The sequence below is a fragment of the Aquarana catesbeiana genome, linkage group LG01, assembly GCF_042186555.1.
Source record: "Aquarana catesbeiana isolate 2022-GZ linkage group LG01, ASM4218655v1, whole genome shotgun sequence".
Taxonomy (NCBI): domain Eukaryota; kingdom Metazoa; phylum Chordata; class Amphibia; order Anura; family Ranidae; genus Aquarana; species Aquarana catesbeiana.
The window spans coordinates 853,080,053-854,233,485 of record NC_133324.1 but is presented as its reverse complement, the minus strand read 5'-3'; the positions used below and the strand labels follow the sequence as shown (position 1 = coordinate 854,233,485).

General features: G+C 42.4%; 1 long non-coding RNA gene across 1 annotated transcript; it reads right to left on the bottom strand.

Moving 5' to 3' along the window:
• Positions 1-417,581: 417,581 nt before the first annotated feature.
• Positions 417,582-1,037,584, bottom strand: LOC141124950 (uncharacterized). The gene is made up of 5 exons (XR_012241270.1): positions 1,037,339-1,037,584; positions 931,645-931,876; positions 930,977-931,083; positions 609,449-609,642; positions 417,582-419,195 (listed from the first exon to the last, which is right to left on the bottom strand). It is a non-coding gene; the product is annotated as an uncharacterized lncRNA (long non-coding RNA).
• Between the last annotated feature and the right edge of the window lie 115,849 nt (positions 1,037,585-1,153,433).

Genomic DNA, 1,153,433 nt, shown 5'->3' with positions numbered 1-1,153,433 from the left:
CGCCGCCACCAGTGCCTAAGGCCCAATTTTTCAGCCCCTGTTTAACAGGGGCGTGTAATTACAATTTTTGATGCAATACTTTGCAGCAGGGCTCGTTCCTGCGTTCCAACTAGAGTATCTGTGAGTGGTTGCAGTGTTGTGGCACCAGCACCAGTGCCTAAGGCCCAATTTTTCAGCCCCTGTTTAACAGGGGTGTGTTATTACAATTTTTGATGCAATACTTTGCAGCAGGGCTCATTCCTGCATTCCAACTAGAGTATCTGTGAGGGGTTGCAGTGTTGTGGCACCAGCACCAGTGCCTAAGGCCTCATTTTTCAGCCCCTGTTTAACAGGGGTGTGTAATTACAATTTTTGATGCAATACTTTGCAGCAGGGCTCGTTTCTGCATTCCAACTAGAATATCTGTGAGGGGTTGCAGTGTTGTGGCACCAGCACCAGTGCCTAAGGCCCAATTTTTTTGCCCCTGTTCAACAGGGGCATGTAATTACAATTCTTGATCTAATATTTCACAGCAGGGCCCGTTTCTGCGCCCACCAAGAGCGAGTGAGGACTTACAGTGTTGTGGGACCAGCACCACCACCACCACCAAAGGCCCAATTTTTCTGCCCATGTTCAACAGGGGCATGTAATTACAATTCTTGATCTAATATTTCACAGCAGGGCCCTGTGAGGGCTTACAGTGTTGTGGCCACAACAACACCTAAGGCCCAAATTTCTGCTGAGTATATAGGGCAGGCCTCTACTACAAACATTCAACTTACAAACGACTCCTACTTGCAAACGGAAGGAGACAACAGGAAGTGAGATGAAATCTACCCCTAGGAAGGGAAATTCTCTCCTGTAAGAGTTAATATGGGAAAAACATTTCTCCTTTCCACTGATGCTTTATCACCAATCCTTGTTTCACAAAAAAAAACACATTTTCAAAAAACATTTGTCATTGGGATAAAAAGTGAGGTGAAATCTTCTGAAGAGGAGCACAGACAGCAAAACAAATGTCACAGGGGTGATAACCCTTCCCTATGTTTTCCAAAAAGCTTAAAATAGATTTTTTGGCTGGAGCTAAACATGTTAAAAATGTACCAGTTCAAAATTACAAACAGATTCTACTTAACAACAAACCTACAGTCCCTGTCTTGTTTGCACCACCTGTATACTGCTGTTCAGACTATAGAGCCTGTATGCTGCTGTTTCCTTTTTTAATTTGGGTGCGGGGATCCCCTTAATAACCATACAAGACCCAAAGGGCCTGGTAATGGACTGGGGGGTACCCATGCCGTTTGTCTCACTGATTTTCATCCATATTGCCAGGACCCAACATTACATTAAAGCCGCAAGCAGTTTTAAATGACTTTTTTTCCTTTAAAAATGACATTTTGTGCAGGGACTGTCCTAAGCATGGGAAACACGCGCCACTTTACAGGCATACTATAGACACCCCCCCAGGTACGATATTTAAAGGAATATTTCACTTTTTTTTTAAGCATCATTAAAATCACTTCTCCCGAAAAAAAGTCTGTTTTTAAAAGTTTTTTTTTGCATTGATACATGTCCCCTGGGGCAGGACCCAGGTCCCCAAACCCTTTTTAGGACAATACCATGCAAATTAGCTTTTAAAATGAGCACTTTTGATTTCTAACGTTCGAGTCCCATAGACGTCAATGGGGTTCTAACGTTCGTGTGAATTTTCGGTCCGTTCGCAGGTTCTGGTGCGAACCGAACTAGGGGGTGTTTGGCTCATTCCTACACAATACTATATAACCCAAAATGATGCAATTCACAGTAATGTAGTACAATATATAACCATGTACTGTATTGTATGCCTGTGAGCAGCAACTTTCTCTCCCTAAAAATACATCCTGGTAAAAGGAACCCTAACTTTTATAGAAAGGTGGTTAGCACATATGAACACCCTCATTAATGGACCTTCTAAGCCACCGGACCACAGTTTAAAGTGCATTATTGGTAATTGGTTGCTATGGCAGCCAAAATCACATTAGTTTGCCATAACTGCAAAAAACTTGAATTGAGGTCAAACTCATTGTCAGCCCGAATCCTGTAGCTCATCCCTAATCAGGATTATAGTTTTCCAACATCCAAGCCCTTTAAGTTTTACCATTTGTTCCTTAAGCATCAGAAAATCAGCTGTAAATCAAAAGTGCTACCTTGGCTGGCATTTAATTTAAGTGTGGAAGGAAAGCAACAACAGTCTAGTCCATTGAGCCAGGCACATACAGTATTTTCACACATGTTTTAACATGGTTTTAGCAGATTTTTTCACAGGACAGTCTCAGCAAAATTGCACCGCATTTGGAGTGCTATTAAGAATGAATGGTACCCAAATGCACGTCACGCATTTTGCTGTAATTTTAGCTCAATTTCGAAATGCGGGCGGTATCATACCTCTTCTGCCCACAATTCCAAATCACTCAGATCTGAACAGGGCCTAACAAACAAAGCTAACGTAAGTAAAAATAAGTTTGCATAAGAAGTAAAAATTGAATTAGTATTTTAATTAACAAAAAATAAGGCGAAAAGGGGGGATGAGTTAATTAAGGCTAATTTTAAATACAACAGTGCTACTCAAAAAGAAAATTTATATGAAAACAAATAATCCATACCATAATAACTACAACCACAAGTAGGGCATTAAATCTATACATCAATGCATGAAAAGATGATGTGCAAAAGAATTAGGGTGCTTTCACATTGCCCCACTGCTTAGGTGAGGGGAGTATACCCACAGTTTTCATGCGGATTACCTGCACTTTCCCATAAAATTCTATTAGATCAGATGTTTTTGGTGCATTTTCTGAAAGCGCACCAAAGACGCAGTATGCAGGACTTTTGGTGCTTTTCAGAAAATGCAACAAAATGCCCAATCTATTTCTATGGGAGAGCGCAGGTAATCTGCATGAAAACCATGGGTACACTGTGTTAAACTCGCACTCGCTACACTTTGCAAAATGAGGCGTGAACAAAATTATAAAAATTTAGTTTAAGTACAGTGTTGCATGACTGCGCAAATGTCATTCAAAATGCGACAGTGCTGAAAGCTGAACATTGTCTTGGGCAGGAAGGGGGGTAAAAGTGGTTAAAGAAACTTAGGACCCCCCCCCCCCCACACACACACACACACACATAAACACAACCCCCATCCCTCCTCTTCCCAAGTCTAAAAATGCTTTTTAGGAGATGACAAGGTGTTCCCCCAAATCCTTTCCTATAAGATGTTTCAGGCCACAGTTGCACAATGATGTCATTGCCTGGATTGTCTATGAGGATTGGAAGGGATTGCTGAAAATCCAGAGTGGAGGAGAGCCCCAGGGCCTTCCAGAGTGAGGTAAGTATTACATCGTATTCCTTATTCCCTGTAGTTAATAATTTAACCCCTGCAATGAGGGGTGGTCCAGCTGCAAGAGTATTTCTTTGTAATCCTATGAGTTGGGTTTTAAGGTCTTTTCTGGTTCATGGTTCATAGCATTTTATATTTAATCCATGAACTGCCCAGTTATTGTCATAAAAAACATCTGGTACCAGGCTCAGGCTGGAAATCTGGTATCTTTAGCATTTGAAAAAAAAGGCTAGATTTGCCTCTGTAGGCCTTTGCACTGTTGTCCTTCGCAGTGGGTCGCTTGGTGCGATAATCAGACAGGTGATTAGTAATCAAACAACCGCACTGTAATGCAGCCTTCTAAAAAGTACTATTGATATAGAAGAAAATGATGTGCTTTAGTTCAATTTAAATGATTGCTTCATTTTGTCTGTGAGCTGAATTTTTGAAATACAGAAGAAGAAATTGCAGTAATATAAAGAAAATAATGATCATTATTTCAAGAATACCTAATGACAGTGGTTTAAATGTACTTATTTATTAGTGTAGTGCAATCAGTGGAGCTATTCTGTGAAGCTGGATGGGACCCAAGCTACAAAACACCCAGTACACTGAAGGACAAAATAGGCAGTCTATGCAAATTACTTCTTTGGAAGAATTCTGATAACTCCAGATTTGGTTAAAATAACAGAATAAAATCTAGACTAACATTTGTTAGAAAAGCTGGTCATTAGCCTATAGCCTATGCACATTCTACTTGAGCATTGTGATACTGCAGGCAGGTAACATAATTGCTCTATAAGATTTAACCAAGTTTGATCAGGTATTGTGACCACTTACATATTGAAATGATTGTTCACATTATCATTGAACAAACAAAAGACTCGCTGTGCCAAATTTTGCCATAACAAAATGTTGATTGTGTAACCATCTCTGGACCACCTTCTGCACATTTACTGCGGCAAGGCGGCCCTTCCGTGTGAAACAAAGTACCTGCCACCCGCGATCGTTCTCCAGAGTGGCAGAAAGGCGTTCTGCCTTTGCAAACCTGGAGGTCTCTGTATTCCCCCAGTCAGAGCAATCCCCAGAAAGTAAGCACCCCCTAGGGACACACTTAACCCTTTGATCGCCCCTGGTGTTAACACCTTCCCTATCAGTGTCATTAGTACAGTAACAGTGCATATTTTTAGCACTGATCACTGTATTAGTGTCACTGGTCTCCAAAAAAGTGTCAAAAGTGTCAAGTGTCCGATTTGTCCGCCACAATGTCGCAGTCCCACTAAAAATCTCTAATCTCCTCCATTACTTGTAAAGAAGAAAAAAAAAATCCATAAGAATATCCTATCATTTGTACATGCAATAACTTTTGCGTAAACCAATCAATATACACTTATTGGGATTTTTTTTACCAAAAATATGTAGCAGAATACATATTGAAATTAGATTAATGAAATTTGTTTTTTTCAGTTTTTTTATTGGATATGTGTTATAGCAGAAAGTAAAAAATATTTTTTTTTTCAAAATTGTCGTTAATTTTTTGTTTATAGCGCAAAAAATAAAAATGGCAGAGGTGATAAAATTCCATCAAAAGAAAGCTCTATTTGGGGGAAAAAAAGGGTATCAATTTTATTTGGGTACAATGTTGCTTGACCGCGCCATTGTCAGTTAAAGTAATGCAGTGCTGTATCGCCTGGTCATGAAGGGGGTAAAACCTTTCGGGGCTGAAGTAGTTAAAGAAAAACTGCATGTGTGTAATACAGTTCCATTAGGCAATTATCTTAATAGATTTATTTTATGACTGACAGATTGTATTGTTAATTAATATTTTAATTTAATTGCAAAGTAAAATACAGAACATTACCTTGTGTGTTGGATCATTCAGTAATTAATGATAAATTGCTTGTTTGCCATTGTTCATATCCAGATCAATCAAAAATTGCTATATGTATAGCCACCATTAGATTTCGAAGGGGCCATGATTCCCACATCAGTTTAGCCTACAGTATATTTTGTTTATAGACAATAATGAGTTAAAATGTATCTCTAGGCACAACTTTTTTTTTTAGTTTTGGATAGAGTGGATAAGGGTTAGACCCTCTGTCAAGATTGTATTCATGTCTTTGTTCCATTGTCAATGAAAAAGAAAATAGAGGAAAAATTCAAGCAAAAAGTGTTATAGTCTAAATTCAAAATTTTAGAGTTTTCCCCAGAATTAGATATAAGATCAATTTTGTAAAAAATTAAACTAATAGTTTTGCTCTGAAGGGACGTCACTGGCTGCATGCAGTGTGAATATCTCCTAAACAGTGCAAGTTTAGGAGCTATTACGTTAAAAAAAAAACAAAAAAAAAAAAACTTTACTACCACTTTAACATCAACAGCAACATCCACACACATAGAACACCATGTTAATCGTGATATAGTCTTCCAAAGCAAATACAGTGATGCCTCAGTTCACAAACTTAATTTGTGAAACGACTCTGGTCGCGAACCAAATTGGTTGCGAACCAAAGCAAATTTTCCCATAGGGTTCAATGTAAATCAGGTTAATCCATTGGGAACTTTTTTTTTGTTTATATATAAAATTATGAAATGTATGTACAGAAAAAAAAGTATTTTAAACTTATATCAAATGTGGTCTTTTACATTAAGTTGACCTCTTTCATGTGTACATCTAAAAATAAAAAACTATAGCTCCTCTTTAATACTTGTTTGAAACAATCTTAAACGACTAATTTAAATGACTAATCTAGGGGCCAGAAAACAGCACTGTGCATCCAGGAAAAGATCACCTGAGGGCATGATAAAGTTGTAGAATTAATATGAACTGTTTTTTCATGATTCCCAATTAAGTGAGCCCAGCCTCATGGTAGTCAGGGGGCAGAAACCCCTATCTGAGTGAACAGGTTCTCCTAAGACTCTCATCTTGCACTGCTCTTCTCAATATGAACGTGTCAGAGCAGGGAAGATGGCCGCGGTTCGTGTTCGTGAACCAAAGCGGATTTTTGTGAACTCGAGTTGTTCGTGAACAGAAACGTCCGTAAACCGAGGTATCACTGTACACCTGGTACTGACTATTATTTCAATGTTTCTCTTCTCCCTTCTCCCTCAGTTCCTCTGCCTCACTCAGCTAATGTGACCCCAGTGCTAATGGAGAGGGGCAGGGAAGGTGCAAACAAGGATGTACAGGAGCCTGACATCCACCTTATGAACTGATTGCTAGTTCAAAGATTCTAATGGTGCAAAATAAAAACCTGTGGCTTTTTGTAACTAAAAAGCAGGCTTGATCTGCTGAAGGCACCCCTGAGGAAACCTGAAGGCACAATAGGATGAAAAAGGCTGAACTAGGGAATGCCCAAGAAAATGTGACAAGTTTTGGCTTAGTTGGTTGGAGTCATAGGATACAATGCAAGTGATGTAGGAGGAGGTAAAATTTTTATAGTTTGAACCTTGAGACTTTGTGTGTAACATTATTGAAGAAGTAAAACTGCAGCACAGACAATATAAACAGGCAGAATACAAGCAAAAAAATTGAACATACCTGTACAAGTATAATTTATGATCATGTTTATTACTATGTAGCATACCTCCCAACTTTTTGAAATGGGAACGAGGGACACCTATTAGCAAAAGTATGTAGCCATAGGCCCCACCCCCGGCCACGCCATCATAAAGGAGAATTATGGGAAAAAAATGATTAGTTAAACCCACAAATGCTTTTTTTTACCACTACTATACGTTTATATTGCGTTTTGAAATTTACAAAAGCAGCAATTTAGAAATTGGATGAAAGGTTTAGCCCTGGGAAACACTTATTGAAAGATAAATAGTGTATTTTATATACAACTATATAGATCAGGCCAAAATGAGGGACAAATGAGGAGGAAAGAGGGACAGAGGGACTTTGTTGAAAATCAGGGACAGTCCCTCGAAATCAGGGACAGTTGGGAGCTATGCTGTAGTCTGTGGTGTTAACTTCATTATTTCTTAAACTTTTTTATTCATAAATTTCTTTAACAACAAGAGCATCCGTTCATGACAGTCATCAATACATCACATCCTTATTATCATATGTTATAAGAATACGTATATCCTCAAGTAGTTAACAAAGGTATAAAGGTAACCAATTATAAAAATGATATCAAATTCAAGTTAGCAGGTCTGACCTACCCCAGTTGGGTTCAAGCTGTAGGCTTAGACCGTTATATTCATCATGGAAGATGCAGTTTCTTCTTAAACTATAATTTGAGGTAAGTAACTATAAAATTACAAGTTACAGTTTTTTAGGTAGTTAGAAGCTCTAGGGTGGTCGTTAACTTCATTATTTCTTTCTGAGCTCATAGTTACATTTAAGTAAAAACTACTGCTGTGTATCCTTATCTATCAGAAATACGATTTAAAGTAAATGAATGAGGATTAAGCAGATAAAGCTATGTCCTTTGTACAATACATGCACTAATTGTTACTATGTTACTATAAGATGACCAACCCTATAACATTATTCTGTTCTGACTTATATGTGTGAATATATCTCACAAAAATACAACTAATAAAAAATTAAAAAGGGGGTTTTCCTAAGTTAGAAAAACGTTTGGCAGCTCTGTGATCTCTGTGATAGGTTATAAAAATCTGTATGTATTACACTTACACGTTACTAAGCATGCATGCACTTAACATGGAAAAATATATGAAGTGCACAGACCAGATTGGTCTGGCAATTTAATCCCAGGTTCTGATCCCTTAAAGGATAAGTTTACCTTTAAAAAAAAAATAATAAATGCTCATCTTTTTTTGCCAATAAAGAAATGTGTATTTATTATTTTTTTTATTAGGAGTCTGGAAAGCATTGCACCCAGGATAAGCAGATCGTCAGTGCAATGCAGGGCTCTTGCGTGTGTAAGCTGTCTGGCCAAACATCATACGGCCAGGCAGGTACACACTAACAGGAAGCATTGATAAACTACCATAGCGCTCAACAGTGCCGTGGTAGTTCAATGAGAACTACAAACCCACAGCCGCAAAGGCTGTCGAACCTTGAAGTTTTCTACTCACAGGCCAAGCCCAACCCCTGAAAAACAATCCCACACCATAATCCCCCCTTCACAAAATGATTTGGACCAGTACACAAAGCAAGGTCCATAAAGACTAAGATGAGCGAGTTTGGGGTGGGTGAGTCCTGACCTCAACCTGATAGAACACTTTTGGGATGAATTCGAGAGTAAAATGCGAGCCAGGCCTTCTTGTCCAACATCAGTATCTGACCTCACAAATGCGCTTCTGGAAGAATCATCAAACATTCCCATTGACATACTCCCAAACCTTGTGCCTTGTGGACAACCTTCCCAGACAGGGTAGGGCTAGCAGCCTTAGGCCTAGGGGGACAAGTCCAATCAAGTGGCTCACTGTAACCCCGAATCAGCTCACTATCCATGCTCACCTGGAATTACCAGTTCACCCATGGCTAGTGGCCAGCAGGCCCCACAGGCCATGGCCAGCAGGCCCAACAGGCCAGCAGAGCCCACAGGTCATGGTCAGCTCCCAGCAGGACCTACAGGTCAGTGGCCAGCAGGACCAACAGGTCCATGGCTAGCTCTCAGCCTGTGGGTCCGCGGACCTGTGGGTACTACTGGCCACTGATCTTTGGGTCCTGCTGGCCACTGGCCACGGCCAGCTCCCAGCAGGATTCACAGGCCATGGCTAGCAGGACCAACAGGCCATGATTAGCTCCCAACAGGACCCACAGGCCATGGCCAGCAGGACCCACAGGTCATGGTCAGCTCCCAGCAGGACCCACAGGCCATGGCCAGCTCCCAGCAGGACACACAGTCCATGGCCAGCAGGACCCACAGGCCATGATGTACTGTACTATTCCTGAGACTTTTCTGCAGGTGATCCCTCTGTGTAATGCGGGGACAAGGTCATCCAGTGCACAGGCAAAGATAGCAAACTGCGCCCCCCCCCCCAGGTGGAGGAGGGAATAGGGCTAATAGTGGCATAATGTTTGTGACATGTGCTGTGGGGTCACTGGAAGGAAAAAATGCTGCTGCGTTGCTGTCGGTTTGAGAAGGACTGATTGATAACTATGTCAGTGCTATCCAGTGCACTGTGATAAAATGTAGCATTACTGTATTTTATTGAAGCTTACTGCACCTCTGGACTGTGCTGCAGTGTAAACGGGGCACATAGAAAACAGTTGTATTCTTTGTGCTCTAGCAGTGACAGGTGTTCTTCCAGTGTGGAAAAATGCCAGTCACTGCACTAGTGTGAAAAAGCCCTAATTCAGTAGTATAAGTTAATGGAGAGTGAAGGGCTACATGTGCTAGATGCATGATTCTGACGGAACTATTGTATTAGGTAAGAGTAAGCTGGGATGGAAAGGGTGTCAGCCCAAATACATCTGTGGAACGGCCAAGAGCTGAGACCAGAGGTGATTTATATGAGGAGAGCAGAGGGCAGAATTACAAAATAGGAGAGAGGATAAAATGAATGGGAAAAAGATAAGTGAATTGGTGCAAGGAGAGTCTGACTTACCTACTGCAAGATTGTACCGGCCAGGAGAGATGAGTACAGAGAGGAAGGGGGGTGAAACAGGAGTGAAATGAGCCCAGAATAAATGAAAGAAACTGAACAGAAACAAAGGTGATGTGTCCCGGAAGGAAATCGAGGTTATAGGAGTGAAGAGGACTTTAAACATTGCAGCAAGTAGGAGAGTTAACACAAAGCAGGTGGGCTACCTGGAACAGAGCAGCAGGAGAATGACAGCTTGAAGTTGCTGGTTGGCTGGCCGGGTCTCCCTGCCGGGAGTTGTAGTTTCCTGCTGTGCTGCTCAGTTCCTTCCAGTCTCCACCCACCGCCACCAGGAACTTGAGAGTGGTCCGGACTACAACTCCCAGAATGCAGCACAGCAACAACACAGCCAATCAGTGGCCGACTTCCTCAAAAAAAGAAAAATGTCAGCAGACAGCGGCTGTTTATAATTTAGGTGGCCTGGGGGGAAATTTCCACCCTGCCCCCCGGCCCGGCCCACCCCTGTTCCCAGAAGAGTTGAAGCTCTTGTAGCTGCAAAGGGTGAGCCAACTCAATATTGAACCCTACGGGCTAAGACTGAGATGCTATTAAAGTTAATGTGCGTGTAAAGGCAGGTATCCCAATACCTTTGCAAATATAGTGTATGTCTGATACTAGGTTCACTTTAATCAGTGTAAAGTTTGATCACATAAAATAAAATCAGCAATAGATTCAGTACCAAAACAAGCATGATTGGAGAAAGCCTGTTGGCAAGCTCCTCGTTGATAATTGGAAAATCATTCTCCAGGACTGTATATCTCTTTGATAATAATCTTTTATGTGTTAAGTCATAAGAAAAGGCATCAAACTCCTCCAACTTGTCCATCACAGACCCAGAAACAAGTATGTTTTGGCTTCAACCACTGTCATCCCTCCTGCAGCTTATGCACAGATGTACTTTGTCAGTATTGTGCTAGTTTTCAGTCTTTAAGGTGAGCAGTTACACAGTCTAAGCTTTTCAAAAGATTGAATTCCATGTTGCCTTGCTCTCTCACTGTGATATATTTTATCTAAGCTACAGATTTGTAATGTTCGCTAAACCAATAGAGCATGTAGTTTGTCCTGCTGTGATCATCTGAACATGTCTATTGGAATGAATCATTGTGATGCGGTTAATGGAACGCAATGCAAAGAAGTAGAAAAAATATATATCAGTGTTTGAATATTTCCAGCTCTCGTAAAAGCTGGAACATGAACAAATCCTGCCAACAAATCTATTTTCTGTGGACCATGCCTTCATTCCACATTAACACTTGTTACAAGCCCCACTATTTCTGTCTCTTAACATTATGATATATTCAAAGGTATAGAACTGACTAGGGTAAGCAGGCATGAAGCATATGACAAAATGCTTTCTGTTGTATTGGCAAAGGCTTTGCTATATTATAATTGTTTATTTTGCCCTTTGTATGGCAGTGTACATCTAGTGTCCTCAGCAATACTGCTGTGATAAGTACACAGTTGTCATTCCATAACCAAAATACCAATGCTTAAAGTGTTACTAAACCCAGGACCCTGCATTCACGATATCTGGTCTGCCACAGTACACAGAACATGGAACTGCAATTATTTCTGTAAAAATAAACAGCTAAATACCTTTTCTCATCAGCAGTATATAGCGGTCTTGTTGTGTTGTCATTTCTCTGTGTGCATAACTTGGTTATCATTGCTTTGTGTCTTTAACTACTTCAGCCCTGGAAGATTTGGCTGCTCAATGACCAGGCCATTTTTTGCGATACGGCACTGCGTCACTTTAAATGACAATTGCGCGGTCGTGTGATGCTGTACCCAAACAAAATTGATGTACTTTTTTTCCCACAAATAGAGCTTTCTTTTGGTGGTATTTGATCACCTCAGCAGTTTTTAATTTTTGCGCTATAAACAAAAGAAGAGCGAAAATTTTGGAAAAAAACACAATGAGGGTTATTTACTAAAAGAAAATCCACTTCGCACTGCACGTGCACTTGACAGTGCACTGAAAATGCACTTGGTAGTAAAGTCGCTGTAGATCCGAGGGGGACATGCAAGGAAACTAAAAAACAGCATTTTAGCTTGCACATGATTGGATGATAAAATCAGCAGAGCTTCCCCTCATTTCAGATCTACCCCTTAGATTTAGAGCGACTGCACTTTCAGTGCAAAGTGGATTTGCCTTTCGTAAATAACCCCCAATATCTTTTACTTTTTGCTATAATAAATATCCCACATTTAAAAAAAAAAAAAACTAAAAAATGTTTTGCTCAGTTTAGGCTGATATGTATTGGGAGGTTGTCATATGCCCTATGTCCCCTATAAACTAGGTTACCCAACTCTCAGAGCGATCCAGGAATAGCTGCCTCTAAACACACTGCTGCATTATTCTTGGAGAGAACATACCAGCATCTGACTGTGACCAGCACAGCTGCCCAATAGTAGGTTCGGTAGTTTGGCAGAGCCAACCCCCCATATTGGACAGGAAGAGTTAAATTTAATCTAGCCAGTCTGGGGGTCGCTCCCCCTCAAATAATGAGCCCACACATTTGTCAAGCTCTACAAAAAAGGAGTTGTGTATCCAAGCAGGGCTGTTACGAAAGACATATACAAATTTGGGGAGGAACAGCATCTTCAGAATATTTATACATCCCATAAGATTTAGGGGGAGAGAGGCCCAGGAGGCACATCTGGTCCACAGTTGGGACATGACCGGTTGCAGATTCAGATCTACGAAGCTTGGCAGTTCCCTTCTAACCTGCTTGCCATCACGTGTTCCGAAGTTCTTATCTGCACGGGCATTCTGCCTTTGTTTATGCCGGCTTTTTTAAACACTTTTTATTGGAATCTTATAAATATACACTTGTGGTTTATTTAAGCAATAAAACCTCAAACATTATTACACTATTGGAGTTTTTTCTCCTTATGCTTTCTCTTGAATATGGACTCTTCCACTCCTGAGTCCCCCCTCTGATGTTGGAGCAGTTGGACTGTCCGGACCTCGCTGGAGTCGGTGGTACATGCTGACAGGACCCGGATAACAACATTCTGTCCCCGCAGAGGGCTATATCTGCAAGCCCGTACGACCTTGCCATAGAGGAGGTCCAACGATTGGGGTAAGCGCACATCTATTACCCCTTTGTCTGCAATCAATATACATTGGATAAGAATACATTCAGCTTATTATTTCTCATGATTTTGGGATGAGATATAGCAAGTGGATTTTTTCTTTTCTTTTTCTTTTTTTCTTTTTTTATTCATTTTTTCTTTGAATCTAGTCACGGACTGATTTGTGATCACTTGTTTTTAGCTTATGTCAATATTTGGTTGGACTTTCAAGTAATGATTTTATGCACTTGGTGTTGTTATTTTGTTGCTGGGATTCACACACACATTGTGTCTCCTGGGCACTCTTCATTAGTTTATTTAATGATTTATTGCTAGCGCACAAAAGTTTTATTTACATGGATACCCAAGTACCTGAATTGATCTACGCAACAAAGTGGTATCTCCATGTCAGGGTCACGGGCCTGATGATCTAGGGGAAAGATATTCGATTTAGACCAATTCATACGTATTCCTGAGAACCTACCGAATGTGTCAAATATCTCTAGCGCCGCTTCCAGTGACTCGCCCGCATCTTGCAGATACAGTAAAGTGTCATCCGCATAGTGAGAAATTTGCTCCTCCAGGGATCCCACCCTAAGTTCCTTCACACTGTCTGAATTCCGAATTAGAGTTTCAAGGGGTTCAAGTGCTAGCGCGAATAGGGCTGGGGATAACGGGCAGGCCTGCCATGTGCCCCTCTGTAACGCAAAGGGCGCCGACAACCTGTCATTGGTTCAGATATGAACCACGGGCGCCCGGTATAGCATATGTAGCAACCTGAGGAATCTAGGACCGAATCCAAACCGGTTCAATGCCTCCCACAAAAAGACCCATTCCACTGAGTCAGACGCCTTCTCAGCGTCTAAGGAGGTGATGACTCTCTTACCACTGTTTTCATGCGTTACAGACGTGTTAAGAAATATGCGGTGAGTATTTCCTTATATAGTTGAATACCAGGGATCTCTTATGGGCAGAACTAAGACCCCGCACGTTCCAGGAAATCACAGATATCTGAGCCATTGTATTATAAAAGTGCTGATTGGACACTTATGATGGACTGTTTGCGAAAGTACTCCAATCCCTCCAGGGATCAACCAGTCAGCACTGGTCATCCCAGTCCTCCCCGCACCGTATGCACCAACAACCAAAAGATGATCATGCCATAAAGGAACAAACAATAAACAGAACATTTCCAACTTAAAACTGTAAATCAATCCCAACATTGTAATCGAAACTTTGTCAGCAACGGCCAACCTTCCCTTCCCCCCACCCCGCAGGTCCCACCCAAGGTAAGACTGCATATTACCCAAATAACCTGCCCGAAGGCAACCAACTTCTGGGAGGCATGCGTGTATTCCCCAATTGTCAGCAGTTTAGCATCACCTGTGCCCCAACAGCAAATTAAAAGGGAGAAAAAAGGAGGGTTAAACACAAAAATTAAGGTTGCTGAGAGAGCAGACAGAGTACCAAAGAGATGCTGCTATGGAGTCTTAACCGAGTCAGGTAAATCACCTGGGCTTGCCAGTGGCTTCCAACTTATTTGTTACCGTTCCAAAAAAAAATAAAAATAATATAAAAATTGTGATAAACTGACAAAAATAGAATGGACTAGCTGCCAAAGTGTAACATTGAGACGGGCTTTGCCATCAGTGAAAGGGATAGCAGCCGATGAGGGGACAGGCTTCCTTTACCAAAGTATGTGCAAAGTCAGGCAGCAGCCTGTCAGTGAAGCACCTCCATGTGGAAATCCAGCAGAAAACATGAGGTTGCATATTCTGTATTTGCAGGCTGCCAGCAGACAACTAGCATGAAGGCACATCTGTTGAAGGAATTGGCAGCCGAGATTCAGTATAGTACCTCAGTTTAATCATGCAGGTATTAACGTTGAAGGCCGTTTAATCCAAGGAACATGGCCGTCTAGAGGAACAAACAGAATAACTGTAACTCTGCGAGATTTCACCCCAGCGGGGCACAGTTTCTAGCCAGCTTGCACCCTTTCTTGGAGAGGTGAAGAAACTTAATATTTCACCGTCGATCACCTGTAGTTTGGCAGGGAAAAGCACACTATATTTGATCCCCTTAGTGCAGAGGCCTGCTTTAATGGAATCAAATGAGTGCCAGAGCTTTTTAGTCTTATTGGAGGAATCTGAGAACAGCATCAGGCGATTGTTTCTGTATGTCTGCTCCCCCACCGCTCTAGCAGCTCTAAGCAGCTCATTCCATTTCCTAAAGTTTAGGAGATGCATGATAAAAGTAAAGGGAGGAGAGCCTTGCAGGCCAGGTTGTGGTGGAAGTCTGTGGGCTCTCTACTGTAAAGTAGGGGGACAGGTGAGCCGCTGGGAGCAGGGAGCGGAGCAGCTCCTCTGCAAATACCATGGGGTTCTTACCCTCAACGCCTTCCGCAAGTCTCATGATACGGATGTTGTTCCATCAGCACCTGTTCTCGGAGTCCTCAGCACCGTGTTCCAGCAATTTCACCCTTGATTGCAGTGTGCAGATCGCTCCTGTGTTGTCTCCTACCGCGTCTTCCACCAGTCCCACTCGATTGTCAGCCGTGGTCAGTCTGGAGCGGACTTTATCCAGATCCTGCCTGATGAGGCCCACATCCATCTGCACCTCTTTAATGCTCATCCTGTGTGTCTGTCTGTGACACCATGTTGGCACGAGGTGTCTGCTCACTAGGCCTCCGGCTGGTAGGGCCAGTCTCCGGCGGTATTTCCGGGGGGAATTTAAGTTTTTTCCCCCTTTACCTCGACCAGCCAGTCAAGAAGGCATTCACCACTGTTTGAGCTGGCACAGGGCATCGGGTGACCCGGTTAAATAGGTATCAAGATTGCTGGAGCAGCAGAGCTCTGAGATGCACGTCTGCTCACGCTGACATCTTGTGTTCATACTTAGTATGACCACACTATTTGTCTCCTCTCCCCTGAGAGAACCAGGATCTGTGTGTTTACACACACACATCCCTGTTCTCGTTCTGTAACGAGCAATCACGAGTGCCCGGCAGTCAATGCACCCGCTGGGCACTCGCATCAGCTCCAGGGACATGCCGGAGGCATCTTAAAGAGCCAACGTACAGCTACAATGGCTCGTGCAGGGGAGCCAACCTGCCACAGTATAACTGCAGCGGCTGGTCCTGAAGCGGTTAAGGTGCTTTCTGCTGCCTAAGCTGAGCTCTTTCTCTCACCGTACCTCTGTTTACGCCTCGGTGTCCAGCCAAACACTGGTTAAAGCTTGTAAGAGGAGTTTTCTGACTGACCCATGAGACTGTAAGACCCCTGACCCTCTGTCTAAACCTCTCTAACAATACACACCAAACTGAGCATGTGCAGCCTGACTCCATAGACTCTGTGTGTATTATCAGGAAATTATTAGGAGTCAGTGAATAGAGGGGAGGATCCAAGAAGCCAGGATTAAACAGCCTTTTTACACAATGCGGAGGATTAATACCTTAGGTTCCACAGTGAGTATAACAAGCATGCTTTACTTCATATACAGACTGATTTTACTATTGTGGGTTTAGTAACACTTTAAGGGCATTGTACATTTTCAAATGTGTTTGTTGTTTTAAAGAAATATTAGTGTAGTTATATTCCCTGTGCTGTTTGTTTGGTTTACCTTGTAATGATGGGCGTACGTGTTGTGGCTGCAGTTTTTAGTGTAATGGCCGACCAATTCCCCTATGTTCATGTATTCATTCACCTAACTTACCCCTATTCACCAAAGAGACAAGACAGCTTCCTGTTACAGGTCACATTGGGGTTGATTTACTATGACTGGAGAGTGCAAAAACTCGTGCAGCTCTGCATAGAAACCTATCAGCTTCCACGTTTTATTGTCAAAGCTTAATTGAACAAGCTGAAGTTAGAAGCTGATTGGCTACAATGCACAGCTGCACCGGATTCTGAGTGCACCAATTTTAGTAAATTCCCCCCCTGGCGTCCAATGTATGCCTTGTCGCCCAATCTGTGTTGCATCAAAAATGTAGAATTGCTATTGTAACAAAAAAAAAAACATCCTCTAGTGGAGATATTTACTTTAGATGTAGCCGGTGACATCACTGGCGCATGTACTCTGAAGGAACTGCATACCCGTGCCGTTTCTTCAGAGCCATGCCGTAAACAGCGACTCTTATGCACATCATTTCACCATAAACCCGCCACGACCAGGTGCTCCTCACAAGATTTCTGACAGAGGAGTGTAAAGAATTATCAGAAGAGTTGTCCAAGAGCCAAGGACCACTTGGGGAGAGCTTCAGAAAGATCTGGAGTTATCGGGTACAATTATCTCAAAGAAAACAACAAGTAATGCACTTAACCGCCATAGCTTGTATGCATGCTCACCACACAAGACTCCATTGCTGAAGAAAAAGCATGTTGAAGCTAGTTTAAAGTTTGCTGCACAACATTTAGACAAGCCTGTGAAATACTGGGAGAATATAGTCTGGTCAAATGAGACCAAAATTGAACTTTTTGGATGCCATAATACACACCATGTTTGGAGGTCAAATGGCACTGCACATCACCCCAAAACACCATACCAACAGTGAAGTGGGAACATCATGGTGTGGGGCAGTTTTTCAACATATGGTACTGGCAAACTTCATATCATTGAAAGAAGGATGAATAGAAATATTTACTAAGACATTTTTGATAAAAATCTGCTGCCATCTACCAGAATAATGAAGATGAAACGAGGTGAACATTTAAGCAAGACAATGATCCCAAACACAAAACCAAGGAAACTCTCAATTGATTTCAAAGAAAGAAAATAAAGCTGCTACAATGGCCCAGCCAAACACCTGACTTGAATCCTATAGAAAATCTATGGAAAGAACTAAAGATCAAAGTTAATAGAAGAGGTCCACAGAACCTTCAAGATTTGAAGACTGTTTCTGTGGAAGAATGGGCCAAAATCACGCCTGAGCAATGCATGCGACTAGTTTCTCCATATAGGAGGCATCTTGAAGCTGTCATTACCAACAAAGGATTTTGTACGAAATATTAAATAAATTTAGGTTAGCGTGTTCAATACTTTTTCCCTGTGTCATTTGATTTTTAATTTCTAAATGTATTTGTTTCAGTTTCTTTGTATGTATGAATTGCATTGGTTGTTACCGACATGTGGTGAAAATTTCATGTCAATAGCACCTTTAGAAATATATTTACCTGGAAAATGGTGATGTGTTCAATACTTATTTTACCTGCTGTATAATGACCTCTATGCTGCAGCATCGGTGATACTGCACCTGTCCCAAGTCACCTCTAAGACTGAGAACTGAGTGATCACATGACTGCTGATTGCTCAGCTCTCAGTCTGCTCTTCCTCTCCAGCGCTCACTGGGGTACCGGGCAGGAAAGGAAGTGGGCACAGCTGGCTCTGGCTCTCAGCCACATCATAAAAGGCTGAGCTAGCTGTCAGGCTGTTGGGTGGATCCTGAAAACATTTCCAGAGCCTGGAGCAGCTTTGCCAGGTCATTGACAATGGACTATAGCTCACTGTCTGCTGATTCTGGGTCACAGGAGATCAAAGGTAAGTATACTTCTGTGATCCACAAGAGAAGTATTGACAGAAAAGCTTTGGCCATACTTATCTTTTAACTCCTTCCCGATTGGAGTACTCATACACATAGGCCTATGTTTGACAAGTGGTTCAGAGAGAAGCTTTTGAAATTTAGCAAACTACTGCTTTTGGGACATGGGGGTCCAGGCCACCTGATACGTGCTGCATGAGGGGGTTCCTGTCAGGCGGAGGACTCTTTTTCCTCCATCACCACTCAATCCAGCATCGACTACGCTTGCACAAGTAAAGCACATAAATCTCTTCACTCCCCAGGTATTACCTATACTTAACACTTTACTTCTTTAGGTTATCACACAGAGGCTTATTGCTGCAATAAAACTTATTTACTTGCATGAACCAGCAGAAAATAATGATGCAGTCCAAATTCTGGCATTTCCGTATCCAAATTGAGGTTTCTCATGATTACTTCAAATAGTTACTTTTATAGTTAATCTGATTCCATGCTGAAGCAATGTGGCACTCGGAATTTAGCACATCTTCCGTCCTAAATCTTTCCCAGGTATTGCAGTGAAGATTAGCAGCCATCCCTCCCCAGAAGGAAGAGGGGCAAAAAGAGAAAACCCCAAATCTTCTTTCTGTTGTCAGGAAATGTCTCCAGTACCTTCTCAAAGCCAGAGCCTCTCCACCCACCTGAATATAGGGCACACCAGGTCATTATTCCACCAGTAGGAAGAGCAATCCTTAAAGGTGCCTGCACCTGCCTACATTCTTCTCCCAAGACCTCTTGCTCTTTAACTCTTTTATCAACTCCCCCTATAATTGCCTCCAGGATTCTCCAGAACCTCTACCATCATCTGAAACTTCTAACTCCAATATGTCCAATTATCTCCTGCCCTGTCCACCTTTAGGTGGTCCCTGAAAACTCATTTATTTAGGGAAGTGTATCACGGCTCCACCTAAAAACGACCACCTCTATCACCTCATCCCCCACAGCTATTTCCTTTTGTGCCACTTCCTTCTCTCTTTTAGATTGCCCATGAGCGGGGCCCTCCTAGTCCTTCTACGTGAACTGCATTGTAACTGTATTGTCTCCCTTTATATTGTAAAACTCTGCGCAACCCGTTGGAGCTAAATAAATCCTATATAATAATAATGTATAATAATTTCCCTGTTACACAGGTTTTTGATGAAAATTAAAAGTGTCTGTTTCAACCCATAATTTGCAGACATGGTCCATTATTGTCACCATCAGGAAACCCACAATGAAAAAAATGCCATTGCTGTACTACATGCATGTAGACATAAAATGGTTGCATGGAGGCTGCAGGAGATCATCAGGCAACAAATGATGGAAAAATGATAAGAGTAAGCATTTTATTAAAAAAATGTAATTTATTTTTTTTTTGTTACACATTGACTTATCAAACTAGATGTCATTTAGGTAGGGTTTAAATCTTCTTTAAGCTTCTAAATATTTAAAATGTTTGTTTAGATAAAGTAGAAATCTCTTTTAAACTGTTCTGCAAATGCATTCCATCTGTAATTTTTAAGAGCATCTCAGCACTACTAGATTTCCAGTATTCGAAGAAGGGCTGAAGGCTGACTAATTAAAACAAAGGAAACAGTGATTTGTTTCCAAATTATGTAGGATGAGCATATACACGTACAAACACTTCCATACACACTTGATTTACTTCCTAAACAGCCATGGATAAGAGAAGACATCACTATGTTCTTATTATAGCTTGACCTGTCCTTTGCTCTTAGATACATGGTTTAGCATTTTACAAGCTTCATTTCCTTCTCTGTGATAAATAGGAGGTCAGCCTAGCGGTGAAGAAGTCCATTTCAACAGATGTCTCCCGAGTTACCGAGAACCATAAGATGTCCTTTATAACAGGGCACTCACTCAGTGTATTATCGATAAATGAGCCTGGCCTGTGAATACTTCACAATTATGTTTCATACCTCAGAGAACACTTGTAATTGGAACATAAATTAGATTTCATTTGTATCCAAGTGTCATATTTAACAAGAATCAGGTCTCTGTGGAGGAAGCTGACACACACCTGCCTCGCTCCTCTGAGACCTTTTCCATCTTCTGGCTTGTGCCTTTACTGGATAATCCATCATATTGATATTTATTCTTTTTTTTTTTTCTAATCCCACAAGGCTATAAGTTCTCCTGTGGTATGGCTTTGTAGTCCCTGCCTCCTTCACCTGTATTTACAGCCATCAGAATTGCTTCCTATATATTTTCTTTTTTATAGCTGTTTTTGACAATGTCACTGAAGTATACACGGGTGTAACAACAATAATAAACAATGCAGAGCAGCTGCAGAAAGCATGCTGGGAATGGTGATTAAAGATCTATAAGCTTATTCAATAAACAACGACACAAGGAATGCAGTAACCCAAAGCAACCAATAAGTACTTAATTTACTGAAGTTAGCTCTAGAGAAACTTGTTCGCTATGGTTACTGCGTCTTTCCTATCTTCATTGGATTTTGCAGTACCTTGATGGACAAGCATGTCCTACTTTATTAACCTCCTTGGCGGTATTCCTGAGTGTGGCTCAGGGTGAAATTTTAGTACCATTAGCGGTAACCCTGAGCCACACTCGGGACTGTATCGCAGGATCCTGGAAGAGGTGATTTACCTTGTCCCCACGATAAAGCAATGTACTCCCGCTGCGTCCGGTGGCCAGGTCTCCCCCCCGATGTTCTGTGTGTTCCGGCTTCCCTTCCCTGCGAGCATCACATTGCAGGGGGGTGGAACCAGCGGCAGATTCAAAATGTATAAATCACAACACATACACAACACATTGTAATCCTATTGGATTACATTACTGTATCAAATCATTTGACTTCAGTTTGTCCCCAGTGCTTTGTCCAGTGCCCTTGCTTGCAGTTTTATTGTTCTTTCTGCCTGGAAACTGGAGAATGATCATGGCATCCAAAAAGCGTACCTCTACATCAAAAGCGGTTTATGACCTGCTGGAAAACAGCAATAGTGATACAGAATCACTTGCAGAATTGAGTAATAGCGATTCATGGGGAAATTCGTCATCAGACACAGAAAGTGATTTTAGCGATGATCCTGCGACTGAGCTCAGTGATGTGCGGACTTGGTGCTTTATTGCGGTACAGATCATGCAGTGCCCCCAAGATTCCCATTTACTGGAGCACCTGGTATGAAAGTGGATATTGAAGAGGACAACCCCTTGGCATACCTACAACAATTTTTGACCGCTGAGGTTATTGAAAAAATAGTTATGGAGACAAACCGGTACCAAGAGCAACAAGCTGCTACACATCGCAAATTTGCAAGTAGTAGAACGTGGGAACCAGTGACCAAACAGGACATTTGGAAATTTTTGGGCCTAAAAATTCTTCAGGGAGTGGCGGGGAAACCTATGCAGAAGTGATATTGGACAACCAATAAATTACTTGCTACTTCATTCTTTGGCACGGTCATGTCAGAGTAAACATTTTTCTTGTTAATTAAACATTTGCACTTTGAAAACAATGAAGAATTTGATTAAATTATTCATCCAGCACCAAGACTCAAGAAAATTTGGGAAGTATATCAAATGATTCTGAAGAATTTCCAAAGGAGCTATGTGCCAGATAGAGACATCAGCATGGAGAAAAGTCTAATGGCCTACAAGGGAAGGCTCAGCTGGATACAATACATGGCATCAAAGAGAGCACGATTTGGCATAAAATCCTTCATGCTATGCGAATCGACAACTGGTTACATCTGGAATTCTGTCCTATGCACTGGGAAAGGAACCAAATTTAACCCAAAATACAGCAATTATGGAATGGCAACATCTTCCATTCTTTCACTGATTGAGCCATTGCTAAATTAGGGCTATTGTGTAACTACAGACAAATTTTACACAGCTCCTGAACTTTATGAGTTCCTTCTGCAGAACAAAATGGATGCCTATAAAACCGTTAGGGCTAACCGGCGTGACATGACGTCAATCTTTGGCAATAAGAAGCTCAAGACTGGAGATATGGTTGCCTGGCAGAAAGGCAAAATATTGGCACTGCGATAGCATGACAAAAAAGATCCATAATACCTCCACTGTCATGGTACGCACAAAAGGTGGGAAAGACATTATGAAGCCACCAGTAGTGATAGACTACAACAACACCATGGGAGGTGTTGACAGAGCCGACCAAGCAATGACATTCTATCCAACAATAAGAAAATAACAAAAAAAGTACTACAAGAAGATCTTCAGGCATCTTCTTGAGCAATGCTTGTGGAATGCCTACATTCTGCTCAACAAAAAAGAGTGAAAAGCCTGTGGTTCATGCGGACTTTATTTGGAAAGTTGCCGAACTGATCTTTCTGAGCCACCAAACACCAAAGGCTGTAAACAGAGCTGGATGTTGTGCTGCTGTCGTTGTCAACCTGGAACGCCTGACTGGTCGTCACTTTATGGACTACATCTCTCCAACCGAGAAAAAGTCAGCACTCACAAGGATGTGCTTGGTTTGTTGCTCAAACCGCGATGACAGTGGAAAGAAAATCCGAAAGGAAATTAGGTTCCTTTGCCCTGATTGCGACGTTGGATTTTGTGCAGTCCCATGTTTCACAATTTATCATACCCAGGATGTTTACTGAAGCAATATGACTAGTAATATTGCACCCTTGTATGGACAAATTTTTGTGTTTTTGATTATATTATTGACTAAAATTTATTGAATAAAATTTATTTTTATTATATTATTATTTGTTATTATTTATAGTTATTTATGTGCTTGCCAAGGGTGTGGTGTGCTCACCAAAGGTGTCTTGTATGGAATGGTGCAAAACTCAAAGTGAGAACCTAGCTTGCATTTTTCAGGGAGGCTGATGATGTACAGATTGTTACTCCTGGAGCTACTAGTCTGCTTTTACAGGGCAATACAAGACTATCCAATGTTTCTAATGCTGAAATGGAGTGTGCAGCTTTGGTTAGGCATTGGACCTATTCTATTACATCATCTGTTTGTCTTTATTTACATTTTTAGGATTAGGAGGGAGTAGTACAGGATCTAAAAGAAGACATTAGAGGATTTATTCATGCATTTTTTTTTTTTTTTTGTTAAGGCCCTGTTCACATCACTTCATTTCCATTGTCATGCATTTTTGCTTGAAATTTTTAAGTGCTCATTTTTGTATAGTTTAGTGCATTTTACATGAACTTTACATGCATCTTCACGTGTTATGCATTTTTTTGTTAACCAGTGAGAATGAGTTTCATGTAGGTGACCTCATGAGAGAATATGCTTTTTTGTTTTCAGTGTAGGGACTAAGAAAATGTTACCGATTTTACACTGTGGCAACAACTGTTGCTGCTTGTGACCATGGGATGGCAAGTTACCATGTGCTCACCCATAAGTTGAAAATATGCATTTTCATATGTATCCAGGTGCTTGGCTGGGAATGGAGAGTGAAAGAAACAATGGGCTGCAGCTACTCACTGTAGCTGCTGCCCTGCGGTGCTGAACTGGTTAACAACTATAGCAGCAAGAGAAGGGGGCTGCTGAGCAGGGAGAATCCATTAGACAGAGTCAGGCAAAACTTCAGACCCTACTGTAATCAAGAGCTTTTGAACTGCATTTTCAAGAGGGTGCATGGTAGGTGCATGGCGGGACCCCATTCCATTACTGGAAGTGAGGTAGTGGAGATACGCTAGATAGGTGGAGAGGGCATTGGCTTCCCATGTCCCTCCTAAATGCAGCAGTGACAGTAGCAATGTATATCAACATCAAGACAGTTAACTAACGTTCCGTTGTCTGTTCAAGTAAAGGTACCCCATGTGCAAAGCAGTGACCATTTCCAATGTGCCTAGGGTAATCCAGAAGAACCCACCCAGGGGTAGGCCTCCTATGTTACCCACGCTGCCCAACAAGAAGGGGAACATGGAGGAAATGTCACCCAACTACCTTTACAGGCGTATTTTCCTATTTAAAGAAAATTTACCATTAACAAATAAATGGGATGCTATTGCTGACCTTAATGTAAAGATTCCAGTTCCTGGCTGTGATGCTTATCATCCGAGTTCAATGCGTCTTAAGACACAAGTGTAGAGCACATAGCTCATAGAAGTTCTTGCTGATTAGGGATGAGCTTCGAGTTCGAGTCGAACTCATGTTCGACTCGAACATTGGCTGTTCGCAAGTTCACCGAACAGCGAACAATTTGGGGTGTTCGCGGCAAATTCGAATGCCGCGGAACACCCTTTAAAAGTCTATGGGAGAAATCAAAAGTGCTAATTTTAAAGGCTAATATGCAAGTTATTGTCATAAAAAGTGTTTGGGGACCTGGGTCCTGCCCCAGGGGACATGGATCAATGCAAAAAAAAGTTTTAAAAACGGCCGTTTTTTCAGGAGCAGTGATTTTAATAATACTTAAAGTCAATCAATAAAAGTGTAATATCCCTTTAAATTTCGTACCTGGGGGGTGTCTATAGTGTGCCTGTAAAGGGGCGCATGTTTCCTGTGTTTAGAACAGTCTGACAGCAAAATGACATTTTGAAGGAAAAAACTCATTTAAAACTACCCGCGGCTATTGCATTGCCGACAATACACATAGAAGTTCATTGATAAAAACGGCATGGGAATTCCCCAAAGGGGAACCCCGAACCAAAATTAAAAAAAAAAAATGACGTGGGGGTCCCCCTAAATTCCATACCAGGCCCTTCAGGTCTGGTATGGATATTAAGGGGAACCCCGGCCAAAATTTAAAAAAAAAAACGACGTGGGGTTCCCCCTAAATTCCATACCAGACCCTTCAGGTCTGGTATGGATTTTAAGGGGAACCCCGCGCCAAAAAAAAAAAAAAAAAAACGGCGTGGGGTCCCCCCAAAAATCCATACCAGACCCTTATCCGAGCACGCAACCTGGCAGGCCGCAGGAAAAGAGGGGGGGACAAGAGTGCGGCCCCCCCTCCCTCCTGAACCGTACCAGGCCACATGCCCTCAACATTGGGAGGGTGCTTTGGGGTAGCCCCCCAAAACACCTTGTCCCCATGTTGATGAGGACAAGGGCCTCATCCCCACAACCCTGGCCGGTGGTTGTGGGGGTCTGCGGGCGGGGGGCTTATCGGAATCTGGAAGCCCCCTTTAACAAGGTGACCCCCAGATCCCGGCCCCCCCCCTGTGTGAAATGGTAAGGGGGTACATAAGTACCCCTACCATTTCACGAAAAAAGTGTCAAAAATGTTAAAAATGACAAGAGACAGTTTTTGACAATTCCTTTATTTAAATGCTTCTTCTTTCTTCTATCTTGCTTCATCTTCTGGTTCTTCTGGCTCTTCTGGTTCTTCTGGTTCTTCCTCCGGCGTTCTCGTCCAGCATCTCCTCCGCGGCGTCTTCTGTCTTCTTCTCCTCGGGCCGCTCCGCACCCATGGCATGGGGGGGAGGCTCCCGCTCTTCTTCTCTTCTTCTCTTCTTCTTTTCTTCTTTTCTTCTCTTCTTCTCTTCTTCCTATTCATTTTCTTCTCCGGGCCGCTCCGCAATCCATGCTGGCATGGAGGGAGGCTCCCGCTGTGTGACGGCGCTCCTCGTCTGACAGTTCTTAAATAACAGAGGGGGGCGGGGCCACCCGGTGACCCCGCCCCCCTCTGACGCACGGTGACTTGACGGGACTTCCCTGTGGCATTCCCCGTGACGTCACAGGGAAGTCCCGTCAAGTCACCGTGCGTCAGAGGGGGGCGGGGTCACCGGGTGGCCCCGCCCCCCTCTGTTATTTAAGAACTGTCAGACGAGGAGCGCCGTCACACAGCGGGAGCCTCCCTCCATGCCAGCATGGATTGCGGAGCGGCCCGGAGAAGAAAATGAAGAAGAAGAGAAGAAAAGAAGAAAAGAAGAAAAGAAGAAGAGAAGAAGAGAAGAAGAGAAGAGCGGGAGCCTCCCCCCCATGCCATGGGTGCGGAGCGGCCCGAGGAGAAGAAGACAGAAGACGCCGCGGAGGAGATGCTGGACGAGAACGCCGGAGGAAGAACCAGAAGAACCAGAAGAGCCAGAAGAACCAGAAGATGAAGCAAGATAGAAGAAAGAAGAAGCATTTAAATAAAGGAATTGTCAAAAACTGTCTCTTGTCATTTTTAACATTTTTGACACTTTTTTCGTGAAATGGTAGGGGTACTTATGTACCCCCTTACCATTTCACACAGGGGGGGGGCCGGGATCTGGGGGTCACCTTGTTAAAGGGGGCTTCCAGATTCCGATAAGCCCCCCGCCCGCAGACCCCCACAACCACCGGCCAGGGTTGTGGGGATGAGGCCCTTGTCCTCATCAACATGGGGACAAGGTGTTTTGGGGGGCTACCCCAAAGCACCCTCCCAATGTTGAGGGCATGTGGCCTGGTACGGTTCAGGAGGGAGGGGGGGCCGCACTCTCGTCCCCCCCTCTTTTCCTGCGGCCTGCCAGGTTGCGTGCTCGGATAAGGGTCTGGTATGGATTTTTGGGGGGACCCCACGCCGTTTTTTTTTTTTTTTTTTGGCGCGGGGTTCCCCTTAAAATCCATACCAGACCTGAAGGGTCTGGTATGGAATTTAGGGGGAACCCCACGTCATTTTTTTTTTTAATTTTGGCTGGGGTTCCCCTTAATATCCATACCAGACCTGAAGGGCCTGGTATGGAATTTAGGGGGACCCCCACGTCATTTTTTTTTTTTAATTTTGGTTCGGGGTTCCCCTTTGGGGAATTCCCATGCCGTTTTTTATCAATGAACTTCTATGTGTATTGTCGGCAATGCAATAGCCGCGGGTAGTTTTAAATGAGTTTTTTCCTTCAAAATGTCATTTTGCTGTCAGACTGTTCTAAACACAGGAAACATGCGCCCCTTTACAGGCACACTATAGACACCCCCCAGGTACGAAATTTAAAGGGATATTACACTTTTATTGTTTGACTTTAAGCATTATTAAAATCACTGCTCCTGAAAAAACGGCCGTTTTTAAAACTTTTTTTTGCATTGATCCATGTCCCCTGGGGCAGGACCCAGGTCCCCAAACACTTTTTATGACAATAACTTGAATATAAGCCTTGAAAATTAGCACTTTTGATTATTCATGTTCGTGTCCCATAGACTTTAACGGTGTTCGCATGTTCGAACGAACTTTTTTCCTGTTCGCATGTTCTGGTGCGAACCGAACAGGGGGGTGTTCGGCTCATCCCTATTGCTGATGATCAGTGTTTCAAAAGGTGTTGAAGCCAGAGACATACAACATATTTCTCATAAAATACCATAAAATATTTACATTGAAAATATGTTTATTGACTGTACAGTGGCTTAGTGGTTAGCCCTTCTACCTTGCTACACAAAAGTCATCAGTTAAAATCCTAGCTATTAAGCTGCCTGCATAGAGTTTCAATTTTCTTGAAGTATAATGAAAAACAATTTTTTTATTTTTATTTTTGGATAATGATGAGAGGATGTTAATGCTGTCTGTGTCTATTCAATATTTCCAATTGTCCTATTTACCATCATTGAAAATTAAAGTAAGAGAAAATTCCAATTTTTGCCACAGAACAGGAATAGTTGGGATATCTTCCAATGAGGATACTAATTCTGGGGACCTTGGTGACAACCAGACATTCTCTCACTTTAGAAGAATTTTCATTTACTTCTTTGTTGGCTATAGGAAAAGAAGTGTAGGGAGATATGAACACAGATGGTAAACAAAACCCAAACCTGACAGAGATTATAACTCTTCCTTAGGCCCCTTTCACAGGGGCCGACTGATTGGTACAGTATGTCAATTTTTTTGGTGGACCTTCCTTTATCCTCTATGGGACAGCGGATGTAAATGGATGTGTCCGTTTACACCCAACTGCATCCGATCTGATCCTATCTGCTAAAAACAGACAGACGGTGATAGATTTACAATATATGTCTAGCGGATCAGTTCGGATGGCAGTTGGGTGTAAATGGATCACCAGGCCATAGAGGAGAGAGCAGTGTGACTGTGTCTGTCTGCTCCGCATAAGCAGAGACGGGGCCAGCCCTCCGCTTGGTCAGAGGGGATCAGCAAACAGATTCCCCGCTGAGCAAGTGGACTCCTAACGGAGTCCGCACAGTGTGAAATGGGCCTTACACTATCCCCAATAAAAATTAAATTTTGCCTTAAGTTCTACTTTAAGTGGAAGAGATTAATGCTGCTCCAGGTGAACCATTATTCACTCCTCACTCAGGGGCAGAGGGGGCAACAGGGTAATTGCTCCCCCAACAAAATAGTGAGCAAGGCCAGCAGGCCGGTAAGTAGGCCGGCAGGTGAGCGTGTGGGCAGGCCAGTGAGTGGGCTGCTGAGTGAGCAAGTGGGCAGGCCAGTGAGTGGGCGAGCAAGCAGAGAGATGACATCATCTCTCACTCACTGCCTGTCCTCACTCTGGGACACATCCACTGGCAAGTGACATTCTGCATCTTGTGGCAGGTGACGTGGCAAGTGACAATCCGCATCTTGTGACAGGAGATGTGGCAAGTGACGTGACAAGAGACAATCCATATCTGGTGGGAGGTGACGTGGCAAGTGACAATCTACATCTTGTGGTAGCTGGCATAGCAAGTGACGTAGCAAGTGGCAATCTGTATCTGGTGGCAGGTGACATGACAAGTGACAAGCTGCATCTGGTGGCAGGTGACGTGGCAAGTGACAATCCCCATCTGGGGGCAGGTGATGTGGCAAGTTACAATCGGTATCTTATGACAGGTGACGTGGCAAGTGACAAGCTGCATCTGAAGGCAGATGACAGGGCAAGTGACGTGGCAAGAGACAATCCGCATCTGGTGGCAGGTGACGTGGCAAGTGATGTGGCAAGTGTCAATATGTATCTGATGGCAGGTGACATGACAAGTGAGAAGCTGCATCTGGTGGCAGGTGACGTGGCAAGTGACAACCCCCATCTGGGGGCAGGTGACGTGGCAAGTTACAATGGGTATTTTATGACAGGTGATGTGGCAAGTGACAAGCTGCATCTGGTGGTAGGCGATGGTGACACACTCAGGGCTCCCACTGATTCTGCATTATGGTGAGTTGAACTATTTAATTTTATATTACAGGTAATATGTAATAATAGCAATAATGCGCTTCAATCATCCTGACACCATATCAACCATGGTGCTATGATGATCCCTTTCCCCGACAAATTGCCCGTGAAAAACCTTGTTTCCTGGCAGTGCTCCTCCAAAAGACTAGACTCTGGATCCGCCCCTGTCCTCACTGCCAGTATATCACAAGGATGCCACACTGCCTATCTGTGACAGCATGCTAAAAGAAAGAAATTCTCTGCTCTCCTCAATGTCTTTATGTTAGCATCACGACAATATCACAGGCATGACAGGAACAATAAATGGTAATCTGTTTCACGCTAAACAACAGCGCTTTTGCCTTTAGTTCTACTTTAAGTGGATTTGCTCCCACACTCCAAATGGCATTCTGGTAGCTTAATTGACTCCTAAATTATCCATAGTAGGTGTATGTATGCCTGTGAGATAGGGACCTTAGATTGTAAGATCCTTGAAGGCCGGACTGATGTGACTGTACAATATATGTAAAGCGCTGTGTAAATTGTCAGCGCTATATAAATACTTGAAATAAGATTAATAAGAAATGGCAGAACTGGTGTGTCACAGATGCATTCTAAATGTTTATATCTCTATCCTCAAAGCTGGCCATGCATGGAGATGCATTGTCTCATTGACACAATATTATAAACCTGGCATTTGTCTTCGGAATCACCACATTACTGAAATGGTTCTAACTTTCCTCCCTGACCTGGCTGTCACTTGACTTTGGTGCACTGTTCAGAGGAAAAAAAAAGATTGTTCATCATTTGAAGAGGTTAATCTCTGCACGTTAAAACAAGCACTTCTGAATCTCTGAAGGGTTCATTATTGCTTGCAAGGGCAACCACACACTATCAGGATTCTATTAAGCACATAGCAGAGAGAACAGAGGAGCTGTAATAGGCTTGGTGCAGTAACCGATTACAGCCAACCAGAAATCTTTCCAGTAAACTGGAGTCTGTCGATCGTTTGTTACTGCACTTTCCATATGACAACTGCTCTTTGTACTGCATTACTAAATGTGTCTAACTGTCATTATATCAAGGCGTAGCTTGATCTGTGCCTACATTACCAGTGAGAACTTCCTTATTTGTTCAGTTATTGCACAATACTGAGAATACAAATATCTGTGGCTGATGGAGGTGGAAACCTTATAAGCAATCAATAAAACAGTATTAAACCAGTAATATATTGCAGCTTAGCAATCATTAGAGGCTGCATTCATTTTCTTTTTTACGCTTTTCCTCTCTGTTTTCGCCTGGTGATTTGGCTAGTAACACACCTCCTGTATCAGAATGCCTCCGCTCTGGATGAAGGAGCACAGGGGGCACATTTGGACAAGCTCTAGCTCACACTTTATAAGAAGTTACTGCAACATTTTTTTTTCCTTTTGGGATAAAGTTTTTTCATAAATAATTACAAGCTGATCATTGTAAGCACCTCTGTCAGAGTTAAATAGTTTGTCTCATCCCTATAACTACTACATCTTTAGGACAGCTTGTTCTTTTGAAAAACAATAGACTTAGACCCCTTTCACACTGACGCGCTTTTCAGGCATTTTGGCGCTAAAAATAGCGCCTGTAAAACGCCTGAAAAGCTCCTCTCAAGCCACCCCAGTGTGAAAGCCTAAATGCTTTCACACTGGGGTGGTGTGCATGTGGATAAAAAGTCCTGCAAGCAGCATCTTTGGGGTAGTGTGGGAGCGGTGTATACACTGCTCCCAAAACGCCCTGCCCATTGAAATGAATGGACAGCGCTGCCAAAGCGCCTGCTATAACAGCGCTAACGCTGGCACCGCTCCATTTTGAAAGTACACTTACTGACTGTATATCACTAGATGAAAATAAAAGAAAGAAAGCCTAAAAAAAGAAAACAAATGCTGCCACCACATCTGAGAATTTGTAAGCTGCAATAAAATAAATGTTTGCCTTTGGGGGTATTACCATTTTAACTTGTTCAGATCAACGCTATAGCTGAATGACGGCTACAGCGCGGACCTACTTTGCCAGGAGTACGTCTATTGATGTCCTCCCGTGCCCGAGCGGCCTGCGTGCCCCCTGCAGGGGGCACGCAGCGCGCTCGGTGGTCAGCGAGTCTATGAGAGTCTGTGAGAGGGACATTGGTCCTGATCAAGGAGAGCTGCCGCCAGCTCATCTGTGTCCACCTGTGCCACCTGCAAGTGCCACCTAGCAGTACACAACAGTGCTGCCTACCAGTGCCCACAGTGCCACTTATCAGTGCCCACAGTCAGTGCCTCATCAACACTGCTGCCCATCAGTGTCACCTACCAGTGCCCATCAGTGCCACCTATTAGTGCCACCTATCAGTGCCCATCAGTGCCATCTATCAGTGGTACCTATCAGTAACACCTATCAGTGCCACCCATCAGTGCCACCCATCAGGGTCCATCAGTGCCATCTTATCAGTGACCATCAGTGCCGCCTTATCTGTGCCCATCAGTGCCGCCTTATCTGTCCCCATCAGTGCCGCCTTAACTGTGCCTATCAGTGCCCATCAGTGCAGCCTATCAGTGCCCACCAGTGCAGCCTATCAGTGCCCATCAGTGCCACCCATCAGTGCCACCCATCAGGGTCCATCAGTGCCATCTTATCATTGGCCATCAGTGCCACCTTATCTGTGCCCTTCAGTGCCGCCTTATCTGTCCCCATCAGTGCCGCCTTAACTGTGCCTATCAGTGCCCATCTGTGCAGCCTATCAGTGCCCACCAGTGCCACTTCATCAGTGCATATCAATGAAGGAGAAAAATTACCTGTTTGCAAAATTTTATAACAAACTATGAAACATGATTTTTTTTTTCAAAATGTTCCATCTTTTTTTGTTTGTTTAGCAAAAAATAAAAATTCCAGCTGTGAATAAATACCACCAAAATAAAGCTCTATTTGTGTGAAAGAAATGATAAAAATGTCATTTGGGTACAGTGTAGCATGACCGTGCAATTGTCATTCAAAGTGTGACAGCGCTGAAAGCTGAAAATTGTTCTGGGCAGGAGGGGGGTTTAAGTGCCCAGTAAGCACGTAGTTAAGTCACATAGAGGAGTACAGATAGGAAATCTCATTTACATTACAAATTGCTTTGTGTAAAAATATAATTTTATTGTAATAATGGCTTAATATGTAAAATATTTAGATGTGTTCACACTGAGAAAGAAGTTGTAAAGCATGCTGAGATCATTTTCTACATACTTCAGACTATCTGCTCAGCAATCCCCTAGAAAATGTATGCAACTGGTCATTTTTAGGTGTCTGTATTATAAAATATAAGCACTGGTGTTTTTGTAGTGATTAAAACTGATTAGAGAATGAGGGATTCTGTTTCTGGCCTCTCCTTTACATAACCTACTAAGGGATAGAATACAAGGCTCCATTTTAGCTACTATTATTGGAAAATTCCAATAAACAACAAAGGTAGGGGGTAGGGCAATTTACAGAAATTGCAGCAGAACTTTTCAGTAGATAGCAAAGTTGCTTTAGGAGGTACAGTAGTTAGTTCTTATGCTGCTAGCATTAGTAAATTGATATGAAAGTATATCATATTTGCTTGTTTTAAAATTTCATTTTTTTACATTTCTTCAGTTACTTCCTGGTTTCCATGCCTATGGAAATGATATCATACATCCCATGTGGAGGGGAGGATGGCCTTTCTTAGCTAAGCACACAATCTCCTGCTTGTATGCCTTGTCTAAGGGCAGGTGGATTCCAGGAAGTAAATACATGAATCATCTGCCCTTACTCAAGATGGCCATAGCCAGAAATAATAGGGTGTTTTTCAAAGTGATTTATCTTCAATATAAAGCATGGAGACATTGATGGATGGGTAAGTTTGCTTTAAATATTAAAAATGAATTAAATAGCTTTTTTGGTTTGTGGTGCTCAGAGGAAGTGTAGTTCCACTTTATGTCTTAGTTTAAAGGGTAGAGCACATGGGTATGGTGAAGCATATCATATTCTGTGGAAACGGGAGGTACCGTATATTCATGCCAAAAAATATACATTTTCTATCACTTATTATTTAATATCAAGTAAAATGATACAGTTGTAAATTTTGTAATGTTGTAAGGTATGGTTCCTTTTTTTTTAATAATCTTTATTTTAGTCAGCATTGTGAGAGAACAAATCAAAAGTAAAAGACCAGAAAATAATAAAAACAAGGAAAACAAACAAGACAAAATACAGTAGAAATACAGTGTACCAAAGTACCAGGAGTCGTCATGCACAACATAGGTAACAGACACCATAGAGAGGCCGAGCACTACCTCAACACTATTAAGCACAAGGGAACTCTCCTGTGTCACGGACTTTCGGTCCCAGTCGACATATCTCCTCTCTTAACTGACAGAGGAGCGGAGAGAACCACTCTCAAGAAAATAAATTAAAATGTGTCTAAAGCTCACATAAAATGATTCTCCATTATCCTGAGCTATCATGTAACTGAACTCCTGTACACACTCCAAGAATATGGTTGTGGCCTTCACACCAGGTTCAAAGCTACTGAGATGCGGTTCTTGGTAGATCGATAGAGGATGGGGAATGATCAGCTAAGGCCAATTTTTTAAATGTGGGGTCTCCCAACGTCAATAAGGCTATATCTAAGCTGGATGAGATTGAAACTGGTTGGGCAATATGTTCCTTCCAGTTTGCCCAAATGGACTCGAACCTCTTGCGTCTGTCTTTACATTTGGCAAGCCACTCCTCCGCCTCCATGATCTCCCTCACCTTCCGCATTCACTCCATTTCACTTGAGATTCGAGAGCTCTTCCAGTGAACTGGTATGAGGAGCTTAGCAGCACTGAGGAGATGGGGGAAAGCACTACATTTATAGCGAGAGAGAGGCACATGGGGAACTGGAAGGAGAAAGCATTTCAGAGAATTAGGGAGGTATATCCCGAGGCCCTCCAGCACGTGTTTAAGTATCATTTCCCAGAAAGGTAGGACAAGAGGGCACTCCAACCATATATGGAGGAAAGTACCTCTCTGTCTGCAGCCTCTCCAGCACAAATCAGAATGTGAAGGGTACATTTTTGCTAGAGTTGTGGGAACACAATACCACCTGGTCAACAGCTTGTAATTATTTTCCTGTGCTTTGGACTCTTGTAATTATTTTCCTGTGCTTTGGACTCTACTGAGCTAGATTGGGTCAAGTAATACAACTGCTGCATTTGTTCTTTAAGTATGGTTCCTTTTGAGCAGTGCTAAGGGCTAAGTGAAGTTAAAGGAAATATTTGTGCTATCAGTGCTATCAAGAGTTTATTTCCAGATATCAGTGGGCAATAAGTGCTTTAAGAGTAGAATCCATGTAGACAATGAGGTTGCTTATTTAATGTATTGTTGCTGTAGGCACCCCCCTAGCTGCATCACATGACCAAACCTTTCAGCTAGTGACCTTTAGTAAAAAGAGTCACCCATAAAAAGAGTCACCCGTAAAAAGAGTCACTGATAACTTGGCCAGACGTGCATGGATGTTCACTCATGCATGGTTGGCAGATTTTACACTCTTTCCCCTCCATCCTCCTGATCTGAAACCATGATAACCCCTCTTCATGTCTGGAACACACTCCCAGGCAGGGCTCTACATTCTACACCTGGTTAAAGGTTAAGGCTCCATAGGTCCAATTAAACACCTAAGACTGATGGAGACTGAGGAAGGAGGCGGGTCCTAGACACTGAAATGCATTTCCTGACAGCCATTGTGACTACACATCATCCAGCAGTGTCTTCTGTGTCCCACAGTGGCGGCTTCTCCCCATCTATAGTGCCTGGCTGCAGCGGTTCTGGTCTTCCATCTCCACAGATGTCTGGACTGTACACTGATTTAAGAGACACACTTTTATCTACTTTTGTTTGTGAGTGCAACTTTTACCTTTTTTGATCTCTACAATAAACGCCCCCTCTTATTTTCTGTACACCTGGTTAAAGTTTAAGGCTCCATAGGTCCACCTGAACACCTGGGTTGATGAGGAAGCTCGGGTCAACTGGCACTTGTTCCATTGAAGGGGTTCTTCTTTCACCTCCAGGAGGGTGGTACCTTTTCTACACCACCACCAGTTTCTAGGCCAATTAGGCGCATACTCAACTCATAAAGACATAAAGATTGGCTGTAAATGGTAAATTACGCCCTCAGCTACATAAGAGCTGTCAAGCTAGAGCCACATCATTGGCTGGGTGCCTCCGGTGGAGGCAAGATCCTGTGCATGTTCCTCGCTGGAGTCGCTGGAGATCATCCATCGCTGGAGATCGAGAATTGGATTACATCGCTGGAGTAGGAGCATGGATTTATTGGATTACATCGCTGGAATCTCTTTTTTATTTTTTATTTTTTTATTTTTAATAAAGGACTTGTCCCAAGCTGTCTCTTGTGGTTTTTTAACATTTTGACACTTTCTTTTTGTGAAATGGTAGGGGTACAATGTACCCCTTACCAATTCACATGGGGGGGCGGGATCTGGGTGTCCCCTTTGTTAAAGGGGGCTTCCAGATTCCGATAAGCCCCTCACCCGCAGACCCCCACAACCACCGGGCATAGGTTGTGGGGATGAGGCCCTTGTCCCCATCAACATGGGGACATCCTCCCCATGTTGAGGGCATGTGGCCTGGTACGGTTCAGGAGGGTGGGCACTCTCCTGTCCCCCCCCTTTCTCTGTGGCCTGCCAGGTTGCGTGCTCGGATAAGGGTCTGGTGTGGATTTTTTGGGAAACCCCACACCATTTTTTTTTTAATTTTGGCGCGGAGTTCCCCATAAAATCCATACCAGACTTCAGGTCTGGTATTGATTTTTGGGGGTAACCCCACACCATTTTCTTTTTAATTTTGGCACGGAGTTCCCCTTAATATCCATACCAGACCTGAAGAGCCTGGTAATGGAATTTTGGGGGACCCCCACACATTTTTTTTAATTTTTCAATGACTTTCAATGACTTTTATGTGTATTGTCGGGACCGACAATTCATTAATAGTCGGCACTAGCTAGCACTTTTAAATTATTTTTTTTCATTTAGAAATGTCATTTTGCTCTCGGACCGTTATAAACACGGGAAACATGCACTACTTTACAGGCATACTATAGACACCCCCCAGGTACGAAATTTAAAAGAATATTTCACTTTTATTGTTTTACTTTAAGCATTGTTAAAATCACTGCTCCTGAAAAAACGTCCGCTTTTAAAACTTTTTTTGCATTGATACATGTCCCCTGGGGCAGGACCCAGGTCCCCAAACACTTTTTATGACAATACCTTGCATATTAACCTTTAAAATTAGCACTTTTGATTTTTCATGTTCATGTCCCATAGACTCTAACGATGTTCGCATGTTCGAACAAATTTTTTGCCTGTTCGCATGTTCTGGATGCGAACCGAACAGGGGAGTGTTCGGCCCATCCCTACTAGTGAGCTGCTGCTGTGGGGATTTACTATCTACTGCTAGAAAGAAAGAGACTGAGTCCTTTAGGAGCTGACCATACAGTCATATAGTAGCCTTATTAAAGCCTTCAGGCTTAATTGGGACTTTTCTCATGTGCACCAGTGGTACAATTAAGCCCCAACACTAGCCAGGTGAATAGTTAGGACTAAAGACTGCCCCTTTACAACTGCAACACAGAGACCTTTACTTATTGCCTATGCTAAGAGGTACCTCTCAGAGGAAATTGCACTATATTCAAGCCATCCTCCTAGAGTGCACTCTAGACTAGTTATAGTATTAGTTTTCACATTGCACTTAGGCTCGATTCACACCTATGCATGTTGCTTTTGAGCGTTTTTGGAGGTTTTTTTTTCATGCTTGGCACGTTTTTGAGCAGCGTTTTTGTAGCGTTTTTGCGGCGTTTTTGCCGCGTTTTCATTTTTTTTTACAGTCTTAAAAAAAAATTACAAAAAAAAAAAAAAAAAAAAAACACCAAAAACGCACCAAAAACGCTGCAAAAACGCTGCAAAAACGGTGCACTTGCGTTTTTGATGCTTGTCCATTGAAATCCATTACATGCAAAACGCTGCTTTTTGCATGAAAAAAAGTCCCCGACCCTTTCCAAAAACGCAGAGATACAAAAAAGCATTGATGTGAACATGTTCCATAGGAACCCATGTTAAAAAATTCCCATGCATTTCTGCAAAATGCAAAATGCATCAAAAAACGCGCTAGTGTGAATGGAGCCTAAATGCTTATATGCACTGTTTATTGCAGACTTATTTCCAGTATAGTTGTACAGAACTCTATTCTCAGTTACTTTGGCATACCGATTATACTCTCTAGCAGCCTGTTTCTGAATCTACCTTCTGTATGCTTATTTATACTCAAACCACCACTTACTCTAACCCAATGTTTCTCAACTCTTGTCCTCAAGTACCCCCAACAGGTCATGTATTCAGGATTTCCCTCAGATGAAACGTCTGTGGTAATTATTAAGGCAGCAAAACTGATTAAATTACCTGTGCAAAATAATGGAGAGCCTGAAAACATGGGGGTACTTGGAGACTGGAGTTGAGAAACATTGCTCTAACCGATGCAAATACATGGAATTAATTTACCACTAAATAGCCTCAATTTCTTGATACTGCGGTTCCTATAAGTGAACTACTTGACACGTGGGTTGTTCTTGACACCTGGGTTCCTATAAGTATGTGCTGTAACTTTCACTGAACTAGGTGCGCCAAAGGGGCTCAGGTTGTTCTTGGAGTCAAGGCACAGAACAGAGAACCCAAATTACCATATGGCTCCTTCAGGGGTAGTGCTACACAATTAATCTGGTAATGGTTATAATCTCTTCCCAAATAAACAATCTTTAATATTTAAATGCCTTTTTAACATTTGCTATGTGGTTGTTATAAGGCTTTTCAGTATGGGAACTTTCTTAAATATTATTTCATTTGATTGGCTGTGGAAAACAATATTTACTGTGACATTTATTAAGTAATTTCTGGGCTATATACACTTTTAGCAGAGTCATTACATTTTTTAAACATGTGTTTAGCGACTTTGATCTTTTCTGTAATAAAAAATAATCCTTTTGAATGTTTGATTTCAGAGTCCCATATGGTTTGAAATGGATGAAAAAATATAGTAGTTTTAAGTACTTTTTTTGTAATATATAATATTGTAGCATTAGATTTCCTTTGGGCCATTTGTGAAGCTTGCAGCCTCCATTCCATTCACTCACTAAATAATTTAGATTCTTTTCCCTTAGTATCCATGTTGTATTTAAGATACGTATATCCTTCTAAAACACACACATAAAACACATGACACTGTATTTCCCCTAAACTCGAAAATTAAAGAAAAAAAAAACTATTCCTCTGCAAGGCAATGTTAGAATGTGCATTGCACACAAGCACATTATATGAAACTTACCTTAAAACAAAGCCCACCAGTGGTGTGCTGTTACCGCTGATAAGGCTTCCATCTTCATCCAGTCTTCCTTACGGGTTTGCGGGCTCCGGTCCTTTGAATGGCCGAGCCACAGTGACGTAACTCCCATGCATGCACACAGGAGTCACAGTTTACAGCACAGGGCTCTGAAAGAACGGCACGGGTATGCTGTTCCTTCAGAGCGGATGTGCCGGCGATGTCCCCGGCGGCTACACAGGTAACTATCTACTAGAGGATGCACATTTAGGAGATATTTACAGTACCTACAGGTAAGCCTTATTATAGGTTCATAACCACCCTTTATTTTCCTTTACATTCCTATGTAGTCTATACTTCACATATGAATATGATTGCTAATTCAGGTAACATGTAGACCCAGTATTTTTCTCAATGTGTTTCATGAACAGTGTTCACTTCTTCAAGAGAACTTTGACAATGGATATAAATCTGGAATAGTAGACAGCCAAATATAATCAAAGAAGCAAAAAATTGTGTGCAAGTCTGAACAATTCTGGTGTTGGATAAAGGAGACAAGGGAAACCCACAGAAGATATCCTTTCGGAAACAGACTAGTACCGCAAAGGTGGATCCTGATGTTTGGCCAAATTTGCCATTTCTTACTCTGATGCCGCGTACACACGAGCGGACTTTACGGCAGACTTGGTCCGGCGTACTGGATTTCGTCGGACAATTCGATCATGTGTGGGCTCCAGCGGACTTTGTTTGCTTAAAAGTTGGACGGACTTAGATTTGAAACATGTTTTAAATCAATCCATTGAAATCGAGTCCGGTCGAAAAGTCCGCTCATCTGTATGCTAGTTCGACGGACAAAAAGCCACGCTAGGGCAGCTATTGGCTACTGGCTATGAACTTCCTTATTTTAGTCCGGTCGTACGTCATCACGTACGAATTCGTCGGACTTTGGTGGATTGTGTGTAGGCAAGTCCGTTCATTCAGAAAGTCCGTCGTAAAGTCCGTCGAAAAGTCCGCCGGGCAAAGTCTGCCGTAAAGTCCGCTCGTGTGTACGCGGCATCAGAGTCATTAGGTCCACCAAAAACTCCTCCTATTTTCCATGCTAATATGGTTGAATCAAACAGAACCTTCCAAGTAGCTTCTGACACCAATATCCTGACTGTCCAAATATCATCCAGAATTGGCAAATGAGGGAGGAAAAACAGAAAAATTCCATCTATTGCACACTGTGTCTCCGATACACCTCCTGCCATGCTAACCATGTATACACACTGTCCAAACCACTGGAAATTGAACTTACACAGCCTTTGGACTTATAGCTCCAGTAGATGAATAGAGTGGTGGAGAAACACAGGAACAGTGATTAGCAGTGGATGGGAGGCAGTGTAGCCAGTGCTCTGCAGTGAAATTTACTGACAGGACACCCACAATTTACAAAGAGCACCAATTTTTACTGACACAAATCATGACATTTACTGACAGAGCCACAATTTTTTTTTAATGACACTTCAAAAAAGTACATAAAATGGTTGTTTTAGGTGCAAAACAGTGAAAATATCAATATTTAAGCTATAAACATATACAGTCAGGTCCATAAATATTGGGATATTGACACAATTCTAATCTTTTTGGCTCTATACACCACCACAATGGATTTGAAACAAAACGAACAAGTTGTTCTTTAACTGCAGACTGTCAGCTTTAATTTGAGGGTATTTACATCCAAATCAGTTGAACGGTGTAGGAATTACAACAGTTTGTATATGTGCTTCCCACTGTTTAAGGGACCAAAAGTAATGGGACAGATTAACAATCATCCATCAAACTTTCACTTTTTAATACTTGGTTGCAAATCCTTTGCAGTCAATTACAGCCTGAAGTCTGGAACAAATAGTCATCACCAGACGCTGGGTTTCATCCCTGGTGATGCTCTGTCAGGCCTCTACTGCAACTGTCTTAAGTTCCTGCTTGTTCTTGGGGCATTTTCCCTTCAGTTTTGCCTTCAGCAAGTGAAATGCATGCTCAATCGGATTCAGGTCAGGTGATTGACTTGGCCATTGCATAACATTCCACTTCTTTCCCTTAAAAACTCTTTGGTTGCCTTCGCAGTATGCTTCGGGTCATTGTCCATCTGCATTGTGAAGCGCCGCCCAATGAGTTCTGAAGCATTTTTCTGAATATGAGCAGATAATATTGCCCGAAACACTTCAGAATTCATCCTGATACTTTTGCCAGCAGTCACATCATCAATAAATACAAGAGAACCAGTTCCATTGGCAGCCATACATGCCCACGCCATGACACTACCATCACCATGCTTCACTGATGAGGTGGTATGCTTTGGATCTTGAGCAGTTCCTTTCCTTCTCCATACTCTTCTCTTCCCATCACTCTGGTACAAGTTGATCATGGTCTCATCTGTCCATAGGATGTTGTTCCAGAACTGTGAAGGCTTTTTTAGATGTTGTTTGGCAAACTCTAATCTGGCCTTCCTGTTTTTGAGGCTCACCAATGGTTTACATCTTGTGGTGAACCCTCTGTATTCACTCTAGTGAAGTCTTCTCTTGATTGTTGACTTTGACACACATATACCTACCTCCTGGAGAGTGTTCTTGATCTGGCCAACTGTTGTGAAGGGTGTTTTATTCACCAGGGAAAGAATTCTTCGGTCATCCACCAGAGTTGTTTTCCGTGGTCTTCCGGGTTTTTTGGTATTGCTGAGCTCACCGGTGCATTCTTTCTTTTTAAGGGTGTTCCAAACAGTTGATTTGGCCACACCTAATGTTTTTGCTATCTCTCTGATGGGTTTGTTTTGTTTTTTTCAGCCTAATGATGGCTTGCTTCACTGATAGTGACAGCTCTTTGGCTCTCATATTGAGAGTTGACAGCAACAAATTCCAAATGCAAATAGCACACTTGAAATGAACTCTGGACCTTTTATCTGCTCCTTGCAAATGGGATAATGAGGCAATAACACACTTGGCCATGGAACAGCTGAGCAGCCAATTGTCCTATTACTTTTAGTCCCTTAAAAAGTGGGAGGCACATATACAAACTGAAGTAATTCCTACACTGTTCACCTGACTTGGATGTAAATACCCTTAAATTAAAGCTGAAAGTCTGCAGTTAAAGCACATCTTGTTAGTTTAATTTCAAATCCATTGTGGTGGTGTATAGAGCTAAAAAGATTAGAATTGTGTCGATGTCCCAATATTTATGGACCTGACTGTAGCTAGTGCTATTAGCAACGTGTTTAAGTTATAAGAAAGGTGAAAAAGCATATTGTTTACATAAATGTATGACTCAGAGGGTTGGCCGTGTCATTGCCAGCATCCCTTGTAATTTTTAGAACTAGATGTGTACCTCAAAATGGGATTTTAAGGGCAATGCAGAAATTGGCAGTGTTGAATTATAGTTAAAAAGAAGTTTATTGATACAAAAACGAATAGGATATACATGAACATACACATTGATCTAGTTAAGAATAATTATAAAAACATCAGATATATGGAAACATATGATGCATCCTACTGCTAGTTACAAGTACCACCCCCGATAGGTGTGATGGCGTCCTGATAGCAGATTTCCAACGCGTTTCAACTTATTATAAGGATAAATCTTCCTCAGGGAGGGACTGCATCACATTATTTGCATTTAACTGTGAAAAATCGCTTTCCCAGTGCTGGCAGGGGTCCTAACACGTGATTGTTAATGCTGCTCAAATATCCTCTACGGGATGGCCTGGTATATTGTGAAGAAACCAGTATTTGGCAGTCGTGATAATTAAACAACTTAAATTGATTGTGTCAGGTGTATTGTTCAAAGTGGCAGTGCTGCCAGCATTCCACAACTGGCTTTGTTACAGAGAGGTACTCCAGGACCAGAGCTCCCTGCCACTTGGAACAATACACCTGACACAATCAATTTAAGTTGTTTAATTATCACGACTGCCAAATATTGGTTTCTTCACAATATACCAGGCCATCCCGTAGAGGATATTTGAGCAGCATTGACAATCACGTGTTAGGACCCCTGCCAGCACTGGGAAAGCGATTTTTCACAGTTAAATGCAAATAATGTGATGCAGTCCCTCCCTGAGGAAGACTTTATCCTTATAATAAGTTGAAACGCGTTGGAAATCTGCTATCAGGACGCCATCACACCTATCGGGGGTGGTACTTGTAACTAGCAGTAGGATGCATCATATGTTTCCATATATCTGATGTTTTTATAATTATTCTTAACTAGATCAATGTGTATGTTCATGTATATCCTATTCGTTTTTGTATCAATAAACTTCTTTTTAACTATAATTCAACACTGCCAATTTCTGCATTGCCCTTAAAATCCCATTTTGAGGTACACATCTAGGTGAAAAAGCATATTTCTCCATTTACATGAAGGTCATGTTAATATAACCCAGCAAAGAGTTCCCCCTTACATCAGAGTTCCCACTTATATCAGGGTCCGCAGAGTTCCCCCTTGCAGACTCTGATGTAAAGGGGAACTCTGTGGACACTGATTTAAGGGGGTTTGCTGGGAACGCTGATGTGGAGGGGACTCTGGTGACCACAGACCACCTTCCCCATAGTGCATAGAAAAATGTAAGGGGGGTTACTGATATAAGGGAAACCTTTATATTAGTGCACTCCCTTTCCTTACTGTATTTCCTCCCCCCTTACATCAGTGTTCCCCCCTCAACTAGCCTGGCAGGGCTTTCACTGACCCCCCCTTCAGGAGCACAGTGCAGGGCAGCTTGGCGGCTCTGCTTTCATCCCATGTTCTCCTCTCCACAGTCCACACACCTCTTGCTCATCCCGTGACTTCCGTCCCTGCAGAGCTACCGCTCTTGACTCCTCTTTAGGCTCCTCCTCAGAGACTACGACATGATACAAGACAAGAGATGGTTAGATATTTTGGACATGATACAGAAGATGGTGTGAGACTGCGGACATGATAGATGGTTAGAGGCTGCAGACATGATACAGGAGATGGTTAGAGGCTATGGACATGGTAAAGGAGATGATCAGAGACTGTGGACATGATACAGGAGATGGTTAGAGGCTGCAGACATGATACAGGAGATGATCAGAGACCGTGGACATGATACAGAAGATGGTTAGAGGCTGTGGACATACTACAGGAGATAGCAAGAGGCAGCAGATATAGATATACAGGAGATGGTTAGAGGCTATGGACATGGTACAGGAGATGATCAGAGACTGTGGACATGATACAGGAGATGGTTAAAGGCTGCAGACATGATACAGGAGACGGTCAGAGACTGCAGACATACTACAGGAGATGGTTAGAGGCTGCAGACATGATACAGAAGATGTTCAGAGAATGTGGACATGATACAGAGGATGGTTAGAGGCTGCGGACATAATAGATGGTGGGAGGCTGAGGACATGATAAATGGTTAGAGGCTGCAGACATGATAGATGGTTAGAGGCTGCGGACATGAGTGGGGGGGAGCCAGGTGGACGGAAGTGAGGGGGGACAGAGTCTTCAGCGTTACTCAACAGATGGATCCCAGGCATGATCGCCCATCCCTCTGCATTGGCCTAATGTTGGCATAGTGAATTTTCACCACAGTCACTGAAATTCATCAAATTACCTCGCAAAGTGAGCAGCCTATTTGTCTTTAGTAAATCAACCCGAATGAGTCCTTGAAATCCTGGGTGTCTCTTTATGTTTTCCATATTGCCCAAGGTTTAATGAATGCTTTAGTTTTTTCCATTCTCATTACTTCATCCCTGACTTCACCCACATTAACTGTAATTTTCATAATTTGGTTGGCTTGAAACAATTACACAAATACAACCATGAATGTAGATTGCTATGGACAGTTCAGTTCGATCTGATTGTTTTTCAGGTTAAAGCTGATGGAAATCTCCAAAACTCAACAAAACCGCATGTCCAGCATTAGTCTAATGCCGTGTACACACCAGCGGACTGTCCGGCAGACTTGGTCCGGTGGACCGGACTCCGTCGGACAATTCGATCATGTGTGGGCTCCAGCAGACTTTTTTTCCCCAAAAGTCAGACGGACCTAGCAATAAAACACGTTTCAAATCTTTCCGATGGACTCGAGTCCGGTTGAAAAATCCACTCATCTGTATGCTAGTCCAATGGACGAAAACCAACGCTAAGGCAGCTATTGGCTACTGGCTATCAACTTCCTTATTTTAGTCTGGTCGTATGTCATCACGTATGAATCCATCGGACTTTGGTGTGATCGTGTGTAGGCAAGTCCATTCATTCGGAAAGTCTGTTGGAAGTCCGTCGAAAGTCCGTCGGATAGTCCGTCGGACCAGTCCGGTGGAAAAGTCCGCTCGGGTGTACACGGCATCAGGCAACATAAACTGATAGCATACTGCACATTGCACAATAATGTTTCTTGTTTGCAGTACTACACAGGTCAAATATCTATCAAGCCAGCAATGAGAAGTACATTCTGGCCACTCAAGATCATTTTCAAAAAACACAAAATATAACATATATACAAGATATTTTATTGTGTAGAAACTATTCATATGAAAAAATAATATCCATTTGTCCCACATGGATTCCTAAAAAACTCACACATAGATATATTTTGTATTCTAGTTGGTGATGTCTCGATCGTTTTTCCTTATTCCTTCTTAATTCCACTACTAACTACTGTGCCCTTCTCCAATTTTGATCATTTTTGCCTGTGCCCATTTCTGTCTGAAAAAAAATATATTTTCTTTGTCTGTACCCACCTCAGAGCTATTGCTATGCTACTTAATGTGTACATGTTTTGCATAACTGTTTCACTTTGCAAAACAGGGATTTTGTTATGTTTCAGCAATTGTTTATCATTTTACACAGTTTTCTGCCACTAGAGGATGATCTTTCCCAGGCAGATTGCTAGCGATTAATTTAAAAACATCCCAAAATGGCCACTACAACCTACAGAAATAAGAGACACAATAGTTAGCCTACATCATAGTGGCATCATAGGGTGGAAGAAGGTCAGTGAAAGAATGTATTGTAATAAGTTAGCTGATAGGCTAGAAAAATATCTTGAATTCTCCAGGCCAGATTCCTGTTGTTCTGTGCCTAGTGGACAGTGCAGAGAAGGTCCATCTGTTTTTTTATCTGTCTGCCTAAGAAGACTGTGGAGAGCTGACTGCAGCATTGTAAGTAAGGCTGGCCATTCATTTTTCTTTCGTTGAACCAGCAGGTTGAATAAAAAAAACGAGCCAATGCTCCTATACACACATTAGATGGGGATGTGGGAATCCTTCCTGTTGTGCTATTATATTCTGCCAGCAGGGAGCTTTCCTCACTGTCAGAATACAATAATCAGTGTTTTGCCGGCTATAGCAATACAGCAAGAAAAAATCAACTAACGTCACCACATCTAAGGCCCGGTCAGTTGTCATATGTTAAAGTTTATTTTTAATTTTGAATAGAATAGGGAATGATTAAGGATGTTTTTTCTTATGTCTGTGTTCTCTTATAGGAAGATATCACTTCAATTCCTGTTCCAGAGACACAGTGTTAGAAGATACGTCTTCAAAGAAAGGAGATATACCCTCACCAGAACAAGTTTCCCCACTGAAAAACTTCTTCTTACTGAAAAAAAAATTGGATTTCCCTTCACATTTTGCACTGGACACAATGATCATCAGGACAACTAATGAGGGTGACATGGCAATAAAGACCTGGAAATTTCTAACCTACATAAATTAGGTTTAGACAAACATTAAGGCTGCTCATAAACAGCTTGATAAAAACAAGCAAGCAAATGTTCCCTATTTCTAGTACTGCTTGAATTGTTGGACTCTTTCTAATGTACTAAAAGGTAATATTGGGTGCCTCAGGCAGTCAGAGACTCTTATGCCCAGACAAGAAGATTCCCATCCCCTGGCAGCTAGCTACACCTATGGCCACTAATGTACAAACAAATCAGATGACTCATTAATCTAAAGTGTTGAATAAACAGAATAATTAATATAATTTTATTTATTTGGTGATAGCACTCATTGCAATGCATAGTATTAACAAGGATTTCAATTACTTCTAATACCCCCCCCCTTTTTAAAGAGTATTGTAAAAAGAACAATCTGTCTTGATTAAGGTCTGTATGCCAATGACATAGATCTTTACAGATACATTTGTTTTAATTGTGTAAATAAACACAAAAATACCTTTAAATTTCCATTGTGTTGGTAAGTAGCTTTTTTCTAATAAAATGAAAAAAAAGAAAAAAGAAAAAAAGTCCGCTTGTGGCGAAGGCTCCCCCCACATGACAGCTCCGCCATCTGACAGTTCTTAAATAATGAAGGGGCGGGGCCACCCAGTGACATCAGCAGGTGGCCCCACCCTCTTGTCACATCATTGGCCAGGGGCATGCTGGGTTGATAACATCACAAAGGAGCGGGGTCACCTGGTGATGTCATTGGGTGGCCCTGCCCCTTAATTATTTAATAACTGTCAAACGGCGGAGCTGTCAGACGGCGGGAGCCTTTGGCGCAAGCGGACCTTTTTTTTTCTTTTTGTGGTATTTTATCACATTTTTTAAGGGGAAACATACTGCTTTGTGAATGGAGTCCTGTGTGCTTGGTTTTAGGCCCCAGGGCTGGAGCTGGGGTCAGGGGGGTGTTGCCTCTCTTCATGCAGGTAGTGTACCTGGAGGCCATACTGGCCAAACTTTGTCCTATGCTAGATGTAGAAAAAAAAAGGAGAAATAGGGTTGGGACTTTGAGGCATGTGGGTGTATGAAAAACATATATATGGAATGTAAGTAAATTTAATGTCACAGTCCCCTAGGGGCAGTACATGGTCGAAAAATTAGTAAGCATAATCCAATAATATAATAACATAATAAGGCGTTTATGATGTAAATTTACAATCATAAAAAATCAACATAAGTTGATATAATAATAATTAATTTATTCATACAAGATAGGTTACTTAGCATAATTTGTGACAGACATTACATTACATAGCAGAAAAATCAAATAAATACAGATAAAGGTTAATTTAAACAATATACAAAGTATAAACATGATTTACATGATAAATACAAATAGAGATCATGATTAGTTACAGTTATTAAAGCAAGCGTGGCGTGGTACCCCTAGATGAACACTCAACACATTTCATGGCCTTATGCCAATCGTCAGGAGTTGGATGCATTAATTGAACTAAAAGATAATAAGATAATTAATGAATTAAATAGCTAGCTATGCATTATGTCCTGAAGATGGAAGATTGGAAAAGGTCTATTACTACTTACAAAGTAGCCCATAGATTAAAAGCAGCTCCAAAGGTGGGGTTGTACAGCGGTCTGGTGTGAGTAATCTTCCCCGGGACTGAGGCAGGGAGCAGCCAAATGGAGACCCAGATCGAAAAACGGTCATGGGGTTGGGTTGACGGTCACCGTGCAAAGATATCTGATACATGTTGTGCACTTGATTAGTGTCTGCTAGGTACTATGTAATACGGGAGAAAAGAAGGATAAATATGAGTAAATGAAAGAAGATGACGTAGGTATGTGTGCCGTGTAGGTAAAAATGTTAAGAGGTAAACATGTTTTTTCCCTTTCCCTTTCTCTGGTACACTGGCATTCTTACACACACATATACACACATACAAACACACACACATACACCCACATATACACACATTTACACACACACACACCCACATACATCCATATACATACACACACTTTCTCTACACATTCACAGAGGATACATTTTTTGATACATTTTTGTATCCGTATTAATTGAACCTATTTCTAGGTTGCATATAACTCTTGTTCACTCGTTTATTATCATTTTTTGTTCATCTTATATACACATTCACACAGTTATGCTGTTCACTTCCCCATCTCTTAACATGTTTACCTACACGGCACACATACCTAGGTCATCTTCTTTCGTTTACTCATATTTATCCTTCTTTTCTCCTGTATTACATAGTACCCAGCAGACACCAATCAAGTGCACAACATGTATCACATGTCTTTGCATGGTGACCATCGGCCCAACCCCACGGCCGTTTTTCGATCTGGGTCTCCATTTGGCTGCTCCTTGCCTCAGTCCCGGGGAAGATTACTCACACCAGACCGCTGTACAACCCCACCTTTGGAGCTGCTTTTAAACTATGGGCTACTTTGTACGACCTTTTCCAATCTTCCATCTCTAGGACATAATGCATAGCTAGCTATTTAATTCATTAATTGTCTTATTATCTTTTAGTTCAATTAATGCATCCAACTCCTGACGATTGGCCTAAGACCATGAAACGCGTTGAGTATTCATCTAGGGGTGCCAAGCCACACTTGCTTTAATAACTGTAACTAATCATGATCTCTATTTGTATTTATCATGCAAATCATGTTTATACTTTGTATATTGTTTATATTCACCTTTATCTGTATTTATTTGATTTTTCTGCTATGTAATGTAATGTCTGTCACAAATTATGCTGAGTAACCTATCTTGTATGAATAAATGAAATATTATTATATCAACTTATGTTGATTTTTATTGATTGTATATTTACATCATCAACGCCTTCTTATGTTATTATATTTTTGGATTATGCTTACTAATTTTTCGACCATGTACTGCCCCTAGGGGACTGTGACAATCAATTTACTTACATTCCATATATATATTTTTCATACACCCTCATGCCTCAATCAAAGTCCCAACCCCATTTCTCCTTTTTTTCTACATATATATGCAGGGATGGGGACCCATCCAGTAACATCTAGTCTGAGAAGCTGTCAGAGCCTGACCATTGAGTTTCAGGATATTTCATCTTCTTTTGCCCTCCCTCCTATGTCTATGATTAAACAATTAAACTACATTCAGATATTAACCTGCACTTTTTCATCTACAGAAAGTGTATATGTGTTTCTAGGAATGAGTCCCCCTTATCTTGATAAAGCCCTTCTATGTAGAGGCACTAAAGGTTTAGACACTGCCCTACAATCTCACCCAGTGGCATTTCAGTATACATATTTGCTCAGCTGTTTCAGTGGCATCTCAGTACCCATATTTCCTCAGCTTTGGGTGTAGCTGTTGCAAGTAGAGAGAAATCTCACATGTGGATTTTTTTATATTATAAAAAATCCACAAAGCATTAAAGTGCAAAGCCTTGAGATATAAGTGCACAGTGTATTTCCGCATGAATATCTGTACTAGCAATGTTAAAGCCCAACTGCAATGAACTACTGAGAGCTCCTTCTAATAGCTAATCTACAAATTCCTATATTATAATAACTAAAATATGGAAGAGCAAGTTTATAAAAAGTTGAAAGCAGTTTCAAAAACTGTTTCTCCCAAGTACTCACATATCCAAGTCTCACAACGTAGATTACAGGGTTTTAATAACAAGTTAAATACTGAAACAGTCTAAAGCTTGCCACAGAGATTACAATCTAATTTTACAATTGCTGATGAATCACATTTAGATTTATTAAGACCTAAATCTATAAATGTAAGGGACTGCATAAACAATCTTTTCACTGTGTCTCCAGTCATGCAGGTCCTCATACTACATTACTTTTGCGTTTTGCTAGATTCAAAGAAGATTGTACAAATGTGATTATAATATGTATTTTTATGAATAAATCCTAAGTAGTGCAGCCCTACCATGTAAATCAGTAATACTAAATAAATATATCCCAATCATCTATATAAGGGCATACTAATAATCCATACTCATACATAAATTGTGGTACAATAAATAATTATAAAAAAGTCCATATAGAATAAAATTCATGTAGCAGAAAGTTCATTTAAAAATCCCATACATCATCCAGTGAATGTGCATGGGAGTTGTATGGGATTTTTATATGAACTTTCTGCTACATTAATTTTTTTCTATATGGACTTTTTTATGATTATTTATCGCACCACAATTTTTGTACGAGTATGGATTATTAGTATGCACTTACAGTATATAGATGATTGGGCTATATTGATTTAGTATTACTGATTTACATGGTAGCGCTGCACTACTTAGGAGTTATTTATAGTCATTAATGCATTTTAGCACAGGTCGGTGTATGCAATTTCTGGTGACAGTTGCTTCCTTTATTATTTGATTGTGTATTGATCATTATTTATCTTTGTACACTATTTTATTGTGAATAGTATTTTGGTTTTAGTACCTATTATAGAAAACCTTTTTATAAGCTTAGGGTTTTTTTTTTTTTAATTTTCAATATGTATTTTAGTTTGAGTGTCAAGTTCACGTAAGGTTAGTGATGTGGATTTGAAGCGTGTTAAACTGCATCCAATTTATTTCCTTTATGTTGTCAGTACAGAGGGAATTTGAACTGATCTTTAACAATTATTCTGCCCTTCACAAGACCCTGTCTATGTCTGATACACACATCCAAACTTTATTGTCCATCACTAGAAAATATGATGCTTTGCTTCACAAAGTCCTATAGGTCTTCTTTTTTCTGTAAGACCTTGAAGAGCTGTATGGGTGCTCAAAGACATAAAACGCAGTTGGATTGTGCCTGCATGGCTAAACTCTCTTTAGCCCCTGTATGGCATGAATGCTCCATGGGTAGTGAATTTCTACCTGGCTAAACATTCACGATCATCATGTCAATAGAGAAGGGGGCGTATAGGAGATTAGAGGTGCAGACATGCAGCATTTGGCTCTCAGAATTAGGGGCCTCTCATAATCAATAAATTGTCTCCTCATGGCTTGATCAGGAGCCTGCCATCTAGTCTGTATTGCTCTCATTAAAATTTTTATACACATGATGATTTGAGTCGTATCTGGGTGCGTGCAGCTCTCTTACTTCCCCATCCCAACCCCCCACCTTCCCTGCTGTGAGCAATGCCAGTGCCAGAACTTCTGTGTGTTATGCAGCAGCTGGCTCTCACCCCTCACTTCCCTGTTGTGTGAGCTCATGACCCCCCCCCCACCCCGGCAGGATCTGAGCCAATCAGCAGCAAGAGAACTTGCAATGCAGCAGCTGCCATGGATTCTGGGAAATGTAGTCCTTAAAAGGACACAGTGCAATGCAAGTGAAGGAAGAGGAGGAGAGATAGATCTTTTCCCTGGCAATTCTGGAGAGATCTGAGTTTTTGGCAGGAAGATGCCAAGCCCTTAGACATGTGCAATACATTTCGTAACAAATCGAAATTCGGACGAATTTTGCATCTTTCGGATATTTTGATGCTTGGAATGTCCGAAGAAAAAAATAGCAAATTTCAACTAATACGAAAGAAATTATAGTGAAAATAATGAATGAATTTGACATGATTCGTTCATTCATTAAAGGTCTAATGAAACAAAAGGTCAATTCAGACTTAGCCGCCTAACGAGTCACGCTCCATGCATTGCAATGGAACCGTTCTAATAGGAGCGACTCAAGTCACTCTGACTTAGAAAAAGGTTCCTGTACTACTTTGGGGCGACTTTGGAGTGGCTTCTATTGACTTCTATACAGAAGTCGTTTTGCAAGCTGCGCTGAAGTCGCGCTGTACGGAGCTGCTTCAGAGTCGGACGACTTTGAAGCCACCCCCATGTAAACCGTCACTTACAGTCCAATCAGCTGATTCGTTTTGTGCTGGAGGTTGGATTACTGGCAAAGTGCATTCCTGAGAACTGAGTGAGAAGGGTGTTTTATTGTATTTGAGCATAGCAGAAGAGATATTGCCATTTGTGTGTGTTAATGGATTCAATAAACAAACAACTTTCCAAACTATGAATCATTATCATGGATATATATACATACATAAATATCGAATCAAATCAATATGCATACAAAACAAATCGATTCGGTATAACGAATCGATTCGATATAACGAATATCGACACTCTACAGAAAAAACAAATTATCCGAAAACGAATTAACATAACACAACGAATATAACAGAACTAAATTATGTATTTTATGAATGGAAACTAAACGAAACAAAATTTTCCACTGTGCACAAGTCTACAAGCCATACAGACCCGTGGCCTTTGCTGGGACTGTGCAGGGACCAGGGTGCCATCTCAGAGTGGTGCAAGGGCTGCAGAATGCAGACCTGTTGCCTTTGCTGAGCCTGTGCAGAGATTGGGTACCCTTGCTGTGTCCAAAAGAGCCTGAGAACTGAGCAGCAGAGGGACCACATGCTGTGTCCTGGTGCCAGAGCTGAGACATTGAGCATATACATCCACTCACTATTGGGGCTGTATGCGCAGTTGTGCAAGACCCAAGAAGTTTTGGGTTAGTCGATGCCAATACTTTTAACCCCGTTTGCAAGGGTTATAACTTAGTTTATAAAAATGAGGGGGCGCTATAATACAAGCACTATTAATATACTGTGAGACAAATTGAAATAAAGTGCAAAGTGCTGTAAAGCAAAAAAACAATACAAATAGTGATAATAATAAAGTCCTTTTGAGTAAATTTCATAATAATCTTCTAAACCAATGAATTTCCTAATTCTTCAATGTGAAGTATTGTTGTAAACCATCGCCAATATTTGCTTTTATACCCGTGCAAACTGGAATAACACTCACCAGATAGCGTGACCCCTTTAACAGGACCCTGCATTCACTATAACTGGTCGCCCACAGTACACAGAACAAGGAAATGCAATTATTTTAGTTAACATAAACTGCTCAATACCTTTTCTTTCAGCGGTATATAGCAGTCTTGTGACTTCTATCAGTGTCCAGCCGAGCACTGGTTAGAGCTTATAGGAGGAGATTTCATTGTCCCTTGATTATCCTATGAGGCTGCAAGAGCCCTGACCCTCTATCTGGACAGCGCTGATTGGCCCTGTGCTGATCTCATGCATCCTCCCAAGTAGTAGAGAAAACTCTCTAGCAATACACACCAAACTGAGCGGAGTGCCTCCGAGGCTCTGTTCTATCAGCAGATGGATTGGGGAAAGTAAAAGAAGGGAAGGGTCAAAGAAGACAGGATCAAACACAGTGAACACCTTTGGAGGAGTTGACGTGTTGACGTCACCGCGTACCAGTGTTTCCAGTGGACAGCCGGCCGGCCATTTACTGCTATTTTGTTTTTAACCACATTGTAAGTGTTATTTTTATTCTTTATTAAACTTTCATAACGGTATGACGCTATGGTGAGCCTTTCTTTTCTGGGTCCTGTATGACCGCCTGTTGGAGGTCCTCGCCTTAGGAGAGCCTGCTGAGTTACCCATAATATCCAGTGGAGCGTTGATCCCCCTGAGATACCTGACTTGTCTCTAGGACGCGAGCCCGGGATTAGAGTTATCTGTTTACCTTGGGATAAAGGCCCTGACCGGGTGTGAGGTCACAAGCTACATTTGCTTGCTATTTGGTAAGCTTGCATTTCTTATGGTGGTCACTTTTTTGATGTGGTGGTGGATTTGTCACAAAATGACCATTTTATTCATTAATTTTTTGTGAACTTTTTATCCTTTTTTGAACATTTGATTTTTAACTTTGAATTGGTATCACGAAGGGGCAATCAATTTATATCCTCCCATTCAATGACTCTTTATTTAGAGGTGAGCTAGTTGCTCCATCTTCCTACCTTTATTCGGCTGCTGGAGAGTCGCATTCCTCCATCTAAGCTCATTCTGTGCAGAAACAGGTTTGTCAAGGTGAGTCAGCACTTGCTGCATCCGCCATAAGAGCTCTGCTTTCATAGCTGGAGGTGTTCAAAGCACACTGTTACTATGCCCCATTGCCGGCACTTCAGCCAGGATTTCAGAGCTGTTGGCTGGTACTTCCAGATAGTCCCAGGCAAAGGGAGCCCAGCCGTGCTGCTGAGCAGAGTCTTTAGGAGATCTCCAGCTCCTATTCCTGAACCGCTAGAAACTCAAAATCTTCCTGGCCCAGAGAACTTCTGAGATGTTTAGCATCCAGTCTCTGTACTCCAAATGCAACTCCAGATTGCTCCCAGAGTCAAAGTCCTTAGACAGCCTCCCGTACAACAGCCCCAGGCCGCCATAGCCAAAGCCTTTTGTCGGGCTGTCGTCCGCTGTCTACGGGCACACTTTGGCTACATACCAGCAGAGGGCTCTGTAGCTCTCATCTAACTGCATCTCTGCCCAGACCAGCCTGCTTAACTTAGCTGTCCACTTCTTGCGCGGTTGTTCCCCTGCACTTCATACTACGTCCAGTACCTTTTCTGGAATTTTTCCCTGGTGGCACTGCTCACAGGCTAGCGCTTCCTTCTAGAGTTGCCGGCAGACTGAGTCATACCATCCCAGCAGGACCTGCACTGACAGTGATCCCCTGTGTTGCATCCGCATCTCTTGCAGCTTCCTTCCAAATTCCTCTTCCATGGCCACTGATATTTGTACTCCTCCTCTTCTGCTATCTGGACCTCAGATCCAAGTGGTGGTTTGGATGTCTCAGATTGCAGGAAGCATCCCACCACTGCCACCAAATGTGATGGAACCACTTGGCCCCCCCCCGCTTTGGTGCTTGCACCAAACAGTGCCTCCTGCCCTCCAAACCGTTCCAGCTGACCAAGAGCTTATACCAGCCCTTTTACCCCAAGCATCATACACAGACAAGATGTTGAGGTAAAACGAAATGAATGAATGTTTATTGAACAGAAATAAAGGTTTTTATACACTTCAAAAGTAGGTCAGTCACTACATGAACAATAAAACCAGATATTTACTCAAAACATCACATGGTGGTTAGATAACGAGCTAAAGTTGACACAAGGCTAATCCCATAGTAAGAACCTCCAAGGGTTAGCTAAATTAGCCAACAAACAGAAACAATAAGTCACTCAATTAACTCAATTAACAATGGTAAATCACACCTAGGATGAACACAATGGGAGAGACACAAACTTGTGTATTCTGTCTATAGGCGAGTCACCAGGAGACAATGTTCCAGCAGTCTGATAAAGTGAGATTAATCTATATTCATAGATCTCCCGAGGGCTACTCTTGGGAAACATCTCTGTCCCATTCGATGAAGCCTCTCCCACGCAGTCCGCAGGAGGGCCACAATATTCCCTCTGAGCATTAACCTGTACAAGATTAATATTACATCTTTCCTTCCACTCCAGAAGAGAAGCTTTATTATCCTTACTCAGAGAATTAATCCAAGCCTCGCACTCAGAGTTCATCATCTTGTTGTCCATCATTAGAGAATGATCTTCTCTCCATGGGCCATAATCAGTGGATACAGTAGGTGGCAAGCCCCTAGTCCCCTCCAAAAGTATCCTGTCCCAGTTTGGTCCGTCACATACACTTGCTGCTCCTAAACTAACGTTTAGGAGCTTTTGGAATTGTTTTGCCAAAACCTCCAAATGTAACTCAATAAAAGCCTATGTGTCAATGTATACATAGGCTTTTCGCAGAGTTTAGGAGCAGCCACATTTAGGGGAGGTTAGGAGAGGAACGTTTTGGGCACAGACCACTGAACGCTGCAAAAACTTGTGTAAACTGTGGTAAACCGTGTAGTTTATATATTTCTCACACCTTTTCCATTTTCCTGATTCTTTGTGTTTGAAGGCAGAGTCATCCTGTAATCATTTATATTCTCAACATACCTATCATGAGCCACCTCGCTGTAATCTCAGCAATTAATTTTTTTAAACATTACCGGTAACACAATAACCTCATAGGTTTTATAGTGGATGACAGGTCCAATTTAACCATCCATTGTTCCATCAGTTTAGTTGTTTCAAGTCTCAGAATATTCTTTTGTCTCTTCTCTAGTTGCAATGCTTTATGAATGGTTCTTCGTCTTTGTTCTCAATCCACCAACTGATCTTCCAACAATAGGAAGCATTGCAGAACTGCTAATTAAACATTCAATCTTGTAACAAGGAGTTTTTAGGATTCCTCATCATCTTTTTGTTAGCTCAGGGCTCTAGTTTTCAATTAAAGCAAACCTGTCGCAACAACAAATGAAATGCCGACCTAATCTAATAGCAACTGGCTAATGTAATCCGGTTAGATATGTACAGTAGATACAGTCTGGCCTTTAGTCTCTTCTAGCAGAAAGTCTGTAGTTGTTAGATTTTATTGTATGCGTGGAAGGACCAAATATGAACTTGCAAAGAGAAACATAGGTGGAAAATGATACACCAGTACATGCAAGTCAGAAAGACCTGTATTTGCAAGTCAGAAGTTTATATGCTTAGAAAATCTGACACTTTAAATTTCATCTGTCAACATATGTACATCCTAAGTCACAATCTTATGCTGCAAAAAACACAGAAAATCATGTATACATTTAGAACATGAAAACCGTAGGCTAAATACCTGATGTAAAGAGTATTAATTTGTAATAAAAAACATATTTGCCATTCTGAAGCTTCCCTCCAACTACTTTGCATATTATTTTATATATACTGTGATTCTGTACTTGCCAAATATGCTGCAGAAATCTCCCTCCACTAAGTCTGGCTGCATCCATTTTAACTGTGGGCAGCTGAAGCTGCTGCCTGTTTACTTCCTGGATTTACATAGAAACACAAAGGCACACCTCCAGCTCTGCAGCTCTGCAGCTCTCATTGGCCCTCTTACGACTCAATATCCCCCCCCCCCTCTGGCAATCTCTCACAAGAGTTAGAGAGAGAGCTGTGCATGATGTCTTAAGCCTAGGCTAATTACCAGACAAGAAACAGGAAGTGGGCTGTATAAGGTATTTACTGGCAGAAAAAAAACATATTTTACTATGCAAAGTTAAAACAACAAGAGCAGAAGATTTAATAGATGAAAAGATGAAAAATTGACTGAAGGTCCGCTTTAAGTAGCAGCAAGAAAGACTTTTCCACCGCTGGGAGTGATTGTGTGGTTCACATCTATTGCCGGTGGCCAGCCCAAGAGAGTTCCACCAACACTACATGTGCATGAGAGAAGGCAGACCCATTGCTTGCTTTATTATTCATGGTGGCTGTGATAAACATATTGAAAAAATGTCCTAGGGCCAATTGTAGCATATTTTCTTCAACAATATAGGTTGCACAACATCATATTTACCAACTGTCCTGTTTTCTATAGAGCTGCTCCTGGAAGGTGTCCAAGAGTTTGACCGTCATAACTCTTCCCTTTTTTCAGTGTGCCCATAAATTATTCATATGCAAATTGGCACATAATTCTATACTTTATGTTATACATTATACTTCTGACCCCCTGCACTGCATTCACAATGTTGTACATTATACTACTGACCTCTAAATAATATATAATGTGTTGTATATTATACTTCCTACCCTATATACTATGTTGTAGATTATACTTCTGACCCCTGCACTGTGTACACTTTAACATTATACTGCACTGCATTCGCTACGTGGTACGCTATATATGGTATGTTATGCAATATATTTCTGACCCCTGCAAAGTTTATGCTATGTTGTACATTATTTTCCTAGCCCCTGCACTGCATTCACCTGTTGGTACATTATAACCCTGACCCCTGCACTCTGTGCTTTTTTGTAAGGTATACTCCTGACCCTTGCATTGCATTAACTATGTTGTACACTTTATACTTTGCTGTACATTATACTCCTGTCCCATACACTGTATGTGCCAAGTTATACATTATAATCCATCCTGACCCCTCACAGTATACGTTATGCTGGAAATTATACTCCTAACCCCTGTACTTCTTTCAGTAGTAGTAGTACATTGTAGACTAGAGATGGTCCCAATGTTCGAGTCAAGCGTATATTCAACTCAAAGATCAGGTGTTTGTGTGTTCGCTGAACACGCAAACAATAGGGGCATTTGTCGGGCTTCCCCATAATGCACTACATTGGTTGCTGATTGTCCAAAGCATGCACCTGACCTGTATGCTTTGGCCAATCACAGCACAATTGTCAGAAACCATGAATCACATCGAGACAGAAGTACAGTTAAATCACACTTGTTTAAAAATAAAAGTAAATAGAACAAACATAGTCAAAACATAGCCAAAGTTTGGTAACCGCAATGTATAGTCAGACAAGCCAGAAAGTCTGGGAGCCAGAGATCAGCGTAGTGGAACAGCAAGTAGAATCTGGAGCCAGAAGAAATGTCAGCCAAGCAAGTCTTTAACAGGAACGCAGGAGATAGTCTCTGTGATGTTGACCAAGGTGAAGGCAGAGATCATCTGGGCTGGACGGCTTAAGTAGGCAGGACTGACTAGCAGGATATCATCAACAGATGAGTCACTGTGGAGAGATAGGAGCTGGCAATTAGCCAACAGCTGAGTGGCCAGCTCAGAGAAAGAAGGGCTGAGCCCAGCCCTGAGAGTACCCCCTCCTCAACAACCCATCCCCCTCGGAGGACCACCAAACTTGAGGGGAAAAGTCTATGAAAATCACGGAGGAGGAAAGGGGCATGTACGCCCGAGGATGAGACCCAAGAGCGTTCCTCCGGACCGTACCCTTTCCAATGCACCAGGTACTGTATGCGCCCACGGAACCTACGGGAGTCAACAATGGACTGTACCTCATACTCCTCATGGTTCTCAACCTGTACAGGGTGAGGACGTGGAACCAAGGTGGTAAAGCAGTTGCAGACCAAAGGTTTTAGAAGGAAGATCTAATGCATAAGCCACTGGGTTAATCCTGCAAAGGATACGGAAAGGCCAAATAAACCGAGGTGCGAACTTCAGAGCGGGAACACGAAGTCGGAAGTTGAGAGATGATAGCCAGACCCTGTCCTCAACCTGGTAGGAAGGTCTGCGGTCAGCATGGAGTCTGTACCTATCATTTGAATGTTGCAAAGCCTCCTGGACTTGTGCCCAAGTGGAATGAAGACCACGGAGATGCTCCTCTAATGCAGGAATATTCTGCGGAACAAAAGAGTCAGGCAACATGGAAGGTTGGAAACCATAGTTCGCCATAAACGGGGACAATCGGAAAGCAGAATTCAAGGCACTATTTTGAGCAAACTCCGTCCACGGTAAGTTTGTTATGATGGTCAGAAATATAGCATGGTTGCAATTGCTCCAAGGACTGATTGGCTCGTTCTGCGGCCCCATTTGACTGCGGGTGATATACAGAGGAGAAAGCAAGCTGAATTCCCAACTGTGCACAAAAGGCTTGCCAGAAACGGGACACAAACTGACTACCCCTGTCTGAGACAATCACCTTGGGTGAGCGAAAGATCTCCTGGGCAAAAATGGAAGCCAGTTCTCTAGAAGTGGACAACTTCTTAAGTGGAATACAATGAGACATTTTCGAGAACCGATCACCCACCATAAGGATAACTGTGTTGCACTGGGAGTTGGGTAACTCCACAATGACAGGTGAATCCAGGGCCTCTCTCCATTGGGTATGGGTTGTAGGAGGCCCACTGGAAGGTGTCGTGGAGTCTTACTCTGAGCACACACAGAACAGGCAGCTATGAAGGTGGTTACATCAGCACGTAGACTAGGCCACCGGAATTGTTCTGAAATGGCCACAAAGAGTTGATTCTTCCCAGGGTGGCCAGCAGCATTGGGAGAATGGTAAGTCTGGAGCATGGCAGTACGGAGACTCTCTGGGACAAAGCAGCGGTCACAAGGTTTCTCAGGAGGGGCATAGACCTGAGCAGCAAGAATTTTGTCACTCCAAGGAGAAGTGAGACTGGTGCGAACCGTAGCCAGAATACGATCAGGAGGATGCACAGGACGTTGGCTACCTTCTGGAAGCATGCCTTACTGCATTGTGGCGCCCAGGAGAGGATCTCAGCACGTTGCCAATCAAAAGAGGGGTTGTACCTCTGTAACCAAGGATAACCAATAACCAGCTGAAAATTAAGTGAGGAAATAAATTGGAATTGGATTATCTCATGGTGAAGAGCCCCTACGGCCATCGTTAACAGAACAGTCTCATGAGTCACATGGGCAGGCTGTAGAGGTCAAGAGCCTCAATGGCAAGTGGAGTGTCACGCAGCTGCAGTGGAATCGAGTGCTTCGATATAAAGGCAGCATCAGTGAACAGGCCTGCAGCCTCAGAGTTGATTAGAGCCTGTATCTCGACGAACGACTCAGCCCAAGAAAGGGTAACCGACAAAAAGGGTAACTGGCGACAAAACAACGCCACCTAAGGTCTGTCATTGACAGGACCAAGAGGTTCGGGCATTCCCTCCTCCTAAGAGTTCTCTTATCCGCAGAGAGACACGTGAAGCCCAAGTGCATGGGTTCACATTCACTGACCGACTCGGCACCAGGAGGCATGGGAGGTGAGGGAGGCAAGAGTTGGACTGCAAAGCTCAGAGACAAATGTACAGGAGGCTTGCACAAGTGCTCCTTTAAAAGAGATTCTTTCTCTGAGTCTGGAGTCAATGAGGATGGCAAACGTGATCAACTTCTCCAGTTCAGTGGGTATATCTCAGCTGCTATCTCGTCCTTGATGGTATCCGAGAGACCATGAGAAAAAACAGCCACAAGGGCCTCATTGTTCCAAGCATCCTCTGCTGCCAGAATATGGAACGGCAACAGTTCTTGTACTCTGTTTGATGGACATGAGGCACTTGGCAGCAGAAGCGGAGCATGCGGGAACATCAAATACCCTTTTAAAAGAAGCCACAAACTCAGGGTAACTCAAGACAATAGATTTTTGCGTCACCCATAGAGGGTTTGCCCAGGCCAAGGCTCTCTCAAAGATTCCGTGGGAATTGCCTGGGGCAGCATCTCAAAGTATATCTCAACCTAGTTGAGAAACCCTCTGCATTGGACTGGATCACCCCCAAATCGCTGGGGAAGCAGGGCGGAACCAGACATACCTCTTATAGAGGTAATACTCGAGGCAGGTGCCTGCACAGAGACTGGAGCAGCAGCAGGGATGGCCTGCAACTCAGTGGAAGATTCCAGGTGAGTCGTGCGACTCAGGAGCACGCCTACAGTCAGAAACCATTATTCAGACCGGGACAGAAGTACAGTTAAATCACACTTGTTTAATAATAAAAGTAAATAGAACAAACATAGTCAAAACATAGCCAAAGTTCGGTAACCGGAATGGATAGTCAGACAAGCCAGAAAGTCGGGGAGCTAGGGATCAGCGTAGTGGAACAGCAAGCAGGATCTAGAGCCAGATGGAATGTCAGCCATGCAAGTCTTTAACAGGAATGCAGGAGATAGTCTTTGTGATGTTGACCAAGGCGAAGGCAGAGATCATCTGGGCTGGATGGCTTAGGTAGGCAGGACTGACGAGCAGGATATCATCAACAGGTGAGTCACTTTGGAGAGATAGGAGCTGGCAATTAGCCGACAGCTGAGCGGCCAGCTCAAAGAAGGAAGGGCTGAGCCCAGCCCTGACAACAATGTACTGTGAGAGCCATGATTGGCCAAAGGCAGGGTGCCCTTGACCAATCATGGCTCAGGGGCTAAGCCCATGCCCCACACTATTAAAGGCTGCTTACATGACAGCCTTGTGTAGCATGTTAGTGGAGATTAGGCAGGGTAGTTAGTGGATGGTGTGTTCAGTCCATTTAGTGCAGTCAGTGTAGTGTAGTGAATAACAAAGTGTAGTGTTGTCGTGAATAACACAGTGTAGTGTTGTTGTGAATAACACAGTGTAGCGGTGCCACTGAAGTGTTGGCGTGTCACCACTGATCCCATTTTTTGTTTCATTGATCATTTTTTTTGTTTTTTGCAGCATCAGGTTCTGTTGCTGCATTATTAGTACTCCCCCTTCTGTGTCGCAGGCATTATTCTTTCTGCGTCAGTACAGCCGTAGTTTCCTTTATTTATTTTTATTTTTTTGGCGCAGCAGCACTAAGAATATTTAGGGCATAATTGCTGTCCCCCTTTTTGCATCGCAGGTGTTCCTCTTTCTGCATCAGCAGGGATTTCCCCCTTTTTTGTTGGCTTTTTGCCAAAAAAAAAGCAAGAAAAAAAAAGTAAGAAAAATTCTCCATAATTGCTGTTCCTTCTTCTGAGTCACGGGTGGTCTTCCTTCTGTGTCACCACTTTTTTTATTTGTTTGGCATTCTTAATTTTTTTTACATTTATTTTTTATTTTGCAGCAGCAGCAGCAGTAAAAAACAATTCTCCACAATTGCTGCACCCTTATTTTCTTTATTAAAAAAAAACACTATAATGAAATGGTTTATAGTGTACCAAGCACAAAAGTATTGCACCCAAGCATCATATTTCTATCCCACACTCTATAATAAAAAGTTATAAAAATCCCCCCCACCCAAAAAAACAATAAAAAACAATCATAAAACGGTTTATAGTGTGCCGAGCACAAAAGTATTGCACCCAAGCACCATAATTCCATCCCACACTCTATAATAAAAAGTTATAAAAATCCCCCCCAAAAAATCCCCATAATGTCCAAAAGGCCAACAAGGAGAGGCAGATGCTTACAAGCCACTAAAAGAGGGCAAGCAGCCTCTGTATCTACAGTGAAAAGTGGAGGTCATGGACATGGTGCATCCTCTGCAGGCAGGGCACGCTTGTCCTTTTTTTTCCAGTGCTGGCCGTGTTATTGAGCCACAACATGCAGAAGAGTTGGTGGAGTGGATAACTAAGCCGTCCTCATCCGACTCATCCTCTGTCACCAAGGCTCATACTAGTTTGCCTTCCACTGCAGCTGCCAAAGTGGCCTATTCCACAGGCTCCCTGTCCACAGCTACTCCTTCTGTAGCCCCACCATTATGCACGGAGGAGTCACTTGAATTATTCGATCATAGTGTCAGTTACATGCTGCTGGAGGATGCCCAGCAATTTGAATGCTCTGATGTTGGTTCTCAGGTTGAGGAAGGGGGTAACATGAGCCTAACGAGAGGGGGTGCCAATGACGGACAAGAAACTAGCAGTCATGTTCCCCCAGCTGCATACTGTCAAGTTTGCTTCAGTGATGAGGAGGGAGGGGATGATGAGGACACTGACTGTACTTGGGTTCCTGAGAAAACAGAGAAGGAAACAGAGGAGGAGACACAACTCCAATGAGGCAGTATGTCCTCCAGACACCACATGCTTGACAAGACATATGATGACCTGCCATGCACTCCGTTGGCAACAGCACCTGAAAGACCCCCATCATAAAAAAAGGCAGATTTCACCTTGCTCCTTATCTGGGATCTCTACCCCTACTATACCTCAAGTCTTCGCAAAAACCTCCACTGGGAGGAATGATGGTATAGCAATGGGTGTCACAGATACTTGCATCCAATCTGCTAGCAGTACACCACCTGTTGAGTTCAGCAGGCAAATTTCACTACCCCAGTTGCTGAACCATAAAAAAAAAATACTGTCCCAGCCATCCACATGCTCAGTGTCTAAATGCTAGCTTGGCCAAATTGCTAGCACTACAACTGCTGCTTTTTCATCTGGTAGACTCTGCCCCCTTTTGTGAATATGCGGAATGTGCTGTACCACACTGGCAGGTTCCAAAAAGAAATGCATTTTCACCTAAGGCCCTTCCATCTCTGTACCATCATCTGGAAGGCAATGTTTTAGCCTTGTGGTCCAGCAGGCATGGTCAGGGACGTTACATTTCCTACACGGCGCACTGGGTAACTCTGCTGGCAGCTGGGAAGGATGCAGGACAGGGTTCAGTGCTGGAGCTTGTTCTGCAACCACGCCTCCAAAAAGCTGGTGGTGATTCTGCCACATCTGTCTGCTCACCCCCTCCTTTTCTTCTTCCTCTATGGTCTCTTCTGCTGAATTGTCCTCTGAACCAGCAGTGCTCCTTAAGCATTCAAGGTGCCACGCAAGCAGTCAGGCTAAAAGATGCCATGCTTCAGTTCGTCTGCCTAGGGGGCAAGAGCCACACCGGGGCAGAGATTCTGTCAGCTATGCAGGGACAGGCTCAGAGGTGGTTGATGACACGGCAGCTTGAGCCAGGAATGGTCGTATGCGACAATGGCACCAACCTTCTCTCTGCCATCCAACAGGGACACTTGATACATGTTCCATACTTGCCACTTGTCCTGAATTTGGTGGTACAACATTTCTTGAACAGGTACCCAGGCTTCCAAGATCTTCTGAGGCAGGCCAGAAAAGTCTGTGGCCATTTCTGGCAGTCATAAAATGCCAGTGTTCAGCTGACTGACATTCAACAGGATTTCAACAGGCCCACCAACTGCCTCATTTGTAACATGCCCACCAGGTTGAATTCAACATTGGCAATGCTGCAGTGACCTCTGTATCCTCAAGGAAAGACATTGGTAGGGTTTTGCCCTCACTTCCTGTTTGCTTTGTGACAGGAAGTGAAGCCAATTTTCAGAAAAGTAACACAAAGCCCAACCTAAAAAAGAAAAGCAGGGGTTCTAACACTCACTTGGTTTCCCTCAAATGCCCAAAATTAGAATAGGATTGTCTTGAGCTAGATTTTAGCTCAGTGCTCCAAATCAGTGGTTCTCAACCGTGTCCTCAAGTACCCCCAACAGGCCATGCTTGCAGGTTTTCCTTCATCTTGCACAGGTGCTTTAAATCACAGTCAATGACTTGGTATTTTGGACAGCTATTTTAGCTAAGATAAATTCTCAAAACATGTCCTGTCGGGGGTACTTGAGGACTGAGGCTGAGAACCACTGCGCCAAAATGGAAAATTTAATACTTACCTCTCTGTAATTTTCCTTTCCTGGTGCCTATCCATGGCAGCATACGCACAATCCATGCATATGCTACCATGAAGGCACCAGGAAAACGGAAATTTCTATCATACTTACCGTAATTTTCCTTTCCTGATGCCTATCCATGGCAGCATACTTGTGATAGAGCTTCACCTCGACTGCTCCCTCAGGACCAGTGAATAGCATAAATTAAAGGCATAGTCCCTCCCCCGACATTCTCTGTAATATAGAATACCTAGGGTGGGAGCAAATGCAAATGATACAATTTTCCGTTTTCCTGGTGCCTCCATGGCAGCATACCTGTGATAAATAACTAGCTCACACGGGTGGGTTTAATGCCTTAACGAAAAAATCTTTTAATTAGACAACGACATAGCAGCATGAACTGCTCTTCTTCCGAACGCTACAGTTGTAAGAGCCCCTGGGTCAATACGAGGGTGTTTAAGAAATGTGTGCCGCGAAGACCAAGTGGCGGCCCTGCATACTAAAGAAACATTCGCCCTCGCTACTCAAGATGTTGATACCGCTCTCTTTGAATGAGCAGTCACTTGAGATGGAGGTTCCAAGTTCTTCACCCTGTAACCTTTTTGTACTAACTTGACAAACCATGATGCCAAGGTTCTGGTGGAAGCTTCCTTTCCTCTATTTCTGCCCCATGGGATGATGATTAGTCTTTCAGAGTCCCTAAATCTTGCTGGACTCTGGATATATCTAACTCATGACAGGAGTTTGATTCTGAGTCAGAAAAAACTGGTAACGCCCATGGTTCCAATAGATGTGCTGTTGTTGTAACTTTAGGTGTGAACCCTCAGAGAGGGCGAAGTTCTAGCAGCCTGAGGAAAAATTTCAAGATGAGTGGGTGGGGAGGAAAGGCGTATGCCATCGTGCAGTTCCAAGGACATGACAACGAATCCACTCCCTCCACCTGTGGATGTGGAAGGTGAGAGAAGAACCTCCTGAGTTTGGTATTCTCCTGGGTAGCAAAGAGGTCCACCTGCAGGGTTTGCCATAGTTTGGAAATTTGGTTGAACACGTGGGGGTGAAGTGTCCACTCGTTGTTCCCAAATTTCCTTGATAAGATGTCTGCTTCTGTGTTCATCTTGCCTAGGAGATATATCGCTCTGAGATCTACCGGGTTCGTTTCGGCCCAGATCATTATAGGTTCCACTTCCCTTAGAAGTGTTTTCTGTGGGTGCCTCCTTGTCTCTGTAGATATGAGACCGCTGCTCTGTTGTCCAGACGCAGAAGCACCCTTCGCCCCTTGATCTGAGATGCTAACGAGGTCAAGGCTAGAAATGCTGCACTCATTTCTAGGATGTTGGATACTATCCCTCCGATGGGAAAGGACCATCTTTCCTGAATCCTGAACTCTATGCAATGGTAACCCCACCCCTGTCCGCTTGCATCAGAAGTAATTATGTTCCAGGAGTGGGAAGCCAAATGATGGGACCGGGAGAGATTCTCTGGATTCGTCTACCAGTGCAAGCTCCTGCTTATTAGTTTTGTCAACAGAATTGTCTGAGATAAATGTTGCCTCTTCCATTGCGTTAGGAATCCTGTCTGAAAATGTCTCAGGTGCCAGTGAGACCACGGGACTAGATGTATTCACAAGGACATTGTGCCTATAAGGCTCAGACACTGTGAGGCTGATAAATGGGACCTCTGTATGGTCTTGAACATTCTTTGAATGAAGCCCCTCATCTTCGGCTGAGGTAAAGATACTGGCCTGTATTGAACATTGCCCCAAAGTAAATCATTTGTTGTGTTGGTACTAGCTGGCTCTTCCCTTAATTTACCAACCACCCTAGCTCCGAAAGTGACTGCAGAAGTATTTCTCTGTGGACTATAAGCTGATTCGGGTTGTCTGATAGTAAGAGGATATCGTCCAGATAGTAGTAAATCCTTAATCCCCTCTCTCTCACAGGGGCCAGGACAGATATCAACACCTTCGTGAATACCCGATAGGAGGTGCATAGGCCGAAGGGCAAAGCCTGGAATTGCAGGTGGACATGACCCACTGCGAATCTTAGGTACTTCTGGAAAGACGGTAAAATAGGCATGTGGAGGTAAGCATCCTGCAGATCTATTGATATTAACCAATCTCCTGGTTGTATTGCTTGGATGATTGTTTGTAGTGATTCCATCTTGAAACTCTCGACCCATGGGTCCTGGCATCTGGCGGCTCAGACTAGGAAAAAATTCTTTAGCCGGGCCCCTACTGGGGGCATCTCCGCCACTTTGGCATCAAAAGGACTTTCTCCCCTCCTGGGGGGCGGTGAGGACCTTGTTTCTTCTGGCTCCCAAAAAAGACAAGTGCCTCTCCACGACCTTTTATTATCTTCAAAGGGGCGAGACTGAAGTCTCTGGAGTTTGATTGTCGAAATCGAGACAAATAGGCTCTTGTTCTTCCAGAGGACCTTCCTGTCCTGTGGAAGTAAGCCAGATTTGCCCCCTGTTACTCGGGAGATTGCTTTATCGAGTTTCTCGGCGAAAAAGGATTTGCCATCAAAGGGAATCTTGCACCAATTTTGTTTTGATGCAAGATCGGCTGTCCAGGATTTCAGCCATAAGGCTTGTTTTGCCATAACCGAATGTAGCATTGAGTTCCTTGAACAACGGATCGTGTCAATCGCTGCATCCCTTACGAAATCCGCTGCCAACTTAAGCTCCCCTAGAGCTTTGATTATGTCATCCTTCAGGACGTCTTGGTCAGGGCTGTCTCTACATTTTCTGTCCATGACCTGATGGCATTGGAAACAGATGTCAGTGTAATGGCTGGCCTACAAGCCGCTCCTACAGCTAGATAGCTCCTTTTGAGGTCTTGATCAATTCGTCTATTCAGGGGATCCTCGAATGACGATGAATCCTCCATTGATAAGGTTGCGTTTTTTGCCAGACATACTACTGCCGGATTAACTACAGGCATTGAACTTAAAGACTGTGTATCCGTATCCGCTAAAGGATACAATTTAGTCAAACAGGCTAGGGAAAACTTCTTGTCTGTTTTGCGTCATTCGTCCTCTATAATTTGCCTGATTTCCCCCATTAATGGGCAGACAATTTGCTTTCTTTTAAGAAAAGGAAAATAAGTTTTCGATTTCTGAAGAGGCTCTTCTGGATCCTCCAAAGCAATAACATTCTTCACAGCCTGGATAAACGGTTGTACCAGGGAAAAACTGAAATCAGATGGTTCAGAGTCTTCTGAAAACTCCTCAGAAGGATCTTCAGGTGGAGAATGTCTAGCTGTCCTTCCTGTTGCAGGCAAAGGAGTACTGACAGCTGAGGGCCCTGGGGTGCTGGGGTCTAGGTTTTGCATGTGAACAGCTTGTGGAACCGGATGGGTGGGAATTTATGGCCGCCAATTCTGAAAAGGAGTCTTTCATGGTCTGCTTAAGTAGATTGACCACCTGCTGGTTTTCCAGTTCCCGGTTGGCTGCATAGTCCCTGAGACAGTCCTTACAGACCAATTTATCAGGGAGTTGTACAGCGCCACATGCCCAGCACTTTTTCCTTGACGCCTGAGGTGGGGACGAAGGAGAGCGACGATGTCTCTGAGATCCTGATCTCCTAGAAGATCTATGGTGTGAAGAGCGTGATCTCCACTCTGGACTGTCGTCGTCATGGTGTCTTTCTGGATCACTTTGAGGGAATAGGGCTGAAACAAACAAAGTTTGTTTGTTAGTGGCGCACTCTTTTTTTTTTTTTATATTCACGTACAGATGGTCCCATACCTATTGGACACAGGAGGATCTTGGCTTTGTGACGAATGGCTCATGGCGGAATGAGCAGAAGGATCAGCTGCAAAAGAATATAGTGAGAATAAGGTTGTAACCATTTAGAAGGAAGAAAGGGTACCATAAGTTCCAGCGAGGCAACGAGATTGCATACTGGTTCGCTGAGAAGACTGGCCTTGAGGGGCACACCTGGCTATTAGTTGCAGCCCTGAGTCCAACTAGAGCCAAAACTTTTAAATTTTGAGGGGAGGGGTGGGCGGGCTAATTAGTATGTCCGCCCCTCCGGGCAACCTTAATTGATTAGAAAGCTGATATCCCCGTTTTCCCTAAAGCAAAATAGCCACCAGAGGCTCGCTGCTGACTGCGCATGCACCCGTGCATGCGCACCAATTGCCGCTCAAGCCTTGTCTGAAACGGACGTGCACTACGTCCTCCGGACTGCTTGGACATGTCCTGTCATGAGAGAGCACCTGTACACGCCCCCGATCCTTGGCAGAGTGCAGAGGACACCCCTTTCACTCCCCGCTGCTCACCGGAGTGAGCGGGGAACAGGACTCCCCAAAAAAGGCAAATGGACAAGGCCTGTTTGCCCATGGCCAAGCGCTGGAAAATGGCATGTGGGGGTACTATACTCCTCAATCTTCCGATCCAAGGTAAAAGAAGAAGAGCTGCGCCAGCCTAATTGTGCATGTGCGGACTGAGAAAAAAGGTTCTTAAAGGGATTTTTTTTTTAAACTAGATGAGAATGAAAACTAACCTACCCAAAGATGTAAAGAAGCTGATCCTCCCACTGTATCTACCAGAATTTGTTGTTTTGATACATCAGCAGACTGCCTTTCTATGAGGAAACTCTGCAAGACCCCAAAAGATCCACAGAAGTGGTTCCCAGTCTTATTAGCGCTAATAGCGGCCCAAGAGCAGGGACTGCACACGGGAGAGGCTGAACCCGGCGGACACTGCCAAAGGCAGAGGTGTGGACGTACTGCAACTTTTCACCAGCTCAAGAGGTATGAAGAAAAAAAAAAGGAGAATGTTGGGGGAGGGACTATGCCTTTAATTTATGTTATTCACTGGTCCTGAGGGATGAGTCGAGGCGGGGCTCTATCACAGGTATGCTGCCATGGAGGCACCAGGAAAGTAGCTTTTAGACAAATCACACCTTTTTTTGTTTTGCCATGCCAATCAGCCATGCCAATCAGCTTAGTTAAGCTGAAGCTGGGAAATCTGTTGCATGAAAATTGCTTGGGGGGGGGGGGTGTAAAATGCATTACTTGGATTGAGCATGCATCTGCAAAACAAATTATTAACAAAACACATAAAACATAACAATTTGCTACAAATTTTATTGGTGAACAAAACAGGACTTGGAAAAGAGCAAGGAAAGCAGAAAACACATGTATGTTAATTTGAGACACTAACAGAATATGGTTTTGAGGTCTGACATTTTTGCAGAGAAAATTAACAGAAGTTAAAAGGACTGTGCCCACAAACGGACAGTCTCTTAAGGATTTAAACATTTATTAGTCACAACATCTTGAGGAAGATTTTGCAAAATAATGCAGCACACACAATTAAATCAAAGTGAAACTAATAACCTACAAACAACACATTGACAACATCAAAAATATTTCAGGGGAAAAATACCCCCCCAAAAAATAAAATGAACAAAGGTAAAAAATATTTGCTCTAAAACATATCTGTTTTGCAAAGACATAACAAACAAAATACAAAGATAACGTATATGTGTTACAAACGCTATAAGGGCAACCAAATGTACTCTCTTGCCCCTCACACACCATCAAGCAATCTTGCCTCTTTTCAGGGCAAGGTAAAGAATGCTATCTGCAATCTTTATATAACATAGGTTTGTGTGCTAATGAGGCAATTGAAAACACATGCACAGTCCATGAAACACACAAAATGCAAGTTCACCCAGTGAGACAGTGAGACAGAACTTCAAAGTGGGTACACTTGTTAACCACTTCCCTATCGCGCATAGTCATATGACGGTGGCAGGATCCCTTTGTCCCTCCAGGTCGCCGTCATATGACGTGTTTTACTTCTGAGCCTCTGGGGGTGTGCGCACCTGACGCATCACTAGGCACCCGGTGCGCGTGCCCAGTGGCCGCAATGCCCGTGAACACAGCAGGACCGTGGATCTGTGTGTGTAAAAACAGATCCACGTCCTGTTAGAGGAGAGGAGACCGATGGTGTGTTCCCAGTACAGAGGAACACCGATTGGTCTCCTCCCCTTGTGAGTCCCGCCCTTACAGTTAGAATCACTCCCTAGGAAACAGAATTAACCCCTCGATCACCCCCTAGTGTTAACCCCTTCCCTGCCAGCCACATTTACACAGTAATGCATTTTTTATAGCATTGATCGCTGTATAAATGTGAATGGTTCCAAAATAGTGTCCAAAGTGTCTGAAGTGTCCGCTGCAATATTGCAGTCACGATAAAAATCACAGATTGCCGCCATTACTAGTAAAAAAAAAAAAAAAAAAAACAATAAAAATGCCGTAAATGTATCCCCTATTTTGTAGATGCTATAACTTTTGCGCAAACCAATCTATATACGCTTATTGTGATTTTTTTTACCAAAAATATGTAGAAGAATACATATCAGCCTAAAATGAGGAAAAAATTGTTTTTGATTTTTTTAATGGGTTATTTATTATAGCAAAAAGTAAAAAACATTGTGTTTTTTTCAAAATTGTCACCCTTTTTTTGTTTATAGTGCAAAAAATAAAAACTGAAGAGGTGATCAAATACCAAAAATTTCATATGGGTACAGTGTTGCATGACCGCGCAATTGTCATTCAAAGTGTAACAGCGTTGAAAGCTGAAAATTGGTCTGGGCAGGAAGGGGGTGAAAATACCCTGGTTAAGGATGTCCTTATATTACTAACTCAAAAAACACACTCTCTGAGCATGCCCAGAAAAATCAAAGTGCTGTTCACACACAAAAATCACAACAAAAAAAAAGTCCCTGAGCATGCCCAGACCAACCCAAATACAGCTAGCACAAAATAAGCCACCCCCCTGTCCAAAATTAAGCACATCATCCAGCATGCTACAAAATTACAGATGGGACAAACACCCCCCGGTCCAGGGGAGTAAACAAAGAGCCTAACATGGGCAAAAGCTATACAACAAATACCATTGTAGTCTATGGGAACTGACTTTTTACTTTTGCTAGTCTCCAATTGGCTGGCTTATATTCTAGTTATTGGCCTTAAAATGGGTATGGGGGCCCAGGTCCGACCCTGAGGGACATACATCAATGTCACCAATTTGGACGACCCCAAAAACGAAACAAGGAGAAGTGCCTTTAAAAATGCAAAATTGCTTAAAAGCTAGTAACTTGGGGGGTACTCTGCCTGTAAAGTGGTGAATCTGTAGCATGTATGCAAAATGCTGCTTCAAAGATGTACGGCTTTAGAGAAAATGTACAAATCTACATTGTACATTACAGCTGCAAGATTTTAACCCAAAACAAAAAATACCCTGCCCCCCCCCCCCCCCAATACATACAAGGCCATTTGGGTCTGTTAAGGCTTAAAATGAGAACCCCACGTGAAAAATACCACCCCAAACTAAAAAAATATTGTGCCCCTCCCACACACTAACAAACCCCTAGCCGAACACACAGCAAGCTAGCCCATGAAAGGGGGGGTGGATGCTTGGGAGCAGGAGGGTCTTGGGCACCCCAAAAGTCAACCACCTTGTTCCCATATTGAGGGGGACAAGGGTCTCTTCCACACAACCCTAGGCTGGGGTTGTGGGGGGGCTGCAGACAGGGGGCTTTACGGAATGTGGAAAGCCTCTTTAAACTAGTGGGTACAAGGTGCTTTGTGGTTGTATGTATGAAGGGGTGGGTGGCGCTGCCTGTCACCTGAAGAGTGATCCTCTCCAGTGAATCATTCCTCCCAAGTGAGTATGCAATAGGTGGATATTAATTGCTGTGCGTGGTGTTTCCCCTCACCTGAAGAGCAATTCCCTACAGTGAATCATTCCTTCAAGGTGAATATGCAATAGATGGCTGGTAATTATTCCTGTCACCTGATTTCTGGCCTGGACCTGGCGATCGGTTCTGGCAAAAAAAATCCTTCCCCTGCCTGTGTAAGTGTAAACACAGGCAGGGGAAGTGATGTAATTTCCCCTCGTGGAACTCTTTTCGTTCCAGAGAGAGGAGAGAAGACATCTCACAGTAAGTTGCACCAACACTACACTAACACCAGTACACTTGTCACCCCCTGATCGCCCCCCCCCCCCAGTTAATCCCTTCACTCCCTATCACAGTGTCACCCAGTGCAGTGTTCATATTTTTCTTTGATCACTGTACTGGTGTCATTTGCAACAATAATCAGTGTTGGGGTACTTAGTAGTAGGCCCAGATAGGTCTAGTGACCCCCCTAAACCTCCCTAATAAAGTATTAACCCCTTGATCACCCCCTGTCATCAGTGACCACTGTATTTGTGTCACGGAGATGCTGGTTAGTTAGTTTTTCTTTTATAGCGTCAGGGCACCTGCCATATATTACCTAATAAAAGGTTTAACCCCCTGATCACTTGGTGGGTGATATCAGTCAGGTTTTAGCATCAGTTAGGGTCTGCGTCGCCCCAGGCAGCGTCAGATTAGTGCCAGTAGCGCTAACACCCATGCATGCACCATACACCTCCCTTACTAGTATAGTTTCTGAACGGATCAATATCTTTGATCTAATCAGAACTATATTAGCGTCCTCAATAGTTTAGGGTTCCCAAAAACACAGTGTTAGCGGGATCAGCCCAGATACCTGCTAGCACCTGCATTTAGCCCAGCCCACCCAAGTGCAGTGTCAATCGATCACTGTCACTTACAAAACATATAACTGCAGCATTCGCAGAGTCAGGCCTGATTCCTGTGAATGCTAACAGTTTTTTTGGTAGCGATTGAAGCAGTCGCTGACAGTCAGGTGCTTTTTTTCTCTGTGCGTCAAACTAGTGTACCAGTAAATTTAGACTCCAAAATGTCCAGTCGAAGGTACATTAGAAGAGTAGGGATGGGCTGACTGTTCGAGTTGAACATGAGTTTGACTCGAACATCGGCTGTTCGATCGTTCGCCGAAGATCGAACATCATGGGCTGTTCGCGCCAAATTTGAGCGTACTGCACTGCGTCATCGCAGTGGTTTGCTGGCTGATGATTGGCCAAGCATGCACTTTGACCCACATGCTTTGGCAATCACAGCGCCGCAAGCAAACAGAGCTATAATTGGCCAAAGGCAGGGTGCCTTTGGCCAATTATGGCTCAGGGGGTTAAGTACCGCCCCACACTATGTAAGGCCGCCTATACGTCGGCCCTGTGTAGTGTGTTGCTGGCATTATAGAGAGATAGAGAGAGAGAGAGTATGTCATTTCGTTTACTTTGAGCAGGCAGTTTATTCAGTTAGCTAGATCTCACTGCAGACCGTTCTTGCTGTACTATTTCTAATCTACTTCAGGCAGGCAGTTGATTCAGTTAGCTGCAGTGTATTTCATATATATATATATATATATATATATATATATATATATATATACACACACACACACACAGTCAGACTGATATATATATATATATATATATATATATATATATATATATATATATATATATGTGTGTAGGAAGGTCAGTATGGTGGCCTGAATTTATGGGAGGAGTCCGGGGGGTATTTAAGCAGCCTGCTCACCTGTGGTGTTTGTCGGTTTCCTGTGCGCGATATACGTCACTAGGCCGACTATTCGAATATCAGCGTCCCCGAGTTCTTGTCTCGCAAGTTCCCGCATTTGCAAATTTCCGTGCTCGAGAGTTTCGAAGTCCGTGTTACCAATTCGTGTTTTTGTACCACGCGTCTGGCTCGGCTGATGCAGGTAGGGTTCCGACTTACTTTTGTTTTCACGCATTGTTAGATATCATGTCACTAAACCGTGATATCAAACTTACGTATCACTCGCAAATTTCACAACATAACCGCAATGCATACCACTCGCACCATCGTTATGTTACCATTTCTCGTTATTTGTAAACCACCGCGACGTAGACGTCTCTTCATTCAGGCATGTCTAACAAATTGTTACCATGCGTCAGTAGACAAACTGTTGTGATTCGCAATTTCTTATCGACTCATGTCAGTTCGATACTAAATCATTTCTCATTTCAGAAACATTTCTAAGCATTTCAAACATTTCAAACCATTTCGAATCATTTCATTCATTTCAGCCACGTACCGCGCTCCGATTCGAATCCAGTCACATCTAAAGATGCACCGATTCGCTCCGGTGTGCCCTAGTCGCTTGTCAGTCGCTCGTTACGACTCACCGGTTCGTACCTCTGTCATGGCCATCATTTCACTGCCACGTATCACGCTCCGATACGATTAAACGCATTAAATGCACCGATTCGTCTCGGCGTGCCCCAGGTATTTGCCACATTTCGATACATGCTCCAGAGTCCGATTCACAGCCGCAATAGCGGCATGATCGATTCGCGACTCTGTCATGGCAAACAAACCATTACACGATCACTCACAGCGCTCCGGTTCGAATCCAGTCGCATCTACGATGCACAGATTCGTTACGGTGTGCCCCAGGGCTCGGCCTCATTTCAGTACATGCTCCAGAGTCCGGATCGTAGTTAATCGCAGATATCGGGCGACCGATCCGCATCTCTGTCATGGGAATTAATTACCATTCATTTCACTCCCACATATCGCACCACCGTTTCGAATCCAGTCGCATCCGAGATGCACCGATTTGTTACGGAATGCTCCAGTTGTTTCGGCTTTATCCTATACCTGTACCAGAGCTCGATTCGTTGTCAGTCGCAGTGGCGGCACAACCAATTCGAACCTCGGTCAAGGTAAAATATTTCAGTCATTTCGTTGTTTTGTACTGCGCTCCAATTCGAATCCAGATGCATCTAAAGATGCACCGATTCGTTCCGGTGTGCACCAATGTTTTCTGTTGCCTCATTTTAGTACATGCTCCAGAGTCCAGTTCGTGGTCAGTCGCAGTCGCGGCATGACCGAGCCGGACCTCTGTCATGGCAAGAGATTTCACTCATTTCATGATCAAGGCAAACATTTCAAATCATTTCGTTGTCACTACACCGCACTTAAGATTTGAACCTTAAAGCAGTCCGAGGTATCGATTCAGCCTCGTTTCATGCCAGGCCCCACAGTTCGACTCGTAGCTTGTCTCAGTCGCAGCATACCGATTCGTGCCACCATCAAGGCATTTACATTTCACTTATGTTATTCCATTCCATGCACATGTTGTTAAAATCACCATACAAGTTACTACTTCAAGTTAGCAAACCCTTCACGAGTTATCACCTTTCATTTTCCTCCAGGTCAGTCAAAGTTCAGTAGGTCCACCCTGCACCAGGTTGGACGATATCCCCCCAGGTAAAAAAAAAAAAGAGAAAAAAAAAAAAGAGAGAACACAAGCTGGGTAAGTATGGCTTTAGGGAAACGAAGCAAACTTGAAATTCATGTCACCCCCAATAGGTTACAGTCAACCAAAACACAATCTCAAGGACAGGATATCTTATCCAGATCAACCATGTCCCAGGCCGGCAGCGAAGACCTCACGGCCCCTCTGTCACCTTCTCCGGTCTCAGAGAGCGTCAGCATGCAGTCCCTCAGGGGATGGACTATTCCCAAGTTGACGGCAGAGCTGAGACGCAGAGGCATGCCCTTCTCCGCTACAGCTAGGAAAGGCGAGCTCTTCAAGCTCCTCTTCCCCCCACCAGCTGCAGCAGGACCCAGTACCCAGCAGGCATCTCTCCAATCGATATCCTCTGCCATCTCACAACTCCACACTATGGTGTCGTCCCTGTCTTCCTCGGTCACAGACGTACAAACCAGGGTGGCACTCCTGGAGGCTCGGCTGGTGGCGGCTATTCCCGACCCAACCACAACCCAAGTTTTGACACCCCTTCCTGCAGGTACCACAGGGTGGAGCCCCATTGTCTACCCTTCCCATTTGGTACCAAGCAGCATCAGGAAGGACATTCTGGACGGCAGGGACGTCAACCTGGCCTCTCTCCTGATTTCTGTCCATGATCTGGCAGAAAATAAGGCCTATAACTGGGGTGACGTGTCCTTAAAGTCAAAGACCCCAGACTGAATCGGAAATTATCTGTCCCAGAATTCACATTGGCCTTTGGCATGCTGAGGGATGTCCTATGTTCAGCCTCTCCCAGCAGAAAGGAAGAGCTGGACCTATACCTCCATACCGTAGTAGACTTGGGCTACAAGTATGGAGGATTTTCTTTTTATGACTACCACCGTTCCTTTCTCCGCAAAGGCAGCAGCCAGACTCACACAGTTTCAAACGACAACAAATTGGAGCCTCATGGACACAGAGCTTTTCTGTCGCAACTTTGCCGGCTTGTGCTCACCACTGTGTGCGATTTTCCAGTCCTCCACTCACACTGTCACCTGGTGCGCCAATGCGACAATCAGACGTCCCTTTGAATTCCCCTCTGCCTCCAGTGCACTTCAGGGCCAGTCGGGCCCCTGAACAAACGCCTCAGGTGGACAAATTCGGAAGCCCAGTCCGAACCGTGGGAGGGGCAGCCATCTGCAACAATTACAACTACGGGTCCTGCAACTTCAGTCAGTGCCGCCTGCTCCACATCTGCACCTTATGCCAAAGAGCGCATCCAAGAAACTTGTGCAAAGTCAGACAACAGAAGAGGGCATGACTAAGCCGAATCAACGTCTTGTGGCTAGGACTCTACCTCACCTCACACCCCACCCCCTCCCTGGCCACCTACCTTATCCAGGGATTCACAGTAGGGTTTCACACCAGCCTCATTTCACTGCCCCACACTACCTACGAATGTAGGAATCTTCGTTCAGTGGCCACTGACGAACAGGCCATAGATCAGCTCTTACAGACAGAAGTAGACCGAGAGTTCGTTATAGGCCCCTTTACCCAGCCCCCTTTCAGTACTTGGAGAGTCAGCCCTATTGGGCTTGTCAAGGGCAAGTTCTCAAATAAACTACGTTTGGTGTACGACCTGTCTGCGTCTCATTCTTCCCACATTTCCAGTCTCAATTCCCTGATCCCCTCCGAAGAATTCTCCCTAAAATATTCCTCCGTGGACATGGCAATCCAAGCAATCATCAAAGCAGGCACAGGCGCCTGGCTCTCCAAAGCCAATATCTCGGATGCCATCAAGCTCCTGCCTATCCACCCGTCCCTTTGGTGCTGGCATGGCATCAAGTGGAAGGAGGCATACTATTTTGCCACGAAACTGACGTTCGGTTCGAAGAGTAGCCCTTTGCTCTTCGACACATTTGCTTAGTCCCTTGCTTGGATACTCTTACACAAAGCTCAGTTCCAAGAAGTCATCCACTACCTGGACGACTTCTTACTAATAGAACCACCCAGCATGCCCCCAGGAGACCTTGACAAACTCAGAGTCATATTCGGAAATCTCAATGTTCCCATCGCTGAGCATGAAGTCGACGGCCCAGCTCAAAACATCATCTTTCTCGGGGTCAACTTAGACACCTGCACCATGCAGGCCAGTCTCCCCCTCGATAAACTAACCCGCATTAGGGCGGTCCTTCATGAATTCACCCACATTAGGGGGTGTACCAAAAAGCAGTTGCAATCTCTCCTGGGAATGCTTAATTTCGCCATGCGAATCATTCCACAAGGTCACACCTTCGTGTCACGTCTGCTGAGATATCTGTCACAAACACAAGACCCCGATCAGATCCTAAATCTAGATTCCGCAGCAATAGCTATGTGGGAGGAATTCCTTTCTGCCTGGAATGGCATATCCCTATTTATACCTATGGTTTCGGCCCTTTCACCCCAGGTGGTGACAGATGCTGCAGCTTCTACAGGCTTCGCGGCAATTTTTGGCCACCAATGGTTTTCAGGACCCTGGCCTCAACAGATCCTGTCGATACCCGGCTTTATCCGAACATCCTTCCTCTTCGAGCTCTATCCCATAGTGGCAGCTGCACAGCTCTGGGTCATCATTGGACAGGGCAAACCGTGGTCTTCACCACCGACAATCAAGCCACGGCAGACATTATCAACAAAGGCTGGTCCAAGTCCCTATCAGTCATGTCGTTCCTGCGCAGATTGGTACAACTGTCTTTACAACATCAGTTTAACATCCACTGTTCATTTATTCCAGGTAAATACAATCTAGCTGCTGACGCACTGTCACGTTTTAATTACACCTCCTTTTTCAAACAGGTTCCCGGAGCCAATCCAGTGTCAGCCCCTATCCCTGTTTGGTCACAGCTGACCCTGGACTAGTTGAACATTTACAAGGAGCAACCCAGCTCATCAACCACTCACTGTCCCATAACACACTCAAAGCCTACCAGACAGTTCGGAAGGCGTTCAATAAATTCCTCGCACCCTGCTGCAAGGGAACAACAGATGTCAAGCAAGTACTGGCCTTCTTTTCATATTGCCACACTCAGTTGGCCTTATCTTATAATACCATTCGGCTATACCTAGCCGCCATACAACATTTCTTGACTCTTCAAGACCCCGCAAAGTCTTCACTGTTCTCGTCCCACGCTATCCGAGCCATCCTACGTGGCATTCAGAAACACCAACCAGTAATCAGCACCAAACGTTTACCCATTACAGGGCCCATCTTCAGGAATATGTCGACCATCCTGACTACTTCTCCATTTGGTCTTCTCCCCAGTACGGTCCTACAAGCAGCCATATATTTGGCCTACTACGGGTTCTTGCGACCTGGCGAGTTCACCTGTAACAACCCCGCAGGCCAAGTACTACGCAGACGGCACTTGGTTCGCTACCAAGACCACTTCGTCCTCCACCTCGAGGTTTCTAAAACCCAGCAAGCAGGCTCCGGAGTGGACATTCACCTTTACAAAACCCAATAATAGCTGGTGTCCAGTCACCGTACTCAACCATCTTCTGTCACTCCTGCCTGAACAGCCGGACTCCAGTCCTCTTCTACCATTCCCAGTTAAACCCTTAAGTGCCTGTCAGTTTGTGAAACACATAAGGATACTTCTCCGTAACCTTCACCTTAACCCTAGTCAGTACTCCGGACACTCCTTTCGTATCGGAGCAGCCTCAGCAGCATCCCAGACCACGTCATTAAAAGACTACGCAGGTGGAAGTCAGCCTGCTTCGCCCGGTATATCCCTAATCCTCAAGTGGAGATGGCACAGGCATTTTCAAAATTGGCTCAATGAATAACTGAAAACCAATAAAATATTATACCCCTACCTGAATGTTTTTGCCCCCTTATTTTGGCATCAGGCCAAGGCACACTTTCAGGTCCATTTCATATGGTAAATCCACACTTCCAGGTCTATTTCCGATGGTAAGTCTTATGTTAATTACAAATGATGTCCATATCGGACATAGGGCTCCAACCATAAATAAATATATATATATATATATATATATATATATATATATATATATATATATATATATATATATATATATATATATATATATATATATATATATATATATATATATATACATATATATATATATATATCCACTGTATCCAGTATAGCTAGATCTCACTGCAGGCCACTCCTGCTGTACTTTTTCTAATATACTTCAGACAGTCAGTTGATTCAGTTAACTGCAGTGTATTTCATATATATACAGCCAGACTGCTATATATATATATATATATATATATATATATATATATATATATATATATATATATATATATATCCACTGTATCCAGTTTAGTTAGATCTCACTGCAGACTGTTCCTGCTGTACTGTTTCTATTTCTAATATACTTCAGGCAGCCAGTTGATTCAGTTAACTGCAGTGTAATATATATATATAGATATATCTATATATCTATATAGATATATATATATAGAGATATATATATATATATCTCTATATATATATATATATAGAGATATATATATATATCTCTATATATATATATAGGCTTGATATATATTGATATATATAGTCTAGCCAAGCCTATACCTGACTGTAGGCCATTCCTGGAGTATGTGTTCAAAGACACTTTCAGGCAGGTGACTCAGTGAGGTGTAGTTCATAAAATATATATCCACTGCATTGTAGTCCAGCCAAGACTATACCTGACAGTAGGCCATTCCTGGAGTACGTGTTCAAAGACACTTTCAGGCAGGTGACTCATTGAGCTGCAGTTCCTTTTATATATCCATAAATATTGGGACATCGACACAATTCTAATCTTTTTGGCTCTATACACCACCACAATGGATTTGAAATGAAACGAACAAGATGTGCTTTAACTGCAAACATTCAGCTTTAATTTGAGGGTATTTACATCCAAATCAGGTGAATGGTGTAGGAATTACAACAGTTTGTATATGTGCCTCCCACTTTTTAAGGGACCAAAAGTAATGGGACAATTGGCTGCTCAGCAGTTCCATGGCCAGGTGTGTGTTATTCCCTCATTATCCCATTTACAAGGAGCAGATAAAAGGCCCAGAGTTCATTTCAAGTGAGCTATTTGCATTTGGAATCTGTTGCTGTCAACTCTCAATATGAGATCCAAAGAGCTGTCACTATCAGTGAAGCAAGCCATCATTAGGCTGAAAAGACAAAACAAACCCATCAGAGAGATAGCAAAAACATTAGGTGTGGCCAAATCAACTGTTTGGAACATCCTTAAAAAAAAGGAACACACCGGTGAGCTCAGCAACACCAAAAGACCCGGAAGACCATGGAAACAACTGTTGTGAATGACCAAAGAATTCTTTCCCTGGTGAAGAAAACACCCTTAACAACAGTGGGCCAGATCAAGAACACTCTCCAGGAGGTAGGTGTATGTGTGTCAAAGTCAACAATCAAGAGAAGACTTCACCAGAGTGAATACAGAGGGTTCACCACAAGATGTAAACCATTGGTGAGCCTCAAAAACAGGAAGGTCAGATTAGAGTTTGCCAAACAACATCTAAACAAGCCTTCACAGTTCTGGAACAACATCTTATGGACAGATGAGACCAAGATCAACTTGTACCAGAGTGATGGGAAGAGAAGAGTATGGAGAAGGAAAGGAACTGCTCATGATCCACCTCATCAGTGAAGCATGGTGGTGGTAGTGTCATGGCGTGGGCATGTATGGCTGCCAATGGAACTGGTTCTCTTTTATTTATTGATGATGTGGCTGCTGACAAAAGCAGCAGGATGAATTCTGAAGTGTTTTGGGCAATATTATTTGCTCATATTCAGCAAAATGCTTCAGAACTCATTGGGCGGCGCTTCACAGTGGAGATGGACAATAACCTGAAGCAAACTGCGAAAGCAAGCAAAGAGTTTTTTAAGGGAAAGAAGTGGAATGCTATACAAAGGCCAAGTCAATCACCTGACGTGAATCCGAAAGAGCATTCATTTCACTTGCTGAAGACAAAACTGAAGGGAAAATGCCCCAAGAACAAGCAGGAACTGAGGACAATTGCAGTAGAGGCCTGGCAGAGCATCACCAGGGATGAAACCCAGCGTCTGGTGATGTCTATGCATTCCAGACTTCAGGCTGTAATTGACTGCAAAGGATTTTCAACCAAGTATTAAAAAAGTGAAAGTTTGATGGATGATTGTTAATCTGTCCCATTATTTTGTTCCCTTAAAAAGTGGGAGGCACATATACAAACTGTTGTAATTCCTACACCATTCACCTGATTTGGATGTAAATTCCCTCAAATTAGAGCTGAAAGTCTGCAGTTAAAGCACATCTTGAAATCCATTGTGGTGGTGTATAGAGCCAAAAAGATTAGAATTGTGTTGATATTTATGGACCTGACTATATATATATATATATATATATATATATATATATATATATATATATATATATACAGGCTTGTATATACAGTCTAGCCAAGCCTATACCTGACAGTAGGCCATTCCTGGAGTACCTGTTCAAAGACACTTTCAGGCAGGTGACTCAGTGAGCTGCAGTTCACTTTATATATGCACTGTATTGTAGTCCAGCCAAGCCTATACCTGACAGTAACATAAAAGTATGGTTAAACCATCAAACAATATAAATGTGCAGTCAAATAGACTCAAAGGTGTAGCTCACCTCTCACCACATCCCAAAAACAAATAACGAGAAAATATGGACCCCAAAAGAGGGGTGATGACCCCAGGGATTTTATGGGTGAGGGGGAGCCAAACAGTAAAGAAAAGTATAAAGGTGAAGGATGACAGAGTATATATAAAAATTGTGAACTTTATTCAAAATATCACAAGATGTAGAAAATTAAAAACAATCCAATGTACAGAAACTGCAGAAGATCCTTTACATACAGGTTCTACAAATGAAGAACTCATACGTGAATGATACATATGGAAGAATCCAACATGTTTCGGAATATATGAAACGTGAATTCCTTCTTCAGGGAATTTCCTGTGCAGTTATACAATGTAATCTGCAAGTGTATAAGAAGTAAAAATATACTAAGAAACAGAGTACAAAAATACTGGACATTTATAGTTTAGTGGGCATACAGGAGTTGGTTGGGGAGCTTGGGAAAAACTATAGCTGGTAATAGTGACACACCAACAAAAAACAAACTTACTTGTTACACCATTTTTAGTTGTTTATAAGAATCAAGGAGGATGCAATGTTCCAAGTGTAAAGCTTGCAGTATTGATCTCCCAAATTTTTGAGGTAGTGGAGGAGAAAGGATTGGAGTGGATTGAAAACTCAAACCATCATTTGGTAGTGTTGTCCCATATCAATATTCATGGGTAACAGCATTTGAGACAGGCAGAGTCATAGAATGCATCCGGCCTATGCGGTCCACAAGGAACGGCTAAGTGGATACCTATGCCAAATCCTATGGTACAAGAATAATGCATAGTCAGATATGCTATACTGCAAATTAACTTTGGTACATAAATCTATATATACGGGAACGTGGCCTATATAGAAAATTGTAGGAGCTGGATAAACTCAACAATATATGCTACTTTCAAAAGGGAGGGAGGGGGAAAGGGGGAGAGAGAGGGTTTTATAGAGTAAAATGCTAAATCCATATATATGGACCTATGCTCTGTTGTATCCATAAGTATGGAACTGACAGGCATGTTAACACAATATGGCAAAAAGGTGGGTTTAGGGCCTATGTATAGTATAAAAAAACTACATAGTTTTTGATGGCTATATAGGTGAAAAATTGCCCATGATTTATAAATAAGGAAGCAATTTACTAAATAAATAAAATTAGTTACTTAGTATCTAGCAATAATTCTAGTATATATCATTGCTAAGACATAAAAAGAAGGACCAAAAGAAAGAGCATGATAGCCAGTGCTTACTTTGTAGTTGAGAGTCTGCATACACCTGCTCCACAAGACACACCAAAGGTGTATGAGAGGAGACTGGTGTGTTGCCAGATTATAAACCAGCTGATTGAGGTTAGGGTTATTAGCTAGTGCCAGCGCTGTAGGAGATGATTTCCCCACCACAGTTAAAAGACAGATCATATAATCATATATGCTGAAGCATGGGGGCAGGGGTGGAGGAGCGATTTGCTCCTAACATTAGGGGTGGATTGCCCCCATGGTTCGGCATATATTTTTTAGGCACAGATTACATTAAAAAATCAAGTTGTTTTATTGGGTTAATGTTTTATTGTTAGCATTGTTTGCTTTTCAGGTACGTCATTCAGCTGCAGCACCGATTTATTTATCTTGACAGCAACAGCGTTTGCTCTCACAATACGTAAATCAGCGACTCCAGCGCTGTAGGAGGTGATTTCACCACCACAGTAGAAAAAAAAAACGGTGCATGTATGCCCATCATTAGAAGTAGGTGGGTGGAGAAGGGCGGTATTCTAATGGTGGGCATACCCACCGATCAATCTCTTTTTTTTGTTCAGCCCACAGGCTGCATGAAAAAAAGAACATTACAATATATGCCCAACAAGGACCAGCAACATACTGGTATGTTGCTGGACTTTGAATGGTTATACCAGAATGATGCCTGCAGGTTTAGGTATCATCTTGGTATCATTCTTTTTAGCCAGCGGTCAGCTTTCATGTAAAAGCAATCCTAGCGGCTAATTAGCTTCTAGACTGCTTTTACAAGCAATGGAAGGGAATGCCCCCCCACCGTCTTCCATGGTTTTCTTAGACTCCCCTGTCCCAACAGGGAACCTGAGAATGCAGTCGGTGGTTCCGCCAGCTGACTATAGAGCTGATAGGAGACCAGAATGGCTCCAATCATCTCTATGGCCTAAGAAACTGGAAGCTACAAACATTTAATGATTTAGATTTTGCTGGATATATACAGCGCCATTGAGAAATTGGGAAAGCATTTTACCACACCGATCTTGGTGTGGTCAAGCACCCCTGTCCGCCCCGTGCTCATGCGCAAAGGCGAACGCAAGCGTCGGTCTGGTGTTATATGTAAACAGCAATTGCACCATGCATGTGAGGTATCACCACGAAGGTCAGATCAAGGGCAGTAATTTTAGCAGTAGACCTCCTCTGTAAATCTAAAGTGGTAACCTGTAAAGGATTTTAAAGGCTTTTAAAATTGTACTTAGTTTGTCACCGCTGCACGTATGTGCACAATTTTAAAGCATTTTGTGTTTGGTATCAATGTACTCAGCATAAGATCATCTTTTTTATTTCATCAAACATTTAGGCAACATAGTGTGTTTTAGTGCATTAAAAAACGCTGCGCAAATACTGTGTGAAAAAAAAAAACCCATTTTATTCTTAGGGGCCTTTGCTTTAAAAAAAATATATAATGTTTGGGGGTTCAAAGTAATTTTCTAGCAAAAAAAATATATTTTTTCATGTAAACAAAGCTTCTAATGTTGTGCATAAAATGCCAAGACAGTTCAACCCCCCCCCCCCCCCAAATGACTCCTTTTTGGAAAGTAGACACCCCAAGCTATTTTCTGATAAGCATGTTAAGTCCATTGAATATTTTATATTTTGTCACAAGTTTCTGGAAAATGACAAGCTTTTTTTTTTCTTTTGCACAAAGTTGTCACTAAATGATATATTGCTCAAACATGCCATGGGCATATGTGAAATTTCACCCCAAAATACATTCTGCTGCTTCTTCTGAGAACGGGGATACCAAATGTGTGTGACTTTTTGGGAGCCTAGCCGTGTACAGGACCCTGAAAACCAAGCACCGCCTTCAGGCTTTCTAAGGGTGTAAAATGGTGATTTCACTTCCTCAGTACCTATAACAGTTTCGGAGGCCATGAAAAGATAGCACAAAACCCCCATAAATGACCCCATTTTGGAAAGTAGACACCACAAAGTATTTGCTAAGAGGCATGGTGAGTATTTTGCAGCTCATTTGTTTTTGAAAATGAAGAAAGAAAATAAAAATTTATTTGTTTCTTCTTTTTTTAATTTTCAAAACTTTGCGACAAAAAGTAAGATCTGCAAAATACTCAACATGCCTCTCAGCAAATAGCTTAGGGTGTCTACTTTCCAAAATGGGGTCATTTGGGTGGGTGGGTTGTGCTATCTGGGCATTTCATGGCCTCCGAAACTGTGATGGGCAGTGAGGAAGTGAAATCACCATTTTACGCCCTTAGAAAGCCTGAAGGCGGTGATTGGTTTTCAGGGTCCTGTACACAGCTAGGCTCCCAAAAAGTCTTATACATGTGGTATCCTCATGCTCAAAAGAAGCAGCAGAATGTATTTTCGGGTGTAATTCCACATATAACCATGGCATGTTTGAGCAATATAGCATTTAGTGACAACTTTGTGTAAATCTTTTTTTTTTTGTCATTTTTCAATCACAAAAAAATAAAATATTCAATGGGCTCAACATGCCTCTCAGCAATTTCCTTGGGGTGTCTACTTTCCAAAATGGGGTCATTTGGGGGGTTGTACTGCCCTGCCACTTTAGCACCTCAAGAAATGAGATAGGCAGTCATAAACTAAATGATATACGGGCAGACAGCGTGCATTGACAGTCTGCAGGAGCCCTGCATGCCACCAGCGATCTTTCCATGCTCCTAAAAAAATAGTAAATGCACATTTTTTACCTGCAAAAAAAGTGCATTTATTATTATTTTTTTAAAGGTGAACTTATCCTTTAACCCCTCAGCAGCCACAACAGGTGTCACAGTACTAAAAAAAAAAAAAAAAAAATATCTGTGTCAAATTTTGTTTTCAAAAAATTTTATGTTAAATATGTTGCAATGAGATTGGTGTTTATCATTTTACTCTATGCAAAAGCGTTGCGGCATTTTAATTGGAATGTACGGACTAAAAGTTGTAGCTAGATAAACAACTAATTAATTTTAGTAGTGAACAATAACTTCTGGGCTGTGTTTGTCCTTAATATGATAAATATTCCGGTATGTACAATATTTTAAAATTAAATTGTCCAATAGGCTAAAGATATGCTTATTGTAGAACCACACCAATTTTAAATGAATGTCCCACCCCTAATTGAAATATATTCTTCACCTATAATGGCTTGCTGGATACTAAGCAAAAAACAGTGTCCTTGGACATTTTTTGAAAAGGTTGGCAACTACTGTGGGGTATTGGCTAAAAGGGTGTTGAAAATGTATTTATTGCAGGTACTTATATAGCACTATCAATTTATGCAGAACTTTACATACAGTATCTCCAAAAAGTGAGTACACCCCTCACATTTTTTAAAAGATTTTATTATATCTTTTCATGTGACAACACTGAAGAAATAACACTTTGCTACAATGTAAAGTAGTGAGTGTACAGCTTATATAACAGTGTAAATTTGCTGTCCCCTCAACACACAGCCATTAATGTCTAAACCGCTGGCAACAAAAGTGAGTACACCCCTAAGTGAAAATGTCCAAATTAGGCCCAAAGTGTCAATATTTTGTGTGGCCACAATTATTTTCCAGCACTGTCTTAACCCTCTCGGGCATGGAGTTCACCAGAGATTCACAGGTTGCCACGGGCACGGGAGTCCTCTTCCACTCCTCCATGACGACATCACAGAGCTGGTGGATGTTAGAGAACTTGCGCTCATCCACCTTCCGTTTGAAGATGCCCCATAGGGTAGGGTCTGGAGACATGCTTGGCCAATCCATCACCTTTACCCCCAGCTTCTTTAGCAAGGCAGTGGTCATCTTGGAGGTGTGTTTGGGGTTGTTGTCACGTTGGAATACTGTCCTGCCCTGTCATGCTCTGCTTCAGTATGTCACAGTACATGTTGGCATTCATGGTTCCCTCAATGAACTGTAGCTCCCCAGTGCCGGCAGCACCCATGCAGCCCCAGACCATGACACTCCCACCACCATGCTTGACTGTAGGCAAGACACACTTGTCTTTGTACTCCTCACCTGGTTGCTGCCACACACGCTTGACACCATCTGAACCAAATAACTTTATCTTGGTCTCATCAGATCACAGGACATGGTTCCAGTAATTCATGTCCTTAGTCTGCTTGTCTTTAGCAACCTGTTTGTGGGCTTTCTTGTGCATTATCTTTAGTAGACTGGGACGACAGCCATGCAGACCAATTTGATACAGTGTGTGGCGTATGGTCTGAGCACTGAGTACTGACAGGCTGACCCCCCACCCGTTCAACCTCTTCAGCAATGCTGGCAGCACTCATACATCTATTTCCCAAAGACAACCTCTGGATATGACGCTGAGCACTCAACTTCTTTGGTCAACCATGGTTCTGAGTGGAATTTTTGCCCAGGGTCCAATCAATAAAGATGGCCCCGTCCCCATTTACACCTGAGACCTTGTAACACTAATGAATCACATTACACGGGGGGGGGGGGGATGTCTAATTGGGTCCAATTTGGACATTTTCACTTAGGAGTGTACTCACTTTTGTTGCCAGCGGTTTAGACATTAATGTCTGTGTGTTGAGTTTTTTTAAGGGGACAGCAAATTTACACTGTTACACCCTGTACATACGGTCGGATTTTCCGATGGAAAATGTCCGATCGGAGCGTGTTGTCGGAAATTCCGACCGTGTGTGGGCTCCATTGGACATTTTCCATCGGATTTTCCGACACACAAAATCTGATCGCGTCAATTCCGACCATGTGTGGCCTGTTCCGACGCACAAAGTGCCACGCATGCTCAGAAGAAATTCCGAGACGGAACAGCTCGGTCTGGTAAACTTAGCGTTCGCAATGGATACAACACTTTCGTCACGGTGCATTGTTAAAAATGGTTTAATACAGCGCACTCTCTTCTTCTTTATAATGTGAGAAGAATGAAGTAGTTTTGCTGCTCATATTCACACAGACTTCTCACAAACTTCTTTCTCTACTATTTATCGGGATTCCCTCAATATATTTTGATTTGTCACATCTGACAACATTATTTTTGTGTTGTATTTTTTTTTTTTTTTTTTTTGTTTTAAGGCAGATTTTTTTTTTTGGTTTGTATTTTTTCAAGGCTGATCTTTGTTTTATTGTATTTTTAGTTTTACTCCAGAATATTTTTGTGTGTCAAGTTACCACAACACCATTGATATATTGTTATATTTAATCTGTAGGAGATTGTTTGGTGTTGTTGTCTCTTGTTAATTTCACATTGTACTTTTAGAAATGTACCTGAATTGTCACCAACAAACTGACCTTTTTGAATGAAAACACACATAGGAGAGTGTAATAAAATTTTTTTTCATTTATTAAGGGCTCACAACTAAACAAAAAGGGAGGCAACGCTGGAGAAACAGCAGAAATGGGTGAAGCCTTGGACCCCCAGGGCACACATCAACTATTTTCAAGCAAAATTGGTGGCCTGAGGAGTCCTTATCTAAGGGAGTGTAGTCTGGTCCAGAAGTCCCAGAGATCCGGAAAGCAGCAGATACAAGAGACTGCATCTTTTGCCAGACCAGACTGAACCCAGGGTCATCACTCTCTGGTCTTCCTTCCACGCCTCCTTCCACGCTGTGGCTCTGGTGGTGGAGTTGTGGCAACAGGAGGAGGAGGAGGAGGGGCCAACTCACTCAGGTGGGTATTGGGTGTTAGTTCCCCACTCACCCCCTTACTTAGGACTTTATACAGAAGGTCCTCACATAGCGTTGACCCTCCTGCATGCCCTGCAGTTTTGTGGCAGCCATGCAGGCAAAGGCCTCTTCAGGAGTGGGTAAGGCTCTGAGGGACGCAGAAGCATTCTGAATGAGCCTGAGCGCAGAATCCTGCATGTGAGTCGCCTTCTTTGCACTTTTGTATGGAAGGTAGAGGGGAGGAACCTGCGATTCGGTCAGGCTCCGACTTGTCCCAGGCTTCTCCTGGCTGACACTTAGCCCTGCCTCCTCCTGGCTGCCACTAACCCCCGCCTCCTCCTGGCTGCCACATTCCACAGCCTCCTCCTGGCTGAGGTCTTCCTGTGTATAAAAAAGGGACATTGTTTTAGTTTTTTATTCATCAATCACACACAATTTTCACCTCCTGACTGTTGCAAATTGAATGTTAACAAATATAACAGACTATCATTTTGAGCCCAGCATTTTTCATTCTTGTCCCAATTTTGGGTGCCCACTACTGTCTATTGATATGTAAAACACTTTTTGCAATCAGCAATTAGTGATCAATAATGACATCTAGTAAACATAATTTATTTATTGACCAGAAATCTCTAGAACAATGCTATACCTGACTCCAGCTGGGCTCCTCCACTTCTTCCTGGCTTGAAGGCCCAGGTTGGACATCGGAAGCCTCGGCTGGGGTAGAAGGAAGAGTGAAAGGAAGAGTGGAGAGGGATTCCCTGACTTCAGTGTGGTCTGACAGAAATCGCAGTCTCTCATAGTACCACAGCCTGGGGACATAAACGTCATCTGCTCCAGCTCCTGACCTCTGGGAATCCGTGACCTTCTTGCGCTCCCTAAGATAAGTGCTCCTCAGGCCACCAATTTTGGTTTTTAAATAGGGGATGGTTGCCATGGGGACCACCGGCTTCACCAACTCCAGAAGTTTCTCCAGCGCTGCCTGCCTCTTTTGTTTATTGTTGTAATGGGGGTGTCTCACCTGCCACAGACAGGGCAGCTCCCTGTACTTGTCTATGAACAGGGGGAGGAAATTGTGGTCATTGAAGCCATCCATTTTCTCTGCAAGACACAACACAAGACAAACCCTAAGGTCAGGCCAAACTCTCCTAATCTTGTTACAATATAGGCTTCAATTTCGAAGCAGTATAGGCCCAAGTTTAGATCTTACCTTCGTTATCATGATCGGCGCCTCCGATGCTCACTCCTCACTCACTCACAGATCGTACGTAATATGCACACGTGTTCTGCTTTATACACACTGCGCATGCGTGCAACTCCGCCCGCCCCTGACGTTCTTTCTAGTCTATTCCCCGACGAGGAGGAGGAGGAGGAAAGCCCGGATCCGGAGATGTCCAGATCCAGAAGGAGAAGATTTAAGGCATCAAATATGTCCTTTGGTGAGATGTTGGAGATGGTGGACATCCTGAAGAAGGCCGATTATGATGGGAAGTATGGACCTTACGCCAACCCCAATGTCTGAAAGGCCAAGATCATGGCGAAAGTGGTCAAAAGTCTGCACCGGAATTTCGGGGTACGTCGATTGAAAGATCAGCTCAGGAAACGGTGGTCGGACCTCAAATTACGAGAACATGAGCAGTACAGAAAGATTCGGAGAGTGCTGCAAAAAAGTAAGTAGTTGTGTGGTGTTCCTATTATTTTTGTCTTTATTACGTTCGTGCTGATCCATGTGCTTTTCCTAAAAGTGTTGTACATTTTAAAATGGCAACTTTCATGTTCATGGGCACATTATTCGTTCGTATCAAACATTTTTCTTTCGGCCATATGCATTAGGCCACATTTTTTACGCCCTACTTGTATGAAACTAATTTGGTTGTGTAGATGGCTTTGTTACTAGAATGAAATGAAAACTAGATTCTGTGCAAGGAGAGGACACTGAGCAGCTGTTTTCACATCTGGACACTGGAGCACTAGTGTGGGACACCCGAACACCATTTTTATTAGGGGGGCCACACAGGTGCTCCAGTGTATACTATAGGGGGGTCTCCATCTGTGAAGCTTGTACCAACCAGGTAAAGTATTACAGCTTGACAAAGGACACTGAAAATGCTACATTTTGGAACTCTGCCAAAATAGACAATTGTACCCCACTTCCAAGCAATGTTTCCTATTTATAGTTCTGCCATCAAATATCTGTGTGCTAAGTATACCATTTTTGTTTTACATAGGGGAGAAAGACTTGGAGGACACCCCTCATCCGAGGAGACCAGAGCCCCCCCCCCCCCCCCCGGAAGAAGGGGAAATCCACCCAACACAAGAAGAGAAGGAGGAGGAAGAAGTGGTGGAACTAGTCACCACAATAGGTGAGTGTCTGCGACCACAGGCTCAGGTAAGAGATGGATGCCGGCATATTTTTATACCTGTTTTTGTTGGTTTCTCTCTTTTTAGGTGATCATGATATTGTGGATCCTTTCACCTCGGAAAGTGCACATATCCTGATCGGGGAGATCATGGGGTGTAATTTAGCATTGGAAAACCTCCAGAAAAACATTAATGATGTTATTCAAAAAAATAAGAACATCATTGATGTTTTGGGTAGAGTTTAAAACAACTCCAAATCACTTTCTTTTTTTGTGTGCTACAATGTTCAAAATGTTTTAGGGATTTTGGGGGATGCACACAGTGTGCCAACATGTGCTATCTGCCATCACGGGAGATCAATGGACGCGTTTTGGGGGTGCAACCCCTTCCTTAATAATAAAGTAGCTGATAGGAAGGGGTTTCTCCCGCAAAACATGTCCCTTGATCCCCCGTGATGGCAGCTAGCACATGTTGACATTCGGAAATTTGTGTGCATCTTCCAAATTTGGCTTTTGCTGGGGTGACTTCACCCCATCTGAACGCAATATCAAACACAGTTCCTAAATACTCATGTCTGATATTGCCTTCAAGTTCTACCAAATGTGAACTTTGTAAGTTCAAGATTTGTGTCTTTCTTGTTGGTTTTACACATGCCTGTTTTATCTTAAATGGACAATTCTATTTTTGATAATGCCACCCCAAAAATTGTTATACAACAAACATGTTGGTTTGTTTTAAAAACCTTTTCTAAATGCACATGTGATTGTGCTGGTATTAAAAAGATTGTTAATCAAGAATTTGTGGATTATTGTCTCAACGCTACAACACTTTTGTGGTGATGTAATTGCTGTTTTCTGTGACAATTGGGGTTATTTCCTAAGGGCAAATCCTCTTTGCACTACAAGTGCAGTTTCAGTGCAGTTTCAGGTGCACTTGTAGTGCAAAGTGTCTTTGCCTTTAGTAAATAACACCCAACAGTGCTTTGTAAGGTTACACAATCACGCCATTTTCTGGACTCACCACATTTCTGTCAGGGTCAGCTAAAACAAACACAAGCAGTAAATGTCACCAAAGATTTGAAATTTTTTTTTTTTATTGGATCAAGGTTTCACAAATTGTCTGGCATATTGATGGCCCCCCTACCTGCAAAGAACTCAAGGTATCTTAACATCACGGGCACTCAGGGAGGGCAAGCCAGGACGGCCACTTTCAAGTGCCGTCAGGGTTGTTTCATTTATAATTCCGGCCTCAGGCCCAACTGAGCTAGCATAGTTGGCAGAATGTTGACGTAAAAAGTTATGTAGAACACAGCACGCCAGGATTATATGATTCAGTTTATACTTCGCCATATGGATGGGTGTAAGAAATAGGCGGAACCGGCTGGCCATGATTCCAAATGTGTTCTACACCACTCTTCTGGCTCTGGCCAGCCGGTAATTAAAAACCCTCTGTTCCGGGGTGAGGGTCCTCATCAGGAATGGCCGCATAAGATGGTCCCCCAGCTCAAATGCTTCATCCGCAACGAAGACGAATGGGAGTCCTTCCACATTCTCTTCTGGAGGTGGCAAGTCCAAGCTGCCATTCTGGAGACTCCTGTAAAACTCCGTCTGGGCGATGACTCCACCATCGGACATCCGGCCATTCTTCCCCACGTCCACATACAGGAACTCGGAATTAGTCGACACCACTGCCAACATCACAATACTATTGAACCCCTTGTAATTATAATAGTACGACCCTGAGTTGGGTGGTGGGACGATGTGGACGTGTTTCCCATCAATTGCCCCTCCGCAGGGAGTCCGCAGGAAAGTCCCACCGCTGGGCAAAATGGGAGGCCACAGTCTGCCATTCCTGTGGCGTGGAAGGAAATTGTTGAGGAAAACAAAAATAAATTAGTATTTTTGCACATAAACATGGAAAGCAGATTAGACACAAACATTCTTGGTCAACATCCAGATAACATTTATTTAGGGGAATTTTACAACGCCAAAGTATAAGGTACACCTATCATATCCCCCCCTCTCATGGGCCATTTCTAACATTATAGGGGGGGGATCTTGGACAGGTAACCCTCTCCACTTCATTGAGAGATGAATGCCTAAATAGTGGGTATAGTGTGTATGGGTTTGGCAAAGTCAGCAGATAGATGATTGAGGATAGATAGAGAATTGGGATCAGCTGACTTAGCAGTTGGGGGGAGGGAGGGTTAAAAATGATTTGGGGACACCACAAAAAAAAGCCTCTGGCACTCTGCCTGAATTTAAAGCACAAATCACATTTCTAAACATTTTAGGGGTTGTTTGGGGTAAAGCACTACTATGGAGCTGATAAAATACATTGTTAAGGGACTACATGATGTGAATATAGGGCAGGAGACCATGCTGGGGAGGTAAGTGAAGGCAAATATGTATGAGGGACAAAAAAACAAAACATAAAATTCCAGCATGCATGAGGACAAAGGGTACATTCACAGCATATTACAATCATGGTAATTAGGGAATGAGGAAAGAAATACAATACATTAGCAAACATTATATACAATAAAATGTGATATTAAAGGATAAAAATCTTACCTTCATATACTCCTTCTGCAGGACCTGGATGATCAGAGTATTGGTAACTGTAAGCGCAAACACACAAGTCCATATATAACAGGAGATATAAAGGGCTGAGCAACTTAGTCCATAGGGGACAGGCTGGAAGTTCAAGGGTTAAGTGGTAACCGGTAATGTAATGGTTAAAGTAGGCTGGTAGGCTAGGTGGCTGATGTTCTCAGAGAGCTGGCTCTGTGATGGATGAGAGAGGGATAGAGAAGGAAGCTCCACCTGAGTGTAGTATTAACAAATGATGTTTAATGACACCAGGTAAAAACACACTTACAGGATAAAAACATATAAAAGGCTCATCTGTATAGGTATGTGGTCCTCGGGGTTCTTCTTACAGTCATACATCAGGGCATACCTCCTGGGCCACGCTCACTCATGTCCATCCGGCTACATGAGAACACCCCTGGACCTAGTTTGAAACCCCAACCCAGGCCCCCACCCCACAACATACCCAGACCCTGGTCAATGTCATGGCACACTCCCCAGCCTCCTACCATCCCCAAATTCTTTTCCCCCAAGCCGAAACGGTCCAGGAACAGAACAAAAAAAGCCCCCATCACTCAGACAACAGCATCTTGCCCCAATGACAGTTCTACATCACCATCCTATCCCACCCAAGGAGTAGTTTCCACGGATGTTCCCTTGTCCACCCAGTTGCCCAATCCAGAACAGGACTCCGATCATGATTCACTTAGCAATCACCCTAACCACATCCAAGAGCAGCAACCCCCAGCTTGGTTGGATAACCTACCCCTTACCCAGTTGCACAAACCCAAATCCCCTAAGACTGCAACCACTAGTAATACATTAGCCTCCACCTTGGATAATGATTTTTTAGTATGTACCCCCCTCCATTCCTCACCAAAAGAAAACACGAAAGAGAGGACGGAGGGGGGGACGAGGAAGGAAGGTCAGGAAAAATGCGGAAACTGTAAAAATCTACAACCTGTCACGCACTGTACTCACCTCATATGACATATCCCTCCTTGGTAAGGGGCTCACCTTTGCCCCCACCATGCAACCCAATACCTTTAAGCTATTCAAGGATCTCAACAAATTTATCAGAGACCTGACTGTTCAGAGATATTTCAGCATCCAATCCTCCAAACAGGTGTCTGACAATACTTACCAGACACCTCACCCAACGGACCATGACATACTTGATGAGACTGATCAACCTGCACTTGCTCAACTCGAGGAACTATATGCCGAAAACTTTAACGCCGACCTGGAATGGCTCACCCAACACTGCCCCACCTCTCCTCCAGTCAGGCATACCACACTACGCCCCAAATCCATTTTTAACCCCACCAACAACAAAGGCCCTTACCTACAAACCTTTTACCAGGTAGTATACTCGGACTTCATCAAAATGTGTAACACCAACCGTGAACACATCTACATCAAATCCAATCTCTCTCCTTTAGAACGCCAGGCTCTAGAACAGCTCACTCTCAACAAGTCCATTGTCATCAAACCCGCGGACAACGGGGGTAGTATAGTGATCCAAGAAAAGGATGATTATGTCCGTGAATCATGTAGACTGCTCTCCGACATCAACACTTACTCCATCCTCTCCAGTGACCCCACATCCCAGTTCGCCCTTGAAGTTGCAACACTGGTCAACCGAGCCCTGACAGAAAAAATCATTTCCAAATCTGAAGCCTCTTTTATTACAAAAAAAATTCTATAAAGTCCCCTACTTCTACCATCTACCCAAGATCCATAAAGATCTAACCAATCCCCCTGGCCGTCCAATAGTAGCCGCTATGGACAGCGTCACTAGTGGCTTCTCCATCTACATTGACCAATTCCTTCAACCTCTGGCACAGAACCTCCCCTCCTACATACATGATGGACCCCACCTACTTGATATGCTGAAGCCTTACACTTGGGAACAGAACTACTGGTGGCTCTCTCTTGATGTCTCATCATTATACACCTCCATCCCCCACGATGTGGGAGTCCGTGCTGTTGAACACTTCCTGGCCAATGATCCCCTGACCAACCCCCGGCAAGCCAATTTAATTCTTGAGGCCTTAACATTTTGCCTCAAACACAACTACTTCGAATCAGAAGGGACACACTACCTCCAGATCAATGGAACAGCCATGGGGGCTAACTTTGCTCCCAGTTATGCCAATCTCACCATGGGATATTGGGAACATATGTACCTTGCAGCTGACAATCCCCACGTCACCCATGTGATATATTACGGTCGATACATCGACGATATAGTGATCATCTGGGATGGCACGTTTGATGACATCATGACCTTTGTACAATACTGCAACCATAACAGCTTGGGCCTATCCTTCACTCACGTTGCTGACCCTGACACTTTGGCCTTTCTAGACCTCGAGCTTTGCCACGACAACAAAACTATATATGCAAGAAACTTTACCAAACCTACTGCTGGTAATTCATTTATACATTATGATAGCTGCCACCATCCGAGATGGGTCAACAACGTCCCCTGCAGCCAATTCTGCCGCCTTCGAAGGAATTGTACCAGAGACTCAGACTATGACACCCATGGACAACTTCTGTCAAAAAAATTCCTAGACAAAAGATACCCCACCCCACTTATAGACGCGGCCTTCCATCATTACCGTATTCTATCCCCAGGCCCCAACCGTCCTCCTACCACTGGTAAACAACCTACCCGCTTCATCACGCAATTTCATGACAAATACAAAAAAAACGGAGAAGATCCTGGCTTCACACTGGCCTATTCTGTTGGAAGACCCTCATCTCAGAACCACAGTTGATACCAAACCTAAAGTGGCATATATAAAATCCAGAAACATTAAGAGTAAAATTGCACCCAGTAGAATTAAGCCTACCCAACCCACCTCATCACCACTTACCTTGATACCCCTCAGAGGGATGTATCAATGCAAAAAACCCCTCTGCTTAACCTGCCAGTTCATACAACACGGTCAGAAAACCTTCACTGTCAAAGGAAAAAACTATACCCTAAAAGAATTCTACAACTGTTCAACTGACTTCGTTATATACTGCCTCACCTGCCCCTGTGGCCTAATATATGTCGGCAGAACCATCAGAGCCCTAAGGGCACGTTTTGGGGAGCACCGGCGCTTTATTGAAAAAGGCCGTGACCACCACAGCGTCCCTAAACACTTCCTGACTCACCACGGCCGATCTACAGCTGGCCTCAGTGTGTGGGTCATTGAAGCAATCCCGGCCAAATACCCTGCCGCTGAGCGGTATAAACATCTTTGCCAGCAAGAAACTTACTGGATCTACTCTTTGGGCACTTTAGCCCAAGGGAGGTTGAACGAGGATATTGAGGTGCACACACTACTTTAAGCCACCCCGTTTCCTCATGAGACCACCCCTACAGACAGTAGTGTATTTAGGTTTTGTGCTGCCCTAGGCCTGACTAAACTCGTGCACCCCCTAATTTAAATATGACCCACCCCTTCCCGTCAAGGCCACACCCCTTGCTGTTTAAGACCCGCCCTGAAATTTTCGAGTGGGGACACTAGTTCTGAGGGCCTGGGGGGAGGGGCAATGGATTCCCTTAATTTGCATAGATTTCCTCTCACTTCCTGTTTGGCTATGGGGAAGGAAGTGAAGGGAAATCTCTGCAATGGGACAGGGATAGTAAAAAATAAACTGACAGGGGCTATAACCCTCCCTTACTCTTTCCAAAATGAAAAAAAAAAGTGTTGCCTATAGTTCTACTTTAAGCACAAATTTCTGATAATTTTATGGAGAGGACTAAGAAGATATAACCATGCCAATAGTGCAGCAGAAAACATATAGCACAGTGAGGAAGATTTGTGGTCCAGGATGATAGGAGAGTCAAAATTAGAAGTGGCGCAACACCCCCCCCACAGTTGCAGAATGCCGACCGCCCGCATACCGGAAGCAGTGCGGCCACTTTACGGGGGCACTAGACTTTTTTGCCTCTCAGCCCAGTCCGCCCCATAAGACTGGCACTACACTAACAGCGCAAGCCAGCGAGGACTCTTTCCGTGCTGCCCCCCTGCAAAGTGCTGCCCTAGGCCTGGGCCTTGTCGGCCTAGGCCAGGATACAGCGTTGCCTACAGATGTAGCCTTGCTACAATATATATATTTTTAAGAACCCTGCACAGATACGTGCTTCCCTGTTTCTTGTGTTTTCCCAATACGCATGCTTTATCCATGTCCACTTCTTATACCATAATTTTTTCACCATTTTTTTTGCCTTCCTCTTTTTTTTTTATTATTATTATTTAATTTTCTGTCACATGCAATTGTTCCGCACCACCCCCACAGACGCCCATAATTATGTAAAAAACTCATCTGGTATAAAGGAGATAAATTAAGTATTTAAACAAAATAGGGGTGCATATTGCGAACAGTGCCATCTAGTGGCAAAATTAGAGATTGCTCAGTGGTACAGATTAGCCCGAAAGCCCAGGGAATTTCATATCTTAAGGCTGGGAGATCTTACACATTTAATATGCCCAAAAGATATTATGTGCAATAACTATAGCACAAAAATTATTTATTATTTTGGGAATAAACCCAACAGCCATAGTGCATCTCAAATCTAAAACATTAAAGAGAAATGTGCCATAGTAAACAATAAATGTATTAAAAAATTTAATAAAAAAAGGAGAAAAAGAAAAAAAAGGGGGGGGGACTCATTACTAGGGGGTACATCAACTATTATTGATGAAACAGTTGATGTCCCATGTGCTATAGTTATTGCACATAATACCTTTTGGGCATATTAAATGTGTAAGATCTCCCAGCCCTAAGATATGAAATTCCCTGGGCTTTCGGGCTAATCTGTACCACTGAGCAATCTCTACTTTTGCCACTAGATGGCACTGTTCACAATATGCACCCCTATTTTGTTTAAATACTTAATTTATCTCCTTTATACCAGATGAGTTTTTTACATAATTATGGGCATCTGTGGGGTGGTGCGGAACAATTGCATGTGACAGATTGGTATGAGTCCTAATCCATCAGCCAATGAGATCGCTTATCGCCGAATCGCTTGTGTTTTTAAAGCGCATGCGCGTGCGTGGTTGCGTACCCCTGATGACGTCAGTTGTGACAAAACGGCCGTAGGGTCACAACGCCGACATGCATCGCGCATGCGCGAACTTGTTTTAAACAGCTAAGGAGCTTTTTTTACTGTCACTTCTGCTGTAAGTGAGTTTTACTTATTTGTTTATTATAGTTTAATAAACCAAAGCCTTTTTTAGTCAATCTACACTATTGGAGTCCCTTTTGTTTTTTCTGGGGATTTGGGGCTTATTTGTGCCTGGCCCAATCGGGAAGAAACATTGGAAAGGAACCCCTGGGACTATTCCCTCCATATTGGTGTCCCCGTTGCTGCGGACCATCTGTTTGGCGAGGAGAGCGGGAGAACAGCCTAAGGAACCTATCGTGGATCATCTCCACTACTAAGCCTGTATTGACCCCCCTGAATAAGGGCGGTCGCAGGCTTTCTGGTAAGCCTCCAATTTTACCATCAGGTGGTGGGCTGCACTAGCGGTGGATCATGCAAACCCAGACCCTGCAATAATATATAAAAAAGTTTTTTGGGGATTTAAATTTTTTTTGGATTTATTTCTTCACTCATAACACTTATGAACTTTATTTTACTACCTTGCACTTATGAATTTTACAGTTTCCAATTTGCATTGGTGTCTCTTTTTTATACACCCTTCTAGGGTATGGACTCACGTTAACAATTATTACTACATATGTGATTTTCACTATTTTGTATTTATTATATGATGGAATAAGTTTAGGTTATGATTCAATAATTCACATGTGCTTATAACATATATGTTTACCATATCACTAGTCCAGCGATACACTGTTTGTTTTGATATATGAGAGAACTGGTCACGCTGAAGCAACCAATTCTTGGTCCATGAACTCCTCCCCACCCTGTTCATGGACTGGACTTGTGTCAAGGTCAGGACCCCAACACCAAGCCCCCGCACAGCACGAACTCTACGAGGAGTACGTATACGAAACATGGCTAGAAAACGGTCGGCTGCTCAGAATGAAGTAACAGAATGCACTGAAGAACAGCAAGGCCTGTGAAGAGCGACCTGAAAAACAGTAACGAATGAACAAGAACACAATGACTAATCAAAGTCACGCGTAGCTTGCTGCATGCACTGAAGGGCAGATACAAACCCACAAGCACAAACTGAACCGCAGAAAACGATCTGAAAGCCACGAGTCTGAAAAAGCATGAATCGTCTCTCTCCAAACTTTTACTAACACGAGATTAGCAAAAGGAGCCCAAAGGGTGCTGCACTTGGTTCTGAAATGGCCTTTTCTAGTCTCGTCGTACGTGGTTGACGTCACCGCGTTCTTGGCGATCGGAAATTCCGACAACTTTGTGCGACCGTGTGTACGCAAAACAAATTTGAGCCAACATCCGTTGGAAAAAATCCTAGGATTTTGTTGGCGGAATGTCCGATCAATGTCCGACCGTGTGTACGGGGCATTATACAAGTTGTACACTCACTGCTTTACATTGTAGTAAAGTGTAATTTCTTCAGTGTTGTCACATCAAAAGATATAATAAAATATTTACAAAAATGTGAGGGGTGTACTCACTTTTGTGAGATGCTGTATATATACACTATATATATCTATATACAGGCGGTCCCCTAGTTACAAACATCTGACTTACATACGACTCCTACTTACAAACAGGTGGAGACAACAGGAAGTGAGAGGAAATCTACCCTTAGGAAGGGAAATTCACTCCTGTAAGAGTTATTATGGGAAAAAGGTGTCTCCACTGATGCTTTATCACCAAGGCTTGTTTCCACAACAACCCAAAATTTTCAAAATCCAATTGCCATTGAGACAGAAAGTGAGGTGAAATCTTCTGAACAGCAGCACAGACAGCAAAACAAACATTACAGGGTGTTAACCCTTCCCTATGCTATCTAAAAAGCTTAAAAATTGTTTTTTTGGCTGGAGCTACATTTAAAAAATGTACCTGTCCAACTTACAAACAGATTCAACTTAAGAACAAACCTACAGCAGACCCTGTCTTGTTTGTAACCCGGGGACCGCCTGTATATATATATATATATATATATATATATATATATATATATATATATATATAGATCTATAGATAGCTATAGATAGATAGATAGATAGATAGATAGATAGATAGATAGATAGATAGATAGATAGATAGATAGATAGATAGATAGATAGATAGATAGATAGATAGATAGATAGATAGATAGATAGATATACAGTCTATCTATCTATCTATCTATCTATCTATCTATCTATCTATCTATATATATATATATATATATATATATATATATATATATATATATATATATATATATTACACTTGCATCAGTCCTTGCCCTCAAGGAGTTTACAATCTAAGATCCCTAACTCACATTCAGCCCAGGTTCACACTCACTGTGGGATTGAAATCTTGCCATTTCAGCTGAACTGGCACGATTTCATGGGAATCGGTACGGACTTTAGATTTGGAACATGTTTCAAATCTTTCCGCTGGAACTCTTCCTATCGAGAAATCCGTTCGTCTGTATGCTAGTCCGACGGACAAAAACCAACGCTAGGGCAGCTATTGTCTACTGGCTATGAACTTCCTTATTTTAGTCCGGTCGTACGTCATCACGTACGAATCTGTCGGACTTTGGTGTGATCATGTGTAGCCAAGTGAGGTTCAATCGAAAGTCTGTCGGAAGTCCGTCGGAGAGACCATCGGACCTTTGATGCCGAAAAGTCCGCCCGTGTGTACACGGCATTACAAGATTTATCTTGTGTATCTTGTAAGTTTTTTTAACCTTGTTTGGGTTATTAAAGTTTAGTGTCTACTGCACTTAGAAATGCCTTCTCCTTTGCTTAGGATTCACACTAAGTGCTATGTGCAGTGCAGAAATGGCCTTCCGTGCGTGTGCTGTAACTGGTGACGACTTCCGCAGCTCTGAAAGAGGGGCAAAGATGGATGCTTCTGCCATCGGGGGCATCGCGGGCTTCATTTTTGCAGGTAAGTGCCACATAATGGGCGATGCATACTAGCCCATTATGCTTTTACTTTGCAGGGGAATAAAGAGGAAGTAAAACCCATCAGAGTTTAATTACTCTTTAGGAATACATGCTTGAATTGAATATATACATTTTTTGTAAACCAAAGTTTAGTGTCAATTTAAGACTTTATCGCTAAAAAGGATTACTGAAATACAACAACAACTCTAGCTTATTCTTGAAGTTTATATTGAATGGACAGCAGTGCTCCTATGGTGATCCTATCACCTGTTAGCATGCATTTCTTACTGCTGTATAAATGTCTTTTGGTTCCTGTCTTATCTTTGCACTTGATAGTGGTATATTTCATGTGTTAAAAACTCTAATTGTATGGCACAGTCCACACAAAGTTCTCGCAGGATATCTCACTGAGAGATGGTGCAGGAATGTAAGCCAAACAACATCAAACACAATGTCAGTGAATTATGCTTGATTATCTATGAGAAGGTAAAAACTCAAGAAGGTAATGAACCCAAGAGGAAATACATAAAAGAAAAATTGGGCTCTTTGAACTTGTAAATGAAGACGTCAGATTTAGCGTAGATCTAAACCCTATTTGCATGGCCTTTAGTTTGCTAAAGCAATATGTCACAAACATTTACTTTTTCTTTTTATATATATATATATATATATATATATATATATATATATATATATATATATAACATGCTGGTTTCACCTGTCATTCTTTTTTTGGCACTGCAGTACTGCTAATCTTGTTCAGCAGCTTGGACTTGCTCGAGTGTTAGTTGCACTTCATTGCTCAGGTTAAGCTTACTGACAGTGATTATGGTGGACCACCCCTGTGTAGAATGTGTCCGCGTGGCAACCACTAACCTCTATCTGGGGCACACGTGACTCCATAACAGCAGAAGAAAACAGTTAGAAGATTGCTGTTACCCCATAACTGGAATTACCCAAACAAAGGCCTATATGGCAGGTATTATTTAAAAAAAGGCTATATATTTCTTAACATTGAAAACAACTTTTGAAATTAAAGTAAAATTTATGGCAATTTTTTTTTTTAGTTTAGGATAGAGTGCAACCCAAATTTTGGGTTGTCACCAAAACAGAAATAGAGGGGAAAACCTCCAATGGGGACACTAGTTCTGATAACCCTGGTGACATCCAGGGAGTCCTTCACCTTGGAAGGTTTACCTCTAACTTCCTTTTGTGGCTATGGGACAGGAAGCAAAGCAAACCCCCCCCAATGGGACACGGATGGCAAAACAAATTACAGTAGCCTTAACTCTGTCCAAAATAAATAAATAACTTTTAGTTCTACTTTCATATGTTAAAACTTTATAAGATTTTCAAGATTTGGCTTATCGCTACTTTGATGATGAAAGAGCATGCATGCCTAGATGCGGTACATGCTCTAAAACACGCCTTTCCCTCCAGTGACGTCATACCGCTGACACTGCAGGTCACATGTAGTCCATGCCATTTGGAGCTCCAGCCGGCTCCCTTCTTTGACCAACAGCGTGCTAGCAGACCCTTTCCTGTTCTTCTTCCCAGACTCCTTACTAACAGAAGAGCCTATCTTGTTTATACATCTTGTAAGTGGTCAATTGTCTATTTTATCTTCATAATAAACATAGAAATCTGCACTTAGAGGCGCTTTTATTCTGTTCTTCCTCACACAGAATCTGATACAGCTGCGCATAATAACCAATCAGCTTCTAAGCCCTGGTTCACACAGGGGCGACTTGTCAGGCTACCTAGTCGCCTGACAAGTAGCGTCCCGTTCTGTGCAATGGAACCGTTCTAATCGGAGCGATGCAGGTCGCTCCGACTTAGAAAAAGGTTCCTGTACGACTTTGGGGGCGACTTGCATTGACTTCTATACAGAAGTCGTTTTGCAAGTCAGCGCTGAGTCGTGTCCAGGTCGCCTGAGGCAGTCACGCTGTAAGTCGTGCTGCCTCAGTGTGAACCGAGTGTTACTTCAGCTTGCTCAATTAAGCTTTGATAATAAAACCTGGAAGCTGTTTCATTATATTCATATGGCAGCTGCACCAGATTCTGTGTGCACCAGTTTTAGTAAATCTCCCCTAGTGCTTCTTTAAGAAGAACCTTTTTTCATCTTTTCCTTACATTTTTTTTCATCTTTTATTTCATCAACCCTCACTCTGTAAACCAGATTAGGAAATCTAGTGTGTTTGCTACAGGTGATAGGAATTCTCTATATGAAAATTGCAGATAATTACACCGTTACAAAAATAATAATATTTGTAGTATTTCTCACTAAAAGTGCCTTAAAAAATATTTGACATATTTAGTACAAGTTATACAAGTTGAGGTGAGCTCTGCAAGGAACACCAATGAGCGTCCCAGGAGATCTGTTAGCATTTCAAATACAAGAATTCCCCACTGCCCATGTGTTTAACTCTGAAGAGTGCATTAAGGAAAACCAGCTAAGCTGGACAGACCATGAATATTTTAGATCTTATATCTAATATATAATTAAGCTATTCGGCTTCCAATAAAGTGTGCTATGTCTATACAACTGATCACTTTCAACATTTCCTTTACTGTACGTGACGAACATGCACAGTCTGGTGAGATTCACTGATTCAGTTTTTTTCTTTTTAACCTTCCTGACGGTATGATTATTTCAGATTTTAGGTGCTGAAAGCGGTACCATTATTTTGCACAGAAATTTGGCGTTTTATATTGTAGGCCTGTAATTCTTATGAATAATTCACTTAAATCTGTCCAAACCATAGTCTAGTAGACATCCCGGGTATGATAAATTTTGAAAAACGAAATAAAAAATTATAATATAATAAATAACTATAAATAATTATAACAAATAATAATATAATAATAATAAAAATTATTCAATAATGTAATCAAATCAAAAACACTGAAATTTGCTCAGTTGCAGAATTGTCACTTTCGTTACTTTTAGTGTTTGGTGATGGATTTTCCCACAAATCACTATCACTCAATTCTGCGAGTGATTCTAATTTATTATCGCTGTTTTCTAGCTGGTCTAAAGCCACTTTTGATGTAAAGGGACAGTTTTGGTTGCTATGGACAATCTCCAGTTTCCAGGCAGAAAGAACAGTATTTATAATATAAAACTGCATGCAGGACACTGGACAGACCACTAGGGACAAAGGGGATGTGTAATTATTTGATACAGTAATGTAATCTGTAAAAATACAGTATACTGTATCTATACTGTGTGTTTCACTTTTTGAATTTGCCGCCGAACTCCGTCCCCGTGCGTCGCAACGCTCACAGGGAACGGAGCTCGGCACTGTGAATCGAGCGAGACACGGTGGCTCACCGATCACAGCGGAGAGACATCGCAGGAACCAGGGGACAAGGTAAGTAAACTCTTCCTGGATCCTGCGATGCGATCCCGAGTCTGGCTCGGGGATACCGCTTTTGGTATTGAAAATCCACCCCGAGCCAGACTCGGGAATACCGCTAGAGGGGTTAATTCTAATACCGAACCAGTAATCAAGTAATACTACTATACTTTATTAAAAATGTGTTTTTTTTTATAGTTTAACACCCTATACCTATGTATATTCCCTTTAATAAGGATAGCAGGATGGTCATGGTTAAATTTACAACCAGACTGTCCCCTACCCTATATTTATTCAATGTTATAAACTGTTATGTATTGTATTCTGCACTGCTCCTAGACTGACTGAGGCACGTGGCAGTTTGAGGTTTAGCTCCCCCAGCGGTGGACATGCGCCTCTCCGAGGAATAAAAGAGCCCTGTATAAGAGCTATGATTCATTCCCACCAGGATGATGGCCGCCAGCCATGTCCACTATATGGTCATGCGTGGTGAGGAGAGCCGGACCCAGCAATGTCTTCCGCTGGCATCAGCTGGGTTGAAGGCACAAAAGGACGCCGAATGCAGCCCCCAGCAAGGAGGTCAATCCTTGGGAACATATGGAAACAGGAGACACACAGTGAGTGACCGGACATTATAAAGCACTGCATTTGCATACATACCAACCCCAAGCCAACCACGTACTGAGTGCTGAGTTTGGCAGCGGGGATGGATACATTGTCATGGACATGTACTGCTCTGTAGATGCGGCATAGCAAATTCCACCTACTTTTCCTTTTCTCCTATTGACTCTTAACTACTTTGACTACAATTATTTATCAGGTGGAGCTGTCTTTCACTGCATCTACTGCACCAATAGACTCCTTCCCGAAAGAAACAACTCACTGCCAATAGACTGCTTAAGAACACACTAGCAGCATTACTCCTTTATTCCCCTATCCCGGGGTGACACACTGGATCTTCTGACCTATAAGGTTGGTAATCTAATACATCTACCCTCTAATTACTTCACCTTGATGAATGTCTCATTCTAAGCTAGTTCCACTGTCTATTCAAAAATACTAAACTTTCACTCTTCTGTCTATTCTTTTCCCTTTTCTTCTTCCCTCCCCCCTTTTTTTTCTCTCCTTCTCCCCCCCCCCCTTCCCTTTTATCCCTGATCCCCCCACTCCCCCACCCTTCTTCTCTCCTACACTCTTTTCTTTCTACTCAATCTATATGATTGTATCACACACATTATATAGATGAACATCAGAAGCTGAACCATATCATTTAAACTATATAATATTTAATATTCAGTGGTCCTAGAGGCCTCTTTTGTCCGCCATGGGGGACATCTGCCTTCGGGCGCATCTGCATATGCTGCCAAATTGCCCCGGCTTCCCTATTGTTTAGGTAAGCAGATTTTTTATACCCTTCTCAGAATTGAAATGGAATGTATACAATATTAAAGAAAATAATTCCATGTTTTGAAATATGTATCAACAACATTAAGGATGGTTTGAACTTGTAATTACAATTGCAATTTATCTTACTAGATGCTTATAACTGGCTCCATCTGAAGAAGCAGCTTTTGCTGCAAAACTAGTAAAGGACATTTGCCAAAACGCATCATACTTTACACCCCATCTCAACCTTGGGGGTCATTGTCATCCTGTACAATTGTTTGAAGCAGCGCGTAAGGCTGTAACTATCAACTGTACTAATTCTGTCAATGTGGTTTTGTTCCACCATGTTTTTACATGTTATATACTATTAAACTGTTTTTATACAAATTATACATAATTTTGTCTATGTCCTTGAGATACCGAGATAGTTCAAACCCTTTTCTCGCTTTCCAGGGGCACTTCTGAGGTGACCCCAGGCGCCCATTTCCACATTCAACATTTGTATATCAGGAGCATTTTAATAGCTCCCAATGCACATCGGAGAACAGATCAAGGCCACTCATGAAAGGTGTCCTCTGAAAGGGGATAATAGAAGGTCACTGTGACAAAATCTGCACTATATTACCAGGACCAAGACAAGGGGGGCAGAAGGGGCAGCATTTTTAAGGTGGTTCCCTTTGGTCCTCTTTTTCTTTTGCACTTTGGACTTGGGAGTCCCTGGCATATTTCTCCTGATGACTAGAGCACACACACAAATAAGATAGGGAAAGTTCTGTCAACGTTTTAACATGAAGTTGAAGGTGATGTTTGTATAGGGGGGGGGGGGGTGTTCTCAAGAGATACTTTTCTAAGAAAGGAAAGCACATAGTTCCGTTTACTATTGGCATATCAGTTCAGCTCAATAGCCACATTTTATTGATAGGTTTACTTTATAGAAGGTTTAAAGACAATGGAAGTATAAGGGTTAAAGCATTTGATAGTCTGTCTCCCTGGTGATTTGATTCTAGCTGACTTATTTTAGGATATGCAGATACATAGTTACCTTTTCATACAATTCAAAAGGCTGGTTGGCACAGACCAATACAGCAAGTGAAAACCAAATTTAATTGGCATCAGCAGAAGAAACATCAACCATCTGTCCATCCTGGCACTGTTCTGTGCATCATATGGCTCAATAATGGTGGCTAAATCAGCAGTCAATGGAAATAGACAGCACTCTTATGAATATATTCCATGTGTAAACATTTACAGTATCATAGGAAGCAAGCAAGTTAAATGAGCCTGATACTAAGTTCCATCAGGTCCACTGAAAAATAAAATAGCAAGCTCTGGTAAAAACCGCCTTTGGACAAAAGCAAAAACAACAATGCAGCCATGTTATATCATTTTCAAAGAGTTAAAAATGTACTTTAAGCCAGCGGTTTGTAAACGTTTCCCATTGAAATCTTAAATCCTAAGCTCCGATGACTCCCAAGCCTCACCTCTAGCAGACTTCGACCAATAGATAAAAATAATCATAAATGCGGCAATAAATTAAAGTTCCCTGCACAATCTCTTTAATTTATATCATATAGTTGATTTAAAATCAGAACACATACATTTTTAACACAATACATTGCAGATTTAAGATGCTTATCAAAAATAGGGCTTTAAAAAAGAAAGTTTGACCTCTGTGAATGCTCTTTATGTGACGGCTATACTCAGTCTAAATAATATTTGCTCTATGTGTACATTGACCACCATTTATCCAATCACCATTTTAACTCCACCGTTCTCCATATGTTTGAAAGCTCCTTATTATCAGTATAATTTCCTTCTGTGCATTTTGCCTGCTCAGTTATCTGCTAATGTTGTCTTCTGCTTCTTCCATCCATTCGGTCTGCTCCAACATTTACCCAAGCTGCCTGCTCCATCATTTGCCCATGCTACCTGCTCCATCTTCCATCCATTCTGTCTGCTCCAACATTTACCCAATCTGCCTGCTCTATCATTTGCCCATGCTACCTGCTCCATGTTCCACCCATTCTGTCTGCTCCAACATTTACCCAAGCTGCCGGCTCCATAATTTGCCCATGCTATCTGCTCAACCATTCTGTCTGCTCCACCAGTTACCAATGCTGTCTGCTCTGCTGTCTGCTCCATCACTTGCCCGTGCTATCTTCTCCATCTTCCAACCATGCTGTCTGCTCCATCATTTGCCCATACTGTCTACTACATTTTCTACCTAAAAAAATTTGCTCCAAATTCCACCCAGTCTGATTTCCCCATCTTCCACACATTTTGTCTGCTTACCACTACTTCCACTAATGGTATCTTCTGCAAGCTTCACTGTCAACAGCACCTTTAACTTACACTCTCTGTTCCATCTTCTACTCATACTGTTAGCTTCTGTTTTTCAATTTCTGCTCCATGTTTCACTCATATTGTCTACTCTATTTTCTACCCATACTGTATGCTCCATCTTTAACTTATACGATCAAATCCATCTTCCACTCCTGATGTCTACTCCATTGTCTACCTATGCTATCTGTTCTTTCTACTGTGCATTTTGTCTATGCAAACTTTTGTCAACTCTGTCCACTCCATCTTCCTTTCTCCTTTGTCCAAACAGACTTATTCCCACTTTTCCTATTCCACCTTCTGCCCACTCTTCCTCTGTGTTTTTCCTGTTTTTTCCAGCAGTAAGCATTCAAACACAAATTTCCCCCTTAGAGTATCTAATTTTCTCCATCCCCAATTGTGATTCCCCAAATTCTGCAATCCAGTCTGCCTTAAAAGCCAATATGTGTTTATAAGACATTTGTGACACCGTGTTGGAATGCACAAGTAAGCTACATTTTAGGTTCCGTTCCTACAGATCCTCATGTGACAAACAGCAAATGTCAAATATTGCTCATTAGAGTAGATTGCAAACCTGTTCAGGGAAGAAGTAAGCAATATATAATTTTTCCACCCCTCAGGTCACAAGAACACCTCTGCCCCCATGGCCAGGGACCTTTGACAGAGCAGAGGTCCACGCTGCTTGTCTCAAATAAATACATTAGTTTGACGGCTAGTACAGTAATGGTTATATAAACAGGCATAGCTAATAACACCTAGCTGTCTGAGTCAATCAGTTACAGCTACAATCACTGACAGTTATTTTATTATGCTGTTGTATGTCAATGTCAAAGGCTAAGTCCGTGTTTTATGTTACACCCTTATTTAGAATGTAACATGAAACACTGTATAAATCCCCAAAACCCAAACCACCCTCTTACCTGAATCATGGGGTACATCTTCAATTTCAAAGAAGTAGTAACTAAATGCACAATAATTATTAGATCAATGTTGCTGCATTTACTGCTTTTTTTTTGCAAAACTAGATTGTGTCCTTAAAATAGCAGTAGTACAGGGGCTCAGGATGTATTGGACTTCAATTAAATTTACCCTATTTTCTACACATTAGATATGATGATCTGACTTGTAAGGAGGTATTAAAGGGTTTTAAATAGACTTAAGGCCCCTTTCACATTGCTCCGCTGATCCCCGCTGAGCAAGTGGATGACAGGTCCTGTCCTCTCGCTGTGCAGAGTGGACACGGACACAGTCCTGCTCTCCTCTATGGGGTAATTGGATAAAAAAGGACCACCTGTCCGTTTTCATCCGATTCTATCCGATCCACTAGACGGATGGAAAATAGGACCACCATCCATCTGGATTTTGCGGGCAGGATCAGATTGGATATCAGCGGATGTCAGATGGAAGGATGGCGGATGAAAAACTAACAGGCAGACCTCATTGGACAGCCTGAGTGAAAGGGCCCTAAAGGAGTTGATTTACTAAAACTGGAGAGTGCAAAATCTGGTGCAGCTCTGCATAAAAATCAGATTCTAGGTTTTTTTTTTGTCAAAGGTTAATTGAACAAGCTAGAAGTTGATTGGCTACCAATGCACAGCATCACCAGATTTTGAGCTCTTCAGTAAATGATCCCAAAGTGTCATTAAACCTAAAAACCAAAAATCTAATATATTGCAGCTTACCAATTCTTAGATGTAGTTGCTGCATTCGTTTTTTTTTTTGTTTTTTTTTGTGCTATTTTTCTTTGTTTTCCACTAGTTCGTCAGCATTAAATCTGTTATTTTGCAACTTTGTTTACCAAACCAATCTGTCACACTGCTGCTCCTAAACTGAAGTTTTTGGGGCTTTTGCTTTTTTTTTTTTGCCTAAGCCCCAGAATGCACCTCCATAAAAGCCTTTGGGGTTGATTTACTAAATGCAAATGGGCCGTGCACTTTGCAAAGTGCAGTTGCACTCTGCAAGTGCAGTTGCTTCAGAGCTTATTAAATGAGGTAAAGCTTCACTTTGCAAAGAAGGAAAATATAAAAAAAAACAGCATTTTTGCTTGCACATGATTGGATAATGGAAATCAGTAGAGATTCTGCACATTTCAAAGTGCACAGTCTCTTTGCCTGTATCAGCCTGTCCATAGAAGGAGCATGGGTGCCGCCCCCCTATCAATGCTTCCTCCCCCCTGATCTACATATCAGGGCGCTGGACTATGGATTCCAATGGGGGGGGGGGGGGGGGGTTGAAGCACATTATTAGTGCCAGAGGCTCTAAAAGGTTTCTAAAAAGGGTTTCAGAAAAGGGTGGGCTAGGGGCACAGAGCACTGCACTCTGAGCCCACCCAGTTGTGTGACGATAGCGAATTAATTTTCGCTATTTTCAAACTAAAGTTCCTCACCACCAATCAGGAGGCAGGTCGTGAGTCCTGTTTCCAGATTGGCCAAAGCGTCAGGCGATCCTATTGGATCCTAGGCGGAAGAGAGGAGACACATGGGGGGAGGAAGCTGCTGGAGGAGTGGACACCGGAGCCGCTGCCTGCACCCCACCGTGCCGGAGGACACCACAGCCTGCCAAAATAGAAAATTAGCCGGCAACTCCAAGCCATAAGAATAATTTATTGGCACATGTAGGAAAACAAAAATGCAGCAAAAACATTTCAGCTGGAGAGCCTTGGTCACAGCATAAAAATAACAGAGAAACACATTCTATATATAATGTATAGGGATCTCCACCCACCCAATCCACCCACCCAATCAGCATCAGGCTAATCAAGCAAATTGGGGAGTTGTTGGGTTGGTGGGGGAGTATACCACTATGATGTAACCTCAGGAGCTGGATATGCTATTGGTTAATGACCTATGAACATAAGAAAACCAAAAAGTAATTAAAACACTAGATGTGAAAATACTCATGACACAAGTGAGCTAGGAAAAAGGAAAAAAAGGAAGAATAATGGAAGAATAGGGGACACAGAAAGAAAGAAAAAAAAAGGAAAAAAAGGAAAAAGGGAGAATAGGGGACACAAAAAATATTCAATTCAATTTATAAAATATAAAAGGAAACACTGGGAGAAAAAAAGGAAAAAGGGGGAGGGGGGAAAGTAAGAGAAAAGAAAAGAACAATATACAGTTCTAATGGCTCGAGATATTTGTCTATCCTTACATAACCATATAGTATATATACTGATACATGTGGATAGTTATTGCATGGTTACATAATTGTTGTTCAGCAGATTAATATCTTAGATGATTATGCATGAGATATCATAAGTCGCTTGAATGCCAGTATAGTCCGACAGGCAGAAACCATAAGTTATTTATAATATGTAGGCCATAAATTGAATGCATATTATAAAGCAAGCATTATATTACTTATTTCAAAAAAAGTCTACATCATACTTATAGTTCATGCCAGTAGGAATTCTAGTTTGCAAGTTGAAAAGTTACCAAACCTCTCGTTCAAACAATTTGCGGTGGACATAACCTCCCCTCTGGGAACCTTTAACCGCCTCCAAGCCACTAAATTGAAAAGAATTAACATTGCCATTGTGAATATGTTTGAAATGTTTTAAAACGTTAGACAAACCTTTAGCACTACTGTAGGAGGCTCCATGGTAGGGATGGGTGAATGGTTTGGCCCGAGCATAAGTTCGAACCGAACTTTGGTTGTTCGGATGTTCTGCGAACACCGAACAATATGCAGTGTTTGAGGCAAATTCTAAGGCCGCCGGAAGACCGTTAAAGTCTATGGGACACTAACATGTGTCCCATAGGCATCAAAAGTGCTCATTTTAAAGGCTTATATGCAAGTTATTGTCATAAAAAGTGTTTGGGGACCTAGGTCCTGCCCCAGGGGACATGTATGAATGCAAAACTTTTTTTTAAAAACAGACGTTTTTTCGGGAGCAGTGATTTTTTTTAATGCTTAAAGTGAAACAATAAAAATGAAATATTCCTCTAAATATCGTGCCTGGGGGGTGTCTATAGTATGCCTGTAAAGTGGCGCATTTTTCCCGTGTTTAGAACAGTACCACAGCAAAATGACATTTCTAAAGGAAAAATTGTCACTTAAAACTGATTGCGGCTGTAATGAATTGTCGGGTCTTGGCAATATAGATACAGATAATTGAAAAAAAGGACATGGGATCCCCCCACCCTATTACCAGGCCCTTTGGATCTGGTATGAATATTAAGGGGAACCCTGAATCAAAATTAAAAAAAAAAAATTGTGTGGGGTCCCCTTAAAATCCATACCAGGTCCTCCAGGTCCTACCAGACCCTTATCCGAGCACGCAACCTGGCAGGAAAAGAGGTGGGGGATGAGAGAGCACCTCCCCTCATGAACCGTACCAGGCCACATGCCCTGAACATGAGGAAGGGTGCTTTGGGGTAGCCCCCCAAAGCATCTTGTCCCCATGCTGATGGGGACAAGGGCCTCATCCCCACAACCCTTGCCCGGTGGTTGTGGGGGTCTATGGGAGGGGGGCTTATCAGGATCTGGAAGCCCCCTTTAACAAGGGGACCCCCAGATCCTGCCCCCCCATGTGAATTGAATTGGTAACGGGGTACAAATGTGGTACAAAAGACAAGAGACAGCTTGGGGACAAGTCCTTTATTAAAAAATAAAAAAATGTGTTATTTTTATATTTGTTGTTTCTTATTTGTTGCAGGATCACCAGGGCCAGTGCTAGAATATTTTGCACCCTAGACAAGACCAACTACTTGCCTCCCCTAAAAAAAAAAAAAAAAAAAATTGAATGGATTTGTGCAGTGTCATTAAATAATAGCACAATACACGCTTTGATTACAGATCCCAGTGTGTATTGTGTGACAATCTGTCAGTGTTTTTTTTATTTTTTATTTATTTCACTGTGTGCCATTATAAATAAATTATATTAGTGGCGGAAGTGGCCACAGTGGCGGAACATTAGGGCCCAATTGCAAGACCTTTGTGAATCTGGTCATTCAGCCTGGATTAAGAGCATCATGGGCCTGGAGCTGAGGATTTTGGTGGGCCCTGGATTATGAAGCCCCTTGCTCTGTATGCTACATTAAAATTTTCTCTAGCCTTGCCTTAACCACCACTTGTGCCTAGGCACTGCACCTGGGGCCCCTTTCCTCATTATCTACTGTGCCTGCAGCCTCCCTTGCCTTACCACCCACTGCACCTACAGCCCTCTTCCCTCACCACCCAACATGCCTGGGCCCCCCATCCCTCACTATCCACCATGCCTTGGTACACCTTCGCTCACCACCTACCGTGCCTGTAGCCCCCCTTAAATGCAGACATACAACAGGAGAAGGTCAGAGACTGCAGACATACTACAGGAGAACACACTGAAGATTAGACTTCTGCAGCAGGTGTTTGGCATTACCAGTGAGCGTGTGACATGATCATACCTTCTTCATGCTCAGGTATGTGGGATCCTCTCCATCCTGCCCTGCTCTGGCCACTAGCATCTTCTGATAAAATGTGGCGGGCTGGGCAATCTGATTGGCTAAGGAGGTGGTGGGAGGCAGAGCAACTTAGCAGTCATGCCCTCCCACTCAGAAGAGCAGCACTGCCTGTCACACTGGTCTGTCCCTCTCCCTCCAGCATGTGAAAGCCGGTGGGAGGGAGAGGGGGAAAGCTACACACCACTCTGCAATAACTACCACCCACCTGTCGTACTGAACACTTTGTTGTCTGGGCTCTTCTACCAGCGGCCCTGGCGGGAGCCTGGGAGGCAACGAGGAGGAGGAAGACGTGAGGCAAGGGTCAAGTGCGCCCCTAGATGGCAGTGCACCCTAGGTGACTGCCTAGTTCACCTAGTGGGAGCGCCGGCCCTGAAGATCACGAATAAAGTTTGTAATAATTTTACATTAAAGTTTATAAAATACACACTGGTGTCTGCTGAAGGTTGTTGATTGGGTCACAGCTACAGACACAATGAAGGAAATGTGCTGGAAATGCAGAGAAGTACCATACTGCAAAAAATCATCAACATTTTTGGTCTTTTTTTTTCTCTCATTCTGTATTAGCAAAACCTGTCTGTTTCTGTCTGTTTGAACATGCTGATTTTATTCCTCACTTGTATTCATAGTAGTCCCAATCTTACATCCACATTCCATAAGCTGCCCATGGGTAATCCTTTTTAATATTTTGCAGCGTTAAGCACAAACTATAAAAGCAAGTTGTCTTATATTCTTCCATGGTTCTCTCCCCTGTCACAGGCAACACTCGGCGAAGCTTCATTATAAGCTAAAGCTGGATGTTTCTTCTTCTCAGCCTAAATATAAAATAGGCAGATATTTATATCTTTATTTATTAATATTTCTTTATCTATTTATCAATATAGCTATAGTTTTAAAAGCATTTTCTATTTACACGGTACTCCAGTCTAAAAAAAAAAGGAGGACATTGTTAAAAATGAGGAGTGAAGATAAGTATAGTATTAAAATTCTGCTCCACCAGTGATTTGTCCGAGCTGCACCCTTGATTTATAGTATACCGCCAACAAAAACGTTTGTAATCTTGAAAGACTGAAGTGGGGTTAGAACTGCTGTCCTACATTAAGAGTCCTTTCACACATTGCCACCCATTCAGCAGGGGATCAGTGAGCCGATCCCCTGGTGAATTAGAGCTGAACAATTCATCCGTGCATCCAACATCCATGCCCATTCAGGTTGTGTCTGCATTTTGACTGTGGCAGATGGCTTTATGGATAAACAGATCTAAACTTGTGTCTGTTTACATCAGGCTACCTCTGATCTGTCATGTTTAGGTCTGTCATGCAGTACAGAATTTTTTCCAGACTTAAGCCTCATACACACGATCGGATCGTTGGCCAACAAAACCGTGGAATTTTGTCCGAAGGGTGTTGACCCAAACTTGTCTTGCATACACACGGCCACACAATTGTTGGCCAACAATTATGAACATAGTGACGTACTGCATTGTTTTTCATCTTTTTAGCGCCACCCTTTGGGCTCCTTCTACTAATTTCGTGTTAGTAGAAGTTTGGTGAGTGTTGATTTGCACTTTTCATTTTGCACTTTTCATTTCGTTTCTGAACGGCCGTTCGTCAACCAGCCATGTTGCGGAATTGGAGGAGATAACGTGTTATTTACTATTGGCCTTGGATTTATTGCTTTAACATTATTTTTTTGATTGAATAAAGATTTGATTTTGTATATTTTCTATATTTTTGGATGCATAGAATGCACTTTTTGGTTAAGTTCTATTGGCAGATAGCATGTCTAATTTTGTTTGTTTTCTTTTTTTAATGCACAATGAAGAAATTGTGGAGAATAATACTTGGCTATGTGTTTTACTTCAAATGACAGTTTGGGAGTAGGCAGTTACATTTTAAAAAATACAATGTAAAATTAACAAGGGACACCAACATAGTTGTGTCTTTGATCTTAAAAACTACGGGATATTAGTGTTGTGGTAACTTGCCCAAATAAAAAAAAAGCATAATATTATTCTTGATATCACTAGAAAAAAAAGCCTTTGAAAATTTGTTTGCAATAACTCCATCAGTATCTCCAGCAAAGCAGCTTCATTATTATCTAATTAAAGAAGAAGAGTTTCAAGATTCCATAATTTGCCACATCACGAATGTTAATTCTCCATTACGAATGCTAGTTTACAAGACTGACCGATTCTGGCTCGTCCTTGCTTTCGAGCATGCGTGTTTCTAATTTGGACTTTTGTCCAACGGACTTGTGTACACACGCTTGGAAAATCCGACAACAGACATTTGTCCGCGGAAAAATTTATAAACCTGCCATCCAACATTTGTCCACGGAAAGTTGGCCAAGAATCGTCCGATGGAGCATACACATGGTCGGATTTTCTGCCAACAGCCTGTCATCACAGATTTACCCTCGGAAAATCCGATCGTGTGTATGAGGCTTATGATGGACTTGGAGGTAGGTAGATGTAAATGGACACAGGTCTGTTTAAATCCGCTTGCCCATAGAGCTGCATGGAGCTTCCAATCAGTTCTACCTGAAAATCTGAGAGGGGGATCTGATTTGAAAGCCTGTCATGCAGTGCAGTACTTTTTCCAGACTAAGGCTGGGTTCACATATATGCGGCTGCGTTTTGCAGTATGGAGTCCAGTGTGTTTCTGTTCACCGGTTCAGGTGCGATTCAGGTGCAAATTTTTCCTTGAATTCGAGCCTGAACTGGACCCAAAAACACACAGGACCCTTTTCAAAACCTGCACCACTGCCGCCCCGCACATGTGTGAACCAGCTCCTTTGAAAGCCGGTTACATTCACATGGTATGTGAATTGGATGTGGTTAAAACGCAACCAATTTACATATATGGGAACCCAGTCTTAGATGGACTTGGAGACAGGTAGATGTAAACGGACACAGGTCTGTTTACATCCGCCTGCCCATAGAGCTGCATGGAGCTTCCAATCAGTTCTAGCTGAAAAACTGATAGGGGGATCTGATTTGGAAGACCATGGAAAGGGGCCCTACTGCTGTTCAAGGTGGAGACATTCTGCTTCATTCCTCACCCCTGAGATCACAGAGGAAGAGTAAATAAATCATACCCATAGAGACAAACAAAAACCTCAGGGACATTATAACGTTTACCCTCTCCATCCAAAACTAAGGTTTGGGATCGAATCCCACTTTTTGCTAATTAAAATGAGCAATCCATTCCCATTGTATATATGCATTCTCATTACATACAGCTCTATTGGGCTTCACTTACATGGGCATACATAAGCGTACACCTCTGCGAGGGTTATGTTTTGCCTGCATGGGATTCACAGGTGTTCTGTGCATCCATGTGCAGGCAGTCCAATTCACGTCTATAGGAACACAGCTGCTTCACGGACATAGCTGCGGCTCCCAATTTGATACCTATGTGGATGCATGTCTCCAAATGCAGAAAATGTGAGTTCTGGGACATGCACCCACACAGGTGTCAAATTAGGAGCAGCAGCTATGTCCATGCAGCTGCTATGTCCCAATTGACATGAATGAGATTGTCTGCGCACAGATGCATGGAACACCTGTGCACCCCATGCAGGCAAAACATGGCTCTTAAATGACCCTCAAATGGCTCTAAAGGAGGTGGTACAGAAATTGGAGGCAGCAAGCAGATTTTTTCTAAGATCGCCATATTACCAACAAAAGGCAGGAAGGCAAAGAAGAAATGATAGATGCAGTACAGCAATACCTGGATAAAAAAAAAAAATCTGGTATTGAACAAGTAGGCTGTAGTCTGTATGAATCTCAAAATTTAATTTTCGATTTTTACTGAAGTGTACAGGTAATTAATGAATCAAGTAAATGGGAACTGTTGCCGTTATGATGTATTATTTCAATGCTTAAACTAATTAAGGAAAGGGAACTAATCCATGCTAATCTCCCAGAATCTCACCTAGTAAAGGTAGATGAAATGTTTGTTTATTCCTTAGAGACGGTAGTGTGATTTACACATTTACTAAAAAAATCAAACTGATCATGGTTGGTCTTAGGAGCAGTTATGCCTTCTAAACTTCCTACGTACAGTGCTCAGTATAAATGAGTACACCCCTTTTGAAAAGTAAGATTTTAATCAATATCTCAATGAACACCAGAACAATTTACAAAATGTTGACAAAACTGAGTTTTATAGAACATTTGTTTAGCTCATTATATGAAAGTAAGGTTAATAATATAATTTAGATTACAAAGTCTTTGGTTTTACATGGACGACACCCATGCATGCCATTCCTCTGCAGTTTATGCCACATTGTGTCACAGGAAACGGTCACCCCAGTTTGGGTTTCTACGTCTTTAGCTAACTGCAGTGAAATTGCATGGCGATTTTCTTCAACCCTTCTCCTCAGAAGATGCTCATGTCGAGGTGCTTCCTTCCGTGGACGGCCTGGATGTCTCTGTGTGATGGTTGCAGTTAAATCTTTGTAAAATTTTTGTATCACTTTTGCTACAGTATTTTGATTGATAAGAGAAGCTTTGCTAATTAACCTTCACCTTTCTTGTGTAAAGAAATTATTTTCTTTATTTTCTTTCTCAGGCCTTGTGGCATTTCTATTCCATGTGGTGGGTAGGGATTTTCTTTCTTAAGTAACGCCCTTTTATAATCAACTGTCTGCTGGACACCTGTTTAATGAATAATTAGACTCACCTGTAGGTGAATTCTTGTTAATTAGGATTTTATTGTCTAAAATGTAGCTTTGTTCCTAAGATTTTCATTGGGGTGTATTCATTTTTGCAACATGGTCTTGAATGAATTTGTTAAGAAAAATACTATTTTGTGTGTGTGCAAATATTGGTTGCAATCAATGGCCCGCATTTGTGGGAGTATTTTGTAGTATAGTGTCCCATAGAAAATGTTGATTCTGAAAAGAAAGTAAAGGTTTTCTGACAAACCTGTTGGGGTGTACTCATTTATGCTGAACCCTGTATATACCTAAACATGCAAGATTCTTATTTAAAACTTGCATTCTCTATGCTTTTAATTAATAGTTGGGTATAGCATATGCATCAAAGAACCCACTGAAGACCTATTTAGAAGTCCGTGAGACCCCTTTCACACTGAAAGGTGCTTTTCAGCTGTTTTTGCACTAAAAATAGCACCTGAAATGCACTTCTCAAGCCTCCCCAGTGTAAAAACCTGAGTGCTTTCACAGTGGGCGGTGCGCTTGCATGCAATCAATGGGCAGCACTGCTGAAGCGCCTGCAAAGCGCTTCAGCAGCGGTGCTTTGCAGGCGGTTTTAACCCTTTCCTTGGGCGCTAGCGGGGTTAAAAGTGGCCCGCTAGTGGCCGAAAAGCGCTGCTAAAACTGGCAACGCTTTATCGCTAACATGGCCACGCTAGCAGTGTGAAAGGAGTCTTACTGCTGAATGGATCATTTGGAATTTTTAGCTGATTCGATTTTGTTTTCTCTTTTGATTGTAGGATTCAAAGCTGCAATTCCATGTTAAAATAAACAAATGCGCAAAACCTTTTATTACTAACTCACACAATGTTTATTTTTTTTAATAACAGATATTCACGCTGTCCTGTTGTTATCCATTGTGCAGTATGACTAATGCTCTAATGAATAATTAGATAACAGTGTTAGGGGCAAGCTTTCACACTGAATACAGCTTGGTAGATTAAATTGTACAGAATGCTCATGCTTTGTTGTCTTCCACTTTTCTGTCACTTAAAATTCTCAAGATGCAAAATGCCTTAACCTCCAAACAAATAACACTGATTGTATAGTGTTAGTCTATACACAGAGTATAGAGGACACTGCCCACACAAATAATGCCTTTTATTCATTTCCGCTTTTCCTTGGAAAGATTTAGTACAAATATAGACTGTATATCTATACCACGTATATGTAAATAAGTTTTCCAAGAAAGTATCTTTTTTTTTCCTTTCTACAGGTCATTCATTTATATTGCCTATAAAACCATTAAACACCAAAACTAAAATGTATATAAAATATAAAAGTAAAACATTTTTTTTTTTACTATCCTCTGATACCACTCTAGTGTGTGTGCAATCATTCATCTGAATTACACAGCTGAATTCCTTCCAACCTCTTTAGGACATCTTCCAAATGAAAACAGGAAAATGCTGTGCCTGCAATCTTTTCAGTGGCTGTAACTGATGCTGGTTCTTGTCTCTACACACTGCAATCATTTAAGTTGTTGTGACTTCACCTGTCCTTCCTCTGCATATAAACTAAGTTGGAGTTGATTTACAAAAGGCAAATAGATTGCTCATTTTGCAAGGGAATCTGCACTTTGTAAGGGAATTTTCCCCAGAGCTTAGTGGATGTGGTTACATTTTTCTTTTCACAGAATACCCAATCACATGCAAAGAAAATAGAAAAAAAAATGAATTTTGTTGCTTGTGCATGATTGGATGAATATAATCAGCAGAGCTTTGTCTCAGTCACTAAGCTCTGGGGATACTCCCCTTATCAAATACAACTTCCCTTGCAAAGTGAAAAGCTTTTTGCGTTTCATAAATCAACCCTATTCAGTGTGTAAAATAAGTCTGCAGCCAACCATTGACTCCACTAACATGGTAACCTAAAGCAGTGGTGAAAGCCTTCAAGTGGTTGTAAAGGCAGAAAGTTTTTTAGCCTGATGCATTCTATGCATTAGGATAAAACGCTTTTTGTATGCAGCAGTCCCCCTCAGCCCCCCTAATACTCACCTGAGGTCCACCTAGATCCAGCAATGTTGCAGGAGTGTCTCAACTGCCTGGGACTCCCCTCCCCATTGACTGAGACAGCAGCGTGGTGCCATTGGCTACCGCTGCTGTCAATCAAAGTCAGTCAGCCAATGAGGAGAGAAAAGGGGTGAGGACGGGCTGCGGCTCCGTGTCTGAATGGACACACAAAGCTGAATCTCAGTTTGGGTACCCCTATAGCAAGCTGCCTGTTGTGGAGGCACTCACCAGGAGGGAGGGGCCAGGAGCACTGAAAAGGGACCTTACAAGAGGAGGATCTGGGCTGTTCTGTGCAAAACCACTACATAGAGCAGGTAAGTATGACATGTTTGTTATTTTTAACCAAAAAAACCTCAGACTTTAGTATCACTTTAAGCCCCGTACACACGGGAAGAGTGCTGGACAGCATCGACCGGTTCAATAGAAACCGGCCGAAGTGTACTGTAGCTGGTCCGGCAGAAACCGGTCACTTTTATTCTTAAACAAAGAGAAGTTTATTTCTCACAACAGGAAACATGTGGGAGAGAGGGGATAGGGCACAGGACACCCTTAGTCAAAAATAGTAACGATCAGCAAATAGGCAGATTGTCAGACTCCTTAGACGAAAAATGGTGAGATAAGGTAGACAGCAGTACAGGAAAATAGCCTTTAAGCTGAACCAGCACATCATCTGTACTTTGTAGGATAGGCTGTCTCCTATGGTAACTGAACTTAACTCACGAAAAGTGCAGAAACTCTGTGGATGATTCCATCTTGACACTTTCCCAGGCTCTCCATGGATCCCTGGTTCATGCAAGAGTCACCTCTTAGGTCTCCATCCTTTCTTTTCAGCATTGTTTCCGGATATTGAGCAGGCTTTTCTCAGCAGAATCTTGAACACCTGCATAGGCCTCGGTTAGGCCTAGCAGCCAGGTGAGCTCCTGGATAGGCTTCAGGCCTAGCTGCCAGGAGGTGTTTCACACACATCCACCCAGGCCGCAGCCCTGGGCGGGAAGACTAACCCTGATCACCTGACTTCTCCCAAATAAATACCTTTTCTCAGCATTCATAGCAGTGAGTCGGATTGGCTGAAAAAGGTATGTTTATTCATAACCTGAACTCACTGTAGCTCATCACTCAAATGTCAAAGGCAACAGCACCACCTACTGACAAAAGGGAGAAACCACAGCTGAACAGGATTAGGAGGGAAGTCATTTGACCTCTAAACACTACAAATTAGCAAGGCTAATAAATACATTTACCTGGAGCCCTATTCCAGGATGAGGGTGCTACATTCCCCCCTGCCAAGGAGACTACGTCCTCGGAGTCTACAAAAAAATATGCTCTCAAGCCTGAGAGTGGATGCCCTGGCAAAAGTGGATGGGAAAAGGGTAATAGGAAAGGATAAACTTTGAGTTACAAATACATGTGGCATTCCACATGAAAACAGATGAAAAATGCAATAAAGCAATGGCATTACATAATGACATTACATCCTGTCTATCTATCTAATATATTCCACAAAGTTTGCACTGCTCGGAAAGGTGCTACAAGGATAGGGGAGGGGCAGCTCACACACAGACTAGCTGACAGGCAGGGAGGGGGGAGGACACAAGAGACACAGGAGAGCAGGGCTGCGGATGACAAAGACATGTAAACTGACCATGGTGTCAAGGCTCAGCAGCCATGATTAACCATGGTCAGTTTACAGGGGGAGGGCAAAAACTAGCAGGATCAATCAGGTATTTCAGGTGATACAGGGGGGGAAATTACACAGCACAAGCACTGTGCTGCATAACATGCTTTTAAGGACAGGATTCTTTTTTTTTTTTTTTTGGGTAACAAACGCTTTAGGGTAAAAAACATTTTCCATTTACAATCACTTTAATATACAACAGTATTTTTTTAGCTTTGTTGGCGTGCCGTGGCATTGCATGTTATTGCCCAGTCTGTGATCTACAAACACCCCCAGATCGTTTTGCATCTTTGATTCTCCCAATGGAGCCCTTCCTAATGTGTAATTTTGGTGCTTAAGTGCATAACCTTTACATTTTTTCATATTGAACCTCATCTGCCATGTAACGGCCCAAATCAATATTTTACGAAGGTCTTCACATAATGACATTACATCCTGTGCCGAAATTTATTTTCCTGCATAATATGGTATTATCAGCAAACACTGAAACTAAACTTTTGATTTCAACCTCTATATCATTATTAAACAAATTCAGCAGCATTGGCCCCAAGACAAAACCCAGAGGAATACCACTGACAACTTTAGATCATTCAGAGAATGAGTCATTTATCACTACTTTCTAGCTGCAATCATGTAACCGGTTTTCTATTCATGATCATACAATTTCATCAACTCCAAAAGACCTTATTTTATAGATTGAGGTATAATATCAAATGCCTTAGCATAATCTAGATAAACTATGTACACTGGACTTCCACCGACCAATTTCTTGATTGCTTCCTCATAGAACGATACCAGGCTGGTCTGACAAGTTCAGTCATTCATAAATCCATGCTGGTTGTCACATATGATTCAGTGTCAGAGCTTTACCTGTCAGAATGACCTGGCATTTGCCTGTAACAACAAGATTTTAGAGGTAGAGTGACTTGAAAAAGTATTCATACCCCTTGAAATTTTCCACATTTTGTCATGTTACAACCAAAAATGGAAATGTATTTTAATGGGATTTTATGTGATAGACCAACACAAAGTGGCACATAATTGTGAAGTGGAAGGAAAATGATAAATGGTTTTCAACATTTTTTACAAATAAATATCTGAAAAGTGTGGCGTGCATTTGTATTCAGCCCCCTTTACTCTGATACCCTAACTAAAATCTAGTGGGACCAGTTGCCTTCAGAAGTCACCTAATTAGTAAATAGAGTCCACCTGTGTGTAATTTAATCTCAGTATAAATACAGCTGTTCCGTGAAGCCCTCAGAGGTTTGTTAGAGAACCTTAGTGAACAAAAAGGCATCATGAAGACCAAGGAAAACACCAGACAATTCAGGGATAAAGTTGTGGAGAAATTTAAAGCAGAGTTAGGTTATAAAAAAATATCCCAAGCTTTAAACATCTCACAGAGCACTGTTCAATCCATCATCCGAAAATGGAAAGAATATAGCACAACTGCAAACCTGCCAAGACATGGCCGTCCACCTAAACTGACAGGCCGGGCAAGGAGAGCATTAATCAGAGAAGCAGCCAAGAGGCCCATGGTAACTCTGGAGGAGCTGCAGACATCCACAGCTCAGGTGGGAGAATCTGTCCACAAGACAACTATTAGTCATGCACTCCACAAATCTGGTCTTTATGGAAGAGTGGCAAGAAGAAAGCCATTGTTGAAAGAAAGCCATAAGAGGTCCCGTTTGCAGTTTGCGAGATGCCATGTGGAGGACACCGCAAAAATGTGGAAGAAGGTGCTCTGGGTCAGATAACACCAAAATTGAACTTTTTGGCCTAAAAGAAAAACACTATGTTTAGCGGAAAACAAACACTACATCACCCTGAACACACCACCCCCACCATGAAACATGGTGGTAGCAGCATCATGTTGTGGGGATGCTTTTCTTCAGCAAGGACAGGGAAGCTGGTCAGAGTTGATGGGAAGATGGATGGAGCCAAATACAGGGCAATCTTAGAAGAAAACCTGTTAGGGTCTGCAAAAGACTTAGGACTGGGGCGGAGGTTCACCTTCCAGCAGGACAACGACCCTAAACATACAGCTAGAGCTACAATGGAATGGTTTAGATAAAAGCATATCCATGTGTTAGAATGGCCCTGTCAAAGTTCAGACCTAAATCCAATTGAGAATCTGTGGCAAGACTTGAAAATTGCTGTTCCCAGACACTCTTCATTTAATCTGAAGGAGCTTGAGCTATTTTGCAAAAAAGAATAGGCAAAAAATGCACTCTCTAGATGTGCAAAGCTGGTAGAAACATACCCAAAAAGACTTGCAGCTGTAATTGCAGCGAAAGGTGGTTCTATAAAGTATTGACTCAGGGGGGCTGAATACAAATGCACGCCACACTTTTCAGATATTTATTTATAAAAAAAATTGAAAATCATTTATCATTTTCCTTGCACTTCACAATTATGTGCCACTTTGTGTTTGTCTATCACATAAAAATCCCAATAAATTACATTTAAGTTTTTGGTTGTAACATGACAAAACGTGGAAAATTTCAAGGGGTATGAATACTTTTTCAAGGCCCTGTATATCCCCTAGGTGCTTGCCCTTTATAACAGGTTATCTTTTAAAATGAATCAGCTATGGTGGCTCCCATATCTGTGCTTTCACAGATCCACTTGTCATAAATCGCCGGAGTTTTAACCATTGCACTTATTTTAAGTGGACAGTAGATGTCAGCAGTGACACAAAATACAAAAAAGCCACACAATTTAGTGATTATAAGTGCTCTAACAGTCTTAAAACAAATTGCCCTTTCAGTTTAACCCTGAATGGTTTTCCGTATTAAGATATGCAAGCACTGGGAATATGCCGCTACATACAAAAGGAGAAAGAGCGTACAAAAAATAACCCTTCTACCAATAATTATTATCAGAGAGATGCATTTTTTTTTCTCCAAATATACAGAGATTGTACTCCACAATGTTTACTTGTAATGGAAGCTGAGCTGAAGCGATGTACAAATATATCATCCATTCAAATATAAATGCATCCTGTATTACAATAGGATTCATTGATCTTATTCAGATCTTAAGTGCATCACTTTTTAGAGCATCCGCTTTTGTAGATGTTTTTTTTTTAAATGGATATGAAGAAAGGGTTTAAATTTTTTAGGCACCTGTTAAATCTAATGGCTGAAATTAGACTTTTTTCTTTCTCGGCATATTACCAGGTAGCTAATCACACATCAAATAAATGCACAGTAATGAAGTCTCACAGGAAAGGATTTTTGAGCCATCATTTGCACTTTATTTTGGATTTGACTGTTAGCAGAGTATTTGGGATATTGAAGAGATCCCCCAAATGTATTTTAAATATAAACCCCAAAAGACAAATGTATTGTATTGCAGCTTAGCAGTCCTAAAATATGGTATCTATTTTTGTTTTCTTTTTTTTTTAGGCTTTTTCTTTTATTTTCACATGGTGAACCAGGCAGTAACACACTTTCTGTCTTGGGGTGTTTCTATGCTGTGGAGGAGCAATGGAGCCGCCCTTGGACAGCAGCATTGTCAGTCTGTGGGAGGATGGTGTTAAGCCTCATACACACGATCGGACTTTATAAAAAACTTTTCTGTGGAATTCTGTCCAAATGACGTTGGCCGTGAACTTGTATTGCATACACACAGCAAGACTTTTTAGGCAACAAACACGATTGTAGTGACGTTTCAACGTACTGACGACACTTCAAAAGAGGAAGTTCAATTCTCCGGCGCCACTCTTTGGTCAACTTCTGTATTGTTGTCTGATCTTTTGCATTGGTTCTGAGCATGCGTGTTTGTACTTTGGACTAAAATCCGATGGTTTTGTGTACACATGATCGGATTAGCCGACGTAGGGCTTTTGTTGCCGCCAAGTTTGCATGTTTGTTGTCAAAAAGTCTGATCGTGTGTATGGGCCTTTAGATGCCCTAGCAGATTTAGATGGACTTGGCTAATAAATTAAAGCCAAATTCCATCTAGCACTTTTTAAGCAGTTACAGCACAGTCCCGGTGCATGCTGGGACTGTGAGGTCATAAGGGGGCGTGGTCATGTCATCCTATGACCATGCCCCCTTATGACCTCACAGTCCCAGCATGCACCGGGACTGTGATGTCATAGGGGGGCGGGGTCACCACCTATATAAGTCATAGCAGAGAGCACAGACAGCATTACAGCCGGATAGAGCATCCTGTCAACATCTCTGGAAGAGAAGAGGGAAGAAGACGATCCAGATGTCCAGCTCCTCCACTAGCAAAAGAGCGGCAAAAGAGCAGAAGATAGAGGAGGAGCCCGGCAGAAGGAAGAAGGCACCGGAGAAGAACCAGAGAGCGCGGAGACGACACTGGAGAGAGGGAGAAGAAGCCTGAGACACCCCCGAAGTTGGCAGAAAACCCCCGAAGTCAGAAGAAGACCCCTGGAGCTGCCTAATAAATTACTTTTAAAACCTGTGTAATGTGTTTTTTTTTTTATTGACACTTTTTTTCCCTAGGTGAATGGGTAGGGGTACCATGTACCCCATACTTATATACTCATTCACATTGGGTGGGTGGCCAGGATCTGGGGGCCCCCTTATTAAAGGGGGCTCCTGGATTACGATAAGCCCCCCGCCCGCAGACCCCGACAACCAACGGCCAGGGTTGTTGGGAAGAGGCCCTTGTCCTCATCAACGTGGGGACAAGGTGCTTTGGGGTGGGGGGGCCGCAGGGCGCCCCCTCCCCCAAAGCACCCACCCCCCATGTTGAGGGCATGCGGCTTGGTACGGCTCAGGAGGGGGGGCGCTCGCTCATCCCCACCCCCTTTCCTGACCGTCCAGGCTGCGTGCTCGGATAAGGGTCTGGTATGGATTTTGGGGGGGACCCCCACGTCGTTTTTTTGGCATAGGGGGTTCCCCTTAAAATCCATACTATCCAGAACTAAGGGCCTGGTATGCCCCCAGAGGGGAATTCCCTCTCGCGCTCTCCGAAATAGGAAAATGTGTTTTTCCTATTGCAGCCAGCACGAGATGTACAGTACCCTGTCGCCGAGAACCATTCTCACGGCCGCGTACTGTAGTTTGTACAAAAGTCCGATGCTTTTGTGTACACACGATCAGACTTTGCTCCATTGCCGGAAAGTTTGTCCGTTCGCACAGCCAACAAAAGTCCGATGGAAACAGAAAAAGTTTTTCCGATGGAGCATGCACACGGTCGGATGTTGCTCCAAAACAACTAATTTGCATGTTTGTTGTCAAAAAGTCAGATCGTGTGTACGGGCCTTTAGAATGACAATTGCACAATCATGCTACACTGTCAGGGGGCTGGATTAACATAGGGCTATTGGAGCTGCAGCTCCAGGCCCCTTACCTTAAGATAGGCCCATTTTAAAAAAGCTGAAGTAGTGGCTGAAGGTCTACCCCACTACTGATCAAAATTTGGGGCTCCTATCACCTATGGTCCTGGAGATACAGGGCTCCTTGCGCAGCCTGTCAGAAGCTACATACAGAGCGGCCAGTTTAAATACAAGCAGGCACACTTTATTTGCAGCAGACTGAGAGGATGAGCTCACAGTGCCTTTCACTTCTTGTCAGCGCAGCACCGCCTGTAAAACTCGCTCGCAGTAGCAGCATAGTCCAACAATGTAAAACTGCCATTCAGCAAAGTAAAAAAAGGAGGCGGCAGTCGCACCTCATGAACGCCTGTCAGCTGCTGCTATAACATTCGTTGAAAAGAAATACACCACACATCACTTTTCAGAAGGCAGTAAGCATTACTGCAAATGTGAAAGAAACTTGAAACACATCATCAATTTCACACTCCCCACCAACCAGGTCACTCCCCAGCCACTTCCCATGTTAGTCACCCCCCCTTCAACTTATATCACAGGTGACCATTTCCCAACCTGCAGATGACAGACCCTACTCCAAAAGATATCACCCCCAGTTACTCCCCCCACCCGCTGATTGATATCCCTCCATGACCACCTCACACCCCCCCTGCTGACAGACCTCTCTCCCCAGCCTGTCCCCACACACCCTCTCACCTGCTGACCTGTAGATGGGTGAATCACTCCTGCAGTGTTATTGTGTTCTGCCAGTGGGGAGCCTTCTCTACCCATGCAATACAATGATCAGTGTTGCTAACTATAGCTGGCAGCACTGACTGTTTTGGGAAAAACCTGACAGGCTGGTTGTACTCGAGTCGATTAATAGATTGACTTGTGTACAACCAGCTAGCCCATACATAGATCGACTATAGCTGGTCTCTGCTTAATTGACTTAATTTCAATTAATGTATGGTCCGCTTAACCACTACGCAGTCCCTAAACATCCTTCCACAAACCTTTACAATTTTCCTTCCCAGATTCCTACATCCTCCTCACCAGTACATAGTGCCCACTGTCATTCCCTCCACACTTCTCTCCTATACTTAGTGCCCACTGTCATACCCTCCACATACCTCTCCTGTACATACTGCTTACTGTCATACCTTCCACACTCCTCTCCTGTACATACTGCCCACAGTCATACCCTCCACACTCCTCTCCTGTACATACTGTCCACTGTCATACCCTCCACACTCCTCTCCTCTACATACTGCTCACTGTCATACCCTTCACATTCCTCTTCTGTACATACTGCCCACTGTGATACCCTCCACACTCCTCTCCTGTACATAGTGCCCACTGTTATACCCTCCACATTCCTCTCCCTCATCTGCACATACTTCCCACTTTTATACCTTCCATACTCCTCCCCTATGCCTCTTACACACAAAGCAGTTCTTTAAAATGATATTGAATATCCTCAACATTACCAGCTCTAGAATGGGCACACTTTTGTTTCATCTTCGCCCTGTCTTCCTTCCAGGTTCTGTGCCTTCGGTCACTTGCCTTGGCTGTGTTGCTGTCACTTCCACGCATGCTCATTCACATCCTCGCTCTCTCTCTCATCCTTGCTCTCTCTCATCCTCCCACCCTTACCCCTCACCCCTCTCTCATCCCCTTTCTTTCTCTATCATCCTCCCTCTCTCTATTTTTTTTAATTTGTTATAACAAAAAATTGTTTGCATTTCTAATTATTTTTATTTATTTATTTATTTTTTAATAAAAAGCCCCACCATAATCCTCAGCACCAGTCCCATGATTTTCTTATTATGGCCCTGTACACTGTACCCATATGAAATTATAATTTTTTTCCCCACACAAATAGAGCTTTATTTGGTGATATTTACTCACCACTGGTGCTTTTGTTTTTTTGCTAAATAAACAAAAAATGACCAGAAATTTTGAAAAAAAAATTTTTCTTCATCGTTTGTTATACAATTTTGCAAACAGGTAATTTTTCTCCTTCACTGATGTGCACTGATCAGGGTGCACTGATGGGCACTGATAGGTTGCACTGGTGGGCACTGATCAGGAGGCACTGATGAGGATACACTGATAGGCGGCACTGATGGGCTCTGATAGGCGGCACTGAAGGTGACACTGATGAGGAGGAACCGATTGGCAGCACTGATGGGCACTGAGTGGTAGCCCTGATGGGCACTGATTGAAACCACTAATGGCCACTTATTGGCAGCACTGATGGGCACTGTTGGGACTGCACTGATAATCAGTGTAGATGTCCCTTTCACACAAACTGGTTACCGTCTCTCCTTTCCTCACTCTGTCAGCGTGAGGAAAGGAATGCCAATAGCTGGCTTTTGTTTACATCGTGATCAGCTGTGATTGGACACAGCTGATCACGTGGTAAAGGGCAGCTGTGATTGCTGTGATTTGCCCTTTATCCAGAACTTTGGTCAGATGCATTAAAAAGACACAGCGGTCACAGAGCGCACGGCTGCACATCTTATGACCCCCCCCCCCCCCCCAGAACTTGCCAACCTCACTGTAGCCTTCATTCAGCTATAGCGTGGGCAGAAAATGGTTAAAGTGGAAGGAAGGCCTAACTATATTCTTTTATCTGCTCCAGAGACGTCACATAATTGGGAAGCTCTGGCTCCACCACGTCAGAGAGTGCTCGACAAGGGCTCTCAATTTCCAGAGCCATGACATAATCCGCTGGCTCCCATTGCCCCCCACCCCTATGGTTGGTGCTATCTCCTCAGGTCTCTGACAGCAGCTGCTGTCACATGATACAGTAGCTCCAGGGCTTTTTTTCAGCGGGAATGCCAGGGAACGCAGTTCTGACACCTCCAGTAATAAATGTATGTAATAGCATGGGGTGTGGGGTGTGCTGGAGGGTCTATTGTTATTGGCTGCTGGGGGATTTATTGTCACTAGTGGGGATCTGATTTTGTGTGAGGGTCTATTGTTACTGATGGGGAATCTATTGTTGCTGGGGGTCTGATGTTGCTGGAAGGGATCTACTGTTGAGGGAGAGGTCTATTTTTACTGGCTGCTAGAGGATCCATTGATGCTGGCTGCTTGGAGATCTGTTGTTGCTGCTGGGGGACATCTAATGTTGCTTGGGTGAATATTTTGTTACTGGGTGTGATATTTTGTTGTGGGTAGTTCACCATTGCTGCAGGGAATCTATTGTTGTTGGGGTGGAGTTCATTGTTGCTGGGGGAGTCTATTGTTGTGTGGGGATCTATTGCTGGGATTCTATTGTTGCTGGTTGCAGGGGATCTATTTTACTGATTTTCTTTTTATCATTAACATGTTCCATACAAATGATTTAGCACCACATAATGATACTTGGTTCTGTATTCTCTAAAAGGGGCAGTACTGGTAGGTGGGTAGGGGCTGAAATCAACGGACGGTGGTCAGAGGTGGGTAGGGGGCAAAGACAAGGGGTGACTCAGACGGGGGGAGTTCCTGCACCTATTCTCTGAGAAAAAAAGCCCTGCGTAGCTCCTACGCCCCTGTTTCAGAGAGCAGTGGCTGCAGGGGAGAGGAGGGAGCGCCAGCACTGCAAGGGGATTAATGGGAGCCAACGGGTGAGGTCAAGGCTCTGGGAATTGTTTTTTCGAGCACTTCCTGACACAAGGGGGTCTGAGATTCTCAATCATGCGATGTCCCTGGAACAGATAAAAGAAAAGATATTTCCACTGCTATCTTTTATAAAGGCTATGCAGCATAAGTAGAAGAAGGCAGTAGGGAAAATTTTAACATGGCTCATAGTTAGCATTTATTTACACTGTAAATGGTTTAAATTGTTTGTCTCAATACCCTAACTGCCATTTTTCTGGACAGCTTGGTCTGTTAAAGGAACTTAAAGAATAAAACTTACTGAGAAAAAAAAAAACGCCACTTTTGAGAAGTATAAATGTTTGCTTTTGGGTTTAGATACATTTTAAAGAGGGCATATTTGTCACAGAGAATTCTACATGGCATATAACCCTTAGCTGGCACTGGTATAAGCAGGGCCGGACTTATCATTGGGCTTGACTGGGCTCAAGCTCATGGGCCCTGTCCAATAGGGGGCCCTGCGGGCCCCAGCCGAGTGTGCTCGGCTATACTCGGCTAGTTCTGCTCACAGTCTTGCCTAGTCCCACCCTATGATGGACATAACACAGGGACTGGGCGTGACTGAGCGGAGCTAGCCGAGTACACTCGGCTATGTATGTCGGCGCTCAGCTCCGCTCACAGTCACGCCCAGTCCCGCCATTGGACCTGCCCTGGGTATAAGGCTTACATTGGTGGCAGCTGAGGCTTTTACACACACACATTGAGGGCCTGCAAGAGCCAGGACTGCCAGCTTTCAGGGGTTATAAAGGTTTCCGACTGCTCGCACAGGTATTGGAACACATCACCCACATGCATGACTCCTCCGTTATGTATCCCAGGCTCCACCTGCCCAGGTTGTGCTCCAATAGTTTCAGACTAATCTAGGAGAGACATCTGGGGTTTAATAGACCCCTGATGTCTCATTAAAGAGAACCTGTCACAAGTTATAAGCTATCATATAGAGAGGTATTAGTCCCCTTTGGGATAGCAAAAAATGTGAAAAAAAAATGTTTAAAAATAAAAGTGACTTAAAGAAAAAAATGTAAAGCCCCACACCCCCATGTACATGCACATACATATGTAAACACATGTAAGGTTTGGCTATGTATGGAAATAACGATTGCACAACACATAAAATATAAGGTGCTACCCATGCTAAAGTGTGATGATTAATTCAAAGATCCTTATTCAGGGATAATTCTAAACTGCTAACCTAAAGGGGCTCTTAATGCATCTCCTATGGATAATTTTGGTAAATCCCCCCCCCCTTGTGACTGCGCTCACCTCCAATTGTGTGACCGCACAATTAAGTTTGGTCCACAACAGCAGCTGAACAACCTCTGGGCTCTAGGTAACAGGATTTACAGGCTCCCTCAGGTGTAATCCAAAGATGGTATCCTCAATAAAAAAAAAAAAAAAAGAGGCCAGTGCATTATCGTTTAAATATAGAAATTTATTGTAGGTAAACATCAGGATATTCACACTTTATGGGTGCTTGCAGTGCACCAGGCTATAGAAAACATACAATGTTAAAATTCTCTCTAAATGGTTTGCAGAGATCTCCCTGAGGAAGACACATGATCGTCCTGGGTCATCATGCGTAGGGGAGGGGCCAGGACGGTGAAGGAGACAATCACTTGCTCTCTGAGCTAGCTGCTGATCCACACAAGCCTGAAAACCATTTGGAGAGGATTGTAACATTGTATGTTTTCTATAGCCTGGTGTGCTGCATATAATTCTTTATATGGAAATGTAGTGCTGCTGTATGACTCTTTTAGGCCTGGTTTACATATGTGCATATGCGGTCCACAGCATGGGGTCCGGTTCGTCCCTGTGCACCAGCTCAGGTGCTAATCACCTGAATTTGAATCGAATCCAAAGACGTACAGTCGCCTGTCATGCGAATTGGATGCGGGGAAATCCGTATCCAATTGGCACATACGCTACATTGTCAAAAGTATTGGGACGCTTGCCTTTAACATGCACATGAACTTTATTGGCATCCCAGCCTTAGTCCGTAGGGTTCAATATTGAGTTGGCCCACTCTTTGCAGCTATAACAGCTTCAACTCTTCTTGAAATTTTGACCATTCTATCAGAAGCGCTTTTGTGAGGTCAGGCACTGATGTTGGACAAGAAGGCCTGGCTCACAGTCTCCGCTCTAATTCATCCCAAAGGTGTTTTATCGGGTTTAGGTGCAGGCCAGTCAAGTTCCTCTACCCCAAACTCGCTTATCCATGTACTTATGGACCTTGCTTTGTGCACTGGTCCAAATTATTTAATGGAGGGGGTGGATCACAGTGTGGGGTTGTTTTAAGGGGTTGGGCTTGGCCTCTTAGTTCCAGTGAAGGGAAATCTTAAGGCGTCAGCATACCAAGATATTTTGTACAGTTTCATGCTCTCTACTTTGTGGGAACAGTTTTAGGGTGGCCCCTTCCTGTTCCAACATGACTGCATACCAGTGCACAAAGCAAGGTCTATAAAGACATGGATGAGTGAGTTTGGGGTGAAGGAACTTGACTGGCCTGTACTGAGTCCTGACCTTAACCCGAGAGAACACCTTTGGGGTGAATTAGAGCCAGGCCTTCTCATCCAACATCGGTACCTGACTTCACATATGTGCTTTTGGGAGAATGGTCAAACATTCTTATAGACACTCTCCTAAACCTTGTGGACAACCTTCCCAGAAAAGTTGAAGCTGTTATAGCTGCAAAGGGTGGGTCAACTCAATATAGAACCCTACAGACTAAGACTGGGATGCCATTAAAGTTCATGTGTGTGTCTAAATGCAGGCATCACAATATATTTGACAATATAGTGTATGTGAACCCAGCCTTATGGTTTTCCTTTCTTTTTGTTTTTTTCTTTTTTATATTGTCACTTTACAAGTGTCATTTTTGTACTATGTTTAACCACTAGCTGACCTGCTGCCGTTACTAAACTGCGGCAGGTTGGCTCTCCTGGGCAAATCTCCATAGTTGTACGTCGGCCCTTTAAACAGCCTTAGCAGGTGCACACACGCCCGCCTCGATGTCCGCCGGACACCCGCGATCGCTCCTGAGAGAGAGAGAACAAGAGATCTGTCAATGTAAACAGACAGATCCCCCCCATTCTGCCAGGGAGAGGAGAGAGATCTGCTGTTTCTAGTGATTAGGAACAGTGATCTCTCTCTACTCCCAGTCACTACACTGCTACAGTTAGAAACACTTCCCTAGGACACACTTAACCCCTTGATCGCCCTCTAGTGATAACCCCTTCCCTACCAGTGACATTTATACAGTAATCAGTGGCTATTTTTAGCACTGATTGCTGTATAAATGTCAATGGTCCCAAAAAAGTGTCAAAAGTGTCCAATCTGTCTGCCACAATGTCGCATTCCCGCTAAAAATCACAGATCCCCGCCAATACTAGTAAAAAAATAATAAAAATGCCATAAATCTATCCCCGAATTTGGAGGTGCTATAACGTTTGTGCAAACCAATCAGTATAAGCTTATTGCGATTTTGTTACCAAAAATATGTAGAAGAATATATATTGGCCTAAACTGATGAATAGTTTTTTCCCAAGGCGTCTTTCAGGACAGCACCTGAGAGATAGCGACTCCACCCACCGGAAACAGGAAACACCTTCTTCCTCCAAACTTTAAAGGGAGGCGCCTCCCTACCATACCTCAGTTTTTGTGTTTCCTCCGGCCCGGAGGGAACATCTTTTTGAAGGGGAGTCAAGGTCTCTCAGATGCTCCTGGGAGACAGGGCTTCCTTTTCTTTTTTTCCTCCTTTAGGAGACCCGCTGTCCTCCCGGCCTACCCAAGCCTTTGCAGCGGTAGCAATCGGGCTCCTCTTCCCCTCCTGGTGCTCGGTGAGAGCCGTAGACCCGGTGATCCGCGCGGTCGTAGGAGCGGCGGTGCGCCTGCGCTGCCGCCATGTTTTTTGGCCGGCAGGCGTGGCGGAAGTGACAAGGCGGGTCACTGGGTCAGCAGAAGCGTCATTTCCGGCGTGGATGCAAGGGGGGAGGAGGGAGGACAGGAACTGGCGTCTACTTCCGCTTCCGGTCCGGTGCAGATGCACTATGGGAGTCCGGAAGCGGCATATGAAGCCACAAGTGAGGAGCTGCATACCAGAGATGGAGGACTCAGCGTCTGCAGCGGTGGGGACAGGCACAGGCGCCAGTAAAGCTCAGGTAGGAGCAGCAGTTTAAGTCTGCCTTTCTTCCTTTTCCTGGGTTTGGTCTATTTTCTTTTTTCTTACCCCCTAGTGGCAAGGGGCCTGTCTGGGCACCAGAGGCTGACTGGTTTCTTCTTAGTGCACCTGTGGGTGATTCTTGTGTAGCTGAGACCGGGTCTCACTAAAAGGTCCCCTGATTTTTTCCCTTTTTTGTTTTTTCTCTCACAGGCTAAAAGCTCTGACCCAAAAAAGAGATGTCCTTCTTGCAGGGCCAAAATGGGAGAAAATTGGAAAAAAGTCTTATGCAGTACATGCATCACTTCTTTAGTTAAGGAGGAATCAGCTTCGGTTTGTGATGATCTGGTTGCCTCTGTAAAGAAGGAACTATACGCCACAATTCAGACTTTTCGTGACTCTTTAGTTAATCCAGCTGCTAGTCAGCCATCCACTTCTGAGGCTTCCCAGGGTTCTATTTCTTTCCCCATGGTAGAAGCTTTACCTGAAGGCCCCTCTATCAGGGAAGAGCAGTCCCCTACTCCTTCCATTAAAGATTCGGAGGAGGAGGGTGAGGAAGCGGAGGGTGAGGAAGCGGAGGTGGCTCCTTCCAAATTTAAGCTTTCCCTAGAGGAGGTAGACGGACTCCTTAAGGCTATCCATGTTACACTTGGCTTAAGTGAGGAAAAGAGTTATCTCTTCATGACCGCATGTATGCAGGGTTAAATGAGCCTAAGGGGCGAACATTTCCGGTTCATTCGGTCATTTCTGACGCCATTACTAAAGAATGGCAAGATCCAGAGAAAAAGCCCTTTTTTTCCAGAGCCCACAAAAGGCGCTTCCCTTTTGAGGAGGACCCTTCTGCGGTGTGGAATAAGGTGCCCAGGTTGGATGCGGCCTTTTCACAGGTCTCAAGATCCACAGACCTGTCTTTTGAAGACATGGGTGTTCTAAGGGATCCAATGGACAAACGCATGGATCTTTTGCTCAAGAGATCATGGCAATCAATCATGAGCACTTTAAAACCAGCAATGGCCACAACCTGTGTAGCCAGGAATCTGGAATACTGGGTGAACCAACTTAGATCTCATATAGTGGCAGATTCCCCCAAGCAGGAGATCTTAGATTCCTTTCCTACCCTGATTTCTGCGGTTGCTTATATTGCTGATGCTTCGGCTGAAGCTATCAAAATGTCAGCTAGGTCTGCAGCTTTAGCAAATGCTGCGAGAAGATCTTTATGGCTAAAGACCTGGCCAGGTGATACAGCTTCAAAGAGTAAACTTTGTGGTATTCCCTTTTCAGGTGACCTTCTTTTTGGCCCTGATCTAGATAATATCCTAGACAGAACTGCCGATAAGAAGAAGTCCTTTCCGGTCAAAAAGAAAAAGCAGACCCCAAAACGTCTTTTTTGACCTCAAAAAACTCAACAGCAACAGCAGGAAAATAAGTTTCAGGGCAGGAGAAAAAATTGGTCCGCGCAAAAGGCGAAGGGCAAAGGCGGAATTCTCTTCCGTCCTCCTTCACAGGCCGAAAACTCACAATGACTCATCTCTGCGGGTCGGCGGAAGATTACGAGAGTTTCTTCCGCAGTGGTCAGTGATAACTACAAATCAGTTTATTCTGACCACTCTCTCGCAGGGTTATACTCTCGAGTTTTCCAGAAGCCCCCCAAGAAGGTTTCTGGTAACAAATGCTCCTCGAGATTCAATAAGGGCCCTGGCCATGAAATCCTCTCTGGAGGAACTGATGCAACAGGGTGTAGTAATCCCAGTGCCACCAGAGGAATGGCACGAGGGCTTCTATTCACATGTCTTCCTGGTAAAAAAACCAACAGGAAGATTTCGTTTAATTCTAAATTTAAAGCCACTAAACAGAGCCATCAAATACAGAAGGTTCAAGATGGACTCAATTTTCACCGCCAGAAATCTTCTGACTCCAGGTTGTTTCATGGCGTCAGTGGATCTAAAGGATGCATACCTGCATATTCCAATCTCATCCCAGTCCCAGAGGTTTCTCAGGTTGGCGGTAAGGTTGGAAGGCAGAATTCAGCATCTGCAATTCAGAGCCCTACCCTTCGGGCTATCATCCGCACCCCGAATTTTTACCAAAGTAATGGCAGAGGCCCTAGCTCCGCTGCGTCTTCAGGGAAACGCAGTAATTCCTTACTTAGACGATCTGCTATTTTTCGCCCCCTCAAGAGAGGAATTGAGGAGCAATTTAAGCAGAGCATGCAGCCATCTGGAGTCTCTAGGTTGGATCCTAAATCTCCAAAAATCTTCCCTGGAACCATCTCAGGAGATTCGGTTTCTAGGGTATATAATAAATTCGGTAAGCCAAAAAATTTTTCTTCCTTCAGAGAAGAAAGGAAAGATCCAGGATACAGTGTCTTTCTTGCAGACCAACCAGCAGCTGACGGTAAGATTGGTCATGTCAGCCCTGACTTCGTCAATGCCAGCTGTTCAGTGGGCAAGACTACACTTCAGACATCTGCAGGCTTTTCTTCTGAGATCTTGGATCACAATTTGGAATCCCTAGACTCAGAGGTAAGAGTTCCAACCCAAGTGAAGAGGTCACTATGGTGGTGGTTATCCTATCGGAGGGGTTAGTCTGGGCCTTTCCAATCGAAAAAAGGCTGACAACCGATGCCAGTTCCTGGGGTTGGGGAGCCCACCTAGAAAAGGGTTTCATTCAAGGAAACTGGTCCAGGAAAGAGGCGACCAAGTCCTCAAACTGGAGAGAGCTCAAGGCGATCGACTTGGCTCTGAAGTCATTTGCTCAGGGGCTTCGGGCCCAGCATGTTCAAATACTAACAGACAATGCCACGGCCGTGGCTTACATAAACAGGCAGGGAGGTACAAGGAGCAAATCGCTGCAAGTACTAGCCATGAGCATTCTCCGTTGGGCAGAAGGACACTTGCTGTCTTTATCAGCAGTCCATCTAAAGGGATCCCTGAACGGGGTAGCGGATTTCCTGAGCAGAAACCCCATTCGGGAAGCAGAATGGTCGCTGAACCCAGAGGTTTTCGCCATGATTGTCGAGAAGTGGGGGCTGCCAGAGGTGGACCTGTTCGCCTCAAAGGAGAATGCCTTGGTTCTGCAATTTTTTTCCCTAAGCAATCACGACGGGTCACTAGGAACAGATGCCTTGGCGTATCCATGGAGATTCCATCTCTGCTACGCTTTCCCCCCATTCCAGTTAATTCCCTTAGTATTAAGAAAAATTCAAAGGGAAACGGTACCGGTTGTCCTAATCATGCCTTTTTGGCCAAGAAGAGCTTGGTTTTCAACCGTTCTGAAAATGGCGGTCAGGCCTTATTGGCATCTGCCCCTCAGGCATGATTTACTATTTCAGGGACCAGTAAATCACCCAGAGGTAGCCACTTTGGCGCTCACAGCCTGGTATCTGAAGAGCAGCTCTTAAGGAGCAAAGGTTTTTCCAACCGGTTAATCTCAACGCTATTATCCAGTAGGAAAAGGGTGACTAGAAATATCTATTCCAAGGTCTGGAAGGTTTACAATACATGGTGTAATTCATCTGACCAGGACCCAATGAGTCTTGTTACCATTCTGGAATTTTTACAGGTTGGTGCTGACAAGGGACTAGCAGTTAGTACTCTGAAGGTACAGGTGGCTGCGCTAGCAGTGTTCCTAGAAAGATCTGTGGCCTCAGATCCGTTGGTAACCAGATTTTTCAGATCCCTTACGAGATCCAGACCAACACCACTTAAGTTGTTTCCCAAATGGGATCTGTCGATAGTCCTCCAGGCTCTAACAAGGAGTCCCTTTGAACCTTTGGAAGAAGCGCCACTCAGATATCTCACTTTTAAGTCTGTGTTTCTGATTGCCATGGTCTCTGCACGCAGGATCAGTGAGCTTAATGCTTTATCAGTTAAGGAACCCTATTTATCTATCTTCCCAGATAGGGTTATACTTAGAACAGATCAGAAATTCTTACCAAAGGTAGCTTCAGTACAAAATCGTGTTCAGGACATTGTACTTCCGACCTTCTGCCCCAACCCAGTAGGGGAGAAGGAGACTTGTTTTCACATGTTGGATGTTAGAAGAGTTTTGTTATGTTACTTGGAAAGGACAAAGCTCTTTAGACGTTCAGATTCTCTGTTTGTGCTATTTTCAGGCAACAGGAAAGGTTGCCAGGCTTCTAAAATCTCTTTAGCAAGGTGGCTGAAGCTAGCCATTTCAGAGGCTTATTCGCATGCAGGTGTGTCTCCTCCAGCAGGAATTTCTGCACACTCAACAAGAGCATTAGCGGCCACTTGGGCAGAGAGAGCTGGTGCCACCCCTGAACAAATCTGCAAAGCGGCAACTTGGTCGAGTTTTCACACATTCGTGAAACATTACAGGCTGGACCTCACATCTGCTAATGATCAGGCGTTTGGCAGAAAGGTCCTGCAATCTGCTGTCCCGCCCTAAGGGGGTAAGTCTCTGTTATCCTCTCAGGTGCTGTCCTGAAAGACGCCTTGGGAAAAACCAAGTTAGACTTACCGGTAACTTGTTTTCCAGAAGTCTTCCAGGACAGCAACATCCTGCCCTATTGTATTGTATATACTATGCTGTGACTAACGTATGTGTTTATGTGTTCCAGCCAGGGCCGGAGGTCTTCTCTACTACAACTGAGGTATGGTAGGGAGGCGCCTCCCTTTAAAGTTTGGAGGAAGAAGGTGTTTCCTGTTTCCGGTGGGTGGAGTCGCTATCTCTCAGGTGCTGTCCTGAAAGACTTCTGGAAAACAAGTTACCGGTAAGTCTAACTTGTTTTTTTTTTTAAATTTGGGGATATTTATTATAGCAAAATGAAAAAATATTGTTTTTTTTTTTCAAAATGCTCGCTCTTTTTTTGTTTATAGCCCAAAAAATAAGAATCGCAGAGGTGATCAAATACCACCAAAAGAAAGCTCTATTTGTGGGGAAAAAAGGACGTCAATTTTGTTTGGGTACACCATCGCACGGCTGCGCAATTGTCAGTTAAAGCAACACAAAAAATGGCCTAGTCATTAAGGGGGCAAATCCTTCCATAGTAGGTGAGGTTGAAAAAAGACACAAGTCCAACAAGTCCAACCAATGTGTGTGATTATGTGTCAATATTACATTGTATATCCCTGTATGTTGCAGTCGTTCGGGTGCTTATGTAATAGTTTCTATCGATGCTCCCCGCAGAGACCACGCCTGTGGAAGGGAATTCCACATCCTTCGCCTGTGGAAGGGAATTCCACATCCAGGGCTGAAGTGGTTAAAACTTCAATAAAAATAATTTAAAAAAATGGATAATGTTGCATTTGTGTGTGCTAAAATTAAACCTACTGTGGTTTCTATTGAAAATATGTGTGTGATAAAGCTAATACCAAAAAATGGAACTACTGCCATTGCTCTCGTTAATGTGTTGCGCCATATTCAAAAATCATCTGTGGCAGTTTTTCCTCTGGCAGCAACTCACCTGCCAAATTCAGGTACAATGGATTTAAAAAGTCTACACACCCATGTTAAAATGTCAGGTTTCTGTGATGAAAAAAAAATTATACAAAGATAAATCATTTCAGAACTTTTTCCATTTTTAATGTGACCTATAAACTGAACTCAATTGAAAAACAAACTGAAATCTTTTAGGGGGGAAGTAAAAATAAAAAAAACTCTTATAACTGGGGATGTAGCTGTGTTCAGAATTAAGCAATCACATTACAACTCATGTTAAATAGGAGTCAGTACACACCTGCCATCATTTAACCACTTCAGCCCCGGAGGGATTTGCACCCTTAATGACCAGGCCATTTTTTGCGACAAGGCACTGCGTCGCTTTAACTGACAATTACGCGGTTGTGTGTGATGCTGTACCCAAACAAAATTGATGTCCTTTTTTTCCCCACAAATAGAGCTTTTTTTTGGTGGTATTTGAGCACCTCTGTGGTTTTTATTTTTTGCACTATTAGCAAAAAAAGAGTGACAAGAGTGACAATTTTTAAAAAAAAAAAAACGCAATATTTTTTACTTTTTGCTATAATAAATATCCCCCAAATGTTTTTTTATAAAGCAAATGTATTCATCAGTTTAGGCCGATATATATTCTTCTACATATTTTTGGTAAAAAAAAAAAATCCGCAATAAGCATATATTGATTGGTTTGCGCAAAAGTTATAGCATCTACAACATAGGGGATAGATTTATGGCATTTTTATTGAATTTTTTCATTAGTAATGGCGGCGATCAGCGATTTTTATCGGGACTGCGACATTGCGGGGGATAGATGGGACACTTTTCACACTTTTTTGGGACCAGTGACATTTATACAGTTTTCAGTGCTATAAAAATGCACTGGTTACTATGTAAATGTCACTGGCAGGGAAGGGGTTAACACTAGGGAGCGATAAAGAGGTTAAATGTGTTCCCTGCTAGGTGTTTCTAGGATGGAACTCACTGAAATAGGAGACCGATCGCTGTTCCTAATCTTTAGGAGCAGACGATCTGTCTCTCTTCCCCTGACAGAATTGGTATTTGTGTGTTCACACACACAGATCCACATTCTGGCTCACGTGCCCCCGATTGCGGGTGGACGGCGGGCATTGTGACCGCTGGCCACGAGCATCTGGTCCCCTGATGTGCAGCGCATGTGCCTGCTAAGGCTCTTAAGGGAGCCGACGTACCTATACGGAGGTTCACGCAGGGCTGCAAACCTGCCGCAGTATATGTACGTGAGACGGTCGGTAAGTGGTTAAAGTGCCTCTAATTAACCCCAAATAAAGTTCAGCTGTTCTAGTAGGTCTTTGCTGACATCCTACAGCAAAAGCCATGGTCCCCAAGGCATCAGAGGGATCCGACTGTTAAAAGGTATCAGTCAGGAGAAAGGTACAAAAGAATTTCCAAGGCATTGGATATACCATGGAACACAGTGAAGACAGTCATCATCAAGGGGAAAAAATATGGCACAACAGTGACATTACCAAGAACTGGACATCCCTCCAAAATTGATGAAAAGACGAGAAGAAAACTGGTCAGAGAGGCAGCTAAGAGGCCTACAGCAACATTAAAGGAGCTGCAAGAAAAACTGTCAAGTACTGGCTGTGTGGTACATCTGACAACAATCTCCTGTATTCTTCATATGTCTGGGCTATGGGATAGAGAGGCAAGCTGGAAGCCTTTTCTTACAAAGAAAAACATCCAAGCACCGCAAAATTTTGCAAAAACACATCTGAAGTCTTCCAAAAGCATGTGAGAAAATGTGGTATGGTCTGATGAATAATGATGGCCATAATTCCAAAAGACATGATTGGTGCAAAAACAACACTGCACATCACCAAAAGAACACCATACCCATAGGCAAACATTGTGGTGGCAGCATCATGTTTTGGGGCTGTTTTTCTTCAGCTGGAACAGGGGCCTTATTCAAGGTAGAGGGAATTATGAACAGTTCCAAATACCAGTCAATATTGGCACAAAACCCTCAGGCTACTGGTAGAAAGCTGAACATGAAGAGGAACTTCATCTTTCAGCATGACAACTACCCAAAGCATACATCCAAACCAACAAAGGAATGGATTCACCAGAAGAAGAAGAAAGTTTTGGAATGGCCCAACCAGAGCCCAGACCTGAATCTGATTGAAAATCTGTGAGGTGATCTGAAGAGGACTGTGCACAGGAGATGTCCTTTCAATCTGACAGATTTGCAGTGTTTTTGCAAAGAAGAGTGGGCAAATATTGCAGAGCTAAGATGTGCCATGCTGATAGACTCATACCCAAAAAGACTGAGTGCTGTAATAATATCAAAAGGTGCTTCAACAAAGTATTAGTTTAAGGCTACTTTCACACTGAGGCGTTTTACAGGTGCTACAGCACTAAAAAATAGCGCCTGCATAGCGCCTGTAAAGAGCCTCCCCTGTCTCTCCAGTGTGAAAGCCCAAGGGCTTTCACACTGCTCCTAAAGCGCCCCTGCCCATTGTAATCAATGGGGCAGCACCGCCAAACCACTGGTGGTTTTAACCCTTTTTCGGCTGCTAGCGTGGGTTAATACTGCCCCGATAGCGGCTGAATAGTGCCGCTAAAACGATGGTAAAGCGGCGCTAAAAATAGCCCCAGTGTGAAAGCAGCCTTATGCCGCGTACACACGATCGCACATTCCGACAACAAAATCTATTTTTTTTTTCCGACGGATGTTGGCTCAAACTTGTCTTGCATACACACGATCACACAAATGTTGTCGGAAATTCCGAACGTCAAGAGCGCGGTGACGTACGAGGAGCCGAGAAAATAGAAGTTCAATAGCCAGTGCGGCTCTTCTGCTTGATTCCGATCATGCGTGGAATTTTGTGCGTCAGAATTGTGTACACACAATCGGAATTTCCGACAACGGACTTTGTTGTCGGAAAATTTGAGATCCAGATCTCAAATTTTGTTTGTCGGAAATTCTGACGGAAAATGTTCAATGGAGCCTACACACAGTCGGAATTTCCGACAACAAGCTCACATCGAACATTTGTTGTAGGAAATTCCGACTGTGTGTACGCAGCATAAGGGTGTGCACAGTTATGCAACCATATTATTTTATTTTATTTTTTTTACTTCCCTCCACCTAAAAGATTTCAGTTTGTTGTTCAATTGAGTTGTACATTTTTTAGGTCACATTAAAAGGTCGAAAAAGTTCTCACATTATTTATCTTTGTCTCGTTATTTTACATCACAGAAACCTGACATTTTAACAGGGGTGTGTAGACTTTTTATATCCACTGTAGTTCTGATTTTCTCCACTTAAATAAAAACAAAATAAAATGCTGACAGTTTGTACCTTAAGAAAGTGGAGCTAAGTAACCACTTGACCTCCGGAAGATTTCACCCTCTTCATTATCAGAGCATTTTTTGCTTTTTGGCATCGATTTACCTGGCAATTGCACAGTCATGCAACACTATACACAAATTACATTTTCATAATTTTTTCACACAAATAGAGCTTTCTTTTGGTGGTATTTTATCACAACTGGGTTTTTCATTGTTTGCGATATAAATGAAAGAAAATTGAAAAATTTTTAAAATATTATATTTTTTACTTTTTGCTAAAAAACATATCCAATAAAAAGTTTTAAAAGCCAAATTTCTTTATGAATTTAGGCCAAAATGTATTCTGCTAAAACAATCCCAATAAGTATATATTATTTGGTTTGTGTGAAAGTTATAGAGTCTGCTATAGATACTGGAATTTTCTGTATGCTAGTAATGGTGGTGATCAGCAACTTATAGTGGGACGAGCAATCTGACCCTAGCTAATGCTGCCTGGGGGATTGGCTGACTGACACTGACATCGATAGTGACACTAATACAGTGATCAGTTCTAATACTATACAGTACACTGTCACTGTACTAATGACACTGGCAGGGAAGGAGTTAACATCTAGGGACGATCAAGAGGTTAAATGTGTGCCTAACAATGTTTACTATGTGTGTTATGTGCTGCTTTTACTAAGCCATCTTGTTGTTTTTTCCCTGTGCAGGGAATAAAAAACCAAGCAAGATCGCCTGTCAGTATTCGGAGCTCCGTGTTGTTTACAACACGGAGCTCCCTTCCCTAAATGACAAAGCCAATCAGTGGATGCCAGCGACCAAACATTGGCCGGGATCCAATGATTGCTTGTACTGTAACAAATCATAGCACAGCTAGGGCAGTGGGCGTGCGCGCCCCCTACCCTGAAGCGCTGATCATGTATCAGATACATGATCCAGTGCAAAGCGGCCACCCTGCAGCAGTTTATCTTTCTTTTGGTGTAAAGAGACAGATTTAGCAAAAGTGTCTTGCATGAATTCTAAAAGTAGCATAGCATGCCCCAAATTCAAGTACAAGTTCTGAACAGGTACATGAATTCGGCCCACGTTGCACCACTTTTAGAACACATACGAGACACAGTTGAAAAATCTGTCTGCACCAGTCTTTATGAATTCTAGAGATAATGTTTGGGGATTTTAACTAATCTTTGGGCCTAAAATGTGCATTTTAACGTGTGTGCAAAAAAAACGAACCACTGGCACTGGCAGCCAAAGGGATAAATTCAATCTGTAATTTTATCTTTTTTATACATGCATTTATTTCAGAATTACTAAGAAAAAAAAATGGGTATTAATGTGTACTCCCAAAAGTGTCTTCTTAGTGGCTGCATGTACATGTATCTTAGGTGATGTGCAGTGCTGCATCCAGAGCTTTTTTTCTCAGAGAATAGGTGCAGGAACTCCCCAATTCTAAGTCACTTTGTGTCTTCGCCCCCTACCCACCTCTGAGCACTGACCCCTGGGTCCGCCCTTACCCACCTCTGAGCACTGACCCTTGGGTCCGCCCTTACCCACCTCTGAGCACTGACCCCTGGGTCCGCCCTTACCCACCTCTGATCACTGACTCTTGGGTCCGCCCTTACCCACCTCTGAGCACCGACCCTTGGGTCCGCCCTTACCCACCTCTGAGCACCGACCCTTGGTTCCACCCCCTACCCAGCTCCTAGTACGGCCCTTTTTAGAGAATATAGAGCCGAGTATCATTTTGCAGTGCTAAGTAATTTGTATGGAATTTGATAATAACAAGAAAAGCAGTAAAATAGATACCCCTCGGCGAGCAGCAATAGACCCCCATAATAATAGACCCCCAGCAGCAACAAAAGATCACCCAGCAGCCAGCATCAATAGACTGTTCAGCAGCCAGCAACAGTAGACCCCCCCAAACAATAGATCACTTCCAGGAACAATTGACCCCTCAGTAACAAAAGATCCTCCTCCAGCAGCAATAGATTGCCACGCAAAAATAGACCCCCTCCAGCAACAATAGATACCTCAGCAGCCAGCATCAGTAGACCCCCCCATCACACCCCAGCACCCCTTGCCATTGCATACATTCAGTGCTGTAATTGCTGGAACTGCATTCTCCCGTGTTCCCACTGAAAAAAGGCCCTGGCTGCATCACAATCCTGGAAACTCTATGTCCTCTGCCTCCATCTGCTTTTACTGCCTAACATAGAGGTCATGGACTTTCCTCCACCTCTCTGTGTGCATCATAGAACTCAACCCTCCACAAAATAGTCAGTGTTTGGTGCTGCTGAATAGATCAGTGTAGCTCCTCCCAGTCTGTCCTGCATATTCCGTTTAGTGATGTCAACGTCGCCCCTTTTGTTTCCAATTCTTCCCATTAGCAACAGCCAAAAAGAAGATTAGTTAGACTAAAATAACAGAATATGTCCACTGAGTTTAAACAAAAGACCAAAAAAAAGCACTGAAAAAGTAAAGTGCATATGCAAAATCTTTGTGCTTCTTCAATAAATATTCTCCATGTGCCACTCTGTGCCTAACATATGTAATAAAGGTGCTCCTGAGGATGTCTGACATTGGACAAAACATATAGCGGCATGGTTACTTCTGATTTTCAGCTTTCTAGGCAGTGGAATGCATGCCGGGTCTGGGGACAATCTAAGTGGTAGCGCTGTTAGACATACAAGCGATCTATATAGTGCCTAGAGAGAGTGGCATCTGAATAAGTGAGTGAGTTTGTTTAATGCTGCTTTTAATAAAGTTTAATAAGGTTTTACGCTATAGGATCCCCCTGTGTGATACATATTTTTCCAAGTGAGCATGAGTATGCAGAAGAAGAGCTGTGGAGAGCAGTGGTATTGTGGAGGAATCCCCCTACTGGAATGTGATACCTAAACCAAGCGCTGTCAGACCTTAGTTGGGTTAAAAAGGTCCATTATCTTTGGTAAGTGTGTTGCAGCATTGGGGAGAGCATTGCGAGCATCTTTATTACATATGTTAAGCACAGAGTGGCACTTGGATAATATTTATTGAAGAAGCACAGAGACTTTGCATACGCAATTATTTTTTCAACACTTTATTTTTGCAGACTTTTACACAATAATTGATGGACAATTTCATGTTATATAAATATATTGCAATTTGAGACATTGATCAATTGTACATTCGTTTTTTAGATTAGTTTATTTATTGCTTACTATATACCCTATATTACCAAAAGTATTGAGACGCCTGCCTTTACACGCACATGACCTTTATGGCATCCCAGTCTTAGTCTGTAGGGTTCAATATTGGGTTGGCCCACCCTTTGAAGCTATACCAGCTTCAACTCTTTTGGGAAGGCTGTCCACAAGGTTTAGGAGTGTGCCTATGGGAATGTTTGACCATTCTTCCAGAAGCGCAGTCGGGTTGAGGTCAGGACTTTGTTGACCTTGCTTTGTGCACTGGTCTAAATCATTTGGTGGAGGGGGGATTATGGTGTGAGGTTGTTTTTCAGGGGTTGGGCTTGGCCCCTTAGTTCCAGTGAAGGGAACTCTTAAGGCGCAGCATACCAAGACATTTTGGACAATTTCATGCTCCCAACTTTGTAGAAACAGTTTGGGGATGGCTCCTTCCTGTTCCAACATGACTACACACCAGTGGACAAAGCAAAGTCCATAAAGACATGGATAAGCAGGTCTGGGGTGGAGGAACTTGACTGGCCTCCACATAGTCCTGACCTTAACCAGATAGAACACCTTTGGGATGAATTAGAGCGGAGACTGTGAGCCAGGCCTTCTCCTCCAACATCAGTGCCTGACCACACAAATGCACTTCTGGGAGAATGGTCAAACGTTCCCATAGACACACTCCTAAACCTTGTGGACAGCTTTCCCAGAAGAGTTGAAGCTGTTATAGCTGCAAAGGGTGGGCCATCTCATTATTGAACCCTACGGACTAATGCCCCGTACACACGATCGGACTTTGTTCGGACATTCCGACAACAAAATCCTAGGATTTTTTCCGACGGATGTTGGCTCAAACTTGTCTTGCATACACACGGTCACACAAAGTTGTCGGAAAATCCGATCGTTCTAAACGCGGTGACGTAAAATACGTATGTCGGGACTATAAACGGGGCAGTGGCCAATAGCTTTCATCTCTTTATTTATTCTGAGCATGCATGGCACTTTGTCCGTCGGATTTGTGTACACACGATCGGAATTTCCGACAACGGATTTTGTTGTCGGAAAATTTTATCTCCTGCTCTCCAACTTTGTGTGTCGGAAAATCCGATGGAAAATGTCCGATGGAGCCCACACATGGTCGGAATTTCCGACAACACGTTCCGATCGGACATTTTCCATCGGAAAATCCGACCGTGTGTACGGGGCATAAGACTGGGATGTAATTTAAAGTTTACGTACGTGTAAAAGAAGTGTGTATAGTAGACATGAAATCTATCTTTGGAGAGGGGAAAAAAGAAAAAAAAAACATTTTTTAACTATTCCCTACTCAAACCAAAAGTTAAAATAAAAAAAGTTTTTTTTTTACCCTATTTTTGTTAAAAATCATGCTTGATAACATCTTAAAAACATAATTCAATATAAACCTAAAATATTAACTTTGATTAGTAACAGCCCACTTCCCCAAAACTGGGAGATTCCAAAATGACTATTGATTATAGACCCCTTAGTGTCTCAGTAAACACACAATGTAACAATGTATAATCATAGCCATATAAATGGTTAACAATTACGCCTTGTAAATTAGTAGTGTGTCACTGCTGGAACATGTTACTGTTTTCCCCCATCACATTATGCTAGGATTGTGAAAAGGCCCAATGGTATGTCAGCAGCTTTGTAAATCTCTGCTCTCCTATTAAGAGGCTAGTCTAGTGTATACAATTTTAAGCTGGCAAGAATTTCTGATGATTCCTGCTGAATTCGCCAGAATTCGAGCCATAGGTGCAGGGCTGGCCCAAGACATTGTGCTGCCTGGGTCCATGAATGAAATGCTGCTCACCGCCACCCCCCCCCCCCAAAAAAAAAAAATGACTCCCGCCAAAAGGTTCCCACATCCATTATTTTATTATATATATATATATATATATATATATATATATATATATATATATATATATATATATATATATATATATATATATATAATATATATATTCAAGACAATTAAAACTAAAATTACATTTATCAGGAAGTCAGATTTAAATGCAACAGTGGTGGGGATGAGGGGGTTCCATCTGAGGCAGTGGTGGTGGTGGTGGTGGGGGGTATAGTCCAAGGCAGAAGTGGTGTGGGGGGGGGGGGTTCAGTCCGAGGCAGTGGTGATGGTGGTGGTGGGGGGGTTCAGTCAGAGGCAGATGGGGGGGTTCAGTCAGAGGCAGATGTGGTGGTGGGGGGTTCATTTAGAGGCAGATGGGGGGGTTTCAGTCAGAGGCAGATGTGGTGGTGGGGAGTTCAGTCAGAGGCAGATGGGGGGGTTCAGTCAAAGGCAGATGTGGTGGTGGTGGGGGGGGTCAGTCAGAGGCAGATGGGGGGGTTCAGTCAAAGGCAGATGTGGTGGTGGTGGGGGGTTCATTTAGAGGCAGATGGGGGGGTTTCAGTCAGAGGCAGATGTGGTGATGGGGAGTTCAGTCAGAGGCAGATGTGGGGGGGTTCAGTCAGAGGCAAATGGAGAGTTCAGTCAGAGGCAGATGTGGTGATGGGGGGTTCAGTCAGAGGCAGATGGGGGGGTTCAGTCAGAGGCAGATGTGGTGGTGGTGGGGGGGGTCAGTCAGAGGCAGAGGGGGTGGGGGGTTTAGACAGAGGCAGATGTGGTGGTGGTGCCATAAATCTATCCCCTATTTTGTAGACGCTATAACTTTTGCGCAAACCAAGTGCAAGTGCGCTTGGAAGTGCAGTCGCTGTAAATCTGAGGGGAAGATCTGAAATAAGGGGAAGCTCTGCTGATTTTATCATCCAATCATGTACAAGCAAAAATGCTGTTTTTTTATTTTTCTTGCATGTTCCACTCGGATCTACAGCGACTGCACTTCCAGGTGCACTCCCAAGTGCACTTGCAGTGCACTTGTAGTGCAAAGTGGATTTACCTTTAGTAAATCAACCCCATTGTGTTTTTTTCAAAACTGTCTTTTATTTATAGCGCAAAAAATAAAAACCGCAGAGGTGATCAAATACCTTCAAAAGAAAGCTCTATTTGTAGGAAAAAAAGGACATCAATATTGTTTGGTTACAGCGTCGCACGACCGCGCAATTGTCAATTAAAGCGACGCAGTGCTGTATCACAAAAAATAGCCTGTTCATTGAGCAGCCAAATCTTCCGGGGCTGAAGTTGTTAAAGTATTGTTTTTTGTGATCTAAATAACAAACATGTTATACTTACCTGCTCTGTGTAGTGGTTTTGAACAGAGCAGCCCAGATCCTCCTCTTTTTGGGTCCCTCACCGACACTCCTGGCCCCTCCCTCTTTCTGGGTGCCCCCACAGCAAGCAGCTTGCTATGGGTAAGGGGGGGGGGGGGGCACGGTAATGTACCTGCACTACACAGGAATGGTTTTTTTTCAGCACAAGAGACTGCACTTGTGTAATCACACTAAGGGATTGCGGCTGGACTAAGTGTGAATTACTATTTGTCACATATCTATCGATATAGCATTTAAATAACACTAAAGACAAAAGGCACTGTTTGAAACATTATGGACTAAATATGTTGTTACAGCTATATGATTTCTAGGTGTATTTAAAGGGGCGTTTAGGTATATTATTGAGATCATTCATAAATATGAATATAAGCATATGAATATTGTTATCTACACATAGTGGACACAGACATTTAAAGGGGCAGTGCTGTGAGTATTTTTTTTTCAAATATTTGAGGTATATAATTTAGTAACAGCAGCAAACCCACAAACAAAATTAGAGGTTCACAGCTACACACATACACAATTCAATTAAAGTTTTTATTAATTTATTGACAAAAGGAGTATATATAGGAGAATATTTATCTACAGATAATTACACCTTAAGATATCGTATGGAGAGGGGTAGTGCTGTAACCTTCTAGTATATACCTAGTCTCTATGTTGAGAAGAGAAAAGGGAAAAATGGTCTGGTGTCACCCGAAAAACACCTCCATCCCAATATATACAACAAAACACAAAAAGTCACCCCCGGGACATTAGATGAGGTGAATGTCATTAGCCAGTCATTTGACACATAAATACAGTATCAAAGTTTATTAAAAATTATCATACATACATTAACAACAAAAATTGCCAAGCCGGTCAGCCGATGCATACAGTGTAAAATGGTATCATTACACATATAGCAATATAGATGTACATAGCAATATACAAAGGCATAGAAAGTGATCCTGTGCGTTTCGCAAGACCATGCTCGCTTCATCAGGGGTAGATGCATGTGCATTACATCTGTAAAAAAGTATTTTTTAAATAAAAGACAATAGCCCTGTCAATCAGTTACTTGTACATTTACATCGCAGTAACACAACCTGCAGTTCTTTACAAAGTGCACTGAAGTATTAGTCTCTGTCACTGAAAAATGTACAGTGTAATGTTTATGTAGCAAGATTTCTAACACATATTTCTAAGAAAGGTTTAGTAGAATCCAGTTGACCTTTTTAAAGTAAAACTGTGGGCAGACTATGGACATTTCAATATTTAAATAATCCCCACAAGTTGCATATAATTAAATAAGATGTCATGGATCTCTGTAGCTGCAGGTACTGTGAAATGATTTACATAGTTGCCAAAATTGTAAAAAAATTATAGGGACACTTTTTTGGCTGTAGACAGAGTCTTATTATAATTAGGGGGTGGAGGCATGCATTTGCAGGCGTGATATAGCAAAAAAAGAAAAATGCAGCACTCGCAGTGCGCCACGCCGAAAAATGGGCATTGTTTACGTGAAATAGTGGGAGTGGCTTATATGGGCGAGGTTCAAATGGGGGTGTGGTTAGAGTCTGAGATGAATGAGAGAAGGAGAAAGAAAGGGGAAAAGAGGGAGGGAGGGAGAGAGAAAGAAGGAAAGAAGGAGGGAAGGAGAGAGAAGGAAGGAAAGAGGGATGGAGGGACAGCAGGCCCAGATCCTACACCACAATAGAAATGTGTATTCCAGAGTTTTACAAATCAGCAGATAAAGATACTCCAAACACCTGGTGTTAGCACTTCAATCATCCCAGCACCATGGTTGTTGTCGTGTCAGGATGATTGAAGCGCATTATTACTATTATTACATTGTAATATAGAATGAAATCATTCAAATCACCATAATCCAGAATCAGTGGGACCCCTGAGTGTGTCACCTGCCGCGTTGTCTGCCACCAGATGCCATCAGGTGCCCCCAGCAGAGTCCGTCCTTGCATCAGGTGCCCCAGCAGAGTCTGTCCTTGCATCAGGTGTCTCCAGTGGAGTGCCTCTTACATCAGGTGTCCCCAGCGGTCAGTGTCCCCAGCGGAGTGCCTCTTATATCATGTCTCCCCAGCTCAGTGCCTCCTAAATCAGTGCCCCCAGCGGAGTGCCTCTTAAATCAGTGCCCCCAGCAGAGTGCCTCTTAAATCAGTGCCCCCAGCGGAGTGCTGGCTGCAGACCGAGTGTTGGCTGCAGTCTAGCTACATCTCCTCTCGTTCCTCATGTTCAGTGGAGAGGGGAGGGGCCGAACCATGCAGCTAACGCCGGCTGGAGAATTGTGAAGAGAGAAGCCGATTCATTGGCTGAATGAATCGGCCCCTCCCCTCTCCACGAACACGAGGAATGAGAGGAGATGTAGCTGAACACAAGGGGAAAGCTCTTGCAGCGGTGTCGGTGGCCATTTTGTTGGAGACAGGAGCCAGAACTGCTGCAGAGTCAAACATTCCCATTTTTCCATGGACAAAAGGGAAAATCCTGAATCGAGACGGCCTCCGATCGGGACAAGGGTCCCAAAATCAGGACTGTTGGCAACTATGGATTTATCCTCAAGGACTACATAAAAAAACTTTTAATTCATTTTTTTTTTCTTTGTAATTCATTGGCTCTCCATGATGTGCTCTCCGCTATCAGCAACATGTTGGCAGTCTGACAACCTTCTAATATCTACTGTAAACACTAAACAAGTGCACAGGAAGAGGAGAGAGGGCATTGCTTTAAATACTTCACTGCTTCTCTTGTGAGCTTTGAGGATGAATTGCTTTATAGTGCCTGCAAATATATGGGTCACTAAGAGCTTGTACTAAGGTTTATTTAACTGCCTGTTATAAATAAGTTATTATCTGAATGTCCATAGCCTGGTCACAGTTTTACTTTAAATGTGGTAAAACTATCGTATTACACATGCATTGTCTGTTTGATTGCCTTTAATAATTTTGTCCTCACCTCGCATCATAGCTAGGGGATTCTCCATGAAGTTAGTCCTTCCCTTCTTCTTCATGCTTTAGCTTCCATTCACCACATTTGTTGTATTCTGCTGGAGCTAGCCACACTATGATTTTTTTGATCTGTCTGATGTTGATCTGTTATTATCAGCACACATTTTTATACTAAAGCTTTCTACAATTTGCAAGATGTCATTTGGCTCTAGTCAATGTCTGACAAGCTAATGTGACTGTAAGTTAAAGTTGTTGTAAAGACAGAAGGTTTTTTTTATCTTAATGCATTCTATGCATTAAGATAAAAAGCCTTCTGTGTACAGCAGCTCCCCTCTGTCCCACTAATACTTACCTGAGACCCCTCTCGATCCAGCAAAGTTGCATGAGAGACTCGACTGTCAGGAACTCACTCTCCTCATTGGCTCCCACTGCTGTCAATCATAGTCAGTGAGCCAATGAGGAGAGAAAGGGAGCGGGGCTGGGCAGTGGCTCCATGTCTGAGTGGACACATGGAGCTGCAGCTCGGCTCAGGTGCCCCATAACAAGCTGCTTGCTGTGGGGGCACTCAACAGGAATAAGGGGCCAGGAGCACCGAAGAGGAACCCGAGAAGAGGAGGATCTGGGCTTTTCTGTGCAAAACCAACTGCAACAGAGCAGGTAAGTATAACATGTTTTTTATTTTGAATTGAAAAAAAATTATTTTAATATCACTTTAAGCTATCTCACCACTACTGGATAAGTTTTAGAGATCATACTTTCAGTGCCAAGACTGCTGAAGCAGAACAATCAAAAAATTATTTAGCTTCAGTCAAATCATTCAGATCCAGTCAAAAAAATGAATACTATCTTTGAAATATGCTGTGAGATGTGATGTGGACTTTGGACATACAGCAGGTTAGGACAGTTCAGCCATTGTCATACAAGCCTGTACATGTCTGCAAACTAATTACAGCAGCCTACACCCTACAAGATAACAATAATCCAGTGTTTTGGGACTGTTATACAAGTTATTTGTGCATTATACATGTATACATTAGAGGTAGCTTACATTACTACAACTGATACATTTCTCAGAGACTGCCCGTTAGCTCTTTCATTGTCAGCATAATGCCACAGCGAAACATTACATTTTCTGTGGGAGCTGAAACCATCTTGGATGGTTCAACAGAATTATGTCTCTGACAAAGAAGAACTGCTGGGTAATGTTGATCACTTATGGTACAAAACAGCTGATTGCATGGCATACCTTTCTCAGCCTTCTCATGATGTACTGGACCACTTTCAAACAATTCATTGCTACCTATGAGAGTTATCAGAGTTATCAAATACTGTTTCTTAAATATACTAGCCTTTTAAAGTGGTACAATACTGAAGAATCACATGTAGTATTATCTAAATTTCAGTACTCTGTATCGCGAGACACGAGCCAAGTCTCTACAATCAAGATATTCCACTCTCAGCCAACAACTTATTATGCTGATGCTGACGCTTCAAAAATTCAGGCAGCATTTGCCCAAAAGAAAGCAGAGATGGAGGCAGAAGTTACAGAACTTGTGAATTTCACATATAGACCGCAAAGGCCAAGTGTATGTAAAAAGAACTGATATTCTACCAGCAAAAGGGAGGTCCTAGTACTGAAGTACCTAATATACAGGGTGACTCTGTAGGTACTTAAAGGTCACTTGTGCCAACGTCCCAGAAATTGTATTAGAAGCATCAAGGGACTAAAAATTGGGACTTTTAAGGCACAACTATAATGGACTACAAAAGATATGTAAAAAAGTTGAATTTTATTAATAACATACAAAGAACATAGGGAGTGGACATGGACATTTAAAAAACACATCAGATATAGGCATACAACACATGTAATAACACCATTGAGGATCCTATCCTGCAGTCTCATATGTGATTCTATATACTCTTAACAATACATTCAAATTGCAGGTAAAAGAAAAGGGTAGATTTCCCCTAGAGAGTTTAGGATTGAGGGAGCACTGCAGGTCTGGTATTTCAAAGTGGTGTATTCTCCAATTGCTCTACATGTTTCACGTTAACAAAGAACGCTTCTTCAGGAGCTAGAGGTTCTATTAAAAAATACATAGAGACAAAGAAAAACATATATCAAAATCACAAAAAATTGGAAATTGTTCTCAATAGGTATGCTGTAGGAAAAGTGCGAGTAACCACTTTATTAGAGAAGATAGAGAAATCCAACCCCTAGTGGCGAGGCATGGCAAGGGCCCTATAAAAGATTAAGGTCTCAGATGGAAGGACAGCACAGACCAGCGGTCCAGGACAGCCCATACAAAGGGAATCTATAGAAACATTTGATATCATGATTAAAATTGGGCAGATAAGTAGTAAACAAAGAGTGACGGTAATGCATGGTCAAGGGATTAGATACTTGAACGCAGAACTAAAGAAAAGAGGAAGAGATCGTACATACAAAAAACTCTGCTCTGATTATCCCTATATATGGGGCTGTTTTTTGCATCTTGGTGGGACATACAACAGGCAGCAACCCAGCAGAGCGGTGCATTCCCAGATTCTTCTGATACCTATCGTGGGGTAAGTCTGGCTGATGGCTGCCTTCCCTGGCAAGGCTACTGTACACAAACATACATTGATTTCAGTATTGATGTTTGACCGCCATTTGTATCTATGTTTCTTTTATATACCAGAACTGCAGCTCATACAAGCTCTCCCCATACCTACAACTACCGGATGTGATATCTATCTGGGGTGCCTTGGTCTCTGTCTGCTGCCAGTCTGATCTTTTTCAGAGACACCTTTACTTCTGATCGTTCTCAGCGATCCATTGACTAATTCCACCTTTGTGAATACATTTTTTCCTTTTTATATTCAATCGGTAAGCCCATTTTTTGTTTAATTTCGCTAACCTAGTCCCCCTCTTTCCATCCCTTTTCCCTTCCTCCTTTCCTCTCCCCTTTTTCCAATCCCCTTCCCTTCTTCCCTTCCCTCCCTCTTCCTTTTTTTTTTTTTTTTGTATGTACGATCTCTTCCTCTTTTCTTTAGTTCTGCGTTCAAGTATCTAATCCATTGACCATGCATTACCGTCACTCTTTGTTTACTACTTATCTGCCCAATTTTAATCATGATATCAAATGTTTCTATAGATTCCCTTTGTATGGGATGTCCTGGACCGCTGGTCTGTGCTGTCCTTCCATCTGAGACCTTAAAGGGGTTGTAAAGGTAAATTTTTTTTCTTTAAAAATAACAAACATGTTATACTTACCTTCACTGTGCAGCTCGTTCTGCACAGAGTGGCCCCGAACCTGCTCTTCTGGGGTCCCTCGGCAGCTGTCTCAGCTCCTCCCCGCAATAACTAACCACCTTAATGCGAGCTCCCTCGCATGGTGGTTAGTTATTGCGGGCGCGCTCCCCTGATACAGCCGGCGGCTATAGCCGCTCGCTGTATCACTCGGCCCCACCCCCCGGCACGCCGCGTCATTGGATGTGATTGACAGCAGCGCGAGCCAATGGCTGCGCTGCTTTCAATCCATCCACTATAGCCAATCAGCAACCAGGCTGATCGGCTGAATGGAGGTCGGGAACGAGCGGCCGAGTTTCGAGGTGTCAGGTAAGTAAAACGGGGGGGCTGGGGGCGGCGGTATTATCAAAAGTTTTTTCACCTTAATGCATAGAATGCATTAAGGTGAAAAAATGTATACCTTTACAACCCCTTTAATCTTTTATAGGGCCCTTGCCATGCCTCGCCACTAGGGGTTGGATTTCTCTATCTTCTCTAATAAAGTGGTTACTCGCACTTTTCCTACAGCATACCTATTGAGAACAATTTCCAATTTTTTGTGATTTTGATATATGTTTTTCTTTGTCTGTATGTATTTTTTAATAGAACCTCTAGCTCCTGAAGAAGCGTTCTTTGTTAACGTGAAACATGTAGAGCAATTGGAGAATACACCACTTTGGAATACCAGACCTGCAGTGCTCCCTCAATCCTAAACTCTCCAGGGGAAGTCTACCCTTTTCTTTTACCTGCAATTTGAATGTATTGTTAAGAGTATATAGAATCACATAGGAGACTGCAGGATAGGATCCTCAATGGTGTTATTACATGTGTTGTATGCCTATATCTGATGTGTTTTTTAAATGTCCATGTCCACTCCCTATGTCCTTTGTATGTTATTAATAAAATTAAACTTTTTTACATATCTTTTGTAGTCCATTATAGTTGTGCCTTAAAAGTCCCCATTTTTAGTCCCTTGATGCTTCTGATATTCTACCAGAACCTACTCCAGTCCCTAGAAAAGGTGATCACAACGAGAAGATTAAGAACACAAGTCACCAATGCCACTTAGTAAATGTTTTGGCTTCAGAAAGAAACCTTTGCAAGAATGCAAAGACCTTTTAAAGACATTTGGGTTTTGCTTCAAATGTTATGCTTTCATAGAATACCATGCTAAAGACTGTAAAGTTTCTATTAAGTGCATATAATGTGACAGTGATGATCACATGCAAGCGCTTCATTCATTTCAAGACAATACAATTCCAGATGATCAGTGTAACAGAGCTCTTGCAAGATCAAAGCTTTTATGAGCTGTTAAACATAATATGAAATTCCTTACCATACACCCTGGGTACCTGTGCTGGCATTTCTGAAGTTTCAGAAAGGAGAGAGACACTATTCTTGTAGAAGCTCCCCTGAAGGACAATGTAGAAATATCATTGCCAGCCCTCACTGAGTGCAACCAAATTCCAACCAACAGAGAGGAGATGCTGATTCCTGTGTCTGCCTCTCGCCACTCTCATTTGAGATGACCATATACCAGCTATGTTATAGGTTGAAATTCTTCTGCTTCTCAGCAGAGACATCCTAAGGGTACAAGTCTCCTCAACAGATTAATGGGCCACATGGCGCACCATATGCCCAACACCTGGACTTAGGCTGGGTCATCATAGGCAACATCTGTCTGGGTAATGTCAGGAGGTCTTCCACAGTTTCTTATTTCAAGACACATGTACTGCCATGGTCGCATTACCTGTTTCAAACAATGGCCACATCACTACCATATCAATAAAAGACAGTAGAGGCATGCAACAGTTCTTCACACTAGGCAAAAACAAGGCTCTTTATTTCTGGAATGATAATATTGTCACCACAGTGTTCAATGTAGCAACTAAAGACAATAAGCTATCAGCCACCATGGTAAACAAGAAGTTCAAAAAAACTATGAGTAAGGACATCAGGACAATCAGGACAATTACAACAGCTGGGTAACACCATTACCATTGTGTGCCTCAAGAAAGAAACCACCAAATAATAGTCAGCATGCAGAAGCATGATTTATTGCTTTAAACTCACCCTAAACTGAAAACCTGAGAAAAAAAAACATTTTGTTGCAGAAGGTGTCTGTAAGAGATCATGCTAAGCCTGCCATACCTCTCAAGGAAAGAGAGGAGAGTTGGTACCTCCCATGCTTTGGCATGTAGTATCCTCACAAGCCAGATCAGATCAGAGTGGTCTTTGACTCAAGGGCTCAATATGAAGGTGTTTAGCTCAATGATGTCCTTCTCACCCTGCCTAATCTGAACAATAACCTTATAGAAGGGTTGCTCTGCTTCATCCAAAAAAGTAGTTGCTGTTATGACTGACATTCAGCAAATGTTCCACTGTTTTATCATTCAAGAAGACAACCAAAACTTCTTCAGGTTTTCAATGGTATTACAACAACGATGTCAGCAGATGTATTGTGAGACCTCAGGTTTCACAATATTATCTGTAAGAATGAAAGGGAATGAAGGCTTCTCCCTCTGTTGACTATACTGTCAGTGTAATGGAATTCAAGCTAGGAATGGATCTTCCTGTTATACAACCTAGCTTCAAATTGCTTTGGGATATCAAACAAGACATGTTCACATTTCACGTATCAACCTGGTACAAGCCCTTCCCGAAACAAGGAGTTTTGTCTTCTGTGAACAGCATCTATGATCCTTTGGGTTTCATAGCACCCTTTACTGTTTCAGGTAAGATACTTCTAAGACATCTTACTTCTAAAACTCAGATTATTACCCAGAGAGAAACACTAGAACAACTTCAGATACTGTACTCTTACATGACTACATTCTTAACAAATATGTCACTCACCAGAAGAGACCCATGCGTTCATTGAAACAATAGCTGCAGTATTCTACCTCAAAGTTAAAGATCCAAGAGACTAAGTAAGTGTGGGTTTTGTCCTTGGTAAGGCCAAGCTGACCCCTAAACCAGCATATACCGTTCCAAGGCTTTAACTTTGTGCAGCCGTGTTAGTCATTGAAACTGCTGAGCTTATAAAATGGGAAATAGACTTTGAAACAGACTATTTTCGCTTTTACACAGACAGCAAGATAATGTTGGGATATATACACAACCAAACAAAACAGTTCTATTTTTATGTCAGTAACAGAGTAAAAAACATCCAAAGGTTCTCCAATCCTAATCAATGGCACTATATGCCTACAGACATCACACTGATTCTACATTTAAATTGGATGAACCTGAGTCTGACAAGGAAATCAGAGCTAATATAGTTGCACTCAACACCTCTGTGAAGTCAAAGACGAGTCCTCACTGTTTTGAATGCTTTTTGAGCTGGTCTTCTGTTTTATGAACTATCACATGGTTTATCCAATTTGGTGCCTTCTCCTCTGAAGAACTTGATTCAAAGTGATGTAAGAAGGACTGGTGCATGTTGCTACCTTCCCCTCTGAAGATCTTGATTCAAAGGGAGGTATGGGAGGTAATGTTTTGCATTATTCTTATTGTTCTTTACTTCCCTTTCAGGTGTTCCTGGAATAGAATATTCACTTGCAATGTTTGGACTTGACTCTCAATTGTTTAATATTTGAAATCACAGATTTCGACAGGGAGTACCATGTTATACATGCATTGTCTGTTGGTTTGCATTTAACAATTTTGTTCCTACCTCATCTGTAGCTAGGGGATGCTCTATTTAATTAGTCTCACCCTTCTTCTTCATGCTTTAGCCTCCATTCACCACATGTACTGTATTCTATTGGAGCTAGCCATAGTATGATTTTTTTACCTATCTGATATTCAACTGTAAAGATCTGCACAAATATTTTGGATTAAATATTTATATGATCTGCAAGATGTCATTTGGATCTAGTAATTGTCTGCCAAGCTACAGAGACTGTAAGTTAAGCTATCTCACAACAACTAGATCAGTTAAATAGATCACATTTTCAGTGCTTAGATTACAGAAGCAGAACAAGAATATTCTAACTTCATTCAGATAGGGTCCTGGTAACAGTCATACCATGGACCTTCATGCTATACTAACCACAGAGGCAGATGATTAAGCTCACATATTGCTCTTTTTTGGGACCATCCCACTTACATATGTGAAAGCAAATGACATAATTTATTATCACAACCTGAATTCAATCACTTCACAAATCTACTTTTCTTGATTCAAAACGAGTAAAAATGGAGCATGTGTTCAGAGTCTTTTTTCTACATGTTTTAACCAATATGACGTGAAATACTTATTAAAACAAAGAGAAGCAATCTGTTCCAAGTGTATGACTGGGAGATAGTAATTACTATTTAGGGAGTCTCAGATCAAATAAAAACAATATGTCCTAACGGACCAGCGCCTAAGGTTCTCAATTAAAAGCTAAATGTATTTTTTTAAGAAACCGTTTTTTCCCTGAAATCATCTCTGAGGACTTACCAGATGCATGATTTTTGTTCAAATGATGAGCGGATCAGAATCAAGCAGGCACCACGTTAAATGTTGTAGTCAATCACAATGAAGCAGGTTGTAGAATATTTAATGAGACATTTACATAATTCCCATGGCATAATATTGTTTTGGTTGAAATAAACCATATGGCACTGTGATACATGGATTATTTTAGAACAGGGGTAGGAAGCGTCAATGCTCCTAACTGCTGCTGAATACAAGTCAACCACTGGACAGCCCTGAACAAGCTATATAGCAGGAGTTAAAGTTTAGTACAAGCTACTGGGCTGCTAGTGGCTTAGATCATGTTAATGAACTAGTGCACAAACGTTACAATGCAATTGAGAAGTAGAGATATTTGAGCTATTATTATTGGGAAATTGGCTTTTAGAAGCACCTGCTACAAACTGAACACAATGCATAGTCACTTACTGATAAATGTATGTCTGCTAAATTATCTCCCTTTGAGAAAAGGGCCCCCAGATACACACTTTTTGGGAACACACTTAATCTCTTCAGGCCTAGTACACAAGGGCTGAATGTAGGGCGGCATCGGTTGGTTCAATAGAAACCGGCCGACATTTGGCCGTGTGTACTGCAGGCAGGCTAAGGTCTGCAATGCCTGAGAGTGCTGATCGGAGTGTTCTGGCGGGGGGCCGTCCTCCTGTCAGAACACATTAGAACAGCAGGGGAGATTGCTGTACTAACGTTGGATTGTTAGTACAGCGGCTCCTCCTGAGCTGTCAGTTTTTTTTTCCATTCAGCCATACTGGGTTGAATGAAAAAAACCTACTAGTGTGTACTAGGCTTTAGAATCATTATTCAGTCCTCCAATCCCTTTGGATCCAGTTTACTACCTTCCAGGGTTGCCCATGCCAAATACAGCTAAACTCACTACTAAGCTGATAAACCATGTTTTGACTGTGGCTAGATGCATGATAGAAACAACCTCTACCACCCTCATCAGCACACCTTTACCAACATATTAATGATGTCTATAACATTGAATATTTGAAAGCTAGGCTCAACCACACTGTTCTTAAATTAAACAAAATATGGCACCGCTGGCACCTTATCGTGAATATATTTTACATTTTTCTACATTGAACCTCATTCGCCATGTAGTCGCCCACCCCATTAATTTGTTTAGATCTTTTTGCAAGGTTTCCACATCCTGCGGAGAAGGTATTGCCCTGCTTAGCTTAGTATTGTCCGCAAATACAGAGATTGAACTGTTTACCCCATCCTCCAGGTCGTTTATGAACAAATTAAATAGGATTGGTCCCAGCACAGAACCCTGGGGGACCCACTACCCACCCCTGACCATTCCGAGTACTCCCCATTTATCCCCACCCTCTGAACTCGCCCTATTCAGTTTTCAATCCATGTACTCACCCTATGGTTCATGCCAACGGACCTTATTTTGTACAGTAAACTTTTATGGGAAACTGTCAAATACTGTGTCAAATGCTTTTGCAAAATCCAGATACCCCACGTCTACAGGCCTTCCTTTATCTAGATGGCAACTCACCTCCTCATAGAAGGTAATAGATTGGTTTGGCAAGAACGGTTCTTCATTAATCCATGCTGAATACTGCTAATGATACCGTTCTCATTACTAAAATCTTGTATATAGTCCCTTATCATCCCCTCCAAGAGTTTTCATACTATTGATTTTAGGCTAACTGGTCTGTAATTCCCAGGGATGTATTTTGTGCCCTTTTTAAATATTGGTGCTACATTGGCTTTTCTCCAGTACCCTTGGGTGCAAGCCATCTGGTCCCGGTGATTTATTAATGTTAAGTTTCCCAAGTCTAATTTTAATTTTGTCCTCTGTTAACCATGGAGGGGCTTCCTGTGATGTGTCTAGAGGATAAACACTGCAGTTTTGGTTACTGAAGCCCCCCAATTCCCTTGTGAAGACTGAGGAGAAGAATAAATTAAATACATTCGCCATCTCCCCATCCTTTGTAACCAGATGTCCTTCCTCATTCTTTATGGGGCCAATATGGTCTGTCCTCCCTTTTTTACTGTTTACATACTTAAAGAATTTCTTGGGATTTTTTTTGCTCTCCTCTGTTATGTGTCATTCATGTTCTATCTTATGCCGCGTACACACGAACGTAATTTACGGCAGACTTTGCCCGGCGGACTTTTCGATGGACTTTACGACGGACTTTCTGAATGAACGGACTTGCCTACACACAATCAACCAAAGTCCGTCGAATTCGTACGTGATGATGTACGACCGGACTAAAATAAGGAAGTTCATAGCCAGTAGCCAATAGCTGCCCTAGCGTGGCTTTTTGTCCGTCGAACTAGCATACAGACGAGCGGACTTTTCGACCGGACTCGAGTCCGTCGGATAGATTTGAAACATGTTTCAAATCTAAGTCCATCCAACTCTTGAGAAAACAAAGTCCGCTGGAGCCCACACATGATCGGATTGTCCGCCGAAATCCCGTCCGCTGGGCAAAGTCTGCCGTAAAGTCCGCTCGTGTATACGCGGCATTAGCTGTCCTTATTGCACCCTTACATTTCTTGTTGCATTCTTTATAAAGTCTGAATGCTGATGATGATCCCTCAACCGTGTATTTTTTTAAGGCCTTCTCTTTTGCTTTTATATGCATTTTTACATTGGAGTTAAGCCATCCAGGACTTTTGATCGCTCTTTTAAATTTATTACCCAATGGGAGGCATTGGCTAATGCCCTTATTTAATATGCTCTTAAAGCAAACCCATCTCTCCTCCGTGTTCTTTTTTCCTAAGATTTTATCCCAATTTATGCCTTCTAGCAAGGCTTGTAGTTTAGGGAAGTTGGCTCTTTTGAAATTCTGTGTCTTTGTATTCACCTTATGTTTCCTATTTGTGTGATTTATACTGAAGCCAATTGACCTGTGATCGCTGTTACCTAAAATGCCCTGTATTTCCACATCCGTGATCAGGTCTATATTGTTGGTAATCAGTAGATCCAGTAATGTTTTATTTCTAGTTGGTGCGTCTACCATCTGACCCATAAAATTGTCCTGCAAGACATTTAGGAGCTGGCGAGCCTTAGATGAATGCGCGGTTCCCTCCGCTCAGTCTATGTCTGGATAGTTAAAATCCCCCATTCTGGTAACACTTCCCATTCTTGCTGCTAATCCAAATTGTGATAGGGGATCTGTCTCCCCTTCCTCCCTCAGGTTAGGGGGCCTATAGCATACTCCCAGTATTATTTTCCCCCTGGCACATGAACACATGTGTCAATTGTGGTCCTTAATTACATAAAAACTCTTGACTCAATCTTCAGTGTGGAGAGAGTTGCAATATTAGGTAGCCATGAAATAAGCAAATAAATATCTGTAATTTGTTAGTGTCAGTATCCTTCAAAACAGGATATAAAATTACAAACAAATCCCCTCTATGTCTCACAATATCTACTAAGAAAAGGGTCCTGTCCAACGTGTACTGTGGCGACAGCTCAGCTGAGCCCCATGGTAAAAAAGTCCCCCATATATACAAACACAATGGTTGTTAGGTGGTCAGCAATCAGTTACCTTAGGGAGCCAGTGTCTGAAATCAATGTTTCACAATGCAGGGCATTTGCCCTATAGGTTGCAGTGTGTTCCTCGCCCCCCCCCCCCCCCCCCCATCATGTGCGCCCCCCTTAAATGTTCCCCCAGCAGTGGTGTCCACATTGGCCTCCCATTGCCGGCATGTGGTATAATTCCGATCTGGAGCTCTAGGATAGATTCATTCAGTGTTGTGTAGAGTAGTGCAGTGTAGTGTAGGACCTGGCCAGAAAGGGATTACTTTGGGTACGCTCACTGTGACGCCATAAACATGCACATAATGGCGTCCATCTGCTCCCATAGATACCAATCCCATGCGAGTAAAAGCAGCCTTAACCCTCATCCAGAGAGTCTCCACATACCCACCCTATAGCACAAAATAGGGGACCCGTATAGAACAAGAGTAGGGCTGCCCAGTGCCCCCCCACCACCACCTCAGCAAGCACCAGACGGATAACAATAGTTCCAAATGTACATGATCTTTACAAGGTATACTAGTTTGATACAGAAAACAACCAAACAATAAACAATCAAATATTTTGCAACAATAAATAGTGCAGCTGTAGCGGTGTTGTCCCCATTTTTCTAATTCATATGGGAACCAAAATTGTAGGAATGATAAAAAACTGTTTATAGCTCAAAGTCTTGTTCAGACCTGGGGGAGTGGTGGCTTCAAATGTTTGAATATGTTTTGTTTCTTTCTGAAGCACTACCTTTTCAAAATCACCACCACAAGGGTCTTTGAAGCTACAAATCCTATATAATGTACCATATGAGGTGTCAAAATTGCCAATGTGCCTACTGGTAATCATTTTACTATTACTGGCAAATTATACATGATCATCAATCCTTTGCCTGAAATGTCTGATGAAAACTGCTCTAAAGGTCCATGACATTAGATATATGACCCCCATGTTATCACACACTATATACTTCTTGAGTACAAATATCTCCTTCTTAGGGAGTAAAGCACCTTCATACGAATGTGTGCAGCAGCACGATGGGGGACAGCACAGTAATGTGCCATGCACAATTTTTTCACAATACACCCCAATGCATCTTAGTGTGTTGTTCTGCTACAACACACCGCTGTCAGAAGGTGTGTTGTGGTGCCATTCTGAATGAATGGCATCAACACACTTAATATGCATGGCACTAACATTACTGAAAAAAACATTGTGTGAATACACCCACAAGTCAAAAATAATTGTGCAAACAAAACACAGAAGTGTAGCTCGGTGCTTCCACTCTCATGGTCATATATAGTGCACTGAAAAAGTATTCATATTTTCAAATTTTTTTACAAATAAATATCTGAAGAGTGAGGCATGCATTTGTATTCAGCCCCCTTTACTCTTATACCCCTAACTAAAATCTAGTGCAACCAATTGCCTTCAGAAGTCACCTAATTAGTAAATAGAGTCCACCTGTGTGCAATTTAATCACAGTATAAATACAGCTGGTCCGTGAAGCCTTCAGAGGTTTGTTAGAGAACCTCAGCGAACAAGCAGCATCACGAAGGCCAAGGAACACACCAGATAGGTCAGGGATAAAGGTGTGGAGAAGTTTAAAGCAGGGTTAGGTTATAAAAAAATATTCCAAGCTTTGAACATCTCACGGAGCACTGTTCAATCCATCACCCGAAAATGGAAAGAGTATGGCACAACTGCAAACATACCAAGACATGGACGTCCACCTAAACTGACAGGCCGGGCAAGGAGAGCATTAATCAGAAAAGCAGCCAAGAGGCCCATGGTAACTCTGGAGGAGCTGCAGAGATCCACAACTCAGGTGAGAGAATCTGTCCCCAGGACAACTATTAGTCATGCACTCCACAAATCTGGCCTTTATGGAAGTGTCAGGAAGAAAGCCATTGTTGAAAGAAAGCCATAAGAAGTCCCATTTGCAGTTTGCGAGAAGCCATGTGGGGGACACAGCAAACATGTGGAAGAAGGTGCTCTTGTCAGATAAGACCAAAATGTTACTTTTTAGCCTAATAGCAAAACGCTATGTGTGGGGGAAAACTAACACTGCACATCACCCTGAACACACCATCCTCACCGTGAAACATGGTGGGGGAAGCATTATGTTGCAGGGATGCTTTTCTTCAGCAGGGACATAGAAGCTGGTCAGAGTTGATGGGAAGATGGATGGAACCAAATACAAGGTAATCTTAGCAGAAAGCCTGTTAGAGTCTGCAGAAGACTTGAGATTGGGGTGGAGGTTCACCTTCCAGCAGGACAACGACCCTAAACATACAGCCAGATCTACAATGGAATGGTTTGGATCAAAGCATATTCATGTGTTAGAATGGCCCAGTCAAAGTACAGACACAAATACAATTGAGAATCTGTGGCAAGACTTGAAAATTGCTATTCAGACACTCTCCATCCAATCTGACAGAGCTTAAGCTATTTTGCAAAGAAGAATGGGCAAAAATATCACTCACTAGATGTGTAAAGCTGGTAGAGACATCCCCAAAAAGACTTGCAGCTGTAGTTGCAGCAAAAGGTGGTTCTACAAAGTGTTGATGGAGGGGGCTGAATACAAATGCACGCCACACTTTTCAGATTTTTTTGCATTTGTATTTGTAAAAAAAATTCAAAACCATTTATAATTTTCCTTCCACTTCACAATTATGTGCCACTTTGTGTTGGTCTATCACATAAAATCCCAATAAAATACATTTACGTTTTTGGTTGTAACATGACAAAATGTGGAAAATTTCAAGGGGTATGAATACTTTTTCAAGGCACTGTAGCTATGGGTGTGAGGGGGACCTCTGCGATGGAGTTCCCTGGTCTGCACACCCATGACACCAATTACAGAGGAGCAATTATGGGAAGCAAAATGTATTTTATAATATAGAGAACATAACTGTTGGACATTTTGTGCTGCCGAGGGCTATGTCCCAAGACCTTTTAAAAATTATGTGAAAGCCTATGCTTAAAAAACATGTCATATGATGTGTTTTTAGCATTACCAGTTCAGACAATATTACTATTTTCACTCTCTCTCTCTTTTTTATGATTCTAATAATTTATTATTTTTATTGCAGTAATAGATTGGCCGACAACATCTAGAGCTTGCCTGATCTTCTAAATCCCTGGTGTTTCTGACACCTTTTCAAAAATTAATTAAAAAAAACAAAAAAAAAACATATATACAATTATGTATTTCTCTGTTTCTATTAACCTCCCTGGGGGTATGATTATTTCAGATTTTTGATGCTGAAAGCGGTACAATTATTGTGCACGGAAATTTGGCGTTTTATATTTTAGGCCTGTAATTCTTAGGAATAACTCACTTAAATATGTCCAAACAAGAGTCTAGTAGACATCCCGGGTATGATAAAGTTTGAAAAACGAAATAAAAAATTATAATATAATAAATAACTATAAATAATTATAACAAATAATAATATAATTGAAGCGCCCTACTCCCGTAGGAGCAGCTAAAAGTTTGTTCTTCCCTGAAGTGCCTTCCATTACCCCCTTTCCCCCAAAAGACATGACACGCAGACAGTCATTAAACAGTTGAACTATATACATCTTTATTGCGGTCCCATGTTAAATGCTGCAATGCACCAGAAAGTCACTCTGAATAATTCCAGTGATTTTAAGTGATGAGAAATACAACTTTGAATCCAGAATAAACGAAACCTTCGTTAGTAAAGCTTCTATCTAGCATGAATTCCCATAATGTAATGCATTTTCCTTCCTCCTGTTAGCCACCACTTCCTGACTGCACAGTACTTCTGGTTTAACTCCATGAACGATACTCTGAATAAAATCCAGGAGATGACTTTTGGATTCCTCCAGGGTATTAGTTCTCTAAGGCCCAGCCCTGTTCTCATGAACCCGCACACTAATCCCTATAAAGTCTTTAGAAGCTCCCAGTCTCCTTTTTGTGTCAGTATAGCGACTGTCCCATAAAGAATCTCCTGCAGTCTCTTCTCCACCTGCTTCTCTCCTCCATAGCATGCTTCCCCCTCCCCCGAAGGGGAGAGCACCAAAGCTGTATCCAAACTACATCCCTCTCCTCTGTCTCCAAACTCCCACAGACAGAACAACCTCAGGAAGCATGTGACCAAGCCTTAAATGGAAGTCCCGCCCCTGCCCAAACAAATTAATGATTGGTCCAGAGGGGTCTTCCAGAAACTACCTGTCACTCTAACTTGTATTCCTCCCATCCTCTAGATCAAAACATGGAAAAATAGAGGAAACTGCTCAAGCAAAGTGCAAGGGGTCACACCCTCCTCTACTCTAGTAAACCTCCCATGCCAATCAAACCCACCAGCTTACACCGCAGGGTAAAACACTGGCTATTTTGGCCTATTTCTACACCTAACTCATTATTATAGCCAGGTGGGCGCTACATAATAATAAGAAAAATTATTCAACAATGTAATCAAATCAAAAACACTGAAATTTGCTCAGTTGCAGAATTGTCGCTATCGTTACTTTTCAGTGTTTAATGATGGACTTCCCCACAAATCACTATCGCTCAATTCTGAAAGTGATTTTAATTTATTATCGCTGTTTTCTAGCTGGTCTAAAAGCACTTTTGACGTAAACTGACATTTTTTGGTTGCTATGGACAATCTCCAGTTTCCAGGCAGAAAGAACAATATATATAATATAAAACTGCATGCAGGACACTGGGCAAAACACTAGGGACAAAAGGGATGTGTAATTATTTGATACAGTACTGTAATCTGTAAGATTACAGTATACTGTATCTATACTGTGTTTTTTACTTTTTGAATTTGGCGCCAAACTCCGTCCCCGTGCATCGCAACGCTCGCAGGGAACAGAGCTCGGCACTGTGAATCGAGCGAGACATGGCGGCTCACAGATCACAGCGGGGAGACATCGCAGGATCCAGGGGACAAGGTAAGTTAGGGCGGCACAGTGGTGTCACTACACCACTGTGCCGCCCTAACTTACCTTGTAGCACTCTCGCCTAGCAGTAAGAAGGGTCACTGGTTCGAATCCCACGACACTACCTGCCTGGAGTTTGCATGTTCTCCCTGTGTCTGCGTGGGTTTCCTCCGGGTACTCCGGTTTCCTCCCACACTCCAAAGACATGCTGGTAGGTTAATTGGATCCTGTCTAAATTGGCCCTAGTATGTATGAATGTGAGTTAGGGACCTTAGATTGTAAGCTCCTTGAGGGTGTAGGGACTGATGTGAATGTATAATGTATATGTAAAGCGCTGCGTAAATTGACGGCGCTATATAAGTACCTGAAATAAATAAAATAAATAAAATAAGTAACCTCTACATGGATCCTGCGATGTAATACCGAGTCTGGCTCGGGGTTACCTCTTTTGGTATTGAAAATCCCCCCCGAACCAGACTCGGGAATACCGCCAGGGGGGTTAATTTATTCCTTGTTATTGCCAGAATAGATTGGGCAACAAAACCTAGAGATTCCCTGATCTTCCCTGCATTGCTGGACGTCGATTTGCTTCACTGGATGATTTGACTGATGATGGAGTTGCAACGAGGAACATTTTTTCAGATTTTTATTTTTTAACCACTTGCTGTCTGGGTCAATATTTTTTACATTTGTCACACACGTATAGAAATTTGCATTTTTAGCTAGACAATTAGTTAGAACCCCCCAAACATTACATATTTTATGAAAGCAGAAGCCCTGGAGAATACCATTGTGGCTGTTGGAATTTTTTATGCCACATGATATTTGCACATCTATTTATCAAGCGCATGGGGGTTGATTTACTAAAAGCAAAGACTGTGCACTTTGCAAATGCAGCTTAGTAAATGAGGCAAAGCTCTACTGACTTTCATCATCCAGCCATGTTTAAGCATAAATGCATTTCTTTTACATTTTCCATACACGTGATTGAGTTTTCATTGTAGAGTATAGTCTAGTGCAAGTAAAAACAGCGTAGTGTAGAGTGTAGTGTAGAATCAAGTGCACATGTGTAGTGTAGTGTAGAGTAGGATAGATTCGTTTAGTGTTCTGTAGTGTATTGTAGTGTAGAGTGTAGTGCAGGTAAGTACAGCATAGTGTAGACTGTAGAGTGTAGTGTAGAGTGTAGGGTGGCATCAAATGTTATTGTGTAGTGTAGTGTAGAGTAGGATAAATTAGTTTAGTGTTGTGTTGAGTAGTGTAGTGCAGTGTAGTGTAGGGCCTGGCCAGAAAGGGATTACTTTGGCAGCAGGCCCGGATTTACTCCCTTTGCCGCCCCAAGGCCGGGTCCTTCAATGCCCCCCCCCACACACACACACACACACACACACATACACACACATACACACACATACACACACACCATGTCCTTTATCGATAACTTCTACAATAGATCAATTAAAAACATATCTCCATACACGAGAACACTGAAAATAACTGGCTTTGGGGGGCAGGAGGCGGAGCCTAGCAGAGCAGACATGCATTGTTAGAGCTCCACACCGCTGAGGAGAGAAGAGAAGGACAAAGCGGAGCCTGCAGGCTCAAAAGGTATCCATTTGAACCTTTTTGCCCCAGGGAACAAACTGTGAAAGTTTGGGCAGGAAATATGGTACTGGGAGGAAACCGTGGCAGAAATAAAAATCACCTCACAAAGAGCTCACAGGCACTCACTGCAGCTGAAGCAGCTCCAGTCACCTCACAAGATACAGCATCAGGGTGCTCTCACAGGCAGAAAATGTCACAGCAAGACTCTCCATTTGAGTCAGATACAGAACAAATCCTCTCACAAACTTCTCCACAAGCCTCCTCAGTATCCCCAGTAATATTATTACAATTTGAAAAGATGCTTCATAAGGCTTTAAAACAAACCTCAGACCAAATAACAAAAAGCCTAACCAAAGAAATAAGAGAGCTGGGAAACCGCACCGCAGCCTTAGAAATAAAAATGGATGAAATTGAAATTACAACCCAAGAAAATATAACAGAATTGGAACAATTAAAAAAAGAGAATTTAATACTTCAAACTAAGCTCGAAGATTACGAAAATAGAGCCAGACGTTCAAACTTGCGCATAAGGGGAATACCTGAAACTGTGACAGACCTGCAATCTACTATTACTGCTCTATTACAAGAACTAAAGCCAGATATCCCTATTGAACGTTTAGAACTGGACAGAGTACACAGAGCCCTCACAGCCAAAAAGAAAGATGGACCCCCACGTGATATAATCACAAAATTTCATTATTACAGAACGAAAGAACAAATACTAATTGCTGCAAGAGAAAAAAAGGAACTTAATTTTCAAGGACACAATTATCAAATTTTTGCTGACCTATCCCAACTTACTATTACTAAAAGACGATCCATGAAACCCCAACTATTGGAACTGCAACGCCACAACATTATGTATCAATGGGGCTTCCCCTTTTCAGTCAGATTTAACTACCAAGGTACAATTTACAGAAGCAGATCAGCAGATGAACTACAACAAACCCTTTTAAAATTAAATCTGACAGAACCCACAAGCAGCAACTCTCCCACACGCAGAAGAATAGCGTCATCTTCACCTTCAGGCAGCACCCAGAAAATGTCAGAACAAAATGGGAATCATCATTCTCACAAAAGAGGCCGTTATGCCACATCATCCATGGACCAAGAAGATTCAATGGACTGACATCCTAATTCCTGATATCTCTTCATATATTATACTAAGAGATGGTTCTCTATAAAAAAACTATATTTATAACTGAATGTAACTGCATTCTGATAGTCACACACTGTGTGGGATCATGTTACATTCCAGTTATATTTCTTATTACTTCTGATTCATATACCCTTAGAATATATAAGTGAAATAAGGAAATTCTTGTTCAGTTATATATTATCAGGTAATAACAATAGGTTTATTACTTTTTTAGGACAAATATGTTCAATAATCCAGAAGTAATGGAAGCTTTTTCTTTCTTTTCTTAAAACAAATATATTATTACCTAACTAGTTCCTAGAATTATGTTTTTGTTTATTCTAATCTGAAGCAATACAACCTCAATTTTATGAGTTAACATATCTAAACAGTTACATATGAATAAAATATGTAATTGTTTACTCTAAAAGGGTTAAAATCCCAAAATAATTCAAACTATCTTCATCAATACCAAAGTTATTAACAGTACCTTTCTAACTGAATTATTTAGCCTAGGGCAAGACTAACCATATACAACCACCCTGGAATAAATAATTTCAACAAAAACTATATTCTGCACTCCAATTAATGAAACATCATTTTGATGTCTTTTGACATAGCACTTCTCTCCTGTAAGCGGAAGATCCGTGTACCCCCATTAGCCCTCCTCATTCTCCCGACCATATTATGTGGGAGTGTGACGAAGGCACTTATTCCCCTGAGAGAGATATTTATTCTCTTTCACGGGTAAATTGTGATTACTTGCAAAAAATAATTTATACAATGTATCATCTAATCTCATATGTTTTTTGTTTACTCTTTACTCCAGAATTCACTGGTTTCTTTTCTATCTATTCATCTCTTCAGTCCACACAGGTTGATCTGCGCAGTCAGCTCTGCATAACAAAAAGTAAGTCAAAACTATTTGATCTATTGCCATGGCACCACTGAATATACTTTCCCTGAATGTTCAGGGAATAAATGTCCCTCAAAAAAGGACCAAAGCCTTCCGTACTTTCCATAACAAGAAGGCTCACATAGTATGCCTCCAAGAAACACACTTCACCAAAGATTCTACTCCAAAATATATTTCTCCTTTTTATCAACAAATTTACACGGCTTCTGCCTGTACCAAGCAAAGGGGAACTCTAATTGCATTTCACCGATCCACACCATTCACCTTATCATCAGAAATTAAAGACCCAGAAGGTAGATACCTGATACTCATGGGTTATATAATGGATACAGCAATCACGGTGATTTCCTACTACGCTCCTAAGAAACAACCTACACCATTCCTCTCACATATATTACAAGTGATTAATACACACAAAATAGGAACAGTGATAATGTGTGGGGATTCGAACCAGGTCCTCCTCCCATTTCTAGATAAATCACCTTTTACACCATCCAAAATAACCTCTAGATTACCTTTTTCTCAACTTCTTTCCAAATACAATCTGGTAGATTCATGGAGAGAAAGTAACCCAATGAAAAAGAAATTCACTTATTTCTCGCACCCTCATCAAACCTTCACCAGAATAGATCATATTTTTCTAACAATAGGAATGATACCAGAAATTATTGCATCAGATATAATTCCTATTCCGTGGTCTGACCATAATGCAGTATACACTACTATAGCCTCAGCCATACCAAAAGCGCATGACCCAACGTGGTACTTACCGGACATAATGCTCAAACACCCACTACATCAGATGGCCATTGAACAAGCTTTAAAGGAATACATATCAATTAATAATACAACAGACATCTCCCCAATAACACTGTTGGAAGCTCATAAGCCTGTCTTGCGTGGTACAATACAAAGACAAATGGCACTATTTAAACGGGAACGCAAAAATCTAGCAAAAAAACTAGAGCTCAATTTTAATGCAGCCTACATATCATTTCAAGATAATCCATCTCAGAGTACAAAATCTCATCTGGAAAAATCTAGATTGGAATACGATCTATTTCTCACTGAGTCAGTTGATAAATCCCTCAAACGCTCCAAACACAATTTCTACATGAATACAAACAAACCAGGTACATATTTGGCTCGGGCATTACATTCAACTAACAAATCTTTCAAACCAATACGTTTGAAATTATCAAAAAATGTTTACACTTGTAATCCAGTTAAAATAGTCCATAAATTTCACTCACATCTCGCAACTTTATACAAGACAATCAATGAATTTAATCCTACAGAAGCTGAATCCTTCTTCTCAAAAATAACCTTACCTGAGTTATCTCAGAATCAAAAAAGCAGTTTGGATGAGCCTATAACTATAGATGAAGTTGCTAACGCCATAAAAGACCTAAAACTTAACAAAAGACCAGGCCCAGACGGCTACTCAGCTTTATACTATAAAACATTCTCAGAAATACTCTCTCCCATTCTCACTGAAACTTTTAACAAACTTCTAGATGGACATTCTTTTCGGCAAGAAACACTAATGGCAATTGTTTGTATGATCCCAAAACCCCTTTCTGATGATACTTCCTGTGTGAATTATCGGCCTATCTCTCTGTTAAACCTCGATATTAAATTATTAGCAAAAATAATAGCAAAACGCCTCAATAGCATTATAGGAAAATTAATACATAGAGATCAAGTAGGCTTCATGCCAAATAGACAGGCAGGCGATAATATACGCAGGGCAGTGTTATTGGCACATATTGCTAAAAAACGGAAAATCCCTTTATGTTTTCTATCTCTCGATATTAAGAGGGCATTTGACACAGTATCCTGGCAATATATGCAATATTCATTACAAAAATGGGGTTTTGGACCCCACTTTTTAACATGGATCAAAGCATTATATAATAAACCCAAAGCCTATATAAAATACGCTGGATACAAATCTGAAGCCTTTAATATCGAAAGAGGTACCCGACAGGGTTGCCCATTATCTCCCTTATTATTTGCCCTTATACTCGAACCCATGGCCCAATACATCAGAACAAACCAAACTATAACTGGCATTGAAGTAGGAGGTATTACACACAAATTATGTATATTTGCAGACGATATATTACTTTTTCTATCATCACCACAGGTCTCTGGTCCTAACTTAATACCAGCTCTTGATGGATTTGCAGCCCTATCCGGCCTTAAGATTAATCCTAAGAAATGCCTAGTGCTTAATATTTCACTCACAAACATGGAATTGATCCCGGCTAGGGCTGCACTCCCATTCACATGGGCAGAAAAATCAATCCCATATCTTGGAATTCATTTAACAGCATCTCATTCTGACTTATTCTCAACCAATTATCCTCCTGTATTAAGACAGATCACAAATCTAATAAAACAATGGTCGCAACTTCCTTTATCCTGGATAGGGAAGATTAATGCAATCAAAATGACTATTCTACCCAAATTGCTTTATCTATTCAGAGTCCTCCCTATTCCAATTCCTTCCTATTTTTTGAGAATAGTACAAAAAAGAGCAACTTCGTTTATATGGGGATCTTCTAAACCACGTATACCTATACACACACTACATCTTCCCAAAAATAAAGGAGGCCTGGGATACCCTAATTTTACTAACTACTACAGAGCAGCACATTTGGCCAGTCTGTCCAAATACCATGCAAAACAGGAAATCCCATTATGGGTATTTATAGAGGCTTCAGAAAATGACCCTCTATTAATATCAAATTTATTATGGCTTGATCCTAAAGACCGCTTTAAAATTCATAATCCCATAACTAAACACTTCTTATCTCTCTGGGATAAACTAAAAACCAAATATCAGTTACAATCTCCACACAATCCTCTCCTTTCTTTTATCAGAAATCCGGCCTTTTATCCGGCATGGATCTACCCAAATTCTTTTAAAGCTTGGACAACATCAGGCATTCAGACACTAAATGACTTCATAGCATCTAAATCATTCCTTTCATTCCCATCGCTTAGAGAAAAATATGATCTACCAAACTCTGAGATATTTAGATATCTCCAAATCAAAAATTTCTATACACCATTCCTAAAGGGGGATACACCATTATCCCAATTATCCATTTTTGAATCAATCTGTACAAAAGATCCATTTGCTAAAGGTACAATTTCATCACTTTATAATCAATTATATGGAGTAGCAAATCTTAATAGACCCTCTTACGTTCAGAGGTGGGAGGAGGACCTGGGACGAACTTTAGAAGACACGGACTGGTCTAATATATGGCTCACATCTAAGTCATCTTCACCCAACATCTTGGCACTGGAGACAAATTATAAAGTCCTAACTCGCTGGTACCTTGTACCCGCTAGAGTGGCAAAATATTCACCTAATACCTCAGCTCTTTGTTTTCGAGGATGCCCAGAAATAGGCACATATTTACACATATGGTGGACGTGCCCAGTAATCCAAACCTTCTGGAAGGAAGTCTTCGTGATTGCATCTAAAATATTTAAAAAAATAATACAACCAGATCCATATTTAACTTTACTTAATCTAAAACCGGAATGGTTAACACTCTCTCAATTCAAACTTATGATCCAACTAATAACGGCTGCAAAACAAACAGTGGCCAAGGCATGGAAATCTCCTACATTGGTACTAGCAGAAACAATTCACAGAATGAATAATACAATGTCCCATGCTAAGATGGTAGCCATCGATCAAAATCAAATTCCAAAATTTGAAAAACTTTGGCATCCTTGGATAAAACAACAGTTCCTGTCAAATTTCAATGACTCTGTCCTGTTGCCATGGTAACAGATTAAATGACTTACAGAGACACCCATTCTAAGGCTTCAAAGAGAACTAAAAAGAATAATAAACTGACGAGCGGGACAACCTTGTGGACCATACCTCTACCTTTCAACCCTTTTTCTTCTTTCTCTTTCCTTTTCTCCACCTTACGATTAAAGCTCATTATCAGAATTTATTTGACCTATATACACTCTACTTGTAAACAATATGTATAGTAGGTATAAATCATTTAAATACCTACAAAAGTAACTAAGGAAATGATATATATCTTTAATTTAGGTTTACGTGAACCCAATGTTTAATATTTGAAATTTCATGATATTTACCTATATAAACCCTACTGTAAAACAATGAGCTTACTTTATAGATCCTTGTAAACTTACTTTATGTATCTTTATGTATCTTTATAACATTGTATACTCAATAAACTTCTTTTGACAAGGAAAATAACTGGCTTTAATTGTACAGACTAAAAATACTTCAGGGTAAGCGCGCGAAGGGTAAGGATTTTTCGCAGGCAAATTTTCAAGGCAATGGCTGGTGTTAGTGCTTCAATCATCCCCGGCACCATGGTTGTTATGGTGTCAGGATGATTGAAACACATTATTTCTATCATTACATTGTAATATAAACTGAAATAGTTCAACTCACCATAATGCAGAATCATTGGGAGCCCTGAGCGTGTCACTTGCCACCATCTCTTGTCACTTGCCACTATGCCTGTCACCAGATGGAGATGTCACTTGCCACGCTGCCTGCCACCAGATGGGGATGTCACTTGCCACGCTGCCTGCCACCAGATGGGGATGTCACTTGCCACGCTGCCTGCCACGATGGGGATGTCACTTGCCACGCTGCCTGCCACCAGATGGGGATGTCACTTGCCATGCTGCCTGCCATGATGGGGATGTCACTTGCCACGCTGCCTGCCACCAGATGGAGATGTCACTTGCCACGCTGCCTGCCACCAGATGGGGATGTCACTTGCCACGCTGCCTGCCACCAGATGGGGATGTCACTTGCCACGCTGCCTGCTACCAGATGGAGATGTCCCTTGCCACACTGCCTGCCACCAGATGGGGATGTCACTTGCCACCATGCCTGCCACCAGATGGGGATGTCACTTGCCACCATGCCTGCCACCAGATGGGGATGTCACTTGCCACTATGCCTGCCACCAGATGGGGATGTCACTTGCCATGCTCCCTGCCACCAGATGGGGATGTCACTTGCCATGCTCCCTGCCACCAGATGGGGATGTCACTTGCCACCAGATTGGGATGTCCCTTGCCATGCTGCCTGCCATCAGAAGGAGGAGGGCGGAACAGCGGTGCGGGCAATGAGAGATGTCATCTCTCTCCCCCGCCGCCGCACCGCTGACATTACTAGCTACTCTCGATTTTTTTAAAAATGGCACCGGGCGGTGCAATCACGCTACTGCGAATGCGCCGCCCGGCCGAGCGCTTACGAGCTTTCCCGAGCCCGGCCGGCTTCGGAACGGCGCATGCGCAGTTGCGTGGTCGGCTCGCGGCCATCTTTTCTATGGGCACTGGTGCCCATAATAGACTTTAATGGGCAGCACGAAAGGGGGGGGCGGCCGCGAAGTCGCTGCAGGAGCGGCGCCGCCCCTACACCACTGCCACCCCGAGGCCTGGCCTCGGTGGCCTTGTGGCAAATCCGGCCCTGTTTGGCAGATGGCCAGCTTAAACATGCATTACAATGCATGTGAACCAAAAATCCCTGTCTTTGTGCAAAGTTTGCTAGAAATATTTAAACGGTATGTAGCAGTGTGGAGAGGGTTGATTTTTTTGGTATTCATGTGGCCACACCCCTTTGGCACCAGATGGGTTCTACATACAGTATATGTATATATATATATATATATATATATATATATATATATATATATATATATATATATATATATATATATATATGTAAATCTAGTTCGATTTCAGAACAGACAAATTTTATATTACTACATTGTTGTGTCTGTGCAGGCCGACGAGGGTGACTTTTTTCTTCATTATTTTTATTTTATTTCAATTATATTTTTACACTTTTTCTCCTTAAAGTGATTGTAAATCAATTTTTTAACTTGTTTTACTTACCTGCTCTGTGCAATAGTATTGCACAGAGCAGCCCTGATTCTCTTTATCTGGGGTCCCCTGCCGTTACTCCTGGCTCCTCCCACCTGTCGAGTGCCCCATAGCAATTCATTTGCTATGGGTCACTAGTGCAGGCTTGATCCCGAGCTGCACTGTGTATGTCCCTAGATACACACAGTGTGGCTCATCCTGCCTCCTGATCTCTCCTCACAGGCTGTGATTGACAACAGCAGGGGCTATTGGCTCCCCCTGCTGACTCTATGTCCAGTGTAGAGAGAGGGTGGAGGGAGCTGCTGCTCTAAGGCACAGTGCTAGATTGAGATTGGGCTCAGTTAAGTATTTATGGGGGGTTATGGGGATCATATCAACAGAAGTTGTTTTTTTTACCTTAATGCAGAGAATGCATTAAAGGGGTTGTAAAGGTAAAAATTTTTTCACCTTAATGCATTCTATGCATTAAGGTGAAAAAACTTTTGACAGTACCGCCGCCCCCAGGCCCCCCGTTTTACTTACCTGACGCCTCGAATCTTCGCTCCTCGTCCTCGTCAGCTTCATTGCAGCTCAGCCTGGTCGCTGATTGGCTGCAGTGGATGGATTGAAAGCAGCGCAGCCATTGGCTCGCGCTGCTGTCAATCACATCCGATGACGCGGCGCGCCGGGGGGCGGGGCCGAGTGATACAGCGAGCGGCTATAGCCGCCGGCTGTATCACGGGAGCGCGCCCGCAAGCACTCACCACCGTGCGAGGGAGCTCGCATGAAGGTGGTAAATGCTTGCGGGGAGGAGCTGAAACAGCCGCCGAGGGACCCCAGAAGACCAGGTTCGGGGCCACTCTGTGCAGAACGAGCTGCACAGTGAAGGTAAGTATAACATGTTTGTTATTTAAAAAAAAAAAAATAAATAACTTTACAACCCCTTTAAGGTAAAAAAAAAAAAACCTTCAACCACTAACATTTTTGCTATCACAATTTTGCTATCAGCTCTGAAACTGACAGTGACAAAATCATCATCACTTCCAGCTTCATTCATCACAGAGGAGTTCTGGGAATGGATGTTCCTTCATCTCCTCTGTGGGAAGCCTCCTTGACCGCTTATTGCAGTCTGGGGCTCCTTGGAGGAATGGGAGAGTTCAACCTCTGTGGGTGGCGGCAGGGACAGCCTAAACACTGGTAACACCTGTAATAAAATGTCAGCCAGTCCAAAGCTACAGAGCTACTGTATATTACTGGTAAGACATCTTATGCCCTGTACACACGACCGGTTTTGCCGTCAGAATAAACTCTGAAGGTTTCTCCGACGGAACTCCGGTGGAATTCCAGTCTTGCCTACATACGGTCAACCCAAAGTCCGACCGTCAAGAACGTGGTGACGTACAACACTTATGACGGGACTAGAAAAAGGAAGTTCAATAGCCAGTAGCCAATAGCTTCCGTCTCGTACTTGCTTCAGATCATGCGTAATTTTTGGTCCATCGGAACAGCATACAGACGAGCGGTTTTCCCGATAGGAATTGGTTCCGTCGGGAAATATTTAGAACATGTTCTATTTCTAGGTCCGTTAGAATTTTCAGAAAAGTAAGTCCGATGAGGCCTACGCTCGATCGGAATAGACGATGAAAAGCTTCCGTCAGACTTTTTCTGTTGGACATTCCGTTCGCGTATACGCGACTTGAGACACTACTTCCTTAAGGGTTCCTATACAGCCTTCAGTGTGGAGTGTTATTGCTACCACTAAAATATATTAAATACAAATTTAAATTTCACTGCCAGCAGCATGGCACTGCCTTGAGGACATTGGTGCAGATTAAATTCCAGGAATACTTTAGAAAAGAACATTTGGCATTTCATATTCAGGATTCCTATCATGTCAATATTTATTTACTCCAAAATAGAGGAAACCTATTTAATAACTCATTGTTTATGATCACTGAAACATTTTAGGCTCTCTATCCTCTATAGAGAAAGTTAAATGTGCTATTAGGAAATGGAAATCAATAAATATGATACATAAATCAATGATCCAATCTCTGTACACCCTGGCCATTCTAGTACTAGAAGTTTTAAAATATTATTATTGAATATGCCAAAGGTAGATTGCTAATAACAATAAATTTATGTTTGTGCTGAAAAGGGTTATTGCCTTATCTTTACATTAGATATTATGTATTAACATTTGTGTCTTGACAAAGTTGGACTGAACTTCACTGAAACAATAAAAATGCTGTTGTTTTGATCTGCAAGGCCTGTGAGTATTTAGATAATATACATGTGCTGTATATCTAGTTTAGGTCTAGTAAAGGTTGCTTCACTGCCCAGTGATGGGACTACCGGAGAAGAATATATCCTATATAACTGTCTTTGTTTATATGAGACAAACTTTATTTTGTAGAAATAGGAAGAGATAGCATGGCTGCCGCACACCTCACCCGGCCCAAGTGGTTAGTAGGTAAAAGCAGCCTCAGCTCGATTCATCTAGACCACAACTCCAACATGTTTCTCCCTGCCCCCAGGACCTAATCATGAAGATGAGGGTCTGCTGGTGGCAGGGAATAAATATCATCATCAGTCACATACAACCCCTGGCAAAAATTATGGAATCACCAGTCCCTGAGGATGTTCCTTCAGTTGTTTATTGTTGTAGAAAAAAAGCAGATCACAGACATGGCCAAAAACTAAAAACATTTCAAATGGCAACTTTCTGGCTTTAAAGTGGGGTTCCACCCAAAAAACCAAAAATACCTGAAAAATTCTAAAAAAAAAACACAAAAAAAATTTGGATATTTTTTTTTTTTTACTTACCTCTAAATGCCTGTTGCTAGGTGGTCCCTCGTAGTCTGCCTCTTCCTTTGCCTGGGCTGGTGACATCACTTCCCCCTCGGCACAGGAAGGGCTCGGCTCTGCTCCCTCCCTCCTGTCAATCATCTGGGAACCATTACAGGTCCCAGGTGATTGAGCGGCCAATCACGGCCCGCGGCACCGCTTGCGCATGCGCAGTGGGAGCCAGGCTGTGAAGCCACAGCCCGGCTCCCACAGTTGAAATGCCTGCGCCGACGAGCGGAGGGGGGGGACGAGTGGGGCTTCGATCCCCCGCATCGCTGGACCCAGGGACAGGTAAGTGTCCAATTAAAAGTCAGCAGCTGCAGTATTTGTAGCTGCTGACTTTTAATGTTTTTTTTTTTTTTTAATGGAGCCCCTGGGTGGAACTCCTCTTTAAGAAACACTAAAAGAAATCAAGAAAAATAATTGTGGTGGCCAGTAACAGATTTATAGAACAAGCACAGGAAAAAATGATGGAATCATGAAAAACAAACAAACAAAATAACACTCCAACACATCACTAGTACTTTGTTGCACCACCTCTGGCTTTTATAACAGCTTGCAGTCTCCGAGGCATTGACTTAATGAGTGATAAACAGTACTCTTCATCAATCTGGCTCCAGCCTTCTCTGATTGCTGTTGCCAAATCATCTTTGCAGGTTGGAGCCTTGCCATGGACCATTTTCTTTAACTTCCACCACAGATTTTCAATTGGATTGAGATCCGAACTGTTTGCAGGCCATGACATTGACCTTATGTGTCTTTCTTCAAGGAATTTTTTCATAGTTTTTTTGCTCTATGGCAAGATGCATTATCATCTTGATAAATGATTTCATCATCCCCAAACATCCTTTCAATAGATGGGATAAGAAAATTGTCCAAAATTTCAATGTAAACCTGTGCATTTATTGAAGATTTAATGACAGCCATCTCCCCAGTGCCTTTACCTGACATGCAGCCCCATATCATAATTGACTGTGGAAATTTGCATGTTTTCTTCAGACAGTCGTCTGCATAAATCTCATTGGAACGGCACTAAACAAAAGTTCCAGCATCATCACCTTGCCCAATGCAGATTCGAGATTCATCACTGAATATGACTTTCATCCAATCATCCACAGTCCACGATTGCCTTTCCTTAGCCCATTGTAACCTTGTTTTTTTGTGTTTAGGTGTTAGAGATGGCTTTCTTTTAGCTTTTCTGTATGTAAATGCCATTTCCTTTAGGAGGTTTCTTACAGTTCGGTCACAGATGTTGACTCCAGTTTCCTCCCATTTGTTCCTCATTTGTTTTGTTGTACATTTTCTGTTTTCAAGGCATATTGCTTTAAGTTTTCTGTCTTGACGCTTTGATGTCTTCCTTGGTCTACCAGTATGCTTGCCTTTAACCACCTTCCCATGTTGTTTGTATTTGGTCCATGTTTTAGACACAGCCGACTGTGAACAACCAACATCTTGTGCAACACTGTGTGATGATTTACCCTCTTTACCTACATACTAACAAGCAGATTTAATCTGATGCAGGTGTTAGTGTTTGTAATGAAAATTTACAGGGTGATTTCATAATTTTTTCCTCAGAATTGAGTGATTCCATAATTTATTCCCTGTGCTTGTTCTATAAATCTAACTTTTACTGGCCACCACAATTATTTTTCTTGATTTCTTTTAGTGTTTCTTAAAGCCATAAAGTTGCCATTTGAAATGCCTTTAGTTTTTGGCCATGTCTGTGATCTGCTTTTTTTCTACAACAATAAACAACTGAAGGAACATCCTCAGGGACTGGTGATTCCATAATTTTTGCCAGGGGTTGTAAAAATTGATGTAGGTAAACCACTCAAAAAATTTAAAGAGACAGGTGAGTAAAAAAGTGCACCGTGTAGCATAGGAGTCCAAGCCCCTAACAAGCAACCACAGTCAGTAACTTCACGTGTTATTTAGCAATCATGAGAACTGATATACAATTTAGAGGCATACACAGGTGCAAAAAAAAAGGACTAAAGACAATACGTGAAAAAATGAGAATTAAAATAAAAGTATTGCATATGAAAAAGGAAAAAACTTGACAAACTGCCACAAGCAATCCTACAAAAGCCTAATCCCCTAGTTAAAATTATTATTATTATTAGTTCATTTTATTTAGTTATTGGTGTTCACTTAAAAAAACATGTCTTCAAAGACAGGCGAAAAACTTGTGGTTGCGAGGATGAAGATTGTATCATGAAAATAAACCTGTGTGATAAATCTCAATCATAAAACTCAATCTAAAATTACAAAAAAAGGTCCAAGATTCACAAAAGGAAAAAAGGACAATGACCCCATACAATATCTCTCATACCAACAATAATATTCATTACACAAACATTTAAGAGAAATACTGTGTGAGATAGGGGGTCAAAACTAGCACAATCTAAGTGAGCTGATAGAGTAACCTATAAGGACACAATAAACTGGGATGAATGTATTTACAGGATTCACTCAGGGCCTGCCCTACCATGGGTCCCGGTGGGACCATGGGACCCGGGTGGCACTTTCAGAGGGGTGGCAAACTGGCGCCCAAGACAGTGTGAGAACTCCCGCCCGGTGCAGCAGTTGTCCAACTGACTTGTCACTTATCTGTCAGTCTCGGAGCCGCTACCTCAAGGAAGTCGAGGCTAAAGACACTCTGTGAGATAGGTTAGCTACAACTCCCAGTCGCCGCAGGTGGATCTCTTGGAGTTGGACAGTGGACACACACGTGGCTGGCCTGAGTGCGCCGCTGGTGGCTGCAGTACACGGTGCACGCACCAGAAGTTGACCCCAGGAGACAGGAGCATCACCCACACCCCCAGAATTGGAGGAGGCCATACAATGGTGCAAGGAGAAGGACCTGTTCTGCTGAGCTCTGAGCCTGAGCTGGCAGCTGCGGACTCAGCCCATAGCTGAGGTGGGAGATCCTGACACCCCCAGCTGACCCCCACATGATCATCCCATCTATCTCCCCCCCATACACCTCATTTACCCTGCCCCAATGCCCATGGCCTGTGAATGCTGCTGGCAGCTGGCCATGGACCTGTGGGTCCTGCGGGCCATTCATTTATGGGTCCTGCTGGCCATGGCCTGCAGGCCAGTGGCCAGCGGGACACACAGGCCAGCAGGACCCATAGGCCATGGTCAGCTCCCAGCAAGACCCACAATCGAGCAACCAGCAGGACCCACAGGTCGGCAGCCAGCTCCCAACAGGACCCACAGGCTGTGCGTCCTGCTTGGAGTTGGCTTTGGACCTGTGGGTCCTTCTGGCCACTGACCTGTGGGTCCTGCTGGCCACTAGCCTGGGGTGACCAGAAATACCCAGTTTTCAGGGACAGTTACCGGACAGGGGACGCTGACCCCGGACCAAGTCTGTCCCCACAAGCTGGGGCAGAGGGAGGCCAACCCCAACATGGGTCCCACTGGGTTCATTGGGCTGCCTCGGAGAGAAGGGGGGAGCGTGCGCCTCCGGATTACACAGATCTCCCGCTTACACGGCACAGCCACTGTGTGCAGTCTATCATAGGAACCCATCCAGGAGACGGGACTTCGTATGACAGCGGCTGCTGGGTAAGTGGGAGATCCCTGCTCTGTGTAATCCGGTGGCGCTCGCCCCCCCTCCCTCTCCTCTCTCTAATCACCATGCACTGGAGAGGCTGTATTGATGGGTACTGGTGAGGCTGCATTGATGGGCATTGATGAGGCTGCACTGATGGGCACTGGTGAGGCTGCATTGATGGGCACCGGTGAGGCTGCATTGATGGGCACTGGTGAGGCTGCAAAGATGGGCACTGCTCAGGCTGCATTGATGGGCACTGGCGAGGCTGCTTTGATAGGCACTGGTGAGGCTGCATTGATGACCTCTGGAATGCATTCTATTCTTGAAAAATATATATATACAATTGCGTTTTATGTCCCTGCCCCCCATGTGCCCCCCTAATATGAAATCTGGAGACGCCACTGCACTTATCCAACTGTGAGGGAGCCTGTTGCCACTGCTGTTAGAGTTTACAGGAACAGACGGGCAGAGCACTCGCTTCCATACCCACACAGCGGACCCGCCCGCACATCCTTTCCAAGGCTCCACTCCATTGCTGCAGACAAATGCCAATATAGGGACAAGAGGAAGAAACTACAGGAGAAAGTCAGCTGGCACCCAACAGCATGAAGGAAGAGGAGCTTTCTGCTGTGAGAAGAGACCCTATGTTGGAAAAGGCATCGCTGGAGGCACGGCTGACACTGTAAGCAAGTAAGTGTCAGCGCCATTGATCCCATCCTCACCACATCTGCCTCTGACTGAACCCCACCTCCCCACCACCACATCTGCCTCTGACTGAACCCCCCCTTCCCACCACCACATCTGCCTCTGATTGAACCCTCCCTCCTCATCACCACATCTGCCTCTGACTAAACACCCCCTTCCCACCACCACATCAGCCTCTGACTGAACTCCCCTTCCCCACCACCAAATCTGCCTCTGACTGAACCCCCCTCCCCTCCACCACATCTGCCTCTGACTGAACCCCCCTTCCCACCACCACATCTGCCTCTGACTGATCCCCCCTCCCCACCACCACATCTGCCTCTGACTGAACCCCCTACCCACCACCACATCTGCCTCTGACTGATCCCCCCTCCCCACCACCACATCTGCCTCTGACTGAACCCCCCTCCCCACCACCACATCTGCCTCTGACTGAACCCCCTCCCCACCACCACATCTGCCTCTGACTGAACCCCCCTCCCCACCACCACATCTGCCTCTTACTGAACCCCCTCCCCATTGCCACCACCACATCTGCCTCTGACTGAACACCCTCCCCACCACCACATCTGCCTCTGACTGAACCCTTCTCCCCACCACCACATCTGCCTCTGACTAAACCTCCCTCCCCACCACCACATCTGCCTCTGACTGAACCCCTCCTCCCAACCACCACATCTGCCTCTGACTGAACCCTTCTCCCCACCACCACATCTGCTTCTAACTGAACCCCCTCCCCACCACCACATCTGCCTCTGACTGAACCCCCCCTCCCCACCACCACATCTGCCTCTGACTGAACCCCTTCTCCCCACCACCACATCTGCTTCTAACTGAACCCCCTCCCCACCACCACATCTGCCTCTGACTGAATCCCCCTCCCCACCACCACATCTGCCTCTGACTGAACCCTCCCTCCCCACCACCACATCTGCCTCTGACTGAATCCCCCCTCCCAACCACCACATCTGCCTCTGACTGAACCCCCTCCCCACCACCACATCTGCCTCTGACTGAATCCCCCTCCCCACCACCACATCTGCCTCTGACTGACCCCCCTCCCCACCACTACATCTGCCTCTGACTGAAACCCCCCTCCCCATCACCACATCTGCTTCTAACTGAACCCACCCCCCCATCACCACTGCCCCTGACTGAACCCCCTCATCACCACTGCTACTGTCGTAACCCCCCTACCACCACCATCACTGTGCTGCCTCTGACTGAACCCCCCACCACCACCATCACTGGTGCTTCTGTCTGAACCCCCCACCACCACCATCACCACTGCCCCTGACTGAACCCCCCCCACCACAGGTACCTCTGATTGAACTCCCCCCACCACTACCTCTGACTGAACCCCCCCACCACCACCACTGCCTCCTCTGACTGAACCCCTCACCTCTACCACAGCTGCATTGGATGGAAACCCCCCACCACCACCACTGTTGCATGTAAATCTAACTTCCTGATACATTTAATTTTAGTTTTAATTGTCATGATATAAAATAATGGATGGGCATGATTTTTTTTTGGGGGGGGGGGCAGCATTTCATTCTTGGACCCAGGCAGCACAATGTCTTGGACCAGCCCTGGATTCACTTGAGTGAATAAATGGTCTCCAACTGAGAAAAAAAAAATAAGGCATAATATAGATAGTCTGTGTAGGTTCACGAGATATCATGGAATTCATCAAAGATGATTTACCCTGTATATGTAAATGTGAAAATAAGTTCACAGGAATCGAATGCTGAACTAGGGGGTAAATCGTTGTGGTTAAATATCACAAGATAGTACGACCCAGAGAAGAGAATGGATGAAGGGTTGGTATGACTAAAGTGAGGAACAGGTCCAGGAAGGGTTAAATCTTGGTTATTTAGTGGTGAAGGGGCGTAGTTCTTACCTTATTGGAGGCTGAAGGTCAGATAGGTAGGGAGGAGCCGCAAGGGTGGTTCGTGCAAGGGATGCTGGGTGTTCATTCCGGAAAGTTCAAGCAAAGAGGAAACTTCCCTTCCTCCCACCCTGTATCTCGGGTTACTGGGGTATTAGGGGTCGTGGGTTACTATTTTGGGCTACGAATTTATAGGCAAGCACTTGATAGAAGTACCTCAGATGTACCCCATATGTAATCCTATACTGTACTTTTGCATTACTAAACGTTACCCCACACCTGCCCTCTTACCCCAACTGATTCTACCAAAAACCGTGACACAAATGTTGGAGTAAAATTGTCCGTTTCGGCCCCTTTATTAAACAATAACAAATATAACAAACATTCCTTAATAAAGGAAAACAAAATAACACAATAACCATTAAATTAAGGTTGTTGATCCCTGGAGGCACCAAATATCAATTATCACTTTGTTTCTGCGTACTACTACCACGGTCCACAGCCGCATCACGCCGGCTTGGGGACAAACTACATTCTGTAGATACCACCATTGTAATTAAACCAATTAATCCACCATAACTGGCATTCTACCAGGGACTCCATATCTTAGATGGGTCCCTAATAACATCATCACAGCAGGTGATTTTAAAAAGGCCTCCAAAGACCCCAACTGCCACAGAGCAAAGTGTGAAGCCTCACACTTTTGTGCCCCGCCAAAAAAGCAATGCCCTCTGAATCCCGTCTTGTGAATCCTGTCTTGTAATCCTAGAGACCGCAGATCTGTGCCCACCGCATTAAGATGCACCCCATCGCTGCGTAGATAACGCCACGTATCCACCTCCAGCTACCTATACCTTACCGCCAAACTTACGAACCTGCCAACTTCCTTATTGATCTTAACCCTGGCCTTGTTCAATTTTTTTCAAAGACCTGGCAAAATGCCAAGACGTATGGCCTACAATGTCTGACTAAACTATCACTGTGTTAGGAAAATCCAACTGCAGCCGCAGGACATCAAACTTGATATCCCGAATGAGGTGTCGGCTGGAACAGACACCCAGGTCATTGCCACCAGCATGCAAGACCAGAATGTCCAGGGACCTGTCCCATTGTGAAACCCTGTGGACCTCTGGGACCACCCAGCTCCACAACATTCCCGGAACACATATCCACTTGCTGGCCTCATACCCATGGAAACCCAACTGACGGCCATTAGCTCTGACGTCAGCCCTCTTGGCCCCCCAATGAACAAAGGAGTGACCCAAAATCCAAATGAGACAAGCATGATCTGAAAGGAAATACGCAGAACATGAAAACTGTAACCAAAAACACCAATTAACACACATAATATGAATAACAATAAGACGCCCCAAAAAACCCAGTTAGCTTAAACCAGGGCTTTTTTTCTCAGAAAATAGGTGCATGAACTCTACCATGACCCTCCAAAACCCCCTTTCCACACACACACATACACGCACAACCGCATGAAATGGTGTGGTCACATTTCCCCTTCAGTGGAAGGGTCTTAAAGGTGCATTAAATACCAGGAGTGCATTACATACAGAGTGCTGAGTTTGAGGAGGGGGTATTACACACAGAGTGCAGAGTTCAGTGGTGTGCTACGTGCAGAGTTTGGGGGTATGCTACATACATTGTGCAGAGTTAGGGTGTGCTCTGCATACAGAGTGCAGAGTTAGGGGGTGTGCTACATACATTGTACAGAGTTAGGGGGTGCACTTTGCCTTCTTCCACAGCTGCTTACCTCTGCACCCCCAATCCACATTTCACTTTCACCCCTATTCCGCTCTGGCCTCTGCATTAGAGTTGCCACTTTTTTTCAAGTCAAACCCGAAAACTTTAGCAGCGCATAGCAAAAAAAATGTTTTTTAGCATACTCTATAGGATTGCAAAAGACCTGGGACACCTTTGGGCGCTCCAAAGAGAATAGTAATGTGGCATGAATAGTGGCCCCTCACCCTCCTATCAGGCAGTGTTCTAAGCTACATTCCTGTCTGAATATTGTGCCTGGGTTTCAGGTGGGCTGAAACCCAGACACATGATTCAAAACCAGAACTGTCCGGGTGAATCCCAGCCAGCTCTACTACCTCCCCACACACTGTAGGTGGCTCTGCCTCTGTCACTTGCAGGGAGATCATCCAGTAGGCATTTTGGAAGCTGCACTGCACCCTGGGCACCTTCATATCTCTTGTCCCCATCCTGCACTCTGTGGGAGCCGCTCAGGAGATCAAATCTGTGGGAGCAGTTGGGAGATAAGCTGTCACTGATAAACACAGAAGCCGGACTTCTGTGTTTACAAGTGATAGTGGTAACAAGGGAGCAGAAAGCCTGAGCCTGAGGGGGTGGAAGTAAGTTCCACCCAGTTCCAGTTGAAAAAAAGCCCTGGCTTAAATCAAATGAGGATGGACATAAACACTAAATCGGTCCGACTCCCACCTGCCAATGCGTTTTACCACCGCGTTGGCTAAACCCCGCCGGGGGGCCTCAGAGTGGATTAGAAAAGAACCAGTCCCAACAGGGCGAAACTGTAAATATTCCCCTACCGCGGAAACTGGGCAGATGGGAGAGCCATGAACCTTCATCAATCGCAAATGTGTCCCCCTGCCTGCCTGATCCGTCTTCACCGGCCCCCTGCCTGCCTGATCCGTCTTAGATGGTGGATAAAAAGGACCACTGACGACAAATCACAGTCCGCCGCTGACAAGCCCCCTGGGCAGCCTTGGCCTTACTGACCAACTCACCCACCCTAAGAGCTTCATAAAAGGCTAAAGGCGAAAGCCGTACGAAATAACAGAGCTTCAAAAACAGAAGAACACACTGCATTTGTCAGCAGGAACAAAGATTGCAGTATGTTAAAAGGGACTGGCCGGCGGCTGTCTGGCCTATGAGTTCCTTTTTCGGTAACCTCGCAGGGCCTGTTTTACCAAAAAGTCCTTGGTAAAATCAGGGATACCCTGCAATTTATATAGGAAGGCCAGCCCGGCCAGTTTGTGGTTCATGGTGGAGATAGTCACGCTATCAACAAAACTTAAACAAAGCAAAAATAGATCACTGGATGTCTCACCTCGGAGCTGCCCATATCCACCCTTACCTGCTGAAGAAGCTCCCCCCATTCTCACCAGACCTTATTGTATGGAGGCCACGTCGACTCACTCAAGGAGCCTCTAACCAAAATGGAGGCGACTCCAGCGCAATCCACCACAACCCGAGGAGGACAAGGAGTCCATGTTGCTCCGCGTTTGGCAGCAACTCCCAGAACCTGTCCAACTGGAAACGAGAGAGAGCATCAGCCAACGTATTCTTCACCCCCGGAGGATGAACCGCGTAAAGAAACATATTTAGCTTATGACAACACAAAACAAGATGCCATAGAAGCCGGATTACGGGAGGAGATAACCCAGACAATGAGTTTATAACCATCACCAGGTTGTTACTGTGGAGACGAACCTTTTTATTATGAAACAATTTCCCCCAGATTTCTACGGCGATACAATGGAAAAAGTTCCAGAGGCACCAAATTTTGTAGTAAGCCTGCCTCCCTCCATTCGGCAGGCCAGTGCTCCGCACTCCACCGCCCACCCCCAAGAAAGCTCCATAGCCAGTAGACCCGGCAGCATCAGTAAAAAGCTTCAGATCATTACTGCTGACAGGCCCCTCCATCTATGAAGACCGACCATTGAAAGTTTCCACAAAAAAAACTTGCCACACTCGCAGGTCAGCCTGTCTTCAGAGCCGAAAAGCTCGCCCTCGAATCACGAGATATACAGGGGATCGTCCGGCAGCAGAGGGTCTGGCACGGATGTGCTGACCACAGAGGGCCCAGGCTGCCCACTGTTCCTCCTGCTCCTCCGCCCCGCAGGACTTGCGCGCCTGGCTGATGCAGCATGGCTCCTCTTCACCCCTCCGCTGGTATGAGGGGCCCTGCTGAGTAGACCGGCTCCCGCACTCTGCCGATCCTGCTAGGATCAGTCTGTGAGGGGGTCACCGGCCGCTCTGCCTGACTGGCCATCACCCACATGACGACTCTTCCCATGCCCGGCTGCCACTCCCACCGTGGCATCCACCTGGGAGGCGGCCGTGTCCCTCCAACATCTCCTATATGCAAGGATCGGGGACAATGTGGGTCTCTGCCTCTATCCACCCCGGTCAGCGGGGCTCCGCCCACAATGGGGATTCCTCTGAGCGCTCGCACCGGAGCTAACCAGAGGAGGCTGAGCCAGCTGGGCTGGGGGGTCCATGGCTGGGCCCCCTGACTGGCTCTGCACAGGAGAGGGGGTGAAGGGCTGAAGTGCGTCTTAATGGGGAAGCAGCCAGAGATGAGGAGGAGGCTCCTTGCATGGCAGCTACCTGAGACTGTAGCCAGTCTGTCTCCACCCACTCTGCCATGGAGCAGAGCTGCTCCTACAGAGTCCTCAGATCGGACATTTTAGTGAAATCCTCCTCGTGTCTGACCCCCTCCTCTGATATCCAGGTCCCCGTATATCCACAGACTTTAACTTACCTGAAACCCCTGTTGCTAGGCAATCTTCCTAATCTGCCTCTTCCTATTCCACGGCGCTTCTTCCTCCTAAGGTGAGCGGCCCCTTTGCCTTCTGGGACATGTGTGTGTCCCAGAAAACAACGGGGCCATTCACAGAGTGCCGTGCCGCTCGTGCATGCGCAGTAGGAAACTGGCAGTTTCCACTGCCTGTTTCCCTTAGTTAGGATGGAGGCGCCGCCGGCCGATCCGATGGACGGATCGGCCTCGGTGGGGCTGACATCGCGGGCTCCCTGGACAGGTAAGTGTCCTTATTAAAAGTCAGCAGCTACAGTGTTTGTAGCTGCTGACTTAAAAAAAAAAAAAACGTCCGGAACCCCCTTTACCATAAAAAGTTAAAATTAAAAAAAAGAGGAATCATTGTCACAGCAGTTTAGCGGGTCAGGGGGTCTTTAGGAGGTCAGTGTGTAACTATATTGTTACAAAATTGGGGGCCCATTTAGGGTATGGCGTTCCCACCTGGTTGGTTATTGGTGGTTATCCCAGGAGCTAGGTCCCCTGGGGGAAAATGTAAAAAGTTTGATGTCGTAACGTCTTCGAGTCGATTGGGGTGTGGCTGAGGACATGGTTAGTTATAAGTGTCTTAAAGACACCCAAAGACCCTTTCCTGGTTGCATTGTTGAAATTGATGTAATTTATTCATTTGTTAATAAAAGGTTTGCTGTGGCCATTTAAACCCATGTCACGCAGTTTTGTGTCTTTATTTAGATAGGTTAACGAACCAAGGTTGACAAATCTTTTAGTCATGTGACATAGTCCACAGAAACAAGTAACCTTGAGGCAAGATAAAAGACTAATGGAAGAAATGTTTTCAATCCTGATCTGAAATGTGAATGACAGGATGGTGATACTCTCCCCAGCAGTGATATAGACTATAATCCAAAAAACTGGAGACATCCAAGGAGCGCCATTATATTTGCACCAAGTTAAACCATCAAAAACTCTGAAAAAAGGTTATTTCCAACTGTACATAACAGTCCATATAATCCAGTCAGAGACAACAATTTAGCTTCAATTTGAAGATTGTTTAAACCTGTGTACATGCTGGGATGTGCCCCAGCTGACAACACAATCTCCTGTAGAGTAGTGTCTTCAGGTGAGGCAAAAATCATAAGCAGTGAAGATAAATATAAACGGATTAAGCAGCGGGATCCTGTATGGTAATAAGGCTCTTAAATGCATGGCTTCAATTACTACATAGTGGACCAGAGCTAAGACCAGGGAACCCCGATATAGTCACTGTGACCCACCATAAATGCTTAACTGCTTGCCGACCGTATAACTTACATATACAGTAGCGAGGCAGCTCTACTGTGCAGGATCACCTACCCAGTAGGTGATCCTGAACCTCTGGGTCTAGGGCCTGCATGCTGCGCTGGCGACCCACTCCTGCTTTAATTATACACAGCGGGAGCTGTTCTGTGGGTACCATGGACTCAATGTCCTTATTAGGCAGAGAGTCAGAACAGCAAACTGCCTACGTAAAAAAGGCAGGTCACTGTTCTCTAATAATAATAAGTAATGAAGGCATTGATCCTGTGTTCCTGCAAAGCAGGAACATGGATCAATGCCTTCCTCTTGTAAAAACGCACCTCTCACACAGTACACAAGCACTGGCTAGGCACACAGTTAACCCTTTGATTGGCCCGATGTTAACCCCTTCCCAGCCAGTCTCATTAGTACAGTGACAGTGCATATTTTTTATCACTGATCACTGAATTAGTGTCACTGGTCCCCAAAAAGTGTCAAAAGTATTAGTGTCCAATTTTGTCCACCACAATATTGCAGTCCCGCTATAAGTCGCTAATTGCCGCCATTACTAGTAAACAAAATTCCATACAGTGCTTTGAAAAAAGTATTCATACCCCTTGAAATATTCCATCTTACAACTAAAACGTAAATGTATTTTATGTGCTATACCAACCCAAAGTGGCACATAATTGTGAAATGAAAGGAAAATGATAAATGGTTTTTAAATTTTTTTACAAATAAATATCTGAAAAGTGTGGTGTGCATTTGTATTCAGCCCCCCTGAGTCAATACTTTGTAGAACCACCTTTCGCTGCAATTACAGCTGCAAGTCTTTTTAGGAATGTCTCTACCAGCTTTGCACATCTCGAGAGTGAAATTGGTGTCCATTCTTTGCAAAATAGCTCAAGCTCAGTCATATTGGATGGAGAGCATCTGTAAGCAACAATATTTAAGTCTTGCCATAGATTCTCAATTGGATTTAGGTCTGGAGTTTGGGTCATTTTAACACACGATTATGCTTTGAGTTAAACCATTCCATTGTAGCTATGGCTGTATTTTTAGGGTCATTGTCCTGCTGAAAGGTGAACCTCCGCTCCAAATCTCAAGTCTTTTGCAGACTTTAACCACTTGCTTACTGGGCACTTAAACCCCCCTCCTGCCCAGACCAATTTTCAGCTTTCAGCGCTGTCGCACTTTGAATGATAATTGCTCGGTCATGCTGCACTGTACTCAAACTAAATCTTTATCTTTTTTTTTACACAAATGGAGCTTTCTTTTGGTGCTATTTAATCACCACTGGGGTTTTTGTTTTTTGCTAAACAAACAAAAAAAGACAAATATTTTTGAAAGAAACAAAACATGTTTAATAGTTTGTTATAAAATTTTGCAAACGGTAATTTTTCTCCTTCATTGATATTCGCTGATGAGGCTGCACTGATGGGCACTGATGGGCTGCACTGATGGGCACTGATGGGTTGCACTGATGGGCACAGATAAGGCGACACTGATAGGCACAGATAAGACGACACTGATGGGCACTGATAGGCACAGATAAGATGACACTAATGGGCACTGATAAGAAGGCACTGGGTGGCACTGGTGGGTGGCACTGGTGGGTGGCACTGATGAGTGGCACTGATGTGTGGCACTGATGAGTGGCACTGATGTGTGGCACTTATGGGCACTGATAGGTGGCACTGATGGGCACTTGTAGGTGGCACTGATGGGCACTGGTAGTTGGCACTGATGGGCACTGGTAGGTGGAACTGGTAGGTGATATTGATAGGCAGCACTGGTGATGAAACACTGTGGGCACTGATAGGTGGCACTGTGGGCACTGATGGGTGGCACTGTGGGCACTGATAGGTGGCACTGTGGGCACGGATGGGTGGCACTGTGAGCACTGATGGGTGGCACTGTGGGCACTGGTAGGTGGCGCTGGTGGGCACTGGTAGGTGGTGCTGGTGGGCACTGGTAGGTGAGGCTAGTGGGCACTGAAGCCTCTCCACGATCGTGGCCGATGTCCCTCTCGCAGCCGCTGGCAGGAGAAAAATAGTCGATTACCGGCTCTGTTTAGGTCACATGATCAGCTGCCATTGGCTGACAGCTGATCACAGAGCATGCCGCGCGCGCCCTGCAGGGGGCGCGCAGGCCGCTCAAGCATGGGAGGACCTCCATGGACGCCCTCCCGGCAAATTAAGTCCGCGCTGTAGCCATCTTTCGGCTATAGCGCGGATGGCAAGTGGTTAACAGGTTTTCTTCTAAAGCCTCGTACACACGGTACGATTGTTGGCCAACCGAGCGTCTGATTTTTGGCGTGTGCCAGGATCTTGTCTTGCATACTAACAGTACATAATTGTCGCGCCACAAACACGAATGAGGAATTTCAGCTCTTGAGCACCACCCTTTGAGCCCCTTCTGCTAATTTCATGTTTGGTGAGCATTACTTCCGAGCATGTGTGTTTGTACTTTTGACTTTTGTGTGACGGATTTGTGTACTGACCATACAAAAATCAGACATCAAGCCGTTGTCCGCCGAAAAATGTACTAGCGCGTCATTCAACATTTGTTGGCCGAAAGTTGGACAACAATTGTCAAAAGGAGTGTACTAATGGTAAGATTTTAGGACAACAGTCTGTCAACAGACAATCCCCTGCCAACAATAGTACCGTGCGTATGAGGCTTAAGATTGCCCTGTATTTGGCTCCATCCATCTTCCCATAAACTCTGACCAGCTTCCCTGTCCCTGCTGAAGAAAAGCAATACCCACAATATGATGCTGCTGCCACCACCTTGTTTCACACTGGGGATGGTGTGTTCAGGGTGATGTGCCGTGTTAATTTTCTGCCACACATAGCATTTTGCTTTTAGGCCAAAAAGTTCAATTTTGGTCTCATCTGACCAGAGCACCTACTTCCACATGTTTGCTGTGTCCCCCACATGGTTTTTCAAAAACTGCGAACAGGATTTCTTATGACTTTCTTTCAACAATGGCTTTCTTCTGGTCACTCTTCCATAAAGGACATATTTGTGCAGTACACAACTAATAGTTGTCTTGTGGACAGATTCTCCCACCTGAGCTGTGCATCTCTGCAGCTCCTCCAGAGTTACCATGGGCCTCTTGGCTGCTTCTCTGATTAATGCTCTCCCTGCCCGGCCTGTCAATTTAGACGGATGGCCATGCTTTAGTAGGTTTGCAGTTTTGCCATACTCTTTCCATTTTCGGATGATGGATTGAACAATGCTCCGTGAGATGTTCAAAGCTTGGGATATTTTTTTTTTATAACCTAACCCTGCTTTAAACTTCTCCACCACTTTATCCCTGACCTGTCTGGTGTGTTCCTTGGTCTTCATGGTGCTGTTTGTTCACTAGGGTTCTCTAACAAACCTCTGAGGGCTTCACAGAAGAGCTGTATTTATACTGAGGTTAAATTACACACAGATGGACTCTATTTACTAATTAGGGGACTTCTGAAAGCAATTGGTTCCACTAGATTTTAGTTAGGGGTATCAGAGTAAAGGGGGCTGAATACAAATGCACGTCGCACATTTTAGATATTTATTTATAAACAAATTTGAAAACCATTTATCATTTTCCTTCCACTTCACAATTATGTGCCACGCTTGTGTTGGTTTATCACATAAAATTCCAATACAATACATTTACATTTTTGGTTGTAACATGACAAAATGCAAAAAATATCAAGGGGTGTGAATACTTTTTCAAGGCACTGTAAATGTATCCCACATTTTGTAGACGCTATAACTTTTGCGCAAACCAATCAATATACGCTTATTGTGATTTTTTTTACCAAAAATATGTAGCAGAATATATATTTGGCCTAAATTGATGAAGAAATTAGATTTGTTTTTTTTGGATATGTTCTGTAGCAGAAAGTAAATTTATTTTTTTAAATGTTCAAGTTTTTCGCAGAGGTGATCAAATAACACCAAAAGAAAGCTCTATTTGTAATAAACCTCCTTAACTACAGCTTGTGATTGCACAGTAAAGGAAAAGCAGCAGCATGTGATAAGTCATTTTTCTGTTCATTCTGCTCTCTCTTCCTATCAGTATATTTCAGACTGTGGCAAAACTGACTGACCACTTGTGTTGCTCCTCCCTCTCCAACCCTGAAGGCTACTGTACAGGTAATTACAGATGTAGAATCAAAGCCCATGCAGTAGAAATGTAGGTAAATGTGTTCAGATCCAAAATAGCCTCTATACATACAACACATGAGATACTATAGAGGTGTAACCACTTATTAATACATATAGCAAACTCTTATAAAAAGGGGATTTTTAGTTTGCATATATTGTAATATATGTTCAAGCTCACCAAATGAATCAAAGCGATCCTCCTCTGGCCAGTTATACTCTATTTTGCAGATTTGCCAACCTTTGCTAAAATACTGTACTCTTGAGATTGTGGACATATAGTGCCAATATGGAGCAAATAGACACAGCTGGAGATGAAATGAGCTCTAGTCCAAAGTCAAGCGATGCACATCTACAATGGGAAAAAATCCAAAATTTAGGAAGGTGGACAGCATTAACAGGTAAAAATAGTTGTGGCCTTCTTTTGGGGGGGTTATGAGAAATGGCCTTTCCCAAACAGGATATTGCTCTAAACCTGCAGGTAAATAAGAGAACCCGAGCCTAAGTGGAAGAGTAGATTTGATAATAAAGTTGGCAATGTCTCCATGCAGGACATGACCTCTGTGAATTTCCTGGGAAAATAACCAGTAATCTAATCAAAATAATTGGGAGCAGAAGAACTGCTGCAACCAGCATATAACATTAACCATAAGTACTGTATATAAATGCACACCAGTGAGAAAATATTACAAGCTTTATATAAGAAAAGATTAATAATAGTACATACATCCAATATGCAAACATTATCAACAAAGGACCAAACAAGAGTTCTGTGGAATTAGGCTCATATACTCAGGAATAGATTATTATTATTAAGGATACCTCTAGATGTATGGTGTAGCAAAATTTAGTTGCAGGGGCACTTGAGGATGATCACGATGAACGTCTTTGTGTCAGAGACCTGAAGACAAGATCAACGTTGAATGGGAGTTCTTCCAACCGTTGTCCAACCGGTCTGGAATGCAGATTCTCACCAGCCTAAACGGTGGTGTGGCACTGAAACTCTGAGTCAGCCTATTTACTCTGCATCTTAGTGCCTTGTAGTTTCTAATCTGTCATGCATCCGGACCTCTAACTACCAAAAGTTGCCACTGGATGCCTAACCTGGCTCTAGCCTAGGAGCTGCATAAATTCTATTGCGATATACAGGTTTGACCAACTAATATGCAGCAAGATGACCACTACACACACAGTATCACAGACTGAATAATAAAGTAGTGAGTGCACAGCTTGTATAACATTGTAAATTTGCTATCCCCTCAAAATAACTCAACACACAGCCATTAATGTCTAAACCGCTGGCAACAAAAGTGAGTACACCCCTAAATGAAAATGTCCAAATTGTGCCCAAAGTGTGTGTGGCCACCATTATTTTCCAGCACTGCCCTAACCCTCTTGGGCATGGAATTCACCAGAGCTTCACAGGTTGCCACTGGTGTCCTCTTCCGCTCCTCCATGACAACATCATGGAGATGGTGGATGTTAGAGACCTTGCGCTCCTCCACCTTCCATTTGAGGATGCCCCACAGATGCTCAATAGGGTTTAGGTCTGGAGACATGCTTGGCTAATCCATCACCTTTATCCTCAGCTTCTTTAGCAAGGCAATGGTTGTCTTGGAGGGGTGTTTGGGGTCGTTATCATGTTGGAATACTGCCCCAGTGGCCCGGTCTGTGAAGGGAGGGGATCCTGCTCTACTTCAGTATGTCACAGTACATGTTGGCATTCATGGTTCCCTCAATGAACTGTAGCTCCCCAGCGCCGGCAGCACTCATGCAGCCCCAGACCATGACACTCCCACCACCATGCTTGACTGTAGGCAAGACACACTTGTCTATGTACTCTTCACCTGGTTGCTGCCACACATGCTTGACACCATCTGCACCAAATAAGTTTATCTTAGTCTCATCAGACCACAGGACATGGTTCCAGCAATCCATGTCCTTAGTCTGCTTGTCTTCAACAAACTGTTTGCGGGCTTACTTGTGCATCATCTTTAGAAGAGGCTTCCTTCTTGGACGACAACCATGCAGAACAATTTGATGCAGTGTTCGGTGTATGGTCTGAGCACTGACAGGCTGACCCCTCACCCCTTCAACCTCTGCAGCAATGCTGGCAGCACTCATACGTCTATTATAAATATATATATATATATATATATATATATATATATATATATATATATATATATATATATATATATATATATATATATATATATATATATATACACTTTTCTCATGGTAACTTTAGCTTGCTCTTCTTCTGTCGCCTGTCAAATACCACCATGAAAAGAATACAATCAAAACTCACACCAGTCTGATATATGTAAACAAAATATTAATGACATAAAAAAAACACTGCTATTATTAAAGGAAACTTAAAATATCTCCTAAATTATGTGCATGTTAACTGTGAGATATTTCCATCGTATTCCTTGACCTACTTCTGTGACATGAAACATCATTATGCATCATATATTGGTCTTTATCCTTTCTGTGCTCTATGCCGGTAACATATGCCGTTATGTTAAGCACATCATTTCTGCCCTAGAGGGGAAGATGTCATACCACTTGTACATCATTATACATATAGCCTTCAAATTACATTAACAATGCCCACTATTACCTGATTTCTGATGTGACCTTTTCTTTAAGTCTATTTCTAAGGAAGAAAAAAGGATGCCCAATCTAACAATGTAAGTATATATATATATATATATATATATATATATATATATTTTTTTTTTTTGATGGAATAGGCATTTCAAGGAATCGGCTAGCTTGTTTCTCAATGTTAAGTACCTTTTTTGGCCAAAACTGGCTCTTCCAATGTCACCTACCACATCTACTGTGGCTTTTCCAGTGCCCCATCACAATCCTAATATTGTGACAGATGGATGGTTTGTCACTATGTAAAGATGCATTGCAACTTCACTGTGCCTCATTACACCAACAATAAGTGCTAGACACAGACCCACATGAACCACCAGTCATTTGTATGTAAAAACCTCTCCATCGCATCTTGTTGATGCCTCGACTGTTAGCAGAGTAACTGCTTGCTCTCTATGCTGAGATCAGGGGCATATGTACAGGGGTAACAGGGGTTGCCATTGCGACACGGCCCCATGCTCCAGGAAGCCAATGCGGCCCTCCTGTATGCCTGGATAGTGGGGCGGCAGCATGTAGAGGAACTGATCCTTCCATGTAGCCGTTGAATGCCTGCATCTCCTCCTCTCCCACAGACATTCAGCGGCTGAAGGAGGGAAATGAAGAGCATTGGTTCCTCCACATGCCACTCCCACCACCTCCCTAAACCTGTCCTGCTGCCCTGGGCCCCTGTGTGCTTCCCTGGCACTCTCCCCTCTGGCCCCCCACCCCACATCCAGCCCCACCGGGTTTCCTCCTCCCACCTTCCGCCTGCTGCTACAGGGAATATGTCAGGATGGAGAGCAGGGAAGGGGCCGGCAAATGTTACAAATGTTACTGGCCCCTTCCTTGTCTTAAGGAATAGAGTACCGATCACTGACTTTTTTTTTTTTTTTTTACTCCATTCATTGCTGGGGAGTAGTAAACTGTGTTTACTATTCCTCAATATATGAATGAAAGGGAAGCTTTCTACAGAGCTATTCCTGTTCATTAATTCTGTGCAGCTGAGGCTCCAGAGAAAGGATCTGATGAATTTGTCCTCAGTCCCTTTCTCTGTCTGAAAAATGAGACATCAGGGGTCTGTTTAGACACGTGATAGTTCACAAAAAAAAATCAACGGGGGTCCTAAAAATATGTAAAAAAATATTAAAAAATAAAATTGTTAAAAAACAATAAGATAAAATAAAATGGTAAAAAATAATAAAAAAGAAAACCACAAAAAAAAAAAAAAAAAAAGAAATACTGACACCAGATGCGGAACTACTAAGGTCTCAAAGATCACACTTGCTCTGGTGTTCTGCCATGGTGGGGGGACAAAAGACAGCAGGACCATAATAAAGGGTCCCACCATTAGAATAAAGGGCCCCAAGATCAGTGGGAAGGGCCCCGGTCAGGGGCCAGGGAGGCCCTTCGTGGGTTCTTGCAATGGGACCCTGAGGGTTCTAGTTACGCCTCTGGCCGATATCATTGGAAACACATTTTACTGTTCCTAAACACTGTTCCTGGCCTAATTCAAGATTCAATGTGGATATCAACTGGGTTAGTGAGAGATGTTAAATATGGATGGCTTGAGCAGAAACAAAAAAAGGTTTCTATTCATTATGAAAAGAGCATGCTTGTTTGCAAAAGTCGACTTAGACTTTAAAACTGTATTAAACCCAAAGCCAAACATGTAATATATAGCATATTACCAGTCAGTAAATGTGGTGGCTGCATTGGCCATTAACACACCTCCTGTATTAGAGTGTTCACACTCTGGATGAAAGAGCAACAGAGACACCTTTGGACAGCAGCTTTCTCAGTCTGGGGGGAGGGGTGTTAGTTTTACTAGCAGATTTAAATGCACTAAACAAACTGTAGCCAAACTCCAGCTAACACTTTATAAGCAGTTACAGCAACAGTTTTTTTTTTCCTTTTGGGACAAAGGTTTTGCATAAATAAAGACATGCTGATCATTGTAAGGACCCCTTCACTGTTAAAGTTATTTTAATTTATCACATGTAAAACAACCCATTCAGTTTTAAATAGAAATGAAAGGCAAAACATTTTTGTATAGATATAAAAAAAAAACATTATAAATACCCTTTTCCCCTTTTTTTATAAATTATCACATTCTCTCTGTTGTCAGCTGTATAATAGCTGGGGGGAATAGAAGCGGCAGTACACTGAGCTTCTAGTGAATGGCTGTGCAGTGGGGGAGAGTCAGGACAAGGCTGATTATTGGATGAGAGTACACTGAGTGCCCAGCATAGCTAGTAGTAGAGAACTGACCACGGTGTGCTCTCCTGCTTAGTGTTGTCAGTTTTTAATAGGAAAGCAAGGGAACTAGCAGGAACACCAGGGATTTCACATAAAGGAAGCACTGCAAAGAGACCAGGATACTTTCTAATATAAGTAAATGGTACAGCAGGCACATATCAGGAATATGAAATGTTGCGGGTAACAAATGCTTTGAATGGTTTGTCTCAACCCTCTAACTGCTCCATCTTGCAGGACAGCTTGTTCTGTTGAAAAATAACAGACTTACTGGCATGATCACCAGGTGAAAATAAAAGAAAGAAAGCCTAAAAAGAAAACAAATCGCATCTATGAATTGGTAAGCTGCAATATAATAGATGATCGTCTTTGGGTTTATTACCACTTGAAGTGTTAGAGAGAAGATAGAGAGGTGTGACAAAATATCTATGAAGCCAAAATACATTTCTGTTTGTTGTTATACTAAACAATCCTTGTGTGTGTACAACACTCATGTTACTTTTACATTTAGATGAAAAAGTGGGAAAAACCCCTAAATTACTTATGCATTACAAATATGACTAATGCTATTGCCTATTTACTTTGACCAATTTTGTCTTTCTCGCCTAGGTGACAATGGCATAGCATGTATTGCCTGCAGACTCCTGGGATATCAATGTCATATACCTCAGGGGTATTCAGCCATCTCTTTTTTAATTGCAACATTTCTGCTGACCAGCTGATGAGTTGGAAGGTTGCTGTGCTTAGCACAGTCCACAGGCACAAGATATTCTGGGGGGGCACAGAGTCCCATTAAGAAAAAGGAGATGGAAACATCTACCCTTACTGGAAATTGTCTCTAGGAGAAAAGCACTGAGTGAAAAGATGCTAATGCCCTGTACACATGATAGGATTTTCCGATGGAAAATGTGTGATAGGACCTTGTTGTCCGAAATTTCAACCGTGTGTAGGCTCCGTCACACATTTTCCATAGGAATTTCCGACACACAAAGTTTGAGAGCTTGCTATAAAATTTTCCGACAACAAAATCCGTTGTCGGAAATTCCGATCGTGTGTACACAAATCCGACGCACAAAGTGGCATGCATGCTCAGAATAAATTAAGAGATGAAAGCTATTGGCTACTGCCCCATTTATAGTCCCGACGTACGTGTTTTACGTCACAGCGTTCAGAACGATCGGATTTTCCGACAACTTTGTGTGACCGTGTGTATGCAAGACAAGTTTGAGCCAACATCCGTCAGAAAAAATCCATGTATTTTGTTGTCGGAATGTCTGATCAATGTCCGACCATGTGTACAGGGCATTAGGATTGCAAAAACGTAAAAGCCTGCAATTACCGATCAATATCAGTTGTCATTAAACAACATTTTAGAAGCTAACCTTTTTGTAATTTTGAAGATTAAGGTGATGTCTCTTTTTTGGATCTGTACAAACGTATCCACAGTATAAAAAACACGATCTGTTGCGCTTAATATGATGTAAAATAAAAGCTGCTGACACCAAAATTGCTGGGTACAATTAAGGAGATATTAGGAGGAGTGGTGCAGCGCTAGAAAATAAGTCTAAATGTCCCCATAAAGGTAAAAATAAATAACAATAGCTGAACAAAGTCCTCTTCATCAGAAGGAAGTGGTGACACTCTGTTTAGCGGGATCCATAATGAAAGGAAACTCAGAAGGGAGATGTAAACACCATCACCAACACCCAAACAAACTGACCCTTACCATCAGTGTATGGGTTATACATGTGTGTAGAAAACAGATAGCGAGAGGCAATCTTCCTGGGATAGACCAACGATCCTCCAGTGGAGTAGCATAAACATATTCCTTTCTCTCTAAACTAAATGGAAGGCTTTAGGTCTCCTCCTTGTGACAGGATTAAGAACCAGGTATAGTCCAGTGAGTATATGCACCTCAAGAATCGTGGTATATAGGGAGTAAGGAGAAAACACTCATTGCGCAAATTCCATCAAAAAGGATTCTTATATGAACTACAGTCAGGTCCTTAAATATTGGTACATCGACACAATTCTAATCTTTGTGGCTCTATACACCACCACAATGGATTTGAAATGAAACAAACAAGACGTACTTTAACTGCAGACTTTCAGCTTTAATTTGAGGGTATTTAAATCCAAATCAGGTGGACGGTGTGGGAATTACAACAGTTTGTATACGTGCCTCACACTTTTTAAGGGACCAAAAGTAATGGGACAATTGGCTGCTCAGCTGTTCCATGGCCAGGTGTGTGTTATTCCCTCATAATCGCATTTACAAAGAGCAGATAAAAGGTCCAGAGTTCATTTCAAGTGTGCTATTTGCATTTGGAATCTGTTGCTGTCAACTCACAATATGAGATCCAAACAGCTGTCACTATCAGTGAAGCAAGCCATCATTAGGTTGAAAAAACAAAACAAACCCATCAGAGAGATACAAAAACATTGGGTGTGGCCAAATCAACTGTTTGGAACGTCCTTAAAAAGAAAGAACGCACCGGCTCAGCAACACCAAAAGACCCGGAAGACCACGGAAAACAACTGTGGTGGATGACCGAAGAATTCTTTCCCTGGTGAATAAAACACCCTTCACAACAGTTGGCCAGATCAAGAACACTCTCCAGGAGGTAGGTATATGTGTGTCAAAGTCAACAATCAAGAGAAGACTTCACTAGAGTGAATACAGAGAGTTCACCACAAGATGTAAGCCATTGGTGAGCCTCAAATATAGGAAGGCCAGATTAGAGTTTGCCAAACAACATCTAAAAATGCCTTCACAGTTCTGGAACAACATCCTATGGACAGATGAGACCAAGATCAACATGTACCAGAGTGATGGGAAGAGAAGCGTATGGAGAATGAAAGGAACTGCTCATGATCCAAAGCATACCAACTCATCAGTGAAGCATGGTGGTGGTAGTGTCATGGCGTAGGCATGTATGGCTGCCAATGGAACTGGTTCTCTTATATTTATTGATGATGTGACTGCTGACAAAAGCAGCAGGATGACTTCTGAAGTGTTTCGGGCAATATTATCTGCTCATATTCAGCAAAATGCTTTAGAACTCATTGGACGGCGCTTCACAGTGCAGATGGACAATGACCCGAAGCATACTACGAAAGCAACCAAAGAGGTTTTTAAGGGAAAAATGTGGAATGTTATGCAATGGCCAAGTCAATTACCTGACCTGAATCCGATTGAGCATGCATTTCACTTGCTGAAGACAAAACTGAAGAGAAAATGCCCCAAGAACAAGCAGGAACTGAAGACAGTTGCAGTAGAGGCCTAGCAGAGCATCACCAGGGATGAAACCCAGCGTCTGGTGATGTCTATGCATTCCAGACTTCAGGCTGTAATTGACTGCAAAGGATTTGCAACCAAGTATTAAAAAGTGAAACTTTGATGGATGATTGTTAATCTGTCCCATTACTTTTGGTCCCTTAAAACGTGGGAGGCACATATACAAACTGTTGTAATTCCTACACCGTTCACCTGATTTGGATGTAAATACCCTCAAATTAAAGCTGAAAGTCTGCACTTAAAGCACATCTTGTTAGTTTCATTTCAAATCCATTGTTGTGGTATATAGAGCCAAAAATTTCTATCAATGATTTCAACCTCAATTTCACAATGAATTACAGTCAAACAAAAATTACCTTTTTGGATTTAGAAATACAATTTTACATGCCAGGAGTTCTCATCCTGAGACATTGCTTAGGAGTATACCCTACAGTCAATATTTATGAATTAAACTTAACTGTAGTAAGGATGAAGATTTCAAAAAAGCTGCCAGAGATTTATATCTAATGCCGCGTACACACGAGCGGACTTTCTATCCTACTTGGTCCGGCACACTTTCCGACGGACTTTGTCCGCCAGGTGCGCCGGACTTTAAAACGGACGGACTTGCCCACACACGCCGGGACTTTCCGGCGGGCTAAGTCCGCCCGTCTTTCCGACGGACTTTCGCCGGAGTTCCGGCGGACTTTCAGAATGAACGGACTTGCCCACACACGGACAAGTCCGTTCATTTTGAACGTGACTCAGGTGCGACGGGACTAGAAAAGGATGTCAATCTTGCCGCTTTTATCGGCGAGATTGACACCTTACTAGCCCCGTCGCGGGGCATACCAGGCCCTTAGGTCTGGTATGGATTATAAAGGGGAACCCCGCTACGCCGAAAAAACGGCGTGGGGTCCCCCTAAAATCCATACCAGACCCCGATCCGAGCACGCAGCCTGGCCGGTCAGGAAAGGGGGTGGGGACGAGCGAGCGCCCCCCCCCTCCTGAACCGTACCAGGCCGCATGCCCTCAACATGGGGGTGGGTGCTTTGGGGGAGGGGGGCGCCCTGCGCCCCCCCCCCCCAAAGCACCTTGTCCCCATGTTGATGAGGACAAGGGCCTCTTCCCGACAACCCTGGCCGTTGGTTGTCGGGGTCTGCGGGCGGGGGCTTATCGGAATCTGGGAGCCCCCTTTAATAAGGGGGCCCCCAGATCCCGGCCCCCCACCCTATGTAAATGAGTATGGGGTACATGGTACCCCTACCCATTTACCTAGGAAAAAAGTGTAAGTAATAAAACACACTACACAGGTTTTTAAAATATTTTATTAAACAGCTCCGGGGGGGGGATCTTCCTCCGGCTTCGGGGGTCTTCTTCCGGCTTCGGGGGTCCCTCCGCTTCATCTTCTCCCGGCGTCCGGTTGGTTCTTCTCCGCTCTCTTCTCCCGGTGTTCCTGTTCTTCAGCCGGCTCCTCTGCTGTCTTCAAGTAGCTCTCTTGCCAGCAGAGGTCCGGACTTCTGGGCTTCTGGGCTTCTGGGCTTCTGGGCTTCTCTTCCCCAGATGTTGACACGACGCTCTCTCCTGCTGGACTGCTCTCCGAGGGCTGCGTTGTGACTTATATAGGTGGAGACCCCGCCCCCTTTTGATGTCACAGTCCCTGGGCATGCTGGGACTGTGACGTTTTAGGGGGCGTGGTCAACATCACCCAGTGACCACGCCCCCTAAAACGTCACAGTCCCAGCATGCCCAGGGACTGTGACATCAAAAGGGGGCGGGGTCTCCACCTATATAAGTCACAACGCAGCCCTCGGAGAGCAGTCCAGCAGGAGAGAGCGTCGTGTCAACATCTGGGGAAGAGAAGCCCAGAAGCCCAGAAGCCCAGAAGTCCGGACCTCTGCTGGCAAGAGAGCTACTTGAAGACAGCAGAGGAGCCGGCCGAAGAACAGGAACACCGGGAGAAGAGAGCGGAGAAGAACCAACCGGACGCCGGGAGAAGATGAAGCGGAGGGACCCCCGAAGCCGGAAGAAGACCCCCGAAGCCGGAGGAAGATCCCCCCCCCCGGAGCTGTTTAATAAAATATTTTAAAAACCTGTGTAGTGTGTTTTATTACTTACACTTTTTTCCTAGGTAAATGGGTAGGGGTACCATGTACCCCATACTCATTTACATAGGGTGGGGGGCCGGGATCTGGGGGCCCCCTTATTAAAGGGGGCTCCCAGATTCCGATAAGCCCCCGCCCGCAGACCCCGACAACCAACGGCCAGGGTTGTCGGGAAGAGGCCCTTGTCCTCATCAACATGGGGACAAGGTGCTTTGGGGGGGGGGCGCAGGGCGCCCCCCTCCCCCAAAGCACCCACCCCCATGTTGAGGGCATGCGGCCTGGTACGGTTCAGGAGGGGGGGGGGGCGCTCGCTCGTCCCCACCCCCTTTCCTGACCGGCCAGGCTGCGTGCTCGGATCGGGGTCTGGTATGGATTTTAGGGGGACCCCACGCCGTTTTTTCGGCGTAGCGGGGTTCCCCTTTATAATCCATACCAGACCTAAGGGCCTGGTATGCCCCGCGCTCGCCGCAATAGGAAAATGTGTTTTTCCTATTGCAGCGAGCGTGAGATGCAATACCCTGCCCTCGTGTTGTATCTGGTCCGTCGGACCAGCCTACACACGAGCGGGCTTTCCGTCGGACCAGCACACACACGAGCGGACTTTCCGCCCGAAACTGAGTCCGGCGGAAAGATTTAGAACTTTCTTCAAATCTAGGTCCGGCGGGCTTTTGGGAAAAAGTCCGCCGGAAAAGTCCGCCGGTGCCTACACACGGGCGGATTGTCCGGCACACTCTGGTCCGCCGGACCAAGTATGCCGGAAAGTCCGACCGTGTGTACGCGGCATTAGAATTATTACCCGTTATTCTAATCAACATCCACAGATCAGACAGATCTTTGGAAAATTTGGGCCTCTCCTATCTACAAATCTTATTATCAAGAAATACGTAAAAGACGTGCCCCATCTTTGAAAGACTGCTTTGTGCACAGTCACTTTGATAATTTCTGTATAGTTGAAACTTTGTATCAGGGAACCTTTTCATGCGGACATTGTGATATGTGTCCATTTATTATTAATGACTCAGATGTTGTTCTTCCCCACTTCTGGGATGCCATAGCCTAGTATTACTTTTCCTCCCCATTGCCCATCCCCTTCCCCCTCTTCCTTTTTTCCTTCCTCAGTAATATATTATGTAATCTGTTTTCCAATATTTCTACCATATCACATATGTAATGCTTTTGCTCTTTTTCTGACATCATTGTGTATTGTAATATGTTGATTGTATACAAATATGTACTTAAATGTATCTTTATATTTTTTGACAACATTATGCACCTATTTGTCATTTCTGCTCTTTCTAATTAGTGGGGTACTGACTAATGGTCATCGGTCCCACTTTGAAGGTTTGGGTTCCTGCCGCTTCATCTCCTGATGTGATCGCGCCCCCGTTTTTGGGCCTCCCCTCTCAGGGGACTGGGCCCATTTGCGGTCATATGGATGCCCAGGGCACCGAAGGGCCTTGTCCCTATTCATTGCCCAGTCTGCACCATTGCCGTGCGTTATTGTCCTGCCCTCTGGGGATTTTCCATCCCTTTGGTGTCCATCTCCCCATCTCCACACTGTGTTCCACCTCTTTATGTATTTGTCCCTCCCTTCCCTTGTCCGCTCCTTTGCTTGTGAGGTTGCGGAGAGAGGGGGCGGTCCTTGGATGCAGTGTTCGGCTGGTCTCCTCCTCCCATATCTGCACCTGCGGCCGCGCCCCCCTCTGCCTGCCTCGGGGCATTGTGGTTGATGTAGTCTGAGGGACCAGGCGGGACTCTCGCGCATGTGCGGTGGCACCATCACGTCCGCATTTGGTCGGTGACGTCAGATGCCGACCAAATGGAGGACACAATAAAGCCGGCTTCTCGGGCAGCACCATTGCCAAAGACGGAGGGCGACTGTTGCAATATCTTGTGCTGTTTAAGGTGGGATTATTATTGACCTTATATTTATTTCTCTACTACAGTTTCATTAACTATTTAGGTCTGTGTTTACTACCTTATTATTCAACTAATTTCAACTAATTTCTTTGATGGTTTTTAGCTTACTATGAACCATATGTAGTGCTATTACATTAGGCTTCCTTATTATATTATATAATTATTATTATCATTATACAGGATTTATATAGCGCCGACAGTTTACGCAGTGCTTTACAACATTAGGGCAGACAGCACAATTACTATACAATTCAATATAGGGGGGAATCAGAGAGCCCTGCTCGTTAGAGCTTACAGTCTAGGAATTTCCATCTGGTCCTGTTCCTTGTACTTGGTCATATAATACTGTAAACACTTAGTCCTTTCATATTAATCTATATTTCATTTTATCAATAATATTGAGACGATTGTCCGGTGCACTCCATATTTTGGAAGCACTCCTAACTCTGTTTTTGCTACTTTATAATATGGTTTTCTATTTTATATATCAAATATAAATCAGTTTAAATATCCCCATATATTCTTTATTGTTACTTTATAATTCCATTGACCCTTTTTATATATGACCATAGGCCCTTACTTTACAAATTTGACCGATACCTGTTCTTTATTTTTAAGTTTTTCTTTCTCTTTTCTTTTTTAGTTTTACTTTTTATTACTGTTTTTCTCTTATTACAGAGTTGTCTATTTTGTTTCTACTGGATATAACTCATCTTATATCCCAGTCGCCCTTCACCCCATGCTCTGCATTTGTTTGCTTTTAAGTAAATATTTTGTTTTGCACCGTCTTATGAATTTGGTGTCAAACATATTTATTTATCTCTTCACAAACTTTTATAGGCTTTATATATATATATATATATATATATATATATATATATATTTCTTTCGTTGCATTTCCTAGCCTGGTCCCTTTGTGTCCTCTGTGGCCACGCAGGGCCCCTTTTCCCCTTCTGGTTGGTTGGTCCATTTCTGGCGGTGGCCTGTTCTGGGAGACTCGAGGCGGTAGGTTCCCCCTCCTTTGGGAAGAGCATTGGCACTTGATGTGAATTCTACTTTGTACATAATGTTACATAACTTTTTTGATTTATTAGATTTTTTGTGTATTTTTGTACAGTTAAAGGCACTCTGTGATTCGTATATCCCCGATGAAACTATAAGGCAAAACATGTCAGGTTAATATACATATATGAATTTCCTGTTTCAATTTGAACACCCGCCTTATCACCGCTTTCATCATGAAATGTTGAATATCATTGAACATATGGCCCTGTTTAGTTTTTAACTGTAATCTTATTAAACTTATACTTTTTTATATATTGGTTTCCATTATTATTTGTAAGCACCGTGATAATCCCTTCCTCTTTCCCCATTTGAAATACTTGACCATTTGGGATGAGGTTCCAACTCTTATGCCGCGTACACATGGTCGGACTTTCCGAAGGGAAATGTTCGAGGTGAGCCTGTTGTTGGAAAGTCCGACCATGTGTATGCTCCATTGAAACATTTGCTGTCGGAATTTCTGCTCACAAATGTTTGAGAGCAGGTTCTCAAATTTTCCGCCAACTTCACTTTGTTGTTGGAAAGTCCGAGCGTGTGTACACAAGTCCTCGCACCAAAGTCCACACATTGCTCGGAATCGAGTATGAGACCGAAGCGCTTGGTCTTGTAACAGCGCATTCTCTTCTTCTTTAGAATGCTAGAATATTGAAGTTGCTTTACTACTGATATTCACACAGAGCTCGGAAAAACTGATTTTTTATTATTTCTCGTGATCTCCTGAATAATCTTTGTTTTTGTTGTTTTTTTTTTTCAAGATCTCCAGAATATAATTTTATTTTATTTCTATTTTTTTCTAGTGATCTAATTTTTTTTTCTCTAGATCACCAGAATGTTTTTTTCTTTTTTTTATATAGTGATCTCCCTTATATTGTTTGTGGTTTTATGTGTCAAGTTACCACAACACCATTATTATCTTGTATTTTTTAACCTCAAAGAGTTACAACTATGTTGGTGTCCCTTGTTAATTTCACATTGTATTTTTGAAATATACTGGCCTACTCACAAACAAACTGTCCTTTTTGAAGTAAAACACATAGCCAAGTATTTGTTGAAACAAAAATTAGAAATTTAATAGAGGTCTTAACAAAATAAAGAGGAAGGCAATGCTGGAGAAACAGTTGGAATTGGTGAAGCCTTTGTACCCCAGGGCAGACATCAATTGTTTGGCAGGCAAAATTGGTAACCTGAGGAGTCCATTTAATAGGGAGCACAATCTGGTCCAGGATTCCAAGAGATCGGGAGCAGCAGCAGATGACATATATGTCGCGAGGCTGTGGTCTTCCAACAGCCTGCATTTTTTGCCAGACCACACCAAACCCAGGCCATCACTATAAACACTTTGTTCCATGCTTCCTTCCAGGCTGCTGTGGTGGGTTGGGTGGCTGTGGTGGTGGTGTTGCTGGAGGTGGTGGTGGTGTTGCTGGAGGTGGTGGAGGAGTATGGTCCAACTCACACACATGGTTTTTAGTTTAGTGAGTTGGCCCCTCATCCCCTTGTTTAGGGCCTGAAGAATTATCTCCTCACAGATGAGGCATTAGCCATCCTCCATTCATTCCAGTTTACTGGCTATCAGACAGCCATACGACTTGGGGCCACCAGGGGTCATTGTTAGTACTGCAGTAGCCTGGCGAATAAAAGTAGTTGCTGACTCCTCCAGGTTTCTCGCCTTCCTGGTCCTTTTGGTTGGGAGGTGGAGGGGAGGAACCTGGGATTCGGTCAGGCTGCTTTCCACAGCCTCCTCCTGGCTGAGACTTTCCTGTGTATGAAAATGGTACATAGTTTTAGGTTTTTGGTCATCAATCACACACAATTTTGAGCTTATGACTGTTGCAAATTAAATATTAACAAATAGAAAATACTATCATTCTGACCCCAGCATTTTTCATTCTTGTCCCAATCATTTTTGGCTACTATTGTCTATTGATATGTAAACCACTTTGTTAAATCAGAAATTAGTGATTAATAATAGCATCTATTTACATCATTCAATTTTTGTCCAAAAATATGTTGAACAATGCTATACCTGGCTCAAGCTCCTCCACATCTTCCTGGGTGGAAGGCCCAGGTTGGACATCTGAAGCCTCATCTGATGTGGAAGAAAGTGTGGAAGGAAGTGTGGAAGGAAGTGTGCTCCTGATCTCATGGAATCCTGGACCTTTTTGCACTCCCTATTATATGTGCTCCTCAGGCCACCAATTTTGGCCTTCAAATAGGTGGTGTCCGGCGTGGGAGTCACTGGCTTCACCAACTCCAACAGTTTCGCCAGCGCTGCCTTCCTCTTTAGCTTGTTGGAGTAGTCACTGTTTTTGACAGAGACATGGCAGCTCCCTGTACATGTCCAGAAATCTGGGCAGGAAGTCTGGGTCTGTAAATTTATCCATTTTCTCTGCAAGACACAACACAAGACAAACCCTAATGTCAGTCTAAACTCTCCTAATCTTGTCCCAATATAGGCCTCAATCTACAAACAGTATAGGCCACTAACCACTGATGCCCCAAGTTAAAATTGTACCTTCGTTTGCACGATCGGCGCTTACGCTACTCCCTCCTCCGCTCACAGACCGTACGTACGACGCACATGTGTTATGCTTTATATGCACTGCGCATGTGTGAAACTCCGCCCCTGACCTTCTTTCTAGTGTATTCCCTGCCCCTTCTCTTTCAGCGCAGTGGGAGAGTACATGGTGGAGACAGAGCATGTGCATGCAGAGAGCAGCAATGAGGAGGAAAGCCTGGAGCAAGGCAGTTCCCGATTCAGGAGGAGATATAAGGCCTCAAATATGTCCTTTGTAGAGATGGTATAGATGGTGGACATCTTGAAGAGGGCCGACTATGATGGGAAGTATGGACCATACCCAAACCCAAATGTGAGAAAGGCCAAGATCATGACTAAAGTTGTGAGAAGTCTGCACAGGAATTTTGGTTTATGACGATCCAAGGAGCAATTGAGGAAACGCTGGTCAGACCTGAAATCGAGGGAGCACGATCAGTACAGAAGGATCAGGAAACTGCTGCAAAAAAGTAAGTATTTGTTGTTTTTTCCTATCATTATTATTACTTTTGTGCTGCTCCATGTGCTTTTCTTTATTGTTGTACAGTTTAAAATGCCAAGTTTGAGGTTCGTGAGCACAGTAATCGTTGGTATTAAACGTTGTTCGACCACTAATACAACGTTTTTGGCAGATGCAGGTTAACTACATTTGTTCATGCCTATTTGTATGAAAAGAAGTTTAGTACAATGTTGTCTAGATGTGTTTGTAACTATAATGAAATGAAAACTTGATTCAGTGTAAGGAGAGGACACTCAGCAGCTGTTTACACATCTGGACGCAGGAGCACTAGTGTGGGACACCAGAACAACCTTTTTATGGTGTCCCACGCAGGTGCTTCAGTGGATACTAGGGGTCTCTCCATGTGTGAAACTTGCACAAAACAGGTAAGTATTTCAGCTTTATAAAGGGAAAAAATCATGTCTTCAACTTGGAACTCAGCCAAAACAGACAATTGTACGACACTTCCAAGCAATGTTTCATATTACTATTTCTCGCCTCAAATATCTGTGTGCTAAGTATTCCATTTTTGTATTCACATAGGGGAGAAAAGAATCGGGACATCTGAGGACACCACAAACCCCACACCTCCTGAAGAAGGGGAACTCCCCACACACCATGACGATGTGGATTCCAAGGTTCATGAAGTGGGCGAAATGGTGACCACAACAGGTCAGTGTCTGAGACCACAGCTTCAGGTAATAGATGTATGCCTGCATATTTATAATACATGGTGTGGTTTTTTTTAGGGGATGTGGATGTTGTGGAAGAAGAAACTCACTTCAACGATGCAAGTGCACAAATCCTGATCAGCGAAATAATGGTGTGCAATCGTGAATTAGAGAAGGTCAAGGAAAACATCAATGATGTTGAAAAAAGACTCACCAACATCATTGATGTTTTAGCCAAAGTCTAACAAAAACTAAAAAATTCAATGTTGACATTATTTTTTTATTTTTGATATAAATTTTAAAGTAATCTGAAAGCCAAAGTTTGAAGATGCACACAGTGTGTCAACATGTGCTATCTGCCATCATGGGATATCAATGTACGTGTTTTGTGGGTGCAACCCCTTACTCGCAATTAAAGTAGAGGACAGGAAGGGGTTGCACCCCCGAAACACGTCCATTGATCCCCCATGATGCGATCTAGCACATGTTGACACACTGGGGGTTATTTACGAAAATCCACTTTGCACTACAAGTGCACTTGGAAGTGCAGTTGCTGTAAATCTGAGGGGTAGATCTGAAATGAGGGAAGCTCTGCTGCTTTTATCATCCAATCAAGTGCAAGCTAAAATGCTGTTTTTTATTTTCCTTGTATGTTACCCTCGGATTTACAGCGACTGCACTTCCAAGTGCACTTGTAGTGCAAAGTGGATTTGCCTTTCGTAAATAACCCCCACTGTGTGTCTTTTCCCTACATCTATTTTGATAGACACACATTTTAGGCATGGGATCATGATGGAAATCCACATTTTTGAATCCCAATCTGTGTGCATCTTCAAAATGTGGCTTTTACAGGGGTGACATCATCCCATCTGATGAAGGCAAAATCAACACAGTTTTGACATACTAATGTCTCATATGGCCTTCACTTTATCAAAGTTGAACTTTGTAAGTTCCTGAGTTGGGGATGTGGATGTTATGGTTTTAAACATGCCTGTTTAGCCGCAAAAAAAGGCTATATACTGTCACACACAAAATGTTTTTTACTCAACAATGTGTGGCTTCTTCTTTCAATGCTCAATATCAGTTTTTGGAGTAAGTTGGTGTAGTTTACAGTGGCAATGGTGGCTATTTACTAAAGGCAAATCCACTTTGCACTACAAGTGCACTTTCAGTGCAGTTCAAGTGCACTTTCAGTGCAAAGTGGATTTGCCTTTAGTAAATAACCCTCACAGTGCTCTAAAATGTGCCCCAATAAGGCCATTTTAGGGACTCCAAGCAATTAATTCATAGAGTTGAATATGATGATTATTTTTATCATTTATGCATTACATACATTAACAAAAACATTGTGTGTGTTTAGCAGACCCACAGCACAACATAATAGTAGGCTGAAGAAGAGATTGTCACCTCATGTATCAAATAAGTTACGTTTGCACTATTGAAGAAAATGGCCAAAAAAAAAAGGCCATTGGAGAACCTAGGAGACAGATAAAAGAAACACAAGCAGTAAATCAAATGAAATATGAGTTCAGTTTCTAACAACAAATTTATTTTCCATAGTGTTTATACAGTATCTGGCATATCATAGCTTTGCCATACTTCGCGGGCGCTTTGGGGGGGCAAGCCAGGATGGCCAGCTTCACATGCCATCATGTTTATGTCCGGTGAGCCGACCTCAGTCGCAACTGAGGCCACATAGTTGGCTGCATTTTTTTGTAAAAAGTTGTGCAAAATGCAGCAGGAAAGAATAATGTGGTTTGGTTTATATACCACCATATTGATTGCATTAAGGAATAGGTGGAACTGGATGGCCATAATGCCAAAGGCATTTTCAACCACTCTTCTAGCTCTGGCTAGCTGGTAATTAAAAAACCCTCTGGTCCGGGGTGAGGGTCCTCATAGGGAATAGCCGCATAAGATGGTCCCCCAGGGCAAATTCTTCATCTGCGACAAATACGAATGGGAAGTGCCCGCCATGTTTTCTTCTGGAGATGGCAAGCCCAAGCTGCCATACTGGAGCCATCTGTAGAACTCCGTCTGGACGATGACTCTACCACCCGACATCCGGCCATTCTTCCCCGCATCCACATAGAGGAATTCATAAGTCGCAGACACCACCACCAACAATACGATACTACTATAACCCTTATAGTTATAATAGTACGACCCGAGTTGGGGGGGTGGGATGATGTGGACGTGTTTCCCATCTATTACCATCTATATTCAAAAATATGAATAAAAACTGTCCGAATTGAAGTACATTTTTACATTCTGCTATTACCTATCAAGATAATAGCACAAAACTTGAAACAGTACCATTTGAAAGTATTCAGGGAGGCACTTGCACTACATGCTTTGGTGAATTCATATATAAATCTGACCACAAAAGAGGTAGGTACAGTGTGTACTGGTTGGGCACAGTAAGCAGATAAAGTACTGGTATCGGTTGACTTAGCGGTTGGGGGGGAGGGAGGGTTCAAAATGAGTTTTGGCCCCCAAAAAAATGCCTCTTGCACTCTGCCTGAATTTAAGGACAACAATAACATTTGTACACATTTAAGGGGGTGTTTAGGGTAAGCCCTACAATGGAGCTGACAAAATACTGTTAAGTGACTAGGCTAGGTATGTATGGGCCCAGGACAGCATGCTGGGGAGGTTAGTGAAGCAAAATGTGCATAAAGGACAAAAAAGGAGCATTAAAAGCTTACAGCATACATGAGGACAAAGAGGACATTCACAGCATATTACAATCATGGTAATTATGGAATGATGAAATAAATACAATACATTAGCAAACATTACATACATAGAATGTGATGTTAAAGGATAAAACTTACCTCAAAGGGGTTGTAAAGGTTAATTTTTTATTTTTTAAAAATAACAAACATGTCATACTTACCTCCACTGTGCTCGTTTTGCACAGAGTGGCCCCGATCCTCCTGTTCTGGGGTCCCACGACGGCTCTCTGGGCTCCTCCCCACAATAGCTAACCCCCTCGGGAAGCTCTCTCTTGAGGGGGTTACCTTGCGGGCGCACTCCCGTCTCATACACTCTGCATCCATAGACACAGAGTATATGTCTCGGTCCTGCCCCCAGCAGCCGCATCATTGGATTTGATTGACAGCAGCGGGAGCCAATGGCTGCGCTGCTATCAATCTATCCAATCAACGCCGAGACTCTGTGGAGAAGAAGACGCCGGGGATGAGCCGAGCAGGTAAACGGGCTTAGGTAAGTAATACGGGGGGGCTGGGGGGCCGTCATTGCCAGGTGTTTTTTCACCTAATGCATAGGATGCATTAAAGTGAAAAAACACTAACCTTTACAACCCCTTTAATATAGTCCTTCTGCAGGACCTGAATGATGCCAGAACAGGTCTCTGGAATAATGATTCCCAGAGCCTGGGGGGAGATCCCAGTCGTGAACTTAATATCCTGGAGACTTCTCCCCGTCGCCAAGTACCGCAAGGTGGCGACGAGCCTCTGCTCAGGAGTGATTGTTTGCAGCATGCAGGTTTCCTGCTTCGTAATATAAGGGGACAGCAAAGCCAACAGACGGTGAAAAACGGGGTCCGTCATCCGGAGATAATTCCTGAAATGATCAGGATTATTCTCCTGGATCTCCCGCAGCAAAGGCATGTGAGAGAATTGGTCATGCTGGAACAACTAATTCTTCATCCATGAACTCCTCCCCCCCCTGTTTTATGGACTGGACTTGGGTCAAAGCAAGAACTCCAACACCAAGGCCAACAACAGCACGAGCTATCCGACGAGAACATAACCGCAACATGGCTAGAAAACGGTCGGCTGGTCAGAACGAACTAAAAGAACACACTGAAAATCAGAAAGGACCTGAGAAGAATGAGCTGAAAATCAGAAATGAGCGGACAAGAACGCACTGAAAAACAGAAGCAAACTATAAATAGAACGCACTGAAAGACAGGAACGAACTGACGACGGTTATGTTGTTGGAAAATGCGATTGTGTGTACGGGGCATTAGGGTGTTTTTCCCTTAGTCGGACACTTACAAAATAAATAATGACTAAGGCAGTGAAACTGATCAAGTCTCCTGTGCAAAATAATGAAAAGCCTGAAAACATGACCTGTTGGAACGCCTTGAGGACTGGAGTTGAGAAACACTGATCTAAACCATAGATAACAAGGCAGCATGGAATGTGTTATAATTGAACATTCACAAACATTAATAGCAATATTAACATTGCTTTACTTGTTCCGGGGGTAATCTGGATCCTAGGGTGGGTACCTGGAAGCCCATGGTCCCCATATGTGTTCAAAGGCACGGGAGGAACTTAGGTATGGAATCAAGAATTTTTCCTATAAATAATGTTGTTATACAACATTCTTAACCTCTGACGGGTTAGGAGCTAGGTCTTGTTTCCAAGGCCTGGTGAGAATTAACTTGGCCGAGAGCAAGATTTGGCTACTAGGCCACGAAATTGAGGCAGAAATTGGTCTATGCCAATGTTGAGTAGGATTAGTGCTGGATTTGTGGGGTAACAATGCCAGTAACTATGAATTCTACTACATGCCCAAAGGATATGCACAAGGGTGCCTGGGGAGCAACCATCAGATGTTTTGAAGCTGTTAAAAATTGACTGATAACGAACTCTAGTTTTGGGGATCTCGGAGGTTTATTGATAATACATTGCTTCATTCTTCGTGCAGCTAGACCTCAGAGAAAGTTTGCCTAAAACTATTTTTGGGGGGTTTTCCTGGAGATAAGTACTGCATTTTTAAGAAATGCTGAACTCCAGTAAACCTAAAACTCCTCCTCCACAGTTGGTCTTCTCCTCTATGGTCCGGCAGTATAAAGTCTTGTTACGCCATCAAAATACCATCATAGCCCTGCAATTGGATGTGAGGTCGATGAGGAACAGTTCACTGTCGGAGCATAGGATAACACCCTCTACAATGGTAGCAGAGGATCAGGTACGTAAAACTGCTTTTTCTGATCCCTAGGCTTAAACAAACAGTAAACCCCTTTGTAAGGGAAGGTATTTAAGGTTCCTGAAGTTGGACGTGAAGATGACATGGCCTGTTGCTGATTTATGACAACACTTTCCTTTTTGTTATAGTAAGGATCAGTTTGGGTATGAAATATATTTTTTTGGTGCCAAGCTCTTACAGAAAGGAAAAATGCCCTCTAATCTTATACTAGCAATCATCTATCCCATATCAAGCAATTTATTTTACATGAGCAATTATTGTGATAGTGCAGAATTATTTCAATTTTCAATGCTTTTGTCAGTCTGATGAATTAAGTGATAACTTGAGAGCTAGAGGTTATATCGCTGAAATCATAACAGCAGCTTACAAAAAGATTTAGATAATTTTCTTTCTCCTCATAAAAAAAATGTCTAAAAAGAATAAACAATATTTTATTCAGCCATATTAAAGAAAATAATATAGGTCATTTGTTATTACCTATAAATTAGAGAAAATTATCCTAGACTTAGGTATCCTAGGGAGAAGACAGTGATTATCGCTGGCGGCTATACCAGCCGCTAGTGAAAAGTGTAAGAGAATTGGTAGGATGGTTGTACCCAAGTTGATCGATCGGTCAACTTTGTACATTTCACCTGCCCATTAATGGTTTGAATCTCAGCCAGTACCTGCTGAAGCAGCCAAGATTTGAATCGTGTATGGCCGGCCTAACAGAGCATTTATTATCCTATTGCTTACTTTTTAAAGAGTCAAACTTGCAACTAATTTGATAAAAGCTGTAATTTTATGTATGGGTTGAGCATCTTAGTAGTATATATGTACAGTAGCAGTATGTATGGCTTACATTTAATCTAACACAGTTATACAGGTTTTTCTCCTGTACTGAAATAGCTTACTCTGATTTCATCATCTCAACAATCCCTACAAATGATGAACGATAAAACTGTGTTCAGTTAATAAACAAAAAATATGGATACATTTGAAATTATGTGTTTTAGCAAAGCTGCACTAAAACTCTTTACAACCATTTACTATTCTACTAAAATTATGCCTCTAAAACTATTCTTAGACCTCTAATGAATGCAGGGAGACCAAAGGAATCTGATTTATATTTGTGTATCATTATACATTAAGCATTTGGGGTGTATTACGTGTGTCTGTTTTTTATTTGTTTGCTTTTGTGTTTATAACATTGTTATTACCATTTTATTTTTTAAAAAATTACAATAACGAGCTGATGACTTTTCTTGCATTTTCTCCCTCTACTTAAAAAGAATTGGTGACATGTCTGTTTGGGAGAGATTTCAAACTAATTTTCACTCCGAGTGACAATTTTGTCATTGAGAAAGAAGACAGTGATATCTCAGTTATAATTCCTGCTTTGTGAGTGGTTCCCAGCAAAAAGCAACCTACAGAGGTCCTATCTAGGGTTGAGCTCTCCATGTGTTCCATAGGTTTGGACTGAACTTTGTTTAGTAGTTCATCCAAACACCGGCCTTTCAGTTTGTTTAGCAGGAGCCAAACTTCATATTTATTTATTTATTTATTTATTTATTTCAGGTACTTATATAGAGCCGTCAATTTACGCAGCGCTTTACATATAGGTTGTACATTCACATCAGTCCCTACCCTCAAGGAGCTTACAATCTAAGGTCCCTAACTCACATTCATACATACTAGGGACAATTTAGACAGGATCTAATTAACCTACCAGCATGTCTTTGGAGTGTGGGAGGAAACCGGAGTACCCGGAGGAAACCCACGCAGGCACAGGGAGAACATGCAAACTCCAGGCAGGTAGTGTCGTGGTTGGGATTCGAACCAGTGACCCTTCTTACTGCTAGGCGAGAGTGCTACCCACTACACCACTGTGCCGCCCGTATATAGTAGTGGGTTTATCTCCCACTACTAAATATGGCTGCTTCCGTCATCCACTATCAAGATTGTTAGGAAAGCAGCAGGTGCCAGCAACCACTGCATCTTTTGCAACCAGTGACATCATCTGGCCCTATTAATTTACTGTCTGTGACTTCCTGGACATGTATAGTGGCGAGGAAGAAAAAAACAGAATGGGTTTCCTCAATAATTCATACCAGCCCCTTCAAGTCGGATATGGATTTTATGGGGGAACCCCAAACAAGTTTTTTTCTTTAGATGACACCTTCCCTCTTCTGCTGCCAAGGTTTTGAAGGGGAACCATACACAAGAAAAAAAAAATGGCGTGGAATCCGTCTCAAAATTCCATACAAGGCCCTTGTTTCAGTGGGTGGTGGGGCATCATTTGTTGTGATTGATGTGCATGGGCATCCTTATTGTTAACTTCTTTAATGTTAAAGGGGGTTTCCATATTCCAATAAGCCCACCACAGCCCTGGCCCATCGTCAACATAAAGCACAGGGGCAAAGCACCCACCCATGTTGAGGACATGTGGCCTGGTATGGTTTTTTGGGGGCAGATGTGTTCAGATAAGGGTCTTGTGTTGATTTTGTGGGAGGGAGGGCCAAGATTTTTTCTTGATTTTAAAATCCATACTAGACTGGAAGGGCCTGGTGTGAATTATTTCACAAAAAATGTTTTATTTTGTGTGAGGTCCCTAGTTAAAGTGACGGTAAAGTCAATATGTTGAAAACTACTGATCGGCGGGGTTTTTATAACAGAAGAGACCAGAGAGGTCCTTTCTGTCATAAATGTCCCCCCTGCCTGTTAGCGATAAGTGTGATCTGAGCCGCCCATGTGCAGCTCAGACCACATTTACATCCTGCTCTGTGTGCTGCATAAATTAAATTCCTGTGCGCATGTGCTGAATATACGCCCTTCTAGCGGCTGAACACATAAAACCCAGAATCATGCTCCTCCCTTTTTCGACAATGTCATGAAGGGTAGGGGCTTAGTCATTATCACATAATGTTTAATAACCCTCCCCCTTCCACTGCCACATTTGGCACTTTTTTTGGGGGGGGGGGGTGTACCTGGTTTTGCCATGGTGATCTGAGCCACATGCAAAACCATGCAAAATATGCTGCAGCCACAGCAAGTGAAGGTAAAAATAAACATACAATTAGGCAATCGATCAATTGCAACAAAAAAAAAAAGTACACCTGCGTGGTGCAGCATTGGCTTAAGCCAGTGGAGATTTTGAATTCTATATGGGCACAATAGCATCTTTATGCTGTTGTGCCCATATAGCTTCAGTTGTGCCAATATAGCTGCTATTGTGCCCGTATAGATGCCATTGTGACCATATAGCTGCTTTTGTGCCCTTATAGATGCTGTCGTGCCCATATAGCTGCTATTGTTCATCTATATGGGCACAACAGCAGCTATATGGGCACAATAGCAGCTTTATGGGCACAATAACCTAAAGATGCTATTGTGTCCATATAACTCCTATTGTGGCCATACAAATGCTACTGTCTCCTATTGTGCCCAGTGACACTGACCTTGCAGTGCTGCTGCGAATCCCACGGGCAGTGGCTTCCCAGACTTGGAGTGACCTGGAGGCGGAGTGATATCAACAGCATGCCAGAAATTCCAGCCGGAATTATAGAAGAGGCATCGGCTTATGTGGCCAACAGATGCCTCACGGAACTGCTGCCTCTGCAGCGCTGCGGCATCGGATGATCAGGGGTGAGGGAGGGAAGGTCTCTCAGACAGTGAGTCAGATGTCAGAGAGCAGCAGCAGTCAGCAGAGCGGACTCAGAAAAAGTCCTCGGAGGCCATGGCGGACCCTGCAAGGACTGCTCATGGACACCAGTGTCCTTGTGTGGACACCTTGCTGATTCCGGGGGGGGCACTTGTCCCCCCTTGCAGACGCCCATGCCCAGGAGGAAGATTGGGTGAAGATGGAAGCACTGGGAGAGCCATGGCATCACAGTGCTGCAGGGCTTAGTTTCCAGGCAAGTCTGTCATAATTTACTAGAATGCATTATGATTTAAACTTGCAAGAGGCACTTCTTTTAAACTTTTCCCGAAAAACATTACCACATTAACATCTATAGCAGCCTCACATTTAGAATAGGGTCTGATAAAGATGAGGGGATCTGCAAGGACAAACAGAAAACAATTGTTCCTTGTGTTCCCTGTCCCATTCACACTGCCACACAGCCTGGAGCCTGGAGCTGTGTTGCAGCATGCTGGTATAAAATGCAGACATGCTACATTTTATTTCACCGCATTGTGCCACATCACATGGAACTGTACAACAGCATAGTGGTATAGGTAGGTGGTGCTGCGCTAATCCTGAGTAAAATAAAAATTAATTTTTGTATTCCGTGGCGTGTGTTGTAATGTGCGCCAAAAAAATATTCAACTGTGTTGATTAATGGCTTCAGCCATGTAGGACTATACACTCACACGGCAATAGGTCATAATAGTGAAAATTAATCATCAGTAGTAAAATAATACATGAATAAATCTCACCAAATACATAAGAATAAATATCAGCAATGTGAAAGTGTCAGCTATTAATAAAGTGCATACCACAATAAATAAGTGAATTACAATGTGTAACAGACATGCAACACATAAGGTGACTATGTGCAGCAGTGCAGCCAAAAAATGAAGCGTCAGAATGTCCAAACAATCAAAGTGCTTCAACATAAACTCGTTCTTTCATAACGTGACATTTGGACGTTTAGTCCTCAAGCATGCAAAGCATCTTTTGCACGGAAAGAATCCGTTACCAGTAAAAAAAGAAAAAGGTTTCTTGGGTGGATCCACAACATTTTTAACTACTAGATCACGAATTGTGGGTGCTCTTTTGTAAATGAACTTCGGGTCCCTAGAGAGGGTCTCTTGTAACTGTCTATCCGCCAACAGAATATGCCAGTGGCGTCTGATGATCCTTTCAATTCTCTTATGTTGCACATTGAAGTATAGGATGAGCGGTATTCCTTCTACTAAGTTTTTTTGTGTTACTTTTTCTTTGATCAGTTCTTTCCGATCCATTTTTCATACTTCAACAATGTTAGTCTTAATAAATTGTCGATCATAGCCTTTCGAAATAAACCTCTCTCCCATCTTTTCAGCTTGTATGAAAAACATCTCTATTTTGGTACAATTTATTTTTATCCCCATCAGTTGGCCTTTTGGGATGTTGAAAACCCAATTTTTATGATGACAGCTTTCTATTGGAAGGTAACTGTTCCTATCGATGCTTTTAAAGTGCGTCTTAGTGCTGAATGTGGAGTTCTCAAGTGTAATTTCCAGGTCCAGAAAATGTATTTTATTTTTACTGATGTCCCAACTTAATTCAATATTTCTGTCGTTATTGTTCAGTTTTTCGAGGAATTTTGTTAGCTCACTTACTTCCCCGTCCCATAATATAAAAATATCGTCGATATATCTTTTGTATATCGCTAACTCTCTCGGACGGTCATTAAAAACATTTTCTTCCTCCCATTGTGCCATGAAGAGGCCAGCTATGCTCGGGGCAAATTTTGCTCCCATAGCAACTCCAGTCTGTTGATGGTAGTATGTCTTGTTGTACCAAAAATAATTGTTTTTGAGACTAAATTCTAGGCATTTTATCAAAAACTTCCTCTGCATGCAAGGGAGCTTGGTATATTTCCTCAAGCCCCATTTAGCAGCCTTGCATGCCCGATGGTGAGGGATCACCGTATACAGGGATGACACATCTGCAGTGGCCAGAACCCATGATCTATCTTCTCTTGGAATATTCTCTATAATTTGCAGCATCTGTTTAGTGTCTCTCAGATATGCTTCTGTATTTTGAACCGCTGGCTGTAGAAAAACATCGATGTACTGGCCCATCCTAGAAGTCAGTGAGTCAATACCGTTTACTATCGGCCTTGGTGGTGGGTCTTTTCTGTTTTTATGGATTGTAGGTAGGGATGAGCCGAACACCCCCCGGTTCGGTTCGCACCAGAACCCGCGAACGGACCGAAAGTTCGCACGAACGTTAGAACCCCATTGACGTCTATGGGACTCGAACGTTCGAAATCAAAAGTGCTCATTTTAAAGGCTAATTTGCATGGTATTGTCCTAAAAAGGGTTTGGGGACCCGGGTCCTACCCCAGGGGACATGTATCAATGCAAAAAAAATTTTTAAAAACGGCCGTTTTTTCGGGAGCAGTGATTTTAATGATGCTTAAAGTAAAAAAAAAAAAAGTGAAATATTCCTTTAAATATCGTACCTGGGGGGTGTCTATAGTATGCCTGTAAAGTGACGCGTGTTTCCCATGTTTAGAACAGTCCCTGCACCAAATGTCATTTTTAAAGGAAAAAATCTCATTTAAAACTGCTTGCGGGTTTAATGTCATGTCGGGTCATGGCAATATGGATGAAAATCAGTGAGACAAACGGCATGGGTACCCCCCAGTCCATTACCAGGCCCTTTGGGTCTTGTATGGATATTAAGGGGAACCCCGCACCCAAATTAAAATAAGGAAAGGTGTGGGGCCACCAGGCCCTATATACTCTGAACAGCAGTATACAGGCGGTGCAAACAAGACAGGGACTGTAGGTTTGTTGTTAAGTAGAATCTGTTTGTAATTTTGAACATTTTTAACGTGTTTAGCTCCAGCCAAAAAATCTTTTCTAAGCTTTTTGGAAAACATAGGGAAGGGTTATCACCCCTGTGACATTTGTTTTGCTGTCTTTCCTCCTCTTCAGAAGATTTCACCTCACTTTTTTGTCCCAATGAAAAATGTTTTTTGAAAATTTGGGTTTTTTTGTGGAACAAGGATTGGAAAGCATCAGTTGAAAGGAGAAATTGTTTTCCCATATTAACTCTTACAGGAAAGAATTTCCCTTCCTAGGGGTAGATTTCATCTCACTTCCTGTTGTCTCCTTCCGTTTGCAAGTAGGAGTCGTTTGTAAGTTAGATGTTTGAAAGTAGGGTCCTGCCCTATATACTCAGCAGAAATTTGGGCCTTAGGTGTTGCTGTGGCCACAACACTGTAAGCCCTCACAGGGCCCTGCTGTGAAATATTAGATCAAGAATTGTAATTACATGCCCCTGTTGAACAGGAGCTGAAAAATTAGGCCTTAGGCACTGGTGCTGGTGCCACAACACTGCAACCCCTCACAGACACTCTAGTTGGAACGCAGGAACGAGCCCTGCTGCAAAGTATTGCTTCAAAAATTGTAATTACACGCCCCTGTTAGACAGGGGCAGAAAAATTGGGCCTTAGGCACTGGTGCTGGTGCCACAACACTGCAACCCCTCACAGACACTCTAGTTGGAACGCAGGAACGAGCCCTGCTGCAAAGTATTGCATCAAAAATTGTAATTACATGCCCCTGTTAGACAGGGGCAGAAAAATTGGGCCTTAGGCACTGGTGCTGGTGCCACAACACTGCAACCCCTCACAGACACTCTAGTTGGAACGCAGGAACGAGCCCTGCTGCAAAGTATTGCATCAAAAATTGTAATTACACGCCCCTGTTAGACAGGGGCAGAAAAATTGGGCCTTAGGCACTGGTGCTGGTGCCACAACACTGCAACCCCTCACAGACACTCTAGTTGGAACGCAGGAACGAGCCCTGCTGCAAAGTATTGCATCAAAAATTGTAATTACACGCCCCTGTTAGACAGGGGCAGAAAAATTGGGCCTTAGGCACTGGTGCTGGTGCCACAACACTGCAACCCCTCACAGACACTCTAGTTGGAATGCAGGAACGAGCCCTGCTGCAAAGTATTACATCAAAAATTGTAATTACACGCCCCTGTTAAACAGGGGCTGAAAAATTGTGCCTTAGGCACTGGTGGTGGCGCCCAGAACCAAAAATGTTCTTACAAGCTATCAGCGTGATGATTGAGGAGGAAGAGGATAATTACTCAGGGATAGTCACTCAGCATCAGCATAGGCAGTCTTTGAAGGGATCTGAGATTTCAAAAAAAATTATTCGGTTACATCAGCATCAGGTGCTTGGTAGCTGGTGGTGATCCAAGACTCATTCATTTTTATGAAGGTCAGCCGATCGACCGAGTCGGTGGACAGACGCACCCTGTGATCGGTTACCACGCCTCCAGCAGCACTGAATGTGCGTTCCGAAAGAACGCTGGATGCAGGACAGTCCAGTAGCTCAATTGCATACTGTGCAAGCTCTGGCCAGTGATCCATCCTCAAGACCCAGTAACCCAGAGGATTTTCGGTGGGAAAGGTGTCCAAGTCTGATCTTGCCCCTAGGTATTCCTGCACCATGTAAAACAGACGCTGGCGATGGTTGCTGGAACCGATCATACCTTGGGGCTGCGGACCAAAAAATTGTCTGAACGCATCGGTCAGATGGCCACCTTCTCCACCGCTCCTTCTTTGACTGACCGAAGCCTCAGCAACACGTTGTCCAGAAACAGGAGTTTGTAACCTCCCAGTCTCTGGGAACGCGTTGCACAGACCTTTCTGCAAGGCCTCCCGAAGATGTTTCATCCTCTGCTCCCTCTGCGATGGCAAGATAAGGTCCGCAACCTTACCCTTGTAACGTGGATCAAGGAGGGTTGCCAGCCAGTATTGGTCCTTCTCCTTGATACCACGAATACGAGGATCCTTACGCAGGCTTTGCAGGATCAGGGAGGCCATGCAGCGTAGGTTTGCTGAGGCATTCGGTCCGGAGTCCTCTGGGTCACTAAGAACGACATGGTCCGCAGCCACCTCCTCCCAGCCACGTACAAGTCCATGTGTTTCTTGGGACTGATCCCTTAAAGACTGCTGCTGATGCTGAGTGCCAGGCTCCACCTCCATACTGACACAATCTTCCTCCTCCTCCTCTTCCTCCTCGTCCTCTTCCTGTGTGATCGGCGGGCACGCAGGAACACTGTCTGGATAAAGGGGGCCTTGAGAGCTAAGGAAGTCCTCCTCTTCCTGCTTCTGTTCTGCCTCAAGTGCCCTGTCCATTATTCCACGCAGCGTGTGCTCCAACAGGTGGACAAGGGGGACAGTGTCACTGATGCATGCACTGTCACTGCTCACCATCCTCGTGGCCTCCTCGAATGGTGACAGGACAGTGCATGCATCCCTGATCATGACCCACTGGCGTGGGGAAAAAAAAACAAGCTCCCCTGACCCTGTCCTGGTGCCATAGTCGCACAGGTACTCATTGATGGCCCTCTGCTGCGTGTGCAGCCGCTGCAGCATGGCCAACGTTGAGTTCCACCTGGTGGGCATGTCACAGATTAGGCGGTTCTTGGGCAGGTTAAACTCCTTTTGGAGGTCCGTCAGCCGAGCACTGGCATTATATGACCGGCGGAAATGCACACAGACTTTCCTGGCCTGCCTCAGGACATCCTGTAAGCCCGGGTACCTGCCCAAGAACCGCTGCACCACCAAGTTAAGGACGTGAGCCAAACAGGGCACATGGGTCATTTGTCCCTGTCGGAGGGCAGAGAGGAGGTTGGTGCCATTGTCGCAAACCACCATTCCTGCCTTAAGTTGGCGTGGCGTCAACCACCTCTGAACCTGCCCCTGCAGAGCTGACAAAACCTCTGCCCCAGTGTGGCTCCTGTCCCCCAAGCACACCAGCTCAAGCACCGCATGGCATCTTTTGGCCTGCGTACTTGCGTAGCCCCTTGAACGCCTACGGAGCACCGCTGGTTCCGAGGAAGAGGCCATGGAGGAAGAAGAAGAGGAGGGGGTGGAGGAGAGAGGTGTGTCACAATCAGCATTTTGGAGGCGTGGTGGCGGAACAACCTCCAACACTACTGCACCTTGTCCTGCATCCTTCCCAGCTGCCAGCAGAGTCACCCAATGCGCCGTGAAACTTAGGTAACGTCCCTGTCCATGCCTGCTGGACCATGAGTCAGCGGTAATATGCACCTTACCGCTGACCGCCCTGTCCAGCGAGGCATGGACATTGCCTTCCACATGCCGGTAGAGAGCCAGAATCGCCTTCCGTGAGAAAAAGTGGCGTTTGGGTACCTGCCACTGAGGAACCGCACATTCCACAAACTCACGGAAGGGGGCAGAGTCTACCAACTGAAAAGGCAGCAGTTGAAGTGCTAGCAATTTTGCCAAGCTAGCATTCAACCGCTGGGCATGTGGATGGCTGGGAGCAAACTTCTTTCGGCGGTGCAGCAGCTGGGGCAGGGAAATTTGCCTGGTACAATCTGACGTCGGTGTACCAAAAGCAGATTGCCCACAAGTACTTGGCTGTGACACACCTAATTCTACACCTTCATTCCTCTCACTGCAGGTCTCAGAGAGGACTGAAGGTCTAGTGGGGTTGGAAATCTCAGCTGATGAGGAGCAAGGAGAGATCCTCTTTGTTCTTTGGTGTGGGTCTTTTAGATACGCTTGCCAACTAACTGCATGGCAGGTCAACATATGTCTGGTCAAGCATGTGGTACCCAAGCGGGAGATGTTTTGGCCACGCGAGATACGCTTGAGACATATGTTGCAAATAGCAGCGGTGCGATCTGATGCACTCGTCTCAAAAAAGGCCCACACCAAAGAACTTTTTGAATAACGCGCAGAGACTGCAGCGCCCTGTACATGTGGAGCTTTGGGGTGTGATGCAGTCAATGTGCTGCCCTTAGGCTGGCCCCTGGAGGGCATCCTGCCTCGTTGGTGATGTGCCGCCGCCTCCTCCTCCTCCTCCTCCTCCTCCTCCTCCTCCTCTCTCCTATCAGGCACCCACGTTGAGTCAGTGACCTCATCATCCCCTCCCTCCTCATCACTGGACCAAACCTGGCAGTATGCTGCAGCAGGGGGAGCATGACTGCCAGATTGCTGTCCTTCTTGGGCACCCCCTCTGTCCGTGCTCATGTTACTGCCTTCATCGAGCTCAGTATCGTCATCAGAGCCTTCCAAACGCTGGGCATCCTCCTGGAGCATGTACCCAACACTGTGGTCAAACAGTTCGAGGGAATCCTCATGAGGACATGGTGGAGCTAGGGAAGGAGTCACTGATGACATTGAGCTGAGGGAAGAGGCCGCTGCTTTGCCAGACAAAGCACCCTGGGCATGGGTGAGAGAGGATGAGGAGGATGAGGACGGCTTGGTCATCCACTCGACCAAGTCTTCCGCATGTTGCGGCTCAACACGGCCAGCTGCCGAAAAAAAGGCCAAGCGTGTCCCATGGCCACGTGCTGATGAGGATGCACCGTCTCCACGACCAGCACTAGACACAGAGCCTGCTTGCCCTCTCTTATTGGCTTGTGACTGTCTGCCTCTCCTTCTTGGCCTTCCAGACATACTAATGGCCTGTAGCTGCACTAAGCTGGGATAGAACACCTGTAATTTTCTTCAAGTAGCTTTATATACTGTAACCAGACAAGCCTGCCTGTCAGTAGGAAGATAACAGGAACGGATCTAGCTGAACACTGTGAGCAGGACGCACTGTACTAAATGTAAATAGTCTAGCTGCCTGACCGTGGTACTAATAGGATCAAATAGAACACCTGTAATTTTCTTCAGGTAGCTTTATATACTGTAACCAGACAAGCCTGCCTGTCAGTAGGAAGATAACAGGAACGGATCTAGCTGTACACTGTGAGCAGGACGCACTGTACTAAATGTAAATAGTCTAGCTGCCTGACCGTGGTACTAATAGGATCAAATAGAACACCTGTAATTTTCTTCAGGTAGCTTTATATACTGTAACCAGACAAGCCTGCCTGTCAGTAGGAAGATAACAGGAACGGATCTAGCTGAACACTGTGAGCAGGACGCACTGTACTAAATGTAAATAGTCTAGCTGCCTGACCGTGGTACTAATAGGATCAAATAGAACACCTGTAATTTTCTTCAGGTAGCTTTATATACTGTAACCAGACAAGCCTGCCTGTCAGTAGGAAGATAACAGGAACGGATCTAGCTGAACACTGTGAGCAGGACGCACTGCACTAAATGTAAATAGCAGGAACGGATCTAGCTGAACACTGTGAGCAGGACGCACTGCACTAAATGTAAATAGCAGGAACGGATCTAGCTGAACACTGTGAGCAGGACGCACTGCACTAAATGTAAATAGCAGGAACGGATCTAGCTGAACACTGTGAGCAGGACGCACTGCACTAAATGTAAATAACAGGAACGGATCTAGCTGAACACTGTGAGCAGGACGCACTGCACTAAATGTAAATAGCAGGAACGGATCTAGCTGAACACTGTGAGCAGGACGCACTGCACTAAATGTAAAAAGCAGGAACGGATCTAGCTGAACACTGTGAGCAGGACGCACTGCACTAAATGTAAATTGCAGGAACGGATCTAGCTGAACACTGTGAGCAGGACGCACTGCACTAAATGTAAATAGTCTAGAAGATAACAGGAACGGATCTAGCTGAACACTGTGAGCAGGACGCACTGCACTAAATGTAAATAGCAGGAACGGATCTAGCTGAACACTGTGAGCAGGACGCACTGCACTAAATGTAAATAGCAGGAACGGATCTAGCTGAACACTGTGAGCAGGACGCACTGCACTAAATGTAAATAGCAGGAACGGATCTAGCTGAACACTGTGAGCAGGACGCACTGCACTAAATGTAAATAACAGGAACGGATCTAGCTGAACACTGTGAGCAGGACGCACTGCACTAAATGTAAATAGCAGGAACGGATCTAGCTGAACACTGTGAGCAGGACGCACTGCACTAAATGTAAATTGCAGGAACGGATCTAGCTGAACACTGTGAGCAGGACGCACTGCACTAAATGTAAATAGTCTAGAAGATAACAGGAACGGATCTAGCTGAACACTGTGAGCAGGACGCACTGCACTAAATGTAAATAGCAGGAACGGATCTAGCTGAACACTGTGAGCAGGACGCACTGCATTAAATGTAAATAGTCTAGATAGAAGATAACAGGAACGGATCTAGCTAAACTGAATACAGTGTATATATATATATGCAACACCTGGGATGCATATATATACACAATACACTGTAAGTGCAGCTAACTGACTGACTGTTCTGCCTAATCTATCTAACTCAAATCAAATGACACTGTCTCTCTCTCTCTCTATCTCTCAGCACACCGGAACACACACTACACAGGGCCGCCGTGCAGGCGGCCTTATATAGTGTGGGGTGTGTACTAAATCCCCTGAGCCATAATTGGCCAAAGCCACCCTGGCTTTGGCCAATTACAGCTCTCTCTACTGACGGCGCTGTGATTGGCCAAGCATGCGGGTCATAGTGCATGCTTGGCCAATCATCAGCCAGCAATGCACTGCGATGCCGCAGTGAATTATGGGCCGTGGCGCGCCACACGAATATCGTTCGCAATTCGGCGAACGGGCGAACAGCCGATGTTCGAGTCGAACATGGGTTCGACTCGAACACGAAGCTCATCCCTAATTGTAGGTAATAAATATATAATTGGCGTACGACAGGAGTCTGGTATAAGAAATCTTGCTTCTTTTTTATTAAGTATAGATTTTTTTACCCCTAAATAGACAACCTGCTCAAGCGCCTTGCGGCACCCAAACATGGGGTTCCTCAATAGCTTGGTGTATGTATTAGCATCATCCAGCATGTTCGTCATCGAATTATGGTATTGTTCTTTTGAGAGGATCACGATCCCACCTCCCTTGTCTGCTGGTCGGATAACGATATCTCGCCTTTTCATCAGCTTCCGGATACCACTTCTAATATAGTTGGGTTCTTCTTTCTTTTTGATCTTCAAGTCTTTGATCTCTTCTAAAATAATTTTCTTAAAAACATCAATATGTTTACTATCTTTAATTGGGGGATTAAAAACTGATTTGTTCCTTAGTGAATTGTAAAATGCCATCATTTACAGGCTCTCCTATTTTGGGTATCGGAGGATTTCCTGCTATATGTTTCTGGATATTTAGCTTACGCACAAATTTTTGGATTCCAATATAGGTCTGAAATTTATTGAGGTTTTTTGTGGGTGCATATTTCAACCCTTTGTCTAGTACCCCGACCTCTTCATGTGTAAGTTCCTGGCCACTGAGGTTGAAGATGCCATCTCCTCTTACTCTCTCTTTCTTTTGTTGTCTCTTGCCGGATCTTCGTCCTCTCTTCTTTCTGGACTTTTTCTGGGAGTGCGCATCTCGTCTGAGTTTCTCACTGGTGATTTTCTCTGCTCCGGTCTAAAAAAGGTCTATTATATTCTTGGTCCCCATATTGTGAGGAGTATGGTCTAACTGATCTTTCTTCTCCTTCTCTACTCGTCAAGGGGGTGTAATAGTTATACGTGAATTACAATGTGTAACAGACATGCAACACATAAGGGGACTATGTGCAGCAGTGCAGCCAAAAAATGCAGCGTCAGAATGTCCAAACAATCAAAGTGCTTCAACATAAACTCCTTCTTTCATAACGTGACAGCAACGTCCTATCATGCATCCGTTGCAGTGTAGTGCTCAGATAAATCACATAGTGCAGAATACAAAAATTAATTTTTATTTTACTCAGGATTAGTGCAGCACCACCTACCTATACCACTATTCACTCACAGGGTCCGGTGTGTACCCGATCCGGTGCAGGCAGCTTTTCCCACTAATCCGGTTTGTTACATACCTGATAGCGCGGGAATAATCATATATCTCTAGTCTGTACAACAGCATAGTGCATCAAGCTGCTGCACAGCGCCATGAATGAAGTGTAGGTTTTGTACACTTCAAATAAAGTTTGTGCAAAACAAAAAAACAAAAAAAGAAAGGGAGCTGTGTGATGCTCTGAATTGTGCACTAAACTGCCCCCTACTGCACCCAGGAACTGACAATTACCAGAGCACTCTAGCAGCTCTCCATTGCTGTGTGAACTTAGCCTATAGGGTATTTTTTTCCTTTGTAAATGTGTGTTTTGTTGTAGTAAGTCATAGGTTGTGCCACTTCCCAGACATGGGAGGAATTTAGCATTTTTAATATTTTACTTAAGCATTAATAAATTTGCTGCTCCCTGCCAAGCAGAATTTTTTTATCTTTTTTTTTTTTTTTTTTTTGCTCTGATACATATACCCTAGGGTAGTGCTCAGCCTCCTACATCATTTTTTGACAATCTCCTGTCTATTAGCCTAGAAAATGTTCAGAACTAACCTTTAACATTTGTATACCATTGACTTCAAGTGGTTTGGACATGTCTATTATGTTCCCCTAACCTGCCTCGAATTGAACCCAGGTACGTTTGGCTCATCCATAGTTCTAATCCTTCCTCATACTATACAGAATTAAGAAAAAAAGAAAAACAAAAAACCTGCTGGAGTTAGAATTTACAGCTTTACCTAGCCATACATGGCTCAAATTTCACCCAATTTCAACTTATCAAGCAAAATTTGAGCTATGGATGGTCCGGTTGGCACTGCTCAGGTCGAGTCATTTAAAGAATTGGCTGAGCCCGATGAAAAATTATCAGCCAAATAGTAATTTCATTGTATCAGATAAAGCCACTGTTCAGGTATTCAGATAGCTACGTGTGTTGTGGCTATCTGAGCCAATAGCTGGAAGACAAGGTTCCTCCATTAACTCTGTGAGAGTGGAGTGTGGAGAAAATCACAATGTGTATGCCTAACCTTAGTGTTGGACTAAGAAGACTTCTTGCCAAAGCTTACAAACTATAATGAAATGTCTCATGTGCAAGGATGTTTGGACTCCAATGCAGTTATTTATCTTAGTGGCAAGAATATGACATCACTGTGAGGTAATACTGCATGTATATCATTGTCTATTGCTGGGGTATTGGATTTTTTTCTGTATTATCTGTCACATGCCTTAAAGAAATAGCAGGTTTCCAAACCTTTTTTATAATAAAATGAGTTTGATGTTACAGCTGTGTGCTGATCAGTGGGGTCTGGTACACCATTTTTTTTTGGGGGGGGCAGCAAACCCCCCCACCAGATCCACACTTACCTCATCCAGGTCGCGGCTTCTCTGGCTTCTCCTCCTGGCCAATCCAGTCTTACGACCCACTTCCTGTCCTGATTGGCCTGGAGGAGAAGCCAGGAGATAATAGCAAATGTTGATTCGCTAACGTCACAAATGGTTGGGTTCCGGGCGCAGTGCTCTGTGCCCTGAGCCCAACCTTTTTGAAGCCAATTAGAGCCTCGGGTGCTAATCATGTGCTTAAAAGAAAAAAAACTCATAGAAATCTATGCTTCCAGCGCCCCGCATGGAGATTAGGAATCCTACTACTGCCAAGGTAATCAGGTAAATGATTAATTAAATTGCCTGTATCATCCTATGGGTATGGAGGTGGGTTGGCACTGAAGTATAATCCAGGGGGAAGGAAAAAAACATAATGGCATCTGAAAATGATGGTAAAGACGGGAATTCTCAGCTACCTAAAATCCAAATTTAGGCAGGTTTTTTTTACTTTTATGTATAGATTAGAGAAGAGTTGGAACCCTTATCTGGCTTAATTTCTGTTTTATGTCAAGATTTTATTGGGGGATTTCCCCTCATTGTATGTTTTACAATGGTCAAAAATTAGAGGAGCGGGGTCACCAGGATGGGAAGGCACAGAGAGCAATAATAAAAGGTTCTCACCTCTACTAAAATGTGTTTCTGTCTCTGTAATAAAGAGATATTTGGTCCAACTGAACATGTCAGCACCTCATCCCAATGAAACATAAGAAGCAACAAAACGAAGGATAAGTGGGATTATAAATGGTGCTGATGCACCCCCAGAGAAAATTCCAAATAGTCATGTTCATAAAATCAAGACTTTTATTATAATTAGTCATTAAAAAGTCTTTGGGGAAATAATACACTAAAATGCATGAAAAAGTGAACAGCTCAGGTTTCCTGAAATATCCTCCTCCCTCATATATCAGTCATATGAATAGAGATATTAATACAACATTTATAATGTAGAAGTCGGGAGGGTGATGATTACCCCAACACTTTTTGCAGTTGTAGCTACCTCAGGGGTTCAGGGGATATTATTGAGCATGGTTACTAAGAAAAAGAAACAGAAAAAAATAATAATACACAGACCATATATACTTTATATATAACAATATAATGAGTCAGCACATGACAGTTCTATATATCAAATTCATCACTTACAAATACTTTCACAGAGGAATATATCATCTGAGCTGGTGGAAACCTTGCTGGTATGGAGTCAAGTGTGACCATGGATGACGTTTGGAGATGATGCCCACACCTCCAGTCCAGAAAGCCACAGGGCTACACATAAGGAGAAGAGACCATAACTCAGTCTTTAGAAAGAACTCCAACTCCCCCTCCCCCCATCTCTCCATTCCCTCTCTTCCCTCTCCCAACGTATCCTATTAGTTCCTATTTTTGTGGTTATTTTATAGGAATTTGAGTTATTTCTAAAAACTGAGTTATGGTCTCTCCTCCTTATGCATAGCCCTGTGGCTTCCCAGGCTGGAGGTGTGAGCATCATCTCCAAATGTCATTGACGGTCACACTTCACTGCATACCAGGTCCTGCAAGATTTCCACCAGCTTAGGTGATATATTCCCTTTTGGAAGTATTTGTAAGTGATGAACCCCTGAGGAAGCTACAACTGTGAAATGTGTTGGGTTAATCATCATCCTCCCTCCTGACTTCTACATTCTAATTCTTGTATTAATATTTCTAATCATATGACTGATATATGAGGGAGGATGATATTTCAGGAAAGCTTTTTCAAGCATTTTACCGAATTATTTTCCCAAAGACTTATTAATGATGAATTATAATAAAATTCTTGATTCTATAAATATGACTTTTTGGAATCATCTCAGGGGGGCTTTGACACCATTTATAATCCCACTTATCCTTCCTTTTGTGTTTTTTTGTGTCTTTGTCTCTGTCCACATTAGAATATTTTCTCATCACTCCTCCAGCGAGTTCCTGCCACTGAGACAGAAAGTGAGAGAGAATTTCCTCAATAAAGGTGCAGACTGCAATAGAAGGGTGACAGTAAGGCTAAAATCAGACCTAAACGATGAATGGGGACACCCCGGACACCTGCTGTGAGCCGGAGCATGCTGCTGTGTGAACCCAGCCTAAAACTTTTACCAAATACTCCCTGTCCCTCCCTATTAACTACATCTTGCACCCCCCATTTGCTTGATCTTGACATTTTCTTTTAGACTGCAAGTCTGTAGGTCATCTACCTACATACTTAATATGTATAAAATAGGCAATGATCATTTAGCAATATGTAGTTAATATCAAAGTACTATATCATGTTTAAAAATATAATTATTTCCCTTTTTTCATCATGCCCAGTAAAGATCCCAGCGGCAACTTCAAACTCTAAAATGAAAAGACCACAGGGTCAGCCAGTGACTTATGGATCATCATTTGTTTCTATGGTGAAGGGGTAGAGAGACATTCAATTAATGATCCGTCTTTGCCTCAGGATTCTACCTGCTAATAGAAAACCCACTGAAAATGTATAATGGGGAATGAATTATAACGAAAGCAATGGATAGATTTTAGCATGTATAGCTTTCTCTAAGAAACTCATCTGTGTTGGAGAATAAAATGAGGATATAATTATCCTCAGGCAATTGCCCAACACCTGGTGAATATTGCTTAATTAACTCCTCTCCTTTTTCCATTAAGGAAAGAAGTTTCAACTTGATGTTCTGCTTATTCCTATGTTTTTTGTGAAGCTTGGAAATAGCTTGTGTATAAATATTAATGTTTCAGCATTGCAGTGCTCAATTACATCCTGAATGCTTTTAGATACTTACCTGTAGTTCAAAGAAGTGTTTCAAAATCAACGTTGACAGACAGAAAGGATTTTTTTGTAGCTCCTGAGTACAAATGTTCGCTTGGTTGAAACATTTTCCAATTGTCTTGACAATATACTGTATTTCTGTCTTGACACAAATGCAGGGATGGCAAAAATACAGCATGGATCACCCCTGCATAAAAATAATTGAACGTAAATCAGGAAAAAAAAAAAAAACACTCAGCTTCTCTGCAGTCATTTAAATAATTTCAGTGTACGGAAGCCTAAATTGATTAATTATTGACCGCATTTTTGAGAGACTGAGGACAAAAGTGGATTTATTTTGATTTAGGATGAAAAAATGTTAGATAAGTTGTTATTTTAAGCCTCGGCGAGCTGCTTTGTTCTGTTCTAAATGGTTATTGTGCACAATTTGGCATTCAGTAATGGGAAATCATAAATTGATTCTGCTTATCTGTAAATGTCAATGCTCATTACTATTTACCTTGTCGCAAATTAATTTTGCTGTGTCACAGACAGTTCAGTGTTTCATCGCCGGTAACTGAGATTGACATTTGTTTAGCTTTTTTTTTCTTTCTGTAAAGCTTTACAGTACTAATAAACTCAGAGCTGACTTAATAATCTATCAAATATGGCTGCTGTCTCACTAAGCAAAACATTTTTCAGTCCTGCTAGGTTTTTAAGTAGTGATGACTAGTGCAGTTGATGGACAGCATTATTCCTGCACGCAGTACAATGGGGAAGCTTTCGACAAGTGCATTAAACTTTAATGAATACAGAATGTGCAGTTTTAAAGTGCATTGCGAGAGTTTGCATGAACATGTATTGTTTATTATTAATACTGTTCTTTTTCCTACATTTTCAGCTGTTAGGGACAGGATAAACTTAAAAAAAATCTGCTTCAAGAACTAATTGTATCAAATTGTTTAAAATGTTTTGTTTATTTTTAGCATAATGCTGAATCTAGAAGACTTATTGGCCATTGTCCATGATTTCAGAACATTTTCCCAGGTTTTTCTTTTAGGAATATTTGCATAGTAGGAACTATACCTTTAGGGTGGTTTTACATGGGCGTTCTCCATAGTCCGTATCTGCCTACTCAGCAGGGGAACTCCCTGCTGAGCAGGCAGATGATAGGTTTGTGTCTGCTCCACTATGCAGAGCAGACACAGACACAGCCCCGTTGTTATCTATGGGGCTGTCAGATGGAAACAGACCACATATCCGTTTCCATCTGACTGTCATTCGATCCTCTGTTTTTGGTAGACAGGATTGGATTGGATGCCAGCGGATGTCTGCTGACATCTGCCGCTTCATAGAGAGCAATGGATGGTCCGACCAGGTCCACCTGAAAAACTGACAGACGGACCTGATCAGAAAGCCTTTGTGAAACCAGCCTTAGCATTTAACAACAAAATGCATCTATTTCATTTTAAAGTGGTTATAAACTCTGTTACACCACTTGTACCTACAGGTAAGCCTAAGGCTTACCTACTTGCACAGTTTAGGAGATATTGAGAGGGGAAAAACTATTTTTGAGTGTAGGGGACTGCCAACATCCTTAAAACATGAAGCGAGGAAACATGCAACAAGTGAAGCAGGGGCCGCCCCCTTGGACTTTTAAGGCAGAAACAGGAGTAGTGGAGTAAGTAAAAGGCAGCAGAGTGTCACTTTTATTAAGTACACAATATGTAATAATTTTTATAAACATGAACAGTAACATTAAAATATACAAGGTATACCAATGAATCAGTTAATACATAGATATATATCAAACACAAAGCTAATAATCCAGGCACTGCCAGAGTCAAGCTGAGGTCAGTCTGTGAAGGTTTGTACCATACATCCTGACATGTTTCGGAAATTTATTGGTATATATTTTTTTTCCTTCATCAGGGGTGTTTACATTTGGGTGACTTTATCTGCAACATAGATACAGTTACATATTATTTATGCTGTAGTGCATAAAAGGCAAGTAGTTTTACATGGTGAACTAAATGTTTTTTTAGGCTTAAAGGTACTTACATACAGGGTTCATTGAAGCACATAGGGAAATGAGATGAGAGAGACCACACGGACAGCATGGGTGGACAAGCATGCAAACCCGGGGCCACTGATTCACATCCACAGGAGACACTCTGATGATTTCACCAGAAGAGAGGTAATACTGTCTAAAAGGTCATAAAAGCGAAAAGAAATCAATCAAGGTTTTAAGATTAGTACACAGACACATCCAATGTGCATGTGGCAGCGAAGCAGAGGCATGTATTGCCCAGAATTGCCTGTATTTGAATAGTATATTACCTTTCAGTATAATGGTAGAAGTGGTGGAAGTGCACACATCAGTGCTCAGACCGAGACATGCCAGCTGTGTGTGAGCACTATTATATAGGGGGAATCACCTGATGAGGGAAACAATCCTCACAGGGGGTGGTGCTGGTCGTCCGGCCTCATTTGCTGTATGAGAAACAGCTGAGGCCGGACTCAGAGTGTCTCCTTGATGTGGAGGAGCGAGGCATAGCCCCGCCCCTCTGGTCGTGATGGCGTCACCGGCAAAAAGGAAGTCTCCATCTGTGTGCCACTCTGGGAGACACTCTGAGTCCGGCCTCCGCTGTTTCTCATACAGCAAATGGTGCCTTTTATAAACATGTTACCGTTCATGTTTATAAAATTTATTACATATTGTGTACTTAAAGCGGGGTTCCACCCAAATTTTGAACAATATCTGTATGTATTCTCTTCCTTGCCTAGATGCTGACATGCCGTTTAAAAAAATTTTAAATCGCCGTAATTACCTTTTATATTTCTATTCTTCTTTGCACTTCCTGGTTCTCCTCCCGTGCGAGTAGGCGTGTTTCTAGCCTCTCCCAGACTCCTGGGAGCTAGTCTCAGGCTTCCCAGGATGGCACTGAGCATGTGCGGGAACGAGCGGTGAATGCTAGGAGCACAGCATTCACCACATCCAGGAAATAAATGCTTGTGGGCTTCAAATGCCCACAATGAAGATGGAAACCGCCTGCAGTGAATAATATAAGTTATTCTTTCCGACGAAATCTGAGACAGGCGGACATATTACACACAATATGTGAGTATGTAATGCTGAGAAGAAAAGTTTGTGAATGAACTAAAAAAAAAAAAAAACGATAGATAGGTGGACCCCCGCTTTAATAAAAGTGGCACTCTGCTGCCTTTTACTTACTCCACTATTCCTATTTCTGCCTTAAATGTCCAAGGGGGCAGCCCCTGCTGCACTTGTTGCATGTTTCCTCTCTTTGAGATATTGAGAGTGCATGCAGCCGATGGTCCAGCTTAAAAGTGACGGACCTTCAGAGCTCCTGCTGGAAATGGCGGCTCCAGCCACTCACAGCACAGGAGCCCGCGAACCCAGAAGAAACACTAGATGAAGATGTCAGCCGTCACAGCGGTGAGTGGGCACTGCTGGAAGGGCTTATCACTCAGAATGGCTGGCAGTAAAGGATCTCCCCAAGCACCTCTAAAGGGTAACTCCACTTTTGTGGGGAAAAAAATAGCAAATAAAGAAAAGATAATATAGCACATATAATTGTGACACTAATCATATTGTAGTTGAATGTTATTGAAAATTACCTTTCCTTTTCAATCTGCAGCCACTGTAATTTTCCGAGGATGCATTGCAATATGGCTACCTGGAGTTGTGTACTGACCACTCCCAGAAACATCATTTCCTGTGATTGGCTCACCGATTTTCCCGGAAGTCTGCCTAAGATACAAGTCAGATTTCATACATCCCCTGCAAAAAAAATGTAATTTTTGGAGAGATACTTTCAATGGGAGCATGTCTAAAGGGAGAGCAGCAGATTTCCTCTTTAGTGCCCTGCAGTGGCACACCTGACAGTTAATTATGAAACCACTCCCATTAGACCCACTCAGAACAGAGGCACAGACAAACACACATGGATTTCTTCAGAATAACAAAAGGTAGGAAGCTGCAACAAAGCTTGTTATAATCCTTGCAATGTACATAGATCACCCTGGGGGGGGGGGGGGGGTTTTTTTTCAACAAATGTGAAGTTACGCTTTAAGGAATTTGTGCAAATGTACCTAATGTTTTTGTTGTTTTAACTATGTATTAATGTAGTTATCAGAAAAGAAAAGAGACAGGGGCACCAAGCCGACCATAGTGTAGTAAGCAAGTTTATTGTAGAGATCAAAAAAAGATAAAAGTTGCACTCACAAACAAAAGTGGATAAAAACGTGTCTCTTAGATCAGTGTGCATTCTGGACATCTGTGGAAATGGAAGACCAGAGCGCAGCTCCCTCCATGGCTGCTATACCAGAGCCACTGCAGCCAGTCTCTATACACAAGGGAGAAGCCGCCGCTATGGGACACAAAAGACACTGCCAGATGATGTGCTCACACTGCCAGGACATGTGTAGCTGTCAGGAAATGCATTTCAGAAGCTAGGACCCCCTCTTTTCTCAGTCTCTTAATGTAGTTATACATAGCTGCCAACATTCTCAAACATTTTTTAGGACCACTTTTTTTTTAAGTAGGTGGAGTATTATTTTAATTAGGGGCAGGCCATTTATTTTTAGGTGTGCCTAGCTGGAGAGAAAAAAATGTGCTGCTGCCAAAAATAGGCATGGTTTCAATTATGCTAAATATTGGGCTTGGCTTAAATAGAGTCTGAGATGCCTTACATCAGGGGTCAGCAAACTTTTTCCACGTAAAGTGATTGTAAAGGTTCGCTTTTTAAATAACAAACATGTTATACATACCTGCTTTGTGCAAGGGTTTTGCACAGAGCGGCCCCTATCCTCCTTTTCTGAGTTCCCCCCTGCGGCCCTCCTGGCCTCTCCTCTTCATTGAGTGTCCCCATGGAGAGCTGCTTTCCCTGGGGGCACTCATTCGGATGCACTCCCTGAGTCCTGCTGCTGGGTCCATTGACATAGACAGCAGGACTTGGCCCCGCCCCTGGCTCCCATGCCACTAGATTGCATTGACAGCAGCAGGAGCCAATTGCTCCGCTGCTATCAATCTATCCAATGAGAACCTTAGACATCAGCCAGAGCTGCTGGGCTCGTCCTCGATCAGAACAATCAGGTTCAGGTAAGAAAAAGGGGGGCTGCTGCAGCACAGAAGGTTTTTTACCTTAATGCATATAATGCATTAAGGTGAAAAACCTAGAGACCCCTTTACATTACACAACCCCCCTGCATATTACACAGGCCCCCTGCACTTCACACAGCCCCCCTCTACCCAGCCCCCCTGCATATTACACAGCCCCCCTGCATATTACACAGCCCCCCAGCTGTGGGACGCTTTAAAAAAAAAAAATTTCTTCTTTATTTTATTTATTTATTTATTTTTTTACACTGTCCCTTTGAGTCTTCTATAAACTGGAAGTGATGACATCGCTTCCGAGTTACTAGATTCTGGCTTTGTTTGGGTCTCCGGGAGAGACCGGGCGAGCCGCGGAAGGCTTTGGATAACAGCCGAGAGGCTGATTAGCCGCATTGGTTGTTATCCCAAGAAAGCCAACCGCCAGCTCTAAAAAATGGTACCGGGTGATGTCTGCAGCTGCAGGCAGAAAAGAGAGAAAGAAAAAGAGAACAAAAGAAAGAAAGAAAGAGAGAGAGAGTTGAGAGAGATGTTTGTGCTACATGAAAAAGGATATACACTGTATACCTGTTGCAGACTTTTACTTCTATAACAGCACAGCAGTTTTTATAAACATCTGCAGATCAAGATATCCCACAGCCACAGAACTTACCCCCAGCTCTCACACTGCACCAGAATAAAGAGGCCAACTACATCCCCTCTCATGCACTCACACTGCAAAGCTTCTCAGGCTCCTCGTCGGGGATGACGGAGTCCAATGAGAGTGCCTGGACAGAGCTGCTGGGGGAGGAGGCAGGGGGAGGAATGTGTCCCCACACATTCTGTGTCTCTTAGGCATTCTGCCCAGCAGCTAAACAATGTGTGTACCTGTGCATGTGAAAAAAAACCATAGAGCTGAGTTGTGGCACCGGCTGCCCCCAGGAAATCCAGTGTGACAGAGCTCACTGGCTGTTGCCTGACTGGCCGGGAAAGGCTCTGATTTTTGGGACAGAGCCCAGGACAAAGATGTATCTGGACATGGCTTTGAAATCCGTGACTATCCCGGGCAATCCGTGACAATTGCCAACTATGAATTATATTTCCTGTGTTGTTTGTTTGCCTTACCTTGTAACAATGGGCTCACGTGTTGTGGCTGCATTTTGTAGTGTCATGGCTGATCGATTCCCCTATGTTTATTCATTAAAGTGATTGTATTGTAAAGTAATTTTTTTCATAAATAACAAACATGTCATATTTACCTGCTCTGTGTGCAGTGTTTTTTCCACAGAGCAGCCTCTATGCTCCTCTTCTTGGGTTCCCTGCTGGCACTCCTGGATCCTCCAACCTGCTGAGTGCCCCCATAGCAAGCTGCCTGAGACCTTGTAACACTAACAAGTCACATGACACCGGGGAGGAAAAATGTCTAATTGGGCCCAATTTGTAAATTTTCAATTAGGGGTGTACTCACTTTTGTTGCCAGTGGTTTAGACATTAATGGCTGCGTGTTGAGTTATTTTGAGGAGACAGCAAATTTACACTGTTATACAAGCTGTACACTCACTACTTTACATTGTAGCAAAGTGTCATTTCTTCAGTGTTGTCACATGAAAAGATATAATAAAATATTTACAAAAATGTGAGGGGTGATACTATACATACTTAAATATCATTGTCTAGCCACCAGTTCTTAGGACCCAAGAGGATGCTTGACATTGTCTCCTGTGTATGACAGTAGGTCAGTATGGGCAATAAGATAAGACCATCAGCATTGGAAACTGTTTGCAGCAAAGTCTCAAAACTGTTCTCCCCTTAACACATAAACTCTTGCATATCTCAACTCCAAATAAATCAACATGAATTCAATGAGATTTCCATTGTGTGGACTCAATGATGCATGGAGTACAAACAGAGAGGATTGTATGGAGAGTGTGGCGTGTATGTAGGTTTAAGGAAAATTTTGACTAGTGGCTCTGTGTTGCTGATGGGCCAGTGATTAAAGGGGTAATAGAAGCCGGGGGGAGGGTTAGTAAACTAAGTGCATTTGCACTGCTGCTTTATATTTTAATTCCTGACACAGTTTATTATTTTCCAATCAGTAACTCAACTCAGAAAAAGACCAGCATACCTAAAGAATTTTCCCTGGACTGCTATGATCGATCACAAAAATGTAATAACACAATCAGAAGCCGTAGGGATTGCAATTACAGGTATATGCAATATATACAAACTATACATAGAAAAATGCTTTCTAAAGCCTAGATTTCTTGTAACTAACTATACAAAGTACAGCTTTAGAACAATGACAGTCGCTGACTCATTAGGTCACAAAAATGTTTTCAGCGCGCTATTAGCATTGATAGTGTTGTTTTTCCTAATACTTTTCATTTAATTTTGTTGTGCTTATGGACATAAATAGCAGATGGTAATTTATGTACACATTACTTTATTGTGTTTTTATAGGAGGACAAGCATTTTTATGGCTAGTAAATGCTGTTATACAGCTTTCCATTACCCTACTCCTAATTATGATAAAGACAGGCTAACTTATCTAGGCTTTGCAGCTCAATACATTGGCTAGTTTAGAAAATAAGAAATACAATAAAAATTCCGTGTACATACAGTGCAACAAAATATCTTTTAATGTTCTAATATGAGATTTGTAATCAGCTGACTGCTGGTTAAAATGATTACTCGAAGCTGTAAAACTGTAATCCTCCGTGGTATTTTTGAACTTGACCTTTACAGAAAGAAAAGTTTAGATAAAGAGTTTAGAAACGTGCAGTGTTATAAAAATAGTCTCAATACTTTTGATTGAAATCTCTAGAGAACCAGGAAAAAAAATTCTAGATGAAGCTAGGAATTTCAAACCTAGGCTCCTGCACATTATTTCTCACAAAGAATCTGCCTGTAAAGTCAATATCTGTACACTTTTTAATTTCCAGTCAAGAGAAATTAAATTATTTTCCAGCAGACAAAACCATATCATGAAGAGCCTAGTCATTAAAACCAAACACTGTTAGATCAGATTATTTGGAAATCACCTTAGAAAGAATTCTAGTCTTGGGCAATGAGACTTTACTTTTATTTATATTACTAGAGTAAACTGAAATCAATGATTACTATGGTCTAAATAGTGATGAGAAAATTGGTTTAACGGGGGAGTTATGGTAAATCAGCCAATCTTCAATGAGTAAATGCTTGTTGCAGATCGCTGATTTGCTCAACCAGTTGAAACAATTTAATTTAAACATTGGGAAATAGATTCCTGGGATTCCCTACCTATCCTTATGCACATCATTAAAGCTAAAATATGTAAATACTCTGAATTGCAAATGAAACAATTGCAAACATGTGTTATCTTCAGTGTTATGCATATTTTAAGTTATCCATATGTCATCTTCAGAGTTTGTTCAATTCATTTTCCTCAGCACTGGTGGCAGGTGATGAAGGTGGTACTACTGTTTGACAGAATGGGTGTAATTATTTTATCCTAGAAAGTTCTCTTTATGAACTACTTTCATTTTTTGCCAGTATTTGGGTATATAATTGGGCAATGCTATCAACACCATTATCCTCACTCTAATCCCGTGCTTCAGCAGTCACTTTCTTCTTGTTTCACTAAAGACAGCAGTTAGTCGAATGAAAAGACAGAACACAGGTAGGGACTGTGAGGTGTCACATTGTTCTGTGCAGTGCTGTACTCTGTCCCTTATGCAAATGTAGAAGCTTAATCACATACTAAGAGAGAGGTGTGTAAATACCATGCCAAAATGGCATTGCTTAACTTGCTTCAAATTGACTTGTACTTTCGTAAAAACACATTGCGGTTGTTCGTAACGATTCAAAATCTTGTATTTTAGTTTAGTTTTTGACAAGCAGCTATAGCCTCCACCCCTTTACACCATTTTGAGAGGGAGCACCTCGTTCCAACATCCAGTTTGAGGCAGTGCTCCACGAGGCCCGCCTTTCTCTGCTCCTGCCGGATAAGGTGGCTATCCTTCACACTACGGTGGAAGTGACCAGCAATTTTATGGCATGATTCTAGAAGTGCTGCTAAACTTCCACTGTTAGGTTTGCTCTCGATGATAACACTAACGACTAGATGCAGGATGTGTGCACAGCAGTGCACACCAACAAATACAAATTTTCCATCATGGATAGCCTTTGTCATGTTAGCTCCACCATCACTGACAACAAATCCCATTTTGGTGTTCGTGCCTGCCTGTTCCCCTAGCCACTTCCCTATCATTTTCTGAAGTGCATTTAGAATATTCTGTGAGGTGTGCTGCTGATCCATCACCTCAGCATGGAGGAGGTAGGAGTGCAATCCTGTCTTGTGCACTGTAGCGGGGGTCACAGCACTTGTGTTTCTTCTTGAACTTGAAATTGTTTGTGGTGGTTGTATATATCATGACACATTGGGCAGTCAAGGACAGGAAGGCATGCTGGCCACTTGGAGCACTCCATAAATCAGTTGTAAAGTGCACTGATTGGCCAGCATCCTTCCCCAGCAACTCCTTCAGAACCCCAAGACATGAATTGTACAGCGAGGGCACTACAGTTCGACTAAATGTGGTACATGAAGGCATATGATATTGTGGTGCCACAGCCTCCATAAGCTGCTTGAAGGGCTCCCCTTGCACCAAATTGAAAGAAGCACCCTCAACAGCTATGAGCTGTCCAATGAGGCGCATAAGTTTCCTGGACATTCCCCAGTAATGTAACCCACCAAAATGTTCGATAGTGGGCTGTATGGATTTATTTCGGATTTCACTACAACCTGCAGCTCCAGAAGTGGTGGTGAGTGTGTCAATGCTGGTACTAGTTGTGGTAGACGGAGGAGCCACACCTCTTTCTTTCCTCTGCACCACTGGCCTGTGGTGGGTCCGCATGTGTTGGTTCACCCCAGAGTTCGAGAGATGACCCAATATTCTCCCACTGCTGACTTTTCTGCCCCACAGTTTACATTTAGCTATGTGGCCATCACCAACTGACACAAAATGCTCCCAAATTTTAGAACGACACCTGCTGCCACTGTGTGGTAAATATTTTTTAGAGACAGTCTCTTCTTCAGCCGCAGATGTCAGGGCAACTTGCTTACTTTTGGTTATAGCCTGGCCTGTGCTGCTGTGTTTTTGTGACAAAACGACAGGTGGCCTCATGTTAGGGATAGTGAAGGAGGTTACTTAACTCAACGTGGTGGCGGCAGGACTAATGTTTATGGGAGACTCAGCCAGAACAGGAGTGGCAGGTGCCACTGGTGCTGTTCTTTCAGGGGAATACAGCAGTGGGGAATCCAATTTAATATTTCTCCCTGATAGCTAATAGGAAATGGGAGTAAAAAATCTCCCTGATCACTTCTATAACCTGCAGATGTAATTTCAGTGGTGATGGCATTAGTGGTGGTGGTGGAACTATGAGTGCGCAAAATTTCTTGCTCATATTCTAATATTTCGCTCTTATGGGCCATACACACGATAGGATTTTCCGACAACAAATGTTGGATGTGAGCTTGTTGTCAGAAAGTCCGACCGTGTATATGCTCCATAGAACATTTGTTGTCGCCATTTCCGCCAACAAATGTTTGAGAGCAGGTTCTCAAATTTTCTGACAACAAGACTTGTTGTTAGAAATTCCGAGCGTTCGTACACAATTCTGACGCACAAGTCCACGCATGCTCGGAATCAAGCAGAAGAGCCGTACTGGCTATTGAATTAAATTTTTCTCGGCTCGTCGTACGTGTTGTATGTCACTGCGTTCTTGACGTTTGGAATTTACGACAACATTTGTGTGACTGTGTGTATGCAAGACAAGTTTGAGCCAACATCCTTTGAAAAAAAAACACAATTTTGTTGTCGGAAAATCCTATCGTGTGTACATAGCTTTAGGCTGTTTAAATGGATGTTCACAATCAAAAGCCTGTGTTGGTGGTACTGCCAGGCCTTTCCTGTAAAATATACTTGGTGTCGCCACATTTCTAGATGTGCCCATAGCAGAGGTGGTGGTGACACAACTGGCACTAGTAGTAATCGTGCAGAAGGTTCCGCGGGGAAGATCCTGAAAAAGGCAACGACATGCAATGGATGCTGACTGCTTCCTGGTCCCAGAGCAGGATCAGCCCTGCTAGTAGGGGATTTTGCAGCATCAACAGTTTCCCTCTCTCACCTTTTCTGTTTGGAGGGTGGTCTTAGCATAGCACTACTGCTAGTCAAAGTATCAGAGCTTGGCCTCTTGCAGCTGCTAGATCTGCCTGAATGTATTGGCTGAGGCACTAAATAGGACAGGCAAGCTGCTCCTGCTGCTTCATTTGCCTCCTCTTTGAAAAGTTGCTCCTTTGAGGCCTAACGCGACTACTAGAACAACATGTAGTACTGGTGGTGGAAGTATGACTGTCTGGGCCTGGAAATACAGATGCTGACATACATGACACAGACAATGGTGGTACACACTCACAGGTGCTGGTGGTTATTGTTGCTGTGTCACTGCTGCTGCTGGTACCAGGAATAGGAACCTCATGTTGAGAGCTTGAATCCATCTTGACAACAACTTTAGTAGACTGGACTCTCTTCTGCTACTTCTCAAATATTGTCTCCTCTGCTCAAATACAACTCCCTTTCTCACTCAGTTCCCAGGAATGCAATGCACTTTTGCCCTTAATCCAACCTCCAGCACAAAATAAGGAAGCTGATTGGACTGTAATTTACTCCATGCCCGTAATCCAGCCCCCAAGGAATTAACTGATTGGACTAGAAAACTGTAACTGTCGAACATCCGTAATAACGAATAAATTAAAATTGAATAAACTAACCATTCGTTATTTTTAGCGGACATTCAGATGAATTCCTTTCCAATTGTTCAGTTGCTCACTATAGAATAAAATGAATTGATTCGAATGAATTAAGATCATTCATTATGCGATCACAATCACGAGTCGACCTGCTGTTGCATTAGGCCCTTAACAAATCAACAAATCATGTCAAAACCGTGTGCTATTTCTGATATAACTTATTTTGGATTCGGTTTTATTCGTAATTGCCTTGTTCAGAAATTCAACTGCATCCGAATGTCTGAAAGTTGCAAAATTCCGAAGAACTTCGATTTGTTACGAAACGAATTGCACAAAACTACTCTTTGTTAACTGGCACCCAGAGCAATGGAGGACCCGAGAAGCAAGTTTGGGACTTGAAGCAGTGCAATTGCTTTTTATCTTTGAACTCTTATGTCACGTACACACGAGCGGTCTTTTCAGCATCAAAGGTCCGACGGTCTTTCCGATGGACTTTCGACGGAGTTACGACGGACTTTTGAACGACTGGACTTGCCCACACACGAACGGACAAAAGACGTACGAAGGGAATAGAATAGGGAAGTTCATAGCCAGTAGCCAAAAGCTGCCCTTGCGTCCTTTTTTGTCCGTCGGACTAGCATACAGACAAACTGATTTTTCAACCGGACTCCAGTCCGTCGGAAAGATTTGAAACATGTTCCAAATCTAAAGTCGACAGAAAAAGTCTGCTGAAGGTCCGATGAAGCCCAGACACGGTCGGATTTTCCGAAGGATTCGTTCCGTCGGACCAGCCTGGTCGAAAAGTCCGGTCGTGTGTACACGGCTTTACAATGTATGTGACTGAATAATAAAAAAAGTATTGCCTGTCAAAGGATTAAAATTTCTACCCATTCAGTCCTTTGACAGGCAATCGCTTTTTTACTTTAATTTCCTTTTTTAACTTTAGGAGTTTATACCTTAATCCCTTTTTCACAGCACAGCTTGGCATGACAGAAGACCTAGCGGTTGATTTATTAAAGGCAAATAGACTGTTGTCTTCCCAAGTGTAGTTGCACTCTGCAAGGGAATATGCTCCAGAGCTTAGTAAATAAGGTGAAGCTTTACTTTGCACAAAATACCTGATAACATGCAAGGAAAATAGTAAAAAAAAAAAATTAATTTTTGTTCACACATGATTGATTGATGGAAGTCAGCAGAGCTTCCCTTCATTTATCCAGGTATAAAATATTATGGCATCCAAAGTATATAAATTAAGATCCTTAAAGTTGCGCTTCAAGTAGCAATTACAGGTCTTGTCCTTTCCCTAGTCTGTTACTGGACAGTGAACTAAGAAACAGCAGAATAATAATTCTCTCTGTCATTCTATTCTTTACTGTTAATCTGAGCACTGCTGTGCAGATGCTGATATCAAGTCAAATTCAGGGACTTACACTGCTTGCATTAAAATAAAAATAATGAATAAAAAATAAGAATGTGTGAATGAATACAGAGCTTCATTAATTTATGCCCTTTATTTCTGCCTGGAATCAAATTTTATGCGTTTCTTTTCTATCTTGCGGGCTAGAGGGCACCCAAGAGTGCACAGGATCCATTGAGGATTGTATTTCTGTGTCTTAGAATATGCAGAGAATTGTGGCACGGATTGCTCAAAACCTATGATGTAATATACCCAATAAAAAAAGTGTAATACTAACCTTTCAAGGCAACACCTTTATAGTATATACAGTAGTACTTACTAGAACTATCACTTTCATATTAGGTGTATTTCATCATAGTGAGCAGAGAATTCTGCCGCATGACCTACTGCACCCTTTGCTCTCAAATAAAAGTATGATCCTCACTGGTTACCATGCCTAACTGTCTTGTACCTAACGTGGAGAGGAAAGCGATCTCTTACACCTCCGGCTCAGTACCCCTGATAAGGTAACAGAAGGCACAAGTGCCTGGCAGTTCTGGTGATGGCGGTTACAGATGAGAGGTTTGTGTGCACTTGATAGCAGGCTGGATCGTGATGCAGGACAGCAGGCACAGTAGGCTTGAAGTCAGCAGGCACTTGGTGGCTGGCAGGTCACAGGTAGCAAGCACTCGGCTGGCTGGCATGTGGCAGATAGCAGGTACTTGGCAGACTGCAGCAGTAGGGATGGCCTCCACAGGCTGGACACAGAGCAGGGTCAGACAAGCCAGGTCAGTAACCACCAGGCATGTCAGGTACAGAGCAGCAGGCAGAAGAATAGTCAGGTTCAGACTGGAGTTGGCAACGGTAAGTAGATAGGCAGAACGATCAGGCAGGGACACAGTCAAAGAGCAAGCCAGGGGTTGGTTTAGGCAAAGTTCAAGCATGGTCAGATAGATGGCAGAATGGCAACAGGAGATCAAGCACAGGAACAAGTAGAAGGTAGCAGAACGCTGTAGACCATAAGGCAAGGCCCTAGTGCAGCAGAGGTTTAAATAGCCCACTTGGCACCAATCTAGTGGCAGATGTGCACGCTATTTTGTCTTTCCTCACTCTAACAGGCAGAAAATTAGAAGGTTATGGGTGGGGAGCCTGTGATCTTGAATAGAGCTCATATCTGTGTGCTTATGGGAACCTCCATCAAAGGGGATTGTCAAAGATTTGATTATCACTAGTTACAATCATGTGCATTATTGTTATACAATTCCCCACTGCTCCAAGTTTAGGTTTGCAAGGCCGCAACTTGGTTCATCCAATTATATTTACCTGAGCACCATCATATATTTGCCTGGCTTGTTGGACATACACATACACATCCAAAAAAGAGTGTTGACAGCAAATATCAATGGAAACTGCAAATACAATTTTTTTTAGGAATTGACAAATCTGACAATTGTGTGCTTCCAGCCTTGTAACAACATTTTGGGGAAGGCTTTTTTCAGTTCAGCTTGACCGTGCTATTGTTCAAAAAGACAGGCTCATAAAGACATGTGAGTGTACATATAATAGAGAAGACTAGAGACATAAGGAGCTACAGTGACAGATTTTCCTAAAAGATAGCTGAAGAAGATGCATTTGGGATATTTCTATTTGCATAAGTCCGATTCTCTTTGATAACTTTAGGAAAACACTTTACTGGCAAACGCTTTACTGGCAATCCCAGTTTGTATAGTATACCCTTACCTTCAATGATGTCAGGGGGAGGGATGGGAAATAAATTCCCATCCTATAAATTCTGCACTATAAGCAGGACAATCCTTTTGGATCATGTCTTCTGGGGTAATTTTACAGCATATTGAATGTACTCTAAAGTGGTTGTAAAGGCTCAAGGTTTTTTACCTTCATGCATTCTATGCATGAGGATAAAAAAAAACTTCTGTGCGCAACAGCCCCCAGTCCCCCCCAATACTTACCTGAGCCCCATCTCAATCCAGTTATGTGCACAAGAGCAGCGACTCTCCCTGGTCTCTTCCTCCTCATTGGCTGAGACATCCACGCAAGCCATTGGCTCCCACTACTGTCAATCACAGCCAGTGAGCCAATGAGGAGAGAGCAGGGCCGAACCGCGCTCCATGTGTGAATGGACACACAGAGAGAGCAGCGTCTAGGAAGCGAGCCTACTCAGGTGCCCCATAGCAAACTGCTTGCTATAGGGGCACTGGGCAGAAGGAAGGGGTCAGGAGCGCCAGCGGAGCAAAAAGAGGAGGATACAGGCTGCTTTGTGCAAAACCACTGCACATGGCAGGTAAGTATGCCATGTTCCTTATTTTTAAGAAAAAAAATTGCCTTTAATATCACTTAACGAGTATACCAGAGAATTGGGTAAGCACACATGGATGCTTAAACTTTGTTTATAATGTAGAAATGGAATGATCTCTCAATGGCACTACACTTGTTGAAAAGGAGGGGAGGACTTGGATATAGAAATATACCAAGAGAGAGTAACTCCAAAGGGAAACACACAGCAGTGTAATAGTCACAAAAATAGAAAATATTTTTTAATAATATTTCCACAAAAAGGCAACATTCACCATACCACAGTAAAAACAATTAAAGACAACGTCGTCAATAGTGTTAAAAACAAAAACAAAGAAAAAGACCCAGGCTCACATGCATTACCCACTATCATACCAGCAGTCAACCGTATGCAGGGATAAGGCACTTAGTTGAAAGCACTGATGGCCAAGGAATTGCTGAAACAATGATGAATCTAGCTAGACCAATGGTTTAAACACATCAAAAATAGTCCTTGAAAACAATAAGGGAAACCAATCCGTTCATATTGTGTGGACTGCTTGTTGATCAAACAAATGCCTGCAGGCGCTTAATGGAAGATGAAGGCTCAGATCAACTAGCATGTACAAAAGCTGACCGAGGAACAGAGGCAGAAGAGACTAACTGTTGATAATACAGCCTGATATGTGAAGGTGAGGGGATATCCACTCGACGGTGGAAGCGGCAGTGCAGTAAGGATGAAAATAACGGGAACTAAGTCCCTGGAACAAGCTCACCCAAGGCCTCACTGATGCTCCTTCCTCACTGACAGATCTGTTCATGTAGGTAGTGGGCCGCCAGTAAAGTCTCTTTCAGAATTCCACAGACTGCCGGGTCAACGGATCAGCATGAGAGCTGATGCAGACATGGAGGTGTATAAGATGCTGATAGCACTTCTTCAATCTTCAAAGCTCAGACGGCTTGGTGCACCATGAAAGCAGGTGGCTGTACGTGCTGAGAGTTGATTAATTGCCCTGATGAAACTCACATCATGTGAGTGAAATGCATTGGTGTTTCAGTGTCATCTGACCCGGCCTCACCTGCATCTGCACAACTCCTTTCATCTGCCTCCCCACCTGATCAATTGATCAACTCTCAGCACGTGCAGCCATCTGCTTTTATGGCAAGCACCAAGCTGTCTGAGCTTTGATGATTGCTTTTCCGATGACCCGGCGGTCTGTGGAACTCTGAAAGAGACCTTACTGGCAGCCCACTACCTACATGAACAGATCTGTCAGTGAGGAAGGAGCATCAGTGCGGCCTTGGGTGAGCTTGTTCCAGGGACTTAGCTCCCGGTATTTTCATCCTTACTGCACTGCCGCTTCCACCGTTGCGTTGATGTCCCCTCACCTTCACATATCAGGCTGTAATATCAACAGTTAGTCTCTTCTGCCTCTGTTCCTCAGTCAGCTTTTGTACATGCTAGTTTATCTGATCCTTCATCTTCCATTAAGTGCCTGCAGGCATTTGTTTAACCCCTTGCCACCTGCCATATAGCAAAATGATGTCAGCAAAGTGGTTGTGTTATCCTGACCGGATGTCATATGATGTGGTCAGGATAATAAACCACTGCACGCCCCCGAGGGCTCGCATCGCGGCAATAGTTGTTGTGGTGTGTCAGTCTGACATGCCGCAACTCCAATCTAGGTAAAGTGTCTCTGACAGCCTTTTAGTGCACATCTGTGCAGCCTATGAGTGCCCATCAGTGCTGCATATCAGGGCCACCTATCAGTGCCCATCAGTGCCACCTATCATTGCCCATCAGTGTCGCATATTAGTGCCCATCATCAGTGCCCATCAGTGCCACCTCATTGGTGCTACCTTATCAGTGCCCGGCAGTGCAGCCTCATCAGTGCCCATCAGTGAAGGAGAAAATTTACTTATTTACAAAATTTTATAACAGAAACAAAGAAAAACTTTTTTTTTCAAACTTTTTGGGCTTTTTTAATTTGTTTAGCAAAAAATAAAAACTGCAGAGGTGATCAAATACCACTAAAAGAAAGCTCTATTTGTGGGAAAAAAATGATAAAAATTTTGTTTGGGTACAGTGCAGCATGACTGCGCAATTGTCATTTAAACAGCAACAGCGCTGAAAGCTGAAAATTGGCTTGGGCAGGAAGGGGGGAAAGTGCTCAGTATTGAAGTGGTTAATCAACAAGCAGTCCACACAATATGAACGGATTGGTTCCCCTCATTGTTTTCAAGGACTATTTTTGATGTGTTTAAACCATTGGTCTAGCTAGATTCATAATTGTTTCAGCAATTCCTTGGCCATCAGTGCTTTCAACTAAGTGCCTCATCCCTGCATACGGTTGACTGCTGGTATGATAGTGGGTAATGCATGTGAGCCCGGGTATTTTTCTTTGTTTTGTTTTTAACACTATTGAGGATGTTGTCTTTAATGGTTTTTACTGTGGTGTGGTGAATGTTGCCTTTTTGTGGAAATCTTATTAATAAATATTTTTTATTTTGTGACTATTACACTGCTATGTGTTTCCCTTTGGAGTTACTCTCTCGGTATACAGGTGATACTCAAAAAATTAGAATATCGTGCAAAAGTTCATTTATTTCACTAATGCAAATTAAAAGGTGAAACTAATATATGAGATAGACTCATTACATGCGAAGCAAGGTAGTTCAAGACGTCATTTGTCATAATCGTGATGATTATGTCTTACAGCTCATGAAAACCCCAAATCCACAATCTCAGAAAATTAGAATATTACATGCAATCAGTAAAACAAGGATTGTACATAGAACAACATCAGACCTCTGAAAAGTATAAGCATGCATATGTACTTAGTACTTGGTTTGGGCCCCTTTTGCAGCAATTACTGCCTCAATATGGCGTGGCATGGAAGCTATTAGCCTGTGGCACTGCTGAGGTGTTATGGAAGACCAGGATGCTTCAATAGTTGCCTTCAGCTCTTCTGCATTGTTCGGTCTCACTCATATCTCTCATCTTTCTCTTGACAATGCCCCATAGATTCTCCATGGGGTTCAGGTCAGGCGAGTTTGCTGGCCAATCAAGCACAGTAATCCCACAGTCATTGAACAAGGTTTTGGTGCTTTTGGCCATGTGGGCAGGTGCCAAGTCCTGCTGGAAAATGAAGTCAGCATCCCCATAGAGCTCATCTGCAGAAGGAAGCATGAAGTGCTCCAAAATCTCCTGGTAGATGGCTGTGTTGACCCTGGACTTAATGAAGCACAGTGGACCAACACCAGCAGATGACATGGCTCCCCAAATCAACACAGACTGTGGACATTAACACTGGACTTCAAGCATGTTGCAGTGTGTGCCTCTCCATTCTTCCTCCATACTCTGGGTCCTTGGTTTCCAAATGAGATGCAAAATTTGCTCTCATTGGAAAAGAGGACTTTGGACCACTGAGCAACAGACCAGGTCTGTTTTTCTTTAAGCCCAGGTAAGACGCTTCTGACGTTGTTTGTTGTTCAGGAGTGGCTTGACAAGAGGAATATGACATTTGAAGCCCATGTCCAGGATCCTTCTGTGTGTGGTGGCTCTTGATGCACTGACTCCAACCTCAGTCCACTCATTGTGAAAGTCCCCAACACTTTTGAATGGCCTTTTCCTGACAATCCTCTCCAGGCTGCGGTCATCTCTGCTGCTTGTGCACCTTTTTCTTCCACACTTTTCCCTTCCACATAACTTTCTATTAATGTGCTTTGATACAGCACATTGGGAACATCCAACTTCTTTTACAATTACCTTTCCCTCCTTATGGAGGTGTCAATGATGGTTTTCTGCACAATTGTCAGGTCAGCAATCTTTCCCATGATTGTGATTCCTCAGGAAGACTCAGGAACCCTTTGCAGGTATTATGGCTTAATTAGCTGATTAGAGTGGGACACTTTGAGCCTGGAATATTGCACCTTTTCACGATCACGGCTTGAACTATCTTGCTTTGCATGTAATGAGTCTATCCCATATATTACTTTCACCTTTTAAGTTGAATTAGTGAAATAAATTAACTTTTGCACAGGGCCGGACTGGCCTATCGGGATACCGGGTCATTTCCCGGTAGGCCGCTTGCCCTGGAGCCGATTTGAACAATGGCTGCAGGCAGCGCTCCCCCTTTCTCCTTCCCTTACACAGCGGGAGGCCGCTGTGTCTCAGAGCTGACTCTGATGTTCGGCCGCGGTGTGACAAAAGTCCCGCCCTCCTCCTAGACCAGCTTGTGTTATAGACAGAACACTGCGTCTATCACACGATCTGGTCTAGAAGGAGGGCGGGACTTTTGTCACAGCGCGGTTGAACATCAGAGTCAGCTCCGAGATACAGCGGGAGATGCACAATGAGGCTGCAATGATGGTGAAATGGGGCACATTGAGGCTGTGACGGGCACCTTGAGGCTGCAATGACAGGTACATTAAGGCTGTGATGGGCACATTGAGGCTACAATGACAGGTACATTGAGGCTGTGACGGGCACATTGAGGCTGCAATGACAGGTACATTGAGGCTGTGACGGGCACATTGACGCTGTGATGAGCACCTTGAGGCTGCAATGACGGTTACATTGAGGTGGCAATGATGGGCACATTGAGGCTGCAATGACGGTCACATTGCATCATGTCCGCAACCTCTGACCATCTCTTGTCTTATATCATGTCTGCAGTCTCTTAGGGGGAGTCTGGAGAGGACTCAAGAGTGAGAGCACCGCTGGGATTGGGGTCATGGGAGAAGTCAGGTTTGTGTGGACTGTGGAGAGGAGACTATAGGATAAAACCAGAGCCACCAAGCTGGAGCGGACTGATTAATCCCTGCACGGTGCAACTGAGAGGAGGTCAGTGACAGCCCTGCCAGGCCAGTCTGAGGGGGGTCACTGATGTAAGGGGGGAATGAATACAATAATGAAAGGGGGCACTGATATAAAGGTTTCCCCCTTATATTAGTAACCCTCCCCTTACCTTAGTGTATTCTTTCTGCAGAAGGTGGTCACCCCTACATTCCCAGAGTCCCAGGTGTCCCCCTTGATGATTGCTCCACTTTTAACTGGAATTTGCTGTTATATATATATATATATATATATATATATATATATATATATATCCCTAGCCCTATGTGCTTTCATAACTGTCTATTTATATATAATACGCTTTTCAAATGTGCTAAATGCATGGTTTTCCCTTTTATGAACAAGAAAATAATGACGTTATGCTGTTGGGCTGGTATAATAATACTAAGGGGCTGGTATGAAATTATTTCCAGGGCTGGTTTTTATCCCCAGTCCGGCCCTGCTTTTGCATGATATTCAAATTTTTCGATTATCACCTGTATTTCTATATCCAAGTCTTCCCCTCCTTTTCAGCCTGTTACTGAACTCTGGGATCCCTCACCCCTCAATAGGGGTGAGTCAGTGAATTTTCACTTCTAATTTAATTAAGTGTTGATTTCCCCTGTTTTAACCCATTCATGCATTACATATGTTGCAGGTTTATCCACAAAGCACTTTCCAATAGTAATATTGTTGTGCAGAGTATTGATATAATGCGCTGGAAACTTCTTGTTTGCAGAGAATAACTTACTTTCATGGAGAAATAGCTCAACATATCTTACAACATGTCTTGTCTTTATCATGGAACAAGAACAAGGAGGATACAAGAACACAGTGAGGAAAGCAAACACTTCCTCTCATTACATTACCATAGAATACATATTATAAAACTGCAGTGCCACCTGATGCATAGATAGGTATAATGCATACAGTACTGTCAGTTTATAAGCAACCATGCTGTTGCCATTGGCTGCCACTGCTTTCAATCACATCTAGTAAGGTGGGAGCAAGAGCGGGGCCGAAACATGCTCTATGGATACACAGTGATGGCTTGAGAGTGATTTCACACTCGGTGAGGGTAGAAGACAGAAGTGTCAGTGGGGGGCCCGAGAAGAGGAGGATTGGGGCTGCACTGTACAAAACCATTACACAGAGCGGGTAGGTATAACATGTTTGTAATAAAAAAATACATAAATAAATATATAAATACTTTAATGATCTTGTTTCTTTCTATACAATATCTGTTAAACTGTCACTTTCATTCCTGACTCTTTACTAGCAGCCATTGTCTTGTCTATCATGTCTTTTGCTCCTTCATTACATTACCTAAGTATTAATAAATTCTAGATATAATATAATATCTTTCAGTAACTGATGTTAATTAAATGCATCTCCTGCATCATAAACAGTCCATAGCCTAACATTTTAAATGATACTGAATAGAGGCCTGGAGAGCATGGAGGATTAGGCGGGATTTACCAAGTGTCAGATATTCAATGTTGTACGTCATGTAAACCAAAATTAAAGAATTACATCTGAAAGTCCTTACCTCAAGTGTTCACTAGAACTAACACAGTATGAAGCTAATTAAATGCATTTTACAGACATAAAGCTGCATGCTTTGCCCACTAATGCACCTTGAAACTATCAAATTAGGAGTGTTCCATAATGCTTTATTGTAGACTTTTTTAATGAAGTGTGCAGGGTAAAATATGCTGTAATTTGATGACCTTTTATTAGAGATGAACAGATTATAAAATCAGAACATGAAAGGAATATACCAGACCTGTGTTAGGTCTTTATGAGTGAAATGGGTAAATTGGATCTGTGTCATTATGTAACAATGGTTTAATCAGCAAATACTCACACAAAAAAAAAAAAAAAAATGAAAGAGAGAGAACATTTAATTTTTGGCTTGAAATTGAATATCAGTAAAAACAGGAAAATACGCAGTATTATGGGGGATCAAGGATAAGTTGTTGCCATTTTGATCGTACCACCAATGGGGTTTTATTAAAGAATATAGCAAGTGGGAGTACACATCAGGTGTCGCACCCCTAGGTCCCTGAGACCGTAATATGTCTATAAGTGGGTAATTAGATAATTTGGTGGTAGTAGCACCAAACTGGGTGTACAAAGCATGTCTAAACTGCAACTACCTATAAAAGGCAGTGCTGGGAAGCTAATTTTTTCTCTATAATTCTTCGAAAGAGGACAATACATTATCAGTGTATACATCAGAAGTAACTGTCTATAAATTTCTGTAGATGGAAGAACATATGATTATGCCAGAGTGGAAGTTCCAAATTAATATCACTAAACTCATCTAATCTTTTGGCCTCCCTCCAGGGGTGTTGCTAGGTGGGAAAAAGACCCACTTGCAGACTCACTTGCTGGTTGCTGCCTTGCTGAGCTGTAGCCTGTTTCAGTGCTGTCCGGCAGGCCTCAGTGACAGCACACTCTGGGCTTAGGGCTCCCTTGAGCTGGCTAATCAGTGCCCATCAATGCGGCCTCACCAGTGCCCATCAGTGCAGCCTGATCAGTGCCCATCAATGCAACCTCACCAATGCCCATCAATGCAGCCTCACCAGTGCCCACCAATGCAGCCTCATCAGTACCCATCAGTTCATCCTCTCCATTGCCCATCAGTGCAGCCTCACCAGTACCCATCAATGCAGCCTCATCAGTGCCCATTAGCTCAGCTTGATCAGTGCCCATCAATGCAGCCTCACCTGTGCCTTTAAATGCAGCCTGATCAGTGCCCAACCCATCACCAGCTCAGCCTTTACCTGTGCTCATGCAGCCTGATCAGTGCCCATGCCATCACCAGCTCAGCCTTATCTGTGCCCATACAGCCTGATCAGATAGCAGTGCCATCAGGAGAGGAGAACTGCCAGTTTACACATAGTGGGAATCTCCCACTTGCTCAGTCCACCTCCTGACCGGCTCCTATGATGGATGTCACAGGTAAGCGGGAGATCCCCGCTCTGTCCAGCGGCACTCACCCCCCCTTTCCTTTAGACTGGCAGCCTGGCGTGCACCCACCCAGGATCAGCCCCAGGGCTAATAGCCCCAAGTTCCCAGCCAACCCCAGGCCTTGGGACTTGGGGCTAATAATTGTCACTCTTAATACCGAGACCCAGGGCTTTTTAGGGGCCAGCTCGGGGCTATAGCCACGGTCAGCCCCCCCTCCTGACGCCACTGCCTCCCTCCATACCATACAGACCAAAGTCAAAATTGGCAAATGCTCCCTACAAAGAGCAGCCGGAGATGCCTCTAAAGCTATTAATAGGTTATTTATCTTGAGAACATAGGCTAAATGTGACTCCACTACAGTCGGCGTAACAGGTACCAAGCAATCAGTCAAATGGCGTTGTTGCCCTGCAAGGTAATAGAAGTACATATTAGGAAGCGTCATACCAGTTTCAATTTTTGGTCATTGCAAAATAGAGAACTTCAACTTTTGCCTATAGTTTGCCCAGATAAAGGAGATAAATAATGCATCTAAAGTTTTAAAGAAGACTTTGGACACTGAGACCGGCATATGGGACGTTACATAGAGACACTATTAGGTTGATTCTGCCTGCCACTGACTGAGGGAGTTATGCCTATACATTGAGTTTAGTTTTAATCACTTGAAGAAGGGGGTCCAAATAAACTTTTATGACTTCTAAAAGAGAACGTGTAAAATTTACACCTAGATACTTAAATGAGGATACTATCCTAAGAGGGCCTGGAGTATTTTTCCGGGAAAACGCTTGAGGATGAAGAGGCATCAAGACTGAATTCTGACAATTCATTTTAAGACCCGAGCATGTGCCATACTGATCAATGATCTGCATGGCCGCACCCAAAGACACCAAAGCATTTTGTAAATAGAGGATAAGGTCATCTGCATACAATCCTATAGTGTCGGATCTATTGCCTAAAGTAACGCCTGTAAGGAGAGGAAAATGCCGAAATCTCAATGCCAATGTCTCCATAGCCACCGCTAAAATAGCAGAGACATAGGGCATCCCTGCAAACCATAAACTATTGATCAAAAGGTAGGAGGTGGGACTTGCATAAAGGATAGAGACCTATTTTTGGAATTTCTCACCAAAGCCAAAAGATTGAAAAGCAGCTAACAGGAAAGGCCATTCTATAAAGTCAAAGACTTTAGTGATGTCTAGTGAGGCCAACACACTAGACTCTTGAAGCTGTACAATCAATTGCATTCTGCGAATGTTAATGGATGTGGACTTTGCTGCCATGAAGCCAGTTTGATCCAGATGAATAATACTTTGAGTCACAGAATTAGGTAGTTTGGGCAAAATTTTAATAAGCATTTTGAAGTCTATGTTTAGCAGAGATATCGGGTGGTAAGAAGCACATTGGTAGGGTCCTTATCACGTTTCAGTATAAGTATCACAGTGGAAGAGTACATGGATGGTGGCAGCCTCCCCTCCTGGAAGACCTTAGATTAAATCTGCACTAGGGTGAGCGCAAGGACATCTAGGTTTCTGCTGTAAACATCCAAGGGAAGGCAATCCGGACCGGATGCCTTACCTGCTGTCCACAGGCCACAGCTTCATGTATATCATCTTCTGTTATATCTGCATCCATTGATGTCACTTTTTCCTGAGTCAGAGAGGGGAATTGTAAATCAGAGAGATAAGATTCAATATCCTGATTACTATGGTTTAAGGTAGTAGCATACATACATACTTAGTGTAAAATTTGTGACAACAGGAAAGAATCTCCTCTGCTGTGCGAGTCTCAATACCATCATTCTGTACTAATTTAGTCAATACCAAACTATTATCCTGTTATTTAGCCATATGAGCTAATTAGTGATTGGATTGATTACCATATTCAAAGTATTTTTGTTGGGCATAAAACGCTTTCCGCTTGGAATTAGCAGACATTGGAGCTGAGTATACACGGGATATATGCTCCCAACGTACTTGAATAGCAGTATTAGCAGAGACCAAATAAGCTGCCTCTGCTGCCTGGTAAACCTTCACTAGTTTTTCCTCATCCTCATGAGATGATCTTTAAATATATGATATGATAGCTCTTCGCAAATAGGCTTTTAAAGCATCCCAAAACATCAGATCCCTAGTAGTACCATGAGTCTCCAGAAAAAACATTTAGATGGTCGGGTATCCTGTCGTTGGGCCCAATCAAGGACAGCCAAAGGAGTTGAACCCACCAAGATCTACACACCTCAGTCGAACCAGTGTGAATAGTAACAATGGTATGTAGTCTGAAACCCCTATGGGAAGGTTGTAAGTAATAAGGAACAATTTAGTAATAAGTTTATTGTTACACAGGGCCAAATCAATTCTCAAGAGACAACCTCTGCAAGGTATAGACCAAGAATAGCCCTGGGTGCGAGGGTTAAAAATATGCTGAAGGTCACACCAGCCAAATAAATTAACTAATAGACGAAAGGCAGAAGGGCCCTGGGGTATTGAGGATAAAGGGTCCCCATGCCTATCCAAAAAATCTCCCAGACACATTACATACACCTCAGGATACAATGCAGCAAAATCCCATAGCTTCTTTAACCACCTATAAATTACCTGGGTGGGGTTGTATATACCCATAATAACAAATTGTAGAGCATGAAGTTGAGCATGAATAAATACATATCTCCTTTGCAGGTAAATTTTAACTTGAATACATTGCTATGGAACTGATCGGTGTACCAGAATAGATACCCCTCTAGAGTATGAAGAATGACAGGAGATGGTCAGGTACCAAATGTGTATTTTGGAGTCAAATAATGTGCGCATTCGATTTTAAGATGATAAATCCTTGAGAGTGTTTGTGTGGGGTGCCTAGTCCCCGCACATTCCAAGATATTACATTACTAACATTAGCCAATATACATGAAATGTAAATTATACAGCCCAGGAGGTAGGATCAAGCCTAGGTGTAGCCGTTTTTAAATCCAGGAAGTCATGTCATGTGTGTACCGTTTATCTAACTGTCAAACAACCCAATAAAACTGGTCTATTGCCAAACTATTTACAACTGTTAAAGTACAATAAAAAAGGAACAGCATAAATTGAAGGATTTTCAACGTGGCGTTGCCCGCACAATGTATCTGCATATGTGTGGGCATTGGGCAATACATGGATACAGCTGCCTTCAAGGCTCCTCTAAAAATGATAAGTAAATACTATAATAGTGTCAATGGTAACATATCCAGCACAGCTATAGATTGGGTGTAAATAAATCCCTGGATACAATAATAACCTCAAAAACAAAAAAGGGAGAAGACAGAAACACACCCAAAAGAGTTACCTCTACTAAATGTATTATGCATGTATAATGCAGCAATGAAAACATATAAGCATCACACCAATTGAGTCCCTCCAGTCCCACATCCCCACCCTGCATTGAATACCTCCCCTATTAGCCCTCCCAGTAAAACCCTACAATAAAATACCCCTTACCTATGAGGGAGGGGGGTGCAGTAAATATTTAACCTCAACCTCAGGTGGACTTGGTAACCCTGTGACAATTACGAAAGGGATAGTACTTGAGTCCCCATATGGCCATTGATTTATGGCATCCGTATGTCAGCACCTCCATTATTGTTTGGAGGAAGGGGTGCTTATCTTTTTAACTGGAAATATATGCTATCACATGTGATTAATGAGGCTTTGCCAGCAGTACTCACAATAGCACTTTGGGTGGGCTGTGTATTTTTGTATTTTTATATTGCTAAGGTCACTTTAACTGGATAAGAGGCGGGACTGTACTTAATCGATTGCAAGCCCACTGTCTTACATGTCGTAGCGGAGTTCCAGTGGGAGTGGTGAAACATGTAGACGCAAGGACGAACCCTTAACCGCCCAGCTACCGCATGTTCCACGAGGACCAATAGGAATTACACTGGACTGCCCGTGCCATATCCAGAGTGACTGGAGCCGCTGCAACCCAGGTCAGCTCGCTGAAGATGGCATGGAGTTTTCACCTGCTGTGATCGACTTACATCAGATGGGTAGTGGCTCACCCATCAAACACCAGAATACTGAGAAGCCAGAGTGGATGGAGGACTGTAAGTACATGTGACCCCCACTGTGCCTGATACAGGTTTGACAGGCTACATGATTAGCAGGTGGAGTGTTACCTAGCAGCCATAGGAGCTGCCCCGCTATGTAAGCCAGTTTCTATGTGATGTGTGGAAGTCTATACAGCATTGTACTAGGCCTATATACCAGCTTATATACCAGGATCCACTGCATTCAAGTTGATTTACCACTGTTTTTTTTTTCATCATTACTGGCTGGTATTTACCATTGCTTTAGATGGACTGCCCATCTCCTCAGCATTGTCTAACACATTGAGAGTGTCTACAGTTACATGGGAATCTCCTATCGGTGTCTCAGCACTTTTATTAGATCTTGCTATATAGCACTTTGAGCACTGAGTTCATCTTGTACTACCCTCATTCGTTGACTAGATCTGGGATTTGCTGGGGACTTGACCATGACTATTTGACTGACATGTCTTTGTTCACCCTTTAGATCAACTGGTTGTCTTTGTTGGGCTAAGATGGGCCACTTACATGGGTATATCTACCTCTGCTGTGATCTGGTTTAGTGCCCCATTCACCCATTGTGATTTTAAGGTGGGGTACTTTTTATATCAGGGGTTTGGTAGCACAATTCATTTTTTGTCAGGTGGCTATTAGGGCTGTTTAGGGGTCCTTTAGTTAAGGAGGATATGCTCAGCTCCCACTGTTGGGCTGCATGCCGCTCCCTCATAGGTGAGGGCCCAGAGTATTTTATTGTAGGGTTTGATACTGGGAGGGCTAATAGGGGAGGTATTCATTGCAGGGTGGGGATGTGGGACTGGAGGGACTCAATTGTTGTGATGCTTATATGTTTTCATTGCTGCAATATATATGCATAATACATTTTGGGTAATCTTTTGGGTGTGTTTCTGTTTTCTCCTCTTGTTTTTGAGGTTATTCTAATATTTTTTAAATAACACCCCCTAGCATTTTATAAGGTGAGTACTCTACTTACTATTTTCATGGGCAGGACTCCCATGTCTACCTATGTTTGGATTTTTTTCCCCTGGATACAATACCTTGATCCAGAGTTTAGTAGCAGGGATATTTATTGCTCTGTGACACAGTGGCCTCTATAGAGGAGTGGGAAGCACGTTTAGAACAGTTCTAAAAGTCCTTGGCCTCAGTGGCTAACACAGGGTCACATCCAGTACTAGGCAGCAGAAAACAAAGTTCAAAACACATTAGGGTTGATTTACTAAAACTGGAGAGTGCAAAATATAGAGCATCTGTGCATAGAAACAATCAACTTCCATTTTTTTTTGTCAAAGCTTAACTGAACAGGTTAGAAGCTGATTGGCTATTACGCACAGCTGCACCAGAGTTTGCACTCTCCAGTTTTAGTAAATCAACCCCACTGTGTCAATAACACAAGTTATAGATGAGTAGAGAAACATAGAGTTAGAAAAGTATACAAACCAAACTCCGCAGTTTCAACATAGTATAATTATTATTATTATTATACAGATTTTATATAGCACCAACAGTTTGCGCAGCGCTTAACAAAATAAAGGCAGACATTACAGTTACATTACAATTTGGTACAAGAGGAATCAGAGGGCCCTGCTCATTAGAGCTTACAATCTAAAAAGGAAGGGTCAATTAATAAAAAAGGTAATATCTGTGGGGGATGAGCTGATGGAAGAAGTAAAACAGTGTTAGTTAGAAGCAGAATAGGCTTCTTTAAAGAGAAGGGTTTTCAGGGATCGTCTAAAGATGGATAGATTAGGGGACAGTCGGACAGATTGGGTTAGGGAGTTCCAAAGGATGGGAGAAGCTCTGGAGAAATCCTGGAGGCGAGCATGGGAGGAGGTGACAAGGGAGCTAGAGTGCAGGAGGTCTTGGGAGGACCGAAGAGAGCGCCTTGGTTGGTGTTTTGGGACTAGGTTAGTGATGTAGCTGAGGACAGAGTTATGGATGACTTATTGTAAATTATTGTTAGTACTTTGAATTTTATTCATTGGGTGAGTGGAAGCCAGTACAGGGATTGGAAGAGAGGGGTGGAGGACACTGAATGGTTGGTAAGGTGGATGAATCTTGCAGCGCCATTCATTATGGACTGAAGGGGGGATAGTCTATGTAAAGGTAATCCAATGAGGAGGGAGTTGCAGAAGTCGAGGCCAGAGATAACCAGGGAGGCTAAGGTGGCATGATTTGGACAGGGATTGTATGTGGGCCTGAAAGGACAGTTCAGAGTCTAAGGTTACCCCTAGCACCCTGGCACGTGGGGACGGACTGATAGCTGTGCCATTGATCTTGACAGAGAAGTTAGGGGAATGGGCATGTGGGGGAGGAAATATTAAGAGCTTAGTTTTAGAAAGATTCAGTTTGAGGAAGTAGTTTGACATCCAGGCTGATATGTCTGTTAGTAAATCAGTGATGCGTGAGGAGATTGATGGGGTGAGCTGAAGTGCAGAGAGATTTGGGTGTCAACGGCATATAAATGGTAATGGAAGCCATGGGAGGCTATCAGCTGACCCAGTGAGACGTGTAGATCGAGAATAGTAGAGGTCCAAGGACAGAACCTTGGGGAACTCCAACGGTAAGAGGAGTTGGAGAGGAGGAAGTGGAGTTGTAAGTGACACTGAAGGTGCAATGAGATAGGTAAGATTCGAACCAATAGAGAGTGCAGCCATGGAGACCAAGCAAATTGAGTATTTTGTAGTATTTGAGAAGGAACAGGATCCGGGGGGCAGGAGGTTAGGTGGGCATTAGAAAAAAGTTTAGTGACTTCCTCTATAGTAGCTGGGTTAGAAGAGGGAAGTATTAATTGTGCAGGAGGACAAGGAGTGTAAATTGAGGGAGATATCTGTAGAACAGAGATCTCGAGATCAATTGTCTAACTCTAATTTTTGAAGTGATTAGCAATCTCCTGGGCATTGAGTAAGTTAGTGGGTGGAAGTAATGGAGGATGAAGTAGAGTGGTAAAGGTAGAAAAGAGTTGACGGGGACTGCGTGAGAGGATATTAATGAGAGTGTTAAAGTAGGTCTGTTTGGTAGTGTGGAGGCAGGAATGGTATTTGTGGAGGGCAGATTTATATTGGCCGAAATCTTGCTGTGACTTACTCTTACGCCACAGACGCTCAAGATCGCGGCTGCGTTTTTTGAGGCTTCTGGTATTGTCTGTCTGCCAGGGTTGTAGCGGTCGGGGCTTGATTCTATGTGTAGTGCGGGGGACAAAGGTATCTAGGGTGGATGACAGTGAACTATTGTAGATAGAAGTGGCCAAGTTGGGGCAGGACAAGGATGAGATTTTGTCATAGAGACAATCTGTAGCAGAAAAAAGAAGAGAAGGGTTAAGAAGGCAAAGGTTTCTACGGGTAATAGTTTGGTAGTTGGAAGGCAAGGAGGAGACAGACAAGGAGAGTTTCAAACTAATAAGGTGGTGATCAGAGAGAGGAAAAGGACTATTTGAGAGGTTGTGCGGAGTGCATAGGTAGGAGAATATGAGGTCAAGGCAGTTCCCAACAGAGTGAGTAGAAGCGTGTGTCCATTGTTTTAGGTCAAAAGAGGAGGTTAGGCTCAGCAGCTTAGATGTAATGGGAGTGTTAAGATTAACAGGGATGTTGAAGTCACCAAGAATGATTGTTGGAATTTCATAAGAGAGAAAGTAGGGTAGCAAGGCAGAGAAGTCGTCAAGGAAGTTTGATACCGGTACAGGGGGCCGATAGATCACAGCAATTCTCAATGAAACTGGAGAAAATAGACGAATACAGTGAGCTTTAAATGAGGAGAGGGACAGAGAGGGGGGTGGATGAAGAACCTGAAAAGTACTTTGAGGGGATAGGAGGATTCCAACACCATCTCCTTTCCGTCCACTAGGCCTGGGAGAGTGAGTCCACAGGAGGCCACCATATGAGAGAGCAATAGGAGAAGAAAGGTCAGATTCTTGAATCCAGGTCTCAGTAATCGCAAGTAGGGTCAGAGAGTTTGTGATAAATAGGTCATGGACGGTGGTGAGTTTGTTACAAACAGAGCGGGCATTCCAAAGAGCACAGGAGAAAGGGAGGCTGGTTCTAGCCTGCAGAGGAATAGAATGAGATTGTGTGGATTGCGGCTGCTATCAAAGGATGGGGGGTGCTGGGTATGTTGGCCGAAGGTAAATGATGGCAGTCCAGGATTTGGAGAAATATCTCCAGAAGTTAGGAGAAGCAGAAGCGTGAGAAAGGTGATATGGGAGTGGGACTTATGTGGGGGGACATGTGTCCTGCAGGTTTTATTGGTATATGGGTTTAGAATTAGCAGGAGCTGATACGTGCAGTAATAAGGTGAAGACAGGAGTAAGGGTGATATATATATATATAAACTGTGGGGTGGAGAAGATGGGTGAAGGAGAGAGAATTTAAGGAGAGAGGATGCAACTGTGAGAAGGAAAAGTAGGGTGTGCATGATACAGTGGTGAGATTGAGAGGAAGCCTGAATGAGAGATGAATAAGTTTGATGGAGAATCAGGTCACCTGTAGTCTGTTTAGTATTCTGGAGAAGTCTGTTGTGGATTTTCGCTTTGTGCTTTTGTATAATAAGCAGTGATGTCAGAAAAACTTAGTTTGCTGAAAAAAAGAGTCATCCATACTTATTTAAGGAGGGTTTCGTTTAGTGCGAAACCAATTCTGGGCAGTCTCTGGGATTGTGAAGAAAAGGATCTTACTGCCATCGATCACTCTCAGGCGGGCTGGGTAGGCCAGTAAATAAAAAATCCCATTCTCCCACAGATTCCTCTTGACGTCAGTAAAGGTGGCTCTTTGCTTCTGCTGAGCCACTGAGAAATCAAGAAAGATCGATATTGTCACATCCTTATAGTGAATCGGACCTTTTTGCCTGGCCTTGCAAAGAAAAGGTCTCGATCTTTGCATTCAAGCAATCTAGCAAACAGGGGCGTGGTACAGTGATAGGCTAAGGAGGCTTTTCTGGCATTCTCGGGGCCCTTTCAACAGCAAAGGCAGTAGAAAAGCTGGAATGTAGATTTGAGCTAGGCTTCCACAAACTCCCCATTTTGACCCTCAGCCTTTTCGGGCCGACCTACAAGTCTAATGATATTCCGCCGAAGGCAATTTTCAGGATCATCTGCTTTTTGATACCAGAAAGATATTTGTTTTTTAGCAGCAGAGACCTGGCTAGGGAAGGGAGAGAATCCAACTTCCAGGGTAAAAATCCTGCATTCTGTCTCTGTAACCTGTTCCCTAACACATTGCATGTCCTGCCTCAGGAGGCCTATGTCTAGATCTTCTCCATTTTGTCCATGAGGTAGGTATTGCAAGCTGTATTGGCATTGAGAAGATGCACATTTACTTGCTCCAGGGTAAGCTTGCCCAATTTCTTTGTTGCTGTGGCAGCCTTCTGAGCCTCCAAAGCCCTGACACTGCTTCTTCTCGTGTGTGGAGGGCTTCGGCACCTCTTGCCTCTCTGTGCAGGCAAATTCTTTCAGGCGATCTGCGGCAGTAGATGACCTGTCTCAACTCATTGCAGTTTCTGGATGATGATACACCACGAGGGGCCATGTAGGAGAGCGGCAATGGCAGTAAGATGCAGGATTACATTGGATTCTGTAGTCGGCTGGCAGAGCTCTCCTCACACACGTCTGGCTATCTTGGCAGTAGCAATGCCTCCATATAACAGATTTTACCAGACAAAAAGGGAGCAAATACTAGATCTTGCGGTTGAGGGGTGGTTGAAATATATGGTTGAGACAGTACTTCCCACTGAAAATGACCCATTCAACTGAATGGAAGTGTACCGTATATGCCGTGCAACTTTGTGCAATGCATGTGGTTACGGGGCATAGGTTTTTAGGTGTTAAAACATAAGGCGAAAGGTGACATAATGCCTTCTCACTGCTTGTCAAACACCCTCTGAAAAGCTCCATGTTGCAGATTGCTCTTTAGAGAGCGCCTCTGCTGTAAACAAGCTCTGGGGTTTAATAAAATTCAAAAATTCGTGCTAAAAAACTGAGAGTGGCAACAAACAAGTGCCCAAAAACCTCATAAAAATATGAGGATAAGTAGTGGTCACTGAGCAAATATTTCAATGCTAGTCAGTGTATGAATGCACCATAATAAAAATAAATAAGTGAATGTCTCAAAACACTGAGGCAAAATATAATAATGTGACAAATATATATCTGTGCCAAAACATAAAATAAATAATCAGTGTAGAGATAAACAAAATTATAAAACCCAAAAAAAGTCCATGGCTATACAGAAACGATAATGATTATAGTCCGTACATGCTTTGTAACACGCATGCAAAACAAAATGATGAGTGTCCCCAAGTGCTGAGTGAATACTGGAACAAAAACTTGCTGTAGTGACATAAGGTGCGTAGACAGACCTCCACCTCTCAAAAACTGCTGCCTCTTACCAGAAAAAATTGGTCTCTTAGTTATAGGAGACCTGAAAGAGCGGATGGCTACAACCCCAGCCAGGGATCTGTACAACAGGCACTTGTCATCCGAATCCAGGAACTCTCTCCACCAATCACATCACCATGGATAGGATGTGTCCCCATAAAAGAAATAAAGTGCTCCACATAGCATAAAATCCAACGTTTTATTGAATAAAAAAGTAAAGATTGCACTTACAGAATCAGTAGCATAAAAAAACGTATAGGAAAGCCGGCCGGCTCCAAGGAAACCCGTGTCTTCTGGGTGTTCGAATCGCGGTGTCGTCAGGACGTAGCTCCTCCTCCCTTTTTGCTATAATAAATATACCCCCTGTATACCTGAACCTGCACACCTGAATGGTTTGTCCTGGTCGGCTTGTGTCAAGCCAGCGTCGGCTTGTAAGTGCAATCTTTACTTATTTATTCAATAAAACGTTGGATTTTATGCTATGTGGAGCACTTTATTTCTTTCATGGGGACACATCCTATCCATGGTGATGTGATTGGTGGAGAGAGTTCCTGGATTCGGATGACAAGTGCCTGTTGTACAGATCCCTGGCTGGGGTTGTAGCCATCCGCTCTTTCAGGTCTCCTATAACTAAGAGACGAATTTTTTCTGGTAAGAGGCAGCAGTTTTTGAGAGGTGGAGGTCTGTCTACGCACCTTATGTCACTACAGCAAGTTTTTGTTCCAGTATTCACTCAGCACTTGGGGACACTCATCATTTTGTTTTGCATGCGTGTTACAAAGCATGTACGGACTATAATCATTATCGTTTCTGTATAGCCATGGACTTTTTTTGGGTTTTATAATTTTGTTTACACTGATTATTTATTTTATGTTTTGGCACAGATATATATTTGTCACATTAATATATTTTGCCTCAGTGTTTTGAGACATTCACTTATTTATTATTATTATGGTGCATTCATACACTGACTAGCATTGAAATATTTGCTCAGTGACCACTACTTATCCTCATATTTTTATGAGGTTTTTGGGCACTTGTTTGTTGCCACTCTCAGTTTTTTAGCGCGACTTTTTGAATTTTATTAGATTATATGGTTTACTACTTTTTAGTCACAGCTCATGTAAATTAGTGTAAGCGCAGTATTTATTTTATACCTTTCCAAGCTCTGGGGTTTACATATAATAATTGCAAAGTTTTTTCTGCTTGTGTTCTGTTTAAACTGACACCTTGATTGCAGTCACTGGATTTCTTTTTCCCAGCTGGTAAATGAGAGGGTCTGCCTGCTATAGTCTCATCAGTCCCAATGATGTAATAAAAAATAAAAAATAATAACTGTGGGAAAAGCATTTAGCCAATCACATGAGCAGGGAATAACGTTTTACTTCTGGAAAGTCTGTACAGCCTGTTTGAAAGCATTGAACTAGGCAAGACAGTTGGTTTATCTACAGGTAAAGAGACTGTGAGCTAAAAATGAAGTCTTCAATCCTGTAGTGATTGTATAGTCTATTCCAAATCTATCTACTGGATTTCAATCTATTCTTAATGATAAAAATGCAAATAATAAAAATGTATCTTATAAGCAACATCTTGATAACTGCACATCACTTTCATGTTAATATTGAAATAAGATCCTGATGGGCAATATTAGCCAAAGCTGACTAAGGACAACCGTCTGGATTGATATGGGGTTTCTAGATTTTAGCTATCCTACTTGTTTTCCAATTAGAAACCCCTGCTTCCTCAAAATTGTTTTTATTTTGTTTGGTATGCATTAGTAAAATTGATGCGCTCAAGAGTTCTTCAAACTGAATTATGCAAAAGTATAATGTATTGCATCTGTCGGCATTGCGAAATATGAAGTGAAAGTGAGAGTATTTGTAGAAACTTGGAAAGGCAAAAACTAATTAGGTTTGGCAAGCAGTGAAAAGAAAGCAAAGCAAAGCTTGGCAAATGTCTAGTAAATGCTACACTGGATGTAAGAACTCTGATTACTGCCTCCTGGCACCAATTATACAAAACTATTAATTTGTATGTAATTTAGACCAACATAATTATTCAAATTCAAAATCACTGTTATCTTAGCATAATGGAGACAATTCTCTTTTCTTGTGTGGCTGAACTCTCTGAAATATTTCAGGATATATGATATTAGTGGAAGTTTATTCTCAGACAGATGAAACAGCTTTTTGTTGAAAACTATAGAAAAGCTGTATCTGCTAATTTATCACCACAAGTACACAGATTTTTGAACTGGCAAAAGAAACAGTGAATAGTTGCTTTTCTGATACTCATTCCAATAATAGGTTTGTAAAGAAGAGCAAAATGCATTGCATCCTTCGGTGGTCTTTTTACACCATTAGATATTCAGCCTCCACATCATTGATTGACGTAATGCCTGTGTACCATGTTCTTTTACAAAGTGCTCCAGAGCACACTATGCAAAAGGATACAGGAGGGACAACTTGAGGGGTTGGGTCAGCCTTTCTCACCCTTTTCAACACGGAAGAACCCTTGCTAGAAATTACTAAATCTACAACTCATGATACATTAGTGTGATGGTCAATGGGAAGAAAGCCCCTTCACTTGTGGCCATTGAGAAGAATCACCCCCTTACAGATATCTGAAAAGATCAATGGCATCAGTGTGAACTTATCTGAGAGGCAGAAATTACTCAATGCTCAAGGAAGCCCTAGCAACCTCTGGAGGAACCCTTTGGTTCCATGGAACCCTGATTAAAAAACCCTGGGTTAGGTGGTTGAGATAATTGACCCTCACTTTGTCCTTTGATTATTTTAAATTAGTCTGTAGAATTGGAGCACATGTGGTGGTGAATAGTGAGAAACAACATACTGTATATTCCCTGTAAAATTCCTAGTGGAGACAGATTGAAACATTGTAACACCACCATCAATAGGGCATGATCATACATGGAGACGAATGAACATTAGTAAGAGACCAAAGGGCTTTTCTTTACTCAGATCTGCCACATAGTACAGGCCTGTCTGGCAGGATATAATACTTGATTTTTCTCTGCTGCATTTAAGTAAAGCTTGCAAGTCTTTTCTACATCCCCACCCTTTGACTGTACATTAAAAAGAGAAGCAAAAGACTGACAAGCTCATCTCTCTATCACTCCACTTTTTCCATTTATCACCATCCTTCTTGCACTGCAACACAATTGATTGGCACTTTTCTTTGTTTCTCTTGCCCAGTCTTAGCTCTGCCATAGAGGGGTTGTAAGAGGCTGATATCAGCTCAAATCTAAGTACTTACACCACTTGCATTAAAAAATAACAATGTATTAATTAATATTATGGAGACACTAAGCCTGATTATTTCCCCCATATTGTGCCTAGGTCAAGATCTTTGGAGGGAAAAGTTGGCCATTGAAAAAAAACACTAAACCCTACTGGAGAAAGCAAGACTTCCTAACATGCCAAAATAAAGACAAATATTCATAATCCTAGCACAGCTCACAATCTATGCCTAGAAAGCCCCAAATGGCCATTTTTAGCATAAACACAATCTCCTGTGACTTGTGTCCCTTTCATGACCCACAAATGATGGTAGTAGTTGGGAGATTTACTATTTAAACTATAGTGTTCTGAACTGCCCAGAATATGAGTGCTGCTATTTTCATGTGTCCACCTGCTGGATGTGCTTCATGGAATTTGTGATTTAGCAACCAATTTGCAGGCAAGCTGCACACCATTATGGTATATAGAGACACTATAAACCACTGCCAGCATTCCACACTTTCTGCTTATGCTTCTTTTACATTTTCCTTGTTTAAAATATTCCCTCATAAGTATATTCTTCTCTGGGATCATGAATCTATCTCATTACATGTTCTATGTAGAGTGATTGGTATTCCAGCAGTGCAATCTGCTTCAGTTACCCTGTCTAAAAACTACAATAACATTTTCCATCATTAACTTCTTCACCTTGCAGAATTCTAAAACTTGTGTTACTCTTTTCATCCTTTTTCTTTTTTTTCTTTAAATATAGATACAGCAGGCTTGTGTCGGCCATACACATAGCTCTGCAATGTAACCACTAGAGAAATGATCAGCACTATAACACATTTAGAAGAATGTGTTTGACCCAAAAACATAATATTTAAAAAACTGCTTTAGAGTAATATGATCATGGAACTTCACCTGGGAATTCTTTATAACTGCATGCAACAAAAACAGGTCCCACAGCTATCCATGTTCAGTCAGTGAAACTAAATGGTGTTCCTCAGTGACTATTCATTTTCCTCAGGGTTTTTTTAAGCAAGCTTTCTTTGCTCATAGTCTTAGTTCCATTTTTTTTCTTTACAATTACATTTCTGGTTATCAATCAACCTTTATTTAAGGCAGAACTCCATCCTATGGGGCTCATGTATATTCATGTAGATGCATGAATGCATTTAACACATAGCTGATTCCATGCCTTTTTTTTGCGGGGACCTTTAGGTTGGTATCAATTTTAAGTGGGGACCTCCACGCTGTTTTTTTTTTTTTTAAACTATGCTGACTTCCTTGTTTATATGGTCAAGGACTTCTGGCTAATAAATGAATGGAGCTGGTTGAGGTCACTGGTTGCTAAGAATGAGGAAGCTGCCTGCACCCACTGCCACCTTAAAGGAGTAGTAGAGAATATAAAAAAACAAACATCCATACTCGCTTCCATTCTGCAGCTTTTTTAGACAGTTTGTCTGTGACATCTGATTTTTTTTCCAGCAATAATAGGCCTGAACTGAATGGCCACAACAGATCTAAAAGCAATAGAAACATTTACTCCTAAGAAAATAATGTTAAAGCCCATAACTTTCTTAAAATTGGCCAGTGGCACAACAATTTAAATGTAAAGTTTGTGAACGTCTTTTTTTGTAGTACCATTGTTACATAGATGGTAGGGTTGTATAAAGACACATCAATCCAGTTTTACTTTTGTAGGTGTGGGTGTGTGTATGTATTATGTCTCTACCACTTACCATATGCTGGCATATTGTGTTTGTAACCCCTGTCACGCGGACAGAGGGGGCGGTCTGGTTACTGCCTCTTACTATGATACAACTCCTTCCCAAAATACATACTGCAAAAAAGGAAATAGCCCTGGGACGTTAGATGAGTCAATCATAGAGGTCATAGCAAGTGATTAAATTAAATGAATAAAATTTTTTTCATTATTCAATTGTTGATAAACATGATCATCAATAATAATAAGCATAAAAAATCATAGAGTATATCGTTAATAGCCATAGATAAGTTCCATACAATATGGGATGTATATAATATACATGTACATGCCTCTTCAGCTCCCGGTTGGAGCATGTCCACTTTCGCCAAGTTGGGATCAGCCCTTTGGATTCAAGGACCATAATGTAAGTATGGAGTACCTCATTGAGGTCAAATGCTTTCTTTTCAAACCCAATCATCAATGCATGCCATATCTTACAGATATTCATTATCTTATAGATACCTTATACGTACATCAACTCCTGAGGAAGCGAGTAGAGCTTGCGAAACGCATCGAGTACCCAAGATGTACACGTATAATATATGTAACCAATGTTGAATACCCAAGATGTACATGTATGTTATATACATCCCATATTGTATGGAACTTATCTATGGCTATTAACGATATACTCTATGATTTTTATGCTTATTGATAATCATGTTTATCAACAATTGAATAATAAAAATTTTATTCATTTAATTTAATCACTTGGTATGACCTCTATGATTGACTCATCTAAAGTCCCAGGGCTATTTCCTTTTTTGCAGTATGTATTTTGGGATGGAGTTGTATCATAGTAAGAGGCAGTAACCAGACCGCCCCCTCTGTCCGCGTGACAGGGGTTACAAACACAATATGCCGGCATATGGTAAGTGGTAGAGACATAATACATATTGTCATGCAGACAGTACACAAATATGCGGCCTCTAAGCTTGTAGGCCTTGGCACCGAATGGCCACATATTTGTATACCACACTGCAAACACAGCTGTACCAAAAGTGCGTGCCCTGCACACTCCCGGCACAGTTACTGGCTAACAGAAAGCTCCCTATCCCTGCTTGTGATCAGGAGCTTTCCGATCATGTGACTGCCATGACAGCCAATCACGGCAGTTACATGATCATTAAGAATAGATCAGCTGGCACAAAGGGGTTAAGATGTCCATCTAAAAATTTTTTTAAATTATTGACACTTCCCGCTGACATCACCGATTGTGGCAGGAGTTCCACATCCTTACTGCTCAAACCATAAAGAACCCCTTAGCCAGTCTAAGGATAAACCACTTCATGTTCAACCTCCATGAGTGGCCATATATCTTCTTAAGTGACCTGAGAATTAATAATATTATCCCTATGCTAGAATAAATTAAATATTTGCACATTGTGATCATGTTTCCTCTCAAATGTCTCCTCTGCAGGGAAAAAATGTTTATTGTGTGTAGCCTTTCCTGATAACTGAGATCCTTCAGCCTCCAACATTTTAAGTAATGTTTTCATGACAACAGAGAGCCGCATCTATTAAAAGGCTTGGACTTGGTCCAGTTTGTTTACCATTTATTAATTGCTTAGTTACTGTACTTACCATTACTAGCGTTGCAGATTAGCTCAGCACATTTTGGCTCTTACAGGTTAGTCTGTTCCATCTAGATATACATAACAAAGGAATTGTTACTTTATAGTGCCCATTAATTTGTTCACTTTAATGCTGGGTACTCAATCCTGTGTCAAGCTTATTTTGGTTTCAGCCCAGTGCCAGTGGTGGAGGTCTGTGATTAATAAGCACTTGCACATTTTGAGTTTTATCAATTTTGATCTCAAGCCCTCACCTTTTAATTCAACTTCTGCAAGGCATTTTTGTCAACATTACTGTAATCAAATATAGACACACTGCCCTTTAACATTGAGGTTTGGCTATGGCACTGTCTCCTCCCTTGTCACCTAGACCTATCAAACACATGGATAGAGAGGCAGAACATACTACAAGAAATAAGACAGTGTTCTCAGTGGATCGGATGGATGATAAGGAGGTTTGTGATGGCCTGCTCCGTAAACTTTGGAAACTTACTTCCATGGAAACTCATCTCTGGTGGGATGTGGCGTCCTTGGAGGAGTATTCAAAGGAAGGAAGAAGTTCCCTCTTTTGAGTTGGAAGAGGATGATTTAAATTTACAATGGACTGGCATCCCAGATGAGGCATCCAAGGGGCTAATGAGATTATTCATTAAATATAAGGAGACACAATTGGAGTCGTTAAAAAAAGGACATTACTCAGACACAGGATCTTGATAGATATCGACACTTACCCAATTTACAAACAAAAGAGAAATAATCATTAAAGTTCTGGTTACTCAAACAAAAAAGGGCAATGTTTCTAAAGGACAAGCTGGATTATGAAGAAGGTATAGTTTTTAGGTGAAAAAATCTAAGTCCACGAGATAGAAACAATAGATCTGTTAGGTCTATATATTCTATACTGAGAACAGCATCTATGCATACTGGCACCCACAGGAAAGTCAGTTTTTCCAATACAGAGGGTGAGACTTCTGCTCTTTCCTCCTCTACCTCAATGGTTGGTGCCCATGACAGGTTGCAACCTTAAGGACATCTTTTTATATAATAATGATTTCCATCATTTAAAAAAGTCAAGGGCCCCCAGAGGAAGGAGGGAAGCAACAAATAAGAATAGGGGAAAAAAATGCAAAAATCATTGATGGTCTGATACCATTCAGCTACCCATTACATCCAATGCTTTTGAACCTTTTGGATCACGTTTTGTCTTTTGAAGCATTCAAAGTCCTCTCTCTGGGACTCAACCCACACAGAATTTTGATCTCTTTTCCACTGTTATTAATGTTGATCATTTCATTATCTTAGCCTTAAGAAACACTATTTGAATACTGATTCTTTTACATCTTCGCAGGACAGCTCACAATGTGATACCTAAGTTCATTTCACAGATTTTGATTTTCAGGGCATTTGTCTTCACAGTATGAGTATGATATACAGTATCTCACAAAAGTGAGTACACCCCTCACATTTCTGTAAATATTTTATTATATCTTTTCATGTGACAACACTAAAGAAATGACACGTTGCTACAATGTAAAGTAGTGAGTGTACAGCTTGTATAACAGTGTACATTTCCTGTCCCCTCAGAACAACTCAACACACAGCCATTAATGTCTAAATCATTGGCAACAAATGTGAGCACACCCCTTAGTGAAAATGTCCCAACTGGGACCAATTAGCCATTTTCCCTCCTCAGTGTCATGAGACCCATTAGTGTTACAAGGTCTCAGGTGTGAATGGGGAGCATGTGTGTTAAATTTGGTGTTATCGCTCTCACTCTCTCATACTGGTCACTGGAAGTTCAACATGGCACCTCAGGACAAAGAATTCTCTGGGGATCTGAAAAAAAGAAATTGTTCCTCTGCATAAAGATGGCCTAGGCTATAAGAATATTACTAGGACTCTGAAACTGAGTTGCAGAATGGTGGCTAAGACCATACTGTGGTTTAACAGGACAGTTTGCACTCAGAACAGGCCTCGCCATGGTCGACCTAAGAAGTTGAGCGCACATGCTCAGCGTCATATCCAGAGGTTGCCTTTGGGAAATAGATGTATGAGTGCTGCCAGCATTACTGCAGAGTTTGAAGGGGTGGGGGGCCCGCCTGTCAGTGCTTAGACCATATGCTGCACACTTCATCAAATTGGTCTGCATGGCTGTAGTTCCAGAAGGAAGCCTCTTCTAAAGATGATGCACAAGAAAGCCTGCAAACAGTTTGCTGAAGATAAGCAGACCAAGGACATGGATTACTGAAACATGTCCTGTGGTCAGATGAAATCAAGATAAACTTATTTGGTTCAGATGGTGTCAAGCTTATGGTGGCAACCAGGTGAGGAGTACAGAGACAAGAGCATCTTGCCTACAGTCAAGCATGGTGGTGGCAGTATCATGGTCTGGGGCTGCATGAGTGCTGCCAGCACTGGGGAGCTACAGTTCATTGAGGGAACCATGAATGCCAACATGTACTGTGACATGCTGAAGCTGAGCACGATCCCCTCCCTTCAGAGACTGGGCTGCAGGGCAGTATTCCAACATGATAAAACCCCAAACACACCTTCAAGATGACCACTGCCTTGCAAAAGAAGCTGAGGGTAAAGGTGATGGACTGACCAAGCATGTCTCCAGACCTAAACCTTAATGAGCTGAGCATCTGTGGGGCATCCTCAAAGGATATCCCACAGATACTCTAACATCCACCAGCTCTGTGATGTCATGGAGGAGTGGAAGAGGACTCCAGTGGCATCCTGTGAAGCCCTGGTGAACTCCAGGCAGTGCTGGAAAATAATGGTGGCCACACAAAATATTGACATTTTGGGCCCAATTTGAACATTTTCACTTAAGGGTGTACTCACTTTTGTTGCCAGCAATGTAGACATTAATGGCTGTGTGTTGAGTTATTTTGAGGGGACAGCAAATTTACACTGTTATACAAGCTATACACAAGTGTCATTTCTTCAGTGTTGTCACATGAAAAGATTTAATAAAATATTTACAAAAATGTGAGGGGTGTACTCACTTTTGTGAGATACTGTATGTACATGGTTACTCAGGCATTCAGACCAAGGATAAAATAATACCTCCAAGCCGCTTCCATATCTCTTTACCAAGTACAAACCAGAAGAGCTCAGCTTGATCCTTTTCAGAAGTTAGTGAACAAGATCTCATCGCTCTAGCCAGGACAATCAATGCCTCTCCTGTATGTAGATGTGACAACTTAACTAAATAGGAAATAGCTATTCTCAAGTCCCTAATTCTAATATTACTATAAAGGAAGCAGGCAAGGGAGGAGCTGTGGTCATACTAAACATTTATGATTATCGTAAAGGGGCACAGCTTTTAGATGTGGAAATAAATGCATGTCCATATTCAGACCCGACTCAGGAGTACAAAAGCAAGCCAGAACACATCATGAGGGAAGCAGTATTCTTAGGGGTTCTTGATGAAGCAGAGGCTAAGCAGCTGGCACCTCCTTACCTTGTGGCACCTATTTTTCATCACCTTCCCAAGATACATAAACCTGATGTCCCTGTGCAAGGTAGGCCTATAGTTGCCAGCATTGGTTCCCTGGGTGAGCCATTGGGCAACTTGTTAAATACCCTCTGGCAGCCTCTAGTAATGAGGTTACCTTCCTATTTATGGAACATGAAACAGACTTTACATTGGTTGGAGGGGTTTCCCAGAAGTGACAGGTCTAAATGGCTGTGATGTCAGGTCCCTCTATTCAAGCATTCCACATACCATAGGTATGCAGTCACTTAGACACCACATGAAAGTGTACTCAGAATTCCCACTAGCATTAAAGGATATGTAAACCAAACCTTTCATATTCCTGATATGTGCCAGCTGTACCATGTACTTGAATAAAAATGTATCCCATTCTCTTTGTACTACTTTCTTTGTGTGAAATCCCTGGTGTTCATGCCAGTCCCTCTGCTTTCCTATTAAAAACTGACCACACTAAGCAGGAGAGCACAGTGTGGTCAGTTCTCCAGATATGCTGGAAACTCAGCCTGCTCTCCTCCAGTGATCAAATTTGTCCTGACACACCCTGCCTGCACAGCCATTAACTGGAAAGATCAGTGTGATGCTCTTTCTCCTCCTCCAGCTCATATGCAGCTGAGAACAGAGGAAATGTAATCACTTATAAAAAAAGAGGAAAAAATGTATGTATAGTGTTTTTTATAGTGATACACAATTTTAAACTGAATGAGTTGTTTTACAAGGTGAAGGTTTACAATCACTTTAGGATGGTTTGTCTTGAAAGGTGTGTTGTTTCTCCTATGTCATAACTATTTTCTTTTTGATGGAAAGTGGTATATTAAAAAGGGGGGTCTCCATGGGAGCAAGATTTGCCCCTACATACGTAAACCTTTATATGGGGTGGTGGGAGGAGCAGTTCATTTATAGTGCTCACAACTCATATAAGAATGCCATAGCTGATTATTATCACTACATTGGCAATCTTATTTTTGTTGTTGATCTTGACTTGCCTGTGGCTAAACTCCTTGACTACTTGAATGATAATGCTTTAAATCTTAGGTTTACAGGAGGGGAACAGATGATCAAAATCAACTATATGGACCTAAATTTAATTTGATCTGTCTATGATCACATGGTTACTGTGCACTCTCACAGAAAGCCTCCCTCCAAAAATTCACTTTTACATGCATCTATCCAAATGGCATTAAGGCCATTCCTAGGGGTTTTTTTGTCAGAGCGAATCGGAACTGTTCCAGAGGCCACTCTTATGGAACAGAGATTCCATGACCAGTGTAGTCTAAATGACCCCCATCTACTAAACTGTTATGCACCTATACTCCCATCCACTTTATTACCCACCCAAAATAACTGAGACCACACCTTGCTTTGGAGTATAACTGGCCATAACAGCCTTTATTAAATAATTCAACCAAATAACTCCAATATCAAATATAAACATAAACAACATAAACCACACACATCATAAACATTTTAACCCAGTCTGTTGGTCTCTAACGGCGACCCACCTTTTTACCTTATGTAAATACCACCACACACTGTGGGACCATTTTAAAACCTGTTAGGCCTCCAGCTGTAGCCGCTCGGAGACACCCCCTTTCCCGCAGTGCCACCATTACCGTATTCCAACCACCTTGCTGGAATACACCGGAGGGGCTCATACTGCCGATGAGCCCCCCACCCCTTTTTCATTACGTATGTTTTACTGCCACCGTCAGAGACCAACAAGCAACACTGCCACAGCCTGAAAGGGAGACAAACTTACTCTTGAGGGTGCCTCCACACCCTCAGGGCCCTTTGAATCCCCTCCTGCAAGCCCATTGTCCAAATTTCAATCCCCACATCTGAAAGATTAACTCCACCCTTCCTCAAATAGAGCCCAACATTTGTCTCCAATTCCATATGCCTGATTACTAAGCCCCCATTCTTAACCATGAACTGCCCCACCACTTTGTTTACGCGAATGCGGGTCTTCTAAATGCTCGCCACTGACCTAGCCCATCACCAAACTGTCCATGCAACGATGTCCAACCACAGCGTCAGTGTATCAGGAAAGTTCATATTTAACTGTAAAAAATCAGACTTGATGTCTGCGATCAGATCCCTGACCGGGCGGACACCCAAGTCATTGCCCCCTGCATGTAGTACCAAGACGTCTGGAGGTCTGTCTAAACTTGCATACCTCACCACCTCCCATACTACTCTCTCCCACTTCATCCTGGGCATACCCAACCATCGCACATAAGCTTCCCTCCGGGAGATGCCCAATTGTCATCCATCCGGTCTAGCATCTCCTCTCCTGGCTGCCCAACACACATAAGAATGTCCGAGGATCCAGACGAGGCGCGCAGAACCTCCATCTGAAACGAGACGATAAACAAAAAGGTAGCAATACCCATTATACCTTAAAACTTACTGACAAACTCCTTTTCACCATGCACAATCTCTCCTACCTGCTTCTTCCCCCCCCTTTTTTTTTTTATTCAATCACCATTTGCGGCCTAATATAGGTACGGAATCTCTTTGATTCCCACCTCCCGATCCTTCGCACAGCCGCCTCATCCAACCCACATCTGGCAGCTTTGGTAGCCACCCCTATGCGGAAGGAGTGTGAAGCGTCCTGTGACCCGTCAAAACCCGTCATTGTAAGGCATTTTCTGAACAACGAAACAAACTGAAATTTGGAAAAATAGGACCCATCCTCATGCCTCAAGAATGGCCCTCCCCCGGTCGTTCTGACCTTCAAAAATTCCTGCACCGCTACTACAGGGCATATCTCAAAACCCGGCAGTGCGAACAGCCAAACATCCACCCCTTTTCCTTGTTGGTCCGTTTTTGACCTTTGCAGCCTACAACACACCCTATCCTCTTCCAACCGTACATCCCTCTCCATAATCCCTCCTGCCGCTACCTGCGACGGGCTCACCAACTCCCCTATCCGGAACGCCCCGTAAAATGCCAACGAAAACGCTGCCGTAAACAGAAGTACCTCATAGCTGCACCTAACAACCCACAGATGGACATCAAATTGGCAAACATGAAAGAGCGTCTCCAATCCAAAGCGGCTATCACTCTTTTATCTGAGGCAGAGAGACAGCTGCAGACACACTTGGCTGCAGTAACCTCTCAAGAGATCTTCATCCCCCTCCATCCTCTCTAATACAGGACAGCATTTTCCCAGGAGGACGCAGACAGGCTGAATAATCTCCCTTTCATCCAGCCCGTGACAGGTCCACACCATCCTGCAATCCCTTCTCTACAAATTTAAAGGAGAACACACACACCATCTACTACCACACAGAACGCTTATACGTGGACTGGTATGGAACACAGAAAACCATATTCCCCATTTCAGGCCATCTTTTCCAACTAGCCATTATGTTGATGTACAGATTTTAGCCTACTGGCCCATAGAGACTGCGCCCTGGTTCTCAAAGGCTCTGATGAAGAGGTTATCCTCGAAACGCGTCAGCCAACTCTAAACACCCACCTCAATATGGGCTCATGATACTTTTAACCCATTTTTATCTTTAAATTTCCATGTTTTTTACATTTTGTTACCTGTTTGTATTGATACGTAGTATTGGCATTATTTAATTGCTTTTATTTGCCTTTATTGGCTTTTATTTTCATATGAATACATTTTATACTTTTTGATGTGAGCAACTGATCACGCGTCCTTCATCCATCACTCTCCATATAGTCTCCAATCCAATGTCTTGTGACCCTTCCTAAAACCCCTTATTGCCTGCTTCACCCAAAAATCTTTTGTTGCGTCCTCTCCCCCCATCAGCTTGAACAGGAATGACAGGCCTGCCATCTTTCGTTCGATGGCGAATACCGATCCCCCACTCTCCATGTTCTGGGACACGAAGTACAACACCAACAACCTTACCTCTGCCGTGTCTTTTTCGATCCCGGCCTCCTGTACCAGTAACGACCACTCCCTTACTGACTGCCAAATCCATCCCACGGCAACTCCAATGCCAGCTCCCAGATCCAATCTGGGCAAGGAGCTCCTTCCTTCTCTGTGCCTGGGGCCAGCTCTCTGAACCTGTCTCACTGATTTTGAGACTAGGGTATTGTCCTCTCCCGGGATGTAAACAGCATAGATGAAAATGCTCAATTGCAAGCACCTCAACACCAACCTATGCAACAGCCTTATTACTGGTGGTGATGACGCCGACATGTGGTTGATCACTTGGACCACTCCCATGTTGTCGCAATTCAGTCTCAATTTCAAGTTTTGACAAGCCTCCCCCCCACAGTTCCATTGCCAGCACTACTGGAAAAAGTTCCAGTAGCACTAGGTTACGTGAAAACCCTGCGTCTATCCAAGACTGAGGCCAAGGCCCCGCGCTCCACTGCCACTGGAAAAAGGCCCCGTAACCCATGGATCCTGCCGCATCCGTAGCTAAGTCCATGTCAAAGTTACTCACTAGGCCTGACATCCATACCGATCTGCCATTGTATGACTCCAGAAACTCATACCACACCTTCAGATCATCCCGGTGTTCCTTGGTAAGCCTAACAAAATGTGTAGGTGCCTTGATCCCTGCCGCAGCCGCCAACAGCCGTCAGCAGAACACTCTCCCCATTGGGATTATCCTACAAGCGAAATTCAACTTACCCAGTAGTGACTGCAGAACCCTCAACTGAACTTTCTGCAGTCTGTGGATCCCCCGAATTTCTTTTTGCAAACCCTCTAACTTCCCTCCAGGCAGTCGACACTCCATCGCTTCTGCACCCATAACTATACCCAAAAAACTGAGTTCCATCGTGGGGCCTTCAGTTTTTTCAGCCACCAAAGGATGTTGTGCTGCAACATTGATAGTAAAATCGCACACACAGCGAAGGCAGGGGGGCCAATGCACAGAAAGTCATCCAAATAATGTATGACCGAATCCAGGCCCGACACGTCCCTAACCACCCACTCCAAAAAGGAGCTAAATGCCTCAAACATGGCACAAGAAATGGAGCAACCCATAGGTAAGCATTTATCCACATAGAACTGCTCCTGCCAACAACAGCCCAACAGCTGGAAACTATCCGGAATGCAGCAAGCGGAACGCAGATTCTATGTCCGACTTTGCCATCAGTGCCCCCTTACCATATTTCCTAACCCACCACACTGCAGTGTCAAATGACGTCTAATGCCCTGTACACACGGTCGGACTTTGTTCGGACATTCCGACAACAAAATCCTAGGATTTTTTCAGACGGATGTTGGCTCAAACTTGTCTTGCGTACTCACGGTCACACAAAGTTGTCGGAAAATCCGATCATTCTAAACGCGGTGACGTAAAACACGTACATCAGGACTATAAATGGGGCAGTGGCCAATAGCTTTCATCTCTTTATTTATTCTGAGCATGCGTGGCACTTTGTCCGTCGGATTTGTGTACACACGATCGGAATTTCCAACAACGGATTTTGTTGTCGGAAAATTTTATATCCTGCTCTCAAACTTTGTGTGTCGGAAGATCCGATGGAAAATGTGTGATGGAGCCTACACACGGTCAGAATTTCTGACAACAAGGTCCTATCACACATTTTCCGTCGGAAAATCCGACCGTGTGTACGGGGCATAACACATGGTGCATGCATCTGGGTCTATGAAATTGTTCACTAACCCCCCTTTTGGAAATGACAAGTGGTGAATAAGTCGGAACTTGTTCCATTCCTTCTTAGGCACCACCCCCCAATTGTGAAACCACCAGGTCCTGCATAGGTTTGTCCATGAACGCCCCCCCATGCGACCCAAAGACACCTCCTTCACCAACTTCTCCCCCACTACCCATGCATGTTGCAAAGCGGACTTCAAATTCCTTGCCAGTGGTGGAACCACTGCCAAGGAACACGGTATGTGAAAACCCTCCCTGAAACCCACGGCCAGCAGTTTTTGCAGCCTCCTTGTCCGGATATCTATTTAAAAAAGGTAGCATCCTTTCACTGGAGTCATCCCTTTTGTAAGTAGGCTCGCTAGGACGCTTCCCTTTTTTGAAGCATTGGGACAATGGGTGGGTTCCCCCACATCCTGAGCACTCGTGCTTAAATTTGCAGGAGCCCCCAAATTTGCAGGAGCCTTCATTGTACTGCCAGCACACCCCCACTTTTTTCCGCCAGAAAGTCCTGAGGCATGTGTACTCCCAGCCCCCCCGAAGAAACTGTGTCGGGGCCCTCGCTGATGACATAAGTCGCATCCAGAGGCTGATGTCTTTATGGTCCCAGTGAAGGGACGGATGAACTGCCCTGCACTGGCGAAACTGCTCGTCATACCGTAGCCAAGCAGATCCACCGTATACGCTGTGAGCCTCCCCGATTGCGTCCATATAACAAAATAATGCCGAGCAATGCTCAGGGTTTTTCTCCCCAATGACACTTGCCATAATGGCAAACGCCTGAAGCCAGTTCACAAAAGTCCGCAGAATCAATCTATACCTCCTTTTTGTTTTGTCCTCTTTCTTGAAGTCATCTGGTTTTACCCTATCCAGGTTAAACTTCTCCAAGGGCAATAGTGAAAAAATCTCGACATACTCACCCTTGTGAATCTTGTCTCGGACATCCTGCTTTAAGTGTGCTCCCAGCAGACCCTTGAAACACACATACACCTGAAACTTTGCCGCGTCCGCGATCCTCACGACATCCGTCCTGGCTGCGGGCTCCGTACCACCTTTTGCCCTCCCTTTTTCAGGGCCCGTATCCCCCTCTCCCATCCCCAGAGGATTCATCCCAGTGTGTGCCACTATGCTGGATTTCACTGCACCTCCATCCGCAGTCCCAGTTGCCAAACCCATCCATGGGGCCACCTGCGGTGCCTGATCCTGTGCCTGATTCTTCAAACTTACCCACCAACGTCTTCAATCCCTGCAGTAAATCCTGCATTTGTGCCCCTGATCAGGAACTGGCAGGCCCCCCGGCTGCCAATTGCTGGTTACGCGCCCCCCTTGCTGTCCCCACTGTGCCCGTTGAGACAACCCCAAGCAGATCATTCAGTGTGTTAGACAAAGATAAGTTATCATTGGATTTACCGGGCAGCCTGGGAGCTCGCCCCATCGCCTCCTTGCTGGTCAGCCTTGCTGGCGCTTTTAGTCCCTCTGCCTCTGACACCTCCTCTTCCGACCGGTCGCTTTGCTCCATGATGGGTGGCATTGTCAGCCCCCCGGGTGAAGTGGCCCCGGAGGCCTTGGCATTCTGTCCTTGTGAGGGCCGACTCCCTCCTGCAGCTGCGCCCCTTGCCGACCCGCTACTAGGAGTCGCCCTGGTTACACCTTGACTGGCTTGTTGTTGACCACCACCGCCATCCTGGCTCTGTGCTCGTCTCCCCGGTAGGCCCCGCCCACTCACAGCCTTGTACATGGCTCCTGTCCCCACTCCGCAGACCGCTGTTTCATCTCCTCTCCCCCTGCTACCCCCCTTGATCACCCCTGCCCTGTTTGGATACCTCCCTCCCCTGCTGCCTGCTAAACTCCGGCGGGGAAGCGGCGCCATCACGGCCGGTGGCCCTGCCCCCCCGCAGTAGACCCGTGGTGTACGGACCGCCCTGGCCCTGTAGGAGCTTGCTGTAGTGGCCACTTCGCTGGGGGCACTGATCGTTCCTCCCGCAGGCTCCTCGTCTGCCGCGCAGGCCCGGGCAAAAAGCTTTCCGGAGGCAGCTACCTCCGCGCGCGAGGGGTCTCTTCAGCCATCCCAGATCCGCCTGCCTCCTCATCAATTAATGCCCGACTTGCCTGCTCAGCCGGTCCATGCCCCGTGTCGCCGCTGCCACCTGCAATCTGGCTAATATGGTGTCAATGTCCGCCATGCTGTTGGAGGAGCAGTGGATAAAAAAACTGCCTCCTCCTGTAACTTGTTCTTCTGACTGCCCCCACCTGGCTCCCCCTTCCTTTTATATACTGCCACTCCCCTTCATCAAAAGTTCCCATATCCCCCTCCCATTTTTGACTCTCCTAATCTCCCTAAACTGATTAACCCTTTCTTGTGTCTCCTTATCCACACTGTCATGCCCGGCCCTCCTTTATCATTCCTTTCTGTCATTTTCACTCCGGGCCTCACATAAACGGGGCTACAACAAACATATGGTGAAAAAGGCTTGCCTTTATGCTTGGCATACCCTCAGAGACAACCTTATGAAATATCCCTCTCATAATAGATACAGCACAAAAGGCCTTGGATCTAACACTGCTTTCACATAACCAGTGGTTTCCACATGTAATAGCTCACAATTTCACAATTCTCACGATTTCAGGCTATAAAAGTATCTTCTCCAGGTATCTTCTCATTATATATGGCGATCCTGGGTACAGAGCTTTACTAAGAGAGGGGTCAGATATGTAGCTAGAAAGGCCCGTACGATTGGCAATATTATTTCACCCAGACTATTTGTCTCTGAAAGATCTAGCCACATGTGGCTACATACTATGGGCATGTATAGATGTGGTGCTACTAGGTGCTCATGTTGAAGATTTCTATGCAATCCTCTTGTTATAACATTATGTTCCATATGGATACATCCTCTAGACCAGTCTGCTTCTCAAATTCATATTTCTTTTTACTCCATATATTCATTTTATTGTTTATATCATCTTACATTACATTTTTGCCTCTTGTTGGGTCGCAAAGCAGTTTCTCCACACTTATGATTTGTGCTTTTGATTTAGCCTTTTTTTTCATCTTTTTATTTTCTCATTTTTGTTTTTTATTTTTTATTCTTTATATTTAGTCCCTTATTCTAATTATTTACTCCTATTATTATTTATTATTTTTTTAAATATTTTTTTTAATTATATTTATTATTATTTATTATTTATACTCTTACTTTCATACTTTTATACTCTTACTTTCATATTTTTTCATTCTTTAATTTTTACTTTATTTTCTTATTTTTTATTTCACCTTTTGTCTCTTTTGTTTTTTTTTCAATATCTTTTTATTAAGTCGTATACATTTCTTACATAAAACAGAAAGAAAGAACAACAGGTTGTGATGTATACATGCAGGGCTGCTGTTAGAAAGCACAGGGACCCATACAGCCTGCGTGATGGGGCCCCCCCCTTCCCAGCCCAAAGTGACTGAGAACATTTCTCTTTCTTTGCAGCTTGAGCACCACAGATTATTTAATTGGAGATACTCTGAAGCTTCCTGCTAATTTACAAACGTAAGCATAGTAAACATAGTTTACTATGCTTCAATGATGAATGGACTCAGGAGTGATTGGTACTGATCGCTCACTTTGTTAATTCAGGAAAAAAAGGAGCCAGTAAATTACATATTTACTAACTCCTTCCCCCACTCTCTATCATGAAAAATCTTCCTTTGTGCCCACACTAGCTGCAGATGGGAGAGGAGCAAAGCAGGAAATGCTGCTGGGGAAAGGGGAAAACGGTGGGCCCGGATAGCAGATGGAAGGGACGCATGGGGCTGCAATAAGACAGTACTGCCGGCCCTCCTGCTCAGCAGATACATGTGACCATCATAATATCAGTTCAGATACATAAATGACAATGGTTTACAAATACCTAAAGACATATAGAACATATAGGTGCTCTTCAAAGTGAAAAGAAAATCAAATAAGACCTTTGCGTTCATTGAAATGGACTTGAAAAAAGGCTGTATAGATATTATCAAGTATCTAGAAGGTTGTAGGGGAGCAGGGGAATTCCACAGCAGCTCTGGGCTCCAGAGGCAGCAGCCAATCAGAGGAAGGTTTGTATTCATTTACTGAATACAAAGCTGCCTATGAATAGTTGAGTGCTGCTCAGGCTGACTCTGTTTTGTTCCGGATGTGAGACGACAGTCTCTGTCTCACAGCTGAAACTCAACACTGTGTACTATATGTAGCTGAATCTACACACTGTATATACAGTGCTTAGAGCCAGTGTGGCACTTAGTGAAGGAAACTGTTTGCTTGTACCAGCTTGGTCCTAACTATTTAAAGTCACAAAAAACCTGGAGATCAGCTTTAAATTTAGTTATTTTATCTTTGTTTCCCATTGGAATACACTGGTTAGTTACATTACTTAATATGTTCCTAAAGCACTCCCACTTTCCCTCCATGTTTCTTGTTTCTAAAATATGTTCCCATTTAATGCTGTGGAGTATAAAGTACAGTTTAGTAAAGTTGGCTCTCTGAAAATGTAAGGTTCTTGTCCCACCCTAAAGTCTTCTTTTCCTTTGACTTACGATCAAAGGAGTTGTGGGCACAGAGCAAAATTAAACACAAGTGCATGAACTGTTTTTGATTTTCTACATAATTTATTCATTGGATGTCACACTAGAAATATTAATGTATAGGTAATATATAGTGTGGGATATAAGAGTATAGATTTTGAGTTTCACTGGTAGGACAGCATCATTTTGGTAGATTAAGTTCTTAATGCACTCCCATTTTTCCTTTGAGTTTTTTTTCTAGAATATCTTCCCATTTAATGTAGTGAAGCATGGAGTGCAGTTTAGTAAAGTTGTCAATCTTAAAATTGAATGTTCTTGTTCTACCCTCATGTCCTCGTGTGGCTATGTTTTTTCTATGTATTTTTATTATTAAACAAGTGTGATTTAACCGTACTTCTGTCTTGGTCTGATTTCATGGTTTCTGACAGTAGGCGAAGGCCACGAATTCAGAAGATACAGTCAATCTACTTGTTGGTAATATTTTTTCCAGATTGGATGAGCAAGATAACCACATGGATCAGTTTGCCATGGCATTACAAACGCTCCTGAGTCGCACGGCTCACCTGGAATCTCCCACTGTGGCTGCTCCGGTACAACCTGAGTTGCAGGTCATCCCTGCTGCTGCGCCAGTTTCTGTGCAGGCACCCGCCTCGAGTATTACCTCTATAAAAGGTAAGTCTGATTCCTCTCCGCTTCCCCAGCGATTTGGAGGTGACCCAGTTCAATGCAGAGGGTTTCTGAACCAGGTTGAGATATACTTTGAGATGCTGCCCCAGGCATTTCCCACCGACAGAAGCAAAGTAGGTTTCATGATATCTTTGCTTTCTGAGAGAGCCTTGGCCTGGGCTAACCCTCTATAGGAGACGCAAAAACCTGTTGTCTTGTGTTACCCTGAGTTTGTGGCCTCCTTTAAAAGGGTATTTGATGTGCCCGCACGCTCCGCTTCTGCTGCCAAGTGCCTCGTGTTCATCAGAGTATGAGAACTGTTGCCGACTATGCCATTGAATTCTGTACTCTGGCAGCAGAGGTTGCTTGGAACAATGAGGCCCTCGTGGCTTCTTTTTCTCATGGTCTCTCGGATTCCATCAAGGATGAAATAGCAGCCCGAGATATACCCACTGACCTGGAGAGGTTGATCACGTTTGCCATCCTCATTGACTCTAGACTCAGAGAAAGACTCTCTTTTAAGGAACACTTGTGGAAGCCTCCTGTACGTTTGCCTCCGAGCTTTGTAGTCCCACCTGTGCCTCCCTCACCTCCCATACCTTCTGGTACCGAGTCGGTCAGTGAAGATGGACCCATGCACTTAGGCTACACGCCTCTTTGAGGATGAGAGGACCTTTAAGAGGAGGAAGAGATTGTGCCTTTATTGTGCCCAGGCAGGTCACTTTTTGAAGTATTGTCCTACCTGTCCAGGGAACGCCCAAACCTTGAGGTCCTGTCACAGACAAACCTTAGGTGATGTTGTTTCATCCCCAGTTATCCAGAAGGATAAGCCCCTGGTTTCGGTCACCCTTTTTTGGGCTGAGTCGTCCGTCGAGATACAGGGTCTTATCGACTCTGGGGCTGCAAGCCTGTTCATTTATGCTGCCTTTGTATCAAAGCACTCGATTCCGCTGCAGCTGCGTGACACACCACGTACCATTGAGGCTCTTGACGGGAGACCCCTGTAGCCTGCCCATGTGACTCATGAGATGGTTCCATTGTCCATAACTGTAGGGGATCTTCACCATGAAATAATCCAATTCCAAGTTATTTCCTCACCTAAGTTTCTGTTGGTTATTGGTTATCCTTGGTTACAGAGGCACAACCCTTCTTTTGATTGACTCCGTGCTAAGGTTCTCTCCTGGTTGCCACAATGCAGTAAGACATCCTTCCAGAAGGTAGCCAAGGTCCTGTGCACCTCTTCACTCTCCTCCCTGCTGGAGGAGTACCACGATTTTAGCGATGTCTTTGACAAAGGTCAAGCCGGTAGTTTGCCTCCACACCGACCATATGATTGCGCAATTGACCTTCAACCTGGTGTCATACCCCCTCGTGGCCGGGTTTACCCTTTGTCGATCTTGGAGGATAAGGCCATGGAGGAATATGTTGCAGACGCACTTTTGTTGAGGTTTCATCCGCAAATCCTTGTCCCCTACTGGTGCTGGTTTCTTGAAGAAGAAGAGTGGTGAACTGAGACCTTTTATTGATTATAGGGGTCTCAATCATTTCACGATTAAGAATGCCTATCCGATTACGGAGTTATTTGACCGCCTCAAGGGATCAACGGTTTTCAGGAAACTTGATTTGAGAGGGGCATACAATCCTGTGAGGATTGAGGAAGGCGACGAGTGTAAAACTGCGTTTAATACCAGAACAGGCCATTATGAGTACCTCGTAATGCCTTTTGGCCTTTGTAACGCCCCGGCAGTTTTCCAGGAATTCATTAACGACATCCTCTGAGATTTGTTGCAGTTATGTGTGGTGGTTTATCTCAATGATATCCTCATATTTTCCAAGTCCCTGGAGAGCCACCACACAGATGTCTGTCGTGTGCTTCAGAAACTAAGAGAGAACAATCTCTATTGTAAATTGGAGACGTGCGAATTCCCACATGAACAGGTTAAATTCCTGGGTTATGTCATTTTCACTGCTGATTGACCCAGAGAAACTTTCTGCAGTCCTACAGTGGCCCCGACCCATGGGTTTATGTCCGCTGCAGCGTTTCCTGGGCTTTGCCAACTATTATCGGAAGTTTATTCACAACTTCTCATCTCTGGTCAAGCCCCTGACCCATATGACCAGAAAGGATGGCAACCCACAGAGTTGATCTCCGGAGTCTGTTAAAGCCTTACGAGATTGGTGACTAGGGATGAGCTTCGTGTTCGAGTCGAACCCATGTTCGACTCGAACATCGGCTGTTCGATCGTTCGCCGAATTGCGAACGATATGGGCCGTTCGCGCCAAATTCGTGTGGCGCGTCACGGCCCATAATTCACTGCGGCATCGCAGTGCATTGCTTGCTGATGATTGGCCAAGCATGCACTATGACCCGCATGCTTGGCCAATCACAGCGCCGCCTTAACAGAGAGCCATAATTGGCCAAAGCCAAGGAGGCTTTGGCCAATTATGGCTCAGGGGATTTAGTACACGCCCCACACTATATAAGGCCGCCTGCACGGCGGCCCTGTGCAGTGTGTTCCGGTGTGCTTAGAGAGAGAGAGAGACAGTGTCATTTCATTTGAGTTAGCTAGATTAGGCAGGACAGTCAGTCAGTTAGCTGCACTTAAAGTGTATTGTGTATATATATGCATCCCAGGTGTTGCATATATATATATATATATATACACTGTATTCAGTTTCGCTAGATCCGTTCCTGTTATCTTCTAGACTATTTACATTTAGTGCAGTGCGTCCTGCTCTAAGTGTTCAGCTAGATCCGTTCCTGTTATATTCCTACTGACAGGCAGGCTTGTCTTGTTACAGTATTTTGAAGAAAATTACTGGTGTTCTTTTGATCCTATTAGTACCACAGTCAGGCAGCTAGACTATTTACATTTAGTGCAGTGCGTCCTGCTCACAGTGTTCAGCTAGATCCGTTCCTGTTATCTTCTTACTGACAGGCAGGCTTGTCTTGTTACAGTATTTTAAAGAAAATTACTGGTGTTCTTTTGATCCTATTAGTACCACAGTCAGGCAGATAGACTATTTACAGTTAGTGCAGTGCGTCCTGCCCACAGTGTTCTGCTAAACCTACAAGTAAGTGGGGTGCGTCCTGCTCATAGTGTTCAGCTAAACCTACAAGTTAGTGGGGTGCGTCCACCTCACAGTGTTCAGCTAAACCTACAAGCTTGTGGGGTGCGTCCTGCTCACAGTGTTCAGCTAGATCCGTTTCTGTTATCTTCTTACTGACAGGCAGGCTTGTCTTGTTACAGTAAATACAGCTACCTGAAGAAAATTGCTGGTGTTCTTTTGATCCTATTAGTACCACAGTCAGGCAGCTAGACTATTTACAGTTAGTGCAATGCGTCCTGCTCACAGTGTTCTGCTAAACCTATAAGTTAGTGGGGTGCGTCCTGCTCACAGTGTTCAGCTAAACCTACAAGTTAGTGGGGTGCGTCCACCTCACAGTGTTCAGCTAAACCTACAAGCTAGTGGGGTGTGTCCTGCTCACAGTGTTCAGCTAGATCCGTTCCTGTTATCTTCTTACTGACAGGCAGGCTTGTCTTGTTACAGTAAATACAGCTACCTGAAGAAAATTGCTGGTGTTCTTTTGATCCTATTAGTACCACAGTCAGGCAGCTAGACTATTTACAGTTAGTGCAGTGCGTCCTGCTCACAGTGTTCTGCTAAACCTACAAGTTAGTGGGGTGCGTCCTGCTCACAGTGTTCAGCTAAACCTACAAGTTAGTGGGGTGCGTCCACCTCACAGTGTTCAGCTAAACCTACAAGCTAGTGGGGTGCGTCCTGCTCACAGTGTTCAGCTAGATCCATTCCTGTTATCTTCTTACTGACAGGCAGGCTTGTCTTGTTACAGTATTTTAAAGAAAATTACTGATGTTCTTTTGATCCTATTAGTACCACAGTCAGACAGCTAGACTATTTACAGTTAGTGCAGTGCGTCCTGCTCACAGTGTTCTGCTAAACCTACAAGTTAGTGGGGTGCGTCCTGCTCACAGTGTTCAGCTAAACCTACAAGTACCTGAAGAAAATTGCTGGTGTTCTTTTGATCCTATTAGTACCACAGTCAGGCAGCTAGACTATTTACAGTTAGTGCAGTGCGTCCTGCTCACAGTGTTCTGCTAAACCTACAAGTTAGTGGGGTGCGTCCACCTCACAGTGTTCAGCTAAAGCTACCTGTAGAAGGTTGGTGGTGTTCTCATACTACAGGCAGGCAGTTGATTTTGCTAGCTGCAGTATCAGTACATATATATATATATATATATATCCCAGCTTAGTGCAGCTACAGGCCATTAGTATGTCTGGAAGGCCAAGAAGGAGAGGCAGACAGTCACAAGCCAATAAGAGAGGGCAAGCAGGCTCTGTGTCTAGTGCTGGTCGTGGAGACGGTGCATCCTCATCAGCACGTGGCCATGGGACACGCTTGGCCTTTTTTTCGGCAGCTGGCCATGTTGAGCCGCAACATGCGGAAGACTTGGTCGAGTGAATGACCAAGCCGTCCTCATCCTCCTCATCCTCTCTCACCCATGCCCAGGGTACTTTGTCTGGCAAAGCAGCGGCCTCTTCCCTCGGCTCAATGTCATCAGTGACTCCTTCCCTAGCCCCACCATGTCCTCCTGAGGAGTCCCTCGAACTGTTTGACCACAGTGTTGGGTACATGCTCCAGGAGGATGCCCAGCGTTTGGAAGGCTCTGATGATGATACTGAGCTCGATGAAGGCAGTAACACGAGCACGGACAGAGGGGGTGCCCAAGAAGGACAGCAATCTGGCAGTCATGCTCCCCCTGCTGCAGCATACTGCCAGGTTTGCTCCAGTGATGAGGAGGGAGGGGATGATGAGGTCACTGACTCAACGTGGGTGCCTGATAGGAGAGAGGAGGAGGAGGAGGAGGAGGCGGCACATCACCAACGAGGCAGGATGCCCTCCAGGGGCCAGCCTAAGGGCAGCACATTGACTGCATCACACCCCAAAGCTCCACATGTGCAGTGCCCTGCAGTCTCTGCGCGTTATTCAAAAAGTTCTTTGGTGTGGGCCTTTTTTGAGACGAGTGCATCAGTTCGCACCGCTGCTATTTGCAACATTTGTCTCAAGCGTATCTCGCGTGGCCAAAACATCTCCCGCTTGGGTACCACATGCTTGACCAGACATATGTTGACCTGCCATGCAGTTCGTTGGCAAGCGTATCTAAAAGACCCACACCAAAGAACAAAGAGGACCTCTGCTTGCTCCTCATCAGCTGAGATTTCCAACCCCACTAGACCTTCAGTCCTCTCTGAGACCTGCACTGAGAGGAATGAAGGTGTAGAATTAGGTGTGTCACAGCCACGTACTTGTGGGCAATCTGATTTTGGTACACCGACGTCAGATTGTACCAGGCAAATTTCCCTGCCCCAGCTGCTGCACCGCCGAAAGAAGTTTGCTCCCAGCCATCCACATGCCCAACGGTTGAATGCTAGCTTGGCAAAATTGCTAGCACTTCAACTGCTGAATTTTCAGTTGGTAGACTCTGCCCCCTTCCGTGAGTTTGTGGAATGTGCGGTTCCTCAGTGGCAGGTACCCAAACGCCACTTTTTCTCACGGAAGGCGATTCCGGCTCTCTACCAGCATGTGGAAGGCAATGTCCATGCCTCGCTGGACTGGGCGGTCAGCGGTAAGGTGCATATTACCGCTGACTCATGGTCCAGCAGGCATGGACAGGGACGTTACCTAAGTTTCACGGCGCATTGGGTGACTCTGCTGGCAGCTGGGAAGGATGCAGGACAAGGTGCAGTAGTGTTGGAGGTTGTTCCGCCACCACGCCTCCAAAATGCTAATGATTGTGACACACCTCTCTCCTCCACCCCCTCCTCTTCTTCTTCCTCCATGGCCTCTTCCTCGGAACCAGCGGTGCTCCGTAGTCGTTCAAGGGGCTACGCAAGTACGCAGGCCAAAAGATGCCATGCGGTGCTTGAGCTGGTGTGCTTGGGGGACAGGAGCCACACTGGGGCAGAGGTTCTGTCAGCTCTGCAGGGGCAGGTTCAGAGGTGGTTGACGCCACGCCAACTTAAGGCAGGAATGGTGGTTTGCGACAATGGCACCAACCTCCTCTCTGCCCTCCGACAGGGACAAATGACCCATGTGCCCTGTTTGGCTCACGTCCTTAACTTGGTGGTGCAGCGGTTCTTGGGCAGGTACCCGGGCTTACAGGATGTCCTGAGGCAGGCCAGGAAAGTCTGTGTGCATTTCCGCCGGTCATATAATGCCAGTGCTCGGCTGACGGACCTCCAAAAGGAGTTTAACCTGCCCAAGAACCGCCTAATCTGTGACATGCCCACCAGGTGGAACTCAACGTTGGCCATGCTGCAGTGGCTGCACACGCAGCAGAGGGCCATCAATGAGTACCTGTGCGACTATGGCACCAGGACAGGGTCAGGGGAGCTTGGTTTTTTTTCCCCACGCCAGTGGGCCATGATCAGGGATGCATGCACTGTCCTGTCACCATTTGAGGAGGCCACGAGGATGGTGAGCAGTGACAGTGCATGCATCAGTGACACTGTCCCCCTTGTCCACCTGTTGGAGCACACGCTGCGTGGAATAATGGACAGGGCACTTGAGGCAGAACAGAGGCAGGAAGAGGAGGACTTCCTTAGCTCTCAAGGCCCCCTTTATCCAGACAGTGTTCCTGCGTGCCCGCCGATCACACAGGAAGAGGACGAGGAGGAAGAGGAGGAGGAGGAGGAGGAAGATTGTGTCAGTATGGAGGTGGAGCCTGGCACTCAGCATCAGCAGCAGTCTTTAAGGGATCAGTCCCAAGAAACACATGGACTTGTACGTGGCTGGGAGGAGGTGGCTGCGGACCATGTCGTCCTTAGTGACCCAGAGGACTCCGGACCGAATGCCTCAGCAAACCTACGCTGCATGGCCTCCCTGATCCTGCAAAGCCTGCGTAAGGATCCTCGTATTCGTGGTATCAAGGAGAAGGACCAATACTGGCTGGCAACCCTCCTTGATCCACGTTACAAGGGTAAGGTTGCGGACCTTATCTTGCCATCGCAGAGGGAGCAGAGGATGAAACATCTTTGGGAGGCCTTGCAGAAAGGTCTGTGCAACGCGTTCCCAGAGACTGGGAGGTTACAAACTCCTGTTTCTGGACAACGTGTTGCTGAGGCTTCGGTCAGTCAAAGAAGGAGCGGTGGAGAAGGTGGCCGTCTGACCGATGCGTTCAGACAATTTTTTGGTCCGCAGCCCCAAGGTATGATCGGTTCCAGCAACTATCGCCAGCGTCTGTTTTACATGGTGCAGGAATACCTAGGGGCAAGATCAGACTTGGACACCTTTCCCACCGAAAATCTTCTGGGTTACTGGGTCTTGAGGATGGATCACTGGCCAGAGCTTGCACAGTATGCAATTGAGCTACTGGCCTGTCCTGCATCCAGCGTTCTTTCGGAACGCACATTCAGTGCTGCTGGAGGCGTGGTAACCGATCACAGGGTGCGTCTGTCCACTGACTTGGTCGATCGACTGACCTTCATAAAAATGAATGAGTCTTGGATCACCACCAGCTACCAAGCACCTGATGCTGATGTAACCGAATAATTTTTTTTGAAATCTCAGATCCCTTCAAAGACTGCCTATGCTGATGCTGAGTGACTATCCCTGAGTAATTATCCTCTTCCTCCTCAATCATCACGCTGATAGCTTGTAAGAACATTTTTGGTTCTGGGTGCCACCACCAGTGCCTAAGGCACAATTTTTCAGCCCCTGTTTAACAGGGGCGTGTAATTACGATTTTTGATGTAATACTTTGCAGCAGGGCTCGTTCCTGCATTCCAACTAGAGTGTCTGTGAGGGGTTGCAGTGTTGTGGCACCAGCACCAGTGCCTAAGGCCCAATTTTTCAGCCCTTGTTTAACAGGGGCGTGTAATTACAATTTTTGATGCAATACTTTGCAGCAGGGCTCGTTCCTGCATTCCAACTAGAGTGTCTGTGAGGGGTTGCAGTGTTGTGGCACCAGCACCAGTGCCTAAGGCCTAATTTTTCAGCTCCTGTTCAACAGGGGCATGTAATTACAATTCTTGATCTAATATTTCACAGCAGAGCCCTGTGAGGGCTTACAGTGTTGTGGCCACAGCAACACCTAAGGCCCAAATTTCTGCTGAGTATATAGGGCAGGACCCTACTTTCAAACAACTAACTTACAAACGACTCCTACTTGCAAACGGAAGGAGACAACAGGAAGTGAGAATAAATCTACCCCTAGGAAGGGAAATTCTCTCCTGTAAGAGTTAATATGGGAAAAACATTTCTCCTTTCCACTGATGCTTTCCAATCCATTGGGACAAAAAGTGAGGTGAAATCTTCTGAAGAGGAGGAAAGACAGCAAAACAAATGTCACAGGGGTGATAACCCTTCCCTATGTTTTCCAAAAAAGCTTAAAAAAGTTTTTTTGGCTGGAGCTAAACACGTTAAAAATGTACCCGTTCAAAATTACAAAGAGATTCTACTTAACAACAAACCTACAGCCTGTATACTGCTGTTCAGAGTATATAGGGCCTGGTGGCCCCACACCTTTCCTTATTTTAATTTGGGTACGGGGTTCCCCTTAATATCCATACAAGACCCAAAGGGCCTGGTAATGGACTGGGGGGTACCCATGCCGTTTGTCTCACTGATTTTCATCCATATTGCCAGGACCCGGCATTACATTAAACCCGCAAGCAGTTTTAAATGAGATTTTTTCCTTTAAAAATGACATTTGGTGCAGGGACTGTTCTAAACACGGGAAACACGCGTCACTTTACAGGCATACTATAGACACCCCTCAGGTACGATATTTAAAGGAATATTTAACTTTTTTTTTTTACTTTAAGCATCATTAAAATCACTGCTCCCGAAAAAACGGCCGTTTTTAAAAGTTTTTTTTGCATTGATACATGTCCCCTGGGGTAGGACCCGGGTCCCCAAACCCTTTTTAGGACAATACCATGCAAATTAGCCTTTAAAATGAGCACTTTTGATTTTGAACGTTCGAGTCCCATAGACGTCAATGGGTTTCTAACGTTCGTGCGAACTTTCGGTCCGTTCGCAGGTTCTGGTGCGAACCGAACCGGGGGGTGTTTGGCTCATCCCTATTGGTGACAGAGATCTATTGGCGATCATTTTAGCCCTGAAGTAATGGAGACATCTCCTTGAAGGTACCACTGTGCCGGTTCTCATTCTTACTGATCATAAGAATCTCACGTACTTGTATGAGGCTAAATGCCTCTCTCCCAGAAGGGTGCGATGGGCTCTTTTCATGTCAAGTTTCAATTACATTGTATCATTCTTACCCGGTAAAAAGAATGTAAGGGCTGATGCCTTGTCATGACAATTTTCCTCCACTTTCAAGTTGGAGTCGGTTTCGGTTCCTGTGATTCCTCCTCATCGTATTCTGGGTAAGGTTCGCACCAGTCTCACTTCTCCTTTGGATGCCAAAATTCTTGCTGCTCAGGTCCATGCTCCTCGTGAGAAACCTTGTGACCGCTGCTTTGTCCCAGAGAGCCTCCGTACTGCCGTGCTCCAGACTTACCATTCTCCCAAGGCTGCTGGCCACCCTGGGAGGAATCAACTCTTTTGGGCCATTTCCCAACAGTTCTGGTGGCCTAGTCTGATGTAACCGCCTTCGTAGCTGCCTGTTCCGTGTGTGCTCAGATTAAGACTCCACGACATCTTCCAGTGCGCTCCCTACAACCCATATCCAATGGAGAGAGGCCCTGGACCCACCTGTCTATGGATTTCATTGTGGAGTTACTCAACTCCTAGGGCAACACAGTTATCCTTATAGTGGTTGACCGGTCCTCAAAAATGTCTCATTGCATTCCACTTAAGAAGTTGCCCACTTTTAAGGAACTGGCTTCCATTTTTGCTCGGGAGATGTTTCGCTTACATGAGCTACCCAAGGTGATTGTCTCGGACAGGGGTAGTCAGTTTGTGTCCCGGTTCTGGTGAGACTTTTTTACACAGTTGGGAATTCAGTTTGCTTTTTCCTCTGAGTATCACCCGCAGTCTAATGGGACTGCAGAACGAGCCAATAAGTCCTTGGAGCAATTCTTACATTGCTATATTTCTGACCATCATAACAACTGGTCAGAGCTATTACTGTGGACAGAGTTTGCTCACAATAGTGCCTTGAATTCTGCTTCCCGATTGTCCCCGTTTATGGCAAACTATGGTTTCCAACCTTCCATGTTGTCTGACTCATTTGTTCCGCAGAGTATTCCTGCGTTAGAGGAGTATCTCCGTGGTCTTTGTTACACTTGGGCACAAGTCCAGGAGGCTTTGCGACATGCTAATGATAGGTACAGACTCCATGCTGACCACAGACACCTGCCCGCGCCTTCCTACCAGGTTGGGGACAAGGTCTGTCTGTCATCTCGCAACCTCTGACTTCGTGTTCCCTCTCTGAAGTTCTCACCTCGGTTTATTGGGCCTTTCCATATTCTTTGCAGGATTAACCCAGTAGTTTACACATTAGACCTTCCTTCTAACATGCGTATTTTGAAAGTATTTCATGCCTCCTTATTAAAACTCTTGATCTGCAACCGCTTTACCACTTTGGTGCCATGTCCTCACCCTGTACAGGTTGAGAACCATGAGGACTATGAAGTACAGTCTATTGTTGACTCTTGTAGGTTTTGTGGGCACATACAGTACCTGGTGCTTTAAAAGGGGTACGGTCCGGAGGAACGTTCTTGGGTCTCATCCTCAGACATACATGCCCCTGTTCTCCTCCATGATTTCCATAGAAGTTTTCCCCTCAAGTCTGGTGGTCCACCGAGTGGGAGGGGTCATTGAGGAGGGGGTACTGTCAGCCCTTCTTTCTCTGAGCTAGCCACTCAGCTGTTGGCTAATTGCCAGCTCCTATCTCTCCACAGGTACTCAGCTGTTGATAATATCCTGCTCGTCAGTCCTGCCTACTTAAGCCGTCCAACCCAGAGGATCTCTGCCTTTGCCATAGTCAACATCACAGAGACACTATCCTGCATTCCTGTTAAAAGACTTGCTTGACTGACATCCCTTCTGGCTGCAGATACTGCTTGCTGTTTTACTATGCTCATCTCTGGCTCCCTGACTTCTGTCTCAGTCTGATTTCATGGTTTCTGACAAATATAACTCCAAATTCCCTGAAATGATTTTTAGGATGCTCCATCTTCCTTTAACCTTGTAATTGATACCAATATGTATCATTACAGCTGGGTCCTCCTCAGCTCCACCCAACAAACTGTCATCATGGTCTTTGTTACAGATTGCCCTATCTGTCCTTCTAATAACTTAGTCCCATGCCTCCAGTATTTGTCTATCCTTGCCTGTAACCTTACTCCGATCCTCACTGAAGCAGTTATTTCCCTGGCAGCTAAGAGTGGTAGTCTTCTCCAGCAATGCCACTCCTAAGCTGATATTTTCAACATCATGCAACTTGTCATATTTATTGGGATGTACCAATTCAGGACTAGCCTCTCTAATCCTCTTCCCCCTATTTCTCCTACTAAGTGTAACCCAGCTACCTACCTCTGGCTTGTACCGCTATATCACCACCCCCCTCTATACTGGCCCCAGCCAGCATGTGATGGGTACAGTCCAAACTTCTTTCCAGGTTGTTGATGCTTTATATTATTGCCCATTGATTATTTAGATACAGGAACTTGGCTTCCAAACAAACAACTTGCTCACATCTCTCACAGCAGTATTCACTGATGATCAGCTGTTCAATGAACGTATACATGGAGCAAGCTGTGCACTGGGTCACATCACTATTCCTGTTGGACATTTCATACCTTCTGCACTCCTCTCTGTCCCATATTGCCTACTCTCATACTACCCACTGTCATAACCGCCACATCACCCCACCGCCCCCCACATACACACACAGTCCTTCCTTTCAGACGGCCTGCTATCATAACTTTTACATTTCTCTCCAGTGTGTACTGCCCACCATCATTCCCTTTACACTCTACTGCTGCACATACTGGCTGCAATAATAGCCATCAAACTCCTACCCTGACCTGCTAAATCAGTTCCTTAAAGAGGAACTGCAGTCTGCTCACTTAATGTCACGGTACTACTTACAGTGAGCCCACAGGCGAGCAGGTGACACGGGATCCCCCAGGGCGTGGAGTCTAAGGGCCAGCCGATATTGTGCCAGGGACCCCCTCACGAGGGTTTGGGCTTACAGTAGCTGCGTGCTGACCCCAGGTCACGACCGCCGGGTTCACCCCGCTCTCTAGGGAAGAACCAGAAGACACTGTCAAGCAAGGATGGATGGATGAATCAAAGGAGAGCCAGATAGCGAACCAAGGTCAGGGCGGGCTGCAGACAACATAATCAGAACAAGCCGAGTCAGTACACGAGAGATCAGTTCATGAGAGGTCAGGTTAAGGGAGGTTACACGAAGGAAGCTCAGAAACAAATATTGCTCAAGCAACCAGAACAACTGAGAGGGATTCAAATAGAGAAGCACATGAGGGGCTGGACAGGAAGTAGCAGGAAGGAAACATATATTAAGCAACAGGTGAGGCCGGCGACACCCATAGCTACAGAGTGCAGCAGAGCTGAACACAAGCTAGTGGAACAACAGGTGCCAGCCGGCCTACAGCAGTAAAGGTGAGACACAGATCAGCTCCGCAGCTGATCTGTGACACATAATTTGTAATAAAAACATCTCTGCCACTCTGAATCTTCCCTCCAACCAGTTTTCATATTTTTTTATATATACTCTGAATCTGTACTTGCCAAATATGCTGCAAAAATCTCCATCCACTAAGTCTGGCTGCAACCATTTTAACGCTGGTCAGCTGAAGCGGGTGCCTGTTCACTTCCTGAATTTACACAGACACACAGAGGCACACCTCCAGCTCTGCAGCCCTCATTGACCCTCTTATGACTCATCCCCCCTACCTTCCTGACAAACTCTCACAAGAGTGAGAGAGAAAGCTGTGCATGATGTCACAAGCCTAGGATTTTTCCCAGACAAGAAACAGGAAATGTGATGTATACAGTAGAAGAGCAGAAAATTTAATAGATGGAAAGATGAAAAAATGACTGAAGTTCCACTTTAACATTATTTCTAAAATATCCAACCTTGTCTTTTCTGGAATGGGCACACTTTTGATAATCTCAATAGAAAATCCTTTCTCTTTGCATGGTTCTTCATGTGTTCTGCTTTTTGTATTATAGCTGTGAAATACTTTTCAGTTCTGTTGGGAAGAAACATTCAAAACAAAATAAAGTGATTATTAAACTCACAGCTCAGTAAATAACACCTAACAGAGATTAATTCTTTCCAAATATGAAAAGCCCTCAAGGTTCAATAAACATAATTTGGTAATATAAAAAATGTAATACCGTACTTGTAGCTTGGGCTGGGATGTTACACTTGCCTACATCAGCAGTTTAAAAGTTTAGCCAAAACAAATCAAAAGTTAGTAATTGTTTGTATAATAAAGTTTAGGTTTCTCTACATAAAAGCAAGAAAATGTAATAGATGATGTGAATCAAATCACAGCCTGCTAAATAAATGTATCAGAAGTAAATACACCATGCTGCATGCACTGATCTCACCAGAATACCTGGAGTTTATTGTAATATTGCACATGATTTGTCTTCTTCCAACAGTTAATCAGTACTAATATTACTGCAAGCTGTTTTTATACTATAATCCTCATAAGTATGGGATTCTAAGTTTTTCTTTTTTTTAAACTAACTTCTCAGTGATTACTAGGCAGTGGGGGTGTTGATTAGATTAAATTAGAACCTTCTGCTCATACTGACTAGAACATGTAGAAATAGTTTGAAACACTGCAGGGTTGATTTACTAAAACTGGTGCACTCCGAATCTGGTGCAGCTGTGCATGGTAGCCAATCAGCTTCTAACTTTAGCTTGTTCAATTAAAGTGGTTGTACACCCTGTACAACCACTTTTACCTACAGGTAAGCCTATATTAAGGCTTACCTGTAGGTTCTTGAAATATCTCCTAAACCGTGGATATTTACTAAAAAGCTGAGCACCAATAACTACGGCGCATGTAGCGATGTGATCGGCGCATGCGCACTTTAGAAAGGGCACATCGTGCCGTCTCTAATAGGGGTTATGCCGTGACTGGTGGCTCCTGCGCACGTGAGCGGGAGTGACGTAACGCGTCTCTGGCCTGGAGTTTGGGGCCCCGGAAGGAAGAGGGGTGAAGATGGACGCTCCTTGCTAGTGGGGTCAACGGAGACATCGCGGGCTTCGGTTTCAGGTAATTTACACATATTGGGCTACTATGCGATGCATAGTAGCCCATTATGCTTTACCTTTGCAGGGAAATAAAGAGGAAGTAAAACCCACCAGGGTTTACTTCCTCTTTAAGTTTTGGCAATAAAACCTGGAAGCTGATTATTTTATATGTGGAGTTGCACCAGATTATGCATTTTCCAGCTTTAGTAAACATAGTTAGTCAGGTTACAAAAAAAAAATATCCATTAAGTTCACCAAAGAAGAAAAAATATACCTTGTATTCTTGGAACCATAAACCCTTAAATTAATGAGAGGAAGGTCAAGCTCTCTTATAAAATAGGGACCAATTTAATCTAAAAGGTAATAAATAAATGTACTGTTCTCAAAGACAATCACTTAACTTTAGATCAACATTCTACTATATTATAACAAAACATTTTAAACTCATCCAACCCAAATTTAAAGAACTCTACTAAGTAATTTACAAACAATTCCTGTAAAAGACTATCCTGCGCTTTCACAGTTCTTACAGATCAGAATCAGATCAATACATGGAGGTTAAACCTTGTTTCTTATGTTCACTAAGAATGCTCTTTTGCTGTGACATTTCTTATGGAGTATTTGTGCATTTGTGCAGAGAACACATGCCACCTTAATTATCTCTTCTCAAAGGTGAATAAATTAAGTTCAGTAAATCATTTCTCATAGCTGTGGTCTCCATGCCCCATAATTTTGCTGCATGTCTCTGTACTCTTTACGATTACACAACATTCTAAAATGAAACTGCATATTTTAATGCAAGAAGCTATCTTGTTCACTCTGTAAGTTAATTTTTTTTAGACTAAAAAGTTAACATACACATAGACAACCTGTGGGGAACCAAATACACCTCTTTAGCATAGTACAAATATATTACACTAACAGCCACCCCTTTGTCTAAGTTAGGCACTTGCTACAGGTCCTAAAAGTGAGTATATTTCTATGACGATTTCTGTTTTTCATAAAGCCATGCTGTTTTTCACTTATATTTTTTTCGACAGATATTCATGACTTCTATCAATACCTCAAATATCTATTCTGCAACAGAAGTTGTGCCTTTTTAAAATATAAGTACCACATTTGGTTTGCACTAATCCATTGGCACCAAGTTAGTCATGAACTATTTTACACCTGGTGGTTTAAATTAAATGGCTGAATGATGCCCTTATAAGGGAGGGTGGACATACCTGTACGTCCTTTCTAGGTAGGTAACGGATGCACCCAGCATGTACAAAAAGCCACTACTTCCACTATCATTATACAGTGAAAAGCATCAACTAAAGACATAGAGCCAATTGGAGTCAATCACAGCAATTTCAAATGTAAATAGCATAGTACTGTTTACAATGCTGAGCACCCTCCTTCTCCCACTAGAGAAAGGGAATAAGGAAGATTCAATGAATGAATCCTCCTGGTGGTGGAGAAGGAAATCTGCAATCAAAGGTGTGTGTGTTTGTATGTGTGTTATGTGGGAAGGAGTTAAAGGCCCACTGACCACCAATGTCATGGAGTTGTTTGGGGGATTTAAAGTGCCGTGACCACCAATGATGGAGGAGGGGGGGGGGGGATAAATGCCACTGACCATACCAAAGTTGTGGGATTTCTAAGGGGGGATGGAGGGGGATGTTAAAAAGTCACTAATTTCCAATGACAGAGGGTGAGCGTTGTTAAAATGCCACTGGCCACCAATGATTGGCCGTATTGCTTTTTGAGGGGGATTTAAGGCCTACTCACCACTATCAATTGTGGCATTGTTTTGGATGGTGGTAGGTGTTTTTTTTTGTTTACCCACAACATATACCTACTGCGCAGAAGGAAATGTATTCTCCAGAGAATTTTCTTCAATTTATCACAGAAAACTTTCACTTTGCATGGTTCTGTTGCTTGGAGCAACTTTTAAAGGCTAAGCATACCTTAATTAATTTTTTAACCATCTTAATACTAACGTCTTTCTTTGTTTCCAAAAACTGAAGAAAAAAAATAGATCAACTTGGGCTGTTCATTTTTCAAAATATGGTCATTTTGGGGGTGTTTATACTGTCCTCCCATTTTTATTTACTGCCGCCAACACACCCATCTCAGCTGGAATGTGTGTCCCTTTACATTCAGCAGCTGTACAGCACAGATCACGCCATGAAGCCAAACTGTGCCAGAACACTGGAGCAGAAATCGGTGAATGGTTCTTACATCATCACATTTCATCCATCACATACAAGGTGAAAAAGTCTGTGGTTTTAAGGATCAGTGTAGATACCAACTTATGGCCTTCTGCTCCAGCATCCATCTGGGATTCAAGACATCATCTTGATCTGTACTTCCTGGCTGTTGCATGTCTTAGGACTTGGTGGTAGATGAGGTGGATATGTTGGTGACAGCAAGAGGAGACTGCCCTCCACCAGTGACTGGATGGATTCTGGGAGTTTCCACTATGCAGTAGAGTCTATAAACAGCCTTAAAGATATACCTAGTGGATTAGCAGCAGTGGACTATTGATGAAGATGTGTTGGCTTTTGATTGTTGTTTGCATCTGTGACTGCCAGCTTATATGTGTCTCCTTAAAGTGATTGTAAAGTCCCTTTTTTTTTGAAATAACAAACATGTCTATGCTCTGTGCAGTGGATTTGCACAGGGCAGCCTGGATCCTCCTCTTCTTGGGTCCCTCTTCTGTGCTCCTGGCCCCTCTCTCTTGTTGAGTGCCCCCACAGCAAGCAGCTTGCTATGGGGGCACCCGAGGCGACCTGCAGCTCCGTGTGTCCATTCAGACACTGAGGTGTGGTTCAGCCCCAGCCCTCTCTTTCCTGATTAGCTAACTGACTTTGTTTGACAGCAGCTGCAGCCAATGGCGCTACTGCTGTGTCTCAGCCAATCAGGAGGGAGAGCCCCGGATGGCTGAAGGACACGTGGACATCACTGGACAGAGATGGGGCTCAGGTAAGTATTAAGGGGGCTGAGGGGGGCTGCTGCATACAGAAGGCTTTTTATCTTAATGCATAGAATGCATTAAGATAAAAAACCTTCTGACTTTACAACCACTTTAAGGCCTCTTGCACACCATACTGCTGCCAAAATACTGAGTGTTTTCAGATATATGGGCATTTTTTTACTGATCTAAATGCAGTTTATTGTTTTCAATGTGCCTGCATACACAGGTGCATAAACACGCAATGTGTATAGATGATTAAAAGAAAAGCAGACACCAGTTGCTGGCCAGTATTTTATGCACATATGGACATATGCATGCAAATGCACACAAATTGCTTGTTTAATGTTGATTTGAAGAGGTTAGAATTTATCCCACGTATGTGCATAAATGCAAATACACTTAAATATATAAGGAAAATAAACACCTGAAATTTCAGCCAGGAATATTAATGTTCATACACTACATCAGTAACAAAAAAAAGGAAACTGCCCTGGGACTTTAAATGAGGTGAATGCGGTTAGCCAACAATTGACAGAGTAATGCAGTCTCAAAATGTATTAAAATAGTCATGCAAACATAGCCAAGCCACTGAAATGATACATATAGTAGAAAATGTCATTACACGTATCAAGGTATAAAATGTAAATTGCAGAGTACACATGCATAAAAAGTATCCCAACGCATTTTGCAAGACCATGCTCGCTTCATCAGGGGTAGATGCGTGTGTAGTACATATGTAGGGGGTATAATGAACCAAATAAGTATCAACACAGACATGGTATCATGACAATTAGTCAAGAGGGTCCAAAAATGCATGGCCCTATACTCACCAAAGGCTGGATCAGACTACCAATTGCTTGATACCCAGAGTCGGCAGTAAAGATCGTCCGGCTCGGGAGCTGGGGAGGCAGAGGAAAAACCAACCCAACAGAGCACAAACGGGGGGCAGACATGGCCGGGATGGGGGAATGTGTCACCAAAGATCTCCCAGTATCCATTAATAATGTCAACTGAAACATAAATGCATATGTATCAATAGGTGCTGCCATACCAGCATAGAAGTAAAGTAGTATATGATAAGAGTATGTATAGGCATGAACCAAACTGGTTCAATAATGGTATAAACTAGGAATCTAGGGGACAATAGAGAAAAAAAAATAGAGAAATAAAATAGAACAAAAACAGTGTGATAAAGTGTGTGTCCCGTATAGCATGTATCCAAGTCCATTGTATGTATCAGCTGAGATAAAAATATATATATATGTCAGTTAGTACTATACCAACAGAGTAACCATGGTGGAGTATTCAATGTAATGAAAATAAATAAATAAATAAATAAATAAATATATATATATATATATATATATATATATATATATATATATATATATATATATACACATATGAACCAATGCTGTTCAAAGCTAGATGGCAGACCATGCTAAAGTTAAGTGCTCAAATGTAAAGGGAGTGAATGGATGATTAGCATCCATCAAGGAGTGTGGACTCACCTTGAATGAAGTAAACTGCTACAGGTGATTGAAACAGGAAACAGGACATGACAAACAGATCCCAGCCATGACTAGCCCTCAATTTATATCCCCAGAGGGCCCAGGGCCCTTCGGGTCTGTTATTGAAATTAAGGAGAACCCTGTGCCAAATTTTAAAAAAAATGGCGTAGGGGGCTCCCCCCAAAATCCATACCAGACCCTTATCCAAGCACGCAACATGACAGGCCGCAGGAAAAGAGGGGGGGACAAGAGAGCGCCCCCCTGAACCGTACCAGGCCACATGCCCTCAACATGGGGAGGGTGCTTTGGGGTAGCCCCCCAAAGCACCTTGTCCCCATGTTGGTGGGGACAAGGGCCTCATCCCCACAACCCTTGCCCGGTGGTTGTGGGGGTCTGTGGGCGGGGGACCCCCAGATCCCGGTCTCCCCCCTGTGTGAATTGGTAACGGGGTACTCCTACCGTTTCACAAAAAATGTGTCAAAATGGTAAAAAAGACAAGAGACAGCTTGGGACAAGTCCTTTATTAAAAAATAAAAAAACAAAAATGTATCATGGTGTAAGTTCACACCGTCTGATGTACCGAGAAAGAAAAGAAAAAAACGCCGCAATCGACCCGCCTCTATGGGAAGCTCCCGCTGTCTGACGCATCTTCGCTGTGACAGCTCTTATATAACTAAGGGAGGGGCCACCCGGTGATGTAACCGGGTGATCCCACCCCCCTCTGACGCCACGAGGCTTCCCCATGGCTTCCCCATGGTGTCAGAGGGGGTGGGACCACACGGTGACGTAAATGGGTGACCTCGCCCCCTCTGATGCCACGGGGAAGCCTCCTGGTGTCAGAGGGGGGCAGGAGCCTCCCATAGAGGCTGGTCAGTTGTAGCTTTTTTTTTTTCGGTCCGTCGGGCGGCGTGAACTTACACCGTGGGATATTTTTATTTTTTTATTTTTTAATAAAGGACTTGTCCCAAGCAGTCTCTTGTCTTTTTTACCTTTTTGATACTTTTTTGTGAAATGGTAGGGGTACATTTGTACCCCATTACTAATTCACACAGGGGGGCTGGGATCTGGGGGTCCCCTTGTTAAAGGGGGCTTCAATATTCAGATAAGCCCCCCTGCCCGCAGACCCCCACAACCACTGGGCAAGGGTTGTGTGGTTGAGGCCCTTGTCTCCATCAACATGGGGACAAGGTGGTTTAGGGGGCTACCTCAAAGCACCCTCCCCATGTTGAGGGCATGTGGCCTGGTATGGTTCAGGAGGGGGGGCAATCTCTTGTCCTCCCCTCTTTTCCTGCGGCCTGCCAGGTTACCTGCTCAGATAAGGGTCTGGTATGGATTTTGGGGGGGCCCCTACGCCATTTTTTAAAAATTTTGGCGCAGGGTTCCCCTTAAAATCCATTCCTCAGGTCTGGTATGGATTTTGGGGGGACCCCTACGCCATTTTTAAAATTAAAAAAAAAAATTTTTTTTAATTTGGCGCAGGGTTCCCCTTAATATTCATATCAGACCCAAAGGGCCTGGTAATGGACTGGGGGGTGGATCCTATGCTCTTTTTTTCAATGAGTTTTATCTATATTGCCAAGACCCGACAATTCATTACAGCCGCAATCAATTTTACATGACAATTTTTCCTTTAGAAATGTCATTTTGCCGTGGTACTGTTCTAAACACGGGAAAAATGCGCCACTTTACAGGCATACTATAGACACCCCCCAGGTATGATATTAAAAGCAATATTTCATTTTTATTATTTCACTTTAGGCCTCTTTCACATGAACGATCCATTCAGGTCCGCCTGTCAGTTTTTTAGGCGGACCTGAACGGACCCTCCATAGACCTCTATGGAGCGTCGATTGTCAGTGGTGACATGTCCGCTGACATCCGACCCGCTCCGATCCGAAAAAGTGTAACGGAGGAAAAACCTACTTTTCCATCCATTTTCGGATCGGATTGGGTGACGACGGACTCTACGGTCCGTCATCATCCGATCCCCCCGGACTCTGCGGACCTGAACGGACCCTCCATAGACCTCTATGGAGCGTTGATTGTCAGCGGTGACATGTCCGCTGACATCCAACCCGCTCCGATCTGAAAAAGTGTAACGGAGGAAAAACCTACTTTTCCATCCGTTTTTGGATCGGGTGACGACGGACTCTATGGTCCGTCATCATCCGATCCCCCATAGGGGAGAGCAACGCTCTGACAGGTCCATCGCTGCACAGTGTGCAGATACAGACCTTTCAACTGCCTGCTCAGCGGGGATCGGCGGAGCGATCCCCTCTGAGCAAGCGGATGTTCACGGGGCGGATCATCACGGATCCGCCCCGTGTGAAAGGACCCTTAAGCATTAAAAAAATCACTGCTCCCGAAAAAAAGGACGTTTTTAAAAAAAAGTTTGCATTAATACTTGTCCCCTGGGGCAGGACCCAGGTCCCCAAACACTTTTTATGACAATAACTTGCATATAAGCATTTAAAATTAGCACTTTTGATTATTCATGTTCGTGTCCCATAGACTTTGATGGTGTTCTGCCAAATTTTTTGCCTGTCCGCATGTTCTGCTGCGAACCAAACAGGAGGGAGTTCAGCTCATCCCTATTAACTACTTTGATTCTCTCTGTTTTAGGTCCCTGTTCAGTACAATGTGGGTGTTTTCCTAAAATTATAATGCTAAATACCTTCTTTGCAGAGCCCTGCAGAGTCATCTGACTTCCCTCTGCTTTCCTTCCCGAGAGCACAGTGAGAGGGGCTGAGATTCCTCTATGATGAATGCAAGCTAGCAGAGGGAGGTGACGTGTCTGCACAGCAGGGCTCTGCAAAGAACGTATTTTATTTAGCATTATCATTTTAGGAAAACACATACATTGTACTGAACAGGGACCTAAAACAGAGAGGATCAAAGTAATTAATACATGTTTCTTAACTTTACAAGCACTGGCGCAGCTGCAGGGAGTAGAATTACACAGGCATGAGAGGAGCGGGGAGATTGGCTCTCACACAGACTAAGGAACTGACAGGGGGAGAGGGGGATGCTGATATGCTGAGAAGATAGCTGGATGACGGCGGCTCATAAACTGACCATGCTATCAGAGATCAACAGCCATGATAAACGTGGTCAGTTTACACAGGGGAAGACAGGAACAGGCAGGATCATCCAGGTATTGTACAACATAGAAAGGAACAATTGACATGGCTAAACCACTGTGCTATATCTTGTGCCTTAAAAGGACAGGAGCTTTATTAGGGTAACAACCACTTTAACCACTTGCCGACCTACCGCCGCAGCTTTACTGTCGCTCGTGCCTGCGGGTAGGGGGTGCGCGCATGTGCCCCCGCCGTCCCCGGGGCAATCGGATTCGCTACAAAACCGATCGATCTTCAGGGCCAGGCCAATGATTTTTGGCCTGAACCTGCTGATCAGTTCTGGTGAATGACAGAGCCTCCACTGCCTGTGTAATGTAAACACAGGCACATGAAGTGATGCCATCTCCCCTCTTGGGGCCCTCTTTGGTTCCAGCAAGCGAGGAGAAAACATCTACAGTGAGTACACCAACACTACACTGACACCAGTACACATAGGCACACTTTTAACCCTGTGATCATCCCCCCCCCCCAGTTAACCCTTTGATTCCCTGTCAGTGTCACCAAGTGCAGTTTTCAAATTTTTAACTGATCACTGTATTGGTGTCATTTGTGACACTAAACAGCATTGGGGCAGTTAGTGGCAGTTATTGGTAGGCCCAGGTAGGTTTAGGGTACCCCTCATATATTCTCTAATAACAGTTTAACCCCTTAATCACCCCCCCAGTTAACCCTTTCACTCCCTGTCACAGTGTCACTAGTATAGTGTACAGATATGTTTTCTAAACACTGTATGAGTGTCACGGTTGAAATCAGTTAGAGTTAGCGTCAGTTAGTGTCAGCATCAATCCCAGAGAGTGTCAGATTTTAACCCTTTGATTGTCAGTAGCACAAACACACACACACGCACACACCATATACCTCCATTACTGGAATAGTGTCTGAACGGATCAATATCTTTGATCTGATTAGAACTTTACTAGCCTCCCCAATAGTATAATGTTCCCAAAAATGCAGTTTTAGCAGAATCAGCCCAGACACCTACCAGCACCTGCATTTAGCCCCTCCGCTCAATCCAGCCCACCCAAGTGGAGGATCAGTAGACCACTGTCACTTCCAAAACACAGCATACAAAACTGCAGCATTAGCAGAGTCACACCTGATCCCTGCTAGCACTAACAGTTAATTGTTTTTGTAGCAATTCAAGCAGTCTCTGAGAACCGGGTGTTTTTTTACCTGTGAGTCACACTAGCTGTACCTGTAAATTTAGTGGCCAAAATGTCAAAGGAAAGTACACTAGTGAAGAGGCCTACAGGATGCGGAGCATGACAAGTGAGGACGCAGGGGAAGCCTCACTGTCAGAATTACAATTGGATTCAGGCTCACTATACGAACCTGTAGAGAGCAGCGACACCCTGACAGATAACTCTGATGATGGAGTAGAGGTCCCTGCTAAGGTCAGGCGTACCCGACCCCATTCTTCTGTTGCTGAGGTGCAACAACCGTATGGTTCTTGTATGGAGCAGAGAGCCAGTACTAGTGCCGCTCAACCTGGCAAGCACCAGTGGCCTAGTACATCCTGGTCGTAGACAAACCAGCACTGCAGTAACACTTGGTGACGTGGCGAGTCCCATAAGTGACGTTAAAGCTGGTGCGGTGGCTAGCACAATTAGTGTCGCGCAGCCACCAAGAATTCAAACTCAGGCCTGTAGAGCCCATTGTGCCCTTCCCGCTGCACTTGCAAGTCCTGATTGGGAGCCCACCACTACTGCAGCAACCTGTGCTTCCCCCATTCACTGGCCAACCCGGAATTCAGGTGGAAACAGCAAATTTTACTTTCCTTGACTTTTATGAGCTGTTTTTCATGGAAGATCTGTACAGATCCATTGTGGACCAAAGCACTTTATACGCTGGTCAATAAATCTAAATTTGACCCGTGCCAGAGAATTTGTCTGGAAACCTATAACGGTTCCCGAATTTAAGACCTTTCTGGGCCTATCCCTCCTCATGGGCATTACTAAAAAGAGTGTGTTGCAGTCATATTGGTCCACTGACCCAATTCACCATATGCCCTTGTTCTCTGCTGCCATGGCCAGGACTTGATATGAGCAAATCCTGCGGTTCATGCACTTTAACGACAATGAACTCTGTCGTCCTTGGGGTGACCCTGAATATGACCCACAAAATTCGGCCCCTCTTAAACCACTTCAACCAACAAGTTGCAGCCTTGCTTATTCCCATTCAAGATGTCTGCATTGATGACAAGTCCCTAATTAAGTTTTCTGGCTGCCTTGTGTTCAAGCAGTTTCTCCCCAGCAAGCCAGATCTGGGGTCTAGATGTATAAGCTCTGTGACAGGGTAACAGGTTATACATATAGTTTCTTGGTTTAGGAGGGAAAAGATAGAAGCATGGAGCCCCGTGACTGCACAGATTACATAGGGAGCAGCGGCAAGATTGTTTGGGATAAATTGCCGGGGCTTCCCCCAACTGCTTGCAGATACCCTACTTTGATGGGGGGGGCGGAGCCTGCTTAAGGTCCAATGAATTGCTTGCAGTGAGATGGAAGGACAAATGTAACGTTTTTGCTATGTCTTTCATTCACACAGACACGGCAATCCAAATTACTGGATTGGCGACTGGTGTTGTTGAGAAGCTCCTCTGTGTCCATGAATACAATCTTAAAATGGGAGTGGTGGACTCTAATGACCAGATGATGGCGCCGTACTTAATTGTCTGTAAGGCCAGACGCTGGTACAAAAAAGTTTCTCTATACTTATTCCAATTGGCTCTGTTCAATGTACTATAGTAAGCGTCTGGACAAACTGGATCGTTCCTAAAATTCCAGGAAGAGATCATCACATCCCTTCGGTATCCAGAAGGTGGCCCAATTTCCTAATCCAAATGCAGTGAGCCGTCTGCGTGAGAGGCATTTTCCGCATGTCCTCCCTGGTACCCCTACCCAAAGATCACCCCAAATAGGATATTGTGTCTGTAGAAAACACGGACATAGGCATGACACCCACTATTTTTGTCCCTCCTGTCCTGGCCAACCTGGTCTCTGCATCGGGGACTGTTTCCGTCACTACCACACACTAGTGGAGTATTAGCATAGGGTACAGCACAGTCCTAGGGCATATTTTCACACAGGGTCTCCAAAGATGTTAGAGGGCCATCACATTTTGAGAGATCCGAACCTATATATATATATATATATATATATATATAATAAAAAAGCCAAAAATAGTTGTTGTTTTATTGTTCTTACTGTTTTACTGTGTTTTATGCTATACTGTAATGTTTTATTGTTACTGTGTTTTATCATGTTTGCTTTGCAGGTATGTCATTCTACTGTTTTACTGTATTGTTACTATGTTTTATTGTTAACTAGTGTTTGCTTTGCAGGTACAGCATTCAGCTGCAGCACTGATATGTTTAACTTGACAGCAACAGGGTTTGCTCTCATGATATGTAAATCAGTGACTTCAGAGCTGTAGGAGGTGATTTCACCACCACTGTTAAAAAAAGAGCATATATGCCAAATAGGGATGAGCTTTGAGTTCGACTCGAACATCGGCTGTTCGCCAGTTCGCCGAACAGCGAACAATTTGGGGTGTTCGCGGCAAATTTGAAAGCCACGGAACACCCTTTAAAAGTCTATGGAGAAATCAAAAGTGCTAATTTTAAAGGCTTATATGCATGGTATTGTCATAAAAAGTGTTTGGGGACCTGGGTCCTGCCCCAGGGGACATGGACAAAAGTTTTAAAAATGGCCGTTTTTTCGGGAGCAGTGATTTTAATAATGCTTAAAGTCAAACAATAAAAGTGTAATATCCCTTTAAATTTTGTACCTGGGGGGTGTCTATAGTATGCCTGTAAAGGGGCGCATGTTTCCCATGTTTAGAACAGTCTGACAGCAAAATGACATTTCAAAGGAAAAAAAGTAATTTAAAACTACTCGCGGCTATTAATGAATTGCCGGTCCGACAATACACAAGTTCATTGATAAAAAACCACAGGGGAACCCCAAACCAAAATTTAAAAATAAAAATGCGTGGGGTCCCCCTCAAAATCTATACCAGACCCTTCAGGTCTGGTATGGATTTTAAGGGGAACCCCGCGCCAAAAAAAAAAAAAAAAATGGCGTGGGGTACCCCCAAAAATCCATACCAGGCCCTTTAGGTCTGGTATGGATATTAAGGGGAACCCCGGCCAAAAAATTAGCACTTTTGATTATTCGTGTCCCATAGACTTTAACGGTGTTCGGGTGTTCGAACGAATTTATTGCCTGTTCGCATGTTCTGTTGCGAACCGAACAGGGGGGTGTTCGGTCCATCCCTAATGCCAAAGCATAGGGGCAGGGGTGGACATTAGGGGCGGATTGCCCCTATTCTTCGGCATATATTTTTTACTCTTTTTTTGGCATAGAATGCAATAAAAAAAAGTTGTTTTATTGAGTTAATGTTTTATTGATACTATGATTTATTGTTAACCATTGTTTGCTTTGCAGGTTCGCCATTCAGCTGCAGCACTGATTTATTTATTTTGACAGCTGTAGGGTTTGCTCTCATAGGATACACCCCTATGCTTCGGCATATATTTTTATTTATTTCTTTGGCAGAGATTTCTTCATCCACATAGATCGATGTAAATGGAGGAATCTTTTAGATTCTTTTTTATCATTCAGCCCATGGGCTAAGCGAAAAAAAATGGTGCATTTATGCCCATCATTAGAAGTGGGTGGATGCAGGGCGGTACCACTGATTGATCAATGATGGGCATACCACTGATTGATCAATATGAATGGAGGAATCTGTTAGGTTCTCTTTTCTCATTTTCCCACAGGCTGCATGAAAAAAAGAACATTACAATATATGACCAACAAGGACCAGCATTGTATTAGTATATTGCTGGACTTTGAGTGGTTATACTGGAATGATGCCTGCAGGTTTAGTTATAATATTGGTATTGTTTTTTTTTCAGCCAGCAGTCAGCTTTCATGTATAAGCAATCCTAGTGGCTAATTAGCCGGTAGACTGCTTTTACAAGCAGTGGAAGGGAACGTTCCCCACCCCCCCACCGTCTTCCATGGTTTTCTCTGGCTCTCCTTTGCCACCGGGGAACCAGAGAATGCAGCCAGTGGTTCCACCAGCTGACCATAGAGCTGATCAGAGACCAGAATTGCTCCAATCATCTCTATGGCCTAATAAACCAGAAGCTATGAGCATTTAATGACTTCGGTTTCGCAGGATATAAACAGCGCCATTGGGAAATAGGGAAAGCATCTGATCACACCATTCTTGATGTGGTCAGATGCTTTTAAGTGCAGAGGAGAGATCTAGAGTCTAATAGACCCCACATTTTTCAAAAAAAGAGAACCTGTCACTACCTATTGCTATCATAGGGGATGTTTACATTCCCTGTGATAACAATAAACATGAGGTATCACCACGAACATCAGATCAAGGGCAGTAATTCTAGCAGTAGACCTCCTCTGTAAATCTAAAGTGGTAACCTGTTAAAGGCTTTTAAAAATGTATGTAGTTTCGCCTCTGCACGGGTTTGTGTAATTTTAAAGCATGTCGTGTTTTGTATCTATGTACTTGGCATAAAATCATCTTTTTTTTACCAAACATTTGGACAATATAGTGTGTTTTTGTGCATTAAAATTCCAAAAAAGCGTTTGTTTTTTTTCGCAAAAAAAATGCATTTGGAATATCGCTGCACAAATACTGTGTAAAAAAAAAATGCAACACCCCCCATTTGAATCTGGAGGGCCTCTGCTTTAAAAAATATATAATGTTTGGGAGTTCAAAGTAATTTTCTAACAAAAAATATATATTTTTTCATGTAAACAAAAAGTGTCAGAAAGGACTTGGAGGTTCAAGTGGTTAGAAGAGTGGGTAATGTGTGGCATAAACTTCTAATGTTGGGCATAAAATACCAGCACAGTTGAAACCCCCCCCCCCCCCCCCAAATGACCTCATTTTGGAAAGTAGACACCCCAAGCTATTTGCTGAGAGGCATGTTGAGTCCATGGAATATTTCATATTTTGCCACATGTTTCTGGAAAATTACAAATTTTTTTACTTTTTATTTTTTTTACATAAAGTTGTCACTAAATGATATATTGCTCACACATGCCATGGGTATATGGGGAATTACACCCCAAAATACATTCTGCTGCTTCTCCTGAGTACGGGGATACTTTTTGGGAGCTTAGCCACGTACAGGACCCGAAAACCAATCACCGCATTTAGGCTTTCTAAGAGCATAAATTATTGATTTCACTCCTCACTACCTATCACAGTTTTGCAGGCCATGAAATGCCAAGAAAGCACAACCCTCCCCCAAATCACCCCTTTTCGGAAAGTAGACACCCCAAGGTATTTGCTACGAGGCATGGTGAGTATTTTGCAGCTCTCGTTTGTTTTTAAAAACGAAGAAAGGAAAGGTAAGGAAAATGTATATATATATATTTTTTTCAAATTTTCAAAACTTTGTGACAAAAAGTGAGATCTGCAAAATACTCAATATGACTCTCAGCAGTGGCGTCGCTAGGGGGTGGCTATTGAGGCTATAGCCCCGAATCTGGGGCCCATAGCCCTGAGTCTCCTGCCGCAGGGGTCCCTGCCTAACCAGCGGGCCATGGCCTCTCTGCAGCCGGGCCATGGGTGCGGAGGGCGGGCGGGCTGCATGAGAGAGCGGGCAGGCAGATGACAGAAGCAAGCAGGTGGACGAGCAGAGATGACATCGTCTCTCTCTGCCCACCTCGCATCACCGCTTTTCCACCCTCACAGTCGGGTCTCTTCAATGTCGGAGCGAAGTGCGGCGGGGAGCATCGAGATGACATCATCTCTCACTGCCCGCCCCACATCACCGCTCTCCTGCCCTCACACAGAACTAAATGGACCAGTGCTGCCAGCCTGCTACAAATGCAGGAACAATGCACATTTGGTGGCACTGGCTGGCATGGCAATTGACAATCCACAAATAGTGGCAGGCGATCATCCACATCTGGTGGCAGGTGATGTGGTAAGTGACAATCCACATCAGGTGGCAGGTGACGGTGGCAAGTGACGGTCCACATCAGGTGGCAGGTGATGATCCAAATCAGGTGGCAGGTGACGGTGGTAAGTGACAATCCACATCTGGTGCCAGGTGACAGTGGCAAGTGACAATCCACATCTGGTGGTAGGTGACGTGACAATCTGCAAATGGTGGCAGGTGATGTGTCAAATGACAATCCACATCAGGTGGCAGGCGATGGTGGCAATTGACAATCCCCATCTGGTGGCAGGCAATGGTGGCAAGTGACAATCCACATCTGGTGGCAGGTGACGTGGCAAGTGACAATCCACATCTGGTGCCAGGCGATGGTGGCAAGTGACAATCCACATCTGTGCCAGGTGACAGTGCAGGTGACAATACTCATTTGGTGGCAGGCGATGGTGGCAAGTAACAAGCTGCACCTGGTGACAGGTGACGGTGGCAAGTGACAAGCTTCATCTGGTGGCAGGAGATGTGGCAAGTGACACACTCGGGGCTCCCACTGATTCTGAATTATGGTGAGTTGAACCACTTCATTATAAATTACAATGTAATAATAGAAATAATGCACTTCAATCGCCCTGACACCATATCAACCATGGTGACGTGATGATTGAAGTGCCAACACCAGCAATTGCCCACAAAAAAATTGCTTACCACCCGTGTCCCCCCCCGGGCCTGAAAAAAGGTTGGTGACTGCTGCTATGGGCTCTAGCCCCAGATCTTTTGCAGACCTAGCAACACCCCTGCCTCTCAGCAAATAGCTTGGGGTGTCTACTTTCAAAAATGGGGTCATTTGGGCGGATTTTCTGCTATCTTGGCATTTGATAGCCTCCGAAACTGTGATAGGTAGTGATGTGTGAAATCAACAATTTACACCCTTAGAAAGCCAGAAGGCAGGGATTGGTTTTCGGGGTCCCGTACATGGCTAGACTGCCAAAAAATCTCGCACATGTGGTACCTCCATACTCAGGAGAAGGAACAGATTGTATTTTGGGGTGTAATTCCACATATACCCATGGCATGTTTGAGCAATATATCATTTAAGTGACAACTTTCTGTAAAAAAAAAACAAAATATAAAATATTCCATGGACTTAACATTCCTCTCAGCAAATAGCTTGGGGTGTCTACTTTGCAAAATGGGGTAATTTGGGGTGGGTTTGTGCTATCTTGGCATTTCATTACCTCTGAAACTGTGATAGGTAGTGAGGAGTGAAATCAAAAATTGATGCCCTTAGAAAGCCTGGGGATTAGTTTTGGGGTCCTGTATGCAGCTAGGCTCCCAAAAAGTCTCACACATGTGTTATCCCCGTACTCAGGAAAAGCAGCAGAATGCATTTTGGGGTGTAATTCCACATATACCCATGGCATGTGTTAGCAATATATCATTTAATGACAATTTTGTGTAAAATATATATATAAAAAATGTTTTCATTTTCCCAAAACTTGTGGCAAAATATAAAATATTCAATGGACTCAACATGCCTCTCAGCAAATAGCTTGGGGTGTCTACTTTCCAGAATAGGCCCCCGAAACTGTGATAGGTAGTGAGGAGTGAAATCAAAACTTTTTGCCCTTAGAAAGCCTGAAGGCGGTGATGGATTTTCAGGGTCCTGTATGCGGAAGGCTCAAAAAAGTCTCACACATGTGGTATCCCCATACTCAGGAGAAACAGCAGAATGTATTTTGGGATGTAATTCCACATATAACCATGGGGTGTGTGAGCAATATATCATTGAAATTACAACTTTGTGTAAAAAATGTTTTTTTTGGGAATTTTCAATCAATTGTGACAAAAAAATTTAAAAAATCAATGGGCTCAACATGGCTCTCAGCAAATTCTTTGGGTAGTCTACTTTCCGAAAAAGGGGTAATTTGGAGGGGTTTTGTACTGCCCTGCTATTTTAGCACCTCAAGAAATGAGATAGGCAGTCATAAACTAAAAGCTGCGTAAATTCCAGTAAATGACCCATAGTTTGTAGACGCTATAACTTTTGTGCAAACCAATAAATATACGCTTATTGTATTTCTTTTTACCCAAGACATGTGGCTAAATGTATGACTAAAACTGAGTTTTTTGGATTTTTTTAATAACAATTACCATGCGCAATTACCGCGCAATTACCACATAAGTTCGACAAACTAACATCAGATGTTTGTTTGTTTTTTAAAACTTACCGAACATATGGGGCAATCGCGGAAAATTTGAGCGCAGTGGAACACCCCATAATGCACTGCGAGATCGCAGTGCATTGCTGTATGATGATTGGCCAAAGCATGCACCTGACCTGCATGCTTTGGTCAATCACAGCTGAGAGAGCCATAATTGGCCAAAGGCAGGGTGCCTTTGGCCAATCATGGCTCAGGGGAACTGAAATAAGTCCACGCCCCACACTATATAAGAGGCTGCTTACAGAGCGTAGACATAGAGATAGCTTGAGTTAGATTAAGCAGGCAGGTTATTCAGTTAGTGGCAGTGTATTTGATATATATATATATATATATATATATATATATATATACAGTCAGATTAGTTTATATATATATATATATATATATATATATATATATATATATATATATATATATATATATATATACACAGTGGGGACGGAAAGTATTCAGACCCCCTTAAATTTTTCACTCTTTGTTATATTGCAGCCATTTGCTAAAATCATTTAAGTTCATTTTTTTCCTCATTAATGTACACACAGCACCCCATATTGACAGAAAAACACAGAATTGTTGACATTTTTGCAGATTTATTAAAACAGAAAAAATGAAATATCACATGGTCCTAAGTATTCAGACCCTTTGCTCAGTATTTAGTAGAAGCACCCTTTTGATCTAATACAGCCATGAGTCTTTTTGGGAAAGATGCAACAAAATTTTCACACGTGGATTAGGGGATCCTTTGCCATTCCTCCTTGCAGATCCTCTCCAGTTCTGTCAGGTTGGATGGTAAACATTGGTGGACAGCCATTTTTAGGTCTCTCCAGAGATGATCAATTGTGTTTAAGTCAGAGCTCTGGCAGTCACGGAGTTGTTGTGAGTCCACTCCTTCGTTATTTTAGCTGTGTGCTTAGGGTCATTGTCTAGTTGGAAGGTAGACCTTTGGCCCAGTCTGAGGTCCTGAGCACTCAGGAGAAGGTTTTTGTCTAGGATATCCCTGTAGGGGCCTGGATGATGTGACTCTATCACGAAACGCCATGTAGGGCAGAGCGACATGTTCTCGTCACCTCCCATTGCTGCTGTTGTTTCCAGTAGGACGGGCTGTCTGTGAGCTTCCGGCCGGCGCTCCAGACTACACTACATGCCTACTATTGTCTACTAACATGTGAGTTTAACTTTTTACTTATCCAATAAAGTCAAGGATTTTACACTATATGGAGCCTTTTTTTCCTTCTATGACCGTATCTGCAATGCTGTGGGCTGATGTCTGAGTACCTGTCAGTGTGAACATCTTTAACGTGACCCTGCAGTCTTTGATGTCCCATCTCGGTATAAGGTCTCTGATCCATTGGTCGTGGTTCGAAGCAGTATTAACAAACAGCTTTCTCTGATCCTCTATAACGGGGGGATCATGAGTTTCTGGTGGTGGAGCAAGCAGGCTTTTTTCTTCTCACAGCAAGAATTTATGTTTTTTGGAACTTTTTTAAGATACTTTCATATCACTTGGGTGATTTATTTTTTATACATGGACTTTTTATTATCACTTTGAACATTTTATTTTTGGATTGATTATTCATTTGACATGTGTTTTGTATATTATGTATACACTAAAGGGGAACTCTTCACTTAGTTATAAATATTTGGTTTGGTGATGATGTGTATGATCACCAATCTGTTTTAGCACGATTCAACCCCCCTTTTTTTCTTATTTAATTTCACTGTGTTTGTGTCACATAGATGAATCGCGGCTATAATTGTTATTGTTTATTTATTTCACTGTAGCGCAGTTATTCCCCTCATTTTTCTTATTACTTTACAGCAGGGCCTGTTCCTGCACCCAACAAGAATAACTGTGAGGGGTTACAGTGTTCTGGCACCACCAAAACCAAAGGCACAATTTTTCTGCCCCTGTTTAACAGGGGCATGTAATGAAAATTTTTGATATAATATTTCACAGCAGGGCCCGTTCCTGTGGCCAACAGGAGTAACTGTGAGGGGTTACAGTGTTCTGGCACCACCAACATTTAAGGCCCAATATTTCTGCAGCGTATATAGAGCAGGCCATATAGTATATATACTGCTGTTTAGAGTATGTAGTGCCTGGGGGCCCCCCATGCCATTTTTTTTTAATTTTGCTGCAGGGTTCCTCTTAATTTTTTTTGGGGGGGGTCATCCACGCCATTTTTTTTGTATTTTTGGCGCGGGTTTCCCCTTAATATTCATACCAGACCCAAAGAACCTGGTAATGGACTGGGGGGGGGGCCCATGCCATTTTTGTTCAATGATTTTTATCTATATTGCCGGGATCCGACAATATATTACAGCCGTGAGCAGTTTTAGATGAAAATGTTTCCCTTAGAAATGTCATTTTGCTGTGGTACTGTTATAGACATGGGAAAGATGTGCTACTTTACAGGCAGACTAAGGAGACCCCCAGGCACGATAATTAAAGGAATATTTCATATTTATTATTAAAATCACTGCTCCTGAAAACAGAGGCGTTTTTAAAACTTTTTTTTGCATTGATACATGTCCCCTGGTGCAGGACCCGGGTCACCAAACACTTTTTATGGCAAGAACTTGCATAAAAGCCTTTAAAATGAGCAGTTTTTTTTTTCACATTCGCGTCCCATAGACTTTAATGGTGTTTGCATGTTCGCACACATTTTTTGCCTGTTCGCATACCTACTATTCACAAAAGGTATGCAAAGAAACTGACAGGTATGAAAACTGCGAGCCTGTTGTTTGTACAGATGGGAAGGTGAGCTGTGTGTCGTTTCACCTCCCATAAAGGTTTGCAGCCACTTAAATGAAAATTAAGCCTCTGATACAACATGCAAAAAAGAAAAAAAGCCCTTGCTGCGGTGCCCGTACACAGCACCGGCTGGAGACATCACTCCCGGAGGTTACTTCCGGGTATCGCGGCTCCGGCGCTGTGATTGCCGCGGAGCCGCGATAATGTCACTCCCGCTCATGCGCGCGCTAACAGCAACATACATGCTGTTGCTTCAGTTTGTGTCAGTGCCTATGACGTTGGCACATGCAAATACAGGGGATATCTCCTCAACCGTGCAGGTTTAGGAGTTATCCTAGGTAGCTACAGGTTAGCCTTATTATAGGCTTACCTGTAGCGACACTTTAAATAGCCACTTTAAATAGCCACATCTTATTGTGAACAAAGTGTGTCTGTATTTTTAAATGTGGCAAAACATGAGTCTCTGTGCAGAACGTTTTTTATAATTATGGAGTCCAGAGACATTTAATCATCATCCAGTCTGGCGAAAGATGGCTAGATTGAGCTATTATCACAAGCCCACAGAAATGATTAAAACAAGCCTGTCACCACTGTGAGAAAAGTAAAGCAAAAGCACACTTTGGAAAATAACATTTTTTATACTTATCTGTCCAGCAATTTTGCTTTCTTTGAGGGCTCTGAGTGTGTTAGCTATCTGGAACTTCTGGGTGTGTTGAATACTATGTCCCCTGCCAGGCACTGTGGTTTCTCCTGCTGGACCCTACATCACTATAGAACACAGTAGTTAGGCAGGGGTTTGTGGGAGGGACCACAATGCCCATAGGGAGTCAGAAGACACAGGCATAATGAGTTAGAGTTCCCAGAAGTTTTAGCTAGCTTGGAAGTTTAGAGAGAAAGAGATAGTAGAAATAGAAACACATTATACGCAAACATGGTTAAAAAAATGAAACATTGAGAAAAAAAATTTAAACATTAAAGAGCACAGAAAAAAGTAGGAATGTGAAATTAGTGATATGTGTAAGAATTATTATGACAGCAAAATAATTCATCATGAGAGGGAGAGCTGAATGCTATGTGACTGAATGAAAACAAAATAGATTTGGGGGTTTTACAAACATTTGAAACAACATACAGTGTGACCAAATGCTAAAACAGTAAATCATACAGAGAATTTTGCACCTCCCCAGAGACAGAAAAAAATAAATAAACCAAAATAATGTTAAACCGATATCAGGATCAGGATAAAGTGCCTTAAAAAGTATTCATACCCCGTAAAATGTTTTATGTTTTGTCATGTTGCAACCAAGGATGAGCTCAGGCGTGTTCGCAACTCCACGTGCCCGTGCCCGCCAGGAAGCTAACACTCCACAGCGCTAATCACCACAGGCAGTGAGACATTTCCCGATCCGTGGCTGCACAGATCAGGAAATGTCTCACTGCTTGTGATTGGCGCTGCGCAGTGTCAGCTTTCTGGTGGGCGCGGGAGTTGCAAACACGCCTGAGCTCATCCTTAGTTACAACCAGGAACGTAAATGTATTTCATTGGGATTTTATGTGATAGACCAACACCAACAGGTCTGGACTTTGACTGGCCCATTCTAACACATATATATATGCTGTGATGTAAACCATTCCACCATTTCATTGTAGCTCTGGCTGTATGTTTAGGGTTGTTGTCCTGCTGGAAGGTGAACTTCCGCCCTGGTCTCAAGTCTTTTGCATACTCTAACAGGTTTTTTTTCTAAGATTGCCTTGTATTTGGCTCCATCCCTCTTCCCACTCTGACCAGCTTCCCTGTCCCTGCTGAAGAAAAGCATCCCCACAACATGATGCTGCCACCGCCATGTTTCACAGTGGGGATGGTGTGTTCAGAGTGAAGTGCTGTGTTAGTTTTCCACCACACATAGCATTTTGCTTTTAGGCCAAAAAGTTCAATTTTGGTCCCATCTGACCAGAGCACCTTCTTCCACATGTTTGCTGTGACCCCCACATGGCTTCTCACAAACTGCAAACAGGACTTCTTATGGCTTTCTTTCAACAATGACTTTCTTCTTGTCACTCTTCCATAAAGGCCAGATTCATGAAGTGCACGACTAATAGTTTGTCCTGTGAACAGATTCTCCCACCTGAGCTGTGGATCTCTGCAGCTCCTTCAGAGTTACCATGGGCCTCTAGGCTGTTTCTCTGATTATGCCCTCCTTGTCCGGCCTGTCAATTTAGGTTGATAGCCATGTCTTGATAGGTTTGCAGTTGTGCCATACTCTTTCCATTTTCGGATGATGGATTGAACAGTGCTCTGTGAGATGTTCAAAGCTTGGGATGTTTTTTCATAACTTAACTCTGCTTTCAACTTCTCAACAATTTTATCCCTGACCTGTCTGGTGTGTTCTATGGCCTTCATGATGCTGTTTGTTCGCTAAGGTTCACCAACAAACCCCTGAGGGCTTCACAGAACAGCTGTATTTATACTGAGAATAAATTTCACTCTATTTACCAATTAGGACACGACAGATATAACCTCCATGGGAAAATAATGATGAATACGCGCAATGGGAGTAGGTAAAAAAGTGGTTCAGAACTGCTGCCTCCACAAATGCAATCACCGCCGAAGTGGAAAAAGCTGAACTGAGAAGAAATTAGGTGTGGGTGCGGCGCTGTTCTGGTTTTATGGCAAAGTGTTATGACACTGTGATAACATGTTAAGGTCATCTCTGATAGGTGAGTGAAAGTAAAAATGCTGGTTAATAAAAATACTTGAAAAACTGTATCCCAAAAAAAAAAAAAAAATGGTAACAACCAAAAGTGATTTTACATAAAAATAGAAAATGATGTATATGTAATTTGCTTCAGACAGTGGCTGATCCTATGCAACTCACTGTCTACCATGTGATGCTGTTATATCAAAATATGCCCATGTATTCATACTGTGCATTGACTGCATTTTCCCCCTCCCCCCTTTCCCTTCCATTCCCCCCCCCCTTCCTTTTTCCCTTCCACTCACCTTAGCACTTTATATCAATGCACGGTATGAATACATGGGCATATTTTGATATAACAGCATCACATGGTAGACAGTGAGTCGCATAGGATCAGCCACTGTCTGAAGCAAATTACATATACATCATTTTCTATTTTTATGTAAAATCACTTTTGGTTATTACCTTTTTTTTTTTTTGCGATAAAGTTTTTCAAGAATTTTTATCAATCAGCATTTTTACACTTTCACTCACCTATCAGAGGTGACCTTAACATGTTATCACAGTGTCATAACACTTTGCCATAAAACCAGAACAGCGCAGCACCCACACCTAATTTCTTCTCATAACCTCCATGGGAATTGGGATTTTAAAGGCAGGCAGCACACCAATATGTATAAAAGTTATTGACAATTTATTAAAAAAGTTTAAAAACATAGAAGTAAAACATCACTTATATAAAAAAAAAGAAAACATGGATGTTTTATATTAACATCAAGGTGTACAAAAGTATCAAGCAGTAGATTTCTCCCTTCAACCAGATGCGTTTCAGGTGGGTAAACTTTCTTCAGGGGTATATGATGAAGGAGATATTTGCTTATTTCTATAAGAGAGATATGACAAGACAATGTAGAGGCATATAATGCAAGGCATGCATACTTGGGACACAAGCAGGTAATTAGATTACCTACCACCTTAGCATGTATAATTATGAAAAGCCATGTACTACTGTTGCAGTGGATTTAGTGAAGGAAGGCTCAGGTGGACCGGAGAGGGCAAGCATGCCGAGGGCAGGCTCCCCAATGGCACCCCATGGAGGACCCTCCAGACTTGGAGGCTGCCACCTGCAAACACCCTGTCAGGTGATAGACACTGCAGGTAAAAAATGGACACTATTGATACGGAAATGAAAACCAGAATTGATATCAAAACAAGAGGGGGGGAAGGTCCTATGGATCAAGAAATTCCCCTAAATTATATACCAAAAGGTTGGTATGAGAGCACATTACCTGTGTCCCTGCAGGAATACAGAGCTCCTATTTGCACAGGGGAAAGGCAGGCTATTTAACAACACGGTTGTCCAATAAGGGTCACTACCTATAGTGCATACTATATATTATTTTGGTAAGTGGTTAAACTAGATTTTAGTTAGGGGTATCAGAGTAAAGGGGGCTGAATACAAATGCACGCCACACTTTTCAGATATTTATTTGTAAAAAAATGTGAACATTTTGAAAACCATTCACTAGTATGCACAGATGCTACAAACATATATACATAGATAAATGTGTAGCTCTATCCCTTTAAGATTAATAAATATAATATACACACAACAGAAAATGCAATGTAAACAAAGTAAGTGCATTATCCAAACACAATCTCAATATAAGCTTATAAGTCCAACACACTGATTGTGAAATATTATGTAAAAGTCCGCTAAAATTATATGTGTAATAATGACTTCTTGGAACCACCTAAGTTCTCAAACAAGTAATTCACCATCAGAAAACTCCTTCACCACCACTAAAAATAAGCATCTTACCAAATCCAGAGACTCCATCACATTTTGCCATAGAGTGTGCATATGTAGTGACGTCAGATTGCGTCCCTCACTCCCCTCACATTTTGTCAGAAATTATATCTTCAGGGGAAACACGTCATTTCTGACGAACCTATGCATGCATGCTGTATGGTGGAATGTGATGAGCTTTATTTCTTCTGCTGCTTTTTGAGTACACTATATTCACAATAAATAGTAATTAATTTTACAGGGTTATGCTATGCATGCTCTTTTCTTTCATGAGATACATATAACATGAGCATTCTCAAAAGTGAAAAGGAATAACCTGGGGCTGTTGGAGTGATTCCTTTACTGGCTACTATCTGTTTAATATTACGAAAGAGTGCTTGTGACCTCCATAATAAGGGGTCTCTGGATTCAGTAAAAGGTGTTATTTTAGTGGTGGTGGTGATGGAGTGTCCCCGACAGTGATTCATTGAATGTCGGAGAACCTAAATCGTCACAATAAGTCATTAGTACACATTATATACTTTTAGTGGACTTTTTCCCAATATTTTACAATCAGTGTGGTAGACTTAAGCTTATATTGAGATTGTGTTTGGATATTGCACTTACTTTATTTGCATTGTTTTCACTATTGTATGTGTTTTATATTCACTATTGTTAAAGGTATAGTGCCTCACATTTATCTATGTATATTCAGTTGGAACCTGTACTCAGAGAAAATGAAGACTGAAATATTTATTTGAAAATTATGCCATACCAGTCCAGTAAATTCAGGACTTCCCAAGGCATTGACAGAACAAGTGGGTTAGGTGCTTTGACTCTCTAATCTGCACACCTGTTCTAAGTCAGTGAGCCAGAAAGTATTGAAGCAATGACAGACCCATTTTCCCAATAGTAGTTGACACCTCTAGAGTTAGAGCCTTATTAGTGAGGCAGTGCAAAGACCACTTTGCAAATGGGAAAAGTGACAGTTGCTCTTTAACAGCTGATCTGATGTGATTTTATAATGTAGAAACAGTATGGAATTTCTCACCAACAGCTATCTAATTCTAATTATGATTTAGGGTAGGCAAGTACAGAAATCCTTATTGTCTTTTTCAAATGCAGAAGCTGAAATCTTTCTTTGGCTGGCTGTGTCATTGCATGTGATCCAAATAGACATTAAGATGATCTCTTGACACAGGAGAAGCTCCAGGGATGACCTAATATAAGTCCATGGAGATTGACTGTGTAGGTGTAGCCAGTGCAAAGTAAGATTTTTGAATGTGATGATCGCAGGAGGTTAATAAAGCCTTGGAAACAAAGGCTGAATGTCAGATGGCATCGGCTGATTCAATAGATCCAGCATAAGCCGGCCACTCGGCCTGTTTCTGCCGAAGGAGCATGACCGAAAAAGGTCTGCCGATCGGCTCCCGATCAGTGCTCTTAGCCAATGGCTGAGAGAGCTGACTGCAGTGTTCTAGTGGGGGGGGGGGGGGGGCAGCCCCGCTTGTTAGAACACAATAGCACAACAGGGGAGGTCACTGTACTAACATTGCATCAGGGACGTGTGGTGAGGTCAGTGGCTGGTGAGGCACTGGCTAGTATCAGAGCCAGATACACACAGGTAACATACGCCATGATCGGTAGAGCGAGAGCAATAATACTAGCACTAGACCTCCTCTGTAACTCTAAACATATGTGTGCAATTTTAACCACTTAAGGACCAGGCCTATTTTTCAAACTTGTTGTTTACAAGTTAAAATATTTTTTTTTTGCTAGAAAATTACTTAGAACCCCAAAACATTTTATATATATTGTTTTAGAAGACACCCTAGAGAATAAAATGGTGATCGTTCGTATTTGCGCAGCGGTCTTACAAGCGCACTTTTTTTTGGAAAAAATAAACTTTTTTGAATAAAAAAATAAGACAACAGTAAAGTTAGCCCATTTTTTTATACTGTGAAAGATAATGTTAAGCCGAGTATATTGATACCCAACATGTCATGCTTCAAAATTGTACCTGCTCGTGGAATGGCAACAAACTTTTACCCTTAATAATTTCCATAGGTGATGTTTAAAAAAATCTACAGGTAGCATGTTTGGAGTTACAGGAAAGGTCTAGGGCTAGAATTATTGCTCTTGCTCTAACTATCACGGTGATACCTCACATGTGTGGTTTAAATACCGTCTTCATATGCAGGCGCTACTCAGGTATGCATTCGCTTCTGTACATGAGCTCGTTGGGATGATGGTGCGTTAAAAAATCTTTTTTTTTATTATTATTTATTTTACTTTTTTTTTTTTTGTACACTGATGTTTAAAAAAAATAAATAAATTGTGTCACTTTTATTCATATTACAAGGAATGTAAAAAAGCATGACAGGAGCTCTTAAATATGAGATCTTGGGTCAAAAAGATCTCAGATCTCATATTTACACTAAAATGCATTAAAAAAGAAATAAAATAAAAAAGTCATTTGAAAATGTATTTTTTTTTAAATGTCTCTTTAAGAGCTATGGGCGGAAGTGACGTTTTGATGTTGTTTCCGCCCTGCAATGGTATGGAGCCGGGTAGGGGCCATCTTCCTCTCACTCCATGCCAAGCCAGGAAGAGGACCCAATGGCCTCCACCGCTGCCGGGGGCCCTCTCCCGCCACCAATAAAAGTGATCTCACGGTGAATCCGCCGCAGAGGCCACTTTTATCTGAAAGCAGATCGCCGCTGAAGAAGTGGATACCGGGGTTATGGCAGCTAGCTGCTGCCATAACAATGATATTCCACTTTGAAGAGCCGCTGTATAATGACGGCAGACGGTCCGTAAGTGGTAAAAGTGTGACATGTTAGGTATCTATTTATTCGGCATAACATCATCTTCCAAATTATACAAAAAAAATCAGGCAAATGTTAGTGTTTTTTTTTATTCATGAAACTGTTTTTTCCCCCCAAAAAAAATGTTTAAAAAAATTGCTGCACAAATACCGTGTGACATAAAAAGTTGCAACAACCACCATTTTATTCCCTGGGGTGTCTGCTAAAACAATATATATAATGTTTAGGGGTTCTGAGTAATTTTCTAGCAAAAAAAATATGATTTTTACATGTAGGAGAGAAGTGTCAGAATTGGACTGGGTGGCAAGGGGTTTTATTACCATAAGTAATATGCAAATTATTATTATATATTGTTTTTCACGTAATTTACTATATTTTCAAAATCTCTACTCACGCAGGTGGCTTAACAGACAAAATACTGAAGTTTGAAGTTATAGACCAGTAATTTCACAGTAAATAGATAAATAATACATTATTATGTTATAACATATAGCATATAAATATATGATTTAGCTTGAATATAACAGTACCTTTTCAACAGGCAGCAGATTCGCATTCTCCCTCTTAACTGTGTGAGAAAAACATGGGATTGTGGGTAAATCTTGTACACATAAACACTAGGGATGGGCTTAACACCCCCCTGTTCGGTTCACATCCAGAACATGCGAACAGGCAAAAAATTTGTTCGAACACGCGAACACCGTTAAAGTCTATGGGACACGAACATGAAAAATCAAAAGTGCTAATTTTAAAGGTTAATATGCAGGTTATTGTCATAAAAAGTGTTTGGGGGCCTGGGTCCTGCCCCAGGGGACATTTACCAATACAAAAAAAACTGAAGTTTTTTTGGGAGAAGTGATTTTAATAATGCTTAAAGTGAAACAATAAAAGTGAAATATTCCTTTAAAATTCGTACCTGGGGGGTGTCTATAGTATGCTTGTAAAGTAGCGCATGTTTCCCGTGTTTATAACAGTCCGAGAGCAAAATTTCTAAAGGAAAAAAAAGTAATTTAAAAGTGCTAGCGCTAGTACCGGCAATTAATGAATTGTCGGTCCCGACAATACACATAAAAGTCATTGAAAGTCATTGAAAAAAAAAAATGCATGGGGGTCCCCCAAAATTCCATTACCAGGCCCTTCAGGTCTGGTATGGATATTAAGGGGAACTCCGCGCCAAAATTAAAAAAAAAATGGCAGGACCCGGGTCCCCAAACACTTTTTATGACAATAACTTGCATATTAACCTTTAAAATTTGCACTTTAGATATCTCCCATAGGATTTTAAAGGGTGTTCCGCGGCTTTTCGAATTTTCCGCGAACACCCCAAATTGTTCGCTGTTCGGCTCATGTTCGACTCAAACAGATAGCCCATCCCTAATAAACACATGGTTTTTCCTTGTAGTTAAGAGGGCTGGACTGAAAGGGAGCATTTGTCTTTTAGACACATGCCTCCTTCTATGACACTGCAGTGAGAGGTGTGCCTCCACTGCAGCATTTTTATTGGACAGCTGTGGACCAATGGTACTTTACTATTGGTCCAAGGCTCCAAGCTGTCCATTGACCTCCGTGTCTCTGACAAGATGTGAGAGGCACTGTGAGCTCTATATGACCCCAGGTCACTCGATTTTATTTTTTATTTAATGTTCATGGCCCTGTTTTACCCACCTGCCCTGACTGCACGTCCCTGCATTGCATAGTTACTACAGTGGCTCCTCCTGAGCTGTCAGGTTTTTTTTCAACCCTGCTGGGTTAAATGAAAAAACAATAGTAGTGTGTACCAGGCTTAAGTTCGGTAAGTATGGAATCTGGGGGGAGAGGAAGGTAAAATACAGATAGACAGGTTAACTGTACTTTCTAATAAATACAGTTATCTTTTCGAAGAGGTGGGGCAGTTGGCTAATAAAGCTATATTTATGATAGGTTACTGAAGTAAACAATATAATAATTAATATTATATCTGTGTATTAATTTGTCTAGTCCCTATAATTAGTTGGTCTATTAAACTCTGAGCACATGTTATTGTTAATATCACAATAATACCAGGTTAGCTATGAAACCAAACACACGGTGCTGCTAGTAAAACAATATCTTATTTTATTTCCCAAGGAATTAGGAAACTATCATAAACGTACTAAAAGGGTATTACAATGTTACATATAGCTTACAATCCGAATATAATATACTAAACAGCATATCTCTACAACATATAACATCAATGAAATATCAAAGATACTTATCACACATGGTTTCATCTGCTGGTTCTGGATGATAAAGGGGGTCTGGGCCACATGGAATTTAGGCCCAAGCCCTCAGTCAGAGCGAGGTCCCAAGATGGCAGAGGGACACCTTTACGGCAGGCTTCTCAGCAACCAAGAGAACGAGCAAAAGCCTGTGTGTCTCTTTCATTCAAACATACACGCCCACTCGTAGCCACCCCCATTTGCCTTTTATCCAATATACATTGCCGAGAGGTATCCCTTCAAATGTCTGCCCATTCTCCAGGAAGCATGCTATATTGTCCACCAGGGCCAGCATCTCTATTAGCCCTGTGACAAATCTCAATAGACATCTTGGCAGCAGTGGTCTCTTTGAAGCTTGTACTCACACGTCACAGCAGGTGGGCTTGAGCCAAGGCATTGTTCTTCTGATCACAAAGCTTTGATGTGTTTCATTCCTACCTGGCTGTGTCAAACAGGAAGTGAATTACCAGAAGTAAGATATTAAACCATGTCGCTATCCAACAGTTACGCTTTGTTTGGAAACATATTTTTGTTGGTTTTTTACTTCATTATTGGAGAAACACTGGAAGCTCGGTTTATTTACTATGGTATTTGCTATCCTTGACACTGTGACCATGACAATGCAGGTCACAGTAACGGTGCTTCTACATAGGACGATTCCTGATCCCCTTATAATCACTGACCTTACCTACACCTCCTTGCAGCACCTTGCTTCTCTGCAGCTGCTAAAATACCTGGAATTTCTGGGTATGGAGAAGCATATGTGACCTTCTTCCCTGTGATGGTTCCCTGGACTAGTAGCCAATAACAATGCAAGAACACTGTCACATGACTGGGAAAGTTACTTCATAATGCCTTGTGACCAGTCCCTGGAGCCAGCACCCATCAAGGGTCTATGGCTGGACTGGACAGTCCAGTGTAGTTCAGAGCCCTCCTGCCATTGGTCAGATCAAGTTTGCCGTTTTTCGAATTTTGGAAGAAAGTTATATTCTTTCTATTTTATTTTATTCTAATTCTATTCTATTCTATTCTATTCTATTATTTTCTTTTCTATTGTATTCAAAATCAAATGTATTCTATTTGAAATTTGCATTTTAGAAGATGGTTATTTTCTAATTTATTCTATTCTATTTTTATTCTATTCTATTCCTTTATTTTTTATTCTATTTTATTCTGTTCTTTTATTTCCTATTCATTTTTTTTCTGTTTTACGCTATTCTTTTATTTTCTAATCAATCCCTTTATTTTGTATTCTATTTTTTTCTATTCTTTTATTTTGTATTATGTTCTGTTTAACTCTGTTTAACTATTATATTCTATTCTTTTGTTTTCTATTCTTTTCTATTATATTATATTCTTTTCTGTTCTATTCCTTTATTTTCTATTCTATTTTATTCTCTTTGGAAATTCAAATTTTATTTGAAAACAATTCAAACTCGATTTGAAAACTATTTGAATTTGATTTAAAAACTATTCTAATTCATTTCAAAAACAATTTAAATTCAACTTGAAAATGATTAGAATTTGAATGTCGTCCGAAATTTTGTTTCGTTATTTCAGATTCGTTTAAATTTGTTACTATTGTAATTCGGATACATATGAATTTCCGAAAAACAAAAAATTTGTCCGAATTTCAATTCTGAACGAAACGAACCACACGTGTCTACTAGGGAGAGGTGAGCAGCTGCAGGTGTGGAAGTCAGAGGCTGAAGTTAACAGCACTTGGGGCTGTGCTGCACCACCTGTCACAGTGTACTGAGCTGGGTAAAGGTGCGAGCAGGGCCGGCGCCAGCATAAGCACTGGCATTGGTGCCCCCCCCCTCTCCACCTTCAGGCGGCCCCCTTGGCTGCATTATGCTGGCGCCCTGAGCCACAGCGATATTGCTTAGAGTTTAAATAAAGAATTAAAAATGTTCATGTATACAAAATCAAGAAAGCTGAATTAATGCTTCAGCTCAATTAACATTGCATTTCATTTATTTATAACATTGCACACAGAAGGCGTGAATAATAAAAAGCCTATAATGGTCACAAGGTTCTTTTAGAGAATTTCCCAGTTATGTTAACATTTTCCATTGACAGTACATCTTGTCCGATGTCATCGTGAATTGCCATGTACAACAATGAATACTTATAATGGTTTATTAATAAGGTGCAAGAAGGTAGGAAATCCTTGGAGCATATTATTGTTTTATAAAAAGGTGAACCAAAAAGGCTTAATTATCAAGGGTAATCAAGAGTGTCATGAAAAACATTTATCTTTTACTAACAATACTATTCGTTGCTTGGTTTATTAAGCTTTTATACTGTAGATTTAATAAAAAAAAACATTTTATAATTTAAATGTCACTTTCCACCATTATGCATTTTCATGTTGATCTGCTGCAATAGATGATTTTCTTAAGTGCTATTATTTCCAAAGCTCAATAGCATTATATGACAATGTGTTACCACGTTACTGTTACCGGTAATTTATTCTATATAATTCAGAGCAAGATAACATATTTAAGCAGTTTTCATTGTGTGTGAAGTTATATTGGCACTGAGAATCAAAGTACTGACAAAAAGTGGTTACTACTCTCTTAATGGCCCACTGCTAACCCAACTTACAGCTAGCTACCTATGACCTCCTCCCAGTATGCAGTTCTCAGGCGTGAATGGCCAACCATCAGTTGAAAACATTGTCACATATCCTCTTTCAATATATACAGTATAATATATATAATTGCCTCACAAACCATTTTACAATAAATGTTATAAAAGAAGAGAAATATCATTCAAATGTAAAGTTCTATCCAACAGCTACAGGTATAAATTGGAGATGGGACTTTTCAAAATCCTTACAGTGTATATGAATACTTAGCACTTTAAATGCTTCAACAATGTGATATGCAATCAAGTTTAAATGCAATGACCACCAATATCAAATCATAATGTCACCAAAAGGTAGACCTGAAGCATAATTACCAAGTCAGGAAAACCTCAAAGGATTTTTATGTCCTAGGAAATGTTTGACCTTTAAATTTCTCTTTTTAAAAGCTGTCCAGGTTTGCCTCTATGGCATCTGTATTGAGAATGGTGGAACCACTTTAGCCTCCATTCACACCTATGCAATTTTACTTTTGAGTGTTTCTGCAGTGGCGTTTGCTGTGCTTTTTTGCGTTTTTGCCATGATTTAAATTTGTAGTTTTTTATTCTTTATTTATTTTTTGGAGAATTGCACTACACGTACATGCTTTTCTGCAGCTTCTCCATTCAACCAAAAAGCAAAAAAAAAAGCACGGTTTTGCATTTTAAAAAGTCCCCAACCCTTTCCAAAAATGCAGAGGCACAAAAAAATGATGTCCTGCATTTCTGCAAAAAGCATGAAAAAACGCCTTGATGTGCATAGAGCCTTACAAAGAAACAATCATGCACCCTGGCCATGGTGCCCCCATAAATTTCATACTAGGTCTTATCCAAGCATGAACCCTGGCAGGTCAGAAAAGGGGATACTAGGGTGTGTGTGCCCCCCAAACCAGCATGACCAGCGGGCTTGGAAGGGTCAATGAGAGGGCTTTTCGTTAAGCCATCCCCCTCAGTATAAAGTTTTGGCATTTTTCATACTTTTTCATGATTTGTAAGCTGTTGTAGGGATAGGATAGGGAAAGCTAAAAAAACTGCACAGGGAGAGATTAGGGTCATTTAGTAAACTGTACTTTAATTCTGATTGCTAGATTTTGGGCAATCCCCCTCTTTGCTGTACATTTTTTTTTTTTTTTTACTTTCTTTTATGGCTGAGTTAAAGAGTAATTCCACTTTTATTGAGAAAAAAACATTCCGCTCTATGTGATCTATGTACAAGGCTTTTGACAAACTTTGTTGCAGAGTCCTACCATTTGTTATTCTGAAGAAATAGCTGCATTTTGTCTTTGTCCATGTGTTAAGTGAATCTGTGTGGGAAAGACTTTATAATTATCAATCAACTGGTGCACCTGCAGGGCTCTAATGAGGAAAGTGGCAATGTTTGTATCCCTTTAGATGTGATTTGGGAGTATCTCAATGACATTTCCATTGCTGGGGATGCTCAAAATCTGATTGAATCTTCTTGCAGACTTCTGGAAAAATCAATAAGTCAATCACACATTATTTACTGTTTTTCCCGCAAATAATTATTGTTACAATTATTATTAATATTATTGTTTGAAGTTTTGGTTTTAATTCTGATGCTTCCAGCATAATTGGCTATTTGGGTTTAAATATGACCCCAAGGAGGGATTATTGTATTTATAATCAGATTGATATTAAAATGTTATTATGTTCTTTCTAGCCCTAATGAAGGGGAATGCTCTTGGAGCCCCAAATCATGTAGGTTACTTTTTGAACTGTATCCCTGATTTTTTTGGAATAAAGTCGGTGTGGCATTTTCATTTCAATTTTTGCTTCCGTGATAACAGGGAAAGCCACAGCAAACTACTGGTCAATTTTTTATTTTTTTTGCTACTCACAGTGGGCCTATTACCACTTGACAAAAAAGTACTTGTTTGCTGCTGAAGTTACCCAAAAAAACTTTTTTTTTTCACTTTATTGATTCAGAATTTATATGTGACTTTTGTATCTAAATCAAGGTATTTTTTAAAGAAAACGGCTGTGGAATATGTACTGTATTCTGTCGCTGAGAATGTCTGTAAAAAGATTGTACTGTTGCATACTCAAGGCATCCCCCAAAATGTTATTTAAAGGATTTGTGTATTTCAATATTGTCTTTGAAGTCTTTAGAGAAAAAAATCTCCCCTCTGTACAATATTTTAATAAAAACGTTTTACTGTGGCAGAATGGCACGGGTGGGCGAAACGACGTTACCTTACGTCACGCGCAGCCGCGACGACCGGATTAGTTACAGAACCAATCAGTCTCCAGGCCAAGGCCAATGATTTCTGGCCTGGACCTGCTGATCAGTTCTGACGAATGAAATGCTTCCCCTGCCTGTAAGTGTAAACACAGGCAGGAGATGTCATGTCATCTCCCTCTCTGGAATTCTTTTCCGTTCCAGTGAGAGGAGAGAGGACAGCCAAACGTGAGTTGCACCAATACTACACTGACACAGTACACAGGCACACTTTTCCCCCCCCGATCACCCCCCGATCGCCCCCCCCAGTTAACCCCTTCACTCCCTGTCACTGTGTCACTCAGTGCAGTGTTCATATTCTTTTTTGATCACTGTACTGGTGTCATTTGTGACACTAATCAGCATTAGGGTACTTAGTAGTAGGCCCAGATAGGTCTAGGTACCCCCCTAAAACCCCCTAATAAAGGTTTAACCCCTTGATAACCCCCTGTCAACAGTGATCACCATATTAGTGTCACGAGTGACGCTGGTTAGTTATTCTTTTATAGCATCAGGGCACCTGCCGTACATTACCTAATAAAAGGTTTAACCCCCCTGATCACCCGGCGGATGATATTAGTTAGGTTTTAGCGTCAGTTAGGGTCTACGTCGCCCCAGGCAGCGTCAGATTAGTGCCAGTAGCGCTAACACCCACGCACGCACCATACACCACCCTTAGTAGCATAGTGTCTGAACAGATCGATATCTTTGATCTGATCAGAGCTATATTAGCGTCCTCAATAGTTTAGGGTTCCCAAAAATGCAGTGTTAGTGGGATCAGCCCATATACCAGCTAGCACCTGCATTTAGCCCCTCTGCCCAGCCCAGCCCAGACCACCCAAGAACAGTATCAATCAATCACTGTCACTTACAAAACACTAAACACATAACTGCAGCATTCGCAGAGTCAGGCCTGATCCATGTGAACACTATCAATTTTTTTGGTAGTGTTTAAAGCATTTGCTGACAGTCAGGTGCTCTTTTTTCCAGTGAAGAGGCCTACACGTTTGAGAGCATGACAGATGAGAGTGAAGAGGAATTTACCCATCTGTCAGATTCAGGCTCAGAATACAAACCTGTAGACAGCAACAGCACCCTGACAGATAGCTCTGACAATGGAGTAGTGGTCCCTGCCAAGGTCAAGCGTATCCGACCCTGTTCTTCTGCTGTTGTTGAGGTGAAAAACCGCAGGGCTCTCGTATGGAGCAGAGAGCCAGTACTAGTGCCGCTCATCCAGCTGGTGAACTGGCAAGCACCAGTGGCCTAGTACATCCTGGTTGTACATCCAGCACTGCAGTAACACTTGGTGATGTGGCGAGTCTCATAAGTGCAGTTAAAGCTGGTGAAATGGCTAGTGCAACTAGTGTCCCACAGCCACCAAGATGACAAAGACAGGCCCGTCGAGCCCATAGTGCCCTTATTGCTGCATTTGTCAATCCAAATTGGGAGCCCTCCACTTCTGCAGCACCCGTAGTTTCCCCATTCACTGGCCAACCCGGAATTCAGGTGGAAACAGTTGATTTTACATCACTTGATGCTTATTTGCTGTTTTTCACGGAAAATATCTATAGATCTTTTGTGGACCAAAGCAATTTGTATGCTGGTCAATTCATCGCCGCTAATCCCCAGTTGACCTTTTCCAGAGATTGGAGACCTATTACTGTCTCCGAAATTAAGACCTTCCTGGGCCTATCCCTCCTCAAGGGCATAACTAAAAAAAGTGAATTGCGGTCATATTGGTCCACTGACCCAATTATCCATATGCCCTTGTTCTTTGCCTCCATGACCAGGACACAAAACGAGCAGGTGACCCTGAATACGATTGGCTCTACAAAATTCGGCCCTTCGTAAACCACTTCAACCAGCAGTTTGCAGCCTTGTTTACTCCTAAACAAGTTGTCTGTTTTGATGAGTCCTTGATTAAGTTTTCTAGCCGCTTGTCATTCAAACAGTATCTTCCCAGCAAGTGTGCCATGGGGTCAAGATGTATAAGCTCTGTGACAGGGCAACAGGCTATACATATAGTTTTATGGTTTACGAGGGAAAAGATAGTTACATAGAGCCGGAGAACTGCCCAGACTACATAGGGAGCGCTCGGAAGATTGTGTGGGACTTGGTGTCACCCTTATTCAGAAAGGGATACCACTTGTATGTGGACAATTATTACACAAGTGGGCCACTTTTTAGTCACTTGGTTGATCATGGAATTGGTGCATGTGGCACCGTGCAATCTAATCGCTGGGGCTTACCCCAGTGGTTTGTAGATTCCTGTCTTAGGCTGGGGAAGAGAGCCTGCTTGAGATGTAATAATTTGCTCGCTGTGAAGTGGAGGCATAATAAGAATGTTTTCGTTTTGTCCTCCCTTCACACAGACACAACAGTCCAAATTCAACAGCAACCCCTCTGTGTCCACGAATACAATCTTAACATGGGAGGCGTGGACCTCAACGACCAGTTGTTGGCGCCATACCTAATTGCCCGTAAAGTCAGACGCTGGTATAAAAAAGTGTCTGTATATTTATTCCAATTGGCTCTGCTGAATGCTTATGTACTATACAAAGCTTCAGGACGAACTGGATCCTTCCTTAAATTCCAGGAAGAGATCATCACAGCCATTCTGTTTCCAGATGGTGTTGTGACCCAACTTCCCAATCCAAATGCAGTGAGCCAGCTGCATGAGAGGCATTTTCCATATGTCCTCCCTGGTACCCCTACCCAAAGAAATCCCCAAAGAAGATGTCGTGTCTGCAGAAAACGGGGATATAGGCGTGACACACGCTTTTATTGTCCCTCCTGTCCTGACCAACCAGGTATTTGCATTGGTGAATGTTTCAAATGCTACCACACACTAGTGGATTATTAGCGTAGGGTACAGCATTGCACAGTCCTAGGGCACACTTACACAGGGTCTTGAAAGATGAGATGGCCACCACATTTTGAGAGACCCTAATCTGAAACGTTTACAGTTTACAGTTTACAGCTTACAGTTTATATAAAAGTGCAAAAAAAACCACACAGAAACACAAATAAATAAATAAAAAAGCCCACAATAGTTAGGTTTTATTTTTCTTCTCTCTCTATTGTTCTCTCTCTTATGTTTGCTCTGTATTGTCCGCTCTATTGTTTGCTTTCTATTGTTCTATATCTATTGTTCTCTCTCTATTGTTACTGTATTTTAGAACTGTAATGTTATTTTTACTATGTTTTATTGTATTTGCTTTGCAGGTATGGTATGTCTTACTGTTATACTGTAATGTTACTTTGTTTTATTGCTAACCATCATTTGCTTTGCAGGCACGCCATTCATCTGCAGCACGGGTTCATTTATTCTGACAGCAACAGCATTTGCCCCCACGATACGTAAAGCCGTGACTCCAGCACTGTAGGAGGTGATTTCACCACCACAGTTAAAAAAAAGATCATATATGCCGAAGCATGGGGGCAGGGGTGGAGGAGCGATTTGATCCTAACATTAGGGGCGGATTGCCCCCATGCTTCGGCATATAATTTTTAGGCACAATTTGCGTTAAAAAATCAAGTTGTTTTATTGAGTTAATGTTTTATTGTTACCGTTGTTTGCTTTTCAGGTACGCCATTCAGCTGCAGCACTGATTTATTTATCTTGACAGCAAGAGCATTTGCTGTTGCTGTCATACGTACTGGTATGTTGCTGGACTTTGAGTGGTTATATCAGATGGATGCCTGCAGCTTTAGGTATCATCTTGGTATCATTCTTTTCAGCCAGCGGTCGGCTTTCATGTAAAAGCAATCCTAGTGGCTAATTAGCCTCTAGACTGCTTTTACAAGCAGTGGGAGGGAATGTCCCCTCCCCCCACTGTCTTGCATGGTTTTCTCTGGCTCTCCTGTCCCAACAGCGAACCCGAGAATGCAGCCAGTGGTTCCGCCAGCTGACTATAGAGCTAATCAGAGACCAGAATGGTTCCAGTCATCTCTATGGCCTAATGCCACGTACACACGATCGGACTCTACGGCATACTTGGTCCGGCGTACCGGATTTCGTCGGACAATTCGATTGTGTGTGGGCTCCAGCGGACTTTGTTTTATCAAAAGTTTGACGGACTTAGATTTGAAACATGTTTCAAATCTATCCGACGGACTCGAATCCGGTCGAAAAGTCCGCTCGTCTGTATGCTAGTCCAACGGACAAAAACCGACGCTAGGGCAGCTATTGGTTACTGGCTATGAACTTCCTTGTTTTAGTCCGGTCGTACGTCATCACATACGAATCCATTGGACTTTGGTTGATATTGTGTAGGCAAATCCGTTCATTCAGAAAGTCCGTGGTAAAGTCCGTCGAAAAGTCCGCCAGGCAAAGTATGTCGTAACGTCCGGTCGTGTGTACGCGGCTTTAGAAACCGGAATCTACAAGCATGATTTAGGTTTCGCCAGATATAAACAGCACCATTGGGGAAATTGGGAAAGCATTTTATCACACCGATGCTTTGAGGGCAGAGGAGGGCATAGGCACGCTCTATCGCAAATCTCAAGATCCAGGATCATTCTATTCAAATCTCTGCTGATTTATCCCCATCTACCATCCAAAAAAGGAGATCGCTTAAACCACTCCTCTCAGTGCTTGCTCAAAAGGACATAAAATATTGGTGGCTATTTCCATTCAATCTCAAGTTTTCCTATAAGAACAAGTCGTATACCTTCTCCAAGCTGGTGTCCGCTCTTTCTGCTTTTCTTTCTTCCAGATGTTCTTTCGGAAAATCTTGCATCCTTTCCCTACCTGACTTGTATTCCAGACACCAGGACAAATCCTATAATCCTCCTCCACGAGTCTCACAGGTAAGTGGCTGTGTGTCGCTTGAGCTCCCCCTCCATCTACTCCATGGCTGAAGCTGACAAACTAACCTCTCCCCTATGAGTAGTATCCCATAACACACAGGGTTTGAACTCCCAGATTAAAAGACGAAAAATCTTTCAATACTACCATAACCAAAAGATTGATGTGATCCTGTTACAGGAAACACACTTCCCTAGATCGTATTGCCCCAAGTTCATCCATCCTAAATTCCCCAATTTTTACCTTGCTAATGCGGAAAATAAGACATATTCCGCATACACACGGTCGGATTTTCCCAACGGGAAATGTTCGATGGGAGCCTGTTGTCGGAAATTCCAACCGTGTGTAGGCTCCATCGGACATTTTCTGCCAGAATTTCCGGCAAACAAAATTTGAGATCTGGATCTCAAATTTTCCGACAACAAAATCCGTTGTCGTAAATTCCGATTTCTGACGAACAAAGTTCCACGCATGCTCAGAATCAAACAGAAGAGCCGCACTGGCTATTGAACTTCATTTTTCTCGGCTTGTCGTACGTGTTGTACGTCACCGCGCTCTTGGCGATTAGAATTTCCAACAAGATTTGTGTGACCGTGTGTATGCAAGACAAGTTTGAGCCAACATCTGTCGGAAAAAAAACATGGATTTTGTTGTCGGAATATGCGATCGTGTGTACTCGGCATAAGGGTGTAGCAATTCTTTTCTCACACAAATCGAAATTCACACTCCAGCTAGAACATAAAGATCTGGATGGAAGATTCATCCTAATCAAGGGAGTGTTGGATGAACGGCTTTACTCCTTCGTTTCTTATTATGCACCCAATCGAGGCCAAGCAAAATTCTTTGAACAAATGTTCCAGAAACTGGGACCCATGCTGGAAGCCACAATAGTGGTGGGAGGAGATACAAACATAGCCTTTGACTCAGGGCTTGACAAAAAGCGCCCACTACCTGCCCACCCAAACAAAGCCTATGGATAGCTAGACTCATTCACCAACATAAACTAAATGACATTTGGAGGGAACTCAATTCTCAAATCCAGGACTATACCCATTTTCCGCACCCACACCAATCCTTTTCCAGAATTGACCACATCTTCCTGTCTACCACGCATATACCCCTAGCACACAAATCATTCATAAGAGATACTGTGTGGTCAGACCACTCTATGGTTTTTCTTCTCATACAAAGAGCTCAGGGTTCTCATGGAAAGTATCACTGGAGGCTTAACGAATCAATACTTAGTGACCCAGGGAGATCAATAGAAATTGAAAAAGCCATCAATGACTACTTCTCCTTAAATGATAAGGAAGATATAAACACTGAAACTCTGTGGACGGCCCATAAAGCCACCATTAGAGGGAAACTTATCCAGATTTCTTCCCAAATCAAATGAGCAAATAAAGCAGACATAGATAAACTGGAAAAGGAATTCCTAATTATTGGCAAGCAACATAAAAGAGACCCTAAATCTATTGCGGCAGCCAAACTCGGTGAGGCCAGGCTGATTTTAAATCCTGCTCTTACATCAAGAGCAGAGAAAAATTTACGATAGCGTGGGGCCCAATTTTACCAAATGAGAGATAAAATGGATTCAATGCTGGCAGCTGGTCTAACTCCCAAACTTCGCTCTACTACCTTACCAAAAATACGTCTCCCAAATGGACGCACAACCCTCAGAAAATAATGAGCTTTTAAAATTTCTATAAAACTTTATATAGCAGAGGGGCGCAGGAACATTAAACCAGTATTGACTCCTTTTTAGACTCTTTACCTATTCCCAAACTGGAAGACCACCATATAGATAGATTGGAATCTCCAATAATGGCGGAAGAAGTGACCTTGGTAATCAAAAATTTGAAATGGTGGTCAGTTCCCGCTCCAGATGGGTTCTCAAACCCCTATTACAGAAAGTTTGCACCCATTCTGTCCCCATATCTAGCACGATTCTTTAACGCCCTAAGGCAGGGAACAACCCTGGAACGGTCACTTAACTCAGCATTTATCACAGTGCTTCCAAAACCAGGAAAAGACCCAGGGGAGGTTAGCAACTTCAGGCCCATATCATTAATTAATAATGACCTAAAGATCCTAACCAAATTGTTAGCGGACCGGGCATCTTCCTTCATAAGCTTTACATACATAAAGATCAGGTGGGGTTCATCCTGGGTAGGCAGGGCCCAGATCAGATTAGACGGGCAAGTAACATTATCTTACGGTTGAGATCGGGCTGGGATGGGGGGCAATCTCGTAAAGGACTTTTACTATCTATAGAATTACACAAAGCCTTCGATACTGTCTCATGGCCATATCTTTTCAAAATATTACAGTATTGGGGGTTTGGCCAACACTTCACTAACATTCTAAAAGCACTATATTCGAATCCCTAAGCGCGAGTACGTCTTCAGGGTTACTACTCAGAGCCATTTACAGTCTCTAAAGGCACACGACAGGGTTGCCCCCTATCCCCCCGATCTTCGCAATAGCGACCGAAACTTTAGCCATAGCGATCAGGACTCACCCGAATATTTGTGGCGTACAATGTGGCCCACAATGCGCTCTTTTTGCAGACGATCTGCTCCTCTTCATCACCTCACTAATCTCTCTACCAAACATATGCCGCCTACTGGACGATTTCGGAAAAATTTCGGGGCTACATGTCAATAAGTGGCAGGCCCTTAACATAAATCTACCAGATTCCTTAGTTTCCCGGCTAAAAAGCCATTTTGCCTTTACATGGCATGATTCTCACATTCCATACCTAGGGGTACATTTAACCATCTAAGATAGATCAGCTATATGCAACCAATTATCCGCCATTATTTCACAGATTGGAATCGGATTTGCGTGAATGGTCTCGACTACCTCTGTCATGGCTAGGAAGGGTTCACGCTATAAAGATGACACTACTTCCACGAATTTTCTATTTCTTTCGGTCCCTACCCATACCTATTAAAATGGACCATTTGAAACTCTTCCAAGTGAAAATCATAGCCTTTGTTTGGCGATCGAAGGGGCACAGGCTAGCTAAGGAAGTCCCCTTTAGAGCCCGAAAAAAAAGCACCCCTATCCCCCCATGCTCGCTCGCAAAGGCAAACGCAAGCATTGGTCTGGTGCCATATGTAAACAGCAATTGCACCATGCATATCACCTCAAATGTCAGATTGAGGGCAGTAATTGTAGCAGTAGACCTCCTCTCTAAATCTAAAGTGGTAGCCTGTAAAGGATTTTAAAGGCTTTTAAAAATGTATGTAGTCTGTCGCTGCTGCACGTTTGTGCGCAATTTTAAAGTATGTTGTGTTTGGTATCCATGTACTCAGCATAAGATTTTATTTCATCAAACATTTGGGCAATATAGTGTGTTTTAGTGCATTAAAAGAAAAAAAGTGTTTGTTTCCAATAAAATTGTGTTTGAAAAATCGCTGTCCAAATACTGTGTGAAAAAATTTTTGCAACACCCACCATTTTAATCTGTAGGGCCTTTGCTTTAAAAAATATATCATTTTTGGGGTTCAAAGTAATTTTCTAACAAAAAAAAAAAATGTTTTCATGTAAACAAAAAGTGTCAGAAAGGGGTTTGTCTTCAAGTGGTTAGAAAAGTGTGTGATGTGTGACATAAGCTTCTAATGTTGTGCATAAAATGCCAGGACAGTTCAACCCCCCCCCCCCCAAATGACCCATTTTTGGAAAGTAGACACCCCAGGCTATTTGCATGTTAAGTCTATGGAATATTTTATATTTTGCCACAAGTTTTGGGAAAATTACATTTATTTTTTTTTTTTTTTGCACAAAGTTGTCACTAAATGATGTATTGCTCAAACCTGCCATGGGCATATGTGGATTTACACCCCAAAATACATTCTGTTGCTTCTCCTGAGTACGGGGATACCACATGTGTGAGACTTATTGGGAGCCTAGCTGTGTACAGGACCCCAAACACCAATCACCGCCTTCAGGCTTTCTAAGGGCATAAAACGGTGATTTCACTTCCTCACTACCTATCACAGTTTCGGAGGCCATGAAATGTCCAGATAGCACAAAACCCCCACAAATCCCCCAATCTTGTAAAGTAGACACTTCAAGCTATTTGCTAAGAGGCATGTTGAATATTTTGCAGATCTCGCTTTTGTCACAAAGTTTTGAAAATTGTGACAAAACTTTTTTGAAAATTGTGACAAAGCTTTTTTTTTTGTTTTGGATAGAGTGGAGAGGGATTAGCACATCTGTCAGTTTTTTTGCTGTCTGTGCCCCCGTTAAGGAGATTCACTCTTTTATTTGTCCTGTTTACCATTATCATTGAAAGTGAAAGTAAAAGAAAAAGTAATAGAGGGGGGATCTTCCAATGGGGACACCAATGAATTCCCTTAATTTGCAGGATTTCTGCAATGGGATGGAAATCTCTGCAATGGGAAACAGATGGCGAAAAAATCTGACAGGGGTTATAACCCTCCCTAGCTGTATCTAAAATGAAAAAAAAAAAAAAGCTGTTGCGTGATAATGAAGTCTGTAAAACAAACTTTGAATGAGATCAGTGATGGACCAAGTGTAAGGCATCAGGTGCCTACTTGTACCCGCAAAGCTCTGGTATTAAAGTCACTCAGTATAGCCAGCAAAGTATAATATTGAGTGTTTCTTCTCTTCAGTAAGTGCGTTTTTTTAAGCCAGATATACAGCCAGGCTTCCCCGTGGCGTCAGAGGGGGGGTGGGGTCACCCGTTTACTTCACTGGGTGGCCCTGCCCTCAGCTATATAACAGCTGTCATTGAGAAGAAATGTCACTTGTTGGGAGCCTCCCATGGAGGCAGAACTGTTGCGGCTTTTTTTTTTTTTTTCCTTTTTTGGTCCGTCGGGCGGCGTGGATTTACATTGCAGGACTTTTTTTTATTTATTAATAGAGGACTTGTCCCGGGCTGTCTCTTGTCTTTTTTACCATTTTTGACACTTTTTTTTTGAAACGGTAGGGGTACAATGTACCCCGTTACCAATTCAAGAGGGGGCAGGGATCTGGGGATCTTGTTAAAGGGGTCTTCCTGATTCCGATAAGCCCCCCGCCTGAATACCCCCACAACCACCAGGCAAGGGTTGTGGGGATGAGGCCCCTGTCCCCATCAACATGGGGACAAGGGGCTTTGGGGTCAGACCCCAAAACCCCCTTCCCATGTTGAGGGAATGTGGCCTGGTAAGGTTCTGGAGGGGGGGACGCTCTCTCGTCCCACTCTCTTTTCCTGTGGCCTGCCAGGTTGCGTGCTCGGATAAGGGTCTGGTATGGATTTTGGGGGGGCCCCTACGCCATTTTTTTTTTTAATTTGGCACAGGGTTCCCCTTAATTTCCATACCAGACCTGAAGGCCCTGGTATGGATTTTGGGGGGACCCCCACACAATTTTTTTAAAATTTTTGGTTCGGGGTTCTCCTTAATATTCATACTAGACCCAAAGGGCCTGGTAATAGACTGGAGGGGGACCCCATGCCATTTTTTTCAATGAGTTTTATCTATATTGCAGAGTCCCAACAATTCATTACAGCTGCAATCAGTTTTAAATTACTTTTTTCCTTTAGAAATGTCATTTTGCTGCAGTACTGTTCTAAACATGGGAAAACTGTGCCACTTTACAGGCATACTCTAGACACCCCCAGGCACGCTATTTAAAGGAATATTTCATTTTTATTGTTTCACTTTAAGCATTATTAAAATCACTGCTCCCCAAAAAACGGCCGTTTTTAAAACTTTTTTTTTGCTTTGATACATGTGCCCTGGGGCAGGACCCAGGTCCCCAAACACTTTTTATGACAATAACTTGCATTTAAGCCTTTAAAATGAGCACTTTTGATTTTTCATGTTCGTGTCCCATAGACTTTGTTGTTCATCTGTTCTTCCGAATTTTTTGCCTGTACGGATGTTCTGGTGCGAACCGAACTGGGGGGTGTTCGGCTCATCCTTAATTGTTACATATCAGAGCTGTAACTCCAACCAACTACTTGGCATTCAGTAAGACTTAACCTCAAGTATTTGGATGTATTTCTTTCTTATTCATTCACTTATTTATTTTGTTATTTTCTTGGGTGGAGCAAAATCTTTTGGGGGGCCAAAGCTCACACTCTGAGCCCATAGTATACAGTATTTACTGGTAGATGTCTTTTGCTAAAATTAATGGAAATTGATGGCACTCTGACTTCATTTGCTGCATGGGTTTTAAAGTATTAGCCCTGGTTCACATTGGAAAAATTTGACATGCGATTTGACATGTTAAATCGCATTACAAATCAGAAGCAATTGCCGGCAATGGCACCATCCTAATCAGTGCGACACTGCATTTGCGGCACTGCACCGATTTAAAAAAGTCAATTCTGTACTACTTTTTGCGATTTTGGGCTGTGATTTACATTGACATCTGTGCAGAAACCTGCACAGATGTCTCTGAAATCGCGGCCGAAACCTGGACTGACATGCGGGTGTGAAATTGTGCGAGTTCAGCTGAACTCGCACGGCTACATTCCCGCAGCTCAGTGTGAACCTGGGCTTAAAGTCAGAGGGTCAGCAAAATTGCTAGGCATTTTTAGAATGTGACATTTCTCTTAGCATACGTTTCTTCTAAAGCAAATCTATACTTTGCTCATAAAGGGCAATGCAACAGGTTGCCTTAAAGGCAAACTAAAACAGACACATACAATGTACTTGCCTCCCTTTCACTCCCCCATGATTCGGTTATACTACAAGTCATTGGAATTGTAGCCTGTATTTGAAAAACACAGGTTTGGTTTAGGCTATAACATTATTTTAATTGTTTTTCTTTTTTTACATCTCAGTTAAGTTCCTCTGGACATTTTTCTACTATGCAGAAAATATTTTCAAGGATTTTTGGCACAGTTCTATGGAACAAAGTGTACTTATTTTGGTACACAAACACCTGCCAGCTTTCTAAATGAATCCAACTTATCGCTTAAAAACAAAAAATAACTACTGTTTTGTCCACCTGCTTATCAGTTAGTGATCGAAGAAATAATGAGCAAAATGTGTGATCTCAAGGGCAATTGAAAGCAGAATAAATTACCAGAGACCATCAGCATTATACATGTAAAATAAAATATTTATTATGGTATACAGCTCAAAATCTAACTTATTTGTACTTTCCTTTTCATATTATATACTGTATATCAAGTGTAGTCTTTTAAAGAGCCAAGTAGTACTAAACAAAAATGTAAATTAGTGAAACTTCTATCAAATAAGGAAGGACAAGTCACAGTAGTATAGCTACAAAGGAAAGGAACCCAGAGTAAATTTTGGACTTAGTTCTTCCATTTGCTTGGCATTTCTGTTTGTCTGCCGTATGTGTACTCCCCATTGTGCTGTAGTTGTTGTAGGCCTGCTGTCATATTGCTTCCCTTTTTTGTGCTTGGCCCATAATATCACATAAAAAAGTAGAGAGGATGCATATGAATAGGTCACTACTTTGCAATGAGTAGAAAGCATATCCACTCAGTCAGGGCAGGATTTCCCACAAGGCCACCGAGGCCAGGCCTCGGGGCGGCAGTGGTGCAGTGGTGGACTTCTCGGCCGCCCCCCCCCCCCCCACACACTAACATAGCAGTATGGCAGGTGCAGCAGGTCCATGCCTTCTCTAGTATCACTGCACTGCCCCCTCCCCACACTGCCTGTCTTATTCACACAAAACATGAAGCGGCCGCTCTAGACAAAGGGCAGGACTTTTTACGTTAAGAAGTGGGTGATTAGTTGTTAGGCAGCGGGCTGGTCCTAGCAATAAATCACTCACTTTTAACATGAAAAGTCCGGCCCATTGTCCAGAGCGGCCAGGCTCCATGTCTTGTGTGAATAAGGTAGGGTTCTTTGGGGAGGGGGTGTGCTTTAAAGGAGTTTTATATTGAGAGAGGACTGTGATGGGGGCTCAGTCTGTGATTGGGGGGGTCAGTCTGTGATGGGTGTTTGTGATGGGGAGTCTGTGATGGGTCAGGACAAGTTTGTGATGGGGGGTCAGTCTGTGATGGGGGGTCTGTGATTGGGGGGTCAGTCTATGATGGGGGGTCTCCTATGGGTCAGGTCAGTCTGTAATGGGGGTCTGTGATGGGGGGTCAGTCTGTAATGAGGGGTCTGTGATGGGGGTTTGTGATGAGGCAGGGGGTATGTGATATAAAGGGGGGACTGGGGACACTGATATAAAAGGGGGTCTGTGATGTGATGTGAAGGGGGGGGGACAGAAGACACTGATGTAAAGGGGGTCTGTGATTTCTGCACTAGCAAAACACAGGTCTCTGCAAGGGCAATAGAAAACAATTGTTTTCTATGTGTCCTGTTCACACTGCAACAGCTCCACTGCGTGCTGAGCAGTGTGGTGCAAAATGCATACTGTTTCTATGCACTGCAACTGAGCTGGGGTGCATAAAAATGAATGAAATGTATTTGCATAAAGAACTATTTACGATCATCTTTGGATCAAGAAAGACTGAACAGTTTAGCTTTACTTGCCATTGAGTCAGAACTTTTAAATACTTTGTCCTACGAAGATATTATCAATGAGTTTGCCAAAAGAAAAGTTAGAACTAAAAAATTGTAGGGAGTTTCTTACTGCTATAATCTTTAAAAGGCATTTTCTGCATTACAGAGTATTTTCAGTCTGTACAATTAAAGCCAGTTATTTTCAGTGTTCTCGTGTGTGGAGATATGTTTTTAATTGATCTATTGTAGCAGTCATCGACAAAGGACGAGAATGGTGGTGTGTGTTTGTGTGTGTGTGTGTGTGTGTGTGTGTGTGTGGGGGGGGGGGGGGAGGGGGGCGGCATTAAAGGACCCAGCCTTGGGGCAGCAAAGGGAGTAAATCCGGGCCTGGACTCAGTACTCTTAATTGGTGTAAATATTGGACCGATCAGGCCTTTTTTATGCTAGAACGTATTCTTAATATGAAGTTAAGATCAAGAAATCAGGAACATGACCTGAAACTAGGAAGAAAGAGTAGTTGATGCTTGGAACAGACTTGCAGCAGAGATAATGAATCAGTCAACAGTAAGTGGATTCAAAAATGCTTGGGTCAAATATAGAACTACAGTATACTCAAACTCAGACAAAAATTGATTGTAAAAGCCTAAACATTTTTTCCCCTAATGCATTCCTTGAATAAAGGTAAAACACGTTTAGGCATCAGTATGCCCCATCACCCCCATCAGAGCCCTCATTCGATCTGCAGTTCCTCTCTCCCTTCACTTCTTGAAAAGAGGAGGTTTGGGACCACTATGTGCAATTCCATTGCACAGAGTAGGTAAGTATACACCTGTTTGCTATTTTGTTAAACAAAACAAAAAAATACAAACATATGGATAAATTTTAAAAAAATGATAGACTCGACTTTTTCAGCCGTCACTTTTCTATGTTTCTAACATGCTGGTACTGCACACTGACACCACCTGACACACTTCCTGAGATCCTCCAACCGACAAGTTTTGGATGTTTCCCACAAAGGTAATGGCTCTCTAACTCTCTGGGCCTAATCAACAATAGGAAATGGAAGTGTCAAGAAGTTGCAGCTGCAATTTGAAGTGTGTTGCTCTGCAGAGTAGGACTTGCAGAATGAGCCAAGGTTGAGGAGAAGGATAGGTAACAGGCCTGGCACAGGAGTGGGGGGGGGGGATTTTCAAGTTTAGTGGAGGAGTATAATCTGGCAAAGCCACCTTATATCCAATCCAAGTTCATGGTGACCCTCTCCCAGGAACCCCGCAGAGGAGGGTAGGCAGGGCATTAGGCTCCGCCCAGCAGAAGTTATGTGCACCCGATCTGGGCAGTCATTGGCCGTCTTATGGGGGTGGCAGTCGCTCCCCTCCAAGTATGCCCAAAGACTTCCTATAGTATTAGCAAGTGCCGCGCTACAGCAGGCCGGGGCTGTATTTGTGTGTGAGCCGGGCCACTGGAGGATGGGTCTGGGGGGTTCCGTGTGGGGGGCGGCCTTTTTGCTGCCCAATGCAAAATGACGCCCTAGGCCGGGGCCTTGTTGGCCTAGGCCAAGAAACAGCACTGGTGGGCAGGTGTGTAATATATGAAACACACTAACCCATGGTTAATAGGAAAAAAGGAAAACAAGTTCAAACATTTTCAACTAAAATATAGTGTCAGATCCCCAACTTGAAGTAGTGAAAGTCCGATTTTCCAAAGTGGTGGAATAGATTTAGGGAAATCCACCACTCTGACATGGGCAGCAGTTATATAAGCTATTATCAGAATAATCAGCTTACAATGCTATAGAGTAGGGATGAGCCGAACACCCCCCCTGTTCGGTTCGCACCAGAACATGCGAACAGGAAAAAAGTTCGCTCAAACACGCGAACACCGTTAAAGTCTATGGGACACGAACATGAATAATCAAAAGTGCTAATTTTAAAGGCTTATATGCAAGTTATTGTCATAAAAAGTGTTTGGGGACCCGGGTCCTGCCCCAGGGGACATGGATCAATGCAAAAAAAAGTGTTAAATTTAAGTGTTTTTTCAGGAGCAGTGATTTTAATAATGCTTAAAGTCAAACAATAAAAGTGTAATATCCCTTTAAATTTCGTACCTGGGGGGTGTCTATAGTATGCCTGTAAAGGGGCGCATGTTTCCCGTGTTTAGAACAGTCTGACAGCAAAATTACATTTCGAAGGAAAAATTCCATCTAAAACTGCCCGCGGCTATTGCATTGCTGACAATACATATAAAAGTTCATTGATAAAAATGGCATGGGAATTCAACACAGGGAAACTCCGAACCAAAATTAAAAAAAAAAAATGATGTGGGAGTCCCCCTAAATTCCATACCAGGCCCTTCAGGTCTGGTATGGATATTAAGGGGAATCCCGGCCAAAATTTAAAAAAAAATGACGTGGGGTTCCCCCTAAATTCCATACCAGACCCTTCAGGTCTGGTATGGATTTTAAGGGGAACCCGCGCCCCAAAAAAAAAAAAAAAAACGGCGTGGGGTCCCCCCAAAAATCCATACCAGACCCTTATCTGAGCACGCAACCTGGCAGGCCGCAGGAAAAGAGGGGGGGCGAGAGTGCGGCCCCCCCCTCCTGAACCGTACCAGGCCACATGCCCTCAACATTGGGAGGGTGCTTTGGGGTAGCCCCCCAAAACACCTTGTCCCCATGTTGATGAGGACAAGGGCCTCATCCCCACAACCCTGGCCGGTGGTTGTGGGGGTCTGCGGGCGGGGGGCTTATCGGAATCTGGAAGCCCCCTTTAACAAGGGGACCCCCAGATCCCGGCCCCCCCCGTGTGAAATGGTAAAGGGGTACTTACTCCTACCATTTCACTAAAAAACTGTCAAAAATGTTAAAAATGACAAGAGACAGTTTTTGACAATTCCTTTATTTAAATGCTTCTTCTTTCTTCTATCTTCCTTCATCTTCTTCTTCTTCTGGTTCTTCTGGCTCTTCTGGTTCTTCCTCCGGCGTTCTCGTCCAGCATCTCCTCCGCTGCGTCTTCTATCTTCTTCTCCTCGGGCCACTCCGCACCCATGGCATGGGGGGAGGCTCCCGCTCTTCTCTTCATCTTCTTCTTCATCCTCTTCTCTTCTTCCTTCTTCTCTTCTTCATTTTCTTCTCCGGGCCGCTCCGCACCCATGCTGGCATGGAGGGAGGCTCCCGCTGTGTGACGGAGTCTCCTCGTCTGACGGTTCTTAAATAATGGGGGGCGGGGCCACCCGGTGACCCCGCCCCCCTCTGACGCACGGTGACTTGACGGGACTTCCCTGTGACATCACGGGGAATGCCACAGGGAAGTCCCGTCATGTCCCGTGCGTCAGAGGGGGCGGGGTCACCGGGTGGCACCGCCCCCCATTATTTAAGAACCGTCAGACGAGGAGACGCCGTCACACAGTGGGAGCCTCCCTCCATGCCAGCATGGATGCGGAGCGGCCCGGAGAAGAAAATGAAGAAGAGAAGAAGAGAAGAAGGAAGAAGAGAAGAGGATGAAGAAGAAGATGAATAGAAGAGCGGGAGCCTCCCCCCATGCCAGAAGAAGAAGAAGATGCAGCGGAGGAGATGCTGGACGAGAACGCCGGAGGAAGAACCAGAAGAGCCAGAAGAACCAGAAGAAGATGAAGGAAGATAGAAGAAAGAAGAAGCATTTAAATAAAGGTATTGTCAAAAACTGTCTCTTGTCATTTTTAACATTTTTGACAGTTTTTTAGTGAAATGGTAGGGGTAAGTACCCCCTTACCATTTCACACGGGGGGGCGGGATCTGGGGGTTCCCTTGTTAAAGGGGGCTTCCAGATTCCGATAAGCCCCCCGCCCGCAGACCCCCACAACCACTGGCCAGGGTTCTGGGGATGAGGCCCTTGTACTCATCAACATGGGGACAAGGTGTTTTGGGGGGCTACCCCAAAGCACCCTCCCAATGTTGAGGGCATGTGGCCTGGTACGGTTCAGGAGGGGGGGGCCGCACTCTCATCCCCCCCTCTTTTCCTGCGGCCTGCCAGGTTGCGTGCTCAGATAAGGGTCTGGTATGGATTTTTGGGGGGACCCCACGCCATTTTTTTTTTTTTTTGGCGCGGGGTTCCCCTTAATATCCATACCAGACCTGAAGGGCCTGGTATGGAATTTAGGGGGACTCCCACATCATTTTTTTTTTAAATTTTGGTTCGGGGTTTCCCTGTGTTGAATTCCCATGCCGTTTTTATCAATGAACTTCTATGTGTATTGTCGGCAATGCAATAGCCGCGGGTAGTTTTAAATGGAATTTTTCCTTCGAAATGTCATTTTGCTGTCAGACTGTTCTAAACACGGGAAACATGCACCCCTTTACAGGCATACTATAGACACCCCCCAGCTACGAAATTTAAAGGGATATTACACTTTTATTGTTTGACTTTAAGCATTATTAAAATCACTGCTCCTGAAAAAACGTCCATTTTTAAAACTTTTTTTTTGCATTGATCCATGTCCCCTGGGGCAGGACCCGGGTCCCCAAACACTTTTTATGACAATAACTTGCATATAAGCCTTTAAAATTAGCACTTTTGATTTCTCCCATAGACTTTTAAAGGGTGTTCTGCGGCATTGCCGCGAACACCCCAAATTGTTCGCTGTTCGGTGAACTTGCGAACAGCCAATGTTCAAGTCGAACATGAGTTTGACTCGAACTCAAAGCTCATCCCTACTATAGAGGCACGGATGAGAGCGCCGGACCAGGATGCAGTGTGGCCAGGCTATAGGTGTTGTTTCTCCATAGGCAAGACCGTGATTGGTCATGTGCATTCACGATATCCAGAGATATAGGAGCGTGGTCCGACCACGAGATATTATGGATGCAGGCTGCTGACACTTGCTGCAATAATAACTTATCAGTGAGAAAAAAAATCAATTCTAGAATAGCCTTTGTGGACTTGAGAAAAATAGGAGTAGTCCCTCTCGGACGTGTATAGACATCACCAGGGGCCACACAGATATTCAGAAAAGCAAAGGGGCCTAGACCCTGACAGCGCTTTACAGTGCGGGAGGAAGCATCCATGGTCACATTCATTACAGTACTGAAATCCCCACATATGAGAACCTTACCCTTCTGGATAGTTTTCACCTGATTATACAGACGTTTGAAAAGGGGTATTGGGGTGCCTATTGGGAGCATACAAACTAACAATAGTATATAGCACATTATTCAGTTCAGCAATAAGAATAATGAATCTGCCCTGCTCGTCTAAAAGATTGTCAACAAGTTCAAAGGAGATAGTGTCTCTTACTGCTATCAGGACCCCTATCTTTTTTTTGGGAGCTGTGGCACTGAGTATATGAGGGAACTTTGTGTGTGAGCACTTAGGAGCCTTGTTTGTTGCAAAATGTGTCTCTTGAGCACACAAAAGGTCATACTGTTGCCTTAAGGCCTCGTCCCAAAACACTCTGTGCTTATGTAGGCTATTCAGCCCTCTTATATTCAGAGATAAGAGTCTAATTGGCATTGGTGAAAAACAGAGCAGCTGATGTCAAGATATGGAGGTATATGAACTATCATAGTCGTTGCCTCATATAAAGTCCCATTCTCTTTTCTTGTTCTCATCAAATCAGGGATGAAAGCACCCAACTAATTTATTATACCTTTATTATAATCTGTGACCTACTTTTGCCATTATGTTCTTTATTTGTATTTTTGATATAGGGGCCATTTCCGGCAGTTGGGGATAGGCTTGACCGCTTGAACGCCGACCGCAAATTGTTGCTCAGGCATTGGCGCCACCTCCCCTGTCATTACGCTGGGTGACGTTGGTGGTCACCTGTGGTTCACGGCTGGTACTTATACCACACTTACACTGCGCTAACACCTTATTTTGCTTTACTTGTGAGACACCGTTGCACTTGGATTATTCCTCCAATCTACCTCTTAGGTACTTATGGTATGGTTTACCATACCTACTCACCTATCTTTACACTGCTACCTTTGTCTCACTCTATGTCTCTTGATGCTAAACCCTATTTCTTTTTCATCCACTTGGTTTACCTACTATCGCTACACGATTTTGGGTACCTTTCTTAAGTTTATCAGTTGTGTAATTACTCTACTGTTAATTTATAATTTTTTTACAGATATTCCTGGGAATTATTTACAGTAGCAACTTTATAAAGTACTAAGTATATACACCACAGCTGATAACTGGAGATCCTATCTCATTGTTTATTCATTTGTTGCGGGTGCCGCCGCCATGCCTCAGATGTTACCGCCTCAGCTCCCGGGGATGACGTCTTCTATAGTGGCTTCCACTATCGATATATTTACCCATATACTACAGCAAGGTGAGAGTGTTCGGGATCTTTTATGTTCTCCCTCTTTCTTCCATGTTTCATACTCTCCTTTTTACCATCATATCATTTTGGCATTTCTATTCTATTATAGATACTCCCAAATCTGCATCTGCTCCTGATGAGTGGTATTTTAACCATAAAACGCGTAGAGCTTTCCTATGTATTTTATTATAGTTTATTTTAATGAATCAATTTCACCATTGTTATCATGCCTATATGTTACCATTACAACTTTGGTCTACATACCCAAGGTCCATTACTACATATATCGTGTTGGAATAATTGTGTATAATTGTGAATTGTTTAGGATGATATCTATCGAGACTTATTACTTTTTTAAAAATGCTTCTACTGCTTTACATGTGTATGTATGCCCTTTGTAACAATAAACAATGATTACATTGATTGGTCAGTTCAACTTAGTAGTATGCTTCATATAAAGTCCCACAGCCCCTCTCTTTTTTCAAACACACCAGGGATGGAGGTATATGAACTATCATAGTCATTGCCTCATATAAAGTCCCAATCTCTTTTCTTGTTCTGATGTCAATTGTTGGATGAAGGTGATGAGACCTGGGAATGCCCTGAATGATGTCCAAGATGCTTCTGAGCGCCAGAGAGTGGACCAAGTGAACATCATATGATAGTGCTGGATAAAAGACAGAGGATCTGACAAAGAACAAAACAATAAAGGGTGGTGAACTTCGTATCATAAACATGTGTTTGGTTAACTCCTACATAAAGACAAGGGGGATACATCAAGATGTGATGTTCAGACGGTCGTACGGGTCTTTGCTATTGTACAGAGCTCCCCGATGCAATGAAGCATATAGAAACTGGCCTAGGATGTAGTAACAAGGTTAAGAGGGATTATTAGTAAAAGGCTGGTATTTCAACCATTGAAGTGAGCAACTGCATCAAGACATAATTTAAGTAGGGGCCGAGGCTCCCTGGGAGGGATCATCAGCAATATCTTCTTCCTTGTCAGGGATCAGATTCCATCTGCGAAGTAGAGACAGGCCTTTTTCAAGAGAAGCAACTGTGTGCGATAAATTGTCTCTTTCAATAAGAAGCTTAGCAGGGAATCTCCAGCGGTATATAATTTTATGGTTGCATAACATGTTTGCGATTTAGGTTAGGTTCTTCTTTGTCTGCATAGTAGCTTATGATAGGTCAGCGAACAGTGAATTTCAGTGAATTTCTTGAGTAAGGTTGTGGTAGTGATGGACGAGCAGCCAGTGTGATTTGATCCTTAATATGATAAAAATGTACCCTGGTGATAATATCCCCGGCTTCCGCCCACGCCCCCAGCATGATGTGTCTTTTAATCTGCTGCATTAAGTTTCCTTGGCTGACCACTGTGTTAACGTCCTCAACGTTGTCTGTTTCTTTGTGCTCTTCAAAAGAGCTTGAACAGCACATCTGGAAACTTCACTCTGCTTTCAAATCTTTGCCTGGGAGAAACATTGCTGATGCAATACCTTTGGTATGGTCATAGAAACTAGAGTAAGAGAAGTAAAACAGGAGAAAAATTAAAAAAAGGAAGATAGAGCAGGTTAAGTACACTACAACAATTATAGAACATGAGATGCAAGGGATCTCAGAGAACAAAACAAGAAAAGCAGAAATTAGAGAAGTTAAAACTAACTTAAAGCAGAGTTTCACCCAAAAGTGGAACTTCCACTTATTTGTCTCCTACCCCCCTCTGCTGCCACATTTGGCACCATTCAGGGGGGAGGGGGGAACAGGGACCTGTTTTTGACAGGTCCTCTTCCCCACTTATGGAAGACCGGGCCGTGGCGAAGTACGTCAGCAGCTCAGCCCCCCTCCTCCTCCCTCCCCTTCTGCCAGGCCAGTGAGAATGCAGCGCGCTTTGCACATGCGCAGAAGGGACCCGGCCGTGAACCCAAAAGGCTACACTGCTGGGTTCCCTTACCAGCAATGGTGGCGGCAGCACCCGACAAGCCGATGTAAACATCAGCTGTGGTGCCGACATCGCTGGACTCTAGCACAGGTAAGCGTCCTAATGTTAAAAGTCAGCAGCTACAGTATGTGTTGCTGCTGACTTTTAATTTTTTAAAGGGGCGGGCGGAACTCCTCTTTAAGCAGGGAAATATTGATAAGAGTTATAGGAAAGTTAGTGAATGTTTTGTAAGCTTTGTGTAAGAAACTGAAAAAATACAAGCAAATCAGAAGCTGAGAGAAAATGGTGTATAAATGTACATGCTGATGGCAGTAGTGCTGCTCCCCCTTTGCTCATCTGCTCCCTTTCCTTCTTTTTTTAATAATCAAAATTTTATTCATTTATATAATACATAGTACATTAACATTCATACAACATACTATACCCCTACTTTCAACCCAAAACCCAATAACAAGACACCAATTACCCCATGTATCCCATTTAACCAGGGTAAACAAAACAAAACAAAAAACAAAAAAAAAATTATTAATTTTCTTTTTTATTAAAATCTCCATCCACCCCTATCCTTATATTAGTTACTCCAGCTCCCTCTCCCCAACATACAAACGTGATTAACAATATTATAAGTTATAAGTGACTTCCCCAAACTATAACACGGAAAAACAAACAAAAAAAAAAAAAATAAAGGGGGGGGGAATAATTCTCCTTCTTTTTTCCCTTTTTTATCTCCCCCTCTCCTTCCCTTCTATTTCCCTCCCCCTCCCTCTTTCCCCCCTTCCCCTTCCCTTCCCTCCCCCCTCCCTTCCCTCTCCTCTTCTCTCTCTTTTATACTACTATCTGTGTTACCCCACCTTAATATAATTTACTCCAGCGCTTCCTCCCAAAACGTGTATTCATATTTAATTGTAATTAAAGTGATTTCCCCCTTATTCTAATTTGTATCGTGAACCCCTAAAATTCATAATTGCATAATTTGTGCATATGTGAAAAAAAAAAAATTCTTTTCTTTTTTCTTTTCTTTTCTTCTCTCTCCCCTCCTCCCTTCCCCTTCCCTCCCTTTCCTTTTCCTTCCCTTCCCTAATCTTCTGTGATTCTTCCCCCCTCATCTTTAATATCACTTTCATAAAAATTATTGCGGCGCTGAAAAATTCAAAAATGAAATTGAAAAGTGGGAGGAATCCAATCACCAAATATATTGTGCAGATGTAGAAAGAGTCACTCGTCACCACGTGGTAATGTAGTCTGCTTACCAGAAGGTGTTAAGGATTAGGCATAGATGATAAATTCTCAATAGCATCCAGCAAATCCAGCCCACTGGAACCCCTCATCAGACTACAACATCCATGGGATTTCTTCACATATAAACATCTCCCAATGGTCACTTCAGAATTAGGCATTCAGGCATGTAGTCATCATATATCCGAGAAAAGAAAATGAAGGACCCATAGTGAAGCCCATAATGATAGATAAAAAAACTTTTATTGTAGTAACTTACAGTTGAAGCTTAAAACAGCATGCATCAATGATGGGAACAAACGGCTGCAGCAATCAGCGTACGGATGTCAGCCTGCCTGACATGTTTCATCGTAACAGATGTCTTCAGAGGCATGGCTACAGCTACAACCGCACGCTATATATATGGTATGGTTAGTGGGTGGATCAGAGGGGATATAATCAAACTCATCACTAACAGCTGGGTAGGATGTGTGCGTGCGGTTGTAGCTGTAGCCATGCCTCTGAAGACATCTGTTACGATGAAACATGTCAGGCAGGCTGACATCCGTACGCTGATTGCTGCAGCCGTTTGTTCCCATCATTGATGCATGCTGTTTTAAGCTTCAACTGTAAGTTACTACAATAAAAGTTTTTTTATCTATCATTACAGGCTTCACTATGGGTCCTTCATTTTCTTTTCTCGGATATATGATGACTACATGCCTGAATGCCTAATTCTGAAGTGACCATTGGGAGATGTTTATATGTGAAGGAAATCCCACGGATGTTGTGGTCTGATAAGGGGTTCCAGTGGGCTGGATTTGCTGGATGCTATTGAGAATTTATCATCTATGCCTAATCCTTAACACCTTCTGGTAAGCAGACTACATTACCACGTGGTGACGAGTGACTCTTTCTACATCTGCACAATATATTTGGTGATTGGATTCCTCCCACTCTTCAATTTCATTTTTGAACTTTTCAGCGCCGCAATAATTTTTATGCATGTGACTTTTTGTTTGTTATCTACGAACTTTGCTGGCCGCTTGCTTTTTTCAGTTCAGCGCGAATTTTTACTTGTTTTATGCTATTATTGTTTTAATATCACTTTACTCAACTCCTCCCCCCGTATCCAAACGTGCTTAACTAAATTTAAAAAAGTGAGTTTCCCCTTCATTCAATACGTGTCATGGATCACTATAAACCATAATCAATAAATTGTGCCTTCTTCCCTCCCCCCTTTCTTTAGTATTAATTTACCTCTACTCTTCCCCCCTATGTGCAAACCTAATAGACTAAATTATACAGTGAAATCCCCCTTCTTCTGACTCGTGTTATAAATCATTGTAATCATTATAATTCCTATTTATATAATAAGGGAGAGAAAAAAAAAAAAAGGAAGAAAAAAAAAAAGGGAAAAACAAACCCCCTACCCCACATCACCCTCACCACTCAGTGTTAATTAGGGGAATCAGGGTAAATGGAAGACCAAAAAAAAAAAAGGAAAACCCCCCTCGGAAAAATGAGACCATATATCCATGCATTATCTTACCCCCCCACCCCCTTTACTTAATTGGCATTGGAGAAATCATGTTAATATTTAACTCTTTCTTTCTGGGCTTATCTTATTTCTTAATGACTATACCATTTTTACTTCCATTATCCATTATTATTTCCCTCTTCCATTATCTCCCTGGCGCACTGTTCCCATTTTGCCCATATAATTTCGAATTTCTCTTTTTGGTTTTTGACCACATGAACCCACCTCTCCGCTTCCTTTATTATGTTAACCTAATTTCTCCACTCCATGACTGACGGGCTCCGATCCCGCCTCCAGTACTTTGGGATCAGTTTTTTTGCTGCGTTTTATAAATGTGGGGTTATGCTTTCCCTATACTTTTTGACAGATCCAGGGTTCCCATGGAACAAATATTGTATGGGCCCGAATTCCAAGGAATCCACTGTTAGTTTCTCAATCCATGGGGCCACTGATTCCCAAAATGATTTAATTATTGGGCATGTCCACCAAAGATGGAGATGCTCCCTTTCCTTCTCTGCCAAGAAAGGGATGTGTGGGAAAAGACATGAGAAGGTAAAAACAAGATGCGATTGTAGATAATATTCTGATTTATGGATTTCTGAAAGAAAAAAAATGTAGATGTAAACATAAATAATGGTATTACAGTTACAGCATTTTGCATCTGTTTTCTGTCTATTGTAAAATAAATGCATTTAAATGGGTGACCTTTAATTGGATTGCCATGTTAGATTTAAAGTATAGATAAAGGCAACATTATTCTTATTTTTTATTTGTTTTCCTTTTGGGTAGTTTGGAGAGGGATTAGAACACCTATTAGGCTTTTTTTTTGTTAAATGTGCCACCGTTATGGAGATTTATTTGCCCTGTTTATAATTATCATTGAAAGTTAAAGTAAAAGAAAACCCCACATTTTGGGCTGTCCCCAGTAAAGTAATAGAGGGGAAATCTTCCAATCGAATCACTAGTTATAATGACCGGGGGAGGGGTTGTTGGGGGGTCAAGAGATTCTAAAAATTTGCAGGAATTTACTCTACCTTTCTGTTTTGGCTATAGGACAAGAAGTGAAGTGAAATCTCCCCAATCAAACACAGGAGGCAGACAAAAACTGACTGGGGTTATAACCCTCTCTTACGGTATCCAAAATGAAAAACAAAAAAGTTTTGCCTATAGTTCTACTGTAAGTGAAAAGTCTGCATGATACTGAATTTGATATTCATGACAAGAAGTCCCATAGCCAAAACAAAAGGATGTTTAATGAAAGGGTATTTTACTGAAAGGGTAGTTGATGATTGGAATAAACTACGAACAGAGGTAGTGAGACAGTCAACAGTAAATGCTTGGGATAACCATATATCTACAGTCAGACAACAAGGTTAATGAAAAAAAAGAGCAGACTTGATGGACTACTCAGTCTTTTTCTGCCGTCACTTTTCTATGTTTCTATGTTTCTAAGTGAAGGGAAATCTCTTCAATTGGACACAGATAGCAAACAAAAACTGGCAGGGGTTATAACCCTCCCTTACTCCCTTACCCTCCCATGTGACACTGAATTTGATATGTGCTCATAAAACATCCTTTGATATTAAAAACAGAAAATAAATTTTTTGTTTGGAGGTAAAACAGGTAAAAAATTCTCCTTTAAAGAAATTGGTTTAGGCAAACAGTGTTTGGCAGATTTGGGGTTATTTGATGTAGAACAAGTTAACATCAGACTAAGAGACTGTTATATTACAGCTGCCACAATACTCAATATAGCCCAGATGGACAGGATAAATGAGAAAAGGCTATGATTAAGGCTACATACCGAAAAGCATAAGCCCTGTATTATTTTGTACCACACCTGGAGTAATACATTTATTCATTGTGGAAGATCGAGCTGCCAGCTTTCTACAGTACATGTAAATGAGAAAAGGATATTTTCTATAAAAAAGGAAATCTAAAGGTCTGAAAATAACTTACAATATGGTCCACGATATGAGAGTAATAAACACAATTATAGATGCTGACACACTCAGCATAGCAAATCCACACAACCTGTTAGAACAGATATCACCTGCAGCCAGCTGTTTCACAATTATTGATTTGTTTTTGTTTTTTTTTTTTGCTCCTCTTTATCCAGATTTTTTCTACTTTTTGTTTTTACTTTTGAATCCAAGCGGTATGTGTGTCTTCCTCCTATACACTGTAAGTACAGTTGTATGTTCAAGGAAATTTTGGATTTATTGATGTCTCAGCATGACCACATGGTATTGTTATAGTAAACTCTGTTGTGACATCAGGAAAATACAGTGGGGACGGAAAGTATTCAGACCCCCTTAAATTATTCACTCTTTGTTATATTGCAGCCATTTTCTAAAATCATTTAAGTTCATTTTTTTTCCTCATTAATGTACACACAGTACCCCATATTGACAGACAAACACAGAATTGTTGACATTTTTGCAGATTTATTAAAAAAGAAAAACTGAAATATCACACGGTCCTAAGTATTCAGACCCTTTGCTCAGTATTTAGTAGAAGCACCCTTTTGATCTAATAAAGCCATGAGTCTTTTTGGGAAAGATGCAACAAGTTTTTCACACCTGGATTTGGGGATCCTCTGCCATTCCTCCTTGCAAATCCTCTCCAGTTCTGTCAGGTTGCATGGTAAACGTTGGTGGACAGCCATTTTTAGGTCTCTCCAGAGATGCTCAATTGGGTTCAAGTCAGGGCTCTGGCTGGGCCATTCAAGAACAGTCACGGAGTTGTTCTCCGTTATTTTAGCTGTGTGCTTAGGGTCATTGTCTTGTTGGAAGGTAAACCTTCGGCCCAGTCTGAAGTCCTGAGCACTCTGGAGAAGGTTTTCGTCCAGGATATCCCTGCACCTGGCCGCATTCATCTTTCCCTCGATTGCAACCAGTTGTCCTGTCCCTGATGCTGCCACCACCATGCTTCACTGTTGGGACTGTATTGGACAGGTGATGAGCAGTGCCTGGTTTTCTCTACACATACCGCTTAGAATTAGGGCCAAAAAGTTCTATCTTGGTCTCATCAGACCAGAGAATCTTATTTCTCACCATCTTGGAGTCCTTCAGGTGTTTTTTTAAGCAAACTCCATGCGGGCTTTCATGTGTCTTGCACTGAGGAGAGGCTTCCCTCGGGGCACTCTGCGATAAAGCCCTGACTGGTGGAGGGCTGCAGTGATGGTTAACTTTCTACAACTTTCTCCCATCTCCCGACTGCATCTCTGGAGCTCAGCCACAGTGATCTTTCGGTTCTTCTTTACCTCTCTCACCAAGGCTCTTCTCCCCCGATAGCTCAGTTTGGCCGGACGGCCAGCTCTAGGAAGCGTTCTGGTCATCCCAAACATCTTCCATTTAAGGATTATGGAGGCCACTGTGCTCTTAGGAGCCTTAAGTGCAGCAGAAATTTTTTTGTAACAATGGCCACATCTGTGCCTTGCCACAATTCTGTCTCTGAGCTCTTCAGGCAGTTCCTTTGACCTCATGATTCTCGTTTGCTCTGACATGCACTGTGAGCTGTAAGGTCTTATATAGACAGGTGTGTGGCTTTCCTAATCAAGTCCAATCAGTATAATCAAACACAGCTGGACTCAAATGAAGGTGTAGAACCATCTCAAGGATGATCAGAAGAAATGGACAGCACCTGAGTTGATATTTCAGTTTTTCTTTTTTAATAAATCTGCAAAAATGTCAACAATTCTGTGTTTTTCTATCAATGTGGGGTGCTATATGTACATTAATGAGGAAAAAAAATGAACGTAAATGATTCTAGCAAATGGCTGCAATATAACAAAGAGTGAAAAATTTAAGGGGGTCTGAATACTTTCCATCCCCACTGTATGTAAGATGGAAACGAAGGGTTTGCTGTGTCATTAAGCTAAAACTAACAACAAAGCAGACACTCTAAAATAAAATTACTGCCATAAAAATGCTTGTGATTTTAGGACATGAAACTGGAATCCTTAAAGAAGAACATGGTGGAAGAAAAATAAGCCATTGAGATATATTTTATGCTAGGCCCAGTAATCAAGGGTTTGCTCAGCTATATTAGAACAGTAGCTGCCTGCATGGCACTACTGGACAAAGTTACAGACATTATTTGGTTTCACATTCTGTGCAGGAATTATTGCAAATAGTAAATACAATGAAAACAATCAGCTCAAAAATTAATTCCTAAATAACCTCAAAACTAATGCAGCTAGCACAAAAAGATCATCACATAATCCAAGTAAAATGCATAAGGTAAGGTGCAGCTCAAGAACAGGTAAATTAAAAATACAATGATAAATGCAGTATTAAAAAAGCAATCACAAAAAAGTCCAACAAGAGAGGGGAAGAGGACTAAAAGTTCCAGCAAGCACCAAGAGGATTTCACGTGACAATTGCTCAATTCAAGTAAGATAATGGTGACAGACCCTCCACCTGCAGAGCAATCACTTCGCTCACCTTAGGACTGGATCACTGAATTAACATATGGCCAAATAGGCAGGTCCCTTCACAGGGTAGATGATCCAGGCAAAGACAGGAACTCCAGTAGATTTCCCAGAATATACAAAAGGTGAAGCAAAAACAACACTAATGCTGCGTACACACGATCAGACATTCCGACAACAAAATCCTGGATTTATTTCCAATGGATGTTGGCTCAAACTCGTCTTGCATAGACACGGTCGCACAAATGTTGTCAGAAATTCCGATCGCCAAGAACGCGCTGACGTACAACACGTACGGCGGGACTAGAAAAAGGAAGTTCAATAGCCAGTGCTGCTCTTCTGCTTGATCCTGAGCATGCATGGAATTTTGTGCGTCGGAATTGTGTACACACGAACCTAATTTCCGACAACGGATTTTGTTGTCGGAAAATTTGAGATCGAGGTCTCAAATTTTTGTTGTCGGAAATTCCGACAGAAAATGTTCGATGGAGCCTACACACGGTCGGAGTTTCCGACAACAAGCTCATATTGAACATTTGTCTGAAATTCCGATCATCTGTACGCGGCATAAGTGCTCACTGTGGATCAGTTACAAAGCAGCTTTATTTTAAAAATGGCTACTCACAAATGGCTGTTTAAAAAACATCATTTCCATCACAGATGGCTGAGTGGTGTGTAAGATGCAGGTCGGCAGCGCGTGACATCAGCGCATAGCTCCTCCCTCGTACGCATTACGTTCATAGAACTTCATCAGTGGGGCGGTACCTAACGTCACCTGTCCTCCTTAAAACCTTATCAGTCGTCAATGAAAACCCTAGATGCGAGCGGGGGGCATGGCTAAGCCTCCCCCCTCACATGGTACACAAATCCCATCAATCAGCATTCCTGCTGAAGGGGACAGAGAAAAGGATATCACATGACCAAACCACTTCCAGATAAGGAAGTGAACACTAAGTCAGCACAATGACCCCTAGTGGCCAGTTAAGAAAATGCTCGCTGAGCATATAACATGTGAGTGTATAAAGTATATATATAAAAAAATACATAAGATATAAAAAGCACTAGTCACCCGCTGACTCCTCGCATCTCACACCTTCATGAACAATGAACAAACTGTCAGGATATGGAAAAAAATACAAAACTAGTAAAAATAATAAAATAAAAATAAAAATAAATAAATAAAATTATAAACAAAACTACCTATCAGAGATGAAACAATTTAAATCAAAATCTATATTTAACCCTTTCGGAGAGAGGACCTTAGTCTCAAAAATCCAGAAGGACTCCCTCTGGCTAAGGCGGTGGATATAGTTACCCCCCCCCCGCCAATGTCTGTCAACCTTTTCAATGCCCCAAAAATGTAAGTCCCTGGTGTCCCATACTCATAAATTCTTGGAGACACTGAGTCCCTTTTTGATGTTATTCATGTGTTCCCCCATGCGCACACTCTTAACTGGTCACTAGGGGTCATTGTGCTGACCTAGTGTTCACTTCCTTACCTGGAAGTGGTTTGGTCCTGTGATATCCTTTTGCTGACCTAGTGTTCACTTCCTTATCTGGAAGTGGTATGGTCATGTGATATGATATTCTTTTGCTGACCTAGTGTTCACTTGTCCTTACCTGGAAGTGGTATGGTCATGTGATATCCTTTTGCTGACCTAGTGTTCACTTGTCCTTACCTGGAAGTGGTTTGGTCCTGTGATATCCTTTTGCTGACCTAGTGTTCACTTCCTTATCTGGAAGTGGTATGGTCATGTGATATGATAGTCTTTTGCTGACCTAGTGTTCACTTGTCCTTACCTGGAAGTGGTATGGTCATGTGATATCCTTTTGCTGACCTAGTGTTCACTTGTCCTTACCTGGAAGTGGTTTGGTCATGTGATATCCTTTTCTCTGTCCCCTTTAGCAGGAATGCTGTTTGATGGGATTTGTGTACCATGTGAGAGGGGAGGCTTAGCCGCACCCCCCGCTCGCATCATGGTTTCCATGGCGACGGATAAGGTTTTAAGGTGGACAGGTGACGTTCGTTAGGCACCACCCCGTTGATAAAGTTCTATGAATACGCCTACGGAGAAGGAGATATGCGCTGATGTCACCCGCTGCTGACCTGCATCTTACACCCCACTCAACCATCTGTGATGAAAATGCCGTTTTTTTAAACAGCCGTTTGTGAGTAACCATTTTTAAAATAAATCTGCTTTGTAACTGTTCCACAGTGAGCACTTATGCCGCATACACACGGTCGGAATTTCGGCCCGCAAAAGACCGATGAGAGTTTTTTGTTGGAAAATGCGACCGTGTGTATGCTCCATCGGTCTTTTGCAGAATTCCAGCCAGCAAAAGATTGAGGTAAAATATATAAATATATATTTTTTATAAATCTTTTATATCTGTTATATAAGGATTGAAAATTTGTTGCGCATAAAAGGTTCATTCCCTGCATTTTTACACACTATTTGTGAAGCACATTGATAGTTTTGTATGGACTTTATGTTTTTTGTTATCACTTATTATGGGTTTTTGTTTGTGAGCGCTGTATTTATATATTTTACCACTATGTTCAAGTGTCTAGCACTTTGTGTATAACAGCTTCATTCAATCATTTTTTACCACCCTTTTTTTATCACCCATTTTTTTACCACCCATTTTAAAAAAATTTAAAAAAAAACATTTTTTTTTTTTACACAATCAGCGAGAATTTATATATTTAGATGATATATTTTCCCAGCAAAAGATTGAGAGCATGCTCTCAATTTTTCGGTCGGGAAAATTTCCTATCCGAAAATGCGATCGTCTGTGGCAGTTCCGACGCATGCTTGGAAGCATTGAACGTCATTTTCTCGGCTTGTCGTAGTGGTGTATGTCACCGCGTTCATGACGGTCATAATTTCAGCGAACTTTTGCGTGACCGTGTGTATGCAAGGCAAACTTGAGCGGAATCCTGTCGGAAAAGCCGTCATATCTTTTTCTGACGAGAAAACCGATCGGGTGTACGCGGCATTAGAGTTGTTTTTGCTTCACCTTTTGTATATTTCGGGGAATCTACTGGAGTTCCTGTCTTTGCCTGGATCATCTACCCTATGAAGGGACCTGCATATTTGACCATCTGTTAATTCAGTGGTCCAGTCCTTAAGGTGAGCGAAGCGATTGCTCTGAAGGTGGAGGGTCTGTCGCCATTATCATCCTTGAATTGTGCAATTGTCACATGGAAGCCTCTTGGTTCTTGCTGGAACTTTTAGTCCTCTTCCCCTCTCTTGTTGGACTTTTTTGTGATTGCTTTTTTAATACTGCATTTATCATTGTATTTTTAATTTACCTGTTCTTGTGCTGCACCTTACCATATGCAATTATTGCAAATAGCCCAAACAAAACCTTTGTCAAATAAAAAGTTTGCAAAATAAAAATTTGCATTGTTATTTTCTACAAATCTACTAATCAAAGAGTGTATAATTTGTAACCCAGTCACCATATTGCCTGTTCTAAAGGTGACTAGAGATAAAGGAGAGCCACATGTGTTGAACTGATAATGCAAGAATGAGCTACTGTAAGCCCACGGCAGGACACAACCCTGGAAGACCCAGGTCTTTGTCTTTTTGCAGATGGTTTTATACCAAGGATGGTAAGATCCATACTGGTTATGCAGTTGTCACTCAGGAGGACACTCTATATTCAGACTGACTGGATCCTTCTGCCTCACCTCAAGAAGCAGAGTTCCATGCCTTAGCAAAAGCCTGTGAGCTATCAAAAGAGTAAATATTTACATAGATAGAAAGATGTGCTTTTGGGGTGGTGCATGATTTCAGTCCCATTCAGAGGGCTAGGTATTTTTTTACTTCAGCAGGTAAACCGGTTAAGCATACTAAATAAGTTGATTGGCAGTCTTTAGCCTTTCAGGTTCTTAGTGAGGTAGCCATAATAAAATTTAAAGTGCACCCTAGAGTAAACAAACCAGATGAGGGAAATCATAAAGACCAGGCAGCCAAGAATGACACATTACAGCCCCAGACACTTGCAGGGTCTGTGCAACTCACTGATTCCATCCCTAGTTCTGGCCCAGTAGAGCTGAGATTTTTAAGTAAACTCCAAGAACAAGTATCCCAAAACAAGGAGAACAAGTGGTCCACAGTGGGGGCAACTGCTGATAAAACAAAAATTTTGAAATATGGTGAGCTTTTATATCGGTTACTTACTCTTCTTTTGTGGTGGTCAGCTTGACACATGACCGTGCCATTAAGTAAAAGCTTATAGTTGCCTGAATAAATGGTGATTGGATAGCTCCAGAGTTTACCACAGTCTTTTTAAGATATACCGATTCTTGTTTTACCTGTTACCTGTTACCTGCGGGAGCTGCTGTTGAGTTAGTGTTGCACCACATACCCAGTTGCCCCAACTGTGACACTTGTACTAAACCTGCTTTTTTGTACAGTACTGTGCTATGTGCTGTCAACCGTGGCAACCACAATGGGAGATCACGCCCACAGATTAAAAAGTGTTCAGCAGTCTGCTGATAGCTGGAGAAAGTGACTGTATGCTGTAATGTCCTGCTGAGAACAGTAAAGTGTGCACCAAAATGTCTGCTGTTGCCTATGGTGATCGGGGTAAGCCAGCGGGTACCTACAGGAAGGGGTCTATCAGTTGCCCAATCATGGCTGATGTTAAAGACTGTCCTAACCCTGCTAACTACAGTGTGATGTGTGTTACATACTTTGCTGTTTCTCGTGGAAACCACAGTAAATGCTTGTTACCACATGCTCCCAGTTACTCGGGCACAGTTGGTGCCGATCAGCATGCCCTGAAAAGTTCTGCAAGAGCCAGTATCATCATCATCATCATCATTGTATTGCCTGTGCCTGCAAATTTCATTACCGTTAACAAGGGGTTACAGTGGAGCATGCAGGAAAAGACCTGCTCATCAGAGCTGCTGGAGCCAGCCAGTCAGGAAGCTTGGGGATGGAGCCACGCCCTGGAGGAGACCCAGCGTACCCTGCTTGCAGCAAGAGAGAGAGAGAGAGAGAGGAGCAGGATAGCGGAAGGTGCATGTGTGTACCCAGTCCTGACTTGGTTGCCTGACATGCAGGAACTGACAATGGTGGACACTGGTGTCAGGCTGGAGCATCGAGGGGGATATGCCTTTGGGGTGATCGAAGGGACAGAGAGGCTGTGTCTGTTGTTTCCTAGGTGCGGAGGACCGACCGCGGTGGTTGGTACCTGGATCCCATGCAGGCACTGTGGTGGGCCACTCACCAGGCTGACACCAAACGAACAGGAGCCACTCAGCTATGGTGTGGACCTGTGGTCAGGTCCCTGCACGGAAAAGCCACGGAAATCCTGAAAGGCTGGAGCGGGCCTTAAAGCTCTGGGAAAATTTTCCTTGAAAAAGGATGCCTTGCAGAGAAATAAATACATAAATGGAAACCCCAAAATACAAATTCCTAAACATTTTTTTAAAAGGAGACCTTGTGACAAAAAAATTACCTTGGACGGGACAGCATCTAAAAGTGACCACTGAATTTGAGGTCAGTGTTCACTTTTAGATGCTGTCCAGTCCATGGTAATTTTTTTTTTTCACAAGGTCTCCTTTTAAAAAATGTTTAGGGATTTGTATTTTGGGGTTCCATTTATTTATTTATTTATTTTTCTGCAAGGCACCCTTTTTCAAGGGAATTTAGTGAATAAGGTGAAAAATTGCTGGCTTCCATCATCCAATCAAATGCAAACAAAATTTTTTTTTTTTTAATTTCTTTGCACATGATTGGGTTTTCTTTGCAAAGTGAATATTCCCCACATTCATTAAACTCTTAGGAAAATGACCTTGCAAAGTGCAACTACTCTTGTAAAGTGAACAGTCTATTTACCTTTAGTAAATCAATCCCTTTTAACCACTTCAGCCCCAGAAGATTTGCCCCTTAATGACCAGGCCATTTTTTTGCGATCCGGCACTGTGTCGTTTTAACTGACAATTGAGCGGGCTTGCGACTTTGTACAAAAACAAAATTGAGGTCCCTATTTTCCAACAAATAGAGCTTTCTTTTGGTGGTAATTGATCACCTCTGCGTTTTTTATTTTTTGCGCCTTAAACAAAAAAAAGAGCGACAATTTTGAAAAACAAAACAATATTTTTTACTAAGAAAAAAACAAAAAACAAATTTCTTCCTCAGTTTAGGCCAATATGTATACTTCTACATATTTTTGGTAAAAAAATCACAAAAAGGGTATATTGATTGGTTTGCGCAAAAGTTATAGCGTCTACAAAATAGGGGCTATATTTATGGCATTTTTATTATTATTTATTTTTACTAGTAATGGCAGTGATCTGAGATTTTTATCGGGACTGCGACATTGTGGGGGACAGATCCGACACTTTTGACACTTTTTTGGGACCATTGACATTTATACAGCGATCAGTGCTATAAAAATGCACTGATTACTGTATAAATGACACTGGCAGGAAAGGGGTTAACAGTAGGGGGCGATCAAGGGGTTAACTGTGTGTCCTAGGAAGTGATTCTAACTGTGGGGGGGATGGGACTGCCTGGGTGAGGAGACTGGTTCATACTTAGTATGAACAACAGATCAGTCTCCTCTCCCCTGACAGCATGGAGATCTGTTTACACTGACAGATCTCCGTTCTGTCTCTGTGTGGAGCGTTAGCGGGTGCCCAGCAGTCATCGCGACCGCCGAGCACGTGCATTGGCTCCATCTGCGCGCCGTGGGTGTGCGTCCCCTAGTGGTCTGAAAGCAAGCTGACGTATAGCTACGACGGTTCGCCCAGGGGAGCCAACAGTATAACTGTGGCAGCTGGTCGGGAAGTGTTTAAGATCCTCCAGTTGAATCGCTGTCACAGCCTTCAAAAAATTCTTTCCTTCTCCTTTATTCTCAGAAAACTAAATTCACAGTAAATGGACATCATTTCCCTGAAGACTACTCAAGTGCCAAAAAAGGGTCTTTAACTTCAGCATAGAAATCCCTTTGTCAAAAAACCCTGCATGGTGTCCATGGACAAAGTTCCTGCTAACGGTTCATCCCTTTACATGGAAGAATAATTGCTTAGTAATGTTTCATTAAAACATAAACTCATTGCTATCTATTCATGAAGAAAAATGCAGAGGAAAATAAGGTCATTTCTTTGTGAGCACAATTATAAAATTGAGGCTGAAATCCTGATCTCTATCTGCTTGCTCCCATTTGAGCCTATTGCTTGTAATGTGATTGACAGAATAAAGTAAATCAAGTCTACTCTTTCACTTATTAATATAATATGAACTGTGAAAAGATTAAAGTCCCATTTACATAACACGAGATGAAAGGAGGTGAAATATTGTAATTATCTTTTCAAGCTAAATTTGAACTGCAGTTTAAAATTAACCTATGCAAATGAAAGGTTAAACCAAAGTAAAGTGGTGAGACTGTAAAAAGTATTTTTGCTAGTATAGTTTTATGGCCATGCAGTTAATTACTACCTAGAACAAAGACAGACATCAATATTCAGACAAAAAAAAAATCTTAAACATTTTTATTGCTAGACTTGTTCTACACAAATGAAATGTGATTTACAAGCTAATGCTGGGTGAATGGGGCACTTCTCATATTTAATGGTGCTAATTTGAAATGAATTAGAATTCTTTGTATAATGGTCAAAGTGTAGTTGGGCTATAATGGTTATGTTAATGGTGAAACATATTGGAGAAGAGAAAAAATTAAAATAGCTGACTAATGGTTATTTTTAGGGTTGTCCCGATACCACTTTTTTAGGACTGAGTACAAGTACCGATACTTTTTTTCAAGTACTCGCCGATACCGATTACCGATACTTTTTTTTTAATGTCACGTGACAGTGTTTTTTTTTTCATTTTTTTTTTTTTTTTTTTTTAACAGTGCTTGCTTTTTTTTTTTGGGGGGGGGGGGGAGGGGGTGAACGTTGTATGTGTGTGTTATTTTTTTTTTTTACAATTTTTATTTTTTACAATAATATTTCTTTTATTCTTTATTGTTTTGTTTTTTTTTTTTAATCAGCCCTTTTGGGGGGCTTTGGTGAGATATCAGGGATCTTAACAGACCTCTGATATCTCCCCCTTGAGACAGAGAAAGAGACAGAGGATAGAGATTCCCCAGTCCCTTTCTCTGCAGCGTCAGCTGCACTGACATTGAATGGAGAGAAGACCGCAGCTTCTCTCCATTCATAAACTGACACATAGTAATCACAGAAGATTACAATGTTTCAGTTATGTGAATGGACAGAGTCAGCTGACTCTATCCATACACAAAGGAAGGAGGAGGGGGAGGACGGAGGAACTGAGGGGGAGAACGGAGGGGACAGATAAGAGCAGAACGGAGGGGACAGCTGAGAGGGACAGAGGAAAGGAGGGGGCATGGAGGAGGATGCAGTGACAGTCAGCTGTGAGCGATCACCGCTGTCTGTCACTAAAGCTGGTGAAAGCCGCTGGGGGAGAATCTTGTAACTCCCCCACGCGCCGATCACTGCTGACTTCAAGGTATCGGGGGAGGCATCGGGAGCATTTGCCCGAGTACAAGTACTTGGGCAAATGCTCGGTATCGGTGCCGATACCGATACTAGTATCGGTATCGGGACAACCCTAGTTATTTTATTAATAAGTAGCTAGCCCTTGTTTTATCTCCCTGGAGCCCAAACATGCAGTCCTTTGGTATTTATTGTGTGTCATTTAGGGCCCTTATGCCCCGTACACACGATCGGACATTCCGACAACAAAATCCATGGATTTTTTTCGACGCATGTTGGCTGAAACTTGTCTTGCATACACACGATCACACAAATCCTGTCGGAAATTTCGAACGCCAAGAACTTGGAGACATACAACACATACGGCGAGCTGAGAAAAATGAAGTTTATTAGCCAGTGTGGCTCTCCTGCTTGATTCCAAGCATGTGTAGAACTTTGTGCGTCAGAATTGTATACACACGATCTGAATTTACGACAACGGATTTTGTTGTCGGAAAATTTGAGATCCAGATCTCAAATTTTGTGTGAAGGAAATTCCGATGGAAAATGTCCGATGGAGCCTACACACGGTCAGAATTTCCAGCGTACGGGGCATTAGTGTGTGTGTTTGGTGCTTACTGAATAGTCTTTAGAATGACTTTGGTTCATTTCTTTTCCACACTTTCCCTTTTCTGATTTTACATTTCTATTTTTCCAATTTTCCCTCCCATCTTTAATAATGGACCTTGCTGAGAGAAAAATCGAATGTGGAAGCAATAATTTGTAAGCAAACTGCAATAGTGATCTCTAGAAATCTCATTAAATGTGTGTTTAGTCTTTGGCTTTCTCTTGAAGTCTCTAGCCTCCGACAACTCCTGTTCAGCTTTTAACTATCTCTTGTTGTACATCTGAAGTCTCTGACAGCTTTCTGTATTATTACATAAATTGAATATTATGTACTTCCCTTTGCTGATGTCTTGAGGCCCCATATAGCAAATAAGTTGACCACCATCGTTATATCTGGATGTCAGCATTATGAAAATAATCTTTTTTGTGTTACAATTTAAAACCTGTTTTTCTATATATACAGTATATCACAAAAGTGAGTACACCCCTCGCATTTTTGTAACTATTTTATTATATCTTTATAATGTCCTTTTTTCAGATCCTCAGAGAGTTCTTTGCCAGGAGGTGCCATTTTGACCAGTATGAGAGAGTGAGAGCGATAACACCAAATTTAACGCACCTGCTCCCCATTTACACCTGAGACCTTGTAACACTAACAAGTCACATGACACCGGAGGAGGGAAAATGGCTAATTGGGCCCAATTTGGACATTTTCACTTAGGGGTGTACTCACTTTTGTTGCCAGCGGTTTAAACATTAATGGCTGTTATTTTGAGGGGAGAGCAAATTTACACTGTTATACAAGCTGTACACTGTCTACTTTACATTGTAGCAAAGTGTAATTTCTTCAGTGTTTTCACATGAAAAGATATAATAAAATATTTACAAAAACGTGAGGGGTGTACTCACTTTTGTGAGATACTGTATAGTTCAGATTCGTAATGATGCACTGAATTAAATAAGGTTTCTAAAAAGTAAGAAAGTATCTTGGCAGCTAATTAAATCTGCTGATATCAGTGTACAACAAGTTGTAAGGTAATGCTTTTTTATTTATTATATTCATAGAAAAGGTCACAGAGGCTCTCCTGCTATTTGGATTGCTCCCCTAGATCAACTGAAATTCAAGAAGTGAAAATATACAGAATATAATTCATTGAGTATTGTCCCTTCAACACCACCTTAAAAAAATATCCTTAAAAAAGTTTTCACTAGGTGTGGCTTGAGGAAATATGCTTGTTACTTTGGTGATGATGGCTCTTGCATGCTTGGTGCTTGGTCTGTGAAATCCACACTACTTTAAAATGTATCACTCTGAGCCTTGTATTTTATCATAATGTATAATTTCTCATTAGAAAAATGACGGCACTATAAAGTATCTCCTTTCAAAAAATCTAAAACATTGACCACCATTAATATACATGGTCTGATGACTGAACCCCCTTTCTGGAGCTTACTACAACATACTTTGTACTTTCAAAGAATGAAGAATTCTTGCATTCTGTGCATTCTTCCCAGGGGACATAGTGCCCTAAACATTAGTACCACTCGGTGGCACTGCCCAACTCCGTTCAGCCACAGCATCTTCCAGCTTCTTATAGGTTTTTTACAGGCTGCCAGCAATGGGATCTGGAAGGGGTTTCTTGTGCTTTCTGTCTGTAGGAAAACACCAGAATCTCAGGCATGGAGTGTAAACACCCAGTGTTCATGAGTTTAAACAATCCAAAACTGAAGAAAAAAATGACTGGAGCAGGGCTGAAATTATTTGGTATGCAAAGTGGTTCAAATTTGTTTCTGAGTAAGCTTTTAACAACACACAGTCTGGACATGAGCATTTCAATTACCCTTAAGACATGAAATGCCATGTTTTTGCCACCAGCACCATGTAAACATAGAAGCAGCTGATGGATAATGTAACACATCTGGATTCCTATGGTTATTTTCTCTTTACATCTCTTTTTATTTTTTTACAGATACCTGTAGCAAAAGACTTTGCAGTTAAAGCAATATACTATTGTTTCCATGCCAAACATTTATGCCAGTTCTATGGATTTTATATGCCATGGGAATTATGAGTTTTTATAAAACAGTTTTTAATTTTTCAAACACTTAATTTCTAGCTGTGAATATATTAAAACAGAGTGAGAAATGTCATCAGAAAAAGAACAGTGCACAGAATTTGCCAACGAAAAAAAAATGTGTGCCTAATAGAATTTGACATTATAGGTGACATTTCAGATTTGCAAATATTCCTTTTGACTGAAAAAGAAAGCATTATAAATGTGATTTTTAGATTTTTGTTTTTAAAATCTGTTATTGCACAAGCCTTGACATATGGCAATATAGGAGACTCATCATATCACATTTACCCCACATAATGCTTAAAAAAGTTGTTTAATATAATAATGTCATATTGCCTATTTAAGGCTACACGTTACAATGAAAACTGTTCCATAGTTAAAATAATTCATCTTTCTTCAGTCCAGATTTGGCAAACATGTTTAAAATAACAGTATTTAGCAAATGCAGGTCGATTGTGGTTTTCCTTGAGGCTCTGTGCACAAAGGAGTTGTTTAATCATAGCTTATTAATGTTAGTCTAAAATACATTAGCTTTAGCATTTGCAAAAGTTTAACTTCTATAGTTGGGAAGATACTGGAGAGTTTAATAAAAGACAGTATAGATGAGTTCTTGCTGGACTAAAAAATATTCTAAGCAACAGACAGCAAGGATTCATGAAAGACGAAAGTTGTCAGACAAATCTGATTTCTTTTTATGAGGAGGTAAGTATAACCTTGGACAGAGTGGTGGCTGTGGATGTAGTATATTTAGATTCTGCCAAAACGTTTGACATAGTTTCTTACACACGGCTAATGTGTAAGATAAAGTCTACAGGCCTGGAAAAATCTGTTTGTAAATGAATAGAAAACTGGACAAAAGACCGCATTCAGAGAGTAGTGGTTAATGATTCTTACTCTGAATGGTTATCAGTGTTGTACCCCAAAGTTCAGTGTTGGGACCATTACTTTTTAATATACGTATGTATAAATGATATAGGGTCTGGGATTAAGAGTACCATTTCAGTGTTTACTGATGACTTTAAGCTACTGTATGCAGTGGAATGATGTCCTCCTACTTATAAGACAACCTCAATGCACTGTTTTATTGGGCAACTGTGTGGCAAATGAGGTTCAATGTTGATAAATGTAAAGTTATGCACTTGGGGGATAGAAACATGCATTCATCATACATACTAGGAGGGGAACAGCTGGGGGAGTTGATGGCAGAGAAGGATCTGGGTGTTCTGGTAGATCATAAGCTTAATAATGGCATGCAATGTCAAGCTGCAGTTTCCAAAGCAAGCAAAATCCTTTCATGTATTAAGAGAAGTATGGACTCCAGATAGAGAGATATCATTTTGCCCCTGTACAAATCATTAGTGAGACCTCATCTGGAATATGCGGTTCAGTTTTGGGCACCAGTTTACAGAAAGGATATTGGGGAACTGGAGAAAGTGCAGATAAAGGCAACAAAACTATTAAGAGTCATGGAGTAGCTCATGGTGATAGATTAGCTGAGCTGAAATTATTGTCTCCTGAGAAGAGGAGATTAAGAGGGATATGATCAACATGTATAAATACATAAGTGGCCCATAGAGTGAACATGATGTTGATTTATTCACTTTAGGTTCATCCCAGAGGACAAGGAGGCACTCTTTACATCTGGAGGAAAAGAGATGTCATCTCCAAATACGGAAAGGCTTCTTCACAGTAAGAGCTGTGAAAATAGACTCCCTAAAGAGCTGGTTCTGGCCAGCTCAGTAGATTGTTTTAAGAAAGGGCTGGATTTTTTCCTAGATACACATAATATAACTGGGTACCACTAGTTATAGATGAAGTTGATCCAGGGAATATCCTATTGCCTCTTGGGAGATCAGGAAGAATTTCTTTCCCCTGCTGGAGCAAATTGAATCATGCTTTATTGGGGTTTTTTTTGGCTTCCTCTGGATCATCTGTTGGTATAGGAGTGTATATATAGGATTGTGTATATATATATATATATATATATATATATATATATATATATATATATAAGAAAAACGTGGATCGATGCTTGATGCAAAAAGTGTCCTTTACTGAAATTTTTCAAATATATAGTACATGCAAGCCACTGTACAGTTCCGAGCGCAAGTCGCTCTTCGTCAGGCTTTTTCTGGCTGTGTGTGAAAAGCCAAAACACAGATTTTCTCTTATCAACACCCAGATTGCCTCACACATGTGTTAACTTAATTGATTACAAAGAGAAAACCACTAGCACATATCTAGATAATTAACCCCTATTATATCAACCAAACAAGGTGAAAAGTATACCATATTCCCCAATATACAATATTTACATCTTCCATTACTACTATATATATAGCAAATAAACTCTCTCATATATTCCAATATACATCTCATTAAATCAGTATCATAATTATAATGACATTCTTGATCGTGTCTCAGATATCAAAGTTTCCAGCTGATATTCTTACGTTTAATCTTCCCAACGGGAGTTCATTCCAATATACCTAAAGGAGTATAATATATACATACCATGACTATGATCGCTCTATACCAAGTATCCATATTCTATACAAATAAGTATAAATCATAGTCCTTGTTCATACCATCTGGATGCAAGGACTGTAATTTATTGATCCACCAGACTTCACGTTTCTTCAGTTTTAGAATCCTGTCACCCCCTCTCTTATCCCGAGGAATTTCCTCTAGTATCATAAATCGTAAGTCGGTGTCTCTGTGTCTCATCTCAGTAAAGTGGCGCGACACAGGGAGACCTGACTGAGGATGTCGGATCGTACTTCGATGCTGTGCAATGCGATCTTTTATTTTTTGGGTCGTCTCACCCACATAAAGTAAATTGCATGGGCACATAAGAATGTAGATTACATAGGATGACTGACATGTGTAAAAACCATTTACTGTTATCTTAGTTTTTGTTACCGGGTGAAGGAAATGATTGCCTTTAAGCATTAGGTTACATTGGATGCAATTAAGACAGGGATAACATCCCTTCTTTTTCTTGCCGAGAAAGGTAATTCTTTTCTCCTCCTGATATTCAGGTTTGAACTCAGATCGCACCAAAAGATCGCGCAAAGTTTTATTGCGCCGATATGCCTTCCTCGGGATTTGTTGAAATTCTTCTATCTGTGGGTATGATCGTCTCAATATTGCCCAATGCTTCCTTAGTACGTTAAAAATTTTATCACTGTAACTATTAAATTGAAAAACAAATGGGATCCTGGGTCTGTCAGGTTCGTATTTTTTATATTGGCAACTACCAGTTGGTTTCAGAATTCTATTTAATTCTTGTCTGATTAAACCCTCCGGATAACCCCGCTCTTTAAACTTGCAACACATTTCATCCAATCTTTGATCTCTTATTGCAGCATCACTAACAATCCGCATTACTCTAAGTAATTGGCTTCTGATAATAGAACCAAAAAACATGAGGAGGATGGTAACTATCATATCTCAATAACTGATTCCTGTCCGTGGGCTTAGTGTATATATCCGTTTCAATACCTCCCTGCTTGACATATCCCCGTGTATCCAAAAAGGGGACAGAGTCTCCACCAATGTGCATTTGAAACTGGATATTCGGTAAAAAGCTGTTAATCGTTTGATCAAAGACTCTGAGTGATTCAATGTTGCACCGCCATATAGCAAAAATGTCATCTATATACCGCCACCAGGTGGCGCAATGCTTCCGAAAATTCTCATTAGTAAAAATATATCTCTGTTCAAAATCATGCATGAAAGAACATGCGTATGGCGGGGCAACATTGGAACCCATAGCAACCCCCGTCAATTGCACATAGTACTGGTCCCTGAAAAGAAAATAATTGTTATGCAGAATCAAATTGAACAATTTTTCAAAAAAGGAAATCTGGGCATCCGAATACTCCTGACAGTCCTTGATTAGGTTATACGCTGCTTTTATACCAGCTTCATGTGGAATTGACGTGTACAAACTTGTTACATCCCAAGTGACAAGGATAATTTCTTCATGGATTGATGATAAACCCCTAATTTTAGATAGAAAGTCACCAGAGTCCTTAATATAGGATGGGGTGTTTCTCACTAGCGGTGATAGCACTCTGTCCAATAGTTTGGCTGTGGGTACAAAAATCGAATCTCTCCCTGATACAATCGGGCGTCCTGGTGGGGAATGTTTATCCTTATGGATTTTAGGGAGTATGTACAGGACCGGGATACGGGTATGTGCTGGTAACAAAAAATCATGCAGGTCATGTGAAATTAACCCTTCCTTGAATGCTGGTTTTACAATACTTTCTAGAGTCTTTTTTATACTCCATGTGGGGTCTGAGTGTAGAGGTTTATACACTGTATCATCATACAACTGGCGTTTGATCTCATTCTCATATGCCTGAGGATCCATAATAACCACCGAACCCCCTTTGTCCGCGGGTTTACAAATAATATCTCTCCGCTTGGTTAACTCTCGCAAAACTATTTTTTCTTGGGTAGACAGATTATTAGGTACATGATCTTTAAAATCCACCTGTTGGATCAGACGCTTAACATCTCGGGTAACCTCTTGTACAAACATCTCAACAGGTACATAAGTAGTAGGGGGAACAGATTTAGACTTCGTTATCAATCCTAAGGTTTTGTTATCCAAACTCCCTTCAGTTGTTTCATTCAAAACAAATGGTTTATGAAGAAAATGAACCTTCCATCTAATGTTATGAAAAAGGCGATATAAATCTTGATCTAACTGAAATGGATCTAAATGACTTTTTGGGCAATATGACAGACCACGGTTAAATAGTCCTACCTCTTCTGATGATAAGACTCGCCTGGAGATATTGTGTACTAAATCTCCCTTGATCGACCCCGGTTGCCTCGTGTATTGCGATATCTGTCTTGACTCCCCTCTCTGTTGTAACAGGACCTGGTTTGCATCCGAGTGGTGGACAACTCTCTCCGATCTCCTTGCAAAAAATTAGATGAGGAATCGGTGTCTGTGTTAGCTGAGGAATTATCAGACATATCTCTCCTGTGATTGCCATATTCATTACGACCTCGTCGATTGTAAGGACGGGGCCATCGATAAACCTGATTCCTTTCATAATCCTCAATGTCCCGATCAAATTTGTTGCGTTTTCTGGTTTCCAGTTCAGACCGATATTTGTTGATGTTCTCATCAGCCAACTCTTTACATCTGTTGAATTCCTCCACATTCATTGCTGCACGTAACTCTGATTCGATCTTGGTAAGTTGTTCTGATAGCGAGGACAATTCCTTATGTATGAATGAAATGGTTAAAGTCATTATGTCAGATGAACATTTATTCAAAATTTGCATGAATGTTTTCTTGAATTCATCGTTATCGCTGAATAGGGTCGGGACCAATCTTACCCTCAAACCCCTCGGAATCCGTTGTACCCGATGGTACTCAGCTAGCGTTAGTCCATGTAGTTCCAAGGATGTATGTTTCTTTCTTAATTTCTCCCATGTACGAGAATTATAAACCGGAGTATTTCCCGTTAGGAAATTTCTGGATCCTGAAATCTGAGACATAATGTGTGTGGTCTCTTCCTGGGTGTACGAAAATGTAGAACCATTCGTCTCCATCTTGAATGAAGGTAACTTACTCACTGGGAGTATATAAATAAACTTCAGGTTTGTTACCCTCTTCTCTTTAATCCTGTCCGGTCAAGACACCGTCAAGGTGGACTCCCAACTTTCCACCATAAATAGATAAGAAAAACGTGGATCGATGCTTGATGCAAAAAGTGTCCTTTACTGAAATTTTTGAAATATATAGTACATGCAAGCCACTGTACAGTTCCGAGCGCAAGTCGCTCTTCGTCAGGCTTTTTCTGGCTGTGTGTGAAAAGCCTGTGTACTCCGGTTTATAATTCTCGTACATGGGAGAAATTGAGAAAGAAACATACATCATTGGAACTACATGGACTAACGCTAGCTGAGTACCATCGGGTACAACGGATTCCGAGGGGTTTGAGGGTAAGATTGGTCCCGACCCTATTCAGCGATAACGATGAATTCAAGAACATATTCATGCAAATTTTGAATAAATGTTCATCTGACATAATGACTTTAACCATTTCATTCATACATAAGGAATTGTCCTCGCTATCAGAACAACTTACCAAGATCGAATCAGAGTTACGTGCAGCAATGAATGTGGAGGAATTCAACAGATGTAAAGAGTTGGCTGATGAGAACATCAACAAATATCGGTCTGAACTGGAAACCAGAAAACGCAACAAATTTGATCGGGACATTGAGGATTATGAAAGGAATCAGGTTTATCGATGGCCCCGTCCTTACAATCGACGAGGTCGTAATAAATATGGCAATCACAGGAGAGATATGTCTGATAATTCCTCAGCTAACACAGACACCGATTCCTCATCTAATTTTTTGCAAGGAGATCGGAGAGAGTTGTCCACCACTCGGATGCAAACCAGGTTCCGTTACAACAGAGAGGGGAGTCAAGACAGATAACGCAATACACGAGGCAACCGGGGTCGATCAAGGGAGATTTAGTACACAATATCTCCAGGCGGGTCTTATCATCAGAAGAGGTAGGACTATTTAACCGTGGTCTGTCATATTGCCCAAAAAGTCATTTAGATCCATTTCTGTTAGATCAAGATTTATATCGCCTTTTTCGTAACATTAGCTGGAAGGTTCATTTTCTTCATAAACCATTTGTTTTGAATGAAACAACTGAAGGGAGTTTGGATAACAAAACCTTAGGATTGATAACGAAGTCTAAATCTGTTCCCCCTACTACTTATGTACCTGTTGAGATGTTTGTACAAGAGGTTACCCGAGATGTTAAGCGTCTGATCCAACAGGTGGATTTTAAAGATCATGTACCTAATAATCTGTCTCCCCAAGAAAAAATAGTTTTGCGAGAGTTAACAAAGCGGAGAGATATTATTTGTAAACCCGCGGACAAAGGGGGTTCGGTGGTTATTATGGATCCTCAGGCATATGAGAATGAGATCAAACGCCAGTTGTATGATGATACAGTGTATAAACCTCTACACTCAGACCCCACATGGAGTATAAAAAAGACTCTAGAAAGTATTGTAAAACCAGCATTCAAGGAAGGGTTAATTTCACATGACCTGCATGATTTTTTGTTACCAGCACCTACCCGTATCCCGGTCCTGTACATACTCCCTAAAATCCATAAGGATAAACATTCCCCACCAGGACGCCCGATTGTATCAGGGAGAGATTCGATTTTTGTACCCACAGCCAAACTATTGGACAGAGTGTTATCACCGCTAGTGAGAAACACCCCATCCTATATTAAGGACTCTGGTGACTTTCTATCTAAAATTAGGGGTTTATCATCAATCCATGAAGAAATTATCCTTGTCACTTGGGATGTAACAAGTTTGTACACGTCAATTCCACATGAAGCTGGTATAAAAGCAGCGTATAACCTAATCAAGGACTGTCAGGAGTATTCGGATGCCCAGATTTCCTTTTTTGAAAAATTGTTCAATTTGATTCTGCATAACAATTATTTTCTTTTCAGGGACCAGTACTATGTGCAATTGACGGGGGTTGCTATGGGTTCCAATGTTGCCCTGCCATACGCATGTTCTTTCATGCATGATTTTGAACAGAGATATATTTTTACTAATGAGAATTTTCGGAAGCATTGCGCCACCTGGTGGCGGTATATAGATGACATTTTTGCTATATGGCGGTGCAACATTGAATCACTCAGAGTCTTTGATCAAACGATTAACAGCTTTTTACCGAATATCCAGTTTCAAATGCACATTGGTGGAGACTCTGTCCCCTTTTTGGATACATGGGAATATGTCAAGCAGGGAGGTATTGAAACGGATATATACACTAAGCCCACGGACAGGAATCAGTTATTGAGATATGATAGTTACCATCCTCCTCATGTTTTTGGTTCTATTATCAGAAGCCAATTACTTAGAGTAATGCGGATTGTTAGTGATGCTGCAATAAGAGATCAAAGATTGGATGAAATGTGTTGCAAGTTTAAAGAGCGGGGTTATCCGGAGGGTTTAATCAGACAAGAATTCTGAAACCAACTGGTAGTTGCCAATATAAAAAATACAAACCTGACAGACCCAGGATCCCATTTGTTTTTCAATTTAATAGTTACAGTGATAAAATTTTTAACGTACTAAGGAAGCATTGGGCAATATAGAGACGATCATACCCACAGATAGAAGAATTTCAACAAATCCCGAGGAAGGCATATCGGCGCAATAAAACTTTGCGCGATCTTTTGGTGCGATCTGAGTTCAAACCTGAATATCAGGAGGAGAAAAGAATTACCTTTCTCGGCAAGAAAAAGAAGGGATGTTATCCCTGTCTTAATTGCATCCAATGTAACCTAATGCTTAAAGGCAATCATTTCCTTCACCCGGTAACAAAAACTAAGATAACAGTAAATGGTTTTTACACATGTCAGTCATCCTATGTAATCTACATTCTTATGTGCCCATGCAATTTACTTTATGTGGGTGAGACGACCCAAAAAATAAAAGATCGCATTGCACAGCATCATAGTACGATCCGACATCCTCAGTCAGGTCTCCCTGTGTCGCGCCACTTTACTGAGATGGGACACAGAGACACCGACTTACGATTTATGATACTAGAGGAAATTCCTCGGGATAAGAGAGGGGGTGACAGGATTCTAAAACTGAAGAAATGTGAAGTCTGGTGGATCAATAAATTACAGTCCTTGCATCCAGATGGTATGAACAAGGACTATGATTTATACTTATTTGTATAGGATATGGATACTTGGTATAGAGCGATCATAGTCATGGTATGTATATATTATACTCCTTTAGGTATATTGGAATGAACTCCCGTTGGGAAGATTAAACGTAAGAATATCAGCTGGAAACTTTGATATCTGAGACAAGATCAAGAATGTCATTATAATTATGATACTGATTTAATGAGATGTATATTGGAATATATGAGAGCGTTTATTTGCTATATATATAGTAGTAATGGAAGATGTAAATATTGTATATTGGGGAATATGGTATACTTTTCACCTTGTTTGGTTGATATAATAGGGGTTAATTATCTAGATATGTGCTAGTGGTTTTCTCTTTGTAATCAATTAAGTTAACACATGTGTGAGGCAATCTGGGTGTTGATAAGAGAAAATCTGTGTTTTGGCTTTTCACACACAGCCAGAAAAAGCCTGACGAAGAGCGACTTGCGCTCGGAACTGTACAGTGGCTTGCACGTACTATATATTTGAAAAATTTCAGTAAAGGACACTTTTTGCATCATGCATCGATCCACGTTTTTCTTATCTATTTATGGTGGAAAGTTGGGAGTCCACCTTGACGGTGTCTTGACCGGACAGGATTAAAGAGAAGAGGGTAACCCACCTGAAGTTTATTTATATATACGATTTATGATACTAGAGGAAATTCCTTGGGATAAGAGAGGGAGTGACAGGATTCTAAAACTGAAGAAATGTGAAGTCTGGTGGATCAATAAATTACAGTCCTTGCATCCAGATGGTATGAACAAGGACTATGATTTATACTTATTTGTATAGGATATGGATACTTGGTATAGAGCGATCATAGTCATGGTATGTATATATTATACTCCTTTAGGTATATTGGAATGAACTCCCGTTGGGAAGATTAAACGTAAGAATATCAGCTGGAAACTTTGATATCTGAGACACGATCAAGAATGTCATTATAATTATGATACTGATTTAATGAGATGTATATTGGAATATATGAGAGCGTTTATTTGCTATATATATAGTAGTAATGGAAGATGTAAATATTGTATATTGGGGAATATGGTATACTTTTCACCTTGTTTGGTTGATATAATAGGGGTTAATTATCTAGATATGTGCTAGTGGTTTTCTCTTTGTAATCAATTAAGTTAACACATGTGTGAGGCAATCTGGGTGTTGATAAGAGAAAATCTGTGTTTTGGCTTTTCACACACAGCCAGAAAAAGCCTGACGAAGAGCGACTTGCGCTCGGAACTGTACAGTGGCTTGCACGTACTATATATTTGAAAAATTTCAGTAAAGGACACTTTTTGCATCATGCATCGATCCACGTTTTTCTTATCTATTTATGGTGGAAAGTTGGGAGTCCACCTTGACGGTGTCTTGACCGGACAGGATTAAAGAGAAGAGGGTAACCCACCTGAAGTTTATTTATATATATATATATATATATAGATATATATGTATATATATCTATATATATATATATATATATATATATATATATATATATATATATATATATAGATATATATCTATATCTATCTATATATAGATAGATAGATATAGATATATATATCGCACATTCCGACAACAAAATCCATGTTTTTTTCCGACAGATGTTGGCTCAAACTTGTTTTGCATACATACGGTCACATAAATGTTGTCGGAAATTCCGAACGCAAAAAACACAGAACGACAAGCCGAGAAAAATGCAGTTCAATAGCCAGTGCAGCTCTTCTGCTTGATTCTGTGCAAGCGTGGAATTTTGTGTGTCGGAATTGTGTCCACACGATCGGAATTTACGACAACAGATTTTGTTGTCGGAAAATTTGAGATCCAGATCTCAAATTTTGTTTGTCGGAAATTCTGACGGAAAATGTCTGATGGAGCCTACACACGGTTGGAATTTCCGACAACTATGTAACTGTGTAACTAAGTAAAACATTTTGCAGGCTTTATACAGCTTTTCTGAAGCCAAATTTTTTAGTTCCAGTTTGGGGGTGTTGAATGCAGCTGTTAATAGAAGTGCTGTGGGTTTAAACATGGGGTAACAGGCTTAAAAGAAGGGTGTTTAAAAGGGATGTTTGGAATCAAAAATTGAATCGTTAGCCAAACTCCTCCTCCCTGCCTGCATTGTCAGACTTCTCCATATAAAGAATCAATCACAGACAGATCATCTGAAAATTTTGCTTTGCTCACTCTTCAAAATGGTTTTAAAGCCTAAATATTTATTCCCTTAATGTATTCCTTTCACTAAGGTAGAAAATGTTTAGGCAATCCAGTGCTGTGCAAGTTTGCAGCTTTTCTCCTCCATCAATTCCTGGTCTCACTGGCTTTGCTAAAGCTGCATGGGCCATTGGATCCCACTGCTCTCTATCAATGCCAGTAACAAGGGAGTGGGGGACAGGGCTGAGTCCTGCTGTCTCTGTGTTTGTTTTGTTGTTTGTTTTTTTTTATTAGCTTTTTATAGAAAATACATTACATAACATTACAGTGGGGACAGAAAGTATTCAGACCCCCTTACATTTTTCACTCTTTGTTATATTGCAGCCATTTGCTAAAATCATTTAGGTTCATTTTTTTCCTCATTAATGTACACACAGCACCCCATATTGACAGAAAAACACAGAATTGTTGACATTTTTGCAGATTTATTAAAAAAGAAAAACTGAAATATCACATGGTCCTAAGTATTCAGACCCTTTGCTCAGTATTTAGTAGAAGCACCCTTTTTATCTAATACAGCCATGAGTCTTTTTGGGAAAGATGCAACAAGTATTTCACACCTGGATTTGGGGATCCTCTGCCATTACTCCTTGCAGATCCTCTCCAGTTCTGTCAGGTTGGATGGTAAACGTTGGTGGACAGCCATTTTTAGGTCTCTCCAGAGATACTCAATTGGGTTTAAGTCAGGGCTCTGGCTGGGCCATTCAAGAACAGTCACAGAGTTGTTGTGAAGCCACTCCTTTGTTATTTTAGCTGTGTGCTTAGGGTCATTGTCTTGTTGGAAGGTAAACCTTCGGCCCAGTCTGAGGTCCTGAGAACTCTGGGGAAGGTTTTTGTCCAGGATATGCCTGTACTTGGCCGCATTCATCTTTCCCTTAAATGAAACCATTCGTCCTGTCCTTGTAGCTGAACCCCCCCCCCCGCAGCATGATGCTGCCACCACCATGCTTCACTGTTGGGACTGTATTGGACAGGTGATGAGCAGTGCCTGGTTTTCTCCACACATACCGCTTAGAATTAAGGCTAAAAAGTTCTATCTTGGTCTCATCAGACCAAAGAATCTTATTTCTCACCATCTTGGAGTCCTTCAGGTGTTTTTTTAGCAAACTCCATACGGGCTTTCATGTGTCTTGCACTGAGGAGAGGCTTACGTTGGGCCACTCTGCCATAAAGCCCCGACTTGTGGAGGGCTGCAGTGATGGTTGACTTTCTACAACTTTCTCCCATCTCCCGACTGCATCTCTGGAGCTCAGCCACAGTGATCTTTGGATTCTTCTTTACCTCTCTCACCAAGGCTCTTCTCCCCCGATAGCTCAGTTTGGCCGGATGGCCAGCTCTAGGAAGGGTTCTGTCATTCCAAACGTCTTCCATTTAAGGATTATGGAGACCACTGTGCTCTTAGGAGCCTTAAGTGCAGCAGAAATTTTTTTGTAATCTTGGCCAGATCTGTGCCTTGCCACAATTCTGTCTCTGAGCTCTTCAGGCAGTTCCTTTGACCTCATGATTCTCATTTGCTCTGACATGCACTGTGAGCTGTAAGGTCTTATATAGACAGGTGCGTGGCTTTCCTAATCAAGTCCAATCAGCATAATCAAACACAGCTGGACTGAGGGTCTGAATACTTAGGACCATGTGATATTTCAGTTTTTCTTTTTTAATAAATCTGCAAAAATGTCAATAATTCTGTGTTTTTCTGTCAATATGGGGTGCTGTGTGTACATTAAAGTGGATGTAAATCCGATTTTTTTTTCTTTTTATCATACTGTAGAGTATAAGATGTCCTATCATTTGAGCCCAGTCTTGCCACACAGAGTTAATCCATCTCTGAGCAATCCTCTTTTATTGTTCGGTGAGATAAATCTTGACAAACTGAGAAAAACTTTGTCAAATACTCCCCCTTGCTGTGAGTGCCATGTGATTTACATATCTCCTGCACTAGCCTAAGACATGCAGTATTTTTTAATTCCCTCCCCCACTCCTTTCTTCAGCAGCTCTGCAAGGATTGGCTGTTCCACACCTCAGCATAATTTGGCATGCTGAAGTCATGTGGTTACTTTCCTGTCTTTTCAATGGATGTTAGAGATCATAGCAGAAGTTCAGTGTTAGAAATACACAGGAGAAATGCATATTGACAAAGGGAGTGTAGAGGTGGGTGGGGAGTCTACTGACATCATGACTCCACCCACCGAGCTCCAGACAACAGATCCACCCACAGAATATGCAGTTTTTCGGGTCTAATAACAGACAAAGGGGAGACATTTGACAGGTAAAGATACATGCAGGAGGCATGTATATCCTTATAGATAACCCCTATGGCAGTAGTTTAGAAAGGATAACATTGGGTTTACATCCACTTTAATGAGGAAAAAAATGAACTTAAATGATTTTAGCAAATGGCTGCAATATAACAAAGAGTGAAAAATTTAAGGGGGTCTGAATACTTTCCGTCCCCACTGTACATTACTTGTACATTTAACAAATACATGTAATACTCCTTGAGTTTGCATATCACACATCCTTTAATCTACCCCTTAATATACCTATAGCTTCCAATTTCCCCTCAACCAAGCAAAGGAAATGGGAAAAAACCCACCCATAAAACCCAACAGCCACCCCAGCTTATCAAACCCTTAAAACCAATGTTGCCTAAAGCAAAAGCAGCTTTGTATAGGGGCACTCATCGGAGGCCAGGAGCACCTACAGGGGACCCAAGAAGAGGAGGTTTGGGGCCACTCTGTGCAATTCCATTGCACAGAACAGTAGTAACGTCTTTGTTATTTTGAAAAAAAAACAACGCTTTGCAACCACTTTGAAAAAAATCACACTTGGGCATATTTATAAAATAGTGACTCTGACATTGAACAAACTTTCTCAGCAAGGAAAATCTTCCAGGCCCATGTGTTTTTTTTATGACAGTGATAGATTCTCCATCAGAGAATGTGGAAGAATATGCTGTATAAATAGACTCTAGGGTTGATTTACTAAAACTGGACAGTGCAAAATCTGGTGCAGCTGTGCATGGTAGCCAATCAGCTTCTAACTTTAGCTTATTCAATTAAGCTTTGGCAATTAAACCTGGAACTGATTTTTTTTCTATGCACAGCTGCACCCGATTTTGTGTCTTCTAGTTTTAGTAAATCAACCCCCCTGAGTTCTGTGAATACAGAATCATGGGTGTACTTTGTATTACATTTTTATTTGTAAAAACTAGTTTTATATATTGTATAAAAAGGTGTAAACTGTAAGTTTAAAAAAAATGTATAAACTTTAAAAAAGTTGCTCAGTTGAAGAGAAAACTTTCTTTTAAGTCTGCTGAAAAACTGACACTTTAACCACTTGCCATCCAGCACATGCTGATATATGTCGGCAAAGTGGTGCGGGTGCACAAAACAATGTACCCATATGTCGCTGCGTCATCCTTAAATAGTGGGCGCACTCACGCAGGCAGCACTGCGACAAAATGCCCGCGGGTCCTGCGGACTCGATGTCTGCCGGTGGCCTGCGATCATGGCATGGCTTTTTTTCAGCCAGACTAATGCCGCATACACACGATCGCACATTCCGACAACAAAATCCATGTTTTTTTTTCCGACAGATGTTGGCTCAAACTTGTCTTGCATACACACGGTCACACAAATCTTGTCAGAAATTCCGATTGCCAAGAACGCGGTGACGTACAACATGTACGACGAGCTGAGAAAAATGAAGTTCAATAGCCAGTGCGGCTCTTCTGCTTGATTCCGAGCATGCGTGGAACTTTGTGCATCGGAATTGTGTATACATGATCATAATTTACGACACAACAGATTTTGTTGTCGGAAAATTTGAGATCCAGATGTCAAATACCAACGGAAAATCTCAGAATTTCCAAAACAAGCTCCCATCGAACATTTCCCGTCAGAAAATCTGACCACGTGGACGTGGCATTAGACTCTATGCATTTTGTGGATCCCTGTCCACTTCATGAGGAGTTTGATGCAAGAAGGTATCTATAAATGTAGGTAAGTATAAGAGAAATTCCATGTATAAAAATAATGGTAAATGGCTCCCTACAAATGGAGGAAAAAGAAGGAGATTTTGGTTGGCAAAAAGACTTGATACTTACAAGTCAGCTCAAGGAGTGAACCCAGCATCTAAAAGGGATGGTCTTTGTCCATCTGACACCTGAGGGTGGGTTGGCGTGGATCCACTTCCGCCGTATGTGCCGGATGGGGGACCTGTACTTGCCGCCTCCCCTTTTTTTGCTCGGCGTTTGCATGACGTGGGGCGGGAACCAGCTCTTTTCAACATATGTTTTTATCACAGTTGCAAATTGTCATCATATACTTTTATGATCATGGAATGTTCAATTATGATTTTTTTTAATACATTTGAAACTATATGTACTGTATGCATTATTTTTGAAGTGACTTGCCTCATTTAAAGTCCCATGACCATTACAATTTTGTTTGTATGTACAATTAGGGGCGGAGGCATGTCGCGGTGGGTGCTTCAGGTCACAACTCTTTTCCTATTTACTTTCTTGATTATTATTTTAAAATCACTTCAAACGGATAGCTACTACAGATCTGAGATTTGTTTTCTCAGATTTGAGCTGAGTAATGTCTTAAATAATAAATTTAGATGTTCTGTATCCTGCAATGCTGTCTGCAGCCCCCTGGCTCTGGATATAACTTGTTGTGCTCCTAAAAATAGGTTGCCCATTCAGCACAATACAGAACACCTTTCCTGTGTCTAAACAGCTTATTTTAGTCGTAACTAGGAATAGCTTAGCTTCAGCATACAGTATGTGGATGCAAGTTAAGGGCCAGGCTATACTGCTGGAAACAGCATTTATCATGTACACCTGCAACGTGTTTAATGCAAGTATAGTTAAACTTCAAGAGCTTCAGGAAAGTTGCCTGAAGCTTGGTAAATGTTTTTTGTATGCTTGTGGATGTTTTTAGACTAGCCTTACAAGCTAAGTTCCTGTGTTTAGAACATTATGGTGACAAAAATGCTCAGTCAGTGTTCATAAAGAATTGGTGTTTGTATGAATATTTGAATTAGCAAAGCATATATTTCTTTGTGCAGGCCATTATGATTCAGACTTGATTCCATCCTGCTTGAGCATGTACGGTGGATGGCCTTTGGGCTTGTGTCAATGGGCAAATGTAGCTTGCTTTTGATGTCAGCCTGAGACATTTCTGAGATCATTCAAAGTACATTGGTTTGTGCATTTGATTACCAGTGTGTGTTGCGGAACACAGACATACAACACACCCTGAAGGGTCAATTTCCAAAGAGGCATTTTGAGTATGCAATGCTATATCAGAGGAGAAGTAGGGGAAATAGGCCACCAGAGAGGTATATACATTCTCTTCTATTGCAGGGACCTGCTGGAATAAATCATTTAGACACCTGACAGGATATCTTTAAGTAAAGCCATCTAGGGCTAAATTTGTGAAAGCTTGATAGTAAGATACTAAGATTTGCTCACACTCAAGTCCCCATACTGTCATCATTAATAACGCTGTTTACATGATTCCTATTAAGATATTAAAGTAATTGATCAGTAAATGTGGACCTAGCATCAGATATGTTAGCATACATGCTAACATGTAAGTGTAGCAGAATTGCAGTACTCCATCCAACAATGCCTTTATCTGATTTTCTTGTTGGAAAGATGAAGCCATCTTCTTGCATTACCAAGGGTCGGTATTTGCTTCCTGTATTAAAATACTTGCTCACATGATCGCATTAGAGAAGAATAAGATCTCCCATACAGAAACAGCAAAAGTATTCCAGCTACAACTGGAAAGTTTGGAAGACCAGAGTCGCAGGAATAATGTGTGACTCCATGGCATCCCAGAAAGTGTAGACCAAGGGAACCTCAGCGACAAGGTAAAAGGCATTTTCCAGGAGTTATGAGGGGATGATGTTCAAGGTAATGTGGAACTTGATAGGGTCCATAGAGCACAGGGCCCTAAACCTACAGATCCCAACCACCCAAGAGATGTGATCTGCCGCCTCCATTATTTCTCCCAGAAGGAGACTATACTTAGAAAAGCGTGGGAGGCTGGCATAACAGAGCTGGACGGCGCAGGGGTCAAAATATTACCTGACGTGTCAAAGGCTACCCTACAACGTAGAGCCTTACTTCGCCCGGTTTTAGACCAGAAAAGACAGGCTGGCTGTTAATACCGCTGGAGGTTCCCATTTGCATTCACAATACAAAAAAACTCATCCTTTTTCACACTGAGATCACAGGCGGATCTCCCGGGACATTTTATTTTTCTGGAGATAGAACCTTTTCACGTACCGGATTGGCGGCAGATATTCCCACAGACAGATAGCCGAAAGAGAATAGCTTTCAAGCAGAACTGAAATGTCATAGAGAGGTCTTCCTAGATTAGATAGACCAATATACTTTAGGAGAAAAGACAAAAGATTTTTTTTTTTAAGTCTACAAGGACTCTGAAGACTATACTTTGCTCCGAAGCATTAAAGATCAGGAGATATGTCTCCATAAACATAATGGGGGTCATTTAATATAGCACCAAAAAAATTATCCTTCAGTACCAAAAAATAGCTCTCGAAAAAGGCCAGAAAGACTTCAACTCTCAGAAAGTCAGCACTAATGCAAATGGAAAGCAGCGCTATTGCCGGCAATAATGCCTGTCAGAACACATATGCTGGAATAGTGGAAGTCAATGGGGCTTGAACCTGCAAAATCCAAAGTTCTCACTGAAGGCTTATATGCAAGTTTTTTCCCATACAAAAGTGTTTGGAGACCCAGGTCCTGCCCCAGGGCACATGTATCAATGCAAAAAAAAAATTAAAAACTGACGTTTTTTCAGAAGCAGTGATTTTAATAATGCTTAAAGTGAAACAATAAAAGTGTTATATTCCTTTAAATTTCGTACCTAGGGGTGTCTATAGTATGCCTGAAAAGGGGCGCATGTTTCCATGTTTAGAACAGTCTGACAGCAAAATGACATTTCAAAGGAAAAAAAGTAATTTAAAAGTACTTGCGGTTATAACGAATTGTCGGTCCGACAATACACATAAAAGTTCATTGATAAAAACGGCATGGGATTTCCCCACAGGGGAACCCCGAACCAAAATTTAAAAAAGAAAATGGCATGGGGGTCCCCCTAAATTCCATACCAGGCCCTTCAGGTCTGGTATGGATATTAAGGGGAACCCCGCACCAAAAAAAAAAGCCGTGGGGGTCCCCCTCAAAAGAAAATGGCATGGGGGTCCCCCTAAATTCCATACCAGACCCTTCAGGTCTGGTATGGATTTTAAGGGGAACCCCGCTGCAAAATTAAAAAAAAAAATGACGTGGGGTCCCACCAAAAATCCATATCAGACCCTTAGGCAACCTGGCAGGCTGCAGGAAAAGAGGGGGGATGAGAGAGCGGCCCCCATCCTGAACTGTACCAGGCCACATGCCCTCAACATTGGGAGGGTCCCCCCCAAAGCACCTTGTCCCCATGTGTGACGCTTCTTGTCTTCTGACAGTTCTTAAATAATGGAGGGCGGGACCACCCGGTGACCCTGCCCCCTCTGACGCATGGTAACTTCCCTGTCCGCCCCCTTTGACATCAGAGGGAAAGCCTCGGGGAAGTCCCCGTGCTTCAGAGGGGGGCGGGGTCACCGGGTGGCCCCACCCTCCGTTATTTAAGAACCGTCAGAAGACAAGAAGCGTCACACGGCAGGAGCCTCCCATCATGGATGCGGAGCGGCCCGAGCACGAAGAAGGGAAGAAGACACCGCGCAGGAAGATGCCAGACGAGAACACCGGGGCAAGAAGCAGAGGATCAGAGGAAGAAGAAGATGGGGGAAGAAACCAAAGGAAGAAAGAAGGTAGAAGAAAGGAGATAGAAGAAAGAAGAAAGAAGATAGAAGAAGTATTTAAATAAAGGAATTGTCAAAAACTGTCTCTTGTCATTTTTAACATTTTTGACACTTTTTTTAGTGAAATGGTAGAGGTACTTTTGTACCCCCTTCCCATTTCACACAGGGGGGGCCGGGATCTGGGGGTCCCTTTGTTAAAGGGGGCTTCCAGATTCCGATAAGCCCCCCGCCCGCAGACCCCCACAACCACCGGGCAAGGGTTGTGGGGATGAGGCCCTTGTCCTCATCAACATGGGGATAAGGTGCTTTGGGGGGACCCTCCCAATGATGAGGGCATGTGGCCTGGTACAGTTCAGGAGGGGGGCTGCTCTCTCATCCCCCTCTTTTCCTGCGGCCTGCCAGGTTGCGTGCTCAGATAAGGGTCTGGTATGGTTTTTTTGGGGGGATCCCACGTGATTTTTTTTTAATTTTGCCACAGGGTTACCATTTAAATTCATACCAGACCTGAAGGGTCTGGTATGGATTTTGAGGGGGACCCCCACGCCTTTTTTTTTTTTTTTGCGCGGGGTTCCCCTTAATATCCATACCAGACCTGAAGGGCCTGGTATGGAATTTAGGGGGACCCCCACGCCATTTTTTAAAAATTTTTGTTTCGGGGGTTCCCCTGTGGGGAAATCCCATGCCGTTTTTATCAATGAACTTTTATGTGTATTGTCGGACCGACAATTCATATAGCCGCGAGTACTTTTAAATGACTTTATGACAATAACTTGCATATAAGCCTTTAAAATTAGCACTTTTGATTATTCATGTTCAAGTCCCATAGACTTTAACTGTGTTCGCACACATTTTTTGCCTGTTCGCATGTTCTGGTGCAAACCGAACCGGGGGCGTTCGGCTCATCCCTGGTGCACATGGGCCGGAAGCAAATGTGTGGGGATGCCAAACAAATCAATGAACCCCACCCAGACCAAATCTAACTACCACATCCACCCCACATTGATTAAGCACAAGTACATATCATAAAAAAAAAAAATGAGCAGCACCTCCTCTTTGCTAAAGAGGGACCTCACCATGTCCACCTAGATGGGGATCCTGACCAGCACAGGAACTTCTGGGTGATTACAATGACTTATTTCTGGGTCAGAAGGCAAAACCACACTCTTTTGATCGCTGCTGCAAATATTTGATCGCAAACACAATTAGAATTTTATTATTTTTGTTTATTTGCAGATATGCAAATTTGTATTTCTACTTATGATATTTAAAGGCGTTCGATAAGAAATGGTGTCTCTGGGTTAGCAGCAGGTGAATGACAAAAACAAAAGGCCCAGTTTGAGCCCTAGTTCACACTGACAGAGGGAGGAAATCGTTCAGCTGAAATCACACAATTTCATTCCCGCATGTCAGTCCCGACTGCAGGGGGAATTTCAGAGACAAATGTACAGGTTTCTGCTCTGATAGCAATGCAAATTGCACCCCAAAGTCGCACCAATTAAAACAGTGCAATTGCCACCGCTTTGACATGTCAAATCGCACCAATGTGAACTAAAGCTGACACAGACAACACTGCCTATCCACCAGCTGAATTCATTACCTGCAATTCTCCACAGCTGTTATATATAAATCATCTTTATCATTTACTTGCAGGTGTGCAGAAGTCAAGGTTTACATTGGAGCGATTTGTCATGCGATTTGTCTCCAGAATGGCAGCTTGGACTTGCCACCTCCAGAAGATAATGTGGAAGGACTCCCATTCGTCTTCGTTGCGGATGAAGCCTTTGCGCTGGGGACCACCTTATGCGGCCATTCCCAATGAGGACCCTCACCCCGGACCAGAGGGTTTTTAATTACCGGCTGGCCAGAGCCAGAAGAGTGGTGGAGAACACATTTGGAATCATGGCCAGCCGGTTCCGCCTATTTCTTACACCCATCCATATGGCAGAGTATAAACTGAATCATATAATCCTGGCATGCTGTGTTCTACATAACTTTTTACGGCAACATTCTGCCAACTATGCTGGCTCAGTTGGGCCTGAGGCTGGAATTATAAATGAAACAACCCTGACGGGGCTTGAAAGTGGCCGTCCGGGCTTGCCCTCCCAGAGTGCCCATGATGTCCGGCTAAGATACCTTGAGTTCTTTGCGGGTAGGGGGGCCATCAATATGCCAGACAATTTGTGAAACCTTGATCAAATAAAAAAAAATTAAGCAAATCTTTGGTGACATTTACTGCTTGTGTTTGTTTTAGCTGACCCTGACCAAAATGTGGTGGGTCCTGAAAATGGCGTGATTGAGTAACCTTACAAAGCACTGTTGGGTGTTATTTACTAAAGGCAAAGACACTTTGCACTACAAGTGCACTTGAAATTGCATTGAAACTGCACTTGTAGTGCAAAGTGGATTTGCCCTTAGGAAATAACACCCATTGTCACAGAAAGCAGCAATTACATCACCACAAAAGTGTTGTAGCGTTGAGACAATAAATCACACATTCTTGATTAACAATCTTTTTAATACCTGCACAATCACATGTGCATTTAGAAAAGGTTTTTAAAACAAACCAACATGTTTGTTGTATAACAATTTTTGGGGTGGCATTATCAAAAATAGAAATGTCCATTTAAGATAAAACAGGCATGTTTCAAAACAACAAGAAAGACACAAATCTTGAACTTACAAAGTTCACATTAGGTAGAACTTGAAGGCAATATCAGACATGAGTATTTAGGAACTGTGTTTGATATTGCGTTCAGATGGGGTGAGGTCACCTCAGGAAAAGCCAAATTTTGAAGATGCACACCAATTTACGAATGTCAACATGTGCTAGATGCCATCATGGGGGATCAAGGGACGTGTTTTGGGGGAGCAACCCCTTCCTCTCAGCTACTTTATTATTGAGGAAGGGGTTGCACCCCCAAAATGCGTCCATTGATCTTCCGTGATGGCAGATAGCACATATTGACACACTGTGTGCATCCTCAAAATTTGGCTTTTCTAAAAATAGCTAAAACATTTTTAACATTGTAGCACACAAAAAAACAAAGGGATTTGGAGGGGTTTTAAACTCTCCCCAAAACATCAATGATGTTACTATTTTTTTGAATAACATCATTGATGTTTTTCTTGAGGTTTTCCAATGCTAAATTACACCCCATAATCTCCCCGATCAGGATCTGTGCACTTTCCAAGGTGAAATGCCCTGGGTCCACAACATCACGATCACCTAAAAAGAGAGAAAACAAAAAAAAAAAACAGGTATTATAAATATGCCGGCATCCATCTCTTACCTGAGCCTGTGGTCGCAGACACTCACCTGTTGTGGTGACTAGTTCCACCACGTCTTCTTCCTCCTGCTCTTCTTGTGTGGGGGGTATTTCCCCTTCTTCCCGAGATGGGGGGTCTCTGGTCTCCTTGGATGAGGGGTGTCCTCCGAGTCTTTTCTCCCCTATGTAAAACAAAAATGGTATACTTAGCACACAGATATTTGATGGCAGAACTATAAATAGGAAATATTGCTTGGAAGTGGTGTACAATTGTCTATTTTGGCAGAGTTCCAGATGTAGAATTTTGAGTGTCCTTTGTCAAGCTTCAATACTTTACCTGTTTGGTATAAGCTTCACAGATGGAGACACCCCTATAGTATACACTGGAGCACCTGTGTGGACCCCCTAATAAAAAGGGTGTGCTTGTGTCCCACACTAGTGCTCCAGCGTCCAGATGTGAAAACAGCTGCTGAGTGTCCTCTCCTTACACAGAATCTAGCTTGCATTTCATTCTAGTAACAAACCCATCTACACAACCAAGTTATTTTCATACAAGTAGGCCCTAAAAAATGTGGGCAAATGCATATGGCCAAAACAATGGTGTTTTATAGGCCAAAAGAAAAATGTTTGATACGAACGAATAATGTGCCCATGAACATGAAAGTTGCCATTTTAAACTGTACAACACTTAAGAAAAGCACATGGAGCAGCATGAACGTAATAAAGACAAAAAGAATAGGAACACAGCACAACTACTTACAGTACTTTTTTGCAGCACTCTCCGGATCTTTCTGTACTGCTCATGTTCTCATAATTTCAGGTCCGACCACCGCTTCCTGAGCTGATCTTTCGATCGTTGTACCCCAAAATTTTGGTGCAGGCTCTTGACCACTTTCTCCATGATCTTGGCCTTTCGGAACATTGGGGTTGGGGTAAGGTCCATACTTCCCATCATAGTCGGCCTTCTTCAGGATGTCGACCATCTCCAACATCTCACCAAAGGACATATTTGAGGCCTTAAATCGTCTCCTTCTGGATTGGGACGTTTCCGGATCCGGGCTTTCCTCCTCCTCCTCGTTGCTATAATTAGCACGCACCTGCTGTGTCTCCGCCATGTGCTCTTCCCCCACTGCGCTGAACGAAAAGGGGCGGGGAATAGACTAGAAAGAACGCCAGGGGCGGGCGGAGTTACACGCATGCGCAGTGTGTATAAAGCATAACACGCATGCGTAGTACGTACGATCTGTGAGCGGTGGAAGGAGTATCGGAGGCCTATTGAGGCCTATATTGTAACAAGATTAGGAGAGTTTTGCCTGACATTAGGGTTTGTCTTGTATTGTCTTGTATTGTGTCTTGCAGTGAAAATGGATATCTTGAAAGATACCGACTTTATGGCAATCTTCATAGATATGTTCAGGGAGCTGCCTTGTCTTTGGGAGATAAACCAACCACATTATAAGAACCAAACAAAGAGGAAGGCAGCACTGGATCAATTGCTGGAATTTGTGAAGACAGTGATCTCCATGGCAGACATGACCTATTTGAAGATCCTAATTGGTGGCCTGAGGAGTACATATCTAAGGGAGCACAAGAAGGTCCAGGATTCCCAGAGATCCGGAGCAGCAGATGACGTTTATGTCCCCAGGATGTGGTACTATGACAGGCTGCATTTTCTGGCAGGTCAGACTGAACCCAGGTCATCACTCTCCAGTCTTCCTTCCACGCTTCCTTCCCCCCAGCTGAGGCTTCTGACGCCCAACTTGGGCCTTCCAGGCAGCAACATGTGGAGGAGCCCAGCTTGAGCCAGGTATAGCATTTCTATAAATATTTCTGCTTGTCCAATCAATGATGTTAACTAGATGTTAGTTTGGAGTACTAATTTATGATTGTGATTGATGATGCAAAAAGTATAACCATGTCCCTTTTTCACAGGGAAGTCTCAGCCAGGAGGTGGCCGGGCCGAGCAGGCTGTCTGATATGCAGGTCCCTCCCATCCACCTGCAAAGAGAAAGTGGCAGGAAGAGGAATACCCTGGAGGAGGCTGCCATAGGCCTCTTTTGGAAGGCTACAGAGGCCCTGAGAGCCCCCCACACTGTGGAGGAGGACTTTGCTGGCATAATTGCCTGTAAAATGCAGCCGATGGAGGAGGGCCATGTGTGAGTCCTTAATGTTGGAAGCTCTCAATAAGGGGTTGAGGGGCCAAATAACATCTGCTACCCACATTTGTGATCTCACACATGGTCCTCCTCCTCCTCCAGGTCCTAATACTCCTCCTCCTCCTCCTCCAGATCTTACTAGTCCTCCTCCAGGTCCTACTCCTCCTCCTGCCACATCTACAACAGCAGAGCCACAGCCAGGAAGGAAGCGTGGAAAGAAGACCAGAAAGTGATGACCCTGGGTTCAGTCTGGTCTGGCAAAAGATGCAGCCTGTTGTAGTACCACAGCCTGGGGACACAGATGTCATCTGCTGCTTTCTGGATCTCGGGGACTTCTGGACCAGACTGCACTCCCTTACATATGGACTCCTCAGGCCACCAATTTTGATGTTAAAGAATTGATGTCTGCCCTGCGGGTCCAAGGCTTCGCTAATTTCTGCTGTTTCTCCAGCATTGCCTCCCTCTTTGTTTGGTTCTGAGCCCTTAATAAAGGAATTTTTGTTTCAATTATACTCGCCTATGTGTGTTTTCCTTCAAAAAGGACAGTTTGTTTGTGAGGATTCAGGTACATTTCTAAAGTACAATGTGAAATTAACAAGGGACACCAACACCAAGCAATCTCCTTGAGATTAAATAATACAAGATATCAATGGTGTTGTGGTAACTTGACACACAAAACACACACAAAAATATTCTGGAGTAAAACTAAAAATAAAATAAAACAAAGATCAGCCTTTAAAAAAATACAAACCTAAAAAAAAAAAAAAATGCCTTAAAATAAAAAAAAATAAAAAAACAACACAAAAATAATATATTAAAATCAAAATATCAAAATATATTGAGGGAATCCCGATAAATAATAAAGAAAAAAGTTTGTGAGAAGTCTGTGTGAATATGAGCAGCAAAACTACTTCATTCTTCTCACATTATAAAGAAGAAGAGAGTGCGCTGTATTAAACCATTTTTAACATTGCACTGTGACAAAAGTGTTGTATCAATTGCGAACGCTAATTTTACCAGACCGAACGGTTCCGTCTCGGAATTTCTTCTGAGCATGCGTGGCACTTTGTACGTCGGAACTGGCCACGCACGGTCGGAACTGACGCGATCGGATTTTGTTGTCGGAAAATTTTATAGCCTGCTCTCAAACTTTGTGTGTCGGAAAATCCGATGGAAAATGTCCGATGGAGCCCACACACGGTCGGAATTTCCAACAACATGCTCCGATCGGACATTTTCCATCAGAAAATCCGACCGTGTGTATGGGGCATAAGACTGGGCTGCCATTAAAGTTCATGTGTGTGTAAAGGCAGGTATCCCAATACTTTTGGCTAAATAGTGTATCTGGAAAAGACTTACAATGGTGGTGGAACCCTCCTACACATAAATACTACATTTAGACATAGTTATAGGACCTAGGAGATGAGACAACTTCTCCACATGAAGCAACATGGTTGGGATTTGAACCCAGACACTCAGAGATACTAAGGAGAAGTTCTAACCTCTAAGCCACAGAGCTGCCACATGTGAGAACTTCCTACATATAACTACACATAAATACACATAAATACTGCATTTCTTTGGACATACAGGTGATGGAATTACATTACTCAAGAGTTATTCTTCTTGATTTATTCTGTGATATTTGTTTTTTTGTGGGTGAAAGTAAAATATTACCCTCAAATTTTGGGGAATTACATTTTGATTTCTGATGTTGGTACACATATCACATTTTTTGGGCTCAAATTATGAATATTTGGAAATAATAAAAAGCACAAAAAATTGTGATTCATTTTAAATTTGCATCAGCAATGGTATTGTTTATGGATTGTAAAGACACCTGTGTGAATTTGGGTAAAGATTGTTGTGAGATGGAGAGTAACAAGTGAAAGTGACAGAGAAAAATATATTTTACCAAAACATCAAAACATTCCACATTCTAGCATTCTTAAAAGCAAAATATTTTAAGTAGAAGCAACAAAGTTCCAAAGGAAAATTTATTTCAGAGAAAGATACATTTCATCTCAACATTAAAAGCTTTTTTTTGTGAAAGTTAGAATTGTTCCATTAGAATCAATGGCTGAAATTTGATTTGGACTAGAATAGAGCAGATTTTCACTTAAAAAAAATGCTCTCTAAATAGCTCTCATTTTGGTATTTACTATAGCGCCGGGTAAAAAAGACACTTGAGTTAAAATTAGAGCTATTTGCAGGTCTGAGCGTGCTCAGTTGTGTTGGCACCTAGTTGTCCAAAACAGGGAATTTTTCACTTCTCAGACTTTTAAAGATATTTCAGTGTAGAAATCACTTTTTCACACAGTTTAAAAGCAGATTATCTTTGAATAATATACCGCATATTTCAGTACCGTTTAGGCAATTATATCATGCTCTAAACATTATTTCCATGTACACTACTCCAGGTTTTAGCAGAGTAAGGGTTTGGGCGCTATTTGGTTTTAGGGAACTATAGTAAATTCGATTTTGGGAGTATTTTCTCACCAGCACTATAGTGAATACCGTTTTAGTGCTAATTAGCGCTAATTAGCGCTAATTAGCGGCAATTAGCGCTAATTAGCGCAGCAGCTCTATAGTAAATGACCCCCAATGTGTTAATTTTAAAAGCCATTCTTTATTTTTTTCTGTTAGCCCCCCTGTAGGGTTTTTATTTAATTTTCTTTTTGTGTTTACCCCCTGTAGGGTTTTTATTTAATTTCCCGGTTTTTTTTGCCCCCCCTGGTGGGGCAAAACTTTTTTTGTTTTTTTTCTCCTCTCTTTGCCCCCTGTGGGGTTTTTTTAAAATTTTTTCTTGACCCCTGTGTTGTTCTTTTTTGTGTTTGCCCCCCGGGGTTTTTTTTTTTCCTCCCTTTCTCGAGACTGCTATGGAAATCAAGATATGGATATTAGATGAAGTAAGGGTTAGATTATATGGTTTGGACATTACTCTAAGTAGTTTTAAATCTTTGTTGCTCTGGTTAAATGGCTTACCGAGGGGGGAGATCTAAGGGGAAGAGGGAGGATATTGCATAACAGATTGTTACAAAATGAAGGAAAATATTAATAAAGTGTTGGATAAATATGGATTGAAGAGACGAGATCTGAAGATAATCACTTCTAGATATACCAGATATAGGCGGGAGGGGAGAGGGAGGTGAAGAAGGGAGAGAGAGGAGTAACCTCCCCCCCTCCTATATAGGGGTGGTTTTTTGCTGGACACAAAGAAAGATTTTGATACACGGCCATATACACATAATAAGACACGTGGAGGGGAAAATGGGGAGACGAGGTAAAGAATAGGGACACAAGATACAAAGTGAATAAATATAGACACTTGGGGTATTTCTCACAATTATAATTACACCAATAACCACACAAAGGTGTTAAATAACTTTTTCACATTATACAAGATAAATCTTGTATTTAGATGATATTTGATAATATTTGAGTCACTAGGGGATGAAGGATAGAGGGGAGTTACTTGGAAAGATATTTTAAATGGAGAGGGGAGATAGGAGGAAATAGGTCTCCTCCCCCTTGAGGGCAGGGAATTGTTTTTTTTTTTCTCTCTCTTTTCCCTCTCCCTCCCCTCCCCCCTGAATCTTGCCCTATATACAATAAAAAGTATAGTTTGTAACCAGGGATTCCACTCCTGTACCAATAGAGTTACTTATTGAAGTGAAATACCCAAACTCTTTCCCTCCTTTTTTTTTGCTATAAGTTTGAATTTAAGAGATGATCTTCAGAGAAGATGAGGCAGAACATAACAAGGCAACTAGATAACAGTGTTGTTATGGTATGTTCTCTCTCTTTTTCAATTAATTATATAAAGGGGCTAGCGGAGAATGCTGGGATCTCCTCCTTTTTGGCTGTGTTCAACCACTTCCCCCCAGGACAGCACTCACATAGTTCAAGAAGCTGAGTGCACAAAGCAACGGCTTAGTGGCCCCTAGGGAGGTGCCCATCCCCAGTGGTCATAGTAAATAGGCCCCCAAAAAGGTTTTGGGATTTTGGGGGCTTTTTCCTTTTTTTTTTTTCTTCCCTCTTCCTTCTTACTTTCCCTCCTCTTCCTTTGCAAATTCGTCCCCTACCCTGAGATGGATACTGTCAAGATACTCTTGTTAAATGCCAAGGGGCTAAATACCCCCGAAAAGAGACTTATACTATTGAACGACCTGAAACCCTCACATATAGATGCAACGTTTATTCAAGAGACACACTTCAGAGACCATAAACTTCCTATTTTAAAGAATAGGTATTACCCAGTTGCTTACCATTCTACGAACAGCCTAGCTAAAACTAAGGGTGTATCTATATTACTATCTAGCCATCTCCCATGATCTTGTCAGGATATCCTGGCAGATCCGAAAGCACGCTTTATGTTTGTCAAAGGTCTGATAGGAGAGGTGAAAATAACCTTTGCTTCCATATATGCCCCAAATGACCATCAAGATTTTTTTCTTAGCTGTAAAATAGATCGCTTTATAGAATTTTCTGAAAGCCAGTTGATTTTAGGAGGCAATTTTAATGTTCCGTTATTCCCAATATGGACACCTCTTCTGGCTCATCTCCTGTTACTCTTGATACCCGTAAGCAAGTGGCACAAACTATCCACAAAGCTCAACTGATCCACATCTGGCGCTTACACCTCTCAGGTGAGAGATACTATACGTTCTATTCTACTCCTCATAAACTCTATTCGCACATAGACTATTTTCTGATACCACATGCACAACTACAGGTTGTTTATAGTACAGCAATCAGCATAATTACATGGTCAGATCACGCACCGATTGAGTTGATGTATCAACTATCAGAGCTCTCAGCTTCCAGGACTAGATTCTGGAGACTGAATGAAAGCCTCTTGCAGATCCCCGAGATAGGGGAAGATGTACAACATGAGATAGGTCAAACCTTCCAAACCAATAAACAACCTGACACTGACATAGGGATCCTATGGGAAGCCCATAAGGCTGTTATAAGAGGTGTTCTTATCAAACATGGAGCATGGCTTAAGCGGCAACAGATGGAAAAACTCACAGCCCTTCTTCAGGATTCATCTTGACCACATGGGATTTATCCTTACTAGAGAAGCTCGGGATAATACAATTAAAGTGTTAAACCTTTTTCACACTGCACAGGAGACGCGTATTTCATGCGTTATAATAGGCACAGATGCTGAAAAAGCATTTGACCGTGTTAACTGGAATTTTATGATTACGATCTTACGTCAAATAGGTCGGGGAACACATGCTGCAGTGGATATCTAAGATTTACTCACATCTGACAGCCCAAGTCAAAGTTAACGGAACCCTATCAGACCCCTTCCCTATCTCAAATGGGATGAGGTAGGGGTGTCCACTGTCCCCCTTGCTTTATGTTCTCTCCCTGGAACCTTTCCTTTGTATGATACGGCAGAATCCAGATATCACTGGAGTTAGAGTGGAAAAGGGACAACACAAAATTTCAGCGTACGCGGACGACTTGCTCTTTTCTCTCACTCACTTCTCTCACTAACCCTTTAATTTCGCTTCCTAACCTTATTTGTGAATTTGAAATTCATGGCCGATTGTCTAATTTACAGGTCAATTTCAATAAATCGGAGGCTATGGGGGTTGGCATTTCTACTGCACTGCTTCAGACCCTACAGATAAATTTCAAGTTTAGGTGGACAGATACAGCTTTGAAGTATCTAGGAACGTACAGTGGGGACGGAAAGTATTCAGACCCCCTTAAATTTTTCACTCTTTGTTGTATTGCAGCCATTTGCTAAAATCATTTAAGTTCATTTTTTTCCTCATTAATGTACACACAGCACCTCATATTGACAGAAAAACACAGAAATGTTGCCATTTTTGCAGATTTATTAAAAAAGAAAAACTGAAATATAACATGATCCTAAGTATTCAGACCCTTTGCTGTGACACTCATATATTTAACTCAGGTGCTGTCCATTTCTTCTGATCATCCTTGAGATGGTTCTACACCTTCATTTGAGCCCAGCTATGTTTAATTATACTGATTAGACTTGATTAGGAAAGCCACACACCTGTCTATATAAGACCTTACAGCTCACAGTGCATGTCAGAGCAAATGAAATTTTATTGGGTCAAAGGAACTGCCTGAGGAGCTCTGAGACAGAATTGTGGCAAGGCACAGATCTGACCAAGGTTACAAAAAAATTTCTGCTGCACTTAAAGTTCCTAAGAGCACAGTGGCCTCCATAATCCTTAAATGGAAGATGTTTGGGACGACCAGAACCCTTCCTAGAGCTGGCTGTCCGGCCAAACTGAACTATCGGGGGAGAAGAGCCTTAGTGAGAGAGGTAAAGAAGAACCCAAAGATCACTGTGGCTGAGCTCGAGATGCAGTCGGGAGATGGGAGAAAGTTGTAGAAAGTCAACCATCACTGCAGCCCTCCACCAGTCGGGGCTTTATGGCAGAGTGGCCCAACGGAAGCCTCTCCTCAGTGCAAGATACATGAAAAAGCCCACATGGAGTTTGCTAAAAAAACACATGAAGGACTCCAAGATGGTGAGAAATAAGATTCTTTGGTCGGATGAGACCAAGATAGAACTTTTTGGCCTTAATTCTAAGCGGTATGTGGGGAGAAAACCAGGCACTGCTCATCACCTGTCCAATACAGTCCCAACAGTGAAGCATGGTGGTGGCAGCATCAGCTGTGGGGGTGTTTTTCAGCTGCAGGAACAGGACGACTGGTTGCAATTGAGGGAAAGATGAATGCAGCCAAGTACAGGGATATCCTGGACGAAAACCTTCTCCAGAGTGCTCAGGACCTCAGACTGGGCGGAAGGTTTACCTTCCAACAAGACAATGACCCTAAGCACACAGCTAAAATAACGAAGGAGTGGTCACTCCGTGACTGTTCCTGAATGGCCCAGCCAGAGCCCTGACTTAAACCCAATTGAGCATCTCTGGAGAGACCTAAAAATGGCTGTCCACCAACGTTTACATCCAACCTGACAGAACTGGAGAGGATCTGCAAGGAGGAAATCCAGGTGTGAAAAACTTGTTGCATCTTTCCCAAAAAGACTCATGGCTGTATTAGATCAAAAGGGTGCTTCTACTAAATACTGAGCAAAGGGTCTGAATACTTAGGACCATGTGATATTTCAGTTTTTCTTTTTTAATAAATCTGCAAAAATGTCAACAATTCTGTGTTTTTCTGTCAATATGGGGTGCTGTGTGTACATTAATGAGGAAAAAAATGAACTTAAATGATTTTAGCAAATGGCTGCAATATAACAAAGAGTGAAAAATTTAAGGGGGTCTGAATACTTTCCATCCCCACTGTATATTCCCTCCAACCTAACTCGAGTCTTTGAACTCAATTTCCCCCCTCTTTTGACTAGAACACGTATTTCTCTGGAAATGTAGACTCGGGGACTACATTCGTGGTTTGGTAGATGTAATCTTTTAAAGATGAGTATCCTACCCAAGTACTTATATTTACTTCAAACATTACCAATTAAGATACCATCCCAGTATTTTAAACAGGTCCATTCTTTATTTATCAAATTTATATGGGCACATATGGGCATGCATTCCCAGATCCCAACTAAGCATATCTAAACATAGTGGAGGTATCGCACTCCCAGACGTACTTAAATACTATCAGGCTGTACATCTGGGGCGACTCATAGACTGGAGTTGCCACTCAAGGGATAAAATCTGGGTTCAGGTTGAGCAAGCTCAAACTGACGTTTTACTGAACGGGGCACCATGGTGCTATGATAATCTCCCGTCTTATTTAACGTTACACCCTCTGATAGGCCCCACAGTATGTACCTGCTCACAATTGATCGTCAAAACCTCTCTTTCATCAATGGGCTTGCTCTTGATGCCTATTCTTGGAAACCCAAGATTTCCTCCAGGCTTGAGAGATCACCATTTCTCCACCCTTTAACAAACTAACTGCTTTCGAGCATCGCATTTTTTACTACCGGACAGCTGGCCGTCTATAGCTGCATTAAAGGAGCCCTTGGGCTCCTTCCGTCTGCCGTTTTGGAATGCTCTGCAGTTACATCACTTTCTTAGCTCACTAAAGTCACTGGAGATGTTCGGCCGTCAATTATCCACATTTGAAGAGTGCTGCTCGAACGATGGGACTTTGGCGCAAACACTCTCAGGGATGTATGGTCTACTGATTACGGAACAGCCATATCTATCTTGGATAGAGAGATGGGAGAGAGATGAACTGTAAGTTCACAACTAGTCAAAGACAAAACATGATTAGACTCTCTCTGAAATCATCTATCTGTACCAAGATCCAGGGGACTAATTACAAAATATTGACACAGTGGTACCTTCCCTACCCTTTTCCTCCCTCCCCCCTTTGTTTTAAATTTATTTTTGTTTTTGTTTTAGTTTTTGTGATTTAGAAAATGGAAAACAGATAGGTCGACCCCGGGTATGGGGACTCGGGTGTTCCCTGTGGTGGTTAAAATATCGGCATTAATTCTCACTGGATGTATATTGAGGGTGCTATGAATGATCTGATTTCTATTTTTGGACTATTGTTCTATTTCCTTAAATATATCTGTTAAAGTTATTGTGTATATGTGACTGTTGTGAGAACCTAGACTCACCTTTGATGGTTAAGAAATAAAATATTTGAAAATAAAATACTTGCTCAGAGACAACACAATAATATAAATCCCTGTGTTTGTGCAGTTTTTGTCTAAGTACACAAATGACTGGTCAAAAGGAATCAATAGTCTGCCACTAAAGCACTATAAAGTACAGAACCACCTTCCTAAACTTGTTATGACAAAATAAATCCAAAAAAAAATGGATTCAGAGTAATTGATAGAGCAATGCAAATCAACCCATGGCCAAATATGCACCCAAACTGCCCTTTTATAGCACAGATACAGACTAAACTACAGATACATCCATGAGTCCAAATGTATAGGTAAAGGGAGTGATTTTCTTGGCTCTTAACGCTGTCCTAAAAATATTAACTCCTTGCTTTTCAGTGTTGTGCTATAAGTGAAAAATAAATATTTACAGTTTTTAACGTAGAACTATAGGCAAACCTTTTTTTTTTCATTTTGGACAGGGCAAGTGATGGTTATAACCCCTGTCAGTATTTTATTTGCAATCTGTGTTCCAGTGGGGTGATTTACTTTCACGTCCTGTCCCATAGCCAAAGCAGCAAGTGAGAAGAAATCCCTGTAAATTAAGGGAATTCCTTGGGGCCCCCAGGTCACCAAAACTGGTGTCCCCATTAGAAGATTCTTCCTCTATTACTTTTCTGGGGACAGCCCAAAATTTAGATTTTCTTTTACATTCAATTTTGATGATAACAGTAAACAGGACTAATAGGGTGAATCTTCCCATAGGAGGCACAGACAACGACAAATGCTGACAGGTGTTCTAATCCCTCTCCACTTTATCCAAAACAAAAAAAAATCTTGCCTTTTTACTTTAAATATATATTGTTTAAAAAGAAGGCAGTGCAAAAATCTAAAGATTTCTTTATGTGAGTGAACACTACAGCTCCCACTGATTTAAGCAGGCGCTGAATAGACTTACAGTATATGTGACAGTATGGTATATGTGTCAAATATCAGAAATTTGCATTCACCATAACCTGGCAAAAGTATTTTCCACCCTTTGCTCTCTTTTGTTTTGCATTATCAAAGGTTCTTCGTAGCTGTGCCCAGCTTCCAATGCTATTTGTGTGATAACAGCTTACCTAGTAGCCCTCTTAAATGGCCAGAATTGACAATCACCCCCCCCCCCCCTCCACACACACACACACACTGATTTCTATGCACAAAACTTACATTTTTATTTTATTTTAGTTATTGCATGACACCCCCACACAAATGTTACTGTATGGCATCCAAACACAAAATGGAAATGACATGAATATCAGCCTGGATATCGTGTGTGTGTATACACCAAGAAAAACACTTCTGGCATATCATATTTATTGTATTATTTATTAAAAGCATTTATATAATAATGCAATATCGTAATTGCTGACCACCACTGTATAGATCACCATTTTAATATACCTTCTTTAGAAACACTTACATTCTGGGATTCAAATGATTTTACAGTTTCAATGGTCACTTTGTTTCTTGTATTCTGTTCACACTTTCAACATTGTACTAAAATATTATTTACATTTCTGCTTTATATTTTAAGTACATTTTAAAATTACCCTATGCAGTGTAATCAAATATACATTTTTTTTTCATTTCACTGTTAATCTCCAAAAATTAAAGGATAGGAATCATTTGCTATTAGTACACATAATCACATTCAAGCAAACTCATAACTATAAGGTAAAGGTAGTGCTTCCCTCGTAGGAGCTACTGGTGATAGCTGTTTTTTCCCTAATAGTACTGAGGCTGTTCACCACCACAAGCACCAGTCCATACACTCCAACACCAATAACTCACTCTAGGGGATGTCTTTCTGAAATGTACTGCTTGACGAACTTTAAACAGGAGAGGGGGTAGGGCATGGGATACTCCAAAGAACAGCAATGCAATGAGAGGAAAATATTTCCCCTAGTCTTTCTGTGTAGGTAATTGGTGACGACAAACAATCTAAGACTTCACAGCTGTAGACCATAAGGCAATTCTCTTTGGCATCTCTTTACCTTGCACCACCGTACAGCGATTGGTACCCAATGCAGTTTCCAGGAGGCTGCATAGTAACAAAGGGACACTTTCCTCTGGACTCTGCAGGATTCTGCTGAGGACAGGGGAATAGAGAGTATTCTGAGACCCTATGAGAGCCGCCTCAGTTCAAGCTATCTCGGGCACTTATATCCCATAAGTACATGGTCACCAAGAGTCAACTCAGGGTCTTTATTCACAAGTTCCCAGGACAGCTGCCACCTTACAGATTCCTCCAGACATGGTCCAGTGAGGGAGACAATCCTTATCCAAACCAAATCCCTTGTGGTGAAGTCCTACAGCCAGCCCCTCAGGAGATAAATCCAGGCCTCAACCCTGACATGCTGAGGCCTCAAGAACAGCTATACAGTCCACAGGTTGTCTAAGGACAGCAGCCCCTGAGGCTTTGGAACCCTCCTGGGGAGAAGGAACAATCTCTCCAGAACTTCATACTATTTTTTACCTCCACAGCCACCTTCTGAACACTCCAGGGATTGTCCAGGCAATGATAAATAATTAGGCCAGTCCTTTGAATCTCCCTCCACATGCTCAGGAAGCTTCTTTCAGAGGCAGGAGGGAAACAATCAAGCTCTCTTTGTATGCAAAACACGGAATATTGTGGAATGGACATCCTGAAGTTGACATAGGTTCTATCATGATGATTTAATTTATTTTCCTGTTAGGAAATTCTACAACATGCTTCTTACTCATCCTCCAAACCTTGATGCCTCTACTCTAAAATTCTGCCTCAGTCAGGTCAGTTTTCACTTGTTCTCCTCATATGTTCTAATTCCTCTTCTAGGTCTTGTCCATTTGCCACCTGCCCTCCTCACATATCCTTCTCTGGGTCTGGGTCAGTTGTTACCAATTATTTCTCCTCCAGGTATTGATCATTTTCACTTGTTTTTCTCACTCTTTCTCTGAGGTTTGTTCAGTTGTCACTTGTCCCCTTCCCATTTTATCCTAATTTTATTCTATTCATTCTTCCTTCAAGTCTTGGTTAGTTTTTACTTGATCTCTTCACATGTAAGTTAGTAAACACCTAAAGAAAAGAAAATAAGTACTGATTCACTTACAAGATTTGTAATTATAACAATACAAAAACTTTATAATACATGGTTTCAAAAATATTACCCCCTAGCAACCCACCCCCTATAAAAAATTACAGATCTGTTGCATAAAAAACACTTCAGGGTTACCAGCACCTTCATGCCATAATTGCTTTATGGCAAATTGAATGATATTTTTTTGGAACCTATCCAGAAAGAAACATTCTTCCCATTGTTGTGATATGGAATGTTAAATTATTAAACTCTGCATCGGCCTATTAACCTTCCCCACACCATAGGTTAATCCTAATCACATGAGATCTCATCAAAAATATTCATAATGTGTATCAGTAAAAAACTTTATCTTGGAATCCAGCAGAGAGGTGATTAGGGATGAGCTTCGAGTTCGACTCGAACATTGGCTGTTCGCAAGTTCGCCGAACAGTGAACAATTTAGGGTGTTCGCGGCAAATTCGAATGCCGCGGAACACCCTTTAAAAGTCTATGGGAGAAATCAAAAGTGCTAATTTTAAAGGCTTATATGCAAGTTATTGTCATAAAAAGTGTTTGGGGACCTGGGTCCTGCCCCAGGGGACATGAATCAATGCAAAAAAAAAGTTTTAAAAACGGCCGTTTTTTCAGGAGCAGTGATTTTAATAATGCTTAAAGTCAAACAATAAAAGTGTAATATCCCTTTAAATTTCGTAGCTGGGGGGTGTCTATAGCATGCCTGAAAAGGGGCGCATGTTTCCCGTGTTTAGAACAGTCTGACAGCAAAATTACATTTCAAAGGAAAAAAAGTCATTTAAAACTACTCGCGGCTATTGCATTGCCGGTCCGACAATACACATAAAAGTTCATTGATAAAAACGGCATGGGAATTTCCCAAAGGGGAACCCCGAACCAAAATTTAAAAAAAAAATGACGTGGGGGTCCCCCTAAATTCCATACCAGGCCCTTCAGGTCTGGTATGGATATTAAGGGGAACTCCAGCCAAAATTTAAAAAAATGACGTGGGGTTCCCCCCAAATTCCATACCAGACCCTTCAGGTCTGGTATGGATTTTAAGGGGAACCCTGCACAAAAAAAAACAAAAAAAAACGTCGTGGGGTCCCCCCAAAATCCATACCAGACCCTTATCCGAGCACGCAACCTGGCAGGCCGCAGGAAAAGAGGGGGGACGAGAGCGCGCCCCCCCTCCTGAACTGTACCAGGCCACATGCCCTCAACATTGGGAGGGTGCTTTGGGGTAGCCCCCTAAAACACCTTGTCCCCATGTTGATGAGGACAAGGGCCTCATCCCCACAACCCTGGCCGGTGGTTGTGGGGGTCTGCGGGTGGGGGACTTATCGGAATCTGGAAGCCCCCTTTAACAAGGGGACCCCCAGATCCCGGCCCCCCTGTGTGAAATGTACCCCTACCATTTCACTAAAAAACTGTCAAAAATGCTAAAAATTACAAAAGATAGTTTTTGACAATTCCTTTATTTAAATGCTTCTTCTTTCTTCTATCTTCCTTCATCTTCTTCTTCTTCTCCTGGTTCTTCTGGCTCTTCTGGTTCTTCCTCCGGCGTTCTCGTCCAGCTTCTCCTTAGTGGCGTCTTCTATCTTCTTCTCCTCAGGCCGCTCCACACCCATGGCATGGGGGGAGGCTCCAGCTCTTCTCTTCATCTTCTTCTCTTCTTCATCTTCTTCTTCATCTTCTTCTCTTCTTCATTTTCTTCTCCGGGCCGCTCCGCACCCATGCTGGCATGGAGGGAGGCTCCCGCGGTGTGACGCGTCTCCTCTTCTGATGGTTCTTAAATAACGGGGGGCGGGGCCACTTGGTGGCGCATGGGACATGACGGGACTTCCCTGTGGCATTCCCCTGTGACGTCACAGGGAAGTTCCGTCAAGTCACCGTGCATCAGGGGGGGCAGGGTCACCGGGTGGCCCCGCCCCCCATTATTTAAGAACCGTCAGAAGAGGAGACGCGTCACACAGCGGGAGCCTCCCTCCATGCCAGCATGGGTGCGGAGCAGCCCGGAGAAGAAAATCAAGAAGAGAAGAAGATGAAGAAGAAGATGAAGAAGAGAAGAAGATGAAGAGAAGAGTGGGAGCCTCCCCCCATGCCATGCATGCAGAGCGGCCCGAGGAGAAGAAGATAGAAGAGGCCGCAGAGAAGATGCTGGACGTGAACGCTGGAGGAAGAAAACTGTCTCTTGTCATTTTTAAAATTTTTGACAGTTTTTTAGTGAAATGGTATTATTATTATTATTATTATTATTATTATTATACAGTATTTATATAGCGCCAACAGTTTACGTAGCGCTTTACAACTTGAGGGTAGACAGTACAAATACAATACAATTTGATACAGTAGGAATCAGAGGGCCCTGCTCCTTAGAGCTTACAATCTAAGAGGCAAGGTCAAGAGATACAAGAGGTAATAACTATGGGTGATGTGCTGATTGAGAAGATAAATGTACAGTTGTTAGGTGGGGGCCAGATAGGCTTCTCTGAAGAGATGAGTTTTCAGGGATCGTCTGAAAGTGGATAAAGTAGGAGAAAGTCGGACGGATTGGGGTAGAGCATTCCAGAGGATGGGGGAGGCTCTGGAGAAGTCCTGAAGGCGAGCATGGGATGAGGTGACAAGGGAGTTTGAGAGCAGGAGGTCTTGGGAGGAGCGAAGAGAGAACGATTAGGTTGGTATTTTGTGACTAGGTTAGAGATGTAGCTGGGGGCCAGGTTGTGGATGGCTTTGTAAGTTATAGTTAGTATCTTGAATTTAATTCGGTGACTGAGTGGCAGCCAATGGAGAGATTGGCAGAGGGGTGTGGCAGACGCTGAGCGGTTTGTGTGGTGGATGAGCCTGGCAGCAGCGTTCATGACGGACTGAAGTGGGGATAGCCTATTTAGAGGTAAACCAATGAGGAGGGAGTTGCAATAGTCGAGGCGGGAGATGACCAGGGAGTGGATTAGAAGCTTTGTGGTGTCATTGGTTAGGAAGGGGCGTATCTTGAAGATGTTGTGAAGATTGAGGCGGCAAGCTTTGGATAGTGATAGAATGTGGGGTCGAAAGGTTAGTTCAGAGTCCAGGATTACACCTAGGACCTTGGCGTGGGGAGATGGGTTGATAGTTGAGCCGTTAATCTTGACAGGGAAATCAGGGGAAGTGGCACCTGAGGGAGGAAATATCATGAGCTCGGTTGTGGATAGGTTGAGTTTGAGAAAGTGATGTGACATCCAGGCTGATATGTCTGCTAGTAAGTTGGTAATGCGTGAGGAGACAGATGGGGAGAGCTGGGGGGTGGAGAGATAGATTTGGGTGTCATCAGCGTAGAGATAATATTTAGAGCCGTGGGAGGCAATCAACTGACCCAAGGAGGTGGTGTAGATTGAGAAAAGGAGAGGTCCAAGAACAGAATCTTGGGGGACCCCAACAGAAAAAGGAAGAGGAGAGGAGGAAGTAGAGTTCTAAGTGACACTGAAGGAGCGGTGGGATAGGTAGGATGAGAACCAGTGAAGAGTACAGTCACGGAGACCAAAGGAGTGGAGTTTTTTGAGGAGGAGGGGGTGGTCCACTGTGTCAAAGGCAGCAGAGAGATCCAGGAGAAGTAGTACAGAATAGTGTCCATTGGCTTTAGCCATTAGTAGGTCATTTGAGAGTTTTAGGAGAGCAGTTTCCGTGGAGTGTTGAGGGCGAAAACCGGACTGAAGGGGATCAAGAAGTTTATTCATGGTCAGATGGTCGCTTAGTCGGTTGTAGACCAGTCTTTCAAGAAGTTTGGAGGAGAAGGAGAGTAAGGAGATGGGACGTAAGTTGTTGAGATTGGTGGGATCCAGTGAGGGCTTTTTTAGTATGGGGGTGATTAGCGCATGTTTTAGAGAGTTTGGGAAAATGCCACAAGAGAGGGAGAGGTTGAAAATGTGAGTTAGAGAGCATAGAATCGAGTCAGAGGGTGAGCGTAGCATTTGCGAGGGAACAGGATCGAGGGGGCAAGTGGTTAGATGAGTGCTAGATAAAAGTTTAGCAACCTCAGTAATAGTAGCAGGGTTGAATGAGGGAAGTAATGATTGTGTCTGTGGACATGGGGTGTTGCATGGGGGAGGTTTTTGCGCATTGGTGATCTCCTCATGAATTGTATCAATCTTAGTTTTGAAGTGATTGGCAATCTCCTGGGCAGTGAGTGAGTTGGTGGGTGGAGGCAGTGGAGGACAGAGTAGAGTGTTGAAGGTAGAGAAGAGTTGACGTGGACTGGATGAGAATGTGTTAATGAGTGTGAAAAAGTAGGTCTGTTTGGCGGTGTGAAGGCAGGAATAGTATTTTAGGAGGGCAGATTTATATTGTGTGAAGTCTTCCTGGGTCTTAGTCTTATATATACTTTTGTACCCCCTTACCATTTCACACGGGGGGGCGGGATCTGGCCAGGGTTGTGGGGATGAGGCCCTTGTCCTCATCAACATGGGGACAAGGGGTTTTGGGGGGCTACCCCAAAGCACCCTCCCAATGTTGAGGGCATGTGGCCTGGTACGGTTCAGGAGGGGGGGCGCTCTCTCGTCCCCCCTCTTTTCCTGCGGCCTGCCAGGTTGCGTGCTCGGATAGGGTCTGGTATGGATTTTTGGGGGGACCCCACGCCGTTTTTTTTTTTTTTAATTTTGGCGCGGGGTTCCCCTTAAAATCCATACTAGACCTGAAGGGCCTGGTATGGAATTTAGGGGGACCCCCACGTCATTTTTTTTTAAATTTTGGTTCGGGGTTCCCCTGTGGGCAATTCCCATGCCGTTTTTATCAATGAACTTTTATGTGTATTGTCGGACCGACAATGCAATAGTCGCGAGTAGTTTTAAATGACTTTTTTCCTTTGAAATGTCATTTTGCTGTCAGACTGTTCTAAACACGGGAAACATGCGCCCCTTTACAGGCATACTATAGACACCCCCCAGGTACGAACTTTAAAGGGATATTACACTTTTATTGTTTGACTTTAAGCATTATTAAAATCACTGCTCCTGAAAAAATGGCCGTTTTTAAAACTTTTTTTTGCATTGATCCATGTCCCCTGGGGCAGGACCCAGGTCCCCAAACACTTTTTATGACAATAACTTGCATATAAGCCTTTAAAATTAGCATATTTGATTATTCATGTTCGTGTCTCATAGACTTTAACGGTGTTCGCGTGTTCGAACAAACTTTTTTCCTGTTCGCATGTTCTGGTGCGAACCGAACAGGGGGGTGTTCGGCTCATCCCTAGAGGTGATCACTTAAAGCCATAATATTGGCAGGGACAAAAAAAAATCTCCTGCGCTTGGGTGGTAGGTCTAGGGATGTGTAGTGCAAGAAACTCTTTTCAATGCCAATGGCCTTTCTACCCTCCTTAGGACAATGGGTATCCCTAGAACTGTAAAATATTAGCAAAAGAAGGGAGCACGACCTAGCGCATTACCAGCACATTTTATTCAAAATAACGTTGTGTACAAGCATATCACAGCAAAGGCAGATGCGAACAGTCACCGTCATGTCTAATAAGGAACACCGGTGATGCAAGAAGACCAGGCGGTGTTTGAAGTAGCTAATGCATTTTGAGGGAGAACCCTCTTCCTCAGAGCCAAAATGGTGAAATGCTCAAATCATTTCACCATTTTGGCTCTGAGGAAGAGGGTTCTCCCTCGAAACACGTTAGACACTTCAAACACCCCCTGGTCTTTCTGCATCACTGGTTCTCTGCATTAGACTTGAGGGTGACTGTTTGCATCTAACTTTGCTGTGATATGCTTATACACAACGTTTGTATGTAAATACAACCATTGTCGTTTTTGTTTAGAATAAAATTTATTTTTGGTAATGCACTAGGTCAGCATTCCCTTCTTTTGCTAATATTTTACAAAAAAGAAAAATCCCTCCCTGAGGTATTTTAAAATTGCCAAAAACAAACTTATACATTTATACAGTAGTATGTATTCCAAAAGCCTGGCTCTTATTTTGTACTTCATGCACATAGCACAACAGCGTTCCCAAACAAATAAGTGCTTGCTTCACATCCATATCATTCAATAGTCCATCTGATCATAAATTAATCTGACTATCCTATAGTGCTGTTAAATGTGCACAATACACTGATCACATTCCTAGCTTTACATCTCCTGCTTACTCAAATTTGAAAAATGTCCAGCAATACATGGCAAATCATCTAACCAAAAGGTAACTGATATTGATGATCACATTGACTCATTTCAACTAAGCCATACAAGCTGATTTACAATGGCTATTGCAAATGTTTCAGTGACTTGCTAACTTGCAAATGTCAAAATAGACGCTACATGGCATTTATGAAACTGTGGAAGATTGTCATTAAACTGCCAGAACAGTTCAGTATTATAATGCCAGAGTCACAATGGTGTTTCGGAGTGTGCCTGAAACTTACAAAGATCAATCTGCAATGTAGTGGTGAGCCACAGTTTAAAATTGATTTAGCATGCAGACCTGTGTGTTTTCACACACAAGATTGCTATCTATATAGTGTGCAAGATGGCTTAAATCTGAAAAAAAAATCAAATAAATCAACATACATGCTGAAAACATAAATTATATACCTGAATCAAACAGAACAGATGCCAAAAGGAAGAGGGGATGTTAGCTACGTGAAGGAATACTATCTGGTTTTTAGTGCTTGGGTTTGGCTTAAAAGTGCTGTACAGGCTGAATCCTGTGATGAAAATCTTTTCGTGGACCGCAGTGTGACAGATTAACATTCTGGAGCACAAGCTGAGGCTATCGCCGCTGGAGGCGCACACTGTCCTTAGCAATTACTAGGGGCTTTCAGTATTGCATTTTTTAGCCAAAGCTTGGTTAGCTTTTATTTGTATGCTTTGGCACTAATTCATCATATGTACCACATACAGTATAGAAGCAATTTAGGGAAACAAGCAATGGCAACACCCTTTATTGTGGTCTTTTAAAAATTAGATATTTACTTTTTCCCCCAAATCATTTCAGATAAGTCATATCTCAGAAATATTTAAGCCCCTACAATATTGATTTGTTCAACATTGATATGCTATCTTCAGAAATTTTTGAGAATAATGTCCAAATGTCTTACTTCTTATGCAAATAATAATTTATCATAGGCAGGTCATTGAAGCTATGTACATCACCTTACTGGACCTTCATATCTGCCATAATGTTCCTTCACTACATAGAGAAGTACATAGAGTCAGTGATGTGTCCCAGGATCAAAAATGATGTATGTTTAATTAATGTGATGAACCTTCCTAGCAGTAACATGGTGTAAATATGAATACCAACCTTTTTTTTTTGCAAATTAAAGCAAAAAAATATCATTACAAAAATGGGCTTGGTATATGTTGACAAACCTATGTGATGTTTTTTTTTTGGGGCATATTACTGGCAAAAAATGACAACAAATGAAAAGAAAGGTATGTTCTGCAAATACGCACATACAATATGTCCAACACGCTACACTGATTTGGCTGTAAAAAATAGTCATATTGACTGTCACTAGGTGATTTTCTGCCAAATGGTAAACAGAACACCCAAAGCCATGTTGCATAATGGACTGCAATTGTTTATGTTTCCTTTGGGCAAAGTATGCCAGTTTGCTCTCAGTGTGATTTACAGGTTTTTGTTCACTTCACAATGCAAACTGTTAATCAAATACTGCTCTAAAGTACTGAGAAATCTACATCTTTTATTTAGTTCTCTTACCTCCAGACTTGTTCATTTGAACAGTACGTATAAGGCCAGAGATGTCTGAAGTTGCTGGATTTTTCTTTAACCACTTACCCACTGGGCACTTAAACCCCCTTCCTAACCAGACCAATTTTTAGTTTTCTCTCACATTTTGAATGACAATTACTCAGTCATGCAACACTCTACCTATATGAAATTTTTGTCCTTTTTCACATAAATAGAGCTTTCTTTTGGTGGCATTTAATCGCCGCTGTTTTTTTTTTTTTGCGCTATAAAAGTAAAAAGCCTGACAATTCTGTAAAAAAATGCATTTTTCTTGGTTTCTGTTATAAAATTTTGAAAATTAGTAATTTTTCTTCATAAATTTTGGGTAAAATTTATACTGCTACATATCTTTGGTAAACATAACCCAAATCAGTGTATATTATTTGGTCTTTGTGAAAGTTATAGAGTCCACAAGCTATGGTGCCAATCTCTGAAAATTGATCACACCTGATGCACTGATGGCCTATCTCATTTCTTGAGACACTAACAAGCCAGGAAAGTACAAAGTAGACATTCCAAGGTATTTCGTAAGAGGCATGGTGAGTTTTTTGAAGTTGTAATTTTGTTCCCACAATTCTTTGCAAAATCAAATTTTTTTTCTTTTTTTTTTCACAAAATATTAGCAGGTTATTTCTCACACACAGCATATGCATAGCACAAATTACACCCCTAAACACATTCTGCTACTCCTCCTGAGTACGGCGATACCACATATGTGAGACTTTTACACGCCGTGACCACATACAGAGGCCCAACATGCAAGGAGCACTGTCAGGCGTTCTTGGAGCATAAATTACACATATAATTTCTTGACTACCTCTTACACTTTTGAAGGCCCTGGAGCACCAGGACAATGGAAACACCCCAAAAATGACCTAATTTTGGAAAGAAAACAACCCACCCAATCTATGAGGCATAATGAGTCTTTTGAACATGTCATTTTTTTCTACAAGTTTTTGGAAAATGTGTAAAGAAAGTGAAAACACATTTCCTGACGCCAACATGGCAGCATACATACAAAATTGTATCAAATACTTACTGTAATTTTCCTTTCCTGATGCCAAACCATGGCAGCATACGGCCCCACCCTTGTACGTTTCGGTATGTAGCTAATTACAGAGAATGGGGTGGGGTCTAACTAGTCCTTTCATTTATGCTATTCACTGGTCCTCAGGGAGTGGTCAAGAGGCAGAGCTCTCACTAGTATGCTGCCATGGTTTGGCGTCAGGAAAGGAAAATTACAGTAAGTATTTGATACAATTTTCCGTTTTTTTTTACACAAAGTTGTCCATTTATACAATATTTCTAACAAATAGCATGTACATGCCAAAAATTACACCCCAAAATAGATTCTACTATTCCTCCTGAGTACGGCGATACCACATGTGTGAGACTTTTACACAGCCTGGCCACATAGAGAGGCCCAACATGCGGGGAGCAACGTCAGGTGTTCTAGGGGCATAAGTTTCAAATCTAATTTGACTACCTATTACACTTTTGTGAGGAACTGTAGTGACATGGATGGGGCATGGATGAGAACTGATGTGGCATGGATGAGCATGAATGGGGATGGATGAGCCGTGGATGGGGGTGGCTGAGCATGAATGAGTATGCCTGAGTACGGCTGGGTGCGGCTGGGTATGGATGGGTATGGCTGAGTGTGGCTGGGTATGGCTGGGTATGGCTGGGTATGGCTGAGTGCGGTTGGGTACGACTGAGTGCGACTGAGTGCGCCTGGGTGCGGCTGAGTGTGGCTGGGTATGGCTAAGTGTGGCTGGGTACTGCTGAGTGTGGCTGGGTACGGCTGAGTGTGGCTGGGTATGGCTAGGTATGGCTGAGTACGGCTGGGTATGGATGGGATGGCTGAGCATGGATGGATGGATGAGTATTGCTGAGTATGGATGGATGGCTGAGCATGGATGAGTATTGATGAGTATGGATCAGTGGATGAGTATTGCTGAGGATGGATGAAAGAGTATTGCTGAGGATGGATGGATGAGTATTGCTGAGGATGGATGGATGGCTGAGCATGGATGGCTGAGTATTGATGAGGATGGATGGCTGAGTATTGATAAGGATGGATGGCTGTGTATTGATGAGGATGGATAACTGAGCATGGATGGATGGATGGCTGGAGTTGTCACATATCAGCGCTGTGGGCACTGCACATCCAGCCCACAGTGCTGCTGCCTCTGATCTCTCTCGTCTCCTTACCGATCGATACAAAGGGGAGAGAGGAACCGGATGTGATGCCGGTTTGTCTACAAGTGATTGCTCCGTCATTTGACAGAGCGATCACATGCTAAACGGCCGCTGTCAGCGGCCACTTATCGTGATACATGATGCGTCGGGTCCTATGGACCCGGCAGTTACGGATATTCCCAGGTGCGCGCTCCAGGGGGCGCACGGGATCGCGATTCTGGGAGGACATCATAGTACACCCTCCCAGAGTTATCCGACCGCACTGCAGCCGTCATTTGGCTATAGCGTGGTCGGCAAGCGGTTACGGAGCAATAAATGAAACACACTGTGCTGTAACCCCCTTGTATTTAGTTTTGTTTGGTGTTTTTTTTTTTTTTATTCTCTTACCTCCAGACTTGGTCGATTTAAAAGTAGGAATAAGGGCAGGGATGTCTGAAGTTTCTGGATTTTTCTTTAATTGAGCAATAAAGTAACCCCCTTGTATTTAGTTTATTTTGGTGTTTTTTTGGTAAACACCTGGTTACATGCTGTTCACCCTTTCTCTCTCTTTAGCTCTCTCTCTTTATACATACTGATATATACATATGTATATATATATATATATATATATATATATATATATATATATATATGTAGCACTAACTCACGGTGGAGCTGCTGGTTTAAGCTGGTCTGTTACCTTCACTCTGCTTCCCTCTGTTTCACCGCCACCAGGTCTAGGGTTCCGTTGAGTTTATCCTGGACGACACACGCACCAACACTGGAGTACGTTTTCAATGCTTTATTAAACAAACGACTTAGGAAGTAGCAGGAAAGAGGTAGAAAGGAAACTCGCAGAAGAAACTCAAATATTCTCTGAAAGGGTTGTCTTGGCAAAAGGTCTTGGTATAATTCAAATACTATTTGAAATGTGCTCCCCTCATGGGACACACTCCTTGCTCGTCTGGATAGGCCTTTCTCACCAGTCTAACAGCCAGGACGCAGCACAAATCAACGTCTCTGCCACAGACTTGTTTGGGAATAAAAATCCATACGATCCTCTGCCACAGGATGTATAGATTTGCTATAGTGAAAGTCAGTCACAGTGCTTGAACCTTTAAGCCGAGCCGGCAACACTATGCTGTATAGTTACTTTTGGATACGTCCTCCAACCGAGTCACCAGGCCCCTCTATAGACCAGCATGCGGCGTGATCTCTCCAAGATGGGTCCTCCCCTGGGATTTCCTTGGTTGCCCAGCTTTGTCACACAGGACCGACAGCTCAGGACCATTCCTCGGCCGCGGTGGCAGGCTCCAGACAAGCCTCTGGACCCACTCCTGAGCCGTTGTATCGTGGGCCTCCCAATCGGAGGATCACGAGGTTGCTCCTTAACGCATACCTGTCGGCCAGGAGGGCCAGCAGGTGGCTATAAAACGAACCCCAAAATATGGCGTCTGTCCCATAAATACCCTTGCCCAGAATGCAACTCGGAGGACCACCTCCACCGAGCGTGCCTCTGGGACAGAGGAGCATCTATTCGCTTCAACACGTTGCCTTTGCAACCCTGACATAGGGAGACATCTAGTGGACAGACTTGAGTCTGCAAGAATTATGTGAACAGGAGAGGAAACAGAACCTTCTATTGTCCTTCCATTGCCAAGACAGACATGCCTTCTACAAAATACATGTATCTTCAGCAGAACCAATGCCCTACCAGCTTATGGATATATATGATCATACATCCAAAAAAATTTAAAAAAATGAAAAAATTAATTAAAAAGATAATAGAAATACTATCAAATACTAGCTGAATGGATGTAACCATTTACTTACAAAAAAGTACAGTAATGTGCATAAATTCAATAGATCTCTCTACTAATAATCCGTAAGAAAACAATTGAGGTCTATGTCTATGTTGAGGCCAACTGGCGCAAGAGAGCCTATTTCAAAAATCCACCTGGTTTCAGCTTGCGACACCTGAATTTTCAGATCCCCATCTCTCCAGTGTGATAGAATCCTGTCAATCCCATAGAATTTTAAAAGGGCTGGATTTTGATTATGGTGGGTCCTAAAGTGATTGGAAACGCTATGCTTTCTAAATGCGATCTTAATATGGTTTACATGCTCATTAATCCTTTTATAAAGACATCTTATAGTCCTGCCCACATGGGGTAAACCACATGGGCAGGATAGAAGATACACCACATATTTTGTATTGCAAGAAATAAATTTATCCACAGTGTACTCTTTTCCATTATAACCAAAAAATGTTTCCGATTTTCTTTTCTTATCTGCTGTAGTTTGGCAAGAGATGCATCTTCCACACCTATAAAACCCAATGGTGTCCAAAAAAGTTTTCTTTCTCATTTTAGGGGGGTCCACTATGTTTTTAGCAATCATGTTCCTGAGACCAGGCGCTTTTGTCACAAAAGGAAGGGTTTTTTGGAAAAATTTTCTTTAAGGTGACATCTTTTAGGAGGATTTTTTTGAAGGATTTTTCCACCTGTTTGTAATCTAGATTAAATCCAGTAACAAAGGATGACTCATATTTGATTTCCTTTTTATTTTTGTTATCCAGTTCTTCTCTATTCTAGTTCTTCTCTATTCTTGTAGAATACATCCATTCTGACCTTCTCTAGGTCTGACTGTCTGTATCCTTTCTACAGGAAACTATACAATACAGTTTCTGATTGGACCCAATGGTCATCATCTAAGTCACAGTTTCTTCTAATTCTAACAAATTGGCCCTTAGGGATGGCCTTAATCCATTCTGGATGGTGGCAAGTTCTAGTAGAGATGTACCCATTTTTATCCACCTCTTTAAAAAAAGTTTTTGTATATATCCTATTCTCCTTCTTGAATATCTCCAAATCCAAATATTGAATCCTCTCATAGCTCCATTTTCTGTCAGCTTGATGTTATAATGATTGCTGTTCATATGGGACATGAACCCTTCCAACTCCTCCAGGGTGCCCTCCCATATGAAAAACACATTGTCGATGTATCTTTTGTAGCATTTTAATTGTGGCCACTCCCCCGTCAAAATGTCTTCATCCTCCCATTTATTTAGAAAGATGTTAGCCAAACTGGGGGTATATTTTGTCCCCATGGTGACACCTTTCACCCGATTGAAAAAATCTCCACCATACCAAAAGAAATTGTTGGACATGGCCATCTCTAGCCCCTCCACCAAGAACTTGATCTGGGAAGATCTAGGATTGGTATGTTTATGCAGGGACCATTTAACTGCATCCAATGCATCACCTTACCTGATGTGAGTGTAGAGGGACTCCACCTCTGCTGTCACCAGAAAGGATGACCCAGCCACACCAACATCTTTTAATAGTTTCTTTAGTTCCTTGCCATCCTTTAGGAAAGCTTCCCCTCTGGCTGCCAAGGGTTGAAAAAAAGTATCAAGATATTCTCCAATCCGAGAATATAGAGAATTGAAACCACTGATAAAGGGTCTACCCCGTGGTGAGACTGGGTTTTTGTGCATTTTGGGCAATTGGTACATAAACAGGATTTTTGAGGCTCTCAAATTTAAATATCTGACTTCCTTTTTATCTAAATTTTCTTTCTTAATGCCCCTTTTCAGCTAATCCTTCAATTTCTTTTTTAATTTACATTTGGAGTTTCCCGAGTTTTTTATAGGTATCCCTATCATTCACTATTCTATTCATTTCTTCTGTATAATCTGATTTCTTGAGCACTACCAGTCCTCCACCTTTATCAGCAGGTCGAACGACTATACCCTTCTTTTATTTCTAATTGTTTGATGGCTTCCCATACTGCTTTGGTCTTCCTATTTTTATTCTTTTTAATTTCCCTTATGTCCTCCTGTACCATATTCTTAAAAACATAAATGAATTTATGACTATAATGCCTGGGGTTGAAAGTGGACTTGTTTTTTAATCCACTATGTTCAAAAATAGTTTGTTCAACCTTGACTTCCTTTCATTTGGCCTCCAAGAAGAATTTTTTTATATTCAGCTTCCTGGAAAATTTTTCTACATCGATCATGGTATCAAATTTATTCAAAAACTTGGCTGGTGCAAATTTGAGATCATCATGGAGTAATCAACTCATCCTATGATATATTTGTTTGAGCAATCATAAATATATTAATATACTAACTTTTTTTGAAATATTTGTGCACATATATAAAGTGAAGTCATTCACTAATATACATTTATACACGGTTTTGTTTTTATAAATCACTTTTTGTATTTTTAATGATTGTATTTCTTTAAATTTAGTGCCTGGGCGGTCCCCTTAGTTAGCCTGTAAAGTGGCACATATGTAACCTGTATAAAACATGCTGCAGCAATAATGACATTTATAAAGCGATAAAAATTACATTTTCAATTCAAGCTTTCTTTATTTTATAAACAATGGCTTGAGGGGCCTGTCTGTATGATGAGGCCACAATTTAGTGCACATTCTTGTGTCTCTTTCGCAGACTTCGAATAGAAGTAACAAGTGCAGTAAAATTGGGCTTTGGGTGTCTGTGGTGCCTTCACACCATAACCCTATAGAGGTACTCTTGATGAAAGCAAGAATTGGACTTGCTGTCAGAAATTGCAATGATATGCACCTGTCAAACAGGTGCGTAAAAATTGGTCATTGGTGTTAATTGTGCCCATGAAACTTACATGAAAACATTTCTTCCAGATGAAATTGACACCCACAAAGCTAAGCAGCCTAGACAGTCTTTCAAAGATTCCAGTCCCAGAAAGCACTTAATCAGTGACATCGGCAGCGGGGGATTGATAGCTGCTGCTAATCCAGGACTGATTCAAGATAGTAGGACAAACCCCCAAAAATTCTTCAAATATATTAATAGTAAAAAGGACAGATCTGAGCATGTAGGCCCTTTACAAAACAATCTAGAGCGGGTGACTGGGGAAAAAGAGAAGGCAAATGTATTAAAAACTTTCTTCAGCTTTGTGTATACAAAGGAGCATGGGGGAGCTCATGTCCATTATGGGAGTGGTATTGACACAGCCCCAGATGATCCACAATGGCTCAAGAGTGATCTGGTCCAGAAATATTTAGACAGAATAAAGGTGGATAAAGCACCTGAACCAGATGGCATCCACCCATGGATCCTAAAAGAATTGAGCTCTCTCATTTCCAAGCCACTGTTTTTAATATTTAGGGACTTGTTAATGACCGGAATGGTACCACTGGATTGGCATTGGGCCAATGTGGTGCCCATATTTAAAAAGGGATCAAAGTCTTTACTAAGTAACTATAGACATGTTAGCTGAACATCTATAGTAGGAAAGATACTGGAGAGTTTAATAAAATACGACATAGACAAGTTCTTACTGGAAAAAAATATTTTAAGCAACAGACAGGATGGATTCAGGGAAAACAGAAGTTGTCAAACAAACCTGATTTGTTTTTATGAGGAGGTAAGTAAAACCTTGGACAGGGGGGTGGATGTGGACGCGGTATACTTGGATTTTGCAAAGCATTTGACACAGTCCCCACACACGGTTTAGGTGTAAGGTAAAGTCTGCAGGCTTGGAAAAATCAATTTGTAAATGGATAGAAAACTGGCTAAAAAAACAAATTCAGAGAGTAATGGTTAATGATTCTAACTCTGAATGATCTAAGGTTATCAGTGGTGTACCCCAAGGTTCAGCATTGGGACCCTTACTTTTTAATACCTTTATAAATGATATAGGGTCTGGGATTAAAAGTAACATTTCTGTCTTTGCAGATGACTAAGCTATGCAGTTGATTAACGTCCTTACAGGATGTCTCCAATTTACAAGCCAACCTTAATGCACTGTCTAATTGGGCAACTGAGTGGCAAATGAGGTTTAATGTTGATAAATGTAAAGTTATGCACTTGGGGGCTAAGAATGTGCATGCATCATATACTAGGGGGAGTACAACTGGGGGAATTCATAGTGGAGAAATATCTGGGGGTTTTGGTAGATTATAAGCTCAATGATAGCATGCAATGTAAAGCTGCGGTTTCCAAAGCAAGCAAAGTCCTTTCTTGTATTATGAGAGGTATGGACTCCGGAGAGAGAGATATCATTATGCCCCTGTACAAATCATTAGTAAGACCTCATCTGGATTATGCAGTTCAGTTTTGTTCACCAGTTCTCAAAAAGGATATCGGAGAACTGGAGAAAGTGCAGAGGAGGGCAACCAAACTGATAAGAGGCATGGAGAAGTTCAGCTATGAGAAAAGATTAGAGGAACTGAATTTATTTTCTCTTGAGAAGAGGAGATTAAGGGGGGATATGATCAACATGTACAAAAACATACGTGGTCCATATACTGAACTTGGTGTTGAGTTATTCAATTTAAGAGGAAAAAAGATGTGATCTCCAAACATGGAAAGGTTTCTTCACAGTAAGACCTGTGAAAATGGGGAATAGACCTCCTCTATAGGTGGTCCTGGCAAGCTCAATGGATTGCTTTAAAAAAGGCCTGAATTCTTTCCTAAATGTACATAATATAACTGGGTACTAACATTTAGGCTACTTTCATACTGGGGCACTGGCTTCATTGACGGTAAAGCGCTGCTTTTCGGACGTTAGCGGGGAGCTTTTAACCCCCGCTAGTGGCCGAAAAAGAGTTAAAAGTACCCGCAAAGTGCCACTGCCTAATCGCTTTGCAGGCACTTTGGCAGCACTGCCTATTGATTTCAATGGCAGGGGCGGTTTAGGAGGGGTGTGTACCACTCCAAAGATGCTGCTTGCAGGACTTTTTTTTCCATCCTGCAAGCGCACCACCCCAGTGTCATAGCACTCGGGCTTTCACACTGGAGTGGCTTGAGAGGCGCTTTTCGGACGCTTTACAGGCGCTAAAATGCCTGAAAAGAGCCTCAGCATGAAAGGGGCCTTATAGGTAAAGTTGATCCAGGGAAAATCCAATTGCCTCTCGGGGGATCAGGAAGGAATTTTTTCCCCTGCTGTAGTAAATTGGAGCATGCTTGGCTGGGGTTTTTCACCTTCCTCTGGATCAACTGTGGGTGAAGGATTGTGTATATGGGATTGTACTAGATGGACTTGTGTCTTTTTTCAGCCTGACTAACTATTTAACTATGTAACTATGTAACTATGCTTCATTAATGAAAAACTTGAACTTGTCTCTGGTTGTAGCTACTGTACCGGTAGGGCACATAGGGAAACAAAACAAAACATACTGAAAAAGGAACAAACAAAGCAAAATGGTAAAAAGAGAATCCTCAACGGGATATGTGAACATTGTGCATTGTTCATAAGATCTGGAGGGTATTAGATACATATCCATGTTTGACCATAGCCGGAAATAGGGATATGGTAGATCAGTGAGCAGCTATTTAGGAGCCTTATTTTGTTTTTTCTTCTGTGAGGAATACTTATGGGATACAACCTGCCATTCTGCTTGGTTGTTTGGGGCTCTGTCGACCTGAATGGGATCTGGGTGAGCTTCCAGAATGATACCCCGTTGCCGAAGAACCCCATCAGCCCTTCTTCCAGAGAGGACACAGTGGTGGTTCTGCCATTATGGGTAATAGACAATAATGCCGGGTACTTCTATTACTGTAGAATGTGATGATTGCGCAGAGCTTTGGTGATGATGGCCAAATTACATCTGCGCTGATGAGTGTGCCTGGATAGGTCCAGGAGTAATTTCAAGGATGCAAAAGAGGCAGGACATTGATCAGGTTTACAGAGGGTATCCAGAAGAATTTCTTTTGTGTGATAGAAATGCATCCTGAGCAGAACTTCCCTGGGTACATCATCTGCTAAGAATGAAGGTTTTGGCACCCTGTGAACTCTGTCAACCTGTGAGTTCTAGGGTCGATATTGCAAATGTGATAGCTGAAAACATTTCTTGCACATATAAGGGAAGCTGGGTAGCATTAACTGTTTCAGGTATGCCTCTATTTTTTAAGTTGTTTCTCCTAGTCTTTCAGTACTGTGTTTGAAACTGGTTGGCCAAATGTGGGAAAGACTGCAAAGGGGTCAGCTGTAGCAGAGGTGTTGCCCTTTTGGGGGGCCTGCTGTCCACTCACTTCCTTTTCTGGTGCTCAGTCTCCTTCTTGGAGATGTTGTATGTTGCCTGGATTTATCAGGGCTTCCGGTAGTAGGAGTGGAGGCTGCTGAGAATGACCCACTGCCCTGAGGGAGCTGGGGGCCTGCATTGGTGTTCAGTGGGGCAGAATTGTTAGGCTGCGGTCTGCTTGTTCAACCGCAAGGCACCAGTGCTGCCATTTTGTTGTAGTCCCCTCTGTGCAGAGGGGAAGAAGGCGGTCAGCTTGAGGGGGGTCGATCAGCGACCCCTTTCTCCTCCGTGTCATGCCTGTGGGTTTCCCAGGTCTCCCCACCCTGAATGAGGCTAAGTGAGAGGCGATTAGGCTCCGATGCCTGTAATAATCCCGGGCGGTCTGGCAGAGCTCACTGGCTAAGCTGCCATCTTGGAGCTTGGACACCACGTCCCCTAGGAAGTGCATTTTGATTAATATGGTAGTATAATGCCAAATTAGTTTGGCTTGTCCGAGTACTGCAAATGAGAAAGGTTTGCCTCAAACCCATGATAGACCCAAAGGTCATAACTAATGACAACTCCTCTGGATGCTCATTAACAATATACCATCTCTTTTAGAAATGTAATTGCACTGGAAAATAATAAAAAATATAAATGTTTAATTTAATAATTCTTTTCTCGGGTTATTCAATATGATATTGCAAAATAATTATTGTGGTCTTAGCGGTCTACAATTATATTTAAATCATTTGTTAATATATAAAAAGGATGACTCAAGAATGACTAGGTTTTAAAAACAAAAATATGCTACAAAAGAAAAAATCCTAAACATAGCAGATAGCGATATTCAATTTAAAATCTTTCATATCTATTGAAGTGTCTAATTGCATAGTTAAATGAAGTGTAAAATCAGTAAGAGCTTCATTTTACATCATTCAAGAATAGTGAAGATAACAAAATAAAACATTTGGTCTTTGCTAATAATTTTTCTTTTAGAGAGACAATTTCCTTAAAAGAGAGATATTTTTAATTCAGGCAGCAGTTTTGAATTATCTAGTTGCAAGTATTAAGATGCAGTCACCAACAGAAAAGACTATAGCCTCCTTTAAAAGAGCAGTCAATTATGTGACTAGTTTTAGTTCTACTTGTAAAAATGATTTTACACTGTGCCTAAACAGAAAGATTTTTCTAATAAAGAAAGGACAAAGCAAAATAGATGTATCAGTGCATATCAAGGATCTGAAAAAAAAAAGAACTTTGTGTGGAATTAACTTTGTTAGACCTCAAGAGTTAGCACTTACTGTATGTATGCTATACAAACAGAAGGGAAGTTGCAAAGACAGGAACAGAATATATCAGTAGGGATGGGCTAACGGTTTGGCCCGAGTATAAGTTCGGGCCGAACTTTGTTTGGTTGTTCGGCGAACAGCCGAACAAACGGGTTGTTTGACCATTTGTTCGGCCCCCCGAACCGACCACAATGCATTGCGGAACTAAACAGTTCATAGTAACCCCTGATTGGCTGAAGCAGTGAAAGCTTCAAGCAATCAGGGCACAGAGCACTGTCAGAGTCATGATTGGACACTGTCATCATGACTTTATTCAATCATGGCTAATTCCCGCCCCACAGTATAAAAGTATTCTTTCAATAGCAGCCATTTTCAGTGTGATTTTGTCATGGAGAGAGATAGAACAGAGCTCTGTTCAGTGCTATTAGTTAGTGAGCTATACTGTGCTATTTCGCTTCAATTGTCAGTGTGTAGAATATTAGTTTAGTGTCAGTCTAGGGATAGTGGATAGTGTGAGTGTAGTGAGGTGGACCATCATTCAGCTTTGCATAGTGTGCAGCTAGAGTAGGGACAGCTCAGATAGTTTCACTGTAGTGTAGTGAGACCGTGTCATTCATACATACATTAGTGTAGAGTAGGGACAGATCATATAGTTTCAGTGTAGTGTAGTGAGACAATGTCAGTAATCTTGACATTAGTGTATAGCTAGAGTAGGGACAGTTCAGATAGTGTCAGTGTAGTGACAGTTGAACACGTCTATTTGATTGCATTACTGCCAGTTTAACGCATTTACTTCCGTGTGCGTTACTGCCAGTTTAACTCCATATAGTTCTGTGTGCCTTACTGCCAGTCTAACACCATATAGTTCTGTGTGCGTTACTGCCAGTTTAATGTCATAGCATTTTGTGTGCAATACTGCCAGTTTAACGCCATATAGTTCTGTGTGAGTTATGCCTCATACACACGGCCAGACTTGCCAACGGGCTAAACTCCGTCGGCATTTCCGACGGAAAGATTTAGAACATGTTCTATATCTGAGTCCGTCGGAAATGCCAACAGAAAAAGATGGGGCATACACACGATCGGAATGTCCGACCGAAAGCTCCCATTGGACTTTTTCTGTCGGGAAGTCCAGTGGTGTGTACGCGGCATTACTGCCAGTTTAACGCCATATAGTTTTGTGTGTGTTACTGCCAGTTTAACGCCATATAGTTCTGTGCATCACTGTACGTTTGGCGCATTATATTGCAGTATATTATAGTGTATCCGTGGAGTGTGTCTGTGTAGTGTGAGTACTCAAATCAACCACTTCAGCCCCGGAATATTTTACCCCCTTCCTGACCAGAGCACTTTTTGCGATTCGGCACTGCGTCGCTTTAACTGACAACTGCACAGTCATGCGATGTTGCACCCAAACAAAGTTGACGTCCTTTTTTTCCCACAAATAGAGCTTTCTTTTGGTGGTATTTGATCACTTCTGCGGTTTTTATTTTTTGCGCTATAAACAAAAAAGAGCGACAATTTTGAAAAAAAACACATTATTTTTTACTTTTTGCTATAATAAATATCCCCCAAAAATATATAAAAAAAAATTTTTTTTCCTCAGTTTAGGCCAATATGTATTCTTCTACATATTTTTAGTAAAAAAAAATCACAATAAGCGTTTATTGATTGGTTTGCACAAAAGTTATAGCGTCTACAAAATAGGGGATAGTTTTATGGCATTTTTTTTATTCATTTTTTTTTTTATTAGTAATGGTGGGGATCTGTGATTTTTATTGGGCCTGCAACATTATGGCGAATACATCAGACATTTTTTACGCTATTTTGGGACCATTGTGATTTATACAACGATCAGTGCTATAAAAATACATTGATTACTGTGTAGATGACACTGGCAGCGAAGGGGTTAACCACTAGGGGGCGATGAAGGGGTTAAATGTGTCCTAGGGAGTGATTCTAACTGTGGGGTCTATGGGCTACTAGTCACATGACAGTGATCACAGCTCTAGACAGAGAGCAGTGATCTCTATCATGACACAAGCCAGAATGGGAAAGTGCCTTGTTTACATAGGCACTTCCTCGTTCTGAGGCTCCATGCCACGATCACCGGGAGACCTGTGGACATCGAGTCCACCAGTTCCGCGGGCAAGGTCACACTGTACACGGCACGCGTGCGCCTGCTATTCCCGGCTCTTAAAGGGGACGTACAGGTATGCCCATTTGCCCACTGCTGCCATTGTGCCAACGTATATCGGTGTGCGGCGGTCGGCAACCGGTTAAAGTGCACCAAACACCTCTTTACATTGATTAAAGTGCATCTAAGTACAGATTTCAACTTCTTCTTTACATTTGATTATAAGCACCACCCCCTCCCTCTTAATAATGTCTGAGAGGACAACAAGGAGAGGCAGACGTTCCCTTGGCACTGTAAGGGGGCCAGCAACAACATGTGTCCACAGGTGAAGGTGGACCTGGTGGTCAGTCTTCAGGCAGGGCATCATTTCTTCTGTTTAGTGAGTTTACCCATGCTATCCAGCCACAGCATGCAGAGGAGGTGGTGGACTGGCTTACTAAACCTTCCTCATCCTCCTCATCCTCTGTCACTCAAGTAGAGATAAGTGTGCAGTCCCCTACAGTTGCCAGAGAGGATAAACCTGGCCCCTTGTCCACATCTATTCCTGCCATAGCCCCAACACCAGCCATTGAGGAGTCAGCTGTATTATTTGACCACAGCGTCAGCCACTTGCTCCTTAATGATGCCCAGCCATTACTGGATTCAGATATTGGTTCTGAGGTTGAGGATGACAGGAACATAAGCCTAGACAGGGAGAAACACTGGTAGAAAAATTGCCATTCATGTTCCCCAAGCCGCAGCGTATTGCCAAGTTGTCTCCAGTAGTAATGATGAAGATGGAGGAGATGGAGATGGAGATGGAGACGATGATGATAATGATGATGATGATGAGGTCACTGACGCGACTTGGGTGCCAGATAGAGCAGAGGAGGAAACTGAAGGTGAGGCGGCACAACCCCAAGTAGGCCGACATCAAGAAAGAGTAGAGAGCAGCCACCGTATTCCATCACATTCTGCAGCTGTTATCTCCTGGCCAACTCCCCAAAGCTCAGCTGTCTGGGCCTTTTACAGCACATCTACAGCAGATCGCACTGTTGCTATCTGCAAACTGTTTCAGGCACATCAAACGTGGCAAAAACACCAACCATTTGGGTACCACCTGCCTAACAAGGCATTTAATGTCCAACCATTTAGCCCGTTGGCAAGAGTACCTAAAAGCCACACAAATGGGGCACAAATCTGTCCCTCCTCCTCCTTACCCACTTCAATCTGCTCCTGCGATACCGAGTCATTGCCTTTCAGCAGCCTCCACTGACAGGGATGATGGTATAGCACAGGGTGTCCCAGGTCCTAGCAGCACATCTGCCAGCACATCTGCCAGCCACCACACCACCAGCTGTAGACTGTAGCTGCCAAATTTCTCTGCCCAATCTGCTGCAGTGGAAAAAAAATACAGTCCCTGCCACCCACATGCCCAGTGTCTGAATGCAAGCTTGTCAAAGCTGTTGGCTCTCCAACTTCTACCTTTCAGCCTGGTGGATTCTGCCCCCTTCCATGAATTCGCACAATGTGCTGTACCACAATGGCAGGTTCCCAGTCGCTACTACTTTTCACGTAGGGCCGTTCCATCTCCAGCAAGCATTGGCAGGGACAATATATTTTGTTCACAGCACACTGGGTAACGCTGCTTGCAACTCGAAAGGATACAGGACAGGGCTCAGTGCTGCAGCTTGTTGTGCCCCCACATCTCCATACAGCTGGCGATAATGATGCTAGACCTGTAAGCTCTACTCCCTCCTCCTCCTTCTCCTCCGCCACCTACATGCCCTCCTCTGCAGAATTGTCCTATGAACATCAGGTACCCCCTAAGCGTTCAAAGGGCTATTCCCAGAGCCAGGCTAAAAGGTGCCATGCAGTGCTTCAGCTGGTGTGTTTAGGGGACAGGAAACACACCGCAACAGAAATTCTTGCAGCTCTGCAGGGACAGGCCCAGAGGTGGTTCACACCATGCCAGCTGGAGCCAGAAATGGTGGTGTCCGATAATGGCTCAAACCTCCTGTCTGCCCTTAGACAAGGAAAGTTGACAATTGTGCCATGCCTGGCACATGTGTCCTCATGTCCTCAATTTGGTGGTGTCCTCAATTTGGTGGTGCAGCATTTTCTAAGTACGTACCCAGGGTTGCAAGATGTACTAAAACAGGCCAGAAGAGTCTGTAGCCATTTCAGGCGGTCATACAGCCAGTGGCTGAAATTCAGCGGGAATTCCACCTGCCCATAAACCGCCTGATTTGTGACATGCCCACCAGGTGGAACTCAACTTTGGGAATGCTGCAGCGGCTATATATGCAGCATAGGGCCGTCAACAAATATCGGTGCCAGTACAGCATGACGAAGGGCTCAGGCCGCCTCAGCTTTTTTTCCCCATGCCAATGGTTGATCATTAAGGATGCATGCACTGTATTGTCACCATTTGAGGAGGCCACAACAACGGTGAGCAGTGACAGTGCATGCATCAGTGACACAATCCCTGTTGTGTTCCTGCTGGAGCAGACTCTGCGTGGCATTATGGACAGGGCACTGGAGGCAGAGCAGCAGGAGGAAGAAGAAGACTTCCTTTCCTCTCAAGGCCCACTTTATCCAGACACCATCATTTCTATGTCACAGAACACACAGGAGGAGAGAGGGGAGGAGGATGAGGATCCTGCCACTTTAGTAGGCTTCAAAGAAAAGGAAGACATGCGTCAATCTGTAAGCGATGGCTTTCCAACCCCAGGACCCTTGGGAGTAGTACATGGTTGGGAGGAGAAAGTTCCAGATGCTGTCATCCTGAGTGACTCCGAGGAGTCTGCTTCTCAAGCCTCGGCAAATTTGGGTTGCACGGGCAACCTCATGCTTCAAAGCCTGCAAAAGTACCCAAGAATACGTGGCATAAAGGAGAAGGATGATTACTGGTTGGTGACCCTCCTTGACCACCATTATAAGGGGAAGGTCTCAGAACTCATCCCATCCCCACAGAGAAAGCAGAAGATAAAATCTCTTGAGGACACTTTAAAGAGGATTTTATTGAACATTTTTCCTGACTCCAGTAGATTACAGAGTGGTGGAAAACGTCGTTTTGAGTCTTCTGTTGGTCAAGAGAGGAGCGTTGGAGAAGGCGTCCGCCTAAGTGAGGCATTTTGGAATTTTTTAAGTCCTCACCGCCCAGGGCTGTCAGCTTCCACATCCCATCGGCAGTGTCTGCATCACATGGTGGATGATTACCTCGGGGCCAAAACAGAGATGGAGAGCTTTCCAACTGACGATCTACTTACTTACTGGGTCATGAGAATAGACCACTGGCCAGAACTTGCCCAGTATGCTACTGAGTTATTGGGCTGCCCTGCATCCAGCGTGTTTTCAGAACGGGCATTCAGTGCTGCAGGAGGTTTCTACTGATCATAGGAAGCATCTGTCCACAGATTCCGTGGACCGTTTGACTTTTATAAAAATGAATCAGTCCTGGATTACCAGCTATGAAGCCCCTGATGCCGATATCACTGATTAAGTCTTTTTGGGATGTGGAATCTCTGCAGGACTTCGAGGCTGCCTAGCTTTGAGGGTGTTCAATCATTTCATCTGGAAGAATGTTTTTGGTATAGGTTTCATGGGCACACACGTGAATGAAGCCTTATATATAATGGAGGACTTAGTGCCCATAACCACTCAGACATCCTCAGACTCTCTGCTCCATATTTACTTACCTTATTTGTAAGTGCATTTCTGTGTAACTACCTTTACTTCGACCACTTTCTTAACCCCTTCACGCTGACCATACGCAAATATGCGCTCTCAGCTTGAAGGGGTTATACCAGGGTGATGCCTGCAAGTGCAGGCATCACTCCAGTACCGTTTTTTAGAGCCAGAGGTTGGCTTTTTAGTGATAATAGCCAATGCGACTAAAAGCCGCTCGGCTTTTATCCTAAAGGAGCAGGAGGGGGCAGCCCCTCCCGAAGCCTTCTGCCACTCTTCCCGGGCCTCTCCGCCAGGAGACTTGAGCCACCATTCAGCGCATCCACTGCCTAGGCTGAGACCCGCACGAAGCCAGATTTGGCTTGATCAGGTCTCCGATGTAAAAAAGAAAAATAAGGAGAATAACTGCACTACGGTGAAATACATAAACAATAACAATTATAGCCACGATTCATCTATGTAACACAAACACAGTGAAATTAAATGAGAAGAAAGGGGGGTTGAATCACGCTAAAACAGATTGGTGATCATACACATCATCACCAAACCAAATATTTAGAACTAAGTGAAGAGTTCCCCTTTAGTGTATACATAATATACAAAACACATGTCAAATTAATAATTAATCCAAAAAAAATGTTCAAAGTGATAATAAAAAGTCCATGTATAAAAAATAAATCATACAAGTGATTTAAAAGTATCTTAAAAAAGTTCCAAAAAACATAAATTCCTGCTGTGAGAAAAAAAGCGTGCTTGCTTCACCACCGTGAAATCAGATTGGCCGCTTACCAGAAACTCATGATCCCCTGTTACAGAGGATCAGAGAAAACTGTTTATTATTGCTTCGGACCACAACCAATGGATCAGGGACCTTATACCGAGATGGGACATCAAATACTGCAGGGTCAGGCTAAAGATGTTCACACTGACAGGTACTCAGACATCAGCCCACAGCATTGCAGATATGGTCATGGAAGGAAAAAAGGCTCCATATAGTGTAAAATCATTGATTTTATTGGATAAGTAAAAGATTAAACTCACATGTTAGTAGACAATAGTAGGCATGTAGTGTAGTCTGGAGCGCCGGCCGGAAGCTCACAGACAGCCCGTTCTACTGGAAACAACAGCAGCAATGGGAGGTGACGAGAACACGTCGCTCTGCCCTACGCGGCGTTTCGTGATAGAGTCACATCATGCAGGGGCACGGGCGGCGCATCTCATCACCTCCCCTTATAGTACTAAGAGCCTGACCAAGCCTCGCTTTGAATTCCACTCCATCGGTGGACTCGCACAAAAAATTGAAAAGTCCCAAGCACCGATTGGTGCCTCACTGAACCAAGCCTCACTGTGAATCATCAGCGAGCCTACCCAGGTCAAATAATCCCAAACACTGAGTGGTGTCAGGTGCGCAAGTGTGTGCACAATCACTGGAGAAAGAATTAATCATGAATTGCAATAAACCGCTGGCTGGAAGGGGGTATGAGGTCAGGTATCTGGGAACCATAGAACTCATATGGAGATAGGTACCCCAAAAAAACAATAAAATGTCAACAAAATACTAAAATTATCAAGTCAACAAGTGCGATCCGTGTCACAGACCGGTCATAAATTGACTTGAGCATAAGGAGACATTCTAAAAATAAAATAAACAAAGGCCACCCGGTGGCCATATTAAAAATTGCAAAAAGATATATAAATGAAAATAGAAATAAAATGGACTATAGGTAATAGAGCTGCATATCCTTACGAACACACAGAAGTCATACCTATATTGTATAAATAAAATAAAAGGCAAAAAAGCCTCAAAGTATTCTAAACAAATGGGTCCCATCTAGCAGCACGATCCATGTCACAGACAGGAACCGGCTTATAAAAGACATGAGGAGACATGTCAATAAAAAGCACAGTGGCCACCTAGTGGCCATATTCAAATTGGCACAACACTGTAGAGCCATGTCAGAAAACTAATCCCAATGGATATATTAAATCAAATGGAACCAATAAACCCAATCGTGACTGTATTGGGACCATAGTCCCACAAATTCGTCTTGAGGAAAATATTGATAGAAAAATAGATCCCAAAAGACAAATAAACAACATTAATTAATAGTATTGATATTTTTATATCCTTATTTTTAGTTTTTTATTAAGGAAAAATCGGATGGGCCATAGAAAGATAATAAAGGACGATATGTTTACCCCGCCACCTCATTAATGGGGCTATGTAGGAGGTCCAGATGGATGGGAAGTCAAAGCATAAGCCTTCAAAAAATTCACCAAGGGCACAGTTTGAACATCAAAATACAATACCATCACTCAAACGCAGCTCATCCAAGTACCTAGAAATTGGGCTGCATACTTCATGTATATTGGTTAATGGCAAAAAGTTGTATCCCTCCTTAGGAATTATTAATAAAGGCATTTACGTCCACATCGACATTCATGCTGTGGGGTACATAGCTTTTGAGCCTGTGGATCCAGGACATCTCACTCTTAGAGATCTCCCTGACCAACAGGCTACCTCGCCAATGTGGTTTGTACTTATCAATACCCACAAACAGGGTATTGGAGGGGTCCCTGTTATGTACCTGATCGTAGTGTCTGGACACAGGGTGCTTGTCATAACCTCTCTTAATATTCCCTATATGTTCATTTAGACGAACCCGCAATGCCCTTTTGGTCCTCCCCACATACTGAAGCCCACAGGGGCACTGTAAGAGATAGACCACCCCTACCGAGGTGCATGTAATAAAGGGTTTGATATCATATGATCTTAAAGTGCTAGTAGATGTAAACTGGGTAATTCACCTAGCTCTATTGGCATTTAGAGAGCAAACTTGGCATCTTCCACATTTATAATAGCCAGTGAGGTTTTGGAGAAAGTTGCGATTCTCACATGGAGGATCTTGAACAGAGGGAGCTTACTCCCAAGGGAGGCCACCCCCCTAAAGACCACTCTAGGTCTAACTGGTAAGATTGAGCTCAAAACTCTGTCACTACCCAGCAGATGCCAGTGTTTCTGTATCAATTGTTTAATAGCGCGATGCTGTACCAAATAGGTGGTAATAAACGGCACAGCATCTGATGCAGTAGCATTATGTCGGGGTACATCAGACAAAAGTGAGAGTCTGTCTCTGTCTTGTGCCGTTTTCACGACCAGAGACAGAGATGCACGGTCATATCCCTTCTCAATGAACCTATCTATAAGAATGGATGCTTGTTCATCAAAGGTAGTAATGTCTGAGCAATTACATCACAGACGTAAAAATTGGCCCTGGGGGATAGCTCTGAGCCAAGGTTCGTGGTGACAACTATCCACCGGGATGTAAGAGTTCCTGTCGCTCACCTTGAAGTGAGTTGATGTCACAAAATGGTCCTCCACTATCTGGATCTTCAGATCCAGAAAGTGGATAGTGTCACGACTAGCCTCAAAATTGAACCTAATACCCCTGTTTTTATCGTTTAGAGATGTCATGAAGTTCTGTAGCTCCGATTCACAACCATCCCACAGGAGGAGGATGTCGTCAATGTATCCAGCCCACAGGAGCACCTCCGATCTCCTGGGTGCATCAACGACGTCCTCCTCCCACTTGGCCATGAAAAGGTTGGCCAAGCTCAGAGCATATTTTGCCCCCAAGGCCACACCATGATCTTGGCGGTAAAACTGGTTCTCAAACCAAAAATAATTATGGCTAGCGGCATAATACAAAAGTTCCATGATGAAATAAATTTGTGCAGGAGGTAAGCCAGAGTCACGGGTGAGAAACAGCTCCACCGCTTGGAAACCCAGGTGGTGAGGGCCGTCACATCGGCCGTCACCATTCAAAGTCCCTCCTTAGGGGAAATGTTAGAAAGCAAATTAATCACATGTTTGGTGTCCTTGATAAATGAAGGTATCCTAGAGACCAAAGGTTGCAAAAAATGGTCGATATATTTGCCCACCCGGGACGTGATAGAATCTATCCCACTCACAATGGGACATCCCGGGGGGCAAACAGGATCCTTATGGACTTTCGGGAGGTAGTAAATGACCGGAGTGCAAGGTGCACTGGGGACCAGAAATCGTCTTTCCTTGTCATTTAAGATACCTCTCTGGAAACGAACCTCTACGATAGATTCAAGCTCCTTTTTATATTTGACCAGAGGGTCTCTTTGTAAAACCGTGTAAGTCTCGGTGTCATCAACCAACCGATGCATTTCCCTCTGATAGGCACAACGATCTAGGATTACAATCCCCCCACCCTTGTCAGCTGGTCTAATGACAAGGGATTTGTTGTGACAAAGGGATTCCAATCCAACTTGTAGATCCTTATGCAAATTTGCCTTCTTGACCCTGATCTGCTCAAGGTCGTGGAGGACAACATCCCTGAATACCAACATAACATATCGTCCTTTATTATCTTTCTATGGCCCATCTGATTTTTCCTTAATAAAAAACTAAAAATAAGGATATAAAAATATCAATACTATTAATTAATATTGTTTATTTGTCTTTTGGGATCTATTTTTCTATCAATATTTTCCTCAAGACGAATTTGTGGGACTATGGTCCCAATACAGTCACGATTGGGTTTATTTGTTCCATTTGATTTAATATATCCATTGGGATTAGTTTTCTGACATGGCTCTACAGTGCTGTGCCAATTTGAATATGGCCACTAGGTGGCCACCGTGCTTTTTATTGACATGTCTCCTTATGTCTTTTATAAGCCGGTTCCTGTCTGTGACACGGATCATGCTGCTAGATGGGACCCATTTGTTTAGAATACTTTGAGGCTTTTTTGCCTTTTATTTTATTTATACAATATAGGTATGACTTCTGTGTGTTCGTAAGGATATGCAGCTCTATTACCTATAGTCCATTTTATTTCTATTTTCATTTATATATCTTTTTGCAATTTTTAATATGGCCACCGGGTGGCCTTTGTTTATTTTATTTTTAGAATGTCTCCTTATGCTCAAGTCAATTTATGACCGGTCTGTGACACGGATCGCACTTGTTGACTTGATAATTTTAGTATTTTGTTGACATTTTATTGTTTTTTTGGGGTACCTATCTCCATATGAGTTCTATGGTTCCCAGATACCTGACCTCATACCCCCTTCCAGCCAGCGGTTTATTGCAATTCATGATTAACTCTTTTTCCAGTGATTGTGCACACACTTGCACACCTGACACCACTCAGTGTTTGGGATTATCTGACCTGGGTAGGCTCGCTGATGATTCGGCATTCACAGTGAGGCTTGGTTCAGTGAGGCACCAATCAGTGCTTGGGACTTTTCAATTTTTTGTGCGAGTCCACTGATGGAGTGGAATTCAAAGCAAGGCTTGGTCAGGCTCTTAGTACTATAAGGGGAGGTGACGAGACGCGCCGCCCGTGCCCCTGGATGATGTGACTCTATCACGAAACGCCGCGTAGGGCAGAGCGACGTGTTCTCGTCACCTCCCATTGCTGCTGTTGTTTCCAGTAGGACGGGCTGTCTGTGAGCTTCCGGCTGGCGCTCCAGACTACACTACATTCCTACTATTGTCTACTAACATGTGAGTTTAATCTTTTACTTATCCAATAAAGTCAATGATTTTACACTATATGGAGCCTTTTTTCCTTCCATGACCATATCTGCAATGCTGTGGGCTGATGTCTGAGTACCTGTCAGTGTGAACATCTTTAGCCTGACCCTGCAGTCTTTGATGTCCCATCTCAGTATAAGGTCTCTGATCCATTGGTCGTGGTTCGAAGCAGTATTAACAAACAGCTTTCTCTGATCCTCTGTAACGGGGGATCATGAGTTTCTGGTAAGCGGCCAATCTGATTTCACGGTGGTGGAGCAAGCACGCTTTATTTCTCACAGCAAGAATTTATGTTTTTTGGAACTTTTTTAAGATACTTTTATATCACTTGGATGATTTATTTTTTATACATGGACTTTTTATTATCACTTTGAACATTTTTTTTTGGATTGATTATTCATTTGACATGTGTTTTGTATATTATGTATAAACTAAAGGGGAACTCTTCACTTAGTTCTAAATATTTGGTTTGGTGATGATGTGTATGATCACCAATATGTTTTAGCGCGATTCAACCCCCCATTTTTCTCCGATGTAAAAACCTGGAAGCAACATCACAATGCCACTACCGCTTTACTCGGCTGCCAATTGTAAGGAGATTCCATAATACATTGCATTATGATTGATTATTGATTTTACCCTGAGGATATATGTTCAGGTTTTGCTTATTTGCTTTATGATTAGAGAAATATCTTGGTATATTTTAGTGAATATGACAGACTGAATCTTATGACAAGTATTACTTAATGACTGAATTATCTCACCCTGTCTGTCTATCCCTGTCTGATGCTTTCATCTTAGGAAACATCTGTCTGTGGTTTTATCTCTGTACATTGTTGTTGGGCATAACAGCTAGAATTAAATTTTTTAGGGAAGCTGTGGTTGAATACCTCATAGCCCCGCAGACAGTGACAGAGAATAAGGAATGTTTTGACCTATTAACTTGAACTAAAGGGGTCAACATTTTAATATTTAAGATCACAAGATGAAGACATTACCAAAATCACAAGATTAAGAAATTACCGAATAATATGCTAATGAACATTTATGTGTATCATTTTGATTGGCCCCCAAATTGGGGGCAGAGTCTTGTAAAGACAGCATAAAACAGCGAATCCTAAAATAAAGAATTGTAATCATTTCAGCATACCTAGTGTGTGTATGTGTAATTGATTAACCGCCGGCGAGGACCTCCACTGAGCCATCTCCAAGAGCCTAGGCCACAAGGAGAAGACGAAGCACCTAACAGTTTTGGTACCAGAAGTGGGGTGTTTTGAACAGGTAAGACATTCTGCTCCTTTTTACCTATTTTTGGTAACTGGTGTTGATGCTTGCCTTGTTCAAATAACCTTGTATACCCACCTACTTACATAACTGTGCCTTCGCAACGGGCTAGGCTGGCCCCTTGGAGGGTTAAAGAAGGGCTCGCAGGTTTTTTGGTTTTTTATAGTCTGACTAGGTTGGTCTGACTGTGTTGAGTAGATATATGTGTGTTTAAAACTCGGGAAGTATAGAATACGCCCGTAGTATAAGGAGTGGCTAAGTGGACGCCCAATTTTTGGGGAAAATATTGAAAAGTGCACTTATTATACTTATTATAACATGTTCATATAATGTAACTTTATTTTGCCGCTGTATATATAAGATTTTGCTTGTTTTTCTTTTAGGTACCACCGTAAGTATTTAGAGTGTATAGAGTATTAGAGAATTAGAGATAAGTGTATGATAATATATGTGTATGACAACTGAATGTAAAGTACTGTATTAATTTAGAGGATTTTTTTTGTTAAGATATTGTATTACACATATATGTACTAAATGAACCACATAGGGCAAGAACCTGACTGTAGTGAGATAGCGCCCGCCTGCCCACATTGCACCTTTGGTTTACTGTTCCTTAGTGTTGACAGGACGTGGATCCTGCTCACCACTAGACCAACCGGGTTTTCATACCGACTTGGTGCAAGGGGGGTTTATCCTACCACAAGGAGGGGTTTCCTATACCGAGTACTGAGGGTTAACCTTCATAGCTATATCAGCCCCACAGCGATAACAGACGAGGGGACTTATTCCCAAGTCAGGGAACAGATTATAGCACAAACAGGTTGCTTTCATCTCTGTCCCTGTACTAGTCATACACTACCAAGGTTGTTAGATGGGGAATTCTGCGGCAACCCAGACCATGGCCAATCCATCTCCCTATGAGTATGTTAAAAACACACTACCGGGGCCACAGGTAGAACCGTTTTGGACACAGGTCAGAGAGAGGTGCCAACAGCTGGGGATACATGACCCAGGGCCAGTGGGACCCTGTTCTGAGGACGAGTGGAAGGAAGTGAGCAAGGTGTGTCAGGTGCACAAGCACTCTTACCCACCTGGGAAATGGGAAGACACCCAATACATGAAAGATTGTTACAAAACATGGAACAAATGCCTAGCCAAGTATAAAACAAAGTATGTAACTAAAGCCCCCATACCAAAACCTGTAAACTCACCCGAAGCACCCCCCCCTTATGTGATGGTTAAACAGGAGGATGGAACATTGGGTCCATGTCTTCAGCTGTATCCATCTCTGGATCCAGCAGTATTGGCTACCATGGTATATGGGGCAGCTGATCAGGCACAAGTTACACGATGGGAAAACGAAAGTAGAAACAGGGAAGAGGAAGTCCGGGCAGAAGGTATACGTAGGAGGGAAGAAGAGAGGATTAGGAGGTTGGATCCGAAGGAAAGGGAATTAGAAGAGAAGTTAAAAGAGTTTAAGAAGAGAAAGGAGGAATTAGAGGAGAAAATGTCTAGGAGGGAGGAAGAGCTAGAACATTACAAAAGAGAGCTAGATAAGAGGGAAGGTGAGATGAGAGAGTATTCTGCGATAACTAAGGAAGAAAGGGATGGAATGTCCCTGGAAAAGGAAGAAGAGGAAGGAGTCAGGAAGTTAAGCCCCAAGGAAAAGGAATGGGAGGAGAAACAGAAAGAATTTAATAAAAGACAGCAGGAAGAGGAAGAAAGGATACAAAGGAAAAGGGAAGATTTAGAGGCGTACGAGAGGAAACTAGAGAAAGAGGCAAGAAGGATTAAGGAGGCCAAGGAAAAGATAATTTCACAGCCATCCACCACACTCAGAAGCCAAACAAAACCGGCCATAAGCCAGAAACCCCCACAGGAGGAAAGGGAGCAGGGTGAATCCTCTACTGAGGAAAGAGAAATAGACATGGAACAGGAAAGTCTAGGTGCCGCCTTTAAAGCACCACTTATGCATATAGGGGAGACGGTAGTCCATATTCCCCTACCCCTAGGCACACTGTCAAAAATAAAGGAGTTATGCCCCAGCCCAAAGAAAAGCCCTAGGGAGGCTGGTGCTTTCCTTGAAAAATACAGTGCAGGGACGAGCCTGGATAAAGAAGATATAGCAGGGATCCTTAGTATAGTTGACCCTGACAGCCCAGAAGGGCATCCCGTAGAGGCCTTATGGACAGCCCACATAGAAGAAAATAAAGATTGGGTATCTTTTTGGAAAGGAATGGGGAATCATTGGTCTACTATATACAAGGGTTCATCTGCACTTCAGGAACTTATCCTAGCAAAACAGGGACCGAAGGAAAAGTTCTATGAATTTTGTACCCGGGTATATGGTCTGTGGAAAGCAGTAGATAACGCCAACCCCCAATTGTTCACCACCACCATTATGGCTGGTGGCGATACAAAGGTGACACAGTTGCTTAAATTCACTAATCCAAAGTGGGCAGAACAACCCCCAGATGAATTTATGAAGGATGCTAGGTCACGAGAAACATCAGGGGTATTTGAGCAGAAGGGTGGCATTTTTCCCTCCCTGACACCAACCCAGACTCTGCCAACTGGTGAGACTCCGCCCACCCACATAATGACAATGCAACCTTATCCACCAATGCAATCATATTCCCCAGACCAGGGTTACCCACCAGACCAGGGGTGCTTTAACTGTGGGGAACTGGGGCACTGGAAGTCCCAATGTCCCTACAGAATTAGAACAAACGCCCAAAGAGGAAGAGGTAGGAATCTTAACACCGGCCCCCGTCGCCTTCAGGATATCAGGTATCCTCACCCACCACAACCCCAACCACCCCAACCACAACCCCAATACCAGCCTCAGCCTAACAGGCCACCCCCACGCATTCCGATGCAGTGGCCATCCGCTCGGCGGACGCCACAATAGGGATGCCAAGAGTACGTCCCGTCCCTCAGCCTTGTGTGTTACAATCCATCATGGAAAAGTCTTCCGCAGGTACTATTGCGGGTAGACAATCACCTGATATGTCTATTGTTGGATTCAGGGGCTACATTCAGTAGTTTGAATGATGCCATATATGACACACCGCACTGCACTGAGGGAAACTCTATTGGTATAAATGGGACATCAATTACCCACCCCATCACTCCACCATTGCCCGTGGCCACTCCAGAAGGGCAGGAACTGTGTACCCAGAGTTTTGCTGTCCTTGTGGATTGTCCAGTATCTTTAATGGGGAGGGACCTACTCTCAAAACTGAATATCACCATTAAATTTGACAGAGGGGGCTCCCTCACTGCCAGCTCACCGTTCTGTGATTTACATGCTCCAAAGAGACACACTTTCAGGGGACTCTTTGCATCATTGCCACCCACTCTAGAAACACATGCCATATGGGCAGACAACAAAGGGAGTGTGGGTTTTATTAACTGTACACCTTACACACCACAAATGCGTCCAGACGCTGAAGTACAATATCACAAGCAGTACCCCCTGCCACTTGAAAAAATTGAGGGCATCACACCATTAATCAATGATTACATAGCAAAAGGGATTCTAAAACACATTATAAGCCCCTGGAATACACCAATCTACCCTGTGAAAAAGGCAAATGGGGAGTGGAGGCTTGTACAGGACCTAAGGGCCGTGAACAAGCAGGTTATACCTCTGCCACCTTTGGTAGCAGATATTTCTTTCATCTTTTTGAAAATACCTGCTGATTCCCTTTGCTACACAGTAGTAGACCTGGCGAATGCATTTTTTAGCATCCCGATCGATGATGGGGTATTGCCCATGTTTTCATTCTCATGGGGGAGGGGAAAGCAGTTGACCTGGTCAAGATTACCGCAGGGGTATGTGGACAGTCCAGCAGCCTTCTCCATGGTCCTTAATGAGACAATTAAGTCATGGACTGCTGAGCGCGGGTCGGTACTAATACAGTATGTGGACGACTTGCTCCTGTGCAGTCGATCTGCTGAAGATTGTGCGGTCGATTCCACATCTCTGTTACATCACCTGGCCAGGTCTGGCCACCTAGCATCGCGGAAGAAGATACAATGGTGTCAAAGTCAGGTAGAATACCTGGGATGCATTCTGAAGGAGGGAACCAGGCTGGTATCCCCCAAACGTGCTGCAGCCCTGCAGGCTCTCAGTCCTCCAAGAGACAAAGCAACTTTGCTCTCATTCTTGGGCGCAATCGTATATTGCCGCCAATGGATCCCAGATTGTTCATATTATGATGGCATTCTGAGGGAGGCTACCTTGTCCACCGCCCCAAAGACAGTAGATTGGACAACAGAAAGGCTCTGTGCTTTTCAGGCCTTGTTACAAAGTCTGACTCAGGCCCCCGCCCTGGGATTGGTAGAATATGGCAAGCCCTTTCAATTATACTGTGTGGTATCGGGAAATTCTTTTGCTGCGGTTTTGACACAGCAACATGGAACCGGGTACCGACCAGTCTCCTATCTCTCAAAAAAGTTGCCTACCCAAGTACAAGGGATGCCATCTTGTCTACAAAACCTTGCTGCTTGTGCTATGGCAGTTCAAGAGGCTAACAAATCAGTATTAGGCCATGAATTGACTCTCTACACTACTCATTCAGTAACTCACCTTCTGCAAAACATGAACACACAGCATATGACAGCACAAAGGCTTAGTGGGTATGAGATCACACTTCTGAATACTGATAACCTCACTCTCAAACACGCACCACCAAGTAATCCCACTGTCCGTCTTTTACACTCTTTGCTCAGGTTACCGCGAGACCCTGATCAGAAGCACAATTGTGTTGAACAGGTTGCAGCAATAACCAGCCCTCGCCCAGATCTCACTGACATTCCCCTACCAGGAGTACAGGACGTCTTCATAGACGGCAGTTGTACTCGCCCCTCTGATGCAACATTCCTGACAGGGTATGCCATTGTCCAACTACCTGATGTGGTGTTGGAAGCAAAAGCCTTACCACCCTCCTCGGCACAGGTAGCAGAACTGGAGGCGCTCACAAGAGCTTGCATACTTTTCTCTGATGAGGAGGTAAACATCTACACAGATAGTAGGTACGCTTTTGGTGTCACGCACGACTATGGCGTAATATGGGCGAATAGAGGATTTAAAACCGCTGACAACAAGCCAATCGCTAACTCTACACAAATTAAAGCACTCCTGCAAGCGATTCTTCTCCCAAAGAGGATAGCGGTCATCAAAGTAAAGGCACATTCATCAGATAACAGCAGAGTTTCCAAAGGAAACGCTCTGGCAGACAGAGAAGCAAAAAAAGCCGCTGCCCTATACATTGGTCAGCCAGCCCCCACAACAATGTTCTTCAAAGAACATTTTACATCACCCAACTTCAAAACCATTGTGGCACAAATACAGGGATTAGCTACAGAAGAGGATGTTTCTTTTTGGGTCAAGGATGGCTTGACCAAGGACCAAGAAGGTCTTTGGTCAAAAGAGGGGAAGATATTGGGCATACCAGAATCAAGCAGTGTTCTCATACTTTCCTATCTCCATGGTCCAGGACATATAGGTACCACCGCCCTAACAAACATATACACAAAGTCTTTCTGCACAAACAACTTAAGTAAACAGGCAAAACTCCTCACCAGCAGTTGTCTGACCTGTGCACAAAACAATGTCCAAGGGAAAAATCATGGATTACATGGCCACCTGCCCCCACCCCTGGGTCCCCTAACAGATTTGCAAATAGACTTCACACACATGCCCAAACAAAAAGGCAATTTGAAATACCTTTGCGTGATCGTATGCAAATGGTCAGGTTGGGTTGAAGGTATTCCATGTACAGGTGAGACTGCTAAAATTGCTGCCAAATGCATACTGAACCATTGGGTTTGTAGGTTCGGAATACCAACGGCCATATGGTCAGACAGAGGGCCTGCCTTCAGCTCCTCTGTTACACAGACTTTAGCTAAGCTACTAGGCTTACAGTGGAAACTGCACATCCCTTACCACCCACAAAGTGCAGGAGTAGTGGAAAGAATGAATAGGAACATTAAGGACAAGTTAAAAAAGGCTACGGGGGGCACCATGAAAGGATGGTTGGATTACCTTCCTTCTGTCCTATTTCAGATCAGAACAACACCACATGCTAGAACAAAACTCTCGCCCTTTGAGATTTTGATGGGAGTTCCTGCAAACATAGAGCTGCCCCTCTTAGATCAAAACACTGACATTAACATCTATTCTCAACAGGAAATGTACGTGAAAAATCTGGTAAGTATGCTACAGGATATGAACGAACAAGTCTCTGTCACCTTTTCTCCTCTTTCAACAGAACCTACTCATCCCTTCATCCCAGGAGACAAAGTACTGGTGAAACAACTGGCACACAAAAAGAAGGTTGGACCCATTTTCTCTGGACCTTGGAAAATAGAGAAGGTTTCCAGAACTGCTGTACTGACCGATCTAGGAAACACCTGGATCCACGCCAACTGGTTAAAGAAGTGTCCACAGCAACCCCAGACCCCTGACCCTCCTCCAGCACCCCAAGACTCCTCTGACCAGGAACAGCGACCAGATTTGAAGGACATTCAAGAAGGCATAACACAAATCTCTCGGACCGACGAGACGAATCCCCCACCAACAGGAAGAAACAAGAAACAGAACTTTGTACACAGTACCTGACAAAATGATTTCTACCTTTGTGTCAGGAAAAACATTATGCTTCTGGACATGTCTGATTCTGATAGTATTTATACCTACTTGGTAGAATGACCATTTCGATGATATCGAATGGTCAAAGGGAGGATTGTAAGGAGATTCCATAATACATTGCATTATGATTGATTATTGATTTTACCCTGAGGATATATGTTCAGGTTTTGCTTATTTGCTTTATGATTAGAGAAATATCTTGGTATATTTTAGTGAATATGACAGACTGAATCTTATGACAAGTATTACTTAATGACTGAATTATCTCACCCTGTCTGTCTATCCCTGTCTGATGCTTTCATCTTAGGAAACATCTGTCTGTGGTTTTATCTCTGTACATTGTTGTTGGGCATAACAGCTAGAATTAAATTTTTTAGGGAAGCTGTGGTTGAATACCTCATAGCCCCGCAGACAGTGACAGAGAATAAGGAATGTTTTGACCTATTAACTTGAACTAAAGGGGTCAACATTTTAATATTTAAGATCACAAGATGAAGACATTACCAAAATCACAAGATTAAGAAATTACCGAATAATATGCTAATGAACATTTATGTGTATCATTTTGATTGGCCCCCAAATTGGGGGCAGAGTCTTGTAAAGACAGCATAAAACAGCGAATCCTAAAATAAAGAATTGTAATCATTTCAGCATACCTAGTGTGTGTATGTGTAATTGATTAACCGCCGGCGAGGACCTCCACTGAGCCATCTCCAAGAGCCTAGGCCACAAGGAGAAGACGAAGCACCTAACACCAATGGTGCCAAAAAAAAAAAATACAGTATTCAGAAATGCTGATCTTGGCGATCTGAATACTTTTAAGTGCAAAGGAGGGATCTGGGGTCTTTTAGAGAGTACCCCTCAATAAAGAGTACCTGTCACCAACTATTACTGTCACAAGGGATGCTCAGCAGCAAAGAAAACACATACATAAGTTGCCCCCGCAAATGTAAACAATGTTCAAATCACACATGTGAGGTATCGTTGCGATCATCAGAGTGAGAGCAATAATTCTAGCAAAAGACCTACTCTGTAGCAAAAGACCTACTCTGCTGGTCGCTTGGGGTTACAAAATATTTTTAAAGCGTCGCCTATGGAGATTTTTAAGTGCCATAGTTTGTCGCCATTCCACGAGTGTGCACAATTTCAAGGCATGCCATGTTAGTTATCTATTTACTCGGCGTAACATCATCTTTCACATTATACAAACAAAATTGGCTAACTTTACTGTTTTATTTAATTCATGAAAGTGTCTTTTTTTCCCAAAAAATTGCATTTGAAAGACCGCTGCGCAAATACCGTGTGACATAAAAAAATGACAATGATCGACATTTTATTCTCTAGGGTCTCTGCTAAAAAATATATATATAATGTTTGGGGTTCTAAGTAATTTTCTAGCAAAAATACGGATTTTAACTTGTAAGCAACAAATGTCAGAAATAGGCTTAGGCATGAAAGGGTTAAGTTATGCACCTCCTAATGCTACACTCATAGTTTGATTCGGTCTAGAGCAGGGGTGTAAAAGTGACAGCCTTCATGCCTCTGCCTGTGGGAGTCATTCTTGTAACTGTCAGCCCTGTAGTGCCTCATTGGAGTTGTAGTTCCGCAACAGCTGGAGTGCCGCCAGTTTGACACCTGTGCTCTAGAGGATGTTCCCCAATTGTTATTGCTGTGTAATTAGTGCCTTTGTTAATTCTGCTTTTTCTGCCAACTAAAAATGTTCAATAATCCTCTTGAACAAGAAAGAATTTCTGTTACTAATGGGTGTATGTATGCAGACTTAAAAAAGACTGCTTATGGAAAGTGGAAATGTTTGTTTCCTGTATGTATACATCACAGGTACACTTTGAAAGCAAATCTAGTTATTCTATATTTTTGAAGATCCTAATTTTAGAGATTAGCATTTTGTATTTGGAGTTGAACATCATAGGAATGTGCCTGCCACTACCTCATAATATGTATCATATCTTAATGCTTTTTTTCTCTTTCAAATTGTTTATTAATTTTAAGCAAGTAAATACAGGATACAATTAAGATATTGTACGTCGTGCAACGACATTGTGATCACATATGGAACATAAGGAACTCATTAACTATTCATTAATAACCATTCATTAATAACCAACAGTTTGCCAGAAATACAAATAAAGGAGGTAAAGATATAAATAAAGGGTTCTCTCTCCCGTCACAGCACCCCGATTGGGAGCATATCTTAATGCTTTATTGTATTTCTTGGTGACAGATTGCTTAAAGGGATTGTAAAGTATCGTTTTTAATTTTTTTTTTAAATAACAAACATGTCATACTTACCTCCACTGTGCAGCTCGTTTTGCACAGAGTGGCCCCGAACATCCTCTTCTGGGATCCCCCCGCATCAGATAACCCCCTAGGAGAAGCGCTCTCCTGAGGTTATCCTGCGGGTGCACTCCCGAGTCCAGCATTTCCATCCACAGACACGAATGCCGGACTCGGAACCGCCACCCCAGCGCCTGCGTCAATGGATTTGATTAACAGCAGCGGGAGGCCAATGGCTGCGCTGCTATCATTCTATCCAATCAAGAGGCAGGACCCCATGGCAAGAAGGACAACGCGTCCCCGCCGAGGAGATGAAAGGACTCAGGTAAGTAAAACGGGGGGGGGGGGGCTGGGGGCCGGTGATAGGATGCATTAAGGTGAAAAAAAAACGAGGGTTTGCAACCCCTTTAAGAGACATTACACATAATTTAATGGGAGTTATGTTTTAATGAAAACAAGCAGGATTTAATGGCTAAGAAGGTTTTGCATAAAAGAATAACTGTGACAAAAGAAAAGTCATCATTTAAAAAAAAAATGTATGCGGCTATTATTGAAGTAAAAGCCAGGCATGATATAAACATTTTCTTAGGAAACTTGGCTTTCTGAAAGATAAATCTTTAAGTGCCTTCAATAAGAGATAATTACAGTATTAAGAGAAATGTTATTTGATCGCTACAGAAATTTATATTTTACGTCCCAAATTAAGTACAGTAATTGTATGGGAGTTTTGAACATCTAAAATTGTTAAATCGCAAAGTGTTGTCAATACAGTTATAAAAGGAAAGATTCTAAAATTACAGTATAGATACATGTAAGTACCATAATCCATTTAACAATAGACAGCAGGAGTATGGTTACAATTGTTAAAATACAGGGGCTTAAGGTGAGATTTAATGCAACATACAGTGTTAGAAGAGTACCAAAGTTTTATTGTTACTCATTCAAGATCAAAGTTATATGCCCGAGCAGCCTTTAAACTAAGTGCAACTGATTGGCTGCCATTATTTATTTACTGCTCATTTATTATAAATATATACAGTATCTCACAAAAGTGAATACACCTCTGACATTTTTGTAAGTATTTTATTATATCTTTTCATGTGACAACACTGAAGAAATTACACTTTGCTACAATGTAAATAAGTGAGTGTACAGCTTGTATAACAGTGTAAATTTATTGTCCCCTCAAAATAACTCAACACACAGCCATTAATGTCTTAACCTCTGGCAACAAATTGAGTACACCCATGAGTGAAAATGTCCAAATTGGGCCCACAGTGTTGCTATTTTGTGTGGCCACCATTATTTTCCAGCACTGCCTTAACCCTCTTAGGCATGGAGTTCACCAGAGCTTCACAGGTTGCCACTGAGGTCCTCTTCCACTCCTCCATGACGACATCACAGAGCTGGTGGATGGTAGAGACCTTGTGCTCCTCCACCTTCCGTTTGAGGATGCCCCACAGATGCTCAATAGAGTTTAGGTCTGGAGACATGCTTGCCTGGTCCATCACCTTTACCCTCAGCTTCTTTAGCAAGGCAGTGGTCATCTTGGAGGTGTGTTTGGGGTCGTTATCATATTGGAATACTGCCCTGTGGCCCAGTCTCTGAAGGCAAGGAATAATGCTCTGTTTCAGTATGTCACAGTACATGTTGGCATTCATGGTTCCCTCAATGAAACGTACCTCCCCAGTTCCGGAAGCACTCATGCAGCCCCAGATCATGACACTCCCACCACCATGCTTGACTGTAGGCAACACACACTTGTCTTTGTACTCCTCACCTGGTTGCTGCCACACAAGCTTGACACCATCTGAACCAAATAAGTTTATCTTGGTCTCATCAGACCACAGGACATGGTTCCAGTAATCCATGTCCTTAGTCTGCTTGTCTTCAGCAAACTGTTTGCTGGATTTCTTGTGCATCATCTTTTAGAAGAGGCTTCCTTCTGAGACGACAGCCATGCAGACCGATTTGATGCAGTGTGTGGCGTGTGGTCTAAACACTGACAAGCTGACCCCTCCACCCCTTCAACCTTTGCAGAAATGCTGGCAGCACTCATACATCTAATTCCCAAAGACAACCTCTGGATATGATGCTGAGCATGTGCACTCAACTTCTTTGGTCGATCATGGCGAGGCCTGTTCTGAGTGGAACCTGTCCTGTTAAACCGCTGTATGGTCTTGGCCTTAATGCTGCAGCTCAGTTTCAGGGTCTTAGCAATCTTCTTATAGCCTGGGCCATCTTTATGTAGCGCAACAATTCTTTTTTTCAGATCCTCAGAGAGTTCTTTGCCATGAGGTGCCATGTTGAACCTCCAGCGTCCAGTATGAGAGAGAGAGCGATAACACCATATTTAACAAACCTGCTCCCCATTCAAAATAATAATGGCCACACAAAATATTGACATTTTGGGCCCAATTTGTACATTTTCACTTAGGGGTATACTCACTTTTGTTCCCAGCGGTTTAGGACAATAATAGCTGTGTGTTGAGTTATTTTGAGGGGACAGAAAATTTACACTATTATACAAGCTGTACACTCACTACTTTACATTGTAGCAAAGTGTCATTTCTTCAGTGTTGTCACATGAAAAGATATAATAAAATATTTACAAAAATGTGAGGGGTGTACTCTCTTTTGTGAGATACTGTACATGATATGACACAAATATGTAAAAATAAGCCTATAATGCATAAGCAAATTTTTTTGGTTGTCAGCAATAGTTTCCTAACAAGGGCTATGAGGAATATTTAGTGGTAGTGGGGAGGCAGTAATAGATTAACATTATGCAACACTTCTTGCTTTTTAGTGTATACCCATGGTCTTGGCTAGATTATTATAATTGTTATGCCGCGTACACACGGTCGGACTTTTCGTCTACAAAAGTCCAACGGACGCTGACGGACTAAAGCTGGCTGGTAATCCGATCGTGTGTGGGCTTCTCCGGACTTTCAACGGACTTTTTTAGCCTCAAATCCGACGGACTTTAGATTTGAAACATGCTTCAAATCTTTACGTCGTAAGTACGACGGACCCCGAAATCCGCTCGTCTGTGTGCTAGTCCGACGGACAAAAACCCATGCTAGGGCAGCTATTGGCTACTGGCTATGAACTTCCTTATTTTAGTCCGGTGTACGTCATCACGTACGAATCCGTCGGACTTTTGTGTGGTCGTGTGTAGGCAAGTCCGTTCGTAAGAAAGTCTGCCGCAAGTCCGCCGAAGGTACGTCGGAAGTCTGTCGGACAGGCTGTCGGACTTTTGTAGACGAAAAGTCCGACCGTGTGTACGCGGCATTAGACATGTGCATTCGTTTTTGTCCGAATGCATTTTCGTCCGAATTTCAGGTATTTTCGTCATCGTTTTAACAAACGATAACGAAAGCGCAGAGTATGAAAACCAAAAGATCCAACATAAACAAATGCTTTATTTTCATTTTTGTTGCGACAACAGTTCGATATAGATAGGAGATTCGACATGACGCTGACATTAACAATCTGTGTCTATTGAACCTGTGGTTGAATGTGCCTAACCTTAACTCTATTAGTCCAAGATTATTCTACATAGAGAGAAAAGATTCGACATAGAGAGAAAAGATTCGACATAGAGAGAAAAGATTTGACATAGAGAGAAAAGATCGCTGCTGGAATTGGGTGGGGGAAGTAAAATAAAAATAATGATGATGATGAATGTTATTGGCCGATTGTAACCAAAGAGGAGGGGCAGTAAAATAGCTAGAACTACACACGTACAGCCAACTTACTTTCACTTACGATTTGCTAGCAGAGAGAGACACATACACTGAATCATTTCAGAAGACAGTCAATCTCAGCTGGTCCGTTCGTCAGAGAACCTAAATTATTTATCAATTAAGCATAAGCACAGCAGCAGAATAGTGAAGCAAGCTACAGTTCAACTTAACTTTTTCATAATAATCTGCTGCTATTGTGTTAGTGTTGTGAACTTGATAGTGATACTAGTTTTGCTAGTGTTGTGATAGCCTCAGAGGCTGCCCGTGTTGTGGGGGGGATTTATTATTATAGATTCTATATTATAAAGCGATATCAATATCTGACACAATGTCGGATGCCGCGCCCACCATTGCACTTGGAGATTGAGAAACGGATGTGAAAGTTGGCTGACAGTTGGGGTAGAGTAGACCATTCAACATGAACGACGAAGACTCGACAAAGCAACGAAAAATATACAAACGTCGAATCTTTGGCTTATGTTGTCTGTTGAAAGTTCTAAGAAGATGCGAACGGAGCAGCAAAACTGTACAAAGCTGCAATTGTACATTTCCGGTCAAATGCATCCGCCCACAGGCTATAGAAAAATTCTAATGTTGGTTGACTAGTAAAATAATTAATAAATATAATTATTACTAGTCATACAACATTAGAATTCTATTACAGCTAGCTCGTAGGTGGAAAATTCGACCGGAAATGTACAATTGCGGCATCGTACAGTTTAGCTGCTCCGTCGAATCTTCTTTGAACATTCGACAGACACCATAAGCCCTCAATGACAGATTCGACCTTAATTAATTTGGATTTTCGGACGAATGCATTTTTTAACGAAAAACTAAATAGATAAAAACTAATTTCGGGAGTAACTAAATAAATTTATTTTTCGGACGAAAACAAAATTCCAAAACGAAATATTTCAGTGTGCACATGTCTAATAATTGTTATTTTTATTCAATATCAATTCTTTGCAGATGATACTCATCTTTGTTTCAGAAGATTGGAAAAAACGTTGCCTGGTCTGATGAGTCTAGATTTCAGCTGAGACATTCAGATGGTAGGGTCAGAATTTGGAGTAAACAACATGAAAGCATGGATCCATCCTGCCTTGTATTAACGTTTCAGCCTGGTGGCGCAATGGTGTGGGGGATATTTTCTTGGCACACTTTGGGCCCCTTAGAACCAATTGATCATCGTTTAAATGCCATGGCCTACTTGAGTATTGTTGCTGACCATGTCCATCCATCCCTTTATGACTACAGCATACCCATCTTCTGATGGCTACTTCTAGCGGGATAATGTACCATGTCACAAAGCTCAAATCATCTCAAACTGGTTTCTTGAACATGACAATGAGTTCACTGTACTCCAATGGCCTCCACAGTCACCAGATCTCAATACAGTAGAGCACCTTTGGGATGTAGTGGAATGGGAGATTCGCATCATGGATGTGCAGTCGACAAATCTGCAGCAACTGCGTGATGCTATCATGTCAATATTAGGGATGAGCCCGATGTTCGAGTCGAATGTAAGTTCGAATCGAACATCGGGTGTTTGCCTGTTCGCCGAATAGTGAACAATTTGGGGTGTTTGCGGCAAATTCGAAAGTCGCGGAACACCCTTTAAGAGTTTATGGGAAAAATCAAAAGTGCTAATTTTAAAGGCTTATATGCATGGTATTGTCATAAAAAGTGTTTGGGGACCTGGGTCCTGCCCCAGGGGACACGTATCAATGCAAAAAAAAGTTTTTTTGGAAGCAGTGATTTTAATAATGCTTAAAGTGAAACAATAAAAGTGAAATATTCATTTAAATTTCATACCTGGGGGGTGTCTATAGTATGCCTGTAAAGTGGCGCATGTTTCCCGTGTTTAGAACAGTCCCTGCACAAAATTACTTTTCTAAAGGAAAAAAAGTCATTTAAAAGTACTCGCGAATATAATGAATTGTCTATGGGTGAAATAAAATGTGCTCATTTATAAGGCTTATATGTATGGTATTGTCATAAAAAGTGTTTGGGGACCTGGGTCCTGCCCCAGGGGACAAGTATCAATGCAAAAAAAAGTTTTTTTGGAAGCAGTGATTTTAATAATGCTTAAAGTGAAACAATAAAAGTGAAATATTCCTTTAAATTTCGTACCTGGGGGGGTGTCTATAGTAAGCCTGTAAAATGGTGCATTTTTCCCATGTTTAGAACAGTCCCTGCACAAAATGACATTTCTAAAGTAAAAAAAGTAATTTAAAAGTACTCACGGCTATAATGAATTGTCGGGTCCGGCAATACAGATAAAAGTCATTGAAAAAAACGGCATGGGATCCCCCCAGTCTATTACCAGGCCCTTTGGGTCTGGTATGAATATTAAGGGGAACCCCGAACCAAAATAAAAAAAAAAATGCGTGGCTGTCCCCCCAAATTTCATACCAGGTCCTTCAGTTCTGCTATGGATATTAAGGGGAACCCACATTTAAAAAAAAATTGGTGCAGAGTTCCCCTTAATATCCATACCAGACCCAAAGGGCCTGGTAATAGACTGGGGGGATCCCATGCCGTTTTTTTCAATGACTTTTATCTGTATTACCGGACCCGACAATTCATTATAGAGTACTTTTAAATTACTTTTTTACTTTAGAAATGTCATTTTGTGCAGGGACTGTTCTAAACATGGGAAAAATGCACCATTTTACAGGCTTACTATAGACACCCCCCAGGTACGAAATTTAAAGGAATATTTCACTTTTATTGTTTCACTTTAAGCATTATTAAAATCACTGCTTCCAAAAAAACTCTCTCTCTCTATTCTTTCTCTATTGTTCTGCTCTTTTTTACTGTATTCTATTCTGCAATGTATTATTGTTATTATGTTTTATCATGTTTGCTTTTCAGGTATGCAATTTTTTATACTTTACCGTTTACTGTGTTTTATTGTTAACCATTTTTTTGTCTTCAGGTACGCCATTCACGACTTTGAGTGGTTATACCAGAATGATGCCTGCAGGTTTAGGTATCATCTTGGTATCATTCTTTTCAGCCAGTGGTCGGCTTTCATGTAAAAGCAATCCTAGCAGCTAATTACAAGCAGTGGGAGGGAATGCCCCCCCACGACTTCCGTGTTTTTCTCTGGCTCTCCTGTCTCAACAGGGAACCTGAGAATGCAGCCGGTGACTCAGCCAGCTGACCATAGAGCTGATCAGAGACCAGAGTGGCTCCAAACATCTCTATGGCCTAAGAAACCGGAAGCTATGAGCATTTCATGACTTAGATTTTGCCGGATGTAAACAGCGCCATTGGGAAATTGGGAAAGCATTTTATCACACCGATCTTGGTGTGATCAGATGCTTTGAGGGCAGAGGAGAGATCTAGGGTCTAATAGACCCCAATTTTTTCAAAAAAGAGTATCTGTCACTACCTATTGCGATCATAGGGGATATTTACATTCCCTGAGATAACAATAAAAATGATTAAAAAAAAAATGAAAGGAACAGTTTAAAAATAAGGTAAAAAGCAAAAAAATAATAAAGAAAAAAAAAAAAAAGCACCCCTGTCCCCCCCTGCTCTCGCGCAAAGGCGAACGCAAGCGTCAGTCTGGCGTCAAATGTAAACAGCAATTGCACCATGCATGTGAGGTGTCACTGCGAACGTCAGATCGAGGGCAGTAATTTTAGCAGTAGACCTCCTCTGTAAATCTAAAGTGGTAACCTGTAAAGGCTTTTATAGGCTTTTAAAACGGTATTTAGTTTGTCGCCACTGCACGTTTGTGCGCAATTTTAAAGCATGTCATGTTTGGTATCCATGTACTCGGCCTAAGATCATCTTTTTTATTTCATCAAACATTTGGGCAATATAGTGTGTTTTAGTGCATTAAAATTTAAAAAAGTGTGTTTTTTCCTCAAAAAATGCATTTGAAAAATCGCTGCGCAAATACTGCGTGAAAAAAAAAAAATGAAACACCCACCATTTTAATCTGTAGGGCATTTGCTTTAAAAAAATATATAATGTTTGGGGGTTCAAAGTAATTTTCTTGCAAACCTCACTTTTTGTCACAGAGTTTTGAAAATTGAAAAAAGAAAAAAAAAAGGTTTTTCTTGTCTTTCTTCAGTTTCAAAAACAAATGAGAGCTGCAAAATACTCACCATGCCTCTCAGCAAATAGCTTGGGGTGTCTACTTTCCAAAATGGGGTCATTTGGGGGGGTTTTGTGCCACCTGGGCATTCCATGGCCTCCAAAACTGTGATAGGCAGTGAAGAGTGAAATCAAAAATTTACACCCTTAGAAATCCTGAAGGCAGTGATTGGTTTTCGGGGCCCCGTACGTGGCTAGGCTCCCAAAAAGTCCCACACATGTGGTATTCCCATACTCAGGAGAAGCAGCTAAATGTATTTTGGGGTGCAATTCCACATATGCCCATGGCCTGTGTGAGCAATATATCATTTAGTGACAACTTTGTGCAAAAAAATTAAATAAATAAATAAATTTGTCACTTTCCCGCAACTTGTGTCAAAATATAAAATATTCCATGGACTCAACATGTCTCTCAGCAAATAGCTTGGGGTATCTACTTTCCAAAATGGGGTAATTTGGGGGGGGGGGTTGTGCCATCTGGGCATTTTATGGCCTTCAAAACTGTGATAGGTAGTGAGGAGTGAAATCAAAAATTTACGCCCTTAGAAATCCTGAAGGCAGTGATTGGTTTTCGGGGCCCCGTACGCGGCTAGGCTCCCAAAAAGTCCCACACATGTGGTATCCCTGTACTCAGGAGAAGCAGCTGAATGTATTTTGGGGTGCAATTCCACATAGGCCCATGGCCTGTGTGAGCAATATATCATTTAGTGACAACTTTTTGTAAATTTTTTTTTTTTTTGTCATTATTTAATCACTTGGGACAAAAAAAAAAATATTCAATGGGTTCAACATGCCTCTCAGCAATTTCCTTGGGGTGTCTACTTTCCAAAATGGGGTCATTTGGGGGGGTTTTGTACTGCCCTGCCATTTTAGCGCCTCAAGAAATGACATAGGCAGTCATAAACTAAAAGCTGCGTAAATTCCAGAAAATGTACCCTAGTTTGTAGACGCTATAACTTTTGCGCATAAATATACGCTTATTGAGTTTTTTTTTTACCAAAGACATGTGGCCGAATACATTTTGGCCTAAATGTATGACTAAAATTGAGTTTATTGGATTTTTTTTATAACAAACAGTAGAAAATATCATTTTTTTTCAAAATTTTCGGTCTTTTTCCGTTTATAGCGCAAAAAATAAAAACGGCAGAGGTGATCAAATACCATCAAAAGAGAGCTCTATTTGTGGGAAGAAAAGGACGCAAATTTCGTTTGGGTACAGCATTGCATGACCGCGCAATTAGCAGTTAAAGCGACGCAGTGCCAAATTGGAAAAAGTCCTCTGGTCCTTAGGCAACATAATGGTCCGGGGCTGAAGTGATTAATTAGGTCCACATTAAAAACTCACAGGCAGCCCTAATTGGAAAGCTTGGGTAAAAGGTTCTTAACCTCTTCACGCTGGCCACATGCATATATGTGGCCTCTCAGCGGGTGGACCTTAATGCCGAGCGGCCACATATGTGCGTACCAGAATGTAAACAGAGCTGTGCCGAGAGCACGCGCCCTGCAGAAAGATAAATCCGCTGCTAGAAGAAAGTACTTTTAAGAAATACAGATAACAAAAGAGAAAAAAAAAAATGTAAACTATAATAAAAGTAAAGTTCATGCAGCTAAATGCAGCTATGTTATAGTTATCATAAGTAACTAATGCTTTGTGGTCAGAGCAATACCTAGTGGTAATAAGTATATGTTTTGTTTTGACTGGTGCTTAGATAATAAAATGAAGCTTATTGTTTACCAAATATAGAGATGCTGTATCCAGCTAGAATCCTCTGAAATTCTTCATTCCATATTAGTCTAAAGCAGAGTTTACCCTATTTTAACTGATTTACAATGGCAGAATCAATTGGATATGGACAAGCAAAATATTAAAACTTGCATCTGATTTTATGAACTGTAATTTATTTCACAATAATAGGAATTTAATGGCTTAGAATACATTATACTATGACATAAGAGCGTACAGAAACTTTAAATTATATACACCAAAAGCAATATTCACAGTGCCTGAGTTTTTAAATACTTCCTTTGTTATGAGATGATGGATTTTATATCCTCGTACAGCAAATAAGAAAATAAACTTCAAAGAATAACAAAAAGAGAAAAAATAAGCTAAATCTACTTAAAGTACATCCTGTGTTCTGCTCTCTCATTCTTATCTCAACAGTAATGCTTTTACAGAGCTCATTCTGTTACAGGGCAGATGATAGTTCAGTTTAAGGAAATAAATAAAAAAAGATGTGTGTTTACCTAAAGGGTAACTCCACTTACATGAGAAAAAATATAGAAAATTAAATAGATAAATAAATATACTGTATGTATATATATATATAATATATATATATATATATATATATATATATATATATATATATATATATATATATATATATATATATACACAGTGGGGACGGAAAGTATTCAGACCCCCTTACATTTTTCACTCTTTGTTATATTGCAGCCATTTGCTAAAATCATTTAAGTTCATTTTTTTCCTCATTAATGTACACACAGCACCCCATATTGACAGAAAAACACAGAATTGTTGACATTTTTGCAGATTTATTAAAAAAGAGAAACTGAAATGTCACATGGCGTAAGTATTCAGATCCTTTGCTCAGTATTTAGTAGAAGCACCCTTTTGATCTAATACAGCCATGAGTCTTTTTGGGAAAGATGCAGCAAGTATATCACACTTGGATTTGGGGATCCTCTGCCATTCCTCCTTGCAGATCCTCTCCAGTTCTGTCAGGTTGGATGGTAAATGTTGGTGGACAGCCATTTTTAGGTCTCTCCAGAGATGCTCAATTGGGTTTAAGTCAGGGCTCTGGCTGGGCCATTCAAGAACAGCCACAGAGTTGTTGTGAAGCCACTCCTTCATTATTTTAGCTGTGTGCTTAGGGTCATTGTCTTGTTGGAAGGTAAACCTTCGGCCCAGTCTGAGGTCCTGAGCACTCTGGAGAAGGTTTTCGTCCAGGATATCCCTGTACTTGGCTGCATTCATCTTTCCATCCATTGCAACCAGTCGTCCTGTCCCTGCAGCTGAAAAACACCCCCACAGCATGATGCTGCCACCACCATGCTTCACTGTTGGGACTGTATTGGGCAGGTGATGAGCAGTGCCTGGTTTTCTCCACACATACCGCTTAGAATTAAGGCCAAAAAGTTCTATCTTGGTCTCACCAGACCAAAGAATCTTATTTCTCACCATCTTGGAGTCCTTCAGGTGTTTTTTAGCAAACTCCATGTGGGCTTTCATGGGTCTTGCACTAAGGAGAGGCTTCCATCGGGCCACTCTGCCATAAAGCCCTGACTGGTGGAGGGCTGCAGTGATGGTTGACTTTCTACAACTTTCTCCCATCTCCCGACTGCATCTCTGGAGCTCAGCTACAGTGATCTTTGGGTTCTTCTTTACCTCTCTCACCAAGGCTCTTCTCCCCTGATAGCTCAGTTTGGCCTGACGGCCAGCTCTAGGAAGGGTTCTAGTCGTCCCAAACGTTTTCCATTTAAGGATTATGGAGGCCACTGTGCTCTTAGGAACCTTAAGTGCATCAGAAATTTTTTTTGTAACCTTGGCCAGATCTGTGCCTTGCCACAATTTTGTCTCTGAGCTCTTCAGGCAGTTCCTTTGACCTCATGATTCTCATTTGCTCTGACATGCACTGTAAGCTGTAAGGTCTTATATAGACAGGTTTGTGGCTTTCCTAATCAAGTCCAATCAGTATAATCAAACACAGCTGGACTCAAATGAAGGTGTAGAACCATTTCAAGGATGATCAGAAGAAATGGACAGCACCTGAGTTAAATATATGAGTGTCACAGCAAAGGGTCTGAATAGTGTTTCAGTTTTTCTTTTATTATAAATCTGCAAAAATGTCAACTATTCTGTGTTTTTCTGTCAATATGGGGTGCTGTGTGTACATTAATGAGGAAAAAAATGAACTAAAATGATTTTAGCAAATGGCTGCAATATAACAAAGAGTGAAAAATTTAAGGGGGTCTGAATACTTTCTGTCCCCACTGCATATACACTGTATATATATATATATATATATATATATATATATATATATATATATATATATATATATTACATACATAATAGCGACGACACAAGTCATATTGTTATTTGATATTATTAAAGATTACCTTTCCTTGTCCATGTGTGATGCCGTAATTTTCTGCAAAATTCTATGAAATATGGCAACCTGGTGGCATTCTGTACACAGTTAGTGCACAAAATGCCTCCAAAAATGTAATTTCCTGCATATATGATTGTCTGGCTGATTTTCCTAGAAGTCTGCAATAAGATACAAGTCAGATTTTAGGCATCTTCTACAACAAACATTTTTGTTGAGATGCTTTTAAAGGGTTAATCACTTCTAAAGGGATGCAGACCCTGCAGCTTTCTTCATTAGAGCACTGCAAGTGCATCCACTAATAAATAGTGAAGATGCCACTCCTATTCAGAATCAGTATTCATAAGACATAGAGGTACAGGTAGAAATATGCAACAGTGTTTCTTAAAAACCCTGCAATGTACATTAAACTTCAAGAGGGGATTCTTTTTTTTTCCTCACAACAAAAGTAGAAATACTCTTCAAACAAAAATCTGAGATGCTAACAGTAAAAACAAAACCACAGGTAAATGATTTGTAATGAGGTCATATTCAACATCACCTATACTGAATGCTGCCTACTGAGGAGACAAAGGGGCATGCTTGAAAGTCCTGCCTGCCACTGTGGTCATTAAGCCTAACATGAGTCTGTTCTGCAGAGGTAAGCAAATTGGTGGGGGGAGGGTGGTGTGGGGTGTGCAGAGGTAAGCAGAGAATGAATTACAGTTTGGAGTGCACAGGTGAGCAAGGAGGGGATGTATAGAGGTAAGGAAGGTGGGTGCAAAGATGAGCAGAGGTGGCTGGTAGAGTTAAAGGGGGGGGGATTGGAGCGAAGTGGATGGGGGAGGTCTGGGGTGCAGAGGTTAGCAGGGGTTTTAGGGATGCAAAGGTGTACTGACAGGGTGGATAAAGATGTAGGTTGTGTGTAGGGCAGCCCATTAACTTCAATGGGCTGCTCTATGCACTAGAAATGGGGAAAGAAGTCCCTAACCCTTTTACAAAATCACACAAATCATGCCAATTAACAATTGGCAGCACTGCTGTGTATCTGCTAAAGGGCAGCATGTTTCTGTGGGGTCAGGAAAGCTATTTTGCATGCATTCCCGACACACACAAATATGAATGCAGGCTAAATATCTCAGTTACATTGGTGGTCAGTGTAAATTTTCTCATTACATTGGGGTTGGTGTACAATCTTTTCATTCACACTTGTGGCCAGTGTGAAGGTCCCCCTTACATTAGTGGTCAGTGTAAATCCCTCCTCACATTGGTGGTTACTGTAAATGCTTCTATTACATTAGTGGTCAGTGTAAACCCCTATTACATTTGTGGGCAGTGTTGAAACTCCTCTTTATATTGGTAGTCTGTAAAAAAAATCAGCTTTGCCATTGGTCACACCATCCCCTCCCCCCAGCGCTGCCACTGATCCCAGGAGTCCTAGGATCCCTAGGAGTTTTCTGTCTTTTGATGGGTCCCCTCACCTCCCCAGTCCATGGAGTGTAGGCAGTGGGGAGATGATGGGCTGTAACCTCTAGCGACCAGTGAGCAGTAATGATGTGCAGTAACCTCTAGCAATCAGTGAGCAATATTGATGTATAGTAATCTCTAGCAACCAATCAACAAGCAGAAATCATGTGCTGTAACCTCTAGCAACTGATCAGTGAGCCGTAATGGTTGCTGTAACCTCTAGCAACCAGTCAGTAAGCGGTAATGATACGCTGTAACCTCTGGCAGACTATCACAATTGCTGTCTGATCTGATTTAGTAAACTGATTTTGTCTAGCTGCTATTTATTGTATGTCTCAGAGCAGATGGAGAGCGAAATTGCATGGGGGGTTGCCCAACAAAATGTTTGCCCAGGGTCCAATTAATATTAAAGACATCCCTGGTGCCGTTTTATTTTAAATTGCATTTATAAGGGGTTGAAAGGCCCCCTTGATAGATATACAGTATATGAAAAATGGGTATTCAAGACAGCTGCCCAGTTGTATGGGGATTTGTGACAATTTATTGCCTGCCACAAGGGATTCCTTGAGGAGAAACTCGTTGTCATACATAATGCAAGTGTATGGGAATATTGGAATGAGTATCTGGAAGGGACGCTGGGTGGCCATTTGCTGTAACTGGCCTGCTGAGCCAAAGTAATAGAAAAATTCCAGACAATAGTGATTGGTAAGTGGGCTTAACTGGTGGGAGGGGTTGTTTTGAGTATTAGAACCTGTTTGTTGTGGTAATTTACTGTTTGTTGTGGTAATTATATTAGCTCACAACCCCCCCCCCCCCCCCCCCCCCCCTCATGTACACTAAGATACCAGGACCTAGTGCAGAGGATAATGATTGAATTGGTCAATATGAAATACTGTGAGGCTGATTTACTAAAGGCAAATAGGCTGTAAATCTTTGCTAGGGAACTGGCCCCAGAGGTTAGTGAATGTGGTGGAATTTCATTCACTTTGCAAAGAATACCCAATCACATGCAAGGAAAAATAAAAAAAAGAACAATTTTGCTTGGACATGATTAGATAAAGGAAGTCAGCAGGGCTTCATTCCATTCACTAAACTCTGCCGAAATTCCCTTGCAAAATGCAGCTTCCCTTGCAAAGTGAGCAACCCGTTTGTGCTTAATAAAGCAACATTATGTTTACAATTGGATGCAATGGGCTCCATTCACAAAAGCATATCACATGTGGTATTTTGGTGTTTTCGCAAATACCGCATGCAATTCTGGAAATTTCAATTCACTATTGCTTTATGCAGTATATACCACATAAAGCAGACAAACTTGGTAAATACCGCATAAAACAGTGTTAAAGTCAATTCACAAAAGGAAATAAAAAAATAAATGCATGCAGTAATTAAGTAGTGATCCAGGCATGGGATATTTAAGGAAAGTGTTTGATTTTAACTGTTTGTCAAGGAGTGAGTAAGGAAAAAACAGGGAGGGGGAGGCGCAGACCTGAGTGTAGTATTAAAATGATGACTTTAACCACTTGACGACCGCCTCACGCCGATTTACGTCGGCAAGGTGGCACAGACAGGCAAAATCACGTACATACACGTGATTTGCCTTCCGCGGGTGGGGGGTCCAATCGGACCCCCCCCCGGTGCCTGAGGCGGTCGTCTTTTGTCCCACGGCGATCGGAGATGAGGGGGAGGCCATCCGTTCGTGGCCCCCCCCTCGCGATCGCCGCCGGCCAATCACATCATTCCTTTGCTGCTGTATGCTAAACAGCAGCAAAGGAAATGATGTCATCTCTCCTCGGCTCGGTAATTTCCGTTCCGGCCCGAGGAGAGAAGACAGGTATGTGAGTGCACAACACTACACACACACAGTAGAACATGCCAGGCACACAAAACACCCCGATCCCCCCCCCGATCGCCCCCGATCCTCCCCCAATCACCCCCCCCTGTCACAAACTGACACCAGCAGTTTTTTTTTTTTTCTGATTACTGCATTGGTGTCAGTTTGTGACAGTTACAGTGTTGGGACAGTTAGTATTACCCCCCTGTAGGTCTAGGATACCCCCCTAACCCCCCCTAATAAAGTTTTAACCCCTTGATCACCCCCTGTCACCAGTGTCGCTAAGCGATCATTTTTCTGATCGCTGTATTAGTGTCGCTGGTGACGCTAGTTAGGGACCTAAATATTTAGGTTCGCCGTCAGCGTTTTATAGCGACAGGGACCCCCATATACTACCGAATAAATGTTTTAACCCCTTGATGGCCCCCTAGTTAACCCTTTCACCACTGATCACCATATAACTGTTACGGGTGACGCTGGTTAGTTTGTTTATTTTTTATAGTGTCAGGGCACCCGCCGTTTATTACCGAATAAAGGTTTAGCCCCCTGATCGCCCGGCGGTGATATGCGTCGCCCCAAGCAGCATCAGATTAGCGCCAGTACCGCTAACACCCACGCACGCAGCATACGCCTCCCTTAGTGGTATAGTATCTGATCGGATCAATATCTGATCCGATCAGATCTATACTAGCGTCCCCAGCAGTTTAGGGTTCCCAAAAACGCAGTGTTAGCGGGATCAGCCCAGATACCTGCTAGCACCTGCGTTTTGCCCCTCCGCCCGGCCCAGCCCAAGTGCAGTATCGATCGATCACTGTCACTTACAAAACACTAAACGCATAACTGCAGCGTTCGCAGAGTCAGGCCTGATCCCTGCGATCGCTAACAGTTTTTTTGGTAGCATTTTGGTGAACTGGCAAGCACCAGCCCCAGGCAGCGTCAGGTTAGCGCCAGTAGCGCTAACACCCACGCACGCACCGTACAGCTCCCTTAGTGGTATAGTATCTGATCGGATCAATATCTGATCCGATCAGATCTATACTAGCGTCCCCAGCAGTTTAGGGTTCCCAAAAACGCAGCGTTAGCGGGATCAGCCCAGATACCTGCTAGCACCTGCGTTTTGCCCCTCCGCCCGGCCCAGCCCAGCCCACCCAAGTGCAGTATCGATCGATCACTGACACTTACAAAACACTAAATGCATAACTGCAGCGTTCGCAGAGTCAGGCCTGATCCCTGCGATCGCTAACAGTTTTTTTGGTAGTATTTTGGTGAACTGGCAAGCACCAGCCCCAAGCAGCGTCAGATTAGCGCCAGTACCGCTAACACCCACGCACGCACCGTACACCTCCCTTAGTGGTATAGTATCTGAACGGATCAATATCTGATCCGATCAGATCTATACTGGCGTCCCCAGCAGTTTAGGGTTCCCAAAAACGCAGTGTTAGCAGGATCAGCCCAGATACCTGCTAGCACCTGCATTTTGCCCCTCCGCCCGGCCCAGCCCACCCAAGTGCAGTATCGATCGATCACTGTCACTTACAAAACACTTAACGCATAACTGCAGCATTCGCAGAGTCAGGCCTGATCCCTGCGATCGCTAACAATTTTTTTGGTAGCTTTTTATTGAACTGGCAAGCGCCAGCGGCCTAGTACACCCCGGTCGTAGTCAAACCAGCACTGCAGTAACACTTGGTGACGTGGCGAGTCCCATAAGTGCAGTTCAAGCTGGAGAGGTGGCAAGCACAAGTAGTGTCCCGCTGCCACCAAGAAGACAAACACAGGCCCGTCGTGCCCATAGTGCCCTTCCTGCTGCATTCGCCAATCCTAATTGGGAACCCACCACTTCTGCAGCACCCGTACCTCCCCCATTCACATCCCCAACCAAATGCAGTCGGCTGCATGAGAGGCATTTTCTTTATGTCCTCCCGAGTACCCCTACCCAACGAACCCCCAAAAAAGATGTTGTGTCTGCAGTAAGTGCGAATATAGGCGTGACACCCTCTATTATTGTCCCTCCTGTCCTGACAATCCTGGTCTTTGCATTGGTGAATGTTTTGAACGCTACCATTCATTAGTTGAGTATTAGCGTAGGGTACAGCATTGCACAGACTAGGCACACTTTCACAGGGTCTCCCAAGATGCCATCGCATTTTGAGAGACCCGAACCTGGAACCGGTTACCGTTATAAAAGTTAGTTACAAAAAAAGTGTAAAAAAAAAAAAAATATATAAAATAAAAAAAAATAGTTGTCGTTTTATTGTTCTCTCTCTCTCTATTCTCTCTCTCTTGTTCTGCTCTTTTTTACTGTATTCTATTCTGCAATGTTTTATTGTTATTATGTTTTATCATGTTTGCTTTTCAGGTATGCAATTTTTTATACTTTACCGTTTACTGTGCTTTATTGTTAACCATTTTTTTGTCTTCAGGTACGCCATTCACGACTTTGAATGGTTATACCAGAATGATGCCTGCAGGTTTAGGTATCATCTTGGTATCATTCTTTTCAGCCAGCAGTCGGCTTTCAAGTAAAAGCAATCCTAGTGGCTAATTAGCCTCTAGACTGCTTTTACAAGCCGTGGGAGGGAATGCCCCCCCCCCACCGTCTTCCGTGTTTTTCTCTGGCTCTCCTGTCTCAACAGGGAACCTGAGAATGCAGCCGGTGATTCAACCAGCTGACCATAGAGCTGATCAGAGACCAGAGTGGCTCCAAACATCTCTATGGCCTAAGAAACCGGAAGCTACGAGCATTTTATGACTTAGATTTCCCCGGATGTAAATAGCGCCATTGGGAAATTGGGGAAGCATTTTATCACACCGATCTTGGTGTCATCAGATGCTTTGAGGGCAGAGGAGAGATCTAGGGTCTAATAGACCCCAATTTTTTCAAAAAAGAGTACCTGTCACTACCTATTGCTATCATAGGGGATATTTACATTCCCCGAGATAACAATAAAAATGATTAAAAAAAAAAAAAATGAAAGGAACAGTTTAAAAATAAGATAAAAAAGCAAAAAAATAATAAAGAAAAAAAAAAAAAAAAAAGCACCCCTGTCGCCCCCTGCTCTCGCGCTAAGGCGAACGCAAGCGGCGGTCTGTCGTCAAACGTAAACAGCAATTGCACCATGCATGTGAGGTATCGCCGCTAAGGTCAGATCGAGGGCAGTAATTTTTGTAGTAGACCTCCTCTGTAAATCTAAAGTGGTAACCTGTAAAGGCTTTTAAAGGCTTTTAAAAATGTTTTTTTTTTTTTGTTGCCACTGCACGTTTGTGCGCAATTTTAAAGCATGTCATGTTTGGGATCCATGTACTCGGCCTAAGATCATCTTTTTTATTTCATCAAACATTTGGGCAATATAGTGTGTTTTAGTGCATTAAAATTTAAAAAAGTGTGTTTTTTCCCCAAAAAATGCGTTTGAAAAATCGCTGCGCAAATACTGTGTGAAAAAAAAAAAAATGAAACACCCACCATTTTAATCTGTAGGGCATTTGCTTTAAAAAAATATATAATGTTTGGGGGTTCAAAGTAATTTTTTTGCAAAAAAAAATAACTTTTTCATGTAAACAATGAGTGTCAGAAAGGGCTTTGTCTTCAAGTGGTTAGAAGAGTTGGTGATGTGTGACATAAGCTTCTAAATGTTGTGCATAAAATGCCAGGACAGTTCAAAACCCCCCCAAATGACCCCATTTTGGAAAGTAGACACCCCAAGCTATTTGCTGAGAGGCATGTCGAGTCCATGGAATATTTTATATTGCGACACAAGTTGCGGGAAAGAGACAAATTTTTTTTTTTTTTTGCACAAAGTTGTCACTAAATGATATATTGCTCAAACATGCCATGGGAATATGTGAAATTACACCCCAAAATACATTCTGCTGCTTCTCCTGAGTACGGGGATACCACATGTGTGAGACTTTTTGGGAGCCTAGCCGCGTACGGGACCCCGAAAACCAAGCACCGCCTTCAGGCTTTCTAAGGGCGTGAATTTTTGATTTCACTCTTCACTGCCTATCACAGTTTCGGAGGCCATGGAAAGCCCAGGTGGCACAAACCCCCCCAAATGACCCCATTTTGGAAAGTAGACATCCCAAGCTATTTGCTGAGAGGTATAGTGAGTATTTTGCAGACCTCACTTTTTGTCACAAAGTTTTGAAAATTGAAAAAAGAAAAAAAAAAAAGTTTTTTCTTGTCTTTCTTCATTTTCAAAAACAAATGAGAGCTGCAAAATACTCACCATGCCTCTCAGCAAATAGCTTGGGGTGTCTACTTTCCAAAATGGGGTCATTTGGGGGGGTTTTGTGCCACCTGGGCATTCCATGGCCTCCGAAACTGTGATAGGCAGTGAAGAGTGAAATCAAAAATTTTCACCCTTAGAAATCCTGAAGGCGGTGCTTGGTTTTCAGGGCCCCGTACGCGGCTAGGCTCCCAAAAAGTCCCACACATGTGGTATCCCCATACTCAGGAGAAGCAGCTAAATGTATTTTGGGGTGTAATTCCACATATGCCCATGGCCTGTGTGAGCAATATATCATTTAGTGATAACTTTGTGCAAAAAAAAAAAAAAAAAAAAAAAAAGTGTCACTTTCCCGCAACTTGTGTCAAAATATAAAATATTCCATGGACTCAATATGCCTCTCAGCAAATAGCTTGGGGTGTCTACTTTCCAAAATGGGGTCATTTGGGGGGGTTTTGTGCCACCTGGGCATTCCATGGCCTCCAAATCTGTGATAGGCAGTGAAGAGTGAAATCAAAAATTTACACCCTTAGAAATCCTGAAGGCGGTGCTTGGTTTTCGGGGCCCCGTACGCGGCTAAGCTCCCAAAAAGTCCCACACATGTGGTATCCCCGTACTCAGGAGAAGCAGCTGAATGTATTTTGGGGTGCAATTCCACATAGGCCCATGGCCTGTGTGAGCAATATATCATTTAGTGACAACTTTTTGTAAATATTTTTTTTTTTTTTTGTCATTATTCAATCACTTGGGACAAAAAAAATAAATATTCAATGGGTTCAACATGCCTCTCAGCAATTTCTTTGGGGTGTCTACTTTCCAAAATGGGGTCATTTGGGGGGGTTTTGTACTGCCCTGCCATTTTAGCACCTCAAGAAATGACATAGGCAGTCATAAACTAAAAGCTGCGTAAATTCCAGAAAATGTACCCTAGTTTGTAGACGCTATAACTTTTGCGCAAACCAATAAATATATGCTTATTGACATTTTTTTTACCAAAGACATGTGGCCGAATACATTTTGGCCTAAATGTATGACTAAAATTTAGTTTATTGGATTTTTTTTATAACAAAAAGTAGAAAATATCATTTTTTTTCAAAATTTTCGGTCTTTTTCCATTTATAGCGCAAAAAATAAAAACTGCAGAGGTGATCAAATACCATCAAAAGAAAGCTCTATTTGTGGGAAGAAAAGGACGCAAATTTCGTTTGGGTACAGCATTGCATGACCGCGCAATTAGCAGTTAAAGCGACGCAGTGCCAAATTGGAAAAAGACCTCTGGTCCTTAGGCAGCATAATGGTCCGGGGCTCAAGTGGTTAATAGAATAAGATTAAAAACACTTACAAGATGATAGAAGATGCATGCCCGTCAAAGTAAAGCGCAGTCCTGGCATTCCTTTTTTTTTTTTTTTTTCTTTTTTTTTTTTCCACTTCAGCGAAAATTTTTCTGAGAGACATTATTTCAACTTTATATGTCAAACTTTATCTCTTCTCATTTTTCACATCATTGTGGATTGTTTCCGTCACATCTTTATTGTTTTTCCCTTCTAGGATATTATTTAATAATTTTAAAAATCGACGACAAAACGCCTCCTATAAATATGAACCCACTATTATCTTATTCTCTCTCAGTCCCTCTTATTTCCCCCCACCCCCCTCCCCCTCCCCTGTGTTTGGTCCGTTCCTTTATGTTATTTATTTATCCACTTGGCTCTGCACCTATTCTTTCTTTTATCTTATCTAAATAAATGTCTGAGACTTTGTATTTTTTCCAACTTTCCCATCTACTATTATCCCTTTTCTCTCCTCCTTCCATTTTGTAGTGATAATCTATTTCCTTTAGCCAGTTTCTAATGTCTGGTTTTCCACTTTTTAGCCAATTCTTGGAAATTAAGGCCTTGGCCGCATTCAGGAGGTTAGGTACTATTGATTTTCTATATTGTTTCTTAGGTTTATTATAGATATGGAAGAGGCAAGTCCAGATGTTTTGTTCTATTTCTTCTTCAGTTATTTCTTTTATGTTATTTAACACTTCCTTCCAGTACTCCATTATTATTGGGCATTCCCACCATATGTGTATGATCGTTGCTATTTGGCCACATTTTCTCCAACACAAAGAGGTTTTTCTTGATGAAATCTGTGTATTCTTACTGGGGTCATATACCATCTTGATACTAGTTTATAATTCATTTCAATAGTCTTCATGTCCCAGGCCTTATTATATCCCATTTCTATCATTTTTTCCACTTTTTGGTTATCTATTTTTATATTCATTTCTTTTTCCCATTGATTTATATATTCTGGTCTTTCTTGTGCTTCCAAATCTGTCAGTGTACTATAAATTTTTGATGTTCCGTTTTTCAATGGTATTTCATTGCTACATAGCTTTTCCAGTGCGGTTAATTTCGTTTCGTCTCTCAGTGGGTGTGGTATTGTGCTTACTAAGTGCCTTAGTTGATTATAATTCCATTCATTCATCTTCCATGCATTCCTTTCCTCTATTTCTACTCGTGTTCTTATTTTGCCATTTCTAGTGATATCTTTCAATTGTGGGTTACGTATTCCTTGAATTCCAAATATTTCCTTCCCAGGGGTGAAGAAATTCGATCCTGTGAGTGCTAATAGTGGTGAATTATATTTCCATTCATTCTTTAAGTGAATGGTGTCCCAAATTTTAAATACATTTTTTGTTATTTCGTGTGTGTCAGTGTCCAATGTTCTATATTTCCGTGGAATCCAAATATTCTTATGTAATGTGACTCCGCTTATTATGTTTTCCATTTCCACCCATTTTTTTTCATTTTTCTCATTTGTCCACTCTAACATTCGTGTTAAAACTATGGCTTTATAGTACCTACTTATATCTGGAGCGGCCAGACCTCCGTGCTCCTTTTTCCTTGTAATCAGCGTGTATTTGATTCTTGGTTTTTTATTAAACCATATGTATTTTAACAAAATTGTTTTAATTATTTTAAAAAAGCTCTGCGGGATCTTTACTGGTAACATCTGTAATCTGTAATTTATTTTGGGTAGTATCATCATCTTGAACATATTTATTCTTCCAATCCATGAAAGTGGCTGTATTCTTAACTTTTTCATTTCTTCTTTGACCTCATTGATCAATGGGATAAAATTTGCCTGGTAAATTTTTTCCACTCTAGGAGTTATTTTAATTCCAAGGTAATTTAGTTCTTTTACCCACGTAAATGGGAATTCTTTTTGTAAAAACTGAACTTCCTTTTTCTCTAGTCCTATGTTTAATATTTCCGTTTTTATTGGATTAATTTTGAAGTTTGACAGTTCTCCGTATTTTTTTATTTCTTTCAATATGTTTGGGAGTGACACTCTTGGGTTGGATACGTACATCAAGATGTCGTCCGCGTAAGCTGCGATCTTATGCTCTTTTCCTCCTAGTCTCGCTCCTTCTACCTCTTTGTTATTGCGGAGTGTTGCTAATAATGGTTCTAAAGCCAATACGTATAATAGTGGAGACAGTGGACAGCCTTGCCGTGTTCCGTTCTGCATCTTAATTTTTGGAGAGAGTCTACCGTTTACTTTTACGACTGCTGTCGGGCCATTATACAAATTTGTCATCCACTTCATCATTTTTGTCCCGATACCCAAGTGCCACAATGTATCCATCATGAAACCCCAGTCTACCCTGTCGAATGCTTTTTCTGCATCCAATGACAGGAATAGAACTGGGGTCTTCTTGTGCAACATCAGTAATGATTTTAGGCTGTTGTCCCGCCCCTCTCTCCCCGGGACAAAACCAGTCTGGTCCGGGTTGATCCACTGTGGGATTAGTTTTTTTATCCTAGTGGCCAGGATCTTGGAGTACAGCTTCGTATCAGCGTTTAATAGGGCTATTGGCCTGTAGCTTGAGCAGTTAACTTTGTCTTTCCCTTCTTTTGGTAGTATTGTAATATGAGCTAGTAGCGATTCACTTCTTATTTCTTCATCTTCCCTAAGGAATTCATATATTCTAATAGTTTTGGAGTCAGCTGTTCTTCAAATTTTTTATAGTATTTGACCGTGAACCCGTCTGGTCCTGGACTTTTTCCTACGGGAGTTTCCTTTAATGCCAGTTTTACCTCTTCTTGCGTAATATTTTTTTCCAATTCTTCTAGTTGGTCTATTTTTATTTTTGGTAAATTTGCTTTTTTTAGATATTCTTGTATCCTCTTTGTTCTTGTATTCGCTTCTTTCCAACTTTCCTGTCCTTTTATTGCATATAGGGAGCTGAAGTATTTTTGAAATGTTATCGCTATATCTGTAGTTTTATTTACCACTTCTCCTTTTTCATTTTTGATCTTCTCAATGTAATTCAAAGACTTCTTTTTTTTTACCAAATTTGCTAGGTATTTTCCTGGTTTGTTACCCCATTTGTATTTTTCTTGTACTACTCTGTTGTACTCCTTCCTTTCTTCTTGTTCCATCCAGTCTTTTAATTGCTCTCTCTTTTGAGATAATAGGCCGAAGATTTTGTTGTTTACTTGATTTTTGTGTTTTCGTTCCAATTCATAAATTTCTTTAATTATTTGTTGCATGTTTGTTTTCCTTTCCTGTTTTTTTCTTGCCCCTATGGCTATTAATTTGCCCCTAATAACAGATTTATGCGCCTCCCATATAGTTGCTTTCGATACCTCTGGTGTATCGTTTTCCTCAAAATATCTTTTAATTTCTTCTATGATACTTTTTTCGGTCTCGCTGTCTTCTAATAAAGTTTCGTTGATTCTCCATGGACCCCTTTCAAAGACTTCTCCTTTTATTTTCATTCTCAACGTTACTGGGCTGTGATCTGAGGCGGTTATTATACCTATTTTTGTTTCTTCTATTTCTTCCAAGTTTCTATGTTCGACCATGATGTAATCCAATCTGGAGTAACTTTTGTGTACTGTTGAGTAGAATGTGTAGTCCTTTGTGCTGGGGTGCTGAATTCTCCAAGGATCTATTAGTTGCTGTTCATATAGTGTTCTTTTTAATTTCTTTAGTTGTTTTACCTCTTTGTCCCTTACTATTGAGGTGCTGTCCATTTTGTTATCCATGCTGAAGTTGAAGTCTCCGGCTAGTATTAATTTTCCTTGTTTGAATTCCATTAGTATTTTAATGATATCTATCAAATATTTTTTAGGGTTCTTATTAGGACAATAGACATTAGCCAATGTATATTTTACCCCTTGTATAGTTCCTGTAATAAAAAGATATCGACCCTCCGGATCTATTTTCCTTTGATCTATTAGAAAACGTACATTTTTCCCTAAACCGATGGCTACTCCTTTGGCCCTTCTTATTGGCGAGTCTCCTTGATACCATGTTGGTATGTTTCTTGAATAAATTTTGGTATTTGAGTTTTGGGGTATATGCGTCTCCTGTAGGAAAATTATTTCTGCTTTACTTTTTTCTAGTTCTCGAAGAATGATGTTTCTCTTCCCTGGGGAATTTAGTCCTCGGACATTATAGGAGATTATTTTTATGCTGTTTACGTTTTCCATTCTTGTGCCTTTTCTTCCCCGCCCGTCCTCCGGCCCTCCCCCCCACCCGGTCCTCTTAGAAGGCCGGGTGGAGGGGACACCCAGCGGACGCACGGGGTCTCCTCATCTCTTGTCTCAAAATAGGTGCGCCTATGTAACCACTCATGTGGATCAGACCTTTCCCTCCCCTCCCTCCTTCCCTCCCTTTTCCCTCCTCCCACCCTCCCCCTCCCTTTTTTCTGATATGGGTTTTTTACCCCCATATTCTCTAGAGCTGAGAGCATTTTACTTTGTTTTGTGGGGCACACCCTGCCCCCTCTGCTCTATTTATTGTGAGGCGGAGCTCTGTGAGACACCCTATTCCCCCCTCGCCTAAGCACTAATAGGGCGACCCCCTGTCCACTCCGTGAGTCCCTGTCTTCCTCTCCCTGCATTTTTGTTGTGTTTTACCAATCCTTTCACTTTCCTTTTTTCCCATCCCATCAACCCCAGCCCCCCCCCCTTCCACTCTAAGGCCCCTTGCACTAATGTGTGGTATTTTCTCAGTTATTAATTTCCTCGAGATTCCACATCTTGATGTCTGTTCCTTGAATTTAATTGCCATTGCAGGTCATCTCCTGCCGTTATTTGCTCCTGTCTATTTGCATATTTTTCCAGTTCTGGGGAGGGGATTTCTAGTTTGTTGCAAAAGTCCGGAATCTCCTCCACATATCTTAGCCTCGCACTTATTCCGTTTTTCCTTGCTATTAGACATGCTGGAAAACCCCAGTTGTATTGAATTTCTTGCTCCCGGAGGATTCCTAATAGTGGTTTTAATGTCCGTCGTCTTTTCAACGTTTCTTGAGACAAATCTTGAAATATTTGTAATTTACCTTCCGCAAACTCTATTTGTGTTTTCCTCTTTAGGTTTATCCAGATCTGTTTTTTTTCTTCCCATTTTTCGAAGCGTACTATTACATCTCTAGGTGTTTCCCTTGAGAACCTTTGAGGTTTTTTTACTCGAAAGACACTTTCTATTCCTATTATGTTGGTTGCATCCTTTCCCAAGATTTGGTTGAAGAGATTGTTCATTTTTTCTATTAGGTTTTCTGCTTGTTCTGTTTCCGGTAACCCGCGTATTCTCAAGTTTTTCTTTTTATCTCTATTTTCTTGCTCTTCTATTTTATATGATTGTTCCTGTTGTTCCCGTTTTAGTTTCTTTATTTCCTCTTCCAGTTCCTTTATGTTTTTTTGATGTAGGTCTACTTTGATCTCTACTTCTTCCACTCTGTTTAACATATATCCCATGTCTTTATGGAGTGTTGATATCTCTGCTTTTAGGGAATTCTCTAGTGCCGCAAACATTTTTTCCATATCCTGTTTTGTTGGCAACTGTGGCCCTTGTTGTCCTTCCTCCTTTCCTCTGTCTTCCTCTCCCATTTCTGGCTCCATTCTGGGTTCTGAGAGGTGGCTGGTTTCTGTTTGTACTTTATACTGGCCTTTTTTATCCTTGTTGTCCTTCTCTTTTGTATCTATTTGTCTGCCCTTTGAACCCACTTGTTTCTCTCCTTCTCCGATTCCTTGCTGTATATACCTGTTCATAGGGCCTGGACTTGGGCCTAGGCTGGTCCTAGGTGATTTCGGTATTGCTCCCGCACTTCTTGTTGTTTTCCCCTTCATGTTTGTTTCTATGGCTGGATTTATAAGATCTTCGAAGCTGCCTTCCAGAATACCCCTTGGTTGGGGTCTCTTAATGATGAAAAAATCTCCCAGCCTTCTTAAATTGACTTATTTTTACTAATATTTCTTTTGTTCCGTTCTCATACCCACCATCCTCCCCACAATCCAATAATAGAGATAATTAATGAGATATGAGTAGTCTCCGTTTCCCAGAAGTTATGTTACTACCTTAAGTACATTAAGCATTCCTTGGTGCTGTTCAATTGTTTAAACCATAGTATTAAGTCCCCATGCACACGGACATCTCTACAGCTGCTTTTCTAAGCCCTTTCTGCAGCTCAAAAAGGCCTGTCTATGTTAGTCTATGGCTTCATGCCCACCTAGGCGTCTCTGAGCTGCAAGTGGCTTAGGCGTTCCTAAGCTGCAAAAAAAAAAAAACCCAGGCCCAATGGGTTCTGAGAGACGTTTTTCAGCTGCAAAAACGCTCCAACGCTAAAAAACGCTCAAAAACGCCCAAAAACATCATTCTCCAACGTCCTCCAGCGTTTTTGATCCATTGAAGAAAAAAAAAAAAAAAAAAACGCTCAAAAACGCTATTGCAAAAACGCTGCAAAAAGCTGAAAAAAGTTAAAAAAAGTAACTGCAAAGACACCGGCGTCTTCACAGCGCTTTTCTAACAGCCCGTGTGCATGAGGGCCCAGGTGCTCAGCAAAATAATTCAAATGTTTTAGCGATATAATGCAATCTAATTCAAGTATTCAGCAAGATGATTTATATATTCAGCAGTATAGTTCCAGTATGAGCTTATATGTTCCACATTTTTGTTACTATGAAATTTCTTCTTATTCTATAGTTTGTACTATCAAGCCTATAGTTAGTACCATTTGCAAAAAAAAAAAAAAACAAAAAAAAAAATCACAAGAAAGGGAGATACTGCAGCAGCAGCAAGCAGGTGGGGGCTGGGAGACAACTCTTCCGTTGGCTTGTCTCTCTTTCACCTTCTCCTTCTCTTCTCCCCTGTTCCCCCCCCCTGTTTTTATTGTTTTTCTTAGCTCACTTGATTCAACTTTTTCAGCTCTTTCGCCTTCATTTACTTTCATTTACTTTCACTTTTCATTCCATTTTATTTCAATGTGTTCTTTCCCTTTCCCTTTCTTTTGTTCTATTACTTTTCCTTTGCTTGTTCACTTCAAAAAACAATTGCAATAGAAAAAAGCCAAAAGAGGAAAAAAAAAAAAAAAAACGCTATTGCAAAAACGCTGAAAAAAGCTGAAAAAAGTTAAAAAAAGTCACTGCAAAGACACTGGCGTTTTCACAACGTTCTCCCAACAGCCCGTGTACATGAGGGCCCAGGTGCTCAGCAAAATAATTCAAATGTTTTAGCGATATAATGTAATCTAATTCAAGTATTCAGCAAGATGATTTATATATTCAGCAGTATAGTTCCAGTATGAGCTTATATGTTCCACATTTTTGTTACTATGAAATTTCTTCTTATTCTATAGTTTGTACTATCAAGCCTATAGTTAGTACCATTTGCAAAAAACAAAAACAAAAACCAAAAACAAAAAAAAAAAAAAACAAAAAAAAATCACAAGAAAGGGAGATACTGCAGCAGCAGCAGCAGCAAACAGGTGGGGGCTGGGAGACAACTCTTCCGTTGGCTTGTCTCTCTTTCACCTTCTCCTTCTCTTCTCCCCTGTTCCCCCCCCCTGTTTTTATTATTTTTCTTAGCTCACTTGATTCTACTTTTTCAGCTCTTTCGCCTTCGTTTACTTTCATTTACTTTCGCTTTTCATTCCATTTTATTTCAATTTGTTCTTTCCCTTTCCCTTTCTTTTGTTCTATTACTTTTCCTTTGCTTGTTCACTTCAAGACAATTGCAATAGAAAAAAGCCAAAAGAGGAAAAAAAAAAAAAAAAAATACGGTACTTATCTTTTAGTTGTTGTTGAAGTTGGGACACAAAGGGACGCTCACTACTGCTTGCTGCTGCTCTCTGATGCTGCGAACGCTCAGGTGCTGTCTCTGATGTTATCAATCTGCCCAGGTCTGTCTGACCCGCTGAAGTCGCAGCTGTTCTCCGCTCTCAGCTCTTCAGTGTCCGCTGCCGCTGCTCCTTGCTCCGCTCACCCACCTTCCTGGCTCTCTCCTCCGAAATTTCCCGGTGCACTTCAGCTGGTTCCTCCGCTCTCCGCGGCCGGCAACACCGCTGGGGACTTGAAACAGCCCCCAGCAGCGCACCGTTTTCCCTGCTGCCGTCGCTTCCGAAGCGCTCCGATCTCCGCGGTTTTCCAGTTCTCCTAACCCCCCGTCCTCGATGAGCCTTCTAGCCCATCCGACTACGGAGGGGTGGGGGGGGGATGCAGGCAGACGTAGGTACAAACTTCCTCTGGCTTACACCGCAAGACAGCTCAGAGAGTGATGAGCAGGGGGGGCGGGGAGGGAAGCTACCTACACCTTCTCATCAGGCCGATCATTCCTCTCAGCTGCAGGGAGAGGGTTCTCAGGATCCTCACGCCGTGCACAGAGCCATTACCAGGCTCCTCCCTCTCCTCAGTTCAGTCCTGGCATTCCTAGACCTATGCCCCCCATCCAGCATTTTGAAAAGAAAACACGCAGGAGAGGAAGGAGGGGGGCAGAGGAAGACACCCCAAAAGAAAAAATGCAGAGACTATTAAAATCTTTAACCTCTCCTCTCACATCTTGTCATCACAAGACTCCTCCCTCCTCAGCAAGGGTCTCAACTTTGCACCCACCACCCACCCCAACCTATTCACATTATTCAAAGATCTAAACAAATTCATCAGGGATCTCACAGTGAAGAGGTTTTACAACATACAATCTTCCAAAAACCTACATCTCCCAGAAGATAACAAAGAACTCCCACACCAGGATACCCCACTGCTAGATCTCAGTGATCTTTCTATCATCAATGACCTGGCAGAACTTTATGATGAGAGCCATTTCTTAGAATTGGATTGGCTCACTCAACATTTACCTATCCCCCCAGTTCAACATACCTACTTCAAACCAAAATCAATATTCAACCCAGTACTAGGGATGAGCTTCGGGTTCGAGTCGAACTCATGTTCGACTCGAACATTGGCTGTTCGCAAGTTCGCCAAACAGCGAACAATTTGGGGTGTTGGCAGCAAATTCGAATGCCACGGAACACCCTTTAAAAGTCTATGGGAGAAATAAAAAGTGCTAATTTTAAAGGCTTATATGCAAGTTATTGTCATAAAAAGTGTTTGGGGACCTGGGTCCTGCCCCAGGGGACATGGATCAATGCAAAAAAAAGTTTTAAAAACGGCCGTTTTTTCAGGAGCAGTGATTTTAATAATGCTTAAAGTCAAACAATAAAAGTGTAATATCCCTTTAAATTTCGTACCTGGGGGGTGTCTATAGTATGCCTGTAAAGGGGCGCATGTTTCCCATGTTTAGAACAGTGTGACAGCAAAATGACATTTCGAAGGAAAAAACCCATTTAAAACTACTCGCGGCTATTGCATTGCCGGTCCGACAATACACATAGAAGTTCATTGATAAAAATGGCATGGGAATTCCCCACAGGGAAACCCCGAACCAAAATTAAAAAAAAAAAATGACGTGGGGGTCCCCCTAAATTCCATACCAGGCCCTTCAGGTCTGGTATGGATATTAAGGGGAACCCCGGCCAAAATTAAAAAGAAAATGACGTGGGGGTCCCCCTAAATTCCATACCAGACCCTTCAGGTCTGGTATGGATTTTAAGGGGAACCCCACACCAAAAAAAAAAAAACGGCGTGGGGTCCCCCCAAAAATCAATACCAGACCCTTATCCGAGCATGCAACCTGGCAGGCCGCAGGAAAAGAGGGGGGGACGAGAGTGCGGCCCCCCCTCCTGAACCGTACCAGGCCACATGCCCTCAACATTGGGAGGGTGCTTTGGGGTAGACCCCCAAAACACCTTGTCCCCATGTTGATGAGGACAAGGGCCTCATCCCCACAACCCTGGCCATTTCACTAAAAAACTGTCAAAAATGTTAAAAAATGACAAGAGACAGTTTTTGACAATTCCTTTATTTAAATGCTTCTTCTTTCTTCTATCTTCCTTCATCTTCTTCTTCTTCTGGTTCTTCTGGTTCTTCCTCCGGCATTCTCGTCCAGCATCTCCTCCACGGCGTCTTCTATCTTCTTCTCCTCGGGCCGCTCCGCACCCATGGCATGGGGGGAGGCTCCTGCTCTTCTCTTCATCTTCTTCATCTTCTTCTTCATCTTCTTCTCTTCTTCTCTTCTTATTTTCTTCTCTTCTTCTCTTCTTCATTTTCTTCTCCGGGCCGCTCCGCATCCATGCTGGCATGGAGGGAGGCTCCCGCTGTGTGACGGCGTCTCCTCGTCTGATGGTTCTTAAAAAATGGGGGGCGGGGCCACCCGGTGACCCCGCCCCCCTCTGACGCATGGGACATGACGGAACTTCCCTGTGGCATTCCCCGTGACATCACAGGGAAGTCTCGTCAAGTCACCGTGCGTCAGAGGGGGGCAGGGTCACCGGGTGGCCCCGCCCCCCGTTATTTAAGCACCGTCAGACGAGGAGACGCCGTCACACAGCGGGAGCCTCCCTCTATGCCAGTATGGATGCAGAGTGGCCTGGAGAAGAAAATGAAGAAGAGAAGAAGAGGAGAAGAAAAGAAAAGAAGAAGAGAAGAAGATGAAGAAGATGAAGAGAAGAGCGGGAGCCTCCCCCCATGCCATGGGTGCGGAGCGGCCCGAGGAGAAGAAGATAGAAGATGCCGTGGAGGAGATGCTGGACGAGAACGCCGGAGGAAGAACCAGAAGAGCCAGAAGAACCAGAAGAAGAAGATGAAGGAAGATAGAAGAAAGAAGAAGCATTTAAATAAAGGAATTGTCAAAAACTTGTCTCTTGTCATTTTGAACATTTTTGACAGTTTTTTAGTGAAATGGTAGGGGTAAGTACCCCCTTACCATTTCACACAGGGGGGAGGGCCGGGATCTGGGAGTCCCCTTGTTAAAAGGGGGCTTCCAGATTCCGATAAGCCCCCCGCCCTCAGACCCCCACAACCACCGGCCAGGGTTGTGGGGATGAGGCCCTTGTCCTCATCAACATGGGGACAAGGTGTTTTGGGGGCTACCCCAAAGCACCCTCCCAATGTTGAGCACATGTGGCCTGGTACAGTTCAGGAGGGGGGGCGCTCTCTTGTCCCCCCCTCTTTTCCTGCGGCCTGCCAGGTTGCGTGCTCGGATAAGGGTCTGGTATGGATTTTTGGGGGGACCCCGCGTGTTTTTTTTTTTTTTTGGCGGGGGGTTCCCCTTAAAATCCGTACCAGACCTGAAGGGTCTGGTATGGAATTTAGGGGGACCCCCACGTCATTTTTTTAAAAAATTTTGGCCGGGGTTCCACTTAATATCCATACCAGACCTGAAGGGCCTGGTATGGAATTTAGGGGGACCCCCACGTCATTTTTTTTTTAAATTTTGGTTCGGGGTTCCCCTGTGGGGAATTCCCATGCCGTTTTTATCAATGAAATTCTATGTGTATTGTCGGACCGGCAATGCAATAGCCGCGAGTAGTTTTAAATGGGTTTTTTCCTTCGAAATGTCATTTTGCTGTCAGACTGTTCTAAACACGGGAAACATGCGCCCCTTTACAGGCATACTATAGACACCCCCCAGGTACGAAATTTAAAGGGATATTACACTTTTATTGTTTGACTTTAAGCATTATTAAAATCACTGCTCCTAAAAAAACGGCCGTTTTTAAAACTTTTTTTTGCATTGATCCATGTCCCCTGGGGCAGGACCCAGGTCCCCAAACACTTTTTATGACAATAACTTGCATATAAGCCTTTAAAATTAGCACTTTTGATTATTCATGTTCGTGTCCCATAGACTTTAACAGTGTTCGCGTGTTCGAACGAACTTTTTTCCTGTTCGCATGTTCTGGTGCGAACCGAACAGGGGGGTGTTCGGCTCATCCCTACCCAGTACACAAAAAAGGTCCTTACATACACACCTTTTATCAGGTGGTGTATGCAGACCTCATCAAGATGTGCCAAACCAACCGAACTCCAATAAAATATCCAACCTATCCAAGGCTGAACGAACAGCACTAGACACTCTGTCCAACAACAATGACATCATCATCAAAGCTGCAGACAAGGGTGGAGGTATTGTAATTCAAAATAAAATGGATTACCTAAAGGAATCCATGAGACTGTTGTCAGATACCAACACCTACTCCAAGTTAACTGAGGACCCTCTGCCCTGTTTCACTCAGGAAGCTACCACATTAGCCAATAGAGCCCTCCAGGAAGAAATTATTTCCAAACCAGAAATCTCTTTTCTCATTAAAAGTTTTTACCACCTGCCGAAAATACATAAAGATATCAATAACCCACCAGGAGGGCCCATCATTGCTTCAATGGAAAGTGTCTCCAGTGGCTTTTCCATGTATGTGGATCACTTTTTACAAGCTCTGGCACAGAATCTTCCATTATACATCAGGGACGGTACACATCTACTGGACATGTTATCATTCTACTCATGGGAACCCACGTACATATGGGCATCCCTGGATGTTAGCTCCCTTTACACATCCATTTCCTATGATGTAGGTCTGATGGCAGTAGTAACACTTCTGATCCACTGATCCACTTATCAACCCACGACAAGCCCACTTCATACTTGAGGCAACAACTTTTTGCCTCAAACATAATTACTTTGAATGGAAGATCAGTTCTATCTACAAACCCAAGGCACTGCCATGGGGACAAACTTCGCCCTAAGCTACGCAAACCCAATGATGGGTTATTGGGAACTCCACCACATCACACACAACAATCCCTTTGCTGCCAACATCATTTTTTATGGGTGTTTTATCAATGATGTAATAATCGTCTGGGATGGCACCATTTAGTACCTCACGCAGTTTGTTTCCCATTGTAATCACAACAACTCTCTTTCACCCTGGTAGCAGACCCCAACAAACTGCCCTTCTTGGATCTAGAACTCTACTACAGTGGCACACAAATAGATGCCACCAACTATGTGAAACCCACTGCAGGAAACTCATACACACACTACTAGAGTTGCCTCCACCCCAGGTGGAAGAACAAGAGCCAGTTCCACCGGATTCAACGCAATTGTACCAGAGATGAGGATTATCAGACCCAAGGCACACTCTTAACCCAAAAAATTCTGGACAAGGGATACCCTCCAGCTCTCGTAGATGATGCTTTCCATCACTATCAGGCTAAACACCTAAATAAAACACACCAGAAGGGCTCCAGCCAACATGGTTTACCACGCAGTTACATGACCGCTACAGACAAATGGAAAAAATCTTCATCAAGAACTGGCCCATCCTGCTGGAAGATCCTATTCTGGGTTCTACCCTAACATCCAAACCCAAAGTTTCCTACAAGGCCAAAAATATCAAGAGCCGAATTGCGCCAAGTAAGATCCGCAAACCCAAGCCAGATCCCACCACCCACATCCAAGCCAGATCCCACCACCCACACCCCCCTGATTCCACTAGTGGTCATGTTTCAATGCAAGAAAAAATTATGCATGATGTGTAAATTTGTCCAGCATTGACAAAAAAGCTTCTCTACAAAAGGGAAAACTTACCCTATAAAGGAGTTTCACAATTGCTCCAGTGATCATGTAGTATACTGTCTGACCTGTCCTTGTGGCCTCCTATATGTTGCCAGAACCACCCGTCCCCTCCGCCAACGGTTTGGCAAGCACAGGCACAGGTTCATCGAACAGGGATGTGATGGGCACAATGTGCTGAGACATTTTTTGACTGAACATTAAAAGTCCACCAAAGGCCTGAAGGTGCCGGTCATAGAGGCCATCTCCGGAGGTTTGCCTGTTGCGGAGCGTTTCAAACGACTCTGCCAGTGGGAGGCTTTCTGGATATATTCCCTCAATTCCCTCTTGTCAGGGGGACTCAATGAGGAGTTAGACGCACCTTGTTATAACAGATCACACGCACATTTCTGGTTTGTTTGTCCCCCCTCCTTCCTCCCTTCCCCTTACCCCTGTCTCTCCCTCCACAAACAGGTCTGTCTCTGCTCTACCGTGTGTGTATATATGTGTGTATGCATATATGTATATGTGTATATACAGACATATATACATATTGCATGATCCCTCATTAGGTGCACCCCACTTGGTATCCGCACCATGAGGGGACACACACACACACATATACATACCTTGTATACCAATTAGGGGGAACACAGCACCAACGTTATCATTACTGTCCATTATTATTATTAATTCTTTACACTACAGCCTGTTCTCCCTCCATCACCTCTTCATGTTTACATGCATACTAACCCCCCTTTTTTCTATTTTACTTGCCTGGTCTTTCATACATCATTAACCTCTTCAATAGGCTTCTATACATATAAAGGAGAATTATGCTTCAAATATTTCCATGTGTATCAGTTTTTACATTTTTTTTGTCAAACCAAGACTGTTATCCCCTGCTTCACCTTGCCCCTTGCTATAAATTTATTTTTCCCTAAATTGTTTACTGATTGGTCTGCTGGAAGTTCTAGTTCCACGGCCACACCCACATGCTCTCCATTGTGTATATATAGCTGTACTCCTCTAGAGGGCAGCAGACCAATAGAAGGAGCAGCCAGCTCAGAGCGCGTAGCCTTTCACCACTGCAGCCCTGATTGATAAGATTCCAGCCCTGCCTAGGTCCAATCAGACGCTGGTGACATCACTTCTGTTCCACAGTCCATGCTGGTCAGTGTGGAGCTTTTTGGTTCCTTTGCTCCTGGAGAAACACCGTCATCCATTCCAGCCAGCTGCTCAATCCTTTCCAGCTATCCGGACCAGCGGTGGGACCTACCAAGCCATGTGGAATGCCAGAACTGCACTTTTCTAAAGTAAAAATATGACAAGCATGCATCTTCTATCATCTTGTAAATGTTTTTAATCTTATCCTATTAAAGTCATAATTTGAATACTACACTCAGGTCGGGCCTCCCCCTCCCTGTTTTTTCTTTACATGTCTTGCAGAATTCTGAACACACTCTGAAGGATGGCTGCCTTCCTTTTTAACCCTTAATACCCCTTTCTATGGATACATCACCATCCAGCTATTACAGCCATAGACTATACCCCTAAGGATTACTCCATCTGGAGCGCCAGATAAACACTGACTATACTGTCAAGGAATGGGTGGCCACTGGTGTCCTTAAAGTGTTACTAAACCCAAGACAGTAAAATCTGTATATGTAGTAAAGCATGCTTGCTATACTTACTGTGAAACCTAAGGGGTTAATTCTCTGCATTGTGTAAAATGGTTGTTTGATCCTGTCTTCTCTGATCCTCCTCCTATTCCACAGTCTCCAGTATATTCCCTGATAGTACAGAGCCTTGGGGGCACTCTGCATATGCTCAGTTTGGTGTGCATTGCTACAGAGTTTTTTTTTTGAGAGGGTGCATGTAATCGGCACAGGGCCAATCAGCACTATCCAGACAGAGGGTCAGGGCAGGGGTCATGCAGCCTCATAGGACAGTCAGAGGAGAATGGAAACATCTCCTACAAGCTTTAACCAGTACTCAGCCAGACACTGATAGAAGTCACACGATTGCTATAAACTGCTGATGAGAAAAGGTATTGAACAGTTTATATTTACTAAAATAATTGCATTTCCATGCCTTCTTAACAACCATTGAGTCATCAGCCTGGCAGGGCAGGAAAGGAAGGGGACAAGCAAGCACCAGCCAACATGGGGGGTGTTTTGGGGTAGGGGGCACCCTTCCAAAGCACTTTGTCCCCATACCAGGCCACCCCTCCCTCTTATGATGTCACTACCGGGGGCATGATGGGGAGGTGACGTCATAAGCGGGTGGAGTCTCTGGTAGACATCACCGCAGGGCCACGCCCCATGTCTATATAAAAAACAGAGAACAGAGCTGGCACAACTGTGGGAGCTAGCGTCGAGAGAAGAACCATCAAAAGAACTGAAGGAAGAAGAAATCAGCAACGGAGGTAGAAGATCCAGAGAAAGAAGACATCAGTAGCGGAGGGAGAAGACATCACCGGAGAAAGAAGACACGTTGGAGCTACGACAGGGGACATTCTTAATTTTTAATAAAGGACTGTACTGTTTTTATTTATTTTTGACACTTTTTTGGTGAATGGGTAGGGGTACAATGTACTCTTACTCATTCACATTGGGGAGCTGCGATCTGAGGGCCCCCTTGTGTGTGTGTGTGTGTGTGTATATGTATGTATGTGTATATATATATATATATATATATATATATATATATATATATATATATTCCATTAACTAACAGGCTAACATGAGAAATTTCAGTTTCCCTCTCAAGTTTATGACTCTGTCTTCTTTTTTTAAATCATTGTAGGCTCTCAAGTCTGTCTCCTCACTCTAAAGTGTATTCATCCGGGGAAAGTTCTAGATCTCAAACTGCTTATTAACCACTTCAGCCCTGGAAGAATTTGCCCCCTTAATGACTAGAGCATTTTTTGCCATACGGCACTGCGTCGCTTTAACTGACAATTGCACGAACATGTGACACTGTACCCGATAAAATTTACCTTCTTTTTTTCCTATAAATAGAGCTTTCTTTTGGTGGTATTTGATCACCTCCGTGGTTTTTATTTTTTGCGCTATAAACAAAAAAAAGTGTGACAATTTTGAAAAAAAAAAAATTTTTTACTTTCTGCTATGATAAATATCCCAATAAAATTGATTGGTTTACGGGATCGATTTAGGGACTTTTATTTTTTATTGTTTTTACTGGTAATAGCGGCAACGTGCGATTTTTAGCAGGACTGCGACATTGCGGCAGACAAATCTGACCCCAAATTACACTTTTTGGGGACCAGTGACATTATTACATTGATCAGTGCTGTAAAATGCACTGATCAATGTAAAAATGACACTGGCAGGGAAGGGGTTAACTTGGGGGCGATCAAGGGGTTAAGTGTGTTCCCTCAGTGTGTTCTAACTGTAGGGGGATGGGCTTAATGAAACATGACAGAGATCACTGTTCCTGATCCCTGTCATGTCAATAGGCAGAATGGGGAACTGCCTGCGTTTACACAGGCAGTTCCTCGTTCTGCCTCTCCTTGCCGCAATCGCAGGCCGCCAGCAGACATTGAGTCTGTGGGACCCGTGGGCACACTCCCGCAGTGTGCCCGCTATCCTGCTTTTACCGACTGACGTACAGGTACGTAAGTTTGCGCAGGAGAGCCATTCTGCTGACGTATATCGGTGTGAGCCGGTCAGCAAGTGGTTAAAGTAGTAGTAAATACCGCTTGGACACTTGTACCTTCAGGTAAGCTTATAATAAATCTGTAGAAAAGGTGAATATCTCCTAAACCGTGTCCATTTAGAAGATATTCACTGTTTCTGCAGCTGGTGATGTCACCGTCACATGCGCTCTGAAAGGGATGGCATACTCCATGCTGTCCCTTCAGAGCTCTATGCTGAGGCTTTGACTCCCGCACACATGCACGGGAGTGACGTCACTGCAGCTCGACCTTTCAAATGGCTGGATCCTGTGAACCTGGAAGAAAGACTAGGTGAAGATGAAAGCCCTGTAAGCTTTGACAGCGTGCCGCTGGAGGGCTTTGTTTTAAGGTACGTTTTTCATAATGTGCTAGTACGCAACGAATACTGGCACATTAGGATTTATTATTATTATTATTATTGAAACTTTACTATCGTTTTAAAGAATTTATTAAAAAAATAGGTTTTCTGACTGTGGCAGAATGTATTTTTCTTTCTTCATCTTTCACAATGGATAGATTCAGGAACTATGTGAAATACTCATGAATCCCACTGGTAAAATACAACCACACAAAATTCTTGTTAAATTTCATGGCAAGGTCTGTTTTTGTTCAATGGCACAAAATAAAAAACAACATCGATACATTTGGTAAAAAGTGAAATTGTGGAAGTGTATCTGGGCATTTCCTAGACACTAAGACATTACTGCATCCTTCCACCACCCAAAGAAGGATTGAAGTGTATAACACTCCCATTGCTGTCTTAGTAATGCCTCGTACACACGAGCGGACTTTCCAGCAGACTTGGTCCGATGGTCTTTCCGCCGGACTTTCCAGCAGACTACCTGAACGGACGGACTTGCCTACACACGACCGGACTTTCCGGCAGGCTAAGTCCACCCGTCTTTCCGACAGACTTTCGCCGGAGTTACGGCGGACTTTCAGAATGAACGGACTTGCCCACACACAGACAAGACCGTTCATTTTGAACATGACTCGGGTACGACGGGACTAGAAAAGGAAGTGAATCCCGCCGCTTTTATCGGCGAGATTGACACCTTGCGAGCCCCGTCGCGGGGCATACCAGGTCATTAAGTCTGGTATAGATTATAAAGGGAATCCCCTACGCCGAAAAAACGGCATGGGTCCCCCCTAAAATCCATACCAGACCCCGATCCGAGCATGCAGCCTGGCCGGTCAGGAAAGGGGGTGGGGACGAGCGAGCGCCCCCCGAACCGTACCAGACCGCATGCCCTCAACATGGGGGTGGGTGCTTTGGGGGAGGGGGGTGCCCTGCGGGGCCCCCCACCCAAAAGCACCTTGTCCCTATGTTGATGAGGACAAGGGCCTCTTCCCGACAACCCTGGCCTCTGGTTGTCGGGGTCTGTGGGCGGGGGGCTTATTGGAATCTGGGAGCCCCCTATAATAAGAGGGCCCCAGATCCCGGCCCCCCACCCTATGTGAATGAGTATGGGGTACATGGTACCCCTACCCATTTACCTAAGGAAAAAGTGTCAATAATAAAACACACTACACAGGCTTTTAAAATAATTTATTAGACAGCTCGGGGGGGTCTTCCTCTGGCTTCGGGGGTCTTCTTCCGGCTTCGGGGGTCCCTCCGGTTCCTCTTCTCCCGGCGTCCGGTTGGTTCTTCTCCGCTCTCTCTGGCCTCTTCTCCCGGTGTTCCAGTTCTTCTGCCGGCTCCTCCGCTGTCTTCATGCCGCTCTTTTGCCAGTGGAGGCCCAGACTTCTGGCTTCTTGTCTTCTTGGCTTCTTCCCTCTTCTCTTCTCCAGATGTTGACACAACGGTCTCTCTGGCTGGACTGCTCTCTGAGCGCTCCGCTGTGACTTATATAGGTGGAGACCCCGCCCCCTTATGCCATCACAGTCCCTGGGCATGCTGGGACTGTGGTGTTTTAGGGATCGTGGTCACCGGGTGATGTTGATGTTTGTTTTTCCTATTGTAGCGAGCGCGAGATGCAATACCCTGCCCTTGCGAACTTTCCGTCAGGAACTGAGTCCGACGGAAAGATTTAAAACATGTTTCAAATCTAGGTCCGGCGGACTTTTGGGGAAGCCTGCACACGATCGGATTGTCCTGCGGACTCTGGTCCGCCGGACCAAGTATGCCAGAAAGTCCGCTGGTGTGTACGTGGCATTAGTTGTCTAGATGTTTCCATCAAACAAAAAAGTTATGTTCAAGAATTAATCTTAACCACTTCCCACCCGCCCAACATTATATTATGTTGCAGACTTTGAGTGGGGATTTCTGAAGGATGCCTGCAGTGACAGACATCATTCAGATATCTTCTTTTACAGCCAGCGATTCCCTTCACCATAAAAACAATCATAGCGGCTGTTCAGCCACTTGATCGTTCTTACAGGCGACGGGAGGGGACGTTACCCCACTCCCGCCTCCCTCTAGTGCTTCTACTGGCTCGCCCGTGTGATCGGAGAGCCAGAGAAGTAATAGCCCGCCGCCGGATGTTGACCATAGAGATTTCTGGTGGGCCAGATGGTCCCCGAAGTCTCTATGATCGTTCAGAGGCCAGGCGCGATATTATGACGTCACGCCTGTCCTATGCACTTGAAACTGGGAAGCTGAGACTGCTGTTTTTTTATTTCAGGCTTCCCAGCCTAGAGGTGAGATATGGGGCCTTATAGACCCCAGATCTCGCTGTAAAGAGGACCTGTCATGCCCTATTGCTATTACAAGGGATGTTTACATTCCTTGTAATAGGAATAAAAGTGATATGCCCCGTACACACGGTCGTGTGCGATCGGAGCGTGTTGTTGGAAATTCCGACCGTGTGGTCTCCATCGGACATTTTCCATCGGATATTCCGACACACAAAGTTTGAGAGCAGACTATAAAATTTTCCGACAACAAAATCCGATCACGTCAATTCCGACCTTGTGTGGCCAGTTCCGACGCACAAAGTGCCACGCATGCTCAGAAGAAATTCCGAGACGGAACAACTCGGTCTGGTAAAATTAGCGTTCGGAATGGATACAGCACTTTCGTCACGCTGCAATGTTTTAAATTGTTTAATACAGCGCACTCTCTTCTTCTTTATAATGTGAGAAGAATGAAGTAGTTTTGCTGCTCATATTCACACAGACTTCTCACAAACTTATTTCTTTATTATTTATCGGGATTCCCTTAATATATTTTGATTTGTCACATCTGACCAAATTTCTTTTTTGTTGTTTTATTTTTGTTTTTTGTTTTTTTCAAGGCTGTTTTTTTTGGGGGGGGGGTTTGTATTTTTTTTCAAGGCTGTTTTTTATTTTTTTATTTTTGGGTTTTACTCCAAAATATTTTTGTGTGTGTTTTGTGTGTCAAGTTACCACAACACCATTGATATCTTGTATTATTTAATCTCAAGGAGATTGTTTGGTGTTGGTGTCTCTTGTTAATTTCACATTGTATTTTTGAAATGTACCTGCCTCCTCCTTTTTGAAGGGAAACACACATAGGCGAGTATAATTGAAACAAAAATTCCTTTATTAAGGGCTCAGAACCAAACAAAGAGGGAGGCAATGCTGGAGAAACAGCAGAAATTGGCGAAGCCTTTGACCCCCAGGGCACACATCAATTCTTTTCCAGCAAAATTGGTGGCCTGAGGAGTCCATATCTAAGGGAGTACAGTCTGGTCCAGAAGTCCCAGAGATCCGGGAAGCAGCAGATGACATCCGTGTCCCCAGGCTGTGGTACCACAAGAGGCTGCATCTTTTGCCAGACCACGCTGAACCCAGGGTCATCACTCTCTGGTCTTCCTTCCACGCTTCTTTCCCGGCTGTGGCTCTGGTGTTGGACATGTAGCAGGAGGAGGAGTAGGACCTGGAGGAGGAGGAGGAGGAGTAGGACCTGGAGGAGGAGGAGGAGGAGGAGGAGGACTATGTGTGAGGTCACAAATGTGGGTAGCACATGTTATTTGGCCCCTCAACCCCTTATTGAGAGCTTCCAAAATTAAGAACTCACACAGGAGTCGTTGGCCCTCCTCCATCTGCATCATTTTGCAGGCAGTTATGCCAGCAAAGTCCTCCTCCACACTGTGAGGGGTTCTCAGGGCCTCTGTAGCCTTCCAAAAGAGGCCTATGGCAGCCTCCTCCAGGTTACTCCTCTTCCTGCCACTTTGTCTTTGAAGGTGGAGGGGAGGGACCTGGATATCAGGCAGCCTGCTTGGCCCGGCCACCTCCTGGCTGAGACTTCCCTGTGTATGAAAAAGGGACATGGTTTTAGTTTTTGCTTCAATCACAATCAGAAATTATTACTCCAAACTAACATCTAGTTAACATCATTGATTGTACAACCAGAAATATTTAGAAGAATGCTATACCTGGCTCAATCTGGGCTCCTCCACATGTTGCTGCCTGGAAGGCCCAGGTTGGGCTTCAGAAGCCTCAGCTGGGGGGGAAGGAAGCGTGGAAGGAAGAGTGGAGAGTGCTGGCCTGGGTTCAGTCTGGCCTGCCAGAAAATGCAGCCTGTCATAGCACCACAGCCTGGGGACATAAATGTCATCTGGAGCTCCTGATCTCTGGGAATCCTGGACCTTCTTGTGCTCCCTTAGATAAGTGCTCCTCAGGCCACCAATTAGAACCTTCAAATAGGTGATGTCTGCCGTGGGGATCACCTGCTTCACAAATTCCAACAAATTATCCAGCGCTGCCTTCCTCTTTGTTTGGTTCTTATATTCCGGGTGGTTTATCTGCCACAGACAGGGCAGCTCCCTGAACATATCAATGAAGATTGGCATAAAGTCCTCATCTTTCAAGATATCCATTTTCACTGCAAGCCTCTGTTACTCCTTCCTCTGCTCACAGATCGTACGTACTACGTACGCGTGTTACGCTTTATAGACACTGCACATGTGTGAAACTCCGCCCGCCCCAACGTTCTTTCTAGTCTATTCCCCGCCCCTTCTCGTTCACCGCAGTGGGGGAAGAGCACATGGCGGAGACAGAGCAGGTGTCTGATAATTACACCAACGAGGAGGAGGAAAGCCCGGAGGCAGAGACGTCCCAATCCAGAAGGAGACGATATAAGGCATCAAATATGTCCTTTGGGGAGATGTTGGAGATGGTCGACATCCTGAAGAGGGACGACTATGACAGGAAGTATGGACCTTACCTCAACCCCAATGTCAGAAAGGCCAAGATCATGGCGAAAGTGGTCAAAAGTCTGCACCGGAATTTCGGGGTACGACGATCGAAAGATCAGCTCAGGAAGCGGTGGTCGGACCTGAAATTAAGAGAGCATGAGCAGTACAGAAAGATCCGGAGAGTGCTGCAAAAAAGTAAGTAGTTGTGCTGTGTTCCTATTCTTTTTATGCTTATTACGTTCGTGCTGCTCCATGTGCTTTTCTTAACTGTTATCCAGTTTAAAATGTCAACTTTCATGTTCATGGGCACATTATTAGTTCGTATCAAACATTTTTCGTGCGGCCTAAAAAACACCATTGTTTTGGCCATATGCATTTGCCAACATTTTTTAGGGCCTACTTGTCTGAAACTAATTTGGTTGTGTAGATGGGTTTATTACTAGAATGAAATGCAAACTAGATTCTGTGTAAGGAAGACGAAGATGCAATTCTTTTGCGAAACGCAGCGTAGGGCTGAGCGACATCATCGCGCCACCTCCCACTGTCGCTGTGTTCTCAACAGGACGAGCTATCTGTGGTCATCCGGCCGGTGCCACAGTTCGTTTTTCCGATTGATGATGTTGATTGTCTTACCTACATGTGAGTGTTTTTGTTTTTTTCTACAATAAATTACCATTTGATTTTACACTATGGGAGCCCTCCCTTTTTTTCTCTCCTATGATGACACCACTATGCTGAGGGTTGAGCCCCCTTCTTGTGGATCCATCCATTCCCACTCCAGCACCTGACGCCCTTTTCCAGCTTCCACTCCCATCTCTGCTCCATCTCCGTCCCTGGGAAGTCCGGACTACTAGGATCTCAAAAGCCCTTTTAGACCCTCTGTAACGGGGGGTCATGGAGTTCTGGTAAGCGGCCAGGCTCTTACTTTTGGTGGTGGTTCTACACATTTGAGGTTCCATGCGGTTGCAAGACCTGTGATTGCCAACTCACCCTGTCTTGAGTTCCTTTTATGGACTATTTTTGATTCTTGCACATGGGTTTTTTTCAGTGTATTCTGTTTGGACTTTATTTTTTAATTGTTTGCACTGATTGCGATATATTATTGCACTGATGATTTATGTTTTATTGATCATTTTTGTGATCTGTTTGCACTGATTGTGATATATCACTACACAGATGGTTTATATATTCACTGATATTGTATTTAGTGCTCTTTGTGTGACGAATTTGGCCACACACACATCCATATAGCGCGAGTCATTCAATTTTCTCTTTTGTTCATTTATGTGTTTGTGTCACATTTAGACATCGCTGCTTTTTTATTATAATTTTATAATATTTATAATATTATAATTTTAGACACTTTGAAGCGCAATTTTTTAATATATTTTTTCTGAGTGTCTACAACCACAGGCTCAGATAAGAGATGGATGCTGGCTAGGGATGAGCCGAACACCCCCCGGTTCGGTTCGCACCAGAACCTGCGAACGGACCGAAAGTTCGAACGTTAGAACCCCATTGACGTCTATGGGACTCGAACGTTCGAAATCAAAAGTGCTCATTTTAAAGGCTAATTTGCATGGTATTGTCCTAAAAAGGGTTTGGGGACCCGGGTCCTACCCCAGGGGACATGTATCAATGCAAAAAAAACTTTTAAAAACGGCCGTTTTTTCGGGAGCAGTGATTTTAATGATGCTTAAAGTAAAAAAAAAAAAAGTGAGATATTCCTTTAAATATCGTACCTGGGGGGTGTCTATAGTATGCCTGTAAAGTGACGCGTGTTTCCCGTGTTTAGAACAGTCCCTCCACCAAATGTAATTTTTAAAGGAAAAAATCTCATTTAAAACTGCTTGCGGGTTTAATGTAATGTCGGGTCCTGGCAATATGGATGAAAATCAGTGAGACAAACGGTACCCCCCTGTCCATTACCAGGCCCTTTGGGTCTTGTATGGATATTAAGGGGAACCCCGCACCCAAATTAAAATAAGGAAAGGTGTGGGGCCACCAGGCCCTATATACTTTGAACAGCAGTATACAGGCGGTGCAAACAAGACAGGGACTGTAGGTTTGTTGTTAAGTAGAATCTGTTTGTCATTTTGAACGGGTACATTTTTAACGTGTTTAGCTCCAGCCAATATAATTTTTTAAGCTTTTTGGAAAACATAGGGAAGGGTTATCACCCCTGTGACATTTGTTTTGCTGTCTTTCCTCCTCTTTAGAAGATTTCACCTCACTTTTTGTCCCAATGACAAATGTTTTTTGAGAATTTGGGGTTTTTTGTGGAACAAGGATTGGAAAGCATCAGTGGAAAGGAGAAACGTTTTTCCCATATTAACTCTTACAGGAGAGAATTTCCCTTCCTAGGGGTAGATTTCATCTCACTTCCTGTTGTCTCCTTCCGTTTGCAAGTAGGAGTCGTTTGTAAGTTAGATGTTTGAAAGTAGGGGCCTGCCCTATATACTCAGCAGAAATTTGGGCCTTAGGTGTTGTTGTGGCCACAACAACATAAGCCCTCACACGGCCCTGCTGTGAAATATTAGATCAAGAATTGTAATTACATGCCCCTGTTGAACAGGGGCAGAAAAACTGGGTCTTTGGTGGTGGTGGTGGTGGTGCTGGTGCCACAACACTGTAAGTCCTCACTCGCTCTTGGTGGGTGCAGAAATGGGCCCTGCTGTGAAATATTAGATCAAGAATTGTAATTACATGCCCCTGTTGAACAGGGGCAGAAAAATTGGGCCTTAGGCACTGGTACTGGTGCCACAACACTGCAACCCCTCACAGACACTCTAGTTGGAACGCAGGAACGAGCCCTGCTGCAAAGTATTGCATCAAAAATTGTAATTACACGCCCCTGTTAAACAGGGGCAGAAAAATTGGGCCTTAGGCACTGGTGCTGGTGCCACAACACTGCAACCCCTCACAGACACTCTAGTTGGAACGCAGGAACGAGCCCTGCTGCAAAGTATTGCATCAAAAATTGTAATTACATGCCCCTGTTAAACAGGGGCAGAAAAATTGGGCCTTAGGCACTGGTGCTGGTGCCACAACACTGCAACCCCTCACAGACACTCTAGTTGGAACGCAGGAACGAGCCCTGCTGCAAAGTATTGCATCAAAAATTGTAATTACACGCCCCTGTTAAACAGGGGCTGAAAAATTGTGCCTTAGGCACTGGTGGTGGCGCCCAGAACCAAAAATGTTCTTACAAGCTATCAGCATGATGATTGAGGAGGAAGAGGATAATTACTCAGGGATAGTCACTCAGCATCAGCATAGGCAGTCTTTGAAGGGATCTGAGATTTCAAAAAAAATTATTCGGTTACATCAGCATCAGGTGCTTGGTAGCTGGTGGTGATCCAAGACTGATTCATTTTTATGAAGGTCAGTCGATCGACCGAGTCGGTGGACAGACGCACCCTGTGATCGGTTACCACGCCTCCAGCAGCACTGAATGTGCGTTCCGAAAGAACGCTGGATGCAGGACAGACCAGTAGCTCAATTGCATACTGTGCAAGCTCTGCCACTGATCCATCCTCAAGACCTAGTAACCCAGAGGATTTTCGGTGGGAAAGGTGTCCAAGTCTGATCTTGCCCCTAGGTATTCCTGCACCATGTAAAACAGACGCTGGCGATGGTTGCTGGAACCGATCATACCTTGGGGCTGCAGACCAAAAAATTGTCTGAACGCATCGGTCAGACAGACGGCCACCTTCTCCACCGCTCCTTCTTTGACTGACCGAAGCCTCAGCAACACGTTGTCCAGAAACAGGAGTTTGTAACCTCCCAGTCTCTGGGAACGCATTGCACAGACCTTTCTGCAAGGCCTCCCGAAGATGTTTCATCCTCTGCTCCCTCTGCGATGGCAGGATAAGGTCCGCAACCTTACCCTTGTAACGTGGATCAAGGAGGGTTGCCAGCCAGTACTGGTCCTTCTCCTTGACACCACGAATACGAGGATCCTTACGCAGGCTTTGCAGGATCAGGGAGGCCATGCAGCGTAGGTTTGCTGAGGCATTCGGTCCGGAGTCCTCTGGGTCACTAAGGACGACATGGTCCGCAGCCACCTCCTCCCAGCCACGTACAAGTCCATGTGTTTCTTGGGACTGATCCCTTAAAGACTGCTGTTGATGCTGAGTGCCAGGCTCCACCTCCATACTGACACAATCTTCCTCCTCCTCCTCCTCCTTGTCCTCTTCCTGTGTGATCGGCGGGCACACAGGAACACTGTCTGGATAAAGGGGGCCTTGAGAGCTAAGGAAGTCCTCCTGTCAGAGAGGTTACCTGGTTGGGCGCCGGTGTGCATCGGGGCGCGTTGGTGCTCGTGTCTCTGTGCGTGCTGGGGCGCGTGTTCCTGGGGGCACTGGCGTGTCTGGTCCAACCGGCCGTGGCGTCCGGGCGTGCGTGCGTACGCGCGTCCGCGCTGGCGCGCGTTCGCCTATGGGCGTTACCGCGGGCATGCCCGGTGGTGTTGGCGTGCACGCCGGTGTCGGGGGCGCGCTCGGGCGCATTGGTGCTCATGTCTCTGTGCGTGCTGGGGCGCGTGTTTCTGGGGGCACTGGCGTGTCTGGTCTGACCGGCCGTGGCGTGCAGGGTGGCGTCCGGGCGTGCATGCGTCCGCGCGTCCGCGCTAGCGCGCGTTCGCCTATGGGTGTTACCGCGGGCGTGCCCGGTGGTGTTGGCGTGCACGCCGGTGTCGGGGGTGCGCTCGGGCGCGTTCGGGGGCGTGGGGTGCTTTGGCGAATCGGCGTGTGCACGAGTGCGGCGTTTTGGCGCCAATCAGCCTATTTAAGTCTGCCTCTATCCCTGTTCGGTGCTGCCTGATCAACAGCTCTGTGTCTAGTTCCGTGATCCTCTCTGTGTTCCTGTATCTCTGAAGTTTGACCCGTTGTGACCCGGCTTGCCTTTTGGACCTCCCTTGATTGCTGCCTGAACCCGACCCCGGCTTGTTTGACCTTGTTTCTGCCTGCTCCCTTTGTACCGTTGCTGCCAGCCCGCTGCCGACCTCTGCCTGTGTGTAACCAGCCTGATAAGCTCCTGCTCAGCATCAGTTCCAGCATTCCCGAAGCTCTACCGGTTGCTTGTAAGACCACCCTGCTCCAGGACCCTAACATCAGGCCCTCATACCACTCCACATTCACGGGCCTCCTGTTTACTCTATCAGGGGCCCCGAATCAGATACGTAAGGGAGCCTACCCTCTGCCCAAGCGGACTCACCTGTCTGGTAAGTGTGGGACCTGACACCTCCTCTTCCTGCCTCTGTTCTGCCTCAAGTGCCCTGTCCATTATTCCACGCAGCGTGTGCTCCAACAGGTGGACAAGGGGGACAGTGTCACTGATGCATGCACTGTCACTGCTCACCATCCTCGTGGCCTCCTCAAATGGTGACAGGACAGTGCATGCATCCCTGATCATGGCCCACTGGCGTGGGGAAAAAAAATCAAGCTCCCCTGACCCTGTCCTGGTGCCATAGTCGCACAGGTACTCATTGATGGCCCTCTTCTGCGTGTGCAGCCGCTGCAGCATGGCCAACGTTGAGTTCCACCTGGTGGGCATGTCACAGATTAGGCGGTTCTTGGGCAGGTTAAACTCCTTTTGGAGGTCCGTCAGCCGAGCACTGGCATTATATGACCGGCGGAAATGCACACAGACTTTCCTGGCCTGCCTCAGGACATCCTGTAAGCCCGGGTACCTGCCCAAGAACCGCTGCACCACCAAGTTAAGGACGTGAGCCAAACAGGGCACATGGGTCATTTGTCCCTGTCGGAGGGCAGAGAGGAGGTTGGTGCCATTGTCGCAAACCACCATTCCTGCCTTAAGTTGGCGTGGCGTCAACCACCTCTGAACCTGCCCCTGCAGAGCTGACAGAACCTCTGCCCCAGTGTGGCTCCTGTCCCCCAAGCACACCAGCTCAAGCACCGCATGGCATCTTTTGGCCTGCGTACTTGCGTAGCCCCTTGAACGGCTACGGAGCACCGCTGGTTCCGAGGACAAAGCACAGGAAGAGGCCATGGAGGAAGAAGAAGAGGAGGGGGTGGAGGAGAGAGGTGTGTCACAATCATTAGCATTTTGGAGGCGTGGTGGCGGAACAACCTCCAGCACTACTGCACCTTGTCCTGCATCCTTCCCAGCTGCCAGCAGAGTCACCCAATGCACCGTGAAACTTAGGTAACGTCCCTGTCCATGCCTGCTGGACCATGAGTCAGCGGTAATATGCACCTTACCGCTGACCGCCCTGTCCAACGAGGCATGGACATTGCCTTCCACATGCCGGTAGAAAGCCGGAATCGCCTTCCGTGAGAAAAAGTGGCGTTTGGGTACCTGCCACTGAGGAACCGCACATTCCACAAACTCACGGAAGGGGGCAGAGTCTATCAACTGAAAAGGCAGCAGTTGAAGTGCTAGCAATTTTGCCAAGCTAGCATTCAACCGCTGGGCATGTGGATGGCTGGGAGCAAACTTCTTTCGGCGGTGCAGCAGCTGGAGCAGGGAAATTTGCCTGGTACAATCTGACGTCAGTGTACCAAAAGCAGATTGCCCACAAGTACTTGGCTGTGACACACCTAATTCTACACCTTCATTCCTCTCAGTGCAGGTCTCAGAAAGGACTGAAGGTATAGTGGGGTTGGAAATCTCAGCTGATGAGGAGCAAGGAGAGGTCCTCTTTGTTCTTTGGTGTGGGTCTTTTAGATACGCTTGCCAACAAACTGCATGGCAGGTCAACATATGTCTGGTCAAGCATGTGGTACCCAAGCGGGAGATGTTTTGGCCACGCGAGATACGCTTGAGACATATGTTGCAAATAGCAGCGGTGCGATCTGATGCACTCGTCTCAAAAAAGGCCCACACCAAAGAACTTTTTGAATAACGTGCAGAGACTGCAGCGCCCTGCACATGTGGAGCTTTGGGGTGTGATGCAGTCAATGTGCTGCCCTTATGATGTGCCACCTCCTCCTCCTCCTCTCTCCTATCAAGCACCCACGTTGAGTCAGTGACCTCATCATCCCCTCCCTCCTCATCACTGGAGCAAACCTGGCAGTATGCTGCAGCAGAGGGAGCATGACTGCCAGATTGCTGTCCTTCTTGGGCACCCCCTCTGTCCGTGCTCATGTAACTGCCTTCATCGAGCTCAGTATCATCATCAGAGCCTTCCAAACGCTGGGCATCCTCCTGGAGCATGTACCCAACACTGTGGTCAAACAGTTCGAGGGACTCCTCAGGAGGACATGGTGGGGCTAAGGAAGGAGTCACTGATGACATTGAGCCGAGGGAAGAGGCCGCTGCTTTGCCAGACAAAGTACCCTGTACATGGGTGATAGAGGATGAGGAGGATGAGGACGGCTTGGTCATCCACTCGACCAAGTCTTCCGCATGTTGCGGCTCAACACGGCCAGCTGCCGAAAAAAAGGCCAAGCGTGTCCCACGGCCACGTGCTGATGAGGATGCACCATCTCCACAACCAGCACTAGACACAGAGCCTGCTTGCCCTCTCTTATTGGCTTGTGACTGTCTGCCTCTCCTTCTTGGCCTTCCAGACATACTAATGGTCTGTAGCGGCACTAAGCTGGGATATATATATATATATATATATATATATATATATATATATATATATATGTACTGATACTGCAGCTAGCAAAATCAACTGCCTGCCTGTAGAATGAGAACACCACCAACCTTCTACAGGTAGCTTTAGCTGAACACTGTGAGGTGGACGCACCCCACTAACTTGTAGGTTTAGCTGAACACTGTGAACAGGACGCACCCCACTAACTTGTAGGTTTAGCTGAACACTGTGAACAGGACGCACCCCACTAACTTGTAGGTTTAGCTGAACACTGTGAGCAGGACACACCCCACTAACTTGTAGGTTTAGCTGAACACTGTGAGGTGGACGCACCACACTAACTTGTAGGTTTAGCTGAACACTTTGAGCAGGACGCACCCCACTAACTTGTAGGTTTAGCTGAACACTGTGAGCAGGACGCACTGCACTAACTGTAAATAGTCTAGCTGCCTGACTGTGGTACTAATAGGATCAAAAGAACACCAGTAATTTTCTTCAGGTAGCCGTATATACTGTAACAAGACAAGCCTGCCTGTCAGTAAGAGGATAAAAGGAACGGATCTAGCTGAACACTGTGAGCAGGACGCACTGCGCTAACTTGTAGGTTTAGCTGAACACTGTGAGGTGGATGCACCCCACTAACTTGTAGGTTTAGCTGAACACTGTGAGCAGGACGCACTGCACTAACTGTAAATAGTCTAGCTGCCTGACTGTGGTACTAATAGGATCAAAAAAACACCAGTAATTTTCTTCAGGTAGCTGTATATACTGTAACAAGACAAGCCTGCCTGTCAGTAAGAAGATAACAGGAACGGATCTAGCTGAACACTGTGAGCAGGACGCACCCCACTAACTTGTAGGTTTAGCTGAACACTGTGAGCAGGACGCACCCCACTAACTTGTAGGTTTAGCTGAACACTGTGAGGTGGACGCACCCCACTAACTTGTAGGTTTAGCTGAACACTGTGAGCAGGACGCACTGCACTAACTGTAAATAGTCTAGCTGCCTGACTGTGGTACTAATAGGATCAAAAAAACACCAGTAATTTTCTTCAGGTAGCTGTATATACTGTAACAAGACAAGCCTGCCTGTCAGTAAGAAGATAACAGGAACGGATCTAGCTGAACACTGTGAGCAGGACGCACCCCACTAACTTGTAGGTTTAGCTGAACACTGTGAGGTGGACGCACCCCACTAACTTGTAGGTTTAGCTGAACACTGTGAGCAGGACGCACTGCACTAACTTTAAATAGTCTAGCTGCCTGACTGTGGTACTAATAGGATCAAAAAAACACCAGTAATTTTCTTCAGGTAGCTGTATATACTGTAACAAGACAAGCCTGCCTGTCAGTAAGAAGATAACAGGAGCAGATCTAGCTGAACACTGTGAGCAGGACGCACCCCACTAACTTGTAGGTTTAGCTGAACACTGTGAGGTGGACGCACCCCACTAACTTGTAGGTTTAGCTGAACACTGTGAGCAGGACGCACCGCACTAACTTGTAGGTTTAGCTGAACACTGTGAGCAGGACGCACCCCACTAACTTGTAGGTTTAGCTGAACACTGTGAGCAGGACGCACCCCACTAACTTGTAGTTTTAGCTGAACACTGTGAGCAGGATGCACTGCACTAAGTGTAAATAGTCTAGCTGCCTGACTGTGGTACTAATAGGATCAAAAGAACACCAGCAATTTTCTTCAGGTAGCTGTATATACTGTAACAAGACAAGCCTGCCTGTCAGTAAGAAGATAACAAGAACGAATCTAGCTGAACACTGTGAGCAGGACGCACTGCACTAACTGTAAATAGTCTAGCTGCCTGACTGTGGTACTAATAGGATCAAAAGAACACCAGCAATTTTCTTCAGGTAGCTGTTTATACTGTAACAAGACAAGCCTGCCTGTCAGTAAGAAGATAACAGGAACGGATCTAGCTGAACACTGTGAGCAGGACGCACTGCACTAACTGTAAATAGTCTAGCTGCCTGACCGTGGTACTAATAGGATCAAAAGAACACCAGTAATTTTCTTCAGGTAGCTGTAAATACTGTAACAAGACAAGCCTGCCTGTCAGTAGGAAGATAACAAGAACGGATCTAGCTAAACTGAATACAGTCTATATATATATATGCAACACCTGGGATGCATATATATACACAATACACTGTAAGTGCAGCTAACTGACTGACTGTTCTGCCTAATCTATCTAACTCAAATCAAATGTCACTGTCTGTCTCTCTCTCTCTCTCAATGAACGCCGGAACACACACTACACAGGGCCACCATGCAGGTGGCCTTAAATAGTGTGGGGCGTGTACTAAATCCCCTGAGCCATAATTGGCCAAAGCCTCCTTGGCTTTGGCCAATTACGGCTCTCTGTTCAGGCGGCGCTGTGATTGGCCAAGCATGCGGGTCATAGTGCATGCTTGGCCAATCATCAGCCAGCAATGCACTGCGATGCCGCAGTGAATTATGGGCCGTGACGCGCCACACGAATTTGGCGCGAACGGCCCATATCGTTCGCAATGCGGCGAACGGGCGAACAGACGATGTTCGAGTCGAACATGGGTTCGACTCGAACACGAAGCTCATCCCTAATGCTGGCATATTTATAATAATATATATAATATAATGTTGTTTTTTAGTTTCTATCTTTTTAGGTGATCGTGATGTTGTGGATCCAGATCCTTTCACCTCGGAAAGTGCACAGATCCTGATCGGGGAGATCATGGAGTGTAATAGGGACTTGGAAAACATCCAGAAAAACATCAATGATGTTCAGCAAAAAATGAAGAACATCATTGATGTTTTAGGGAGAGTTTAAAACCCCTCCAAATCCCTTTGGTTTTTTGTGTGCTAAAAATAATTGACATTTTTTTGACAAATTTGAGAAAAGCCAAATTTTGAAGAGGCACACAGTGTGTCAACATGTGCTATCTGCCATCACAGGAGATCAATGGACACGTTTTGGGGGTGCAACCCCTTCCTAAATACTAAAGTAGCTGTGAGGAAGGGGTTGCACCCCAAAACACGTCCCTTGATCCCCCGTGATGGCAGGTCGCACATGCTGACATTAGTAAATTTGTGTGCGTCTTCACAATTTGGCTTTTCCTGGTGTGACTTCACCCCATCTGAACACAATATCAAACACAGTTTGTAAATACTCATGTCTGATATTGCCTTCAAGTTCTACCAAATGTGAACTTTGTAAGTTCAAGATTTGTGTCTTTCTTGTTGGTTTTAAACATGCCTGTTTTATTTTAAATGGACATTTCTACTTTTTCTAATGTGACACCAAAAATTGTTATACAACAAACATGTTGGTTTGTTTTAAAAACCTTTTCTAAATGCACATGTGATTGTGCTGGTATTAAAAAGATTGTTAATCAAGAATGTGTGGATTATTGTTTCAACGCTCCAACAGTTTTGTGGGGCTCTAATTGGTGTTTTCTGTGACAATGGGTGTTATTTCCTGAGGGCAAATCCACTTTGCACTACAAGTGCAGTTTCAAGTGCACTTGTAGTGCAAAGTGTTTTTGCCTTTAGTAAATAACACCCAACAGTGCTTTGTAAGGTTACACAATCACACCATTTTCAGAACTCACCACATTTCTTTCAGGGTCAGCTAAAACAAACATAAGCAGTAAATGTCACCAAAGATTTGAGTAGTTATTAGTTTTTTTTATTTGAAAAAGTTTTCAGACATTGTCTGGCATATTGATAGCCCCCCTACCTGCAAAGAATTCAAGGTATCTTAGCCGGACATCACGGGCACTCAGGGGGGGCAAGCCAGGACGGCCACTTTCAAGCGCCGTCAGGGTTGTTTCATTTTGAATTCCAGCCTCAGGCCCAACTGAGCCAGCATAGTTGGCAGAATGTTTGCGTAAAAAGTTGTGTGGAACACAGCCCGCCAGGATAATATGATTCAGTTTGTACTCCGCCATATGTATGGGTGTAAGAGATAGGCGGAAATGGCTGGCCATGATTCCAAACGTGTTCTCCACCACTCTTCTGGCTCTGGCCAGCCGGTAATTAAAAACACTCTGTTCTGGGGTGAGGGTCCTCATAGGGAATGGCCTCATAAGATGGTCCCCCAGCGCAAATGCTTCATCTGCAACGAAGATGAATGGGAGTCCTTCCACATTGTCTTCTGGAGGTGGCAAGTCCAAGCTGCCATTCTGGAGACGCCTGTAGAACTCCGTCTGGGCGATGACTCCACCATCGGACATCAGGCCATTCTTCCCCACGTCCACATACAGGAACTCATAAGTAGGGATGAGCTTCGTGTTCGAGTCGAACCCATGTTCGACTCGAACATCGGCTGTTCGATCGTTCGCCGAATTGCGAACGTTATGGGCCGTTCGCGCTAAATTCGTGTGGCGCGTCACGGCCCATAATTCACTGCGGCATCGCAGTGCATTGCTGGCTGATGATTGGCCAAGCATGCACTATGACCCGCATGCTTGGCCAATCACAGCGCCGTCAGTAGAGAGAGCTGTAATTGGCCAAAGCCAGGGTGGCTTTGGCCAATTATGGCTCAGGGGATTTAGTACACACCCCACACTATATAAGGCCGCCTGCACGGCGGCCCTGTGTAGTGTGTGTTCCGGTGTGCTGAGAGATAGAGAGAGAGAGAGAGAGTGTCATTTGATTTGAGTTAGATAGATTAGGCAGAACAGTCAGTCAGTTAGCTGCACTTACAGTGTATTGTGTATATATATGCATCCCAGGTGTTGCATATATATATATACACTGTATTCAGTTTAGCTAGATCCGTTCCTGTTATCTTCTATCTAGACTATTTACATTTAATGCAGTGCGTCCTGCTCACAGTGTTCAGCTAGATCCGTTCCTGCTATTTACATTTAGTGCAGTGCGTCCTGCTCACAGTGTTCAGCTAGATCCGTTCCTGTTATCTTCTAGACTATTTACATTTAGTGCAGTGCGTCCTGCTCACAGTGTTCAGCTAGATCCGTTCCTGCAATTTACATTTAGTGCAGTGCGTCCTGCTCACAGTGTTCAGCTAGATCCGTTCCTGCTATTTACATTTAGTGCAGTGCGTCCTGCTCACAGTGTTCAGCTAGATCCGTTCCTGCTATTTACATTTAGTGCAGTGCGTCCTGCTCACAGTGTTCAGCTAGATCCGTTCCTGCTATTTACATTTAGTGCAGTGCGTCCTGCTCACAGTGTTCAGCTAGATCCGTTCCTGTTATCTTCTAGACTATTTACATTTAGTGCAGTGCGTCCTGCTCACAGTGTTCAGCTAGATCCGTTCCTGCTATTTACATTTAGTGCAGTGCGTCCTGCTCACAGTGTTCAGCTAGATCCGTTCCTGTTATCTTCTAGACTATTTACATTTAGTGCAGTGCGTCCTGCTCACAGTGTTCAGCTAGATCCGTTCCTGTTATCTTCTAGACTATTTACATTTAGTGCAGTGCGTCCTGCTCACAGTGTTCAGCTAGATCCGTTCCTGCTATTTACATTTAGTGCAGTGCGTCCTGCTCACAGTGTTCAGCTAGATCCGTTCCTGTTAAATTCCTACTGACCGGCAGGCTTGTCTGGTTACAGTATATAAAGCTACCTGAAGAAAATTACAGGTGTTCTATTTGATCCTATTAGTACCACGGTCAGGCAGCTAGACTATTTACATTTAGTACAGTGCGTCCTGCTCACAGTGTTCAGCTAGATCCGTTCCTGTTATCTTCCTACTGACAGGCAGGCTTGTCTGGTTACAGTATATAAAGCTACTTGAAGAAAATTACAGGTGTTCTATCCCAGCTTAGTGCAGCTACAGGCCATTAGTATGTCTGGAAGGCCAAGAAGGAGAGGCAGACAGTCACAAGCCAATAAGAGAGGGCAAGCAGGCTCTGTGTCTAGTGCTGGTCGTGGAGACGGTGCATCCTCATCAGCACGTGGCCATGGGACACGCTTGGCCTTTTTTTCGGCAGCTGGCCATGTTGAGCCGCAACATGCGGAAGACTTGGTCGAGTGGATGACCAAGCCGTCCTCATCCTCCTCATCCTCTCTCACCCATGCCCAGGGTGCTTTGTCTGGCAAAGCAGCGGCCTCTTCCCTCAGCTCAATGTCATCAGTGACTCCTTCCCTAGCTCCACCATGTCCTCATGAGGATTCCCTCGAACTGTTTGACCACAGTGTTGGGTACATGCTCCAGGAGGATGCCCAGCGTTTGGAAGGCTCTGATGACGATACTGAGCTCGATGAAGGCAGTAACATGAGCGCGGACAGAGGGGGTGCCCAAGAAGGACAGCAATCTGGCAGTCATGCTCCCCCTGCTGCAGCATACTGCCAGGTTTGCTCCAGTGATGAGGAGGGAGGGGATGATGAGGTCACTGACTCAACGTGGGTGCCTGATAGGAGAGAGGAGGAGGAGGAGGAGGAGGAGGAGGAGGAGGAGGAGGAGGCGGCAGCACATCACCAACGAGGCAGGATGCCCTCCAGGGGCCAGCCTAAGGGCAGCACATTGACTGCATCACACCCCAAAGCTCCACATGTGCAGGGCGCTGCAGTCTCTGCGCGTTATTCAAAAAGTTCTTTGGTGTGGGCCTTTTTTGAGACGAGTGCATCAGATCGCACCGCTGCTATTTGCAACATATGTCTCAAGCGTATCTCGCGTGGCCAAAATATCTCCCGCTTGGGTACCACATGCTTGACCAGACATATGTTGACCTGCCATGCAGTTCGTTGCTAAGCGTATCTAAAAGACCCACACCAAAGAACAAAGAGGATCTCTCCTTGCTCCTCATCAGCTGAGATTTCCAACCCCACTAGACCTTCAGTCCTCTCTGAGACCTGCAGTGAGAGGAATGAAGGTGTAGAATTAGGTGTGTCACAGCCAAGTACTTGTGGGCAATCTGCTTTTGGTACACCGACGTCAGATTGTACCAGGCAAATTTCCCTGCCCCAGCTGCTGCACCGCCGAAAGAAGTTTGCTCCCAGCCATCCACATGCCCAGCGGTTGAATGCTAGCTTGGCAAAATTGCTAGCACTTCAACTGCTGCCTTTTCAGTTGGTAGACTCTGCCCCCTTCCGTGAGTTTGTGGAATGTGCGGTTCCTCAGTGGCAGGTACCCAAACGCCACTTTTTCTCACGGAAGGCGATTCCGGCTCTCTACCGGCATGTGGAAGGCAATGTCCATGCCTCGCTGGACAGGGCGGTCAGCGGTAAGGTGCATATTACCGCTGACTCATGGTCCAGCAGGCATGGACAGGGACGTTACCTAAGTTTCACGGCGCATTGGGTGACTCTGCTGGCAGCTGGGAAGGATGCAGGACAAGGTGCAGTAGTGTTGGAGGTTGTTCCGCCACCACGCCTCCAAAATGCTGATTGTGACACACCTCTCTCCTCCACCCCCTCCTCTTCTTCTTCCTCCATGGCCTCTTCCTCGGAACCAGCGGTGCTCCGTAGGCGTTCAAGGGGCTACGCAAGTACGCAGGCCAAAAGATGCCATGCGGTGCTTGAGCTGGTGTGCTTGGGGGACAGGAGCCACACTGGGGCAGAGGTTCTGTCAGCTCTGCAGGGGCAGGTTCAGAGGTGGTTGACGCCACGCCAACTTAAGGCAGGAATGGTGGTTTGCGACAATGGCACCAACCTCCTCTCTGCCCTCCGACAGGGACAAATGACCCATGTGCCCTGTTTGGCTCACGTCCTTAACTTGGTGGTGCAGCGGTTCTTGGGCAGGTACCCGGGCTTACAGGATGTCCTGAGGCAGGCCAGGAAAGTCTGTGTGCATTTCCGCCGGTCATATAATGCCAGTGCTCGGCTGACGGACCTCCAAAAGGAGTTTAACCTGCCCAAGAACCGCCTAATCTGTGACATGCCCACCAGGTGGAACTCAACGTTGGCCATGCTGCAGCGGCTGCACACGCAGCAGAGGGCCATCAATGAGTACCTGTGCGACTATGGCACCAGGACAGGGTCAGGGGAGCTTGGTTTTTTTTCCCCACGCCAGTGGGCCATGATCAGGGATGCATGCACTGTCCTGTCACCATTCGAGGAGGCCACGAGGATGGTGAGCAGTGACAGTGCATGCATCAGTGACACTGTCCCCCTTGTCCACCTGTTGGAGCACACGCTGCGTGGAATAATGGACAGGGCACTTGAGGCAGAACAGAGGCAGGAAGAGGAGGACTTCCTTAGCTCTCAAGGCCCCCTTTATCCAGACAGTGTTCCTGCGTGCCCGCCGATCACACAGGAAGAGGACGAGGAGGAAGAGGAGGAGGAGGAAGATTGTGTCAGTATGGAGGTGGAGCCTGGCACTCAGCATCAGCAGCAGTCTTTAAGGGATCAGTCCCAAGAAACACATGGACTTGTACGTGGCTGGGAGGAGGTGGCTGCGGACCATGTCGTTCTTAGTGACCCAGAGGACTCCGGACCGAATGCCTCAGCAAACCTACGCTGCATGGCCTCCCTGATCCTGCAAAGCCTGCGTAAGGATCCTCGTATTCGTGGTATCAAGGAGAAGGACCAATACTGGCTGGCAACCCTCCTTGATCCACGTTACAAGGGTAAGGTTGCGGACCTTATCTTGCCATCGCAGAGGGAGCAGAGGATGAAACATCTTCGGGAGGCCTTGCAGAAAGGTCTGTGCAACGCGTTCCCAGAGACTGGGAGGTTACAAACTCCTGTTTCTGGACAACGTGTTGCTGAGGCTTCGGTCAGTCAAAGAAGGAGCGGTGGAGAAGGTGGCCGTCTGACCGATGCGTTCAGACAATTTTTTGGTCCGCAGCCCCAAGGTATGATCGGTTCCAGCAACCATCGCCAGCGTCTGTTTTACATGGTGCAGGAATACCTAGGGGCAAGATCAGACTTGGACACCTTTCCCACCGAAAATCCTCTGGGTTACTGGGTCTTGAGGATGGATCACTGGCCAGAGCTTGCACAGTATGCAATTGAGCTACTGGCCTGTCCTGCATCCAGCGTTCTTTCGGAACGCACATTCAGTGCTGCTGGAGGCGTGGTAACCGATCACAGGGTGCGTCTGTCCACCGACTCGGTCGATCGGCTGACCTTCATAAAAATGAATGAGTCTTGGATCACCACCAGCTACCAAGCACCTGATGCTGATGTAACCGAATAATTTTTTTTGAAATCTCAGATCCCTTCAAAGACTGCCTATGCTGATGCTGAGTGACTATCCCTGAGTAATTATCCTCTTCCTCCTCAATCATCACGCTGATAGCTTGTAAGAACATTTTTGGTTCTGGGCGCCACCACCAGTGCCTAAGGCACAATTTTTCAGCCCCTGTTTAACAGGGGCGTGTAATTACAATTTTTGATGTAATACTTTGCAGCAGGGCTCGTTCCTGCATTCCAACTAGAGTGTCTGTGAGGGGTTGCAGTGTTGTGGCACCAGCACCAGTGCCTAGGGCCCAATTTTTTTGCCCCTGTCTAACAGGGGCGTGTAATTACAATTTTTGATGCAATACTTTGCAGCAGGGCTCGTTCCTGCGTTCCAACTAGAGTGTCTGTGAGGGGTTGCAGTGTTGTGGCACCAGCACCAGTGCCTAAGGCCCAATTTTTCTGCCCCTGTCTAACAGGGGCGTGTAATTACAATTTTTGAAGCAATAATTTGCAGCAGGGCTCGTTCCTGCGTTCCAACTAGAGTGTCTGTGAGGGGTTGCAGTGTTGTGGCACCAGCACCAGTGCCTAAGGCCTAATTTTTCAGCTCCTGTTCAACAGGGGCATGTAATTACAATTCTTGATCTAATATTTCACAGCAGGGCCCTGTGAGGGCTTACAGTGTTGTGGCCACAGCAACACCTAAGGCCCAAATTTCTGCTGAGTATATAGGGCAGGACCCTACTTTCAAACATCTAACTTACAAACGAATCCTACTTGCAAACGGAAGGAGACAACAGGAAGTGAGATGAAATCTACCCCTAGGAAGGGAAATTCTCTCCTGTAAGAGTTAATATGGGAAAACAATTTCTCCTTTCCACTGATGCTTTCCAATCCTTGTTCCACAAAAAAAAACAAATTTTCAAAAAACATTTTTCATTGGGACAAAAAAGTGAGGTGAAATCTTCTGAAGAGGAGGAAAGACAGCAAAACAAATGTCACAGGGGTGATAACCCTTCCCTATGTTTTCCAAAAAGCTTAGAAAAGATTTTTTGGCTGGAGCTAAACACGTTAAAAATGTTCAAAATTACAAACAGATTCTACTTAACAACAAACCTACAGTCCCTGTCTTGTTTGCACCGCCTGTATACTGCTGTTCAGAGTATATAGGGCCTGGTGGCCCCACACCTTTCCTTATTTTAATTTGGGTGCGGGGTTCCCCTTAATATCCATACAAGACCCAAAGGGCCTGGTAATGGACTGGGGGGTACCCATGCCGTTTGTCTCACTGATTTTCATCCATATTGCCATGACCCGACATGACATTAAACCCGCAAGCAGTTTTAAATGAGATTTTTTCCTTTAAAAATGACATTTGGTGCAGGGACTGTTCTAAACATGGGAAACACGCGTCACTTTACAGGCATACTATAGACACCCCCCAGGTACGATATTTAAAGGAATATTTCACTTTTTTTTTTTTTACTTTAAGCATCATTAAAATCACTGCTCCCGAAAAAACGGCCGTTTTTAAAAGTTTTTTTTGCATTGATACATGTCCCCTGGGGTAGGACCCGGGTCCCCAAACCCTTTTTAGGACAATACCATGCAAATTAGCCTTTAAAATGAGCACTTTTGATTTCGAACGTTCGAGTCCCATAGACGTCAATGGGGTTCTAACGTTCGTGCGAACTTTCGGTCCGTTCGCGGGTTCTGGTGCGAACCGAACCGGGGGGTGTTCGGCTCATCCCTACTCATAAGTAGCCGACACCACCGCCAACATCACAATACTATTGAACCCCTTATAATTATAATAGTACGACCCCTAGTTGGGTGGTGGGACTATGTGGACGTGTTTCCCATCAATTGCTCCTCTGCAGTTAGGAAAGTCCCACCGCTGGGCAAAGTGGGAGGCCACAGTCTGCCATTCCTGTGGCGTGGAAGGAAACTGTGGAGTCAAACAAAAATAAATTAGTCATTTTTCACATAAACAGGGAAAGCAGATTAGACACAAACATTCTTGGCCAACATCAAGATAACATTTATTTGAGGGAGTTTTTAAAGACCAAAGTATAAGGTACACCTATCAGATTTCCCCCCCCCCTCTCATGGGCCATTTCTAACATTATGGGGGGGGGGGTCTTGGACAGGTAACCCTCACCACTTCATTGAGAGATAAATGCCTAAATAATGGGTATTACTTTGAACAGCCCCTCCTTAATTACACTATTGACAGCCCACTGGACAGGTAAGAAGTGTCATAATACAAAGATATAAATACACACTGTACACATTTTAGCACATTTGGACATTCTGCTATTACCTATCAAGATAATAATAGTATACAGAAACTTGAAACAGTACCATTTGAAAGTATTCAGGCAGGCCCTTGCACTACATGCTTTGGGTAATTCATCCATAAATCTGACCACAAAAGAGGTGGTTATAGTGTGTATGGGTTTGGCAAAGTCAGCAGATAGATGATTGAGGATAGAGAATTGGTATCAGCTGACTTAGCAGTTGGGGGGAGGGAGGGTTCAAAATGATTTAGGGACACCAAAAAAAAGCCTCTGGCACTCTGCCTGAATTTAAAGCACAAATCACATTCAAAAACATTTTAGGGGATATTTAGGGTAAAGCACTACTATGGAGATGCCAAAATACATTGTTAAGTGACTACTTGAGGTGAATATAGGGCCTGGAGACCATGCTGGGGAGGTAAGTGAAGGCAAATATGTATGAAGGACAACAAAAATAATTACATAAAAATCCAGCATGCATGAGGACAAAGGGGACATTCACAGCATATTACAATCATGGTAATTAGGGAATGAGGAAAGAAATACAATATATTAGCAAACATTATTTACAATAAAATGTGATATTAAAGGATAAAAATTTTACCTTAATATAGTCCTTCTGCAGGACCTGGATGATGGCAGAACAGGTCTCTGGGATAGTGATCCCCAGAGCCTGGGGGGAGATGCCTGTCGAGAACTTCAAGTCCTGCAGGCTCCTCCCCGTCGCTAAGAACCGCAGGGTGGCGACTAGCCTCTGCTCCGGAGTGATGGCTTGCCTCATGCAGGTATCCTGCCTGCTAATATAGGGGGTCAGCAAAGCCAACAGACTGTGAAATACGGTGTCTGTCATCCGGAGAAAGTTCCTGAAATCATCAGGATTATTCTCACGGATCTCACGGAGCAAAGGCATATGACAGAACTGGTCACACTGGAGCAACCAATTCTTGGTCCATGAACTCCTCCCCACCCTGTTCATGGACTGGACTTGTGTCAAGGTAAGGACCCCAACACCAAGCCCCCACACAGCACAAACTCTACGATGAGTACGTATACGAAACATGGCTAGAAAACGGTCGCTGCTCAGAACAAAGTAACAGAACGCACTGAAGAACAACAAGGCCTGTGAAGAGTGACCTGAAAAACAGTAACGAAAGAACAAGAACACAATGACAGGAGTCACGCGTAGCTTGCTGCATGCACTGAAGAGCAGATACAAACCCACAAGCACAAACTGAGCATCAGAAAACGATCTGAAAACCACGAGTCTGAAAAAGCGCGAATCGTCTCTCACCAAACTTTTACTAACACGAGATTATCAAAAGGAGCCCAAAGGGTGCCACGCTTGGTTCTGAACTGGCCTTTTCTAGTCTCGTCGTACGTTGTGTACGTCACCGCATTCTTGACGATTGGAAATTCTTTGTGCGACCGTGTGTACGCAAAACAAGTTTGAGCCAACATCCGTTGGAAAAAATCCATGGATTTTGCTGTCGGAATGTCCGATCAATGTCCAATCGTGTGTACAGGGCAATAGAAAAGATGTAAAATGAAAGCATTAAAATATAAAAATAAAAGTAAAATAAACACAAAAAAAAGAATTTACAGCACCCCCGTCCCCGCGTGGTCACTCGCAGAAGCGCATGCATACATAGGTTGCGCCCGCATATGTAAACGGCGCTCAAACCACACATGTGAGGTATCGCCACAAACGTTATGCCCCGTACACACGGTCGGATTTTCAGATGGAAAATGTCCGATCGGAGCGTGTTGTTGGACATTCCGACCATGTGTGGGCTCCATCGGACATTTTCCATCGGATTTTCCGACACACAAAGTTTGAGAGCAGGCTATAAAATTTTCCGACAACAAAATCCGATCGCGTCAATTCCGACCGTGTGTGGCCTGTTCCGACGCACGCATGCTCAGAAGAAATTCCGATACGGAACAGCTCGGTCTGGTAAAATTAGCGTTCACAATGGATACAGCACTTTCCTCACGCTGCAATGTTAAAAATGGTTTAATACAGCGCACTCTCTTCTTCTTTATAATGTGACAAGAATTAAGTATTTTTGCTGCTCATATTCACACACACTTCTCACAAACTTATTTCTTTACTATTTATCGGGATTCACTCAATATATTTTGATTTGTCACATCTGACAACATTATTTTGGTGTTGTTTTTTTTTTTTTTTTAAGGCCGATTATTTTTTTTTGGTTTGTATTTTTTTACCACAACACCATTGATATGTTGTTCTATTTAATCTGTAGGAGATTGTTTGGTGTTGTTGTCCCTTGTTAATTTCACATTTTATGTTAGAGCCCTTGCACACTGGGGCGGTTTGCAGGCGCTATTGCGCTAATAATAGCGCCTGCAAACCGCCCCGAAAGTGCCGCTGCTTTCATTCCAGTGTGCAAGCCCCGAGGGCTTGCACACTGGAGTGATGCGTTGGCAGGACGGTAAAAAAAGTCCTGCCAGCAGCATCTTCGGAGCAGTGAAGGAGCGGTGTGTATACCGCTCCCTTACTGCTCCTGCCCATTGAAATCAATGGGACGGCGCGGCTATACCGCCGGCAAAGCGCCTCTGCAGAGGCGCTTTGCGGTGGTATTTAACCCGCCCTGCTAGCGGCCGCATACCGACGGTAAAACGCCGCTAATAATAGCAGCGTTTTACCGCCGATGCCGCCCCCCGCCCCAGTGTGCAAGGGCTCTTAGAAATGTACCTGAATCGTCACCAACAAACTGTCCTTTTTGGATGAAAACACACATAGGAGAGTATAATTTCCCAAAATAAAACTTTTATTAAGGGCTCACAACTAAACAAAGAGGGAGGCAACGCTGGAGAAACTTCAGAAATTGGCGAAGCCTTGGATCCCCAGGGCAGACATCAATTATTTTCAAGCAAAATTGGTGGCCTGAGGAGTCCTTATCTAAGGGAGTGCAGTCTGGTCCAGAAGTCCCAGAGATACAGAAAGCAGCAGATGACATCTGTGTCCCCAGGCTGTGGTCATACGAGAGACTGCAGCTTTTGTCAGACCAGACTGAACCCAGGGCCATCACTCTCTGGTCTTCCCTCCATGCTTCCTTCCACGCGGTGGCTCTGGTGGTGGAGTTGTGGCAGCAGGAGGAGGAGGAGGATGGTCCAACTCAATCACGTCGGTCTTGGGTGTTAGTTCCCCACTCACCCCCTTAGTTAGGACTTTATAAATAAGTTGCTCACATAGGAGGCGTTGACCCTCCTGCATGCCCTGCAGTTTGGTGGCAGCCATGCAGGCAAAGGCCTCTTCAGGAGTGGGTAAGGCTCGGAGGGATGCCGAAGCCTCCTGAATTAGCCTGAGCACTGAATCCTGCATGGGAGTCATCTTCCTCGCTCTTTTATATGGAAAGCGGAGGGGAGGAACCTGCGATTCAGTCAGGCTGCGACTGGTTCCAGGCTTCTCTTGGCTGACACTTAGCCCCGCCTCCTCCTGGCTGCCACTAATCCCAGCCTCCTCCTGACTGCCACATTCCACAACCTCCTCCTGGCTGAGGTCTTCCTGTGTATGAAAAGGGACATTGTTTTAGGTTTTTATTCATCAATCACACACAATTTTCACCTCATGACTGTTGCAAATTGAATGTTAACAAATATAACAGACTATCATTCTGAGCCCAGCATTTTTCATTCTTGTCCCAATTTTGGGTGCCCACTACTGTCTATTGATATGTAAAACACTTTTTTCAATCAGCAATTAGTGATCAATAATAACATCTAGTAAACATCATTTAGTTATTGACCAGAAATCTGTAGAAGAATTCTATACCTGGCTCCAGCTGGGCTCCTCCACTTCTTCCTGGCTGGAAGGCCCAGGTTGGACATCGGAAGCCTCAGCTGGGGTGGAAGGAAGAGTGTAAGGAGGAGTGGAGAGGGATTCCCTGACTTCAGTGTGGTCTGACAGAAATCGCAGTCTCTCATAGTACCACAGCCTGGGGACATAAACGTCATCTGCTGCAGCTCCAGACCTCTGGGAATCCGTGACCTTCTTGCGCTCCCTAAGATAAGTGCTCCTCAGGCCACCAATTTTGGTTTTTAAATAGGGGATGGTTGCTGTGGGGACCACCGGCTTCACCAACTCCAGCAGTTTCTCCAGCGCTACCTGGCTCTTTTGTTTATTATTGTAATGGGGGTGTCTCACCTGCCACAGACAGGGCAGCTCCCTGTATTTGTCTATGAACAGGGGAAGGAAGTTGTGGTCATTGAAGCCATCCATTTTCTCTGCAAGACACAAGACAAGACAAACCCTAAGGTCAGGCCAAACTCCCCTAATCTGGTTACAATATAGGCTTCCATTTCGAAGCAGTATAGGCCCAAGTTTAGATCTTACCTTCGTTATCACGATCGGCGCTTTCGATGCTCCTTCCTCCACTCACAGATCGTACGTAATACGCACGCGTGTTATGCTTTATACACACTGCGCATGCGTGTAACTCCGCCCGCCCCTGACGTTCTTTCTAGTCTATTCCCCGCCCCTTTTCGTTCGACGCAGTGGGGGAAGAGCACATGGCGGATACACAGCAGGTGCGTGCTAATTATAGCAATGAGGAGGAGGGGGAGGAAAGCCCGGAGCCTGAAACGTCACGATCCAGAAGGAGACGATTTAAGGCATCAAATATGTCCTTTGGGGAGATGTTGGAGATGGTGGACATCCTGAAGAAGGCCGACTATGACGGGAAGTATGGACCTTACCCCAACCCCAATGTCCGAAAGGCCAAGATCATGGCGAAAGTGGTCAAGAGTCTGCACCGGAAATACGGGGTACGACGATCGAAAGATCAGCTTAGGAAACGGTGGTCGGACCTGAAATTATGAGAACATGAGCAGTACAGAAAGATCCGGAGAGTGCAGCAAAAAAGTAAGTAATTGTCCTGTGTTCCTATTCTTTATGTTTCTTACGTTCGTGCTGCTCCATGTGCTTTTCTTACAAGTGTACATTTTTAAATGGCAACTTTCATGTTCATGGGTACATTATTCGTTCGTATCAAACATTTTTCTTTCGGACTATAAAACACCATTGTTTAGGCCATATGCATTTGGCCACAATTTTTACGCCCTACTTGTCTGAAACTATTTTGGTTGTGTAGATGGCTTTGTTACTAGAATGAAATGCAAACTAGATTCTGTGTAAGGAGAGGACACTCAGCAGCTGTTTTCACATCTGGACACTGGAGCACTAGTGTGGGACACAAGAACACCATTTTTATTAGGGGGCCACACAGGTGCTCCAGTGTATACTATAGGGGGGGCTACATCTGTGAAGCTTGTACCAAACAGGTAAAGTATTGAATCTTGACAAAGGACACTGAAAATGCTACATTTTGGAACTCTGCCAAAATAGACATTTGTACCCCACTTCCAAGCAATGTTTCCTATTTATAGTTCTGCCATCAAATCTCTGTGTGCTAAGTATAGCATTTTTGTTTGACATAGGGGAGAAAAGACTCGGAGGACACCCCTCATCCGAGGAGACCACAGACCCCCCACCTCTGGAAGAAGGGGAAATCCCACCAACCCAAGAAGAGCAGAAGGAAGAAGATGTGGTGGAAATTGTCACCACAACAGGTGAGTGTCTGCGACCACAGACTCAGGTAAGAGATGGATGCCGGCATATTTTTGATACTTTTTTTGGGGGTTTCTCTCTTTTTAGGTGATCGTGATGTTGTGGATCCAGATCCTTTCACATCAGAAAGTGCCCAGATCCTGATCGGGGAGATCATGGGGTATAATTTACAATTGGAAAACCTCAAGAAAAGCATCAATGATGTTATTCTAAAAAATAAAAACATCATTGATGTTTTGGGGCAAGTTTAAAACACCTCCCAATCCCTTTGTTTTTTTGTGTGCTACAATGTTCAAAATGTTTTTGCGATTTTTAGAAAAGCCTAATTTGGAGGATGCACACAGTGTGCCAACATGTGCTATCTGCCATCACGGGAGATCAATGGACGCGTTTTGGGGGTGCAACTCCTTCCTCAATAATAAAGTAGCTGAGAGGAAGGGGTTTCTCCCCCAAAACACGTCCCTTGATCCCTCGTGATGGCAGCTAGCACATGTTGACATTGGGAAATTTGTGTGCATCTTCCAAATTTGGCTTTTCCTGGGGTGACTTCACCCTATCTGAACGCAATATCAAACACAGTTCCTAAATACTCATGTCTGATATTGCCTTCAAGTTCTACCAAATGTGAACTTTGTAAGTTCAAGATTTGTGTCTTTCTTGTTGGTTTTACACATGCCTGTTTTATCTTAAATGGACATTTCTATTTTTTATAATGCTACCCCAAAAATTGTTATACAACAAACATGTTGGTTTGTTGGAAAAACCTTTTCTAAATGCACATGTGATTGTGCAGGTATTAAAAAGATTGTTAAGCAAGAATGTGTGGATTATTATGTCAACGCTAAAACACTTTGGTGGTGATGTAATTGGTGTTTTCTGTGAAAATGATGGTTATTTCCTAAGGGCAAATCCTCTTTGCACTACAAGTGCAGTTTCAGTGCAGTTTCAAGTGCACTTGTAGTGCAAAGTGTCTTTGCCTTTAGTAAATAACACCCAACAGTGCTTTGTATAAGGTTACACAATCACGCCATTTTCTGGAGTCAACACATTTCTGTCAGGGTCAGCTAAAACAAACACAAGCAGTAAATGTCCACAAAGATTTTCTTTTTTTGGGTTTTTTATTTGATAAAGGCTTCACAAATTTGCTGGCATATTGATGGCCCCCCTACCCGCAAAGAACTCCAGGTATCGTAACCGGACATCACGGGCACTCAGGGAGGGCAAGCCAGGATGGCCACTTTCAAGCGCCGTCAGTGTTGTTTCATGTATCATTCCGGCCTCAGGCCCAACAGAGCCAGCATAGTTGGCCGAATGTTTGCAAAAAAGTTATGGAGAATACAGCACGCCAGGATTATATGATTAAGTTTATACTCCGCCATATGGATGGGTGTCAGAAATAGGCGGAACCGGCTGGCCAGGATTCCAAATGTGTTCTCTTCTGGCCAGCCGGTAATTAAAAACCCTCTGTTCCGGGGTGAGGGTCCTCATAGGGAATGGCCATAAGACGGTCCTCCAGCGCAAACGCTTCATCAGCAACGAAGACGAATGGGAGTCCTTCCACATTGTCCTCTGGAGGTGGCAAGTCCAAGCTGCCATTCTGGAGACGCCTGTAAAACTCCGTCTGGGCGATGACTCCACCATCGGACATCCGGCCATTCTTCCCCACGTCCACATACAAGAAGTCGTAATTAGCCGACACCACCGCCAACATCACAATACTATTGAACCCCTTATAGTTGAAATAGTACGACCCCGAGTTGGGTGGTGGGATGATGTGGACGTGTTTCCCATCAATTGCCCCTCCGCAGTTAGGAAAGTCCCATCGCTGGGCAAAGTGGGAGGCCACAGTCTGCCATTCCTGTGGCGTGGAAGGAAACTGTTGAGGAAAAAAATAATAAATTACTATTTTTGCACATAAACATGGCAAGCAGATTAGACACAAACATTCTTGGCCAACCTCCAGATAGCATTTATTAAGGGGAATTTAACAACACCAAAGTATAAGGTACACCTATCATATTCCCCCTCCCCCCTCTCATGGGCCATTTCTAACATTATGGGGGGGGGATCTTGGACAGGTAACCCTCTCCACTTCATTGAGAGATGAATGCCTAAATACAGGGTATTACTTGGAACAGCCCCTCCTTAGTTACACTATTGGCAGCCCACTGGACAGGTAAGAAGTGTCATAATACAAAGTTATAAATACACACTGTACACATTTGAGGACATTTGGACATTCTGCTATTACCTGTCAAGATAATAATAGGATACAAAAACTTTAAACAGTACCATTTGAAAGTATACAGGCAGGCCCTTGCAATACATGCTTTGGGAAATCCATCCATAAATCTGAGCACAAAAGAGATGGGTATAATGTGTATGGGTTTGGCAAAGTCAGCAGATAGATGATTGAGGATAGATAGAGAATTGGGATCAGCTGACTTAGCAGTTGGGGGGAGGGAGGGTTAATAAAAATGATTTGGGGACACCACAAAAAAAAAAGCCTCTGGCACTCTGCCTGAATTTAAAGCACAAATCACATTTCTAAACATTTTAGGGGGTGTTTGGGGTAAAGCACTACTATGGAGCTGATAAAAACACAAGTGACTACATGAGGTGAATATAGGGGCAGGAGAACATGCTGGGGAGGTTATTGAAGGCCAATCTGTATGAATGACTAAAAAATGAATTACATAAAAATCCAGCATGCATGAGGACAAAGGGGACAGTCACAGCATATTCCAATCATGGTAATTAGGGAATGAGGAAAGAAATACAAGATATTAGCCAACATTCAATACAATAAAATGTGATATTAAAGGATAAATCTTACCTTCATATACTCCTTCTGCAGGACCTGGATGATGGCAGAACAGGTCTCTGGGATAATGATCCCCAGAGCCTGGGGGGAGGTGCCTGTCGAGAACTTCAAGTCCTGCAGACTTCTCCCTGTCGCCAAGTACCGCAGGGTAGCGACGAGCCTCTGCTCCGGAGTGATGGCTTGCCTCATGCAGGTATCCTGCCTGCTAATATAAGGGGTCAGCGAAGCCAACAAACGGTGAAACACGGGGTCCGTCATCCTGAGAAAGTTCCTGAAATCATCAGGATTATTCTCACGGATCTCACGGAGCAAAGGCATATGACAGAACTGGTCACGCTGAAGCAACCAATTCTTGGTCCATGAACTCCTCCCCACCCTGTTCATGGACTGGACTTGTGTCAAGGTCAGGACCCCAACACCAAGCCCCCGCACAGCACGAACTCTATGAGGAGTACGTATACGCAACATGGCTAGAAAACGGTCGGCTGCTCAGAACGAAGAAACAGAACGCACTGTAGAACAGCAAGGCCTGTGAAGAGCGACCTGAAAAACAGTAACGAATGAACAAGAACACAATGACTACTTAAAGTCACGTGGAACTTGCTTGCACGCACTGAAGAGCAGATACAAACCCACAAGCATAAACTGAACCACAGAAAACGATCTGAAATCCACAAGTCTGAAAAAGCGTGAATCGTCTCTCACCAAACTTTTACTAACATGAGATTAGCAAAAGGAGCCCAAAGGGTGCTGCGCTTGGTTCTGAACTGGCCTTTTCTAGTCTCGTCGTACGTGGTTGACGTCACCGCGTTGTTGGCGATCGGAAATTCCGACAACTTTGTGCGACCATGTGTACGCAAGACAAGTTTGAGCCAACATTCGTCGGAAAAAATCCTAGGATTTTGTTGTCGGAATGTCCGAACAAAGTCTGACCGCGTGTACGGGGCAGTAGAGTGAGAGCAATATTTCTAGTGCAAGACCTCCTCTGTACCTCTAAACAGGTAACCTGCAAAAAAATGTAAAGCGTCGCCTATGGTGATTTTTAAGTACCGAAGTTTGTCACCATTCCACGAGTGTGCACAATTTTAAAGCGTGACATGTTAGGTATCTATTTACTTGGCACAACATCATCTTTCACATTATGCAAAATTGGGCTAACTTTACTGTTTTGTTTCTTTTAATGCATGAAACTTTTTTATTTTCCAAAAGAAAGCGTTTGAAAAATTGCTACGCAAATTTTATTTATTTATTTGTATTTATTATTTTATTCCCTAGGGTCTCTGCTAAATAAAACATATATAATGTTTGGGGGTTCTGACTAATTTTCTAGCAAAAATATTATGATATTTACATGTAAGAGAAGTGTCAGAATTGGCCCAGTAGGCAAGTAGGTAATAATTTCAAAGCAGAATGTTTGTGTTTTAAAAACATTTCTTCTTTTGTTTTGAGGAAATATTTACATGCTTTTGTAACCAGGTCATTTTATATGTTGCAATACAGAGTTTCAACATCAAAGCCTTTTACCACTGCAGCCCTGATTGATAAGATTCCAGCCCTGCCTAGGTCCAATCAGACGCCGGTGACATCACTTCCTGTTCCACAGTCCATGCTGGTCAGTGTGGAGCTTTTTGGTTCCTTTGCTCCTGGAGAAACACCGTGATCCATTCCAGCCAGCTGCTCCTATTAAAGTCATCATTTTAATACTACACTCAGGTCGGGCCTCCCCCTTCCTGTTTTTTCTTTACATGTCTTGCAGAGTTCTGAACACACTCTGAAGGATGACTGCCTTCCTTTTTAACCCTTAATACCCCTTTCTATGGATACATCACCATCCAGCTATTACAGCCATAGACTATATCCCTAAGGATTACTCCATCTGGAGCGCCAGATAAACACTGACTATACTGTCAAGGAATGGGTGGCCACTGGTGTCCTTAAAGTGTTACTAAACCCAAGACAGTAAAATCTGTATATGTAGTAAAGCATGCTTGTTATATTTACTGTGAAACCTAAGGGGTTAATTCTCTGCATTGTGTAAAATGGTTGTTTGATCCTGTCTTCTCTGATCCTCCACAGTCTCCAGTATATTCCCTGATAGTACAGAGCCTTGGGGGCACTCTACATATGCTCAGTTTGGTGTGTATTGCTACAGAGTTTTTTTTTGAGAGGTTGCATGTAATCGGCACAGGGCCAATCAGCACTATCCAGACAGAGGGTCAGGGCAGGGGTCATGCAGCCTCATAGGACAGTCAGAGGAGAATGGAAACATCTCCTACAAGCTTTAACCAGTGCTCAGCCAGACACTGATAGAAGTCACACGATTGCTATAAACTGCTGATGAGAAAAGGTATTGAACAGTTTATATTTACTAAAATAATTGCATTTCCATGCCTTCTTAACAACCATTGAGTCATCAGCCTGGCAGGGCAGGAAAGGAAGGGGACAAGAAAGCCCCAGCCCTCCTGAACCATACCAGGCCACATGCCCTCAACATGGGGGGGTGTTTTGGGGTAGGGGGCACCCTTCCAAAGCACTTTGTCCCCATACCAGGCCACCCCTCCCTCTTATGATGTCACTACCGGGGGCATGATGGGGAGGTGACGTCATAAGCGAGAACAGAGCTGGCACAACTGTGGGAGCTAGCATCAAGAGAAGAACCAGCAAAAGAACTGAAGGAAGAAGAAATCAGCAACGGAGGTAGAAGATCCAGAGAAAGAAGACATCAGTAGCGGAGGGAGAAGACATCACCGGAGAAAGAAGACATGTTGGAGCTACAACGGGGGACATTCTTCATTTTTAATAAAGGACTGTACTGTTTTTATTTATTTTTGACAGTTTTTGGTGAATGGGTAGGGGTACAATGTAGTCTTACTCATTCACATTGGGGAGCTGCGATCTGAGGGCCCCCTTGTGTGTGTGTGTATATGTATGTATGTGTATATATATATATATACATATATATATATATATATATATATATACATATATATATGTATATATATATATATACATATATATATGTATATATATATATATATATATATATATATATATATATATATATATATATATGTATTCCATTAACTAACAGGCTAACATGAGAAATTTCAGTTTCCCTCTCAAGTTTATGACTCTGTCTTCTTTTTTTAAATCATTGTAGGCTCTCGAGTCTGTCTCCTCACTCTAAAGTGTATTCATCCGGGGAAAGTTCTAGATCTCAAACTGCTTATTAACCACTTCAGCCCCGGAAGAATTTGCCCCCTTAATGACTAGAGCATTTTTTGCGATACGGCACTGCGTTGCTTTAACTGACAATTGCACGAACATGTGACACTGTACTCAGACAAAATTTACCTTCTTTTTTTCCCACAAATAGAGCTTTCTTTTGGTGGTATTTGATCACCTCTGTGTCTTTTATTTTTTGCGCTATAAACAAAAAAAGTGTGACAATTTTGAAAAAAAAAAAAATTTTTTACTTTCTGCTATGATAAATATCCCCAAAAAATTGATTGGTTTACGGGATTGATTTAGGGACTTTTATTTTTTATTGTTTTTACTGGTAATAGTGGCAATGTGTGATTTTTAGCAGGACTGCGACATTGTGGCAGATAAATCTGACCCCAAATTACACTTTTTGGGGACCAGTGACATTATTATATTGATCAGTGCTGTAAAATGCACTGATCAATGTAAAAATGACACCAGCAGGGAAGGGGTTAAAAGGGGCAATCGAGGGGTTGAGTGTGTTCCCTCAGCGTGTTCTAACTGTAGGGGTGATGGGCTTAATGAAACTTGACAGAGATCTTTGTTCCTGATCCCTGTCATGTCACTAGGCAGAATGGGGAACTGCCTTGTTTACACAGGCAGTTCCTCGTTCTGCCTCTCCTTGCCGCAATCGCAGGCAGCCGGCAGACATTGAGTCTGTGGGCACACTCCCGCGGTGTGCCCGCTATCCTGCTTTCACCGACTGACGTACAGGTACATAAGTTTGCGCAGGAGAGCCATTCTGCTGACGTATATCGGTGTGAGCCAGTCGGCAAGTGGTTAAAGTAGTAGTAAATACCACTTGGACACTTGTACCTTCAGGTAAGCTTATAATAAATCTGTAGAAAAGGTGAATATCTCCTAAACCGTGCCCATTTAGAAGATATTCACTGTTTCTGCAGCTGGTGATGTCACCGTCACATGCGCTCTGAAGGGATGGTATACTCCATGCTGTCCCTTCAGAGCTCTATGCTGAGGCCTTGACTCCCGCACACATGCACAGGAGTGACATCAGTGCAGCTCGACCTTTCAAATGGCTGGATCCTGTGAACCTGGAAGAAAGACTAGGTGAAGATGAAAGCCCTGTAAGCTTTGACAGCGTGCCGATGGAGGGCTTTGTTTTAAGATATGTTTTTCATAATGTGCTAGTATGCAATGAATACTGGCACATTAGGATTTATTATTATTATTATTATTATTGAAACTTTACTATCGTTTTAAAGAATTTATTAAAAAAATAGGTTTTCTGACTGTGGTAGAATGTATTTTTCTTTCTTCATCTTTCACAATGGATAGATTCAGGAACTAAGTGAAATACTCATGAATCCCACTGGTAAAATACAACCACACTAAATTCTTGTTAAATTTCATGGCAAGGTCTGTTTTTGTTCAATGGCACAAAATAAAAAACAACATCAATACATTTGGTAAAAAGTGAAATTGTGGAATTGTATCTGGGCATTTCCTAGACACTACTGCATCCTTCCACCACCCAAAAAAGGATTGAAGTGTATAACACTGCCATTGCTGTCTTAGCAAGTTGTCTAGATGTTTCCATCAAACAAAAAAGTTATGTTCAAGAATTAACCTTAACCACTTCCCGCCCACCCAACATTATATTATGTTGCAGACTTTGAGTGGGGATTTCTGAAGGATGCCTGCAGTGACAGACATCATTCAGATATCTTCTTTTACAGCCAGCGATTCCCTTCACCATAAGAACAATCATAGCGGCTGTTCAGCCACTTGATCGTTCTTACAGGCGATGGGAGGGGAAGTTACCCCACTCTCGCCTTCCTCTAGTGCTTCTACTGGCTCGCCCGTGTGATCGGAGAGCCAGAGAAGTAATCGCCCGCCGCCGGATGTTGACCATAGAGATTTCTGGTGGGCCAGATGGTCCCCGAAGTCTCTATGATCGTTCAGAGGCCAGGCGCGATATTATGACGTCACGCCCGGCCTCTGCATTTGAAACTGGGAAGCTGAGACCGCTCTTTTTTTATTTCAGGCTTGCCAGCCTAGAGGCGAGATCTGGGGCCTTATAGACCCCAGATCTCATTGTAAAGAGGACCTGTCATGCCCTATTGCTATTACAAGGGATGCTTACATTCCTTGTAATAGGAATATAAGTGATAGAAAAAGATGTAAAATGAAAGCATTAAAATATAAAAATGAAAGTAAAATAAACACTTAAAAAAAAGAATTTACAGCACCCCTGTCCCCGCATGCTCACTCGCAAAAGCGCATGCATACATAGGTTGCGCCCGCATATGTAAACGGTGTTCAAACCATACATGTGAGGTATCGCCACTCAGACTGAGAGTGAGAGCAATATTTCTAGTGCAAGACCTCCTCTGTACCTCTAAACAGGTAACCTGCAAAAAAATGTAAAGGGTCGCCTATGGGGATTTTTAAGTACCAAAGTTTGTCACCATTCCACCAGTATGCGCAATTTTAAAGCGTGACATGTTAGGTACATATTTACTTGGTGCAACATCATCTTTCACATTGTGCAAAATTGGGCTAACTTTACTGTTTTTTTTTTTTTTTAATGCATGAAACTTTTTTATTTTCCAAAAGAAAGCGTTTGAAAAATTGCTACGCAAATTTTGTTTATTTATTTTTATTTATTATTTTATTCCCTAGGGTCTCTGCTAAATAAAACATATATAATGTTTGGGGGTTCTGAGTAATTTTCTAGCAAACATATTAAGATATTTACATGTAAGAGAAGTGTCAGAATTGGCCCAGTAGGCAAGTAGGTAATAATTTCAAAGCAGAATGTTTGTGTTTTAAAAACATTTCTCCTTTTGTTTTGAGGAAATATTTACATGCTTTTGTAACCAGATCATTTTATATGTTGAAATACAGAGTTTCAACATCAAAACTTGCAAGTAATAAGTCAACAGATACTAGGAGATATTTCAGTTTCTTTCCTCTTTATTGTATGATGAAATGGTTTGTACAAAAGGTTGTAAGATTGTATCAATATATTTCAGTGCCCTCTCAGTAAGATTTTGATCCCTTGAAACAATCTGGCATACTTGATTAAAGTATGTATCTTGGGCGGGCAGTAAAAAGTTTCCATGGTTGGATTATTGTTTATTAAAATTTATATTCCTCTTTTGACAACAACTTTGATTCCATCTCCCTATTTAAAATTGTATAACATTATTTTTGATAAACTTTGTTGAATCTGTATTAATATTAATAAGTTCAAATTTTTTTGTGTTACTTAAGATATCTAAGCACATCTTCAAATACTGATGTATATCCAGCAGAACTATGTTTTCACCTTTTGCCGCTGGTTTAATCATAAGTTCATTGTTTTTTTCGATACTTTTGCAATTGTATTTCAAATCTTCCAATGCTTTCCTTTGTTTAAATGTTAAACAGTTTTTCTTGATTTTCCCTTCCTTTTCTTTTTTTCCATAGCAATCCTTATTTGATCTCCACCAGTTGCACAAATAGTTGTATTCTTCTTTCTTGAGAAAATGTTATATCAATGTGCACTCTTTTTTTTTTTCCAAATATTTTTTATTAAGTTATTCCAATGTACAAGAGATAGAACAGTATGGAAGTTTTAGAGTAAACATTAATGCACTTACAGAATATATTCATATTGTACTGTGTCTGCATAAAATTCTCATGAGTCTCACTGTTCTCAATTAACATACTATGAACTATTAACTATAATGGATGTACTAAAGTATGTATCGATAGCTTGTACAATTAGACTTTATCGCCTTTTACGTTATTATAAGTACAATGTAAAACAACCTTTAGTAGCAAAAATAAACCAATAATCTATAATATAAGAAACACAAGAAGGGAAAAAAGGGAGATCAGAGCTATCATTCAGTTAGCCGGATACAGGACTACATCTCGGGATAGGATACGGCTTGCCAAGCTGGCCAGTTGGCAATGTATCTTGCTTGTGAGCCATCCTTATATGCCAGGATCCTTTCGTATTCTGACACAACATTAATTTTTGTGATTAGTTCTCATCTACTTGGGATCTAGTCAGTTTTTCCATCTGCTCAGCTCCAGAGATCTGGCAGAAAATATAAAGTGCATTGCTATTGATCTAATTGAGATTGGATATTCTGACATGTTAATGCTCAGGATTGCTTTCTCAATAGAGGGTTGAGTGAAAAACCCTGTAATTTTTGCGATTAACTTAAAAGTTTCAATCCAAAAGCCTTGAAGGTGAGGGCACGCCCACACCATATGAGCCAATGTCCCCACCTGTCCACAGCCCCTCCAGCAGAGGTTTGAGTTGTCTGATGAGAATTTGGCAACTATATATGGGGTAAAGTGCCATCTTGCAAGAAGCTTCGCCACCATGTCTTCATAATTCGAGCACCACGAAAACAGTATTTTTAATCTCTAAGAGCCATTGTTTGTCTGTGAAGGTCTTGCCTAGGTCTTTTTCCCATTTGATAATTGGATTTAGTTTAAGAAAGGTTTACTTGGAGTTAAGTAGGTTGTATATTAACGATATTCCTTTTGCCTTGGGGTTAGAGGAATTTAGATGTTTTCATAGTTGAGTGGGGATTTGGACATATGTTGTATCTAACTGATGAAAGAGGGAAGATATCTGCATGTATGTCAGGAACTCTGATGAAGGTATATTAAATCTGGATTGGACATCCTGGAATGACGTAAGATTGCCCTTCAGAAGGTCTTTCAAAAGAATTATATCTTTTCTCAGCCAGTGAGTCAAGGATATGTTCTGGATTAACCAGTGCAGAGATTCCATAGGGATGAGAACACTTGTAGTTTGGGCGCTTGGATGATATGTTTCTTTTAAGTGTGTCCATGCATTGAGTGAAGCTTGTATAGTAGGGTGATCAATAGAAATATTTAGAAGACGTTTATTGTGTGCCAGCAGTAGGGGCAGTGGCGTTTTAGGGTGTAGCCATGCTTGCTCTAGTTGGCACCATGGTTTAGTTTCAGATGTATCTAACCAACCCCTGAGTTGATCTAGAATTGCTGCCATATAGTAATCTTTTAAGATTGGGATGCCAATCCCTGCTACTGATTTGTATTTCCCTAGCATTTGAGAGGGGAATCTTACTTTTTTCCCCATCCAAACAAAATGGGATAATTGCTTCTGCATAGATGTAAAGAGGGACGATGGGATGGGAATTGGGAGTGCCCTAAAAAGGTATGTTAATTTTGGTAGCAGTAGCATCTTGTACACTGCTAGGCGACCACTCCATGAGATAAAATGTTTTTGGATTCTGGTCATTTCCTGATGAAATGTATTCCATAAGGGAATGAAGTTAGTTTGGAACAGATCTTTGACAGATGGGGTTAGCTGGATTCCTAAATATGATATAGATTTCGGGGACCATGGGTATGGGAGATCCTTTTGAATGGTTGCTTTAGTGGATTTTTCAATTGCTATGCCTAAAATACTAGATTTGGATGCACTGACCTTATGGTAGGCTACTTTGCTAAATAATGAAAGGGTTATGTGAGCTGCGGTGAGAGAATTGTAGGGGTCAGACAGAGTCAGTATTACATCATATGCAAAGAGGGGAATTTTGTGTTGTTTATTTAGAGATGGGATGCCCTGTATCGAGGGGTGTGTTCTGATTTTTTCCGCTAAGGGTTCCATAACCATTGTGAAAATTAAGGGAGATAATGGACACACCTGTCTCGTCCCATTGATTATTTGAAAATTTTTAGAGAACATGCCCTCTGTGAACACATATGCAGATGGGGAAGAATACAGTGTTAGTATAGCCTTTTGAATTGGGCCAATAATACCAAATTTTTCCAAGACTTTAGATAGATATCCCCAATGCACTCTATCAAAGGCCTTCTCTGTGTCCAGGGCGAGAAGCAGAAAAGGCCTTTTAGTTTTTTAGCTAGGTACAGAATGTCTATCATTCTTCTGGTTGCGCCATTTGCTTGGCGACCGGACACAAAGCCCACCTGGTCGTGGTTAATAAGATTAGGAAGTAGGGAGGATAACCTATTAGCGAATATTTTAGCATATAGCTTGATATCAACATTCAGTAAGGAAATGGGTCTAAAGTTTTGTGGGGATGATGGTTCTTTACCCGTTTTGGCAGGGTTACAATGGTTGCTGTCAGCATTTCTGGTGGAAATGTGGCTTTGGACATTGCGACATTAAAGACCAGCTTTAAATATGGAGATAGTTCATGTTGGAACAACTGGTAATACTCAGATGAGTATCCATCAGGGCCAGGTGACTTATTGTGTGGCATATATCTGATTGTCTTTTCAATTTTGGTGACTGTAAAAGGTGCATTGAGTGTGGATAGTTCTGTTTGAGAAATCTTAGGAAGGTGAATCGATGCTAGGAATTCAGATATTAAACTATTAGATGGTTGAAAGGTGTCTGGGTCTTCCTTAAGGTTGTATAATGCCTCATAGTAGTCACTAAAGGCGTCTGCTATCTCTTTGGGGTTTGTCACTACGTTCCTTGATTTGGGATTTGTCAAATGGTGTATTTTTTGTTTTATTATTTTGTCTTTCAACTGATTTGCCAGCAGTTTCCCCGCTTTGTTGCTATAGTGGTAAGTGTTTGCCTTCAGATTGCGGAAGCGGTTCTCCTGCTGGGAAATCAGATGTGTACGTAATTCTTGTCTGGTATAGAACAGTGTGTCTCTAATTTTTTGTGTGGTATGCTGTTTGTTTATGGATTCTAAATTTTGTATTTTGTATGAGCTTAGTGCTCATTTGTATGAGCAGACCTCTTATATATACCTTACGGGTATTCCAGAGCATGAAGGGATCGCTTGCTGAGGGAGCGTTTATATCAAAGAATTCTTTCAGAACAGATCTAAGTGACTTTAGATTCTCAGGTTGAGAGATAGTGAAAATATCATCCCTCCATCTATTTGCTCTCGTTTCGGCATTGCCATCCCCCACTGGAAATGGGAGTGTCATCAGACCAGGATATGACATGTATGTCAGATTTCACAATCTTTTGCAACGGAAATTTGTCTACTAAAAACATATCTATACGTGAGTACGTATGATGCACATTTGAAAAAGAAGTAAAATCCTTCTCGGAAGAATGCTGGCACCTCCACACATCAAAAAGACCTGAGGATGTAATAAATTGGACTAAAGTTGGCCGTCGGAGATGTTGGCACTTTAAATTAGATAAGTCCAAATCGTTGTCCGGAATTGCATTAAAGTCCCTGCACAGAATTATATGACCCTGCTTTATAGACTCCACTTTTTTTCAGATCTTCTTTAAGTATCTCAATTGATTTGTATTTGGTAGGTAAGTTCACCAGTCTGTATTTGATTTTGGATATCTCGTAGACAAGAATGACATATCTTCCCGTAGGGTCTAAGTGAGACTCAATGTGTGTGAAGAGGATGGAATCCCTGATTGCTATTGCGACTCCTCCCTTATTTTTTGGGCCATTTGCCATGAATACGTGAGGGAATTTGCGATGGCTGAAAGATGGTGGATTGGGCAACTTAAAGTTAGTCTCTTGAAAGCATATAATATCACTTTTGAGCTTGATTGCTTCCTTCCAAGCCATTTGCCATTTATGGGGACTGTTTAGGCCTTTTACATTGAGCGAGGAAATGCTTATTGCCATTTTGAAGGTTTGTAAAGTACGTACCTCTTAGCTGTGTGAGTTGGGTTGGAGGTTTCAGATTTCACCTGATGTTGGTGTTGCTGATCTCAATCCTGTGATAGGTGGGAAAGAGATGTTGGAAGCCAAGTGCACAGGTGGCTATTGTCCACTGTAGAAGTCCCGAGATACTAGCCCTGTAAGGATAAACAAGGGGAAACAACCAGGGGGAACAGTGTTCAAAGGTATTAAAAATGAACGATTCTAAGATGAATCTGTGCAGGTAAACGACCGCTATAACTTGGGGGGAAAAGAGAAAATTAACTCTGTGGCATTCTCCTGGACCAACAGGGGATTTCAGGGATTTGGTGGATAATTAATATGCTTCAGCCTGTTTTGGTGTCAGAGCTAGCCCGGGTAGATGGAGGTGAGTGCTGCATGTCCTCTTCATCGGTGTGAGGGTCCAGTATTTGCCAGTCTCCCAATAGTTGCAGGCCATCTTTGATATTTGCAATCACATGCGACTTGTCATCTTTGGTGATCAGCAATTTAGCTAAGTATAATCATCTGTATGGAATGTGATGGTTATTCAATGGTTTAGCAATGGTAGCAAGTTGCCTTCATTGCTGCATAGTAAAAGCAGACAGGTCTGCAAAGAAAGACAATTCCTGCAGTTCTGGGGGCAGATCTTCTTGGCGTCTTGCCACCATCATAAATTGGTCTTTAATGGACCCGAACTATAGTGTCCTTGGGGAGATGAGACGGGATATTTTTGGGCCTTGGTAGGCGATGAATGCGATCAATCACCAGGTCCTCCAATGGCGCCTCCAGGAGTGCGGCCTTCATGAGGTTAATAAAGTAATCTTTCAGGTCTGGTGGTTTGACCGATTCAGGGATCCCACGTATTTTAATATTGTTACGTTGCGATGTGTCTTCCAAATCGGCCATTTTTGTTTTGATATTCATAATCTCGTCGTTTCTATCATTATGGGCATCAACCATAACACTGAATTTAGTTGTAAATTCTCCCATTTTAGATTTGATATGGGAAACTCTATTAGATACTGCTGATACCTCGGATTTGAATTGCTGGGTAAAGGACAACATATCCGCATGCAGAGTGGAGTGGAGTGACACCAGCATATCTTTAAGGGTGGTGTCCATTACTGGCTGGTTTAGCATCGGGAAATCAGTAATGGATTCTTGCAGCTCCCTTGTATCATCCAGAGAAAAATTAAAATCTCTTACCTCCTCCTAGTCTGCCGGCATACTGGATGTCTTTTGTTTGCTTTTCGCTGGGCTTGAGGAGGCTGAGGGAGGCGGCAGATTATATCTATACTCCTGGTTAGGATTGTTGTTGTTGCCATGGCTCCTGTGCAGCTTAGAAGCCGCTCCATGTTGTTTGTGCGGGCCGCGTGTGTCTCCTCTGTGTTCGCCTGTGCCATTCTGGCTATGGGGCCGGCGCAGCAATGTAAAAAAGTCTGTCATTCTCCCCGGTCTGGTGCACTCCTTTCTTTTGCGGGATGGCATTGGAGAGTGTGCCCGCTCTGTGTCTGCTAGGTGGTATTGAAAAACGAGGCTTGTGGTTGCTGTTATACCCCTGTACAGCCCTGGATTGTCAGAGCCTTCTCAGTGTGCTTCCATCCGCTCCGCTGGCTAGCCACACCCCCCATCAATGTGAACTCTTAAAGAGCAAATCAACCTAAAACAGATTTCTCTTTTGAAGGTGGTGTGGGACAGGATATGATTCCATTCTAGACATTTAGTTGTTTTTTTTTTCGCACTTCCATTCTTGCAGTAATAAACTGAGCTTGGCTTTCTAGTTGAGCATTAAATTATTGTTTCACGCATATTCGATCTAGCTATTTATTAAAAGAGTCTATTAAGAGCTTTGTAAAGAAATCTGTTTTAGAAGTGCTGATGTTGATCTTTCCAGAAATCTTGTAAGTAGATAACTATAGGGTTGATTTACTAAAGGCAAATCCACTCTGCACTACAAGTGCACTTGGAAGTGCAGTCGCTGTAGATCTGAGGGGAAGATTCTGAAATGATGGTAAGCTCTGCTGATTTTATTATCCAATCATGTACAAGCAAAAATGCTGTTTTTTATTACATGTTCCCCTCAGATCTACAGTGACTGCACTTCCAAGTGCACTTGTAGTGCAAAGTGAATTTGTCTTTAGTAAATAACCCCCCCATGTGCTATCTGCCTGTGCTGACTTCTATCAGTAAACATTGTTCCCAGTTATCTCTGAGGTCCACAGGACCACTTTTATGTTATCGAAGTGGTTCATATCTTGTCAGTCTCGGCACACACTAGTCGCCTGACAAGTCACGCTCCATTCAGTGCCATAAAACCGTTCTAATCAGAGCGACTCAAGTCACTCCGACTTAGAAAAAGGTTCCTGTACTACTTGGGGGCGACTTCAGAGCGGCTTGCATTGACTTCTATTAACCACTTAAGGACCGAGCCTCTTTCTGAGATTTGTTGTTTACAAGTTAAAAACAGTTTTTTTTGCTAGAAAATTACTTAGAACCCCCAAACATTATACATTTTTTTTCTAACACCCTAGAGAATAAAATGGCATTTGTTGCAATACTTTCTGACGTTTTGACGTTGCTTCCGCCCGCCAATTGTATGGAGACAGGTGGGTGCCATCTTCTCCTCACTCGTCTTCATGCGTAGCAGGAAGAAGAATCCGATCGCTTCCGCTGATGCCGAGGGCTCCAGTCAGCGGCGGAGGGCACCAGAGTGCCGTAGAGACCTCTGTTATCGGAAACTGGACCTCCCGCCGAAGAAGAAGATACCAGGGTTATGGCAGCTAGCTGCTGCCATAACAAAGATATCCCTCTTCAAAGTTAGGATGTATATCGGCATGCAGCGGTCCGGAAGTGGATAAAGAAGTCATTTGCAAGCCATGCTGAAGTCGTGCAGTGTGGGGCGGCTTCAGAGTCGGGCGACTTTGAGGCTGCCCCAGTGTGAACCAAGACTTACTATTATCCTGATAGAGAAGGGTGAAAAAGTGTTGTAATCCTAGAGCTGCAAATGTGTTACTGGCAGAATCACCAGTTGCAAAAAGGGAAAAAAGTTTTAGGGATGCAGTCACCACATCTAAGGACTGGTAAGCTGCAATATATTTCATTTGTGTTTTATTCTGAAGAGCTAAAGAGAGGACTACTTACCAATACCAAGACATTAGATGGCGAAATTGAAGTAGTTTTATCTTCATATTTATAACTCCTCTGAGGATAATATATGTGCCTGGCATATCAATCCTCAAATGCCCTAACAGTAGCATTTTAACAGAGAAAATTAAATAGCACTGTATGCTTGCCAGGCTCTGCAGAAAATAACTTTGAAACAAAGGATAACTCACTGGATACTCAGATAACAAAACACCCATCTAATTAAAGGAAATAAACTCACTCTGGGCTTTGATCTCAGTATACGGGAGCCAAACTGTCATGACTCCACAAGCCCCAGTTTCCTGCCATACATCTGCCACCAAGAAAGCCAAACAATAACAAACAAATCTGAAAAAAGAAGCATAAGAGAAAGCAGGTGGCACAACACCCAAGCTGACCAAATAAATGATTGATTACATTATCTAATACAATGAAAGAGGAAGCTATATCACAGAGTAGAGTGAAAAAAGAAGGAACAACTCATAGCACAGAATCCGATACTATCTGTGGCAATACTTTGCATTTGACTTTGAGCCAGGTGATGACAATGATGAACTGGCTGCAGAGCAGATTAAAATGGAGTTCCAGCTTGTTTTGTTTCTGTTTTGTTTTTTTTCAAAAAACACCCTCATGATAGTCTCAACTAATCCTATGCATAACAGATTTAGCAATAAATGTATGTTTTCTAATTCATTTTCTTTTTAAAAAACTCACTCTGCCATCTTCAGTGTGGGCATCTAAAGCCCACTCATTCCAGGTTAGGGCACTGCTGGCTACCCAGCATGCACCTTCCGATCTTGCGCATGTGCATATCCTACAAATTGCAGCGTGATGCTACCAGCAGAGGATTCCCATTGACTCTTGATAATGATGACACTCATATCCAAGGAGAGAATGGGTGGGCGGAAATGACATACCTTACTGCGGCGAGGTACAGTGGATGCAGAGCATTTCCCTTTAAAGTAAGGTATATAGATTACAGGGAAACAAAAAAAAGCGTCCAAGGAGAAATTGTACAGTGATCATGAACGCGGGGGGGTGCAAAGTTTAAAAAGTGGGTGGAACTCCGCTTTAAGACCAAACAGGTCCCTAGGCAGTTTAACAGCTTTGATCTTTTCCAATTCACGTCCCCTATGTGTGCCCTGTTCACATATTCCAATTATATAATGTAAAAGCCACACAAATGTTTTTACCTCAAAGAAAGACCTTTTTCTATATTACTGTCTAATATCTGCTGAATTTAACTTTCTATATTACTCCCTTAAACCTCAATCAGCTATAAAAATGTTCACCTTCAGTATTATTTCTACAAATTGTAATGGATTGCTTGCTCTTTCATTTTCTGTATCACTTCCTTATGCCTTAGCAAGTTGTAAGCTCTTCCACCTTCTATATTGGTACTGTAAACCCCAACAAAGTGTTAGAGAGAAGGGGAGAGGAGAGATAAAAGGGGGGGGGGGGCAGGAATCTGCTGATTCTCCATTTGCTGTCCAGCAACAGGATGGAGAAGGGGATGAGATCTGTAAAGTTGGGTACACACTATAATTTTTTTTTGTTCAAATGACCAGGCCACTTTTTCGGCAATTCGGCACTGCACCGCTTTAACTGACAACTGCGCGGTCGTGCAATGTGGCTCCCAAACAGAATCGATGTCCTTTTTTTTCCCACAAATAGAGCTTTCTTTTGTTGGTATTTGACCACCTCTGCGGTTTTTATTTTTTGCGCTATAAACAAAAATAGAGCGACAATTTTGAAAAAAAAGCAATATTTTTTTACTTTTTGCTATAATAAATATCCCCAAAAAATATATAAAAAAACATTTTTTTTCCTCAGTTTAGGCCGATGCGTATTCTTCTACATATTTTTGGTAAAAAAAAATTGCAATATGCATTTATTGATTGGTTTGTGCAAAAGTTATAGCGTCTACAAAATAGGGGATGGTTTTATGGCATTTTTATTAATAATTTTATTTTTTTACTAGTAATGGTGGCGATCAGCGTTTTTTTCCATGACTGCGACATTATGGCGGACACATCGGACAATTTTGACACATTTTTGGAACCATTGGCATTAATACAGCGATCAATGCTATAAAATTGCATTGATTACTGTAAAAATGTTACTGGCAGTGAAGGGGTTAACCACTAGGGGGCGGGGAAGGGGTTAAGTCTGTCCTAGGGAGTGATTCTAACTATCTAGTGGATGGGCTAGCAGTGACACGACACTGATCACTGTTCTCGATGAGAGGGAGCAGACGATCGGTGTCCTGTCACTAGGCAGAACGGGGAGATGCTGTGTTTACACTTCTTCAGCTCCGTGACATGATCCCGGGCACCCGGTGGACATCGAGTCCGCGGGTCCCACGGGCACATTCACAGAGCTCGCATCAGGCGAGCGTGCACGGTGGAGAATTCAAAGTGACGTACAGGTATGTTACTATGCCCAGCCATGCCATTCTGCCGACTTATATCGGCGTGAGCCAGTCTTTAAGTGGTTAACAGAATCCTTCCTACTGAAACATTGTGTTCTGACAGAAGTTCAGAATACACTGCTCAGCACTGCAGCCAATTGTCTGCAAGCCACTGACTGAACAAGGTTTTACAGCAATCCTTTTTGACAGAAGTCGATCTAATGATTGGCTTCTGTCTAGCAGGAAGGTCTACACACAAATCAAAATTCAATCCATATATACCCAGCTTAAATGAAAGCAAAACTGTAGCAGAGAATGATAATCTCTGCCCCATTAGGCCTCATTCATATGGGGCATTTCAATCCATGCCCCATGCAAGGCCATGTTTACCAGCATGGGGATGCACAGGTCTTGTCCCACTGCTGTAAATTGGGATGCAGTGGCAGCATGGACACAGCTGCTGCTCCCAACTTGACAGCCATGTGGGTGTGGGTGCACATCCCTGAATGCACACATGTCATATTGACAGCAGCAGCTGAGTTCATACAACCGCTGCATCCCAATTTAACAGCAGTGGGACTGCTGGCATAGGGATGCACGCAATGCCTGTGCATCCCCATGTGGGTAAACATTGCCCTCCATGGGCACAGGCTTAAATGCCCCATGTGAACAAGGCCTTAGGCAGTGGCAGAGCTGTTTATATCTCAGGACAGATTGTACAGAATCAAATCCTTTGTTAGATAAAAATGCGGACATATAATTATTTTATTCTGTGTGCGTTACTGCCAGTTCAACGCCATATAGTTTTGTGTGTGTTACTGCCAGTTTAATGCCATATAGTTCTGTGCATCACTGTATGTTTGGCGCATTATATTGCAGTATATTATAGTGTATCCGTGGAGTGTGTCTGTGTAGTGTGAGTACTCAAATTAAAGTGCAGCAAACACCTCTTTACATTGATTAAAGTGCATCTACGTACAGATTTCAACTTCTTCTTTACATTTGCTTATAAGCACCGCCCCCTCCCTCCCTCCCAATAATGTCTGGGAGGACAACAAAAGGAGGCAGACGTTCCCTTGGCACTGTAAGGGGGCCAGCAACAAATGTGTCCACAGGCAAAGGTGGACGTGATGGTCAGTCCTCAGGCAGGGCATCATTTCATCTGTTTAGTGAGTTTGCCCATGCTATCCAGCCACAGCATGCAGAGGAGGTGGTGGACTGGCTTACTAAACCTTCCTCATCCTCCTCATCCTCTGTCATGCAAGCAGAGACAAGTGTGTAGTACCCTGCAGTTGCCAGAGTGGATAAACCTGCCTCCTTGTCCACATCTATTCCTGCCATAGCCCCAACATCAGCCATTGAGGAATCAGCTGAGTTATTTAGTCACTTGCTCCTTGATGATGCCCAGTCATTACTGGATTCAGATGTTGGTTCTGAGGTTGAGGATGACAGGAACATGAGCCTAGAGAGAGGGAGGAACACTGGTAGACAAATTAGCATTCATTTTCCCCAAGCCGCAGCGTATTGCCAAGTTGCCTCCAGTGGTAATTATGAAGATGGAGGAGATGGAGATGATGATGATGATGAGGACACTGATGCGACTTGGGTGTCAAATAGAGCAGAGGAGAAAACTGAAGGTGAGGCGGCACAACCCCAAGGAGTAGACATGTGCAGGATGAAAAAATGTGTTTAGTTTAGTTTAGTTTCGATTTGTTATTTAACTAAATTCGTTTAGTTAAATTAGTTGCATTCGTTACATTAGTTTTCGGGATTCGTTTAGTTTTGTATTCGAATTCGAAAAAATTTGACCGCATTCGAAAAAAACTATCAAATGCAAAAAAATTCTACCGCATTCGAAAAGAAAACTATCAAATTCGAAAAAATTCTACCGCATTTGAAAGAAACTATCAAATTCGAAAAAATTCTACCGCATTCGAAAAAAAAACTATCAAATTCGAAAAAATTCTACCGCATTTGACAGAAACGATCAAATTCGAAAAAATTCTACTGCATTCGAAAAAAAAACTATCAAATTCGAAAAAATTCTACCGCATTCGAAAAAAAGCTATCAAATTCGAAAAAGTTCTACCGCATTAGAAAAAAAACTATCAAATTCGAAAAAGTTCTACCGCATTCGAAAAAAAAAGCTATCAAATTCGAAAAAATTCTACAGCATTTGAAAGAAACGATCAAATTCGAAAAAATTCGACCGCATTTGAAAAAAAAAACTATCAAATTCGAAAAAATTCTACCGCATTAGAAAAAAAACTACCAAATTCGAAAAAGTTCTACCACATTAGAAAAAAAACTACCAAATTCGAAAAAATTCGACTGCATTCGAAAAAAATTTGACCGAATTTGAAAAAGTAAACTATATATAACCATTTTGTGAAATTCAAATTTCATATAGAATGAAATCGAATTCCAATAGAAAAGACTCGAATAGAATAGAAAATAAGAATAGCATGCAAAAACAATATTATTTAACTAAATTCGTTTAGTTAAATTAGTTGCATTCGTTACATTAGTTTTCGGGATTCGTTTAGTTTTGTATTCGAATTCGAAAAAATTTGACCGCATTCGAAAAAAACTATCAAATGCAAAAAAATTCTACCGCATTCGAAAAGAAAACTATCAAATTCGAAAAAATTCTACCGCATTTGAAAGAAACTATCAAATTCGAAAAAATTCTACCGCATTCGAAAAAAAAACTATCAAATTCGAAAAAATTCTACCGCATTTGACAGAAACGATCAAATTCGAAAAAATTCTACTGCATTAGAAAAAAAAACTATCAAATTCGAAAAAGTTCTACCGCATTAGAAAAAAAACTATCAAATTCGAAAAAGTTCTACCGCATTTGAAAGAAACGATCAAATTCGAAAAAATTCGACCGCATTTGAAAAAAAAAACTATCAAATTCGAAAAAATTCTACCGCATTAGAAAAAAAACTACCAAATTCGAAAAAGTTCTACCGCATTAGAAAAAAAACTACCAAATTCGAAAAAATTCGACTGCATTCGAAAAAAATTTGACCGAATTTGAAAAAGTAAACTATATATAACCATTTTGTGAAATTCAAATTTCATATAGAATGAAATCGAATTCCAATAGAAAAGACTCGAATAGAATAGAAAATAAGAATAGCATGCAAAAACAATAGAACAGAATAGAAAAAAATATAATATATTCTATTCTAATCTTTTCTATTCAAATTCGAATTCATTCTGTACCAAATTCCAATTCCGGAAGATGTTTTATGTATATATATATATATATATATATATATATATATTTTTTTTTTTTTTTCCTATTTTGTTCTATTGTTTTTTCTATTCATTCTATTTCTATATAACCATTTTCCGAAATTCGAATTTCGTATAGAATGAATTTGCATTCAAATAGAAAAGATTAGCAAAAAATAGAAAATAATAGAAAAGAATAGCATAGAAAAACCATAGACCAGCATAGAAAAAAACTATATATATATATATATATATATATATATATATATATATATATATATATATAAATATATATAAAACCTTCTTCCGAAATTCAAATTTCGTATAAAATGAATTTGAATTTGAATAGAAAAGATTAGAATAGAGTAGAAAAGAATAGACTAGAAAAACAATAGAACAGAATAGAATACATATATATATATATATATACCGTATTTATCGGCGTATAACGTGCACTTTTTTCCCCTTAAAATCAGGGGAAAATCGTGGGTGCGTGTTATATGCCGATCCCCGCTATTTTGTGATCTATCGGAGCGATCGCCACGATCGCCGCCGACATTCACATAGCGTGTAGTTTTAAACATGGCGCCGCAGAGTTCGGAGGGACTCGGCGGAGCTGAACGAGTGCCGCCGAGAACACAGTGACTGGGCAGAGCCGAGATACACATAGCCGAGGGTTCTCGGCTCTTCTCGGCGCCGTTCACAGTCACTCCCAGTCCCGCCATTGGACCTGTGCTATGTCCATCATAGGGACTGGGCGTGACTGTGAACGGCGCCGAGAAGAGCCGAGAACCCTCGGCTATGTGTATCTCGGCTCTGCCCAGTCACTGTGTTCTCGGCGGCGCTCGTTCAGCTCCGCCGAGTCCCTCCGAACTCCGCGGCGCCATATTTAAAACTACACGCTTTGTGTATGTCGGCGGCGATCTGTCCAAGCCTGTAATGGACACTGGGGGCAAGGCTGCACTGACCACTGGGGGCAAGGCTGCACTGACCACTGGGGGCAAGGCTGCACTGACCACTGGGTGCAAGGCTGCACTGGGGCAATGCTGCACTGACAAGGCTGCACTGGGGCAAAGCTGCACTGACAAGGCTGCACTGGGGCAAAGCTGCACTGACAAGGCTGCACTGACAAGGCTGCAATGGACACTGGGGCAAGGCTGCACTGACACTGACAAGGCTGCAGAACGACACAATAAGGCTGCATTAATGGGCATTTAAATGTAAGTTTTTTTTCCTTAAACTTCCCTCCTAAAAGTTATACGCTGGCGCTGTTATACGCCGATAAATACGGTATATTATATTTTATTCTATTCTGTTCTATTGTTTTTCTAGTCTATTTTCTATTATTTTCTATTCTAATTTTTTCTATTCAAATTCGAATTCATTCTCAAATTTCATCTAGAATGAATTCAAATTCGAATAGAAAAGTTTAGAATAGAAAAGAATAGCATAGAAAAACAATGGAACAGAATAGAAAAACGAAACGCAATGCACATGTCTACCAAGGAGGCAACATCAAGAAAGAGTAGAGAGCAGCCACCCTATTCCATCACATTCTGCAGCTGTTATCTCCCAGCCCACTCCCCAAAGCTCAGCTGTCTGGGCCTTTTTCAGCACATCTGCAGCAGATTGCACTGTTGCTATCTTCAAACTGTTACTCAGGCACATTAAACATGGTAAAAACCACATGCCTAACAAGGCATTTAACGTCCAACCACTCAGCCCATTGGCAAGAGCACCTAAAAGCCACAAAAAAAAGTCACACCTTACCCACTTCAGTCTGCCCCTGCTATACCAAGTCATTACCTCGGAGCAGCTTCCACTGACAGGGATGATGGTATAGCACAGGTTGTCCCAGGTCCTAGCAGCACATCTGTCAGCAGCACACCACCAGCTGTACACTGTAGCCTTTAAATTTCTCTGAACCATTTTCTGCAGCGGTAAAAAAAATACAGTCCCTCCCACCCACATGCCCAGCGTCTAAATGCAAGCTTGTCAAAGCTGTTGGCTCTCCAACTTCTGCCTTTCAGCCTGGTGGATTCTGCCCCCTTCTGTGAATTCACACAATGTGATGTACCACAATGGCAGGTTCCCAGTCGCTACAACTTTTCACGTAAGGCTGTTCCATCTCTCTACTATCACATGGAAGGGAATGTTCTGGCATCATTGGGCAAGGCAATCATCCGTAAAATCCACCTTACTGCTGACACGTAGTCCAGCAAGCATGGACAGGGGTGATAAATTTTGTTCACAGTACACTGAGTAACGCTGCTTGCAACTCGAAAGGATGCAAGACAGGGCTCAGTGCTGCAGCTTGTTGTGCCCCCATGTCTCCATACAGCTGGTGTTGATGATACCAGACCTGTGAGCTCTACCCCCTCCTCCTCCTTCTCCTCCTCCACCACCTCCATGCCCTCCTCTGCAGAATTGTCCTATGAACATCAGGTACCCCTTAAGCATTCAAAGGGCTATTCCCAGAGTCAGGCTAAAAGGTAACATGCATGCTTCATCATGCCCCGGGACTGTGACATCATAAGGGGACGGGGTCACCGGGTGACATCACCGGTGACCACGCCCAATGCCTATATAAGTCATTGCGCACCTCACACACGGCATTACACGTACATTACATGGCATTACATATATATATATATATATATATATATATATATATATATATATATATATATATATATATATATAGGAATATAACTGTTTTTGTTTTCTAAATCCCATACTTCTCTTTTAATATCCACTATAAAGCCTGGAAGCGTGAAGGCTCTTTGAGAGCAGTTGCCAGTGCAGAGTCTGAAAAATCAAATGAACGTTTATAATTCTCAGTGTCAATGAGAAGCTTTCACTTAATTAAAAGGGGGAAATAAAAATGTTATATATGAATTATTTGCTTACAGGTTTTTACATTACCTCCTCATTGTGTCATCTGTACTTTCCATGAACTGCTCTAAATATATTAAGAAAACTGAAACAATTAAATTCAAATAATTAAATGGATATTTTGTTATATAGAGAAAGTAGATATTTGGTTTTGACATTGCCCTGCATAAATGTATGTATACGCCTATAGTGGTAAATTTTCAAGCAAAGGCTGCTAATCCAGATTACAATTGCATTATCTACTCCATTAGCAAAATGTTTTTAGGAATCAGGGTTTCATTCCTGTTAATAAAATAATGCCTGTAAAGTAGACTATAGTATAATAATTATACAGACTTGTTCCTTGTTTCCATCTTCAAACCAAATATTATGAACTATTTCCTTAACTAAAGTTACATATTGGGACAAAAAAAACTCTCTCATTTTGTTAGTATCCCTAACATTACATGTATATAGGAGGATTATTGCTTTTTGCAGCACTTTAGGACAAGACCCAGATATCTCCTGTGGCCACCGTTACAAATGCACATCTGTTCAATTTCTCCATCAGTCTCCTTGTGGATCACTAATTTACTAACTGACATATGAGTATGGATGTTACACCACTTCCTCAAACCCAATCTTTCTAAAAATGGGCTCATAATACTTCCTCACCCTGACTTTTCCATCAACTGTCAGCCGAGTTTGTGGGGTTGAGGGAGATCAAAAATCTTTTCCGGAGGGCTTTTAAGTGCTTGAGGGTAATTTTTTCAGTTTTTTTTAGTTTACTTAAATTTTTTAAACGTTTTTGTTTTTAAATAAACTCTATTTTGTATGACGTAGGGGACAAAAAGTCCCTTATGTGATGCCTTTTTTAGTGACAGGTTCTCTTTAATGGGACTACAGATGTCTTTTAGACCACTGGCATCCAACTGCTCTCTATTGACGTCAATGGAGTACTCCATTAGGTTCTTTCTCAGACAAAGTGGCTCAGGGTAATGACAGCGGGACCCAAAAGTGACATTTTACACATTGCTTTTGAGTTCTTGGTAGGAAGGAGATATAAGCAAACAGATATTTGCTGATCTCAACTCTCTACTAAGAACCCAAAATTGACATGTAAAATATCACTTCTAGGTCTGGCTGTCACTTCCTCAGCCGCTCTGGCCAGGTAAGAAGTTTGCTGATAAACAAACAGGGAGTTTGCTGATAAATTTTACCTAGCAGCACCTGCCATGCCGGTCCCTGGTCCACTGATGGAAGTGTGATCTCCAGGAAACATGATGGGGGGTGTAATTGGACCCAATCACTTCTATCTGACAGTCAACAGGTTGTTTGTTAGATTTACAGAAATTGAGTGTGTAGAACCCCCTGCTGCTGCCAAGGCATGGCATATGGTGGTGGCATCAAAAGGGTTAAATGGGCTTTTTTAAAGAATATGTTACCCCCAAATTTCGTATTCCTGATATGTGCCTGCAGTATAATTTACTTGTATGAAAAAGTATCCTGTTCTCTTTGTATTGCTTCCTTTGTGTAAAATACCTGGTGTTCCTGCCAGTCTCTCTGCTTTCCTATTAAAAAACTGACCACAATAGGCATGAGAGCATAGCATGGTTTTCTCCAAGGATCAGACTTGTGCTGACATAAACCAATAAACCATCACCCCCCCCCCCACACACACACACACACACACGCACACACACACACACATACACACACCCACACACAGCCATTCACTGGAAAGACCAGTGTGCTATTTTTTCTCCTCCCCCAGCTCTCTAAGCTCACTATGAACAGGTATGTGTTCAGTTATAAGAAAAAAAAGTATTTATAATTTTTTATTTGTATACAGAAATATTTTGCCTTCCATTTCTATTTTAAACTGAATGGGTTGTTTTTTCACATGTGAGGGTTCACATATACTTTACCATAAAAGCCCCAACATGCTGGAGGTGAGTAGGTCTCTGGCATAGCCACCATGACACCCAATAGCATCAGTGCTAGCCATGGAGGTCAATGGCAAGTCCTCTTCTTTGGCTGAAATATCAGGCATTTGGATTCATTCCTACTCCCCCCTCCCTGCAGTACCAGGGAAAGGAGCAACATGCTGGAGGGTATTAGTCTGACAGGTGGATTAAAGGGGCCACCAAGCAGTAGGTGACATATTAATTAAAGTGTTACTAAACCCACAACAGTAAAAATAGTTTGTATATGCAGTAAAGCATGCTTGCTATACTAATTGTGGGAGGGGTTAATCCTCTGCATTGTGTAAAAAGGTTGCTTGATCTTGTATGCACAGATCCTCCCCTCCCTGTACTGTCCCCCTGGACATGTCCAGATAAGATAGAGCCTTTGTAGTCAGGCTGCACATGCTCAGTTTGGTGTGTATTGCTAGAGAGGTTTTTTTATTTCTTGGGAGTGTGCATGTGATCAGCACAGGGCCAATCAGTACTGTCCAAACATGTCCAGACAGAGGGTCAGGAGGGTCAGGAGCCCTGCAGTCTCATAGGACAGTTCAGTGTAGTATGAAAACTCCTCCTACAAGTTTTACCAGGGACTGATAGAAATCAAAAGACTGCTATATACAGTACTGCTGATGAGAAAAGGTTTTTCGCTGTTTATATTTACTAAAATAATTGCATTTCCATGTTCTGTGTACTGTGATATAATGAATGTACCAGATATAGTGAATGCACGGTCCTGGGTTTAGTAACACTTTAAGTTTGCAGGGAGAAAATCAAATTTGGTGGGCACTCAGGGGGCTTGAAAGATAGTGATAGATGTATTTCGACATTTCAATGATACCCCAAAAAACCCTCCCATCTTTGCTCCCACATGAGATGACATCGTCAAACGCAAAGGTCAAAGTTCCAGCTAAAAATTTACAGAAAAATGTCAGGTGCCTGATCGAACCATGGATAATCTCATAGGAGCCTTGCTGCCTTCTAGGATTGGGGTCGTCCTGAAAGTACTGTGAGAATAGAAAAAGAAAAAAAAGGGTGCACTGGCCTAGAGCATTATCCAACAGATTTATGAAAAAATAAGAATAAAATCATAAAGCTGTCTATTCACAAACATAAGTTAAAAACACGCTCATCAGGCCACATATGTGGCTATCTCTCATCGGTTGCTCGAATCAATGAACCTGCAAGTAGGGGGTCCTGGATGCATTTCAAAGGACTGGCCTTCTTCTTTAGAGCCTAGCTTGAAATGGCTTAATTCACAGTACTTATACCCTACAGACACACCCACGATGTAAGAGCCATGCCCCCTCCCATGGGATGGAATGGGGGAGGGCTAAGGAGTGAAGTGAAATGAACCAATGCACCAACCATATAAACACCACGAAAGGCACAAAAACACACAAGGCAGATCTGCAGCTGCCCAAATGAAGGACAAATATACATGCTACATTATAATACAGGATTGCCAACAGTCAAGATAATCTCATCGGTACTACACTCCAAATGCCAGCAATGTGTGACTACATAAATAAATAGCAAAAAGCTTGGAGAACCAGAGATGTTAGCTGTATTGTAAACACAGTGCCCCTGTATGTGCACTTACCACAATGATGCAAGTCGCCAAATGGAGGAAGAATGATGTGGAATGCTCGTTAGCTGTAGGATCTGAGTGTGGAAATCACTGGGGTGTTCGCTGGAGTAGCACAGTGTGGTTCTGCTGTGTGGACAACATGCCTTATCAAAAAAGCCAGAAGTGGAGCCAGAAATGCATTCCAGCAAGCACTTCCTGCCCTTATACACGTCATTTCCCCTCCATCGGCTGTCGCCATCTTGGTGAATGCCAAATTGTAGAGGTAAAAGCTCTGCATTCTCAGGAAAACAAAGAGTAAAACACAGATGTCACATGGGTACAGTGGAGGCGTAGGGAAACACAAATTAACCCCTATGCGCCCAAGGGATAGTGAGGGCCCCCTGCATCATGCTAAGTCAAATCAGTACCTTTTCTAAGTGAACCAGGGCTACATGGCTCTCACCTAATGTTCACAACCATACTAGCATAAAAGGACCTTCACATTGGAGTATATGTGTGCACAATCTATATGATCTCATGCCTGAAAGAGTGGATATACAATAGGCAATATGTGTATGTTGCCGAATGATATTAACAAATGATTGAGTTACCCTATCATTATTAAATAGAGGAGTTCCCCCACTGGGTTTTTAAGCAGCAAAAATATCACAGCTTGTTAAGTGTATAAAAGGGTCTTTACTAAGACAAAAATTGAAACACTTGTTGGCATTAAAACATGAGCTCTGGTCATGAGGCTAAAGTAAATATACCATAATACAGCGATGTGAACATGGATTTATAGAAAATTACATTACAGTGATACACATGCTAGAAGTTCTGACGCATTTCAACCTAGTCGGTTGTGATCTTCTTCTGGGGACAAATTGCTCTAGATGCATTCAAGTTTATATTTTTTTTTAATATTTTTTTTTTCAAAAACATGCAATCATTTCTATGTACATGAGCATTAATATATTTACCACTGAAAGCTGAAATGGATAACCTCATGATTGGTGAGTCTAAAATTGATTGAAAAGATCCAGCAGACTTGGCAGACACCTCCACCTTCACCACCCTATGGGGAATGGGGAAAGAAACGGTCCAGAAGGCTTACAAGAAGCCACGTTTTGTGCCCCTTACACAAAGGAGCAAAGGGAGGACAGAGGATGGCACCAATAAACCACTTCCCAACTGTTACAATATATCAAAAGAAGACTGCATTAGTATAATGCTATTAGAGTTTAGAGATAACATATATATATATATATATATATATATATATATATATATATATATATATATATATATATATATATATATATATATATATATATATATATATATATATATATATATATATATATATATATATATATATGTGTTTATATGATTCAAAGAATAATAATAAGAGAAATTGTAAGGATGTATCAACTTGTTTTTATTAGTGTGCTAGAGAGGTGATAGATTCAGATAATAGGTATTAGATGAGTGGTGTGTGAATTTCTATATCATAATGTGTAAACTATACAAGAGTATTACATAAAAATGTTTTGAACGTGGTAAAGACATGCAGGATAAACATAAAAAACCTGTATTGGCAAGATCATTGTGTGTTGTGAAAGGGATTGTTTTGCTTAATTACAAGCAAACTCAATAAGTGATATATAAATATGTGAATGCTATAAAAGTGAGAAGATGAGAGGAAAGGATTGCATGAATCATGCTAATGTGATTGTATAAAAAAGGTAAATAATATTAAGATAATTTAAATGTGCTAATAAAAGCAATCAAAACAAAAAAGAATTACAAGTGCAACAAAAAGTAAATTAAGGTGGCCAAATTCTTATTACATAGCAACTCGGCTTCAGCTATGTTTGCTAGAAAATTGAACTCCACTATCCAACCTCCACATTTGTATAAACTTAAAAATGACAGAGGGGATATGGCCACACATCCCACAGATGTACTCAAGATTTTCTCGAAATTTTACCAAGACTTTCTGGCTTCCCCATCCTCCCTGCCTGGTCCCGCGGTCAACTCGTGGTTACATAGTCTGACCCTCCCTTCTCTAACAACAGAACACAGAATTACCTGAATGCCCCTTGTCATACAGAGGAGATACTGACAATTTTTAAATCCCTAAAGCCTTCTAAGGCCCCAGGTCCAGACGGATTCTCAGCTACTTACTACAAAAAATTTTCAGTCAATTGGTCCCACATTTAGTAAAGCTCTTCAACCACATCCTAAAAGGACATACCTTCCCAGAAGACATGTTGCTGGCCAACATGTCTCTGATACCCAAACCGAATGAAGATCACTCCCTCCCCCAAAATTACAGACCTTTTTCGGTCATAAACAACGATCTGAAGCTTTTTGGTCGCTTCCTGGCAAATAGGCTGTCGACCATAATTCCTGCATTGATCTCCCCGGATCAAACAGGTTTCATCCCGATAGGCAAATTACGGATAATACACGACTAGCCTCTAATATAATCCAAGACGCAGACCTATTCTCTAATCAAGTCTTTATGTTGAGCCTTGACATACATAAAGCTTTTAATAGGGTGAAATGGCCTTATTTAGAATCTGTCTTGTCAAAATTTGGGTTTCAGGAGGAGTTTGTGCACAGATTTGGGGCTCTATACCACCATCCTCGCACACGCATCAAGCTTCCAGGCAGCACCTCAGAGTACTTCACGCTGGGCTGAGGAACCAGGCAGGGATGTCCCCTTTCCCCTTTGCTTTTTGCTTTGGCGATTGAACCACTGGCCAGATCAAGTTGTGCAAATCCAAATATTAAGGGCTACGAGAAGGGGGAACAGGAATTTAAGCTAAGTATGTACGCAGACAACATACTCCTCTTCCTATCTGACCCTGTGGTCTCTTTGCCAAACTTGATCCCCATTTTAAACACCTTCCAAGAAATATCGGGCTTGGGGGTTAACCTCTCTAGATGTGCTGCACTTCCAATTAATATCCCACTACCTACGTTGCTGGGTATCCAGTCCAGTTTTGGTTTCACAATATGTAAAGAAACTTTACCATACCTGGGGATAAAACTGGCCACTTCTCTCCGAAACCTATACCGAAACTTACTTGCATTAAACAATTGCTACGTATATGGTCTACGTACCATAATTTATTCTTAGGTAGAATTCAAGTCATCAAAATGTCCATACTTCCCAAACTTCCGTTCTTCTTTAGATCCTTACCTCTATATGTCTCTCGGCAGACCATAGAGCAGATACAGAAAGAGGTAAATGCCTTTGTGTGACTATCTAAAAAACCCCGGCTGAATAAGAAATTACTTTACCGCCCAGCGAGCCTGGGAGGTATAGGGCTACCACATTTATGGCTGTATTATGCCTCAGCTAGGTTGATACAGATGGCACAATGGCACTCCCCCATGACGGAAGTCCCTTGGATCCAGTTTGAGCGATCCTTGGTGGGTCCTTATTACCTCCCGGGCCTCCTCTGGTTGGAAAGAGTCAGGCCTAAAGACCTTACACCATTCAATGGAGTGGTAGGCCAAGCAATACATTTGTGGTCACTGTATAAAACTAATTATGCCTTAGTTCCACACTGTCCTAGCCTGGCCTCATTCCTTGGAGACCCTATATTCTGAGCACCTTTCAAAACCATTTTTTCTCAATGGACACAGAAGGGCTTGACCTCCCTTGAGGCCTTAACACGAGAACCCCCCTTTAGCTCATTCACCTTCCTACAGGAGAGGCATGAACTTCCAAGGGCGGAATTTTATAAATATCTGCAGATTAGGCATTTCTATGCCACCCATCTCCAGAAAGAGGGGTCTCCTACTATAAATACTTTTGAACACATATGCAGGTTCTCTTCCAGAGATAAGGGCACTATATCGACTTTGTATCAATATCTAAATGAACGGGATCTTTCCTCCAAATCACAAGGGATGATTAGTTGGGAGGCTGAAGGTGGACTGGAAATAGCCCCAGAAAGTTGGATGGATATGGTTTCCAACATGAGAAAATGCACAAAATCAATGGCGGTTAGAGAAACGATATTGAAACTTCACACAAGATGGTATTATACCCCCTCCAGACTGAATAAATTTAGTCCCTTGGTCCCGGGGAACTGCTTCAGGAGTTGCCCAGATAGGGGTACACACCTCCACATTTTTTGGAGCTGCAATGTCCTTCAACCTCTATGGCTGAAAGTATCCAACAAGGTAGCCCAGATCACCGGAATACATTATAATCTAACATTTCAGATGGGCTTGGGAGGCACGGCCAGCGTACTCAACAGACCCGACACAAGGCTTCTTATTCCCAGTACTTTGTCCTTTTCATTGCCCGGCTCTACTAGTTCTCTAAAGTCCGCAAGGCTTAAATTCTATTATATATCTATTATAGGACTTTTTTTTTTTTGGGGGAATGGGCGTGACCGGAGGTTGAGGGGAAGGGGAGGGCGTTGAGCACCTGAACCCAGCTGCACTTCCCTACGCCCGCCGCCCGTCATCCACGCTGGATACCCAGGACGCTATGGCAGGCTTGTCCGCTGCCTAGGACAGTCGGAATACAGGAGAAACAAGCGGCCGTCTCAGAGTCTGGGCGGACGCCGCCGCCGTGGCTGTCCCGGAGACGAGAGTCCGCATGATACAACACCGGATACCCTAGCAGGGCGCTCACACTGGATAAACAAGGAGACAAGTCTGCAGACAGGTGGAAGCTGCTGATCAAAGCAGCGGACTGGAGGAGAGAGGGAGGGAAGGAAGAATCATCCAGGTACACTGCATACTGTGTACCTCAAGGTAAATCCGTCTGTGTCACCTCTGCAAATCTGACATCTGGGGAACCCCCCCCCCGTAGTGACATCTTTTGGTGAGTCCCTGATATGATTTATAGGAGGGGGCATATTTAAAGTTGGAGTGGACGTTGTGATACTGCCCCCAGTATTCTCACCCCAGTGACTAAAAATAATCGGCATAACCCTTTCTCTCGGAAGGCCCAAAGGGTGAGGAAGATAGGATGACCAGGAAGAAAGGGTCAGAGGAGGCCACGGCACAGGAGGGAGTTGGGGTGCATAATTTGCGAGGTTCCAAGGATAAAGTAGCTCAGGGGGCTGCCGCAAAGCTGGAACGCTTCGCCCATACCCCTAATTGTACGCCAAAAAAAGGTAATCAGGTGGGGGGCGTACAAGCTCAGGGGGCACATGGTAGTGTTCCTGGGGGGAGGAAGAGTCAAGGTCCAGTTGAAACTCACGGGCCCACAGTAACCGACTCAGCATTACAGACACATCTGGAAAAGGAGAGGGACCTGAGTGGCCCGGGCAATGTGGGTCTAAATGATAAGGAGATACAAGAGCAGGAACCATCCTTGAAGGACATTCTCCTAGCGGTAAATGTTTGTAAGACCACACTGTCGGATTTAGCAGATCAACTTAAAGGTATCAGAACCGACTTGGCCATGTTGAAGAGGGATATGCAGGAGGTATGTGCCCGAACCACTGTCTTAGAGGAGAGACTCAGTCAGGTGGAAGATGATGTGAATCCACTGAGACAGGAGGTTATGAGGATGAAGGAACAACTATCTACATGCCTCCAGAAAATGGACGATTTTGAGAACAGGGCACGCAGGAAGAATGTGAGGGTCCTGGGCCTCCCTGAAGGGAGTGAGGGCAATAATCCTGTAGAGTTTATGGAAGGGTGGATCAGAGACATATTCGGCAAAGACGCACTCTCTAACATGTTCGCTATTGAACGAGCACACAGAATCGCCCCGAGGGTCCCACGCTCAGGGGGTCAGTCAAGGCCCCTTATTATTAAATTGTTGTTTTTCAGGGATAAAGTTACTATCCTCCAGAGAGCAAGAGAGATGAAAAATATCATATATAATGGTGCAAGAATATCTTTATATCCAGATTTCTCCCCTGAACTGCAGAGACAGAGAGCAAAATTCATAGAGTGTAAGCGAAGTTTGCAACAGCGTAAACTTGGTTATGCGCTGCTATATCCAGCCCGTTTACGGGTAACAACAAACGGGGAGGTGAAATTTTTCAATACTCCTGCAGAGGTGTTTTCATGGTTGGAAAAGAATGAGGGAGGGCTAAGGCCAGGTGAAGAGCTCCAGAGGGAAAGGGGGAGAGAGTAAGGGGTTAGAATTTAGGGAATTTTTTCACTTTTTTATCTGTCTGATGGGCAGATGTACACTTTGGGAGGAGATTGGTTACTTGCTTTCTTTGTTTTTTTTTTTTTTTGTCTCTCCTCCCCCCTTTTCTCCCGCTCCCTTCTCCCTCATGCATCGTTTTTTCCACCCCTCTCCTAGGGATATATTTTTTAGAGGTGTGGGGGTAGGGGGGTAGCAGTCATAAAAATTGTACACAAATGAAGTATGTTGGGGGTAACTCCCCTCTGATAAATGGGTTCAGGTGGCAACGCACAAGGGGGAAGAAGGCATACCCAGGTTTAAGGGTTAATCACGGTCACTTTAGAAGCTCGGTGGAATAGGCCCAGGTTGGGGCAGGTGGGGGAGGGGGGAGGGGGGAGGGGGGGATGGGAGGGGGAGAGGGGGAGGGTGGAGGGTTGGGAAGGGTTGGGGGAGAAGCTGTGTGGATGGGGATATGGGGAGGGGGAGGGGGGCAGAGTGGGGTGGATGGGATGGTATGGAAGTTACACAAAAAGTGAAGGCACTAGATTTTCAAAAAGTAAGCACAACAGTTTTGAGAATTAAGAATTATTTTGAGTTAAGCTATAGACACAAGAGATGGTAGGCACAAAAATAGATAAATTTAAGTGCATGAGGGTGTGTTCATCGAATGTAAGAGGGGTGAAAGATGTCTGTAAGAAACAAGCTATCTTCTCTATGGCCAGAACAAGGGGTATTAGGATACTCTGCCTTCAGGAGACCCATTTAGACAAGGGCTCAGTTGATGCTCTAAGGAATAGGAGCTATCAAGAGCAGTATCACTCAACCTATTCATCATACTCAAGAGGAGTGAGTATACTAATAAATACCGGATTGGTTTTCTCCTGCAGGCAGAGTAGATTGGATGAGTTTGGTCGGTATGTCTTCCTTTATTGCAATATTGAAGGGTGGGACTGCATTCTTGCAAGTGTATATATACCTCCACCATTTAAAACAGAGGTACTTAACAAATTGATAAGCTTTATAGCGGATAAACCTGGGGTGCCAGTTATAGTGATGGGGGATTTCAATATGACCATGAACAACTGTTTGGACAGACTCCCGATAGGGTCATCTCCTGGAGGGGCATCTAGGAGCCTGCTCCTCCAATTCTGTGAGGAAGTAGGGTGGGTGGATATCTGGAGGAGGTGGCATCCAGGGGAGAGGCAGTACTCATGCCACTCAAGGACACATGCCACCCTATCCAGGATAGATTTGGTGCTTTGCAATGAAGAGGCTCTGAAAGTGATGAATGGGATGGATTATGATCTTAGGGGGCTCTCAGACCATTCGCCAGTGATTTTCTTAGTTAAAACGAGGTGGTGTGTTGGTCGGGGGGAGTGGAAATTGAACCCTTTCTGGCTTGAGGTAATTGAGGACGATGGGGGGATGGTTAGCAATTTGAAAGAGTTCATAAATTTGAATCAAGGATCCGCACCGTTAGATATAACCTGGGATGCCCTGAAGGCTTACCTCAGAGGAGTTCTTATTCAGAAAATCTCTTATGTTAAAAGGAAAGCACAAATTAAGGAACAGAGAATCAGGGAAAAGGTGAGGGAGGTGGAAGATAGATATCTGGAGGAGCCAACCTCAGTTAGATATGAGGCCTGGGTCAAGGGTCAGGAGGAATTCAGAAAATTAGTCCTGGAAAAAGAGGAAAAGAGTAAAATGTTTCAGAAACAAAAATTTTTTTGTGAAGGGGAATTAGTGGGCAGAACTTTGGCATTAATAGCTAGGGCCAATGGCTCTTCCTCTACCACACCAGCAGTGTGGGATGGGGACGGGAACACTATAAGACATACTCATGGGGTGGTCAAAGTGTTCAAAGAATACTATGAAGGTTTGGACAAGGCCCCACAGGTAGATGTAGAAGGGGAGATGTGGGAGTTCTTTGAGGAACTAAGAATAGTTCCGCTTTCAAGGGAGGAGAGAGATACTCTGGAAGCCCCACTGACTCTGGTAGAGTTACAAGGAGTGGTAAAAGAAATGGCGAATCAAAAAGCGCCAGGACCTGACGGATTACCGGCAGAGCTGTATAAGAAATATGGGGAAGTTCTGCTCCCAAAATTATTAGAAGTTCTGAACGGAGCCGTGGCGGAAGGTAGATTACCTATGTCTATGACAGAAGCCACGATCGTAATTCTTTTGAAAGAGGGGAAGAACCCGTTAGACCCCGCTTCATATAGACCAATCTCATTACTATGCACGGACGTTAAGATTCTGGCCAAAGCCTTAGCAAATAGGTTAAAAAAAATAATTTCTAAGGTAATACACATGGACCAAACCGGTTTTATACCGGAGAGATCGGTGAGCATGAATATTAGGAGAATGTATGGTAACATACAAGTACCTACGGAAAGAGAAGGCAACAGGGCAATTTTATCATTAGATGCGGTCAAGGCATTTGATAGCCTTGAGTGGCATTATCTGTGGAAGGTACTGGCAGAGTTTAAATTTGGTCCAAACTTTGTGAATTGGCTGAGGCTTCTATATGACAATCCGAAAGCCAGAGTCAGGGTGAATGGGGAGTGCTCCGAGTGGTTCCGGCTGGGAAAGGGGACGAGACAGGGGTGCCCGTTGTCGCCCCTGCTCTTCGCCCTCGCACTGGAGCCCCTGGCAATCGCTCTGAGAAAATCACAGGAAATCCAGGGTTTTAAAAATAGGGCTATAGAGGAGAAAATCGCAATGTACGCGGATGATATCCTGTTATTTCTGGAAGATACACAAACCTCCCTGCTAGCGGCCATGAAGTTGATCAAAGAATTCGGGCACTTCTCGGGTTTAAAGATCAACTGGGATAAATCAGCCTTATTGCCGATAGACCCCCTGGTAAATCCGCTCCCAAGTCAGGTGAACTCGATAAAAATTGTGAATCAAATGAGATATTTGGGAGTAAACATAACTAGAGATCCAGGGCAGTATATAACAGGTAATGTAGTACCATTAATGGTAAAATTGAAGCAAAAGTGCCGGGTGTGGGGTGGTCTCCCTCTCTCGGTCGCCGGTAGGTGTAACCTTATCAAAATGATATGGATGCCACAAATCCTATTTATTTTACACAATTCCCCTGTCTGGATTCCAAGGCATTGGTTTAGGAGGCTGGACAGTTTATTTAGGGAATTCATTTGGAAGAATGGAGTGGCCAGGATGGGTTTGAGGGTGTTGCGGCGGCCGAGAGAGGTGGGGGGCCTGGCATTGCCGGACCCCTGGTGCTACTTTTTAGCAGCCCAAATGCAGTTTATGAGAGGTAGCAATCCGTCTGGGGAAAGGGCAGGTAGAAATAGTTTATGGACTAGCAGTAACAGCCAGGATACAGAGGTGGAGGCAGTAGAAGCTGAATCCTTTGGACATGGTTGTCCCACAGCCCAGTTAATGATTAGATGCTGGAAGACAGTAAAAAAGATATTGGGATATGTGGGGTTTTCTGAGTTCTCTCCCCTGTGGAACAACAAAAATCTAAAGGAGCTTAGCGTGATGGGGAAAATAGAAGAATGGGATAGGAAGGGTATCCATTGCTTGATGCAATTGTACAGGGCAGGAAGGTTGAAATCATTTCAAGAGATAAGGGAAGAGTTTGGACTGCCCAATAGACTGTTTTTTGGCTATTTGCAGTTGAGGCATGCCCTGGAGGTACAATTTAAGGGCAAGGAGACAGAGTGGTGCGAAATGCCCGTTTTAAAGAAGTTGGTAAACAGCATGGAACCCAGAGGGCTGATCTCAGAAATGTATAAGAGTTTAACCAAGGAGGGGCAGGAAGGAGAGGTAGAGCCCAGGAGGAGAATCAAATGAGAGGAAGAGGTTGGCACAATAACGGTAGAACAGAAGTTCAATCTAGCATTGGGACCAAGAGTATCTCTCTCACCATCACAAGGGGTCTCTCATCTATATCTGATCTACAGACTTTATTACACACCAGTAAAACTATTTAGGTTTGGGAAGAGGCAGGATGCGAAATGTCAGCGTTGTGGGGATGAGAGAGGGGACCTGTTACACATGTTCTGGCGTTGCCCCAAGTTATATAGATATTGGGAAAAACTGGTGGAGGAAATTAATACAATATTTGGATCCTCATTGGCAATGGAGGCTCGTACTTGCCTTCTGAGTCTGTTTGAGATGAACGGTATGTTGCAAGGCACCCAGACTGCAATTATAAGATGCCTGTTTCAGGGCAGAAAAAAGATCCCCCAACGATAGGAGAATGGAGAAGAGAGGTCCAGGATACGATCATCAAGGAGGAATTTTGGTATAGAAAGAGAGGTAGTCTAAATAAACATAGGAGTGTATGGAAGTTATGGCTGGAGTATGAATGGGATAGATAGAGTTCAAGAGTATAAGGAGTTTGGGTGGTGTATTTGGGAGAGGGAGGAGGTGGGGGTGGATGGGGCGCTGGGGGGGGGGGGGGAGGGGGGGGAGGGGGGGGGGAGGGGGAGGTTTAGAATTGTCACTGTAATTTGTATAATTATTTTTCATAATATCTGTCCGATTGAAGGAATTGTGGCTCTTAGCCTCTTTCAAATCAATAGTCACTTTTAAATAAATAAAGTAAAATTAAGGACTGCCACAATGATGTGAATAAAAGAGATGGGTTAGATTTAGATTTTTGAAGTTGAAACAACGTCTCTTAAGCTAAATTTCGCTGATGTGGAAGATAAAGAAAAAGAAAAAAAAAAAAAACATTTCAGATGGGCTTACTTTTTGCAGACCTCCCTGACGCACTCCCCAAGCCCAAAAACTAGCCCACACACTCTTCAGTGCAGTACAATGGGCCATAGCCCTGCACTGGAGATCACCGGCAGTTCCCTGGGACCAATTATTACGTCGCATGGAGGTGATCTGTATTATGGAATTAAGAATTAACCACACCCTGATGGACACTATGCAGGTGTTCAACAAGAAATGGGCCCCCTGGTTATCATATGATATATGAGATACTTGGAAGGCGAATTCACATATGTTAGGTGCCTTACTGCTAAACAGGTCAGAGCCCCCCCCCCCTTTTTCTTTTTTTTCTTTTTTTTCTTTTTTTCCCTTTATTCTTTGTTTTATGTTTTTTCCTTTGTTACAGTTTTTGCATACGGTGCCCTTAGGATTTTTGTGCTTCCTTATATACATTATATATAATCCTTGATCCTTGAGGGCAATGTAAAATTCTGGTCGTGAAGTCTTATGCCAGTTGTAATCACTTACCTTTAAGTTGAATTTACACCTGTTGATCTTGTAATTGAATGCAAATGCTATGTTCATGAAGAAAATTTGTATGCAGTATGTATGTTTTTCTTTTCAACAAAGTAAAAATCGTTGGTAAAAAAAAAAGTAAATTAAGGTGAAAAAGATTTCAAGTGACATAATTTACTTTGATTTTTTTTATATAGTTAGAGTGAGCTTTCAGATTGTAAAGAAGGATAATATCAAGCTTGAAAAAACAAACAAAAAGGACATAGGTTCTTATGGAAAGAAGCCAGAAGAACCTAATGATCAAAAAGATGTATGTAGATTAGGTTTGGTTGAATATTGGTAAGGGTAACCTATCCTGACTGCCTAAGTAGTCAAGCACAGTATTCAGGTTGAATTGTTACTCACTTTAGCCAATTAGTAATGGTATCCGTCCGTCTTAGTTGTTGCATGGGATCTTAATGAGATCCTCATGCCATCTAGCTTATGAATGTTACCTGTGGTTCCTGTGTGTTGCCTGATTGGTCAATGTCCTCTCCTCCTCGGTCCCCCCTAGGTTTAAGCACTGTAGCCGCTGATGTTCGGCCACTGTGTGGCTTCCCCACTACCTCCGACTACTGTAGTTACTTCCACCGCTAAAGCACATGACGTCATGACGTGCTGCGCAGGCCGATCTAGCATGCATGCGTGGCCAGTCACGAACGTCCGGAGTGATCTTGGAACGCCGCCAGTAGGATAATGCTCTCCCTAGTGCACCGCATTCACATACCATCATGTAGACCAGTCCGTGAGTCTGGTAATTAGCAAGGTGGATAGGTAGAAAGGTTTCCCCATTGGGGAGAAGAAACATCTTCTCTCTCCTAATGAGAAGCAGTGGGAGCAGTGGCCACACAAAAAAGAACCCCGTGCTGGGCAATGCTCCTTCCTGGACTCCCCCTTGTATTCACTTTGAACTAGTCTGTCCTTTACCGATATGGCTCTCTTGAATGTGATAGAGGGGACATTGGATATAAACTTCTGGACTGTTGAATCGTCCGTAAGTATTGTCCAGTGGTGTTGAATGATTTCTCTAATTTGCTTGTGCTGTTTTGAAAAACGCTAAATTATCCTGGTTGGGTCACAGTCTGAAGCTTTTTTGGGGTTAGATTTAAAGAGAACTTTTGAGACTTTGCAGCCGTACTATTGTCTGCTGTACGTAAGCAGGAACAGCTTTAGCCTCTCTCTAACAGCCTTTCTTGGAGTGTACCTGCTTCTTCTTTAAAGAGGATGTGGTTAGAACAATTTCTGCAGAGTCGCAGATATTGTCCATACGGAATGGAATTTTTCAATGAGGTAGGGTGAAAACTATCAGCATGCAGCATGGTGTTCCCGTTCTTCCAGAACAGAGTGCTGAAAAGTTTTATATATTTGAACATCCAAGAATGTGATGGTATTCTTGTCATGTACCATTGTTAATTTTAAATTTGCGTTGATCTCATGGAAGAACTCCATCAGGGTTTCTTCTGGCCCCTCCTGGACAACAAAGACGTTGTCGTTGTATCGGAGCCATGACATGGCTTGTATACTCGACAAGGTCCTTGCTGCTGAGAAGGGATCATTCCCACTCCCCCAGGTACAAGTTGGCTTAGGATGGGGCACAACATGTTCCCATCACTACGCCTTGTACCTGGAGGTAGTGGGAACCATGAAACATAAAAAATGATGATTAAAAATGTATTCAAGGCCATTAAGTATGAATTCATTCAAGGCCCTATCATGACGGGAACCTTGTTGGAGGACCCTATGTACAGCAGCCAAGGCTTGTCGTGGGGGATTGAGCTGTACAGGGCCTCTACATCTATGGCAACAAGGATATTCTCATCTGAAATGGTTGGTTCATCAATTGTTTGTAGAAAATTAATGGTGTCTTTAATGAATGAAGGCATGGTTAGGACGTATGGTTGTAAATATGCATCTATTACTCTACTGAGATTCTCGGAGATGCTTCCGTTTCAGGAAACTATGGGACTTCCTGTAGGATTTCTAGAGTCCTTATGTAGTTTGAGGAGGCTATAAAAGGTAGCCACCCTCGGGTGTTTAATCCTAATGAATTCATAGAGGTCCCCTTATCATTACTAGGCCTCTAAGTAGCATGTATCAATATAGGGGAGTGTAACATTTGTCAATAATACTAAAACCCACTAAAGGAATACATCCTATATTTGGAAGCTTGATCTAAAGGAAAACCTTTTTAAATCAAAAGTGTATATAAAAATTGTAATCTAAATGGAAAGTGCCATAGACAAGAAAATGGCATGACAAAGCTTCATGCTGCCTAGGCAAGATGGCCGCACAAGCTGAATTAGGGCAGGTATAGGAGAAAATGTTGGACAAATCAGTGTATAGGTAAAAGAGTGGCAGAGCAACCCGCAGCACCAGAGATGTAGATCAAGAGACAAGTCCAAGCACAAACATGAACCCATTGTACAAATCACTGGATAAATATGCTGAAAGTGAATATAAACAGAACTGTGATACATTAAAAACAGCAGAAAGATTAAACTCAGAACAGGGAAAACATAGAAGGTGCCAACACCCATAGCTAAATGGTCCCACAGGCAGCAGAAACATATATAGAAATGATAAAAAGAAGAATATCCACAGACCTGTGACATGCATCTCCAGGCTCAGAGTGGACAGCAAGCAGCAGTGAGCAGAGAGGATGTGTGAAGCAATGTGTGGCGGTGTGGGAGCCAGAGTGAAGAAGACAAAGCAGAGAATGTCTGCAAAAAAGTATTCCAACAGAAAATGGTGCCAGAGATCAATACATCCAAGCTGCCAAGTCAACTATAAAAATTTGCAAAATACTGAAAATGCATAGGATTTAGGTCAGGCAGATTGAAAAAAGTGCACTAAACCCTGCTGAAAACCCTGCTTTTTTGAAGTGCACTAAACTCTGCTCAAACCAAACCCAAGGCAATTTGCCTCATCCCTGTCTATGGCCATTGGATTAGACTCTTAATCTTTTCTGCTACTTGTCCTTCCCCCCGGCTGTAGAATTTCCCCTCTTCATGCTACTTGCCCTTCCTTCTGTGCTGTGGAAGGGTGGGCAGCCTTTTTTATGCTTGATAAACTTCTCAATGCCAGCACCAGAGATGTTCTCCTCTTTACTGTCCACGTCCCAGGAGGAAAATGGCACATTAGCATTCCAAGAATGCCCCAGGAAGATGAGGAAAAGGCCACATGCCTGTAGAAAAGTACAGAAAGGGCACATTAGCAGCACCTAAAGTGGCTGCTATACGCTATTGAGGAAGTGTAGGCAGTATTAGGAGTCCATAAAAAAGGCTGATGTGCACTGTCGAGGAGGAGAAGAAGGAAGAAAAAAGGGTGCATTAGCAGGCGCAAAGAAAGTGTTGGTATGCATTCTGAAGCGGGAGGAGGATAAGGAGGATAAAAAGCCCCAAGAACCTTCCACTAGATTATATGGGAAGAGTTGCAGTGCAAGAAATAAAAAAATAGCTGCTATGCACCCTTGAGTAGTAAGTAGTAAGCCCCCAAAAAATGGCTGCTAGACACCCTTATCTCATTGGGGTGATTCTCCCACCAAGCTCTTTGCTGTAGAATCATGTGTTTCCCCATGCACGTGATACCCAAATGGCAGTTTTTACCATGCCTGATAAGCTGCAGGCACAGGCTGAAGATCACTAAGCTACTCACAGTAGCAGATGAGTTCAAAAGGGGGTTCAGAGAATGTTGGGTTGTGATTTTGCAGTTTTTTTAGCTATATTTTGACATTTTATTAAACTTTTGTGACAATACAGTGTGGTACTGTGAAAAAGGAAGCTGACAGATTATACTATGAAACAATTTTGCCACTGCCCTATTATTTAGCATAGCTTTCACATATATTGTGGCTGCTACTTCCATTGCTCAATTAAATTCAGGTTCCTTTTATACTTACCTTTCATTGTAGTCCAATTCTTGAACTTCCAAGGAACTGGTGACATATCTAGGACCTCACAGCTGCATTCAGGAAAAGCTACAACACCAGAACAAACAGGACATTGGATTCAGATTTTCTAGGAGTCACTGAACTTGTCACTGGGCTCCATGGCAGCACTCCACAAGACACAAACCCTCCTCAGTGGGAAGGGAAAGGACCCAGAGTTGAAAATCCAGACACAGACAATCCAATCAGAGCACGATTTGACGATTGAAAAAAGGTTGCCTGGTCTGATGAGTCTCAGTTTCAGCTGCAACATTTAGGTGGTAGGGTTAGAATTTGGTATAAACAACATGAAAGCATGGATCCCTCCTGCCTTGTATCAACGGTTCAGGCTACTGCTGGTGGTGTAATTGTGTGGGATATTTTCTTAGGACACTTTGGGCCCCTTAGTACCAATTAAGCATTGTTTAAATGTCACAGCCTACCTGAATATTGTTGCTGAACATGTGCATACTTTTAGGACTACAGTGTACCCATCTTCTGATGGCTACTTCCAGCAGGATAATGCACCATGTCACAAAGCTCAAATCATCTCAAACTGGTTTCTCAAACATGACAATGAATTCACTGTAATCAATAGCCTCCACAGTCACCAGATCTCAATCCAATAGAGCACCTTTGGGATGTGCTGAAAGGGGAGATTTGCATCATGGATGTGCAGCCGACAAATCTGCAGCAACTGCATGATGCTATCATGTCAATATGGACCAAAATCTCTGAGCAATGTTTCCAACACCTTAGTGAATCTATGACACTTGGAATTAAGGCAGTTCTGAAGGAAAAAGGGGGTGCAACCCGGTACTAGCAAGGTGTACCTAATAAAGTGGGCAGTGAGTGTATGTATTATCTGATTCCAGTAAGTAGCAGACTCAAAGATAATAGAATCTTATGTATGTAAGATATTATTATCTTTGAGCCTGCTACTTACTGGAGCCAGATATTATATACAAACGGGTATATACCGTCTGACTTTATAGTCATTATATTTTTATTTTTTAAATATATTATAATTTTTATATTTATGACCTTTACCTTTAAATGAATGACCTTTGTATCAGTACTTGTTTTGTAGCCCTGATGAGGGGGAGTGTGTTTGGCCCTGAAATGCATTGGCTCTATTCTGCTGTGAATACATTTTATTATTAAATTACGTTGAACTCTTGGACTTTTGTTTGATCCTCTCATTGGATTGTTTGTGCCCAGGTAAGGCTACTTCACCAGTGCCTTTGAGGAAGGTATCATATAAAAATGAAATATCTTACAGGATTCATGAAATCTTACAAGAACATGCAGAGAACATGTCATCAGAGGAGTAGTGGCAACAAATTCCAGGAAGTAAGGGATATCATTATTTTACAATATTTCTAATAGTGCCTTTATTTTAATTTGGATTTTGAGGAGAATGTCCATTTTAAGATAACCAATAATGCATTCATTTATAAGTAAAGAAATCAATTAAACATGCAAATAATGTGATGCCAGAATATGGTGTCGATGATGCCTTCATACTAATATTACTGTTCTATAACAACACATACAGTTGTATAAATCACATAAAAGCATCTCCCAAATATATACTTTAAAGCAGTGGTTCTCAACCTCGGTCCTCAAGTACCCCCAATGGGCCATGTTTTGGGAACTTCCCTTAGATAAAATAGCTGTTTTCAATACTATGTCATGGATATTGATTTAAAGCAGCTGTGCAAAGTAAAGGAAAACCTGAAAACATGGCCCATTGGGGGTACTTGAGGACTGAGGTTGAGAATCACTGCTTTAAAGGATTTGCGTTTTGCCAATGTTGTCCTTAAAGCCACATTAAAAAGAAGACACTCTCCATGCTGTATGCCATTTTAAAATGTCTTTTTTGCTCTGGTACATGTCGCCTATGGCAGTGCATAGCTCCCCATGCCATTTGTTTGATTACCCCTTGACTTTTATCCTTAAAAATGGCCAGTATTGATTTTCAAGATGCACTCCCTAATTGACGTCAATAGGGTTTACATTAAAGTTTTCGAATTTTGGGCTCTGGAATGGGTTTGGTGAATGACTCCCTAGTGCTTACATGCTACTGGTGGCCAGGAAAAAATAGTACAATATTATTCTATAATGACCCTTAAGAGGAACGATTGGCAGTGGTTATTAACAGATCAAAGTCTAACAAATAATAAATTATTAGAATTCAGTGGAAGTATCTTTAAAAAACATCTCAAAATAAACAAACACACACAATTTAATCACTGTAAATTACTGAAATTATTTCTAGATTACCAATAAATCTGATTTATTATACAGCTGTTGTGTTGATTTTATATTAAACATTTTTAAGCATTTCGCTATTGCCAGACAGCTTTTAAGTTTTGTAATTTTTAATTGGCTTGGGAATTATGTTGAATAAAAATAAATGGATTTGTGAAAAGATGCGGCAAAATAATAAAATCTATTTAAAAGACTTTTATATTTCCAACTACTTGAAAAAATTAAATGAAATAGCAGAAACTGGTCTTAAGTTCTGTATGTTTGAACCTGCATGTGAAAGGGGTTCAATATAGGATCTTTGAAGAAGAAATGTCCTTTGAATTAAGTCATCATACCTCTGTATGTTTGTTTTTATTGATAAGGTTGAATTAAACAATCAAAGGAAGTTAGAACTTTGATACTAAATTATACGGAAGGTTTTCATTCCTTTAATGTCAGTGTGTTTACTTGCCTAATTGGCATTGCAATGCTATAAGGTGGTTTCAATTATAAATTCATGAAATGGTTGTTATTTTTGTGTTTAGTTTAACATATTAACTAGAGTCACTTGTTGTCTTCCTGATAGGATTTTGTGTTTAAAACGTTTTGATGTAAATGTTAATTGATTCATTATGGTGGTTCCTTTTACATTGTTTCCTAGTGAATGCCATGTTAAATCTGTTTGTTTCTAAAGAAATTAGTTTTCTAGTCCAATATACCGATTCTTATTGCTTATTTCTTGTTCAGATTATTCTTGCCAAAATACACATTATTTAGCAAATTTAATGATGATGCATGCATATTAGTATATTCGGTGATAGATAAGACTTATTTTCCTTCTTATAATGGGAAAGTATGCAAACTGTGCATATTGTACAGATTTACAATATATAAACATATTTTGTAAATCTGTTTTGAATGAATATCAAACAAACCGATCTTTATCTTAAAGTGCAAATCTTTGCTATAAAAATGAGAGCTGAACTTTGCTTGATTGCTAAGGGCAGCCCTAGCCGATGAGTGTAATCAATGACACTTACTGTGGCTTAAAAGTTTTCCCCTGAATGTACAGTACCATGCAGAATAAACTGATTTTCCACACACACTGTTCTTAGAGAGATTATATTTATCCCACCCCTAGAAGTATCAGATAGTTTTCTTCAGGTTAACTGGTCATGGTCAATTAGGAAAGGTGTGTATAAGCAGTTTGTGGGGCTGCTATCAAAGGTATCCTGCTGATCTGCCCTGCATAGGCAAAGCACAAGTTTGTCTTTATTTGAAGTAAAAAATTTAGGGGTAGCATGCATAGCCTATTTTGCACCTAGGGTAGATTAATTTTTAACCACTTGCCGATCTACTGCTACAGAGCGGCCCAATGTCCACCGGCACCCACTGATCATTTGGTACACTGACAGAATGGCAGTCTGCCTATGTAAACAAGACAGATTGCCGTTCTGTCAGTACCAGTGGCGTAGATTGTCCTGTACTACTTACCCCATCCAGGTTGGGCACGGCTTCCCCACTGCTTCTCCTCCTCGTCGGCTTCCTGGGTGGCTTAGGTGGCTTCTTCACTGCTGCTTCTCCTTGTCAGTTTCCCAGGTGGCTTTGGTGACTTCCCCACTACTTCTCCTACCGGCCAATCCAGACGCTTCTCCTCCAGACCGGTCAGGTCTCAGGGCCCGCTTTCTGATTGGCCGGGAGACGGGAATATTAATTCACTAATGTTACACAAGTCGGTGGGGTTGGGGTGCCCTGAGCCTACCCATTTTGAAACCAATTAGAGCCTCTGGCTCTGATCATGTATTCCTAAAAAAAAGAACAAAAAAACTAACCCCATAGAAATCCATTTGTCTGGCGCCCTGCATGGAGATTAGGGGCTGGGCGCATGGAGATGATGGGGGCAACACCCCTGTGCCCCATATGAGCGGCTGCTACTGGTCAGTAAAGAAGGCATGGACCCTGTGTTTCTGTAAAGTAGAAACACAGATCCGTGTCTTCCACTAGTAAAAGCACCTTCCCCACTACAGTGAAACATTAGCTAGGCACACAGTGAACCCTTTGATCGCCCCTAATGTTAACCCCTTCCCAGCCAGTGTCATTAGTATAGTGACAGTGCATATTTTTAGCACTGATCACTGTAATGATGTCACTGGTCCCCAAAAAAAGTGTCAAAAGTGTCAGGTGTCCAATTTGTTTGCCGCGATATTGCAGTCACTGATCACCGCCATTACTAGTAAAAAAAAAATTTAAAAAATAAATATCCCATAGTTGTAGACTCTATAACCTTTGCATAAACCAATGGCAGCACAGTGGCGCAGTGGGTAGCACTCTCGCCTAGCAGTAAGAAGGGTCGCTGGTTCGAATCCCGACCACGACACTACCTGCCTGGAGTTTGCATGTTCTCCCTGTGTCTGCGTGGGTTTCCTCCGGGTACTCCGGTTTCCTCCCACACTCCAAAGACATGCTGGTAGGTTAATTGGATCCTGTCTAAATCGGCCCTAGTATAGGTATGAATGTGAGTTAGGGACCTTAGATTGTAAGCTCCTTGAGGGTATAGGGACTGATGTGAATGTATAATATATATATGTAAAGCGCTGCATAAATTGACGGCGCTATATAAGTACCTGAAATAAATAATAAATAAATATCCCCTTATTGGGATTATTTTTACCAAAAATATGTAGCCGAATAAATATTGGCCTAAATTGATGAAGAAATTTAATTTTTTACATTTTTTTTATGTGTTTTAGAGCTGAAAGTAAAAAATATTGTTTTTTTTTTTTTTTTTTTTAAATTGTCAGTCGTTCTTTATTTATAACTCAAAAAATAAAAAATACAGAGGTGATCAAAAACCTCAAAAGAAAGCTCTATTTGTGGGAAAAAAGGACATACATTTTATTTGAGTACAGTGTTGACCGTGCAATTGTCAGTTAAAATAATGTAGTGCTGTATCGCAAAAAATGGCCTGGTCGGGAAGGGGAGTAAATCTTCCGGAGGGCAAGTGGTTAAGGAACACTCACACATACACATTATATCAGTAAACATTTTAATTTAAGGGTTTAATGGTAATGAACATAGTGTGTTATGGTAAACCTTAGGATAATACCAATGTGCTAAATAAAATAAAGATCATTACAATACACAGGCAACCATGAAAATATATGAGCAACAAATGGGTAGAGGTGGCAATATGCTCAACAGATAGGTAAAACTCAGCACCCCTTACATATTCCCTTCATTGTGCCTACTCCTAGCTTAGCTGCAGCATTAGTAGTAGTACCCATGTCCTAAGTTTTATTTGTACCATTGCCTCACTTTATGTAAAATGTATTGGTATAAGTGCCTCCCTCTCTCTAGACTGTAAGTCACAGTGTCTAATTACCTGCACATTGAGCAGATTGATATGCTGTATAGTCACAGCAGAGACCAAGGTGCTGGAATTTTGCAGAGACACTATTAGAAAATGGCACATATCAATCTGTTCAACATGTAAATGTAAACTGTTATGTAGTCAAATATATAATTTTAGCTCATTTAAGTGTGGGAATCCTACCATAAGCAGTAGTGTCCCTATTCTAAATTTATTGCAGCTGGGCTGTAGTGAATCTCAGCCTGAATTGATAAATCTAATCCTCCTAAGCCCAGGTTCTTGCTTACTTCTGTCTGCTGTTGGGATGTGTCTCTGGCAATGGTATGCTATCTGGTAGCCTGAGAAATGAATATTTATATCTTCCCATCCAACCGCTGGGAGACTTACTGACAAAGGTACATGCTTTTAAAGGGTCTACATTTTAGGGGGAAGGTCTTTTGCCTCCCAGATTCTTCTTGGGGAGAACATGTGTATTGTTGTTTCTGACTCTTGTGGTATGAAGATAATGGTACAAGAGTTCATACAGTGTGAAGATACAGTGGTTACCAAGGGTAACAAATGTTTTGAGGGGGGCGGGATAAGGACGTGACGCGTGACGTCCATGCAGGGGGAGGGGCCTGATGGCGGCGCCGATGTGAGAGCTGGAGATGAGCTGCTCCGAACGGGAGAGAGACGATGGAGCGGGGTGAGAGCCCGCGGCGTGTCCAGGTAAAGATCCCCTACTGGGATACATGACCTCCCATGGGGCTGCATGACTTCCCATACCCTGTAAACCACAAGCAGCAGTACAAGACAGGTGTGGATCCTCTCTAACCGGCCAGGTTAGAGAAGGGTTACCAGCAGTCCCGGATGGATAAGCAGCAAAAAGCCAGAGAGGGAGCGAACCCGGTGGGCTGATCAGCTCCGATGGTGGAGCAGAATTAAGGACAGTGAGCAGATTGCAGCTACTAATGAGCCTGCTCTGGATGCCCTGCTGGCCGGCCTTGTTCCACCTACCCCCTTCTCCAGCATCAAGAGCCCGGACCCTCCTCGTGGCAGCAGTAGCAAGGTAATAGAAGCTGTGCAGCATTGCCGTTGGGTGATAGGAATTTGAAGACAAAAGGTATGAAAATTTCTCCTGTTGTAATTAATTATGAAGAATTACAAGGAAGAATAATGTGGGCCGGAGCCTAGATTCTTTATTAACGCTCGGGAGAGCAGCGAACTATGGTCATCTGAGTTCAGGACTTATGTGGGTTTCTGATTGCTGATAAATTTTCTGAGCCTTGTGTCCCTCCTCTACCCTTTCCCTCTCCAATGGTGCGGTATGTGAGGTGGTCTGTGAATTAAACAAGTGAGATCCCAGGAACTGGGTAGGAAGGGTGTAACCCACGAACGTACCAGTGTGATATTCACAGGTGGGACGATAATAAAGGAGAGTAAAGGAAAGGAAGAAGGGAAGTGAGCAGGGTAAGGAGGGGTCTTTTTCTGGACCTTTTTGTTACAATAAATACATGCAGTGCAGACGCACCGGTGGGAGGGTGCGTGTAGTACTGTGGAGTAACGGGGCCTGGTTGGTAGGAGGAGGCCCGGAAATCACAAGTATAATATAAAAGCTAATTTGTTTGTGTAAAGAGCTGGCAGTAAGCTGAAGTATGAGAGGTCGGTCTCAAAGAGCAACAGAGCCTAAGAATCCAAGGGAGAGTCTCAATTCCAGCTCTATACAAAAATACCTTAAAGAAGCAAGTCTAAAGAGCCCCGGAATGGACATGAAACAGTCAGTAACAAAAGACAAGAAGAAAGACCAGCAGAAACAAAAGGGGGGACAGGGGGACAGGACCAAGGAGGATATTGAGCCAGAAGGAGCATACGCTAGCTGTGTTATGGAAGAGCAAAGAAGTATGGAGCTCGTACCAAATAAAACAGAAATGTTGGAAATGTTTGCCAAACTTGAAAGTGTTATAAAAGCTGAAATTATGAATGTTCGCACAGACATGGGCCAGTTACTGCACAGAGTGGAAGAAGCAGAAGAGGCTTCAGGAAAGCAAGCAAAAGAGATCCTGGATCTAAAAGAGCAAGTCAGGAAAATGCAGAATGAGAATCGCATGCTGGCATACAAAACAGAAGAGCAGGAGAATCAGAGCAGGCGCCAAAACCTGCGTATTAGATCCATACCGGAACAACTTAATGAGGACTTGGGGGAGAAGATGAGAAAAATATTCAACCCTATCCTGGGCAGAAGGGAAGAGGAGGTTCTAAGGATTGATCGGGTACATAGGGTGAGGAAACCCCCTAATATTAAACAAGACATTCCTAGAGACGTAATTGTGAAGTTCCATGCCTATGAGGATAAAGAAAAAATCTGGAAGAATCTGAGGGGGGCCCGCCCGATATGTTTTGAAAATAAAAATCTACAGATATTTGCAGACCTATCAGCGGGAACTTTGTCGCGGAGAAGGCAGATGAGGCCACTGTTAGAACAACTTAGGAGGGCCAATCTGAAGTACAGCTGGGGGTTTCCAACATCCCTGATAGTTGTCAAGGAAGGGAGATCTTACAAGATGAGATTTCCAGAAGAGATGCAGGACTTTTGCGACAGCCTGGGTATACTTATACCTGATGTCTCAAGAAGGGAGAGTCGATGAACACAAAGACCCGCTGATTGAGAGTGATTGGCGAACTGTGGGTCATCCGGGGGGGGAGAGGGGTTGGGGGGTGTCGGTGTTTCTTTTTTTTTTTCCTCCCCTCTCCATCAGGTGTTCCGGGGAGCCCATAGGATGCGACTCTGGACTCGAGTTATTTAAATGTATGGACTCAGGATTAAGCTGCTGCTGGGTGGGGGGTATGGGGAGGTTGTTGTGCCTGGTCGGGGTGCTGGTTCTCCGCCTTCCCTACCATCCTCCGCCCTATTTCAGGACGGAGGGGGTATCGGGAGCCGTCGTTGGAGCGACACCCCTAGAAGGAAGCGCGCAGTATGGGACTAGGAGTATACCCTATGTGCGGGCTTGGGGCTGGGTTGCAGCCGGGGGGTGGGGGGGGGTAGGGGTGGAAGTAAGGGTGGGTGAGGTGGGGGGAGGGAGGAGGGGGGAGGGGAAGGGTGTTCCTGCAGGGTGGGTTTCAGTGGAACAGCCGGAAGGTGAGAAGGGATAGATTGAGAGAAATGCCTGATCTCAAGTTTTTATCATTTAATGTGAAAGGATTAAACTCGTCTACAAAAAGACACAAAATACTAAAGGAACTTCAACACTATGGAGCCGATATAGTTTTTCTTCAGGAGACCCATCTGGCCCCAATGGTTCTATGGCGATACGCCTATTAAGAGTTCGAAGGGAGTAACAGTAGGGTTCTCGAAGGCCTCTAACTTTTCACTGGTAGATAGGGTGACGGACCCGGATGGTCGTTATATTTTTTGAAGGGTAATATAGGGAATAAAACGTTTACTTTAGTGAACGTTTATTGCCCTAATAAAAACCCAACTGTATTTCTGGGACAGGTACTGACAAAGCTGGTGAAGTTTAGGGAGGGGATGGTAGTGTTGGCGGGGGACCTTAACTTTTGCCTCGATCCTGATCTGGATAGCACGTCCCGGGCCCAGGGGATAAGGAAGGCTTTAATTAGTGCAATCGGGCGGCGGCTGTTTCGTTGCCAACTGATGGACGCATGGCGGCTGCAACATGCTAAGGATAGAGACTACACCTTCTTCTCCCCTGTGCACGGGACGTATTCAAGATTAGATTATATATTTGTGGACCATAGTCTCCTGGAGTGGGTGGAGGAAACCAGAATAGAAATCCTATCTCTGTCAGATCATTCGCCAGTCACGATGAGGGTGAGGTTCCCGGATAGGGAAAGGCTACCCTTCTCGTGGAAGTTGAATGAATACTTGCTGAAGGATCCAAAAATATTAGAAAAGGTACAGGAAGAAGCTGATTTTTTCTTCAAATCAAATGATACAGGAGAGGTTTCCGCCTCCATTTTATGGGAAGCGCATAAGGCGTATATCAGAGGGGTCCTTATTTCCTTAGGAGCAGGGTTAAAAAAAAAGAGAAAGGAAGAAAGGGAAAGGTTGATCGAGGAAATTTTCTTACTGGAACAGTCCCATAAAAAGTCGAAGGGTCAGAATCAGGACGGCTTCCGCAAACTAGCCGCTAAAAGGGAGGAGTTGAGGGATGATATGGAACAGGATTCCAAGAGAGCTCTCAATAGGATAACAAAGGATAACTATCTCTGGGCGAATAAGTCGAGTAAACACCTGGCCAGATTAGTGAGTAAGAAAAGGGATCAGAACTTTATTGAAAAAATACAAAACAAAAAAGGGGAGTTAATAGTGGCTAGTAAAGGCATAGCAAATGAGTTTGAAAAGTTTTACGAGGCCCTATACTCTATCGGGCAATACAGAGTAGGTGACCCAACTCATATGGGGAGGGCTGAGGAATTTTTGAGGGGGGCGTGGGTTGCAGAGCTCACAGAGGAAGAGAGATCTACCCTTGATAGACCTGTAGGGGAGGAGGAAATCTTGGCAGCCCTGAAAACTTCTCCAAAGGGCAAGATGCCAGGTCCAGATGGTTTTACCACTCTATACCTGGAAAAATTGAAACACATCCTCGTTCCTAGGCTCTGCCATTTTTGGAATGAGTTGGGCGCCAACTGCGCAATGGGGAGAGAAGCTTTAACAGCTTCGATCACCTTGATACTAAAAGAAGGGAAAAATGCCAGGCTCTGTTCGAGTTATAGACCCATCTCGTTGCTGAATGCAGACGTTAAACTCTATCAGAACGTTCTGGCAAGTAGACTGAAGGATAAAATGACCACCCTTGTTCATGCTGACCAGGCCGGTTTTGTGCCCGAGAGACAGAGCAGGGATAATGGGGTCCGAGCAGTGCTTCTGTTGGAATCTAGTAAATGGGATGGGCCCCCAGTTCTATTCCTGTCAGTGGACGCGGAAAAAGCGTTTGACAGGGTAGACTGAGGGTTCATGATGAAAACTTTGGAAGTAATGGGGGTGGGCCCGAGGTATATTACGTGGGTCAAGGCACTATACAACAACCCTACGGCTTCCGTTAAGGTTAATGGGGTTTTTTCAAAACCCTTTAATATGGAAAACGGCACTAGACAGGGGTGCCCTCTATCCCCTCTCCTGTTCTTCTTGTCCCTCGAGCCTCTACTAGCCACTATTCGTAATAACCCAGACTGTAGTGGGGTGAAGATAGGAGCAGAGGAACACAAACTCGCGGCATTTGCCGACGATGTAATGTTCTTTATTGCAAATCCCAGAATCACTCTCCCAAATGTGCTACGGATCCTTAGAAGATACGGGGAAGTCTCTAATTTTAAAATAAATTTGAGGAAATCGGAGATCCTGAATATCAGTGTGGGAAAACAAGAGGAAGCCCACCTTGCACAGGTGTTTCCTTTCCCCTGGAAAAAGGAAATTAAGTATTTAGGGATAAAATTATCTAACACATTTAAAAAACTGTACTTAAAAAATTATATTCCGCTGCTGGTTGAGATTAGGCAGGAAGCTAGAAGACTATCATCGAGGCCTCTTTCATGGCTCGGGCGTGTGAATGCGGTTAAAATGATATTGGCACCCAAAATACTGTATAAATTTCAGATGTTGCCTATCCCACTCCCTCAGTATTACTTAAAAGCTCTACGGAGTTTGATAGCAAGATTTGTCTGGGGTGGCAAAAAGCCACGTATCTCCTACGCAGTTCTGAGTAGGGGGAAAAAAAAAAGGGGGACTAGCTCTACCCGACTTCAATAATTATTATTTATCAGTTATATTGTCACGCGTTATTGAATGGTCAAAAAAGGATTCAGAGAAGAGATGGGTCAGCATAGAATATTATTTGAGTAACACGGACTTAGGTCATATTATTTGGAATCCCCCAAAATATAGAGCACTGGGCACAAACACAGCGGAATTGACACGAAACACTCTCAAATTTTGGGACTTGATACACATTCAGAATAAGTGGACACATAACTCACCTTTGATTTATATGAAAGACAATATATTTTTTGAACCTGGGATGAGGGAGGTGGGAGGGAATTGGATAAAAGAGGATTGTATTCAATTAAAAAAAATTTTAAATAAGGGGAAATTACGCACGTTTGCAGAATTAAGGGCTGAATCGGGGTTGTGGGTGATGGATGTGTGGAAGTATCTCCAGCTTTCGCATTTCATAGATAAACTACCGAAACCACTCAGAAGTGAGGAGGAGTATAGACCACTCGAGCAGCTCTGTGTGAGGGAGCAAGCGGGTGGTTCTATTGCACAAATTTATAGGATTCTGGGGGAGGGGTCGGAGCTGGAGGTGCCTCCTTACATCAAACAGTGGGAGTGGGAGTTAGGGTCACAATGCAGTAAATCCATGTTGGAGAAGATATTGAAGTTGGTACATTATTCAGCACTCGATACCAAGAGAACTGAAATTCATTACAAGTGTCTTGCAAGATGGTATGCCACCCCAGACAAGTTAAGCAAAATCGATAGTACTAAATCCGATACATGTTGGAGGGGGTGTGTTTGTTTAGGAACAATGGCCCACATTTGGTGGGAGTGTCCTATTATCAAAACATTCTGGAAAAAAATGATAATACTGATTAAGGAAATTACAGAGAAAGTCATTGTAGAGGATCCTTGGGTGTGTCTATTCCACGGTATGGCGAAGTCGGTGAAGGGATACCAATCTTCTATTGTCCCTATATTGCTGGATGCGGCCAAGAAGCAGATAGCAATGAAATGGTTCGATCCGGCTAGTCCAAACACTCGAGATTGGCTCCTCTGTATAAATGAGGTATACAATGTCGAGAGTTTGGACAGTAGGGGAGTGGTATCTGATGAGGGTGAGGAATGGATTGACAAATGGACAGGTTGGCAAAAATTTAAAAAGACTTGGAGTTACCTGGAGGAGATTCTAAATGTCGGATGAAGGGCGGGAGATCAAGCCGAGATTGGGTGGAACAGTTGTGTAGGCTGTCTCCTTTGTAACCTTCTGCAGGAACGGGGGGGTGGGGGGTTTGGGGAGAATGATAGTACTATGTTGTATTTTGGTAATGAAATTTGTAATTTTTAACAGTGGGGTCTGGTTTTGTATGGATAAAATACTAAATAAAGAATTAAAAAAAAAAACAAAAAAAAAACAAATGTTTCTCCAATAGTATGTCGTTAAGAGTGAACTTGTGGCAGATGAGATAGCCCCTTGCAGTGAGGGAGATGTTATCTGCACTGCTTTGGCAGCAATCAATCTCCCATAGCAATGGGAGCAGTTCTGCATTGCAGGTGCCCTCAGTCTGTACACAGTTATGGAAGAGGAAGAGTTAAAGTGGTTTTAACCACTTCTGGACCACCGCACGCCGATAAACATCCTAACTATGAAGAGGGATATCTTTGCTATGGCAGCAGCTAGCTGCCATAACCCTGGTATCCTCTTCTTCAACGGGCGGTCCGGTTTCCAATAATAGTCGTCTCTGAGGCGGATTCACAGCGAGATCACTTTTATCAGTGGCGGGAGAGGGGCCCCCCTTCCGCCGCTCTCCGATGCCCTCCGCCGCTTACTGGAGCCTTCGGTAGCGGCGGCGGCGATTGGATTCTTCTCCTTTCTGGGTATGGAGATGAGTGAGGGGAAGATCCCCATCCGTCTCCATACCATTACAGGGCGGAAGCGACGCCATAATGTCACTTCTGCCCATAGCTCTTAAAGGGCCATTTTTTTTTTTTTATTGCATTTTAGTGTAAATATGAGATCTGAGGTCTTTTTGACCCCAGATCTCATATTTAAGAGGTCCTGTCATGCTTTTTTTCTATTAGAAGGATATTTACATTCCTTGTAATAGGAACAAAAGTGACAATTTTTTTTTTTAAAGAACAGTGTAAAAATAAAAAATAAAAGGTAAAATAAATAAGAAAAGAAAATTTAAAAATGCGCCCCGTTGTGCAGAAGTGAACGCATACGTCAGTAGCACCCACATATGAAAACGGTGTTCAAACCACACATGTGAGGTATCACCACGATCAGTAGAGCGAGAGACATAATTCTAGCCCTAGACCTCCTCTGTAACTCAAAACACGCAACCTGTAGAATTTTTTAAACGTCGCCTATGGAGATTTTTAAGGGTAAAAGTTTGTCTCCATTCCACGAGCGGGCGCAATTTTGAAGCGTGACATATTGGATATCAATTTACTTGACATAACATTATCTTTCACAATATTAAAAAAAAATGGGCTATCTTTACTGTTGTCTTATTTTTTAATTAAAAAAAGTGACTGGGTGACAGAAAATATTGCAACAACTGCCATTTTATTCTCTAGAGTGTTAAAAAAAATGTATAATGTTTGGGGGTTCTAAGTAATAGTTTCTAGCAAAAAAGCCCCAAAAACTGTTTTTAACTTGTATAACTTGTAAACAACAAATCTCAGAAAGAGGCTCAGTCCTTAAGTGGTTAAAGGCAGATTTTTTTTTTTAATCTTAATGCATTCTATGCATTAAGATAAAAAAACCTTCTGTGTGCAGCAGCCCCACTACTGCTTACCTGAGCCCCATCTAGATCCAGCGATGTTGCACGAGAGGCTGTCCAGGACTCCCCTCCTCACTGGCTGAGACAGCAGCATAGCGCCATTGGCTCCTGCTGCTGTCAATCAAAGTCAGTGAGGGACCCGAGAAGAGGAGGATCCAGGCTGCTCTGTGCAAAAACCACTGCACAGGGAAGGTAAGTATACACATGTTTATTATTTTTAACGAAAAAAAATGAGACTTTAGTATTATTATTGTTATTCTTATACAGGATTTATATAGCGCCAACAGTTTATGCATCGCTTTACAATATAAAAAGGAGACAATCAGTTTAAGTGCAGTGCACACATCGAGTCAGCTCTATGTGCACGGCGGGACTCCATATCGTTACTGGGTGTGAGGTAGTGGTGATACGCTGGACAGGTGTAGAGGGCATTGGCTTTGCGTGTTCCTCCTAAATGCACAAGTAATCGTGGTGGTGTAAAGTAACATTGAGAGAGCTTTTTAGAGATCAGTTGACTGTTCTAGTAAATGTACCACCTGTGTAAGGCAAGTAAGCATATCTAAAGTGCCTAGCGCAGCCCAGAAGAACCCACCCCGGGGTAGGCCTCTCATGTGACCCTTGCTTGGTGCCCAAAGAGGATGGAAACATGGAAGACATGATGACCACCCCTTCACACTACCCTTACAAGTGGGGTTTTCAGGGTCTGGTCATTGTTTTGGGGTTTTTTTTGTATCCTGTTCCCTAATCCTTTCTCCTTGGAGTTTGTTGGCTTGAATATTCTCTGTTAAGTCGCCAAAAGTGACTTGTACCTATCTGTTCACACCCTTGCTACGAGTTAAGAGCCTAACTCTGAGGTGAAATGTCAGCCCACCTGGCCTGAGTATCTCTAATAGCTTTAAGGGGGGTGGTGCTACATGGGTTATGGTAGAACTGGTTTAAACTACATGCTAGTTCCCTTTCCCCATTCTAGTTAAAGCAAATGGGTCAGTCATTTCAAGGATTTTAACCCTTAAAAAAAGGTTAGCATAAGAAATCTTATTACCATTGTAAACTTCATTTTGTGTCCCTCTGATTTAGTTATCCATTGTAATAAGGACTAAACATATTGATCTTTGGGCTACACCCTGTTTAATTGCCATGCCCTGTACTATAAAAAAAATGCTTTAGCTTTCATTAAGGCCCCACCTATACGGCAGTGTGCAGAAAGGCCTACAGAACTTCCCCCTGAAGTCAGAAAATATTTGTTTTTTGCTTTAAATCCCACTTTGATAGAAATCAACCAGTCCAAAACTATAAACCAGTTTTGGCCTTAGATACTAGGTCTATAGTTAAAAAAAAAAATCAAAGCACAAAGGGGTTGTGTGGGCTACAGATTCACTTGACTGACAGGGTCTAAAGGTTGGAAAGTAAGCCATGGTTCTGAACAAAGTAAGGATAATAAGGAAAGGGATTTGCTACACAAGCATCCTCAGTCAGTTGGTGATGATGGTCATGAAGTAGCACAATTGAGACTCATTAATTATGCTAGATTTTAATTAATGTTTTACTATAATTTTTTTTAACATTGTGACATATATTTAAACCAGAGAAATGTTTAAACTAACCACAAATGTTTTGTCTAAATAATTCAACCTGCATACATATTTATTGTAATGAAATAGAAATCCCCATTGAGCAATGTTCCATGTTCTTTAACAATGCCACTGATTTTCTAAACAGTTTAACTTTTTATTTATTTTTGAACATTTCATCTTTTTAAAATGTCCAGAAAATCATACACGAGATGGAAAAAAGGATATAATTTAATGTAGCCCAAAGGGACAGTTGCTAAAACAACCTCATGTATTCAAACGGAGAACAGGCAAATGGATTAGAAATACATTGAAAATATAACTAAAAAAAGACCTTGCTTTGACTTCAGCTGAAATTATAAAGTAATCAACCAAGCTGCACTACAAGATTTCAAAGTTTGACCAGGGGGTCAGCAGTTCAGTGGCAATAGAACATAAGGTCCACAGCTATTTGCAGATTATAAGAATTTGAAAGTCAATATGGTGCCTGGCTCTTAGCCAATGTTAGGATTTGAGATACTGAATAATAACCTGCGACAGGACCCATCGTAGCACTAAGCATTTATATGCCACTGCTTAGGCTTACCAGGAGTCTAGGTTATAGCAAACTTAAAAGGTCAGGGAGAGTGCAGTCTTTTTAAACTGTGAAGTATCAGCCACAGCCTGACTGGAATAAACAACTGGCACATTCTGTAAGATCAAGAAAGATCTGAAGACAAAAAGATATAGGATAATCAATGCTCACTACAGTAAAAAATAATAACCGTGTCATTATCAGCTGGGGTCAGACTACTGGGGCTCATCATTAGAGCTAAGTGTACATCACGGTATCCCTTCAGCCTCCGAGGGTGAGGCACATTTGAAACACTTATTCAGCTCAGCGGGTTAATTGATGCTGTTCATTAAAATGATTGTGTCTGTTTCTGTTCCAGAAGGAGGCATGAAAATGAAATGTATCTGCTGCTATTCTAGTGAAATATTCCTACCTGGAAAAAAGCAACCCATTATGCTGCTACTGTAAACAGCCTCAGCATACTCTTTTCAGTTCAGCTGTTGATTTGGATAATTGGATATCATATTTTTGTTGTATACAGAAAATGAGACAGTGCTGAAATATATTATATGAGATATAGCATTTGCATGTACAGTAGACTACATGAAAATATTTAGGTGACAAACTGCTGCTTTTACAGTGAAATGTAATTATGTGGCATGTAATGAATTTAGCATGTATTTCGCCCCACCATTCATACTCACACATATACCCAAGTACGCACACATGGCACAACAGGAAACAGTTATATAAATCCTAACAAAAATAATAAGCTCAGCTTACAAATTAGTAATTACTAAGTTAAATGCTCTCCATAATTTGGATACACCCATGGTTAGCCCACTTCTGTACAAGAAGACAAAGCCGTTCCCAACAGTTATTTGACTTGTAGGTTCCAGCTGTTCCTCTTGATATTGTCAGAAACCATGAAATCAGACCGAGACAGAAGTTCAGTTAAATCACACTTGTTTAATAATAAAAGTAAATAGAACAAATGTAGTCAAAACATAGCCAGAGTACAGGAACCGGAATGGATAGTCAGACAAGCCAAACTTAAGGGAGCCGGAGATGAGCGTAGTCAAACAGCAAGCAGGATCTGGAGCCAGAAGGAATGTCAGCCAAGCAAGTCTTTTAACAGGAATGCAAGAGAGCATCTCTGTGATGTTGACTAAGGCGAAGGCAGAGATCCTCTGGGCTGGACGGCTTAAGTAGGTAGGACTGACGAGCAGGATATCATCAACAACTGAGTAACTGTGGAGAGATAGGAGCTGGAAATTAGCTGACAGCTGAGCAGCCAGCTCAGAAAAGGAAGGGCTGAGCCCAGCCCTGACAGTACCCCCTGCTCAATGACCCCTCCCCCTCAGAGGACCACCAGGATTGAGGGGAAAATGTGTATGGAAATCACGGAGAAGGACAGGGGCATGTACGTCCGAGGATGAGACCCTCTGGACCGTACCCCTTCCAATACACACGGTACTGTATGCGCCCACGGAACCTATGGGAGTCAACAATGGACTGTACTTCATACTACTCATGGTTTTCAACATGTACAGGTTGAGGACGTGGCACCGAGGTGGTAAAGCGATTGCAGATCAAAGGTTTTAATAAGGAGAAATACATTTGGAATACACATATTAGAAGGAAGGTCTAATGCATAAGCCACTGGGTTAATCCTGTGAAGAATACAGAAAGGTCCAATAAACCAAGGTGCGAACTTCAGTGAGGGAACACGAAGTCGGAGGTTGCGAGATTACAGCCAGACCCTGTCCCCAACCTGGTAGGAAGGTGCGGGCAGGCATCTGCTGTCAGCATGGAGTCTGTACCTATCATTAGCATGATGCAAAGCCTCCTGGACTTGTTTATATATGGTTGTTAAATCCGCACTTAGGAAATATTCCTGGGCTGCTGCCTCCCCTGGAGATCCCTGGTAAGAGGGATTTAGATTGTGTAAAGTATTTTTGGTGTTGGGGTAGATGGCGCTGCCCTCCAATTAGATAATAATGTGGGTAGAGATGTATTTATGCCCTACTATAGTTTAACTTGTGATACTGTGATTATTAGTTAGAATACACTCCCTATTGGGTGATTTTAAAATCCTGTCTCTATTGGGTAATTATATCCAAAGTGATAGTGAACCCTCCAAAGTGGTAAAATTGTATTTGATAATTGTACCCTTTTCTGAACCCTTTGCTTTATGCCACCTATAAAGAGCGAATCACTTTTGGGTCGCTCTTCCCAGGGGTCAGAAAACAGGGGATGTGTGTTCAATAAGTAATTACTGCTTGGTCAAACCTCCCTATATAAGCTCTTATGAGGAGGATGATCCTTAGAGTAGGCAGAGTTGTGATAAATACCCTGAAAAGTAATCCTAACTGCTGTCACCCTTCTATGGGTGAGTTTGCAAATTTGTGATAAATAACCTAAAAAAGTGATCCAAACTAGTGTCACCTTAAAATGAGTGATTTATATCCCAGGGTTAATTATACATCCTAAAGTGCACTATAATCAACCTGACACAATTATCAAATACAATTTTACCACTTTGGTTATCCTCCAAGACCGACAAAGGGTAAAACCGACCATGAGGGGGTATGGCACCAGGTTGAAGGTTAATTGCGCAATCATACGGCCGGTGTGAAGGCACCGGCTACTACCGGTTCAACCTTTGTCAAAGACATCGCTAAAATCGCGGTACTCCCTAGGCAGGGAGGAGAATGAAGAGGTGCACAGGACCTTGGCTACCTTCTGGTAGCATGTCTTACTGCATTGTAGCAACCAGGAGAGAACCTCAGCACAGAGCCAATCAAAAGAGGGTTTGCACCTCTGTAACCAAGGATAACCAATAACCAGCGGAAACTTAGGTGAGGAAACAACTTGGAATTGGATTATCTCATGGTGAAGAGCCCCTACGGCCATGGACAATGGAACCGTCTCCTGAGTCACATGGGCAGGCTGTAGGGGTCCCCCGTCAAGAGCCTCAATGGCAAGTGGAGTGTCATGCAGCTGCAGCGGAATTGAGTGCTGCAGCATCAATGAACAGGCCTGCAGCCCCAGAGTTCATTAGAGCCTGTATCTCAACAGACGACTCAGCCCAAGAAAGGGTAACCAAAACCAGGGGCTTATCCTTCTGGATAACTGGGGACTAAACAATGCCACCTAAGGTCTGTCCGTGACAGGACCTCAAAAAAAGGGACCTGCCTGGCCACAATTAAGGCACAATCTCTCCCTCCTTCTAAAGGTTCTCTCTTCCACAGAGAGACGTGTGAAGCCCACTTGCATGGGTTCATCTTCACTGACCGACTTGGTACCAGGAGGCATGGGAGGCGAGGGAGGCATGGGTGGGACTGCAAAGCTTGGAGGCAAATGCACGGGAGGCTTCCGCAAGCACTCCTTAAAAGAGAGTCTTTCTCTGAGTCTGCAGTTAATGAGGATGGCAAATGTGATCAACTTCTCCAGCTCAGTGGGTATATCTCGGGCTGCTATCTCCTTCTTGATGGAATCGGAGAGACCATGAGAAAAGCAACCACGAGGGCCTCATTTTTCCAAGCAACCTCTGCTGCCAGAATACAGAATTCAATGGACGTCGGCAACAGTTCTCGTACTCTGTTTGATGGACATGAGGCACTTGGCAGCAGAAGCGGAGGGTGCAGGAACGTCAAATACCCTTTTAAAGGAGGCCACAAACTCAGGGTAACTCAAGACAACAGGTTTTTGAATCTTCCATAGAGGGTTTGCCCAGGCCAAGGCTCTCTCAGAAAGCAAACATATCACGAAACCTACTGTGCTTCTGTCCGTGGGAAACGCCTGGGGCAGCATCTCAAAGTATATCTCTACCTGGTTGAGAAACCCTCTGCATTGAACTGGATCACCCCCAAATCAATGGGGAAGGGGAGCGAAACTAGAAATACCTCTTATAGAGGTAATACTCGAGGCGGGTGCCTGCACAGAGACTGGCGCAGCAGCAGGGACGGCCTGCAACTCAGGTTGCCACAGTGGGAGATTCCAGGTGAGCTGTGCAACTCAGGAGCATTTGTAACGCCATGGCAAACTGATCCATGCAGTGATCTTGCTCATCCAGTGGAGTGGGTTTGACTGTGGATTGACTGTATCTTCTGAATTCATGGCCTTTACCTACTGTCAGAAACCATGAAATCAGATCGAGACAGAAGTACAGTTAAATCACACTTGTTTAATAATAAAAGTAAATAGAATAAACGTATTCAAAACATAGCCAGAGTTCAAGACCCGGAACGGATAGTCAGACAAGCCTAACATAGGGAGCCGGAGATGAGCGTAGTCAAACAGCAAGCAGGATCTGGAGCCAGAAGGGATGTCAGCCAAGCACGTCTTTTAACAGGAATGCAGGAGAGCATCTCTGTGATGTTGACTAAGGCGAAGGCAGAGAGCCTCTGGGCTGGACGGCTTAAGTAGGCAGGACTGATGAGCAGGATATCATCAACATCTGAGTAACTGTGAAGAGATAGGAGCTGGCAATTAGCCGACAGCTGAGTGGCCAGCTCAGAGAAGGTAAGGCTGAGCCCAGACCTGACAGATGTTGAGTTATTTCTGAAAAAAAAGATTACTTACAGTTCATATTCTAAAGTTTATTTTCCTAATTAGTTCAAATATTTTTTTTACGATCTTCCATTCTCCCTTTTTCAAGGATAATCGTTTTTGGAACAAAGCCCTCCAGCGCTGTAAAGTCACTGCTGAGAGAGCAAACATATTCCCCCGTCTGTCTTCCGGGTTTGCGAGCTTCGGCTATATGATTGGCCGGAGCTGCGATTACATCACTCCTGCGCATGCATGTGGGAGCTAATGTTTCCGGCACAGGCTCTGAAGGTCCGGCACTGTAAGCTGGACCTTCGGAGCGCATGCGCCAAGTTTAGGAGATATTCACAGTACCAACAGGTAAGCCTTTTTATAGGCTTACCTGTAGGTACAAGTGGTAATACAGAGTTTACTACCACTTTAATGCCCTGTACACACGGTCAGACATTGATCAGACATTCCGACAACAAAATCCATGGATTTTTTCCGACGGATGCTGGCTCAAACTTTTCTTGCATACACATGGTCACACAAAGTTGTCGGAAAATCCGATCATTCTGAACGCGCTAAAACACGTACGTAAGGACTATAAACGGGGCAGTAGCCAATAGCTTTCGTCTCTTAATTTATTCTGAGCATGCGTGGCACTTTGTGCGTCGGATTTGTGTACACACGATCGGAATTTCCGACAACGGATTTTGTTGTCGGAAAATTTTATAGCAAGCTCTCAAACTTTGTGTGTCGGAAATTCCTATGGAAAATGTGTGATGGAGCCTACACACGGTCGGAATTTCCGACAACAAGGTCACACATTTTCCATCAGAAAATCCTATCGTGTGTACAGGGCATAAGTGCATGTGAACCCTAGCAAACAACTTTTTCCATATTTTTTCTCTTATGGTCTGTTAAACATACTGTTGAAAGCATTTTGCCTTATTTGTTTACTACATGCTAAAAATACTTGTTTATCCTGCCAGAAATTGTGTGGGTTAGTAACGTCATGTGCTCTCTGCACCTGCTGACTGTTATCATACTGCTACCAGTAAGCATTGTTCCTAGCTCTCTGGACTATGGAACACCTTTCCCTCCCATGTTATGGAGATGGAGAGGTAGTGTATTGACATTTCTAATATATTTCCTTTTCAGGGGTGACAATGCTGCTCCTCCATTCAGACAATACAATGGGTAAGTGTTGTCACCCTAGGTCAGGTTGTGTGTAGGAATATTTGGACCTGCTCAAATGTTCAGCTGAATCCCAAACTTTTGTGACATTTGATGGGAATCATTCTGCTGAATGTTAGATAATGCGATGAGAAAGCCACCATTGGCCAAAGTTTTGCATCTGATCTCTGGTTAGGTGTAAAGCCTCGTACACACGATCGGATTGTTGGCCAAAAAAAACATGGACTTTTGTCCGAAGGGTGTTGGCCCAAACTTGTCTTGCATACACACAGCACACAATTGTTGGCCAACAAATATGAATGTAGTGACGTACTATGTTGTTTTTCAGCTCTTTAGCTCCACCCTTTTGGCTCCTTCTGCTAATTTCGTGTTAGTAGAAGTTTGGTGAGTGTTGATTCGCGCTTTTCATTTAGCTCTTTCCGTTTTGCACTTTTCATTTGGCACTTTTCATCTTACGCTTTTCAATTTGTTTCTGAATGGCTGTTCGTTAACCAGCCATGTTGCGGAATCGGAGGAGATAACGTGTTATTTATTATTGGCCTTGGAGTTATTGCTTTGACTCAAGTCCAGTCCAGGAACAGGAGGAGTTCTTGGACCAATAATTGGTTGCTTTATTAATCGTGACCAATTATGTCACATGCCTTTGCTGCGGGAGCTCCAGGAGAATAATCCAGATTTTAATCCAGATGTTAATTCTCCATTACGAACTCTAGTTTACAAGATCAACCACTTCTGGCTCGTCAGACTATTTACAGTTAGTGCAGTGCGTCCTGCTCACAGTGTTCAGCTAGATCCGTTCCTGTTATCTTCTTACTGACAGGCAGGCTTGTCTTGTTACAGTATATACAGCTACCTGAAGAAAATTGCTAGTGTTCTTTTGATCCTATTAGTACCACAGTCAGGCAGCTAGACTATTTACAGTTAGTGCAGTGCGTCCTGCTCACAGTGTTCAGCTAAAACTACAAGATAGTGGGGTGCGTCCTGCTCACAGTGTTCAGTTAAACCTACAAGTTAGTGGGGTGCGTCCTGCTCACAGTGTTCAGCTAAACCTACAAGTTAGTGCGGTGCGTCCTGCTCCCAGTGTTCAGCTAAACCTACAAGTTAGTGGGGTGCGTCCTGCTCACAGTGTTCAGCTAAACCTACAAGTTAGTGGGGTGCGTCCTGATCACAGTGTTCAGCTAAACCTGCAAGTTAGTGGGGTGCGTCCTGCTCACAGTGTTCAGCTAAACCTACAAGTTAGTGTGGTGCGTCCACCTCACAGTGTTCAGCTAAACCTACAAGTTAGTGGGGTGCATCCTGCTCAGAGTGTTCAGCTAAACCTACAAGTTAGTGGGGTGCGTCCTGCTCACAGTGTTCAGCTTAACCTACAAGTTATGGGGTGCGTCCTGTTCACAGTGTTCAGCTAAACCTACAAGTTAGTGGGGTACGTCCTGTTCACAGTGTTCAGCTAAACCTACAAGTTAGTGGGGTGCGTCCACCTCACAGTGTTCAGCTAAAGCTACCTGTAGAAGGTTGGTGGTGTTCTCATACTACAGGCAGGCAGTTGATTTTGCTAGCTGCAGTATCAGTACATATATATATATATATATATATTCCAGCTTAGTGCAGCTACAGGCCATTAGTATGTCTGGAAGGCCAAGAAGGAGAGGCAGACAGTCAAAAGCCAATAAGAGAGGGCAAGCAGGCTCTGTGTCTAATGCTGGTCGTGGAGACGGTGCATCCTCATCAGCACGTGGCCGTGGGACACGCTTGGCCTTTTTTTCGGCAGCTGGCCATGTTGAGCCGTAACATGCGGAAGACTTGGTCTAGTGGATGACCAAGCCGTCCTCATCCTCCTCATCCTCTCTCACCCATGCCCAGGGTACTTTGTCTGGCAAAGCAGCGGCCTCTTCCCTCGGCTCAATGTCATCAGTGACTCCTTCACTAGCCCCACCATGTCCTCCTGAGGAGTCCCTCGAACTGTTTGACCACAGTGTTGGGTACATGCTCCAGGAGGATGCCCAGCGTTTGGAAGATGATACTGAGCTCGATGAAGGCAGTAACATGAGCACGGACAGAGGGGGTGCCCAAGAAGGACAGCAATCTGGCAGTCATGCTCCCTCTGCTGCAGCATACTGCCAGGTTTGCTCCAGTGATGAGGAGGGAGGGGATGATGAGGTCACTGACTCAATGTGGGTGCCTGATAGGAGAGAGGAGGAGGAGGAGGAGGAGGAGGTGGCACATTGACTGCATCACACCCCAAAGCTCCACATGTGCAGGGCGCTGCAGTCTCTGCACGTTATTCAAAAAGTTCTTTGGTGTGGGCCTTTTTTGAGACGAGTGCATCAGATCGCACCGCTGCTATTTGCAACATATGTCTCAAGCGTATCTCGCGTGGCCAAAACATCTCCCGCTTGGGTACCACATGCTTGACCAGACATATGTTGACCTGCCATGCAGTTCGTTGGCAAGCGCATCTAAAAGACCCACACCAAAGAACAAAGAGGACCTCTCCTTGCTCCTCATCAGCTGAGATTTCCAACCCCACTATACCTTCAGTCCTCTCTGAGACCTGCACTGAGAGGAATGAAGGTGTAGAATTAGGTGTGTCACAGCCAAGTACTTGTGGGCAATCTGCTTTTGGTACACCGATGTCAGATTGTACCAGGCAAATTTCCCTGCCCCAGCTGCTGCACCGCCGAAAGAAGTTTGCTCCCAGCCATCCACATGCCCAGCGGTTGAATGCTAGCTTGGCAAAATTGCTAGCACTTCAACTGCTGCCTTTTCAGTTGGTAGACTCTGCCCCCTTCCGTGAGTTTGTGGAATGTGCGGTTCCTCAGTGGCAGGTACCCAAATGCCACTTTTTCTCACGGAAGGCGATTCCGGCTCTCTACCGGCATGTGGAAGGCAATGTCCATGCCTCGCTGGACAGGGCGGTCAGCGGTAAGGTGCATATTACCGCTGACTCATGGTCCAGCAGACATGGACAGGGACGTTACCTAAGTTTCACGGCGCATTGGGTGACTCTGCTGGCAGCTGGGAAGGATGCAGGACAAGGTGCAATAGTGTTGGAGGTTGTTCCGCCACCACGCCTCCAAAATGCTAATGATTGTGACACACCTCTCTCCTCTACCCACTCCTCTTCTTCTTCCTCCATGGCCTCTTCCTGTGCTTTGTCCTCAGAACCAGCGGTGCTCCGTAGCCGTTCAAGGGGCTACGCAAGTACGCAGGCCAAAAGATGCCATGTGGTGCTTGAGCTGGTGTGCTTGGGGGACAGGAGCCACACTGGGGCAGAGGTTCTGTCAGCTCTGCAGGGGCAGGTTCAGAGGTGGTTGACACCACGCCAACTTAAGGCAGGAATGGTGGTTTGCGACAATGGCACCAACCTCCTCTCTGCCCTCCGACAGGGACAAATGACCCATGTGCCCTGTTTGGCTCATGTCCTTAACTTGGTGGTGCAGCGGTTCTTGGGCAGGTACCCGGGCTTACAGGATGTCCTGAGGCAGGCCAGGAAAGTCTGTGTGCATTTCCGCCGGTCATATAATGCCAGTGCTCGGCTGACGGACCTCCAAAAGGAGTTTAACCTGCCCAAGAACCGCCTAATCTGTGACATGCCCACCAGGTGGAACTCAACGTTGACCATGCTGCAGCGGCTGCACATGCAGCAGAGGGCCATCAATAAGTACCTGTGCGACTATGGCACCAGGACAGGGTCAGGGGAGCTTGTTTTTTTTTCCCCACGCCAGTGGGCCATGATCAGGGATGCATGCACTGTCCTGTCACCATTTGAGGAGGCCACGAGGATGGTGAGCAGTGACAGTGCATGCATCAGTGACACTGTCCCCCTTGTCCACCTGTTGGAGCACACGCTGCGTGGAATAATGGACAGGGCACTTGAGGCAGAACAGAGGCAGGAAGAGGAGGACTTCCTTAGCTCTCAAGGCCCCCTTTATCCAGACAGTGTTCCTGCGTGCCCGCCGATCACACAGGAAGAGGGGGAGGAGGAGGAGGAGGAGGAAGATTGTGTCAGTATGGAGGTGGAGCCTGGCACTCAGCATCAGCAGCAGTCTTTAAGGGATCAGTCCCAAGAAACACATGGACTTGTACGTGGCTGGGAGGAGGTGGCTGCGGACCATGTCATCCTTAGTGACCCAGAGGACTCCGGACCGAATGCCTCAGCAAACCTACGCTGCATGGCCTACCTGATCCTGCAAAGCCTGCGTAAGGATCCTCGTATTCGTGGTATCAAGGAGAAGGACCAATACTGGCTGGCAACCCTCCTTGATCCACGTTACAAGGGTAAGGTTGCGGACCTTATCTTGCCATCGCAGAGGGAGCAGAGGATGAAACATCTTCGGGAGGCCTTGCAGAAAGGTCTGTGCAACGCGTTCCCAGAGACTGGGAGGTTTCTGGACAACGTGTTGCTGAGGCTTCGGTCAGTCAAAGAAGGAGCGGTGGAGAAGGTGGCCGTCTGACCGATGCGTTTAGACAATTTTTTGGTCCGCAGCCCCAAGGTATGATCGGTTCCAGCAACCATCGCCAGCGTCTGTTTTACATGGTGCAGGAATACCTAGGGGCAAGATCAGACTTGGAAACCTTTCCCACCGAAAATCCTCTGGGTTACTGGGTCTTGAGGATGGATCACTGGCCAGAGCTTGCACAGTATGCAATTGAGCTACTGGCCTGTCCTGCATCCAGCGTTCTTTCGGAACGCACATTCAGTGCTGCTGGAGGCATGGTAACCGATCACAGGGTGCGTCTGTCCACCGACTCGGTCGATCGATTGACCTTCATAAAAATGAATCAGTCTTGGATCACCACCAGCTGCCAAGCACCTGATGCTGATGTAACCGAATAATTTTTTTTGAAATCTCAGATCCCTTCAAAAACTGCCTATGCTGATGCTGAGTGACTATCCCTGAGTAATTATTCTCTTCCTCCTCAATCATCACGCTGATAGCTTGTAAGAACATTTTTGGTTCTGGGCGCCACCACCAGTGCCTAAGGCACAATTTTTCAGCCCCTGTTTAACAGGGGCGTGTAATTACAATTTTTGATGCAATACTTTGCAGCAGGGCTCGTTCCTGCGTTCCAACTAGAGTGTCTGTGAGGGGTTGCAGTGTTGTGGCACCAGCACCAGTGCCTAAGGCCCAATTTTTCTGCCCCTGTTTAACAGGGGCGTGTAATTACAATTTTTGATGCAATACTTTGCAGCAGGGCTCGTTCCTGCGTTCCAACTAGAGTGTCTGTGAGGGGTTGCAGTGTTGTGGCACCAGCACCAGTGCCTAAGGCCCAATTTTTCTGCCCCTGTTTAACAGGGGCGTGTAATTACAATTTTTGATGCAATACTTTGCAGCAGGGCTCGTTCCTGCGTTCCAACTAGAGTGTTTGTGAGGGGTTGCAGTGTTGTGGCACCAGCACCACCACCACCACCAAAGGCCCAATTTTTCTGCCCCTGTTCAACAGGGGCATGTAATTATAATTCTTGATCTAATATTTCACAGCAGGGCCCATTTCTGCACCCACCAAGAGCGAGTGAGGACTTACAGTTTTGTGGCACCAGCACCACCACCACCACCACCAAAGGCCCAGTTTTTCTGCCCCTGTTCAACAGGGGCATGTAATTACAATTCTTGATCTAATATTTCACAGCAGGGCCCTGTGAGGGCTTACGTTGTTGTGGCCACAACAACACCTAAGGCCCAAATTTCTGCTGAGTTTATAGGGCAGGCCCCTACTTTCAAACATCTAACTTACAAACGACTCCTACTTGCAAACGGAAGGAGACAACAGGAAGTGAGATGAAATCTACCCCTAGGAAGGGAAATTCTCTCCTGTAAGAGTTAATATGGGAAAAACATTTCTCCTTTCCACTGATGCTTTCCAATCCTTGTTCCACAAAAAACATTTGTCATTGGGACAAAAAGTGAGGTGAAATCTTCTAAAGAGGAGGAAAGACAGCAAAACAAATGTCACAGGGGTGATAACCCTTCCCTATGTTTTCCAAAAAGCTTAAAAAAGATATTTTGGCTGGAGCTAAACACGTTAAAAATGTACCCGTTCAAAATGACAAACAGATTCTACTTAACAACAAACCTACAGTCCCTGTCTTGTTTGCACCGCCTGTATACTGCTGTTCAGAGTATATAGGGCCTGGTGGCCCCACACCTTTCCTTATTTTAATTTGGGTGCGGGGTTCCCCTTAATATCCATACAAGACCCAAAGGGCCTGGTAATGGACTGGGGGGTACCCATGCCGTTTGTCTCACTGATTTTCATCCATATTGCCAGGACCCGACATTACATTAAACCCGCAAGCAGTTTTAAATGAGATTTTTTCCTTTAAAAATGACATTTGGTGCAGGGACTGTTCTAAACACGGGAAACACGCGCCACTTTACAGGCATACTATAGACACCCCCCAGGTACGATATTTAAAGGAATATTTCACTTTTTTTTTTTTTACTTTAAGCATCATTAAAATCACTGCTCCCGAAAAAACGGCCATTTTTAAAAGTTTTTTTTGCATTGATACATGTCCCCTGGGGTAGGACCCGGGTCCCCAAACCCTTTTTAGGACAATACCATGCAAATTAGCCTTTAAAATGAGCACTTTTGATTTCGAACGTTCGAGTCCCATAGACGTCAATGGGGTTCTAATGTTCGTGCAAACTTTCGGTCCGTTCGCAGGTTCTGGTGCGAACCGAACCGGGGGGTGTTCGGCTCATCCCTAATCACCTGGAAACCCAGCAGTGTTGCCAACCCCCAACCCAAAGTGAAATTTACTGACAGGACAACCAAAATGTTCAAACAGCACCAATTTTTTACTTACTAAAATCATGAATTCACTTAAAAAAAGTACATAAAATTACTATTTTAAGTGCAAAACTGTGTGAATATCAACATATAAGCTATAAACATATAGCTAGTGTGATTAGCAATGTGATTACGTTATAAGAAAAGTCAAAAAACATATTTTTCTATTTTCATGAAGTTCAGGTTAATATAACCCAGCACAGATTTCCCCTTACATCAGAGTCTGCAGGACTCTGATTTAAGGGGGAATGCTGTGGACCTTGGTGTACAGGAGAACTCTGATATAAGGTGGTCTCTGATCACCAGAGCCCCCCTTAAATCAGAGTCCACAGCATTCAACTTTACATCAGAGTTCCTACTTACATCAGGATCTGCAGAGTTCCCCCTTGCTCTGTAAGGGGAAATTCTGCCAACTCTGATGTAAAGGGGAACTCCGAGGACAATGATTTAAGGGTGAATGCTGGGAAATCTGATATAAGGGAGACTCTGGTGGCCACAGACAACCTTCCGCAGAGTGAATACACTAAGGTAATGAGAGGTTACTGATATAAGGGGGAGCATTTATATCAGTGCCCCTCCCTTACCTTACTGTATTCACTCTCCCCTTACTTCAATGGCCCCCCTCACACTGACCTGGTGGCACTGTCACTGACCTCCTCTCAGGTGCATCGTGCAGGGCTCAATCAAACATCTCTCCGGGCTCCAGCTTGGTGGCTCTGGTTTCATCCTATTTTCTTTTCTCCACAAACATCTAACTCTTCCCGTGACCCCTTTATGGGCAGCGCTCCTGCTTTTGACTCCTCTCCAGGCTCCCCCTCAGAGACTGCAGACATGATATAAGACAAGAGATGGTCAGAGATTGTGGACATGATACAATAGATGGTTAGAGATTGTGGACATGAGTGGTCCCAGTTCTGGACTCGAAGTGCACACTGTAGCACTGTGGCTTCAATTCGGTTGGTGTCACTGTCAGCACTGGAGAGAGTCTGAGTGCATGGATTGGGGGGGAGTCCTTCCTCTGAGTCCATCGGTCTGAGTCCCAAGAACAGCCGAAAATCACTGAGCTTGCCCGAGCCCACTGGTTTTGAACTGTGCATGCGCCTGTCTACCCAAGAATAGCCGAAAATGCCCAAGCTTGCCCGACCAGCTTTGGAACTGCAAATGCACAGAGTTGGCCTGTGACCATGTTTCTTTTTACAAAGGGCTTCTGTCCATAATGGACATTTACGGAAAGCCCGTTTGGCAGCCCTGATACCCAGCCCCTGCTTATTGATTGAGTTCGATCTGCATAGATGGGTGACGAGATTGACAGTGGATTTAGATCATGAGACTTTTTTTTCCTTAATTGAAGGACTTGTCAGTTTTATTCACTGTATTTACTATTGAACTTTTTTGGAATGAGTAGGGGTACTATGCACCTTTTACTCATTCACATGGGAGAAGCTGGTATCTGGGGGTTATTTTTAAAGTGAGCTTCCAAATCACAATAAGTCTCCTGCTCACAGACTCTCACAACCACGAGGCCAGGGTTATGAGGAAGAGGTCCTTGTCTTCATCAACATGAAGACAAGGTACTTTGCTGGCAAGGTAACACCCATGATGAGGGCACATGGTATGGTATTGTTGAAGGGTCGGGGGGTGCACACACTTCCCCTCTTCCCTGCCCACCCAGGTTTCATGCTCAGATAAGAGAGTAGTATAGATTTGGGGAGACCCCACACAATTTCTTTTTGTTTCCCTTGGGGGTCACCCTTAAAATCTATACCAGACCTAAAGCACCAGGTGTAAATTTTGGAGGGACCTCCTTTTTTATTATTTTTATATTAGCCCTGCTGTTTGTTTACATTACCAGTCAGTTGGGAGTCCCCAGCTGAATGTGCTTGCCAGGGATAAGTCACTAGTTCTTAGGATACCGGTGAATGCAAGCTCCCTAACAACCAGATGGAAACGGTTATATTTAGCAATGGTAATAATACCACTCCTAAACCTTTCACTTCATGCTGCAGCTGGAGGTTCGCTTGGCTGCACATCCATTTGTTCAGCTGTTTGCACAGGAATCTGGTCTCCCTCATTTTATTTGCTGTTTGAATGTTCTTAGCCTATAGTGTTAAGCTGTTTTCTCTGTTGATGACTGTTGACTCTCATGCTAAATGCAAAACTTTTTTTTTCATTTTGGATAGACTAAGGGGGGTTGTAACCCCTGTCTGTTTTTTGCTATCTGTGGCCGGTGGGGAGATCTTCCTTCATTTCCTATCTCATAACCAAAACAGGAAAAGAGAGGAAATTCCTCCAAAGTGAGGGAATCCAAGGATGGCCCCATGGTCTCCAGAACTAGTGTCCCATTGGAAAAAACGCTGTAAAAACGCTGCTCAAAAACGCGGCAAGCACCACAAAAAACACTGCTGAAACGCTCAAAAGCAACATGCATAGATGTGAATCGAGCCTATGCAGTTTTAGTGCTTTTTGCATTTTGCAGATGTGCACTACAGTCCATTTAACATTGTTTCCTATGGAACACGATCTGTAGTGCAAATCTGCACAACAAATGCATAGGTGTGAATCCAGCCTTAGAGCTTCACTTATCATTTATCAAGCAAATCACTCTGAAAAATTGTTTGACAAATTATCCAAGAGACATTGCTAAAACAAAAAATAGTCTTATTCAGTGCTATAAAACCCAAACACTACCTAGAATAAAGACCGATCCAAGTTTCCTGTTATTTTACACTATAAAGAAATAACTTTATGAGTAAGATATATCAGTATTAACTGTAAAACCCAATGTCCACATTGTACAGTGCAAGGTCATATATACCTCCAAAGAGAAAACAGTGCATAAGTGAAAGTCATTTTGTTTCCAAAGTATTAGTAGCAGAACAGCTTTACTTCCCATTGGAATGTCAGTTCTTTGAAGCCTTAATAATAATTATATATATATATATATATATATGTATATATATATATATATATATATATATATATATATATATATATATGGTTTTTTTTTTTTTTTTGCTGCATACTGATTTTGATCCTCCAAAGTGCCTTTCAGGATCTTTAAAACAGCATATGATTTTTTTTTAGCTTTTTTGTTTGCTCCGAATATATAAAACACATGCAAGTTTTTTCCTCCAGATATTTTCACTACACTTCTTTTTCTTCTGTGGCTAATCCCTCTACAAGTCCCTCTACAAGTCAGAAAGAAGGAAGGAATAAAAAAAAAGGTTTTCCCTAGAGTTTGCATCATTATACAGGCAAACATTTTCTATTCAGTTATAGACAGGTTCAGAGAGTTGATGTTCCACATCATAACAGTTTTGCAGCGAAAAGCAAAAATACTTTGAAGTTCAGATCCCTGGGAAATGCGGCTATAAAAAAATAGATGACAAAGCCTCTTCAAACTTTTGAATTATTAGTGTGACTAAAACACATGTATTTTATGCAGATAAAAATATTTTTGATATGCAGTTTTTACTTTAAACTCATATGAATGCTGTATTGTAGTATATTTAGTAGTAGCCTAAAATTGCTTTTAAATGTTATTAATTGCACATCCCACAATTATAATATCAGTAGTACACTGTAAAAAATATTGTGTTAGTTCTACTTAAAAACAATGAGGCAACTTTTTGCATCAGCTTTTTAAGTACTATCAACTAAAATTTTTTTGTCTGACTCATTAGACGTTTTTTTATGTTTTCAAATTTCTTGTTTTAAGTAAAGCCAACGCAAATGTTTTTCAGTTTATAGACCATAGTGTTTTAAGTTAGGAATCAGGCCCGGATTGGCCATAGGGCAAACCGGGCACTTGCCCGGTGGGCCGCGGCTGCCGGGGCTGCCAGGCTGCAAGTCCTTGCGGGGCCCAAAGCAGCTGGGCTGCTCTTTGAGCCCGCGCAGCTCTTCCAGCCTCTCCGCGGCTGCTCGGCTGCCAGTTAAGCTCAGCCATCGGCGCCAGGGGGAGGAGCTAGATGAGAGGCCTGAGGCGTCTCCGCGGCCGCACGGCGCCCATATAGGTCAGCCGTCGGTGCCGGGGGGGCGTGACTGCGAAGGGGGAGGAGCCAGAGCAGACACCTGTGACCTACTGCAGACACCCTGGGGCCAGATAACAGAAAACGTAAATGCGTCCCCCGTAACCTGGATAGGAGGAACAGTGGGGGGCGGCTGCATATAGAACAATCATTCTCTTCATCTTATCGGAATGCCTGCGAGAGGTAGAAGAGAAGCAGGCATTCTGAGACTGCAGGAGGAAGATGAAGAGAATGATTGTTCTATATGCAGCCGCCCCCACTGCTCCTCCTATCCTGCTTCTTTCTGCTGTCCTCTCTGGGCTCTCCACCCCACCCATACTCTTTGCCTACTCATGCTCTCCACCTCCCCCCATGCTCTCTGCCGCTCCTCAGTGCTGTCTACCTCCCCTCATGCTTTCTGCCACCCTCCCAGTGCTCTCCACCTCCCCCCATGCTCTCTGCCACCCCCCTGTGCTCTCCACCTCCCCCCATGCTCTCCACTTCCCCCCATGCTCTCTGCCATCCCCGTGCTCTCCACATCACCCCCATGCTCTCTGCTGCCCCCCTGTACTCTCCACATCACCCCCATGCTCTCCACTTCCCCCTGTGCTTTCCACCTCCCCCATGCTCTCCGCCGCCCTCCCTGTGCTCTCAACCTCCCCCCATGCATTCCGCCACCCTCCTTGTGTGCTCCACCTCCCCCCATGCTCTCCCCTGCCCCCCATGCTCTCCACTGCCCCCCTGTGCTCTCCACCTCCCCCATGCTCTCCGCCACCCTCCGTGTGCTCTCCACCTCCCCCCATGCTCTCCGCTGCCCCCCGTGCTCTCCAACTCCCCTATGCTCTCCGCCGACCTCCCTGTGCTCTCCGCCTCCCCCCATGCTCTCCGCCACCCTCCCTGCACTCTCTGTCTCCCCCATGCTCTCTGCTGCCCCCCATGCTCTCCGCTGCCCCTCATTCTCTCCACTGCCTCCCATGTTCTCCACCTCCCCCATGCTCTCCGATGCCCTCCCTGTGCTCTCCACCTCCCCCCATGCTCTCTGCCGCCCTCCCTGTGCTCTCCACCTCCCCTCATGCTCTCTGCCGCCCTCCCTGTGCTCTCCACCTCCCCCATGTTCTCCGCTGCCCCCATGCTCTTTGCTCCCCCATGCTCTCCACCTCCCCCCATGCTCTTCTCCACCCTCCCTTTGCTCTCCACCTTCCCCCATGCTCTCCGCTGCCCTTCCTGTGCTCTCTGCCTCCCCCCATCCTCTTCGCTGCCCCCCATGCTCTCTGCTGCCCCCCATGCTCTCCACCTCCCCCATGCTCTCCGCCACCCTCCCTGTGCTCTCCACCTCCCCTATGCTCTCCACTGCCCTCTCTGTGCTCTCCACCTCCCCCCATGCTCTCCGCCTCCCCCCATACTCTCCGCTGCCCCGTACTCTCCACCTCCCCCATGCTCTCTGCACCCTCCCTGTGCTCTCCACCTCCCCCCATGCTCTCGGCCACCCTCCCTGTGCTCTCCACCTCCCCCAAGCTCTCTGCGCCCTCCCTGTGCTCTCCACCTCCCCCCATGCTCTCCGCCGCCCTCCCTGTGCTCTCCACCTCTCCCATGCTCTCTGCTGCCCCCCTGTGCTCTCCTCTTCCTCCCTGTGTTCTCTGCCTCTCCTCTGTGCTCTCGCCCCACCCCATGTTCTCAAGGTTCTTCTGCTGGGTTGCCCTCTCCCCTCTCTCAGGGGATCTGTCAGGGTGGAGAGTGGGGAAGGGGCCAGTTAACATGTCATGGGCTGCTCAGTCCAATTTTTTTGTCCCAGTCCAGGCCTGTTAGGAATACATACCTTAATTTGTCTGGAACTATAGTTTTAAGTAAAGCCAACTACATTTTTCCAGTTTATAGACCATAGGTTTAAGTAAAGCCAACTCAGTTTTTCCAGTTTCTAGAAAAGTTTAAGTTAGGAACACATACATTAACTCATTTATTTATATATAGCACTGTCAATTTACTGAGCGCTTTACATATACAGGAGCTTTCAATCTAAGATGCCTAACTCACATTCATACACATACTAGGGCCAATTTACACAGGAGCCAATTACCCTACCAGCATGACTTTGGAGTGTGGGAGGAAACCTACGCAGGCACAGAGTAGAACATGCAAACTGCAGGTAGGTAATGCCGTGGTCTGGATTTGAACCAGTAACCCTTTTGCTGCTACGTAAAAGTGCTAACCACTACACCACTGTGCTGCCCTATTACTTGACTACTTAGTTTTAAGTGATATTAACTGGTAACTTACTCAATTTTTTTTAAACTGGTAAAACTTTTTTCCAAATGTATTTGATATATAATGTATTTGAAGGTTTTTTATATAAAAATAATACAATAATATGTTTTTTAAAAAAATGAATAGTCTCATGAAGCAGGCTTTCAAAACAAATTAACGTTTATTACTTATAAAGTGTTACAAATGTAATATTATTATAGCAGCATCAAATGTAAATGTAAACATATAAAAATAAAGAAAAAAGAAAAAATGCTTCTTTCTCAGCTAACAAATCAAACTGAAAAACATACATGTATATACAGTATATCTGTAAAGAACATAGAATACAGAATGTATTAACTTTTTTAAAGCCTTTTAGGAAGCTAATTTGCACTTAACCACTTCAGCCTCGGAAGGATTTGTCCCCTTATGACCAGGCCATTTTTTGCGATACGGCACTGCATCACTTTAACTGACAATTGCACGGTCCCCAATTGCACGCTGTACCCAAACAAAATTGATGTCCCTTTTTCCCACAAATAGAGCTTTCTTTTGGTGGCATTTGATCACCTCTTCGTTTTTTTATTTTTTGCGCTATAAACTAAAATAGACCGACAATTTTGAAAAAAAATACTTTTTGCTATAATACATATCCAAAAAATAAGAAACTATTAAAAAAATGTATTCATCGGTTTAGGCCGATATATATTCTTCTACATATTTTTGGTTAAAAAAATTGCAATAGGCATATATCGATTGTTTTTTGCAAACGTTAATGCGTCTACACACTATGGGATAGATTTAGGGACTTCTGTTTTTTTCTACAGTTTTTACTGGTAATGTGCGTTTTTTAGCGGGACTGCAACATTGCGGCGGACAAATCTAACCTCAAATCACACTTTTTGGGGATCAGTGACATTATTACATTGATCAGTGCTATAAAAATGCACTGATCAATGTACAAGTAACAATGTCTGGGAAGGGGTTAACACTAGGGGGCGATCAAGGGGTTAAGTGTGTTCCCTGGGTGTGTTCTAACTGTAGGGGGGATGGGCTATCAGGGACATGAGAGAGATGGCTGTTGCCAATCACTGGGAACAGAAGATCTCTGACATGTGCAAAGTGGGCGGGGCTTGATGTTACATAATCTGAATTTGAATTCCAATATCTCAAAAAAAGAATTGGCTGAAACATAAATTTTTGTAGCACAAAATGCTTGTTTTTCCTGCCGTATGGGAACTGACTTTTTTAGCGGGACTGCAACATTGCGGCGGACAAATCTGACCTCAAATCACACTTTTTGGGCATCAGTGACATTATTACATTGATCAGTGCTATAAAAATGCACTGATCAATGTACAAATAACACTGGCAGGGAAGGGGTTAACACTAGGAGGCGAACAAGGGGTTAAGTGTGTTCCCTGGGTGTGTTCTAACTGTAGGAGGATGGGCTATCAGGGACATGAGAGAGAGATGGCTGTTCCCAATCACTGGGAACAGAAGATCTCTGACATGTCATCTGGCAGAATGAGGAATCGCCTTGTTTACATAGGCAGATCCCCGTTTTGCCTCTGTATACCGCGCTCGTGGGTCGCCGGTGGGCATCAAGTCCTCCGGACCCGCAGCATGCAGGGGTGCGCAGCCCACTATCTCCTGTACAAAGACCGACGTACACCTACAGCGGTTTGCGCAGGAGAACCAACCTGTTGCAATATAATGATGGTGGCTGGTTGGCAAGCGGTTAAAGTGTGGACTTTTGAAGATAGATTACCCACATCTAGCTCAAAAAAGATCTTCTGAAAAACTTCAAAGGTATATTTTAGGTTTTCAAGGTAACTCAGGCTAAAAGCATAAATGAGTCCCATAATCAATCGTTCTGATACAAAATGAGAGTGCTATATGAAAAAAATACATTATATGAATATGCTTGTTTTTCCTGCTAATGCAGCATAAATATGGTATATTTATTTTTGAAATGTAATAACATAGTGCAAAGTGGGCAGGGCTTTAGGTTACATAATCTAAATGTTGGATGTTCAATATCTCAAAAACTGAACAAACAGAAATTTTGTTTTCATGGTACAAATCAGCACAAACGCAGCACAAACAAATTGTATAATTATTTTTAAAATGTAATAACGTGGTGCAAAGTGGAAGAGGTTTCATCAACTATAATGCGCAATATCTCTGAAACCAAACCAGCACATACGTTTGTTTTGCAGCACAAATCAGCACAGATGCAGTGCAATCCAATACTATCTTTGTTTTTAAATTTTAATAACATTGGGTGCAAAGTGGGCGGGGCTTGAAGTTACATAATCTGAATTTGAATTCCAATATCTCAAAAAACGAATCGGCTGAAACATAAATTTTTGTGGCACAAAATAGTTTTTTAAGCTTAACAGCTGGCGGTCCCTCATCCTGCATCTTGGTTGCGTTCTGCCACATGCAGTAAGCGCAAACTTTGCATGCGCACAAGTGAGTTGTCTCAATAGGTGTATACAACAGACGTATGTCCATTTATTATAAATATATTAATCTGCAAATAAAATAAACATTTTGAATGGTATGTTAAGCAACATTTAAAGCATGTGAATGATAAATTGCTTAATGTTCACTCTTACCTTTTAATGGCATTGCATGGCCTTATAGTGACTTGGAAAAATTCTTGTCACTGGTGGCGCTCTTTTGTCCTGATGGGCCTCAAACGTATGGGAACTGACTTGTGCTGGCTTTCAAAGTTCCAAAAGACGTCAAACTCTTTAAAATATACAGCATCAAAACTCGTGCGTTTGCACGTTTGGCAAACATATGCGTCCTGAAATTTCAGTTAAAAGAAAAGATCATTTTTTTAAGTAAATATAACACAATAAGAATATGGAAATGCACATACCTTAAAAGTTTTGTCTAGATTACTCAATATTATACATTATTTCTGTAAATGTAAAAGGTGTGTTTTAAGAACTAATGAAATTTAAGTAAGGTACTTAAAATATCAAAGTAAATTAATTAACATTTAATTTTATGTTGAAAATTACACATTTTTTATGTTAAAATTACAAGCTGACAGAATCATTTTTATCAGTGTAATAGTTCTTGTCATAGCATTCCCAAAATAGCTACAAGACCATTTAAATACCATGGGCATTGACATAATCACCAACCACCAGCTGCACAAGAATGTATGCCTGGGAACTACCACAAACATTTTCAGTATCTCAGATAATACTAGATCATTGGGAAGGATTTAGTACACAATGCAGACCAAATCAGACAATAACATATGATTGACTGTGGTTGATTTTTCTGTTATTACTTGATTATTATTCCAAGTTATTAAGATAGTGCCCAGTCTATGTTCTCTAAAGTATTTGCATATTCTGAACTACGACTGATAATTGTGTTTGTTGCAGAAAAGTATGGACTGAGTAAAGGCCTCAGTTTTTTAAATCGCTACTAAACATTTTATGACCATACCCACCTCTGTGAATCTCCTGTTCCCCATTCCATAGCTCTATCCCTTGTCTCCTGGAACATTAACTGTACTCAACTGTTTTTGTACATATTCTGAATAAGCTGTAAAAGCACTAAAAAATAAACCCCTATTCCCTTCTCTAGATATAGGCTAGGGATAAACTAAAGTTTGGTTGGAAGGACAATCAGCAAACCTTGGAAAAGTCTACTAAACTTGCACATAGTGCCAGACTCCATTGAAGTCTACGGGAGCTGATTTTTTTTAACCACTTCCTTACCAGGCCAATTCTGACATTTCTCTCCTACGTGTAAAAATCATCATTTTTTTACTACAAAATTACATAGAACCTCCAAACATTATATATGTTTTTTTTAGCAAAGACCCTAGAGAATACAATGGCGTTTGTTGCAACTTTTTATCTCACACGGTATTTGTGCAGGAATTTTTCGAACGCTTTTTTTGGGGGAAAAAAACAGTTTTGTGTTTAAAAAAAAAAAACACTAAAGTTAGCCCAATGTTTTTGCATATTGTGAAAGATGAAGTTACGCCGAGTAAATAGATACCTAACATGTCACGCTTCAAAATTGCACACGCTCGTAGAATGGTGCCAATGTTCGGTACTTAAAAATCCCCATAGGCGACGCTTGAAATTTTTTTACTGGTTACATATTTTGAGTTACAGAGGAGGTCTAATGACAAAATGATTGCTCTTGCTCCAACGTTCGTGGCGATACCTCACATGTATGGTTTGAACACCGTTTTCATATGTGGGCGGGACTTACGTATGCATTTGCTTCTACGTGCGAGCACATGGAGACAGCGGCGCTTTAAATTTTTTTTTTTTTTTATTGATAATTATATTTTGTTTTTTTATTTTGACACTTTTTTGAAAAAAAAAACATTTTTGATCACTTTTATTTCTATTACAAGGAATGTAAACATCCCTTGTAATAGGAATATAACATGACAGGTCATCTTAATAGTGAGATATGGGGTCAATAAGACCCCATATCTCACCACTAGGCTGGGAAGCCTGAAATAAAAAAATAAAATAAAACGATCACCGCTTCCCAGCCGAAGCGGCGCCGTTTTTTTGAATGGAGAGGCCGGCGTGACGTCATAACACATCGCACCCGACCTCTGATGATCATAGAGACTCCGGCAACCATCTGGTCCACCAGAAATCTCTATGATCTACATCTGGCTGAAACCGGCAATATCTGAATGGTGTCTGTAACTACAGGCATCATTCAGATATACCTGCCCAAAGCCCAGGACGTCATATGATGTGTGCGGGTGGGAAGTAGTTAAAGTAAATTTTAAGATTTTGTTAAAATAAGGGCATGGGTAGCTGCCTACTGCCTTTGTGGATATTTTCAACTCAAAAACATTTTAAAAAATACCGTTTAGCAGGGAGAAGGTATTTTAATTAGTCTTAAAGGGCAACATTAAAAATACACAAATCCTTAACATAACATAACATATTCTGACACACTTTGGGGATGCCTTACATCTTCATCTGAAGTTGCAGAGCACTACAATATACTTTTTCAAAAGTGACTTTTTATTTTTACAAATAGTGGCTGAGGACCTGTGATTTAATGGTGGAAACACTACAACAGCTGCTAAATGACAGATCTCATCAAGCCTCTGTTTGTATTGTATACAAATAAGCAGGGGATCCTGGGTGAAGTCACTAACCAAATATGGTTATGACCTCATTTATTTCATGATTTCCTCCAGCAACCCCAACACCTTTGTTTACACATAGAAGCCAGCAGAGATTATTGTCATGTTGGCAGGTCATTGTGATTTACATGAATCTTCATTACTGGACAATGTTTCTGACATTGAATTTAGTGAACATTATTTATTTATTTTTTATTTTTTGTAATAAAGGATTTTTGTCACAGTGTGGGTGTTTTTATTTACACATTTTTTGTAAATGAGTAACATGAGTAATATATACCCTGTTGTCAGGGCTGGCTCAGCCCTTCCTTCTCTGAGCTGGCCGCTCAGCTGTCGGCTAATTGCCAGCTCTCATCTCTCTCCACGGTTACCAGCTGTTGTGGATCTGCTCGTCCATCCTACTTAAAGATCTGCAGCTCACTTCATTCCTGCCTTTGCCTTGGTCACATCACAAGAAACCATCTCCTGCGTTTCTGTTTAAAGACTGGCTTTGCTGAAATCCCTTCTGGCTCCTTATCCTGCTTGCTGTTCCTCTGCTTGGATTCCTGATTTCTGGCCTGACTGATTACCCGATCTGGTTACTGAACTCTGGCTTGCCTGACTACCCGATTACTGAACTCTGGGTATGCTTTGACTATGCTTACTTTATTTAGCTTTTTATTTTTATTAATAAACAAGTGTGATTTCACTGTACTTCTGTCTCGGTCTGGTTCATGGTTTCTAACACCTGTACTCATTCATTTTGGGATGCCTTGGGACTCTATTCTAAAGGGGACTTACAGATTCTGCTAAGTTCCCGCAAAGAACTCCCACATGACTTTAAGTGGACATGATGTGGGAATGAGGTCAATGTCCTACTTAAATTTAAGTGTGTTGAGGGCATGTGGCCTTGTATGATTCATAAATGGAGTCTTGGGTTTGTTTAGTCCCCCTTCCCACCCAGGATAAGGGTCTCTTTGAGTTATTAAGGGGACCCCATGCTTTAAACATGCTACCCCCCCAAGCCCAGGTGAATGAATCAGCAGTACTACAGATATCAATAAAGTCCTCCACCTGATAAAAAAAATAATGAAAAACAGACAATGCCCCATGTCAATCATGATGGACATGTTAACCTGCTGCCATGAGGACCCACTGCACCCAACGATCTTCACACACCACTACTCTTATCATAAATGACAGAACCCTGGTGACTTCTGTTTGTAAAGATGTTGTCAATAATCCTTAGTGATGTATTTGACAAAATACAAAACCATACTTGGTCAAAAGGGTCATCCAGGATCCCCTTTAGTCTGTTTACAAAAAGAAACCAGAGGGATCAATCATATCATTTAGCAGCAGTTGCCCTAAATGTCAGACATCCAGCTGATGTGTGTGTTCTAACATCAGCTGGAGGTTCAAGCAGGTGAGATGACCAAAAATGGCCAGAATGTTCACCACATTTGTCAAGCTTTGAACAAGCTAGGATTGGACTGAACTAAACCCAAGAAACCCACAGTTTATGAGTACCACTGGCATTGTGGTAAACTAAAATAACATCTTCTTGTATATTGCACTGTATGTACAGCACACTCTTTGCAGCTTGCTGGCCTTCAACTGTAAGCACACATTAGACGTTTGTAAGCTGTTAGCAACAGATGAAAGCTGGATTTCATAGTGTCTGCTAAGAATTTTGATTTTTGAAAATAAATTACTTAGTACAAATGAGTTCAGTGATGGCTTGTTTTACTTCCTATAATGTCTATAGTATGAGAGCAGGTGCACTTTAGGAAATATATTAATATATTTTGTTAATATATTAACAATATATATAACCATATATAGTAATTTAATATACAATAAAGATGTAGCACAACATCTTCAAGATCAAAAAAAAGTATAAAAAATATTTAGTCAATGAAAAGTGCCTCAACCAGAATACAAACAATTATCTTCCTGTTTATCACATATCACCCATGCTCCACATGCTGCACCTCATGTGAAAAGTGAATGTTCACCTCTAGTATTTGACCTTAATGATTAATAAAGGTCAAATGCACTCCCCCCTCCTGGGCTTTACTCAGAGGGGTTCCAGGATCACCTTCATACATCCATCACTTGTACCGTGTATGTGAATTAATATCATGTAAAAATAAAAATACAAATTGCATCAATAATGCTCTCTGATTAAAACAATTAATGAAGCAAATAGAAAAAAGTATGCTTGTAATAAAGCACACCCAAAGTGCTATGGGACTCGCATTGCTTTAAAAGTTACATATGGCAACATCACCTTCTCTTCATAGACTCGCCAGAGCCTAAGATGGCTGCAATGTGACGTCACCGACATAGCTCTGCCCCTATATATGTTATGCCTGGAATCAGGCTTCCTCAGTAGAATTGGAGCAGGCAGATCACAATATACAGTAATTATTAATATTTTACCACTATTCCTAGCATTAATACTTGTATTAACAGTTATAGTGATAACAATTGAGGAAATGTAAAGTATAAAATAAAACGGATTATTAAACAAAAAATGGCAGTATATCTATGTAAATTTTAATAATTTTTTTTTTATGCATGCCTCCTCCTTTTTCTCCTCCTCCTTCTCCTCCTCGTTATTCTTCATAGTGGTGGTGGAGAGTGAAATAAAGTACATGGGAATTCTAAATGTTTTATGAGGGTAAGCTGTCTGTTCAGAGATTTTCAATACTTTTTTCTGATATTAAATAAAGTATATCCTTATGGATTATATGTATTAGTCACATAGTATAATAAGCATTTTAGTTCTATTTTTTTTATAATAAATGTGGATAAACAATATCATTACTTTTTGTTCATTAATTAGTCATGAACTGTAGGACTATAAATAATAATGCTGTAGTGCAATGTTTAATGAATAGTACCAAAGGTTTACTGGGTGCCCACTGACCTGGGCACACACTTAATTCAGCATTCACTTTATTTCTGTTTACAAACTGTTTACTTGTGAAAACAAAGTACAATAAAAAGTATATTGATTCAGTAGGAATTCACAATTAGAACAAAACATAATAAGGAACCGATGAAGCTCTACAGTTTTGTTTTTTACATAAAGAAAAAGTAAGATTATATACTATAGTTAGTCATATACACCATGCACTTACAGTATTTCAAAGTACCAATCAAGCAATAGAAAGAACAGCCAAATTGAGTTAAAATGGGAATAGCGTTCTTATCGTTATTCTTAAAAAAAGTTATACCAAAAGTATCACCATCAGTTTGCACAGCAATTTATAAAATAAAGCAAGACAGTACAGTAAAAACACTATTCAATAAAAGAGGGTTAGGAGGGCTCAGCTACTAGCTTAAACCCTAATAGGGAGGGGTAAGTGGAACAAACGGTAATCACTGTGAGGGATGATCTTATGGTAGAAATAAAAGTATCAGTTTTTAGCTGTTAAAACCTAATAGGGAGGGGTAAGTGGAACAAAAGGTAATCACTGTGAGGGATGATCTTATGGTAGAGATAAAAGTATCAGATAAGAAGAAGAAGATATGAATTTTCAGGGATTGCCTAAAAGTGTACAGAATAAGAGAAAGCTGGACAGATTGGGGTAGACAGTTCCAGAGAGTGGGAGAGGCTCTGGAGAAATCTTGAAGAGGAGCGTGGGAGAAGGAGACAAGGGAGTTAGAGAGCAGAAGGTCTAGGAGGAGTGGAGAGGATAGTTTGGGGCTGAGTTGTACATTGCTTTATATGTTGTTGTTAGTATTTTGTATTTATTCACTGGGCAATCAGAAACCAGCGAAGGGATGGCAGAGAGGGGTGAAGGTCACTGAGCTGTTGGTAAGTTGGATTAGTCTGCCAGCAGCAATCATGCTAGACTGAAGGGGGATAGCCTGTGTAGAGGTAGGCCAGAAAAAACAAAGATCAGTCGAAACCTATGTTCCGGCCGAGACAAGAGTTCATCCTTACTAGAGAGGAGTATCACAAAACTCAAAACTGATAATAACATGTTCACTTTTTTAAAATTATTACTTCTGCTAGTAATTTTTTAAAATAAGTATTTTCTGCCCTGTGTGTGTATCATACTTTGTTTATCATTCCATCTATCTGCAAATTAGTTGAGAGAAATAAAACATTTTATATGTGGACATTATCATGTAGTCTAATGTAAGAAAGAGAATAGTGAAGGCTTGCAAGCAGCATCTATGTTTGGAAAGTGTGGTGGCAGTTAGAAATCCTGCAGACTGCTTCAAGAAATGTTCTTACAAAGTAGTAGTAATTAGTGCATTTCAGTTTCAACAACTGTAATTAAATTTGACCTTTTAGTTAATTATGTCTTGACATTTATGATTTTAAACTAACTTTCCCTGTAGTGTCAATGTGTTATATATATGGATGCTAATAAGCAGTTTCTGCATTTCGATACCATAGTTACCCAGTTCAGATGTTTCTACATTGTGATCTGCATCATTTCTGACACATACCCGTGAAAAGAAAAATGGTGTGAAATTTCCATGTACAGCTTTCCTCGCAGATGCCTGTTGTGTCTACACTGCATACCAGTTTACCTAGAACAACAATGTAGTTGATCATTTTCTGTAAAAACATGTTTAGTAATGTTCAAAACTGCAAAGAAGTAAAAACAGTCTGATCGAAACATTGTTTATGAGCTATATGGTGCCATACTATACATGTAACCAACTTATTAAAAATGTTTTCACAACACAACATCGGACATTTTAGTATTATAAATAACTAATGACAAGGTAATTGATTAGTATTTACCAATCAATTAACATTATGACCACCCACCATAACAGGCATGGAAGCCACTAGGCTCCACTAGACCTCTGAATATATGCTTTGGTATCCGGCAGCAAGCCTTCAGTAGCAGATCCTTTAAGTCCTGTAAGTTGTGACTTGGGGCCTCCATGGATCAGACTTGTTTTTCCAACACATCCTACAGATGCTCGATTGGACTAAGATCTGGAGAATTTGTAGGCCAGGTGAACACCTCAAACTTATTGTTGTGCTCCTGAAGCCAATCTTAAATTCAATGGCCCAGACCACCTTCTTTCCTTACTTCGTGGTCTAGTTCTGATACTCACGTGCCCATTGTAGGCGCTTTTGGCAGTAGATATGGGTCAGCATGGGCACCCTTACCGGTCTGCGGCTACACATACACAACAAACTGCTATGCACTGTGTGTTCTGACACCTATCTATCGAAACCAGTATTAACTTTTTCAACAATTTGAGCTACAGTAGTTCTTCTATTGGATCAGATTACTTGGATCAGCTTTTGCTCCCCAGGGGCATAAATGAGTCTTGGCCACCCATGAATTTGATGCCAGTTTTCCTGTTTTCCTTCCTGGGAATTTATATATTTACATACACTAAAACTCACAATTTATAAAATAATTAGATATGCTATCTCAAGTACTAACTATTATCTTTCATATTAGTCTTCATCTGTGACTTTGCATTATTTGCTTTATTATATTCATTGGGTCCCCAGAATCATTCTTGTAAACATTTAAAGGAGCAGCGTTGACAAGCTTTTTTTTATTTTTAATAAAGAACTGCTTAGTTGCCAGTTAACTGAATATAAAAGCAGTTTAAGCAGGTCATATGCAAGTCAAGTGTACTGGCAAATTTGAATCATCTCAGAAGCATCTTAAAAATGTTGGAAGCCTGCAGCCACTAAATCAACACAATATAGGGAGAGATTTACTAAAGGAAATAGGCCTTTTACCTAGAAAAGTGAAGTGTCACTTTGCAAGGGAAATGTCCCTTAGCATAGTGAATAAGGCAAAGCTTTGCTTGCTTCCATCACCCAATCTTATGTAAGCCAAAATACAGTTTTTTAAATTTTCCTTGCTTGTGATTGGGTTTTGCAAAGCGAACATGCTCTACTCCTTTAGTAAATCAACCCCTCTGTGTCTCAGTGTCATCAAAGTATATCTACCGTAAGTCCAAAAACAAAAACTTAATATATATCATCTTACAATCTTTTGATGAAGTAGCTTTGTTATTTTTTGTCAGGCTTCTTTTTCTTTTATTTTCACTTGGGGATCCTGACACTTCCTGCCATAGGGTAGCAATTCTCACACCCAACATAATGGGGTTAATTTACTGTACTAAAACTGGAGAATGCAAAATCTTGTGCAGCTGTGCATGGTAGCCAATCAGTTTCTAATCAGCTTGTTCAATTAAGCTTTGATAAAAAAAAAAACCTGGAAGCTGATTTGTTTCTATGCAGAACTGCACCATATTTTACACTTTCCAGTTTTAGTAAATCAATCCCAATGCATCTATGTAGGAATATAATTTCACCCTAGGCGAGGGTCAAACACTCCCCCTACTCATCTGCATTACTAAGGAGCAAGGTTTCCATAGTTTACAGATGATAGCTGTGAAATTTAATATGATTGCTTCAGTGCACAAGAACAGGACATGAAAATAAAGACATAAATGCATCCACCACATCTAAAGATATACCATATATACTCGAGTATAAGTCGAGTTTTTCAGCACATTTTTTTGTGCTGAAAGTGCCCCCCTCTACTTATACTTGAGTCAAGCACTTTTCTGCAGCAAAAAATTTCATTTTCCAAACCGAATTTGGGGCCCTGTATCTCAGGGCCACTTGGTGCTAGGAACCCCAAGTGTGGTGTGCAAACCCAGTGGACCTAGTACCACAACATATCCAAAGATGGAGGCCCCAAATGCGGTTCGGAAAATGTCATTCTCTGCTGCAGAAAAGTGCTTGACATTTTCTGAACCGATTTTTGGGGCCCTGTATCTCGGGGCCAATTGGTGCTAGAAACTCCAGCTTTGGATATTTTATGGAGCTATTTCCACTGGGCTTGCACACCAAACTTGGGGTTCCTAGCACTAATTGGCCACGATATACGGGGCCCCAAATTTGGTCAACTGTGTCCATCTGCAGCAATGTCCTTTTGGGACCCTTTGGGTTCAGAGACCCCAAATTTTGGCTGCAGCTAGGTGGCATCTCGGAACCCTTAACTACTGAGTTTGAAGTTCAGGGGACCTATGGTTGCAAATGGGCACAGTGAGGCACGCAAATGGGCACAGTGAGGCTGCAAATGGGCATTGTTGACCCTCTTTTCCACTTACAGTAGCTGTGCATTTCTTACACTCGTCTTATACTCGGGTCAATAAGTTTTTCCCATTTTTTTGAGGTAAATTAGGGCCTTGACTTATACTCGGATCGACTTATACTCGAGTATATATGGTATTATATTTTTGTTTTTGGGATGAGATATCCTTTAAGTTTAGTTATTTCTACATAAAGCTAAATTTTACTGTAGGATTTGTTATCCTTTCTTATCATGTTCACTGCACTTGAGTGGAAACTAAGGATGAGATTCAGGTTTGCGTCAGACATTGGTTTGAGGCAAACCCAGTCTGTTTGTACTTTGCAAGCCCTGCAAAATGAATGCAGCTGGTTGTCTGTGCAAATTCCCATATGTTGTAATGTAAACAGATGTGGGAGGATCCCAATACCCCAATGATCTGGTCAATGACGTCACTTGAGGTGCCCAGTGGTGTGTTTTACATTATTCCAGTCCAGGAGAGCTGTCATTTAGGGACACGAGTCTGAAACATATTCATTGATAGATGTTCAGTTGTCATGATTGACAATGGATTAACATTACTGGATGCCATGATTAATAATCGTTTTATTTAGCTGCACATTGTGATTGACTCTAGCTTACTTTGGGGGACATTAACCACTTCAGCTCCAGAAGGTTTTACTCACTTCCTAACTTGGCCATTTTTTGCGATACTGCACTGAGTTGCTTTGACAATTGTGCAGTCATGTGACACTCACCCAAATAAAGTTCATGTTCCTTTTTCCCACAAATAGAGCTTTCTTTTGGTGGTATTTGATCACCTCTGCAGTTTCTATTTTTTTTGTGCTATAGATAAAAAAAGACAGAATAAAAAACAATATTTTTTTACTTTCTGCTATAAAACATTCCCAATTAAAAAATGTAAAAAATCTAATTTCTTATCAGTTTAGGCCAATATGTATTCAGCTACATATTTTTGGTAAAAAAAATCCCAATAAGCGTACATTGATTGGTTTGCGCAAAAGTTATCGCGTCTACAATTTATGGGATATTTTTATGGCATTTTTAGTTTTACTAGTAATGGCAGTGATCAGCGGTCTTTAGTGGGACTGCGACATTGCGGCGACATTGCGGTGGACAAATTGGGTGTTAAGTGGCACTTTTTGGGGACCAGTGACACCAATACTGTGATCAGTGCTAAAAAAAAAAAAATCACTCTCACTGTATAAATGACACTGTCAGGGAAGAGGTTAACACAAGGGGCGGTCATAAGAGTATGCCTGGGAGGTGCTTTCTAACTGCATGGGGGACAAATACACTGGAGGAAAAGAGAGATCCTGTTTCATCTTAGCTGAAACACAAGATGCTCTTTTGCTCCCTGACAGATCAACGGTTTGCCTTGTTTACATAGGCACACCGCTGCTCCGTCTCCCCACAGAATGATCGGCAGGTTGTGGAGGCCATCATGGCTGCCAGACCCACTGATTGGCTCCTGCTGTGTCCAATCACAGCAGGAGTGGCACTCCGGCGGTGTGCACAAGCCCCCTACACTGCGTGCACAAAATCACATACAGGTACGTGATTTTGTGCAGCCGGGCCACCCTGCTGCAGTATATAATGTGGGAATGGGTATGGTACCCCTCAGGGAGGAGACAGATATCTAGCTGTATGGGAAGAACTGTCCCCACTGAAACATGTCTCCTGGTCCTATTCTGTTGACAACTCAAATTATTTTTAGATTTTTCCCTTACTTTCATTCCCAGTGACAGTAGTCAACAGGGCCCCAGACAGCAATATACATCTAAAAGGGTTCTAATTTACTCAACATTACTGTATTCAAATCTAAAAAAAAACTTTTGGCTTTAGATATTTTAATCACCCACAGGCCACTTATGGCCTCGTTCACACAAGGCATACTAAAGCATACACCCATGGAGGTCACAGCTGCCGCTCTCAATTTGAAATCCTTGTGGGTTCAAGTATGTGCAGGGTTGCTGTTAGAAACCATGGGTCCCATACAGCCAACCTGACAGGGCTTCCCCCCAAATAAACACAATTTACTATGCTTCAGTTATGAGCAAACACATTGAGTGATCGGTATCGATCACTCATTGTGTTCATTCAGGAAAGAAAGGGGCTGGTAATTGTAACATACTTATTGGACCCTTTCCCTGCTCTTCATTCTGAAGGATCCTATTGTGTCCTTGCAGGTACCCGTGGGAAGGAGAGGAGGGAAGCCAGCAGCACGTTGGAAAGAGGGGCACACAGAGGGGCCTGGGCAGCAGGGGGAAACATATGATACACAGGGAGGATGATTGGTATGACAGGGGGCAATTACTGGAACCAATCCCTTGTATGGCTCTCTCTGCTGTTATTTAGGTTATACAGGGGACAACTTTACACAGCACAAGCACTGTGCTGAGTAACATGCTTTAGGGGAACAGGATCATTTTTTTTTTAGGGTAACAAACACTTTAATATGCATTACAATACAATGGGGCCTGTTTTGTATTGGTGCAAGGAAAAAAGTAAGACAGCAACCATATCTCCCACATGACCCAGACTTCACCTTTTGGTAGCTCACATTTGTCCTTTTTCCTGCAGTAAAACACATTCATATTTCTGCACAAAAACAAATGTAAGTAAAAAGTATTTTAAAAGTGGGGCATGTTGTATTTCCAGTATATTTTGTGCTTTAATTGGGCCTGTGTATTATAGAATTTTGTGCATGCTTGATGCATCTGAACATAATTCACGCAGTTACGTATATCACAAAATGTGTAGCTACATAAGTGCATACAAAAGTAAAAAATGTAGGCATACTTATGAAAGGGCCTTCACGTTCATTATCAAAAAAATATATAAAAAATGAGAGCATTGTCAAAAGCCTTTAATGGTGCACATATATCTCTATTTTTGATAGATATACTTTATCTACAATATATGTTTTGCTATATGTTCATATACTATTAATATATATAGACAATATGGTACAGGATGACTGAAAAAAAATTCTAATTGCAAAGTAAGACTAGATGAAGAAAAACACACACATATACTGCATATTTAATGCAGCCAATTATTAAGAACAGTTTGCCTAAAAAAGAAACACAAGAGAGATCACTGAAGAGTTCAACCACTTACTGGAGTAAACATGCTGAAATGTATTGACATGGAGTTCACACCATGCACAGAACACGGTATCCTATTTCATTATTGATCTCATATTTTACCAACGTTAAATCTCATTTTTAATGACCTGTGTCTCAGAGTGTTCTTTTTTTGCTCTCCTTTAGGCAGTATGACAAGATTTAGATGAATACTGATTTATTTACTTGTCTGGTACACCGTAAAGAGATTTCCACTGATGAAAAGGAGTGTCAAGAGAATAAGCTAAACAATCCTGCAGGCTCAACCTAACACTGTGTCCCTGGACTTTAAACAGCTTGACCTATTCATTGACTGTGTTTACTAATTGGGTAGTCATTGCCGTTACCGTTAGCACTATATTGGGATGATGCTTGGTTGTTTAGCTGGAACACGGAAATCAATCTGACAATAAGTGGCCAAGAGGGCAAAGCAAATCCTACAGAGGAAGCGGAGTGACCCTTTTGCCTTGACACATATACTGTAGCTATAGCGTATCACTGTGAAAGATTTATATGTATTTCAGATAATTAATAGTACGTGTCGTGTTGGGAAAAGAGATGTTTCGAAGAAAATACATTTAAAAGGTATAATGCTAGTACATGCTTAAGGCTACCTTTAAACGATGGCTTAAAGCATTATTCGTAGATGTCTCCTCTCTATTGTTTTCAGGGTGAAAAAAAAATTATTTACAAGAAAGTGAGACTTTAATACTCAAAATCACTGAGTATAAAGGAAAGAAGAAATGCCACCATGTTTGTTTACAGATTATAAAACTTACAGCGTAAAGTAGAAGTGTTCTTAAGTTTTATATAGGTGAAGATTGAAACCTTTTTTTGTTGCTTTCTGGGTCTCCAGTGGGATTTATCTCCTTATTTCCTCCCCTGGTGATACTCAAGGCATTGCAACGCTCACAGGGCTCCGTTCCCTGTGAGCGTTGCGACGCACAGGGGCGGAGCCTGGCGGCAAATTAAAAAAAGTGAAAATTCATAACACATACAGTACACTGTAATCTTACAGATTACAGTACTGTATGAAATCATTTCACTTCCCTTTTGTCCCCAGTGCTTTGTCCAGTGCTCTGCATGCAGTTTTATATGATATATACTGTTCTTTCTGCCTGGAAACTTGGGATTGTCCATAGCAACCAAAAAGTGACCCTTTACGTCAAAAGTGGTTTTAGACCAGCTAGAAAACAGCGATAGTGAATTAGAACACTTGCAGATTTGAGCGATAGTGAATCGTGGGGAAATGTATTTTATTATTATTATATTATTATTTTTTATAATTATTTATTTATTATATTATAATTTATGATTTTGTGTTTCAAACTTCATCATACTCGGGATATCAACTAGACTCTTGGTGGACAGATTTCAGTTACAGATCTTAAGTTATAAGAATTACAGGCCTACAATATAAAATGCCAAATCTCTATGCAAAATAATTGTACCTCTTTGAGACGCAAAAATCTGAAATAATCATACCGCCAGGGAGGTAAACTGACAAATGTGCAGTCCATGCGACACTGTACCCAAATAAAATGTATGTCCTTTTTTTCCCAAAAATAAACCTTTTTTTGGCGATATTTGATCACTTCTGCATTTTTTATTTTTTGCGCTATAAAAAAAAGCGACCAACAATTTTGAAAATAAAAAAAAAATAATATTTTTTTTACTTGCTGCTCTTAAACACATCCAGTAAAAAAATGTAAAAAATCAAATTTCTTCATCAATTTAGGCCAATATGTATTCTGCTACATATTTTTGGCAAAAAAAAAAAAAATCCCACTAATGCCCTGTACACACAAGCGGAATACCCGTCAGAAAAATCTTTGTTTCCCCTTTCTGATGTGAATTCTCTATATACTGTAGTCCTACTCAGAATTCATTAGGGGCTGGTGACAGTTTCACTGGTTCCCTAATGTGTTCTTTATGGAAATAGTTGGAGAACACGTTGCAGTGAAGGCAAATAGGAAATTAACCATTTCAACTGCACAAGATTTACCCCCCTTCATGACCAGGCCATTTTTTGAGATATGGCACTGCGTTACTGTAGTCTCCCTGGTGGTATTCCTGAGTGTGGCTCTGGGTTAAATTTCAGCACCATTAGCGGTAACCCCGAGCTACACTCGGGATTACTTCTCTGGATCCTGGTGCGGTATACTTACCTTGTCCCCAGGATCCTGCGATGTCCTCCCGCTGTGTCTGTGGGCTCTGTCCTCCTCCCGAAGCCTCTCTGTGCTGGGCTCCGTTCCCTGTGAGCGTTGCGACGCACAGGGGCGGAGCCTGGCGGCAAATTAAAAAAAGTGAAAATTCATAACACATACAGTACAATGTAATCTTACAGATTACAGTACTGTATGAAATCATTTCACTTCCCTTTTGTCCCCAGTGCTTTGTCCAGTGCTCTGCATGCAGTTTTATATGATATATACTGTTCTTTCTGCCTGGAAACTTGGGATTGTCCATAGCAACCAAAAAGTGACCCTTTACGTCAAAAGTGGTTTTAGACCAGCTAGAAAACAGCGATAGTGAATTAGAACACTTGCAGATTTGAGCGATAGTGAATCGTGGGGAAATGTATTTTATTATTATTATATTATTATTTTTTATAATTATTTATTTATTATATTATAATTTATGATTTTGTGTTTCAAACTTCATCATACTCGGGATATCAACTAGACTCTTGGTGGACAGATTTCAGTTACAGATTTAAGTGTTATTGCTAAGAATTACAGGCCTACAATATAAAACGCCAAATCTCTATGCAAAATAATTGTACCTCTTTGAGACGCAAAAATCTGAAATAATCATACCGCCAGGGAGGTAAACTGACAAATGTGCAGTCCATGCGACACTGTACCCAAATAAAATGTATGTCCTTTTTTTCCCAAAAATAAACCTTTTTTTGGCGATATTTGATCATTTCTGCATTTTTTATTTTTTGCGCTATAAAAAAAAGCGACCAACAATTTTGAAAATAAAAAAAAAATAATATTTTTTTTACTTGCTGCTCTTAAACACATCCAGTAAAAAAATGTAAAAAATCAAATTTCTTCATCAATTTAGGCCAATATGTATTCTGCTACATATTTTTGGCAAAAAAAAAAAAAAATCCCACTAATGCCCTGTACACACAAGCGGAATACCCGTCAGAAAAATCTTTGTTTCCCCTTTCTGATGTGAATTCTCTATATACTGTAGTCCTACTCAGAATTCATTAGGGGCTGGTGACAGTTTCACTGGTTCCCTAATGTGTTCTTTATGGAAATAGTTGGAGAACACGTTGCAGTGAAGGCAAATAGGAAATTAACCATTTCAACTGCACAAGATTTACCCCCCTTCATGACCAGGCCATTTTTTGAGATATGGCACTGCGTTACTGTAGTCTCCCTGGTGGTATTCCTGAGTGTGGCTCTGGGTTAAATTTCAGCACCATTAGCGGTAACCCCGAGCTACACTCGGGATTACTTCTCTGGATCCTGGTGCGGTATACTTACCTTGTCCCCAGGATCCTGCGATGTCCTCCCGCTGTGTCTGTGGGCTCTGTCCTCCTCCCGAAGCCTCTCTGTGCTGGGCTCCGTTCCCTGTGAGCGTTGCGACGCACAGGGGCGGAGCCTGGCGGCAAATTAAAAAAAGTGAAAATTCATAACACATACAGTACACTGTAATCTTACAGATTACAGTACTGTATGAAATCATTTCACTTCCCTTTTGTCCCCAGTGCTTTGTCCAGTGCTCTGCATGCAGTTTTATATGATATATACTGTTCTTTCTGCCTGGAAACTTGGGATTGTCCATAGCAACCAAAAAGTGACCCTTTACGTCAAAAGTGGTTTTAGACCAGCTAGAAAACAGCGATAGTGAATTAGAACACTTGCAGATTTGAGCGATAGTGAATCGTGGGGAAATGTATTTTATTATTATTATATTATTATTTTTTATAATTATTTATTTATTATATTATAATTTATGATTTTGTGTTTCAAACTTCATCATACTCGGGATATCAACTAGACTCTTGGTGGACAGATTTAAGTTACAGATTTAAGTGTTATTGCTAAGAATTACAGGCCTACAATATAAAACGCCAAATCTCTATGCAAAATAATTGTACCTCTTTGAGACGCAAAAATCTGAAATAATCATACCGCCAGGGAGGTAAACTGACAAATGTGCAGTCCATGCGACACTGTACCCAAATAAAATGTATGTCCTTTTTTTCCCAAAAATAAACCTTTTTTTGGCGATATTTGATCACTTCTGCATTTTTTATTTTTTGCGCTATAAAAAAAAAGCGATCAACAATTTTGAAAATAAAAAAAAAATAATATTTTTTTTACTTGCTGCTCTTAAACACATCCAGTAAAAAAATGTAAAAAATCTAATTTCTTCATCAATTTAGGCCAATATTTATTCTGCTACATTTTTTTGGTAAAAAAAAAAAAAATCCCACTAATGCCCTGTACACACAAGCGGAATTCCCGTCAGAAAAATCTTGGATGGTTTTTCCGACGGAATTCCGCTCAAGCTTGGCTTGCATACACAGAGTCACACAAAAGTTTGTTGAACTTTTGACCGTCAAGAACGCAGTGACGTACAACACTATGATGAGCCGAGAAAATGAAGTTCAATGCTTCCGAGCATGCGTTGAATTGTTTCCGAGCATGCGTAGGAATTTTGCGCATCGGAATTGGTACAGACAATCGGAAATTCCGATCGGAACTTTTTCCGACCGAAAAATAGAGAACCTGCTAGAAATCTTTGGCTGGCGGGAAATTCGCCAGCAAAAGTTAGATGGAGCATACACACGGTCGGAATTTCTGACCAAAAGCTCACATCGAACTTTTGCTGGCGGAATTTCCGCTCGTGTGTACGGGGCAAAAGTCTATATTGATTGGTTCCAGCAAAAGTTATAGTGTCTACAAACTATGGGATATATTTATAGAATTTTTATTTTGTTTATTTTTTTTTTACTAGTAATGGTGGCAATAAGTGACTTATAGTTGGACTGTGATATTGCAACGGACAAATCGGACACCTAACTGACACTTTTGACACTTTTTTGAGGACCAGTGACATTATTACAGTGATCAGTGCTAAAAATATGTACTGTCACTGTGGTAATGACACTGGCTGGGAAGGGGCGATCAAAGGGTTATCTATGTGTTACTAGCTGGTGATTCAATGTGGTGGGGGAGGTGCTTTTACTAGTGGAAGTCATGGATTGGTGTTCCTGCATTACAGGAACACAGGATCCATGCCTTCTGTACTGACAGAATGGCAATCTGCCTTATTTACATAGGCAGACTGCCTTTCTGCTTGTGTACCCAATGATCAGCGGGTGCCAGCTGACATTGGGTCCATGGGTAAAATCACAGCGGGAGTAAGCCCGTGCCAGTGCACACTCGCGCCCGATACCCAGAAGCTTTGGACCATGTATATATGTAGAAAGGCCAGTATGGTGGCCTGAATTTATGGGAGGAGCCCGGGGGGTATTTAACCAGCCCACTCGCCTGTGGTATTTGTCGTTTTCCTGTGCGCGATACTACGTCACTAGGCCGACTATTCGAAACCCAACGTCCGTGAGTTCCCTTCATTGTGAGTTCCCGCATTCGCAAAATTTCCGTGCTCAAGAGTTTTGAGGTCCTCGTTACCGACTCGTATTTTCGTACAACGCGTCTGGCTCGGCTGCCGCAGGTAGGGTTCCAGCTGACGTTTTTGTTTTCACGCATTGTTAGATATCATGTCACTAAACCGTGATGTCAAACTTACGAATAACTCGCAAACGTAATCGTAATGCATACCACTCGTACTGTCGTTATTATAGTCATTTTGTTATTTGTACCCCACCGCCACGTAGACGTCGCTTCATTCAGGCATGTCTAACAAACTGTTACCATGCTTCATTAGACAAGCCGTTGTGATTCGCAAATTTGCAAATTCTCTATCGACTTGTGTCAGTATGATACCAATTCATTTCACATTTCAGAAACTTTTCTAAACATTTCAAGCATTTCAAACCATTTCAAACCATTTCATTCATTTCAGCCACGTACTGCGCTCCGATTCGAATCCACTCGCATCTAAAGATGCACCGATTCGCTCCGGTGTGCCCCAGTTGCTTAGGGCCTCATTTCAGTACATGCTCCAGAGTCAGATTCATTGTCAGTCACAGGTTACGGCTCACCGATTCGTATCTCTGTCATGGCCATCATTTCACTGTCACGCATCACGCTCCGATACGAATTCAGTCACATTGAAAAACACACCGATTCGTCTCGGCGTGCCCCAGGTATTTGCCACATTTCGGTACATGCTCCAGAGTCCGACTCGTAGTCAGTCACAATAGCGGCATGATCGATTCGTGCCTCTGTCATGGCAAATCAAAACCATTCCACTGTCACTTACCGCGCTCCAGTTCGAATCCAGTTGCACCTATGATGCACCGATTCATTACGGTGTGCCCCAGTTGCTCGGCCTCATTTCAGTACATGCTCCAGAGTCTGGATCATGGTTAGTCGCAGATGCCAGGCGACCGATCCGCATCTCTGTCATGGGAATCAATTACCATTCATTTCACTCCCACATATCGCTCCACCGTTTCGAATCCAGTCGCATCCGACATGCACCGATTCGTTACTGTGTGCCCCAGTTGTTTCTGCCTTATCCTATACCTGTACCAGAGCTCGGTTAATTGTCATTCGCAGTGGCGGCACAATCGATTTGCGCCTCTGTCAGGGTAAAACATTTCAGTCATTTCATTGTTACGTACTGCGCTCCGATTCAAACATCTAAGATGCACCAATTCATTCCGGTGTGCACCAATGATTTCTGTTGCCTCATTTCAATACATGCTCCAGAGTCCGGTTCGCTGTCAGTCGCAGTCGCGGAATGACCGAGCCGAGCCTCTGTCATGGCAAGATGTCTTTATTCATTTCATGATCAAGGCAAACATTTAATTCATTTCATTGTCGATACACCACACTTTAAGATTCGAATCTTGGGTATTGGTGAGGTATCGTTTCAACCCGGTAGGCCGCAACAGTCCAGGCCTAGTTTAATGCAAGGCCCCACATTTCGATTCGTAGCTTGTCGCAGTCGCAGCATACCGATTCGTGCCACCATCAAGGCATTCACATTTCACTTATTAATTTTGTTCCATACGCCTGTCGTTTAAATCACTATACAATTTACTACTGCAAGTTAGTTAGCAAACACTTCACGAGTTGTCACCTTTTCATTTTCCTCCAAGTCGTTCAAGTTCAGTAGGTCCACCCAGGTCCATCAGGTTGGACGATATCCCCCCAGGTAAAAAAAAAAAAAAGAGCACAAGCTGGGTACGTATGCCTTTTAGGGAAAAGAAGCAAACTTGAAATTCATGTCACCCCCAACAGGTTCCAGTCGACCAAAACACAACCTCAAGGACAGGATATCTTATCTAGAACAAACCATGTCCCAGGCCGGCAGCGAAGACCTCACGGCCCCTCTGTCACCTTCTCCGGTCTCAGAGAGCGGCAGTGTGCAGTCCCTCAGGGGATGGACTATCCCCAAGTTGACGGCAGAGCTAAGACGCAGAAGCGTGCCCTTCTCCGCTACAGCTAGGAAAGGCGAGCTCTTCAAGCTCCTCTTCCCCCCACCAGCCGCAGCAGGACCCAGCACCCAGCAGGCGTCCCTCCAGTCAATATCCTCTGCCATCTCACAACTCCACACAATGGTATCGTCCCTGTCTTCCTCGGTCACGGACGTACAAACCAGAGTGGCACTCCTGGAGGCTCGGCCAGCCGCGGCTATTCCTGACCCGACCACAACCCAAGTCTTGACACCCCTTCCTGCAGGTACCACAGGGTGGAGCCCCATTGTCTACCCCTCCCATTTGGCTCCAGCTAGCATCAGGAAGGACATCCTTGACGGCAGGGACGTCAACTTTGCCTCTCTCCTCATTTCTGTCCATGATCTGGCGGAACATAAGGCCTATACCTGGGGTGACGTGTCGGTGGTCCTTAAAGCCAAAGACCCCCAGACTCAATCGGAAATTATCCGTCCCAGAATTTACATTGGCCTTTGGCATGCTGAGGGATGTCCTATGTTCAGCCGCTCCCAGCAGGAGGGAAGAGCTGGACTTATACCTCCATACTGTAGTAGACCTGGGCTACAAGTATGGAGGATTTTCTTTTTATGATTATCATTGTTCTTTTTCCGCAAAGGCAGCAGCCAGACTCACACAATTTCAAACAACCACAAATTGGAGCCTCATGGACACAGAGCTGTTCTGTCACCACTTTGCCAGCGTGCACTCACCACTGTGTGCAATATGCCAATCCTCCACCCACACCGCCACCTGGTGCGCCAATGAGACAATCAGACGCCCCTTCGAATTTCCCTCTACCTCCGGTGCACTTCAGGGTCAGTTGGCCCCTGCACAAACGCCTCAGGTGGACAAATTCGGACGCCCAGTCCGAACCGTGGGAGGGACAGCCATCTGCAACAATTATAATTATGGGTCCTGCAACTTCAGTCAGTGCTGCCTGCTCCACATCTGCACCCTATGCCAGAGGGCGCATCCAAGGAACTTGTGTGAAGTCAAGCAACAGAAGAGGGCATGACTAAGCCGAGTCAACGTCCTGTGGCTAGGGCTCTACCTCACTTCACACCCCACTCCCTCCCTTGCCACCTACCTTATGCAGGGATTCACAGTAGGGTTTCACACCGGCCTCATTTCACTACCCCATACTACCTACGAATGTAGGAATCTTCGCTCAGTGGCCACTGACTAGCAGGCCATAGACCAGCTCTTACAGGCAGAGATAGACCGAGAGTTCATTATAGGCCCCTTCACTCAGCCCCCTTTCAGTACTTGGAGAGTCAGCCCTATTAGGCTTGTCAAGGGTAAGTTCTCAAATAAACTACATTTGGTGTACAACCTGTCTGCACCTCATTCTTTCCACATTCCCAGTCTCAATTCCCTAATCCCCTCCGAAGAATTCTCCCTAAAATATTCCTCCATGGATATGGCAATCCAAGCGATCATCAAAGCAGGTACAGGTGCCTGGCTCTCCAAGGCCGACATCTCGGATGCCTTCAAGCTCCTGCCTATCCACCCATCCCTTTGGGGCTGGCATGGCATTAAGTGGAAGGAGGCATACTCTTTTGCCACGAAATTGACTTTAGGTTCAAAGAGTAGCCCTTGGCTCTTCGACACATTCGCTCAGTCCCTCACCTGGATTCTCTTGCACAAAGCTCAGTGTCAAGAGGTCATCCATTACCTGGACAACTTCTTACTAATAGAACCACCCAGCATGCCCCCAGGAGACCTCGACAAACTCAGAGTGGTATTCGGAAATCTCAATGTTCCCATCGCTGAGCATAAAGTCGACGGTCCAGCACACAACATTACCTTTCTCGGGGTCAACTTAGATACCTGCACCATGCAGACCAGCCTCCCCCTCGACAAACTAACCCGCATTAGGGCGGTCCTCCGAGAATTCACCCACACTAGGGGGTTTACCAAAAAGCAGCTGCAATCTCTCCTGGGAATGCTTAATTTTGCCATGCGAATCATTCCACAGGGTCGCACTTTTGTGTCACGTCTGCTGATATTTCTGTCACAAACACAAGACCCGATCAGATCCTCAATCTAGACACCGCAGCAGTAGTGGACCTATCCATGTGGGAGGAATTCCTTTCCGCCTGGAATGGTATATCCCTATTTATACCTACGGTCTCATCCCTTTCACCCCAGGTGGTGACACACGCTGCAGCTTCCACAGGCTTCGCGGCAATTTTTGGCCACCAATGGTTTTCAGGACCCTGGCCTCCACAGATACTGTTAATACCTGGCTTCACCCGAACATCCTCCCTCTTCGAGCTCTATCCCATAGTGGCAGCCGCACAGCTCTGGGGTCATTAGTGGACAGGGCAAACTGTGATCTTCACCACCGACAATCAGGCCACGGCAGACATTATCAACAAAGGCAGGTCCAAGTCCCTATCAGTCATGTCCTTCCTGCGCAGATTGGTACAACTGTCTTTACAACATCAATTTAATATCCACTGTTCATTTATTTTAGGCAAATACAACCTAGCTGCAGAAGCACTGTCACGTTTTAATTATACTTCCTTTTTCAAACAGGTTCCCGGAGCCGATCTAGTATCGGCCCCTATCCCCATTTAGTCTCAGCTGACCCAGGACTAGTACAACATTTACAAGGAACGACCCAGCTCATCAACTACTCACTGTCCCATAACACACTCAAAGCCTACCAGACAGCTTGGAGTGCGTTCAATAAATTCCTGGCACCCTGCTCCGAGGGAACAACAGATGTCAAGCACGTACTGGCCTTCATTTCATATTACCATACTCAGCTGGCCTTATCTCATAATACTATTCGGCTATACCTAGCCGGCATACAACATTTCTTGACTCTACAAGACCCAGCAAAGTCTTTTCTGTTTTCATCCCACGCTATCCGAGCCATCCTACGTGGGACCCAGAAACACCAACCGGTGGTCAGTACCAAACATTTACTCATAACGGGGCCCATCTTTAGAGGTATGCCGACCATCCTGAATACTTCTCTATTTGGTCTTCTCCCCAGTACGGTCCTACAAGCAGCCATATACTTGGCCTACTATGGGTTCTTGTGACCTGGCGAGTTCACCTGTAACAACACCGCAGGCCAAGTGCTACGCAGACGGCACTTGGTTCGCTACCAAGACCACTTCGTCCTCCACCTTGCGGTTTCTAAAACCCAGCAGGCAGGCCCTGGGGTGGACATCCACCTTTACAAAACCAATAATAGCTGGTGTCCAGTCACCGTACTCAATCATCTTCTGTCACTCCTGCCTGAACAACCGGACTCCAGTCCTCTTCTACCATTTCCAGTCAAACCCTTAAGTGTGTGTCAGTTTGTCAAACACATAAGGATACTTCTCCGCAACCTTCACCTTAACCCTAGTCAGTACTCCGGCCACTCCTTTCGTATTGGAGCGGCCTCGGCAGCATCCCGCCACGGGGTCCCAGACCACGTCATTAAAAGACTAGGCAGGTGGAAGTCAGCCTGCTTCGCCCAGTATATCCCTAATCCTCAAGTGGAGATGGCACAGGCATTTTCAAAATTGGCTCAATGAACAACTGAAAAACCAATAAAATACTATACCTCTACCTGAATGTTTTTGCCCCCTTATTTTGGTATACTGTCCATCAGACCAAGGCACACTTTCAGGTCCATTTCATGTGGTAAGTCCACACTTCCAGGTCTATTTCATATGGTAAATCTTATGTTAACTATAAATGTTATTCATGTCCGTATCGGCCATAGGGCTTCAACCATAAGTAGAAAGGCCAGTATGGTGGCCTGAATTTATGGGAGGAGCTCGGGGGGGTATTTAACCAGCCCGCTCGCCTGTGGTATTTGTCGGTTTCCTGTGTGCGATACCCACCCTCCCATACCCCTTTTGAGGGCATTTCTCAAGTATTCATTTCTCTTCACAGAATAATCATTTATAAAACTAGGGTATGCCCCCTTATTTTGGTATACCGTCCATCAGACCAAGGCACACTTCCAGGTCTATTTCATATGGTAAGTCTTATGTTAACTATAAATGTTATTCATGTCTGTATCGGCTATATATATATAATAACAGTTTTTTGGCTTTTTTTTTAAATTTTTGATCTTTTTTTAATTTTTATTAGCAAAAAATTAAAAGACCCAGCAGTAATTAAATACCACTAAAAGAAAGCTCTATTTGTGTGAAAAAAATGAAAAATGTAATTTGGATACAGTGTAGCATGACCGCGCAATTGTTATTCAAATTGTGACAGCGCTGAAAGCTGAAAATTGGCCTGGGTAGTGCCCAGTAAGCAAGTGGTTACAGGGTAACTCCACTTTCGTGAGGGAAAAAAATTACAAATAAAGAAAAAATAATATAGCGTATACAATTGCGACACAAGTCATAGTGTAATTGAATTTTATTAAAAATTACCTTTCCTTTTCAATCTGCAGCTCTGTAATTGTCTGAAAATACAATGCAATATGGCTACCTGGAGGTGTTCTGTACACAGAATGTGTAAAGAATGCGCCCCAAGAAACATAATTTCCTGCTTTTGTAATTGACTCACCGATTTCTCCAGAAGTCTGCATTCAGATACAAGTCAGATTTCAGGCATCCCCTGCAACAAAAATGTCCTTTTTTGGTGAGATACCCCCAATAGGAAATCATGGCTAAAGGGATGCAGGCCCAGCAGAAGTTCTCATTGGAGCCATACAGGTGCACAGCTGATTGATAATTATGATAATCCCATTAGACTAATTTTCTCAAATGGGCACAGAGAAACAAACATGGATTTCAGAATAACAAAAGGCAGGAATCTGCAACAAAGTTTGTTAAAATCCCTGCAATGAACATAGATCACCCAGAGGAGAATGTTTTTTTTTCTCAACAAAAGTGGAGTTACACTTTAAAAGACCAAAAAGACCAAAAGGAAGAAAAAAAATGTTCAATGTGAGGGTTTACATATGTTTTAATATAACCTCTGGGGTCTTTTTATAAAGCAGTGACTGCGACATACATCAAATGTTCTCTAGTGGAAAATTAATCGCTGTCATTTAAAATGCATGGACCTGAAAAAGGTTCCCCTGCAGAGAATATATGCTGAATGTCAGATGCACTGCTAGTGTTTATGTGGTCATTGAACAGTCATAACATATGTAGGAATTAAAAACATTAGGAGCCCCACCTTTTCCTCCTCTGAATATCATAGCTGTGATTAGTGGTGGCAGACATATATGCCTTCCTACTGACTATCTATTATATTAAAGAAGGGTGGGCGAAGAAAACAAATTATTTTGAAAGTTGGCTTTAGATGTTCGGCTGACTTATACATTAGCAGCCCACCAGCTACAGAAAATCTATACAAATTATTAGTTATATTTAAAGATTCCTACATCTCCACTGTGGGTAGGTATGTATAAACAAGTTCTTATTTAGACTGAAGTTCTTGAACAAACAGCAAAGAGCCTTAATATGCAACAAGCTGAAGTACCAAGACAAAATTCTTTAAACTAGAAACTATTTTGCTGTGGCATTTTAAAACTTTAAATGATCACTAGCAAACCAAAGTTTGCAGCAGTGGTATTTCTTTATTGTACATCACGGGACACAGAGCAGACATTACTATCTGGGTTATACACCACCTACCGGTGAATGGACACTGACATATCAATCAAACAAGAAGTCCTTCCCTATATAACCCCTCCTACACAGGAAGTACATCCGTTTTTTTTTACCAGTGTCTGTAAGGTGGTAGTCACTGATGTAATACATGTGCTCTTGGAGCATATTTGGAGGTCTGGACAGTTCTATTAAGAATCATGGACTTCAATCAGATCCATTCAAAAAAGCTGTCAGCCAAAATAGATGGTACCCAAGCCTCATGGGTAGGAGAAAGGATTCCTCAATGTTTGCCTGTAATGCAGCCTTACGGTGCTGGACCCTGCGCAATGGAACCCTGAGCAGTGTTTGTTCTGACCAAGGTGCTTTCCTGCAGGGTGCTATACAGGTCCAGGGGAGTGAACCCCACATTAAGGGGGACCCAGTCCCTGAGGGTCTTTTATGACAAAGCCCGCCGTGATGGGTGAAGAATGGACTTCTGTTATGTTCAGAGTCCTGCAGCAGGAATGGTAAGTCTGCATTTTTGCAGTTTCTCTTTAAAAAAAAAAAGAGATCGGATTGTTTTTCTCTCAGTAGCCACTGAGGGCAGTGTGCTGTTTAATCATGCTCTGTGTACTTCTTAGGAGAGTGGGCTGATGTTTCTCCTCTAACCACTAGAGGGCGCAGGCTCGCTCAGTATGGCCTATTTCTATATAGGCAGGAAGTGGAGGGGCGGCCATGATTGCATGTGAACAGCAGGTCAAGCAAGGCCTCTTGAGCCATGGCAGCAGCCCATGGATACTAATGAAGTGTGAGTTTTAACTATGGGAGAAATGTGTGGCCAGACAAGTTATGATTATATACGGGTATCATTGCACTGTAAGGTATTGTGTCTCCAGAATAATGTTCATCTGGTCTGCAGAAGCTTACTTTTAGGCTGCTCTGAAGCAGAAAAGAGGCTGCATGGGATGCATATGTGCTTGGCTAATCTTGCAAAACTAGCATGGGGCCAAGTGCAGTTGGGGAGGTGCAGTATAGTATATATGCTTTCAAACTTGTTTGCTGAAACGCATGTTTGAACAAACACATGTTTTGCATAGATGTTGCATAGATACATGTGGCATATGTATATGTTTGAAAGAACATGGACATTGATGCACTTTAAGGAGTTGTGTCTCCAAAATAGCATTGATGTGGTCTGCAGAAGCTTAGTTTTAAGCTGTTGAAGTAGCATAGAGGCTGCATTGGATGCCTATGTACTTGGCTAATCCTGACTAAAACTAGTATGGGCCCAAGTGCAGTTGAGCAGATGCAGCATAGTATATATATGTCATAATACTTGCATAGGCACATATTTGCATAGACACGTGCTTGCTTGCTTGAATAACACAAGCTTGCATAGGCAAATGTTTGCAGAGGTCCCCGGCCTGCCCCGTGGCCACCGTCGGCATAGATACATGTTGCGTAGATGCATGTTTGCATAGACACGTTTGCATAAATGCATGTTTGCATAAACATATGTTGCATAGACACTTTTGCATAAACATGTGTTGAGTAACATATGTTGCATAAACACGTTTCATGAATGCATGCTTGCTTATTGCGTAAATGCATGTTTCCATGGGCACGTATTGCATAAATGTGTGTTTGCATAGATGCACACTTTCGTGTTTTGCCTAAACGCATGTTTGCATAAGCAGATACTTACACCCTTCCGCAGACTGGCCTGTTTTCATTTGTACTACATACATATATGCTTAGTTTGAACTGCATACATATGTGCTTAGTTGCATTAAACTGCATACATATGTGCTTAGTTGCATTAAACTGCATACATATGTGCTTAGTTGCATTAAACTACATACATATGTGCTTATTTCCATTAAACTGTATACATATGTGTATATTTGCCTAGGACTACATATATATGTGCTTATTTGCCTAGGACTACATATATATGTGCTAATTTTCCTAGGACTACATATATATGTGCTTATTTGCCTAGGACTTCATATATATGTGCTTATTTGCCTAGGACTACATACATATGTGCTTATTTGCCTAGGACTACATACATATGTGCTTATTTGCCTAGGACTGCATACATATGTGCTTATTTGCCTAGGGATACATACATATGTGCTTATTTGCCTAGGACTGCATACATATGTGCTTATTTGCCTAGGGATACATATATATGTGCTTTTTTGCCTTGAACTGCATACATAAATGCATGAATGGCAAGAATACTTGTATACCTGCATGTTTGCATACCTAGGTGCCAACATAACGGCATACCTGGGTACCTGCATACTTGCATACCTAAGGGGTTGCATAGCTGTAAACCCACATTGTTTTAGGCCTGCATCCTTGGAGGACTGTGTATTAGACTGGCTAATCTAGTTGCTACATTATTTACCTGTTGTTATACCAGTTAAATGGTTCCAGAAAAGAGAGGCAGCCGGGGGAGGCAGGTGCAGTGATCTGGCGGTGTCCACATCTCCTGATGGACAGTAGTGTCAGGTGCATCTGAGCCACTGTGGTGTTTGGCATTGCAATGTTTCCTGTTGCATTAATTTTTTCGCCAAATAGACTGCGGCCACATCACCTTGATCATGCCTGATCTGTTGATCGAAGCCTAAGCAGGATCAAGCTTGGTTATTATATGAATGGGAGACTTCCCGGGAATACCAGATGCTGTAAGCTTTTCTCCACCTGGGAAGGGAGGAATCTGAAGCAGCTGTGTTTTGAGAGTATCTCAGGCCAGGAGATCTTGGGGTAGTCTTTGAGGTGGTTTTGCTCTATCTTTAGCCAGCAGAAGCTTAATAGGTTAGGTACACCTCTTTGGGCCTTCAGGGTCTGCCACAGAGTCATCAGTCTTTTGCCTTGAATTTGACTCTTGGGGCAGAGGTATGGGCTCATAAAAAAAAAAAAAAAAACAGTCCCAAAACCAAATGGGGACATAGGATCATGCTTAGATCTTAAGCCGCTGGACATCCTTTTGTTTCAGATAGGCTATGTCCATTTAGTGTTGACCTCTCTACCAGAGGTAGATTTCTAGGGGTCCATGGTCATCAATGACGCGTATCTTCATGTGCCACTTTTTTCCAGGCTCCACTTGCTGGACTTGCTGAAAACGCAGGTGGTGCCAATCTCAGTATACCTCAATCTTTGTTCAGGAAGCAGTCTGTTCCAGATTTTACTTTGATACAATTCTGCAGGAGGAGGTTGTATCTAGGTCGGGGCACGTTCCCTGCGTATAGTCCTACTCCAGGTCTTTTGTAGAGGATCATTCTCTCTGTCTGGAGTAGGGATGAGCTTCGAGTTCGAGTCGAACTCATGTTCGACTTGAACATTGGCTGTTCGCAAGTTCGCCGAACAGCGAACAATTTGGGGTGTTCGCGGCAAATTCGAATGCCGCGGAACACCCTTTAAAAGTCTATGGGAGAAATCAAAAGTGCTAATTTTAAAGGCTAATATGCAAGTTATTATCATAAAAAGTGTTTGGGGACCTGGGTCCTGCCCCAGGGGACATGGATCAATGCAAAAAAAAGTTTTAAAAACGGCCGTTTTTTCAGGAGCAGTGATTTTAATAATGCTTAAAGTCAAACAATAAAAGTTTTTAATATCCCTTTAAATTTCGTAGCTGGGGGGTGTCTATAGTATGCCTGTAAAGGGGCGCATGTTTCCTGTGTTTAGAACAGTCTGACAGCAAAATGACATTTTGAAGGAAAAAACTCATTTAAAACTACCCGCGGCTATTGCATTGCCGACAATACACATAGAAGTTCATTGATAAAAACGGCATGGGAATTCCCCAAAGGGGAACCCCGAACCAAAATTTAAAAAAAAAATGACGTGGGAGTCCCCCTAAATTCCATACCAGGCCCTTCAGGTCTGGTATGGATATTAAGGGGAACCCCGGCCAAAATTTAAAAAAAAAATGATGTGGGGTTCCCCCTAAATTCCATACCAGACCCTTCAGGTCTGGTATGGATTTTAAGGGGAACCCCGAGCCAAAAAAAAAAAAAAAAACGGCGTGGGGTCCCCCCAAAAATCCATACCAGACCCTTATCCGAGCACGCAACCTGGCAGGCCGCAGGAAAAGATAAGGACAAGGGCCTCATCCCCACAACCCTGGCCGGTGGTTGTGGGGGTCTGCGGGCGGGGGGCTTATCGGAATCTGGAAGCCCCCTTTAACAAGGGGACCCCCAGATCCCGGCCCCCCCTGTGTGAAATGGTAAGGGGGTACAAAAGTACCCCTACCATTTCACTAAAAAACTGTCAAAAATGTTAAAAATGACAAGAGACAGTTTTTGACAATTCCTTTATTTAAATACTTCTTCTTTCTTCTATCTTCCTTCATCTTCTGGTTCTTCTGGTTCTTCTGGCTCTTCTGGTTCTTCCTCCGGCGTTCTCGTCCAGCATCTCCTCCGCGGCGTCTTCTATCTTCTTCTCCTCGGGCCACTCCGCACCCATGGCATGGGGGAGGCTCCTGCTCTTCTCTTCTTCTTCATCTTCTTCTCTTCTTCTCTTCTTCTTTTCTTCTCTTCTTCATGGAGGGAGGCTCCCGCTGTGTGACGGCGCTCCTCGTCTGACAGTTCTTAAATAACGGGGGGCGGGGCCACCCGGTGACCCCGCCCCCCTCTGACGCACGGTGACTTGACGGGACTTCCCTGTGACGTCACGGGGAATGCCACAGGGAAGTCCCGTCATGTCCCGTGCGTCAGAGGGGGGCGGGGTCACCGGGTGGCCCCGCCCCCCGTTATTTAAGAACTGTCAGACGAGGAGCGCCGTCACACAGCGGGAGCCTCCCTCCATGCCAGCATGGGTGCGGAGCGGCCCGGAGAAGAAAATTAAGAAGAGAAGAAGAGAAGAAGAGAAGAAGATGAAGAGAAGAGCGGGAGCTTCCCCCCAATGCCATGGGTGCGGAGCGGCCCGAGGAGAAGAAGATAGAAGACGCCGCGGAGGAGATGCTGGACGAGAATGCCGGAGGAAGAGCCAGAAGAGCCAGAAGAGCCAGAAGAGCCAGAAGAGCCAGAAGAGCCAGAAGAGCCAGAAGAGCCAGAAGAGCCAGAAGAGCCAGAAGAACCAGAAGAACCAGAAGATGAAGGAAGATAGAAGAAAGAAGAAGTATTTAAATAAAGGAATTGTCAAAAACTGTCTCTTGTCATTTTTAATATTTTTGACAGTTTTTTAGTGAAATGGTAGGGGTACAAAACCCCTTACCATTTCACACGGGGGGGGGCCGGGATCTGGGGGTCCCCTTGTTAAAGGGGGCTTCCAGATTCCGATAAGCCCCCCGCCCGCAGACCCCCACAACCACCGGCCAGGGTTGTGGGGATGAGGCCCTTGTCCTCATCAACATGGGGACAAGGTGTTTTGGGGGGCTACCCCAAAGCACCCTCCCAATGTTGAGGGCATGTGGCCTGGTACGGTTCAGGAGGGGGGGGGGCCCGCACTCTCGTCCCCCCCTCTTTTCCTGCGGCCTGCCAGGTTGCGTGCTTGGATAAGGGTCTGGTATGGATTTTTGGGGGGACCCCACGCCGTTTTTTTTTTTTTTGGCGCGGGGTTCCCCTTAATATCCATACCAGACCTGAAGGGCCTGGTATGGAATTTAGGGGGACTCCCACGTTTTTTTTTTAATTTTGGTTCGGGGTTCCCCTTTGGGGAATTCCCATGCCGTTTTTATCAATGAACTTCTATGTGTATTGTCGGCAATGCAATAGCCGCGGGTAGTTTTAAATGAGTTTTTTCCTTCAAAATGTCATTTTGCTGTCAGACTGTTCTAAACACAGGAAACATGCGCCCCTTTACAGGCATACTATAGACACCCCCCAGGTACGAAATTTAAAGGGATATTACACTTTTATTGTTTGACTTTAAGCATTATTAAAATCACTGCTCCTGAAAAAACGGCCGTTTTTAAAACTTTTTTTTGCATTGATCCATGTCCCCTGGGGCAGGACCCAGGTCCCCAAACACTTTTTATGACAATAACTTGCATATTAGCCTTTAAAATGAGCACTTTTGATTATTCATGTTCGTGTCCCATAGACTTTAACGGTGTTCACGTGTTCGAACAAACTTTTTTCCTGTTTGCATGTTCTGGTGCGAACCGAACAGGGGGGTGTTCGGCTCATCCCTAGTCTGGAGTATGAAGGTCCAGGCATTGGATTGCCAGAGGGCTCTGTTACCAGAGTATTGCAAAAATTGGTGGCTGATGATTCAAAATCTGGAGAAGGGATTGTGAAGATAATAACCACTGATGCCAGCTTTTCCAGTTTGTTTGAAGGTGGCTATAGTTCATTGAACTTGGTTTTGCGCCCTGTATCTCAACACTGTTGAGCCCTGGAAGCCAGCTTCCGGGAACTTCAATTACAGTACTTGAAAATATTTTTTGCCTTGGGGGAAGCAAGGAAGTGGCACCCACAGAAATACGTGGGTGGGACATTTTTTTTCTTTCTCCAATCGGTAGGGGAAAGGAGATTGGCATTAAGTACTGTTAAGAGTTATAGTTCGTCCCTATCCATTTTTTCTAGAGACCATTGTTTCTCACTCCTTGGTTCATACTTCATACAGCGTGTAACGTAGATAGTCCCACATGTCAGGCCACTCTTGTGTCCTTGGGACTGGAATTTGCTCTTGACTGTATTTGCAGAGGCCATTTTTTTTAACCAATTGGGAGACTCTGTTAGTCCCTTATCTAGGAAGATGGCTTCCTTGGTTGCTATCACTTCAACAGAGTGTCAGAGCTGGCAGCTCTTTCATGCAAGGAGCCGTTCTTGGTCTCGCATCAGAATAGGGTGAGGTTGTTTCCTCCTCAATCTTTATTGCCTAGAATGGTTTCTAGTTTTCACTTGAATCAGGACAGTGTCTTGCCTATTTATTTTTCTCCTAGTCCACGGTCGACAGGAGAAAGATCGCTACATACTCTAGAGGTAGTTCAGGCGCTCAGGATCTACTTGCGTTGTCGGCATAGGTCAGGAATCCTGGTTTGTGCTGCCAGAAGAGCCCAGGAAGGGCAGGTGGAATCCAGGTCGAGATTCTCTACCAAGTGTGGGGGAGTATCTTGGGCCATCCGCCATCAGGTGTCAGTGACCCAGGTGTGCAAGACCACTGTTTGGTCTTTGGTATACATCCACAGGGTTTTTACCAGGTGGATGTCAAGAACATGGAGGATACTGCCTTTTGCCTCAGCGTATTACAAACAGTAATAGTGACAGTTTCTGTGATGGTGTCTCCCTCCCCTCAAAGGCATTGCTTTGCGACATCCCAGATAGTAATGGCTGCTCTGTGCCCCGTGATGTAATATAAATAAAATAGGATTTTTTTCTACAGCTTACCTGTAAAATCCTTTTTCACTGGTCATTCGTTTCTGGTTTCTGCATCACTTCTAGTGGCAAAGCCTTTCCAGTATACAGTGCCTTGAAAAAGTATTCACACCCCTTGAAATTTTCCAAATTTTGTCATGTTACAATCAAACACATGTATTTTATTGGGATTTTATGTGATAAACTGACCCAAAGTGCCACATAATTGTGAAGTGGAAGGAAAATAATAATTGTTTTTCAAAATTCTTTACAAATAAATGTGAAAAGTGTGGCGTGCAATTGTATTCAGCCCCCTTTACTCTAATACCCCTAACTAAAATCAAGTAGAGCCAACTGCCTCTGGAAGTCACCTAATTAGTAAATAGAGTCCACCTGTGTGTAATTTAATCTCAGTATAAATACAGCTGTTCTGTAAAGCCCTCAGAGGTTGGTTAGAGAGCCTTAGTGAACAAACTGCATCATGAAGGCCAAGGAACACACCAGAAAGGTAAGGGATAAAGTTGGGGAGAAGTTTAAAGCAGGGTTAGGTTATAAAAAATATCCCAAGCTCTGATCATCTCACGGAGCACTGTTCAATCCATCATCCAAAAATGGAAAGAGTATGGCACAACTGCAAATCTACCAAGACATTGCCATACACCTAAACCGACAGGCCATGCAAGGAGAGCATTAATCAGAGAAGCAGCCAAGAGACCCATGGTAACTCTAGAGGAGATGCAGAGACCCACAGTTTAGGTGGGAGAATCTGTCCACAGGACAACTATTAGTCGTGCACTCCATAAATCTGGCCTTTATGGAAGAGTGGCAAGAAGAAAACCATTGTTGAAAGAAAGCCATAAGACATCCCTTTTGCAGTAAGGGACACAGCAAATATGTGGAACAAGGTGCTCTGGTCAGATATTGCAAAGAAGATAGGGCAAAAAGTTGTCTCTCTAGGTGTGCAAAGCTGGTAGACATACCCAAAAAGACTTGCAGCTGTAATTGCAGTGAAAGGTGGTTCTACAATGTATTGATACAAAAAGACAATTTCCCGTGGAACTTTAACGAGGCACTACCAAAGGTATAAAATATGGTTCTGGTGCCACCATCTTGACTAAAGGAAACCAGCAGTGAAACCTTGTGGCTTCACAGTCGGATTCCTATTGCGCAAAGCACACTGTACTTTGTGAATGGGCCGCAGTCTTCTGGGACCTGTGAAGTGTCCCAGAAGGCTGCATAAGAAGGGGGGACGTCCGGCCCAGTTCGCTGCAGCTAACTGAGCTGAAAGTGGGAGCGGATGCCTGTCAAAACAAGGTACTCAATCCCCCCTCCCCCCAAAAGGTGCCAAATGTGGAGGGGGGGGCAGACAAGTGGAGCGTCCCCTTCTGGGTGGAGCTCTGCTTTAAATGGAGTGCATTCAACAGGCAGGTTTGCACACTGAATGCAATAGAAGGGGAGGGGGTCCTGGAGGGGATATTGGTAAAATCATGTCATAACTGCCTGTATATGTAAAAAGAGAGCATTGGTGGGACTTTGAGTGAGGTCTGACGTTGGGGATATGTTTGCGGGGGCATGGCCATTATGGGCTTCTTCCCCACGTGGATTTCACACTCAGCACTGAACACACCTGTATTTTTCCAGCATCATGCACTCAGGAACCTTTGTGGTTATTCTGATTCAGGTACACACATCTCTTTCCTACCACCATTTCTTTGTTTCTCATTTCCAGTGCATTTCCCCCTCTACCCTCTTCTTTGCCTTCATTTCTACTCTTCTCTTCTCTGTACACTAATTTTCCTCACCTTTTCTTACTCACTTTTATTCACTTCCTGCCCTTGTCAATTTTACAGCTACCCTTTTTTTCTCTCTAGGTTTTTTCTATTGACCTATCACTTTTTCCCACATTGTCACCCATGCGGGGCGTCGTTTATTCTTGTGTTTTGTCCACCGCAGCATGTCCCCTCAGCTCCCGTGTGGGACCTTTCTGGTTCGGTCTGGGGATTTCATGGCCGCACCATCACTGTGAGGACCACCATGTAAGTGTATGGGCAGGCTGGGTCCAGGAAGGGGGGACCCCTCTTGTCCGTTTTTTTTTTAAAATATATTTTCCATTTTTAATTTTAGATTATCACTATGGTTTTTTGCTCCCGATGATAGGCATAAAGACCTTGAAACGCGTAGAGCCAACAACAACCTAGTGATTACAACAATGCATCTATTCAGGCCGTTCCAATACAGTTGTTTTCCCTTTTTATAAATTTTATTTTTGATCTTCTAACCTGTATATTTATCAACCCAATCATGTAATCATGTTCTAAATGTATTTTATATTTCATATCATGTATTGATTCCTTGTTGGAATATGAATTTATGTATATTTTTCTGGCTTCAATGAATTGTAAAGTTATACAAATGGTTATATATAGCAAAATGCATTGAATTATTTGAATATAAAAACTTTATGATAATCTGAATTCATTAAAAGCTAATTATTTTTTCATTTATTACTGCTCCTGTGTGCTTATATAAAGTCCCGCTACTTGCTCTTTTTATTTAATATTGTCATAACTGCCTGTTTACCACCCCCACAGCCACAAGTCTAAATGAGGCTGGTAAAAGCAGGCAGCTGAGCCATGGCTTTACCAATCTGACCACCCATTTCAGGGCTATAAGCATGGCAAAAATTAAATAGCATGTCACCATAAATGGGGCTGCACCATAACCGCCCTGCAGCTATGTGCAATGCACATGGTTTACACCATAGTGGGTCAGCATTTTCAGGGTTACAACATGCAGCGTGGAGGCGATATATCATTCCCTCACTGCCTATTAAACACCAGCAAGGACAGCTGCACATCTCAGCAAGCCCTTTCAGACCCTCTTCCTCCCTCATAACCCCCGTAGATCCCTTTAATTTCATGCAATAACTAATTACTGCTAAACAATGTCAAACATAAAGCAACTGTAGACCAGTCAATATGCAGTGAAAGGGATCGACTGTATCTGAGAAATGAATCTTATAAATAGGTCGTCCTCATATAGACACTGTGAGTAGTCCTTATAAAAACAAAGGTGAGTGGTCCTTATAAAAACATATTTTAAAACAGAAAAAAATTTTTGAAAAAATTCTTTTGCATCCCAAATGCAGACCGGCTCACTCCTACCGAGAGATGAAAAGGCTTACCGGATGAGGTGGACCCAAAGGGGCATACGCCGAATTGGGTCAGATAAGGCTTGGGTGGTGAGTGGCTGTGTTAGGCTCAAAGAAGGATGTTATCTCGCGGATTACTGTATTCCTCCAAGTAGCACCCAGATCCTGAAGGGTGTAGGCAATCTCACGGATATGGATGGTCCTGTGGATCCTAGGAGGGTGGGATGTTCTGTAGATGAATCCCTCGAAGCAACATTCCACAGACCAGGAAATGGTGTTGTTAGATAAGGAAAGAAAGGAGGGGCCACATAGTGTAAATCCGAAAATGAAAATTTTATTTAAAATAATAAGATGTACACTTACATGTAGATCCAAAATATAAAACAGCGCTGTGAGAAAAAATGGCGACAGTGGGGTCCTGTCCGACGCGTTTCGTCCTCATAGACGTCTATGAGGACGAAACGCGTCGGACAGGACCCCACTATCGCCATTTTTACTCACAGCGCTGTTTTATATTTTGGATCTACATGTAAGTGTACATCTTCTTTTTATTTTAAATAAAATTTTAGTTTTCGGATTTACACTATGTGGCCCCTCCTTTCTTTCCTTATCTAACAACACCATTTCCTGGTCCGTGGAATGTTGCTTCGAGGGATTCATCTAAGGAACATCCCACCCTCCTAGGATCCACAGGACCATCCATATCCGTGAGATTGCCTACACCCTTCAGGATCTGGGTGCTACTTGGAGGAATACAGTAATCCGCAAGATAACATCCTTCTTTGAGCTTAACACAGCCACTCACCACCCAAGCCTTATCTGACCCAATTCGGCGTATGCCCCTTTGGGTCCACCTCATCCGGTAAGCCTTTTCATCTCTCGGTGGGAGTGAGCCGGTCTGCATTTGGGATGCCAAAGAATTTTTTCAAAAATTTTTTTCTGTTTTAAAATATGTTTTTATAAGGACTACTCACAGTGTCTATATGAGGACGACCTATTTATAAGATTCATTTCTCAGATACAGTCGATCCCTTTCACTGCATATTGACTGGTCTACAGTTGCTTTATGTTTGACATTGTTTAGCGCTACACTTTTTTGTTGTTTTTCACATTTACACTTTGTTGGTCCTGTAAGCTGCTTTTGTTCCCCTTTTCTTGGGTAGCGCAGAATTATTTTGTATATATATAATAACTAATTACTGACTGGTGAATGTGTTTCCTCAGTCTCTTTCTCTGTCTCAAAAGTGAGACTTCAGGGGTCTATTTAGACCCCTGATATCGCACCAAAGACTCCCCAACAGCGTTGTGAAAAAAAATCATACCCAATATATAGCATATTTTAGCCACACCCACTGTTTGTCAAGGTTACTATCTCCCTTGTAGGGGACCCAACGCATTGCTTTTCCCAGGGGCCCATGATGCTATTAAGATAGCACTGAAATCTCTGACCTCTGCATGAATTACTTCTGACCTCTGAACTCTGTGCCACTTGCCACTGGCCTCTGAACTCTGTGCCACTTATTACTGAGCCCCTGCGCTCTGCTTCTATTTTAACCACAGCCAATATTCAGCACAATAAAAACCACACCCAATTACTGTGGTGCGCTGCACACGCCTCATTTTTTTTATTATTGCTCAGAAGGGCCCAGCTTATGATCCTGCACACAGGCCCCATTACTTTCTATGTCACTGTTACTACATATTTTACTTTGGGATAGAATGCTACATGGCTCAGTGGTTCATTCCACACCCTACTCTCCCAACCAACCCTCCCCTCCAGTTGGTGGCATATTCACCCTAACAGGACCTTCTCCCACTACTGGGGGGGGGGCAAACTGAGTCTTTGCCCCGGGTGAAAGAATGTCTAATTTTGCCACTGTTTGTGGCACACAGGTTTTACATGGCTATTTGGTAAGTGGAGGATTTCTTTCCCTTTTATAATTATTAGGTTTTGGGGTCTTGCCATTTTATTTTTTAGCCCAACTTTTTTTGTTTGTTTCTGTTCTATAACAGGGAAGATTCTATTTATTATCTTTATGAGAGACACTATTTTATTAACCACTTCAGGACTGCCCACAGCACATTTACTGCGGCAGGGCGGCCCAGCTGCGCAAAACAACGTACCTGTACGTTGTTTTCTCTTTGAGCTCTGGGGCGGTAGTCAACAGCGGGTCCGGCAGCCGCAATGGCCGTCAGGACCGATTGATTGTTCACAGGAGAGGCAGAATGGCAGGGAGAAAGAGAGAGACCTTGTGTTTCTGCTAATCAGAAACACAAATCTCTCTTTTCCTTTAGTTAAACCATCCCCACACAGTTAGAAAGCACTCCCTAGGAGCACACTTAACCCTTCGATCGCCCCTGATGTTAACCCTTTCCCTGCCAGTATTATTTATACAGTGACAGTGCAATTTTTTTTTAGCACTGATCACTGTACTGGTGTCACCAGTCTCCAAAAAGTGGGTGTCATTTACTAAGAGACCAAAAATGAACCTTTTGGCCTAAAAGTAAAATGCTATGTGTGGTGGAAAACTAACACTGCACATCACCCTGAACACACCATCCCCACCGTGAAACATGCTAATGGCTGCACGATGTTGTAGGGATGTTGGTGGGAAGATGTATAGAGCCAAATACAGGGCAATATTAGAAGAAAACCTGTTATGGGGCGTACACACGGTCGGACTTTTCAGCTACAAAAGTCCGACAGCCTGTCCGACAGACTTTCGACGGACTTTCGACGGACTTGCGGCGGACTTTCTAACGAACAGACTTGCCTACACACGATCACACAAAAGTCCGTCGAATTCTTACGTGATGACGTACACCGGACTAAAATAAGGAAGTTGATAGCCAGTAGCCAATAGCTGCCCTAGCGTGGGTTTTTGTCCGTCGGACTAGCATACAGACGAGCGGATTTTTCGACCGGACTCGAGTCCGTCGGAAAGATTTGAAGCATGTTTCAAATCTAAAGTCCGTCGGATTTGAGGCTGAAAAAGTCCGTTGAAAGTCCGGAGAAGCCCACACACGATCGGATTACCAGCCAGCTTTAGTCCGTCAGCGTCCGTTGGACTTTTGTAGACGAAAAGTCCGACCGTGTGTACGCGGCATTAGTCTGCAAAAGACTTGAGACTGGGGCAGAGGTTCACCTTCCAACAGGACAATGACCCTAAATATACAGCCAGAGCTACAATGGAATAGTTTAGATCAAAGCATATTCATGTGTTAAATGGCCCAGTCAAAGTCCAGACTTAAATCTAATTGAGAATCTGTGGCAAGACTTAAAAGATGCTCTCCATCCAATCTGACAGATTTTGAGCTATATTGCAAAGAAGATTTCTGTCAGGGAGAAAGAGAGAGATCTTGTGTTTCTGATTAGCAGAAAAATCTCTTTTTCTCCAGTTAAACCACACAGTTAGAAAGCACTCCCCAGGAGCACTCTTAACCCTTTGATCTCCCCTGATGTTAACCCTCTCCCTGCCAGTGTCATTTATACAGTAACAGTGCATTTTTTTTTTAGCACTGATCACTGTATTGGTATCACGGGTCTCCAAAAAGTGGGTGTCATTTACTAAGAGTTCCGGGAATTACTGACGCTCTACATGTAATAGCACCGATTTCAGGCAATTAAGAGGTGAACATGTGCCAGAAAAATTGCGCTATTAGTGACAAACATGTCTTAGTAAATTTGGAATCGGCGATTCTGCGGATCTGTAAGTGCCATTTGCGAACCCCATTGAAGTCTATGGGAGCCGAAAAGGAAAAATCTAAAGAGCCAATTTTGAAGGCTTATATGCAAGTAATTGGCCATAAAAGGAGTATGGGGGTCTGGGTACTGCCCAGGGGGACATGTATTGATAAAAAAAAGATAGTTTTTTCAGCAGCAGTGATTTTAATGATGCTTAACCACTTCAATAACAGGCCCAGGACAATTTTCAGCTTTCAGCGCCGTCGCAGTTTGACAATTGTGCGGTCATGCTACAGTGTACCCAAACAAAATTTTTATCCTTTTGTTCCCACAAATAGAGCTTTCTTTTGGTGGTGTTTGATCACCTCTGTGGTTTTTATTTTTTGCTAAGCAAACATTTAGCATGAAAAAAACGAAATGTTTTTTCTTCGTTTCAGTTATAAAATTTTGTTTTCCCCGTCACTGACAGGCACTGATGAGGCGGCGCTGATGGGTTGGCACTGATAAGGTGGTTCTGATGAGGAGGCACTGATATGTAGAATTGATGGGCACTGATAGGTGGCACTGATGGGCACTGATAGGCGGCACTGATGGGCATAACTGATGGGCACTGATAGGTGTCACTGATGGGCACTGGCTGGCGGCTGTGGTGGGCACTGACAGGCGGCACTGATTGGCACTGATAGGCGGTACTGATTGGCATTGAGGGGGCACTGATGGGCAGCACTGATGATGAGGTACTGATTGGCACTGTGATGTGCACTGACTGGCACTGTGGTGGGCACTAATTAGCACTGATATGGGCACTGATCTGGGCACTGTCATCCGTTTTTTTATGGACCACTGTCTGGAAGCTTATGGGGACTTTTGGCAGCTGAGGTGGCACATCTGATGGGCTGTGCTAATAATCAATGTGCTGATTATCAGCACAGACCCCCCCTGACAAGGAGAGCCGCCGATCGGCTCTCCCTCTCAGCGCGAACTGAGAAATGCCATTTACCGGCACTTCCTGGACCAATCACAGCTGATCGCGTGGTAAGCAGCCTCCATCAGAGGCTCCATACCACGATCAGATATGCGGTGTGTCAGAGTGACACATGGCACCACTGATCGCCACGCTCCGTGCCCCCACGTAATCCTGCTGGACGTCATATGACGGCCAGTCAGGATAACTGAACCACTTCTCGGCCGTTAATCTGCTATAGCAGATTGACGGCCAGGCGGGAAGCGGTTAAAGTGCAACAATGAAAATAAAAAATATTGTGCCTGGGGGGTCCCCTTAATGTGCCATGCTACAGCAAAACTGACATTTCTAAACAAACAAAATCCAATTTAAAATGACTAGCGGTTACACTTCGGGTCTGGTATGGTTTTTAAGGGGAAAATTCAAAAAGAATTGCCGTGGGATCCACCCAAAATCAATACCAGACCCTATCCGAGCATACAGCCTGGAGGTCAGGAAAGAGGGGGACGAGCGAGCGCGCCCCCGAACCGTACCAGGCCGCATGCCCTCAACATGGGGAGGGTGCTTTGGGGTTCCCCCAAAGCACCTTGTCCACATTTTGATGAGGATGGGGTGGAGGGCTTATCGGAATCTGGAAGCCCCCTTAAAGCCCCCAGATCCCACCCCGCTATGTGAATGAGTATGGGGTACATTTTACCCCTACCCATTCACCAAAAAAAATGTCAAAAAGTAAAAACCACAAAAGGCAGTTTTTGATAATTTCTTTATTAAAAATGTCTTCTTCCTGCAGTCTTCTCCTTTCTCCGCCGCTCCTGCAGCAGACCCACTGAAAATTGTAAAAATGTACCTCCTCCAATGCTGTGATGGGGCAGATGATGTCTGTCACAGAAGGTCCCACACGCCGCTTGTGGCCCGGCGGGCCACAGCGTCAAAGGAGGGTCATTTTCGTATCTTCAGCAAGTTGGTGGCAGCAGCGGAGGAGGAGGAAGAAGAAGACTGGAGTAAGAATCAGGTGAAGAAGACCGGAGGCGGAAGCAAGGAAGGATTGTGTTTTGTCACACTACACTGCTTTTTTTGCTGAATGGGTAGGGGTACAATGTACCCCATACTCATTCACATGGGGGGGCAGAATCTCGGGGCTCCCTTGTTAAAGGGGGCTTCCAGATTCCGATAAGCCTCCCGCCGGCAATTTCCGACAACCAGCCAGGGTTGTCAGGAAGAGGCCCTTGTCCTCATTAACATGGGGACAAGGTGCTTTGGGGTGGGGAGGGCAGAGCCCCCCCGCTCCAAAGCGTCCCTCCCCCCATGTTGAGGGCATGCAGCTTGGTATGGTTCAGGAGGGGGTGCTCGCTCATCTCCTTCCTTTCCTGACCTGCTGGGCTGCATGCTCGGATAAGGGTCTGGTCTGGATTTTGGGGGGGGGGGCACGCCATTTTTTTTATAATTTTGGCGTGGGGTTCCCCTTAAAAATCAGACCTGAAGGGCCTGGTATGGACTGGGGGCAGTCCACATGCCGCTTTTCGTCTGAATTTTTTATTAGCTGGGTGTCAGCAAATGACTAAACTATACTATACCATACCACACCATTATGCAGGCCTCAGTGCACTTAGCACAATGGCTTGGTGGTGTGCATTAATGTTTACAAAGCACTCAGGTTATGAGTTCAAATCCCAGCTAACTTACCACCCATGTAAGGTAGTTGTGTTGATTTTTGCAGCGCACAAGCAAATTAAATCCCCAAAAAAGTAAAATAACACCCTGCACATTAACTAGTGTGTGATTTGTGGAATATGCTGCTGAGTGCAATGCAAGTTTTCAGCAGGTGATACCATCAGTGGGAATCAGACCAATGGCTTTGACCTTTGAAGGTAGCAGGGCTCACCACTATGCTACTGAGCTGACCGCAATCCTACATAGGAAATACATGTACTAATGTTTGAGTCTTTTAATTCTATACAATAATGTTTTGCATTTGAGGCATTAATATTATGGTAACAACCATGCTCAAGTGCCATTGGCTTTTAGGCATTCGCCTATTGTCAGCATATGCTGCTCATTAAGATGTAAGCATTGCGGTTTTTATTTTCATAGTATATAGCTGGTTGCTAAGCAAGGAAGGCGGTGACCATGTCCTTAACAACCGATGACAGCTAAATGTAAAAAAATTGCCAGCAAAAAAAAAAAAGTGAAAAAAATGGAGTGGGGTCCCCCCCAGGTCCATGTCAGGCCCTTGAGGTCTACTATGGATTCAGAGGGGACCCCCCATGCCAAAATGTAATTTTGAAAATGGTGTGGGGTCCCCCCAAAATCCACACCAGACCCTTATCCGAGCATGCAGCCTAGAGGTCAGGAAAGGGAGGGGATGAGCGAGCGCCCCCATCCTCCTGAACCATACCAGGCCACATTCCCTCAATATGGGGGGTGGGTGCTTTGGGGTGGGGGGGCTCTGCGCTGATGGGGACAAGGGCCTTTTCCAGACAACCCTGGGCTGTGGTTATCGGGGTCTATGGATTGGGGGCTTATCTGAATCTGCAAGCCCCCTTTAACAAGGGTGCCCCCAGCTCCCGGCCCCCCCCTATGTGAATGGATATCGGGTACATCATTCCCCTACCAATTTACCCCAAAAAGCAGTGAAATGTAAAAAGGAAAACAAGAGCTGGTTTTTGACAAGTCCCTTATTGTAAAATAGCTCTGAGCTGTCTTCTCCCCAAGCCGTCTTTACCTGCCGCTGCCATCTTCTCCTGCCGCCATCCCTCCCACCACCAACTTCTCCTGCTGGTGTCTTCTTCTGCCGTTGTCTTTTCCGCCGCCATCTCCTCCTGCCGCTGTCACTTCTGCTGCATCTTCTCCCACCTCTGTCTTCTCTTGACGCTGTCTCTCCCACTGCTGTGTTCTTCCTTGTCGTCGGTTATCCACTAAATTAAAAAAAACCCGCTCTGTCGCTGTCTTCCTCCGTTGTGTTGTCGCCCGCTGTCTGGCATCCCTTATCTAGCCATGGGACGTGGCCATCCTATGATGTCAACCGGACAGCCTGCCCCTTGTGCTTTTTTATGTTTTTTTTAGCAACTAACCAGTGGCGAGGAAGAACACAGCAGCGGGAGAAGATGGCGGCAGGAGAAGATGGCAGCGGGAGAGATGGCACCGGGAGAAACAGGGGCAGGAGAATATGGCGTTGAAGGGGCGGCGGCAGGAGAGATGGTGGCAGGAGAATATAGCGGCAGAAGCGGCATGAGAAAACGGCTGCCACCAATGCGTTTTGACATTCACAATATTTGCTGTAAAAGTGCTAGTCTAGAATATTCACTGTCATTCCAGACAGGGATATAACAGGTCAAAATTTGGTAACTTTCTTTAAAGAGCAAGGATTCTTTATTTCTTAGCGAGGTTTAAAGATTTTAAAATATTGTTAATGAAAGAAAAAGAAAAGCAAAGAAGGAAAATATTTACAAACAGATATTACAAAATAGACAATAATAGTAATAATAAAATAAACAAGAATAAATGTGAAAAGTACAAGGTTTTGCCTTGGCTGTGGTTCCCGCAGAATCATATAATTTCAGTGCAGGTAAAAAAAAAGAATTTTCTTTCTAACTTCGCACCATTAGTGGGTTGCCGCTACAGCAGTGATGGCGAACCTTGGCACCCCAGATGTTTTGGAACTACATTTCCCATGATGCTAATGCACTCTGCAGTGTAGTGGAGCATCATGGGAAATGTAGTTCCAAAACATCAGGGGTGCCAAGGTTCGCCATCACTGCGCTACAGCCTATTTTCATCAATTTGAGTGACCGGGCATATTCGGGGATGTTGGAAATTTTTGGAAAAACAAACAAATTTCTAATCAATGATGGGAGAATCATGTGAGAAATAAATGTACATGAGCTGTGACCTCAAAAGAAAAAGATTCCTGGCCACAAAAATTGTTTCTGTAGCAACATGAGGTGAAATTGAAGGCTTGGTTGGTGAAATTTCGAAATCAATGGTGGCACCATTGGATCACAAAATGCACAAAATTTCTGTTATTCAAAAGAAAACTTGTTTGGAATTTGACCTATGTATGGCTTGCTTTAGGGTGGCACCTCTACCTCTAAAAGAGAAATCCTTGGACAACAGTCTGGAGAGGGTAGTGCTAGATGGACTAGTAGATTTAGATGAACTTAGCATAAGTGTCTAACAAACTAAATCTGAACTCCAGCTACCTTTTTTAAGTAGTTACAGAAACAGTAAATGTAATACTATCTAATTTACCAGGTGAAAATAAAGAAAAAAAAATGAAAATAGAAAATCATTGCAGCCACCACATATTACATTCTTGTTTTTGGGTTTTAACGCACTTCAATCAATTGTGGACTGTCAGCTTGAAAATGTTTGGGTATTCCTCTCTGAAATCTGCCCTTAACAACATTTATGCTCACTGAACTTTCATTTGCAGATTTTGTTTTGTTTTTCATGTCACTCTTTGTAAACTCAATGCGATGACTATAGTGTATGAAAATCCCAGGTGATCAGCATTATCTGAAATACTCTAATCATCACATCTGCCACTACAATCATTACACAATTAAAGTTGCTTCATGTCCTTTCTAATGTTTGCTAAAATATCAACTAAACCTAACCTCGTCCTTGCCCTGGCATCATCAACACACCTAGTAAATTTTCAAATGAGGCTGACATATTGTGAATGAATAATGTAGCGCTAAAGAATAAACACTTATGTCTATATATACATAAATAGTACGGAAATCAATTGTGCAACAAATTAGAAGAATAGAAATGTAAAAAAGTCCAATAAATGAGAAGGTCCTGGAAAGGACCGGAGTGAGTCCACCACCAAACAGTTGCTGATCAGGGATGGAACACACTGGCACTGTCATAGAGAGCATCAAGGGTGGTACATCTTCAACCAGAAAAAGGGAAGTATATCTACTCTTACCGGAACAGATGGACTCGAATGTCAGTGACAATGAGTCTTTAAGGCATGGATGCAGAGATCGGCAGATCAACGGAACTCCAAGGAACCTGAGACCTCCAGACAGGACTCCAAGGGGTACAGGTAACCGCCAGACCAAATCTCCAATGTAGGGAGCTGGACTATGAGTGTGGAAGGCCAAACTGGACCACAAAGGAACAATATTAGGGGTACAGTGTTTGCCAGAAATATGGAGGTAAAACATTTAAGGGTACTTACATCAGATGATTGTAAAATGAGCAAACCATGTGGCCAACCAGTGCAAAAAATGGAATTCTTGGGTGTATCACTAAAGGAGGAAGGAGGTCCCGATTCCCCTACATAGATCTTTAGGTATTACTACAGGAATCACCAGGAGAAAGGAGGTCCCTAATCCTTTTTTTATAGATGTTTATTTATCACTAGAGGAGTCACCAGCAAGAGAATGGAGGTCTTTTATTCTGATAAAGATTGATCCTTAAGCCTCGTACACACAATCAGATTTTCCAATGGGAATTGTGTGATGACAGGCTATTGGCGGAAAATCTGACCATTTGTACATTCCTTTAGACAATTGTTGGCCAACTTTCCATGGACAAATGTTGGATGGCAGGTTTATTATATTTATTATTTTCCGCAGACAACGGTCTGTTGGTTTGTCAAGCGTGTGTACGCAAGTTCTTTGGAGGAAAGTCCAAAGTACAAACGTGAAAGCAAAGGACGAGCCGGAAGCGGTCAGTCTTGTAAAACTAGCATTCGTAATGGAGAATTAACATTCGTGACGCGGCAAATTATGAAATGTACTGTCTATTGATATGGAAACTACTTTGTTAAGGCCGAAATTTTTGAACAATAACGTCTAGTTATCATCATTCTATTATTGAATACAAATATGTTCAACAATGCTATATCCTGGGTCAAGCTGGGCTCCTCCACATTTTCATCCTGTGTAAAAGGACCAGGGTGGACCTCAGGAGCTGTGGCCTCAGCCGATGTACAAGGGAGTGTTGACAGCGATGGCCTGGGTTCGGTTTGGTCAGACAAAAAATGCAGGCTGTGGTAGTACCACAGCCTGGGGACATACCGTCATCCTCTGCTGCTCCCGATTGCTCAGATTCCAGGACCTTCTTGTGCTTCCTAGTAATTGTACTCCTCAGGTTCCCAATTTTGCTCTTCACAAAATTGAAGTCTGCCCTGGGATACAGAGGCTTCACCAATTCTCAGCAGCCGAAAGGACCTCATTTTGGAGAAGGTCATCGCCGTTTTGGAGGGAGAATTTTCGGTGCAATGAACGAAGGACCAAATCCAAAAACGATGGTCTGATCTAAAGCACCGCGAGCAAGAACATATGGAGTCCATCCATCACAAAATCAAAAAAGTAAGCAATATTTGTATCTAACCCATATGTATATGTGTAAATTAGCTGTCTGTATATGTGCTTTCTCCAAGTAGGTCTTGAAAAATTAAGATAATGTTTTCTCTAATCTTTTGTCTGAATTTGTTTTTTTTAAAGATGAAGTTAAATATAAAGCAGATATGAACATTCCTTTTTTTGGGGGGGGGGGGGGTTGCCATTTATTTATTCTTGAAACATTTTTTTTTCTGTTCTTTCAACAGGGAGGCACACAAAAATTAGGCTACAGACAAGCCACCAGAGGGGACGAGGAGGGGGATACTCTCGCTCGGGCCCCAACAGGGGAGACAGCAAGGCCATCTTTCCCCCAAAATCGTAAGTGCCATCTTCAAACACACTCATTTAGCCACCGAGAGGGATGATTCTAGGTGGGCCAAAGGCCATGGGCTTAGTGCGGAACTTAAGGGGTAAAGAACCCTTTCTGGTTGCTGCCTGGCTCATAGGTGCCCATTATGCAGCCTTACCAGGGTAGACATGGGTAGAGGAGAGGCCCCGGGGATCACAGTCACGCTTGCTAGAATGATCCTCATATATCCCCTATCCCATAAGAGACAAGAGGGGTGGGGGACAACTGCATGAATTTTTTTATGTTGGCACTTGTCCAGTGTTTGCCCTCTGTAAAATGACATCACCTTCCCTTTTAAAGGCACAGTGCAGCATGGTGGAGTCCACTAGTCAGGAGCAAACATTGTCCCAAGTGCAAGGTTGGTCATCTAATGCAGCAAAATGGATGCTAGAAACAGATGTGAGTTGTTGTGGTTTCTTTTTAGAGGAAAGTGAGTGTGGTCAGGTGAACCAGGATGTTGGCTTAGAGGCGTGGGATCTGACACCTGGACCCAGCACAGACTTTCCACTTGTTGATGTTACATCCCCTGACGCAAGTCAAACAGAGGGCCAAAGAGACCCAGAAGTGGAAGAAACTGTTTATGAGCCTCTTGTTTGCACAAGTATTCTTTGAATTTGGCTTCAAATGTGTATATATGTCAAGTGTTTAGATGTCCAAATCAAACATCCACTCCACACATTAGCAAAGTATGTAGTGCCTTAACATTAGCATGGAGAAGGAAGAGGTGGAAAGAGCTGGCAGTGTTGCTAGGTACCCAAGTTTTATAGACCCAGTCACCAGGGCCAAGATTACATAGTAGTTGCAGTGTGTACATTCCTAGTAGTGTAGGTGTCTGAAGGGCAAGCAGGTTGCAAGCAACAATAGATTGGCTAGGTAAGTATTTACACAATTTGCCTAGTAACTTGACCATAATTCACTATGTAGGGCCTCAGCCACTTGACCATTGTTCCTTTAATACCTTTTTCTCGTCTTACAAGGTCACGGACTTATGCCTCTACGTGTATGTTGCTATGTTCAAATTTTGGCTTTTAGTGGGGTGAGTCATCCCATCTGAGGAAGGCAACAGCAACACAGTCTTGGGATACTAATGTCTCATATGGCCTTCACTTTACCAAACTCGAACTTTGTAAGTTCCAGAGTTGGGGATGTGTATCTTATGTTTTCAAACATGCCTGTTTAGCCCCAAAAAGGCAAATAATGGCAAACATGCATGTTTATACACCAAGATGTTGGCTTGTTATAAAACCTTAAAATGCACATGTGAATGTGCTTTGGGTAAAATGTTTTTTACTAAACAATGTGTGGCTTAATATTACAATGCTCAATACCAGTGTATTTGTTAAGTTTGTGTAGTTACAGTGACAATGTACTCTAAAATGTGCCCAACTCAGGCAATTTTATGGCCTCAAAGAAATTTAAAGGAGTTGAAAAGGCATACTTTTTTTCCAAACTTAATGCATTAGATACTTTAAGAACAAAACATTGTGCATGTGTAGCAGACCCACAGCACAACATAATAGTTAGCTGAAGAAGAGATTGTCACCGCATGTAGCAAATAAGGTATGTTTACACTATTGTATAAAATGGCCAAAATAAAGGCCATTTGAGAACCTATTATACAGATGAGAAACACAGACAACAGTAGTTAAAATGAAAAAGGAGTGTTTGATCAAATAAAAATATTAATCTGGATCAGCTACAGTTTGCTGCCAAGCCACTGCCCCTCTACCCACAAAATAATCCATGTATTTTTGCCGGATATCTCAGTCATTTTGGGAAGGCAATCCAGCACGGCTGGTTTTGAGAGCCATCATCATGCCCACCGATGGACAAGCTACAGCCTCTTCAGCTGTGCCTGACACTGTGGGGTCCACATCAGTTGGCACGGAGGCAAGGTAGCTGCTAGCATTCCTCCGTAAAAAATTGTGGAGGATACAACAGTACAATTCAATGTGGTTTATTTTATATTGTGCCAGGTTAATAGGTGTTAAAAACAGCCTGAAGCGACTGAAGAGGATGCCAAAGGCGTTTTCAACCACCCTTCTGGCATGAGAGAGCCTATAATTAAAGATTCTCTGCTTTCCTAGGAGGTTCCTCCTAGGAAAGGGTTTCATAAGATGTTCCCCCAGAGCAAAGGCTTCATCTGCCACAAAAACAAAATTGAGGCCCTCAACATTGTCCTTAGCAGGTGGCAAATGTAAGGAGCCATTCTGGAGCCGATGGTAGAACTCTGTCTGCATAATGACACCTCCGCAGTTCTCCCAACATCCAAAAACAGGAACTCATATGTTGCAGCCACTACAGCTACCATGGACGGACCACCACGCTATCAAATTTAAAATCGCCACCAACACCACCCTCCAAAAACTGAAACACTCAATAACAACACACTGGACCAGATCTCAGAAGAAACTACACTCAGAACTCTTCAAAACCACATTATCAAACAAAATAGCAATGCTAAATTTAAACCACTCAACGCAACAAACACTCCTTAAACAAGGCATTACTACAAACAGCAGACTCAGTCGCTCCAAAACGTAGAGCACCCATCTGCAAAAAAAATTCTGGATGGTTTAATGGCACCCTTACTTTACTAAAGCAGGAATGCAGAACAGCTGAAAGAGCCTGAAAAAGAAATTCTACAAAGGAAAACCTCACAAACTACAAAGCACTCACTAAGAAATATCAAAAATTAAACTTCAAAGCAAAAAAAGAACATTTCTCAAACACCATCTCAAAAGCCTTAAACAGCCCTTGTGAACTTTTCAAACTAGTCGCCCAGCCTATGAACCCTACCTGCCTAGATCCCCCAGCAAACGAAACTCAAGAATTCTGCAATGCGTTATCAGATTTTTTTATGACAAAATAGACAACATTCGGAAAATAATTCAACAGAAAAAAACAACCAACCTCATTCAATTAAAGCAAAAAGAGGAAATCGATACGAACATCATACAATCACCAAATTTTTTGCTGATCCCGATCACCACTGACACCACCAAAAACATCATCAGTAGCCTCCGAGACAGCACATCCCCAGATGACATCATTCCCACAAAACTCCTGAAAGAATGTTCCGACATCTAGGCTCCTACTATAACACATCTCATAAATCAGTCGTTCAAAGAGGGGATTGTTCCGATCGCCCTCAAGCAAGGCATAGTCAAACCCCCCTAAAGAAACCCAACCTCGACCCCAAAGACCTTAACTACCGCAGACCGGTAACAAGCCTTAACACCATCTCCAAGATTATGGCAAAAGCAGTAGTACAACAGCTACAACTCCATCTGGACACACAAACTCTTGGACCCACTTCAATCAGGCTTCCACCCAGGCCATGGCACAGAAACGGCACTTCTCAAAATATGGGACAACGCCCTCGAAGCAGCAGATGTGGGAGAATCGTGGTCAGAATCAGTGCAGCGTTCGACACAGTGGACCACAATACTCTACTCATCTGCCTTGCAGAAGTAGCAGGAGTGACAGATTCAGATCTACCATGGTTTGCATCCTTTTTAGAAAATCATTCACAGACAGTGAAACTAGGAGCCTTTACCTCTGAATCTCGCACAATTAATTATGGAGTCCCTCAAGGATCACCCTTATCACCCATGCTCTTCAACATCTACATATGTCCACTCCTCAATATCATCAGAAAATCGGACCTATGCTTCCACTCATAGGCTGATGACACTCAACTCTACTTTCGCATCACCAGACAAAAAGACCAATATCAGAGACTAGAAAAATGCCTCACATTGATAGATGACTGGATGACCACGAGCTCCCTCAAACTCAATGGATCCAAAACAGAGCTTCTTCTCCTCCACGCAAACTGAAATACAAAAACAAAGACCCCTGAACACCACCCACCATCCTTGGACAGACCATCTCCCCAAGCACCAAAGCCAAAAGTCTCGAAGTCATCTTCAACTCAGAGAAAAAAGTGCGCTTGTAAGACCACTGCGCAAATATGGAACAGAAAGTATTGCAACGACCGCCATTTTATTCTCTAGGGTGTTAGAAAAAAATGTATAATGTTTGGGGGTTCTTAGTAATTTTCTAGCAAAAAAATGTTTTTAATTTGTAAACAACAAATCTCAGACAGAGGCTTGTCCTTATGTGGTTAAAATAATATGAGCCCGAGTTGGGTGGTGGGATAATCCTGACATGTTTGCCATCAATAGCACCACCACAGTGGGAAAAAACCAATGATGCTGGAACTGGGCTGCAACATCCTGCCATTGCTGTGGGTTGGAAGGAAACTGCGGAGTCAAAAAAGAAATAAGAAATTACTACTTCAGCACATAACATTGCAAGCAGATTTGACACAAACATTCTTGGCCAACATAAGTATAAAAAGTATAAAATTTAAATGAGTATTTAAAGACAAAAGTGTAAGGTCAACTTATCAGATTCCTCACCCCCTCTGGTGGCCCATTCGAAAAATGTTATGGTGGGGGGAGGTAATAGGTAGATGTTTTGGACAGGTAGCCCTCTCCACTTCTATGAGAGCTGAATGCATAATTAATGTGTGATACTTTGGCCAGCCCCTCTTTACTTACACTTTTGGCAGCCCAGTGGACAGGTAAGAAGTGTCATAATCCAAAAAATATGGATACACACTGTTCAAATTGAAGCACATTTTGACATTCAGAAATTACCTATCAAGCGAATAGGAGACAAAAACTTTCTATGTTACAATTTCAAGGTAATCTGGCAGGCCCTTGCACTACATCCTTTGGTGAATTCATCCAGAAATGACCACAAAAGAGGTATAGTGTGTATGGGTTTTGCAAAGTCAGCACATAGAATATTTGTATCGGTTGACTTAGCATTTTGGGGGGGTTCCAAATGAGTTTGTGCCCCAAAAAATGGCCTCTTGCACTCTGCCTGAATTTGAGGACAACAATAACATTTGGATACACTTTAAGGGGTGTTTAGGGTAAGCACAAAAATGTAGCTGACAAAATACATTGTTAAGTTACTAGGCTAGGTGTGTATGGGCCCAGGATAGCATGTTGGGGAGGTTAGTGAAGGAAAATGCATGAAGAACAAAAAAGAGCATAAAATACTTACAGCATACATGAGGACAAAGAGGACATTCACAGCATATTACAATAATGGTAATTATGGAATCAAGAACTTAATCCAATACATTAACAAACAATAAATACATAGAATGTGATGTTAAAGGCTAAAATGTACCCAAATATAGTCCTTCTGCAGGACTTGAATAATGGCAGAACAGGTCTCTGGAATAATGAGTCCCAGAGCCTAGGGGGAGATCCCAGCCATAAACTTGAGGTCCTGGAGACTTCTCCCCGCCGCCAAGTACCACAAAGTGGCTATGAGCCTTTGCTCAGGAGTAATGGCAAGCCTCATGCATGTGTCCTGCTTCTTAACATAGGGGGTCAACAATGCCAAGAGACGGTGAAAGCAGTGGTTCGTCATCCGGAAATAATTCCTAAAATCATCAGGATTATTCTCCTGGAGCTCTCACAGCAAAGGCATATGACATAGTTATGATTAAGCAACCAATTTTTTGTCCAAGAACTCCTTCTTCTGTTCCTGGACTGGACTTGGGTCAAAGCAATAACTCCAAGCCCAATGATGGCACGTTCTCTCCTCAGATTCCGCAACATGGCTGATTGACGAATGGCCATTCAGAAACGAACTGAAAAGCAAGATCTGAAAAGCGTGAATCAACACTCACTAAACTTCTACTAACACGAAATTAGCAGAAGGAGCCCTAAGGGTGGCCCATGACAATTGAACTTCCTCTTTATCGTCTCGTAGTACGTTTAGTACATCACTATGTTCGCATTTGTTGGCTGATGATTGTGTGCCGTTCGTATGCAAGACAAGTTTTGGGTCAATGCCCTTCGGACAAAAGTCCGAGGCTTTGTCTGCAGAAAATCTAATTGTGTGTACGAGGCTTTAGTTAGACATCATTTAGAATACTGTGCCCAGTTCTGGAGCCCTCACTTCCAAAAGATATTGATAGGATAGAAGCACAAGCACAGAGAATGACAATAAAAATTGTAAAAGGTCTGAGCGATAAAACATATTAGGAGAGACCTCAAGAACTTAATATGTACAGTCTTGAGGAAAGAAGGGAAAGGGGAAAAATATCTGAAACTTTTAAATACATTAAAGTAGAAACCTATCCATTTAACGGTTTCAAACAGTTACATTCCTGGCATGCAGGCAATGCTAATTGTTACATTTACTTGTGCTTTAAACCAAATTGTCAAACCATGGCTGATGTCATAACTGATCACATGTGCAGCACAATGGCAGTTACAGATCAAACAGAGGCTAAGATGGCAGCTTTCTTGGGTGAAAAGGATAGGAGGGTTTAGTTCAACTTTAAGGGTGTGATTCTGCATTGCTCTAAGGTAACCCACTGGGCACTATAATAAATTAAATCAGTACTCTAAATGTAGTGCTATAAATCAAAAACAGAGTGCTGAGGGGTCCTTTTCCAATTCACCCAAAGGAGGAACATATTTATCAAATGTTTTAAGATAAATACATTTATGTAAGATTACCAACAGGCCACCAACTGCTGAGGATCTTTATGCCAGAATTAAGGACATAGAAGTGATGGAAAATATGACAGCCAGAATACAAGACAGACTAGAGGCACATAACAGGGTCTGGGAGCCATGGCACCTCCGGGAGGACCCACCTTGACCAGGTAACACCGCTATCTCAACGACTCCTATATCACCCCCCCCTTTTTTTTTTTTTTTCTTTCCTAAATCTCATTTCTTTTCTCCTCCTCCTCCCCCCCACCTTCTTCTCCACCTCCCACTATCTACCTCTAATTTCTTTTAAATGTATAGATTTATGACTTCTACAGTTTTGAAACATATAACCACAGTTATGCAGTGGTGAAGCAGGTATTCCAATAACATGTAAAACAAATGAATCACTAGACGACAAGCATTGGACTACCGAAGGCACTTAGTAATACTTCTATCTATGAGTAAAGAAATTTAGCATCAGCAAACTATATGTTAACTTAAGTTTAGATACCACCATTGCTCAGAATGTTCTCACTGCAATGTAATGCACCTGTGTTTGAAAATAAAAACGCTATTTGAAAAAAAAAAAAAAAAAAAAAAAAGATTACCAACAGGATGGATATGGGGAAGGGGTGGCAGATTACATTTCAAGGTGCTAGTATTACCTGGTAAAAGGTTCAGAAAAATCATTGTTATAGTGGGTAAAAAGTTTTACATGTTTATAAAAATGAACAAAGCACTCTGAAATGTGTAAATGTAATAGCACATGTTACTTTAGTTACTTATTGAGTTGAATTGTTAATCCAAGATGAGTAAGGCCCCTTTCACACTGATATATGGCCCGATTGGGTCCGCCTGAAATATTGACTAGCGGACCGCTTCGGACCATCCATTGCTCTCTATGGAGTGGTGAATGTCAGCAAACATGTGTCCTGTCTGCTAAAAACAAACAAATGGGAAAATGTCTCAGATCATATGTACAGTAAAGACTGAGAGTCAGTGGTCACTGTAATTGCTTAAATACATGTCTTCTTTTTTTTTTTTTGGAGTACCTTTAAACAAATATTTCATAGTAGGCTGAATTGTATGAGTAGAGTAAAAGCATAAGGACAAACATGTTCTGAGCAGCATTCCCCAGTAACGACTTGTAAATCTGTTCTGGGCTTTAGTGAATATTTAACTGCATGTTTAGAATATATTGCGTTATACAGGTTTCATAATATCTTGAAATAACTGGAAACACTTATTTCAGGGGAGTATTATAGGCTTACACAAGGAATATAACAAGGCAGTGGTATTAATCTGCATGCTTCGTTTTATTGTATTTTCCATGCAGCTTAGCAAACATTATGTGTCCTCCTTCTGTCGAATCCTTAATGTTATCTTATTATCACTTCTCTGCATATTATTAGACACACCACTTCCTTCAGGCATAATATACCATACATAATATACATTATATATATATATATATATATATATATATATATATATAATTTTTTTTTTTTTGCAGCATTGATACAGTTCATAAAACTTTGCAAAATACTGCCATGTGATAAAACTCTGCAAATTAATTTTCACATTTTATTTTATCACTGAGATGAATTTTAATGTGTTTATAGCCATTGTTATTTATCTATGATATTATGATACAAAATGTAATTGCCGGAAAACATAAATATCTTGCACATTATTTTGTTTCACTTCCTTTGTGGAAAAAGACTTTTAATAGTGCTCATAATTTAGATTTCTGTATAAACAGCAACCAAAACAGCAAGATAGAGGACAAATGCAGCAGACACTTTCTCTGCTATGATCAGGGACCAATATATTGTACTGCCAATTACTGCAGACTTCTCAGGGTGTCTGGACATGTGGATTCTGGTTGTACAGTACAGAGAAGACATTGATACTGTGTGTCCTTTACTGTTGACCTCACACATTAGCAGAAGAAAAAGCTCACTTCCAGCAGACATATACAGTCATATTCACATATTGATAAAATATTGATTACATACTCTCCAACATTTCAAAAAGAAAAAAGGAACAACCATGTGCACCTCCTCCCAACAAGCAAGCATGATCAATAGACTGTGGCAATGTCGGGCATAGCTCAGAGTTGGTCTCTCATTGACTGTTATTGGTTGAAATTATACTCTCTTCCATACAGTTTAAAACATGTACAGTATCTCACAAAAGTGAGTACGCCCCTCACATTCTTGTAAATATTTTATTATATCTTTTCATGTGACAACACTGAAGAAATTACACTTTGCTACAATATAAAGTAGTGAGTGTACAGCTTGTATAACAGTGTAAATTTGCTGTCCCCTCAAAATAACTCAACACACAGCCATTAATGTCTAAACCGCTGGCAACAAAAGTGAGTACACCCCTAAGTGAAAATGTCCAAATTGGGCCCAATTAGCCATTTTCCCTCCCCGGTGTTATGTGACTCGTTAGTGTTACAAGGTCTCAGGTGTGAATGGGGAGCAGGTGTGTTAAATTTGGTGTTATCGCTCTCACTCTCTCATACTGGTCACTGGAAGTTCAACATGGCACCTAATGGCAAAGAACTCTCTGAGGATCTGAAAAAAAAGAATTGTTGTGCTACATAAAGATGGCCTAGGCTATAAGAAGATTGCCAAGACCCTGAAACTGAGCTGCAGCACAGTGGTTAAGACCATACAGTGGTTTAACAAGACAGGTTCCACTCAGAACAGGCCTTGCCATGGTTGCCCAAAGAAGTTGAGTGCACGTGCTCAGCATCATATCCAGAAGTTGTCTTTGGGAAATAGATGTATGAGTGCTGCCAGCATTGCTGCAGAGGTTGAAGTGGTGGGGGGGTCAGCCTTTCAGTGCTCAGACCATGCGCCACACACTGCACTAAATTGGTCTGCATGGCTGTCATCCTAGAAGGAAGCCTCTTCTAAAGATGATGCACAAGAAAGCCCACAAACAGTTTGCTGAAGACAAACAGACTAAGAACATGGATTACTGGAACCATGTCCTGTGGTCTGATGAGACCAAGATAAATGTATGTGGTTCAGATGGGGTGTCAAGCATATGTGGCGGCAACCAGGTGAGGAGTACAAAGACAAGTGTGTCTTGCCTACAGTCAAGCATGGTGGTGGGAGTGTCATGGTGTGGGCCTGCATGAGTGCTGCCGGCAATGGGGAGCTACAGTTCATTGAGGGAGCCATGAATGTCAGCATGTACTGTGACATACTGAAGCAGAGCATGATCCCCTCCCTTCAGAGACTGGGCCGCAGGGCAGTATTCCAAGATAATGACCCCAAACACACCTCCAAGACGACCACTGCCTTGCTAAAGAAGCTGAGGGTAAAGGTGATGGACTGGCCAAGCATGTCTCCAGACCTATACCCTATTGAGCATCTGTGGGGCATCCTCAAATGGAAGCTGGAGGAGCGCAAGGTCTCTAACATCCACCAGCTCCGTGATGTCATCATGGAGGAGTGGAAGAGGACTCCGGTGGCAACCTGTGAAGCTCTGGTTAACTCCATGCCCAAGAGGGTTAAGGCAGTGCTGGATAAGAATGGTGGCCACACAAAATATTGACACTTTTGGCCCAATTTGGACATTTTCATTCAGGGGTGTACTCACTTTTGTTGCCAGCAGTTTAGACAATAATGGCTGTGTGTTGAGTTATTTTGAGAGGACAGCAAATTTACACTGTTATGCAAGCTGTACACTCACTACTTTACATTGTAGCAAAGTGTAATTTCTTCAGTGTTGTCACATAAAAAGATATAATAAAATATTTACAAAAATGTGAGGGGTGTACTCACTTTTGTGAGATACTGTATATGCATTATATAAGCAACAGAAATTATTTTGGATTCATCTGAACCAAGTGTATTGGCATGTTATACTATGCAAAGCTGTTTCTGCTCGGCTGTGCTTTTGCACATACCATGCTGTGCTGAATTGCTACACATGTATCATGCACAAATGTATCATGCACATTGCTTTGATTCTGCATTCCCTATGCATGCGTTTGCATGGCTGTATTAACCTTCTTTGTCAATTTAAATGCTGAATACCTTCATGATGCTGTGAGGTATAAACACATGGAATTAACCACCTTGCTTTGCCAGAGTTATAGTCTTCATAAGGTTTTTTACATCTGTGGATCATCATGTGAGGTTGATTTATTAGAAATATGGAAATGGGCTGTCTACTTTGCAAGGGAAGTTGCATTTTGCAGAAGAATTAGCCCCAGAGTTTAGTAACCGTGGTGAAGTTTCACTTTATAAGGACTACCCAACCATGTGCAAGAAAAATTGAAAAGACAGTAGTTTTGCTTATCATAATTGGATGATGCAAGGCAAAAGAGTTTCACCTCATTCACTAAGCTCAATTACCTTGTAAATTGCAATTTCCCTTGCAAAGTTGAAAAGTCTATCTGCCTTTAGTAAATCAACCCATATGTCTCATACATTCGACATATTAAAGGATGATTTGTGGATATTTATGAATGTCAAAATAGGATCCTCACTATACTGTAGAATATCACCTGAAGTGATTGCTTTTATGAAATTACATTCCAATAGTCAAAAAAATAAAATTGAATTTTGTATTTTGGATAGAATAAGGGAGGGTTATAACCTCTGCCAGTTTTTGTGGCCATCTGTGTTCTATTGAGGAGATCTATCGTTACTTCCTGTCCCATAGGCAAAACAGAGAGGAAATGTTTTCAAAGTGAAGGAATCCCTGGTTGCCACCAGGGACATCAGGGCTAGTGTCCCTATTGGAAGATTTCAATTCTATTCTTTTTCTGGTGAAAACCCCAAATTTAGGATTTTATTTCACTTTCAATGATAACAGTAAACAGAACAAATGAAGAGGTTGAATCTCCCTAACTGGAGCACAGACAGCAATAAAAACCTGACAGGTTTAACCTCTTTCCACTCTGTCCAGTGTTAAAAAAAAAAGTTTGCCTTTAGTAATACTTTAACCACTTGCCGACAAGCCGCCGTCATTATACTGCAGCAGGTTGGCGCTATTACGCCAATTGCCGTAGCTGTATGTCGATTTGTGTAATAGATACAATGGGCACGCGCACGGCGCTGGAGGCTCACGCATGCCCATGGCACAGCGCCGGAGCCGATGCACGTGACTGGAGTCCGCGATGTCCACCAACCACCTGCGATCGCTCCACAGAGAGCCAGAACAGGGATTTGTTAATGTAAACAAACAGATCCCAATTCTGCCAAGGGAGTAGAGAGAGATCGTCTGTTCCTAGTGACTAGGAACAGCGATCTCTCTCCTTCTCCAGCCAGTACACTCCCCCCCACAGTTAGAAACACCTACCAGGGAACACATTTAACCCCTTGATCACCACTAGTGTTAACCCCTTCCCTACCAGTTTCATAGCACCAATTGCTGTATAAATGTCACTGGTCCCAAAAAAAGTGTCAAAAGTGTCCAATCTGTCCGCCACAATGTCGCAGTCCCACTAAAAATCGTTGATCACCAACATTACTAGTAAAAAAAAATAATAATAATAAAAATGCCATAAATCTATCCCCTATTTAGTAGACGCTATAACTTTTTCGCAAATCAATCAATAGATGCATATTACATTTTTTTTACCACAAATATGTAGAGGAATATATATTGGACTAAACTGAGGAGGAAATTAATTTTTTATTATATATTTTTCGGGGATATTTATTATAGCAAAAAGTAAAAAATATTGCTTTTTTCAAAATTGTCACTTTTTTTGTTTATAGCGCAAAAAAATAAAAAACGCAGAGGTGATCAAATACCACCAAATAAAAGCTCTATTTGTGGTGAAAAAAATATATAAACTTTGTTTGGGTAGAACGTCGCAAGACCGCTCAATTGTCAGTTAAAGTGATGCAGTGCTGTATCGCAAAAAATGGCCTGGTCATTAAGGGGGGAAATCCTTCCGGTCCTTTAGTTATTAATATACACAGCTCCATAAGTATGTATGGGCTATCGGATCGACAATACATATATCCATGTAATTGATATAAATGGTGTTCTAATGGTGCACCTGATTAGATTGATTTCAATTTACTGAAACCTATTTATGGTACAAGTCCCTGCTGCTAAACACGATTTAATAGATTTATTGGAGATGTTACATGGTTTATAATATAAATTAATTAAAATGTATATTTTGTATTATTTATTGTATATTACTATTTTCTACCAGCTTTAGTCCATGGTCTGTAGAATCTGTTTCTCTTATATTGCTGTAAACAAAAACAATGGAGTTGATTTACTAAAGGCAAGTACACTGTACACTTTCCAAGTGCACTTGCACTCATTTTCCCTAGAGCTTAGTGAATGTGGTGAAGCTTCATTTTGTAAAGAATACCCAAACAGGTGCAAGAAAAAAAAAACTAAAAAGACTGCATTTTTTCTTGCATATGATTGGATGGTGGAAATCAACAGATCTTCACTGCATTTACCAAGTTCTGGGGAAAATGAGTGCAACTGCACTTTTAAAGTGTACAGTATATTTGCCTTTACTAAATCATCCCATGTGTGTCAAAACACTAAGATACGATGTGGCCATCTATAAATAAGTGCTCAGATTGCACTGACGAAGATGAGTGCCTGCACTTCTTTTTCCGGTTAATGAAAGCTGTGTAGAAAGGAGCTATCAAGGGAACCTGTTCTTTGGTTGTTGACCAAATAGTGATGACTCCAGCCATTATCGGAAACCACTCCCACCTGCGTGTGTAATAATGAAGGGTGAAAATTGTTAAATTGATGACTGTAAATTCAAAATTCAGATTTATATGTAAATCTCCTTTAAAACCAATTTAACAATCCAACCCTAAAGTAAGGAATATATTGAAATTTAGCTTTTAAAGCTATTGAGAAATGACAAATAACAACAGACCTAAACAAATCTTACAATTTCTACCAATTTTACATTCTGCTCCATGAGGTTTTAATAAATCACTAAGCAAATGAGCCTGGTGTGATAGAGCCATAACCTGCAAATCTCTTTATGTTTGCTCCATGCTTCAGTGATTATTAACGATGGCTTTTTAATGTATTCATGTAATAAACTCCTAATTTACAGCAAGCAGGGAACATCTTTCTTTCTCGCAAATTACCTTGTGAGAATAGTGACTGTCGATTGTTTATTATAGGAAATTTACTCTCATATACAGTACATTAGTATTATGCCATTTTTGACATTGACCTCCCTGCAAATTACATGAAAAATACTACACAATACACAGAGGTCATGTTGCTACTTAGAAGAGAATTAAAGGAAAGCTTGTGATTTTTTTTTTACTCAGAGAAACTGAAATATGTTTAGTGCCGATAACATGCAGTGGAGGCCTTAAATAATATTCTACTTCTGAATTGCATTGCTTCCTTAGAATGCCTGTATGTCTATCTATGGTACTCAGAAAAACTGTTGGGTATTAGCTAGGGAAACCTAAGCCCATAGAGATAACACAGAAATGATTCATGTTAGATTTGTGTTAGCATCTACAGACTTCATAATCTCATAGACTATTGCTTCCCACCCTTAATTCAGTCATGTGCCAACATCATGTCCTTTTATTACCCCTAAGCTCCACTTATAATCATGCCATAAATAATTGGGAAAATTGTTTTTTTAGGCATATTAATAAACATGTCCTACCCTTAAGTGCTACATATAAGTGTAATAATCCAAAGAAACCAATTAGAATCTGGTCTGACTTTAGTATTTCTGCAAATAGAGTTGGTGATTTAATTTTAATTGATGGCAATCTCACCACTGAGAACTACAGGCAGATTTTTTTTTTTTATAATGTAATACCATTAAGAAAGTTTTGCTTTGTATATACTTAACTTTGTGTCACAATGCAATTATTCTGTACAAATGGTACCGAAATCTAAATGTATTTTCCTCTTAAATGGCACATAATGAGAGTTTTTAAGTCTGTGCCCAAATTACCTACTATGAAAAAAACAGATTTTAAAGTGGAACTATGGAAAAAAAATGACACATATCACACAGTCTGTCAATAGCAATAACACAGCAGTTTTTGTTTTTCTGAGCACTCCTTGTAACATTACAACATTTTAATGCCTGGTGAACATGGCAGAAGATCTGATATTTTTCCATTTCCTGCAAAAGGTCAACACCCTTGGATAGGGTGGTCCTAGATGGGACATGCAGGTGTGTATGTAAGCGACACACAATTAACAGCCTAATTCCAGATCAGATACTCTTTAATCAGTATCAATACATTTTTCTTTCCTTTAGGAAACTTGGTTTTATCCACATGAATAAATGCTGACTGTTGTATGGTTTGTTTCAGCTCTGTATTTGTCACTTTTTCTGGATACCCAAAACATATTTTATCTATTCTGAGGTTGGTGCTACAGGCTTTTGAAGCATCAACAGAGAACTTATTGATTCATGCACATGAACTATCCACAACATCTGAGTTTTTTTTTTTTTTTTACCTTTTGCTCTACTATTTTATAGCATCACTTGTATGTTGACTAAGTTTTCTTCAAAAGCTCAGAAAACGTAGGATCTTTCTGTTTCTTTTAAACATTTGCTTAGACTAGTTAATTGGAACGTGACACATGGCCTGATAACATTTCTGCAGGGCTGGATTTCACACTAGCTCTACTGTTTTCTCAAATTTATCATTGCCACTTACCAAGTGTTTTGCGAGCAATCATTTCAATTAATGATTGAGTAGTTCCAAATGAGATTCTCAAAATGATGAAATTGTACTCTATAATTATTATTATAATGATTTTATAACATATTTTCTCATAGTAGAATTATATTAAACAATATTTGCATATTATCTTATCTTATCTTGCATCTTATAACTGCAATGCAATTCTATTAAAAATACATTTTCTCTGTAGAAACCTCTTAGGAGTTTATTTATAGAGGATGAATCTTCTATAACAGTCCATCCTTTTGAAATTTCCCCGTGTTCACCTGACATTTCATGTCCAAATTCACCCCATTAATAACAGGTCAAATGTGCAACAGACAAATGTGGGTCTCCGCTGAATGTCTTTTTTACAGTAAGCTATTAAAAAACAGCTTTTAACCAAGAAAGGGTATTTGCTGGCTAAAACTATCCATGGTGCTGAAATAGTGTTTTTAGAAAGTTTCAGCAGGGTTACATGTATCTTTATTAAAAAACAAAAAAGCTGTGTTTTCCTCCCCTCTTATAGACCGTACTACCCCAGAACACCAAGCATAACAGCTGGTGTCCCCATGGCAATGGGGCAGTGAGCTTGCAGCCTGCACCATATTGATATCCACTCACATGCCTTTCAGCATTGGGAAGATGCATAGGGATGTGTTACCAAATTGGGGTACCCCTACTAAGGCACTAGTGGTTTATGTGCCACCTACTTCCCCCCCGGGGGACAAGTAGATGGTTCCAACATACCTGGAGAATTGACTTTAGAGGTTCTTATGTCCCTAACTGATTCATTGTGTGTAGGAAAGTTAAAAAAAAAACACTACAAAATAACAAAAATACTCTAATGTGTTAATTTTTCAAATATTTGCCTTTCAGTTTCCAGCAGCATCTAAAACTGTTTCCTGTTGAGTCTCCTCCAGACTCCATCACTTAAATCTGAAGAAAGGGAGCACAGGCTCTTTCCTATTTACTTCTTTTATGTATTTTATTTGAAGAGAAATATATAACCAAAAAATGGACCTCAGAAGTACTGACCCTGTGTAGTTCAGCACACCCTAAGGTAAGGTAACAATTGCAATTTAAAAAAAAAAAAGTTTGATTATCCAACATCTCAGACCCATAGATTTTAGTTTCAAATGTTTTCAGTGAATGTAACATGAAGGTGCTGGTAAGGTAACTGTAATCCTTTCATAAAAGAAGGACAAACATTTCTGTAAGGCCCTTTATCAATGCAAGCACATATGTTGCTGAATGTCAGGAAATGCATTTTTCACCAGGCAAGCACTTAGCAAATATACATGAAAATGTGTTTTATGAATAGGGTGAATGATACCCAATTAATTTTGGTGGAATGTATGGCAAATGTCCCAGCAAATTCTTTATCAATATACCCCAAAATGTTTATTGGATCGTAAAGAGAAAAAATAGAACCTATGAGAAGCATACTGGTTTACTTGAGAGTAACTTCTTTGTTCCCGATTCTGATATATTGTGTTTGATTTGTGAAGTTTTACTGGGCTTATGTAAGTGATCATTGGAGTTTTTTCAATATAATTTTTATCATTTTCAAAATTCTGTATGTTTTGCGTTGTGAAAATTTAGCATGTTTGTTTTTGATGTTGGGAATGTTCATTGTGGAGAGAAAGGGGGCATAGTCTCCATCCAGGTCAAAAGAAACTTGATATCCCTTGCCTCCATGGTGTTGTCAGATTAGAGCCGAGGCATTTGATGAGCCTGAAAGTTTTTCTAGAGCAGACGAATGTGAATCATCCTATCCAAAAACAGGGAGAGCCTCTCTCACACTGAGAGAATGATATATTGTAGGTATCTTGTGTGAAACTGAGAAAATGGCACCTAAATGAGACCTAAAGTCTTTATGCGAAATCCCAGAGAAGACTGAGGTTGACTGCTGACGTGACAGACCAAAAACTGCAACTTTAACAGTTTTTACTGAGGTAGAGACACTCTTGTGTAGCACCCTCTACTTAGGTAGGTACTAGAAGTTAGGATTTTTGTAGTGCAGGCAAATTCAGGCTATGCCTGTTTGTTTTGATCTGTGTGGGCTGGGAGTGGCTCGGATTAGCAGCTGTGACTCACAGACAGCATCACTCCACTGTCACCTCCCTTTTTCTTCCAGAGGATTCTAGAAGAAGAGGAGGGAAAGAGGGTGGAGCTGTCTGGGGTGTCACAGGGGGCCCACCTTGAAATACCCAGAGTCAGCCCAGGGCCTTGGGCCTGCGACTCAGGTGCAGGACGGTACTCTTCAAGAACTCATGAAGGATCTGAACAGGAGGAGTCAGAGAGGAAACAGGAGCTAGTACTTCCATGCAAGTCTTCAGGATGGAACCACTGGTTGCAGCCAGGAGGGCTGGTGAGTGACATGTGCTATCAGGAGGACTGGAGAGGCATGTCAGAGAGGACTGAGAGGAAACAGTCAGAGTTGGGTGTGAAACCAGTAGGGAGGATTGCAATGTCACGGGCAGTGAAGTCAGGCAGCTGCAGCAAGGAGGGCTGGAAGGGTCTGAAGAGGCCTGACTGGGAGCAGTAGTCCACCAGAAGGACAGCTAGCACTAACAAGACTTTCCACATTTCTGCTACGATATAGGTACCTGCGGTCCCTGCCTGCAAAGGGCAAGTTATTTAGGCCTGGCTGAGCCAGTGTCAGACCTAGCTATCATGTGCTAGCTGTTCCTGGAACCACAAAATAGGAAACCACATCCAGGAGGGATGGAGCAAACCACTAAATAGGAAGTGACATTCAGGAGGAATGGAGCAAACCACTATATAGGAAGTAAAGGGTTGTGCTGGAGGAGTCTGGAGAAGTGTACAAGGAGTGTACATACTTGTCCCTAGCAACTGTGCTATTATTTCACTGGGCATCCTATAATTCCCACCCCCATCCAAGTTGAATTCCCCCAATAAAATAACAAAAAATCAAAGCCAGCAGACTGTTCATTGTCTTGGAGTGTCTGGGAAGTGAATACCAGGCTGGGCAGGGTGACAGGTGGGCCACATCACTTTCAAGAAGGGTATCCAGAATGAGGCCCAGAAATGTTAAGCAACATGCTGGGCTAGGGAGCAATCCTACAGATTCAGGAACCTACAGGATTTACCAATTCCTCCAACGTTTTCAGAATAAAGGAACCATTGGACTCTAGCTCATGAGAGCAGAGCGGCAACCCTAAATGGGAGGATCTCATCCTGAATCTCTGAGGGTAGTAGCACATAAAAAGACTTACAAATTTAACAAAACATGGACGTTTGGGTCACATTCAAATACTCAGAGGAATTTGATAGCCTAACAAATAGCTAGATTACTGGAAAATGGATCTGACCCAGTGAGCATCATAAATCTCATGACAATTCTTCTGTCTTTACCTTATTTTCTCTTCCTTTCTATTTTTCTTTCTACCTTGATCTGTTTTATATGACCAATGATTGCGTAACAGATAAATAACACTGATTTAAAGTTGCACATCATAGAATCAAAGGCATAGGAATGGTGATTAACTCTCTACTGCTAGTGATATATACAATGCATTTGCTGTCCTATTTGACAACCTATTATACAACAAATGTAACACAGTTGCCTTCTATGTATGCTTTGTATCCATCCTCCTATATTTGTTATAAATTATGCGCCCCTTTAAGTGAGATGAGAGTCCTCCAAGTGACCCTGAATGTCAAAAGCTGCCTCTCCATCCTTGGATGAACAGGTAGTGTGGGCCACACTTCCAAACAATAGAACATATTTTGTCAGGAACCCCGGAAAGATATGAGATGGCAGCTAACCTGGAGAGATGTAAGGAATGCTTCAAAGTGGAACGGAAGGAGGGAGCTAATTATCATGGCGAAAACTTTACCTTATTGAATCTAGGAAAACATGTAAATTCTTATTTCAGTCGCTGCTTAGATCATCCAGTGAACCACAATGCAAAAGGTCACCCTTGAAGCACTTTGGGAGTGTTTGGCTGGACAGAAAAAACACATGAATCTAGAATAATGATGATTAGAGAGTCAATGGTGTAAATATTCACAAAAAACATCATCAAGTGTCCAAAAACGGTGGTCCTATGGATGACAAACAAGGTGATCGTGTAACAGCCTCCACCAACAGTGAATCCTAACCGCTCACCTCAAAGTGTGGACCCCTGAGTATATCAGTCAGGTCACACAAGCAGTCCCTTCACAAGGGTATGTATGCTGGTCCACTGGATGAAAGGATCGCTGGAGATGAGTGTATGCTAGTAACATAAGATCCCCTGTGTCCTGACCATAGGCTCCGATATATTCATACATAGAATGATAATAGTATAATATAGTGCTCTCCGTTTGATATATAAAAAACATTTATTATAAAAACGATTGCACTTACAAATCTGGCACTGTTCCTCAGTGCTAAGGTGATAAGATGAACAACAACAATCTTCCACGAGGATAAACGGAGGACGCGGGTGACATCACGTTGGTCAACCACGTGCGGAACCACGTGACTAACGTGGTGTCCTCCGTTTATCCTTGTGGAAGATTGTTGTTGTTCGCCTTATTTTTTTGCGCTGATTGATTTGTTTGTTTTATACTTTGGGAGTGTTTACCAGCAAGCCAAATGATTTTGGGACCTGGACTGAGAGGAGGGTGATGCAACAGTATATGACTGGTATCTAGCACTAGATTGCATGAAGCCAAGGTTATCTAAATGGCACACTTGACCTATACAAAAAGAAAGTAATCTATGCTGTGTGTAATTCACCAATAAGCGTTAGTGAACAGCTTCACTCACTGTATTTCATACAATACTCAAATATATCCAAAAAAAATGTTGTGCTGTTGATAAACTAAAATAACTCAATAATGCAATGCTCCCACATTATCAGTAATAAAGTACCTTATAAGTGCAAAAAAAATTAATCTGTATACACAAATGTAAACATATACGATTATAATTAATCATATGCAAATAAAGTGCCAAATCATCAGTGCTAACATAAAAAGTTAATTGAAATGCCAAAATCAGCAGTTATGGCATAGATAGAAGATGGTACTACACAGGTATTAATTTCTGTTCAAATGGTGCTTCAAGTGTTCAATTAACAGTGCTCCACCACCATGCAAAAGATGGATGCTTACTAGACACAGAGACCTCTGTTATAAGGTCTATCCACGCATCAATGAGCAAAGCCGCCTACAACGGGCATAGAGATAGGGCTCCAGGTATGATAAAAACTTCAGACATTCAGTTTACAAATTGTCCTGTTCCCCGGTGTGTATGCTGGAGTCACTGCTATTTCCTCTACCCAACATATGTTTTGTCTTAGAACACATCTCCATTGGAGGAAATAGTGGTGATGTCAGCATGTCCGCCAGGACGCAGGAAGATGCCTGAAGTTTTCATCATACCTGGAGCCATATCGCTATGCCCGAAGTGGGCGCTCACTCATGGGGTGTATGCCCGTAGTGGGGTGCTCACTGATGTGTGGCTCACTCATGGGGTGTATGCCCATAGTGGGGTGCTCTCTGATGTGCGGCTCACTGATGCATGGCTAGACCTTATAACAGAGGTCTCTGTGTATCTTTTGCATGGTGGTGGAGGAACACTATTAATTGATCACTTGGAGCACCATTTGAATAGAAGTTAATACGTGTGTAGCCCCATTTTCATCACAGGCTTTGGAATTGGGACTATCCTCTGCTTCTGCTACTAAATACCTGCTGATTTTGACATTTGAATAAAGTTTTTATGTTAACACTGATGATTTGGCACTTTATTTGCATATGATTAGTTATAATTGTATATGTTTACTTTTGTGTATATATGAATTTTTTTTGCACTTATAACGCACTTTAATACTGATAACGCGGGAGCACTGAATTATTGAGTTACTTAAATTTATCAACAGTGCAACACTATTTTTTTGTATAAACTTGACCTAAAGTTGGATGGCACTTGTAGCAGATAAATCTCTATGAAGGAATCTAGACCAAACTAATAGGGATTGAGCTAACAATGCCAGCACTATGGAAAAACAAAAAAAGGGGAAATTGGGACTTTAAATGAACTAAATGGCAGCAAAAAAGTATTCGGTGAGCAACAGATCTTTATTAGTATGATAGAATACAGCAAACCATACTGGAATAAAATGGTTGATATACATGATAATGACAATACAAATATTGCTGGCAAAATATCTTATGATGTTGCCACTGATAGCAATAATAAAATTGATAAACATAATAATGAACATAGTATCATTCTTATCTCATAGTAGAATAAAAAATAAAGTTCCGTAGTTCACCATAGACAATTGGATAATATCGATGTAAAAATTCAAGGTACTGCCTGCAGGACCTATGGCTTCACTGAACCTGTACAAGTGTGGGTAAAAGGATAACTTGATGATCAAGATATACATGGGCAAGGACATGGCACCAAACTACGGAACTTTATTTTTTACTCTACTATGAGATGAGAATGATACTATGTTCATTATTATGTTTATCAATTTTATTATTGCTACCTGTGGCAATATCATAAGATATTTTGCCAGCAACATTTGTATTGTCATTATCATGTATATCAATCATTTTTTTCCAGTATGGTTTGCTGTATTCTATCATACTAATAAAGATCTGTTGCTCACTGACAGGGATGAGCCGAACACCCCCCCTGTTCGGTTAGCACCAGAACAGCGAACAGGCAAAAAATTCGTTCGAACACGCGAACACCGTTAAAGTCTATGGGACTCAAACATGAATAATGAAAAGTGCTAATTTTAAACGCTTATATGCAAGTTACTGTCATAAAAAGTGTTTGGGGACCTGGGTCTTGCCCCAGGGGACATGGATCAATGCAAAAAAAGTTTTAAAAACGGCCTTTTTTCCGGAGCAGTGATTTTGATAATGCTTAAAGTGAAACAATAAAAGTGTAATATTCCTTTAAATTTTGTACCTGGGGGGTGTCTATAGTATGCCTGTAAAGGGGCGCATGCTTCCCGTGTTTAGAACAGTCTGACAGCAAAATGACATTTCAAAGGAAAAAAGTCATTTAAAACTACTCGCGGCTATTAAAGAATTGTCGGTCCAACAATAAACATAAAGGTTAATTGATAAAAACAGCATGGGAATTCCCCACAGGGGAACCGCGAACCAAAATTTAAAAAAAAAATAGCGTGGGGGTTCCCCTATATTCCATACCAGGCCCTTCAGGTCTGGTATGGATATTAAGGGGAACCCCAGCCAAAAAAAAAAAAAAAAGGCATAGGGGTCCCCTCAAAATCTATACTGGTATGGATTTTAAGGGGAACCCTGCGCCAAAATTTTTTAAAAAATGGTGTGGGGTCCCCCCAAAAATCCATACCAGACCCTTATCTGAGCACACAACCTGGCAGGCCACAGGAAAAGAGGAGGGATGAGAGAGCGCACCCCCTCCTGAACCGTACCAGGCCACATGCCCTCAACATTGGGAGGGTGCTTTGGGGTAGCCCCCCAAAGCACCTTGTCCTCATGTTGATGGGGACAAGGGCCTCATCCCCACAACCCTTGCCCAGTGGTTGTGGGGGTCTGCGGGTGGGGGGCTTATTGGAATCTGGAAGCCCCCTTTAACAAGGAGACCCCCAGATCCCACCCCCCAGTGTGAAATGGTAAGGGGGTTCAAAAGTACCCCTACCATTTCACAAAAAAGTGTTAAAAATGTTAAAAATGACAAGAGACCATTTTTGACAATTCCTTTATTTAAAGTCTTCTTTTTTCCATATTCTTTCTTCTATCTTCTATCTTCCTTCGGTTTCTTCCTCCATCTTCTTCTTCTTTTTCTGGTTCTTCTGGTTCTTCCTCCGGTGTTCTCGTCCGGCATCTTCCTCGCGGCGTCTTCTTCCCTTCTTCTTGGGCTGCTCTGCATCCATGATGGGAGGCTCCCACTGTGTGATGCTTCTCGTCTTCTGACGGTTCTTAAATAAAGAAGGGCGGGGCCCCCCCTCTGATGCACAGGGACTTCCCTGTGGCATTCCCTGTGATGTCAGAGGGGGGCGGGGTCACCCATTATGTACAACCACCGGGCAAGGGTTGTGGGGATGAGGCCCTTGTCCTTATCAACATGGGGACAAGGTGCTTTGGGGGCTAGCCCAAAGCACCCTCCCAATGTTGAGGGCATGTGGCCTGGTACGGTTCAGGAGGGGGGGCGCTCTCTTTTCCTGCGGCCTGCCAGGTTGCATGCTAGGATAAGGGTCTGGTATGGATTTTTAGGGGGACCCCACGCCATTTTAAAAAAAAATTTGGGTGCGGGGTTCCCTTTAAAATCCATACCAGACCTCAAGGGTCCGGTATAGATTTTGAGGGGGACCCCCACGCCATTTTTAAAAAAAATTTTGCCTGGGGTTCCCCTTAATATCCATACCAGACCTGAAGGGCCTGGTATGGAATTTAGGGGGACCCCCACGCCATTTTTTTTTTAAATTTGGTTTGGGGTTCCCCTGTGGGGAAATCCCATGCCATTTTTATCAATGAACTTTTATGTGTATTGTCGGACCGACAATTCATTAATAGCCGCGAGTAGTTTTAAATGACTTTTTTTCCTTTGAAATGTCATTTTGCTGTCAGACTGTTCTAAACACAGGAAACATGCACCTCTTTACAGGCATACTATAGACACCCCCCAGGTACGATATTTTAAAGGAATATTACACTTGTATTGTTTCACTTTAAGCATTATTAAAATCACTGCTCCCGAAAAAACGGACGTTTTTAAAACTCTTTTTTGCATTGATCCATGTCCCCTGGGGCAGGACCCAGGTCCCCAAACACTTTTTATGACAATACCATGCATATAAGCCTTTAAAATTAGCACTTTTGATTTCTCCCATAGACTTTTAAAGGGTGTTCCGCGGCTTTCGAATTTGCCGCGAACACCCCAAATTGTTCGCTGTTCGGCGAACTGGCGAACAGCCGATGTTCGAGTTGAACATGAGTTCGACTCGAACTCGAAAGCTCATCGCTACTCACCGAATACTTTTTTGCTGCCATATAGTTCATTTAAAGTCTCAATTTCCCCTTTTTTGTTTTTTGTTTTTCCTTAGATATTAATGGGATGGAAATACAGTCAGGTCCATAAATATTGGGACATCGACACATTTCCAATCTTTTTGGCTCTATACACCACCACAATGAATTTGAAATGAAACGAACAAGATGTGCTTTAACTGCAGACTTTCAGCTTTAATTTGAGGGTATTTACATCCAGATCAGGTAAACGGTGTAGGAATTACAACAGTTTGTATATGTGCCTCCCACTTTTTAAGGGACCAAAAGTAATGGAACAATTGGCTGCTCAGCTGTTCCATGGCCAAGTGTGTGTTATTCCCTCATTATCCCAATTACAAGGAGCAGATAAAAGGTCCAGAGTTAATTTCAAGTGTGCTATTTGCATTTGGAATCTGTTGCTGTTAACTCTCAATATGAGATCCAAAGAGCTGTCACTATCAGTGAAGCAAGCCATCATTAGGCTGAAGAAACAAAACAAACCCATCAGAGAGATAGCAAAAACATTAGGTGTGGCCAAATCAACTGCTTGGAACGTCCTTAAAAAGAAAGAACACACCGGGGAGCTCAGCAACACCAAAACACCTGGAAGACCATGGAAAACAACTGTGGTGGATGACCGAACAATTCTTTCCCTGGTGAAGAAAACACCCTTCACAACAGTTGGCCAGATCAAGAACACTCTCCAGGAGGTAGGTATATGTGTGTCAAAGTCAACAATCAAGAGAAGACTTCACCAGAGTGAATACAGAGGGTTCGCCACAAGATGTAAACCATTGGTGAGCTTCAAAAACAGGAAGGCCAGATTAGAGTTTGCCAAACAACATCTAAAAAAGCCTTCACAGTTCTGGAACAACATCCTATGGACATATGAGACCAAGATCAACTTGTACCAGAGTGATGGGAAGAGAAGAGTATGGATAAGGAAAGGAACTGCTCATGATCCAAAGCATACCACCTCATCAGTGAAGCATGGTGGTGGTAGTGTCATGGCGTGGGCATGTATGGCTGCCAATGGAACTGGTTCTCTTGTATTTATTGATGATGTGACTGCTGACAAAAGCAGCAGGATCAATTCTGAAGTGTTTTGGGTATTATTATCTGCTCATATTCAGCAAAATGCTTCAGAACTCATTGGACGGCGCTTCACAGTGCAGAAGGACAATGACCCGAAGCATACTGTGAAAGCAACCAAAGAGTTTTTTAAGGGAAAGAAGTGGAATGTTATGCAGTGGCCAAGTCAATCACCTGACCTGACTCCGATTGAGCATGTATTTCACTTGCTGAAGACAAAACTGAAGGGAAAATGCCCCAAGAACAAGCAGGAACTGAAGACAGTTGCAGTAGAGGCCTGGCAGAGCATCACCAGGGATGAAACCCAGTGTCTGGTGATGTCTATGCGTTCCAGCCTTCGGGCTGTAATTGACTGCAAAGGATTTGCAACCAAGTATTAAAAAGTGAAAGTTTGATGGATGATTGTTAATCTGTCCCATTACTTTTGGTCCCTTAAAAAGTGTGAGGCACATATACAAACTGTTGTAATTCCTACACCGTTCACCTGATTTGGATGTAAATACCCTCAAATTAAAGCTGAAAGTCTGCAGTTAAAGCACATGTTGTTCGTTTAATTTCAAATCCATTGTGGTGGTGTATAGAACCAAAAACATTAGAATTGTGTCGCTGTCAGAATATTTATGGACCTGACTGTATATGACCTTACCAGGCCATAATTTCATGGCCATAAGTCCCTAGGGATGGAAATACACAGCCTTACCAGGCAGTGGATTCCTAAAAGTCCCTATCGCATAACTCCTTCCTTAAGTCAACATAATACAGGGATGGAACTAAATGGCATTGCTCCACCTTAATATTCCTTTTACAATTCCTGAAACTTATGACCTAATGTTCAGCTTCCCCCGTTTGCATTGTTCCAAATTAATAATAATCATATTAATACTATCCTTGGTTACTTGCCCTTTACATCCCTTATTAATTTATGGACATAATCCTTACAGTTTTTCACCCCCAGGTGACTGGAATTGTTCTAGTGTCCTCTGGCTCTGTCTCTCTCCCGGGAGCCGTGACGCGCTTTGCGGGCCTCTTTGAGTCCTGGTCTGGGTGGATGCGCTGTCACTGCGCGTCAGCACCACGCACTCCACGCCATACGTGCGGCGCCTACGGCGTCTTCACGGTTATGGCTCGCTGGGTTCCACACTTGTTGTCGAATGGGAGAGATGCACGGGTGCCGTCTAGCCGGAGATACCTGTTCTGACTGACAGCGCCGGGTCTCCACCCCCTGCCTCACGGTGTGACGTTGGTGGTCGTACCCGCGGTTGCTTTATATAGACGCCTCCAGGGGCGGCTGTGTCACTTGAGGCTCTCTATACACTGGCTGCACATAATCTGGATCACCCTTCCGTATGTTCCGATCCCTCTTTTCTCTGAGGTAACCCAACACCCCTCCTTCTTCTCTGTTCATTTGGTGCACTCACCCTCACCCCCATGGTACCATTTTGAGTTTCACTCCTTCCTGCCTCTCATCTGTTGGTCACTATTTTCTACTGGCAACGGGTGGTTGCCAGTTCTTATTCCAGCACTTATCTTCACTCGCCAGCACTTGCTCCCTGTCTCCAGCCTCACTCCTTCCTACCATTGTAACTTGGTTTGTCAATTATTTTTCACTTTACCCCAGAGATGCCTCATGGTTCCATGCCCACCCTGGCTGGTTGCCTGTGTGTTTCGCCTCCGCTGAGATGCCCACCTCGGCTCCTGGTGAGAGATTGTTCCCGGAGGCCTGCAACACCCCATCACCATATTACATACCTATTGCAACCCCAACCAGTAAGTACATCCTTATGTTGGGTTTCTTTATTTTATTATGTTTATGCTTTTGCAGATACTCATTGCCTTTGTATACTCCCATTGTAGGAAAATCACGTGCATGCTCCTGACGAGTGGCGCACTGCCACAAAACTCGTAGAGCTTTTTGGTGCCGTGTCCTTGCCCATGTATATCTTGATCATCAAGTTATCCTTTTACCCACACTTGTACAGGTTCAGTGAAGCCATAGGGCCTGCAGGCAGTACCTTGAATTTTTACATCGATATTATCCAATTGTCTATGGTGAACTACGGAACTTTATTTTTTACTCTACTATGAGATAAGAATGATACTATGTTCATCATTATGTTTATCAATTTTATTATTGCTACCAGTGGCAACATCATAAGATATTTTGCCAGCAATATTTGTATTGTTATTATCATGTATATCAACCATTTTATTCCAGTATGGTTTGCTGTATTCTATCATGCTAATAAAGATCTGTTGCTCACCGAATACTTTTTTGCTGCCATATAGTTCATTTAAAGTCCCAATTTCCCCTTTTTTGTTTTTCCTTAGATATTAATGGGATGGAAATATATGACCTTACCAGGCCATAATTTCATTTAAAGTCCCTAGGGATGTAAATACACAGCCTTACAAGGCAGTGGATTCCTAAAAGTCCCTATCACATAACTCCTTCCTTAAGTCAATGCCAGCACTATGCAGGTTACAGGGTTGACCCCCAACAACCTACAATAACCAGGATAAGTATTCCAACTACTTATTGGTTGGATCCTAACAGGGATGACACCATTCAGATGAAGTAAAATAGCCTTAGAGCTTGGAGTACTCACCAAGGAATGAGGGACCCGTCAGAGGCTGAAACTGAACTATGAGGCAAAATGCAATGTTCCTTATAGGGAGCAAAACCGTACACTGCACAGGGAACAGGCCCAAATATACCCCCTGTATTCTGAGAGGAGAAACCATTCCTTAAAACTCAAAAACAGGCATGCTGGCAAATGACATTGAGAACCGAGGAAGAAGAACAAGACCAACCAGTAATACAGGTTCCACTGAACCCCCTATGGGCAACCAGGCCACCAGCCTCAGGATCCTGCAGATGGTGGATGAAGATCCACAGAAATTTAATTCAAGGGCACATGCAAGTAGAGCACAACTACAGAAAGGCAAATAGAAGTCAAATCTCTCCATACTTCTCCAGCATTTTGACAGAGCAAGAAAACATGCATACGGCTCAGTCCTCCTTTGTTGCATCATTGACTTGGCCCTGCATGGCGAGGAATTCACCAAAATGACTGCACTAACACTACCAGCCTTGCATTGCATAATCCCCTAATAGTATGAGGAACTTGAGCACTCTTTTATCCTTGTCCACAGACTTATTTTTTTTTTGGATTTGTCTTGTTTGGCAATATAACCGGGTACTTCTTGAGTTTAGATCTATTGTAGCTTCATGGGGCCTGTTTGCATTTTCTTTAGCAATCCTGATGATTTCTAGAGCCCATAATAGTTGTGAATACCTTCTCTTTTTCTTTTCAGGTGTTTTGCCATACTTACATCATGCCATTCAGTTTCTGGGATGGGCGCCTGTTGCAGTTCGCTCCCCTCGAAAGAGACCACACATTTGGTATACATTATTTCGAGCCCCTTCTTCTGGTGGGCTTTCCCACCTATACTACAAAGATTTTTGTTCTTTCAAACTTTTCCTCCCTATTTTTCACACCTTCCTAATGCGTTGTGCATAACTAAGTGAGTGAACAATCTGTGTTATGCCGCATACACACGAGCAGAATTTCAGTCGGAAAAATGGATGTTTTTTTTTTTACCGACGGAATTCCACTCAAGCTTGGCTTGCATACACATGGTCACACAAAAGTTCGCTGAACTTTCGACCATCAAGAACGCGGTGATGTACAACACTACAACGAGCTGAGAAAATGAAGCTCAATGCTTCCGAGCATGAGTTGAATTTTTTCCGAGCATGTGTAGGAATTTTGCGCGTCGGAATTGGTACAGACGATCGGAATTTCAGATCGGAACTTTTTCCAACCTAAAGATTGAGAACATGCTCACAATCTTTTGCTGGCTGGAATTATGCCAGCAAAAGTCGGATGGAGCATACACACAGTCGCATTATCGGACCAAAAGCTCTCATTGGACTTTTGCTGGCGGAATTTCCGCTCGTGTGTACGGGGCATTCGAGTACTTATGCGCTGCTATGTCTAAAAAAAATAAAAACTCAATCAATAAATCCTTAATTGAAATAAACAGCTGCAACCATTAAATAGTGAACTCAAACATTATAGGCCAGGTAATGATGAATGTGTGAATAGTGCACTCCTTAAAAACCCTTCCTTTACTAGTATACAGTGAAGTACTATACCAAAAAATTATTAAATAAAATAAATAACAAAACTCAAACATAACTCAAAATGGACTCTTACACTGCCAGAGTCACATGAAGGGTACAAAGGGACAATGCAGCTGGACCTGTAAACGGGAAGATTGAGGAAAGGACCTAGATAGCCCCAACAGGGGGGACCACTGGAGAAAAGTATGGATAATCACATCAGAGGAATCGCTGGTGACACAGAATACATCTGGTGTATCTGACAAGAATCTGGAAACCATTTTTTCATGATAAAATGCATTATTTGACCGTATGGTCTTTTACGAAGGTGAGCGGCCAATTCACTAGAAGGTGGTTTGTGGAGGTCACTCATTCACTATTTTATAACATTTGAGCATGTCTGGTAACAGTGGCCAATTGACTGTGGATGAAGTACTTGCATGTTTGTTTGAACTATCACAATTTATATGTTTTTTCTGAAACTAATGTTTTGAACACAATTTCCTTTGGATTTATTTTTAAATAATAATATTACACGTGCAAAAAGGACATTATATAGTGGTATAAGTTATCAGACGGCCGTCTTCTTATAGTTCCTGATTGGCATCGTTCCAGCAGAGTGGAAACTGCTATTACATTGGGGATTATCCAGCCTCCAGAGTGCTGCACAGTGGCAGATACTGTGAATGCTCCATACCTCAAGAGGGGTGGTAAATTCCAGTGAGTGCAGCCAAAATAAGAGTACGCATAAAACACGCATGCTGCGATCACCTTTGCAGAATGGAAATACCAACACAATTATTGTTTTCACCAGCACAGAAGCACTTTATTTTGGATATTTTTTATATATACATATATATATATTATATATTTTATTTTCAAATGTATACATTTCAAAAAAGTTTTTCACTATCACAGAAGCACCTTACTTTGTTTAAAGTACTAATGGGACTATATATCTTTTAAACGTATTTTGGAGGATGTATTGGGACTAAACAGTCCCGTTTGTTCAACACTTGACATACTTGCCCAGAGGTACTTAACCACTTGGTATTCTATTTATATTTATTTTCACATTTTAATTTATTTTTGAAAACTACTATTTTTCCTTCCCTGGGCCGGAAGGACACATTTGAAGCTAAGTAGCGTACACGTTAAGTTGCACCTTCACGCGTACATTCACCAATCAACTTATTTATTTATTTAATTTCATTTTGCATATATTTGTAGTCATCTAGTTCATCAAATACAGGTATATAATAGAACAGCGCCATATCTACCTTATTTTCTTTCCATTCATGTACTCCAAAAAAAGAAAAAAGAAAGAAAATTTCAGAACATGCTTTGGATTGACCTTATCTGTTGTTTTGGAAATAAGAAATTTTTGTATTAGTTTAATACTGAGATATGTGCTATATTTTCCAATAAGAATGTAATTTGGTCAGGTAATGATGAACATTTTTAATAAAGAAATATAAAGAAAAAAAAAAAAATTGGTGTTATCTCTCTCACTCTCTCATGGAAGTTCAACATGGCATCTCATGGCAAAGAACTCTCTAAGGATCTGAAAAAAAGACTTGTTGCTCTACATAAAGATGGCCTATTCTATAAGAAGACTGTCTAGACCCTGAAACTGAGCTGCAGCTCAGTTTCAAAGATCATACAATGGTTTAACAGGACAGGTTCCACTCAGAACAGGCCTGGCCATGGTCGACCAGAGAAGTTGAGTGTACGTGCTCAGCATCATATTCAGAGGTTGTCTTTGTGAAATAGACGTATGAGTGCTGCCAGTGTTACTGCAGAGGTTGAAGGGGAGGGGGGCCAGCCTGTCAGTGCTTAGACCATACACCGCACACTGCATCAAATTGGTCTGCATGGCTTTCGCCCCAGAAGGAAGTCTCTTCTAAAGATGATGCACAAGAAAGCCTGCAAATAGTTTTCTGAAGACAAGCAGACTAAGGACATGGAATACCGGAACTTATGGTGTGATGAGACCAAGATAAATGTACTTGGTTCAGATGGTGTCAAACGTGTGTGGCGGCCACCAGGTGGGGAGTACAAAGACAAGTGTGTCTTGCCTATACTCATGGTGGTGGGAGTGTCATGGTTGGGGTCTGCATGAGTGCTGCCGGCACTGGGGAGCTGCAGTTCATTGAGGGAACCAAGAATGCCAACATGTACTGTGACATACTGGAGCTGAGCATGATCCCCTTCGGAAACTGAGCCGCAGGGAAGTATTCCAACATAATGACTCCAAACACACTTCCAAGACAACCACTGCCTTGCTAAAGAAGCTGAAGCTAAAGGTGACTGACCAAGCATGTCTCCGGGCCCAAACCCTATTGAGCATCTGTGGGGCATTCTCAAACGGAAAGTGGAGGAGCGCAAGGTCTCTAACATCCACCAGCTCTGTGATGTCGTCATGGAGGAGTGGAAGAGGACTCCAGTGGCAACCTGTGAAGCTCTGGTGAAATCCATGCCCAATAGTGTGAAGGCAGTGCTGGAAAATAATGGTGGCCAGACAAAATATTAATACTTTGGGCCCAATTTGGACAATTTCACTTAGGGGTGTACTCACTTTTGTTGCCAGCAGTTTAGACATTAATGGCTGTGTTAAAAAATGGAGATAATCAGGTGCAAATTACACCACCCCTGACCTGTATTACCACCTCCGCACTATGTTAATAAATGTCAAAACCCTACCAAAGCTGCCACTTAACAATAAAATGTATATAAACCGAATTCACCAAATGAAAATTATGGATGAAATAGTGGCGCTAATCCCCAGGTGGGGAGATGCCAGACACTCTCACTAAGGTTGAATTGTGAGAAATATCTGGGAATTAATAACCCCTTGGTATGATGGTTAGCGTTCTAATGTAGAGGGAAGGGATATTGTTAAGCTGATCGCCACGCATTTACCTGTAAAATACCTTTTAAATATTGATTGAAATATATTCAATATAGAACTGTGAACCAGAATGAAGGGAAGGGCTATAGATTGCACACACGGAGACACAGGAAGTGTGTAAATGCTGAGTGAATTGCACCCGCCCACTCTAATTCTGGTGTGGTTAAATAGTTTGATTGATTCGCCGGTTAGCCAACCCCATGATTAAATCTTTATGGTGAAACATGTCGGGGCGTAGCTACACGGCGATCTCACACGAGTGCTAGAGGAGGGAGTGAAGGGGGACAGAGCAGAGCTCCAGTGAAGGGACGAGTGCTGCGGACGGGTGAGACGAACGTGAGCACACACACATCCTGGGTCTGCCGTGGCCTGCCTGTTGTTATTTCAGTTGCTATTGCTTGCTGTGCTGTGGGAGTTTTCCATTTGCCGTGAAGTGACTTGCCTGTTATTTTATTTTAAATGTGAGTTCATTACAAGTTGTTTTATATGTGATTAAATCTTTTAAACGAGATTACACTATTGGAGCTTCTTTTATTTTTATGTCATACTACCAACCTGAGAAAAGCGGTGTTCCTATGGAGCAGTGGAGGTGTATGCTCACATGTTAACCCCCATGTAAGTGGGTTAGAGGCTCTGTCAGGCCAAACACGAGAGTGAGAGGCCTTAACAGCTGGTGAGTTTGAATTTCAGCAGGGAGTGGATTCACGTCACAGAGGTGTGATGGATGTTTGAAAACACAGCTGAGCAGTTTTGGAGTCACCCTCACTCTTTTTTTGGACTTTCTTCAAATATTTTCAGGATTATTTTTCACGATTGATTGGTTTCTGGACTTTATAGACATTTACTGTGTTCAATTTTTATTATATATTTTGTCTTGGATTTATATATTTGTATATCACTTTCACTGACTGTTATAATTTATATTAGCTCATATTGAATTCATTGAATAATTTATTTTATTTAATATTAATTTTTACTTTTTGGGATATTTAGTAATATTTGTTTTTTCACTTTTTTTAGTCACGTCTGTATTCAGCTCACTGGCTGGATAAGAGTGTCTGGCATCTCCCCACCTGGGGATTAGCGCCACTATTTCATCCATAATTTTCTTTTGGTGAATTCGGTTTATATTAATGGCTGTGTGTTGAGTTATTTTGAGGGGACAGCAAATTGACACTGTTATACAAGCTGTACACTCACTACTTTACATTGTAGCAAAGTGTCATTTCTTTAGTGTTGTCACATGAAAAGATATAATAAAAATGTTTACAAAAATGTGAGGGGTGTACTTACTTTTGTGAGATACTATAGGTGTTCATTTTTAGAGGGCACGAGGGCCCCCAAGATCTATACTAGACCTTTATTCAAGCATACAGCTTGGCTAGCCAGTTAAGGGAGCAATGAAGCAAGCATGCAGCCTCCTCCCATCCTTAACCATACTAGCCGATAACTGTGAGACGAAACAGAATTTTCGCAGTACCATGCAGCCTTTGTTTATATATCTGATGTTTGTGATTGGTCAAAGCAATCACATGGTACAGGCCCAATTTCATTGGACAGATCTGTGATCTTCTGTATAGAAAGGACAGAGCATGCTTAGAGGATAAACACAAGCGGTGGGAGTGGGAGGGTGCTTATATATGCCTCTCAGGAGTGAGCCATCAAGCTGTTTATGTACAATAGCCAAACAACAAGTGATTAAAGCAGAACTTCAGACAAAAGATAAAATTAAAAGGCCATTAAAACATAAAATAAAAAGCAGATTTTATTGCAATATTCACCCTTAAACCATTGCTACTCCCTCCCCCTAGTAATTGTTTTTCACTATTTGATGTCTTCAATGTGATGTCTAGCATCATTCAACCCACTTCCTTTAAAGTAGAAGTTCAGGCAAACATTAAGCTTGCTGTATGCCACATTCTAAACCTAGTCTATTTAACCCTGTAAAGTAAAAATCGCTACTTACTTATTCTGCAGCTGATCCAGTCTGGACCCAGCATCAGCTGTCAGTGGCAGCATCAGTATGGAGGCAGGTGCAGGAGAGGCAGCCGACAATGAAAGCCCCATAGTAAGTCTATGGGTGACGTCACTTCCCAGCCATTTCACAGTCATATTCGGTCCTCTCCTGCACACAGCTTCCGCCGCTGGAAACCAGACTGGATCGGCTGCAGAATAGGTAAGTGCGTGATTTTTGCTTTACATGGTTAGATAAATTAGGTTTATAATGTGGCAGAGAGCAGGTTTAGAGTAAGTTAGTTTTTGCCTGCACTTACACTTTAAGCCCATGCTTCCGCTGCAACCCATCTCAGCCTCTGACTGGACAATATAAAGGGAAGTAGCTCATCTATCTGTCATTTTGCTTTCTTTTCCTATCAGCATGTTTCTTGATACAACAAAAACTGATTGGCTCCTTGTACTGCTTTTCCTCTCACGCTCAATGCCTATGATACAGAGACTGCAAGATGATGATACCATGTCAAATTCAGGTTTTTACACTGCTTGCCTTGTGAAAAAAAAATATTTATGCATTATCTATTACAGAGCTGTGTCAATGTGTGTCTCTTGCCTTCAGCTTTAAAATAAAATTGAAGAATATTAACAGTATTTAAAATAATGTGATCATAAGCTATGCTGTCTTTAAAGTGAACCCATTACAGAAAGGCATAGTTTACATGAATTGAAGAGGAAGATATCGGAAATACCACATTAAAGAAATAATTTGACCAACAAAATATATACTGTATACCGTTTACTTGCCATGATTAAAAAACTGCTGTTCTTGAACTTCCTGCCAAGGTAGCCTAGATTCTACATTTTCTACCTGCCAATCATTAGAGTCTGCTAGGCTAGACTAAATCCACTTTTTTTTTTTTTAAACCCCTTTAAATACAATTTTAATGAGAAACAAGGATCAGCGTCAGGTTGAAAAAAAACACAAGGGTGAGCAAGTTTCCTTTGCGGGTCTGTCCTAGTGTTTCGGCTAGTGACTGACTACACATGTATTAAGAGATGCACGGTGGTGAGGCAAGCAAATGTACTGGGCTAAGGGGTGGGGAAGATAAGTAAATTATCATTACATTCCCTATAGAGACATAGATCTATTATTTTGCTGAGTATAGATTCGTTGTAACTTGTAAGCATTGTCTCTGATTACACTGGAAAACAATATCTTGCAAAGACAGGTTAGTCTAAGCTAGGTCTGAACCTCAAAATCCTTACTTTACTACTTTGATTGCCACTATGATCTCAATATAAACCACATAACTCATGCTTAAACTGTCATTTCTATATTTTTTGTAACATTCTAAGTAAATTATAGAATCCTTTTGGAATCTGTAAATAGCTCAAAGTGGCATTTTCAAGTTCCTTTCAGGGTTAAATCCTGTAGCAGTAAAGTCAGATCAATAGTGCGATGATAAAATTTTTTAGATATAAAGGTCTCAAAATTATAGCAAACAGTTCAATCCACATAGTACAACAGCTCAGTGTCCATGTATAAAAGCTTTATTGGCTGAATCCCCAATCCCCTGCATAGCACAGGGATCAAGTACTGCTATGCACTGGGCATTGTGTGACAGGTGAAGAAATAAGATATAGATCTTTTTCTCTTGTACACATGAGTTTTAATCTCTGGCACATTCTTTTCAGACCAGCAAATCCTTTGCTTTACTCTTGGATAATGGGTGTAAGAAAAGTGGATAGATGGTATTTTAACAGTATACTGTATATACAGTATTTCACACGGTAGCTCAAATATATACTACCAGTATTTCTGAATAAATATTATACATTAGTATGCAAATGCTTGCATAAAATGGGTGTTTCCCTAATGCACTCATTTTCCTTGGTTCCTGGGTCATTCAGTTTGAGAGGCATATGCATCTGGCTTCTGGTTTATTACATGGAACAAAAAGTCTACAAATGCAAATCTAATCTGACAGCACCTAGGCAAGACCAGTATGTTGAATAAAAAAAACCCAAAAAAACAAAGATTCTATTCACACTCTGTGTTGATGGGGGAAACCCTCCCATGGAGCTATTGTATTCTGAGTTCCCCGTTGTTAGAATACAATGATCAGTGTTGCCAGCTATAGCCGGCGTCGCTGAGTAAATGAAAAAAAAACAACAACAAAAAACCAACAGGCTGATTGTAAGGAAGTTGATCTAGAGATAGACTTCTCTATAACCAGCCTGCCCATAGATGGGTTGAATTTCGATCCATCTATGGCCAGCTTTACACATATGAGATAGAAAGGTTATCTTTGAGTCAGAGACACCACCCAGATCCCTCACAATGACTCACTCCAGAGGTAACTTACAACCATGAATGAGGTTAAGATTTGGCTTGTCAGCAGATGTAGTCAGTCGCACGTCTTGTGAGCTCCACCGAAAATCCGTTTTAAAATCCTGTTAATCACCGCCGACTGCCCGAATTCAGTACCGAATCATCCCCCAGTGCACTTGTCACGCTCGCCTGGCTACAGCGGTACCTCATTATGGCCTCAAAGCTGCCTAAACATGGATCCTCAGTCTGCTCGGCTCCGGACCACGAGGCCCAAGATGGCGGCGCAGCATTAAAGTCCGCCGCAGCGAAACACAGGGAAGCCGTGCAGAGGCTTTTCCCTCAGAACGATATATGGGACTTACCGGAGCCGACTGGAAACGGAGTGGAGAATCGTGTGACTCACAGTCAGAGGCAGATGATACTGTTCCCCTGGAGGACCCGCACGCTTCATCGCTGCCCTGGGACACAGTGAGTACTATACCCATGCCTCAAAGCTCACACAAGGCCCAATCCCCAGGCTCTCCTGAGCAGGAACCCACATTGAGAGATATCTTCTCCGCGGTTACATCCTGCAATCTCTCTATCACTACACTTGCATCAGAAGTTAAAGGGATGAAAGCTGAGATGTCTTTCATATGTCAGGATATGCAGAAATTGCGGGATCGGACCTCTGCCATTGAAGGGCGTATTAGCACCATAGAAGACGAATGGGCCCCCATGCAGAGAGAGACTCATGCACAGCAGATTATGGTGGCTGCAAAACTCGATGATTTAGAAAACAGGCTCCGCAGAAATAACGTTAGAGCTATTGGCATCCCTGAAAAAATGGAGGGGAGAAATCCGGTCGATTTTATTGAAAAGTGTTTACTGGACAAGTTTGGGAAGGACTCATTCTCGCCTATGTTCGCAGTAGAATGGGCACACGGTATCCCTTCCAGGCCCTTCCCTCCAGGCAACCCCCCTAGAGCTTTTCTTTTCAAAATGCTTCACTACAGAGACAGAGATATAATTTTGTCAAAGGCACGTACCCTGGGAGATGCCCTGGTGATCGATAACTCTAAAATATCATTGTCCCCAGATTTCTCAGCTGAAGTACAAAAGCAGCGGGCCCAGTTTAATGATATCAAAAAGAGACTTTGCTCTTTGGAACTAAAATACTCCATGCTCTATCCAGCCCGTCTACGTGTCGTAGCCAGAGATGAGATTCACTTCTTCGAAAAACCCGCAATGGTAGTGCAGTGGTTGGAGAGAGAGGAAAGATCCCTGCGGGAAGATCTGGGCAGACGACGAAGAAACACCTGAATGGCAGCGGGGGATTCCCCCCTCTCTCTTTTCACCTTCTGTTTACTCATGCACTGATGGTGCAACGATTATCTGCATACAATTGGCTTGGTCGCAAGATTACAAATCTCCTTTCAAGGCGGAGGACATTGTTCACAGAGCGTGTCAGATGTTTTCATGTTAATGCACGCACTACGAGGCCTGTTGCCTATTGGCTCTTCAAAGCCGGCTATGGAACTTAGCCCCCCTGTTGAGAGTCCCTCGTGGACATCACAGTTTCCCGTTTTTTTTCTTTTTTGTTTTTTGTTGCTCTTTGTTATTTGGGACTTAGCTAACTTACTGGTCCTGGTACTGCTCAACCTGCTCTTCTATAGATTTCATTTTTTCCATCAAAAACTGCCTAACATTTACCTTTTCGTTCGACAAAATTTTTGTGGCTATCTAGAGTATACTTACTATGCCTATCATACTTTTGCTTTATTTACATATATCTTAATGTTTGATGGCTAGGCAGATAGTACTTACTAGCTGGAATGTTAGAGGTTTGAGAGACAGAGTGAAACTTTTAGCGGTACTCCATGCGATTAAACGTCTCGGCTCCTCTATGGTGTGCCTTCAGGAGACGCATATACCACCCGGTCAAGAATCCCCATTTTCCACCAAATTATTTAGTGCCCAGTTTCACTCTGTCTTCTCTTCCTATGCTAGGGGTGTCAGTGTGTTGATAGGGAAGAATATTAGCTTTACACATACAATATCACTTGTTGACCCATACGGTCGATATGTATTTCTAGTATGCTCATTGGACGGTTTACAGTGCATCATTGGAAATATATATATACCGCCCCCCTTTTCGGTGGAGGTCCTCAAAATATTAGCTACTTTTTTGTCACAACATCCGGGGATCCCAACACTTATTGTCGGTGATTTTAATAATTACTTGAACGCAGATCTGGATAAGATGTCCTCAAAAACTCCTTCGAATAAAATGAGTAGAGGGCTAACGTCCTTCGCTCGTCTGGTTGGTGAACTGGGACTGAGGGATGTTTGGAGGATGAGTCACACAAATGTAAAATGTTATTCATGTTTTTCTGCCACACATAAAGGTCTCTCCAGAATTGATCTCGGTCTTGGCAGTGATACGATGCTAACCTCTACGAGATATGAAGCAAGAACTATATCTGATCACTCTCCCTTATGCATTACGATCCTTACCTCTGGCATTTCCAGAAGGGGTTGCTGGAAACTTAACCCATTCTGGTTGTCACTATTCCCTACTCCTGACCCTATTCAAGACAACTTGGCAACATTTATTCGGTTTAACAAACCTACATCTAGCCCTGGTGTCTTTTGGTACACATTAAAAGCATTCTTAAGAGGGCAATTTATTAAATCTGTCAATGCCATTAAGACCGAGACCAAGATTTGGGAGCAGTCTGTTCTGAGTGAGGTGAAGAGGGCTGAGTCGGCCTTTGTCGATTCCCCTTTGGAAATCACAGAGAAAACTTTTCTTGGGGCTCAACACATGGCCAAGAATATGGTATTAACTGAAGCCGAAAAAAAAAGGTTTTTCCTTCAACAGAAATACTTTGAGGAGGGAGAATCCACAGGCCATATGCTTGCTATGATGATAAGATCACAAAGAGGCTCATCCCACATAGAGGCCATTACTAGTCCCTCAGGGACATTGGTTACCTCTCACGCAGATATATTATCCACGTTTATGGTTTTCAATGCTGATGTGTATTCCTCTAAGGTCACACCCACTCTGACAGAAATTAATTATTTTCTAGATCAATGCCAAATACCACAACTCCCGACTCAGGATGTGGAGCAGTTGAATGCTCCTCTTGTTGCTGAGGAGTTGCTGGAGGCACTGGCGCTTACCTCTCCTGGCAAGTCTCCAGGTTCAGACGGCGGTGTACAAGCACTACTCTGAAACGCTACTGTTACATTTGAAGGAGGTATTTGAAGATGCTAAAAAATTAGGAAGGCTGCCCCAATCCATGAATGAAGCAATTATTGTCCTCCTTCTTAAACCTGGTAAAGAGGCCCACTCTCCAGACTCTTATAGACCCATATCGCTGTTAACAACTGATGTAAAACTTCTAGCAAGGGTTATGGCCACTAGATTAGCTAAAGTTATTCATAAGGTGGTCCATAGAGACCAATCAGGGTTTATCCCATCGAGATCTACTGCCCTTAACATTAGACAACTTTTTCTTAATCTTCAGATTCCTGTCGATAATCCAGGCAGGAGAGCAATTCTATCGTTAGACACAGCTAAGGCTTTCGATAGTGTCGAATGGCCTTATTTATGGGAAATTCTGAAGTGTTTTGGCCTAGGAGATAATTTCATTACATGGGTCAAGCTGCTGTATTCAGCTCCCACGGCTAGGATCCGCATGAATGGTGATCTTTCAGATTCATTCCCCCTTTTCAGGGGTATGAGACAGAGGTGTCCACTTTCGCCCCTGTTATTTGCGTTAGCCCTTGAACCACTGGCGTCCATGGTAAGATCCTCACAGTCTATTGTGGGTTTTGTCAGGGGACCGGTGTCCGATAAGATCTCCCTTTACGCGGACGACACTTTGCTCTACCTAGGGGATGTGGATGCGATGACGAATGTGATGCAGATAATACAGCAGTTTGGTTCTTTATCAGGATTTTCCATTAATTGGAGTAAATCGGTTATTCTTCCGGTTGATGAGCCAACAATTTTTCTACCGGCTAGTGCCCAATCTCTTAAAGTCTCCTCATTTAAATATTTAGGAGTGCAAGAATCGGTTGATCCAAAAAAATACTTAGAGGATAATCTATTACCCCTTTTTAAAAGGCTTCAAATGACATGTAATACTTGGTGTAAACTCCCATTATCAGTAATTGGTAGAATAAATCTAATCAAAATGGTCTGGGGACCCCAACTAATGTACATCATGCACAATTCTCCACAATGGATGCCCCGCAGATGGTTCAACCGTATTGAAACATTGTTTAGATCCCTGATATGGAGAAAAAAAATTGCTAGAATAAGTCTTTCCACTTTGCAGTATGGTAAAGATCGGGGAGGAGCTGCAGTCCCTAACCCTAAACTATATTTCCATGCCTCCCAATTACAACAATTAAGCGGTTTGGGGTTGTTGGGCGATTCTGACTCAGTCGAAAGCATGCTGCGAACTGGAACACTAAATTCATCAGTACTGGTGAATTTGGAGGCGGGATTACCACATCTGCCACCAACAGCGCCCACTGTCATTCTTCTGAAAAAACTATGGTCTACGGTCAAATCTAGTCTGAAAATTCTGGGTTTTTTTACCAGAAACTCCTCTATGGGATAATCCGAATTTATCAGAAGTATATAAGTTAGACGGTTTCCAACTTTGGAAGAATGCCGGAATTATTAATATATCTCAATTATTTAACCAGAACATGTTAAAATCTTTTATGGAGCTGCAGTCAGAATTCAATCTTCCTAGACATCAATTTTACCGGTACCTTCAGATACGGCATGCTCTTCAAGCTCAGGGCCAGACACTTGATCTCTCACTTGCCACTCACCCCCTAATAAATGATATTTTCTTTGGGCAGGAAAAAAAGGGCCTAATATCTCATATATACTCAAATTTGTTGTTAGCCTTACAAGATACTACAACGTTGCCAAGTAGACGGGGTTGGGTGGCGGACCTGGGGGAAGTGAGTGATAACATATGTCTTCAGACAGGGCCGGTGACCTCAGTCTCACAATTACATAGACTTTCACATCTATTCTTATTACATAGGGCTTACCGCACACCAATACAATTACATCGTTGGGGTAGAAGAGACTCTTCCCTATGTCCTAAACATTGTGGAGAGGAGGGGTCATTGATCCACCTGATGTGGCGTTGCCCCAAACTGCATCGTTATTGGGGTGATGTTACTGAGGTAATTTCCTCAGTATTCCAAATTAGGGTCCCTTTGGACCCCCTGATATGCATCTTGGGAGCAGTAGATGAAGAAATATATCCCCTCTTATTAATATAGCAGTAACAAGATTGCTATACTTGACTCGTAAGATGGTAGCTAGATTTTGGTTATCCTTAAATGTTCCAACTAAAAAACAATGGATAGAGCAGGTGAATTATATCCTGGTCAGGGAACATTTAACATATCAGCTTAGAAATGCATCTCGGAAATTTAGTTCCATATGGCAGGCATGGCTGGACTCCCCTGGACTGGCACCCCCATAACTAATTATGCATAGATTACTACAGGTTTAGAGAACACGGATTAACGGGTGTGATAGTGGGTGTATTTATATGTTGCCTCAATGAAAATGTTCCTATTCGAGCAGACCAGGAGCAGGGTTTTTGGTTAGATGGCCAGTTGGTCATCTGGTTGTTGTGTTGGGTTGGAGAACTTTGATTCTCTCGCACAACACGTTTTTTCTATACATTAATGAAAAAATTTATTTGATGCCACTGTTGTAATCATTTCAATTTGCATGATGCATACTCGGACAAAATGACTTTTTTTTTATTCTGATGTTATAATTTATACTATGTCATTTTTAATGCTTGGTTGTTTGATATGTACTCTGTCTCTGGTGGCTCAATAAACATATTTTTGATTAAAAAAAAAAAAAAAGATTTGAAAAGCCAAATCTGGGTAACCTAAAAATTATCACTTTCACTAGGACTGTGCTTGCTCTGCAAGGATCAATTACAAGTTTTGACCTATGGAAACAAAAAAAAGAGATTTACTTACCTGATCCTCTGTTCCTCCCCACTGCTAGACTAGTCCTTGCAGCTTCTTCTCCCTGATGCTCCAGCAGCCCAGGGTTCTGACATCATCAAGAACAAAACAAGGTCCATATCTCTGCAATGGATGTGATGACACTGAGAGACAGTCCACAGCCAGACTGGGGGGAGTCCCATATGCTGGAGGAGGATCATGTAAGTAAACCCGTTTATACTCTCCCATAGACAAAATTAATTGTGTAGCCTCATTGCAAAAGATAATTTTTTAGTCTCTTGGAGTTGGGGTTCAAGTGGGCAAGTTAATTGTTTGTGGATAAGCTTAAGTGTATATTGGAAATTTAGAGTTCATTTAAGGGTTTAGGTTATGTTTAATGGCTGAAATAGAAAAAGGGAAATGACAAAAAAACATGGCCACGGGTTGACTTTGGAACTGCGCATGTGCAGTATTGAAATCAGGCAAGCTCAGCCATGCTCAATCTACCTCAGCCATTTTCACAGTGATATAATGGTGCCCCTTGTCACCTTTTATCCTGGCTGGAATATGAATCGAGGAGTCCAGGGACCAACCTGGACAGGACTGAAGGTGATTATCACCCCCATCTTCTGTACATGAGTCCTCGTCAGTAGGCGTTATCTCTGTCCGCTAACAGCGCCATGTGATGATGGTATCTCCGCTAGTCACCGTTGATGGAAAGCCGGCCATGTGGTGAGTAGGATCCCAAAGTGAGGCTTGAGGCACAGGTGGCTGGGCGGTGTAGGTTCCCATTAAACTGCTTTTACTTTTACACTTAGAGGCGCCTCTCCTTCTTGTTTACTTTAAGCCTTGGTGGAATTTGGCTTCTATTCCCATGTTGGTGGCAGTCCTCAGTGAATGGACTTTTTTAGCTAATATGTCATATGGACTTTCTCAGTGAACAATAGTGTTTGCGCCTTTTCCTTGTGTTTTTCCATCTACTGTAGTATGTCTGCAGTCTCTGCAGAGGAAATTATATTTGTTTGCTTTCCTAATTACTCAAGTTTGCAAGTTTGATGGTTTTATGAGGGACACCGAGACTGAATTGCATATTCGGTTAATAGGGCTGAGAGGGCATATCCTCTCGTTGGACTGATAAGCACTGATAAAAGTCTGTTTATTGTATGAAATAGAGCCCTAGTGGAGCCCTTTCCTGGGGGGGGGGGGGGGGGGGTGTAGTTTACTGTTGCTCTGTCTCCTAGTGTTAAAATATGTAAATCCACACATTCACAAAACTCTAATGTGAACTCTAACCTGATATAAAATACACAAATTGATGCAGCTTTGTAATTATTATTACATAAACACATTTATTTGTTTTTAAATGCAAGCAGTGTAAGTATGTGATTTTGAAGTGGCATCAGCCTCTTGCAGTTCCTGAACAGCAAGGCTGGAGTATGAGAGGAAAAAGCAGGACAAGGTGCAAATCAGTTCATGTGCACTGCTGACACAAGCAACATGCTCATAGGAAGAAAGAGCAGGGTGCCAAAGAGATGAGATCATCACTTTGCTGCTTTGTCTTTCCCTGTCCCGTCACAGGCTGTGGTGGTTCCAGGATGACCTGGGCTCAGAGAAGGTGGGTTGAATGAAGCTGGCTATCATATTGGGGACATCTAGCAGCAAGAAAAAGTACTGAGTAGGAAATCTCTGGATGGAAAAATTAATATTGCAGCAAAAATTGGTTTTATTATTTTTTTTATCTTTTATCAGACTTTACATTTTTATCTTGTTATTTTTGGTGAAATTCTACTTTACAATTACATTAGTCCCACCTCAGGAAGCATTACACCCAGTACCCACCCCCAACTCATATATGATCGAGCACTGAGGCCAGTTAGAGCATGAAACTGTACTTGAACAGTACCTGAAGTATTTGGGTGTTGAGATTTTAGGAAGGATTTACAGGGCCGGGGAACAATAGAAAATTGGGAATTATTGTAATCCCTGTCTAGTTTGTCAAATGTTTGCATCCCTGCCCCACTTTTGGTGTCCCCTAGTGCCATTACCAATTATTGAAGTTTGCCCTTTAAAAGTATTCCATGGTCCTTGTGGGTCCACTGCCCAAGTCTGCCAGGGGCCATCAGCATATTCTGTTTTCTATGGATTATGCTACCCCATTTGAAGTCTCTCCTTTTCAGTTGCTCTATGGGAGACATTTGTCTTAAACCTTTCAAGACCTCTGATTCTCTAATGCATCTACGTTTTGAACCTTTCCCTGTCTGGCAATTTAGGCTCACCTGAGACAAACAGTTAGTACACTTTAGATTGAGAGCAGACATGAGGTATCTGCTAGAGCAATAGCTTGTGATATTTTGAAAAAGCTATGTGTTTTGGAGCTGAAAAACTTTAGGTTTGTGCAGCGTGTTAGGCCTGGTGTTGTATAGTTAGCATCGGGGCACAGCCAGTTTCTGTTTTGCAGTTCTATCTCTTTTTGAGCATTGCAAAGCACTTTGATATAACTTGTAAATAACACAAACAAGTGTTCCACCTCCTTTTTCAAGACAATATCAGACTACCTAAAAGGTTGCTCACCTCAGAGAATGACACCCACTACCCACATCCAGCTCACACTTTCTTAAGTAAGAAAACGTTTCTTCTATTCAGCCATGAAGCATGCATGGAAGACAAGGAAAACAGACTATGTAGGAACAATACACACATCATTGGCATTTCAGAACATACTGAAAGCAAAGACTGTTAATTTCACAGAAAACTGGTTGATCAACACCTTTGGTGAAGATAGCTTGAATTGACTGATAGTTTGTCATTGAATGGTTCATTGACTTCAGTGAAATCATTACAACCATTCCTTCTCAAATTCCTCAATTACAATGATAGAGATACAGTATCATACTGGTAGGTATTCTACAACAAATTACCCATTAAAAAGGATAAACAAGTTGCTTTGGTTCCCTTAGCATGTTTTCTTGTTTTATGTGGCTGTTTCCACTGGTACCACATCTCTTGAACATAAACATTGACATTGACATCTGTTCTTAGGACTGCTAACAGATTCCTTGACTAGAACACATATTGGTAAAAAGAAAGAAAAAACACAAATTGTTTGACAAGTAGTTTATTTAAAAAAAAAAGTCCCTCATTGTAGATTTATCATCAGTCACATTGTCCAACCAATACCAAAAAAACACAACTAACTCTCATCCACCGACTCCTGAGTTCCTATGAGAGCTCCCTGAACTGTCATCTGGAATGTAAACAAAGTGGCGAGGAGAGCAGCTCACATCATCAATTAAATATGGCCATGACATTATTAAAACAATGTCAGGGACCAAATATTGGCATGATTCCATGTTTAGGCAAAGTTGTCAGCAGCTATCTTCTTTGTTTACATGGTCGGACCGGATAATATCACTTGCTTCCTAAACAAACATTTGCAGAGAAAGTGTGTATATATATGTGTGTATATATATATATATATATGTGGTGAAAATATATATGATGTTTAACTCCCGCTAGCTTCAACAATTGTATGAACATCCAAACAAGCAAAGTTCAATCCAAACCATGTTTAGTCAACACTGTACAGGATAATGGCAAATCATATTTTTTCATACCACTGACTCTTGGCTAGACATATTATCATAGTCTCATGAAATCTCTGAGGACTCAATGATTCCAACAAGAGAAATGCACCGTTTACTACTCTTCATACTTTGTGCCCTCTATAATGTTTGCATTGCTCAAATATACCAAAGATAATACAAGATAACACTCAGTGTACTCTTCTTTTTCAGGGGGGGGGGATGTGCAAATGAAATATTCCTGCAAACGTGCTCAAATGGATCATTAATCCAGCGATTGACAGACACTCCCTGAGCTTGCATCCCATATTTGCCAGATATTTATCTTGAAATAGGCTTGCAAGATTTGTGGACCTATTTGTAAACAATTTTCATGCTAGTCTAGCACATACTCCTTATTTTTAAGTATCTGACCTTAGGTAATACTGAATTGCTGTCAAGCACCTTGTTTCAGCTATGGGGATGTAGGCAGGGCCATATTTAGCTTGATAACATTTTCTGGCCCAGTGCTTAAAACGGTTGGGTAGGTGCTAAGCTTCACCTTTTACATATTGTGATAAGCATGTTTTTGTTTCCCTCCCCTGCCTATTTATTGACATTTGTGCAAGAGAAATGTAGGGTGAAAGGGGGCTGAAGATTTTGAGAAGCATCAAGAGGCTCTTTTCAGAAACATGAAACTACCTTTCCTGTCACTTGTTTGGTAATCTCTACAGTTTAAAAGTATCCCTGCCTGTAAAGCAAACCCTGTGCTGACTTAAGTAGTGCATTTCTAGAAGTAATTTATACAAAAATAATCACATAACCCAAGGGGAAGAGCTTTATGAAGGGTGTAATTAGTTGGTAGAGGTGAAAAGTGAGACCTTGCAGCATCCTGACAAGATTTACCACCCTGGTTAGAGAACATATGTAACACACTGCATTGTAAAATGACCACAAGATGGCAGTGCTCTGCAGTTTAGTTGGCACTGGAAATAGCATAGCAATGCTAAGAATGTTGTAACTTGTTTGCTGCATGCTGGACTTCGACATTCAGATAAGTTGGAAAAGAACTACAGCCCCAACAAAGGGACGGGAGCCTATAAAAAGGAAAACCTTCTGGTAACCCTTGGGGAGGAGAGGAGAAGACCAAGAAAAAGGCGGGACATATGTGAGAGTAGAATGCTGATCCAGGAGGGTGCTGGACAATCGGATTGGGCAGAGAGGGGGATTTCCAGAACTCTGATTGTACTGTGAGGCAGGTTGGTCGATCCTGCAGGCGGACAGGTTGGGTCATCGCCATTGGCACCACTACATCAGGGGGGAGCAGGGAGAAAGCGGGGACACCCCAGCAGCAAGGCAATCGTTTCGCACCACTACCGTAAAGGACACAGATTGCCACATAGAGACACAGACTCTGTAGTTCAGTCAGTGCTGCGGCCTATCTACAGTAGCTAGCCATTGAAGTACTGCATGCAGGATATCATACTTCCTTAATACTTTCTGTTTGCCTGATTAGGCAGGAACTGTAAATGTATATTACCTCAGGCCTATTCTACAAGCCAAGCTCTGCACTTAAAGGGACACATTACTGTTATACTCTGCTCCTATCTTTCCTCAGCTTGAATAACCTTTAAAACCTCCTGATGTCTTTAAAGTCAATTTCCAAGCCTATTTCTGACACTTGTTGTTTACAAGGTAAAATCAGAATGTTTTGCTAAAAAATTACTTAGAACCCCCAAACATTATATATATATTTTTTTAGCAAGAATACTCTGGAGAATAAAATGGCGGTCCTTGCAATATTTTATGTCACACAGTATTTGCGCAGCAGTCTTTCGAATGCCCATTATTTTGTATTGTATATTGTGAAAGATGATGTTATGCCGAGTAAATAGATACCTAACATGTTATAGTTTAAAATTGCACATGCTCGTGGAATGGCGACAAACTACCATACTCAAAATCTCCATAGGCGATGCTTTAAACATTTTTAACGGTTACCAGATTAGAGTTACAGAGGAGGTCTTTTGCTAGAATCGCTCTGACGATTGTGGCAATACCTCACATGTGTGATTTGAATACCGTTTACATTTGCAGGCGCACTATGCATTTCTTTGGTGCGTGAGGACTCAGGGGGGCTTTAAAAGAAAAAAAATCCTTATTTTATTCACACTGTCCCTTTAAAAAAAAATCTGATCACTTTTATTGCTTTCACAAGGAATGTAAACATCACTTGTGACAGTAATAGGCAGTGACAGGTACTTTATGGAGGGATCTGGGGTCTAAAAGATCCCAAATCCCTCCTTTGCACTTAAAAGTATTCAAAATGCCAAAATCAGCGTTTTGGCATACTAGAGATTTTTTAAAATTGGCGCCATTGGCAGCCGAGTAAACCATAACTAACGATGTGATATCGCTTCTGGGTTACTACATCAGAGACCTGATCAAAGCCGATTCTGGCTTTGTTCGGGACTTTGGCCAGCTGGCAGGCATGCTGGTCGCTCAGGTCTCCCAGTGGGACCGGAGACCCTGGCGAAGCAGCTGATTGCGACGGGAGGAAGCTCGTCCTCTCCCACTACTTGTGATAATGGCCAAGCGGCTACTGAGCCGCATTGGTTGTTATCAACAGAAAAGGTTAAAGGGGAACTCTGCTTGCTGTGTTACCATCTCTGGCAAAGTTTATTTCTCTTAAAAAGGAGACTACACCTCTATTGTGCACCAACATAAAGAGCTTCAATAAGCCGGTAGAAGAGTTCCTCCTACATTGTATGATAGGTTCTATATGGAAAAATTTGCTTTCCAAAACCCTCAGAGAGTTAAACTCTGGTTCTGGCCCACAAGCAAGCTAGCCTAACATCCCTTGCTCTCTCCCTTTTGCTCATTTGGGAAAATCCTCTCAGTAGGAGAGCCACATCTAAATTCTGAGTCCTGCATGACAATTGGGTCTATTTAAATTGGCACTGTTCTTTGTTTTATTGCTTGCTTTGTTATATGTGTTTTGCTTTGGTGTATACCAGACGCTGATTTTGTGCCTATACTACTTCCCATCTGATTTTCCATATAAACTAAATATTTTCTTCATTAAAAGTGTTGTGCCTGTCATTTGTGTGATAACCAAAGTGACATGTGGTTGCAGGTTTACTGTGGTTTCAGCAGAACTTGTGCCTCAATCAGGGCTCAGAAGTGTACAGGGGTCCCATTATACGTGGCTTCTGAGGGGGTAGCTCTACACATGTTTGAAGGACAACACAAATAGGAGCTGAAAATGAAACATCATGACTTGTGTTCAAGGGCCCTGTGCAGTCTGCTCATAAATCCAAAGAACAATACAATAACACATCTCTATTAATAAAAATGATACTGAAACTTCAAACTTCAGTATTCGAGGAGAAAGTAAAGAAAATAGCATAAGGTAAGGTTCATAAGGTAACTGAAGAGAATAAAGCAATATAGTCAAAGAAGGAGGGCACTACAAAAATAATTAGGGCAGCACAAATGTGAGAAAAAGCATTATCTGGACAGGAGAAGGACAAGAGCAAAAAAAGAGCAGTAATTGTCAGGCAGATAAGGATTACATTAGGAAAGAAAATAAACATTCTGTTCCTGCAGCACAACGCAGATTCAGCTGGTTTTCTTCAGCTCCTCACTGCTTAAGTCTCTTCAGGTTTCTGCAAACTGTTCCAATAAAAAAGAAAAGAACTGTTTTGTAACTGGCTAGTGCTTTGTGTTTTCTGCCAAGATTTCCGACCACACAAAATCTAGTGTTAAATAAAATGTTTGTGAGAATACTTAAGCATCCATGCATCATTCGCTTCACCCATCTTTGTTATTCACACAGGGATTTATTCTGTCTTTCAGTAAAGAAAAGTCTATTAATCCTTTTATCCCTGTGACCAGCAACACATTTGATAAAGCAGCAGCTGGTGACTAAAAATGTATGGCAATATATTTTTAAACAGCAGAGATGAGATTTGGGTTTGCCACTATCATGAGTTTGAGGTGAATCCTGCGTGTTTGCAGTTCACGGACCTGGCATTCTGATACAGGCTCATTTCTGGGTTAGCCGACACGTCATTTCCGAGTTCACAGGGCATTTCGCGTCACTTCCGGGTTTCGGCTACCAGAGTAGCAGCGCGGTTGGCTGCAGGGGTCTCTGTTCCCTGTCCCGGTGGTCGCGGTTCCGGTAGGTGTGGGCGGATGGCATCAACGAGGGCACGCTTCGGATGCCTCCCTTCCCGCTCTCGGGGGGGGGAGCCCGCCCGCCCACTCACAGGGGGTGTCAGCCTGTTCTCAGGGGGAGGTCTGCCCGGGGGGTCCGTTATCTTACAGGAGGGTCCGCGGCTTGCTTCTGTTGATTGTCAATGTTTGCATGTTTTTTAGTGAGCAGTATCTATGCATATATGCACTGGGGACTTGGGGAGCTACACTACTCAGCTCACCACGCAATGAGAGGGTTAATGTTGCTTGTGTGTCTGGTTGTGCCCTGGCTATCGCTTTGCCGATGCCACCAGTTTACGAGCCACTTTTTGATTCCCTCGGACTTGCGGGTGCTGACTCGGCAGAAGTGCCTGGCATCTGCTCAGCACATTTACAAAAGCTCAAATAGAATTACAACTATTACAATGCATTTTTTTTTTTACATACAAATTGGGAACATACTTTCCTTTTAGCTCTCTCTCCCCTCGCTGACTTTCCTCCGAGCGCCGTTTAATGCCGCTTCACAAAGGTCAGCCTGATCCAGGAAATTCAATCAACACAAAATGGATTGATGGGGGGGCTCGATTAATTTGGCATCGTTGCTGAAATGGAGGGTAAAATCCATCACCGTATGGAACGCGGCTATTACGCCCACACCGAGGAATCGCTGTTTTGATTTTTCTTGAGGGCTGAAATTTAGTTACCGGCTTTTAACCGCTTCAGCCCTGGAAGATTTTACCCCCTTCCTGACCAGAGCACTTTTTGCGATTCGGCACTGTATCGATTTAACTGATTTTTTTTTGTGCTATGAACAAAAAAGAGCGACAATTTTGAAAAAAACGCAATATTTTTTAATTTTTGCTATAATAAATATCCTCCAAAAATGTATATAAATGTTATTTTTCCTCAGTTTAGGCCGATATGTATTCTTCTACATATTTTTGGTAAAAAAAATTTGCAATAAGTGTATATTGATTGGTTTGCGCAAAATTTATAGCGTCTACAAAATAGGGGATCGTTTTATGGCTTTTTAAATTTTTTTTTATTAGTAATGGCGGCGATCTGCGATTTTTATTGGGACTGTGACATTATGGCGGACACATCGGACATTTTTTACACTATTTTGAGACCATTGTCATTTATACAGCGATCAGTACAATTAAAATGCATTGATTACTGCGTAAATGATACTGGCAGTGAAGGGGTTAACCACTAGGGGGTGGTGAAGGGGTTAAGTGTGTCCTAGGAAGTGATTCTAACTGTGAGGGGGGTGGGCTTCAACACACAGGACAGTGATCACTGCTCTCGATGACAGAGAGCTGTGATCACTGTTCTGTCACTAGGCAGAATGGGGAAATGCTTTGTTTACAAAAGCATCTCCCCTTTCTTCCTTTCCGTGACACGATCGCGGGCACCCGGAGGACATCGAGTCCGCGAGACCCGCGGTCATGCACCGCCAGCTGCAAGCCCCCTGGGTGCCCGCGACATCGCTTCTTAAGGGGGATGTACCTGTACACTCTTTTGCCTACCAGTGCTATTCTGCCGATGTAAATCAGCGTGCGCTGGTCGGCAAGTGGTTAATAGAACAAAATATTTAGCAATTGATGGATTTCATTGTACATAACCGGAGTGCCATCGCTACCGAATGTCTTTGCACCGGCGAGAGGTTTAATATTTATCCTTCACTTTCTGGCACTGGTGTCATCTTTTCGAGTGAGAGTTCAGTTTTTTCAGTTGGCCTGATTTGCTATCTTGCTTTGGAGAGGGGGGAGGGGGACAGAGAAGCCAGCTGGTCTGTCGCTAGAGGTCCGGGGGAAGGGCTATGCATGCTGGGAGTTGATTCATGTGACTGGAGCATGAGAATTTTATTTCTAGTGTCCAGCGGTGCTCTGAGTACACTACTGTATGACAGTGGTCAATACTAGATCTGTTCAGTTCTCTTGCTGGATTTCTACAATCTGTCAGCATCAGTCATTGTTCACAGCGTTTCTGTCGTAGCTTTCAAGGGTAGCATTCCTGTCGCAGCTTTTCGATCGTAGCATTACTGTCATGGCATTTTGTTTGAAGCATTTCTGTCATAGCATTTCGTTTGTAGCATTTCTGTCGTAGCATTTCCTGTCGTAGCTTTTCATTCGCAGCATTTCTGTTGTAGCATTTCCTGTCGTAGCATTTCCTGTCGTAGCATTTCCTGTCATAGCATTTCCTGTCATAGCTTTTGGTTCATAGCAGTTCTGTCGTAGCAATTTCCTGCCGTAGCTTTTTTCTGTCGTAGCATTTCCTGTCGTAGCTTTTTGTTCACAGCTTTTCGTTCATAGCTTTTCATTCATAGCTTTTCATTCATAGCTTTTCGTTCATAGCTTTTCTGTCGTAGCATTTCTCTGTCATAGCATTTTCCTGTCGTAGCTCTTCGTTTGTTGCTTTTCGTTCGTTCATAGCAGTCCTGTCGCAGTACTTTACCTGTTGTAGCATTTTTACTGTCGTATCATTTCTGTCATAACATTTCTGTCGTAGCATTTCCTGTCATAGCACTTCATTCGTAGCAGTCCTGTCGTAGCTTTTTCCTGTCATAGCATTTTCCCGTCTTAGCATTTCCTGTTGTAGTTTTTCATTCAAAGCGTATCCTGTTGTAGCATTTCCTGTCGTAGCTTTTCCTGTCATAGAAATTCTTGTCATAGCATTTTGTTCGTAGCATTTATGTTAACTAGTGCTCACATTCAGGGTCTGTCATATCTACAGGTCCATATGGGCTGAGGTTTAATTTTTAATTGATTGTCGTCCCACAATGTTCTCGCCCGTATACCATACATCATACATGCACGTTCACCATTACACCTTTACTACTACCCACCACGGTCTGTGAGTACCTCAGCCCTGAGTGTTTGTTTTTAATTACCTGTTTTGGCACTGCAGGTTGCTCAGGCTCGCTTACTGCATATACTAGGGTGTTGTTGTCATTAGGTTCACATTCACGCGCTGTTGGTCTTGTCATTTCTGCACCTACATCCTCATACTTGTCAGGTACGAAGGTGCGTTGTTTCGTGGGTTGGTTGTCTGTTCTCATTTCTCTTGTTCATGTTTCCTTAGATCAGGGCATGTTGTGCGTTCCAGTAGCAAAAAATTTGCATTAATCTCTGCAACGCCGCATGGGGTTCAGTGCATGGTAGCACCCCATCATTAAGGGGTGGGACCATACCTAACTCATAGCTGAGTGTTATCGCTGGTGTACCCCCTTCCCGGGCCTCAGCTGGGAGGGCAGTACTTTTTAGGTTGTTATTCCCAACTTTGTCCCAACCTCTTCCATCCATCAGCGCAGAACATGTTTCTATGCATGATTCTTTAACCCAGATTCATGTGGTACTTAATGCACTCTTAGCGTCCATGCTACAATTGTTAGACAGGATGGAGGGGATCATAGCCTGCTTGGCTAGAGCGGTGGTGTCAGCTGCGACCCTGGCTCCTGCTCTTCTCAGTGTGCCTGCAATTGAGATTGGAATTTCTTTACAGTGGCATGTAGTACTGGGGGCAAGCCTGGTCACAGGTGATCAATCTGGCCAATGGTTCTTTATCCAGAGTATTCTGAGGGCTTCTACCAAGGGTGAGAAGGTTTCACAGGTTCATGTCTCTGGCTTTCGCTGCATATTGCCTCTGCAATTTGGCCTCATCTGCCAACACTATAAAGTATCAGGTGTCCAGCATTTCAGGCCTCTGCAAACTCCTGTCAGTCTGTCCATTTTTTGCAGCTCATCCTCTCTAAGCCATGTCTAAATTGCTATGGTATGTTTGCAGCTGACTGCCATCCACCCAGAATTACAAACTGAAAAGCATTTGTTTTCCCTAGTCTAAATTGCTATGGTATGTGCTAACTAAACCATCTCCACCCAAAAACTGAAACACTGCTATCTGCTTTGCTTATGTGTCTTAATAATTGCTGGTATGTTATTTTTGCTTAACAGTCTGTAGACCTGTCCGCATTACAATGCTTTACTATCTCCCTTGTCTTACCCAGAATTATGGCCCGTTAACTTTAGTGCCCTCTTGCTAGTCTGTCTCTGGACTAAGAATTTTGCCCTGTTAACCAGCCAACCTTTATTACCTCTTGATTGCTAATTGAAATCCACCCACCACCCACCCCTATCAGTATAAATATAAGTGTCTTTTGGGGGAAGCATTTGCAGGTGGCACACATTTGCAACTGGGCTCTTTCTCAAAGTGGGCAATTTCTATAAGTGGAAGCACTTCTGACTCTGCACTTCAGCGAATGCACAAAGCAAATGAAAACAAGAAAAAACTTTGAAAAGCACCAGACAGACATCAGGTGACCTTGTTTACCCCTTCAGCTCTTTCTCCTTGTAACATGCACTCTCTCCCACTCCTTTTGACAGCTCTGTCCTCTATCCTTAAACTATCTCTTCCTCACCCCTCTTCTCCCCCCCACAGCATATATATATATATATATATATATATATATATATATATATATATATATATAATCAATATCACCCTCACTTCTGTCCTCTCCTGATTACTGCACCCACCAACTCCTGCTAATTCTAAATCCACACACTAAAAATCTCTAAGACCCTGGGCCATGTCCCTTCATACAAATCCCACTCCCATAATACCTCCCTCACTCTCCTGCTTCTCCTAACCTCTGGAGATATATCCCCAAACCCTGGGCCTCCATCATTTAACTGTACCCATCACCCTACACCCTCTGGTAGTAGCCGCAATCAACACAATTTAGTTTCCATTTCTATTCTTCCTAAGACCAGGTTCCCTGTCTCTTGTGCCCTTTGGAACTCCTGCTCTATCTGCAACAAACTCACCTCTCTCCATGACCTCTTTATTGCCAACTCATTTAACCTACTCGCCAATACCGAAACCTGGCCCCACAAATTCGACACTGCGTCTTCTGCTGCCCTATCCCTCTGGACTCACTCCCCCAGATTCAGTGGATGTAAGGGAGGAGGTGTCAGAATCCTTCTAGCCCCACATAGCACCTTTCAGGTACTACACCCACCTCCCTCTCTGTCACTCTCTTCTTTCGAAGCACACTGCATTCGTCTTTTCACTCCAGTTTCTCTAAGGATAGCTGTGATCTACAGGCCCCTGGACCAGTATCAACCTTTCTTGATAACCTCTCTGCCTGGCTACCCTACTTTCTTTCTTTTGAAATCCCCACAATCATTCTCGGGGACTTCAACATCCCTATTAGTACTAACACTCCTGCCACTTCCAAACTTCTCAGCCTAACATCCTCCTTTGACCTGAAGCAGTGGATACATGCTCCTACTCACTCCGAAGGCAATACCTTGACTTGTTTTCTCTCACCTTTGCACTCCATGCAACCTCTCTAACTATCCATTCCCTCTCTCTGATCACCACCTTATTAGTTTCACTCTTTCCCTCTTCTCCACCTCCTCTCCCTCCAACCGCCTAAAAGTTACCCGCAGAAACCTAAGTTATCTCAACCCTTCTCTTCTCTACTCTGCTATCGACACCCTCTACGACAAAATCTCAACCCTATCCTGCACCAAACTAGCCACTTCTGTCTACAACACCTCATTTCTAGCCTCACTGGACTCAACGCCCGTGCTCGCTACACACAGAATCAGGTCCCAACCCCTTCAACCTTGGCAAACAGATGATACTAGAAGTCTGAAAAAGTGTAGTCCTGCTCACGAGCGCCAGTGGCGTAAGACTAAGTCTCAGAGAGATTTCAACCAATATAAATCTGCCCTCCAAAAATACAATTCCAACCTCCTCACTGCCAAGCAGACCTACTTTATCACTCTCATTAGCAACTTATCATCCCGTCCCTGTTAACTCTTCTCTGCCTTCAACTCTCTACTTCGTCCTCCACTGCCTCCACCCACCAACTCACTTACTGCCCTGGAGATCACCAATCACTTTAAACAGCAGATTGATACAATTCGTGAGGAGATCTCTACTGTTCCGATACCCTCCACGCTTCACACTTCATGCCCACAAGCACAATCATTACTTCCCTCTTTCAACCCCACCACTATAGATGAGGTTTCTAAACAACTTGCTAATGTCCACCTTACCACCTGCCCTCTGGATCCTGTTCCCTCACAAATGCTACGTTCACCCTCTGGCTCTATGCTACACTCTCTAAACCACATCTTCAATCTCTCCCTCTCTTCTGGCATCTTCCCCAACTCTCTAAAACATGCACTTGTCAGACCCATACTTAAAAAGCCCTCACTGGACCCATCCAATCTTAACAACCTACGACCCATCTCCTTGCTCCCCTTCTTATCCAAACTCCTCAAACGTCTGGTCTACAACCGACTGAGCATCCATCTCACTGATAATAGCCTCCTTGATCCCCTTCAGTCTGGATTTTGTCCTCAACACTCCACAGAAACTGCTCTCCTAAAACCAACAAACCATCTACTAATGGCCAAAACCAATCAACGCTATTCTGTACTCCTACTCCTGGACCTCTCTGCTGCCTTTGATACGGTTGACCACCCCTCCTCCTCAAAAAACTCCACGCCTTTGGTCTCCGTGACTGTACTCTTCGCTGGTTCTCTTCCTACTTATCCAACCGCACCTTTAGCGTTTCCTACAAGTCTACTTCCTCTTCTCCTCTTCCTTTCTCAGTTGGGATCCCCCGAGGTTCTGTTCTTGGACCTCTCCTATTTTCAATCTACACCTCCTCCCTGGGTCAGCTGATAGCATCCCATGGCTTCCAATACCACCTTTACGCTGATGACACCCAAATCTATTTCTCTACCCCTCATCTCACTCCCTCTGTCTCCTCACGTATCACTAATTTACTACCAGATAGATCAGTCTGGATGTCACACCACTTCCTCAAACTCAATCTATCCAAAACAAAACTTATAATTTTTCCTCCCCCACATGCCCCTTCCCCTGATCTCTCGGTCAAAATCGATGGCACAACTGTAAGCCCATCCCCACATGCCAAGATTCTAGGTGTCGTCCTGAACTTTCCTTCAAGCACCACATCCAATCACTGTCCAAATCCTGCCACCTCAACCTCCGGAACATCTCCAAAATACGCCCCTTTCTAACCAATGACACAACAAAGCCCTTAATTCACTCGCTGGTCATCTCTCGCCTCGACTACTGCAACTCCCTTCTCTTTGGCTTACCTCTACATAGTCTATCACCTCTTCAATCCAGCATGAATGCTGCTGCCAGACTCATCCACCTTACCAATCGCTCTGTCTCTGCTACCCCTCTCTGTCAATCCCTCCACTGGCTTCTGGTCGTCCAAAGAATTAAATTCAAAATACTAACAACTACGTACAAAGCCATCCACAATAAAGCCTCCAGCTACATCACTAGCCTAGTCTCTAAATACCAACCTACTTGTTCTCTTCATTCCTCTCAAGACCTTCTGCTCTCTAGCTCCCTCATCATCTCCTCCCATGCTCGCCTCCAGGATTTTTCCAAAGCCTCTCCAATCCTATAGAATGCCTTACCCCAATCTGTCTGCTTATCTCCCACTCTATTAGCTTTTAGACGATCCCTGAAAACCCTTCTCTTCAGAGAAGCCTACCCTACCCACACCTAACACCTGTTTTCTAATTTTCTCCATCAGCTCACCCCCCACAGTTATTACCTTTTGTTTCCACTTGACCCTCCCTCCTAGATTGTAAGCTCTAATGAGCAGGGCATTCTGATTCCTCCTGTATTGGTTTGTATTGTAAGTGTACTGTCTGCCCTCATGTTGTAAAGCGCTGTGTAAACTGTTGGCACTCTATAAATCCTGTTTAATAATAATAATAATAATGATAAAGGGTTTTCAGAGAAGCCAGGGATGTTCTGTTTGGCACGGCTACCAGTTACGGCCAGGTTTTCGTGGTGTTTCAGACTTCCTGTCTCCTACCCTTGGCGCAGTTCCCAGTTCCCTTTTAATATGCTTACAACTTCCCCATAATTAGAATAGATGGACAAGCCAGGGGTTTGTGGTTACATTACTGTACCACAGTAATGGTGTCGGATTAAAGCATATGTCCTTCTCTGCGATATTCCTCTGGTAAGCTCTTTCTCCCTTTCCCCATGCATCCTCTCACCACAAACCGTTTGTTTTCATGTCCAGGTTTATTTGCCAAATTAGGCTCAAATCCTAAACCCTTTTCTGGTTTATTCTTAGGATCGGAGGCAACTTTCGTAGGTCCTGAACAGGTGGTCCCTTCTTTTATCATCAGGTACATGGTGTGCTGGAGATCCTCCTGTTTTAGCAGTTACATACGTAAACCCCTTTTCTGTAGTCATCCAGGCATTCGCTAGTTTCTGGACTGATGTTTGTTGCTGGCCCTTCATTGAAGCTTTCACATCACACCTACTTCTTGTCTCTTTTTGCCCTCTTTTAGGCATACTAATCAACTAGGCCAAGGCACACCTCAGGTATTGTTAGTTAGGGTTATCGCATTTCCAGGTTAAGACTCTGACTACAAGTCAGAAGGCTGGCCGCAGGCTAGCCTGAATTTGTAGGAGGCATCTGAGGGCTATATATCCCTCCTCCTTCTCTATCAGATTCTTCATCGGCTCATGTCTGGGTTCCCACCCACCCCCTATATTTTCATCATTTCATTTACATTTCATACATATTCATTCAGGGTATGCCCTCTTTTAGGCATACTGACCAGCTAGGCCAAGGCACACCTCAGGTCTTGGTAGTTAGGATTATCGCATTTCCAAGTGAAGACTCTGACTACAAATTTAATTGTTAAAACCTTAGCTACTTTTTTCTTTTTCGCTTTTTTTTTTTGGATTACAACTTTTAACTTAGCGTGCAACAGGCGGTTGTTGATGGCAATCCAACTGAGAGTTGCATTTTTTTACAACATCTTACTGAATCCTTCGAGAAAAATGTAAAAATGTAAAAACAAAGATGGAGTTAATATATACCCCACCTTAAGGACAGGCCCTTTTATCCAAGACTTATTGACACCTCTTTACAATTTCAGTACCGCTCAGAGAGAGGATTCCTACTTATTTGACGAGGCACTGTTTGAGTGATTATTATCCTGTATGCTAGGTCACACATTCCATTTTCTGTCTCAGTTTGATACTCGTTTGCTAATCGTTACTCCACTTAACATGCCTAATATGCTCTACTCTCACTGGGGATCTCCCCGCAGGGAAGGACCCTTATTTCACAACACCAGCGTTTCCATCATTTACACTTGGGTATTGTGGGAGGTCCTCATCACATGTCCTGCCACTTTTCCCCCTATAGGTCTCCCCTGCCTACTGTCAGGAATGGTGCAGGGATATTAGAGGGTATTTTCACCCGAGTAGTCATTTCATACCCTTGTACCCCTTTTCGCATTTTTCTTTTTTACTTTTTTATCCCTCTATTTCTTACCCTCTCCCTCCTCAGACCCTCTCCTCCCTCATTCACCCCTCCACCTCACCTCATCTGCACCACACAGGCATCACTGACACCTATACTTCATGTTCTTTAATTGCTGGCTTTTTCACTGCCCTTGCCAGCTATGTTTGTCTTTTCTCTCTTCCTAGTGACACACACCCATCATGGCAACCTTAACAATTGTTTCATTAAATTCCCAAGGCCTGGGTAGTCCTGAGAAGTGCTGCATGATTCTCAGCAATTTACCCAATAAAGAAGCTCATGTGGTGTTTTTACAGGAGACCCATTTTCCTGCACCTAAAATGCCCACAATAAAGGACCTCTATTTCTCCACTGCCTTTCATTTAGGTTTTTCGGATAAAACTTCTAGAGGGGTGAGTATACTCTTTGCCAATAGAGTGGTTACACAATGAAGATATAAAGATATGGAGGGGCACTGCCTTTTTGTAAAAGGACAATCTTCCAACCAGCTTGTACCCTTTGCTAATATACAATATCTCACAAAAGTGAGTACACCCCTCACATTTTTGTAAATATTTTATTATATCTTTTCATGTGACAACACTGAAGAAATTACACTTTGCTGCAATGTAAAGTAGTGAGTGTACAGCTTGTATAACAGTGTAAATTTGCTGTCCCCTCAAAATAGCTCAACACACAGCCATTAATGTCTAAACTGCTGGCAACAAAAGTGAGTACACCCCTAAGTGAAAATGCCCAACTTGGGCCCAATTAGCCATTTTCCCTCCTCAGTGTCATGTGACTCGTTAGTGTTTCAAGGTCTCAGGTGTGAATGGGAAGCAGATGTGTTAAATTTAGTGTTATCGCTCTCACTCTCTCATACTGGTCACTGGAAGTTATACATGGCACCTCATGGGAAAGAACTTTCTGAGGATCTGAAAAAAATAATTGTTGCTCTACATAAAGATGGTCTAGGCCAGTGATGGAAAACCTTGGCACCCCAGATGTTTTGGAACTACATTTCCCATGATGCTCATGCACTCTGCAGTGTAACTGAGCATCATGGGAAATGTAGTTCCAAAACCAAGGTTCACAATCACTGGTCTAGGCTATAAGAAGATTGGCAAGACCCTGAAAGTGAGGCCAAGTCCATACAGCGGTTTAACAGGACAGGTTCCACTCAGAACAGGCCTCGCAATGGTCGACCAAATAAGTTGAGTGCACGTGCTCAGCGTTATATCCAGAGGTTGTCTTTGGGAAATGGACATATGAGTGCTGCCAGCATTTCTGCAGAGGTTGAAGGGGTGGGGAGTCAGCCTGTCTGTGCTCAAACCATACGCTGCACACTTCATCAAATTGGTCTGCATGGCTGTCGCCCCAGAAGGAAGCCTCTTCTAAAGATGATGCACAAGAAAACCCGCAAACAGTTTGCTGAAGACAAGCAGACTAAGGACATGGATTACTGGAACCATGTCCTGTGGTCTGATGAGACCAAGATAAACTTATTTGGTTCAGATGGTGTCTAGCGTGTGTGGCGGCAATCAGATGAGGAGTACAAAGACAAGTGTGTCTTGCCTACAGTCAAGCATGGTGGTGGAAGTGTCATGGTCTGGAGCTGCATGAGTGCTGCCGGCACTAGGGAGCTACAGTTCATTGAGGGAACCATGAATGTCAACATGTACTGCGACATACTAAAGCAGAACATGATCCCCTCCCTTCGGAGACTGGGCCGCAGGGCAGTATTCCAACATGATAACAACCCCAAACACACCTCCAAGATGACCACTACCTTGCTAAAGAAGCTGAGGGTAAAGGTGATGGACTGGCCAAGCATGTCTCCAGACCTAAACCCTATTGAGTATATGTGGGGCATTCTCAAACGGAAGGTGGAGGAGCGCAAGGTCTCTAACATCCACCAGCTCCATGATGTCATCATGGAGGAGTGGAAGAGGACTCCAGTGGCAACCTGTAAGCTCTGGTGAACTCCATGCCCAAGAGGGTTAAGGCAGTGCTGGAGAAGGATGGTGGCCACAAAAAATATTGACACTTTGGGCCCAATTTGGACATTTTCATTTAGGGGTGTACTCACTTTTGTTGCCAGCGGTTTAGACATTAATGGCTGTGTGTTGAGTTATTTTGAGAGGACAGCAAATTTACACTGTTATACAATCTGTACACTCACTACTCTACATTGTAGCAAAGTGTAATTTCTTCAGTGTTGTCACATGAAAAGATATAATAAAAAATATAATAAAATATTTACAAAAATGTGAGGAGTGTACACAATAAAATACATTTCTTGGAGTCCTCCTTGGAAATGTTGTCTGATGTGGAGGGTGCTATCATAGAGGGTGGTAACTATAATTGTATACTCAAGCCTTTGTTGGACTCCTCTAAAGCTACTTCTTATCTGTCATTTGCACATGCAAGCATATTAAAAATGTCTCGACCTTCACCAGTTGGTCGATGTATAGGCAATCCACCACCTGACCACTAGAGATTATTCATACTACTATGCAGTTCATGACACATACCTTACACTGTCCTAGGGTCGACATACTCCCTCCTCTTGACATGGGCATCTCAATGATTCCCTCCTGCAAGACCCACAAGTAGTTGCAGCCCTGACTACAGACATAGACCAATGGGTTTCTACTAATGCTAGCTCTGAAGTACCATCTCATACAGTTTGGGAGGCTCACAAGGCCTTTATAAGATAATCCTTTATTAAGCATGGCTCATTTCTCAAAAGACAAAGAAACCAATGTATCTCAGAGTTACTGACAGAAATCCACAAAGTGGAATCTCTCCACTAACAGCAGAAGCTTCAAACCCCTGATAAATTGGTGAAAATCACTGCAGCAGATCTCTGGCTAATGCTCTATGCAAGCATAGGGCTAAAACATACATCCCCAACTGTAATGGCTATGGACATTACTAGAAAAGTTTGATATAAAGTGCAGCGCTGAGATGTGTAAACAAAATGACAGTGCAAAAAAAAAAAAAAAAGAAATTAAACAAATAACTAACATCAATAAAGAGCACCGATCATACAAACATATACAATACTGATACAAAATATAAACATCAGTGTATCATAATGTCCATATAAAAATGCACGTGAGAAAATGCAAAGATTCCAAGGGAGGAAGTAAGTGACTGGAGTGAAAAAACAGTGCAATATGAATTCAAACTTCTTCTGGGGAGAAGTTAGATGTGCTTTTGTGAAGAGGACCACCAGGTGTGGAAATTGACATCGAATGTGCAGCCACCAGACACAATGATTGGGTACTTTTACCAGATCCAATGGGCCACTAGCAAGCAGCCAAATGCGCAGAGAAACCAAAGTAGATTGGACTCCACAGGGACTAGCATACATGGGAACCAGCACACACCGAACCAGAACACACGAAACTAGCACAGAAGGAATGCAGCCACTACAACTCAGCGTCCAAAAAAATCCAAGGCTTAACCAGGCATATATAAATTGAAAAGGAAAAAACGCCAACATAGCATAAGATCCTTATCAACTATATTTATTGAATAAGTAATGCACTTACATCAATATGGATGGATACAGGCACTGTATATACAGTGGGGGACAAAAAGTATTCAGACCCCCTTAAATTTTTCACTCTTTGTTATATTGCAGCCATTTGTTAAAATCATTTAAGTTCATTTTTTTCCTCATTAATGTACACACAGCACCCCATATTGACAGAAAAACACAGAATTGTTGATATTTTTGCAGATTTATTAAAAAAGAAAAGCTGAAATATCACATGGTCCTAAGTATTCAGACCCTTTGCTGTGACACTCATATATTTAACTCAGGTGCTGACCATTTCTTCTGATCATCCTTGAGATGGTTCTACACCTTCATTTGAGTCCAGCTGTGTTTGATTATACTGATTGGACTTAATTAGGAAAGCCACACACCTGTCTATATAAGACCTTACAGCTCACAGTGCATGTCAGAGTAAATGAGAATCATGAGGTCAAAGGAACTGCCTGAAGAGCTCAGAGACAGAATTGTGGCAAGGCACAGATCTGGCCAAGGTTACAAAAAAAATTTCTTCTGCGCTTAAGGTTCCTCAGAGCACAGTGGCCTCCATAATCCTTAAATGGAAGACGTTTGGGACGGCCAAAACCCTTCCTAGAGCTGGCTGTCCGGCCAAACTGAGCTATCGGGGGAGAAGAGTCGTGGTGAGAGAGGTAAAGAAGAACCCAAAGATCACTGTGGCTGAGCTCCAGAGATGCAGTCGGGAGATGGGATAAAGTTGTAGAAAGTCAACCATCACTGCAGCCCTCCACCAGTCGGGGCTTTATTGCAGAGTGGCCCGACAGAAGCCTCTGCTCAGTGCAAGACACATGAAAGACCGCATGGAGTTTGCTAAAAAAACACCTGAAGGACTCTAAGATGGTGAGAAATAAGATTCTTTGGTCTGATTAGACCTAAAACTTTTTGGCCTTAATTCTAAGCGGTATGTGTGGAGAAAACCAGGCACTGCTCATCACCTGTCCAATACAGTCCCAACAGTGAAGCATGGTGGTGGCAGCATCATGCTGTGGGGCTGTTTTTCAGCTGCAGGGACAAGGACAACTGGTTGCAATCGAGGGAAAGATGAATGCAGCCAAGTACAGGGATATCCTGGACGAAAACCTTCTCCCGAGTGCTCAGGACCTCAGACTGGGCCAAAGGTTTACCTTCTAACAAGACAATGACCCTAAGCACACAGCTAAAATAACGAAGGAGTGGCTTCACAACAACTCCGTGACTGTTCTTGAATGGCCCAGCCAGAGCCCTGACTTAAACCCAATTGAGCATCTCTGGAGAGAACTAAAAATGGCTGTTCACCAACGTTTACCATCCAACCTGACAGAACTGGAGAGGATCTGCAAGGAGTAATGGCAGAGGATCCCCAAATCCAGGTGTGAAAAACTTGTTGCATCTTTCCCAAAAAGACTCATGGCTGTATTAGATCAAAAGGGTGCTTCTACTAAATATTGAGCAAAGGGTCTGAATACTTAGGACCATGTGATATTTCAGTTTTTTTTTTTAATAAATCTGCAAAAATGTCAACAATTCTGTGTTTTTCTGTCAATATGGGGTGCTATGTGTACATTAATGAGGAAAAAAAATGAACTTAAATGATTTTAGTAAATGGCTGCAATATAAAAAAAAGTGAAAAATTTAAGGGGGTCTGAATACTTTCCGTCCCCACTGTATGTGATCACAAAGGAGGATAGTAAGAAGCGCGATAACATGGAGCCAGCACAATGCAGTAAATGGCAATGCATTTTAGTAAATGGCTGCAATATAAAAAAAAGTGAAAAATTTAAGGGGGTCTGAATACTTTCCGTCCCCACTGTATGTGATCACAAAGGAGGATAGTAAGAAGCGCGATAACATGGAGCCAGCACAATGCATCCCAACGTTTCGTCCACTAAGACATCATCCAGGGTACAGGCTGGCTCCCCATGTACCACACCAATAAATAACAATAATCTAAATTGATGAGCCAATGAATTCATGTGGGCCTGAACTTGCATAAGCTGGACTAAAACAGTTACCTCCATGATGTCTGGCATGCGTTCTAAGCCCACACAGGAATAAACAGAGAGACCTGAAGGGAACACTGCATGTCCAGCGTGAGTTTCAGGACTCATCCGAGAAAGGCCACAGGAGCTGAGCCGGGAGACGCACATGACGCGGTCCAAGCCTCGCTCTGAATTGCTAACACGTGACCTTGTATCACGTGACATTAGAAGGGCTGCCATTGGACAGCCTATGAGTCAGGAGGCGTGCATGGCATGGTCCAAGCCTCGTTTCAATCTGTTGGCACGTAACCTCATATCACCTGACACTCAGAGAGGAAGAAAGGTTGCGATAGGAGGAACTATAAGATGGGCAGGCAAGCGCAATGACAGACAGAGACGACAGGACAGGATGGCATCCGTAATACAGACCCGAACCCCGCCCCCAATGGCCGCCGTTTGTCATGCTGCTGGACGGAAGAACCCCAAGCCAGGGACAATACATAAAGCATTTGTCCCTAAAGGTGGCAATACCTCTTAAAATGTCAAATATTCAGACTCTTTGTAAATATAACAAAAATGTAAAGATTTAAATTTTTAATTTAAAGACTAGTGAATGTGAATCTAATAGTGAGTGGCATGACACCAACTTTGTGGCCATATCATATAATGGAAAACTACCATAATGGCGCATAAAATATGAATAAAATATATAAGTAATATTGAAAATTTCATAATAAAAACGTAAATAAAATGTGTGCTAACAAAACACTGATGACATAAAACATTTAAATGTGCCTACATGACAAGAACATAAAACATGTTAGGACCTATTAATAAACGCATTAATATCCCGGTCAACGTTCATGCCATGGGGCCAATAGGATTTAAGTTCATAAATCCAAAACCTCTCGAGACGTGAAACACCCCTAACGCTGGAATCTCCTCTCCAGTGCAATATGAATTTATCTATAATAGGAAACTGGTACCTGAAGAATCCCAATTGTGATACCAAAGATAATTTTTTGGAACACTATGGTTGGTCTTCCCATTCTTAGTGTTGGTAATATGCTAATTTACTCTGACACTGAAGGGGTGTATAGTGTGACCCACATACTGTTTCTTACAGGGGCACGTAAGCAAATATACAATTTTTAATCTGTAGCACATGTAGTAATATGTTTCATCCTGTAAGATCGGCCAGTGGTGGTGGAAAAGAAAGCGTCTGTTTTCTACCTAGCACTGGTATTACAATGACAAACATTGCACATCCAGCATGGATAAAAACCCTTCAAATGATAAAAGAAAGATGGCCTTTCTGGGGGGTCGGCCACATTAGACGCAATACTTGCCTGTATAGATGTGGCACCCCTATAAATAACACTGGCCCGATCAGGCAAGACAGAGCCCAAAAATTTGTAATTTTTTTTTCCAATGTTTACTGATAATGTCCTCGATCTGTCTATGCTGGATGGAAAACATGGTAAAGAAGGACCATTTAGACTTTGAATTATCCTTCTTACGGGCATTATCAGTCAGTAATGTATTCCTATCTAGGATAGAAATTTGATTAATTATAGTATCCAAATCATGGGCTGAATAGCCCCTATCTAGACATCTACATTTAAGAATCAGGGATTGGTCGCGAAAAACGGCCAGATTGGTACAACTGCGACGTAGTCTCAAGAACTGGCTTTGAGGAACTGACTTTAACCACCTGTTGTGATGGCAGCCATCTATTGCACTGTAGCCATTTCTATCTGTTGGTTTGAAATGTGTTTTGATCTCAAGACGGTGATTGACAACGTTGTTTTCCAAATCCAAAAAATGGTTATTGGTTTTACTGGCCTCATACGTTAGTGAAAATACCCCTGTCAAGCAATCGAGTATCAAACATAAGAACAAAATTAACATAGAAAAGCAGGAACATAAGAAACAGGCAGTAGATGGTTTAGCATGCCTAAGTTCCCCAGAAAAAGAAAAAAGAAAGAAACACAACTAGAGGTGTGTAGGGCTAGTCATTAAGAAATAGCAGGTTCATGGAGGTCAAGTGCTGTGGGAAGATCCCAAACTAGGAGCAACAGACTGTTGGACGTCAACTCATGGGGACCTCAGGAGTATGGGTTGGAAATGTGAAATGGCCTCTTTGTCACCAGTGGTGTGTCAGGGGTAGCCAGCTGAACATCTTCCAGTATAGGCTGGAGGTCCTCAGAAGTACGACAGGTGCGTCGTTTTCCCTGGTATTAAAATGAGACTTCAAATGGAAAGCTCCATTTATACTTGAATCGTCAATGTTGCAGGATTTGCAGCTGGGGTTTCATTGTCCTACATTTGGCTATAGTGCGGAGGGCAAGATCTGTAAATATATGGTAGGCCAGAACCTGAAAAATAAGGGCGTCCTTTTCACAAACAGCTGCCAATGATTGCTCTTTCACTCGTTGTTCCTCCCATCTGGGGAGCGACGGGTGAGATTGCTATGAACTTGTTAGATTTCAAGATGCTCAATCAGAAGTGAGAGTGAGAGTTCTTGGTAAAGATCTGTAATCAAGGACTGGAGGTCCAGGACTGATTTGGGATACCCTGAATCCTCAGATTGGAGCACCAAGATCTATTTTTAAAATCTTCTAAGCAGGGTTGAAGAGTAAAGTTTTCATTCCTGAGAGTCTCCAGCTCCTCATTGTGGGTTTGCATGGTGGATGCCAAGCTCTCTACACAGGTTTCTAAGTCCCCTAAGCATTGCCTCAGGTTGTAGATTTCATGTCAGAGGTAGTCAGTTTTCTGTTCCAAGTCAGTTTTCTGGTCTAAGGTTGCTTTAAAGACTTTCTGCAGATTTCTGTAAAATTGTTTTAGAATTGTTTATGGGGAAAATACCCCTTGTAATTGCCAAAGGTGGATATCAGTGTTTGTCTTAGAGTCCCCATCCGCACCTGTGGCATGCTGTGTTGAAGAGAGGCGGCGTGGTAATGTAGCACTGGGAGCAGGGAGAGGCTCCATTTTAGTGGGGGCCTGAGCCAGGGCATCTTTAATAATTTTAGTACAGGGCTTCGGTCAGGTACCTGTTAGAACCATCTAGGTGGGTGTAGCTAGTGGAGGGTAGGGTGTGGAGTTTGGACGCTATAGCAGGGAAGACCAGGAGCATGCTGTAGCCTGCTGTTGTTCCCTGGACAAAAGGGGCTCCAGCAAGAAATGTCCGCTTTCACCGAGCTTTGCCAACATTTGTAAACATTTTTAAAACCTGCACAGCTTTAAGTTATCTATTGGGGCCCACTTGATGGTATAGACTATTTTCTTTAAAAGGTGCCTTTAAGTTAAACTCTCTTATCACACAGTAACACAGACAAAGAAGAGTTGAGATGGCTGACTGGATGTAATTTCAGATTAACTCTTTTTTTTCTCGGGTCTGCAGGTTTCTAGGAGAGCATTTTACAATCTGCCAAAAATATTCTGCATTTCTTTTTAACTATACCATTTTGAAAAAGAATACAAGATTGATTTTAATTGTCTTGTTTTGTTTAGCTCATAGCATTATGCAGAGAAATCAAAAGGAAAAAAGTGATTATTACGATTTTGATAGATTTACTGAACCTGTGATAAATGGTAGACTACAACAAGATTGCATGCTAACACTTTATATATTTACACTACTTTGCGAGAGGAAAGAAGGAAAGGAAAAATCTGATTTTTGTACTTACTGTAAAAAATTCATTTGCTGAAACACATATCATTCAGAAACAATTATACTGCTGCATAATGGAGGATTTGAACACTGACAAACAAAAAAAACAGTAATCAGACTGGTATATCCCCTCCCACTGCGAGCATGACACATTTTTTAACAAGGAGTGCTGAGAACAAGACCATAAACACAGAGGGGTGGGACCCGTGTCTCTCAATGAAAATTATTTTATGGTCAGTAAAGAAATCTTATTTCTTTTTCCCGCTCATTGAGGGAAACAGGATTCAGAGACAATTGTGATACCCAAAAACAGTCCAGCAGTGGGCAATACAGTGAGCAAAATGCTAACTATAAGCAACAGAGAAAATTAGGGACTGCCTGCAGGTCAAAGAGCCACCTGAAAAAATTTTATGCCTGACGCTGGTATCAGATGAAACCTAAACATTTACCTCATTGACCTGAAGAACACGTGGACAGAAGATCAGGTGACAGTCTTGAAAATCTGGCAAACAGTTTCTTAATGGTGAAAAGCCCAGAAAACACTCAAGGGTGGAACTCGATCCTTAAGACATTAAGCTTGAATAATGATCTCTGTGAGCCACCAAGAAATAGTGGAATAATAAACTATTTCCCCTTTATGGGAACCATCAGAAATGACAGTGAAAAAAAAGAAAATAAAGTGAATTTTTCCAATGGAAGCAGTGGCTGATAGGAAGTCACACACAGGCCAAACTACATCCATCACACGTGCCAAGATCTGACTCTTGATGGTACTCAGGAGCAATTGCTAAACCAGGCCTGATTGCAAAAAAGTCAGGATTTTTCCCATTGAATATTTTCTAGGACAAAACCTTCTCTACAAGCTAAGTATGCCTTCCATGTGCTATGCTAAACTTAGGGAAGTCAACTTCCTGACTGATAACATTGTGAGGATCAGCAAGTTGGAGAGGCTGTGCCTCAAGACATGGGCTTTAAAGTTAATGGTGCTGGAGCAAGTAGGATGGTAAAACATTCCTAGTGATAGAAGGTAATCTCAAAGAGCTCATGGAGCTTCATGTCAGGAGTCTGACCAGGTCGAAGTACATTTGCCTTTATCAGTTTGGCATTATGGGTATTAGTGAAATGCCTTCCAGCTTGATCCTGTGCAGCAGATGAGGAAGGAATTTCAGGGGAGGAAAGGCATGTGTAGCACCACTCCCAAAAGATCTGATTGGTAATTGTGGGTCCTCTGTTGTGAACCTCAACCCCAAGAACAAATCACTGCAAGAATTTAAAAAGACACCAATATAAAATACCTTCTGCTTGGCTGTGGGTTGCTACCAGAAAAATAGACACACACCTGTTTAGTAATAAATGCATGACTTATAGAGCCCGCACAGTGCACCAGCAGCGGGAATGGGGGGGGGGGTCAGATTTCAGATTTTTTTTTTTTTTTGCATATTTGTCACACTTAAATGACTCAGATCACCAAACAAATTTTATTATTACACACAGATAACCAAAGTTAATACAAAATGCAGTTTTTTTAAATGATGGTTTCCTTTATTAGGGCAAAAAAGCTGTCCAAAACTATCTGGCTTTATGTGAAAAAGTAATTGCCCCCTAAACCTAATAATTGGTTATGCCACCCTTGGCGGCAAGAACTGCAATCAAGTGTTTGTGATAACTAGCAATGAGTCTTTCACATTTCTGTGGAGCAATTTTGGCCCATTCTTCTTTGCAGAATTGTTTTATTTCAGCCATATTGGAGGGTTTTCCAGCATGAACCGCCTGTGTAAGGTCATGATACAGCATCACAATTTAGCTTTGTTTGAACCATTTGGAGGTGGAATTGCTGTTGTGGTTCAGATCATTGTCCTGCTGCATAACCCAAGTGCACTTGAGCTTGAGGTCACAAACTGATGGCCAGACATTCTCCTTTACGATTTTCTGGTAGAGCTCAGAATTTATGGTTCCATCAATTATGGTAAGTCATCCAAGTTCTGAAGCTGCAAAGCAGCCCCAGACCATCACGCTACGACCACCATGTCTGACTGTTGGTATGATGTTCTTGTTATAAAATGCTGTATTAGTTTTATGCCAGATGTAACGGGACACACACATTCCAAAAAATTTAATTTTTGTCTTATCAGTCCACAGAATATTTGCCTTAAAGTCTTGGGGATAATCAAGATGTTTTTTGGTAAATGTGAGATGAGCCTTTGTGTTCTTTTTGGTCAGCAGTGGCTTTGGCCTTGGAACTCTCCCATGGATGCCATTTTTGCCTAGTCTCTTTCTTATTGTTGAATCATGAACACTGATCTTACCTGAGGCAAGTGAGGCCTGCAGTTCTTTAGATGTTGTTCTGGGTTCTTTATTGACCTCCTGGATGTGCTGTCGTCATGCTTTTGGAGTAATTTTTGTAGGGAAGGTTCACCACTGTTCCAAGTTATCTCCATTTGTGTATAATGGCTCTCACCGTGGTTCACTGGAGTTCCAAAGCCTTAGAAATGGCTTTGAAACCCTTCCTAGACCGATACATGAGACATGAACATTACTTTGTTTTGTAATCTGTTCTGGAATTTTTTTAGTTTGTGGCATGTTGTGTGGCTTTTTGTGATCTGTTAGCGTGCTTCACTTTGTCAGACAGCTTCTATTTATGTGATTTTTTGATTCAACAGGTATGGTAGTAATCAGGCCTGGGTGAGACAAGTACAATTTAATTCAGCTTTCCAAATAATTGTGGTTAATCACAGTTCATTCATGATTCAGCATGGGAGGGGGCAATTACTTTTTTGTATAGGACCAGACAGGTTTGAACAGCTTTGTTCCCTTAATAAATTAAATAATAAATGCATCTTGGATTTACTTGGGTTATCTTTGTGTAATATTAAAATTTGTTTGATGATCTGAATCATTTAAGTGTGAAAAAATATGCAAAAAAATAAAAAATCAGGAAGGGGAAAAATACTTTTTCACAGCACTGTACTTGTGCTGATCCACAGAGCCACCAGAGGAACTCTGTATCTGGAGACAAACCTGTCTAATTTCTTGTTGAACCGGAAGGCCAGGAGGTCCACATCTGCCATCCCCACCTGTGACACAGGCTCTGGCACACCTGGGTATTAAGACGATTTCCCTGGGTCCAGGGACTGCTAATTGAGGTAGTCTGTATCAGTGAAATAAGGTGTGCAACCTAAAGTGTACAAATACATATGTGAAAAATCAGTGAAAATAGAAATCAACCTAAACTGAAAAATAGTTCATTTAGATATAAATGTGACATCCGTCAGAGGGCTTAATATTGTCCTTATACCACCCAGAAGATATATATAAGAGACTTCATTAAAGAAAGTCCTTCTGTGACCTGGGAACATTATCTTCATCAAGTATTCTCCTGAGTGGAGCGATAATGGTGTAAAAAAGGGTCCACTTACCAGATGCGTAGGACCCCCACTACAGAGATCTTGTGGGCTCAGACAAACCAAATATCTAGGACGGGGACGGCTGCTTCCGACATCCACCGGGATTCCCTCCTCATCAGGCACTTCAGAACAATATCGGTTTAAAAGGCTGCAGTGTTCTCCCTGTGTTCCTTGTTCACATAGGATTAGTCGTGAGGTATGGTGTAGTATTTAGGGGAGGAAAGAAAAGAGCCTCATGGTGCAGTAGATTAAAAAAATTATTTTATTCCATATCATGGACAGCTGACATCATGCAGGCATTTAGCAGAAAAACATTCAAACGAAAATCACAACCGCGGCATAAGCCAGTCAGCTGGCACGTGGTGACGTCAGGTCCTAAAGCTCCACCCGACGCTGCATTTCTCCATAATAGGCATCGACTGGGAAAGGAACACCATGAGGCGCTTTTCTTTCCTCCCCTAAATACTACTCCATGCCTCACGAGTGATCCTATGTGAACAATGAACACAGGGAGAACACTGCTGCCTTTTGAACCGATATTGTTCCGAAGTGCCTGATGAGGAGGCAATCCCAGTGGATGTCGGAAGCAGCCGTCCCCGTCCTAGATATCTGGTTTGTCTGAGCCCATAAGATCTCTGTAGTGGGGGTCCTACGTATCTGGTAAGTGGCCCCTTTTTTACACCATGAAGTGAGGAGGACCATCAAAGTGTGCAGCTAGAGTAGGGACAACTCAGATACAGTAGTTTCACTGTAGTGTAGTGACACTGTGTAATTCATACATACATTAGTGTAGAGTAAGGACAGCTCATATAGTTTCAGTGTAGTGTAGTATGACCGTGTCAGTAATCTTTACATTAGTGTATAGCTAGAGTAGGGACAGTTCAGATAGAGTCAGTGTAGTGATGGTTGAACACGTCTATTTGATACTGCCAGTTTAACGCCATTTACTTCTGTGTGCGTTACTGTCAGTTTAACGCCATATAGTTTTGCGTGCATTACTGTCAGTTTAACATCATATCGTTTTGTGTGCATTACTCCCAGTTTAACACCATATCGTTTTGTGTGCATTACTGCTGGTTCAACGCCATATAGTTTTGTGCATTACTGCCAGTTTAACGCCATATAGTTCTGTGTGCACTACTGCCAGCTCAACGCCATATAGTTTTGTGTGCATTGCTGCCAGTTTAACGCCATATAAAATGAAATGGAAAGGTAGTTGCGTGCTGCTAATCAATAAACTAACACTAAAAAGAAACTATTGTGTAAGTGAATGAATGCTGCTGTCACCTAAGTGTTCCCACAAGAAAAAGAAGTCACATTCACTTTATTATCTTTAACACCATATAGTTCTGTGTGCATTACTGCCAGTATAACGCCACGGTTTTTTGCGTTACTGCCAGTTTAACGCCATTTACTTCTGTGAGCGTTACTGCTAGTTTAACGCCATATCATTTTGTGTGTGTTACTGCCAGTTTAACGCCATATAGTTCTGTGCATCACTGTATGTTTGGCACATTATATTGCAGTATATTATAGTGTATCCCTGGAGTGTGTCTGTGTAGCTTGAGTACTCAAATTAAAGTGCACCAAACACCTCTTTACATTGATTAACCACTTCAGCCCTGGAAGGATTTACCCCCTTCCTGACCAGAGCACTTTTTGCGATTTGGCACTGCATCACTTTAACTGACAATTGTGCGGTCATTCAACATTGTACCCAAACAAAATTGACGGTCTTTTTTTCCCACAAATAGAGCTTTCTTTTGGTGGTATTTGATCACCTCTGTGGTTTTTATTTTTTGCGCTATAAACAAAAAAACAGCGTCAATTTTGAAAAAAAAATGTTTTTACTTTTTGCTATAATAAATATCCCCCAAAAATATATAAAAAACTATTTTTTCCTCAGTTTAGGCCGATGTGTATTCTTCTACATATTTTTGGTAAAAAAATCGTAATAACCATATATTGATTGGTTTGCGCAAAAGTTATAGCATCTAGGAAATAGGGGATAGTTTTAATGCATTTTTATTATTAATTTTTTTTTATTAGTAATGGCGGCGATCTGCAATTTTTATTGGGACTGCAACATTATGGCGGACACATCAGACATTTTTTACACTATTTTGGGACCATTGTTATTTATACAGTGATCAGTGCTATAAAAATGCATTGATTACTATGTAAATTAAATTGGCAGTGAAGGATTTAACTGGGGTTAAGTGTGTCCTAGGGAGTGATTCTAACTGTGGGTGGGAGGGGCTACAACACACATGACAGTGATCACTGCTCTCGATGACAGAGAGCAGTGATCTCTGTCCTGTCACTAGGCAGAATGGGGAAATGCTTTGTTTACAACAGCATCTTCCCTTTCTACCTCTCTGTGACACGATCGTGGGCACCCGGCGGACAACAAATCCGTGGCACCCACAGTCACGGAGAACACGGCGGGCATGCGTGCAGCACCGCTTCTTAAAGGGGACATACCTGTACACCTTTTTGCCCACCAGTGCCATTCTGTCTACGTATATCGGCGTGCGCTGGTCGGGAAGCCTTTAAAGTGCATTTACGTACAGATTTCAACTTCTACTTTACATTTGCTTATAAGCACCGCCCCCTCCATCCCAATAATGTCTGGGAGGACAACAAGGAGAGGCAGACATTCCCTTGGCACTGTAAGGGGGCCAGCAACAAATGTGTCCACAGGCAAAGGTGAACATTGTGGTCAATCCTCAGACAGGGCATCATTTCCTCTGTTTAGTGAGTTTGCCCATCCTATCCAGCCACAGCATGCAGAGGAGGTGGTGGCTTACTAAACCTTCCTAATTTTCCTCATCCTCTGTCACGCAAGCAGACACAAGTGTGCAGTCCCCTGCAGTTGCCAGAGTGGATAAACCTGCCTCCATGTCCACATCTATTCCTGCCATAGTCCCAACATCAGCCATTGAGGAGTCAGTTGAGTTATTTGACCAGAGCATCAGCCACTTGCTCTTTGATGATGCACAGCCATTACTGGATTGATATGTTGGTTCTGAGGTTGAGGGTGACAGGAACATGAGCCTAGAGAGAGGGAGGAACACTGGTAGAAAAATTGGCATTTATGTTCCCCAAGCCGCAGCATATTGCTCAGTTGTCTCCAGTGGTAATGATGAAGATGGAGGAGATGGAGATGATAATGATGATGATGATGTCATTGATTTGACTTGGATAGAGCAGAGGAGGAAACTGAAGGTAAGGCGGCACAACCCCAAGGAGGCCAACATCAAGAAAGAGTAGAGAGCAGCCACCCTATTCCATCACATTCTGCAGCTGTTATCTCCCGGCCCAGTCCCCAAAGCTCAGCTGTCTGGGCCTTTTTCAGCACATTTGCAGCAGATCGCACTGTTGCTATCTGAAAACTGTGTCTCAGGCACATCAAACATGGCAAAAACCACATGCCTAACAAGGCATTTAACGTCCAACCCATTGGCAAGAGCACCTAAAAGCCACACAAAAGTGGCACAAATCTGTCCCTCCTCCTCCTCCTTACCCACTTCAGTCTGCCCCTGCTATACCGAGTCATTACCTCTCAGCAGCCTCCACCTACAGGGATGATGGTATAGCAGAGGGTGTCCCAGGTAATAGCAGCACATCTGCCAGCAGCACACCACCAGCCGTAGACTGTAGCTGGCAAATTTCTCTGCCCTATCTGCTGCAGTGGGGAAAAAATACAGTCCCTGCCACCCACATGTACCACAAGTACATACCCAGGGTTGCAAAATGTACTAAAACAGACAGAAGAATCTGTAGCCATTTCAGGTCATACACAGCCATACACAGCCAGTGCTCAGTTGGCTGAAATTCAGCGGGAATTCCACCTGCCCGTAAACCGCCTGATTTGTGACATGCCCACCAGGTGGAACTCAACTTTGGCAATGTTGCAGCGGCTATACATGCAGCAGAGGGCCTTCAATGAGTACCTGTGCCAGTACGGTACGACGACGGGCTCAGGCCACCTCGGCTTTTTTTCCCCACGCCAATGGCTGATCATTAAGGATGCATGCACTGTATTGTCACCATTTGAGGAGGCCACAAGGATGGTCAGCAGTGACAGTGCATGCATCAGTGACACAATCCCTGTTGTGTTCCTGCTGGAGCTGACTCTGTATGGCGTTATGGACAGGGCACTGGAGGCAGAGCAGCAGGAGGAAGAGGAGGACTTCCTTTCCTCTCAAGGCCCACTTTATCAAGACACCATCATTCCTATGTCACAGAACACACAGGAGGAGAGAGGGGAGGAGGAAGGGGAGGAGGATTCTGGCACTTTCATAGGCTTCGAAGAAGAGGAAGACACACGTCAATCTATAAGTGATGGCTTTCCAACCCCAGGATCCTTGGGAGTAGCACGTGGCTGGAAGGAGGAAGTTCCATATGCTGTCATCCTGAGTGACCCCGAGGAGTCTGCATCTCAAGCCTAGGCAAATTTGAGGTGCATGGGCAACCTCATGCTTCAAAGCCTGCGAAAGCACCCAAGAATACGTGGCATAAAGGAGAAGGATGATTACTGGTTGACAACCCTCCTTGAACACTTTTATAAGGGGAAGGTCTCAGAAATCATCCCGTCCCTACAGACAGTGCAGAAGATAAAATCTCTTGAGGACACGTTAAAAAGGATTTTATTGAACATTTTTCCTGACTCCAGTAGGTTACAGTGCCATGGAAAATGTCGTTTTGAGTCTTCTGTTGATCAAGAGAGGAGCGTTGGAGAAGGCGTCCTCCTAAGTAAGGCCCTCCTAAGTAGGCCAGGGCTATCAGCTTCCACATCCCATCGGAAGTAACTGCATCACATGGTGGACGATTACCTCAGGGCCAAAACAGAGATGGAGAGCTTTCCAGCTGATGATCCACTGACTAACTGGGTCATGAGAATAGACCACTGGCCAGAACTTGCCCAGTATGCTACTGAGTTGTTTGGATGTCCTGCATCCAGCCTGCTTTCAGAATGGCCATTCAGTACTGCAAGAGGTTTTGTTACTGATCGTAGAACGCATCTGTCCACAGACTCCGTGGACCATTTGACTTTTATAAAAATGAATCAGTCCTGGATTACCAGCTATGAAGCCCCTGATGCCGATGTCACTGATTAGGTGTTTTTGGGATGTGAAATCTCTGCAGGACTTCGAGGCTGCCAAGCTTTGAGGGTGTTCAATGAATTCATCTGGAAGAATGTTTTTGGTATAGGTTTCATGGGCACAATTAACCACTTGCCGACCGCCTCACGGCGATATACGTCGGCAGAATGGCACGGGCAGGCAGAATCACGTACCCGTACGTGATCTGCCTCCCGCGGGCGGGGGGTCCGATGGGACCCCCCCGGTGCCCGAGGCGGTCGGCTTTTGTCCAGCAGCGATCGGAGGTGAGGGGGAGGCCATCCATTCGTGGCCCCCCCTCGCGATCGCCACTGGCCAATAAAATCATCCCTATGCTGCTGTATGGTAAACAGCAGCAAAGGAAATGATGTCATCTCTCCTCGGCTCGGCAGTTTCCGTTCCGGCGCCGAGGAGAGAAGACTGTAATGTGAGTGAAAACACACACACAGTAGAACATGCCAGGCACACAAAACACCCCCGATCCCCCCCGATCACCCCCCAATCACCCCCCCCGTCACACTGACACCAAGCAGTTTTTTTTTCTGATTACTGCATGGTGTCAGTTTGTGACAGTTAGTGTGTTAGGGCAGTTAGTATTAGCCCCCTTTAGGTCTAGGGTACCTCACTAACCCCCCCTAATAAAGTTTTAACCCCTTGATCACCCCCTGTCGCCAGTGTCACTAAGTGATCATTTTTCTGATCACTGTATTAGTGTCGCTGGTTACGCTAGTTAGGGAGGTAAATATTTAGGTTCACCGTCAGCGTTTTATAGCATCAGGGACATATACTACCTAATAAAGGTTTTAACCCCTTGATTGCCCCTTAGTTAACCCTTTCACCACTGATCACCGTATAACTGTTACGGGTGACGCTGGTTAGTTTGTTTATTTTTTATAGTGTCAGGGCACCCGCCGTTTATTACCGAATAAAAGTTTAGCCCCCTGATCGCCCGGCGGTGATATGCGTCGCCCCAGGCAGCGTCAGATTAGCGCCAGTACCGCTAACACCCACGCACGCAGCATACACCTCCCTTAGTGGTATAGTATCTGAACGGATCAATCCGATCTATACTAGCGTCCCCAGCAGTTTAGGGTTCCCAAAAACACAGTGTTAGCGGGATCAGCCCAGATACCTGCTAGCACCTGCGTTTTGCCCCTCCACCCGGCCCAGCCCAGCCCACCCAAGTGCAGTATCGATCGATCACTGTCACTTACAAAACACTAAACGCATAACTGCAGCGTTCGCAGAGTCAGGCCTGATCCCTGCGATCGCTAACAGTTTTTTTGGTAGCATTTTGGTGAACTGGCAAGCACCAGCTCCAGGTAGCGTCAGGTTAGCGCCAGTACCGCTAACACCCACACACGCACCATACACCTCCCTTAGTGGTATACTATCTGATCGGATCAATATCTGATCTGATCAGATCTATACTAGCGTCCCCAGCAGTTTAGGGTTCCCAAAAACGCAGTGTTAGCGGAATCAGCCCAGATACCTGCTAGCACCTGCGTTTTGCCCCTCTGCCCGGCCAAGTCCACCCAAGTGCAGTATCGATCGATCACTGACACTTACAAAACACTAAACGCATAACTGCAGCGTTCGCAGAGTCAGGCCTGATCCCTGAGATCGCTAACAGTTTTTTTGGTAGCGTTTTGGTGAACTGGCAAGCACCAGTGGCCTAGTACACCCCGGTCATAGTCAAACCAGCACTGCAGTAACACTTGGTGACGTGGAGAGTCCCATAAGTGCAGTTCAAGCTAGTGAGGTGGCAAGCACAAGTAATGTCCCGCTGCCACCAAGAAGAAGACAAACACAGGCCCGTCGTGGCCATAATGCCCTTCCTGCTGCATTCGCCAATCCTAATTGGGAACCCCCACTTCTGCAGCGCCCGTAATTCCCCCATTCACATCCCCAACCAAATGCAGTCGGCTGCATGAGAGGCATTTTCTTTATGTCCTCCCGAGTACCCCTACCCAGCGAACCCCCCCAAAAAAGATGTTGTGTCTGCAGCAAGCGCCGATATAGGCGTGACACCCGCTATTATTGTCCCTCCTGTTCTGATAATCCTGGTCTTTGCATTGGGGAATGTTTTGAACGCTACCATGCACTAGTTGAGTATTAGCGTAGGGTACAGCATTGCACAGACTAGGTGCACTTTCACAGGGTCTCCCAAGATGCCATCGCATTTTGAGAGACCCAAACCTGGAACCGGTTACAGTTATAAAAGTTAGTTACAAAAAAAAGTGTAAAAAAAAAAATATATATATAAAATTTTAAAAAATAGTTGTCGTTTTATTGTTCTCTCTCTCTCTATTCTCTCTCTATTGTTCTGCTCTTTTTTACTGTATTCTATTCTGCAATGTTTTATTGTTATTATGTTTTATCATGTTTGCTTTTCAGGTATGCAATTTTTTATACTTTACCGTTTACTGTGTTTTATTGTTAACCATTTTTTTGTCTTCAGGTACGCCATTCACGACTTTGAGTGGTTATACCAGAATGATGCCTGCAGGTTTAGGTATCATCTTGGTATCATTCTTTTCAGCCAGCAGTTGACTTTCATGTAAAAGCAATCACAATCCTAGCGGCTAATTAGCCTCTAGACTGCTTTTACAAGCAGTGGGAGGGAATGCCCCCCCCACCGTCTTCCGTGTTTTTCTCTGGCTCTCCTGTCTCAACAGGGAACCTGAGAATGCAGCTGGTGATTCAGCCAGCTGACCATAGAGCTGATCAGAGACCAGAGTGGCTCCAAACATCTCTATGGCCTAAGAAACCGGAAGCTCAAGCATTTCATGACTTAGATTTCACCAGATGTAAACAGCGCCATTAGGAAATTGGGAAAGCATTTTATCACACCGATCTTGGTGTCGTCAGATGCTTTGAGGGCAGAGGAGAGATCTAGGGTCTAATAGACCCCAATTTTTTTCAAAGAAGAGTACCTGTCACTACCTATTGCTATCATAGGGGATATTTACATTCCCTGAGATAACAATAAAAATGATTAAAAAAACGAAAGGAACAGTTTAAAAATAAGATAAAAAAGCAAAAAAATAATAAAGAAAAAAAGAAAAAAAAAAGCACCCCTGTCGCCCCCTGCTCTCGCGCTAAGGCGAACGCAAGCATCGGTCTGGCATCAAATGTAAACCGCAATTGCACCATGCATGTGAGGTATCACCGCGAAGGTCAGATCGAGGGCAGTAATTTTAGCAGTAGACCTCCTCTGTAAATCTAAAGTGGTAACCTGTAAAGGCTTTTAAAGGCTTTTAAAAATGTATTTATTTTTTTGCCACTGCACGTTTGTGCGCAATTGTAAAGTATGTCATGCTTGGTATCCATGTACTCGGCCTAAGATCATCTTTTTTATAACATCAAACATTTGGGCAATATAGTGTGTTTTAGTGCATTAAAATTTTAAAAAGTGTGTTTTTTCCCCAAAAAATGCGTTTAAAAAATCGCTGCGCAAATACTGTGTAAAAAAAAAAACTGAAACACCCACCATTTTAATCTGTAGGGCATTTGCTTTAAAAAAATATATAATGTTTGGGGGTTCAAAGCAATTTTCTTGCAAGAAAAAATAATTTTTTTATGTAAACAAAAAGTGTCAGAAAGGCTTTGTCTTCAAGTGGTTAGAAGAGTGGGTGATGTGTGACATAAGCTTCTAAATGTTGTGCATAAAATGCCAGGACAGTTCAAAAACCCTCAAATGACCCCATTTTGGAAAGTAGACACCCCAAGCTATTTGCTGAGAGGCACGTCGAGTCCATGAAATATTTTATATTGTGACACAAGTTGCGGGAGACAATTTTTTTTTTTCTTTTGCACAAAGTTGTCACTAAATGATATATTGCTAAAACATGCCATGGGAATATGTGAAATTACACCCTAAAATACATTCTGTTGCTTCTCCTGAGTACGGGGATACCACATGTGTGAGACTTTTTGGGAGCATAGCCGCGTACGGGACCACGAAAACCAAGCACTGCCTTCAGGCTTTCTAAGGGCGTAAATTTTTGATTTCACTCTTCACTGCCTATCACAGTTTCGGAGGCCATGGAATGCCCAGGTGGCACAACCCCGCCCAAATGACCCCATTTTGGAAAGTAGACACCCCAAGCTATTTGCTGAGAGGTATAGTGAGTATTTTGCAGACCTCACTTTTTGTCACAAAGTTTTGAAAATTGAAAAAAGAAAAAAAAATGTTTTTTCTTGTCTTTCTTCATTTTCAAAAACAAATGAGAGCTGCAATATACTCACCATGCCTCTCAGCAAATAGCTTGGGGTGTCTACTTTCCAAAATGGGGTCATTTGGGGGGGTTTTGTGCCACCTGGGCATTCCATGGTCTCTGAAACTGTGATAAGCAGTGAAGAGTGAAATCAAAAATTTACACCCTTAGAAATCCTGAAGGCGATGATTGGTTTTCGGGGCCCCATACGCGGCTAGGCTCCAAAAAAGTCCCACACATGTGGTATCCCCATACTCAGGAGAAGCAGCTAAATGTATTTTGGGGTGCAATTCCACATATGCCCATGGCCTGTGTGAGCAATATATCATTTAGTGGCAACTTTGTGCAAAAAAAAAAAAAAATTTGTCACTTTCCCGCAACTTGTGTCAAAATATAAAATATTTCATGGACTCAACATGCCTCTCAACAAATAGCTTGGGGTGTCTACTTTCCAAAATAGGGTCATTTGGGGGGGTTTTGTGCCATCTGGGCATTTTATGGCCTTCAAAACTGTGATAGGTAGTGAGGAGTGAAATCAAAAATTTACGCCCTTAGAAATCCTGAAGGCGGTGATTGGTTTTCGGGGCCCCGTACGCGGCTAGGCTCCCAAAAAGTCCCACACATGTGGTATCCCCGTACTTAGGAGAAGCAGCTGAATGTATTTTGGGGTGCAATTCCACATATGCTCATGGCCTGTGTGAGCAATATATCATTTAGTGACAACTTTTTGTAATTTTTTTTTGTCATTATTCAATCACTTGGGACAAAAAAAAATAATATTCAATGGGCTCAACATGCCTCTCAGCAATTTCCTTGGGGTGTCTACTTTCCAAAATGGGGTCATTTGGGGGGGGGTTTGTACTGCCCTGCCATTTTAGCACCTCAAGAAATGACATAAACTAAAAGCTGTGTAAATTCCAGAAAATGTACCCTAGTTTGTAGACGCTATAACTTTTGCGCAAACCAATAAATATACGCTTATTGACATTTTTTTTACCAAAGACGTGGCCGAATACATTTTGGCCTAAATGTATGACTAAAATTGAGTTTATTGGATTTTTTTTATAACAAAAAGTAGAAAATATCATTTTTTTTCAAAATTTTCAGTCTTTTTCCGTTTATAGCGCAAAAAATAAAAACTGCAGAGGTGATCAAATACCATTAAAAGAAAGCTCTATTTGTGGGAAGAAAAGGACACAAATTTCGTTTGGGTACAGCATTGCATGACCGCGCAATTAGCAGTTAAAGCGACGCGGTGCCAAATTGTAAAAAGTGCTCTGGTCAGGAAGGGGGTAAATCCTTCCGGGGCTGAAGTGGTTAACACCCAAAGACCAATTTTCTGCACCTGTTTGACAGGTACATATCATTGAAATTTTTTACAGCAAGCCCAATTCTTGCTTAAATCAAGAGTACCTCTATAGGGTTATGGTGGGAAGGCACCACCGACACCCAAAGACCAATTTTTTTGCACCTGTCACTTCTATCCAAAGTCAAAGTGACACCATTATTTATTATTTTATGCTTTAGTGTAGTTTTGTTTACACGCAATTTTGAAATTTACTTGCACTTTATATGAATTATGCTCTTGTGAAGTTTTGTCACGTTTAGGTGTTCATACACTGGCCGCAGCACTTTTTAGTAGTGGCTTGCAGTCAGTGTATATCTTTATGTATTTTTTGCATTTTAGTTAGTGCCACATACTTTTTATTTACATTATGTATTTTGAGGGACCTTTGGAGGGGCCTATGATGTTTTTTTTCTATCTTTTTTTTTTTTTTTAAGGAGCTGGCAACAAAATGTAATTTGGCAGCAATTTAAACTACACATCCTACAACAAAAATGAAGAAAAAAACCCACCTCCCCCCAGAATACATTCCATGTCCTTGAGTTTGGTGGGTTTTAAGGGGGACCTCATAAGGTATGAGGTCTCCCTAAATATCTGCACCAGACACTTTACTTGAGCATGCAGCCTGGCTTGCCAGGAAAGGAGGGGGGAGAGCATGCAGACCCCTTCTCCTGAATCATACTAGGCCACAATCCTCTTGGCACAGTGCCCTGTCCCCACGTTGAGGGCATGGGTCTCATCCCTAGAACCTGGCTGGTAGTTGTGGGGGTTTACAGTTGGGGGGCTTAAAGGAATCTTGAAGCCCCCTTTTAATAATAATGGCGTGCTCAGTTACCACTCCCCACATGACTTAGTATTGGTTATATAGTACCTTTATTCATTCATAAAAGAAAAAGATAAACTTGAAATAAAAACACCCAAATGTTTAGCAAATCCTTTTTTCAAAAATAAAAATCCCCAAAAACTGTCTGTTACTGTAAATCCATCATCAATCATGATGCCTGCCAAATTACTTCAATAAAAAATAAAGAAAAACTCAATGTCCCAGGGTATACATCTGATGCTGAATAATTAACCTCAAAAAGTGGGATTTTATGGGCAATAAAAAATATATACATGGATTTATGCAAACAATTGTATTTATTTATAGAAAATTGCTAAAAAAATTTCTCATGTTGAAAATGCAACATATCATTGAAATATTGTAAACATAGCACACTGAACAAATAAACATTGCAGACAATGCACAGAGACTATTTTTAAACCATGAAGTGGTAGTCCACTGCTGCTCCCTTTGCTTGTGATTTCTAATAAGGAACACTGCAGAGAGGGATATCCAATGTGTTTCAAAATTATATTGTACATCTTCTTCAGGGAATAATAAAACTTTCTGAAAAAACAGCCCATGTTAGTAAAACATCAATGCAAATTCATACCTATAAATGTGCATCTATTTATCATAAAGCAGACACTTACAAAAATTATGCATGTTTGGCAGAAGGATTCCTCCAAAGGGCATGGATATCCTGTCAGGACTATTGAAAGCCTACCCCGTTTAAATGACAAGTGTTCCCATCCAAAAGAGACCAACCATGGATAACCTATGGGGCATGGAAAACGAGGGCTACGAGAAAGCAACAGAAAAAAGGAATGGTAAATCCCCGGGAAGAAAATGAGTCTCAATTCCAGGGGGTGGGGTCAGTCTGGATTGTTATTCCCCATAGAACTGGCCCCACATTGAATAAAAAATGTATGTATATGCTTACTTTGGTTGTCTTGTATGTCAAAAACAGCCCAATCAAGGTCCCATATGTAAAAGTTGAAAAGCTCCCAAAGAGAATCAAAGTTCAGCAATCCAGGAAAAGGAAGAAGCGTGGCTACACGGTGCATCAGCAGGGGATGAATGGCGATGAGTGACGCGATGGCGCCCCTTATACTGCATACTGCGCACGCACGCGAGGAAGTGATGCGATATAGTTTCATAGTTAGTCAGGTTGAAAAAAGACACAAGTCCATCCAGTTCAACCATAAAAAAATAAATAAATAAAATAAAAAATATTGTACAATCCAATATACCCAATTCTATAACCACAGTTGATCCAGAGGAAGGCAAAAAACCCCAGCAGAGCATGCCCCAATTTGCTACAGCAGGGGAAAAGATTCCTTCCTGATCCCCCAAAAGGCAATTGGATTTTCCCTGGATCAACTTTACCTATAAATGTTAGTACCCAGTTATATTATGTACATTTAAGAAAGCATCCAGGCCATTCTTAAAGCAATCTACTGAGCTGGCCAGAACCACCTTTGGCGGGAGTCTATTCCACATTTTCACAGCTCTTACTGTGATGAAACCTTTGTGTATTTGGAAATGAAATCACTTTTCCTCTAGACGTAAAGAGTGCCCCCGTGTCCTCTGTGTTGACTGTAAAGAGAATAACTCAATAGCAAGTTCACTATATTGACCCATTATATATTTGAACATGTTGATCATATCCCCCCTTATTCTCCTCTTCTCAAGAGAAATATCAAAAGGGAGTGGAGGTTGTGTAAGTATCTGCTGTATGTGCCAGCCTACATCCCAAGCTTAAAATTTGCAAATGGTTTCCCCTCAAGGTCGGGACTTTAAAGGCATGGACTGAGAGACACCAAGTATCATAAAACAATACACAAAGTTTATTAATTACATATTTTATCAAAAAAGACACATAATAATTATAAACATAAATAAGAAAAATCTGTGCAGACAAGTTCAAAGGTGCATAACATTACAGAAGAGTCACAGATAAGTATGCACATCTCTTCTCAAGAGAGAATAAATTCAGTTCCTCTAATCTTTCCTCATAGCTGAGCTCCTCCATGTCTCTTATCAGTTTGGTTGCCCTTCTCTGCACTTTCTCCAGTTCCCCGATATCCTTTTTGAGAACTGGTGCCCAAAACTGAACTGCATATTCCAGATGAGGTTTTGCTAATGATTTGAATAGGGGCAAAATTTTATCTCTCTCTGTAGTCCATACCTCTCTTAATAAAAGAAAGGACTTTGCTCGCTTTGGAAACCGCAGCTTGGCATTGCATGTTATTATTGAGCTTATGATCTACCAAAACCCCCAGATCCTTCTCCACTATTTATTCCCCCAGCTGTACTCCCCCTAGCATGTATGATGCATGCATATTCTTAGCCCCCAAGTGCATAACTTTACATTTCTCAACATTAAACCTCATCTGCCACATAGTCGCCCAATTAGACAGTGCAGTGAGGTTGGCTTGTAAATTGGAGACATCCTATAAGGATGTTATTCCACTGCATAGCTTGGTGTCATCTGCAAAGACAGAAATGTTACTTTTGATCCCAGACCCAATATCATTTATAAAGATTTTAAAAAGTAAGGGTCCCAGCACTGAACCTTGTGGTACACCAGTGATAACCTTAGACCATTCAGAGTAAGAATCATTAACCACTACTCACTGAATTATGTCTTTTAGACAGTTTTCTATCCATTTACAAACTGATATTTCCAAGCCTGTAGACTTTACACATGAGCCGTGTGCGCGGAACTGTATCAAATGCTTTTGCAAAATCCAAGTATACCACGTCCACAGTCACCCCTCTGTCCAAGGTTTTACTTACCTCTTCATAAAAAGAAATCAGGTTTGTCTGACAACTTCTGTCTTTCGTGAAAAAAATATGTATTTTTCCAGCAAGAACTCGTCTATGTGGTCTTTTATTAAACGCTCCAGTATCTTCCCGACTATAGAAGTTAAACTAACAGGTCTATTCTTACTTGGTAAAGACTTTGATCCCTTTTTAAACATAGGCACCACGTTTGCCCTGCACCAATGCAGTGGTACTATTCCCGTCATTAATGAGTCCCTAAAAATTAAATACAATGGCTTTGAAATTACAGAGCTCAATTCTTTTAGGATCCGTGGGTGGATGCCATCAGGTCCAGGTGCTTTATCCGCCTTTATTCTGTCTAAATATTTCTGGACCATATCACTTTTGAGCCATTGTGGATCATTCGGGGCTGTGTCAATACCACCCCCATTATGGACATGAGCTTCCCCATGCTCTTTTGTATACACAGAGCTGAAGAAAGTATTTAATAAATTAGCCTTCTCTTTGTCCCCAGTCACCCACTCTAGATTATTTTGTAAAGGGCCTACATGCTCAGACCTGATCTTTTTACTATTAATATATTTGAAGAATTTTTGGGGGTTTGTCCTACTAACTTTTGCAATCTGTAGTTCGTTTTGAATTTTTGCATCCTTGATTTCCTTTTTATATATTCTGTTAAATTCTTTGTAACATTTAAACAACACTAGTGTTCCTTCATTTTTATATTTTTTAAAAGCTCTTTTCTTATTGTTTATAGCTTTTTTAACTTTGACCGTGAGCCACATAGGTTTTATTTTTAGCCTTTTAAACTTATTGCCCATGGGAATATACTTTGCAGTGAGGTCCCAAACAGTCTTTTTGAAGAATTCCCATTTCTGTTCTGTGTTTATCGATGCCAATATTCCCTCCCAGTCTAAATCCTGGAGAGCAGCCCTCATCCTTGGAAAATTTGCTCTCTTGAAGTTAAGTGTTTTTATCTTTCCCGTATGTATTTCTTGTTTACAGCTAACATCAAATGAAATCATGTTATGATCACTGCTACCCATGTGTTCTTTTATCTGAACATTAGTAATAAGCTCTGCATGGTTTGAGATTACCAGGTCCAACAGAGCTTCATTCCTAGTTGGGGCCTCAATAAACTGGACCATAAAATTGCCTTGTAATAGGTTTATAAATTTTTGCCCTTTAACTGTCCCAGCAGTGCCATTACTCCAGTCAATTTCTGGGTAGTTAAAATCCCCCATTATTATCACCGTCCCAGCCTTTGCAGCCCTTTCCATCTGTGCAAGGAGCTGAGTCTCCACCTCCTCGTTAACATTGGGTGGTCTATAACAAACTCCAATGATTAACTTTGAACTACGCACATCTATATGCAGTTCCACCCATAATGCTTCAGACTCATGACACTCTCCATCATCCAGGTCCTCTTTCACACTTGCTTTGAGATCACTTCTCACATAGAGACAGACCCCGCCACCTTTCCTTTTTACCCTGTCTCTCCGTAAGAGTTCATAGCCAGGAATAATAATAGCCCAGTCATGTGAGGATTGAAACCAAGTTTCATCAATACCGATTACATCATAGCTCTCCTCATGCACCATAGCTTCCAACTCACCTATTTTGCTTGGCAGACTTCTGGCATTGGTGAACAAACACTTTCATGCATTATTACATTTTGTTCTGGTGTTTTTCATATCATTTTTAGTAGTACAAATGGCACTATAGTTTCCAATGGCTGTTTGAAACATGGGAACTTTCTTGTCACCTGCCATAACCCTCCCCCATCTTTCCCCATTCCACCCTCCATTTATGTCTGACCTCTAACTGACCTGTCTGCCCGATGTAATTCTAGTTCACCCTCCCCCCTCAACCCTAGTTTAAATACTCCTCCAGGCTTCCCATAAACCTCTCCCCCTAGCACAGCAGGCCCCCTTCTATTCAAGTGCAAACCATCTTTAGCATATAGGTTGCACCCCAATGAAAAGTCAACCCAGTGCTCTAGAAACAGAAATCCCTCCTCCCTACACCAGGTCTTTAGCCATGCATTCAGCTCTCTAATCACCCCCTGCCTTTCCTGTGTTGCGCATGGCACAGACAATATTTCAGAGAATATCACCTTGGAGGTCCTTTCCTTCAACTTGCAGCCTAGTTCGTTAAATTGATTCTTAAGGAGCCTCCACCTTCCATGTATACTGTCATTGGTTCCAACATGGACTAAGACAGCTGGGTCATGCCAAGCCCCTCCCAGTAATTTATCCACCCGGTCCACCACATGCCTAACCCTAGCACCAGGGAGACAGCAAACCATTTGGCGATCCTGGCGATAAATTATTCTATCAGTCCTTCTGATTATAGAATCCCCTATTACCACCAACTGTCTAGGCCTACCTGCACTCCCCTCACCACCTCTACTAGATGGGTTTTTCTCCCAGCTTTTAGGGGTAGCAGTGACATCTAGAGCTGCCACCTCCACATCTTCACCCAACTTGGCAAATTTGTTTTGACACACAAATACAGGACTGACCATCCTTTTTTGTGAGCCCTTTCCGCTCCCTCTAACTACATTAACCTTCCTAATCTTCTTATCTGATAATCCTGACTTGCCCCTCCACCCTCCACATCAACCCTACTGACCACCTGCTCAGCGAGCAGAGGACCCCTTTCAAGATTGTCCTTTCTGCCCAGTGTTGCAACTTGCTCCTCCAGACCTCTAATGCAAGGTTCCAGAAGGGCAACCTGCTCACATCTGTCACAGCGGTATCCATCCTAGAGCATCATAGCATGCAATTGCGTCAACGTCACTTCCGCGCTTGCGCACATGGTACCACCAACTCGGAGGTAACGCAGCGCACGTCATCCGGACATCTGATCCCACAGAAACAACATCCGGGGGTTGCAACAGCCATAGAATTGGCGATTTAAAAAAAAGGGGAAAGACAATCCATGTTAATTAGGAAGGAATGCATATGTCATTACAAATTATACAGTATACAATAGAGTATGGACTGCAGAGGAGGAGATACTATGTTTGGGATTGTCTTATTGTCCAAACAAGAGCACTGATAGATTTGAGACAGCCAAGAATATAAATCTATTTACTAGGAAATTATTATTTAAAAGCATGTATTTGAAACAAAATACAAAGAAAGAGGTGGAAACTGTGCCAAATCTCACAGCAGCTGAATGTGAGAGTGATGTTCCCTGGGAGATGGGCATGGATGACAAGTTACATAATGAGAAAAGTCCCGAAGGAGTTGAACAATCAACTCCAAAAAAGTTTAAAAGGAAATCCAATAAATTTCCATCTTTTGAACCAGAATCCTACATTGGCATTGTTTGTGAGGCAGACAACGAGAGAGATAGAGGATATGAAGAATGATGTCACCAAAAATTTGAGTCCCGAACAAAATTTGGCACTCAAATCTTTGAAAAACAATTTCGGAATAACAATAAAAGCATCTGATAAGGGAGGCAGTGTTGTCCTTATGGACAACGAAATTTATGAAAATATGTGCTTAAAGATACTTAGGGATAAAAAATGTTATCGTAAAATTTCTTCATCCCTAGTTGATGGGTTCAATCAGGATTTCTATCGGCTGGTGGATGAAGCACATTCAGAGATTGTTATTTCAAGAGACCTATGGGACTTTGTAAGCACTAAATATCCTTGCATACCTACTATGTACGCACTGCCAAAGGTACACAAAGATTTATACAACTCACCTGGGAGACCGGTCATCTTGGGCAATGGTTGTGTTTCTGAAGCCATGAGTCAGGTAATTGATGACTATTTGAGACCGAATGTTATGGATTTAACTTCCTATACCAAGGATAGAATCCACCTATTACAGATTTTAGAAAACTTAGAGGTTCCCAGTACAGCATTTCTGGTAACGATCAATGTTGAATCTCTCTACAACAGTATTCCGCATGATTTGGGTGTGTCGGCTGTTGGGAGAGTTCTTCAGAAAAGATAAACACATGAATGGAAATATAATAAATTCATATATCCTGAAACATAATATTTTTCTCTACAAGGGCTCTCACTACCTCCAGGTACAGGGTGTGGCTATGGGGACATGTTGTGCCCCCTCTTACGCCAACCTGTACCTGGGGGAGTGGGAGAAGGATTTCAAGGCCAATGAGAAGAATTCAATGTATACACAACATCTCGTCATGTGGCAAAGATACATTGACGATCTGCTGTTGATATGGGATAGTCCTGAGAGTAAATTGGTGAGTTGTCTCAACCATATGAATAAAAATAATTTAAACTGGTGGCGCATGCACGGGTGCCTGAGGGAGCAGTAATGCTGCCTTAGAGCTCCGCTCCTCGGGAGTTCGGACCGGAGAACTACAGGTCCCAGCGGTTTGGAAAATGCTACAAAATTGTAGGTAACTCACCCCTGCGCCTTACTATACATAATATATGGTACTGAAAGGTCCAAAAAACAAATTTAAATCTGGGAGCAAGTCCGAAGTGGCTCTCAGACTGGTGGCTAAGATGGCGGCGCTGTCCTCCTCCTCACAGCAAAGCTCTCCTCAGGCTGGGAATCCCCAGCCTCCCAGCCAAAAAACACAGGCTGATAAAACAAAATATGACCATGATATCTATCCGGTTCAAGCTGTGACACAGTCTGACATGTTTGCCACATTTGAACTTATGCTACAGAAAGCACTGAAACAAACTTATGGCCATATCACAGATAAATTGACAAAAGAGATTAAAGAAATTGGTCAGAGAACAGCCGACTGGAATTGAGGGTAGATGATATTGACTGTCAAACACAATCTTGTATTTCTGAGTTAACAGCCCTTAAAGAGGAAAACACCTTATTACAGTCACGTTTGGAAGAACAAGAAAACAGAGACAGACGATCTAATTTACGGATAAGAGGTATACCTGAATCCATTTTAGACCTGCAGGCAACTATTACCGCACTTTTTCAAGAATTACTCCCTGATATTTCTATTGATAGGCTTGAAATGGATAGAGTGCATAGAGCTTTAGCACCACGTAAAACTAACGGTCCTCCTAGGGACATAATAATTAAATTGCACTATTACAAAACCAAAGAACAACTGTTATCAGCTGCTAGAAGAAAAGAATCTCTCAGCTTCCGGGGACATACTTATCAGTTATTCACGGACTTGTCTCCTCTTACAGTGGCAAAAAGACGTGCCCTCAAACCCCAATTGCAGGTACTTCAGAATAATCAAATTACCTATCATTGGGGGGTTCCTTTTTGCCTTCAATTTACTCACCTGGAAACTAGATATGTCTGTCGCTCTTCAGAGGACTTACAATCGGCTTTATTGGAATTGGGTTTAGTTGAAACAGCCTTACCTAAAGATCAGCCTCGCAGACGTTCAACTACTCGCTTTCCTCAACATAAGAAAGATTCAGGCTCCAACTCTTTTTCCTCCTCATACCAAAATCTCCACAAGCGTGGCCGATATGAACACTCACCGCCTAAAAACTACGATTCAATGGACTGACCTAAAAACTACAACTAATAACCTTCTCTCATTACAGGTTCTCAATTATCGAAAATGGTTGCGTTTTTTTTTTTAACATAACCATTTGTTTCTTTTTTTTTGCATAAGACGTGACGGTTATGTTTAAAATGAAAAATCTATTTGTCTTTTTTCTCTTTAATCCTTTCTTTTGTATATAATATGATTATAAAGCAAAGCAATATACATCTCTTGGCTGGGTTTTTTTGTTTTTGGTTCCTGTGGTTCTCCGGGGCTGTCCTTCCCATAGGAATTTCTTGCTGCCCCTTTGTTTTTTCCACTTGCAGACTTCTGCTTTTTGGACTCGGATCCTCTCAGGGAGTTTTGAAAACTTCCTTGAGATGCTCCCAAACCCTACTATTCTGTTTTCTAATTAAGTTGTACTACTTAAGTAATGGGTTAACGCGATTGTTCTATTCTTTTCTTTTTTTCATTTTTTTTATTTTTTTCTCCTTGTACCTCGATTTCTTTCTGATTCTCAGAGTGGTGATTCTGGCTCACAGTAAATAATCTTTATACTATGATAGAATTATTACCTTGGTTGATTTATGGCTCCGATAAATGTATTATCTTTAAATGTACAGGGATTTAATATCCCACATAAACGCACTAAAGCTTTACGATCCTTTTCATCTAACAAGGCTCACATTATATGCTTACAGGAGACTCACTTCACAGAAAAAGCTCAACCTAGATTTCTCTCACCCTCATATCTACAATTTTATACTGCCTCCGCTGCAGTTAAGCAGAGGGGTACGCGTATTGGTTTCCATTGTTCCACTCCGTTTAATCTTAAAACACATGTGATAGATCCGGAAGGTCGATATTTACTTTTAACAGGTCATATTTCTGATAACCCTATTACCATTGTATCCTATTATGCTCCCAATAAACGCCCAACAGCGTTCCTATCTCACCTTTTTCAAGTCGTAGAGACTCATAAATTTGGAACAGTTCTCATATGCGGAGATTCTAACGCAACAATCTTCCCGTTTTTAGATAAATCTCCTCCTGGGCCTACAAAGGGTACAACAAACCTTACTTTTCAACGTTTGCTCACTTCTCATAGCTTGGTTGATACCTGGCGTGAAATTAATCCTACTGATAGACGATTTACTCATTACTCCTACCTGCATAAATCCTTTTCACGGATTGATCATATCCTCATCCCATCTAGCATGTTACCAGAAATCATCTCAGCTAAAATGATACCATTCCCATGGACTGATCATTGTGCAGTTTCCATTAATATAGCTTCTACGCTCCCTAGATCTCATGACACAACTTGGTGTATGAAGGATTTCATTTTGACTCATCCATCTCTTAGTAAAGAGATTGAGAAATCAATCTCTGACTATTTTATGGATAATGACACAATAGATATCTCTGCCCTCACACTATGGGAGGTCCATAAACCTGTCATTAGAGGTAAAATGATACAACAAGCAACTAAATTCAAAAGAGAACACAAATTATTGTTTTCAAAGTTGGAAACTAACTTTAATGACTGTCATCAGGCCTTTTTAATCTTGCCCAACGGCTATTAATAATTCTAAACTTGAAAAAGCCCGTCTGGATTTGGATCTTTTTTTGACTGATTCAGCTGATAAATCTTTACGCAAATGACAACATACTTTATACCTTAAGGCTAATAAATAGGATACACCTTTGGCCAGAAGTTTGAAAAGCACACAACACGAAAAGAAACCTATCCGCTTAAAAATATCTAGAGAAGCGTACACTAGCAATCTGGTTAAGATTCTAGAGATTTTTCGTGCTAATTTGGCTAAACTATATTCCCCTGCCCCAACATTTGATAAGTCAAAAGCTGATATTTTATTTTCTAGCATTAAACTTCCTTGTCTCGATCAAAAACAATGGGATCTTCTTGAAAGCCCTATTACTAATACAGAGGTTTTGAACACTATAAAACTTTTAAAGCTTCACAAGAGACCGGGTCCAGATGGGTTCTCGGCGGTATACTACAGACAGTTTATGCATATTTTTACACCAATTTTAACTAGGGCCTTTAATTCAATTCTTAAAGGACATTCATTTAGAACAGAGACACTCACTTCTATTATAGCTATGATTCCCAAACCACATTCTGACTCTTCTTCTTGGTCTAATTATCGTCTCATATCGCTTCTTAATGTAGATATTAAACTATTAGCTAAAATCCTGGCTACTAGATTGAATACTATTATTGGTCATATAATCCATAAAGACCAAACAGGTTTTATTCCGAAACGTCAAGCGGGTGATAATATAAGGCGAGCACTCTTACTCATCCACGCAGCCAAAACAAGACATATCCCAGCCTGCCTGGTTTCTTTAGATGTAAAAAAGGCATTCGACTCTGTCACTTGGCCATATATAGATTACGTACTACAAAAATGGGGTTTTGGTAACCATTTTCTTACCTGGGTCTCCTCATTATACAACAAACCGAGAGCATATATTAAATACTCTGGTTATAAATCTACAATGTTCGACATAAATAGAGGCACTAGACAAGGTTGTCCCCTTTCCCCATTACTTTTTGCCTTATTAATAGAACCCCTAGCACAACTAATTAGAACAAATCCAGATGTCAAAGGTATTGAATTGAGTGGTCACCAGCACAAGATATGCCTTTTTGCTGATGATATTCTTGTTTTCCTGTCTCATCCTCATATATCTACCCCAAATTTACTTAACTTACTACATAATTTTGCTCATATTTCTGGACTTCATATCAATCCTTATAAATCGAATGCCTTAAATATTTCTTTATCGCAATCTGAGTTATAACATACAAAAACTGCTTTACCTTTTACCTGGGTTTCAAAACAATTACCCTATTTAGGGGTACAACTTACCATCTCTCTCAAAGATTTATTTACAGCTAACTATTTACCTCTCCTGAAACGAACATCAGGTTGTATGAAGCGATGGGTCTCTCTTCCACTTTCATGGTTAGGTAAAATCAGTGCTATAAAGATGTCAATATTGCCAAAATGTTTATATCTATTTAGAGTGCTACCTATAACTTTACCATCTTATTTTACAAGACTTGCTCAACGAAGAGTCCTATCGTTCATTTGGGGTACTACTAAACCTCGTATACCAAAATCTACACTTTACCTTAATAAATTAAGAGGTGGTTTAGGATTACCCAGTTTTCTATCTTATTATAATGCTGCTCAAATGGCTCTTCTCCCTAAATACCATGCTACAATCGAAACACCCCTATGGGTGGCTATTGAAGCAGTGGATACCGACCCTATATCGGTCACCAACATGTTATGGCTTCGCCCGGTTGACAGAACAAGCATATCCAATCCCATAACTAAACACACCTTAGCTATCTGGGATAAGTTCAAAAATTCGCATAATCTCCAATCCTCGCATAATCCTCTACTTTCATTCCTTGGTAACCCAGCTTTCTATCCTGCATGGAAATTTCCAAGATCTTTTTCCATATGGTCCTCTATGAACCTGAATCGCTTATACAGATTAACTTCTGCTACCACAATCCACTCCTTTCCTGATTTGTGTGAAATCTTTGATATTCCAAGAAACAAATCTTTCGTTATCTACAAATCAAAAATTTCTATGAACCACTCCTTAGTACGAGTTCTTCTCTAAATCAAATGACTCAATTTGAACGAATTTGTATGAGTGACCCACACATCAAAGGACTGATTTCATTATTATATCAACTACTCATTGGTAATTCTGATGAAAACTTACCCTCATACACTGCCAAATGGGCACAAGATATGAATCGGGTATTTGATACTAAAGATTGGTCGAACATATGGTTAGCCACTAAAACTTCTTCTCCAAGTAGTTATGCTATAGAAACAAATTACAAAGTTCTTACACGGTGGTACCTAGTACCAGCTAGAATAGCAAAATTCATTCCTACATACTCACCTAATTGCTTCAGAGGATGAGATTCGCTTGGAACTCACTTTCATATCTGGTGGCAATGCCCGATAGTCCAGGAATTCTGGAAAAACATATTTTCTATGGCCTCTAAAGCCCTGGAGATTTCTATTCTCCCAGATCCTGTTACAGCACTTTTAAATCTCAAGCCCAATACACTTTCTCACACTCAATTCCAATTACTCATTCAAATTACTACTTCAGCCAAACAAACAATTGCCAAAGCATGGAAGTCTAAATCTCTAATCTTGGCTGAAGCAAAACATAGAATCAATAGAGCACTTGTATTTGCTAAGATGACAGCTATAGCTGATAACAAGATCAATACATTTCGTAAGATATGGCAACCATGGGTTAAACACTATTACCCTAATGACTTTGACCAATCTTTGTTACTACCTAATTAGGTTGAATATATAGTATAATACTAAATTGTGTAATTCATGAGCCAGACCACCACCACCTACACTCCCCTCTCTTTCCTTTTTGATTTATATTTCTTATTCCTATTCGCTATAAGATATATATCCTATTACTGGAAAATGTCATTTTGACTATTTGTCTATTTATTAACTTTCTCTTTCACGATCACATTAATGTATTTGTATAATCTGTATTATTCTTATAGTAATAAGATAAGTTCATACCCCTATTATGACACTATTTATCTTATCTTGATTGTATACTATGTACTCATGCTTTACATTCCTATGTTTATTTCATTTATTTCTTTCTTTATTTAATTTTTTTTTTTTTTTTTTTACTTATTTTCTTTTTTATTTATGAAAAATTCAATAAACATATTCAACAAGAAAAAATAATTTAAACCTTTTTTTCACAATGAAATATGATGCATATAAGGTTGATTTTTTGGATATCAGCATTCTTAAAAATACAGACGGCAAAATTACCAGCAAATTATTTAGATTTGCTGCATGCCGACAGCTTCCATCCTACGGCCTTGAAAAAATCTATACCTTTCAGTTAGTATTTACGTATTAAACGTAAATGTACTACAGAAACTGATTTCCAAATGGAGGCTGATGCCCTCACCACTAGACTCTTAGCCAGAGGCTATACAAAAGCCAGTTTAAAAAAAGCTTTCAATCATGTTTCTACAATTGAAAGACATGATCTTATATTTAAAAAAACTAAAAAGGATAAGATCAAGAATATGAAAGAGACCAACACAACCAGAATTATCCTACGATATTCAAATGAACATACAAAAATCAGGAAAATTCTTACTAAATATTGGCCAATCTTAGCTGAGGATCCTACTCTGGGAAGTCTAGTCACAAAAAATCCACAAATCACCTTTAAAAAGGCAGGTTCGATTGGTGGAAAACTTTTTCAAAGTGAATACAAAGGGGATTCAAGAGGAGACCCCGGTAAGACCTGGGGAACATTTCCATTTGGGTCCTGTTCTCAATGCCTGAAAATTGGAAGGAGGACACAATTTTATTTGCCTAATGGTGATCTTTTTCAGATGAAACACTTTGCTAATTGCAAAACGCGAGGGTTTGTGTACCTTATGCAGTGCCAGTGCAGGGCCTTCTATGTAGGTAAGACAAAACAAGAATTACGTCAACGGGCTGCCAAGCACATGCATAACATAAGTATTGGTAACCTTTATTTCCCACTTGGACATCATGTGGTTAGGGAGCACAACTACAGGATGCCAAAGGTCAACTTTACTGTTTTGGATAGAGTGCATATTCCGACCCCCGGTGGGGGGGGGGTCTGCGGGGGAATCGGAATAAGATACTGCTCCAGTGAGAAAAAAAAGCATTGGATTAGGTCCCTTAGGGCAACTATGCCTCCTGGTCTTAATGAATGTGAAAGCTATAGACCCCTTTTGGGTGGTTTTTACAAATGATTTGTACTATGGATCCTGGAATGGTAAATCTATCCTCCTATCATATACTGTATTTAGGATTCCCTGGACAATGGATTGTGTATTTTGGATGAGATGATTCATCTCTTTGGGTTTATATTAAAGTACTGCCTATGGCTCTTGTTATTGTATTTCCTCCTCCTCCTCCTCCTCCTCCTCCTCCTCCTCCTCCTCCTCCATGGATTGTGTATTTTGGATGAGATGATTCATCTCGTTGGGTTTATATTAAAGTATTGCCTATGGCTCTTGTTAGTCCATACTGTATAGTTTGTAATGGCCTATGCATTCCTTCCTAATAAACATAGATGTTCTCTCCCCTTTTTATAAAATCGCCAATTCTTTGGCTGTTCCGATCCCCGGATGTTGTTTCTGTGGGACCGGATATTCGGTCGATTTGGAGGATGCGAGGCCACGTCCAGATGACGTGCGCTGCGTTACCTCCGAGTTGGTGGTACCATCTGCGCAAGTGCGGAAGTGACTATGACGCATATCGCGTCGCTTCCTCCTGTGCGTGCGTAGTATAATACTGATGCCATCGTGTCTCTCATCGCCATTCTTCCCCGGCTGACGCACTGTGTAGCCACGCTTCTTCCTTTTCCTGGATTGCTGATATTTGATTTTCTTTGGGAGCTTTTCAACTTTTACATATGGGACCTTGACTGGGCTGTTTTTGACATACAAGACAACCAAAGTAAGCATATACATACATTTTTTATTCAATGTGGGGCCAGTTCTGTGGGGAATAACATTCCAGACTGACCCCACTCCCCTAGAATTGAGACTCATTTTCTTCCTGGGCATTTACCATTCCTTTTTTCTGTTGCTTTCTCGTAGCCCTCGTTTTCCATGCCCCATAGGTTATCCATGGTTGGTCTCTTTTGGATGGGAACACTTGTCATTTACATGGGGCAGGCTTTCAATAGTCCTGACAGGATATCCATGTCCTTTGGAGGAATGCTTCTGCCAAACATGCATATTTTTTGTAAGTGTCTGCTTTATGATGAATAAATGCACATTTATAGGTATGAATTTTCATTGATGGGCTCTAATATGGGCTGTTTTTTCAGAAAGTGGAATTATTCCCTGAAGAAGATGTACAATATAATTTTGAAACGCATTGGATATCCCTCTCTGCAGAGTTCCTTATTAGAAATCACAATCAAAGGGAGCAGCAAGCAGACTGGGACTACCACTTCATTGTTTAAAAATAGTCTATGTGCAATATCTGCAATGTTTATTTGTTCAGTGTGCTATGTTTACAATATTTCAATGATATGTTGCATTTTCAACATGAGAGATTTTTTAGCAATTTTCTATAAATAAATGCAATTTTTTGCATAAATCCATGTATATATTTTTAATTGCCCATAAAATCCCACTTTTTGAGGTTAATTATACATTATCAAGGGATGGTGGCAATTCACATGTGTGGCTTCATGAATCATTATTATTATCACATCTGATGCTGATGACCCTCTGGCTGAATGGCAGCTCCCTGAGCTGTCTCAGGGAGAGCTGTTTCAGCTATGTAAGGGAAGGGGCAGGTAAAGTGGCCATATTTGCGCAGTAATAGAATTGCTATCTCCGTCTATTTACTTATGAGGCAGGGATTCCTGTTGATGTCAGTGGTTTTTAAGGATGCAGTAGATGCAGGCAACAACTGCTTCAATAAGAACCAGCGACAGTGGGATGCTGTCATGTATATAAGAAGTAGAAATACTGCTTCTATGTCTACAGTAATGCTTGGCACCCACTAAATGGGGGGGTGAACCGGCAAATGTTTGAATGCCTGAGGAGTCGAAGTTCTGTTCAAAGCAAGGTTTGGACTAAGCAATTGGCTCTTTCCAAATGCTAAAGAGGATTTGTCAGCAGATTTGGGGTATTTAGGGGTCAGAGGATATAAGTTGAAGCTTGGGGGTAATGTAATGAACTCTTTTTTTGGCCTCTAAAGAGGGTTGCTTCTTCCAAGTTGGAGGCCTAAGATTAATTAGATGGAATAAATGTGTACTCTTCCCTCCAGGAGCATCTTTGATGAGAATTTCCAAGGAAGTTCCAAATAGATGTTGTCTCTTGACAGTCATGTGCAGTAAGCACTTTTTTGGATACACCTTTCCACAGCCCAACAGTTTACCAAAAAGTGTTAACCAATAGGAAAACTAATTTTGGAAATAAATCAGAAGACATTCACTAGCTTGGCCACAGTTCTGGAAATCTGTCAGCATGAACTCTAATCATTCCACAAACACATTAATAAAGTAGATAAATCTAGATTCCTTTCCATGAGTTTTGTCTATTCTCTGAATGTTTGACAGACTACTATCACAGTTATGGCAAATTGCAATGTAGGGCCATCTAGAGAAAACAAGGTTTCAGAGAGAATATCCAAAGATTTTTCTATGGGATCACTAACTTCTGGTGCAATATCTACAGTAATTACAATGCTTTATTAAGGTGGGACACTGCCGGATCAACTGTGAGAATCACCCACTTGCTAATTAAGGCTTATTAAAATGGATATTGAATTGTAAAAAATTTGTGAGGTGTGAACAGTTTATCAGAAATTTCATGTCATTTTACCGAACATCTGGGAATATGTGTACAAGGACCTTTTAAGAATCCTAGACTGGTGGCGGCATTTTTGGAAGTTCCAGGTTACTGCTGCAGCTTTAGGTTAGCATGCACTACATCAATAAAAACCAAAATGGTCTCTCTGTCTAGGAGTTATGGTGGCTGCCTGCGACTCCTCAGGGACAATTTCATTCTGACAATATTGTGAGACTCTTTATCAGAAAAAGCCTCTTCAGCTTAAGGCTCTGTTTGTTATTTTTTAACCTTACTTTAGAATCACTTTAAGCAGCCTGTAGATTTAAATTTGATTAAAGCAAAAAATATTTTGAAAAATAAAGAGGAAATGGCTAATAAAAACAGTTACACTTATGTCACTAGAGAAAATACAACCACCCTCCTAGGACAGTAGCAAAAAACCTGCTGAGAGTTGGAGGAGTCATATTCAGGCTGATTACTGTTTTTTTAATTGGTAATTTTCAAAATTCTCCTGTAGGTGGCTTCATAAAAAAACTCTCTCTGAATCCTGTTTTTTTAATGAACTTTAAAGGAAACAAGCCTTTGTTGAATAATGCTCTAATATCTCCCAGGGCTAGACCCCCTTGCTAATGCTATCAAACTAGTTGAATAAAAATCTGACAAAAGTTTATTCTATTAATTATTCTTTATGTCTTTAGTTTAAAGACTGACTCCTGTTTCAGCTGGAAATTTATATTTCATCTGCAGACTCCAGTGACGAAAATAACTTGGTGTGGAGTTGATGGTATTTACTCGTTCTTCCCAATCTCAGTGACTGACCATCTGTTTAACGTGCTGCCCTCCAGCTAAAATCAAGTTTCCTGTGTAGAAAATGTCCATAAATAGTTATCAAGTTGGACACTGAAATGATGCAAACTGTCTGCTTTTTATCACCTACATGGTGTAGTTAATGAGAAATGTAAGTTTGTCATTGCAGAATAGCAGCTTTTTTTTTACTGGGACAACTTAGGGCAAATATAAATAAACATCCTGTAGTGCACTTATGTATTACTTAAAAAGTCATGCAATCATTTTTTAATTGGGCTAGTATAATTACCTGAGATCTGACTTGAAGCTATATTTAAAATTAGTTTTTTTAAATGAAGGTATCTGATGTTTAAAGAAATGATGTCACCTTGTCCGTTAGGATAAAAATGACAGGCTCTGTGAAAAACATTCACCACCCTCAACCACTTCACCTTCTGCTTATACTCTCTTTGTTCCCTTGCTGTTCTGTTTATCTGTTAGAACTCTTGGAATATTGGCTCTAATGCAGGAATGAAAGGGCAAGGGAGAGCAGCAAGGTATCATGTGTGTGTGCAGTGGTGTATTTAGGTTTTGTGCTGCCCTAGGCCTGACTAAGCTTGCGCATCCTCTAATTTAACTATGGCCCACCCCTTCCTGTCAAGGCCACACCCCTTCCTTTTTAAGACCCGCTCTGTCACCTTCATGGGAGGACAGAGGGACGCCGTGGGAGGAGGACAGTGAGGGATGCGGCATCTTTTCATTTGGGGGGTAAGGGGATATGTACTGGGTGCTTTGGGAGGCTCTTGCACTGAAGTCATGTCCCTCCTCTGTGGCTCCTGCTCCTCCTGGCTGTGTACACTAGAACATTGGAGCCGAGAAGGAGAAGGAAGGAGGAGCCAAGGGGTGTGTGTGGCTGACAGTGGGGAGAGAGGTGTCGGCTGCCACAGAAAGCCCATCGCCCGCTTGTGGGACTCCAGACGGCAAATGTCCTGGGTGCCCACGCTGGCACACCCCTGTCTGGCCAGTTACCGAAACTCAGTGCCGGAACTTGTGGCCTCCGGGACAGTGGGGTCACTAGGGTTGGCCTAGAGGATATCAGGTTAGGCACTTCCTAATGGCTCAGTTCCTGGGAACAGTAATGCATAATGGCCAACAGGCTCTCTTACCAGACCCGATGAAACCGCAACAGTTCGCTCACTCTGGGTTGCAAAGGTGGACTCTAGTCAGTAGTGTAGCATGTCTCTACCCTGGCAGTGGCGGTGCAGGTACAGCGTGGCTCTCTGGTGGTGCGGGTACAGCGTGGCTCTGGTGGTGTGGGTACAGCGTGGCTCTCTGGTGGTGCAGGTACAGCGTGGCTCTCTGGTGGTGCAGGTACAGCGTGGCTCTGGTGGTGCGGGTACAGCGTGGCTCTCTGGTGGTGCGGGTACAGCGTGGCTCTCTGGTGGTGCGGGTACAGCGTGGCTCTCTGGTGGTGCGGGTACAGCGTGGCTCTCTGGTGGTGCGGGTACAGCGTGGCTCTCTGGTGGTGCGGGTACAGCGTGGCTCTCTGGTGGTGCGGGTACAGCGTGGCTCTCTGGTGGTGCGGGTACAGCATGGCTCTGGTGGTGCGGGTACAGGGGTACAGTGTGGCTCTGGTGGTGCGGGTACAGGGGTACAGTGTGGCTCCCTATCTGGCTTCCCCCAGCACAGTACTCTTTTTCTCCTCCTGTAACACCCCCCAGCAGAGTGCATGCATGCTGGGGGCTGTAGCATGATGTCTGTGGACACACAGGGGCCGCCACTCTTCAGGGACTACTTTTCCCATGATGCCCCCAGAGTCTTCTGATTGGCCCTCTTCTGTGGCCAATCATGGGGAGGGAAACAGCGGTCAGGGAACTGGGCGGCGGCACGGCAAAACCAATTAGAGCCGCTCTCTCTCTTCTCCCTTCGGCTGACAGAAAGAGGGGGGGCGAGCGGGGGAGATACACAGACAACCCGCATCTCTTCTCTCCCTGTCACTGTCATTGCTGCTCCATTTACCAGAGAACTCGGCAGCAACAGAGAACTCCCCCGCTCGCCCCCCCTCCCCTTTCTGTCAATCGAAGGGAGAAGAGAGAGAGAGCGGCTCTAATTGGTTTTGCCGTGCCGCCGCCCAGCTTCCTGACCGCTGTTTCCCTCCCCATGATTGGCCACAGCAGAGGACCAATCAGAGAGAGAGAATCACTGCTTTACGGGGCGGCTTGACGGCCCCTGCTTACACTGCTTTCTGGCCCCATCTGCAGCCGCGACGCCACTGCACTGCTAAGCTTTACTCTGTTGATGTGCCCTGCTGTGCGGGAGGAGGGCGTGGATGCCGTTTTGGTGGGGGGGTGGCTTTTTTGCCACCCCCCCGCAAAGTGCCGCCCTAGGCCTGGGCCTTGTTGGCCTAGGCCAAAACACAGCACTGTGTGTGTGCATGTAGGTGGGGTTCTTTTAAAGTGGTAGAAAACTCAGTTATACCACTTACCTATAGGTACTTGTATATCTCCTAAACTTGCACTGTTTAGGAGATATGTACACTGCATGCAGCCAGTGATGTCACCGGCGCATGTGCTCGGAAGGTCCGGTATACCGTGCAGTAAACGGTGGCTCCTGTGAGTGATGTCTTCTGCCACTCATGTAACTGGAGGCTGCGAACCCTGAAGGAAGACCGGGTGAAAACAGAAGCCTTTGCAGCGGTGACAGCATGCTGCTGGAGGGCTTTGTTTTAAGGTAAGTCTCTCATAATGTGCTAGGATACAATGCCATTGCCTTGCAGGGGAATGAAACAAGAAAAGGTGAGTGAGTCTCTGGTTAAACCCCACACACACTAGTCAGGTGCTAGCCCAGCTCGCATGCTGTGTAACATGAAATAATTCCGGATGGCTGTACTTCCAAAAATCCATTTATTGAAACCTCATATGACAAGTGGTTGACAGATGTAGCAGGGGACAAAGAGGTAGCTGCGTTTCACGCAAATGTTAGCGCTTAGTCATTACCTGAGGTAATGACTAAGCGCTAACATTTGCATGAAACGCGAGGTAATGACCTGAGGTAATGACTAAGCGCTAACATTTGCGCGAAACGTGAGGTAATGACCTAAGGTAATGACTAAGCGCTAACATTTGCGCGACACGCGTCTACCTCTTTGTTCCCTGCTCCATCTGTCTACCACTTGTCATATGGAGCTTCAATAAAAGGATTTTTGGAAGTGCAGCCATCCAGAATTATTTCTTTATGCCTTGCAGGGGAAGTTTTTCTTTTAACTGTGATTTACTACTGCTTTAAGAAAAAATTAACAGGCAAGATAATTGAGTTTCTATAAGTAAAATGTGAGTTGGATGAAAATACACAAGCTACCATTTCTAACATCTCCTGAAAATGCTAGTTGCTTCGCTGTTGTGTTATTCCAATGGTAAAATTTACATTACTAACCCAGAGTAAATATTAGAAATTATACCTCTAACATTACTTTCTGGGCCAATGACTCACAAAGGCAGCCAAGTGCCCAGCATTTTTGAAAAGAAGACAACAATGTGTGCAAAAATTGCTAAATGGAGCAATGAAGTTGCCAAGTCAGAAAATCACAACAACCAATGATAAGTTATAGCCATGAAAAATCAATTCTGATCCCTATGGAATAAAGTGTTTTTCATATTCTGTTTACCTTAAGAAAAATATTCTGATTCCATTAAATGTTATCTCAGCATCTTTGACTATCTACACATTACAGTTATCATTTAGCAGCTGGAAATAATCAGCATATACATTGGGGGATCTGTACACCTGTTCAAGTGATTGTAGAACTTACACAACAAAACAATCAAAGCCAGTCGGCAGAAACATTTGCTGTAAAAACTCAGGATATAATCAAAAAGAAAAAAAAAAGTAAATTATTGCTATAATAAAGGACTAGTAATCCATGTTTCTATATTTAATAATTAGGTAGCACTTTGCAGGGTACATCAAACCATTCACGTCAGACTCTAGCGCAGACAAGCTTAAACATCAGACAAGAACACACCAATATGGCTAGAAGCCAATTAACCTTCTAACCTGTAAGGAAAAATCCTTAAAGATTTAAGGAAAGCATACACACTTTGTGCAGATAATATCCCTGGTAGGAACTGACCCCAATTAATGCAGTGATACAAAGCAAGAGGCTAACCAATAAGCTAGTGTACTACTTCTCTGTATAGGATTAAGCTGACTTTTCACCATTTATGAGCAACTTAAATCATTCAGGACCAGTTCAATCCACTGTTTGCTTTTGAAGTATACTCTTGACTCTAACACTCTAAACTGGCTACACAATCATAATTCAGGCTTTTAGCAGTGGTTGCACACACCTTCAAGGCCATTTGTATACACAGTCCATTGCATTAGGGTGTGCACCCCATAGCACAAACACACATGTATATATCAGCAGAGCAGTGGATGGTGTCAGTAGAGCAGAGATTGGTGTCAGTAGGGCTGTGGATAATGTCAGTAGTTTTCATTTTCATTATTTTTTGCAAGTTTATTTTTATTATTTTTTACATTATAATTACTTATTTATTTATTTTTTTAGGTGCCGCGTCGGAGGGCTTTGGTGAAATATCATGGGTCTAAACAGAGAGAAAGGAACTGAGGACAGAGCTTCCCCAGTCCCTCTCTTTAAAGCCTCAGCTGCACTGGACAGAGAATTAATGTACTTTTTTCTGAGGGGCTTCCTGATCATTTAAAAAGCATAGTAAACATAGTTTTTCTGTGCTTCAGTTAAGAATGAACACAGGAGCGATCAGTTCAGATCACTCACTGTGTTCATTCATTCATCAATCCTGAAACACCCCCCACAGCAGCCAGAGGGAAAGGAAAGGAGGGAAGCTGGCAGCACTGCAGGGAAGACACAGGGGACGCCAGGAAGCAGGGGGAATCAGCACCTCACAGTGATAAGGGTGTGGGCTGCCATGTGGGCACGCCTATGTTTAAAGTTCTTTTTAGCACCCTTACAGCCCTGAAAAACAGGGCCCTTTAGTATGCAAAATTTCCACACTCTTTTTTCAAAGACAGTCTTGCTTCCTTCTGCCTTTCATCCCTTCCTATTAGATCACTCTGATGAATGTCTTTACTGGCTACAGGTATGTTCATGCAGTGGAAGGAATCAGAAAAAAACGTTGATATTGCAGAAAAATGTCCATGATTTACAAATTAGAACATCTCAGGATTCAGAACTATTAGGGCACCCAGCAAGTCATTGTAAGGGGCACTCAGGCACCAATAAGGGAGACAGTTTAGATATGTACTTTAAAAAGGTCTAACCTGAACATTCACTGGATTGCATTGCAAACACCTTCAACTCAGATTAGTTTTCCGCTTTAGTTTCCTGAGACTCCATAGGCCTCTCTGGCATGCATAACCTAAATTCCTGGGTCAAGAGACACATCCTGCTCTCTGTACCACTTAAAAGAATTCTGTAATGAGAGAAAGACTGTCTTGCTAGTCTGTTTTGGAAAATGCTAGTTGACCATTTCTAGTTGCCTCTTGCTTCAATGATAGTGTCCCTCTTGCTTCAATGTGTGAATCACTGACCTGCGCAACCATTAAAGTTATACACAAACATACTGTTTATCTTACATTGTCCCTTCTATTCTTGTATGTGAATGATGGCACTTTAATTATTTTAATAAAAAACAAAACAGAAAAAAACCAAACAAAACATCTAAGTACCTTTTTCCTAATTGATGTCAGCTGGCACATGACCCAAATCTTTCCCAACCTGTCTGCAGAGAAACATACTGTAAGCAGGAGGCCCTTAAACAGTCTTTGTAATACAAAGTAAAAATAAATAAATAATATCAATAAACTGTTTTAAATCGTCATACAAATATACAGCTGTGGCCAAAAGTTTTGAGAATGCCACAAATATTCATTTTTACAAAGTCTGCTTCCTCAATTTTTATGATGGCAATTTGCATATACTCCAGAATGTTATGAACAGTAATCAGATGAATTGCAATTAATTGCAAAGTCCCTCTTTGCCATGAACATGAACATCCCATAAAAAAAATTTCCACTGCACTTGTGAAGAAGGCTTCAGGGCGCCTAAGAATGTCCAGCAAGTGCCAGGACCTTCTCCTACAGTTGATTCATCTGCAGGATCGGGACACCACCAGTGCAGAGCTTGCTCAGGAATGGCAAAGGCAGGTGTGAGTGCATCTTCACACACAGTGAGGACAAGAATTTTGGAGGATGGCCTGGTTTCAAGGAGAGCAAAGAAGCCATTTCCAGGAAAAAAAACATCAGGGAGAGACTGATGATCTGCAAAAGGTACAGGAATTGGACTGCTGAGGACTGGGGTAAAGTCATTTTATCTGATAAATCCCCTCTCTGATTGTTTGGGGCAAAACCTTGTCCAGAGAAGAAGAGGTGATCACTACCATCAGTCCTGTGGCATGCTAGCAGTAAAGCATCCTGAGACCATTCATGTGTGGGGTTGCTTCTCAGCCAAGGGAGTGGGTTCCCTCACAATTTTGCCTAAGAACACAGCCATGAATAAAGAATGGTACAAATACATTCTCCAAGAGCAACTAACTGTGGCTTGGGGAAGAAAACACTGAAATTTTGGATCCATGGCCAGGAAACTCCCCAGACCTTAATCCCATTGAGAACTTGTCGTCAATCCTCAAGATGAGGGTGAGCAAAAAAACCCCCGACAAATTCTGACAAACTCCAAGCATTAATTATGCAATAATGGGGTACCATCGTTCGGTATGTGGCCCGGAAGTTGTTTGACAGCATGCCAGGGCAAATTACAGAGGTCTTGAAAAAGAGGGAGTCAACACTGCAAATATTGACTCTTTGCATAAACTTAATGTAGTTGTCAATAAAAGCCTTTGACACTTATGAAATGCTAGTAATTATACTTCAGTATACCATGGTAACATCTGACAAAAAAGATCTAAATACTGAAGCAACAGACTTTGTGAAAATGTATATTTGTGTCATTCTCAAAACTTTTGGCCCCAGCTGTATATTTGAAATCAAATCTTTATTACTTTTTGGCAATTACATTGGGTGTGGGCAGATTTCTGACATGTGTCATGCTCCTCCAGCCTGTGTCTTAGAATAAGAGGGTGGTGAAGCCACTATTATTCTACATGCAATATTCCTCCTCCATTGTGTTTAGCTGTTAGTGGAGGAGGAGGGGTGATGGGCTGTCATTTACCACTGTGTATACACCCACATGTGTGACTCTAAAGTCACATGAGCTGCTCAGATATGATAGGGAGGAAATGCTCAGCATTGAAACTAACTGAAAACTGAGCATGTGCAGAGTTGCCACCACAGCTGCAAAATCCCTAGCTGAATTGGGGACATGAACAGAAGGTGGAGATAGAGATCAACAGGATCAACCAGGTTTTTTTTTTGCAGAATACAGAAAACGAATCATGATCATGAACAGCATGTAATACAGCATTTATTGATAGTTTTTTTCATAATGTGGGTTTAGTGACACTTTAACCACTTTAGCCCCGGAAGATCTGGCTGCTGAATGACCTGGCCATTTTTTGCGATTCGGCGCTGCGCCGCTTTAACTGACAATTCGTGGCACCCAAACAAAATTGATGTCCTTTTTCCCCGCAAATAGAGCTTTCTTTTGGTGGTATTTGATCGCCTCTGCAGTTTTTATTTTATATTTTTAAGCTATAAACAAAAAAGTGCCAATAGGCTAATAGGAACTCACGATCTGTCACGCCTCACAGAACAGAACAGGGATTTGTGTGTTTACACACACATGTCCCTGTTCTGCCTCTCGTGCCCGCGATCACTCATGGCTGGCAGTCATCGCGACCATCAGCCACGAGCATTGGCACCCCCGCTGTGCAGCAGGCACATGCACGCGCCTGCTATCCCGATCCGGCGAGCCGACGTGCAGCTACGACGGCTAGCAGGATTGTGCCGACCTGCCGCTGTAAAATGATGGCAGCTGGTCGGCAAGGGGTTAAACATATAGTAAATAAGGAGTTATGACTTCTTCCTGACTTTCCTGTTTTGCATAGTTGTTCTGGGTTACTTTCTAAGGAAGCCATAGATCAGCATAACAGACTGCTTGATTTTTGGAAAAGGTCTGCAATTAAAGAGTCTAGGTTTCACAATATATTTACTTGAAAGTACACTGTGCCATTCTCCTTGTCATCACATCTAACAGTACATGTTCACAGTAGGGATGGGCAAACGGTTTGCCCCGAGCATAAGTGCGGGCCAAACTTTCGTTACTGCAAGTTTAACACTATAAAGTTCTGTGCGTCATTGTACGTTTGGCACATTATATTGCAGTATATTATAGTGTATCCATGGAGTGTGTCTGTGTAGTGTGAATACTCAAATTAAAGTGCACCAAATACCTCTTTACATTAATTAAAGTGCATCTATGTACAGATTTCAACTTCTTCTTTACATTTGCTTATAAGCACCACCCCCTCCATCCCAATAATGTCTGGGAGGACAACAAGGAGAGGCAGATGTTCCCTTGGCACTGTAAGGGGGCCAAAAACAAATGTGTCCACAGGCAAAGGTGGACGTGGTGGTCAGTCCTTAGGCAGGGCATCATTTCCTCTGTTTAGTGAGTTTTCCTGTGCTATCCAGCCACAGCATGTGGAGGAGGTGGTTGACTGGCTTACTAAACCTTCCACATCCTCGTCATCCTCTGTCACACAAGAAAAGACAAGTGTGCAATCCCCTGCAGTTGCCAGAGTGGATAAACCTGCCTCCATGTCCACATCTATTCCTGCCATAAAATCAGCCATTGAGGAGTCAGCTGAATTATTTGACCACAGCATCAGCCACTTGCGCCTTGATGATGCCCAGCCATTATTGGATTCAGATGTTGGTTCTGAGGTTGAGGATGACAAGAACATGAACCTAGAGAGAGGAAGGAGCACTGGTAGAAAAATTGGCATTCATGTTCCCCAAGCCGCAGCATATTGCCAAGTTGTCTCCAGTGGTAATGATGAAGATGGAGGAGATAGAGATGGTGATGATGAGGTCACTGATGCGACTTGGTGCCAGATAGAGCAGAGGAGGAAACTGAAGGTGAGGCGGCACAACCCCAAGGAGGCCAACATCAAGAAAGAGTAGAGAGCAGCCACCCTATTCCATCACATTCTGCAGCTGTTATCTCCCGGCCCACTCCCCAAAGCTCAGCTGTCTGAGCCTTTTTCAGCACATCTGAAGTAGATCGCACTGTTGCTATCTGCAAACTGTGTCTCAGGCACATCAAACGTGACAAAAACACCAATCATTTGGGTACCACATGCTTAACAAGGCATTTAACATCCAACCACTCAGCCTGTTGGCAAGAACATCTAAAAGCCACACAAAAGGGGCACAAATCTGTCCCTCCTCCTTACTAACTTCAGTCTGCCCCTGAGATACTGAGTCATTATCTCTCAGCAGCCTCCACTGACAGGGATGATGGTATAGCACAGGGTGTCCCAGGTCCTAGCAGCACATCTGCCAGCAGCACATCATCAGCTGTAGATTGTAGCCGGCAAATTTCTCTGCCCCATCTACTGCAGCAGAAAATAAAATACAGTCCCTGCCACCCACATGCCCAGCGTCTGAATGCAAGCTTGTCAAATCTGTTGGCTATCCAACTTCTGCCTTTCAGCTTGGTGGATTCTGCCCCCTTCCTTAATTTGCACAATGTGTTGTACCACAATGGCAGGTTCCCAGTTGCTACTACTTTTCACGTAAGGCCATTCCATCTCTCTACCATCACGTGGAAGGGAATGTTCTGGCATCATTGGACAAGGCAGTCAGCCATAAAATCCACCTTATTGCTGACACGTGGTCCAGCACAAGCATGGGTAGGGACAATATATTTCATTCACAGCACACTGGTAATGCTGCTTGCAATTCGAAATGATGCAGGACAGGGCTCGGTGCTGCAGCTTGTTGTGCCCCCACGTCTCCATACAGCTGGTGGTGATGATGCCAGACCTGTGAGCTCTACCCCCTCCTCCTCCTCCGCCACCTCCATGCCCTCCTCTGCAGAATTGTCCTATAAAAATCAGGTACCCCTAAGTGTTCAAAGGGATATTCCCAGAGTCGGGCTAAAAGGTGCCATGCAGTGCTTCAGCTGGCGTGTTTAGGAGACAGGTCTGATGTATAACAATCATATAAATTAGAAGTACCAAGGTATGGATCACACACAGAGGTAAACTGTAAGGGGGTCTCACTATCAACGTTTCCGGCAGAGAACCAAGAAGAGTACCAGATATGGCCCCAAAGTTACAATACCAATATGTTAGATAGATAGGTATAGAATCTCCTCGATTATAAAGATATATGGCATATCTAGGAAAAGAGTATCAATGTCTGAGTGTATGATTATTACACTTATCCCAAATGGGAAGGCCTATTTGTAAGACCCAGGCAGATAATGCCACGTAAGCGAGGGAGAATATATACCCCCTTGAACACTACTCCAGTGTGTACAGCTTACCCCTCCATGTGTTAATTATATTCTAGCTAAACACGTCGACAAGCAAGTTCTTGGAGGCTAGGGATGAGCTTCGAGTTCGAGTCGAACTCATGTCGATTCGAACATCGGCTGTTCGCTAGTTCACCGAACAGCGAACAATTTGAGGTGTTCGCGGCAAATTTGAAAGCCGCGGAACACCCTTTAAAAGTCTATGGGAGAAATCAAAAGTGCTAATTTTAAAGGCTTATATGCAAGTTATTGTCATAAAAAGTGTTTGGGGACCCGGGTCCTGCCCCAGGTGACATGGATCAATGCAAAAAAAAGTTTTAAAAACAGGGGAACCCCGCACCAAAATTAAAAAAAAAATTGGCATGGGGTCCCCCCAAAAATCCATACCAGACCCTTATCCGAGCACGCAACCTGGCAGGCCACAAGAAAAGAGGGGGGCACGAGAGAGCACCCCCCTCCTGAACCGTACCAGGCCACTTCCCTGTGGAATTCCCCATGATGTCAAAGGGGCGGGGGTCACCGGGTGGCTCCGCCTCCCATTATTTAAGAACTGTCAGAAGAGGAGAAGCGTCACACAGCGGGAGCCTCTCTCCATGCCATCATGGATGCGGAGCGGCCCAAAAAGAAGATGAAGAGAAGAAGATGAAGAGAAGAAGATGCCGTGGAGGGAGATGCCGGACGAGAACACAGGAGAAAGAAGCAGAGGATCGGAGGAAGAAGAAGATGGAGGAAGAAACTGAAGGAAGATAGAAGAAAGAAGAAAGCAGATAGAAGATGGAAAAAAGAAGACTTTAAATAAAGGAATTGTCAAAAACTGTCTCTTGTCATTTTTAATATTTTTGACACTTTTTTGTGAAATGGTAGGGGTACTTTTGTACCCCCTTATCATTTCACACGGGGGCGGGATCTGGGGGTCCCCTTGTTTAAGGGGGCTTCCAGATTCCGATAAGCCCCCCGCCCGCAGACCCCCACAACCACCGCCAAGGGTTGTGGGGATGAGGCCCTTGTCCTCATCAACATGGGGACAAGGTGCTTTGGTGGGCTACCACAAAGCACCCTCCCAATGTTGAGGGCATGTGGCCTGGTACGGTTCAGGAGGGGGGGGGAGCTCTCTCATCCCCCCCTCTTTTTCTGCAGCCTGCCAGGTTGCGTGCTCGGATAAGGGTCTGGTATGGATTTTTGGGGGGACCCCACGCCATTTTTTTTTTAAATTTTGGCCGGGGTTCGCCTTAATATCCATACCAGACCTGAAGGGCCTGGTATGGAATTTAGGGGGACCCCCTATGTCATTTTTTTTTTTTTATTGTGGTTCGGGGTTCCCCTGTGGGGAATTCCCATGCCGTTTTTATCAATGAACTTTTATGTGTATTGTCGGACCGGCAATTCATTAATAGCCGCGAGTAGTTTTAAATGACTTTTTTCCTTTGAAATGTCATTTTGCTGTCAGACTGTTCTAAACATGGAAAACATGCGCCCCTTTACAGGCATACTATAGACACCCCCCAGGTACGAAATTTAAAGGGATATTACACTTTTATTGTTTCATTTTAAGCATTATTAAAATCACTGCTCCCGAAAAAACGGACGTTTTTAAAACTTTTTTTTTGCATTGATCCATGTCCCCTGGGGCAGGACCCGGGTCCCCAAACACTTTTTATGACAATAACTTGCATATAGGCCTTTAAAATTAGCACTTTTGATTATTCATGTTCGTGTCCCATAGACTTTAACGGTGTTCGCGTGTTCGAACAAATTTTTTGCCTGTTCGCAAGTTCTGGTGCGAACCGAAACAGGTGTTTGGCTCATCTCTATTGGAGGCATTACTAGATCAATTATTTTTTTACTTTGATACATTACCAAGTCAATCTTTATATTTTTGATCCAGCCTTCTGTAACTGCATTATTGGGTAACTGGTAACTGTGTCCATACAGGGTGTTGTTTTGTATGTTGTTTATATGTTTTTTAACTATTCTGTAATAAAATGTATACTTTTTTAATGATTTCTCCTCTCATTATGTGCCCATAAAGTCCACCAATTTTTGGAGTCTTTCAATCCTTACATAAGCAATTTAAGTACTTTTACATCAGAGAAAGGGGGGTTGCAGGGGTATACCCTGCTATTGCTGGACTTTAATGGCATGACATGAGACAGAAACCATTATAATATTAAAACATAGTTTTATTATAACAAATTAAAAATTCCAAAAGGTTAAAAAAGCATAACATTAAAGAATGTGCTGTAATATGATAAAATTGCCTTTACCACCTCCTATTATACTTAAATTGAATAAGCTTGAGATGTACAGGTAAATCAATCCTTGGGTCGACAAATTTTGCATGATTGTGTAACTTCTTCAGGACCCATAGGTTGAGTATCATACTGAAAGTATATGGCGAAACATAGGAGGCATCAAAAACATCTGTAAGGCGGACATAGGGGCTATTACCCCTTAGGTGTAACCTATAGCATGTAGATCAATGAGCCAAAAACAGCCTTGTTATTGGGTAACTATTATATATGTGGTTCCCGGGAATGTCCTTAGATATGTATAACAGTTGAAAGTATATTTGCACCCGAATAGGTTATATGTGAAAGTAGATCCTAATCGGTCTCCAAATATGCTAGGGTGTAAAGCCTAGGAACAGTCCTCAAAAGGAGTATTTCCTTGGAAATCCAGTGATATGGAGCCAAAGGCTAGTCACTGCGTGTCCTCCCGCATGTAGCATGCAATGATGCCGCCATATGCTGTCAGTATGATACTCAACCAATGGGTCCTGACGAAGCTACACAATCCTGCGAAACGCCTCAACCCTTAAGGATTGAGTTACCTGTATACCTCAAGCTTATTCAGTATGATAGGAGGTGGTAAAGGTAATTGTATCATATTACAACACAAATTCTTTAATGCTATTTCATTAAAGTCCAGTAAATAGCAGGGTATACCCCTGCAACCCCTTTTCCCTGTTCTATGATCATTTGTATGTGACATGGGTCTTCCTTTTGTACTTTTATATCAGGTTTGTTTTAAGCCAGGAAATGCTTCTGTCGGTCTACCTCTCCCACCATGTATCCGTTGCTGCTTCATTGATTTCACAGCCATTTTCTTTTACAAATGCACAGTACTCCCCCTGGCAATTTTTTTTTTACTTTCTGGATGCTGGATGGGATGCTGGTTCAGTGCACATCTATGTAAATCCTGGTGCCCATATAGTTTTTGTCTGTGTTCACAAATGTCAGACACAAATTATCCCCTGCTGCAGCCTTTCACTTGACTTGCTACAAAGTTATAATATTGCAGTCTGATCACTGGGAGATAGGAGACTGAAGAAACACTTTCTCCTGTCTATAGCACAGGGATGTCATTATCTCAGTTAAAGGATAGAGGTTTTCTAGAAATATACGCTGTTGCTGTATGGCCTCATTCACATGCGCCCAGTTGCTGACTCTGCGGTTGATTGTGTTGTCGGCAGTAGCTGGACTGCAGTTAGTTGGAAATCAAGAGGGGACATGCCACCTCCCACACACTTATTTGAAGAAGAGTTCCACACCAAAATGCCAAATGTGGCATGCCATACTTTTTTGTAGTGCAATCTATATTGGGCTGTCTGGCGTCCATTGCTTTTGCCTTAAAATGCAACATGGGGGGAATTAATTCATGCAATGTAAAGTTAGTTAAAAGTCCACTTTATATGATCCCTAATATTTTCATAATTTTCATTCCTAATTTGCAAAAGATCAGTCTGACTGTTTTGTTTTCTTAATTATTGTGCAAATGTAATGACTGTGAAGATATGTGAACATATCACATTATGGTAAAAAAAAAAAAAAAAAAAAAAACACCAGAATGCAATGCCTGCAAGCTGTTTATTCACAGGGGTGTCAGATATGAGATTTTTCTTCTAATTATTTTTCATCACGTAAGTTATTTTCTATTAAAAGACAAAAAAAAAAAAAACTTAAAGAGTTTTTAGAAACACAGATGCATAACAATCAGGCTGCATGGGGACAAAATCAATTAAAGAGTATGTGAACCCAACATTTCATTTTACTTATATGTGCCTGCTGTATCATGTACTTGTATGAAAATCTTGTTCTCTTTGTATTGCTTCTTTTGTGTGAAATCTCTGGTGTTCCTGCCAGTCCCTCTGCTTTTCTATTAAAAACTGACCACACTAAGCAGGAGAACACACCGCGGTCATTTCTCTAGCTATGCTGACACTAGAGCTGCATGATAAATTGTTAAAAAAACACGATCTCGATTCAACCCCTCTCATGATCTTAATCCAGCATTTCCAATTCATTCATGTAACAAGTGCAGAGCCCTTCTCTGCTCACTCAGAGCTGTCAACCCCCCCCCCCCAAAAAAAAAAAACAACCATCCGGCAAATGTTTATCAACATTGCTCAGTGCTGCGAGGTAAAAGGAAACATTGTAACATTTAGTTCTTTTAGATCAAAGGGATGAACTTCGGTCTGTAAATGAGGTCAGTTTAACTACTTAAAGTCTAAGTCTTTTTCTGACATTTGTTGCTTACAATTTAAAATCAGTAAAATATCACAGGATCTCAAGACACTCTCGCCAAACAATTGATCCTACCCCTGCGCCAAAAATATGTATATGCAGATGTGAATTCTATTCAAGCTGCCACTTTAAGTGATTAGAATAAAAGCAATAAACTTTACCAAAGAAAGAAAGGTAAATAGTAGTGCTAAAAACATTTCACATATTACACTATATAACACCCAGTGATGGCAAAGTGCAAATAGTGATAAAAAAGTCCAAATGTGAATAGTTTCACAACTAGACAGGCGTATTCATCAGTCCATGAATTATAAATCCAGATAACATCCTCTTCACACCATGTGTCACGCGTGTCACTGCTCCCTCATAGGATGTACACTCACGAGCAGTATTTTCCTCACACTCTGATGCTTGGCAGTAAGGCATTATACCCCTCAGGGATATTAGTGGTCAACAGCCTACCCTCCACTCTTATGGATGTATGAGTAACTCCAGTGTGTAAAAAACATAGGAGACTCCAATAGTGCAAAGACGTCTGATAAGTTTATTATAGTTAGAAAAAAAAAAAAAAAAAAAGTCCAAATGTGAATAGTTTCACAACTAGACAGGCGTATTCATCAGTCCATGAATTATAAATCCAGATAACATCCTCTTCACACCATGTGTCACGCGTGTCACTGCTCCCTCATAGGATGTACACTCACGAGCAGTATTTTCCTCACACTCTGATGCTTGGCAGTAAGGCATTATACCCCTCAGGGATATTAGTGGTCAACAGCCTACCCTCCACTCTTATGGATGTATGAGTAACTCCAGTGTGTAAAAAACATAGGAGACTCCAATAGTGCAAAGACGTCTGATAAGTTTATTATAGTTAGAATAAAAACAGTCCACAGTTAATGCATTCAAGCTATAGTAAGCATATGGTAGAAAACTCAGAAGCCAGCATAACATGACCATGGCAGGCCCAGGGCATAACTGGACCACTGCTGCTGTCCTAGCTATACGTCACTTCCCGTGCCACGTGTGAGATCACTTAAGGTTGCTGTACAGCCACGTCCCGGTGCATTTCATCATTATGACTTTATCCTGGGATTGGCTGTATGTCATGGCAACCACATTAATTTGCTCTCTCATATGCTAATGATGGATCATCACGCTCGCATTACCACAGTGTCCCAGTGACCATGATATGCAAGGCTTATGCCACAAACATCAACACAGAGTATTAATAATCCAGTGATAGCTAAAATACAAGATAAAATACAAAATAAAAACTATACAAATCAAACAAAAAATTTCCACTGCCAGTATAGGGAAGTGGAAGAGGTGCTTAAGAGACACTGGCATATCTTGTGCATGGATAGAGATTTGGGACCGGCATTGCCAGCTTGTCCCAAATTCATCAATAGAAAAGCTTCCAATTTTGGTGACCGGGTTGTGAAAAAAATTCTTGATGCACCGGGTCATGCATGTAGAAAATGTATCTCATGCTGGATAGAACAAACCAGTAATAGAGCCCGTATTACATTCACAAATATGGAAGGCAGATTGTTCAATATTGATGAATTCATCACATGTAATATGTCCCATGTTGTGTACCTGTTATGGTGCGCATGTGGCTTGTACTATGTGGGGAGGACGAAAAGACTCCTCAAAGTACGGAACATGTGAACAACATTAAAAAAGGTTTTAGGAAACATAGTGCGTCACTTCATTTTAGGGAAAAACACAATAGGGACCCCACACTATTACAATTTTGTGGGATAGACTGTGTATATCTAGCATGGAGATGTTCTAATTGAGTTAGGGATTTATTGCAAAGAGAAACCAAGTGGCTGTTTTTGATGAATAGTTTGACACTTAATGGGTTAATTATTGAACTACGGTAGATCTCAATTGCATTATAAGTAATTTTTAGTATTACAGTTATACATTTATACTGTTGTTAAAATGTCTTTATATCTTTATGGTTGAGATGTAGGCATTTGTAGTGGTAATCGCAAACATATGTGATGTGTTCTCCTGTAATCTGAGTATTTTGTGTAATTAATTAATATGTCAGGATTGCAGATAAGAAATGGAGGTTACCATTATATTATGTGGGTAATTCACTTTGATGCCCCCCCCCTTTTTTTTTTATTTGTATAGTTTTTATTTTGTATTTTGTCTTGTATTTTAGCTATCACTGGATTATTAAAACACATTGGTGATATTTGTATGGCGCAAGTCTTGCATATCATGGCCACGGGACACTGTGGTAATGCTAGAATGACGATCCATCATTAGCATATGAGGGCGTATATTAGTGTGGTTGCCGTGCCATACAGTCAATCCCAGGACGAAGTTGTAATGATGAAACGTGTCAGTTTGTGGCTGTATGGCAACTGGAAGTAATCTCACATGTAGCACCGGAAGTAAAGTCTAGCTAGGACAGCAGCAGTGGTCGGGTGAGATACGGAGGTTATGCCCTGGGCCTGCCGCAGTCATGTTATGCTGGCTTATGAGTTCTCTACCATATGCTTTGTATAGCTTGACTACACGTGAGTGCATTGACTGTGGGCTGATTTTATTCTACTTTTATTAAACTTATCAGACGTCTTTGCACTATTGGAGTCTCCTTTTATATTTTTTATACATGAAAGTTACTCATTTATCCATGAGAGTGGGGGATACACTTTTGACCGCCAATATCCCTGGGGGGGTACATTGCCTTACTGCCAAGCATGAGAGTGTAAGGCAAATACTGCTGGTGAGTGTATATCCTATCTAGTGGCACATGTGACACATGGTGCGAAGTGGACATTATATGAATGTATCTTTCATGGACTGATGAAAACGCCTGTCTAGTTGTGAATCTATTCACAGTTGGACTTTTTTTTATCAATATTTGCACTTTGCCATCACTGTGTGTTATATAGTGTAATATGTGAAACGTTTTTAGCGCTACTGTTTACCTTTCTTTCTTCGGTAAAATGTATTGCTTTTAAGTTACAATCAATATTTTCTGCTAGAAAATTACTTAGGGCCCCCAAATATTATATATTTTTAGCAGAGCCTAGAGAAAAAAATGGCAGTCATTGCAATATTTTATGTCACACTGTATTGGCGCAGTGGTCTTTCAAAAGCAATTTTTGGGGAAAAAATACTACTAAATGAACTAAAAAAAAAAACTAAACAGTAAAGTTAGCCCAATTTTTAGTATAATGTTAAAGATGTTAAAGATGATGTTACGCCGAGAATGTTGATGTTTATTCTAAGCAAAAAAATGGTGATTCTCATTTTTTCCAGAATTGTGCAGCTCTAGCTGGCACCCTTTCAACCCCCACGTACAGCCTTTTAGTGGGAAGATCAGTGTGTAGTTCCTTCTCCACCCCCCCACCCCAAACTCTTATGCAGCTGCGAACAGAGGGAATGTGGTCACTTATAAAAAAGGTATATATTTTTTTCATACCTATACACAAATGTTTTGCCTCAAATTTCTATTTTAAACTGTGCAGGTTGTTTTACAAGGTGATCATTTGCAATCACTTTAAGAAGAGAGCAAGATGATACTATGGTTGCTGAGTGAGTAGTAGCAACATGGCAGGGAGATCACTTGTCCCTATACAAAAGTCTCTGTGTCTGGAGATGTTTTACTTATGTGGCCAGTAGACCATTTATTTTAGTAACAATCTTCCCATAAGAATTTTTGCACAAAAAACAGATTTTTAACCACTTCAGCCCCGGAAGATTTGGCTGCTCGATGACCCGAGCACTTTTTGCTATATGGCACTGCGTCGCTTTAACTGACAATTGCGCGGACATGTGACGCTGTACCCAAACAAAATTGACATCCTTTTTTTCCCACAAATAGAGCTTTATTTTGGTGGTATTTAATCATCTCATTCTACATATTTTGGTAATAAAAATAGCAATAAGAGTACATTGATTGGTTTGCGCAAAAGTTATAGTGTCTACAAAATAGGGAATAGATTTATGGCATTTTTATTATTATTATTTTTTTTACTAGTAATGGTGGAGATCTGCGATTTTTATCGGGACTGCGACATTATGGCGGACACTTTGGACACTTTTGACACATTTTTGGGACGATTGACAATTTTTATAGCAATCAGTGCTATAAAAATGCACTGATTTCTGTATAAATGTCACTGGCAGGGAAGGGGTTAATACTAGGGGAAGATCAGGGGGTTAACTGTGTTCCCTGACTGTGTGGTCTAACTGTAGGGGGAGGGGACTGACTATAGGAGATGACAGGATCATGGTTCCTAGCTATTAAGAACTCACTATCTGTATCTCCTCTCAGAATAGAACAGGGTTTTTTGTGTTTACACAAACATGACCCTGTTCTGCCTCTCATGCCTGCGATCGCTCATGGCCAGCTGTCATTGCGACCACAGGTCACGAGCATCGGCACCCCCACAGTGCAGCAGTCGTGTGCGCGCACCTGCTATCCCGCTTAAAGGAGCCGACGTGCAGCTACAACGGCTCACGGGATCGTGCTGACCTGCTGCAGTATAATGATGGCGGCTGGTCGGCAAGTGGTTAAACTTGTTATTTACCTGTAAAAATTTCTCTTGTGTAGACTTACAAAAGCTTGGTGCTGCTGCGTACCACCACCTTAGATGTGATGTCAGCAACCCCAACAGACTTAGAGCTGTCACCCAAGTAACACTAGCTTATTCCACAAGATTTGAAAGTTGAATCATTAATTTTCTGCATCTACTACCAAGAAACTGGATTGTTGCATGGGATATGCCCTGTAGTATATCCAAGGTATAGATCATTATCTTTTTTTTTGTTTTGTTTTTTGTTTTTAGCACCACTGTATAATAGGTGTTGCACTTTATTTATATTGCATGAGAAAAAGCCAGGCACCTTAGGAAAACTGTGCACAAGACATATTTACATGTGACAGACCTAGCCCCAGAGGTGCTAAAAAATCCTCACAAGGATTTCACCTATCTCATCATTTTTTTTTTTTTTAATTTGAAAGATTTTAATAAGTTTACAGTAATATAAACAATACAGACTATTGCAGTGTACAATTATAAGCTGTCAATCTACAATACTCTTAAAAGAATGAAGTTTCAAAAAGAAGACGTGCAAGGAAAGAGATCCATATATAACTCTACTTTTTGTGAGGAGAGGTGTATCCACTAATCCTCCATGGTGGAAATGCTGCCCCCCAGCCCACCCCAACTGGGTACTAGCTGTGTCATAACGAGAGGAGCCGCACCTCCGTCCCATAGATTCGCCACAAAGTATATCCTTGTGGCCGTCTGACCCCTACCTCTCAATCCCCAGACTGTCAGTACAGCATTCATAGATATAAACGAAATCAACTTTATTATTGTACTCATTGTATCCGTTTGGGGTATGTTGGAATAAGACTGTCATAAATTAACCCAATATAAATAACATCGTTCCTCAGTACCGTACTATTCGGACCAAAGGATCTGCAATGGAGGGGCTACCAGGTCCGGGCTGCCCAGGGGACCCCTGAGACCCCGACAGCAGATCCGACAGCCATCCCACCAGAACACCCCTCATAAGATGTTTCATTTCAAAATGAGGTGTGAGAGTGAAAGGGACTAGCCCGTCCCTAAAAGGAAAGAAAGAAAACGTGTTAAAAGTAGGAAGAGCAGAGGAGAGGAAGTGTAGTGTCATGGACCCAGTTTAATTCTGTCCGATCCAGGTTCCAATCCTGGTAAGAGCAGAATATTACAATAGATTGCCCACGGTTCCCAGGTAGCAAGAAATCTTTCAAATTTGTCAGTCAGCTTCGCCACAATCTTCTCCTGGGACATTATCCAAGATACCTTTCTCCTACAGAAATTGGAATGACACTGCATGCCTTTTCCATGCTTTAGCTATAGTAAGCTTGACCCCTAACAAAATGAAGAATGCGAGAGCTTGAGATCTTTTATCTATATTAGGTATAGTGTGATTAAGCAAAGCTATGTGGGGGCTAGGCGCTACCGAAACCTTCATTATAGTACCGATGGTACGGAATATTTTCTTCCAGAAGGGTCTGATAAGGGGGCATGACCACCATATGTGAAACATTGTGCCCTCCATTTCACACCCTCTAAAGCACAGTGGAGATGTCCCAGGATAAATCGCAGCCAATCTGGCGGACACATAGTACCATCTTGCCAATACTTTGATGCTGGCCTCTATCAGAGAGATGTTCAAAATACCTGTGTATGAACGGGACCAAACTCTGAACCATTCCTTTGGGGGCCACGATCCGCCGGTGTCCTCCTCCCAGGTCTTTGCATATCTTGGCTTATCTGAGTTTGATATAATCGCTGAGTAGATCACAGATATGCCTCCTTTTTGATTGAAAGTATTTGCGCACCAATTTTCATACGGGGTAATAGCAGGGAGATCTGACTTGTTAGTCCAAACAGAGTTAAGGAAATGAGAAATTTGTGAGAATCTAAAATTTTCCGAAGCAGGCATTTCCAGTATGCGTTTACAGTGGGAGAATGAAAGGGGGCCTGCCGGGGTGAGAAAATGACCTATTCTGTAGATGCCTTTGTCCGTCCACCATTTAAATGCTCGAGTATCCATTCCCGGTGGGAAGTTAGGGTTATGAAAGATGTGAGAGAGGGGTTTTAGAGGAGATATCAAAGCCGATCTTGTAAATAATTTAGTACAAACTGCAATGGAATGTGATAAAGTGGGGGCCATTATAGCCGGTCTGTTTTTGGGGTTGCACCACATGAGAAAGTCAATGGTGTTGAGGGGCATAGTCCACCTTTCCATGGAAAGCCAGTCAGGTTTTGGAGCTCTGCTATAAATCATTGAGATCTGTGAAAGTTGCGCCACCTGATAGTATCCCCAAAGGTCAGGGAGCCCCAGACCTCCCTGTGTGCGTGAGCGGAGGAGTATACTAGTCGGACATCTATAGCCCTTATTTCCCCATACAAAACGGATTATATCAGATTGTAGCTTATGTAGGAAACTTTTTGTGAGGGGGATGGGTAGGAATCTGAATAAGTATAAGAGTCAGGGTAATAGAGTCATCTTGATAGCATGCACTCTTCCTAGCCAGGACAGACCACATCCCGCCCATCTTTCCATTTCTCTTCTACAATTTTGGACCATGGGGGGATAGTTTGCTTTGAAAAGACTACCGATATCAGGTGTTAGCTGTATTCCTAGATAGGGGATAGCTGTGGGAGACCAGGAAAAGTCAAAGTTTCTAGTGAGTTGCGAAAGGAGAACCACCGGAACTGTAATATTTAATGCAGTCGACTTATGCATGTTTACCGTCAGGCCTGAGGTTGCGCTGAACGTCCCCAGTACCTTACATATAATCGGGATAGAAGTCAGAGGGGGTGTAATGTACAGTAAGAGGTCATCCGCATAGAGAGCGCATTTATGTTCCCGGTCTCCGCAGGTTACCCCCCTAATATCAGGGTTAGATCTGATACCTATAGCTAAAGTTTCTATCGCTATAGCGAATAAAAGTGGTGAGAGAGGGCAACCCTGTCTGGTGCCCCTTTTTATCGGGAATGATGCCGAGTATCTCCCCATCAGGTGAACTTGGGCTGTTGGTTTTGAGTATAAAGAATTTATGAGGTTAAGAAAATTTTTTACAAAACCCCAGCATTTCAGGATATCAGACAGGTATGCCCAATCTATTGAGTCAAACGCCTTATGAAGGTCAATCGACAGAATAAAGCCCTTTTGGGGAGGTCCCATTGGGATTTCAGAAGAGAGATTATATTGATGGTCCTTCTAATTTGGTCAGTACCCTGTCTACCAGGTATATATCCCACCTGATCTTTATGAATGTAACTTGGGATGAAACTCGCCATCCTATTAGCTAGAATCTTGGTTAAAATTTTGATATCATTGTTAATCAGGGAGATTGGGCTGTAATTCCCAACCTCGCTAGTGTCTTTCCCTGGTTTGGGGATCACTGAAATATATGCGGCGTTTAATTCAGAGCCCAGCGGGGATCCTTTCCTAAGGGAATTCAAAAATTTAGTTAGGTGGGGAGCTAGGGTAGCACCAAATTTTTTATAATATCCCATCGAGAACCCATCCTGACCAGCTTTAATTGTGTCCAAAACTTCCTCCCGTGTAAAAGGACCCTCAAGAATCTCCCTATGATCATCCACCAGGGATGGTAGCTCTATGGAGTCAAGGAACTCCGCTGGGGAATTGCCACCTGATGGTGATTTAGCTTTGTATAAATCCGCATAGAATTGAAGAAATGCGTCCATTATCTTATTCGGGTTTTGGATATAATCTCCTGAGTTCAGCTTTATTTTGGGAAATGCTAAGGGGCGGTGTTTGGGGCTGATCTTGACTACTAATTTAGAGCCAATCCTGTCCCTTTGAGAATAGTACTTTGCTCCCATCCAACGGAGGTGTTTTTCCACGGCGATTGTCAGGGTCAAGTTAAGGAGAGCCCGGGCCCTATCAAGATTAGCTAGAGATCCTATGTTAGGTTGTCTTTTATGTGGCCTGGCTAGAACTCGAAATTCCTCAGTCTGTTTAAGAATGTCTGCTTTGTGTTCCGCCTTGAGTTTGGCCGTTATCTGTATTAATTTCCCCCTTATAACTGGTTTGTGTGCCGCCCATACAGTTTCCGGTGAGACTTCATCGGTTGTATTAATATTGAAGTACTCTTTAATTGATTCCTCTATAATAGTGCACTGGATGGGGTCACTAAGGATGGTTTCCTGCAGTCTCCACCTGGGGGAGTTATTACATCCCGAGGGTTTTACCATGGTCAAAGTGACCATTGAGTGATCCGAAAGGGGACAGTCCACTATCTTGGTTCTCAGTATCAAGGGGATCGTATGTGGACGAGTAAAAATGTGGTCTATCCTAGCGTAAGAGCCATGAGGTGCTGAGTAATGCGTATAATCCTTGGAATGGGGGTTGGTCTCCCTCCAAATGTCAATTAAGCCTTCTTCATTCAAAATTTTTGCTAAGTGTACACTCTGTCTGGAGGGGCGCTTGGGGTTCGATTTCCCCGAACTAGATGATTGTAGGGAGAAATCAAATGCTATGTTAGTATCTCCCCCGAACATAATTGTGCCTTTAAGGTGTGGGCGGAGTTTGTTTAGCATTAATTCAAAAAATGCTCTGACCTTTATTGGGGCATAATAGGAGATGAACGTGTATTATTCCCCGTCTATGTTCCCTGTGACCAATATGTAATGTCCCATAGGGTCTGAGACTGTCTCTGGCTGTGAGATATTGATATGTCTGGCGAAACATATGGCTACTCCCTTTGTTTTGTTGGAGGCTGAGGAGAGAAAGAATTGAGGGAACTGATGATGAAGGAATTTAGGTTGATAAGTTATGGGGAAATGTGTCTCTTGCGGGAAATGAATATCGGCGTGCATGGATTTATAGAGCTGGAAAATCTTTCTGTGCTTTATAGGGGAGTTAAAACCCTGTGTGTTATGTGAGATAACCCTCAGGGTTGGATTCACGCTGGACCGCTCAGTCATGTTGTGTTTGCAGAGATTTCAAAACTAAAAATCGTTTCATACCTTTCTGATAGGAGAGGATTATGCTTTTCAGAGGAGGTGATGTACCAATGTCGAATGATAGACCTGGGAAGAGAAGCCGTGGGCATACCTGTAACCTGGAAGCGCTCAGAAGCGACGAAAGATAAAGGAGAAGAAAAGGGGTGAAAGAGAGAAAGAGCAAAAACACAAATGTTACAATTACCAGTAATACTACAATGTCTTGTACCATAAAAGAGCATGCAAATAAATTTAAACCAAAAACTCGGGGGTCCCCAGACCCCCCCCAAATCCCAGGGAAGGATGGTCTAGCCAACCTTTGCCCTTTATCCTGAGAGGATTGGCACCCTGTTGTTAGGGTAGCCAGCCAGAGGACCAGGTGCAAGGTTGTTGCTCCTGGAACCAACTGGAGGTGCATTGAAGCCACCACGGCCCCGCCACCTATAATGTAATGAAACTGAGAATGTAATATGTACCTATAACAAACCAATATTAAGAACTGAAAATAACACAGAGCGTCCCTTCTGAGAGATCCTTAACCTTACAAACTAACCGAGAGATCTTCAGATAATGTCCTCTCCATCCCGGGTCCCCCCCCAATCTGCGAGGGGCCCAGGGTGGAGAAAGGGGGATTTTACCCGAGGAAATCCAATAACACTCAGTGCTCCGCATAGGCTGTCTGCCTAAAAAATACCTGGAAATGGAAATAGCCAACTAAGATGAAGCAAGAGCTTGAACTTAAATCCTGTGCAACTAAAATATATTTGACCTGTCTAAACATCATGCAACATATTTGGGACTTTGCTGGGCCCCCTAAATCCCAGTTCCTTACATTTGAAGAAAGTTAAGTGGCCAAAAGGAAACCTTCTAAAATAGGAGTAACTGGTTGAAAAGGGAACCGGAACAATATTAGGGGGTAACCCCGACCTCCCTTCCCCCTCCACCCTAACCCCCCAAGGAAGTAAAAAAAATAAAATTGGGAGCCTCTTGTAATATTGGACAGAGGACCTATTGAGGGTTGGGGACTCCAGAAAAATGAGTCAGAGTATTCTTGGTGAATCCATCACGATGGCAGGGAAATGAACTGGAAAGTTCCTTCTGGATCGGAGGAAGGCACAAAGGGGGACTTGTAGTCCTGTATCCGCAATTTGTTTCCGAAGGGGATTCAGACTTCAAGGAGGAACGTTTTCTTTGGAGCGCTTGGAACTCTGCTTGAGCCAGGTAGGCTGGAGGGGACTTGCCGGAGGTGGGCGTTTAGTTGATGACGGTGTACTTCTTCCCGTCTGGGAGTGTGCTGGTTCTTGTGACATCAGGCCCAATTGAAGTAGTAAACGTTCTCCTTCTGCAAACGTTGAGAAGCCAAAACTTTTATTTCTGTACGAGAAGTTCAATCTCAGTGGAAATGACCACCTGTATAATATAGCTTTCTCGGTCAAAAGCTGGAGCAGCGGTTTGAGAGAGCGTCTTTTCTGATCCGTGTAAGGTGATAAGTCTGCAAAAATTTGGATTTTATGACCCATCAGCTTTAGATTATCCAGAGACCTGGACCTCCTCATTACCTCTTCCTTAACAGAGAAAAAATGGGGTTTTACAATGATGTCTCTTGGGAGACCGTCCGAGCGTGGGGGTTGCAGTGCCCTGTGGGCTCTGTCCAGCTCTAATCAAGGCTCTGCTATGTCTGGTATAAGGTCTTTTAGCAAGGTTTTTACTGCCGACTTCACATCCTTCTCTGTTTCGGGGAGACCGCGTATTCTGAAATTGTAACGTCTCAAATGATTTTCGAGATCGTCGATTTTGGCAAAAGCTGTTTCCAGTTGTTCTTGCATTTCTTGTATTCTGTCAGAATTTTGGTTCATTCGCGCCGCAGCTTGGTCCGATCGTTTTTCAATCATGTCTATTCTCTGTCCCAGCTGCTGTAAATCAGCATGGATGGAGGAGGTAATGTGTTCAGCATTCTGAGCCAGGCTCCTTGAGAGCAATTGTGAAAAAGCTTCCATCATGGAAGGAAAGTCTGTGGGAATAGTGGCGGCCATGTTCGCTTCAGATACTGATAACAGCAGGCCTGTGTGTGGGTCTAACATTGGAGTGGAGGGGAGACCGTTTTGCATTCTTCCCAGCAGGGACTCTGTAGATGCTGGAGAGGCTCCCAGAGGAAGAGGGGTGTCCGTGCCTCCTGGTCAGCGATGGACTCAGTATCCTCCTCATCGCTGCTGGAGCCTCGTGGAGCTGCCGCCATCTTGGCGTAACTGACCGGGCCGGCTGCCGCGGTCATCTGGCTCGTAAGGCTCCGCCTTGCTTGTGCCGTTATCCTAAACGGATTTTCCCCTGCTTGTAAATCCTGGTGTGGTGCTCAGGGGAGCGCTCTGGATGCTCCGGTGGTAAGCGCAGGGCCGTGGTGGAGCGGAGCTTCAGTGACCGGCGGCCATCTTAGAAGCTGCCGCGCATGCTCCTGGACCGTTATCTTTTAATCTACTTAATCAGTAAAGTTAAAAGTAAAACAAATGCCCTGGGGTTGATTTACTAAGGCTAGGTTCGCAATAGTGCGAATTGGATGAGGTTTTCCCTGCATCCAATTCGCATGACAGAAGATTGTGACTGGCTCTCAATGGAGCCAGTTCACACATCACCGTGGCGGCTGTGGAGTGGTTTGCACAGGAGTCCTGTGCATCTTTGGCTCCATTTTAGGGCCAAATTATGGCAAAAATAAATTCGGCCCTGATTTGTCCCTGAAACGGAGAACAGGGACACACCGACCCCCTGTTGCGAGCCACATCCAGCAGCAGTGTGAACCAAGCCTTAAACTAGAGAGTGCAAAATCCAGTCAGCTCTGCATAGAGACCAGTCAGCTTCCAGTTTTTTTTTTTTGTCAAAGCTTAATTGAACAAGCTGAAGTTAGAAGCTGATTGCCTACCATGTGCAGCTGCACCAGACTTTGCACTCTCCAGTTTTAGTAGGGTTCGGTTCACACTAAGGCGATGTAGCCCCCTGACAAGTCACGCTCCATTCAGTGCAATGGAACTGTTCTAACTGGAGGGATGACTTCAGAGCGGCTGGCATTAACTTCTATTACAGAAGTCGTTTGCAAGCCATGCTGATGTCGCGCAGTGCAGGTTGGCTTCAGAGTCTGGCGACTTTGAAGCCTCCCCAGTGTGAACAGAGACTAAATCAACCCCACTGTCTCTTTAACGTCTCAGCTGGGAAACTGTTTTTGAAAGTGCTGCCAACACCATGTTTCACTGTGGGGATGGTGTTCTTTGGGTGATGTGATGTGTTGGGTTTGTGCCAGACATAGCGTTTTATTTGATGGCCAAAAAGTTCAATTTTAGTCTCATCAGACCAGAGCACCTTCTTCCATACATTTTGGGAGTCTCCCACATGCCTTTTCACAAACTCAAAACGTGCCATTTTGTTTTTTGCTGAAAGTAATGGCTTTCTTCTGGCCACTCACTGCCATAAAGCCCAACTCTATGAAGCGTACAGCTTATTGTCATCCTAGTCTCCAGTCTCTGCTGTGGAACTCTGCAGCTCCTCCAGGGTTACCTTAGGTCTCTGTGCTGCCTCTCTGATTAATGCCCTCCTTGCCCGATCCGTGAATTTTGGTGTGCGACTGTCTCTTGGCAGGTTTGCTGTTGTGCCATGTTCTTTCCATTTGGTTATAATAGATTTGTTGGTGTTCCTAGGGATCATCAAAGATTTGGATATTTTTCTATTACCTAACCCTGACTTTCACTTCTCAACAACATTGTCCATTACATGTTTGGAGAGTTCCTTGGTCTTCATGGCAGTGTTTGGTAAGTGGTGCCTCTTGCTTAGACATTGCAGGCTCTGGGGCATTTCAAAAAGGTGTGTATATGTTATGACAGATCATGTGACACTTAGATTGCACACAGGTGGACATAATTTCACTAAATATGTGACTTCTGAAGGTAATTTGTTGAACTAGAGCTTTTTATGGGCTTCATAACAAAGGGGGTGAATACATATGCACATGCCAATTATCAGTTTTTTATTTCTGAAAAATAGTTATATGTATATATTTTTCTAATTTTACATCACCACATATAATTCAGATTAAAAAAACATTGAAATAAAGGCTGTAATGTAACAAAATAAGTAAAAAACCAAGGGGGGGGTAAATACTTTTTGCAAGTATGAAACTATATTTTTATATATTTTGTATGAAACTATAATTTAGCCAACACATTACTTATTTTAATAATTCTTTTTAAGAAGCAGCTTTGGGAATACAGCCTCCAATGTTTCCCTTTTCTTTCCTTATTATGTCAGAGTTTTCATTGCAGACTCAAGGTAGTTTACATTTTACGTTGTTTAAATTATGCTTTTCTAAACTTCTCTGTTAAAAAAAAAAATACGCTTTTCTGCATATTTATATTATGTGAGAGCTAGGAAGGAATCTGCTTTTTATACATGTTTAATTTAAAGCATATATAAACCTCAAAATAAAAATGTAATATATTGCAGCTTACCAATCCTTAGATGCGGTGGCTGCATTTATTGTTATTTTCCATCATGAAACATTCAACCAATCATATTTTCAGTATGTGCACAAAAAAAAAGCATCCTTGTCATTACCTGCAAGATGAAAATGCAGCAAAATATATATTTTTGTTTCTTTTGTAAACTACTAATCCTATAATAAACCATGTAATGGAGATGAACAAAGGCAGATACTTTTTAGGTCCAACCTGTGTGACAACCATGGTTTCCTCCATAGACAGAATAAAGAAGTAAGTTTTGCCACAGAGGGAAAGGAAGCATGTTATTTGTAGTATTACCAGGTAAAAAAACAGGGTAAGAAGCCTGCAAAAAGTAAACAAATGCAGCCACTATATCAAAGGACTGGTAAGCTGCAGTATTCATAATTTTTGTTTTTGAGTTTAGGTTCAATAAGTTTTTATTGTATATAAAATAATTTTCCAAACGGAAGATGAAAACATGAACAAGATCAGATGCTCGACATCGGGCAATCTGGTTTAGTAATAAAGAAACATACATGGGCAGATCAATACAATGTTATGCGTTCTGTCTTCAATATAAACATAGTGTATTATCTCAACAGCTTTCGGAACTTTTGCTGTTAGTCGTATTAACTAAAATTCCCGAGATCTGGACGCCCCTACGGGATCATGCTGCGCCCAGGTGTCTAGGAACTCAGAATAAATAGACAAGTAATCTGAATACCATCAGCGTATGAACATTGGCATTCAACCAATCTGTTGGAGGTTGTGAGGAGATTGATATTAAAGAGCAGAATACTGTAGGTAAAAAATAAAATCATGGCTATAGATAGCCCAAAAGAGTAGTATAAGAGTAAAGATAAGTGTTGGAATGACAGGTAGAGAAAAGAAAAGAGGTGGGGGGAGGAACAGGAAGGAAGACTGGCAAGGTAGGTAGGAGGGGGGGGAGAGGGTGGAAGGGGGGGAGGGAGGGGGACAGTGAGCCCCATCCCGAGTCGGGGCCTTTATTGTTAGGTTGTTTGTGTGGAACTAGTAGAATTTGTAACTTGGCTTTGTGCCTTCATAGCTGTGAGTCTGCTTGTTAGCTTATCTGAAGTGGAGTAATGCCTCCATATGCTCCAGATAAAGGAGAATTTTGCGTATTTTGTCTATGGCTCTGGCTTGCATTTTCTCCATAAGCATGGTGTTATTTATTTCACTTACCCACTCTAAAAGAGATGGGGGAGTAGTGGATTTCCAGTGTCTAGCAATTAATTGTCTACCACTGCTGAGAAAAAATTTTAAGAGGTTGTTTTTGTGACCTGATTTTACCAGGTAGTATTGATAGGAGAGCGATGAAAGGAGAGGGAGTGAGTGGTTTATCGTAAATTTCTGTATAGATTTGGAAGATTTGGATCCAGAACGGACCTATCACATCGCATTCCCACCAGATGTGGCTATACGTACCCTTTGCAGAGTTACATCTCCAACAGATGTCGGTGGTTGATGGAAAAATGATCCTGAGATTCGTTGGCACTTGATACCATCTGGATAAAACCTTGTAATTTTTTTCCTTGGTGTAGCACGAAATGGCTGATTTGTGGGTGAAGATAAAAGCTTTACCCCATTCAGCATCGGTTATTTCCCTTCCGAGTTCCTCTGACCATGCTTTGGTGTCGTTGGGTAAGGTATCATGGGTGTGTTCTATAATCAATTTGTAGATCAATGAAAGGGTGTGACGGGGGGTTTCTGAGAGTGTGCATAATTGTTCAAAGCCAGTCAAAGGTCTGTGAATCTGTTTGGAATCATGTAGATTTTTACAGTAGGCTGTCAGATGTAGACGTGTTAACCATGTTACGTTGGATGATGTGATGCTTAATCTTGATGTGAAAGTACCAAGTGTGTTGTTGACAAATTGTCGTGCTGTGGGCCAAGTAGCTCTGTTATGATCGTCTATGATTTGTATTGAACTGCCTTCTGGGAAAGCTGGGTTGTCAAATAGAGGGGTAAGGGGACTTGGTTCAGTGGAAAGTGAGTATCTTTCTTTTCTGCGGTACCAGATTAATAGTGCATCTCTGGTCAGTGGAGACAGACTAGTAAGATATCTATGAGTCCGCTCATAACCCCATGGCAAAGCCCGGAGGTCAATTGAAGATAGGTCCTGTTCCACCAAAGTGGAAGCTTTAAGTAGTGGGTGAGGAAACCACTCCAGTAAGCGGGAGACCACTGCTGCTGTGTGGTAGAGTTCAAAATCTGGGAGGCTTGTCACACCTTTGTAAATGGGGGCACATAAAAGTTTGTGTTTCAGTCTGGGATGGTTTCCCCTCCACACGAATTGTATGGCCATAGAACGAAGAGTGCGGAAGAAGGCAGCTGGCAAAGCAATTGGGAGGGCTTGAAATAAGTATAATAATTTAGGGAGTATGTCCATTTTCAATACGTTCATGCGACCAAACCATGATATTGGCAGGTCCCCTCGGCTTTCAGTGAGGCGTCTGAGTTTCGTGAGAAGTGGACTGTAATTTAGGGCGTATATTTCCGAGGCACGGCTTGGGATGGCCGTACCTAGGTATGAGATAGATTTTGGTTGCCATTGGAATGAGAAGTTGGCCTTAAGTGAGGAAAGGGTCGACTGAGGTAGGGATATGTTCAGTGCCTCTGTTTTAGAGATATTCAGTTTATAATTACTGAGACCACCGAATCGGTTGATCTCGGCTAGTATGGATGGTATACTAATATGGGGATTGGTCACATAGAGGAGCAAGTCATCTGCATAAAGGGAAAGTTTACATTGTGAGGACGGGGTCTGTATCCCTCGTATATCCGGATTGGCTCTAATAGCTTGGGCTAGATGTTCAATTACTAAGGCAAATAGGAGAGGGGAGAGGGGACAGCCTTGTCTCGTGCCATTTGAAATAGTGAGTTTCTCTGATTGAGTTCCATTAACTAAAATTGTGGCTGAGGGCTTAGAATATAGTGACATGATGTGGGCTAGCATTCTAGGTCTTAGTCCTATTTGGGAGAGAGTGGCCTGAAGGAAGGGCCAACTGACCCTATCAAAAGCCTTCTCCGCGTCACAGGAGAGAAGGCAAGTCGGTATGTGGTTACGATGGGCATATGCCACGAGGTGGATAGTTTTGGTGGTATTGTCCCTAGCTTCACGTCCAGGGACAAAACCCACTTGATCTCTATGTATTAGATTTGGCAAAAGAGGTGAGATGCGGTTCGCTAGGATCTTAGCATACAGTTTAAGGTCTATATTTAGTAGGGATATCGGCCTATAATTAGAACATAAAGAGGTATCCTTGCCTGGTTTTGGGATGACTACTATTTGGGCTTGTAATAAAATAGGGGAGGGAGATAAGTTCTCATCTATGGCGTTGAATGCTTTGGCCATCAGGGGGGATAACAAAGGTGCAAACGTCTTGTAGAAGCGTGAGGAGAACCCATCTGGACCTGGGCTTTTACCATTCTTTAAATTTTTTATGGCAAATTGGAATTCGGAGTCAGTCAGGGGGGATTCCAAGTCTTCTGCTTCAGAGGCTGGTATGGTTGGGAGTGCAGTTGCCTGAATGTATGAGGACAGTGTTTGAATCGGAGAGTCTGTTTGGACTTTGGGTGACGGTGTCTGGGGCTTGAGATTGTATAAGGTGTCATAGTACTGATGGAATTCTACTATGAAAGAGTTATTTATTATTTTGCCTTTATTGGGTGAGTTAATACAGGGAATAGACCTCCGGGCCTGTCTGGGTTGCAGAGTCTGCGCAAGATGTCTGCCACACTGATTTGCTTGTGAGTAGTGGGCAAATCGCCCTTTATCTCTCGCTACCAGTGAGCGTTGTGTAAAGATTTGCAAGAGGTCTCTCCCAGCGTTGGTGAGTTCTAGTTGAATTTTTTCATCGGGGGATCGTTTATGGTCCTCCTCTAAGGTGGCTATTAGGGACAGAAGGCGTGTGATGTCTGCTGTTCGCGCACGTTTTAATCTAGAGCCGTGTTGGATAAGTTTACCCCTAATGACGCATTTAAGGGCTTCCCATTTCATTAGTGGGTTAGTGTCATCACGGGCATGGTCTGCAACAAAGTGTTTGATGGTTTGTGTGATGTCCTGGGTGCATACTAATTTGTTTTTGAGTTTAGATACACTTTAATATGTTCAGTGCCAGGGCCATAAATGACCCTTTATTTTTATGCTGAACTGCAAAAAAGAGCCACCCTTGCATAAGTTTAGCTAAGACCTGTACATGTCTTATCACATGTAATGCCAGATATGCAACTATAAGGAGCAGAATAAACAGGTCCGTGATGCTCTGATTTATTGCTCGCAGTTCTGGTCCAGAGATATGTGATCTCTACAGTGCAGTTAAACTTGTTTAGGCGCTGCTTGCTTATAGTAGTTTGTATTCACCAGTGATTACCAGAGTACAGTGCAGTGTAGAAATGATCAATTAGAACTCCTGGCATTGAAAAAGGCAAAAGTATCAGCTTATCGCATTGGGGGATTTACACAGTTCCTAGTTTTGAAACTAAACTCTGCTCTTATATTAAAGTGATATTAAAGGCAAGTTTTTTTCTTTAAAAAAAAAAAATAACAAACATGTCATACTTACCTGCTCTGTGCAGTGGTTTTGCACAGAGCATCTCCAATCCTCCTCTTCTTGGGTCCTCCGCCAGCGCCCCTAGCCCCTCCCTCCTGCCGAGTGCCCTCAGAGCAAACATTCTGCTGTGTGGGCACCCGAGCAGAGCCGCTGCTCTGCATGTCCATTTGGCGAGACACAAAGCTGTGGCTCGGCCCCGTCCCCTCTCCTCTCATTGGCTCACTAGCTGTGAAGGACAGCAGGGGGAGCTAATGGCTCCCTCTTCTGTTTCAGCCAGTGAGGAGGGAGAGTTCCCAGAGAGCCAAGGCTGTAATGCACATCGCTGGATCGCAATGGGGCTCAGGTATTGGGAGGGGCTCCTGCACATAGAAGGTTTTAGAATGCATGAAGGTAAAAAACCTTCAGCCTTTACAACCATTTTAAAGAGTAACTCCACTTTTGTGGATGAAAAACATTCCCCTCACTGAATGTACATACAGTGCCTTGAAAAAGTATTCATACCACCACCATTGCCCTCACCTAATTAATTAAATCTCAGTATAAATAAAGCCCTCAGAGGTTTGTTAGAGAACCTTAGTGAACAAAAAGCATCATGAAGGCCAAGAACCACACCAGACAGGTCAGGGATAAAGTGGTGGAGAAGTTTAAGGTTATGGTTAGGTTATAAAAAAAAAATCCCAAGTAGAGCATTAATCAGAGAAGCAGCCAAGAGGCCCATGTTAACTCTGGAGGAGCTGCAGAGATCCACAGCTCAGGTGGGAAAATCTGTCCACAGGGCAACTATTAGTCGTGCACTCCACAAATCTGGCCTTTATGGAAGAGTGGCAAGAAAAAAGTCATTGTTGAAAGTAAGCCATAAAAAGTCCCATTTGCAGTTTGCGAGAAGCCATGTGGGGGATACCGCAAACATGTGGAGGAAGGTTCTCTGGTCAGATGAGACCAAAATTGAACTTTTTGACCTAAAAGCAAAAGGTTATGTATGGCTGAAAACTAACACGGCACATCACCCAGAACACACTATCCCCACTGTGAAACATGGTGGTGGCAGCATCATGTTGTGGGGATGCTATTCTTCAGCAGGGACTGGGATGCTGATCAGAGTTGATGGAAAGATGGATGGAGCTAAATACAGGGCAATCTTAGAAGAAAACCTAGTAGAGTTTGCAAAAGACCTGAGACTGCGTAGAGGTTCACCTTCCAGCAGGACAACAACCATAAACATACAGCCAGAGCTACAATGAAATGGTTTAGATCAAAGCACATTTATGTGTGTTAGAATGACCCAGTCAAAGTCCAGACTGAAATCCAATTGAGAATCTGTGGCAAGACTTAAAAATTGCTGTTCCCAGATGCTCTCCATCCAATCTGACAGAGCTTGAGCTATTTTGTAAAGAGGAATGGGCAAACATTTCCCTCTCTAGATGTGCAAAGCTGGTGGAGACATATCAAAAAAGACTTGCAGCTGTAATTACAGTGAAAGGTGGTTCTACAAAGTATTGACTTAGGGGGGCTAAAAACAAATGCACCCCACATTTTTCACATATTTATTTGTAAAAAATGTTGAAAACCATTTATCATTTTCCATCCACTTCACAATTATGTGCCACTTTGTGTTGGTCTTTCACATAAAATATTTTTAATTATAAACGTATTTACGTTTTTGGTTGTAACATGACAAAATGTGAAAAATTTCAAGGGGTATGAATATTTTTTCAATGCACTGTAGATCACATGGGTTATCTATGTACATGGATGCATGGATTTTAACAAACTTTGTTGCACATTACTACCTTTAGTTATTTCCCAGATAGCAAGGATAACATGCCACAAATTTGTGGCAGTGTTGAATTGTAAGTCTGTAGACTTGCTGCACATTTGTACTGGCAAGTTGTACACTTGCAGAGCACTTAAAGCACAATTTCTAGTTGACATTAGTCTAGTTCCAATTTGTAGCAAATTTGTGTGGCAAGTCTCAAGCAATAGCAAAGTTGCAGTGGTGAGTCTACAGCAACATCTCTGCAAGTCTACAGCATGAAAATTCAGCCACAGCGACCCCCTGTGGTGGGATGACTATTGCACAACATAACTGAACCAGAACTTGCAGAAAACTTGCAGAATGTTTGCAAAGAAAGTTAATCTGGAGTCATGCAATGCAGACTGTTTGTCTGTGTCCATGTGAAAAGTGAATCTAATGGGAGTGGTTTCATAATTATCAATCAGCTGCTGCACTTTCAGGGCTCTAATGAGGAAACTTGCAGGGTCTGCATCCCATGATTTCCTGTTGAGAGTATCTCACCAAAATTGACATTTTTGTTGCCAGGGATGCCTAAAATGTGACTTGTAGCTTAGTGCAGACTTATGTGAAAATCAGTTAGCCAATCACACAAGCAGAAAATGATGTTTCTGGGGGGTGTTCTGTACACATTTTGTGTACAGAACACCTCCAGGTAGCCATATTGCATTGCATTTTCAGAAAATTGCAGCACTGCAGATTGAAAAGGAAAGGTCGTTTTTAATAACATTCAGTTAAAATATGACTTGTGCCGCAATTGTATATGCTATAGATTTTTATTTGCTTTTTTTTCCCTGGAGTTACCATTTAAATCAGGGTACCTCTTTAAACTCAGCATACATTTATTACATTGATTGATTACTCCCCTCTCCCAGTCTACTTAAATTATTACCAATTAACTGAAATCACTAAAATATGAACTTTCTTTGAATGCCAAACATTTATTCCACATACAACCTCCTATTCAACAGGGATCCTATATGTTAGAGTGACTGCATGAATCAAAGATTAAAGATAACCAAGCAACAAGAGGACATGCAAGAAAAATATAGATCAGTGTGCTATACACAAGGGCTCACATAGAGATAGGAATCGAAAAAGAGATGAACTGGTCAAGTGACCCTGCTGTCAACTATTAAGCAAGCATTCTTGTTGTAATTATTACCAATTATCTTGCAAAACACATACTTAAGCTGTTTTAGCTTTTCTAATTAGAAGCTACATATGCTGACATTGCTCTTGTTTGGTCTTTATTTCAGTGGTTTTATGTAACCAATCTGCTTTAAAAAAAAAAAAAATGGTACATCACTGTAAAATCACCTTGAAAAGATTTTTGTTCTAGTTTTCACAGTAATATCTTGCGTATCGCTACCACCTAAGGAGCTGCTTGGTAGTTTTGGGCTCTCTGTTCTGTGCCCCAACTGGTTGAATGAAAACCACTACACGCATATGTAAGAACATGAGTGTAGATACTTTTAACCTGCTTGTGGGTTACTACCAGAAAATAGACACAAGATTGTTTAGTGGAAGATGGACGCAATATATTGATACAGGTTAGAATAAAGGTTGAACATAAATGAGCACACAGCAGACAAATTCAAACACAGTCTGCCAAACAGAGTAACAGCTATACCAAAGTAATTTGAAATCAGGTTCTATACCACTAAACGCAAATCAACATGTGAAGCAGCAAATGCAGCAATAAACAGTGCATAGAAATGTTAACTGCAATATTGTCTAGAAATCCATGTTCAAGACTGTGCTCAAATGAATGTTTGTGCTCAAAGGAATGCTTGTGTTCAAAGGAATGTGCATGCGTGCAGAAGAGTCCATAGATCTGTACATAGCAATAGAACCCTGCACACATTGACACGAGCTTGTGCGCATGCATTAGCATTCTGTATGTTCTCATTTGTGTGAGCATGCTTGTTTTACTGGTGCCCAGTGGCCTATTTAAAGCCTTAGAGGACTGTGGTTCATTTCAGAGTGGTTGTCAGCTTCTTCTGCTTATGACCTGATCCTGTGTTTATTCATATCCTGATCCAGCTTACTGTTCCTGCTTGTTTCTGAACCTCTGTTGCTGACTCTGGCTTGTTACCCTGCTTTCTACCTGCTGTTCAGATACTTCTTCTACTCGCCTGATGCTGACCTAGACCTGGCTCTGACTCTGATCCTGGTTCCTGACTCTGTACTCCTGCCCGGTTGTTGTTGACTACTGCCCATCTGCCTACACATCCAAGATCCAGAATTTGCCTGCTGCCAGCTGGTCTACTTCAGCTCTGCATCTGCTATCAAGATATTCCAAATCAGATCTCCTACAGACACCCGTGCCACTCTGTGCCTGTTATACCCTGTCATCAACACCCAGGGAAACAGGACAAGAGGTGTAAGGACAGCCCTCTCATCAACTCAGTCTCAACCAGGTATTTGATAAATATGAATAATATAACTACAACTGTAATAGAGTGCACTCTGATGGAATGGCTAGATATGGTATAGCATCCACTGAGAAAGTACCTCTTAACTAATAAAGGGGTCAATAAGGCCTGCAGGCAGTAATAGGGCTATTAACAGTTCAGTAGCTAGTTCCTATGGGTGCAGTCTCTAGTCATAGCAAAAATTCATGTCTGCAAGGCCCTCTCACCAGACCCAGTGACACAGCAGCAGTGGTCCCTCTGATTAAGTATCCAATCCCTCTGGGTTGCCTAGGAAGACTCCAATCCTCAGCACTAGAATTGGGCCGAACACCCCCCCTGGTTTTGTTTGCACCAGAACTCTAGAACATCGCAAAAGTTCAGGCCTGAACATAGAACCCTATTAGTCTATGGGAACTTGAAAAATCAAAAGTGCCAATTTTAAAGGTTAATATGCAAGTTATCAGCCATAAAAAGGGTATGGGGGCCTGGGTACTGCCCTGAGGGACATGTATCAATGCATTTTTTTTTTTTAAAAGAGCGTTTTTACAGAAGTGATTTTAATGATGCTTAAAGTGAAACAATAAAATTTAAAATTCTTTTAAATATAGTGCCTGGGGGTCCCCTTAGTCTGCCTGTAAAGTGATGCATCTGCACCATGTAAAGAACCTGCTGCAGCAAAACTAACATTTTAAACTTTAAAATTTAAAATTACAAATTTAAGTTACATTTACATTTTAGCAGAGGCAGAGCCCCCCTGCCCCAAAGCACCCCCCCCGTGTTGAGGGCATGTGGCCTGCTATGGTTCAGCCTGCCAGGCTGCATGCTCGGATAAGGATCTGGCATGGATTTCGGGGGGAAACCCGCGCCATTTTTTAAAAATATTGTCATGGGGTCCTGCTTAAAATCCATACCAGGCCCAAATGGCATGGTATGGATTGGGGGACCCCGACACCATTATTTAAACATTTTTCTATTGCCGGCAATGTTTCTTTTTTTCATTCAGCTGTCAACGGGGAAGCTCGTTGACAGCTAATGACTCATCTGTTGTTAAGGATGCCCCGGCCAGCTTCCCGGCCTGCTCCCTAACAACCAGCTATTTACTGTGCCCTGATTGGTCACATGAGCTGCTTAGATGTGATAGGGAGGAAATACTCAGCATAGAATCTCCCTGAAAAAACTCCCTGAAAACTGAGCGTGTGCACAGCTGCCAACACTATTCTGCAAAATCCCTAGCTGCATTGGAAAATTTGGACATAGGGGGAGACACAGAACAGCAGAATACAAAAAACAAATCTCATAGTGACTGAGTGAGTATGAACAGCATGAAATACAGCATTTATTGATAGTTTTTTATGAAGTGGGTTTAGTGACATTTTAAACGATAGACTCACCTTTTGTAACATGCTACACCCATATACAGGGTATAACGTGTAACATGTTACAGATGCACTAGCCCCCACAACCCCCCCCAATCGCATGTTTTGACAGCAAACGGGCGGAAAAGATCTGTGTTCTGTGAATGTGAAAATTGCAAGTATTGACAGCCTCTGCGGCAGTCAGCTTGTAGTTCTCAGTAAACTACCAGGGCACTGTTGAGTGCTCTAGAAGTTTATTTAGTCTTCTTGTCAAAGTGTAACTGCCTGCTTGTATGAGGTACAAGCAGACAGCTTACACAGACCGTCTGCAAGAATCCTGCATTGCACCCACGATCTGCTGATCATGGGTGCAGTGCTTTGCAGGCTCATAGTAAACCTGCTAAAAGATGTGCATTTATTATTTTTTTTACATACAGTAGATGAACTTATCCTTTAAGCTGGATGGAATAGGTGCTGCTTTGCCTGTAGTGTCTTTAGGAATTTGCCTAGTGTTTCTGATGATTAACCCAGCCCTGGTGTTTTCCTTCTGCAGTGCTCATACATGTCTTATATCACTTCCAAACCAGAACGCATACCCTGCTTCCAGACCAGGGTAGGGTTGCCACCTCATCCCTTTAAACCCAAACACATATGAACTACACAGGTTATGAGGCAAATTTAAAGCAGATAAGTCACCAAGTGAGTTTAATTATACCTTAATCAGCCATAGCACCTGTGTAATTCATATGTGTCCGGTTTTAAAGGGATGAGGTGGCAACCCTAGACCAGGGCTCGGTTTAGATTTAACTCAGATAGAGTTGCCTGGTAAAATACATCAAGACTGTGTGGCACCAATGTGTAAATCTTTGGCTCTAGCCCTTCTAGAAAGCTAGTTTTGCAAACTGTTATTGTTAAAAGTCACACCAGGAAACCCTCTACACACCGACAAGGCCATCTGTGGAACCTTTCTCTCAGTGCATGCAAATCCCACTGTATGCATTTGAGTACTGGATTTTCCATTTAATGTAGTCTAGGCATTAATTTCCATTAACAATGGGGATCATGTATGTGAAATTATCAGGGACATTGAGACACTTTGTTGAATTGCATGCAGGGTGTAGGACTTGCCAGTTGCCTGCAGGCCACTGATAGGGATCGCAGTCTGTGACACACTTATCCCATTTACTGCAACTGCACATTGATCACCAGAAGTCATTGAGGGATTGTTGGATACTAGCTGTTTATTTTTACAAACTTGATATGGATATGTGCTAGTCTGGCTATGAAGGACTGTTAATAATGAAGCTTGCACTATCTACTAGTTTCTCATCATTCCACTGTCATAGTCTGTTCTGCCCCCTTACTCTTGTTTCCCAGGTGTTTTTGTGCTCTCTCTTTAGTCTTTGACTGATCTTCCAGTTCTTGACCTTGGCTTTTGTTTAGACATTGACTTTAGTTACTGAATATGATTCAAACTCCTGGGTTCCTTGTTCCAGCTTAGTAGTGTTCAAAGGCCTGTCCCTGAATAGTAGTTACCTGCTGGCTTTACAGGAAATGTCCAGCACCAAAATGTCTAGAATTCTCCTGCAGTTCTTGTTTACTGACAGAGTCCAATCTAACTTACTGCAATCAATAGAATGCTTGAAAACAGAAGTGAAGGACATGCAAGAAAGCAAAGTTGCTGATAACGGGGAGAACACATACAAACTGTGTTGCAATATCTGATCTATGAAGCTTGAAGAAAATATGTATTGATATACAATGCACGGTTTACTCCCACATTACTACTCCTAGAATCAAATACACTTGTACAGTGATTGGAATGACAATGTTTTATCCTCATACACAATAGCATCCCCTGAGAAAATAAAGTGTGTATAGTCTTTGATGTAGCTTTGTTGCAGCATCAAACACCCCTTTGTGACTCCCTGGTGTACATATTTTATTAAATGTTAAACATTTTCAGTATTGATAATACATTCAGTCTATTTTTCACATTTCTTCTATCTTAAAGTTAATTATGATTGCTATTTTTAAAATATTGGAGCATGTTTCACTCAGTGTAATTTATTCTGTGTTTCATATATTTTAAATTTGTTCTCCAGTGAATCAATAAGTTTGACAGGAACTTCTGTAATTTCTGCAGAAATAGTACAGGGATAAGCCATGTATTATTAAAGGAAGGAGTGAGGCAAGGTTTTATATATTGTAACTTAAATTCCAGAATGGCCATCTAACTATCTAAATATATATAGTAGGTCAAATTTTTGGTTGTCTTATATATAGTTATGAATATATACAGTCATGGCCAAAAATATTGACACCCCTGCATTTCTGTGAGATAATGCACCACTTTGTCAAGAAAATTGTTGCAATAACAAATGTTTAGGCATTCTCATGCTTATTTCTTATGTTTGTTTTGGTATGACACAAAAAAATGGAGAAACAAAAAGCCAAATCTGACACAATCCACACATAACTCAAAAAATTATTGGCACCTTCTCAAAATTGTAAGAAATAATTGCTTTCCAAGTTTGGGATGCTCCTGTAATTTGTTATTAAACTCACCTGTATCAATTAACAGGTTCTGACAATATAAAAATTACATGGGAACCAGTTAAAATGGTGAAAAATTGATTCAACCTTTCTGTTGCATGTGTCTGTGTGCCACATGGATCATGGCGAAGAGAAAGAGCAGCAACTGTACAGAAGTTTACAGCCCATGACACTGTAGCTAATCTCCCCAGAAGTGGTCAAAAGAGAAAAATTGATCAAAGATTGCAATGAAGGATTGTTTGAATAGTGGATAAAGAACCTCGATCAACTTCTAGACAATTTCAAGCTGACCTTCAGGCACAGGGTACAACTGTGTCAGCTCACACTATACATTGCCATCTAAATGAAAAGGGGAAGGAGCTATGGTATGAGCTATAGTATGATCTATGGTAGGAGACTGAGGAGGACCCCATTGCTGACACAGAAGCATAAAAATGCCAGGTTGGAGTTTGCCAAAACTAACCCGAGGAAGCCAAAAGTCTTTTGGGAGAATGTTATGTGGACAGTCGAAATAAAATTACAGCTTGGTAAAGCCCATTATTCTACTGTTTTCAAAAAAAGAAATGAGGCCTTTAAAGAAATGAATACACTGAAGTTTTGGGGGTTGCTTTGCTGCTTCATGCACTGGATGGCTTTGACATGTCTATGAAATCCGAAGGCTACCAAAGAATTCTGGGCTGCAATGTAGGGCCCAGTGTCAGAAAGTCGCGTCTCCGTCACAGGTCATGGGTCTTACAGCAGGACAAAAAGCACCCAGAAATGGTTTAAGACAAAGCACTAAAGAGTACTGAACTGGCCAGCAATGAATATATTGTGACAATACTGTTCCCTGTCATTGGGTATGTTGCCCAGGCAGGTTGAGGGGCTCCAGAAATATTATTTAAATGGGAGGAATCTGTTTTGTCAGTTTCATCTGTTGTTGGTAAAATCCATTTGGGGACCTGGAGCCTGGAGAGGTTGTAGCGATCTGGGTGGGATGAAATCTCCAATCCTGGGACCAGGTATTGGGAACAGCCAGGAGATTGACTGTGCAGGGGGGTCCTGGGCTGATAGTATAGAAAGGACTTGGCTCCACCCTCCCAAGGAGTCCTGGTGTGCAAGGGAGAAGCTTGCATGTTTGCACGGGACAGTCAGACAGAGCAGATGGAGGGCCCAAGCCTGTGGACTGGAGCAGCAGGAAAGCTGTAAATGATGGTGCCAGCAGAGGTACAGAGTGTGTACGGAACAGGCACAATGTTACAGGGTCAAGAGGACCGAGGTCAAAGCCTGAGCATTAGTGTTGACCAGAGAGCCAGGTGGCTTGGTATTTTTCATTACATTGTTGCTATGTAAAGCTGTCATCTATCGATGGGGTACTGAGGGTGTACAGAGATGAATGAGTCCCCGGAAACTGACCAGCATGCTAGCCAATTATCAATAGGACCCCAAGGTAACCCTAAATCAAGATCCTGGTGAATGCATAAAATCAACACAGAATGCACACAATAAGGCCCTGTTAACACTGATTTGGAATCACACTAAAATTACAGCAAAACATGCAACACACATTTGGGTGCCATTCATTCTTAATGGCACTGCAAATGTGGTGCAATCTTGCCATGATTGTCATGTGACAAAACGTGTGAAAATCAGCTGGTTAACCACTTCGCGCCCACGCTATAGCCGAAAGACGGCTACAGCGTGGATGCCAATTGCCGGGAGGGCGTCCCTGGAAGTCCTCCTGTTTACTTCCACGTTGTGCACTCCCGCGGGCACGCATCTAGGAAATTCTGTGCTGGCCGTGTCCCTTGGACACAGCCAGTCATAGATCGCTGTAAATGGCCAATCACAGAGGCCATTTACAGCGCGATCAGAGCTTCCAAAGAGAGATGATCTCATATGTAAACATATGAGATCATCTCTCATCGCCGGCTCTCCCTCCTCACACAGAGACAGCGTGTGATATGGGAGAGTTAATGGCTGCAGCGTGAGTGTCAGAAAAAAATGGAAAAAAGTGAACACAGTACCTGTCAGTGTCATCTGTCCCCACTGTCATCTATCTCCACTGCCATCTGTCCCCACTGCTATCTGTCACTGCCATCTGTCCTTATTGCCATCTGTCCCCACTGCCATCTGTCAGTGCCATCTGTCCCCACTGCCATCTGTCTCCACTGCCATCTGTCCCCAGTGCCATCTGTCCCCAGTGCCACCTGCCCCCAGTGCCATCTGTCCCCAGTGTCACTTATAAGTGCCATCTGTCATCAGTGCCACATATTAGTGCCATCTGTCATCATTGCCACGTATCAGTGCCATCCGTCATCAGTGCCACCTGTCAGTGTCACGTGCCATCTGTTATCAGTGTCACGTGTCATCAGTGCCACGTATCAGTGCCATCAGTCATCAGTGTCATGTGTCATCAGTGCCACGTATCAGTGCCATCAGTCATCAGTGTCATGTGTCATCAGTGCCACGTATCAGTGCATCTGTCATCAGTGTCACGTGTCATCAGTGCCACGTATTAATGTCATCTGTCATCAGTGCCACGTATTAGTGTCATCTGTCATCAGTGCCATGTATTATTACATTAAAGTCCTAAGTTCGCTTTTCCCCCAATTGCTTGCATTGATTAGGGATGGAGGTGCTCATGATTGTAGCCCATCGCTCTCTTATGGCAGATTCCTACCAGGTCCGGCCGTAATTCAGCATGCTTTTTATGGAACGTTCACTGCACTGACAGTTCACATACTTTGATTTTTCACTATTTTTTATATATTTTTTACTCCCTGTGGCCAGACTGGGTCTGTGTGACTCATTGTCGGTGGGTGGGCAGATGTCCTGTTTCCCGGGAGCTGTGATGCATGCTGGTGTCCGCCCTCCTACCTCCCCTCCACAGGGTTGGGGGTGGGTGGCTTAGCGGATCTTTCCACCCTGCATTGGCGCCACGCCCCCGGCACTGTGCATGTGACTTCCTTGGTTGGACGTCGCACACACAGACGTCCGGTATATCAGCTGGGCTGACATGTGGTGAGCCTCTCTGGTGTTCGCCGAGGTTTTGCTCCACTGTGTCATGCCTCCGCGACGCTGAGGGGGAGCTGCCGTTCCATGCTGGGGCTGCATCTCACTCCCTGCTTCATGGTATTCAGAGATGGTGCTGATACAACCTATGCACACCCTGATCTTCTCCTATCTATGTGGCTTCAAACATCACATGCATTTTTCAAGGTAATCTTCCGGGTGCTTTTTTTCAATCACCTTGGTGATATCTGCAGCTTTTACCATCTCGTTTTTTACTTGTATCATCATAGATACATTTTATATATTTTGTACATTATAGAAGTCCCCTCCACTGCGGGGTGTTGGTGTGTGCGGTCCGGTGTTCCTCGTTGAGGTCCCCCTCTCAGCTCCCGGGCCAGGCTCCATGGCTCACCCCGGCTTTGTTTTGTCGCACGGTCCCAGTTTTGGCCATCATGTGAGTAACCTTTTTGGCATGGCCCATTATGCCCAATTTCCCCCTTTTCTGCTAATTTTGTTAGACCCATGAAACTATATTGCTTTTCATACATTTTTTTTATAGAATTTAGATGCATCCGGCTCCTGAAGAGTGGATTCAAGTCCATGAAACGCAGCATCGGGCCTACCTTTTATGCATCAAACACACATTGACCAATTTTCAGATGTTTTTTACTTCACATGACTTTTATCTTGCTTGGGGGATTAAGATGCATAATTGTACCTACCCATGTCTCATGGTTGTATATACATAGATTTATTGTCTATATGCGATTATTTTATGTCTAATGTTTGCAATGCGTTTTTATGCCATGTTGATCATTGGTCCTTAATAAACATACATATGTTTGCACCCCTGCATTGGGCTGCATCATGCGCACCTCATTCAAAGTCCCAACCTCCCCCCTCTTTTTCATCTGTCATCAGTGCCACCTGTCAGTGTCACGTGCCATCTGTTATCAGTGTCACGTGTCATCAGTGCCATGTATCAGTGCCATCTGTCATCAGTGTCACGTGTCATCAGTGCCACGTATCACTGCCATCTGTCATCAGTGTCACGTGTCATCAGTGCCACGTATTAGTGTCATCTGTCATCAGTGCCATGTGTCATCAGTGCCACGTATTAGTGCCATCTGTCATCAGTGCCATCTGTCATCAGTGCCACATGTCATCAGTGCCACATATTAGTGCCATCTGTCATCAGTGTCACGTGTCATCAGTGCCACGTATTAGTAACATCTGTCATCAGTGCCATGTATTAGTGCCATCTGTCATCAGTGCCATCTGTCATCAGTGCCACGTCAGTGTCACATGTCATTGTCCTGGTGCTCCAGGGCCTTCAAAAGTGTAATAGGTAGTCAACAAGTTAGATGTGTAATTTATGCTCCTTGAACACCTGATGGTGTATGTTGCATGTTGCATGTTGGGCCTCTCTATGTGGCTAGGCTGTGAAAAAGTCCCACACATGTGGTATCGTAATACTCAGGAGGAGTAGCAGAATGTATTTTGGGGTGTAATTTGTGGTATACACATGTCATGTGAGAGAAATAACCTATTACAATGACAATTTTGTGGGAAAAAAATCATTTTGCAAAGAATTGTGGGGAAAAATTACAACATCAAAAAGCTCACCATGCATCTTACTAAATACCTTGGAATGTCTACTTTTAAAAAAGGGGTCTTTGGGGGGGTATTTGTACTTTCCTAAATTGTTCGGGTCACAAGAAATGAGATAGGCCGTCAGTACATAAGGTGTGATTTTTATGATTTGCACCACAGCTTGTAGACTCTCTAACTTTCACAAAGACCAAATAATATCCACTAATTTGGGTTATTTTTACCAAAGATATGTAGCAGTATGAATTGTGGCCAAAATTTATGAAGAAAAATTAATAGTTTGCAAAGTTTTATCACAGAAACTATGAAAAATTTGTTTTTTTTCAAAATTTTCGGTCTTTTTTCATTTATAGCGCAAAAAATAAAAAACCCAGAGATGATCAAATACCACCAAAAGAAAGCTTTGTATGAAAAAAAGGACAAAAAATTCATTTGGGTACAGTATTACATGACTGAGTAATTGTCATTCAAAGTGTGAGAATGCTGAAAGCTGAAAATTGGTCTGGGCAGGAGGGGGGTTTAAGTGCCCAGTTGTCAAGTGGTTAAGGGTAAAATTTGGTCCTTGAGCTTCTTTGCCATGAGAAATGTACATAGGGCAGCCCATTCACGTGAATGGGCTGCCCTATGTGCAACATGCTTTTCCACGTGTAAATCATTCTTAAAAAACACATGTTCCAGCTACATGAGACATGAATAGGGTTGAATACCTATGCAGCCACCACCAACAAATAACAGACTTGTGGGAAACCTTACTCCTGACTAGGGATGAGTCGAACACCCCCCGGTTCGGTTCGCACCAGAACCTGCGAACGGACCGAAAATTTGCACGAACGTTAGAATCCCATTGACGTCTATGGGACTCGAACGTTCAAAATCAAAAGTGCTCATTTTAAAGGCTAATTTGCATGGTATTGTCCTAAAAAAAGGGTTTGGGGACCCGGATCCTGCCCCAGGGGACATGTATCAATGCAAAAAAACTTTTAAAAACGGAAGTTTTTTTGGGAGCAGTGATTTTAATGATGCTTAAAGTAAAAAAAAAAAAAGTGAAATGTTCCTTTAAATATCGTACCTGGGGGGTGTCTATAGTATGCCTGTAAAGTGGTGTGTGTTTCCCATGCTTAGAACAGTCCCTGCACAAAATGTCATTTTTAAAGGAAAAATAGTCATTTAAAAACTGCTTGCAGCTTTAATGTAATGTCGGGTCCTGGCAATGTGGATGAAAATCAGTGAGACAAACGGCATGGGTACCCCCCAGTCCATTACCAGGCCCTTTGGGTCTTATATGGATGTGACATTTGTTTTGCTGCCTGTGCTCCTCTTCAGAAGATTTCACCTCACTTTTTGTCCCAATGACAAATGTTTTTTGAAATTTTTTTTGTGAAACAAGGATTGGTGATAAAGCATCAGTGGAAAGGAGAAATGTTTTTCCCATATTAACTCTTACAGGAGAGAATTTTGCTTCCTAGGGGTAGATTTCATCTCACTTCCTGTTGTCTCCTTCTGTTTGCAAGTAGGAGTCATTTGTAAGTTGGATGTTTGAAAGTAGGGGCCTGCCCTATATACTCAGCAGAAATTTGGGTCTTAGGTGTTGTTGTGGCTACAACATTGTAAGCCCTCACAGAGCCCTGCTGTGAAATATTAGATCAAGAATTGTAATTACATGCCCAACAGGGGCAGAAAAATTGGGCCTTTGGTGGTGGTGCTGGTGCCACAACACTGTAAGTCCTCACTCGCTCTTGGTGGGTGCAGAAATGGGCCCTGCTGTGAAATATTAGATCAAGAATTGTAATTACATGCCCCTGTTGAACAGGGGCTGAAAAATTGGGCCTTAGGCACTGGTGCTGGTGCCACAACACTGCAACCCCTCACAGATAATCTAGTTGGAATGCAGGAACGAGCCCTGCTGCAAAGTATTGCATCAAAAATTGTAATTACACATCCCTGTTAGACAGGGGCTGAAAAATTGGGCCTTAGGCACTGGTGCTGATGCCACAACACTGCAACCCCTCACAGATACTCTAGTTGGAACGCAGGAACGAGCCCTGCTGCAAAGTATTGCATCAAAAATTGTAATTACACGCCCCTGTTAGACGGGGGCTGAAAAATTGGGCCTTAGGCACGCAAGATATGCTTGAGACATATGTTGCAAATAGCAGCGGTGCGATCTGATGCACTCGTCTCAAAAAAGGCCCACACCAAAGAACTTTTTGAATAACGTGCAGAGACAGCAGCGCCCTGCACATGCGGAGCTTTGGGGTGTGATGCAGTCAGTGTGCTGCCCTTAGGCTGGCCCCTGGAGGGCATCCTGCCTCGTTGGTGATGTGCCTCCTCCTCCTCCTCTCTCCTATCAGGCACCCACGTTGAGTCAGTGACCTCATCATCCCCTCCCTCCTCATCATTGGAGCAAACCTGGCAGTATGCTGCAGCAGGGGGAGCATGACTGCCAGATTGCTGTCCTTCTTGGGTACCCCCTCTGTCCATGCTCACGTTACTGCCTTCATCTAGCTCAGTATCATCATCGGAGCCTTCTAAACGCTGGGCATCCTCCTGGAGCATGTACCCAACACTGTGGTCAAACAGTTCGAGGGACTCCTCAGGAGGACATGGTGGGGCTAGGGAAGGAGTCACTGATGCCATTGAGCCGAGCGAAGAGGCCACGTTGGCAGCTGCTTTGCTAGACAAAGTACCCTGAACATGGGTGAGAGAGGATGAGGAGGATGAGGACGGCTTGGTCATCTACTCGACCAAGTCTTCTGCATGTTGCGGCTCAACACGGCCAGCTGCCGAAAAAAAGGCCAAGCATGTCCCACGGCCACATGCTGATGAGGATGCACCGTCTCCATGACCAGCACAGTTGCCTCTAGACACAGAGCCTGCTTGCCCTCTTTTATTGGCTTGTGACTGTCTGCCTCTCCTTGTTGGCCTTCCAGACATACTAATGGCCTGTAGCTGCACTAAGCTGGGAGATATATATATATACTGATACTGCAGCTAGCAAAACCAACTGCCTGCCTGTAGTATGAGAACACCACCAACCTTCTACAGGTATCTTTAGCTGAACACTGTGCAGAGCTCGCAAAAAGCTAACTTGTAGCTTATTTAGCTGCCTGCAGTAGTGATAGGATCAGGAAAACACCACCAACCTTCTACAGGTGGCTTTAGGTGAACACAGTGCAGAGCTCGCAAAAAAATAACTTGTAGCTTATTTAGCTGCCTGCGGTAGTGATAGGATTAGTAAAATACCACCAACCTTTGACAGGTAGCTTTAGGTGAACACTGTGCAGAGCTCGCAAAAAACTAACTTGTAGCTTATTTAGCTGCCTGCGGTAGTGATAGGATCAGGAAAACACCACCAACCTTCTACAGGTAGCTTTAGCTGAACACTGTGCAGAGCTCGCACTACACTAACTTGTAGTTTTAGCTGAACACTGTGAGGAGGACGCACTACACTAACTTGTAGCTTTAGCTGAACACTGTTCAGAGGACGCACTACACTAACTTGTAGCTTTAGCTGAACACTGTGAGGAGGACGCACTACACTAACTTGTAGCTTGTGCTGGTGAGATGTTGATCCTGGATTGGTTCAGGAAAGTCCAACAGGAGAACTTGCAAGGTCGGGAACAAGCAGGAGTCGGCAACGTGCTGGCAGAAAGGTACACAATCGATAGGCAGGTTCGTAGTCAGGGGCTAGCGGAGGTTGGCAATGGGCTGGCAGAGAGGTACAAGATCGGAAGACAGAGCCGTGGTCAGAAGTTCAAGCCGGGTTCGGTACAGGAAGCAGAAGTAAGCAGAGTTGCAGGGATAATCCAAAAGAGTAGTCAGGAAGGCCAAGGTTTCAGGATCAAGGTTCAATCAAACAGCAACAAGGATACAGGAACTAGCTCCAGCACTGATACAAGTATGCTGATCCTTTAAATAGGGCGCCCTGTGCCATGATTCGTTGGCGTGCGGATGTGCCCACGCCGACGTGCACTCGTTCATATGAGAGTACTAACGTGCGTGCTTGGTCTGGGGTTCACACGTTCATGCCACACGTCTAGCTGGTGCATGGAAACGAGCATTTGTAATGGTTCTCTGACATTGCCCCCTCCTTACGGGTAGCCTCCGGATGCCCCTCTGGATCCTTCTTTCTGGATGAGAGCGATGAAAGGCTTGTATAAGCCTCGGGGCATGAATGTTTGCTTCCGGTTCCCAGGAGTTTTCTTCTGGGCCAAAACCTTTCCATTTAATTAAATATTGATTATGTCCTTGCCTTTTTCTGCAGTCCACAATGGTTTCGATCTCGAACTCATCCTCTCCATCCGCCATTATGGCCTCTGGGCGCCCCACTTCACGACCTGGAAAGGGATTAACCACGTCAGGTTTCAACAAGGAAGTATGAAACACAGGATGTATTTTGAATGTGTCGGGAAGTTCAAGTTCATACGCAACTGGATTGATCTTTCTCTTGACTGGGAAAGATCCCAGATATTTAGGTCCCAATTTCCTGGACGGGCAGGCCAGTTTCAGATTGGTTGTCGAAAGCCACACACGGTCACCAACTTTCAAATCCAATTCTCCTCTCCTCTTCCTGTCAAAGAATCTTGTGTCCTGGCAATGGTCTCTCTCAGCACCTGGTTATAAGTAGCAAGGAAATTTAGTCTGTCCTGAACAGCTGGTAACGGAGAGTCTGGAATTAGCATTGGCAAGAAAGAGGGATGAAACCCATAATTAGAGAAGAAGGGAGATTGGTTGGTAGCTGTATGGGCAGAGTTGTTAAATGCGAATTCCACCAAGGGCAGTTATGAGGCCCAATCTTCCTGGGAAAAAGAGGTAAAGCATCGCAGGTATTGTTCTAGCGTTTGGTTGGTACGCTCAGTCTGCCCATTGGACTGGGGATGGTAAGCTGAGGAGAAATTTAGTTTGATGCCCAGTGCTTCGCGCAGTGTTTTCCAAAATCTTGAAGTGAACTGCACTCCACGATCTGAGACAATGTCACTAGGGATTCCATGCAATCTCACCACTTCTTTAATGAAAACTTCAGCAGTTTCTCTTGCTGATGGGGTCCCTTTCATGGGGACAAAATGTGACATCCTGGAAAGGCGGTCCACCACTACAAAGATGAATGAAAATCCTTCCGATGGAGGGAGCTCTATGATAAAATCCATCGCAATCTTATCCTAGGGTCTTTCAGGAATGGGTAGTGGTCTTAATAATCCCCATGCCTTGCTTTTGCTGTTCTTGTTTCTGAGACAAATTGAGCACGAGCCCACATATTTCCTGCAGTCCCTTGCTAAGCTTGGCCACCAAAAATGTCTCTGAACCAAATCCATGGTCTTGTATCCCCCGAAATGGCCGGCCAGCGGGTAGTCATGGCACACTTGTAAAATAGTAGTACGCAGATTCTGTGGTACGAAAATTTTATTCCCCTGCCAATAGAGCCCATCGTCTTCTTGAAGGTTCATATCTGGAGGCAGAGAGATTCCCCTGGATGCTTGACATATCTGTGTCATTAAATTGTTTTGTGTGAGCAAAAAATTCCCAGCCTGTAATATGGTATCCGTTTGAGGTGGAACCTCGACTTCCGTGAACATACGCGACAACGCGTCTGGTTTCACATTCTTGGATCCGGGCCGGTAGGTTATATGGAAACTGAAGCGAGAAAAAAAAAGAGCCCATCTTGCTTGTCTGGGTCTGAGACGTTTAGCAGTCCTGAGATACTCTAAATTTTTGTGATCTGTGAAGATCAGTATTGGGTGTGTTGCTCCCTCCAAGAGGTACCGCCACTCTTCCAGAGCCGATTTGATTGCCAACAGTTCCCGGTCTCCCACATCGTAGTTCCTTTCTGAAGGCCCTAATTTCTTCGAGAAAAAGGCCACAGGGTGCATTAGAGCTTTAGGTCCTTGGCGCTGAGACAGGATGGCCCCTACAGCGCTCTCTGAAGCATCTACTTCCAGTATGTATGGAAGGGCAGGATCAGGGTGCTTCAATACCGGGGCAGAGGTGAATAGTCTCTTTAATTTGTCAAAAGCAGCTTGAGCTACCTCTGTCCCTTGAAAGCGGTTCTGTTTTTTGGTGAGTTGAGTGATGGGCATGATGATACCCGAAAAGTTTTTAATAAATTTGCTGTAAAAATTAGAGAAACCAATAAACCGCTGTACCCCTTTCTTGTCAATGGAAGGCGGCCAGGACATTATGGCTGCGACCTTTTGAGGATCCATTGCCATCCCTCCTGTAGAGATTACTAGTCCGAGAAAGTGAATGGTCTGCCGTTCGAATTCACATTTCTCGGCCTTGGCATAGAGTCCATTTTGTCTTAACCTAAGAAGGACCTGTTTCACATGGTCACAATGTAGTTCCAGGGAGACCGAGAAAATCAGAATGTCGTCTAGATAAACGATCATGAATAGGTCTAGGAAGTCTCTGAAAATATTATTTACGAAATGCTGGAAGGTTGCTGGTGCGTTACATAACCCAAAGGGCATAACGAGGTACTCGAAATGGCCAAACCACGTCCGGAAGGCCGTTTTCCACTCATCACCCTTTCTGATCCTGATCAAGTTGTAAGCACCTCGTAAATCCAACTTGGTGAAAATCGTTGCAGAGCGGAGTCTCTGGAGCAATTCTGGAATTAGAGGCAGGGGGTAGCGATTTTTAACGGTAATCCGATTTAGTTCCCTGTAATCCACACACGGCCGGAGTGAGTGGTCCTTCTTTTCAACAAAGAATATTCCTGCTCCGGCTGGAGAAGTAGAGTGTCGGATGAACCCCTTCTTGAGGTTCTCGTTGACGTAGTCTTTCAGGACCAAGAGTTCAGGTTCCAAGAGGGGGAAAATTTGGCCAAAGGGGATTTCTACCCCTGGTAAAAGTTCAATCGGGCAATCGTAGGCCCGGTGGGGAGGAAGGGTGTCTGCTTTTTGTTTATCAAAGACATCCAGGAAATCGTGGTATACGGGATTCGGATGTGGGTTTGAGACAGCCAACAACTGGTACTGAGTGGTGGAGGGTCTGGAGGCAGTTATGGAGGCAATAGGCAGACTGAAAGACCACCTTGCCGGTTGTCCAATCGATCTGTGGGTTATGTGCTTGCAACCACGGAATTCCCAGGATGATTAGGAAGAGCGGTGAGGATATCACGTCTAGGCACAACAGTTCTTGGTGGTTGGGTGAGATATCAGCGGGCAGAGGTTGAGTTTCTTGAATGATGGGCCCAGATTTGATGTTGGACCCATCAGCTAGTCGTATGGACAATTTGTGTTGCTTGGGATGTAGAGGAATCTTGTGTTGCAGGGCGAAGGCATGGTTGACGAAGCAACTACAGGCGCCTGAGTCAACGATGGCCTGGACCTGGAGTGCCCCTTCCGGAAGCTGTAGGGAGACAGGAACAGCAATGTGAGTTGATCTTAATAGAGCCAAAGCACAAAGATCAAGAGAAGGAGAGACACACTTACGAGTCTTGTTAGGACACATGTTGGCGTAATGACCGGCTCCTCCACAGTAAAGGCAGAGATTATTCATACGGCGGCGCTGTTTCTCTTCTGGTGTCAATGGTGCACGAAGCATGCCCAATTGCATTGGCTCGGGAGCTTCAGTGACTGGTGCAGATAGTGGGGTTGCAGGAGTAGGTGGGTGGCTGGGTACCCTAGGTAACATCCACATGGGCCGGTATTGGCTGGTTCTTTCAGATCTTCACTCCCTCAGCCGGCGATCGATCTGAATAGATAGCTGAATCAGTTCTTCAAGAGAATTGGGGACCCCCACCCGAGCTAGTTCATCTTTCAATGCCTCTGACAGTCCTGAGCGGAACTAAAAACGGAGAGCGGCGTCGTTCCACTGTCTGTCGGAACTCCACCGTCTAAAGTCTGTGACATAGTCCTCCACAGGACTACGGCCTTGCTGGAGGGCGTGGAGACTGGCCTCAGCTGTAGTGGTGCGCTGAGAGTCATCATAAAGCTTAGCCATTTCATCCAAAAAAGAGTCCATGGTGCCTAGCAAGGGACTAGCTTGTTCTAATAGATGGTGAGCCCAGGTCTGGGGTTCTCCCTGTAGCAATGAAATGATGAATCCCACCTTGGTACTTTCCAAGGAAAAGGTGCGAGGCTGAAGTAGGAAATACAGATGGCAAGTGTTTTTGAAAGCGCGGAATTTACTGCGGTCTCCCATGAATCTTTCTGGAGCAGGAACTTGTGGTTCTGGGGGTGGCACCACTACTGTGGGAGTAGAAGTTGAGATCGATTATGCAGGTGCTGCGGCTGTCTGGCGTGCCGAGGTGCTTGGAGAGAGAGACTCCACTCAGTGCTCAAGTCGCTGATAGCTATCCTGCAGGCCCTGGACTGCTTGAGTGAGGTTTGCAATCTGCTGGCACAGAGCATTCATAGCTGAGGCCCCCCTTTCAGACTCCATTTGGCTGGATTGTACTGTCACATAACTTACTGTGGAGTCTGAAATGACGAGGGTGGCCTCTTGCACGGTTCCGTTCCTAACAACCCCTGGGGGTGGAGACAGGGCTGCTAGGGCAACGGAAGGGTGCAGGTGCCTGTTGGCAGGATCAGGAACACCGAAGCCTTAGAGGTGCTGGTGAGATGTTGATCCTGGATTGGTTCAGGAAAGTCCAACAGGAGAACTTGCAAGGTCGGGAACAAGCAGGAGTCGGCAACGTGCTGGCAGGAAGGTACACAATCGATAGGCAGGTTCGTAGTCAGGGGCTAGCGGAGGTTGGCAATGGGCTGGCAGAGAGGAACAAGATCGGAAGACAGAGCCGTGGTCAGAAGTTCAAGCCGGGTTCGGTACAGGAAGCAGAAGTAAGCAGAGTTGCAGGGATAATCCAAAAGAGTAGTCAGGAAGGCCAAGGTTTCAGGATCAAGGTTCAATCAAACAGCAACAAGGATACAGGAACTAGCTGAGACAATCCAGCACTGATACAAGTATGCTGATCCTTTAAACAGGGCGCCCTGTGCCATGATTCGTTGGCGTGCGGACATGCCCAAGCCGACGTGCACTCGTTCAGATGAGAGTACTAACGTGCGTGCCTGGTCCGGGGTTCACACGTTCGTGCCGCATGTCTAGCTGGCGCACGGAAACGAGCGTTTGTAATGGTTCTCCGACAATGACGCACTACACTAACTTGTAGCTTTAGCTGAACACTGTGCAGAGGTCGCACTACACTAACTTGTAGTTTTAGCTGAACACTGTGAGGAGGACGCACTACACCAACTTGTAGCTTTAGCTGAACACTGTGAGGAGGACGCACTACCCTAACTTGTAGCTTTAGCTGAACACTGTGCAGAGGTCACACTAAACTAACTTGTAGCTTTAGCTGAACACTGTGAGGAGGACACACTACCCTAACTTGCAGCTTTAGCTGAACACTGTGCAGAGGTCACACTAAACGAACTTGTAGCTTTAGCTGAACACTGTGAGGAGGATGCACTACCCTAACTTGTAGCTTTAGCTGAACACTGTGCAGAGGTCACACTAAACTAACTTGTAGCTTTAGCTGAACACTGTGAGGAGGATTCACTACACTAACTTGTAGCTTTAGCTGAACACTGTGCAGAGGTCGCACTACACTAACTTGTAGTTTTAGCTGAACACTGTGAGGAGGACGCACTACACTAACTTGTAGCTTTAGCTGAACACTGTGCAGAGGTCGCACTACACTAACTTGTAGTTTTAGCTGAACACTGTGAGGAGGACGCACTACACTAACTTGTAGTTTTAGCTGAACACTGTAAGGAGGACGCACTACACTAACTTGTAGCTTTAGATGAACACTGTGCAGAGGTCGCACCACACTAACTTGTAGTTTTAGCTGAACACTGTTCAGAGGACGCACTACACTAACTTGTAGTTTTAGCTGAACACTGTGAGGAGGACGCACTACACTAACTTGTAGCTTTAGCTGAACATTGTGCAGAGGTCCCACTACACTAACTTGTAGTTTTAGCTGAACACTGTTCAGAGGACGCACTACACTAACTTGTAGTTTTAGCTGAACACTGTGAGGAGGACGCACTACACTAAATTGTAGCTTTAGCTGAACACTGTGCAGAGGTCGCACTACACTAACTTGTAGCTTTAGCTGAACACTGTGCAGAAGTCGCACTACACTAACTTGTAGTTTTAGCTGAACACTGTGAGGAGGACGCACTACACCAACTTGTAGCTTTAGCTGAACACTGTGAGGAGGACGCACTACCCTAACTTGTAGCTTTAGCTGAACACTCTGCAGAGGTCACACTAAACTAACTTGTAGCTTTAGCTGAACACTGTGAGGAGGACACACTACCCTAACTTGCAGCTTTAGCTGAACACTGTGCAGAGGTCACACTAAACGAACTTGTAGCTTTAGCTGAACACTGTGAGGAGGATGCACTACCCTAACTTGTAGCTTTAGCTGAACACTGTGCAGAGGTCACACTAAACTAACTTGTAGCTTTAACTGAACACTGTGAGGAGGACGCACTACACTAACTGTAAATAGTCTAGCTGCCTGACTGTGGTACTAATAGGATCAAAAGAACACCAGCAATTTTCTTCAGGTAGCTGTAAATACTGTAACAAGACAAGCCTGCCTGTCAGTATGAAGATAACAGGAACGGATCTAGCTAAACTGAATACAGTATATATATATATATATATATATATATATATATATATATATATATATATATATATTATATAATATAATATATATATACACAACACCTGGGATGCATATATATACACAATACACTGTAAGTGCAGCTAACTAACTGACTGTCCTGCCTAATCTAGCTAACTCAAATGAAATGACACTGTCTCTCTGTCTATCTAAGCACGCTGGAACACACTACACAGGGCTGCCGTGCAGGCGGCCTTATATAGTGTGGGGCGTGTTCTAAACCCCCTGAGCCATAATTGGCCAAAGCCACCATGGCTTTGGCCAATTACAGCTCTCTCTACTGACGGCGCTGTGATTGGCCAAGCATGCGGGTCATAGTGCATGCTTGGCCAATCATCAGCCAGAAATGCACTGCGATGCCGCAGTGAATTATGGGCCGTGACGCACCACACAAATTTGGCGCGAACGGCCCATAACGTTCGCAATTCGGCGAACAATCGAACAGCCGATGTTCGACTCGAACGCGAAGCTCATCCCTACTCCTGACACCTATCAGTATACTCTACTATCAAGCAGAGTGGCATAAGGTATCACAGACCACACATGCTGCTCTTACTAGCAGTTACAGGTTAGCTAAACCAGGCAATATTATTTCTAGAATTTGTATGAATACCCACTAGCCACCAACAAAATGAGATTCAAAATCTATCTTCCTGGACACGTGCAGGCAGATACAAATGTTGTGTACAATCTACTTGCTATCCTGTGAGCCAGAATCCTATACAGTCACATTTCTCACATACACACCCAACAAACAGATCCCTATCTGGCAATAACATTTATCCCTTCCAATTACACATGTAGTGCTGCTGAGGACTTGTTTTGTGATTTCTCACATTCCTGTAGATAATTACCTCACTTTTCCAGCGCTTACCAACACACCTTTAGAATTTATTGTACAAACAATCAATAAAACAATAATGTTACTTTAGAGATATTGTTAAACACCTGCAGTATTCTGACTTATAGTAATTGACAGAACTGAGCTGCATTTACCTAGCAACAGTAAATAAAAACATTCCTAACTTGCTATAACCCTCCCAGTTCCCAGCAGACAACAGGTTAACCTGTAACAACGTTAGTTTCTTACCAGACCAAGGGCACCCTCCTCTGGGTCTCTGGACACAAATGCTCTGGTTCAGTTCAAGTCCTCAGACAGGGATAGGAATTGCTGTAATGTCTCCCTTTAATTCATGCTTCTCTGAGTTCTCACCCAGTTGTAGTCAGCAGACCCACTTCTCCTTGCTGTGTTGCCAATGACCTCCAGGATTGGATCAGACCCTGCCAGGATGACTGTCCCCTGAACTAGATGCACTCCATAGACAAATATTGCAGTGGAAGTCGTCTCCATAAAGATGGCTGCTGCACTTCTGCATTAATGTATATTCAGTTTAGCCCTGATCACACTGCTGAAGTATAATACAGCAGCAACAACGGAAGAAAGGAGTAAATATATAGAAATAGATAAATCAATCACCTAAAAAGGTAAAATAATCTAAAAACAAAGTGTGGATAATGTATAAAGGTATAAACAGTCCCAAAAACATGTGCTAGTCCAATAGAAAAAATGTATATATATATATATATATATATATATATATATATATATATACACACACACAAACACAAATACAGTGCTAAAATAGAGTCCAAATGAAAGGTGAATCCAAACACCAAAAGGAGAGACCCAAATAACTGTACGGTTTGGTAGAATTTTCACCACACTGAACACCAACAGATAATCACAAGCCGCTTACCAGATCTCCTGACCTTGTATAATAAGACGTCAGATCACATTTGGGTAATATATTCCAATATGGATGCATAATCACTTCCTGACCAAGTGGACACCCCTTGAGGGGATGGATAAATGGAACCAGAATTACGCTCCATCCAGATGGATAGATGGATGGGGAGTATAACTCCAATAGCTCCGCCAATGTATAACACTTGATCCAGCACTCATCAAGCCAGCAATAAACATGTAAGATGAAGGAAAGCTCTCATGGTGCAGTATAAGATTAAGAAGTGTATTAAAAATTAGTCATCTACTCACATTAGAAAAATTATTCACAGTATATCAAACAGATCACGTTCAACAACCCGGGGGCGTGATGACATCATCGTTGTAGCTCTGTTCAATGCCTCCAAATGGATAGCATCTCTGGGGCAATGAAGAATAACGGTGATAGAGCACCACAAGAGCTATATAATCTTAAGCCATAGAAAACATTAGAGGACGCTTTCACACGCAAATCACCAAAACCAACGAGTGTAAGTGGTTGCTATTTTAAAGAAGCGTAATAACAAGGCTGCCAAACATAAAAATATCCATGGCCATATAACAAAAAAATAAAAATAAACATATAAAAGATTAAAAATAAAATTAAATGTAAATTTAATATATATAAATTAAAAACTGTCATTTGTTGGTTCTGGCGACATAAGGGTGAAAGTGCCATCTAAAGGACAATTACCAAATGACACATTAAAAGTACAAAAACTAACAAAATAAAACCAACTTACAGCGGAATCGATGGTGCACTTATTGGTCACATCAACAAGGAAAATTAACAATTGTTGATTAAACTATTTATGTCTTTTTAAACATTCAAACCAAAAGGACAATGAGCCTTGAGTTCATATATATCAAGGGGTTTCTCGCCTGAATATTTCACAAACATTATTACTGCCCCGCCAATGTGGTACAAAATTCTCAATTCCAACTAATTTCAAACATGATGGATCTCTATGATGCTTAATGGAAAAATGCTTGGAGAGGCTATGACCACGAAAGCCGTTTTGAATGTTAGTGGGATGCTCTCCTATCCTAACCTAGAGTCCTTTTGGTCCTGCCAACATACTGCAGGCCTCAAGAACACTACAGGAGGTTTAACATTCTTGGTGGAACAGGTAATAAAACTTTTGATTTTGTAAGTTTTATTTGTGACAGTAGATTGAAAAACTTGGATCCTAACAGTATTATCCACAGCACTTACATACAGGACATCTGCGGCAAGAATAAAAAAACCCTCAAATTTCCAAACATACACAAACAACCAGCAGTTCCAGCACTGAACCCCGCTAGAAAAGTATTTAGTCACTGAAACCTGGTACCTATTTAAAACAGAGATCTTCTACTACTTCATTGTCACTTGAAAACTGTGTCTGCATTGAAAATGATTCAATATAAGTACTCTTTTTTTAAATGTTGGCATGGTTTTACATTTTAAGTATAATTTATGTGAATTGTAGATTATTTGAGCCGCAAGGTACCCTTGAATTAGTACCTTTGGTGTGAATTTTAATTTCAAGAGACAGCATGAGGTATAGCCATATATTGTAAAGAGATCCATTAGAGCAAGACATACTTCCTGTGCAACCTGTGGTGCTTAGCTCTTTGAACTGTTAACTGAATTTTGCCGATTATTCAAAGGCAACCAAAAATTTAATCCAGCAATCACATAACCTGAAAAAAATCCTGCATGGCACCTTTGCTGTAAGCTCTGGTATTTGACTTGCTTGTTTTATCATATCTGTGAGCCCAATATTAAATGTACTAACCTTCAACATAGTTAGTCATAGGACTATAGTCTCTCTAAATTTTAGAGGGTTGGGAGATGCTTATAGTGAGGGCTGAAACCGCTGGAACCTCCTTACTGGGGGAATGTCTAAACAGAGCAAAGAATGGGAGAAAACCCTCAAGATTAGTTTTTCCCCTTCGGCCATTCAGCCAAGATGTCACCTGCAGCCACGCTGCCAATCTCAACCCCGTGGCTGCAGGGGAAAAGGAGTTTGCCAACAACAGGAGAGGATTGCAGCTATTTACAAACAGCAAAGGGACTAGTTCTCAGGTGTCTTCCACCTCCAACAGCCCAGACAAAACTAGGCCCAAACTGGCTACTGAAGAAGACGTACACACAGAAGTGAGCCCTTCTCAGTTACTCCTAGATAGGGACACAGAGATCCATAATCCCATTTCTGCCTTTCCTACATTAAACCAATCAGTGATGGACAGCAAACTGAAAGAAATGCTGCTCTCTGTCCAAAGGCTCCATCCACTCTGATATTGTATCCATGGTTCAAAATTTTAAAGCATAAATATGTGACTTGGGTGACAGGATTGACCTTTTGGAGTCTAAGATGGTGAATTTGCCAGTACCTATAATGAGCCGGTAGGTACTCACAGTGATAGGAAGGAAAATGTGGAATGGAACAAGATAAAATTGGCAGATTTGTAACAATGTGAAAATAGGTGGTGTACCAGAGTCTGTCTAACTTTTTGAAAGAATATTATGCTAAATTGTTATCAGATCTTCTACCTAATGTTCCTCTCTTGGAACTCATTACTGAATGCATCCATAGATTACCCAAGCCACCCAACCTGCCAGACAAAATCCCTACAGACACGATAGCCTGTATCCACTTCTGTCACGTTAAAGGGAACCTCCTCTGGGTAAGTAGAAATGTGGTGGCGATCCCCAAACAATATTCAGACCTGTCTTTCTATGCTGATTTATCTTAGTACACCCTGCTCTTTCTACCATCACTGAACCACTGCACAACCACCACATTCTGTATAGATGGGGTCATCCAATGAAAATAATGATCACCGAGGAAGGAAAAAAAACACAAAATCTGCTCCCTAGGGGAAGGCCCATCTCTGCTACATCAATAGAAAATTCTGGACTCACAGGATCAGCCTCATAAGCAATCTCAAACCCCAAAGCACATGGACCCAGCATGGCATGTAGCTGGGCATACTGATGACATGGTCACTTAATCTATTCCTCCGCCTACAATTTTTTACTTCTAGCTCTGGGGATGCCTTAGGTGTACAGGATAAATGCTGTATTCCCCCATGAAAGAAGACATGGTTCCTCCGTACACTACTATTTTTTATTGTTTCCATGTTTTTGCCTTGTTCTCACATTATATTTGTTCAGGTTTTATCGCGATATCCATCCAACTGCTAGACAACTGCTTGTGATGTCTCTTCTTCTTTTCTTTAAATTTGGAAATGCACCCTTGACCTAGCATTTCTGCCATATGCCACCAGATGGGAACCCTGTTTTAACCCCTTCAACTATGTGGTACAGTTGCCTTGCTCCAGTTGCCACCCACACATTCCCTCACAGAGGAAGGGACACCGCTGACTTTAGTTGTCATGCATTTTAAAGTCACCTCCTTTAATCAAAGGGTTAAACAGCCCAAATAAGAGATTCATCCCTTTGGTCATAAGTATGTAGACTTCAAAGTGATGCTGTCTCTCTGCAAGAAACGCACTACTGCCAAACGAATGCACTGAACTTCATCCATAAGTGGGCACATATCTTCTGCGCTAATACCTTTCAGAAGAGAAAAGGTGTCTTAATAGCTAATAAAGACACTGTAACATTTAAACTACTTTATGATGACCTAGGTCGATGCATCATTCTTGTTTGTGAAATCAACCACATCACTTACACAATTGTGAAGATATATGTGCCCAATACAAAGCAACTCTCTTTCATTCACAAAATTTTGCGGAAAGTAAAAAAATGAGGAAAGGACATCTTCTACTATGCAGAGACTTCAATGTTGTTCCCAATAGCACTATGGACGTTTCATGTCCTACATTTGGGGACCTGAGAACACTACTTCTATCTCCCCCCCCTGTCTTGGAGATAAATATAAGATACCTGATCCCACAATTAGAGCAGCCCTATCGGCCTGGAAATACTTTCTAAACTCCACTACATCTTCACCTTCAATTAAGATTACAATGCCTTTGGAAATATTTAATTTTTTGATACCAGATTTATCCCTTAAACATTGGCATCTGTCAAGCTCCATATGCCTCTCAGAACAAATCCTTCCTTTCATCGCCCTCAGAGACACCTTTAATATTCCGTCTCTGGGCCATTACACATATACACAAATCATGCCATATCTACAATATAATCCCCTACTGACTATTTTCGTAACCAAAAAGGCTTGGTCCTTCTGGTCTTCTGAAGTCACTCATGTTAAAGGGATCACTCTCTTGTACCCCCTTCTACAATCTAAAATCAAATTTATAAAGCACTTCTCTCTAGTGGAATGGGAATAGGACCTTGGTACTGCCTTCTCAGTTGTGCAATGGGTGCAAGCTATTCAACATAACTCCAAATTTACCAAATGTATAAATTATTGGGAACTATTCTAAAAAATCCACCATAGATGGTCCTTCTGGTCCTCTTAGTCAAGTTTTCCAACACCGATGATAACCTATGTTGACATGGTTGTACGCAAGAAGGAACTTTGCTCCATATTCTATGGGATTGCCCACGCACTAAAAGCTACTGGAATAGAGTTTTTACACCTATGCCCTGTACACACGATCGGACATTCCGACAACAAAATCCATGGATTTCAGACGGATGTTGGCTCAAACTTGTCTTGCATACACACGATCACACAAAGTTGTCGGAAAATCCGATCGTTCTGAACGCGGTGATGTAAAACACGTACGTTGGGACTATAAACGGGGCAGTAGTCAATAGCTTTCGTCGCTTAATTTATTCTGAGCATGCTTGGCACTTTGTGCATCGGATTTGTGTACACACGATTGGAATTTAACCAATCGGATTTTGTTGTCAGAAAATTTTATATCCTGCTCTCAAACTTTGTGTGTCAGAAATTCCGATGGAAAAAGTCCCATGGAGCCCATACACGATCGGAATTTCTGACAACACAATCTTTCAGCCAACAAGCTCACATCCAACATTTGTTGTCGGAAAATCCGATCGTGTGTTACATCCACCAGCTCCGTGATGTCATCATGGAGGAGTGGAAGAGGACTCCAGTGGCAACCTGTGAAGCTCTGGTGAACTCCATGCCCAAGAGGGTTAAGGCAGTGCTGGAATTATACTGATGGCCACACAAAATATTGACACTTTTGGCCCAATTTTAACATTTTCACTTAGAGGTGTACTCACTTTTGTTGCCAGTGGTTTAGACATTAATGGCTGTGTGTTGAGTTATTTTGAGGGGACAGCAAATTTACACTGTTATACAAGCTGTATACTCACTACTTTACATTTTACCAAAGTGCAGTTTCTTCAGTGTTGTCACATGAAAAGATATAATAAAATATTTACAAAAATGTGAGGGGTAAACTCACTTTTGTGAGATACTGTATATATCTTTCACTGGGTCATCTCCCCTCTTCCTATCTATTATATATTATTATCTCTCGATTTGGTGATCAACCAGCCCTATTTTGCAATTGTGTCTAAGCAGACTATCATTTTGGAGGAGTGCTTTTTTGTGTTGTGGTTGCATAAGGTGAGTTTCATTTTAGTGTTCAAATTAGACCCAGCCCCACTTCTTGTACCTTTTATGTAGCTCGCCTGGTCTGCATTTAGGGACATTTATGGATTCTTTATTTTGGGCGTATATACCTTAGGAATATCTTATATTCATCTACTGTATGTGGGTCCTCCATATCTCCAGACATCTAGAATTGAAGCCCAGTTTCACCCTCCTATACCGTTTTCTGGTCCCCTTTGAACCAATATCTACGTCCTTGCTCTGATAGGTAAGACACCCTTAAATGTCCCGCTTTCCCTTATAGACTACATTCAATGTAATATAAGTATGTAATATCTATACAATTCTTTATACTCAGAGTGGCCAGATAATTTTCTCTGCCCACCTTGGTAGGTGGGTCTTCGCCGGCCAAGTGTTGGGAGTTGGACGCCGTTTGTCATCTGGCTCTACTGGGTCCTTTTGTGGAGGCCCTCCTGCTCCCTGTCCTAGGATTTTTTCCCACCAGGTGTCTGTCTTTTTGAGGTTAATTAGGCAAGCACTTTTATTTATTAATATTACTTTTTTTTCCAAGATACACTAATACATCTCAAATTATGAATATATGTAGCTTTAATATTTGATACTTATGTACTTTTTCTGTTTTTGTGGTGGCATTTTTATTGTTTAGTAGCACCTACCCAATCTGTCCCGAGGAAGCACACTTTTCCGAAATGCATCGACAAGCACCCATGGAGGAGTTGTGGACTTGAATTTTTGATAATTATCAGTATCATTCTTGAATATCCTTGGACCTTATATACTTATATAATTGGATCCATGCCTTCATGTCTGTATTTGGGTATCTGTTGAACTAATGTAGAGTCGCGGGTGTTGCAATGATTTTATTATTATGTGTGGTTTTAATATTATTGTAATAAAGGTGATTTTGTTTATATATGTTTCTACTATACTATATACAATATACAATATACTACTATATACAATTCTTCCTCCACTCCTCCTCCCTTCTCTGTCGGGGTCCCCCCAAGGTTTTGTTCTTGGACCTCTCCTATTTTCAATGTACACCTCTTCCCTGGGTCAGTTGATTGCCTCCCATGTTTTTCAATAACATTTCTATTTTGACGAAACCCAAATCTATCTCTCCACCCTTCAACTCACTTCATCAGTCTCCTCACGCATCACTAACTTACTAACAGTCATATCTGTCTGGATGTCACACCACTTCCTCAAACTCAACTTGTCCAAAACCAAGCTCATAATATTTCCTCCCCCTGTACCTCTTCTCCTGACTTCTCTTATCCTTTCCTGTATGGCTTTATTATACTAGTGAATGAAAACATATTGTATTTTGCGTAAACAAAAGATCTGTGGATTTGATCTCATGCTACCAAGACGTCATTCATTAGGCGGGCGCATGCGCAGCAAAGCTTAAGCCACGATTTTGCGCCAAATCACTCGGATGACGTGAGTGCGCTGGGCGTGCGCATGCACGGACCATGACTCTATCGACAAATACACATACCTCCCCTATTTATAGGGGATAAGGGGCATAGCACACCTTTGTATTAGTTCACTGAGAGGATATCCTGCCTCCCACATAGACAGTGCTCCATACAAACATCTCTTTGGACCTCAGCATAGCAGTTTGACAACAGGTATTTGGAACATACAGTACTAATATGAGCTTATATTTACAATGACTCAATTATGGGACCAGCACTATACAATGTATTTATCCTAATTAGAAAATATATTTTTAATCTTTATTGTAAGGCTGCTCTGTGTTCAAGAGGGTCATAATCCCTATATATATTACTTATGGACTAATTACCAATAATTTGGGGGTCACTATTTATGAGGGGTCATATATTACTTTCTCAATTTGTGGAGTAGGGGGTGTAGTTGAGAAGTTGGGGGGCCCCCAATACCATTGCTGTTACTCTAATAGTCGACGAAAAGGATGGGAAACAAAGTTTCTTTAATAATATATAGACCGTTACCCATTCATATTTAAAACTATCACTATGTCCTTTCTTTCTTGATTTTTAGTAATCCTAAACAGGACACAGTATCAGCCAACACACAAGTCTGGTCCCTTTTGCAGGATTTGCAACAAACATGCTTAGAGGAATTGATCAACACCTTCCAAGGGATTGCAATTGATGGTGGTGGTTATCATGTTTATTAAAGCATAACATTGCAAGGATTATAACAACCATTGTTGCAGATTCCTACCTTTTGTTATTCTGAAGAAATCCATGTGTGTTTCTCTGTCGCTGAGTGGGTTTGGGAATGGGAGTGGTTTCATAATTATCAGTCAGCTGTGGCAGCTGCAGAGCACTAATGAGGAAAGTTGCTGGGCCTGCATCCCTTTAGACATGTTCCTTTTGGAAATATCTCACCAAAAATGAAATTTTTTTGCAGGGGATGCCTGAAATCTGACTTGTATCTTAGGCAGACTTCTGTGAAATATGGTGAGCCATTCACACAAGCAGGAAATTATGTTTCTGGGGAGTGGTCAGTACACACTCTGTGTACAGAAGAACTCTATGTAGCCATATTGCATTGCATTTATAGAAAATTACAGCGACTGCAGATTGAAAAGAAAAGGTCATTTTCAATAACATTCAATTACAATATGACTTGTATCGCAATTGTACACGCTAAATTATTATTTTTTATTATTGCTATTTATTATTATTATGCTATTTTTCCCCACGAAAGTGGAGTTACCCTTTACGTGTGTACAGTGCATATAAAATACAGGTATGTAGAATCTTCATTTCCTGTAAGGGATGACAAACCTGGTAGATGCAACTTTATTTTTTGGATGTGCTGATAAATGTATTTTCTATCATTGTAGAGCTTGACTGTAGATATCTTCCTGAAGAAGCAGGCATGATCCTTGAAACGTAAAAAAAGAAGTTACATCAGGCAACCCATTGCCCAATGGGGTGGGGATGATGACTAACAACATATCAATATAAATCAGGAGAGAATTTGGGACTTTGAATAAGTAGTAGGACGTGCAAGTCCATTGCCTCCATCTCTATTATGCAAGAAAAAAACAAGGGGGTTTGGGACTTTGAATGAAGCATGCAAATAGGACTCAAGTAAGCACTGTGTGTCTGTAAAGTGTTTATTCATATAATTATACAGAGTACATACACAATGCAAGTATAAAAATATTAATAAATAAATACTGTAAGTTCATATGGTACCATGGCATAGAGCAGGGATATGCAATCAGCGGACCTCCAGCTTCTTCTCCGGGCTGCTCCGCATCCATGCTGGCATGGTGGGAGGCTCCCGCTGTGTGACGCGTCTCCTCTTCTGACGGTTCTTAAATAACGGAGGGGGGCCACCCGGTGACCACACCCCCCTCTGACGCACGGGACATGATGGGACTTCCCTGTGGCATTCCCCGTGACGTCACAGGGAAGTCCCGTCAAGTCATCGTGCGTCAGAGGGGGGGCGGGGTCACCGGGTGGCCCCACCCCCCTTATTTAAGAACCGTCAGAAGAGGAGATGCGACACACAGAGGGAGCCTCCCACCATGCCAGCATGGATGCGGAGCGGCCCGGAGAAGAAGATGAAGAAGAGAAGAACATGAAGTAGAGAAGAAGATGAAGAGAAGAGCGGGAGCCTCCCTCCATGCCATGGATGCGGAGCGGCCCGAGGAGAAGAAGGGAAGAAGACGCCGCGGAGGAGATGCTGGACGAGAACACTGGAGGAAGAACCAGAAGAGCCAAAAGAACCAGAAGAACCAGAAGAAGAAGAAGATGAAGGAAGATAGAAGAAAGAAGAAGCATTTAAATAAAGGAATTGTCAAAAACTGTCTCTTGTCATTTTTAACATTATTGACAGTTTTTTATTGAAACCCTTACCATTTCACATAGGGGGGCCAGGATCTGGGGGTCCCCTTGTTAAAGGGGGCTTCCAGATTCCAATAAGCCTCCCGCCCGCAGACCCCCACAACCACCGGCCAGGGTTGTGGGGATGAGGCCCTTGTCCTCATCAACATGGGGACAAGGTGTTTTGGGGGGCTACCCCAAAGCACCATCCCAATGTTGAGAGCATGTGGCCTGGTACAGTTCAGGAGAGGGGGTGCTCTCTCATCCCCCCCTCTTTTCCTGTGGCCTGCCAGGTTGCGTGCTCGGATAAGGGTCTGGTATTGATTTTTGGGGGACCCCACGCCGTTTTCTTTTTTAATTTTGGCGCGGGGTTCCCCTTAAAATCCATACCAGACCTGAAGGGCCTGGTATGGAATTTAGGGGGACCCCCACGTCATTTTTTTTTTTAAATTTTGGTTTGGGGTTCCCCTTTGGGGAATTCCCATGCCGTTTTTATCAATTAATACACAATGAATACTTCAATGTGTATTGTCGGACCGGCAATGCAATAGCCGCGAGTAGTTTTAAATGAATTTTTTTCCTTTGAAATGTCATTTTGCTGTCAGACTGTTTTAAACACGGGAAACATGCGCCCCTTTACAGGCATACTATAGACACCCCCCAGGTATGAAATTTAAAGGGATATTACACTTTTATTGTTTGACTTTAAGCATTATTAAAATCACTGCTCCCGAAAAAAAGGGCCATTTTTAAAACTTTTTTTGCATTGATCCATGTCCCCTGGGGCAGGACCCAGGTCCCCAAACACGTTTTATGACAATACCTTACATATAAGCCTTTAAAATTAGCACTTTTAATTATTAATGTTCATGTCCCATAGACTTTAACGGTGTTTGTGTGTTCGAACAAACTTTTTTCCTGTTCACATGTTTTGGTGCGAACCGAACAGGGGGGTGTTCAGCTCATCCCTACTTATGAACAAGGATAATGAATGTGGCATGTGGTAGTGGACACAAGGTGGTCTGGGGACATCGTTTATCGAGGAAGTTGAGGTGGCAATATATCATGACGCAACACTGGACAGTATTGAAGGATAAGTGAGTCTGGGAATATAATACCCATATAACAAACGGTGATGGTGTATAGCTTATCAACAGGGACATCTGGGAACAAATAGTGAATATGTGTATAACTATAACAATAATAAGTTATATATATAATTGTAAATAATAATAATGAACCCAGTGTAGCTCCTGAAAAAGTGATGAAATGAGTGGAAGATAAAAAAGTGATGATGATAAGCCTATCTAGAAAGTGAGTTGAAGAGTCTGCATATGTATAGATACCAAAGTGATAAAAGTATACCCCAAATAAGGAGGGAAACAGTGTAAGTGATTAGGGTGAAACTAACCACCAAAGTAGAGTCCTCAAATCAAAAACAGCTTACCTCAATGTTGCATGGATACAACACCAGCAAGACATGGGCCCAGCTAGTGCGCAGAAACTTCAGAAGGAACCAGTCAAGTAGACAGCCCGCTCCAACAGAGAGGTATATGTACCACCATACAGCACGATGGCGAACAAATAGAGGGAGTTACATCAGGCAACCCATTGCCCAATGGGGCGGGGATGATGACTAACAATATATCAATATAAATCTGTTTATCTGTAATGTTGACATGCAATACTTTTTGTCCTTTAATGTGTCATAATTTTGTTTTTAACATTTGTAAAATAAAATATTGACTTTTTATATATGCGTGGCACCTTTAAAGTCCTCCATTTTCTAGTTAGGGACTTTTTTTAATGCATAGTTTGATATTCAGACATTTTGCTTATATGTCATTTAATCTGTATTGCTATTGCTCAGGCTGTATTGGGGCTAGGCAAGTGTATTGATGCTAAAACACCTAGAAAATAAATTTAGGTAACATTAGTTGTATTTACTTCTGTTGCTTTCTAGAGTTCTCAAGCTGAACTTTATTACTTTTTAACAAAGTAACAAAAAGAAAACTAGCAAAATGTTAATCATGTAAGTTTGCTCTGTCACAGAATAGAAACAAGAAAGTGTTGACTATGTTAGCATACAATGCACAAAGTGTAGTGCAGATTGATGTTACACTTATGCCATGTCATATAGCTGTTACATTGATCATAATGACAAAACAAACTTCTTTTGTATATGTGCATGTACTAAGCTAGTGTGGGTGGGGCTAAGGCCCCTTTCACACTGCTGCAATGCGAAAGTTGCATGATTTTACTGTGATTTTGCCACAATTTTGACACGATTTCAGGGAATGCCTGTATAAACTTGAGATCTATGGACCTCAACTCGCATCAAAGTTGGATCAAAATAGTATAGGGACTACTTTGAAGTCGGTGCTACTTGAAGTGGCACAGATATAAATGGCTATCATTGGGAATCATGGGGTACGACTTGTCATGCGACTCTGATGTCCAAAGTCACAGGAAAAGTTGCACAAGTGTGAAAGGTGCCTAAACCGAAGGAAGGTGCTGCTGTTTTGCATCTTAGCTTTTTTCTTTCTGTAACCAATAGGCTTTTTTTTTTTTAAATAAAGCATCGGTATTACTTATACCGTGAAGCACTTATTATGGTGGGTCAGATGATATTCCAGATTAAAGCTGGCAGAAAATTCTGAAGCAGTTGCAAGAATTTTTTTGGCACAAACCTAGCAAACACATTTCCTGCCAAGTGCATCAAAAATGTGTGCAGATAGCAGATTCAGGAACAATAGACTTTTCAATTTGCTTTGTACTACTTTAGCATGAGAAAAAAAAATGTCAATGCAATGATTTTTGATGCATTGCTTCCTAAAATTTTAACCAAAAAAAGTTTGTTCTCAGATAACAATGCCAACTTCCCTTTGAATAGTATTTACGATTTGTTCTAGATTTATGGCATGGGTAAAAATGTTCTTGTAGAGAATTTAGCACTTAGTTTTAGTCACAGAAATGAGAGGACATCAATAAAGCTGACCTCTTGGAAAAAAAAAACACTACTTTTCCACTCCACCTGTAATCTATAGTTGTAGTGCAAAAAAAAAAATCTACCTAAAATCCCTAGTTCTTAAATTTATAATAAACAAACAAGAAAAAAAAATAATATATTGCAGTTTATCAATCCTTAGATGTGGTGGCTGCATTAAAGGAAAATATTTTTTTTCCTTTATTTCACCTGGTGATCCTGCCAGTAACACATTTCCTGTCTTTGTGTGTCGGCATTCTGAACGACGTAGTAAAGTAGTAAAGCAGACATTGTCAGCAACATTGTCAGTCTGGGGAGAGCGTAGTGTTAGCAGATTTAAATGGGCTTGACTAACAAATTGAAGCTGAACTCCAGCTAACTAACACTTTTTAATCAGTTACAGCAACAGTTTTAGTCTTTTAGGATAAAAGTTTTACATAAATGGATATAGGTTGACCATTGTAAGCACCCCTATTAGTGTTAAATAGTTTGCCTCAACCCTCTAACTTCCACTTTGCCTGGACAGCTTAGTCTGGTAAAGTAAATTGAAAAATAGCAGACTTACTGGCTAGATCACTTGGTGAAAATAAAATGAAATAAATCATAAGAAAAGAAAACAAATGCAGCTGCCATATCTAAGAAATGGTAAGCTGCATTTTTAAATTTTTTTCTGGTTTAATATCACTATTAAACTCCAGTCATGTGGTTGTTCAGTTCTGTCTATAGTATGGGTGGGTCTTTTTTGTAATGGACATGTCACTTTTTAGTGATGTAGATGCTGCCCATTGACTGTCAGTAGGGCCTGAAGTGTTCAAGTGACAGCCTCATGACATCACAATGCGAGGGGAGCCAATGCAACAGGTTGGCTGAGCAGAGGGGAAAATGGAGAGCCGATTCTAATTAGCAATCGATAGAATCAACACTAAAACACTGATAATGTGGTGACTTTCTCTTTCTCTCTTCTTTATGTTTTACTATTGAGGATCAGACTTCCCAGACATGTTTGAAATTGACAGGTGGTTGTAAAAAAATGTAAGCTTTTTCAGAAAGAAAACAAGGAAGTTGCAGTGGATATGTTTGGGATGATTATGCCACATAACAGACACATACGAAAAAAGATTTCCCAGATCATCAGGTTATGGACCGCAGCCTGCTTGAGGGGCTGAGATCTGATTGCTTGGGACTGCTGATCTCACAAAGTCATTAGGACTGGATTATCCACCTACCAGGAAGTGGTGAGCTGAACTATACATCCTAAAGGCATAGCATACACTGCTAGTCCAAACAGAGACTGCTCCTACTTAGCAACCCATCTGCCACGACTTACTAACTAACATTTTTAAAAGGACAATACACCATTTAAAGAAGGGCCCCACCGAAAGATGGCCAATGTTAATTACTAGGCACCAGGTGCTTTTTACCCTGCATACTAGGAACGCATACACCCATGTGCTGTTAGGTTGTGTGCAGAAGGTGTACACCAGGAACCTTTTTGATTCTTCTGAACTGGTTGAGGTTGTTTAGACTCTAGTAGTTTAATTTAGTCTTACTATAACATTTGAATGCCAGCTAGTGGGTTATTAACCATAGCGTCTTTAAGTTTTGTGTAATTACTTGTTCATTGATTTATCCTCTGTTTGTTTGCATTGCCTTTATTTCCCTTTAATAAATTATTTCCAAGAAGTTTGTGGCCTTATTCTTGTGCATTCTTAGAGTGCCAGCCTACTAATACTTAAAGTGGACTTCCACCCTCCCCTCCAAAAATGAAAAGCCAGAAGCTGCATATACTGTAGCTGCTGACTTTTAATATACACTTACCTGTCCTGGAGTCCAGCGATGTCAGCACCGCAGCTGATGTTTCCATCAGCTGTCGGGTTCTGCCGCCACCATTGGTGGTAAGGGAACCCGGCAGTGAAGCATTATGGCTGTGCTCTCTTACTGGCCCGGCGGCGGTGGAAAGAAGAGGGAGGATAAGGGAGCCAGACCACTGACGTACCTCACCGCGGTGAGGTCCGGCGGAAGTGGGGAGAGGGTACCTGTCAAAAACAGGTACCCCCCCGAAAAGGAACCAAATTTGGCACCAGAGGGGGGGAGGAGACAGATGAGCGAAGGTTTCACTTTTGGGTGGAACTCTGCTTTAACTCCTCAGGTGTAAACATCTTTAGAGTGTCAGTGGGGACTGGGCAGTTAGGAGAGTGATAGCAAAACAGAGGACCCATCATTACCTTCGGGGGTAAGCGCTACATATACATTTTTTTACATTGGATTTTTATTGAGTTTTAGCAAAATAAGTATAACCATTTCAGCCCCGGAAGGATTTACCCCTTCCTGACCGGGCCATTTTTTGCGATATGGCTCTGCGTCACTTTAACTGACAATTGCATGGTCGTGCAATGCTGTACCCAAATAAAATTGATGTCCTTTTTTCCCCACAAGCTTTTATTTGCTGGTATTTGATCACCTCTGTGGGGTTTTTTTTTGCGCTATAAACAAAAAAAGACCGACAATTTTGAAAAAAAAAACAATATTTTTTACTTATTGCTATAATAAATATCTCCAAATTTTTTTTTAAACAAATTTCTTCATCAGTTTAGGCCAATATGTATTCTTCTACATATTTTTGGTCAAAAAAATTGCAATAAGCGTATATTGATTGGTTGTGTCTACAAAATAAGTAATAGATTTTATTTATTTTTTACTAGTAATGGTGGCAATCAGTGATTTTTATCTGGGCTGCGACATTGCGGCGGACAGATTGGACACTTTTGACACTTTTTTGGGACCATTGACATTTATACAGCGAACAGTGCTATAAAAATGCACTGATTACTGTGTAAATGTGACTGTCAGGGAAGGGGTTAACATTAGGGGGCGATCAAGAGGTTAAATGTGTTCCCTAGGTGTGTTTCTATCTGTGAGGGGATGGGACTGATTGGAGGGGGAGCCAGATCGTTGTTCCTACTTAGTAGAAACAGACGATCTATCTCTCCACCCCTGTCAGAACCAGAATTTGGGTGTTTGCACACACAAATCCCCATTATGGCTATCATGCCCGCAATCATTGGTGGCTAGCAGCGATTGCACTGGCTGGCCGCACGCAGTGGGTCCCCTGCTGTGCAGTGGGCACGCAGGCGCCTGCTACGACTCTTTAAGGAGCTGCCATACGAGTAGGCCGGGTCACCCAGTGGTGCCATTCTGCCAATGTATATCGGCCTGAGCCGGACGGCAAGTGGATAAACAACACCCATGTGATGTGCACATGAGATAACTACAAGGTAAGAAAAGGGGTAAAAACAACGGAGAATAGCACAAAATTACTATAGTAATAGAGAAAAATGTCAACATGGTAATGTTACACTTTTACCAACCATAAAAATCCACAGTTTCCAAGCTTTCACACAAGTTGGATGCATGTCATTTCTCACTGTGAATAATTTTTCACATAAGAAATGGGCCTTGATTAGTTCAACAGCTTCTGAAGGATTAGGTGCAAGTTGTTCCTTCCATTACTTGGTAATCATAATTGTAGCGGCTAGTGCGAAATGGGAAAGAGTTGTGCTTTGATGAGAAGGGAAACAATTTATTCTCAGGTTTAGAATAGCTAAAGCTGGGGACAGGGATGTTAGAAACCAGTGATTTTAGATATTAATTGAAAGATTTTCTTCCAGAAGCTGGTGAGGTGTTTACATTGCCATAAGATGAGCATTAATGTACCAGAGAAATCACAGTTTTGTACACATATTTTCAAGCAAACATAAATAACAGTTTACATACATATATGTGAACTTTTTTTGCTTATCAAAAGATTTATAATTCAGTTCAGCGAGTCTTGTGATCATAATACACCTGCAAGACAACATTGCCAAATCAATGACCTAACTTTTTCTTACTTCCATGGCAACACAACTAGGTGAACAAATTGCTTTCAGTATGTAATTATAATAAAATAAAAGCAGTACACTAATGAGGTCATCTTTTTTCCTGTAAGTATAATCCCAATGAGTGTAGTTAAAGACAAATAAAGTCACTCTAGTAGTGCTCCACCTCTACCATTCCAACCACCTTCCACCACCAGGTGATAAAGTGTGAGCACATGTTAACAGCCACTCCTGGTTAGTTACTCCAAACACCAGTGTGCATCAAATAGACACCGCTCCCCTTTGACAACACACTCACCAAAAATAATTACTGTAGCATAAATAGGAGAATTCTCTCAATCACATTTGTTGCTCCATCAGTGGCTGGTAATCTAGAAAACACTATTCACTGCAACTCAGTGGGGAAAGAACGAACCACATAGCATAATCCTGTTCAAATATGTATTAAATAATCATCCCCCCATTAAAACTGCACTTACAAATGTTATAAAATAATGAGCCTGTTATCAAAATCTATACATCAGACATCAAGCATCGCCATGTAACAGATGTATCTGGCATCTCACCACACTCGCATCTCACAATAGTGTCACATCCGGTTAACGCACTGATGTCACTTCTGGTTGCCGTATGGCCCTGCCCTGACATGTTTCATCATTACAACCATCTCCGAGGGTGTGGCCACACGACACTGCAAGCTGGCCTTTATAAGACACCATCACTGCCACTTAACCCTTAACAACCCATTGCCTTCAAGAACCCTCATTCAAGGTGATGCCACTACAATATAGAGGCATCTAGAGTGCAATTTGGATAAAATCCTTGACCCAAAAAGCAATCACGTAGGACATAGACAGGTAAATTCCCTCATCAGCGCCCTACTGGCCACAATGAAATGGTCAGTATTTCATATCTATACATTTTATAAATGTAAATAATATTTCCAATCCATCAATAAAAAGCCCCTTATAAAATTCATCACAAAATGAATCATAAAAATAAACCACAAAACCATACAAATATATATATATATATATATATATATATATATATATATATATATATATATATATATATATATATATATATATACATAAATCCTAATATTTGAGCTTCAGGAAACATGATTAGCAGAATTACATATAATTATATGAAAAAACAAAATAGAAACCATACCCAACTAATAATCACTAATAAAACAAGTGTCAATGTTAACATTCATCCCTTTTGGAGTTAAAGTATCTGTCTGTATATCAGTTTCTCTTTTAGATGAATCTCTGACTCTATTAGAACCTCTCCATAAGGGCATTATCCTATCAATCCCCCAAAATTTCAAACCTGACATGTCCTCACACTGTCTAAAGTGAAGAGAGGATGTTTATATCCTATTGAAATGTTATGTATGTTTCAGCTATTCTTTTTTACACTTTAAGACCGGGCCTTTTTTTCAGACTCTGTGTTTACAAGTTAAAAACACGTTTTTTTGCTAGAAAATTACTTGGGACCCCCAAACATTATACATTTTTTTTCTAACACCCTAGAGAATAAAATGGCGGTCATTGCAATACTTTTTGTCACACTGTATTTGCGCAGTGGTCTTACAAGCGCACTTTTTTTGGAAAAAAATAACTTTTTGAATAAAAAAATAAGACAACAGTAAAGTTAGTCCAATTTTTTTTATGTTGTGAAAGATAATGTTACTCCGAGTAAATTGATACCCAACATGTCACGCTTCAAAATTGCGTCTGCTCATGGAATGGTGTCAAACTTTTACACTTAAAAATCTCCATAGGCGATGTTTAAAAAATTCTACAGGTTGCATGTTTTGACATACAGAGGAGGGCTAGGGCTAGAATTATTGCTCTCACTCTAACGATCGCGGTGATACCTCACATGTGTGGTTTGACCACCGTTTTCATATGCGGGCGCTACTCATGTATGCGTTCGCTTCTGCGCGCGAGCTCGTCGGGACAGGGCGCTGTAAAAAATGTTTTTTTTCTTATTTATTTTATTTTATTTATTTTTACACTGTTTTAAAAAAAAAAATGTAAACATCCCTTGTAATAGAAAAAAGCATGACTGTTCCTCTTAAATATGAGATCTGGGGTCAAAAAGACCTCAGATCTCATATTTAGACTAAAATGCAACAAAAGAAAAAAAAATTGTCATTTGAAAAAAATGACAACAGAAAAATGTGCCTTTAAGACGTATGGGCTGAAGTGACGTTTTGACGTCGCTTCCATCCTACTATGGTATGGAGACGGGTGGGGGCCATCTTAGCCTCACTCGTCTCCATACCCAATCGCAGACTGGTCCCGATCGCTTTCCGCCACTGCCGATGGCTCTGGTAAGCGGCGGAGGGTGCGGGAGAGCGGCGGGAGGGGGGAGCCCCTCTCCCACCGCCAATAACAGTGATCTTGCAGCGAATCTGTCGCAGAGACCACCATTATCGTTAACCGAACCGCCGCCTGAAGAGATGGATACCTTGGTTGTGGCAGCAGCTGCTGCCATTACCGAGATATCCCTCTTTAAAATCAGGACGTATATAGTCGTGCGGTGGTCGGTAAGTGGTTACGTGGTCTTTTTGTACGTCCAATATACCCACAAGGGCATTCTAAAGTATACACTACAGTAAGTAGTAGTATAACACGTGATAAAGTCCTTAAAAGAGAAGTATGGGAATATTGTTTTGTTAGAATCATACTTACCTAGGTGGATGCAGCATCAGTCTGATGCTGCATCTGTCCCCTGCTGCCTCTAAGACTGAGAACTAAGAGATCTAACACCACCGATTGCTTGGTTCTCAAAGCTCCTTGAGCAGAGAGCTGGTGCTCATTGGAGCGCTGGGTGTGGATTGGGGGAGTGACCGGCTTAGGCTCTCGGTGGCTTGCTGAGAGGCTGAGACAAATGCCGGTCCAGGCATGTGGGCGGATCCTGACCATATGGTCGTAATCCTTTTCCGAGTCTGGACTGGCTCTGTAATGTCAGCTGAAAGCAGAAGGAACTGCACTCCGGTGATCCACAGAAGTACAGCCAAATGAACTTTGGCTGGATTTCTCCTTTAATTTTAAATTCCTTACTATTGGCAGTAGATCTAAATCTAGTTATACCCCCAAGAGTATCTTTAACCTGTCTACAGACATTGCCCTTACGGCATACACAGAAAACAGCTTTAGCCCAGGACATTAATAATTTTACAGGGGGGATCAAAACCTTTTAACCACCCTGTCTCCAAATTTAGGGGGTCTCCTATAAATAAACAATGGATTCTCAGGAATCACCAGTCCCAACATCATATTCATACACAGGATGTGCCAGTGTCTCCTAAAAATGGCCTCTACTTCCTTGTATTGTGAATGAAAATCTGAAATGAATCCCCATTGCTGATTATTATTCAGTTACTCTTTAGTATTATCCCATAGACATTCCTCTTGTGGTATGTCCAAAACCACCTGTATTGTTTTATTTATTCGTTCACTATTATATCCTTTTTGGACAACCCACTCCTTAATTCCTTGGGACTGAGTCAGAAAATCTGACTCTAGACTACAGTTTCTTCTCACTCATTATTTGACCCTTAGGAATATTACTTAGCCTTAACGAGTGATCACTCAGCTGTATGAGGGCAAGTAAATATTAAGATCAGTGGGTTTAAAACAAACCTTAGTGCATATATTATTTTCTTGTCTATAGATATTTACATCAAGGAAATGGATATGTTCCCTACTCCGCTGATAATTCAGCTTGGTATTATTGTTTTTGTTCAATCATAGCAGGAACTCCTGCAGGGGGCTCTCTGTACCTGCCCAAAGGAATATATCTTCAATAAATCTTCTATAAAAAAGTAATTCCTCTTTTCTCTTACTAAAGACTTGTCCTCCCATTCTCCCATGAAGAGGTTTGCCAAGCTAGGCGCAAACCTTGCACCCATTACAACACCACTCTTCTTAAAAAAAAATGATTCTGGTACCAAAAGTAAATATGGGATAAGCAAAAGTCTAAATCCCTACTTAGAAAGAAATTCTGTGTGTGAGGGATATCTTCCTTTTAAATCAAGCCCCAATTAAATGCCAGCAACATGTCATCATGTTGGATCATTGTGTACAAAGGTGACACATCAGCTGTTACCAGAAAGACCTCTGATTTGTCTTTCAAGTTAACCTCCTTAAAGGGACACTAAAGGTTCAGCTTTTATTTTTAAAAAATAACAAACATATCATACTTACCTGCACTGTGCAGCTCGTTTTGCACAGAGTGGCCCTGAACATCCTCTTCTCGGGTCCCACGGCGGCTGTCTCGGCTCCTCCCCGCAATAGATAACCCCCTCTGGGAAGCTCTTTCCCAAGGGGGTTACCTTGCTCCCATTTTTTACACTCAGCATGCATAGCCGCCGAGTGTATGACTCGGCCCTGCCCCCTGGCGGCCGCATCACTGGATTTGATTGACAGCAGCAGGAGCCAACGGCTGTGCTGCTATCAATCTATCCAATGAGGAGCCGATCAGCCATGGTGAGAACGACGCGGGATCGCGCCCACGGAGATTTGGGGCTCAGGTAAGTAAAACGGGGGCTCGGGGGGGGGCAGAGAGTGCAAGGTGTTTTTTCACCTTAATGCATATGATGCATTAAGGTGAAAAAACATGAAGCCTTACAACCCCTTTAATTGTAAAAGATTTTTTGTATCCTATAAGGTAGGCTTTGGTTTGAGTCAGGCTAGCCTGTAAAAATGTATCAAGTTATGGACCTAATCTCGCAGTAACTGACCCAATTCTATTCACTATTAGGCGAGCTGGATGGTTATTCAATCTTTTATGAATCTTTGGTAATGTGTATATAGTTGGTACTCGACAAGCACTGGGTATTAGATATCTTTTCTCTCTTTTAGTCAATACTCTAGTTCTGTAACCAAATTCCACAAGTTGTTTTAGTTCCTTCTTATATTTATTTGTGGGATTTCCTTTTAGTTTAACATATGCATCCTGATCCAACAACATATTATTAAGCCGTGTGTGATAAAAAGCTTTATCTAGGATAACCACTCCTCCTCCTTTATCAGCAGGTCGTATGATTATTTCTCTTCTCCTTTCTAATTGTTCAATACCGTCCTGTATACATTTCGGATTAACCTTTTTCTTTGTTTCAAATCTCTCGGGACAAGAATCGTAAAGACTTGTCTTTTCCTGTAAGTATGTTTAAACTAACAAAATTGTGAAAAGTAATAGAGAATCAGCTTAAGAAGCTTCTCATACTGCATGGAATCATGTAGAGATCCCCTTTGGGAGGAACCACTGAAGGAAGGTGTTGGCTACTGGAGCAAAGAAATTAAGGCCTTGTTGAAACAAACTGCAACTGTCCCCACATATGGACACCAGGGATGAGCTGACGGTTTAGTCTGCACCATTTGTCCTTTCAGTTCCCAGAGCATCATAACATAGAGGTGATATTTCTACAGCTTCTTTATATGGCAGTTTCCCGCTGTCACAGGTTTTTAAAGTGGTTGTAAACTGAATAGAGCATATCCTTCTCTGGTGTGCACTTGCTTCAAACCAAAGTGTTCTTTCTGTCTGCAGTCTGGTTCTTGTGCTATCTGCATGAGTAATTTCTGACAGGTTATGCCAGCATCAAAGGATCATGGGGACTGGGGGAGGGGAACTCCTGTACATATCCTGTGGTTTACAACCACTTTAGGAAAGCAGCTAGTGCTTGCATTTGGTAATATTGATGCCTAATCAAAATGGATTTCTAAGAGATGGGAACCCAGTAGCTTCAATTGTCAGCATTGCTCTTTAATCCATATACATGTAGGTATTTTTCTACAACATATAAAGCACATAGAGATGTATTAAGGGATACAGATTCTCAAGATAGGTCCTCATTCAAAAAGTAAATAAATACTTCAATTTAAACCTACACTGATAAAAATGATTCTGTTGGCTTGTAATTTTAACATAAAAATGTTATAATTTTCAGCAAATAAATAAATGTTAATTCATTTACTTTGATATTTTAAGTACCTTACTTAATTTTCATTAGTTCTTAAAACACACCTTTTACATTTACAAAAATAAAGTATATGTAGCACCTGGAGTTTAGGCAGGGTTGCTCCTAAATTTACCTGCCATGAGTAACTACCTTGGCTAATTGTTAGGGATCAACTGATTTCACCTCAAGTCTAGCATTGCTGCACTTTTCTCTTCTGCCGCTAGGTGGCTGGGTACCTGGTGGCATTAGATACAAGAAGGACAATGCAAGGTAAAATTATGGGTATATGGAGCATCTCAGCCAATGGGCAGGGGTTTTCTTGAATCCCTTGGCCTGCTGGAAGAACCTATATATTTGAGTGGAGTCAGGTGATCGGTGTTCTGTGCCACCTAGACAGCTATCTGGGTGGACGTGTGTGTGTATTTCCTTGGGCCTATCCCGGGCACATCTGGCTGCTAGGCTGTCTAAGGGCCTATCCGGAAGCAGGAGAGAGCAGCGCATGGTTGGGATTGCGACTTGCAGTCCAACCAGAAGTGACGGTTCTGCCGGCCGGAGAACCTATCGTGGATGGAGGTAGAGGGGAAGCTGTCGCCACTAAGGGACCAACCACCTTATTATCAGGGACCACAGTGAGTAGCTGAAGCAAGTACCAGAGCAGTATTCTCACCAACTGAGGATGGTGAAGAATTGGGAAACTTTAGTGGGTATCAAGCCAGGGACTCAGCCAGTGGAGGTGACGCTTGCAGAGCAGCCTTGTGTTTCAAGCCAGGGATTGAGCAGGCCAGTGGGGTGAAGCTTGAAATGTATCTTGAATGCCAAGCTATGGACCCAGCAGAGAAACAGTGGTGATGCTTGAGGAAGATACTACAGCGAAAGATTGCAGGAGCTCAAGGGATTCACTGGCAGTGAATCAACTAGTCTAGTAAGAGACTGGGAGCTCAAGGGGTTGAAGAAATACAAGGAGTGATTGTAGTGGAAGTGAAGGAACTGTTACATTTTGTGTTAGAAACTGTTAAAGACTGTTACCATAGGAGCCAGCATTCCTACACATGCAGATGTGGCGTCTTGCTGGATGCTTTTCCCTGCATGGCTGTCCTCCTATTGAAGTCTCAGAGTCTGCTAATTAATCTTGCAATTACCTAAGAGTGTCCTGGCCCTAACCCTCTCTGACAAAATTCTGTTCAGAGAAATAAAATCTCTTTTGCATTCAAGAAGTGTCTGGCGCCCAATGACTCTAACTGCTTTGCACCTACTATGCCTCACAACCCACCATATACAGAAGGATGTCAGCTATCTCTGGCCCTGGAGGTTCTCATTAGACCGAATGAGGCTGGGGATCTTGCTACATATAATATTAATATAGACAAAACTTTTAAGGTATGAGCATTTCCGTATTCTAATTGAGTTACATTTATTTAAAAAGAATTATCTTTTCATTTGATTGCAATTGTGGGAAGCAGATGTTTGCCAAACGTGCTACCGCTCAAGTTTTGATGCTGTAATTTTAGAGTTTGATGCTTCTGCTTGATCCCTATCTGCTATATCTGCTACTGGACCCTGGCTTGCTCACCTCCTGGTGGGGTGATCCTGAGGACTGCGACCTGGTGCTAATACGCAGCAAAATCCATTTCCACCATCAGGAGCTCTGGTGAACACCGGTTAGTACTCTGATTCCGAACCTCAAGTGAGCCTGTGACATATGCCAGGGTGACCTGCCTGTGTTCCTATTCTGCTGGTTCCTGTGTGAGCTTCCACTGCTATAGCAACTGGTCTTCGAGCCTGACTCATGACAATACCATTTGATTGTGCTGCGTTTGTGCTGATTTGTGCTACAAAAACAAACTTTCTTTTTTTCGGTTTTTGAGATATTGGACATTCAATGTTAGGTTATGTAACCTAAAGCCCCGCTCACTTTGCACTGTTATTACATTTCAAAATCAAATATACCATAAGTTTGTGCTGCATTTGTGCAGCAAAAACAAGCATATTGATATAGTGTATTTTTTTCAGATAGCAATCTCAGCCCTGGTCAGCACCTAGGACTAGGGCTGAAACTAGGAAGGGGGGCATGGGTGCATGTGCTCTGGGCACAGCAATGCTGTGCGCCCTCAATGCTGTGCTCTGGGCACAGCATTGAGGGCGCACTGCAGCTGGTAACAATCCTCCTACAGAAGCTTTTCTCCTCTCTCCCGCCAACCAGTATTCAGCTGTTGCAGAAGTAAAATACAGCAATTGGTACCAGTATGCTGCCCCAGCTGTTACTTCTGTCCATGCCCCTTCTTAAGTTGTCTGGACCTGTACTTCTCTGGTTTCCCCCCCCAGCGCTAACCTCCCCCGCCCCCCCTGCTCCTCTGGTCTCCCCCAGTGCTAACCTCCTCTCCCGCCAGCAAGCTGTGCAGTAAGCGGCAGGCTGAATAAAGACATAATCCTCAGCATGGAGAAGTTCAGCATGATTGATAAGACAGCCATAAAATTGTTACAACTTAACCCTCCTTGGCACTCTTTCTCCTGGTCTTCCCTTCCCCTGCTCTCCATCCTGAATAGGGAAGATTAAGAGAATGAGTGCCAAGGATGGTTATGTTGAAACTGTTTTGTGGCTGTTTTACCAATCATGCTGAACTTCTCCATGCTGAGTATTATGCCTTTATTCCGCCCGCATGCTTACTGCACAGCTAGCCAGCAGGAGAGGAAGTTAGAGCTGGGGAGAGCTGGGAGGAGCGGGGGAGAGAGGAGCACAGAGGAGGATGGGCAGCGGGGGGCCAGACAAATGACTGCACAGCTATTGTCTGGGATTCTGAGATTCTTATATCACCCGTTGCCCACTGTGCATAGTGCTCCCCTAAACCCTGCACTCTGTACACAGCACAACCCGAAACCCTGCACTCTGTATGTAGCACGCTCCTCAATCCTGCACTCTGTACACAGAACACCTTGAAACCCTGCACTCTGTATGTATCACGCTCCTCAATCCTGCACTCTGTACATAGCACACCTTGAAACCCTGCACTCTGTATGTAGCGCTTTCCTCAGCCCTGCTCTCTGTAGACAGCTCACCCCAAAACCCTGCACTCTGTATGTAGCGCTCTTCTTGACCCTGCACTCTGTACACAGCACACCCCTAAACCCTGCACTCTGTACACAGCACACTCCTAAAACCCTGCACTCTGTATGTACTGCATCCCTAAACCTTGCACTTGTACACATGTACATGTGTAGTACACCTCTGAACCCTGCACTGTGTATGTAGCGCACACCTAAACCCTGCAATGTGTATGTAGCACACCCCTAAACCCTGCACTCTGTATGTACTACACCCCTAAACCCTGCACTCTGTACATAGTGAACCCCTAAACCCTGCACTCTGTACTTGGCGCACCCCTAAACCCTGTACTCTGTATGTAGTGCATACCTAAACCCTGCATCCTGTACATAGGCACTCCTAAACCCTTCACTCTGTATGTAGAGCACCCCTAAATTCTGCAATCTGTACATAGGCACCCTTAAACCCTGCACTCTATATGTAGAGCACCCCTAAACCCTAGGGGAAGTTCTGAACTGAGTCTTTGCCCTGGGTGAAAGAATATCTAGCTTTGCCACTGCCTAGGACAGTGATGGCGAACCTTGGCACCCCAGATGTTTTGGAACCACATTTCCCATGATGCCCATGTACTCTGCAGTGTAGTTGAGTACCATGGAAAATGTAGTTCCAAAACATATGGGGTGCCAAGGTTTGCCATCACTGGCCTAGGATACTAAGAGTTTTTTTTTTCATTATTCATGTCTGTGTTTCTTTAGAAATGTTTTTCTTAATTTATTTTCATGAAACTGTTGTCAGGAGGGCAAGAAGTGAGGTAAAATCGCTCTAACTGTGATATGAATAACAGTAAAAATCTGACAGATGTTCTATTCCTACCCTATTCAATTGAAGACTAAAAAAGAACAATTGGTTAGGCATATACTTTGCGATAAACTGTGTTAATTTTGATGGAATGCTTAGCATACTTCACTATTGCATCACATGTAACTTGCATAAAGAGTGGGAAATCTTCTCTTGACATGAGTTTCTAGCACCTGCAGAGCATTTGCTAAGCTTTAAAGCTGAACACCAGAAATAGCTAAATACTGAGATCAAACACAACATTCATAAACGAGAGTTGTTGTACTTGCTAAATGGTTAGTATTTCTGTCCATTCAGTCCTGCGATTTCCACTGACTTTTCACATAGCACAATCCTGTCTGACACAGCAGACCTGATTTTTCTCTACTGCAGTTAATTACCACTTACAGGTCTTTTCCCTCCCCAATCTGTGACTGGACAGTGAAAGGAGAAGTAGCAGACTAATGAGCTAATTTTTATGTCACTCTGCTCTCTCCATCTATCACAATTCTTCTTGCATGGTGGCATCCCTGATTGGCTGTTTATGCTGCTCCTCTCACCCCTAGCCTAAGTGTTGCTGTACACAGATTTCAAGAAGCTGATACCAAGTCAGATCCGGGTACATTCCCTGTTTGCCTTTAAAAATACATGTGGAAAGGCTAGCCGGAGGCTAGCCTGTATTTGTGGGAGGAGGCTGAGAGGGCTACTTAAGCCTCCTCCTCTGTCAGGCCAGGGCTCGTCGGCGTTTCTGGGTTCAACAGGGGGTGGGGCCATCCATCCTCCAGCCACCCTTCTTCCCCTCAGCTGCAGCTAGTCAGGTGCGGCCCGACCGCTTCTCCCGGTAATTATGCCGGGGGAGGGGAGGGGGGCCGTCCATCCATCCATCCTCCACCCACCCTCCTTCCTCCTTCGGCTGCAGCTGGTCAGGTGCTGCCCGCCCGCTTCTCCCGGCGCTCGTGCAGAGGGGAAGCGGGGGGCGTCTGTACATTACCTCAGACGCAGCCCGCCTCTCTCTTCATCTCTCATCCAGGTGCCTGCCGGAGCTGTCGGGGCCACCCGCTTCTCCCAGCTCCCATGCGGGGGGGTCTATCCATCCATCCATCTGGGCACAATCCCGCATATTGGCCCACCGCCCGCTTCTTCCTTCATCCCTCTGTTCCTGACAGCGGGGGGGGCCGCCTGCTTCTCCCAGCACTCACGCCATGGGGGGGTGCGCCCTCTGTCCAGGCATCCATCCTCCAACCACCCACTTTCCCCACAGCCCCATCTGTCCAGGGTGCTGCCTGCCCACTTCTTCCGGCTCTCAGGCCGGGGGGACGTGTCTGTCCATATGTCCATTCTCCACCCACCCACTTGCCACTCTCCCGCCAGTTCACCTCCCTGGTACCACGCCGTGCATCGTGGAGGGGACGCCCGCACGTCTCCCAGTTCTCATGGCCGGGGGTGGCGCTCCCCCGACTGCTTACCTCCCGGTATTCACGTGGGGCATCATGTGGGGGGGATCCCCGCACGCCTCCCGGGCTTCCACCGCTTCAGTCACAAGTGTTCATATCATGGCATTTCGGCCCCAGGATTACTGTCATAGCGTTTTGGCACAGGTTTCTGTCATAACGTTTCTGTTTAGGCGTTTAGTCTCAGCGCTTGTTTTTCTGTCATGGCGTTTTTTCTGTCATAGCGTTTCCTGCCTCAGCATTTCTATTGTTTCGTTCTGCCCTAGCATATTATTGCTGTCATGGTGTTTCTGCCCCAGCATTTCTGTCGTAGCGTTCAGCATTTCTGTTGTAGTGTTCAGCATTTCTGTCATAGCGTTCAGCATTTCTGTCATAGCGTGCAGCATTTCTGTCATAGCGTTCAGCATTTCTGTCGTAGCCTTTGGCATTTTTGTCGTAGCGTGCAGCATTTCTGTCTTAAACGTTCTGCCCAGCATTTCTGTCATAGCATTCAGCATTTTTTTCATAGTGTTCAGCATTTCTGTCGTATCGTTTCAGCATTTCTGTCGTAGTGTTCAGCTTTTCGGTCATAGCGTTCTGCCCAGCATTTCTGTCATAGCGTTTAGCATTTCTGTCGTAGCGGTCTGTCCAGCATTGCTGTCATAAGCGTTCTGCATTTCTGTCATAACGTTCTGCCCAGTATTTCTGTCATAGTGTTCAGCATTTCTGTCATAGCGTTTAGCATTTCTGTTATAGCGTTCAGCATTTCTGTCATAGCGTTCAGCATTTCTGTCATAGCGTTCAGCATTTCTGGTTTAACATTCTGCCCAGCTTTTCTGTCTTAGCGTTCAGCATTTCTCTCTTAGAGTTCTGCCCTAGCATTGCTGTCATAAGCGTTCAGCATTTCCAATGCTGCGTTCTGCCCTGGTATTTCCATCGCAGCATTCTGCCCTAGCATTTCCGTCTCAGCGTTCTGCCCTAGCTTTTCTGTCATAGCATTCTGCCCCGGCATGTCTGTCTCAGCGTACAGTCTCGGAATTTCTGTCATAGCGGTTCTGCCCCAGGGTTCGCTCATAGTGTTCTTCCCCAGGATTTTCTGTAATAGCGTTTCTGGTTCAGGATTTCTGTCATGGCATCTCTGCCCCAGGATTTCTGTCATGGCATTTTTTATTTATTCGGTCATGGCGTTTTCTGTCTTAGTGTTCTGCCCCAGTATTTCTGGATCAGCGTTCAGGCTCAATTTTTTCTGTCTCGGCATTTCCATCATAGCGTTTCTGCCCCAGGATTCTGTCTTTGCATTTCTGCCATCAGTATTTCAGTCTCAGCGTTTCTGTCATTGCATTTTGGTCAGCACTTCTGCCCCAGGATTTCTGTCATCGCGTTTCTGCCTCTGCGTTCTGTCAAAGTGTTTTCTACCCCAGCATTTTCTGTCATTTCATTTCTGCCCCAGGGTTTCTGTCATTTCATTTCTGCCCCAGGGTTTCTGTCATTACATTTCTGCCCCAGGGTTTCTGTCATTACATTTCTGCCCCAGGGTTTCTGTCGTTACATTTCTGCCCCAGGGTTTCTGTCGTTACATTTCTGCCCCAGGGTTTCTGTCATTACATTTCTGCCCCAGGTTTTTCTGTCATCACGTTTCTGTCTCAGCAGTTGGTTCAGCATTTCTGTCATAGCATTTTCTGTCATAGCGTTGTTGTCCTTGTGTTTTTATTGCCATAGGGCATGGGCCTCATCCACCTACTCCATCACATCCTTCAGGTATTTAGCATTTTGAACTCCTACCAGTTGTCCTTCGGCACTCACCCTCGCACTTCCCCATACCAGTATGGCTAGGCCAGGGCTTGGGTGGGGTTTCACTGAGCACTTCACTGGTGTCCTTTTGAAGTTTTGATCTTCTCAACAATTCATTTTGCAGGGGCTCCTCGGGACAGCCATTGCTCCCCTGTCCCCACGCATCCTCATTCACAAGCAGTTCATTCTCATGTCTGGGTCATCTCAGACTTCAGGCTCTGTCCAATAGTTCACGGGATGTTTAGTTAGGTTCTGGGTAGCTTCGCAGGTTCTGTGGGGGGTTCTGTCTCATCACCAAGTCAGCAGTCGGGGAGGGTTTCTCCGGTCATAGTGGACACTTTTCGGATATATACTGTTGCCATCCGGGCGCATGCTACTCCTCTTGATGGGTTGTTACCTTCCCTTCTTCACCTAAATTTGTGTCTTTTTGCCCTCTTTTCAGGCACACTGACCAGTCAGGCCAAGGCACACCTCAGGCCTTGGTGCTAAGGAGTATCACTTTCTCACTTGAAGACTCTGACTACAAGTGGAAAGGCTAACCGGAGGCTAGCCTGTATTTGTGGGAGGAGGCTGAGAGGGCTACTTAAGCCTCCTCCTCTGTCAGGCCAGGGCTCGTTGGCGTTTCTGGGTTCCCACTCACCCGTTTCTCCCAATCTTCATACATACTCATATTACTTTTTCTTACATTCAGGGTATGCCCGGGTATGCCTTCTTTTCAGGCATACTGACCAATCAGGCCAAGGCACATCTCAGGCCTTGGTGCTTAGGAGTATCACTTTCTCACTCGAAGACTCTGACTACAAGTAATGATTTGTTAATGAATATAGAACTGCATTAATTAATTGTAAACATGTCTAGAGTTCAGCTTAAAAAATAAAAAATAACTTTGCAATCAGTTACGTAGTCCATGGTTCATATTCATGTAATAGAATCCAGTCATCTGAGTGTTGGTTGGCTTTGCTTGTGCCCCTAGAGACACATATATTTTGTCACAAGCATCATTGCTTTCTATGATAGATATTGGTTCAGTATGTGCACTCACTTTTTATTACTTCAAGAAGCATCTAAAATATGTACAGCTTTCAGAAAATCATCTTTCCTGCAATTGCCTTAGAGATAAGTGAACATAATAGGCAAAGATGTGCATTCTGTACTTGGATGCTGTAAATTCAAAAGCACTGAAATGCAGAAAAGATATCTTTAAGTACTCTATAAGGAGCCAAAATTTTAAACAACAAGAAAATGTACTCACTTTTGCTATCTTACAAGAACACTGCATGTCGAAATACAAATTGTTAGTTCATCCTTAAATACCCAGCAGGAACCATTCTGTTGCCATACAAACTAAGGCACTGCATTTTCACAAATAAAGAAAATGTTTATTAAAAAGTGTAATTGCTTACAATTCAATGTATGGCTGGGATTTTTTTGTCAGAGATACCTGCCTTTTTAAAGAGAACTAAAAGAAACTTTTTATTTTTTTTTTTCCATTTTGGATAGCTTAACGTTTGTCATTCTTTTTTATTTTTTTGTATTTTTTTTTTTTTTTTTGCCTATTGGGGAGATTTTTATTCACTTCCTGTCCCATGGCTAAAGCAGGAAGTTAGAGCAAATCCCTCAAACATGAAGAATCCCTGGTTATCACACCAGGGTCAGTAAATCTAGTGTCCCCATTGGAAGATTTCCCCTCTATTCCTGTTCTGGTGACATCCCAAAATTTGAGATTTTCATTTACTTTCATTCTTGGTGAAAAGGCTAAACAAGACAAATAGAGATGGTTACTCTCCTTAACGGGGGTATAGACAGCAATAAAAAACAGGCAGGTGTTTGAATCCCTGTCTGGAAGACCATACTTGCTCTTCCATTTCTGCTTAGGTTCTTCATTTTATCTATGTTGGCATATGGGTTCTTCTTTTTTTTTTATTGTTCAATATTTTTTATTTTCAGAAACAAATTCAGAAACAAATTTATACAAACAAATTTATCACCGGTGTATAAAAACATGTAAAAACAATGGAATTCCAGAGTTATAATGTTATAATCATGAGAGTTGCATCAGTATAAGGGGAGTGACCAAAACGTACGCTTCCCTTAATAAGAAAAGAAGAGGAACAACAGTAAACAGATATTATTATAACAATGGGGAAGCCCACATGGAGAACCTGGCTAAAAGTCATATCTCAAAGAACCCTTTGTAAAAGGACCTATAATAGGGGTGGAAAGTCCTCACTGGGGGATCCCCAGACAAATATCCTTGGGTTCTTCCTATTTTCTACATATACATTATACTATATATTAATTGTATACAATTTATCAAATCCACAGGAGTGGTAGCCCATTGTCACATCATTTGAACTATTTTCTATTGGGGAATCCTTATGTGCTCCAGGTCCTTCCACGTGTCCCAGTTACCTCAGCTCCCATGGCAGATGCTTCTGACTAGGGATGAGCCGAACACCCCCCTGTTCAGTTCGCAGCAGAACATGCGAACAGGAAAAAAGTTCGCTCGAACACGCGAACACCGTTAAAGTCTATGGGACACGAACATGAATAATCAAAAGTGCTAATTTTAAAGGCTTATATGCAAGTTATTGTCATAAAAAGTGTTTGGGGACCCGGGTCCTGCCCCAGGGGACATGGATCAATGCAAAAAAAGTTTTAAAAATGGCCGTCTTTTCAGGAGCAGTGATTTTAATAATGCTTAAAGTCAAACAATAAAAGTGTAATATCCCTTTAAATTTCGTACCTGGGGGGGGCGCATGCGCGGAGTCAACCAAGATGGCCGCCGGCTGTTAATGCTCCGCTCCACCACGGCCCAACGATAAACACCAGAGCAGCAGGAGCAACCCACGGAACCTCTAACCGGCCGAAACGAACAGGGGGAACCCCTAGAACAGACTCCCCAAAACGGCGACCGTCCGCCGGAGTCTATTGAGCCAGATGACTGCGACGGGCCCTCCGCTCAGCTACGCCAAGATGGCGGCGGCTCCACGAGGCCCTCACACACAGGAGGTGATGGAACTCTCTAGGGGGGAACAGGACTCTCAGCCTCCTCCACCGCCACGATCCCCAGGTGAGGACTATCCACCCCTGCCCCTGGCTACATCCCCAGCATCCACTGAATCCCTCCTGAGCAGGATGGGATTGGGCCTTCCCTCTACACCAATGCTGGATCCGCATACAGGCATGCTCCTGACAGCCACAGAGACCCAGCATGAATTCCCTGTACCATCAGACTTCCCATCCATGATGGAGGCATTCCCACAGCTCCTTTCAAAAAGCCTAGCCCAAAATGCAGCACACATTACCTCATCCATCCATACTGACCTGCAGCAAATAGGGATGAGGATGGACACAGTTGAAAAAAAGGCAGATCAGGCAGTTTCCCGGATTAATCAAAATACGGCACGATTACAAAAGATGCAAGACCAGCTGGAATCAGCATTTGCCAAAATAGATGACCTCGAGAACAGGTCGAGACGCTATAATTTCAGGGTGCGAGGTCTCCCTGAATCAGAGAAGAATGTACATGGTGCAGTGAAGACCCTATTAAAGAATCTTATACCAGACATCACAGAACAACAACTTGAGCTGGACAGAGCACACAGAGCCCTCCAACCCCCCCGCTCAGACGGGCTCCCTAGAGATATCATCGTGAAAACCCATTTTTATTCCATAAAAGAGGAAGTAATGAGAAGATCTAGGGGCCAGGAAAACCTATCTCTGATGGGGCACAGGATCCAAATTTTCGCAGACCTGTCACCATACACCGTGCAAAAAAGACGCTCCCTCAAACCTTTACTTCAACCTCTGCTAGACAAAGAAATCACTTATCGATGGTCTTTCCCTCTTCGACTAAATTTTTCGTACAGGAACAAGAGCTATGGCTTTTCCTCATTTGCTGAAGGGGAACGTCTGCTCCTACAATTGGGACTGATTCCTCAGGACCCCACCTCTTTTCAGAACAGCAGGAGCTCCATCTCATCTACAAAAAGGCCCCCACCAGCAAGCCCCCTGCAACACAACTGGGTTAAACAGAGCTCCAAACGCTCCAAAGAGAACCTTCCACCATGACGGACCATTCGCTAGCTGGACACAGATCCTGTCTCGGTGATCCCGGATGGACTTATTGGGATACAGTTATCCCTTACGGGACACTCCCTCATCCTCATATCTAAGTCTGCTACCCTGATGCCTTATATTTAATGTGTTCAATTTCTCAGCAAATGGTTTACACTTTTACTACCATCTCGGGATTCACAGACCCAGCAACAGTGGCTTCTGTGAATCCACGATATGGTGCCAGAGCCGGGAGGAGGTCTATTATACCCCTTCAGATACTTAATATAAATATCCATTCTTAACTACTGTTTGGGCCTGACGGGTTCCTGGGGGTACGTGGTCTGGATGACCCTCTACTAGCTAGCAGACTCCTCAGTAGTTCTTATCCTAATTTAATTCCTAATTTTAAACCACTTTTGATCTCCTTTATGGGCCTGATCCCTACGACAGTCCCTGGCATTTACTTATTCCTGACGGCTCGCTAGAGCCCTGAAGTCCGGTTAAGACAGTATAACCCTATCTTACACTCATCCATTAGAGATTAGGGTTGCTCCAATTTATCGTCCTCCATAATGTTCATTTAAGTTCTTCCTTTAAGTTCCTTTTCTTTATTTTTATTATTATCTTCCTGGTTCAATTTAGTTTATGGAAGTAATAATTAAAAGTTCACATCTTCTTAGAAGTATAGATTTAGAGGTGGCGGGGCCGTGGTGGACTTAATGCACCTCTATCTGAATCCAAGTGCACTAGAGTGTAGTTGGATTCTTGCCCGGTTGCCAATCAGCTGGCAACCGGCCCTCGTAAGTGACGAGTAAGGTATGGGCGGTTCACCCTACCTAGGGGAAGGGAAGGGGTTAGGGAACCCCTGTATATATAGTAATTGCTCTAGTAATGTGTACGACAGATACGTGTATAAGTATTTTGTAACAGGTCTAATCTCCATTTTTTTTCTTCTTTTCTCCCCTTTACTCTCTCCTCCTCTTGTCCCAACCTCGAGAGTCTCCAGGTTCTGCGCTCGTCCGTGGCTTCTCCTCACGGGTCTTTCATCCCAATCAGGACTCCCCCAAGCGATCATCGAGATGACCTATCCTATTAATTCAGGTATGTCCTTTTATATACACGCACCCCCTCGACACACAAGTCATGGCCGATAACCACAAGGCTCGCCCAACACTTAATTTTACCTCTCACAACACTCAAGGGTTGAACTCCCCTGTTAAGAGGAGGAAATTATTCCAAGTATACCAATCCATGCACACGGATATTCTGTTTCTACAGGAAACTCATTTCCCCGCCTCATATAATCCTACATTTCTCCATCGCAACTTCCCCCAATTCTTTATTGCATCAGCTCCCAATAAGACAAAAGGGGTGGCCATATGTTTCGCGAAGCACATTAATCTCTCTCAATCTAATACGATGGTAGACCCCATGGGACGGTATTTGCTAGTTTCAGGGACCATAGATGGTTTATTACATACGTTCGTCTCATATTACGCCCCTAATAAAGGCCAGCGGGCTTTTTTTGATTCCATGCTACACACATTGCGCCCTCACTTCAAGGGAACTACTATCTTGGGGGGGATTCGAATTTAACCTTTGACTCTTCAATGGATAAATCAGGAGAGGGTGTTAAAAAACTCAAACGCCCCACTAAACAGAGCGTGGCCCAGTTACTACATGAAGCGGGATTGGTAGACGCCTGGAGAGAAACTAATCCTCATACTAGGGATTATTCTCATTATTCTGCTCCCCATAATTCTTATGCCAGGATAGACCACATCTTCATACAGACCTCTGTGATCCCTGGGATTATTAAATCCCGGATTGTAGACTCCCCACTGTCAGACCATTCAATGGTTACTCTGTCCACCCATAGATCATCGGGCCACAGAGAACGCAACCTCTGGTGCTTGCAGGAATCCATTCTCAACGACCCAATACAGGCCACCATAATAGGGAAATCTATTAAAGAATATTTCACAATAAACGCTACAGCAGATATATCTCCGGCCACAATTTGGGCGGCTCATAAAGCGGTAATCAGGGGGAAAATAATGCAACTAACAGCCTCACTGAAAGCAGAACACAATAGTGAGGTGATCAAACTGACCGCGAATTTTCGTGAGCTAGCAAAAGCACATAAGCGTAATCCTACTGTGGAATCTTTATCCCAGTTGGACAGAGCCCGGACCCTTCTTAATCTCAACCTAACAACCACTGCAGTAAGACACCTCAGGTGGACTGGGGCGCGTTTCTACTCACAGAAGGATAAGATAGGTGCGAAACTGGTGGTAAAACTCACTCCTAAGCCCCGCCTATTGACTTTCCCTAAAATCAAATTGAATCCAGGTGACCTGTCCCAGAACCCCGCCAAGATCATGGAAACCTTTCATCAGTTCTACGCGGAACTCTACAGACCCCAAAGTCAGCGTCCAGATCTCTCCCGGGATGACTTCTTTAACTCCCTGCCCTTGCCCTCTTTGTCCACGGAACACAGGAACTTACTTGAAAGCCCTTTCTCGGTCACAGAGGTCTTAGACACCATTAAGTCCTTGAAGATCGGCTCCTCCCCTGGACCAGATGGGTTCTCCACTGGGTATTATAAGAAATATGGGGAAACCCTAGCCCCTCATCTCACAAAGCTTTTCAACTTCCTTAGGGAAGGTCACCCTCTGGGTCCTGATCTAAACGCTGCATACATTTCTGTGATCCCCAAGCCAGGGAAGGATCCGAGCGAAGTAGGTAACTACAGGCCGATCTCCTTAATCAACAATGACATAAAAATTATGACCAAGATCTTAGCCAATAGACTTGCCAGTTTTATCTCGGTATATATAAAGAACGATCAGGTGGGGTTCATACCTGGAAGACAAGGCCCAGACCAGATCAGAAGGACAATAGACATAATCTCCCTCCTTAAATCTAATTGGGACGGAAACCCCCCACAAACTGGTTTTATTCTCTCTATTGACCTCCACAAAGCCTTCGATTCCATCGACTGGGAATACCTCTCTGAAACCCTTAGACACTGGAACTTTGGCCCCCACTTCCTAAATATTATTAACTCCATGTACTCTAACCCCTCTGCCCAAATTCGATTGATGGGGAGATACTCTTCCTCCTTATCAATTGGAAGAGGCACTAGGCAGGGCTGCCACCTTTCGCCCCTTCTCTTCGCTATGGCCATTGAATCACTGGCCATAGCGATTAGATCGAACCCTAATATTAAAGGGGTGACGTGCGGGGAACAAGAACATAAATGCGCACTTTATGCGGATGATCTCCTGCTATATATTACCTCCCCTTTAATAACTACCCCGAACATTTATAGAGTCCTAAAATCATTTAGCAAAATATCCGGATTAAAGATTAATATGTCTAAATCCATAGCTTTAAACATTACTGTTAGCCCCGACATAAAAACACAACTAACTGATAACTTTGATTTCTCCTGGGCGCCCACAACCATTCCTTACCTAGGGATTAATTTAACCCCAGATGTTAATAACCTCTTTAAAGCCAACTACCCCGCCATATTTACTAAGTGTAGAGGGGATTTGCAGGGGTGGTCAAGATGTGGTCTATCCTGGTTGGGAAAAATTCACGCAGTGAAAATGACCCTCCTTCCCCGCATCTTATATTTATTTCGCTCTCTACCAATCCCGCTTCCGAGGAATGTCATACGAAACTTTCAATCAGAGATTACTCGCTTTATCTGGGGTAAAAAGGGTTATAGATGTCCCTCCAAGATACTGTATCGCCTTAAGACACAAGGAGGCCTAGGCCTCCCGGATCTATGGAACTACTTCCAAGCGGCGCAATTGTCGCAAATCTCTATAGTTTTCTCTAAAGGACCAAAACCCGAGTGGCTTTCAATGGAAAGAAGAGCTACACCCCTCAACACCATTGACTTCCTCCTATATTGTGACCCTGCCGCCAGACCAGCTGTAATGGCCCCCACCCTCTCTCACTCCATAGCAACATGCACCAAACTTCTACAACATCCCTCTCTTACATCACAGCTCAAACCGCTTGCCCATCTATTCAATAACACGAAATTCACACCAGGAACGAATATCAGAGCATTCCGATGGTGGACCGATAAGGGCCTTTACCGGATCGGACACTTCCTAACCCCTGCTGGCCCCCTTACTAGAGCATATTGCAAACATAAACTAGAAATGGCGGACACGGAACAGTTCCGTTTTACACAAATCTCACACTTCTTACAATCTATCTGGGCCAACAAACTGGAACCCCCCTCAATAACCCCTTATGAGCATTGGTGCTCGAATCTAACGGATCAAAAGGGAGGAATATCCGTAATTTACACTGCTCTACAGACAAACCTGAACAAACCATCTTATGCGAAGACCTGGGAGGAGGATACGGGAGAAGTTTGGCAGACAGCAGACTGGTTCAGATCCTGGATGCGCTCATACAGAGGTATTGGTAACATTTCCCTCATAGAAGCCAGCCTAAAGGTCCTGTCCAGATGGTATTATGTTCCATCCAAATTAGCAACAATATATCCCGGTACCTCTCCCCTTTGCTTCCGTGGGTGCAATCTAGAGGGCACCATGCTTCACACTTGGTGGACTTGTCCCCGTATCAGAACCTTCTGGAAGCACATATTTCGCACAATAAGCAAACTCATTGAGGTTCCGGCTGCCCCTAATCCACATATAGCCTTATTCAACCATGACATACCCAATGCACCTAAATACTTGCGGGCATTGTCGTACTTTATCTTACTGGGTGCAAAACTCACTATAGCAAAAGCCTGGAAGAAGCCCACGGTATCCTTCCAGGCTTGCAAAAGAAAAATATCATGGATCATGTCCCAGGAACAAATAGTCGCGAAATTAAATGACAAAGTCGAAAAATTTAATACCACCTGGGAACCTTGGGCCAATTTTTGCAACATATCCCTTATACCGGGCTTAGAACCTGAAGCAAGTTTAGCCTCTGCTATTAAATGAACCTCTCTCTCCATCTTCTCTACCCTCTCTCCTTCCTCTTTTCACCCCTTTTCTGTTTCCCCTTTTTAAGTATGCTTAGACCTCGTTATATCTCAGGTATAATATGATATATCGGTTATCTAAGAGGAGTTCTCAGGGCTTGGATGCTCGGGGTGTGTGGAGGAATCACCCCCTCTTCTCAGGGGGATGACTGGGCATTTAGACACCTAACTGAAACGGGGAGTTCTGTTCTGTTAACCCCCTAGACAATTTACAACGCTCCTGGGGAGCTGGATGACACGAGGCGGTATCCGACCACACCCACAGGAAGATCCCATTAGGGGGGGTGTGCTAGGGCGCCCGGGGTCATCCGATGTCTCTCCTCAGGGAGTGTAACTTTACCTATGCCTGTCCACCTGGGATGGGAGGGTCCTTCGGACAACCCTGACTTCTACACATGGCTCACGGGACCCGTGCATACATTAAGGTACCCTGAGACTCCTGAGGATTTTAAGTGTAAGACTTATACACTTTAAGTTTTCCTCATCTGGTACTCCTGAGACACAGGTGTCCGGGCTTTATCTTATATAACCTAGGACCTGTAATGCTCGGATCTAAAATCTCTTCGTGATGTTACATGATTAATCCTTCATAACTTAAGAGCATATCACAACTTAAAATCTTTCTTGTACAGATAGTTCTGTTACCTTCATCTGGTACTAATTTGTATTACTTCTCCGTATACTTATAATACATTATGAGTTATGTTTCCTTTATTGCTGGAAATTGATGCTTTCTCATGTATGTCATGTTAAAACAACAATAAAATACTTTGAATAAATTTCGTACCTGGGGGGTGTCTATAGTATGCCTGTAAAGGGGCGCATGTTTCCCCTGTTTAGAACAGTCTGACAGCAAAATGACATTTGGAAGGAAAAAACCCATTTAAAACTACCCGCGGCTATTGCATTGCCGACAATACACATAGAAGTTCATTGATAAAAACGGCATTGGAATTCCCTACAGGGAAACCCCGAACCAAAATTAAAAAAAAAAAATTACGTGGGAGTCCCCCTAAATTCCATACCAGGCCCTTCAGGTCTGGTATGGATATTAAGGGGAACCCCGGCCAAAATTTAAAAAAAAAAATGACGTGGGGTTCCCCCTAAATTCCATACCAGACCCTTCAGGTCTGGTATGGATTTTAAGGGGAACCCCGCGCCAAAAAAAACAAAAAAAACAGCGTGGGGTCCCCTCAAAAATCCATACCAGACCCTTATCCGAGCACGCAACCTGGCAGGCCGCAGGAAAAGAGGGGGGGACGAGAGTGCACCCCCCCTCCTGAACCGTACCAGGCCACATGCCCTCAACATTGGGAGGGTGCTTTGGGGTAGCCCCCCAAAACACCTTGTCCACATGTTGATGAGGACAAGGGCCTCATCCCCACAACCCTGGCTGGTGGTTGTGGGGGTCTGTGGGCGGGGGGCTTATCGGAATCTGGAAGCCCCTTTAACAAGGAGGACCCCCAGATCCCAGCCCCCCCCTGTGTGAAATGGTAAGGGGGTACTTACCCCTACCATTTCACTAAAAAACTGTCAAAAATGTTAAAAATGACAAGAGACAGTTTTTGACAATTCCTTTATTTAAATGCTTCTTCTTTCTTTTATCTTCCTTCAGCTTCTTCTTCTTCTGGCTCTTCTGGTTCTTTCTCAGGCATTCTCGTCCAGCATCTCCTCCGCGGCGTCTTCTATCTTCTTCTCCTCGGGCCGCTCCGCACCCATGGCATGGGGGGAGGCTCCCGCTCTTCTCTTCATCTTCTTCTTCATCCTCTTCTCTTCTTGCTTCTTCTCTTCTTCTCTTCTTCATTTTCTTCTCCGGGCCGCTCCGCACCCATGCTGGCATGGAAGGAGGCTCCCGCTGTGTGACGGCGTCTCCTCGTCTGACGGTTCTTAAATAACGGGGGGTGGGGCCACCCGGTGCCCCGCCCCCCTCTGACGCACGGTGACTTGACGGGACTTCCCTGTGACGTCACGGGGAATGCCACAGGGAAGTCCCGTCATGTCCCGTGCGTCAGAGGGGGCGGGGTCACCAGGTGGCCCCGCCCCCCATTATTTAAGAACCGTCAGACAAGGAGACGCCGTCACACAGCGTGAGCCTCCCTCCATGCCAGCATGGATGCGGAGCAGCCCGGAGAAGAAAATGAAGAAGAGAAGAAGAGAAGAAGGAAGAAGAGAAGAGGATGAAGAAGAAGATGAAGAGAAGAGCGGGAGCCTCCCCCATGCCATGGGTGCGGAGCGGCCCGAGGAGAAGAAGATAGAAGACGCCATGGAGGAGATGCTGGACGAGAATGCCGGAGGAAGAACCAGAAGAGCCAGAAGAACCAGAAGAAGAAGAAGATGAAGGAAGATAGAAGAAAGAAGAAGCATTTAAATAAAGAAATTGTCAAAAACTGTCTCGTCATTTTTAACATTTTTGACAGTTTTTTAGTGAAATGGTAGGGGTAAGTACCCCCTTACCATTTCACACAGGGGGGGGCTGGGATCTGGGGGTTCCCTTGTTAAAGGGGGCTTCCAGATTCCGATAAGCCCCCCACCCACAGACCCCCACAACCACCGGCCAGGGTTGTAGGGATGAGGCCCTTGTCCTCATCAACATGGGGACAAGGTGTTTTGGGGGCTACCCCAAAGCACCCTCCCAATGTTGAGGGCATGTGGCCTGGTACGGTTCAGGGGGGGGCCGCACTCTCATCCCCCCCTCTTTTCCTGCGGCCTGCCAGGTTGCGTGCTCGGAAAAGGGTCTGGTATGGATTTTTGGGGGGACCCCACGCCATTTTTTTTTTTTAATTTTGGCCGGGGTTCCCCTTAATATCCATACCAGACCTGAAGGGCCTGGTATGGAATTTAGGGGGACTCCCACGTCATTTTTTTTTAAATTTTGGTTCGGGGTTTGCCTGTGGGGAATTCCCATGCCGTTTTTATCAATGAACTTCTATGTGTATTGTCGGCAATGCAATAGCCGCGGGTAGTTTTAAATGGGTTCTAAACACGGGAAACATGCGCCCCTTTACAGGCATACTATAGACACCCCCCAGGTACGAAATTTAAAGGGATATTACACTTTTATTGTTTGACTTTAAGCATTATTAAAATCACTGCTCCTGAAAAAACGGCCGTTTTTAAAACTTTTTTTTGCATTGATCCATGTCCCCTGGGGCAGGACCCGGGTCCCCAAACACTTTTTATGACAATAACTTGCATATAAGCCTTTAAAATTAGCACTTTTGATTTATCCCATAGACTTTTAAAGGGTGTTCTGTGGCATTCGAATTTGCCGCGAACACCCCAAATTGTTCGCTGTTCGGCGAACTTACGAATAGCTAATGTTCAAGTCGAACATGAGTTCGACTCGAACTCGAAGCTCATCCCTACTTCTGACACTCCTCATCCTCTGGCTACACATACACAGCTGATCTGAGTTTTGAAAGGGATGATTATTCTTTCCCCTCCATCTACAATACTTACCTTCATTGTTTTGGTAATATACCATTTGACTATCATGCTTTTTTGTAGATTACCAATGCATCCGCAAAATATTTTACTTGAATATTAGTCTACACTTTCACTTTCTTCTAAGGAATACATTTTTCCCTTGGAATAATACGGTCCTAACATCTCATGAAGCATTTTTACACACTTCTCTTTAGGCTCAACAATTTTTATATTGTCTTCTATTCCTCTCCCCTTTCTCTTGCTGGCTGAAAACAGGTGTAGTCACCAACCACTTGAATGATTGGTGGTATCAATTAAATATGCAAATTTTCTGTGACACTAACCTGATAGGTCAATTATGTAGAGGTGGAGCTAGTATGTGTATATGAGTGTATATATTTCTTGCCATATCTAATTTAAACTAGCTACCACTAAGGCTATTGCCGAAACGCGTCAGATTATTGTTTTATTGTCACTCTGATGTATCAATAAATGACACTTCAAGGATTACAGTCTTTCCGGCTCTTCTTACTAGTATACCAATTCATCTGCCACTGAAGAGTTGGCATCATCCATCGAAACGCATCGGTCTTTCATAGATGCACTATACCCACACAGATGGCTCTACAGTGTTTTACTTATGATGTTAGTACATCATTTAGCCTTACAAGTGAATTTATGTCATGGAGGATATTCTCGCCCCATACCTTGTGAATTACCATGACGTCTGATATGTATATACGGTCTGTAATATGCTTGCAAGCCTGTACATGTATTTTTTGTCATTTGTTATGCTTCTATGTCTTCAGGACAATAAACAATGTTTTTCTTACATTGACTGCTTGCTGGCCATGTTATTCATGTCTCAATCAAGTCCCAACCCCCCTCCCCCTTTTCTCACTATAGGTGTATTAATTCCTCTCCACTCTGTCCAACACTTAAAAAAGTTTTGCCTTCAGTTATACTTTAATGTAAGTATTTCTAAATTAATTATCGCCAGTGTCGGCACTTGTTTCTTGTCAGTTCTGTCATGCATAATGAAGTATAGTGTCATAGAAAGGAAGCTGGGGATTCTATAAAATAAACATATGGAACCTTTTAAGAGACTCTTTCAAAAAATGAAAATATTAGAGGTAAATGCACAAAAAATCCAAGCATTTAAATGCTTGTTTCCTTTCCATTTATGATTTTTTAATATGTTGCAATGTGACTTTGAACATGCTAGAAAATTTGACCACTCCAGGAGGGACAATTCCAAAGCACAGCCCTCTCTCTCCTTGCACATCATAGCTCTCGCGTCTTCTGGGAGTGTCTAATTACTGTCTGTGATAGCCCAGCATCTCCCCTCCCCTACATCAGTTATTAACCACTTCAGCCCCGGAAGATTTTACCCCCTTAATAACCAGAGCATTTTTTGCGATTCGGCACTGCGTCGCTTTAACTGACAATTTTGTGGTTGTGTGACATTGTACCCAAACAAAATTGACGTTCTTTTTTTCCTACAAATAGAACTTTCTTTTGGTGGTATTTGATCACCTCTGCTGTTTTTATTTTTTGAGCTATAAACAAAAAAATAGCTACAATTTTGAAAAAGGCTATATTTTTTACTTTTTGCTATAATAAATATCCCCAAAAATATATAAAAAAGCACATTTCTTTCTCAGTTTAGGCCGATATGTATTCTTCTACATATTTTTGGTAAAAATATTTTGCAATAAGTGTATATTGATTGGTTTGCGCAAACGTTATAGCATCTACAAAATAGGGGATAGATTTATGGCCATGCTAATTTTTTTAGTAGTAATGGCGGTGATCTGAGATTTTTATCAGGACTGCGACATTGTGGCAGACAGCTCGGACACTTTTGACACTATTTTTGGACCATTGTCATTTATACAGCGATCAGAGCTAAAAATAGCCACTGATTACTGTATAAATGTCACTGGCAGGGAAGGAGTTAAACACTAGGGGGCAATAAAGGGGTTAAATGTGTTCTCTCAGCATGTTCTAACTGTAGGGAGGATGGGCTACCTATGATATGACAGAGATCACTGCTCCTGATGACAGGGAGCAGGAGATCCCTGTCATGTCACTAGGCAGAACAGGGAAACTCCTTGTTTGCATAGGCATCTCCCCATTCTGCCTTTTTTTGTTGCAATCGCGGGCCACCAGCGGACATTGAGCCTCCGGGACCCGCTGGCACACTCCTGCTGCGCGTGCACCAGCGGCGCGTGCAAGCCTGCTAGCCCGGGATTACGAAGGGACGTACGGGTACACCCTTTTGCACACACATGCCATTCTCCGACGTACATTGGCGTGCAGTGGTCGGGAAGTGGTTAAAGTGATTGTAAAGGTTCATTTTTTTATTTTTTAAATAACGAACATGTTATACTTACCTCTTCTGTGCAAGGGTTTGGCACAGAGTGGCCCTAATCCTCCTCTTCTGGGGTCCCCCAGTGACACTCCGGGCTCCTTCTCTTCTCGAGTGCCCCCTCAGAGAGCCGCTTTCCAAGGGGCCACTCATGCGGGCACGCTCCATTGACACAGACAGCAGGACTCAGCCCCGCCCCCGGATCCCATGTCACTGGATTTGATTGACAGCAGTGGGGGCCAATGGCTCCTGCTGTTATCAATCTATCCAATGAGGACCCGAGACAGCAGCTGGAGCTGCTGTGCTCGTCCCCAATCCTGGAACAATCGGGTTCAGGTAAGGAAAAGGGGGGGCAGCTGCAGCACAAAAGATTTTTCAACTTAATGCATAGAATGCAACCCCTTTAAGCTAACTGAGGGGAATACTAGAGAATGTCACTTGAAGGACAGCTCTGAGTCTTCAGGGGCTATTGATATTACAGGTAAAACATGTCATTAAATAAACAGAAACTTTTACAAACATTTTTGCTGTAACAAATGGTCTGATTACAAGGTCTCTTTAAGTCTCTTATTAAAAACCGATACAATAATGCACTGCTTTTAATTATACTTAAAGTGGTAGTAAACGCAACATTTTTATTTTTGCCTACAGGTAAGCTTATAATAAAGCTTACCTGTAGGTTAAATGAATATCTCCTAAACGTGCACCATTTAGGATATATACTAGTGAGGCTGGTGGTGTCACTGGGACGTGTGCTCTGATGAAACAGCATACCAGTGCCTTTTCTTCAGAGCTCTGCACTGTGGCCATGACTCCCAGGTGCATGTGCGGGACTGAGGTCATCGTGGCTAGGTCATTCAAGCGGCTGCAGCCCACACAGGCGGAAGGAAAACCAAGTGATGATGAAAGCCTCTGCAGCTGTGATGGCACACCGCTGAAGGGCTTTGTTTCAAGGTAAGTCTTGCATAATGTTCTAGTATGCAGTGCAATCCATACTAGCACACTGTGCCTTTACCTTGCAGGAAGATTTTTTTCCACAACTTTTACTACCACTTTAATTGTTGCTTTCAAAGAGAACATAAATAAATAGATATTCATAAAGGTAAATTATAGCAAAAAGAAAACAACTTACAATAAAATAAAAAAATTTGTACATATTACATATTTACTTTCTTTCTATGATAATGTTATATTAGTCATGCTCAGCTTGAGATAGATAGATAGATAGATAGATAGATAGATAGATAGATAGATAGATAGATAGATAGATAGATAGATAGATAGATAGATAGATAGATAGATAGATAGATAGATAGATAGATAGATAGATAGATAGATGTGATTTCAAAAAGCAGTAGCCAGGAATAGTTATAATAATTAAACTTGGAGAAGGAAGGCAATATGAGTCAAATGCAATGGGATATAGTACCCGTAAAAGAACAGTGAGTCCAACAGAAAGTTAGAAGCAACAGAAAATAGAAATTCTAACAATGATATACAGAGACAGCTCTCAAGTCCCATATGTTTAGGAAACAGAGCCAAGAGGAAGCCTGAGGCATTAAAGGAATAAAAATCACCTTGCAAAGAGTAGTGCATTTAGGCTTTAGTGCAGTGCTGGATTCCATGAAGCTAATGCAGGATCACCCACTGGTAGTCTGTGCTATAGATCTTTCCAGTGGAAGCTACATGTGGTATTGTATCATGGGGTGGAACATACATCTTAAAACATAACTTTTCAAAGAGAATAAACTCCTTCTCCTATTGTCTGATCATCTATGTCCTACCTAAAACACATTCACAGTAACACCTTGTTGAGTAATCCCTTCATCAAGAAAGATCTTAAGCTCAACAATCACAGCAATGCTTGTTTTTTTTCCACAGATTTCTTAATTTTATTTATTTTATGATTCATGGGCAGCCATTTTTGTAAGGGTGCTTTTTTAATAATGCTTTTAAAGTGCATCTTAAGCAAAATCATTGTGCTGAAAGGTAGACAGAAAATAATAAATACTTGTTAAAAAAAATTTCCAGACAACAAATGAAATGAATGCAATTGAACATTGTTAATGTTAAATTCAGCATGTTCAGTTTGAATTAAACGATAGGTTCACCTTTGTACAAAAAATCTTTTTGCAGGTAAAAAAATGTGCATTTTTTATTTTTGTTGTATTAGGAGCCTGTGAAGCATTGCTCCAGCGATCAGGAGATTGCTGATGTCATGCAGGTCTCCTGCACACTGTCAGTGTATCTGCTCATGTTCATTGAGAACCACAAGCCAACAGCCGCTAAGGCTGTTGGGACTTGTAGTTCATTCATACACATAGCTCTGTGCATGAATGATGCAGCTGTGTGGGCGGAGCCCCGTATGAACGCAATGCTTTCAAAAACTGACAGCTAGCACAGGGAACTGGGGGGGGAGGGGGGGTACTGGGAACATGTTTCACCCTAAAATTGGATAAAACATGTAACATGTTCTCAAAGTTGCACTTATCCTTTAAAATCTATAACAGAAACAATAATCAAGTGATCCCCCCCCCTCAATTGTGAATGCCAGCATCCCTAAATCTTTAAATAGACCTTACTATGTTTAGATGGGACTTTTTAGGCATTCTGCTTATACACGCACACATGTAAATCTATAAAATGTTTTTATTAGAAACTAGTTAAAGTAACATAGATAAAAATAAAAACAATATATCAGGAGGCCATGATAACGATCAGAGTATGCTGGATACAGTATAATTGATTTATTTTGTAACAATCATTGAGCAAAGATATTGAATCTCCCATTCAGACAGCCACTAGAGAGGGACCAAAAAATCTGCATATGATTGCACTAATATGACAAAAAGCAAACAAAAATAACTACTCAAGATATTAATATACATAAAAGTGTGGGATTTCTTTCTCTTTAAGATTGCGTTTGAGCCCAGTGACTCATTTGTCCACCGTCCATATAAACGATAATACAATGCTTTATGTTCTTCAGGGCCATAAGCTATTGTATTTCCTTCGTGGCACCCACAACTCCCCAGACATAAATTTGCCTTTCCCCCCCTGAAATTTATGAGCAGAGAACTCATCCTATTTCACTTAAACCAATTTCAGGTCTTAGTTCTTCAGAAAAAGCTGCTTTCATAAATAACCTTCAAAGACTTACAATGCTGGAGACACAAAAAGATGTCACTGCACCTGACATGCATTATCAAACAGACATATCACTATCAATAAAACATGCAGTAGTATTTAGTAACATAAGTGGCCAATTATCTTGCTAACTAATGTTGATCTTCAAATCAAACATTAATTGAAAATGACTTAAATTATTGTACATTAAAGCTTTTTGATGTGACACAGATGTATCTTAAAAGAAGGCGAGGACGGGGGGAAGAAAGCGGCTAGAACAGCATTTCGTTTTAATTTCCTGAGTGGAAGGTTTGAAGATATGACATTTAAGGCTTTGAAATGTTTGAACAACCTGTCATATTGCAAAGCTCAACTGCGGCACCTGTAATACTGGAAACTTCTACCTCTCAGCAGAATTTTGGCAGACACTTCAAGTACTGTAACATAGAGCAACCAATCAACATTTTCATTTGGCTACATCAGATGTCTTAAAGAAGTATAGTGTATTAGTAATAAGCACAGATTTCAAGCTATTATTACATACAATGTTTACAAGAAAGTCAATCTTGATTTGACTTTCATACTTTTATTTCCTGCTCTTCTATACTTTATTATAAATTATAAGGATGTTTAGCCATTCAAGGAAGACAGTATTTAACTGCAATTATCTTACCGCTCTACTTTACAGTTTACAGTGGGATTGAATGAAAGAGGAAATTGTATGTATACTTTGCAAAGTGAATGTTTACTTACTGTAACTGAATAACAAAGGCAATGCTGTGTTCCTTTTAAAACCTAAGTTTAGCTAAGACAAAATTAAAAACTCAGCACAAGGGACATTACATACCTTCAGTGAAATGTGTCCTCTGTGCTGCTGTGATGACCTCCCACCCCCCACTATAATCTTCCTTATAGGGATTATATTGTTTTAGAAGTGTGGGACCTGTCACAAGCTCTCATCAAGAGTGCCTAACTCTGACCGTTAGTTACAGCTATGAATAAAACATAATCTGTGAATGAAGGGGATGGTCCTATCAATTATTCTCCCATTCTGAATTTATAGATACCGTTTAACTCATGGAAGCTATAGTAACAGCTTCTATGAATATAGCAGCTAGGTGGAAAGGTCAAAGATATTCGGGTACTGTTGATGAGTGCCTGTCACAGCCCTTTAGTTCTTAATTTTAGGGTGCAATGGGGGTTGGGGGAAGAGGAGGATCAAAGTTTTGGTGAACGGAGGACAGAGCGGCACAAGGGATATATCTCACTAAGGCCCCTTTCACACGGGGGCGCTTTTCAGGCGTTTTAGTGCTAAAAATAGCACCTGTAAAGCACCTGAAAAGCGCCTCTCAAACATTAACTTTGCAACATGAAAATAAATTTAGCAAAGTGAACAGTCTTTACTTCTTTAGTAAATGAACCCCAAAGACTTTCATTGTGAGAAGTACAGTGTAATGCCCCGTACACACGGTCGGATTTTCCGATGGAAAATGTGTGATAGGACCTTGTTGTCGGAAATTTCGACCATGTGTAGGCTCCATCACACATTTTCCATCGGATTTTCCGACACACAAAGTTTGAGAGCAGGATATAAAATTTTCCGACAACAAAATCCATTGTCGGAAATTCTGATCGTGTGTACACAAATCCGACGGACAAACTGCCACGCATGCTCAGAATAAATAAACAGATGAAAGCTATTGGCCACTGCCCCGTTTATAGTCCCGACGTACGTGTTTTACGTCACCACGTTCAGAATGATCGGATTTTTCGACAACTTTGTGTGACCGTGTGTATGCAAGACAAGTTTGAGCCAACATCCGTCAGAAAAAATCCTAGGATTTTGTTGTCATAATGTCCGAACAAAGTCCGACCGTGTGTACGGGGCATAACACAATCATTAATATACACATTCACTTTGCCCATGAATGGCAAAGGGACAATGGAGCTGATTTACTAAAGGATTTGAGATTGTTTAGGTCCTGTAAATATTCACGTTAGTCATCTAATCATGTGCAGATGAAACAAGTAAACAGGAATCAGAAGATAGAGGATGAATACTCATACAGTTTATTCTGAGAACATCCTTTAGTAAATCAGCCCCAGTTTCTCTTTAAATTACATCTTGTGACCATTTATTTCACTTTATCTGCATTCCGTTGAAAATCTTTGCTCCTCCACAGCTATTACTACCAAGAGCTGGGTTGGTGATGCAGGAGACCAGTAACGGAACTTTCCCAGTGATATGACAGTGCACATGTGGCCTACATGATAGACCTGGGAACCATCAAAGGGAAGCAGGAGGTGCTAGGTATTCCACCAGCTACAGAGAAGCAAGGAGCAATGACTAATCCCCAATCAAGGTAAGTTTAAGGTAGCCAGGAGAAGGGGGACTTTGAAGAGAAACCTCACTGCATCCTACATGGTCAAGGTGACAGTGTCTCTTTAAATGTATCCTTAAAGTGGATGTAAACCCAATGTCATCCTTTCTAAACTACTGCCATAGGGGTTATCTATAAGGATATATATGCCTCCTGCATGTATCTTTACCTGTCAAATGTCTCCCCTCTGTCTGTTATGAGAACCCAAAAACTGCAGATTCTGTGGGTGGGTCTGTTGTCTGGAGCTCGGTGGGTGGAGTTGTGATGTCAGTAGACTCCCCGCCCACCTATACACTCCACTTGTCAATATGCATTTTCTCCTGCACTGAAATTCTGCTATGATCTCTAACACCTAGTGAAAAGATAGGAAAGTAACCACATGACTTCAGCATGCCAAATCATACTGAGGTGTGGAACAGCCAATCCTTGAAGAGCTGCTGAAGAAAGAAGTGGGGGTGGGAATTAAAAAATAATGCCTGTCTTAGGCTAGTGCACAAGATATGTAAATCACCTGTCACTCACAGCAAAGGGGAGGATTTGACAAAGTTTTTCTCTGTTTGTCAAGTTTTATCTCACTGAACAATAAATGAGGATTGCTCAGAGCTGGATTAACTCTTTGTGGCAAGACTGGGCTCAAATGAGAGGAAATCTTATACTCTACATCAGGGGTCTCAAACTGGTGGCCCTCCAGCTGTTGCAGAACTACAATTCCCATGAGGCATTGCAAGGCTGACGGTTACAAGCATGACTCCCATAGGCAGAGGCATGATGGGACTTGTAGTTCTGGAACAGCTGGAGGGCCGCCAGTTTGAGACCCCTGCTCTACATTATGACATCAAAAAAAAAAAAAATTTCAGGTTTACATTCACTTTAAGTTAAAACTACAACCCTCTATAGCAGCATCACTGAATCATTTTTTTTAAATAATATTCAGGTTTCAAGTCTGCCCACCTTAATTGTTCCATGGCCCACTTTATGCTTTGTGTTCACACACTATAGATGCAGGTGACCATCTACTCCCTGTGAGGTGGCCATTTTATTCTGTGTCAGTGCCAGTCTTTCAGAAGAGTGGCCCATTGTCAAACGCAAGGATGTATATGCAGAGGTGCTGTGTTTTAACATGTAAGCTAGTAGTCCACTGCAGTAGTATATATCCTAGTGTGACAATGCTTAGGGAGCAGGTCAAGGAGCAATCTAACTCTCACACAAGAAGAAGTAGAGAAAGGCCTACTTGCTGCAAGATAAATGACTGAAAAGAATGAAAAATAAACTGGAAGAGAGACACTAAATCTATTTAGGACTTGACATGGTTTATATCTATGTACTCAACACAACCTCAACTTTGTTTCCAAAACAAACAAAAAATGGCTATAAAATTGTGTTTGTGTGCACTAAAAATTTTCCTAAAAATATGTGTTTAATAAATAGCAGTGTAATACTGTGCAAAATAAAAAAATTGCAACTGCCACTATTTTATTTTGAAGGGTCTCTGCTTTAAGAAAATATAACATTGTTGGAAGTTTAATACATTTCTACCCAAAAAATACAGATTTTAACATGTGTGCGAAAAATGTAAACATAAAAATATTAATTTACCGGTATGTCTTTGAAGTATGGGAGGAAAACAGAACACAAAGAGGAAACCCATCATCAATGGAGGATTAAAGGTACAGTATACCGTGCTAACCATCTTCTATAATAATTATGGGGATAAATTGAAATAGCAATGATAATAATAACATCGGAACAAAGTCCATGCCATAGTCATACATATGCTGTGGACTTATAGAAAACTTAAAATATATATTATGATACAATGTTCTTATGCTTTACTTTAGAACTTTAGTTCTGTTTTAGTTAGTTAACCTGAGTACAAAAGAGGAATAGATCTCTTTACTGGCAATCTATATTTTCACATTGGAGGGATGAAAGCGAATAACAATTACCTAATTGGTAACATATTGCATGTCAGCTCATCAGTCACAAGAGGAATCATCTAATTAGGTCCCAAGACAACTAAACATATCCATATATGTCTAAGCCAGCAGTCACCTGATTCTTTAAATCAAGGTTTGCATCCACAACCAGCAAACTAATTAAAGTGTGCAATTCATCAATGCAAAGATGGTTAAGCGACATCTATAAGATTTTAGAATATAGAACATTTCTTGCATCACAATAAAGCCTATTCTTCTTTCCTAATATATTTTAATAGCTTGTGCTGTAGTAATAGATATACAGAAGATGTTTGCATTTGTGGCCATTTTCTAGAATTGCTATCATGTAGTTAAATTTAGGTTCATGCTCCCCACTGGTGACATTTCAAATCCCTCATAGAGTGCCTCTAGCATTGTTCCTGACATCATATCATCATAATGCCGGTTTAATATGGAAGCTTCAAACTAGAGGTTTTTTTTACCTAGAAGCTATAAAATGGAAGTTTTACAGTTTCTACAATATGGCTTAAAAATATACATACACACATATGAATATGTGGTGCAGCCTAACTCAGTCTTTAAAAATAACTCCAGTCCAAGTGTGAGAAAAATAGCAATACTGCAGAAATGCAGGTACAGTAACCTAAATATGAAACACGTGGCTCAATTAATTAATTTACTAATGGAAAAAAAAAAATCAGTAGGAGCAGCCTGTAAAGGAGGTATATTGCTCAGAGCACTTTAAACCCTGTTTATTAGCTGTAAGGTCTGTGCCTAGACATTACAGCCTTCTTAATAACATTATTTTCCAAATCTAAAATCACCCAAATTTTCTGTGAAGGAAGTATATTGTAGATTAGTCACTAGAGGCAAGGTAGATTGGAACTACTAATCATTCCGCCTCACTCCTCTCCCATCCCCTATACTTAAAGTGTTACTAAACCCACAACAGTAAAATCAGTCTGTATATGCAGTAAAGCATGCTTGTTTTAATCACCATGGAACCTAAAGGGTTAATCCTCCAGATTGTGTAAGAAGGCTGTTTGATTCTATCTTCTCTGATCCTCCTTTTCTTCCACTGTCCCCAATCCATCCGCTGATAATACAGAGCCATTGAAGTCACTCTGCGCATGCTCAGTTTGTGGTGTATTGCTATAGAGTTTTTTTTTTCTTGGGAGAGTTCATGTGATTAGTACAGGGACAATCAGCACTGTTCAGACAGAGGGTCAGGGTTCCTGCAGCCTCATAGGACAGTCAGAGTAGAATGAAAAATCCTCCTACAAGCTTCAACCAAACACTGATAGAAGTCACAAGACTGCTATATACTGCTGATGAGAAAAGGTATTTAGCAGTTTATATTTACTAAATTAATTGCATTTCAATGTTCTGCGTACTGTGGGAGACCAGATATAGCGAATGCAGGGTCCTGGGTTTAGTAACACTTTAAAGCCTTAGTTTATTCAGACCTCTTATGATAGGTGTACTCGGCCTATTGCATTAGGGTGTGCCCCCCAAAGCTGCCTTTCACCACAGGTGCCTTTCTCTGCAACCTCAGCTGCAAGGAGCAGGGAATGGGAAGTGCTCTGTGCTGAGTTGACTCCTGTTCATTCACAAACTGAAGCATAGTAAGCACAGTTCACTATGCTTCAGCAATGAATTAACACAATGAGCGAGTGTGTTCACTGTGTTCATTTAGAAAATGAAGGGGCTGGTAAATTGAATATTTACTAGCCCCTTCCTCTGCTCTCGATAGTGCAAAATCTGGTGCAGCTCTGCATAGAAACCAATCAACTTCAAAGTTTTTTTTTTTTGGCAGAGCTTAATTGAGCAAGTCAAAGTTAGTAGCTGATTGGCTACCATGCGCAGCTGCACCAGATTTTTCACTCTCTGGGTTTAGTAAATCAAATTAGTGATTAGTGTGTGCCCAGGCACACCTGGCACACCCACTGGGCATGCCTATGCCTCTCATATGCATTTATCAGGAGTGCTGACTATGCCTGCCCTTTCCTCACCCTTTATCTATTCATAGGAGCTATACTATATGAATGAAAGGCAATATATGAATGCAGGAGGTGGACCGTTTATCCATTCACTGTAAAGTTCAGGGCTGTTTTGGCAGTGAGCATGTAATGAGCAAATGTGGAATCCCCTGTGTACATAGATAATTACAGTCTATACATGGAAACATTTTATATTAAAGATTAACACACATTGGTATCATTATTTGATGGTGCTGTACTTGGATATCTAAAATAATTGAAAAGGCTGTACATTAATTTAATATTTACTTATTCACATTGTATAGCTTGGTAAACTTTCCATTAAAATACATTTCACTAGAAGTATATAAGTTATGTGAAAGTGAGCCTTTGCCAAGAAAGGAAACCCATACTAAGAGGAAGTATGGAAGCTGCCATTGCTGACCTTTTTCTTATAAAAATTCTGGTTTCCTGGTTGCTTTGTTGAAATAATGGTTTTAGTACTTTCTGAGGCACTGACCAGACATAAGCATGCAGATTAGGAAAGTTATAGTAAAAGTCAAAACTCTAATCTTTTTACATGTTCTGGGTCACTAAAACAAAAATTTCTAAACCATTAATTCGGTATGACAGTAAGGCAACTATCATTTTTAGAAAGAGCAATCAGCTTTGACAGCTTTATGGTATTTCTTGAAGTATAACTAAAGTTTGATAAGCTCACCTCCTCTCCAGTGATGAAATTCCATGAGTTGTTTCAATGGTGCCAGCATTTTTGCTTGGTCTTCTTTGGGGTTTGGCCATCTTGATTGAATACAAGATGAAACTTGAAGTGCCACTGCATAAATTGAGTATTTTACATAAAGTGATGCAAACAAAACATATAATATTGTGAAAATATTTTAAATCTGGTGGCACTTCAAGTTTTATCTTTTATGTTGTAAGGGGTTCACCTATATCAGTCCCTATTGCAAGCAGTCTAGAAAGTGCTAACTAGTGTAGACATGATTTTATATGATTTATCCTGACTGGCTGGCACTGGAATCAAGGTAAGCCTAGTTTAGTGTGCATTCTAAAGTTGTTTGCAAACACTTAGGTAGGAAGCCTTTGTTAAAGAGAAGATGCGTAGTATGTCTCTTCTCAAAAAAAAAAAATCTTGCCAGCTAGCTAGCTTTTTATTAACGTTCTGCTTTAAATTCTGCAGCATCATACAGATGAGCTGCATTCATTCTGGATGCTTACAGCTCACATTAGATTTGTAAATCCTCCTTCTTTCCTGCTGTACACTGACAATTTAAATTCAAATACATTATTAATATCATTATTTTCATACTATGATGACCTGAACTCCTGTGTGAAATTAATAATTTGTAGTTGTCTTTAAGTGAAGTTTAATAGCCATCATTAATTATGAACAATCCCATAAACTATGAATTATTAATGACAAACAAGTAATGTTAGCACATACAAATGAATTGGATGTTAGAGGTTTGATTGTGAATGCTTCATTTTCAGACTTTTTTTTAATCAACTGAGGGTTATTGCCCATGTGTAAGGCAATTAATTTCTGTAATTTGCTGTCCAGCTGAATTAACATGTCAATAAACAGTATCACAAATTTTGTTTTGAAAGGAAAAAGGTGAAAACTTCATGGACAATTTATTGTCAGAACAAACAAATGAAAAACATAACCTGTGGAAAGTGACAAAACATATTCATACCCATGCCTTATAAAATAACAAGACTTTAAATCATGAACTGCAGATGCAGCCAACAATATCCTAAAGGAATTTGGATTATGCTGAACCTTTTTTATTTGAATTTGCTTATAAATACAGAAATTTGCTTTAGCAGTAACTATCGTCAGATATTAACTGAGGTTACATCGGCCATCTACAGACCTGCAGCCAAAACAATAGAACAAAGTCCTCAGTGTAGCTGAAATGTGAAATCTGGTTTTAAATGTGGTGTGTTTTTGAAAAACTGAAAATATACTTAGAACCTTTACATAAATAGAGAAATCATAAACTTTTCAGTATCTAACATACTCAATTACATATTGCTGCCAATCTCTTTTTTTTGGTTGAAAATATATACTTTATTTTGCAAGAAAATATACAAAAAACAAATAATTCAATAGGGTACATTCCACTCCACTGTACTGCGACACAGCGCATAAATACACTACATACATACAAATACAATACAGTTCCAAGCATACAAATAAATTACATTCATCCTGCGGTATGATGCCTAATGTATTGCGCAAAGTAATAGTGCCCACTTCAAAATCATGTCACAAAATGTCAAGCCATATACTGTCAAATAGCATTCCAATGGGCAACGGGTGTGATGGGGGGGTAGGGGAGGGAAAAAGAGTTCACAGGCCCAAAGCTTTACTGAACTGCCAAAGGATACACGGGGGGGGGGGGGGGGAATCTTCAGACCTCCTCTTCCTCCTTAAAGTCTATCAAGTTATAATCTCTGACCCCAGACCGAAAGAGGTCAGTTTTCCAGCCATTTACCAACACCAAACTACAAATGTCATTATACATTACATTCACATATGAAAAAAACATTTCCCCAAGACCAAACCTGCGCAGAGCTCTGCACATAAACTCGTGGGAGACACGGTCAAAGGCCTTCTCCTGGTCAAGACTGACCAGGGCCGCTTGCACACGGGGGCCATGAATGTACTGGACCATGTCCTGGACAAGCGCAAGGCTGTCCGCAATCCTGAGACCAGGAATGCCACAAGTCTGATCCGGGTGGATGATCTGTCTGATGACAGACTTCCGCCTGTTAGCTAAAACCTTGTTGAGGAATTTGTAGTCCACATTCAGAAGAGAGATCGGATGCCAATGTTTCAAATACGATCTCTCCCCCTTCCATTTTTACAAAATCGTGATTATCCCCTCCCTCAGTGATGGAGGCATTCTGCCCCCCACCACCATCTTCTCGTACAGCTCGAGCAGGTCCAGGCCCATAAGATCCCACAGTGCTACATTGGCTCAACTGGGAGACCATTGCAGCCCAGGTCCTGCCTCGCCTAAAGGATTTAGCAGCAGAGTGTAGCTCCTCCAACACCTGCAGGATCAATTTGGTTAGAGATACCTGACAGGAACCTGTCAGCCTCCTGTGTGTCTGTTTCTTTCGGGGAGTAAGTGTTGGTGTAGTAGTCGCTGACCACTTGCATCACAGCCTCCTTCCCCTTTTGGAGTGTTCCAGTCTCGTCACGCAGCTCTGACAAGGGTGTGTGTCTTGAGTGATGTTTCCTGAAAAAGAAAGGATTACACTTCTCACCTTTCTCAAGATTCTCCACCTTGGCACGGAAGTCAATGTGCCTGAATTCTTCCTTGAAGTGCCCTTTCAGGCTCTTCTTGGTGTCCTCCAGGTCCTGTCTAACGTCCCAGCTGCAGTGATGAAGGTCCTACAAGGACTGCAACTGACATTGCAGTCTCCTGAGTTCCCTCTTGCTGGCACACACTTGCCTGAAAGAAGCTGTGCAGCTTAACTTTTACAAATTCCCACCAATCGCTTACCCTTCTGAAGAATCTCTTTTCCTCCATCCAGGTGGAATAAACCTCCTGGAGTTCCCCCATCAATTCCTCATTCTCCAGCAGGGTGCTATTCAGCTACCAGGAACCCTGTCCGCGGGCAAAGCCCTTGCCCAGGTCACCCTGAATGTGAATAGCCCTGTGGTCAGAGACAAAGCAGGGGATCATGGAGAACTCACGATGCTTGACTGTTCTTGAAGTGAGCACAAAGTCAATCTTGGAATGCACAGATCCGTCGGGTTGGCACCACGAATAGTTCACAGTACCTTTCCCTATAGATTGCACGGCATCCTACAAGGAGGCCTCCAAGATCATCTCCTTGAGCAGCCTAGAAGTAGCATCAAGTTTTGCATACATGCTGGAGCTGCGCCCATCCTCCTCGATCGGACAGTTAAAATCACCGCCGATCACTACTGTTCTGGTGGTGACGAGTTGGGTCTGCAGGGTCTGGAAAAGTTCCAGCCGCGCATTCTTATCTGGGGGGGCATACACATTGATGAGCCTAACTGGCTCTTCCACCCAGGAGCTGTCCATGACCAAAAGACGGCCACAGACTAGCTCATAGATAGAGTCAACCATGAAGCTCCCACCCCTGACAAGAATGGCTACCCCTACGGACTTACAATCACCACCCCCAGACCAGTAGGAGGGACCAAGGGTCCACTGGGAGGTGAGATGGGTGTACCTCCTCAAGGGAGAAAGGGCACACTCCTGAAGCATGTAGACATCACTCTGCTGAGTAGAAAGAAAGGTCAGCACCGCTTGCCTTCTAGATGTATCCTTGATACTCCTCACATTAATGGAAAAGATGGAGATTTCAGCCATAATGAAAAAGGGTATGAGGTCTAGTCAGCAAGGGGCTGAAATTACCTCCCCGGAGGGGGGGGTGACTCTTCCATTGCATCCTCTGCCTGTCCTGTGTTCTGGGTCAGACCCAGCTCCTCAAGGACAGCATCCATCATCTTCTGGTTGATGTTGAGGTTAAGGGTGAGTTCAGGCTCGAAGTTGGCTGTGATCTCCTCCTCCTCCTCCTCCTCCGCAGACTCTAGGTCCTCCACTACTGGATCTGGTCCATTGCTGTCGCGCTGGACCCTGTTGGGCCGTTTGGTGGAGGTGGTGGGTTCCTCTGCTGTTTGGCTCCCTGGCTTCCATTTCCAGCCTTCTGTTGGGCCACTGGTAGGGGGCGGGGAAGTCCTCCAGGGAGGACAGGTTTGGGGTGGGGGAGGGGTGGGGAGGGTCTCCTCCAGCACAGAGGGTGTGGATCTGGGTGTGCTGGAGGCAGGGGGTGGTGCGGGGGGAGAGTGGACTTACCTGTGGCCTTTCGAGGCTCCTTTGGCTTCTTTGGCTTGTTTTCTGGCGGCTTCCTCCCGGTGCTGGAGGATGGCTTACCTTGGATCAGGACTCCAGCGTAGGTCTGTGCCCTCTTGGGGCAGTGTCTGAAGATATGCTCTGCCAATCCGTCCACCTTCTTCAGCTGCAGCACGACTGTCTGCTTCATCCAAGGCTCCAGGGTTGGGAGCCTGTCTGCAGGCAGGTCTGGCTTGGCTGGTCTCGGTTGGCTGGCGCCGGCAAGGGTAGAGGTGGAGGTCGAGACAGCGGCATTCTCAGGGTCTTCGGAGGAAGTGGCTGCAACAGGGTTATTCTTTGTTGTGCTGGTCTTCTTATCGCTCTTCCCCATCGTCGAGGAGTTGGATGTCGCTACAGGTGTTCTTAGGTGGCTTCCTTCTGGTTCCTCGATGTCTTTGCTCTTGTCGTAGCCTTTACAAAGGCTCTAACATCTACTGCCCGGAGGTAGTAATGCGGAGTGGGGGGGAGGAGTGAAGACCGCAATCTCGTTCCCTGTGGGGGGTAAGCCTCTAACCGAAAAGCAGCAAGTAGGTGAAGCTGAATTGAATCAACGATCCTACAAGGCCGAGCAGAGGGTACCCCACAAGGGCCAAATGGCTTGGAGTTACAAGTGGTTCTCAACGTCCTAGCTGTGAAGCAGAGACACCCCTAAAGGCTATAGTCGATACTACACTTGATCTTAGCCAAAAGGCCAAAAAGCGATTGCTGCCAATCTCTTATTAAATCACACTGATTGGCAGCACAGGTCATGACGAAACATGGCAGGAAATGTCTCAGTGATTTTTGATATAAACCAGCATACATTTGACTTGTTGTGAGCAATGGCCATACGCAAGCAAAAATTCAAAATGTACACCAGTACAGTGTCATCAGACCACTGTAAGCTACCCACGGTGTTTGTGATTGCCACCAGACCAGTACAATGTCATCAGACCAGTGCAATCAGCCTTAGAGCCCTAAATGTTAGCCACACCAGTCACAGTGTCAGCAGACCAGTGTAAGACGGCAACAGTGTTTCTAATCACTGCCACACCAGTGTAGTGTTGCCTCTGCCTTCCACCTTAAATGACCCTGGCCTTTTATTGACCCCACTTCAGCCTGCTTTCTGGATTGACCCTTTACCTGCATACTGATCACATCTCTGCCTGTTGCCTAGACTGATCCTTTGCCTTTTTTTCTGACTATAACCTCTAATGAGCCATCTGCACATCTCACTGACTATGTTCCTGTGAGATACTAGTCCCAGCCATCCACTGCAGATAACTGAACTCCTGGGACCACATGTACTTTTTTGTTCACCCTTTGTTCAGCTTCTGTACTTCCTTGCTAGTGAACATAGCATAATGTATAATTCCTTAGAGAAGCCATACACCAGTAGGCTAGGCTTGTTTGGCTTATAGGAATGGGTCCTTCTATATATGAAGCTACACTATGTTCCCTGACCCCTCTTACAGAGGTGAGCATTACAGTGTTTTTGATACAATATTTTGATTGATTTCTTGATTGTAATTGTAAGTATACCCATGCTGTTTGGGAGAAATATCTTATTAAATTGACAACTTTGTAACACCATGTTCCCCCCCAATTTTTTTTTTTTACAAAAGGGACTCGGGCTGCCGTTGGAGTAACACAGTCTCTATTGAGAGGGAGAGCATCCCCAGTCAGCTCCTGCGGGTGATTCCTCCCCCCTCCCTCTGCTCGCTGACACTGCATAATGTGACCGCTCACACAACCATGGCTGCCCGATCTGCTCCTTCCCCTGCATCCTCACTGGCAGGGAGAAGAGTGAGTTGCATGAAGGACTCCACCAGGACTCTCAGTTACCTTAGGACAGGAGAACCAGCCTGTAAATTCCAAGAGATGCCAGACCAGCACTGTCAATAGCAGAGGCAGGACAGCAAGAGGAGACTGGGGAACCCCACAGTGGCAGAACACCAGGGGCCGGTGACAAGACAACCTTTGCAACCCTGATAGTTCTCCCACTGCTTTGGACCCTTATATTTTCTTGGTATGCTGGTGACATATATCTCTTGTTTTCTGCCACCCTGGGGGGGCCCAATACAGTAGGAAGGGAGCTCACTGCAGAACACATGAAAGGGCCCCTTGTGGGATCGTAGTAAAGGGCCCCAGGATATATATATTGCATTTTATAGTTGCCCCCCTACTTTTGTCCCTGTCCCCCCATCTGCCCCCCTAAATATGAAAGCTGGAGACGCCACTGTTTGGGGTGTAATTCTGAGTTTGACTATGGTGTGTGTTAGAAATATATTATTAACACATTTTTATTTTTATTTTCATTTTCGAAAAACTTATAACAATATGTGGTTGATCTACTAAAGGCAAGTAGACTGTGCACTTTGCAATTACAGTTGCTTCACCTTTTAAAGAATACCCAATCAGGTGCAAGAAAAATAAAAAAACTCAATTTTTGCTTGACCATGACTGGATGATGTTATGCTTTTTATGGAATACGTTGGAGGGTCTGCTTTGCAAAATGTGGTCATTTTGTGGGGGTTTCTCTTGTCCTGCCACTTTAAGGTCTAAAAAAAATGTGACATGTAGATGGGAAATTAGATGCAAAAATGATGCGCCTCAAAACCATGAACAAGCTCCTTTGATTTTGGTCCCTTAGTGCATTTAGACAACAAAAAAGTATTGCACATGTGGTATTCCCATGCCGTGGAGCAGTAGAAGAATGTGTTTGGGGTTTAATTGTAATTATACCTATGCTGAATGTGAGAAAAATGTTGCTGAAAATGACAACTTTGTGAAAAAAATTTAAAATTACAACTTAAAAACATGCCTCTTACTAGATATCTTTTACTGCACTGGCATCTAAGAATACATTTTGGAATTCATTTATCAAGAAAGATTATTTATTTCCGAAGTTCCATAACAGAAACTAAGGGAAGCAATGTTATTTTCAAAATATAGTAAAACAATAAATGAACCCAGTGGTGATTGAATACCACCAAAATAAATTTATATTCGTGTAAGGAAAAACAAAATATATTTTGGTGCAGCGTTGCATGAGTAATTGTCGACCAAAGTATCACAGTGCTGAAAACTGAAAATGTCCTGAACAGGAAGGGGGTTTAAAATGCCAGTCTTCAAGTGGTTAACATTTTTCAGTGTTTATTTTCAACTATTGTAAACAGGACTCAGAGACTATATAACATGGACATCCAGTTACCTGCATGCATCTTTAATGTATTTCCTGGGGACCTCAAGAGACCAGTGGGTGTTTTGTTATTTTTGTGAGCGTTTATATTTTTTTTAATATTGCTGCTAGTTAAAGTAGAGCTAACCCCTAACTCAATGGTTAGCTAAAGAACTCTACATCCTAAACAGTTGCTATCGTTTTTGTTTCATAACATACTTGAGTAGGGTATTGTGGATGTGTTAGACATGAAAACAAACACTTTCACCCCCCCCCCCAACTTGTCACCCCACTCCAAAATTAGAAGACTTCAATTTTCACATTGTTAAGACCAACCCTAACCACTGATAAGGGACTTTGAAGGCTTCTGAGGTACTAGAAACATGGCCGTGTCAACAACACAGGCTCCCAGCTGCACCAAACCACCTTGGGAATGCTATCTGACGGTAACCACAGACACAGCAATTCTGACACATTAACTTACTGAAGGTCCAAAAGTAGCAAGGGGCTCTATATACAGTATGAGACAAGTCTCCAACGCCATTACAACCTAAATTTGAGCATCAACTTTTGCCTCAGTATCTACAGAAACAATAAAAATCAGGAACAAGTTTTGGTTGAAATTGTGCTAAGGTTGGTGAGAGAATGAAGGTTAAAGTATATGTAAACCCTATCACTAAAATCTCATTTAAGCATTAACATAGTAATATCATTTCAAAAGTAATTTTAAATAGTTTAAATGTACAACATTTTTTAAATAATACCTAGTGATCCTGCCATACAAATCCTTATTCAGGCACTTGTTTTCTTTTATTTTTATTTAATGGTATGCGACAAACAATGAAAAGATAACTTCACAGAATAGGCGGTCCAAACAATATAGCATATACATGATCAGTATCTAAATGCATCCTACCAAATATGGGGTTACTCAGGGTAATTATCAGAGAATAAATCTGTAGGTGTGAAGGGTACTCAGGTACCTAGGATGAGTAAGACTAGGGATCCGCATAGGCAGATTGTGTAATCATTCGCACTTCAATAGAGGTAAGTCCCGTTATTCTTGGAAAACAGTTATTAGTATGTGGAAGAAGTGTTATGCGGGGTGTCCCACTGGGGTCGAAACATACCAATTCTTGAATCAAAATGGAGAAAATAAATAAAAGTGGAGGACAAAGAAAGAAAGAGAGAGAGATAAAAAAAAAAGAGGGGGGGGGGGGGGCGAGAAGAAGTTCAGGCACTTCTTGGTAAAGAAGTGCCTATCCCTATTTAACCTTTTTTTTTTTTTTCATGCCAATGCACATTGCACAGGCATGGTCAACTGCATCACCATCAGGGACCCACTGTGAGAAATTCAGGGCAGCCATTGCTGGAGTGCATGCAGACAGAAAGGAAATAAATGCAACAAGACTTTTAGGAGATCAGCATTGCTAAAAAAAGTGCAAACTTTGACAATTGACAAATTACAATTGTTTATGATGCATAGTGCTTTAGGAAATTGAATGCCATTCATTTAAGGGTTACACGTATTTAAATTATTGCTGTTAGATGAAAAGTTATACAGGCTGAGGATATATGTGCACTAATTTTACCCCTCACTAGCTTTTTGTCACTGTGAAAGCACTGCACTAAAAACCAGTGTACCTAAAATCCCCAAACAATGAAATGAATAGTTGGAACTCTTTTACAGGTGTCATACATTGCGGGTACAGACTACATTTTACGGTAGTAATATAGTAGGAAATACAAGTGTATCTGAAATCACATTTCAAAAGATTTTAATGAAGTGCAGGGTACAGAGAGAATGAGCAGAAAACTTTATGAAAGGAAGTAGAAATTCTGCTTTGTTTTAGTAATTGAATCCCATCATTGTTATAAACCAATGACTTTTTCCGATTATAAACAAAAATAACTCTGCAACCTTGCACGTTACATCTTACAACTCAACAATAAGGCTACACAGTGTATTGAGAATCAGAATATTTATGTTTTTATTTTGAACAAAAGTTACACTAATTAGAAAAATGTCTATTCATCCATTTGTATAGCACCAGAATTGTCTACATTTCTTTACACATAACTATCAGGGCTAATTTCTGAACAAACAAGTCGACAGTCTTGACTACAGTGCAGTTTGTTTTGAAAAATATTGTATTATATATGTTTTGGTTTGTTTAAAAGTTAGTGGCAGTGCATATAACATGTGTTTTGGTGTGTTGACCAAGAGGCCCTAAAGCGGAGTTCCACCTATAAAAATAATTTACATAAATGTGCAGCAAATAACATAACAAATGACATTTGGAGAAATGTATTTTTTTTACTTACCTTTTAATCCCTGTTGCTATGTGGTCCCTTCTAATCTTCCCCTTCCTCACCGCGGCTCCTGACATCACTTCCCTCGGCTCCTCTACTTGCTACTGCTCCTGGGAGATGTGTGTCGTCATTTCCCAGGCGTCAGTGGGCAGCACCGAGGGCTAGGTTGCCATAACAACGAGGCGCTGCTGCCCGTTGTATGGCAACCTGCATAGCACCGCTACGTGCTATTACTGCACATGCGTGAGAACGGGAGGTGCATGCTGGGAATACAGCAGCTCCATATCCAGAAGAATATGCTTGTGGGCTTCTCCTGCCCACAAGCAAGATGGGAATCTACAAGAAGGAAAAATCTAAGGTATTTTTTAAGATAAATATATAATAAAGGCAGCTCTAATGACAAGAATAAGAATAGCTTGATATGCATTATACAATAAATAGTAATTAAAAAAAATCAAAGATGTGGGTGGAACTCCGCTTTAAGAAGTCTTGGTCAATAGCTGTTAACCCAATTTGTGCTGAATTCTAAATTCGAAAACACAGGCATCAATGCACAGAGGCAATATATGTTGACGCATGACAATTCATCTTGCCTAATGCTACTAAATCTTTGCACAGACATAATGTTTTTCTACAATAGATTTTTTTTTCTATAGTAGAGTTATATATATTTTTTTTTAGAATGGTGCTCTTAGATATGTACAAATATAAGCCTATAGGTAGGAAAATGTAAATATGCGCGGCTAGCTTTAGACAATTCAAAAACATTATTTTTGGAGTTGCCCCCTCCTGTGTTTTCTTATTCAAATTATAGCCCATATCTTTCAATGATGGTTGTCTTTTTTTATGTTTTTAGCTAATAATTTTTTTGTATGAAATAAGTCTATTGACCATACACTGAACAACAGAGACTGTATTTATCGTGTCACTATACCATTAATCAAAATGGAAAAGTGTGTCACCGGCGCAAAAATTATAATAATCAAAATAATAATAATAATAAAATTGGAATATGATCTGCTGCAGTTAAAAAGTCCTATACCATAGTTTAGGAAGAAATATATGTTTGAAATGTAACTGCGCTGATCCAAAAGTGCTTATGCAATATTACCACTGAAACGATGTCTGCACCGTGTGCGCACACCTTAAAACTAAAGAACTGTAAAGTGCAACATATCAACATGTTAATCTATAGTGCAAATTATCAAGTGAAAAATATCAAACCCCAGGACATAGGTATTTTACAACGATTCCCAAAGTCCACTTCCATTTAACATTTAAATTCCATGTGCATAGTGTGTGCCAATTCACATTCGTGCTCTATAAAAAGACTTTTCACCACCACCTTCTGAATTGGGCACTCACCAGAACCTAGAAAAAGCTTTGCCTTTGGTTATATTGGGATAACCAAGTGCACATTGAATTTAAATGTTAAATGGAAGTGGACTTTGGGGATTATTGTAAAATACATATGTCCTGGGTTTTGATATTTTGCACTTGATAATTTGCACTATAGATTGACATATTGATACGTTGCACTTTACAGTTCTTTAGTTTTAAGGTTTGTGCACACGGTGCAGACATTGTTTCAGTGGTAATATTGCATAAGTACTTTTGGATCAGTGCAGTTACATTTCAAACACTATGCCATTAATGTATGAGAGCAAAACTGTGAAAGATTCATCTTCCTCTATTTGTCCTGATGACTGTGGCTACAAGACAGAGAGTGTTGGAGGAAGTAGTCTAGAGCTCCATCTGCCAGCAGAAGCTGCTAAATATGAACTATTACAAGGTAATATTTCATATTCTCCTAAATATGTATGATTTTAGTACCTAATATAAAAAATAAAGAATACAGCATCTCACAAAAGTGAGTACACCCCTCACATTTTTGTAAATATTTTATTCTATCTTTGTATGTGACAACACTGAAGAAATGACAATTTGCTATAATGTAAAGTAGTGAGTGTACAGCTTGTATAACAGTGTACATTTTATGTCCCATCAAAATAACTCAACACACAGCCATTAATGTTTAAACCGCTGGCAACAAAAGTGAGTACACCCCTAAGTGAAAATGTCCAAATTGGCCCAATTAGCCTTTTCCCACCCGGTGTCATGTGATTCGTTAGTGTTACAAGGTCTCAGGTGTGAATCAGAAGCAGGTGTGTTAAATTTGGTGTTATCGCTCTCTCTCTCATACTGGTCACTGGAAGTTTAACATGTCACCTCATGGCAAATAACTCTCTGAGGATCTGAAAAAAAAAGAATTGTTGATCTACATGAAGATGACCCAGGTTATAAGAAGTTACCCGAGACCCTGAAACTGAGCTGCAGCACGGTGGCCAAGACCATACAGCGGTTTAACAGGACAGGTTCCACTCAGAACAGGCCTCTCCATGGTCGACCAAAGAAGTTGAGTGCACCTGCTCAGCGTCATATCCAGAGGTTGTCTTCGGGAAATAGATGTATTATTGCTGCAGAGTTTGAAGGGGTGGGGGGATCAGCCTGTCAGTGGTCAGACCATACGCTGCACACTGCATCAAATTGGTCTGCACGGCTGTTGTCCCAGAAGGAAGCCTCTTCTAAAGATAATTCACAAGAAAGCCTGCAAACAGTTTGCTGAATACAAGCAGACTAAAGACATGGATTACTGGAACCATGTCCTGTGGTCTGATGAGACCAAGATAAACTTGTTTGGCTCAGATGGTATCAAGCTTGTGTGGCGGCAAACAGGTGAGGAGTACAAAGACAAATGTGTCTTGCCTACAGTCAAGCATGGTGGTGGGAGTGTCCGGGTTTGGGGCTGCATTAGTGCGGCCGGCACTGGGGAGCTACAGTTCATTGAGGGAACCATGAATGCCAACATGTACTGTGACACACTGAAGCAGAGCATGATCCCTTCCCTTCAGAGACTGGGCCACAGGGCAGTATTCCAACATGGTAATGACCCCAAACACACCTCCAAGATGACCATTGCCTTGCTAAAGAAGCTGTCTGTAAAGGTGATGGACTGGCCAAGCATGTCTCCAGACCTAAAACCTAATGAGCATCTGTGGGGCATCCTCAGACAGAAGGTGGAGGAGCGCAAGGTCTCTAACATCCACCAGCTCTGTGATGTCATCATGGAGGAGTGCAAGAGGACTCAGTGACAACTTGTGAAGCTCTGGTGAACTCCATGCCCAAGAAGTTAAAGACAGTGCTGGAAAAGAATGGTGGCCACACAAAATATTGACACTTTGGGCCCAAATTGGACATTTTCACTTAGGGGTGTACTCACTTTTGTTGTCAGAGTTTTAAAATTATTTAGCTGTGCGTTGAATTATTTTGAGGGGACAGCAAATTTACACTATTATATAAGCTGTACACTAACTACTTTACATTGTAGCAAAGTGTCATTTCTTCTGTGTTGTCACATGAAAAGATAAAATAAAATCTTTACAAAAATGTGAGAGGTATACTTACTTTTGTGAGATACTGTATATATACAGATACCGTATACTGTACATATATATTTAAGAATTCTCTATGATATGCATGTCAAGGTTGACAAGTAAAAATCAATACGAAAGAGTTCCCCTCTGTTTACGCTTATCCTGCATAGATTGAATTCTATAATGCATAGATGCAGGCTGGTCTTTCATTGCTTCTGCTAATTGCATGTCAGTGATTTCTTCCAGGCCTGTAATAAATCTCTGGGCAGTGAATGTTGTGGTTTAGCATCTATCATTCAGAATTGAATGAGGCAGCTGGATAAGGCAAAGCCAGTTGGTAAGTAACTAAAACAAAAGATTTCTTGAGGTGTGAAAAAAAACAAAAAACGTATCGCTCCTTGCAACCTAATTTTCTCCCAAACATATAGGTTACAAATGGTAGTTTTGGCAAGTTTCTTTAAACATAATTTTTATACAAATTATAGCATTTAGAAAACACTTGCACCTAATTACTGTGGTTGAATTTATAAGTGAATATCTTCTACATTGACCATGCCTCCATTTAAGTCAGGGGCTCAGGACTGCATTTTATTACTTAATGATATTTAAAAGGTGACCAATTCATTGGGAGGCCCCCTGTCTACAGTCTTATAAAGGGTCCCTTTTATTTTTCAGATCAAGTGTAGGTATACTGACTGCAGTCTCAGTAAAAACACTTGTACGGAGAAAAATAATGTTGAGTTACCAATATTGCTGTGTGTGTGGATGCGCTGCTCCCATCTGTATACTCTTTCCAATATTTGTGTACCCTATCTATTAAACGTAATCTTATTTTGTATACAACATACACCTGTAGAAAATCATCACATTAGGCCAAAGACATATAAAAAATTATATAAAAATCATATAAAAATCCGGTGACATATATCACATTGTAATAGAGTCCCCTCATATATGCTTGCAAGTCTTCCGTCAATTGCCGTGATTGGCGTGCTCTTGTGTTAATTCAGTATAAAGTGACTTAGTGCTCCACCACCACCTGTGAGATTGGCCACTCACCTGATGTTTCTTTAAAATTACACCTTTGGTTCATTCATAGGGATAACCACTCCACTCAAAGGGAACTTCTTCAATGGCTATATTAAGGACCTTAGTGTTCCTCATATAAAATATGGATGAAAACGATCATCGCACAATAACGTTTAAAACCTTTATTTTTTAAAACACAAAAAAGACTATGCACTCACATTTCCAAGTGCCATTGAGCCGGCACAGAGCTTTTCCAGCAGTTAGGGACGGGTAGGAGCTACAGCCCGGTTCACCCAGTGTGTGCTGTGCAACCTCAGTGTACCGCTTGTGTTCCACCCCTCGTATCCGTTCGCGTCCTCACCAACCACGCTCGTTCCCGGTCTCGTGGGTACAAAAACTCCCAGCAGCCTCTACGCGTTTCGCATCACAATATGCGTCATCAGGAAGCTGCCGTTTGATTGGTTCCTGTTCTATTTATATTGAGCATGGGCGGAAATGCATATGCCGCCATCTTAGCTATGGGTTTTCCCTTAATGTCTACTCTATTGGGACTTCCTCCCTCTTGACGCCATTTTAACTGTGGGCATTCGCCCATTCCGTAGTTGTCCAGTGCGCATACCGTTTCTCTTGCTCTACTATCGTTTATCCTTGTTCCGGTCTGGCCACTAATATGCTAAAAATGTGTAAATAATTTTAAAACTAACCCATCTGTATCTGCTGGAGAGGCTTTCACATATTATTAGATTATTGACCCTTAGATCCTTTGGCATTATAAACATCTTGTACATATTTTTGTTTCGCAGCAATTGCTGCACAACTTGTAATATGGAACAGCAAAACCTTTCTCACTACATCCATATTTCATTGCATCGGAATAAATATGTACCCCTACCTTTTAAAATTAATCTCTAGCATATGATCGATACTAAATCAAAAGGCCATAAAACAAAATAAAAAAATAATAAAATGAAAATAATTATAAAAAATTTTTTTAAAGTAAAAAAATGAAAAAATTAAAGATAGAAATAAAAATAAAAATAAGAATAATAGAAAAAATAACAATAACAGTAAAAAGTAAAAAATAAAAATAAAAAAAAAAATAAAAAAAAAAATAAAAAAATAAAATTAAATTAAAAAATGAAAATAAAAATAAAAATAAAAATAAAATAAAAAAAAATAAAAATAAAATAAAAATGAAATAAAACAATTACATTTCAGTAATCTTCCAAAAAACAGTTGATGTCGAGTTCCACGTTCAACCCCTGTGGCCTCATCGTGTCCATTTTAAATATCCAGTGGGTTTCATTCTTTGAAACTTCCCTTTTCATGTTGGTATTCCCCCAGTTGCGTGCTATTCTATCTATTCCATAAAACTTTAAGTGTTGGGGATTCCTACCATGTATGTCCCTAAAGTGTTTTGATACACTGTGGTGTTTGAATCCTTTTTTGATGTTTCTGACATGTTCGCCTATTCTTACTGACAAGGCTCTGGTTGTTCTACCCACGTACTGTAGTCCACAATTGCACTCCAGTACGTAGGTGACATGTGTACTACAGCATGTTATCAACTTGTCTATTTTATATGTTTGCTCGTTGGTGTTTGACATAAAGCTTGTTATTTTCCTATCTTTCTTGTTGGTAGACTTACAGGCTTTACATTTTCCACACCTAAAGAATCCCTTCTGGTTGAAAAAAGTTGACATACTTTTAGGGGGGTCTGGCACATTTTTTACTATTTTATCCCTAATCCTTCTTGCTTTTCTATATACGAATGTTGGTTTTCGGGGTAGTACCTTACTTAATTGTGGGTCACTGCTGATGATCGACCAGTTATTCTTTATAATATTCTCTAATTCTTTGTATTGTATGTTGAATCCCGTAATAAATGGTATGTTATTATCCTGATTATGCTTCCTTGTTTTATTACTAAGGATTAAGTCTCTGTCCATACTAGCCACTTTTTTGCGCGTGTCCTCCAGTACATTTCTTTTATAGCCCTTGTCTATAAACCTATCTATCAAAATATCTGTCTGCTGGAAATAGTCCTCCATTTGGTCACAATTCCGCCTGATCCTGATGAACTGGCTCTTTGGAATGGATATTTTCCACTGGGGGTGATGACAGCTCCCCATCGGTATATATCCATTCCGATCCGTTTCTTTGAAGTGTGTTCTAGTCCCGAGCCTATTTTTATTTTTGTATATTTCTAAATCCAAGAAATTAATTTTTTGTTGGTGTACTGTGGCAGTGAATTTTATATCATACTGATTATCGCCAATATGTTGAATAAACTGTTCCAGCTGTTCTTGGCTTCCCTTCCATATTATCAGGATATCATCAATATAGCGTTTGTATAGCAGCAAATGTGGCCAGCATCTTCCGTAAATATCTTCCTCCTCCCATTTACTCAGGAAGATGTTGGCCACACTCGGTGCATACTTGTTACCCATACCTACCCCTTTGATTTGTCTATAGTATTTGTGGTTGTGCCAGAAAAAATTATTCCCCATGGCCATTCTTAGTCCCTCCAAGATGAACTTCCATTGTTTTAGTTTTAGATCCGATAGGTTTTTCATTCCCCATGCTACTGCTGCCAGGGCATCTGTCTGTTTTATGTTGGTGTACAACGACTCCACATCTAGTGTTACCAGTAGTGTGGAGTTGTCTACCTGTAAATTTTTTAGATTATTGATAACATCTTTGCTATCTTTGAGAAATGCCTTTCCCTCTCCTGCTATAGGTTGGAGGAATACATCTAAGTACTCTCCCAACCTGGAGTATACCGACTCAATGCCACTGATTATAGGCCTTCCTGGTGGCTTGGTTTTACTTTTATGAATTTTTGGGACTTGGTATATCACTGGTATTCTTGGAGCCTCTGTCAGCAGGTATCTTCCTTCCTTCTTGTTCAGGATTTTATCTGCTATGCCCTTATTCAGGTATTCTTTCAATTTCTTTTTTAGCTCTCTATTTGGATTCTTTTTGAGGGGTTGGTATGTGCTTAGATCCTTAACTAATCTTTCCAGCTCCTTATGGTAGTCCTCTTTAGTTAGGACCACTACTCCTCCCCCCTTATCGGCTGGGCGTATCACTATGTTTTTCCTATTTTCCAGTTTCTTTAATCCCTGCCATATTCTGTCCTTGTTACATTTTGTTGGTTTGATATTCTTTATCTCCTTTTCCACTATCCTTTTGAACACCTCTATATGTTGGTTAGTATTGGACCTGGGGTTGAACGTGGATCTGTTCCTCAACTTACTATGCTTATATACTGTGTCATTTTGTTGGTGTTGGGGTTCTCCTTTTTCCAAAAAATATTTCTTTAAATTTAATTTTCTAATAAACTTTTGCAAATCAATAAAAGCTTCGAACTGATTGAAAGTTGCACTAGGTGCATATTTAATTCCACTATCTAGTACTAGTAATTCTTCCTGAGTGAAAATTACATCAGTTAGGTTAAAAATACCCTCACCTAATTTTCTCTTTTCCTTTTTGCCTCCCCCTCTACAGCCTCTTTTTCTCTTTGGTTTGTGTTTTCTCCAGATTCCTGGGGGTTCCTGTTCCAACTCCCCCTGCTGGTTTGGAATACTGGCATGGGTGGTTTGTATGGTTCCCTCCAATCCCGCCATTCCCCCTGCCACATAGGTGGGCCGTAATTGGGATTGTAGTTGGGGTTATAATTGTAATACCCTCTCCCTCTACCCCTATATCCTCCTCTCCAGGGTCTAGGATATTGACCCATAGGGGGTGGGTAGGTGGGTCCATTCATAGTGCGATTCTCTTGTTCGGGTTTTTTGTTTACCTTTTTCTGATTAGTACTTGGGGTATGTGCTGGCGTCCTAGCTTCTCTTCTTGGTAAGTTGGCGATCGGGGTACCTGGTGTGCCATTGGTCCTTTTGTCTGCACCCACATCCCTGATATCCACCTCCTCACTCAGGGATGTGTTTGCAGAATTGATAGGTGTTTCCTCCTCTTGCCACCTATACACTTTCCCTTCTAAATAATCTTTTTTATCCCTTTGATATTTCTTAACCTTTTTATTTTTTACTTCATTATCCAATTTGGTCAAAAACTCTTGTAGTTTGACCGCTCTGGTTTTATACTCATTTGTTTCTACATGTGGTATCATATTATCCCTAATGGTGCCAATGGTGGATTCTATCTTTTTTAATTTGGTTCTTCTCCTTTCAATTATGATATCCAACAGTTTATTTTCACAGCTATTAAAAAAATCAAACCAGGTTCTAGATAAATTTTCATCTATTAGTCCATCATTGGGACCTAGGTCCCATCTAAGCCTTCTTGGGGTGATTTTGGCCTCTCTATATTGATCTAGTGTGTGGATATCCCACCATATTCTAATTTGCTTATCCATAGCATTCTTTAAGTGTTTAAAACTTTGCTCCAAATTAAGTGCCGTGGTATTATCATAATTATGAAAAAGTTCGCCCAGGTCTAGCTTGCGATTAGCCAGAAATGAGAAAACCTCCATGTTATGCTGCCCGTGAAAAAATTATATATAAATATATAAATAAACTGGTATGTGTGTGTCACTGGCGCAAAACCTATCCTATCAATCAATTTAATAGTGATTTCTTTAGCTGCTGCATCCAAAAAAACTTTTCAAAGAAAAAAATTAAAAGTGCTGTGTGTGTGGATGCGCTGCTCCCATCTGTATACTCTTTCCAATATTTGTGTACCCTATCTATTAAACGTAATCTTATTTTGTATACAACATACACCTGTAGAAAATCATCACATCATTCAACATATTGGCGATAATCAGTATGATATAAAATTCACTGCCACAGTACACCAACAAAAAATTAATTTCTTGGATTTAGAAATATACAAAAATAAAAATAGGCTCGGGACTAGAACACACTTCAAAGAAACGGATCGGAATGGATATATACCGATGGGGAGCTGTCATCACCCCCAGTGGAAAATATCCATTCCAAAGAGCCAGTTCATCAGGATCAGGCGGAATTGTGACCAAATGGAGGACTATTTCCAGCAGACAGATATCCTGATAGATAGGTTTATAGACAAGGGCTATAAAAGAAATGTACTGGAGGACACGCGCAAAAAAGTGGCTAGTATGGACAGAGACTTAATCCTTAGTAATAAAACAAGGAAGCATAATCAGGATAATAACATACCATTTATCACGGGATTCAACATACAATACAAAGAATTAGAGAATATTATAAAGAATAACTGGTCGATCATCAGCAGTGACCCACAATTAAGTAAGGTACTACCCCGAAAACCAACATTCGTATATAGAAAAGCAAGAAGGATTAGGGATAAAATAGTAAAAAATGTGCCAGACCCCCCTAAAAGTATGTCAACTTTTTTCAACCAGAAGGGATTCTTTAGGTGTGGAAAATGTAAAGCCTGTAAGTCTACCAACAAGAAAGATAGGAAAATAACAAGCTTTATGTCAAACACCAACGAGCAAACATATAAAATAGACAAGTTGATAACATGCTGTAGTACACATGTCACCTACGTACTGGAGTGCAATTGTGGACTACAGTACGTGGGTAGAACAACCAGAGCCTTGTCAGTAAGAATAGGCGAACATGTCAGAAACATCAAAAAAGGATTCAAACACCACAGTGTATCAAAACACTTTAGGGACATACATGGTAGGAATCCCCAACACTTAAAGTTTTATGGAATAGATAGAATAGCACGCAACTGGAGGAATACCAACATGAAAAGGGAAGTTTCAAAGAATGAAACCCACTGGATATTTAAAATGGACACGATGAGGCCACAGGGGTTGAACGTGGAACTCGACATCAACTGTTTTTTGGAAGATTACTGAAATGTAATTGTTTTATTTCATTTTTATTTTATTTTTATTTTTATTTTTATTTTATTTTTATTTTTATTTTATTTTTATTTTTATTTTTATTTTTATTTTCATTTTTTAATTTAATTTTATTTTTTTATTTTTATTTTTTACTTTTTACTTTTTACTGTTATTGTTATTTTTTCTATTATTCTTATTTTTATTTTTATTTCTATCTTTAATTTTTTCATTTTTTTACTTTAAAAAATTTTTTTATAGTTATTTTCATTTTATTATTTTTTTATTTTGTTTTATGGCCTTTTGATTTGGTATCGATCATATGCTAGAGATTAATTTTAAAAGGTAGGGGTACATATTTATTCCGATGCAATGAAATATGGATGTAGTGAGAAAGGTTTTGCTGTTCCATATTACAAGTTGTGCAGCAATTGCTGCGAAACAAAAATATGTACAAGATGTTTATAATGCCAAAGGATCTAAGGGTCAATAATCTAATAATATGTGAAAGCCTCTCCAGCAGATACAGATGGGTTAGTTTTAAAATTATTTACACATTTTTAGCATATTAGTGGCCAGACCGGAACAAGGATAAACGATGGTAGAGCAAGGGAAACGGTATGCGCACTGGACAACTACGGAATGGGCGAATGCCCACAGTTAAAATGGCGTCAAGAGGGAGGAAGTCCCAATAGAGTAGCCATTAAGGGAAAACCCATAGCTAAGATGGCGGCATATGCATTTCCGCCCATGCTCAATATAAATAGAACAGGAACCAATCAAACGGCAGCTTCCTGATGACGCATATTGTGATGCGAAACGCGTAGAGGCTGCTGGGAGTTTTTGTACCCACGTGACCGGGAACGAGCGTGGTTGGTGAGGACGCGAACGGATACGAGGGGTGGAACACAAGCGGTACACGAAGGTTGCACAGCACACACTGGGTGAACCGGGCTGTAGCTCCTACCCCTCACTAACTGCTGGAAAAGCTCTGTGCCGGCTCGATGGCACTTGGAAATGTGAGTGCATAGTCTTTTTTGTGTTTTAAAAAATAAAGGTTTTAAACGTTATTGTGCGATGATCGTTTTCATCCATATTTTATATGAGGAACACTAAGGTCCAAATATAGCCATTGAAGAAGTTCCCTTTGAGTGGAGTGGTTATCCCTATGAATGAGCCAAAGGTGTAATTTTAAAGAAACATCGGGTGAGTGGCCAATCTCACAGGTGGTGGTGGAGCACTAAGTCACTTTATACTGAATTAACACAAGAGCACGCCAATCACGGCAATTGACGGAAGACTTGCAAGCATATATGAGGGGACTCTATTACAATGTGATATATGTCACCGGATTTTTATATGATTTTTATATAATTTTTTATATGTCTTTGGCCTAATGTGATGATTTTCTACAGGTGTATGTTGTATACAAAATAAAATTACGTTTAATAGATAGGGTACACAAATATTGGAAAGAGTATACAGATGGGAGCAGCGCATCCACACACACAGCACTTTTAATTTTTTTCTTTGAAAAGTTTTTTTGGATGCAGCAGCTAAAGAAATCACTATTAAATTGATTGATAGGATAGGTTTTGCGCCAGTGACACACACATACCAGTTTATTTATATATTTATATATAATTTTTTCACGGGCAGCATAACATGGAGGTTTTCTCATTTCTGGCTAATCGCAAGCTAGACCTGGGCAAACTTTTTCATAATTATGATAATACCACGGCACTTAATTTGGAGCAAAGTTTTAAACACTTAAAGAATGCTATGGATAAGCAAATTAGAATATGGTGGGATATCCACACACTAGATCAATATAGAGAGGCCAAAATCACCCCAAGAAGGCTTAGATGGGACCTAGGTCCCAATGATGGACTAATAGATGAAAATTTATCTAGAACCTGGTTTGATTTTTTTAATAGCTGTGAAAATAAACTGTTGGATATCATAATTGAAAGGAGAAGAACCAAATTAAAAAAGATAGAATCCACCATTGGCACCATTAGGGATAATATGATACCACATGTAGAAACAAATGAGTATAAAACCAGAGCGGTCAAACTACAAGAGTTTTTGACCAAATTGGATAATGAAGTAAAAAATAAAAATGTTAAGAAATATCAAAGGGATAAAAAAGATTATTTAGAAGGGAAAGTGTATAGGTGGCAAGAGGAGGAAACACCTATCAATTCTGCAAACACATCCCTGAGTGAGGAGGTGGATATCAGGGATGTGGGTGCAGACAAAAGGACCAATGGCACACCAGGTACCCCGATCGCCAACTTACCAAGAAGAGAAGCTAGGACGCCAGCACATACCCCAAGTACTAATCAGAAAAAGGTAAACAAAAAACCCAAACAAGAGAATCGCACTATGAATGGACCCACCTACCCACCCCCTATGGGTCAATATCCTAGACCCTGGAGAGGAGGATATAGGGGTAGAGGGAGAGGGTATTACAATTATAACCCTAACTACAATCCCAATTACGGCCCACCTATGTGGCAGGGGGAATGGCGGGATTGGAGGGAACCATACAAACCACCCATGCCAGTATTCCAAACCAGCAGGGGGAGTTGGAACAGGAACCCCCAGGAATCTGGAGAAAACACAAACCAAAGAGAAAAAGAGGCTGTAGAGGGGGAGGCAAAAAGGAAAAGAGAAAATTAGGTGAGGGTATTTTTAACCTAACTGATGTAATTTTCACTCAGGAAGAATTACTAGTACTAGATAGTGGAATTAAATATGCACCTAGTGCAACTTTCAATCAGTTCGAAGCTTTTATTGATTTGCAAAAGTTTATTAGAAAATTAAATTTAAAGAAATATTTTTTGGAAAAAGGAGAACCCCAACACCAACAAAATGACACAGTATATAAGCATAGTAAGTTGAGGAACAGATCCACGTTCAACCCCAGGTCCAATACTAACCAACATATAGAGGTGTTCAAAAGGATAGTGGAAAAGGAGATAAAGAATATCAAACCAACAAAATGTAACAAGGACAGAATATGGCAGGGATTAAAGAAACTGGAAAATAGGAAAAACATAGTGATACGCCCAGCCGATAAGGGGGGAGGAGTAGTGGTCCTAACTAAAGAGGACTACCATAAGGAGCTGGAAAGATTAGTTAAGGATCTAAGCACATACCAACCCCTCAAAAAGAATCCAAATAGAGAGCTAAAAAAGAAATTGAAAGAATACCTGAATAAGGGCATAGCAGATAAAATCCTGAACAAGAAGGAAGGAAGATACCTGCTGACAGAGGCTCCAAGAATACCAGTGATATACCAAGTCCCAAAAATTCATAAAAGTAAAACCAAGCCACCAGGAAGGCCTATAATCAGTGGCATTGAGTCGGTATACTCCAGGTTGGGAGAGTACTTAGATGTATTCCTCCAACCTATAGCAGGAGAGGGAAAGGCATTTCTCAAAGATAGCAAAGATGTTATCAATAATCTAAAAAATTTACAGGTAGACAACTCCACACTACTGGTAACACTAGATGTGGAGTCGTTGTACACCAACATAAAACAGACAGATGCCCTGGCAGCAGTAGCATGGGGAATGAAAAACCTATCGGATCTAAAACTAAAACAATGGAAGTTCATCTTGGAGGGACTAAGAATGGCCATGGGGAATAATTTTTTCTGGCACAACCACAAATACTATAGACAAATCAAAGGGGTAGGTATGGGTAACAAGTATGCACCGAGTGTGGCCAACATCTTCCTGAGTAAATGGGAGGAGGAAGATATTTACGGAAGATGCTGGCCACATTTGCTGCTATACAAACGCTATATTGATGATATCCTGATAATATGGAAGGGAAGCCAAGAACAGCTGGAACAGTTTATTCAACATATTGGCGATAATCAGTATGATATAAAATTCACTGCCACAGTACACCAACAAAAAATTAATTTCTTGGATTTAGAAATATACAAAAATAAAAATAGGCTCGGGACTAGAACACACTTCAAAGAAACGGATCGGAATGGATATATACCGATGGGGAGCTGTCATCACCCCCAGTGGAAAATATCCATTCCAAAGAGCCAGTTCATCAGGATCAGGCGGAATTGTGACCAAATGGAGGACTATTTCCAGCAGACAGATATTTTGATAGATAGGTTTATAGACAAGGGCTATAAAAGAAATGTACTGGAGGACACGCGCAAAAAAGTGGCTAGTATGGACAGAGACTTAATCCTTAGTAATAAAACAAGGAAGCATAATCAGGATAATAACATACCATTTATTACGGGATTCAACATACAATACAAAGAATTAGAGAATATTATAAAGAATAACTGGTCGATCATCAGCAGTGACCCACAATTAAGTAAGGTACTACCCCGAAAACCAACATTCGTATATAGAAAAGCAAGAAGGATTAGGGATAAAATAGTAAAAAATGTGCCAGACCCCCCTAAAAGTATGTCAACTTTTTTCAACCAGAAGGGATTCTTTAGGTGTGGAAAATGTAAAGCCTGTAAGTCTACCAACAAGAAAGATAGGAAAATAACAAGCTTTATGTCAAACACCAACGAGCAAACATATAAAATAGACAAGTTGATAACATGCTGTAGTACACATGTCACCTACGTACTGGAGTGCAATTGTGGACTACAGTACGTGGGTAGAACAACCAGAGCCTTGTCAGTAAGAATAGGCGAACATGTCAGAAACATCAAAAAAGGATTCAAACACCACAGTGTATCAAAACACTTTAGGGACATACATGGTAGGAATCCCCAACACTTAAAGTTTTATGGAATAGATAGAATAGCACGCAACTGGAGGAATACCAACATGAAAAGGGAAGTTTCAAAGAATGAAACCCACTGGATATTTAAAATGGACACGATGAGGCCACAGGGGTTGAACGTGGAACTCGACATCAACAGTTTTTTGGAAGATTACTGAAATGTAATTGTTTTATTTCATTTTTATTTTATTTTTATTTTTATTTTTATTTTATTTTTATTTTTATTTTTATTTTTATTTTTATTTTTATTCTCATTTTTTAATTTTATTTTATTTTTTTATTTTTATTTTTTACTTTTTACATTTTACTGTTATTTTTTCTATTATTCTTATTTTTATTTTTATTTCTATCTTTAATTTTTTCATTTTTTTACTTTAAAAAATTTTTTTATAGTTATTTTCATTTTATTATTTTTTTATTTTGTTTTATGGCCTTTTGATTTAGTATCGATCATATGCTAGAGATTAATTTTAAAGGTAGGGGTACATATTTATTCCGATGCAATGAAATATGGATGTAGTGAGAAAGGTTTTGCTGTTCCATATTACAAGTTGTGCAGCAATTGCTGCGAAACAAAAATATGTACAAGATGTTTATAATGCCAAAGGATCTAAGGGTCAATAATCTAATAATATGTGAAAGCCTCTCCAGCAGATACAGATGGGTTAGTTTTAAAATTATTTACACATTTTTAGCATATTAGTGGCCAGACCGGAACAAGGATAAACGATGGTAGAGCAAGGGAAACGGTATGCGCACTGGACAACTACGGAATGGGCGAATGCCCACAGTTAAAATGGCGTCAAGAGGGAGGAAGTCCCAATAGAGTACACATTAAGGGAAAACCCATAGCTAAGATGGCGGCATATGCATTTCCGCCCATGCTCAATATAAATAGAACAGGAACCAATCAAACGGCAGCTTCCTGATGACGCATATTGTGATGCGAAACGTGTAGAGGCTGCTGGGAGTTTTTGTACCCACGTGACCGGGAACGAGCGTGGTTGGTGAGGACGCGAACGGATACGAGGGGTGGAACACAAGCGGTACACTGAGGTTGCACAGCACACACTGGGTGAACCGGGCTGTAGCTCCTACCCGTCCCTAACTGCTGGAAAAGCTCTGTGCCGGCTCGATGGCACTTGGAAATGTGAGTGCATAGTCTTTTTTGTGTTTTAAAAAATAAAGGTTTTAAACGTTATTGTGCGATGATCGTTTTCATCCATATTTTATATGAGGAACACTAAGGTCCAAATATAGCCATTGAAGAAGTTCCCTTTGAGTGAAGTGGTTATCCCTATGAATGAACCAAAGGTGTAATTTTAAAGAAACATCGGGTGAGTGGCCAATCTCACAGGTGGTGGTGGAGCACTAAGTCACTTTATACTGAATTAACACAAGAGCACGCCAATCACGGCAATTGACGGAAGACTTGCAAGCATATATGAGGGGACTCTATTACAATGTGATATATGTCACCGGATTTTTATATGATTTTTATATAATTTTTTATATGTCTTTGGCCTAATGTGATGATTTTCTACAGGTGTATGTTGTATACAAAATAAGATTACGTTTAATAGATAGGGTACACAAATATTGGAAAGAGTATACAGATGGGAGCAGCGCATCCACACACACAGCACTTTTAATTTTTTTCTTTGAAAAGTTTTTTTGGATGCAGCAGCTAAAGAAATCACTATTAAATTGATTGATAGGATAGGTTTTGTGCCAGTGACACACACATACCAGTTACCAATATTGAGCTACCAATATACAGCTAATCAGGCTGTAAAAGGCTTCTTTTTTTTTTTGTATTGGCAGGTGACCTGAACTTCAGCAGATTTGACTATGCATGGTGAGGAATGTATCTTACATAGATGTGTGCTCAGAGAGGATACCAATCACCCATATCATTTAGAAAGTGAACTAGGTGAAAGTTTTCACTGCTCTATACACAGACTAATTTGCGGCATAAAAGATTTATTTAGTTTTTTTCTCTGTAGTTTGTCTGCAAGTGTGTGATCACCTTTACTTTAATTAAACAAATTTATATTAAATCTAAAACATGCAATGGCATATATAGTATATAGTATGTAATGAAAATATTGAAAATAAGTAGGTAAAGATTCTGACGTATGTAAATACAGGGTAGATATTTATGTGTATAAATGTCCACATTCAGCAATTCCGCAAAAAGACCCTTTTTAAGCCTCCTCTCAGCCTCTCTCAAGCCTATAATGGCTGAGAGTGTAAAAACAATAGTTATCACCCAGCTTTGAATTATCCATCAAGCCATGAGAACCTCCACCTCTGCATCTATGAGTATAATTACTATCCTCCCTATGCAAAGCAACTTACGTTTGAGGTTAATGGCCCTTTAATATGATATAATAACAGAATTTAAATCCCCCGGTACAACTTGATCTGCAAACAACCATAATTAATATACACATTAGTCCATAATTACAAAGAGTCCCACAGCTGTGTAGAAAAATGATATGGTAATTCAGCAGCCTCCCATGAATGAGCCATGAGTGCAACACTAAAGCTTATTTAAGAACCCTGATAAAGAGTATGTTTTAACAAAATCAATATATACTGTGCCATAAATGGCAACACTGTAGTTTGCATCATGATCACAAATACAGATACAAATACAGGAAGTTTTCAGGGAGAATGGCGTTTCCTTTACCTATATAAAATTTATAGGGAAGAGATATCAAAAGTATTGATTTTCAGAAACCACTGATGCTGAGAAGATGATTCAACAGGCTATCTTATGAGCTCATATTACATTACAAAGGCAACAGATGAAATATTTAAAGTGTAATAATATATTGCAGGTTACAACTTTATATGTGGTGGCTGCATTAGTGTCTTTTTTATGATTTTTTTGGTTTATTTTCACCTGGTGATTCTGTAATGCAATTCCTGTCCTAGGGTGACAGCACTCACTGTACTGTAACTATGGAAGAGCAGTTCAGAAAGCATGTTAACACTACAGAACACCTCTCCCCATCTTCACAAGATGGAGTAAGGTGTTCTGTAGTTCACAGAATTTGGCATGATGTTAGCTGATAACACAGCAGCAGGGTCAGAGACCAAAGGGTGTTATCGGCTTAAAGGTTTTTGACAAGGCACTACTTTTACACTCAGTGAAAATACATATTTCTCACAAACCTACAGTAAATGGCCAAGCAGTAACTTTTATGGTTTAAGAGCTCATATGTCCACAGTGATTTGGGAGGTTGGGTGAGGCATGAGGGTTGATTTACTAAAGGCAAATAGGCTGTTAACTTTGCAAGAAAAGGGGAATTTCCCCCCAGAACTTAGTAAATGTGGTAAAATTTCAGTTTGCAAGGAATACCCAATCACGTGCAAGGAAAATTATAAAAACAAAACAAAAAAAAACAGAATTTTTGCTTGCTCATGATTGGCTGATAGAAGTCATCAGAGCTTGACCTTATTCACTAAACTTTGGGGAAAATACCCTTGCAAAGTGAACAATTTCTCTGCCTTTAGTAAATGAAGCCCATTTAATTCATAATGTGTAGTTTAGCTTATATCTTGTTATGGCTCCATCAAGTTTGTGAAATACCTACTGTTCTAGCAACCTTGTATTTTGAAATAATAATGATATAACCTGAAATACTTATTTAAAAATAAATTCTTATACTTCCTTGTCTGTTATAATTCAGAGATCAGTAACTAACATAGTTAATAAAAGAGTTTTTTTTCTGGTCCACATTTCCAGAAAGCATGGGTTATCTTTGAACATGCTTTTTTTCTCAGAAAATAGGTGCTGGAACTCACCCTTCCTGACCAACCCCCCACCCCAAACATGCCTTGAGCTACGCCTTCCTTTAGAGGTGAAAGTTACACGGTTGCCAAATACTGGGTGTGATCGAGGCTCAGAACTGGGTATCGCAGAAGGCGCAAGGTTCAGAATAGTGAAACACACAGAGTACAGGACTCAGCAGTATGTATTGTGCAGTGCTGAGGAGTGCATATCATACAGGGTGCAGTAGCCATAAACATGTACAGTACACAACATTAAAAGGTACAGTATGTACCATACAGCATAGAGACCATGATCAGGAGTATGTAATGTACACTGTACATACATAATCTGAGGCGTATGATACACACTCCTAACCACTACCCCTGTATACTGTGCTATACATTATATAATCGTGACCCCTGTTCTCTTTTTACTAGGTTTATACTGGGCTGTATTTTACCTACTTCTGACCACTGCACTCTGCACTCTGTCTGTTGTGTTGTACCTTACATACCCCTGACTGCAAAACTCTGTATGCTATGATGTATTTTGCATGCTCCTGACTGGTGTAATCCCCACATACAGAGTGGTAGGATTATTCAACATAAAGCCCTGTGTACAGAATGCAGTGGTCTATATGTAACATAGAGTGTTGCAGTCCAGCATACGGTGTGCAGGGGTCAGGAGTACGTAATGTAAAAATCCATTGTACAGAGTGCAGAATTCAGGAGTATTGTCCAGGGGCCATTAATGTAACATATGACTGTAAGAGTATGTAATGTATAGCACAGCATACAGTTATGACTAGTTATTGTACAAGGTATTTTACTAAATCCTCACTGTTGCACCCTGCATACCCTGCAATACATGACATACTCTTGGTTACTAAACTCTGTATACTTTGCTGCCCCCCCCAGCAAAGTTCCCCTGTCCTCCCCAAGCAAAAATCCCCCACCCCTCAAAGTAACCATCAATTACTCACCTCGGCACACCTCTTTGCTTTCCTTTGCCCCCTCCCCCCCATCCCCAGCTCCACCTTGCGCCCAACATCCACAGTTCACCTACACACCTCCCTTGCCCCATCCACAGTCCAACTCTGTACTTTGTCCACAGTTCACCTTAGCACCCCCATCCACCATTCACATTTGTACCCTATTAGCATCTCACCTCTGCACCCCTCCATCCACAGGTTACACCCCCAGTTCACAACTCACCTCAGCACCCCCATCTACAGCTTATCCTCACAGCTTTCACCTTTGCACAATCTGCACACCCCTTCCCTGCTATCACCCCTGCACAACCCCCCCCCCAGCTTTTTCACCTCTCACAAATCCCCTCCAAAGCTCTCTCCTTTTCACAAATCCCCCTCCCCTCAGCTCTCCCACCTTTTCACAGATCCCCCTCCCCTCGGCTCTCAAACCTTTTTACAGATCCCCCCTCCCCTCAGCTCTCATAACTTTTCACAGCTCCCCCTCCCCTTAGCTCTTTCACCTTTTTACAGATTTCCCCTCCCCTCAGCTCTCTCACCTTTTCACAGATCCCCCTCCCCTCAGCTCTCTCACCTTTTCACAGATTCCCCTCCCCCCAGCTCTCTCACCTTTTCGGAGATCCCCCCTCCCCCAGCTCTCTCACCTTTTCGGAGATCCCCCCTCCCCCAGCTCTCTCACCTTTTCACAGATCCCCCTCCCCCCAGCTCCCTCTCCTTTTCACAGATCCACCTCCTCCAGCTCTCTCACCTTTTCACAGATCCCCTTCACCAGCTCTCTCACCTTTTCACAGATCCCCCTTCCCCAGCTCTCTCACCTTTTCACAGATCCTCCCCCCGCTATCTCACCTTTTAAGAGATCCCCCTCCCCGCAGCTCTCTCACAAATCCTCCAATTCCCCACACAAAAACCTCTCTCACCTGTTCACAGACTGTCCTCTTCCCCCACAGCTCTCTTTCACCTCTTTCAGAATACAGCCATCACAGCTCTGTTAGCTGTGCCTGGGCTTTTTTTCAGCACAGTGATGTTCCTGCAGCTCTGCTATAAGGAATGTAGTATGGAGCAGTGGAGGAGTTTCACAGCACTTCACTCTGCTCTGTGCTACACACAGTTGTAACAGGCGGCAGGTGGAGAAAGAAGCTGCCTCCCCAAGCTCCATATGTGGGCGATTGCAGTGTGGAAACCCGGGACATCCACCTGTGCATCACGTGCTTGCCGACACTAGCACACAGAAGGTGGTGAGGGAAGTGAGTCCTCTACAAGCTTCTGTGTTACATGACAAGCAGGCGAGGACATGGCTGCCAAAGGTGGTGGAACTCCGTTCCGGCACGTTCCGGCAGAAAAAAGCCCTGTCTTTGAATATGTGTCCTGGAGGTGGGAAGCAGTCAGTCAGTGGGGCTGATTTTCTAAAACTGGAGGATGCAGCTGTGCATGGTAGCCAATCAACTTCTAACTTTAGCTTGTTCCATTTTGAAAACAAGAAAAAACAGGAAGCTGATTGGTTTAAATGCAGAGCTACACCATATTCTGCATTCTCTAGTTTTAGAAAATCAACTCTAGTAAGTTGTAAGTACAGCAAGGTAACTTCTGTTAGTACTTTGAAATGGTGTTCATAACACCAACAAGTATGGTTCATATTGATTTGAATAGAGACTGCTTGACAATTGGTGTTGAATACTTTGAAGCCAATAGCTTTACATAGATGAATCCTAAAACTTAAAGAGAGATGCAGTAAAAAAGGAGATGATTAGGGCGCTCAGAGCTTCAATATAAAATGAACCAATGTCTCTATACAAAAGTCCAATAGTAATGGTGATGGCGGTGATGTGAAGGATTCTTCAATACTAATGGCTGCAGCTTTACAGAAGGAAGCAATATCTATAAAAACACAAACAGAGAAAAGGCACCTCTAAGTGCAGAAGTAAACATATTTTAATATCCCAACGGGGTTAAAAACACTTACAAGATGAGGAGATAAAAAAGGCACATCATGGGAGTATGTGGGTAGATGCGTTCTACAGCATTGGAAAGGGTCACAGCGGGAGGAAGTCCTCAGGCTTGTTCGTGTGTGACACACTGCGGATCAGTCACAGTCAGCAGCAGAGTGAGACGCTGGACTGCCAATGGAACTGACGTAATCCAAGGAGAGAAAGAGAAGACTCGAAAGTGATGTCAATGCTGAGGGACAGCAAACCAGCCTGGACCGCAGAGCAGAGCAGAGCAGATGAGGTCATAAGAAAGGGACGCGTTTCGGAACTCTGGATGGTTCCTTTATCAACCTATGACCATAAGAATAGCTATACACAATTTATATTCAATGGGATGGCCATGGGCGGGAACAAAAATGAGGAAACAGGAAATGGATAGTATAAGATAGCGTTCTAAAGAAGAAAAATTGTTTATGAAAAAATATATAAAAAATGTATGTATAAAAATATATTTAGCACTTTATAAAAAAAGGAATATTTAAGAGGATAAAAATGTTTAAAATGGTTGAAAAATTAAAAGACACATATATGTGGAGAAAGCCAACAGCAATCAATAATAAAATATAGATGTGTGTGAACCAATGTGTTGTACAGGCTTGTAGTTGTACATTGTATTCTAAAAATAAGCATGTAAGCCTATGCATACACACACATACATAGACATATATGCACATATACACTGAAATTTTGCATATTATAAGTAGGTGTATACACTGAATGTGATAAACGTATGATGTCACATAGTAACAGATTCATAAAATGACACTTGGGAAGGAAAAAGATTATGAAGGGTGTGGGGTATGTAAGATCTCAAAGTATTGCACTGACTTCAAAGTCCTCATTTAATCCTCCAGGGGCCAAAACATTTAATAGAAAAATCCAGTACATTTCCCTATGACAATTGACAAAGTCTTCTGTAGCGCTCAGCTGGAGGAAGGTCCCTAGGCATTATCTTTTTCCTTCCCAAGTGTCATTTTATGAATCTGTTACTATGTGACATCTTATGTTTATCACATTCAGCGTATACACCTACTTATGATATGCAAAATTTCAGTGTATATGTGCATGTATGTGTATGTATGTGTGTGTACGCATACATGTAAGCCTTTTAATTTTTCAACCATTTTAAACATTTTTATCCTCTTAAATATTCCTTTTTTTATAAAGTGCTAAATACATTTTTATACATACATTTATTATACATTTTTTCATAAACAATTTTTCTTCTTTAGAACACTATCTTATATTATCCATTTCCTGTTTCCCTATTTTTGTTCCCGCCCAAGGCCAACCCATTGAATATAAATTGTGTATAGCTATTCCTATGGTCATAGGTTGATAAAGGAACCATCCAGAGTTCCGAAACGCGTCCCTTTCTTATGACCTCATCTGCTCTGCTCTGGCTGGTTTGCTGTCCCTCAGCATTGACATCACTTCCGAGTCTTCTCTTTCTCTCCTTGGATTACGTCAGTTCCATCGGCACTCCAGCGTCTCAATCTGCTGCTGACTGTGACTGATCCACAGTGTGTCACACACGAACAAGCCTGAGGACTTTTTCCCACCGTGACCCTTTCCAATGCTGCAGAACGGATCTACCCACATACTCCCATGATGTGCCTTTTTATCTCCTCATCTTGTAAGTGTTTTTAACCCCGTTGGGATATTAAAATATGTTTACTTCTGCACTTAGAGGCGCCTTTTCTCTGTTTGTGAATCCTAAAACTTACAGCAGAATTCAACTCAAAAGAAAACATTTACTATATTGCAGCTTACCAATTCTTAAATGTGATGGTTGTATTAGTTTCCCTTTTCAGGCTTTCTTTCTTCTATTTTGATATGGGTCCCAGGCAAGTAAGTCCTCTGTTTTTCAATAGAAAAACTATCTTGCAGTTACAGGGATGAGGCAAACTATTTAGGAAAAAAAAAGTTTGCTGTAACCGATTATAAGATGTTAGCTGGGGTTTCAATTTGTACTGTATTAACATCTGCCAGTACATCTAACACTCCTCCCCCCCCCGAACAACAATGTTGTTGTCCAAATCTGCCCCCCTGTGCTCATTCATCCTTAGTGGTGTCTGTATAATACAGGACAAGAAATATGTCACCAGCACACCATGGATCTCTAGAATAGGTCCAAATCTTTATTCAGCAATCATAATTACAATAGTGATGTTTTGGAGCCTCGCACAACCCCTTTATCAGGCATGTGACGTCACATGCCTGATGAACGGGTCCTGAGGGGCTTCAAAACTTTGCTATTGTAATTATGATGGTATTGCTGAATAAAGTTTTGTACCTATTCTGGAGATCCCTGGTGTGATGGTGATATATTTCTCGCTTTGAATGTCTTTGGTTGCCAGCTAATGGTTGCTACTAGGGATGGGCGAACGATTCGGCCCGAGCGTAACTTCGGGCCAAACTTTGGTTGTTCGGGTGTTCTGTGGGCAGCGAACAATATGTGGTGTTCGGGGCAAATTCCAAAGCCGCCGGAACACCGTTAAAGTCTATGGGACACCAGCATGAAAAATCAAAAGTACTAATTTTAAAGGCTTATATGCAAGGTAATGTCATAAAAAGTGTTTGGGGACCTGGGTCCTGTGCCAGGGGACATGTATCAATGTAATTTTTTTTTTAAAAACGGCTGTTTTTTCTGGAGCAGTGATTTTTTTAATGCTTAAAGTCAAACAATAAAAATAAAATTTTCCTTTAAATATTGTTCCTGGGGGGTGTCTATAGTATACCTGTAAAGTGGTGCATTTTTCCCGTGTTTAGAACAGTACCACAGCAAAATGACATTTCTAAAAAAAAAATTGTCATTGAAAACTGATCGCGGCTGTAATGATTTGTCAGGTCCCAGCAATATAGATGAAACTCATTGAAAAAAAGAGCATGGGATCCCCCCAGTCCATTACCAGGCCCTTTGGGTCTGGTATGAATATTAAGGGGAACCCAAACCAATTTTTTTTTTAAAAATTGCGTGGGGGTCCCCCTAAAATCCATACCAGGTCCTTCGGGTCTGATATGGAAATTAAGGGGAACCCTGTGCTAAATTTAAAAAAAATGGCATAGGGGTCCCCCCAAAGTCCATACCAGACCCTTCAGGTCTGGTATGGATTTTAAGGGGAACCCTGCTCCAAAATTAAAAAAAATGCATAGGGGTCCACCCAAAATCCATACCAGACCCTTATCCGAGCACGCAACCTGGCAGGCCAAAAGAATAAGAGGGGGGACAAGAGAGCGCCCCCCCTCCTGAACCATGCCCGGCCACATGCCCTCAACATGGGGAGGGTGCTTTGGGGTAGCCCCCCAAAGCACCTTGTCCCCATGTTGATGGGGACAAGGGCCTCATCCCCACAACCCTTGCCCGGTGGTTGTGGGGGTCTGCGGGCGGGGGGCTTATCAAGGGGACCCCCAGATCCCGGACTCCCCCCTGTGTGAAATGGCAATGGGATACAAATGTACTCCTACCATTTCACAAAAAAGTGTCAAAATGTTAAAAATGACAAGACGCAGCTTGGGGACAAGTCCTTTATTAAAAAAATAAAAAAATAAAAATGTCCCACGATGTCCATTCAGCTTCTTCTTCACACTGTGACGGACTGAAAAGAAAAAAAAAAGATGCCACTGATCCGCCTCCATGGGAGGCTCCTGCCGTGTGAAGCTTCATCGCTTTTGACAGTTCTTATATGACTGAGGGCCCTCTGATGCCACAGGGACTTTCCCTTGGCTTCCCCGTGGCATCAGAGGGGGGCGGGGTCACCCGAGTATGTCACCGGGTGGCCCCACTCTCAGTTATATAAGAACTGTCAAAGGCTCTGAAGCGCCACACGGAAGGAGTCTCCCATGGATGCGGATCTGTGGCGGATTTTTTTTTCAGTCCATTGTGGCGTGAAGAAGAAGATGAATGGACATCGTGGAACATTTTTATTTTTTTATTTTTTAATAAAGGACTTGTCCCCAAGCCGTGTCTTATCATTTTGACACTTTTTTTGTGAAATGGTAGGGGTACATTTGTATCCCATTACCATACAGGGGAGGCCGGGATCTGGGGGTCCTCTTGTTAAAGGGGTCTTCCAGATTCTGATAACCCCCCTGCCCGCAGACCCCCACAACCACTGGGCAAGGGTTGTGGGGATTAGGCCCTGTCCCCATCAACATGGGGACAAGGTGCTTTGGGAGGCTACCTCAAAGCACCCTCCTCATGTTGAGGGCATGTGGCCTGGTATGGTTCAGGAGGAGGGGCGGTCTCTCGTACCCTGCTCTTTTCCTGCAGCTTGCCAGGTTGCGTGATCAGATAAGGGTCTGGTATGGATTTTGGGGGACCCCTACACCATTTTTTTTTATTTTGACACAGGGTTCCCCTTAAAATCCATAACAGACCTGAAAGGTCTTGTGTGGATTTTGGGGGGGACCCCTACGCAATAAAAAAAAAATTGTCTCAGGGTTCTCCTTAATTTCCATATCAGACCCGAAGGGCCTGGTATGGATTTTAGGGGGACCCCCACGCAATTTTTTTAAAATTTTGGTTCAGGGTTCCTCTTAATATTCATAGCAGATCCATAGGGCCTGGTAATGGACTGGGGAGGATCCCATGCTCTATATTGCTAAAACCCGACAATTTATTACAGCCGCGATCAGTTTTAAATGACAATTTTTCCTTTAGAAATGTCATTTTGCTGTGGTACTGTTCTAAACATGGAAAAAATGCTCCACTTTACAGGCATACTATAGACACTCCCCATGAATATTTAATTTTTACTGTTTCAGTTTAAGCATTAAAAAAAATCACTGCTCCCGAAAAAACGGCCATTTAAAAAAAAAATGTTTGCATTGATACATGTCCCCTGGGGCAGGACCCGGGTCCCCAAACACTTTTTATGACAATAACTTGCATATAAGCCTTTAAAATTAGTACTTTTGATTATTTATGTTCGTGTCCCATAGACTTTAACGGTGTTCATGTGTTCTGCCGAATTTTTTGCCTGTTCGGTGTGTTCTGGTGTAAACCGAACCGAGGGATGTTCTGCTCATCCCTAGTCACTACAGCACCTATATACATCTACAACCAGTTGTAAGAAAGTGTACCTTGGGAATATTGTGCTTGGGGCGGAGCAGACATGCATTGTTAGAACTCCACACCGCTGAGGAGAGAAGAGAAGGACAAAGCGGAGCCTGCAGGCTCAAAAGGTATCCATTTGAACCTTTTTGCCCCAGGGAACAAACTGTGAAAATTTGGGCAGGAAATATGGTACTGGGAGGAAACCGTGGCAGAAATAAAAATCACCTCACAAAGAGCTCACAGGCACTCACTGCAACTAAAGCAGCTCCAGTCACCTCACAATATACAGCATCAGGGCGCTCTCACAGACAGAAAATGTCACAGCAAGACTCTCCATTTGAGTCAGATACAGAACAAATCCTCTCACAAACTTCTCCACAAGCCTCCTCAGCATCCCCAGTAATATTATTACAATTTGAAAAGATGCTTCATAAGGCTTTAAAACAAACCTCAGACCAAATAACAAAAAGCCTAACCAAAGAAATAAGAGAGCTGGGAAACCGCACCGCAGCCTTAGAATTAAAAATAGATGAAATTGAAATTACAACCCAAGAAAATATAACAGAATTGGAACAATTAAAAGAAGAGAATTTAATACTTCAAACTAAGCTCGAAGATTACGAAAATAGAGCCAGACGTTCAAACTTGCGCATAAGGGGAATACCTGAAACTGTGACAGACCTGCAATCTACTATTACTGCTCTATTGCAAGAACTAAAGCCAGAAATCCCTATTGAACGTTTAGAACTGGACAGAGTACACAGAGCCCTCACAGCCAAAAAGAAAGATGGACCCCCACGTGATATAATCACAAAATTTCATTATTACAGAGCGAAAGAACAAATACTAATTGCTGCAAGAGAAAAAAAGGAACTTAATTTTCAAGGACACAATTATCAAATTTTTGCTGACCTATCCCAACTTACTATTACTAAAAGACGATCCATGAAACCCCAACTAATGGAACTGCAACGCCACAACATTATGTATCAATGGGGCTTCCCCTTTTCAGTCAGATTTAACTACCAAGGTACAATTTACAGAAGCAGATCAGCAGATGAACTACAACAGACCCTTTTAAAATTAAATCTGACAGAACCCACAAGCAGCAACTCTCCCACACGCAGAAGAATGGCATCATCTTCACCTTCAGGCAGCACCCAGAAAATTTCAGAACAAAATGGGAATCATCATTCTCACAAAAGAGGCCGTTATGCCACATCATCCATGGACCAAGAAGATTCAATGGACTGACATCCTAATTCCTGATATCTCTTCATTTATTATACTAAGAGATGGTTCTCTATAAAAAACCTGTATTTATAACTGAATGTAACTGCATTCTGATAGTCACACACTGTGTGGGATCATGTTACATTCCAGTTATATTTCTTATTACTTCTGATTCATATAGCCTTAGAATATATAAGTGAAATAAGGAAATTCTTGTTCAGTTATATATTATCAGGTAATAACAATAGATTTATTACTTTTTAGGACAAATATGTTCAATAATCCAGAAGTAATGGAAGCTTTTTCTTTCTTTTCTTAAAACAAATATATTATTACCTAACTAGTTCCTAGAATTATGTTTTTGTTTATTCTAATCTGAAGCAATACAACCTCAATTTTATGAGTTAACATATCTAAACAGTTACATATGAATAAAATATGTAATTGTTTACTCTAAAAGGGTTAAAATCCCAAAATAATTCAAACTATCTTCATCAATACCAAAGTTATTAACAGTACCTTTCTAACTGAATTATTTAGCCTAGGGCAAGACTAACCATATACAACCACCCTGGAATAAATAATTTCAACAAAAACTATATTCTGCACTCCAATTAATGAAACATCATTTTGATGTCTTTTGACATAGCACTTCTCTCCTGTAAGCGGAAGATCCGTGTACCACCATTAGCCCTCCTCATTCTCCCAACCATATTATGTGGGAGTGTGACGAAGGCACTTATTCCCCTGAGAGAGATATTTATTCTCTTTCACGGGTAAATTGTGATTACTTGCAAAAAATAATTTATACGATGTATCATCTAATCTCATATGTTTTTTGTTTACTCTCTACTCCAGAATTCACTGGTTTCTTTTCTATCTTTTCATCTCTTCAGTCCACACAGGTTGATCTGCGCAGTCAGCTCTGCATAACAAAAAGTAAGTCAAAACTATTTGATCTGTTGCCATGGCACCACTGAATATACTTTCCCTGAATGTTCAGGGAATAAATGTCCCTCAAAAAAGGACCAAAGCTTTCCGTACTTTCCATAACAAGAAGGCTCACATAGTATGCCTCCAAGAAACACACTTCACCAAAGATTCTACTCCAAAATATATTTCTCCTTTTTATCAACAAATTTACACGGCTTCTGCCTGTACCAAGCAAAGGGGAACTCTAATTGCATTTCACTGATCCACACCATTCACCTTATCATCAGAAATTAAAGACCCAGAAGGTAGATACCTGATACTCATGGGTTATATAATGGATACAGCAATCACAGTGATTTCCTACTACGCTCCTAACAAACAACCTACACCATTCCTCTCACATATATTACAAGTGATTAATACACACAAAATAGGAACAGTGATAATGTGTGGGGATTCGAACCAGGTCCTCCTCCCATTTCTAGATAAATCACCTTTTACACCATCCAAAATAACCTCTAGATTACCTTTTTCTCAACTTCTTTCCAAATACAATCTGGTAGATTCGTGGAGAGAAAGTAACCCAATGAAAAAGAAATTCACTTATTTCTCGCACCCTCATCAAACCTTCACCAGAATAGATCATATTTTTCTAACAATAGGAATGATACCAGAAATTATTGCATCAGATATAATTCCGATTCCGTGGTCTGACCATAATGCAGTATACACTACTATAGCCTCAGCCATACCAAAAGCGCATGACCCAACGTGGTACTTACCGGACATAATGCTCAAACACCCACTACATCAGAGGGCCATTGAACAAGCTTTAAAGGAATACATATCAATTAATAATACAACATACATCTCCCCAATAACACTGTGGGAAGCTCATAAGCCTGTCTTGCGTTGTACAATACAAAGACAAATGGCACTATTTAAACGGGAACGCAAAAATCTAGCAAAAAAACTAGAACTCAATTTTAATGAAGCCTACATATCATTCCAAGATAATCCATCTCAGAGTACAAAATCTCATCTGGAAAAATCTAGATTGGAATACGATCTATTTCTCACTGAGTCAGTTGATAAATCCCTCAAACGCTCCAAACACAATTTCTACATGAATACAAACAAACCAGGTACATATCTGGCTCGGGCATTAAATTCAACTAACAAATCTTTCAAACCAATACGTTTGAAATTATCAAAAAATGTTTATACTTGTAATCCAGTTAAAATAGTCCATAAATTTCACTCACATCTCGCAACTTTATACAAGACAAACAATGAAATGAATCCTACAGAGGCTGAATCCTTCTTCTCAAAAATAACCTTACCTGAGTTATCTCAGAATCAAATAAGCAGTTTGGATGAGCCTATAACTATAGATGAAGTTGCTAATGCCATAAAAGACCTAAAACTTAACAAAAGACCAGGCCCAGATGGCTACTCGGCTTTATACTATAAAACATTCTCAGAAATACTCTCTCCCATTCTCACTGAAACTTTTAACAAACTTCTAGATGGACATTCTTTTCGGCAAGAAACACTAATGGCAATTGTTTGTATGATCCCAAAACCCCTTTCTGATGATACTTCCTGTGTGAATTATCGGCCTATCTCTCTGTTAAACCTTGATATTAAATTATTAGCAAAAATAATAGCAAAACGCCTCAATAGCATTATAGGAAAATTAATACATAGAGATCAAGTAGGCTTCATGTCAAATAGGCAGGCGATAATATACGCAGGGCAGTGTTATTGCCACATATTGCTAAAAAACGGAAAATCCCTTTATGTTTTCTATCTCTCGATATTAAGAGGGCATTTGACACAGTATCCTGGCAATATATGCAATATTCATTACAAAAATGGGGTTTTGGACCCCACTTTTTAACATGGATCAAAGCATTATATAATAAAACCCAAAGCCTATATAAAATATGCTGGATACAAATCTGATGCCTTTAATATCGAAAGAGGTACCCGACAGGGTTGCCCATTATCTCCCTTATTATTTGCCCTTATACTCGAACCCATGGCCCAATACATCAGAACAAACCAAACTATAACTGGCATTGAAGTAGGAGGTATTACACACAAATTATGTATATTTGCAGACGATATATTACTTTTTCTATCTTCACCACAGGTCTCTAGTCCTAACTTAATACCAGCTCTTTATGGATTTGCAGCCCTATCCGGCCTTATGATTAATCCTAAGAAATGCCTAGTGCTTAATATTTCACTCACAAATATGGAATTGATCCCGGCTAGGGCTGCACTCCCATTCACATGGGCAGAAAAATCAATCCCATATCTTGGAATTCATTTAACAGCATCTCATTCTGACTTATTCTCAACCAATTATCCTCCTGTATTAAGACAGATCACAAATCTAATAAAACAATGGTCGCAACTTCCTTTATCCTGGATAGGGAAGATTAATGCAATCAAAATGACTATTCTACCCAAATTGCTTTATCTATTCAGAGTCCTCCCTATTCCAATTCCTTCCTATTTTTTGAGAATAGTACAAAAAAGAGCAACTTCGTTTATATGGGGCTCTTCTAAACCACGTATACCTATACACACACTACATCTTCCCAAAAATAAAGGAGGCCTGGGATACCCTAATTTTACTAACTACTACAGAGCAGCACATTTGGCCAGTCTGTCCAAATACCATGCAAAACAGGAAATCCCATTATGGGTATTTATAGAGGCTTCAGAAAATGACCCTCTATTAATATCAAACTTATTATGGCTTGATCCTAAAGACCGCTTTAAAATTCATAATCCCATAACTAAACACTTCTTATCTCTCTGGGATAAACTAAAAACCAAATATCAGTTACAATCTCCACACAATCCTCTCCTTTCTTTTATCAGAAATCCGGCCTTTTATCCGGCATGGATCTACCCAAATTCTTTTAAAGCTTGGACAACATCAGGCATTCAGACACTAAATGACTTCATAGCATCTAAATCATTTCTTTCATTCCCATCGCTTAGAGAAAAATATGATCTACCAAACTCTGAGATATTTAGATATCTCCAAATCAAAAATTTCTATACACCATTCCTAAAGGGGGATACACCATTATCCCAATTATCCATTTTTGAATCAATCTGTACAAAAGATCCATTTGCTAAAGGTACAATTTCATCACTTTATAATCAATTATATGGAGTAGCAAATCTTAATAGACCCTCTTACGTTCAGAGGTGGGAGGAGGACCTGGGACGAACTTTAGAAGACACGGACTGGTCTAACATATGGCTCACATCTAAGTCATCTTCACCCAACATCTTAGCACTGGAGACAAATTATAAAGTCCTAACTCGCTGGTACCTTGTACCCGCTAGAGTGGCAAAATATTCACCTAATACCTCAGCTCTTTGTTTTCGAGGATGCCCAGAAATAGGCACACATTTACACATATGGTGGACGTGCCCAGTAATCCAAACCTTCTGGAAGGAAGTCTTCGTGATTGCATCTAAAATATTTAAAAAAATAATACAACCAGATCCATATATAACTTTACTTAATCTAAAACCGGAATGGTTAACACTCTCTCATTTCAAACTTATGATCCAACTAATAACGGCTGCAAAACAAACAGTGGCCAAGGCATGGAAATCTCCTACATTGGTACTAGCAGAAACAATTCACAGAATGAATAATACAATGTCCCATGCTAAGATGGTAGCCATCGATCAAAATCAAATTCCAAAATTTGAAAAACTTTGGCATCCTTGGATAAAACAACAGTTCCTGTCAAACTTCAATGACTCTGTCCTGTTGCCATGGTAACAGATTAAATGACTTACAGAGACACCCATTCTAAGGCTTCAAAGAGAACTAAAAAGAATAATAAACTGACGAGCGGGACAACCTTGTGGACCATACCTTTACCTTTCTACCCTTTTTCTTCTTTCTCTTTCCTTTTCTCCACCTTACGATTAAAGCTCATTATCAGAATTTATTTGACCTATATACACTCTACCTGTAAACAATATGTATAGTAGGTATAAATCATTTAAATACCTACAAAAGTGACTAAGGAAATGATATATATCTTTAATTTAGGTTTACGTGAACCCAATGTTTAATATTTGAAATTTCATGATATTTACCTATATAAACCCTACTGTAAAACAATGAGCTTACTTTATAGATCCTTGTAAACTTACTTTATGTATCTTTATAATATTGTATACTCAATAAAATTCTTTTGACAAGGGAATATTGTGCTTGTATAATACATGAGCTGTCAGAGAATTGTTTGCAGAAGAACGGGCACATCAGTCAACTCTCGACAGGATCCCAGATTACAGGCACTTAGGTGTTTGCCAGTGCAAATGCGCATGCACACACAGCTGCAAATATTGATGCACAAATGCGCATGCAATGTGTAACAGATCCTGGCGCCTAATGCCCTATTTAAAGCAGTCTGATCCACTACAGGTAGTTGCTGTATGATCTTCAGCTTCCTATGCATTCCTGTGTTCTGCTTCTGCTTTTATTGGATTTCCGGTAACTGACCCCGCTTGCCTTTGACCTGTCTTTTCTACATTCCTGGCTCCTGACCCTTGGCTTGTTCTACCGACTCTGCTTCTGCCTGTTCTCCAGTGTATGACCTCGGCTTACCCTCCTGACTCAACTTATGCCTGACCTCCAGTGTATGACCCTGTCTTGTTCCTGATTCAGGTCCCTGCCTTTGCTCCTGACTGATATTTCATATATGACCCCTGACCCTGCTATCAAGCACTGCCTGGTACATCTGAGGGACTCCAGCCCTGCAGTGCACCCCGCTCATCTGTCATCTGGTGTACATAATTTCTGCACTTCAGCCTATTGCAATTGGCAACCCCTGCTTCTTTGGGCAAAGAATTCCCTGTCATCACCTTCAGTGTAGCTCTGCACTCAGCCACAAGGGAAGCCATCTTAGTATTTTGGCCCCTGACCAGGTACGTGACAGTTACTGGCCAGACCATCAGGTGAAAACAGAGGGAAAAAAGCCTAAAGAAAAAAAAACAAATGCAGCTGCTATATCTAATGATTGAAATATAATATTGCAATATATTACATTTTTTGTTTTGTTTAATATTGCTTTATTAACTTAAGTTACTGGATACAATTGTCAACTACCAACCTATTCTTATTTGATAAAATAACTCTCCAATACTCACATTTATACAATGATAGAAAGTAAACTGAACCCCCCCCCCCCCCCAGAATAAAATGCATAAAGGGAAGTTTAATGTCCAATTTAAATGAATGAATCACCCATTGTCATTTTTTTTGGTTTCTTTCTTTTCTTTTTTTTCCTTTCCTTTCCTCTCTTTCTTTTTTCTTTCTTCAATATGCAAATAGGTATTAACAAATGACCGGAGAAGCATAATGGCAATCAGATTGTTTCTACAGTTCTGTCTAGAAATGATAATAAAAACTTTGATCAATGTTGTAATAGCATCATCTAAAGGTTTGTTAAAATTCCCTTTTTCTTTAATGTTTTAATGGTCATGTTTTAAAGTTGATGCAAGGTAATAAATTTCATAAACTGTTAAGTACTTAATTGATCATAAAAATCCATTCACCGATCACAAATCACCTTGTGCTATCCATTTGTATATCTTGTCATAGGACTAATAAATTAGTTTAAAAATACCAGCAACAGGCTTGTCCACAGACACTAAATTCCGCATTGTGCTGAGTGCTTAAATGATCATAAAAATTCAACCATGAATACAAATTCAAGTAATGTCTTCAAATGGCTCCTATTGTCACAAGTGGGATAAATCAATATTGCACTTCCCCATAGAGTGAAAAATAATGCATTATGATCAGACTAAAGAGTAGATAATTGAAAAGCTCTATCATATAAACTGTGTAATGACTAATCGGAAAAGAAGTGCAGATAAGACTGGTAAGTGAATTTAGAAAAAAGATGAGACAATGGGGTTGGTATGGATTGAGAATAGTTTTAATTTCCTACCTTGTATTTTCCTCCTTATCTTTCCTTTCTCCTCTTTCCATTTATTTTTCTTATTTTTTATGGTCAGCTGCCTAATAGTACTCCTTCTGCCTTCCTTTCCCTTTTTATTTCCCACCCCTTACCTCCTCTTTTTTGGTAGAAGCTCACGCCAGCTTTGAAAACTATTTCTATCTGTGTAAAGGCAAATCCACTTTGCACTACAAGTGCACCTGGTAGTGCAGTCGCTATAGATCTGAGGGGGATATGCAAGGAAAATAAAAAAGAGCATTTTAGCTTGCACGTGATTGGATGATAAAATCAGCAGAGCTTCCCCTCATTTCAGATCTTCCCCTCAGATCTACAGTGACTGCACTTCCAAGTGCACTTGTAGTGCAAAGTGGAGTTGCCTTTAGTAAATCAACCTCATAATCACATGTTAAGTCTTAGTGCTATAATTAAAGTATATCTGAATCTAACACTGTTATTGAATGTAGAAGGTTAGGATGAAGTAGAAAAGCTTAATGTTAAGTTTATGTTGCTGTTTGTGTCACAGCTTGTGTCATCATGGCTAAAAGTGAGGGAAAGAAATTAAAACTTTAGGTTGTGTTTAGAACAGTAAAAGAGGGAATTGTTCAAATAACACCTGTTTGGGAAGGGATTTTCCTCACTTTTGAGAACTTTCTTCTCACTTCTTGTTTGCAGAACAGAATGTGAATGGAATGGAAAGCTCTCCAATGGAACCCCGATATGGTTCCAAATATACAGACAGGATTTTTAACCTTTCCCTGCTATTATGAAAATGCAATAGATATACATAAAGCTTTATGGAAATTTGAGAACCAATTACATTAGCAAGAAATTACATTTCTGGAGGAATTCTAAACACACTCTGTACACAAGGCTTTTAATTTCCTATGGTAATAAGAAGGCAGCATTTTAATTATTATTATTTTATTTTTTTGCCAGTTTTGCCAAACATTATTTGGACAACAGATAATCTGAGTTCTTGTTGCGGTTAGGGAGGGGGGTCCTATCATTTCCTGTCTAGGTAATCACATAGGACATATGAAGATCTCTCTAATGTGTGCACAGATGGCCATGCCCAAACAAATGCCTATCTATACCTACAGTATATATTACATGTACTCAATGAAGTTAAAAAATATATCAGAATGTGCAAATATCTATGTTAAAGTGCTACATAAAATTTGACATGCATTAAAGTGGTTTTGCTATAATAAAGTGCTCTGTGGTTTTCATTCAAAATAAACTTCAACATATGTTATGAATGAAGTGTTGTCTGTGTCTTCTTGCTTTCAAATAAGCATTAAACTTCAACTGTGCATTCACTTCTGTGACACAGAACCAATAGTTAATTGATCAAACATCTATATGATAAGTTCACATCAAGATATAAAGAAACCCCCCCCCCAAAAAACTCCTGCTGTGCAATCCATTCCTCACAGCACATTTTAAGTCTTCTTGTAAAGGAATACCATTCTGTGAAAATTTAATTTCACCCATGGTGGAGAGATTCTCATCCTATATGGTGAACCTCATATTTAAATATGGTCTACAGCACTTTTTCCCATCAAATTTGTTTATTATTTTTAAAATATAACAAAGATTGACAAATTGAGTACATACAAGGATGGTGGCGCATTATTCAAATAGCAATAAAGCTAAATATATTGATTTATGAACAGGATGAGTACATAACAATGTAAAAATGTAACAAGTAGTGCAATAAATAAACCAATAAAGTATTACATCGAAAGCATTAGAAAATTCCATCAGAAGGAAAAAAGTAAGCTACAGTACCTGACCACGAGATTGTGTATCCAGAGCGATATCATCGCACTGGTTCTCGGTGACAGGGTACTGTGCATGTCACGCTGGCTCACTCATCAGGAAAGGAAAACTTTGTTTTCCTTCCGCGATGAGTGACAGGCAGTGCTGACAGCTGTCTGGTATGAATCCTGAAGGGGAACGCCGTGACAAATTTTAAATGAAAAAACCGGCGTGGGTTCCCCCCCCAGGAGCATACCGGGCCCTTAGGTCTGGTATGGATTGTAAGGGGAACCCCCTACGCTGAAAAATCGGCGTGGGGGTCCCCCCAAAATTCATACCAGACCCTTATCCGAGCACGCAGCCCAGCCGGCCAGGAAAGGGGGTGGGGACGAGCGAGCGCCCCCCCTCCTGAGCCGTACCAGGCCGCATGCCCTAAGGGCCTGGTATGCTCCTGGGGGGGAACCCACGCCGGTTTTTTCATTTAAAATTTGGCGCGGCGTTCCCCCTCAGGATTCATACCAGACAGCTGTCAGCACTGCCTGTCACTCATCGCGGAAGGAAAACAAAGTTTTCCTTTCCCGATGAGTGAGCCATCTTGGCGCTGGCTCCTGCGACAGAGCTCGCAGGTGTCAAATCTCGCCGAGAAATGCGGCGAGATTGACACAATATCGCGGTCACCTACTGTAGTGTATATTGGTTCATTTTGCAAGAGCAGTAATAAGGAGATCAATCTAATACTGTAGGTATATATTAAAAACAGAAGAGATAATGGGGATTATTTACGAAAGGCAAATCCACTTTGAATTACAAGTGCAAACTACAAGTGCAAAGTGCAGTCGCTGTAGATACGAGGGGGACATGCAAGGAACATAAAAAACACCATTTTAGCTTGCACATGATTGGATGATAAAATCAGCACAGCTTCCACTCGTTTCAGATCTACCCTTCAGATTTACAGCAACTGCACTTCCAAGTGCACTTTCAGTGTAATTTCAAGTGTACTTTGCAATTGTAGTTTGCACTTGTAGTGCAAAGTGGGTTTGCCTTTCGTAAATAACCCCCAATGTGTTTATTAGTACCACACAATGTTAAAAGAAAGGTAGAAAACAAAAAATAGGGACAGATAGAGAGAAGAGGGTAAAAAAAAGGGGGAAAGGGAATGGGGGGGGGGGGGTTTACAAGTGGCGATGCAATCCCAAATGAATAGAAAGTATAGTCAAGGCAAATAGAGTAAAATTTCCAAGGCAATAATAGTGTGTCATCAAAGTCTGGAGGTAAACAATGCTTAAACCAAGTAAGCCAGAGTTTTTCAAATTGACCGATTTGATCTCTTTCGATTGCTTCCATTTTAGCATGAATAAGAGCTTTATTAGTTCTGTGTATGGTTTCAGCTAGAATTAAATATTGAGTTTTCCATGCCTTAGCAATGATTGGTTTTGTGGCTGTTAGGAGCTATAAAAAAAGGCAAAATTGATTCTGTGTGATCCCATCTGGTTTCAGGTTTAATAGGGCTGTAGCAGGATTGGGCTGTATAGTTGTATCAAAGATTTTGGAGGCCTAATCAAAAACTGCCTTCCAGAATTTTTGGGCAATTGGGCAATCCCACCAAGTATGAAGATGAGTGCCAGACTCTGAACAGCCATGAAAACCAGCTCCAGGTAATCAGAAGCATATTTCGATATTCTAGTGGAAACCAAATACCAACGGGTTAGCACCATAAAGTTAGTTTCCACAGTAACAGTATTAGAAGAAGCGGACTTAGTGGCGGACCATATGCTAGACAATTCAGTAGCATTAAATGAGAGATAAAGGTCTAGTTCCCATTTGGAGACATATGAGGGGGAACCAGTGTTAGTACTAGCTAAAATTTGCTTATAGAGAAAGTAAACAAGTCCTCTAGCAAATACATATGCATTCAAAACGCAACATCTGGGATAGTTGGGAGTTGGAATTGAGATAAGGTTGGAAACATTTTTTGATTTGCAAATATCGGAACAGTTCCGATTGAGGAAGTCCAAATGTATCACACAAAGTAGTAAAAGAATGTATGGAAAAGGCAGATACCAAATTCTATAAACGGGAAAAATTAGCTGTATTCTATGCTTTGAAAGAATTAAAAGCGATCCAGGCAGGGTAAAAAGCGGGATTTTAAACAAAAGAAAGGAGCGGTAAATGAGGCGATTGAAGGCCAAGAAAAGTTTTGAATCTGTCCCAGATGGATAAAGAATGTTTTGTGATAGGATTGTGATTAAACGTACGATCAGTTGATCTTAACTATAACATGTTAGATACTGAAATAGGGTCACAGTCAATAGACTCAATTGTTACCCATTAAGGAATTTCTTTGATCGCATGGTATTTTGGTAAATGTTCAAGGTGTGCAGCATGATAGTAAGCAGAAATATTTGGGAGACCTAAACCTCCGCAGCATTGTGGGGGACAGAGAGTGGATTTAGAGGTTCAAGGTTTTGTTTTACCCCAGATAAAGGAGATAATTCTGCGCTGTATTAGCTGTTAAATATTAGGAGGAACTGGGATGGACAAGACTTTAAAAAGATATAAAAACTTGGGCAATATAGTCATCTTAATTACATTCATTTTGCCTATCCAGGATAGAGGGATAGAGGACCACTGTGAAAATAATTCAGTAACCTGTTTTAGTGATGGAGGGAAGTTAGCTGAGTATAATTGTATTGTACTTGTACTGTCTTCCCTAATGTTGTAAAGCGCTGCATAAACTGTTGGCGCTATATAAATCCTGTATAATAATAATAATAAAAGTATAAGTCAGTTATTTTAGGAGTGAGTTTTATTCCTAGGTATGGAAGTCTATGAGGTGTCCAAGAGAAGTGAAGTGAATCTTTAGCAAGCTGAAGATCTGAAGGAGGCAAGTAAATGTTGAGTGTAGCTGATTTTTGATAGTTAACTGTTAAGCCCGAAATGTGTGCAAAACGGTTTAAGACAGAGAGGAGATTAGGTGCTGTGATATGGGTGGAGATGACATGAAGAGTAAGATGTCATCTGCAAAAAGACATACTTTATGATGATATCCAGCTAATTCAATACCTTTTATGTTTGGATAAGATCTAAGTAAATGGGCCAAGGGTTCAATGAGGAGTTCAAATAGGAGGGGGGAGAGGACATCCTTGACGGGTGCCTCTCCCAATAGGGAAAGGGTCTGATTTAAAACCAGCATATTTAATAAATGCATTCGACTTGTCGTATAATGATGAAATCCACTTCAAAAAATGTGGTCCAAACCCCCATTTTTGAAGAATATATTGTAAGTATGGCCATGAGACAGTGTCAAATGCTTTTTTTATATCGAGCGATAGAAAACATGCAGGTGGACGTCTGGATTTAGCGACATGGGCGAGTAAAGAAGCTCTACGAATGTTATCACTTGCTTGGCATGAGTGGATAAACCTAATTTGATCTCGATGAACAAGTTCACCTATTACTTGATTTAAGTGGGTCGTAAGTATTTTAGATAAGAGTTTAATGTTAATATTAAGAAGTGAAATAGATGGTAATTTGTCCAAGAGGTTGTATCAGATTTTAGATTTGGGAAGCATGGAAATTATGGCCAATAAGGATTCTGAACGAAAAGAGTATCCCCTCAACAACATATTGAAGGCCTCAGTTGGGATAGGAGATAATATATCAGAAAAATTCATAGTAGGAAGCAAAAAATCCATCTGGGCCTTGGCGTTTATTACGTTTTAAAGCCTTAATAGTCCGCAATGACTTCTGTTGCAGATGGGACACTCAAGACATCCATGGTGGGTTTGTGAGACTCCAATACAACAAAACAAACACTCTTGCGCATAAATGTGTAAGCCCGACAGTTCAAAGTTCAGGATGGACGGTAGCTTTCAGCCTTGCTGCCCTCAAGGATAGGGATATCTTAGCAATCAAGCAAAAAACAAAAGAGAGAGGGCGCACCGGCCTTGTGCATTATCCTTCATTATCCTTCAGAGCTTCTTCAGAGAAACTCTGAAGAAGAAGGTGCTACCTTTGAAACGCGTCAGCCAGCAGCAGTCTGCACGTCTTCTTCAGAGGATCTGGAGACTGCCACTAGTGGATACATCGCCACTACCATAAGATCATTTTAAGCGTGATTTTCATCTACCCCTGTGAGTAGTAGTTTTTACGTGTTCTTTTAAATAAACTTGTTTAAGGATAAGGCCGGTGCGCCCTCTCTCTTTTGTTTTTTGGGTTTGTGAGACTGTTGGAAAGGTAATTTGTGCAAAAAGGGAATCATCACCACCATGGTCAAGATTTGAGCGGAATGTGTGTAAAATTTTGACAGGGTTACTTGTGTATGAATCATGGTTAAGTTTGTCGCACAGACGTCATAGGTTTTTGCAGTGAGCGTAAGGTTTGAGCTAATAGAGTATCTGGTTGGTTTGCTTTGAGGTAATAAAGGTGTTGTGATTTACTTATTCATTTATCTGCAGAGTCAGTGAGAAAGAGGTCAAATTCTAAGCAGGCTCTATCAAGCTTAGCTTTAGTAGAAGGGGAGGAAGAATTTTGGAATGCACCATGACACAGATTGAAGTCATTTTCAAATTTTTGGTGAAGGAACTTACGCTCATGTTTGAGAAATGATGCTTGCCAGATAAGCGTACCTGGAATTACAGGTTTATGGGCTTCCCAAAGAGTGAGAGGGGAAATATCTGCAGAAGTGTTATTAATGAGAGCATGTTTAACATCTAGACAATGGGACGAGTGAGTTAGAATGGAATCATTAATGCACCAAGATAAATCCTGGGGTCTCAGGATAGGGGAGGAGATAGTAGTACAAACTGCACTATGATGGGACTAAGGCCATGCCAACACTTAGGAAGATATGATCAATCCTATAAAATGATTTGTGTGGATGGAAGTAATATGTAAAGGATTTACGAGCTGGATTGAGCTCACGTCAAGAGTCTAACATATTACACTTAGAGATAAGTTGCTGAAATGAAAGCTTAGGGGAACAGGAGGTGGGAGAAGGGGGAGATTTAGCCAAGAAGAGAAAAAAGACTTGGTTCGAGTCTCCGCATAATATCACTGTACCTAACTTGTGTGAGTCAATTACATGAAAAAGATTGGACAAAAATAATAATGGATGTTTATTAGGAGCATAATTTGTTACAATGGTTACAGCAACATCAGAAATGTGCCCAATAAGAATGAGGCAGCGGCCTTCAGGGTCTTTAATTTTCATATGAAAGTACAAATGGGGTTGTATGGTGAATAGCTATAAGAACCTCTTGTTGTTTAGTAGCTGCCGAGGCTGTATATACCTGTGGATGAGAGGAGTTGAAAAACTTAGAAGTAGATTGTTCAGTAAAATGGGTCTCCTGTAGACAAAGAATGTGAATTTTAGCTGCAGCAAATGAACAGAATGTTTTAGTATGTTTTTGTGGTAAATTAAGACCTTGGACATTTAGGGTCAAAATGTTTAAGGGGGTCATATTGGTAATATAAGGAGTTGCATAATAAAAATTGTAAATCCTGACAGTAGGATCACATACAATTCAGTATAGGCGGTAGGAAAAAGGAAAGGCTGGAAAAAAAGGAAAGGAATTGGCTCTCGTCGAGCAGATATTACTACGATTTGAAAAATAATAAAGAGAGCTAATAGCTCAACAGAACGTTTTACTGGGGGGAGCGACAAGTGGTCCACCAAAGGCCAAAGAGCTACCGTCAGAAGCCCACATAATACTGGGGATCCGATGGTATAAAATTGGAGGCACCAAAACACCACCAAAGGGAACACTGCCAACAATAAAAAGTAATACAGAAATTATACCACTGTCCCATTAAGTTCCATACCCATCAATGTGTTATGAGAAAGCATATGAAGAGGGATGGAAGGGATGGGGTAAGGTGTATACAAGTAACAAAAAAGATCACAGAATACATTCAAAAAATGAATGAATGAAAAAGGCTATGCAAAGAAATATAATGAACAACTCGCTGCTGTCAGTAAAAAAATAAATAAAATTAAAATAAAAATAAATAAATATACCAGCAGAAAAGTAAGGAGTTAAACAATAGAAAAAAATTTGCATCGAGTGAGTTCTAAACTGGCAAAACAAAAAAAAAGGAGAGTTTACCAAACATCTAGTTAGATGGAAGTTAAAGATATAAGAATACCTGGCATGAAGTCAAGTCCTCAGAAGTTGGCGTAGGAGAAGAAAAACAACCATGTTTTGATTGCCCCTGGCGAATTTTATTTCCTTTAGCACCAGCTGATATTTGCAGGGAACTGGGAACCATTCGACTTAATGCATTGCTTTTGTTGAGAGGGCATTCTTGAAGCTGGATGTTTTGTAAAGAAGATTGGAGTTCTTCAGCAGAACGGCAGACAAATTTAAATCCTTGGTAGGTGAAGTGAATTGAAAATGGAAAGCCCCATTGATAGGTGATTTGGTGTCGCTGTAAAACTTTAAGAAGTAAGTGGCTTCAAAGCCCGACACTTAGAGATGGTGAGCTAAAATAGATCAGTAAAAAGTTGATAGGTAGGTCCCTGAAAAATCAGTGAATATTTTGCTCTAGCTTCAGCTAGAAGTTGTTCCTTGGTACAGAAAAAGTGAAATTTGGCGATAATATTGTACGGTGGTCCATCAGCTTTGCGAGGTGTGAGGGCTCTATGAAACCTGTCCATCTCCATTTGTTCAACTGGTATGGAATGCTGTAGTTCTTGAAATAGGGATAGCATAGTGGCTTGCAAATCAGTGACAGATTCGAGGTATTCTACGTATATGGATATTGGAATGCCTGGCCCTGTTTTCGTAATCTTCTAAATGAGATTGAAGGACTACGTTTTCCTCTTTGAGGTTTCCAAATTCAACTGCATAAGTCTGAGTGTTATTTTCAAGTTCATCAACCCACAGTTCAAGATTTGCAGCGCATTGGCCCATTTCTCCGATTTCCCTAGTCAGACTGTCTGTAATATGATCTAAGGCAGGGATTCTCAACTCTTGTCCTCAGGACCCACTAACAGGCCAGATTTTAAGTATTCCCTTGGGAAGATGCAGACTAGAATATTGCAATCACTGAACAGCAAATGATATCACCTGTGATTAATTTCAGTTATCTTGCAAACCTGGCCTGTTAGTGGGTCCTGAGGAAAGGAGTTGAGAACCACTGATCTAAAGTCTGTTTAAGGGCTTTGTGAAGCATTTTTTTCAAATTGCCTCAGTACAGAAGAATGAGCAGGGTCTATAAAAAATGTCATTTGTGAAGTTTGTATCTGAATCTGAGTGATATTGCACCTGATTTGCCACAGACACCTTAGAGCGCTGAGAGGATTTCACTGAGTGTGAGGTAACAGGGTGAGGGAATAAAACTAGTGCCATTCTGACAGAAACCTGAGGCAGCACTGCTTTGTTGTTTTTTGGCTTCATTTTCAATTGAGAACTCCCAAGAACCATTACATTAAGTGGCAGGGGTTATTAGCAGACCGAATAACAATATTTACTGGGTAAAGCTGAGCCAGAACATGGTATAATATGGCAGAAATGTCCCTTCAGGTGCAGAGCTCTAAGCTGGCATGTCTGCTCAGTCAGACTTCGCCCATGAGCCTCTGGTCTACAGCACTTTTTAACCCAGAAGGTTGATGGTCCAATTAAGAACAATCAGATTTCCATGGACTTAAAGTGATTGTACCTTTTTTTTTCTTAAAATAAATAGGATGTTATACACACCTGCTCTGTGCAATGGTTTTGCACAGAGCGGCCTGAACCTCCTCTTCTGGGGTCCCCCACCAGAGCTCTCAGCTCCTCCTCCTCTCATGTGCTCTTATCCTGAGCTGGGCTGTGTGTGTCGATTGACACACACAGTGCAACTCGGCCAAGCCCCCTGCTCCCTCTTTACAGAATTTAAATGACAGCAACAGCAATTTACCTAAATGTAAAAAAAAATCTTTAGTCTTTACAACCATGTTAAAGCTCAAAAGGAAACATTAGAAGAAACAATAGTGCTTTTCTTAAAATTAACTTTTCTTAAAATTGACAATTCTTTATTTAATTGATAATAAAGTCACATATCACGTTGCACCCCCTCCCATCGCTTTTGAGTGGTTCTAGGGCTTACCTGGCAGATTGGGAAGCCCGATAACCGATCTGGAACTGGCAGGGGCTGGCCACAGAGATGAGCAGAGGAAAGATGTCCTCTACTCATCTCTATGGCCTAGGAGGACCAGAGAGACGTTATGAATGCCATAAACAATGCTTTTTTTTTTTAAGCACTTGATTTTTTTTTTTTTTTGTCTAATGCTTTCAATTGTAGAGGAGATATATGGGGTCTTATTGACCCCAGATCACTCCATGAAGAGGATCATGCTTTATTTTTGCCATAAGAGTTGTTTAAAAATAATTAAAGGGATAGTGTAAAAATAAAAAAAAATTAAAATAATAACATTTTTTTAAAGTGCTTCCATCCCCCCGTGCTTGCGTGCAGTGGTGAACACATATGTTGGTCATGAACACAGTGTTTGCAGCACACATGTGAGGTGTCCCCATGCAGTAAGGGCAATATTTCTAGCACCAGACCTCCTCTGTAACTCTAAACTGATAATCTGTAAAAATGTTTAAAGTGTCACCTATGGAGATCTTTAAGTACCGTAGTTTGCTGCCATCCCACGAGCATGTGCAATTTCAAAGCATGACATGTTAGGTATCTATTTACTCTGCATAACATCATCTTTCATATTTTACAAAAAAATAGGTTATATATTGTGTTTTATTTTTAAATTTGTTAAAGTGCATTTTTTCCAAAAAATTGCGTTTGAAAAATGCTGCGCAAATACCGTGTGACATAAACAATTACAATGGCCCCTTTTTATTCTCTAAGGCCTCTGCTAAAAAAAATATAAAATGTTTAGGAAGTTCTAAGTAATTTTCTAATTCCAAAAAAAAAGTTTCAGAATAGGCCTGGTCCTAATTTTGGAGAAATAGCATTTAGGAGTTAGTTTGTGTTAAGATTAGGAATCATGGTGTTAAGAGTTAGTAAATAACAATTACTCTTTCGCATATGAAAAATGAATGTTGAAATATGATGATTGTATATGATACATAAACCCATTAGTGGAAACATTTTTAGAAACTTTTGTATGAAGATGGTAATTTCCTGAAGCCAAAAAAAAAATGTACTATGTCATCGAGGTCAGAAAAATGTGCTGTATCACATCGAAATGTTGGTGAACATAAAAATTTATGTTAAGAGAATGTCACTTCTCCTAATTCCTGTGAAAGCCTTATATGTGCATCAGTCACAGAACTGATGTCTGTAAAAACTGTAACATAAATTCCTTAGTATATGATTGGATTTGTAAGTAGGAGAAATGCAAATTAAATGGCTAAACAGAGCAAGAGCACAAACAAGAGGAAACACTGAATTAATTTGTATAATGTACATCTTTGAACAGTTTGTAAACTATGATAATCCCAATAAGAATGTCTAAAGAAAAAGTCCACCACATCTTGTTGGCTACAGACAGAAGACAAGAGAATGGAATGATTAAATACCTCCTAGCTGGCTGAAAGAAGATATGCTGCTGTTCTCCTGTATATTTGCAAGCCTAGCCTGCTCTGAAAAAGTCATTTGGTAAATATTCAAGTACCTCGCTGCCATTCTTGATGGGAACTAAAAGCCCACAGGTTTTATTTAAGTTGAACATACACAAAGAAGCTTATACCAGGCCATAAAATAATCGCATACATCCCAAGCTTTCTGGAAAGTGCCACAGTTACCGGTATATCCAACTATACCAAGTAGGCAGATGGCAGAGGTGTTTAGCATGGGACGACCACAGTCGTGAGACTGTTGGCATACATGCACTACAGAACATAGCAAGGATAGATGAGGTGTATGTTATGCATCAATTCTGATGTTTTCTCAGGTAAAATTGCACTCATGGTTTTGCACATAAAAAAGTTTGTAAATTAGAGTCCAACTAGAAGAGCTTCTGGAGCTAGCAAAGACACATACTGAAAGGATCTGTACGTTTTAAAAAAAAAAAATTATGAAATGTTTCTAAGAAATAAAACTTTGTGCTGTGCTTGATGTACAAGGGAAGACGTGGGGCTAAATGTACAATATGTTTTTCTCTTGTTACTGCAGCTATATCCAGCACTTATTTCTTTCATACTGCAATGGTGTGGAATTGGCCAAATATTGAGACAAATGGTAAATGTAACTCAAAATTTGCCAAAAAGATGCAGAATAAATTGACAGTGCCAAGAAAGTAGAATGGTAAGAGTTATGCAATAAGCACAAAACAAGACAAAACAGACAACAAAACGAATGCAAGAGCAGGAAGAGCAGGAAGTGCCTGGGAGCTGTTTCCTACTAACAGCACTAGGTGGCAGCACAGTACTGTTCAAGAAACAAGAAACCTGCCATCCGCGCTATGGCCGGATGACGGCCACAGCGCGGACCTGGATTCCCGGGAGGCCATCATATGACGGCCTCCCCTGTGCAGGGCGCGCGCCATGTGCGCTGTGATCACCGAGTCACTGAGACTCGGCTGATCACCGATCCAAGTAAGGGGCCGGTCCCGGCCCCTTACCATGTGATCAGCTGTCAGCCAATGACAGCTGATCACATGATGTAAACAAAAGATCGGTAATCGTTTTTTTTTTCTACTCACGCTGATAGCGTGAGTAGAAAAAAAAGCCAATCACCAGCTCAGATGAGAGGGACAAAGGTCCCGAAGAGGAAGAGGCACATCTGCCTCATCTGTGCTTCTTAACAGTGCCCACAGTGCCCACAGTGCCACCTAATAGTGCCCAAAGTGCCACCTAACAGTACCCACAAGTGCCACCGAACAGTGCCCACAGTGCCCACAAGTGCCAGCTATCAATGCCCACCAGTAGTGCCAATCAGTGCCACCTAGCAGTGCTGCCTATCAGTGTAACAGATCAGTGCCCATTATTGCCACCCATCAGTGCCCATCACTGCCACCCATCAGTCTCTATCACTGCCGCCTATCAGTGCCCATCAGTGCCGCCTCATCAGCGTACATCAATGAAGGAGCAAAATTACCTGTTTTAATTTTTTTATAACAAAATATAAAAAAATATATATATTTTATTTTTAAATTCAGTCTTTTTACATTAACAAAAAATAAAAACCGCAGAGGTGATCAAATACCACCAAAAGAAAGCTCTATTTGTGGGGAAAAAAATGATAAAAATTTCATTTGGGTACAGTGTTGTATGACGCGCAATTGTCATTCAAAGTGTGTCAGTGCTGAAAGCTGAAAATTGGTCTGGATAGGAGGGGGGTTTAAGTGCCCTGTAAGCAAGTGGTTAAAGAGGAACTGCAGTCTGCTCACACTTTGTAATAAAAACATATTTGCCATTCTGAAGCTTCCCTCCAACCACTTTGCATATTATTTTTATTTACTGTGATTCTGTACTTGCCAAATATGCAGCAGAAATCTCCCTCCACTGAGTCTGGCTGCATCCATTTTAACTGTGGGCAGCTGAAGCTGCTGCCTGTTTACTTCCTGGATTTACACAGACACACAGAGGCACACATCCAGCTCTGCAGCTCTCATTGTCCCTCTTATGATTCACCCCCCTCCCTTCCTGGAAAACACTCATGAGAGTGAGAGAAAGAGCCAGGTAAGGTTCATATAAGAAGAGATATATAAGACAGATAACACTGCTTTAAAAATAGAGTTGGTTCACCCTCCATTGCCCAGGCCCTGCAAGAGTCAGGGAATGGACAAAGTCTGATTAGGTAGACAACCCAGTCCCCGCACGTCTGAAGGAAGGGAACCACACCATCCCTGTGGGAACAATCTGTGGACATGGGAATTCCTTTAAGCTAGCATGGAGGCCAGGGTCATGTCCCCTCAAGCTTGTCCAATCCAGAGTTCTGTAAATTGACCAATGGGCTCTAGAAAGCATATTGGTCAAAACCTTGTTCTGGAAAGTGTGAATCCTTCCAATCTCTAATATTAACTAATAAACCATCACATGAGGAGAGAAGAACCCCCCCCCCCCCCCCCCATAGAACTAAACTGCTGAGAGGCAAAAAAAAAAAAAAGGCAAAAGGAAAAAGATAAAAAGAAACAGGGAGGAAGTTGCTAAGAATGAGATCGATGTTTTCATCGTTTGGAAACTTTATCAACCTTATGATTCAAGAGCGCTATTGTGGGGTGCCGAGGAACCGCAACCCTTGTAACTTTCCCCAATAGATGGAAGACCTTGTTCCCAAAAGTTCTGATGCAAGGACAGGACCACCATGTATGGAACATGGAGCCTTCTAGGGTTCACCCTCTAAAACATAAGGGAGAAGAATTTGGTCAAATCGTTGCCAATCTGGCTGGATTTTAACGTTAGCTTCAATTAGGGAGATGTTCATGATACCTTTATATGAACAACTGAAAGAGTAAAACTACTCATTCTGGTCCCATGAAATCTCCATGTCCAACTCCCAGGAATGGGCATAAGAAAGCTTGTCTTCTCTGTAAGCCAGTGAAGAGTAAATAATCAATATGCCTCCCCTTTGCTCCATGATATTGGTGCACCATTGTTCAAAAATTGTGTATTCAAGTGGTTCAGGTTTGTTAAGCCATAAAGTGCTAAGGAAGTGCCTAATTTGGGAGAGTCTGAATTTCTCAGAGGGTGGCATATACAACCAGCAAAATGTATATCCTTGGGGGGGGTATAGGAACCATGGGAATGGAGAAGGCCCAGAGGATTGAAGAAGTCAGGGCATTGTGGGAAGCAGAAATAAATGGGCATGTTCATGCTTCTGAACGAGATGGGTAACAAGATTACAGCAATATCACACCTTATCCAGCTTATATGTCTCAGGTCTCAGTTCACAAAAGTGCATAACATGCTTTTTTTGACCCCTTCCCATCCACAGTCTGCATATAAACATTCCTTAGAGGCATATCCTATAATGAAGATGTGTTTACATACCTCTATTTGACAGCTATGAGCCTGATTGCTAGCTTTTAATTCTGGCCGTCAGTGATAGCTATGTATCTTACTAACAGCTGGAAACCAATCTTCATCCACTTGTCAATCTATAAAAAAAATGCATAGTTTTTGTTAAGCCAGTACACCAAATGGAATCATTATATTTCCTTTAAAAACTTTAAAACTTCTTAGGTGGCCAAATTAGTCAGTTATTTTCAAGTTTGCAGATGCATACTGATGCTGCTAAATTAGGACTAAACTTTTAGGCATATATTACATCTGGACATGGATGGGTTAAGCCTTCTCTTTATTACCTGTCATTTTACAACTATTAGTGCTCTTATAGCACTTTCCGTATTATTTAATATAACTCTTCTGATAAAATCATCATAAAAGTTAGTTCACAAAAAACTATTGGACAGGCTATGAATCGTTAAAATAGCACTAGCTTCAGCATGGAGATAACTGTTAGTTTCAGTATCTATTGAGGAGAACACAAAAGAGAAATTGTTTGGAAAGGTGATACAAAAAAACTTTGAGTTCAAATAATGATTTATGAGAAAACTTTTTAACAGTTAAAGAGGAACTTCAGCCTTTAAAAAATAAATACATAAAAGTCAGCAGCTACAAATACGGTAGTTGCTGACTTTTAATAAACAGACACTTACTAGTCCAGGTATCCAGTGTTGTCTTCGCTTGGGTCAGTTCTTTGCCAATTTTTGGGTCCTCAGCCCCGCCATCTTAACTAAGGGAAGTTTGAATGTTGTTTCACAGGTGACTTCTCACTGCCCCAGCGCAGAATGCTCTGCTCTATCAGATTGGTCAAACATTTTCCTGGGAAATGTGACATGTCCCAGGAGGTTGCGGGCAGGGAGAGGGCTGAACTTCTGCTCTTCTTGCCTAAGTAAGAAAAGCAAAAGTAAGTACCTGTCAGAAGTAGATACCCATTAAAAAAAAAAAAAACACAATAATGGTGATGATGGATGAGCAGAACTTCCATTTTTAAGTGAAATTCTTCTTTAATGTGTATCTAAACCCAGGAACAAGAATGTAATATATTGCAGCTTATCCATCCACAGTTGTATAAAAACAAAAAATTGTGCAGCACTCACCTTCCAATGTGTCTAGTACAGCTTTTCTGAACCTGGGTGCCATGAAGAGTCCTCAGGAGTGCCGCGGCAAAAGGATAAACAACACTTCTTCAAATGAGGCAGACAAAAAAAAAAAAAAAATTCCGGCTCAGGCCTTTTTTCTCTACAGTGTTAGTCTAGTGTCTTTTTTCTAGCACGTAACCTCTTCTGGTACTCAGTGCTATGTGGGATGCCAGCTCATGTCCTGCTGAGTGATGGTGCCATTGGTTGCTAAGGAATATCTCGGGAGCCCACCCAGCATTCTTTCATGGTTATCTTTAGTTGGCTCCACAGCCAGGCCCGGATTTACTCCCTTTGCCGCCCCAAGCACGGGTCTTTCAATGCCGCCCACACACACACACACACACACACACACACACACCACGTCCTTTATCGATGACTTCTACAATAGATCAATTAAAAACATATCTCCACACATGAGAACACTGAAAATAACTGGCTTTAATTGTACAGACTAAAAATACTTCAGGGTAAGCGCGCGAGGGCTAAGGATTTTTCACAGGCAATTTTTCAAGGCAATGGCTGGTGTTAGTGCTTCAATCATCCCCGGCACCATGGTTGTTATGGTATCAGGATGATTGAAACACATTACTTCTATCATTACATTGTAATATAAACTGAAATAGTTCAACTCACCATAATGCAGAATCATTGGGAGTCCTGAGCGTGTCACTTGCCACCATCTCTTGTCACTTGCCACAATGCCTGCCACCAGATGGGGATGTCACTTGCCACTTTGCCTGCCACCAGATGGGGATGTCACTTGCCACCATGCCTGCCACCAGATGGGGATGTCACTTGCCACCATGCCTGCCACCAGATGGGGATGTCACTTGCCACCATGCCTGCCACCAGATGGGGATGTCACTTGCCACGCTGCCTGCCACCAGATGGGGATGTCACTTGCCACGCTGCCTGCCACCAGATGGGGATGTCACTTGCCACCATGCCTGCCACCAGATGGGGATGTCACCTTCCACGCTGCCTGCCACCAGATGGGGATGTCACCTTCCACGCTGCCTGCCACCAGATGGAGATGTCACTTGCTACGCTGCCTGCCACCAGATGGGGATGTCACTTGCCACCCGATGGGGATGTCACTTGCCACCAGATGAGGATGTCACTTACCATGCTGCCTGCCACCAGATGGGGATGTCACTTGCCACGCTGCCTGCCACCAGATGGGGATGTCACTTGCCACCAGATGGGGATGTCCCTTGCCACCATGCCTGCCACCAGATGGGGATGTCACTTGCCACCAGATGGGGATGTCACTTGCCACCAGATGGGGATGTCACTTGCCACCAGATGGGGATGTCCCTTGCCAATGTTGCCATGCTGCCTGCCATCAGAAGGAGGAGGGCGGAACAGCGGTGCGGGCAATGAGAGATGTCATCTCTCTCCCCGCTGCCGCACCGCTGACACTACTAGCTACTCTCTATTTTTTTTTAAATGGCGCCGGGCGGCGCAATCATGCTACTGCGCATGCGCCGCCCAGCCGAGCGCTTACGAGCTTTCCCGAGCCCGGCCGGCTTCGGAACGGCGCATGCGCAGTTGCGTGGTCGGCTCGCGGCCATCTTTTCTATGGGCACTGGTGCCCATAACAGACTTTAATGGGCAGCACGAAAGAGGGGGCGGCCGCAAAGTCGCTGCAGGAGCGGCGCCGCCCCTACACCACTGGCGCCCCGAGGCCTGGCCTCGGTGGCCTTGTGGCTAATCCGGCCCTGTCCACAGCTGAAAGGGAGATACAGGTAGGTGGGGGTTGTCTCTGGCGCTCTCCTAGGCATTCATGTGGAATTCTCCTCTCCGACAGCCAGAGGTGGTAGGCGGGACTGGGGGTGTGGCCACCACTTCCATGCTGTGCAAGTGCCTGCTATGGCTGATTGATTCAGCACCTGAAGATGAAGGAGCAGAGAGAGCAACTATGCAAGTCTCCTTTCATCTCCAATGGAGCGGTAAGTGGCAGAGGGAGAGAGGCCCCTGCTCACTGACTGAAACTACATACTGTTCACTGACACTAAATACCACTCACTGACTGATGCTACATACCACTCACTGACTGACGCTACATGCCACTCAAACAGACACTACATACCACGCTCACTCATTGTACTGTATCTATGGAGGAGAAGTGTTGCAACCTAGAACAGGAAGTATAGCATCATTGTCACTCGCTGTCATGACATTATTAACATCACTGTCAACTCACTACCGGAAGTCAGTGGCTCCCTGAATGTCATAACATAATTTATCCATCTTAGTGATTTAAGCATTTCATTTTATGAATTTGAAGAATAAATGTGGGTACGAAATCAACAAGCATTTCAGGTGCTTGTACTTGTATTGTTATCATGTCCCTACCATTCAATACACATTTCCCCCTCCCCTCTCTCTAATACACATGTGTCACACACAAGGCCCACAGGCCAAATCCGGCCCGCCAGGCCATTTCATGTGACCCTTGCACTTTTCCTGCATCTGCTGCACCCCCCTTGTCTCCACACCCACCTTGCAGTCAACAGCAGAGAGGGGGACAGAACTCCTCCACCAGATCCTGCACTTCTCCATGCAGCCGCAGTACCCCCTCATCTCCACCTCCCCTGGTCTCAGCATTAAACGTTTTTGGCAGCTGACTTCAGCACATCTCTGGTCCTCTTCTAGACCCTGAACTTTCTGCTTCCCACCTCTGCCCCCAACATTTTCCTGGCAGCAACACAAGGTAATGGGGGTGAATCTGATATAAGGAATGGTGGGGGATTCTTTACTTCTGATGGTGGGGGGGGTCTTGACATCTGATGTGAGGGGAAGTGGAGGTGTTTGACTGGTCCTTTGAGGGCAACCATAATGCTGATGTGGCCCATGATTAAATTGAGTTTGACACCCCTGCTCTAATATACAGTATCTCACAAAAGTGAATACACCCCTCACATTTTTGTAAATATTTTATTATATCTTTTCATGTGACAACCTGAAGAAATTATACTTTGCTACAATGTAAAGTATTGAATGCACAGCTTGTATAACAGTGTAAATTTGCTGTCCCCTCAAAATAACTCAACACACAGACATTAATGACTAAACCACTGGCAACAAAAGTGAGTACACCCCTAAGTGAAAATCCAAATTTAGCCCAAAGTGTCAATATTTTGTGTGGCCCCCATTATTTTCCAGCACTGCCTTAACCCTCTTGGGCATGGAGTTTGCCACAGCTCTACAGGTTGCCACTGAAGTCCTCTTCCACTCCTCCATTACGATATCACAGAGCTGGTGGATGTTAGAGATCTAGTGCTCCTCCACCTTCTGTTTGAGGATGCCCCACAGACGCTCAATAGGGTTTAGGTCTGGAGACATGCTTGGCCAGTCCATCACCTTTACCCTCAGCTTCTTTAGCAAGGCAGTGGTCATCTTGGAGGTGTGTTTGGGGTTGTTATCATGTTGGAATACTACCCTGTGGCCCAGTCTCTGGATGGAGGAGATCATGCTCGGCTTCAGTATGTCACAATACATGTTGGAATTCATGGTTCCCTCAATGAACTGTAGCTCCCCAGTGCCGGCAGCACTCATGCAGCCCCAGACCATGACACTCCCACCACCAATCTTGATGGTAGGCAACCAAATAAGTTTATCTTGGTCTCATCAGACTACAGGACATGGTTCCAGTAACCCATGTCCTTGGTCTGCTTGTCTTCAGAAAACTGTTTGCGGGCTTTCTTGTGTATCATCTTTAGAAGAGGCTTCCTTCTGGGACAACAGCCATGCAAACCAGTTTGATGCAGTGTGCGGTCTGAGCACTGACCCCCAACCCTTCAACCTCTGCAGCAATGCTGGAAGCACTCATATGTCTATTTCTGAAAGACAACCTCTGGATATGACGTTGAGCACGTGCATTCAACTTTTTTGGTCGACCATGGTGAGGCCTGTTCTGAGTGGAACCTGTCCTCTTAAACCGCTGTATGGTCTTTGCCTAAATGTTGCAGCTCAGTTTCAGGGTCTTGGCAATCTTCATATAGCCTAGGCCATCTTTATGTAGAGCAACAATTTTTTTTTCAGATTCTCAGAGGGTTCTTTGCCATGTGGTGCCACGTTGAACTTCAGTGACCAGTTTGAGAGAGTGAGAGCGATAACACCAAATTTAACACACCTGCTCCCCATTCACACCTGAGACCTTGTAACACGAATGAATCACATGACACCAGGGAGGGAAAATGGTTAATTGGGTCCCAATTTGGACATATTCACTTAGAGGTGTACTCACTTTTGTTGCCAGCGAATTAGACATTAATGGCTGTGTGTTGAGTTATTTTGTGGGGACAGTAAATGTACACTGTTATACAAGCTGTACACTCAATACTTTACATTGTAGCAAAGTGCCATATCTTCAGTGTTGTCACATGAAAAGATATAATAAAATATTTACAAAAATGTGAAGGGTGTACTCACTTTTGTGTAATCACTTTTGTGAGGTACTGTATGTATATACGTAAAAGCCCAGGATAACCAGCCATTATTGGTAAAAGCAAACAGTCTTTATTATCAAAAGCATGCAAAAAAAAATAGCTTAGCCTTAGCAAAGAATAACAAACAAAAATCTTCCAACAAATTCTGACACAAAAAAAAACATTTGGCTCACTTCAAGTAACATTCACCCTCAACAGGGTTTTTTAAAGTTCCCACCTTCCTTAGGAGTCCCAAAAAAGGAGGTCTCCACAGTTCAGCAACCATGTCTCAGTCACAAGTTAGTGCTCACTCAGCTGTGCACCTCACAGACATCTTCTGGTTGTTTCCTGTTTCTCTTCTGGAGTCCCTTGCAGACAGGTTAGCCCCTGCAATCATATTTTGGAGGCTCTTTCCCACCCAAAGTCTTTCTGAGGCTCTGAAATCTGGGTCCTAAACAAGGACTTACAAATTCTGAGAGCACTGTAAATCAGCCCTCTCTTCTTCAAGCAGACTACCCCAGAACCCCTCATCCTGCATGGGTGAGATCCCCTAAATGAGAGTGACCATATATACCCACAGAAAGCAACAGGGACACAGAGAGCAATAAAAAAAAGATGCCTGAGGTTCTAGCAACCCCTACTGTACTAAAGAAAGGGCATTTCTATTTATGTCTGTGTTGCTGTTGAAAATGATCCTTCACATCCTGAAACCATTGTCACCTACACAGTAAATGATTGGTAAAAGATATTTCTTTAGCTTATATAACATATTTAATTTTTTAAGTGGAATTAAAATTATAATAAACACTTTCCAAAGTTTCCCCTGGCCTCATCCAGTACCTAAAGTGATAAAAATGCAAACCTTATATTATGTAAGCTAAAGCAGGTAACTAGACTCTCATGGTTTAGGACCACTGAAAATACTGTGTTCATCCACACCGCTGACAGCTATGATTTAGAAAAAAATTACTCTTAGTTTTTTTCCTTGTCAAAAGAAGTTTATTGAGTATACAATGTTATAAAGATACATAAAGTAAGTTTACAAGGATCTATAAAGTAAGCTCATTGTTTTACAGTAGGGTTTATATAGGTAAATATCATGAAATTTCAAATATTAAACATTGGGTTCACGTAAATCTAAATTAAAGATATATATAATTTCCTTAGTTACTTTTGTAGGTATTTAAATGATTTATACCTACTATACATATTGTTTACAGGTAGAGTGTATATAGGTCAAATACATTCTGATAATGAGCTTTAATCGTAAGGTGGAGAAAAGGAAAGAGAAAGAAGAAAAAGGGTTGAAAGGTAGAGGTATGGTCCACAAGGTTGTCCCGCTCGTCAGTTTATTATTCTTTTTAGTTCTCTTTGAAGCCTTAGAATGGGTGTCTCTGTAAGTCATTTAATCTGTTACCATGGCAACAGGACAGAGTCATTGAAGTTTGACAGGAACTGTTGTTTTATCCAAGGATGCCAAAGTTTTTCAAATTTCGGAATTTGATTTTGATCGATGGCTACCATCTTAGCATGGGACATTGTATTATTCATTCTGTGAATTGTTTCTGCTAGTACCAATGTAGGAGATTTCCATGCCTTGGCCACTGTTTGTTTTGCAGCCGTTATTAGTTGGATCATAAGTTTGAATTGAGAGAGTGTTAACCATTCCGGTTTTAGATTAAGTAAAGTTAAATATGGATCTGGTTGTATTATTTTTTTAAATATTTTAGATGCAATCACGAAGACTTCCTTCCAGAAGGTTTGGATTACTGGGCACGTCCCCAATATGTGTAAATATGTGCCTATTTCTGGGCATCCTCGAAAACAAAGAGCTGAGGTATTAGGTGAATATTTTGCCACTCTAGCGGGTACAAGGTACCAGCGAGTTAGGACTTTATAATTTGTCTCCAGTGCTAAGATGTTGGGTGAAGATGACTTAGATGTGAGCCATATGTTAGACCAGTCCGTGTCTTCTAAAGTTCGTCCCAGGTCCTCCTCCCACCTCTGAACGTAAGAGGGTCTATTAAGATTTGCTATTCCATAAAATTGATTATAAAGTGATGAAATTGTACCTTTAGCAAATGGATCTTTTGTACAGATTGATTCAAAAATGGATAATTGGGATAATGGTGTATCCCCCTTTAGGAATGGTGTATAGAAATTTTTGATTTGGAGATATCTGAATATCTCAGAGTTTGGTAGATCATATTTTTCTCTAAGCGATGGGAATGAAAGGAATGATTTAGATGCTATGAAGTCATTTAGTGTCTGAATGCCTGATGTTGTCCAAGCTTTAAAAGAATTTGGGTAGATCCATGCCGGATAAAAGGCCGGATTTCTGATAAAAGAAAGGAGAGGATTGTGTGGAGATTGTAACTGATATTTGGTTTTTAGTTTATCCCAGAGAGATAAGAAGTGTTTAGTTATGGGATTATGAATTTTAAAGCGGTCTTTAGGATCAAGCCATAATAAATTTGATATTAATAGAGGGTCATTTTCTGAAGCCTCTATAAATACCCATAATGGGATTTCCTGTTTTGCATGGTATTTGGACAGACTGGCCAAATGTGCTGCTCTGTAGTAGTTAGTAAAATTAGGGTATCCCAGGCCTCCTTTATTTTTGGGAAGATGTAGTGTGTGTATAGGTATACGTGGTTTAGAAGAGCCCCATATAAACGAAGTTGCTCTTTTTTGTACTATTCTCAAAAAATAGGAAGGAATTGGAATAGGGAGGACTCTGAATAGATAAAGCAATTTGGGTAGAATATTCATTTTGATTGCATTAATCTTCCCTATCCAGGATAAAGGAAGTTGCGACCATTGTTTTATTAGATTTGTGATCTGTCTTAATACAGGAGGATAATTGGCTGAGAATAAGTCAGAATGAGATGCTGTTAAATTAATTCCAAGATATGGGATTGATTTTTCTGCCCATGTGAATGGGAGTGCAGCCCTAGCCGGGATCAATTCCATGTTTGTGAGTGAAATATTAAGCACTAGGCATTTCTTAGGATTAATCATAAGGCCGGATAGGGCTGCAAATCCATCAAGAGCTGGTATTAAGTTAGGACCAGAGACCTGTGGTGATGATAGAAAAAGTAATATATCGTCTGCAAATATACATAATTTGTGTGTAATACCTCCTACTTCAATGCCAGTTATAGTTTGGTTTGTTCTGATGTATTGGGCCATGGGTTCGAGTATAAGGGCAAATAATAAGGGAGATAATGGGCAACCCTGTCGGGTACCTCTTTCGATATTAAAGGCTTCAGATTTGTATCCAGCATATTTTATATAGGCTTTGGGTTTATTATATAATGCTTTGATCCATGTTAAAAAATGGGGTCCAAAACCCAATTTTTGTAATGAATATTGCATATATTGCCAGGATACTGTGTCAAATGCCCTCTTAATATCGAGAGATAGAAAACATAAAGGGATTTTCCGTTTTTTAGCAATATGTGCCAATAACACTGCCCTGCGTATATTATCGCCTGCCTGTCTATTTGGCATGAAGCCTACTTGATCTCTATGTATTAATTTTCCTATAATGCTATTGAGGCGTTTTGCTATTATTTTTGCTAATAATTTAATATTGAGGTTTAACAGAGAGATAGGCCGATAATTCACACAGGAAGTATCATCAGAAAGGGGTTTTGGGATCATACAAACAATTGCCATTAGTGTTTCTTGCCGAAAAGAATGTCCATCTAGAAGTTTGTTAAAAGTTTCAGTGAGAATGGGAGAGAGTATTTCTGAGAATGTTTTATAGTATAAAGCCGAGTAGCCGTCTGGGCCTGGTCTTTTGTTAAGTTTTAGGTCTTTTATGGCGTTAGCAACTTCATCTATAGTTATAGGCTCATCCAAACTGCTTTTTTGATTCTGAGATAACTCAGGTAAGGTTATTTTTGAGAAGAAGGATTCAGCTTCTGTAGGATTAAATTCATTGTTTGTCTTGTATAAAGTTGCGAGATGTGAGTGAAATTTATGGACTATTTTAACTGGATTACAAGTGTAAACATTTTTTGATAATTTCAAACATATTGGTTTGAAAGATTTGTTAGTTGAATTTAATGCCCGAGCCAAATATGTACCTGGTTTGTTTGTATTCATGTAGAAATTGTGTTTGGAGCGTTTGAGGGATTTATCAACTGACTCAGTGAGAAATAGATCGTATTCCAATCTAGATTTTTCCAGATGAGATTTTGTACTCTGAGATGGATTATCTTGAAATGATATGTAGGCTGCATTAAAATTGAGTTCTAGTTTTTTGCTAGATTTTTGCGTTCCCGTTTAAATAGTGCCATTTGTCTTTGTATTGTACCACGCAAGACAGGCTTATGAGCTTCCCACAGTGTTATTGGGGAGATGTCTGTTATATTATTAATTGATATGTATTCCTTTAAAGCTTGTTCAATGGCCATCTGATGTAGTAGGTGTTTGAGCATTATGTCCGGTAAGTACCACGTTGGGTCATGCGCTTTTGGTATGGCTGAGGCTATAGTAGTGTATACTGCATTATGGTCAGACCACGGAATCGGAATTATATCTGATGCAATAATTTCTGGTATCATTCCTATTGTTAGAAAAATATGATCTATTCTGGTGAAGGTTTGATGAGGGTGCGAGAAATGAGTGAATTTCTTTTTCATTGGGTTACTTTCTCTTCATGAATCTACCAGATTGTATTTGGAAAGAAGTTGAGAAAAAGGTAATCTAGAGGTTATTTTGGATGGTGTAAAAGGTGATTTATCTAGAAATGGGAGGAGGACCTGGTTCGAATCCCCACACATTATCACTGTTCCTATTTTGTGTGTATTAATCACTTTTAATATATGTGAGAGGAATGGTGTAGGTTGTTTGTTAGGAGCGTAGTAGGAAATCACCGTGATTGCTGTATCCATTATATAACCCATGAGTATCAGGTATCTACCTTCTGGGTCTTTAATTTCTGATGATAAGGTGAATGGTGTGGATCGGTGAAATGCAATTAGAGTTCCCCTTTGCTTGGTACAGGCAGAAGCCGTGTAAATTTGTTGATAAAAAGGAGAAATATATTTTGGAGTAGAATCTTTGGTGAAGTGTGTTTCTTGGAGGCATACTATGTGAGCCTTCTTGTTATGGAAAGTACGGAAGGCTTTGGTCCTTTTTTGAGGGACATTTATTCCCTGAACATTCAGGGAAAGTATATTCAGTGGTGCCATGGCAATAGATCAAATAGTTTTGACTTACTTTTTGTTATGCAGAGCTGACTGCGCAGATCAACCTGTGTGGACTGAAGAGATGAATAGATAGAAAAGAAACCAGTGAATTCTGGAGTAAAGAGTAAACAAAAAACATATGAGATTAGATGATACATTGTATAAATTATTTTTTGCAAGTAATCACAATTTACCCGTGAAAGAGAATAAATATCTCTCTCAGGGGAATAAGTGCCTTCGTCACACTCCCACATAATATGGTTGGGAGAATGAGGAGGGCTAATGGGGGTACACGGATCTTCCGCTTACAGGAGAGAAGTGCTATGTCAAAAGACATCAAATGATGTTTCATTAATTGGAGTGCAGAATATAGTTTTTGTTGAAATTATTTATTCCAGGGTGGTTGTATATGGTTAGTCTTGCCCTAGGCTAAATAATTCAGTTAGAAAGGTACTGTTAATAACTTTGGTATTGATGAAGATAGTTTGAATTATTTTGGGATTTTAACCCTTTTAGAGTAAACAATTACATATTTTATTCATATGCAACTGTTTAGATATGTTAACTCATAAAATTGAGGTTGTATTGCTTCAGATTAGAATAAACAAAAACATAATTCTAGGAACTAGTTAGGTAATAATATATTTGTTTTAAGAAAAGAAAGAAAAAGCTTCCATTACTTCTGGATTATTGAACATATTTGTCCTAAAAAGTAATAAATTTATTGTTATTACCTGAAAATATATAACTGAACAAGAATTTCCTTATTTCACTTATATATTCTAAGGCTATATGAATCAGAAGTAATAAGAAATATAACTGGAATGTAACATGATCCCACACAGTGTGTGACTATCAGAATGCAGTTACATTCAGTTATAAATATAGGTTTTTTATAGAGAACCATCTCTTAGTATAATAAATGAAGAGATATCAGGAATTAGGATGTCAGTCCATTGAATCTTCTTGGTCCATGGATGATGTGGCATAACGGCCTCTTTTGTGAGAATGATGATTCCCATTTTGTTCTGAAATTTTCTGGGTGCTGCCTGAAGGTGAAGATGACGCCATTCTTCTGCGTGGGGGAGTGTTGCTGCTTGTGGGTTCTGTCAGATTTAATTTTAAAAGGGTTTGTTGTAGTTCATCTGCTGATCTGCTTCTGTAAATTGTACCTTGGTAGTTAAATCTGACTGAAAAGGGGAAGCCCCATTGATACATAATGTTGTGGCGTTGCAGTTCCATTAGTTGGGGTTTCATGGATCGTCTTTTAGTAATAGTAAGTTGGGATAGGTCAGTAAAAATTTGATAATTGTGTCCTTGAAAATTAAGTTCCTTTTTTTCTCTTGCAGCAATTAGTATTTGTTCTTTCGTTCTGTAATAATGAAATTTTGTGATTATATCACGTGGGGGTCCATCTTTCTTTTTGGCTGTGAGGGTTCTGTGTACTCTGTCCAGTTCTAAACGTTCAATAGGGATATCTGGCTTTAGTTCTTGTAATAGAGCAGTAATAGTAGATTGCAGGTCTGTCACAGTTTCAGGTATTCCCCTTATGCGCAAGTTTGAACGTCTGGCTCTATTTTCATAATCTTCGAGCTTAGTTTGAAGTATTAAATTCTCTTTTTTTAATTGTTCCAATTCTGTTATATTTTCTTGGGTTGTAATTTCAATTTCATCCATTTTTATTTCTAAGGCTGCGGTGCGGTTTCCCAGCTCTCTTATTTCTTTGGTTAGGCTTTTTGTTATTTGGTCTGAGGTTTGTTTTAAAGCCTTATGAAGCATCTTTTCAAATTGTAATAATATTACTGGGGATACTGAGGAGGCTTGTGGAGAAGTTTGTGAGAGAATTTGTTCTGTATCTGACTCAAATGGAGAGTCTTGCTGTGACATTTTCTGTCTGTGAGAGCGTCCTGATGCTGTATCTTGTGAGGTGACTGGAGCTGCTTCAGCTGCAGTGAGTGCCTGTGAGCTCTTTGTGAGGTGATTTTTATTTCTGCCACGGTTTCCTCCCAGTACCATATTTCCTGCCCAAACTTTCACAGTTTGTTCCCTGGGGCAAAAAGGTTCAAATGGATACCTTTTGAGCCTGCAGGCTCCGCTTTGTCCTTCTCTTCTCTCCTCAGCGGTGTGGAGCTCTAACAATGCATGTCTGCTCCCTACTCTTAGTTTTTTTAATTCTTCTATTTGTGTATACCTGTTAGAGCATTGCAATCCCATCAGTGGTAAATGTCATTAAAGTGTATGTCAAATCAAAACCTTTGTTATTAGATGTCCCCCCACTTCCTGTCTTGTTAACAACATATTACCAGACAAGAATTGAGGGGAAGGCTTGAAGAGCAACACAAGCAAAAATAAAACCCTTTTCTACTTTTTTTGGTATAATTGGGGAAAGTCCATAAACAGGTTTTAAATCCATAACAGGGTTTACTGCTATCTTGGGCTCCATTAGCTTTTCTCTCTTTCCTGGCCTGTTAACAACATTTTCCAAACAGGCAGTGAGATGAACTCTCCAACAGCAAAAGAGGTGGAAAAAACACAGGGGTTTATTTACTAAAACTGTAGAGTGCAAAATCTGGTGCAACTCTACATGGTAGCCAATCAGCTTCTAACTTCAGCTTGTTCAAATAAGCTTTGACAAAAAGCCTTGACGCTGATTGGTTTTTAGCCCGATCTGCACCAGATTTTGCATTCTCCAGTTTTAGTAAATCAAATCTACTGTTTTAGTAGAATAGGGACAAGCTAGAACTCTTGTCAGAGTTGTTATTTCTTCTTATGTCTCTTCTGTATAATAAAACTTTTGTTAGCATAACAGGAAGTGAGGGAAACTCTTTGTAATATATATATATATATATATATATATATATATATATATATATATATATATATATATATATATATATATATATATATATATATATATATATAAAATAAAACCACAAAACAGGACTTTAGATATGCTTTTGAGAACTCAGACAACATCAAATTTGTATAAAAATGGTCTACGTGTTTCACGGGACCATTCTTCTTTAGGACCACAGAAATCATGTGCAATATATAGCTCTAACTATAGGGGTATAACAAAAGAAAAGAGGGTCTAGGAAATCCTCCCCCCAACTTTATATATATATAGATATATAGATCTATATATCTATATATATATAGATATATAGATCTATATATCTATATAGATAATTTTTTTTCTTAACTGTGGTAGATTTTTTTTGTCTGAGTGAACCATCTTTATAATACTATTTTTCTCATTAACCCCTTCCTGACCAGCCGCCGCAGTTGTACTGCGGCACGTTGGCTCCCCTGGGCGAAACAACGTTACCTTGCATCGCTTCACCTTTTAATCACTAGGGGGCGCGCTTGCGCTGCCGGAGGCACTCGCGCACTCGCGCACACCCGCGGCTTGCTGCCGGAGCCGATGAGAGTGCCCAGCGAGTGTGATGACCGATGGGCACCCGCGATCGCTCGTGACAGAGCGAGAACTGGGATCTGTGTGTGTAAACACACAGATCCCGGTTCTCTCAGGGGAGAGGAGACAGTTCGTGCTTTCATACTAAGTATAAACACCAATCTCTCTCTCCTCCTAGTCAGTCCCATCCCCCCCACAGTTAGAACACACCTGGGGAACACAGTTAACCCTTGACCGCCCCCTAGTGTTAACCCCTTCCCTGCCAGTGACATTTATACAGTAATTACTGCATTTTTATATCACCGATCAATGTATAATTGTCACTGGTCAAAAGTGTCCGATCTGTCCGCCGCAATATCTCCGTCCCAATAAAAATCGCTGATCATCACCATTACTAGTATAAAAATGCCATAAATCTATCCCCTATTTTATAGATGCTATGACTTTTGCACAAACCAATCAATATACGCTTATTGTGATTTTTTTTAACCAAAAATATGTAGAAGAATACATATCGGTCTAAACTGAGGAAAAAAAATGTATTTATTTTTTTAAAATTTGGGATATTTGTTATAGTAAAAAGTAAAAGATATTGTGTTTTTTTTTAAATTGTCGCTCTTCTTTTGTTTATAGCACAAAAAAATAAAAACCACAGATGTGATCAAATACCACCAAAGGAAAGTTCTATTTGTAGCAATAGAATATCCCCGTGTTCGGTCGGCAGTTGGCTGCAAGATAAAAAGTGGTCTCTGCAGTGGATTCACCGCGAGATCACTTTTATTGGTGGTGGGAGAAGGGCCCCCCTTCCCGCCGCGATCCGGTGCCCTCCACTGCTTACTGGAGCCATCGGCAGCAGCGGAGGCAATCGCGTCTGTCCCCTTGCTGGGTATGGAGATGAGTGAGGGGAAGATGGCCCCCACCCATCTCCATACCATAGCAGGGCGGAAGCGATGTCAAAATGTCACTCCAGCCCATACGTCTTAAAGGCACATTTTTCTGTTGTCATTTTTTCAAAATACTTTTTTCATTTAAGTCCAAATATGAGATCTGAGGACTTTTTGACCCCAGATCTCATATTTAAGAGGACCTGTGATGCTTTTTTTTATTACAAGGGATGTTTACATTCCTTGTAATAGGAATAAAAGTGACCCAATTTAAAAAAAAAAAAACAGTGTAAAAATAAATAAAATCAAGTAAAATAAATAAGAATTTTTTTTTTTTTTAAATGACCCTTCCCATCGAGCTCGCGCGCAGGAGAGAATGCATACGTGAGTAGCTCCCGCATATGAAAACGGTGGTCAAACCACACATGTGAGGTATCACCACAATTGTTAGAGTGAGAGCAATAATTCTAGCCCTAGACCCCCTCTGTAACTCAAACCATGCAACCTGTAGAATTTTTTTAAATGTCGCCTATGGAGATTTTTGAGGGTAAAAGTTTGACGCCATTCCATGAGTGGGTGCAATTTTGAAGCATGATATGTTGGGTATCAATTTACTTGGCGTAACATTATCTTTCACATTATAAAAAAATTGGGCTAACTTTACTGTTGTCTTATTTTTTATTCAAAATGTGATTTTTTTTCCAAAAAAGTGCGCTTGTAAGACCGCTGCACAAATACAGTGTGAAAAAAAGTATTGCATTGACCATCATTTTATTCTCTGTTAGAAATGTTTAGGGGTTCTAAGTAATTTTCTAGCAAAAAAAACTGTTTTAAACATGTAAACACCAAAATCTCAAAACAAGGCTGGTCCTTAAGTGGTTAAAGCGACGCAGTGCCGTATCGCAAAAAATGGTCTGGTCATTGAGCAGCCAAATCTTCCGGAGCTGAAGTGGTTAAAATGCAATGTTGCATTCATTTACATATGATGTTTTTATGACATTTTTTTTCTTTTATTTTATTTTGTTATACACCTATAGTTAGAGCTATATATTGCATATGATTTCTGTGGTCCTGAAGAAGCAGGGGCTCCTGTGAAACATGTAGACCAGTATACTGTGAAATCACTAATCAACTGAATTGAAGCTACATATCAGTTCTATTTCTGTACATGATACTGTATGGTATACATACAATGACGTTTATATGTCTTTTTAATGTGTAATTTAATAAAGATTTTTGCACAAATTCTTATACAAATTTGATGTGGTCTGAGTTCTCAAAGGCATATCTAAAGTCCAGTCTTGTATTCTCTCTCTATATATATATATTTTTTTCTTGTATTGGGATGATGCCAATGAGAACCTAAATAACATTTTTAAATTGCATTCTGTCTCAGATTTCTAAAACAGTATATAAACTCTGTAATGTGGCTTTGAATAGCAATAAAAAAGACAGCGGCTTTATTCCTTATCCGCTCTATCCAAAACTAAAAAAAATCATTGTTTGGCTTGACACAAAAGTAAAAAGTACAGTATAAGGTTTTTTTTTTTTATTTATTTACCATGGTGTACCTGATGAAAATATTATTTAAATGTCACTAATGGTAAAAATGTTGTGTCATAATATTTTTGCTATGATTATGTAAATGAATGAAACCCATTTAGTAAAGAAATGAGTGGAATTAGTTCTTCCACACAGCAATATGGCAGAAAACCTTTCTAAGTATGGAGTCGCCACTTTGATGCTCCATATTCTATTCATTGCACATCTAAGGCAAATATAAAGACAAAACTGTGGTTTAAAAGCAGACAGAAAAGCTCTATCAATATTTCTGAGAACATGCAAAGCTGATGTTAAGAAACTTCAAGCCTCTGTTGGCAAGTTATTGATTACTCGGCTTGTTCACTAATGAGCTAACTGTATGAAGTTTAAGACAGAAAAGTTTACAATGTCAAAATATGCTGACACTGCATTTCACTTTGTGAAGGATGTTCAGCCTGAAAGGACAGCTGAGCTCTATAAATAGGCCACTGCTTTCCCATGTTGTTACATTGTAGTCTAGAATTTTTTTTCAGCTGCGGAGGAGGCTCAATAAGAGACCACTTGAAGGATGAACAATCATTGATTGCCTAATGCAACATATTTAAAAGAGTTGACATAGGCATCCCATTTCTGGCAAGACAAATCTATGTGCCCCTGTCAAGAAGATAAAGCTTTGGCTTGGGCACCTAAGGCACAGAAAAGATAATGGATATTGCCCAAGGTCAGAGTGAATTCATTTCCAATGCTGACTTTTACAGCAGCCCGCTACCTCCATTAATGTGTGAATAGCAGGGAGCAACTGTTTAAAAATACATGGGATGAAATACAAGAAGCTACACAGGTGTATATCATTATAGACATGCAGTACACAGAAAGTATCTATCTATCTATCTATCTATCTATCTATCTATCTATCTATCTATCTATCTATCTATCTATCTATCTATCTATCTATCTATCTATCTATCTATCTATCTATTTATCTATCCTACACTGTCCATTGGGGAAGGATAGCATTTTATAAACATACTATATACTTGTACACCTTTCTTACTTGCAACATTTTGTCATGTTACAACCAAAAATGTAAATGTATCTTATTGACATTTTTTGTAATAGACCAACACAAAGTGGCACATAATTGTGAAGTGGAAGGAAAATGATAAATGGTTTTCAAATTTTTTTACAAATAAATATGTGAAAAGTGTGGCATGCATTTGTATTCAGCCCCCCTGAGTCAATACTTTGTAGAACCACCTTTTACTGCAATTACAGCTGCAAGTCTTTTGGGGTATGTCTCTACCAGCTTGGTGCATCTAGAGAGTGACATTTTTGCCCATTCTTCTTTGCAAAATAGCTCAAGCTCTGTCAGATTGTATGGAGAGCGTCTGCACAGCAATTTTCAAGTCTTGCCACAGGTTCTCAATTGGTTTTAGGTCAGCACTTTGACTGGGCCATTTTAACACATGAATATGTTTTGATCTAAACCATTCCATTGTAGCTCTGGCTGCATGTTTAGGGTCGTTGTCTTGCTGGAAGATGAACCTCTGCCCCAGTCTCAAGTTTTTGGCAGACTCTAACAGGTTTTCTTTTAAGATTGCCCTGTATTTGGCTCCATTCATCTTCCCATCAACTCTGATCAGCTTCCCTGTCCCTGCTGAAGAAAAGTATCCCCACAACATGATGCTGCCACCACCATGTTTCATGGTGGGGATGGTGTGTTTAGGGTGATATGCAGTGTTAGTTTTCCGCCACGCATAGCATTTTGCTTTTAGGCCCAAAAGTTCCATTTTGGTCTCATCTTATCAGAGCACCTTCTTTCACATGTTTTCTGTGTCCCCTACATGGCTTCTAACTAATTGCAAATAGGACTTCTTATGGCTTTCTTTCAACAATGGCTTCCTTCTTGACACTCTTCCATAAAGGCCAAATTTGTGGAGTGCACGACTAATAGTTGTCCTCTGGACAGATTCTTCCACCTGAGCTGTGCATCTCTTCAGCTCCTCCAGAGTTAGGCTGCTTCTCTGATTAATGCTCTCCTTGCCCGGCCTGTCAGTTTAGGTGGACTTGGTAGGTTTGCAGTTGTGCCATACTCTTTCTATTTTCTAATGATGGATAGAACAATGGTCCGTGAGATGTTCAAAGCTAGGGATAATTTTTATAACCTAATCCTGCCTTAAACTTCTCCACAACTTTATCCCTGACCTGTCTGGTGTGTTCCTTGGCCCACATGATGCTGTTAGTTCACTAAGGTTCTCTAACAAACCTCTGAGGGCTGTATTTATACTGAGAATAAATTACACGCACATGGACTCTATCTATCTATCTATCTATCTATCTATCTATCTATCTATCTATCTATCTATCTATCTATCTATCTATCTATCTATCTATCTTCAGTCTATTAAACTCAACAATGTATTTAGAATATTGGGCACAGTGGTTGTAACCTTACTTAGGGCTTGTTCACATTTGACAAAATTTCTAACACTTAACAAAATGCTACTATAGCGTTACTATGGGCGTTTTATAAGTGTTATTGACAAGTTAAAAATGCTCCCCAAGCACCCTATGGGCAGTTTTGAAGCATTTGATGAGCATTAAGGCACATTATATCTGCTCTACAAATGCCTATTCCATTACAGGATATCAACTAATCTTAATGCCCCACAACCGCACTGAAACTGCCTGTCAAAACATTTACAAAGCATTACCATAGACTTGAATGGGAGGCGTTGAAAGGCTTCAAACGCCTCCTGACTTGACATGAGACTTTAATTTTGAAGCAACGCAATGCTAACACTTCATGTTTTAATAGTGTGAACAGCACAGTGTGCTGTCCATTGTATCATTTGCATGAGTGTTTGAAGGGCGTTTTTAATGCTTCTCAAATGCCTGCCTTTAATGCCAGTGTGAATTGAGCCTGGACAACTGGGCAAAAAGAAAAAAAGAAGCAAAGTCTGGGGGTTAAACATATCAGGAGAAATGGCAACCCAGCCAATTAAGCGGGGTTCAGGGGAGCCATAACAGCCCAGCATTGGAGGGCTCCATTTGTAGGTAAGTCTCTCATAATGTACTACTATGCCGCATACTAGTACATTATGATTTGACCTGCAGGGGGGCATGTTTTTGGACTTTGTCAAGGAGAATTTGCTACTGCTTTAAAGGTAAAATAAGAAAGTATTATTATATGGAAAGAGTGGTGAATGTTTCTAATAGACTTCCAAGACAAAATAGAAGAGAAAAGGCCACAACCCTAGCGCAGTCATTTACTTTGAATAGACTTGCGAAATATACTCGAAGGTGAAGGTTCGAGTTACCAAACGTCAGCCTCAAAACCATAATGACTTGGAGAGGATCTGCAAAGGGGAGTGGGGCAAAATCCTTACTGAGATGTGTGCAAACCTAGTGGCCAACTACAAGAAACGTCTGACCTCTGTGATTGCCAACAAGGGTTTTGCCACCAAGTACTAAGCGGTGTTTTGCAAAGGGGTCAAATTCTTATTTCACTCATTAAAATGCAAATCAATTTATATTTTTTTTGAAAGGTGTTTATCTTTATATTTTTGCTGTTTTTCTGTCTCTCACTGTTAAAACAAACCTACCAATAAAATTATAAACTGATAATTTCTTTGTCAGTGGGCAAACGTACAAAATCAGCAGGGGATCAAATACTTTTTTCTCTCACTCTATATATTTTTTTTGCAGAGACCATAGAGAATAAAATGGCAGCCGTTGACATTTTTTATGTCACACGGTTTTTGCGCAGCAGTTTTTCAAGGCAATGTTTTGGGAAAAAATACACTTTAATGAAAAATAAAAAAGAAACACTAAAGTTAGCCCAATTTTTTGTATAATGTGAAAGATAATGTTATGCCGAGTAAATAGATACCTAAAAAGTCATGCTTTAAAATTGCACGCGCTCGTGGAATGGCACCAATTTACAGTACTTAAAAATCTCCATGGGGATGCTTTAAAAATTTCTTTAGGTTACTAGTTTAGAGTTACAGAGGTCTAGTGCTAGAATTATTGCTCTTGCCCAGACGTTTGAAACCTCACATGTGTGGTGCAAACACTGTTTACATATGTGGACATGACCTACGTATGCTTTAACTACTGTGCACAAGCACGTGGGGACAGGGTTGCTTTATTTTATTATTTTTTTTTATTTTAACACTATCCCTGTAAAACATTTTTTTTGTCACTTTTATTGCTACTGCAAGGAATGTAATCATCCCTTGCGATAACAATACAGAATGACAGGTCATGACAGGTCCTCTTTATGGTGATATCCACTGTCTAAAAGACCCCAAATCTCTCGTCTACCCTTAAAAGCAAAAGATCAAAAACATTTTCTTTTTAATCTTTTGTGTTAAGAAAAAAAAACATGTTTACATGGCTCAAGAACAGGAAGTGATGTTGACGTCACTCCAGTCCTCCCAGGGCATAGATATGAGTGGTGGCCATCTAGCCATCCTTATCTCTATGCTAAAATACAGCTGATGCCGGATGGTGCCCGGGCTCAGCGAACGGTAACGTTAGCCCTGGAAGCAGCGAATCAGCCACTGGGTTCACTTTTATCAGAAAGCCTACCAGCTGAGAAAAAAAAAGATAATGGGGTTATGGCATAGAAATGCAGCCATAACCCTGGTATTTAACTGTAAAGTAATGACATACATTTACAGTTAGGCGGTCGGGAAGTAGAGCCGGATATAAATTATAACAAAATTAGTGTAGCGTGACAACTCCATATATTAAAAAGTCCAAACAAAATATATATCTATGAGTATATCTGTTTCAAAATTACCAAAAAAGAACACTTACAAAAGTTACAAAAGTTAAATTGAAAATAGTTCAGTGTTCACAAATAAAAATAAATACCACTTAGGGGGTGATTTACTAAAGGGAAATAGACTGTGCAGTTTGCAAAGTGCAGTTGCTCCAAAGCTTAGTAAATGATGTAAAGCTTCACTTTGCAAAGAATATCCAATCACATGCAAGGAAAATTAAAAAAAAAAAATGTTTTGCTTGCACATGATTGGATTGTGGAAGTTAGCAGAGCTTCTGCTCATTTGCTAAGCTCTGGAACAACTGCACTTGCAGAATGCAACTGCACTTTGCAAAGTGCACAGTCTATTTGCTTTTAGTAAATCAACCCCTAAGTGTCTTCACTCCTTATTCATGCATCTGTGCACCACCAACATAAGGCAAAAAAACCTGCTCACCTTAAAGGCTTTCTTTATTTTTTCTAAATTACAGCTCCCCTATGTACCAATATAGCAATAATGTACTTATTTTGCAAAAAATAAAGCAGTTTTCCATTTATTCTACACACGCTTACCTTACTCTCTTCATGGCTGTTCAAATTACTTTTGATCCATTACTTTTGCCTTACTTCCATGACACAGGAAATAGTTTACCAGCTGATCTCATTAGCACACACCCTGCATCACCTACCTTCAGCTGGTCAACTCCTTCCTGTGGCATGACCTAAAGTCTGTCAAGGAATTAAGGCAGAAGAAATAGATAAGTGTTCTTAAACAGCCATGAAGAGAATGAGGTAAGTGTGTGTAGAATAAATGGAAAGCTGTTTTATGTTTGCAAAAGAAGTATATTAATGCTATATTGGTACATAGGGGGCTGGCATTTAGAAAAAAAACTTGAACAAATGTGAACTTTGCCTTTAATTATATATAAACATTAGGGATGAGCCTGATGTTTGCGTCGAATGTAAGTTCGACTCGAACATCGGGTGTTCGTCTGTTCACTGAACAGCGAACAATATATGGTGTTCGCGGCAAATTCGAAAGCTGCCGGAACACTGTTAAAGTCTATGGGACACTAACATGAAAAATCAAAAGTGCTAATTTTAAATGCTTATACCCAAGTTATTGTCATAAAAAGTGTTTGGGGATCCGGGTCCTGCCCTAGGGGACATGTATCAATGCAAACATTTTTTTTAAAACGGCTGTTTTTTCATGAGCAGTGATTTTTTTTAATACTTAACTACTTCAGCCCCAGAAGAATTTACCCCCTTCCTGACCAGAGCACTTTTTTGCTATTCGGCACTGCGTCGCTTTAACTGACAATTGCGCGGTCGTGCCATGTTGTAACCAAACAAAATTGACGTCCTTTTTTTCCCACAAATAGAGCTTTCTTTTAGTGGTATTTGATCGCCTCTGTGGTTTTTATTTTTTGCGCTATAGACAAAAAAAGAGCAACAATTTTGAAAAAAAAACGCATTATTTTTTACTTTTTGCTAAAATAAATATCCAAAAATATATAAAAAAAAATTTTTTTCCTCAGTTTAGACTGATATGTATTCTTCTACATATTTATGGTAAAGAAAATCACAATAAGCATATATTGATTGGTTTGCGCAAAAGTTATAGCGTCTATAAAATAGGGGATAGATTTATAGCATTTTTATGATTATTTTTTGTTTTGCAAGTAATGGCGGCGATCTGCGATTTTTATCATGACTACGACATTATGGCAGACACATCGGACATTTTTGATACATTTTTGGGACCATTGGCATTAATACAGTAATCAATGCTATAAAATAAAATGTCACTGGCAGTGAAGGGGTTAACACTAGGGGCGCTCGAGGGGTTAACTATGTTCCCTGGGAGGTGATTCTAACTGAAGGGGGGGGACTAACTGGAGGAAGTGGCGAATCATGGTTCCTAGCTAATAGGAACACATGACCTTCACTCCTGTCAGAACAGAACAGGAAAGTGTGTGTTTACACATACTCATCCCTGTTCTGTCTCTCCTGATCACGATCGTTCGACCACGAGCACCGGCAACCCCGCGTGCCTGCTATCCCAACCCCACGAGCAGAAATATAGCTACGATGGCTCACGCAGGGGGGCCAACCTGCCGCAGTATAACTGCAGCGGTTGGACGGGAAGCGGTTAAAGTGAAACAAAAAAAAATGAAATATTCCTTTAAATTTTGTGCCTGGGGGGTGTCTATAGTATGAATGTAAAGTGGTGCATTTTTCCTGTGTTTAGAACAGTACCACAGCAAAATGACATTTCTAAAGGTAATATTGTCATTTAAAATTGATCACAGCTGTAATGAATTGTCGGGTCGTGGCAATATAGATACAGATAATTGAAAAAAAGAGCATGGGATCGCCCCCTCCATTACCAGGCTCTTTGGGTCTGGTATGAATAATAAGAGGAACCCCGAATCAAAATTTAAAAAAAAAATTGCGTGGGGGTCCCCATAAAATCCATACCAGGACCTTCAGGTCTGATATGGAAATTAAGGGGAACCCTGCGCCAAATAAAAAAAAATGGCATGGGGTCCCCTCAAAATCCATACCAGACCTGAGGTATGGATTTTAAGGGGAACCCTTCACCAAAATTAAAAAAAAAATGGCATAGGTGTCCCCCAAAAATCCATACCAGACCCTTATCCGAGCACACAACCAGGCAGTCCGCAGGAAAAGAAGGGGGGATGAGAGAGCGCCCTCCTTCCTGAACCGTACCAGGCCACATGCCCTCAACATGGGGAGGGTGCTTTGGGGTAGCCCCCCAAAGCACCTTGCCCCCATGTTGATGGGGACAAGGGCCTCATCCCTGCAACCCTTGCCCGGTGGTGGTGAGGGTCTGCAGGCAGGGGGCTTATCAGAATTTGGAAGTCCCCTTTAACAAGGGGACCCCCAGACCCCGGCCTCCCCACTTTGTGAATTGGTAATGGGGTACAAATGTACCCCTACCATTTCACAAAAAAAGTGTCAAAAATGGTAAAAAAGACAAGAGACAGCTTGGGACAAGTCACCAGGTGGCCCCACCCTCAGTTATATAAGAGCTGTCATAGCGAAGACCCATCAGCGGCGAGAGCCTCCCATGTAGGCAGTTCGGTTGCAGCTTTTTTTTTTCTTTTTCGGTCCGTCGGGTGGCATGAACTTACTTCGTGGGCCATTTTTATTTTTTTATTTTTTAATAAAGGACTTGTCCCAAGCTGTCTATTGTCTTTTTTACCATTTTGACACTGTTTTGTGAAATGGTAGGGGTACATTTGTACGCTGTTACCAATTCACACAGGGGGAGGCCAGGATCTGGGGGTCCCCTTGTTAAAGGGGGCTTCCAGATTCCGATAAGCCCCCCGCCCGCAGATCCCCACAACCATCGGGCAAGGGTTGTGGGGATGAGACCCTTGTCCCCATCAACATTGGGACAAGGTGCTTTGGGGGGCTACTCCAAAGCACCCTCCCCATGTTGAGGGCATGTGGCCTGGTATGGTTCAGGGAGGGTGCTCTCTCGCCCCCCCTCTTTTCTTGCAGCCTGCCAGGTTGCATGCTCAGATAAGGGTCTGGTATGGATTTTGGGGGTTCCCCTTAATTTCCATATAAGACCCGAAGGGCCTGGTATGGATTTTAGGGGGACCCCCACACAATTATTTTTTTAAATTTTGATTCGGGGTTCCTCTTATTAGTTATACCAGACCCAAAGGGCCTGGTAATGGAGGGGGGATCCCATGCTCTTTTTTTTAATTATCTGTATCTATATTTCTGAGACCCGACAATACATTACAGTCGCGATCAGTTTTAAATGACAATTTTTCCTTTAGAAATGTCATTTTGCTGTGGTACTGTTCTAAACAAGGGAAAAATGCACCACTTTAGAGGCATACTATAGACACCCCCGAGACATAATATTTAAAGGAATATTTCATTTTTATTATTTCACTTTAAACATTAAAAAATCACTGCTCCCGAAAAAACGTCAGTTTAAAAAAAAATATTTTGCATTGATACATGTACCCTAGGGCAGGACAATAACTTTTTATGACAATAACTTGCATATAAGCCTTTAAAATTAGCACTTTTGATTATTCATGTTCGTATCCCATAGACTTTAACGGCGTCCGTGTGTTCTGCCGAATTTTTTTCCTGTTCACATGCTCTGCTGCGAACTGAACAGGAGGGTGTTCGGCTCATCCCTAATAAACATACACTCTTCAATATTATCCCAACAATGCCCCTCCACAGGAAACACCTCCTCAATCCCCCTCAGCACATTCAGGATAACCACACCTTCCGATTCCAAGTGTAATCTTAAAACTCCAAATGTGCATTGCATAGAACAAAAAGGCACAAACATAGTGCACTCCATCTTATAAACTTTATTTAAGTTCCCCTCTATTAAAATATACTTACAAGAATGTAATGACAAAGTGCTATACAGATACTGTCATCAGCCTGCTCACCACTGTATATCGGCAAGACAGCGGTGTGATTTCACAGGCTCAGCTCCTCCCTCCTAGACCTGTTGCGCCCCATGATTAGGCTTCCTCATTAGGCATGAGTGCTATGAACCCCAGCCCTTTAAAAGCTCTTTCCCTTATCGCCATACTAACATGTACACAATCAATCCTGTGGGAAACGGAAATTGCCTAGGACTCGCTGCTTTACAGTCCCGGAAGCTCTATAATTCCATCACTTTAGAACAGAGGACAGAATGGAGTGAGAGTGCGAGTGAGAGGGAGCTGGAGAGGCACTAATTGGAGGCTCAATCAATGCCTGATGCCTGATGCCTGGTGGCTGGTGTTAATCTCTAACCAGCTCCTGACTCCTGATGCTTGCTGTTTGATGCTGACACTCAAAATTCTTGCCAGTCTCAGAGTGAATGTGTGCCTCCCCTGATGTCTGCCTTTACCTGCCATTATTTATGTCCTATTTACTGGGGATGTGGATTCCGTGGCTGCTGAGACGGCTGATGATTTCAGATTTCAGAATTCGGACATCGCCTGTCTGCTGTAGTGCCGTGAGGACTGTCTATTGAACTATTGGACTGTCTATTGCTTTTTTCTGTTGATCCCAGCATTTGATCCCAGGACTATCGTGCGCTACAGTGTACTGCCCGTTTACTCTCTATCTCATCCCATCTCATCCCATCTCATCTCTCTGGAACGGGCTACCTGCCTTTTCCCACCGGGACTGGAGGGACAGAGGGAGACGCAGACGCAGAGGGAGATGCAAGGAGATGCCCAGAGGCCCCCGTGCAGCCATGAAAGAGCTTGGTACTGGACCTGTTACACGTAGTGCCCTACTTACCAGTTACTATCCCTTGCGATTACAGGCAGGCTCTGTGTTTCAGAGTCCTGCTATACATGCGGTGCCGGCGTCACCTGAGCTGCTGCCCTCAAAGCCCTCCGAGTGTAATCAGGTGCTGAGTCCTGTTGTGAGCCGAGACCCACTGAATAGAGCCGAGCGGGTACCTGCGCCATCCAGATCACCAAGCGTGGACGCTCGAGACACTCGGGACACTCGAGACCTACAGTCTCTAACTGTGAATGTGGGGATATCAGAAGGCGATCCACAGGTTTTCACACAGACCGTCAATCATCAAGCACTGGAATCCCAGACAGGTGAGCTTGCTGGGGAGTTTACTGAGGGGCCTATTGGGGTTCCCATACAGGAAGCTAAAGGAAAACACACACCAGTAAACAAACCAGACACAAGAGCCAAAAAGGGGGTTAATAGCGCTAACAATTCTACAAGTACCAGTATAATTATTAACATGCAGACGGGGCAAACAGCTGATGGACTTTCGGGTCAGGTTAACCAGCATATACACCAGCTTACACACCAGCATATACGTCAGTATGCACCAACACCCTCTAAAGAAATATCTGGTATAATTGGCACAGCTGGTACAACTGGATCTGCCATCCCGGTTTTGCCATCTCTGTCGGCCGATTCGGATGCAAATTCCTTTTTTTCTACACTATCTACTAAGGCAGATATGGACCGAATGACCGCTACTCAAGTACAGCTACAGCAAGTACTTAGAGAAGAGTTCAAGGAGGTCAAAGAGTCATTGCATAGCTTGACATTCAGGGTAGACACCATTGAACAAAACCAGACCACAGCAGAACAAAAAATAGAGACTCTGGAGGCTAAGTTAACGGCACAGTCGCAGTATCTACACAATGTGCGACTTCAACAGGACAATTTAGAAAAATGGAGCAGGAGGAATAACTTAAAAATTTGGGGTATCACTGAGACCACGTCCGCTAAAGAGCTGCGCCCCACTGTTATGGTCATATTAAATAAAATCCTGGGGAGGGATTCGACAGCCGATATTGAACTAGACAGTGGATAAGGAAACTCTAAGTATGGGACTTTAAGGGCACAATAGTATTAAACTACAAAAAATATATTTAATAAAGGTATTTTATTAGAAAAATATAAAAGACATTGGACACACATAGATTGTTTAAAAACACTTCAGGCTCGATATAGATCCTAATAGTAATACACTGTATGGATCCTATCCTGCAAATTTATGTAGCATAAAGAAGGCTATAAACATATATTGCTTAATCCATATACAGGAGAAATACTTCCCCTGAAAATCGAACAGTAGGCAAGCACATAACTATAGCAGACAAGATGCAGCAGGTTTGGTAATCCACGGTGAGGTGTTCTCTAGTTGCTCTACATGTTTCGCATTACGCAGAACGCTTCCTCAGGAGCTAGAGACTCAATTGAGTGTGGTAAGGTTGCAAAAATCAGCCAATAGTAATTGTATGCAAATGATCGCTGTGGCCGCCTACACAGGCGGCCACAGCACTGGCCCCTACACAGACCGGACGGTACAACCTTGTTGCTTCCTCTCATCTACCTGAGGCACTACAACGATAAAGCCTTTGCTTTCCCTCTTATGGATACTCGATGCTACATTTTCCTGAGAGGTTCCAGGTTGTGACCGATTGCTGTTTTCAATTTGATTCAGACATCCTATATTTATGATTAAATTGCGATCATTTGCATACAATTACTATTGGCTGATTTTTGCAACCTTACCACACTCAATTGAGTCTCTAGCTCCTGAGGAAGCGTTCTGCGTAACGCGAAACATGTAGAGCAACTAGAGAACACCTCACCGTGGATTACCAAACCTGCTGCATCTTGTCTGCTATAGTTATGTGCTTGCCTACTGTTCGATTTTCAGGGGAAGTATTTCTCCTGTATATGGATTAAGCAATATATGTATATGTTTATAGCCTTCTTTATGCTACATAAATTTGCAGGATAGGATCCATACGGTGTATTACTATTAGGATCTATATCGAGCCTGAAGTGTTTTTAAACAATCTATGTGTGTCCAATGTCTTTTATATTTTTCTAATAAAATACCTCTATTAAATATATTTTTTGTAGTTTAATACTATTGTGCCCTTGAAGTCCCATACTTAGAGTTTCCTTATCCACAGTCTGATTCCTGGGGACGTTGGCACAAATCGCTACTGAGTACCTGCAGAGTCACCCTGCTTATTGAGGTACTCCGACACTAGGTTCTTCATTTGATTGAACTAGACAGAGTTCATCGGATACAAGGCAATGCTCCTTTGTCAGATGGTAGACCGAGGGACACCCTATGCAGAGTACATTTCTATATTATTAAAGAAGAAATTATCCGGAAGGCATGGTCATTGGGTACTATTGATTTTAATGGAGCAACTATACAGATTCTGCCGGACCTTTCAAAATATACTTTACAGATGCGCTGTAGCATGAAGCCCCTATTAGACAAATTACGCGAAGAAGGTGCTACATATAGATGGGGTTTCCCCTTTTCCCTGCATATACAGAAAGGTCAACAATTTTTTGTACTACGTGCACACACCCAATTGCCAGATATGTTCGCTAGGCTGTCTATGACATCTATTCTGCTGACTGACACTGACTGGACTGACACTGAAACTGGCTTGATATAGCATGATTGAACTTAATTTATCAGATATTCTATTCTCTACAAATAGGAATGACTTCTAAATAATGCTTTGACAAAGTACTGATTTGCTAATCCTTTATCTGTCTGTTTATATGAGCATTACAGATGCCTAGGGCTCGATTCACATCTATGCATGTTGCTTTTGAGCGTTTCTGCAGTGTTTTTTTGTGTTGCTTGCCGAGTTCCTGAGCAGCGTTTTTGCCGCGTTTTGCTTTTTTTTTTACAGTTTTCTTTTATACTGTATACAGTGTAAAGGGAAGAAAGGGAATGGCGTGGGGTGCGGTGGGGGCGCGGCGGGGGCGCGGCGGGGGCGCTGTGGAGGCACTGTGAAGACGCTGTACTTGCGTTTTTGATGCTTGTCCATTGATTTACATGCAAAACGCTGCATTTTGCATGAAAAAAAGTCCCAGACCCTTTCCAAAAACACAGAGGTATAAAGAAGCATTGATGTGAACATGTTCCATAGGAACCCATGTTAAAACATTTTCCATGCATTTCTGTAAAATGCAAAATGCATCAAAAAAACGCAATAGTGTGAATGGAGCCTTAGAGGTGTTAGACTGGAATAGAACTGGGTGTTAGAATCTCCCTCCCCCCCATCCCCTTTCTCCTCTCCGTCCCCCCCGTTCCCGTCCCCCCTCCCCTTTTTTTTTTTTGCCCGCCCCCATGTAGTTGGGAGGGGGGAGGTGGAGGCAGCGGGGGCCGCTTGATACTATTTAAGTGCTGTACTATGAAGAGCAGGCACTGTGGAAAGTTACTTTACAGAAATAAGAATACTGGGGGTGGGAGATGTCTGGGGGGAGGGGAGAGGGGGATGGGGTAGGCATGGGTAATAACAGATAATGTAAATGGAGTATAAGTCATAAATATACAGGAGCTGTGTGGGTTTTTTTTTTCCCCCTCTTAAGGCGGGCATGGAATACGTGATTTGATATGAAACCTAAGCTGTGGATATTAGGATAAAGAATCACATGTGCTATACATGTTAATGTGATCCGAATGATTTTGATTATTGGTGTTGCTCTCCAGCTCCTCTACATAGGAATTTTTTTGCCTCCCAGTGCTATCTCCTCCCGGACTATTCTAGGAGGAGATAGCAGGGGCGCGCAGGCTCAATTAGAGCCCTATTAGTAGTTTGTTGTGTATTTCATTTTGTGTTTTTGGTGTGTTGGGGTGTGTGGGTTTTTTTTTTCTCTCGCTCTCTCTCCTTTCCCGTATCAGGCTTCGCTATGACCAGTGTGCGCTGCCTCTCCCTGAATGTCAATGGATTGAATATACCGGAGAAGCGCACAGTGGTCCTACGTGAACTCTGGTGCATGCGCGCTCAGGTGGTATTCATACAAGAGACACATTTCCAATCCGGGAAGACACCAAAATTTAAAGATATCCATATGTTTTCCACAGTACAGCCCCAGACTCTAAGACGAGGGGGGCGAGTATCTTGCTTTCTGGGACGGTTCCATGGTCCTACGCCTACCAGATGAGCGATCCGTAAGGACGCTACCTTTTTCTTAAGGGCGACTTAGCTGGCCGTCGAGTTACTTTGGCGTCCATCTATTTACCGAACCAGGCACAGTTGAGTTGTCTTAATGGAATTCTTAATAATCTACAGGTTTTTATGGAGGGTGGACTGATACTGGGTGGAGATTTGAATGTGGCCCTTGATCCTTTACTGGACGTTTCTAAATCCGCTACACATCTATCTTATCAATATCTTAGACGAATAAAAAAAGCTATACAATCTATGCGACTTGTAGATGTTTGGAGAGTCCAGCATCCAGCCGAACGTGACTACACTTTCTATTCGGCGCCACACAATAGTTACTCTAGAATCGATTATGTGTTAATATCTCAGTCTTTACTACCAGCGGTGGTCAACTCGACCATCGGGACATTAACAGTATCAGATCATGCTCGGGTGTCTTTAGATCTTCAGCTGTCTAAGCCAGCTAACAGATCATGGACATGGAAACTTAATGAATCGCTACTACAAGAAGGCCAACTTCGGAACGAGCTGTCTAGCGAACTGATTAGAATCTTTAATGAAAATGACTCAGAAGAAATTTCCCCACTCATTCTATGGGAAACACATAAATGTGTTATGCAAGGTATATTGATTAAAAAGGCGACGGAAATAAGTAAAAAAAAAACAAAGAGTGTTTCAGGATCAATTAAAATTGGTAGCAGAGTTAGAGACTAAATATAAAAAATCACTTTCACAAACCATGGCAGTAGATCTCAGGATACAACGGGAAAAACTCTCTTCTTTGATGAAACAGGAGGCCAGCATACAGACAGCGAGAGCTAGAAATGTACACTACGAACAAGGGAACAAATCAGGCAAACTCCTGGCACATTCACTTAGGGAAAACTCACGTAGAAACTATGTTCCACATATAGACTCGGACGGAGGTAACAGTTTCTTCGAATCTAATAAAATCGCAGAGGTTTTTAAAATATAATATTACCAGTCACTATATAACTTACAGACGAATACCCCGTCAGACCAAACGGCACCAAAGCAACAATTAATTCGAGAGTACCTTGCCTCCTCAGGTTTACCATCAATCGACGACAACTCGGAGGCACTAAATGCGCCGATATCAATTGACGAATATATGAACGCAATCAGTACGTTAAAGCCACATAAAGCTCCCGGCCCAGATGGGTATACAGTAGTCTATTACAAGGTATTTGCTCCCATTTTAGGTCCAAGATTTACAAAAGCATTTAATTCCCTTCTAGAAGATTGACCCTTACCAACTGAGACTCTTAGGGCACATATTGCAGTCATTCCTAAGGAGGGCAAGGACCTCACCCAATGTAAGAACTATAGACCGATCTCATTATTAAATGTCAATTTGAAAATTTTCACAAGGATATTAGCTACAAGACTACAACCTCTCCTTCAGACTGTCATCCACCCTGATCAGGTAGGCTTTATGCCTACCAAAAGAGGCTAAAGATAATACCACTAGGGCTTTAGATATTATTTATCTGGCTCATTCTCGTAAAATACCACTATGTCTGCTATCGTCTGATGCTGAGAAAGCCTTTGACAGGGTGGATTGGACATTTTTGAAGGAGACGTTGACCCATATTGGAGTTGGGAAAGCATTTGGTAAATGGATAGAGGCTATATACTCTGTTCCATCTACGGCGGTAAGAATTAATGAGGTAACCTGCTCATACTTTAATATGAGCAACAGTACTAGACAGGGATGCCCTCTATCCCCAATGATATTCATACTAACCCTCGAACCATTTCTGCGACATATTCGACAAAATATCGATATACAGGGTTGCTCAATCGACAAAACTGAGCAGAAAACTGCGGCGTATGCAGACGACATATTGTTTTTCATCACCTCACCAGAAACCACGTTACCAAACCTTGTAAATGAGTTTGATCGCTATAGCTTAATCTCTAATTTTAAAATTAATACTCAAAAATCAGAGATATTAAACATTACGTTGCCAACAGCACGAGCACAGGCTATTCAATCGTTGTTTTCCTTCCCCTGGGTAGCTTCATCTCTGACATATCTAGGAGTCAAATTGACTTCCTCAATAGACAAAGTCTTCTAAGCAAATTTTCCACCGTTAATATGGGAATTTTCATCTGATTTGGAAAGATGGAATAAAGGCCCCTATACATGGATGGGTAGGAATGCCATTCTTAAAATGAATATTCTTCCAAGGTTACTATACCTCCTTCAGACTCTGCCAATAGCTATCCCAGAGTCCTTTCTGAAATCAATACGTAGTATTTTTATTAAATTTATTTGGGCAAAAAAGCATCCACGTCTATTTTTCAATGTACTGGCTATGCCAAAGGCTAGAGGAGGTATGGATTTTCCCGACCCGATAAGATACTACAAAGCAGTACACCTTGCTAGGGTACTTGCTTGATGCAGAGACGAGGGACACAAAACCTGCATAGCGATTGAACAATCATGTACGGAGATTCCTCTTCGATGTCTGCCATGGCTACAACTTAAAACTCTTGGAACTTTAAGATATCACCCCTTGATAGGGGCAACTTTAAAAGTAATCCAACAGAGCCACTTTTTCTCAAGATTTGATGGGGAAATCACTCGGCTCCATCCTGTGTTGGGAAATCCACTATTTCCTTCTGCCTAAACAGACAGCCGTTTTAAGCAAATTATGCGCCATGGCAGATTTTGATTAGGGGATTTTCATCAAGGTTGAAGACAAGGTCGGAAATGTAATCGCTGTTCTGTCCGCCACTGGATCCATGGTGGATGCAACAGCTTAATAAAAAATGGAATTCATGGTCTCTTCTGGTCTGCACCAGGGAGTACGGATATGCGCTCGGAGAGCAGGATGGGTCATTATGAGGGGGGGGGGGAGAGAGCGAGAGAACCTAAATAATGCCATAGGGAAATGTTTGTATTTGAGGTTTTTTTTTTCTCTTTCTTTTTCTTTTTCTGTCTTGTTTGATAATAAGTCATATGTGTCTACTAAAAACTGAATCACAATGTGCTAAGTTATACTCTGCAAATTGGAAGCAGCAATAACGATATTTGTTATATATATATATATATATATATATATATATATATATATATATATATATATATATGAAAATGTATTTTTTTTTCTTTTTCTGTGTTTGAAAAAATAAAATATAGAATTAAAAAAAAAAAAGAACAGAGGACACTTATAAAAAGTTACACATACTCCCTGCTCCTATAATATAAAATAAATAGAATACACAAACAGAATAAGACCTACCATATACCAATTCTATTAAGCCTTAATGAAAACACTTCTGGATGCCACCCACATAATACAATACATTATACATTATATATTAATGATAGAAATTCCATTTTTTAATCTTACTAATATTACAGACACAACTTCATATATATGCAGTGTATACATATATATACAGTATCTCACAAAAGTGAGTACACCCCTCACATTTTTGTAAATATTTTATTAAATCTTTTCATGTGATAACACTGAAGAAATGACACTTTGCTACAATGTAAAGTAGTGAGTGTACAGCTTGTATAACAGTGTAAATTTGCTGTTCCCTCAAATTAACTCAACACACAGCCATTAATGTCTAAACCGGTGGCAACAAAAGTGTCCAAATTGGGCCCCTTTTCCCTCCCCGGTGTCATCTGACTCATTAGTGTTACAAGGTCTCAGGAGTGAATGGGGAGCAGGTGTGTTAAATTTGGTGTTATCGCTCTCACTCTCTCATACTGGTCACTCGAAGTTCAACATGGCACCTCATGGCAAAGAACTCTCTGAGGATCTGAAAAAAAATTGTTGCTCTACATAAAGATGGCCTAGGCTATAAGAAGATTGCCAAGACCCTGAAACTGAGCTGCATCATGGTGGCCAAGATCATACAGCGGTTTAACAGGATATACCTGTTACATTTGCAGGGGGTACACATTTGCAACTTGGCTCTTTCTCAAAGTGGCGATTTCTACAAGTGAAATGCACTTCTGACTCTGCACTTATCACTCATCATCTGACTGTCTGATCTGAAAATAGCATCTTTGTCCTCCCACAGGTATGCTCCTACTACTACAGCTCCAGCCAGAATCGTATTAGTGAAATCTGTCTCCTATGTCTCTTAACTCTGGTATGCTCCTACTACTACAGCTCCAGCCAGAATCGCATTAGTGAAATCTGTCTCCTATGTCTCTTAACTCTGATATGCTCCTACTACTACAGCTCCAGCCAGAATCGCATTAGTGAAATCTGTCTCCTATGTCTCTTAACTCTGGTATGCTCCTACTACTACAGCTCCAGCCAGAATCGCATTAGTGAAATCTGTCTCCTATGTCTCTTAACTCTGGTATGCTCCTACTACTACAGCTCCAGCCAAAAACTGAAACACTGCAATCTTTTTTTTTTTTTTTTTTTCTTATGTGTCTCTAATAATGCTGGTATGTTATTTTTACTTAACTGTCTGTAGACCTGTCCACATTACAATGCTTTATTATCTCCCTTGTCTTACCCAAAATTATGGCCCTCTGAACTTTAGTGCCCTCTTGCTAGTCTGTTTGTGAATTAAGAATTTTGCCCTATTAACCAGCCAAGCTTTATAACCTCTTGATTGCTGATTGAAATCCGCCCACACCCTACCCCTATCAGTATATATTTAAGCTTCTCTTGGGGGAAGCATTTGCAGGGGGTACACATTTGCAACTTGGCTCTTTCTCAAAGTGGCGATTTCTACAAGTGAAATGCACTTCTGACTCTGCACTTCAGCGAAGGCACAAAGCGAAAAGACACAAGATAAACACTTTGAAAACCAGCACACAGACATCAGGTGAACTTGTTTACTCCTTTAGCTCTTTTTCCTTGGAACATGCTTTCTCTACCACTGCTTTTGACAACTCTGTCCTCCATCCTAAAACTATCTCTCCTTCACCCCTCTTCTCCCCCCCACTGCATATATATATCACCCTCACTCCTGTCCTGTCCTTATTACTGCACCCACCAACTCCTGCTAATTCTAAATCCACATACACTAAAAATCTCCAAGACCCTGGGGCATGTCACTTCATATAAATCCCACTCCCATATTACCTCCCTCACCCTCTTGCTTCTCCTAACCTCTGGAGATATATCCCCAAACCCTGGGCCTCCATCATTTAACTGTACCCCATGCACCCATCACCCTGCACCCCCTGGCAGCAGCCGCCGCAATCAACACAATTTAATTCCCATTTCTATTCTTTCCAAATCCAGACTCCCTTTCTCTTGTGCCCTTTGGAACTCGCGCTCTGTCTGCAACAAGCTCACCTCTCTCCATGACCTCTTTATTGCCAACTCATTTAACCTACTCGCCATTACCGAAACCTGGCTCCACGAATCCGACACTGCATCTTCTGCTGCCCTATCCCATGGTGGTCTTCTCTGGACTCACTCCCCCAGATCCCGCGGACGTAAGGGAGGAGGTGTCGGAATCCTGCTAGCCCCACATAGCACCTTTCAGGTACTTCAGCCACCTCCCTCTCTGTCACTCTCCTCTTTCGAAGCACACTGTATTCGCCTTTTCTCTCCAATTTCTCTAAGGATAGCTGTGATCTACAGGCCCCCTGGACCAATATCAACCTTTCTTGAAGACTTCTCTGCCTGGCTACCCTACTTTCTTTCTTCTGAAATCCCCACTATCATTCTCGGGGACTTCAACATCCCTATTAATACTAACACTCCTTCCACTGCCAAACTTCTCAGCCTAACATCCTCCTTTGACCTGAAGCAGTGGATACATGCTCCAACTCACTCAGAAGGCAATATCCTTGACCTCGTGTTCTCTCGCCTTTGCACTCCATGCAACCTCTCTAACTATCCATCCCCTCTCTCTGATCACCACCTTATTAGTTTCACTCTCTCCCTCTCCTTCACCTCCTCTCCCTCCAACCACCTTAAAGTTACCCGCAGAAACCTACGTCATCTCAACCCTTCTCTTCTCTACTCTGCCATCAACAACCTCTACGACAAAATCTCTCCCCTATCCTGCACCAACCTAGCCACTTCTGTGTACAACGCTTCACTTCTAGCCTCACTGAACTCACTTGCCCCCCTCACTACACACAGAATCAAGCCCAGACCCCTTCAACCTTGGCAAACAGATGATACTAGAAGTCTTAAAAAATGTAGTCATGTTCTGGAGCGCCTGTGGCGTAAGACTAAGTCCCAGAGAGATTTCTACCAATATAAATCTGCCCTCCAAAAATACAACTCCAGCCTCCTCTCTGCCAAGCAGACCTATTTTACCACTCTCATTAGCAACTTATCATCCTGTCCCCGTCAACTCTTCTCCACCTTCAACTCTCTACTTCGTCCTCCACCGCCTCCACCCGCCAACTCACTCACTGCACAGGAGATCGCCAATCACTTCAAACAGAAGATTGATACTATTCGCGCTGAGATCTCTACTGTGCCGACACCCTCCACGCTTTACACTTCATGCCCACAGGCACAATCATTATTTCCCTCTTTCAACCCCACCACTACAGACGAAGTTGCTAAACTACTTGCTAATGTCCACCTTACCACCTGCCCTCTGGATCCTGTTCCCTCACAAATGCTACGTTCACCCTCTGGCCCTATACTACACTCTCTAACCCACATCTTCAATCTCTCCCTCTCTTCTGGCATCTTCCCTAACTCTCTAAAACATGCACTTGTCAGACCCATACTTAAAAAGCCCTCACTGGACCCATCCAATCTTAACAACCTACGTCCCATCTCCTTGCTCCCCTTCTTATCCAAACTCCTCGAACGTCTGGTCTACAACCGACTGAGCGTCCACCTCGCTGATAATGGCCTTCTCGATCCCCTTCAGTCTGGAATTCGTCCTCAACACTCCACAGAAACTGCTCTCCTAAAACTAACAAACGATCTACTAATGGCCAAAACCAATCGACACTATTCTGTACTCCTACTCCTGGACCTTTCTGCTGCCTTTGATACGGTTGACCACCCCCTCCTCCTCAAAAAACTACACGCCTTTGGTCTCCGTGACTGTACACTTCGCTGGTTCTCTTCCTACTTATTCAACCACACCTTTAGCATTTCTTATAACTCTACTTCCTCCTCTCCTCTTCCTTTCTCTGTTGGGGTCCCTCAGGGTTCTGTTCTTGGACCTCTACTATTTTCAATCTACACTGCCTCCCTGGGTCAACTGATAGCCTCCCATGGCTTCCAATACCGCCTCTACGCTGATGACACCCAAATCTATTTCTCTACACCTCAGCTCACTCCCTCTGTCTCCTCACGTATCAGTAATTTACTCTCAGATATATCAGTCTGGATGTCTCACCACTTCCTTAAACTCAATCTAGCCAAAACCGAACTTCTAATTTTCCCTCCCCCCTATGCCTCTTCCCCTGATCTCTCTGTCAAAATCGATGGCACAACTATAAGCCCATCCCCACATGCCAAAGTTCTAGGTGTAGTCCTAGACTCTGAACTCTCCTTCAAGCAACACATCCAATCACTGTCCAAATCCTGCCGCCTCAACCTCCGCAACATCTCCAAAATACGCCCCTTTCTAACCAATGACACAACAAAGCTCTTAATTCACTCGCTAGTCATCTCTCGCCTTGACTACTGCAACTCCCTTCTCATTGGCTTACCTCTACATAGTCTATCACCTCTTCAATCCATTATGAATGCCGCTGCCAGACTCATCCACCTTACCAGTCGCTCTGTGTCTGCCACTCCTCTATGTCAATCCCTCCACTGGCTTCCGCTCGGCCAAAGAATTAAATTCAAAATTCTAACAACTACGTACAAAGCCATCCACAATTTCGCCCCCAGCTACATCACTTGCTTAGTCTCTAAATACCAACCTACTCGCTCTCTTCTTTCCTCTCAAGACCTCCTGCTCTCTAGCTCCCTTGTCACCTCCTCCCATGCTCGCCTCCAGGCCTTTTCCAAAGCCTTTCCAATCCTATGGAACTCCTTACCCCAATCTGTCCGCTTATCTCCTACTTTATTAGCTTTCAGAAGATCCCTGAAAACCCTTCTATTCAGAGAAGCCTATCCTACCCACACCTAACAACTGTACTTTTTTTTTTTTTTCCCATCAGCTCATCCCCCACAGTTATTACCTTTTGTCTCCACTTGACCCTCCCTTCTAGATTGTAAGCTCTAATGAGCAGGGCCCTCTGATCCCTCCTGTATTGATTTGTATTGTAAGTGTACTGTCTGCCCCATGTTGTAAAGCGCTGCGCAAACTGTTGGCGCTATATAAATCCTGTATAATAATAATAATAATATACCTTATTATATTATATTATAAATATTAAAAATATTTCTTTTTTTATTATTTCTTATAAAAGATCAAAAAAGACAGTGGTACAACCTATCACATTATTCATTCCTAATAAAACAATTTAGGTCAAAGTCAATATTTAAACCTCTGGGGGCTAAAACTTTTGTCTCATAAATCCAAAATGATTCACGTTGACTTAAATATCTAACAAAATGAAGTAGAATTTTTCTACTGACCAAAATTTTAATTTTTCCTGAGGAGCGGCATTGCTGGAATAATATTGAAGAGCGTGTGTTTATATATAATCAAGGCGAGCACATTTTTCATCTGGGGGTGGAGGTAAACAGATGTATGAAGAAAGAGTGAAGACGCTTGGGGTTGATTTACTAAAAGCAAATAGACTGTGCACTTTGCAAAGTGCAGTTGCACTCTGCAAGTGCAGTTGCACTCTGCAAGTGCAGTTGCTTCAGAGCTTAGTAAATGAGCAGAAGCTCTGCTGACTTCCATCATCCAATCATGTGCAAGCAAAAATTCTGTTTTTTTTTTTTAATTTCCTTGCATGTGATTGGGTATTCTTTGCAAAATGAAGCTTTCCCTCATTTACTAAGCTCTGGAGAAACTGCGCCCATAGCGTGGAACTGCACTTTGCAAAGCGCACAGACCATTTGCCTTCAGTAAATCATCCCCACTGTGTTTTTTCTTATTATTTGTGAACACTGGACTATTTTTAATTTCACTTTTGTAGGTTTTCTTTTCTATTTTTGGTACTTTTGTAACAGATGTACTCATAGATATATATTTTGTTTGGATTTTTTTATATATAGAGTTGTTGAGTTACACAAATCTTGTTATAATTTAAACTGAGTGGTGTTGTGGAATCACTATACAGTGTTTAGCTAGCAGCACATGAACATTATTTTAGTTTTTTGTGAAGTATCACATAGAAATTTTGCTGTGATTAGGATTATTATATTTGAGCTAGATATAGCCTTGTTATCCCCAGTTAGCCAGTCGGGGGCCCTCCTGCTTTAGTGGGTTGAAGATACAGTGTAATACTGCTGACAGCACTCCCATGCCTGTCCAGTCTAACTATAGAACTTGCAAAGCCTGTGAACTAATTACTAATGCACTTCTCAATGAAAGGGTTGAAGAGGCATCATAGGCCTCACACAGGCAAGCTAAGTAGCTGCAAAGACTGCCCACGAATGTGGCTGGAAAAAGCAGAAAAACGCTCTCCATGGTGAAGAAAACTGGCTGCTACACAGGGCTACAGAAGATGAATAGCAATTTCGGGGGCATGTGCCCCTTTATCAAGAGAATGCATTCTGCATTGAAGTGCATTGATTTTATTGTGCATTTTAGCTCTGCCAGTTCCATAGTCAGACTGGATAGGCACGCCTTTTCTCTTCCTTTTTGTTCTCTCAGTTATTCTACTACCTGGTTGATTTTGGTAAAGCATAAAGATTCTTTGACTTTACTCATATATTTATCTATTTAACTAGTAAATTCGATTCCTTGATTTTTTTTTTCTTTATTAGAAAGTGGACTGTTATGGTTCAGTTTAGCATAACATCATAATTGATATTTTGTGGAATATACTTCCAGCAGAGCTAGTGAGATAATCAATAGTGAAATGAAACATGCATGCAATAAACATAGATCTATACTCAGATCAGTGAAAAAAAATGCAGAACCGCTTAGTAATTTTCTGCCATGAGCTTTCTTGGTTTCTGTTTTCTATCTACCCCCTTTGTCTGGGGGATTGCCATAACATTTTAGATGTTCTTAATAATTTTCATATACTGTACTATAAACTTATAAATTTGATAATTTCTTCAGTGTGTGAATATTACATAACCATTCTTCTGTACAGAAATATGCACGTTTTCCACACATTAATTAATCCCTTTGCAAGGTCAATAAAATTTACACATACACTGTACATATCAAATTGATATGATAGATAGATAGATAGATAGATAGATAGATAGATAGATAGATAGATAGATAGATAGATAGATAGATAGATAGATAGATAGATAGATAGATAGATAGATAGATAGATAGATAGATAGATAGATAGATAAATTAAATGTAGGGCTAGACATATCTGAAATTTGAAATTAATTAATAACAGTGTTATTGTGATTAGGGCGATCTATAGATTCAGGTAATGTCTGTTTTTATCACATTGCTATGTGCGGAGTGCTATTTTAAAATCTGCGCTGGGACACAACTGATTTCCATAACCGCTTTTGCATTTATTGCCTAAGGGAAAAGCAGGAGCACAACGTTACAATGTTGGAATATACAATAAGGAGAAATTATTAAAGCTTCCAAGTGACAATAATAAAGCAGATTTTTATTTCAGATCTGAAAAGCTAGTTGTGATAAAATGCTTGATTTCAGATAAAGTATTTCAATCTCATTTTAATAATGTACCTGACAGATTAACCTCCCTGGCAATAAAAGATTAATGTAATTTCTTTACTTGGGGAACCTAAATCGACAAAAAAAGATATTTGCTGATTTCCTAATACCTTAAAACCATTCAAAGAATATCTCAAATCAATATAAGAAGTTGCATTTAATAGAGACTATCGACACTGTATCATGAAATGTTTTTCTTTTTTTTTCCTTTGTCATAACTGATGAACCATTTTTACCTAGTTCACAAGGTTTAATAGGTATTTCTACATATTTTCAGATTTTCAGTGTTGTGGAAAAGAAATATATAAATGTGTTTGCAGACATTTGCTTCAACAGCTTAGAAGGCTAACACATTCCACAAGGTCAGGAGAAGCAAGCTAAGAAACAAGGTGCAACATATCTCTGTAGACTGCATGATTAACCAACTGCTGTTTTCTTTGAAAATCCAGAATAGAGGAACAAATTGGTAAGGAAAAATTGCATCCCAATGGCATCAAGCAATTAGTTGGATGAGATGTAGAAACCAATGTAGAATAATTAATTCAGAATGCTCTTCTCTCTAAGTTGCAGTGACCTGTTGGGCAAACATCATTACCCATCATCAGTGACAGATGTCTTCACATCTCACCGGTAGGGGCAATAGCTTGCAAAAATGTGGATTAGAAAAAGGCAGCTTAGTGAATTCTTGGAGGCATAGTGAATTACATCAGTTACTCAAAAGCAGTAACATAAGTGAACACACCATTAGTTAAACATTCTCTTTTGGCCTCTGACTTGGACTTAACAGAGGACGTTTCTTGTCAAAACTAACAAATGATATATTCAGTTTGCTAACCATCAGTAACTTTTATAGGAAATAATTCGTAATAAAAGATCATATTTCTGCTATGAATACCAAACAGATGCAGCTATACATGCATTTCTTGCTTATTTTAGAGAGTTTTTTCAACCCATTGTAAATAAAACCTTGTGCTTCAACCTAAATAGGCATGTGTAGTAATCTGTATGTCTTTTATTAATGTTGTTAGTAAAATACAGTCTTGCTCTCCAATATGAGTTGGTTTCCTATAGTATTTAGTTGTGTTCTCTTCCAGTCAACGTAGATGTGTCAAAAAATCTGTAAAAAAACAAAAAACTCAGGATTAAGTTACAGAAAATAAAAGTCTCGGTTTATTTGCAGATTTGCACTACAGTGGGCCAGACAGTCAGTTATCAGCCTTGGACAAAGGCTGGAGATTGGTTAGCCTCCATAAGACCCCTTTCACACTGAGTCGTTTCTCTGGAGCTTTTGGGCTAAAAATAGCGCCTATAAAGCGCCTGAAAAACACCTCCCCTGCAGTCTCAGTGTGAAAGTCGGAGGGCGCTGGCAGGACGTTAAAAAAACTCCTGTAAGCAGCATCTTTAGAGCGGTGAAGGAGCAGTGTATACACCGCTCCTAAAAGTCTCCTGCCCATTGAAATTAATGGGCACCACTGCCGAACCGCCAGCAAAGCGCCGCTGCAGCAGTGCTTTGTGGGTCGTTTTAACCCTTTTCTGGCCACCAGCGGGGTGCTTTTAACCCCTGCAAACACTACGGTAAAGCATCGCTAAAAATAGCGTCGCTTTACCGCCAACGGCGCCGACACCCCAGTGTGATAGGGGGCTTAGAGTCTTACAACCTCACACTGAGCTGATATTTCTGAATAAGATAATACAACTAACACTTCACACACCAGTACATGAAAGGTAAGGTTGCACTCTTATATATAGACAGCAAAAAGACTCAGATTTCTACTAGACATGTGTGGTATGTTTCATTATTCGTAGATTTGGATATATCTGAATACCCGAATTACAGCATAAACAAAGTTTACCGAATGCTCTAAATAACGAAACAAAATTCATCTGAATTTCTGAAATTCAAATAAAATTTTACTTTTGTTTGTACGCTTTGTCACATTCGAATAGAAAACAAAAAAAAATAAAGTTTTCGATTCGGCCGATTTAATATTTATCGATTTGAACGTTTTCGATCAAAAAAATTGGTCACTTCGAATTTTTTTGGAAAAAGACATAAAATGAATTCCAAATACGAATCCCGAATACGAATCCCAAATACAGATTGAACGAATCAACCAAATTTAACTAAACAAAATAACTAGGTTAAAGAATCTAATCGCAACTAAACACATTTTTTCATCATGCACATGTCTAATTTCTACTGTTAGAAGCACCCAGCTTGCTCGCTCTGTTTCCTCACAGATGCTTTCTTATAGCTGCCTCTTCCATCTGTCATTATGCTTTCTCCTCTGCTATTGGCTGGTGGTGGCACTCAGGGGACATCCTTGTCGCTAGGCAGCAGGGTGGTACTGTCTGCTAGCCTTTTCTTCCTGATTGGCTGATATCACTCTGGCACTTTATTTAATCATTATAAGCCCAGGGCTGTGAGCTTGCAATAGCATTTGCTCCTATACTCTCACCTTACCTTGTTGCTCCTGTAAGCCTAGTCTTGTCATTTTTGAATTCTCCTGTTGCTGATTCTTCGCCCGGATAATGAATTAATCTCTAATTTCTACCTTTTCTGATCCTCACTTTGATAATCGTGTACTCCCTAAATTGCTGCCCACTCTGATCCTTGCTTAGGTAACAGACTCTGCCTTTGCCAGGGGAAATGCCCATGTTGAGGGCACGTGGTCTGATATGGTTCAAGTGGGGCTGCATGCTCATTCACTTGTACCCTTTCTTGGTCAGCCAGGGTGCATGCTTAGGTTAAGTGTCTGCTATGGATCTTTACGGTGAGCTCTTGCATTTTTTTTGTCTTGTTTTTTGCATGGACTCACCCTTAATCAGTTCCTGCCCGGCCTATAGCAGAATGATGGGCAAGGGGAACACTCCTCCTTCCAGGTGGACATCATAGGACATCCTTCCATGCCACTCTCAAACACTCCAGGCAGGGCCCAGAGTGACAATCAGCGGTGAGCTGTATCCCTCACACTAGTGTTGGGTGAACGGTTCGGGCCAAGCAAAAGTTTGAGCCAAACATCAGCTGTTTGCCCGTACAGCGAACACCGGAATTTGCGGAGCGCTCAGCGGGATGTTCGCCGGTCGAGCACTCCACAATGCCCTGCATAGTGCATTCGAGGGCCCTAATTAGATGAAACCTTGCACCTGACCAGACAATTAGTGCAGAAAGCAGTGTCAGAGCTCTGATTGGACAAAGTGATGATGACTTTGTCCAATCACGGCTCAGTACTCATAGTCCCACCCCACTCTATAAAAGGTTCCTTCCCATAGAAACCTTTTGCAGTGTGTTGTTGGAGTGGAGATAGTAGAGCAGGATAAAGCAGGGCTCAGTTTGTGACTCTGAGTGTAGAGTGTTCGTGTAGTGTTAGTATAGTGCAGGGCTTTTTTTCTCAGAAAATAGGTGCAGGAACTCAACCACAACCCTCCAAAACCCCCCTCACCCCCACACACACCCTCCAAACCGTATCAAATGGTGTGGTCAAATTTCACTTACAGTGGAAGGGTCTTAAATTTGCATTAAATACAAGGAGTGCATTACGTACAGAGTGCTGAGTAGAAGGGGGGTTACACACAGAGTGCAGAGTTCAGGGGTATGCTACATGCAGAGTTCGGGGGTGTGCTATGTACCTTGTTCAGAGTTGAGGGGTGCTCTGCATACAGAGTGCAGAGTTCAGGGGTGCACTTCCCCTTCTTCCACAGCTGCTTAACCATTTTCCACCACATGTCTTACTTGTGTTGTTGTACTAAGTTGGAGCACCCAGCCAGCTCAAGTACCTCCCCACACACTGTAGGTGGCTCTGCCTCTATCACTTGCAGGGAGATCATCCAGTAGGGGTTTTGGAATCTGCACTGCACCCCGGGCACCTTCATGTCCCCACCCTGTACTCTGTGGGAGCCACTCAGGAGATCAGATCTGTGGGAGCTGTTTGGAGATAAGCTATCACTGATAAACACAGAAGCCGGACTTCTGTGTTTACAAGTGATAGTGGTGAGAAGGGAGCAGAATGCCTGAGCCAGAGGTGGTGGAACTGAGTTCCACCAAGTTCCAGCTGAAAAAAGCTCTGGTATAGTGTGAGTATAGTGTGTCAGTATAGTGTAGTGTGAGTATAGTGTGAGTATAGTGTGTCGGTATAGTGTAGTGTCAGTGTATGTTAGTCTAGTACAGTGTTTAACACAGCATTACATAACATTTAGTGCTGTATACAGTGCTGTAGACCTTTTTTTTTGGTTGCTGCATTTTTTTTTGTCTTTTTTTGTCCCCTGTGTGCCCCCTTCTTTGAAATTGTCAGCCACAGTTTTCTGTCTGCGATGCTGTTGTTCCCCCTTTTTACATTTTTTTATTTATTTTTTTTATAGATTTTACATTTCTGTCAGCATCAGTCCTCAATTTAAAGCGCACCAAAGACCACTTTGCATGTGCATCCAATCACACATTTGCCAGTTTCTAGAAAATTTGGGTAAAAAAAGCCCCCTCATCATGTCTGGGAGGCCAATAAGGAGAGGCAGACATTCTCATGCCACTATGAGGGGGCCAGCAGCGTCTGTGTCCACAGGCAAAGGTGGATGTGGTTTGTCCTCAGGCAGGGCACATTTGTCTGTGTTTAGTGATGTTGCCTGTGCTATCTAGCCACAGCATGCAGAGAAGGTGGTAGACCGACTTACTAAAACATCCTCATCCTCCTCATCCTATGACCCAAGCTGACACTAGTGCGCAGTCTACCGCAGCTGCCAGAGCAGCTTATTCTGCCTTCTTGTCCACAGATACTCCTGCCATAGCCCCAGCATCATGCATGGAGGAGTAAGCTGAATTATTTGAACACAGCGTCAGCCATTTGCTTCTTGAGGATGTATAGACATTACTTGATTCTGATGTTGGTTTTGAGGTAAAGGGAAAACATAAGCCTACAGAGAGGGGAGAACACTGAAAAACAACAAATTGGCAGTCATGTTCCCGCAGCTGCAGTGTATTGCCAAGTTGGTTCCAGTGGTGATGAGGATAGAGAGGATGATGATGATGAGGTCACTGATGCGACTTGGGTGATGGATAGAGCAGAGGAGGAAATGAGAGGGAAAAACAACACAAACGAGGCAGGATGTCCTTCAGAAGCAGCCATCATGGAACAGTAGAGAGCAGCCACCCTATTCCATCAGATGGTGGAGCTGTTATCTTCCGGCCCTCTTCCCTGAGCTCAGCTGTGTGGGCTTTTTTAGCACATGTGCAGCTGATCACACTGTTTCAATTTGCAATCTCTGCCACAAGCAGATCAAGCGTGGCAAAAACACCAGCCATATGGGTACCACATGCTTGACAAGGCATTTAACCTCCTATCACCCAGCCCGTTGGCAAGAGCACCTGAAAGCCACACACAAGGGACACAATTCTTCCCCTCCTCACTCCTCACTTTTCATGTCTACCCCTGCTACTCAGCAGCCTTCACTGACAGGGATGATGATATAGCAAAGGGTGTCACAAGTCCTTGCAATATGTCTGCCAGCAGCACACCACCAGCTGTAAAGTATAGCAGGCAAATTTCTCTGCCCCAGCTGCTACATTGGAAAAAAAATACACTCCCTGCTACCCGCTTGTCCAGCATCTAAATGCCAGCTTGTCCAAATTGCTGGCTTTACAACTCCTGCTTTTCCATCTGGTGGGTTCTGCCCCTTCCATTTTGCAGAATGTTCTGTATCACAATGGTAGGTCCCCAGTCGCTATTTCTTTGCACGTAAGGCCATTCCAGCTCTGTACCATCACGTGGAAGGCAATGTTTTAACATTGTTGGGAAAGGCAGTCAGCAGCATAGTCCACATTACTGCTGACGACCTGGTCAGCAATCATGGTCAGGGCCGACATATTTCATTCACAGCACACTGGGTAACTCTGCTTGCAACTAGAAAGGATGCAGGATGGGGCTCAGTGCTGGAGCTTGTTTTGCAGCTACATCATACAACTGATGATGGGTATGCAAGATCTGTCAGCTCCACCCCCTCCTTCTCCTCCATACCCTCCTCTGCTAAATTGTCCTATGAACCACCAGTACCCCCTAAGTGTTGGAGAGAGAAGGAAAGGAGTCCCCGAAGCTGCACATCCACTCGAGCATATGGTGGTGAGAATGATGCCCTCAACCTGGGCTCCCACCAGGCCATGCTCCCAATTAATTTTGCTCCACCCCTTGAAGCTTAATTATGGGACCCCCTAAGTGTTCAAGGGGCCATTCAACAAGTCAGGCTAAAAGATGCCATGCAGTGCTTCAGCTGGTCTGTCTAGGGGACAGGAGCCACACCAGTGCAGAGATTCTTTCAGCTCTGAAGGGGCAGGCCCAGATGTGGTTCATGCCACGGAAGCTTGAGCCAGGAATGGTGGTGTGCAATAATGGCGCTAACCTCCTGTCCCCCCTTTGACAGGGAAACTTGACACATATGTAATGCCTGGCATATGTCCTCAATTTGGTAGTGCAGCATGTCTTATACAGGTACCCAGGTTTGCAAGATCTTCTAAGGCAGGCCAGAAGAGTCTGTAACCATTTCATGCACTCATACACAGCCAGTGTTCTTTTGGCTGAAATTCACCTGCCTACGGGGAGGTGGAAACCGCCTGATTTGTGACATGCCCACCAGGTGGAACTTGACTTTGGCAATGTTGAAACGGCTGCACATGCAGCAGAGAGCCATCATCGAGTATCTGTGTGAGTATGGCACAAGGTCAGGCTCAGGGCAGCTCTGCTTTTTTTCCCCATGCCAATGGCAGCTGATAAAGGATGCATGCACTGTACTGTCACCATTTGAGGAGGTGACAAGGATGGTGAGCTGTGACAATGCATGCATCAGTGAAACAATCCCTCTTGTGTTCCTGCTAGAGCATACTCTGCATGGCATTATGGACAAGGCACTTGAGGCAGAGCAGTGGGAGGAAGAGGAGGACTTCCTTTCCTCTCAAGGCTTGCTTTATGCAGACACCATTTTTCCAATGCCAAAGATCACACAAGAGGAGAGGGAGGAGGAGGATTCTGCCAGTTTTGGAGAAACAGAGGAAGACCTACGTCAAACCTTAAGAGATGGGTTTCAGTCCCCAGAAACCTTGGGAGAAGTACGTGGCTGGGAGATGGCAGTTCCATATACTTTAATCCTCACTGACCCCCGAAGTAGACATGTACTGTTTGTTTCGTTACGAATTGATATTCAAACACAGTTTTCGTTATTTGGAGATTCGGTTATATCAGAATACCCGAATTACAATATAAACAAATTTTACAGAATGCTCCGAATAACGTAACTAAATTCATCCGAATTTTGGTAATTCGAACTGAAATTCAAATCGAATTTTACATTGAACTCCAGTCGAATTATAACTACACATAATGCTGAAATCAAAAAGTGTGTGTGTTATTAGAGTACCAATTTAAAATAAAGCCGTGTTTGTTAAGCCAAAGGTTATTTAAAGAGTCATTGTAATCATTTGATGAAGATTGTTCACTTTGCTGCATTCAAATCAAAAACAATATAACATTTTCGACCGATTCGAAAATGTATCGATTTGAACATTTTGAATCAAAATAATCGTTAAATTTGAAAAAAAATTGAAAACTCTGAATAGGAATTCCGAATAGGAATTCCGAATACGAATTCCGAAAACGAATTGAGCAAATCAACCAAATTAAACTAAATTGAATTAAACTAGATTAACAAATCAAAATGAAACAAAGCAATTTTTTTCACCATGCACATGTCTACCCCGAAGACTCTATTTCTCATGCCTCTGAAAACATGTGGCGCATGGGCTCCCTTATTCTTTAAAGCCTGCAAAAGGACCCAAGAATTTGTGTCATCAAGGAGAAGGATAATTATTAGTTGGCAACCCTCCTTGACCATCGTTACAAGGAGAAAGTCTCGGAACTCATCCTGCCCTTGCAGAGAGAGCACAGGATGAAATATCTTGAGGACATCTTAAAGAGGAGTTTATGTAATGCCTTTACAGACTCTGGTAGGTTACAGTCTCATGGAAAAGCTAGTTTTAAAGGCTTTTGTTGGTCAAAGGAAGCTCGTTGGAGAAGAGGGCCGCCTCAGTAATCCATTTCAAAATGTATTTTGTCGCCCAGGGCTGTCAGCTTCAAGATCCCATCGGCGGTGTCTGCATAATATGGTGGATGATTATCTAGGGGCAAAAACAGACATGGAGAGCTTTCCAGTAGATAATCCACTTGGTTTCTGGGTCATGAGAATAGGCCACTGGAGATGCATGCATGGAGGACTCCAAGATGGCCGCTTAAGCCTGGAGCTACGCACCACCCCGCACACCCAGCACCAGACTGCGACTAGCAGGATGGCTACGGACCACACCCTCAGCTTGGGTAAACCCCCAGGAACCAGTACATGTCCGGGGGCTCGGCCAGAAGAGACCCATGGCCGCGATTTAGCCTAATTCCGGAGTCGCTCGTATCCCGTGGCATGATCCTGTGCTGACATGGAGGAGGAAATCACAGAGCACACAGCTCTATACCCCCTGCAGATGCCCCGGGGCATGCTGTGAGTATCTGCCACACTGTGGCAACTTCCCCGGCCTCCACGGAGTCGCTCAAAGGCCACACCATGGAAGATTACATGCTTTCACCCATGGGGCCTGCTGAGGCCTACTCAGCCTCCCCACACCAGCCTAGGCACAGCAACTCAGATACCCTCATAAACACACCTATTCAATAAACTGTCAGAATTACAGGAGACATTAAGGCTGATTTTCAGACCCTAGGAGACATGATGGAGGCCATTAAACACAAGCTGGAAGCCACGGTAGCCAGGACCAATCAAAGCTCTGATCACATTCACGTACTACAGGAACAGCTGGACACAGCTCTATCCAAAATCGATAATCTTGAAAACAGATCAAGAAGGTATAATTTCAGGATAAGGGGACTCCCAGAATCTATCACTGACATCACAGCAGCAGTCCAGGACTTCATTAAAGGTATTATCCCTGACATTCCTTGTCAAAAGAAGTTTATTGAGTATACAATGTTATAAAGATACATAAAGTAAGTTTACAAGGATCTATAAAGTAAGCTCATTGTTTTACAGTAGGGTTTATATAGGTAAATATCATGAAATTTCAAATATTAAACATTGGGTTCACGGAAACCTAAATTAAAGATATATATAATTTCCTTAGTTACTTTTGTAGGTATTTAAATGATTTATACCTACTATACATATTGTTTACAAGTAGAGTGTATATAGGCCAAATAAATTCTGATAATGAGCTTTAATCGTAAGATGGAGAAAAGGAAAGAGAAAGAAGAAAAAGGGTTGAAAGGTAGAGGTATGGTCCACAAGGTTGTCCCGCTCGTCAGTTTATTATTCTTTTTAGTTCTCTTTGAAGCCTTAGAATGGGTGTCTCTGTAAGTCATTTAATCTGTTACCATGGCAACAGGACAGAGTCATTGAAGTTTGATAGGAACTGTTGTTTTATCCAAGGATGCCAAAGTTTTTCAAATTTTGGAATTTGATTTCGATCGATGGCTACCATCTTAGCATGGGACATTGTATTATTCATTCTGTGAATTGTTTCTGCTAGTACCAATGTAGGAGATTTCCATGCCTTGGCCACTGTTTGTTTTGCAGCCGTTATTAGTTGGATCATAAGTTTGAATTGAGAGAGTGTTAACCATTCCGGTTTTAGATTAAGTAAAGTTAAATATGGATCTGGTTGTATTATTTTTTTAAATATTTTAGATGCAATCACGAAGACTTCCTTCCAGAAGGTTTGGATTACTGGGCACGTCCACCATATGTGTAAATATGTGCCTATTTCTGGGCATCCTCGAAAACAAAGAGCTGAGGTATTAGGTGAATATTTTGCCACTCTAGCGGGTACAAGGTACCAGCGAGTTAGGACTTTATAATTTGTCTCCAGTGCTAAGATGTTGGGTGAAGATGACTTAGATGTGAGCGATATGTTAGACCAGTCCGTGTCTTCTAAAGTTCGTCCCAGGTCCTCCTCCCACCTCTGAACGTAAGAGGGTCTATTAAGATTTGCTACTCCATATAATTGATTATAAAGTGATGAAATTGTACCTTTAGCAAATGGATCTTTTGTACAGATTGATTCAAAAATGGATAATTGGGATAATGGTGTATCCCCCTTTAGGAATGGTGTATAGAAATTTTTGATTTGGAGATATCTAAATATCTCAGAGTTTGGTAGATCATATTTTTCTATAAGCGATGGGAATGAAAGGAATGATTTAGATGCTATGAAGTCATTTAGTGTCTGAATGCCTGATGTTGTCCAAGCTTTAAAAGAATTTGGGTAGATCCATGCCGGATAAAAGGTCGGATTTCTGATAAAAGAAAGGAGAGGATTGTGTGGAGATTGTAACTGATATTTGGTTTTTAGTTTATCCCAGAGAGATAAGAAGTGTTTAGTTATGGGATTATGAATTTTAAAGCGGTCTTTAGGATCAAGCCATAATAAATTTGATATTAATAGAGGGTCATTTTCTGAAGCCTCTATAAATACCCATAATGGGATTTCCTGTTTTGCATGGTATTTGGACAGACTGGCCAAATGTGCCGCTCTGTAGTAGTTAGTAAAATTAGGGTATCCCAGGCCTCCTTTATTTTTGGGAAGATGTAGTGTGTGTATAGGTATACGCGGTTTAGAAGCGCCCCATAGAAACGAAGTTGCTCTTTTTTGTACTATTCTCAAAAAATAGGAAGGAATTGGAATAGGGAGGACTCTGAATAGATAAAGCAATTTGGGTAGAATAGTCATTTTGATTGCATTAATCTTCCCCATCCAGGATAAAGGAAGTTGCGACCATTGTTTTATTAGATTTGTGATCTGTCTTAATACAGGAGGATAATTGGTTGAGAATAAGTCAGAATGAGAGGCTGTTAAATGAATTCCAAGATATGGGATTGATTTTTCTGCCCATGTGAATGGGAGTGCAGCCCTAGCCGGGATCAATTCCATGTTTGTGAGTGAAATATTAAGCACTAGGCATTTCTTAGGATTAATCATAAGGCCGGATAGGGCTGCAAATCCATCAAGAGCTGGTATTAAGTTAGGACCAGAGACCTGTGGTGATGATAGAAAAAGTAATATATCGTCTGCAAATATACATAATTTGTGTGTAATACCTCCTACTTCAATGCCAGTTATAGTTTGGTTTGTTCTGATATATTGGGCCATGGGTTCGAGTATAAGGGCAAATAATAAGGGAGATAATGGGCAACCCTGTCGGGTACCTCTTTCGATATTAAAGGCTTCAGATTTGTATCCAGCATATTTTATATAGGCTTTGGGTTTATTATATAATGCTTTGATCCATGTTAAAAAGTGGGGTCCAAAACCCCATTTTTGTAATGAATATTGCATATATTGCCAGGATACTGTGTCAAATGCCCTCTTAATATCGAGAGATAGAAAACATAAAGGGATTTTCCGTTTTTTAGCAATATGTGCCAATAACACTGCCCTGCGTATATTATCGCCTGCCTGTCTATTTGGCATGAAGCCTACTTGATCTCTATGTATTAATTTTCCTATAATGCTATTGAGGCGTTTTGCTATTATTTTTGCTAATAATTTAATATCGAGGTTTAACAGAGAGATAGGCCGATAATTCACACAGGAAGTATCATCAGAAAGGGGTTTTGGGATCATACAAACAATTGCCATTAGTGTTTCTTGCTGAAAAGAATGTCCATCTAGAAGTTTGTTAAAAGTTTCAGTGAGAATGGGAGAGAGTATTTCTGAGAATGTTTTATAGTATAAAGCCGAGTAGCCGTCTGGGCCTGGTCTTTTGTTAAGTTTTAGGTCTTTTATGGCGTTAGCAACTTCATCTATAGTTATAGGCTCATCCAAACTGCTTTTTTGATTCTGAGATAACTCAGGTAAGGTTATTTTTGAGAAGAAGGATTCAGCCTCTGTAGGATTAAATTCATTGTTTGTCTTGTATAAAGTTGCGAGATGTGAGTGAAATTTATGGACTATTTTAACTGGATTACAAGTGTAAACATTTTTTGATAATTTCAAACGTATTGGTTTGAAAGATTTGTTAGTTGAATTTAATGCCTGAGCCAAATATGTACCTGGTTTGTTTGTATTCATGTAGAAATTGTGTTTGGAGCGTTTGAGGGATTTATCAACTGACTCAGTGAGAAATAGATCGTATTCCAATCTAGATTTTTCCAGATGAGATTTTGTACTCTGAGATGGATTATCTTGAAATGATATGTAGACTGCATTAAAATTGAGTTCTAGTTTTTTTGCTAGATTTTTGCGTTCCCGTTTAAATAGTGCCATTTGTCTTTGTATTGTACCACGCAAGACAGGCTTATGAGCTTCCCACAGTGTTATTGGGGAGATGTCTGTTGTATTATTAATTGATATGTATTCCTTTAAAGCTTGTTCAATGGCCATCTGATGTAGTGGGTGTTTGAGCATTATGTCCGGTAAGTACCACGTTGGGTCATGCGCTTTTGGTATGGCTGAGGCTATAGTAGTGTATACTGCATTATGGTCAGACCACGGAATCGGAATTATATCTGATGCAATAATTTCTGGTATCATTCCTATTGTTAGAAAAATATGATCTATTCTGGTGAAGGTTTGATGAGGGTGCGAGAAATAAGTGAATTTCTTTTTCATTGGGTTACTTTCTCTCCATGAATCTACCAGATTTTATTTGGAAAGAAGTTGAGAAAAAGGTAATCTAGAGGTTATTTTGGATGGTGTAAAAGGTGATTTATCTAGAAATGGGAGGAGGACCTGGTTCGAATCCCCACACATTATCACTGTTCCTATTTTGTGTGTATTAATCACTTGTAATATATGTGAGAGGAATGGTGTAGGTTGTTTGTTAGGAGCGTAGTAGGAAATCACCGTGATTGCTGTATCCATTATATAACCCATGAGTATCAGGTATCTACCTTCTGGGTCTTTAATTTCTGATGCTAAGGTGAATGGTGTGGATCGGTGAAATGCAATTAGAGTTCCCCTTTGCTTGGTACAGGCAGAAGCCGTGTAAATTTGTTGATAAAAAGGAGAAATATATTTTGGAGTAGAATCTTTGGTGAAGTGTGTTTCTTGGAGGCATACTATGTGAGCCTTCTTGTTATGGAAAGTACGGAAGGCTTTGGTCCTTTTTTGAGGGACATTTATTCCCTGAACATTCAGGGAAAGTATATTCAGTGGTGCCATGGCAATAGATCAAATAGTTTTGACTTACGTTTTGTTATGCAGAGCTGAATGCGCAGATCAACCTGTGTGGACTGAAGAGATGAATAGATAGAAAAGAAACCAGTGAATTCTGGAGTAAAGAGTAAACAAAAAACATATGAGATTAGATGATACATTGTATAAATTATTTTTTGCAAGTAATCACAATTTACCCGTGAAAGAGAATAAATATCTCTCTCAGGGGAATAAGTGCCTTCATCACACTCCCACATAATATGGTTGGGAGAATGAGGAGGGCTAATGGGGGTACACGGATCTTCCGCTTACAGGAGAGAAGTGCTATGTCAAAAGACATCAAAATGATGTTTCATTAGTTGGAGTGCAGAATATAGTTTTTGTTGAAATTATTTATTCCAGGGTGGTTGTATATGGTTAGTCTTGCCCTAGGCTAAATAATTCAGTTAGAAAGGTACTGTTAATAACTTTGGTATTGATGAAGATAGTTTGAATTATTTTGGGATTTTAACCCTTTTAGAGTAAACAATTACATATTTTATTCATATGTAACTGTTTAGATATGTTAACTCATAAAATTGAGGTTGTATTGCTTCAGATTAGAATAAACAAAAACATAATTCTAGGAACTAGTTAGGTAATAATATATTTGTTTTAAGAAAAGAAAGAAAAAAAAAAAAAAGCTTCCATTACTTCTGGATTATTGAACATATTTGTCCTAAAAAGTAATAAATCTATTGTTATTACCTGATAATATATAACTGAACAAGAATTTCCTTATTTCACTTATATATTCTAAGGCTATATGAATCAGAAGTAATAAGAAATATAACTGGAATGTAACATGATCCCACACAGTGTGTGACTATCAGAATGCAGTTACATTCAGTTATAAATATAGGTTTTTTATAGAGAACCATCTCTTAGTATAATAAATGAAGAGATATCAGGAATTAGGATGTCAGTCCATTGAATCTTCTTGGTCCATGGATGATGTGGCATAATGGCCTCTTTTGTGAGAATGATGATTCCCATTTTGTTCTGGAATTTTCTGGGTGCTGCCTGAAGGTGAAGATGATGCCATTCTTCTGCGTGTGGGAGTGTTGCTACTTGTGGGTTCTGTCAGATTTAATTTTAAAAGGGTTTGTTGTAGTTCATCTGCTGATCTGCTTCTGTAAATTGTACCTTGGTAGTTAAATCTGACTGAAAAGGGGAAGCCCCATTGATACATAATGTTGTGGCGTTGCAGTTCCACTAGTTGGGGTTTCATGGATCGTCTTTTAGTAATAGTAAGTTGGGATAGGTCAGCAAAAATGTGATAATTGTGTCCTTGAAAATTAAGTTCCTTTTTTTCTCTTGCAGCAATTAGTATTTGTTCTTTCGTTCTGTAATAATGAAATTTTGTGATTATATCACGTGGGGGTCCATCTTTCTTTTTAGCTGTGAGGGCTCTGTGTACTCTGTCCAGTTCTAAACGTTCAATAGGGATATCTGGCTTTAGTTCTTGTAATAGAGCAGTAATAGTAGATTGCAGGTCTGTCACAGTTTCAGGTATTCCCCTTATGCGCAAGTTTGAACGTCTGGCTCTATTTTCGTAATCTTCGAGCTTAGTTTAAAGTATTAAATTCTCTTTTTTTAATTGTTCCAATTCTGTTATATTTTCTTGGGTTGTAATTTCAATTTCATCCATTTTTATTTCTAAAGCTGCGGTGCGGTTTCCCAGCTCTCTTATTTCTTTGGTTAGGCTGTTTGTTATTTGGTCTGAGGTTTGTTTTAAAGCCTTATGAAGCATCTTTTCAAATTGTAATAATATTACTGGGGATACTGAGGAGGCTTGTGGAGAAGTTTGTGAGAGGATTTGTTTTGTATCTGACTCAAATGGAGAGTCTTGCTGTGACATTTTCTGTCTGTGAGTGCGCCCTGATGCTGTATCTTGTGAGGTGACTGGAGCTGCTTCAGCTGCAGTGAGTGCCTGTGAGCTCTTTGTGAGGTGATTTTTATTTCTGCCACGGTTTCCTCCCAGTACCATATTTCCTGCCCAAACTTTCACAGTTTGTTCCCTGGGGCAAAAAGGTTCAAATGGATACCTTTTGAGCCTGCAGGCTCCGCTTTGTCCTTCTCTTCTCTCCTCAGCGGTGTGGAGCTCTAACAATGCATGTCTGCTCCGCTAGGCTCCGCCTCCTGCCCCCTTATCCCTGACATTCAACCGCATAAGCTAGAATTGGATCGAGCACATAGAGCTCTGGGCCCCCTGAGAAAGGACGAAACCCCAAAGATGTAGTGGTGAAGCCTCATTTCTACACGGTTAAGGAGGAGATCATGAAAAGATCCCGCACGCACACACACCTTCTCTGCCAAAATCATCCAGTCCAGATCTTTGCGGATATTTCTCCCTCAACTATTCAAAGGAGGCGGTCGCTGAAACCTCTGCTCACGGTTCTTTCCCAGAAATCAAGTACTGGTGGGCCTTCCCATTTACTTTCAAGTTTGCACTCAAATACAAAACGTACTCCTTCTCCAGTCTCCAGGAAGGCGAGAAACTTCTGCTGGACCTGAGATTAATCACATTGGACCCCCCTCAAACTCCCCTGAACTCCCAATCGGGAGCCACAAAACACAAGTTTTGACTCCAAAGTATAGGGACTGTATTGCACCCGATGAACTCTCACGCCGTGTGATTCATCCACACCACATAGCGACCAAAATTTTGTTCTTTCCCTTAACCCCCCTTAACCACCCTACCCCACCCCACCCTTTCCCTCCACCTATCTATCCCACCCATTTAGCCTACACAATCCCCCCTCCCCATTCCTTCCCCTAACCTATTCAACGTGGGTCACTTATGGTTTTTGTTACCACATTAGTTGAGTTGTAGTCAGATTGGTATGGGGTGGTATGTTTATGCACCTCCCCTACCCAATGGTTACCCCATGCCCATTTGGTGGGACTTTAGCCTCTCTGGATTGACTATAAGTTTAGTGGACAGCAAGATAGCCTGTTTCTCCTATCCACTGGAGCTCCTAGAGGGCTCCCCTCTCATATTCTCCATCTTCCTTTCCTTTCTCTTTGTTGCTACTTACTTCTTTGCTCTTTTTGCCTACCTCCAGGATCCCACTGTCGATGCCACTCCTTCCTGGGAACTCAAGCCGTGCTGGAACAGAACCCGTGTATGGCCTACCGGTGTCTCTGAGGTAGGTGACAGTGTAACAGATGAGAACCTTTCCCCTCTGCTCAATGGCTGAAGACACTATACCCTCTCCTCCCCTGCGTGTTGCCTCACATAACAAGCAGGGGATGAACTACTCAGTAAAACGCCATCAAATTTTACAGTCTATGCACTCCCAAAAAGTAAATATCGTCCTACTTCAGGAGACCCATTTTCCAAAGCGGTATAATCCTTCCTTCTTACACATCAAAATCCTGATATTTTTCCTTGCAAACGCAGAGGATAAAACTAAAGGAGTAGCCATCCTAGTTTCTAGGAACTGTAAGTTCACACCACAATTAGAACACAGGGACCCGGAGGGTAGATTCCTTTTAGTAAAAGGCATAATAGATGACCAATTGTTCACCTTCATGCACCTAATCAGGGCCAAGCTGCATTTTTTCAGGCGGTGCTCAAAACATTAAGCCCCATGATGGGTGGGACAGTCATTTATGGGGGTGACGCAAATACTGCCCTTGACCAGGGACTAGACAAATGCAGACCCCTAGGGGCCCAGCTTACCTGTCCGCCCAAAAGGAGTATTAAAATAGATAGCTAAATTAATCTTTCAACATGGACTGGCTGATGCTTGGAGGGAACTTAATCCAACTAAAAGGGATTACATCCACTTTTCTCACCCGCACCAGTCCTACGCTAGGATTGACCACATTTTTATATCCACTTCTAAAATCCCAGACATTGTCAAGTCCTCCATAAGAGACACGGTGTGATCTGATCATTCTGTAGTCCTCCTCTCCCTAAAGAGAACATTTAACCGTCTCAACCTCCGTCATTGGAGGCTTAACGAATACCTACTCAGTGAGCCAGTTAGGGTTACAGAAATTGAGAAAGCCATTGAAGAATACTTCCACCTGACAGCAGAAGTCTCAGCTGAAACCCTTTGGGCTGCTCACAAGACCACTATTCGGGGCAAACTAATTCAATTATCTACTCAGATTAAAAAAGAAAACATGATTGATATCGAAAGGCTAGAAAAGAAATGTAATCAAATGCGTCATCTTCATAAACAAGACCCCATACAGGTCCCTGTAGACAAATTGGACGTGGCACATTTATCCCTCAACCCAGCCCTTACATCCAAGGCTGAAAAACATATTAGATGGAGTGGAACCAAATCCTATCATCAGCGGGACACAATTGGCTCGATGCTGGCGGACAAATTATCCACCCGACCAAGACAGCATACCCTACCCAAAATTTGAGTTTTGGGTAATCACCATACTCTAAACCCGCAACGCATTATGAACTCATTTCACCACTTCCATGAGAAATTATATAGTGCAGGGACTACTGATAATGAATCCCATAGGAACTTGTTTTTAGATTCTCTTCCACTCCCTAAGCTAGAACCCAGACACCATGACACTCTGAAGTCCCCAATTACAGTGGAGGATGTACTAAGTAGGGGTGGGCGAACAGTTCAGCCCGAGCATAAGTTCGGGCCGAACTTTGGTTGAACGGATGTTTGGCGAACACCGAACAATATGCGGTGTTTGTGGCAAATTCAAAAGCCGCGGAACACCGTTAAAGTCTATGGGACACTAAGATGAAAAATCAAAAGTGATAATTTTAAAAGCTTATATACAAGTCATTGCCATAAAAAGTGTTTGGGGACCTGGGACCACAGGGGACATGTATCAATGCAAAAAAAAGTTTTAAAAACTGATGTTTTTTCGGGAGCAGTAATTTTAATAATAAAAATAAAAATTAAATATTCCTTTAAATATCATACCTGGGGGGTATCTATAGTATGCCTTTAAAGTGGCGCAGTTTTCCTGTGTTTAGAACAGTACCACAGCAAAACGACATTTCTACAGGAAAAAAGTCATTTAAAGCTGATTGCAGCTGTAATAAATTGTCAGGTCTCGGCAATATAGATAAAACTCATTGAAAAAAATGGCATGGGTTCCCCCCCAGTCCATTAACAGGCCCTTTGGGTCTAGTATGGAAATTAAGGGGAACCCTGCGCCAAATAAAAAAAATGGTGCCTTTTTTTAATTTGGCACAGGGTTCCCCTAAATTTCCATACCAGATCTGAAGGGCCTGGCATGAATTTTGGGGGGATCCCACGCAATTTTTTTTTTCATTTTTGGTTCAAGGGTACCCTTAATATTCATACCAGACCCAAAGGGCCTGGTAATGGACTGGGTGGGGGGGACCCATGCCGTTTTGAGTTTTATCTATATTGCCGAGACCCAACAATTCATTACAGCCGCCATCAGTTTTAAATGACATTTTTCCTTTAGAAATGTCATTTTGCTATGGTACTGTTGTAAACACTGGGAAAACTGCACCACTTTACAGGCATACTATAGACAGCCCCTAGGCACAATATTTAAAGGAATATTTCATTTTCTATTGTTTCACTTTAAGCACTATTAAAATCATTGCTCCCGAAAAAACTGACATTTTTAAAACTTTTTTTTGCATTGATCCATGTCCCCTGGGGCAGGACCAAGGTACCCAAACACTTTTTATGACAATAACTTGCATATAAGCCTTTAAAATGAGCACTTTTGATTTTTCATGTTCGTGTCCCATAGACTTTAACAATGTTCATTTGTTCATCCAAATTTTTTGCCTGTTCAGATGTTCTGGTGCAAACCGAATCGGGGGGTGGGGGGGTGTTTGGCTCATCCTTAGTACTAAGTGTAATTAAAAACCTTAAATGGAGTTCTGCCCCTGGACCAGGTGGCTTCCCCATACCCTATTACAAGACGTTTGCGCAGACTTTGGTTCCAGACCTCACGTGCTTCTTTAACTCTAAAACTAACGGGAATCCCCTTGATAAACACCTTAATTCAGCTTACATCTCTGTTATCCCTAAACCCACAGACATGCAATTGGGCCCTGTTTGCGGACGATCTACTGCTTTTCAGCACATTGCCGACAACCTCCCTTTCAAATATCTGCAAACTGCTGGATAACTTTACTAAAGCCTCGAGCTTACAAGTTAACCTTACTAAATCCCAAATTTTGAATGTGAATGTCCTGCACTCCATAGCAGATAACCTTAAAAGGTCCTTCCAGTTTGAATGGAGTGCATCTACCATTTGATATTTGGGAGTGGAACTCCCCCCGAGGGTAGAACAACTCTTCTTAGTCAACTTCCCACATATGTATAATAGACTAGGAGCGGATCTTAAAGGTTGGGCTCTCCAAGACTTATCATGGCTAAGGAGGCTGAATGCGGCTAAAATTACACTACTCCCCAAATTACTGTATCTTTTCTGATCCCTTCTGATCCCTCTGAGAAAGGACCACCTGAGAACATTTCAAAGCAAAATAATAAAATTCATGTGGGGTGCCTCGGATCTCGTGTATCATTTCTGCCATTTCTGACCATCTCTTGTATTATGTCCGCAGTCTCTGACCATCTCCTGTATCATATCTGAAGTCTCTGATTATCTCTTGTATCATGTCTGCAGTCTATGACCATCTCTTGTATCATGTCTGCAGTCTTTGACCATCTCTTGTAGCATGTCTGCAGTCTCTGACTATCTCCTGCACTATGTCTGTAGTATGTCTGGAGGCTATTTCTAACAGAGGCCCTTCTCTGTGTCCTTCAGAGAGGCCCCCCTCCAGGTCCCATTAGAGTACTCTGCTTCTCTTCCTGTATTTTGTTTATTGTTAAGAGATCATGGGAGGATCCCGGGGTAAAGAAGACTCCTTCATGGAGCATCTCTGTGTTTAAATCATTGCCATACAAACATTTGTAAGGGAGAGGAGTTAGTAAGATGACGACGCTCGTGTGAGGGTGCCAGAAATATTTCTGCACCCAGGCGTCTGTGACCCTAGGATCGGTCCTGTTCTTTTTCATCATTAATCTTTCTTTGCGCTATCTTTTAGTGCTCACAAGTTTACGCTCTATACAATGAGCCAAAGGACTGAGTATCCAGAGGTCTCTTAAATACTATAATGTCATTGATAGATGTTAGGTCCATTGACAAGTTTTTGATCGGCCAGATGGATATTAGCTCACTTACCTCACCTCTAAAGTAGAATGCCATAAAGTCTCATCCTTGACATATTTGTACAACATTATATAATCAACTGAAATATCTGTATGTTTATATGGAAAATAAAAACATCAGTGGCGCCTCATCAGTGCCCATAAGTGTAGCCTCATAAGTGCCCATAAGTGTAGCCTTATCAGTGCCCCTTAATGCCCATCAACACAGCTTATCAGTGCCCATCCGTGCAGCCTACCAGTGCCCGTCAGTGCAGCCACATCAGTGCACATCAGTGAAGGAGAAAATTACAAAATTTTATAACAGAAACAAAGACTTTTTTTTTAACATTTGCAGTCTCCTATTTATTTGTTTAGCAAAAAAATAAAAAAAAACCCAGCGGTGATTTAATACCACTAAAAGAAAGCTCTATCTATTTAAAAAAAAAATGATATAAATGTCATATTGGTAAAGTGTTCCATGACCGCGCAATTGTAATTCAAAGTGCGACAGCCCTGAAGGACACCCCCAGGAAGGGGGTGAAAGTAGTTAAAATCCATACCATACTCAAAGGATCTGGTATGTATTTTGGGGGGACTCTATGCTATTTTTTATTCTTAATTCTGCTGTAGGATGTACTACAATAAAATTGACATTCATAAAGAAAAAAATCATAGTTTAAATTGCTGACAAATTACATTTATTGCCAGCCTCTTAGAAAAAAAACACAGCACTCCTCCAAAGGCAAAGGTTCCTCAAAATAAATAGCAGAACACCTGCTGCCATTCCTGAGCAAGCCCTGCACTAGTGGTCCTGATCCTGCATCTGAATCAACTATAGGAGACGGTCCTGGCACTTGCTGGACTTTCTTAGGTGCCCTGAAGCCTTCTTCACAAATGCAGTGGAAATTTGCAATTAATTGCAATTAATTGCAATTCATCTGATCACTCTTCGTAACATTCTGGAGTATATGCAAATTGCCATCATAAAGGCAGCAGACTTTGTGAAAATTACTATTTTATGTAATTCTCAAAACTTTTGCCCACGGCTGTATAGCACTACACATTACATCATTGGATCATCCAAATACCTGTAGGCATACTAGCCTAGACGAAAAAGACAGCTGCTAAAGGTGAATTTGTGCATTAGTCTGGCTATTTTCGCAGAACGGAAACCAAGACTGGGAACTTTACAATTACATACTATATGCATATTCCTGACTCATCTTCTTTAAAGATGAACTACTGTCAATTTGTAAAAATGGCCCCTTTTATAGTAAAGCTTTTTTAATAGTCTTGTTAACGCTAGAGGACTAATGGAGAAACATACTTACCTTATACCTTGCTCCTGCAGGCTTCCTCCCTGCTGAACAACTGGTCTTATAAAACTACTCTTTTCCATTGGTCTTGCAGCTGCTACCACACCAATGTCTTGATGAACAAATTCAGGACCAGTGGTCTTGCACTGTACATTCAAATTCCAGGGCCTAGTCACATAACAGGTGTGGAAGAGAGCAATGAATCCTGTTATAGCCAGTTAGACCTAAAAAGAATTAGAGACTTAGTATAGGGAGATAGGCTACCAAAATGTCATTTTTACAACTTGTTTGGCGTTCAGCTTTAAACAGCGAGTACAATAAATCAGTGAATTGCCATTACCATTAAATGAGTATTGTAGCTGTGTTTAAGTAGATCTAAACCCTAAGTAGAATAAATTTAGTTTTCTGAAATACTGTATTACAAACAACTGCCTTTTTTCATAAAATTTTATTTTTAACCTTTTTTCATACATATAAATATCTCAGTGTTGTTGATCTTCTCCACCTTTTTCAGCTACTTCCTGTTCATGTGCACTTGCTCCAGTATTGGCCGCACACAGCATTGCTTTGGGCCAGCTTCCTAATAATGACAGTGCAAGGTGTGTCACAACTTATAGTCTCCACCAGTGGTGCATATGACAGGGTGACAATGTAGAAGCATAATTGCAAGATGATTGTCACCCCATAACACAAGTGGAGAGAGTATGGGTGCTCCAAGCCAAAAAGGTATCTCTGACCATATGTTCAAAATAAAGTCCAATATAGCAAGAGTCCAATATAGTTGTTCCTTAATGTTAGATTCAGAATTCAAATTCAGAATACTTTTTTAATCCCAAATGTAAATAATTGAATAGATATGATGCACCAGGGCTTTTTCCAAAAGAAAAAGCGGCTCGAAGGTAACCATGAAATCAAAAAAGTATAATACCACAAGGTTTATTCAATAAAAGAAGATTAAAAACACTTACAAAATTCACATCAAAAAGGGCTCGTCTGAAGTATGCTGCACGGTGAAAATCTGTCCATCGCTAAACTGTTTAAGGGGATCTGCTGTGTCCCGCAGCACTGGACTGAGATGTTGGCAAGATTGCCAAATCGGTTTGACAAAGAAGAGCATGATCCGAAATGGGTTACTGCCCACTGTTGTGTGACGTCATCATGCTGCCACTGCATTTAACCCTGGTCCCGGAACCCAGAAGCCATCTTGCCAACATCTCAGTCCCGTGCTGTGGGAATAGTTTAGCGATAGGCAGATGTTATCTTCACCGTGCAGCATATTTAAGATGAGCTCTTTTTGATGTGAATTTTGTAGGTGTTTTAATCCTCTTTTATTGAATAAACATAGTGGTATTGCACTTAGAGGCACTTCCTTTTTTCTTTTCATAGTTACCTCAGTAACAGGAAGTGTCTAACTTAGGATCTCCCGGGGATTCTTTGAGGCTGGGTTCACACTACTGCGAATTGGATGCGGGTTTCCTCGCATCCAATTCGCATAGCAGGAGATTGCTCTGGAGCCGGTTCACACATCTCCGCAATGGCTCCGGTGCGAATTGCACAGGAGCCCTGTGCATCTTTTGGTCCATTTCAGGTCCAAATGAAGCCAAAAATGTGGACTAAAATCGGACCTGAAATGGTGAATGGAGACACTCCGGACTCCTGCTGTAAGCCACTGCGATCTCTATTGTGAACCCAGCCTGAATGAAAGCTTAATATTTAGGAACTGAAAACAGCTCTTGAAATTATCTTAACATAATAAAGGTAATGAGAAATTTTATTGAATGAATTTCTATTTACTATAATCTAAGTAGTCAGTAAGTCAGACCTTGTGACTTTATATTTTATGCTGTGCAACTTCCCTCCCATTCTTTAAGGTGTTATAATGAATCTGACCAAACTCAGGGTGAAAGTGATCCTACAAAAAGAAACCATATTACAAGCCCTAATATGGATCATTTAAAATGAGAACAAGGTACTAAGCCAAGCAGCCAAGGATGAGTGGCAGGTAAAAAAAAAAAAAAACAAATTAGGTATGCAGTGTGACTTTAATTGGTATAAATTTAAAAATGTAATGTCTCTGATTTTTTAGGGGCCTGTTTACTACAGAAATGTATCACTATTACTGCATTCATTGCCATTTTACTGCAGTAAGTAAACCTGCAGTAGTTTGAAAATTTCTAGAAAAATGTAATTATCAAGTTTAATGCCAACATTATCTTTATATTTTTTCTTCTTTTTGAATAGAGGAATTTGTTTTTCCACTGGACCGTTATATCTTTTAACAAAAGAATCTGCATGCATATTTATATATTGAAACAGCAGTATTGTCAGGAAGTGTATGCACTTACACACGACAGAAAGATTACACTAGATAAAATTTCACTAAATTTAGTGAGACATATACTTTTTAATAAATCAACCCCAACCCCAATGTTTGACAAAGAAAAACAAACCAAATGCCTCATATGTTAGTCAGAACATTACGTGTTGGGCAAAAAGCAGTGGTGTCTTTCTGTGCAACCAGATGAGGAACTAGTGTGGAAGTTGTCAGTACACAATGGGGGTCATTTACTAAGATGAATGTGCTGCGCTGGTTCATACCTTAATTGGTACGCCGATAAATCCTTAATTGAGCGTGTGAACCGGCGCAGCAGTACCTGCCCGCGAGAATGTTTCCAGCGCAATCCCATCGTGCTGGTTCTCGGCGAGGTAAATCTCGTGCTCTCTGCAATAGGAAAAACACATCTTCCTATTGAAGCAGCATGAGAAAAGCCGGCATGGGTTCCCCCTCCGGGGGCATGCCAAGCCCTTCGGTCTGGTATGGATTTTAAGGGGAATCTCCTACGCCAAAAAAACGGCGTGGGGGTCCCCCCAAAATCTATACCAGACCCTTATCCGAGCACGCAGCCTGACTGGTCAGAAAAGGGGGTGGGGACGAGCGCCCCCCCTGAACCGCACCAGGCCACATGCCCTCAACATGGGGGATGGGTGCTTGGGGGAAGGGGGGCACGCTGCGGCCCCCCACCCCAAAGCACCTTGTCCCCATGTTGATGAGGACAAGGGCCTCTTCCTGACAACCCTGACCATTGGTTGTCGGGGTCTGCTGGTGGGGGGCTTATCAGAATCCAGGAGCCCCCTTTGATAACGGGGCCCCCAGATCCCAGCCCCCATCCTATGTGAATGAGTATGGGGTACATGGGTACCCCTACCCATTCACCTGGGGGAAAAAAGGTGTCAAGAAAAAAAACACACTAGACAGGTTTTTAAAGTAATTTATTAGGCAGCTCTGGGGGTCTTCTTCCGACTTTGGGGGTCTCTACCGCGCTCTCCGACCTCTTCACCGCGCTCTCCGGATCTTCTCCGCGCTTTCCGGTTCTTCTGCCGGGCTACTCCGCTATCTTCTGCCGCTGTTTTGCTAGCGGTGGCCTGGTCTTCTCCCGCTGTCTGGTTCTTTTGTCGCTGTCCGGTTCTTTCCCACTCTCCGGTTCTTCTGCCGGGCTCCTCCGCTATCTTCTGCCGCTCTTTTGCTAGCCGTGGCCCAGTCTTCTGCCGCTGTCCGGTTCTTCTGTTGCTGTCCAGTATCTTCTGCCGGGCTCCTCTGCTATCTTCTGCTGCTCTTTTGCTAGCGGGGGCCCGGTCTTCTGCCGCTGTCTGGTTCTTCTGTCGCTGTCCGGTATCTTCTGCCAGGCTCCCCCGCTATCTTCTTCCAGCTCTTTTGCTAGCAGTGGCTTCACTGAGTACCGACGGTAAAGCGCCGCTAACAATAGCGGTGTTTTACCGCCGATGCCGCCCCTGCCCCAGTGTGAAAGGGGCCTTAACCACTTTAAGACCGGGCCTATATTTCAGAATTGTTGTTTACAAGTTAAAATCATTTTTATTTGCTAGAAAATTACTTAGAACCCCCAAACATTATATATATTTTTTTAACACCCTAGAGAATAAAAAGGCAGTCGTTGCCAGGTGTCTCATTTGAAAAAGGAGCACGCATGCTGGATGGACGTGCTACACATCAACCGCACTAGGAATACCATTATACAGATGAACTTACTTATCATATTCAACATATGAGTGCTCCATTGTTTTTTCTGCCCCCATTTATACCTCATTAAAATACTGCACTTAGAGGAGCTTTTTCTGTTTGTTCTTATACTGCAGCTACACAGAGTTGACTCCACTCTTGAGAAGAGCCTTGCCCTAAGTGTCACAGTGTTCCATAGACTGTTTCCTGGCCCATTCCTTGGCTCATTGGCCATACCTATAAGGACAAGTTCTATAAAAAAAAAAATTAAAGACTACTGGACTGGTCTCATCATTGACTTTCCATAGATTATTCCCTTGTGTGCTTGCATGATACACATCTTTTGCAATGATGTTGTGGCCTCAGCTCAACTGCGACCTGGTCTGGCTCCCAGGATGTGTTCACTCCCAAATCTCCTCAGCAAAAGGCCATGCAATTCTACAAACAGCCTAGGAATATGCTGCTTTTTTCTCCTCCCTACTCCCAAGCCCTCCTGGGGACTTTAGTAATAGGAGCCTATAATGAATTTCCCAGTATGGACCCATTATCCACTGTGGCCAGCTTCAAGTCATTGGGCACTATCAGCACTCCCGCTCCCCCTGCTGATGGGAGTCAGCAGGGCACTGAGGTCCTGCTTGACCGATTGCTGTAAATGAACAAACAGCTATCGATAACATCAGGTTATGCTGTCACATTGCAGCCTAATGCTCAGTGAAAATTTCACTTGCTACCTACTGGAAAGGCAAGTATACAGCTTCTTCTACTACAGGAAGCATCTGAAAATGTGTTCTAGAGAAGGGATAGGGTCATTTTAATTGTTAGGTGAGGAGGTTAGAAACTCACTTTGGAAATTAGTGATCTAACTTTCAGAGTTTAAGGGGATGAATAAGTGTTAGGGCACTGTTAGTTGTTGCCTGCTGCCTGATTCAGCAGAAAAGAGAGCCTTTGTTAGCATGTACAAAACTCATATGTCACCTTCCATGTGCAAATATAATAAAAATTATACACAGAAACAAGCTTGTTTTAAACATTAGCACATTTATAGTATTTAATAAAAAAAGACAAGTTCCCTTTAAAGTTATGAACAGTATAGGAAATCATGTTTTAGGAAATAAACCTGAAAAAAATATAGCTTCTGTTTCATAGTAAAACGGCAGCAAGTATTTTTCATGGGTCGTTAGGCTTTAGCCTTGCAGTAACTACCATAATAATTATTTTTGCATTTCTATGCGTTATCATGAGAGATTAATATACATTCATCCTTAACCTCACCGTGTTGTTACATTTTTATGTGCCTTACTTAAATTATCCATATGGGCTTGTAATTTATCAGGTTGATTATGTAAATGTTTGCCTGGTTGGCATTTAAAAGTATGTGTAATTGTTAGAATAACAGAATAATTATAATGGAGTGTGTCACAGAATCTCCTGAAAAGATTGTTATTTATGAGTAAATTTTAAGAGTGTATGAAAGAAATTCTAAAGGAATTAATTCATTCAGTGTATTTATAGATTTGATATATAATTATCCAGGAACAAGTATGGCATATTTAGTTAGAGTATTTAGTTAGATAATTTTGTTTTCTCGTAAGACAGTTTACTCTTAGGGCTTGTGGTTCTCAACCAGCATGTCAACAAGCATTTTTATGACTCGATAATAGGGAATATACCCCAAGAATTTACATATGAATGAGAATGGTGGGTGTAGGTTGACGTATGTTCATGTTACATTTAATGTTTTACTTCCAAATCCTGCAATGTAAACATGTCTGCAATATTGTTTTTATTACAATCATTAGAAATAGAATACTGTACTGACCATGGTGCTGCAATTCCAGGGACTGGCCTTCAGGTTTGTGCATCCACGTCAGGATCTAAGTGGGTCTACAATGACCTGCATAGATGCACTTCAGCAGGGCTGGACAGTCCAGACATGTGACCATGTTAAAGATAATAGTCACAGATGTGTCAGTAAAGCTAAATGTATCAGTGCATTGTGTGTCAGTATGTCACCTTGTACTGCAATCTCCTAAAATGATATTCATACCCCCCAAACCTAAAAGTAAAGCAGCATTGTCACTCTAGTAGCACAAATGCCATTAGAGACTAACACCAGCAGGATCACTAGGTCCAAAAAGAAGCAAAAGAAGCCTGAATTAAAAAAATGGAGGAGATTCATTAGAGATAAGAAGGGATATTCTACTATCTGAAAATTTGTTTGCTTAAAGTGGTTGTATCCCCTCTGTTTTAAGAAGATTTAAAATACGGTATGGTACATGGTATCATGGAGCAGCAATTATGAATACTGTGGTCTGTACACATAGGGGGACACATGAACAGGCAGGATCAACCAGGTATTTTACATCATATAATGGGACAAATTACACTCCAGAAGCTCTATGCTGTAGATCAGGGATCTCCATACTACGACCCTCCAGTTGTTGCAAAACTACACGTCCCATGAGGCATTGTAAAACTCTGACATTCACAGACATGACTAGGCATGATGGGAATTGTAGTTCTTGAACAACTGGAGGGCCATAGTTTGGAGACCCCTGCTGGAGATCATGCTTTAAAAGAACAGAAACATTTTTTTTTTTTTTTTTTAGAGTTACAACCACTTTGTTTACTCACATGTTTTAAATTAAACCCCAACCAAAAAATTGCAGCAATCTTTTTCTTTTTTAGGCTGAGTTCACACTGTCTTTGGATGCGGCTCACAGCTGGGGGTCCGGTGTGTCTCTATTCTCTATTTCAGGGATGAATTAGGCCTGAATTTTTGCCTGAATTCGAACCTGAAATGGAGCCAAAGACGCACAGGACCTCTGTGCAATCCACTCCATGGCCACCACGGAGAGGTTTGTGAACCAGCTCCATTGAGAGCCGGTCACACTCTCCTGTCATGCAAACTGGATTCGGGGAAACCCACATCCTATTCGCATCAGTGTAAACCCAGCAGACTTGTGCACAATGGCAAACTTCGTTTAGTTTCAGTTCGTTGTCATTCATAAAATACATAATTTCATTCTGTTATATTTGTTATGTTACGTTAAATCGTTTTTGGATAATTCGTTATTATTCGTAGTGTCGATATTCGTTATACTGAATCTCAAATCATATCAAATTCATTCGTTAGATCCATTAAAATTTCTTTTGTATTAGTTTAAATTTGATATTTATGTATGTATATATATTTGTGATAATGATTTGTAGTTTGGAAAGTCGTTTGTTTATTGAATCTATTAACACACACAATGACAATATCTTGTCTTCTCTGCTCAAATACAAAACAACACCCTTCTCACTCAGTTCTCAGGAATGCACTTTGCCAGTAATCCAACCTCCAGCACAAAATTAATCAGCTGATTGGACTGTAATGCCCTGTACACACGATCGGACATTGATCGGACATTCCGACAACAAAATCCATGGATTTTTTCCGACGGATGTTGGCTCAATTTGTCTTGCATACACACGGTCACACAAAGTTGTCCGAAAATCTGATCGTTCTGAACGCGGTGACGTAAAACATGTACGTCGGGACTTTAAACAGGGCAGTAGCCAATAGCTTTCGTCTCTTAATTTATTCTGAGCATGCGTGGCACTTTGTGCATCAGATTTGTGTACACACAATCAGAATTTCTGACAACGGATTTTGTTGTCGGAAAATTTTATAGCTTGCTCTCACACTTTGTGTGTCGGAAATCCCAATGGAAAATGTGTGATGGAGCCCACATACGGTCGGAATTTCCGACAACAAGGTCCTATCACACATTTTCCGTCGGAAAATCCAACCGTGTGTACAGGGCATAAGATTTACTTTGAGTTGACCTTTGGTTTCATTAGATCTTTAACGAAATACCGAATCATGTCAAATTCGTTCGTTATATCCGAAATAATTTCTTTCATATTAGTTGAAATTTGATATTTATCTATGTATATTGATTCGTGATAATGATTCGTCGTTTGGAAAGTCGTTTATTTATTGAATCTATTAACACACACAATGACAATATCTCGTCTCCTCTGCTCAAATACAATACAACACACTTTTTACTCAGTTCTCAGGAATGCACTTTGCCAGTAATCCAACCTCCAGCACAAAATTAATCAGGTGATTGGACTGTATTAGTTGAAATTCGTTATTTTTTTATTCGAACATTCGGATGCATCCGAATGTCCGAAAGATGCAAAATTCGACCGAATTTCGAATACTAACTAATTGCACATGTCTAGAACCCAGCCTTTTGTCCCATGGAAAATGTCCGATCGGAGCGTGTTGTCGGAAATTCCAACCGTGTGTGGGCTCCATCGGACATTTTCCATCGGATTTTCCGACACACAAAGTTTGAGAGCAGGCTATAAAATTTTCCGACAACAAAATCTGATCGCGTCAATTCCGACCATGTGTGGCCTGTTCCGACGCACAAAGTGCCACACATGCTCAGAAGAAATTCCGACACGGAACAGCTTGGTCTGGTAAACTTAGCGTTCGCAATGGATACAGGACTTTCGTCACGTTGCAATGTAAAAAATGGTTTAATACAGCGCACTCTCTTCTTCTTTATAATGTGAGAAGAATGAAGTAGTTTTGCTGCTCATATTCACACACACTTCTCACAAACTTCTTTCTTTATTATTTATCGGGATTCCCTTAATATATTTTGATTTGTCACATCTGACAAAAATGTTTTTTTTTTAACCACTTGCCGACCGCCTAACGCATATATACGGCGGCAGAATGGCACGGGCAGGCAGAATCACGTACCCGTACGTGATTTGCCTCCCGCGGGTGGGGGGTCCGATCGGACCCCCCCCGGTGCCATAGGCGGTCGGCTCTCGTTCGCGGGCGATGAGAGGTGAGGGGGAGGCCATCCATTGTTGGCCACCCCCTCCCGATCGCTCCCGGCGAATGAAAACGCTTCCTTTCCCTCTGTAATGTAAACAGAGGGAAAGGAAGAGATGTCATCCCTCCTCGAGCCGGTCTTTTCGTCCCGGCGCAGAGGAGAGAAGACATCCAAGTAAGGCACACGCAGGCACACTTTTCACCCCCCAGTCACCCCCCGATCACCCCCCGATCACCCCCCTGTACCCCCTGTCACTCTGACACCAATAGCAGTTTTTTTTTTTTTTTTTTGCATTGGTGTCAGTTTGTGTCAGTTACAAGTGTTAGGGCAGTTAGGTTAGCCCCCTTTAGGTCTAAGGTACCCCCCTTTAGGTCCAGGGTACCCCCCTAACCCCCCCTAATAAAAGTTAACCCCTTGATTACCCCCCGTCGCCAGTGTCGCTAAGCGATCGTTTTTCTGATCGCTGTATTAGTGACACAGGTGACGCTAGTTAGGGAGGTAAGTATATAGGTTCTCTGTCAGTGTTTTATAGCGACAGGGACCCCCATATACTACCTGCTAAAGGTTTTAACCCCTTGATTGCCCCCTAGTTAACCCTTTCACCAGCGATCACCGTATAAGTGTTACGGGTGACGCTGGTTAGCTAGTTTGTTTTTTGTAGTTTATTATAGTTTATTACAGTTTATTATAGTTTATTATAGTTTTAGGGCACCCGCCGTTTATTCCCTTATAAAGGTTTAACCCCCTAATTGTCCGGCGGTGATAAAAGTTAAGTTTTTAGGATCTGATAAGGTCTGCGTCGCCCCAGGCAGCGTCAGGTTAGCGCCAGTACCGCTAAAACCCACGCACGCAGCATACACCTCCCTTAGTGCTATAGTATCTGAACGGATCGATATCTGATCCGATCAGATCTATACTCCCCAGCAGTTTAGGGTTCCCTGAAACACAGTGTTAGCGGGATCAGCCCAGATACCTGCTAGCACCTGCGTTTTGCCCCTCGGCCCAGCCCAGCCCACCCAAGTGCAGTATCGATCGATAACTGACACTTACAAAACACTAACATACATAACTGCAGCTTTCGCAGAGTCAGGCCTGATCCCTGCGATCGCTAACAGTTTTTTGGTAGCGTTTTGAATCAGTCGCTAACAGTCAGGAGCTTTTTTGCCTGTGAGTCTCACTAGTGTACCCCTAAATTTAGAGGCCAAAATGGCAAATCGAAGGTACACTAGTGAAGAGGCCTACACGTTTCTGAGTATGACAGATAGTGAAGAGGAAGTCACTCATCTGTCAAGTTCAGGCTCAGAATACGAACCTGTAGAGGACAGCGGCTCCGTGACAGATAGCTCTGACGACGGAGTTGTGGTCCCTGCTAGGGTCAGGCATACTAGACCCCGAACTTCTTCTGTCCTTGAAGTGCAAGAACCGCAGGGCTCTCGTATGGAGCAGAGAAGTACCAGTGCCACTACTCCTTCTGGTGAACTGGCAAGCACCAGCGGCCTAGTACACCCTGGTCGTACATCCAGCACTGCAGTATCACGTGGTGACGTGGCGAGTCCCATAAGTGCAGTTCAAGCTGGCGAGGTGGCAAGCACAAGTAGTGTCCCGCTGCCACCAAGAAGAAGACGAACACAGGCCCGTCGTGCCCATAGTGCCCTTCCTGCTGCATTCGCCAATCCGAATTGGGAACCCACCACTTCTGCAGCACCCGTACTTCCCCCTTTCACTGGCCAACCCGGAATTCAGGTGGAAACAGTTGACTTTACGCCACTGGATTTTTATTCGCTGTTTTTCACCAAAGATCTCTATAGATCTATTGTGGACCAAAGCAATTTGTACGCTGGTCAACACATCGCCACTATTCCCCAGTCCTCCCTTGCCAGAGATTGGAGACCAATTACGGTCTCCGAATTTAAGATCTTTCTGGGCCTTTCCCTCCTCATGGGCATAACCAAAAAGAGTGAGTTGCGGTCATATTGGTCCACTGACCCAATTCACCATATGCCCGTGTTCTCTGCCTCCATGACCAGGGCACGATACGAGCAGATTTTGCAGTTCATGCACTTCAACGACAATGAACTCTGTCATCCTCGTGGAGACCCTGCATACGATCGGCTCTACAAAATTCGGCCCCTCGTAAACCACTTCAACCAGTGTTTTGCAGACTTGTTTACTCCCCATCAAGTTGTCTGCGTTGATGAGTCCCTGATTAAGTTTTCTGGCCGCTTGTCATTCAAACAGTACCTTCCCAGCAAGCGTGCCAGATACGGGGTCAAGATGTATAAGCTCTGTGACAGGGCCACAGGCTATACATGTAGATTTATGGTTTACGAGGGCAAAGATAGTCACGTAGAGCCGATAAACTGCCATGACTACATAGGAAGCGCTGGCAAGATAGTGTGGGACTTGGTGTCACCCTTATTCGGAAAGGGGTACCACTTGTACGTGGACAATTATTATACGAGCGTGCCACTTTTTAGTCACTTGTTTGATCATCAGATTGGAGCATGTGGCACCGTGCGACCTAATCGCCGGGGCTTTCCCCAGCGGCTTGTAGAGTCCCGTCTTAGGCTGGGGGAGAGAGCCTGCTTGCAGTATAATAATTTGCTCGCTATGAAGTGGAGGGACAATAAGAATGTTTTCGTTCTTACCTCCCTTCATGCAGACACGACGACCCAAATTACTACGGTGACTGGTGTTGTGGAGAAACCCCTCTGTGTCCACGAATACAACCTTAATATGGGAGGGGTGGACCTCAACGACCAGTTGTTGGCGCCGTACCTAGTTGCCCGTAAGGCCAGACGCTGGTACAAAAAAGTGTCTGTTTATTTATTTCAATTGGCTTTGCTGAATGCTCATGTGTTATACAGAGCTTCAGGACGGACTGGATCCTTCCTTAATTTCCAGGAAGAGATCGTCAGAGCCCTTCTGTTTCCAGACGGTGCTCTACCTCACCTTCCCAATCCAAATGCAGTAAGCCGGCTGCATGGGAGGCATTTTCCTTATGTCCTCCAGAGTACCCCTACCCAACTAGCCCCCCAAAAAAGATGTTGTGTCTGCAGCAAGCGCGGATTTAGGCGTGACACCCGGTATTATTGTCCCTCCTGTCCTGACAATCCTGGTCTATGCATTGGTGAATGTTTTGAACACTACCATACACTAGTGGAGTATTAGCGTAGGGTTCAGCACGGCACAGACTAGGCACACTAACACAGGGTCTCCCAAGATGCCATCGCATTTTGAGAGACCCAAACCTGGTACAGTTACAGTTAAAATTTAAAGTTACTAAAAAAAGTGTTAAAAAAAAAAAAAAAATAAAAAAAAAATAAAAAAATAAAAATACAAAAAAAATATAAAATAAAAAAACCAAAAATAGTTGTCGTTTTATTGTTCTCTCTCTCTATTCTCTCTCTATTGTTCTGCTCTTTTTTATTGTATTCTATACTGCAATGTTTTATTGTTATGTTTTTATCATGTTTGCTTTATAGGTATGCAATTTTTTTTATACTTTGTTTTTTTATTGTTAACCACTTTTTTGTTTTCAGGTACGCCATTCAGCTGCAGAGCGGATTTATTTATCTTGACAGCAACAGCGTTTGCTCCCACGATATATAAAGCCGTGACTCCAGCGCTGTCGGAGGTGATTTCACCACCACAGTTACATACTTCAGCATAAATGCCGAAGCGTGGGGGCAGCAGTGGGTGGAGGAGCAATTTGCTCCTGCCTTTTGCGGGAGGATGCCCCCATGCTTCGGCATATATATATTTTAGGTAGGCACAAGTTGCGTTAAATGTTTTATTTTTTACTATTTTTTTTTTTTTTTGCTTTGCAGGTATGGTAAGTATTACTGTTATACTGTAATGTTACTTTTTTTTTTTGTTAACCGTCATTTGCTTAGCAGGTATGCCATTCAGTTGCAGCGCGGATTTATTTATCTTGACAGCAACAGCGTTTGCTCCCACGATATATAAAGCCGTGACTCCAGCGCTGTCGGAGGTGATTTCACCACCACAGTTACATACTTCAGCATATATGCCGAAGCGTGGGGGCAGCAGTGGGTGGAGGAGCAATTTGCTCCTGCCTTTTGCGGGAGGATGCCCCCATGCTTCGGCATATATATATTTTAGGTAGGCACAGGTTGCGTTAAATGTTTTATTTTTTACTATGTTTTTTTTTGTATTTGCTTTGCAGGTATGGTAAGTATTACTGTTATACTGTAATGTTACTTTGTTTTTTTGTTAACCATCATTTGCTTAGCAGGTACGCCATTCAGTTGCAGCGCGGATTTATTTATCTTGACAGCAACAGCGTTTGCTCCCACGATATATAAAGCCGTGACTCCAGCGCTGTTGGAGGTGATTTCACCACCACAGTTACATACTTCAGCATATATACCGAAGCGTGGGGGCAGCAGTGGGTGGAGGAGCAATTTGCTCCTGCCTTTTGCGGGAGGATGCCCCCATGTTTCGGCATATATAAATGGTGCATGTATGCCCATCATTAGAAGTGGGCGGATGAAGGGAGGTATTCTAATGGTGGGCATACCCACCGATCAATATCTTTTTTTCGTTCAGCCCACAGGCTGCATGAAAAAAAAGTTTACATTACAAGGACCAGCAACGTACTGGTATGTTGCTGGACTTTGAGTGGTTATACCAGAATGATGCCTGCAGGTTTAGGTATCATCTTGGTATCATTCTTTTCAGCCAGCGGTCGGCTTTCATGTAAAAGCAGTCCTAGCGGCTAATTAGCCTCTAGACTGCTTTTACAAGCAGTGGGAGGGATTCCTCCCCCCCACCGTCTTCCATGTTTTTCTCTGGCTCTCCTGGCCCAACAGGGAACCTGAGAATGCAGCCGGTGATTCGGCCAGCTGACCATAGAGCTGATCAGAGACCAGAATGGCTCCAATCATCTCTATGGCCTAAGAAACCGGAAGCTAAGAGCATTTCATGACTTAGATTTCGCCGGATGTAAACAGCGCTATTGGGAAATTGGGAAAGCATTTTATCACACCGATCTTGGTGTGGTCAGATGCTTTGAGGGCAGAGGAGAGATCTAGGGTCTAATAGACCCCAATTTTTTCAAAAAAGAGTACCTGTCACTACCTATTGCTATCATAGGGGATATTTACATTCCCTGAGATAACAATAAAAATGATAAAAAAAAAATAAAAATAAAAGGAACAGTTTAAAAATAAGATAAAAAATCAAAAAATTAATAAAGAAAAAAAAAAAAAAAAGCACCCCTGTCCCCCCCTGCTCTCGCGCAAAGGCGAACGCAAGCGTCGGTAAACAGCAATTGTCCCATGCATGTGAGGTATCACCGCGAAGGTCAGATCAAGGGCAGTAATTTTAGCAGTAGACCTCCTCTGTAAATCTAAAGTGGTAACCTGTAAAGGCTTTTAAAGGCTTTTAAAAATGTATTTAGTTTGTCGCCACTGCACGTTTGTGCGCAATTTTAAAGCATGTCATGTTTGGTATCCATGTACTCGGCCTAAGATCATCTTTTTTATTTCATCAAACATTTGGGCAATATAGTGTGTTTTAGTGCATTAAAATTTTAAAAAATGTGTTTTTTCCCCAAAAAATGCATTTGAAAAATCGCTGCGCAAATACTGTGTGAAAAAAAAAATGAAACACCCACCATTTTAATCTGTAGGGCATTTGCTTTAAAAAAATATATAATGTTTGGGGGTTCAAAGTAATTTTCTTGCAAAAAAAAAATAATTTTTTCATGTAAACAAAAAGTGTCAGAAAGGGCTTTGTCTTCAAGTGGTTAGAAGAGTGGGTGATGTGTGACATAAGCTTCTAAATGTTGTGCATAAAATGCCAGGACAGTTCAAAACCCCCCCAAATGACCCCATTTTGGAAAGTAGACGCCCCAAGCTATTTGCTGAGAGGCATGTCGAGTCCATGGAATATTTTATATTGTGACACAAGTTGCGGGAAAAAGACAATTTTTTTTTTTTTTTTGCACAAAGTTGTCACTAAATGATATATTGCTCAAACATGCCATGGGAATATGTGAAATTACACCCCAAAATGCATTCTGTTGCTTCTCCTGAGTACGGGGATACCACATGTGTGAGACTTTTTGGGAGCCTAGCCACGTACGGGACCCCGAAAACCAAGCACCGCCTTCAGGCTTTCTAAGGGCGTAAATAAATCACAGTTTCGGAGGCCATGGAATGGCACAAACCCCCCCCCCCAAATGACCCCATTTTGGAAAATAGACACCCAAAGCTATTTGCTGAGAGGTATAGTGAATATTTTGCAGACCTCACTTTTTGTCACAAACTTTTGAAAATTGAAAAAAGAAAAAAAAAAATATGTTTTTCTTGTCTTTCTTCATTTTCAAAAACAAATGAGAGCTGCAAAATACTCACCATGCCTCTCAGCAAATAGCTTGGGGTGTCTACTTTCCAAAATGGGGTCATTTTGGGGGGTTTTGTGCTATCTTGGCATTTTATGGCCTTCAAAACTGTGATGGGTAGTGAGGAGTGAAATCAAAAATTAACGCTCTTAGAAATCCTGAAGGCGGTGATTGGATTTTGGGGCCCCGTATGAAGCTAGGCACCCAAAAAGTGCCACTCATGTGGTATCCCCGTACTCAGGAGAGCAGCAGAATGTATTTTGGGGTGTAATTCCACATATGCCCATGGCATGTTTGAGCAATATATCATTTAGTGACAACTTTGTGCAAAAAAAAAAAAATTGTCACTTTCCCGCAACTTGTGTCAAAAAATACAATATTCCATGGACTCAACATGCCTCTCAGCAAATAGCTTGGGGTGTCTTCTTTCCAAAATGGGGTCATTAGGGGGGGGGGGGGTTTGTGCCATCTGGGCATTTTATGGCCTTCAAAAATGTGATAGGTAGTGAGGAGTGAAATCACAACTTTACGCCCTTAGAAATCCTGAAGGCAGTGCTGGGTTTTCGGGGCCCCGTACGCGGCTAGGCTCCCAAAAAGTCCCACACATGTGGTATCCCCGTACTCAGGAGAATCAGCAGAATGTATTTTGGGGTGCAATTCCACATATGCCCATGGCCTGTGTGAGCAATATATCATTTAGTGACAACTTTGTGCAAAAAAAAAAAAAATTGTCACTTTCCTGCAACTTGTGTCAAAAAATAAAATATTCCATGGACTCAACATGCCTCTCAGCAAATAGCTTGGGGTGTCTACTTTCCAAAATGGGATCATTTGGGGGAGTTTTGTGCCATCTTGGCATTTTATGGCCTTCAAAAATGTGATAGGTAGTGAGGAGTGAAATCACAACTTTACGCCCTTAGAAATCCTGAAGGCAGTGCTGGGTTTTCGGGGCCCCGTACGCGGCTAGGCTCCCAAAAAGTCCCACACATGTGGTATCCCCGTACTCAGGAGAATCAGCAGAATGTATTTTGGGGTGCAATTCCACATATGCCCATGGCCTGTGTGAGCAATATATCATTTAGTGACAACTTTGTGCAAAAAAAAAAAAAATTGTCACTTTCCTGCAACTTGTGTCAAAAAATAAAATATTCCATGGACTCAACATGCCTCTCAGCAAATAGCTTGGGGTGTCTACTTTCCAAAATGGGATCATTTGGGGGAGTTTTGTGCCATCTTGGCATTTTATGGCCTTCAAAACTGTGATAGGTAGTGGGGAGTGAAATCAAAAATTTATGCCCTTAGAAATCCTGAAGGCGGTGCTTGGTTTTCGGGGCTCCGTACGCGGCTAGGCTCCCAAAAAGTCCCACACATGTGGTATCCCCGTACTCAGGAGAAGCAGCAGAATGTATTTTGGGGTGTAATTCCACATATGCCCATGGCATGTTTGAGCAATATTTCATTTTGTGACAACTTTGTGCAAAAAAAAAAAAAAAAAAAATTGTCACTTTCCCGCAACTTGTGTCAAAATATAAAATATTCCATGGACTCAACATGCCTCTCAGCAAATAGCTTGGGGTGTCTACTTTCCAAAATGGGGTCATTTGGGGGGGTTTTGTGTCATCTGGGCATTTTATGGCCTTCACAAATGTGATAGGTAGTGAGGAGTGAAATCACAACTTTACGCCCTTAGAAATCCTGAAGGCGGTGCTGGGTTTTCGGGGCCCCGTACGCAGCTAGGCTCCCAAAAAGTCCCACACATGTGGTATCCCCGTACTCAGGAGAATCAGCAGAATGTATTTTGGGGTGCAATTCCACATATGCCCATGGCCTGTGTGAGCAATATATCATTTAGTGACAACTTTGTGCAAAAAAAAAAAAAAAATTGTCACATTCCCGCAACTTGTGTCAAAAAATAAAATATTCCATGGACTCAACATGCCTCTCAGCAAATAGCTTGGGGTGTCTACTTTCCAAAATGGGGTCATTTGGGAGGGTTTTGTGCCATCTTGGCATTTTATGGCCTTCAAAACTGTGATAGGTAGTGAGGAGTGAAATCAAAAATTTATGCCCTTTGAAATCCTGAAGGCAGTGCTTGGTTTTCAGGGCCCCGTACGCGGCTAGGCTCCCAAAAAGTCCCACACATGTGGTATCCCCGTACTCAGGAGAAGCAGCTAAATGTATTTTGGGGTGCAATTCCACATATGCGCATGGCCTGTGTGAGCAATATATCATTTAGTGACAACTTTTTGTAATTTTTTTTTTTTTTTGTCATTATTCAATCACTTGGGACAAAAAAAATAAATATTCAATGGGTTCAACATGCCTCTCAGCAATTTCCTTGGGGTGTCTACTTTCCAAAATGGGGTAATTTGGGGGGGTTTTGTACTGCCCTGCCATTTTAGCACCTCATGAAATGACATAGGCAGTCCTAAAATAAAAGCTGTGTAAATTCCAGAAAATGTACCCTAGTTTGTAGACGCTATAACTTTTGCGCAAACCAATAAATATACACTTATTGACATTTTTTTTACCAAAGACATGTGGCCGAATACATTTTGACCTAAATGTATGACTAAAATTGAGTTTATTGGATTTTTTTTATAACAAAAAGTAGAAAATATCATTTTTTTTCAAAATTTTCGGTCTTTTTCCGTTTATAGCGCAAAAAATAAAAACGGCAGAGGTGATCAAATACCATCAAAAGAAAGCTCTATTTGTGGGAAGAAAAGGACGCAAATTTCGTTTGGGTACAGCATTGCATGACCGCGTAATTAGCAGTTAAAGCGACGCAGTGCCGAATTGTAAAAAGTGCTCTGGTCAGGAAGGGGGTAAAACCTTCCGGGGCTGAAGTGGTTAAAGCCAGTTTTTTTTTTGGATTTTATGTTTGTATTTTTTCAAAGGCTGATCTTTGTTTAATTTTAGTTTTACTCCATAATATTTTTGTGTGTGTTTTGTGTGTCAAGTTACCACAACACCATTGATATCTTTTATTATTTAATCTCAAGGAGATTGCTTGGTGTTGGTGTCCCTTGTTAATTTCACATTGTATTTTTGAAATGTACCTGAATCCTCACAAACAAACTGTCCTTTTTGAAGTAAAACACACATAGGCAAGTATAATTCAAACCAAAATTCCTTTATTAAGGGCTCAGAACCAAACAAAGAGGGAGGCAACGCTGGAGAAACAGGAGAAATTAGCGAAGCCTTGGACCCCCAGGGCAGACATCAATTCTTGAACATCAAAATTGGTGGCCTGAGGAGTCCATATGTAAGGAAGTGCAGTCTGGTCCAGAAGTCCCAGAGATCCGGAAAGCAGCAGATGACATCTGTGTCCCCAGGCTGTGGTACCACAAGAGGTTGCATCTTTTGCCAGACCAGACTGGATCCAGGGTCCTCACTTTCTGATCTTCCTTCCACGCTTCCTTCCTGGCTGTGGCTCTGCTGTTGGAGATGTGGCAGGAGGAGGAGTAGGACCTGAAGGAGGATGAGGACTAGTAGGACCTGGAGGAGAAGGAGGAGGAGGAGGAGGACCTGGAGGAGGAGGAGGAGGACCATGTGTGAGGTCACAAAGGTAGGTATCAGGTGTTAGTTGGGCCCTCAACCCCTTATTGAGAGCCTCCAACATTAATGACTCACACATGAGTTGTTTCCCCTCCTCCATCCGCTGCATTTTACAGGCAATGATGGCAGCAAAGTCCTCCTCCATGGTGTGTGGTGCTCCCAGGGCCTCTGTAGCCTTCCAAAAGAGGCCTATGGCAGCCTCCTCTAGGGTACTCCTCCTCCTGCCACTTTCTCTTTGCGGGTGTAGGGGAGGGACCGGCATATCAGGCAGCCTGCTTGGCCCGGCCACCTTCTGGCTGAGACTTCCCTGTGTATGAAAAAGGGACATGGTTGTAATGTTTTGCATCATCAATCACAATCCTAAATTAGTACTCCAAACTAACATCTAGTTAACATCATTGATTGAACAACCTGAACTATTTAGAGGAATGCTATACCTGGCTCAATCTGGGTTCCTCCACATGTTGCTGCCTGGAGGGCCCAGGTTGGCCGTCAGAAGCCTCAGCTGGAGGGGAAGGGAGCGTGGAAGGAAGACTGGAGAGTGATGACCCGGGTTCAGTCTGACCTGCCAGAAAATGCAGCCTGTCATAGTACCACATCCTGGGGACATAGATGTCATCTGCTGCTCCGGATCTCTGCGAATCCTGGACTTTCTTGCGCTCCCTTACATATGTGCTCCTCAGGCCACCAATTAGGATCTTCAAATATGTGATGTCTGCCGTGGGGATCACCTGCTTCACAATTTCCAACAATTGATCCAGCGCTGCCTTCCTCTTTGTTTGGTTCCTATAATGTGGGTGGTTGATCTCCCACAGACAAGGCAGCTCCCTGAACATGTCAATGAATACTGCCATGAAGTCTGTATCATTCAAGATATCCATTTTCACTGCAAGACACAACACAAGACAAACCCTAATGTCAGCCAAAACTCTCCTAATCTTGTTACAATATAGGCCTCAATCTAGAAGCAGTATAGGCCCAAGTTTGTCTCTTACCTTCGTTATTACGATCGGCGCCTCCAATGCTCCTTCCTCCGCTCACAGATCGTACGTAATACGCACGCATGTTACGCTTTATACACACTGCGCATGCGTGTAACTCTGCCCGCCCCTGACGTTCTTTCTAGTCTATTCCCCGCCCCTTTTCGTTCGGCGAAATGGGTGAAGAGCACATGGCGGAGTCAGAGCAGGTGCATGCTAATTATAGCAATGAGGAGGAGGAGGAGGAAAGCCCGGATCCGGAAACATCCCGATCCAGAAGGAGAAGATTTAAGGCCACAAATATGTCCTTTGGGGAGATGTTGGAGATGGTCGACATCCTGAAGAAGGCCGACTATGACGAAAAGTATGGGCCTTACCCCAACCCCAATATCAGAAAGGCCAAGATCATTGCAAAAGTGGTCAAGAGTCTGCACCGGAATTACGGGGTACGTTGATCGAAAGATCAGCTCAGGAAGCGGTGGTCGGACCTGAAGTTAAGAGAGCCCGAGCAGTACCGAAAGATCCGGAGAGTGCTGCAAAAAAGTAAGTAGTTGTGCTGTGTTCCTATTCTTTTTGTCTTTATTACGTTTGTGCTGCTCCATATGCTTTTCTTAAGTGTTGTACAGTTTAAAATGGCAACTTTAATGTTCATGGGCCCATTATTCGTTCGTATCAAACATTTTTCTTTTGGCCTCTAAAACACCATTGTTTAGACCATATGCATTTTCCAACATTTTTTAGGGCCTACTTGTATGAAAAATATTTGGTTGTGTAGATGGGTTTGTTACTAGAATGAAATGCATACTAGATTCTGTGTAAGGAGAGGACACTCAGCAGTTGTTTTCACATGTGGACGCTGGAGCACTGGGACACCAGAACACCCTCTTTATTAGGGGGTCCACACAGGTGCTCTAGTGTATACTATAGGGGTGTCTCCATCTGTGAAGCTTGTACAAGACAGGTAAAGTATTGAAGCTTGACAAAGGACAATAAAAATGCTACATCTTGGAACTCTGCCCAAATAGACAATTGTACCCCACTTCCAAGCAATGTTTCATCTTTATATTTCAGCCATCAAATATCTGTGTGCTAATTATACCATTTTTGTTTTACATAGGGGAGAAAAGACTCGGAGGACACCCCTCATCCGAGGAGACCAGAGACCCCCCACCTCTGGAAGAAGGGGAAATACCCAAGCTGAGCAGGAGGAGGAAGAAGATGTGATGGAAATTGGCACCACAACAGGTGAGTGTCTGCGACCACAGACTCAGGTAAGAGATGGATGCCGGCAGATTTTTGATACCTGTTTTTGTTTGGTTTCTCTGTTTTTAGGTGATCGTGATGTTGTGGATCGAGATCCTTTCACATCAGAAAGTGCCTAGATCCTGATCGGGGAGATCATGGGGTATAATTTAGAATTGGAAAACCTCAAGAAAAAAATCAATGATGTTATTCAAAAAAATAATAACATCATTGATGTTTTGGGGTGAATTTAAAACCCCACAAAATCACTTTGTTTTTTTGTGTGCTACAATCTAAAAAATTTTTTTAGCGATGCTTCGAAAAGCCACATTTGGAGGATGCACACAGTGTGCCAACATGTGCTATCTGCCATCACGGGAGATCAATGGACGCATTTTGGGGGTGCAACCCCTTCCTCAATAATAAAGTATCTGTGAGGAAGGGGTTGCTCCCCCAAAACACGTCCCTTGATCCCCCGTGATGGCAGCTAGCACATGTTGACATTCGTAAATTGGTGTGCATCTTCCAAATTTGGCTTTTCAAGGGGTGACTTCACCCCATCTGAACGCAATATCAAACACAGTTCCTTAATACTCATGTCTGATATTGCCTTCAAGTTTTACCATATGTGAACTTTGTAAGTTCAAGATTTTTGTCTTTCTTGTTGGTTTTACACATGCCTGTTTTATCTTAAATGGACATTTCTATTTTTGATAATGCTACCCCAAAAATTGTTATACAACAAACATGTTGGTTTGTTTTAAAAACCTTTTTTAAATGCACATGTGATTGTGCAGGTATTAAAAAGTTTGTTAATCAAGAATGCGTGGATTATTGTCTCAACGCTACAACACTTTTGTGGTGATGTAATTGCTGTTCTCTGTGAAAATGGGGGTTATTTCCTAAGGGCAAATCCTCTTTGCACTACAAGTGCAGTTTCAGTGCAGTTTCAAGTGCACTTGTAATGCAAAGTGTCTACGCCTTTAGTAAATAACACCCAACAGTGCTTTGTATAAAAGGTTACACAATCACGCCATTTTCAGGACTCCCCACATTGCTGTCGGGGTCAGCTAAAACAAACACAAGCAGTAAATGTCACCAAAGATTAGTTTTTTTTTTAATTTGATAAAGGCTTCACAAATTGTCTGGCATATTGATGGCCCCCCATACCCGCAAAGAACTCAAGGTATCTTAACCGGACATCACGGGCACTGAGGGAGGGCAAGCCAGGACGGCCACTTTCAAGCGCCGTCAGGGTTGTTTCATGTAGAATTCCGGCCTCTGGCCCAACTGAGCCAGCATAGTTGGCAGAATGTTGGCGTAAAAAGTTATGTAGAACACAGCACGCCAGGATTATATGATTAAGTTTATACTCCGCCATATGGATGGGTGTCAGAAATAGGCGGAACCGGCTGGCCATGATTCCAAATGTGTTCTCCACCACTCTTCTGGCTCTGGCCAGCCAGTAATTAAAAACCCTCTGTTCCGGGGTGAGGGTCCTCATCGGGAATGGCCGCATAAGATGGTCCCCCAGCGCAAATGCTTCATCCGCAACAAAGACGAATGGGAGTCCTTCCAAATTGTCCTCTGGAGGTGGCAAGTCCAAGCTGCCATTCTGGAGATGCCTGTAGAACTCCGTCTGGGCGATGACTCCACCATCAGACATCCGGCCATTCTTCCCCACGTCCACATACAAGAAGTCATAATTAGCCGACACCACCGCCAACATCACAATACTATTGAACCCCTTATAGTTGAAATAGTATGACCCTGAGTTGGGTGGTGGGACAATGTGGACATGTTTCCCATCAATTGCCCCTCCGCAGTTATGAAAGTCCCACCACTGGGCAAAGTGGGAGGCCACAGTCTGCCATTCATGTGGCGTGGAAGGAAACTGTTGAGGAAAACAAAAAAAATTAGTATTTTTGCACATAAACATGGTAAGCTGATTAGACACAAACATTCTTGGCCAACCTCCAGATAGCATTTATTAAGGGGAATTTAACAACACCAAAGTATAAGGTACCCCTATCATATTCCCCCTCCCCCCCTCTCATGGGCCATTTCTAACATTTTAGGGGGGGGTCTTGGACAGGTAACCCTCTCCACATCATTGAGAGATGAATGCCTAAACGGTGAAATACGGGGTCCGTCATCCTGAGAATGTTCCTGAAATCATCAGGATTATTCTCACGGATCTCACGGAGCAAAGGCATATGAGAGAACTGGTCATGCTGAAGCAACCAATTCTTGGTCCATGAACTCCTCCCCACCCTGTTCATGGAGTGGACTTGTGTCAAGGTCAGGACCCCAACACCAAGTCCCCGCACAGCACGAACTCTACGAGAAGTACGTATACGCAACATGGCTAGAAAACGGTCGGCTGCTCAGAACGAAGTAACAGAACGCACTGAAGAACAGCAAGGCCTGTGAAGAGCGACCTGAAAAACAGTAACGAATGAACAAGAACACAATGACTATAAGTCACGCGGAACTTGCTTGCATGCACTGAAGAGCAGATACAAACCCACAAGCACAAACTGAACCGCAGAAAACGATCTGAAAGCCACGAGTCTGAAAAAGCGTGAATCGTCTCTCACGAAACATTTACCAACACGAGATTAGCAAAAGGAGCCCAATGGGTGCCGTGCTTGGTTCTGAACTGGCCTTTTCTAGTCTCGTCGTACGTGGTTGACGTCACCGCGTTGTTGGCGATCGGAAATTCCGATAACTTTGTGCGACCGTGTGTACGCAAAACAAGTTTGAGCCAACATCCGTCGGAAAAAATCCTAGGATTTTGTTGTTGGAATGTCCGCACAAAGTCCGACCGTGTGTACGGGGCATTATGTTTTTTTTCCCTCTGTTTTCACCTGTGATCTAGATAGACAGAGACAGCAGCATTGTCAGTCTGGAGGATAAAAGAGTGTTAGATGTACTATCATATTTAAATACACTAACATATTGAAGAGGTACTCCAGCTAATATTTTTTAAGTAGTTAATTCAGCTGTTTTGTTTCTTTTGGTGTAAAGGTTTTACATAAAGAAATAAAAAGCTGATCATTGTAAGCACCCCTGGCAGTGGCAAATGGTTTGTCTTAACCATCCAGCTGCTACATCTGCAGGGCAGCTTGTTCTGTTGAAAACACAACTGGCAGGATCACCAGGTGAAAATAAAAAAAAGAAAGCCTAAAGTTTAATACCACTTTAAGCAAATTGCTTAAAAAAATAATAGTAAAAGCACAATAACTTTTAATTGTAACTGTAACAATATAAATATATATTTTAAATTCTTTATTAAAGGGTATGCAACATAACATGGTGGTATGACATGACAGCACAGTCCTGACAAAGATTATCAGCAGTGACAGGATGAAAATGAAAATAATAGAGGACACCAAGCAATATAACAAGTGTCAATACGGTAACAGATTGTGACTAACAACTCAGGGTCATAGTTAACTTTAGGAAAAAACAGTACCATGTGGTCAAAAATACTTGCAGGAACATGCTCGCATGTACATACTGAGAGGATCAGGTCACCTATAGGCATGTACCCATTGTAAGGTAAGGGCAAGTGATGACCCTCTACAAAAGGGGGCAGCCCACTCAGCTCTCAAAATAGTTGTACCATACGGTCGGTGCATACCGAAAGGTAAGCATGTATATAAGACATCCTCTAGTTTACAGGTTCTTTCAAAAATAGTGAGCTAATTTTGTCATTCATACCTCATGCCACCTGTTATTTGATATCTGACAATGAATAAGTATAGAGAATTACCAAGCTAGTAGACTCCTAAAAGCTGCTAGCCCCACAATTGGCAAATATTGTGGGGCTTGACATGAAAGTGCTGTGCTGAATTGTAAATACAGTAGAATACATATACATAAAGTGCACAAGATAAAAAAAATAAAAATATTGACAGATTCAAGTCCCAGAAATTCAGTGTTCAGATAAAATGCCCACAAGGGGCCACCAGGGGGGTACCCCTACATAAAATGAGTTCTCATTGGTGATCATTCAAAATGCCGATCCATAAAAAGTGTAAGACATCAGCGTGACAATATCCACCACCACAGATAGTATGTAATCTGTAGTATGTAATACACCACCACAGGTAAAAATAATGACCAGTGATCCTGCTATGAAGGACCTTCCGACATTTCCTATTACAATAAAACCTTAGATTGCAAGCATAATTCGTTCCAGAAACATGCTTCTAATCCAAAGCACTCCCCATAAGAAATAATGAAAACTCAAATGATTCATTCCACAACCATTTATTCATAGGTCCTTCAGTTTATAGTCCATATAAAAAGAATATAGCGATGTGACTAGGTTGTGTAACCATAAAATGTCCATCCACAAATGGAAGCCTCCACAAGGGGATTAGAAACAAAATCTAGCAGGAGCTACAGAGTATTAAAGAGAAAAGAGGTGCCTCTAAGTGTATCAATATGTTGCTAAATGTTGTACCTTCATTAAATGTAACCATATTGCTACACTTCCTGCCTCTCTTCTCTTTTATACTCAGTTGTGATATGACGCTACTTGTATATCAAGACTTCGCCTGTATATCAAGTCAAAATTTATTAAAACATTTTGCTTGTCTTGCAAAACACTCTCAAACCAAGTTACTCTCAAACCAAGGCTTTAATGTATGGAATGACAATTGTCTTCCAATTATGTTTCTGCATTGTCACCTTATTTCATACACTCCTGGTGGAGACTAGGGATGAGCTTCGAGTTCGAGTCGAACTCATGTTCGACTCGAACATCGGCTATTCGCCAGTTCGCCGAACAGCAAACAATCAAGACATGTATCAATGCAAAAAAAGTTTTAAAAACAGCGGCCCAAGAACGAAGAGGAGAAGAAGACGCCACGGAGGAAGATGCTGGACGAGAACACCGGAGCAAGAAGCAGAGGATTGGAGGAAGACCCAGAGGAAGAAGAAGATGGAGGAAGAAACCGAAGGAAGAAGGAAGGAAGGAAGAAGACCCAAAGAAGATGGAAAGAAGAAGACTTTAAAGAAAGGAATTGTCAAAAACTGTCTCTTGTGATTTTTAACATTTTTGACACTTTTTTTGTGAAATGGTAGGGGTACTTTTGTACCCCATTACCATTTCACACGGGGGGCGGGATCTGGGGGTCCCCTTGTTAAAGGGGGCTTCCAGATTCCGATAATCCCCCCGCCCGCAGACCCCCACAACCACCGGCCAAGGGTTGTAGGGATGAGGCCCTTGTCCTCATCAACATGGGGACAAGGTGCTTTGGGGGGCTGCTACCCCAAAGCACCCTCCCAATGTTGAGGGCATGTGGCCTGGTACGGTTCAGGAAGGGGGCCGCTCTCTCATCCTCCCTCTTTTCTTGCGGCCTGCCAGGTTGTGTGCTTGGATAATGGTCTGGTACGGATTTTTGGGGGGACCCCACGCCAATTTTTTTTTAAATTTTGGCGCGGGGTTCCCCTTAAAATCCATACCAGACCTGAAGGGTCTGGTATGGATTTTGAGGGGGACCCCCACACCATTTTTTTTTTAATTTTGGCGCGGGGTTCTCCTTAATATCCATACCAGACCTGAAGGGCCTGGTGTGGAACTTAGGGGGACCCCCACGACTTTTTTTTTTAAATTTTGGTTCAGGGTTCCCCTGTGGGGAAATCCCTTGCCGTTTTTATCTATGAACTTTTATATTTATTGTCGGACCGACAATTCATTAATAGCCGCGAGTAGTTTTAAATGACTTTTTTCCTTTGAAATGTCATTTTGCTGTCAGACTGTTCAAAACATGGGAAACATGCACCCCTTTACAGGCATACTATAGACACCCCCCAGGTATGAAATTTAAAGGAATATTACACTTTTATTGTTTCACTTTAAGCATTATTAAAATCACTGCTCCCGAAAAAACGGCCGTTTTTAAAACTTTTTTTTGCATTGATACATGTCCCCTGGGGCAGGACCCAGGTCCCCAAACCCTTTTTATGACAATAACTTGCATATAAGCCTTTAAAATTAGCACTTTTGATTATTCATGTTCGAGTCCCATAGACTTTAACGGTGTTCGCGTGTTCGAATAAATTTTTTGCCTGTTCGCATGTTCTGGTGCGAACCGAACAGGGGGGTGTTCGGCTCATCCCTAGTGGAGACTACAAGTGGTCATGCTGATATGCATTGCGCAGGCATGGTCCACCATTGTCTCTATCAGTAAACTGATACCGAGCCATTATGTGGCTGCAATTTACCAAATTTGCAGAATACATGACTATAAGTATTGTGAAACTGTTCAGTACTCCTTCTCATCAACTGGTTCTAGTAGACAATTTAGGCAAATAGAAAAATTATTTTTAAAATGTCATGCTAGCTCACCTTTGTAAATACACATAACCCTGGTCAGGCTACTATCTGCATGGCGTTTGCATGTTCTCCTTGTGCTTGCATGGGATTCCTCCTGATAATCTGGTTTTCTCCCACACTCCAAAGTCATGTTGGTAGGTTCATTGGCTCCTGTCCAAATTGATCCTAGTATGTATGTGCATATATTATTATTATTATTATTATTATTATTATTATTATTATTATTATTATACAGGATTTATATAGCGCCAACAGTTTACGCAGCTCCTTACATCATGAATGTATACATGTGAGATAGTGACCTCAGACTGTAAGCTCTGATGGCAGAGACTGATGTGAATGTACAGAATGTAAAGTGCTGCATAAATTGTTGGCACTATATAAATACATATACAAAAAAAACAAAGGAGAAAAATAGTGGAACTTTAGATGAGGGATGTCACTGCAGACAGATATTGCATAGAGTATGTAAGTATATTTTAGTAAACATGTACATTTGGATATTCCATGGTCTGGAGTAGGGATGAGCCTGATGTTTGAGTCGAATGTAAGTGTTTACCTGTTCATCGAACAGCGAACATTATGCGGTGTTTGCGGCAAAATCATAAAAAGTGTTTGGGGACCTGGGACCTGCCCCAGGGGACATGTATCAATGCAAAAAATTTTTTTCAAAACTGACTTTATTCAGGAGCAGTGATTTTTTTAATGCTTAAAGTGAAACAATAAAAATGAAATATTGCTTTAAATATCATACCTGGGGGGTGTCTATAGTATGCTGTAAAGTGGCGCATTTTTCCCATGTTTAGAACACTACCACAGCAAATGACATTTCTAAAGGACAAATTGTCATTTAAAAACTAATCGTGGCTTTAATGAATTGTCTGCATATATACTGAAATTTTTATTTATTTATTCATTTTTTTTTATGCTAGAAAAAGCGGTGATCAGTAACTTATAGTGGGACTGTGATTGTGCAGCGGGAAAATCTAACACTAACTGACACAGGATGGGAACTGACTAATTGACAGTGTAATCACCAGTGACACTAAGGCTGGATTCACACTATTGCGAATTGGATGCGAAGAATTCGCAATAACAGGAGATTTTGACCATCTCTCTATGGAGCCGGTTCATATATCTCCGCTGCAGCTCCAGTGCAAATTTGCACAGGAGCCCTGTGCCTCTTTTGGTCCATTTCAGGTCTGAATTCAGCCAAAGATTCAGGCTGAAATTGGACCTGAAATGGTGAACGGGGACGCACTGCACCCCTGCTGTGAGCCGCATTTGAAGATAGTGGGAACCCAGCCTTATACAGTGATCAGTGCTAATAATATACATTGTCACTGTGTCTAATGACACTTGCTGGAAAGGGGTTAACATCTAGGGAAAATCCAAGGGTTACCTGTGTGCTTAACAATGTGAAATATGTGGTGCTTTTACTAATCAAAATCTCCGTGTACAGAGTCCAGTGTTGTTAGTAAACACAGGGCTCTGTACTGTGATTCGCTAAGCCAATCAGCAGGTCCCCACTTGCCCCCTACTAGGAAATGCCGGATTACGTACATGTTCTGACGCAGCGGGGCCACCCTGCCACAGTAAAAAGGCGGTGGGCGGTCTGCTAGTGGTTTAACCAAGTAGTGTAGAACATGTTTTAATAACTTTAACTTTAACTAACTTTAATACTACCTTCTTTATCACCTGGGTATTTAGATAAAGGGTTTAGTTTTATGTTTGTTCTTACAGGCTTGACTATAAAAAAAATGTCTTTATTTTTTCTATCCATCTCCTCCATTATGTTATTTTTTACACATTTAAATATTAAAGTGTATATAAAGGTATATTTGTAGTTTTGCAGTTAGGGAACAGTTAGCCTTTTTTCAAGTTTTTATTGTTGTCTGTGCCCTGGCTGGGCAGATGCACCCCTATATTTTACCTAGTGACAACTGATAGTGAGACAAAAAGTGATGGGTAATCCAAATATATTAAGTTGTCATCAGATCAAGAGGTGAGAAAAAAAATCCACCAATGGGGACAGCTGTTCTTCTAACAACACTTTAAGAGGGGAATTATGTTTACTCAATAAAGATTTCCTTTCATTTCCTGTTGCGTCTCTAAGGCAGGAAGTAAAGGGAAATCTCCTTTACCCAGTTAAGTTGAACTTACTTTTTACTGCAAGGTCCAATTTAAGTTTGATGACTTTTGTTAAATTTCCTGAGATTTTGCTATGTTGCACATATATCATTAGCTGGTCCACTGTTTACTAAGTAGGACCAGTGTAATCTTATAGAACAAGTCACTCATGTGTCTAAGTGAGACAAGGAAATGCAATGCACAGTGACTGCTAATTAACACTGTTTCAAAAATATCTGTAAGTGACGTACAGAAACTGATGGGGTGAGCAAGAAGACAGCTGGAAACTGGCTTCATCATCGACTCCCAAGCCTCTCTTGCATTAATCTTTCTGAGAAGGGAATTGGAATGTTTTCACGTTTGCACACATGAAACATATATCAGTAGATACTCTTTGCAGAGCCAGCGGCACTAAGGAAAAAAAAAGCCTCTTTGTGCATGAAATGATGTTTTCTGGAGAATCCTTGAGCAGTACTTGTAAGCAAGACCAGCATAGTTTCTACAGTTTAAATTAAGGACGAAAAAATAAATCCATTGGAGAAACAGTTCCCAAAGTGTGAAACATGTACCACTGGTAATATTTGCCCTTGGTGGTACTAAACAATGTTGCGATTTTTTTTGTTTAGGATAGCTACCCTGTATTAAAATAAGGTCACTTTAGCTACTACTTTCAACTATAGTACTGTTTATTTAAAGGGAAGCTATGGTGTATTTTTAGCAATACATATTTTGATCAGATTGATTTATTATCCCTAAAAGTAATTTTTATCTTGGTACTTTTTCAATTTTAGTTGCTTGATGTTTTATATTTTGACCACTGTATTTTATATACAAATTATGCACTGCCAAGCACTGCCCCTATCAGAGAAAGTCATGAACATTCCCTAATTGATAAGTGTTGAGATAATCTCTTAACCACTTGCCGACCGGCCCACGCCGATATATGTCGGCAAAGTGGCACGGCTTCGCAAAACAACGTAGCCCGTATGTCACTCCGTCATTGGCTGATAGCGGCGCATGCGCACCACGGGAGCATGCCTGTGGGTCCCGCGGACTCGAAGTTCGCCGGTGGCCCGCGATCATAGCACAGAGAGGCAGCACGGGGAGATGCCTATGTAAACAAGGCATTTCCCTGTTCTGCCTGTTCTGCCTAGCAACATGACAGGGATCTACTGCTCCCAGTATATATTTAACCACTTCAATACCAGGCACTTAGATACCTTCCTGCCCAGGCCAATTTCAGATTTCAGCTCTGTCGCAATTTGACAATTGCGCAGTCATGATACACTGTACCCAAACTAAATTTTTATCATTTTGTTCCCACAAATAGAGCTTTCTTTTGGTGGTATTTGATCACCTCTGCGATTTTTATTATTTGCGCAACAAATAAAAAAAGACCAAAAATTTTGAAAAAAAAACAAAGTTTTTCTTTGTTTCTGTTACATTTTTTGTAAATAAGTAAATTTTCTTCTTCAATGATGGGCACTGATATGGCTGCACTGATGGGCACTGATAAGGGGGCACTGATGGGCACCGATGAGGTAGCACTGATGAGGTGGCACCGACAGGCACTGATGATGGGCACTGATAGGCGGCACTGATGGCCACTTATAGGTGGCACTGGTATGTGGCACTGATGGGCACTCATAGGCAGCACTGATGGGTACTTATGGGTGGCACTGATGGGTACTTATGGGTGACACTGATGGGCATGGATGGGCAGTGATGGGCACTGATAGGTGAGCACTGATGGGCATGAATGGGCACTGATAGGTGGCACTGATTGACACTGATGGGCGGCACTGATGACACTGATGGGTGGCATTTCTGGGCATCCCTGTTTTTTAAATTGCCACAGAGGTGCCAGTCAGTGCTCATTTGTGGGCACTGATTGGCATATTTTGGGCATTTTTTTACATGCGGATGGCCATGGGGGATGTACCTGGCCATCCACATGCTGGGGGCTTCCCTGGTGGTCCAGTGTGGGCATCTGAGGGGGGGCTGCGCTGATAAACAATCAGCGCAGACCCCCCTGTCAGGAGAGCCGCCGATCGGCTCTCCTCTACTCGCATCTGTTAGACGCGAGTCAGGAAAAGCCGATCAATGGCTCTTCCTGTCAACATCGTGATCAGCCGTGATTGGACACGGCTGATCACGTGGTAAAGAGCCGAGATCGGTGTAGCGGTGTGTCAGATTGCACGCGGCGGCTGTTATCCTGCTGGACATCATATGACGCCCAGTCAGGATAACTGAACCACTGCCCGGTTGTCATTCTGCTATAGGCCGGGCGGGAAGTGGTTAAAATGCAAACAACAATTTAAAATAATCATAATATGTCAACAAAGCTGTTATGAATAAATTACATTCATAACAGCTGTGATTCCTATAGTGATGCTGTGATTGGTCCACAGCTATCACATGGTACCAGGGCCAATCACAGCACCCGATGTGTACGATGTGATAGATGTGGGCCAATCATAGCACAATAGTAATCACAGCTGTCATGAATGTAATGCATTCATGACAGTTCAAAACATTAATGTTACAGTGATCATAACTGTAAGAGCAATCAAAGTTTAAAAAAAAATCCCTGACCACCCCATTCCCCCAGAGTAGTACAGTGTCACTATGGTTACACTGAACTACTCTGATGAAAGTATGTAAAAAAATAGAAAAAAAAGAAAAAAAGGCTAAAGAAAGAAAAAAAAGGTAAAACAGCTAATTAAAAAGTATGTTTTTCTTCTTTTTTTTTTTTAACATACTGTCACCAGTCAGTATCCCTGACCACTGCCACTCCAGTCATATGATGATGCTGTACTGCACTGGTGACAGTATGTAAAAAAAAAAAAAAATTAAAAGTGAAAACATGTTTTATTTATTTTCTACAGTTTCCACAAATTGTGACAAAAATTACAACTTCAAAAAACTCGCCATGCCTCTTATTAAATACCTCAGACATTCTACTTTCAAAAAAGAAGTCATTTGGGGGGTATTTGTAATGTTCTTGTATTTTGAGGGCCTCAAGAAATTAGGCCTTCAGTATAACAGGATTGATCAATTTTCAAAATATATATATACTATAGTTTGTAGACTATAACTTTCACACAAATCAATTAATATCCACGTAATGTGATTTTTTTTACCATAGTGATGTAGAAAAAGAAATTTTGGCCAAAATTTATGACTTTGACTTTGTTGGATATGTTCTATGATAGAAAGTAGAAAAAATAATGCCTTTTTTTTCAAAATTTTCATGTTATTTTAAAAACTGAGTACTGATAAAATACCACCAGAAGAACGCTTTATTTGTGTGAAAAAATGTATATAAATTTAATTTGTGTACAGTGTTGCATGACTGCGCAATTGCCAGTTAATGTAGCACAGTGCTGAATAGCAAAAAAAACGGCCTGGTCATGTAGGGGGTAAAATCTTCTGGAGGTCAAGTGGTTAAAGAAAGCTTATTGTTTTCCAGGTGGAACCTTTATGCCTTCCTCTTGTTTCCCTGGGGAATGTTTTGAACATCAGACCCTTCCTCCTTCCCATGGGCGCCCCCCGGAATCATTAAGAAGGTGTTGCAGTTGCCAGCTGCAGTGTCCGCCGCTGACTTTTTCTGAGTCAGCCAGCTGCTCTCTGTCCTGACACATCTGATGTTCCTCCCTCACCCCCGTCCCGATTATTGGATGAGATGGATTGGCTGCTCAGCAGCTCGGCCATTCCGCTGCTCCTCTTCAGTTATTGGCTGCCTGCCTGTGTACGTGTTGTGTAGATGCCACCCACTCACTGTAGTCAGTGGCCGAGCTGCTGAGTGATACGCTGCCAGTGCCTGCTCATCATCACATCACAGGAAATCCTAACCCGAAGTGAGTGGCATATACATTTGCAAGCAACAGAAGAAGAACCACAGGTAACAGTAGTAAGGGGGAGCATTTTGATTTGTATATTGCTGGAAACTCAGACAGCTATTACTGGAAAGATATGTCTGTGTATGTTAAGAGATAATTCATCTTCTTCACTTTGTATAGGCTGTTTTCATCAAGATCAAAATATGGCCACAACAGATGTATTGCAATACATTGCAATATAAAAAGATGCACATTCTCTAGGCTATATGTATATGGGTATGGACTGGGGGTACGCCTGGCCTTCCAATACAAAGTGACGCTGAATTATCTCTCATATAACACATATATCTTTCCACTGGAAAGATATATGTGTTATATAAGAGATACTGTAATTCAGTGTCACTTTGTTTTGGAAATTACTCAGGCCAGGCGTACCCCCAGTCCATGCTTATATACATATAGCCTGTGAGAATGTACATCTTTTTATATTGCATGGGTGACCTTAAAATGATGCCCCCCCCCCCCCGAAAAAAGTTCTGCGGACACCCATGCTCCTTCCTCTAGTTTTGGAGAAAGGGGGGTTCTTGTGATTCAGTATTCAGAGGCAAAGCAAGTCAGCAGTACCTCGTGGGAAGGTGATTGTTCATTAAAGTTTTCTAAAGTTTAAAGCTGCTCCGCTTGGTAAGCGGAGCAAGATGGGACGTCTTCAAATAAAAGTATTATGAGACAAGGGTTATTTGTAACACTGATCTAGCTGCTCCAGACACCATACTGGTTTTTGGGAGACCGAATTCCCTGGGCTTGGTGACACCGCTTAAGTGGTCATTTAAGTTGGTAAGGATACTACATGCTCACCTTGGCTGTAAAACTATCTGGAGGAGGGATCTTTCTTTGGATTCTGGTTTTACACCTATATGATAACCTACTGGCTAACCTCCTCCACTTAGATATCTGAATTTGAATTTGGGACTGTGCTTCAGCGTTTTAAGTTCATCCTTTGGACTTTGCCTTAGTCTTTTTTCTCAGATTCTTTTCACCATATAAATTTGAGAATTTTCTTTATGCTTTTTTTCTTTTATTATCTGTATATGGTGTTCAGTTAATGTTTGCACACACATGCACATTTTTTGCAAGTTTTTATTATTTATTTTTCAATAAATATATATTTAAATTTGTATTGGTTTGAGAACAGTATGCAATATTTTCTGATATTTATCAAAGCACGTTATTAGGAGATTGGATTTAATTACTCTGATTTTCTTTTTCTTTTCAGTTTCCCAATTTCTCATATTGGGACTCTGCCTTTTTCCTCTTATATTATCTTAGGGACTTCACTTACACCAGCGCTGCACCCACAATTTTTTCTATTTGTTTTAGTTTTGTATTTAGACTTCTGGTGCTGGCAGCTTTTCTTACTGGTTTAATTTCTAGTTTTTTAATATATTTTTTTCTAGCGCAGCGTTACCCTTTCGGGTTTTTTTACTACTACCCACGTAACTTGGACATGTAACGTAGACCTTGGACCACAACGAATGGTGAGACAGCATACCAGTATGACTATTTACTTATATCTACAGACAGCTAAACATAATATTGCTTTTGCATGTGAAACAGCAGTGTCCAATATGTGCTGATTTTACAGGCAATATGTCAGATAATAAAAGCTTTTGTAGCAGTCAGATGGTTGTTAATTCAGTTAATGCCCATTTCAGCAAAGGGTCCTTGTTAGGTGTCGAACTCATGTTGATCATGTTTGGGTGTTGCACCAAAAAAGTTAATTCATTCAGTGTAGTCAGACATAGAGAGTTGTTCCTCAGGAAGCAGCAGGTGTGTACAGACTAGAGATGACTTCTAGCTGCAGCAGGAGGTGATACATTGAGAAGTGATATTATTACCACAGATGAATGTGACAGCTTCCGGCTCTGGCTGGTTGTTAGCCAACAGCAATGAGCTTCCTAGGAAACAGTGATGCATCCACACTTGACCCATTCAGCTGTCAGACTACATAGTATATACTATAGCAAAATAGGAATGCAAAACCACACTCCATAAAAGTCAATCTGTGGGGTTTACTTCCAAACACACTCTCCACCCTAGGCCAAGCCCCACTGATGCGTTTCACCCCCAACTGAGCTTATACCTAGAGAATGAGTCTATTTGGAATAAAACGTATCATAGGGGTCTAACAATTCACGTTACAACCAGGGGTTTGGTTTGCACACATTTGCAAATGTATGCAAAAGCTGCAGGGCCACTTCACAGCACCCTAATGTATTGCAGTCCTAACTCTATACATTAAGAGAGTGTCAAAACTTGGAGAACATATATAATGATTAATAGATTAAGGGCAGGTATGCCTAGAGGGAGCCCACGGCTCCTTAAAGGGGTTGTAAAGCTTCATGTTCTTTCACCTTAATGCATCCTATGCATTAAGGTGAAAAAACACCTGGCAGTCACCGGCCTCCCAGCCCCCCCTTTTACTTACCTGAACCCTTTCATTCAATCGGAGGGGACATGCGTCATTGGATTTGTCAATCAAATCCAATGACGCGAGGCCCAATGCTGGACTCGGGAGCGCGCCCGCAAGGTACTCCCCCAGATATGCCTGGAGGGAACCCAGGCATACATGGCATGCACCTGTTAGAAAGGACAATTCAGTTTGTTGCAGGCTGGTTGGTAAGTGAGCTGGGAATTTTTCTTTTTTGTGTTTTTGTCTTTAAATTTCCTGCCTACACATCCCTCTTCTGAGGCACAGCACACTGGAGACTGGAGTGTGGGCATGCAGACAGAGGAGTAGAGAGGAGCATATTGAGCCCTCTCTCCTCTCTCATCCGTGCAGGGGAGATGCTGTGCTGGCACTGGGCAGTGTGAGAGAGAGTGACACAGGCACTTAGACAACTGCATCCAGCCCCCCAGATGGTTGGCAACCTGGTGATTAGGGTGAGGCCAGGCACACCTTGCCTATGTACCTTCCCAAGAACTTAGTGGTTGTGTTACTTGGTTACTTGGAAAGCCAGCCACAGTCCTGTCTAAATAATATGTCCAGGTTTCAGTTGGCCTGAAATCCCGGATGGGTCAGCAACCCTCATGGTATTGGTATAAATAGTGTGCGGAGATGTAATTGCTTTCATATGGTCCAGAATATATTATAGACCAAAAATCTTTAAGGATAATTTTATCATATACACTCTTGACCATGTGCATGAGAAAAGATTGTGCAACCCTCATTAACAAAGAAATGCTTTCTAATGCTGTCTACTCACCATGCAGCTGCTGCATTGTAAACGCACCTCACTAACTCCTATATAATAAAAAAAAAAAATCAGACTTCTGTATCCTTTCGCGAAAGCGTAAGTCTTCAGTTTTGTCTAAATATCTGGCTACATGTTCACATTAAACATTCTGTGCCTCTTCTATAATATCAGTATATGGGTAAAACTTGTGGTCCTTATGCAATTGCAGTGATGCAGTTACTCATAAATCCTTATTAGTAAGCTCAGTAGACATTGTCGGCAGGCTCAGTCAAGTGTGATTAATTGAAAACAAAAACAGTATTGTAATTATTGCATATTAAAAATAGCACAGGCTTGTTAATGCTTGTGAATTATTAAATGTGTTATTAAAGGTAGAAAAATAAAGTGTGGCTTTTGTTATAAAATGCTAACATTCTTCTGAGCTCACATACTCAAGAACTTGATTAGTTCTATTAAAGGCCAAAACTTTTTTGACAGCAGATCAAAGATGATGCAAAAGACCAACTAGTAAATCCTCACTGGTAGAAATCGACAAAAGTTTTCAAATTCAGTCCACTGCTTGATTAGAACCTCAGTCTGCCCCACTACCCCTAGTAAGTCCTTAACCTTTTGTCCCAGTGACAACGGCTTCATCAAGCAGGAAGTGAAGGGAAAATCTTAATAGGGACATAGACAGAAATACAAATCAGAAATAGGTTCTAGCCTTCTTCTACTTAAAGTGGTACTAAAGGCAAAGTAAAAAAAAAAAGAAAACATTTATGATGCAGTCTATCAGTAGCGTTACACAGCAATCTTTGTTTTATTGCCCCCCCCCCCCCCCCCACAGTAACATTGTTTTTTTATCGGTTGACCCTGCTGTTATTTTTCAACTTCTTTTAACACACCAACCTGTGCAGCAAATGGGTTATAGGATTGAGACACACCTTTTAACACTGACAATGCTTACAATCATCAGCTTTTATACATTTAGTTAAAACCTTTATCCCAAAAAGGAAAAAAAAAATATTTGTAACGGCTTAAACATGTTAATTGGATTTAGAATTTAATGTTTTGGTCACTTTTTTAAATAACAAACATGTTATACTTACCTTTACTTACCTTCTCTGTGCAGTGGTTTTGCACAGAGCAGCCCGAATCCTTCTCTTCCTGGGTCCCCCGTCGGCGCTCCAGGCCCCTCCCTCCTGCCAGGTGCCCCCACAGCAAGCAGCTTGCAATAGGAGCACCCAAACAGGCACGCTCCCGACCCACGGCTCTGTGTCCATTCACATTTAGAGCCATGGCATGGCCCTGCCCCCTCTGTCTCCTGATTGGCTCAATGGCTGTGACTGACAGCAGTGGGAGCCAACAGCTCCCAAATGCCAATCAGGACTGTGAATCCCTGGAGAGATAAGACTCTCATGGTCATTGCTGAGGTGAGAGGGGGCTTAGGTAAGTATTAGATGGTGGGGGCTGCTACACATGGAAAGTTTTTTACCTTCATGCATAGAATGCATGAAGGTAAAAAAAACTTGTACCTTTACAAACACTTTAAGGTTCATCTAAATCTACTAGTCCATCTAACAGTGCTGCTGCCAAAGGGTATCTCTGCTGCACTTCCATACTTCCATAGATAAAGGAGGCACCCTAAGACAAGAAGTGTGATCCTGGCTGGAACACTAGGTGAAAAAAAAGAAAGAAAAAAACAGAAAACAAATGCAGCCACCACATCTACAGATAGGCAAGATGCAATATGTTACATGTTTGTTTTTTAGCTTAGATACTAAAAAGTGTTTTTTATTTCTATATTGCTGTTGAAGCATTTCCTTCTCTTCCTATCTGGTTAAACATTGTCAGCAGAGCAGAAATGAAGGCGATATCACTCTAACGCAGTGGTCATCTACCCTGTACTCAGGGCCTACTAACAGGCCAGGTTTGCAAGATAACTGAAATACATTACAGGTGATATAATTTGCTGCTCAGTGATTGCAGTATTCTAGTCTTCATCTCCCCAAGGTAATACATAACACCTGGCCTGTTAGTGGGCCCTGAGGACAGGGTTGATGACCACTGCTCTAACAGATCCAGGGATAGCAGTAAAAACCCTACAGGTTCTCAACTCTTCTCCGATATATCCAAAAGTAAGAAAGCATGAACTTTGTGTTTTTAACACAAGCTACAATATTTGCTCGATAACATTAGTAGCACACCCATAGATAATTTGTTTGTGTTTCCTCAAATTTCTCTAAAAGTATAATTATAGCCAATACTTTTTTTTTTTTTTTTTTTTTTAGCTTTGAAAGAGCGAAGAAGGACTCCCCCAGATTTTGACAGATATCCAGGGCTCTGCTAAAATGATTTTCCCTCACTTCCTATCCTGCTAACAACATTTTACAGCAAAAACCGATTTTAAAAATCTGATTTAACTGAACCACCAGAGGAAAAGACAACATATATGACAACTCACTGGATTATATTAAATTGTTACTTTGTTAATTAGGATATACAAACCCTTATATTAATAGTGGTACGACACACAACAAACAAGCCTAGAATCACACATACACACCTCCCTCTCATAACTAAAAACATTTCTCCTATATTATGCAAATATATATATATAATATATATATATATCTATATATAGATATATATAGATAGATAGATAGATAGATAGATAGATAGATAGATAGATAGATAGATAGATAGATAGATAGATATAGATGTATAGATATCTATCTATCTATCTATATATAGATGTATAGATATATCTATATATATATATATATATATATATATATATATATATATATATATATATATATAGATATATATTACGGTCACAAATGAGTTCTTTTGCATGTAAGTGACAGTTCATAGCACCCAGCCAAGGTTAACATATCTGTCAAGCAACATAATTGAAGTTCCAGGATGGTAAAATGATGAGCAAATCCTCAGTTAGCTTGCGAATCAAGGTGCAATGTAGTCCAGAGGAGGATCAATCTTCACTGATTGTGTACATTTACGTCAGCTTCATTTATATATAGGCATATAGCCATAGCAATAATGAATCAGCCAAAAGATATGTGTGAACATGGATATAACCTCCCTCACACACCAATCAGGTTCCAGGTTGCACAAAGTGAGTATATTCCATCACTGACTTGGAAGTAAATCCTCAATGTCTTAAACGTCCATGTGTGTCACAGAGACCAAATTGTCATGGGATGTTCCATAGAGTGCATGCATGTTATACTTATCAGTTCGGATTTCTCTGAAGAAGCTTATTAGTCCAGACATCTTTTAAGATATAGGACCAGAATTGCCATTTCAGGGAGATTCCTGCTTGGATGTTGAAGTCTCAAATCACAGAGAAGGGGATCACCAGTGTCCCAGGGGAAAGGGTGGATGTGAAATGTGAAAGTAAGCCTGACTGATTTTATCGGACCCAAGCTGGCTGCTTCAGACATTGTACTAGACAAAAATGAAGGGGAACCTTCCAACCAGAAATAAAAACACTTTTTTTTTTTTTTTAAGTAAAGCCTCTATCAAATTTTTGTTCAATTTTTTTTTCCTGTCTGTATCTCTTCTCAAGAATTTCCCTAGCTTCTTGTCCAGGTGAAACCAGTGTCGGCAAGACAGAAAATAAGGGCAAATCTCTAAAAAAGTGTTTTTGTTTATGTCTGTGTTGCTGTTGGAGAGTTCCCTTCACTGCCAGTCTGGTACATTGTTGTCAGTAGGACAGGATAAGAGAGGAAATTTCCCTAATCTAGCCCCATATGCAGTTGTGCTTATAAGTTTACAGAACCCTGGAAGGGAACCCAGACAACGTCAGATATAGACGAAATGTACGTCGGGAGGTTGACGCTCTGACGTCATCGTGATCTCACTGTGAACGGGCGCTCGCTATGCCGGCTGGCAAACTGCTCTTTTTATCATCCTTTGTGTAAGTGTTTTACCTTTTTTAAATAAACTGTTCTTATCGGATTCACGCTATGGCCACCTTTCTTTTGTCCTTATGCCCTTGAGTTCGAGTGGTGCACCATCCATCGCACTTCCGCAGTCACACTGCACAAAGAGAAGCCTCATCACTAGCTGGACATCCCAGATTGGGTCCGCACACAAGCTTGATTTGCTTGCTTTTCGGTAAGCGTGAATTACATGTGGTGGAGGATCACTGTGAGCAGTGTTTTAATTTCATTCTTCACATACCAGTCCTTTCTGAGGGATATTGAGGGGATTTCCTTTGGGACTTTCTTTACTTTCCATGGAGGATTTCCTAGACTTCTCAATTTATGAACTTTGACATGCATTATTGACTTAATGTTTGTAATGCATTACATATCACTTTTTGTATATGGTCTAGTGGAATTTTGTATCCCATGGATGTTGATATCCCCATAGAGGGTTTTTTTGTTTTTCTCACTTCACGTACCTTGACATGAATTTATTTTTATGCACTCATATATCCATCATGGTATATCACAGTTTTCTTTATTTTTTGGTAATTTTTGTTATTTTTGTGTATATCTCACAGTTAAACTGCTGTTTCTATGGGGTTTTTTTGTGGCAGCCTGGTAATTTTTCTGTTTTCCACAATTAAATCATAATGGCAACAGAGATTACCCAAATGACCCTGATCAAAAGTTTACATTCCCTGGTGATTTTGGCCTGATAACATGCACACAAGTTGATACAATGGGGTTTGATTGGCTATTAAAGGTAACCATCCTCACCTGTGATCTGTTTGCTTGTAATTAGTGTGTGTGTATAAAAGATCAATGAGTTCCTGGACTCCTGACAGGCCCTTGCATTTTTCATCCAGTGCTGCACTGACTTTTCTGGATTCTGAGTCATGGGGAAAGCAAAAGAATTGTCAAAGGATCTGCGGGAAAAGGTAGTTGAACTGTATACAACTGGAAAGGGATATAAAAAGATAACCAAGGAATTGAGGATGCCAATCAGCAATGTTCAAACTCTAATCAAGAAGTGGAATATGAAGGGTTCTGTTGAAACCAAACCACTGTCAGGTAGACCAACTAACATTTCAGCCACAACTGCCAGGAAAATTGTTCGGGATGCAAAGAAAAACCCACAAATAACTTCAGGTGAAATACAGGACTCTCTGAAAACATGTGGTGTGGCTGTTTCAAGATGTACAATAAGGAGGCACTTGAAGAAAGATGGTCTGCATGGTCGAGTCGCCAGAAGAAAGCCATTACTACACAAATGCCACAAAGTATCTCGCTTACGCTAAATACGCCAAACGGTACAGAGACAAGCCTCAAACCTTCTGGCACAAAGTCATTTGGAATGATGAGACCAAAATTTAGCTTTTTGGCCACAACCATAAACGCTACATTGGGAGAGGAGTCAACAAGGCCTATGATGAAGGGTATACCATTCCTACTGTGAAACACGGAGGTAGATTGCTGTTTTGGGGATGTGTAAGCTACAAAGGCACAGAAAATTTGGTTAAAATTGATGGCAAGATGAATGCAGTATGTTATTAAAAAATACTGGAGGAACATTTGCATTCATCAGCCAGGAAGCTGCGCATGGGACGTACTTGGACATTCCAACATGACAATGATCCAAAACACAAGGCCAAGTCGACCAGTCATTGGCTACAGAAGAATAAAGTGAAGGTTCTGGAGTAGCCATCTCAGTCTCCTGACCTCAATATCATTGAGCCACTCTGGGGAGATCTCAAACGTGGAGTTCATGCAAGACAGCCCAAGAATTTCCAGGAACTGGAGGTGTTTTGCCAAGAGGAATGGGCAGCTTTACAATCTGAGAGGATAAAGAGCCTCATCCACAAACATCACAAAAGACTTTAAGCTGTCATTGATGTTAAAGGGGGCAATACACGGTATTAGGAACTGGTGTATGTAAACTTTTGATCAGGGTCATTTGAGTAGTTTCTGTTGCCATTATAATTTAAAAAGATTAAACACGGTTGATTGATAATAAATGGCTTCAGCCAAACACTAACCATGAGTGATTTTTGTGTTATCATTCATATTATCTGAAAAATTATGAAGAAATCATAAATTTTGCCAGGGTATGTAAACTTATGAGCACAACCGTAGCAGCAAAAACCAGATAGGAATATAAATGTGCCCACTCCAACCAAACTAGGAAACAAGTTTTGTTCTTGACATAACTCTTAAAGCTTAAATGTACAGTATATGTGTTCAATACATGGTAAAGCAGCAATCCAACCTTTAGTAAAAAAATATGCATGCGATGTTATACATTATTACTACAGAAACTATAGCTTTGTGTACAAAGTGATTTTGACGTAATGCTATGCATACAACACATCAAACAGTCATCGTATATGTGAAAAGATAAAGCTATAATTAAATGCCTGAACCTACTCTGTGCTATATCCCTAAAGCCTTCATTATATTCCCCAGTGGGGGGGATAGTCACATGCCTCAACAGCATAACACAGAGCACAGATTGTGCCCACGTGCTAGCAAGAAAGTACGTTCCAGCCATACCTGTTTTCCGTTTCTATCGCTGTTTTCTTCAATGTTTTGCTGATCGCCTAAAGCACTGCCAGTTTTAGATTCCAAATGAGCCACCGGAGATAATTAATGAGCGTCTTTTTTTTTTTGTTTCTACCTATATACAGCTATGTTGCTCATGCATGCAAACTCCCTGCTTGAGATCCTGTTATTGTGAAATGATTCTAGATTCAGCAGTTGCTGTAATTTGTTAGCCAGTGAGTGTCATATTAAATGCTGCATTGTAAAATATTTATTATGAGCAGCGTTGTATAAAGAGATTTATAGCTGGGAAGTGTTTTCTGGAGAAAAAAAAAAAAGGCAACAAATACAAGGAAAAAATATTCACTCGAAACCTAGTGTGGCATATCATATTGATTTCAGAAGGAACACTGTTTGTCCAAGGTTGCTTTTGTAAAGTACTGCTCTATAAAGCTCAGGTATGGGGCCATATATTTTGTGCTATTTGCTGCACTGTCACGGTGACCTTGTTCAAATACCTAATCTAAAATGTATTCCAAACATTACATGAGTGACTGCTCCCCAGTTCAGATTAAAATCCAAACCACTTGCTCATTGTCTTGGCTGGAGCAGATTTGCTGTTGTCGTTTGATAAATCCCCTAGATGGCAGTGCAGATTGTAATTAGAGTGATAACTGTAAGCTTTGTTTATCAGATAAACACTTCTTCAAATGCCACTGCGGTATTTTATATATTCGCTGGATCAGTTGTCATAAACTGAGAATGTTTATTGGACGCGAGAAATTTGTGAAACAGGGTTGGCGATGTTGAAGAAAATAACTATAAATGATGCTGAGGCCATTTATTCAAGTTACATTATAACCTGACCTATATTGTAAGAGTTTTCCCTGCATCAACAATAGGTGAGAAATAAAGCTAGCAGTGCCTGTTGTTACTAGCTAACGTTGCAGCCTACAGTGTCTTTATAGGAAACCTGTACTAAGAGAAATATGCAGGGTGTCATGGTATGCCTTTGCCCTTGAAAATGCTAGCTGCCTGGCTGTCATATGTGTAGTCAAGCACAGTCTGAATTGATCTGAATACTTGTTCAGGAAGTCTCGGTCACTGAGCCTGAACAAGTTTGCAGATCGTTTTCTGACTTTACTCTAATTGCACTTTTTATATGCTTGTTCCAGATTAGTAACAGATCAGTAGAAAACACTGACACTAAAGACAGCCAGTCATTTAGCATTTTAGAAGAAGGTCAGCCGTTGCAATCTTATTCTCTCTCTGTACAGGTTTCTTTTAATAACAAAAGTTAGTATAAAAAACCTTGTTTAGCAGAAGGCACTTCTTACATACCCTTACTATGTGCAAAAACTAAACAATGCAAATAAATATGCTGCACTAAAGTGATCTAAATTGACCCAATGCAGGGGTTCTCTTAAAAAAAAAAAAATACAAATGTAATGCAGTGCTTAAAATATTTAGTACTGCAATGCATTTGTCAATAGGAGCAGTGGTAGATTTACAGTGCCTTAAAAAAGTATTCATACCTCTTGAAATTTTCCACATTTTGTCATGTTACAGCCAAAAACGTAAATGTATTTTATTGGGATTTTATGTGATAGACCAACACAAAGTGGCACATAATTGTGAAGTAGAAGGAAAATGATAAATGGTTTTCATAATCTTTTTACAAATAAATATGTGAAAAGTGTGGTGTGCATTTGTATTCAGCCCCCTTTACTCTGATACCCCTAACTAAAATATAGAGGAACCAATTGCCTTCAGGAGTCACCTAATAGAGTCCATGTGTGTGTAATTTAATCTCAGTATAAATACAGCTGTTCTGTGAAGCCCTCAGAGGTTTGTTAGGCAACCTTAGTGAACAAGCAGCATCATGAAGGCCAAGGAACACACCAGACGGGTCAGGGATAAAGTTGTGGGGAAATTTTAAGCAGGGTTAGGTTATAAAAAATATCCCAAGCTTTGAACATCTCACGGAGCATTGTTCAATCCATCATCCGAAAATGGAAAGAATATGGCACAACTGCAAACCTACCAAGACATGGCTGTCCACCTAAACTGACAGGCCGGGCATTAACCAGAGAAGCAGCCAAGCGGCCCATGGTAACTCTGGCGGAGCTGCAGAGATCCACACCACAGGTGGGAGAATCTGTCCACAGGACAACTATTAGTCATGCACTCCACAAATCTGGCCTTTATGGAAGAGTGGCAAGAAGAAAGCCATTGTTGAAAGAAAGCCATAAGAAGTCCTGTTTGCACTTTGTGAGAAGCCATGTGCGGGACACAGCAAACATGGAAGAAGGTGCTCTGCTCAGATGAGACCAAAATTGAACTTTTTGACCTAAAAGCAAAACGCTATGTATGGTAGAAAACTAACACTGCACATCACCCTGAATACACCATCCCCACTGTTAAATATGGTGGTGGCAGCATCATGTTGTGGGGATGCTTTTCTTCAGCACGGACATGGAAGCTGGTCAGAGTTGATGGGAAGACGGATGGAGCCAAATACAGGGCAATCTTAGAACAAAGCCTGTTAGAGTCTGCAAAAGTCTTGAGACTGGGGCGGAGGTTCACCTTCCAGCAGGACAACAACCCTAAACATACAGCTATAGTGGAATGGTTTAGATCAAAGGACATTCATGTGTTAGAATGGCCCAGTCAAAGCCCAGACTTAAATCCATTTGAGAATCTGTGGCAAAACTTAAAAATTGCTGTCCACAGAAGCTCTCCATCCAATCTGACAGAGCTTGAGCTATTTTGCAAAGAAGAAAGGGCAAAATGTCACTCTCTAGATGTGCAAAGCTGGTAGAGACATCACCTTTTGTAATTGCAGCAAAAGGTGGTTCTACAAAGTATTGACTCAGGGGGGCTGAACGCAAATGCACACCACACTTTTTACATATTTATTTGTAAAAAATGTTGAAAAACATTTTATCATTTTCCTTCCAATTCACAATTATGTGCCACTTTGTGTTGGTCTATCACATAAAAATCCCAATAAAAGCATTTATGTTTTTGGTTGTAACACGACAAAATGTGGAAAATTTCAAGTGGTATGAATACTTTTTCAAGGCACTGTATACGTTCTGTATTTGTTTAGAAGCTTAATACAAAACTGTATTATTTCACCACTGTTGACTAAGCACTACTTTTATTTTGAAAGATACTTTATTTTGTATTTTATTCATAGGCATGTGCAAGGGGTGTGCCAGGTGTCCCTGGGCACACTCTAATCCTGGGGTTGGCACCCCGTCAATCGCGATCTACCCATCAATTGCGGGCAGATGACAGGTAAACCGTGATCTTTCCTTACCGACCCCCAGATCCTTGACAGGAGGGACGATGGGGGTGGAATTTAATGGAACCGATCTGTATTATCTTCCTGCAGCAGCTGAAAGTAGGCTTCTCCTCCTCTCCCTCTTGCCGACATTCATCTGCCACAGGAGGAAATTACAGGAGATTGGTACCAATATATGCTACCCCTGCCACCCCTCCTGTCCCTATTGTACTTTTTTTCTGCTGCCCAGGTCCCCTTCTGTGCTCCCTTCCCTCATTGTTTCAGGCATATGCATATATGTGTTGGAGGTTTGATGTGCACACCCAGGGCCGATCATAGGGTCACAGACGCCTGGGTGCAGAAATATTTCTGGCGCCCCCACGTGGGTGTGGTCATCTTACCAACTCCTCCCCTTTACAAATGTTTCTATGGCAATGACTCAAACACAGAGATGCTCCCCTAAGAAGCCTTCGTTACCTTAGGATCCTCCCATGATCTCTTAACAATAAAGCAAATACAGGAAGAGCGTACACTAATGAGACCTGGAGGGGAGTCTCTCTGATGCACACAGAGAGGGTTTCTGTTAGAGAGTCTGTTAGAAAAAGCCCCCAGGCATAGTACAGGAGATGGTCAGAGACTGGAGACATATTACAGGAGATGGTCAGAGACTGCAGACATACTACAGGAGACAGTCAGAGACTGGAGATATAATAGAGGAGATGGTCAGAGACTGCAGACATATTACAGGAGATGGTCAGAGACTGCAGACATACTACAGGAGACGGTCAGAGACTGGAGATATAATAGAGGAGATGGTCAGAGACTGCAGACATACTACAGAAGATGGTCAGAGACTGCAGACATGTTACAAGAGATGGTCAGAGACTGCAGACATAGTACAGGAGATGGTCAGAGACTGCAGTTCTTATGAACATTAGTAGATAATGGCCGATTGGCCCTCTCACCTGACCCAGCGATACAGCAACAACGGTTCCTCTGGTCAGGAGTCAGCTCACTGAATTGCCCATGGCGACTCCGTTGGGTAGAGCCCAGATCTGTATTCTGGCAATGACTCCATTCCTTTCTCCGCCATGCATGGCGCCAGGCTGTGTGGCTTTCCCTCTGGTGGCGCAGGGCAGCAGGGTTCTCTCTCTGATGGTGTTCCCTCAGCACTGTCCTCTCCCTCTGGAGTCCAGGGTGTACTTCCCTGAAAGCTTTCCCAGGCTCCTGGCTCTCTCTCCCATTCAGCTGAGCATGCTGTGTGGGCTGCAGTTTCCGTGTTACAGTGGGGCTGCCAGTCCTCGGGACTACATGTCCCACAATCCTCTTCTTTGCTCCTTTTTTTTCTTCCCTGGCCGATATGAAGGCGGGGGAAGAAACATAGTGCGCCGCTCACTAGTACATCAGCGCACGCAAGGAGGAGAGGGAGAGGGGAAATAAGAGCCCGCGGCTGCAGTGGCGTCACTAGGCTTGGTGTCACCCAGTGCGGTAAAACATGGTGTCACCCCCCTCCACCAACTATAGTCGCCCCTCAGTACAGACCCCCCTCCACTAGGTATAGACCCCCCTTCGTCAGTGCAGACCCCCACTAAGTATAAACCCCTCTCTCAGTACAGACCTCCCATCAGTATAGACCCCCCTCAGGACAAACCACCCCCCTCTATCTGTATAGACCCCCCTCAGGACAAACCACCCCCCTCCATTAGTACAGAACCACCCCTCCTCCATTAGTACAGACCCCCAGAACAAACCACCCCCCTCAATTAGTACAGACCCCCCAGAATAAACCACCCCCCCTCCATTAGTACAGAACCCCCCAGAACAAACTACCCCTCCTCCATTAGTACAGACCCCCCAGAACAAATCACACCCCTCCATTAGTACAGACCCCCCAGAACAAACCACCCCTCCTCCATTAGTACAGACCCCCCAGAACAAACCACCCCCTTCCATTAGTACAGACCCCCCAGAACAAACCACCCCGATCCATTAATACAGACCCCCCAGAACAAACCACCCCCCTCCATTAGTACAGACCCCCCAGAACAACCACCCCCCTATTAGTACAGACCCCTAGGACAAACCTCCCCTCCATTAGTACAGACTCCCCGGACAAACCACCCCCCTATTAGTACAGACCCCCCAGAACAAACCACCCCCCTCTATTAGTACAGACCCCCCAACAAACCACCCCCCTCCATTAGTACATACCCCCCCGGCCAAACTACCTCCCCTACATTAGTACAGACCCCCCAGGACAAACCACCCCCCCTACATTAGTATAGACCCCCAGAACAAATCACTCCTCCCTACATTCGTATAGACCCCCAGGACGAAACCACCCCCCCTACATTAGTATCGACCTCCCAGGACAAACCACCCCCCCTACATTAGTATAGACCCCCCTGGGCAAACCACCCCCCTACATTAGTATAGACCCCCAAAACAAACCACCCCCCCTACATTACTATAGACCCTCCAGGACAAACCACCCCCCAACATTCATATAGACCCCCCAGGACAAACCACAGCCCCTACATTACTATAGACCCCCCAGGACAAACCACCCCCTACATTAGTATAGACCCCCCCAGGACGAAACCACCCCCCCTACATTAGTATAGACCTCCAGGACGAAACCACCCCCCACATTAGTACAGATCCCCCAGAACAAACCACCCCCCTACATTAGTATAGACCCCCCAGAACAAACCACTCCCCCTACATTAGTATAGACCCCCCAGAACAAACCACCCCCCTACATTAGTATAGCCCCCCAGGACGAAACCACCCCCCCACATTAGTATAAACCCCCCAGGACGAAACCACCCCCCTACATTAGTATAGAGCCCCCCAGGAAAACCAGCCCCCCTACATTACTATAGACCCCCCAGGAGAAACCCCTCCCCCTACATTAGTCCAGACCCCCCAGGACAAACCACCCCCCCATTAGGTTAATTTAAAACACCCGAGCGGCAGCTGGAGAGGAGAGGACAGTGTGCAGCCGTGGAGCGTGTCAGGCTTGGGCAGCAGGCGGTATTGAGACACAGGAGGTCGAAGGAGGAGAACTGGAACACGTTGGGCACGGGCTGCCCCCCAGTGACGTCACTGCGTGACTGGTCTCTCACACAGAGACAGCCGCTCCGATCTCATTTCGCTCTCCTCCTCTCCTCTGACAGGAGGAGGGAGGGGGGATGGGCTTCGGCACTCGGCAGGTCGAGGCGGCGACCAGCAGAGAGAGCCGCCTACGGACAAGGAAGAGGAGGAGGGAGGGGAGCACTCTGGTGCTTTAGCGCCCCCACCTCTGTGGTGCCCAGGTGCGCTGCACCCCGTGCACCCCATCCAGCATCATTCCTGTGCACACCCTAATGCAAAAGGCTGCACACACCTATGATTTTATTTGAAGAGGACCCCTGCATAGGGTCAATTTAGATCACTTTAGGTCAGCACATTTATTGCATTGTTTTATTCTAATAATAATATATTAAAGCATAATTCCACTTTTGTTGAGACAAAAAAACATTCCCCTCTGGATGATCTATATACATTGCAAGAATTATAACAAACTTTGTTGCACATTCCTACCTTTTGTTATTCTGAAGAAATTACTGTTTGTTCCTCTGTGCCCTTGTGCTCACTGAGTCTAATGGGAGCGGTTTCATAATTATTAACCAGTTGCTGCAGAATCGGGGCTCTAATGAGGAAAGTGGCAGCGTCTGCATCCCTTTAGACGTTATTTCTTATTGGGAGTATCTTACCAAAAATCTGACTTGTATATTAGTAGAATTGTAGGAAAAATTAGTTAGCCAATCACACAAGCAGGAAATTATGTTTATGGGGAGTGTTCTGTACACATTCTGTGTACAGAACAGCTCCAGGTAGCCATATTGCATTGCACTTTATAGAAAATTACAGTGCTGCAAATTGAAAAGGAAAGGTAACATTTAACTACAATACTTGTGTATGCTATTTATTTATTTTTTGTTACTGTTCAGTTTTACACTTCAAAGGGGGTGCATTCACCCTAAAGACATAGTGTAGAGTCCTCATCATCAAGTTACAGTTATTGGAGTATCGCTAGGCTCACCCTCACATATCCAAGTTCTACCCAAACCAAAATAAAAAAGACAAAAAAAAAACAAAAAAGACATGCACAGACTGTTCTCTGACTTGATTAACCACTTGCCGACCAGCTGCAGTCATTTTACTGCGGCAGGTCGGCACGATCCCGCGAGCCATCACAGCTATACGTCAGCTCGCGGAAACAGGATAGCAGCCGCACGCACACGCTGCACCGAGGGGGTGCCGTTGCTCATGGTCGACGGTCCCAAAAATGTGTCCAAAGTGTCCGATGTGTCCGCCATAATGTTGCAGTCCCGATAAAAATCATAGATCGCCGCCATTACTAGTAAAAAAAATAATAATAATAAAAATGCTATAAAACTATCCCCTATTTTGTAGACGCTATAACTTTTGCGCAAAAAAATCAATATACGCTTATTGCGATTTTTTTAACAAAAATATGTATAATAATATATATCGGCCTAAACTGAGAAAAAATTTGGGGATATTTATTATAGCAAAAAGTACAAAATATTGTGTTTTCTTTCAAAATTGTTGCTCTTTTTTTGTTTATAGCGCAAAAAATAAAAACCGCAGAGGCGATCAAATACCACCAAAAGAAATCTCTATTTGTGGGGAAAAAAAGACATCAATTTTGTTTGGGTGCAGCATCACATGACTGCGCAATTGTCAGTTAAAGTGTCACAGTGCCGAATCGCAAAAAATGGCCAGGTCATTTAGCAGCCAAATCTTCCGGGGCTGAAATGGTTAAATAGAAAATGTCATGTGCCTGGCTGCAGTGTGCCTCTCAGGGTATAGAACCTGGGATCACCAGACTATTCCTGTATGTGCGCTACTTATGTATACATACTTTTGGAAAAAGTTAAGAAGACATTAAATAACTCAGGGTTTTTTTTTTTTTTGTACTCTGTATGCTGTGGGGGAGATTTTATCCCACTTCCTGTCCTGGAGCTGTAAAGTGAAGCAAAATCTCTACAAAATAATAGGAATTCCTCTTTTTAGGGCTCAGTTACACTATCTTCACCCTCTGAAAAATGATCCATGGTTGATTGCATTTCAGAGGTCATTTTACAGGCAATGAGGATGTGTTATGCAGGATCCTCATCCTCACTGCTTGCTTTAACCCCTAAAAACCTGCACCACTGAACCCATTTAAGTAAATGGAGCTTGTTCAGCAGGTGGTATTGGATGGATTTCATTAACCACTTGCCGACTACCTAATATCCATGTACTGCAATAGGTCGGCTCTATTGCTCGAAATTACGTACCTGTATGTCATTTTTTGCAATAGCCACTAGGGGGCGCGTGCTTGCCACCGGAGACGTGATCACGCACTGATTGGACAGAAGGGGAGCCAATCAGCGGATCCGGCGGACACCCGCGATCATGCCTGAGAGAGGCAGAATAGCGGGCTGCCTATGTAAACAAAGCAGATCGCCGTTCTGACAGGGAAGAAGCTAGAGATATTGGGGTTGATTTACTAAAGGCCAATAGACTGTGCACCTTGGAAAGTGCAATTGCACTCTGCAAATGCAGTTGCTCCAGAGCTTAGTAAATGAGGTAGAGCTTCACTTTGCAAAGAATATCCAATCACTTGCAAGGAAAATAAAAGAAACAGCATTTTTGTTTGGACATGATTGGATGATGAAAGTCAGCTGAGCCTCTGCTCATTTACTAAACTCTGGTGCAACTGCTCTTGTCGTGTGCAACTGCACTTTCCAAAGTGCACAGTCTTTTTGCCTTTAGTAAATCAACCCCATTATGTTCTGTCTTCACCCAGTCAAAGCACCCCCCCCACACACAGTTAGCAAGCACTCCCTAGGGACACATTTAACACTTTGATCGCCCCTGATGTTAACCCCTTCCCTGCCAGTATCATTAGTACAGTAACAGTGCATATTTTCACAGTACTAATGTCACTGGTCCCCAAAAAAGTGTCAGTTAGTGTCCGATTTGTCCTCCGCAATGTCACAGTCACACTAAAAATTGCCGATCGCCTCCATTACTAGTAAAAAAAAAATAAATAATAAAAATGCCATAAAAATATCACATAGTTTGTATACGCTATAACGTTTGCGCAAGCCAATCAATATAGACTTTTTGGGATTTTTTTACCAAAAATAAGTAGCAGAATACATATTGGCCTAAATTGATGAAGCAATTTGATTTTTTACATTTTTTTATTGGATGTGTTTTATGGCAGACTGTAGAAATACATTTTTTTTAAGTTTATACTTAACTGCTAACCTGGAATTGCACAGAGTAGATCTGAACCCGCTCTTCTTGGGTCCCCCGCCAGTACTTCTGGCTCCTTCAGTTTCCTATGAGGGAACTTGTGCAGTCTCGCTCCCAGGGCGCACTGCCTGCATCTATAGACATAGACAATGTGGCTTGGACCTTTCCCACGCTCCCACATCACTGGCTTTGATTGACAGCAGCAAATCCAGTGAGACCAGGAAGTGAGGAGAGGGAGCTGCTGCAGACAGGCACAGTGCTGGATCGAATGAGGGCTCAGGTCAAAGGTGTGTGCAGCCTATTGCACTAGTGTGTGCACCCTAAAGCGCAAACACATGTCTATGTGTCTACATATATATGACCCTGCACATTGATCTCCTTGCCGGCACAGTGAAAGAGAAGTACATAAACACTTCCCTTTATGTCAGAGCCAGTAAGAGGGAGATCTTTCCCATATTCCTGCCGGCACACAGAGCGATAATGCTAAAGTACATGGGGTAATTAGGGTGTACCCAGGTACATCCGGCACACCCTGTGTGCGCACCTTTGGCTCAGGTAAATAAGGGGGGGGCAGTGAAGGGGGATACTACTACCTAAATACGAAATGCATTAAGGTAAAAATGTTCAGGCTTTATAACCACTTTAATCCTTCCAAACATTTTACATTTTCTGAAAGCAGGGACCATGGAAAATTAAATGGTGGTAGCTGCAAATTCTTTTATGCAACACGATATTAGTGCAACAGTTTATCAAATGTATGTTTTCAGTAAAAACTACACTAAAGTTTTTTTCAGTGGCCAAAAACACAATATAATAGCCAATATTTTGACAAAATATAAAAGGTGAGGTTGTGTTGAATAAAAAGATACCCAACATGTCAATCATTAAAATTGTGCATGCCCATGAAATGGCGACAAACATCAGTACTCAAAATTGTCCATAGACAAAAATTGTCTTTACCGATCATAAGTTTGGAATTAACTGTGAGTTGTGGCCCTAAAATTATTGCTATCACATCAACATAAATGACAATACATAACATGTACAATTGACATATATATTGACACATCTATGTACAGGAAGGTGGGGGCAGGTTTTTTATTTGTTACATTCATTTTTGGAAATTGTTTTAACTTAACTTTATTGTTATCACATAGAGGACCAATAGCCACTATGTGATAGCATATTAGAAGTGACAGGCTCTCCTTAATGAGATGCCAGGGGTCTATTGGACCCTTAATGTCTCCCCTGCACTCCACTGAAGCTAATATAGTATGCCCTATTAGCTGCTTCCCATTAGCAGAAGCAGCTGGGGAATGAAACCTCTGAAACAGAACATCATATATGGAGGGAGGGAGGATCAACAATCAGATATTTGCTGAGCTCCCTCTCAGTGTTGCCAACCTACCAGATTGAAATTTACTGACACAACTCCAAAAAATGTACTGACACGGCCAAGTTTTTAATGACATTAAAAAAGTTACAAAATTATAGTGTTAAGTGCAAATTTCAGTATTTAGGCTACAAAGAAATAGATGATGCAATTAGCAATGTGATTAGAAGTGACTGTAAAAGGTAAAAAAAAATAAATAATCCACAAACATGTCTATACTTACCTGCAAACTTCTTTTCAGGTCCCTGCTGGTGCTCCTGGCTCCTCCCCTATGTCCGGTGCCCCATGGGAAGCGGCTTCCCATTGGGTCATTCCTGCATGCTCGCACCCAAGCCCTGCTGCTTCGTCCATGGACTCAGCCCCACCCACCGCTTCTTCATCACTGGCTTTGATTGACAACACTGGGAGCCAATGGTTCCCGGTGCCCCAGCAAAGCCAGGGAGACCAGGAAGTGAGGGGAGAGAAGATCTGCAGACGTGCACGGCAGTGGATCAAATGAGGGTTCAGGTAAGTAAAAGGGGGAGCAAGGGGGGATGCTGACACCTAAACATTTTTTACCTTAATACAAGGAGTGCATTAAATAAAAAAATATTTAGGATTTACAACCACTTTAAGGTAGATATTAAGGCAAAAAACAAATGACTTGTTTTATTTTCAATATAGTAAGTAGCTGAGGGAAAGGACTAAGGAGGACAAAAAAATTATAATTGTTATGCACACATGCATGAAATTGACTCTCATGGTGACACTGACAGCAGTGTGCAGAAGCACAGATGATGATGACACCTTCCCGACATGAAACATCCCCTCCTGAGTCACAGTAACAATCTCTCTCCATGCCAGGTGGTCCCTTCAGTCCACTTTAGTCCAAAGAGCACTGATAGTCCCGCTCCTAGCTTGCCTCGCTCAGCTCCCTTGCACTATGACATCACATGACACGCTCAGGCACCGCCTTCACCAGACCACCACACCACCTTTTCCTGTCACTGGCGTTTACTGCCAAGAGAAATGTCATGAATCACCAGTAATACCCTCACGCCCTGTCTGTCTGCTTACCTGGTCTGTGTAACAGCCTTGGACCTGCACTCTCACACCTACATGGTTAATCCTTCCTCAGCGTGGCTCCACGCTAGCCTCTACAGGATACACTATTTAACACTGTGCTATCCAAGCCTGCTTGCCTGAGCAATAATGTGTGTATGGTTTCTTGTCTCCTGCTTGCCGTGTGCTTTATGTCTGTTTTTGTTACCGATCTTGGCTTGTTATTTGACTATTCCTGCCTGCTTGTTACCCTGACCTTTGGCATTTTCTCTGTCTATCCTTTTCTGCTAGTTGCCCCGACCATTGGCTTATCTTCTGACTATCAACCTTCGACCTTGTTGTCCTGGGCTGCTGCTTGCTCTCTATCCTCCTATAGCTGACCGTGGGAGTAAGCTGGGAGACCCTGGGGGCCACGATCTGGAGCCAGTTGCAGCGTAGTCCATCCTCACCACTAGAGGCTCTGGTGAATACCTTCTAGTTCTTAGACTCCGCACCCTGGGGAATCTTATGCTCTAGCTCCCAGTGGGATCCGTGTTGCTGCTCCAGTGGATCTGCTTTCCTGAGCCACCCAGAGTTCCATCCACAGCAGTCAGCCATAGGGTCCACTACCTTAGTGGTGCACTCCTGACCCCAACGCTGTGCATCTGTCACCTGGCCTCAGGTAACCTGACAGTTTGCTCAGGCCATGGACCCGGCTGATGTGCCGCTACCTGCCGTTGACTAGCTGCAGGGCGTAGTCTGCAGACTCGAGACACAGGAGTCTAATCAGACGCAAGTGATGCAATTCCTGCAAGGTTTGGCCTCCCGCCTTGAACAGCTTCAGGCCTCCTTTGGATCCCAGGTTCAACAACTTCTATCGCAGCCAGCAGTTGTACCTACTCCGCTTACAGTCCTACCACAAATTTGTTGCATCTACCAGCTCCTCGTTTCTCTGGTGACTCCAAGGCCTGCAGGGGGTTCCTTATTAGTGCACCATCCATTTTGAGTGCCAGCCTCAAAACTTTTCCTCTGATCAAGCAACAGTAGCCTATATTATCTCCCTCCTGACCAACAAGGCTTTAGCCTGGGATGCCCCTCTGTGGGAGAGGAATGATCCAGTGGTATCCAGGTATAACTTCCTGAAACTCTTCCGTAATATTTTCGAGGAACCAGGCTGTATCTCTTCCATGGCCAGTGCCCTTTTGTATCTCCGTCAAGAGTCTTCTTCGGTGGGACAGTATGCCCTTCACTTTTGCATTTTAACTGCTGAGCTGAGCTGGAATAATGAGGCCTTAGTTGCAACCTTTTTACAAGGCCTCTCTGACAGCACGAAGGATGAGTTTGCAGGAAGAACCATTCCCTCAGGTCTGGATGATGTCATCCCCCTCTGCAATCAGATCGATATTCGCTTCCAGGTGAGGACCCTGGCATCAGTACTCCATGGTCCTTAGCCAGCCAGAGCTCCCCTTTGCTCGATTGGTTGGGGCTGCTCTCTCCGTCTGAGAAACGCGGGTCTAATACATCTGGAAAGTGGCATGCTGGACCCAGGAAAGTCCCCCTGGACGACGTGACCTATCACGAAACGCCGCGTAGGGTGAAGCGACACGCTGACGTCACCTCGTGCCGCTACTTATCTTCAGCAGGACGGGTTGGCTTGCTAATCCGTTTTTCTATGTAAGTGTTTTTACTTTTTTACCGTCATTAAATTGAAGATTTTATACTATGGAGTGTCTATCTCTTTTTCTGCCATGTACATCCATCATTATGGTATGAGGAGAGTTTGGAATATTGAGAGCCCCAAGGAGTTTTGGAGACTGCTGTAACATCTCTAATCCAGGTCCATCTGTTGTGCCCCGCAAGGATTTCTTTTACACAGGCTTCCCTTGACCCTCTGTAGTGGGGGGTCGTGGGCTTCTGGTAAGCAGCTACCCCTTATTCACCGGTGGTGGATTCCCTTCACAAGTTTATTCAACACTTTGAAGACACTTTTTCAGTATTGGACTTATTTAATGGGGACAATGTTTTGGCCCCTTTGGTATCATTCCTTTGTGGTCAATTATTATGAACTTTTTATTTATCTCATCGTTATTGTTGCGTTAGTGTGACACTTATGCACTATTAGGTGGGATATTCCTTGCCCAGCACTTTCAATTTGCACATTTGTGTTTATATATTTATTTGTATTGATTGCTCATCAGATTTACCAGGGTCTGATCATGCTACTTTCATAATTACTGTTCACCAGATTTGCCAGTGTATGATCACACCACTTTCATAATTATTTTGTTCTATAGAGCGATTCTAGGTTTTTCCAATTTCTATACTGTGTTTATGTTATTCAGGAGAGTCCCTGCTGGTTTTGCATTCACCCACTGATCAATGTGTATGGGCTATAGGTTATTATTTATCATAGCGCAGTTTAATTTTTCTTTTTTTTTTTTTTTTTTTTTCTAGTTTATTATTCCCCATTGTATTGGGCCTTCCTTGGTTACAGCTTCATTCTCCACACATTGATTAGACTATTGGGCAGATCCTGGCCTGGGGTCCCTCTTTTATCTTGTCCTGCTTACTCAAGGTTATCCCAAAGGAGAGAATTCCTGTGGCCACCAGATCAGTATCTCCTGCTCTTCCTGCTGCATATAGTGAGTTCCAGGATGTATTCTGCAAAAAAAATCGGCTGAGGTACTTCCTCCTCACAGGCCTTTTGACTGTGTCATTGACCTTGTTCCTGGCGCAACTCTGCCCAGGGGCCAGACCTATCCCTTGTCCATTCCAGGGACCCAGGCCATGTCTGAGTATGTTGCGGAGAATCTAAAGAGAGGGTTCATTCGGACATTCTCATTCCCTGCGGGAGCGGGGTTCTTTTTTGTAGCCAAGAATGATGGGACCCTAATACCCTGCATTGACTATTGAGGCTTAAATGCTCTGAAAATCAAAAACTGATACCCTTTACCCTTTACCATTTACCCTTAATTCTGGAACTGTTCGACAGATTGAAAGGCACCTCCATTTTCACTAAGTTGGATCTCAGGGGTGCGTACAATCTAATCTGGATACGGGGGTGATGAATGGAAAATGGCATTTAACACTAGAAATGGGCATTATGATTACTTGGTCATGCCCTTTGTTCTGTGTAATGCCCCAGCTGTGTTCCAAAACTTTGTCAACAAGATCTTCAGGGATCTGCTTTATCAGTTTGTTGTCATCTATCTGGATGATATTCTCATCTTTTCGGAAAATCTGCTTGTTCACAGAAACCGGATTCTACTTTAGCGCCTTAGAGAATACAATCTGTATGCCAAGCTGGAAAAAGGCTCTTTCGAATGTTCTGAGGTTCTGTTTTTGGGATGCTTTGTCTCTAGTTTCGGTCTTCTTCCTGCAAGCCTCAAGGCCACACAGCGCTTTCTTGGGTTCACTACTTATTACAGGCAGTTCATTAGGAATTAATCTTCTATTGCTGCACCTATTATCGCCTTGACCAAGTAGGATGCGAATGAGAAGAAGTGGCCCCCTGAAGCTGTCTCTGCATTTCATGACTTGCAACAGGCCTTTGTTTCTGGACCTTTGCTGAGACGACCTAACCCTGGGGTTCCATTTTTACTTGAACTGGGCGCTTCCTCCACTGGGGTGGGAGCTGTGCTTCTTCAAAACGTCAACCATGTGCATTTTTCTCCAAAAATAATTTTCAGGCAGAGAAAAATTACGCTATTGGTGATCGGGAACTTCTTGCGATTAAATTGGCATTGGAGGAGTGGCGTCATCTCTTGGAGGGTTCCCCGCACTCCATAACAATTTTCACTGACCATAAAAATCTGCAGTACTTAAAGAATGCCAAACGACTGAATCCCGGACAGGCCAGGTGGAGTCTTTTCTTTTCCCATTTTAATTTCTCTATTACGTACAAACCTGGTTCCTGCAACAGTTGGGCTGATGCACTCTCTAGGTCTTTTGACATTCAGGATGAGGAGCCCACCTCCAAACCTGAGTCGATCATTCCTACCTCATGTGTTTTTGCCCATTCTACCTAGGGCTCAAAAATTCCTCCTCGCAGGACTTTTGTTCCAACCAAGTTAAGAACTAAGATCCTTCGTTGAGATCATGATTCCAAGGTGGCAGGCCTGAATTATACCAAGCTACATGCCCTTAACATGGAGGGTAGGTGCTTTGGAATGGGGGCTCTACCCCCACCCCAAAGCACCTTGACCCCATGTTGATGGGGACAAGGGCCTCTTCCCAACAACCCTGGGCTGTGGTTGTCGCGGGGCTTATTGGAATCTGGAAGTCTCCTTTAACAAGATTTCCTGGGGGACCTAATGCATTCTTTTCTTTTTTGTATGAGGTACCCCCTTAAATTCTAACAGACTTAAAATGTCTGGTATGTATTTTGGGGGGGACTCCACACTTTTTTTTCTTTTTCATTCTTGCTGTAAACAGTTTAAATTGTGAGCGAATTACATTAATTGCCAGCTTCTTTCTTTTTTAAAAAAAGCACATAAACCCCATCAAAGGCCCCCCAAAATACAGAGCAGACCCTTGGGTGGGTCTGTGTGCTGTTTTTTTTTTTAAAACAAGGAAGCATGCAGTGACAGCTGTCAAAGTCACTTGCTGGCAATTTTAAAGTTTTTCCTTTGTAAAAGTCGGTGTTAAAAAAAATCACTTCTCCCAGCTGCATGGAATAAAAAATAATAATTTGCATTGGTACATGTTGCCCAGGGTAGTGCCCCCCCCCCATACTATTTTTACACCCCCCTGCCAACCAGCCCAGAAAATAGGTATTTTTAATTTGATAGATTCTGCTCCCATTGATTTCAGTGGGGTTCAGGTTTGGCATCTGAACTTTTTTTTCATCAAACCCTACCTAGGGTTGCAACTTTTTCTTTGAGCAAAACCCGAACACGTTAGTGATGCACAGTACATTTGTTTTGTTTTAGTATACACTATAGGATTGTAACAGACCTGGGACACCTCTGGGCACTTCAAAGAGAATAGTAATGTGGTGCACATAGTGCCCCCTCACCCTCCTGTCAAGTTCCAAGCCATATTCCTGTATGAATAATATGTCCAGGATTCAGGTGAAGTGAAACCCGGATACATGATTCAGAACCGGGACTGTCCTGGTAAATCCTGGACAGATGGAAACCCTAACCCTACCCCCTGAACCCAGGGCAGTTGGGCTCGTCACTAATGACAAAGAGGAAAACATATTTCCTAACAAACACTGCACATAAAATACAAGAAAATGTACATGATGGCATTTCTTTAATGAAGTTTAGCTCGGTGCTCAACAGCATTTAACTCTTCAGCAGATTGAAGGGACATTTATCAAACTCTACATGTCTGTTTTCCTGTCAAAATATTGTCAGATCTAAAGAAGCATGATGTTTTCTAATTAGAAATTCCCTCACATACTGAAAACTCTTTCACATTTGATGTGATTAGCAGCAGGACATAGAACAATACATCAATGCCAATCACTATGAACTGTATTTCTGCAGTAAGCTTATATATATATATATACAAAATCAGATATATTTGAGCTTGTGTTGCTTGGTTTTATCAGTGTATTAAGGCTTTGTACTTTATTTCTTGTTAAATAATTTTATTGATGAAAAATATAAAGAAAAAGACAGAGGTCTCTTGTCACAAACATTATCATCACAAAATGACATTGGAGAATGTAATTACAAAAACTTACAGCAATTAAATACAATATGTTAAAAAAAAGTTAGGAAACAGGTCCTGCAACCATGTCAAGGAAACAGAAACAATAAAGCCGTGTACACATGACTGGACTTTTCAACCGGACTGATCCGACGGAACAAATCCGACCGTGTGTGGGCTTCATCGGACCTTCAGCTGACTTTTTCTGTCGAATATCAGACGGACTTTAGATTTGGAACATGTTTCAAATCTTTCCGACGGACTCGAGTCCGGTCGAAAAATCCTTTCCTTTGTATGCTAGTCCGACGGACAAAAAAGGACGCAAGGGCAGCTATTGGCTACTGGCTATGAACTTCCTTATTCTAGTCCCTTCATACATCATCACGTTCAAACCAACGGACTTTCGAACGGACTGTAGTCCGTTCGTGTGTGGGCAAGTCCGGTCGTTCGAAAGTCCGTTGTAACTCCGTCGAAAGTCCGTCGGAAAGACCGTCAAACCTTTGATGCTGAAAAGTCTGCTTGTGTGTACACGGCATAACTCCCAACTGGATTCAGGACAGTAGACATGCCAAGTCATCAAGGAGGAGACAGATGTTGTTGCAGGTAATTACACAATTACTTTATTTCATTACTAGCAAACTGTTCTCATATTCTTAATGACTTAAATGTACAAAGGACAAGAAGTGTGGGAATACAAAATGAAGGTATGGATGATCAAAACCAAGGGGTTAAATTATAAAGTACAGTAGTTGACTAGGAAAAACAACAACCTCTGCTCAGAGTGGAAGTGTTGACATTTGCTTGTCATTAGCACAGTGAATGTGACATTCACCATTTTTTTCACAGCTGGTGTAACTTTCTGGTGCATATGTTTTAAATTACAGTGACTGATTCACCTGCATTGATTGCTTAAGGAATGTCAAATTTACTGCTTTATAAATATGCCACTAAGGACCCATTTACACCTTTGTGTTGTGGCAATGTGCGATAAGATGCAATAGTGTGCTTTGCACAACACATGGTAATGTGTTAGCTCTTTGTGCAGTGTGTTGTGATGTCATTCATTGTCAATGGAACATTGTAAAGCAAAGCACAATGCACAACATATATATCATACGCTGTGGTGTGCTGCATTTGGAAAAAAAAAAGCCATGCACATTTTTTATCCTTTGTGGTGCTTTGACAATCATTTTATAATGAATGGGCTACATTAATTTACAGCATGTTAATGCATGCCATAACACGTTGTGGCTGTATGACATCCTACCACATTGTGAGAAGTGTTAAGTGGCATTCAGGGTTCTCATCCATACAGGTTGAGGGGCTTCAGGATGCATGTTTGGTACAGAGGAAACAAATTCAATGTCCTCTGGGATAAGTAAGTCCTAGTATGGGTCGTGGAGCCCAGGGGCTGCACAGAGATTTCAAATGGGTGAAGTTTTCAATCCTGGATCCACATTTTGCTGGCAACCAGGACACTGATTGTGCAGGTGTGTTCAGGGCATTTGTGAGGGAACTGACTGTGGTTCAGGACACAGGGGTTACCACCAGGAGCCCATGTGGCTGTAAGGGAGCAGCCAGAGATTGGTGCATGGGTGCACAAGAGCGTGAGTTCTGACTGGAGTTTAGAGACAAAGGCCCAAGCCTGAGGGTCAGAGCAGCACCACTGCAAAGTGAAATCCATAAGCATTCGCCTATGGATAGTAGATGCCGAACAAAGCCTGAGTGGGCAATCCTTACGTGTTTCTGTGAACTTTGTTTTAAATAAAAGTGGACAGAACAACCTTAAAATATAGATTTGGAAAGTGGACTGAGTCACTGGAAGCTCTAACTTGAGGTAATCCTCCGATACATGCTAATGTATTAAAATTCTAACATATAATAGTTAGTCTGCTTGAAAAAAGACACCATCTAGTTCAACCAATAAAATGAGAAAAAAAATTATACAATCCCATATACACAAACTTATACCCACAGTTGATCCAGAGGAAGCCAAACAACCCCTCCAAAACATGATCCAATTTGCTCCAGCAGGGGAAAAAATTCCTTCCTGATCCCCCGAGAAGCAATTGGATATTCCCTGAATCAACTTTACCTACAAATGTTGGTATCCAGTTATATTATGTACAGAATCCATGCCTTTTTAAAACAATCTACTGAGCTGACCAGAACCACCTCTGGAGGGAGTCTATTCCACGTTTTCACAGCTCTTACTGTGAAGAAATCTTTCAATATTTAGAGATTAAATCTCTTTTCCTCTAGACATAAAGAGTGCCCCCTTGGCCTCTTTGATGGCCTTAAAGTGAATAACTCAACAACAAGTTCGCCATATGGATTGCTTATGTATTTGTACATGTTGATCATATCCCCCTAATCTCCTCTTCTCTGTTAAAAGATTTTTTTTTTTATCAACAGATATATCAACATATAATATCTTCAGGAGATTAGAAAACAAGATTTACGGTGTATCTTTTTCTTTAAATGATGTACACAATGATAACAGAGAGAAATATGACATGAATATTAACATTAGATCCACTCAGTGTGGATTGAATGTAGGGACTTATTAACATAAGGTAAATTTACTGAAGATGATAACATTGAAGAGGAAGGGCCTCAATATTCTTACCGGATTAAGCAGAAGATTTCCTCAGCAAATGTGGAAGACAACAACCGTAAGCTAGTTCATCTGATAATATTGCACTAACAGAGATTATAGGTAGGATACCTTAGTATAAATATAAAAGGAGGAATCGGGTGTGAGGAAAGAGTAAAGATGAGAAAATAAAAGGATGAAGAACAAGAGGAGTGGTCAGCGGAATCGCACGAATTCCCAGAGGAACGCAAGAGAGAATCAACGATAAGATTATGGTTCCAATAAATGGCTATCGAAGTCTGGGGGGAGGAAATGTTCCACTCATGGTGCCCAAGTTTTATGATGTGGGGGGATTCGGTCTAGAATTGTAGCTTTAATCTTACTACGAATCATAGCTTGAGTGACTCTATTTTTTAACCTCTGTTATACTTAATTTCGGGGCTTTCCAGGATCTTGCTATCGTCTGTTTAGCCGCTGTAGTAAGCTGGAGTAGAAGGTGTTGTTGAGCTCTTGTATAATCCCCCTGCACATGGTTTATCAATGCCAGGGATGGGTCAGGGTCTAGCGTATCACGGAGTAATGTCATGGCCATGTGGAATATTATCGTCCAGAATAGTTTTACTTTGGATCATGACCACCAAATGTGGACATGTGTACCTCTCTCACCACAGCCTTGGAAACATATGGGGGAATAATTCGGTAAGAATTTGGAAATTCTTTCTGGGACTAGATACCAGCGCATGAGGACCTTATAATTTGCCTCCAGCGTGACTACGTTATGTGATGAAGATTTCGTATTGGACCATATGTTTACCCAGTCTTCAGCATCGAGTTCAATTTGTAGAACTTTGGACCACTGTGCAGTATAAGAGTGGAGGTTGGCAGGCGGGGAGGAGAGGTGATTATAGAGGCGAGATATGATACCTGGTGCATGTGGATCTGAGTTACAGATACCTTCGTAGATTGATAAAGTATCTAAAGGGGAGTAAAAGCCTATTATTGTTTGGACAAAATGGGCAATTTGGAGGTATTGGAAGCATTCATTAGGAGGAAGGTTGGCCTGAGACTGAAGCGCAGGAAAAGTTTTTAGGGTAGTGAAAGGCCAAGGGTCAAGTGTTTGAATGAATGAATTGTTGCCCTATATAACAGGTAGTATCAGTGATCAAATCACATATTCGACTCAGCCCCTGCTTGCCACCATAGTCAAAACGAACCTGGTTAAGTGAAGGCTGGATAGAAAAGTGGATGGCCTAGAAAGGAAAGTAGAGGAAAATGTGGTGAGGTTAACCTGAAAGGGCCACGTAAGCTATCCCAAAGCCTCAAAGAATGGCATGTAACTGTGTTAGTTAAGAGGCCGCGGGTAAAGGTGGGCAGCCATAGTAAGTTGGATACTGTGAGGGGGGCTAAATCTATCGCTTCCAAACTGACCCATAATGGAATTTCAGCTTTAGCATGTAACAGAGTGATTTGGGCCAATTGGGCTGCGTGATAGTAGCGGGCAAAAATAGGGAGCCCTAGGTCTCCACTAAGTTTGCTGCGAAGAAGGATGGTTCTAGATATCCTAGGTTTTATGGAACCCCATATATATTTAAATACCTGGGATTGGATGATACGATGGAAATAGGAGGGGATTGCAATCAGGAGTACCCTGTAAAGATATAGGAGCTTTGGGATTAAGGTCATTTTAACAGCTGCAACCCATCTAAGCTATAAGTCACAGAGCCGACGCCAAGTATCTAGTAGGGAGGTCAGGTGTGACAACATAGGGAGTTAGTTGGCTTGGTAGAGAGAAGCAGGGTTGTCAGTGAGTTTTATTCCAAGATATGGGATGGATGAAGTGGACCAAGGAAAAGGGAAGTGATCCTGTAGATGGGAAATTTCCTCTGGTGAGAGAGACATATTGAGGGCCTTAGATTTGGATTGATTAACTTCTAAACCTGATATAATCGCAAATTTGTCTAAAAGCCGAATGAGGTTAGGGAGAGTCATACGTGGAGAAGTTATAAATAGGAGTGCATCATCTGCGAACAGACAAATTTTGTGGGATGTTGAAGCGACCTCCAGCTCTTTGATATCAGGACTCACTCTGATCAAAGCAGCTAGGGGCTCGATCACTAGAGCAAAAATTTGGGGAGAAAGGGGGCACCCCTGTCTAGTCCCTCTTTGATTAAGGAAGTTATCTGAATAAAACCCCGAGTACTTAATATAGGCTTGTGGTTGATTATACAGGGAGCTCATCCATTGGAGAAAATGTGGACCAAAGCCCCATCAACGTAAAATATAGTGTAGATAAGGCCAAGACACTGTATCAAACACTTTCCTTATATCCAACAATAAAAGGTACATAAAGCCCACCTGTTCCTTATGGATTAGCCCCCAATAATAGGGTTAAGGTGCAACGTCAAAATTTTAGCTAAAATTCTGATGTCCAGGTTTAGCAGAGAAATAGGCCTGTAATTGGACCAGAGAGAATTATCCATGTTGGGCTTGGGTATCATGGCTATTATTGCTGTCAACGTCTCTCGGCCGAAAGTATGTTGTTGGAGTAAAGCGTTAAAAGAATTGGAAAGAAGTGGGACTAGGATAGTAGCAAATTTTTTTAAGTAGGAACTGGAGAGGCCATCAGGACCAGGTTGTTTATGGGGTTTAAGAGTTTTGATAACTAGTAAAACCTGTTCAGTCGTGACCGGGCTCTCCAGAACCTCACGACTCGTGTCCGATAATGTGGGTATTGGGATATCGCAGAATAATGTGTCAACTTGAGCAAGAGGGAAAGCAGCTTTAGTCGTATATAGCTCTTCCAGCTTCTTGCGGAACTCTGAGAGTACTTTAACAGGGTTGCTGGTGTGGGTATTTTTACCCATACGAAGTCTAATGGGCACGTGAGCTTGTTCCGGGGCGACGAAGACGCATCGCCAGAAAGGTATCCGGCTTGTTGGCCTTAGTATATACAGTATAGTATGATTGGATCTGCGTATGGCCTTATGGGCAGATTCAGCCAACAGCGGGTCCAGTTCAGCTCTAGCCTTCTCCAAGGCTATTCTATGAGTTTCAATAGGTGAGGACTGGAATTGAAGAAAGCATTGGTGGAATTCTGCTTCAAGTTGGGTTAGTATTCATTTTTAATCGCGTTTGAGATGTGAGGATACCGAGATACATGTGCCTCGATTACCGGTTTATGCACTTCCCACAATAGAACCAGAGAGATACCGGGAGTTATTACCAAGTGATAGGTTGAATGTTGAAGTCGAGTAAGATCACGGAGGATGCAACTGAGAAAAAAATATGGTCTATCCCAGAGAATGATTTGTAGGGGTAAGAGTAGAATGTGTAATTTTTCTTGGAAGGATTGCATTCGCGCCAAGTATCAAGTAGGGAGGCTTGTCGTATAAGTTTCCGAAAGCGTATGGAGGAGAGTATTGTTCTGGGATGTAGGGAGATTTATCAAGATGTGGGTGTAGGACTAGACTGGAGTCGCCACACAAAAGTAGCGTTCCTTTGCAATGAGTACGTATTACTTGGAACAGATGTGAGAGAAAGGGGTTTGGGTTACTATTAGGGGCGTGGTAGGAAACAATAGTTGTTTCTACTTCTTGTAATAAACCCACAAGTATAATATAATGGCCTTCTGGGTCCTTAATCTCGGTTAGCAAGGTAAAGGGGAGAGTGTGATAAATGGCTATCAAAACACATCGCTGCTTTGTAGTGGCGGAAACAGTAAACACTTGAGGGTAACAAGAGCTAAAGTATTTTGCAATATTTCGGGCCGAAAAGTGGGTTTCCTGTAGGGCTACTATGCCCGATTTAAGGGTTGCAAATGAATGAAAGGCCTTGACCCATTTGTTAGGGGAGTTAAGGCCCTTAACATTTAGGGAAAGTATGTTCAGGGGGGCCATTTTGGAGCGTATGATCTGTTATTGCAGTGTACCTCTGGGGTCATGCGATCCAACTGACCGGGATAGAGAAGAAAAGAAAGGTGGTTGGAAAAAAAGCAAAAAAAAGGAAGAAAGGGGACAAAAGAGCAGGAAAAGAATTTTCTAGGGCAAACCCTTGGTCGCGAGAGAGCAAGCCAGCCGGAGGGTGAATGCACCTTAAGAGGGAGGAGCAGTAACCACTCCCCACTGCAAACGGGATATAACAAGTCTAAACTTGAACATAGACATATACATTTTCTATAACTTTCTTTGTCTATTGACATAACCGACAACATACCTGACTTATATAAAGACATTTACAGCTGCTTACAGTTTCTTAGAGACTAATAGGTACTGGGGATGGTAAAGGAGAAGGTTGGGAGGTATGTGGGGAACTTACACAAAAAGTGCGACCGGGTTGGAGGAAAAGGTAGGGGAAAGAGAGAGGGGGGAGAAAGGAGGGAAGGGGGGAAGAGATGGGGGAGGGGAGGGGGGAATATAAGACGAGAGAACGATAGAGGAGGTGAAGGGAGGGGAGAGGGGAGGAGGGGAAGGGAAGGAGGGGAAAAAAGGAGGGGGTGTGGGGGAGTAGGGGGGAAAGAGGAGGGGAAATGAGAGGGGGAAAGGGAAGGGAAAAAGGGGGAGGGGAAGAGAGGGCTAGGATAGGGGGTAAAGGGGAACTATCATATGAAACAGTTTAAGCTACAATAGTTTAGTGTCAGTATGTCTTATCACATTTGCAAAATTGTAGCATTAAAAGTGAATATGTTAAAGATATAAAACAGGTAATGTTATCAAACCAAAAATAGCAATGTGCTATTCAACAGGACTCTTTCAGCACTAGGTGATAAAAATATAAGACTGAACCTGTGCAATCCCCTGTAGTTGGAGGGAAGCTGTGGGGGTCATCCTCCAAAATGTTGGGGTGAACCCACAATGGAACAGTTCCCCTGTATCTTGATTGAAGAGACATCATCAGAAAACGTGTGTAGATTGTAGGACTTCAAACAAGAGACTGCCACCTGTACAAGAGGGGACAAGAGACAAAAAAACAGGATGTCCAAGCACTCTCAGCGTGGTACATATAATTGCTGATCAGTACAGCCATTCCTAGGCGACCGAGAAGGAGTCCCCTTCCGAATTGAAGAAGGGCCTTGTTGGGCCCATTTTGGGGTGGCTGCGTATGGATGGGCAGTAGTACGGGCAGGCGTGCAGGGTAATGCTGTTTCTGGTTGCTGCACTGGAGATGCCAGATGGAGAGACTCGAGGAGACATTGAAGTGTTTCAGGTGAAGTGCAAGAATGTTGCTGCCCTTGATAAGAAAACCGCAGGGCGAAAGGAAAGCGCCATGTGTATTTTAGCTGATGTTGCTCTAGTATTTGCAGTTGTGGCTTCATCGCAGGGCATTTAGCAATTGTGAGAGGGGCCAGGTCAGAGAAAAGTTGGTTTGTATGGCCCTGAAACAGGAGGGAGTCTTTATTGTGAGCGGCAACCAGTAGTTGCTCCTTTTGTACGAAAGAAGTGTAATTTGATAATAATGTCCCACGGTGGGACATCTGTTTGATGGCGGGTGAGAGCTCTATGTATTCGATCGAATTCTAAACATTCTATCGGAATGGAAGGAGAGAGCTCTTGGAACAGGACCGTGGAAAAAGACTGCAGATCATCTATCGATTCAGGTATACCGCGTAGGCGCAGATTGGACCTGCGGGAGCGGTTTTCTGCATCCTCTAAACGTGAGAGAAGTGTGGCGTTCTCATCTCAGAGAGCTACCTGCTCTTGGGTCTGTTCCTGGATAGTGAGTTCAATGTCATCCACCCTGGTCTCAAGGTCTGCCGTTCTCTGACCCAGTTCCCTGATTTCACGGGACAGTCTATTTGTTATCTGATCAGAAGTGGCTTTCAGGGCCCTCTGCAGCAGGAGTTCCATATGTTTGAGGAAATCAGACTGGGACATACCTGAGGGAGGTAGGGTAGGGAAGCCACTGATGTGGAGATCAATGCCTTCTTCCTCATCGCTGTCAGGATGTCCAGCTAGATCTGAAGAAGCAGTGTGCTGTTTAGCTAATGCTTTCGCCGCCATTTTGGAAGAGGTGCGGGGAGAGAGCTTCCTTGATAGGTTTTGGCTTGTTTTTGCCACGGTACCCTGTCAAAACCATCCCGGGAGAGGCTTCGGTATAGCGAGTGATGGTAGAAGTTACAGCGGGGCCGCAGTGCAGCTCAGATGCGCGTTGGAGTCTCGATATTGCAGTGGGGAGTACGGAGCTCTAGTGGAACACGTCTTCCATGTCGAGCTTCGCGCATGCGCCGCCCTAATCTCCTCTTCCCAAAAGAGAATGCATTCAGTTCCTCTAATCTTTCCTCATAACTGAGCTCCTCCATGCCTCTTATCAGTTTGGTTGCTTTTTTCTGCACTTTCTCCAGTTCTCCAATATCCATTTTGAGAACGGGTGCCCTAAACTGAACTGCATATTCCAGATGAGCTCTTACTAATGATTTGTACAGGGGCAAAATGATATCTGTCTCTCTCTGGAGTCCATACCTCTCTTAATAGAAGAAAGGATTTTGCTTGCTTTGGAAAACGCCGCTTGGCATTGCATGCTCTTATTTAGTTTATCTACCAGAACACCCAGATCCTTCTCCACCATTGATTCTCCCAGTTGTACTCCCCCTTGTATGTCTGGCACATTCATATTCTTAGCCCCCAAGTGCATAACTTTACTTTTATCAACATTAACCTCATCTGCCACATAGTTGCCTAATTAAATAGTGCACTGAGGTCGGCTTGTAAGTTGGAGACATCCTGTAAGGGCGTTATTCCACTGCATACAGTAGCTTGGTGTCATCTGCAAGGACTAAAATGGTACTTTTAATCCCAGACCCTATATCATTGTTAAATTTATTAAAAAGTAAGGGTCCCCACACTGAACCTTGGGGTGCACTATTAATAACCCTAGACCATTCAGAGTAAAAATCATTAAGTTGATTGATACTGTGCAATTTATTTGAGAAAATAATTGAGAAATAAATTAAATGTGAACATGATTTAAAACAATTTAAATATCCAAGGATAGGATACCAAGTGTGCCCTGCTTCACCCCAAAATCTTATTTAGTATGAAAACAAAAAAAACAAACAAAAAAAACAAATTAGAAGTGTTAATATACAGGCAATAAATAAAGAAAGCTAAGTTAAATGAACGAAGGGGTAAAAAAAACAAATTAGAGTTAATAAGTTTGATTAAATTTTAACTACAGATTTTAAAGCTTAAAAAATCAATCAGGGTTACCTACTAACTTAACTCTGCATCCTGTCCCTTATATACAGAATCGTACTTTTGATACAAAAGCTGCATTTTTTATTTGTGCTACAAACACAAATTAACTCATTTTTAAAAAGTTTACACACAATTAAAAACACTAAACGAAGAAAGGAGTGAGCAAGTTAAAAAAAATATATATTTTTTTTGTATTTACACATAGTAGAAATTCATGAATGGCAGCTACAATGGTAAGCAGGGCAGATCTCAAGCTCTCAAACTCAAAGCTCAGTCCTTACACAGGGAGAATGGAATGTAGCTGTAACAATCCCCTGCTCGCTCGGTTCCACTCTCCCGACACTCCTCTGCTGCTATAGAATCAGATTGCATTTGGACCTTGGATCCAGGTGATGGTTTGGATGTGTTCACGGCAAGGAAGCATGATCCCACCATTCCCTCCACGGCTCTCAAGTAAGTCTTTCAGTGTGGCTCTCCTGCAGGCTGGTTTGGAGTGTCCCAGTAACTGGAGAGCAAATCCCACGGCTGCCAACCAATGTAACGAGCCCCTGCTCGCTCGGTTCCACTCTCCCGACACTCCTCTGCTGCTATAGAATCAGACTGCAGATCGCAACATCTGATGGTTCGGTCATCCGATGCTCCGGGACTAGAACTACAGCTATGTGCCGTTCTAATCCAGTTGTGTAGCTCAGAACAAACACCAGGCAGGCTGTATGTAAGTTCAACCAGGAATCTTTTTTATTGAAAAATACAGGCTCTTTTATACAATAAAAGAGGAGGTGCGTAACTCCGGCTCATATTACTCTGGACATACACCTGAACATACACCTGTGACCAGAAACCTAATTAACATGGGCTAATTAACTAATCCCTTTAGACAGCCTAAATGACTCAGACATGACCTTTAGGCCAGACTGGCCGTCTTGTAGCTCAGAAAACCCAATCAACATTATCACTAGCAGAGTTAATTAACACAAACAACAATGGAGATCTAATGACTCTTAGATCCCATACTAGAGACTTATTTACAATACACATTCTAGCAGGCAACAGACAGACAGGTGGCTGGAATTTACATCAGCATCTCCTAACAATATTTGTCCAAGCATTATGAATCAGCCACTATTCCTAATATGGCAAATCCAGGGTCCCCAGAGTCTGTGTGTCCTGGGGGACCAGGACCCGAATCCACAGTAATACCACCTCAAGTGTCCCCAGGCATACAGCTCACAAAGAGCACCGTTCCCCCAAATGCCAGGGCCCACGATCAATCGGCAAGAGGCTAGCATTCAGTCCCCTCCAAAAGTTTCTTTCCCGGCTAGGTCTGTCACGGTAGCTCTCCCCATTTTCTCATTAGAGCTCTGTGACAGCCAGGCACTGTGCTCTGTTTATCTTGGGCAGACATAGCTCTGGACACAGAATGGGTGTCATGCGATGCAGAGTCGGAAAAGGCTACAGCCCCAGCTGCACCTCTCACATCACAGCACCCAAGATGGGTGCCTCTTCTACCTCAACCCAGCCTGGGAATGTGCTATAAAAAATGTGTATGTGTATAATAAATAAATTCAACAGGAGAGAGTAAAGCCTCGTACAAATGATCGGATTTTCTGACAGGAATTGTGTGATGACAGGCTGTTGGCGGAAAATCTGACCGTTTGTACGCTCCATCAGACAATTGTTTGCCAACTTTCCGTGGACAAATGTTGGATGGCAGGTCTATAAATTTGCCGCGGACAAATGTCTGATGTCGGAATTTTCCAAGTGTGTGTACACAAGTCCGTCGGACAAAGGTCCAAAGTACCAACACGCATGCTCGGAAGCAAGGACAAGCCATAAGCGATCGACCTTGTAAACTAGCGTTCGTAATGAAGAATTAACATTTGTGACATGGCAAATTATGAAATCTAGAAATGCAGCGCACAATTCTATTCTTCTTTAATGTAATAATAATGAAGCTGCTTTGTTGGTGATACTGATGGAGTTCTGCCAAACATATTTTCAAAGGCTTTTTTTTCAAGAATAATATTATCATGCATGTTTTTTTTTTTTTTTTTTGGGCAAGTTACCACAACACCATTATCCCGTAGTTTTTAAGGTCAAAGATACAACGATGTTGGTGTCCCTTGTTAATTTTACATTGTATTTTTTAAAATGTAACTGCCTACGCCCAAACTTCCATTTGAAGTAAAACACATAGCCAAGTATTATTCTCCACAATTTTTTTATGGTGCATTAAAAAAAGAAAACAAATAAAATTAGACATGCTATCTGCCAATAGAACTTAACCAAAAAATGCATTCTATGCACCCAAAAATATAGAAAATATACCAAATCAAATCATTATTAAACCAAAAAATAAAAAATAAAAGACTCATGCATGTGTCCTGCTTCTTAATATAGGGGGTCAACAATGCCAAGAGTTGGTGAAAGCAGGGGAAAATCATCCGGATTATTCTCCTAAAGCTCCCGCAGCAAAGGCATATGACATAATATGTCATGATTAATAAAGCAACCAATTTTTGGTCCAAGAAATCCTCCTCCTCCTGTTCCTGGACTGGACTAAGGTCAAAGCAATAACTCCAAGGCCAATAATAAATAACACATTATCTTCTCCAATTCTGCAACATGGCCGTTTGACGATCGGCCGTTCAGAAACGTACTGAAAAGCGCAAAATGTGCGAATCAACACTCACCAAACTTCTACTAACACAAAATCAGCAGAAGGAGCCCAAAGGGTGGCCCATGACAATTAAACTTCCTCTTTGTAGTCTCGTAGTATGTCTAATACATCACTACCTTCGTGTTTGTTGGCCAACAATTCCTTGCCTTTTGTATGCAAGACAAGTTCTTGGCCAACGCCCTTCGGAAAAAAAGTCTGATTTTTTGTCTGTGGAAAATCCAATTGTGTGTATGAGGTTTAAGTATAATATTATAGGCAGCTTCAAGTATAAAAGTGCTTGTTGTTTTAACCAGAGGATGACTCCTATGACGGGGACATGTATAAGATATCTTCACGTTAAAAACAATCCAAACCTCCAAAAGAGAATGACTCCAAAGCATATGAGCAAAGTCACTTGACATGTCATAAATGTACGAAGTCCTGTTAACACCTAGCCCCCCACCCCAAACACACACACTTCATGGTATACCCCACCTCCTCTTGACTGATGAATTTTGACTGGTGGAAACATCTGCACCACCACCTGGCAAATAAGGAGAAAGGGCATGAACTGTTAGGGCCATGTCACAGCAACTGCAGGATGTAATAGCAATGGAACAATAGTACGCGGTGATAGTTAAAAGCAACTCACATTCCTGGAAGTGTCGAATGCCAAAGAACCTGATGGAGGCTTCAGCCCTGGAATGGAGAGAAGTTGGAAGGGCATGGACTGCTGGAGAGATAAGTATAATACCTTTTCTGTTACAGATGACTACCATTCATTTTTTTTGCAGGCAAAAGAAAAGTTGCCTAAAAATGTACCTTAGCCCAGACTATGGACATTCAAATATTTATCATTTCTTAACATGTCTAAGTGCCGCCAAAATAAAAAATGAAAGTCACCCCAAAGTATGTAACAAAGGATGTGTCCTTTGCGCTAATGCCTCTTCTGTTAGTTGAAATCCTCCTCTAGCAATGCCCCCCTTTACCCATGCTGCCATAATCTTTCAGTGCAGTGGGCGTTAATACAACTGCAGCATCCCTGCCCTGGACTGGCTACATTTAGCATATGGCTCTGCTGTAGCCAGCTAAGCTGCAATTTATTTTTTAGGTCTGCTCAAGTTTTTCCTAAACCTGGTAGAAAATCATAAATTACAGATATTTAGAAAATATGTAAATAATTACAAGTTACCATTTAAAAGCAAATGGAGGATGTGGATTGGATATAGAGCAAGTGAAAAAAATAAGTGGAACTCCGCTTTAAGATAAAAAGCCTTCTGTGAGTAGCAGCCTCCCCAGCACCCTCTAATATTTACCTGAGCCCCATCTCTGTCCAGCAATGTCCACAAATCCCTCAGCTGTCTGGGATTCTCCCTCATGATCAGTGGTGGCTGGTGCTCAAAATTTTTGGGGGGGCACAAACAAACTGAAAATTTCTAAAAAAAAACCCCATCAATTGCAGCCTCACTGTGCCCATCAAACGTAGCCATTGTGCCATCAAACGCAGCCGCTGTGCCATCAAACGCTGCCACTGTGCCCATCAAACGCTGCCACTGTGCCATCAAATACTGCCACTGTGCTTATCAAACGCTGCCACTGTGCCATCAAATCTTGCCACTGTTCCCATCAAATGCTCCCACTGTGCCCATCAAATGCTGACACTGTGCCCACCAAACGTTGCCACGGTGCCCATCAAATGCTCCCACTGTGCCATAAAATGCTCCCACTGTGCTATCAAATGCTCCTACTGTGCCCATCAAATGCTCCCACTGTGCCCATTGAATGCTGCCACTGTGCCCCCCCCCCCACCCGCCGTCTGCCTGGGCCTTACCCTGTCTCGGTGGGGCAGTGGGTAAAGGCAGTGGGTGGTGTTCTGTCTTCCATGCTCCCCCATGCTCCTCCATGTCCTCAATGTCTTCTCCCGTCCTCTCCTCCCATCCTCTCCTATGATTGGACGCCTGATAGGCATCCAATCACAGCGCCTGCTGTTTCAGCCAATCAAGTGATGGGTAACACACCCGAGCACCTGATTGATGGAGAGGTGGTTCAGTGTTAGGAAAGCAAATATTCATTTGCTTTTCTAACACAGCTGGGTGAACTGCGAGTGCCAAGAATGGCACTCGCTGTTTATCTTTTTTGACACCTATTAGAGCCTATGGCTCCAATCAGGTGCTTCAAAAACCTCCCCCACCACTGTAATTCAGGTGCCCGGTGCCTGAAAAGGGGCTGGGTGCCTGAATAGGGGGTGGCAGGGGCAGCCATGGATAGATTCATACAATGCATGAATCTATCTATTGGTAGAGGGGGTGGCTGGAGAGAGGGGGCGGCGCCCGTGCGCCCTTATGAACACACTGCCACTGCTCCTGATTCGCTGAGACACAGCAGCACCGTTATTGGCTCCTGCAGCTGTCAATCAAAGTCAGTTAGCCAAACCAGAGAGAGAGGGGGTGGGACCAAACAGCAGCTCTGTGTCTGAATGGACACAGGGAGCTGTGGCTCAGCTTGGGTGCCCCCATAGCAAGCTGCTTGCTGTTCGGGCACTCTACAGGAGGGAGGGGCCAGGATCAGCGAAGAGGGACCAGAAAAAGGAGGAACCAGGCTGCCCTGTGCAAAACCACTGCACAGAGCAGGTAAGTGCAACGTTTCTTATTAAAAAAAAAAAAAATGAGACTTTACAATCACTTAAGGACTGTGAATGCTAAGTTACTGATTTACTGGCTGTCTCCCCTTCATCTGCATTATGATTGAGGTTACTGTTATAGGGCCTAATACCACGGGGACAAGATTTTCAGAAAGCTGCCCTCCAAGATTTGTGAGTAATTTGGGCACCCTCTTGCACCCTCAACACTTTCGGCTTAAGCCTGCAATAAAACAGAATATGAATGGAGGATGGGCAGGTGATTGATGGGTCCTCCCACTCTATTCAAGTTTATTCCGTGACTCTCTTGATAACTTTCAGGCTCTAACCCTTCTTTTTCCTCTTCCTTCCTCTCCCCTTCCCACCTTACCATTTTACTTCCCTTCCCTATTCTTACAAGGTACCTCTGACATACTAAAAGGTATTATTGAAATACATTGTTAATATCACTTACTTGTTAATTGTCTGCTGATATCTGTAAAACAACAGCTTGAGTTCGCTTTTTTTTCTGTGAACTCTAGCTGTTCATTGGGTCAAAACTTATATACTTTGTAATACTATGTTTTATATAATCTCAATAAAAATAAATTAAATCTAAAGTAAATCATTCCAAAGACACTAAAGTCTGGTTTTAGGGCGTGTTCACACCAGATGTGGTGCAGGAATGCATGCAAAATAATGTGTTTTCTTGCATTTCACAAATATGAGTTGCCTTTTGCAGACGAGTGTGGATATCATTAATTATGAATGGCACCCCCACACATCTAGCAAACGTGCACGCAATACCATGAGCTTTGGTGTGGTGCAGTTTCAAAAAAGTTGCCTGTATCTTTTGAGCACTTCACACACATAGAGCAGCCCATAGAAATGCATGGTCTGCCTTTAAAGTGGTGTGCGGGAACACGCCAAAGAGAGCACCTGCTGTGTGTTTACATTGGGAGATTGGCAGGCTACCAAGATTATGTTTTAATAGAAGGCAATATGGAGAAAAAAAAAAAAAAACGATTTCTCTGCATTCTTCTAAATGTTGAAGACAAACTTCTCCACAATGCTTATAGCTACAGTGCTGATTGAGGGCTTGTTTTAAAGTACTTTTGCTGTTTTTATGCAAATATTTTAGTGGGCACAGCGGAGTTTTAAAAATTCTCAACCCCAATCAGCCCAGGATTACACTTTTAACAACAAGTAAACAATGGCAGCTTCCATATCTCTTATTGCCCAATGGGATTTTATTTATAACTACAGTATGTGTATATATACTGTATATATATTGTATATATTTGTTCTCAGACTGTAGGAAGTATAAGAAGACCAAGGACCACTGCTTCTCTATCCATAGCTATGAAGCTAAGCAGCGGTTATAATTGTGTTACTTATTGCCAGAAATAGCTTTGGACACTTTGTTAGAACATGAAGGCTGTTATATGTAACACTTGCTTTATCAAAACACAGCTAGGCTGCTGCCATAAGAATTCTGGCATTAATTATTTCCACTAGCTCTGGGAACCGTTTCAAATCTAGAGATGATGAGAAGTGGAGGGTCAAGAAGCAATGAAGTAAACACAATATAGTGCACGGGGATGCCTCTCTCTCTTTATTTTTCTGTAGTTAAAAAAAAAAATGTGAACAAGCAGGAATTTTAATGCAGAAGAGACAAAGAAACATGCTATGTTTCTTCTGCATTAAAGTTACTTGCCTGCCTGTACACTGAGCTGCTCACAAGACACAGTGTAAGAATTTCACCCATCCTGCGATGACTAAACTCCCACTCATACATGTGAATGACATCATCTTGGTCCAGCCAGTGGATATGGCTGGAAACTGATACCCAGAAGCCACCGGGCCGGAGATGTCAGCGGCCACTAAGGAGCTCTGGGGGATCACAGTGCTGGAGAACAAGTGAGCATAGTTCCACTTTGTAGCTAGGTGCTTGGTTAAAAATGAGAATGAGGGAAACACTGGCTACAGCTGCACCCTGTAGCTGCTGCTCTGTGTTGATGAACTAGTTAACAGATATATTAGCAAGAGGAGGGAGCTGCTAAGCAGGAAGAATTTAAAAGACTGAGTCAGGGAGCACTGCACTGTGGGAACTGTAGTCCAGAGGAATGAGACTGTACTGTAATCAGGAGCTTTTAAACTACATTTGCCAGAGGGAGATTGCCATCCTGAATTGTCTCAGGCTGTAGAGGACACAGCTTCCTCTTGCCATGAAGGAGCACAGACAGCACACATTGCTGTCCAGTGTGCACCATCACTGCTGCATATTGACAGCCTGAGCATAATCTGGAGAGCTGAGTCCAGGTGCAATGACAGACAGTCACCTGGGTGCAGAGTAGTGAGAAGACCAGATGGCGAGCTGCAATATCACTGGGACTGGTGAGCTGCTGCTGTAGGGATTTACTATCTACTGCTAGAGAGATTGAATCCCTTGGGAACTGACCATACAACCATCAAGTAAGCTTATTGCTGCCTGCAGGCTCTACTGGTACTTTTTTCATGTCCACCAATGATACCCCTGGGTCTCAACATTAGCTGGCTGAAGAGTTAGAACTAAATACTGTTCCTTTGCAGCTGTTAAGCTGTTCAAACAATCTATTGATTAATAGATCAACTTGTGTATAACCAGCCTGTCTGGTTTCTCCTGAATGATCAGTACTACCAGCTGTAGACAGCAAAACTGATCATTGTATTCTGCCGGTGGGGAAGGCTCCCCACTTGCAGAACACAATAGCACACTGGGAAGGATCCCCCCAGCCACATTGAATATGTGAATGAGGGACTCAGCTAATTTTTTTTCATTCAACCCACTGGTTGAACAAATAAAAAATGAATCATGTATGGCCTCTGTTACACAGAGACCCTCACCTATTGCTTGTGCTAAGAGGTACCTCTCAGGGGACATTGCACCATATCTTAGTCATTAACTCTAGACTAGTTATAGCATTATTAAAGTACAGAAGGCAGAACCCAAACACAGAATCAGAGTTTAAATAAAAACTATTAGACTAAATATAATGGTATGGAATGGCTACGGTGGTTTGAATCACCTGAAAGGCCATTGGAATATTCCAGAAAATAAATACCACATGGCTGGTAATGTCCAATTGAATTAAATTAACTGTTTAAACTATTATTTGGGTGTAGCCCTGTCCCATAGGTTGGTGTCCCAATTATTGCTCCCCCTACCTTTCATTCACATTGCAGTTAACGCTTATATGCACTTATATTGCTGACTTTGCTGATTCATGAGTTAATTCCAGTCTAGTGGTACAAAACTCAATTGTAGGTTACCTTGGCGAAATTACTATACTGTCTAGCGGACTGTGTCTAAACCTACCTTCTGTGTGTTCATTTATGCACATACCACCATTTATTTTAACATGTACCAATACATTGAGTTAATTTACCACTATGCTGTCTTGTGTCTATTTCTTGGTGCTAATTCACAGCCGAGTCAAAGGTATCTATACTCGTGGTCTTATAAGTGCTTGCAGTAACTTTCATTCAAGCAGGTGTGTCAGAGGGGCTGAGATTGTTCTTGGAGTTGAGGTGCAGAACAGAGAACCCAAATTACCAAACTGCTTCTTCAGGGGTAGCGCTACACACACACACACACTTAAGCTGATATAGAAAGGTTCATTGAGGGGAGTTTTACTAGGACTAGGGCAGCCAGAATTTGGAGTAACTCTGTAACTCTGTAGAGCAATCAATCAGCCTGTGCCTATCATTTTAAGTGATATTAAATGCTTTCTTAAAAAAAAAAAAAAAAAACATGTTATACTCACCTGCTCTGTGGAGTGGTTTTTAACAGAGCAGCCCATGTCCTCCTCTTCTTGGGTCCCTTGTGGCACTCTTGGCCCATCCCTCCTGCTGAGCAAACAGCTTGCAATGGTGGCTCTTAAGCAGGCTTGTTCTTGAGCCATGGCTCTGCGTGCCCTTTTACACTAAGAGCCGTAGCTTGACCCTATCCCCTCTCTCTCCTCATTGGCTCACTGGCTGTGATTAACAGCAGCAGGAGCCATTGCTGTCTCAGCCAATGAGAAGGGAGTGTCCCGGGAGAGCTGAGTAGAAATGGGCTCTGCCCCCCCACCCCAAAACACCTTATCCCCATGTTAATGGGGACAAGGTTCCCTTCCCCACAACACTGGCCCCCAGATCCTGCCCCCCATATGTGAATGAGTATGGGGTACATATTACCCCTACCTATTCACCAAAAAAGCGTCAAAAATAATAAAGAGACAGAGACAGTTTTTGACAATTCCTTTATTAAAAAATAAAAAAAACAGTGTCCCCTGATGCAAATCCATTGTCAATCATGCTGCCCCCTGTACCCAAAAAAAGAAAAAAAAAGGCTTCCGCCATTCATAAAGGCTAGCTACCTACTGTTTGACAGTTCTTATATAGGTAAGGGCCGGGGCCACCTGGTGACTTCACATGGTGGCACCGCCCCCTTGTGATGTCACGGACTGGTGCATGCTGAGTCAGTGCTGGGGTGCCCCACACCATTTTTTTTTACTTTTTTTTACCGGCAATTTTTTCTTTTTATTCAGCTGTCAGCGGGGAAGTCCATTGACAGCTGATGAATCGTCGGTTGTTAAGGGCGCTGCAGCCGGCTTTCTGGCCTTGCTCTTTAACAACCAGCTTTTACTGCACCCTGTAGGGGTTTGCCCAATCAGGGCGCAGAATGCACTGTGTAGCGCGCAGTGCATTGCTGGGCATTCGGTAGGGTGAACATCTGCCGAACACCCTGCAAATTTGGGTGTTCCCCAAATTTTCCCCAATGTTCAGCCTGAACTGATGCTCAGGCTGAACTAGTCACCCCAACTCTAGAGCTGGGGCTCTTGTGCACATCATTGGATCGAGATGGGGCTCAGTTAAGTATTGAGGGGCTGCTGCACAGAGAAGGTTTTTTGCCTTCATGCATAGAATGCATGAAGGTAAAACAACCTGAGGCTTTAGAACCACTTTAAAGCTTATCTGAACAAGCTGAAGCATGAAGGTTTGTGAGCACAGCTGCTTCAGTTTTAGTAAATTCCCCCATTGTGTATGATGCATTGGATGAGATAAATAACATTAGTGGAGGTACAGCTGTATGATCCTGTGATATTGAAGGTCCCTTTGTTGTGTGTGACACTTTTTAAAAAATTGAATTGGCTGCACAGTTTGCAGTAATTTTTGTTGCAGTCCTGGTTCCTTTACATGTGATTTCATAATCAGAATGAATCAACCCCCAAGGATCTTACCTTGGTGAAACAGGATAGAATCTACAAGCATAGAGGCACAGTTAAAGATCATAAGGAATGTCATTTCTGTACACTTGTGGGACATCTCTCTCATCATCATGTTTTGCTTCTTAAAGGGAACTTTAAAATGCTCAGGAAAGGAAAACTTTTGAACTAAGAATGATAATTCTATTTGACACGAAAAAATATGTGGACTTTAGTTTCCTAAATCACTTTTTAACATTTTTATGACTACTCTCACCTATGTGACCCCTCCCCTTACATAGCTCTCTCCCTTATCTCACCAGCTATCCAACAAGCCTAATTACCATTGCTGTGTACATTTGTTTGTGTGTGTTGTTTTTTTTCAGAGAGTGTCTTATTGACACTCTGCTAAAATGTTGTGCATTGATATTGCTTGTATCTTGAAGCTTGTCCTGAAAAATTGGATGTTGGTGCAATTAAAAAAAAAAGAGTATCATGGACAGTACTCAATATACTAATATTGCTATAATCACCTCAAGCTCTTTTAGCCAGAAATGATATGCATTCACTTTGCTCACACCAAATTCCTACACAAATTACTATACAGACTGCCTTCAAAAAACTAAAAGGGGAAGAATTAAGATCCTTCACCCTGCACAAAGAAAGAGAGCAGAAGTGACCCGTTTTTATCATAGGAACTTCTGTACCAAGCAAAGTACAGGAGCTGTTTCAAGCTGCATTACTGCACAGATGTAGAAGAAATACACACACACATCTTATATTCAGACAAGGTTTGTTTAGTCCAAATTTAAGCTTTAGCTCCATTAGGCTTATTCAGGAAGTGCAGTTAGCAGTAATATTGTGTAATTGTAGTAATGCATAGCAATCAAGTAAAAACACTTAACTCACCTTACCACGATAAATTGACATCTGGTTGCATTGGGTTGCTGCACTTTGCACATTGCTCTATTAGTTTATGCTCTTGGCATTGTTAATTTAATAAGTCTGTATGTGACCCTTTGCATCCAGCAGTACTCACTGAGAGTTATTTACCCACTGAGTTCTTCTGAATGTCTTACAATGCTTTTAACACATTTTCTTCTACTGCAATTTTTATGGCAGAGGGGCATAATAATATAATTCTACAAGGTCATTCATAATGACATATAAAGCTAAAATACTCAGTGCATTCTCACACATTAAAGGACAACATATTTCAAAATGAATACCAGGTGTTAAAGAGATATAAAATCCAAAAAAAAGGAAAACATGATTGGCTTATCACCTAGTAATGAAAACAGTAATGATAAGGTATAAAATGCAGCAAACCATAAAGCCAATCGGATTTCAGTTTACTGAAGTAAGGTCGGGAAAGAAATTAACCTTATAGGGTTTTTCTTTCTTGAGAGCCCTTCATTGATTGCAGCTTATTGGAAATTCTGTAACAGCAATTTACTAAAACTGGCACAGACAGAATCTGGAGCAGCTGGGCATGGCAGCCAATTGGCTTCTAGTTTTCATTTTCAAAACATAACTGGACAAGTTAAAAGCTGATTGGATATTATGCTGAACTCAGAGAATTGCTGGGAAAGCAATCCTGTAACTATGCCATATGTCCTGTGTCTCTTATTCTGTAACAATCAACCTTAATGCCGCGTACACATGATCGAAATTTCTGCCCGCAAAAGACAGATGAGAGTTTTTCATCGGAAAATGCGACCGTGTGTATGCTCCATCGGAGTTTTGCTGGCTGAATTCCAGCCAGCAAAAGATTGAGAGCATGCTCTCAATTTTTCGGTCGGCAAAAGTTCCTATCCGAAAATGCATTCGTCTGTGGCAATTCCGACACGCAAAATTCCTACGCATGCTCGGAAACAATTCGACGCATGCTCGGAAGCATTGAACTTCATTTTCATGATTTGTCGTAGTGTTGTACGTCACCGCGTTCTTGACGGTCGTAAGTTCAGCGAACTTTTGCGTGACCGTGTGTATGCAAGGCAAACTTGAGCGGAATCCTGCCGGAAAAGCCGTCATATCTTTTTCCAATGAGAAGTCCGATCGTGTGTACGTGGCATGAGGTGTTACTAAACCCTTGAATGAATAAAGGATCCATCCGCACCCCCGCAGCACAAACAACCCATAAAATCACTATATACCTTTTCCGAGGATCTGTATTCAGCGATCACGTGACATACATCATTGTCTGGCTGAACGCTGAAAGTTCTTGTAGGAGGAGACTTCACTCTCCTCTGATGTAGATAGTGATGGTTTCTGGCCCTCTTTGTGGCCAGTGCTGATTGGCTGATATGTACAGGAAATGTTCTCTCCAGCAATACAGACCAAACTGAGCATGTGCAGCCTGACTCCACTCAGTGTGTCTTATCTGGACTTGTCTAGGGGAACAATGCAGGAAGGGGAGTATTTGTGCATACACAATCAAGCAGCTTTTTTACACAATGCAGAGGATTAACCCCTTAGTTTTAACAGTGAGTATAACAGGGCTCAAAATTTCAAGTCCTGAGCTACTAGTCAGGTCTCAAGGGTTACTCGCCACCAGTTGCCCCACCCAACCCTTACCCTGCCCCGCCCCTAATCAAACCATCATATATTATCTCATGAAATGACACTTAAATGTTTTATGCAGAATTAAGTTACAAAAATACATTTTAACAACAACTTTATCAGTTCCCCTCAGCACAGCCTCACCAGTGCCCATCAATGCAGGCTCACCTGTGCCCATCAATGCAGCGTGACCTGTGCCCAATATTGCAGCCTCACCATGCCCAACATTGCAGCCTCACCGTGCCCCACATTGCAGCCTCAGTGTGCCCCACATTGTAGCCTCAGCGTGCCCCCATTGCAGCCTCATCATGGCCCACATTGCAGCCTCACCGTGCCCCACATTGCAGCCTCACTGTGCCCCACATTGTAGCCTCACCATGCCTCAAATTGCAGCCTCACTATGTCCTTATTGCAGCCTTATATTGCAGCCTTACATTGCCCCCATTGCAGCCTTACAGTGTCCCCATTGCATTCCTACATTGCCCCCATTACAGCCTTACATTGCCCCCATTGCAGTCTTACATTGCCCCCATTGCAGCCTTACAGTGCCCCCATTGCAGCCTTACATTGCCCTCATTGCAGCCTTACATTGCCCCCATTGCAGCCTTACATTGCAGCCTTACTTTGCCCCCATTGCAGCCTTACATTGCCCCCATTGCAGCCTTACAGTACCCGCATTGCAGCCTTACATTGCCCCCATTGCAGCCTTACAGTACCCGCATTGCAGCCTTACATTGCCCCCATTGCAGCCTTACAGTGCCCCCATTGCAGAATTACAGTGCCCCCATTGCAGCCTTACAGTGCCCCCATTGCAGCCTTACATTGCCCCCATTGCAGCCATACATTGCCCTCATTGCAGCCTTGCCAGGGTGGAGGAAGTGAGAGGGGTGGCCAGTAGGGATGAGCTTCGTGTTCGAGTCGAACCCATGTTCGATTCGAACATCGGCTGTTCGATCGTTCGCCGAATTGCGAACGATATGGGCCGTTCTGTCTATTACGCGCAGGGTTAAGAGGAGGCAGGGCTGTGTGAGAGTGAGCAGAGCAGAGACAGTTTCAATGTAAGCTGTTACAGCGTGTTTTACCGTTCGGTGATCCCGCAGCTCTCCTCTAACTCCATGCACTCTTCCACCGGGTGAATGGCTCCCAGTCAACCCCGCCCGCTGGCGGTGCTCACCCCCCCACTCCCAGGCAGCCCAGCTCCTTGCCAGCCCTCATTTTCCACTCACAAAATGCGAATAGGCGAGTGGAAAATTTGAGGGCTGAGTATAACAAACATGCTATTCTGCATATACAGACTGATTTTATTGTTGTGGATTTAGTAACACTTTAAGGTCTAGTCGAACTACCAACATCATTTTTTTTAAACAACAGGTATGCTGGGCTATGTTAGCAGATTCCTTATTATACAGAGGTATAGCTCTTGAGGATCCCAAGATCATCAGCCAATCCCAAAAAAGCAAAGTAATCTTTTATTGGTCAAAAACAAAACAAAACTGCTTGATTGCATCATAAAAGACATAAAACAGTTCACACTCCTGGGACAAATAAAATTTCCAGGCTCTCCTCTCAAAAAAACTTGTCCCTAAACAGGGCTACATCCCCACCTGCTTCTGGGGTCCCAAAAGACAGGTCGCTAACAGCTTAGCTGTGTCTCAGTCACAACCAGTCCACCACTCTTGCTCCTAATTGTGTACTGCTTCACACTACACTTCACAGACATGTTCCTGATGCTTCATGTTCCTTTTGTGGACTGTTCTGCAGATGGGTTAACCCTTTCAGGACCAAAGTCTCTGTACTCAGGGTTGATGCTCTTTCCACCCAAAAATCTTGCAGAACCTCTGTGTAGCACTACCCCCGCAGGAACCACTTGAATATTGTTGGTTCCTCACTCTGTCTCTTCAACCCCAAGTATAGCCTCACCTCACTGGCACACCTGGCAGCAAAGTAAATGGACACAGGTTATAGTGAACACAGAAATTATCTTTACTGTGAACTTGCTTATAGTAGAGTAAAAAAAATGACAAAGGTAATAGTATTAAATAATAAGTAAATATGTACAGATGAGACAGAAAATAAAGGTTATTGGAAAAACCCTCAAGGATCAAATCCGACTGCTGTCGGGGGACTCCTTTAAGTGAGTAACTCGGAGAGCAGAGGTAAATACACAAGGATAACAAATTATAGTCTGGATAATACTTCAGTGAATTAACTGCCAACTTTACTTAAATTGGGCTATATGAGTCCAGGCAGAGGAATGACCTTGTTTTCTATGTCAGTTCTCTCCCTTCTTCACCCTAGCATCACAGTCCCAACAGGCCTGTCCAAACACAATACCGGATTCAGTGAACTAAATTTACCCCCAAACCCTGAACCCGCTCATATAATGACTGGAGTCCTGTTGTGTAGATAGGGCCCTTTGTCCTTAAGAATCTCTCTGTGGTGCACTTTCTGGCTTTTCAGTGTATTGAACAAAGTAAATACAAGAGGACTTGATAGACAGGAGGGACACAAATTGAGTGGTTGGTCTTCAGTTACATCAGGCAGATATTATCACTACCAAGCAGAGTGTAAGGGCATCACGGATTCTCCTAATTAGGTGAGGCAGAGTAATAACAGCAGGTCAGTGTTCTGGCTTAGGGAGGCTTTAGCAAGTGCCCTCTCACCAATCCTGTGTCCAGAGGCCCAAGGAAGAAATGTCCTAGGACCGATCGTTTGAGTTGCCCGGCTGGCCACCTCTTACCCGGAAACCCCACACGCTGTTAGGGATGTCTGAAGATGCACCCAGGGGTCTTCTCCTTAGCCCTGGGTGTCCGCAGCCAACCTCAGAGCTATAACAGGAATGATCACACAGACTCAGGCCCCCACTCTTCTCCAGCGTCCAGTCTTCCCTACGCCTCGTGGTAACTCTGCCTTCTCCCAGGAAGCCTCTGGAGGTAAGATCCCCCCTCTGTAGCAATGCTTTCTGGGATGTGTAGTTCTCCCTATATGGATTTCAATGAGGCAGCCTGTGTTGAGTACTCCATGTCCCAATGTTCCTTGCTGTTCCTGCAGTCCTCCCTTGATTGGCCAGCTTCCCTCCAATGAAGAATCAGGAGAAAGGGCAGAGTGGGTGGCCTCACCTAATGCACAGTGAGAGGAGAAGGAGGGGCTGAAATATGACCCTGTTAGCTTGCCTGTGTTAGTGTAGGTCTCAGGCTGCAGCAGGAGATAAAAGTCACGGACAGGTTTAGCAGCACCCCCTACATCTGAATTCTGGGTTCCATACAAAGACTTAATATTCCTGGGAAAGCTGCAAATCAGCTTGCCCTATCTATGAGATCACCTAGGAACTCCTCACCCTGCATGGGTTAGAACCCCTGAGTACTTCAAACTGCCCTTGAATCATCCCCCTTAAAGTAACCACAACCCGAATAATGGGGAAACATACTAGACTCCTACACAGTGAAAAATTTTGTTTTGTTTTCATTCATAAAGTACATAATTTTGTTCTGTTGTATTTGTTATGTTACATTCATTTGTTTACGGATAATTCGTTATTTCTGTAGAGTATCGATAGTCGTTATAATGAATCGTTTCGTTATCAGATAATTTGATACTTATGTATGTATGTATGTTCGTAATATCGATTCGTAGTTCGGAAAGTCGTTTGTTTATTGAATCCAGCACAAAATGAATCAGCTGACTGGACTGTAAGGTTTACTCCAAGTTGACCTTTTGTTTCATGTCAAATTCATTCATTATTTTCACTATAATTTCTTTCGTATTAGTTGAAATTTGTTATTTTTTTATTCGGATTCATCTGAATGTCTGAAAGATACAAAATTTGGCCGAATTTTGATTCGTTATGAAACGAATTGCACATGTCTAAAACATACCTGCAGTACAGGACACATCCCCAGTGTCCTGTACGCAGCGACCTCATTTATCCTATTATTCAGCTATAAGTTTACCAGATGTGTTAGTTATCTTTACAGGTTTGCTTGAAGTCAGTGAGCTATGTACATAGTATATTAACTGATACTATGTAAATTTTATGTGATGTTTTTGTCATCCATATTAAAATAAATTTATATTTCTCCTACATTGACCATTCATGTAGCCTTTATATGTGCCTCATTCAAAGTCATTGTCCACCCCCCCCCCCCCCCCCCCCTCCTACTAATGTAATACAGGGATGGAGGCATATATTTTATGTGCTTCATATAAAGTCCCAAACTCTTTTCTTTTAACTTTATCAGGGATGGAGGTATCATGACTGGCTAATATGTAATCCGCAACGCTTTGTTGTCTCTATCATTTTCAGCAGACCGTAATCTGGTTTGTTTGTGTTTTAATCCAACTTTATTGCCAAACTTTATAATCATTATTTTACCATCCCTGTGGCATTTCAGCACTATGTCTTACTTGCTGGTATCTCATGGATTATACCACTTTGCTATGTGTTGGCAGGTTGTTGGGTGGCCTGTTCTCTTGTCTGTCAGTGGGAGCTGCAATGCGTTCTTGGCACCCCTCACTTGTCCCCCCCTTTTGGGGGATGTGGGTGTGCCTGTACGTATCGGCACCATGCCACCGCTCCGCATGTGCAACATCACTTTGTGCGCCGAGCTGTGGGTGCGTTTGCCATCCATCTTCTGGGTAACCATTGGGGAGTGTGCGTCTGAGTCCAGTGGGCAGCTTGGGCGGCTCCAGCATGGCACTTCCACCGTGCCATGCGTGACGCTGGTGTGGGTCATGCTGGGATCAACTGGGAGCATAAAACACGTTCATTTGACACTTGCCAGTTCTTTCAACTGCACACCTAGCTTTCACATGCACTTGTTCATTGGATTACATCCGCTTCTAATCTCAAGGTAAATTACCTTGAGTTTTCCTTTTTTGGGCTCCTTTCTATTGGGATTTCATCAATCCTATATGTTTATTACATATCACACACTGTTTAATGTACATTATATTTAAAATAATTGTATATTTCTCCTACATTGGCCATTCATTTAGCCTTTATATATGCCTCATTCAAAGGCCCAACCCCCCCTTCCTACTAATATTAACTGATACTAGCCAATAGGAATCCTCATGGCTCAGTGACTCATGCATTAAAAAAAAAAACAAGAACAAATGTTGTTTAATCCTATTTTGAGTACTTTTGTTCGAGAGTAAGTGTTGGATAAGTAGTTCTAAGCATTTACATTAATCTGAAAGCATGATCTTTAACATCTTTGGATGAATAGACTCTAAAGTTTCTTACAGCTAAAGAGTACTTGGCAACAATGAGCCATAATTTGAAGGATTTTTTTCCTTATTGAATTAAGTTTATATTGTTTAGCTTCTAAACAGATATGCTTACTGTGACATCTAATTCATTGTGTCATTGTGTTGCAATACATATTTTGTCCATCCTTTTCAGTCTCAGCATCACAGTGTCAGAGTATCTAGAGTTTTCAATAACTGAGATAAGAGCTGAATTCCAGGTAGATATAAAAAATATCAGTGAATAAAGTCATGTATTCATTAAAGATTAAACATATTTTTAACTGAAACCAGTATAAGTTCCTGTACCTGACTTGGTATCAAGGTGTCCATTTATGAAGCAGTGGAAAATGTCCACTGCTTCATTCTCAGGCATTCACAGAGGAGATCTCTCTCCTCTGGGTGCCAGTTTATGAAGCGGTGTAGATCGCTTCTCCTTTATGAAGTGAAGCGATCTACAAACTCTTCAAACAGTGGAGAAAGATGCTGATGCTGGAATCTTGTGAGAAATAGCAAGATTACAGTACCAGAAATTCACTGAAACACTTGAGGTGTCCATTTATTAAGCAGTGATAAATTATCACTGCTCAGTACACGGACAGATGGCCCACCTCATGTTAAAAAAATAAATAGTCCCCCTACATTATATATATATATCTGTACAGTAGATATACACATAAATATGACAGGGGGACATGGTTACTGTCTTGGGTGGTCTGATCGAGGTAGAAGGGAGTCAGTAATCTTCCTTCTTCCTCCTCAGTTCCCCCTGAGATTCTCTCTTCACTCCCTGATTCACCACCTCTGAGCTGGTGAATTGGGGTGTGTGAATTCTGACACATATCGCCAGCGAAGTGCTGAGACCGCACCTTCATAAACTGCCCGTTTCTGTGTCAGACAATGACTGATTCTCAGTGTGCAGAGATCATCGGCGGAGAACATGTTCTCCCCCAATCATCTCTGTTTCATAAACCGTTTATGAGCTGAGATCAGTGGCAATCCTCGGGATCAATGCTGTTCACAGTTTCATAAACGGACACCCAAGTTTGTGTAATCTTTTGCACAGTAGAACTCAGTCTGGGAGGTTCAACATTAAACGTCAGTCAAGCTACATGTACGGGTGCTGACAAGATGCATTCTTACAGTAGGTTTTTAGCAGCTCCCATATATTTTTTCAATCCTACACTTAGCTGGTACACAAAACTGTAAACAAACAACTTAACCTCTTAGTACCAGTGCCTCCTGTGTAGGGATGAGCTTCGAGTTCGAGTCGAACTCATGTTCGACTCGAACATTGGCTGTTCGCAAGTTCACCGAACAGCGAACAATTTGGGGTGTTCGCGGCAAATTCGAATGCCGCGGAACACCCTTTAAAAGTCTATGGGAGAAATCAAAAGTGCTAATTTTAAAGGCTAATATGCAAGTTATTGTCATAAAAAGTGTTTGGGGACCTGGGTCCTGCCCCAGGGGACATGGATCAATGCAAAAAAAAGTTTTAAAAACGGCCGTTTTTTCAGGAGCAGTGATTTTAATAATACTTAAAGTCAATCAATAAAAGTGTAATATCCCTTTAAATTTCGTACCTGGGGGGTGTCTATAGTGTGCCTGTAAAGGGGCGCATGTTTCCTGTGTTTAGAACAGTCTGACAGCAAAATGACATTTTGAAGGAAAAAACTCATTTAAAACTACCCGCGGCTATTGCATTGCCGACAATACACATAGAAGTTCATTGATAAAAACGGCATGGGAATTCCCCAAAGGGGAACCCCGAACCAAAATTAAAAAAAAAAAATGACGTGGGGGTCCCCCTAAATTCCATACCAGGCCCTTCAGGTCTGGTATGGATATTAAGGGGAACCCCGGCCAAAATTAAAAAAAAAAATGACGTGGGGTTCCCCCTAAATTCCATACCAGACCCTTCAGGTCTGGTATGGATTTTAAGGGGAACCCCGCGCCAAAAAAAAAAAAAAAAACGGCGTGGGGTCCCCCCAAAAATCCATACCAGACCCTTATCCGAGCACGCAACCTGGCAGGCCGCAGGAAAAGAGGGGGGGACAAGAGTGCGGCCCCCCTCCCTCCTGAACCGTACCAGGCCACATGCCCTCAACATTGGGAGGGTGCTTTGGGGTAGCCCCCCAAAACACCTTGTCCCCATGTTGATGAGGACAAGGGCCTCATCCCCACAACCCTGGCCGGTGGTTGTGGGGGTCTGCGGGCGGGGGGCTTATCGGAATCTGGAAGCCCCCTTTAACAAGGTGACCCCCAGATCCCGGCCCCCCCCTGTGTGAAATGGTAAGGGGGTACATAAGTACCCCTACCATTTCACGAAAAAAGTGTCAAAAATGTTAAAAATGACAAGAGACAGTTTTTGACAATTCCTTTATTTAAATGCTTCTTCTTTCTTCTATCTTCCTTCATCTTCTGGTTCTTCTGGCTCTTCTGGTTCTTCTGGTTCTTCCTCCGGCGTTCTCGTCCAGCATCTCCTCCGCGGCGTCTTCTGTCTTCTTCTCCTCGGGCCGCTCCGCACCCATGGCATGGGGGGAGGCTCCCGCTCTTCTCTTCTTCTCTTCTTCTTTTCTTCTTTTCTTCTTTTCTTCTCTTCTTCTCTTCTTCTTCATTTTCTTCTCCGGGCCGCTCCGCAATCCATGCTGGCATGGAGGGAGGCTCCCGCTGTGTGACGGCGCTCCTCGTCTGACAGTTCTTAAATAACGGGGGGCGGGGCCACCCGGTGACCCCGCCCCCCTCTGACGCACGGTGACTTGACGGGACTTCCCTGTGGCATTCCCCGTGACGTCACAGGGAAGTCCCGTCAAGTCACCGTGCATCAGAGGGGGGGCGGGGTCACCGGGTGGCCCCCCCCCGTTATTTAAGAACTGTCAGACGAGGAGCGCCGTCACACAGCGGGAGCCTCCCTCCATGCCAGCATGGATTGCGGAGCGGCCCGGAGAAGAAAATGAAGAAGAAGAGAAGAAGAGAAGAAAAGAAGAAAAGAAGAAAAGAAGAAGAGAAGAAGAGAAGAGCGGGAGCCTCCCCCCCATGCCATGGGTGCGGAGCGGCCCGAGGAGAAGAAGACAGAAGAGGCCGCGGAGGAGATGCTGGACGAGAACGCCGGAGGAAGAACCAGAAGAACCAGAAGAGCCAGAAGAACCAGAAGATGAAGGAAGATAGAAGAAAGAAGAAGCATTTAAATAAAGGAATTGTCAAAAACTGTCTCTTGTCATTTTTAACATTTTTGACACTTTTTTCGTGAAATGGTAGGGGTACTTATGTACCCCCTTACCATTTCACACAGGGGGGGGGGCCGGGATCTGGGGGTCACCTTGTTAAAGGGGGCTTCCAGATTCCGATAAGCCCCCTGCCCGCAGACCCCCACAACCACCGGCCAGGGTTGTGGGGATGAGGCCCTTGTCCTCATCAACATGGGGACAAGGTGTTTTGGGGGGCTACCCCAAAGCACCCTCCCAATGTTGAGGGCATGTGGCCTGGTATGGTTCAGGAGGGAGGGGGGGCCGCACTCTCGTCCCCCCCTCTTTTCCTGCGGCCTGCCAGGTTGCGTGCTCGGATAAGGGTCTGGTATGGATTTTTGGGGGGACCCTACGCCGTTTTTTTTTTTTTTTTTGGCGCGGGGTTCCCCTTAAAATCCATACCAGACCTGAAGGGTCTGGTATGGAATTTAGGGGGAACCCCACGTCATTTTTTTTTTTAAATTTTGGCCGGGGTTCCCCTTAATATCCATACCAGACCTGAAGGGCCTGGTATGGAATTTAGGGGGACCCCTACGTCATTTTTTTTTTTTTAATTTTGGTTCGGGGTTCCCCTTTGGGGAATTCCCATGCCGTTTTTATCAATGAACTTCTATGTGTATTGTCGGCAATGCAATAGCCGCGGGTAGTTTTAAATGAGTTTTTTCCTTCAAAATGTCATTTTGCTGTCAGACTGTTCTAAACACAGGAAACATGCGCCCCTTTACAGGCACACTATAGACACCCCCCAGGTACGAAATTTAAAGGAATATTACACTTTTATTGTTTGACTTTAAGCATTATTAAAATCACTGCTCCTGAAAAAACGGCCGTTTTTAAAACTTTTTTTTGCATTGATCCATGTCCCCTGGGGCAGGACCCAGGTCCCCAAACACTTTTTATGACAATAACTTGCATATAAGCCTTGAAAATTAGCACTTTTGATTATTCATGTTCGTGTCCCATAGACTTTAACGGTGTTCGCATGTTCGAACGAACTTTTTTCCTGTTCGCATGTTCTGGTGCGAACCGAACAGGGGGGTGTTCGGCTCATCCCTACTCCTGTGTCTTTAAAGCTGCATTCACACCAGAGCATATCATTTTCAGGCATTTTTTAGGCTGCATTCACACCTGAGCGTATTGTTTTCAGGGTTTTTTTAGGGTTTTTTGGGGGCGTTTTTCTGGCAATTTTTTCAGGTGTTTTTTTCAGGCATTTTTGCAGAGTTATTGCAGTGTTTTTGTACAGATGTTTTAAGGTCCAAAGGTCACCAATGTAAAAAGCAGTAAAACGCGTGTAATCTGCCTAAAAATAAGCTCATGTACTTTTCTGAGCTTCAGGCGTTTTGCTTCAGGCGACATAATGCTCAGATGTGAACAGGGGCCATGGAAATGAATGGGATTTTGCTTCTTGGGCATTTTTGAACGTTTTACGAGCTGAAAACGCTCAGGTGTGAGTGCAGCCTAAGAGGTTTATGATACCAGGAGGCGGGGCGTGGCTTAAGACCATGTGATCTCCATGATTGGCTGTCACGTCAGTCATGTGGTCCGAAAACTTTCGATTGCGTCTTGTTTTCAGTTAGGTAACTGTTCAGGGAATGCACAGTGCGCATACATTTTTTGGCACAGGTGTATTGACAGCAATTCATGCAAATATATAGCCTCTCGGCGCTAAGGACCAGGTGCCAAGAGGCAGCATATTTGCGTATGGCCAGTGGCAAGGGGTTAATGCTAACGATTCTGAGGTTGGCATCCAGCCTCTGTGTTGTAGTAACAGCCAATTCACAGTGCCATGTGTGAATTGTGTTGGAGGGCCTTTTTCGATAAAATGATGCAGGCACACATTTTTTTGCAATTCAGTGCATTGGTGTGACTGAGCCCGCAGTGCACCAACATACATAATGTGCATTACACAATGTGTGTAGTTCATGTTTATGTTTTGTGTGTGTGGGATGGGTCAGGTTTGGTTATTTCTGTTTTTTTTCTTTTATTATTTCTATTTATTTATTTATTTGTTTTTAATGTTACTGTAACCAGACGGGTTTGGTCTAAAGAGACCCCCGATGTTTCGCTTCTGAGTTAGAGAAAGAAATTGAGGACCCAGGTCCTGCACAGGTTCTGTATTTAATTACTGAACTACTGCACTGGCCAGCTCAGTAGATTGCTTTAAAAAAAAAGGCCTGGATTATTTCTTAAATATACAGTACATAATATAACTGGATACTAATGTTTATCGGTAAAGTTCATCCAGGAAATATTCAATTGCCTCTTGGGGGGATCAGGAAGGATTTTTTCCCCTGCTGGAGCAAATTGGATCATGCTTTGCTGGGGTTTTTTTTGCCTTCCTCTGGATCAACTGTGGGTATGGGATTGTGTATATAGGAATGTAAAAAAAAAATGTTTTTCCCCTTTTATTGGTTGAACAATATAGACTTGTGTCTTTTTTCAACCAGACTAACTATGTAACATGGGAGTTCAGTAGTAAGCCACATTATATACAGATATTCATTAGTGAGAAGAGTCTAGGGACCCCTTCTGTTATAAGTTGATAGTCACTGAATTGATCATGAGCTTATAGCAGAAGAGAATGCAGCTTGCTAAGCTGCCCAACTACAAGCAGCCTGCCAGTGTCAGCGAGAAGGTTACAGTCCAGTTAAACCTTCCAAATTTATTGCAGAAACACACACATATCCATAGCTCTGCTCAAAAACTGCCTATTCTTCACATGCACAATGAGCATGTCAGCCATCTCAGTCGACTCTTCATTGAAAATTGGTTAAAATATCTGCACTGCAATTACCTCTTCTTTCAGTGTTTTTAATAATCAGTGAATTGACCGCATACAGCGATGTCTCCAACCTAAAACCAACTCTCCTTGACATGTTTCACCATTCCTGGCTTGATCACAAGGATGGGGGACTTCTCCAATCATGGAGAGCAATCCAGGACTGGTGAAACACATCAAGGAAGGTTGCTTTTGGGTTGACATCACCATATGCAGTCATTTCACTTACATTCAAAAACACTGCAAGAAGAGCCAATTGAAGTGAGGCTGATATTTTTTACTATCCTCCAAATGTATTACTATAATGCAGTCAAGTTTCATATACAGTAACAAATACACTGCTCTTTTAGTATTTGTTTTAGTTCTTTGGTGTTACAGGAAAAATTACTCCACACTGACAGCACCCTGGAAAGTAAGGCCTTCCATACACGGAGCAAATTTCTTTCCTGCAACCACGGGCAGGAAAGCAGGAACTGTGTGTGTGGCCGGCCTTAGACTACTGCTCTTACATAAAAACACTGGCCTGTCTCTTCATGGACTCTCCCAAACAATGCTTAAGTCAGCCACAGCCTTTCACACCCAAGAAGCAGCTTGGATCTCCAGCAGTCTGACTTAACCCCCTGCACACTGCTCCTATCAGCAGCACACTAGCTCTCTGAGCAGTATTGTTGATTGGAGCAGTGCGCAGGAGGGTACTTGTACATTGGAGTGATAGAGGCTCAGTCAGTTGAGACTGTATCAAGCATTTTAACCCTTGATGCAGCATAAAAGAAGTGTATTTATTAATGTATATGCAGTTTAACTGTATAACAGTAATAAATACAATGGGTTTTAAAGTGATTGTAAAGTCTCATTTATTTTCCTACAAAAATAACAAACATGTTATACTTACCTGCTCTGTTGCAGTGGATTTGCACAGAGCAGCCCGGAGCTTCCTCTTCCCGGGCCCCTCTTCTGTGCTCCTGGCCCCTCCCTCCTGTTCAGTGCCCCCACAGCAAGCAGCTTGCTATGGGGACACCCGAGCTGAGTCACAGCCCCCTGTGTCCATTCAGACATGGAGCCCTGACCCATCCCCGTCTTCTTTCTCCCCTGATTAGCTAGCTGACTTTGATTGACAGAGGGAGCCAATGGCACTGCTGCCGTGTCTCAGACAATCAGGAAGGAGCATCTCAGACGGCTGAGACACTCGTGGACATCGCTGGACAGAGAGGGACCTCAGGTGAGTATTAGGTGGGCTGAGGGGGGCTGCTGCACACAGAAGGCTTTTTATCTTAATGCATAGATTGCATTAAGATAAAAAACCTTCTGCCTTTACAACCCCTTTAATATAAATACTACATTGAAGGAGCTGCAGCAGACTTTATTGCACTCTTTTCGGTTCAGCTTGTTCCTTTTTAGTATATAAACATACATCAAACCTAATTTCTGCTGTTTAGGGGATTAAAAGATTTTAAAAGGCTCATACCTAGTCAAATTCAGGTTCTAACAAAAATTGTGTTTAGGAAAATACATGCAATGACAAAGAAGACAGAGCTGCATTAATGCCTATCTTTTAATATACACATGAACTATCCTTAATATTTTATACTTGACTGGCATCTTCTATTCCTTAAATGGATAGTACTTTCTGCAGGAAGAACACAAAGAAACAAAGGGTTATTTGGATATTTAAAAAAAAAAATATTTCCAAAAGACATAGAGCATTGTGTACCTCTTCTAGAACATGTCGTACCCCTCAAAAGAGAAAATTCATTAAAAAACAACAATACCATATGCACGGACAGCTTGCAAATTAGAGTTTACATGTTCCCACTATTACATAAAGAGACTTTAAAGGAACTCATAAATTTGTAACAGTCTGTTTTGACAGTCAGAGTCTATCAGATGCATGCTTTTGTTATTAATCTGTATTCTGCATAAATGCAGTATGAATGTTTACTTAAACAACAGTCAGGGTAGCAGCAAGATGCTGATATCAGATGGTATTTTTCCAGTCTAGTTCTCTGTGGGGGGGCTAAGTTGAGACTCTTGATAAGACTGTGATTGGATTGCAGCATCCCAATTTACTTCAAGGAAAATCTATCATGATACCCTATTTTACTGCTCCACTGTTCCACGAAATAGGTCGTGAGGGACCTAGTTCCAGGCAAGGAAAAGACAGCTTCAGTTAACCTTTTCTGAACATGGTAATGTGAAAACATAGAGGCTGATTCAAAGTGAAAACAAAACACAGATACAGGATGCCAGCTAAAATTTGTGCGTGCTTGCAAGAAAACTACAAATCACAAAAAAAAAACATTCATACCTCTACATATCTGTATCTAGTTGTTAAAAATAAAAAATAAAATACACTCAAAGGGGTTGATTTACTAAAACTGGAGAGTGCAAAATCTGGTGCAACTCTACATTGAAACCAATCAGCTTTCAGTTTTTCTTGTCAAAGCTTAATTGAACAAGCTGAAGTTAGAAGCAGCTGATTGGCTACCACAACTGCACCAGATTTTGCACTCTCCAGCTTTAGTAAATCAACCCCACATGCACACGTCATGCCAAACTTGTCTATATCTGGAATACCCTCTCCATCTTTGCATTTCAGTGCCCCTAGTAGCCTCCCTGATGGTATTCCAGAGGTATTCCAGAGTGTGGTTCAGGGTTAAATTTCAGCACCATTAGCGGTATCCCCGAGCCACACTCGGGATTGCATTGCAGGATCCTGGAAGAGGTTACTTACCTTGTCCCCAGGATCCTGCGATGTCCCCCCGCTGTGTCTGCGTGCTCTGTCCTCCGCCCCGATCTCCAATGTCCAGGGCTCCATTCGCGACGCATGGGGCGGAGCCTGGCGGCAAATTCAAAAATGGGAAAATTCATAACACATACAGTACGCTGTAATCTTACAGATTACATTACTGTATGAAATTATTTCACATCCCTTTTGTCCCCAGTGCTTTTTACAGTGCCCTGCATGCAGTTTTATATGATATATACTGTTCTTTCTGCCTGGAAACTGGAGATTATCCATAGCAATCAAAAAGTGTCCCTTTACGTCAAAAGTAGTTTTAGACCAGCTAGAAAACAGCGATAGTAAATTAGAATACTTGCAGAATTGAGCGATAGTGAATCGTGGGGAAATTTATTTTATTATTATATTATAATTTTTTTAACTATTTATATTTAATTATTATATTATAATTTATGATTTTGTGTTTCAAACTTCATCATACCCGAGATATCTACTAGACTCTTGGTGGACAGATATAAGTGTGTTATTGCTAAGAATTACAGACCTACAATATAAAACGCCAAATTTCTATGCAAAATAATTGTACCGCATTGAGACGCAAAAATCTGAAATAATCATACCGCCAGGGAGGTTAATGGCCATAAATAATGAATTCACTTGCAAAATAGGGTCAGCTGGTATTATCCATACCCCTGTTAATTAAATTGAGGTTTCACACATATTTATCTCTTTACACTGTATTTGTGTCACTATATTTTTTGACTAATTTGTGCTCGGAAATGCCCTAAAATACTTTTCTCTCTTAATGTAAATGCTTTTTCCTGCCCTCCCTTGTGCAGCTGTGCATGGTAACCAATCAGCTTCTAATTAGACATTTTCCCTCCCGGTGTCATGTGACTCGTTAGTGTTACAAGGTCTCAGATGTGAATGGGGAGTAGGTGTGTTAAGTTTGGTGTTATCACTCTCACTCTCTCATACTGGTCCCTGGAAGTTCAACATGGCACCTCATGGCAAAGAACTCTCTGAGGAGCTGAATAAACGAATTGTTACTCTACATGAAGATGGCCTAGGCTATAGGAAGATTGCCAAGACCCTGAAACTGAGCTGCAACACGGTGGCCAAGACCATACAGTGTTTTAACAGGACAGGTTCTACTCAGAACAGGCCAGAACAGGCCTTGCCATGGTCGACCAAAGAAGTTGAGTGCACGTGCTCGACATCATATCCAGAGGTTGTCTTTGGGAAATAGACATATGAGTGCTGCCAGCATTGCTGCAGAGATTGAATGGGTGGGGGGTCAGCCTGTCAGTGCTCAGACCAAACGCCGCACACTGCATCAAATTGGTCTGCATGGCTGTTGTCCCAGGAGGAAGCCTCTTCTAAAGATTATGCACAAGAAAGCCTGCAAACAGTTTGCAGAAGACAAGCAGACTAAGGACATGGATTACTGGAATCGTGTCCTGTGGTCTGATGAGACCAAGATAAACTTATTTGGTCAGATTGTGTCATGCATGTAAGGCAGCAACCAGGTGAGGAGTACAAAGACAAGTGTGCCTTGCCTACAGTCAAGCATGGTGTGGGAGTGTCATGGTCTGGGGTTGCACGAGTGCTGCCGGCACTGGAGAGCTACAGTTCATTGAGGGAACCATGGATGCCAACATGTACTGTGACATTCTGAAGCAGAGCATGATCCCCTCCCTCCGGAGACTTGGCCACAGGGCAGTATTCTAACATAACGACCCCAAACACACCTCCAAGATGACCACTGCCTTGCTAAAGAAGCTGAGGGTAAAGGTGATAGACTGGCCAAGCATGTCTTCAGACCTAAACCCTATTGTGCATCTTTGGGGAATCCTCAAACGGAAGGTGGAGGAGCACAAGGTCTCTAACATCCACTAGCTCTGTGATGTTTTCATGGAGGAGTGGAAGAGGACTCCAGTGGCAACCTGTGAAGCTCTGGTGAACTCCATGCCCAAGAGGGTTAAGGCAGTGCTGGAAAATAATGGTGGCCACACAAAATATTGACACTTTGGGCCCAATTTGGACATTTTCACTTAGGGGTGTACTGACTTTTGTTGCCAGCAGTTTAGACAATAATGGCTGTGTGTTGAGTTATTTTGAGAAGACAGCAACTTTACACTGTTATACAAGCTGTACACTCGCTACTTTACATTGTAGCAAAGTATCATTTCTTCAGTGTTGTCACGTGAAAAGACATAATAAAATATTTACAAAAATGTAAGGGGTGTACTCACTTTTGTGAGATACTGTCTATATACACACACCATAGTTTGTGGAGTCTATAACTTTTCTGCAGACTAAATAATATACAAAGATTTTGGTTATTTTCACCAACGCCCCCCTCCCCCAAAGCACCCACCTCCCATGTTGAGGGCATGCGGCCTGGTACGGCTCAGGAGGGGGGCGCTCGCCTGTCCCCACCCCCTTTCCTGACCGGCCGGGCTGCGTGCTCGGATAAGGGTCTGGTATGGATTTTGGAGGGACCCCCATGCCGTTTTTTCAGCGTAGGGGGTTCCCCTTAAAATCCATACCAGACCTAAGGGCCTGGTATACCCCCAGAGGGGAATTCCCTCTCACACTCGCCGCAGTAGGAAAATGTGTTTTTCCTATTTCAGTCAGCGCGAGATGTACAGTACCCTGTCACCTAGAACCAGAGCAATGGGTTCACGCTGGAAACATTCTCGCGGCCGCCTACTGTAGTTTGTACAAAAGTCCGATGCTTTTGTGTACACACGATCGGACTTTGCTCCATCGGACTTTTGTTGCCGGAAAGTTTGTCCGTTCGCACAGCCAACAAAAGTCCGATGGAAACAAAAAAGGTTTGTCCGATGGAGTTTACACACGGTCGGATGTTGCTCTAAAATAGCTAATTTGCATGTTTGTTGTCAAAAAGTCCGATCGTGTGTACGGGCCTTTATGCAGGAGGTGTGTTGCTGGCCAGATCACAAGGGAAAACTGAGGGGAAAAAGCCTCAATAAAGAAAATTAATACAGCCACCACATCTAATAACTGATAAGCTGCACTATATTACATTTTTGGTTTGGGGGTTAATACCACTTTTAGCCATACCTCCTATCTAACATGATTTTATTAACTTAATTTTAATTTGTGGAAGCCTCAATAGGTGGAGCTTTAGGTGGGAAATGTTGGGGCAAATCAGTCCAATAAAATGAGTTGGGACTCCTGGATTTTAGAACTCACATAAGAGTTTATTATACTGTTAGAAGACAACTGAACATCTTATTAGTAATGCTTGGAGAGTTCTAACAATAACCCTCTGTGTTAATTTCCTTGTTGTACATAAGATAATTAGTGTAACACACACTCACACTGATCACTTGTATGTGATGACCTTGGGCTGTATATATTATAATTAATATGTTTTAAAATTACACTGTAAATATATTAATTGTAATTAGCATAATGCTGAGAAATTCCACCTTGCCGGTGGAAGAGTGAATAGTTTTGTGACCAGTTGGGTTTTATTTCAGATCAAAACACAGCCCTATGCTGCAAACAGACTTGCTAATATGATAGTATTTCCTTAGATTTTAACATAATACAGCAACATATTATTGATTTCTTGTGTATTGACAAAGGGTTGCTGAGCTGTTGCTCAGGTTATGGCTAAATGGCCATATTTTTGTAGCTCAACCATGCTACTGTATTCTTGTGTGATGAATCCATTTAATTTGTATGAAGTTCCAATTCAGTTAATATATTAGAGATTTGTTAGTATGTGAACGAGTGAATGATTGCACATTTCTGACAATAAAGACTATCTAAACCCAAAAACTAAAATTCATTATAACATAGCGTAACAGTCCTTAGATGTTATATCTACATTAGTTTCCTTTTTCTGTTTTTTTTTCCTTAATTTTTACCTGGTGATCTTGCTTGTACCATACTTCCCATGCTAGGGTGACAATGCTTACCTTAAAGGGATTATAAAGTCTCGGTTTCTTCCCATAAAAATAGCAAACATGTCATACTTACCTGCTCTGTTGCAGTGGATTTGCACAGAACAGCCCAGATCCTCCTCTTCTGGGGTCCCTCTTCTGTGATCCTGACCCCTCCCTTCTGTTCAGTGACCCCACAGCAAGCAGCTTGCTATGGGGGCACCATTCAGACACAGAGCCTGACCCAGCCCCGGCCCTCACTCCCCTGATTGGCTAGCTGACTTTGATTGACAGCAGCGGGAGCCAATGGCGCGCTGCTATGTCCCAGCCAATCAGGAAAGAGAATCTAGGACAGCTAAGACACTCGTGGACATCACTGGACAGAAAGGGACCGCAGATAAGTAATATGGGGGCTGAAGGGGGCTGTGGCACACAGAAGGCTTTTTATTTTAATGCATAGAATACATTAAAAAGAAAAACCTTCTGCCTTCACAACTCCTTTAACCACTTCCAGACTGCCCACCGTCGTTTTACGTCGGTACTTTGAAGGAAGATATCATTGTTATGGCAGCAGCTAGCTGTCATAACCCCAGTATCCTCCTTTTCAGCGTGCAACCTGTATAGTTTTTTAAACATTGCCTATGGAGATTTTTAAGGGTAAAAGTTTGTCGCCATTCCATGAGCAGGCGCAATTTTGAAGCATGACATTTTGGGTATCAATTTACTCAGTGTAACATTATCTTTCACAATATAAAAAAAAAAATTGGGATTAACTTTACTGTTGTCTTATTTTTTTATTCAAAAAGTGTATTTTTTCCAAAAAAGTATTGCAACGACAGCCATCTTATTCTCTAGGGTGTTAGGAAAAAAATGTATAACGTTTGGGGGTTCTAAGTAATTTTTTAGCAAAAAAAACTGTTTTCAACATATAAACAACAAATCTCAGAAAGAGGCTCAGTCCTTAATGGTTAAATACTGTATCTATGGAGAAGCAGTGTCATCAAATAGTGTTAGAACAGAAAGTATGTTGGGACTCGGGATGCGTCAATGACTTGGTCTCAACCCCTGTTCAGTAGGAGCATCACTGGTTAATATTTGGCAATGATGTCACCACTATCCCCCCCTTTCCATCATAGAGCTCAGAGAGTCTGTCATTTGGCTAGTGGTAGCATTGTGATTGGTTGTGTGTACCAGGTAATTTTTTTTGGGCCTCTTACTCATTCATGTAGGGGGAAATTAGTGTCTGGGGGCTCCCTTATTATTAAAAGGCACTTCTAGATAATGATAACCCTCCACCCACAGACCCTCACAGCCACCAACCAGGGTTGTGGTGAAGAGGCCCTTGTCCTCTTCAGCATGGGAACAAAGTGCCTTGCCGGGGTGATCCAGCAAAGTTACTCTCTATGGTAATGGCATGTGGCCTGGTATGGTTCAGGAAAGAGGGTGCATGCTCGTCCCATCCCTTTCATTGCCAGCAAGGGTGCGTGTTCAGATTATGGGGTTGGAATGGAATACTTTGGGGCCCTCTACTTTGTTTTGTTTTTCTGCATGAGGCACCCCCACCCCCCAATGTCATAGTTTTATTTATTTTTGGGGGGGGGCTGTAGGATGTATTACAACAAAAGTGACATTTACAAAGTAAAAACAAAAAATACAGTTTCTAGTTGCCAGCAAAAAACAGACACCTCCAAAGGTCTCCAAAATACATAGCAGATGCTTGAAGGGGTCTGTGTGCTGTTTTGAAGAAATAAAAAGACAGCTATAAAACATAATTTGAAGGCAGATTTATACATTTCTCCTCTGTAAATGTCAGTGCTGCTGCAGCAATTTATTTGCATCACATACATTTCAAAGGGGTTCAGGTTCAGCAACCAAACTTTTATAAAGTTCACTGTTCAACACTCAAACTGAGCCCAGGGTAGTGTAGTCCCTAGTTTGGACTATAAACCTCCCTCTTCTCCTTCACATGCAGGGGGCTTGTTCTATAGGTCACCAAGCTTATCTTACTCTGCTTGAGATAATACTACAAAATACACAGGTGCAATGAACAGGGACTTACAAGTTCATCTGATTTCTGGAATCAACAGGCAAGTTTTTTTAACAGATATAACAACACACATTCACTGGTATATTTAATAGGCCAAGAATGAGCAAATAAGAACTGTTCATTGCTGGAGTTTACATATACTTTTAATCGTAAAGCAGAAGCTGCTAGGGAAAAAGTCTTGTTGCCCAAAGCAACCATTCTCAGTCCTTTTTTCATTTTCAGTTCTGGGCTACAAGAAAAATACAGCTTGAAAACAGCTTGGAAACTGCTCAGTTGCTATGAGCAACATGAGCATTGCTTTAGCATTAGTCCCAATATGTCTTAACTTACTGGCAACTCTTTCTTAAAGTGATCATAAACGATCACCTTGTAAAACAACCCATTCAGTTTAAAATAGAAATGAATGGCAAAACATTTTTGTATAGACATAAAAAAACATTATAAACACCTTTTTTTCATTTTTTTTTATAAGGGATCACATTCCGTCTGTTCTTAGCTGCAGAAGAGCTGGGGGAGAAGAAGAAGCAGTACACTGAGCTTCCCAGTGAATGGCTGTGCAGCGGGGGGGGGGGGGGGGTCAGGACAGGTCCGATCCAGATCATTGGAGGAGAGTACACTGAGTTTCCAGCATAGATAGAGAACTGATCATGGTGTACTCTCCTGCTTAGTGTGGTCAGTTTTTAATAGGAAAGCAAGGGGACTAGCAGGGACACCAGGGATTTCACATAAAGGAAGCAATACAAAGAGAGCAGGATACTTTCTCATACAAGTACATGGTACAGCAGGCAGATATCAGAAATATGAAGTGTTGGGGTAACAAAGTATGGCACATACAAAACATACCACTAGAGACGCTACAACATTTTCCAAGCCCAAAACTGGGAAGGCAAAATCTTAGGAGATTAAATAATCAGTCAGTTTCTGGTTTTGTAAGTTTCTGCTCACCTTTGTGTGTTCCAGCTTCTTACATTATATTCTATATAATATAAAATAAATGAAAAATCTAGAGTGGAAACTCTTAATAATGGTAACAGCAAGTGTGCAGGCTCAGGAAATCCAGCATAAATATTTCACTAATAAATATTATAAACTATACAGTGTGTTAACTCTGCAGCATCCACCAAATACCAACATACACGAAAACAGACTCTTTAGTGTATCATCATGAACAGAACATATTATGCAATATAAATTGAGCAGAATTACTAAAAAGATCTGTGATGATGATAGTTGGGGTTGGACATTCTACAGGTGACCTAGAGGTTAGCTTAAAGTGGATGTAAACCCAATGTCATCCTTTCTAAACTACTGCCATAGGGGTTATCTATAAGGATATACATGCTATGATCTCTAACATCCAGTGAAAAGACAGGAAAGTAACCCCATGACTTCAGCATGCCAAATCATGCTGAGATGTGGAACAGCCAATCCTTGCAGAGCTGCTAAAGAAAGGAGTGGGGGAGGGAATTAAAAAATAATGCCTGTGTCTTAGGCTGTCACTCACAGCAAGGGGGAGGATTTGACAAAGTTTTTCTGTTTGTCAAGATTTTTCTCACTGAACAATAAAAGAGGATTGCTCAGAGATGGATTAACTCTGTGTGGCAAGACTGGGCTCAAATGATAGGAAATCTTATACTCTACAGTATGATATATATAAAAAAAAAAAAAAATCGGGTTTACATCCACTTTAAATACTGGTGGAATATGGCAACTATTTCCTTTCTTTTTTTTCATTACTTTAGATCTGTATGTAAATAACTCATCATGAACTTTATTTAAACTACTTATCAAAAAAAGTGATACCATCATAAAGTTTTGCATTATGGCTTATTGAAGTACTGTAGATTCTGAAGCTCATCAAGTCCATTTGGTAGCATATTCTCTTTCCAATTACATGGTTCGCTAAATTATTATGTTTTAATTTGTTGCGTTCATAAAATGTAAAAAATGAACAGACTTATGCACAGAAAAGTTATTTATGCCATAAAGCTATGATTTTAGATATAGGCTACTTAAAAACCACTTGCATCTTAAACAATAAGTTCACTGAAAGGGTTTGTAGACCCTCGTTTTTTTTGTTTTTTTTTAACCGCTAAGCCACCGCCCACCATCATATGACGGCTGGACGAGGCTTCTGTTGTTCTGGGAGGACGTCATATGACGTCCTCGCCCTCCCGAGCCACTAGGGGGCACGCGCGCGCCGCCGGCGGCGCGCGTGCCCGCTGCGTCACTCGGGACCCGGTGCGCGTGCCCGGCGGCCGCGATGTCCGCCGGGCACCCGCGATTGCCGGGTAACAGAGCAGGAGCGTGGATCTGTGCATGTAAACACAGATCCACGTCCTGTCAGAGAGGAGAGGAGACCGATGGCGTGTCCCTTGTACATAGGGACAGCGATCGGTCACCTCCCCCAGTCAGTCCCCTCCCCCCACAGTTAGAATCACCTCCTTAGGTCATACATTAACCCCTCGAGCGCCCCCTAGTGTTAACCCCTTCCCTGCCAGTCACATTTACACAGTAATCAATGCAATTTTATAGCATTGATCGCTGTATAAATGTGAATGGTCCCAAAAATGTGTCAAAAGTGTCCGATGTGTCCGCCGCAATATCGTAGTCACAATAAAAATTGCAGATCACCGCCATTACTAGTAAAAAATAAATAAATAATAAAAATGCTATAAATCTATCCCCTATTTTGTAGACGCTATAACTTTTGCGCAAACCAATCAATATACGCTTATCGCAATTTTTTTTTACCAAAAATATGTAGAAGAATACGTATCGGCCTAAACTGAGGAAAAAATTTGTTAAAAAAAAAAAAAAAAAAATTGGATATTTATTATAGCAAAAAGTAAAAAATATTATGTTTTTTCAAAATTGTCCCTTTTCTTTTGTTTATAGCGCAATAAATAAAAACCGCAGAGAGGGGCGTGGCCAGCCGGGATAGCAGATGGACGCTTAATTCCACAGCTCTGAGCCAGGGGACAGAATCCAACGACATCGGCTGCAAACAACGAATCAAACCTACCCATCCACACTCCTCACAGTCAGGGGACAACAAGGATGTCTTCCAGGAAGAGATTTACAGACCACATACCACAAAAACTCACCGAATTTGCTTACAAGCCGGCGGGATGGAAGATCCAAGATGGCGCCGGCCAGGCCGCGCCGTCCACAGCTTACACGGACCTGCCGGATGATGAGACAGATGATCCTCAGGATACAGGTACCGTGGATAACCTCCCCCATACCCCAGAAGGGGATCCCAACCTAGGCAGCCCAGCAAAGGCAAAAATGAGGATAGATGCGATGCCGCAACGGTCGCGGTACTCGCAAATTGAGGCCCAGGCTCCCACCCAGTACTCACTAGACCAGGCCTTACAATCCTCTATGGCCTCCTTCCCCACCTCAGGGCAGCCGGTCATGGACACAACGCTCAAGGATATGCTCATATCCCTGCAGACCTCCCTCATGACAGATCTATCATCCCTCTTCCACAAGATCACCACTGACATCCACTCTCTGGATGATAGAGTGACAAACGCTGAGAGAGGAATACATGCCTGCACCTCCACAGTGAATGACACCATTGAAGCCTTTGAAGCTGTTAGAGAGGAACAGACATGGATGCGTGCCAAGCTGGCCGACTTAGAAGACAGATCTCGCAGGAACAATGTTAAACTGAGGGGGGTCCCCGAGTCCATACTACCCGCAGATCTGCCACGCTACGCAAAAGAACTGATACACTTAGTTCTCCCTGAGGCCTCCCCGAGAGACGTCATCGTAGACAGAATTCATAGAATTGCTAAACCATCCCATCTAGCTGCCTCAGTCCCCAGAGATGTCCTGATGAGGGTTCACTTTTACCACATCAAAGAAAAACTGCTCATGGGACTCAGGGCTAAATCGCCACTACCAGCACCTTACACGGGAATTCAGCTATTCCCTGATCTCTCAAAATACACCCTCCAAATGAGGCGCCATTTGAACCCAATCACCAAAGGCCTACAAAATCACAAGCTGCAATACAAATGGCGATACCCAGCCACCATTCTCATTGTCCGCAACGGTCAAACCCACGCAATTGGGGAACTAGAAAAGGGCCTGAAGCTACTCCATACCTGGGGCATAAACCCAGAACCACCTAATCCTGCTCAGCAAAACAGAATTTCATCCTCTCCCCGCAGACAACTAGATCAAAACACCAAGTGAAAACTTACAAATACAACAAAGCCAATAACAGCAACAACAGTTCCCCTGTGCTATGGCTATCCTCCACTCCAGTCTTCTGCTACCCGTGGTAGTGACTCTTTGTACCCCAATACAGAGGTCCACAGGTGCTCAGCACCCCCTCTGTTTGTTTTTCTATTTTTTGTTCTTTTTTCTTACAAAGTTTTTTTTTCTCTCTTGCAACGTTATATCCGCCACCTCTCTGCTAACAAGCTAACTTACCAGCTCACAACACAGAGCTCTCTCAAAATTTTCATTGTTACCCAAAGTACACATGATCTCTATTTGATTATAACTGCCTTGCTACCTAACGTATTGCTCTATTTGCAGTCTACTAGTCCATCCCCACCTTGGCCCCCTGGCCAGCCAGATACAACGCTCACCGCTCTTGTATACGGGACCCAGCTGAACTGAATCTCGGACTTCCATACCGCACCCTACCCATCACATCGACTGGGAAAACAAAAAACCAGCTCATCACGAGATCGCCTAACTGTAAGTGTTACTAGAAGCTTACACCACACCCACACCCACAAGATGCCGTTTAACATCCTTTCACTCAACGTCAACGGGCTGAATCATCCAGCCAAACGCCACTCACTATGGAAAACCGTCAAGGATCTCCAGAGTGACATCATTTGCGTCCAAGAAACCCACCTACTAGCTACCAACACTCCCCTGTGTAAAAATCGTCACTTTCCAAACATATTCCACGCAACGCATTCTACCAAGACCAGAGGGGTCATGATAGCCGTCAAAGATACCATAGACTTCCAACTCTTAGAAATAGTCCCAGACCCCGAAGGACGCTTCATCATCCTTATCTGTACCATTAATAGAGCAACCTACACCATCATCAACCTATACGCTCCGAATACTCACCAATTGAGATTCCTACGCAAGATTATCCGTACATTAAAACCCATACAAAAAGGCCACACAATTGTGTGTGGGGACTTCAACCTGGTCCCAGATGTGTCCCTGGACTCCACCGCTTCAGCGAAGAGACGTGAATCGCCTCTAAAAGCGTTCATACAAACCCATGACCTGTATGATGTCTGGCGCTGCCACCATGGCGCCGAACGTGACTTCACCTTTTTTTCCCCCAGACATGGTTCTTACTCCAGAATTGATTTGTTCCTGGCTGATAAACGTATTTTACAAAAAATATCTCAGTCGGTAATCCACACCATGGCATGGTCGGACCACGCACCCACCTCAATTACCATCCAAGATCACAATCTTCAACATAATACATTCCTATGGAGACTAAACAACTCCATAATTCAAAATAATAAATACACCCCAGAAATTTCAGAACACATTTCAGAATTTTTCTCGTTGAATAAGGGATCGGTACCCGACCCTGCCGTGGTGTGGAGCGCTCATAAAGCGTACATGAGGGGAATGCTCATTAAATTAAGCTCTCATCATAAGCGACAGAGGACGCAGCGCATAGATAAAATAACAGCCCAAATAGTGGACCTAGAAAAGAAACACAAATGTGACCCTCAAAACCCACTTACAAACCAACTACTATCCCTAAGACAGGAACTGAAAACCCTTCTCCTTCACTCATACGAATTCCTTCAAAGGAAATTTAAAGCATCTTCATACTCTACTTCCAACAAGGCAGGGAAGACTTTAGCCCAAAGACTCAAAGGAAGACGAAATAAAGCTAGAATAACACTACTTAAACACCCCCACACCAACACCCCATTGACCAATCCCCAGGACATTGCCGATGCTTTCAGCACCTACTATGAAGACCTATACAACTTAAAACATGACCACCATACCCCCCAACCCACACAAGATGACATTAACAACTTCCTCACTAAAATCAAACTGCCCAAACTATCTACCGACCAACTGACCGCCCTGAACGCACCATTCACCGACCTGGAAATCAAGACTACTATTGACTCATTGCCTAGTGGCAAAGCACCAGGTCCAGACGGGATAACAGGGGAATACTACAAAGTGTTCTCCAACCAACTAATCCCATACCTTACAGATCTCTTTAACCACGCTGCCTCCTCTGCTAGCTTCTCGAAAGAATACTTAAAAGCGCTTGTAATAACCATACCAAAACCAGGGAAACAGTCGGATGCCCCCCAAAACTTTCGCCCGATCTCCTTACTCAACTTAGACCTAAAAATTTACTCCAAAACCATTGCCAACAGACTAAACAAAATTATGCCAACTATCATACACCAAGATCAGACTGGCTTTACCAAAGGCAGACAATCTTCAGATGCCACCAGGAGAATGCTAGACCTTATCCACCATGCTGAATCCACTGGAACGCCTTCTCTGCTTCTTTCCCTAGATGCAGAGAAGGCGTTCGATAGAGTTCACTGGACCTATCTAGAAGCAGTCCTACACAAATTCGGATTCCAGGGACGGATCCTAACAGCCATCCTAGCATTGTACTCTAACCCTGAAGCCCAAGTGTTCACAGAAGGCATGCTCTCACGCCCATTCCCCATCACAAATGGCACACGCCAGGGCTGTCCCCTCTCCCCTCTAATATTTAACATGCTTATGGAACCCCTGGCTGAACACGTTCGCTCCCACCCTAACATCTCAGGCATGCGTATAGGCCTCTCACACCACAAAATAAGCTTATTCGCGGACGATGTAATATTAATCCTTACAGATCCGACTGTCTCCCTGGCAGAAGTACAAAAACTGCTCACTTGGTTTAGCTCGATTTCGTATTACAAGGTTAATGTGACCAAATCATTCATATTAGACATAAACATAAACACCACCATGAAACACCTCCTACAACTACAATACCCATTTAAATGGGCAGAAACCGACATATCATACTTGGGCATTCAACTCCCGAGAGAAACTAAGAAAATTTACTCGAGCAACTACATACCACTCTTACAACAAATTCAATCAACTTCCCAACAAATAGCAAAGCACGAGCTCTCATGGTCGGGCAGACTTGCAGCATTTAAGATGATATGCCTCCCCCAAATACTTTATCATTTTAGAACCCTACCTATACCACTGCCAACCACCTTCTTCAAATCTCTCAAAACTACTTTCAACAAATACTTATGGAGCGGGAAAAAACCGAGGAGTGCCCAACACAACTTAGTAAAACATAAACTAGTCGGTGGAACAGGATCTATAGACTTCGAGGACTATTACCTAGCGACAATCCTAGCTCAATTACCTTCCTGGTTCCAATCACAATCCACTACACTTTGGGGACAAATTGAAAGCTCCGCATTATCTCAACCAAACTTGAAAACTTGGTTACTTAGTATTCCACTGGGAACCATAATACCAAAGGCGTTTCCCCCGACCATGAGAGCTTCGGCACTCGCATGGAAGAAATCAGTATCCTTACTGACCCCTATTCCCGTCACATCTCCAGGGCACATCCCCTTGGAATCCCTACATCACACGCTACCAGAAATCTCTCTATCAACTTGGACCACCAAAGGCATACTTCTCATACAAGACCTAATACATGACAACCACGTTAAATCATACGCACAACTCCAATCCGAATTCAATCTAACAGCGTCTGACAAATTCACTTACATGCGCCTACACCACTATCTAAAAACCCTACCCCTCCCCCTCTACAATATCCACCCTAAAACCTGGGAATACCTTACCAACACTGCCACTAAAACCAGAGGTATATCCTACTTCTACAACATTCTCCACAACAAACGTACCTTCCTTAAACTAAAACCCCACCAAAATTGGGAAAAAGATTTAGATCAGCTCTATACGGAAGACCAATGGCAACTTGCCCTCAAAACTATATACAAAGCCACTAAATGCGCGGCCCTGTGGGAACTCACACAGAAAATCACACTACGTTGGTACATCACTCCAGCCAGAATTACGACCTTTAACCCAAAAATCCCTAATATATGCTGGAGATGTCATTCTTCTCCTAGCGACATAATGCATATACTCTGGACATGCACTAAACTCCACAACTACTGGGAAAGAATTTTTAGTTTAATCTCTCACATAACCCAAATTAAAATCCACCCCTCCCCTGCATTAGCGATACTTAACCTAACTATAGAATCAATCCCACATTCATTCAGGCCAGTGGTCACTCACATCCTCCTGGCGGCAAGACTAAACATAACCAGGCAATGGAAGTCTGACAATCCCCTGACAATAACCCAAGTCATTGACTTAGTAGCCCTTCATTACAGCTACGAGATCATAACAGCTACTCACACTGGCCAGGCGACGAAAGCACACAAGAACTGGCAACCATGGACTGACTGGACTGCACACTGCGCAAACCACTAACCTAAACACTGATACCCACCTCCTCTTCTTGACCGAGCAATACCTTTCTATAGGCAAGAGAAACAAGTTATATGCAACAGCTAGTTCTAACTAGCACATATTTATCAATATTTATCAATATTAACATAAGATAGAAGGGGCCTCTTCACTCCTGTGGCACTAAAGATCCCATTTGGGGTGCGACTCTAGTGAAGAGGTCTACAACTAAAAAACTACGAAACTACGGTTAATAACATTGGTAATCTAGAATCCACAATGGATATATGTTAAATAAAAGTTATAACCAACCAAGGTTGGTAAAATGTTATAATTATTGAACCCACAAGTTGAACTGTATTCCTTATACTGTCTAATTGGAATGTCATTACACGACATACTATGTCCAATTGTATAATGTATAATCTGTATGAAAATCTTTCAATAAATATATGGAAGAAAAAAAAAAATAAAAACCGCAGAGGTAATCAAATACCACCAAAAGAAAGCTCTATTTGTGGGGAAAAAAATGATAAAAATTTAATTAAGGTGCAGTGTAACATGACCGCGCAATTGTCATTCAAAGTGCGACAGCGCTGAAAACTGAAAAATGGCTTGGGCAGGAAGGGGGTGTAAGTGCCCTGTATTGAGGTGGTTAAATAACAAACGTAACATACTTACCTCTACTGTGCAGTTCATTTTGCATAGTGTGGCCCCGATCATCTTCTTCTGTGGTCCCCCCCGGTGGCTCTCGCGGCTCCTTCTCGCATCAGTAAGCCCCCTGGGAGAAGTGCTCTCTCGGGGGATTACCTTGCAGGTGCACTCCCGAGTCCAGCATTTGCGTCTATAGACACAGAATGCTGGACTCGGCCCCATCCCCCAGCGCCCGCATCATTGGATTTGACTGACAACAGCGGCAGCCAATGGCTGCGCTGCTATCAACCTATCCAATCAAGAGCCTAGAACCCAGGGCAGAGAGGAAGAGCGCGTCTCCGACAAGGGAACAAAGGGCACAGGTAGTAAAACAGGGGGCTAGGGGGCGGTCATTGTCAGAAGTTTTTTCACCTTAATGCATAGGATGCATTAAAGTGAAAAAAACACGAGGGTTTACAACCCCTTTAATACACTGATGAGAGATTTCATATTTTATTTTGGATTAGTACAAGAAAAGGAAGTGACTGTAGGTTTAACGGAAAGCTTTGATATTTTTGCAACAATACATGAATGCTATATTGGTGCATAGGGGAGCTGGAATTTAGAAAAAAATAATCTACAAAGGTGAACTTACCCTTTAAGGTTTTTTTTTTAATTTTGGATAGAGTAAAGGTTCATAAAGACATGGATGAGTGAGTTTAGGAAGGAGAACTTCACTGGCCTGCACAGAGTCCTGACCTCAACCCGATAAAACCCCTTTGGGATGAATTAGAGCGGAGACTGCGAGCCAGGCCTTCTCCGCCAACATCAGTACCTGACCTCACAAATGCGCTTCTGGAAGAATGGTCAAATATTCCCATAGACACACTCCTAAACCTTGTTGACAGCCTGAAAGTAATTTAAATCTGAGAACAAAAGCTTCATATATTAAATTAGCTGCATTTGTTTTGCATTGCATTTTTTGGGGCTTTTTCCCTATATTTTCATCTGACGATCCCACCAGTATCACACTTTCTTTTCTTATGGTTACAGAAAGTGCAAAGCTCACTCTGTATTTGTGGAGGAGCAGCATTGTGCACCTCTTTATTTGAACTGCTTAATACCGTCTCTTTATTTCCCTAACATTGGGGGGTGTTTTATAATTCACAGAGGTAAGCTATGTGGTGTTCATAATTCTGCTTTAGGCCTGATTCACACCTATGCATTTTTAGTGCTTTTTGCATTTTGCAGATTTGCACTACAGTCCATTTAACATGGTTTCCTATGGAACACGTTCTGTAGTGCAAATCTGCAAAATGCAAAAAGCACAAAAAATGCATAAGTGTGAATCAGGCCTTAGATTTCTGCGCAACAGAAGCAGAGTGCACAGGTAGTTACAAACTTCTGGCTGATTCATTCTTTTTTTCTTCCCCAAATTTTTTTTTTTTAGCAAATTTAACAAAACTCTTTCAATGGTATAATTTTTAGACCAAAATGGAGCAATAAGGAACATTCACTGTTTGTATACACTTTAGCTTTTCACCATCTGCTAAACACTGAAATATCACTCTTAAGTGCACTAACCCTTGTGCAACCTTGCAAGCACTAGCTATTTCCCATAAGCATTAATTATAATTCGTCATTTCACTCACTGATTTTAGCCAGTGCTTTTCTGCATTGCAAGACAGACCAGCACAATTTTTTTTACAACACCAAAGAGCTTATGCCTATTTTCCTTTGACTAAATTATGATAGATCTGTGAAAAAAAACACTAAATTACCTTTCTTACATATATGTTTCCCTAAATCAGCTTAAAGTCTGGTAACATTCATCATTCTTAACAAAAAAAAGTTAAAAATAATAAATACCCCTACGCAAAGCTGTAACATAAAAGAGTTTTGATATTGCGTTATCTAGGAAATGTCATTGTCTAAATAGCTGATTTGGTTATAACATATTGACCTGTGCTGATTCAAAAACTTTAGAAAACAGTGTTTTAAAGCCAATCCAAGATTGAATGAATGCATTTTGAAACTCATAGTCCAACATACACTTCTTCGTTTATTTTTGTCTTCAGATTTACCAAAACTATATAATATGAGGTCAAACCTTAATGCCCCGTACACACGGTCGGATTTTCCGATGGACATTGTCCGATCGGAGCGTGTTGTCGGAAATTCCGACCGTGTGTGGGCGCCATCGGACATTTTCCATCAGATTTTCCGACACACAAAGTTGGACAGCAGGAGATAAAATTTTCCGACAACAAAATCCGATCGCGTCAATTCCGACCGTGTGTGGCCTGTTCCGACGCACAAAGTGCCACGCATGCTCAGAAGAAATTCCGACACGGGACAGCTCGTTCTGGTAAACTTAGCGTTCGCAATGGATACAGCACTTTCGTCACGCTGCAATGTAAAAAATGGTTTAATACAGCGCACTCTCTTCTTCTTTATAATGTGACAAGAATTAAGTAGTTTTGCTGCTCATATTCACACACACTTCTCACAAAGTTTTATTTGTGTTTTTTTAGTGGGATTCCCTCAATATATTGTTATTAGTTGTCACATCTGACAGTTTTATATTTTTTATGTTTTTTTTTTTTGTTTTTAAGCCTTTTTTTTTCTTTAATGTTTGGATTTTTTCCAAGGCTGATCTTTGTTCAATGTTATTTTTATTTTTACTCCAGAATATTTTTGTGTGTGTTTTGTGTGGCAAGTTACCCCAACACCATTGATATCTTTTATTATTTAATCTCCATGAGATTTTTTGTTGTTGGTGTCCCTTGTTCATTTCACATTGTATATTAGAAATGTACCTGAATCCTCACAAACAAACCATCATTTTTGAAGTAAAACACATAGGAGAGTATAATTCAAAACAAAAATCCTTTATTAAGGGCTCAGAACCAAACAAAGAGGAAGGCAACACTGGATCAACAGGAGAAATTAGTGAAGCCTGGGACCCCCACGGCAGACATCAATTCTTGAACATCAAAATTGGTGGCCTGAGGAGTCCATATGTAAGGGAGGGCAGTCTGGTCCGGGATTCACAGAGATCCGGATAGCAGCAAATGACATCAGTGTCCCCAGGCTGTGGTACCACAAGAGGCTGCATCTTTTGGCCGACCAGACTGGATCCAGGGTCCTCACTGTCTGGTCTTCCTTTCACACTTCCTTCCGGGCTGTGGCTGTGCAGTTGGAGATGTGGCAGGAGGAGGAGTAGGACCTGGAGGAGGAGTAGGACCTGCAGGAGGAGGAGGAGGACCATCGCAAAGGTGTGTTTGAGGTGTAATTTGGCCCCTCATACCTTTCGCCAGAGCCTCTGATATGAGGGCCTCACACATGGCTTTTTGGCCCTCCTCCATCCTCTGCATTTTATAGGCTATGAATGCAGCAATGTTCTCCTGCCTGGTGTGGGGTGCTCCCAGGACCTCTGTAGCCCTACAAAAAAATCTGATAGCCACCTCCTCTAGGGTACTCCTCCTACTGCCACTTTCTGTTTCCAGGGGGGGTGGAGGGACCTGCAGATCAGCCAGCCGGCTCGGCCCGGCCACCTCCTGGCTGAGACTTCCCTGTGTATGAAAAAGGGACATGGTTTTAGTTTTTGCATCATCAATCACAATCATAAATTAGTACTCCAAACTAACATCTAGTTAACATCATTGATTGGACAAGCATAAATATTTAGAGGAATGCTATACCTGGCTCAATCTGGGCTCCTCCACATGTGGCCTGGAAGGCCCAGGTTGGGCGTCAGAAGCCTCAGCGGGGGGGAAGGAAGCGTGGAAGGAAGACTGGAGAGTGATGACCTGGGTTCAGTCTGGCCTGCCAGAAAGTGCAGCCTGTCGTAGTACAACATCCTGGGGACATAGATGTCATCTGCTGCTCCGGATCTCTGTGAATCCAGGACTTTCTTGCGCTCCCTCAGATATGTGCTCCTCAGGCCACCAATGAAAATCTTTAAAAAAGTGATGTCTGCCGTGGGGATCACCTGCTTCACAATTTCACACAATTGCTCCAGTGCTGCCTTCCTCTTTGCTTGGTTCTTGTAATGGGGGTGTTTAATCTCCCACAGACAGGGCAGCTCACTTAGCATCTCTATGAAGACTGAAATGAAGTCCTGATCTTTCAGTACCATATCCATGTTCACTGCAAGACACAACACAAGACAAAGCCTAATGTCACACCAAACTCTCCTAATCTTGTTACAATATAGGCCTCAATCTATAGAAGCAGTATAGGCCCAAGTTTGTCTCTTACCTTCGTTCTTACGATCGCCGCTTCAAAATGCTCCTTCCTCCGCTCACAGATCAAACGTAATACGCACGCGTGTTACGCTTTATATACACTGCGCATGCGTGTAACTCCGCCCGCCCCTGACGTTCTTTCTAGTGTATTCCCCACCCCTTTTCATTCGGCGCAGTGGGGGAAGAGCATGATGGCGGACATACAGCAGGTGCGGGCTAATTGTAGCAACGAGGAGGAGGAGGAGGAGGAAAGGGCGGATCCAGGCACGTCCCAATCCAGAAGGAGACGTTTTAAGGCCACAAAATATGTCGTTTGGGGAGATGTTGGAGATGGTCGACATCATGAGGAAGTCCGACTATGACGAAAAATATGGGCCTTACCCCAACCCCAATATCCGAAAGGCCAAAATCATGGCGAAAGTGGTCAGGAGTCTAGAGCGGAATTTCGGGGTACGAAGGTCTAAAGATCAGCTCAGGAAGCGGTGGTCGGACCTGAAGTTGAGAGAGCCAGAGCAGTACCGAAAGATCCGGAGAGTGCTGCAAAAAAGTAAGTAGTTGTGCTGTGTTCCTATTCTTTCTGTCTTTATTACGTTCGTTCTGCTCCATATGCTTTGATTCGTTGTAACGTTTCCAAAGGTCAACTTTAATGTTCATGGGCACATTATTCGTTCGTATCAAACATTTTTCTTTCGGCCTCTAGAACACCATTGTTTAGGCCATATGCATTTTCACACATTTTTGGGGGCCTACTTGGATGCCAAATATTTGTTTGTGTAGATGGGTTTGTTACTAGAATGAAATGCAAACTAGATTGTGTGTAAGGAGAGGACACTGAGCAGCTGTTTTCACATCTGGACACTGGAGCACTAGTGTGGGACACAAGAACACCATTTTTATTAGGGGGCCACACAGGTGCTCCAGTGTATACTATAGGGGGGTCTCCATCTGTGAAGCTTGTACCAAACAGGTAAAGTATTGCAGGTTGACAAAGGGCAATAAAAAATATACATCTTGGAACTCGGCTAAAATAGACAATTGTACCCCACTTCCAAGCAATGTTTCCTATTTCTATAGTTCTGCCATCAAATATCTGTGTGCTAAGTATACCATTTTTGTTTTACATAGGGGAGAAAAGATTCGGACACCCCTCATCCCAGGAGACCAGAGACCCCCCCCTCTGGAAGAAGGGGAAATACCAACCCAAGAAGCTGAGCAGGAGGAAGAAGAAGACGTGGTGGAGATTGGCACCACAACAGGTGAGTGTCTGTGACCACAGACTCAGGTAAAAGAGATGGCTGGTGGCAGATTTTTGAGACCTTTTTTTTTGTTCTTTATCTCTTTTTAGGTGATCGTGATGTGAGGGATCCAGAACGCTTTACATCTGAAAGTGCCCAGATACTCATCGGGGAGATCATGGGGTGTAATCTCCAATTGCAAAACATACATCAACAAATCAGTGATGTTATTAAAAAAAATAATAACATCATTGATGTTTTGGGGCGAATTTAAACCCCACAAAATCACCTGTTTTATCGTACCAAACTTTTTTCAATGTTTAGAAAAGCCAAATTTGGAGGATGCACACAGTGTGCCAACATGTGCTATCTGCCATCACGGGAGATCAATGGATGCGTTTTGGGGGGGGCAACCCCTTCCTCAATTATAAAGTAGCGTTGAGGAAGGGCTTGCTCCCCCCAAACACGTCCCTTGATCCCCCATGATGGCAGATAGCACATGTGGACATTTGTAAATTGGTGTGCATCTTCCAAATTTGGCTTTTCCAGGGGTGATTTCCCCCCATCTGAACGCTATATCAAACCCAGTTCCTAAATACTGATGTCTGATATAGCCTTCAGGTTTTACCTAATGTGAACTTTGTAAGTTCAAGTTTTTTGGCTTTCTTGTTGGTTTTACACAGGCCTGTTTTATCTGAAATGGATATTTTGATTTTTCATAATGCTACTGCAAACATTGTTATACAACAAACATGTTGGTTTGTTTTAAAAACCTTTGGTAAATGCGCATGTGATTGTGCAGGTATAAAAAAGTGCCTTACTCAAGAATGTGTGGATTATTGTCTCAACACTACAACACTTTTGGGGTGATGTAATTGTTGTTTTATGCACAAATGGGGGTTATTTCCTAAGGGCAAATCCTCTTTGCACTACAAGTGCAAGTTCAGTGCAGTTGCAAGTGCACTTGTAGTGAAATGTGTTTTTGCATTTAGGAAGTACCAGCCAACACTGTTTTTTAAAAAGGTTACCCAATCACGACATTTTCTGCACTCAACACATTTCTGTCAGGGTCAGCTAAAACAAACACAAGCAGTAAATGTCCACCAAGAATTTCTTTTGGTTGTTTTTTATTTGAAAAAGGTGTCACATATTGTCTGGCATATTGATAGCCCCCCTACCCGCAAAGAACTCCAGGTATCGTAACCGGACATCACGGGCATTCAGGGAGGGCAAGCCAGGACGGCCGCTTTCAAGTGCCGTCATTGTTGATGTATTTGGGATTCTGGCCTCAGGCCCAACTGAGCCAGCATAGTTGGCTGAATGTTTTCGTAGAAAATTATGGAGAACACAGCAGGCAAGTATTATATGGTTCAGTTTATACTCCGCCATATGGATGGGTGTCATAAATAATCGGAACCGGCTGGCCAGGATTCCAAATGTGTTCTCCACCACTCTTCGGGCTCTGGCCAGCCGGTAATTAAAAACCCTCTGTTCCGGGGTGAGGGTCCTCATCGGGAATGGCCGCATCAGGTGGTCCCCCAGCGCAAATGCTTCATCAGCAACGAACACAAATGGGAGACCTTCAACATTGTCCTCTGGAGGTGGCAAGTCCAAGCTGCCATTCTGGAGACGCCTGTAGAACTCCGTCTGGGCGATCACTCCACCATCGGACATCCGGCCATTCTTCCCCACGTCCACATACAAGAAGTCGTAATTAGCCGACACCACCGCCAACATCACTATACTATTAAACCCCTTGTAATTATAATAGTACGACCCCGAGTTGGGTGGTGGGACGATGTGGACGTGTTTCCCATCAATTGCCCCTCCGCAGTTAGGAAAGTCCCACCGCTGGGCAAAGTGGGAGGCCACAGTCTGCCATTCCTGTGGCGTGGAAGGAAACTGTTGAGGAAAAAACAATAAACATTACTATTTTTTCACAGAAACCTGGCAAGCAGATTAGACACAAACATTATGGGTCAACCTCCAGATAGCATTTATTAAGGGGAATTTAACAACAACAAAGTATAAGGTACACCTATCATATTCCCCCCCCTCTCATGGGCCATTTCTAACATTATAGGGGGGGGAACTCTTGGACAGGTAACCCTCTTCACTTCATTGAGAGATGAATGCCTAAATACAGGGTATTACTTGGAACAGCCCCTCCTTAGTTACACTATTGGCAGCCCACTGGACAGGTAAGAAGTGTCATAATACAAAGATATAAATACACACTGTACACATTTGAGCACATTTGGACATTCTGCTATTACCTATCAAGATCATAATAGGATACAAGAACTTTAAACAGTACCATTGGAAAGTATACAGGCAGGCCCTTGCACTACATGCTTTGGGGAATTCATCCATAAATCTGAGCACTAAAGAGATGGGTATAGTGTGTATGGGTTTGGCAAAGTCAGCAGATAGATGATTGAGGATAGAGAATTGGGATCAGCTGACTTAGCAGTTGGGGGAGGGAGGGTTACAAAAAATTTGGGGACACCACAAAAAAAAGCCTCTGGCCCTCTGCCTGAATTTAAATCAAAAATAACATTTCAAAACATTTTAGGGGGTGTTTGGGGTAAAGCACTACTATGGAGCTGATAAAATACATTGTTAAGTAACTACATGAGGTGAATATAGGGCAGGAGACACCATGCTGGGGAGGTTATTGAAGGGCAAATATGTATGAAGGACCTAAAATAATAATGACATAAAAATCCAGCATGCATGAGGACAAAGGGGACATTCACAGCATAATACAATCATGGTAATTAGGGAATGAGGAAAGAAATACAATATATTATCAAACATTCAATACAATAAAATGTGATATAAAAGGATAAAAATCTTACCTTCATATACTCCTTCTGTAGGACCTGGATGATGGCAGAACAGGTCTCTGGGATAATGATCCCCAGAGCCTGGGGGGAGATGCCTGTCGAGAACTTGAGGTCCTGCAGGCTTCTCCCTGTGGCCAAATACCGCAAGGTAGCGACCAACCTCTGCTCCGGAGTGATGGCTTGCCTCATGCAGGTATCCTGCCTGCTGATATAGGGGGTCAGCGAAGCCAACAAACGGTGAAATACGGGGTCCGTCATCCTGAGAAAGTTCCTGAAATCATCAGGATTATTCTCACGGATCTCACGGAGCAAAGGCATATGACAGAACTGGTCACGCTGAAGCAACCAATTCTTGGTCCATGAACTCCTCCTCACCCTGTTCATGGACTGGACTTGTGTCAAGGTCAGGACCCCAACACCAAGCCCCCGCACAGCACGAACTCTACGAGGAGTACGTATACGCAATATGGCTAGAAAACGGTCGGCTGCTCAGAACGAAGTAACAGAACGCACTGAAGAACAGCAAGGCCTGTGAAGAGCGACCTGAAAAACAGCAACGAGCGGACAAGATCGCACAGAAAACTCCAATACGAACTGACTGCACGCACTGAAGAGCAGATACAAACCCACAAGCACAAACTGAACGGCAGAAAACGATCTGAAAGCCACGAGTCTGAAAAAGCGCGAATCGTCTCTCACCAAAATTTTACTAACACGAGATTAGCAAAAGGAGCCCAAAGGGTGCCTCGCTTGGTTCTGAACTGGCCTTTTCTAGTCTCGTCGTACGTGCTTGACGTCACCGCGTTCTTGGCGATCGTAAATTCCGACAACTTTGTGCGACCGTGTGTAGGCAAAACAAGTTTGAGCCAACATCCGTCGGAAAAAATCCGAGGATTTTGTTGTCGGAATGTCCGAACAAAGTCCGACCGTGTGTACGGGGCATAAGAGTTTCAATTTTTATGAAATCAGGCAGGCCCTTGCACTACATGGTTTTGGTAAATCCAAAGACAAAAATCTGCAGAAAATCTAATAGTGTGTATCCCTTATGGATACAGTGTGTCATTTTTTAATCAACTACTGGGTTTTTACAAAGGAGGAAACTGATCTGTGCAAGTCAGAGAACATAGCTGCTTGGGTATTTTTGCTTGAGGGACTTTCTCATGAAAAATTAGATATATACACCACCAAAACTTCTGCAATTTTACCACTATATGCAACGTGGTGTGCTAATTAATGCCTCCTTATCAAGCTTAGCGCTCACTTTGACACAGAGAACAGTTTTTTTACTGTCTGTAACACAAGTTAAGTAAAACTGTCTCTCCCCAATTAGAAAAATAAAAATTAAAAAAGTGCACCAAGCTCTATTTCTTGTTTTGTATGAAGAGAGACATGGCAGTTCTTATTAGGTTGCGTGGCTGTTGCTACATACACAAGTCAAGAGTAAATATTGTGTATATTACTTGGCATAGAAGCAAACATTCTTTTACAATTTTGAGGCTAATAATACCACATTCTTTTCATAGCAAATGTAAAAATAAAATAATAATAAAAAAAAAACAACACAGGATCTAGTTAAAAAAATAGTATTGTAGAAAGATAAATATAGTTTTTGTCTGCATTATTTTGAAAAGGTTAATAAGGTTTGTCTTTTTTATTTATGTTTTTCCAAAAGCTTTATTTGAAAAATACAGATACAAATATGGCTTGGTATTATAAAATTGTTGTACATATGGAAAGGTATAACATAACAAAGCCAGACAATAACATCTAGTAGTCAACATGTAATCTATAGGAGTGTCTCCATAAACAGGTATCTTATAGGATTATCTCTTGCATGGTAGGGAGAAGAATGCACGTAAAGTAATACTTATGTTGAGCCTTGCCTAGGGTTTAGACTAGGAGACTTGTTTAGAATGTCTGGAGATAATATATGTGTTTAAGTGGTCCGCTATTCCAAATAAGTCCTTCTTTTAGCAGCAATCAATATAAACCATAGGTACAGTATATGGGGTATTATTGTTAAGTCATCTAGTATTTAGGCAAGACAAAAGTGTTTTCTAAAGTGAATCTGGGATCTGATTGTTAGGGCTATGGAGAAAGTCTAAAGGGTTAAGACATCCTAAGGGATCCAAAAGAGAGATTGGGGAAAATGCATGTAAAGGTCTCGAGATATAAAATATGAAGGAGCTAAGAGAGCAGGGTGAGGAATATATGAGGGTAGGAAATGACTCGACATGGGGGTGGGGTATGGGGGGGATGTTTCCAACTTTAGCCTTATCGGGAAGAGGGGCGGGGAGGGAAGGATTGAAACAGGGATTTGTCCTTTTCTCGTGCTCATAGGCTAGAGGAATGCAGAGAAGTCTAATGCCTTGTACACACAATTGGACTTTCCGACAACAAAACCGTGGATTTTTGTTCAAAGGATGCTGGCTCCAATTTGTCTTGCATACAAACGGTCACACAAATGTTGGCCAACAATTATGAATGTAGTGACGGACAAGATGTACATGATATCTCCATTACGAATGCTAGTTACATTTCTGGCTCGTACTTCGATTCCAAGCATGTGTGGACTTTTAATCAATAAGATTTGTATTGGGTTTCTACACATAATATATGCATACACGGGTATAACAAAAACAAAAGAGTAATAAAACGTTTGAATTTCGTAAAGCGGTAGAATAACGCCATATGCAATTTAGAGAAAGATAATCATACAGAAATTACAGAAATTCTAATGAACATTCCTAACGGTATATGGATTATCTTATTTTAATACAGTAGTGAATGGAGGAGCTGGCTCCCATCCCAGGCACCCCTTATTGGTTCAAGACTGTCTCCAGGAGTCAAGCCAGCCCTCCCCTCCTTATATGCAGTCCAGTCAATCGTATCGTTTAATAAGTCAAATGAGAAAACATAGTACGAATACGAGAACAATGCCATTAAATATCAAATATAAACTTAGAGAGGTGAATCTGCACCTTGACATCTCTTCTTAGATTTGTGTAGGTCATGATAGTGGTAGGGATATCAAAGATTTGGTTTTGAACCATGTCGTCCATGGGTGCCACATTTGGGAGATGTGTTCCCTATTTCTATTTTTAAGTGTCAGGGTCTGCTCATATATGAAGTGTAAGTGGGTGGTCTGCACGACTTCCCCTAGAGTGGGTGGTGTAGGGTTTTTCCACATTCTGGTGATGCTCATTCTAGCTGAGAGTAATATGTGAGATATGGTATGTCTCAGTTGTTTCGGGTATTGATCCAATTCTAAAGACAGAAGTGCTAGGCTGGGTTGCTGAGTTATTGTCATGTGGGAAATGTCAGATAGTAGTTGGAACGTTGATTCCCAGAAGAGTGTCAATTTGGGGCAGTTCCAGAACGTATGGAGCATATCTCCTTTTGTTCCGCATTGTCTCCAGCATTTATCATCTATGTTTTTAAAAAATGTTGACACTCTATCAGGGGTCAAGTACCATCTTTGTAATGTTTTGATGGATAGTCCCCACAGAGTGGAACAGCTAGTAACTTTGTAGGTGGAGTTGCATGCTTTAGCCCATTGGTCAGTTGTGTATGTGTTTCCCAGGTCTGATTCCCATTTAAGCAGAGGAATAGACTTAGAGAATATGCTTTTTTGTTGGAGAATATTATAAAAGAGTGAAATACCCTTTTGGCTAGCTGAAGGGTTCCTAAGGTATATCCATGCAGGTTGGGGGATAGTGCATGTCCACGATGGTGATGTTTGCAGATAATGTTTCGCTCGAAGGTACAGATAAAGGTCTGAATTGGGCAACCGATATTCTCTTTTTAGTTCAGGAAATGTTTTGATCTTGTCATCAGTGTAGCCAATATTGTAGGAGGAAAATGTGAGGGTGTTCTAGAAGGGAGTGGGTTAGAGAGTAGCCATGAGGAAAGATCCTTCCCTGGAATGAAGGAAGCCTCCATTTGTCCCCATATAGTGTACGGGGAGGGTAAAAACCAGTCCTTCGCCTGTGTGAGCACTGAGGCCATGTAATAATCCTGGAAATCCACATAGCCAGTACCACCGGATGAGCAGAGTTTAATTAGTTTGGTATGTGCGCTTCTGGCTTTTTTGCCTTGCCATGTGAAGGAAGAAAGTATGGTTTTTAGCGATTTAAAGTAAGTATTAGGAATGGTGATTGGGAGCATCCTAAAAAGGTATAGGATTTGGGGAGAGGTGAAACATTTTAAAGGTCGCTAGGCGTCCCATCCACGACAACTCAAAAGAGGCCAGCCTTCGTAGATCTTTTTGGAGTCTGCTACGAAAAGGTATGTAATTGTGGTAATATGTTACTAAACCAGGCTAGCGTCTTCTGAACTGCCGGGAGGGAGGTAGTAGGGTTGGTTATCATAAGTATCACGTCGTCGGCGAATAAACTGATTTTGTGTTCTTGTTCTCCAATGGGGATGCCTGTTATTTGTTCACTTGTGCGGATGGTTTGTGCAAGAGGTTCCATTATTAGATTAAATATGAGAGGGGATAGGGGGCATCCCTGCCTAGTACTGTTTGAGATACAAAACAGGGCTGATAAGGATTCTGCTGAGTACACTTGGGCAGAAGGAGCGGAGTACAAGGCCGTGATGGCGTTATGTACTTGTCCCGTGAACCCAAATTTAGTTAAAGCTAAGGAAATGTACCCCCAATGTACCCTATCAAATGCTTTTTCAGCATCCGGGGACAGGAGAACAGAGGGGGTACCAGAGTTTCCCACTTGGTGAATGATGTCTATCATCCTTCTTGTGGCATCTGAAGATTGGCGGCCTTTTGTGAAACCCGATTGGTCTTTGTGTATGATGCCCCGTACACACGGTCGGACTTTGTTCGGACATTCCGACAACAAAATCCTAGGATTTTTTCCGACGGATGTTGGCTCAAACTTGTTTTGCCTACACACGGTCGCACAAAGTTGTCGGAATTTCCGATCGCCAACAACGCGGTGACGTACACCACGTACGACGAGAGGCCGGTTCAGAACCAAGCGCGGCACCCTTTGGGCTCCTTTTGCTAATCTCGTGTTAGTAAAAGTTTGGTGAGAGACGATTCGCGCTTTTTCAGACTCGTGGCTTTCAGATCGTTTTCTGAAGTTCAGTTTGTGCTTGTGGGTTTGTATCTGCTCTTCAGTGCGTGCAGTCAGTTCGTATCGGAGTTTTCTGTGTGATCTTGCCTGCTCGTTGCTGTTTTTCAGGTCGCTCTTCACAGGCCTTGCTGTTCTTCAGTGCGTTCTGTTACTTCGTTCTGAGCAGCCAACCGTTTTCTAGCCATGTTTCGTATGCGTACTCCTCGTAGAGTTCGTGCTGTGCGGGGACTTGGTGTTGGGGTCCTGACCTTGACACAAGTCCAGTCCATGAACAGGGTGGGGAGGAGTTCATGGACCAAGAATTGGTTGCTTCAGCGTGACCAGTTCTGTCATATGCCTTTGCTCCGTGAGATCCGTGAGAATAATCCTGATGATTTTAGGAACATTCTCAGGATGACGGACCCCGTGTTTCACCGTTTGTTGGCTTCGCTGACCCCCTATATCAGCAGGCAGGATACCTGCATGAGGCAAGCCATCACTCCGGAGCAGAGGTTGGTCGCTACCTTGCGGTATTTGGCCACAGGGAGAAGCCTGCAGGACCTCAAGTTCTCGACAGGCATCTCCCCCCAGGCTCTGGGGATCATTATCCCAGAGACCTGTTCTGCCATCATCCAGGTCCTGCAGAAGGAGTATATGACTGTAAGATTTTTATCCTTTTATATCACATTTTATTGTATTGAAGGTTTGCTAATATATTGTATTTCTTTCCTCATTCCCTAATTACCATGATTGTAACATGCTGTGAATGTCCCCTTTGTCCTCATGCATGCTGGATTTTTATGTCATTATTATTTTAGGTCCTTCATACATATTTGCCCTTCAATAACCTCCCCAGCATGGTGTCTCCTGCCCTATATTCACCTCATGTAGTCACTTAACAATGTATTTTATCAGCTCCATAGTAGTGCTTTACCCCAAACACCCCTAAAATGTTTGGAAATGTTATTTTTGATTTAAATTCAGGCAGAGGGCCAGAGGCTTTTTTTTGTGGTGTCCCCAAATTTTTTGTAACCCTCCCCCCCAACTGCTAAGTCAGCTGATCCCAATTCATTATCCTCAATCATCTATCTGCTGACTTTGCCAAACCCATACACACTATACCCATCTCTTTACTGGTCAGATTTATGGATGAATTCCCCAAAGCATGTAGTGCAAGGGCCTGCCTGTATACTTTCCAATGGTACTGTTTAAAGTTCTTGTATCCTATTATGATCTTGATAGGTAATAGCAGAATGTCCAAATGTGCTCAAATGTGTACAGTGTGTATTTATATCTTTGTATTATGACACTTCTTACCTGTCCAGTGGGCTGCCAATAGTGTAACTAAGGAGGGGCTGTTCCAAGTAATACCCTGTATTTAGGCATTCATCTCTCAATGAAGTGAAGAGGGTTACCTGTCCAAGAGTTCCCCCCCTATAATGTTAGAAATGGCCCATGAGAGGGGGGGAGGGGAATATGATAGGTGTACCTTATACTTTGTTGTTGTAAAATTCCCCTTAATAAATGCTATCTGGAGGTTGACCCATAATGTTTGTGTCTAATCTGCTTGCCATGTTTCTGTGAAAAAATAGTAATGTTTATTGTTTATTGTTTTTTCCTCAACAGTTTCCTTCCACGCCACAGGAATGGCAGACTGTGGCCTCCCACTTTGCCCAGCGGTGGGACTTTCCTAACTGCGGAGGGGCAATTGATGGGAAACAGGTCCACATCGTCCCACCACCCAACTCGGGGTCGTACTATTATAATTACAAGGGGTTTAATAGTATAGTGATGTTGGCGGTGGTGTCGGCTAATTACGACTTCTTGTATGTGGACGTGGGGAAGAATGGCCGGATGTCCGATGGTGGAGTGATCGCCCAGACGGAGTTCTACAGGCGTCTCCAGAATGGCAGCTTGGACTTGCCACCTCCAGAGGACAATGTTGAAGGTCTCCCATTTGTGTTCGTTGCTGATGAAGCGTTTGCGCTGGGGGACCACCTGATGCGGCCATTCCCGATGAGGACCCTCACCCCGGAACAGAGGGTTTTTAATTACCAGCTGGCCAGAGCCCGAAGAGTGGTGGAGAACACATTTGGAATCCTGGCCAGCCGGTTCCGACTATTTCTGACACCCATCCATATGGCGGAGTATAAACTGAACCATATTATACTGGCGTGCTGTGTTCTCCATAATTTTTTAAGAAAACATTCAGCCAACTATGCTGGCTCAGTTGGGCCTGAGGCCGGAATACCAAATACATCAACAATGATGGCGCTTGAAAGCGGCCGTCCTGGCTTGCCCTCCCTGAGTGCCCATGATGTCCGGTTACGATACCTGAAGTTCTTTGCGGGTAGGGGGGCTATCAATATGCCAGACAATCTGTGACACCTTTTTCAAATAAAAAACAACCAAAAGCAATTCTTGGTGGACATTTACTGCTTGTGTTTGTTTGAGCTGACCCTGACAGAAATGTGTTGAGTGCAGAAAATGTCGTGATTGGGTAACCTTATAAAGAATAGTGTTGGCTGGTACTTCCTAAATGCAAAAACACATTTCACTACAAGTGCACTTGCAACTGCACTGAACTTGCACTTGTAGTGCAAAGTGTATTTGCCCTTAGGAAATAACCCCCATTTTTGCATAAAACAGCAATTACATCACCCCAAAAGTGTTGTAGTGTTGAGACAATAATCCACACATTCTTGAGTAAGGCACTTTTTTATACCTGCACAATCACATGTGCATTTACCAAAGGTTTTTAAAACAAAACAACATGTTTGTTGTATAACAATTTTTGGGGGGGGCATTATCAAAAATCGAAATATCCATTTCAGATAAAACAGGCCTGTGTAAAACCAACAAGAAAGCCAAAAAACTTGAACTTACAAAGTTCACATTAGGTAAAACCTGAAGGCTATATCAGACATCAGTATTTAGGAACTGGGTTTGATATAGCGTTCAGATGGGGGGAAATCACCCCTGGAAAAGCCAAATTTGGAAGATGCACACCAATTTACGAATGTCAACATGTGCTATCTGCCATCAGGGGGGATCAAGGGACGTGTTTTGGGGGAGCAAGCCCTTCCTCAACGCTACTTTATAATTGAGGAAGGGGTTGCACCCCCAAAACGCGTCCATTGATCTCCCGTGATGGCAGATAGCACATGTTGGCACACTGTGTGCATCCTCCAAATTTGGCTTTTCTAAACATTGTAAAAATTTTTGTAAGATAAAACAGGTGATTTTGTGGGGTTTAAATTTGCCCCAAAACATCAATGATGTTATTATTTTTTTTAATAACATCACTGATTTGTTGCTGGATGTTTTGCAATTGGAGATTACACCCCATGATCTCCCCGATCAGTATCTGGTCACTTTCAGATGTAAAGCGTTCTGGATCACGATCACCTAAAAAGAGATAAAGAACAAAAAAAACAGGTCTCAAAAATCTGCCAACATCCATCTCTTTTACCTGAGCCTGTGGTCGCAGACACTCACCTGTTGTGGTGCCAATCTCCACCACATCTTCTTCTTCCTCCTGCTCTTCTTCTTGGGTTGGTATTTCCCCTTCTTCCAGAGGTGGGGGGTCTCTGGTCTCCTGGGATGAGGGGTGTCCTCCGAGTCTTTTCTCCGCTATGTAAAACAAAAATGGTATACTTAGCACACAGATATTTGATGGCAGAACTAGAAATAGGAAACATTGCTTGGAAGTGGGGTACAATTTTCTATTTTAGCCGAGTTCAAAGATGTCTTTTTTTTATTGTCCTTTGTCAAGCTGCAATACTTTACCTGTTTAGTACAAGCTTCACAGATGTAGCACCCCCTATAGTATACACTGGAGCACCTGTGTGGCCCCCCTAATAAAAATGGTGTTCTTGTGTCCCACACTAGTGCTCCAGTGTCCAGATGTGAAAACAGCTGCTCAGGGTCCTCTCCTTACACAGAATCTAGTTGGCATTTCATTCTAGTAACAAACCCATCTACACAAATAAATATTTGGCATCCAAGTAGGCCCAAAAAAAATGTGGGAAAATGCATATGGCCTAAACAATGGTGTTCTAGAGGCCGAAAGAAAAATGTTTGATACGAATGAATAATGGGCCCATGAACATTAAAGTTGACCTTTTTAAACGTTACAATTACTAAAAGCATATGGAGCAGAACGAACGGAATAAAGACAGAAAGAATATGAACACAGCACAACTACTTACTTTTTTGCAGCACTCTCCGGATCTTTCGGTACTGCTCTGGCTCTCTCAACTTCAGGTCCGACCACCGCTTCCTGAGCTGATCTTTAGACCTTCGTACCCCGAAATTCCGCTCTAGACTCCTGACCACTTTTGCCATGATCTTGGCCTTTCGGATGTTCGGGTTGGGGTAAGGCCCATATTTTCCGTCATAGTCGGACTTCCTCATGATGTCGACCATCTCCAACATCTCCCCAAACGACATATTTGTGGCCTTAAAACGTCTCCTTCTGGATCGGGACGTGCCTGGATCCGCCCTTTCCTCCTCCTCCTCCTCCTCGTTGCTACAATTAGCCCGCACCTGCTGTATGTCCGCCATCATGCTCTTCACCCACTGCGCCGAACGAAAAGGGGCGGGGAATACACTAGAAAGAACGTCAGGGGCGGGCGGAGTTACACGCATGCGCAGTGTATATAAAGCGTAACACGCGTGCGTATTACGTTTGATCTGTGAACGGAGGAAGGAGCATTGAACGCGGCGATCGTAAGAACGAAGGTAAGAGACAAACTGGGGCCTATACTGCTTCTATAGATTGAAGCCTATATTGTAACAAGATTAGGAGAGTTTGGTGTGACATTAGGCTTTGTCTTGTGTTGTGTCTTGCAGTGAACATGGATATGGTACTGAAAGATCAGGACTTCATTTCAGTCTTCATAGAGATGCTAAGGGAGCTGCCCTGTCTGTGGGAGATTAAACACCCCCATTACAAGAACCAAACAAAGAGGAAGGCAGCACTGGAGCAATTGTGTGAAATTGTGAAGCAGGTGATCCCCACGGCAGACATCACTTTTTTAAAGATTTTCATTGGTGGCCTGAGGAGCACATATCTGAGGGAGCGCAATAAAGTCCTGGATTCACAGAGATCCGGAGCAGCAGATGACATCTATGTCCCCAGGATGTTGTACTACGACAGGCTGCACTTTCTGGCAGGCCAGACTGAACCCAGGCCATCCCTCTCCAGTCTTCCTTCCACGCTTCCTTCCCCCCCGGCTGAGGCTTCTGACGCCCAACCTGGGCCTTCCAGGCGATATGTGGAGGAGCCCAGATTGAGCCAGGTATAGCATTCCTCTAAATATTTCTGCTTGTCCAATCAATGATGTTAACTAGATGTTAGTTGGGAGTACTAATTTATGATTGTGATTGATGATGCAAAAACTAAAACCATGTCCCTTTTTCATACACAGGGAAGTCTCAGCCAGGAGGTGGCCGGGCCGAGCCGGCTGGCTGATATCAAGGTCCCTCCACCCCCCCGGAAAGAGAAAGTGGCAGTAGGAGGAGTACCCTAGAGGAGGCGGCTATCAGATTTTTTTGTAGGGCTACAGAGGTCCTGGGAGCACCACAAACCAGGCAGGAGAACATTGCTGCATTCATAGCATATAAAATGCAGAGGATGGAGGAGGGCCAAAAAGCCATGTGTGAGGCCCTCATATCTGAGGCTCTGGCGAAAGGTGTGAGGGGCCAAATTACACCTCACACACAGCTTTGGGATGGTCCTCCTCCTCCTCCTGCAGGTCCTACTCCTCCTCCAGGTCCTACTCCTCCTCCTGCCACATCTCCAACTGCACAGCCACAGCCCGGAAGGAAGTGTGGAAGGAAGACCAGAGAGTGATTGCCCTGGATCCAGTCTGGTCGGCCAAAAGATGCAGCCTCTTGTGGTACCACAGCCTGGGGACACTGATGTCATCTGCTGCTATCCGAGTCTCTGTGAATCCCCGACCAGACTGCCCTCCCTTACATATGGACTCCTCAGGCCACCAATTTTGAGGTTTAAGAATTGATGTCTGCCGTGGGGGTCCCAGGCTTCACTAATTTCTGCTGTTGATCCAGTGTTGCCTTCCTCTTTGTTTGGTTCTGAGCCCTTAATAAAGGATTTTTGTTTTGAATTATACTCTCCTATGTGTTTTACTTCAAAAATGACAGTTTGTTTGTGAGGATTCAGGTACATTTCTAATATACAATGTGAAATGAACAAGGGACACCAACAACAAACAATCTCCTGGAGATTAAATAATAAAAGATATCAATGGTGTTGGGGTAACTTGACACACAAAACACAGACAAAAATATTCTGGAGTAAATATAAAAATAACATTGAACAAAGATCAGCCTTGGAAAAAATCCAAACATTAAAGAAAAAAAAAGGCTTAAAAACAAAAAAAAAAAAACATAAAAAATATAAAACTGTCAGATTTGACATCTAATAACAATATATTGAGGGAATCCCACTAAAAAAACACAAATAAAACTTTGTGAGAAGTGTGTGTGAATATGAGCAGCAAAACTACTTAATTCTTGTCACATTATAAAGAAGAAGAGAGTGCGCTGTATTAAACCATTTTTTACATTGCAGCGTGACGAAAGTGCTGTATCCATTGCGAACGCTAAGTTTACCAGAACGAGCTGTCCCGTGTCGGAATTTCTTCTGAGCATGCGTGGCACTTTGTGCGTCGGAACAGGCCACACACGGTCGGAATTGACGCGATCGGATTTTGTTGTCGGAAAATTTTATCTCCTGCTGTCCAACTTTGTGTGTCGGAAAATCCGATGGAAAATGTCCGATGGCGCCCACACACGGTCGGAATTTCCGACAACATGCTCCGATCGGACAATGTCCATCGGAAAATCCAACCGCGTGTACAGGGCATGAGAGTTGGAAGAATGTCAATTAGTCTGTTGGCTATCAGTTTCGCATATATTTTAACATCTATGTTGAGTAGAGATATGGGGCGGAAGTTCTGGGGAGAGGTCGGATCTTTTCCAGGCTTTGGGAGGGTTACTACTGTCGCGTTTAGCATTTCTCAAGGGAAAGAAGAGGAGGTTATATACTTTGCATAGTGTGGGAGCTAAAAGTTGTTGGAACTTTTTGTAGTATTCCCCATTGAACACGTCCAGTCCAGGAGACTTGGAATTTGGAAGGTTGTTAATTGTTCGCAATAATTCGGGGACTGTGAAAGGGGTGTTGAGGGAAGATAGTTGTGTTTGTGAGGTGGAAGGGAGGTTAACTTGTGCTTGGAGTTTTATTATTTCATCTTGGGAAGGTTAGATAGTGTGTTTATCTTCCTTGATGTTATATAGGTCTTTATAGTATGTGCTAAATGCGTTCGCAATCTCATCAGGTTTAAATAATTTTTCTTTTGTATGAGGGTGATACAGATACGGAATTTTTGATTTGGTCCTATGATCCTTAATTCTTAATGTCATCAATTTACCCGCTTTATTTCCCGTAGAGTAGGTGTTTGCCCTAAATTGGTGTAGGCTTTTTCAAATGATTCTAGTAGCAGTGAGCGCAATTCGTGGCCTAATTTAAAGATTTTTGTTTGGAGTAGAGGGGAGGGGTGGGATTTATTTTGGGATTCAGTAATTTCTATGTCAGCCGTGAGTTGATCTAATTTTTGTGATCTCTTTTTCTTTGCCCTAGCCCCAAGTTGAATAAATACACCTCTAATGACGGCTTTGTGAGCGTTCCACAATACCACCTGGTCAGACACTGAGTGAGAGTTGATAGAGAAGAATTCTTCTAAGTGTTGTTGGAGAATGTTTGCTAGAGAGGGGTCGTGGAGAAGATAGTTATTAGTTCTCCACAGGTATGTATTGAGTTGTGATGTTTTAGCTTTGATAGTAATACTGATAGGGGCCTGGTCTGACCAGGTGGCAGTGTGGATCGTCGAGGCCGATACCTGTTGAAGCAAGCATTTGTCAGAGAGAAATAAATCTATGCATGAGTATGTGTTGTATCACGGTGATAGATAGGTATAATCATGCTCACTCAAGTGACAACATCTCCAAACATCAAATAAGTTATTGGAAAAAAATTAATTTATTAAATGGTGATAAGTGCCTCTTAGTACCCGCTGTTGAATCCATGTGGGAATCAGGAACAAGGTTAAAGTCTCCGCAAAGTAACAAGTGACCTTGCTGGAGACTTTTTACTTTTTTCAATAGGCTTTGGAAGAAGGACATTTGTCGTTGATTCGGTGCATACAGGGATACTAAAGTGTATTGAGTGTTGTTGATCATACATAGTAAGATAATGAAGCGGCCTTCGGTATCCATGATGCATTTCTGAAGTTGGAATGAGACCGTGTTTCGAATGGCGATTAAAACTCCTCTTTGTTTCCTCATATAACAGGATTTGTATATATTGGGAAACAGTTTATGTTGACACAAGGGGGTTGAATCCCGGGCGAAATGTGTCTCTTGGACGCAAAGCACAACACTTTTGAGCGATAAGGCTGTTTTCCACAAGGACGTGTGTTTGGCTGGTTGGTTCAAGCCTTTCGCATTTAAGGACACTGTAGTGAGTGACATGGTAGTGACCACTGGTGTGATGGATGTGGTGCTATAACTTACAGTTGGAAGGGGTTGTGCAGAAGTTCCTCAAGAAGAAGGTGCAGTCTACCGAAGAGAAGCTCCTCTAAGGTAATCCTGGTTAGGTGGAGCAGGTGTGAGGATGTCGAGGTTTCTGACGTACGATGAAGGGCACGGGAGGTTCTAACGCTGATTGTGTAACAGTTATACAACAAAATAAGAGAAAAATAAGAAAGTAAAATATCACCAACAGATAAACAAGTCAGCAATACACAACCTTAACTGGGTGATGACTAAACTTGGGGTGAAAGTTCTGGCTCTGTATTGGAGTAAGCGGTAGGCCGGACTGAATACAAATAGTGAAAGTAAACACTGCGCTATCAAAAGTATAAAACAAAGAAAAAGCAGCTACATACAGTGTGACAACAATGATATAAACAAAATAAAAAATGTAGCGCATATAAATCAAATGTGAAAAAAAACAAACGGTACTCCTAAATGGTGTCACCATCAATAAAATAAATGACTCATGAATCACAAAACATGAGATATGTATATAAAGTCCAACAAGTGAATCAATTAATAATTGTAATGTCCCACTGGTTAAGGGTGGATGAATATGGAGAGCAGCTGATGTTCTAACATAGGCAGAAGATTTAAATCCACAGGGAGAACACATCTACCGGATGTAAAAATCGTGGTAAAGATAGTGTGTGGAAAACTCTTACCAGATTTTATGGATTCCCTTGTCAGCAACAGGGAATCACATGAGCAGGGTGCCACTCAGGGCATTGGAAAGGATGTCCCGACACTCAAACCTTCCAGGTTGGACTCTGCGTGGATCTCCGGGGGCCACCAGGTAGGTCCTCACAATGGATAACCAGGACACTGATCAGAGGAAGCGAGACATCTCCCATAGGACTGAAGTAAGAGCTGGATTCTCATTCAGATGGTATGTGGAAAAAGAATAAAGGCCTCTGGGAGATCGGGGAGAGCAGAGGAGAGTTGGTAAGGGGGGGGATAAAATTCCACCCTCTATTTCCCCTGGATCACTTCTAGGTAGGTCCGTGTAGGCCGATGACAGTCGCGCGGTGGCTCCGGTGGTGCCATCTTGCCTGTCTGCCCTCTGTTCGGGTTGAAAGGACAGGGCTGTCAGCTTTTGGAGGTTCCTCTCCTCCTTTCTTTTGTGGGACATCGTGTCAGCAGGTTCTGCTGGTCCTCCGGAGGTGGATTGGAGCCTCGATGGGACAGATAGCTTGCCCGTTTTGCAGTGGATATCTGGCCGGCTGAGGAGAGCTCCAGGCTTAGGCTGCCATTCCCCCATGCGTGGACTTTTTGTCCGATGAACTTGTGTACACACGATCGGAAAGTCCAACAACAAACATTTGTTGGCGGAAAATTTGAGAACCTGCTAGCCAACATTTGTTGGCGGAAAGTCCGACAACAAATGTTCGATGGAGCACACACGATCGGACTTTCCGCCAACAAGCTCACATCCAACATTTGTTGCTGGAAAATCTGATCTTGTGTACGGGGCATTAGTCATATGGTTGGAGAATTTCTCTGTCATTGTGAAATGCTGCCAACAGGATCAAATCTTCCTAAATTTAGAGGGAGTATATTTTGCTTGGTGGACAGGTTCTGGCCTTTTTTCGCAACTATAGCACAGGCTCAACAGGAATATATTGGAGCAAAAGAGATTAAAATGGGGGAGGTGGTATCTTCTATCACAAAAATTGTAGATTCTATTTTTTTTAGCTTTATGGCAATGTATATGTCTCTAAGTGGTCTCATTCAGATTTTTTCTAATAGGTTTTAGATTTGGGAAAAGTTATTTAGATCCTCTTTTTATTGTACAGTAGTTGCGAAAATCGCTGGAGATGCTACCTAACAGAAAGACCCTGTACTCCTGCGTGCAGTATATAAGACTTATAAAGAAATTATTTTCCATCTTCACTGTCTTACTATCTTACAGCCATCATTTGAATTTAATTTATTGCCAGCATCCATGTCTAAAGTAATATTTTTGGCTATATTGAACCCAAGTAAAGATGCATTGTATTCAGATTCATATAACCCAATATTTTTGTTGAGGGTAGAACAAAAATAATAAAATTAATAACTAAAATGTTAGCAAACTATTTGGTCACCGTAATACATAAGTCTTAATCAGACAGGTTTTATTCCTTATAAGTCTATGACCCTTAATGTTTACAAATACCTACAGATAATATGAAAAATAGAGCATTATTATCTTTAGATGCAACTAAGGCTGATAGCATCGAATGGACTTATCAATGGGCTGTGATGAAAAATGTTCATTTTGGTCCTAAATTCATTTAATGGGATCAAATATTATATCAGGATCCCTGTATGAGAGTTAGAGTAAACAATTATCTATATTCTCAAATTAAACTATTGTGTGCCACATATCAAGGGTGCCCTTTTATACCCTCTATTGTTTGCAATAGCTATTGAATCACAGGCAGCAATGATTAGATATTCCCCAGATCAAGCAAGTGATTTTCGAACAAGGTCCTGAGAAAAAAAAAGTTGGCTGCGGATGATGTGCTTTTATTTCTGGGAGATACTGGTCACTCTGTAGAAAATACTATGGCTATATTTTCCACTTTTGGTCATTTTTCAGGGTCATTAATTAAATGAAGCATGTATATGTTATTCCTTATTTGTGAGCTGAAATCCCCTTTAACCAACTCTGCCACTTCCATAAACAAAAGTGGTTAAATACTTATTTTAAATACTTACTTGTTATCATATCTTCTGTTAACATTTCTTCTGCTTTTAAAGAATATATTTTTATAAAACAGGGACTCACTTATTTTCACATTTCAGGCACAGTGTAAATCATAGTGTTAACTTCCTTTAGCTATAGCTGGGAGATATAATCTTATAATGATAAGTTGGATACTTATTTTATTATATCTACTTCGTAATTATTTGGCATAAGTTGCAAAGAGCACATTTAAAACGAATGCTACTTTTTAGAGACCTTAGATGAAATATAAGAATATTAAAAAAAATCCTAGATTATGTATAGAAACACTACAATGTTCAGCATGCTTGTCAAGCCCATATTGCACTTTCCCTGTTTGTTAATTATCAAAATGGTTTGCATTGTACATTGACTATACTGTTAATGGAATCCAAATATATGAGAAAAAAAATTAAGTGCTAAACGTGCTGAAATCAATTTGACAGCTGCTGTGTGAATATCAAAAAAATATTTTTCATACACTCTAATGAATCTATGTGACACAGCGCTTAGTGCTATAAATATATCTAATATGCAAATATAAAAATCCATACTAAAAATAAATTGCTATCATTGCAAAAATCTGCAACCAACTGCTATAAAAATAACTAGAAAACAAATGACAATGTAAATGTATATTACCCAGTGATTAGTGGTATAAATATAACTAATGTTCAGATGGCAAATAACAATCATACTAAGTTTCACTAAAAATAGTGTAAATAGACTCTAACCATGCATAATCCATAAAACATGCAAGTAGGCAGACAAGTACAGTATGTGCAAATCTAGATATACAAGATGAATAGTTTCCCTCCACACAGTGGGGAAGTTCACAAAGGTGAAAACAAGTTCATGAGATGGAAAGTTCAAAGCACCAATCTAAGGCATAAAAATGTTCTCTAATTCCTTCCACGGGAAATCTGGTCCAATAACATGAATTAATGATGAATTCTGATCTTCCACATCACATGCTCTGGCAAACTTGTATACTTATTGAGATAAATCAGGTAGAGAAGAAATCCATAATAGTGTAACACAATTTATTAAAACATTAAAAAGCAAGTACAAGGTAGTAACAACTTTCAGGCCAAGTCCCTTTTGGAAAGAAATCAGGACACACAAAACAGTTTATCATAAGGAAGTATCTTGTTGCACATACAGTGGGGCTTAGGTCATTATCCTCCATATATTATTAATCCTCTTGTTGGAACATGTTTAGGTGTGCCCATATTTATGTTGGATATATGTACTAATTTATCAGTACCACAAATACAGGAGTGAGTTACATTCTCCATGCTTCCCACAAAGGGTCACCTATAAAGAAAAAAATACAATACCACTAGGCATGAGCCCACAGTTCGAGTTGAACATAAGTTCAACTCGAACATCAGGTGTTCATTTGCTCACAAACAAATTGAACATATGGGGCATTCGCAGCAAATTTGAGTGCCATGGAGTGCCCCATAATGCACTGCGAGATCGCAGTGCATTGACGCAGTGCATTGACGTGTGATGATTGGCCAAAGTATGCACCTGACCTGCATGCTTTGGCCAATCACAGTGCGCTCTGCTGCAAAAACCATAATTGGCCAAAGGCAGGGTGCCTTTGGCCAATCATGGCTCGGGGGACTAAGTCCATGCCCCACACTTTATAAGGCTGCTTACATAGAGGCAGTGTATAGTGTGTGGATGGAGATAGATTGAGCTACATTAGGCAGGCAGGTTAGTTAGTGGTGTGCAGGCAGCGTATTTAATATGTATGTATATATATATATATATATATATATATATATATATATATATATATATATATATATATATATATATATATTATATATATACATACATATACACAGTCTAATATTTATATATTGTGGTGGAGATTTGGGCCCTGAAGGTGATGGACTTTATTATTAATGTGACTTACAGTGATCTTTCATTGACGCTATAGTTTCAGAACATGTTTAGAATCAACAGAGACATCTAACCCTGCTGTGGAATGTTATCTGGAGTAGCTATCTGACCATTTGGTAGCACAATAATGTCACTTCAAAGGAGGTGGGAGGTGGGAAGGGAACAGGAATAACCTGGTCAGAAAATAGTAGCTGGTGTCCTAGCTTTATTAAGCCCCTCACCCCCATTTGGCTTATGTGAGGGAATAGGACTCTTCAACCCCCCACCCTTGAGGGAATGTGGCAATGTCTTAGCATATGGAAGGGGGGTGAGGGGGGTTGAAGGGGGCTGAGGAGGGATGGGGTTTTACAAGTGTGTATATATTGGAACTCAGATCATTGGCTCAGTCTATTTGGTTCACGATCTAAGAAGCATGAGGGCATGTAAGGTTTCTCTGTAAATGTACCTCATTCACTTTTCTTAGTGTGTGACTTCATTTTTTCTGTAACATTTCCTATCCTACAATTTGTCCTGATATACTGATAGCACTTGAATAGCCTTTATAACAATATTACAAGTAAATTTTCTGTACAATAGTAAGTTTGAACAAATTAGATTGTTATCCTATTCGTTCCTTATTTCATTGGTTATAGTGGCAACCACATGGGTCGGTTCTTATGTAGTCAAGGTTGTATTCACTTATTTGATGTATCAATAAGCGTGTAAGTGAGGTAGGTATAAAGATCTCCATGTCAATATATACTCTGCATTTAGTGTAGACTAGTTATTCAGTGTAGACTTTATATTCAGTTAGTGCAGGCAATGTAGTATATATAATACAGTGTATTGAAGTGGTTAAGGGGAACCCCTCTCTGGTATGGATTTTAAGGGGAACTCCGTGCCAAAATTAAAAAAAAAAGGTGTGGGGGTCCCCACCAAAATCCATACTAGACCCTTACCCAAGCATGCAACCTGGCAGGTCAAGATAGGGGGGACAAACGAGCCATACCAGGCCATATGCCCTCAACATGTTGATGGGGACAAGGGCCTCCGCCCAACAACCCTTGCCCGGTGGTTGTGGGGGTCTGCGGGTGGGGGGCTTATCAGAATAAGGAAGGCCCCCAAATCCCCCCCATGTGAATGGGTATCGGGTACATTGTACCTCTACCTACTCACCAAAAAAGTGTCAAAAAAGTAAAAATGACAGGAGACAGTTTTGAACAATTCCTTTATTAAAAAGAAAAAAAAAGTTTCCCGAGATGTCCATCCATCTTTAATCACAGTGCCGACGGACCCGAAAAATAGAAGAAAAAAAAGCTCTGCCTCCATGGGACAACATGTCTCTTGGTAGTAAAGTCACCCCATATAGTTGGTAACTACGCAAGCATAAAATTGATTAACAAGGGTAATAACACAATTTGGTATACAAATTGATTAACAGTAAGAACTAGGCATAAGATGACATTTGGTGTCCAGATAAGCATAAAGAGTAGCAAGGCCATCTCAAGTGCCACAGTGAGCAGTAGTGTCAGCAATGAATTGCCCTCTTACTGGTTCACGGGATGGTGTGGTGACCTCTTACTGTAGAAGGGGGGCCCCCTTGGTTTCTTTATGAAGACCTCCGGTGACCAGAGGTGAGAAGCAGAGGGTGAGTGGATGCTGTGATGTGGGCATGCTGAGCTGCCCCTGGGTTTTCTCATTCCCAGTCTCAGGCTTGAATCTCCACAGGTATGGCCTCCTACTGGAAAGTGAATATTCAGAAATAGGTACTTTCTCTCTAACTCCTTTGGTGTCAAGAGGAAGAACTTTCCCGGGCAGTTTAATAAAAATTATCTCTTTACTCCTCCTACTACACAGTGCATACAAGGATCTGTAGTGTAACCACTATAGTGTAGCCATTGTATCGCTGCCATTGCAAATTTTAACTCCAAACTGCATAGAAGTCTATGGCTTGCTCGGCTTTAATGCTCCCCTTACTGGCCAGAGAAGAATGGTGCAGCATAACATCGGTATCTCAGTAGAGGGAAAGAAGAACAAAGGGCAATGTCTCCATCTTCATATTGCTGTAGCCCAGCACCTGGCTACAGATGTATCTTAACAGGACCCATAGCATTTCTACTTCTGCTGGGCACTGACACTAAAACAAATTAATAAATGCTGCTAGAAACTCTACTTGTGTTGTGCGCACTAGCAGCTCTATCTCCAAGATGTGAACATAAAATACAGGTACATCCTTGTATTACAAATCGTATTTGGGTTCCCCCAACCTTCATATCGATACCCTAAATCAGATCTCAGATGCTGGACAGTATCGCTTTACACTACCCAAATCTCTACTAAGTCGAGTAAAAGTTGCATTTGGCTTTCTCTCAACATCTGTGTTTCATTGTACAGATTGGGTTTTCCCATTCATTGCTTTTGTAGTCTTGCCAGAACAGTTTGGCACAGGCACCAGGAGAAAACATTTTAGACGATATAAAAAAAGTTAAAATAACAAATTGAAAAATGATATTAACACAATCGAGTTCCCAGTGGAAAAAAAGCAAAGGTCTCAATTTTTACTTCAATTTTGTACTATTGTCTAATAAACCTCAAATACCAACACAATAAACCAAAAATAGGCAAAAAATGGGAAAGGACAACATTGTATTTATTATTTATTTTGTTTTTATTACTTTTTAAATTTTCTGAATAATCTGTGTTCTAAACACAGCCATTCATTTAGTATTCTGGTGAGAGGACATTGCTTTGCCATTAACATCCATATTTCATCTTTTCATTCAGAATCTATTGAATGTGCATTGTTTTCTTGTTCAATCATTTTTATTGTAGGTATATCAAAAATGTATAACAGTACAAACATGCCTTGTCCGCCCGCGCTTCTCAAACTGATATATCCAACTTAAACAACACATATACCGTATATACTCGAGTATAAGTCGTTCCGAGTATAAGTCGAGGCCCCTAATTTACCACAAAAAACTGGCAAAAACTTATTGACCCGAGTATAAGACGAGGGTGAGAAATGCAGAGGGTCAACAATGCCCATCTGCAGCTGCATGCCTCCCTGTGTCCTGTGCAGCCTACCTGTACCCTGTGCATGTGTCCTGTACATGTGTGTCCTGTACATGTGTGTCCTGTACATGTGTCCTGTGTTCCTGTGTCCCTGTGTGCATGTGTCCTGTGTGCATGTGCAGCCTACCTGTGTCCTGTGCAGCCTCCCTGTGGCGATCTCCATCCTCAGACGGCGGCCGGCGTGTGATGATAGTGTTTGGCGGCCATTCCACAGTTCAAAAGCCGCGCCTCCTCCTCGTCTGTGATAGGCTGACCACTGACTGCCTTTCATGGACATTCTCTCATTCTCATACCACGGACGAGGATGAGAGAATGTCCGTGATAGGCTGTACACTGACAGCTGTTCATCCTATCACAGAGGAGCAGGAGGCACGGCTTTTGAAACCTGGAATAGCCTCCGAACACTATCATCACACGCCGGCCGCCATCTGCCTGCAGGACACGCTGATCATGCAGACAGATGGCGGTGACTCGAGTATAAGTCGAAGGGGACACTTTCAACCCAAAAAAAGGGCTGAAAAATTTGACTTATACTCGAGTATATACGGTATGCATTTTTTGTGGGGAAAACCCATTATTGCCAAGGTGGTCAGGACCTTTATGTCAACACCTCCTCAGTGGACATTCCTGACATCTATAGGCAGCCAAAGAAGGCTGATAGATCCATCAAAAGGAGAATGTGCTTTCTTTTCATTCAAACCCATTCATAAAGAAGTAAATTTTATTAGATTTTGTCTCAGAATATAAGGAACATAGCATTTTAAGTGAACTTGAATGATTCTGAATGATTTAATAGATTCTAAATGAGAAACTGAACTGAGAACATTAAAGCCAAACTTCATCCTAACAGTGAAGTTCCGCTTTATGTGCTCCTCCTTCTCCTCTGCTCTAACACTTTTGGACAGTCTTGTTTTTGCAGAAAGGAGGGGGAATTGGTTTGGTACCTAGTTTTGGTGGATTTTGTAAGCAATTCCACCATAAGTTTGCCCCCTTCCTGCTTGACCATTTATACAGCGAAATACTATAGCTGCTGGCTTTTTTAAAATGTCAACAGCTATAGAATTTGTATCTGTTGACTTTTATTTTTTTTCAAAAAGGATGAAAATCCTCTTTAATGATTAATGTCCTCACTTACTACATGAATGGCTGTGTATGCAACACACCCATTTATGTATCAGAGAAGCCAGTGCAACCATCAAGAAAGCTTTGTTTAATGAACAAAAAATAACAAAAAAGTTTATACTTACTTGCTCTATGCAATGGAATTGCACACAGTGGCCCCAAACCTCCTCTTCTCTGGTCCCCTGTCAGCTCTCCTGGCTCCTCTTCTCTGGTGAGTACCTCCTTAGAAATCCTCATATTATGTGGGAACTTGTGTGGGCTCATGTACACTGTATATAGACACAGACAATGTAACTCAGCCCAGCCCCCAATCCCTCATCACTGGCTTTGATTGACAGCACCAGGAGCCAATGGCTCCCACTGCCTTAGCAAAACATTCAAGACCAGGGATCACAGGGAAACACCAGGAGATATCACTTTTATCTGAAAGTCTGGCGCCTGAGGGAAAAGAAAATTCTAGGGTTATAGCATCTAGCTGTGGCCATAACCCCAGTATTTAACGTCAAACAAATGATGTATTTTCCCTGTTAGGCGTTTGGCAAGTGCTTTTTATACTATTAAGGGCTTTAAAATGCAGCACCTTGGAACTTAACTAAATTAACTAATTAACTAAAGTAACCCGAGAGTACAAAAATATAATTTATTAATTCTAAAAAACAATACAACAAGACATACAACATACAATTCAAAACTACTTATTATAAGTAATATATATCACAGTTTATTCATGCATAACCATCAAATCTAGGTATTACTGACAATATAGATATTTGTCTTACTTCTCATTGTTCAACACATTTTGCATGCTTCCATGCTTCTTCAGGATCATTGTAAAAAAGTAAATCTGCAATCAACAAATCATATTGCTTCATATATGGACAACAATGTGAAATTCCATTAAACATAAGCAGTGCTAAAACACGATTTTCAATCCCATACAGCAAGAAAAGATCTCTATATGCAGTATGTATATGCTAAATAAATATTTCGCCAAAGAAATTGATTCAAACAATTACAGAGAACTCCATATTTATATATAGATATCATATACTGACAGAGAAGATCATATTTTATACAAGCCCAAGCAAGACTTTCTCCTCTGGAGTAAGGAATCTTTGTTATGTTATGGTTTGCACTTTAAATATATTTTCTCTCCTGAAAAGGAATATACTGGGTGCAATAGAGCTTCCTATAGAAAGGAACACAAAATATTGCATCTAAAGAGATAGGTCCCACTATCTCTAGGTGCAGGGCATAGCAATGGGGCCATGTTGTGCTCCATCCTATGCCAATCTATACCTGGGGGAGTAGGAATAGATGTTAATAGCTGATGAGGCCTTGATGATGTACACAGGCCACATATCTATGTGGTACCAGTACATTGATGATGTCCTCATCGTGTGGGATGGCCCGGAGGATTTGTTAAACAAAATTTTTGAGAGGATGAATAAAAATGATTTTAACTTGACTTTCATCATGACCTATGATTTAAAAGGATGTGACCTTTGTAGATGAGAGTTTGGCCAGCCGCTTATATCACAAACCCACGGCTTGCAACTGCATCTTCCACACCTCCAATTTTCATCCTAGGGCTTGATATCATTAATCCCATACAGCAAGTACATGAGGGTGAGAAGAAATTGTTCAGATGAAACTTCCTTTAAAAAATACATTTTAAAGAACAGGCTATTAGAGAGGGGATACACAAAATCATGTCTAAAAAGGCCTACAAACGTGCAACAGCTAAAGCCAGAAATTATTTTTTATACAATAAAAAGGAAAAGGGATCTAATAATTTAACCAGCACCATTATGAAATTCTCAAACCAACACAATAAACTTAGAAACATTGTGCTTAATATTGGCATTACTTACAATGGATCCTCTGGTGGGTAAGTTTGTACCCCCAGTCCCCAATTCCCCTTCAGGGGAGCTACTTCCATCAGGGATCGTGTGATACAAAGTGAATATAGGGGACAGACTCGTAAAGATCCATGTTTACAAAGGCACATTTATGTGTGGGGCATGTAACTACTGCAAATACATGTGCACGGAATAACAATTCAAATCATCCAATGGGGAATGTTTTAGACCCAACCAATGTGCAAACTGTAAATCCTGGGGGTCGTTTACCTACTTTCTCATGAATCTGAATCCTTTCTTAAGTGGGCAAAATGAGGGTAGAATTTTGGAGGTCAGCCTATAGACATGTAAAAAGTATGAGGGTCTGTGATCTGGAACTAACTTTAGGACAACATAGGACCACAATACATGAGGGTAAATTTTCCAAAAATGTAATTTGTGATATTAGATTGAATACATCCTTGTCCTATAGGTTGCGATTGTAACAAACTTCTTTTACAAATGGAACTCAAACCGATTCACAAATTGAATGCCTCACTCCCTTGCCTCAACAAAACCATTAATTACATAGTTACATAGTTACATAGTAGGTGAGGTTGAAAAAAGACACAAGTCCATCAAGTCCAACCTATGTGTGTGATTAATGTTAAACCTTTTATGAAAGACTTCATATCTCTTCATATGTCTTCGCCATTGTCAACTACATTTTGTCTGCCCACATTTTATAGGACCAGCAAATTAATTTAATTTTGATTTGTCATTTGTAAATTTGCCTACATATGTTTGTACAATGATCTTTTTTGTAACTATCCACCCTTAGCAGACTGTCTTTGATTGTTTTTATGGATACTGCACTGCTTCGTGTGTGATATATATATATATATATATATATATATATATATATATATATATATATAAATATAGTCTTTCACCTTTCACACCTGTTATGTATCTTGTTGTAAAAATAAGTGTATTGTCGCCATTCCTTTGTTTGACCACTAGAGGTCTTTGGTTTCAATTGGTGGAGATTTCTCAGCAGCACGTGGCATGCACTGGTCCCACCAATGGGATTATTCCTGCGGGTTGTGGCTTTTACAGGCCTTGGGAGGAGATGGAGGCATTTCCCATCTCTGGCGGAATACAAAAGTGTACAGTATATTTACAATATATATATCTGTTCTAACAAACATAATTTCATTTTTGTAGATTATGCCACACCTCTTGCAGAGCTAACCCTGAAGAAGGAGCTATTTGACTGTGAAACATGTTACGTTTCATACAACAAACTCTGCATTTCAAGTTCCTATACAACAATGTATTACAGTGGTGGTGTAATGCATTTGTATGAAGATACAACAGCCACCACATGTTTTTTATAACCATAACTTTTATCATATATTGACACAATAAAGATCAATGTAATTTTTTAACAGTTGGTGTATTTCTGCCAACCAATTGGGGAATAACCTTTTATAGTTTTTCAATATATATGGGGAATGTTGGTAGGTACCAGAGTGAACCCTTGCTTATTCAGGCATCAAAAGGAAGGACACATTCAACTCCCCAACCATGGGAAACTGCAGGCAGGTTCCCCAAACAAATGCTTCAAACACTACTCACCAGGGCCCATAAGGATCCTGTCATAGATAATCTCTTTCAGAGGTCTGCCATCAACTCTAAAATTAAAGACAGGGCCTACATCCTATGCTGGCCCTCTGTACTCCCCACTGTATGCCTATTGATTTGTAGCAGGGAGCTGGCTATCTTACCTGCAGTATCAAGACACTCTGCAACATTGTTGCAACAAGACTATTTCCCTCTAGTGCCAGCTAAGACTCTGTGTCATCACATCCTGTCAGCAGAGTGATTACCATCAGGGAGCAAAGCATAAAGGGAATTGTAGTTCCAGGACTCAGGTTTCACATTCAGATTGAACTGTATGGAACTACAAAAGACCAGCATGCTCTGAGGGCAGGAATCGAGAGACTCCATTTTGATTTCCTGGGGAGAATTCAGACAGCACGAGGTGGAGGAATAGATCAGACCTAAGGGAGAGGTACTGCCTCCTAGGTGATTTAGGCCTCCGCCACCAGTCGGGACATCCAGTCTGAGAGAGGGGGACCCCAGGTGCATATCCAGGTGCACCTGCACCAACGGTGAAGCGTTCCAGTCTGAGGTGACCAGTCGGATTGCCAGGAGAGCCTGCTTGTTCTAGGACGTTCGTTTGGGCCTTGACCACAGGATTGGGTGAGAGGGCTTTTGCCCATTTGAAAGAAACAGGGACACTGCACCACAGAAGAAGTTAAATGGACACTGTATACAGACATCATTGCTGTTAGTCATCTTGCTGACACTTGTAGTGTGACAAGGCTAAAAGGATAAGGTCATCCATTTACGGGGGCACTGTATACAGACACCATTGCCCTTTCACCTTGCTGAGAAAGATCCTGCCTTATTCACTTAATAATCAGGGCAAGTTGTGTTGTTTGGCTCTGCTACTCAACAGTTTAAGTGCACCAACGAAAGTGGCTAGCTGGAGACACAAAGTTGTATCTTTTCTTCAAAAGGACTAAAGCTACTAGTGCCATACAGGGCTCTGTATATGCAGTGGGACAGTTTATCTAGGAAGTTAAGCCATTACATGTTGATTTGAATAAAGTGTTTAAAGTTAGGCCTGTGGTGTCAGGGGACAGAAGAGAGAGGCCTGAAATAAAGAGGGCCATTCCTCTGCTCTCCTCCTGCCTGAACTCATAGAGCCGACCTGAGTAAAGGTAACCAATCTGGTAGAGATTGCCATATTGTCATTTATTGTTATTGAAGTGTTTGCCTGCTCTTGTTTTGAATCCCTTGAAAGCAGCCTGAATATAGTATTGAGCTATATTGCTCATAGCCTCAGTTATTGCTCTCCCATTGCATTCCTTGAACATATATATTGTTACTGTTTGTTACTTTTCCACAGAAATATTGCAGTAAAGATAATTTCTGTTTTTTATCATAATGTGTGTGTTTCTCATTGGTTATTGCATTTACACTATTGCTAGGTGTGCCAGCGGGGGCTGAGAGGCAGAGTAATGGACTGAACAAACATAAGCGGCTCCTCTGGGGGTAGAGCTACAGATTTATCCAGAAAACTACAGAATAATATGAATGGAACCCCTGCTTCTTTTCTGGCATGCACTTTAAATTCAAGGATGCTGTATGAATCCTACTTATTATGGAAAGATGCTACAGACATGAGACAGAACTCTAGGGAACAGTATATTTTATCAATACCCCTGCCTATTCACTGTATACGCTTTCTAAGCATTAGTCGAATTGTGTTGGGGTATTTATTTACTTTCCATTTTGTTATGTTAATGAGTAGGGGTACTATGTAGTCATTACATACTTAATGGGGGGGAGAGTGGCTATCTAGGGCTCTCTTACTTTAAAGGGTAATTCCAGATTCACATAAACTCCTGACCTGCAGACTCCCACAACCACCAGGCAAGGATTGTGGGGACTAGGCCCTTGTCCTAATCACCATAGGGACACTTTTTTTGGCCAGAGGGGTGTTCCCTGGCAAGGTACCCTTCTTAGGTTGAGGGCATGAGGCCTGGTATGGTTCAGGAGAAGGGGAAAAATCCTTGCCCCCTTCCTTTCCTGGCCAGTCCATCTGCTTTCTTTGGTAAATGTATCTGGCATAGATTTTGTGGGGAGCCACACTTTTTATTTGTTTTTTTGCTTGAGTTCCTCATTAAGATCCATACCAAACTAAAAGGGTTTGGTATAGAATTTAGGGGACCGCACGCCAATATTTGTTTTCATTTTTTGTGTGTGCTCCCTTTAATATCTATACCAGACTCTCATCTAGGATAAGGGTCCGATATATACTGTATGAAGGGAATCCACAGCCATTTGTTTCAAAGCAGAACAAAACATCCAAATGTCAGTTTTGCTGTAATAGGTTATATACTTCGTACAGATGTGTCTTTTCATGGGCAGGTTCAGGGCACCCACAAAGCATGGAATTTAGCATTTTTAATGTTTCACATTGAGCATTATTAAAACCAATTTCTTTTTATTTTGTACAAGTATCCCTGGACACTGCCCAGCTCCTTATGCCCTTTGTGTAACTTATATTCTATTAGCCCAAGGTTTCCAAGATTCTGTTCCCCTTGATTATAATAGGGTTTGGACTCAACATCTTAATTTAGGCAAAGTTTGCAAAATTCACCCCAAATTAAAACCCAGTTACATACTGTTATCATCAGGAAACATGACTTGGGATATACCATTTAGACAGGAGGGAGTTTTAAAGTATCTGTAAAAAGTTCAGTAGCACTTAGATACAACAAAGAATTAGTAAAAAGGTGAAAACAAGTATAGTTCAAAAGAAGGCATTTTACATCTACTTTAATACTGTATGTGTGTGAAAAAAACAGAGCAGTATTTCCCCTGCTTCTAAAATGCTAAGTCCGCTTTTTACATAAAATAGTAAATTCAAATAAAGTTGCAGGAAAAAAATGAGAATTTATAATTCTTTTGAATAGGATCCTGCAAAGCATTGCACAGATGATCATGGATCGCAGGTGCAATGCCAGGCTCCCTTGGACTCTTCTTCCACCTTCAGTTAGAGGAAGTATCACTAGACTGTAATTACTGCCCTTGTGTTCCAGTGAGAACTATACAAGTTTGTCTGCCATGGTGGCAGAGACGTTTAGCTCATTCAATGAATGCCATGGCTGTGTCACACTGTAGTTCTCAAAAAGTGATGTTGTGACATGACTAGGGGCTTTAGTCCTCAAAGGAAGTACAATGATAAATTGGATAAATCTTGTGCCAAGAGGTTATAACAAATGTGGATTCAATGTGAATCAAGGGACTTTCTTATTACTAGAAGTGCTATATATATATATATATATATATATGTATATATATATATATATATATATATATTTTTTTTTTTTTACTTGTTGAAAGGGGTTGCTCTATAATGGGCATCAATTACTCTCTTTTTACACATTCTGATATCCTCTCATCCTCAACACCCACCTTGTCCTTATACTGTATGAACCAAGCTAAATATCATTAATGCTTTCCTTCAGGACTTTCCTCTTAAACTGGTGGAAATTAAATGACTTTGGCATATTTGAATTAATAAAAACACTGATTGAATGAACAGGCTGGTGTTATGTACTGTATGTCTGTCAACGTGAAAGCTTTGCTGATGGCACAAAGGCACAAAAGTATACTTTCAAATATTGTTTCTGCATAAGTGAATCATATAAAAAAAATATAAACATCTCCTGTCTGCCAATCAAGACAAGGAAATACATGTAAAGCAAAATAAAACCTTCAGAACAGCTCTAAAGTGAATAGAAATAGGAATATGAAATGAGAGAAAAGTAATGTTCTGCCTCAAAAGGTGTGCACTGACTGTATACCGTCTGCAGTACAGAAATTAATTTATTGTATGACAAATGCTGTCAGTGCTGCTTTTCTTGTGTTATCAAAAACACTTTGTTCAAGGGAAGTATAATAATTTTAAACTGGAACTATATGCAAATATAAAATACACTAAATACACTAAAAGTCCCAATAACTGATAATGAAATTAGCAGTGCTTATTGAATACTTCCATCAGAGTGCAGATAATTAGTTCAGCATATCATAAAAGCTCCATAAAAAAATATATATATATATATATATATATATATATATATATATATATATATATATACACACTATATTACCAAAACTATTGAGACAAATGCCTTTACAGGCACATAAACCTTTTTGTTAACTGTTTTTTGTGGTACATTAAAGCCAAGAAGAATCAAATGTAGATCTATAAACAGCAATCAGATCTAGTACACAATGTATAATAAAATGAAATTGTATACAAAGGAGAACAATCAAATGGCTATAACCAACAGATAATTGAATACTGAAGATAAGAGACTGGGTAGGTATGTGGGGTCTAAGTGGGGTTTAGGGGTGTGGTGCCATACTCATATTTGTCCCACAACTCCCATACTCTGACAAATCTGTCCACAGCATCTTCTACCTGGGCTGTCATGTATTCCATTCTACGTATTTCAGCAAGAACCTACAAAAATTGATCCTGAGATGGAGGGTGGAGGACAACCAACAGATAGGAATAGGAATAACTCACTTAGTGGCCAGTAAGATATAGGAGGCTAATTTGTTTGAAGCTTTTCCCAGTCCAGAAAAGGGGAGACCCAGAAGGAGATGTAATGGATGCAGCGGAAGAGGATGCTCAAATATACGCTGGAGCAGAGACATCACCATGGACCAAAAGGGCACAATTAACTCGCATTGCCAGAAAATGTGATAATGGATGCCTCTGGATTTACCACATCTCCACCAAAGAGGGGAAAGGGAGGGGTCATAACAATGCAGTATTTCAGGAGTCGTATACAAGAAAAGAAGTATTTTGAGGGCTGTCACTCTCCTGCTTGCACCTGGATACCTTGGACATTGAGATCCAAATCTTATCCCATTGAGGGAGGGAGATTGGTTTTTGAGTGATATGGGCCCATTTTTGTATATATGTGTATATATCTTCAGAAAGTGGGGAGGACTCCTGCAGCAATTGATATATGGTAGATATTAGATGCATTTGATGGGGACCTTGGGAACAAAGGAGTTCAAAGGCAATTGGTTTAGGTAGAGTATGGGTCAGAGAGTGGGCTGATAGATAGTGACTTATTTGGAGATATAAGTAGAACAAATTGTTGGGTATCTGGTGCTTAGACTGAAGGTCTGCAAAGGTCCAGAGCTTATGGATAATTGGATGAACATATTGGCGGAGCTGGAACAGGCCTGTTTGTGTCCAGGGAAACATTCGGGTGTGTGAAAGGCTATCTGGGATTAAAGGATTGAAGAGTACATTGGAGGGGGGGGGGCATGGAGAAGAGAGAGAGAACCTTGCAGAACATGTTCGCCATATCTTTAATGAGAACAGCATGGGACCTAGGCATAAACTTTGAAGTTTGTGATCCTGGTGCAATGCAGGTGACCAGACAAGGGAGCAGGGATGAGTGAACAAAGAGCCTATCTCAATCTCCAACCACCTATTTGGTAGCGAGAGGCTGGACCAGAATACCACAGCACGAAGGTGTGAGGCCAGGTAATATTTGTAAATGCCTGGGGCCCCTAGACCACCTCGGTCTCTGGGAGAAAATATCACTGAGCTCGCCATCAAACCATCGTTTGATCAGTTTCAATTGAGGTATGAGAATAGGAACTGGCAGGGTGTCGAAAAAATATAGCAGTTTAGGCATGATCGACATTTTTAACACATTGATTCTGCCTAACAAAGATTTTGGAAGTAAATTCCAGCGGGTTAACATGGCATTGTTGTCCTTAAACAATGGGGTGTAGTTGATAATAGGGAGGAGTAGGTAGGGGTAATTTGTATGCCTAGGTATTTGAGAGATGAGGTACACCAGCGGTATGGGTATGAGCTTTTTAGGGATGTTAGATCTTCCAGGGGAATTTGTAGAGGCAAGGCTCTGTTTTAGAGGTGTTGATTTTGTAACCAGATAGGAAGCTAAACTGGGAAAGGAGGGCGTGTAGGGATGGGAGGGAAATGTGAGGATTGGTGAGGGTCAGCAAGATATCATCCGCGAATAGGGATAATTTATATTCTCTATGGCACATTGGAACCCCTCGGATATCAGGGTGGGACCGTATAGCTTCCGTCAAGGGTTCCAGACATAGAGTGAATAGGAGTGGGGATAGATTTCAGCCCTGTCTGGTACCATTTGACATAGGGAAGGTCTGGGACATAAATGAGGCCATTTGGACCTGAGATGAGGGGTTGGAATAGAGGGTTTTTAAGGCAGATATAAAGGGACCGTGAAACGGAAATTTGGAGAGGGTAGTGAACATGTAGGGTCAGCTTAGTATATTAAACGCCTTTTGGGCATCTAGGCTGAGGATTAGTGCCGGTCTATATACCCTATTCAGCATATCGATGGTGCACCTAGTGTTGTCCCCAGTGTGTCTAGTAGGGACAAAGCCCACTTGGTCTCTATCAATCAGTTTGGGGATTGGCCAGGATTTTAGTGAAAAGTTTGTAATCTGAATTTAGGAGTGCAATCGGTCTATAGTTGTCTGGGAGAGATGGATCTTTATCCGGTTTAGATATAGTAATGGAGAAAGGGTTGGTGGGGGCTTTGCCCTGTTGAAGGGAGTTGTATAGGAATAACAGATGAGGTGATAAGATCGGTGAAAATGTCCTATAGTAGGATTAGGGGAGACCGTCTAGGCCAAGGGATTTGTGTAGGGGTAGATGTTTAATAGTATTAGCTAATTCTTCTCCAGTAATGGGGGCGTTTAGAGTTTGTAAGTCTGTTTTGGTCAGTTTTGGTAGCCTTATGTCTGACAGGAATGTCTCAAAAGTCTCCTGATCAAATCAGAGGTTGGGGGTTAAGCAGTTGTAAAGTTTAGCATAAAACTCACCATGGCCTGAGGGCAGTGGATGGGAGTCCTATCGGGTTGTTTGAGGTGGTCCAGAAAAGAATGGAAGGGCCTAGGGTTGAGTCTGGAGACTAACATTCTATGTGGCTTGTTGGAGAGCTCATAAGACTTTTGTTTAGCCCATAGGAGGGATTTGTCTATACCTGATACCTCCAGAGACTTTATCTGGTTTTTGTAGCCGAGACCGGGGATTGGGGCCTAGTCAGGTAAAGGTCCATGGTGACTACAGGCCACGGCGCTTGCCCGATAGTAAGGTCTCTGATTTTTACCATGGGGTGCTAGGAGGCTTTAAGGGTTTGTAGGTCTTACCCCTGTGGCGATTGTATGCCAATGAAGCTGTGCGGGAGTCACAGAGAGCAGAGCGGGACCGGAGCTCACGGATCACATGTACACCATCTTGAAGAGCCACGCATGTTCCCACGCACATGAACTTTAATGGCATTCCAGTCTTAGTCCGTAGGGTTCAACGTTAAGTTGGCCCACCCTTTGCATCTATAACAGATTCAACTCTTCTGGGAAGGTTTAGGTGTGTGTCTGGGAATTTTTGACCATTCTTCCAGAAGTGCATTTGTGAGGTCAGGCACTGATGTTGGACGAGAAGGCCTGGCTCGCAGTCTCTGCTTTAATAAAGCCAAAAGGTGTTCTATCGGGTTGGGGTCAGGACTCTGTGTAGGCCAGTAAAGATCCTCCACCCCAAACTCATTCATCCATGTCTTTATGGACCTTGCTTCTTGCACTGGTGTGCAGTCATGTTGGAACAGGAAGGGGCCATCCCAAAACTATTCCCACAAAGTTGGGAGCATGAAATTGTCCAAAATGTCTTGGTATGCGGATGCCTTAAGACTTCCCTTCACTGGAACTAAGAGGCCAAGCCCAACCCATGAAAAACAACCCCACATCATAATCCCCCTCTACCAAATGATTTGGACCAGTGCACGAAGCAAGGTCCATAAATACATGGGTGAGTGATTTTGGGGTGGAGGTACTTGACTGGCCTGCACAGAGTCTTGACCTCAACACAGCAGAACACCTTGGGGATGAATTAGAGTGGAGACTGTAAGCCAGGCCTTCTCTTCCAACATCAATGCCTGACCTCACATATGCACTTATGGAAGAATGGTCAAACATTCCCATAGACACACTCCTAAACCTTGCGGACAGCATTCCCAGAAGAGTTGAAGCTGTTATAGCTGCAAAGGGTGGGCCAAATGAATTTTGAACCTTACGGACTAAGAATGTGATGCCATTACAGTTCATGTGCGTATAAAGGCAGGCATTCCAATACTTCAGACAATGTTTTGTATATTGCTTGTGATACTGAGCATGGCTATGGTCTTAGGACTGGTTCACACCACAGAGATGCAGACAACATGTGTGAGGCTGCCTGCTGGCTAAATGGGTAGCAATTCTGTATAGCAGTACTGGAGTTGCTGGTTCAATTCCCCAACATTCTAATGCTTGTGTTGAAGTGTAAATGTTCTTCCTGTGTGGGTTTCTCACCAGAATCCAAAGACATGCTGGTATTTTATTTGTCTCCTGTCGAAATAGTCTCTAATGTAAGAAAGTTAGTTTTGGACTTTAGATTGGAAGCTCATTGCAGCCAGGGACTGATGTTAATGTTTGTTAGCCCTAATCATGCCTAGGGACTTGGACATTTAAAACTGTAGGGTTTACACTAAACGGGTACATATGAAAACTGTTGCTTTGTTTATGTGCATGCAAATGGATTTAATGCACATAGCCAAGGGCTAAAACAGTTGCAGTATTATGTGTTCCTGCTCATCAGGTGCAATCACTTTAGACATACATGAAGAGACAGATTGAAAAATACTGGTGGGCGTGTACTTCTATTGGGGGTGTGTCAGTATGCTAACAATACAACCTATCCTTTATAAAGGGCTGCAGTGGGGGGGGGGGTCATTTGGCCTGAGAAGGCCAGGTTTTTTGCTGTGATTTCTGGGAGAGAAGGAATGATATTGTGCATATTAACAAATGCCCAACTAGGGCTGTTTGTTTACTGAAATTCTTGTGCATTTTTTCCATTAAAAGTGGATTTATGTGGCCATGCTGTCAATGTTGTGTGTGTATTTTTCCTGTCTGACCATGCAAACATGGTTTGGGAGAATCTGCTGACCTTCTACTCTTTGATCTCATTGCTTAATCATGTACACAGAAATGCAGCTTCCAGCAGAACATGGTCACCTATGTATGTGTGTGGATTGTGGGATGGTGGTGGGTGTTATAGTTTGAATATATGCCTTTTTTAATATTATGCTGGAATGCTTTATAAGAATAACGACTTAAGTATGTTTCTATAATTTTGCAGATAAAAATTATGTGGGCTGGTGGGTGAGTTGTAGTATGAAATGTTACCCGTTATACACTGAAAATAAAGCTGTGTCCACTTTAAGGTTTAGACACATTTTAGATTGTAACCTCCTATGAGCAGGGCCCTTAAAACCCAATTGCTAACTGTTTTGCTAAATGTAGCACCATGTAACCCTTTTTTTTTTTTTTTTTTTTTTGAAGCTAGTAAATGAATGTACATAATTTTGTTTCTGCTGACAAAATAAACGTAAATTATTGAGCTTGTTGGGTTTTTTTCTCTTTTTTTTCTTCTTTTTAGTTAGTTTTGGAGGTGGTTGTTTTAGGGAAGTGCAATAGCTTTCTTTTATATCTTATAATCTCTTTAGCACACCTGCAAGTAAATGATAAAGGTGGAATCTTTATATATATATATAACAGCTGTGGAGAATTGCAGGTAAAGAATTCAGCTGGTGGATAGGCAGTGTTGTATGTGTCAGCCCTGGTTCACATTGGTACAATTTGACATGTCAAATTGGTGGCAATTGCTCCGTTCTAATTGGTGTGGTGCCGCAATTTCCAAAAGTAGTTTCTGTACTACTTTTTGGTGACATTGGGTGTGTGATTTTTATTGACATCAGTGCAGAAACCTGCACAAAAGTCTCTGAAATTCCCCTCGCAGTTGGGACTGACATGTGGGAATGAAATTGTGTGAGTTTAGCTGAACTCACACGATTTCCTCCCTATGTCAGTGTGAACCAGGGCTCAAACTGGGCCTTTGTCTTTGTCAATCACCTTCTGTCCCAGGGACACCATTTCTTATCGAATTCCTTTAAGTTTACCTTCAAATATCATATGTACAAATACAGATTTGCATTTCTGCAAATAAACGGAAAGAAAAAAATTTTAATCGTGGTTGTGATCAAATATTCGCAGTTGCGATCAAAGGAGCGTGGTTTCACCTACTGACTCGGAAATGAGTCATTGTAATCACCCAGAGGTTCCTGTGCTGGTCAGGATCTCCATCTAGGTGGACATGGCGAGGTCCCTCTTTAGCAAAGAGGAGATGCTGCTCATTTGCCAGGTAAGTGTAGGATATGTACTTGCACTTACTCAATGTGGGGGTGGATGTGGTAGTTAGATTTGGTGTGGGTGGGGTTCATTGATTTGTTTGGCATCACCACACATTTGTTTCTGCCCCATGTGCACACATCACTTCCTGCATTTGTACTGCTGATGTAAATCAGTAAGAACTATGCAAATATAAATAAGAGCTCCTTTCTATTAAAATATATATGACTTGTTTCACAGTTGGATTACTTTTCCAGCAAATTTGGACCTCGGAGTTGTATGACAAGTTGTACCCCATGATTCTCAATGATAACCATTCATATCTGTGCTACTTCAAGTTGCAACAACTTCAAAGTAGTCCCTGTTCTACTTTGGTGTGACTTTCATGTGACTTGAGATACATAGGGTGTAATATTACACAGGCATTCTCAGAAGTTGGGGCCAAGTTGCAGCAGCAAAATAGCAGCAAAATAGTGTGACTTTCAGGTCACAGCAGTGTGAATAAGATTCATGGATAATACTTTTGAATTAGGCACTATTCTCACCTGTACATCCTGTAAGTGGGTCAAATTCATCCCTGCCCTACTTTTGTTTTGACTTTGATGTGACTTGAGGCCCATTTACCGCAAAATTACACAGGCATTGGTCGCACAAGTGCAAATGGGGACTAATTCAAAGGTGTTATCAATGAATCTCATTAGGTTCCTTTCACACTTGGCCAACTTTTCATACAACTTGAGGTCCATAAGGCTCCTTTCACACTTGTGTGACCTGAAAGTCCCGCGATTTTGCAGTGCTTTTTACCACACATTTGATATGATTTGAAGCAATGCCATTGTAATCTTGAGGTCTATGGTATCAGGAGTCGCAGGACAAGTCACACAAATGTGAAAGGAGCCTTAGAGCCGGTTCACACTGCTGTGTTGTCAGACATTGGATGTGATTTGCCCCGCACTGCAAATCACATGCGATGTCTGTGTGATGCAGACTCAGCCATACAGATTGTATGGTTGAATTTGCATTGCATTCGGACCAAACTCACACATTACCCTTTTTTTGGTCCACAGCAGAATCGGACCTCATGGGTGTTGTCTGAATTTGCAGTTCATTCTGCAATATGCATACTGATTTGGGGGTGTCATTAGCTTTCTACTGACACTCCAGCAGTTCGCATATGGCAGTGTGAACTGCCTGCGAGTTGTATGCGATGTTGGAACCCGCACTGGATTTGCAGGATTCTGGTATCGCTCCAGTGTGAACTGGCCCTGACCCGAGGTTCAAACCTATGCATTTTTTAGTGCATTTTCAGTTTGCAGAAATGCTCTACAGTCCATTTAACATGGTTTCCTATTGGTACTAGTTCACATCTTTGCGTTTTGGGGACTTTTATTTCAATGGAACTGCACCAGAAACACAACTGTTGCTTTTGTGATGTGGTTTTTGATGTGTTTTGTGGTACTTATTTTCACACTGTATATAGCTGGTTGCTAACCAGGAGGCCAGGAAGCCAGCCGCCATGTACTTAACAACCAATGAGTCCTCAGCTGTCAGCGGCTTTCCCACTGAAAGTAAAAAAAAAAAATGCCGGCCAAAAAAATTCCAAAAAAACTGCGGTTCCCCCCAGGACTATACCAGGCTCTTCGGATCTAGTATGGACATAGAGGGGACCCCCCACACCAAAAGTAAAAAAAATGGCATGGGGGTCCCCCCAAAATCCATACCAGACACTTATCCAAGCACGCAAAATGGCAGGCTGCAGGAAAAGAGGGAGGGACAAGAGAGTGGCCGCCTCCCCTCCTGAACCGTAACAGGCCACATGCCCTCAGCATTGGGATGGTGCTTTGGGATCCCCCTCAAAACACTGTTATTTTTTTGGAAAAAAGGGGGCGGGCTT